General features: G+C 37.3%; 2 protein-coding genes, 2 long non-coding RNA genes, 1 other non-coding gene and 1 pseudogene across 12 annotated transcripts; 5 read left to right on the top strand and 1 right to left on the bottom strand.

Annotated features, from left to right (window-relative positions):
• The first annotated feature begins 6,121 nt into the window (after positions 1-6,121).
• Positions 6,122-6,510, top strand: LOC106986652 (60S ribosomal protein L17-like). The gene has a single exon (XM_053218136.1). The coding sequence runs from the start codon at positions 6,130-6,132 to the stop codon at positions 6,484-6,486; it is 357 nt and encodes a 118-aa protein (XP_053074111.1). The 5' UTR covers positions 6,122-6,129; the 3' UTR covers positions 6,487-6,510.
• Positions 6,511-160,936: 154,426 nt separating this feature from the next.
• On the top strand, positions 160,937-161,044 carry LOC113604259 (U6 spliceosomal RNA). The gene has a single exon (XR_003426137.1). It is a non-coding gene; the product is annotated as a U6 spliceosomal RNA (small nuclear RNA).
• Positions 161,045-309,011: 147,967 nt separating this feature from the next.
• LOC128314624 (uncharacterized) lies at positions 309,012-312,383 on the top strand. The gene is made up of 3 exons (XR_008296486.1): positions 309,012-309,537; positions 311,082-311,128; positions 311,706-312,383. It is a non-coding gene; the product is annotated as an uncharacterized LOC128314624 (long non-coding RNA).
• A 16,723-nt stretch (positions 312,384-329,106) lies between these two features.
• On the bottom strand, positions 329,107-1,088,061 carry GRM8 (glutamate metabotropic receptor 8). 8 transcript variants are annotated; one of them, XM_027075397.2, is made up of 11 exons: positions 1,086,283-1,087,017; positions 1,075,996-1,076,820; positions 929,753-929,969; positions 731,620-731,755; positions 731,009-731,163; positions 729,776-729,913; positions 603,664-603,864; positions 465,043-465,179; positions 408,406-409,341; positions 336,566-336,867; positions 329,107-329,855 (listed from the first exon to the last, which is right to left on the bottom strand). In XM_027075397.2, the coding sequence occupies exons 2-10, from the start codon at positions 1,076,503-1,076,505 to the stop codon at positions 336,571-336,573; spliced, it is 2,727 nt and encodes a 908-aa protein (XP_026931198.1). In that variant the 5' UTR covers positions 1,076,506-1,076,820; positions 1,086,283-1,087,017; the 3' UTR covers positions 329,107-329,855; positions 336,566-336,570. The 8 variants fall into 8 exon arrangements, with proteins under 8 accessions (XP_026931198.1, XP_053074108.1, XP_053074107.1 ...); XM_053218132.1 differs by lacking the exon at positions 1,086,283-1,087,017 and adding an exon at positions 1,087,850-1,088,061 and having other exon boundaries at positions 329,112-329,855; positions 336,621-336,867; XM_027075396.2 differs by lacking the exon at positions 1,086,283-1,087,017 and adding an exon at positions 1,087,126-1,087,518 and having other exon boundaries at positions 329,112-329,855; positions 336,621-336,867.
• LOC128314659 (ATP synthase F(0) complex subunit C2, mitochondrial-like) lies at positions 354,347-357,203 on the top strand (annotated as a pseudogene).
• LOC128314725 (uncharacterized) lies at positions 496,278-498,839 on the top strand. The gene is made up of 3 exons (XR_008296669.1): positions 496,278-496,487; positions 498,239-498,340; positions 498,562-498,839. It is a non-coding gene; the product is annotated as an uncharacterized LOC128314725 (long non-coding RNA).
• Positions 1,088,062-1,153,433: the final 65,372 nt, after the last annotated feature.

Raw genomic sequence — 1,153,433 nt, 5'->3', positions numbered from 1 at the left:
CCATCGTCCCAAACAGTTTTATAGTTCTGTACCAAATCTTTGGCATTCCCAAGAATCTTAACAGTAGCTCTGTGATATTCACAGAAAGAAGCATAAGTACAAAAATTTGGTCTTGCCTGAATTTCAGTCATTCCTTGCAAGTTTTAAGTAGTTAGAATGCCCATGTATCTTATCTCACAAATTGAGCTACTTTTGAGAAAGAATGAACTGCAGGGAACAATTGCTAAAATAGGCAGGATTCTGGAAAGACAAAGATAAATCTGAACTGTCCTAGGTAAACCAGAATATATAGTTGCATAATCTATAGTCTGATCTGTGCACACAAACTCAACTGGGAAGAGTCTTAAAAAATGTAATTTTCTAACTGTGTTTTACCATATCTAAAGCATGTTTGGGGATTGGGTAGAAATATGCCTGTATCTATTGTCCGTATTTTCAGAGTTTCATTTAAGATTTTCAGTATCTTATAGAGCTTTTTGATTTATTCTTGTGGCAGTTCAAATTACAACATCTTGTTTGAAAACAATAATTTTCAAATTTTTCTAATTTCCATTTCTTCTTTGAGCCTCCAGCATTTGTGTGTGTTTGTGTATGTGAGAAACACCTTAAATTCTAACCCATGGTAGCTCCTCTTCCAGAGGAGGAATTGCTTAGACCATTAATCTCTGTCTGTGATAAGGATTCTTTTTGTCCCTAAATGTTCAAAGGAAGTATCTCCATTAGTAGATCAGTGAAATGAAACTTAAAATGTGCCTTATGTGTATATCCCCGCAGTTCAAGGAGGACATCACAAACCTTTCAAAAGAATATCTTTGTTAGGAAACTTGAATATAACAGAATATAAATAGAATGTCTTTTTGGTAGTTTTTTTTTGTTGTTGTGTTTTGCTTTGCTTTGCTTTCTGTCCCGTTTCTTCTGTTCTCTTTTCTTCTCCTGCCCTCTCCTTGTTCATAATCTGTTAAGGTTCAATAAATATCTATCTTTCCTATTTTGGTAATATCTGTTTTTCTTTTTACTTAATATTATATCACCTTAACATTCTCTCTGTAGTGCTTTGAATATTGCATGTTGATTTTCTCTATATTTTTCTCTTGAAACTACCAAATTTCTTCTATTTGGTTTGTCTGTTCAGATCTACAAGAACTGTTAATTGAGTGTACATGTTTTTGACACTCTTTCTCCAAAATTAAAAGGTATATCTCAATAGCTTACTGGATTGCAGCTTCTTCTTTTAAAAAATATTGTTTTTAAATTTAATGTTTATTTATTTTGAGACAGAGAGCGATAGAGCACGAGCAGGGGAGAGGCAGAGAGAGAGGGAAACGCAGAATCTGAAACAGGCTCCAGGCGCTGAGCTGTCAGCACAGAGCCTGACGCGGGGCTAGAACTCAGGAGGCTGTGAGATCATGACCTGAGCCTAAATTGGATGCTTAACCGACTGAGCCACCCAGGCGCCTCTCTAGCTCCTTCTAGAAGAGCAATATCAGGATGAGCTCTAAGATACTGTCTCTTTCCCTCTTTCAACTGTAATCTGCTCTCTGCCATTGTAAAAGACAGGACCACCATAGAAAATAGGTATCAGGCTCAAATTACGATAACATAATAATAATTTACAAGGGATGATCTATAAACACTTTAGGCACAAAGTGTACCATGAAGGACAGTTCAGGACCCCAGGACTAATAACAGTGGACAGTTACACATTTAAACCTAAATGGATGAGGAGACAGAGTGACTAATAGAAATTAGAAAAATAGAGTGTACTGTTAATACTCCAAAGCCCAAATTAATGAAGGCAGAATCATATGGAGAGGACCAACTTGAGAGAGGGCCAAACTGTGACCTTCAGCAAAAGGATAGAGCCAACCTAAGGAGAGCAAAAGAGAAGAAATCAGGATTTTATACAATCTTATATCACTCAGTAATTATTCTCCTTCCCTCTGCTCTCTTTGTGGGGCTCGCTATTGACTGAATTAGAACTGAAACCAGACAACACAGAAGCCCTTTCATATAGCCTACACAAGTCAGTCTCCCAAGACAGAGAGCAAAATGGAAAAAGGTGGGAAGTGGTTCTGAGGGACAAATGGAAGATGATTGCAACCATCTATGCCTTTTACCCTTCAGTAATCACCCTCTCCTTTGTGTAGCAAAACATTTGTGTCTCAGTCACAGATGAGTCACAAATTACCATCAAGATATAACATCATCTTTATTGTAATAAATAATACATTTATTATAATGTATTATAATTTTAAAAAACTGAGATAGAAAGCATTAGTCACAGCAGTATTCTTACTTTCTTTTTTCAAAAAGCATGTCTTCTGGTCAAAGGCACTATTATAAGAGATGCCATGGCTGTGTCTAAAGCATTCATAAGTGAAAGAAAAAGTAGTACTCATAGAACCACTACAGAGAGCAAATCCATACCCGGAATATGTATATATATATATATATGTGTTCTGGTAACAGTAAAGTGCCACGTTTCTGTGAGAGAAGGCGTAAAACCTAACACATCTGCCATTGTCAAGCACTTGTTTTCCCCCAGAGAATGGTGATAGAGAAGGAGTCAGCATTTGCCTCTGCTACTGAAGGGTTGAGTACTCAAGCAGATTCTTCTTTCACGTTAAATGACCAACTGTATTTACACACCAAAATTGTGCCAACTGGGAAATTTTCCCTTCCAAGTTTTAGTATAAGATCACCGCTACGTCGAGTGGTAATACGAAAGCCATCGACCTCGGCGTGGGCCAGAATATCAGGAAGGTTTACCCGTAAACCATGCCGCTGCTTTTTTATGTGTTAACTGACCGTGAGATTAGTAAAGTAGTAACTCTGGGAGTCTATGTTCGAATTCTTTGAGGCTTTCTAGATGTTCCTACACTATAGCTCTTTGCCTTAGATCTTCCAGTATTTTTGGATCCAAGTGGTAAGGTATCTTGACCACAATCTGGACCTGCTACAGAAATTTGTGCTCCAGGTTTCAATAATTGTCCTCCATGGAGTTACTTAAAATATAGGCAGAGAAGGATAACCAGATGTAGAATTTTCTGTTTCTGAAACCTGAGAGGTCTCATGGAACACTGTGCCTCCTTCTTTTGATGGGTGATGTAAAGTGAAGCAAGGTTTCCCTTACTTTAATAGGCAACATCCCTAAATACTCTATACCATGGATCTCTAGACACTTCACCAATAGGGTAAGTCTTAAATTTTTGAGGGTTTATTTACCACACTCTTGGAAACATCTAACAGTAAAACATGTAGGATTCCTGCTACTTACTAAGTTACTGGATCCAACTAACATAAAGCAATGTAATGGATCAGCAAGTTGTTATGAGGGATGTCAAGAAGACTAAAAGTCCTCTACATAATATTATAAGACCAAGACAATAAAGATGTCCTATTGTCATTGCTACATAATGGAAACTGCTTCTGATTTTCTTTACTTATGGTAACGTAATCAATAGCATTTGGCTGGTCGGTCACTACATACCAGGTGCCAGGGCTCTGAGTATTTTCCCCAATAAAATATTGTATCCAGTATGGCAGCTGCAATTGGCATTACTATCTCATTAAGTTTATGAAAACCTACTCTGAACTTCCCAAACACATTGGACTTTACACAGGCGAGGCAGGTAATGTAAATGGATTCACCATCCCTGCATCTTTCAGATATTTTTATTTTGACTTACTATTTTGACAAGGGTTGGTGGTAGTTCCAGAGATTTTACTTGTCCCTGTCTGCCATAATGACTCTCACTTCACAAGCCAGGAAAACAATACAAGGAATCTGTCAGTTAAAACCTATTTCCTCCATTCATTTTGAAATAACCACAGGCTGGGTTCAAAATGACTGTCTCCTCTTGAAGCTGGTTATGACAGGAACTGTGGTACCCACAGCCATAGATGACCTCCAGTGCCCTTGGATAATTTCCTTCCCTTGAATGATGGTGGAATCTGTAACTTGAATCTCTAAGCAATTGAATATGGCAAAGATGATAGGATACCACTGTTATGTTTTATGGTAAAGGAGAAGGGATTTTACAGGTGCAGTTAAGGTCCCTAATCATTTCTTGACTTCAAGTTATACTGTCTTAACTTAGTGAGTCCTTTATAAAAGGGCACAGGGCTTCCTTAAAGCTAGGACTCAAAGAAGAAAAGGTGTTCTCTCTCCCTCCCTCTCTCTCTCTCTCTCTCTCTCTCTCTCTCTCTTTCTGCCCTTCTCCCTCTCTCCTCCCCTTTCCCTCCTTCCCTCCCTCCATCTTTGCCATGGATTCTATAGCCATTATGAAATGTATTCTGCCAACAACCTGAGGGATCTTGGAAGCTTGGAGCTTGGCAGTTAAGTCACCACCTTGATTCCAGTCTTGTGAAACCCTGAGCAGGAAATGAAGAACCCAGCTAATCCACATCCAGACTTTTAATCTATAGAAACTTAGATAATAGACATTGTTTTATTGTTTTAAGCTTCTGTTAGTGGTAAATCATTTCACAGCATGGAAAACTAACATAGGAACTCCTACTATGGTTGAGTAGGATTTCTCACATTTTTGGCCAGATCTTGTCCGGGATTGTCCTATGCCATTGTAAGATGTTTAGAAACATCTCTGGCCTCTATTCATTAGATTGTAGTAGCACCTGCCTTCCCAGTGTGATAGCAAAAATGTCTCTAGACATTGCCAAATGTCCACCAGGGGACAAAAGTCACCCAGTTTCCAAAACACTGGTATAGAAGCAACAAGAAGTGATAGGAATTGGTTCTTAACAGAATCAGGATGCTCCTGTGAAGTTGTGCAACAATCATCAAAAATGCAATTATTAGAAGGATTTTATAGGTAGATAATATAAAGTGTTGCCTCCACTAGCAAATAAGTCAGGGAAATGTAAAATTTCAAAGTTTTCCATCTTGTTCTATCTTTCCATAAGACTCTATTCCTTGGGATCATACAGCTTTGCCAACAATGCCTTTACTTCAGGCTTAGAAGACTTTTGGTCTTCCCATCCAATCAGATTTTATAGAGCATTTGAGAAAATTAAAAACAATGATATCACAACTGCTATCTTTCTTGAATATTTTATATACAAATTTAATATCAAATTTCATTGAGTTCTGAAAAGATCATGCTAATCAGTTAGAATAAGTTTTACTTCCAAACTTTATCAAAATATCATAAATGTTTTACATTTTTAAGTAGTTTGACAAGCAGTACTATCTGGGGATGACCCCAGGAATACAATGTTACCTGAACAATGGGCCAACTGCAACCTGGGACCCACTTCTCAAAGAAGCAGATATACCCAAACTCTGCTTCTTTCCAAGGTCTAGTGTCTTCCTTCTCCTGGTTGGAGGTGCTGTTCCTGAACCCAACTTCCCATGGGTCCCAAAGCACTCCAGGTAATGGGTAGATGTCTTTCCCAGGCAACAACTCTAAACATCTGGAATTACATTGAGACTACTTGGAGCCCCAGTAATCTTATCATTCCCAACTGAAAAAGTTGTCTTCTAAGAAGGTAAAGGTCATAGGATTCCCCTTTCTACTATGAAAAGTGAAATGCAGTGAAGTCACTGCATATCCAAAAGTTCCTTGATCTTGTATGCTTTTCAATGTGACTAATGAGAGGATTGGGAAAAATGTACCTTCTCTTCTTATTGAATACCTGCATTTAGCATTCCCCCTGGTAAAATCAGTTCTTTATTTCATACTGTGTGTTGTGAATTGGCCTGATATATAACAGGGGGTGACCACAAAAAGATCCACTTTGCACAACATTTAGGTAAATATCCAAAATAATTTCCAATACTTTATAAACAGATAAAATAAATCCTTCTTTATTCAGATTGGAAATATGACTTAAGTTCAACAGGTTCTCTCTATATATTGTCAGTAATCAAATGTTCAAGCAGCTCTTCCTGTAAATGACCTGAGGTGATTTCTGAAAATCGTCTGCTATTCACCTGACCCAGAAAATCCCACAAAATCATGCAAATCAAGAGGTTCACATCTTTGCGTTCACTTTAAGAACACACTTGAAACTTCCCAGGCCATCAAGGGTATATGCATATCCAAAAAGCCTCTAAGTATCCGAAGGATGTCACTTTGCAGAAGCACTGTGTACCATTCTGTCGCTACAATGGTGGAATTGATAGGTGTGCCTAGGCTGAACAGTCGAGCTGGACACAGCGTCGGTGGCCAAAAGAGTGCTGAATTTTTACTGCATATGATTAAAAATGCAGAGAGTAATGATATACTTAAGGGTTTAGATGTAGATTCTCTGGTCATTGAGTACATCCAAGTGAACAAAGCCCCCAAGATGTGGCATAGAATTTATAGGGCTCATAGTCAGATTAACCCATACATGAGCTCTCCCTGCCACGCTGAGATGATCCTTACTGAAAAAGAGCAGATGATTCCTAAATTAGAAGAGGAGGTTGCACAGAAGAAAAAGATATCCCCGAAGAAATTGGAGAAACAAAAACTTACAGCCTGAGAGTAAATTCTGTATAAAATAAATGCAAATAAAAGTAAAAACGGAAAAAAAATGTTCAAGCAAGCCCTTATGATTTTTCACTGAATTGTAAACTCTCCAGTGAAAATATATATGGTATGTACAAATAAAGAGTGTAGTGTATTCTCCTACTCTGTACTCCATATATGACATATATATATTACATTTTTTTTTACATTATAAATACACTGCAATATAGAGATATTTTATATAGATATCTTAACAGACTAAGCTATGGAAACAGCTTTAACTTTGCTGGCATATTATTGACAAATCAGAAATATAATTGCCTTTCTACAGTTTCTGATCTTAGCAACTTAAACATAAATTGTTCTCTATTCAGTGATGGAAAATGGACTCTAATAAGTGAATTGTACAGGCATTACAGATTGGCCAAAGCAAGTATCGTTTTTGCTATGTCAACTCTATTCTGTGTCTTTGTATAAATAGCCAGAGGCAGGCTTGAATATTTTACTTTCATTTGAAATCAAACAGTGATTTCATGTTATTCATTCCCTGGTGCCAAGACCAGCAACACTGCTACAACACGTTTGTCTGTCTGTTTGTTTGCTTGTATTTTAATTTATACTGTGGCAATGTTTCACAGGTTTGTGTATAATTATCTCCATTTCAAGCAGGAGGTACAGGGAATAAATGAAAAGAGAGAAATCAGAGCCACCCTACAAAACTATTTCATAATTCCCATCTTAGCCTTGAAGCATAAGTTCTTGAAAATTCCAATATTAAGCTCACACTCTGTTATTTATGTCTTCATCTATAACAAGTATTTACCCCATATAATCCCAGAGGACCCTTTTTTTTATTGCTTATACACACCTGTTGTTTCATATGGTCCATGAACAGAGGAATGAATGAATATTGATAACAATATATTTATACTTGCAAAATTATTTTAGGTATCTGCTACTTTTTTTTTGTCTTCTCCACCTCTTTTCTATTGGGACTGCCCTTCCTTAACAAGTACTAAAACACTTGACCTACACCAGTCAATTAGAGCACACCATATTCCTGGACCAAGGTTTTGGTGCAGGAGTATGCATGTGGCTCAAGTATGTTGAATAAGGTATCTTTTGAGCAGATTGATATAAAAGATGGGAGATACAGGGTCTCTTTCCTTTTCAGATGGTGTGCTGTATGGACCATGTAAGCCTGAGTGGCTGAAGAATTATTTCCAGCAATGGAGAGAGTTCTCACTAGAGAATGAAGCCAAATAACTGAAAACAGAGGTGAAAGGGTAAGAAACACAGTGACACCATTTGATAGCAAAGAGAGCCAATAGATTTCATTTTTTATTTTGTTTTTGTCTTATTGTGGTTTTAAAAGTCATTTTGAGTTGTTTTATGACATCTGTAACTGAAAGACTTCTGATTAATATAACTGTGCTATATAATTTAGTATAAATTTCCTCCCTGCAAATCGGAATTCCATTTGGACCTAGTTCATCTTTTAAGAGATAGAGTGTATTAGTTAGGTTCCTGGCAGGAAACAGATCCCATTCTCAATGGGTAAATTGAAAATAATTATTGAAGAGACTACTTACAGAAGTGGACAAGGTCAGAAAAAAACAACAAAAAATGATGAAGCTAAAATAAAAATATCCTGAATTTCATAATATCTTAAAGATCAGCATAATTCTTCAGCATATGCAAGAAATATTTTAATTTGGGGCCTTTTCCCCCACACTAGTGAAAATTTTATAGAAAGAAGGTAATGATAAGCTTTTTAGTGCAATTTTGTAGACCCTTCCTAAAATTTCATTTGCAATAAATGGAAATACTGAATGAAAAACATTTTTTCCTCTGGAGACAATGCATTTGCCAAATCTAGAAAAAAAAGTGGAACAATAGCCAAGATGTATGGCACTCCTTAGCCAAATTAGTATCTTTCCAACATAAGTAATATTTCTCTTCACAGTAGCTGCCCAGAAAGAATAAGTAAATATTTAGAAAGTTTTTGTGGAGACATAATAACGTAAGTTCAGACAGGTTTATTAGACAATGAAAGAATTGCCAATTTTTCCTGAAGTCTACTAGAAATCTCTGCTGTAGCTTACATGAAAAAAGAATGCTCTCAGTTAAATAATATGCAGTTATTTTAGGTACACAAATGGTTGAATCATTGAGGGAAAATATACAATTAAAACAAATCACGAAAGCCGTTCTGTAAATAAAATGATTTATTTTGTCATAAGTTATATTTGTAACTTGATAACTAGCTTGGGATGGAAATAGTCTCAACTAGCCTTAAGTAATTTTTAAAGATATATGCTTAGAAAACAGGAAAAAACAATTATATTACATGTGTTTTCTAAATATGCAGAATATACTAGATTCACATTTTAATCACCTTAGAAGAGCAACTTTTGCATTATTAGAATACTTGTTTGGCTTCATTTGCTTTATTCACTCAGTTTTCCCAAATGAAAAGCAATAGTGCTATCTAATAATAACAAAGTGATGACTATCCACTTTGATGACTTGGTTCAGCATATTGGAGTATTGCTATTTATGGGCACTAGTGTGTTAATGTCAAAGTGGATTCTTATTGTGGCCATGTGTATTCCTGGTGTACGGTTAGTTCTGAGTTCTATGTGAAGATTAGAATTAGATAGTATCAGAATTAAGTAAAAACTAGGAGACTGCCTAATTTTAATATTTACTCAACTGAAGTCCAGATAGTTTAAGAAACTTGTTTAAGAGCACATAGGTACTTCAGAATAACCCAGGACTATAATCCAGTTATGAATTAGGAGTGTGGCTTTGGATTCTTGGTGGAGACTTCACAAAAAAATATTTACAGCTGTTACAGTGCAAACTGCTTGATCACTGTCGTTAACAATAAGCCGAGAATCATTAGGTTTTTGTAGTTTTCCCTTGTAAATTTTATCATTTGTATTAGTCTTAGTCTCAATATGCTGGTTTTAAGAATATGCCATGCATGATGCACATCTAGGGTTCCTCTAGGACCTAAGATAGTGTTTTATACCTCCTAGGTATTGAATAAGAAGTTACACTTTGCAGCAATGTTAGCTTTCCCCAAGCTCATAAGTCATGGCTGTAATGGTTAGGTCCATTTTTACCATGATCTCTATCACTGAGGCACAGCTATTGAATCTCAAAGTTAACTCTACCTAATAAAATGAGGATTCCATCACAGGTAGATAATAACTTAATTTGCCAGGGCATGATTTCTAAATACTTTGAACTGTGATTTTCTAACATAGTTAGAACTATGTTTCTAACAGTAGTGAATATATTTTTTAGATGGCCATGAAAATTTAATTATGTTTATGAGAAGGATTTCATTCATAGTGGTAATAAAATGAATATTTCAAAGTATAAGCTGGAAATTCTTAGTCGAGGTGATGCAGTAATTCATATTGCTGATAATTTTGAAATTGCTAGAATAAAGCTTCAGCTTTTCTAAAACGCTCTTTGGAAATTGGTGAACTGAAAGTCACCTATTCACCTACTGATTCTTGTGCAGTAGGAAATTTGGTTGATGGCTTGAATTAAGCTTTTTTTTTTTTTTTCACATAAAGAGAATAGAGATTCAATCAAGTTGTAAAATCTAGATATACTTCCTGCATTTTGCTAAATGCTGGGGAGCAGAGGATCTCCTAGAGAAAATTCAGTATAAAACTAATTTCAGAAAAAGCTTCTCAGTCATGATGAGAAAATTGTTGAATTATTTAAACTGCATAGGATTGAGATGTAAAAGCAATAATAGATATGATAATACACAAAAATGATTGTTTAATGAGGACTGGGTCATCAGGAAGTGTTTCAAGAAAAGATAGGATTGAAGCTGTTATTTGAGGAATAGTTATAATTTGAATTTGGTTTGGTTTAGGATGTACTTGCTAGAAAAATATTTTACTATAATCCTTTCAGTTAGCCTAGAACAAGCATCCAATTTATATCTGTCTTTTTTTTTTTTTTTTTAGCTTTAGGATTACTTACGCATTATCAGTGGAAAACAAATTAAGCAACACTTATTTAAGCAAGAAGTAGTTAAGTATATTTTCTTCTAAAGTTAAACATAGCTTGCAGGATTTTGACCCAAAGCACTTCCTAAGTCCTTAGGCCAGTAATATGAAGGATTAGCTTCTGGACCAGTTCTATTTAATGAACTACTTTAGGTATCATTTTTGGCTCTTATATTAAAATCAAAATGATTTTATGTCACTAAGCTAGAATACGATTTTAAGAGCCTGTGGAATATGCCCAAGGACATATACTCGGTCATCTATTGCTGTCAAGTAAGGAAATCCACCTAATTGACTTCTATTGCAGGATATTTGAAAATAGAGACTGAGTGAAATGATTAACCAGGCTGTTTGGCTTCTGTGAGAAAAGCTAATATGTCTTTAAAGAAGGATTATATTTGCTTAGAGGATTGAAACCTCGTTTACCTCTTATGACAGTATTCAGCTTAGAAATATTCAGTGATGCTTCCCCTCTCTATTTTGGGAGCTGCATACAGTTATGACTGATGCATTTGGTTCTCCATAATGTTTCTAATAATATAGCCGACTCAAAAACAACAGAGCATGAACTGGCCACTGAAGCTGGAGAACAAAGCATTTGGTTCGATCATGCTTAAAAGGAACAGTAACTTTTTGTAAAACCCCAGAACCCTCAACATGGCTTCATTTCACATTCTTTTCTGTATGTACTGTTCTCAGCATGAAGCAGTTCCAAAAGACATTAGAATTGTGAGTTTCAGGAAACCTTTGGATCAAATAATTACCATTTCCTTCATTATATATTAATTCAGGATGGTTTCCCTTTTGTTTCTTAAGCATAAATGATGCTGTATTTTTTTTCTGAAACAGTTGGAATGTGTTTCTGCTCAAGGTGATCTGCAGATGCTTAGGCAACCAATATTTTTTTTTCTTGAATAAATACTGAAAGACATTATTTGGGATGAGAAGATAGATAGGAGCAGGTGATTGCCAAATGTTCTTCCACTCAAGAATGTCATATGTTATTTCAACATATTTTTAGAAAACAGATATTCAGTACTTCACCTTTCACATAATGTTTCCCACAAGGTCACAATAATATAATAAAACGTGCGCACATACACATACATATGTACATATGTTTCTCACAGAGGACAATAGAACAAAAACTCACATGATTGCGGGTCATATTTGGTCATGCTAGCTTTTCACCAATAATAATAATAATAATAATATTTATAATGTATGATATAGGCAGTCAGCACACATGCTTGACTGTGTAGTATGGCTATATTATTGTGCCTCTGTGTGAGGAATTAGGAAAGGATACAAATAAAAAGGCAAAAATCCCTGTTCTTGAGGATCTTGAGGAATCCAGTTTGTGAGAAAGGTAAGTAAACACAGTCAAAACACAATGTGGTGAATGCTGCAGTGGAGGCACGCAGGAAAGTGTAACTGGCACTCTAAGAGACAAGTGGATTGTAAACTATACCTTGAAGAATTGGTAAGAATTCCTTTATCTGACAAGGAGGAGAGATTAGATAAAGCTACCAGCACATGCAAAGTCCTATAGATATGAGAAAAATGGGCTGCAGGTAACAGAAGGACATTGCTTTGAAAGAAATATCAGACAAGTAGACCTCAGAAAGGGGAAAGTAAGGAAAGTAAGCACTGATTAAACATAGGAGAGGTGATTTGGGATGTTTTTTTAAAATAAGAACAACTACAGTTAGACTTTTAGAAGATAAAAACAAATTTGGGTACAGACCACAGAGATATGCATCACAGCATTCAAGTATGGAATTTTCTAAAACAGAGCCAGAATAAAAACCTGTGGGAGAGGTAACTTAACAATAAACTATGGAAGCATAAGGCCTAGTACTCTTCATTTACTGGGCCCTTACTTGAATCAACAAAGGAAAATTTTGGAACATACCTTAACATCATAAAAGCCATATATGAACGACCCACAGCAAATATCATCCTCAATGGGGAAAAACTGAGAGCTTTCCCCCTGAGATCAGGAACATGACAGGGATGTCCACTCTCACCACTATTGTTTAACAGTGTGGGAAGTCTTAGCCTCAGCAATCAAACAAAACGAAATAAAAGGCATCCAAACTGGCAAAGAAGAAGTCAAACTTTCACTCTTCACAGATGACATGATACTCTACATAGAAAACCCAAAAGACTCCATAAAAAGCTACGAGAAAAGTTTCAGGATATAAAATCAATGTACAGAAATTGGTTTCATTTCTGTGCACCAATAATGTAGCAACAGAAGGAGCTATCAGGGAATTGATCCCATTTACAGTTGCATCAAAAACCGTAAAATTCCTAGGAATAAATCTAACCAAATAAAAAAATCTGTACACTGAAAACTATAGACACCTCATGGCAGAAATTGAAGAAGACACAAAGAAATGGAAAAACATCCCATGCTCATGGATTGGAAGAATAAATATTGTTAAAATGTCAATACTACCCAAAGCAATCTACACATTCAATTCAATCCCAATCAAAATAGCACCAGCATTCCTCACAGAGCTAGAACTCCTAAAATTTGTATGGAACCGCAAAAGATCCCAAATAGCCAAAATAATGTTGAAAAAGAAAACCAAAGCTGGAGTCATCACAATCTCAGCCTTTAACCTGTATTACAAAGCTGTAATACAGACAGCATGGTATTGGCACAAAAACAGACATACATATCAATGGAATAGAATAGAGAACCCAGAAATTGACCCAAAATATATAGCCAACTAATCTTCGACAAAGCAGAAAAGAGTATCCAATGGAAAAAAGACAGTGTCTTTAGCAAATGGTGCTGTGAGAACTGGATGGCAACATGCAGAAGAATGAAAATGTGGTCATTCTGAAAAAAACTTCACTTGCATACCTAATTTTGCATTTGTAATTTCGTGATATACATTTTTAGAGAGTGCCTCCAGATGATATAAACTTTGGGCCCAACAAATCCTGGATACCCCTTGCCTAGAGGGTAAGTCCCTGATAGTGCTAAAAAAGTAATAACTAGAAATCAGAGTGTCAAAGTAACTGGCTTAATTTTGCAAAATAAGTAATAAAAATTTAAAAAAAAAAAAGGATTATTGCTTAGGCATACACGGACATAGCTTAGCCATACATGGACAAAATAGAGATATGTGTTCATCCTCACTTCCAAACAGGAAGTGTTTTGTTTTGTTTTGTTTTGTTTCATTTTGTTTCATTTTTCTCACCAGTAGGGATTTACATTTTGTCCTCAACCACCCAACCCAGCCCCCACTTGGACAGAAGTCTGCCACAAGAACTCCCATTCCCTGATTCCTCAGAGATGTAGTGTGAACAGGTTAAAGAAAATTAAAGCACGGGAATTCTGATACGTGGTTCATGACAGAATTATGTAAAGCGTAGAGGAAGGAAGCAAAATCCATTAACAAAGTCTCTACCCTACTATTGGAAAACTGCATCAACAGGGATCAGTTTAGTGAGAATGGCTTGAAGAACTGAAGATACTATTGTACAATCGACCACGTGAGATAATAACAACGAGACGCCAATAAACAGGAGAACAAGATCAGATGACCCCAAGAAGGTCAGGATCCAGATGCCAGGGAATTGTACCGATCATGTGAAGCAGATTTTTTTAAATATTCTATTCTGTGTTCTTAGTTTTCTATATTTATAAGTGTTTATTGGATTTAATTATTAAAATAAACTTTTACACAGCTGGAATAATCTTACCTATTGAATCTTGTGTGTGAAACAAGTGAGGACCCCTACCATCTAACAAATCATAACATACCTACAGATTAGTGGCATATATGTCTTCATATATAAAGTGCTAAAAAAGTAATAACTAGAAGTCATAGTGTCAAAGTAACTGGCTGACTTTTGTAAACTAAGAAATATAAAAAAAAAGAATTATTGCTTAAGCATACACAAAGTGCACTTTTTAAACTCAGTTAATTTTCATAATGTGGATATCTCTGTGTAATCAGAATTCACCTTAAAAAGAGAGTAACACTAACACCTCCTAACACCTACTTTCTACCCAAAGTAATTACTATCCTTACTAGTTAGAACATCTGGAGAGAAGTTTTGTCTGCTTTTGAATCAGATAGTACTATTCTTTTATATCTGATTTCTTTGCCTAATAGTATTTCAGGAAGATTTATCCCTGGTATTGAATATAGCAGTGGTTTATTCATGTTCATTGCTATATTGAATTCCATTCTATGAGCAAATATTTCAATATGTAATCTTGTCCACTGTTGACTAACATGTGGGTTGTTTTCAATTCGGAGCTTATGAAAGTTCTGCTATGAATATTCTGGGTTATGAATCTTAGTGAATATCTCTAGCATTTGCATTGGGTTTATAACTAGCAGTGGAACTGCTGGGTCACAAAGTAAACACATATTCCATTTTAGTAAACAATGCCAAACAGAGTGCTTGTCAAATTTATACTCCTGGTGACACTGCGTAAGAATTCTAGCTGCTCTACCTATCTTTAATTATTGCCATTCTGTTTGTTTAATAGTATCTCACTGTTAGAATTTTTATTCCCCTGATAATTAATGAGATTGAGTCCATATCCATATGCTAACTAATAATTTGTATGTTCTCTTTTTTGAAGTGCCTGCAATTAGTATTGGGTCATCTGTTTTCCTTTCCTTTTTGATTGAAGGACCCTTTATATATTCTGGATCAAACACTTTGTCAAATAAGTGATAGCAAGTATCTTTTTCCACTTGGAGTCTTGGGTTTTTACTCAGAAATACCATCTAATGAATAAATGCTTTTAATTTTAATATAGTGTACTTATGTTTCTCTGATTTTTGTAACCTTCAAATAAACATTTTGTTTTAGGTAAAGGATATGTTTTCCTGTATGCATAATATATCATTGAATTCTATTTAGACAGTGACCCCCTTAAAAAAGAAACAAGTAACTTGTAGTCAAGAGAAAATGTTTTGGTTCCATATGGCAAAAAAAGTAGAAAAGTAAACATATTTTTGTTAGACAATTTAAATTCTTCCTACATAACATCATTCATTGTTATTTAGGAGTAGGAGCAAACTATGGAGACAAACGATATTCTTTACCATGTATATCTCTGCATACTCTATTTTTTAAATTTATTTACTTTTATAATGTGTTATCTATGCACATATATATGAGATATATATCTGTTACTTGTGAGAGATATTTCTCTTCAATTCAGTTTTTTTGACTGGACATAAAGTGATGTTGAAACTCTAAGTAAATTTCCAATTATATCTATACTTAGGTAAAATTGAACTGGTTTATCAGTAGTTACCTAAATAAACATTAACACAGTAAGAATGAAATTTTAAGAAAAGTAAGTTAACTCAACAGCATTTACTTTTTGGTGTATACATGATAGAAATGCCAAAAAGAAAACAAAACAAAACAAAACAAAACAAAAAAGACAGAAGAAAATCAAGAAACAAGGGGAAAAGTGTATAACTCTCTTGATTTGAGAAATAGGAGAAACGGTGTTTGTACAATTATGGTAATCCTTTCCCTATAGTGAAGTAGGCATATTATCATAAAAAATGTATTCAACCATCTGCTAGACGACTAGAGATATGTGTTTGATCCACAGCTGCTGCAATAAATGCTATTTGTAAGTTGAATTAGACTGGTTGTATTGTTCTCGAATTTAAATACATATTTCCCCATGACATGTGCCACGTTATGGACATGTGGCAGAAATATTAAGTAATTACATGGCAGAATGTTATCTCCAAGCTTTTCTTCTACCATTCATAAGCATAATACCTTCAGGTCCATACCTTAAATAATCAATCCAAGACCAATCCCCTAAGAACTCTGGCTTTCATATGATGTAGGGAGTATGCTTAGAATCTCTGTTCTGTTCTTATAATGACAGATAGTGGAATATGTTAATTAGCTTGATTGTGGTGACCATTACACAGTATATATGTGCATTGAAACATCAAGTTGTACACCTTAAATATATACAATTTTTACATGGTAATTATATCCCAATAAGGCTATTAAAACAAAAAAAAGGAAATTTCATCAAATCCTAACATTGTCCGTAAAGCAGATCAGTGACTAAATTACCAAGTCAGAGAATTGTCACTCTCTATTTAATGAACTCTAGGAATAGATCCCCTCAAGCTTTCTCAGTAGAACTTCCAGTTTTTTATTTCTCTTATCATCTAAGATGGCTTTTTCTAGTGTTTAACTGAAATGACTGACTGTAGTATTAAATTTCATGGGTGTAGTTATATATTCATAAGATCCTCTATTTATTTGTAGCTGTCAATTAAGTTAGTCCATAGTCTTTTTAAAAATTTTCCTTCCTTTAAGCTAAATAGATTTACATGATGTGATCTTTTTTTTTTTTTTTTAATAAATGTGAATTCCATTTCTTTGGTCATTTTTCTTTAGTATTTGTGAATCATCATTATCACCATTATCTTTTCTGGATTAGCCACAATATTTTCATTATTTTCTGAAACCTATTGGTTTTCTCTAGAACCTTCAAAAAAATCTATTACCCAAGTAAGAAAAATGCAGTTTTACTAAAAGGAATTCTCATACTCAATACTCCCTCTATTATTTACCATTATAAAACATATGTTTTATAGTCATCAGCATTCAAGTAGTCTCTCACCATTGGCTTCATTTTCATTTTCACCATGGGTCCACTTTCAAACTCCTTATATTGAATTTAACTCCTTAAATGATAAATACAGTGACTATATGTGAATGTAGATGTTTTATTTTCAAGTTTGATGGCTGAAAAAAGTTCCTAGCAATAATTAGGCAAGGGTCAAGAGTCAAAATGCTATGTGTGTTCTAAAATGATCCTTACTAAATTCTATTTCTCCTTACCTGTGTTAAGAAAAGGTCCAATTATCTTCCATTCAAGAAGATACCCCACAACTCAGGGAGTTCTAGATAAGTTACCCTCCCCCCAGGCCTCTAGACATCCAGGTTAGTCCTCTCTATTACTGCAGTCTTCATACCTTCATGGCCTTTGTCCCTAGCAAAAACCCTACACCAATAAGGTCAACTCCACAATAACCAACAATTTCTGTGATGCTAAGGACTATTGTTATAAGACTTCTATTTCTGTTTACATATGTGCACCCCAAGAAGACAAGAACTCTCACCTACTCTTCCCTCATTTTCTGATTCTAATCTATATTAAGTTCGTGTTGGCATTAAGTAATGCTTACACCATACCTTATCACAATTCTCTCCTTTATTTCTGTAAATAGCATTTATCAGCTCAACATGGTATATGTTTCACTTAATTATTTGCTTTTCTCCCTTTACTTGATTGTAAGCTCTAAGAGGGCTGATATTCTTGTCCATTTTATTCAATGATGCATCTCAAACAACTAGTATAATGCCCAACATTTAGTAGATAAATATATGTTAAATTTTAGGTATGTTAAATGAATATATAAATGCAAATATATTTTAAATAAACACTTATGTATGTATAAATATATAAAAAGTTAAAGGTCTGAGTCACTGTCATATACAAAATACAATACAATTTTTGTATTATTTTGCATTTGTATTATAATACAATTTTTGTATTGTTTTCTTGTATTAAATTGTTATGCAGCAATCGAAGACAACTATAAAATCTTTAAGAAGCATGTTGTTTCATCTAGTAGAAGGAAAAATGTGGATTTGCCTAAATGAATACATGTATTCCAAAAAAAAATGTAAATTTCAGAATAGTTCTTCTACCTAAAGGGAAATATTTCACAATATATTAATACTAATTCTTTTCCATAGAACAAGATGTATGATCTCATAGTAGGAATATATAATCCTCCTGTTAACGTAGTTTATATTCTATTTCTTATTAAGAAAACTCCTGGCTTTTATGATAATCTTCTGGGAAGGTTTCCATTTTAAAATACCTCCTATAGCCAAGAGTATGTCTGCTTGAACCATTGCCAAACAGTGGCACCATTCTAGAATCTTTTTCTTTGATTCCCATATTGAAAGAGAAGGGAAACTGGGAAGATGAGCGAGGGAGGGAAAGAGAGGGAAAAGGATAAGTACAGAGAGAGAAGGAAAAGGAGACAGAAGAAAAAAAAGAAGTAAGAGGAAGAGAAGATAGAGGTGGAGAAAGAAGAGAAACAAGAGGAGCAGTAATATGGCATGAATGGTTACATTGGGTGAAATAGATTAATAATTTTTGTGTAGCACTTCTGTGTATTTGATTGGGTTCTTATCTTGTTTTCCTTGAATTCCTTGTTTTTATTTGTAAGAAGAAAAAATGCCTAAAGGAAAAAACATGGCACCATGCTCAACTGGAATCAGAACAGAAGGAGACATGCTGGTATTTAGAGTACTTACTGCCACAGAAACTAGCAATTTATCTTGATTTTCATAGTGTTTGGGGATTTCTTATAAAGAATTTAAACACTCTCAACTACCATTATGGTTCAGTCCTAAGAAATAGGACTGATAGATTAAAGATGGGATTGGGATGATGAGAGCCGGATTATAGTAAAGGACAACAGCGATCCAAAAGGTAGAATGAGTAAGCATTAAGGAATAAGTCATGATCTAAGAGATCCAGCATTTTCTACTGAAATGAATACACAAAGGGAAAAACACAAGTGGAAGTCTGAAGTTGAGAAGATGAAGGAGATGGTACTTCTAAGCTGTGGGAGATAGAAATTAAAATCAAATAGGAAGGGGAAAAAATGCAGAGTACAAAGCTAACTACATGAACCATATGTAGAGGACCATATAGATCATACTAAGGATTTTTGAAACATTATGGAATGGTTTCATGAAAATGTGAGACAGTCTGATTTGTGTTTTATGAAGATTTTCTGACAGCAGGGAGATAGTGGGGAGAAGAAGAAGAAAAATGAATACCAGGGGACCAGTTTGGAAGTTCCCAAGGTAAGAAAGCATGCAGAACCTTGCCTTAAACTTCTGTGATGGTAATGGAGATTGAAAGATGTAAATGTTTAGATAATAAAATAATTTCTAACATCATGGTCTTATCCTTTTATGCCATGATTTAGTCAGATTGCCATGGTTTTATTGTATTGCTCATACATTAAAACTCAAGAATAGTTTAACCCTAAGTTATGATAGTGGTGAACTTTTATATTTTTAAATTTGACTTGGTTATCACTTTCCAATACTAGGGTCTAAGAATGCTAATTCCTAATTTCCAAACAGATGTTTCTGGCAGAGTGAACTCATGGTCCTTACACCAGAAAGTCAATCTTTTCCCTTATTTTTATAGGAGGGCAGTAAAAAATACCAATTTGAATGTCCTTGTAGCTATTATTCAAGCAAATAATATACAGTGTTAGAATTACACAGTACATATTTTATGATAGCCTTTATCAGTGTCCACAGGGCAAGAATGCTTCAGTATTTATTGGTTTCATACACCTCTTCACAAATTGTGCACAGTGTTGTTCTTCACCTCTTTAACCACTTCGCTTTTCCTGTCCTCCCTTGTGTCAAGAAAACAGAACAAGAAAAACTAACTGTTACATTCAATTCAGTGACCATTTATGTAACTGATCTCATGTGCAAGGGAGATATGATAAGTTAGAAATCCAGATTTTATGTGAAAGGTTAACTTTATGCAGGCCTGCCAATTGTAACACACAGGTAAGGTGCCAGTGTGTAAATTTTGGGTCAGAATGTGGCGAGAGCTAGATTAGTGATGTGGAGTGCTTTGAGAACGCATAGACAAGGCAATACTGTGTTTATTGGGGGGGGGGCAGTTGATGAAAGGAAACTTCCTAGCATAGAAAGCATTACCATTTTATCTTGAGAACCACATTAAGAACAAGAGCAGGAAAGAGGAAACTGCTAAGTATGGAGAGAAAACTGAAAGCAGTCCAGTGGGTTGGGAAAAGAAAATCTATGGAATTTCATGCAACTATTCTTTGGAAATAGAATATTTCCAAATATTTTAGAAACCAAATCATGCAGTGCCTTCAAACTGAGGTCAAGATATCTGGATGTTAGTTTCTTAGAAACAAGGAAAGTGAAGTTGCCCTATTTTTCATTGAGATAGAAGAAACAGGGATAGAATCACCAAAACTATACTCACAATTGGGTGTAGTAGTGAGGAAACAGAAATTACAGAGAAAACAAATTGTAAGCTACAGTTTGGAAGGGCCGACTTTGTGTGGATGGTGGGTATGTATATAAAGAAAATGAATTTCACTTCACTTGTGCTATGTTTGAAGTTCCTGGAGCATCCATAATTCAGGAGAGATTTCTTGGGAGAAATATATAAAAGATAGTTATTCCCAGCTATAGTAAATAGGTTTCATTACAACTTCTTTTTTAATTCCTCCCATACAAGAGTAAAATGTTAGATGGCAAAGAATTGAAAATGCCAGATTTTTTTAAAGGCCAGATTAAAAATCTTATTCTGAGTTTCTAAGTGATGAGAGAAAATCATGCTGTTGCAGCATAACCCACAAATTCTAGTCAAGCCCAGCATTTTGTTTACAAATTCATTTACAGATGACAGGCCTCTGAAAAGATCTCTCACCTTCAACTATCTGCCCCCATCTGAGCTCATTGTTGTATCCTGAAATTCTCCACTGAGATAAAGCTTACACAATTTGTATATGTATTCAAAATTTAACAAATTTCTGAAAAGATAAATCCTTGAGTTATTTTTCTTTTAAAAAATGTATAGAATATTTTATATACATAATTATATGACAGCAATCAAGTATCCACCACACAGATTAAGCAGTAAACAATTAAATATTAAAAATAGCTAAATCTTTCTATGCATCCCTACCTAATCATACACTCTTTCATGTCTTCCCCCACCACACATACACCCTTTGGGAAACATCTTTGTTTGATTTCATAGTAGTCATATCATGAGTGTTTTTGCACTTTTATGAGGTAGATATGTATTCTCACACAATATGTACAGTAATATTTTACATGTTTATGCTTTTTCAGTGTAACAAATGATATCTCATTGATCTTATACTTCTTTCATTTTTCAGTATTATATTTGTCAGCATCATACTCAATGATAAATTGGTACTAGCAAATTTTTATCAGTTCTAACATTTCATTACGTGGTTTTACTAAAATTATTTACTGACTTTACTTCTAATTAACACAGAAGTTATTTCCAGTTGTTACTACTGCACATTACACTAGTGTGGACACTTCTGTGCATGTTACCATGCACACCTATATGAGCATTTATCTAGGTATATACACAGGAATGGAATTGATGAATCTGAGATACTGCCAAATTGCTCTCAAAAACTTCTATATCAAATGACATTCTTATTGGCAATGTATAAGAATTCACATTATTCCACACTTAAAAAGTCTAAATATCTGTTTCCCATGTGAGAGTATAATAGGGTAGCTCTTTGTGATCTTTGTTTTGCTTACACAAGTAAGGTAACATGTTTTTGTATACAGTTCATGAATTTTAACAGATTTATAGATTCACGTAACCCTCATCTCAATAAGGATACACAATAATGCCATCATTCCCCCAAGTTCTTTCATGCACCCTCCACATGGCCAAACTCTCCTCTTACCTCAACACCCAACAGCCAGATATGTTCTCTGTCCCTCAAGTTTTTCCTTTTCAAAACTTGCATATAAATGGTATTATACAATGTGTATACTTTTGTGACATACCTCTCACTCAATATGTCTTTGAGATTTACCCATATTGTTTGGCTATAAATAGCCTATTCCTGGGTGTGCTATATAGTTTGTTTAGCCATTGACCCATTGAAGGGCATTGAAGTTGTTTGAGTTAGGGCAATTATTAATAAAGCCACTTATAAAAATTCATGCACAAGAATGTGCAAGAATACAAGCTGCCTTTTCTCCAGGGAAGATACCTAGGAATGTGATTGTTAAGTATTATGTTATGTTTAGCTTGCCAAGAAATTACCAAACTACTCTTCAAAGAAGCTGTGTCATTTTTGCATTCCCACCGGTAGACCATGAGAGTTCCAGTTATCTTACATTGTTGCTAGCACTTGGTATTGTCATTATAACCATTCTTTCTATTTTTTTTTAATTCATTTGTTTTTGAGAGAGGGAGAGAGAGAGCAGGGAAGGGGCAGAGAGAGAAAAAGAGAGAGATTCCCAAGCAGGCTCTGCACTGTCAGCACAGAGCCCATTGTGGGGCTCAAACTCATGAACCATGAGATCATGAACTGAGCCAAAATCAAGTGTTTGATGCTTACCCGACTGAGTCACCTAGGTGCCCCCATCATAGTCATTTTAACAAATGTGTGATGGCTGTTATCTCCTTTTGATTTCAACTTAAATTTTCTTGGGAATATTATGGTGAACATCTTTCCAGAACATACTTGTCATCTGCATATCTTGGGTGAAATGGCTATTCAAATATTTTGTCCATTTTTAAAGTTGGATTTTTTTATTGTTTTGTTAAAGTCCAACCTTTTTGTGAATTTTGCTTTTGTTCTCATTTTTAAGAACTTTTTGCATAATGCAAAGTCACTGAGATTTGCTCCTGTGGTTTCTTTAAATAGTTGATAATTTTATACCACACCTTTAGACACAGGATCCATTTTGAATTACTTTTTGTAAAAGTGTAAAGAATAGGTTGAGATTTATTTTCATGTTTATATCCAGTTTTTCAAACAAACATTATTTGCTGAAGACACTGTTCTTTCTCCATTGAATTTCCTTTGCACATTTGTCAAAAATCAATTGGTGGTATTTGTGTGGCAGTATTAATTCTTTCTCATTAATCTCTGGGTCTATCTTTGTTCTAATACCACAAAAGTCTTCATTATTGTAGCTATATTGTAATCCTTAAAATCATATAGTGTAAATTCTAGGTTTATTTTTTATTTTCAAAATCGTTTTGACTATAATTTGCATTTTCTTACAAATTCGTTGTTCTTTGCATTTTCTTATAAATTTTAGAACAGCTTCCCCATACATTCAAAAAAAAAAATTACTGCTATGGAGCACCTGGGTGGCTCAGTCGGTTGAGCAGCTGACTGGCTTAAGTCATGATCTCATTGTTCATGAGTTCGGGCCCCATATTGGGCTTGCTGTTGTCAGCACAGAGCCCACTTCGGATCCTCTGTCCCCCTCTCTCTCTGCCCACCCCTGCTCTCTCTCCAAAAAAATAAATAAACATTAAAAAAATACTTAAAAAAAATATTGCTGGAATAGTTTTGGGGTATTATCTACTTATTTGGTAGTATGGTAATATATTTTAATAAGGTAAATTGAGTTGCTTTGTTTATCCATTGACCCACTGAAGAGCATTTAAGTTGTTTGAGTTAGGGCAATTATTAATAAAGCTGCTTATAAAAAATCATTCACAGGCATGTGCAAGAATACAGTATTCTTGCAATTGCAATATTCTTGCAGTGTAATTATTTGCTTTGAAGTTTTGCCCTGGAGGTGATATTTTGGTTGCATTTCCACATTCTTTGAATTGCATTAAATCTACACATAAACGTGGAGGATTGCCATCAGAACTATGCTGGGTCTTTAAATTCATGAGCTTTCTATATCTTCAATAGTAAATCTTCCATTCTTTTTATCTGCATTTTTTAATTTTAACATCTAATAAAACATGTGTTATTAGATTTATACATTAGTATTTTGATATTTTGGAGATACAGTAAATGGTATGATAGATAAATTGGCTCCCAATTGATTTTCTTTGCTTTTTTTTGTTTTTTGTTTTTGTTTTTGTTTTTGTTTTGCTTATTACTTGATTTGTTAGATCTCTTCAATGTAAAAAGAAAGAGGGCTTGTAGGGATGGGGAGTGGGGTGCAGGGCTGCATATGTTATTTGGGCCAGCAGTGGCTGCAAAATTATATACAGAGATATAATTGATTTTTGCATGATAACTTTGTACTCTGAAACATTCTGAACTCACCCGGTTTGAAGAAACTTCCTGTAGATCTTTTGGGATTTTTTTTTACTTGAACAATCATTTGTCTGCAAATAGGGACAGTTTTTTGTTTTTTCTTTTTTGTTTTACTTTATTTCTAATATTCCTGACTTTATTTTTCAACAATGGTCATTGGCCAGGCCTCTGGTTCAATGTTGAATAGGAGCAATGTTCCCAGTTTTTAGGGGAAATGATTATGACATTCACAATTAAGAATAATGCTAGGGTTAGGTAGATGCCATTTACAGCCACTTCAATATGGCAGAGTTTTTAACATAAATTACGTTGAATTTTTTCAACTGCATTTTACACAATTGATATGTCTGTGTTTTTTCTGCTTTACTTCCTTACAATGGTGAATTATGTTGATTTCTTTTCAAGTGATAAACCATCTCTTCATTCTTGGGCTAAACTCCAGTTGGTCATGATGTGTTTTCTACTTTTTGTTTGTTTGGTTGTTTGTTTTAACTAGTATACATCACAAACTTAAATTTGTCTACTAATATGTATTTCTCTGTCCTAGCATTAGAAGGACATAAGCTTTTGAATGCAAGAATCCTAGAAGACTTTTTCCAAAATATTTTACATACTATAGTTAGCCCAGTACTTGGCACATACTTCGCAGTCCACACATTTCCAAAGGAAAGGAAAAAGGAATAAAAGAAGAAATAGCAAAGTAATTTGTGTTTCCATGACAGAATATTTCCAATCATGTGACAAACATTTTGTTCCCTAAATTGCATGCAAATACCACCAGCCAGAAGTTAAGTTAAAGTTCAATCAATTTAAATAATTGTTTAAAATTGTGATAGCTTAGGAGCGCCTGGATGGCTCAGTTGGTTGAGCGTCTGACTTTGGCTCAGGTCGTGACCTCGCAGTTCATCGATTCAGGTTCACATTGGGCTCTGCACTGACAGGTTGGAGCCTGGAGCCTGCTTCAGATTCTCTCTGCCCCTCCCTGCTTACTTGCTCTCTTTCAAAAATAAATAAACATTGAAAAAACTTGTGATATCTTACAATACAACAATAGCTGAATATCACAGATAATCATATTCTAAGACATATAAACAATGTCCTGGGAAAAAAAATCTCATACACATTTTCCAGGAGAATATCATGTACTCAACAAAATAAGAATGTGAAATAGGTAAATGATATGAAATTCATACTCTTTCTCTTCTTTCCTAATTAAAAAAGATACAGAGGAATAAACTGAGTAGTTAATAAAATATAATACATTATTAATTCCTCAGTGAAGTGTTATTTGCCATTGTCGTCAAAGATTATGTCACATAGATTTATTCACACATATATTACATACATAGTATGAGTGTAACTGTGAAGTTCCAACCATGTTATGAATGTTGGTTATTAATCATTAGTTGTTAATTACTGTAAACATGGTGCTACATTACTATAAATCTATCGTATTAATCTTAGATTCATACTCCTACCTTCTCTTTCATGATTATATAAAACTTTGAACTGAAGTGTGGAAATGTTCTGACATGGAAAAAACTTTCCCCGTCTTATGTAATGATCATATCTACACTGCATCCAATTTTTCATATGATCTCCAATCTCACCTGATTATCCTTTATCATAAAAGAAAAAAAAACTGCTGTCCATTATTAAAGAACAGTCTCTCCTTTATACAAAATCATATAAACACCAGTGACATTTAACTAAATTTATTTTCATCTGTTACAGAATTGAATCAACCTAATGTTTTTAAAGCTTTGAACACTAGAACAGTGTAGTAGGAAATTTTCTATGTTTCAGAAAAGTCAAAATACTGAGAATGCCCTCTGGATCTGTAATGCCACCCTCAACTTAATTGCTAGGAATTAAAATTCCATGATTAGAACTTTGTTTCTTTGGTTATAGGCTCTTTCTATAAATGAAAATATTCTGTGAAAGAATGCATTAAATATTTTCTATCATTTATGTAACAGAATAGACTAATGGATAAAATCTTCACCTGAAAGAAATTATGAAAATTGGAAAGGACCAGAAAGGTCACTGAAACTTGAGCCAAGTTCACTGCCATAAAATGGTTTTGGAGCTTGCTAAGTATAACTGTTTTTGTGTCAAAATTAGGTCTTATCCAGGGTGGCAGGTGGCACAAGTGTTCATAATGGGGTAATAACTGGAATCCAGCATTGCTAGAATCTTACAGAATTCCTTTGTGCAGTGTTAAAGTTCAGTTTTGAGAATCTTCTCACTGCAATTTTTAGATGAAAAGTTGTGGGTGACTTTCCTTTTTCCACTTGGGACCAGATGGAATGGTATTCACTTTTTAAAACCATCTGTCATGCAGCACCTTAATCTTCTTACATCAAGTAAAGGAGAATAAGAACATCTGACTTTACAGAGATAAAGTTAACACGACAAGATGTCAACCAGACTCTTTTATATGGTGCTTCCAATATTTTGTCAAGTCACTTTGAGATCTTTTCAGTTAGCTGTCCTATGGGCTTAAGAAAGCAGAGAACACAATGCCTATTTTAGAAGCTGGTAAATGTCATTACTTCCTTGCCAATATGTTTTTTTAATTCATTTAATTCTGCAGAAGGTCAGCCTGAGCTGAATCTCCCCACCCTCTTGGAGGTGACATTGCCTAGACTATATTTATTAAAGCATCATCAACTATAAAGCTTACCATAAATAATATTTTATTGGTATCAAGTACAAATGTTTTCTCTAAAAAGAAAGTTAGGCAAGACTAAGTATAGAAGAGGTAGACCACAATCATCTTTTTATCCTTTACTTGAAACATTTGTATACTTTAGGGTTCCCAAAGAAAATAGCTAGCACAGCCATCGTAATTGAGGGCAATTTAATGAAGGGACAACTTTATTTACAAAGGTAAAAGTAGAATTATAAGGAAATATAAAAGTAAACAACCCAAAGGTAGTCTTGAAGAAACTAAGGGAGGGGTAGGCTTCTAGAATGCAGTGAGAGCTGAGTTAAAAGGACCATTGGACCCTGAAAAGGAACTGTGTGACCTTAGGGAGAGAAAAGTTCCCACTTCCAGTTTAAGCCTATCATGAAAGAAACTAGGGGAAAATATACTCCAACCTTTTCCTTTCTCCTCTCTTATCATACTGTTGCCCCCCACTAGCTAAAACCACACAGAAACTAGAGGACAAGCAGCCTAATTGATGCAGCCCAAATAAGTCAGCCTCCTGAAACATTAAATTATAAAGAATGGTAGACAGTGGTCCTTTAGTGAGAATTAGAAAATATCTAACATAGTAATCTACTGCAGATATTTTATTATCTTATCACCTTTACACTCACCAAACTATTGAGGACAGAGTGCAGGGAATTATTTAGTCAGCCATTTAACAACTGGATTACTGGGAAAAAATAATCGTATGGATGTCTACAGAGAAGAGCCATCAAAATCTCAATTTTGAGGATACTGCTACTACAATTTTTAAATGTAACATCAATATATAGGTAGGTGTTCATTGGGTTTATACTAGATTACAAATATTAAGCTTTATATTTTGATGATATAGGAGATAGAAGACATAAGATTTGCCCTCAAGATGTTTTATCTAATTGGAAAAAAATTTTTAAAAAACATACATCAAAAATAACAAAGGATACAAGAACAAGTACAGATCAATCTTTTTCTGCTTGGTCTAGACTTACAGTATTATAAATATTAAGAAGAGACAAATAAGATATAGTAGTAGAAAACACTGAAACATTTATGTTTCTAACGAAACTTAGACTGTGTCAAGAAAAAAAGACATTCCAGAAAATTTTAAGAAGCCAATATCAAATATATGTAATTGGGATTTGAAATAGATTGCTCTGTCTCTCTCTGTCTCTCAAAAATGAATAAATGTTAAAAAATTAAAAAAAAAGAAATAGATTGAATCAAACATGTTGAGGAATTTTGGAAAAATGCTTTTAGATAAGTTGTTTAAGGTCATATATCAAGAAAAATTATAGGGGTGCCTGGGTGGCTCAGTTGTTAAACATCCAGCTTCAGCTCAGGTCATGATCTCACAGTTTGTGAGTTCGAGCCCCACATCAGTCCCTGTGCTGACGGCTCAGAGCCTGGAGCCTGCTTCGGATTCTGTGTCTCCCTCTCTCTCTGCTCCTCCCCCACTCATACTCTGTCTCTCTCAAAAATGAATAACCGTTAAAAAAATTTTCTAAAAGTTATAAAGGCAGATTTATATTTTATTGCCTATTATCTGGAAATATTTAGCTCTTTTTGACAATTTTTTTAAAAGCCTAATATATATTAATGGAGAGGGGGAACTGAAAGAGATATTTGTCAAATAGAAGAAAAGTACTGTTCCCTGACAATGGAATATCTATATGAAAATAAACAAACAAAATACATCATCAAAATAATGCAAATATGTTTTTGAAGCTCATATCATTCCCAGAGAATCTGTATCTGAGCTTGTGTCAACTATTAAAAAAAAATTTAAGGAGAATCTCAATTAAGCAATGAACAAATTACTACCTCAAGTATTATCAATCATCAAGTCTCTCTTCTTGATGATATGCATGTCATTATAAATATAAATTATAGTAGTGGATCAATCATGATGTGCCAGATAGTGACTTTCCATAAATAGGAATTATTTTGGTGATGCCTGGGTGGCTCAGTCAGTTGAGCGCCCGACTTTGACTCAGGTCATGATCTCATGGGTTCGTGGGTTCCAGCCCCCTGTCAGGCTCTTGCTGACAGCTCAGAGCTTGGAGCCTGCTTGGGATTTTGTGTCTCCCTCTCTCTCTGCCCCCACTCATGCTCTGTCTCTCTCTCTCAAAAATAAACATTAAAAAAAATATTTGTTTTTCTGTCCAGACTGACCATGAAGCTATAATGTTGTCTATTTATATATTAATCAGATTTTTAGGTAAAGGTGTCCAGACATCTAAAATCCATGAGCTTAGAGGCACCTGGGTAGCTCAGTCAGTTAAGCATCTGACTTTGACTGAGGTCATGATCTCGCAGTTCCTGAGTTCCAATACAGCATCAAGCTCTGTGCTGACAGCTCAGAGCCTAGTGGCTGCTTCAGATTCTGTCTCCCTTTCTCCCTACTCCTCCCCCACTCTCACTCTGTCTCTCTCAAAAATAAATAAACATTAAAAAAATTTTAAATTCAGAAACCTTAAATGTAAGATTGGTTTTATTTAATCTTAATCCTCAAGAGAAGTTATCAATAAAATAAATGTGAAAATGGCTATTATCTGGCAGTGTTTGACATCTGAGTTAGTTAGATAGGCTGCAACTAAGTATGAGAAAAATGAAAGTATGTATTACAAAAAGGGATGGGGGAGAGTTACTGATGAGGCTATTGTCAAATCTTCACAGTGTTCAGTCACTTTTATTTCTTTCTTTTTTCTTTTTTTTTTTTTTTGGCCAAACGTTGTAAATTTGAAGTTAGAAAAGTAGATCTACACCAGGGGGACTCAAAAGATGTAACAATAATTTCAGCCTATGTTATCTATTATTTCTTCCATGTAAATTATTAGCTGTATTAGCTGTATTAAAATAAGATGTGAAAAGAAACTGATATAGAAAAGCAATAATATATGTAATTATCATTTTACTAGAAATACATAAAAGTATCACTTTTAATATGTAAAAGTCCCAGAAAACCAGCTAAAATTGTGAATTATAATTGGCAAGCCACTTTAGAATAAATATACAATGGAATATTACTCCGCCATAAAAAAGAATGTAATCTTGCCATTTGCTATGATATGAATGGAGCTAGAGAGAATTATGCTAAGTAAATAAGTGTCAGAGAAAGACAAATACCATATAATTTCACTCACATGTGGAATTTAAAAACAAGCATAGGGGAAAAAAGAAAAAGAGAGGCACACCAAGAAGCAGATTCTTAACACTAGAGAACAAACAAATGGTTACCAGAGGAGAGGTGGGTGCGGGGATGTGTTAAATAGGTGATATGGATTGAGGAGTGAACTTGTGATGTACACCAAGTGTTGTATGGAAGTGTTGAATCACTAAATTGTACACCTGAACCTAATTTTTTTTAAGTAGAAAAAAAATAAATATACAAATCTCAAAATCCTTTCATGTTTTTTCTGCTTTGGTACCAATAGTTGTACTGAACAATTAGTTCACTAAAATAAACTAATCAGTTGCCCTTCAATTTGTTTATTTATTTGAGCTTATTCCCTATTATTTTCCATATAATATGGGAAGTGAAACAAAATAATAAACTCTGGATAACAATATATGCTATCAAATAAGTCAGGGATAATAACCTAATACTGTGTTTATAAAATTTCTTATAAGCCAGATGGTAAGATATATTTTATTTTATTTTATTTTATTTTATTTTACTTTTTTAACCTTTATCCACTTTTGAGACAGAGAGAGACAGAGCATGAACGGGGGAGGGGCAGAGAGAGAGGGAGACACAGAATCAGAAGCAGGCTCCAGGCTCTGAGCCATCAGCCCAGAGCCCGACGCAGGGCTCGAACTCACGGACTCATGGACCGTGAGATCGTGACCTGAGCCGAAGTCGGACGCTTAACCGACTGAGCCACCCAGGCACCCCAAGATATATTTTAAATAACTAGAAATACTGTTGTTGTTTAATATTGTTTTTGATACATCTATCGTCAAGATTAATGAAGTATACACAGTCGAGATGTAAATGTATATTCTTAGTAAATTGATGATATCAACATTTCAAAATATCCCTTTACTCACTGGTAATTTTATAACAGATATATCACTCTACCCTTCTTATGTTTATAGTTTACATGGTTTATCTTTTTCCATGCATTTATTTTCAGCCAATCTGCATATCTATATTCATTGTATATCCTTGTAGACAGCACATAGTTGCGTATTCTTTTTTAACCATTCTGGTGGTCCTTTAACCACAGTATTTATGCCATTAACATTTAATATAATTATATATATATAGTTATGTAAAATGGATCTATCATCTTATTTGTTTCCTGTTGGTCCCCTGAATTTTTCCTCTGTTGTTTCTATCTTGCCTTCTCTTTAATTATTGAATATTGTTTACAATTCCATTGTAATTTATATATTAAATTTGTAAATATTCCTGTTTGCCTTTATATTTTTAGTGATTATTCTAGTTATTACACTATATATTTTTAACATTTTACACTAAGAGTTGATGTTGTATATGAGGCTGCAAGTTCCTTCTAGATCTTTAGATATTTTAGGGTGTTAACTCTTAACAGGTTTAGGTCATCTTGAAAGGATGATCAGAGCATTGTGACTATCATTTGCATGAACACAGAGGATAGGATTTTGGTGCCTTCATCAGACTTGCTCCAAGACAAAGATACTTTTATTTTGATAGTGCAAGACTCTAAGACTCTGGTAATAAAATTGGCCATATGCTTACAGAAAGTCCAAGTTTGTGGGACTGGGTTCCTTTTACTTTGTGAAAGCTGCTACTGTACAGAAAGATTTTGATTTAGTAGTTTGTTTTTAATTGTCTTGTATTTATTTTTATTTGGTAAGACCTGCAACAAAAGCTGTTCTTTCCAGCTGTAAAGCACTGTGTTCTGTTGGAATCTGATTTCATTCATTGATGCATTTTTGTTACAGGTGGAGTTTTTGAGTTTTATTGTATTTGAAAATGTCTTTATATTTTCTTTATTCTTGAAAAACCTGCATATGTGTATGTTGACAGATTTTCTTTTCATGGTTCCTGATAAGGACTGAGTAAGCAATGAAATAGTTTGTGCCTGACATGCACTGTGTCCTATTGGTCTGTTTTCAAGATTTTCTAATTTTTGTTTTCATTAGTTTGATTATAATGCTCCTATTTATGATTTTCTTTATATTTCCCTAAAATTTTGAATTTGTGAGCTTATATTTTTTACCAAATCTGGCAAATTTTGGACCTCATATCCTCAAATGTATTCTTCCCTATTCTCTCTATCCTCTTTATTTGACTGCAGTCATACATACATTAGACCTTTTCATGTTCCACATGTCCCAGAGTCTTTGTCCATATTTCCTTTAACATTTTCCTTTCTATTCTTCAGATAAAATAAATTCTGTTAATCTGATCTCAAATTTACTGATTTGTTTTTGTCATCTTTTTTCTTGCTAATCTCATGAAGATACTTTTTGCTTAAGATATTTTATTATTTACCTCTAGATTTTACACTTTTTTAAATTTATATTTTCTGCTGAAATTTTCTGTCTTTTTATTCATTGATAGCATACTTTAATTTACTTTATCAGCTGTAGTTGTAATAGCTACTTTAAATTTTTGCCTACTAATTTTCACATCTGGGTAAACCTTGAAGATAATCTTGACTTAATTGTCTTTTCTTAGTGGGTCATGTTTGCCTGGAATTTCATTTGGATTCATCCTGGGCATTGGGGTGACATTTTTTGGAAAATGTGGATTTGTTATGCTACTCTTAGGAGTATTGACATTTTTGATGTAGGAATCAATTAGATGAGACTCAAACTCCAATCTGTATTTCTAGATTCATAACCCAAATAACATTACACTTACACAAACACAAATTACACAAATTGAATTTAACTGTGGTTCTTTGAGTCTCCTTATACATTTGTGAGTCATGAGTTAGCCAGTTGCTCAGGTACATTTCATGCACAGCATTTGACTGAAAGGCTAACTGTGAGAGCCAAAGAATCTTTTTGGGAGCTTAAGTAGAATCCCTCATATTACTGTATCATTCAGTGGAAGAGCAGCTGAGCATTAGACTGAGGATATGATAGAGTCAAAGAACTATAGAGATGCTGAACTGCTTTATCGAAGGATAGTGTGTTCATTAAAGCAAGTGTGTTGTATTAAGTTCAGAGCCCTGATTGAGAAAACCTAGAACCCTCAAACATGGCTTGGGGACATCTAGATGGATGCCCCAAATTATATGTGTCTTTTATGTGGTTAAGACCCCTCTTAACCAACAGTTTGCCAAAGTGTCTCACTCTTCCCTAGTAAGATGTAATATTTTCACTACAGTAGAAAATGCTGAAAAAGCCTCACCCTCATAAGGCAATAGATGCCCTTCAGAAGTTTCTCCTGTCTCCTCGTTTGGATGTCATAGGGATAATTAAGATTAAATCTAAGCATATACTGGCTGCATTTGATAAGGGAAGAAAAGATATACACTAAAAGAGCCATAAGAATGAACTACCATATACTGTCAGGAAGAGGGACATTATCCCTGCAATTGGAGGAGGCCACTTGATCAAGGAGGTTGAAATATAATACTGGATAAGGAGATATTCACTGGATTTGGGTATTTTCTTAAGACACAGAGGTTAATATCCATTTACAGAAAATAGAGCAAATTTGCTGGGAAGGTGGCTCTTAGAAACCTGGTGATAATTGTAGCCACTGGTGAAATAAGTTAAATGCCTGAGTTTCCTGGAATGTAGTAATGGAAAGTATAAAGTGGCTGTGAGAAGTGGCCATATTGAATGTAATGGAATATGAGTCCAGAAAAAACAACCAAGGGATTGTTTCTTACAGGAGGATGCAGAAAACAATCCACTAAGGCCATAAGAGTTGTTCTATTCAGAAGGGAAGCAGCATAAGAAGTTCACAAGAAGCTCTCCTCTGTAGGCTAAGGTAGATAGTAGGAGAGGCTATAACAGAATTGTACTCCTTAACCACAGAGATGATGGGACTTCAAAAATAATAATGAACTTGGGGCACCTGGGTGGCTCGGTCGGTTAAGCATCTGACTTCGGCTCAGGTCATGATCTCAAGTACGTGAGTTCGAGCCCCGCGTCGGGTTCTGTGCTGACAGCTCAGAGCCTGGAGCCTGTTTCAGATTCTGTGTTTCCCTCTCTCTCTGCCCCTCCCCTGTTCATGCTCTGTCTCTCTCTGTCTCAAAAATAAATAAACATTAAAAGAAAATTAAAAAAAAATAATAATGAACTTCTAAGAGGCCACAATTATCATAATGACCAGCAAGTTGGAGGGGTATCCAAGGGCACATGGTCCAGTGGGAGTGATGGGAATGGCTTGTAGGGCATGACACTCCTAACACAAAATAGATGGGCAGGAAGCAAAAAGGAGCTACTTAATGTATACAACTAGAAAAACAAGAATGGATAATGGGATGATGAAAATTGTCACCCAAGTAAAAAGTCACAACCCTTTGCACAGTTCTTAAGACAGAAGCCAATTTTGGGGGGCACCCTGGTGGCTGAGTTGCTTAAGCATCTGGTTCTTGATCTCGCCTCAAGTCATGATCTCAAGGTTCGTGGGATCAAGCCCCACGCCAGGCTCTGTGCTGACAGCATGGAGCCTGCCTGGGATTCTCTCTCTTTGCCCCTCCCCTGCGCAATCTCTTTCTCTCTCTCAAAATAAATAAATAAACTTTTAAAAAAGAAAAAGAAGCCAATTTTTTAAATCACCAAAGAAGTGGCTACATCCTAGGAAAAAGGACACTGCAATACCACATTGGGTATATACTATAATGATAAAACCAATTTTACCTTATTACAAAATTATGTCTGCATACTAGACTATAAAAGTGGTAAAAGATAATATCAAGACACATTGAAGACTTTTGAACACAGGATCTGAGGTGATACTGGTATTCAGATAACCAAAGAATTATCATACAAACCATTTTAAAATTAAGGTTTATTGAGGTCAGCTGAATAAAGAATCCTAGCCAAAGTCCACCTTACAGTGTGACCATTGGTTCAAAGTAGTGATACCCAGCAGTTGTATCTTCAGTCTTTGCTTGTATAATTAGAATTAGACCCTTAGGCTGTAGAGTAAAATCTATCATAGTGGGAAGAGCCAAGAAGCCTCTGAAACAGTCCCTGCCATTTTAAGGAAGTAAATGCCAAATATTTTAAGGAAGTAAATGCCAAATTGCATGTCATGGGGGCTGGTAAGGATTAGTAGTCATTAAAAACCTAAAAGATGCAGAGTTAGTGTTCCCTATCATTTGTCCCTTTAATTTATCAGTACAACCCTGAAGAAAACAAATGAACACTTCCTGAAGAATGACTGTCCACCCATGCAAGCTCAATTAAGTTGTGGCCTGCAGCATAGGTAGTCAGCCAGATATGGTCATTTTTTGCTAGAACAGATTAATAAGGCAATGGCTACATGGAGATAGTAATTTATTTGGTAAATTCACTTCTTCTGTTCTGGTTAGAAAAAGGATCACAAGCAGTTTATATTCATGTTGGAAGGACCGCAATATTCATCTATACTTTGCCTCAGGGCAATGTTAACTCTGCTGCCCTCTGCTCAAGATATAGCCTAAAGAGATCTGGACCGTCTGAACAACCCATGAACATTACACTGATCTACATCGACAACATCACGCTATGTAGACAGGATAAATAAGATGTGTGGATAGTATGCTGGAGGCCTTGATACAATCCATGCACTCCACAGGAGAGAAAGAGACTGCCACTTCACTGAAATGGGTAGGGATCTAGTGGTCAGGGATATGCCTTCCAAAGTGAAAGTCAAATTGATTCATGTAACCTCCACTACCACAAAGAAGGAAGTGCAGCATGTGGTAGCCTCTGTAGGTTCTGGGGGCAACACATTCCACTCCTAGGAAAATTCTTCCATCTCTTGTAGCCAGTGATATGGAAGGCTGAAAGTTCGGAGTTAAGAGTTAGAGTAATAAAGGGGTCTACAGTAGATTGAAGCTATGGTGTAAGAAATACTTTTGAGGGGCACCTGGGTGGCTCAGTTGGTTAAGCATCCAACTTTGGCTCAAGTCCTGATCTAATGGTTTGTGAGTTCGAGCCCTGCCTCAGGCTCTGAGCAGACAGTTCAGAGCCTGGACCCTACTTTGGATTCTGTGTCTCCCTCTCTACCCTCCCCACTCACATTCTGTCTCTCTCTTTCAAAAATAAATTAACATTAAAAAAAAGAACTATTTGTGAAATATTTTACGAATAGATTGCAATTTTATAGTTCACAAAACATTTATATCAACCACAAGTTTTTTCCATGCCTATTACCATGCTCACTGGTAATGTATCATAATGGCAAAATTCCCACAACACAATTATTGACAATAATTACTATCTTACCCCCAAAGGAGATTGATAAAAATATACTTAGATAATCATACACGTTAAGAATTGGGCCAAAGATCGATGGAAGTTAATGTGGTATTTTGTATTGATATCATTATTAACCAATAAGAATCTGAGCTATTCCTTTTAGGTTTCAGAAGATGGTTTTACTTTCATATTCTCCCACCAGTTTCAGAATTCTATTTATGTTGATATATTTTAATTACTTCTAGACAAGAAAGAACTAATATTTCTTCCATTGCTGTCTTCTGAAAAGAATTCAGTACACATCCATTAGAAGGTTTCTTAGACTAAGTCATGAATTGTATCATGATTTAGTGATTTAAACATAATAATATGATAAAGTTGGCAGGAGGGAGGAAGTAATTGTTCATCTTATGTAGGGGAAACTGAAAATTTTTATCTGAGCCTTATAATTTGGAAATAGATATTTTAAAATATGAATTGAACTTATAAAAATAACCTCTAAATATTTTAATATCTTTATAGATAAAATAATAATTTAATTAAAAATCATAAGAAGGAGGGGGAGAGAATGTATATATGGTAGTGAAAGTACTGTAAATTTTTCAGCTTTCACACAGGCAATAATAGATGCTAATGTTTTCAAGCCGAAGATAAATGTATGCATTTATTATTTAGACTTATAGTTGATACTATAGTTATACTAGAACAGAAATAGATGAAAGTGGTTAATTCTGGGAAGGAAGACTGACATACATGGAGAAATAATTTTATTTTGCATTTTATACCTGTGTTTCATTCATTCCACCATGTGCTTACATTAATTTTATGCTTTAAGATGTATGATTTTTAAAAGAAAGTGCTTTCTGTAAAGAAAAACCTATATATATTATATATATATAAACTTCTTAATTAAAACAAAGGATACAATTTATATTTTACATAGAACAATCGATTTTATTTATCACAAGAAAAAAAAAGGAGTACTATCCCAAAGTTGGAGAAGGAACGTATCTTTGAAAATCCTGAGTATTTATTTATTTTACTTTTTAATGTTTATTTGAGTATAGTTGGCATGAAATGTTACATTAGTTTTAGGTATACAACATAGTTATTCAACAACTCTATGCTTAACACGAGTGTAGCTACCATCTGTCACAATACAACGCTATTACAATGCCATTGACTATATCACTATGCTGTATCTTTTATTCCTGTGACTTATTCCATAACTGGAAACCTGTATGTCCCACTCCCCTTCCCCCATTTTGCCCATCCCCCCTTCCCTCTCTTTTGGCAACCATCAGTTTGTTCCCTGTATTTATAGGTCTGATTCTGCTTTTCTTGTTGAAAATTTTAAGTATTTAAACATGTTGTATACCTAAAACTAATGTAACATTTCATGCCAACTATACTCCATCTTTGCCCATTTCAAAGTCGCAAATATGTTGTTTTCCTGTAGAAATTTTATACCTTGAGAATATACTTTTTTATTGTTAATATATTTAAATGACTATCTCTGTATTGCATGATGTAAAGATCAAGTGTCATTTTTCTAATCAAATATTCAATTGCTCCAGCACCTTTATTGAAAATACTGTTTTTCCATTTTGAGTTAGCTTGTAAGCCTTATTACCAATAGGTTAATTAAATTAGTGTAGGTCAATTTTAGGACTTTCTGTTTGGTTCCATTGATCTTTAGGTCTTTCGTTAGGCTAATTCTACATTACGATAATTGCTATGGTTTTATATTAAAAAATAAGTAACAAAAATTTTATAATCATGTCTTTCTTTTTCAGATTTGTTTTGGTAATCCTTTGCATTTCCATATAGCTTTTAGAACCAGCTTATTAATTCTAAAGAAACATATGATGTATTTTCAACTGGGAGTGGTCTGTCTGGATCTACACATAAATTTAGCGATTATTGACATCTTAACAATATTGAGTCTTCTAGTTCAAGAATATATTTCTTATTAATGCAGGTCTTTAATTTCTCTCAATAATGTTTTGCTGCTTTCATTAGATAAAACTGAAATATATTCCTTAAATTTATTTATAATCACTTCCTATTTTTTAGGTTTTTACCTAAATTTCAGTTAGTTAACATGCAGTGCAATATTAATTTTAAGTGTACAATGTAGTGATTCAGCATTTCCATACATCACCCAGTGCTCATCACAAGTGCTGTCCTTGATCCCCATCACCAATTTAACCTTATCCCCTCACCCACCTCCCCTTTGGTAACCATTAGTTTATTCTCTAGTGTTAAGAATCTGTTTCTTGATATGTCTCCCTCCCTCTCTCTCTCTCTCTTTCTCGCTATGCGCATTTGTTTTGTTTCTTAAATTCCACATATGAATGAAATTATATGGTATTTGTCTTTCTCTGACTTACTTCACATAGCATAATACTCTCTAACTTTATCCATGTCACTGCAAATGGCAAGATTATTTTCTATTTTATGGCTGAGTTGATATTCTATTATATATGTGTATTGTGTGGAGATATATATCAGATCTTTATCCATTTATCCATTCATCATTCAGTGGACACTTGGGCTGTTTCCATAATTTGGCTATTGTTGGTAATGCTGCTATAAACATCAGGGTGCATATGCCCCTTCAAATCAGTATTTTTGTATCCTTTGGGTAAATACTTAGTAGTACAATTGCTGGATCCTAGAGTCATTCTATTTTTAACTTTTTGAGGAACCTCCATCCTGTTTTCCGAGTGGCTACACCTGTTTGAATTCCCACCAACAGTGTAAGAGGGTTCCCCTTTCTCTACATTCTCACCAGTATCTGTTGTTTCCTGAGTTGTTAAGTTTAGCCATTCTGACAGGTGTGAGGTGATAATCTCATTGGAGTTTTGATTTGTATTTCCCTAATGATCAGTTATGTTGAGGATCTCTCTGTGTATCTGTTGGCCATTTGTATGTATTCTTTGGAAAATATCTATTCATATCTTCTGCCCATTTTTTAATTGGATTATTCATTTTGGGGGTGTTGAGTTTTATAAGTGCTTTATAGGTTTTGAATACCAATCCTTAACAGATATGTCATTTGCAAATATCTTCTCCCATTCTGTAAGCTGCCTTTTAGTTTTGTTAGTTGCTTCCTTCACTGTGCAGAAGCTTCTTATTTTGAGGAAGTCCCAGCAGTTTATTTTTGCTTTTGTTTCTCTTGCCTGAGAAGACATATTGTAGAAAGATGTTGCTATGACCAATGTCAAAGAGGTTCCTCCTGTAGGAATTTTTATGGTTTCAGGTCTCATATTTAGGTCTTTAATCCACTTTGAACTTATTTTTGTGTTTGGTGTAAGAAAGTGGTCAATTTCATTCTTTTGCTTATAGCTGTCCAGTTTTCCCAGAACCATTTTTAAAAATTTTTTTAATCTTTATTTATTTTTGAGAGAGAGAGAGAGTGTGAGTGGGGGAGGAACAGAGAGAAGGAGACACAGAATCCGAAGCAGGCTTTAGGCTCCAAGCTGTCAGCACAGAGCCCAGTGTGGAGCTCGAACTCAAAAGCCGTGAGATCATGACCTGAGCCAAAGTTGGATGCTTAACTGACTGAGCCACCCAGGCACCCCCCAGCACCATTTTTTGAAACGACTGGTTTTTTTTCATGCTTTGTCAAGATTAATTGGCCATATAGTTGTGGGTTCATTTCTGGGTTTTCTATTGTGTTCTGTTGATCTATGTGCCTATTTTTGTGTCACTACCATACTGTTTTGATTACTACAGCTTTGTAATATAAAACTTGAAGTCCAGAATTGTGATACCTCGAGTGTTGCTTGTCTTTTATAAGTTTGCTTTGGCTAGAGTCTTCTGTGGCTCCACATAAATTTTAGGTTTGTTCTAGCTCTGTGAAAACTGCTATTGGTATTTTGATAGGGATTGCATTAAATTTGTAGATTGCTTTGGGTAGTATAGACATTTTAACAATATTTGTTTTTCCAATCTATGAGCATGAAATATCTTTCTATTTCTTTGTGTAATCTTCAATGTCTTTAACATTGTGTTTTATAGTTTTCAGAGTACAGGCCCTTCACCTCTTTGGTTACATTTATTCCTAGGTATCTTATTATTTTTGGTGCAGTTATAAATGGGATTGATTTTTAATATTTTTCTGCTGCCTCATTATTGGTGGATAGAAATGCAACAGATTTCTGACAGTTTTGGGGGAGGGAGTCTTTCAGATTTTCTATATAGAATATCATATCACATGCAAATAGTGAAAGCTTTATTTCTTCCTTTCCATCGTGTATGCCTTTTATTTCTTTTTGTTGTCTGAAGCTAGGACTTCCAGTACTATGTTAAATGACAGTGGTAAGAGTGAACATCCCTGTCTGGTTCCTGACTGTAGAGGAAAAGCTGTCAGTTTTTCCCCATTGAGGATGATATGAGTTGTGGATTTTTCATAGATGGTCTTAATTATGTTGAGGCATGTTCCTTCTAAACGTACTTTGTTGAGGACTTTTATCATGAATGGATGTTGTACTTTTCAAATACTTTTTCTACATCTGTTAAAATGATCATACGGTTCTTATTTTTTCTTTTATTAATGTGGTGTATAATATTGATTGATTTGTGAATATGGAACCACCCTGGCCACTCAGGAATAAATTCCACTTGATCATGGTGAATGATTTTTTTAAATGTGTTATTGGATTTTGTCTGCTAGTATTGAGAATTTTTGTATCCATCTTCATCTGGGACATTGGCCTGTAGTTCTCTTTTTTTAGTGGAGTCTTTGTCTGGTTTTGGTACCAGGGTAATCCTGGCTGGCCTCACAATTATGTTGGAAGTTTTCTTTCCTTATGTATTTTTTCAGAATAGTTTGGAAAAAAAAATAGGTATTAACTCTTCTTTAAATGTTTGGTATAATTTCCCTGTGAAGCCATCTGGTCCTGGACTTTTGTTTGTTGTGAGGTTTTTTGTTTGTTTGTTTTTTGATTACTGATTCAGTATAATTGCAATCTGTAATTATAACTGTAATCAGTCTGTTCAATTCTTCTATTTCTTCTTGTTTCAGTTTTGGTATTTGTATGTTTCTAGGAATTTATTTATTTCTTCCAGGTTGTCCAACTTGTTGGCATATAGCTTTTCATAATATTCTCTTATAATTGTTTGCATTTCTGTGGTGTTGTTTTTTAAAATGTTTATTTATTTATTTTGAAAGAGAGAGAGAGAGCATGAGCTCATGTGAAGAGGCAGAGAGAGAGAGAGAATCTCAAGCAGGCCCTGCTGAAAGCACAGAGACTGATGTGGGCTTTTATCCCATGAACCGTGAGGTCATGACTTGAGCCAAAATCAAGAGTCATATGCTTAACCAACTGAGCCAACAGGCACCCCTGTGGTTGTTATTGTTTTCTCTCATTTGTTATTTTATTTATTTGGATTCTGTCTCTTTTCTTTTTGATAAGTCTGGCTACAGGTTTATCAACTTTTTAAAAATCTTTTCAGAGAACCAGCTCCTAGTTTCATTGGTCTGTTCTATTGTTTTATTTTTAGTTTCTGTATCATTTGTTTTTATTCTAATCTTTGTATTTCCTTCCTTCTGCTGGTTTTAGGCTTCATTTGTTGTTCTTTTTCTAGCTTCTTTAAGTGTAAGGTTAGGTTGTTTATTTGAGTTTTTCTTGTTTCTTGAGGTAGGCTTATATTATATACTTCCCTCTTAGGACCACTTTTTCTGCATTTCAAAACTTTTGGACCTTCGTGTTATAATTCTCATTTGTTTCCTAGTATTTTATTTCTTCTTTGATTTCCTAGCTGACCCATTCATTGTTTAGTAGCATTCTGTTTAACCTTCATATGTTTGTGTCTTTCCAAACTTTTGCTTATGGTTAACTTCTAGTTTCATAGCATTTTGGTCAGAAAATGTGCATGGTATAATTTCAATCTATTTGTTGAGGCATGTGTTGTGACCTAATATGTGATCTATTCTGGAAAATATTCCATATACATTTGAAAAAAATATGTATTCTGCTGTTTTAGGATGCAATGTTCTGAATATGATATGTCCACCTGGTCTAATGTGCCATTCAAAGCCATTGTTTCCTTGTTTATTTTGTTTAATAATCTTTCTTTTTTTTTAATGTATTTATTTTATTTTTTTAATTTACATCCAAATTAGTTAGCGTATAGTGCCACAATGATTTCAGGAGTAGATTCCTTAATGCCCCTTACCCATTTAGCCCAGCCCCCCTCCCACAACCCCTCCAGTAACCCTCTGTTTGTTCTCCATATTTAAGAGTCTCTTATGTTTTGTCCCCCTCCCTGTTTTTATATTATTTTTGCTTCCCTTCCCTTATGTTCATCTGTTCTGTCTTAAAGTCCTCATATGAGTGAAGTCATATGATATTTGTCTTTCTCTGACTAATTTCGCTTAGCATAATATCCTCTAGTTCCATCCACATAGTTGCAAATGGCAAGATTTCATTCTTTTTGATTGCTGAGCAATACTTCATTGTATATCTATACCACATCTTCTTTATCCATTCATCCATCAATGGACATTTGGGCTCTTTCCATACTTCGGCTATTGTTGATAGTGCTGCTATAAACATGGGGGTGCATGTGTCCCTTCAAAACAGCATGCCTGTATCCCTTGGATAAATACCTAGTAGTGCAATTGCTGGGCCATAGGGTAGTTCTATTTTTAATTTTTTGAGGAACGTCCATACTGTTTTCCAGAGTGGCTGCACCAGCTTGCATTCCCACCAACAATGCAAAAGAGATCCTCTTTCTCCGCATCCTCGCTGACATCTGTTGTTGCCTGAGTTGTTAATGTTAGCCATTCTGACAGGGGTAAGGTGGTATCTCATTGTGGTTTTGATTTGTATTTCCCTGATGATGAGTGATGTTGAGCATTTTTTCATGTGTCGGTTGGCCATCTGGATGTCTTCTTTGGAGAAGTGTCTATTCATGTCTTTTGCCCGTTTCTTCACAGGATTATTTGTTTTTTGGGTGTTGAATTTGATAAGTTCTTTATAGATTTTGGATACTAACCCTTTATCTGATATGTCGTTAGCAAATATCATCTCCCATTCTGTCATTTGCCTTTTAGTTTTGCTGATTGTTTTTTTTGCTGTGCAGAAGCTTTTTATTTTGATGAGGTCCTAGTAGTTCATTTTTGCTTTTGTTTCCCTTGCCTCCGGAGACGTGTTGAGTGAGAAGTTGCTGCGGCCAAGATCAAAGAGGTTTTTGCCTGCTTTCTCCTCGGGGATTTTGATGGCTTCCTGTCTTACATTGAGGTCTTTCATCCATTTTGAGTTTATTTTTGTGTATGGTGTAAGAAAGTGGTCCAGGTTCATTCTTCTGCATGTCACTGTCCAGTTTTCCCAGCACCACTTGCTGAAGAGACTGTCTTTATTCCACTGGATATTCTTTCCTGCTTTGTCAAAGATTAGTTGGCCATATGTTTGTGGGCCCATTTCTGGGTTCTCTATTCTGTTTCATTGATCTGAGTGTCTGTTCTTGTGCTAGTACCATATTGTCTTGATGATTACAGCTTTGTAGTATAGCTTGAAGTCCGTCCTTGGTTAATTTTAATCGATATCGATACTACATCTTTGAGGTATAGCTTGAAGTCTGGGATTGTGATGCCTCCTGCTTTGGTTTTCTTTTTTAAGATTGCTTTGGCTATTAGGGGTCTTTTTTGGTTCCATACAAATTTTAGGATTATTTGTTCTAGCTCTGTGAAGAATGTTGGTGTTATTTTGATGGATATTGCATTGAATGTGTACATTGCTTTGGGTAGTATCAACATTTTAACAATATTTGTTCTTCCTATCCAGGAGCATGGAATCTTTTTCAATTTATTTTGTGTCTTCAATTTCTTTATAAGATTTCTATAATTTTCAGTGTATAGATTTTTCACCTCTTTGGTTACATTTATTCCTAGGTATTTTGTGGGTTTTGGTGCAACTGTAAATGGGATCGATTCCTTAATTTCTCTTTCTGTAGCTTCATTATTGGTGTATAGGAATGCAACTGATTTCTGTGCATTGATTTTATATCCTGCAACTTTGCTGAATTCATGAATCAGTTCTAGCAGTTTTTGGTGGAATCATTAGGGTTTTCCATATAGAGTATCATGTCACCTGCAAAGAGTGAAAGTTTGACCTCCTCCTGGCCGATTTGGATGCCTTTTTTTTTGTATTGTCTGATTGCAGAGGCTAAGACTTCCAATACTATGTTGAATAACAGTGGTGAGAGTGGACATCCCTGTCTCGTTCCTGACTTTAGGGGGAAAGCTCTCAGTTTTTCCCCATTGAGGATGATATTAGCATTGGGTTGTTCATATATGTTTTTTATTAAGTTGAGGTATGATCCTTCTATCTCTACTTTCCTGAGGGTTTTTATCAAGAAAGGATGCTGTATTTTGTCAAAAAGCTTTCTCTGTATGTATTGAGAGGATCATAGGGTTCTTGTCCTTTCTTTTATTGATGTGATGAATCACGTTAAATGTTTTGCGGATATTGAACCAACCTTGCATCCCAGGTATAAATCGCACTTGGTCGTGGTGAATAATTCTTTTAATGTATTGCTGGAGCCCATTGGCTAATATCTTGTTGAGGATTTTTGCATCCATGTTCATCAGGGAAATTGGTCTATAGTTCTCCTTTTTAGTAGGGTCTCTGTCTGGTGTTGTAATCAAGGTAATGCTGGCTTCATAGAATGAGTTTGGAAGGTTTCCTTCCATTTCTATTTTTTGGAACAGCTTCAAGAGAATAGGTGTTAACTCTTCTTTAAATGTTTGGTAGAATTCCCCTGGAAAGCCATCTTGCCCTGGACTCTTGTTTTTTGGGAGATTTTTGATTGCTAATTCAATTTCCTTACTGGTTATGGGTCTGTTCAAATTTTCTATTTCTTCCTGTTTCAGTTTTGGTAGTGTATATGTTTCTAGGAATTTGTCCATTTCTTCCAGATTGCCCATTTTATTGGCATACAATTGCTCATAATATTCTCTTATTATTGTTTGTATTTCTGCTGTGTTGGTTGTGATCTCTCCTCTTTCATTCTTGATTTTATTTATTTGGGTCCTTTCCTTATTCTTTTTGATCAAACTGGCTAGTGGTTTATCAATTTTGTTAATTCTTTCAAAGAACCAGCTTCTGGTTTCATTGATCTGTTGTACTGTTTTTTGTTGTTGTTATTGTTTTGTTTTTATTGGTTTTGATAGCATTAATATCTGCTGTAATCTTTATTATTTCCTGTCTTGTGCTGATTTTGGGTTTTATTTGCTGTTCTTTTTCCAGTTCTTTAAGGTGTCAGGTTAGGTTGTGTATCTGAGATCTTTCTTCCTTCTTTAAGAAGGCCTGGATTGCTATATACTTTCCTCTTATGACTGCCTTTGCTGCATCCCAGAGGTTTGGGGTTGTGGTGTTATCATTTTAATTGGCTTCCATATACTTTTTAATTTCCTCTTTAACTTCTTGGTTAGCCCAGTCATTCTTTAGTAGGATGTTCTTCAGTCTCCAAGTATTTGTTACCTTTCCAAATTTCTTCTTGTGGTTGATTTTGAGTTTCATAGCATTGTGGTCTGAAAATATGCATGGTATGATCTTGATCTTTTTGTACTTGCTGATGGATGATTTGTGTCCCAGTATGTGGACTATTCTGGAGAACATTCCATGTGCACTGGAGAAGAATGTATTCTTCTGCTGCTTTAGGATGAAATGTTCTGAATATATGTGTTAAGTCCGTCTGTTCCAGTGTGTCATTCAAAGCCATTGTTTTCTTGTTGATTTTTTTATTAGATGATCTGTCCATTGCTGTGAGTGGGGTGTTGAAGTCTCCTACTATTACGGTATTACGATCAATGAGTTTCTTTATGCTTGTGATTAATTGATTTATATATTTGGGTGCTTTCATATTTGGTGCATAAATGTTTACAATTATTAGGTCTTCTTGGTGGGTAGACCCCTTAATTATTATATAATTTCCTTCTGCATCTCTTGATATAGTCTTTATTTTAAAGTCAAGATTGTCTGATGTAAGTATGGCTACTTTCACTTTCTTTTGTTGACTATTAGCATGATAGATGATGCTCCATCCCCTTACTTTCAATCTGAAGGTGTCCTTAAGTCTAAAGTGGGTCTTTTGTAAACAGCATATAGATGGATCTTGTTTTCTTATCCATTCTGTTACCCTATGTCTCTTGATTGGAGCATTGAGTCCATTGATGTTTAGGGTGAGTACTGAAATATATGAATTTATGCCATTATGTTGCTTGTAGAGTTGGAGTTTCTGGTGGTGTTCTCTGTTCCTTTCTAATCTTTATTGCTTTTGGTGTTTATTTATTTATTTATTTATTTATTCATTCATCTTTTCTCCCCTCAAAGAGTCCCCCTTAAAATTTCTTGCAGGACTGATGTAGTGGTCACAAACTCCTTTAATTTTTGTTTGTCTGGAGACTTTTTATCTCTCCTTCTATTTTGAATGACAGCCTTGCTGTGTAGAGAATTCTTGGCTGCATAGTTTTCTGATTCAGCATACTGAATATATCCTGCCACTCCTTTCTGGCCTGCCAAGTTTCTGTGGATAGGTCTGCTGCAAACCTGATATGTCTTCCCTTGTAGGTTAAGGACTTTTTTCCCTTGCTGCTTTCATGATTCTCTCTTTGTCTGAGTATTTTGTCAATTTGACTATGATATGCCTTGTTGATGGTCGGTTTTTGTTGAATCTAAGGGGAGTCCTCTGTGTTTCCTAGATTTTGATGTCTGTGTCTTTCCCCAGGTTAGAAAAGTTTCCCACTATGATTTTCTCACATGACCCTTCGACCCCTATTTCTCTCTCTTCCTCTTCTGGGACCCCTATGATTCTGATGTTCCTTTTTAATGAGTCACTGATTTCTCTAATTCTTAAATTGTGCTCTTTTGCCTTAATTTCCCTCTTTTTTTTTCTGCTTCCTTATTCTCCATAAGTGTGTCTTCTATATTGCTGAGTCTCTATTCTGCTTCATCCATCCTTGCTGCCATGGTATTCATTCGTGATTGCAGCTCAATTGTAGCATTTTTTATTTCATTCTGACTAGTTTTTACTTCTTTTATCTCCTCAGAAAGGGATTCTAATCTATTTTCGACTCCAGCTAGTATTCTTATTATTGTGATTCTAAATTCTGGTTCTGACATCTTGCTTGTGTCTGTGTTGGTTAAGTCCCTGGCTGTCATTTCTTTCTGCTCTTTCTTTTGGGGTGAATTCCTTCATTTCATCAATTTGAAGGGAGAAAAAGAATTAATGAGGTAGCAAAAATTAAAATTAAAAAAACTTAAAATAAGAAAAATGTTAAAATTAAAAAATTAAAAACACACAAACAAAAAAAATCGAATAAATGATACTAGATCCTAGGTGTATTTTTTTCTGAGTGTTGAAAGTGACTTGATAGATTCGAGAAAAAAGGGGAAAGAAAAAAAAGGAAATCGTTTGAAAATTTGAAAAAATGAATACACTGAAGTAGACTAAAATGAAATGATGGAATTAAACTAGAATTTGAAAACATTTACACAAAAGTAAAAAATATAGTAGAAAAAAAGTTAAAGAAAATTATTTTTAATAAAAATTAAAAATAAAAATGAATTTTTTCTGTTTCTGTACTCAAGAAAAAGAAAAGAAATGAAAAAGAGAAAAAAAGAAAAAAGAAAGAAAATTGAATAGATGGACCTGCTAACATTCTGAAATACACCTGAAATTACTTCATTATTCCCCTAGAAGTCAGACTATGAAGCACTTTATAGTCCATAAACTAAGCAGTCAGTGAGGCTTCTGTTCTTGAAGAGCAAGATTGGCCCAGTTGGGAGGGGCTTAGGGTAACAGCTCCATTCTCCAGTAGGTGGCGCTGCTATCCTACTGGGGTGGATTGTTGTGGCACTTGTAGGTGCGTATGCACATGCGTGGGAGCAGTGAAAATGGCGTCACCCAGCTACCCAGTCTCTAGTATCAGAACTCTTTTCTCCCCAATCAGCAATCGCGCACCTGTCCCTTGTCTTCGGCTTTCACCCACTCCCCACTTTTACACTGTCCGTGACCAAACCCCAGGTAGTACCTCTCTCCGGAGTTTTGTCTCAGATGTGGCTGTTTTCCCCAGCCCCTTACTTCTGAGGGACTGTGGCTTTGACCTGTTCCACCCCTCTGCAGAGGGTTTCACCTAGCAATGTCCGAATGCTGGTCGCACCCAGGAAATTTCGCATCAGTGTGCTGTTGCTGAAGCCCAGAGACTGCAGCCAGGTGCCAGCCCACCCCAGAAAAAGTTCATGAGACAGTGTAGCAGCATCATTTCAGGGATTATGGAAAATCACAACACACATGTGGCACCAGGGTTCACTCTTAACGACCTTGTTCCAGCACCAGCCAATGTGGCCATTCTCTGGGGTCTCCTGGGCCCAGGTTGCCTCACAGCCTCTATCAAATATCCTTCCAGCAGTGGAAGAGCTTCTTCCCTTGTGGCCCAAGCACCTCCCAGACCCCACTCTGCTCCTGGAGATTTGCCCTTCCCACCAGAGCACCACCAGGTATCAAGCTGTGGAGTTGCAGACTCTGTGCTCCCCCTGTTTACAGTCTTAATGGAATTTAAATCTCCTTTCTCCTTTCTCCCTTTTTAGGTCAGTCCCTGCAGCTATTTCCAATTTTCCACTTTCTCTACAGCTGCTTTTGGAGAGGGGTGCTTTTCCTGTATTCTTCCCCCCTCTCCAGTCTCCGTCCTCTCTCCCCACACAAAAGCACTTCCCTGCACTTCACAGCTTCTCTCTCCCTAAGTTCACCTCCCCGTACCATGTACCTACTGAATTCTGTGGTTCAGGTTGTGCAGATTGTTGTGTTAATCCTCATCAGTTTTCTAGGTTTGCAGGATGGTTTAGTGTTGGTCTGTCTGTATTTTATGGACCCAAGACACACAAAAAACGTCCATGCTGTTCCGCCATCTTGGCTCCCTCCCCCTAAATGATCTTTCCATTGATGTAAGTGGGATACCTACTATTATTGTGTTACTGTAAATTAGTTCCTTTACTTTGTTATTGTTTCATATATTTATGTGCTTTCATATTGGGTGCATAAATGTTTACAGTTGTTATATCTTGTTACATTATCCCCTTTATGATTATATAATGCTCTTTGTTGTGTCTTTTTACAGCCATTGTTTTAAAGTCTAGTTTGTCCATTATAAATACTGCTTTCTTTTCACATCCATGATAAATGTTTCTCCACTTCCTCACTTTCAATCTGCAGGTGTCTTTAGGTATAAAATTAGTCTCTTGTAGGTAGCATACAGAAGAGTCTTGTTTTTTTAAAATCTATTCTGACACTCTATATCTTTTGATTGGAGCATTTAGTCCATTTGCATTCAAAGTAATTATTGATATATATGTTGTCACTGCCATTTTATTACTTGTTTTTTCATTGTTTTTGGAGATTTTCTCTGTTCCTGTCTTGTCTTTTGTCACTTTTGGTTACTCCCTCACACTCAGAGGGTCCCTTTTAATATTTATTCCAGAGTCAGTTTAGTAGTCCTGAAATTCTTTAGTTTTTGTTTGTCTGGGAAACTCTTTGTCTCTACTTCCATTCTAAATAATATCCTTGCTGAATAGGGTATTATAGGTGGCAGGTTTTTCCCATTCAACACTTTGAATATATCATGCCACTTTCTTCTGGATTGCAAGTTCCTGTGGGGAAATATAGAACTAGCCTTATGAGTTTTCCTTTGCCTGTTAAGACCTTTTGTCTTGCTGCTTTTAAGATTTTTTTTCTTTATCACTATATTTGGAAAATTTAATTACAATATGTCTTGTTGTTGACCTGCCTTTGTGTTTCGATGGGAGTTGTCTGTGCCTCCTGGATCTGGATGTGTTTCCTTTTCCAGATTAAGGAAGTTTTCTGCTATTATTTTTTGAAATAAATTTCCTGCCCCTTTTTCTGTCTCTTTTTCTTCTGGGACTTGTATAATATGAATGTTTCTATGTTTGATGGAGTCACTGAGTTTCCTAAGTCTTTTCCTTATGTTTTACTCTTCCTTCTCTCTTGTTCAGTTTCATTATTTTACATTATTATATCTTCTACGTTACTAATTAATTCCTCTGCTTCTTTCAGCCTTGTGATCATTGTACCAAGCCTGTTTTCAATCTTTTTTATTGCATTCTTCATCTCTGATTGATTCTTTTTAACTCTTTTATCTCTGTGGTAATGATCTCACTCATGTTTTCTATTCTTTTCTCAAGCCCAGTAAGTGTCCTTATGATTGTTACTTTAAATTCTCCATCAGATGTGTTACTTATATTGGGTTTCACTTAGATGTCTAGTCATTTCCTTATCTTGTTCTTTCATTTGGGATAAAATCCTTCACCTTGGCATTTTGTCTAAGTCTCTGCCTTCTCTGTGTTAGAAAAGCCAGTTATGTCTCCTGCTCCTGAGAGTAATGGCCTTATGAAGAAGAGGTCATCTAGTGCATTTCAGGGAGTGTCTGTGGTGTGTGCTGTGTGCATTCTGCTGTTGTGTTTTGGCTGCTCTATCTTCCAGGCTAGTCCTCTTCAGAAGATTGCTGTAGGCAGTGTTTGGTACCTGGCCTCAATGTGGCAAGTTTTGACTAGGTGTGCTCTGGCCTGCTTGTGAAATGAGACCTGACACCAACTCCACCAGAATTGAGGCCCTGAAGAACTCTGGTCTGGAGATGTGTTGTGGGCAAGGATTTGTGCTAGTCTTCTGGGAGAGAAACCTGCTGCTCTGGGACTGAGGCAAGCTTGGCTGGGAAGGGCAGTCCTGCCAGAGTACAGAGAGGTGGGGCTTGATGTAAACAAGTTAGGCATCCAGTGTTGACACTGCACTGCTTCCTGCAGGTGGCTCTATGTTTATGCTGATGGGCAGGGGAGGGAAATGGTGTCACCCAGCTCCTTCGTTGCTGGCGAGGCACCTCTGTGAAATATACCCATCAGGCACGTGCTCTGAGAAGAGCTGATAGTCTTCCCATTGTGTGCCCCCAGCACTCTTGAGATCTCTGTTTATACACTATCTGTCCCCAGACTATTTGCCTGCCTTTTTTTTAGGAGCAGAGCAATACCTTCAGGGTTCTATTCCAGCCAAGCCCACTGACCTTTAAAATTCTAGGCTTTAAGTGCCACTGGTTGCAAGAACTCAAAAATTCCAGACTCTCTAGTTTTCTAAGCCAATGGTCTTGAGGAAGCATTCTCCTTGTGTGTTCCCCTGTGTGCTCCTCTCTCTCTTCTCTCTGTCTCTCTCTCTCTCCCTGCCCCTTCTCCATGACCATGACTCATTCCCCTCTGCAGCACTTGTGATCTGTTTCTACCCTAAACCACATCTCCACACTTCCTACCTTCTTCACTGTCACTTCTTATCACCTTTTAGTTGTATAGTTTATGCTGTCAGTCTTCAGGTTGATTTCTGGAGTATTTATGATGATTTGATAATTATCTAGTTGTGTTTGTGGGACTAGATGAGCCTAGGGTGCTCCTACTCTGCTGCCATATTCCTCTCTTTTAAACATTTCCTTTTTTGTTATTATAAACAGTATTGTTTTTGTTTGAAGTTCCAATTGTACATTGATAACATATAGAAATCAGAATAATTTTTTATATTAACTTTGTATCCTCCAGCTTTCCTATATTCACTTACTAGTTTTAGAAATTTTTTATAGATTCCATATGCTTTTCTATATAGATGAATAGACCATCTTCAGATAAGGAGGATATTACTTCTTTCTTATCTGTATATTTTAAACTCTTATTTCTTGCCTTATTGCATTGGCTGGGACCTCTACTATATTTTTGAATGGAAGTAGTATGATAGAACTTGTTCCCAGTTTAAAGTGATAGCATTTAGTTTTCTTTCTTTGAATATGATGCTAATTATAAGTTTTTCATAGACATCCTTTCTTAGGTTGGTAAAGTACTCTAATTTGATGAGAGTTATTAAAATGAAAATATAGAGTTGTATCTTTGTTCTTCTATATGTAATATGTCCTTTTTCCCTATGGATTCTTTTTAATATTTTCTCTCACCGCTTTCCAGGAATATAGCTTGATATGACATTTTAATGTTTGTCATTGAGCTTCTTAAATATATGGGTTTATAATTTTAGTTGAATCTCTGATAATTTTAGCCTTTATTTCCACTGCCAACAAACTCTAGTATAATATGTTTAATATGATATTATAGTTCACTGAAGCTCTATTTACTTTTTTCACCTTTTTTAATGTGCTTGATTACAATGTCTTCAAATTCATTGATCTCTTCCTTTAAGTGCCCAATATGTTGTTAAAATATCTATTGATATTTTAATTACAGATGCTGTGTTTTTTATGGCTAGATGTTAAATTTTGGTTCTTTGTTGTAACTTTAATTTTATTCTTTATTATATATATATATATATTTATTTATTATAGTTTTACTCTTTACTATATATATATTCTTTCTTTTACATCCTTGATTTTGTGGACAGATTTATAATAGCTGTTTTAAAATCTTGGTCTTATAATTCTATCATCCCTGTAACTTATGGGGTCTGTTGCTATTGATTGACTTACTTTCTAATTTTATGTAAAATTTTTCCTTTTAAGGGTCAATCAAGTTTTGGTGGGGTGACAGGTATTTTGAATTTTACAAATTCAAATTTGAAATTTATTTGCTGGATTTTTTTTTGTATTCCTTCAAAAAATGTTAGTCTTTATTCTGAGCCAAATAAGATACCTTTGGATGAAATTTTGTTTTCTTTTTGAGTATTGTTTTTAAATCTTTTTAAGGTGGCTCTAGCTCTAAAGATTTCTAATATCCAGTTGTTCTGACCTGTTAAATACCTTTATGTTCAATGTGCTCACTCAATTATATCTAGTTACAACTTGAACATTTCCTACCATTTTATGAGCTATGGGAATTCTTACTGTGCCCATGTAATTTTTCTGTTCCTGGCAATTTTTTTTTCAGCTTTGTAGTCTTTTATCCTACTCATTCAGATGTTGATATCAAACCAAGGAATAACCCAAGGGGATCACTCTGCTAATTTCCAGGACTTTTACTCTGCACAGGTACCTTCTCTTGGATACTCTACCCTGCAAATTAGGTCTCTAATCTCTAATCATCATCAATCTCTAATCTCCGAATACTGGAATTAGCAGGAATGCTGGACTATACTTGTATCCTTTATCTTTCCTTAAATCACAGTCCCAGATTAAAGAAATTGACACCCCCAACCCCTTTTCTTTAAGTTTCAAAGTTATTAGAGTAACTTGGTTATTGAGTTAAAGCAAGCCTAGAACAGAGAATGCTCCAGGTAATGATCAACAAGTTTCCTGTGGCAAAATTCACCAGGAAGTGAGAAGAACTAATCTAAAAGTCTGTCCTCCACACAGGGACCAAGGATTTGAGGGACATGTGGTTTCTGGCTTGTGAAACAGCTTATAGAGAATTTGCTGTTGTTGTGGAAGCTCTACATTCTAAAGTTACCATGTGACTTAATGTAGAGCTTTAAGTGTGAATTCTATTGATATTGTATTTTCCTTCCAGGTGTTTCTCTAACTTTTTATATGCCATGATAATGATACATTAGTTCCTCACTTTAGGCATTTTTTTTTACAAAATATGAATGAAAATTAAAAACGTTCTGAACATGAGAAGAGTTTCATGGTGGAATGTTTCATTGAAGAAAGGGATAATGTGAATATTAATTATATTTTATGTTTTGCTACTTTCTGGTTTTGCAAGGAAATGTCATCTTATTATAAGAAGAAACTCTTTTAGAAAGCAAACAAATACAAAGTTCCAAAAGACAATAACAACAAAAAACAATGTTAGCCAGTGTTGACTTCAGGAAAAAAACAAAACAAAACAAAACAAAACAGGAAAACCAAAAAACAATTCCAATCAATAATTAGTTTTACTCTGAGCAAAAAACTCTTCTTACATAGCATATCTCCAATGATTTTAGGCCCATGTCTAGTTTAGTTTCACTAAGTAATTAAGTAACAAAGTCAGAAGCACTATGAGGAATTGTACTCAGCTTACTCCCATTGGTCTGCAATTAATTTTTTGTGCTCTTGCTTTGCAATTTTTGGTTCTATCATGTACTTTAGGAAATCACATCTGTTTAGAACTCCTAGAATAAAAGGTCTTTTCTAAAATCGAAAAGTCCAATAATAATATGGCAAAACACCAACATGAAATGAAGATACATTTTACTGATAAATCATTGTCTAATCAAAGAGGGAGCAGATTAACACACAATTTATCATATTACTGAACATTCTAGATGAGGTAACTTAAAATCTGGACCAAAGAAACCAGATGGTTGCAAAGAGAGAATTAGGCAGCTTAAGTTAAATCTCCAGAAAACTAAGAGATCCCCAGGGAGGAGAAATGATAAAGATTAATAAAGTTCTTAAGTTTATCCAAAAGTGTAAATAGCCACCATTTTATTTATTGTATAGCTAGAACTGTGGGTAACATCCAGGGGCATATGTAGTACATTATATGGGAAGAATCGGGCCATTTTAATTTCTCTTTTAATATTCTTAATATTAATGATAGATTGCTAAACTGTAAAGTGCATGCAGTTTGCAACTTTATATCCCTAGTTCCTGGTCTTTAGCACAAAGCAGCTTTTCAGCACATATTTGGTGAATGTAAGAATGAATGAATGAATTGATGGAAATATCTACATTTACAGATTTTTAAGAGTATATATTGCTCATGCAATTATTAGGTTGATATTACAAAATGAGAACAAATCTTCCTTTTGCCAGATTTATAGAAAATTTTGTTTCATATTTTAGTGGAAGCTTTAGATTATTTCTTTAGCTCTTCGGTGTATTTATCTTTTCAGAATCTGTACATGTTCCAAAAATATTGTGTGTATTTCTCAAGTAGTTCAAAGAATTTGTTCTTCAGCTTTCCAATTTTAGCCAGTCTTCAAAAAATAAAATGTGAAACCTGCATTAATTTCAGTGAAATATTGTTCAGTGTAAACTGTAGAAGTAGTGGTATGGCATTCGTTAGTAGACTATAACAAATGAATGTATTGACCAGTAAGTATCACTGGAGACACTACTCTACCCCCTCTCTTCCACTGGACTCCTCAGATCAACCAACCCAGGAATTTGCTGCATATGTCCTCATTACCAAATACTAGATGATCTATAAACAAGTATTTAAATCCATCACAAATTGGCCATCCAATGAGATCTTTAAAAAAAGAAAACAAACAAATTATTTTTGTGTGTAAAAAATTATTCCTCTGTATGTTTAAGTAGAAATTTTTGTAATGATGGATTTATAGTAATGTTTACATTAATAGTGTGATGACAAAGACCAGTGATGAATTTAGCAATACCAGTGAAAATATGTAGGTAATCTTCTTGGCTTTACTAGAAGAGAAAAAATGGTTTTGGTTTTGTTTTTCCTCAATTGCTCCTTCATTCAAACCCTCGGCTCATTTCTAAATTTTGGATATAAATCAAAACACGATTTTATATTTTATTTATTAAAATTTTTTTAATGTTTATTTATTTCTGAGAGAGAGATACAGAGTGCAACTTGGGGAGGGACAGAAAGAGAGAGAGACAGAGAATTGGAAGCATGTTCCAGACTGCTGAGATCATGACCTGAACTTAAGTTGGATACTTAATCGACTGAGCCACCCAGGCACCCCCAATTTTGTATTTTAAAATGTGTGCATAAATTATTTCAACCCTAAGAAACAATTTTTATGTTTCATATTATCTACAATTGGTATACATTTATATAATGCAAATTCTGTTTATTTTCAGTATCTCATAAAGAAAATCAAAAAAACAAAAAAGTCCTGTTTACTTGCCAATAAAATAGAAAGAGCCTTTTTATTTATTTATTATTTTTTTTTCAACGTTTTTATTTATTTTCGGGACAGAGAGAGACAGAGCATGAACGGGGGAGGGGCAGAGAGAGAGGGAGACACAGAATTGGAAACAGGCTCCAGGCTCTGAGCCATCAGCCCAGAGCCCGACGCGGGGCTCGAACTCACGGACCGCGAGATCGTGACCTGGCTAAGTCGGACGCTTAACCGACTGCGCCACCCAGGTGCCCCAGAAAGAGCCTTTTTAAATTACAAGACAGTCACTGCAATAGAACATCAGCGTTCATATTCTGGAGTACAGGCGGTAATGTCTTAGAAAATGTATGTAAATAAAGTAGGGATTTCAAAGTCCATGGTTGGCTGAGATTCTGCTCCTTCATGGTATGGTTTATACTAAATATTGTTTAATGTAAGTGATTCTTAAACTCTTACCTCAGATATGGTTTAAACAACTAGAATGTGCAGTAACCCATATAAAGAGAATCATTAAGAAAAAAGTGTGGCCTGTCTAAAATTAAACTTTATGGGCAAGTTTTCAGCAGTTGCCTTAATAATATCAATTCTTCCTACACATAAGATACTGCTATTCAAGAATTTCAGAGACCAAAACCACATAATAATACACACAACTCACTCCTCTATGTAAACATTCCATTAGGATGTCTGATGATACTGTGAAACCCATTGCTATCACAGTTCTATTTTCCCCCATAATATCTACACCAAAATCTTAATCTTGCAATAACAAACAAGTATTAAAGAACGGGGGTACTGAAAGCACAGTCAACAAAGCCAGTTTTACACTATTCCACATAATGAAAATTCTTATAATCATTTTTAATATTAGTTTGCTAGGGCTGTCATAACAAAGTACCATAGACTGTGTGGCTTAAACAACAAAATTTCTCGTCCTATGGTTCTGGAAGCTGGAGTCTGAAATCAAGATATTGACAGGGTTGTTTCCTTTGGAGGGCTGTGAGGGAGAATCTGTTCTAGGCCTCTTTTTTTGGTTTATAAGTGGTCTTTTCCCTACGTCTGTTCACATTGTCTTCTGTCTATAGGTGCCTCTTTGTCTAACTTACTTCTTTTTATAAGGACATCAGTCATACAGGATTAGGGTCCACCATAACTTGACTTTAACTTGTCTACTTCCATAAAGATCCTATCTCCAAATAAGGTCGCATTTTGAGGTACTGGCTGTTAAGACTTTAACACATGAATTTTGGGTAGACACATTTAACCCATAACAGTCCTTCATATGAAAAAGACAATAATTTACTCTACCATTAAATGATTAGCTTAGTGGTTAAGAGCAAAGCCTCTGGATTCAAAGTTTATGGGTATATATTCTGGCTCTAACTGGATCTTCTACTTTCTGCAAGTATATATAAGCTGTTTGTGCCTCAAATTCTTATCTATAAAATAGAGATCATGTTAATACTTCTTTGGGTTGTTCATAAAATTGATTGTACACAGACAGACATGCACACACACCTGAATATGTATTTTTGGCAAATAAAGTAATTTAGAAGTTTTTGCAAGTATTATTATAAATTTTGTATTAATTTTGTCTTGTCAAATAAATTAAGGGTAATGCTGTGTTTTAACCTTTGTTCTACTCTTTTGATACCTTTGTTACATATAAAAGAAATAGTGCCAACATACAATTATTGTCTGGTACACAATTCTTTTTCTAAAATAACCTGGTGCACCTGGGTGGCTCAGTCTGTTCAGCATCCGACCTCAGCCCAGGTCATGATCTCACGGTTTGTGAGTTTGAGTCCTGCTTTTCTCTGTGCTAACAGCTCAGAGCCTGGAGCCTGCTTTGGATTCTGTGTTTCCCTCTCTCTCTGCCCCTCCCCAACTCATACTCTGTCTCTCTCTCTCTCAAAAATAAATAAATGTTAAAAAAATTTTTTAATAACTTATTCAAATAGGGCATGGTGCCAGAGGTATTCAGGAGGGTAAGATGTTCAAATTTAATCACTTAAATAGTTAAATAAAACTCATGTGTCTTCAACTACTGGTAGGGTACAAAAAAAGAAGACATTGATATAGATACAAGCTGAATAAGGCAGTATAAAGTACAAGTTTCAGAGTGTAGACTTTGAGTAAAACAAATGTTCTTTCCACCCTTTCCTGTTTGAGAGTTACTAATCTTTACTTAACCTTTTGAAGTCTTAGTTTCTCATGTATAAAGTGAAGTGAATAAAACTAAATCATTATGTGGTGGTAAGCATTAAATAAGATAACATGTAAGGCATCTAGCAAACATGCTCTCCCACTGTAAGTTCTCAGTAAGTTGTTGCTAAATATATAATCTTGGGCAAAATATGAAATTTCTGACCCTGAAGTCCCTAATATGTAAAATGAGGAATATTGAAATGTAACATCTCAGACCTTATCACACTAAAATTTCAGTTTTTTCAGTTTATAAAACAATCTCAGGCACATAGGAATCACTCAATGAAAATTGAATTTTCCTTTTTCATTCAAATAATATTACTAAATTCTACTTTTTAAAAAAAATAATAAAGATGGTATTTGACATTTCACTTAGTGTAATGTCTTTAAACCTCATCGATGTTGTAGCATATACAGAATTTCCTTCCTTTTTTACTGAATAATGTTCTATTGTGTGTGTGTATATATATATGTATATATATGCATACATATGTATACATATAAATATAAATATACATATATGTGTGTATATATATGTATATATACACACATATGTATACATATAAATATACATATACATATATGTATGTATATACATATATACATATATGTATGTATGTGTATGTATATACGTATATGTATGTATATATGTATATGTAAAATACATTTGTTGTTCATTCATCCATCAGTGGACACTTGGGTTGCTTTCACCTCTTGACTATTGTGAATAAATCTGCTATGATCATGAGTGTACAAATACATCATTTCCCTAAGAAATCAGCTTTATAAATGTAAAAATTGCACTAGATCAAGACTCATGGAGTCTGAGTTTTTATTTCTACTCAGCCAACCACTAATTATATTGTGACTGATAGCAAATCACATTTAGTACTGAGCCTCAATTTCCCCTTTTGTTATCTCGTGTTACTGAAAGGATAGATAATCAGAATAAGAAATAAAAAACTTTTTGAAAATTTAAAATATTATAAATTATCATAAAGGAAAATGCAATACATATGATGTCTTGTTTCATTATTCATTTGATCATATTTTTATTGTTGAGCAAAATAATCATTAAGCAATGAGTTACTAAATTACACCGGGGGATGGGGAGTTAATTTTTCAAAACGTCTAATGATTCTGGTCTTTCTACAGTTAAAATTGGTTACTAGAAAATTCTAAGTTAGCTAAAGGCATGAAGCAGAACTATAGTAATCATCACAAGGTCCAAACATTGTGGCCATTCAGTAAATATTTGTTGGACCACCATTAATTGGAAATACTAAATATTTGTATTGGTATAGCATGCAAGTAACTATCTTTGGGGTGCATAATTATACAACTGTTTTTGCTTTTGTAGACATAGCAGTGATGCAAAATAGTGTGATGGAAGAAGCACAAGAGTTGATGTCATAGAGATTTATTTGAATCTGCTTCTTTTCCAAAACCTGTGACATGAGCAAATGATTAATATCTTTAGTTCTCACTTATATACTAAAAGAAGAAATAATAGCATTATATTTAGGAAAAAAGGAGATATAGTATTATCAAAACTACTAATTGAAAGTAGTCACCACTTTTTTATATCTTGAAGAAAAAATTTTGATAAGAGAGAGGGGCAATGGATATATTAATTTGGAGTATATCAGTAGACACGATGTTCTCCTATGGAGGTTTTGGTATTGCTAATAATCTAATAATGTGTTTTATTGGAAATGGTATTTAATATGAATGGCAAATGTATTTCAAATAAATGTTTAAACTAAAAAGTCCAAAACTAGTATTAGATCTTTTTCTTATTTTAAAAATGACCTTTTTGGAACCACAGAAAACACTGAATAGCCAAAGCACTTTTAAGAAAGAAGAATAAAGCTGAAACCTAATGCTTCCTGATTTCATACTATATTATTATAAATGTATAGTAAACAAAACTGTATGTTACTAGCATAAATACATACATATATCAGTGGAACAGAATACAACCCAGAAATAAACCCACATATATATTAATTTACTCCAAAGGAGCCAAGAATATACAATGGAGATAGGACAGTTTCTTCAATAAATAGTTTTTGGGGGCACCTGGGTAGCTCAATCAGTTGAGCTTCTGATTCTTGGTGTTGGCTCAGGTCATGATCCCAGGGCTGTGGGATCCAGCCCCAGGTCAGGCTTTGTGCTAATGTGGAGCCTGCTTGGGATTCTCTCTCTCTCTCTCTCTCTCTCTCTCTCTCTCTCTCTCTCTTTCTCTCACTATTTTAAAAAAAATAGTGTTAGGAAAACTGGACAACTATATCCAAAAAAAAGGAAAGAAAGAAAGAAAGAAAGAAAGAAAGAAAGAAAGAAAGAAGGAAATTGGACCATTTGCTTTAACATCATACACAAAAATTATCTCAAAATGGATTACAGACTTGAACATAAGCTCTGAAACAATAAAACTCTTAGAAAGCGTTTCTTATTACTTTGTCATCACCATGCTCATGTTTTTCTCTAGCTATTTAAATATATGTAGTGTGTTGATGATAGTTATTTTAAATGTCCTATTCTAACTCTATTAAATCTATAATTTTTATTTGTTTTTCCCTCCAAATCATGAATTATATTTTCCTGTGCATTTCCATGCACAATGTGAGAGAGAGAAACTCTTTTTTTTAGTACAAACTGCTTTAATTTATTTATTTTTATATTAAATATAATTTATTGTCAAGAGAAACTCTCAAGGTGACCCTCATGATCACCACCTACAAATGTTCATCTTTTGTGTGATCTCGTCCCTGTGAGTGTGGACGGGTGATGTGGTTTCTTGCTTCTAACCAGTAGAATACAGCAAAAGTAACAGGATGTCCATTATTATTTGTATGTAATTATGTTACATAAGATTGTAACTCTTTTGTCAACATAAAAAATTTTCTAAAAAGAGGGTGCTTGGGTGGCTCAGTTGGTTAAGCATCTGACTTCAGCTCAGGTCATGAGCTCACAGTTCATGAGTTCAAGCTCCATGTCAGGCTCTGTACTGATAGCTCAGAACCTGGAGCCTGCTTTGGATTCTGTGTCTCCCTCTCTCTCTGCCTCTCCCCCACTTTCACTCTCTCTCTGTCTCAAAGATAAATAAATTAAAAAAATTTTTTTGAAGATTGTAAATCTTTTGTTGAGTTCTCTCTCTCTCTCACTATCTCTCTCCTTCCCTCCTTCCCTCCCTTTCCCTTTCTATCTCTTATTCTTTCTTTGTGTGTGTGTGTGTGTGTGTGCGCAGGCACATGCATCTGCCTCTTTCTATTTGTAAGGAAGCATGCAGCCATGCTAGGAAACCCAGCATAGTAAGAAACTACAGCCAAGCCATCGGTACACAGCTGCAAGGAACTGAATGTTGCCAGCCACCACTTAAGTGTGGACATGACTTCTCCATTTGAGCCCAGATGAGAAACTAGCCCTCACTGACACCTTGACTGCAACCCTGTGGGGGACCCAGATTAGTCAAATCTGGACTTCTGACTCAGAGAAACAGTGAGAAAATAAATGTGTTTTAAATAAGTATATTACCACTAAGTTTGTGGTAATATGTTATGCAGCAGTAGATAATTAGTATAGATTTTGGAGTTGATTTGGTGGGAGGCAACAACCATACATGTTGTTAGTGATCTGTTGCCTCACTCTGTTGATGTAAAGCAGCAGCTGAGTTTTCAATTACTTTCCCCTCCCTCTGGATATTCCTTCAGTTTTTCTGGGTTCCTGGCCCAGTATGTGTGCTTTCAGCTCTGGGGATGAATGGTCCTGGTTTATGCAAAATGTGCTTGTGCTTGTCACCAAGGTCAGAAGCAACAAGAATGGGCACAAGTGTCATTCTTACCTCATGGGATCCCAGCTGGTGCTCTCAAGTTCCTGGACAACTTGTGAGCTTCTCTTTCTGACTGCCTGCTTATGGACTTTTGGGCTCCAGCATTATATATAGAGACAAACTTGCAGAAACTGTGTAGCCAGATCCCAAAATTGTATAATCTAATCCCCTGTAAAATATATGTTTATTACATATATTAATATATTAATAAATGTTTATATATTATATAATGATATATATGTATATTCTAGGTTATATAATAATACATATCATGCAGCTTGACTTCCTAATGTCTCTACTCCGCTGGTGGAACACTGACTCTGATTGAGACACCTGATAATTGATGATTCAGTGCTAAACATTTTGCATCTTACACTTGGGTGATGGATTTTGTTGTATTCCTTTAAATAGTGTTGAATTTTTACCTGGAATGGATTAAGTTATTTAGATCAGTTGAATCCTTTCAAGGCTTGCTTTAATATTTGTTAGAATGAATACAGAGCAGCTATGACTTTGGACATAATTAAGACCCATTATTAATTCGATATCCATGCACATTCTCTGGGTTAGGAGGTCTTTCTGTTGTAGCTGATGAGAAGATAAGTTCTTCTCAACCCTGTGTGAGCTCCTGGAATTGATAAGCCTACTACTTCAAATGATTCTCTCCATGTGTTTATGTAATTTCCTTTGGTGTGTGCTCACATCAGTACTCAGCTAAAACTTGAGCAGGCCTTTCTGTGTAGCTCCCTTTTTTCTAGTATTCTTCCCCTCCCAAATTATAGCTGTACTAGCCTACATGAATTCTGGTACTTATTCATTGACAGAATGAGATTTCTGGATTCCATCTACATTTGCCTGCATGCACAAGGCTCACCCCTGCTGTTTCTCTTGACTCAGAGATCACAGACTTCTCTTATCTGTTGTCACACATGTGAAAATCATTATTTCATACATTCTGTTCACTTTTCTAGTGAAACGTCAGACAATCCAATTCCTGTTACTCCATCACAGTTGGAAGCAAAAGTCTTACCACTGAATCTGTTATGCGTTTCCTCTTTTCTTTTCCTCTTATGTACCACCATTTATTATTACAGGTAATTAACTCCTTGTGATGATAATTGTGCTGCCTAACCTATTCATATTTACAGAAGATAGGGTAAACAGATAAAGACTTCTCATAATTTTCTTTTTTGTCCAGTGTGAAATCCTGAAATAGAAAGCACTTCCTATGACTGTCTACATATTTGTAATTGACTGTCACAAACTGACATAAGCCAGTTTTTCATTAGGTAAATGACAGATTCTTTTGGTAAATAAAGCTTTCGATGATTGGATGCAGGTGGGGTCTGAAGGTACTTATCTCTGAATGCTGCTAGTTGGTTGTGCATCACAATGACAGGAAGTGCATATTTTGCAATTCTGCCAAGAGAGCAGGGAAATGCAGTTTTGCACCTTGTCTGCAATTCAAGATGATCTCTCTCTTCCTTTCTTTGACCTCAGAATCACAGAGTTAGCACCTCAAACGATATGACAATGTTTGTATACTAGGGACAGCATTGTAGTTGAACTGGATGACATACTCTTCTATGAAGTCGAGACATTAGGGACCAATCCGGTCTGGACACAAGAGCTGAAATAATAGAATGTTTGGTTTCAGTTACATTATGACTAATTTAAATCACACTAATTTCACCAACCAGAAGCTACTTTTATCATTTTTCATGATAAATTTATGCAAGACTATACTGTTAATAGAAATTTGAGTCAAATTGTTTACTCGAATACACAGCTTTTAAGTACTCATACTGAGTTGTTTGCAAATAAATCACCATCATTAAAATATATCATTGCCCTATCACAAAGTAAAAAAATATAGTGATATTCTGGGGTGCCCAGCAGACTGAGTTGGTGGACCATGCAACTCTTGATCTCAGGGTTGTGAGTTCAAGCCCCACTATGGATGTAAGTTTACTTTAAAAAAATTTTTTTAAGAAAAATATTAGTGATATTTTTACATTACCTGAATTTTATCACTCAAAATATTTTTTCAGTAAAATTATTTACTGAACTGAAATGTATGGATTTGGCATTCTGACTTATTTTCTTTCTCTGTGATTTTTCAAAAATTAAAAAATTAGCTGTGCATGTTCCTTCTTGGAATGATTTATGTAAGTATATTTTTGCGAAATTTTATTTATTTTTATTTTACTTATATTAGGGAATTAAGATTTTGTAATTTGTATTTACTTTGCTGTCCTATCCTGGGAATTAGTGATGAACTGTGTTGTTTGCTAAACAAGAGTGATTTTCTCTGATACAAATATTTTATATTTCTCTGGTATAAATCTCATCCTATTAAACAAACAAAAAAATGAAATTACTGGATTTGCATTGCCTTTGCAGAACCTCTACATGTAAGATATATGCATATCATACAGTTTAAGCAGTGGACCTTAGAAGATATAAATGGGATTCTGGGAATATTTTTTCTCCTAAATTAAAGAAATACTGAAGTGAAGAAATATACTTACTTTAAAATTAATATCTTTATCATAAACCCAATTATGTAGAATTTTATGAAAGCTTAAATACAATTACTGCATGCGTTTTCAAAAGATTGTACATCTTTTTTTTTTAAATTCTCCAGTCTTGCATTTTTTATCCTCTTCAGGCCCTATCACTGAGTTAATATCAATTAGGATTCCTTTAAAAAAATAAAATAAAAGAACAACTGTCAGTGACATAAAAGCAGAGAATTATTATAGGGATTGGACCTCTTACAATTGTGGGAGCTGGTGAAGAAGCCCATGAATGCCATGAATGACTATTGCCTCTGTGTTTGGTCGTATGAAGTCACCGGAGGTCAGCAAGGTTGTCACTCAGGAAGTAAAGCTGGATATGAAGTGATGGAGAGCACGGAGAAAGGTGAAGCCATGAGAAAAAGCTGGAAGACTTGTTGACAACCTGGAGCCCATGTCAGACCTCATCATATCCAACCTCAATAGTACAGATAATCATCTAGAAGAGCTGTCCTCCTTCACCACAGAGCAGCAAATGTGCTTGGCTACAGACTTGGAAAGAAAAATTGGAGTATATCAAACGGTTTTAATCTTAAATGTGCTAGAAAGCAAATCAGCCTTTGCCCCGTAATGTGATACCAGCCATGCTGTCTTTCCCTGAGCAGTTAGTTACTCTGAGGTATAATCTCTCCCCTCTCCTTTGTGTTCCCTTGCACTTTTTCAGCCTTGAAGACAGAGAAGACTTTGTTCATCCACTCAGAAACTCCACTTTGGAGGTCCTGAAGACCTGACATTTACATGTGTCTGATATTAGCTTTCCCCATTGTACTCTTGAGGGAAGTCTAAAATGCCAAGTTTCTAAAAGAATTTTCTATTATTTTTTGTCATTCATCACAATGATATTCTTAACCAGAAACTTGCACAGACTACATAAGAAGTGCTATAGGTTGAATGTTTATTTCCCCCCAAAATTCATATGTTGAAATCTTAACCGCCAATGTGATGGTGTTAGGAGGTGGAATCCTGATTTCCTGTATTATTTCTACCCTGGCCTATCCTTTGCAAAATTCTAATTTGTTCCAACTTTAGAGGGGTGATTGACAGATGAACATTGTATGTATTTAAGGTGTAAAAAAAAATTGTCGCGCCTCTTCCTCTCTCCTCTCCTCTTTAGTTCTCCATTTCATGTAGGTTGGTTCACTTGAAGCTGTTCCACAGGTCTCTGAGTCTCTGTGGAATTTTTTCCCATTCTTTTTTCTCTAAAGCTTGGAAACTGCTTTGGCAGTAAGCTGAGGCACATGTGAGGTTCACTTTTTTTGTTCTTTTTCCTTCCAGAATTCACTACCCTTTTCCCAATGACAGAAAACTATCATTTCATCATTTCACATATGTCATTTCATTTTCACTAAGTGGATAGTGAGAGGATAGTTTTTATAGCAGTTAATAATACTTAGGCCCATTTTTTTATTATGTGAATATTCTATATTTATATCCCTGTTTATGCATTCCAAAACAAGGTAACTACATTATTTCAACTATGAATAAAAACCTATATGTTAGGTTCTAGCGGTTCCTAGAAATTTGGAAAAGAACATCTGCATTTAAAACAAATACATAATGTAACATTCATAGAAATAAGGATTTTATATGTAATTTTAGTGAATTTTTAACTTCCTTATGGAAAATTAAAGTATGAATATTATAAAAAGGCAAAATTGGTACCTGTGCAATAGGCCAATTCAAATTTCATTTTAGCACTTCAAATGTAAAATACACATAAAGAATAACTGGTGCAGATAATATGGTTTTTTTCTAATGATTTGTGATCCTGTGGCTTCATTGATTTTCCTACCATCTGATGTTAACTACTCACTAACATAACCCACCTACCATAATAATGTTGGTAATAATTATATCCCACTGGCTTCTCTTATAATGCTTTCATATAGCTAGTATTTTATTGTTATTTCTTGCTGAGTTCTTTCTAACACTTTAAATTCCCCACTGCCTTTATTTAAAGTTACTGAAGCATATAAACAAAAATACGCTTTCTTTGAAAAATAGCTTTTTGAGGCTAGTAGAAATTCCAAATGTCTCACTCATTTTTTGGAAGAAAACTTAAAGTAACTCAATATTATTAGCAAAAATCTAACAAAAGACTTGTTCATAGTTTGAAGGACTTACATTGTGGGTAAAATATTGTTATCTGGAGCACAATAGAATAGCTTAGGAGATTTGCACAACAATAAAACAATTACTGAACTTAAATCTAACTTTGGTGATTTATATACTTATATTCTTCTTAAAACAAAATATTGTCTGTAAGGAAGCACAAATCACAAAAGGCCTTAAGTCCTTTTGAAGATATTCCTTTGAAAACCAAGGATAACTTACAGTAGAATTATATTTAAGAACCAGAGAACTTTGTTCTTAAGAGATATTTGGTGATATTACTAGAACATTAGCAGACATATATAATAATTACATTTATCCCTAAAATGTGATATTTGAACAATAGTAATATTTAAGTATTCTACTTTTTATAACAGTTTCATTGAGATATAATTCACATAACATAGCTTGCCTTTTTAAAGTATACAGTTCTGTGTTCTTTAGTATAATCACAAAGTTGTGCATCATCACCATCATCTAAATTTAGAATAATCACCCCAAAGAGAAATCCCATACCCATTAGCAGTCACCCTTCATGTCCTCCTCCCCCATTGCCACTGGAAATGATTCATCTTTCTATGAATTTTCCTATTTTGGTCGTTTCATACAAATGGAATCATACAGTATGGTCTATTGTGTCTGGACTCTTACTTCCAATCCATCCCAGTATCACAGAACTACCTCCAAAGTACTCCTCCAGTATATTCATGTGTCTCTAAATACTACTATTGGAAATCTATTTCAAGCCATCACAATTTGTTATATAATTTGCTATATCCATCTACTATATTTATATTATCTTTGTTTATAGTCAGTCTGAAATACTTCTCAGTAAGCTCAGTGAGAGAGAGTAGGGGAAGGAGAGAAAGAGAAGAAACAGAGAGAAAATGAATGCTTGTTTTCTTTTTTAATTTACCTTCATCCGGAGTTACATTGACCTACTCATGAGAGGTGATAAAAACATGTTTTGAATACGTATATGAGTGAATGAATGAATGAATGGGTGCATGCATGACTGGAGGGATATAACTAGGCTTGCTGTCCTGTAGTCTGTTCCCATAGTGATTTTTTTCAATACCATTGACTATATTCTGTATGCATAAGTGACTTTTCTAAATGTAAATCTAGCCATGTCACTCTCAGGCTTAAAATCATTTACTCCATGGCCTTAAGTATGAAGTTCATATGATATGGGTTTTAAGAACATCTGCTGCATCAGTTTTACCAGGCTTCCACATAACCAGTATTTAGCTTACACTCAATCCTTACATTTTTGTCCTTCTCTGAAAACACCATTTTACTGATCTCTCTGCCTTTATGTAGAATACTCCTAGAGCACTTTAGACATTCACTTCCTAAAGGAAGTTGAACACATTGCTTACCTCTATCACAAAGTGAAGCTCCTGAGTTCAATTATGATTTTTGGTTCAGTATTTTCTGACTCGGCTTCCCTTTAGGTGACCCTTTCCAGGTAACAATAGAAGCTTTGTATCCACAGGGTCTTTTAGACTTTCCTGCACTAAATAGACAAGTAATACATACTACTGAATTTAAAAAAAAATTAATGAGCTAGGACACACACAAAAATTGTGCTGGTGTATTGTGGCATTTGCACAAGGGTTAGTTTGGCCTAGATATCATTAAACTAAAGGCCCTTCTCTCCCCTTCTCTTCCCTTCCCTTCTTCTTCAGGTATCTAGGCAATTGAATTTTAGACTTAGAGTAAGAGAGCTAATGAATGAGACCTGGGGAAGTTGGGAATTGATATTTCTGCCTTGATATATATTGACAAATAAAAATTATAGGAATTTCCAACAAAGTTTGGGGAAAATATGGCTACAAAGTTTTCTAAGAAATTGGTACTCATTTTGTAATATGCATATCTTACTCAAAAAGCAATACTGGAAATTTGAGATGCATATTCAAACTTAGTATCCCTATTTTATAGTCATGGAAGTTGAGGCTCTGAGATGTTAATTGTTCAATTTCATATAGATGAAAGGAGAAAATATCAGAGTGGCCAAATTCTTCTATATTATTTTAGGCCCAGAATAATGGGACAGCCACTATCTTGAATTTTGATGGTCTCTATAACACAAAGAAAAGTGAGATGTCTGGAGACTCTTACACCAACAAGTAAAAGTGTTCCCTGGGAATAATTCTTGTTACTTCCATTAACAACTCATTGACTGGAATAAACACATGGCCATGTTTAGAAGTATGTATGTTTATAATTGTTATGCTTTCCTGAAGATTTGACTCTTTTATCATGGTAAAATCTCCTTCATCTTTCCTAGTAACAATTCTTTCATAAATTTTATGTTATCAGTAAAGTCTAATATTAATATAGTCATGCCAGCCCTCTTTTGATTACTATTTGCATGGTATATCTTTGTCCTTCTTATTACTGTCAATCTGTGTGTCTTTGTATATAAAGTTTGTCTCTGGAAGACATCATAGTTGTATAATGGGGTTTTCTTTAATCATTCTGCCAATCTCCAGCCTATACTTGGAGTGTTTACTCTGTTTACACTTAATTACTAAAAAAGCAGTTTCATGTCATATATTTGCTATGTGTTTTCTACATGCTATCATCAGTTTTATTCCTCTATTTTTCCAAAAGTAACTTCTTTTGTGTTAGGTAGATGTTTAATAGTATATCTGTGTGATAAAGAATTACCTTTATTCAAAGAGCGATCTGGCCTTTGCCCTATTCCTGGGACATAATATATAAGCCCTTGGTATATTTTGCCTGATGAGCTTCTTTGGTTGTATGAGGTCTTTGAGCCACAGCAGATAGTAACAATGCGATTTATTGTATTTTGGGTCATAAAGTATATGTGTGATCTCTGGAGGGGCTGAAGGGTAAGAGGGACTAGATGGTAAGATCAGCAACACATATGGTCAGCCATAGCTACATTAGAATGCACCAATAAAAACTCTGGGCACCTATACTCCAGTGATCTTCCCTGGGTAACAATGATCAATGCATATTGACACACACTGTTACCAGGAGGAGTCAACACTCTCCATTACTCTACAGGGAGAGGACAACTGGAAGTTCCACATTTGTAACTGCCCTGGACTCTGCCCAATGTTCTCTTTCATTGGCTTTTTTTTTTAATTTGTGTCCAAGTTAGCTTATAGTGCAACAATGATTTCAGTAGTAGATTTCTTAATGCCCCTGACCCACTTAGCCCATTCCCCCTCCCACAACCCCTCCAGTAACCCTCTGTTCACCATATTTAAGAGTCTCTTATGTTTTGTCCCCCTCCCTGTCTTTATATTATTTTTGCTTCCCTTCTCTTATGTTCATCTGTTTTGTATCTTAAAGTCCTCATATGAGTGAAGTCATATCGTATTTGTCTTTGTCTGACTAATTTCATTTAGCATAATACCCTCTAATTCCATCCACATAGTTGCAAATGGAAAGATTTCACTCTTTTTGATTCTTTTTGAATTCTTTTGATTCTTTTTGATTCTTTTGATTACCAAGTAATACTCCATTGTGTGTATATATATCCATCTTCTTTATCCATTCATCCATCAGTGGATATCTGGGCTCTTTCCATACTTTGACTATTGTTGATAGTGCTGCTATAAACATTGTGGTGCATGTGCTGCTTCGAAACAGCACACCTGTATACCTTGGATAAATACCTAGTAGTGCAATTGCTGGGTCATAGGGTAGTTCTATTTTTAATTTTTTGAGAAACCTCCATACTGTTTTCCAGAGTGGCTTCACCAGCTTGCATTCCCACCAGCAGTGCAAAAGAGATCCTCTTTCTCTGCATCCACACCAACATCTGTTGTTGCCTCAGTTGTTAATGTTAGCCATTCTGACAGGTATGTTAGCCATTAATTGTGGTTTTGATTTGTATTTCTCTGATGGTGAGTGATGTTGAGCATTTTTTCATGTGTCAGTTGGCCATATGGATGTTTTCTTTGGAGAAGTGTTTATTTGTGTCTTTTGACCATTTCTTTACTAGATTATTTGTTTTTTGGGTGTTGTGTTTGATAAGTTCTTCATAGATTTTAGATATTAACCCTTTATCTGATATGTTGTTTGTAAATATCTTCTCCCATTCCGTCAGTTGCCTTTTAGTTTTGCTGGTTGTTGCCTTCACTGTGCAGAAGCTTTTTATTTTGATAAGGTCCCAATAGTTCATTTTTGTTTTTGTTTCCCTTTCCTCTGGAGACATGTTGAGTAAGAAGTTGCTGCAGCCAAGGTCAAAGAGGTTTTTGCCTGCTTTCTCCTTGAGGATTTGGATGGCTTTCTGTCTTACTTTTAGGTCTTTTGAGTTTATATTTGAGTTTATATTTGTGTATGATGTAAGAAAGTGGTCCAGGTTCATTTTTCTGCATGTTGCTGTCTAGTTTTCCCAGCATCACTTGCTGAAGAAACTGCTTTTATTCCATTGATATTCTTTCCTGCTTTGTCAAAGATAGTTGACCATATGCTTGTGGGTCCATTTCTGGGTTCTCTGTTCTGTTCCATTGATCTGAATGTCTGTTTTTGTGCCAGTACCATACTGTCTTGATGATTACAGATTTGTAATACAGCTTGAAGTCCGTCCTTGGTTAATTTTAATCGATATCCATTCATTATAACAAACTGTAACCATGAGTATAATAGCATCAGTGAGTTCTGTGAGTCCTTCTAGTTTAATGATGGACTGACTCTGAGAGTAGTCTTGTGAATCCCTGAATTTGCAATTGATGTCAGAGTGAGGCTGGTCTTGTGGACTGCTTTCTGACTTTACAATACCATTTAAAATTTTTGTTGTTTTCCTCTTAACTTAAAGCAATCTAGTTTGAATTAATGTCAACTTACTTTCAATAGTATAAACTGTTTTGCTGTAATATAGCTCTGCTCCACCCTTTTATGCTATTATTGTCATGCAACTTACATCTTTATACATTATAAAGCCATTAACTCAGTTTTATATTTATAGCTTTATATAATTGTCTTTATATCAGAGGAAAAGTGAATTACAAACAAAATGTTCATACTCTTTTTAATAACTACTTGTGTAGTTACCTTCACCAATGCTCTTTTGGTATAGATTTGAATTATGGTTTACTGTTCTTTTTAAAATTTTTTTTAAAAAAAATTTATTTATTTGAGAGAGAGAACATGAATGGACGAGGGGAAGAGAGAGGCAGATAAAAGGAGTGAGAAAATCTAAAGCAGGCTCCACGTTCAGCATGGAGCACATTGTGAGGCTTGATCTCACAACTATGAGATCATGACTTGAACTGAAATCAAGAGTTGGATGCTTAACTGACTAAGCCACACAGGTGCCCCCCCCTTTTTTTAAATTCATACTAAGGGACTCTCTTTATTACCTATTATAGAAAATTTCTGGTAGTGACAGTTTCTCTCATTTATTGTTGAACTGTAAATAGTTTAATTTCTCCTTCACATTTGAAAAATAGTATTGCCAGATATAGAATTCTTGGTTTACAGTCTGGTTTACAGTCTTCAACACTTTCACTATGCCATCCAACTACTTTAGGTCTCCATAAGTTCTGAAAAAAGTTCAACTGTTAATCTTATTAAAGATCCCTTATACATAACAAGTCACTTTCTCCTGCTGCTTTGGAGATTCTCTGTCTATAGTTTTTGGCAGTTCAACTCTGATGTGATTAGGTATATAATTCTTTGAGTTTATCCCAGTTGGAGTCTGTTAAGATTTGTGAATTTGCAGATTAATTATATTCGCTAAATTTGAAACTTTCTTGGCTATAATTTTTTCAAATAAATTTTCTGCTTCTTTCTCTTCTCTCTTTTGAGACTCTCATTGTACATGTTGGCATGCATGATGGTGTCCCTTACATTTCTGACATTCTGTTTATTTGCCTTTATCTTTTTTTTTTACTTTTGTGTTCAACTGGATAATTTCAATTTATCTTCATGTTAGCTGATTCTTTCTACTGCCAATTCAAATCTGCTGATGAGTTCCTCTGAAGAATCCTTCATTTCAGTTATTATACATTCAACTCCAAAAATTCTATATTATTCTTTCTTTTAGTTTTATATCTTTATTGCTATTTGTTACTTGTTGAGAAACTCTTCTACTCTTTTAACTTTCTAGATATGTTTTCTTGTTATTTGTACATATTATTAGTAGTTCATTTAAAATCTATCTTTAATGGTGCCTAGGTGGCTCATTTGATTAAGCATCTGACTCTTGATTTCAGCTCAGGTCATGATCTCACAGTTGGTGGGATTGAGCCCTGCATTGGGCTCTGTGCTGACAGTGCAGAGCCTGGATGGTCTTCTCTCTCTCTGTGTCTTTCTCCCTCTCCCCCATTCATATTTTCTCTCTCTCTTTCTTTCTCTCTCTCTCAAAATAATTAAATAAACATTAAAAAAGCAAATAAAAATAAACTCTTTCTTTAATAAGTTCTACATCTAGACTTCCACAGAAACTGTTTTCTTTTTTCTTTTCTCTTTCTTTTTTTTTTTGTTTGTGTGTAGGTCATAATTTCCTGTTTCCTTATGTGCCTCATGATTTTTTGTTGAAAACTGGACATTTTAAATAATAAAATATGGTATCCCTGGAAATCAGATTTTACTTAATTTGTTTGGGTTTGTAGTTGTTTCTAGTTGTTGTCATTATAGTGGTTGTTGATGATTATTCTTTGTTTAGCACTTTTCCTGGACTAATTCTTTATAGCTTGTATCCTTTGTCAAGTGTAGCCACTAAAGTCTCTGCTTCATTAACTCCATGGTCAGATGATTAGACAGAGATATCCTTAAATACTTTGAACCAGTCTTTGCCTGAGGACTCTGATGCTGTGGGGAGTGATTTTAATGCTCCATTCAGAAGTTTGTAATTCTAACTTAGACTTCACTTAACTCTTGCACAGCCCCTGAAGTCAGCCACGGGTGAGAATTTAGACCTTCTCAAGTCTTTGCTGTACACGGTATTGCACCCATCTGTGACCTTTCTATCCCTAAGAATGCATCAGATCTTTGCCAAGATATCCATGTAAATCCTTTCCTCAGTTAGACGTTTTAAGACTTTGGTCAGACTTTTGTTATCCTCAACTTAAAACACCATGTCCATCAGCAGTGATGTTAAATCACTGCTGCTAATTGTTATCAATAAATGTCCTAAAGATGGGCTGTTCACAGGGTCATTTCTGAATCAGATGAAGTAAAAACAAATTCTGGTAATGAAACTTGTTAAGAAACGTCCAGACACATCATAGTGACCATTCTGTCCAAACCACTTTGTTATTTGTGGTGACTGCTAGGTTTCTGATTTTTCATAGCTGCCTTCCTTGTAAGGCTATTGGTTTTAAGGCTACCACAGAGATAAGAAGAAAAGTATGAGAATAGGATAAGTGAAAACATCACAAAGCTCATTTTTCTTACCAAGATCAACCATTTTTCTGGAATAAACTCTCCTTGGAGTGTTATAAGCTTTTGGTTTATTTCCAAAGTTCTGAAAAATGTTGATTTTGACAACGGTTGCCAGTGTTATTGTATTTATGGAGGGATGCACTTTCAGAGGGCCTATCTCCATCATTCTGAGAGTGCTTTCCTCCAGAGCAAACTATTTTTAATTGAATAATTTTGCATATAAAACAATTTGATCCAAATATGAAACATGAGATTTACGTCAAATACTATGATGCAGAGTGGGAAAAATTAAAACAGGAAAAACAAGAGAACAGTCAGAATCTGATGACTCATTTTAATGTTTATCACCAATTTCAAAATGAATGAGTAAAGGAATGTGTGTGTGTGTGTGTGTGTGTGTGTGTGTGATTGTGTGTGTGTGTGTGTGTGTGTGTATTTGATTCACCAGGCTTTGGACCTGACTGTGTGAAACATGTTCTGAAGAAAAGTAAAATTAATATCTTCTATGATTTCATTATCCTGAACGTTTCAGAGGTTAATGAGATATGTTTTATAAGAAACCATTTTGGTCATATTTATATTGACCCATATAATATCTGCTAGTCTAATGGAAACACACAACACAGGTTGTCCTGTAGTTTACCAACAGCTAGCAAGGCAGTAGAATTTCAATTAGTCAGTGACAGTCAATTGCAACCCCAGAGGAATGAAATCAGATAATGTGCAGGATGATATCTGAAAAGTTTAATTATGAACACCATTCATATATTTGGTTGCAGTATTATTAGTGTAGATGCTGCTTTTTGGTGAATTCTGGACATCTTCTTTTCTTCCCCTGGATATTTTAGTGACCTTGCAACTCAGATTGTGATTTAAACAGCCCAGGATTCTGTTGGAAGTGAGAGAGAAAAAAAAGAACAATAGGCAAAAACTGTCTTATGCCAGCAATTTTGAGGCTCTTCAGGGAAAGAAGTCCCCTTTCATTTCCTACACAATAGCTGTGACTTTCATTTGATCACAAGTGGTATTTAATTCATCTGGTGGTTCCTGCTCTAATCCAATCTTGACTAAACTACCAAATTTATAAGGTGAGGTGGAAGGGGTTAGGGGGAAACAAAACACCTGAGATCGCTATAATTTATGAATGTTTAATTTGAGAAGTCTCAAAGAGGAATTTATTTTTCTTTTTCTCAAAGGAGAGGCATAGTTAATTATGGTGACTTTGATGTTTTTAAAAATAATGTGTGCTTTGCCTACATTTGATGCTATGTGCTAAATGAAGATAAATGCTACAGCTATGTATAATTATATTATGTTCTCTCTACTTGCCCCAAGTAGTTTTGATGAATTTACATTTATCATTATATTACCTTAAGATAGAAATACATATGTGAAAATGTAACCAAATAATTTAGATTTATAGAGATTGATTTTCAGTGGCTCTGCTTTGAGAATCCTAATATTTCTTTCATGTCTAAATTAAATCAGACACATTTTAGGAATGCCATGTTTGCCAGCAGTGGTGGTGATAAAATTCTCAAAGTGGAAATCCAAAGCTCTTTATTTCAAAATAGGTTGTTTTATCTAATTAAAAGTAAAATGATGTTGAAATAAGTAGCATAAGACACCTGCCGGTAACAACATTTGGGAGTTTTAGCTAGCTCTACCTATATTATCATTTACCAGTTACGAGGTTGTTGCCCATGGTTTCTTCAGATCTTTTACTTGAACTTGTGATGTGACCATGTTGAACTTAAAAATATTGACCGTGCATAATAGCTTTGAAGAATAACTAACATTATTAAATGCATTACTGAAATTAACTTAGAAAATAACTAATTTTAACAAAAACCTGTAAAGCTGACTCCTTCTTCTAAGATCCATTTAATGATATATCTTATAATTTTTTTACAGTTACTAAATAACTGAAGTTACTAAATAACGAAGTGTGCTTTATTCATTACCTTGCTTGTGTAGTGTATAAGGGTACATTTACATTTTTGTATGCATATATGTATTGTTAAATTTGGCATTACTTAAGTAATTTCCCAGACATTCTATGCTGATTTTTAGAGTTATGTTTATTTCTTTACTTTAATTAGTAAATAAATTAGACACATGTTTAAGAAAGTCTACAGTTATTTAGTTAAAATTACCTTATAATTGAGTAGTTTAATAAGAAATTGTTAGTTCCAAACAACCATAATTAAATTTGATTTTATATATGTACATATATAATCTCAATATATATTCCTCTAAATTATCCACACATAAATTTTAGAGATTATCAAATTCCTGAAAAATTATTTAAACTTATGACAATAAATTTTGCGTACGGGATTTATGATCTAAAAAAAAATAAACATTTACAAATATTTTTCTTTTTCTGCCAGTGGATATGCTACCTAAGTCACTTTTGTAGCATGATACAACTTTAAAGTTTCTTTATTTGTTTAAGTAACAATGAATATAATAGACATTTCTAACATTGTGTTGTACAGCAAATTTTATTTGCACCGTTAAGATACTTGATTAGGTATTATATCATACAAAGTTCTCTAGAGAAACAGAATCAATAGGATATTAGTGTGTGTGTATATTCATAACATATATATGCTATGCATATCTATCTATTCAAAACATACTGATATATAGGTATGTTTTGATTGATAGAATATATATTACACACTTTTGAAAAACAATTTTTAATGTTTATTTTTGACAGAAAGAGAGCATGAGTGGGGGAGGGGCAGAGAGAGAGGGAGACACAGAATCAGAAGCAGGCTCCAGGCTCCGAGCTGTCAGCACAGAGCCCGATGCGGGTCTCAAACTCACCGACCCCGAGATCATGACCTGAGCTGCAGTCGGACGCTTAACCGACTGAGCCACCCAGGCGCCCCTATATTATAGACTTTTTTTAAATGTTTATTTATTTTTGAGAGAGAGACAGACAGAAAGACAGAGCACGAGTGGGGGAGGAGCAGATAGAGAGGGAGACACAGAATCCTAAACAGGCTCTAGGCTCTGAGCTGTCAGGACAGAGCCCAATGCGGGGCTGGAACTCACAAACCATGAGATCATGACATGAGCTGAAGCCGGACGCTCAACCGACTGAGCCACCCAGGCGCCCCTATTATAGACTTTTTTATATGTGTGTTTTAGTATAAGTCATCCTATACATATCTATTCATCTTCTACAGATCCAAATATGGTTATAAATATAGATTGATTTTAAGGAATTACCTGCATAGTGGTAGCTGACGAGTCTCAAATTTATAGGTCAGGTTAGTAGCCTAGAAATTCAGGTAGGAATTGATGTTGCAGTCTTGTGGCAAAATTTCTTTCCTCCTGAAAATTTCAGATTTTGCTCTTGAGACTTTTAACTGGTTGGATGAGGACCACCTGTATTACTGAGGGTAATATTCTTTACTCAAAATCAACTGATTTCATTAGCACACAACCCATGTTAACCACATCAACAAACAACCTTCACTGTAATGCCTGTATTAGTGCCTGATTACATTACTGGATATTATTACAGTATGACCAAGTTGACACATAAAGCTAACTACCACAGGTACATATCTATGAATGTAGCTAATCAAGGTCTAATTGCTTAGGTATATATATTTTTTTTCAATCTCGCTAAATTACACCTATTAGGTGCTACGTATTCTCTGCAATAAAAGCCACTAAGTGCACAGAAGAAAACACTAGTAGTTAATGAGTGGATACCTGCTTTTTCAGATATCAGAATTTCATATAAAGCATAATATCAAAAGTTTTGAATCAGGAGTTCAAAAGTCAGTTCTGCCACTTAGTAATGTAGCTTTGAACAATTTGTGTAATCTCTCTCTGAGTTCAATAAGCTTCAGCTGGAAGATAGAGTTAAGAATACGTATGACACATAATATGTCTGGCACATAGTATGTTGAGCACATCATTAGCACCCCCTAGAAAATGAGTTCTATATGGGAAGATATTTTGGTTTTTCAGTTGTATTTAAGATCAACAAAAAGATGTTTTTGTTATTTATAATTCATAATCTTTCTATTACTCAACCATCACCCCCCCCCCCCACACACACACACACACACTGTCTTTTCTAAGTGGTGTGGATTTTAAATAATTGGAACATTTTGTTTCCTGAGCACAAACTTATTCTTGGTATAAAGAACTTTCACATTTTTAGAGGAAATTAACTGCTGGTTTTGAAAGAGCCAGAACTAAATAAATTTACATGCAAAACAAAAGACCAAGAATAAAGCGTTTGAGGAGGCTGAAGGCTGGAGCCAAAAGGCTGGAGGCTGGGAAAGTTGAGAATCTGAAAGAAAAAGAATTAGATGCAAGCAATTTTAGTAAAGAGAAATATTTACTATGAATTGTTAAACGTTATTACCCAATATTGCCCCTCCCTCTAAAACACATTTTCAGTAAAATTCACACTTTCCACTTTGTCCTCTGGAATATATTTTATTTATAAGGAATAAAGATACTTGTTGAATTCTTTCCCAGATTTGATGCCAGGTAATAATAATGGTCATAATAACAGCTGCTCCTGAAAAAGAGCCATACTCGGATTTTTATGAGAATCATTTAGTCCTGGGATGAGAAGAATAAGGGTAACCAATAAAAGAAAAGAGAATGTCTAAAAATAAACTTAAGATTATGTATACAGAAATAGTATATGTGATAGGAGGCATTTCAAATACGTGGAGGAAAGCTGGGTTTGTTCAATGCTGCCTGATGAAATGGTGAACTCTTTGGGGAGGATGAAGACATAACACCAGACAATTTCTACATAGGTTATAATTGTCAATAGTTCTGAGCCATAATTATACCAGGAGATAATTCAAACACTAGAAAGGCAGGAATTTTTTTTTTATGTCATGTTTATCGATGTTCCTCCTCATTCCTGAAAAAACATCAGGCACATGTTTGGTATTTAGCAAATATATACTAAATGAATGAAAAACACTGTTACAAACATCTTAAAGCATAATTGTTTTAGTTTGTCAGATTCTTTATCGTAAAATAGATTCTACTGCATTAATTCTTGCTAATAGTTCCAGGTATAAAATAAGTGGCCATTGACTAAAACCATTTCAATAGTTAGAGCCCACCTATTTACCTAGAAATAATACTTCTTACTGTCATGATCAATACCTCTAAATAATCCTGAGTAAGCATATGCTCTTCAGTAAAACCTAAAGAAACAGTCCAAAATGTATGGACTGCCAAGGGAATTTTTTTGTTAACCTGTGGACAATCTAGACATTTAATTAATATCATACTCCTTTCCCGTAGAGCTAGTCTAACTGTTAGTGCAAACTTAATAAATGTCTTTAAAATAAAAAGATAGTTCAGAGTGGATGCAATCTTCCAGGAGGTGGCAAATTGCAGGTCTCAAAGAAAATGAGACTGTCGTTGGCAGAGAGAAGAGAGTAGAGCTTTTCAACTCATGGCAGTGAAATGAGAAATGGATAATTAAGGATTGAGTTAAAGTTAGGACTTTGTGGCATCACTGGGGGCTTCAGTGGAGGAAGTAATGCTGAGCCCTCAAGGCCTGATATCACTTACCAGGAGCCTCAGGAACCCAGCTGACACTCAGGCCGCGGCAACAGCGGTTTGGCTGTTGCCACCGAGAGATGAAACAGTGTTTGGAGTGTGTTGGGAACCAGGGTGACCTCAACGCTTTGTGAGGGTTTCAGCAATGTGCTAAAAGAGTGCAGATTTACAAATGGATTAGCCTGATCAAGAAGTTCAAATGGAAAGAAATGAAAAATCGTCTCTCATGTCCAAGTTAATTTAGCATAAAAATATAATTGATAGTGAAAGTATGCAGTTAAAACCACCAGTTAAACCTCTCCTCCATCATTAATAGCTTCCCTGCTGCAGAACTGCAATCCAAGGGAGTGTTCTTACTTACATAGGAGTTCATTGAAATGGTAGTTTGGGGCTAAAGAATATTTGTGTGTCCTCTTTAAACTAGCTTTTGTGATGTTATTGTTTGCAAATTAATTAGACGGACCTGACTTCCTTCCTCTCTCCTCCCCACCAAAAAAACCATTGTGAGTTGGTTTGTTTGTGTCAGCGTATCTATACGAGAGCTTCTTGTTATTAGAATCATATGGAATGTCTGTCATTCATAAATAACTTATTTGATGTTTTTGTAAATTGTATATATTCACAATTATAAATATTATGAATTAACTTATGGAGAATTTTGAACCTTAAGATTTTTTAAGTAATATACTATGAGTAACACATAAGACCAAAACAACTAAAAGTCTTCAGAGAATCGTTTACGACAATGTTCCATACTGGCGAGAAGATCCTCTCCAACACACTAGAGCAAGAGAAATTGCTAGCACATTGCAACAAATAGGTCAAATAATGTCTATGTGATTTCATAAAAAATACACATATAGCTATTTGTATCATTTTAATATATCTAATATTCTAATATAAAATGCCACTTTAAAAATCACTAGAATCACAAGAACATACTGAATTTCAATTTGCATTATGTTTTAGAAATAATAGATTGCCATACCTCCTTTTTATCTTTCTCAGTTTTATATACATTTTTTTTTAATGTTTATTTATTTTTGACAGAGAGAGAGAGAGAGAGAGCATCAGCAGGGGAGGGGCAGAGAGAGAGGGAGACACAGAATCCGAAGCAGGCTCCAGGCTCTGAGCCATCAGCACAGAGCCCGACGCGGGGCTCGAACTCACCGACCCCGAGATCATGACCTGAGCCAAAGTCGGATGTTCAACCGACCCAGCCACCCAGGCACCCCTATATACATGTTTTTTGAACGAAATTTCTTTGGCTATTCCTTCAAGAAGCTATAATTAATCTTTCATGTTCTCTTGGTTCTGGAGACTATCATCCTCTATGAATTTATTTTGTTGTCTCCTACTCTCACTTAGTTTTCTGTTGATGAAACTGAACATTTCCCCCAAGGCAGCATGCTTACTAGTGATTTTATTTTCACTTTGTATTATCATACCAAATCCAGTATTTCAAAAGAACTGAGATAATTTGCAAAATCAAATACTTTTACTCCTAAGAAATTGTGTAGTATCCATAGAAGTTTTGTCAAGACCACACAGAAATTGTAATGTCTATTTTAATTTTTTGTTTTAATTATGAAAAAAATTCATGAATGTAAAAGAAGACATCATATATGGTAATTATAAATATTAACAAAGACACAAACACCCAGTTAACCCAACAGCAAGCTTAGGATAGAGCATCTCTCTAGTATTTTGAAGATTTTAGGAGTCATTCTAGTATACTGTCAACCTCCCAGAGATGAATATCTCTAATTTGAATTTACTATCCAATACTTGTATATATCCCTATGATATAGTACTAGCTTTCTCTATGATTGAATTTTATATTCATGAACCCTACTATGTTTGGGTATGACGTTATGTTATATTAGTGTTTATCTTGCTATTTAACAAATTTATATTTTTTATGGAAAAGTTTTTCTGACAACTTTAGCATTGATCTAAATCAATGCTAGTGTTTGGAGAAAATCTTCTCATTAGTCCACACAAACATTTGCCAAAGTATATTTGGTGGCATGGGATGGTATCCCAAGTCTTTAGTCTAAGGACATCTTGAGTTTTACAGTTTTTAATTCTTTTGAGTTGTACTTTAGCTCTTTTCAAGTTATATATAAGAAAATAGTAAGTTTATTTAGAGGTAAACTGTAACCCACACTGAGGGGTAAAGGAAAGTAAGAGGTAGTGAGAAATATCTCAGCCCTAGTATGAATGAATCAGATGGGGATTCTACATTGTCTGTGATAAAATGAATTGGCTAAAATAAGTTAAATTCTGCGACTGTCAGCTATCTTAACATGAAAGTTTTTATATTTTATTTTATTTATTAAGATAACTGATTTTATTACAGCATTGAATTTCATTTGAATTATTAGGCATTTTAATATTTATATATTAAATATATATATATTTAATGTTTATTCTTGAGATAGAGAAAGACAGCATGAGCAGGGGAGGGGCAGAGAGAGAGGGAGACACAGAATCTGAAGCAGGCTCCAGGCTCCTAGCTGTCAGCACAGAGCCTGACACCGGGCTCCAACTCACAAATCGTGAGGTCATGACCTGAGCTGAAGTTGGATGCTTAACCACTGACTGAGCCATCCAGGCGCCCACTGTGTCTTAATATCTTTTGAGTGCTAGGTCCTACGGTAGGTACTGAGCAATCAAATATGAGCCTGAGCCAAAAAGTTAGAGAGTTTGTCATAAAATCTTGCGACCTAGTATTAGAGAAAGAAATTAATCAAGCAATTATGTAAATGATTTTATGTATATAAACTGTGATTGGGTTCTGAATAAAATCTGATTTGAGGTTGTGATGCAGGAATATAATGTGTATCACTGAAGATGGACATTGAGAGCAAAAAAACCATACTATCTTCTTCCACTGGTAACGTAAGGTATAGAAAAGTAAAGTTAGCCTTTGATTCTAATCAGGAGTTTTCTTAGCCATCAAAACTCAAACAAAAAATACCTCAAAATAGCCATCTAGTCTCAATTATTTCTTGGGATTTAAAACCCAAATTACAAGAATATTTATTATCTAATACATTCAAAAGAAAAAGAAAAAGAAAAAGAGAAAGAAAAAGAAAAAGAAGGCAGCTCTTAAGTCCTGGTCAGAAATAAAAGGAAATTAAAAAACAACAACAACCAACTTTGTTGTTGGTTGTTAATTATTATGTCACTCAACACCAAATTTTTATTTAGTCTTGCACTTCTTTTTTAAAAAAAATGTTAACGTTTATTTATCTTTGAGAGAGACAGAATGTGAGTGGGTTAAGGGCAGAGAGAGGGGTAGACGCAGAGGCTGGAGCTGTGAGATCATGACCTGAGCGGAAGTCGGATGCTTAACCGACTGAGCCACCCAGGCTCCCCTAGTCTTGCACTTCTAATAAACTTCCATTTAACAAATTTCTGTCTAACTACACATTATGTAGTGTGAAAAATCATGTAGGAACCTGTAATTTGGAGATAATGATGATAATGAATAAATTATGTTTAGTAGGACAATACTGATTGTAGACTTGCTAGATGCAATTTCTTTTTTTTTTTTTCCTTAACGTTTTATTTATTTTTGAGACAGGGAGAGACAGAGCATGAACGGGGGAGGGTCAGAGAGAGAGGGAGACACAGAATCTGAAACAGGCTCCAGGCTCTGAGCAGTCAGCACACAACCCCACGCGGGGCTCGAACTCACGGACAGTGAGATCGTGACCTGCGCCGAAGTCGGACGCTTAACCGACTGAGCCACCCAGGTGCCCCTTGATGCAATTTCTTAATATCAGCTGAAAGCTGGACTACAATATTTTCATAAACTGAAAACAGTTTACAGACTCCTCAGGCTATAATCAACGTTCTAGGAATTATCTTTTTGTCCCATTTTTCCATTATTTTCTTTTCTTTCTCCATGTTAGAGAAGATCCTATAAGCATTCAACTATTAAGCCATCTTTTTCAATTACCACAGAATGATTTATACATGTACTATTTCCTTTTTTGTATTAAATGAAATCAAAGAACCATGTTGTTCTCTTGCAGATTCTAATGATAATTGGTCAGATGACTTCAGTATCACAATGTTACATTTCATCAACTTTCAGAAGGATAACTATAAGACTTTTTTTATTTTAGCATTGCACAGTAAATTCTCAATGTTCTCTATTCTAAAGCAGAAGTAAATTTAGAAAAACTCAAATGAAGACAACCAGGATTCAGGTTTCTGAGTATTTAAAAGTACACTTTTAAATGTATACTTCTGAATATATTAAACATCGATAACATGAAATATTATTTCTAGGATACGTCTGTCTGATTACACTGATGGTAGTCAGAACAAGAAAGATGTTTATGTATCTAATTCTTGCCCTGTAGATGAAAAAGAGAGTTTCTTTAAAGTATATGGGTTGATAATATGCTAGACATTTTAAAATAGTAACAATAACGGTAAACTAAAAAGGATAAGTGCAATCAAATGGTATTTCCTAATAGCTTTCTCAGATTGCCGGCAGAGGTGTTCTCTGGGTGATAAAAAGGAAAGTATATAAACAACGGTTGGCCTTACCTGCTGTAATAAATAGGTAGTCTCTACCCACAAAGTAAACAGAATGGACTGCAATTATACATACTAAAGGCAATACAGACCTATAACTTGAATTAATATCTGTATGAAATACTGGAACCACCCGTATCAGTCACAACATAGGAAAATTTTTTTTAGTGTAAATCAATTCAAGAACCAGATGGTTCTGGGAATTCTGCATTTTTTTGAGTCAGGATTTAGTTGAGAAAAAATTTTTGTCAACTATCTACTATGTGAAAGATAACCAAACCAAGAACTGTAAAAAGAAAACCACAAAATTCAAATATTTTTCTACAAGCAGCCTATAATTTGGTATACATGAATAAATAAAATTTGGATTTGGGAGTTAAATATGGACAGGAAGATCAGAATACATGAATACAAATTTCCTGTTGTTCAAGATTTTATTCTATGAAGTCAGGTAAAGTGTTTTTATAATGCATTATATTTATTGTCAACATATTTCTTATTTCATAAGCATTAACTGCATGTTATTTGAAAATGACAACATATAATTAGGGAACTAAAAGAAAAATGTTATCACTGTACTATTTAATGGTAAAAAACAAAAGTTAGAGTAAAAAATACTTCCATTTTTCATTAATAAAGATAATTGTATATCATGAAACAGAGAGAACGAGCAGGGGTTCCTGGATGGCTCAGTTGGTTAACCATTCGACTTCAGGTCAGGCCATGATCTGGCGGTTTGTGAGTTCAAACCACATCAGGCTCTGCTTCAGGTTCCTTTTCAGTCTTCCTCTCTCTGCCCCACCCCCATTCGCGTTCTCTCTCTGTCTCTCTCTCTCTTAAAAATAAACATTAATTTAAAAAAAAAGAATGAGCAGAAAAGTGCAATATAGGCTTAATAAGCTATTCTATATATAAAAGACTGAGAACAGAGTATATAGGAAATATAAGAATAATAAAATGAGTGGCAAGAATTACATTGTTCACATTGGTTGTGCTGTATTCAACAAAATTACTCTTAAGAATAAATAGATGGTGAAGTGAAAATAAACAAATCAGATCAAAGGGGAATGCAGAGAGATGAAGGGAATTAATAAATGTAACTAGACAAAGTTTTAAATGTTTAACATTAAGTAAGTTGCTTCAGGTTTCAGCTCTGACATGTAAAGAAATTGGAAGTCATCAACTCATCCTTACAATAATAAAAATCTGAACAGACTGAAAATCAATGACTTTCCTTGGATTTATCAGTGCACTGAGGTCACAAGGCAAACTACCATTCCAATATCTGAAGAGACAGGTGCAACTAGAGGGATGCAGCCCAGATCTGTTTAAGTGGAGCAAACTCCCCTAGAGTGTAGGGGATGTGTGAAGGATAGTTGCCAGGAATGTTTGAAGGATAATTTTGATGAATTGCTGGAGACAATGTAGACCTACCATGTGAGGGAGAAAATCCTGGAGGCCTGTTGCCTAAGGAGAATTTCCACAATTTCGTGGGTTTTTCTTCCAGGAGTCTTACTAGGTTCCCAAATTAAGATAATAAAAACACCCCTTCAGCGTTCTGGTAGGAGATTGTGAAAAGAGAAAGTTGCTCTATACCAAGGGGTACATACCTTTTACTAACAACGAAACCATTACATGGTATAACTGTAGACTTCTCTGTGTGCATCTCTCAGCAGTCTCCTCTCGTCTGTGTGTGGCCACCCCTTCCTATTATTTTCCCTTTTTATGATTTACCTTTTACTACTATTTTAATTTATTGGGGATTCTGAAGAGATGGCAAGTAAGCATTTATGCTCATTTGCCATTTTGAACTGGGAGCCCACTTGTTATTCTTTAAAATGTAATTGTGTTGGCAGATACGCATATAGAAACTTGTCAAAACTTATAAAATTATATATTGAAGTAGGTGCACTTTGTAGTATATAAGTTACATTTCAATAAATGTTATTAAAATAATCAGGTAACAATAGACTTAGTAAGATGATTATTATTAGGCTTTTATGATAATCAATTCACCAATATGAATAAATTGGTTTGGAAATAAGTCTGATAAAATAATCACCTTTATCTAACTTCTCCAAAAGACCAGAGTGTTGCGTAAAACAGAGCTCTCTCCTTCTCTTTCAGATTTAATAAAGAATTTTCTCTTTGAGGTCTGCACAAGAATGATAACTGATCCCTTAGATTATGCATGGTCACTCATCTATCACAGAACTCAACATTGTAAGGCTCTGCCAGTGTGACTCAGTAAGGAATCAGTAAAAGAAATAAACCAGTTTGCTGTATTAAAGAAACATAATCCAACATGCAATGCTCTAACTTCAAATAGGTAATTTTGCATTGCCTGTGAAGAGGAATTCTTTATTAAATTAAAACTTTCCACAGCCTATCAATAGAAAAAATATTTATCCTTCAAAATATATCATTCTTTCACAAAAATTATAAAATCTTCCCTGAGTGTATTTTATAACAGAAACGCCTTCCTGTTTCACTTGTTATCAGAATCCTCTTTTTTAATACACAGCATGTTCAATATTGTTTGATTGGAATTGATGCTTTCATCCACAAGGGAATGTACATGACTTAGACTTGGCCAGTTATAATACAGCATCTTAATAGCCACCTTTGCCACCAATTTGAAGACACCGGATTGAAAAGCAGAGAAAAAGATGGGAAAACAGAATGATTTCTTACCCTATCATCTGCACTCCTCAATCATGACTGCCTGAAAGCCCCCAGAACTTCCCAGTTAAATGATTAATACATCTCTACCTCTTTAATCTAATCTGAGTCGGGTTACTTCCAAATAACAACAACAACAAAAATAGCATAGATACAATTGCTTTCTTTCTGTTTTTTTTTAAGTTTATTTATTTTGAGGGAGGCAGAGAGACAGAGAGAGAGAGAGCATGCGTGTGAGTGGGGGAGGGGCAGAGAGAGAGGGAGAGACAGAATCCCAAGCAGGCTCTGCGCTGAGCCTGGAGCCCACACGGGGCTCTGTCTGTGATACCATGACCTGCTCCGAAATCTAGAGTCGGAAGCTCAACAGACTGAGCCACCCAGGCACCCCATGGTTTCTTTATTAAATAACATTGTGAAAGGTGTGTATAATGTAACCATTTGGAATATTCAGAGTAAACACATCAGAAACTATTTGAGCAATCAGCTGCATTTTATTTTATCCAAAACAACTTTTTTGTTTGATCGGAAAATTACCCCGCCTCTTCTCCCCCCAAAACACTTGTATGTATCTTACAAAGCTAGTTTTTTATCTAACATTCTTTCATAAATAATAGCTTTTAATATTAATTAATAGTCTTTAATGTAGCTAGGGACAAGAAAATTGTATATAAAGAAGTAAACACTTTATTCTAATAGTATTACTTGAAGGAGTGGAATGAAAAGTTAACTACTGTAGCTGAATTCTTCTCAGTGCCCAGCTATATCTCCCCAGTTAAGCGGTCGTATCTGCCTCACCTTGCAGGTGATTGTCCCTTATATTTTGGGCCAGTTGTTTGCCCTCCATCCTTGGCTCTCAGAAAATATACACTGATTTGCATTTTAAAATGCAGAAAAGTCTACATAAACATAAAGTAGGACAACTAAGTGTTATTTAATAGTCCAATTTTTAGCAAACAAGTTGTTAGATTGATACTCACTCTTGCACGAATGGGGGAGGGTGTTCTTTGCTAGCTCCAAATAATATAAAAATATGAATTTTACTTTTCCATTTTTTATGGTTATTATATGATCAAAAATTTTTTTGTACTTTTCTACATTCTAATTGGAAGTTAAAGTCCAAATTCCTTTAAAAGGCACAAACAGCTGACTCAATTATGCTAGATGGTTGCTAGCGAGATACTGAATTAACTTTTTCTGATTCCTTGGAAAGTGCTTTTTTCATCAGATTTCTTGGCCAGTACTTTTTTTGTCAGAACCACTGATGATTTTAAAATAAACAACTTCATGAACCCCAGACACATTCACAACCAAAACAGCATTTTGATCAATGAGAGCTGAGCAAAAATATCTGAGTGCTACCTTTTTCAGAATTTGATTTCTTACCTGTGTGTAGAGAACCTAACATACTAAGTGAGGACTCTAAACTTCCCTCAATTACCTCAGAACTCTTTGACATGCTTAGCTGGTTGTCACCTCAGTTCACAATGAATACTGTTGTAAACCAAAACAGATGGGTTTTAAATTCTCTCTTTAGACATTGCTAATAAGGGGAATTGTAGAAAAGCAGGCTCTAGGTAACAGATATCTTTATTTTGTCCTGAAAGAAAGAAACTGTCCTTTCATAAAGAACCTTTCAGAAAGAATATGTAGGTATATCTCAGACGTATAGCTCTTCATAGTCTACTTGACAATTTAAGACGGGTGAATGGAAATTAATTCTTTCAGGATTGCTCATTTGAAACACAATTTAGAATATGATATTACTGCTGCAATTAACTGATCTTTCACTTTGAGGGGCAAAATAAATGTACCACTGATTTGTATAGCATTCGTATCCTCAGTACTATTTAGACAATGGCTCTCATCCACTTACTGAATTCACTGAGATAAAATGGAACTATGTTCTGTGCCGAATGCTACCAACATTACATAAAGAGAAGTAGATTTGACTACCAGAGTAAAATATAGGGTGTTTTAGAAGTCAAAATTTAGAAATTTAGAAAGCTCTTTGTTTCTTATATACCCGAAAGAAAGAAAAATTCTTGCTCTTTTAGAAACTTAAATTATCTAGGTTAAATACCCTGGGGGTGGAGAATAGGGAAAAATAAGTGATTTATTAATAAGTTCTTATTATTTTTTTTTACTTTTTTAACATTTTTAAAGAAGTAATATTTGATTACTCTGGACTATTCTAGAGTTCAGTGTTTTGGAAAAGAAATTAAGCAGTCAAGTTATGGGTCAAATTTAATAGTTGTTATCATTTATTAGTTTTTACTATGTACCAGACACCGTTTGAAGGGTTTTATTTGCATTATTTCATTTATGTGATATGTGTAATATCTTTTAATCACTTTTCAAAGTGCTAGGGTCTTGGTAAAAAACGTTATGACAATAGGGAGAGAACATCAATAATAAGTAGGTTTGAAGATAGATGTTGAGAAGTCCAGCACTCTTTTAAGGAATTCATTTTTTTTATATAAAAATGTGGATTGCTAGGGGAAATTATCACCATATGAAAGAAAAGGATACTTCTTTAAAAAACAATTGCACTAAGAACCTAAGGTAAAACAAATTCTCAAGTATTTTGAAAAATAAATAAATAAAATGTATGACTTTCACATAAATTATTTTAAACAACTAAGAGCTTGATTTCAACTCTAGTATCTTTTTTTTAATGGAACAAATTCAGGTAAAGAAAACGTTATTTTGTGATACAGGAAAATATCATGAAAGTACTCTAGCTTCTTTTGAACAAACTCATCACTTCCTTGAGGGGAATTTTGATGAGTTCTGAGGGGTTACAAACAGTGATCTCAAGAAGCTGATGTTTAGGTTGGGAGGACAGAACTTCACATGATGAATTTATAAAACATTCCATAACTACTCAAGGTATGTTACAAGTGAGAATATAAGAGACAACTGAGTGCAAATGTCTGAGAAGAGAGTGCTTTGGGTTCTGGACCAGCCAGCAGGTACTTCACAGTGTGAGGAGTCAAAGTACATTTCAAGGGTAGACAGGAGGACAAAGAGAAAGGGATTATCTGGTGCGAGGGACCCTGGGGAGGATAGAAGTTTACAGTATTATATTTTGGTTTTCTTAAGGTTCTTGGTTATAGTAAACATATCTAAAAATTTGTAAGCTCTTAAATGTATTTGAAAATTAAATTGAGCTATGTAAATTTACTATGGATATCATTTGATTTTAAATAAATGACTTTCTGCTATATCTCATCATATCTGAAGGATTATTTTGTTCTGTAAAAAAACAATTAGGAGAAAGCACAATTTAAACTACACCAGTTTTCTTGTTTTAAAAGAAATGTGATATTTATATACAAGGTACAGAGTTTGGCAATTACCTTCGGTCTTTAATATTTATAATAGTCCATAAAATTTCACCCACCATTCTTATCCCTTGAATACATTTATAAGATTTCCAGCTCTTATTATTAACTGTTTTCTTAAACTTCTACTTAATATTGTAGAACTGCATAAAACCCAAAGTTTGAAATAGTGTCTCAAAGTAGGAAAATTCCTTTATCTATAAAGTGTACATACTATTTGAGCAGAACAAAAAGACTTTATTAAGGGAGTGCCTGGGTGGCTCAGTCAGTTAAGTATCTGACTCTTGATTTCTGCTCAAGTCATGATCTTGCAGTTTATGGGATTGAGCCCCTCTTTGGGCTCTGCACTGATAGCCTGGAGCCTGCTTGGGATTCTCTCTCTCCCTCTTTCTCTGCTCCTCTTCCATGCATGTGCATTATCTCTCTCTCTCTTCCTCTCTCTCTCTCTCTCTCAAAACAAGTAAATAAACTTAAAAAAAAAGACTCTATTAAGGATATACCCAGACTGATTCATAGGCACACAAGACATAAAAGTTCTGTCCGATTAGGGGAAGAAACTGTATGTATACGTTTTTGTTCATTTTTGCAGTCCCTTGGACATCAGAACCATCCCATATGTAATAGAGAACTATTTTTTTCTGACTCTGTTTCCCTTTTAGAAATTTAGAATGGATGGAGATTAAGAGAAATACCTGCATAGTGCATATCAGCAAGGAGAGAAAACAAATTAATAAAATCATAGTTTCCTTATAAAATTAACCAAGTCACATTGGAATGCCAACCAAAATTCCATACTTCTGAATTAGCTAGTAAAATGATAAATGTAAAAAAAGGAAATAATATGCAATCTGATTTTACTTTCCCAGAGCAAGGAGCCAAAGCTGATACAAAGTAAGAGTATTGGACTTAGGTTTAGAGACTGGTTTTACCATGTACTGGTTTTCCTTTGTCACTGAATGGCTCTGAGTTTTTCTCATTTGCATAATTACACATCTCATCACTTGATACCTTCTTAATAATTTCATTGCAGTTATTAAATGAGATAATGTATGTAAAGTAAAAATGTTAGGTATTCAAACAGAAAGAAGCTTCTTTAACTCATTGGTGTAGGTAAGTGAGCATCATCTTTTTGTATTTCTCATATTATTAAAATTCATCTTTGATTTTCAAAGCTCTTATCTCCAGCCATCAGAGTCTGAGTATAGTATTTTGTTGGGTTTATCTTTTTCTCTTATTTTTGTGTGATTTATTTATTCATTACATTGTTTTCCTCTCAAGATTTACAAACTTAGCTAGTGAAAAGTTCAAGACAAGTAATACATCTATAATGATTAATTTTTGCACTGATAGCACGATGTGACTTACCACTTCCTCTATGAAAGATGATTTGGCATCCTCATACCACTTCCATATTAATTATGGTTGTACTCAGCAAATGAAATAAAAGTATGAATGGTTTTGAAAGGCCCTGGGAATGGACCTGAGGATGGGAAGAAATGACATGTGAATGCATTGCTTTTAAATTATGTTTTTCTGTTTTCTTAAACATTTTTCCATCTGCATTATGTTACTTTGGCCAAAAAAAATTAAAAATAGGAATAAACTAAAAAAAAAGGTTTTCCTATTAGAGAACATGACACCAATGATCAGATAAGTTGGACCCAGGACTTAAAATATTATGTTATGAAAATATATTCAGTATTCCAAGACACTTGGTGTGTTTTGGGAGGAAGGAAAGCAAATTTGTTTTGGGCATTTATTTACAAAAGGGCAAAAACTGTTGTGGAGCTTTTGCTGTTTTGGTCTTAACTTTTCTTATCCTTAATCTATTCAGAAAAAGGCACTGGGCACCTGGGTGGCTCAGTCAGTTAAGTGTCTGACTTAGGCTCAGGTCATGGTTTCATGGTTCGTGAGTTCGAGCCCCGCATCAGGCTCTGTGCTGACAGCTCAGAGCCTGGAGCCTGCTTCCAATTCTGTGTGTGTCTCTCCCTGCCCCTTCCCTGTTCATGCTCTCTCTCTCTCTAAGTATAAGTAAATGTTAAAAAAAATTTTTTTAAAGAAATAGGCAAAGGTGGAAGGATAGAGAGAGACACTTAACTCAGTTCAACAAATGATATATTTATTACCTACTATATGTTGTGTGTTGTATTGTACAGGGCATTAGGGATACAAAGATGAAAAGTCAAGGTCCGTGCCCTGTAGGAACTTGATAGAGAAATATATGAGGAACTATACATGTTGTCAATTTGTCATCTGTATTTCATGTTACCTTTGGAATCCCACATAAATTTTAACTTCCACATGATAGAAAGAGTGGAGCAGAGGGAAACTGCAAATAGATGAGGCAGTCACATAAAGGAGAGAACGGGCATTAGGGAGCTGAGTAATACCTGAAGAATGAGAAACTGACAGCCATATAAAGGACTAAGGGAAGTATTGAGAACAGGAAGGACAGAGGCCCTCATTCAGTAACAATTTTAACATATTCAGAGGGGGCGGGGGGAAAGAAGAGCAGCATAGGAAGTGGACAGTCAGCCAAGAGTAGTGTGAGAGGAAGTCTGAGAGGAAGACAGAGACCAGGCTTTGCAGGACTGTGGAGGCCATGAAAAGAGTTTGGATAGTATTCTAGAGGCAACAGACAGTTGCTGGGGGAGAAGGGGCTAAAGTTTAGCATTCTTGGAAAAGAATACTAACTGTAGTGAGGGGAATGGATGGTGTGAGAAGGTGTGAAAGCAGGGGGGTACGCTGAAGGCATACTGCCTTTAGTCTGTTGTAGGGTCAGGACCAGCTGACCCTGCTGTAACAAACACCACTGACATCGCAGTGATTCACAGCAACAAAGATCCACTTTTTACCACACATCATTTCTGTTCTGGGTTGCTAAGCTCTCTGCTCTATGCCATCACCATGCTCAGGTTGGGATCCAAGCTGATGGTGTGTGTATTCTCTGGAACACTGTCACTTACTGTTTCAGAGAGAAAAAGACTGGGTGAAGGATAGTGATCTTTGAATTTTTCTACTAGTAAGTGGCAAGTCTCACTTCTGCTCACATTTTATTTGCTAAAGCAACCGTATGGCCAGACCTGATTCAGTGGGACGGGATATAAAATTCTGTCAGGTTAGGGAAATGGATATTGATGAATAGCAGTGCTGTCTACTACACCAAACAGGAGATGACAGTGGCTTTCATTAATGTAATGACAGTAGAAATAAGTGGAAATATGTAAGATACATATTTGGGGCTAGAGGTAACAGGACTTGATGATGAATATGAGAGTACAAGGAATGTGCTGACTCAAGGATGAGTTTTTTGGCTTGAATTCCCATGTGGATGGCAGTAGGTACCTTAACTAAGATGAGGAAACATGAGGGGGGCAAGATTTGGGGAAGGCAGAAAATACGAGTTAGATTCCAGCATGTCCATAAGACATATAACTGGAAAGACCATCAGATGGATAGATAGATAGATAGATAATCTGATCTCTTCCCTAGTTCCACATTTAATCTTACTATATATATGTGTGTGTATATATATACACACACACACACACACACATATGTGTGTGCACGTGTGTATACACACACATACACACAAACATTGATAGCATATTATCATGATTCACACATACATGCACACACTGATAGCATATTATCATGAAATGATATATGTCATATTATCTATCTATCTGTCTATCTCATTGGAATATAACATTTAGGCCATGAGGCTGGATGAGCTCACTAAAGAAGACAATTCATATTGATAAGTGAAGAAGGCTCAGAAAAAAAAATCCCAAAGCATGCATAATGTACTGGTAAGGTACAGGAAGAAAAGAAAGCTAAATTGCAGCCATCAGATGAAAGGATGAAAGTCCATGTCCAGCTTGGTGACTATAGTTAATACCTTATTGCATATCTGAAAGTTTCTAAGAGGGTAAACCTTAAAGGCTCTCATCAGAAGAAAACAAAGTTGTAACTGTATATGGTGACAGATGTTAACTAGACTTATTGTGGTGATCATTCAACAATACATACAAATATCAAATTATCATGTTTTATACCTGAAACTAATATAATGTTATAGACCAATCATATCTCAATTTTTTAAAAGTATGGAAGGCAAAAGAAAACCGAGAGCAAAGAATATCAAAAATAAAGGCTAAGGCCACTAAGTGAAAATGAGGCTATGACCCCACAAAGGTGAGAACAGAAAAGAAACTGCTGCATTTGGCAGCACAGTCGTTGTTAACAGCCACGACAGAAGCAATATCAGTCATTTGGAGGGAAAAGTTTGATGTAGTTAATGTGGATGGATACACTAGATGTTAGTGAAATAAACCCAGGCGATATTTGAATCCATGAGATTAGATTAATTCATCCATTAAAAATGTTTAAAGAGCGAGGGCAAATGGAGCAGAATTTAGAAAGCTATGAAATGCCAATATTTAAGAGGAAAGAAGAGGAAGACAAAGAGACAAACAACATGAAAATAGAAGATAGGAAAGAATTAAGGAAAATAAAATAATACTCTATCATAGAAACCAAAGGAGTAGAAAATTTCAACAAAAACAGAACAAATCAAAGTGTCAGAAGTGAGCTCAATCAAATAATGAGTAGAACTGATTATCAATGCCATCTCAGCTGGCGAGGAGTTTCAGTAATGAGGCACAGGCCTGCATTGGCCGTGTGAGGAGTAGGATTAGAGCCAGCTCTCAGTGCAGACAAACCAGATGAAGTAGGCCAGCAACAGCTAGCTTAATATTAGCCAGTGCTGGAATATACAGTGGTAAGGTTGAGGGTGAGACTAACATCAGATGTCAAAATAAGTTTAAAACACAAACAAACAAAAACCACAACCTGAGTAGTGACATTAAAGATGCCAACATTAAAGATCAGTTGTGGGATGGGGGGACAAATGAGTTTACAGAAAAAAATGCAAGGTTAGAGTAAGGTAACTGCTGAGTCAGAGTACTTCTTATATATGGAAATGTCTTAATATTCTGGTCCTGCTACTGCTCAAAACTGGTCTCTGCCACAGTACTCCATTCCCTGCCTTTCTCTGCTCATCCTATACTGCATCTTTGACCTTCCTAGGATGAGTCTTAACACATCTGGTAGCTCACTGAATTCCACCTGGACTAGGGCAGAGGCTTGCAGAGGATTGGGCTGTAATTGCAAATAGAAAATTGAGGCCATCTTGTAAAAAGCACTGAAGAAATAAGCAAAAAGATATTGATTTGAGGTATTAAGTGTGTCCCGGGTGGATAGGAGGGAGATGTCTTCAGCATCCCAGGAAAGATTTAAATATAAAGGTAACAGAAAAGGAATTAAATAAAGGCTAACTATAATGAGAGATAAAGGTAAAAAGTATAGATAGAAGTTAAAAAGTAAATCAAATTTTCAATCAACTGAAGTTGAGTATAAATGTTAAGGGATAGACCTTGAAATATGTATGTGTGTGGTTAGGTACAGAAAGTACACGAAGAGAGAACAGGGGAGTGTAAGTATAGTTATTACAAAAATATTAATATATACCATGGTATGGTTTATAACAAATACAAAATGTTTTAAGAAAGTAACTTAGGTAAAAGGATGAAAAATGTAGCAGAAAACTTTAAGAGCCTTTGTTGGTTAAAAACCCAGTTTTATTCAGTTTCACCAAATGGTTATCTAATGGGAAATGATTGTGAATAAATGTCCATATAATAAATAATCTAGTATTTTAAGCTTTTAATAAAAATCTATTCTCAAATTTCAAAGCAAGTACTTTACTGACAAGGAATTTTTTTTGTCATAAAACATACTTTAAAGATTAAATCTGATAGTGCATACTGTTACTATTCTCCCCCCGGGCTCTTTCTTCATGCTGTATTCCATGTGCTAAAATTCCTTGATGTCAGAATAAAGCTAAATGGATACTAAAATGATATTGAAGCATTCAGCTAACTTCTCTTGAAATATATGGTGCTTTTTGTCGCCTGAAGTATTGATATTGACAACAGAGTACAGCCCACAGTCCCTTTCCTGCACAGGTGGAATTATGTGATGCTACCCCCCCCCTCACTTCAGCTGTTCATTATGAAAAATAAATGGTTTAAATAGTCAGTTTGTGAAAAGTCAAAGGCCAGGGAATGGAACCAAACAAATTAGTGTTCATGGAGAGTAAATGCATGCTTTTATTTACCTTTTGGTGTAATCTCACTAAATGAGCCACATAATTATTTATTTGAGGTAGGGTCCTATAACTAGCCCAGGTCCAGAACGATGAAGCATAACTATGGAACGGAAATTGATTCGGAATACTTTTTTTGATCCATTTACATAAAATGTCATAGAAGTAATGACAATCTCATGAATAATTGGGAATATATTATTTGAGCACACTAGAAAGTCATTAAATAAATTATTGTATTCTGAAACTTGGTGCACTAAATAGAGCACAGAGGTCAGATAGTTTCTCAGAGTAAATGACAAATAAAACAAAATATTTATTTAACTACCTCAGTACTTTGCTTATATAAAAAATGGAAACTAAGCCAATTAAAATTTATTTTATTTGAAAGTGATGTACAGGAAAAAGGAGATGGGAAATAACAATCATGTTTGTTAAACAATAATAGAATGTAAACTTTTATTTTGAAATATTTTTATTCCCATTTAGTCATCAATAAATATTAGTATTTTGGGCTCTGCACCCAATTCCAATGTGTAGAATAGGTGTTTTCTCCCCACACCACCAAGCAATGTATAGGACACCAGCCAAGTGTCCTATAAATCAATTCAATTCTGATGCTGTCTACCTGGAGATAGTATCATGTTCCACAGGTACAAGGCTCAGTCCCACAAGACCGCTCTTCACTTCCAACTCCAATCACAAGTCCAGGTTATTAGCTGTGCTTCTGACTGACTGGCTGTAAATCAGAGGTTCCCAAGACCCCCTCTTTGTGTTCAATTAATTTGCTAAAGTGGCTCACAGAATTCAAGAAACCTGCTTACTCGGCAGATTATTGATTCATTAAAAAAGGATGTTAAAAGATATGAATCAACAGCCAGATAAAGAGACACATAGGGTTAGGTCTTGAACAAAGGTGTCTCTGTCCTCGTGGAGTTTGGTACAGCATGATAGCACAATGAAGAATTCTGGTTCCCCAACGAAGCATTCTGGTTCCTTAACATGTAAGTTCTCCAAACTTCCTCCTTTTGGGTTTTCATGGAGTTTTCATTACATACATTTGATTGATTAACTCATTGGTCATTGGTGATTGATTCAACTTCTAGCCCCTCTCCCTTCCCTGGAAATCAGGAGCTGAGACTGAATGTCCACCCCTCTATTCAGGATTGGTTTCCCTGGCAACAAGCCCCCATCCTTAAGTGCCTTCCAAAAGTCACCTCATTAATGTAAACCCCATTGTGGAAAGGGGCTTATTATGAATAAGAGGATACTCACTTCACTCTTATGACACTGAAGCATTTCCAGGAAATGAGGGCAAGAGACAAAATATTGTAAGAAACTATGCTCCCATTGCTCCTGTCACTCAGAAAATTCCAAGGGTTTGGGGAACTATGAGCCAGGAACTGTGGATGAAAAGCAAATATATGGGAGGAATATATATTTTAGTCACTTAAGTAACCAGGTATATATTTCTTACAGATCACAATATCACAATTAGTTAATTTTTTGTTTAAGTTTTTTACATATAAATATATTTGATACATGTATATGTAAATACACACATATATATATTTATAACACCTTCGATTAGATTCAGAAGTTAGAGGACATTTCTCTAAGAGCTAAACTGTGTCCAAGTGTTTATTCAGAATCTGTGAAGTGCTTGATGCATATGGCTTCCACTGTACAATTTTGGTATTGCCTGAAGTCTGAGTTCCTCTGATGCAAATAGGAAAAAGAAAACAGGTCAGGGGTATGCAAAGTTCTATGATTCCTGCCCTTGTCTTTCAGCTGTTGTGCTGTATCTAATGTGGACCCTACATACCCATAGTTCAGAAATAGCTCAGAACTGTAAACCATGTCACTAATAAGTAAGCAAACCTTGCAATATTATTTTGGTGAGACCATGGCTTTGGCAAATGGGTTCTGTCTCTCAAAATGCATCGATTTCCATATAATACAATACTTCTGTCATCTTATTTTGCAGCATGGTGTCCAGTGTTTCAACCCCTGCTATTTCAATGAAAAATGAGTATATTATCTGCACAAGAATTCTCATTTTCAAAGCAAGCAAACCTCACCTAGCTAAAACCAATCCCTTCATTTACCAGAAACCACCAGAGAATAAAACTAAAAAAGGATAGAAGGGATGATTTGATATTTTGACATCCTACTTTACTCAAGATCCAAAATGACTAAAGATCTGACAGGAAATAAAACAGTTTTGAAAAGTTGGATAAGGTGCCAAAATTGAATCAGATGATAACATTTATAGAAAGTAGCACCTTCTGTGAATGACCATTTATCAGAATGGATTGACTAAGTTTAGTGAGCATGTTCAGAATATAAAACAATGAAAAAGTAGCAAATGCACAGACACAAAATTCTTATGAAGAAAACATGGGACAGTTTTCAAACATATTTTTCAGTACACTATTTCTTTTATCATGTGGGGAAAGGAATATATCAGGAGCAAACATCAACATGGTCACTACTTAAAAAAACAGTGATTGAATTTTTTCTTTTATTTGCCACAGTGTGCAGTTGCTGGAAAATATGGCAGTTCCCCCCTTATCCATGGTTTCTCTCTCTCCACAGTTTGAGTTACTGGTAACCAGCTGTGGTCCAGAAGCAGGTGATCCTCCTTGTGATGTATCATCAGAAGGCCAATAGTAGCCTAATGCTGTATCACAATGCATGTGTCTTTTACCTCACTTCATCAGGTAGGCATTTTATCATCTCGCATCATCACAAGAAGAAGGGTGAGTATGGTACAACAAGATATTTTGAGAGAAAGACCACATTTACATAACTTTTATTACACTGTAGTTATAATTATTCTATTATTATTTATTGTTGTTATTGTTCTTACTGTGCCTAATTTATAAATTAAACTTTATCATAGTATTTATTATGTATAGGAAAAACCATAGTATACGTAGGGTTTGATATTATCTGCTGTTACAGGCAACCACTGGAGGTTCTGGAATATATCCTCTGCGGTTAAGGGATGACTACTGTATATTTCATTTTGCATTTTACCTTCCAACTGACAGAACCATAACCATTTGTTCCAAATTTATAAGACTTATGTCTTTAGTCAGTAAGTTCTTGTTATACAGGCACTGTGCGCCCAACAGAGAAGCAAACACACAAATAGTAAAACCTTTGTTAACTGGAATGTGGATATTAATAAAAGTAACTCCCCCCAAATACTTAGAGTTTTCTTTAGCAGAGATTTCTCTATTGCTAAAGGGTGACTTCTCTAAATACCAACTTTTACAATTCTAGGAAAGTAAATATGTAAGTTGATTTGATGGTATAGAACTTCTAGTGACTGAACACATTGTTTTACATACTTCTTTCTTTCTTATAATACAAATTAGGAAAAAGACTACGATAAAATTTGCTAAGCTCTGTCCAAACCAAATTGAGAAAATTGGGGCAGTTCTTCAAGAAATTTGTAATTTGCACAGATAAAGAAAATAAAGAAAAGCATGGACAGTAGAAAAACTATATAGAAGCAGAAATGGTTTCCCAGAAAAATGCATAGTTGTTGACAATTACTCTTGGCTCTCTGGAACCCATTTTATTTTTCTTTATATGCTTTCTATCCTTCCCTTTTTTAAAATCAATAGAAATTGGGTTTTTCATGTTTTATTCTAAAACTGTTTTCAGTTGACTGTGATATTATGAGAACAGAAGGTAAGACTCCTGAGTGTGTTTGCATTAAGTAAAAATGCCTTAAAAAGATTAAAACTCTTCTGGAACCACCAGGATAAAACAACAACACTGAAGGAATGAAAAGATATGATACAAATTCAGGAACAGGGAGTCCTGCCTCTGATCTCTTCAAATCACACTCCAATTACATCTGTTGTTAGGACAGATTCTATTAGGAAATAATCTCTAGCAAGGTAGAAAGTGAGGTGAAGTAGTTGTTAAATGTAATGAGAATTTAGAGAATAAATAAATCCTATATTTGCAATGCATAGGAAAAACCTCATGAGTACTTGGAATATAAAGACCATCCACTTGTGCCTTCATCTCAAAAAATCAAAATGATGCTCTCCTTGGCTTCTGAGTACCTGAAACAGGAACAGCTCTGATCTCCATTTGCTGTGCCAGAGAGTTTGACCTAAGGCAAAGGCCACATATCCTGCCTCTTCTGAGCTTTTTAAGAAACTGTGTGAGATCTTCTGTGGCCTGCAGAAGGATCTTGAAGAAATGTTTTGAGTGCTATGAAAGACTATAGAAGTTAAAGAGAAATGTATCAGGAACTTTAACAAAAAGGAAGCGAGAGCAATTGAAACATGATGACAAAGAAGAAAGTTTTTATGGTCACATGAATGACAAGTTCCAAACCCATTAGAGGGATCTCATTGTGCAAATGGCCTCCACATCCTCAATATCAGGGGCAGGAGGCCAAAAATGATACAAAATATAGAGAAAACAGAGAATAAGCATACAAATGGGTTTTGGTCTTAAAGGCTCTGTCAGCCTGAATGGGCCTCCCAGATAATTTTGTGGTCCAGTCAGCAAGCCATTGAAAAAGACTGGGCTCAGGTTTACGAAAGGTAGGACAAGTAAGTTGATAACTTCTACTCTTATCTTCTGAAGCTGGTCACCTGAGGGGCCTTATTTATTATGAATTCTATCCCTAGCATTGAGCTATATGTCATTGAGTAAAGTCATATGTCCACATCTCATCCCTGCCTTGACCAGGAAGGTGTTAAGGAATTAAGGCAAAAAACATGGGTTCACAGTCTGGAGGCTCACTATAGAGCAAGAAGCATAGGACAATGGACAAGTAGTAGGAATTCATTACATATAAAATAGTGCCCGACAAAGTAACAAAGACTATGTTCATGCATTTCAAGGAGAAGGAGAGAAAGAGGAAGAAGTGGAAATAAAAGGAGGAAGGGGGACAAGGGAATGAAGGAGGAGGAGGAGGTGAGAATTGGCTGTCAGAGGAAAGAAAGTTACAAGTATAAGCCAAGCACCGATGTTGTGCAAACAGTGTATATGTGGGGGAGAGCATAATGATTTCCTTAATGAAGAATGGCAACTCAAATTGGGGAGCAGAGCAAAGGCTTCGGTCTCTGTGCTGTTAATAAAGCTATTCATTAAGATTTCCTGAGTAAGAAGTCGTGTGATAAGTGCATATGAGAGTCATAGATAATAGCTTCTCAGTGCGCATTGGGAACTTAGAGGCCAACAAGTTTAACCTCCTGTTAGATGCTATGTACCTATCAGAGATTAGTCTTGCAGCTTAGTTATTAGAATGAAGAAAAACCTGTGATTATTAATATTAATTGCTTAATGATTAATTTAACAAAATGATTTAATCAAACAAAAGAAGGCTCCTCCCTTGTGAAAGCCTCAAGTTTCATAAATTAGAAATATCATGGTAAAATGAGAAACATTTGATCAAGTTCTGTGCCCATCTAAATAATGAAGATCTCATTCACTATTCATGAGGTTGATTTTTTTATGAATTATCTTCACATAAAATTCACATATCGCCACTCCAAACTAAATGATCATTCAGAGAAACCCTAACTCAACATAACATGTGAATTAGCAGTGCTTTGGAAAGGTATGTCTCACTAGGCTGGAGATGTGCTTCTACAATGTAGCTTAATTAAAGGAGAATACTGAAGCCGAACAAATCATGCGGCAGTGACACAAAAGGGAAAGTGGCAGACTTAATTCTCAATATTATTTAGAATACCATGGGAATAGAATTTAAATTCTGCTGTGAGAATTTAAACCTTACAAGAGAACATCATTTTGAAGTCAATACCATCAAATATCAGTTAAAATTTAGCTGAAGATAGTTATGTTGGGGGGAATTTTCTCAAGGATACTTAATACATCTGTTCTGCTTCTACTGTCTGCTTCTGCTATCCCTCGTGGATTGGTAAAACACAAGGGCAGGTGCTGTACTTCAACATTGTTTAACTGGCCCCAACTTGCCATGTCCCATTCCAAGGATACCCTAGCCAGGTACACACATTCAAGTGCACACACACACCAACATCCACATGCTACATGCGCTCAGTTGCTTTACTGATTGTACTTTGGTATGAGGACATGAGGACATTAAGGACTACAATGCATCATGGTGCTAGAACTGTGCAAAGGCACTGAAGTTGAAGTGTGTATTATAGTTATGAAGATTCTTGGGAGAAACTTCTTTATGACTCAGTGTCATGAATATGTGTGCCTTTTACAATTAATTAATTTGCTTTCTGTTGTGGACACTGATTTATATAGCTGATCACCTTTCTCTCTCAGCATTGCCAAGAGTAAGCTTGAGGTTTATCAGGGTTCTACTCTTAGCAAATATAAAGTTGTCTTCATATGCATCAATTCTAACTCCATGGTATTCCACAGGATCTCAGCCTGTGTCTGCTCCCCACCTCGTCCTTCTCATCTGTTTCCAGTGTTTGGCATCTTGCATCATTTTATCTACATTAAACACTGTTGTAAATCCACTTTTATCAAAAGCGTTTTTTAACTAAAATGAGAGATGGAAAGAAGGCAACTTTTCTAAAGGAAAATTTTTGTTTTTCAACAACCAAGTATTTGAAGAGAAAGGTTAGGAATAATACTTAACACAATATCACCATATCAGTATATAGCACTATCAATAGGAAACACATTCAAAAAAGCAAAATAAAAAGTCAGTTGAGAGCTTTCCATTTTTTCATAAAGAAAGTGGAGAACACGGAGAACAGTTTCTGTCAACAAAGCACTTTGGAAATCTGACTTTTACTCAATATAATTAAATTAGAAGTAAACCTATAGACCTAGTTAATATAAGGCTGTACCTATTTTTTTGAATGTTTATTTATTTTTGAGAGTGAGAGAGACAGAGCATGAGCAGGGAAGGGGCAGAGAGAGAGGGAGACAAAGAATCTGAAGCAGGCTCCAGACTCCGAGCTATCAGCACAGAGCCCGATGTGGGGCTTGAACTCATGAGCCATGAGATCATGACCTGAGCTGTCGTGACCTGAGCCAAAGTCGGACGCTCAGCTGACTCAGCCACCCAGGAACCCCAAGGCTATACCTATTTTTAACAATGTAGATACAATTTAATAAAAGCCCAAATATTTTCTTCTATCCAAAACCCTGATCAAATCCATTAGGAGCTGTGCTTCTCCTTTCTTCATTTTGATTACACACAAAGACCAAGTGTACATTTCTTCTATAACAGGCTTGATTTTAAAAAGTACTAGATAATATGAAATACTAGTATACTAATGTTTGATGCTATTATTATTATCATATTATCTGAATAGAATGAATTTCAAATGATATTAGAGAAAACCTACGTTGAATCTAGTCCTCCTCTGGTTATACTGATCATACCAATTTTCTACTTTCATCAGAGCTATCTTAATTACATTCCCTAAAAGGAGTTAAAATATCTATTTTAAAGCATAATTTAAAAATATATTTTAAGGAAAAAAGTATGAGGATAATGAGGTATCATCACATTGTAAGGTAAAGTATCTACCAGTAATTGAAGAGATTTTGAAGATAAAGGAGGAAATGAACTCTCTAGTGATAATCCATCAACCAGCCCTAAGAGTCAGATAGTGTAGTGAATTGTCATTTGGTAGCCTATCACCTCTCAACAATGAGGACACCATTTATACATTTTATTAAACTAAGAAACATACTCAGACCTTGTTAATCTTATATAATGAAAGTATTTATTGTATACCTTTTGGGCTTTAAACTTAGCTTGACCCATGAGAAAAAGCCAATAGGAACCCTCCTTCTATCTCACATAAGTGAGCTGTGGCAGTAATTTCATGAATTTTTACCAAGGAGAAATGGAAGATATTTACACATCTATTAATTGTTCCCTTGCTATGCCAATAGTCCCGTATGAAACACAAAAATTAAAAACTTTTAGCTTTCTAATTTTCTGCAAAAGACTTCTTGTAGATATGATCTAGCTGAGGTTACTTTGCTTACCACATTCTCCACCCTTGATAAGAGTTAAGTGATTGTATGGCCCTATGGGATGATGTCTTAAAGACAAATTGTTTCTAAAATATTACTGTTATTATTATATGGCAGCTATGACTTTCTAAAATTACTTTTTCAAACTTAAAATACCTGGATTTGGAATCTGGCCAGCAGTTAATTCTAGCCAAGATAACAAAAAGAGAGAACAGCAGACTTGTGCTCTAAGACCAGGATTGGAATAGTTTTCATTTACCACAGAATCTGCCAGTACAATAATCTGTGCATTTCAGATTCCCCCAACTCTTTTTTTTTTCTGGAAGTGCACTTGCTCTTTGAAAGTACCTGTTTCACTTGTTGAAATATCTATCAATAATTATTTGATCAGTAAGCAAAATTTCTAAGAAAGATATACCCAAAAGTTCAGAGTTGACATAATATGAAAATTATAATAATAAATGCAGATATGTTAGGATTTCATATTGAAATAGCATTATAAACTCTTAGAATATTATGACAGGTGAGAAAAAATAAATAAGCTCATCTATGAATAATAATATAAAGCAATCAAGAAAAGGAACATGATTTAAGCAATAGATCTTAAAAATCAGTGAAATAAGGAAAAAGGAAGTCGAGTTCTGGAATGTAGCAGAAATTGGCAGTTTACCTCAACTCCTTAAATTGCCTCAATTTCCCCAAGTCATACTGATAAGGTGAACAAATTCTTAGAATTCCAATACTACTACATTCCTTTCATCTGGCTGCTGTAACAAAATACCACAAAATACCGCATGTGGCTTAAAACAACAGAAATTCATTATTTCACGGTTCTGGAGGACAGAAGTCTGAATTAGGTAGCACTAGCCTGAAGTCAAGGTGTCAGCAGAGCCAGTCCTCCCTCTGGAGGCTCCAGGGAGAATCCATTCCAGCTTTTTCCAGCTTCTAGTGTCTGACGACATTCCTTGGCTAATGGTAGCATCACTCCAATCTCTGCTGTCTCCACACGTCTTACATCTTCTTTTCCTCTTCTGTCTGTGTGAACTCTTTTGCTTTTCTCTTACAAGGACACTTGTGATGGCATTTAGGGCACAAATTGATAATCAGGATAGTCTCCCTATCACAAAAAGCCTTATTAACTTAATCACATTTGCAAAGAACTTTTTTTCCAAGTAAGGTAGCATTTACATGTTCCAGGGGTTAAGACCTCATATCTTTAAGGGCCCACTATTCAGCCACATACCATGACTATGAAATTGAAAAGAAGAAAATTCAAATATTTTTTAAAAGAATAAGAAATGATTACTAGGGAGACACTGGTGAAATGTGGAAAATAAACATGTCGAACAGACGTGCAGTTCAGTGACTATATATTGGATTAAGGAGATGTCCCACAGCCTAAAGGCTTCAGAGGTGTTGCTATACCTCTCTGAACCAGATGTAGTAAATCCTGGTACATGACACAATTGACAAATACCAGAAGAGAGCAGGGCCTGGGCTTTTTATAAGCAATTACACTCCAACTCGTTAAGCTCTTTCCACCTCTGCACTGTCTTCTACACTACCATCCCATCAAGCTACAGAAAGACGTAAAGGACTCAGATTTTTCAGCCCTCCCTCTAAGAAGAGGAAACAAATTGTTCTAAATATAATGAAAAGAGATACAAGAGTCACTCATGTTTTATCATATTTAATAGAATGGCCCAAATTTAGCAAGTTAAAATAAAATACCTTTGCAAATGTTGTAATAAAGGAAAGAAGGAAAGGGTAAAGGGAGGGAGGGAGAGAGAGAGAGGATGGAGAGGACGGGAGGAACTAAAACAACAAATAGTTCCTACTAGCAGGAAAAACACTGTTATTAAAAGATGAAGCTTCATGTGTTCTGTCAAAAAATTAAACCCAATTGCTATTTACAAGACAAAAATTACAGAAATATAAATAAAATGACACAAAAATGAAGCTAAAAAATAGGCCACTACACATTAAGTATACAATAACCAGCAATCCAGTTATACATCAGCATTAATTAGAAAAACAACGAAATCTTGCCATTTGCAACAATGCAGATGGAACTGGAGGGTATTATGCTAAGTGAAATAAGTCAATCAGAGAAAGACAAATATCATATGATTTCACTCATGTGGAATTTAAGAAACACAACAGATTAATACAGGGGAAGGGAAGGAAAAATAAGATGAAAACAGAGAGGGAGGCAAACCATAAGAGACATACAGAGAACAAACTGAGGGTTGCTGGAGGGCAGGTGAGTGGGGGGATGGGTTAAATGGGTGATGGGCATTAAGGAGGGCACTTTTAGGGGTGAGCACTGGGTGTCATATGTAACAGATGAATCACTGAGTTCTACTCCTAAAACCACAACGATACTGTATGTTAACTAACATGAATTTAAATTTTAAAAAAAAGAAGAGAATATAACAGAGATAAGCTATTCCTGTTATAGCAGTATAAAATGACTAAGAATAAGCCTAATAACAATTGTGTAAGAGATATCTGAAAAGTGTACATAAAATATTAACATATACTGAAAGCATTTACAGCGAATAAAATGTTAAACGTTGCTTTTGACTAAGGATAGTATCGTGAGAGGAGACTTTTTCTGCATGTCTACCCTTTCTAATGTTGAATTTCTGGTTTGTTTGAAAAAATAAATAACCCTCCACCTCGATAATGAGGAATTATTACAATATTGTAGGTAAATCTAAGGAAATGAACTAAGAAAAAAAAACACATAAATAGGAATATAGAAAAGTTGATATTTATATAAGATCAAAATATATTTTGTGACCAAGTTGTAAAATATTATTTTGTTAATTATGAGAAAACAGTTGATTTTATAAAGCATAAATTGAGTTGTGTCTAGTTAACTTTTGTTTTAATAAGTTTACAACCTAATAAATCAAGAAACTGTCATAGGGAATCCAAATATTCAATTAAGACATTAGAAAGACGTTGTTGAGGAGCGTCTGGGTGGCTCAGTTGATTAAGCATCTAACTTCAGCTCAGATCATGATCTCGCGGTCTGTGACTTTGAGCCCCACCTCAGGCTCTGTGCTGACAGCTCAGAGCCTGGAGCCTGCTTCAGATTCTGTGTCTCTGTCCCTCTCTGCCTCTCCCCAGCTCATGCACTCACTCTCTCTCTCTCTCTCTCTCTCTCTCTCTCAAAAGTAAATAAACACTAAAAAAATTTGTTTTTAATAAAAACTAAATAAAAAAAAGAAAGGCTTATTGTTGTATATTAATGAACACAGTGGAGGACTGTTAAACAGACCATTACTTAAGTGTATGGATTCATATATTTTGATGACCATACCTGAAAAAAATTATTTGATTATTTGATGTTATACTATAGTAAAATAAAGTCTCTTTGGGTAGAGTGAAAAAGTCTATTCTTTCCAGTACTTTTGTTCAAAATTTTAATATTCCACTCAAATAAATATGTAGAAGTCTTTTTATGAATATATATCAGAAATACAATCTCATAATCTTCATCAAAAATAATCTTTGATCAAATTTAATTTCTGATCCAACAATTATTTTGAAATTAAATATGACGTGAAGTATATTATTCTTGTGTTGATGTCAACATTTGGAATAATGGGAAACTTAACCAGTACTGCCCATATAGTCAGCTCTAAACATAAGTCATGATGTAGGGGATTCTCCAATCTTTCTGAGATGTGTGGTTATCTAATTTAATAATTTATAGAGATATATTTGTCATAGAATTCCTGTATGTACCATAACAGGCAGCATAGCATAGCTGTAAATAAGAAAGGGCATGAAATTATAGAGATTTATTTTATTTTATTTTATTTTATAATTGAATTTTTAAATTTTTTATTGAAATCTATTTGACATATAACATTGTATAAATTTAAAGTGTACATGTTAATTTGTTACATTTATATATTGTAATATGATTGCCTTTGTAGCAATAATTGGCATCTCTCACATTACATAATTATCCTCTTAGAAGAAAGAATTTATTTAAAAAAATTTTTTAATGTTTATTTTTGAGAGAGCGAGTGAGAGAGAGACAGACAGAGAGACAGAGTATGAGTGGGGGAGGGGCAGAGAGAGAGGGAGACACAGAATTCAAAGCAGGCTCCAGGCTCTGAGCTGTCAGCACAGAGCTCCACACGGGGGCTCGAACTCACAGATGGTAAAATCACGACCTGAGCCAAAGTCGGATGCTTAACCAACCAAGCCACCCAGGCATCCCAAAAAAGATTTTAGATGGAAGACAGGAAGGCACCACTAACAAGGTTTCACCAATAGTGTTGTTTGCCTTCTTCTGGTAATTTGACTACCATTATTTAAAAGACATTAGCTAAGATTTCATTCATTTGGACTGGGCAGTTGCTAGAATCAAACAATGTTTGCAAATACCTGTATCTCACAAATGTTTATAATATATATGTTCACAACAGAATAATTTTGATGTAGTTTTTACAATATAGGATTCACAATAATTTATAATTCATATATCTGACAAAAGATTTATATCCAGAATATATAAAGAGCTGTTCCATTTCAATAAAAAGCAACAAATTATCCAAAAATGAACCTAGTGTTTGAAAACACATTTAACAAAAGAACACATAGAATAGGATATAAGCATATCAGTTTATGTTCAACATCATTAGTAATGAGGGAATTTCACATTAAAACTTCAATGAATGACTAAAATCAAACTCATCAGAAAGATTTAGTTAAAAAAACAATACCAAATATCAATTTAATTAAAAAAAACTGACAATATATTAAATGTTGATGAGGAGCAAGTAGAAATTTCGTGCATTTATGTTAAAAATGTAAAATGATATAACTGTTTTGGAAGTTGGATAGTTCTTCATATAGTTAAACATATTCATACCATATGACCCAGTCATTCTACTACTAGATTTGTAACCAAGAGAAATTAAAACCTATGAACAATCTTGTGTAGGACTGTCCATAACACATGTATCTATCATGGCCCAAAACTGGAAACAACCCTGATGAACAGCAACAAGTGAATGGATGATTACAGTATGAGATTCATATAATGGGATACTATTCAGTGATAAAAAGAACAAATTGCCAATACACATAACAAAATGGAACAATGTCAAAAACATTACCCCCGAGCAAAGTAAGCCAGACACAAAAGAGTAGCTACTGTGTTCTTTCATTTACGTGAAACTAGAGAAGAAAGATTTAAAGTATCAGTAATCAGATTACTAGTTGCTCAGGCCTAGGAGTTGGAGTGTTGACTGAAAGATGACACAAGTGAACATTGTGGGGTGATGAAAATGTTTTCTGTCTTTCTTGTGGTTGTAGTTATGTGCGGTATAAATTTGTCAAAACTCATTGAAATGCATCTAAAATGTATTTTATGCTATGTAAAATATAGACAAAGTTGATATAAAACACCTTTTATAATAGCATCAAAACCATAAAATACTTAGGGAGAAATTTAACACAAGATGTACAAGACTCCTACACTGAACACTTAAAACATTGTTGAAAGAAACTTAATGAAGAGCAAAATGGGAAAAACACCATGTTAATGTTCTAGAAGGCTCAGTATTGTTAAGGTTTATACATTTTTTTCAAACTGATCTACAGATTCAATATAATCCAAAACAAGAACTAACATGATTTTTGGTAGAAATTGACAAGCTGGTGTTAAAATTCAAATGGGAATGCAGAAACCTTGGAATAACCACTCCATGCAATCGTTAACAAAGAACAATGTTGGATAACTTGTACTACCTGTTTTCAAGATGTACTATACAGCTATAATAATTGAGAAAGTGTGATAATGGCCAAAAAGAAATAGAACAATGAAAATAACTTGAATTCACAAATAGACCCATGTGTAATACAGTTCTCTGATTTTTTTACAGTGAACTAATTAATAAGGAAAAGAATAGTCCTGCATTCAGTTCAAAAAATGATGTTGAAACAACCAGATATTCATATGGGGGTAAAATGAATCTTGATTTTTCTTTCTCACATCATATATACATTTTAATTTGTAAAATCATACATGTAAAGCTAAAAGCTAAAACTAAATCTATAAAGCTTCTACCAGAAAACACAGGAGAATATCTTAGAGATTTTGTATAAGGCAAACCTCTTTTTTGTTTCTTTACATAAGATGAAGAACTAAGCATAAAATAAATAATTGATTAATTAGACTTTATCAGAGTTAAAAATCTCTGCTCATCAAAAGTCACTATTTAGAAAATGAATAGGAAAGCCATATGAGAGAAGATTTTGCTATAAATATATCTGACCTTGAACTTGTACTCCTAAGATAAGGGACTTTTTCAACTCAGCAATATAAAAGAAATGATCCAATTTAAAAATGGGCAAAATCCATGAACACATATATCACATGAATGATGAACCTGCACATGAAAACTATTCAACATTTGTTATCAGGTAAAATGCAAATTAAAATCACAATGAGATACCTTTATACAGCTACTAGAGTGTCTAAAACTTGAAAAAACAGGTAACACCAAATGTCAGCATGGATGTGGAATAACCCAAAGTTCTGGTGAGTTCCAGGAGTGTAAAATGCTTTAACCATCTTGGAAAACTTTGTCAAGTTCTTATCAAGTTAAACATACATTAACCTTGCAATGTAGCAATTCCTCTCCTAGGTATCTGCCCAAGATAAATGAAAACCTGTGCCCGAAAAATATCTTGTCCAAGAATGTCCTTAGCAGCCTTAATCATAGCCAAACTGAAAACAATTCAGTATTCATCAACAGGAGAATAATGTAGTCTTGAAATGTAATACAACTCATCAGTATATAAAGGAAGAAACTATTAAGTGCAGCCACAGGATGTCTCTCACAGACAACATGCTGGGTAAAAGAAACTACACAAAAACCATATAATATATAATTGCATTTATGAATTTCAGTAACAGATCAAACTAATCTGTGATGATAGAAATCAGAAAACTGGTTCTCTTAGAAGCAAAACTGTGGGTTTGGAAAAGAACACAGGCAGCTTTGGAGGTAAAGTAATATTCCAGCTCTTAATTGGGATGTAGTTAGATGAATGCATCTATTTATCAGAATTCATAAAGCCATACTTTTAATGTCTATATAATTTCATTGTCACTTATACACTTCTTTTAAAAATAAGGCAGTGCTTAAGCACTGTTCCTTTGGATTCAGTTCCTTTGGATTAGGCAATTGCTGGAGACTAACAATAGCATGGAATTTATATGTGAAATATCAGCCATAAGGGGAGCTGGAGCGGCCACACTACTGGTAATGATGTTGTAACAAAGGAACACTATAGAACTGCTTCAGAGTTGCCGCGTGGCTCAGGACAGCCAGGAAACAGCACCAGCAGGCAGGGCACCCTGATGTGCAGTAATCAGAGGCGAGATGGTTCATTTCTAACATGGAGCTGAAAAGTAACCCTCAATAAATTTTTGCTGAATTGAAATAACTTGTTAACTGACTATGAAGAGCAGTAAAGCTCTTCAGTGAAGACTTTAGAAAAGCTACCGTATACATGAAATGAACATTTGTGGTAAGAAGACACATAAAACTTTTCAGCCTTCAACTAATTTATAGTTAGTAATAATTACATTGAAATAGTGTTGATTTTTGTTATATAAACAAATATTCATTTGTTCTTCCACAATAAATGTTAATAGAGGTACATAAAATCATGCATTGAATCATTAAGATCATTGTTACAACATGGCTTAGGTGAGGGCAGAAATAGTACTCTGTATTTTGCTTGGGATTATTTTAATTCTGTTTACCAACTTCTGAAAGTGTATAAATCTTTTAGAGTGCCCATATTTCATTACTTTACAATATTTTTGTATCTAGATTCCGTTTCCTTTTTAAGTTTATTTATTTTGAGAGGGAGAGAATATCCCAAGAAGGCTCTGCTCCAGCAGCTCAGAACTGGATACTGGGCTGGAACAGGACTCAGATAGTTAACAGACTGAGCCACCCAGATGCCCCATATATTCCATCTCTGTTTTTATAACTGGAATAAAAGTCACTGGAGCTAAGACTTAGTGAGGGACAAAAATTATTTCTGATGCCTGAGGTCTGTTTATTATTACCTCCCTATCCAATCTCTTAATTTTCCTATTATTTGCCTTTTTTTCCTTACTCTTTTATTTAGGTTTATTTATTTATTTTTGAGAGAGAGATTGTGTGGGGGAGGAGCAGAGAGAGAGAGAGAGAGAGAGAGAGAGAGAGAGAATCCCAAGCAGGCTCTACACCATCAGCACAGAGCCCTATGTGGGGCTCGAACCATTGAACTGTGAGATCATGACCTGATCCGAAATCAAGAGCTGGACACAGGGCACCTGGATGGCTCAGTCAGTTGCGCATCCAACCTTCAGCTCAAATCATGACCTCATGGTTCATGAATTCAAGCACCACATCAGGATCTCCACTCTCAATGCAGAACCTGCTTAGGATCTTCTGTCCTCCCCTCTCTCTGTCCCTCCCCTGCTCATACTTTCTTCTTATGAAAAATAAACTCTTAAAAATTAAACAAACAAACAAAAAAAAAGAGTTGGACGCTTAGCCGACTGAGCCACCCAGGCGCCTCACTTCCTCTACTCTTTTAAAGCTGATTTCTAAAACTGATTTCTCTTAGTTCTCATTTCATATATGAAGCATTAATAAGTTCCCGAGACACACGCTATTGATTCAATTTCTTCCTCCCAACAATACGGATAATCTCAGGTACATAGTGATGATTTTAAATGTACACTGTTGATGAAAGAATCTAGCTAAATTGCACTTGTATGCTATAATCTCACTGGAGCAGAGGGGGGCATGGGGACTGTGCTGAACTAACAAACTTTGTAAAACAGTGCTTTGACTAGAAACTGAAGATAAAAGGACTAAAATAAAAGGAACTTTATATTTACAAATAAGCTATCTGGCAAAGTTGTTTCCCATGTGAGTAAGGGTTTCACCATTGTAATACCATTATACATTCATATAAAGGAATTGAACAATTAAGTATACAGATGGCAGAGTGTGGGAGCCAGGTTTTCAACGTTGGAGTGGCAAATTACAGATTGGCAAAGAGAATAGTGTAGAATGACCCATGTAATAATAGGATTAGATTTGGAAAGAGTGTGAATTCATGTTTATCTTAATATAGATTTAGATGCTTACATATAGAAACATATATAGATATGTCTATACATAAAGTTTCTCTGTTAACTGAGAGGGTCTAGAAGTGACAGTACATAGTAGCAATGAACATACCTACCATCCAGATCTTGGCTGCTAACATTATTCTCCAATAAAAAGGATCAGGATTCCTTGTAAAAAGATGGACTCTAGGAATGGAGCAGGAAATATATGAACCTTGAGCCTCTTCTCGTGCCAGAAAATAATTAATTCCTATCATCATCATCATTATCCTCTAAAGAGTATAATGAGGGGCATGTCAAAGGGACACAGGAATCAACTGAAATAGCTCTCAGTGGCCAAAGCTAGAAAAATTTGGACAAAATGAATAAAGCAATATTGGATTATAACCCAAAGTGTAAAAGAAATATCCATGAGTCCATGCTTATATGAATAGATGATTAAATATATAAATAAATGATTGAATAAATAAATAGGGGGAGGGGAGAGGCAAATCCAAATAATTTGTATAGATACTCTGCCCTCAAGAAGAAGAAGCCTAACTCCCTAATCTTCAAGTGTGGACTGCACATAGAGACTTTCCTACAAAGAGAACAGTAGGGAAAGGGGGGGAAAGAGTAACTTTACAGAGAAGAAAGATGACAAACACTCTTCAGCCAGATGATCAAGGTTAACATCAATAGTGCTGAATCATGTTGATAGTATGTACCCTTGTTATGATGTGATGAAAATGAGATTTCACCACTGTGGTCTTCCTCCCAAGAAAACATAACCTCAGTCTAATTTGATGCAAAGTGGACAAATCCCAAATAAGATGTGTTCTTACAGTATACCTGCCCAGTACTCAAAACTGCCTAGGTCATCAAAAAAAGGAAAGTCTGAGAAACTGTCAAAGACAAGATGAGCTAAGAACACACGACAACTAATATAATATATCCTGGATGGGATCCTGGAACTTACAAAGAATATTAGGTCAAAAAGGAAATCTAAATAAAGTATGGACTTCAATAATAGTGTGCCAACATCCATTCATTCATTGCAACAAATGCAACTTACTAATGTAAGACAATAAGGGAGGAAAATGGGTGTGGAGTATAGTGAGTATATCTGTACTATCTTTGTAGTTTTTCTACAAATCTAAAACTGCCTTAACATAAGCTTATTTCAGAACAAAATACAGGGAGAGCTGCTTCAGTGAGAGCTACGTCAAACGCTTGTCATTTTTCAATGTTCCTCTTTTGGTTTCGCAGTGGGTTGGTTTGTTTGCTTGCTTATTGATTGGTTTGGGCCAGCTGTGGTTCAGTGGTAATTGCTCAGGATCAGGTTTTGTGTCTAATATGCAACTTATGTGCTTTTCTCAATTGCTGAAACAGCCTTTAAGCAGAGGTTTAATTCAAAGTCCATGAGTAGTATAGGTTTTCAGTGTCCCAACTGAAAGAATTCAGCTCATGCATAAGCACATTAAATGTTCCCTGGCATTTTATTAATGATCACTGCATGTCTAGTGTTTGTGGAGTAAAAAAGTGTATGTATGTATGTATATGTAAGGAGTGTATGCATGTATGTATGTATGTATGTATATGTAAGGAGTAAATTCATTTTAGGTACTGAAGGAGTTGTGCAGCTCAAGAGTGCACAAGGGATTAGACCATATTAACCTATTTCATATTGAAAGAGACCTTGCACTTGGGGAAATTCTTCCCTGTGGCCAGGTCCCCTCTGGGGAGGCTCTGCCTGCTATGCTTGCTGAGAAAACGGGTGTCATGGTTTGTGGTAGCAGGAGAACCAGGAGGAGAGGTAGCCATGAGAACTTCACGCCTACTCAGGATGCAACTCACGTTTGTTGCCAACCAAATTCTTTATATGAAAATGAGTGGTGTGAATTCACATACCTGCTCAGTCCTTACATTAGTAGGTAAAGTTTCTCTGAATCTCTACTTTTCATCCAAATCTCCATGAAACCAAAATTATTTATTTAGAATAAACAGAGCCTTTTAACCCTGCCTGCATATTGGAATCCTCTCTGGAGCTTCTAAAAGTGCCAGTGACTGGGCCCACCCAAGGCTAATCAGAATCTGTAGGGGTAAGGTGTTGGTGGTACAAGAGTCAGGAGTTCTGGAAATCCTCCAGGGATTCTAATGTGCATGCAGGATTGAGAGCAATTGGGGTAGATCAAGCTTTAAACCCCTATGAACCTTAACCTTCCAGAAGTGAAGCTGCTTGTATGGGAGATGCGTATAGAATTTCCCCTGGTCCTAATTTTAAGCTTTTGCAACTTTCAATTTAAAAAGAAAAAAAAAGGGGGGCGCCTGGGTGGCTCAGTCGGTTGAGCATCCGACTTCAGCTCAGGTCACGATCTCGCGGTCCGTGAGTTCGAGCCCCGCGTCGGACTCTGGGCTGATGGCTCGGAGCCTGGAGCCTGCTTCCGATTCTGTGTCTCCCTCTCTCTCTGTCCCTCCCCCATTCATGCTCTGTCTCTCTCTGTCTCAAAAATAAAAATAAAACGTTAAAAAAAATTTTTTAAATAAAAAAAAGAAAAAGAAAAAAAATGGAAAAGAAGCAAAAACCACAAATACAAATGAAAACTAGAGAAAATGCTCTGGGGACATTCTCACATCTAGGGAAGAATGACTTTAAAAATGCTTATATTTAAAATTCTCTGTCTCTTTCTTTTGTTTGCGTTTCTTGATATAATTAGGCAGAGGCATATTTCTGACTTCTAAAGAGTAAAAAATCAATCATGACTAGAGCTACGGAGCCAGAAGAGAATGTGAGGAAGTAAAAGGGACAGCATGCCTCTTCTTTAGATCAGACAGACCAGAGCATACCCCTCAGGCATTCTATGTATCTCCCGGGAAGTCCCACATCCTTGACATCACTTTGTTTCTAAATGTAAGAATTACACATCAATTAGGAACCTAAAAAAAAAAAGCCTCAAGTACAGGGTGCCAGGAACCACTAAGCAGTACTGAGGTTATTCGATCTAAGTAGTAATGAAACAAACTCTCCAGGACAATTAGCATTCAAGCAGGAAAAGAGGTGATTTATGATGATGTTCAACTTTAAGCAGTTAAAAATAAAAATTTTTATATATTTTTATAAACCTTCGCCAGTGTGACAGTTTGATTCTACACATTTTATTTCACTGTTTTAATCCAGAGAGGACTTGTTTCTGTTGTTTCTGTGATCTTAGAGAAATGAGTATCCTTGAATAAACAATGAATAAAGGCATTACATGAACCTGTATTCTTAAAAACTGCTTACAGATGAGAACAAAGCTTGTAGATATATGTACATGTTAGTATACAAACTGCTTTTTAAATTTTGTTTAATGTTTATTCATTTATGAGAGACAGAGCATGAATGGGGGAGGGGCAGAGAGAAGAGGGAGACATAGAATCCAAAGCGGGCTCCAGGCTCTGAGCTGTCAGCACAGAGCCCGACGTGGGGCTCAAACTCACATACCATGAAATCATGACCTGAGCTGAAGTCGGATGCTTAACTGACTGAGCCACCCAGGCGCCCCCTGCTTTTTAAGACAAATAGAATTTGGTTATCACAACCCACATCTGCCTTTAAGCAGAGGTTTGATTCGAAGTCCACAAATGGTAGTTTTTCAGTATCCAAACTGAAAGAATTCTGATTGTGGATTAGCATATTACAATTTGAAATGTGTTAGCTTAATAATGTTCAAAACTCACTAAATTGGGCTGGACATCGCTAACAGTTTGTCAAACTAGTGAATCTTCTAGCACTGTGAAAGATTCACTGATTCTTTAAATGCCGCCTAAGAGAGTGTGTTTGGCCAAGAAGAGAACCACTAATTATCTGTAAATGCACAATGATCTTTAAACTTTCAAAGTAAATGCTTCTCAGGGGGACACTTGCCCTTCTAACTCCAGATGCTCTAAAAAACTACCACAAATTGTGAGTAGTCAGGTGACTCCTGAGAAATACGATAAATTTGGATTCATATCAGTTTAGGATAAATCTCAGTGGGAATATCTCTTCTCTCATAGATGCCAATTATATTTAATCAGTTATAAAATATCTAGAAAAATAAGATACTTTTTCTCTCTCCTTGGTAAGTTACACTGTGAATTTTTTTCTGCCCCGAAATATACCGTACACCTTGCCCACCATCCACCCAGTGACTAGTAACGCTCAATAAATATTTTATGAATTAGTCAATAATTACAAAAATGAATATATTGCTATCCGGATCTTAAATAATCTTAACCCAAACTCAGCAGTTGAACATTAAACAGGTATAAAATACCTACTGAATACCAGGCACCGTCCTGGGTTCTAGGGATACAGAGTTGAATAAAGTTCTTTAACACATTTCGGAAAAGAAACTGTGTGTCCTAAGATATTCACAATATTTCACAATGACTAATAGCTGATGGCAAGTGAATGTTTCATATGCCTAATTTCAGTCGAAGCCCAATTTATTTCTGCCTACCTCAGAAAAGTACAATTGAGAAAATATTAGAACCGCTTCTGAGCAGTCCATTGCCAGTGTCAGCAGAATGTGCTGCTTAAGGGTAAACCTCTGAGGTTAGATTCTGACTCCTTTGCTAACTGTGGTTTTGATCAATGTCTTAATATTTTGAAACTGTAATTTCCTAATCTGTAAAGTGGGGAAATAATGTCATTGTGACAATGAAATGGGATCATCTATATCTGGAACAAATGAAACACTTAGTAAAAGCTACTGCTGCTGTATTCAGTAGTCGAGCTAGGTTTTCAAAACAGGAAGACTCCAGGGTGGCGATTTGTTTGCAGGTAGATGAAATCATTTTGAGGTTGTGTTTATAGAGCAATTTACATGAGATCGAGAAAATGTCTTTAAACATGTCAGAATGAGGGAGAAAACTGATGGAGCTTAATGGGTGTCTAAAGCTCCACCAGGCTCTTGGCTGCTGTCACCATTATTATTTATTACTTTATGTTACCACTTCATGAGGAGTGAGGAAAGAAACGTCATGCTAAATGCTGATAGTAGCCAAAAACTTTCCATTTTTTTAGTGTAGTGGAAAGAGAAGTGATGATGAACATAAAAACAACCTTCTCATACTCATGACTGATTTAAATGAGAATTCTACGGAATATGAGAAGCCTCAGTAGGAAATCCCCCTGCCAGCACTCACTCACTCACCCATTCGCCTATTCACTCACCCGTTTGTTCATTCATAAATAAAAGAGCAGTACTAGTAATGTCTGTGAGGAGCAATGAGAAGCACACATTTCTGTCTCACACTGGTGCTATTATAATGACCAAATTAAAACCTAACTTATGAAAAAAACCACACAGCTTTCTTTAAACTTCCTGCTGGCACAGGAAGGAAGGGCAGGTTGCTGAGTATGTTGTTTCCCGAAAAAGAGAAAAGGAGGATAAGTCTGTGACAGTGAACGGGTAATTCCATCAAAGACTTGGTGTGATCACAAGCAGTGGGGAGAGGTAGCAGGATAGAATTTTAAATTAAACTTAAGTTGATTTTCTTGAACAGTTTTAGAACGCTGTCCGTAATTAAATAGAAATGATGGAGAGGATGGGAAGGGCAAAAACTAACAGAAACTACAAATGGCAATTTATAATTATGAACTAACTGCGTTGCAGGGTCAGACGTGGCCCATGTAAGTGTCTCTTGGCATTAGCATAGGAATGTCTCTTGAAGTCACATTGCTGCAACAAAACTCTTTTCACTCTATAGTTGTAGAATTATTATTATACACACACACACACACACACACACACACACACATTTATTTAATTATAACCTGCCAACATGGCCTTGTCATTCATTTCTGAGTCCTATCACTCAGGCAATAAATTGTGAAGAATTGCCAGCTTAGCCACCACCACCAACCACTAGAGTTCCCTGAGTTTCCCAGACATTCTAAACTCTGTACCCTTCTGGGGACACATTTGCACTGTGGGGTCCTCACTTTGAAATGACAAGCTCTGAACACAAATGGAGCAGCCTTTGTAAACCGCTACCTTCTCCTGCGATGATTTTTCCCTATTGTCTGTGCATCTTGTTAGTGCCATGCTTGAATCCACACCATTAGAGCCGTAACACAGCTGCTGTCATTCTCAGTTATGTAGGGCTCTGGCAAAGACAGAGCAACTCTGAAAAAAAGCCTCTTGCCCCCCATTTTATCACCCAGAGTCAGAAACTTAAATACATAACAACCAATTATTTGAAGTCTTCCCAAGGCTCATAGGATAGGGCCAATTACCCTTCCAAACTCAGAAAAAGAGCTGAAATAAGGAGGATAGGACAGGTCAGGACTGATCAAAACTAACATTCAGACAGGAAGGACCTATTAGGATGACGGCTGGAAGGGAATGCAAGACACCAGAGAAGCAGGTGTTTTTGATTATTTTTTCTTTTTAATTTGAGAGAATATTACAAGTAAAAATTCCATTAATATCCACAGTTCAGTGAGTTTTTGTTATAATTTTAAACATATGTCTTTTTTTATCACTTCAGGCAACAAAGCAAAGATTATGCCTAATGTGTGCAATGAATTAAATTGTGAAGAGAATGTATTTAAATTAGCAAGGAAAAGATGAAAATCTCTTTCATGGATTTAACTACATTTTGATTTATATAAGACTTTTTAGCTAATTTGGAGGCTAGTTTCTTTTATGAGATGGGTTTTTTTTTAATGTATTTTATTTTATTTGTTTTGAGAGAGAGAGAGAGAGAGAGACAGAATTGAGTGGGGGAGGGGCAGAGAGAGAGGGAGACACAGAATCTGAAACAGGCTTCAGACTTCAAGCTGTCAGCACAGAGCCCAACTCGGGGCTTGAACTCAGGGACCATGAGATCATGACTTGAGCCCAAGTCAGACACTTAACTGACTGAGCCACCCAGGCGCCCTGAGATGGGTTTTGAGATTAAAGACAATTTGAATGTTTAAATATGGGTAAGGAAAGATTTGACAGTGGGTAAATGTACTCTAAACATTAGCTGTCAAACATGGCTGCATTTTGGAATCAGTGGGGAGCTTTAAAAATTCGTTTATGCCTGTATAAGACTGAAAACACTGCCAATTAAATTATCACTCTTCATAAATTGTATGATGCACCCCTAATATGACAGATAATAGTGAGGTCTTCAACTGATAATAATTGTAATGTTGGCTTTGGAGGTTAACAGCCCTGGGAAATAATCTAATCAAATTTTCCCTAGCTTTGGGAAAATGGTACAGGAATAGTGAATATAAAGCCAAAATAACCATGAAGAAGTTTACTTTTTTCTCTGTGAGGGTTTAAAGGAAAATACTGATATTAAACTTTCTCAGAAACTTTCTTTGCAGATCTCAGTGTGCCCATATGGCTTTGTTAGCCAATTAATAACAAAGTAGGCACAATTATTTTTATTTTTTTAATGTTTATTTATTTATTTTGAGAGAGAGAGACAGAATCTCAAGCAGGCTCTGCACTGACAATGCAGGAGCCCAACATGGGGCTCGATCCCAGGAACCATGAGATCATGAACTGAGCTGAATTCAAGAGTGCAACAAGGCTCAATGGACTGAGCTACCCAGGTGCCCCTGGGGAGGATTATTGTTAAACCAAGCCATGAGTATTGTCATATTTATCTGAAAAGAAAGGTCTCGCAGAAAAGGAGTGGATTCCTGGACATAATTATGAGTCTTTTAAAAAGGCAGATGGGAGAATGGATGTTGGGTAGGAAAAACAGTGTCCACTACAAGGAATGATCATGGCACCAGGATTTGTATTAATTAAAAATTGCAAACAACTTATACACTCATGAAAGGAGGTTTCGAAAAGTATCTTATATCTTATATATAGATATACATATAATGTCTATAATAACATGACTATTAGATGCTAAATAAAAAACAACATTGTTTTTATATGTATATGTATATGTATATTGTTTGTATGTTTTTATATAAAGCGTGTCTATGCATGTGTATGATATCTACATATACACATATGCAAAGAGAAATACATTGATATTTAGGGATTCAATAAATGATATTTTTAAAATATAAGTAAGAATAATGGACATACCTTAGGGTGAAAAAGCTCCTAGTAATTCATGTGTTAAAATATACATTGGATAATTAATCTTAGTTGTACATTTAATGTTGAAAAACTAAAATGTTGTGGTAATTTAATTATAAAAGCTATTAATTTGTATGAAAATGATTAGTACTAAAATAGCTAAATAGAGAAATAGAGAGCTAGTATGAATGATTATTTATTATGATGCTTATTCGTGATTTTGGAGATTTCCTTCTTTATAATCAAAATCTTCTATTGAATTAAACAACTAGATGTTAAATACAGCTTCTAAGAGTTATATGTTTAGTAATACAACATTTATGGAAACGTAACATTTCAACAAAATAGAATTATGATATCAAATACCTATTTTGGGGAATTATATTACTATTAAATAATTTAAACAGATTTATTGACTTGAAAGGGATATTATGCTCTTTCTAAAGTTATCTTGTAAAGATGCTTCTGTGACATTCATATTAGAATGTCACAGCAAGTATTAGAAAAAAATGAGATTATTCCCACGCCTATGAAAATATTTCACTTCTAACATTGGTAAAACTGAGCCTCTGTTTAGCTATATACATTGATATATAAGGACTACAGGATTACTCTTGCACAGAATAGTGCCAAGACTTTATTGTTCCAGCATTACAATTTTAAATTTGAAATGTGTATAACTAAAAATTTTAGTAATACAGTTAGAATAATTATTTTAAGTAAAATATCAGATTTATCCTCATATTTTAGAAGTTCATTCACTAAATAGTGATGATATTTTACTTTGCTCTTGGTTTTAGCTAAATATTTATGCTAATATTTGACCATCTCACATCGGATCAAATGGTTCTTAGAGGGACCTCTCTATTAAGTGTGTAGTCTGTGTATGTATGCATGTACAAAAATGTATATATTTATTTACAAATGTGTATATGTACGTATATCTTTGCATATGGTGTGTGCTTATGTGTACACATATGTATGTGAAATACAGATATATATTATAGAGTGGGGGAGAGGGAGGTGAGCAAGAGAGAAAAGAAATTCTGGAAAGATTTGTAAATTTTTAATGGTAAATATCTCTGTGAAGTGTCATCAATAGAACTTTTATTTCCAGCACACATATTTCTATTTGGAGTGTTTTATTTTTAACATTCATTACATCTCTGATGAGGTAACTTCAGTGAAGGGAAAGCACAGCCGACTTTGGTTTTAGAAGGTAAATGCTAACTTCTCAGGGAGCTTATTAGAGTATGTTCACACTGGAGCAATCATCTCAATTAAGACTGAGAGTAAGGTTAAATCCCATTAAGGCAATTATTCAGTTAATTACTCTGGTGTGAACATAGCCTTAGTTTAAGAGATGTAGAACATGAGCCTGTATCTAAAGGGGAAGAAGATCAGGGCCATCTCCCCAGCAAACCAATTTAGAAGATTTAAGTGAGCTGTTCCATAAGCCAAGAGGAATCACTTTTTGAGAAATTAGCGTTTAAAAAGAGAGTACACTTAATTAGTACTGGACACAAACCCCAGACACACACTTATCACCAGAGAGAAATGTCAAAAGTGTAATATTTTTACAGTAGGATGACCATTGGGCAGTTCAGCATCCTTAAGCACAAATTCTTTGCTACATCATTCATTCATTTACTCCTTTATTCACTATGTAAATATTTATTGAGTGTCTAATGATGCACATTAAAAATTTGTCTTCTATTTTAATGTTCAGGGAAGGCATGAGGGAAGAATCAGAGAAGCCAAGAAATGGAATGAGTTATTTCCTACAGCCATGTGTTCTGTTAGGATCTAAAATGCAACTTGGAGTCATGGATTCACAACCCATCTTGAGTAATGACCAACAATCTCTTCCTTTATTCCAAGGACTTTTATTTTGCTGTGTTTGTATCATCTTAGCTATTAAATAGCATCTTTATGATGCCCAGCTCTCGTCCTTTATAATGCAAAACCAAGCCACTACTCAATCATGATGCAAAAATCCAGATATTTGTTCTTATTTAGCACAGGTAGGATTATAAACGAAGCTTTAGGGATATTTGCTTTGCTTCTATAGTGACATCAAACCCCAAAACAAATCAAATATACTATTTTTGCATTCTTTTTCCACCTTCCCTTCCCCAGCCTCCTTAGTCTGGCATTGGATTTTTAAGGATAAGCAGATGAAGACTTTTTTTTATCTTGCATTTTCTGCATCACTGAAAAGTCCATGGGATGAAATGGATCTGTTTCCCAAAAGGGGAAAATCAGAACACTTTGTTTTCCTGCACTTGGGAACTTGCTCAAGGGTGAAGCTCTTATTGACTGTGTGTCTACCATTTGAAAAGAGATTCTGGGCTTATTATAGCTTCTTGGGATACAGAACAGGGAAAGAAATGTGCTATCTGTTAAACTAAACTACATGAGTGATTCATTTTTTTAGCCACTATAATAATTGTTCTTATAGATTGAAATTAATTTTTTTCAAACGTACATAATACAATTTATAAGAATATAGGTTTTTAATAGCATTAATGAATTTTTTTAAATTTTATTGTTTTTAGCTAGAAAGTACTACTACACTGAAGTTTTGTCATTATATTATTTTCTTAAGAACCAAAAGCTGTTTAAGTCTTTCCTGGGATTTTGAATAAAGAAAATTACTAATAAATCAACAGGTTCTGTATTGATCTACTTAATTCCATGCCTCTGAATCCTGTGGAATATTTAATGTCTCCCAGAATTTTGGTCCTGCCCCAAATGCTGGAAGCAATCCTGTTCCTAGACAGGAAGAATAGTAAGACCGTTTCATCGGTAATCCAGATCAGAATTGCTTTTCATACTCTGATGTTTTAACGTCTTTCTTGTAAATGGTCTCCTGCCTCATTCACCTGTGTCACAGTTATTTAAACCTCATTTCCAATAATACTCTTGTCTTCCTTATCTCCTTTTATCTAGTAGGTTAGAACATCATATATACTATTAGTTCATGTAATTTTGATTATGTGTGATTTTACAAAGGAACCTAGGGGCACCTGGGTGGCTCAGTTGGTTAAGCAGCCCACTCTTGATTTTGGTCCAAGTCACAATCTTGTAGTTTGCTGGATCAGGCCCTATGTTGGGCTGTGTACTGAAAGCATGGAGCTTGCTTGGGATTCTCCTTCTCCCTCTCTCTCTCTGTCCCTCCCTGACTCATGTGCAGATACTCTCTCTCTCTCTCTCTCTCTCTCTCTCTCTCTCTCTCTCTCTCTCTCTTAAAATAAACTTTAGGGGCTCCTGGGTGGCTCAGTGGATTAAGCCTCCGACTTCAGGTCATGATCTCACAGCCCGTGAGTTTGAGCCCCGCAACGGGCTCTGTGCTGATAGCTCGGAGCCTGGAGCCTGCTTTGGATTCTGTGTCTCCCTCTCTCTCTGCCCCTAACCCACTCGCATTCTGTCAGCATCTCTCTCAAAAATAAATAAACATTAAAAAAAATTTTTTTTAACTTTAAAAAAGAGAGCCTAATTTTTTTATGTACTTTTCATGTATATACTACATATGATGGGTGTGCTGTATATTATTCTACATGTTATGTATTTATAGATAAAGATTAATATACAGGGTTATATAAGCCAGATCATGTTCATTATATTTTATGGGCCATATAAATTATTGTCAAACTCAATGTTGACTAATTGAATTCACCTTGTGTGTTGAATTTAGAGCCTAATTTCTAACATACATCTACTGTATTAAGTTTCTATTGTTGTTATAATTAATTACCACAAAGTTAAATAGCTTAAAAACAAGATGAATTTTCTGTCATATCATTCTGTAGGTCAAAAGCATGGCAAGGGCCTCATCAGGCTAAAATAAAAGTGTTTTCAGGGCTGTATTCCTATCAGTATGTTGTGGGTGAGGTCCATTTCCTTGCCTTTTCCTGCTTCTAGAGGTTACCTACCTTCTTTGGCTCACAGCCTCTTTATATCTTCAAAGTGAGCAATGACAGCTCAAGTCTTTCTCACATTGCATCCCTCTGGCTTTCTTTGCCATAGCCCTCTTCTACTTTTAAGGAGCATTGCAATTACATTGGGCCCACCCACATAATGAATGATCAACTCCTTATCTCAAGGTCCGTACCTTTAATTATGTCTGCAAAGTCCCTTTTGCCATCTAATAATGGCATCTAAGGTAACATATTCACAGGTTCTGGGAATTACAACATGGATCCTTTCCCACCAGCCTGAACTGGCCTGAAGTTTGCTGCTCAGAATTCGTTAGATCACTGGTGCTGCCCCAGAGGTGTAACAGGACTTGACATGTCCAGCATGGTAACAAATCTCCACTATACCTTCAGTTAGTCTCTTGGAAACTTCTATAATATGTATTTTATCCAATACATTTCCCCATTATCATAGTGGTTACTCCAAACCTTCTCCATCAAGCTCAAGCCTCTATTTCATGTCACGTCTGTCATGGTCATAGCAATATGCCCCAATTCCTTTGCAAGGTAGGACTTGTAGCCCAGGTGCTGGGAGGGAGTGTGGTCAGCAAACAACATTTAGTTGTCAGAGCCCTAGTACCACTGCCTGTCCTAGTAGGATTGCTCCCTCTTGGGGTGGCCCTTATGTAGATGACTGATTGATATGAAGGGTATAAAGGTGTGCTTATCTCTGTCTAACTCAGAGCAAACCTGAAAGTCTGCTCTATTTCCAGAGCTCCCTATGGGATAGGCCAAGACTATAATTGGACCTCCATCACACTTGAATTTCACCCCCTATTCTATTCTGCTCTCCTCTTTTGCTTCCTTCAGGTCTGGCCCCAAGAGCACCCCTTAATAAACGTTCTGTGAGCTAATCCCTACTTTAGAGCTGGCTTTACAGAGAACTCAACTTGCAACACCCTTTCAGAAAATGAGTTGTCTTCCAAACTACCTAAATATATTTCTGTTGCCCTCATATGTTTAAACCAGAATATCCTCTTCTCTTTAAGGTCTTTTGTAACCCTTCCAGGAAAACTGAGTTTTTCTTTCTATGCTCCTCCATATTCTAGAACATAAGACCTCTATCATAAGAAGTTAGATACTACATTGGTAAATATAATTATTCCTCTTTACCTTCACAACATGTGTTCTCTGAGAATGTCTTGTAGTTTGCTGGATCAGGCCCTATGTTGGGCTGTGTACTGAACATTAAAAAATTAAATTAATTAAAAAACATAAAAGCAGTATGTCTCTTTTGTGTTAGCCCTCTAATATCTAACAGAGCTTGGCATAAAGATGCTTAATAAATGTTTTTAACAATTGTGTGAATGAGAAGATGGTCTCTTCTGCATCCATTGAAATCCCAATTTAGTTACGATTCATCATATTACTATTTATACAGAGTTGGCACAACATATCTACTCTTCTTTGCACTAAATGTGTACTCAACTCATGCCCTACCCCCATCTAATCATGCTGTCTACACAATTTAGGAAAATAAAGAGTCCACAGGCCACATCAGGTAGACTGAATTTCTACCATTTAGAATGCTTTTTGCAATTCTTCTACCCAATTGTTTTCTTACAGGTTACTCCTCATGTCTCAATCACATTATCTTTCCTGCCCATCTATCTATATAGGTTACACCTAGCCTGCTTCCAGTTATCGGAGATGATCAACACCTGTAACAAAAAATCTATAATAAAAAATGACAGTAGCATTACCTATCTATGAGTTGAACTGGAATTTTTTATTCTTAATGGCCTTGGAGAGGAATAGTCTGTATTCAATTAGAAAGAACAGAACACCAGAGATAGATCATCTTGCCCTCTTAAAAAAAGTTCTCAAGCATCTAGTTCACAACAACTATTTTTTTCTTTATTTCAATTGCTTAAGAGTTAGGAATTTCTTTCTATTATATTATATAACAGTTGACAATGCACACCAAACAACCACAGGAAAAAACCTAGTGTAACTGATCACGGAGATATAATTCTTCCTTTCTTATCATGTATATCCCCACATTTTCTATTCTGCCACATTACTTATTTCCTTCTCCTGGGCATGGTTATCTTATTATCTGTTTTCCACAGCATGTTAACACTTTAATGCACATACCTGCTTTTTGTGATCTTTAAAAGGTGAGTGTTCTGGGACCAGGAAAGTGCAGAAACAGCTTTAGATTTCACAGTGTCTGATAATTTAAAAATCCTGATATCCATACCGACTCTTTCTTCACTCATGATTCCAGGTTTATAACTTCTTCTCCAGGTTAGGATTTGATTATGCTGCCCTCCCAGTTGTGCATATTTAATCTTGAACATCTAAAAAATATCCATACCAGATTCAGAAACATATCTAGGAAGTATATGCTTCATGGACGCTCATGTCAATGGTGGCACTGCCATAATGTGGTCAACCTGATATTTACCTAGATTGTCGGTGATTATATGGAGACTAAACTTCAATTCCAGCCAAAGTGATTGCATTTTTCTCTTCACATTTTCCCCAAAGTTCAAGAATGTTGTTTTTTAAATTTATGTGTATGATGGCATATTTTGACATGTAAAATATTAAACTAAGCAAGTCATAAAAATGAGGCAGAAAAAATATGTATTGGGTAATTCATATAGCATGAAGATAAAAATGTGATTCACAAATATTGTGGGACTTTCTTATTTGTATAACTTATTTGTTGAATTGAAATATTACTCTATAAATAAAACAAAGTCTGAAGTCAGAGCTAGAGAGATAAACAAGTATAAAACTTGATAATCAGACTTTCTAACAATGGAATTGAATTAGACAGAAAAACACTGAATTCTTAAGAGAACTGGTAATGAGTACCAATTTACAAGATCGAGAATCCCTCTAGTTGGACATGAAATTATCGCTGTAACATTCATAGAATGTTGGGACAGAGAAACAATCTGGTGGAATGAGACAGAGATGACGATGAGGCTGGTGATGAATGAGGTGGAGAAATCATATTTTTCCACTTAAAGATGGTGCTACCGATGGTATTACTGACTTCTGAATATAATAATGAATATCAAAAATAAGAATTGGTGAACTACAGTTCTTTCTACGCTGAGTAAAAATCTGTCTTACCATAAACACCTTGCTATTGGTAGCTTTCTCTTTGGGACTCAGAGGCTACACGACACATCTCTAAAGCAGACACCTCATTTATGAATTGTGCATCTTAGATTCATCCACTCGTAGCTATTCCTGAAGTACTTCCCCAAGGATGTTCAAGGAAAACTAAACTAGTTATCAGGATAACTAAAATTTTTGAGAAAACAAGTGTAGCCTCATAATTGGTTTTTGTTTCCTTATATCATTTGAACTGAACACATGTGGTCAGGTTTACTAGAACACATCAACTTACTATTGACTTAAAGTAATTCAACACAACCAACCTTATTTGGGAATAGCCTAGTTAACTGTATCTTTCTTAGTTGTTCAAAAATGAACATCTTGAGAAACAATATTTACAGTGAGCAGTCTTGGGAAATCACAACATTTAAAGATTTTAGAAACAAATTGAGTATTTACTTTGAAAGACTTGCATCTTTTTATGGTATCCTCTTAGAATAATAACAAGCAATGGAAATTTGAAACCAAATAATATGTGAAATGTTTGGCATAGAATAGGTGCCAAGAAATAATAGTTCTCTTCCCTTCAGGGTCTCAAAGCAGCTAACATTTGTAATTGAAGAGGTGCAATTTATATCACACTTAACAGTATCAAAACATACATGGATCATTATCATTTAATTGGAAATTACAGGCCAGAATCAAGATATGAAATTGCCCCATTCATTTACATAAGAAGAAGAAGAGAAAACTCCAAGTCTAGTCTAGGATGGAGGCAGAAATTAAAGACCCCAGTATGATGACCATATGGTAAAAAATACTTTCCAATATTAGTTTTTAAACCAAATTCTCTAGAAATTGCCAAGAAACATTCTAATCATAGACACTATAGTTTCAAATTATAGAAACAAGTTTTGATTAAGGAAATTATGGATATATATTTTAGTATAGGTTTATTTTAATCTAAGAGATGCAAAGGCAACAAAAGATTTAGATTTTTTATCATTTCCCAAATTATTATCAAGCCTTACCTAGATCTTTTTCTGACTTACCTCTTACTTTTATTTATAGTCAGATTTAATTATTAAATAAAGCTACTTCTCACAGACTCCTAAACCTTTTTCCCCATGTGAAATTTTAGAGAGTGCAGTCTCCACTTTACTTATGTTCTGTTTTAATAAAATCACTGGAAATAATTTTGAGCTTATATCTCTCTGTAGTCCCATTCACTCTCAGCCAATGAAAGTGTCCTAAGCACTATCCAAGTTCTAGGGGCACTGCAAAGCACAGGAAGTAAATTAATGAATGGAGTCCTTCTAGTCAAGCAGCTTCAACTATGTAAAAGGATTATTGATACCTGAGAGTGGACAGTTAAGTTACTAGAAATATATTTGTTCAAAAAATGGATAAATATCTGGTGAAGTGTTATGTTTTAAAATGAATACTGAAAACATCAATCTGGGGTGCCTGGGTGGCAGGTAGTCAGTTAAGCATCCAACTCTTGATTTCAGCTCAGGTCATGATTTCGTGGTTCGTGAGTTCAAGCTCTCCATTGGGCTCTATGCTGACAGTGTGGAGCCTGCTTGGGATTCTCTTTCTCATTCTGTCTCTGTCCGCGCCCCCTCACTCACACTCTTTCTCAAAATAAATACACTTAAAAAAAAAGAAAACATCAGTTCATGTGCTTGCATACATTAAAGAAGTTTAGCCATGATGATTGGACCTTTACTAGCTTTTGGGTACTTGACTTAGATTATCTCTATTATTCATTATATAACATATTGTAAGTTTGCCTTTATTATCCTCATTTCTCACATTAAAAACAAAACAAAACAAAAACAACTGAGCCTCAGGGTTTCGGCAATGCATCCAAGGTTACACTGCTAATAAGTAGTAATGTTATCATATGTTATCAAATACTCTTTCCTCCATGTAGAATTTGCTAGTTTTCATTTGAAACCATTAATGCATCTAACAATTTCACTGTGTGGGTGCTTTAATTGTCATATTGTAGTGTATTTCCTCACCCTCACCTAATCTCTACACTTACTGTCCTTAATGAATACTAGATAATGACTAGAATCATGATCTTAGAGCATTTCCTGAACAATGAAACATTTTCAGTGAGGCTCAGAGGTGTAAGCTGTCAACACAAACTAGACCTATAGTGAGGTAAATGAATATAGTGTATACAAATTAATAACACTGGAAATCTCAAGATAAAATTAAGATTGGTTCATTTTGTGATTTCAGTTGAAAACACTAAGGAGATTTTAATATCACCAAGGATCAAGAAATAGAGTGATGAAGGGGCACCTGGGTAGCTCAGTCGGTTAAGTGCCTGACTCTTGATCTCAGCTCAGGTCTTGATCTCAGGGTCTTGAGATCAAACCCTGCATTGGGCTCCATGCTGAGTATGGAGCCTACTTAAAGAAAAAAAAAAAAACAGAGTAAGGAAAAAAGGAATGCAGTAATAGAAGAATAAAATTTTAATGCTATATATATTTCATTAACCTACTCATTCTACACTTACTGAAAGTTCCTAAGAAAAGGTTTGGACATAATAACATCATCGTTCTCTTTTTTAAAAAAAAGAATTATAGGCTAGTAAGTGAAATGGCACAGATACACTGATAAAGAGAGAGAAACAGGGATACAAAGGAAGTAAAGGAGATAAGCATAGTGAAGGAAATCCTCCTGGATGTTTCATGGCATTTTCACATATCCTTGAACAATATGTATTATTTTAACATACAAAGATGAAGGGCATGTCAACTAGAGGACACAACACAAATCAAAGCATTAAGCATGTTCAGAGAAAAAACCAAGGAATGTGATTTTGGGACAGAATACATGAAATGTAGCCTTATAAAATGAGACAGTTTAGCATCACATTTTTCAAGAGCTTTGAATGAGTCTAGACAGCGTTCGTTATAAAACAGAGAATTGCTGAAGATTTATGAAAGGTGGTTGGATATATATTATCAGAATGGTAATTTCTTAAATTTCCTGAAAGTGTGGCTAATCAGTGAATGGACAGAAGAACAAGGGACCATGTCACAACAATCCTGGTGTCACAACAGGAATCACAAGTCAAGGATTAATGCAGAGCATGGGTAAATTTGGCATACATATTAAAAATTAATAAATAAAACATGACTTGCAATTCACTGGATTTAGGGGTTAGTGCAAAGAGGGAAGAAGTATCAGTGAATCATATAAGTTTTCAAGAACAATGATAATTATATAATGTAGAAGCCACAGGAGGAGTTGCTTTACAACTGAAATCTAAGCAGTATTCAATATTCAATAGGCAGTTTTCAGTATGTGGCTTGAACTTGGGAGGGAGGTTGGGAATGAAAGTACTGATTTAGGAATTTAAAGAGAGTTGGTGACTAGAGTCAACCCACTTATACCAACAGCAATAAAACAGCCCACAGAGAGTGGGAAAATGACCTCAGTCGAGGTAAGAACAGTAGCTTGGGAGGGAAGAAGGAGATACAGAAATCAAAGAGGTATAAAGAAGACCTAACTAAGCATTGTATCAAGTTGGAAGAGTGCTCTTCAGGGTGACCCAGCGAATAATAATAACATACTGTGGACATAAAGAAAGGTACAGCTAGAGCAAGGGGCACAGTTCAACAACCTTAGCGGTCTGTGTGCACTCTGCCTCGATTCCAGAACTACTTTATTCCCTCCACGCTGAGACTATGCACTGTCTTCCGGTGTCAGCATTTCCCTCGTGCCTACTCCCAAACCCAGCCTCCGTTACCAGATACAAACAGTTTAGAGATCATAAGACCAGGTTTTAAGCCAGGCAAGAACAGGCATACGTTTTTTTTTCCCTCTCCGTGTGGAAATATTATCACATTATTCCAAATACATAAAAGGAATTATTTCCTTTCTCATATCCAAGTGGGCTATATGCCCTTTCTTAACCTATTGTTGCTTTGATATTGTAAGATCAACACAGAGTTGTCTACCAAATAATGGAATACACAATAAAAGGCCACTCTGGTAATTAAATGAGGACTTTTCAGGATAAGGAAAAAAAAAGATCTAGATTTCTCAATAGACGGTAAATTTAGGGATCTTTTTGTTTGTCTTTGCAGGAGATAATCTTGCAAGATATTTAATTATAGTCAAATTCATAATGAGCAATGGCAGTACACATTATAAAGTACTCTGGCATTTCTAAGTATTTAAATACGTTCTTCTTTTTTTTCCTGTAAGTCCCAGGGTTAACTTCTACTGGTATGCAGGAGAGATTGTATCTAAGTGCATGCTTGAGAGAGAGAGAGTGTGTGTGTGTGTGTGCGTGTGTGTGTGTGTGTGTGTGTGTGAGAGAGAGAGAGAGAGAGAGAGAACACACAAGAGCAAGACTGAGAGAGCAGGAAGTATATAGAGACCAAAGAGAATAAGAGAGTGAAAAAAGAGAGGAGGAGTGAGGTGCTTTGTTTTTACTCTGATGTGCTTATTTCAAAGTTTTGTAATTCTAATTATTAGAAGAACTGTAGTATCTTAAAGTATCCTCATCCTTACAATTTATCTTTGTATTGAAAGGAAAAGAAAACACTTCTAACAGGGTTTGTTGTCCCAATATCCACAGAAGGGCAGCTATTCATTTTGCTGTCTCTTTCCTTCAACATATTTTGTAATAAAATTAGGCAAAGGAAGTGGCTGGTCTCTGACACTTGGGTTGCCCTCCTGGGTGCTTTTTTCCTGTCTCAATTTGATTCCAGACTACTGCTCTGAGTCACTGCTCTTCCTCCTCCCCTGTTTCCCGGTTTTCACTGAGTAGTGATCAGTGACCAGATAAAAAGCTGCATTTCTTCTGGCTTGTGAAAAGATCATTTATTCATTCATTTAATCACCATTTTTTTAAGTCATATAATTGGATGAAGACAAACAAAAGTCTGAACAAGGTACTTACACGAGGCTCTAAATATAATTATTTATCATTTCTTGATTATGGCTGTTCTTTTCCTATCTATATTGTATCCCTTCTTTTCTATTGGCCTGACACACAAAAGAAATTAAATTACATCTCAGATAATTGATCTCTCTACTTATTTGGCGAAAGAAGGAGGACATTTTATTTATCTCATTATAATGTGAAAAAAGAATGTAATATGGTTGAGAATGTGGAAACTATCTCATCTCAGCTTTCTGTAACTATTCTGATGACCTGGAAGTCTGTTATTAAAAGCATTCTGTCATTCAAAATGCACACACGTATTCATACTTCCAAGAATTTTATATCCTGTACTATTTACCCAGTTGTCATAAGCACAGAAAATTAAAGCACGATGTTATTATTAGTTATCAGAATAATTCAATTTCTGATGGAAAAACTCAGAACTCAGTGTGAGATTAAATGATGCTAGGCAGTGCTCATGAGACAGATTCTGGGGTTTCATGAAGTGTAAATCCTAGAATAAGATATCTATGCTATAGAGCTGCAGTTGACTGCATTCCTTAACTTTATATGTTTTCCCTGACCTAATAGTAGCACATCAGGGATGTATTCTTTCATCGGTGTTAGATGTCTTCTGGTTGTATCCAAGTTTACAGGCAGGAAGCATTGAATGCATGTTTTGAGAAATAATGGTTTTCAAATGGAAAATTTTTTCTAATTAAAAGTGAAAAGCTCCTTAAGATTTCTGAAAGTTCTGCTATTTTAGATCCTATCCTTGGGATTACAGCTTCCTATAAATATAGAGTTAGAGGTATGGATTAAATAATGGATTGGGGCATGGGAGACAGGACTTTAAATTTCATCTTTACCAGGGAAGCTCACTATATGCCTTAAAACAAGCCACGTAAACAATCACCTGTATCAATGCTAAGTACTTTATGAACACTTTCCCACCTTACCAAAGTAGAAGCCCAGATTTGCCTCCCTGGCCTTGCTTGGAGATACAGTGTAAGCATGTGACTTAGTTCCCTTCAAATTGTCATTCAGAAGAATGCTCTTCTGAATGGTGACGTTGAGCAGACTCCTTGTTGCTGGAAAGGATGGTGCTATGCTGTAGAAAAATGAAAAGCTTTCCACAGCAGTGCCAGAAGCCCAGCAACGCCTTGCAAACTTGGTGACTCTCTACCTGCTGTGGGGTCTGTTAGAGCAGCAGAAAAAAGCCTCTTGGGCAGCACAAGGCTGTTGTTTTTGGCTGTAGAGCTTCCCAGCCAGATTTTCTTTGCTCCTCTAACAGTTTATGTAAACTATCCACTATCCTTTATCAGATTGCTTTTGCTAAATTTGTTAGAGCTGGTTCAGACGTTTATGAATAAGAACCCTAACTGAAATACGTATGAAGGAACTTGCAGTTCCTTACGCCTGTAGGCTAGCATTCAGATCTCAAATGCCAATGAGACTGGTCTTCTAAGTAAAGCAAACCGGTATAATCCACTAGTGAATGGCAAGGAACTTGATGATGGGAGCTTAGAGGCCACAGCTGTACCCAGCTCTAGCTGTTGGGTCATACTAATACACTGACTCAAGGGTACTAGCTTCTAATCTATGAAAGAAGCTAGACATCTATTTTAGTACTTACAATCTTCCAACTTTATAAATATTGGCAATTAATAAAAATGTTTTAAAGTGTAGTGGGATCAGAGAAAATGTATCTCTATTCTGGGTGGGGCCTTTGAGCTTTCAATTTATGAACTTAAAATTACTTCTCGTGCTGGCTCCCTTTCTCTGGGGTAGTAAGTTGAAATAACTCCTCTAAGAAGTATTTACTGATCATCACCCCATTTTGCGCAGCAGGCGGTGGGTAGGGAGGTGTGACAGGAAGAATAATCAGACACAGGGTTATGGAGAAGGATATGGAGAAGCTATGTGCTTACGTAAGAGAAGCCTCTTATTGGAAGATAAATTGTAATTTTGGTTTAGGAACCACTAGACTTTTTAAACATGAAAAATGAAAAGTCTGGGTCATACTAAGCTTTTATTTTTTTTTTACATGTAAACACAAAAGTGACAAGAAAAAATCCCTTGAAGATATATATGCATATACACACATACATGCCAGGGTAGGAAGCAGGAGTGTTTCCTCTAGGATTGAAGATAGAGATTGGAGAAAAAAATAAATCTATTATTTTCTTATATTTCAAAGAGCACATTAATAAAGAAATAGAATCCATATTTCTCATTGACCACCGCATCCTTCATGCTCTAGCTGAGTAGAAACCCAGTACGTGTTAAATCAATTATCGTGTACTTATGTGTATGCTCTTCAGAATAAAATGTGCACACTTTACTGGAAGAACTATTTCTTTGGGTAGAATTATTGAACTGTAGTCATTCAGAACCAGAAAAAAATTTTAGATATAATCCAGAACAGCTGTATCAGTTTACCTATAAGAAAGAGTCATCATGAAATAAATCAGTTTGCCAAAGTCACAAACATTCCCACAGCAGAGCTATAACAAAGCCCCTGAGACCCTAGATCATAACCCTGACACAGCTATAGAGCTGGAATTTGTAATATACTCTATAAGAAAATAAGCTATTTTTTAACAACCTTATATTTGTAGCTCAAAACTTAATGGCTTCTAATGGAAAGTATATAAATCTAGGTACTTCAGATATGGGCAATATACTGAAATATACATATGCATAATCATATGTCTCAGATTTGGATTCACTCCATTAAATTTACATCAATTTTGAAAATATTTTGTAGACCGAAGATAACCTGTTGGTGAGAACATATTAGAGATTTTCTGGAATGCTCTTTAGTTGTGCTTCCGTGTCAGCATTTTCACAGTTTTAGATGTGCTCTCCTGTTGATTGCTTTTCTTCCAGATGAAAGGAAGCAATTTCCAGCCTTGCACTTACTACACACTTAACTATGAAACAGTGATACACACGAAGGGCCAGTGATTATTATGCAGGTGATTTTATGATATGAGTTCCCATAGTCCTCAGTCTCTCTAGAAACCATACACTATCTACCATACCCATTATTTTCACATAAATTTTACAATTTCGTTTTAAATTGTATATTTTACATTTTTTCCTACGTTGTTAAAATCTAGAAAAATGCCTTAATTTAAAAATAAGCACAGATTATTTATTCAAGAAGTTTGTTAAAAAGATATCATGTTTTATGACTACTTGCTGCTAAAACCAGTGAAGAAATAATATAAACCATAGGGTTTACATTTAAAACTGGTTTGAAATTCCAATGACTATTACCTTGAGCAAATTAATTAATGCTACTCAATAAGACTGTGTTCCCATTTGTACGATGTTGACAATGGTAGCAGTTTTGCTAGGTTGCTAAGATTTTGTGAATAGATTAATTTAAAATGTTTAATGCGTGAACGGTTTTCAATTTTATTTTTTTTTTGTTTAAATAAATGAATTTAAAAAATAAAGTGGTTCTAGATATTGGAACTTCTACTTTGGAAAATCTTGTTCCCCTATGTCCACAAGGAAAATTCCTCTCTAATCCCATGAGGAATTATACTGGGTAAAATTCTAGTCTCTCGCTTCATCCTCATAAAAAAAAAAAGAAACAAACAAAAAAACAAAACACAGAAATAAATGTCTAATAAATGTCATTGTATTTTTGTAACATTTTTCTTTAAGATCAGCTATGTGACAATTATACCCCTATATTATATCAGTTTTCTTCTACAACTATAGTGGCTTGCATCCCCAGCATCCATTATACTCTGTCCCTATTACACAGCAGCCCGTGTAGAGGTATTGATCTGTCATGAGCTCTTGGGATTCTGACCTCACCCCTCCTTGACACAGTGGACTAGTTCAGGGAGAAACAAGTTGAGTTGTTCTAATTAAAGCCCTAGACTTTAACAATTAGAGGAAGAGAGATTCTGTCTACTTTGGGCTGTTATTAACATGAATAGAAGGGAAAGCAAAAACATAGAGGAAAACCTATGCAAGACAAGAACAGGTATAATTTTTAGTATATTGTTGGTAAACATTTTAAATCAGTGCATAACATTGAATTGAGACAATAGACTTCAAGATATTTAATCATGTTTATGTTATTCAGCGTTTATACTCTTTCTTAATTTTGGGGTTTAAAAAAGATTCTGAAACATGTATTTTGCCTCTAATTTTTTTTTGATTGTTTTTTTGAGATTGTTTCACAGGAGAATTATTGGACCAAACAACATGAGTTGTGTTTAGAGTCTTGTCACTGCTTCCACAGTACTTTCCAAAGCTGTGGTGACCATTTATTCTCCTTCTCTTCATTGACTTGTGAGAAAGCTTGTTACTCTGCATTTTGCCCACAGTTAGGAATTATTGTTAACATTTGTTTTCCAAAATTGACAGGCAAGAACTGTTCCCAAATCAAATATTGGTTGATGATTCCTTAAGTGTTGATTAGTTGAATTTGTTCAGTATGCTTAATAATCGTGGTATTCTTTTCTTATGAAAGGTCTTTTCCACATTTTCGAACAGTATTTTAATTCAATGATAAAATTAAAGACAAAAGAAAGAATGCATATATCAAATAATTGCAACTATGTAAAAAAAATGTCATAGAAAAAAATATTAGACGCCAACAGAATTGGGTCCTGTTTTTTGCCCTTAAATTGCTGTATATGAAACTTCCTTAAGCTAACTACATGCCATTCATAAAAGATTTTCAATTAAGTGAAGCGAAATGAAACTTTAAAAATAAATGTTAGCAAATACTGGGTTTTACATAATTCATAGGGCAGTTATGAACTTCTTTGTAAAGCACAAAGTACCCTAACAATATTAGGTTTTAATATTGCTATTATTAATAACAATGTTAATACTATTACTAATATTAGTATTAATAATAATAACTTGGTGCTAGAATAGTTGCTAAACAATTATGACATAAAAAACCTAAGATTGAAAACTTCCAGTCAAATACCTCACACAATGTAAAGGAAAAAATATTATCTGAAGATTGCTTGTAGATGAAGTACATAAATATACAGATGAGTTATGAGATAATCGTAGCTGAATAATCAGCTAGTCTAATATTGTATATTAAGCATGCTTTAAGATGCTTCAAAAAGTAGCCAAAGAATAAATTTGAAGATATTTGAGAACATTTTAATATTGAAACATTAAATCTTTATTTATTCTCTCTGAAGTGTGTGTGCTAATCATAATATCATATTTAATTTCCTCAACAAAATCCAGCTGTTGCCATAAAATGCCCACTCCTGTCTATAACCAAAGGTAACAAAACTTACATTTTCTCTTCATTTTTAGGAATGTTATGTGACCAACTTAGTCATTCCCTTAAAATAAATTTAATGGAATATAGGTTTAATTCTAAAATTGTTATTTCTGGATTTTATGAGGAAGCTCTCTCTCACTCACTCTCACTCTTGCCCTTGCTCTTTCTCTTCTAAAATAGAACTGATTATAAGAGAATTTAAATTGCATGAATTCGTATTTGCCAAACCCCCCACAGCTGAAAGATGGGAGATTTCTGGCAGGACAGAGAGCAGATTCTGAGAAGGCAGAGTAATGAAGTGCATTCTTGTTAGTGTTAATGACTGCACATGGATTGTTGATCTCAAAACTGGAGAGACAGCAGTGGTTTCAAGTAAACCTGCACAGAGCCTAATTTCAATGGTTATTTTCAAAAGATCTCTTAACTCTGTCTTGTCGGGACTGATATCGCAGCTCCCCTTCTGCATCACAGATCAGAACACTGAGTTGTCCTTTGTTTGAAGGGGAGAACAAGAGATCTATTTGCTAATAGAACTTGTTGTCATATACTCTCCCGGAGACCTTAGTTTTTCTGTTTTTCCATTATGCATAAGAGGCCCATATGTTCTGAACAAGAACACATTGAAAACTCAAAGAATATCAAAATATTCCACATTTTGCACCCTTGTTCTAAAGATAACATTTCCCTTGAGCGAGTTTGCAAACTTGAAATGATTGGGATGGAGCCAGTCCAATTTTAATTAGCAACATAAACTTCTGTTAAGGTTTTATTTCATGGATTGCTTCTAATTCTTTATATGATGCATTTCCTATGTAACATTAAGGAGAATGCACTGCTGTCTGATTTTGGCCAATTAAGGGAGTAAATAACTTACAGACATGAGTCCGAATTATAGATATATATTTATTAAATCATAAAATAATATTGCTTAGGACCACTTTAATCATATCCAAATAATAATCACAAATAACCATAAACTATACAGATTTACTTTTTCTTTATATATGCAGTATGAGAGGTAAGTGTATGTATCATGCCCAAAACAAATGTGCACCACCATGTGATGAGAAAAGAAATCATTTAGAAAGAGAAAACTAACAGGAAAGAATACCAAAGAAACTAAATCTAGCCTAATTTGCCGAGTCTATAGCAAATGACCAGTGGTAAATAAACATATGGAGAAGAGACTAGAGAAAGAAATGTCACAAGAATAGTGCTCAACTTGCACTCTGAAAAGTAAAACACAATCATGTCCTTTCAAATTTTTAATGACTTCATTCAAAATGCATGAAAAACTTCACACATAGAACGCAACAACAATATGGTTCAGGGTTTTGTTTTTTTGGTAAGTATCATATATTTGATACTGATATTTTTGAAGTACACTTTATTAGTGAAAATACTGCCAATTCTATGGTAACATCTTCTATTCACTTTGTCCATCAAGAAAAATAGCACCTACCAAACAAAAGCAGAGACACAGAATTGTTTCAGGGTTAAATTTACTCATTGTAAAAATCATCCTGAAAATGAATTTTTACTCATCTTTTTATTTTTTTTCCACTTGAGTTTGCCACCTTCTACACCACTAAAAGATTTTGTGTTTAAATACAATTACAATGAATTAACTAATCTTTAGAAGTAATTTTTGGCTGTGGAATTTTTGGTGTATTATTTGAAATAAATCCCCATCTGAGTTGATCATTAAAATTAAAAATGTTTCTAGATTTAATGTCTTGTATTATATGTGACCTTATTTCTTCATCAGAATAATAGCAGAAAAAATTATTTTCTGTATTTCATTCGATGCAAACACGAACTCAGAACACATATCGTCATCCTGTCTTTAATATTTCTGAATGTCAAAATGTAAAAGCATGTCACTATTTTTTTCTGGCCCTAGGAAATTTCTGAATGATGTCTTAATCCCAGTTGACAGAAAGATTACTAGACTTACTTAATCTAATAATTTTGTAAATACTGTATTTTCGCTGGATCAGTTTTCCATTTTAAATTTACTTAAAAACTGGGGCATCTGGGTGGCTCAGTCAGTTAAGTGTCCAAATTTGCCTCAGGTCATGATCTCACAGTTTGTGTTTGAGCCCTGTGTTGGGCTGTGTGCTGACAGCTCAGAGCCTGGAACCTGCTTTGGATTCTGTGTCTGTCTCCTCCCTCTCTCTGACGCTCCCCCACTCACACTCAGTGTGTGTGTGTCTCTCTCTGTCTCTCAAAAATAAATAAATGTTAAAAAAATTTAAACTTATTTAAAAACTGAAAAAACTAAGTGGATATCTTAATGATGTAGGAAAATTCTTGTGGCTCTTTCCTGTGCAGTTAAGAGGGGATTATTAAAACATTAAATAACTCATTATGGTCAAAACTCTTTTATAAAAGTTGAAAGGAAAGGAAACTTTCTTATTTTGTATATCGGGGTTCATTTTACTTAATTCAAAAATATATCACAATTACCATGCTAAATCTGCCATATGTATGTATGTGTATGTATATATACATACACATACATATTCCATTTTATATAAATTTTTATGTAACTGAATTGCAAAATAACTACTCACATATGACAAGAGGCTTAGCTACCAGCAATCTAAAATACCTTGTTTCTTATGTAATGTACATATGCATATACATACACACAGGTACGAAATCCAGACTACCTTTCTGAACCGGAATTTTAGAACCTCAAAGGTAAATTCACAGATGATTATGCCTAGTAGAGTATAAGAGAAAAAAAAATTCCAAATGTGTGATATTCTAAATCTGTGATTATTCAAAAAAATCAAAAAGAACCTCAGGGATATGTTTACCATAATTAACTACAGTACAGAACACTAGAAATTAAAATGGTTAAACTCATAGACAAAAAAAAATGATAGTGAAATACTCTTAGTCATAATTTACATCAACCTTTTGGGATACATAGCATGGTCTATATGTAGTCATGAGTGAGAAAAGGAACCTCTAACGTCTGGAAGCTGACGTGGCACTCACAGATAGACTTTGATGGTCTTCTGAGAAAGATAGACAACTTTACAAAACATCAGCATCACACAAGGCTACTCATTGAGCATTATGGATGAAGATAAAAACAAAACACTTCAGAAATCACATTTAATCACAGAAAAAGAAAAAAAAACCACGAGCAATGTTCATACCAAAAAGAACATGTATTCTATCTTGGCAAATATGAGTGACTGCTGTTTCTTTACCAATACAACGTTAGTCTCACTCTATTCTTTTCTCCTTCTCGAAAAAATTTATTAAGATAATCAGTCATAGAATAATTCCTGCTTCCTAACATCATCCAATTCAGAGCAAAGCCCCACTTCCTTAGCCCCTTCTCTAAATTACCAACACAGGCTCAAATCCTATAATAATCCCTCTTTAACACTCCATTTACTGAAACATTTAATGATTCCCCACGGAATGTGTTCTCCATCAATGCAGTGATGAATAAGCACTTGTTCAACTGGTGATCTTTGGCTAGGGGGCATTAAGGAAAATCATCAGATAGATATTTTCATTTATCAGTGATTACACCTGATGTCAACTTTATTATTTATTAATGCTCTTGCTATTTATTTTTCACTATATATTTTAGGGTGCTAAAAATATAAAAGTATCCGTAAAATAGCCTACTATTTTTGGTTGAAAAGCGGTTGCATCATAATTATTCACATAGATCTGTTGAGCTGAATGCAAACAGGTTTAGGGTGTAAATGTATAAAACCACATGCTATAACTGGAGTTAGAAAAAACTAAATGATTATTGTTTGTATGTGGCACGTCAACCTAAATAATTAACATTACGAACAAATGTTCGGTAATTTAGAGATCTCAATAGAATCACTGGAATCTATTAGAATTAATTAAATAATTCAAAGTATTAGAGACAGAGCAAACATTAAAAAAATCAACATTCTCCTATGTACCCAAGACACTAGATAATAGAACAGTATCCCATATGCAGCAATAACAATAACAAATAAGTAGGAAAAACTCAGGAAAAAATATCTGGAACATATTTTATGGAAATTAAAAAATTTTATACACACATATTTAAAAAAATTGAATGGAAATATGTGTGTGGAAGGGTTGTTAGTTCCTCTTCAATTAATTTATAGGATCTACACAATTCAAATTAAATATCTAAAGAATTTTTCTTGAACTTAATTAGTTCTAAAGCAGTTTCTAAAATAAATAAATACCAAGAACATTTTGAAAGACAGAACTTATGAGGACACCCTAGGACTGCCAGAGAGTAAAGAATAAAATAAATCAACAAAATTCAGCATGATATTATAGCAAGAGTAGATATAAGAGACCAGCAGAATAGAATGAAAGCCTCAGTGATAGATCATAGTATGCAAAAATGTTTAACAGAATGTAGTTGACAGAGAAGTCAACTACAGAGTAGTGTCCCCATTCCCAGAGATGTCTGTAATGTCTATGATAAACATGTTAACCTTAGATTGCAAAAGAGACTTTGCAGATATGAATCGAATTGTGGAATTTGACAAGGGAAAATTACCCCAAATTATCCATGAGGATTCAATCTAATCACATGAGTCCTCAGAAGCAGAGAACCTTTCCTGGCTGTGGAGATAAAGAGAATCAGCGATAGGAGGATCAGATCAAAGAGACATGAGAAGACCTTGACTCACAGTTGCTGGCTTTGAAGGTGGAAGAAAGAAGCAAGGAAACAAGAAATGTGGGCACCCTCTAGAAGCTGCAAAAGACAAGGAAACAGCTTACTCCCTAGAGAACCCAGAAATGAATGCAGCCTTGCAGATACCTTGATGTTAGCCCAGTGAGACCTATGATGGATTTCTGATTTACAAAAGTGTGAGATAACAAGTGGATGTCAATTTAATCCATTAAATGTGTAGTCACTTTTAAAAAAATTTTTTTAATGTTTTTATTTTATTTTTGAGAGAGAGAGACAGAGTGTGAGTTGGGGAGGGCAGAGAGAGGTAGACAGAATCTGAAGCAGGCTCCAGGCTCTGAGCTGTCAGCACGGAGCCCGACAATGGGGCTTGAACTCACAGACTGTGAGACCATGACCTGAGCAAAGTTGGATGCCCAACTGACTGAGCCACCCAGGCGCCCCTATGTGGTAAATTCTTATAGCAGCAAAAGAGAAGTGAAGCACAGAAGATATTACGGTTTTATAAATCCATATAGCAAAAGTATTATCCAATAAGTGACACCAAGACAATGAGCTTAATTATTTTAAAAGAAGAAAAATCATAGATTTTCATCTCATAACTTACAATGACAAAATCTATATTAATAATGAAATTGAATAAGAAAAAAGAAGCCACACCAATTAGAAGAAAATGCGAGAGCCCATTCATTTCTTTATAGGTTGGATAGGTTTTTTTAAAGCACAACAGAAATTGAAAAAGTGATAAAAGGATGGAACAGTAGTCCACAAAAGGTATAATGGTTGGACATGAAGAAACACTCCGAGGAATACTAAAAGGCAAAGAAATCACTAGAGGAAAATAACTTTAAATATAACAATGAGTTAGCCTCTTTAATAGGCAAAGAGATTCTATGAATGAATAACATCAGTATTCCTAGTTTAATATGGTCAGAGCTGTGAACAATGAATTTGAAAAAGAAAAAGAAATGCATTATGAAAAACAGTTAATCCTTATTGCTTGGCAATTCCATATTTGTGACTTCACCTACTTGCTAAAATTTATTTATAACCCTAAATTGATATTTGGGGCACTTTCAAAGTCATTCACAGACACACACCAGATGCACACATTCTCGGCTGAGGTCAAACACGATGAAGCTCTGCCTTCTTATTGCAGTTATCATCCTATAAACAAGTGCCCTTTTGTGTTCTATTCATTGCCACATTTTTTGTACTTTTGTGCTTTTTGTTGGTGACTCTGCTATTTAAAATGGCCCCCAAGCATAAAATGGCCCCAAGTACTGAAGTGTCATCCAGTGTTTCTAACTGAAAGAAGACTGTATGTGCCTTATACAGAAAAAAAAAAAAAAATACATGCGTTAAATAAGCTTCATTAAGGCATGGGTTGTAGTGCTATTAGCCACTTTGAGTTCAGTGTTAATGAATCAACAGTTATATATAATGTCTTTAAATAGAAACATGCATTAAAAAGATTATGTCATGATCAGTTGATGAAATGTGTTAACCACAGGCCGTCAGAACCTAATTCTGTATTTCCCCTAGGAGGAAAGGTTCAGTATCCACTATTTCAGTGTTTACAACAACTTTATACAATTAACTACCATGAATAATGAGAATCAACTACAATTAACACTGTGGAAAATATTCACTCTCGCTAGTAAAGAAAAAAATGCAATTAATGCAAGTAAAAGATTTCTTTTCAATTTCTAAATAGATGAGCTTATCCTTTCTTAAAACAAACTTAATGAAAAAAGATAGATAAGATATGCAAACATACACTGTGTAGGGTGGTAGAAATTAGTAAAATAATTCCATTAAAAAAAGATGGCCTTAAATCTTTATGCACCTTGATATACAAATCCTATTTCTAGTAATTAATTCTAAAGATGGAATCAGAGATACAGATTTATATAGGCTCCTCTTTATGCCAACAATATTTATACAAGTAAAATTACAACATAAATATATATTTTACAATAAGGCAGTATGGTACATCTATATATCATAGATTTTAAAAAACAATGTAAAATGTCCATTTTATCATATTAGAAAAGCAAAGTGTAAAACTGTAAATTGTTAAACGTACATGTGATGTATACATGTTATATATATTTATTATATATTTTATATATAACCTAAAAAAAGAAAATATCAGAAATAATAATACTTTAAAATTAATAGTGTGTATCACTAAAGTGCTTATGAGTAATTCTGTATTCTTCTTTCTAAAAATCTTTATTTTCTATATTTTTTTGCATATATTTTGGAGGGCATTTTATAAGACGTATCCGGTCTTTAATAAGCTGAAGAATCAGCTGTCATAGCATTGATCTGGAAATATATTACAGTCCTGTGACACTTCCAGGGTGCATCACACTCTGAATCTGTCACATTTTTGACCTGTTCCAAGAACTGAAACATCTTAAGTGATGGTATCTATACTGTTTTCCTCATTTAAGTATTTTGGGTAAAATTCCAAATCTATGGATTGTTTTTGTTTTCTTCATTGTTGCTTTTTGCCCATCTCTGTATTTTCAGTCTTAGGGAATACTTTGGTTTAGGTATATATGCCACATAGAAGTGGTTTTGCTTTGTAAGCAACCTTGAAAATTATTTTTCTTTTAATAGGCAAGCTTAATACATACATTTATTAATATAACTGGCAATTTTCTGATCATTAATGTTATTTGACGTGTTTTCTGTTTTTGTTTTGCATAAAGCTTCATACAGGCAAGAAGTTTTATATATATTTTTAGTTGTTACTTTATTGTGTTATTTGAGCCCTTTCCTTTTAGACATGTCTATCTCTTGCCTGTTATGCACATTATTATGAATTTAACCTGTTTTTTTCCTCCCTTTCCCCTCCTTCACATCCAGTTTAATCAATGGTATTATTTTTCTTCATGTTTATCTTTGTACTGTTAATGTGCTTCTATCTCTACAACTAGATTTGTGAGCTATCACATCTGAGGCAATCCGTGAGATTATTTTCCTCACTACCTTCTTGCCCCAACTCCATGCCCAACCCCCACTGATAGTATTTATGCTATCTCTATACTTGCTGGATATATAACATCTACATTATATTCAGTTGCCCTTATGGGCACCTTTGTTTTGTCTTAACTTTGCAGTAAAATGCATTTGGACCTTTTACTAAGATTTCCCTCGGTGACTTCTTGTTTCAAGTTTATCATCTAGTTGTTTCCTAAGAAGAGTTCGTGCTAATTGTACATCCCATGAGGTCTTACATGTTCAAAACTCTTTGGTTGTAGCTTTCATGTTGTAAGCACTACTTGACTTGATATGAAATGCTTGGCTCACACATGCTTTCCTTGAGTATATCCTAAGTGTTCTCCTCTATTTTGATTGTTTGTTGTTAAGTGTAGAGAGAGACTCTGATCTATGTTGCCTACAGCTGTTATCACAGGCTGTGTGTAGAAGATTTTAATTTAATAAATTTTATGCTAAAAATACGGAACTATCTCTAATAGGAGAAAAGTCACAAAGAAAAACTATGCCTCTAATAAGACTATTGCCCCTCAAGCCTATTCTTCTCTAAAGAATAGCTTCACACTAAGCTAACAAAAACCATACAATAGAAGCATTCACAGGATGTTAATTAAAATCATGTTTGATTCTTTTGTATTTAGATATTTAGCATGAAAAGGCATTATCAAAGAATCTCAGTTGAAAAATTTGGCCAGAAAGTGTAAATTCTGGTTGTATCATCATGTGAAATATGTCTTAAATATAATACACCGGCAACAAATATTTTCTCTGTAGCAAATAAGATGTTGAATTATTTTTGTGGCATCATACGTTCCAATAAAAATTAAAGGTTTCTGTTAGGAACATCTGTTTATGTAGATAAATTGACAGGCCAGTTGACATCTACCCAAGAGTTTTGAAAGAACTCAAGGGTAAAATTAGGAAACCACCAGCCAAAATGCACAAACTGTAATTATAAACAACTATATTATTGGGGAAATAGATGATTTTTTAATCAGATTTTTCATACACAGCAAGGATGCAAAAACCACCTTAGAGGATTGCAGTGACTCTTTTACTAATCTCCTTGCTTCTAGATGGCATTCCTATAATTGAGCCCATACACACCACAGGAATTCTATTTCTCAAATACCATTTTGTATATCAATGCCTGGCTCAAAAACCACTTACTGAATAAAATACAGATTCCTTAGTATTTAACACCCTACTCAGTATGATACCAATCTATTCCTCCAATAAAATCCCTCATCGTTTTTCTCTTAGATTAGACCTCTTCAAAAGGTCTAATCATTGCTCATGGAACATATAAAATACAGTTCTGTCTCTCCTTATTTCCTTTCCTATTTCCTATCCCTAAATTATCCTTTAGGATTTCATGCCATCTCCTCCTCCCCTTCTGTCTGTGAATATCCATCATTTCATTGATCAGCCAATACAAATCTTACAATTTCTGTGAAGCTTCGCCCAAGTTTTGCCACTCTCCCTTGAAATTCCAGAAGTCCTTTTGCAATGGAGGTAGTAGATGCTAGAATTGGAAGAGAATTATTAAAAGTAGGGGATACTAACAGTATAGCTTGGACTTACATCTTATATCTTTAAATTTTAGAGCAAAAGAAAGACAATAAAATGTCCAAGGCTCTGAACTTGTTAATTTAGCACCATATTAGTCAAATAATGACCAGCTAAGGTTTAAGAACCAAAGGATATTTAAATTAGAAAATCACTGTTTATATTTTACTACTTCAACAGGTCAAAGGACAAATTAGTTTTATCCAGAGATACGAAAATATTTGACAAACATATAATTTCTGATAATAGCTCTTAATAAACTAGGAATAGAAGTCTACTTCATCAGCATTTACCTCAAAGCAACTGTAGATAATAAAATCATTGGAGATTTTTCTGCAGCTGTTTCTGTTAGGTGAGGGACAAGATAAGAATGCTGCCAGCACAACTCTTTTTTTCTTTTTCAATATATGAAATTTATTGTCAAATTGGTTTCCATACAACACCCAGTGCTCATCCCAAAAGGCAGCACAACTCTTAAAAACATTTTTTGGAAGACCCAGACAATAATATAAAAAGGATAAAAATAAGAAATGTATCCTAAAGGAGATATTAAACATACTTATTTGCAGGTGATAGAATTTTCTGCCTAGGAATCTCAAGAATATTACTAAAAATATACTATATATTAAAAATAGATAAGCAAAATGTAACAGCTCTCTTTTGTATTAGTGAAAAAAATAGTTGCAAAATATAGGTTAAAATTATAATATGATAATAATTTAATGCAATTGAAATAAAAATCAGTAAGGAAACAGGAAAGGCTCCAGTAGCTGTGATGGCATGAAGATACCCACTTACTCAAGTAACAGAACATCAGTGTAAGCAAAGAAATGCCATTGTTTTGCCTAGAGGGTATAAATAAAAGTAATTATTTTTAATTAGTATTAAAATTAATTAGTTTTAAAAATAAATATTCCGCATTTCCCAGTGCAGAAATAAACAAAGACCACCAAGTGAGAATAAGCAAAGTCTGTTTATTCAGAGTTGTACAGCAAGTGCGTCAGCCACCATCACTTGGACTTGGCAGAGACTCAAAGGCAGGCAGAGGAATTGCGAAAGGTTTGTGGTGGAAAAAAGGGAAAGCTTCAGGTGCGGGCTGCCTGGAGGCTGCTGGCGTGGGGGAGCTGCAGGCTGGCTAACTAGAAGCAGGGGCTTCTCTTGTCACTCATTAGGGATACATATTTGGTTCTCTCTGGTTCATCCTAAATTGAAAGCAGGGGCAAAAATCAGAGAAGCTGAACGTTATTATTTATCAAGTCCTGGTCACTTGGGGCCAATTGTTAACAGGGGTTGTTGTTTGACTTCCTAGACTCATCCTTAGACAAAGTGGTCTGACTTCCTACATGTCTGACTTGTTGATAGTAGGCTGGCTTCCTGGGGTGATGGCTGCATCTTGTGGGTCAGGATTCTATTTTTCTATATTGTCTGGATGTTGTTGTCTGATTGTTTAGTCTCTCACCAGTGTCACAATGTTTTACTAGAAATAAGAGACACAGACACTATCAGCAGGTGTGCAAATCAATAACATTTCAGGAAGACAATTTGGTGTTTCCATGGTGAACCTTAAAGGCTTGCATATATTTTGGCATGGTAATCTCAGATCAGAATTATGCTAAAGAAATTATTGATGATGCGCCTATAGGGATACTTATTGCAGCATTATTTAAAATAATCAAAAAATAAGGAGGAAAAGCTAATGCCAGTCAATGGAGAGAGGAGAAGGATGTGTTGAATAAATTAAGTTAATCTATAATTAAAATACCATTCATTACTAAAAATCATGTAAAATTATTTATTGGCAAGAGAGTATTTTAAAGAGCATAAACTTTATAAACAGTCTAAAATGTCATTATAAATAAAAAAGTCAAGAAAGGGAAGGAAGGAAGGAAGGAGAGGGAGGGAGGAAGGGAGGAAGGAGATTAAAATAGATTCTAGAAGGAAAGTTATAACCTTTGGGCACTAATAGTTAAAACAGAGTTTTACTATTTACCAGAACTCTCCTAAGAATTTTACTGCTATGAGCTCACTTGATTTTCATCACAGCCTTACAAGGAAGTTTCTCATTTTATAGATGAGGAATCTCAGATCCAGGAAGATTTAAAAACTTGCTAAAATTACAGAACAAGTTAACAGTGGAGTTGGAATTTGAATTTTTGTTGTCTGAGTCTAGATCCCAGAACCTAATTTTCTCCTGGATGCTTGTTGATGTTGAACAAGTGTTTTGCGGCTATTAGTTTCATCCTTCCTTAGAGGATATTTTTGGACTGAACATAAAGGCTTTTCTCATTTCAAATATATGATATTAATGTTCTTCCCATTTATTTCCAGTGAATAGGGTCTCTCTAGAAATATACTTTTCCAGATTGCTCTGTGCCTTTAGTATAAATACTAGCAGTAAAAGTGGGAGCATTTATGGAATTCGCATTTAATAATTGTACATGTGTTTAAATTTAAAGGACATTGTCCCTAGTACACAGCAAGTCCTCTAAGACTGTAAAAGATAAATAAGGATTAAATAATAAAAGAATAAGTTGGAGTATCAATAATAGTTAACTCATAAACCAATGCCTAAAGAATTCCTATCAATAACATATGATGTTATTGATATTTGCAACTTCTGGTGACACTTTGAAGTGTAAATTATCATAACATACACATATACAATGCTCTATCCTCAGTAAAATTTAAAAAAGAGAGAGAGGCACAGCAGCGACTTGTCCTTGTACTATTTTGTAGATACATTGGACAACTGAGGAATGACTAGCAAAACCCTTTTTCCTGTATGCTAATTTTACTTAACCATAGACATTTTATGCCATCATCTAAAGATATAAAGTTATTTTTTTACAGTTTTTTCACTAATAGCAAAGATAGGATTGTAAAGACATATTACTGCATGCTCTGGGAATTGTAAAATGGTTAGAAAAATATAACACATGATGAAATAATTACTCTCAAAAATTGATAGCATTGTGGGAAGAGGGAAAACATGCATCTCAAATACATTTGTAAGTACATATTTAAGTTTGTGATCTCCATAGTTTAAGTTACCTTATATATTAATATTTTATAAACTGATAAAATTTATATAATTCAAAATTTATTGTTATGTTACCCAATAAAGCTCAAGGGAGTAAAATTTTTAACTAAAAGATGTTTATACTGGAGAAATCATTTAATTTAAAAAATGAAGTACTATAAAATTGAAAGAATTTTATTTTTTATTTATTTATTTTTAAATTTTTTTTAACGTTTATTTATTTTTGAGACAGAGAGAGACAGAGCATGAACGGGGGAGGGTCAGAGAGAGAGGGAGACACAGAATCTGAAACAGGCTCTGGGCTCTGAGCAGTCAGCACAGAGCCCGACGCGGGGCTCGAACTCATGGACAATGAGATCGTGACCTGAGCCAAAGTCGGATGCTTAACCAACTGAGCCACCCAGGTGCCCCAAAATTGAAAGAAGTTTAATAGAAAATAATATAAAGAACAATCCAAAGGAAGTGAGCAGTTTAAATACGAATAAGCAATGCCAATTCACAATTACAATCTTGTCTTACTAATAGAGGATTTCATGACAAAAATTGGACATAAATTGGATTTTTAAATTAATTTTGAAATAAATAAGTCAATGATGTTAGAAATAATGCACCACTTATTATTTCAAATCACATAAAAATTGCTACAGTAGGTCGTGGCAAATCTTAGTCCATAAATATAGATTTATAAAATATCTTGACTCTTAGCTCCTCTCCCATCCAAGTGGAAGGAAATCCCATTTTCTGCTGTTTAGTGTTCTCTATGATTATGGGGATCATGTGGTCCGAGAAAATAGTGAAGGCAAGTAATACAGTATTTTTCAAGCTTTTTGGACAAATGTAAAATAAAATATTTATGAAAAAATATTTATTTGACTAGAATTGTTAAAGTCTGTTCATTTATTTCAACTTTTTCTAGTTTAATGAAAAATTCTGCTTACAACCCACATATGCAATGCATAGGACCTGTTAAATGTTCGTGACCCACAATTTGAAAATCGATGCTCAGACAGAGTCAGATTCCCCCCAGTGATCTCGCCAACATCTTAACCCAGTGATCCCTTGACATCTTACAGCAGTAGGCTTCCTTTACTTTTGTGGGTGAAAGAATATTGATCAAAGCAAGAATCCCCTGTGCTTAAGGTTTGTTCACCTGAGATATATCATGTAACTAACATACCTGATTTCCTACTTCCTAATTTCTTAGAAAGCTAATCAAATAATATTTTATGTCATTTCCTCACCAGACTGGGGAAGTGATTTTCCTTAGCCTCCCACCTCTCACACTCAGCCATTCTTCACCATATGTTTATGCAGCCTACAGGTTCAAAAACACCCTCTTTTAGGGGGTGTTTTGGTGTCTTTTACAAAACATTTGAAACATATGAGTTTCACATGTGCAAATGATTGAGACAACTCATTATAAAGTACCTTTCCTTCCAAAAGAAGGGTTGCAAGAAAATATGTGAATGAACTATTTTGAAGATATCAATCAGAATTTGAGCAATTCAGTCATGAGAATTTTCTAGGACTAGGACTAATCTCCACTTTCATTATGAGCTTGGTGAACTCTGTAATAATCCAATCTAGCAATTTGGATGAGTCTAACATTTTGAGTAGCTGAAAGCCATATATATATATATGTATGTATACATATATATATATATATATATATATATATATATAGTTCCATTTATTCATATAATGAATAATGATTAAATAACAGCTAAAAACACTTATAATTTATAGAATCAACCATAATTCACATGAAATCTTATTACCATCCCTGTAACTTTGAGCCAGTTACTTAGACATACTGTTGCTTGATTTTGTATATATAAGTTGGGAAAACACACCTATGCCAAGGGGGTAATAATTTAGAAGATTAAATAATATATATAAGATTCCTGCTGCAGTATTTGTGAACCAAATGAATGATAACCTCCTCCTCCTGCTCATCACCATAGTTATCATTACCCTCATCATAATCATAAACATTACTATCCATTTATATAATCAACATACATTTATTTTCTTCTAACACATATCAAGAATGGTACTGGGTTAATAATATTAGTGGTTAAGATGTGAATGAAATTATACCTAAAAGCCAAATCCACAATCACAAGTCAAAATATCGGTCTGTCTAGGAACGATAAACTACATTGGAATGCCTGATTAACACCTTAAGCCTAAAATCAATTATTTAAAGAATTTACTGTCAGGATCGAACTTCTCTGAAGATCAGGCCAGAAGCCTGGATCACCATTTTCCAAATTGTGTTTAAAGGACCTATAGTCACAAAAGATGTACCTGGGGAAACAGCAGGATACCATGATAAAATAAATTGGGAAGCACTGCATTATATCTCCTTTGGAAATTCATAATGCTTAGTAGTATATAACATCTCTGAGAAAATTTTCAGTGAAAAATGATTTAACAGCATTATAAGAACTATTTGACCTTGGAAATCTTTATGTTACCACTTTTGACATCCTTTGGAGCCAATGTTATGTAAAGAGACCTAATCGTTACCCAGTAAATGATTAGTAAAATAAATTAGACAAATCTGTGTAAGAACTATACAAATTTTAAAACATTAAGTCACTAAAGAAGTTTTACAAAGTCATATCAGTGGGCATGTGTGTGTATGTGTATGTATACATACATCAAACTTGTAAATCAGTTATTTTTGGAAAGTGGGATGACTGGTGATTTTATTTTTAAAATGCTTTTTTCAGGAATTCTGATTTTCAATATTGAGTAAACATTTCTTAAATAATCAGGAAAATTAACAAATATGAACTTACTATAATTTATCTGATTACCAATTAAAGTCTAATCTTAGTAATTATACATGTGCTATAAGTGTTCTTAGATAACACATAGATACACTTAGATAACACATGTGTTATAAGTGTTCTTAGATAACACATAGATACACTTAGATACACTAAGATACACTTAGATAGTATAAGTGTTCTTAGATAACACAATATGAATTTTATGAGTGAGTAACAATCACCTAAATATTTAGTATTTGCATAATTAAAAATTCATGACTTCCAAGGTCTATAACTCATATAAAGACATCAGTAATTTTCTAGGGATTTCCCACATTCTGGACACTATACAGTTTGAAGCCAACTTAAAGTATTGATCCATGTGTATCAGGTAGTTACTAATTAACTGTAACACTGGCTTAATAACATGCAATAAAGTTGAAAACTTAAATATGACACAACCATGAGGTACACATATGACAATAAAATGAACACATTGACTATATGATTACGAAAATTTAAGCACATTTGAGTTCCTTGTATGCCAGAAAAAACAAACAGGAAATCATTCACGTTTATATTAACTAAGATTTAACTCATTAAAAACCCATTTGATTCAATTTTATTTTAATTAGCCTTGTGGTATTATTTATCTTTAGTAGAGATTAAATAGCACTGGTTATTTTTCCCTGGAAAAGAAAATTTACATCAACTTTGTGGTACTTAAACATAAAAATAATAAAATATTAACTGTAATAAAAAAGATTTAAATGTAATCTATCTTTTTATATAGCTCAGTAAATCAAATGAGATGTACCGTGTTGCCAGCAATTGATAGAAATTCACTCTCTACTCATAATCAACAATATTTATGGAGTGCCCAGAATTTTGCATTTTCCAGAAGTGAATAGGACAATAGCAATGTTTATATTTATTTTCTTGTAATTCTTTCACATTTTCTTTCTTTAAGGCATATAATCATTCTAGGAAGGATATGAGATTTTAGACAGCTGTTCAGATCATACACACACACACACACACACACACACAAAATACCCAGAAGCAAAATTCAGTTCTTTAACACAGGCATAAAAATATGTCTTAAGAATTAAGATACTCAAGAATTTTGCACTGATATTCTTAATCAGTGGGTGCTTTTTTTTTTAATTTTTTTCAATGTTTTTTATTTATTTTTGGGACAGAGAGAGACAGAGCATGAACGGGGAAGGGGCAGAGAGAGAGGGAGACACAGAATCGGAAACAGGCTCCAGGCTCTGAGCCATCAGCCCAGAGCCTGATGCGGGACTTGAACTCACGGACCGCGAGATCGTGACCTGGCTGAAGTCGGACGCTTAACCGACTGCGCCACCCAGGCGCCCCAGTGGGTGCTTTTTACCTCAGTAGTCTGTTAGCTCTTTTCATCACTGCCTTGAAACTGAAGGAAAATCAAAGGAAAAAATGGCACTCTGCTCCTCTGATAATTCTTAGAATTGCCATTAATAGAGAAAGATATTTGAGAAAGTTGTCTTCCACTACTCTTCTTTTCTCCAGTATATAAGGTTAAGTGAGTCACTGTGTGTGTGTGTGTGTGTGTGTGTGTGTGTGTACATGTGTCACCATGTGGGAAGGAAGTCAGGATGCATCATTCCTGCAACACAAGAATCAGAATCAGTCTTCTTTGTGAGGGACTTGAACTTTGGACTAAAGTGTAAGTCAACATTGAACAAAAATAATTGAAATCCAAGAAGTGAAGTAATTTTGCAAGACCACTTCCCTGCTCTAAATGAGTTTAAGTTCCACTGCCAAAAGAAATTTACTCCAGGGCATTTGTAGTAATATACAGATGAAGAGATGTCAGTTACTCTTAAGAAATCACAAACTTTCACAAGATTAGAGCCAGAGAAAAATTTTAATTTATAGGAAGAATAAAAAGATGGGCTCTGGAAAGGAACAAGCTGATGAGATTTGCTGCTAATTAAGGGTAAGATTTAATTATTTTTTCACTGTGGTAAGAACAGTTAACATGAAATTTACCATCTTAACAAAATTTAAAGTGCACAGTAACGTATTGATAACTATACACACAGTGTTATAGCACAGATCTTTAAGACATATTCATCTTGTATAACTGAAACTAAGATTTTAAAATGAACTAGTGGGGCGCCTGGGTGGTTCAGTCAGTTGAGCATCCTACTCTTGATTTTGGCTCAGGTCATGATCCCAGGGTCGTGGGATAGACCCTTGCATTGGGCTCTGTGCTGAGATGGATCTCTCTCTCTCTCTCTCTCTCTCTCTCTCTCTCTTTCTCTCTGCCCTTCTCCTGTACTCTCTCTCTCTCAAATTAATTAATTAATTAAATGAATTAGTAAAATGATAAGTTGTGAGCACTTTGAAAGCAGTACAATTCATGAAGAACAAGGAACATATTCACAAGGAACAAGTAACTTCAGAAGAGGCTTATTACATCTTTTTGCCAGGGTTTGTAGATTAATACATCAAAGAACTATAGTAAGAACAGTTTAAATTTCGTATGATCAAATTTCATATGATTTTTTTACATAAGGGAGAAGATTTAGTGAATAACCCTTTCAGAGAGGTAGATTAACAGACTGATTTACTTAGAAAAGAGGCATCTTTGGGCATTATGTATGGGCTCAGTCTCAGCTCTTTCTTGATTCATTATCAAGCAGACATTTATCACATGACTGCTATATGCCAACCAATATGCTAAACACTTTTAAAAAAAGGTGTCTACCATCAAGTGTGAGAGACTTGGCCATAATCAGGAAATTACAGTGTTGGAGGTGTCTACAGATGAAAGTGGGGAGTTTTCAAAAACCAGTCTACAGAAAATCAGCTCCTGAACTGAGTCATTGAGTAAAAGCAAAGTTAAGATTACTTCGAAACTAAGAAGAGTGCTAAAGGGAGAGCAGTTATCAAGTACAGATGAAATAGGACGAGAGGATTTACAGGTCACTCAGAAAATTACAAGGAAAGTTGAAAGCAACAGAGAACATGGTAAAGATATGAGCCTAATATTGTAATAACGATTGAGAAGAAAACATGAAACCTAAGCCAAGCTGAGAAGTTCACATTTCATCTTAAAAGCCATAAGAAAATATTTAAAAGATGATAAAGAAGAGGCATAAAGATGGGAAGTAGGAGAAGAGTAAAGAATGTGTTGCAGTCAGGCATTCAGGTAGGAATTAAAGTCATAGCTTTGAGGATAAAGGAAAGGAGGCATCTTGTTAAAAGAGTAGTTGGTGATTTCTTCAGTAGCTATTGAGCATGTACCATGTGTACTGGGCTAGGCACCAGGACTTCAGTATATCACTGAGTGCTACTGATTCAATTTCTGCCAGGTAATGAGTGCTTGTCAGGTGCCAGGCACTGTGCTGAGGGCACATTCACATGTTATCAAATTCTATTTTAGTTCTCATGCCACCCAGTGAGGCACATAGTATAACCCTCAGACACTGAGATGAGGAAAAAGAGGCACGTAGTTGTAAGGGATTTGTCCGAGATCACCAATGATGTAGACATGAGGCAAATCTGGCTCCAAAGATCCTACCTATTTTTTTAATCATTCAGGAAAGTTTGAGAGATGCTAATGCACTGATTTTACGAATCAGGTTTTCAGTCAGTGAAAGGAAATTGGACATTCCATTTAGTTAAATGCACAGATAACAAATTGGTTTAAAAGGTGATTGAGAAGCATAGAGGACAGAAAATGAATGGGAGCAGTCCAGAGGTTAGCCAGAATTGCAAGAAACTATTACCACTCCTAGAACTGAGGTCCTCTAAAGAGAGGAGGGACTCTTGCCCTTTGGAAGCTGGAGCTGCAGAGCAGTCACAGCCATTTTAAAGACTAAGGAAGAGGTCTTTCTCCCCTGGTTTCTCCCTGTCTTCTAACTTTCCTACAGTCCTCGTCCCACCAATGTCTTCCAAGGGCTGAACCAAGCCAAAGCAGACACAAGCCAGTAAGACAAGCAGAGAAAAGGAGTATACAGGATCCTCCACCCTCCCAAGAGAGAAACTTGTGTGTTTCTTCATGCAGCTTGACCTTTATCCATAGGTGTCTGAAAATGTACTAATTTTCCTAAAATGTGAAAAATAGATTAAGATTTATGTTTTATGTATATCACATTCCATTTGCAGCATGGGTAAAGGAATTGGAGATAGCAAGACTGAAACCAGAGAAGCCAGCTAGAAGACTTTTGCGTTAGTTCTGAAAAGACAGAGGATTTGCATGCTGTGGGACACCATTAATCCAGAAAGGGAACAAGGGAGCAGGAGCAGATTAGGCTGAGGAGAGAAGGTCATTGATTTGGAAAATACTAAATTTAAGGTGTTCCAAAGGAGAACTGTGGAGTAGGGAGTCTGTAGCTTAAGTGCCGTCAGAGGGAACATTTATTCTTGAAAGCCATTGGTTAATATAGCTAGTATTTGAAGCCATGGGTGTGGTTGAGACACTTTAGAGGGAAAAGAGAAATATAATGTCAAGATGTCCCCAGAATTATATCATCAATTCTAACTAGTGTAAGAAAAATCAAGTAATAAACCTCTTTGTAACATTTTGTAGAAATACAGCTTATACGGATCAATGGGCACAGAGCAATGGAGGTGAGCTAAGTGGTCTGCGAAGGGTCCTCTTTTGTCCATTAAGTGCCACTAACGTGCAGTGAGCCAAGTAAAAGCAAGAAACCCGAAGAAACTACATAAACCTCTGCCTTTTAAACAGATATAGGGTAGCTATCAAATGTGAAGAGGGTGTGAAATATCTATTCTAAAAAATAAATTCCCCTCTGAAATTTCAGATTTTGATATTATTCAACAGATTTGTATTTCTTTATATAAAGTAAATAATATCTGTACTTTGTCCTGTAGATAATGAACATGTTCTGTAGAGGTGTTTTAATTCATATCTTGATAGAATCAGTTGATACAAACCAAGAATTTATCTATCAAAGAGATTATGCATATAAACATGTATTAATATATGTGCATACAAATATACACCATTAAAGAAGTTTGCCTAGAAGAATAATAGGTACTGATTTGAAATGCCCCACAATAATCTGAAGCAGATATATGCAATAAGTTATAAAGAGAACATTTCTGTTCAAAACACTTTAAATATCTCATACAAGCAATACCTGAAAATTACTAAAAAATATATAGAAAGCTGTATATTTACAATCACAATAGTAAAAAACAGAAATTTATCTGATTACTTGATGAATCACAGAACATTTTAAAAATAACTGGGAAATCATCGGCCAAAGAAAACACCCTTTTCCATCAGAACAATTTTGAAATACACTAATATGCAAGTTATTTATACACACTCACCCATACATATATTTTAAGAACTACTCAATATCTTAAAAGCAATCACAAAATCAGTCTTTAGCTTAATCCTCATCTGCATTTTAATGATTTCAAAATATAGCCACATTATAGGGCTTGAGGTTGCATATTGCTACATTACTAGTTTCATAGCATTGTGACTTTCCATCTTGGTAGCAATAAATTCTAGTAAACAGAGCCATTAACAGCATTTTTATAGGGTCAAATGGAGCTATGGTACTAGAAGTGTGGTGCTAAGTAAAATTTGAAGGCTACTATGTTACACTCAACTATTTATTAAGGCATTAAAATCAGGTCTTCTCAGGGATGTTTGAATGTTTTTCATGATCTTTTCCTCCCCTTGACAGCTCTAGCTTTTATGTGGCAATTTGGGGGGGGGGGGGGTAGGGGGATGAGTAAGATTTCACAAAGTTTGAAGTTCTTATGAAAATACGAGCTTTGTAAAAGAATATGGCACTCTAAATAAAAGTAATTAAAACTGATGAGTAAAAATACTCATCATTATATGTAGAAATAGCTGTGTTACATTAATAATTTGAATAAAGGCAGTAATAATTTTGAGTTATGCATAGCATATGGGGCATCTTCAGTTAATACAATGCAACAAAACTGGGATTCCCTACTTCTCCAAGAATGTATTAAAGATTAGTTTTGTCTTAAAATGAAATACCAGTATGATACTACACTATAAAACCATCCTTTAGTTAAGAAAATATTCTTTATTCACCTATGCATCTTTTTAGGTTGCAAAAGCATAGAAAGTTCTATTACACACATGTCATTCTATAAGAACATAAAAATGAAAAAGTTATATGAATTGAAATTTTCTTTTTTTTTTTATTTTTTTAATGTTTATTTATTTCTGAGGCAGAGAGAGACAGAGCATGAGTGGAGAAGGGTCAGAGAGAGAGGGAGACACAGAATCAGAAGCAGGCTCCAGGCTCTGAGCTGGCAGCACAAAGCCTGACACGGGGCTCGAACTCACAAACCATGAGATCATGACCTGAGCCAAAGTCGGATGCTTAACCGACTGAGCCACCCAGGCGCCCCTAAATTTAAATTTTCTATTTTGACTTTTACTTTGAGTCATAAAAATAACATTCTCTGAAATAATAGATTACATAATTATATCCTAAATATCTAATATCAGTTAGGTTTTAACATAATTCCGATGTATACTAGTATTGAAAACAAATCTGGTTCTGTATCACTAGTGATATGGAAGATTATTTTAGTTGTTCATAGGGAAACATGTTTTATATAAGCAACATGTTTTTATTTTAATGAAAATTAGAAAAAAAAGAGTCAAGTGCTCACTTTGGCAGCACATATACTAAAAAATTGGAACAATACAGAGAAGATTAGCATGGCCCTGGGCAAGGATGACACACAAATTCATGAAGTGTTCCACATATTTAAAAAAAAGAGAAAGAGACAAATTTTATACACATGACTCGTAAGTTTTGGAAACTGAGTTGACTTACAGTGATATTCATTAAATGGTGGCAAAACTGGCACAGATATGATAAAAATCTTGCAAGTAATATGTGAACAACTGATATTGGAGAAGCATGCATGTAGTCCATTCCCTCTGCATTATTATAAAAGAAACTAAGGCCCAGAGAGATGAAACGATTCACACAATTTGACAATACTCTTAAATACAAGAGCAAGTCTGAATACTTGCCTCCTCATACCTGCTATGCTAGGATAAACCACCTCCGCCTACCACCCCCTTGACAGTTGCATTAATTGGAATAGAATTGAGTGTACAAATTGTAAGTGCACTCATATAATTATTTTAAGAAAATTTTATTTTTTTATTTTTATTTTTTTTAATTTTTTTTTAACGTTTATTTATTTTTGAGACAGAGAGAGACACAGCATGAACGGGGGAGGGGCAGAGAGAGAGGGAGACACAGAATCGGAAGCAGGCTCCAGGCTCTGAGCCATCAGCCCAGAGCCCAACGCGGGGCTCAAACTCGCGGACCGCGAGATCATGACCTGAGCTGAAGTCGGACGCTTAACCGACTGAGCCACCCAGGCGCCCCAAGAAAATTTTAGATAACCCTTGAAGCAATCAACTCAAAATAAAACTGCCCATCGGTACAAAGATGCATACTGTAACACTTTCTAGAAACAAAGGGAATGATACATTGTCTTAAATCACCTAGGTAGTTTTTATTACGAGAGAGGATATTCATTATTCATTTTTTACTCAATTTTGACAAAATTGTTCTTGTATTAATTTTCTTACTAAATTAAAGTGTTAAATAAACATTTATTTAAAATCTGACTTACCATCTTTTCACTTTTGTTTTGATACCTTTGTATGCCATTCCATACATAAATATTTCAAATAATGGTCGACTTGAATATAATTTACATACACTTATTCTTTAAATGTATCACTTAAGCAGAGTGATTTTGGTTGTGCTTACATTATCGATAGGTATTCTCTTAAAACGAATGCAAGACTAAAAATTCAATAGCTGGCTGATAGCATTTGTCCTGCATTTTCTATAAAGCTTTTCCCCGTGGATCCTAGAGAAATTCTTTATGAGATAATTCAAAAGTATTTTGTACTTTGTATTCTCTTCTGGAGGATTTATAATGAGCTATGCTTTCTTTAAGATTCTCTCAGGATTTTCAAGCCTTTTACGTAACCATAAGTTTTGATAATTCATTCCCATATAGTAGAAATTAGTGGATTTTAATATAAATAAAATGTTCTCTTTTTAAAAGTCCATTAAACTAGAAACTGTTAGTGGGTGTTCTTTTATGTGTCCGTCTATGAAGTCTTCTCCAAGATCTGTTCCTTAAGTCTGTTGCCTTATTGTCAGGGGAAAATACTCTTGTTTGAATAAGTTATATTTATATAAAGAAAATCTACAACCTATTTGACAATTGCCTATAAACTCAAAATCCAACTATATAAATTTTTATTGTGAAAGTCCTACTCTTTCTCCCCCTCCCTCAGTATTTATAACCATTTTATGTAGGGCCCATGCATAGCAGTGGAAAAAAAGAGAAATGGGATAAAAACTTCCATCTTACTATTTGATTACTGATCAACATAGCATTTAACTAAACTTTTCACAATGAAAATGAAGGATTTCAATATAACATTTTCATGTATGGCTATCATCAGCCTCTTTCAGGAGGCCAATTAAAATTTTATTATAGCTAATTAAAACCATAGGATACTACCACATATCTTTCAGAACGGTTTTTCAGTATCTTGTGAAGTGAAACTTACATTTACCCAATGACCCACAAATTCCATTTGTACGTGTTTACTGAAGCAAAAAGAAAATTTCCTCTACACAAAAACATTGTGTGAATGGTTACAGCATATAACCTCAATTTAGGAATGGATAAACATTTGTATAAACACCCAGTGATGGGAGTAGTACTCAGCAATAACAAAGGGTGCACTAATATCATACCAATAATGTGGATGGATATCAAATATTAATTAGGTGAAAGAAATCAGCCTCAAAGTCTAGGTTTTAATAATTTTAATAATTCTCACAACATAGGTTTATTATGAGAATGAAAATCACCTCACAGATGTGAAGGTGCCTAAAATGAAAGAAGTACTCAATGAATTGGAGTTCCTAAAATAATATTAGGGTAATGAAAGCTCTACCATTGTCTGGATCTATTAAATACAAAGAACTCCAATGTTTCAACAAAAATGATGGCAACCAATAATTAGTGTTTGGGTGGAATCGCCTACACTTTTTTCAGTAGCACTAACTACTAGTGGCAGTGTATCTTAGGCTTAGACTAAAACTAACTTAAAAGGATTTGATTTTTTTTATTGCAGAAAACAGTCTTCCTTTGTGTTCCCACAAAATCTGGCACATAATGTTTCAGAATATTTCACATCGTGTTCAGAAAGAAGTATCTTCTATTCTTACCTGCTACATGGAAATTTGCACAATTTACTAAGTGATTTGTCATTAAATAAATGAATTGGACATTAATTTAAATTTTTAAGTGCATTGCATGTTGGCCTTTAAATCTTCGTATTTATGTCAGTGTCTGCATTTGTGAAGCCATCCATTCCACCCCACCATGCTTAGAGAGAAACTTAAAGCTGCCTTTGAGTCTATTGTTCTGAACTTGCTACAACAAAACATTTTTGTTACTGTCCTGAAGCAGGAGTGTGCATTTCACCACACACCATGTGATCTTCCACTGGATGAAATGCCTGGGATTCTTACACTGAATTTAATATTGAGCAAGTAAAATGTATTACAGCTGTAGTATCAAGTGAGATAATGTAGCCAAGGTAACATCTTGATTTCTCTAGATACTTTAAAGTTATCTTAAATCTCACAGTGATATAATTTTACCACTCTAAGTCTTTTCATTGTTGTTCTAAACCAAAGTATTGCCATACATCTAATAAATGTATCTGGCAGTTTCATGGGACACAGGTTCAATGTATAAAATCTATTGTATTTCTGTATTCTAACAACAGTTTAGAAACTGAAATTTTTTAAAAACCAGTACCATATAAATAACATTAAAATGAAAATTTTAAAAAGAATAACTTTAACAAAATTTGTACCAGACTTGTACAATAAAATACACAAAATACTTCTGAGAGAAAATTTTAAAGGTATAACTAAATGGAGATATATTAAAAAAAAAAAACATAGATCAAAGACTTAGTATCGTTAAGGTAATAGTTCTTCCCAGAGTTAACTATGGATTCAACAAATCCTAATTAAAATCACTTTTTTTTGTAGACATACACAAACTAATTAAGACTTTAAATACAAAGGATCTAAAATAGGCCAGATAATTGTGAAAAACAACAAAGTTAAAAAATTTACAGTATATGATTTTAAGAGTTACTACAAAGCTACTGTAACTGAGACAATGTGTTTGATGTAAAGAAAACATATAGATCAATGGAACAGAAGAAAGAATCCATAAATAGACCATATATATATATAGAGAGAGAGAGATTAGATATAGATACAGACATAAATATAGATATAACACACACACACACACACACACACACACACACACAAAACCAATTAATTTTCAACAAAGGTGCTAAGGCAAATAAATAGGGAAAGAATTGCCTTTTCGAAAAACAGTGTTGAATTAACTGGATAACCATATGCAAAAAATATAAATACTAATCCTTATCACATGGTGTTAAAAATTTAACTCCAAATAGATTAAAGACCTAAAAAAAAAAAGAAAGAAAACAAGGAAAACAACACAACTTCTTGAACAGGATATTGGAACAAATATAATTGGCTTTGGGTGAGCAAATATTTCTTAAGTAGAATACAAAAAAAGTAAATTAGACTTCATTAAAATTTAAAACTGGTGTTCTCCAAAGACATCTTAAGAAAAAGAAATAGCAAACTACATAGTAGGAGAAAGTATTTGCAAATTATATATCTAGTAAAGGACTTACATCCAAAATGTATAAATAACCCTTACCTTACAACTCAATAATAATAATTCAAGGACTCTAATACAAAATGTTGCTTTAAAGAGACTCTTTGGTAAGGAGTCATCAAAGAATATATAGAAATGGCAAATAAACACAAAAAGATATTCAGTGTCCTTAGTTATCAGGGAAACACAAATTTGAAACAAATATACACACTAGAAGGGCTAAAATTTAGAAACACTAACAAAATCAAGTGTTGAAAAAGGATATGGTGCAATCAAAGCTCTCAAACATTGCTAGTTAGAATACAAATGGTATAATATGGTCAATTAATCTTCGACAAAGCAGAAAGAATATCCAATAGAAAAAAGACTCTTCAACAAATGGTGTTGGGAAAACTGAATGGCTACGTGCAGAAGAAGGAAACTGGACCGCTTTCTTTCACCATTCACAAAAATAAATTCAAAGTGGATTAAAGACCTCAATGTAAGACAGGAAACCATCAAAATCCTAGAGAACATAGGCAGAGACCTCTCTGATGTCAGCCACAGCAGCTTCTTACTAGACACATCGCCAACAGCAAGGGAAACAAAAGCAAACATAAACTATTGGGACTTCATCAAGATAAAAAGCATCTGCACAGCAAAGGAAACAATCAACAAAAAAAGCAGTCTACATAATGGGAGAAGATATTCGCAAATGACATATCTGATAAAGGGTTGGTATTCAAAATCTATAAAGAACTTATCAAACTCAACACACCAAAAAACAAATAAACCAGTTAAGAAATGGGAAGAAGATATGAATAGAGACTTTTCCAAAGAAGACATCCAGATGGCCAATAGACACATGAGAAAATACTCAACATCACTCATCATCAGGGAAATACAAATCAAAACCATGATGAGATACCCTCATACCTGTCAGAATGGCTAAAATTAACATAAGAACCAACAAGTGTTGACAAGGATGCAAAGAAAGGGGAACCCTCTTGCACTGTTGGTGGGAATGCAAATTGGTACAGCTACTATGGAGAACAGTATGGAGGTTCCTCAAGAAACTAAAAATAGAACAACCCAGAATCCAGCGCTTGCACTATTAGGTATTTGCCCAAAGGGTACAAAAATACAGATTTGAAGGGGTAGATATACCCCAATGTTTATATCAGCATTATCAACAATAGCCAAACTATGGAGAAAGCCCAAATATCCATAGACTGATGAATGGATGAAGAAGATGTATATATATATATATATATATATATATATATATATATATATGTATATGTATATATATATATATATGTATATGTATATATGTATGTATATGTATATATATACATATATATGTATATATAATGGGATATAACTCAGCCATCAAAAAGAATGAAATCTTGCCACTTGCAATGATGTGGATAGAGCTAGACTATGTAATGCTAAGTGAAATAAGTCAATCAGAGAAAGACAATACCATATGATTTCACTCATATGTGGAATTTAAGAAAAAAACAGATAAACATAATGGGAAGGGAGGGAAAAAAGAGAAGAGAGGAAGCAAACCACAAAAGACTTAACGATAGAGAACAAACCATGGGTCGATGGAGTGGGAAATGGGTGGGGGATGGACTAGATTGGTGACGGGTACTACGAAGGGCACTTGTGATGAGAAGCAAGTGTTGTAAGTGATGAATCACTGAATTCTACTCCTGAAACCAATATTGCACTGTAAGTTAACTAAAATTTAAATTAAAAAAGTAGTAATAAATTAAACAATGTTTTTAAAAGAATACAAATTGTGTAGTCACTTTGGAAAATATTTTCAAAATTTCTTATAATGTTAAAACATTTACTTACCATATGTTCCAGAAATTCCACTGTTTAGGCTTTCAACTGAGAGGGAAAATATATTTTCACACAAAGATGTGTGCATGAATGTGGGAACATTACTCTAAATAGCCAAAGACTAGGAAAAACTCAATTGCCCATGATCTGACATATGTATAATCAAGTTATGATATATCTGAACACTAGAACATTATTCAGCAATAAAAACTATTAATAGATGCGACAATATGGATGAATTTCAAAAGTATTCTAAGTGAAAGGGACCAGATGCAAAGACTGTAAACTATATGATTCCATTTGTATGAACTTCTAAAAAAAGGCAAAACTATAGGATATAGAGCATATTAGTGTTTGCTAAGGTGGATGGCTGAAGGAGGCATGATTGCAAAGTGCTGAGAGAATTTTTGGGAGTGATGGAAATGTTCTGTGTCCTGATTATGATAATGACTACACAACAGTACTATTTTGGCAAAATTATATGGCTAAAATTGATAGATTTTAGTTTTGTAAATTATTTCAAAAAAAAAACTCAGAAAAAGAAAACAAAAAAATATCAAAGACCCAAAATTGCTTTTGTCTTCATGGGCTATATCTATTGATATTTAGAGCATTGTAAATTAATACTGTAAAAATATTTAAAATATGTATTAATTTATTTAAAAACAAAATTCTGTAAACTTAAATATATCCTATTAATTAAAAATATGTTATATACTATTATGAAAATAGGCTAAAACATATTTTACTACCTTTCAAAAACATGTAAATCCATTGCATATTTTATGACAAAAACTGCATTTTTAAAGCAAAATAATCTCCCTGAGAAGACTAGTATTGTGTTTTATTTTTTTTAAATCTGTTCAATGTCTGGCTTAATAGGAGACAGCTGGATTCTCGTATCCACTTCTGTATTTAATTTGTTATTAAAATCTAGCTTCACATACATATATGTTTTGAATGGGGGTATATTTCATAGCCTTTTCAAGTGGTAGTGTCTTTAAAGTGGGTTGTAGTGTGGAATATGGAACCCTATAAATCCTTCTTCTACTGTTGATTGCATTTTAAAAGGATCTGTAACCCATGCATTCAGTACCAAACATTGGCTAAGATTTGAAGCAATAAGATCTAATAAGCATTGCTGCTGGGAGAAAAAAAAAAGTGATTCACACACAAGGGAAACAATTTGACATTATCTTTCAAAACTGAACAGATATAGATCTTTTTAAAATGTCCACACCTATGCCCATACAGGTATGAAAATATTCATAGGAGTATTGTTTGGAATACCAAGAAATTGGAAACCTTCTAAATGTCCATCAGAAAATAATGTATAAATAAATTATAGCATAATCACACAGTAGAATATAATTATATAGCACTGACCAAGATTGAGAAAAAGCTACATTAGATAACACGTACGAATTTTAGAAAAGTACTGTTGCCTGAATAAAAATAAATTGCTTAAGAACATACATTGTATAAACCAGGTTTAAAAACAGGTAAAACTGGATAAAATATTGTTTAAGGATATATGCATATTTGACTACTGATAATTACAGCAAGTAAATGATAAGGAAACAATGAAAAAGCAGGAGTACTCCTGAGGGACGGCGTGAACAAAAGGTAATGTTTTATTTCTAAAATTGATGTTTGTTTTATTATTAATTATTATTAGGGTTCATAACATATACATTCTGCATATTTTGTATGTTATCTATGTACATGGTATAGGAGTCTTTCAACAGGATTTCCAAAGACTTTTGAGTAGAAGACTTTCCATCTTCTTCAGAGTCTGTTGAGATTACATATGGTCCCACTTGTATAAAGGGGGGGAATAACATAAAACAGCATGATATATGATAAAATTTTCCTGATAGTATGATCAGAGAAAAATTCATATTATAACCATGCAGATCATTTTGTTCAAAAATCAACATAATATGCACAAATGTAAATATACACTACACAGTGTCTTATGACTCTTAACACGGTTAAATTGAGACCGAATCATTGAACCTAGTTTTTCTTTCCATTCTTCCATTAATTTCTATTCTAAGCAAACACAAGCAATGCCTTACATGAAATATGTCCAGAAATTGCATCACAAACATCCAGTCTTGTGAAACGAATGAAAATCAGAAGCAAACCAAATAAAATTTCTTATTCTACTCATACTTATATCTCATTTTGGCTTCTGCGTGGTTTTTTTCAGAGCTACGCAGATTTATTTAAGCTCTAGTGATGCAATACAGCATTTATTTTCATGACTTTCCCATCAAAATTAACAATCAGGCAGTAACAAGAGACTATATATTTTCATGGCATTTTTTCAGGAAATTGAAGTGTAATAACTTTGAATTCTGACCTTATTTTTCAAGGTCAGATATACAGTTCATGAAAACAGTGTATTTATGGTTCTGTAATAGAATATTCGATGTTATGCGGGAAAAAAATTCTCTGTAGGATTTTATAAGGAACTGTCACAGATGTATTTATTTAATGATATCCATTGTTGGGTATAGAATGATGTCAGGAAGACTATTATTTGAACACAGCCTCAGTGGAATGGTCACAATTACTAGATGAGCAACATTAGTGATGTTCTTTTCTTTTTTCCTTTTGTGATTATCTTGCCCTTACTTTTAGTTTTTATTGGCTTTGATGTTTTTCGGGCTAAAGACAGCTTTGTAGAAGAATTAATGCACTCTGTCCTCATTATAAAGGTGCCTTTAGGAGTCATAGATTTTGATTGTAATAAGTAGGCTGTGTTATGTTAAGATAATTATCATTGACAAATTAACACATTTAGAAGCCAATAAAGAGCCACTGGTTTTATATAATTACAAATGCTCTAAAAGGAAACGAATATGTGATCTTTAATTGATAATACAACTTTTATTTCTTGAGTCTAAACAATAAAATAAAACCAAAAGGATTATAGATTATAATGTATTGGGGTTTTTTGTCATTTTAAAAGATTTCCTTTTTTCACATGCCATCAGTAGAATAAACCCACTACCTATGATAAATCTGTTATTGCTTTTTATGTATACATAATTAAAACAAAGGAGGTATATGTAAAATATCAATTTTATATCAAAACACCATAATTGAAACACTATATCATTAAGAAGAATACTATTCTTTTCAAGCATAATTAACATACAGTGTAATATTAGTTTCGAATGTATAATATAGTGATTCCACAATTCTATACATTTCCCAGTGTTCATCAAGCTAAATGTACTTTTAATCCCTTTTTTTATCTATTTCACCCACTTCCCTAATTACCTCCCATCTGGCAACCACCCGTTTATTCTCTGTATTTAAGAATTTTTTTGTCTCTTTTTTTCTTTCTTCGCTCATTTGTTTCTCATGTTACACATAGGAGTGAAATCCAGTGATATTTGTCTTCCTGTGACCAACTTATTTCATTCAGCATTATTTGTTCTTTTTTATGGCTCAGTAACATTCCATTGTATGTATGTGGGTATGTGTATGTATATATATATACCACAACTTTATCCTTCATCAACGGACACTTGAGTTACTTCCATAAGTTGGCTATTGTAAACAATTCTATAATAAACATAGGGATGCATATATCTTTTCAAGTTAGTGCTTTCATTTTCTTTGGGTAAATACCCAGTGATGGAATTACTGGATTATATAGTAAAGAAGAATACCAGTCTTAATTATAGGATATCCACAGTTTTATCTTATCGTCATGGATATAGATAGTAATAACAAGTGATGGATTACTTTTGTGTTTTCCATACTCAAAATAGTCACCATATATATAAAATGTCTCGAATACTAATTTTTAAGCATTATTAAATTGTGGCCCCTTTGGACTTAATACTCATAGGCCATAAACTAGAAAACTAGGGAATCTCTTAAAGTCATGGATGCCTGACTATATTATATAATCCTGGTTCAAGAAGGAAAGTTATAAAAATAACCTATCCACATATATTACAATTATCTCAATTAAGGAAAGTTCAAAAACACAACCACACTGAGAGGCTAAAAATGGTAGAGAATGATGGATCTTTTTTACCAGTACAACCAATAATCTCAGTACTTTCAAATTAGGGATGCTTGAAATATGTTCCTTAGTTCTTCCATGATGTCTGTAGAGTTCTTCATGAAAACTGATTTGTAATCCCTGAGCTTGTTGAAATGCTGGACTTAACCCAAGCACTGGTGTGCACTGGTCATATAGATGACAATCTGGAAGTTAGACTGTAGAAGTTCTTTCCCAAAGTTACATAAACTAAAACGAAATTGGAGAGGATGGGAAACATCAAGGTTGGAGAAGAAAATGACCTATCACCAGAAGTTTTAAACTTGTGCCTGTTACAATTTCTAAGTTTAAGTGAAATACCTGACTTGTGCCTCAAAAGTGTTATCTAAATAATACATTTTCATTTACTAAAAATATGCACCCAATTAAAAAATGAATATTTCATTGTGCATTTTACTAATTGGTATTTCTAATTTGAATAAAGTAAGAGACTAGTGTATATAATGCCAAGTACAAAAGTTTTATCTGAGCTCAATTGAAAAATAAAAAGGTTTTAGAATAAAGACAATAAAAAGATATTTTCCTGGATTTTTGGCTTCTTAATTATAACTTTTATTCATCACCTTCCTCTCTCTGTCCTGATTCTCCACACTTGTCAGGTGATAGAACAAACAACCATAAACTTTTAAGACTTTCCTACAAGTAAAATGGGGCACAAAAGTGAGGTAAGGCTTAAGAAGTAACCATCATCTGTGTCTTCAAATAATTCTTACTGGCCAGCACAGCAAGCTTAACATCAGGCATGCAGTCCTAGTGCATACAGAAAATTATTTTCAAAGTAGCTGAAACATACTCCTGAATAAACTTTTAGATAATATGAAAATAAATAAGGAGCATGGCATAGGGAGAAAAAAAAAAACATGTCCAACTCTTCTCTAATTTTTTAATTTTTACTTTACAAACTAAATACACTTCAAAAGTTCTATTTAAGGGGTGCCTGGGTGGCTCAGTCAGTTAAGCATCTAACTTTGGTTTCTGCTCAGGTCATGGTGTCACAATTAGATGGAGCACCTCTTGCGGAAGGCTTCATGCTGACAGCACAGCAGGGAGCCTGCTTGGGACTCTCTCTCTGCCCTTCCCCTGGCTCTAGCCTTCCCTGTCGCTCTCTCAAAACAAATAAAAATAAACTTAAAAATTCTACTTAAAAAAAGAAATCAGAATTTTAAATAATGTCAAAAAGTACGTGTTTTGTTAGAAATTTCCTAAATTTGAAGACTTACGTGATGCTGCTTCATCTACCCATTTTTGTGCCACTTCTAGAAGAGCATAGACTTGGAAGAGTTAAGAGCATCTCATGAAAAAGTAAATAAGGTACATCCCAATTTTATAATACGTAATTATGAATAAAAGAGTAAAATCACAGGATAAAAAACCATGTGTCTAAAAAGCCTTGTTGTAGAAGTCATTCATGACAGTTACTAAAAATTTAAGAAATAAACAAAACAAACTTGGATCTCCTTGTCTTTTACATATGAATTAATCAAATTCATCTGATAATTGACCACACCACATTACGTTTTTCTGGAGGAATATATATAAAATTTGGCCCAGAAAGATTTTCTTAATCCCAAGACACACCTAAAATAAAGTTTAATACATCAGTAGAACACATTTTCCATTGTACTTCCTATATTTCCCTTAAGATAATGAACACTTTTGTAGCTTAAATCCAAAGACTGGGATGAGATCCAGAATGGGAGGATATAGAAAGGCAAGATGTAGGACAAATGTCTTTGTAGGTTAATATCATGCCAAAATCCTACAGAACTGTCTCATGGGGTTTTAGTGCATCAGAGCCAGTTCTCCTGAAGCTGACAGAAATCTCTATATCTAATTGTTGTATAATTGTAGAGGAATAATATCACCCTGCTTGGATTTAGCAAATGGAATTTTTTCCAGCAAACTCTATATCAAGGTTCAGTTGAAACAGCTGTGCAGCTCTTGCATGAACCAAACAAAGGCAGACCTTTAAAGGATAGACAAAATTCCATGCTTTCTAAGCTGCTTTGAAACAGAAAAGAAGCACTTTCTTTCCAATGTGAATAATGTGGTGTCCTCACAAGGTCATTTTCAATAGAACCAAAAATCAAGTTACAGCAAGATTTTTCCACTTTTCTTTTATGATAATCAGAATATATGACTAAAACTGAACAGAAAACACTGGCATCTCTGGTGTTGAAACCACACCCGTTCTGCCCCCACAGTGCCTCTTGTATTACCCATTTCTGAAGCCATTTGTCATGTAATACAGACCCTTATAGAGAGAAGCCCTTAGTAAATATGTGTTGAATTATTCTTGGGTTTTCTTTTCTCTTCTTTTCTTTTTTCTTTTCCTTTCTTGTCACATTTGCTGAACTAACGTTTAGCATAAGTAAGAATTATCTTTTTACATACATTTTGGATGGTACTGAATGACTCTTGATATAAACAATGGAAAATATTAGCACTCATATTCCCTACCTAATGTCTCTGGGCTTCTTGATTTTTAATTATATTTTTAGTATTAAAATTATATCTTGATTAAATAAGAACTCACACAACAAGTTGTTAACAAAAATGGATATAATGGATCCCTTAAGCTCAAAGAGTCTCAGGTGGAAGAGAACAAATAGATCACAACATAAAAACAATAAGGATTAGATGAGGTAGTGCAGGGCCGGTCAGCTTATAGAATCGGTAAGACTTTCCATCAAGAGATACAGAATGCTGTGTTCTAATGGCAAGTAGGACCACATACTCCTAATTGTTGATATGAAATGAGAATATGTTAAAACTAACCTATACTCTTTTTGAGGCCTTGTCTCTCAGCTTTGGGATTTCCATCCTGTCTATAAATTTTTTAAAAAAACTTTATAAAGAACTTGGAAACTGATAGTACAGGGTTCAAATGGAGAATATATTTTGAGTCAGTCATGTCTACAGATGTAGAATTCATCCCCACAAATGTCTACTTGCATGGGATTCTTTGGCCAAAGGATACCCACAAGGAGGAAGTTCTCCATCCAGCTGGGAGACAGGGAATTAGAATGTGCTATATGATGGATGATTTTTCCACTTCTGTATAGAATAAAGAACCCTCTAGGATTTAATGTCAATGAAAGCACAGCAGTGGTGAGCCTGGGGAGAAGGAATGCCCACTGAAGGGCAGCAGTGCTTTTTTGTTAAATATCAGTAGTTTCTATTAAAAGTGACCTTGTTTAGGAGCACCTGGGTGGCTCAGTCGGTTAGGCGTCTGACTCTTGATTTCAATTCAGGTCAGGATCTCCTGGTTGTGAGATGGAACCCTGCATGGGACTCTGCACTGAGCATGGAGCCTGCTTGGGATTCTCTCTCTCCTTCTCTTTCTGCCCCACCCCCATGGGCTCGTGTGCCCCCCTCAAAATAAATTTAAAAAAAAATTTAAGTGACCTTGTTCGAAGGAATGTGTGAGAATACTCAATCATTCTTGTGAGTGGGATGGATAGGAAAATTTTTCTAGTGACCAAAATCCTAGAGTTGAGCTGGTTAGGAGAATGAGCTAAGAAGATAATTGTCTAAAGGTAAACGTAACTTCATTTGTAACCGCAGGCTAGTGGTAGCTGGGGAAATTCAAGTTACTTTAGAGAGATTCAGGTAAAACTTTATTTCTTTCATCAATTTACCCAGGGACTTAATTAGGTGACTAAAAAATGCAGTTGCCTAAAATCATATTTGAATACCAAAGGGAGTACAAGTGGTCTCACTTCACTAACTCCAGGGAGCTGCCAAGAGAATGCTTTCCAGAAATAAATATGTATGGAAGTATCAGCCAAAGAATCAATAAAGTACCTTGAAAATTAATTTTTACTCCTTTTGTTTTAGGAAGTACAATAAATAACTGTCATAATTCCTTCAATTGGTGGACCTAGATTTTGCAGTTAAAAGGACTTTTCTCTCTTATCTCTCTTCAAATTAAGACTTTAGCTGCAATGGGTATCATATGTTCACAGTACAGCTTTTTCTTGATATTTTCTTAAAACAGACTTCACAGCCATGAAAAACATTATAGAAATTAGGACAACCTGAAAGGTTTTTATTTTACTCAAAAGATAGTTCTGCAACTAATAAAAAAGTTAATATACTTAGGGAATTCAAATTATCATATATGAAGAGAAGGGGGAATTAAGACAAATTATGATGTAGTACATTCCTCATCAAAAATCCAAAACCAGGGTGCCTGACTAGCTCAGTCAGTAGACCATGTGACTCTTGATCTCGGGGTTGTGAGTTCAAGCTCCACATTGGGTGTACAGATTACTTACAAATAAAATTCTTTAAAAAAAAATACACTTGGGGCACCTGGGTGGCTCAGTCTGTTGAGCATCCAGCTCTTGATTTTGGCTCAGGTCATGATCCCAGGGTCATAAGGGATTAAGATCCATGTCAGACTCCATGCTGAGTGTGCCTGGAGTCTGCTTAAGATTCTCTCTCTCTCTCTCTCTCTCTCTCTCTCTCTTGCACTCTTGCACCTCTCTCTCTTCTGCTTGCACTCTCTCTCTCTCTCTCTCAAATAATAAAAATAAAAAAAACCTACAAAACCAGTTTGTCATGCACAAAACTGGAGCCATACACAATGTGGCACTAGCAAGTTTTTCCAGTCACACTGAGGGATAGGCACAGAAGTATTTGCAAGGAATCCGAGGCCACATCTTGGAGCATTCTGACATTTGAACATCTCTTTGATAGCTTGACTGTGAGAGCAGATCCTTAGAACAGTTTAGATAGTAATATCAGTTCAAATGTATTCTTCTCTATGTTTACATCACCTACAGCCTGAATGCACCTTTTAACAGCTCCTCTCAAGAGCACCGGAGATAGCAGGTTGCCAGAAGAATCCATTCACAGGAGAACCATTCAGCTTTTGTAGCTCTAAGGTATTGACTTTGCAGTTGTACCAAAACAGCATTGCTTGAGGAAAAGTATGAAACATATAAAATATATGCCATTTTCACTCATTCCCTTACAGTCAGAGAAAGGGTGTACTAAGAAATAAATGGAAGCTTAAAAAGAGAGAAATAAAGACATATAACATTTCTTACAAAGAGGAAAAATCGCTTTTGTTCTGAATACATGATCAAATTGTTATACATATCATGTTTGTGATGTGGGATAGAGGAGGCACGACAAAAAAGCTTCCAAACTTCTGCTATTGAAGATTCATTAAAATCCTCTACCCATGTCTGTTTATTTTTTGTCATGAAAGGAATTTCAAATGTATTTTCCTTATAGAAATGGCAGTCTCAGAACACCTTCAGAGAACCAGAAGAAGTTTTTTTAAGTACCCAAAATAAAAACTACTAGTCAATTATTGTGTTGTTTTGTTACCAGTCACTCCTCCCTGAGGAAGGAAGGGATCAGTATTTATTTAAGACAATTGGAAATTACACCTGGCAAAATATTTGAATGCTTTCAAGTAGCAAAGATATAAAGACAAAACGGTCTAGTGTAGTAAAAAGCCAATGAAGATCAATAGAAGTTGTCTTTAGGAAAAATAAATCACATGTAAAATCTCCCTTTTCCTTCTCTCCCTTGAAGATTTTTTTATGAGTATTTCACTGAATTTAAACAGAAGGATTTGTGCGTATAGGTGATGACATTGTTTAACAACTATATACTTACAGAAGAGCAATTGACAGTTTTTGAAATAACTTTAATATTGTGGAGGGAATTAAGGGTAAGAGAGAACTTCTATTGCTTGTATAATAAAGAATCGGGAGAAGTTTTGAAGGGACAACCTTTTTAAAAATTAACAGGTAAATATGGTCTAAGTTACATTATGCATTGCTCAGGGATAAAATATATTTAAAAGAAACTGAGTGCTGGGTGGAGATGACATTCTATCATAGAAAGTGATAATTATTCACTGGTCTAGGTACATCTGTCAAAATGGCCCTGCAAATGAGCTCATAATCAGAGGTGTACCTCTTTCCAGGTACAGAAATATCATGTGCTGTGCAATAGAGATCCTCATCAGTATCACTCTCTCCTTCTATCTCCTCCTCCTCATCATAATAGCTACGATTTTTAAATTTTAAAATGGACTAGCACCATATTCAAGAGTTATAAATCATTTCAGTTTATCTTCACAATGTTATACTGATACCCTCATCTTCAAAATTCCTTTTTCTTAATTTCCTCCAAAGATAGTAGTGCTGGTCATTGGAGCAGCATGGCTCTTATAAGGGTAAACCTATAGACTGACTTAGAATGATAAATGGATATCCTGCATCTCATAGCCAGGTAAAATCTGACTAAACCCTGGCAGTTCAGTATATTCCAAGTTAGCCAAACAAGACATGGCCTTGGAGATTTATATTTAGACTTTTTATATAGTTAGGTAAGATTCCGAAAACCAGAATGCCTGATACATGTTGATGACTTCCATTGTTTTAGCTTTAAAACATTATTGATATTTTCAGGCTTAAAAATACATTGTTTAGGTAAGGAATAGAGAAACAAAAACTATCCCCAGTTCTCTAGGCAGAACCTATATGACTAGAAATGTAGTATGTTGCTTAGTTGGTAGACACTAGCCATTCATGACTACCGAGCTATTGAAATATGGCCAGCCTAAATTGAGATGCACAGCAAGGCTTTGTACAGTCTGTATACTTTTTAGGTGGTATTACCAGCAGCAGTTGCCTCTGGCCTTCATTCGTGATTCCTTACACATTATAGCCTGTCGTCAATCTGCCATTTCACACACATATGTCTTGATCAAGAAAAAGGGCCAAAGTGAAAAACTACAAACGTAAAATAAGATCTGAAATATATGTATATATGTGTATATACACATATAATTTATTAATTATGCATTTATTATTTATTAAATATATAATGCATGTAAAAATATGTTATATGAATAGTATATTTATGTTTTAATATTTATTTATTTATTTAGACTTGCTTCAGTTATAATAAATTTGTGTACCTTATGAAAGAGCTTGGATTTTACCATGTCAACAATAAGGAGGACACTGTAGGACTTAAAAACAGCAGTGGCATGATCAGATTTTTGTTTTATAACGATCACCATTGCAAAATGCTGTCTTCTAGGTTTATGGTTCTCTATGAAGACAATATTTTGCAATGGTGATCTTGCATAGATAAAAACTAGATCAGAAGAGAAACATTTTCCCTACTCACACCTGTGTAAATTTCCTCTAGATTATAATATGAAATTGGTAATGTGCTAAATGTGGAATCACTCGTTAAAACTTTTTATTCACACAGGGTGACTACTGCAGTCTGACAAAATGGACATTCCTGTCCTGGGAGAGTTCTAGTATCAGTTAAGGTGGACTCCGTCTCTCCAATGTTCTCTTCCTTCATATTCCCAGAACAGTGTGCACGTCAAATCTGTTCTGATTTATTCTTGCACAGAAGTTTTCCTTTTTTCATTATTCCTGTAATTGTTGGCTGCAGAGTAGAAGTCAAAACTCAAGTGCAGGAGATAAAGAATGTAGATTTTAGGATCCACTTTACCCCATGTGGCTTTTTAGAAGTCACATAAGCTCTCTGTAGCTTAGTTTCTAACCTCTGAAAAACGGGATTAAAAATGGTACCAGGAAATGCAAATCAAAACCACAGTGACTTACTGCCTCCCATCAATTAGGATGGCTATTACTAAAAATTAAATAAATGAAAATAAAAAGTGTTGATGAGGATGTGGTGAAATGGAAACCCTGTGAATCGCTGGTGGAAATGTAAAATGGTGCAGCCACTATGGAAAATAGTATGGCAGTTCGTAAAAAAATTTTTAAATAGAATTACCGTATGACCTAGAAATCCATTTCTGGATATATATCCAAAAGAATTGAAAGCAGAATCTTGAAGACATATTTGCTCACCTATATTTATTACAGCACTGTTCAGAGGTGGAAGCAACTGGGGTGTTTTATCAACTAATGAATGAACAAAATGTAGTGTGTGTGTGTGTGTGTGTGTGTGTGTGTACACACAGTACAATATCACTCAGCCTTAAAAGAGAAATTCAGAAACATGTTACAACATGGATGAATCTTGAAGATATTATGCTAAATGAAAGAAGTCAGCCACAAAAAAAAACAAATATTGTATGATTCCTCCCATATGAGGTATCTAGAGAAGCCAAATGCATAGAAACAGGAAGAAGAATGGTGTTTGCCAGGGCCTGAGGGAGGGAGAAATTTACTGTTTAATAGGTATAGAATTTCAGTTTGGCTAGTTGAGAAAGTTTTGGAGATTGGTTGGCCAACATGATGAATATAATTAACACAACTAAAATGGTTAGATGGTAAATTTTACGTTGTATGGTTTTCACCACAGTGAAAAGATAAGTTTAAAAAATAGTATCCAGCTCGAGGCTACTGTGAATGTTAAATAACATATGTAAAGTGCTATGTCAAAGAACAATGCCTGAAACATTACAAGTATTTAATAATTGTCAGCAATTATTACTACTTTGTTAGTGCTGTGGCTGGCAGATGGCTGTTGAGGCAATGGATGAATTTCATACAAATTTGCTTTTATAACAGAAGAGTGCTTCAGGGTTCACTCCATCCAGGACATACACACATAGTAGATAGAACTCATGGCCTCCTTCCCACTATCAGGAACTTCTAGCTCTCCCACACTCGAATTTTTGCTGTATAACCATTTCATGTCTTTTATATATAGGCTACAGAAACCCATCTAAACTAAATAGATAACTCATAATACATACTGACTGTGTGTTATTTTTCAAAACTGCACAGTTCAGGATGGGACTTAAATAGTCACTTTCAGTAAAATTATCTGAATATTATTATTTATGCAAGAGTTGTTTTTTTTTCCTTGAATCTCCACTGAGACATATTATTCTTGACCACCTCTATTCCTTCACTTATAATGTATGGGAAAAATGGATAAAATCAAAGTTAAGGTGTTTTTCATGTTTGTCTAGATTTTTAAAAAAATTGCAACCATCAAATATAGCTACGATTTCTATCATCTGCTATTTTTTATATGTAATGGTAGAATTTGTAGTTTTGTCTTGTTTGCAAGCTTACCAAGATTATGTTTTGCATATGATTGAGAATTGCTTTGCAATCCATTCCTGTGTTACCATTTCCATAAAAGTATGTACTAGCCGGTTGTCACTCTCTAGCCTGTTGCCACAAAATATATACATTGCTCTAAGACATAAATCTCCATCTTCAATGGTGTAATGGATATAGATGAGTAGTCTAAGTTTTTAAGATGAAAAAGCAAGTAAAAACCTATTCCACAAAATGTCACAACATGCTATATACCTGAAAAAGAACTCTTATGGAGCCCCCTTCGTCATTGTAGCAGCTGTGATTGTAATCACTTTTAAATGATGGGTCCCACTGAAAGGAGTTGATCATTTATTTTATGCAAAGTTAGAGTACCCAAATACAACTCCTTGTCCTGTTTTGTCATCAGATGAATGAAAGCTTATCTGTTGCCGATTATAAAATCTAAAAATAATCCTATACGCTGTTATGCCCAGAATTCGTGATCCCCAAAGACCACTAGGGAGCCGAGTCCGATGCAAAAGCAAAGAGCCTTTATTCGAGCTAGCTCGAGCTCAATCCCCTACCTGCACCGACGCAGCGGTGAGATACCAGGGAAAGAGAGCGAGTTTCAAAAGGACAAAGGTTTTATTGGGGCCTGGGGGCAGTTGGTGAGGTAATGGCTATGGCCTCAGCCGATTGGCTGGGGAAGGGTCCTGGGGAAGGGTCGAGTCCTGTTAGGCAGGTGAGGGGGCGGGGGTTACTCAAGGGGAGGAGGTGTGGTCAAGGTGAAGGACACAGAACAAGATGGAGTCGGCTGGCGTAGGCCCGCCCTTTCAACACCTCATCAGTGTAAAACAGTTTCTACCCTTGAAGCCTAGCCCTGAATTACTCAGCTGATATCCATCTGTTTGATGTGTTCTGTAAGAGTAACAAACTAAAATACATGTAAAATACATGTAAATGACACATATATGTGTGTGTGTGTTTATATATGTATATATGTAGCTGTCTCTCTCTGTCTCAAAAATAAACATTAAAAAAAATTTTTAAGTGTTCATACACTTAACCATGAATACAGGATCCACTCCCATAAGAATGGTCCACACTTTGGCCTAGAGAAGATTAAGTGTGTCTACTCCTGAGTTTTAGCACTTCCTATATTCAACCAACCACCTAGGTTATCATGTGTCTGTCTTTAACCACGTTTCTCAGGACATCTGATCCTCCTAGAAATACCAAAATACCATCCTCAAGTACCTGTGGCTTTCCTTTTTATCATCTACCATAGCCTCTTTGGATGGAACTCAGAACGGCCACTAGCTTTTGTCTTTTTCCTTCTCTGTGATTTGAATTCTGATTTGAATTTGCTTTCTATTCACTCTTGATCTCCAACTCTCCATTGGCAAATACTGGTGGGAAAATCCGTGTAAGACAATCATCAGTCACAAAACCCTCAAACAACTGTCACCCAGATTGCCAACTAAACCTTGCTTACATACTTTGCATATCACAGATCCCTATGTGTTAAATTGCCTGGCTCTGCTCTTCTTTTGCTGTGCTTCTGAATCTGGATAATTTATTCCAGATCTGTTCCTAGAGGCAGGTTTTTCTGATCATCCCTTCTCCCTGATGCAGTTGCATTGATATAAGTTCCCTCCATACCTTATGCTTACACCTGACTGGTGACATGAGCCTTTGGAATAACGCATTGGAACTGGACTCTAAATGAATGGTTTTAACATGTGTTTTATGCACATAAACAGGGGTATTTTGCTAAGCATTATTCACATATATTTATCATATACTTCATTTTTTAAAAATAATTATTGTAAAACACATGTTAATAAAGCAATGAAGAGCCAAATTCCCAACTAATAACATGGATGCTTACTGTTTTTGTTTGTATAACTACATAGTAAAATTGTTATGGATATTCTTCTTATAAATGAAATCTTTAAATCCTTTATAGTAAGTTTGAGCTTTCAGCAAAGGCCTCCATCTAACTAGCCTAATTTAGATACAAACTCCATTTTGTCCCCTTCAAAATAGTCTGCTTTCTGTCATTTTTGACTTCTCTGAATATATTTCATTGTTTTCTTGTGATGTTAGCTTACCTATTATTAGAATCATAGAGCCATCATTTATTAAATATAAACTTGGTAACACTGTAATCTTATTTTATTTTCATACCTTTAAGAGATAAGTATTTAAAATGTTATTATATAACATGAAGAAGTTATAAAATTAGAGACAAAAATTTTTTGTCCTAAATTACCAGGCCCTACTGCAAAGATCATGCTCTTACATCTCTGCAGTCTCCTTTTTTAATAAAGCTGGGCACTTTATCCCTTTTTATCCTGTTCTACATCTCTCACATTTATTCCTGGAGTGACAATTGCTTCAAATCTATTTAAGAGCTTATCTAGTTATTTACATATGAGAGAGCATGTGAATGGGATTATAAAACAAGAGCCAGGCAACACAAACAGAAAGGCTTAATCTTGTGCTTCCCAAAATATCATTCACCTATTCCATTGTTGGGACCTTTTCAATCATCATCACAGTTCTGAGCCTTCACTTTGTGTCAGTCCCTCCAATATTTATAGAATGAGGGAACACATGGCTGAAATCAAGATTGTACTCCATTACATCTTTTTGTGTTTTTATCGTAGCAATCTAACTAGGATATACACACTCTAAAAGTCCGTATGTATTGATATATGAATTATGTACATTATAAACACTATAATTATATACGTTAAAATGTATATCACAAACACATTATAATTTACATATTGCATACATAGAACATGTAACAAATTATATATAATTAGTAGACATCAGTATATATTTATATGTATACATTAAGATGCTTTTTGAATTTTTTAAAGTGTTTATTTAATTTTTTTTGAGAGAGAGACAGAGCGTGAGAGGGGGAGGGCCAGAGAGAAATAGAGACAGAATCGTCTGAAGCAGGTTCCAGGCTCTGAGCTGTCAGCACAGAGCCCAACCTGGGGTTTGAACTCACAAGCTTTGAGATCTTGACCTGAGCCAAAGTCGGATGCTTAACTGACTGAGCCATCCAGGTGCCCCGTTAAGATGTTTTTAAAAATTCTGTTGCCAATGGGGAGGTGTGGGAGAGGGAAAAATGGGTAGTGGGCATTGAGGGGGATACTTGGGATGAGCACTGGGTGCTGTATGTAAGAGGTGAATCACGGGAATCTACCCCCAAAACCAAGAGCACACTTTATACACTGTAGGTTAGCTAACTTGACAATAAATTATATTTTTAAAAACATCTGTTGCCAATATTTAATTTGCATAACACTCAAAAGAATATTGTCTTCTCCTTTCTCCCAAACCCATATTTTTAGCGTGCACGCACACACGCACGCAAAAACACACACACCAAGTACAGAAAGGGCAAGCCAAAGTATGTTTTCTCTGAGGAATAACCACTTGGTTAAACTGTAGGTTTATTTTCTTTAATGATTCTTATGTTGCTTTCTACTAGAGTCCACATTATTTATGTGTATTTGTATATATTAAATGCATCATACCAGCTAGGATCTATAAGCTCTAAATAAAGAAAATTCCTTTATAAATGGCTAAAAGAAATATTAAACTGATTGCCTCAAAAACATTAGGACACTATTCAGAAAAAAATAACAGAATCAGACTCTCTACAATTTAACATCAACCAACCAGGTGCAGGAAGAATCTACCTCATCCTTATTCAGGACTGGTTATTTAAGCCTTAAACTAGTATCATATTCACCTGTGAAAGACTAAATGCTTTCTACCTAAGAAAAGGAACAAGGCAACAATATCTATTCTCACTTATTCTATTTAACGCTTTTGAGAATGAGGGATGTGATCTATGATGAGGTTTTGGGGTGACAGTGGGGTTTGTGGGGTCCGGAGCCAACGACCAAGAAAGAATTCTTAAAGACATCTTTGGTGCAAAAAGGTGGTTTTATTAAAGCATGGGGACAGGACCCGTGGGCAGAAAGAGTTGCCCCAAGACCATGAAGAGAGACTGGTTATATACTATGGCGTTGGGAGTGAGGTCAAGTCCAGGGGAAGTTTCCCATGAGACTTTCATATGCTAAAGAAGACTCCCAGGATACTGGAGGCCTAGCTATTGTCAAGCTAGAGATGGTTTTCCTTCTAGCAAAGTATTAGCCTTAAGACGGTAAGGAGTTCCTGGAGAAGCGTTTTACTCCCCCAGCCTAAAGTAATTGTCAGTGGGCTGCAGGTTATAAAGAAATTAGGCTGTTGATAAGCTTGCCTTTTTCTTGTGATTTACTAAGATATTTGTAAATAGATGGAAATTCAGGTCCTGTGTGACTATGATCTCTATCAGTTAACTCTTTGTTTTTCCCCTTTGTTCTTGGGCAGCCAGGAGCACCCAAGGAATATCTCCTATCTCCCACCTGGGGGTGGGGGTGGGATGTTTGCGGCCTGTCAGCTTGCCTTATTTATGCTCCCTTGTAGCTCTATATCTTGCTTGTGGTGGTTACTACAAACTAAGGTTACTTACCACACTTAAATGGATTTTATTGTAAATATATTTAATACTTACGTTTTGAAATGACAAAATGGGGATACAAATATAAATGAGGGAAACAGATATGATAGTTATGTTGAAAGTAGCATGATTTTTTTAATCTAAAAGTTATGTTGTTGTTTTTTTCAGTTTTTGTTTTTTGTTTTTTTTTGGTGTGACAGAGTTTGAATGGGGAAGGTAAGTCTTTTTTAAACCCTCCCTTATTTGAAAATTCAGTGTTTCAGAAACTACTCAGGAATGATAAAGAACATTATCATTGAATATAAACTGTTCAGGAATGGGAAAGATCATTAAATAACATTATGGTGGGAGGCATAAATCACACAAAGATACAGGAAATGCCACTGTGATGTTGTGATTTATAACAAAAAATATATATTTGGGTTTTGCCCACGTTTCAGGCACAGAGCTCCTATAAGCCTTAAAATTCCCTAAGTGATGAGAGCTGTGAAGGTGTCTTTTGTAATGTTAACGGTGACTTTTGGAAGTCCAGAAGGGTGGAGGCTTGTTACCAGGGTAGCTAAACCTGTAATTAGAGATTTGAAACTCATTTCCACCTCCAAGGAGGGGATAGGAGCTGGTTGGACCAATGGCCAGTGGCCAATGATTATTAAATACGTTTTCATCAACACCCAAAAGGAAAAGGTTCAGAGAGCTTCTGAATTGGTGGACACGTGGAGAGTGATGCACTCATAGAGGACAGGGAAACTTCCCTCTCCTTCCCACATACCTTTCCTTATGCTGCTCTTCTGTCCAGCTATTGCTTCATATTCTTTAATATCCTTTATAATAAACTGGTAATCTGGTGAGTAAACTGGACTCCTCAGACCTGTAAGCCACGCTAGCCAATCAGTGGAGCCCAAGGCATGCAGACCTCTGATTTATAGCCAGTTGGCCAGAAGTACAGTAACAACTTGGACTTGAAACTGACATATGAAGCGGAGGGTGATCTTGTGGGCTTGAGCCCTTAACCCATGGGATCTGGTGTTATCTCTGAGTAGTGTCAGAAATGAGTTGAATTATTAGACCCAGAAATTTGCATGGTGATGTGGGAAAAAATATACCCCCATACCGGTCGGTAGGCAAGAGATTTCACTCATGCCCCTTTCTGGGAAATTTAACCTCCTCCAGAGGCAACTGCTTTCAGACTTCACATGTTTTTGAGATACAGATGTGTTAGTGTGTATGTATGCATGTTCCATTTCTTTTTATTCACCATAATGTTACAGAAATTCTTCCATTGCTATGTGCATCACCAATACATTCCTTTTCATCGCTGAGTATCATTCATTTCATTGTGTGAATATGACATAATTTGTTATCTTCTGATTGATGGATATTCATGTTGTGTTTAATTTTTTGGCTACTATAAATAAGACTTGTATATCCTTTCTTGTACAAGACTTTGAAAACCATTCTCATTTCTCTTGGGTAAATACCTAGAGGTGGATGTGTAATTATTATAGAAATGTGTTCCATTTTCAAGAAATTTCCAGTTTTCAAAAAATGGTGTGCCATTTTATGCCGTGTACAGGGCTGTAGCTACTCCATTTTCGTCATCACTTGCTATGGGCAGTCTTTTATTTTAGCCACTTTTCGTGTATTTTAATTTGCTTTCCCTAATTAATTAACACTCTTTTTCATGGGACTGCTGGCTTTTTCTATACCCTCTTTTAAAAAACATCTACACAAATGAAAAATGAAAAAAGACACACACACAAAGAAACCCATCCACACAATTCTAGTGCCTATGCCAGAGTTGGGGGTGGTGATTAGTTTTCCTTTTTAATGTTGATCTGTAAGAGTTCATTATACAGACTAGATACAAATCCTTTGTCAGATAAATGTAGTGTGAGTCTTTCCAGTCTGTGGTTTGTCTATTTTCGTAATGGTGTACTTTAATTAAATTGCTTACTTTATTTCTGAAAGCTTGGTTCAGATTTTTCCCGTGGAGTATTACATAGTGCGAAGATCTTGACAGTTTCTCAGAAACAGGAAGGGCAGATGAGGGCAGCCTGAGCATGGGTTCACTCCTGATCGATCCTGGAGGTATAGAATCCCTTCCATTCAAGCTGCCATGGCCTTGAAGTAGGTGCTGACCTCCTACGACTGCCAAAGACCCTCAGCATTACCTAGAAATGTGCATACCTTTATTTCACTCTTGAAATACTAAAACTTACTAGTTTTAAAGCACTGTTTATGAAATTGCAATATTAAGTGTTAATTGATTGTTACAACCACACACTATATATTCAAAATAAATAAAATGATGTGGAAGTTTGTTTTTCAGTGAGCATATTCCTTTCTTATAAATAATCAAAATGAATAAAGGAATGTTAGATGTGTACTAGCAAGTGGTTGGGTTTTTGTGAGATTAGCTTTAGCCATAGGAGTGATTTTTTTTTTTTTAATCACTAAACTTTTTCTTATATATAGTCCTGGTCACAGCTGAATTTGCCCTTTGTGTCCTCCAAGCTGGACTACTGTGAGGAATTCTAATCAAGCATTTCTTGAAGAGCTTCTCATACGTTTCCCGAGTTGCAACCTGGGGAGAACACAGCATAGAGCTTGTTAACTGCCTCTGATTGCTAACAATGTGTGCCCTGAGGGAACAGTGAGGAGTTCTGCCTCTGAATAATGCCTGCAGCTATGTAAACCTCCCAAGGTGCTTCATTTGATATTAATGGCTGAATCAAACTCTTATTTACTGGAAATCCTCTTTCAGTCACTTAAAGATGGAGAATTTAAAAACTTTTTTTAAAAAGCCCCTACCATGTCTAGGGCTTTTCCATTTTCCATCTTTTATCCATTTCAATTTGAAAGTCAGGTTCAGGTCAGCCTGAAATGGAAAATGTAAGCCTCCATATCTCTCTTTCCCTCTCTGTCTCCCTCTCTCGCTAAAGCACAGTGACTGCTTAGTATTTATGTTACTCTGAAGACAAAACAAACATATGCTATTAGAAAATTAACCTTAAATAACCATCTCTTTGAAGTCTATGTGTATGAAGTATATACATACTTATGCTTATATAGAATATATAAATATATGTCATCTTATATACATATAAATGGCATAGATTTAACAGTTAAAATTGTAGCCCAACTGGCAGAAATTACTGACGTTAGTTATAATACATTTTGGCATAGCTATCCCTCTGAAGCCATTTGATGTCATAGTACACAGCCATAAAGTTAAATATTTATAGCCTATGCCTTTCTTAGCCCTTCCTTACATGAGGAAAGGATAACTGCAAAAGTAAAGTGTGCTCCCCAGCAAATATTTTACAGGGTTGCTAACAAGAAGTCACATACAGAATGAGGTTTTATCTCCACTCACGTCCCTCCCTGACACTCACACTCTGATGCTAATGAGAACTGCAGTGGCCAAAATGTCAGTAGCAAGGGCCAGGAGAGTAAGGCACTGGGGTCCTAGATGATGGAAAAATTTGAATAAATGGTTCTTGACCACTCAAATTGTTGCTGTAGATTGTTGCATGAGCTATATTCTGTCTGCAACAAAGAATGTAGCTGAAGTTAACAAGGTAGTTTATTAATCCAAATTCACAAGGCCATTAATCTCGTTTTGCTTCTGTAGTAAACAAAACATTCTAGCCCACTCAGAGACTACTAACTAAATAGTACATCTTTGATACTTTATATTCGTAAAACACATCCACATACAGAATGCTAATTTAATATATTTTACAATATATAATTGAGGAACCCGAGGCTTGGGGAAGTTCTGTAGTCCTAAATTTTACAAAACTAGTAAGTATTAGGTAATTGATTCAAACATCCTTTTAATGTATACTTACACTAACGCTAATATAAATGAATTCTGTTTATACCACCCATTTAGTGATAGTGGTAAAAATTGGGTCTTTAATAGTTAAGATATTGGCAGAGGGAAAATAACAGTGGTTTGGGGGTTAAAAGAACGGTCTGTACAGTCATGCTGGAGAAGCTAGACAAGTGGACATATATTCCTGGATCTGGTCTGACAGAGCCCTGTAACTGGAATTTCTAAGAAATTGTGCATCATTGAAGTATACTGGATAACAGCATCATGGACCAGGACTAGACTCTTCAGAAGAAAGTGTGAAGGAGTGGAGAAGATCGGTAACTAGGGCTTCATCACATGTTTTGGTGCTCAGGCCAGGTTTCAGCCAAAATTGGTATTGAAAAAAATCAGTAGCCAATTCATATGAGAGCTGACAGTGAAGAGAAGGTACTCCACATGCTTAGGTCCATATAGTTGGGAAATGAGAAAGGATGGAATTTCATATATACTGATGTGGTAGAGACACATCACATGGATATTTGGTTCTCAATTGTTGACTCTTCAAAAAGGCGAGAAAAACTTGTTGATCAAAGTTAAATTTATTAGATTTACCACAATGAGGAAGAACACAACCTTGGCCAAGTCTTAATAGTCTCAAAATGGGAAATTAAGGCAAGGTGTTTGTAGAGTTTTAGGGGACTGAACTGCATGATTTTAAGGGGATATTTCTCAACGAGAAATTAGTCGGAATTTGGTAGCATTTAAGACATCATAACTTTATTGGTGGGGCCATACAATCAAGGGTCTTAAAGCAAGTCTTGATCAAGAAACAGTTAGCCTTGATAAGTAATCCATTTAGTTGGTTCATACTCTTATCTTCTAGAAGCAGGTATTTCCTGGAGCAAGCAACTAAATTAATTTTGCTTAGTTCCAGCATAGTTTAATACAAGGACAGGGATTTATCTTGGGTTCAGTTCCATAGCCTAGAAGAATTGAATTACAGTGGCACTGTGTGTGACTGTGTGTGTGTGTGTGTGTGTGTGTGTGTGTGTGTGTGTTTGAGAGAGAGAGAGAGGGAAAAGAGAGAGAGAGAGAGATAGAGAGAGAGAGAGATATCTCCAAGCCTTGGGGAGTGGCTGAAAGAGAGACTTAGAGAAAATTATAATTTAATCAATGTGGATACTTACCATCCTCCTAATTGTTCCTGAGAGGTACTGAGATGGAAAACGTAATTCTAATATTCCTTCAGTTATATCAGTACTGTATGCTGAGAATATGATTCATATATCTAAAATATTTTCTCAAAATTATGAGGTACAAACATAAGTAAATTGATGTATCTGGTGCTTGAATAAAGAAATGGAAAGATCCTTCAAATCTGGGAGGTTTAGGGAATTTTCCAAGATCAATTTCCTCTTAGAGGTTTTCACGGTACATGTTGGCCATAGAACCTCATTCTGCATTAAAGTGTATGGCATTGGGCTTCTGTGTGCTGCCTGCTGTAGTCAAAGAAGTCAAGGAAGGAAGCAGGCATGAGTCTGTGGGTATCTGGCCTTAGGGACTCCAACTAATGACAGATGAAGGAGCAGGGGACACCTTAATATTTATAACCATTACCAAATCTTTGCAAGAAGGCAGAAGAGGTAAGGAGAAACATGACTTACAGGCAGGCAGATTTAACTGCATTTAAAACAGAGGCTTCAGGCACATTAAAACAACAATATATTTGATAGCCTCACCCATCTCTCTGGATGCCTTTGCTTTTTGCCTAAAATACATTTGAGTAAATTTATGGGAAAGTGTAAGAAACCCCAGCAAAGTGCTTTGTAGACGACTATGATGATTCAATATCTCTATCGAGTATTTTGATACTTCTCTGCTAATTGTCAGGGTTTCATGTATTATCCAAAGCCCAGGGGGAAAAAAAGAATTAATCAAATATTTAAAGCATTATAAAAGTTTGTATCCACAGTTTCTTCATATCCCCCTAAAAGGCATATCATCAGATTATTTTCTGACAAAAATAAGCTTTACATACACTCCCAAATTAAGAAAACTAGTAACTGGTAATATATTAAATTTTATTCTGAAAATAGAAGTCCTGGATTGCATTCTTTTTGTATAATTTCCCATGGAATAGTCAACCTACAAGGTTATATTCAGAAGCATTTGTATTATAATTAAAAATACTGAATTTTTAAAATTAGAACTGTGTGATAGAATAGATAGATAGAATATAGATAGAAAGATAGAATATAACTGCTTTGTGAAATGTTGATTTTAATTGTCAGTAGAACTAATAAAGAATTTTGTGAATGTCTGACTCAGAGTCAACCAGGAAGGAATTTCTACATTGGAAGAACAGGAAGATTAGATGACATTTAAAATTGTTAGACTTTCCCAAAGAGGATTAATATAAAAACTAGCTCAAAATCCTGTTAAATAACTTCATATGACATCACACTTCAAAATAGCTTCATACCAACCAAGGTGATCTTAAGTTTTCCCTCAGCTTGACCAAACTTCAGAGAGGGTTCTTCCTCCTTCTAGGTCCCTGACCTCTCTTTCTTTAGAGCATTTATGTTGGAAAACTAGTACTTGTCAATTCTGCCCCTTTGAGATATAAAAGTTTTTAAAGCTCATGTCAGTTTTACAATCCAGGACTATCTTTCTCAAGGACCTAGAGGTATCCCTTTGAAATATGATCATCAAGGAAAATACTGTCCCTATCCCCCTGTCTCTGGAAGGCTAGGAGCCTCACTCCAGTGGTAGACTAACTGTAGGAGGCACCTTTGGATAAGGCTAATTTGCAAATACAGATGGCTTAAGATTTCCTCCATTCTAGTTCTTAACAATTCTCCAGCTCTTTGTTTCTTTTTCTCAAAAAGTTAAAAAGGTAAAGTTATTCTTTTCCTCACTTGTTCACTGATTTATTCATTCAACAAATAATTTAATGTAAGCCTTCCTTGAAGGCACTAAAGGGATACAAAGATGAGTATAAGTGTTTTCTGAACGAGATCAGTTTATCAGGAGATATAAATATATAAACAAGGATAATACCAGGGGAAAAATTAAAGATAGATAGAAATAAAGTAATCTGAAGTATTAAGAGAGGTGAAATGATTTGTACCTGGTTGGTGACAGAGATGGGTTATTCAGAGAAGGATTCATGGAAGAGCAAGTGTTTGAGCAGGGCCTCTAACAATGGCAAGGAATAGTGGGCTTTGGATCCTCCGAGAAGGATACTTTAAGGAGGAGGCTTTCAAGGCAAAGGCAAGAGGACAGACAGAGCTATAAGTCTCCCCAGAGACTTATCAGTGGCGTAGAGTAACCAAGACAAGGTTCCTTCGGGGAAATAAAACCAGAAAATTAGGTTGACCTAGATCTTGAAGTGTCTTGAGAACCAGTCCAAGGATTTGGGATTTTATTCTATGAATGATGAGAAGCTATTGGTGTATTTTAAACTAGAGCGGCAAGTGACCAGATTTGCAAGCTAAGAGGTGCATTTGGCAATGATGCAGTAGTTCTCAAACATATTTGCTCCTATATTACTTTAAAATATTTTGAAAAAATATATAACAACTCTTTATAATGTTTTCCCAAAACTATCGCTAACCTGGCATCTTGTGAAGAGGACATGGCAAAGAAGAACCAGCATGACGCTTTGATTGCAGGAGCATTTTCATGCAGGTCACTTAGGACAGAGCACCCATGGAAATGGAGGATGTGCAACAGGATTCCCTTACAATGATCAGGTCCCATGTATTTCGCGGCAAACCTTTACCACTTCTATAGCCATGCATATAGATGTGGTATTTTGATGAGTGTGGAGAGACAATGCAATGGAGAATATGAAGACTGAAGACAGAGTTAACAACAGAATATTTTTATTTTTAGTCCAGGCACAAGTTGTTTAGTGCACAAAATAGGGCAGTGGAAGTGAGTTTTAGCTGCTGCTGCATAACAAGTTACTGCACATTTATTGGCTTAAAATAACAGCCATTTGTAGTTGCTTATGAATGCGATAAAGTGAACAGTATCATCTGACCATGGATTGACTCACTCATGCATCTGTGATGTGCTAGCTAGCAGGTAGGCTGGGGTCTCCGTAGGCTAGGATGGCCTCATTCACATGTATTGCGTGCCTGTCGATTGAAGAAATGAGGGCAACTGAGCCACATATATCTCCTTACCCATCAAGCTAATCTACGTGTGATAATATGGAGGTGACAGAGTTCCAAGAGGGAGCTGAAGCAAACAAGACATTTGGAAGCCTACACTTGGAACTGGCACATTACACCTGCTACATTCTATAAACAAGTATGTTGCAAGAGCAGCACAGAATCAAGGGGTCAAGATGTAGACTCTAACCTCTTTCTGAAAATTGTTGCAAAGTCATATTACAAGACACATGAACACACAGAAAGGAAGAATTGTGGTCACTTTTGCAATCAGCCACAATGGTAATATAGAAGGCCTCTGAGATTTTAGAGTTGGACTGCTTTAAAAAGAATAGTCTTGCAGGAGCAAGTAGGTTGTATCAATGAAAAGGCAGTCTAGAGTGTGAAGATGAATGAAATAGCTGAAGTTTACTTAGTCTAGTGTAATAAAATAGATGTAGTAAAGAGAGAGTAGTGGTAAAAGAAGAAAGCATGTACATGATTGGGTAAATTACTGGTCAGAGGAAGAGTAAAGTTCTTACGAGAATTAATTGTAGCTGAATTGTATTTAAATATGGAGTTAATTAAAATTCATTTTAATTGGATCAATCAATCTAATATAAACTTTGGCCAACTTTATGTGGATGCAGAGAAGCATTGAATATTAATTAGTCTTTGACAAAGCTTTCAAGTCCATCTAATCCAGTCCCCTCCTTAACATATGAGAAAATAGAATGTATCATTCAATAATACATAGAAAATGATGTCATTTTAACCCATAAAAAAGAGCATTTGGCATAACACAGTTGAGTCCAGAACTAGTGATAACAGAGACCAAGTAACTCAATTATGTGTTCTGAGAAGTATTGTCAAGTAAAAGACAAGTAAAAGACATCGACAGGTGATGTAAAATTCAATTTTCATCATTAACTTCAACCACTTTCCAAGTCTTTAATAACTGATCTGCATGTTGTCCTAAATCATGATAGTTGAGAATGAAGAAACCTTGGAAAAAACCTAGTCCAGTTGTTTTAAAGCAGTATTTTAAAGCACATGGTGGTCTAGTTCAACACACTTTTCGTAAAAGGATATTGAACAAAAGTGTAAGTAAAGTCACTTGCTGAAGGCTCTAGAACAAGTTGTTGGCAAAGCCAGCTGAAGGATCTATTTTCTAAGACTCCCCCACTAGCTGTCTTCTTCCCCTGCTTTGAAGCAGGCAGAGGAGGAGTGTCAGCCAAAGGAGGAAAGTAATGAATGGTATGCAGAGGCAGAACATGAATCCCAGCTGATGACCTGAGAAACATGGAAATGACTGCAAACAGAACGTACATTTGCTATGTAGATGGAATGATAGGTGCTATCATAAACAAGCACGTGTATACGTGTATGTCACTGATCATTGAGTGCTCTCATCATAAGGTCCAGATCTGCGGACTCACAGATACATGAAAAGAATCCATCTTTTCGTCTTTTAACTTACCCATTTGTGCCTCATTTTCTTCCACAGATAGGATCAAAGGGTGGCTAATCAGTGTTCTGTTTAATCAGGTATTCTGATTAATAGTAGCTGTACATATTTTATAGATAATTAAATTCCCAAACATTAGGATTCAAGTAAATATCTTTGACATTAAGTCTATACCTGGCAAAATATATTTTTTCTTTGTTGAATCAACAACCTAATAGTTCAGGGTTATTATGATGAGTTTCATTATCATTTTATTGCTGAATTGCAAAAGGGCCTATCCACTGAGCTCCCTAAGCTACAAAATACCACACAATAGGCAAATTGCGCATAACAGAGTAAGACAGAGAAAGAAATTTCTCTTTATGTACAACCTGCTTAGAGTTTCCTGTTGCTGTTGATAAATTTTACACATTTACAAACGTTCATTTTGGATTGTAAATAAAGACTGAGAAAGAAGCAGCCGGTAGCATCTTGGTAGTTACGACAGATGGCGTTAACCACGTGGGAATGCTTAGAATACAGAAAAATAAATTGTTACAAGTGAGGGCTCTGTCTGACACAAATGTTTGATATAATGCAAATCAATTAATTCTTGTAGTATTTTAAAACAATATCTAATGAAAACTTCACTTACGAAGAATTAAGGAATAGTATAACAAAACTAAGTAATAAGCAAATGAAATTAAGTATTCATTCCAGATGTAAACAAAATAACACAATTCAGTAATTTTGTCTTTAAATAGCTTTTCAAGCTGAATTTAAAAAGGCAATGTGATTTCCAAAGCAGACAAGTTTTATTAAAACAATAATTTTATTCAAAAAAACAAAATTTTCCTATGATTAGAATATAAGCTGCTAGGAAAACCTCAAGGCAAAAATATTTTTCAAAACCAGTTTCTACCACACTTACTCCTCTCCTCCCCCCCCCCCCCAAACTGTGTAACTCGTCCTGTGGGCCCATACTGCACCTTCCAGCTTCTTGGGAAACCCCACACTACACTCACCCAGACCAGGCTTCCACTTGACCCACAGCACCTGCCATAATGTTAAAAAGAAGTGATTAATGGGGAGCCTGGGTGGCTCAGTCGGTTAAGCAGCCGACTTCGGCTCAGGTCACGATCTCGCGGTCCGTGAGTTCGAGCCCCGCGTCGGGCTCTGTGCTGACGGCTCAGAGCCTGGAGCCTGTTTCCGATTCTGTGTCTCCCTCTCTCTCTGCCCCTCCCCTGTTCATGCTCTGTCTCTCTCTGTCTCAAAAATAAATAAACGTGAAAAAAAATTTTTTTTTAAAAAGAAGTGATTATTTCCTGATGCAGGGGCTGAAGGAGCCAGCTCCTCCGTCACAGGTTAAAAAAAAAAAAAGTTGCAAAAATGTAATTTCTTTAGAACTGCGAAGAATGTGTCCAATCTCCCCTATAAACCACAACCAACCACAATACCACCATCAGAGAATTGACACCCACCATCAAACATTTTTAAACATACATGCAAGGTTTCTCTCAGTGGTCAGAAATTTTACATTATTTCTTCTTCTCCTTTAACTCGTATTTCCATTCCAATTCCTTCACAGATTTAATGTAATATTAATGCGGTATATTTTTACTCTTCGACGTTTTTCATTGATCACCCTATCAGGACACTGTGTTGTTTAATCCCAGGAGGCATTATTTACATAATACATATTATTTGTTAATTCTCTGAATATAAAGTATATTAATTTAAATTTATTTTCTTTAAATTTTCCAATTTCCCATGACCATAAGGCCCTAAGATTTATAAAAATTTCTTTGGAGGTCAAGTTACAATTACAGCAATGACTAGTACATGGTAAAAGCAATTATATTACCTATTAATGATAATTGTAAAATAAGCACAATAAAATGTTACTGAAAATTCATTTAAGGTAGCTGGTCCTTCTTTTCTAGTTAAATAATGTGCCATCAGTTAATACCATTAATTGCTAGAATGTGAAAGAGTCATTCAGTGACTACTCTATTCCTCCCTAGTTTTTACCTTCAAATGTAAGATCTGAAAAATCTTGTTTGTATAAATAAATGGACAGATCTGGAAAGAGTTTTGCAGCTAAACTCTCTGAACTACTGATATATATGTCAAGTATCACGGAGATATCTTTCATCAAATTTTATTTGTATTCTGTTAGTGGATAGTTCGATCAGTTCCCCTTTTGATTTTGTAGGAAAGGATGAAGTAAAAATACCTGATTTGGAACATGGTTATCAGCCACCATTAGATTCATTAATTTTTTTTCAAAACCAATGCTTACTTTAATGCCCCAAGATTCTTTTTTATTTCTTGAGAGACATCTCTATATTTTGCACAGAACGAGATGAATACCCCAGTTTGAAGACTAGTAGACTAGTCTATCTATCTCTGCCCTATTTCCTATGGAAATATTGAGAATGTATTGCTGTACAGACGCCATGAACCTCATCCCTCTCAATATGTGCAAAGATGGTGAGGATATGAGAGACGACAGAAGAAATCCAGGTGTTTTCAGAGAATGATGAATGTTACATGAGATAAACAGGATAAAACACTCCATGATAGGAACCATCATGAAAGGCAAAGTACAGATCATTCAAGAAATGACTTGTACTTCATTTAAAAATAACTAGGGACAAAATGTTTAAACTCTTCTTTAGTAATTTAGAACCTGTGAATAATCTTTCAGAACTTAAACCACTATTAAGTAGAAACGTTTTTGTATCCCCAAAGAAGTAATAGAAAGTAGGAAATAAAGAACTTTTCACTAATATCCAGTGCCTCTTATTTCTAGTATTGTCTCTTCAGTAATCTGAACTAGAAAAAATAACTTAGATACTAGCTAATGGACTTCTACCATTTCTCAAACTTAAATCTTAATGCTAACCAGTACCAATAACTTCCAAGCACCTAACAACTTGTGTGAGAGAAGAAAGAAAATAAGCTGGCTTAAACAATGCCCAGTTAGATAGACTTGGGCTCAGCATTTTCCACCTGCCACGAGAGTGTAGAGAAAGACTCTGAGGTCACCATACTCATCTATGGCATCATTTAATATGGAATAACCCTGCCAACATAACGTTGATACAACAAGTGTCCAGAATATGACTAAATCAGGCATTTCATCCTATTAACTAGGCTTGAGAACATGTAGGGAGAATCGCCCCTCTTAATTCAAAACAGTATATTGATATAAGTGCAAAGAATCACCAGCCTCTTCCCATTCCAGGCATTATATATGGCTGCCCAATATGGGAACCTATAATCAAATTGTTGTTATTTAAATTAGTTAAAAATAAATAAAACTAAATTTTCAGGTTTTGAGCCATACTAAGTCATTTCAGGTGCTTAATAGCTGCAGGTGCCTCATGGGTATCACATTGGACAGTGCAGATATGAAACGTGCCCATCATTGCAGGATGTTGTGATTGCTTGCACCAAACAACTAGAAAGCCAATTTCAAATTTTTGTTTAACAGACACATGGGTTCTTTGTAATATAAATACTATATGGTTAATATACATATATATATATCATATGACTCGTCCCAAATAGACATAAACAATTTATTTTAATGGATGTTTTAATGTATATTAGCATCTTTAAAATCATGTGAATATCATTTGATGTATGGAAAGATGAGATTTGTAACTGTACTCCAGTGGCCTGCAGATTAATAAGCTTCCAAAATTGAGCAATTTACACGTTTACAAATAAGAAAAGGTCAAGTCTCTAGTATTTAAACCACTCTCATTATGTAAAAAATGATACTAAGCCACTCATCTAATATTGAGAAAGAGACAATTAAAGTAAATCATTGTATATGTAGTAATTTTAATCTTGATTTTAAGGCTTTAAAACACATATATCATGCTTATTATATTGTGATATAGGTGTACGTGTGTGTGTGTGTGTGTGTGTGTGTTTAATCAAACTTTATGCTTTATGTACTCATCCATTTTAAATGCATAGGTTGGTGAATTTTGGCAATGGATGGCTAGGTAACCATACCAGAGTTAGGTTGTAAAAGGTTCCTATCATCCCCAAAGTTCTATTGAGCCCCTTTGCAGCCACCAGAACCTGGAGACAACTGATCTACTTTGCATCACTATAGATTAAATATGTCTTTTCTGAAATTTCAGAGAAATGGAATTATACGGTATGTACCTTTTGTGTCTATTTTCTTTCATTCAGTATAATATTTTAAAGAGTAAATCATGTTGCTTTGTATATTTATAAACAATGCATTTGATACTGAATATTATTACATTCTATACCCTTATATACCGTAATTTGTTTAATAACTGACAAGATGATTGATTGACAAAAGGTTGTCTCTACTTTTTGACTATTATGAATAAAACTGTTATGAACATTAGCACATAAGTGGACAGATGTGTGGACATTAAGTGGACAGATGTTTTCATAACTTGTGGGTGAATAATTGAGAGTGAAATATCAGGATTCTATGATAACTTTAATTTTAAAGACTAGTCCAAGCTATTTTAAAAATCTCTTGTCCCATTTTCATTTTCTTTTTTTTTAAATTGTTTTTTTTTTCAACGTTTATTTATTTTTGGGACAGAGAGAGACAGAGCATGAACGGGGGAGGGGCAGAGAGAGAGGGAGACACAGAATCGAAAACAGGCTCCAGGCTCTGAGCCGTCAGCCCAGAGCCTGACGCGGGGCTCGAACTCACGGACCGTGAGATCGTGACCTGGCTGAAGTCACGGACCGTGAGATCGTGACCTGGCTGAAGTCGGATGCTTAACCGACTGCGCCACCGAGGCGCCCCTCCCATTTTCATTTTCAATAGCAATGTAGGAGACTTCTGTGTAGTGGCATTTCTTCTAGTTTTAATCCTTATTTCCCTAATGACAATAGAAGCATACTTTCAAGTACTTATTGTTTGTTTACCTTGTATGAAGTATGTTTGAAATTTCTTATCAAGTCTTTTGTCTTATTATTTAGTCATAAATATTCTTTATATATTCTGGATACAAATAAGATACATTCATAGTGTAAACATTTTCTCCCAGTCTGTGGCCTGTTTTTTGTTTTTTGTTTTTGGTTTTTTGGGTTTTTTTCATTTTCTGGAAAGTGTCTTTCAAAGAGCAGATCAACAGACAGAGTAATCAGCCTGGTACCCACCTTGCTCCTTGAGGATGCTGGATAGGGGCAGAGACTCAGCTTACTGCTAGTACCTAACATCATCTTGGGGAGATATTGGAGCATTGTCTGCTTCTGCCAGAATGCAAATGGATGTCAGTTCCTTGTTTAGCCCAGGAGATACCACCCCATAGGGGAATCTGTGAGTATGAGTATGCTACCTACTTCTACCTTAGGGACAAGGCAGGAATGGTGTGGAAAATCAACTTTCTGTTGGATCCACGTTGGGTGAGGGGTAGGGATACAAATATTTTCTAAGTGCTTAGCTGAATTAGAGTGGATATTGCCAAAATATGGGCCACACTTTTTCTATCATTTGGCTGGAGGAAACAGGCTTTTCTTGGAAATTTATCTGTGCCTGTTGACAGTTCTAGGCTCCAGGAATGTACTATTTGGCATTGGTGGGAAAACCAAGGAACTCACTGCCTTGCATTTCACAAGTCCCAAGGCTCCTAGTAAACACACTTTCTTCCTTCTACCTTTAAGAGACTTTCTACACCTATCAGTTGTGTTTCAAGGGGTTTTCAGTTGTAAAGGAAGCTACTATTTCTAGTGGCCAGGAAAAAAAAAATACATATATATATATATATATATATATATATATATATATATAAAATTTTTAATCTCATTTACAATAGAACGAAAATAGCAAATACCTAAGAACTATTTAATCTAATGACTGATTTTCATAGAATACAAGGTAAGACTTTATTTTAAAATCTACAAATTTGAGGGTGCCTGGGTGGCTCAGTTTGTTAAGCATCCGACTTCAGCTCAGGTCATGATTTCATGGTTCGTGGGTTCAAGCCCCATGTCAGGCTCTGTGCTGACAGCTTAGAACCTGGAACCTCCTTCCGATTCTGTCTCCCTCTCTCTCTGCCCCTCTCCTGCTCACACTGTGTCTGTCTGTGTCCCTCAAAAATAAATAAAAACATTAAAAAATAAAAATAAATAAAAATAATTAAAAAATCTACAAACTTTAGAATAAATTAAAGACAAATCTAAAGAAATACCTTGCTCATGGATTTAAAAAGTCAATATTGGAAAACATCATTTTTTTTCTAAAATGAATTTATAGATTAAATACAATCCCAATCAAAGCCCTAAATGTATTTTCTGGACATGGACAAGCTGATTATGTACAATGAACTTCTATGATCAACTAATCCACTCGGTGTTATATTCCGTGAGAGATATTTGGTAAAATCGGAAAATCAGTGTGTGAGAGCAAACAATATATTTAACTTCATTAACATTAACCAGGAATTAGGACAGAGATACCAAGGTCATTGCCTTCCCTAGTAATTATTAGAATCATTCTGAGTAAATTGTATCTTAGACTACATAAATATTCTCAATATCTGTTGAGAAACAATTATAACAAATGTTTCATTAATTCTCTCTAAAACAAAATAGTTCTGTAAGTACTATTTCTCATTCAATTTCCTGAATTTTCATAATTAAATAGAACTTTCTATATATTTTTAAGCCAGTAAATTTTCATAATTGGGTCAATCTCATAGTTCTTCATTACACGAGAATTGTGAGTGACTTAGAAACTTACCAGTAGGGATATTATACAATATGATGGCTCTGAAAACTATTGGATTTTCAGTAAGATACAGCAGGTGCTAGATTTTAAACATCCCTTAATATACACAAAAGCACAATAACAACTTAACAAAATAATGTAGTTGTTCTCAGACTTGTTAAAATACAAGTCTCAGTACAATGTCTTGTAAACATTTGCAGAGCATCAGTTTATAAGGATGGGCATACTCTACAACTGTTCAACTTCATTAAGAAGATGTAAAGGTCTCTTTTGTAGAAGTAATTAAATTCAGTTCTTACTTGCATACATTTCTTTTGCAAGATTGATTAAGATTTGATAACAGAAATGCTTTTTGGTTAGGCTTGATCAATTCTAACTGGTCACCAAGGGACAAGACCTGAGCACACATGAGCAAAATCAATAGCTCCCCATCTTGTGTGGTTTGAAATGCTCAGAGAAATCAGCACATGCAAACCCCTCCCCCAGTGACTACCAGAAGGTTTGCAGTCCAGATACTATTCACATATTCAGTTAAAAAGTGGAAGCTCTTTGTGTAAGATACCCTGAGAGGGTATCATTTTAAGTCAATTTTCAGCCATCTAGTTATTATTACATTTATTAACTAAACTCTTGGCAAAACCTCAGAGGCTTGGTCTTAGGAGTGGTATTTTGGTAGGGGTAGAATAGGTCCAGAGTATAGTGTAACATTGCAGCCATGAAGGCTGAGCAGTCACAGGTGATTGTGAAGACCTATCAGGCAGACAGCAGAAAGTAGGATACAGAGGATAGAAATGGGGGCTTGAAAGTAAATTCCTCATGCTTCAAAGCTGGAACATATTTTGCCACTACACAGATGTTGCAGAATCTTTTTAGAGATGTTTATGGGTTCATCTCTTCAGGCTCTATTTATGCAGGTTAAGAGTTGAGCAGTTTGATGTGGCATATGCATGCTTCCATCATATTTGATGTAGCATTTATCCCACACTTAAAGCTATGAGATTGCCAGATCACAGGAGAGATCCCAGTTTGCTCTTTTCACACAACAGGCTGGCTGCCCAAACTGCTGGAGAGAGGAGCCTCTTGACGCCTCTGTCTCTATTGCACAGGTATTCCTACGTGCTTGATATCAATTAACACAGACATAGGAGACCGTATGGAACTTATCCTTTTTTGTGACATGCATGTGATGAAGAAGAATAAGACACATGAGTCCAAAGTTTGTCTTTAGCAGCATTTGTGTGTTTTTTCCAACCAAATAATTTCTTTGCACGCACTACAGAAAGTTAGAAACGTGGCCTCTGAGCCAAAGGAGAGGCAAGGAGAAGCTGCCATGTCTGTCTCATTTCCATTCTCAGTGTGGCTGAGAAGAGACTCAAACCATATCGACTGCTGCCAGCACGGCCCAGGGCAAAATAATTTCATTAAGAGCATTAACATGCATATGCTGACTGCTCAACATTCATTCCTAGCCACGTCTTTTCTAGGCATGGTAAAATCAAAGCAATTAAAGTCACTATGGTGCACACAAAGTATGTGTTGTAGTGATGACCAGTTTGTCTCCTCGCAGCATTGCAAAAAATCCATTAAGCCACGAATTCAGGACTGGGGGAAGGAGTCGTTCTTCGGATGATTCAATGATGATATCGATTATTCTTATAGTTTCATATGGATCATGAAGCCATTTACTACTTGAACTGTATCACACAGTCAGAAAGTCAAAGAAGGATGGTTTCCACCTTCTGTTGCTGAAGGCAGACTTTTATCTGCAGAGTGAGTCGTGGAGACTACGAAGCCCTAAATCACTGGAAGAGACATGGATAACTGAAGGAAATTTGTTAATCCGTAGATGCTTTCTAAAGTACCCATGCAAGCTACTGTTGTTTACAAACTTCAAACAAAAAAGCCGAAACCGTACTCTGCTCAGCCTGAGTATGCAGTTTTCCGAATCTGGGAGTTTTCTTTCAGGATGGGGCCCTAAATCAACAAAGCAAATGTTATTCATCGAACAAGGACAACAAAAAGCTGTCAGCTATACAAGAAAAACTTGATGCCAATAAAGCTGCCAGGCTATCTGCCAATGAATATTTATTTAGGCAATACCCTCTGGAAACCCTTATTGAGTGTTGTAACTCTCAAGATGCTGTAAACTCACAGACACTGCCACTGTGCTCAAAACCTGATCCCCATAGACTCTCTACTACATCTTGACGTGAAGTTATCAGTCCGATTGCAAGAGTCTGCCAGTAGATAAATGTCTCCTGTCTGTTCATTGGTCTTCCTTTCTATATAGCAGTCTTCTGTCTACTTAACAGAGCTGCCAAATTTTATTGTTACTGTTTTTATTTTGTACTCATCATGTAATGTTTTGCTCTAGAGTTTACATTTATTACTATATTAATTGTCATAACAATCTTATTAGATAAATATGGTTGATGAGCTCACTTTATAGGGGAGGGGGATGAACAATGACTGAATAACTAATTTCCTCCGGGTCACACAGTTTATAAGTTTGAATCTCGGTATAGAACCAAGGATTATTTGATCTAAACTACCGAGTTTTGCTGCCTCTCTGGTACTGGCCCGTGATGGATCAAAGATGTGTGAAAAGCTGAAATATGAGTGTAGTACATTCTAAGATCCTTACTGAATATGACTGTTATTTATTTACTTGATAACATACTTAAAAGATATGTCTAACAGAGACTCTGCCTGAAAAGGAATAAATATTGTGTTTCTTAGGGATGAAAACATCACAACGTTTTTCCCAGTAAGGACCCAAATAGAATAGATTCTCAAAAAATTACTTTGAATGCAAAAAAAAAAAAATTGAATGAATAGGTTTCCATGCCAGCACATAAGAAGCTTGAATGTTACCACTTCATCCTAACAATAAGTAAAAAGCTTAACAAACTAAAAAAAAAGTCAGCATTTCTTCTTAAATGTGTAAGAAGTGAAACCATAGGGCAACCCATAGGTGAATGTGGGGAGTCAAAACTGACCAGCACAGAAACCAAGATCTGGAACCAGTGCTGGGATAGAGAAACCTGAACTGTATTGATGAATACCGTTGAACATGAATAGGAATATAAACCTAAATATGAATTCCTGGAAGCTCATTGTAAATATCGTAGATTTAAAAACCACAGGGGCACTCAATCATAGGATATCCCTTACTTTTGTTAGTTTCACCTCCAGGATCTCTTCTAGGTCTTTATGGGGAATAGAGGAAAACAATCCCCTTGTACTTCTGCTAGGAGAAGGGGAAAAGGAACATCTTTGAATATGCCAGAATATTCTATTCTTTTAAATAAGCTCTGCCCTCAGAGAAACTATTTGACCAGAGCCTCGCTAACATGGAAGAAGGTAAACACTCAAATCCAGCCAGATCTAGCTCTCCTGCTCCACTTAAGGGGCAGGGGGACTGATAAGCACATGTGAGGTGCCCAGTCCAGAAGCACAGCCTCACTAAAAGGCAAGAGACCTACTCGTAGGTCTGTGGAATAATTCCCCTCCCCACACCTTACTACCACATAACTAAAGCCTATTTATAACAGTTCCTTTTACCTACATCATGCCCAGCTATTAAGAAAAATTACAAGACATATTTAAAGGCAAAAAATAAATTTGAAGAGACAGAGAAAACATCAGAACTGAAATTGGTAATGCCCAGAATGTTGGAATTATTGGAGCAGGAATTAAAACAACTATGGTGGATATGTGAAAGGCTCTGATAGACAAAGTTGGCAGCATGCAAGAACAGACAGATGATGGAAATTCTGAGAAAAAAAACAAAAAGAAGTGTTAGAGACCAAAACTGCTGGAAAAGAAATGAATTGGCCTCAATGGGCTTATTAGACTGGGAATGGCTGGGAGCAGAATGTCTGAATTTGAGGATATCTCAATAGACATCTCCAAAACTGAAAGCAAACAGAAAAAAAAAAAAAAAGACAAAAAAAACCCAGAATATTTAAGAACTGTGGGACAGCAGAAAAATGTGTAACATACATGTGGTAAGAATACCAGGTAGAGGAAAGAAAGGAACAGAAGAAATATTTGACAAAATAATGACTATTTCCCCAAATGAATGTCAAACATCCGACCACAGATCCAGGATGCCAATCAGGGTGAACTCAATCAGGGTGAATAACAAAAACAAATAAACCAAACAAAAACCAACCAAACAAACAAAACACTAAATGTAGGTATATCATTTTCAAACTACAGAAAATGAAAGGTAAAGAAAAAAATCCTGAAAGAAACCAGAGAGAAAAACACTTCACCTATAGAGGAGAAAAGATGATAAGAATTACATCCAACTTCTCAGAAACCATGCAAATAAGGGAGTGGAGTGAAATATTTAAAGTTTAGAGAGAAAAAAGACACCGGGCTAGAATCCTCTACCCTGTGAAATTACCTTCCAAAAGTTAAAACTTTCCAGACAAACAAGAATTGAGGGAATTTGTTGCCAGTGGACCTAGCTTGCAAGAAATGTTAAAAGAAGATCTTTAGAGACAAGGAAAATGATATTGGTTGGAAACTCAGCTCTTCATAAAGAAAGGAAGAACATCAAACAAGGAATAAGTTAAAGTAAAAAGACAAAATTAAAACTTTAATTTTTCTTATATTTGACTGGGCTAACTGATAACAGTTAAGCCATGGAGAGCAAGCTTCAGAGGAAATGAAATTGAAAATGAAATGGAAAAGAACACAGAGGTTGAAAAGATTAGATTGATAATAATGGAGACCCAGATGACAGATAGCCAACTTATACATAACAGGTGTCTCTACAGAAGAAAACTAAACAAGTGGAAGAAAAAAACTATTCAAAGGCACAATTATATAAAATTGATCAGATTTAGAAAATTGAAAGTATGCTCCCTGTCGAAAGAAAAAATGATACAGTCAAATCAAACCAAGGTACAAATTAATAAAGATACAGAGTTTCAGAGATTTAAAAAAATCTTTGGACATCTAGACAAAAATATTAAATCACCTAATGGGAAAATAATCAGATTTTTGTAAGGAAATGGAAAATGGTATGTTAATTATTTCTAAGTCCTCAAGGAAAGAAAGTATGAACCCTTTAGACTTTTATACCCAGTCAATGGCCATACCACCCTGAACGCACCTGACCTCATCTGATCCTAGAATTTTATATACATATAGTAAGGGAAAGAACAAGGGACAATATCTTTACTCATTCAAGATGCCATGAATTCTCCTTGAAAAGACCCAGCCGAGTAGGAGATGAATAGGAAAGCTGTGCCAAAGGACTCAACGGGAGCATTGAATTCATTCAAATATAGGGTTCAACCTAAATATCAGTGGGAATGTTTCTTACATAACAGAAAATTTTATACTTTATGAATTTTATGACATTTACAGTTTATGCTCTGAAAATATAGAAAGGGTGAGGGGGATGAACTGTAAGAACAGAGTAGCAAATGTGAGATTTAAAGTTGGCAAACTGAGCATTATAAATGTAATTATGTATTTTCAATAAAAATGGAAACTGCTAGACAACTAAAAATGTAACAGGAAGTTACAGCAAAGGGGAGGAGACGGAGGGGGAAGGTGGTGGCAGTACACTAATTATATCATATAGAGTGGAGAAGCAACACAGACTCTAAAAATGAATTAGGCACTATAATATTAGTGTTGTAAAGTTAGCCACAAAAAAGGACAAACCAAAATTTTCTGAAAGAGCATGTACACACAAAACAACACAAAGCAAACACAATCTTTTTTAAAAAAATTTTAGCATGTTATTCATTTTTTGGAAACAGAGTGGGGGGGGGCGGGCAGAGAGAGAGGGGGAAACACATCCAAAGCAGGTTCCAGACTCTGAGCTGTCAGCACAGAGCCCGACGCGGGGCTAGAACTCATGGACTGCGAGGTCATGACCTGAGCTGAAGTCAAATGCTTAACCGACTAAGCCTCCCAGGTGCCCCCAAAGCAAACACAATCTTATGGTGAAAGCAGGAAGGAAAGGCAAAGAACGAAGAGAAAGGGGAAGAAAAACAACAGGAGCACAAAAAAGGAAAGCAGAAAGATCATAATACTTAGATCAAATGCATCTACAATATAAATAAATAAACAAATAAGGCATTTAAAAAATGTTTATTTATTTTTGAGACAGAGAGAGAGACAGAGCAAGTGGGGGAGTGAAAGAGAGAGTGGGAGACACAGAATCTGAAGCAGGCTCCAGGCTCTGAGCTGTCAGCACAGAGCCTGACGTGGGGCTTGAACCCATGAACTGTGATATCATAACCTGAGCTCAAGTCGGTCGCTTATCTGATTAGGCCACCCAGGTACCATTAAATAAGGCATTCTTTAAAGTTTACTTATTTATTTTGAGACAGACAGAGAGAGACAAAACAAGCAGGGGAGGGACAGAGAAAAAGGGGGGGAGAGAGAGAGAATCCCAAGCAGTCTCCACACTGTCAGCACAGAGTGCGACTCAGGGCTTGACCTCATGAACCATTGAAATCATGACTTCAGCCAACATCAAGAGGCAGACACTTAGCCAACTGAGCCACCCAGACACCCCAATAAGCCAATTTTATTATCATAATGTATAAATGTCCAGATTAAGTTTAGCTCACATTGCATAGCCAGGCTATGTGTTTATGCAGGAGGGAGTGTCATGACATGGGAGTGGACACACCATCCTAGCCCTACATTCTGTTCATGTAAAATAAAATATGAATTGCTGGGAAGAAACAATGTGCATTGGGCCTCATCCTCTTGGCATACCGTGGCAAGGAATACATCTGTATCGGACTCACCAAGGAGAGGGTTTCAGGAGAGGAAGCTTGCCCCATAATGCTTTCGTATTTATAGAGAAAGTAGGAAGAAATAAGGGAGCTTATGTTCAAGGAGGTGGCCTTCTTATTGAGGGGCCTTATTGAGATCTCTACCCTGACATCAACTTGTTGGTTCAGTCAGATAAATTATTGGAAAATATAAATATGTATTTTAATTCAGATTAAAAAGCTCAGATCTGCTGAGCCAGCTTCTAATGTAGCTACCTCAGTGTGGAAAGGGATGAGCTTTCAGAGTATCTGGGTCTGTCTCCCCTCAAATGTATCTAAAGCAAAATTAAACAAGACAGTTAAAAATAAAAGCATGGGCCTACTGAACAGATACTGAGGGCCAGGGCAAATACCTCAAACCTTGGTGTAATATCAAGGTTTAAACTCAAGACAAAATACATTAGAAAATACTTTATAGAATATATAATAATAAAAGTATAATTCACAATATTCCTAACACTTATGTTCAGGTTTCCTAAAAAATTCACAAAAAGCAACCTCATATTAAGGTATAAGTCATCAGTTGATTAGTTTACCAAGGTAGAAATAGTATAGATGGCATTATGTGCTCATTGTTTAAGGACACTGGAAATTAATAACACAATTATAGATCAAAAGAAATAAACAAACATGTAAAAACCCTACCATCTGGAAATAACCTGATGATAAACCTTGAAAATTACAATTTAGAAACTTTACCTCAGTTGGGTGTATGAATTTTATGTAAGGAAATACAGGTCAAATACTCAAAAAATGCCTGGAATTTAATGAAAACATAGGGTATTTGTCTTTCTCTGACTGACTTATTTTGCTAGGCGTAATACTCTCTAACTCCACCCGTATCACTGCAAATGGCAAGATTTCATTCTTTTTTATAGCTGAGTGATATTCCATTGTGTATATATACCACAACTTTTTTCTGTTAAGTAGGCTTCATGCCCATTGTGGAGCCCAACAGGCAGCTTGAACTAACAACCCTGAGATCAAGACCTGAGCTGAGATCACGAGTTGGATGCTTCACCGACTGAGCCACCCAAGGCCTCCAGATATACCGCAACTTCTTTACCCATTCATCAGTTGATGGGCATTTGGGCTCCTTCCATAATGTGGCTATTGTTGGTAATGGTGCTATAACCATCAGCGGGCATGCATCCCTTCAGATCAGTATTTTTGTATCCTTTGGGTAAATATCTAGCAGTGCAATTGCTTGTTCATAGGGTAGTTCTATTTTTAACTTTTTGAGAAACCTCCATACTGTTTTCCAGAGTAGCTACACGAGCTTGCATTCCCACTGATAGTGCAGGAGGGTTTCCCTTCCCCATATCTTCATATCCTCACCAAAATGTGTTGTTTCCTGTGTTAATTTCAGCTATTCTGACAGGTGTGAGGTGATATCTCATTATAGCTTTGATTTGTATTTCCCTGATGATGGGTGATGTTGAGCGACTTTTCATGTGCCTGTTAGCCATCTGTATTGTATATCTTCTTTGGAAAAATGTCTATTCATGTCTTCTGCCCATTTTTTAACTGGATTATTTGGGGGGGGTGTTTAGTTTTATAAGTTCTTTATATGTTTTGGGTACTAACTCTTTATCAGATACGTCATTTTCAAATACTTTCTCCCATTCCAAAGGTTGCCTTTTAATTTGTTGATTGTTTCCTTTGCTATGCAGAAGCTTTTTATATTGATGAAGCTCTAATGGTTCATTTTTGCTTAATTTCCCTTGCCTCCATTGAAATGTCTAGTAAAAAATTGTTACAGCTGATTTCAAAGAGGCAACTGCTTGTGTTCTTCTCTAGGATTTTGATGGTTTCCTGTCTCACATTTAGATCTTTCAACCATTTTGAATTTATTTTTGTGTATGGTGTAAGAGAGCGGTCCAGTTTCATTCTTTTGCATGTTTCTGTCCATTTTTCCCATGCAGAATTTAAGAAACAAAACAGATGAACATAAGGGGGAAAGAAAGGAGGGGGAAAGAAAGGAAAGGCAAACCAGAACAGAAAACAGACTCTTAACTATAGAGAACAAACTGAGGGTTGTTGGAGGGGAGGTGGGCTGGGGGATGGGTTAATGGATGATGGGTATTAAGGACAGCACTTGTTATGATGAGCACTGGGTGTTGGATGTAAGTGATGAGTCACTAAATTATACACTTGAAACTAATATCACACTGTATGTTAACTAACTAGAATTTAAATACAACTTCAAAAAATGCCTGGAATTTAGTAATTTCTCTATAACTGCTAGTTTTATTATGCATTGATGATGATATTGATGATTATCACTATGAGAGGGTTGACAGTCTCTTATGAATTTTGGATTGGCAGCTTCTTTTGCAATTTTTCATCATTCTTAGGTATCAAAAGTATTTTGATGATTTTTCTAGAATCTCGAAATTACCCAGGAACAGAGTCAGCCCAGAGTTGATCAACAACGTATGGGCTGAAAGAAAGTAATTGGCAGTAAATTAAATTTTCCTCCTTCATTGTATTCTAATTGCCTAATCAAAATATGTTTCAGTTATGCATGCATATCATTTTAGGTATGAGTTTGTGCTTTAAATGAGCTCCATGAGAGCAAAGACAGTTTATTTTTAATCTTTTCCTCTCCGAAAGCTAACCCAGCATCCAGTCAGTAAGAAAGAAATGTTACATGTACAATAAATAACAAGTAACAGATTTTAATAACAAGAATAACTCTTGAGAAAATCATTTGCTGTCCATAAAGAAGATACTGACTTATGTTTGTTCTGTTGGTTCCGACTCTGCAAGAAATCCCGTGTGCGGAAAAGTGGGGCAGTAATCACCATAGGTATAAGTCCAGACTCCTGGTGCTCAGCCCCCACCATACGGTATGTAGTGAGCCAGGAAGATTCAGAAGGCCAAATGGCTTCAGGTGTTGTCCTGGCCTTTTCAACTAGAACAGTGCTAGGGACCTAACAAGAGCTTGGCAAATATTAATATAAACAAATTTAAAAAAGGAATAAATGCTGATAGTGATGTACACATTCCAGTTCTCAGGTCTCAAAATGGTTTCTATGTCATTGACTCCTTTACATAAAAGCTAGCTTTCTAATTAACCCAGTTTGAGAAATATAATAAATTTTATTATATTTATTTTATTATGTGAAATTTTACATTAGGCCCATAATAAAATAATTTTTCAATCTCCCTTTATCTACTATAAAACCGACCTGTTTGTTTGAATTATCCCTCTCTTTTAGATGGCTCAATACTTCCCTAATACCCTTACCCCCTGACTTGGCCACAAAGGTGATCCTGTGAGGGGGCTTCTGCTCATCTCTCTGGCTTCTGTCTGCTTCCCAAGCTAACCTTCCGTCCTTGCAACTGGTGATCTCTCTGGCTGGAATTAAAACAAGTATTTGTTGAGTGAGTGAATGAATGAATTGACCGCTAAGAATTCGATTCTCTGTTTAAAAAGTGAAATTGGTTGTTTTCTAGGTTTTTAAAATGTCTATCTTTTGAAATTTGCTTATTAACTATTTCATTATGCATGAACCAACTTAAAATTTCTTGTCTTTTAAGGTTAACATTGCAAACCCTAGTTCTAGTCCATGATAGCACAATGCAATTACCTTTCTTCTTCACAGCCTTACACTATATATAAGTGAGTGATATTTCAATGCAATTATCAGGAAATGTGTGGAAAAGATAACCGTCTGATTGGGCAGCAGTGTGAGATGGAAGGGGGTCTCTTGGGATAGTGACTGTGACAACCCTGTGGGATGCTGCTCTGGTCACATTGCAAAAGACTTAATCGCACAGCTTTCTCCAGGGTTTTGAGGGCAGAGATATGTGAATAATTAGGACACCAAAATACTGAAACAGAAACATTTTGACTTAAACCTCCCACTTAAGAGTAGAAATGAGTTAATTTTGCAAGACACTGGAATGCATTTTTTGGCATTTATTGAGATAAATGCCCTTAATTAAAGCTTGAAATATAGAATACTTTCTTAATTGCCATAAATTAAAGCAAATTGTCTGCATTTTTATTGTGATAAAATACTCAGCAAGTGCCAATCTCAAGGAAGTGACCTCAGATTGTAATACAATGAGCTTACTTTTGCTTGTTTCCCTTTAATTGCTATTCTAATTGTAAGAAACAAATGTAGTGTATACAGATAATGCCAAAGAACATGTATTAGTTCATGCTTAGGTTATAGAACCCAAAGCATATGCTACTAAATAATTAAGCACTAGGATGAGGTAGGAATGTATTTTCTGTATATAATTGTTTCAACTTGATCAGACAGAGACATTTAATAACTGTCCGAACAGCAAAACCTCACAGGTACTGGTTTTATCAAAGTGTGAATCTTACTCTACCTCAGACTCCACTTACTCATGTATTAGTAAAACTAACAGGCTATTTGCACTGAAAATCATCAAAGCTATTTTTCTTTCTGGCTATAATAAGCAGATCAGCAAGTGCAGATGATAGTGTAGCAACAGTTCATTTTTATTGAGCACTCACCATGTTGCCGCTTTTCTAAGAATTTTACATTTTCTAACTTAGTTCTTCCGTTATGTTATTCTCACAACAAGCCCTTGAAGTATATATTTTTACCCTTCTTTCCAGATGAAGAACTGTCTCTGAATTTGCCCAAGGTCTTGTAGCTATTAAGTAGATGGGATATTAATACACAGTCAGACTTAAGAGCCAGCCCTCTTACCCACCATCTATTTAATTGTATCCGTGTATTTGTGTGTGAAATGGCCATGAGAAGCTAACTTGCTATAGGCAAACTCATAAGAGAATGACTCATAATCCAGGTGCTAATTCATTATTTGGTAACTTGCCAGCAAACGGATAATTTCATCTGCACATGGTTCCCAAATTAGCTCAGATCTTAACTTTTTTGTGAATATACTTAAGAGTCAGATAAGAGAGGCTAAATATTATATTTCCATCAAGTTTCCATAATATTGTGAATGTCATTCAACCTTTGGGGTATTTTTAAAAGAAAAGTGTTATTAATCTATAATTATTTCCAGGTAATACTCTTTTTCTAGACATCATAATATTTTCCCCCTGGACAAGTGATGCATTTGTCACTTCTGACTTCTATAAAATAAATGATGAAAGTTTTTTTTTTCTTTTGTCATTGAAAACTTTCCACTTCTGTTAACAGAATATGAATTCATTTTTATTAACAATAGTTTTAAGTATCATTATCCTTGAATCTAATCTTGATAGTACAAAACACTCAAGTTATACTCCTTTATGCCTTAGAAAGTCAATGTAATTCTGTAGATTGTGGCTGAAATCATAAAATACTAAATCTGAAGAATAGAATGAAAATTTTCCCGAAATACAAAATTAAACATTTGTTAATGACTTAGTCTCTGAACTTACTTCAAAAGTTAATAACAGAAATTATGGGAATGCAAAATTACTAGAAGAGTCAGAAATTCAGACAATTCTGTTTAGTGGAATAAATCAGATTACATAAAGACCTTATTATAGTTTAAAATCCCATGCCAAATTCTGAGTCACTTATGACATAGAGAGCATGTGGTCTCTTAAGGGGAAAAGGAAAAACAACCAGAGAAGGGCAAAGTTAAGTATCAATGAGCTTATCATGAATTTTTTTCTTCCAAATTTAGATAACATTTTTCAGAAGAATATGGGCTTCCATGAACATCTGTGAATAATTCTGTCTATTCCCTACAAGTCCTCTCAACTGTGGCTTCTAGTCATTAACTTTCACATATTTTACTATCATTATCAAGATTGCAGTATTTAAATCAACATTTTTTCATGTTATAAAAGGAACAATATATATCCATGGTCTAAAACAAGATTGGTTTGGAAAATTTTAAAGTGAAAAATGTAAAGCACTCATATTTCTTTAACCAACATAAAACAAATTTACTTTTGATATATTTCTTCCCTTTTATATTAAGTTAATGCTTGGTTTATAGGTTATATATCATTAAATAGCTTGCTATTTTTCATTTTAACATTATTTTCTGAGCAATTTTCTACACCACAAATCTGCACAATCTGTATAATAGCAGCATAAGGTTCTCATTGAATGGAAAGCTCTTTCTTTGAGCATTTTCATATCGTTGCAAATTTTTGGTTGAGTAAAATTTTTATATATGTAATAATACAGTGATTTCTTTTTATATCTATATTTATACATATCTCAGATTATTATTTTAGAATAGATTATTAGAGATATAACTATAGGGATAAAGGCTATGCACATCCTGTTTTTTAGTATTATATGAAAGTTGCTTTGTTTTACCCTTCCTGCATTGTATAAAGATGCCCAATTTGTTACACTGTCACTACCATTGAAAATCTATCTACCTATCTAAAGGGAGACATAGACAGAGAGAGACAGAGACAAGAGACGCAGAGAATGAGAGAGAGATTTATTACAAGGAATTGGTTTATGTGATTATGGAAGCTGAGAAGTCCCAGGATCTGCCATTTGCAAATTGGAGGCCCAGGAAAGCCAGTGGTGTAGCTCTTGTCTAAGTCCCAGTCTCAATCTGAGGGCAAGAGAATACCAATGATCTAACTCAGTCAGGCAGAGACAGAGTTCTATTTAGGCCTTCAACAGATTGGATGATGCCCATCTGCAGTGGAGAAAGCCATTTGCTTTACTCAATCTATCAATTAAAATGCTACCCTCATCTGGGACCACCCTCACAGATACACCCAGAAATAATTACCCCATGTTCCAGTCAAGTTGTTACATAAAATTAACCATCACAGCATTATTGTTTTTATTTTTCTCTTTTCCAACTTCGTAGGTGAAAACTGGTATTCTGTTGTTTTCACTTGATTTTCTTTTATCACTTACAGTTTTTTAAATATTTATCAGCAATAAATATTTTTCTCTTCTTATTTCAGCCTAGACTCTTTTCTCCTATTGAGGTGTTAGTGTTCTGCTTATTTTTATTAATTTTTTACATTCTGGAGATAACATACATTTATGCATATTTATAATTTTTTTAATGTGTATTAATTTTTGAGAGAGACAGAGAGTGAACAGGGGAGGAGCAGAGAGATAGGGAGACAGAATCAGAAACAGGCTCCAGGCTCTGAGCTGTCAGCACAGAGCCCGACATGGGGCTCGAACTCACAAGCCTCGAGATCATGACCTGAGCTGAAGTCAGAGGCTTAACCGACTGAGCCACCTAGGTGCCCCTACATTTATGCGTATTTAAATATTACTTTTAGTTTAACATGTCTAATTCTTTTTTATTATTTACATTTTAGTTAACATACAGTGCAATATTGGTTTCAGGAGTAGAATTCAGTTTCATTACTTACATACAATACCCAGTGCTCATCACAACAAGCACCCTTTTTAATACCCATCACCCACCTAGCCCATCTCCCACCCGCCTCCATCAACCCTAAGTTTATTGTCTCTTGTGGTTTGTTTCCCTCTCTTCTCTTTTTTGTCTCTTCCCATATGTTCCTCTGTTTTATTTCTTAAATTCCACATATGAGTTAAATCATATGGTTTGATTAACTTATTTCACTTAGCATAATACATTGTAGCTCTATCCATGTTGTTGCAAATAGCAAGATTTCATTCTTTTTTATGGCTGAGTAATATTCTATCATATGTATATGTGTGTGTTTATATAGGTATTACCACAGCTTTATCTATTCATCAGTTGATGGACATTTGGGCTGTGTCCATAGTTTATTGTTGATAATGCTGTTATAAACATTGGGTATGTGAACCCCTTCGAATCTGAATTTTTGTATCCTTTGTGTAAATACCTAATAATTTTTACATGTAATTTTTTTGATTATATTTTAAGGATGTCTGTCCCCAGGGAAGAATGTCATCTCCATTTCATCTGAACATTGTAGAATGAGTGATGCCTAACAACTTGTGAGAGTAGTTAACTCTTCATAGAGTATGGTTCTGAGTTAGTTTCAGTGTTAATTTATGGCATTTGTTGACATTGTTGTTACATTTTTTTCATTCAGTTCTTTTATGCTTTTGGTTCCCTGTTTATATTCTATGGGATCCATATTAGACAAGTTACTTTCACAGTACACAGAGTCAATAAAAGCAAAGAAAATATTCACAAACGAAAGTGTATAGAATAAAAAAAGATGCTCTTGGGTGAATGTGGACTAATGAAACTTGACAAAGGACTAACTAATATGAGGGTAATTTAACCTCCTTCTTAGAAATGATTCCTTGGACAAACTAAGACTGTTAACTTACACTCTACTCCACTATCCTGACTTCTCATCACATAGTTCTTCTACTAAAGGAACGGTCAGAAGTTATCTCAAAATAGCATGTTTCTTTATCTCATTGCAAAGAATTTACAAAGAAAAAAAATGATAATCTGTATATTATGGAAGAAAATTAAAGCTTGTGCCTGAGAGAACAAGTGAACTACTGTAACATTACCGAAAGAAATAAAACACAGATCAGTCACTATTCCACCTAACGACAAGCTCTAAATTTCCCCACGTATAAATATGTTTGGGGCTTTCCATTTTTCCCACTGTTTGGTTGTCTGCCCACATAGGTGTAATTTGTTGTTCTTGTAGCTCCTGGCGTGGACTGGTAGACTGTGTTTATTTAACTCCCGTGTGTAGTGGGTGAGACATCACTAGAATTGTCATAAAAATGGCCAGTGCTACTTGGTATTTATCCTATTCATTTTCCACAGCTTGCACTGAACTCTGTGGATTCACTGGAGAGGCAACATTTTTCACAGCAGGGAAGGATGGTTCTTGCCCAGGCACCAAAGACACCTGATCTCAGGGGACCTGTAAACTTACAGGACAGGTACCTGTAGAATTTTATCTTAGAGGAAGGAAAGAAAATCTTGTGAATGAGTGTTAATTTTCTCTTTATTTTAAATATTTGAGTTTTCTTACAGAAAATTATATAAAATACTCCATGGTTGTTTAAATCAATTGCTAATTTTCTTTAAACAATTCATTGAGACAGAATCCTTCCCATAATGTATCTGAAAGCAATACACAAGAAACCTTTTTTTTAATTTAGTAGATATTCCAAGAAAAAATTTTGTTTACATTGATGTTTAAAATAATAAAGCCAATTGCCAAGCTGTCAGGCTTTAATGTTTGTATGTGGAGATAGACTTAACTGTAGGAAAGCCAGTATTTCAAATGAGAGATGACTTATGTGGTGTGAATTGATGCTATCAGGAAATGATCTTGCAATAATGCTTTCCCCGTTCTAGTCATGCTTGACACTTCACTATTAGACCTCTGTGGAGTTTTGGTTTTGCTTTTTGTTCTTGTTTTTTAAGTTTAGATGAAGAAGCTTCCTGCTGTCTTCAAGTAAAGTTCAAACACTTTGCGTTGGCATATAGTGTACCCATAATACAGTCCCCACCCGTGTCTTTAACCTCATCATGTATCTCTCTCACATTTTTTTAATGCTTTATAATCATAAAATAGAGTGTCCAAACCCAGACATTTGGGACCACAAGTTAGTACTGTTACTAATTATGCCAGGATAACAGATGCAAACTAGGATGACTCCAGAAAATTCAGAATATACTGTCATCATGTCACTTATTCCAAACTTCATGGATCTCTTATAATTTCCCAAATGCGTCCCAATGTCCTCACCTCATCACTGATCAGGCTCCTTCTTCTGACTGAATCACAAACCTCTTCCCCCAATTCAGTACACCAATATGGCAAATGTGCTTCAAGTCCTGGTTCAAGTGAAGCCCTTTGTGTGTGTGTGTGTGTGTGTGTGTGTGTGTACCACTGTGCCCAGCACATGATCACTCAACACACACATGGTATGGAGACAAGATTGTACAGCATTTGTCCAATAAATAGAGTTTGTATAGAGATGCCCAATAAACAAATGGATGATAAATACTCCAAGCATTTAGAATTGTGAGTCATCTATCTCAGAGTATTGATAAATTTGTCTGATCTTCCTGAGAGATTATTTTAATGAAGAGAAGGCATTTTAATGACATGTGGGTACTGGGTGCATGCAGGAAAAGGGGAAGGGAGCATCATTTTAACATGGAAAAGCATCCAGTAAAACTGCCTTCTTCACAGTTTTACAAAGGTCCAGCCCCATCTGAAGCTAATCGCTAGGTTTCAGGAGTTGGTTTGTTCTTAAAATGAAGTATTTTGTTTTAATTGAATGAGCCTAGTACTCATTTTGCATTTAGAATAGATTTCTAAATTAATTTTTTCACTCCCTCTTGTCATCTGAAAGCATCTAAGGTAACACAATTTCCAACAATTTAAAAACAAATGGCTTCAATTCAACTGGCCTATATTTTATGCCTTTTAAAAAATTAACTGTTATCACAGCTCAATGTGCCAAGTGTCGACCTTATCAAATTTCTCAGTGCCCAAGAAAATGAATGTAATTGCTTCCTCTCTATGATATATGGTACATAATTGGCTTCCTATCACAAAGCAGCTGGGAAATATTCACAAATTCTGAAAGAACTCTGCATTTGCATGCAGATCATGGTCTCAAATGTATATTTTCACTTTAATGTTAGTTGTAACAAAAGCAAAAATAAAGTTTGGTTGATATAAGGAAACTAACAACAACAACTAGAAAAATCCATCAATATTTTTTAAGAGTTTAATAAATATATAGACATAAATACCCTATTCTGGTCAACTCTATAATGTCTCTTTGATATTTTATATTCCTATTTATGTCATTGTAATTGCCTGTCGCTTCAAATGTTTTAGCATAAATAGGAGTGTTAGTATTGAGATTTAGATATTTTCTGTGCCACTTAGAAACCCATATGGAACATTGATGCCAATCGTGATGTTTATTCAACTATAATTTATGAGGCACCCTTGTGGTTTGCCGAGTCTTCTGAGTGAGAGCCCATACCCCTTATTTGGTTGACTTTACCCCCATCATGTTGATAACTAGCATGCTTGAGGTACCTGAGATAGTGACACAGGGGAACCAGACAAACTTACCTGTGTTAAACGTACCACTTATCTGCTCCTGGGAGCAGAGTTGACTAACAGACCCAGCTGCTATCCTCTGGATTCATCACTACATTTGTTCCAAGGCCATACTTCTCATTGGATTCTTCCAGTCGATGTAAAAACATAGCAGGGGTACCAAAGAGGTCCATTGTTGCCCAACCTGGAACTTTCCTCGTAGACGACTTTGGCTCATGGACTCTCACTGGCTATATTTTCTTAGAAATCTGCTGCAGTCTGACATTCTTTGTACACAATCCTTCATTCTTCCCCTTCCTTCACAGGTGTCAGACCTCATCACTTCCCATGAGCTCTCTCCACGTTCTCCTGCTCCCTCTCATTTTTCTTTTACTGGCACTTCTCCTAAGAATGTCTTAAATGTGTATTTCCATCTTGGCCTGTGTTCTCTAAAGCCTTGAAAACGCATTGTTTACTGCTACCTTGAGGATTTATATCCCAAGTACCATCTGTTTTCAGGCTCTATTGAGTGGAAAAAACCAGGTACAAACTTTGCAACTCATATGCATCCCTTTACCTAGAACCCCATCGTGTTTGAGCAAATACAAGCCATGTATTTCTGCTCCTTACCAGTTCAGTGGTCCATCAACTGTTTGGGTGTCAGTGGTCTCTTTGAGAAGCTAATGAAATATATAGGCTCTTCCCCAGAGAAAAGAATACATGGACACAAATACAAAATACAGTGTACTTTTTCAGAAGTCTTATGTATTTTTAAGAACCCATACTGAATGTGAATCTTCTAAGGAAAGAAATGGCAGTCATAATTATACTTAACTATAAGTATAAATTGACAGAACATTATTGCGATAATTGGTGAAGTCTGAACAAGTATGTGAATTAGATAATAGTATTGTATCAATGCTAATTTCCCAATTTTGATAATTACACTGCAGTCATGTGAGATAATATTTTAGTTTACAAGAAGACACAGAAGTATTTAGGAGTTTGAGGACATCATGTCTGCAACTTACTCTCAAAAAGCTCAGAAAAAAATAGATATACATAATAGACAAGAGAAAGAGAAAGCAAGAGAGAGACAGATACAGTAAAAATTTTTAAATGTTAACATTTGGGGAATCCAAGTGTCCATGGGAATTCTTAGTAATCTCACAGCTTTCTATAGGTCTCTCTCAAAATAAAAAGTCTAGACAACAATTAATCCCAAATAATAGCCAAAAACATATTTTCTTAGTATTTTATTTGAGGCACGGGGACCAATCACCTTCATTCATTACTTGAGCCAAAAATACACATTATAACAGTGTTACTATTGTATTCTAGACCTTAATAAATGAGTCAATAACTAAAAAATAATAACTAAAAAATAATTATTAACTCTTAAAAATTATGAACTCTAAAAATAGTAATTATAATTTAAAAAATTAAATAAGTAAATCCACAAATAAAAAAGTTGCTATTGGTAATTATGTTCAAATAAATCTAGATTATAACTAAGAGACTAGTCTTAGGTCAGTAAGCATATACAGATGTGGGTGATTTTGTGTGTGTGTGTGTGTGTGTGTGTGCATGTGTATGTGTGTGTGTGTGCATGTGTGTGTGTGTGTGTGTGTGTGTGTTGAATATAATAGAAACAGAGACTTTGTGACTAAACCCTAGCATTTATCTCTATCTTCTCTTTACAAGCTTTTGTTCTTTGAGCTTTCAACAATATCTCTTAGCATCATGGGGATATCACTGGGATCTTTTCCCATTTCTGGCATCCACAAAACAGATGACTATCAATATTTAATGTATATAAGTTAAAATCACAAAAAGAGGGAAATTTAAATTATGTAAGAAAAAGATCACAAATTTTGATCAGCGTATTATTTGATAAATAAATGACCTAATATAGGAGAATATAGAAGAAATGCATGGAGAGAAGGTCAGACTTCAGATTTCTTCCCGTTAATTGGGGAAGACAAAGGACTCTTAAAATTCTGAGGTCAGTCTCAAGTAGCCAAAACATGTCTATAAATTCCATGGAGAAAATTGCATGGCCGACACACTGCTCCATGCCCCAAATATATCATCAGTTCTCAGTAGGTATGCTCATACAGATGTGAGGCTTCACTGAAATTATGCATGGATTCATGGGATGACTAAAACAGGGAAACAATTTTTTGGTTGTCTTCAATGTGTAGAATATATGGCAGTGTATGAAAATAATTACATATGTAATTACAAATTATCACATAGTTTGTGATATGGGGTTAAAAAGAGGGAAGTCTCTATAGAAGTAATAATCCAAGTGAGAGAAGTTGATTGTGGATCCCCGACATAAGCAGTATGGACCAGGTGTCCTAGTGGATGCTGTGTACTGCCACCTAGATCCTCTTCAAGGATCTTTGACTTTCCCCAAAGAAACACACTCTCCTTGGAGGCATGACTTGTTGATGTGGGTGTATAAAAGTCCTTGCTGTGTCATGAGACAACCCTAATAAGTCAGTCCAACTTCAAGTTTCCTGCGAGTCAGCTGAGGAGTGACTGCGCTGCACTGTGGCCCAATTTCTACTCTGTTCATTTCTGCTGTCTTCTGTTTCTACACAGATCATTTCCAAGAGCACTCATCAGTGGACTTCTTGCATGTTAATGTGTGTCTTAGGGTCTATTTTCCTGAAAACCCTACCTGCTGTAGTTGGCACTTGAAGTAGATAAGGAAAGCAGATCTAAGATAAAATTTTAGAGCTGGATTACACAGCACCCATCTAGCAATGAGAACTCCATCACTGGCAGTAGATGAAGTATCAATATACCCTGGAACAAGGTAGTGGGGTACTTCTTAAAATTATCATGAATGGTAAACTTGGATGGTATCCTGATGGAAGGAGATGCACTGGTGGGTAAAATGGATCAGGTGGTTGAAAAGCAGTATAAGAGGGTCAGAGATGAGCTGAATCTGCCAAGGGAGGAAGGGGACTAGATGCTGAAGGAGCTGTGGGACCCAGCCACCTTGTAAGGACAGGAATCAGAAGGGTATATATGGGCCTGGAGTCTGAAGGGACTGGATCAAGAGGCTCAAGAAGAAGGCAAAGTTATTAGATAGGGAGAGTTTATCAAGATGCAAACACTCCCCTAAGATGTGGGTTTAATATCCTGATGTAGACCCTAGAAGACATTGCAAATATGCTGCGAGAATGGCCCCTGGAAGCTCCAAGAGAGTGATGGCCACCCCAAGCAAAGAACAGATGCCAGAACTGCCATGGCAGACAATGGAAAAACATGACCAATCTCTGCCTTTTCTTCTTCTGGTTGCTGAAGTACTCGAAGATGCCATGAATCCTGTAAAGACAATTCAGAGCTAATTTAGTCTAACTTCCTCTCAAGTGAAGGTATTGTATATACATCACAAACAATTGTTACTGAGAATCTACAGGACAATAAAATTACAAAGTAGTATTTATCCTGAAATTCATGTGTTACAGTAAAACTAAACCAACTTCTGTCTGAAAAAAAATTGTTATTAGAATATATGTTAGGAATCCTTTGATAAATCAGATAATTAACCAACACTGATATATTTAAATCAAGATTTACCGCTGATACACACACACACGCGCACGCACGTGTGCACTGCAAGGGTGCTTCTAAGAGGTTAAGTCAGTTATTCTTTTGGAGAAAAATTGTACAGTGTTCCTGTGGCAAATTGCCCTTTTCTTGTAGTTTGCCAGCCAGAAAGTAATATATGTTATTCTTTTCTTACTGCAAGATTAAGGTGAAACACAAATAGAACTGAGGGTTCTCCATTTCCTCCATACATTCATGTATCTTATCTTCATGACATTTTGGAACCCTTCAGTAAGAGCTTTGAATGTGAACATGGAGGTGATGATTGAAGGGCCAAAGTACAATGATGGTGCCATACATATAAAGGAAAGCCTCAGAGTGAAAATGATAAGGAATTCAGAGAGAGTTATATCCCTCACCTCTAACAGCTTACTGGACAGAAATACAATCAACCGTCAGAATTGTCAGAAATTTGTTCAGGCCAATGGCTGGAGAAGCCTTGTGAGAATCACCAGATCTGACTTGGCTTAAAGAGTTACATGGCCAATGCACTTCACCTCCAACAATCATACATGCACACATGCACACATGCACACACATCTACCACATCTCTCCAACTATAGGAAGTAGTAGGATGGTTACTACTTGGAGTAAATAACTATCAGTCCTCCATTGCTAAACACCTAATGTATTAGAATCTTCATCTGTCTTGATTTTTTTTAATGTACTTAAATTTCTTATTTTGAGAAATGTGTCTTTCTACCTAAAAGAAGATATAAGTATTTTTAAGTCTTAATGATATAGATATATGTATAGCATCTTTCTAGACAAAATCCCTCACTATCTATATCTAAACAATTTGGAAATACTGAGACTAACTTCAGTAATTAAGCATATCTAATCCAGAGATGCAGGGAATAAGAAAAGAGTAGATCATTGGTAAAGAGTTTAGTGACATTTGGTTATCTGGCAATCAGCCGGCTCAGTTTTAGTGTTGTCATCTGAACTTGAGTTTTTCACTTATTACTTGAATTAACCTTTTGCTATAACTCATCGATAATAGTTCATTTAAACAGTGTGCAGGATAGGACTATTTTAATGAAGTGCTTCACTATTTTAGATAGAAATCTTTCCCTAAAACTTCATGTAACACTAATTTGAAAGAAATGTTTGGTGCTTTGGTGAAGAGATCTGTAGTCTAGCGGATGATGGCATAGATGAGATGGGACAGTCAGACTCCAATTGTCTGAGTTTCAACTTCAGGTACGTTAATACAACTCTACATTACTCAGTTACTTTGACTATATATTAAAAAAAGATAACAATAGTTCCTATTTCATAAAGTTATTATAAGAATTAAATGGGTTAATGTGATGTAATTAATGTAATTAATGGATTATGAAAGCACTTAACCCAGTGCCTGAAACATAGTAAGTTTCCAATAAATGTTATCTCTCATTCCTCAGTTTAAAGAATGTGAAAATTAAAGAGCACGTCCGTATCTGTTCAATAGGAAGGAACAAATAATCATTGAAACGTCATTGTGTATTTAAACTCTACCCTTCTTTCTTCTATATTCAAGATTCATTAGTTCTTTCACACAGACAAAGAAACATAACTATAGCAGCTCAGGAATCTGCCAGAGTATCACAGACAGGAGATAGAACAGTGGGGATTTAAACCCAGGTCTTTCATACTGCAAAAGTCCTACCTTTTCACCATCTCCCGTTGCTTTTTAAATTATGTTTGAAGGATGATGCCTTTTAAATTATGTATGGAGATGAAAATTACCATAGACTGAGAATATTTAAGTGCTATATTTTCTTGGACATGAATTTAAAAGTCATGAATATGGTTCTTTATGTCCTTTCCATGGCAGAGAGTTTTACCCCAAGGATCAATTAAGATAGAATCCAGATCCAAGGTAGAAATTTTGTGGCTTCTTTAATGTATCATTATTATTTCTTCCCCTTCTTCCCCTTTTTACCCCAGAAGAAAACATTAAGAGCAGAAATATGGACCAGGGAGGAGGTAGAAGGATACTGCAGCTTACTCTCTGCTGGTGGTGGAGAAAGACAGCCTTCACCAGGGGTGGCTGGACACAGGACAATGCCAGACTCGTGGGAAGAGGGTGGGATGCTAGAATCCTCCTTAGGGAACTTCATAATAAAAACGGTTTCTAAAACTGCTTCCTCCTCTGGAGGCTTTGTAAGGCATTGGAGTCACTTGGATTTAGTCTTTCTCTGCTTAGTGAAAATCCTCAGTTTATCTGATCTCCCGTGTCCTTGGGAATCCCCCAACCATCTTCTCCATAACCTGGATTCCTGCATAGACGGATGGTTCTTGTTGTCCTCACATCCATCTACTAGGATTGAGCACTTTATACAAATTAGTTGAATAAACAAATAATGAGTGAGATAATTGATGTATTTTGTGAATGTACACAGGCACACACATACACAGACCTTCACTGAGAACATCAAATAAGGCATAAATATATGAATACATTTGTAAAGATTATATCAGTGTGTCATTTGGAACTCTTTTTCCAAACATTACCAACTGGAATGGTGTTATGAAAAATTCTTTGTACTTTTTTTGGGTTTCAGGTATAATGAAATATATCCCCAAAGTGAAAACAAAATTAAAAATTAAATGTCTGGTGTTGTTTTTTTTTTTTTTTTCAGTTGTTGGATCAACTTGAAACATCTGGATAGATAATTACCAAATTTGCATGATGTGTTTATAGAATCAGACATGTAGGGTGCTCATGATTCTGTTTCAGGTTATCCTACTGGGCACCTCAGAGAAATAAGCAGTAAAGCAGACCCATAAATACAGAGAACAAACTGGTGCTTGTCACAGGGGAGGCAGGTGGGGGCATGGGCAAAATGGGTGAAGGGAAGTATGAAGCACAGGCTTTCAGTTCTGGAATAAATAAATCATGGGGATGAAAGCTACTGCATAGGAAATACAGTCAGTGGTATTGTAATAGGGTTGTATGATGACAACCCTTGGCTTCTGGTGAGCACAGCATAATGTATAGAGTTGTCGAGTCACTGTGTTACTCATCTGAAACTAATGTAACATTGTGTATCATCTACTTTTTTAGAAAAAAGAAAAGAAGAAGAAAAATATGCTACCATGGTATACCTCCTGACCTAGAGTGACACCCTTATAAATCATGACATCATGAACAGAAAACTAGCAGTGGTTTCAACTCCAAACTCCAAACTGGAAGTCTTGTAGCTGATCCTCTACACTTGGCTGCTGATTTGTAATTGAGCTGCTTCTCACATGGACAATTATATATACATTGTGCTCCACAGGTTGAGAGACTTGCTTATTTAATGATGGTTAATAATGTTCTCAAGGAAAACCAGGGATTCCAAGTAAGTGGATGATAAAATTAAATTTTAAATAAAACAGATCATGGTATTTATCTTCCATCCAATGTAAAATATCATTTTTTGTCTGACATTTTTCTTAAGTCAATAATTAACTCCCTCTTCATTTCTCTTAGGATGAATGTCTAGTTTGCCTATTTCATAGAGGATACTATTGAGAAAATACTGATCAGGAAGGAGTGAGGGAATCTCTGCATACAGGTATAGTTTGTGATTCTGTGGTGATAAACAAAATTAAGGCACTATCCAACTCCCTTCCTGGCCTAGAACTTTACAGTTTTGCATTGATAAAACAAGAGTTACTGACTCCTCCAGAATCCTAGACAATTTGTGAGGAATATTGCAGATTTTTAATGTAGATTTTCTCAAAGGTGCAACATATACTTGACAAGAAAACTGAAAACTCCTGTTTTAACATTTCTCCTCTGAAGTTTTCTGCTAATTGTAGCTGCTTAAAATTACTCATGATATCTCCCTTCTTTCAGCACTGTTGTCTCAAATATGGACTGTTCTGATGTGCTGTCCCTCGTTCTCTGCACCTTCAGTAAGCACATAGTCCATACCCTTAGCTCCTTGGGAAGACTCTTCCTCTCTTGGGATAATCTGAGAGAACTGTATCTCTTGATTATCAGTCTTCTGCTGTTGAAACACTTGTCCCCACCTGCCTGCCTTGGAGTCTCTACTTTCAAAGCCCTAAGCAACATTTCTCGACACCTCTTGAGCTGGGTTATGAAGAAAAAGTTGTTGGAATGCATATCTATCCTGCTGTCCCCATCCTCCCTTTCTTTCTTTTTTCTTTCTTTCTTTCTTTCTTTCTTTCTTTCTTTCTTTCTTTCTTTCTTCTTAACAGTATAGAGACACCTTATATTTTTGTGCATCATTCATTACATTTATTTACTCAGCAAATGTTTATTGAGTGCCAAGTATGTGCCTGCCACGTTTAAGGATTTGGGAATACATGAGTGAAAATAACAAAAATCTCTGCCTTTGTGGAGCTTCCATTCTATTAGGGAAAATGGAAGGGAAGACTGGTAATAAAAGGGATATTTACAGTATGTTAGAAGGTGATAGATGCTTTGGGGGGAAATGTAAATTAGAATTAGGCAAGGGTGGAGATTTACAGTTTTAATTAGGGTAGTTAGGGCAGCTTTACTGAGAAAATGTCATTTTAGCGACAATTTGAAGGTGATGAGGGAAATCTCTGGGGGATCATATTATAGACAGAAATAACAACGGGTGTGAAGTCCTAAGGCAAGACCCTGTTTCAGAGACAACTTAGAGGCTAGTGTGACTGGTGCAGGGCAGCAAGAAGAAGGTAAGGAATGTGATCAGAGAAGAAACATGGCAGGGGTAAAGTCTGGGGTGGGGGAGGGGTGCACATTATTTCAGACCTTATAGGTCTTTAGACAGACTTTGATTTTTACTATGAGTGAACTGGAAAGCCACTGGTTGGTTCTTAGGAAAACTCACAGGATCTGATTTCTGTTTCATCTAAGTCACTTTGGCTGCTGGTTTGAGAAGAGACTCTGGAGGCAAGTAGCAAGAGTGCAACTTGTGAGCTCAGTTGAGATTCTTAGAATAATTAATGTGAGGGATGGAGATGATGGCGACAGGATCAAGGTGGTAGCAGTAGAGGAAATCAAGAGAGATCTGATTCTGTATGCATTTTGCTGGTAAAGCCGACAGGAATTGCTGACATGTTGGATCTAAAGTATGAAAAGAGAGGAGTCAAGGATGGCTCCATGGCTCTGGATCTAAGAAGCAGGGAAGGACACAGTTGTCATGAGCTAAGATGGGAATCACTGCAGGTAGAGCAAGTTTTCCAGAGAAACCCAGGAGTTCAGTTTTGGAACTGTTATATACAGTGTCCTCTCTTCCTGTGGTAATGTGGGACTACAAACTGACCATGTAAGCATTTAAAAGCTCTCTTACTCTATAAACATATAGGGAAATGAAAAAGCAAAAATAGTATTCAAGATACTATAATTTAAAACATTAGAAACGCTGAAAATTAAGATGTTTATTTCCTATGGAAAAGAAACTTTGAACAGTGCTTGCTTTTTCCTTCTCATATAGCTTACAATATGGAGCAAGCATCTTTCTGTGACTTGGAAAATCGTCATAAATCTTTCCAAGTTTGAATCCTTTGAGCTTCCAATGTTGTGAAATTTCTGGAAGCTTTTTAATGTGACTTTCTTCACTGGCATCATTTCCTCTGGGACATGTTCACCTTTCCCATTACAACCACTTTCCTCATTTATGTCAGTACATTTGCCTTCAGTAAGCTCCTCTGGCTGCATATCTAGAGTGTCTCAAAAGGGGATAATGTTAACATTCACAAGATCAGCTCTTTCTTCTATAACTTCATGTTTGTTCTGTTCTAATTTCACTTCTAATGTTATCAGCTATCACTTTTTGTTTCATTGCTGCACTTTCTTCTTTGTTAGCCAATATCCTCTCTCGATTGTCCCATTTTGTAAAATATAAGGTGGATTTATTACTGGGAGACAAGGAGGTAACACAACTACATGCTTTGCTGTCTGTGCAGATACACTGAATTAACTGAATAACAAAAACACAGCACCCAGTCACCAGCAGACTTTGAGAGAAGGGACATGATTGATCACTGATGATAAAGCGTATCTGTTATTTATGTAGCAATTTGGGAACTAACAACGTAGCGGTAAAGGCTGTATTTTTATGCAGTTACTTAGAGTTAATGTGCTGTGGTAACTGCAATTTGAACTGTGTTTTTGGAAGACTGATGTAATATAACTACACTGGTGACTAGAATTTGTGGATAATGGGACCAAGCAGAGCAAGAACTGCCTTATTTAAAATGTCTTTTAGAGTCTCATGGAGATGTTGAGATAAGCAAGCCTGAAACTGAGCGAAATAATCTTGGAAGGGAACCAAGATTTGGAGTCATTGAAAACAGGAAGCAGACAAAAGTTCTGGAGTAACCTTATAATTTTCTGTCATGTTTACACTGCATTCCAAATGCATAAACTTGATGTTTTATTCCCATCATTGGATACCAGGGGGTTTTATGTAACTTGGAAACTGTCACTTCCCAGCTTACATATTCTATAGAGCACTTAGTGATTTCCAGCCAAGCTGTTAATGGTAAGCCTGGATTTGTACGTTCTAAATTGATTAGACCATAGAACACTCTATGATTGGTTAAGGCGATACAGATATGAAATAAGTGTTAACTTGTATTGGGTCACTTTATTTTTTGGTATAACACTTCATTTGAAGAAATTCCACTTAGTTTATTTATGCAAAGAAAATTAAAGAACTTACTGAAATACTCCAAAAACTTTTTGAGAATAAAACCTTCCAATCTCCATAGCGTATTAGTTCCAGGAAACATGAACCCAAACTTGAGCTTGAGCTACCTGTGTATGCGCTGTAGTTTCCACAAGAACGCTTTAATGGAAAAAAGTAAAACCAGATTTAAAAAACCACTTGGCCTTAATGTCTGGTGGGCATGGCTATTTAAAACTTTCCATTATATTCTCTGATTCAAAAATTAGAAGTAAATCTCCTTTAGACATGTTGATATTAAGCTCTGATGGTTTCTTTATGAAATAAACATTGAAATATAGCCTTAATCTTACACCAAGAAACTTGCCTTGATTTTATCTTAATAACTTAATATTAAGGATTGGAATATATCTAGAGCATGCTCTGTAAGACCTTGAATTAGAATAAAAAAATATTCTGGGTTTTAGACAGTGAACTTTGTTATGCTTTCTATCTACTTACCCCATTTATGGGGCATATTGATTCGGGGCCCCAGTGTCAAATACACCTGAGCACCCTCCGACTTCGAGTTTTACCATCCATCTTTCCTCATCATGGTGCTCCTTTCCCTGGGATTCCCTAAGATCCATGTAAACTGCCCCCTGTCTGACAGTTCTCCGTGCAAAGCTGCATCTGATCTTTTCTTCACCAGTCAGATTTACCGTGTTCTAGATCTTCCCTCCTTCACTTGCTCACTTCAAGATGTAGCTGGTTTGTCCCAACACTTGAAAATGGATGTAATCAATTGTTAATAGCTAACGATAGATTAGTACTTCTATGGAGATTTACATTTTAATCAGAAACCACTATATATGCAATCCCATCAGAAGGAATTTTGCTCTAATGGTGGTGTTTCTGCCACCATGGCTAACCACTTGGGAAGATATTACTGATTAATAACCTGAATCACTATGCAGTCGGTTTCCTTAGCAACCACTGCAGTAGGTTCTTCCTTAAAGTTTTTTTTTTTTTCTTTTCTTATCCCCCCCCACTCCCCACCCCCAGTCTAAATTCTGACAGGGATCTCGACAGAGATCTTGAGCAAAATTGGCTTTTATAAGGATATTGGTGGGATTTTCCCCTGAATTTGAAATCATAAATCTCAGAGTTTAAAGGCAACTTCAAGGTCACTTAGCCCAATGCTTTCTTTATTTTTTTCTTTAAGTTTATTTATTGATTTTTGAGAGAGGGAGAGAGAGCACAAGCAAGGGAGGGGCAGAGAGAGAGAGAGAGGTAGACAGAATCCGAAACAGGCTCCAGGCTCCGAGCTGTCAGCACAGAGCCCCACGCTGGGCTCAAACCCACGAACCGCGAGATCATGGCCTGAGCCGAAGATATAGGCTTAACCGACTGAGCCACCAGATTGCCCCTTAGCCCAACACTTTAATTTTATAGTTACAGGATCTGAGACCCAGATAGGTTAGATGACTTAGGCAGAGCCCTAGGATTTCTTGGCAGAACTGCTTCTTCCACACTTAGTCTCTCTTCCATGCCTTACGAAGTATACAAAGGATGCAAAATGTGGTTTAAACAGCAGAGCTTGAAGCACTGCCTGCACAATCGCCAGCGCAGGACTGAAGGCTGTGATCCCTCCACAAGTGCCCGCTGAGCAGTTCCCGGTGGACTGCAGCTTCAGTACTGGCTTGGGTTGCGTTGCCGTTGCAGCGGAAAGCTGCCATCATCACTCATCACTGCTTTAAGCTGCACCATGAGGAAAATACTTCAGTTGGAGTCTGAATTTTTGACAGTCAATAGCCTGAGCTCTCTCTGTAACCAAAAAGTATAGGAGACGAGTAGACTAAGGCTCAGGTCCTGCAGGGGGAGAAAGACACTGAAAGCAGGTTGGTATTTGGACCAGTAGCCCATGACTTTCTTCCACACAAAGAATAGTTGTAAGCACCTTCCTAGACATGACATTGAGCCATGAAAGATGAGGACTATTTATTTCCTTATGCACAAAGATGCTCAGGGTATTTATTTCCTTATGCACAAAGATGCTCACAATTATGAATTGTTTAGGCTACAACTTGTTAACTCAGAGCACTCCACACAACTAATGAGGCCAAGGCCACAAGTTTATTCATTTGAGGACAAGTTTAACTTCACTCTGTTCGCGCCCTCTGACTGCAGCCTGCTACAGCTCTTAGGGAACAAGAGGAGCTTTCTCCTACTGGAAAAACAACTTGAGACCATGTTCTTCTGTCAGAAAAAACACAAGATCATTTATATATTGGCACTGGGTTCATTCTTCTCCTGATTGAGTCACTTAATTTGTACTCAAACTCATGGGAATAGGTTGGTTTAGTTTCACTTCATTTTAGACAATTAGCCTCATTGTATAATGTAAACCGCATGTAATAATTAGAAGAAAAAATCAAATTCTAGATTTTAAGACGAAACAAAATACATAGGCATTTATGTATTCCTTCTGACTCCAGGACCACCTTAATACCTGTGTTTGACCCATCAAAAATGCAGTCAAGTTTGACATTTTGCAACTGGATTTAGCAAATGTTTTACCTCTTTTTTAAACAGTGGCTAAAGGAGAAGAAAAAGAAAGAGGATTGGAATCAAAATGAGAAGGGGGTGAGAATAGAAAGAAGATGTGAGAGTCCCAAATAAGTTCTTTTACATTTTCTCTTCTTGACTTCATAGTTTTATCTTAGGTGTCCATACAGTTCATCTTAAAGTGTGTTGAATCTAGTGTCTTCTTGTGTCAGTGTTAGATGGGAATTCCGGGAGAGTTAGTGAATCCATTCCGCATCAACATCTAGTAAGCACTCCTGCTAAATTTTTAGTTAGTTGTTCGTGTACCTTTATTTTTCCATGTATATTTTATAATAGGTTTATCAAATTTCACAAAACAACCTCAGTGAAAAATTTACAAATTAATTTTATGAAAACAGACATCTTTATACAATCAGTTTATACCATCCAAGAGCATGATGTGTCCCTGCATTGATTCAGATCATCTCCTATGCCCTTCATTATAATTTTATAAGTTTCCTTCATTCTCTGTTAACGTAATTCCTGTGGTTTGCTTTATACTAATATTTAGGCTTTAATATTTTAATATGAAAATACATTTTCTGTCACCTTTAAATTGCTTTCCAAACTCCTGCACACTGTTGGTATAATGATTAAGCCAAACAAACTTGGAACATTCTTTGAATAATTATTTAGGGCCTTACTATATAGATGGAGCCCAAAAGTAGAGTACAACCCCTGAGACATGAATTCAGTACAAAATCTTGAAGCCTTTACTGAGCCTGCCAATTTGCTTTGCATTTGAGAGTTGCAACAATTCCCTGGTTTGGGTGGACACACTATTACCAAATGAAGAACAAATATAGTTCCTGATAAAATTAGCATAATATAAGCCTGCATGCATGTGTACAACTGATGTGAGGATGGCTGACTATAGGTTTACTCTGAGGAAAAAATATCCATCTAAGTATATCAGAAACCATACAAATAGAGATAACCAAATTGTAAATTCAGTCAGAGAATTGAAAGGCAAGTGCTTGTTCTAAAACCTATATTGATACTTTAATGCTTTTGAGAAGTATGGGGCACCTGGGTGACTCAGTCAGTTGTGTGTCTGACTTTGGTTCAGGTCATGATCTCGTGGTCCGGTTCGATCCCCACATCGGGCTCTGTGCTGACAGCTTGGAGCCTGGGGCCTGCTCCAGATTCTGTGTCTCCCTCTCTCTCTGCCCCTCCCCTGCTCATACTCTGTCTCTCAAAGATAAATAAACGCTAAAAAATTTTAATGAAAAAAATACTTTTTTAAGAAGTGAACTGACAAAAATCTGTTAATTGTAGTTGGGAACAAAAAAATAAGGATACTTAAAAAACAAAAACCGTCCTACTAAATCTCTGAGGTAGTAAATCTGAAATGAGAAGGAGACATATTTCAGTAGCTTTTAAAGTGGTATTATAAGGTAAGCAACATAAATGATTACTGAAATTGAAATAAAGTGAAACAATAAATTAAAAATACTGAAGATATGTTTTGTGAGGTAAATAATTATATAGATGTTAGCCTTGAAATCTCCAGACTTCTAAGATGCTTTTTTTTTATTTATAATTTTCTTTGTTGCCCTTGTTTTCTTCCATTGAGTTTTCTAATTAACTCCTACAGTTTTTTTTAAAATCAGGTATCAGTTGATCTAAGAATTCTTATTAAAAATTCTCACTTGATGGCCAAGCTTCAGTTTTGCTGAATGATGAATGAAGGAATGGGTGAATGCAAAGCATCGGAACTGACTCATATCTTTCTTTCTCTCCCCTTCCTTCTACATTTCTCTTGTCAATCCCCAAATCAAATTATCTGGTACTATGATTGATCTCATCCAAGTTATGTAAAGACTATTTTATAAAAATAATTGACTACCTTACTATCATTTTTTAAACTCCATTGTGAAACATGGAAAAATTATGAATGTAACATATCATTCACCTTTTAAAGGTATGTCAGAGCTCAGAAGAAAGCAATAGCTATATAAAGGTAAATGAAAAAATGGAAGGCAAGCAGAAAGTAAGCATGACAAAGTGGGAATGATATTTCAGTTGATTACTTGCCAATCTCAATAAAACGGAGCTTTGGTTTTAACATGAAGTAAGAGACAGGAGACAAGTTTGGGGCTAATTCAAGTTAGAAAGTGGGATGAGTTGTACACAGAAAGCCTGTATTCTCAAATGGTAACTATCTCAATAAAAGGGTAAACTAGAAATAAACAGTTTTAAAAATCTGCTTATGGAAGTGGAAGGAATGGAAGTGATGTTGGTCAAAGGAGACAAGTTATAGTTGTGCAGGATAAATATGTTCTAGAAATCTAATGGATAGTATGGTGACTATAGTTGATAATACTATATTGTATAGTTCAAATTTGCTAAGAGAGTAGATCTTAAGTTTTCCCACCACACACACAAATGCTAATTATGTGAGGTGATGGATGTGTTAATTAACTTGACTGTAGTAATCATTTCACCATGCATATGTGTATCAAAATGTCACATTGTATACCTTAAACATATACAATTTTCATTTGTCAGTTATACATCAATAAAGCCAGGAAAAAAGGATAGGAAAAAATGAGAAACAATGAGGCTTCTGGAAGGAAAGTCTTCCCTTTTATCTTTAAGTTTCTAGGCCTCTGTGATTTCTTAGCAAGGTGTAAATGTACAGTTTGCTACATAGGTTTTATTTATTTATTTATTTATTAAAAATTTTCTAAATTTTATTTTTCATTTTTTTTTAATTTACATCCAAATTAGTTAGCAACAAATAACAAATTAGTGCAACAATAATTTCAGGAGTGGATTCCTTGATGCCCTTTACCCATTTAGCCCATTCCCCCTCGCACACCCCTCCAGTAACCCTCAGTTTGTTCTCCATATTTATGAGTCTCTTCTGTTTTGTCCCCCTCCCTGTTTTTATATAATTTTTGCTTCCCTTCCCTTATGTTCATCTGTGTATTAAAGTCCTCATATGAGTGAAGTCATATGATTTTTGTCTTTCTCTTAATGACTAATTTCACTTAGCATAATACCCTCCAGTTCCATCCACGTAGTTGCCAATGGCAAGATTTCATTCTTTTTGATTGCCGAGTAATACTCCATTGTATATATATACCACATCTTCTTTATCCATTCATCCGTCGATGGACATTTGGGTTCTTTCCATACTTTGGCTATTGTCAATAGTGCTGCTATAAACATGGAGGTGCATGAGTCCCTTTGAAACAGCACACCTGTATCCCTTGGTTAAATGCCTAGTAGTGCAATTGCTGGATCGTAGGGTAGTTCTGCTTTTAGTTTTTTGAGGAACCTCCATACTGTTTTCCAGAGTGGCTGCACCAGCTTACATTCCCATGCTACATATGTTTTTTTAAAAAAAGGTTACATATTCTAATAAAAGACAAATGATTTTTTTTATTTGCTATTCAGTACAGAGAGACTTTAATCTTTTGAGATGAAGTCTTGGAGTAAAAATGAAAGTTTGCCCTGAGAATTCTTAATTTAGGTTTAAGGCTTACAGTTTTAATAACAGCTTAGCACCCAAACTACAAATTATAAAATAAAATAAAAAACAAACAAAAACCTTAAAGCATTTGAAATAGAAAAAACTTCCTAAAGCTGATAAGGAATAGCTGTAAAAAACTATTAACAAATATCATATTTAAGGGTTAAACAATAGAAGTAAAAATTCTAGAGAAATATTAAAATGTCCATTATCATTACTTCTATCTGATATTGTACTTGTGGTTTTGGCAATGTAGTGTGACAAGAAAAACAACTGTATTAAAGAGAGAAATGTAGAAAGGAAATGCCATGTTGAAAACCTATAAGATTACCTTTGTAGGAAATTCAAGTCTCTACAAATGAATTACTTGAGCTGATAAGCGTGTCAACAATCTCCCTGGATATATGGTTAATATAAAAAAATAAGATCATTCTTGTATAACAAAGCATTAGAAAATGTAACCAGAGCAGAATATAAATAATACTAGCAATAACATATAGAATATACTTGAGAATAATTATAGCAAAAGATATTTAAGACCATTAAATAAAAAATATTTAAAGATATTTATTGTGTAAGGAAATTTTTAAATAAAATCAAAAGACACATTCTCCAAAAAAGTTTTAAGTAAAAGGAGATATGTCTACTTTTATTGATAAGTAAATTCAATATTGTTAAGAAACTTATTTCATCCAAATAAATCTATAAATTCAGTTGAATTACAATAAAAATGCTGGAAGTTGGGGCACCTGGGTGGCTCATTTGGTTAAACATCTGACTTCAGCTCAGGTCATGATTTCACGGTTCCTGAGTTTGAGCCCAGTGTCAGGCTCTGTGCTGACAGCTCAGAGCCTGGAACCTGCTTCAGATTCTGTGTCTTCCTCTCTCTCTGTACCTCTCCCATTCAAGCTTTCTCTCTCTCTCTCTGTCTCTCTCAAAAATAAATAAACATTTAAAAAATGCTGATAGTTTGTTTTGTAGAATTTAACGAGGTGATTCTAACTTTATATGCATGCAGCGAAGGACCAAGGAAAAAGGAAATATCCGAAGTTTCCATCAATAGAAAACTGGACAAATAAAAATGTGATTTAGACAATGAAATAATTTGCAGCAACCAAAATGAACAAATCGACATGTATCATTTTGGATAATGCCATAAATATAAATATTATCAAAAAGAAAAACAAGTCTCAGGAAGAATAATAGTAAAGTATAATTTCTATAAAGTGTTAATAATTTATAAACCATATAACATATTTGGAAAAGGGGATAAATACACATGCATGTATGCATTAAAAAGATAAACAGTAGGGGCGCCCGGGTGGCTCAGTCGGTTAGGCGGCCGGCTTCGGCTCGGGTCATGGTCTCGCGGTCCGTGGGTTCGAGCCCCGCTTCGGGCTCTGTGCTGACAGCTCGGAGCCTGGAGCCTGCTTCGGATTCTGTGTCTCCCTCTCTCTGACCCTCCCTCGTTCATGCTCTGTCTCTCTCTGTCTCAAAAATAAACATAAAAAAAATTTTTTTTTAATAAAAAAAAAGATAAACAGTAACATCAGGATAAAGTGGTCATTATTGCTGTTCACCAGTATTTCTGGTTCCTGTGCCTTCTAAGCACATGGTAGCTCTACACTTTCTCATGCCTTTGGGTTATTGGGAACCAGGTGATTTATTCCAGCCAATAATATGTTAGTTGGAAGCAATATTTCTACTCAGGTAAAGCATTTAGTTGTTAGTGTGAGACTCCCCAGAAATCTCACTTTTCTTGCTAGCATGGAGGTATTGTAGTTCAAAATGGTGGCTCCGCCCCTGAGTGTCTGCCTATATGGACTTTTACCATGAGTTAAGAAATAAACTGTTGCTATCTTGCATGACTATGGTTTGGGAGATAGTTTGTTATCTAGCCTATCCTGACTGATATACAGGTGTAATCAGCTCTGATGTGATTGTGGAGATATAGTAAGATTCACTATAATTTTAATGTTTTAGTTCTTAAGTGGAATTATGAATACAGTTTTCATTATTTCTCAGTTTTATTTGGTTTGATTGACACACTAATCGCAAAACAGCAAAATGAAATACTCAGTAGACTTTACCTTTAAAAAAAAAGTTGATAAGATTTAGGTTGTATAGTAAAGTAGAGAATGTCCGTGTGTTTGGAATTAGCATTTCTGGCATAGTTTAGAACTTCCTCCTACCTTTTCCTTCTCCTTTTTCTTTCTCATTTAGTCCCTTCACTTCCTTCCCCACACCATCTCTTAGACTCAAGAAAATACAGAGTAAGCATTATTCTGCATTATGAAGCAGCATGTTTTGTCCACAGCTCCTTGTTCAGGAATATGGGGTCAACTACTAAATTGGAATCCACACAATTTCAAAAAAATGAAAACCCATTACAAGATAGATGGATGATGATGATGACAATGATGATGATGCTAATGCTGATGATTCACAAACAGTAATCCAACTGAAAGAAATTGCAAATGATAAAGTTTGTAGTGTACCTCAGGGAGATCTTAAGGAGATATTAGGCTTATTCTTGAATAACATTACATAACTATTTCCCTTATCACGGGTAGAAAAATAACCAGTTTAAAAGTGCTTCAAGAAATAACAAAAGCAGAGAAATTTGTTAATAATATGACTACATTTCAGAAGATGAATATGTTTAAAAACCAAACGAGCTTTTAAGTCATGAAACACTCCTTCACTCCGTGGAACACAGCTGAAGTAATGTTAATTACTTGCTTTCTACTCAGAATACTTCAATTTATTTTTATGGTATTACATTATTGTGGTATCTGAACTGAATAAATAATAGAATATTAGTTCCCCATAGTAAATTAAGAAAGAAATCAGTATAATAGCCCTCTTCAAGGAGAGGAGATAAAAGCAGTTATACAATCCATTCATGAATCATATTTATTAGCTTCTCAGGAGGGACTTCTACTTAAAAATCAATACTTTCTTCCCAATATGCACAATTACCTAGAAATTAGGTATATTGTGCATGGAAGATTTTGTCATAGAAGTTTTGCTATAATGTAGTAGTTAAGGACATAACTTTGGAACCTGACTCACCTGTATACTAATCCCATCACTTGCTTACTATAAAATCTGAGGCAATTATCTTTTTATACTCACATAAGGAAGAAAATATTTCATTCAGGTGTTTTGGGAATTAAATAGGTCACAAAAGTGCTTATCATAGAAACTTGCACATGGTAATTGTTAGATAATTGACACTAACATCATCATCTCCACCACCACCACCATCATCATCACTGACTTTGTGAATTAGATGTTATTATTACTGGTTCACATTCAAGGAAACTGAGGGTCTGAGAAGTTAATTAACTGATCAAATTTCGTATAGTTGTAAGGAGAAAACACTACAATTGTCAAAATGTTCTACACCCTTGTAGAGCCAGATTATTAGTTTGTAATTTGAATATGCATCTAAAACTGTCAGAACTTTTGAATAATATATGCAAAAATCAAATACATACAAAGGAGTGCAGTAAATACTATTTTCTGAGGGAAAAAATGTGACCACATTTTCCCAAACTTTGGAGAAACCTATAATTTTTATTTACCAATCTAAATCAAGGCTCAAATATTAAGTTTCAACTTCCTTAAGTCTTAGCTATCAGCTTCCTTACGTAAATAACTGGGTACCAGAAAGAAAAGAGAATACCTTCCATCCAATGATGGATGTCCACCCCAAATTGAACCTTGTCCAAGAGCCTGAATGCACCAGTGCACCTTTTGTTGTGTGTGTCATAGTTCATTCATTTCCCCCCCATTCACTAAATATATATTATATGGCAATTAAAAGCAGGGAAGTGTATAAAACCCTGGGCACACAAAGATTCTATCCTTACCTTGGAGGGGCTCACCTTCCAAAATGGCTGGGCAATATTGAACCAAAAATCACAGTAGACTTAGTAGGCCTGAGATAAACAGTGTGTTCAACTTCCTTCTTGAAGTAAATGTCTAAAGATTGCTGTGGATGAATCTGAACAAAAAGAATATTGTGCTTGAAGATACAGAAATGAGAAACAAAATAGTGTTTTCAGAGAAGGGCGAACAGTCAAATGTTTGAGGGTGAGCTGTACACCAGGTATGTGAAAGAATGGTAAAAATTGGCATAAAAGATGTTCTTAAATCCCACATCAGGTAGGTTTCATATTTAAGGCAAAGAGTAAAAAATAAAAATCAAAGATGGAAGTGAAATGTTTAGATTTACATTTTGAGGGGTCGTTATGTCTATAGCTTACAGGATGGTAAGCTGAATACTTTTTTTCCGTGATGCATGCAACCCTTCATTCATTCAGTCAGTCATATGCTTCTTCTTCAAATATATGTTTTGCTTACTTACTGCATGTCGAACAATGTAGCACATGATGGAAGTAAGTAAAGAACAAAACAAGCATTCATTCTCTTTCTGCCCATGGCTCCCAGTCCCCCCTTTCCTCTCTCTCACAAAGCTTATTGAGAAGTGTCAGAGACTGATGGTAAACAAAGATTGGATAGTAAACAAAATACTCTGGTAGATGAATATAGTAAATCATGTAAGAAACGATGAGGATTTGAAATGAATCTCTAGTGGTAAAATTCTAAAGGTATGAATAAATATAAGTATTTAGAAGGTAGAATTTATGGGACATGGAGACAGATTGGAAGTAAGAAACAGAAGAGAGAAAAGTTAAAAAGAACTGTAAGGTATCAATACTGACTTTGTGATGAAACCAAGCCACTGGCCTTCTGTGTTCCTTTCACTGGGGAGGCTAAGTCAAATTATTTGGTACAACTTGAGGCACCCATTCTGAGTTTCAAATATTTATTTACAGGTAGTCTTTCATTCATTTGGCAGGATTAGAATCATTAACTTATGCTATCTGCCAATGCTTACACAGGGACATGTAGAAAGAAAATGGATGTGTTTGAGTTTCTTGTACCAACGCTCAATGGCTCACACTCAGCTAAGCTATAATGGACCCAGCACACAGCCTGCAAGCCTGAGACCACTACTGCCCTGGCCCGAGGTGAGATAACCAGATTGTTAGGTCTGGATCAAATCTGTTGGTTGGAGAGAGTGGAGAGGGTGGGAATTACAGAACATTTAAGAACATCCGGTAGGTGAAGAAAGGATGTAACAGTGGAGGCCCAGGGCATGGTCTGTGTACACAGCCTTGCCTACCGGTGTGGGTTTATGCGGAAGAGATTTCTTTTTAAACCCTAGAAGCCAGGAATCTTCAAATCATCCCAGATGCTCATATATGTTAGTAAATATGTAAGATGTGAATAGCAAACTCTTCGATGTGGTGTCACACCCATTCTTAGGTGGTAGCCCTAAAACCAGAAACAACTTATGACTTTCTAACTCCCTTATAACTTGGACTGTAAATTTTTTTCATGAGAAAATCTTTCCTACTCAGCCAAACCCAAAATCTTTGACAAAATCAAATTTTGGACAAATCTTCCATCCTTTTAATAACTCTGTGGCTTTCAAATTAGCTGCTTTCTCCAAAGCCAAAAAAATCAGAGATACTTTTGCAGATTTCCTTTCTTATTTTGCAGATTTCCTTTCCCTTACTATTCACTTCCTATTCATTTCTCCCTCTCCCTGAGACTACCTTAGGTAAAGTTCACCATTCTGACATCTGTGTAGATACAGAAGAAAGGAGGAGTGAAAATGTGTTTGCACTCTTGTTTGGGGTCAGTAATTCCACTTTGAATGGTATACACTGCTCCAGAATGCATTGTCTATTTATCATAGTTTTCTCCTCTTACTTCACTACCCCCCTTTTTCTTTCAGCCACTTCTGTCTTCCCCAAAGCCTTATGTAACAGGCTGCCATTAGGGAGGCAAGGGGGATACCACTACATTGGTATCCCACATATTGTGAAATTCATTCACCTTAATCTTCCTCTCTGAGGAAGATCAGATGGCCATCTGCCTCTCAATTCTTTGTCATGTTGACTTGTGGGAGGACAAGTTGCTACAGCAGTATCAGGATAGATTGTTCAAAGTTTGGCCACTATTTCTGAATGGTTTGGAAAGTCCTTAAAAAGAAAAAAAAATGGTGACAGAAATGTCGAAGAATAAGATAAGACAGTACACAATTTTTGAACTTGAGAAATAGAAGAATCTTTCTGGAGAGACAAATTGACTTTATAGCCCATATGAGGGATAGATAGATGCCGAGATCATATATGCAAATATAAACAGGAAATGTAACTTTTATAGATTCATTCTAGCTCTGATAATTAATACCCTCAAGGTAAGTTGCAATGAGTATGAGAATAATTTCCTAAATGGAATTTTGGAAATAACTAATCTACACTTGCCATAAAAATGTTTTATTTATTTATTCAGGTTCAGTGCATCACTTTTCTACTTTTGTAACCTGTATAATATGTAGTCATTGATAGCCAAACTCCATAAGGCAAGGTGACCAAATACTAATAAAGTGAGAACACCAGACAGAGTCTACAGGAGGTATTATTTCCATAAGGCATCCCCTGCTTTATTCCAGACCTGACTAATGTTTCAGGCAAGCCAGGGTTGCTTGAGTCACAGCAATTAAGTTAATTAACAAAAGCTAATGCAGCCTTTCAAACAGATGAAAATAATATATCAACTCAGAACATTTTGCTTCACTCTGGAAGCAGAAAGAGAGCACAAAAGTAAAACAATTATTGCATAGCTGGTGGGTGAAGGCCTCTTTGCTAACTTATCATCTACTTGGTACCACTCTTTAAAGTGAACCTAACTCTAAATAAGGCTTGCATGTTTCTGTTTGTCTTCAAAGTAAATGTAAAAATAATTGTCTAAAACAATTCCTGAATCATTTTAATTCATAGAACTCCTGTTAGGAGCTCCTATAATTCTGTATGGGTATGTATTTATTTAATACTCATATAGAGGGAATCTACTTTATTAACAGCACAATGCATTAGGGTTAGGTTAAGGAGCGTACACATGTAGATTCATTCAGTAAGCATTTCTTTCACATGTACTAATAAATGTTTGCCAACACCAACAAACGTGTGAACTAAAGAAGAGATAGGCACTTAATGCAAATTAATAATATTCAAGAAACATAATAAGGCACTTGTTTAAATGGTGATCTAGGAAATAAATTCAGAGAAGGAGACACTGAAGCAGAAGAGGGCAGTTGAGAAAGTTTGAATTAACAAATATATTCCAAATTTGAAACACTGAGTGTAAGGGATTATGCCAGGTAACATTGATAATAGAAAATATACCAGTAGCTCAGTTTTGTACAGGATATAATCAGTGTCAATGAACAAAAGTGCAATTAATGTGTGATAAATGCCCAATGAGTATGAGAGAAACAAGTTCTACAAACATTTACAAGAAGCAAGTTACCTGTTATAATGATGAAAGTTTTTATGTAGGAGGTAAGATTTGGATCAAGCTTTTAATAATGGGTAAAATTTGATAGAAATGGAACATTTTAGTTAGAAGAACTATTTTCAGCAGAAGTCTGTTTTATTTCAATGTAAGGTTTCCAAAGTTAGCACTTGACTTGGAGAGATGATACCAGAGTCTAGGGCCTAGGATTGGTTCCACATGCTCAGAAATTTGATTTTGTCAGCATTCCAAGAGTGGGTCAATTGCTGAGGTTGAGACTCACATTAATCAAGTTCACAGAGCCTGAAGTATAAATGAGAATATCAATTTATTAATTTACGACACAAGCAGAAGTACTTGGGAGACAGACGTATAAGAAGTTTGCCTGGTGAACAAGAAACCAGAGCAAGAATGTAAAAGGATTTTTCTGTAAATATTCAATATCAGGTTATGTTAATCACTTAACACCGCCTTCAGAAAAATTCCTGACACAAGTTTTTTTTGTCTGCAGGTCAGTCATATGGCCGGGGGGGGGGGGGGGGCGGGGGCAGGGGTGGGGGTAATATTTGTGCAATCATATGGATAGGCCATGTTAATATTTGTCTTACTCGGTCCTGTTTATCTATGCCTGTGCAACATGTCTGCTCAGTTGTCTACTGAAACATATTCTTTACTGGGGAGGGAATGTGTCTAATTTTATTCCAAATTTGATATTGCTAGTAAATCCAGTAACTGTGAAATATTGCAGCATTTAATTCACCACAAGGTAGTCTTTGTTTAAAAGTAATATATGGCCATTATAGAACATTGCAGAAGATCTTGAAGTGTTCAAAACAAAAAATGAAAATCTCCTTCCTCTACTCATGGCTGTCTTCGTTTCTTTCCTTAGCTGTAACTATTGTTAGCAAGTTGGGGTGTATTTTTCCAGCACATATTCGCATGCATATGCAAATAAAAAAGGCATGTGCATATGATGTTTTAATGTAATCAGATGACATACACTGATCTTAACTTGTTTCTTTCTCTTAAAAATATAATTATGCATGGGACATCTGGGTTGCTCAGTCAGTTAAGCATCTCACTTCGGCTCAGGTCATGATCTCATGGTTCATGAGTTTGAGTCCCACTTCTGGCTCACTGCTATGAGCGCAGAGCCTGCTTGAATCCTCTGTCCCCCTCTTTCTGTCCCTTCCCTGCTTGTACTCTCTCTCTCAAAAATAAATAAAATAAGTGTGTGTGTATATATATATATATGTGTGTGTGTGTGTGTGTGTGTATATATGTATATACATATGATTATGCATAATCTTCCTATAACAAAACTCATAGCTATAACTCACTCTTCATTAATAGCTCCATAGTGTTGCACTGGAAGTATGTAGCTCATGTATGCACGCAATTCAGTACCCTTTTTTATTGCGGTGAACATTTAAGGAGCACTTGGGTGAGTAAATCTTATCACAGACTAAATTCCAAATGACATATATATTTTATATTTTGAAATTTTGCACTTTACCTACAAAAATCAGTATAAAGCATCTGTAAACTTCTGGCAAAGGGGGATGATAGTACAAATTTCCTCGTGCTTTCAATAACATGGAATTTTATAAATGTTTACGATATTTGCTAGTCTAGTTTGCAAAAAAACAGCTAAATTTTGTTTTAATTGGCATATTATAATTAAGTGAGATAAGCTATTATGTATATTATTAGTCATTTATATAAGTGTGTGTAAAGCAGAGAGAGAGAACTGACTGTTCAAATCTTTTGACCATTTTATGCAGTTGCTTTTTTTTAAAAAAAATAAATCATTAATACCTATTTATAGATTAAGGAAATTTTGCCATATGTACTACATTTTCAGAGTTTATTGTTTAGTTTTTATTTTTTTAATTTTTAAATTGTTTAAAATTTTTTTTAACATTTATTTATTTTTAAGACAGAGAGAGACAGAGCATGAACGGGGGAAGGGCAGAGAGAGAGGGAGACACAGAATCGGAAGCAAGCTCCAGGCTCTGAGCCATCAGCCCAGAGCCTGATGCGGGGCACGAACTCACGGACCATGAGATCGTGACCTGAGCTGAAGTTGGACACTCAACAGACTGAGCCACCCAGGCGCCCCTATTGTTTACTTTTTAAATTTTGTTGACAGTGAATCATTTGGAATTTGTTTTGTTCAGGAAAGTAAGAGCCCAGTTCTTTTTCCTCAAAATATAACTGGTTACCTTAATCCAATTTATTGAGTAATGTGTTTTTCCATCACTGGGTTTTGAAAACCTATATTTATCATGTACTAAATATCCCATACACATGGTTCTATTTTTGTCCTCTTTTCTATTCCATTGATTTGTCAACCCCTAAGCTATTATTTCATGGTTTAATTAGCACAGCTTAGTATATACTTAACAAGAATAATTCTCTACCATTAAAAAATCTTCTTTGACTTTTCCTTCTTATGCTTACACATTAATTTATACACATAAATTTTATCAAGTTTTTCTTTTAAGATTGAAATCAAGAAGTAGAATGAGGAAGGGGGGAAGAGATGAGAATCATAGTAGTAATTGATTTAGATATATTTAATTTATATTTGAATTTACAATGAATTAATGTCACTATTTCTATGCAAGCACAAGGCATCACTGGTTATTAAAGATTTTTGTGTCTTTTTTTAATGTTTATTTATTTACTTTAAGAGAGAGAGGGAGAGCGTGCGTGTAAGCACGTGCACATGTATGCTTGGGTTGGGGAGGGGCAGAGGGAGGGAGAGAGAGAATCCCAAGCAGGCTCCATGCTGTCAGCCCGGAGCCTGATTGGTGGCTCGATCCCACAAACCATGAGATCATGATCTGAGCTGAAATCAAGAGTTGGACACTTAACTGACTGAACCACCCAGGGGCCCCTCTTTCATGTCTTAATACAAATTTAAATTGTGTTTACATATATCCTGCAAATTTCCTGCTAGGTTCTTCCTAAGTTTTTTTGTACTTTTTTGTCATTTGGAAAGGCTTTTGTTTCTATACAGGAAAGCTGCTTTTTGGTTAATTTTTAATTTGACTTGGTCACAGGACTGATTGCTTTTAGCTAATGGTCATCATTAACTTCACTCTTTACCCTTTTTTCCCAAATCCGGGCATCTGTCAGTGCTCTTGTTAATGCTTCCTAAATACCAAGAACATTCAAATCTATTCTATCTTCTCTGTTGCTATAAATCATGCCCAATTTCAAACTTGTTATCGTGTATTCCCTAGGCTACAACATGCTCAGTTTCATCCTTTACTAAGGTATGAATCTGTATATTTCACTTCCATATGTAAAACTCCTCAGTGATTTCCTGTAACAAACATAAAAAAGAAGGAAAAAGTCTAGGTTTCCTAAACTTGCACCAGTGTCCTCCAATCCTCATTTCTGCCTCTCCCTAATTCACATTTCATAGCCCATAAACACCCAGTCAGGCTCCCTAATGTTTCTGCCTCTGTACTTTGAATACACCCTCAGTCATCTCTCCCTTTCCTTGAATAGCTCTGATCACCCCCTCTGGAATAAGCAGCATGACTTCCTCAAAGCTACTCTAGCCCCAGACTGAATTGTATACATTTGCTCAGTGTCCCCATAAATCACTGTGTATAAACCTATTTCATATTACACTTTGCATTATAATTGTTTGCTTAAACAGTTGTCGGCCAAATATATGAAGTCTTTAAAAGCAGATTCTGTTTTGAAAAACAGACTTCTGTTAGAATTCTTTGCATATAAATTTGTTTAGGCAAATGGGTGAATGAATGTAAAGATTAAATATTATTAAAGGATTATTTTGTGTCAGACACATAATTTTAGGTGCCGTATATACAACAGTGAACAAAACACGAAAATACTTGCCCTCACTGATGTCACACTCTAGTGGATAAAGTCAGTCAATCAAAATAACTAAATAAATATGTAGTATATCAAGAATTTGTAAAAACTGAAATAAATGGAGAATATAGTATGTCACAGGCAGAAAGTTTCACTTTTGTAATGATAGAATCATCTCAAAACTGATAGTAGATTTTGTTTTAAAAATTCAAGTTTTATTTTCAGAAGTGAGAACTTGATTCTCTTTATTTCATAGTAAAAATAAAATGTAACGAAAATTTCAAATGTGGTAGAATTAATGGATTGAAGATCTCAGTGGGGTCGAAAAATGTGTTTTTGTAAAGGTAGTAGAGGGAGTGAGTGACCTGAAAAAGGGCATAAAACATAAATCAATTTATTATTATTATTAGATTTAATGAATATGAAAAACAAACATATCGATTTGCTAAAAAAAAAAAAAGCATATAAGTAAATGGTTACTTCCAGTTTCTGCTCTTACCTCACTGTAGATGAGGCAAATATGGCAGTGAGGTAAGATAATCAACTCATCCTGGTTTGCCTACACTTTCCCAGTAGTCAGAGAATGGGATAATTAGATTGGTAATGACAAGTTTTAGAATACGTCCACAGACTTGGAAGTCTCACGAAGATCAAGAACAGATTATTAAAGGTCAAATATCTGAGAGTCCAGGTTATTGGGAAAAATCACCCAAATGGATATTAAAATCACCAAGAATGATGGCAGAAGCAATTTTGGAGAAAATAACAGTAAACCAGTGGGTAAAGTCTTTAAAGAATGAGAAAGAACAATCTGAGGTTATGTGACAAAGTGTTCCTCCTAACGTGGTCCATAACTTGTTACTCATCCATAGTGAGGTAAGAGCAGAAATTGAGGGTAGCCATTTACACACTTTCTTAGCAAAGTGATAGCTTTGTTTTAAATATCCATTAAATCTAATAATAATAAAAAATTGAACTTATGTTTTATGCCCATTTTATTTCATTGTCTGTAATTTAATTTTTATTGTATTTATTGACCTGAAATAGATCGGGAAGGGAAAAAAAAAAAGACTGGCCCTTCCCCAGGGCCACTTTGATAGTTCGATAGTTTGATAATCACTGATATAGTTACCTGTATCAAGAATGAGTTACCAGTAATATTCCAGGATGACATGAGAAAGCCGGTAGCCTATATGAAGAATAGAGAATGGTCGAAAAGTGGCAGTGAGATGGTCAAGAGTTGGTCAACTCTTCCAAGTTTGCATGGGACTTTCCTGGTTTTAACACTGAAAATCCCAAGTCCGAGGAAACTCTTAGGTCCCAGGCAAACCAGGACACAGCAGAGAGGACGTCTACTCCACCTCCACAGCTCAGTGGGACTGTTGTGAGATGGAAAGCAGGCCATCCCTTTCCAACCTTCTAATGGTGGTATGGAGGTCAGTGGTGGGGATAGTCTCATCTGGAGAACCAGTAATTGTGTTGACTCTTTTCAATCCCAGAGCACAAAGATTTCCAAATTGCACCATAGAAACAGTAGGGAAAATGACTTCCCCCCGCGACATCTGGAGCACCCACCTCCCTCCCCACTGTTGCCAAGGGCAGGGTGGAAGCAGAGGAAGTGCAGTTTTACCTGGAGTGTGCACATCATATTTTCTTTCCTAAAGATGGCACAAATCAAGTGCAGTAATTAGCAATTCAGTTCTACGCTATTACTAGCCAAAAAATAGTTGAATTGGTTAAACAGTTAATGTTGATTATTTTAGGTCAGCTCTTTTATAATGTTGAAACTTGATCACAGCCACTCCTCATCCAAGGTCTAGTGTCTTATTTTAGCAATTCCCAAATCTTTAGGTCAGCGTGAAAGAGATTAACACCACCTAAATTTGCCCAAAGAGATTTGCAACAGAAAGCCGTTTAAATAATTTATTAACAAAGACTGGATTTACATACCATCTGGTAAATACATCTTATGTTGGGAAACTGACCTGAGAAGGTGAATTAAAATAAGAAAATTTGGCTAGCTGAATTTGGGATCGGAACATAGGTAGTAAAGTTGCTTTCAGCAGCCATTCATTAAGCCCTAGAGGTTTGGTAAGACATTGTCTGTTCTAAATAGATATAGTTGTCCAATGGAGGGAATATTTCTGGCGAATGGTGATGACACCTTCTCTTCTGGATGGTGCTATAGAAACAATGACTGATTCTTACTAGCTATCACTTTTCTAGACTCCATGGGGACTATCAACTTTCCGTTTGCATTTGTTATTATAGCATTATCCGTCCCACATGTCAACCTACAATTTCCAAGTTAGTAGATTATTTTTCATCGATGACATTTTAGGATGCTGATTCATGATGACACATAGAGAGGCATCTTTATCTTACCTCTAACATCTTAAAGAAGCACGAGGGTGTCAGCTCCCTCAGACAAGATTTTCAGTAGACAGAATTGAACCTCAGGGATTGGCAGCTAATTCCACACAGGCAGTACACAAGCAGTCTTATAAATTCCTATCATAGAGAGTGGTGCTGTCTGATGTGTCCCTAAATTGAATGTCCTATCTTAATACTAATGTAATTACCTTTCTATAAATAATAAATCCCTGTATAGCCAATTCGTTCCCCCAGTTCATCTTGTTAAATTGGAAGTAAAGCTGTAACATTCTATTTCAGGTGGCACCCCACAGTACTTTATGGGTGACAGGTTGGCAGTGCTTCTCAAGCTTTACTTTGTATATGAATTATCTGGAGATCTTATGCAGATTCAGAAGATCTGTTATAATGCAGATTCAGCAGGAATGGGCTGAGCCCTGAGATTCCACACTTATAACAAGCATTAGTATTGCTGGTCTAGAGACTACACTTTGAGTAGCAAATGTCTAGGGGCTTTGTAACTAGCATCATCTCTCAGTGATGCTTTTTGCAGGTTTCATAATAGCAATTGCTCCCATCATCAGAGAATGTTTACTATTGATAGCTCTTGGCTTAGTCTCTCTGCCATAGACCCTACTATGGGATGTCAGTCAGGTTCTTGGTGTCTCTTGCCTCTTTGAAAAGTTCCCTTGAGCAGGTGGGTAGCTCAGGGCAGCACAGTTGTTGAGAGCCTGGGCACTGCCATTTAAATGCAAAGTGGCTCTAGGCAATTTTCTTAATATGTGTAAAGTCACAGTTTCCTTACTTGTGAAGTAGATGAAATAATAATGATGATAATAATAAATATAATATCACATAATTCCTAAGAGTGTTATCAGGATAAGTGAGATGATACATATAAAATTATAAAAATGTATAATAAATACATTTGATTGTTGTTACTATTGATATCGTTATTATTGTCTGATTTGATACTATCTCATGGAATCAATACCATACCTGCCTCTTGATACTTTTTTGAATTCTGAGGCATCTTGCTCTTAGCTTAGCTTAAGGTGAGATTTCATTCCCTCATGAGGCTATACAAAAGGCTTACACTGTAGTATCTGTCAGTACCTGTGGGTAATATCTGAATGCAGACCTCAATGAAACTTAGAACAAGCTCCAGAATCTTACTGATATTCTCACCCCACTCAAAAGCTGAGGGTACCCATATGTATTAAATTTGAGAAATCCAATATTTTTTTTTAAATATCGCTAATATATTTTGAGCTACTTAGGGAAAACACAATCCTTTACTTAGAATAGAATCTGTTATTCAGAGTACATGTTTGGCAGCTGCAAGGAGGCTGCTGGATGTTAAGTGAGAGAGATGAGTTAGCATGAGACAATTCTATTTCTCAGAGCGTTTGTCTGATTCTGCTGATTTTTTTCTGTGTTTAGCAACTACAAAAGAACTTTAGGAATGGCTTAATTAATCCTTGAATCATGTCAATTTTACTCTCCACTGGATAGGCACTAAGAATTTGTATTTAAGAAAACTCTTCTTCTCTTGTATCACCTGCTGATTTCTGTGGGAGACCTCCCTAGCCCAGTAATTTGTATTCCTATTTTTAAATTATGTATAACCAACGTCTAGGTGACTCCTATTAATAGATGTCTCCAGGTGCAGGAACAAAGAGCTGTCTTTCTGTGAAGTGACAATGCATACTTCTGCTTGCACCACAGGCAATCTGAGGTTCACTGATTTGCTTATCTGTGTACTTTCTGAAGATCTTCCCCTTTATCCTAGGAAAGGACTATCATTTGGAATCAGAGCATTTTAAATAGCATAGCATAATATTTTGTTTTGTTTTGTTTTAAATCCTTTTTTTTTTTTGTCACAGCTGTTCCAGGTAAGTATAGTAGTCATTTTCCTAAATAAGCAATAAATTTTTGGAAACTCTGAGATATTCTACATCATCTAAATTAATAACCTACATTGTATTTCTTTACTTTCTAAGGCAAATGGAAGAAATGAATACTATTAAATAAGAGATTTTTAGAATTTAGAAGGGAGAGGTAAGATTGGCTTGATTCATGGTGTAATTAAGGCACTCCTAATGCATATGGCTCAACTGTCACAGGTTCTCTCTCAGACTTTCTGGGCAAGTGATGAAATACAGAAGGTGTCAACTCAATCACAGGTAAGCAGTCCGAAAAATCACTCACATGTAAGAAAAAGTACCCTTGATTCTGTCCTCACTTCCCAGACAAATTTATACTCAAATTAGTCCAGCAAATGAACCCATGGAGAAGAATTTTATGGAGGTGGTACTGTTCGGTCATAGCCAATACTACTCTCAATATGCAAACGTGAACCTATGTCTGGATCTTTCCAGTATCCCCATCTTCTGTCAATAGCAGGGAAAATTGGAGGCTAATCCTGGTCCCAAACTGCTGCCACTGTATTTTCTCAATTCTGTGCCTGTAACTTCCAACCCACAGACCTCATCAATGCTACTTTATTTACTAAGGAAATTTTGGAATCATTTTAGAACAACACAAAACAAGTACCACATTTATCACAGTTAGTCAACATATAAAAGTGAGTGGTTTTTGAACCAAAATGCTCTTACTTAAAATAGCTCTTTATTGTAGATTTTCTAATAATTTAACTGCCTGCACATTTCTTCATAGAAATATTACTGAATTTTAGGATGTTTTGGCCAGCATTTCTTTTTAAGTCCACTATAAATATCAGGATTAACTCCCAGAGAGATATGAACCTAGCATCACTGAAAAAAATATCAGTCACGCCTGTGATTGTGTAGGTACACACACAGACCAGCTGACTTTTTTTTGACAGACTTGTCTGCTGTAAGAATTCAGAACGATCCAGCTGGTGCAGTTGTCAACATGGGCTGTGTATCAAATGTTGTCAGGCTCAGTTGAAAACGAGTGTACTTTCTTAGCATCACTAACAGCTATCTTAATAAAGCTGCCAACATTGCCAAATATAGCTGCTGGTATCTGAGACGTCGAAGTCATGTAAGAACTTATGGTACACATCTAGAAACAACTAGAGAAATACCACACAGTATATGAATTGAATGTGCTCTTTTCTTATTTGATGCTTGGTAAACAAGTTGTATCTTCAGTGTTTGTTCTACACTCAATAACCAAAATTATGGGGAAGAAGTTTGTAATATCCTCGTAAGGGGTGAGTGTGTGTGTGTGTGTGTGTGTGTGTGTGTGTATCTGTGTATGTGTGTGTTCAGCCCTTTGGAATTACAAGTTGTGCTTTCCTGAGTTCTTCCTATGTGAATTGTATAATTTACATGTTTGTTTGTTCTTTTCAAAGTACACACACACACACACACACATTTGCCTTAGGTGAGAGTATTTTGTTTGATAAAACAGTTTCTCCCAAGGCTAATAACACATTGTTTAGCACTTAGTATTCAGTATTTTTAGCATTTTAAATTGTACTTGCTCGTGTACTGTCTTTTACATTTTCTCTAACTATTTCAAATATCTGTTTTTCTTATTGACAGCATAATTAAAAGTCAGTGGTAATAACTGTCTTCCACATTCTTTTATATTTCCAAAGCATTGAAAAATGTGTTGAGCAAGGAGGAATTGTGAGCTCAGTAAATAGTACATAAATGCAAATATATTGGGGCACCTGGGTTGGTTTGTAGGTAGAGTGTCCAACTCTTCATTTTGGCTCAGGTCAGGATCCCAGGGTCATGGGATTGAGCCCCGAGTTAGGTTACACACTGAGGCACTGAGTGGAAAGCCTGCTTAAGAATTTCTCTCTCTCTTTCTCTGTCTGCCCCTCTCCCCTACTTGTTCACTCTAAGTAAATAAATAAATAAATAAATAAATGCAAACATATTTATTAAATGTTCCTCTGTGTCATGTATGGACATATATCTCATCAAAGGTAACTACTTTTAATGGTTTCCTACATATTCTTTCAGAACACTCACACACGCACACACGTATAACACACATACATTCTTATAAAAAATTGTCTAACAAGACCATTTAATATATACAGTTATGTTTCTTTATTGAACTAAATGGATCATCTTCGCATGTCACTACATACATATCAATAACCTCATTTTATTTAGTGGCTGCAGAGTAATATTCTATGAATGTGCTATAACGAATTTAGCCAGTGTCTGGTCAATGGTCATTATTTCCCAGTATTTTTGCTATAAGAAACAAAACTATAATGAAGATCCTTGAACATATATCGTGGCATAATTTTGCAAGTGTATCTGTAGAGATACTTCCTATCCATAGACCTGCTACCTCAAAGACGGTACCATTTTTCAATCTGAGGAATATCGACTATTTGCCCTCCACAACATTTGTACAAATAAAAAAAAATTTTTTTAGTGTTTATTTATTTTTGAGAGAGACAGAGACAGAGTGTGATCGGGGAAGGGGCAAAGAGAGAGGGAGACACAGAATCTGAAGCAGGCTCCAGGCTCCGAGCTGTCAGCACAGAGCCTGACGCAGGGCTCAAGCTCCCTTAAGATCGTGACCTGAGCCGAAGTCAGATGCCCAACCCACTGAGCCACCCAGGTGCCCCATACTAATTTAAGTGTTAATGGTGTCTACGCTCCCCATGAAGCTCATACTGTTATTAACGGAAGCCCAGCTGATACATTAAAATTGTTAAGGAATTTCTCTCAAGATATTTCTGGATAGTTCAAATTAGGATCTGAAAGAGAAACCCACAACCAAAGGTTTTGTCACTCTAGGTCCAAGAGCCCTGGAAACTGTGTTTATTTGGACACCTTCATTTTTCCCTATGGGAAAAGTCCATATTTTTTTAATGATATTTTCAAAGGAATATGTGGCCCACTCCCACCTATGTTCACAAAAATCTACCCATTTCCAGAATAAGGTTTAAGAAATGCAGTTATTGGGGTGCCTGCCTGGGTGGCCTAGTAGATTAGGTGTCTGACTTCAGCTCAGGTTATGATCATGAGTTCAAGCCCTGCATCGGGCTCTCTGCTGCCAGTGCAGAGCCTGCTTGGGATTCTTTGTCTCCCTCTTTCTCTGCCCTTCCCCTGCTCTCTGTCTCTCAAAAATAAAATAAACATTAAGAAAATATCTTTAAAAATAAATGCAATTATTTGTTTTATATCTTTTTACTAATTTAATCTAATAGTGAAAGTCAGATTTCATTTTTCTAAATTCTTTTAGAAAAAGATTTTTTTAGTCTTACTGATAGGAAAAAAACAAAACAAAACACATCCCAAATAAAAGCATGTGATATCACTGCGATTATTATTTTTTTTATCTTAAGAAATTTATTACTGATCCCAACCACACCTAAACCAAGATTGAATAGTCAGCATTCTTTTCTCTCTTTCCTATTTCTCCATCCCTATGACAGCCTCTTTTTTACAATCTCCTATTTTATATCTTCAGTCTTTGTAGCAGTGCTGTTTATGCTATTTGCACCTATTCACTTTTTTTTATCAAAGGAAGTGTAAGTCTATAAAGTGGGCCATCATCTCTTTAGCATGACTTTAGGGTGATCCTGAATTAGTCAGGATAGGTGGCTTTATGCTGCAGTCACAATAACCCTAAAGTCTCAACTGTTAGAAAACACAGCATTCATTCAGGCTGCTTGAGTCCCAAGGCTCTTCTGTTTTAACATATGCCTTGTGGTCTCTGTGGCAAGAGAACAGAGAGCTTGGAGAATCCACTACTAGCTCTTTCATGATAGCTTGTTTCTTAGAATTCATTGTATGTCCCTGTCTAACTGTAAAGGTAGTGGGAAATTTAAAAAGCAAGTGCAATATTTGAGAATAAATACTGTCTCTGCCACAAATATCCATCCAAGAACTTTTTAGTTATAAATACCTAACAGTTATGGTTGGCATCTTTCAGACACTGTTCTACATGTATTATCTCATTTAATCCTCATGCAAATCCTATCTTAAATTCAGAAATTGAGTCACGAAGAGGTTATATAACTTGCTCAATATTATCCAGAGAGTTAGTGGAAGATATAAGAATCAAAACTCACCAGTATGCCTCCAGAGCTCCTGGTTTTACCCACTGTCCACACTGCCCTTTTCATCTTTCCTGGTCTTCCACAAGTACACCTGTGGTGTACATCATACTGCAACGTGAGCTAATGATGTAGCCGATTTTGGTCCTGGGGTGCTTATAGCCCTAGGAGGGACACAGGTCAATGGAGGGTGGGATGAATTCAAGGTTAGACGCCTGGTATATGCAAAGGTAAAGAGATGTGAGGGTGTGTGCTGGGTTAGGAGAGACTGGGGTGTAGGCTATGAGTGAGCAGTCGCAAGCCACGTGACTGGGAAGATAGGCAGGGACCAGAACTGTAAGAGCTGCTGATGCCTGAATACAGATAATGAAATGGGAAACATTAGTCTCCTTTTGCATTGCAATGTGAAAGTCAAACTCCCCTAGAGGAGTAACCTCCTCTAGGAAGATCATGTTGACTGCTTCCTCTTTGGTGGGTCCCCCTCCCATGGTAGTATCCTGGCACCTTCCCTAGGGAAACTCCTTCACAGTGCTCCTGCATGATTTTTGGAAACTCATCGCTCTCTTCCACTAGACTGTGATGATTGAAGGATGCATGTGGTTGTGTTCAAGTTTGAATCCCTAACAGGAAGGTCCATGGGCCATGAAAGTATCTATCTATTTATCACTTTATTTTTACTCTCTCTGTTCTCTTGAATAACAGAATATTTCCCAAAGCCTTGGTTGCCTTAGTGCAATCATAGAATACTGTTTTATAAAACAAAACAAACAAACACTTTCTTGCTTGCTGTTAGAATTTGGTTTTGCAGAAAGTATTCATGAGTAAAAACTCCCCAATTATGAAAAGAAAGAAAAGATAGAGGCCAAGAAAATGCCTACAGGAAATACCTATCTCTCTGAATTTATTCAGATTTTTCTTACTCTTCATCTAAAGGAAAGCATTCTTGTCAAGCTATAAATCAAATAAGTATTTTGTAAGAAAACTGAGGTTGTAGCTGCTTTTCTAAAAGATCATCTCCTGGTCCATCACTAACTGGTTGTCTCTTTTACATTTCATCAATTCTTAAACTGAGTACCTTACTCCAAATAATTGCTGTAAGGAGAAAGAGATTCTCCCCTTAGATACCAGCATCTGCTATGTTGGAAAATATCAATAAGATCTCAGATAAAATCAAAGTTGCAGTTTGAATTTACCTACCTTGTCTGTCAGCCAGAATGAGTGATCACATTCTTGGGTACTATGAACAAATACAATGTTGAGGTGTCTTCTTTTGCCTTTCAGGTTTGACTTAATTTACTTCTCCAGTGTATTTATTAAACCATCAAAGACCTAAAGATAATTCTAGTGCACTGTCTTCTACTTCACTTTATGAAAAACATACGGGGCAATTTGAACTTTCAGTGTTCTTGATGCTTTCCTCTGTGGCCTTTGATGATCATGTCGCAAGGATGAGTCTTGAATCATTCGTAGTCTGTGCGCGTCTTAGCTGAACTTCAGGCTCTGAGACATCTCTGTGGAACAGAAACCTGAATTGTATTTAGCCTGTTACCTCCAGCTGAGTTTTGTGTTGGCTTGACATATCCTGCCTGTTATATTGTGTTATTTTTCCTGTTTCTATTGAACTATGTAAGAAGGAAATTTGGTTCCCCTGGCATTTTTTCACCTCCTTCTTCGGGAGAATAAATGTAACCACAGTGTTGGCACCTTGTGTCTCTGAGTCCCACTTCAGTTCATCTGATAGGTGTATATCTGCCCGACCTTTACCATTTCTCATTTGTATTCTTCTACCTTTATAATACCCAATAAAGATATTCCGTTCTATGTTACCCCCCCAAGGGCCTGCCAAGAAGGGTCTTAAGTGATAAAATGCTGCAAACTTGAGTATGACTTGTTTTACTGATGTATTTCTCCAGCTTTAAGAAGCTATCTCAAAATCTTAGCACTGGAAAGGGCTAGCAAACATGTGGAAACAGCACTCACATTTTATAGAGAGCTGAACAATGGCCTGGAGAGTAAGGATAATTTATACAAAGTCACATAGTGATTCAGGAAAAGCTATGAACAAGAGCCCAGGAAGCCAGAGTCACTTCTACCCTCACACCATACAAGGTCCCTCTTCTGGAACTACTTCTAAGGAGTACTTGACTTTTGGGATGACCAGGGTCCATAATCATCTGGAAATCCAAAGAAAAGAGGCAGATCCACTCCCCCATATAGAGGCAAGAAAGGCTTAAGATTCTTTTCCCCTTTGAGTCCTATGTGACCTGAGCGTGACCCCGTTTGATTCCTGAGGGAGTGAAGGATTTCTGATGGTCCCTGCAGTAGAGTGCAGAGCCCAGTGCTGTGGTGACAGGAGTCACAAGTACTGCAGCCCAGCAACAAAAGGATAAGCAGAGTGGTGCCAGTTGCAGAAGTAGAAGTTGATGACAGGTGATACCCGGGTTGTCTTGGCTCTGTCTTGCTTGGCTCTTGCCTTAACCGGTATCTGGCCTTCTTGAAGGCTCTGTGAGAACCCCCCTGAAATTCTAACCCTCTCATTTTCTGTTTAAATCAACCAGAGTCCATTTCCTTTATTTGTGACTAATAGAGTAGCTATAATAAACCCATTAGGGATGCTGCTACTAATTTCCCTGGCACAAAGGCAATTTCTCTTCCTTCTAGTCTATTGTCAAAATTGCTTTCTGTTTTTATTCGAATTAAATCTTCTATCTGTTTCACAGCACCTGATACTATAGTAGTACTAAAACAGGAATTGTAGCAGGAGAAATGAAAGAAATAAAAAAGGGAGGAAGGAAAGAAAGGTTGAGAGGGAAATGGAAGGAAGGAAATAGGGAAGAAGGCAGGATCTTCCATGTTTTCCCTTTTCTGAGGCTAATCCTTCAGTAAAAATCAGCAGCTCTGATCTGGTATTTCCTGATTGTTTAGGATCATTCTTCATCCTATATCCTTTTATTACCTTAAACTCTTGCTTCATTGGTTCCTTCCCTATAAAATTCACATGGATTCAGGCTTTTTTTCTCCCTATTCTTAAAAACCAACAAGCAAAGCTTTACCTAGCTTGTCTCTTTCTTAAATTTCCACTTTATTATTTTTCTCCATTTCAAGTATAAAGTCTTGAAATATTAACGTTTCAAATATTTCTGACATAGCCATCAATCCTATACAAATTGCCTTTTATTTCTGCTATTCATCCATTCTTTCATTTACTCAACATATATTTATTGGGTGTTTACTGTACTTTAGACATTGTTTTAGACACGGGGACACAATATCACTGTTTTGTTTTTTTTTTTAATAGGTTACACTGAGTGGAGAGAATAAAAAAGCAAAAGAAAAAATACCAACAATAAACAAGAAAATGCAATGGCTACACAGAGAAATAAAACTGCATGACCACTCCTGACTGAGTGGTCAGAAAAGTCTATGTGATGTGATGATCCATAAGCCATGTGTGCAGTGAGTGATGGGGAAGTGCCTTATGGAGAATCATTTGTGGAAGCTGTAAAAATATGTATAAGGCTATGGAAGTCATCTGTGCAAGATATTGTGGGTTTTTTGCACAAGGAGGATAGAACTTGGGATGGTGGGTAGTAAAGGAATTTAGGATATATTTCAGAAATAAAAGCCTGTTAAGATCCCCTTAATGATCTATCGGATGACATAAAACAGGAAAGAATGAAATCAAAATTACTCCTGGACATGGCTTGAGGAATTGAGTGGCTATTGGCTGGATGTTAACTAAGGCAGGGAAGAGTGGGTGGCACACAGAGTACAAACAAATTCTGTTTGGGATATGACAAGTTTGAGATGCCTATTAGCCATCCATCTAGCTCTATCAAGTTAGTAATTTGGTAACTATATTGTAGATACAACTTAGAATCATCAGCACATAAATGACACTCCAAACCCAAGGTACTAGGCAATATTATCCAAGGATAAAGAGTAACCATAACTGGAAAGTGGACAAGATCAAATCCTGGGTACATTCCTACATTCCTATTTCAAGTAAAGGAAGGAGGTCCCATAAAGAAGACTGAGAAAGAACAGGCAGTGAGGTAGGAGAAATCAGAAGAGTGTGGGGTCACCAAAGCCAAGAGAAGAAAAAAGTAGTCAGCTGTGTTGAAGGACAGTCAAAATTCAAATAAGGAAAGACAGAGAAATAACCATTGCATTTGTCAACACCCATAATACTGGTGGTCTTCATTCGCATAGACAGTAATGGCCTTCATCAGTAGATTCTCAGTGGAGTGGTGTAGAGGAAAGTCTGATCAGAGTGGGTTGAGGAGAGATTAATAGATAAATAAGTAGGAGTAGCAACTATGGGCAACTCTTTCAAGGTATGTTTGTGCAGAGAAAATAAAGTAGGGCAGTAACCACAAGCAGTTGTGGGAGTGTTAATCTATCCCCTTAGGGAGAGTTCTTTGTTGTCCTCCTAACCTCGTCTAAGTCTTGTCTCATCACTTCATTGTCAGTGCACCCAATATTTTATTTGCAGACTCTTTTTTTAAATTTTGTTTTTAATGTTTATTTATTTTTGAGAGAGAGAGAGACAGAGTGCAAGAGAGGGAGACAGAGAGAGAAGGAGACACAGAATCTGAAGCAGGCTCTGGGCTCTGAGCTGTCAGCACAGAGGCCGACACAGGGCTTGAACCCACGGACTGCGAGATCATGACCTGAGCCAAAGTCGGACACCCAACTGACTGAGTCACCTAGCTGCCCCAATTTGCAGACTTCTAATGAATGATTTCACTCATTTCCATTGCTTCGATGAATTCATATACTTAATTCATACACGTAATTCCAACTGCCTTCTTTCATCCAAACACCAAAGTCTCACAAGCCCCTTAAATGGAAGAGCCTGTTTCAAGGCAGCCTCAGACTGCTCTCTTTCATACTCACAGGAAACACTCAAACCCTTTGCTCTGACAAATCCTGGGAGTAGACTGATGACTCATTCCTAACTCAGCAATTTCTCCTTTGTCCTGCTGTTTATAGTTAGTGAGTATATCTGTCATCTCTACATGTAATGGGAATAAGACAACAGTCTATCAAGTGTACCACCACCTCCACCTTCAGGAGACATCTATCAAATTTGCCTCTCCACAGTCTTGAGATGAGGAGCTGGAACTTACCACATACAACATATTTCCCTCTTTAGTGGTAGTGACAAGGGGTTAGGGGTAGGGGCTAAAACACATTTTAAAAATCATTCTCAGAAATGTTTTTTCCCAACAGTCTCTGGAGTTTTTACCTAAGATATGGGGAATGTATGCAAAAACCATGAAACTTTTTTTTTTTTTTAATTTTAGCTAAAGCCTTAGAAATGTATGACTCCGGTACCTTTCTTGGATGTCTCTCTATTGTATCTTGGTACCTCAACCAATATTTGCTTTAACATTCTTCCATATCCTGTTTTATAAAGCCAAATGGCTCATTTCTCAGAGGAGTCCTGGGACTTCTCTGAGTCTTGTGGTGCTTACTGGGTGACAAGCAGTAGAAGCTGAGAGATAAGACTAAGACAACACATAACCCCCAAGAGGAAGCCTGATTCCATTGGGGCTCTCCTTACTTTCTTAGCCCTCACACACAATTAGCTACCAAAGTTAAACATTTTTCCTGGAATATATTTCTCAAATCTGCCCCATCCCCTTTTATCCAATCACATTGCCCTTCAACTGGACCACTGAGATCCTCTTTGACTGCTTCCTCTAGTGTCTGCCCACCAAACCACTGCAATTAACTTTCAGAATCACATACCTGGACCTGTCTCTGAATCGTCTGAAAATATTTCCATGGCATCCAGTTGCCTACTGTGTGAACTCTAAACTCCTTCACAAATTGGTCTCTAATTCCTTCTCCAGAATTATTTCTTGCCAGCTCACGTATTATCTCCAGTGAAACTGAACTGTGATCTGCAGGGCATGTCTCAAATGGTTGGAAATAAAGGAAGTAAAATTATCCTCTCATAGTTAAACTATAAAATCATACCACAATGAAAAAGAGCAGAGATATGCAAATTCACCTTAAAGAGAGCATATGATTTCTATTATTGTGAGCTTATCATGCCAGCAGACCGGAAGAGAAGGAACAGAATTACTGCCATCAGTAGTTGACCCTGATTTCCATGAGGAGGTAGACTTGCTGCTATGTAATGGAGGCTGTGTGGAGAATAGAACTCAGGGATTGATTCCTTCAGAGGATCTTGGTGCTTTTATAAGTGGTGATAACCATGGCTGGCCAACTGCAGCAACACCTTACCAACAGAATGCTAATCAAAGCCTCAGACTCCTCAGAGATAAAGATCTGAGGACTGGAGGAAAATGATGGTTGGTAGAGAAGGAAGATGATAAACATCAATTCCTCAGGAGAAACTGTAGGTGCAGGTATATCTTATCTGACTACAGTTCCTTTGTAAGTCTTTTTCTCCCCCTGCCCTTTTTCTTCCAGAAATAATGAGTGACCACCAATTTCAAACATCACTGATGGGACAGATTGAATTTAACATGGGTCAGAATTGGATCTGAAGTGGTCCAATGAGTTTATCTTCTCTGCCATCAGTGCTTCAACTTTCACTGCTACCCCAGGGCTCATAGAGTGCCTAATTAGTGACATTTGATCTTACATAATGTAGTCTTGGATTAATGAACCCATTTCATTTTGGAGGCAGGATACAACAGTGGGCACATGACCAGAGAATCCACCAATGCTACCCTATATCCAGGAAATTCCCATCCAGCAGAACACTGGAGTGTCCCCTTAAAAGTAGAGTTGAGATGCTAGCTTTGGAATTATACATGATTAGTTAAGGTGAGACTATACTTTGAACCAACCGTGATTAGAAGACGTGGGTTTGGAGTCAAAGGGTAGGCGTAAGAGGAAATCTCATCATTCTTCCTACTGACTCCTTTGGGAAGTTTGTGCTTTTCTCTTCCACGACTTTAGTTTTCACCAGACTAGAGTTCCAGGGATGGAAATGCTTCTACCACAGAGCATAAAATGTTTCTTGGTATATAAACATGAGACGGCATTCTGAACCACACCCATCTAGTGTTCCCATCTCAAGTCTCAGGGCCCTAAATTGAGCAGAGAAGACTAACAAGGACTCTGAATTCAGACTTGTTTGAAAATCCACTAATGTCATAAAACTATCTGAAATTTAGGTTTCAACCCATACTTCTCTCTGGTTGTAAAGATAAGAATCTCTTTAAAGGGTGCCCAAAGACCCTCTGGCTTTCCCACTATGCCTTGAATTGGGAGTTGACTGACTTTAGCCTGCTATTTTTTGTTTGTTTGTTTCAGTGACACTTAACAACCACGTATTTCACACTTCTTAAAATTGCCATTACCCCAGTATTTCTCAAATACTAGAAATACTATATAAGCAATGCATCACTTCAATCTGTACCCAACACAGTTCAGCATGGGTGAGTATCTTAATAACTGTGATGCTACAGGATGGCCACTTACTATCATTAGTGCTGGCATCCCATCCTGAGGATTTGGCTACGAGGAACTGGACCCTAACCTAGCTGCAGGAACTCTAAGAGCCAGTGTAGAACACTCTTCTCAAGGTTGTCCCACTATACAGGCAAGGGAGTAAAAGTATTTTAACACCAACTACTGAGAGCATTGGATAAGCAGTGAACTCAGGAAGCAGTAATTCCCCAGCCTTTCTGACCTGCTGTACCTTGGCAAAGCAGGCTTCAGGGACAAAAGGGCCTTGAAACATAGAAATAGTGCTGAAAACTAGCACCCTTTCAATGGACAGGGCAGTGGATATAAGCAAGGCAGATGCTACTGGAGTCAAGGCCTAGAAATCTTGAAGTTTTCAAGATATTTGCTCTTTATCACTCAACTCCCCTCCCAACAAACTCATGACATTCAGAAACTCTTCATTTCAAATTCAAGTAGAGTAGAACTATTGGAATTTTCCTGATGCCTCCACCAAATTAACCGCTCTATGCCTTTGTACACAGTATGTATTAGAATGTCCTGACTATTCATCATTCCAGAGAGTTTAGATTTCCCCTTTTCTCTAAAACATTATCTGTTTCTCTGGTTACTTCTGTTAATGAGTCACTCCTTCCTTTCTACTTTCTACTTTGATGGGACTTCATGCTTCTCTCTATTATGGTTCTCATCATACTGCATTGCAACCCAGTATGTATTCCCAGCCATGCAGGAGGTTTTTTATGACCTAATGTCTTAGCCTAATGTCTGGTGCATTCTAGACAGTTATACTGTGAATTAAAGAGATTAAAGAAACCCATTAACTGTAAGATGCATTTTCTCTTTTGGTTTAGGTATCTTAATGAAAAGATGGGAAGATAGATAGGATTCAGAAACAATCAGAAGTTAAATTCATTAGAAGCCAATACTAAGTCATCATCATATATTACAGACACTTTTGAGAAATGGTATATGAAATCAAATTACAACAAAATACACAGAATTGGTTTATCAAGAGGGAAATCTGAAACAAGTGTACTTGTGGGCTTGATCTTTTAAGAAAGACATAATTAAATTGGGTATCTGTTACTGTATTCCCCCCCAAACCTCCCATGTTCTATAACCCTTCTCTAACCCTTTCATTTTATTTTTCTCATAGATCTTATAACTGCATCATCTGAGCCACAACTAGAACATAGGCTTCATCAGGATAAGGTTTCTTTATGTTTTTGTTTTGTTTATTATTGAATTTATCAATGCTTAGAAAAATCACTGACTTATAGTAGGAACTCAAATAATTATTAAAAGACTGAATAAATTTAAAATTTTAAGCAATATTCATGTGATGTATTACTTTGATTTAATTTTTGGTTAAAAAAAAAGGAGGAACACAAAAATTAAAAGTTTAAAAAATGGTGCTGTTGAAGACAACATATAGTTTGTGCATTCAAGGTAACAATTTGAGTTATTTTTAAATTAAAATGTATATTAATGCAATTTTTAAAATACAAACTAATACTTGAGGAAGTTATTTTGGGGTGAAACTTTTTAAAGTACCAAGGAAATTTAATTGGGACTATCTGTACTATGGAATGTGATAAAGAATTACTATACACCCACATGCACATAATAAAATTAGAACTATTATAGCATAGATTGAATTTCTCATTATTACAGAATTATTGAAATCTTTAACCAAAAGTGACTAAGGGAAATGTATATTCCCATTGTTTTTCTCTGTCAAGTGTGCACCATATTGTTATATGTATCATTTAATCTATAACAAGGTGGCCACATTGAGTTAGAACTTTCTATTCATAGAAGTATCAGTCTCCTATCTACCAGTGCTCAAAGAGCATATTTAAATTATAATCTTCAACAGCTATATATGTGCCACTTTATTGATGTTTCTAATTTATCACCAATTAATTGATATACTATTACCCTTCTTTTAAGTCATGATTCTTCAAAAAGAAAAGAAAGATTTGGTGCAGGCATCTGTTAGTGGAAGAAAAATTTATCTTTCTAAGCTGTAGCTCTGGTGTATGAATGCCATCCCTGACCAACTTGATTCTGCTCTGAGCGGCAAGAATGGCATGGAGAACATTCAGTTCCTTGGCTTATGACATTAATATTTTTAAGTCGGAATCCCCCTGAAGTTATCACTCCTACAATGTTTCCTCTGTCACAGCCCTCCATGTTGGAGCCCAGGATTTTCCAATTAATCACCAGGTATGGATTCCATAATTGTTGCTTTATCATCTTTTAGTTAGAAAATAGTGAGGCAAGTTTTCTTCCAGCTTTATGTCCCTTTTATGAATGAAGGGGCTTGGGTCTACTGCTTGGAAACATGATGAGTTTTGAAGTAAATTCTCTGACTTAAAACAAGAGAAAGAAATCTGGAAGAGGCTTCGGAATTTATCTTATAGAAAGACAGGAACTATTAGACTCTGGAGAAAATAAATACCAGCTATAGAATGTATGGAGGACTCTAGGTAGGATTAGAGATGTCAGAAATAACTAAGGTGTTCATTTAAGGGCGACTAAAGGAAAATAAAAGGATTTGAGTGGTTTGTCTTAGCTGAAAGCACTTTAAATGGAGAAAGGCAACTTCAGCACTTATTTATAAGCTTAGGTAAAGAGTTAAATTGAATTTCATTGGGTTCTGTGATAGTTCTTTCCATGGACTTAGCCTGTATTTTATTGGATTTCACTCTAAGACCATCCTTTGACCAAATGAGGTTTTCCAGAATAAAACATTTTTAAAGTAGCATCAGATCTACCTTTCTCTAAAAGATGTTTATTCCTGTTCACTACCATAATGAACAGATACATCTTTCATCTTCTCCTTGGGAATAGAGTCAGATCACTTACTTACATAATAATATTTTTATTTCTTGAATTCCCATGTGCTATGCACTATAGATGCATTCTATCACTTAATCTTCACAAACATTTGGGAAAGAGGCAGTATTTTCTCTGGCTTATTAGTGAGGATCATGATGGTTAAGGAACTTGTCTGTGGATAGAAAACTTATGGGTGGCAAAGCTAACCCTTAAAGTCAACTTTTTGACTCATTGTGATAAGCACTCAACAGTAAGAATTAGCATGTCGATCAGAATCATATGAGGTTTTCCAAAATGCATAGCTCAGGTTCCAGCCAGAGTTTGTAACAGGACTTTTGAATAAGCTGTGTGGATAACTAGAATCTTCTGCTTTAGAGAAGGAATACAACTCTCATCCCTCCAGTGTCCCCTTTCTCAAATAATGCTGAAAGCAGTACTCCAGGCCATGTACACTTACATAGGATACATGCAGGACTTCTGGCTAGAGTTCTTATCACTGTTCAGTGCTTCATGGGTATAAATAAGTTCAGGAACTATTGCCTTTACCACTGAGCAGTAGGTGGGGCCAAAGGGTTGGGACCCAGTTATATTTACTCTATCCAGGAAGAAAATCAACATTTCTGGGCAAACGGAGAGTTCTAAGAGAGATGAGAAAAGTCATTTTCTTGAATAATGTTCTGGGAAACCAGAAGATGCTAAGCTCATGTTTCTTCCTGGCAATTGTGGCTTCTAATTAAAGTAGCCCAGGATGGCTTGGACAGCATGGTCCAATTGCCCTGAGCAATGGAGGGAGGACACAACAAAAAGAAGGCAGTGAATCATCAATAGGAAGAGCCATGGAGTTGAAATCTCCCAGGGTGTACTGCTAATAGCAAAGAATGGTTTGAAAAATTACTTAAGCAAAAGGCAGTGAGTCGTCTCTGTGAGCTTCTCCCAGAGGAAATAGTTCCAACTAGGGGCTGTTTATGCATCTATTTATTTATTAAACAAACATTTACCAAGTATCTTCTCTGTACTTGTACTAGGTCCCTAAGATGCAAAGTTGATAAATTGGCCTAGTTTTCAGGGAGAGAAAAACCCCTTCAAACAAATGGGTGTGGCCAGCTTTTGAAATGCTAATAATTCATCTTATATTTTGTGTTTTTTTACTTTAGAAAGAAGCTTTTTTGCCCATTCCTGGAAGTAATGATCAGGAAGTAACAAAATAATGCCTACTCTTATCCAGGATGGGAGGAAATCTTTCTACCTCCTAGAACTGCATGATTAAGGTTTTGTGCTCTAAAAGCTAAAGTCTCCTTATGATGGTTGATCAAGCTTTTATGGATGAATCATCAAGCTCAATTAATGAAAGGGAAGGGAAGGAACAGAATTATGGAAGAAAGTTTCTCCCCCCGCTTTGTTCTAATAATATACTGGAAAGAAGTGACAGGGAAGAGAAACTTGGGTTCTGGAGTTTACATACCTGGCTTTCATTGACATGATAGCTCAGGCCATCTGGGAGTGAGCTCAGGAATAGCTTACCTGGATGACAAATTACTTTCAGTGACTAGGCCAAGACAAATTATATTTTTAAATGTGTGTCTAGAGTGGTAAGATACCATGATTGTCAGTACAATCAGACCAGAACTAGAACAGGGAGAATAGGAACCATTTCTCGAAGAAAGAGCTGTAGGACAGATATGGGCACTTTGTAAATTGGTGTTAGCTGAACGGCCTACCCAGTTGGGGTCTACTATATCTCTTTCCAAGATATGTGAACTTATCTATCCAGTCATAAAAATACAGAACATATATTAGTCTTTTATAAGAGCTTAATAAATATTAATGCAATTAATGTAAATTGAGGCTAAAATCTTTTAGGTGTAGGCAATATGTCTATTTTTAAACCTGAAAACTTTGATTTAAAGGAAGTTGATTTTTAAAAATCATATTAAAAGCCAACGTGTAGTATTCAATAAGTGGTGTTAGAACAACTCGATAGCCTTCTGGAAGAAAGTAAAAGTAAAGTTTTTTCATCACTTGCATCATAAAAAAATAAGTGAAAGATGTCAATTTTGAAATCATAAAAATACTAAATGATCCATGGAGGTGTAAAGCAGTTATATTGCTGAAGATTTTTTAACAAATATGAAATAAAACCACAAATCTAAGAAAATTACATAACCTATTCATAAATTTGATGACATACATTTAAAAAAAATTAAGTTTATTTATTGAGAGAGAGAACATGGGTGGAAGGCCAGAGAGAGACAGAAAGAGAGAGAGAGAGAGAGAGAATCCCAAGCAGGTCTGTACTGACAGTGTGTAGCCCAGTACGGGACTCAGACTCCCAAACAGTGAGATCATGACCTGAGTTGAGATCAAGAATCAGACACTTAACCAACAGAGCCACCCAGGCACCCCTGAGGACATACATTAAAAACACAAACAAACAAAAGCCTGCATTGATAAAACTTCCAAAAGCAAAGCCAAAAGAAAAAGAATTTGTTTCTTTAGGAGATATAAAGCATTGATATGTCAATAAGAAAACATCCATCAACCTTGCAGGAAAAAAAAAACAGGCAAACAGAAAGAAGAAAGGTTAGAAGGAAGGAAGGGGGGAGGGAGGGAAAAGAAGGGAGGAGGGAAGGGAGGAAGGAAGAAGGGGGAGATTCATAGAACAGGAGATAAAAATAACTTTTAAACGTATGAAAAGATTCTCATCCCACCTCACCCCAAGAGATAAGTGCATTTAAACTGGGTTTCTGTTTATCTGCTATCAAGTAGATCAATATAAATATTCAGTACCATACTGTAATAGTTAAGGTATGTAGAAACAGGACATAGAATGTAAATTGAAACAACCTTTAAGGAGTCTAACTTGGAAATGTTAATCAAAGTAGAAAAATGTGCATTCCCATTGAATGGTTAATTCCATTTCTTAAGTTTTGCTCTAATAACTGATATGTGTAAGAATAGGGACTTACACAAGGATATGCCACTGCTGTCCCATTTGGAATAGCAGAAGAGACTTGACTGGCCTTCAGTACCTGTGATGGTGGTTTAATGATATGATGGGATATTATGCACCTGTGGGGGGAAAAATTTAAGCTGAGTGAGTTCTTTATGTACTGATATGGAATGAATTTAGTTTTTCGAAATGGAAAAAAAACCCACAAGGTAAATGTGTTATGGTAGCTTTCTGTTCCCGCCGCCATAACAAATGAATATAAACCTAGAGGCTTAAAACAAAACAAATACATGATCTCACATTTCTATAGGTCATACAGAGGGCTGGGTCTCCCTGGGTAACTCAGGCTGTTTTCCTTGTATTCTTTGCTGGAGGCCCAAGAGAGAATCTGTTGCCTTGCGTTTGCCGACTTCCAGAGGTCACCTGTGTTCCTTGGCTCATGGTTCCCTTCCTTGCTCTTGAAAGGCAGCAACCTCACACCACTCTGAATCTTCCTCTGTGGGCATGCCTCTCTCTGACCACAACTGGGAAAGGTTCTCTGCTTTAAAGTGTTCAAGTGATCATATTGTACCCGTCTGGATAATCCAAATAGTATCTCCATCTCCAGGTACATACCTGTAATCACATCTGTAACGTCCCTTTTTCCGTGTTAAGAACATAGTCACAGGTTCCAAGGATTAGGGATGAACATCTTTGGGGGCCATTATTCTGCCCACCGCAATACATATCCATGTGAATATCACGCTAATGTCTCTTTAAAAATGAAGAGATTCAGGGTCTCTGGGTGCCTCAGTCAGATGAGTGTCCAACTCTTGATTTTGGCTTAGGTCATGATCTCACAGTTCATGTGATCGAGCCCCATGTGGGGCTCTGCGCTGACAGCATGGTGCTTGCTTGAAGATTCTCTCTCTCCCTCTCTGTTTGGCCCTCCCACGCTTGTGTGCTCTCTCTTTATCACTTTCTCCCTCAAAATAAATTTAAAAAAATGAAAAGATTATATATATGATAAGAAATAAAAATAGGGCTACAGTTACATGTAAAACCATTAATACTGGTTGCCTGAGGGATGACATAGAAGTGAGAGGCAGCATTTTCCTTGTACCTTGTGAATTTTGAATCATGTAAATTATTATCATTACAAAGCCTACATGTTTTTAAGGGATAAAATCAAACCTCTTTGCAAAATGTAAAAGGAAGATACATGTAGATTGATTTCATTCCAGTCAGGGACTGTGAACCCTAGTGTTTGATGAATAATAAATGTAGCTTAGAAACACCCCAGGGCCCTTGTGGAGGAGAACCCAGTGGTGAATGAGCCAAGGGGAACAGTAATAGAACGTGGCCACCAATACAAGATGGGAAGAGCGGGAGGTAGGTGCCTCGTTGACCTGCCCCTGCTGCTAGGAACTCCCTGTATTTTTATGTCAGCAATTCCACAGAGCCCAAAGAGAAACTTGTGTTACAACCAGCCACAGGGGAAAAATAAAGGGTGGGGAGGGAGGATCCCCTCATTTTATTGGCATTATTCCTTTCAGACTCTGCACTGATGGATGCTCTGGTTTTAAAAGACAGATGACAGAAGCAAAATTGGAAACGTTGGCCCCTCACTCATGTTTTAAACACTTGAACAGGCTACCGTTCATACACTGCTCTCACAAAAGAAAAACAGGCTATGTGTTAGTAAAATAAGAATTGTTGGTTCTTTAATTAGAAACATTTGTGTTCTATTTTGCTTTGGTGCTAGTAATCTTGTTTAAAAAAACAGTTTTCCACTTATATTAATCTCTGTTCATACAAAGGGAAGTTTCAGGGGTGATGAGCTTTAGTAGTGTCTATGTGCAAACACATTAAAGTAGTCTCAGTGCTGTTACATGTATCACTTCGACAGTGACTGGATTCAGTATTTTTCCTGAAAGCTTGGTGGACTGAAACTCTAGAGTTTATCAAAGTTATGGTGCCAAATTCTCTTTGATGTTTTTCACGTGTGTTGTAAAATAACAATTTTTCTTTTACTGGTAAATACATTTTCCCCTAATATGTGAGAAACATAGTAAGCTTTAAAAAAAAAAAAAAAAACTAGCCTGGAGACTCAGGTTTTTAGGTAGGAGGCTAAATACCACTGATAGATTAGCAAAAGTTCTTCCTGTGGAGATTTAATCAGTTAATATTGACTAGAGATTTTTTTTTTTTTTTTTTTTTTGGAGAGAGACATCACCTGCGTGCATGCGCCTGTGCAAGCAGGAAGGGAGAGGGAGAGGGAGAATCTCAAGTAGGGTCCACACCCAGCCCAGAGCCCGACATACTGGGGCTCTGCCTCAAGACTGTGAGATAATGATGAGAGCTGAGATCAAGAGTGAGCTGAGATCAAGAGTCGATGCTTAACTGACTGAGCCGCCCAGATGCCCCTGGGGATATTTTTAAAGTAAAGAATTCAGGCCCTTCGTTCAATCATTAAGACAATGACAAGTAATTGAATTGAAAATCAGGCAAAGATACCAGCAGGAAATTCAAAGATGCAGAAGTCTAAATGGCTAAAAACATATGAAATATTTAGCAGCTATGTTAGTGAAAATTAAATGCACATCACGGTAAGAAAAAAAACCCCACCATCTCACATTTAATAGATGGGCAATTTTTAAAACATGGCACCGCCAACTGTTGCCATAGATGCGAAGAACTTTTAACTCTATAGTACAATTTGGCAAAAATTAGTAAAGATGGACACATACATACACTACAATATAGAAATTCCACCACCAACTGGGCACCGATGACATTGTCATTTGTCCACAAAAAGATGCATAAGATTGTTCAAAACAGCATGGGTTTTTATATGAAAATAATAGAAGCCATGTAAATGACCATCAAAGTAAAAATAAATGAATTACAATATAGTCTCTAATGCAGTACTGCATCACAAGGAAAAGTGAATGAACAAGAGTAAAGAATATCATCATGGATTAGTCTCTCCAAGAAGCAGTCTTTCAGGCAACTTGCAGAAGACTACATTCTGGTGCCTGTCTTAGTCGGCCTGGGCTGTCCTAACAACACACCATAGACCGAGTGGCTTAAACAACAGACAATGGCTTAAACAACACGCAATTCTGGAGGCTGGGAAGTCCAGGATGGAGCTGCTGGCAAATTCGGTTCTTGGTGAGTACCTTCCTCCTGACTTTCCAACAGCACCTTTTCATTGTGTCCTCACAGGGGGGAGAAAGAAAGAGTGGAAGCAAACTCTCAGGGGTCTCTTTTTAAGAGCACTAATCTCATGGTGAGCCACGAAGAGGTTTTTTGGGGGGTGACAGTGGTGTTCGTGGGGTCCAGAGCTGATGGCCAAGAAAGAGTTCTTGAAGATGTCTTTGGTGCAAAAAGGTGATTTTATTGAAGCACAGGGACAGACGGGCAGGAAGAGCTGCCCCAGGACCCTGAGGAGAGACTGGTTATATACTATGGAGTTGGGGGCGGGGAGAAGTCCAGGGGAAGTTTCCAGTCAGATTTTCATATGCTAAAAAGGACTCCCAAGATACTGGAAGCCTAGCTATTGTCAAGCTAAGGTTGTTTTTCCCTCTAGGAAAGCATTAACTTTAAGACAGCAGGGAGTTCCTGGAGAAACCTTTTACTCTGCCAGCCTCAAGTATTTGTCAATGGGCTGCAGGTTATAAGGAAATTTAGTTCTATCTAACATTTCCTTCTGCCTGTGTTTCCCACATCACTATGGAGGGGTGATGGAGACTTGTAGGTCCTTCAGGACTGCGGTCTCTATCAGTTAACCATTTGTTTTCCCCCTTTCCTTTGTTCTCGGGCAGTCAGGAGTGCCAGAGGAATATCACACATCTCCCACCTGGGGTGGGGGGGGCAGGTTTTGGCCTGTCAGCTTGCCTTTCCTTCCCTCATCAAGCCCCACCCTCTTGAACTCATCTAAACTTAATTACCTCCTAAAGATCCCACCTGTAAATACCATAACACTAGGGATTAGAGTTTCAACATATGAATGGGGGTGCAGGGAGGCACAATTCAGACTATGGTAGTACCTTATATATTAAATTTTAAAATCTGAAAAAAAATGTATTATCAACCTTTGTAGTAAAAGTGTGAACATCATAAGTCAGAATAGTTTTTCCCCTGGGAGATGAGAGAGAAGAAAGAGATCAGTGAAAGAGAGATACCTGCTGAGTCTCACTTTCACCTTCATGAGTTATAAGTTTAGAATATTTTGCATAAATTGTAAGTTTAGAACATTTTTATTTGTGTCCAAATGAAAGTTTATAAACAGAGTAAAATGTGTTCATTAAGAACAAATGCAAATTCTGAGAAATAATACACCCAAGGTACTTAGGCCAACTCCTCTTCCCCTCCCCTTTGGAATAATTTTATTTGAGTCCAACTTCTTACTTAAAAGTCAACTCCTTTCTTTAAAAGAAATACATTACCTGGTTCTTGGAAAATTTACTTACTACATAAGCTACTGACTTCTCAGTATGCATGATTCTTTCATGCTACAAATCCCAGGCCCAAGGGTGAACATCAGACTCACCCTTATAATATGTCACTTTGAGTCCATACTTCAGAGAATGTTTTTGCTCCGAATCTAACTCTGAAGTGTGAACAGCTCAATCATTATTACACTGGGAACTTTACATTGTCCTTGCCCTTCCTCCAAATCCCATCACTTCCTCTTCTTCTTCTTCTTCTTCTTCTTCTTCTACTTCTTCTTTTAATGTTTAGTTATTTTTTAGATAGTGAGCTTGAGCAGGGGAGGGACAGAGAGAGAGGGAAGACAGAGGATCCAAAGCAGGCTCTGTGCTGACGCAAAGAGATCATGACCTGAGCTGAAGTCAGAAGCTTCACTGACTGAGCCATCCAAGTGCTCCACCCCCCCATCCGTTCTTTAAGAGATCTCAGTTTGTTAGATATATAAAGGTTTAGCACTTTGATTTGGAAAATCAATCTCAAATTTTAAAAACAAAATCATTTCTGAATTAAGAATAATATGTCATCCAAATAAGTAATGTAAACCAACCCATCCTGGAGCTAGATTGCTGAGATTCTAAGCTCTGATCCTCACTTCACACAATTACTTAGCTTCTCTAAACCTCAGTGACCTTATTTGCAATTGGGAATAATGTTAAGACTTACCTCATGGAGTTTTGCACTTCTCAAATGAGACGGTGCGGGTGAAGAACTATTCAGAATCATTGCATTATTGATGCAGGAGCTGATGTATATATGTCACTCACTGCGTTCTCCCCAAAATTCTCTTAAGTGCTTGGATAACCCCCACTTTACACGTGAAGAATGAGAAGCACGAAGAGTTACACAGTGTGTATGCAAATCATAAGGTTATGGTGCAGGCATCTCCAGGGGAACGTTATTCTATCTACCACACGTACCAAAGATGGAGTGCTAGTACTCGGTGACTGACAAGGAAGAAGGGAGTAAGAGTGGTGGGGGAGGATTCATAGGTCTATAGGTGGTGGAAACAGATAAGTAGGTTATAACAAGTGTCTGAAGTGTGACATGTAGAGCTATGAGCCAAGGGCAGTAATGTCTCAGAATGAGAAACTTAACTGCTGGTGAAAATTGGAGAAAAGTTTTCCAGAAGAAATGTAAATTGCCCTGCATCTCACTATAAAAGAAGCTTACCAGGCAGGGAAGTGTGGGAAGGACACATTAGAAACCAACTGGGTGATGCCAAGAAACGTAATGCAAGGAACCAATCCCTATGCAATTCTAATTTTTTGTTTAATCTGGTTATTGGTGAGCTCTGCTAAAATGGAGTTTAGCTGGACCTTGAATTCAAACCATGGCAAATAGTGAGCTTCCAGGGATACTAAGACCAACATCACACATTCCATATGCTCCATTTCACTACAAATGAGCAGCTTTACGACCTGACTCCCTTGAGAGTCTTCAAATAGAGATTTAATTAGAAAGCATTAAAGAAACTCATCCTGAAATAACAAAGGCAGTGGTAGCCATAGGAAGACATTACCCCAGTGAGAAGTTGGGGCACTCACTGAAGATTCTATTAAGCAAACGGACAAATGAGAAGACTGTCCCCTAGGACAGTAATTATGCAATATCACAAAAGGTATTGACATACATAAACTTGTCTTAGGATGATAAACATTTTTAAAATGTGTTTCATTCATTAAAACTAGTTTATTAATTTCTGCATTATCCATGGAAACACATCATAAAGAAGATTGTAAAAGATACAGCAAAACAGAAAAGACCTTTCTGAAAATGGTGATAGCTTTTTTGTAATTATGATTTTATTATAATTAAAAATTTGCATTATATTAAATTACTAGTGTTTATACTAAATATTTATAAACATGATCTAAGTTTTTTTGATTGACAAATGACTGATAGAGCTATTGGTGATTTGTCCTTATTTTAATACTATTGATATAATTTTCTAAGTTTATATGATCTCTTCAGAGCCAAGTATTCATTATGCAAACAGTGCTAAAATACATATATGCATGAGGTTGTAATTACTATCTATTCCAGAATCATAGATAAGCTCTATTTTGGGAATAACTGATTTTTGTGTAACAGAAGACATGAGGGATAATTAATTGTCTTAAATCACGTATCCTCATTTATATGGTGGAACGTACCTGTGGGCCATACTGTTTTGTAATCCTTGTTCTGAACAGCTCTTGCCAAGAGCTCTTAATTCCTAAGCATATTTATGTGAATGTCTGAGGCTGACATAGCCCATACTTGAAGTGAAAGTATTTCTCACCCACTTGCCCAGCAATAAACCTTAAGGTTTTGTAGGAGAGCTAATAGGGGACATGGTAAGAAATATGGTAAGGGAAAGTTCTTCTTAAGATGCATGATCATAATGGAAAGTAAAGGAAAAAGAAAAGGAAGAGAGGGAGAAAAAGTAGCAGTAGTGTGCAGGAGTACATGCATGTGCACACACACACACACAGACATGCACGCAAGACCTATTAATAATTAGGAGTTATAAATTATCTTTCATCATATTAAACAAATATTTGAACATCTGCTATGTGCCAGGCACTGAGGATGCAGTGAGCATATGCCTGGCATTCACGGTGCTTAGAATTCCACTGTGGGGAGACAGGCAATAACCAGAGGAAATTAGTATTAGGAGAAGAACAACCCAGATAAGGATCATAGAGAAGTGAGAAGGGAGCAGCCGTGGTCATGGAAACTCTCACTGATGAGGGGATGTGTCAGCAAAGATGTAAAGTAGTAATAGCAACTCAGTAGGATATTTGAGGAAAGAGCATTTTGGCAGAAAGAATAGCTACCACGAAGTTTCCGAGATGCCTGCTGTGTTCCATGAAGAGTGGGAAAGCTGGAGGGTGGGAACGGTAGAAACAAGGTCACAGGATTTATGGGAGACGCTAGACCGTGTGGGTCATGTTGACTGTACTAATGACCTTAGAGCTGTGCTGTGTAGTACTGTAGTCACGGACCAAATGTTGCTCTTGAGCACTTGAAATGTGGCTGGTGTGACTGAATTCTAATTTGATTTAATTTAAATTAAAATTTTTTAATTGATACTCAGTTCAGTTATTGGGAAACTTCTCAATATGTTTCGAACAACTTGAGTATGTGAATATATTTTAATTGTAAATTTAATTGAATCTAAACATGAATCAAGTATCCAATTAAAATTCAGTGCCTGAATTGAAACATGGTAGATGTAAAAAAATACACACTGACTCAAAGATTGAGTAAGAAAAAGGACTTCAAAGTATCTCAAATTTTGTATTGATTATATGCTGAAATGACAATATGTATAAGCTGATCATAAACCATCCTAATAGGCAGAGGAGTATTAATGTGTGAGAAATGAATGCTGATAGACTTCTATTAGGAGTATACATTAAAGCACTTTGTGGGAAATATTTTTGAGAAAATACAGCAAAAAACTAAAACTTATTTATCAGGCAATTCTACATGTGGAAATATATCATACAGAAGTAAATATCACAAAAATGAAGCTATAAACATGCCCCTTGCAACTTACTTAAAATAAAACCAAACTAAATAGTCCTACATGGGGGACACATTAAATTAACTATGATATATTCATTCAACAAAATACTAGGAAGTCATTTAAGTTATAAATGTATATCATTATGTAAGGGCAGTCATCAATTATTAAGCTGAAGAAGCAGCTTGTATATATTAACACCATATTATAAAATTTGATAAAATATAAATAATTCCTAGAAACACATATTTAACGTAATTTCTAGACATTTTTTCTTAGAGGTACACACCCAAATTGTAACACTTTTTCTTACATTTTATAATAATATAGATGACTTTTATTTTCTATAGTTTCCTATATTCTAAAATTGCATACATTTTATGACATAAGGATGTTAGGACTGCAATGATAATAATGTGAAAAACTAAGCATTGCTCTTATTTTCTTCACTGAGGGACTTTAAGAGTACAATTTGAAAAATAATGCAGGTATGTTTCAAAATCATAGATCATTGTTGACGTTTAATGATCTCCTTTCAGTCACGGAGATGAAATTTTAATAGATGCTATCACTGGTAATGATCCCATTTTTTATAGCTGAATGAGTTTTAAAACACATTTTGTTAAATAGCCTTTGCATATGTGCCAATGAAGGACTAAGAAAACATTCCTAACATGGTAATATAGGTTACATTTTTTAAAAAATCAAAATAACAGAAGAAAACAGTTTTTAGTTCAGAAGATACCATGGTGTCATGAGCTCGACCTTAAGTGAATATAAGTGCTGCCAGAACTCTGCTTTATTTATGGCCCATTTTGTTAATTTTTCTATCTGCGCTAACTCCAATTTTTAGGTGAATACAATACCATTATGATTTCTTTAGTGGGATAGAAAAGGGAAAATTCATTCAAAGTATGAAGAATATTATTAAAGATTAGAGGGGCAGAAATGAGCAGAGTACCAGGGAATGACACTGATGTGGTCTGCCTGACAGTCTAGAGAGACAAAGGGTATGCAGGTAAAAAGTGGGAACAGTTAATGGAGATCCTTGAGAACCAGCACTGATGGGATAAGTCTGAGAAGACCACTCTACAAGCCTGTGTAGGCTCCATCCGGATCAGGGAAAGAGTATTCACCATCTTTCTGATAGTCTTCAGAGATTGAAACTCCCACTCCTACCTAGGGTCATTGAAATTAATATGACCTAAAGACCTCTTTTAGACCTTGGAGTCTACATTTTTATGTATCAACGTATGGGCACATGCTCCTGCTTTATCCAGCTTCACCAACCCAGCAACTTTACAATTGATAAGGCAGGGGTTAAACAAAATGCTTTTTTTTTTTCTCTTTAATTTTCAGTAAAGCCTTTCTGTTGTGCTGATGATATAGGTCAAGGATCATAAATGCAATATAGGACTTCCATAAAAGAAATACATATTTTGTATATACAAAGTTTATACAGTTGACCTTCAGCTTAGCCCAAACAAGATGGTGAGATTGCTTATATTAGGATATATCTTTCTGATTTTCCTTAGGTAAACACTAATGTCCATCTTCTAAAGAAAATCCTTCAAGATTTTACTTAAGCCCTCTTGATCTCCTTTACCTGAGTGATCTTTTAAGAATAATCACTCTCTGTGAACCACTCCCAGGGAGTTATATAAACCACATTTAGCATGTAGGACCCAATACAGAATGTATGGATGACACTAAGAACACATCTTCATCTCTCAGTTTACTGAATTATTAAGATTAATAGCATAGATTCCAGTCAAACTAGGCAGAATGTTTAATCAAAAAGAGCACATATTTTAAACTTTAGTCTTATTGCATGAAATATTTCTCCATTTCTTATGAGGCAGAAGAGAAGAAAGAAAAAGACAGAATTGGGCTTTTCAGTCTGGAATATATTTACGTCGTTTGCATGTAAAATGAAGAATAAGCTTGGAGTTTAAAAAGTAAAAGTATTTGCAGTAGTTTTTGTTATGACATGATGAGGCATCAAAATAAATGACTTTGCTCAAAGACTGGATGAGCCACAGCATGATCCTCATAACAGAAAACACAGTAAATTACCCAGTCAAAAGACTCAAGCACCAGAGATCACCTAAAGGAAAGGCAGTCTTCAGGAAAGCTAAGGAGATGCTTCCATTTTAAGTCTCTAGTATTAAAAACCATCTCTGTCCTCGCAAGCTCCAAAAAGCTGTGGACCCAGTTCTGTGAAAGAATAACTTTATTAGCCACTTGACAAAGTCAGAATTCTCACCTAGTTCACCATTAACTTTTGTTGCCACCGTATCAACTTAGTGGTGATTAAAAGGACTCAAAAGACCTGTTAACAGAAAATTAAGATAATGAGTTTTTTATTTTCCACGTTGAGGTAGTTCCTAATCCATTCTCTCAGCTGTGACAACTCAATCATAATATAGTTTAAAATAGATAGGCTGTCTCATTCTTAGCAAATGGGAGCTCAAATGAACTCTATTCCTGTTTGGACGATTAATAACAATAAGTCCACTGCAACGTGAGAGACTTTATATAGATCTCGTGGAGGACCCCAGTGCACTTTACATTCATTGAAAAACATATCAGCGAAGTTTGCTCAGAGATAGCTAAGAGGCCAATATCAACGATGCATTGCTCAACATAATTATGTCATATATACATTCTCTCTATTACTCATCTCATTTAGTGCCTTTATTTCTGAGCATGTCAAATATATTCTCCATATCAACTTTACTCAGCTTGTTCTCACATGAAATTTTATTCAGTATTATTTATCAATGCATATGGAGTCCTTTATTCCTTTTCCTCCCACCCTGAGAAGTTCTGATAGAGTCTAGTAGAGGACTATGCCTCCTGTATACGAATCACTTCTATGTGGAATCTAAAAAAAAGGGCAAACTCATAGAAACAGAGTAGAAGGGTGAATGCCAGGAGTTGGGGGGCAAGGGAAGAATGAGGGAGATGTTAGTCAAAGTGTACACACTTCTAGTAAGAAGATAAATAAGTTTTGGGGATCTCATGCACAACATTGTGATCATAGGTCACAGTACTATATTGTATACCTGGAAATTGCTGACAGTAGATTTTAAGTGTTCTCACTACCCCCCCCCAAAAGATAATTATGTGATAGAGATAATCATATTGTGATATATAAGTAACACTACAGTGGTAATCATGTTGCAATATGTAAGTGCATCAAATCAATATGTTGTACACCTTAAACTTACACACTAATGCATGTCAATTATTATCTCAGTAAGGTTGGAAGAAAAAAATCACACTTGCATATCTACCATATCTGGTTCTTCCCTCCAGCTCAAGTGCTTTAAGTCTGCCAGAATCACCAGTATCTCTTTAAACTAAATTCTTCACTCTCACCTCTAATTTTTCCTCCTTCGATTCCTTTCCACTAGATTTAGTAAGGTTCTTCACGTACTTTGTAAACATTTTGATCCTGAGTATAACTTCCTTCCTGCTCTCGGTTCCCCCAGTGAATTCTGTCCTGCACTTGCTCCCTGTGTGCTTCCACCTCTGCTGAGAGCTGAGTGCCCTCCAGCGTCCCCTTGTGGTTGGACCAGCACACAAACCCATTTAGAATATTCCATTAATTCTTGATCATTTCAGCAGTTTTACGCTTGAAGTCTTCTGACTTTCAGTCAGGCAATCGTTTCTCTGAACAGTTTTAAGTACAGATTCCCAAGGAATAATAATTAAAAACACCCAAACTGCTTCACTGGCTCACATATAATTGGCAATGTGATATAACCTCCAAATTTTAGGGAAAATAAGTGCTCACTTTGAAGATACCCAAATACGAATACTTTATTATATCTTTATATCTAACTAGGATTCTATAAATTTATCCATAAATATAAAATCCCTTATTTTTTGGGAGTGCATAGGACTAAAAATGTCAGATATATTTAAAGGCAAGTAGTCTTGTTGCTAAAGCAACAATATTATTCAAGGCACACAGGATGTTTGCTTGTTTCAAAATACACTAGTTCAACAACATAGTAGTCCCCCTTTATCTGTCGTTTCAGCTACCCAAGGTCAACCATGATCCAGAAGCAGATGGTCCTTCTTCGAACCTAGCAGCCTAATGCTACGTCAGTCACGGTGCCTACGTCATTCACCTCACTTCCTCTCTGCCCGTAGGCATGTTACCATCTCACATCATCGCAAGAAGAAGGGTGTGTACGGTACAATAAGATATTTAGATATTTTGAGAGAGAAAGACTACATTCACATTACTTTTATTGCAGTGTAGTTTTATTATAATTGTTCTATCTTATTATTAGTTATTGTTGTTAATCTCTTACTGTGCCTAACTTTTAAACTTTTTCATAGGTATGTGAGTATAGGAAAAACATAGTATATATAGGGTTTCTTCTTTTTTTTTTTTAAGTGTTTATTTTTGAGAGAGAGAGACACAATGAGAGCAGGGGAGGGGCAGACAGAGAGGGAGACACAGAATCAGAAGCAGGCTCCAGGCTCTGAGCTGTCAGCACAGAGCCCGACGCGGGGCTCGAACTCACGGACCGTGAGATCATGACCTGAGCCGAAGTTGGATGCTTAACCAGCTAAGCCCCCCAGATGCCCCTATGTAGGATTTAGTTCTATTTGTGGTTTCAGGCATCTGGTGGGGGACGGACAAGGGGGAAAACAACTGTATTTTAATACATATGTCACATACATATACTTGAATAAATATGATGGGCTATTCAGGCCTCCCCGAATAGGTACTGAACATTTTTTAAAAACTTATTGTCAAGTGTCCTCTGGTATTCTCACCCATTTCCTAACTTCCAAGTACATACAAATTATTGAGACTAAGGTTCTTACAGATGTATGTGTTACAAGAATACGTATTGAGGACACAGAGAAAAGTCCATAAAATACAGATTTTTTTCTTATGGAAAAGAATAGAAACTATAAAATAATTTTCATTTTGTTTGTTACATAGTTTTGAGAGTTGTATCACACAGTGTAGCTGCTGAATGGGATTCAGTTAGAGTTAGTATCTTTATATGATACTTGGAGATGTTTATCAACTCAGGGCAGACCCACTCGTAGTTACAATTCAGCCTTCTCTAACATGGCACTCCATGTTGCCCACACGGCAACAAGGCATTATTCAGTTGTGTTAACCATCACATTAGCCTAAAGTTCATCTGCTTAATTAAGAGAGTGTCTTTTTAAGAGTTTTCCTCCTTTTTTTTAAACTTTTTTTCTTGGGGAACCTGGGTGGCTCAGTCAGTTAAGCGTCTGACTTCAGCTCACAGCCCAAGAGTTCAAGCCCCACATCGGCTCTGTGCTGACAGCTCAGAGCCTGGAGCCTGGAGTCTCTGCCTGTCTCTCTGCCCCTCCCCTGCTCATGCTCTGGCTCTTTCCCTCTCTCAAAAATAAATAAGCATTAAAAAATTGTTTTTTAAACTTTTTTTCTTGCTATCAGCATAAATCTCATAATATAGAAGCATGTTCTCAGTACAATGAAAGCAAATTTCCTATGATAGAAAATGGGAAATGATTTATATAATGATTTTATACCTCTTTATTAATATAACACATTATACCTTACTTGTGTCTGGGTAAATCCTGTTAAGTCATTTCAGAGTGCTTTCATGAACGTGGAGGGAAAGTTCACAGTGCCTCCCTCAGCTTCTCGGGGCTTTCAGTATTCCTTGGCTTATGCCCGCATCTCTGCCTCTGTTGTCACAATGCCTTCTTCATCTGTGTGTGTGTGTGTGTGTGTGTGTGTGTGTGTGTATTCTCCCTCTGCTCCAGTCTGACAGAGATTTAGGACTTAGGGCATTTAGAGCCCACCTGAATAATACATTATCATCTCCTATCTCAACATTCTTAACTTAATCATACCTACTAAGGTCCTTTTCTTTTTTGACATATCAGGGTCCAAGGATTAGGATGTGCATATCTTTGGGAAGTGGTGGTTCAATTTTCAGCTCACCACAGAGATATATGTTGTTTGGGGTATTCCCCCAATTCCATGCAGAACCATAAGCTCTATGTTTCTGTAATTGAATCTTAGTTGTTTATTTCCCCGGTGTTCCCGTCTCCCTGCAGCAGCCATTCTGAGTTCCTCTAGTAGAAAGAGGGAAGGGATAAACCACCGTAGTTGTCTTCTGTAATTAGGACAAAAGAGGTATGATAGATGCAGACTTGCATACCTGATATGCACCTCCCCCACTTTGCTAAAAGAATCCCAATTTGATTCTTCAGGTGATGCACCTGGTCCCAGACAGAGGCTCAAGGATATGTCGAAGCCAAGCACGGGGCTGCTGTCTATCCCCCTTCCCCAGACTTCATGCTGCCACTTCCGGCCAGTGATGTAAAGGAAGTCTGTGACAGTCTCTCCAAGAAAGGACTGTGCTTTTATAATAACAACTTCAAGTACAACATGTACATATCAGGGGAGACAAGAGGTAGGCAAAGGGAGAGTGTCTGTAGTCTCACCCTTTTGACCCAATTGTGGCTTTTCACGGGTTAACACTTTTGAAGTGTATGGTTTAAGGGTGTATGATCAAGACGTTGCCAATTAATTTCTTTTGCTTGTGTTTCTAATTAGGTGAGTTTTATTAGGTCTTTGAATTAAGAGATTTTATGATCTTAGCTTTACTCCTCCATATTTAGCTAGGATATTCTGTCTTGGTTTTAAATAAAGTTTTAAATGTGTTTGCTACTGCATATATTAAAGGAAGTGCACACACACACATGCATGCACGCACGCACACACACACATGTATGTGGTTTTATACCTCAGCCAGCTTTGGAATTATGCCTCAACACATGTAACCATGATCTATGACAAAGGGCATAAAACAATTTGATTTTGAAGCTCAGAGAGTTTTTTAAATATTACATCTTATTAAGAATCTAAAGATATGGCTAAAAATGGAAATACTGACCAAACAAAAAGCTATATTTCTAAATAATGATATAATGTCAGGACATTCATAGAGAAATGTCTTCTGAATTGTCAACGTCAGGAATAAAAATCAAACAATAGTGAACTAAAAGGTAAACATGAAGTTAAATGCTGTAATGGAACAATATGCAGGTAACTTAAAAGGTGTGCCTATGTAGACTCTTCTCATGTTGTGCTCCAAAACTGGATCAAAATTTAGATCAAAAAATAATCAGATGAAAAATGCAATTATTTTGTATTATCCATCCCCAATAGGAAAGTCTTAGCAGTGATCTGGAATGGTGCTGTTGAAACAGAAGTGCCCTAGTTGTGTGACACTGAAGAACCATGTCTAATTGAACATGGCTGTTTTAGTTTCTATTTCCTTTAAAACAATAAAAATCTCTGAGAACTGTCCCTAATGGCAGAAAATCAAATGATGCTGATAAAGCAAAGCTGAAATGACTGGGGAAGTCCAGAAATTGCAAGTGAAATTCAAAAGGATTTGCATTTGCTGTGTAAGTTGGCTGATGTGGCAAATCACATTTAATGCTGACAACTGTTAAAAAATAATGATAAATGGAGACCAAAAATAAGCAGATAAATGAAGCAAGCAAACCAGAGCCGCTGAGTTCCTAATAGATGACAAAAAGTTCTGACATAGGTTGAAATCCTTTGAATGGTAAGAAATGTGGAGAATGGAGGAAACTGATTTACAAACCTCAGGAGTTTCAATCCTGAGTGTGTATATTGTTTCCACATTAATATTTTATACATCCAGTCGGCCTCGAGTCACGGCTAAAGTGGTATTAAAATATGGATCATATGCTTCTTTACATTAAGGCACGTTCAAATTTATAAACTCATAGACAAAAACTAGTGTGAAAAGGAAATTGTTCAGTTGTGTTTTTAAAAAATAAGTTTTGTTGCAAAGCTTATAAAATAATTGGCAGATCTCAGTACTATCCACTTTATCTGAAACTGCCTAATGTTGACAAATATTGAAGTTAGCACTCTCATAGGGCTTAAGATGAAAAGAGCATTTGAAGCCTGTGTCATTTGGAGAGTACTCCTGTACCTGGTCCAAACATTGTCTTCATATATATGGCAAAAATAAAGATTTGGGGGGAGCAAATAATGGTTTTCTGAGTCAGGCGTTATCATAGGAATTAACTACAGTTTTTTTCAATCAGTTCTAAGTCCGCTGTGTTGCAAGGAGAGTGTATCGGATGACAGGCATACATGTGCATTTATGCAGGTCTATTAAATAGAAACTTCACTGGAGATGACTGTCTATTTCTACCTGCTAGATTAAATGCCTATGAAAGCACTCTGTAAGCTTTATGTTGGTTTGTCAATATGGAAAAGTGTATGCCACAGATGATTCTGGGCTTGTTCCCTCCCGCCAGGAATAGCCTTGTGCACTTGCTCCAGGTTGCGAAGCAAGTATTATTATTTCTATATATGCCATGATGACAGAACTGGGGAAACAACAGATCATCTAATATAAGACTGCAAAACAGATTGGTTTCATCAACAAAAGACTGAGCAGCAAGTCCAAGATTGGTTGAGAGTAGTACAAGGTTGGTCATTGCTGCTAATAGGTATCAATATAATTAATTTTTCTATTTTGATTGTATATGCAGCCAACTTGCCAAACTTGTTCATATTAATTATGTTCTGTAACTGACATTTTGTTTTAATGAAAAGAATTTTATCATATGTGATAATGGACAGTTTTGACAGTCTTGTTTTTTCCTTGACTGACCATATATCTTTTTTTGTTTGTCTGTTTAACTTATATTGCTATGTTTGTTGATGTGCCCAGTAAAATAGTGAGGAGATGCAGTGATAGTTGGTATCTTTGCTTGTCCCTGATTGAATGAGAAAACTTTCAATAGTAAACATATTTCTACTGTAGAATAATTTAATGTAGATAATTTAACAGGGGAAAGAAATTCCTTTTCTTCCTAAATTACTAATTATTTTTTTATCAAGAATAGGTGCGGTGGGGCACCTTGGTTAGGCGTCCAACTTCAGCTCATGATCTCACGGTTCGTGGGTTGGAGCCCTGCATCAGGCTCGGTGCTGACAGCCCAGAGCCTGGAGCCTGCTTTGGATTCTGTGTGTGTGTCTCTCTCTCTCTGCCTCTCCCCCAATTGTGTTCTGTCTCTATCTCTCAAAAGTAAATAAATGTTAAAAAAATTTTTTAAAAGAATAGGTGCTGAAATATATCAAATACTTTTTCTATACCTTTTGAGGTAACAGATGATTTTCCTTTTATCTGTTACCATGATGAATGTCATTTATAGTATTTTTAAAAATAACCACCTTTGTATTCCTGTAATATATCACTCAGTGATGATACTTGATTTTGTTTTGTGTAAATTCCTAAGTTTGTTGTTTTCGTATTTTGCTAAAGAGGTTACAAATAAGTGGAGATCTATACTGCTTACCTTTCATACATCGTCCTTGCCTGGTTTTAAGGTTCTAGGTTAAGCCAGCTCACAACTGAATAATGTTTTGTCTATTTTCAATATTCTGCAAGCGTCTATGATACCAATCTCTGGGATTTCATAAGGCTTGCTTTATAAATAAGTGCATGCTCAATTTTTATGTATGCTTCCTGCATGCTTGAGAAGACTATGGGTTCTCTAATTGTTCCGTGCAGGGGTCTGTATAGGTCTATTAAATTAAACTTACTGATTGTTCTGTTCAAATATTCAATTTCTTCACTAATATGTGCTGTTGCTTTTAAGGTGATTCTTGGCACGACCATGATCATGAATTTGGCAACTTCTCTTTAAAGTTTTATCAATATTAGCTTTATATATTTTGATTTTACTAGATGTATTCAACTCTAGAATTTTTTTTAAAGTTTATTTATTTATTTATTTTGAGAGAGAGAGAGAGAGAGAGAGTGCACACGCAAGCGGGAGAGGGGCAGAGAGAGAGGGAGACAGAGAATCCAATTCATAAATCATGAGATCATGACCTGAACTGAAACCAAGAGTTGGACACTTAACTGACTGACCGACCCAGGTGACTCTCACATTTAGAATTTTTATATCATTCTGATAAGTTGAAGGTTTTATCATTATACAGTTTATCTCTTACTCATACAAAGTCCATTGCAGATTAGGTCTCCTGCTTGGAGATAGAGATCACTACAGTATCGTAGCAACAACTTCTTAATATATGGCTCATTATTATTCTTGGAGAAGTAACAGAGAGAGTAAGAGAAGACTCACTGTTCTCAGCCTAGAAGGGATGTGCCATTTCTGCTCATATTTCATTGGCCAGAATGAGTCATATGGCCATTAAGGGTCAATAAGGGGACTGTCCATGTCATTTTTCTGGAACAAGCACAGGGAAAGCTCCATCTCTGAGCTTCTTTAATTGTGAAGGTATAGAAAGGGAAGAGGGAAAATTAAATATTGACTTTTAAAGTTTTCATCTGGAAATAGCACATATTATTTCACATTTTATTGGCCAAAGAAAGTCCCATGGCTCTGCCTAACTTTAAATAGGGTGGAAAATACATTCTTGATATACCCTGGGAAGCAGACAGTTCAAAATACTTAGTGAATATAGCTATTAATTAGCATATTAGTTAAGAAGTGATGTTTATATGGACTGAGGAAGTGGCAGAGATAGACACAAATAACTTTATTTTAATATATTTACATACACAAGCAACAGAATTTGCTCAGTGATTAGGTAATGGAATAAGTGACTCTTCTAGCATCCCAGCTGAATAGGTAACAGTGTCAATATTATGTGGAAGGATAGGGAGATTGGTTTTGTTCTCATTGAGGCAGAGGAGAGAATCAACTTTATCTTTTTTAAAACATTTGTTTTTAATTTTATTTAAATCCAAGTTAGTTAACATGTAGTATAATAATGATTTCCAGAGTAGAATTTAGTGATTTATCACTTACATGTAATACCCAGTGCTCATCCCAACAAGTGCCCTCCTTAATGTTCATCACTCATTTAGTCCATCCACCCACCCGACACCCCTCCAGTTTTTTCTCTGTGGAACTAGAATGAATTATGCTAAGTGAAATAAGTCAGTAAGAGAAAGATAAATATCATGTGATTTCATTCATATGTGGAATTTAAGAAATAAAATAGATGAACATAGACAGGGGAAGGGAAGGAAAAATAAGATAAAAACAGAGGGGGAGGCAAATCATCAACTTTATCTTTAAAGTATAGTTAAAATAATGTGGTATATAACATTGTATCTTTCATTCTTTACTGTCATTGAGGCAAAGGAAAATTAGGTTCATCTTTAATTATAGAAAGTAAAGCCAAAATAATAGGTTGTATAACTCTATGCATGCTTTTACTTCATTGCCTCTGCCTTTCGAGTTTGGATACCTGAAGCTCTCTAAGAAGCTATAAATAAGAGGGGGAAAAAAAGCAACAACCTAGTTCCTTAAGTAGACACATGAGAAAGAAGATGTTTTAAAAAGGAAAATTTCCCCTGTTGTGCCCAAGGCCACACCAGTGTCTCTTGGTTGCACTCCTAGTTCCAAGTCCACTTTTTATATGACTCTTTTAAAAGGCTCTTGTCAGTTTAGATTTCTTGGCTGTCAGGTGCAATGTGATGTGTTTCATCTGGCTGTGTCAAGCACATCACTCTCTTCCTGTTCACAATGAAAAGATTTCAACTGGAAAGTCCTGCTTTGGGGAAGACTTCAAGCCAACTAAAAGCCAAACTTACCTTTTAAAAAGAGTCAGATTCAGTTTGACATGAAGTGTGGCATTCTGGACCATTCATATTGCAATTAACTTTGACAATCTTCAATCGATTACACCTTCCATTGTGATTATAGAGACTATATTGCATATTAAAACTTTCAGGATGTTAGCTCTCCGAAATTTAGGTCTCCTTTATCTCTAACTGCAGAAGTATATAATTTGACATTTGTCATAAAAAAAGAATTTGTTCCTCACACAGAAAATCATAGATGTCTCCATAATGCTTAGAAACAAACTTTTAGTAAATTTTCACAAGTATTCATCTTTTCAGCTAAAACCTTACTTTTTAGCCTATTTTCTTCCAAACTACCACACAGACAGACACATACCCACATACAAACCTTCTGAATTTCAATTTAATGAGGCTTAAAAAAACAAATAGGTTCAGGGCTCCAATTGCATATTTCTATCTTCCTTTTAGCAATTCCCTCCTCAGGGGCACTCTAATCAAGCTACTCATGGTAACACTGCAACATGGAAGCATACTACCCAGAAGAGAAACATCTCTTCCAGTAGTTCGTATAGAGAGATATGAAGCTCACATAAGCCAAATTTCCAGAAAACATCTTCCTTAGTCTATTTTACCAAACTGGGCTGTTTATATACGAACCACTCTCTGGGATTGGAGTATGAGTGTTTGGCTTTATCCAATTAAAATCACTGTCAAGAATATAGAGTAGGGGCAATTGAGGTCAATCTGTATCAAATATTAATAAAGAAAAAGAGGTAGACATATTTGAAGAAATTATGGCCAAAAGCTTCCCCAAATTAATGAAAAACATTAACGTACACATCTAAGAAGCTCAACAAATTCCAAGTAAAATGAACTCAGAGAGATCCACACACATCAATCAAATTGCTATAAACCAATGACAAGAATAAAGTCTTGAAAATATCAAGAGAGAAGGAACTCATCATATACAGGGATCCCCAATAAAATTAACAGCTGATTTCTCATTAAAATCATAGTAGCCTGAAGGTAGTTGTCTTAGTCAGTTCAGGCTGCTATAACAGAATACCATAGCCTGGTTGGCTTACAAACAACAGAAGTTTCTTTCTCACAGTTTTGAAGGCTGGAAAGTCCAAGATGAAGGTGATGACAGATTTGGTGTCTGGTGAGAGACTGCCTCCTGGTTCATAGATAGCCATCTTCTCACTATGTCCTCATAGGGTGAATAGAGGGAGAGAGCTCTCTTAGGTCTTGTTTATAAGGGCACTCAGCACATTCATGGCCTAATTGATTTCAGACAATTTAGATATTAGAAAATTTATACAAATTATCCTCATTTAATGGGGAAAGAGGTTTTATAACAAATGGCACTGGGACAATTAGATATCCATGCTCAAAATAATGAATCTGTACCCTTACCTCACATCATATGCAAAAGTGAACTCAAAGTGGATGAAAGGCTAAATATAAGCTCTAAATCTATAAAACTCTTAGAAGGAAACATACACATAAATTTGGGGGACTTTGGATTAGGCAATGGTTTCTTAAACATGATACCAAAACCACAAGAATATATATATATTTTTTAATGTTTACTTTTGAGAGAGAGAGAGAGAGAGACAGAGTACAAGTGGGGGAGGGGCAGAAAGAGAGGGAGACACAGAATCTGAAGCAGGCTCCAGGCTCTGAGCTGTCAGCACAGATCCCGACATGGAGTTCAAACCCACGAACCATGAAATCATCACCTGAACTGAAGTCCAGCACTTAACCGACTGAACCACCCAGGCAACCCAACCACAAGGATATTAAAAAACAACCCATGGATGGGAGAAAATGTTTTCAAATCATATATCTGGGAAGGGCCAAGAATCCCAAATATATAGAGTATTCTTACAGCATAGCAATAAAAAGACAAATAACCTGATTTAAATTGGAAAAAGGATTTAAACAGACATTTCTCCAAAAAAGATATGTAATGGCTGATAAGCACATGGATTGATGCTATGAAGAAGAAGAAGAAGAAGAAGAAGAAGAAGAAGAAGAAGAAGATGAAGGAGAAGAAGATGAAGGAGAAGAAAGGGAAAAAATAACAAGTGTTGGTAATGTTGGTGAGAATGTGGAGAAAGTAAAATTCTCAGTCATCGCTGATGGAAATGCAAAATGGGCAGCAATGTGGAAAACAACGTGGGGGTTCCTCACTAAGTTAAATACAGAATTACCATATGACCCAGCAGTATTACTCCTAGATATATACCAAAGATAACTGAAAACATGTGCCACACAGAAACTTGTTAATAGCAGCACTATTCACAGTAGCCCCAAAGTGAAAACAATTTAGATGTCCATCAGCTGTTGTACCAAAATGTGGTACATCTGTACCACGGAATATTTTTCAGCCATAAAAAGGAAAGAAAGTACTGATGCATACTACAGCATGGATGAACCTTGATAACATTATCTAAATGAAAGAAGCCAGACACAAAAAAATCATACATTGCATGATTCAGTTTACATGAAATATCCAGAATAGACAAATCCACAGACATAGACAGTAGATTAGTGGTTGCCAGGGGATGAGGTGAAGGATGATTTGGGAGGTTTAGTGTTTCTTTTGGGGGTGTTGGATGGTGTCTAAAATGAGCTAGTCGAGGTGGTTTCACAACATTGTGAATATTCTAGAAATCACTGAGTTGGATACCTTAAGATGGTAAACAAACAAACAAACAAACAACCTCTTCTCATGATTACCATCCTGCATCCCCTGAAATGCAATTTTCACAGTCTTATCGTTGGGAAATATCCCTGTCCAGAAGGATCCCATTGCAATGAAAGATGCCCCCGCATATACTGGCCCATTAAGTCCCAGCATTGTAAATATAATTAATCAACTGCCCAGAAAAAGGCACCTGTATGACAGCAGCTGTGAGGATAGAGAAATGACAGCGCGGTCAGCTCCCAGACTCATAATCTTTTACCCTCTGTACGAGGAAAGCATCGCGTAAATGCAGAAACAGAGGCAAAGTCAAAATACCACCACGAGAAGGCTTTTTTGTAGAAGCAGCATTTTAAGGGAACCTTGAAGTTTAAGTGAAATGTAATTATGAAGTAAGGAAAGAAGGATGTTAAAAGAGAAGGCAGCAGCATGAACCAACACAGAAGAAGGAAATGGTGTGACTGAGGATAGGTTACAAAGAACACGCCGTATCCTGAGATGAAGCAGGGTAGGTGCAGCTTCTCAGAAGGGATTGGGAATTTGTAGGAACATAAAAAGACTCAACCCATAAATTTAGAATAAGTTCCTTATGACTATTGCTGTTGTTGTTATTTTAGGCAAAGAATGCAAAATACTTGTACAGTGGCTTTACTACCCTCGCAGAATGCCACCCTTGTCCCCAGGGTGCAGTGGGGATGACAATCAGCTGCCAATGACTCTGTACAAGAAGAGTAGGAATTTTTCAGATCTGAAAATATTAAATTTTTGCTGTATCCCAGTACATTTATAATTTGGATTCTCATCAGTTTTCAGGAAAAATGTATTCAATCATTTTATGCTTTCAATAGAAAAAATTACAGACAGCTGGGCTTTCTTACCCTATGCTCTACTTAACATTGACAAGATCATATTCTATTTTAGGGAAAAAGCAATTTCAATGCCTGGCATCCTTTGTTTCCTTTCTCCACTCCCCAGCTGTCCAACTTTCCAGAAAATTATTTACCTTCAAAATCAGGATGAAGCCAAATAACTGAATACCTTGAAAGTTACCCTAAGAAGTTATGTAAATTCCTTACATAACAACATTTAAGAAGGTTGAAGAGGAAGGAAGTGATATGATTCTACATGTGGATCTGGGCATATTGACTTTTTAAAAAATTTGTTTAATGTTAATTTTTTTTTGAGAAAGAGAGAGCAGGAGAGGGGCAGAGAGAGAAGCAGAAGGCCAGAGAATCGCAAGTAGGCTCCTCTCTGCCAGTGCAGAGCCCAATACAGGGCTTGAACTCATGAACTGTGAGATCATGACCTGAGCTGATATCAGCAGTCAGGACGCTTAACCAACTGTGCCACCCAGGTGACTCTGGGTATACTGACTTTTAAAACAGCTTTATCAAATGCATGTTTCAGATGGAGTCCAAAACCACATGATATTACAGACTTTGCCATGGTTTTGATCCTTATAATGAAATCATTGTGAGTAAGTACTTTGCGACTTTGATTGTCACTATCATTAACTGCTTGGATTCAGGGACATTGGAAATGTAGGTATACCTAAAGCAAGTTCATCAGCTGAAAGGCATTTTAAGTCTTTTTCAATGCAAAAATATTGCCTCACTATTTTTATATCTGCTCATCATAAAAATCAAATTTTGTTAGATCAGGTACTTTAGATCACATTATTAGAAGATCATGTTACAACATAAACTGGTCATTTTGGGATGGAGGAAGTAAATTACATTGTAATTCAATGAAGGCTGACAGGTTTTAGATCAAAGAGTGGTTCCTGGCAATATTTGTAATTAAGAAATATCTATAAACATGAGGCTTGCAATACTTAATTTGATTCAGCATGGACCACGTTTTCCTGGTGCATATAGAAATGTGTCATTTACTTTTAAATGAATAAATATGACTTCAGTAACTTGGTTCTTGCATTAAAGATAACATGCTGATAATTCTTTTAAAAATTACTTGTATTTCAGTAAGTTTGCTTGGTTAGATCTTGGTGTTCATGAGGGTCAGGCATCCAGTTAGTTTCCCTTTGCTTCATGGTTTCAGACACTATGCCTAAGCTTGGCTTGTCATTGCAAATAATTATGACTAATCCCAAGGAGGAATGGGCTAAAACTTTATATCCTTTCATGCAAAGTCAACCCTTTGAAAAAGAAGAGAAAGCCAAGTCTACTATGGGAAACAATTTATGTCCTTAACCCAGATAAAGTTCTTCTATTGCCCTATCATGTTTTACGTGTTTGGTTTTCATGCGGTTTCGTAATGGGAATTTAACCAACAGGCCACTGTGAAATGTTGCTCTGGGAAAGGAGGGTTTTTTCTTCCTTATGTGTACTTTAATCAGAACAAATACTTTGGAGCTAGGTTAAAGAAAGTCATGCCCCAGTTCCCATTTTGTCCATCTGGGAAATATAGTATCAGCAATTTCCTGAGATGCTGGTATCCAGACCAATTTTTGCCCTCTTTTATAACACTAACAAATGCCAAAGAGACATGCACAGTGTCAGTAATCATCCAAAGTCATTCTTATTGGGCAGCTAGTAGACAGTGATTTAGGCTAGTGAGAAGAAAGCAACTGCAAGGAATGTATTTGTAATCAATACAAATGTTTAATCAATAAAAATGTTTATTTTTTTAGACAACAGACTATGACCTCAGAAAGATAGTTTGTGATGCTCAGTTGAAGGATTAATTAACAAGGGGCAAAATGGCAGTTTTGGGTGGCTTTTGGCTTAACGTAGAGAAGGGACTACAGAAGTTGGGAGAACACAAAGCTGAAAAAAGTGAGGAAATCTGCAAAGAACATGGTGACAGGGCCCCGTAGTTTGTGTATCTCCCTAAAACTCTTCGTAATAACAGTCAGAATCACCATGAGAAAATCCCCCAAATTAATGCACATTTACAGTTAACTAGGTGAAACAGTATCTTCCATTCATTCCAAAGTACAAGTGGAAGGGAAAACGTCACCAGCAGACTCAAAATGGACATTGTGTTAGCATCCATGTGAGAAGAAGCAGGGGTACGTGAGGGGTCTCAGAACAGGAGAACTAATAGCCAACATGGTTGCACTAGAAAGCACATCAGGCAGATTACTGAGGAGGAGCATAGATAGGTCCAATATTCTCATTGTGACATATGGGAAATAAAAGAAAAGAAGAAAATATTTATCCTGCATTACCAATGTGACTGGATTCCAAATTAATAGTTGAGGGAGAGCCTCTATGTATAGAATTATGCCAGTCAATAAATGAAAAATAAATGATACAGTAGAATATCACTGTTTTACAACACCCATCAAATTAATGGATCTAGGTCATGACATTCACAGCTACTAATATTAAAAAAAAGAAGGGCAACCAAACTACATATGCCTCCTAATAAAAGAACACAATACAACTTGTAGTGTTGCCAAAGAGACCTAGCCTGAGTCTAATCAGACATCTACATCATCTGCCAAGTTGCAGGAAATACAGAGGACAGAGGAATATTCAAAACTATAGGTCAAATGGACCTAGTTCTTCAAAAGATAAATTGTCAGGAAAATAAGGGATGGAAGGAAAAACTGTAGAGTATTAGTGACATAAGAGACACATCCACCAATCACCAAAAAAAAAAAAAAAAAAAAAAAAAAAAAAAAAAAAGAAAGAAAAGAAAAAAACCTCAAAAACCTAAAAATGGGTGAGATGAAATATAGTTTTGGAGGATGCACACTTGAGAATGCACCATCAGGGACTTAAATTGTTTAAGAACTTACTGAATTCATGCAACTTGCAAGGCTTTGTTCTAGTCGCTTGAATATTTAGGTGATAAAACTATAAAGAAATGCAAATATGTGATTATTTTAAAGAAAATGGCTACTTTTGTGGAGAGGGAAGTGATAGTGATGGGTGAGGCATATAGAGGGCTTCTGAGGTTCTGGGCATAATTCTGCTTCTCAACTTGAGTGGGAGTAGTAGGGTGTTGATCTTATTAGACTCATTGAACTGTATATTTGTTTATATATGTTTTTGTACCTGTGCTTACACTTCAGAAGTTAAAAAAACAAAAAGAAAGAAAGTCTGGAAAAGTAAATCTATGGTCAGATCAAGAAATAAAGAAGGAAACTGTCATTTTTATTTCCTTGACCTTTTCTATCCCAGCTGACATGGTCATCTTGCATGCAGGTGCCCAGAACTGAGCTCTCATTTCCAGATTGATTACCTGCTTTAGTTTTCCTCTTGTAACTCTAGAGATCAGAACAGAGACTAGCACAGAGTAGGTGCTCAATAAATATCTATTGAATGAATTAGTAACTAGGTTCGAAGTTTTTGACATCTCATAACATTTTTAAATCTAAAAAAAGAATGCTCTTTTAATGCTAGCTAAAAAAATAAATAAATAAACTGTTCTTTGCAAGATTTAAGAGAAGCTGGCCTTGTAATCTGAGCTCTTTATCATAATAAGATAGCCATTAAGATGTTTTCATGAATGTACAAGTGAAAAAAAAGGCTAAATCATCGCTTTTGTAAAAGTTAGGTATACCAAAGGAATCATGGTACAAGATGTCCCTGATTCAAAGCTAAGGAAATTACAGTTGAAATCCTGGCAAATGACAGGGTCATAAAACAACATTAAGCCAATGATCTATGGTGTATAATTATCTAATTAAAAATTTATAAATGCCTTATTTATTTTCAATTTTATTCACTGTCAAATCATTTTTTGTTACCAATTTCCAATATCATATCATATAAAAAACTTTTACATAGATATGAGCTTCCTTATTCAGGTGGCATTAGGATTATAGCCACAATTCCCAGGCTATTAAAAGTAAATAAAAACAAAGGGCAACATACCATTGGTAAACATTAAGTTTTTCCCTTTATATTTCCACACTGAAGCCTACATCTAGAGCAAAATGGTAAAGAATTTTCAGTGGAAGTACATACACTTCTAATAGCCTTGATCATATTCAAAATTTTGATTCCCCACCTCCTAGAAATAATAGAACAAGAGCATAAATGGAAAGTAAATGAAAAAAAATCGAAGCAAATGTCAGAAGCATCTTTCCATAAAAGATTAGAAACACACACACACACACACACACACACAAAGGAAAGAAAGAAAAAAAAACTGTACAAGCAAGGTTGTTAAAATCACAAGAGCTATTAAAAACACAATTATACTAGTTGGCATCTGGAGGGGCTTGGGGGATCTAAGCACTAAAAAATAAGCCTCTACAGGTGGGCTGATCCTCACATATTAAGCCTTTCCTTGTTCTCCCAAAGGTTCATTTGTATTTAGATATTGGTTACTATGTGTCAGCCCACTGATTAGGTGAATTTTGCTTTCTCCAGTGAAAAGTACATGGCAAAGGAAAATAATTAAAGCTTACATAAAAGCCTTAAAATGGCTTTGATTACTTGTAGTTGCTAAAAGGGTAGGAAGGGGTGAGGCCAAGACTGTGACTTCTTTGAGTAGTTGCTAGCCTTTGATTTTTCATCCTAAGAGAACATTCTCTTGGAATTTGTCTCCCCTGGAAGTGTCATAAAAATGAGAGGCCCCCAGAATGACAGAACTAGAAAGAACCATTTAAGTACCTCCTGGCTGGATCCACTTAGTAGGTTTCAGCTCTTTGTGCAAGGTTATGCAACTTCTGAGGTAGAAAGACCCTCTCAGTCTCCCCAGGTACCCAACTGTTCCAAATCTATTAGAGTCCCAATTTTTCTGATGCCTCTTAGGCATAATTCCAGTAGCAATATGATCTGTTTTCAAATGTGTCCTCCATGACTAGACTGTAACTTCTGATTGAAGGCATTTAGAGATGCTAGTTTAGTAACTACTAGCAATATTGCATTAGGTGTCACTCTCTAATGATTTCTTCCTGGATTCTGTGTTTATTTACAAAATAAATATTATTAGAATTCTATTTCAAAAATCATTAATGTGCTTTCTTTACTGCATTTCTCTTCGAGCTTAACCTAAGCATCTATCTTTCTGGGGCTTCATTAGGGTTTTCTAGGAATACCTAGAGTAAGAAATGAAACAATATTTCACTTTTGGCATTCAAATTAGGATTTTCTAGTGAGACAATGGCCCTGCAAACAAAGACATTTTCTTGAGAGAAGAGTGTCCAGCCTCTTCTATTATATTCAATACATGAAAGGTTAAAGCTGGAGGACTCCGTTCACAGAGTCTCCCAGTAATGAAGTGGTGGGTTGGGAGTATGAGGTCCCCAGACCTGCTGATCAAAGGCAGGAGGAGGCTAAGGCATAGGTGAAAGGAGAAGATAAAACGGACTGTTCATCCCTGGCCCTACGGCACAGCATAGTGAGAGGTTAAAGAGGCAGGTGTGAGAGAGATACGCACTTATCACACACACCTGGCTTTGGTTTGGACAGGGAGAAGTAACAAATAACAGAGGAAAGGAGGAGTTTTGACCCTGCTCCCCTTTTAGAACCTTGATAGGAGGCTGTCCTCACCAACCAGAGGTTCAGGTTGAAGTTTAACATACAGTAAATTCTATCTCTGTCTTTTCCACCCATTTACTGGCTAAGCCTCGGGTCAGGCACAAACCCTGACAACTGATTATACTCTGATCCGATAGCTCGAGGCAAGTATTATAAGATCTCTGAGTTTCAACTTCTAGATTGGTGAAAAATCCTTTCTAATATCTCCTGCAGATTTAAAATCTTATGATAGGTTTACTTTTTTAAAAAAATTCTGTGGCCACAGTTTGCTATTCAAAAAGATGTTTCTGCTTAGCCTATATATTTCTTTTCTCTTGTATCCCCCTATTACTTGTACTTAATCTTTTAACAAACAGTGAGAGTTAGTTGGATATATTGAACTATAGTTTCATTTTGTAAGAAAAAGGATTTATGAAAGTTACAGAATCACAATTTATAGTAATAAAGCAAACATTTCCTTAAGAATCTTATAAAGTACAACAGTAGAGATGAGTCAACAAATCACACAGATTGCAAGGAAAATAAAGTAAGATCTGAGCAAAAACTATCTAGATTAACAAAGTTATAAATGTGAATGTCTAAACATATTTATGAATTACTGTCAGAAATGGTTGTCCTCTATGAACCACATAATCTATCCATTTGGGGGGTAATTTCTCTTACAGGAGCTTTATGACCATAGGAGGGAAAAGTTGGGTTCCTTTTCTTAATATTACTCTCTACATGTTCATGCAAACAAGGGAAATAGGAAAATAAAATGCTATAAGATATCGGGTTACTTCTCCCCAGTCTAATACAATATCTTAGCGAAAGAAGCAATTGCCTTTTCTTAAATTTCTGCATGATTGGATTGTCATGAGTCTACCTCATAATCTACTCAAAATAAAGATATATTTCAACAAAATCTAAAGGGTTTCTACATAAATATCTCATTTTCATTTAATGTTATTTAAACACTTGACTTATCTTATTATCATCACAGCCACAAATGACTTTCCTGATGGCCACTCAAATGAATTTGAAGAACAACTTTGACCTTGCCTCTACTATGAAGGAATAACTCTCATTCTAATTACTTCATTTGTCCTTCTCTTGGTCCTTGGACTGTCAAGGAGGAAAAAAAAAAGATATAACATTCCTGGGGCTACAGTTATCTGACTCATACTTACTTAAAATAGCACTGTTATCCACCACTTGTCCTGGTCACAGCAAACATTGATAGAGATATACTTAATGGAAGGAATTGCAAGCTAATTAAGATAAATGTGTAGACAAAGTAAATGAAAAATATATGGAGAAGATAAAGTGAGATTTAAGAAAGGAAAATCAAGGTCACAATCTATGGTTGGTTATCACTGAACTTACTTATACCAACATGATGAAGAAAGGGGGAAAACATCAGGTAATTGAAGTGATACAGATTTTATGGGGAAAATGACCTCACAAGAACAATTTTTGGATGACCACCAACAAAGGCAGGACATATGGTAGAAAACCTTCAGAAATTAGAAACTTAAAGAGAAAAAAATTAAGTCAAGAGAAGTCATTCATACAAGTAGAGCAAAATAGCTAATTCAATTATTTGAATGATTAAGAACAATTACAGACAAAAATACTTGCTGTTGAGAAAAAGAAAAAGATTTTCCGAGTATTATCCAGGTTGACTGATTACATTAATCTAATTCATTGGATTGATTAATCACTTAGCTTTGTTCTTATCAGCACAGCCTTGGTGTCCTAAAGCCTTAAGCCCATGGGGTATATAGTTAGTCTCATTCTCTTCAAACTGAATCTTTGAACCAATTAATCACAGAATGTTTACTTATTGTGCTTCAAGTAGATGTGCCTCAAAAATAATATCATTAGTAGTTAAAATGTATTTTTCACATAAAGCTGTATGTCGAAGCTCAACAAGATTATTTATTTTTTAAAAACAGTTTAGCTCAGTAAACAGTATCTATTAAATGTCAACTAACTACACACTAGCTCTTTATTCATTTCAGCAATGACCTTTTTAACCAGATATTCCTGCAAACCCACCTTCAAGTTCTCCAGCCTTTCTAGATCATCCTTCTTTGATACCCACATTGCCTCTGGTTTGGTCAGAGGAAGCCAAGTCTTTGCCTCTTTCTGTTTTTGAGAAATCCCGATGAATGCATTTGTGTTTTACGCATCTTGATGGTCACTTATTCCTCCTCTGCCTTCATAGGCTGCCAAGCCAATTTCAGATACCGCTTGTCTCCCAGACTGTGTCATCCTAAAGGACAACATCAAAGCCTGTCTTAGTTTTCCAAAGACATTATCACACTTCACTCTCACTTTTAGCAAAAACTCACCAAAATCTTGGAGATGATGGAAAGATAAAGAAATACAAAAGTGGATTAAGAAAACCAACCAACAAACAAAGGATATTCCTAGTCATGTACCTCTACAGGTTCTACTGGGTGGCTATGTTCTCAACACCAAGCCTACTATAATTTCAAGAAACCAGTTCACCAACCACAGAGGAGTGGACTCCCTCTCTCTGGCTACCTTGCCTGAAGTCTAGACTCTCACCCTTTATGAAGTTCTTGGTGAGGAAACAAAAGCTTTCTTCCATTGTTTTATGTTATTTCATTGTGTTTATTTCCCTGAATGTAAACCATAGCAAAGCTGCAACTTAATCTAAAAGAAAGCAAACTTTTCATTATTATGCATATTTTCATTAATATTTGGCTTTTTCCTTACCTCTAAATATTCCCTTACAGACTGAAATATCGACGTTTACTTTAGTGGGGTGGGGGGAGCCCTATAAAAGCTGTTCCTTTCTCTCCCAAAGTTAAAGTGCAATCTGCTTTCAAAATTGAATCCAAAATGTGATTGTCTAGAGAATATGGGGAAAAAATTGACAGCTTTGAAGCTGCTGTTTTTCCTTTACAACTAACCATTTAGGCTTCAATAAATACTTGGATCTCATCCCAGCTAGAATACTCTTACTACATTAGAAATTATTTACTAGCTAGTTAGTATCCAGTTATTCCTAAAATTAATAGTTGTGTGAAGGAAATCAGCAGAGAATATCTAAACCGATTTGCATATGGAGTTCAGTAATATGTCTGAGTTATGGATGAGTTGACAGTGTCCTCTCTTAGCCCCATATGTTAGAAACAAAAAACACAGGATGCATAAACTGACTTCAGTTGAATATGGCTGGTATGGAGCTATTAGTCAGCTCATTTATTATCTAACTGAATTTCACCTTTAAAGCTCCATGTGGGAATTGTTCAGAGCACCTTAATTATCTTAAAGAATAGAAAAAAAAAAAACTCTAAACACTTAAAACATTGAATTGTTCATTTAATATCCTTTCTCCCAAAAGAGAAAAAGAAATCATTTACAACTTCCCATGTAGGACAGAGAATTCTTAAAACCCTTAGATACTTTTGGAAAAGAGCCAAATATTTTGTCTCGTTTTCTAGAAATACACCCATCCCACACAATATTACATTTTCTAACTTACTTGAAAATGAAGTATGGATTATTCAGTGGGAAAATGCAGAATCTAATTGGGTTCTAATCCAAAATTTGAAAATAATTTTTGGTTTAAAATTCTACAATTAGCATAGAATATGATGGCCAAGCCATCAAAACTGAATAAAATATCTATGATTTGTGAAAGCCCTGAATAGATCAAGTACAAAGCTATAGGACAGTATTTACAGAACACTTGCTTTCTGTAACATGACTGTTAGAAATTTTTTAAGAACCAGATTGGGAGGTGCCTGGGTGGCTTAGTCGGTTGAGTGCCCAGCTTTGGTTCAGGTCATGATCTCACAGTATGTGAGTTCAAGCCCCACATCGGGTTCACTGCTGTCAGCTCAGAGCCTGCTTTGGGTCCTCTGCCCCCCTCTCTCTCTGCCCTTTCCCTACTTGTGCTCTCTCTCTCTCAAAAACAAATAAACATTAAAAAAAAAAAAAAGAACCAGATTGGGAAAACAAAGAGACTAAAGATATTAATAACAAAAAGGACAACTGCACAAAGAACAACTTATTTTAATGGTGAAGAGCTAAAAATGTTTGTTTCCTAAATACTCATATGTACCTCCCAAATATCCACTTACTTGTTTTAACCAATTTCCTCAAACTAGTTTGTGTCTGTACAGAGTCCGGCTCAAGCTTTTCTTCTCCAGCAATCTGTTGAAGATTTCTGATGGATTTATAATTTTTCTCTCCACGGCTAGTCCTTTCATCAACTCATACCCAAATTTCCCTGGAAAATAATTATCCAACCTTGCCCAAACCTCATACATCTTTAATAGTTTATTATTCTATAGAAGACATGCTGGGGTTATAGCTAGCATGGTGACAGGGGGCAAGCTTCTGCCACAACCGTTTATTTTCTTCATGTATACATTTATTTATTCACTCAACAAAAGTTTAATGAATGAGAAAGATAGTACTGTTGGATTTATTTTCTGCACTCAGAAAATAAACATGAAAAGAACAAGACCATATCTGCTTGATAAGAGGCATCATTTACCAAGGGATTCTTACTGGTCTAAATTTTGAAATTTTTATGTGTTAATTGTACTGAAAATATTAACATTCTATTATTAAAGATGCTAATAATATAACTAGTTAATGGGACACATTAAATCATTTCTGTTTCTAGAAATTATGATTTTCTGATATTTTATTATAACTAAAATAGATTCCAACAAATAGGTAGACAGACATGACTACTAGGTACCTGTATTCCATTATGGCAGATGAAAACCTCAGTATCTAGCTGAGATAATCAAACTGTCCTATGCTGTGAAAACACTGTATTAACCTATTAATTGGAAGGTTTACATCTTCTGTGATCTTTAAGTTTTCTAATGAAAATTTTTTATTGGGTCAAAAATACATCCAGAATTCACTGGATATAGGGATGGAGTATTATATCCTGTATTCTGGATTGCATGGCACACGCTTAAAAGCTATTTAAAATAATAATGCAAAAACCTTCATTTGAGAGTCATATTTAATTCCAGTTAAAAGAATGAAATGTAAAATCGTTCAAAGGATGAAATCTACTTAGTACAAAATGTTCAGAATCACAAAGCAGCATCACCCACTGAGATCAGCCACTTTGTATTGAAAGGAAGACACCAAAGATTTGACCCTAAATAGCGCCATTTTGATAGGGTAGTCTTTTGAATGAGCTCAGTTTTCTAAATTGCACAATAGTGAAGAAAAAGGAAATGGGGAACTAATTATAAAATGATAAAATATTAAATGTGTAAGGTTAAATGTATGAAAAAGGTTTCTCTGAGATCTGGATGGAATATTGGATATAAGTCACTTCACTATCAAGAACACTGTCAGAGCCAGCTGTCAGTCCAGAGCCAGCTAGTTACTCAGACTCAGGGGTAGTTAGGTTTCTGTAGAGTGGGTAAGAATCCATGAGCTCTTGAAATCGAAACTTCTCATCCCACATTGTTAACACTCTCATGTTAAAGGAGAGGAAAATCATAGCATATGTATGAGTAGTACAAAGATTTGTGTGATCGTGGAATTTAATTGTGTGTTTAATTATTTTTATGATTTGCTTTAGGAACTGCACAACCAGGGATGTTTTATTTAAACTTTTAAAATGTTGAAATATAGACTCAGACGTACAAGAAGATGCAAAAATAGTGCTGAGAGGTCTTATGTACCCATCATCCACCTGCTCCAACAGTGACACCTCACGTAGCTATAGAACATTATCAACTCCAGGAAATTAATTAGAACAGTGTAATTAAACTACAGACCTTACTCAGGTGTCACCATTTTTTGTACTCATTTTTTGTACATCTGTGTAATTCATTCTATGACAATCTATCACATGTATAGATTCATATAACCGCCCTTACTATAATGAAGATACAGAACTGTTCCAGCACTAGAGAGTACTTGCCTGCTATCCATCCTCCTCTTCCCTAACCCCTGGCAGCACTAATCTGGTTTCCATCTCTTTAATTTGCCATTTCATGAATGCTATCTAAATGGAATCATACAGTATGTTTACGTTTGAGGCTGGCTTTTTTCTGGCAGCATAATGCCCTTAAGAGTGAACCAATTTGTCTCATGCATCAATAGTTCATTTCTTTTTATTTCCAAATAGTATTATGCCATTATCTGGATGCACACAATTTGTTTAATCATTGACAGTGAAGGACATTTGGGTCATTTCCAGTTTTTGGCTATTTTAAATAAATCTGTTATGAATATTCATGCACAGATTTTTGTATGAACATAAGTTTCCCTTTTCTAAGATAAATGCCCAGAAGTGCAAGTGCTGGATTATATGGCAAGTATATGTTTAGCATATTGCCAGACAAATTTGCCAGACAAATTTTCTGAGTGGCTGTATCGTTTACACTTCCACCACCAATGTATGAGAGATCTAGTTTTTTTTTTCCCACAACCTCACCAGCATTTGATATTATCAATATTTTTTTTTTAATTTTATCCATTTTAACAATTGTAGTGCTGTTTCATGGTGGTTTATTTTGCATTTCCTAATGACTAATATTGTTGAACATCCTTTCCTGTTTTTATTTGCCATCTGTATATATTCTTTGATGATATGTCTGTTGAAATCTTTTGCTTCTTTTCTAATTGGATTGTTTGGTTTCTTACTGTTGAGTTTAGAGAATTCTTTATATATTCTGCATATGATTCATATATCTGAAATGCGATTTGCAAATGTTTTCTGCAAATCAGTGACTCGTCTTTTCATTTTCTTAACATGATTTTCCACAAAGCAAAACTATTTAATTTGTATGGGGTCCAATAATTGAGTTTTTCTTTTAAGGATCATGCCTTTAAGAACTTGTCGCTTAACCTTAGACCATGAAGATTTTCTCTTATATTTTTTAAAAAAAAATTTATAGTTTTAATATTTTACATTTGTATATATGATCCATTTTGAATGAAATTTTTGTGTAAAGTGGGGGCTTTAGGTCAATGTTCATATCTTTTTTAAATTGATGCCTATGGTTAAGAAGACTCTTTTTTCATCCAGTTGTTTTTTCTACTTCATCAGAAATCAGCTGGGCAAATTTATTTTCATATCTGTTTTTTAACCAGAGGAAAAGTAAAAAAGAGAAGAGAAGGTTCATGCTCATACCAGCTACATGGAGATAGGAAATATGGTCTTTATTTCAGGTGAGCATGTGTCCAGCTAAAAACTGGGGTGTCTATTACTATATAAGAGGAAGGTAATGAATATTCAGGGACATTTAGAAGTCTACCAAAACAGTTGTCATTTGAAAACAAAACCAAAACATGAATCAGCAGTTGGGCAGATTTTCCCATCAGAGTCTGGCAGGGAATGACATAGTTGACCTCTTTGGGTCTGAAGGTCCCCAGGCGCTTTCTGCCGTGCCTCACTAAGAAAGCTTTGGTATTTAATACAATCCTTTGCCTTCCTCTCTTCTTAATTATATGCAGACTGTAGTATTCCACTCTTGATTTCTTTTAGATGATTGTTTTATTTGTGGTTCGTGATCTTTCTACTTCTGACTCAATTCTAGTCAAGTTTAGATGGCCAATAACTTGTCCCCAAAGTTCAATATTTTCAGATCTTGAGATTTTCTTGATTCAGATAAAACATAGTAAAACTATGCAAATGGAAGAGCCATATCTCCTGTCTTCGAACACTGAAAGTTACAAGGGAGAAACGAGTGACACAGTTGGCGAGTGAAGCTCGATTCAGTCTCAGGGAAAGTACACTTTTCTACTATGAAATCTCAGGCCCAAGCTGTGAAGGCTGAGCAAGGACATGCCCTTTCTCATCTTCACTGGTAGTGCTGGTGTACTGCTTGATATTTAAATGGTGCCTAAGTGATCCCTGACATTGTTCACCCGGATGAGGAACAACTGAACGTTATTAGAAATTCTTCCCTGTTTAATCACATGTTGAGTTCTTTCTGGTTCCAAGAGAGAATTAGGCTGGTCGGCATCCAGTTTATTTGGCACCAAGGTGCAGCTGGAATGGGAGCTTGGCTAGAACAAGGAATGAACGTTGTCAAAAGATGAACCTGATTGCCTAGGACCCATGGTGTGAAAAATTGACAGTCCTGTTACTTTATTATTTTTTTCCCTTTGAAAGGTGTTACATTTTGTAAATGTGCACTAGGCTTTCACACGAGTGATAGACGGGTAGACTGATAACTTAGCATTCTCAAGGTGCCCTGGAAAGATGACTGTAGCTCTATTTTTAGTATTGCAATATGAATATTTATGGTCCCAAATCCTTTTGAAATTGCAGAAGACTGAGAAGTTAGATCAACCAACAATAACTCTGTTAGCTTTTATGCTAGTTTATATGAATATGTCAAAAAAATTCACAGAACTACCAGCATCAGGTATTAAATCTTATCATTAATGGCAGATGTATTAGACACATTTATCATTGAGCTTTGACATATTTCCAGAGAAGGTGTTTAACAATCAACTTTGACTTACATTTCCCTGTACTGGAAAGATGAGTATTAGGTAAAGGGAAGCGTCACATCTTGGGTGATAAATGGTTAAGAGTGAGCGCTTTGAAGTCAGACATCTTGGCACTACTATTTTTTAAAAGGTGATAACTTGGGGCGCCTGGGTGGCTCAGTCGGTTGAGCGTCCGACTTCAGCTTAGGTCATGCTCTCACTGTTCGTGGGTTGGAGCCCCACATCGGGCTCTGTGCTGACAGCTCAGAGCCTGGACCCTGCTTTGGATTCTGTGTCTCCGTCTCTCTGCCCCTCCCCTACTCGACTCTATCTCTCTCTCAAAAATACCTAAGCATTAAAAAAAATTGAAAAAACAAATAAAAAGTGATAACTTTAAGTGAATTACTTAATTGCAGCAGGATTCTCACACAAAAAGTGGTGACACCGAGGCCTTTCTTCCTAGGAAGGAACTTTATTCCTGCTGGCACTGCTCAGTTGGGTTCCTACCCAAAGAACTGAGCCCCAAATGCCACATGGCTTAGTTTTTTATATGATTTTTACTTCTCTGTCTCCCAAAGATGGTAACACACCAACATGTAGCCTGATTAAGTGGTCTCATGTTACAAGGTCATGAGGGATGTTGTCATGTACAGGTACACATATAGATAGCCAGGTTGCCTTGAGGTTTTTTTTCTTTACTTGGGGAGGGGACCCTACCACATAATCATCTGTGCCTTGGGTTTTTTTCACATGTAAATGAGGGTAATATTATTAAATACCAAATATGATAGTTATATTAAAGGAGACAGTCCATATAAATTGTTTGAACAAATAAAATATTTTATTCGTATCACATACTTTAATATTTTGTAAGTATTTATTCATTTATTTACTCATTCAACAAATCCTTAGGTTACCTAAGTAACTGCCATGTACTTATTGTTCTAGTTTAGAATTTATTAGTGAATAAAACAGAAGAAAATCTTTGCCCTTGGGAAGTTTTGTGGGTTCTTTTGTTTTTTTTGTTTATTTGTTTGTTTTATGCTTGGAGTTCCACTGAGTATCCAAAATTTTGCTTAATCGATTTCATTGATTTATTTTAAAATGGCTCATTTTTATTGCATCTGAAAATTTTGAACTTCAACTTCCACATCATCATTAATTCTAATCATGGCGTTGTCTCATCAGAGATTATCCAGAGAAGTTGGTCTCAGTTCCAGTACTGATTTGATTTCATCAAACACCCCTCTTACAAAAGAGGGCCTGCGGAAGGGTGCTTGTCTTTGGACAGACACAGATGTAACACCGACTTTTAGTCCATAGGCTATGGCTCTACAGTTAACTGTTTTCTCCATTCAGCATGTTTTTAAAGAGAAGGGGACAGATTGTCACTAGCCACATTCTGTGCTGTCACTTATGCTGGCGGAGAGTAAATCAACTTGAGTTTTTTCTTAAAGAAAATAAGAGCAATAATTACTTAAGGAAGAATAAGATTAAAAGCCCTCAAATGTACAGTGTTAACTACATAGAACAGTTTTTCTTTGAAACCTAGTTTTAAAGAAAACCATGTTTTATTTTTGGTAGAAACGATCCTTTTTTTAGAACTATTTAGTTGTACTGGCAAAATTTGGCAACTGTATAGGACTTTGATTTTTTTTTTTTACATTTTTTAAATGTTTAATTTTTTTAAGAGAGAGACAGACAGACAGAGCATGAGTGGGGGAGGGTCAGAGAGAGAGGGAGACACAGAATCCGAAGCTGTCAGCACAGAGCCCAACATGGGACTTGAACTCACAAAATGTGAGATCATGACCTGAGCCGAAGTCAAAGGCTTAACCTACTGAGCTACCCAGGCACCCCAGGATGATTTGATTTCTATAGTACCGTCTTAGTTTTCCTTTATATATATATATATATATATATATATATACACACACACACATATTTATTTTATATTATATACATTTATATTATATATATTTTTATACTATAAAAATAAAATATATACTTATTTTATATAAAACTATATATTATATATTATATATTTTTATATATTTTAAAATAAGATATTTAAAAATGTTTTAAATATATATATTTAAAATATATATTTTAAAAATATATATTTTATATTATAATATATATTATATATATATAATTTTTATCACCATAGTTTTCATGTATTACTATAAGATTCAGCACACCTTAAATCACTGTTTCTTTCCATAAAGATTTTTCAATGGCCCATTCAAATGCTCAAAATCATTGCCAGGAAATTCCTCTCTCTCTATTGTTCTTGAACTGCATGTATATTTTGAAATGGGGTGAAAAATGCAGAAATTACTTTTAAGGTCTTACTACAATGTCTCAGTTTCTCCAGATAGAATAAAATCATTCAAAGATGCTCCTCACTTTTGTTTGTTCTCCTGACACATCTATTCTCACTACATTTTTTCCTTCTTTCTCTTTTTCCCTTGCCTCCCTGCTGCCCACACTATAGATATAGTAAGAAATGAAGAGCTGCCACACTTAATGTAGGCAGAATCAGGAGAAAGCCTCATTTTCCTTTTATCTCAGGCCCAGAAAGCAGACATATATGTGACCATCAATCAATTTTATTATTGTTTCATAAAGTACTCAACTACTTAGCTTTTTGATCTTAGGGATATGCTAGCCAACACATAAACTACCTCCTACAATCGTTCATTCAGAATTTGCACAGCCATTTCTCCACAGATAGCTAGAAGGATCGTGTCTGTTCCCAACAGCAATGTAATGTTTTGCCTTTCACTAGCTAAGGAAAGCAGAATCTACTGAATTCACAATAATCCAATTCATGAATTCAGGTATTTTTGATCCAAAACTTTTATTTTTCTGCCTGCCCCATCTAGATTGGCTGAATCCATAGCTGAGAGATCGCTAGGAAATTGGGCAGCCCTCTGTTTTGACAGAGTCAATATTGACAGTGTTGGCATCGCTGAGTTCCAAGATGTTTTATCTTGGCAGGGGACAGAAAAGTTGGGGGATCAGTGGAGTCTGTAATTTATTGCTCATTCAGATTGCCAAAATATTTTCACTGAAGTCAGATCATTTAGTTTTAAGACAATCATACCAATCTCCCTCCATATTGTCCTCTGTCATAGATCAACAGGGAGTAAGCTGACGTATGTGGTTGACGTCATCAGGTCAGATTTTGTAGGTTATGAGCTGCCTTCAGCATTTTGAGCTGCTTCTTTAATTTAGAAAGCAACTTAGAAGGAAAGATGGTCAGGCGACCCACTGCTACATTTTAACAGCAAGATGATTTTGCATAGCAATATTCTCCTTTAGGTTTGAAAATACTGTTATTGTTCTGATGTGAGTGGTAGCCAAAGAAGGGTTTTAACCAAAATATTTGAGTCATTTTGATCATCTTTTTGGCTTGGTCTCCTACTGCTGCTGCTCAGTTCAACCCAAGCCCAAGACACAGGTGTCTTATTTAGTGAATTCATCATAGTTAAGTAGCTAAATCTCAAATTTGTTAGCATCTATCGTACAGTTCTTCTTCATGAACTTTTAAGTACTTCCTGTTACAATGAGCCTCCAGTTAGGATTTCATGATAAATATATTTTAAATGTATCAAATGTATGCAAATGTGTTTGAATTTTATCATTTGAAAAAGTAAAGCAAAAATAGACTTTAACAAATCTTTTTCCTTTTAGAAAACAAAGGCACATACCTTTGACAAATACTATTAAGTGATACTAATATGAAGAGAAATATATAGTCCATTTTAGGTGAATTTAGTTTGACCTTGCTATTTTGTGCAGTGTTTTTGTTTGTTTGCTTGTTTGTTTGTTCATTTGTTTCTGTTTTTGGTCATTTGCCATTTTCAGGAAACAGTTCATTTTCTTCAGCGAAGAGATTCTGAGAAGCAGTCATTCCAAACAATCTCCAGAACACAATTTCAAGCTACTGGTCCAAAGTACTTGGCACTTTAGGCAATAATTTATAATCCTCCATTAGACCTTGCCATTTGAAATAATCACAGCTTTGTTATTTTATCTTGAAAATTGTGTTCTCAGGGGCTGCCATTCAAAGAAAAATATACCAAAATGTAGATAAAACCAATCATTCTGTCATTCCCTGTTGTGCATTTTAGTGGAGATGATGGTGACAGATGAAAATTCTTTGAAAGAAGGATTGCCTCTGTGATTCAGCTCAAACGTAACTTGTTTTGCATTGTCAGATAACAATGCTGACTGGGGCAATGGAAAAATAAACACGGACGGGGCAGTAGTGGAAAAGTCCATCACTCAGTTTCTACCAATAATAAATAAATGGAGAAAAATATATATTCATTACATGGTTGAAAGACCCGAAGCCCATAACATTTAGAAATGCAATTTCCAAACATCCTGTGAACATTTTCAGAAGCTGTAGCTGAATATCAATAGGATATTTGTTCATCCCCAAAGTCATGTTCGTATTCTTTTTTTCTTCCCCATGTTTCAGTCTGGCATACTTCCTTGAATGACGCAGCTGAACATAAACCTTGACCAAGTGTGGGTGGGGGCTGCTGTAAAGTTGACAAGCATATGGGAGAAGAGAAACTGGTGAAACAGTGTCTGTCATGGAGAGACCACCCACAATGAGGTTAGAGCATTTTTTGAACCTTCCTAATTAAAAGAAGTTTTATTGTTGGTCAGCTGACATTGTCATTAAGGCAGAGTTCCAAAATTTTGCAGCCATTTTAACAAGATGCACTGAAGTGTCCTGCGTTGATGAATGTCAGATTAAAAGTCATAAAATCACTAGAAATGCTGCTCTGTATTTTGAGGATCGTATTCTGAATCTAAATATAGATACTAACTGAATTGTTTGACTGATGACTGGACTGACCAGTTTATCCTCAGACCAACAATTGAAATGGAGAAGACAGCCTTTGTGAATTGGATCCAGTCTTCTCCAAAATCTGGCACTTGAGTGACACATGAAAGCCGAATATTTAATAGACAATGGGTACCCTTTCAATTGTTATCTATAATGGATTTATTTTCTCTACCTACTGTTTCATTTTCCTCAAAGTGAAAACTGTCACCTGACTTTCAGGATATCCATTGAGTATGTAACTTTTCCAATCTTAATGTTTACAGTATCATTTCTACTCCTTCCCTGTTTTATTACATGGAGCAAAAGAAAAAAATGTAAGCTCCAGAGAAGTCTTTTTAATCGAGAAATTAGTCAAGATGCTGCTTTTCTGCTCTCTGGCTTTTGTTTATAAGTCCTCCCACCATGCTGGACAACGGAACTCCACCTCCCACCAGTATTGAAAGAATTCAATATTATGAGAGTATGACAAGTTCCACAGATCACCTGTCATGAGGATTTTTGTGGGAAATGCATATTTAGGAGTGGTCTTTGGCTTCCCATCTTGTTCTTGCCACAACTTATCTCAATGTGTCAATGGCAAAACAAGTGGAATTGAGAGTATTACAGAATTGTTGCGTGTTGTGTCTTTGAGGTATAAAATTAAAAGACCAATATGAAAGATTTCAGGTTGATATACAAGTAATCATGACCAGAAAATTTTTCAGTCTCTTTAGTGATAGCAAAATAAAAAGAATTTTGCTCTGCTTTTGGTTTGAAGAAATAGCAACTCGGTTCAGTAAGAAATGGACTCTAATCCCTAAATTTCTTTGGATTAATGCCACATGTTGTGCACAGATTGCAAGGAAACTACAACTGTGTGTGTAACAGCAGAGGTTGAAGAAGGAAAGACCCTCAGATTGGAGAGGTTTGGAACCACTCACTGGAGGTTAAAGGGGTTGTAAAACAGTTACCTGACACAGAGCCAGACCTCAACCATGTCTTATCCCTCAGGTACACACACTGGAGACATTTAGTCAGAGAAGAATGGGATTAATTCCAATTCCATTAATGTGAAATGTGATCATTTGACCTGGTCTTTTTGTATTTCTCTATTTACTCTCTTTCAAAAAGCAAAACGTAAAGAACATTATAGAAAATATGTTTAACCTAGTTGAAAGGACAGTATTTCACTATTTTATCACATTAGTTTATGTAACTAAACACTACTGCTTGCAATCATGGGCTGGGATCCTGGAAAGATCCTGAACAGCCGTCTGGGTTAGCCCTCTGGTCGTAACCAATCAAACACTCCTGTATTCATTTTGCAGTAAAATCTGCTGATGAAGAGAGGCCAGCCGGTACCTGGAGCTCTCTTGTGAGTAATTTTGTTGTCATTGATATTACCGTTGCTCTGAGTGTAACAAGACCACATTCTTAAAGTATAATTCAGATTTTTTTCCTAGATTTGATTACCTTGTGTCCCCATTAGTACAATATGGAGGAGTCTTACTATGTTTGTGCCTGTCTTTACTCAATTTTTACACACAGATTTAGACCCTAACTTGTAGAAGTTATTGTATTTTGTTTATTACATTTAAAAACTGTAGCCAATTATTATTTTGTTAATGATCAAGGCCTTCTAATTCTTATCCGACATATTCCTGTTAAATTGTATTGTACTCTGTATGAATGGCAAGGAATGTAAATCTGACATCGAGAATACATGTGTATTTACAAGATACAGCTATAAGTTAATGAGATTGGGTGTGTGATTTGGGAGTTCAGTTTTATAATTTTATAACCACTACTTATATGATTATAGATTTAATTTTTCCTAAAATAGTTAATATTTACAGGGAGTGCTGCCCTTCAATCTTTTCAGAAACAGAGTTGCTGATAAGCAAATTCAGAAATATAGCATGGCATAATGCTTTGCAATCATCTTATTCCAGGAGCGGATCACTTAAATTGGACTGGACTGGTAGAGCTCATAAAGGCCTTCAAACCAAATAAGCAAAGGGAAAAAAAAAGCTGCCAGGGAAGCTACTGGTATTTGCTAAATGATTTTCACTTACTAGTCTACTTATAAAATTGACTCCCTCACTCAGTGTACTCTCCTACTGCTGTGCTCATCTAGGGGAAGGGTTGGGAAGAAACTTGGAAGATCTGTTGACCTTCCATTCCTATTGGATAAATGGCTCCTTCTTTCTCCAAAGTGAATCCATACAGTGACCAGGGAAAGAGAGAGACAGGATAAGAAGTACAATAAGCTTGAGGTAAATAGGAATATCAGGCTGTTACCTACTTCTGTTTGTTTAACTGAGTTTACCTGTGAGCAGGGTCTTGGATTACAAAGTAAAGGAACTATGTAGGGTAGCATAGGAAGTAGGGTTGGTTGAGAAAGAGTCAGAGGCTCTGCTGGGTGATAAGGCAGAAGAACTCTGCGACATAGAGAAGCTGTTCATCATGGAGGATTCTGTGGTTATAAAGCCGTGTCCCTGAAACACTTCAGGCTCAGGATGCAGAATTTGTTTTCCCCTGTACTGGACCTTTAACTCAGGAGCGTCTGTTCTGTGCTGAAAACACTAGCTACCATCTGTATGTTGTAGTGTCACTTCCCTGGTATGGGGCTTCTTCTTGTTAACATTAGATTCTCGCCACACCTCAGCTGTAGCTCCCCTCCTGAACCTGCAGCTACATAATGATGTTCTACGTCTGCACTGCCTGTATTGTAGCCACTGGCCACACGTGGCTGCTGAGCACTTGGAATATGTCTGGTACAACTGAGGAACTGAATTTCTAATTAATTTAAAATTGAATAGCCACCTGTGGCTGTGACTTGGCAATATCATTGGCTTGGCAATGTCACAAGTTACATGACTTTGAGCAATTTACTACGGTGGGTTGAACCTCCCTTTCCTCTCCAGGGCATGACTGGCAAGAGGTGTCGCCCTATGAGAATTGGCATCTGAGTACATAAGAGGTGCACACCTCTAGGGGGAGCCCAAGACCTTCTCTGAGTACTTCTCACTTCATGCTGCAGAGGAAACCAATTCCTAGTTAGGCCCTTCCTACCCAGTGAGATCAAGTGTTACTCAGGGTGGAGAGTACAGATTAAAGTACTGTCAGTGAATATGGAGCACAAAGATAATGCTTGTAAATATCCACAAACTTGAATGGTGAGAAGGCAATAAATGCCTGATGCCCAAAAGGGAGAAGACTTGCTGGCTAGCTCTCATAATCTCCCGGAGTGCCGTCTCTCCCTTCTTCCTTCCCACCTCTATTCTAGGACAAGATTAAGATATTTAGAAGCCCTACATTCTTAATTAAAGATTATGGTGTTTCATTCACCTATCATTATAAACGCAAACAACATAGAGAGTAAAATAAATGTAAAGAAAACCAACAAAGTTTTTTCCAAAAATGCCGTACCACTCAGCACAATGGTGAGTCTGCCTTTGAGGTTATCAGGGAATTCCCTGTCTCCGCCCCAAGCATGGTTGTGTCAATTCAACAGCTATTGCCCTGTTTTGGAAAAGACTTCCTGGTCTTTGGGGCACGCGGCCCACACCGATAGCCTCTGAAGGCAGTGAAGTAAATGCTTTCTCTTACTCTCCTGTTCCTGTTCCTCTGACTCTGCAGCTGCCTCTTCCACCATTTGGAATTAAAAACAAAAGATCTGAGATAGATTTTGGAGAAAGCAGGGATGGAAGATCCCAGTGGCCGTTTTTATTGTTCCTTAAATCAGTGGTTCTTAAACTTGAGCAGCACAGCGGAATAATCTGGAGGGCTTGTTAAACTACAGACTGAATGGCCCCATTCCAGAATGGGAGACTTGGTAGGTTTGGGTGGGGTCTGAGAATTTGCATTTATTTTCTTTCTTTTTTTTAAGTTTATTTATTTATTTTGAGAGAGAAAGAGAGCACTCTCAGGGCAAGAGGAGGAGAGAGAGAATCCCAGGCAGGCTCTGCACTGACAGCACAGATCGCAAGACTGACCTGAACCGAAATCAAGAGTCAGAGGCTTAAACGACTGAACCACCCAGGTGCTCCAATTTGCTTTTCTGATAAGCTTCCAGATGATTCTTAGAATGCTTGTCTGAGGACCATACTTTGAGAACAATTGCTTCAGGTCTTGCTTTGAAATTTAGGGGTCCAAACTCCAGTTGGTAAAAATAAGTTGTCTTGGCTTCTTTGCCAGCTCAGTAGTGTGTGTGTGCGTGTGTGTGTGTGTATTCCCGGGGAACTCTTAGAGGAGCAGCTGTGGCCAAGGGCAAGATCCAGCATTTCCTAGTCTCCTAACCAAATGCAGCCTTTGAAATAATCCCTAAATGGTTCCCAAGAACAGGACCCAAATACTGCTTCTATTTTTTTTTTTCTCTCGTCTTTCTATGTTGCCGTTTTTTTATAGATTCTGTTCTCCCCTGGCGATCTTATGACTTCATTTTCTGAGCTGTATTTCAGACTCAGGGATTTTGGCTAAGACAGAAACAAGTCACCCACACACTTTTGTTTGATGGTGCCCACAAGAGACAACAAAACAGAACCGTCCCCCATGGCATTGCCATTTTCCCCATGCCTGTGGGAGAGGCAGAGCCTGAAAGGGTTGTTTCTGGGCCAATGACTGGTCTATCCAGGCAAACCTCCTTCCCTGGCATGGACGAGTTGAGGTTGAATTGGAAGTCTTAAGAGGTTGTGGAGAAAGATACGAGGTTCCCTAAGATCGTTTTCTGAACACAGGGGGAGTTAACTTTGAGAACCTGATAATCACCTGCTGCAGTAGAGCTCATGTGAAAATGAGCCGCTCATCAGTCTGCTGTGGGGCCTTCTCAAAATACAGCAGCCTGGGCCTCGCTCCCAGAGTTTGATTCATAGGTCTCATTTCATAAATGGGGACCCTGCCATTGATTTCATATCACACATACTGCTATAGTTGAGTTTGAAATGCAGTTGCCTGAAACACCATGTGCTGTTTCTACATTGGCCACTTCTGTCTAAATTAGGTGACATTGATGATACTCCCCCCAAAGAGAAAAAGCCACCTCCATCCTCTCACGTAAACATGACAGCATTGCTGGTGGCTGACACTGCAAGGGAAAAGGAATTTTAGCTTTCTGACACTACCACACATTCAAAAGCTGTAGGGACGGGAAGAGTGCATTATGCTTACTTTTTCTACGAGAGCACTTTTGTAAATAGTCCACATATCTTAAGGCTCCAAACACACACTTTATAAAGGTCCAGATGTTCACAGACACTCTGCAATCAATTTTAACCTTGGATAATTGCACTCTTCCTATCCAAGGGCAGTTTCAACAGGATGTGATATATTTTGTTTTCGGTTGCTGTAAGTACCAATAGTTCAAGAAGTGCTGTTATAATAACCCACTTCATCCCAGCTAGTGGCGGATCTCCAAGGAGCTCAAAACGTTTTATTAGTTATCAAAATTGAGGCCTTCTGAAGGAGATAGAAAGTCTTATTACTTCCATTTTACAGATAAAGCAGTCAAGGCCCAAAGGCTAAATGATTGTTTTGTAGTCTCACAAAATCCAGAGCCCTTGTGTTTCTGGGGTCAAGGGTCTGAGATCTAGAAATAAAAGCAAAATTCTGCCGTATGAAATATCTGTCTTGTCATCTCCCAACCTAAAAGAGACTTCAACTTACTTTCTGGCAAATTCATCATAACTTATACTTGACTCATGGAATAACAAAACATTTTTTCTTTCTCCTCTCATTTTTTTTTTGCAGTTTAAAGTAGATGTAGGCATGAGATATTAAATATCAACTTAGAAAAAGTTTAATGTATACTTTTCTTTTGTATAAATAATCAGCTATATTCAGAAAAGTCTCCCTGGATTTGGAACTTCGTGAAGGCAGACGTGGTACTTAGAAACTCTGCTTTGCCACGCATTTCATCTTTAAGCTGTGCTATCTTTATGACAAGTGTGGTTGTATTCAAATACTAACAGTCTGTAGGAGGAAGAAGCAACTCTAGGTTAGGTACCTCCTCGTTTCCAGATCTCCCGGTACTCGCTTCTAACATAATGCCCATCCCAGCGCTATGGAGTTAACTATTCACTTGTCTGATTGCCAAAGGGCAGAAACTCTTCCCTTTACCATTGTACCCCAACTACATAGAAGACAGCCTTGTAACTACTGGGCATGTGTGCCTGATCTATTCCATTTGCCTCTCTAGAAGCACTTTCTATCTGTATGCACTCTGTTCTGTGGCTTGTATTGTAGACTAACCCCCATGGAAGCCATTGAGGAGCTCCCTTGAGTTCAGCCAATAAGGAGACATCCACAGGAAACTTAGGGCAGAAGGAGAGTGGGATTAGGGTAGGGCTTCCTCTATCTCCCTCGTTCCTGGGTTGTCATGGATTAGCTTAGCACTATCCATCTACTAAAAGTCACATGACGGTATTCAAAAACATTTCATGATGCTTTGTTCAGAAATGACAGATGGACTTAAAAAACAATGAAAAGAAAAGAAAAGAATAGCAAACCATTTGGAGGTGACCCTTTCCAGAGACCTGAAACTTACACTAACTAGGCTGAGTGTCAGAAAAGTATTTAAGGTAATCGATATGGTTTGCTGTTAAAATTTAAACCAGTGAGACCTTCTAATAGGTTCTAATGTGCTCATATTTGCATTTTTACACTGTTTATTTTTATTTATTGGTGAATTATGCACACATATACCTGAAAGAGACCCACTTCAGGCTGGTATATGATTAGTCATTGAGCAGATAATTTTTAAATTGTTCTTCAAAAACACCTTACACTCTTCTGTACACACCATATCAGTCTCTGTTATCAGGGTTACTTGTTCAAGAGTAGGGGACTTCTCTGATACCTAGGATGATTTGATTCCAGGTTATTTAGAGTTGGCAAACTTTAATCATTGTTTTATCTTAATCAGTGTCACAATGGTAACCACCTGGTGCATCTCAAAAGTGACACCCAAATCAGAGATTCTTAGAGATGAAATATTTCTCCATTTTGAAACCTCATAGGATTCCTCTAAACTCCATCACTATTGAGAATATAGATGTCTTTCTTCCTCTCTGCTCTTTGCAGCCCTTGGCAGGGTGATTGGTACTATATAGATGTTTAGCTCATAATTGCTAGAATAATCTAAGGGGCCATCTAGTCACACTTTATGATATAAGACAAGAAATTTCTGCACATAATTTCTTAGGGATGGCCATATAGCTTCCATCTGAAACTTTGCTACACACAGCAAGGCTGTTTACATCTGCCTTGATACTTCGACCAGATTCACTTCTAAGGACAATCTGAAGTCAGTCTTCTTGCTTTTTACTTAGAAGTCTGTTCTTTTAACTTAACCCACTTTTTTTTTTCTTTTTCAGAATTTCCTATGGTATAATGGTTTCAGTTCATGTTCATCTGATTATACTCGTTTGTCACTATCTCTGTGTCCCCAAATACTAAACGATAGATTTGGTCTGATTACTACAGGATATGAAACTCTTCCTCTCATAGTCTGAATGAACATAGTGCTTATTTTAATGCTGAATGAGATTCCATTGCCTCCAAAGAGTGAGTTATGCATTATAATCACCAAAATGAAAAAGTAACGGTTGGTGTTTTTGAGAAAAGAAAGTGGTATGCCAAACCACACACCATTCTCCAACTATTCAACTAGAAAAGAGGTCCCTCTTCAAATGGTTTACTGAAGTTTGACTTCTCCATAGAGGGAGCTTCTGTTGTCTAAACAACTCTTATCCTGTGTCAAAGAGAGGCAGAGTGCTGGAAAAAACACAGTATGAGTATATACATTTCTTTTTATTTGTGCAAAAATGCATTCCACAGACCATTGAAAAAAGTTTGGTAACATGAGGCAGTAATGTGGACAAAGAAGAGAGAGGATATATTAAACCTAGGTTTGCACACAGCTCAACATTTTTGGAATTCTTAAAGAATAATTTGTAATTCCCATAAAGTGGTCTCAAAGTATAGCCAATAGTTAGAATTGAACACATTTGGCCATTCCATATTTACTCCTTAGGAAGCCACAACATGATAAACTGTATTTAATTTTTACTTCTTGCTTGAGATACAAGACCAAACTATTGGTGGGACAATGACCCCTATTATTCATTGAGTGTTTAAGTGTAATTCTACTGTCTGGGGTGGGAAGGGGGTGTAGAGTAAGATTAGATGAAAGCCTTCTCTAGTTTGCCAGACTGAAAAGTAGATGTTATTGGCCCTAGAATTTATTAGAGAAAAGTAAATCACTACTGTATGGTAAAGACTTTTCATTTAGACCAAGGAAAAAGCCAAGACAGAGCTTTCATGTCACATAGGAACCATAAATGGTCATGGCCATTGAAAACTCTACTATAATTTCATAGTTAAAACCTTCATACACTTATAAGTAATTAGAGTGTAGTACAAAGAACCTACAGAAGTTGGGCTAAAAAATAGTAAAATTTGACAACAAAAACTGTACTTAAAATGCATTGTGTTCATGGGCCATTTATAGGATAAAGGTTCCTCCAACTCATCCAACCCAGTGGTCATCAAACTTACTGAACACTAGATGCTCAGAGGTACACATTTAAAATGCAGATTCTCAAACCCCATACCCTGAAATTCTAATTCAGCAGGTCTTAAACAGGACTTCATAATCGACCTTTTATTTTATTTTATTTTTTATTTTTTAACATTTATTCATTTATGAGAGACAGCACAAGCAGGGTAGGCACAGAGAAAGAGGGAGACACAGAATTGAAGCAGGCTCCAGGCTCCGAGCTGTCAGCACAGAGCCTGATGCGGGGCTTGACCTCACAGGCTGTGAGATCATGACCTGAGCTGATGTCAGACACTTAACCGACTGAGCCACTCAGGCGCCCCATAATCGACATTTTAAACCACATCCCTGTTGCCCCTGATGCAGTGGTGTTCTGCTCAGTCTTGGAGAAACACTGGATAAAAACCATCCATAAAGTGTTTTCATTTTAATTGGTTTATGAAATATCTGTGCCCCAGTTTACCCTCAATGGAAACTTCTGAAACTCATGAGTACTCATCAAAGAAGAGAGGTGAGGCAGATTTATGGATTTTTAAAAACTTTTATTTTGAAGTAATTTTAGACTTACAGATTTATAGATTATTTTAAAAGGCCTAGTTCTTAAATGGTCCTTTGATAGTGCCCAGCATGGTAGATGTTAATGTACGTGTGTGGTAGAAACATGAGAACTGAGCTCTCTGTTAGCTTCTTGCCTAGCCTGTAAAATGACATACCCATATATATTTATATAGGCTCTCTCTCTCTCTCTCTCTCTCTTTCTGTATATACATACATACATATATATTTAAAGAATAAATGCTTTTATTTTTTAAAGTTTATTTATTTTGAGAGAGGGAGCATGTGCATGCATGAGGGAAGGCCAGACAGAGAAAGAGAATTCCAAGCAGACTCTGTGCTCTCAGCGTGGAGCTCACTGGACACAGGGATCAAACCCACAAACCGTGAGATCATGACCTGAGCCGAAATCAAGAATCAGGTGCTTAACCAGCTGAGCCACCCGGACACCCTGGCTTTATATATTTTCATTTACAGAATCTTCATCATATGAAGTGTATACACTCTTCTTTTCCTTATATTTTTATGCTTAAAAAAATGATGCCAGCCAGCTTGGTAGGTCAAGGGACTATGTCATACTCATAGTATTTAAATTATGCCTTAAAAGTCATACAATTTTATGGGGCACCTGGGTGGTTCAGTCGATTAAGGGTCCGACTTCAGCTCAGGTCATGATCTCGTGGTCTGTTGAGTTTGAGCCCCACATCAGGCTCTGTGCTGACAGCTCAGAGCCTGGAGCCTGCTTCAGATTCTGTGTTTCCCTCTCTCTCTGACCCTCCACCACTCATGCTCTATCTCTCTCTGTCTCTCAAAAATAAACGTTTAAAAAAAAAGTCATACAATTTTAGAAAATAATCCAAATATTTACTGCTAAATTTTTCACTGAAAAGAAGTATGTATAGTCTATGTGATAATAATTGGATTTTATCCAGCTATTAAAAGTTCAAAAAAAATTTTTTTCAGCATGTAGGAATGCTAGTGACCTGTGTAGAACCTCTAAACAAAATCCCTCCACTAAATATTTCAGTTCCATGGTTGAATTTTGTCATTCTTGCATGTTCAAAGTGATTTAAAAATATTTATTTAGTTTAATTCAGCATGAGTCACTTCCTCCTGGATTTTAATGCTAACCTCAGAACATATAATGATTGAAAGAAGGAATCATTATTATGTATTAATGGTGAAAATTAAATTAAAACATATTTGAACACACTTCCTAAAGCTGACAGCAATAAGGAATATACCAAGAAGACATTTTCTCTTTATTATTCATATTAAACATGTCACTTTTATATTCTGTAGGCAGAATGAGACCCATAAATATGGTAATTATATTTGAATACTATGCAGTCAATATACTTAGAAATTAAATATGTCTAAGCAGCCAAATTCTTCTCTTATTGGTTATGAGTAAAAAAAAATATCTCCTTAGTGGGGGACAGCTGTTACTGTTAGTTAAAAATCCCTACTGTGTAAATTGGTATTTAGGTACATTCCGAAGAGTGAGGTTTTTGCTACAATAGACTTTATAGCTTCTTCCTAATGGTTAAGGCCTATCACATAAACCCTTCTGTGTTCTGGTTCACTGACCTACTCCATAAAGTCATTATGGACTATTGTGCCCATCCAGCAGCCCCAGGGATCCATTAAAGATCTATTTCACATCTCAGATTCCTACTGATAGAAGACATATGTTCTAAAATGCAGCTACAATCCATAAATCGGTATAACGATTTTTGAATTTGAAATTTCCATTTTACATAACTCAAACTGGGTCTAGTTTTTGCTTCTTAAAAAACATGTATGTAGGAGAGAGAGAGTAGTGCAGAGGATATGTGGGAGAGGACTGGATGGATTCAGACTGTTACAACTTGAAAACACCTGGAAAACCTTTTTCCCAAATTGATTACCGAATCCAGTATAGTACGAGCAAAGGTAATTGGCAACTGAGTATGCAGACACTTCCCTCTTCCTTCTTACCTGGAAGAATAAGAAAGCAATCATCCAATAAGAAAACAGCAAGGTCTCTGTCTTTCGCTTTGCCACGAGTTTCCACTCTAATAGACTTCAAGAACGTAGACACCTGGGGTGCCTGGTTGGCTCAGCTGGTTGAGCATCTGACTCTTGATTGCTGCTCAGGTCATGATCCCAGGGTCGTGGGATCAAGCTCTGTGTTGCGCTCTGCACTGTGGAGCCTGCTTAAGATTCTCTCTCACTCTCCCTCTGCCCCTCTCCCCAGCTCACACACGCTCTCTAAAATTAAAAAAAAAATAATAAAGAATGTAAACATCTTCTGCTAATGATACTAAGGTTGTGGGCCCAGGAAATAGCTCTTAGGTAATAACAGCGTTGAAGGCAGAATGATGAAATCTGGGTCCATGTGGTCTAAGAGAGGGGGGTATTAGCCCAGCATTGTGGATTGTGTTCTTTTCTTGGCTCAATTACTGGTGGATGATTTGACACTGAACTTTAGCAATCTTCAGCTCTGATCTTTCTATCTGAAAGATGTTATGATAATGTATATCTTATGAAGGAAATCATGCACTAGTTACCCAAGAAACTACTTGTGCATGAAAGAAACAATCATGGCTTGCCATCCTACTGGTATAATAACACATTTGCAAATTATTTGAATGAACTTTCTGAATAAAGTTACTTTAAATATAGCAAACTATAAAACTAAATTGACAGGTGAACTTAACCCTAAGTTGTAAATAAATCCCCCAAGTAGTCTTGTCATTTTTTTCCCTGATTTCTTTCATAGTATTTGAAATTTTTTTAACAAGAGGAATCATGAACCATGAGGAAATAGGGCTAGATTCCATATCTGGTCCTGTGATGTGCATGGATAACTTTAAGAACTGCACATTAGAAGCAACTCAATAAAAACAAAAACTCCTAATCAAATAAAAAATGTTGCCGTTAACTTGAATTTATCCAAAGGGTATCCCTCCCTCTAAATATATTTCCCAAAGCTAAGAAGGTTGGATAGCTCTCTTAGAATAGGTTGTAGCATACAGCATATTGATATCTGAAATCAAATCAGAGGATTCCAGGAACTTCTGTCATAGACTTATGCCTAATTTTCCCAGCTGACCCCTATTAACGTCCTCTCAGCCGACACATGATGTCTGATACTATACAGCTCTATGCAAGCTCTGCACCTATATGCTATTTAATCTCCAGCAAATTAGATAATCAACCTTTGTCTCCATCACATCATCCATAAACAGGAGTAATAATACCCATACCACAAGGCTGTTGCAGGATTTATTCTAGTATAGCATTTAGCAAGCTGTCTGACATAAACTAGGAGCATCCTAATCTTACCTATTATAATAATAATTATTGTAATTATTGTAATTATCATTATGAGGTATCTTACCATCCCTCCCAGCTAGTAAGGTTTTGCATCTCTACACAGGAATATAAGACTTTTCTCATTGTTCTTATTGGAAGAGTGAATAAGTGAATGATTGAATGAATGAACTAATGAATAAAAAAAAAGGCAAGCCCTTGAAATTAGGAAGCTTGTATCCTAGAAGACAACATAACCAAAGTAGTATACTCCTGCAGCCCTTCATGTTTATAATTTCAGCCACTCTCCCCTTATTTACTTATCCTGTGCTCCAGGCAGAAAGTTATGCTTCTCGAGAAGGCAGTTGGCCTTCCTGGACAAAGAAAGAGTCTTGATTAGGATAAAAGATTGGGGGTAAAGGATACTTTTCCTGTACTAGATCCTGAGGAGCACCATTCATTTTTAAATAACCAGAAGCCAAGGAAATAGAAAGGGATTGAAAGCTGACACAATAGCTTACACTCCGTTCCTTGGAGAAAACAACACAATATCAAAAACAACTACAACAGTAATCAAATTTGAAAATAACCACAATAGAACTGGGATACAAAAGGCCTGTAGAGGGAAGCTAGGAAGAAGAAAAAAATCAGTTCAGGATTTAGTCTGAGATGGGGAGCTGAGAGAAGAGAATAGGGTTCGGTGACATCGGAAGAGGATCTGAAACCCTGCTGAAAATATCTCAGAGGGAACACTCATTCTCATAGTATTTCTTGTTCTCAAATTTATCCCAGGATTTCTAGAGCTATTCTAATTAATGATCCAGGCCTCTTTAAAAATGCAAATTAAGGAGCTATATTTCCCTCAACTCGTTTTTCTCAAATCTCCCCCATTTCAGTGAAAAGCAACAGCACGCTTTCAGCAACTCAGGTCAGAAGCCCTGGAATGGCCTTTCTCTCTCTAATCCATCAACCCATTCGTAAGATCTGTCAAAATATACATGGAATTGAAGCATTTTCCTTACCTCCAGTACTCTGCTCTGCCCCACCCTAGAGCATCCCTACCCGGGATCATCCAACAGTCTTCTAACTGGTGTCTGTACTTCTGCTATTGCCTCTTTGAGGCTAACCTCCTCTCAATAGTCAGAAAGACTCAATTAGGGACACTTGGGTGGCTCAGTTGGTTAAGGTTAAGAGTCCGACTTCTCAGGTCATTATCTCCTGGTTCGTGAGTTCAAGCCCTGCATCAGGCTCTCTGCTGTCAGCACAGAGTCTGCTTTGGATCCTCTGTCTCCCTCTCTCTCTGCCCCTCCCCGACTTGCTCGCACCCACATGTGCCCGCTCGCACACTCTCTCTCAAAAATAAACATAAAAAAACTTTTTTAAATACTCAATTAAAATTAGGACCCTTTATGTCACTCCTTTGCTCAAAACTCTGTAAACACTCCTGTCACTTAGTGTAAAAGTTAGTTTTTTGGTAACCTACAAGGCCCCACAAGATCTTGTAATGCACCCCACCCCCCACCCTTCACCTTGCCCTGGTTTAGACCTGCTCCTGCTTCAGGACCTGTCACCTTGCTGCCCCCCTCTGCCTAGAATTCTCTTCCCCCAAGACACTGCTCACATCAGTCCCTCATTTTCTTCAGGCCTTTAATCAATGTCACCTTCCTCAGCCACTCAACCTAAAGTTTCAACCCTGTGCTCTACAAATGCTACTACCTAACCTATTCCCTATCCACTTTCTTGGATTTAATTGGGTTTTCTTCTCAGTATTATCACTAACACATCCTATATTTATATATTTATCTTATATTTATATTGTTCACTCCTTATCTCTCCCACAGAAATATAAATGCCTCGAGAGTCAGGGTTGTTTTTGTTGTTGTTTTGTTTTGTTTTTTAATTCACTGTTCTGTTCTCAGCACCTATAACACTGGCTACATAGCACATCCTCAGTAAGGAGTTTCTAAAGAAAATGAATAAATGGTTTTAATTATATTTTAAGTCATTGCTTAAAATCCAGCTACAGTAGCTTCCCTGGGGGCCTCCAATATGCCTCTTTGATGTGCCTCTTTGACTAGAAAAGTAATTTGGGATTGAGGCACTGGAGCACAGGAAAACATTAGTGAGTCTAAAGATGGAAAGTGAGAAAAGGGGATCTCTGAGTACCTAGGAGATACACTGAGGATATTGGTCACCTGGGTGACGTTGTCAAGAGGTATAAAGAAGTTCAAGAACGTTATAAGAAAAAACAACAGAAAAACAGAAAAAAATAAATAAACCACATTTCATCTATTTTATAATTTTGCCTCATACGGCCCCCTCTCTTCCTTCTCCCAGGATATTAGTAAAGATCCATAAAAGGGACCACTGAGTGCCAATGTTTTTAGTACTACATTCAGAAACTGGGTTCCATATACAGAGAGAGTCCCTACACCCACCGTTAACCTGCTCTGCACAGCCCAGAGCACCAGAGGGAAGCAAGGAGGTAGATGGGGTGCTTAAATTCTAGGATATTTTGGAAAAGCAGAGCTCTCTTCATACACCTGTCCTCTCTCCACTCCCACCCTTTAACTGAGGAGATTTCATTCTTGCTGCCTGGAAGATGCCAGTGGATCCTCAAAGAGTCTTTGTCAGGATAGGCCAGATTTAATAGCCAAAAACAAATAGGAGGTAGGCATGGAGACACAGTAGATTATCCGTGATTTGTCATCTTCAGAAATACTGTTGAAAAGCACATTCCCCTTTTAGGGTAATATACTACAGAAAGGGAGGGAAAATGCTCACTAGAGATGACAGCACCCAGGGGGCAAAAGGAAGAAGTCACACGTTCACAGATTATTTGTAGAACTGTCAGATAGGGAACTGTTAGCTGAAGGCAGCCACACACTTATTCACATTTATCCTCCATATCATCTAATTCTATCCAGCCTCTGAATTACTCTGTCTCCAAAGAGTAAAGACAGGAAAGAATAATTAAAACACAGCCTCATTCCAGAGCTCTTCCGTTACTCACTTAGATCATTCTTAATATGATTTTAGGTGTGTGTAGGATCTTTATCATACAACTACTGGTAACATAATGCTTGGAACTAGGGGAAGTAAAACACTGAAATATGACTCATCAGAAAATCCAAAACTTGGAAATAGGCAAAGGCTATTAATGGTTATTCATTCAGTGCAGCACTAGATTTGTCAGTGTGGTTACTTCCCAGCTCTGAGGTACAGGGGTTAATTTGTTGATTTTTGTTGAGTAGGTTCAAATAGTATCTGTCCAATGAAATAGAAAACCTCAATGTTTATAGTTTATTGTACTATATGAGACACGAAACTAGTTCTGTATCCAGCTCTTGGACTTACCCACCTGTATATTCAGATAGGTGTCTGTGTTACTAGCTTCTCAAATGCTCTTTCAACTAATTTTAACATCTTACTGGTTCCCTCGTTTGTTAATGAGTTGAGTAAAATCCTTGACTTTATTTTACCTCCGTATTAGAGTTATATTTTTAACTTTCAAAATTATGCTTTAATATCCTAAGTTTCTTCTTTAGCTCTCAAACGCCATTCTGTGTTCTAGTAAGCTTACTTAATGGGACTTATAATTCATTGGTAAATAATTTTACACTTACTTCGAAAATGGAAATACTACATTTGTCATTTATCTTTCCTGTTTTTTATAACCACATCACCCCTACCTCCCACCCAAGTCATAACACAGTCCATTCTTGTTTCTTCATAGTTCCTAGACGCTGCTTGACTTTCATGACTGTGTAACAAGTATTTGTCAAAGTTAGCTCTGCCTAAGCTACTTAAACAGTAGGCAATTAGAAAAAAAAAATATTTTGCAGATTGTTTTTTTTCTCTGCCCTTATCACTCCAAAAGCAGATATGTAAGTCAAAATCTGATACAAGACTTTACACTGAGCTCAACAGAGAGAACAATATTCTGAATGTCCTACTGAAGTATTAAATTAAATAAGAAACAATGGCAGCCACAGGTAGCAACATCATCAAAGGTTATACTGCAAAAATTTTAAAGAGGAGAAAACTGAAATAGAATAGTCACAGGAAATACATTTTAAAAACAATTACTGTTATGCTTTGTGCTGCTGTGCCTTTAATGTAGCACTTCCCAACAGTGACCATCAGCAAGTTTCTAAACGTTCACAGACATAATTTCTTAAGGAAATCTTTTCTTCTAGCTATGGTCAAGTTGTTCTTCATTATTCATATCTTGATCAAAGGGGAACCATAATCAGAGCAAAAGAAACATTTCGAAAGATGATTATGTATGATTAGCATATTCTACTATTTGGTATTATTTCTCGCTCATCCTTTCATACAACTTCATTGTTGTTTTTAGCAATTTTATTCCCACGATTGGATGACATTGTTATTTTTAGCAATTTTATTCCAAAAGATGGACATTAAAGGAAATTAAATAAATGCAATGAGAGATTGGTAAGTTTCATAATAGACATTAAGAATGCTGTTCCTTCCCCTTGCTGACTGAATAAATATCAGGGTCAGCTAATGTAATCTTGAAGATTTTTAATAGTTTTTCGACACTGTCATCAGTAAATAATAGAGAATATAGAGTCAAGAGGAGAAGAAAATATAGAAGATACAAACTTCTGTTCCTAGTGAGATTTCCTATATTATGGTAATTTAAATTAAAAAAAAGTAAAATCCTGTTCATCTGAAATGACAATGCTTTTGGTAAATTTTTTTTTTAATTCTAAAAATTAAGTTAGCCATTCAGTTCCTATTCATGTTCATAATGATCATCCTTCAAGTTTAAATGAGTAGTTGTTCTTACAAAGAAAAGTAGTTTGGGACAGATCAACCGTCAGTGATTTAGACACATTGAAATATTAACTAGTATGAGCTAAATTTTTTTGTTTTAAATGGAGGTCAGATTTGGCCCAAGGTCACACTAATATATTGCTCACTGTCTACTAGTGAAATTTGCTGAATATTACCTTGGGCTACATTTTTAGCATTCCCTCTGGCATGCTGAGATTAGATGCGACGTTTCTTGGCCAGAATAAAACACAAGGTCGATTCCGAAGAATATAATACTGTTTTTTCCATGCAACTTTGCATTTGCTTATCTATAGTACACAGGCAGTTCATTTTAAAGCATAGGACTTATGAACCACTACTAGCACATGCTAAATCCTTCCCCTTACAGGATGCCTTCCTACATTGTTCCAGCCTATAGGACTGCCTCCTGAGCCCTCAGCGAAATCCCTGAGAAAGAAAAAAAAAAAACACAGTGGAGGTCAGAATTCTCCAGCTCCTGCTATAATGTGGGTGTTTATCCTCCCAGTGCCTGGGGAGGGTGATCATTTTCATCAGGAAGAAAAATTTCCCCCAAGGTAATCTGTAAAGGATGATTGGGATATATACATCTCTAAGAACTATTATTCAACTCTGTTGTGAGTTAAGATTTTGTAGAACACCAAACACGTATCAATTATTTATAAAAGTACCTAGAAAAAACAAGCCATTGGTAAGTTTGTAATAGGAAGAACAATTTTGAAATGTCATGAATTATGCTTAATATTTTTTTTCCTCAAGCCCTGAAAAAAATAATAACCGACCTTTGGCCTGAGAGCCAGCTCCGCTCTCATAATTACCCTGTTGCATCCACTTACCGAGATTAGAGTCAATTAGTAAGTGAAAACATACTTGAATTTTGCTCTCTGAAAGAAATGCTAGGCTTGTAACATTCAAGCATTTTTCTCAACCAAACATATGGATCCTTACCAATTAAAATTAAGTCAAAAATTTTTAAAAACCACTAATAATCTTCAGTACAAAGGAAAGTGTCAATTTAAGAATTAAAATACAGCTACAGTTACTTTTCTTGGTATGGCTATTGGTTCTCAGCTACATGGCACAATAATATATACTAAACGTGAGTATATGATTTTTTTTTCAGTTATGTTTATCTAGAAAGGCACACCTAGAGGTGGGTTTAGGATCCTGATTACAGGATTGTATTTATCAGTAACTCAGATTATCTGCAATTTTGAAAATACTGCTCTCACTCCTTGATTTAAATATCGTCTACAAATAAATACTATTAGGAGAAACTTAACCAAAGGTCAGTAAGTATACTTTTCCTTCTGTATGCAGCTTTCCGTCTGTGTAGGTATCTAGGAAATGTTACTACCTGGTGAAAGAGGCTGAGCTGTGCTACTTCAAGTCTCTATTAAATAAAGTGACTGTCAATGTCTGGGTTGAAGGTACAGAGCATAGATCGTTCTTTGTATCTATTAGGAGTGCAATGAGCCATCCAAGCTAAGTCAGCAGAGAGAACATTTACTAACAAAATGATTGTAGAGACCCATTGACTTGATGGATGTCTGGGATTGTATAGAACTGAGAAGCCCCTGACGAAAGTGGTAACAGATTTGAAAGACTTTAACAGGCTTCTTTCACCCATCCTAGCATGGTTTATTAGCAGGACATAGGCTTCCTGTTTTCTGTCTTTAATGATACTGTTCTATGAACCAATGAATGTTTTCATTTGGAAAATAAGAAAGCATTGGCATGTTATCTGAACTGTGGTTTCTTTAGTGATGCCAAGGGAATAAATATGCTAATTCTGTGCTTTGAGGAATGTACTGGGGAAGGCCCATTACTTCACAGATTTCAATGCATACCAGGCTCAGGTAAGAGCCTGGTTATAACCTTTCGTTATATGAAAGGTTTGACTTAGAAAATGGAGAATTTCAGTGCCTCTACTATATGCTTTTAGATGGTGATTTTCAAATTACATTCTCCGTAGTGAAGTTTAACTCCTCATTCGTTAATTATAATACTTGAGGCAATTTACCTCAAGCTATTGATTGATTATTCATAAAAAAGCAATTACTATGTAAAGTTACCACATCGATTTTGAAACATTCGCAAAATCTTACACAAATAATGCTTTTTAATAGAGGAATAAAAGACAATCTTCTTCATGTACACATGAATGTACAAAATCACAGTCCTTGAGGAAGTTGTATTACCATGGAGTACTAAGGCTTCTACGTCAGGAGCTAACAGCAGAAATGCCGACTGGAAAGAGTGTTCCTTGTCTTTAAAACTGGAACGAAACAACTCTCAACATTTGCAAAACATTCCTTTATTATTAGAAATAAATTATTTGTATAAAAAAAGTGCATGCGTCAACCATTGCATTTATTTTTAGCACAACCCAGGGCTTCAATCCGGTCAGCCATTACAAGAAACAGATTCATTGTCTTATACAAGTTGAACAAGGTGGGACAGGAACGGGAGTTCTCACAATCACAGAAAAATACTTACAAGAATAACATCAGACATGGTTTATTTCAACAGCATTTTTTTTCACAAGCTAACATTAGTTTTCCTTTTGTGATTTTTTTTAAACTGCTTATGAGTAAGCAATATTTTAGCTTGACACTCATTGGTTGTACTGTATAAAATGTTTTTTTTTTTTCACTCTGTTTATTGATACTTTTGGCTCATGGCTACTTTTTGTTCCTTACAAGATTGACTATTGATTTGATTGATTGTAGTCTACAGAGATCTCCAGGAGTGGGTTTTGGTGGTGTCATGTTTATTAAGATCACGTACCAGATTTCTTCATATTCTACCATTTTCCTGTTTCAGATTGAATGATTGCTGTAGCTGATATATGTTGTCTTAGTAGAGGAAGCTGTTAAGACAAAGTAAGACAAATTAATAGTATATAGTAATAAATTATTTTGCTAAAATGATTTTAAGATTCACATCCTATAATCATCATTTTTATGATATTTGGTTTTTACACGTTACTTTTTAAATCATGTAGTAGGAAATCGGTGATCACAGGAATAATAATGCAGCAGCAATTTTAATCTGTAAAACCACTGGTTTTATTTATAGTATAAGTGGTTAGCAGAAAACTAAAAATGGAAAAGTCCTAATCTTTAATAAATTTAGGTGAAATTCAATTTAAATGTGTTTTGAGTAACAAAGATATACAATATGAAAAATGAAATAACACATAAATTATCTGTCCTGCAAAAGACAAAAAAACGTTTACAAACCTAAGTAAAAGACATCAAGTCTTTGAGTCTGATTTGATGACCAAAAACAGGTAAGTGTAACTAGTTGTGCTTTGAGAATGAGTATTTTCCACTTAAAAAGAAATAATGCTTTTAGACTCTAGAAGAGAACATAGTAAAATATAAAGTACATGGAATATTTGTAAATATTAAAGTAAATATGTGCATTGCCAATACATATTTATGCTCTGGTTCCAACAAAGGATACAAATGGAGATGCTTAAAAATAAAAAAGGCTCACGGGGCGCCTGGGTGGCGCAGTCGGTTAAGCGTCCGACTTCAGCCAGGTCACGATCTCGCGGTCCGTGAGTTCGAGCCCGGCGTCAGGCTCTGGGCTGATGGCTCAGAGCCTGGAGCCTGTTTCCGATTCTGTGTCTCCCTCTCTCTCTGCCCCTCCCCCGTTCATGCTCTCTCTCTCTCTGTCCCAAAAATAAATAAACGTTGAAAAAAAAATTAAAAAAAAAATAAAAATAAAAAAAATAAAAAAGGCTCAAAGAAGGAAATGAATATTTAATTGTTCTGGTACCAACTCACTATGAAGTAAAACCTATTATTGTAGGATTATTAGAAAAATATGAATAACAAAGTATTCTAATTCAAATTTATACTCATGCCTACATTTTCAGAGAATATCAACTTAAATCCAAATAATTCCTTTGGTTTTTTGAAAGATGTGATGGAATAAATGTTCTAAATTTCAAATGTGATGTCCTATTTTTCCGTGGGATTCTGGAATGCAGAATCATAAGAGGAAAGATATGAAATGATGCTAAACATGTGTATGTTTCACTACATAAATCCAATTCAGGATGAAACAGATTTTTAGAGAATTATTTAGTTCTTGAATATTAAATAAGCACATTATAAAGCTCCTCCTTTGAAACAACTGGCAATCAGACTCATTCCACTTTCATTTACATCAATATCATAATTGACCAGACAAGTTCTTACCAGAGACTGAGATCAAAGTTCACCGTCAGAAAAAAATAAATGCAGAGAGTCTAAGGAAGTGCTAAGCATACATGTTTTTTTTAATAATTTTTTTTAATATTTATTTTTTCTTTGCGAGAGAGAGACAGAGCATGAGTGGGAGAGGGCAGAGAGGGAGGGATACACAGAATCCAAAGCAGGCTCCAGGTTCTGAGCTGTCAGCACAGAGCCCAACGTGGGGCTCTAACTCACGAACTGTGAGATCATGACCTGAACCAAAGTCGGTCACTCAACCAACTGAGCCACTCAAGAGCCCCAAAGCATACATGTTTTTACTACTTTTTATTTCATTGAATATTATGAGATTCGTGCCCAACTTAGCTGTCATATCTGCTTCTCTCATCTCCATTGCTCACACTTCTAGGTTATTGTGGCACATGGAAAGGAAGGAGGTTTTAGACCTGGTTTTAAAATACATTCTATTCCTTATAAAATGAGCTTAAAAAGATCAGTGAACCAAGTCACTGGGCCTCAGTTTCATCACTGTTCCAAAACCCACAACTCTGGGTTTTTGTGAGGATGGAGGTGAAGTAGGTTTGTGGAGAAGCGGCTGGCTGCCGCGCGGGAGAATGACTATGGAATCCTACTTTCCTACTCACCCCTTCCAAAAGACTACATGTCTGTTACATTGGGTTTGGCATGAAGGGAAATACGATGATTTTCATGCTTGTGCGCTTAAATTTTTTTCATTTCTTTTTTTTTAAAGTTTACTTATTTTTAGAGAGAGAGTGTGTGCACAAGTGGAGAAGGGAGAGAGAGAGAGAGAGGGAGAGAGAGAATCTCAGTCTCTGCACTGATGGTGCAGATGAGGGGCTAAAACTCACAAACTGCGAGATCATGATCTGAGCCGAAGTCAGATGCTTAACTGACTGAGCCACCCAGGTGCCCCTATTTCTAAATACATAATGCTCTCATATATCTCTAAATTTCCTGTAAGAAACACAAACACAGAAATCTGTACTTCAACTGTGTTTGTGAAGGACTTTCATATAGTCTTTGAAGAAAGATGAAGAAAAATTGTCATAAGACTTAGAAAAATAACGGGGCGCCTGGGTGGCGCAGTCGGTTAAGCGTCCAACTTCAGCCAGGTCACGATCTCGCGGTCCGTGAGTTCGAGCCCCGCGTCAGGCTCTGGGCTGATGGCTTGGAGCCTGGAGCCTGTTTCCGATTCTGTGTCTCCCTCTCTCTCTGCCCCTCCCCCGTTCATGCTCTGTCTCTCTCTGTCCCAAAAAATAAATAAATAAACGTTCAAAAAAACAATTAAAAAAAAAGACTTAGAAAAATAACCCTCAAAATGCTTGTTCAACTTCCTGTCCTCTTCAATATCCTCAACAGTAGCTAAAAATGTAGGAAATATTTATCAAGTGTGTAGATAGCTGCAAAGAAAAATTATGGCCAAAATAGAGGAACAAGAGCCAAAAAGACCTTGAAGAAGATGGTATTCAGAAGATGTTAATTTAACAGAAAGTGATTTGGATCAGACCATTCAAGGACCATTCCAACTTTGAGACTCATACTTCATTTTTTGAACTCTTTGAAGTTATCTCCAGGGAAAAAGATGGTAGAATTCTACTGAGAAATGAGACTGTAATTTACAAAAGGAAAGTCATCTTAATTTTTCTAATGGTTAGATAAAAGGCTGTGGACATGGATGATTTAGTCAACTTGAAAACAATGATGAGGGACAGAGTGTGGAAGGCAGAAGTCTTGTGAGAATCTTTATCCTGGAAGTATTACAGAGTGAAATGGATCAGAGATGTACATGTGAGTTACTAGGGAGTTTTTACAGTGGCAGTGACTAAGCTTATATGACAATCGGTTTGGGGATACAGCAATAGTGAATTGCCTTGTGGACACCACACTGTGCTCATAAGTTACAGAAAGCAGTTCCACCTCCAGCAGCAGCTGTGCTCATGAATTATTCATGAACGTAGCTTAAGGAATACCATGTTAACAGCATTTGTTAATTGGGTACAGTCGATAAATTCATACAAGTCAACTTTGTTTCTAACTCCCTTCCCACACGCTTTTATGGAGCAACACTTGACCTTCTTTGTGAAATGTAGTACTCTGCAAATTCAGTAATTAACATGGACTCATTGGTCTCCCTTCACGCTTCACATTACTTATACTTTGCATAGCTTTTGAAGCTTTAAGACCTTAATTATGTGGCCAGAATTTCTGGCATTGACAAATAATCTTTACCATGAAGTTTCTAAGTGTAACGGATTTATAGACTGCATGGACACGAAGGAAAAGCGTTATCAAAAAAAATTTTTTTTAATGTTTGTTTATTTTTGAGACAGAGACAGAGCATGAGTAGGGGAGGGGCAGAGAACTAGGGAGACACAGAATCTGAAACAGGCTCCAGGCCGAGCTATCAGCGCAGAGCCCAATGCAGGGTTCGAACTCACGGACCATGAGATCATGACCTGAGCCGAAGTTGGATGCTTAACCAACTGAGCCACCCAGGCACCCCAGAAGGAAAGGCATTATTGCATGTACGTCATAAATACATTGGTAATTAGAAAAAAAAAATCTCAACAGTGGGATAGTAGCCATAATTGTCAAAATCCTCCACATGTTAAAAAGAAGAAAGAGGAATGCTAAAATAGTAGTTTTTGATTTTTAAGTCTTTTCTATTAATGACAGAGCAATCTACATTTTCAATGCAGCAATGACATGTCTACCTTGCTTATATGGTGATTTGTAGTTTACAAGATACTTTCTCATGTGTCACTATCACCTCACTGTAGTAATGGTGACTTCTCACAAGTCTCATAGCAGAAAGTATGAGAATGCAGCAACATGGATACTATTCCAGTGGATTAATTAGCCCTTGATTTGAGACCTGAGAATGGACTCCACCCATCTCAAGAGAAGCTATTTTAAATCTGAGGAGGTATGGTCCTAGTTACAGGGAGTTGAAGGACAAAGGCTTTTCCAATATTCAATTCTACTTCTAAAGACATGAGACACACTTTTAGAAGAAAAGCGCTGCATTTAAGTGATTAGGGTTATTGATACTTGTAGAGAATGTGATTTTAGAAGACTTTTGCCTCAATTAAAACCACTAGGACATGTAGTAAAGGTAATGGGAACACATGGAGTCCATGAAAGTTTCTTATGCAAGTGCACAAAGGTCAACGATGGTTACCCGGAGAGGGATTGTGAAGTTTTCATACACTGTCTCTCCTGAATGTATTCACTATAATCACATCATCTGGACCCAATTTATCAAAATCCAAACTACTATACAAGATGAATATACTAAAGTCACAAAGTACAGTGTAACCGTCTTTCAGGTAACAATTGGCTTTACCTTGATTCACCTTTTGTACTTTCTTTTACCTTCCCAAAGTGAGCACCTGACTCCTCCAGAATTGTACAGGCTTACTTTCCATACAGCCCCTACATTTAAAACCTTTCATTGTTATTTCAGAGAAAATAGGGAAATGCATGCTTGCTACATAATTTCCATTTCAACATCAACAGAAAATAACAGAAGGACAACGAAACATATGAGACTTACTTCAATTATATATGGGATGAATCTTTATCAGAGCTTGGAATATTCCTCTTCAGGGAACCTATTTATTTTTTAAAAGTGGGGAAAAAGTTTATTGACTTTTTTCTCCCACCACTTTCCAGAAGTCCGTCTGGGGTAACCAATTTTATTTCAGTGTATGTTTGGTTGTTCCCATTTGCAACCATATTACATAAAGTTTTCTGGATTATTGCTAAAAAATAAGCGCGACTATAGACGGTGATGAGTTATAGTAGGAAATGCCAACAGCTGGCCAATAGAAGTCCACTGGCATCCTACAATGAGTTTTAACTTGCTGCACTGATGCTTTCAAGGTAGAAAAACACAGGTAAAATTCTGCCCTCAAATCGCAAGCATTGAACTCTGACGTTTTTGATAGTAGTTATAGTGCATCTTTTGCTAAAAGACCAAATAGGCCCATTATTACTAAATTGCTTACCTATAATCAAAGATGATTATAACCATTTGTTACAAAAACCCATCCTTATCATGACTTCTCTTGCAGTTTCTTAGGGTTTCATGTTTGCAGAAAGGTGAATACGTGGGGGAATGTTTGTGGAATTCTTACAAGGCTTCTTTACTTACAAGAAGACTAAATTTAGTTATTAGTGAGCTGAAGGCAATCTTCCCAGAAAATCTGACCAATAATTCCAAAAAGACTTGGAATTATTGTAGCCAATAAGCCTAATTGATCCATATTTATCTTTAAGCCCATTTTTGCATGTGGGGCAATAGAGTGGACAATGTTTAGTTGCAAATCTTGATGTAAGGAAAGGCTTATAAATCTAGTGCAGACTCTATGTTGTTAGAATCACTAAATCAAATAAGATCCACACTTAATCTTCTCTGTATTTCATGTCAGAAGTACAGAGAATAGGGAATACAGCCCCCTGGAAGAATCTGAGAGGAAGAGAGTATTTTTGCACAGGGTTTTATCCTTCATTGTTAGATACGTATGTTGTATTTCCAAAAGACAGGAAATCTAAGGTCTAATGCAAGAACCTTAGCTTTTATATTTTTTGATCCATCTATAGAAATGTAATATAAAGATTATATGTATATTTTTTAGCTATACTCAGCTATCTGGTATTTTATAATACAGATCTTCAACCTATTTGCTACTCTTCCATAGATACCAAGATGGACCAGATAAACTCTACTGGGTTAGCTTGGTACTGGTGTATCATTACCATGTGCTTCTTCAGGGGTGATTACACAGAAGAGGAAGGTAGGTGAGGGAAGGACAAGTGGAATGGTGGCTGCAGAAAGGATTTTCAGGGTCATGAGGCTTTCAGAGAAGAGCTCTAATTATCTTAATATGTCCAAGAAGGGGCCATTTGGGGAAAATAAGTATTAACTATAATTTAACCTAACATGCTGGCTCACTAGTTGTTTCATTTCCCTAAATACCTACATAGCATATAACTTACTTGCGTAAGATCTTTAAGCAACCAATAAACCCATAAAGAGCAACCAATATTGAACTAACAAAGACTGGAAGGTAGTTCATAAGTACTAAAAGGTAATTCAATAAGTGGAAGATAGTTCTAGGCTTCAGATGCTTGGTAATGCCTCAAAAGGGAGACATGAGTGTCATGCTTTGAAAAAGAGATTTTGTGTGCATGGTTATGCTCTGAAGAAGGGCCACTCGCCTTAAAATCATTTGGTTCTAACCAAATGGTTCTAACTGCTGTTGTGGTCTCATGGTGTGCAAGTACCATCATGCTCCTGGAACCTTGCAGCACAGTCCCCAAGACTAGAAGAAGAAGATGTTCAACGTACATCTATTAGGAAGTGCTCCCGCTCTTGACCATCGGAAAGTCTACGGATGACTTACTGTTGGTTTCAAGACTCTCACAGAGTTCGCTTTTCACTTCTCCATTTGGTCTGTCATTTCCTTTTTGGATCAGTTTGCTTTGCATGGTGGCAGCTGTCACCACAGCCTTGAAGCTCCTCTTGCGTTTTTGAACATTCTGCTCTGGATGAAAAATTATAATATAAACCTTGGGCATATACAGCATGCCCAGAGACACTGAAGCACTTAAACTCATGGAGACAGTAAGTGTTGTTGTCTGGATGTACATCTGAGGGGAGGAAAAACAGAAAGAATCAATGTCGGTAAGCCTGATAAAAGATAAAGCAAATAGCACAACCATCTTCTATAATTATTCCAGCTTCTCTGGTCAGGGTACTCTAGAAGGTACTTATAGAAATTGCTCTTAATAATACTCAAACAATTCATTATCCGCCTCCCTGCAAGTATTGTTTATGAAGCCTAATTCTTTAAAACAAACAAGCTGATGAAGTTTAGCTGCCTTATTAGATTATAATTAAACATATATAAGAAAGGGAACAAAGCCATTCTGGCCAAAGATTAACATTTTATGCTACACATCCCTTCTTCAGAGAGGTTATTATAGGGCCAAGGGGTCAAGTGTAATTCTTTTAACAACAAACTTAACCTAGAAAGTTATGGTGGAAGTGAGTGGGAGTAGAATATTCCAGAACATCACTGTTGTCCACCAGTGCTTGAATAATGCTAGCATTTGCATCTTCACATCATGACTTAATTCCAGCCATCAAACCTGATAAATCATGAGCATGCCTTAAGGGCTGATTTTTAATAGCCCCCTTAAAGTACAATACCGGAGCGTTTCTCAATGATGGCATCATATCAAAATAAACGTGGGTGCTCTTACAAAATACATAAGACACCTTCCTCCAAGATTTAAATATGTCCTTTGGGGATAGCATCCTGCATTTTGAAAATTCTCCTATGTTCATTCTTTATACTTATTCCAGTGAAATTAAGTGCTCTGGTATTCTGGTAGATTCTTCTTCCTATGATCTAGAGGTCAACAAGCTGAAAAATCCAAAACTAACATCATTGCTTTTGGTTTTTTCATTACGGTATGAAAACAGACATAATAGTATTTTAATCTTTGTTTTTTTATATCTCAGGATTACTGAGTTATAACTGAAAAACAGAAACTGTGTATGTAGGGTGTACAACTTGATGTTTTGATAAACATATATACTGTGAAATGATCTTCGCAATCAAGTAATTAACATATCCATCACCTCACTAAGTTATGATTTTTTTTCTTTCATTCTTTCTTTCTAAGTTTTTGTGGTGAGGGTAGGATCTACCCTCTTAGTGAATTTCAAGTGCATACTGCAGTACTGTAAACTATAGTTGCCATGTTGCCTATTAGATGCCCAGAACTTACTCATCTTGCATAACTGAAACTGTGTGTGTTTTGACCAACATCTCTCCCCTTCCCCTCTGCCTGGCAACCACTGTTCCATCCTCTGCCTTGATGCATCTGACTATTTAAGATTCTATATAAGTGGACCGTTAGTATTTGTCTTTCTGTGTCTGGCTAATTTCATGTAGTATTATGTCCTCTAGATTCATCCACATTGATGCAAATGGCAGGATTTCCTTCTTTTTAAAGAATGAATAATATTCCACTGTAGGTATATATCACATCTTTAAAAATAAAACCCTTTCATCTACTTCCGGTTTTCATGTCCTGAGCTCAAAATAGAATTTCCCCCAAATAACTTGGAATACTGAAGCCACAAAGAGGCTCTTAGAGGGCCCCTTTTTCATATATATGATCCTCATTAATATCTGTTCACTCTAAAAATGCCTCTGAAAATGTAAAGTTGTCATTGTATATCAGGCAATCCCCAGGAGCCAAAGTAATTGTGTCCTTTTAAATAAAAGATCAAAAAACATTTGCCTTCAAAGGCAAGTGGCTGAATCAGTACTTCTCTCAACAGATGACAAAGCTGTGAGGTAAAGAACTGTCCAAACTATGAGGAGAACTTAGGCACCAGTACTAAGAGACTATCCCTGTGTGTGAAATCACACCATGCAGCTTACTGAGTTTACTGTTCAATCCATCTACCACTAAGGTTGTCCTTTGCCTAAGATCTCATTGTGAGTATGGAATACCCTTGAACAAGGGGATATAGATGGGTTTGTTTCAAAGTTGACTTCCTCCAAGAAGTCCTCCATGACAAATCTTAATTGTAATGTTATAATTTTTTCTTCCTTTTCTTTAAAAAAATGTTTTTAATGTTTATTTTTGACAGAGAGAGAGGGAGAGGGAGAGAGACAGACAGTGTGAGTGGGGGAGGGGCAGAGAGAAAGGGAGACAGAATCTGAAACAGGCTCCAGGCTTCCAGGTCCAAACCCACGGACTGTGAGATCATGACCTGAGCTGAAGTTGGACGCTTAACCAACTGAGCCACCCGGGCGCCCCTATAATATTTGCTTATTTTACTTCAAAGCATTAGTGCATTGAAAAATGAATAAAATGGAACACTTACTAATGCGTAACTACGTAATTATAACTATGTGATTTATGTGAACTTTGTAGGAAATTATATGAAATGCATAACTAGGGTATAAACTTCCTTAGAGACTGTAGCCTACATTTTTCCCCTTATAAACCTCTAAGAAATTATACAAGATTCTACACACAAAAGTTCCTGAGAAACTTCTCATTGTTCTTAGGTATATAACCTGATTAAGAAGATCAGGTTTATACAAGATCTGATTTACACAAATCATACAGAATATGCCTTCCAAATTTTCCCACTCCATCAAATGGACATCAGCCATGGCTACAACCCATGGTTGAAGACCTTTTAAGTAAAAAACTCAGAGTGATGGGATGAATCCAGATTCTAGGTTGGGCTCATACACATCAGCCTCAATAGAGACGTGATTCAAATACATTTTTCAAAAAAGTGATAAATTACTATACTTCATGACCTCTCTTGCCAATAAGTGAAATCCCATGTTAAATTTGAGATCCCAAAGATCTACTACAATCAAGAAGGTCCTAATAAAATGTGGATATTTGCCTTCAAACCTCATAAATCTCCCTATGCTTTGCCACCTACTTTTTTTTTTTTAATTTATTTTTGAGCGACACAGAGAGACAGAGCACAAGCAGGGAAGGGGCAGAGAGAGAGGGAGACATAGAATCCAAAGCAGTGCTTTGCCACCTACTTTTAAGCAACTTATCATTTTCAATACTTTTAAACTTCAAAATGTTGGTTAATCCTCTCTAAATTTCTACTTATTCTCCAGTTAGCATTGCTTCAAAAAGCCTATACAGAAAATCTATAGCCTTATAGAGAGAGGACATAAAAATAGGGAAACTATATCGCCAAATGCAAACCACAGACATAAATATCCCAAAGCCACTTAAATAGGTAACCATCAAGTTTTGTGCCAGTTGGACCCTGCCAACTCAATTTAGCTTAAAAAAATAAACAAGAAACCAACAAAAAAACCCTAGAGGTCAAACAGACATGAAATGATGAGAATACTCACACTGATAAGCTGGATTCTTTTAACATGTCTTACTATGTTGGTCTTACTAAAATGTATACTACTAGCCTAAATAATACATAAATACCTTTCTATATTGAAAGCGTTGTAAATTTTCTCTGCTACCATACATATAAATGGTAATTTTCTTCCTTTATTCAGAATGATTTCTATAATACAGAATAAATTTAATCTTGCTAAATATTAGTCGGGAAGAAGATTCTGGATGTTAGTTTCCATACTGAATATATTACTGCGGTCTATCCTTTTAGCAAACCAAAATTCTTTGTGTCCAAGCTCTCTATCAGACACTGTGCTTTGAAATTACACCAGAATGCTGATCTTACTTATGTTCTCTCTTAAAACAGCTTCTGAAAAATTTTAATGTGAGTTTACTACAGAAAAAGCATCTATACAAAACTGTACTCTAAAATCCACAACCTTACAGTGGCCTACCATTTGTTACAGCTCATTGCACTGTGAGTAAACTGTTTTTGAACTTCATCTTTGAGTATTTAATGAAATGAAAACATCAAATATACATAACCCAAAGCAACAACAGCAAAACACACAAAGAAATAAAAATGCCACCTGCTCTCATTCTAGAGAAACTCGATCTTCAACATCATGGGTTATTGGATTCCAAATATCTACCATATTTAAGAAGCAATGGAGAAATTAGATTATAATATTGGAAATGAGCATTTGATTCCAAAAAACTTCTAGAGTTTTGTATAGCTATAGAAAATTCTAATTATCTGAGCCATGTAAGAAAGGAAGACCACCACTTACAGTTTTTGTCCTTGTTTTTAAGATAAAGACATTTACAGAAAACTCTGGAGTTGCCTTGTGGGTGGGAAAAGCTGCAAGTCAGTCGGCCAGGTGACCATCCAAACTCTAATATAACTTCCCTGACAATTGGACAGCTGTGTGATCTTATTTTCCTCTCTGACCTTTAATTTCTTACCTATGAAGTTGGGGGGGGGTGGGAATGATACTTTTCTCATAGAAGGGTTACAGTGTGGAACGACATAATCTTTACAAAATGTCTCAAAGGTGCAAAATAGCAGCAGCTGAACAAAGATCATTTACCCTACAACTTTGAATCTAATAGGACATTGACAAAGCATCCTTCCAGGTATACAGGATAAGAGAGGGGCCTGTGAGTCAGTTATCCAAAGCAGTTTTGTTTAGTGAATAGTTGACAGCTATGCTTTAACTATATAATGTCAAGGAAAAGGCTTTTGTAATCTTACTTCAAAGCAGGCAGAATAAAATTTTGCCCAAAAGTCAACTCTATTTGCTGATGCCAAGGCCATATTCACTGTCTGTGCTACAGTCTTAGAATAACACACTGTCTCCCTGTATCAAAGTTACAGCTCGCCAGAAAGCAGAAGGGAACAATGTTAACTTTCTATAACCAACATAAATCCATTGAGAGATGCTGACAATGGTATGGGATATGTTAATGTAGCCTTCTTTTTTCCAACTTTTTTCTATGCCCCACCTTCTGCCCCCTGTCACTCCAAAATATTAATACCTGGAGGAAAGGGAGTGTCTTTCTGTTACATCCACTGATAGCCTGTCATTTCCTCTGCCTCCACACCCCATGGACATTTTGAACCTGAAAGAGTCAGATGAACTGAAGCAGATTTAAATGATCTCAGGATAAGCCAGGGAGAACTGGTAAAATGGGGCACAGTAACATGACACCTTTTTCTGGGACCTAGTATAGTAACTCTTCATTCTCTAAAGGGGTCATTTGTGCACATGCAGTGTCTACTGAATGTAGGTCATGGCCTGGAATTATTAGCAACCCCAGGAAAAATTGAGGAGGGAGGGAATTATATTACTTCAAGAAAAAGGTCAGTCTTCTGCCTGCACACAGAACTCCATAGACTCAGATATCCCACCTGGTATGTTTTGAACCCCTTAGCAACTAAGGTGACCTAAAACCCAAGGCAAGTTTGTGCCATGTGATAAGAAACAAATTCATTATTTATTCCTGAATATTTCTGCCTTGGGATGGTTTAATTTCACTTTTTGCTACAGTCGGCCAGATTCTACTTGGCTGCTTTGTACACAGTCTGACCAGTTAGGAAGATATGTTAACACTAAAAACCTGCCTTTCTCTGCTTTTGTTATCTTCTCCTTCATCCACTCGCCCCCTCCAGAGTGCACCTGAATCCAGAAATGGATTTTCTGGTGGCACCTGGGTGGTTCAGTCATTTAAGTGTCCAACTCTTGATTTCAGCTTATTAGGTCATGTTCCGAGCCCTGCGTCTGGCTCTGTGCTGACAGTACAGAGCCTGCTTGGGATTCTCTTTCTCCCTGTCTTTCTGTCCCTCCCCCACACTCTCTCTCTCTCAAAAAATAAATAAACATTTTTAAAAAATGGATTTTCTTCTGCTGAAAAGCAAGGCTTCAGTCAATGGATCTCAAAGTCTCATTACTGAAAGTTACTTAAAAAGAATTTTTAGGGGCACCTGGGTAGTTCAGTCGGTTAAGTGTCCTCTTGATCTCGGCTCAGGTCATGATCTCACAGTTTGTGAGATTGAGCCCCATGTGGGGCTCTGCACTAATAGGATGGAGCCTGCTCGTGATTCTGTCTTCCTCTCCCAAACCCTCCCTGGCTCATTCTCATTCTCTCTCTCTCTCTCTCTCAAATAATAAATAAACTTAAAAATATTTAAAAAAAAATTTAAACAGGCAAATTTACAAAGAATTTTGTAAAAGTTTGCCTTGTGGTGGTAAAAACCCTAAATCAACCAATCCATGCAACATCCAAACACTAATAACACTGCCCTGGCAACCGGGCACAGCAAGTGCCAGAGACAAGAATTCAACTCTTCTGGCCGAGCTTGGATGCTGGTAAATGATCACCAGCCTCTATCAAACATTTTACCATTGTTTCTGTTCTGTTTAGTTCAAATACCTTGCTGGTTTCTTCTATTCAGCCAATTCTGAGGGATCTTTCTCGTCTGTGTCATTTTTATATTGACACCCCAGACCTCAGTCCTTAGGTATCTCTTTCTGTCTCTCTCCACATTGCTCTATTGATCATCATATTTGGCATTATGGCCTTAAACCAGGACTGGCTTCCTGACTGTACCACCTGCATGCAAGCCCCTTCACTCAGAAGTCCCTTCATACTTGATTTCATGCTCTGCTGTCACTGTTTTGAAATTCTTAATAATCTTTGAACAAGTAGACCTGCATTTTCAAATTTCACCAGGTCCTACAAGTAACATAGGTAGCTCTGCCTTAACAAACCACTTACGTACTGATGAATTCCAGGATTCTCTCAGGAAATCTAGTTGCCTTCTGGGTCCTCCCCTTGGATATCTGATGTATACATAAAACTAACAAGCATCCGAACCCATCCTAAACCTGCTTTTTGGGTCATGAATTAATCCAGGGGATTCCATCATGAATTTTCCAAGGGACAAAGCCCTTGAAATTGTTCCTGACTCGTCTTATACACTCTTACTCTACCTATGAAGAATTCTATTGATTCCATTTTCAAAATTTGTTCAGAAAGGTCATTTTCTGTTACTCCCACTGCAACTCCATTGGTCCTAGCCAAACCCATGTCTTATTTGGATTATCACTAGAGCTGTCCTGTTGACTTCTCTTATTCTCTTGCTCTCTTCCATCTGATCATTGGATTGATCTTAACACAGCAGACAGAATAATCCCATTATTCACAAGTCAGGTTAAGTCACCCTACTCTCAAAACTTCATGATGACTTCCCATTGATGGTGTGCCTACAATGGCCTACAAGTTCCTCTGAACAGACCTGGCTTTACTTTTTCCCTCATGCATTCTCTTCCCACCATTCTGGCCTCCTGGCTGATCCTGGAACATACCAACCATTTTTCTGCTTTGGGGTTTTTATATTTGAAGACTTGCTCTTTCATTTACTTTAGGTCTTTCCTGAACTGTTCTTTCCAGTGACAAGTTTTCTAAACACTGGTAAATACTATAACTCCCACCCTCCACCAGAAATCCCCAGCTTTATTTTACTTTTCAGAATCTAACATTTTCTAGCACAAAAGTCTCTATATTTTACTAATTTAATTTATGTATTGTCTGTTTCCCTTAATTAGAACAAAAATTACATGAGTACAAGGATTTTTACCCATTTTGTTCACTGTATAAACTCAATACCAAGAACACTTGGTTGGCATACGTTTGCATATTCTTACTCTTGATTTTGGCAGTTAAAGGAAACAACTAATGTAGTTTCAAGAAGGGATCAGTAAATCAGATTTGAAATCTGGAAAATGGAAAATTTGAGGGTTCCATCCCCTCTCAAATCAACATCTAGGCTGGGACGGCAACTCTTGGATGGTTCTTTTAAACTATAAGTATGACAATATTGTTCTCAACAACAGACAATATAAATTAAAAGTCAGTGGTCTACATCTGGGAATATGAGAACTCTGGATTCAGCTCTGGATCCCTCTCCCATGTAAAACATTATAACTGAGGGTAATTCACTCCCAGGATTTATAAGCTTCCATAGACCTAACTTATAGGAGACAATGGATATAAAATATTGGCACAACATCCAGCATATAGTATCAATAAGCTATACCTATTATTGTCATAACTTAACCTTGACCCTGTCCTCCATTCATCCTCCTCCATTCCTCACACAGTAAGATTTAACAGTACTGCTCTCTCAAAATTAGCTTCACAATTTTTAACCTTTTAAATAAAGAACACACACATGTACACACACAAGATACAGGCATAAAATACCTATTCATATGGAAATATGCCTATGCTTGTAGTAAACTCTAGGGTCAGCACATTCAAAGACTCATAGTCTAGCTTCATTCTGAGAAAAAGCACCATCCTGAGTTTTGTGCTTCTTCTGTCAGGTAGAAATCAGTGTTGCTGACCCACCCACAAGTCAGAGACATTACCCTGTGTTTTCATCAGAGGAAAGGAACATGGGTTTGCTCTGACCCATTTGTAGTCTCTCATCACATCCCCTTTTGGTCCTGACACATGTTAAAATCACGAGTCAAATCAAAGGGCAAAGCCTCTGGATGCAGAACTGAGTTGGTTCACACGTGAGGTCTGAATCCTTAACCTTGGACTTATTGGGAATGGTGGGAACGAGATGCACAGAATAATAAAGCGTCAACCAATAAGTAATAGATTAGCTCTGCCAAGGGTAGAAAAGGACAAGTGGAAGGAAACTCATGATCCTCTAAAGAGGAAGAACAGATATTGGATTTATAATGAGTGTTTATAATTAAATATATATGATATTTAATATTGGGTTAGTAAATACAGTAATTTATTCTTTATTAAAGTCTGATAGACATGTTATAACGTAGATGTTTTCAAGTAGAGTGTTATTAAATAAAATGTAGTCTTTAATTTTCAATTATTCTACATAGTATTATTCATAGAAACATAATAAAAATAATTTCTCAAACAATGATGTTGCATTTTCTACTGTGATATATGCAAATGAATATGAGGCATCTACTTGTTGTGTGTTTATTGGCTTCTCTTTTACAGGGATTTTTCTCTATATTTCCCTCCATGGACTCCTGTTTTCATGCTGCCTTTTATCGTTTAGCCTTTTATCATTTTGCAACAGCATGATCAGAACTGAGAGTAAGAGTAAGGGAGATACCTTTAATTATAATGATTTGAACAGTATCTATTTGAACAAATACAAATATAATAAATATAATATTAACAAATAAACAACAGTTTAAAACTCTTTAGAAAGAAGGGACAGGAAACAATTACTGCAAGAACAAACTTTATCTATGAACTATATAATCACACACACACACACAGACACACACACACACACACACACACACACATATATGTTAATCCTTTGCTGGAATTTAAATTATAGGAGAAATTTATTATTTAGGTTGCATTACTGAAGGAAATTTGGTAACAGTATGGAAGTGGTTCAACTATAATTTTGTAAAAGGTGCTAAATCTTGGTTCAACTAGATACTTCCCATATAACCTTTTATAAAGCCAAAAGAATTAAATCAGTACCTCAGTGCAGGAACTTTTGTGAAGACATAAGATATTATAGAAATACTATTGTTTTTTCCTAGTGATATTAATGTAGTAACTAAGAACCAAGAGGAATGGTGTTATGGCTGAATTGTGTCCTCCCCAAAATTCATTTGTCAAATTCCTAACCTTAAGTGATTGTATTTGGAGATGGAATCTTTAAAGAGGTAATTAAGTTAAAATGAGGTCTTCAGGGTGGACCCTAATTCAATCTGACTGGTGTCCTTATAAGAAGAAGAGACAAGGACACACAGATCACACCAGGGATGTGTGTACACAGAGGAAAAGAGCAACCGAGGACACGGAAAGAAGGTGGCCATCTGAAAGCCCCCGACAGGCCTCAGAAGAAACCAGGACTGTTGACACTTTGATCTGTGACTTCTAGTCTCCAGATCTATGAGAAAATAACTTTATATTGAGCCCCCCAGTCTACGGTACTTTGTTATGGGAGCCCTAGCATGTTAACACAAGTGGAGAATTAATATCACTCAAAGAGTTCTAAAAGTTCTGTCATTATAATTAGTTTGTGCTTAAACATACTAATAACATTTCAAAGATTTCTGGTGATTAAACAGGTTAATTTAGGAACTACACAACAATTATAACCACAATAGCTATTAGTGGTTGAGGATAAGATATCAGCATTATGCCAAATATTTTATGCCTATTACTCCCTCACAATAATTTTATTAATTCAAGAGTGGGTCTATTTTGGAGAACTTAAATACTATTATCAAAGTCACACAACTCATGAAGATAAAGCTGAGGCTTAAACTGAGGTTTGTCTCACTTGAAAGCCCATATCCTCACCACACACAATGGCTCCGATCAATACACAGAGATGTGAAAGAGCAGGAATAATATGGTTTGAATCTTCACCACATCAAATCAGAAAATCATCCTTTTTCTAATAGAGTTGGGTCAAATTTCTTAAAAATTAAGAAACTCCATTAAAGCACTTGACTTAATACCTAACTGAACATTTAGAGGTGTGTTGTTTTTTTTTTTAAGACTGCTATTATCAGCCAGCTACTTTCCTCATAAGAAGCTTCACTGCTGATCCTAGAAGAGCTCTTTCTTATGATTAGATCTTGTTGAACTTAACAGAACCATCAAGCTGGAAATATGAACCAAAAGAGCTGGATTAATTAATCTTTTTAAAGAGTTTGCAGTGGCCAGAGCAGAGAAGTAGCTGTTGGAACCACGACCACCAAAAGGGACAAGGATTCCCTTCCTTCAGGAGACAATTGCAACCCACTGTTCTGGCACAGACACCACTCCATCTCACAGCCACCAGACACAGGCTACGGACAACACAGTAGTCAGACAACTGGGAATCAGTTGTACAGAAGAACAGACAGACAAGAATTAGAAATTTTTACGGAGAACCAACAGTATGAAAAAGAAGCATCAAGCTCCACAAACAGAATAATAAACACCCAAGGAAATAGATTCGATAGAGTTAATACAAGAACAGTTTAGAAGTAAAAATAATTATCCTTGAAAAGTTTTGAAAGAATAATGTATCCAGAAAAAGTATCAAATCAATATCATAAAAGTTAACATTTTTATCATTAAAATTAAAATTTCTATAGGTGAAGGACTTCTGATTCTGATTATGAAGGAGCAGCTATAATCAAACCAAGCCACTCACTAAGAATAACTATAAAAGAATCATAAAGTTAAAAAAAATAAGAAAGAATATGTTTGGAGGCATCAGAGAAGAACCAAGGCAGCCAGGACTCAAGGGGCCAAGATCCTAGGAAGTAAAAAAAAACAAAACACCACAAACCTTGATGTGAGCCAGGAATTCTCCACTGCTTTTATCCATAAGAAATGTGCTGATTCAATGTATGAGTGTTCGAGGGCAGAAATCTTTAGAAAGACCTTTCAGCAGTCTCATGGGGCTGGGGAGACAAAAACTGGAATTCAGGGTTACCAATGCAGCCAGACTTGAGCACCCAAGACTCCAGGGTACCACAGAGAGATGAACCTGACATTTTACACCGATTTTTTTTCTTGAGACTTTGCTGAACCCCAACAGGCTAAAAAAATCAAACATAATTCAGATTCAGAGGCTAAAAAGCTATACAGACTATGCAACCTTATCATGGTGCAAGGGAAATAAAAGTTGGAATTCAAGTCCATTAATTAGGATGGGTAATCATGAGCATCCTGGACTTTTAGCTAATATATCTGAGCAGATATCTTCCAGGATAAAAGAAAAATAAAAAATAGACAAACCCATAGAAAGACCAAAACGTAGCCTCAAATTATCCTGGTCCCAGATTATAACAAGGTGAAATGCCTCTATTTTAATTGCTGACTAATAAAGAGTTGAAGCTTCTCTGGAAGAAAAAGAAATCTGTAACATCTACATTGTTTTTAATACAGAGAGTCAGGTATTCATTTAAAGATTACCAACCAGGCATGCCAGGATACAGGAAGAAATGACCAAAACCAAGGGGGAAAAAAATCTCAGAAGGTAGTAATGATGCCACAGGTGATCTAGATACTAAACTTCTCAGACAAAGGTTTACAAAAACTTGAACGTAAATATATTGAAAACAACACATAACTGGAATATGTATATTTAAAAACTGAAATATATACATATGTATTTTAAGAGTCAAAGAATGATGGGACTTTAAAATGTAATAATTGAATTTTATAGATGAGTTTAACAATGGGTCACATACAGTAGAGAACATGACTAGTGAACTGAAAGATAGCTCAGTAGAAAATGTCCATATTGAAGCAAAGAGGTTATAATTAAAATTTTAAAATACAGAAAACATTATTAGAGATATATAAAAGAAGATAACAAAATTTGAATGTAGATGAATTTGGGGTCCCAGAAAAGAGAGATATAGTAGGTAAAAAGAAAAAAACTTAAAGAGATAATGGTCAAGAATTTTTCAAAGACTAACAAAAGATAGTCTATTAAATTGCACAGAGGAAATTTACCACAGGACCATATTCTGGGTAGTCTTTTAACAAATTTTAAAGTTTTGATACAGAGTATGTTAATCTGACTAACATGGAATTAGGGTAAAAGAAGAATTAGGGTAGAGATAAATAACAAAAGATACAAGAAAAGCACCAAATGATTGCAAATTAAACAACACATTTCAAAATCACTTGTAGGTCAAAGAAGAACATACGCTGAAAATTAGAAAATATTTTGCACTGAATAATAATGACAATGCAACATATCAAAAGTTGTGAGATACAGCTAAAGCAGACTTAATATATATTAGAAACGGAGACATGAATAGACACTTTCCCAAAGGAGGCATCTAGATGGCTAACAGACACATGAAAAGATGTTCAACATCACTCATCAGAGAAATACAAATCAAAACTACAGTGAGATACCACCTCACACCTGTCAGAATGGCTAAAATTAACAACTCAGGCAACAACAGATGTTGGTGAGGATACAGGGAAAGAGGAACACTTCAGCACTATTGGTGGGAATGCAAACTGATGCAGCCACTCTGGAGGTTCGTCAAAAGATTAAAAATAAGACTACCCTCCAACCCAGCCATTGCACTACTAGGTATCTGGATAGAGGAGTGCTGATTCGAAGGGGCACATGCATCCTAATATTTATAGCAGTACTATTGACAATAGCCAAATTATGGAAAGAGCCCAAATGTCCATCAACTGATGAATGGATAAAGAAGATGTGATACACACACACACACACACACACACACACACACCAAGTAGAATACCACTCGGCAATCAAAAAGAATGAATCTTGCCATTTGCAATGGCATGGATAGAACTAGAGTGTATCATGCTAAGTGAAATAAGTCAGTCAGAGAAAGGCAAATATCATATTCATTCATATGTGGAATTTAAGAACCACAACAGATGAACATAGGGGAAGGAAGAAAAAATAGGATAAAAACAGAGAGAGAGGCAAATCATATCTTGTGATAGGTAGTGCCTAAGAATTTAGGAAGTGCAGTCCCTTTCAGATTAGAGATCCAAGTTCTCAGGAAATGTAGTGGCAGAAACAGTTTTCCTGATATCCCATATCCTCTTCTAATCTATCGTGTCTCCCTGCTTTTTGGAAAGGAGGAAAATGGTGATGAGCACCCTTCTCCAGAGAGCTGAAGAGACTAATTACAGTTGCAGAGCAGGATCTTCACTCACCCCTTATCCATGGACTGGATCTGAAGAGCCTGAATATTTTTTTTATTTTTTTTAACGTTTATTTATTTTTGAGACAGAGAGAGACAGAGTATGAATGGGGGAGGGGCAGAGAGAGAGGGAGACACAGAATCAGAAGCAGGATCCAGGCTCTGAGCCATCAGCCCAGAGCCCGACACGGGGCTCGAACTCACGGACTGCGAGATCTTGACCTGAGCTGAAGTCGGACGCTTAACCGACTGAGCCACCCAGGCGCCCCATGAAGAGCCTGAATATTAAGATTGGCTGCTTTATTAAGATGAGCCTTAAGATAGGTGAGTTGGGGAAAGGATAAATATAGCCCTCTCTGAAAGGGTTATGACTCCATATGGGACTTAGCCTCAAAGACTCAAAACCTTCCCTGTGTCCCAAGCTCTGATGAATGGCATCTTCCATAACTCTGGGATGATGGCTTCTCTGCTCCAGCAATATTTTTGCCTACTTTTGTCATGTACATGTCCAATGCCTATGTTCTGTTTGTTCTGACCTCATCATATCACCATTTCTGGGACAATCCAGAGAGGAGTGTCTTTCAGTGTAAGGAAATCTTGTTCCTAGAACTGACGCCTCCAGAAGACACAGATGAATGTCAAAGTAGCCAGATTTCCTTTCTTTTCTTTTCTTTTTTTCTTTTCTTTTCTTTTCTTTTCTTTTCTTTTCTTCTTTTCTTTTCTTTTCTTTTTTCTTTTCTTTTTTTTTCTTTTCTTTTTTGAGAGCGAGAGAGAGGGCACAAGTGAACGAATGGCAGAGAGAGAGAGAGAGAGAGAGAAGTGGGGCTCACCCAGGGCTCATGCTCACCTGATGCAAGGCTTGTACTCATCCGGAGTGGGGCATGAGCTCACCCGAAGCAGGGCTCAAGCTTACCCAAAGCAGGACTTGAACTCACCAACTATGAGATCATGACCTGAGCAGAAGTCAGATGCTTAACAAGGAGCCACCCAGGTGTCCTAGACAGATTTCTATGGAGGAAATACTTCAGATCTAATATTGTTTTATACTTTGTATTACTGCCTATCATGCCTGACACAGACACGTGGATCTGCCTGAATGCCAGCAATGGCAGAAGCATTCAGGAAAACCAGAACTTTACCAATACATATGGTGACCTCCCCAAGTCTTCATGCCTAGCCATGGTGAAGTCATGCTACTAATATCAGACCAGTGATCTGCTTCACTGTGTACTGAGCACACAAATTGGCACTAAGTACCTCATGTTGGAAGCTCAGTTATTTGTAGTGATGACAGCTTTCAGGAAAAGAGAATTATTTCAAATGGGTCTCAGACATCGACCCACCCAGCAATCACAGCCTAAAGAAGTTGTGGCTATCAAATAACAACCAGTGAAAGGTGGAGAATGTTTTCAGAAGGCTTACACTTTTCTATCACAGTTAAAAGTTCCTCTTCCTACAGATTATTCCATAAACTCTATGGTGTGAAAGAGAGCTTGGTTGTTCTACAATCCCATTAAAGCTGAAAAACCTTGTCCAGCTTTAGCAGAGGCATATACTTAGAATGAAGTTTCTAGAAACTAACTCAAGGTCCCTTCCACAGTAGTTTCAACCAGCCACCAGGACTATTTCTTGACATTCATATTATCCTATGCATAGTCCTGCAAATGAGGTAAGTTAGAAGAAGAGATTGTGAAGTATGAGCTAGAACCATGAAATTTGTAGAGCATATTCTAGAGCCATCAATCCATCAGAAATCTCAAGCATGTAACTCTCCTGGGATACTGAACCCAGAATTTATCTCAGATTTCTCCCCTTCCAGAAAGCATGGTTCCAGAATTGGCTTCATTGATACGCTGCATGCAGATGATTCATTTTGACTCCACACAGATCAACTGAACCACTGCTTAGGTCCTGAATGGCCTGACTCACTGGCATCTGCGTCTTCTCCTGGGGGCCTATGTTGCTTTGTTGAGAGTAAAATCACCAAATTACTCTTCTAGTTGTCAGTCAGCATCCAAAATGATGAGCTCTGACATTAAATATTCTGCTGAACCATCGAGCAGAATACTGGAACTTTCTTGAAACTCACTCAGCTCTTTACCCTACCCTCACCTGTAACCAACTTTACAGTGCTCTGTAATGCCATTCTCCAACAAACTCCTCCATAGCCCTAGTCTCTTCTCCCTGCCTCTACCCTGCAGCCTTCACTGAAACTTCTCTCCTCCTAAAAATATTGTTTCTCTTCCAGTCTCTCAAGTGATGGTTGTTTTTATTTCCTTGATCCATATCCCTCAGGGAAGACAATAGGTTAGGGCATTCCATACTCCCCTTTGCTGTTTCTGGATCATTACAGACTCATCCTTTCCCTCAAATATCTTGCCTTATTAACTGTCATAACATTCAACCGTATACCCTCTCTCTTCTTGTTTCTATACTTGCCATCATTTGCCCTCTTTCATTGATTCATTCATCCTCTTACTCTTACAAGCAATGCGGTTATTTTGGATAAATTCCACATCCATGTACATGTCTGTTCCATCCCCCGATATATTACTTAGATTATTTTCCTCATCCTCCTCCTTTGCAATGATGTTGTCCTTTACTCCATCCATCTTAGCCACTCATACTCATGATCACAGCCAGAATCTTAAATAGTCTTTTTGGTTTCTTGGAATAAAAGTTGTAAAAAACACTTGTGGCTTAATATATTGGTTTTGGGTAAGAGATTATTTACATTAGCCTGTATTTTTCTTTAAGTCACTCTATTTTTCACTTAGAATAAATATAGAGTTGTGTTCACAGGCTTCAGTGATGTGAGCACTGTTGCCCAGGTAGGACAAGTATCTAATATCCAGAAGGGATGGGCATTTCTCATTTCTCATAATGCATGTTTCTGTAAGGAAATGGCTTGCCAGACAGCCTGTTAAGGTACCAGGATTAATGTAAATGTGTTCAGGGATCTTTTGCGATAAAACTGATTATGACTGGTTCCAAGTGTTTTAAAACCAAGGCTGTTAACTTTGATCATACGTCACCGTGATAGAATGTGGACTTTTCCAAGTGTGAAAATACCTGGATTATCCTAAATAATAAAGTACTGCAACTTGTATTTTTCTAAATAATAAAAAAGTAAACCGAGCTAACATCAAATAAAGTATGCATAGTTATAATAGCTGTTTTCTACATTATAGTGTCAACATTTTTAATTAAATATTTTATATTCAGAAAATGACTTTACATGTGTAGGTTTTTATGTTAATTACCAACAACAATATTTGCTGTAGTTTTCATTGCCAAGGTCCTATTAGATGATAGATTAAATAAACTTTTATGGATGGCATAAAGACAACTGTCATATGTACCATTGTGTGTATAAAATAATATCTCAAAGACCACAAGTCAACTATAAACAGAATTTTGAAACAAACTATTTTTAAGTTGGAGGACCATCTGGAAGCTATTATTAAAACTGTGTTCCTAAGAGCAGGCATGGAGAATTACGTGGACAAATTATCCCATTGGTAAATCTGATAGACTGATTTCCAAATATGTTCAAACTATTGATGCTTCAGACTTCGGAATAACTACACCCGAGTGAAACCTTTAATTGCCATGGAGGAAACGGCTCTCAGTACTCTCTCTTTTAATGTTATAGAAAAAACAGTCCTGTACCTTTTTTTTTTCTTTTATTACTCTTACCAAGAAGCTTTAGGTGCAAAGTTATAAATATGGTAGCTTGACAAGGAAAACATTTTGAGGGAAAAAACACATAGTTTAAATTGGGATAATGGGGGTAACATAGGTATCAAAACATGTGCTCCTCCTTCTATTTTATGGAATTGTTTCTGGGAAGTTCCTGATCAGGAAGGGGCAACTCTGGCTAGAAACAGTGTGACCTTTTAACTAGTTTTCAACCAATATAACGTGAAAATAAAGGACAAATGTCATAAAAGTGTTTTTATAGAATGTACAATGAGAAACCAAGAGGTATGGGTACTTTCTCCGCAGCCCTTTCCCCTTTCGCCTTTTCGCTGTGTATGCTAAAGAGGTACTGGAGGACGGTAAGACTGTAAAACTGAATCAATAGGGATTCCTGAATGACCACATGGAGGAGAGCAGCCAGAAAGCCAGAAACAGCTTCATATTGTTATGTGAGGGGGAAATACAGTGGGTACTCAGAGCATCACTCTGCATTATTTCTCTGCAGGTGGTGGATTTGTACTGACCAAATGGTCAGTCAGCCCCTCTGGCTAATGTGTGATGGCTGAGCTGAGTGAAGGATACTGTCTATGGCTATGTCAGAAAAATGAATTAACAATATCCTCAGATGGACTGTAATGATCGACCTTGAGAACATCATTACCATGTTCTAACAAAGTGTCTAGTCTATCAATATAATCCCAAGCCATGAAATTTATTCCTAGGTTCAGTGACCTTGCTCTTTGGTTAGGAAAGAATGAACCAAGCTAGGTTTTCTATTAAATTTTCAAGGAAGAATCATTTCAGGCACTTTATATAGGTTTCAGTACCTGAGGGAGTTTACAGGAAAGTAAACCTATATAACTCAGCACTTCCAAAAGGAAGTTGGACCGTCAAATTAATCGTCTAAAATTCCAAAGTCAGCAACTTAGCACCTGTGCCTGATGTACAGCTCTCTCTTTTGACCTCTTTCCCTCAGCTAGTCCACATCTGACACTGCCTCTAACCAACTTCCTTGTCACTGGAAACAACTATTGCCAATCTCTGAAAATTAAAAAAAAAGCTACAGAATTATGGTGAAATCTTCCCTCACACAGTAAACTTTGTCCAAGTTTTATAACTTACTTCTTTTTTTAACATTTATACTTTGTTTCTATTGCATAGACTTCCCTCTGTGTCCTTTTTAATTCATGATTTTCTTTTAGATATTATTGCCCTTAACTATTTACTCCACTCTTCCCCATAATGATTACACATCTTTGCTTATTGTCATATTTTTGAACCACTCCTCAGGGAAGGATTTCTTTCTCCATCTCATCTTTATCAAGGCTCATCATGTGATATGTTTTCAACAATAAGTTGTGAGCAGATACAATGTACATCATGCCTGAGCAGAGGAAGCTGTAAGCATCGAGTGGTTGGTTCCTGCTGTTCTCTCTGCCAAGAGAATCTATATTCCAGATGGAGGCTGTCCTTCAGCAGTGCAACTATAAATCTCTGACAAGCAATGCAGCTGACAAATAAACCACTGTTGCTTTTTTTTTTTTTTTTGAGTTGTTTATTACAGCAGCAGTCACTAGCAAAGCCTAACTAATATATTCTGGAGACTCAATTTGGTGCAGTTGAAAGGCCATCCTATGAAGAGAGTCAGAAAGCCAAAGTTAAAATGCGTGACTTTGCCACCCCTGGTTACGATAACTCCGAGCCAATAAATTAACTTCTATGAGTCTTTTTTTCGTATGTAAAACAGGAAAAATTATTCCTGACCTGATAAGCTAACAGGGTTGATTATGTATACTATATAAAAAAGCATTCTGAAAGTACTGAAATCATACAATGGTTGGCTGTTAATGGTATTCAGTACCAATATATTCCCTCAAGTATTCCTGCCTTCAGCTTTTCTGTTAAATATAAGGAATTTAGGAACATCTGGCTTTCACAAAGGGTTGATCAGGGGCAGTAAGACTGAAACAATACAACCAAGCCAAAGAGGTAATTAGAGGTAAAGATCAGGTCATCCTGCGGAAATCATGATTCAGTGGGGAACTCAGAAAACCCTAGTCAGGGTGGAGAAAGTGAGCCTTACTAACTGGAACAAAACCAAAGAGAGTACTAGTAGGGAGAGAGCTCCCCCAAACCTAGGATAATAATAAATATTTACAATAGTGTTTATTATATGCCAGGCTCTTTATAAGCACTTCTCATGCATTTTCGCTTTATAGGAATTCTCACAGCTCTCTGAAGGAGATACAATGCTTATCCATACTTCACAGATGAAGAAATGAGGTGCAGAGTATTAGGACACTTGCCCAAGGTCACAGAGCTAGTGAGTGCCACAGCTGGGATCCCTTTGACCAGATCAGTGATTCTATAGCTCTAAGAAAGGAAAAGGAGCAAAGTTTCATAAATTCTAAAAAACAAAAACAAAACCCACTGTATTCAAGGGGAAAACATAAAAGAAAATTGATAATCAACTAGGGTAAACCTATCCATTCCTTGCTAAGAAAAGTTATTACTGTCAATACTTAAAATAGCAGGAAAAAAAATGAAAAATATTAACTTGATTCTCTGTTGTTTCCAAGACAGTAATTTCTCATTAGGAATACATTCTGCTTAAAATAAAATCACCTTTGCTCTTCCTGCCCCCTGCCCCTCTGTCTTCTCTGCACTGGGAGCAACTCTCCTGCCAAAGTCCCTTAGTGCAAAGTTAGTCTGCCCCTTCTTGGTCAGGAGCACCTCTCAGCTGCTGAGCCAGTCACTGTCTGCAGTGTCGCCAAAACCACTGGAGACACTGACAGATGGAGCCTTGGCAGCTTGGCAGTCCCACACCCCCGACCTCACGTATTCCCAGCCGCAGCTTCCGGACCAGCGCCATTTCAAGGGACAGGGCACAGCAGCCAAGTGCATTGGGGCTGGGGCTGCCACGGTAGGCGTGGCTGGCTCCAGGGCTGGGACAGGGACTGCATTTGGGAGCCTCATCATTGGTTATGCCAGGAGCCCCTCCCTGAACAGCTCTTCTCCTACACCATTCTGGGCTTTGCCCTCCCGGAGGCCATGGGACTCTTTTGCATGGTGGTGGCCTTTCTCGTCCTCTTCTCCATGTGACAGAGCTTTCTCTACTTCCCATAGGTCTTTTTCCAGTGTCTCCTCTGCCCTGTTTGCTCCTTTTCCTATATCTCCCCAGGCAGTCTGGGGAACGTGGCTGGCTCAGGGTTTGACAGAGGGAAGACAAATAAATTCTGTATCAATAAGAAAAAACAAAATAAACAAAATCATATATGTGAACAAAGACTTATTTACAAAGATGATAATTAGTAATTATTATTAAAATTTTTGTAAGTGGCATAACCCAATGACCAAAAATAGAAGAATACATAAATAATGGCATAGCCATGGGAAACAATAATCTAAAGAATAACATATGTCGAGACAGATCTGAATCTATGCTACCATCTCAAGACGTTTACCTCTAAGACCAAAGTTAGAAAGAAACCAAAACATTAGCCCTCACTATTCATGAGCAATAGAGTCATGGGTAATATTTCTTTCTTTCGGGTTTTTTGGTCTAAATTTTTAAAATTTTCTACACTGTGTATAAATTGCTTTTACAAACTAAACAAAGGAGAAACTAAACAAAGGAGATATGCCCTTCATTTTGCAGGTACATGAATGTATATATGTGTGTTTTATTAAAACAAAGAGAATAACTAATGAAAGGATATAAATGAGACCACCTTTTAGTAGCTCCCTCTTGCCACTGAGGAAGTGGATGAAGTGAACGAGTAAGCCATATCCCTTGTTGACCAGACAAATTTATAGAAATATGATTGTAGTGGGGTTTGCATGACTCTTCGAACATGACAATGAGTAAAGTTAATTGCCCTCATAGAGAATTACTCCTGTCTTTGAAGTAGGGATTATCTTAATGAATTAGAAAATAAAAATTTAAAACTATCAGGTTTTTTTTAATTTAGGAACATAATACTTGAGTAGCTCTTTGCAAATATATGCTTACGGACTATTTATTTACTGTTGATTTTGCAACCCTTTTGAACACTAGTTTGTATTTATCAATGTATTTACACAAGGCCAATAAGAAATTCTTTATAAACTTTATCTTACTTCAAAAGAACTATACATTATATGCATTCAGTCCATTGATAACTCAGAGTTCTACAATATGCAGTTTTTGGTGAATTTTGGTGTGTCAAAAGACATACAATTTGTTACCGTATATTTTCTTTTTACTTTAGGAAATTGTGATCTTTGCATGAGGCTAATTTCCCTTTTAGAAAGTTAACTCATTTGTAACAAAAACTTTCAGTTGTTACATTTTATATGGTAAATTATGTTTTTATATTATATTTAAATGAACATACATTTGACATAATTAGAATACTGCAAATATTCAGTATTTGGCAACATTCAAAAGCACTTCTTAGATAATTTCCATGTTTCTTAATCAAATTTTAATAGCTGTATAATTTCAATCCTGTTGACAACAAATTAAATTAATATCCTGGTGTTATATATTTAGATTTTTGTTTCTATTTGGGGCCATATTATCTAAAATTACTTTCCTCATCACTCCTTATCTGTATTTCAAAGCGTGAACTTTTAGTCCCTCATTTATCTCCCATTTACTACATATTTTCTACTTCCACCACATCTTTATGGATATCTTTTGCCCAGGTATTTTTACTTTGATTATAATCCTTCTTTAGAATTACTACTAGAAATGGATTTATTTAAACAAAAACATTTATAGATCATATCAGTCAGGATTCAACCAGAGAAGCAGAACCAACTTCTAAGACTAGATAGACAGATAGATAATAGATAGATGATGGATAGACAGGTAAATGGATAGATAGATGGTGACACATTAATAGATGATAAATCTCCTTGGATATCCTTTGTCCTTTACAATTCCAATTCAATTTTCATACACACACACATACATGCACACACACCTACTGGAATTTTGATTGGGATTGCATTAGTATATAGATCAATTTGCATATTTGATATCTTTGCAAATTAAGTCTTCCCATCTGGGAATGTTTTATATACTTCCATTCATTTAGGTCCTCTTGTTAATATATTTCCATATTATTTAATAGTTTCAGGATAGAGATCATGTGCTTATTTTGTCAGATTTATTTCTAGGTATTTGGTATTTATGTTATTAGAAATTCTTTATAAAATTTCATTTTTATGTGTTCATTTTCTATATAGAAATACAATTAATTATATATATTGGCTTATATCCAGTGACCTTGTTACGTGTACTTATTAATTCTAACAGCTTAGCCGTAGGGTCCTTTAGAATATCTATATTCACAATTCATGTCATTTGTAAATAATGAGAGTTTTTTTTCCTTTTTAAACTTTATGCCTTTTATTTGTCTGTTTTGGTATGTTACACTGGGTAAGAATACGATCATGACACTGAGTAACAGTGATAATTGGTATCTTTGTTTTTCCCCCTGAATTCAGGGAGAAAATTTTCAATAATGTACCATTAAATAGGATTTTCGCTGCATTTTATTTAACTATTCGCTATCAAATTAAGAGAGTTTTTTTTCTTTTATTTCTTTTTTTTTAAATTTTTATTTATTTTTGAGAGAGAAAGAGACAGCGTGAGTAGGGGAGGAGCAGAGAGAGAGGGAGGCACAGAATCTGAAGCAGGCTCCAGGCTCTGAGCTGTCAGCACAAAGCCTGATGGTGGGCTTGAACTCTTGAACCGTAAGATCATGATCCGAGCCAAAGTTGGGCGCTTAATTGACTAAGCCACCCAGGTGTCCCTAAGAAAGTTTTTTTTTTTCTATTCCTAATTTGATAACAGTGATTTTTAAGTTATAGGATATCAATTTTAATGAATTTTGGTTACTTTAAGAATTGGCTTTTTACATTGTTTCAGTCTTCCTGTCTACAGAATGCATACTTTATTCAAATCTTGTTTTCATTCTTTGAACGGAATCCTGTAATTTTCTTGTTAGAATTATTATCCTATATTATATTTTTATTAGAAGTTAGATTTTATTGGGGCGCCTGGGTGGCTCAGTCGGTTAAGTGTCCGACTTTAGCCAGGTCACGATCTCGCGGTCCTTGAGTTCGAGCCCCGCGTCGGGCTCTGTGATGACAGCTCAGATCCTGGAGCCCATTTCAGATTCTGTGTCTCCCCCTCTCTCTGCCCCTCCCCTGTTCATGCTCTGTCTCTCTCTGTCTCAAAAATTAATAAACGTTAAAAAAAATTAAAAAAAAAGAAGTTAGATTTTATTATATTTTCTTATTAGAATTATTCTTGGAATTTAATGATTCCATTATTAATGGGGTATTTTTTTTACCCATTACATTTTCTAACTGGTAGGATAGAAGAAAGATGTTGATTTTTTGTTTGCTATTTATAATGTATGTGGTCATTGTATTGTGCCCTAAAATTTCTTATTAATGTAAGAAGCATTTATTTGATGTCTTTTGATATTCTAGGGATATGGTAGGTGGAAAGAAAGATATTTTTCCCTCTTCCTTGTCAAGAACTGGGACTCTTAATTCTGTTTAATGTCTAATTGCACTAGCCTAAATTTCTGGACAAATTCTAAATAAAACTGATGCAAATAAACATCCTTCTTTTGTTGCTGATTTTGTCAAGAATCCCTCTGGAATCTCATCATTATGAATGATGCTAAATTTTTAAGATGCATACACTTCATTATAAAATGGGAACAACTCTCTATTATTATTTTTCTCAAAGATATTTTTGTCTTTTAAAAAATAACAGGTATTGAAAGTTTCATGGGTTGTCTTTTTGTTTGTTTTGTTTTGTTTTTGTTTTACATGGTCCACTGATAGGATCTTAAGGCTTTTATGATTTGCCCAGTTAACTAGATACCCTGGTATATTTATTATCGTCTCCATTTGTAAGTGTTTTAATGTTCTGTTGAATTGCTGCTTCCAGTATTTTACTTACTTTTATATCTTTATTCATAAGAATGGTTAGTGTAGCACCTGTTAAGTAATATGTACATTCTTAATAACATATTGCCTTATAATAACCAAGGCATCTTAAGAATACTATAAGTTCTTAAAAAATAAAAACATTCAGTGTTTAAGGAAAGGACAGAAAAAAAATCAAAGTATATTTTATCACCAAACTAAAGTGTGTCTTAGAATTTAAAAATAATACATTTTCTTAGCATAAATTCTCATTGCATAAAAATGTTCATGCAAAGGCCAGGCTTTTATAAAACCATCAAAGGATGAGATAAATCTATTTGGTTTTGATATTTAATAAATTTCTTCCATTTTAACACTCTCAAAACATATCAATGTGGAATGTATTCCCACGGAAAGTCTGTCATTTCCTAGCCATACCAACTTTGGCAAATGATTTAATATCATCAAACTTCAATTTCCTCATCTATAAAACTGTTACAACAATACCATCTCTAATTGTCTCACTAGATAACTATGAAAATAAAATGAGATAATGCATGTGAAATCGTCTCATAAACCATAAAGACCATAAAGTGCTGTAGGACATTTTGGATATGTGGTATTGACCATAAAATTTCAATATCTGCCCATGTCACATGCCTCAAATCAGACACAACTGCTACAAACAAAATAAAAATGCTGAATAACAAGAAAGGAGACAAAGTACCATTTATGTAATATTGAAGATTTATCAGACTAATTATTTCTCTCTCTCCCACTATTGTCGATACCAGTATCTAAATCTACATTGGTCCAATTCCATGGCCTCTTCAGTTTCTTGCATCCCTTGCTTGCAATAATTGTGCTCTTCATCCCATTTGCCTTCATAATAACTGCACGTTTGCCAAAGTCCCAGCTTACAGCATTCTAAGCTCTGACCACCGTCCTACTCTTTCAAGCGTCTTCCTTCTGTATGTACCAGTGCTAATCATTCTTCAACCTGACTTTTTCCAACAGTACACCAGTATTTAAGCCTTGTCCCATTCCTCTAGTCCTTCCTTATGTCTTGGATTTCATTGGCTGCCATTAAAAACATTGCTTGGCAAACATCCTCCCTCCCTTATTCCTGTCATTGCTCATTCCAGAAAACTGAATCCCAAAGCCTGTTTAAATATAACTCGCTGCGGCTTTTATGCCTGCACCCACTGGAAAGCTAAAAGTGAGCTTGTTGTAAATTGGCCTCATTTTAAATTATTGATGGTAGGCCTCAACTAGGCCTCCTTCAATGCTATTAGACTCTTGTGAAATCGCTGCCCCACTTCTCAAGAACATGGCTAATTTACATCTCCTTCCTCAAAATGCAACACCCACTCTTCTCACCTTTATCTGATAACTGGTTGTTATTTCACTGAGAAAACAGAAAGGACAGAGAACTTCCACATACTTCTGAACCACATTTGAATCTACTGGCTTCAGTAACAATTACTTCTGTCTTTTCTATTATCACGATCTAAGGCCAACTCACCATTTGTGAGCAAGAGTCCATCTCTTTTACCTGTTAAGGGACAGCACTTCTGATGATTGCCCTTGCTAATTCCCAACCATTAAAAATCTTCATTTTCGTCATTTTGCTGTAAAATTCAGTGAAATTGTTATCTCTGCGTGCTGAATCCACTTGCCTTTCTCCCAGTGTCTGTTGAACCCATTCCAGTCAGGCTCTATGAAAACTGCACTTAACTTCACCTCCGTGTTGGCAAATCCAAATGACCGTTGCTCAGTCCTTCCCTCTCAGCAACGTCAAACACATTTAATCCGTTTCAGTTGCTCTCCTAAGACGATTTGGAATATTCTATTTTCCACCTTCCCAAGTGAAATGTAGTCCTCCAACTAAACAGACTTTTCAAAGGAGCCATTCGAACATTGCATATATTATTAACCGTCAGCTGACCTTCCATCTTCATCCTCAACAGATTTTCTGATCCACCAAAGGGACTACAACAACCACGAGTGCGACCCCACCCCATATCTGAAAAACATTTGGTCCACAGTGTAGATAACTGCAGCTCATTATCTGTTTATCACATTTTCATTTTCCCCAAACCCTTTTATACAGACCTGAGCATCAGCCACCACAATTTTTATCTCGGGTACTTTAGAGCTGTGCTCTTGCCTCAACGATAATTACTCTATCTGAAGGCCTCAATTTATAAAGTATCTGCTTACCTAGTGCTTATGACGTAAATGTCACAGTTCAAGTACTTGATGGAGAAAAATAGTAAATGAAGTGCACTTGTTTTGAAGATAATTTCATTTAACATCTCCAAAGCAGGGCATAATTAAGTTCTTCTGTCATACAAAGTGATGGAAGCTTTAAATAAGTAACAGCTGGTTACCCCAATGATGGAGCCACAGCAGGGCAGCCCTGGGCAAAAAAGCTGAGGAAACTCAACCCAGGCAGTATGTTAATAGGCACTCATCATGACGAAGGTAATAGCTTAAATAGAAAGACACCTGGAAAAGCGATTAAACAAGTACCTGTCGCTCCTTGCATGCAGTCCAATGGCATTAATGTGTAGAAATATGAATGATAAGCACTTATCTATCAGTCCTGCAGTCAAATGCCCTTTCTGTGTCCAGATAAAAGTAAAGTTGCCTCTTTGTAGGTTGGTGAACACTTAGAAAGTGCTCATTGTAAAACGTAACTACTATTTAAAGACCACATTTAATTCAAATAAGAAATTAAATTTAGCTTATCCGTTAATTTAATATTAGCATAGTGGTCGAAACAGTCATGATCCCTATAACAAGTCAATATGATTGTTATTCCCTTAAAAACTCTTGCACAGATTTTCATGAAATCAAATTTGCAACAATGACCTTAAAATGCCAGAGTTAGCCTTTGTAAAATAAATATGTTATTAAAGATATTAAATAATTGCCTCCTTCTTTGGAAAGCTGAGTAAAGTTGTGTTTGCATGAATTTATTGTTAAAGATTTTTTTTTACAAAACTAAGTTACTTAATCTGTGCGTCAACAAGGAGAAAAAGAAAGTTTGAGTTATGCACTTTGTTCATCAGAATTGTTCTTAAGTCATATTGTTGATCCTCTTGACTTAAAATCATTTTGAAGGCTGTTACACGATTAACTCTCCTAATTAGCATTTTATTATATCATTTTAAAGCAATAGTTTATTATCATTTATTAAGCATTATTAAGCAAGAAAATTTAAAGCAAGCAAGCATTTTTAAGTGACAGCGATGTATTAGTCACCAGGCCTGTGTCCTCAAGAAGTTTATTAATCACAAGAGAAAACAGATACAGAAGCAAAAATGCCACAGTAATATGTTAAATGCTAAAATTGAGATATAGAAGCACAAAGAAATAGCACGGAACCCTGATTGTGAGTTCAGTTACATTTTCGTGAAGGAGATGTGCCCAAAATAGATCTTGATAGACAAGTTAAAGATAGGAAGGGTGGGGGGGTGGGGTATGAAGAGTTTTCCAGTCAAGGGGAAGAACAGGAGCAAAGGCACGAGGGTGCGTAATAGCATAGCAGAGTTTGCCCTTCATCTCCGTAAGTAATTGTAATACACAAAATGGTTAGTGGTGTCTGGGGAAGAAAGCTAAGGGATTTTCATTGGGGCTTTTATATGAAACGAATGTTAAAGAGCTTGGTCTTTAAGGAGATTTAAAAAGGAATTAAAACCACAGCTCCCTACTGTATTATAAAGGCTGGGTGTAAGTAAGACAAAACTGAAGTTTCAAAAATCTTTCATGGTTACCTTTCTGCCCAAGTAGCAATTCTCAACCTTTTTGGATTCAAGATTTTAAAATCTTACAAATTATTGAGGGTACCTAAGTGCTTTTGTTTATGTGGGTTCTAGCTGTCAATATTTATAGTATTTGAAATTAAAAGAGAAATTTAAAAGAATATGTATTTATGAAATTAAAAAAAATGTTTAGCCCATTATATGTTTCAAAAGTAAACATATTTTTTGAAAAGTATTTATTCAAAATATCATAAATAAATACACAAGTAAATTTGTTTGTATATTACTTAAGAACATTGAGCAGTGGCTTTTGTTTTCTTTTGTTTTCCATTTTTGCAAATAGCATTAATTCCCAGATTAATAGAAGACAACTGGATTCTATCTTCTTCTATATGCTGTCTATGGTTCTATGTTGTTTTGGTTAAAGTATATAAAGAAAACTCAGTCTCACATAGATAATACAGTTGGAAAATGGAGGAGTATTTTAATAACCTTTACAGATAATTATCGATATTCTTCTTTGATATTACCCTATTACTCAACCATAGTAGTTTCTTAAAGGTTAGTTGTAACACAGAATCTGAAACAATTTCAATAAACTTTCCATATACTATTACATTAAAATCCATTCGTCTCTTTTGCATTTTGAATGGATCTTTCATCCCTGTACGATTTTGTAACATCGTGTATTTATTACTGGGTAAAACTTTGCTCACCAAGCTATACTAGTCTTTCATTTTGACACATTTCATTATACATTATTAAAAAATTACATTTGTTAACAACACCATTTATCTTGTCAGAAAATTCTTTATGAATTGAAAAGCTATCAAGCTCACGGTGATAGTACATGTTTTCCAAAATTCTACTTTTTGCTTGAAACCTCAAATGTTATTATTGGCAACAAATAACATCAGTCGTTTTAAGTAACAAGCTTACTCCATTCGTTTTTGAGGAAATATCTGCCATATACCCAAGTTTGAATAACCATAATTTATCTGTCAGCCATTTTTCCAAGTAAAAATGGCATTCCATGAAAAAAAGCAGCTAGTTCAGCTTGGAACTCAATCTCATAAGAGTTTTTCCTTGAGACAACCATCCAACTTTGGAAGTTTAGAAGTGCTTCGTTTTTTGTTATGTAGAAACCTGGTAAGTCGAGATTTAATGAAATGAGGAATTCTGACTACTTCTTCAATAGCAATCAACTGAGATTGCTTCCCCCCACCCCAAATATAAGTGAAGAATATACTGACTAATAGCACAGTTTTGGTGTCAGCGTCTTGATTCATGTTAAGGAATGAGCACTTTTACCCACAAGTGCTTTTGCATCAATAGTGCAAAGGTCAACCCGGTGAAAAAGAAGATATTTTTGTATTATTATAAAAATAGTTTTTACTTCACAGCTATGTAAAATATTTGGGGGGACCCCCAGGTATCCTCAGGCCACACTTGGAAAAATGTTCTGCCAAAGCCTCATGTATGCATCTGGTTCCATCCTACCACTGAATTAAACTAATTTTATCACTTTGAAAAACCACCTTTTTTCTCGCTTCTTAATTCCATGTCCTTTCCCTGTCTTCATTATACGTAAACCTTTCCATCTTTCAACATCGAGTCTAATTCATTTCCATTCCACATTTCTGAATGTATTTCTGTATTATTGGATTAGACAAATAATTGTATGCTGGAGTCAATTTTATGTGTCCACTTGACAGGCTAAGGGATGACCAGATAAACGTTATTTTGGGGTATGTCTGTGAGTGTGCATCTGGGAGAGATTGTCATTTGAATCAGTAGACCATGTAAAGAAGATGCCCCTAACCAACATGGGTGGGCATCAGCCAATATATTTAGGGCCTGAATAGAATAAAAGGGCAGAAGAACTACAAATTTTATGTCTTTGCTCAAGCCGGGATATCTATCTTCTCTTGCCCTTGGACATCAATGCTCCTGGTTCTTAGGCCTAAGAATTCAGACCAGGATTTATAACACCCTGTGCCCCCAGATCCCCCAATTCTTGGGCTTTTGGATTCAGTCTGATACCACTGGCCCCCCCAGTGCTTTGGATTGGAACTGACCTTTCTGGTTCTCCAGCTTGTAGATGGAAGATCATGGGACTTCTCAGTCTCCATAATTGGGTTAGGCAATTCCTATAATAAATCCCTTTGTAGACCTATAGGTCTAGATCTAGGTCTAGACACTTTATTACTCCTCCTACTTCACTATAGTACGCGGCCCAGAGTTGAGCATATAATAAATAAAGATATCAATAATATTTTGAATTTTATAACTCAATATTTTTAGGGTAGATCACAAATACATATATGTATTGTACATGGTATTTACACTATGTATGTAAGTGTCTTTATGCAAAAAAAATTTAATATGAATTATTTTTGAAATACGTTCTTTGGGTAATCAAGGAATATCAGAGATGTACTTAGCTGATATGGAATATCAATTTACAAAGCAATGTAGAGGACATGGCATACAAATATTATGATAACGTAGCTATGTATAGTGGAAAGAAAACTGCGTTGGGAGATAGAAAATCTACCTTTAAGAGTCCACACATAATGGACTGAGGAAACCATAGGGACTTAGAGCAGCCACAAAACTTGGGTCCCAGTATCTTTAACAGCAAAATGCTCCCCTTCACTGTGATATTTAAATAAGAAATTTTATGAGAATTTTTTTCTTATAAGCAAAGTAGCATTCAAATGCAATCTTTTGGTGTTAACTATTACCCTGAGACTTGCACATTAATTGCAAATTAGTATCAGGTATAAGATGACTAGACACACATCCTCCTATAGGAGGACTTGACACATCAGTGAGATATCTTTGCGTGTTCAGTCCAAAAACAGCTGAGGTACACAATGCTCCACTTAGAAGACGACTTGAATGTTGGTTAAGAACTACATATGTACACAGCTCACACATAACCCATATAAAGCAGAGAGCCTTTACTTTGAAAGCCTTCAGGAATGACAAGGCTCTGAAGAGATGATACAGACTTATACAGAGCACCACACACAAAGATATCATAAAAATCATCAGATTTATCTTTTCTCCTTTAAAGTTTTACCCTCATCCTCTACAACCCCCAGCTCTCTCTAAAAGCATTCTGTGTCCTCTTTCTTACCATACTCAGGTTCTCTAATGTGACCACCCCTTCACTTCATCCAGGTCCCTACTAAGAGCACTTTCCCCCATTCTGACTACTGTCCTCTTGAAGATGACAGCAGTAGCCTGTTGAATAAAGTGTTCCATCTTGTACACAAAATCCTGAAGACTAAACAGTGGAAAGTCAAGACTTAGAGTTTTTGTGGTCATAAACACACACTTGGACCAAAAAAAGTATAAGCATGTGAGTTCTTAAAATGAAGTTGGAAAAAAAATATCTTTAGAGAATATGAACTATGCCAGTAGACAAGTGCTCTGACCTTCCTTTTATGCAAATGGATAAGCAGGAGAGGTAGTTTGCATTTTCAGAGGTCTTGGTGGGAATGGGTCGTCATGGACTCTACACATACTCTACTCCGCTCCCTTGCCTGTCTCAATCACCATGTTCCCTCATTCCTACACTCCCTGGTATTTCTTCTCAAATAAACTGCCTGCACTCAAGTCTTTGTCTCAGGTTCTGCTTTCAGGGAAACCCACACTCAGACAATCACCAGCTTTTATGAAACATGCACTACATTCCAGAATCTTCACAAATGACATCAAATCCTGAAATAATGCTGGTAGAGTCCTCATCTTAAAGATGAGGAAATGATGTTTTAGACAGATTAATATGCCCAAAGCCACATAGCTAATGTATAACAGACTTGGATGTGGGTATCTTTGGACCATTCAACTACTATTTCTTCTATACGACACCAATTTTGTCAATAGTCACAAACATAAATTGAAGAACTCCTATATGCAATACCCTTGGGAATAATAGTTCAAATGATTAAGGAAGTTTTTTAAATCTATGTGCATCCTATCCATTGTGAGGTCTGAGGTTGGAAGTTTCTAACCAGATTAGTTCACTTTGAGGGTCCAAAAGTAAGCATTGTTCTGGAAGTACTAGCATCATTTTATGGGTTTCATAAAATTACATACCATTTCACAGAAACATAATTTCCCTCTCCATAGACCATAGACACTTTTCTCAATGTAGCCCATCTTCTTGTTTTATTTTACCAAAACCTAATTCAGCACTATTATAAATGTTCAAAAAGAAACAAGTCTTAAAATAATGTGTTTCTATTATCTTCGTTTTACAGGCAAGTACAATGGAATGCATATTGTTGTTTGTCATTTGAATTATCATAAATACTTTATGTACTTTTTCAAGAAGCTTCAGTTTAGGAAAGGGATGACTCACAAATTTAGAGAGCTTGCATTTCATAAGTATGTAAATGTAAATGTACAGAACTTAGTAACTTTTACGAAGTTTCATACTGTTAGAAGTAATGGGGCATCATACAAACAATGGTCAACTGGAAATGAAAAGCATGTGAATTCTTATTATTATTCCTTTCCTACGGAGTCCATAAACACTTGGTCAATTTATTTTATGTATCCTTAGCTACAAATGTCTTATTTGTAGAATAAGGTTAACAATCAGAAGGACCATTGACAGAATAAAATAATGATTGGTAATAACTTCAGAAATATAAGAAGATAATAAATCAGTTGATATGAAAAGATTCTGTTTCTAGTCTAGCCTTCAGTAAATTTCAGAACATTTTAATCATGTGTCCAGATTATATATGTTTCCACAAGACCCACTTCCTCGTTTGTTTGTCTCTTTGAATTGATGTCTAAATAGAGAAGTTGGGGACACCTGAGTGGCTCAGTTGGTTGAGTGACTTTAGCTCAGGTCGTGATCTCAAGGTTCAGGAGGTCAAGCCCCACATTGGGCCAGCTGCTGTCAGTGCAGAGCAAGCTTTGAATCCTCTATCCCCCTCCCTCTGCCCCTCTCCCACTTGAGCTCTCACCAAAAAAAAAAAAAAAAAAAAAAAAAAAAAAAAAAAAAAAAAAAAAAGATTTTTTAAAATAAATAAACAAATAAATAAGTTGGCTTTAGAGAAGAATAACAAAACAAACTGGCATTTCTTTCATTGTATCATATTAATTATGCCAGATCTCCACAAGCCTTAAAAATACAATAATTGCAAATTAACATTTATAAAGCACTTTTTTTTGTGCCAGGAACAATACTAAAAACTTTACATTCATTATCTTCTTTTAGTTTAATCCTAACACAACCAACAAGTCAGTCTTATTATTCACATGTTATACCTGGTGAAATTTGAGCTATAAAGGGGAGAGCTGACTTACACAAAGCAAGCATCACACAACGAATCTTACCAGTCAGCCTCCACCCCAGGTTTCCTGCTCCTGAAGCTTTGCTCTTGCTACTTCTTTATTAATATGATTGGGTCTTAGCAACTACATGGCAATATTTAACTAAATAAAATTATTTTCTTAAACATTAGACTTAACCAATATTGAACCTAGGAAGTTTTATGATAGGCCAATCATTGATTTTATAGATCAAGATATAGACAGACTTACAGATAGGTATTCCTTATACATAAATCTCAAAATTGAGAATTCTGTCAGGTGGACCTCTTTTCCTTGGCAAAGCTGACATACAAACTAGAATTCTGAGTATCTGTTGAGCCAAAATATTAGCAATCAGAAATTACAAATGAGTGATTTTAATGATAAATCCATTTGAACACTGCCTGAAATGCTTCTTAACATCCATAAAGATATTTTTGCTAGCATAAATGTAAAGTGTGTCTGAAAAGGACCGGTCTGTATGAGAAGAAGGAAGTATTGGGAAGTTCTGTTTGTTTACTGATTTGCTGGAGAAGGTCGTTGAGGGTTTTTTCTTTGTTTGTTTTCTTTTTATTAGAAAGTGGATAAAATATTTTCATCTGATAAAATTGTTCTACAATAAAATCCACTCTCCTCCCCAAGAAAAAGGGGGTTAAAAAGCATAGGACTTTAAGAAACCAGGGGCTATGTTACAAAATCCACCAGTAAGACTAACACCAGGAGAGACTGGGGGCCGCAGTCCAGGTATAGAACACAGAATGTCTGCCACGTGGTGCAAGGCCAGAGGAGCAGAGGGGCAGAGGAGAACAGTGACCATAAGACTACGGAGACACTGGGTCAGAGACATTGAGTGAAGTTTCTCCCAGGCAAGGAAAAGAGTAGCATGTACCAACAAAATTAATAGGGATGTGCTAAGAGAGCAATGATCATCTTTCTCTGAAGAACAGATTTTAGCAGAAGGTGGGTCTGAGCCATTGAAAAAAATCCTACGGCAGCCTCTGTGTGAGAAGAAAATGAACCTATGTGTGCGTTAGCACAGGTTTATAGCTGTGCTGCTTTTTAAAATTTAATTTGTTTTGTTTTTTATTATTTTTCTTTTGTAATTAAAGTATAATTAACATACAGTGTTATATTAGTTTCAGATATACAATATGATTCAATAATTCTATACATTGCTCAGTGCTCATCAAGATAAGTGTACTCTTAATCCCCTTTACCTATTTCACCCCTCACCCCCACATCTCCCACTGGTAACCACCAGTTTGTTCTCTGTATTTAAGTCTTTTTTGGTCTCTTTTTTTCTTTGTTTTGTTTCTTAAATTCCACATATGAGTGAAATCATATGGTAATTGCCTTTGTCTGACTGACTTATTTCACTTAGCATTATACCCTCTAAGTCCATTCATCCCTGTAGATGCAAATGGCAAGAGCTTATTCTTTTTTATGGCTTAATAATATTCCATTGTATATAATACAATGTGTTATTACTTAAGTTAGCAACTTAAGTGTCTCTCTCTCTCTCTATATATATATACATAAATATATATATAGCTTAATAACATTCCATTGTATTATATACATTATATTATATACAATGGAATGTTATTAAGCTATATGCATATAAAGACACTTAAGTTGCTTCCATATCTTGGCTATTGTAAATAATGCCTCAATAAACACAATAAAATGCATATATGGTGGGGTTTTTTCTTTTTTTTAATTTAAATTCAAGTTAGTTAACATATAGTGCAGTCCTAGCTTCAGGAGTAGAACCCAGTGATTCAGCACTTACATATAACACCTAGTGCTCATCCCAACAAGTGCCCTCGTTAATGCCCATCACCCATTTAGCCCCTCCCCCCACCCACCGCCCCTCCAGCAACCCTCAGTTTGTTCTCTGTATTTAAGAGTCTCTTATGGTTTGCTTCCTTCTCTGTTTCTATCTTATTTTTCCTTCCCTTCCCCTATGTTCATCTGTTGTGTTTCTCAAATTCCACATATGAGAGATCATATGATATTTGTCTTTCTCTGACTTATTTCACTTAGCATAATATGCTCTAGTATCATCCCATTGTTGCAAATGCTAAGATTTTATTCTTTTTTATCACTGAGTAGTATTCCATTGTGCATATTCATATATATATAATATAATATATATTTATATATGTCACTATATATAAATATATATTATGTTATATTATTATATTATATTATATTATATTATATTATATTATATTATATTATATCTTCTTTATCCATTCATTAGATGATGGATGTTTGGAGGTACATACATCTTTTCAAATTAGTGTTTTCATTTTCTTTGGGTAAATACCCAGTAGTAAAATTACTGGGTCATATGGTAATTCTATTTTTAATTTTTTGAGGAACCTCCATACTGTTTTCCACAGTGGCTGTATCAGTTTGGATTCCCACCAACAGTGCACGAGAATTTCTTTTTCTCCACATCCTCACCACCACTTGTTATTCCTTGTCTTTTTGATACCAGCCATTCTGACAGGTATAAAAGGATATCTCATTGTGGTTTTGATTTGCATTTCCCTGATGATTAGTAATGTTTGTGTGCTGCTTTTGACTAAGGCAGCTATCAGGCTGCTTTTTCATTTTCTAAGTTAGAATAATAAAGGACACCTTCGAGTTTTTAACTACTAACTCTACATGGAGGTCTCCCTAATCTATCTCTCTTTAACCCAGATACCTCCCCTACGTCTCCCTCTGAAAGATGGAGTGATTTATCTGATCGATAAGATTAGGCAAAAGCACTAAGAATGCACAGCTCAGCTACTTTCAGGCTCTCTTTTTGGAATCAGTTGGCTGTAGGAGGCACATTCTTCTCTCTGTGACTGCTGTCATGAGGAATGACTTCCTACAGCATGACTGGCAGGGGAAATCTCAGCTCTGCAGACCTGCCCGCTGTCTTATAATGAGTCTCCAGAACCGGACTTGGCCACTGGGGAAGGGAAGGATATTAGGAAGCCAGCATTCAGCTCTCAGATCCAAGCTGCATTCTGTAACCCATATTTACTAGTAATGAAGATGATAATTTTCTTATTTATTTATAACTCTGTACTAATCTTGCAACTGGTTTAGTATCTATAGGAAGAGAGGAACATAATTGTGATTCTCATACATTTACAAGTCTTTTGATGTAAAGTATCGTAAGTTGTCATAATTTTTTAAAGAAGCAATCTAAACATTAGGTCAGATAGATAGGCACAGTACTTAGTATTGTGTAATCTAAATATCATTTCAAACACTCTCAGAGACTGTCTGCTAATTAATCACATGTAGCATGTCAATGTCATACACTTGAGTCTAATGATTTTCAGGGTACCTTTAATAGCCCATCCATCTACCACATCATAAATACTCAAGCCTTTGTGTTCATAATTTATACTGGTATCTTTTCAAACAAACAAAATCAGCAAGATATAAACTGATAGTACAGTAGCATAGGAATTGTTTGCAGGCACTTAGATAAGCCCTCCTTAAGAAAATGCCTGGGGAAGACAGGTAAATGTGTACTATACTTTGTTTTCCTTTCATGTCAAAGAGCCCTTAGTACATTTTGTAATGCATCACCAAAAAAAAAAAATTAAGAAAGAGAGGGGGGGGAGGGAGGGAGGGAGAGGAGGAGGAAGGAGGAAGGAAGGAAGGAAGGAAGGAAGGAAGGAAGGAAGGAAGGAAGGAAAGAAGGGACTGAAGTCTTCCAAAACAGAATTGCTATACATTTGAATGCCACTGGCAATGATTGAAAGTACAGAATTTAAAACTACACATCTCTTGAAAACATGTTGCTACTCTGCTGGCCTAGGTTACTAAAATCACAAAATGAAATGTTTAAGAATGTACAAAATCCAGTTCCTGAATTTTCAGCAAACCGAAAACTGGGAAATACTATCCACTTGGTTAAAATAGGTGACTGTTCAATTAAGTTCACAGCATAAATAATTTCCAGTGACCATTTATAATGGACCTTTTAGAATAACAAAAACACTAAGTTACAAATCCACTAAACAAACAGAAAAATGCAGCCTTTATATATGATGTAAGTGTTTATTCTTTCAAGTGGATGTGGACCATTAACAATAAAAACATTTGCAAACTGTGCCACAGCACTGGGGCAGAGACTGTGGCTCTTGCCAAAAGGTCAGGAAAGAAGTGAGAATATGACAGTCTCACAGCAGGACTCAGTGAGCCATCTGAAAACATGTGGTCTCCAAAGCAGAGGTCAGTTGGTAGAGGGCTGTAGAACAGAAAGCTGGGTTAGAGCTAGGTTAGCAAGCTAAAGTCTGCTCATAACTAAATGGCAAAATTAGAGACTGGAAATTTAAGTAGGAATGAAGAAGGTCCAAATATTTTAGAACTAAGTGAGGTTGATAGATTGAAATCTATTAATCAGGAGACACCATTAAAGCTGCAGTAATGATAGTGATCAGAATAGATTTGACACATCAAAAAGGATTACAGTTCTTGATAATTTTTATTCTAAGTTTGGTAATCGACTGTATCTGGAGTAGAAACCAAGTATCCAGGAACTCAAAAGTAGGATAAGAGTTGGGATCTCCAAGTTGAAGAAGGGATTGTATGAATACACAGGGTTTGCTAAGTAATAAAAATTTTAAATTAGTTTCTCATTCAGTTTTCTTTATTAGGGATTCTTTTTTTCTTATTTTTTAAATATTTATTTGAGAGAGAGAGAGAGAGAGCATGAGCAGGGCTTGAGAGCATGAACAGAGAGAAAGACACAGAATCCAAAGCAGGCTCCAGGCTTTCAGCTGCTCAACGCAGGGCTTGAACTCATGAACTGTGAGATCATGACCTGAGCTGAAATCAGACACTTAACTGACTGAGCCACCCAGGCGCCCCAATTAGGGATTCTTAAAGTACCAAAAGTTGTGTTAGCAAAGACAGCAACCATCAGCTAAATCATGATACTGAGAACTAATGGGTGAAGATTAGTCCAGCCCATTCATGTGACAATTATTGGCAAATATCCTGTTAATGGATATCAGCAAATGTACTTCTGTCTTTCTGCTCCATTGAGAATGCATTAAATAAGACAATACTAAATACCAGGTACATAGAAGGAATTTAATGAGTAGTGAGAATAGTGATTATGGCCAATTTCAGTGTAAGGATAGAATAAAGAACAGCATAGTGTCAACAATACCCCCAAATTAAAAAAAAAAAAATGTAGCAGCACATGGGAAGAAGACAGAGGCACGAAGGCAGGAAATGTTCCTAATTACATAACTGTGTACTAGGCTAGCAGTGCTCTGAATTTTACATTTGCTACCTCATTCATTTTTGTAAGAATCTTATAAAACTCTTTAAAGATGAGGAAACCTGGTGCAGTCAATATAAATGGGATTCTTAATGTAAAACAGTAGATGAAGGGACCATCCTTTAAACCTAGGTATGTTGATCTCCCAAATCCAGACCCTTTTCCTTAGCACACTGCCTCCTAACTTGGCATTTTCAAGCTGCATCAGCCTGAATTTACTCATTTACAAAGAGAGGGTAAGCAGCTCTTCTCATCAGACAGGCCCAGTTAGAACTGCCTCTCCTGGGGTGTCTCCTTAGCTTTAATGTCCCTGCTCCATTTCAATCATTTCAACAACTCAGAAATTGGTTTAAAATCTTAAAATTCTTCTGGGTGGGATATTTTCTATCCCTTCTGAAGAAATCACAATATATCTATAATTGGTATATGTGAGAGTTTCTACCAGAATGTGGGGTTAAATCTGTATGTACGGAAGTAGAAATAAGAGTCTTCAATGATAGGCAGTTGTAACCTTTGGTACTGAGAGTGACTATCAAAGAGGAAGGGCAGACCTGCAATCAGATTAGTCATGAGAGAGAACCCCCAAGTGGGCATTTGTTGGTAGAGGTTAGGTAGGAACCTCCTATCATTGAGAGGAACACAAAGTTCAAGGAAATGATCAGAGCACAATGCAATAGATATCTAGATGAGGGCCAGGAAATCAAGGCTAAGACAAAGAAGTCCTTTGACCTTGTAATGTGTCCTAGAGAAGATAAGAGACAGATTCTGTAAATTTAAAGAAGTTAGACACAGACCCCCCCAAGGGTTAGAGGATTTCATAATGAGAGGTGGATTCTGAGGCCATAAACATTCTCAGGCTTTACCACAGGACAGGAGAGAGCTGAGTACAGGGAGGGACAGCTTTGCATACTGAAGCTGCAGCTACTTTGAGAAACTCAATTTTGCCGGGGGGGGGGGGGGGGCAGGGCACCTGGGTGGCTCAGTCGGTTAAGCACCTGACTCTGGTTTCAGCTCAGGTCATGATCTCATGGTTTCACAGATTGAGCCCCACAGAGCTTGCTTGGAATTCTCTCTCTCTCCCTCTCTCTCTGCCTCTCCCCTACCAATGCTGTCTCTGTTTCTTTCAAGTAAATAAATAATCTTTAAAAAAGAAAAAAGAAACTCATTTTTTTCTGATGCTTCTGATTCTTGCCGGGGATGTTTTCTAAAAACAAAACAAAGACTTAACTGTGCATGTGTGCTGAAGGTGTTGGATGAAATAAAAGAAAGATGGAATCCCGGGCCAAAGAGAAGCCCAGTCTTGGGGTCAAGACCACAATGGCAGAGTTATTAGCATCTTGACCTCTGAGCATTGGTGGGGGCCTCAGGTGATCAGCTTCCAGCAGGAGTGCCTGGTTTCCAGGGCCCCACTGAATTAGACCTCATCTTAAGAAGCCCCTTTCTGGCTCACTGCCAGAGAAACTAAAAACTGTTCTGCAGAAAACACTCATCCACACAGGAGACACCGTGTCTCCAGGAAAGTGGGGGTAAATGGCACTGCTGGCTGGCTCTACTGTTTTTGGCTGATTAATGAGTTGGCAATTAATATTAAATAATTTATAGAATAATTTACTTCTCTTTTTCCACCTTCTGCCCTGTTTTACACTAATACACACATGCTTCACTTTGGCAATCCCTATAAAAGACGAGCTCTAATGGACATAATGTAGCTATGGTGTCAAGTTAGGCCTTTTATTACATGAAATTTGATTATGGGTCATAAATTATGTATTTATCTTGCATTAAGTGATGAAGGTAACTTGCTAATTAGAAGAAATCAAAGTTATTGACCTATAGTGAATCTCTTCTACATTTACTGTTGGCATAAAATAGGATATCATGACATGAATACAAATGCATATATATTTATTTTGTTACTAGATATATATCTTCTTTTTTTTCAGTTTCCGGGAAAACAAATGTAGACCTCTCCATTTTGAGAGAATTTAGGGGAGATTTATTCAGAATTCAGATTTATACCTTTTCAGGTTATGAAGTTGTCTCCCAGCCACAAACCCACCCTTCTGTAACTCTGGTCTGTGATGCTGGAGCAACTTTGTAAACTCTGTTTCTCCTTGTTCTGGAGTTCTGATTGGCTGTGCCAACAGCGGGTATGGGAGGGGGACTGGAAAACAAGGTGAGAGAAGAGGGGACTTCCTCCTTCCTGAGAGTGACCAGCAGTGACCTTTACCAACAGCAACATTTGGCTTGGTCTCCATTTCTCATCTTCGCTTCTAGAGTCATCTTGTGTATTCCCTATAAGAATTAGCCAGCTGGGCACCACTCTTCCTCAAAAGAATGAGTTCTAAGTCCAGGGAGCTCTTCTCCAAGCTCCTGAGGTACCCGCAGCAATGGGGCATGGCTCCTTTCTCAGAGATCTGAGTTCCACCTCTGAAGGACCGAACTCCTCTGAGTCCTGAGGAGTCTGAACCACCAAGTAGCAAACCCAAACCGTGAATCATAAATCCACAGGGCCCCTCCCCCAGCTTCTAGTCTCTGAAAACCCTAGTTTCTTCCCCTTTATTTCTCCAGCCCCAGGGAGTAGAAGCCCCTTCTTGAATGTATTATTCTATTTCTTTAGTGTTCCCTCTCACTTTTTATTGCCCGAACATCTTTGTAACCAGCTCTCTTTTTAAAATTTTCTTTGCCACTTAGTGTTGTTTCTATTTTCTTTCTTTGGACCCAGACTGAGCATAGTATGCATATAACAAAAAACTCCCTCTAAGATAATTAGGTAAACAATGCCCCAAATTAACAACTTTGATTTACCCAATATTTAACAGCTTTGTTGTTGTTGCTTTTATTGTTGTTTTAATTTTTTTTTAAACATTTATTCACTTTTTGAGACAGAGAGAGACAGAGTGTGAGTGGAGGAGGGGCAGAGAGAGAGGTAGACAGAATCTGAAGCAGGCTCCAGCCTCTGAGCTGTCAGCACAGAGCCCTATGCGGGGCTTGAACTCAGGCTGTGAGATCATGACCTGAGCCGAAGTCAGATGCTAAACCGACTGAGCCACCCAAGCGCCCCATAATTTGACCATTTTAAATAAAAATTATAACTGATACGACTGCTTTTCCCTCCCCATATAAGTTAAACAACTTTATTGGTATCTTTTTTAAAATTAATTAATTTATTTTGAGAGAGAGACAGCACGAGTGGGAGAGGGGCAGAGAGAAAGGGAGAGAGAGAATTACAAGTAGGTTCCATGCTGCCAGTACAGAGCCCCATGTGGGGCTTGAACTCAGAAAACTGTAAGATCATGACCCGAGCCAAAACCAACTGAGCCACCCAGGTGCCCCCAACTTTGTTGGTATCTTATGGCCACAGTGTTTAGGTACAACAAATTGTGTTAGAAAGGGAAATCATGAAACACCATCCATTCTTTGACTCAGGAAAAACTTTTAAAACTTCTTTTTTGTGCTTAGCATCTGGTTAAATATTAAGGTTATCAAGATGAATCCAACATGGTCTTTGCACTGAGTGTAGCTTCAGTCAAGGGGCAAATATATGCACCTAAGTTCAGTACAGTTTAATTTTGATAGGGATAAGAAAAAGGATAAAAAAAAAGAAAAGAAAGAGGCTAGAGGGCCATAAATTTGGTGTTTTCCAGGCAAGAAGAATAGGGAACATGTCTTTTAGAAAAAGCATGTTCAGGAGCAATAAAAAATTTAGAATGGCTGGTGCCTCAAGAGAGATGTGGACTTGGGAGAGACAGCACTAGGAAGTTTGGACCCCAGGAAATCCATAAAGATTTTTAATACATAAGGCTTTCTTTTTCTCTTTCTTTCTTCTTTTGTTTTATTTTTAAGAAAGGAACACTGGATGTGGAGTGGATGACAGACTTTAGAGGCAAAGGGAGTTAGTGGTCAGGAGATGGATAGATTTTTGTTAGTTTAGGTGAGAGATAAAGAAGCCTTGAACCTACTGGACGCAGCCAAAATGAAGAAATAAGCCCAGATTTAAGAGGTTTCTGGAGAATTTTGGAACTCAGAGATTCTGGTAACATAATCAATGTGGGGAATGGAGGAGGCAGAGGAGTTAAGGGTCCCTGGGGTCAGCGGGTGGGCCATTAGCAGAGATTAGAAACTGAAGGACAGCAATGATTTCCATTTTTGATTCGTTCTTCCTGAAATACCGTCTAAACATATGAGTTGATATGTTCAGTGGCAACTGAAGATGCACTTCTGGTGCTTAAAGGGAAGGTCAGAGATCCAAATAATACATTTAGGAAACAACATCAGGAAGGAGGAAAAAAAAAACCAAGCAAAGAATATTGAGTTAGAAAAGTAGAGAACTTAGAAGGAAGCACACCAAAATTTAAGACTCAGGAAAAGAGAGAAGAGCCAGAAAAAGTCACAGAGAAGGAATGTTCATAGAGGCTGGAGAAGAACCTCTAAAGCATGATGTTTTATGTTACACAGAGGCAGTATGGCTGGATGGTTAAGAGCGTGGATCCTGGAGACAGACAACTTGGGTTTGATTCCATTAGTTACCACCTAAGATTGTGTGACCCTGGACCAGTTGCACTCAGATTCCTCAGGGTAAAATGGCATAATGGTAACTACTTTCTAGGGGAATTGTGAGGAATCAGTACGTTAATGCATGAAAAATACTCAGAACAGCATTTGGCACATAGTAATAAGTGCAAGTAAGCGTTAACAATTGTTACATACCAGAAGCTCAGTTTTTGCTATTCATCTCAGAAGGTCTTCCTTATATAGCTTTTAATGCATTATAATATAAATTATGAGGTACTATATCAACCCAAAGGGGATTCGACTTAATTTAATTGCATTATATCAAAGTACCATTGTGTGAATATTTGCTTATTTTGTAAACCATTAAGTTATTTGTCATCTGTTATGCCTCGTTAGTTGTTGTTTATCAAACCATATTTAATTTTTCTAACCTTTAAAAAATAAATCATTTTTAGTACTGTACTCTATTCTTATGATTCCTTTCTGAATGCTTTCTATTCTGTTTACATCCAACTGGTAGTAATATACTTATTTGAATAATGGTAAGACTTTGTACTCACATCACATTCTTTATGAAAGGATTTCCAAAAGTTTTCCATGAATTATTTATTTTGACTGTGGGATAGTTAGAAAAGTAAATGCTTAGTATTTCCATTTTACAGATTCTAAAAAAATGAGTACAGAGTTGGAAAAGGGTGTTTTAAAACTCAAAGAGCAGTTGAAGGAACATGGCTTCATTATATGGAGGTGCACTGAAAAGTTGGCTATCCAAAAATCAACCTTCCAAAGCCTTGGAATTTTCAGACAAAGAAATCGTTTTGAAGGGAAACAAAAGGATTCATCACATATCAGACCACACATAGGATTACAGCTGAGAACCGAGACCCTAAAAGTAACACTTGGTACACTGAAATTAGTTAACCTATGAAGCCCAAGAAGCACAGAGAAAGGAATGATGGGAAATCATTGGGAAAATGTTGGGAAGTCAATGGGAAAAACACAAATAGGAAAACCAAAAAAAGGAAGAAGGGAAGGCTGACAGGTCAGCAGCAGTGGCAGAGATCATATGTGTTAGAAACCAGTAAGTAAAAGGCAGATTCAATGAAAAAACGAGCACTTGTCATCCTGGGGTCTGGATGACTCAGACCAGGTTAGATCAGGTTGGGAAAGTTCTAGAGACCCAGTGACCTCATCAGGAGATCCAAATACCAAGCGAGGAAGCAGGTGAGGCAGGCTGGGAGTGTGTATCACAGTGTGACAATTAATGAAGAAGGGAGCGTGCTGCATCAGTGAGGTCTGGGATGGGTTGATCTTAGGTCTGGGCAAGATTTGCAGATTCTTAGTGTTCTAAAATTATTACATATAATTATATATTATATGTACTTATATTTTCTATATTTTATAATTTATATAAGGTATATAAATTATAATTATAATATATGTAACAACCAAAAATAGACCTTCAGATTCTTATTCCTTAGGAGTTATTCTTCATAAATAATTTGAGAATGCTCTTATCCCCAATTTGATGCTTATTTAATATATTTTAAAAATTAAAGACATAGAAATGCTATTTGAATGTATACTTTATAACAGGTAGTTTGGAGTGTCTGACATAAACACAGAGTTAGAAGAGTAGATGTAGTTATCACACATGATGCAGAAGACATAGGTTGAAGAGTCCTACTCGTTCCTCTGGGAACAGTTCCCTGATCTGCATTCTAGGTTTGCACATCATGGCAAAGGCCCTTTGGGGCCACCTACCACAGGCATCATCATGGGCCCCAAATCCTTCGTTAGGTCTGCATTCTTCTGGCAAATGAAACTGGTTAAGAGTTAGGGAGTGAGACTCAAGCAGAAACAGTCAGAGTGATACCCAGGAACTGGTATAGTATTCTCAGAGAAAGAATTTCTCCTTCTGCTGGACTTGGTAAACTAAGAGGGTGTGATCTGGGATTACTAGCCTTTTCTCCTTCATAAAGAGAAAGCATATCTGCAGCTGAGAATGAAGCCCACACGCAAAAGAAAGCAAGAAAACAACAAAGAGAGGGACAAGATGGAGGAAGGGGAGCCAGAGTACAAGAATATAAGATAAACATGAGCTAGGGCTCTGACCAACTGACCAGATATGAGACTGTTCATATAACTAATTAGCCTAATGTCGCCTTAATGGAAGTTGAGAAAGCAAAAGATGTCGATCACGTTACTTATTACAACATCAAATACTGACACAGGCATGCTGTTAGAAAGCTAGAAATACCTGGAGAGAAAATAATGACCAAATCATACTTTTTTATCTTCATAGAAGCCTTCTTTTTAGCAACCAAATATGATGGCCCTTTATCCATAAGTATTCCACACTTGGCATATTTACAGACTAGAGTTTAAATCTTTTAGCTTGATATATACTTCTGATAGGAACTATATATTAAGGTGGGGGAAAAACCACTATACATTAAGGAATTATAAAATTAACCACCATGGCAAGATAGTTACTACTCACCAAACAGTGCTGTGGTCGCCCACCTTCCCCAGGCTCCCTGCAGAAAGGGGACAATATGACTAGGTGAGACTGCTGATGGGAACAGAAGTGGCATGTATCACTTCCGTGCTGAAGCATTTGGGAACCAGTGCTTGACCTTCCAGCTCTCTCTTCCTCTGCCACAGTGACTGGGGAGGTAACACGCTGAGATGGCAGATCACCTGGTGGAGGCATTTTTCATTGCTGAGTGACCAATGGAGGAGAATGGCTCTCAAGGGTCACCGCAGGCTTTGCAGGACTGAACACTAAAACTCTTGTTCTGAGAAGCCACTGAAATTTGGGGGTTGTTTTGTTACCACAATGTACCTTAGCCTCTCTTCACTAGTATTTCCCTTTGTCATTTCCCATTTCATTTTGCTCATGGGGTTTCGGTCGACAATATCTGAGTAAGGCATCTCCAAAAAGAAAAGGCCCAAAAACTTTTTCCTAAGTACCATTTTGGAAATGTAGATGTGATTTATGGAAATTCTATTTTCAAGGAATCATATAGATGTTTATGGTTGTCAGTGCTTCATGATTAATTACTGGTCAATCTCTTCATACTACATCTTAACCAGGCACACCTTATTACATTTAAAATGAAACATTTTGACATTCACTATAAATTTTCCATTTTCATCTTAATCCAGGTTTGCTTTCGGTAGTATGAGTCAAATTTTTCCTTTCTTGGAATATGAACTTTTTTCCTACTGATTTATTTTTTCCTGTTCATGACATTCAGAATGATGATAGGTCTACACAACAGCATCGGTGTACTGATGACTTTGCAGCCAATAACTATTTTAATTTTTTATGTCTCAGTAGACATATAAAGCTTTATGCTGCTCATCAATCATTTCACCAATTATTTTCCAATTATTCTGCTAAAATTATACGTGTATGTAATAAAAATGAATTAACTATGGCATCAGTTGATTGTTCCTGGTTAATTTGTCCCAATAAAACATTTACCAGCATTTACAAAGGAGATGGGATTTTGTGCCTGAAATTTTGCAAAAGTGTGCTGGAAAGAGCTTCTTGCTCACTGATTTCCAAATAACTAAGTTTTTGTTACTAAATATAGTGCAAAAATATCAAATTCACAAGCTGGCAAGTAATGATAACTGGTAGTAGAGCCAAATTATAGAGGTCTTTCACGTGAAGAAGGAAAAATAAAGATCTTCAGCTGTGTAGCTGGAGTAATTTTTCAGTTTCAAATTTCCAAAGTGGAATAAGGAATAGGAGAAGCAACCCTTGTGACCCGTTAGGTTTTCAGGTGGACGGATGTAAGCAGACCCTGACTAGGACTGAAATGGATTTGTTGTATAACCAGACTCGCAGATATATAAAAAACACAGCCATTCTGTTTTCCTTCTCTCATCACCTAAATTTCTCCTAGTGTCTTAATTGTGTAGGGTTACTAATTAATCTAACCACTAATCAACATGCACATTGACTAGAGGGGCCCCAATTCAACACATTCAGTATATTCTTGAATAGACAGGCTGCAGATATTTCCATGAAATTCCTTAATAGAATTTATATGCTGTTAGGTTTTCCCCACACATCCCCAATCTAAAGCTGGCTCAAAGGCAGTCCAGGATTGTAGTGGCTTGGGAACCCTTCAGAACCTTGGACAAGACCAGTGTTCCCCAAGATAAATGGAGCAAGAGAGGGGCACTTTCTAAACCTTTGCAAATTGTATTTAATCTGTAGGTGAAGGTAAGTAGAGTCAAGCCAGGAAAACTTAAGTAAACAGCTTTACCGTCTCAATCTGTTTCTTTTCTGTGCCCCTTGTCCCACTTTATGATGCTTCTTTCAAATGTGTCCCTTGCAAAATCTTTGCTTTGGCAATGTTATTTTAATTTTTTTAATTATTTATTTTTGACACAGAGAGAGAGAGAGAGAGAGAGAGAGAGAGAGAGAGAGCAGGGGGAGGGTAAGAGAGAGAGGGAAAGAGAAAATCCCAAACTCAAATTTGGGCTCAAACTCACAAACCATGAGATCATGACCTGAGCCAAAATCAAGAGTCGGATGCTTAAACGACTGAGCAACCTGGTTCCCCAGCAATATAGATTTTAGATCTTCTGACTGTTCTGACTGAAAACTCCCAGAAGGGACTCTTCTTCCCCAATAAGCCCTTTTCTACCTCTGAAAACCATACTCGTCTTTTAAAGCCTCGCTAATTTGTTTATTGGAAGAACCAGTTCCTGAATGTTTTTCTGTGTGGCCTCTACTAACAAGGATGTTAACAAGGATGAATAAAGGAAAAGCAATTCCTCCCTTCAAGGAAGTAACAATCGAGTGGTGAAGACAGGCGCAAACCAGTATGTAAAATATAATGCAGTATATTCCATGGGCAAGACATACAAAAGACATCACAGAAGCACAGGAGAGGGAGCTAGTCCAACCCTAACAGGTTCTCAATGGAGTCTTCCAAATCACCCAAGACCAAATAAGTCCTTCTCCCGCCTCTACTTTCCCCACACGATTTTCCTCATGGCAGACTGCACTGTGATTAAGAAACTGATTCTGAAGCCATGCTGGCTGGCTTCAGATCCCAGCTCTGCCACTTACCTAGCTTCACCCCTTCCTCTCTACATGTCAATTTCTTTACCCATCTCATCTTATAATATGGAATAATAACAGCACACATCTTATGGCAGCAGTGTGAGGATGCATTGGGTTAATACATTTAGAACATTTTGTTACATCAGTGCCTGGCATACTCAGTAAATATTGGCTATAGATATATCCTTCTTTCTTACATAATTAGAGATTGTTGTTAGTGACTGTAACCTTGAATACATTGTAATTTCCTTTGGGGAACTTCTCTGAGTTGCCCAAATGCAAATAGCAGGGGGTCAATAACTGCTTCTCGATCAGTACATTCTCTGCCTACCCTCCTGCATTCTTCTCTTTTTGAAATCCGATTTATTTACATTTTCCCTCCATTCTTGGCAGTATTTCAGTATCAACTTTCCTTTGACCAGGTTCCGAATGATAGCCACGGCCTGAATGAAGCATCTGCTCCTGGTAACAGTTCCTTCTGTGGGGGCATGCCTCTCTTTGCAAGAAACATTGCTGTACCTAACCGCTCCCCCTTTATGACTCTACTTGGTGTGTGATTCATCCCCAAATTTTCCAAGTTTACAATATGTTCAACAATAACCCCAGTTTTATCAATCCAGATATCTTTTCTGGGCTCTGGGTCCTCCCTCTCTCCGTCGTCATTCTTCAGTAGGAAATCTCCTTCATTGTTATTGTTTTAATCATTGTTGAAAAGTATCTGTACAGGAAGGGCAAGTATAGGACTGCAACACGTAAGCATGTTTAATAAACCCTCACCTTAGAGTATCCATTAGTTGTAATTGAGGAAGAATGCATTTCTAACTTCAGCTCTTGGCCTAAATTTCATGTTTCATTATATCTTTGTATACATGCATTTTTTTTGGTATTATAAATGAATGAGATTTGTTTACTGTCATCAACTAGAGAGGTTATGTTGGTTAAATCAAATGAGTTGCCTCTCAAATAAATGATCTAGCATGCGTTTTGAAGAATGGATGACATCTATAGGGAAAATTTAAAGAAATTTTGTGGGGTACATGGGTAGCTCAGTTGGCCGACTTCAGCTCAGGTCATGATCTCGTGGTTTGTGAGTTCCAGCCCTGCGTCAGGCTCTGTGCTAACAGCTCAGAGCCTGGAGCCTGCTTCGGATTCTGTGTCTCCCTCTCTCTGTCCCTCCTCCACTCATACTATGTCTCTCACTCTCTCTAATAAATAAATATTAAAAAAAATAGGGGCACCTGGGTGGCTCAGTCAGATAAGCGTCCAACTTCGGCTCAGGTCATGATCTTGTGGCTCGTTTTAAGTTTGAATCCCATGTTGGGTTCTATGCTGACAGCTCAGAGCCTGGAGCCTGCTTCATATTCCGTGTCTCCTTCTTTCTCTAGCCCTCCCTGCTCACACTCTGTCTCTCTCTCTCTAATATAATTAACATTGAAAAGTTAAAAGAAATTTTGTGATCCTAGAATGACATGAACTATATGGAATTCTGTTCTATTAAGTGAATCAGTACTATTAATAAATAAATATCAGACAATAATTGTGTTTGCACACACCGAAACCATATGAGTGGAGGGAACCAATGCAAGTGGCTCTACACAGACCTGACCAAGGTGATCTATATATGGTTGCCTCTTCATGACACAAACCTACATGTGGGGACTTAACAAATTAACTACTTCTACTGACTCCTAATTATCCTGGGGAGGGTGGGGTGGGGAGACAAATGATGACTTCAGAATAAACTTGGGAAGCATATTGGGACACAGAAAACAGGGGCAATAAAATAAATATTTGAGAAAAATGTTATTTTTAATGATTTTTTTCTTATAATTTATGGTTACAATATTAGAATAGATACATGACTGGTTAGAGAATGGTTAGCTGCATAGCTAATGTGATATTACAGGATTTTTATTTCTGAGATGTTGCTTATGCTACCAGAAAGATAGACTCTTGAGGAGACAGAGTATATCATTTTGTGAGATTCACAAAGTGTGTATTTGTCCACAGAATGGCTGATATGATCATAAATAATTTAAACTGGACATACAAGGGGGAGTTGAATAAAACCCCACATTAAGTTGTGAAATCAATTACAAATTGAGGACATTATGAAGTTAAATGCAGTGTGGAAACCACAATATAACCAAGTAATACTAAAAGTAAGTATTATTGCCATTAATTGAGTGTTTAATATTTCCCAGCCACTTGAAAGATATCTAATTCAATGTTCCAACATCCCTTTGAGGTATATAATTATTGCCTCCAATACACAGGTCGTTTTAAATGAGGCTTAATTGATTTACATCACTTACTAAAACTCTCATAGCTAGCAAATGGTCGAGACAGAATTTGTTTTAGGGAAAAAAAGAACAACTTGCTATTGAATGAATGGGTGCAGTCCCCATCCTGAAGCTTTGGGTCATTTTCTCCATGAGGAACCCTGGCACCTGTCTGCGGAGGCATCAAAACAGGAAGCTCCACATGGCTTGTTTTGTCAAAGCCTGAGGAAACTCAGAATACCCAAACTCAAAAGCTTTGACTTCCCATCACTGGCCTTACCAGCCTCATTTCAGGTTTGGTATTTTTATTGTATTGTATTGTATTGTATTTTGTTTTATTTTATTATTTTTTATTTTATTACAGAGAGAGAGAGACACAGAGAGAGAACACGTGTGCGAGCAGGGGAGGGGCAGAGTGAGAGAGAGAATCTCAAGAGGGCTCCATGTGCAGGGCAGAACCCTCTGTGGGGCTAAATCCGGTCACCTGGGATCAGGATCTGAGCCAAAATCAAGAGTTGGATGTTCAACTGACCAAGTCATCCGAGCGCTGCAGGTTTAGTATTTCTTAAACTAGGACTTCTCAGGGAAGTTCAGGGCTGGGAATGACAGAACGGAACCATGCAGCTGGGAACTGCAGGTTCCCAGAACCGCTTCCCAGTCTGCACTAACACTGTCAGTATAATGTTCACCTCCAGTCCCTCAACTGACCGGCACTATCAGGTCACAGTCTGTGCTTTCCTTGATCAGCCCCTCTCTTCTCTTCTCTTTGCTTTTATCCTTAGGCAAATGGGTCTGAGCTCAGGTGGAACCTGTTTTCTGGGTGATGAAATAAAGAAAAAGAATGAAAACACTGAGAAACCAGGTAGTGAGAGGAAGGAGGTTTAGAGGCCGGCAGGTCCACGATGAATTCTCAATCAACCTAAATAGATTACATACCATGCCAAACCCATCACAGTCAGAGGTGTATATTATGAAATGTACAACTCTCTTCATAAATGAAAAGTGCCCATGTACAGTGTTTTTCAACATTCTCCCAGGGTGTGTTGAGAACACTATTTCCGTGATCAGGTTCTAAAAAGAAACAACATGGGGAGAATAGAGTTGGCCTTGTTCATGCACTTATGCACTGGTTCATTACTTCCACAAAAATGACCTGCCTATCTACTATGTGTCAAGCACTGTGCTGGGTACAGGGAACACAGAGATAAAGAGAAGAGGATGCCAGGCCTCAAGGAGCTCAGTAGTTAGTCATTTAAACAGCAGTGCTGCAGAGGAGTTTGTGGTCCATCTGATTGTGTTTCTCTGGTTGACTTGGAATTGCAATACCAACAAGCCATAGGACTTCACCCCCTGTGGGGTAAGGTGTATTTCCATTTCTGTGTGGTTTTATAGTTGCCCAGTTCAATGAAGGTGTAGAGGATGCTTAAAAGGAAGGTGTACAATAGAGTTTAAACAATTCGGACTTTGGAAACTTTAGGCTTCAAAGCCAGATCTGCATACCCAAAGTCAATACTATATATACAAAGGCTTTTAAGAATGCACCAAATCTGTAACTTTCTTTAGTGTTGATACCAGTTTGAATTAGTATCACTAATTTATGAATTAGCTTGAGAAAGAACATTATGATCCACAAAATTGCCCTATTGTTTTATTCTATAATTATTTAAGGAACTTATCCTGAAGTAACAATGAAAATTGTAGAAAATCATATTTAGGTAAGGAATTTGTTTCCAATGTATTTATAATAGTGAAAATTCAAAGGAAGTAATGTCTACTATCAGGAAAAAATTTAAATATACCTGGTATATTACTGGATCCATAGATGCTATATTACATAATCTTCTTTCAAAAGTGTTTAAAACCTACTTTTGGAAGAAAACGTTCTCTCAGATTACAGCAATTACTTTAGATGGTAGGATTTAAGTGCCTTTGTTTTTCTTTTCTCCATTTTTCCATTTCCTATAAGGTGGGTGTTTTATATTTATAACTAAAATATATACTTTGTGGGGCACATGGGTGGCTCAGTCAGTTAAGCCTTGGACTTCAGCTCAGGTCATCATCTTGCGGTCAGTGAGTTCGAGCCCCACATCAGGCTCCATGCTGACAGCTCAGAGCCTGGAGCCTGCTTCAGATTCTGTGTCTCCCTCTCTCTCTGCTCCTCCTCCACTCGCACTCTGTCTCTCTCTGTCTCTCAAAAATGAATAAACATTAACAAAATTAAAAAAATAAAGTATATACTTTGTTTTAAAAAAGGGAGATTATCACACTAATGAACTTAGAAGATATGGAAGGCAATTCATATTTCATTGCCCTTTTCTTTTTATTGTTATATACGTTTGTGGAATAAACACATTTCTTAAATTTAGTATTTCTTTACTACTCAAGAAAAAGTGCCAGTAAAGAATATAAGCCAATCTTATATGTGCCAAATAAATAAGATATTTAAATATGAAAAAGAATGCAAAGATAAAGCAGCTTCACTCACTATGCACATGCGTTTATGTAAATTAAAATGTTTAATGTACAGCATATCAGCTTAATATACTATGTTTCAAAGTGTGCATTCCCTATACTTTAAAAATATTTTAATATTAAACATACTTACATATTCATTATTATTAATATTATAAGAAAATTGGTTTTAAGGAATGGTATGCCATATCTGAAAACAGCAGAAAATCACCCAAGGAGTCACCGACTGTACATAATATTTACCTACTGTATTAGTTTCCTATTGCTGTGTGACAAATTATCACAAACCCAGTAATTTAAAATAACATAAATTGATGTTGCAGTTCTGGCAGTCAAAAAATAGAAATGGGTCTCCCTGGGCTAAAATCAAGATGTCAGCAGGGTTGCTTTCTTTCTGGAGGTCTCTCACTGTCTTCTCCAGCCTCTAGAGGCTGCCTGCATTCTTTGGCTCAGGGTCCCCTTCCAACCTGAAAGCCAGCAATGGCCAGTGGAACCTTTGTCAGGTGGCATTACTGACACCATCTCCCTCTCCGTATTTAAGGTCCCTTTTGGTTACATTGGACCCACTTAGATAAGCCAGGATAATTTACCTATTCTAAAGTCAGTCGATTAGCAAGCTTAATTCCCCTTTGCCATGTAACATAACACACTCATGGGTTCCAATGATTAGAATGTCCACGTCTGTGGGAGGCCTTTGTTCCAATCACCACAACTATTAGTCATCAAGCTTTAAAGTCACCTATCCAAGGAACACTGGTCTATTTTGATGTCCTTTTTCTTGTAACTTAAACTCATATTTGCACTGTTAATTAATGTTCTTGTGCCTTAAATATACACATAAAACTTTACTAAATTCTTACAGCAAATAATTTGAAGATTTTAACTTCGTGTTTATTTATCTTTGTTTCATAAATCTAGTCTAATCAACCTAGTATAGAGTTGCCTGACAAAATACAGGACACCTAGTTGAATTTTAATCTCAGCTAAAAATAAATAATATTTTGGGATGTCAAAATATTGCACAGGACATATTTATACAAAATAATTATTCATTGTTTATTTGAAATTAAAATTTAACTGACTATCTGAATTTTTATTTAATTAATCTGACAACCCTATCTTATATTTTTTTTAAAAAAAGTAAGTTTAGGAAATGACTTAATATATACTGAGCTGAGATGTAAAATGGAATAGATATATTTTTTGCTTATCAGCACTCCATACAGAAACAGAATATTTTAATATGATAAATATTTATAATTTTCCTTCTATACATATAAAATTTTCCAAATTTGCTTTACTATTCGAAGGCATTGAGATTTCAGGATGTTATGGCAAAATTATATTTTAAAATACAGGTATATAGCTCTTCTTTTATTGTTATTATATGTGTGATTTCATTTCAGCAGTGGGAGAGATTAGTTGAAATGGACAAACTATTCCAAAATGAAGGGAAAATATTGAAACTGTGGAATAAAATATGAAAAAGGGAATTTAAGCTCTTCAGAAAAATAGAATCCCTTTGTAAGCTACGGTTTGCTAAAAAAGCACCGATAAAAGAAACTCTGGACATTGTTCCCCTGGAGAACTGAGAGAGAATTTGTGGAATCATCTGGTAAGACCTCTTACAGGAAACTAAAACCCAAATATGAGTGCAATTGATGATATTGGAATGGTTTCAAATAAAAGCTGGAGTTTGTTGAGATTTTAAATGACTGAAAATCAATATTTGGTTACCAGGAATCAGAAGGAAGCATGCTTCTTTGGCATACGAGACTAACCTAAGCAAGCATCCATGCCTTCCTAACACACAGTAGGAAACCAGTAGTGAAGTGGTAAGAAAAAGGACCCTTTGGTATAATACCAGATCATATAGAAGAGTTTTAAATTACCGTAATATTCTGAAAAAGAGAATGTGAAGCAATTTGAAAAAGAAGTAATGCTTAAGGAATTTATAACATGAGGGTTGTAAATTCAAAAATGGTTTGACCTTTATATACTTTATCTAGGAATGATATCAAAGTGAATTTCACTATCAAGGTATTTTCCATTGACTGACATTAAATTGAGGCTGTTTTCCTCCATAAAATATATCATTCATGCTTTTAATCATATATTACAAATAGAGCAATTTTCTTTTTATTAAAAACTTTTTTTCAATGTTTTTTCTTTATTTTTGAGACAGAGAGAGGCAGAGCATGAGCAAGGGAGGGGCAGAGAGGGAGACACAGAATCTGAAGCAGGCTCCAGGCTCTGAGCTGTCAGCACAGAGCCTGATGTGGGGCTCAAACTCACAGACCGTGAGATCATGACCTGAGCCAAAGTCGGATGCTTAACTGACTGAGCCACCCAGGCACCCCTCAATTTTCTTTTTAAATCACACAGTTAATGAGTATCTCCTGATAGAATATATTATTAAAGAGTGGGGAATAGGACCAAAACAAACAAAAACAAAAATAAAACAACTTATAAACAAACTTGTAACATCTCCTCTAGTACTATTTAGAGTCATATTGCAGTCATAAAAATAATTTGACTTTAAATACAAAATCATGAAATAATTGGTATTGAATAATTAGGCCCAATCCATTAAACCAGATGAAAATATGAAACATTTATTATCTGCTTGGGACTAGGTCTACACTAAAAGGATAGGGTGCTATAGTTAGGGCAGATTCACATAATAAGAATATAAACTTAAAATGTCTCAAGCACCCAAATGCATTAGCACAAAATGTAGAGAAGGAAGAAGATGCAGAATGTCAAAGCAAGACTTGTATGTAACCACCATACCATGCTGCCCCCATGCAACTAGACTGAATGCAATTTAATTTCTCAGGATGTTACTTAAATTAGCGCCCAATTTCTAACTACTACACATTGTGGTTAGTTAGAATTGACCTTAAAATATTTTCTGCACTAGAAATATGTCCTTTATGTTTCAAGACAAATATATATATTTCTCTGTTGGTGTTATAAGGTTCACCACCAATAGGAAGAAAACTCTTGTCACCTACACGGTTTCCATACTTGAATTAAGTCTTTAAACTATCATAAATTACTTTTCAAGAGAATAAGAGCTTTTATATTTTTCAGTTACAAAAGAACTTGAAAGCATCAGCTTTCTTCCACTGTCCACAGGATGAGTGAAATTAGGGGAAAAAAATAAAATGGGGAAAAAATTCACAGGTATACAAGGAAACTTAACTGACTCTTGCTACCAACGCTATAATTTGTCACAAGAGGGCTGCTTAGTAGACATAATTTCCTTCTCTCTTCCTAAGGCATTGTGGCAGAGGGATTTATGATACTGCATTGACTAGAAGTACAAAGAAAATGTGGTAGAAGGGGATAAGGAACTCACTAATGTGAGGTGAAATCAAAATCAATCTCTAACAAGAGATTACTTCACACATTAACTTCTCTGGGGTCACATCAAAGTCTTCCAGCCAGTGGCTCATGTATTTCTAGCTGGGGAAATGATTTGAATGATAAACAAGGAGTAATGATGAATAGAATGTGCCAAAGAAGAGGTACATAAAAGCTAAACTAGCAAAATCAGATGAACTAGAAGATGTCTACTGTCGGCTGTATCTTCTAGCTCTCCCTTCTTGTTTGTTTTTTCAACTACAGAGCAAAGAAATTTATAAATTAATGTGGAATATCGAGTATTGAGTTGCCTTTTTCATTTTCCTGCCTAAGATATCTCAGTAAAACTGAAAGAAACATATGGTGTGAGTACATGCCCCATAGGGCTTTTTGGAAAAGTAATTCAGATTCTGGATCATACTTCTGCATCGTGCTATGTTGATGTGAATGCACTTGATTAAGGTTTGTGAGACCGATGGCTGCCTCAAGCACATTTGTTTTCTGAAATGCTTCATGCATTAATCTGCATCCTTCACTACATATACATAATCATTTTCACATGCATTTGCTTAAAAATTAGGTCACTCCTCCAAGTGCTTGGCCATTTCTTATGTAACTGGCAATTTTCTTTTATAATGAGAGCATCTTAGAATTAGGGACCTCAGAGAAATGTGAGAAAATCCTGGAGGCAGTTATTCCCTAGGCTCTAACATTCCAAATGAGGTTGGAAGAGAGGTTGCCTAGTCAAGCCCTCATTTTATAGATGAGGAGACTGAGTTTCAGGGAGATAACTTGCTTTATCAAGGCTACAGAGATGTGAAGGAGATAAGAACCATTCAGCCCAAATATATCCCCACTTTTGTCTAACTCACTTTCTGGCACATACTGACTCAGAATTGGCTTGAAAATGTGTATCATTTTCCTGTTCATCTAATTCAACAGCAACCTTTTAGCTGACAACTATTCGCAACTTACTTTGACAGCCATTGTGGGGCTAGCAAGAAGTGAGAATCAGGAAGAACACAAAAGAATTATGCTTATTCTCTCTGCCCAGAGGGTTTGTGGAATACAATCATACATACAACCATAGATGCATACATGCTCCAAGAACACAGAACACAAATTTGGAAACGTAAAATAATGGATACCCAGAGAGAGTCCATATATGCTCAGAATCTGTAATGTTTTGTAAGTTAAAGAAGATTTTTATGGATTGGTTGATTTGGTAAGAACACTGGTTTCATTGAAATGAAAGGCTGTAGTAGAAAGACAAGATTTGAAAAGTTAATGGTCAATAGGAAATAATGTTAGTTTAAGAACCCTTCATAGCCCAGTTCTGGGACCTAGAAGTCAAACTGTAAACTGCTTGTGATTATGGATGACTTTGCTTTTTGCTTTTTGTGTTTTCAGTTTCCTTTTATGCACATGTTAACTTTTAAAAAAAAAGAACCCTTCCTAGCATCTTTGGTAACAACTATAACAATTTTTATTTAGTAACTATTCTATAATTACCAGTTTAAAAGAGGTCTCCCCTATTAGATGCATGAAGGTAGGCCACATCCCTCAATGTTCTCAGCATTGAGCAGAATAAAGGTGTTAAGTAAAATTGGCTGACTGAGTAAATATTTTTTAAAGAGTGACAAAGCAGAAGAAGCATATGGAATAACATCAGATGGCAGAAATCTAGAAGTCACTCTCAAGGTACAAGTCCAGAAGGTCAGCTTAGGTCACTGAAGAAGCTTTAGACTAAGGATTTGGCCTTAGAAGTGGAAAGGAAAGAATGGATCTAGGAGCAGTTTCAAAGGAGTAATATAATTTGTTGACAGAGTATAAATGAGAAAAGGGAAGAGGAAATCTTGTGCTAGCTCTCAAGTTTGGAGCTCTGAAAAACAGATAATGTTGATACAAGAGGGGAATAAACATGAAGATTACGCATAATGGAGAATATAAAGCAGCAGCTAAAATCATGAGACTTGTAGTCAAACACAATAGGTTCAGCCTCAGGCACACCTCATGGTCGCAAAAATTCTTAACTTCTCTGCTTCTCTTAGAGATGAAAGGAGATCATTTATACATAAAGCGCTTAGCCTGGTTTTTGGCACATAGGAGGCATTCACTAAATAACGATTGTTTCAAACATGATAAATTTGGGTTTTAGATATCTTAATTTCACAATTTGGGTTTTGGATTGCTTTCAGATTCTGGTTTGGGATTGTTTAATTCAACATTTGCGTGCGTGTAAAAGAGCAGGCACTAAGAAAGCCGTTCAAAAACACGAGTGTCGCTTTTATAGCAGAAGCCATGTGAATGACAAGTGCTCCACGGGAATGGTGCCTGGGAGAAAGGCCAAAAGCAGGGGCAAGTTGAGCAGAAGGAAGATGAGATCAAGGAGGCAAAGAAACACAAAGAGATTCCAAGCGATAGGGCTTCCCAGAGTGCAGGGGAGGGGATAGAACATAAGATGGTGGTATCATTGCAATCACAAATGTTTGCGTGCTCTCTCTATAAATGCACTATAAAATAATAAGTGTGGTAGAAGTAGTTTGAGAGCTTTCTTTGGAGATATATTCTTTATGATGCTATGGTATGGACTGTCTCTAGTCATTGCTGTTTTTCTTGCCACCTTCTACACATATTTTTCTTTTTCATTCCAAATATAATTCTTGATTTCATGCTTTCAGTTCCTAACCAAATGTTCAATACATTGCAGTTTGATTGGACATTTTAACACGGGGAAAGTGTTGTGTTGAAGAAAGGACAGTGCTACGGTGATAGCTGCTGATGTAAACCCTTTATGGTTTTATGACAGGCTCACAATCCACCAATACTATTTTCAATTCAATTCAATTTGTGTGGATGAGAATTTTAGAGAAAAACAGCTGGTAGGAGAAACATATGACATTTAATCTTGCCTGAGAACATGAAATCTTCTACAAAGCTGTGTGTATATGGTGTGTGAAATCTGTGTGTTGGTGTACACTCTCAAAGGTTATACTAGGAGCTGTAGTCTACAGGATTTGGGCCAACGGACAGATGAAAACATTACAGTCCTTGGTACTTTTCTGGAGATAACTTGACTGAGCAAATAACTCAGCAAGTCTAAAATTCCAATGAGAACATTCAACTGATTGCAATTTTTGAACTAAGAAGATTTTTTTTTCAAAATGAGAACAACCTCTAGTCATCCTTAACAAACAAACACACAAATAGACTTACAGTTAGTGGTGTAGGTTTTGATTGGTTCAAAATCACTCCCTGTGAACAAGATTTAGAACACTGCTGCAATGTAGAACCTTGCAGATTACCACATGGATTCACCACATCACATTTTAGAATGATTTTAGAGAGAAAAAAATATAATTGAAATTTGGCTTATTCAGATTTTTGTATGCAAGGTGCCCAAAGTTATACAAAAAGGGGATATATAGTAAAGGAAAAACTACTGAATGAATCTGGTCACAATCATGACAAACAGACAACCAAAATTACCCTAAAATTTGCCCAAGATTACTGGAATATAAAATCCATTTAACACCCAAATTTACATAATGACAGAAGTGATGATATATTTAAATTGATTAATAGTCATTTAGAAATGATTTAACTTTTATTTCTAACAAATTTGCTTTTTCATTTCAACTATCAAAATTCATTTGAATGTTGTAGCAGATTTGGTTACTGAAAATCATAGTCCACCAGAGATTTTTTTCCTTGTATCCTTACCTTTGCCTTTATCCCCACAAACTGATTTTTTCCCAACTTCACTATTTTGGCCCAAAAATCCTTCTCCATACTTGGTTAGATGCAGTCATTAGCAATTGAAAAGAATTGCTTTCTCTCCTTTAGCTCAGACCAGAGGAAAAACCACAGACTCTTGCTTTAAGTTTTTTTAGACAGAGTCCTACTGGCAGCCACAGAGAATGTTAGGAATCACAAGACCAAACAGTGCCAACGCTTCACCTCCTACTCTGTCTTCCTCCGTTCCCAATTCAATTGGAAATGAGTCTCTCCTATTTTCCCCTGCCACATGTCAAGCCCCCAATATATCTTGCCTAGATTTCTTCAATAATCTTGCTATTGTCTTTTCTCTTATCCTTGCACACTACAGTTCATCTGACTCACCATTGGGCAGACAAATCTCACAAAATGGAATTGTGCTGAGAATACATCCATGCTCAGAAACATTCAAATATACTTCAGTTCCTAGCAAATGCGGTACAAACTTGGCCTAAGTCCCACCACAAAATGGCTGCCAGTTATCTGATCGTATTGTATGAGTAACAATATAATTTTGTGCCCAAAATACTTTTTCAGAGTAACAGGAGTGATATTAACAACAGGGCACGTTGGGATGGATAGGTCACCCACCTCTCCCTGTGACTATGGTGAACACTCCCTTCAGTCACAGGTTTTACACACAACCTGTTTCATTTCCACCTCCTTCATGCAGACTTTTTGATCCCTCAAAAGGATATGCTACCTTCCTCCTTCTCTGTCTGTGGCCCCAAGACCTCAGAGTAGGCACTTTGCCTCAATTTATATTATTCTGCCTTGTATTGGTCATCCATGTGCTTGGATTGGCCACCTTCTTGACCCTAAACAACTTGATAGCAAACTTCTTACTCATCTTTACTTTTCTTAAACACCAAGCAAAGGTCCCTTCATATAGCAGTTAACACATATTTGTAAGTTATTTTTTTTTAACATTTATTCACCTTTGAGAGACAGAGAGGGACAGAGCAAGTGGGGAAGGAGCAGAGAAAGAAGGAGACACAGAATCTGAAGCAGGATTCAGGCTCTGAGCTCTCAGCACAGAGCCTGATGCGGGGGCTCAAACCCACAAACCATGAGATCATGATCTGAGCCGAAGTCAGATGCTTAGCCGACTTAGCCACCCAGGCACTCCATTTAACAAATATTTCTAACCAAATGTAATCACTGACTGTAAACAAATATTTAAATCGTGGCCCTTAAAAAATATTTATTTAGTAATGGCATTACTAAATCCTAAAAAAGAGGGAATTTATAAACTGTGACGATCAAAAAATCTCACGTCATTTTACAAATTCAAAATCCCTCACTCGTTTCTGCATCTGAAAGATTTTTCACAAAATACACGTTACATACCAAAAGCCCCAATATGAGAATATGCATTCATGTTGTCTTAGAAAGGTTTTTCCTGAGACTTTCACTTAAACCTTTCTCTATGCAGTCAATTCTATGTTTATCAAGTAAATTTATTAAATGAAATAAAATCTAAGTATTTCTCAAATAAAAACCCTCCATCACCCAACTTCCCATATCCTGATGCTATTCTAGAGAATTAACACATTTTAGGATGTTTTTTGTTTTGTTTTGTTTTGTTTTTTCTTGTGGTTTAAATCATGCACTTATCTCTTGGGTTATCAATTTGGATTGTATCTGTTGACTGCTCTCAGTAAAAGGTGAGTGACTTACTTTGCCTACACAACTTCTCTATTGCCCCTCTTTAGTCATCACCCAAGTTTTTAAAGTTGTGTTAATATTTTTAACTTAACAGGGCTTACACTGTTAATATTCACTTCCATATTTCTGTATTTCGTTTCCAGATTTCTTCTAACAAAGTAAGTGATTTGGTGTATATGGCTACTGAATGTTATTCCCTTCGGATTCATCCAGGTAGCAAGACTGGGCTTGCAGAGAAGGAATAACCATAATTACTAAAACTCTACCTTTTAAAGGGTAATTAGACACTAGGGTCCAATAGATCCTTTTATAATCCCTTTTTAAATACCTTTGTTTCTTCGAGGTTATACGAAATGCCACTGTTACTCATCTCATATCAGATATGCTTTTCTTATTTTGTTGGATAACATTTAGAATAATTCATATATGAGATATGTAGGCATCAGATTTTCTGAGCCACATACATTTTTAGCCTCACATTGATTGATAGTTTGGCTGGCTATACAATTGTAAGTTTAAAATACTTTCCCTTAGAAAGTCTTTGCTCATTGCCTTCTAGAATCCAGGGAGGCATATGAGGTCTGGTTTTCATATCTTGTATGTATCTTTTCTCCCTTCAAAAAGTTCTTAGAATTTTCCCTCAATTAATGCAATTTTACTGAGATGTGTGAGCCTTTCAATTTTAAAAATTGTCTTTCTTCAATTTGTGAAACTTCTAGTTTTTTATTTTATTTTATTTCATCTGGCCATTTCTTTCCCTTCTTTGTCTGTTTCTTCCTCTCAATGCTTATTAGATATATTTTAGAATCCTGCATCCATTCTCACAGTGCGCTTTTTAAAAAAAAATTTTTTTAATGTTTATTTCTGAGACAGAGAGAGACAGAGCATGAGTGGGGGAGGGGCAGAGAGAGAGGGAGACACAGAATCAGAAGCAGGCTCCAGGCTCCAGCTGTCAGCACGGAGCCCGACGCTGGGCTTGAACTCATGAACTGTGAGATCATGACCTGAGCTGAAGTCGGCTGCTCAACGACTGAGCCGCCAAGGCACCCCACAGTGTGCTAACTTTTGCTCAGATTTCCTTTTTTCACTTTCCTCCTTTTCTTCTTGGTTCTTCCTCTGATTTCACCCTTCAGATCTCCACTCTTAACCCCAGCTATCGCAGATTTACATTCAACTGTTCAGCTTTTTATTTTCACATTCATATTTTAATTTCTAGGATCATTTTCTTATTTTCTGATTGATCTTTTCCACAGCAACCTATGCATGTGTGTATGTTCAATATTCTCTGGATTCTCTCTGGAACACTCATTAAAATTCTGTTGTTAAAAATTCTCTTGTGTTTTCTGAATTACCTCTGGTTTTGTTGTGTGTATGTGTGTGTTTATATGCGTGTATGTGTCTTTTTAAACAACGACATTGGGTCTTCAGTTACCATGACATCCTTGGCTGTTGTATGATTAGGATGTAGGGCCAGGTTGGTTGATAAGGATTATTGGTGGGGTCCATTTTCCTTGGATGGGAGGGCTGACGACACACCTGTGTACGTTGGTGACAGTTGTACCCAGCTGGCTTCTCTTGAAGATGCATGGATAAAGGCACACAAAACGACCCACCACAGGAGGAACTTTATCTAAGAGCTGAGACCTTTATCATATCTCTATCTTGTATAGAAGATGTATTTCTTATTGCCCACCTGTTCATGTCTGTCTGAAATAAAGTTACTTCAAATTCTGGGTGGTTTCTTTCTCAGTACCTTATACCCACACAAGTAGACTAACATAATCCTACCATCAGATAATTCCCATTCTTGAGAGTAGAATTCTCTAATACCTGTAATCTTTCTCCTTGTTAAATTGGAGCAGAAAGGAGGGGACTCCTGGGTGGCTCAGTCAGTTAAGCATCTGACCCTCGGTTTCAGCTCAGGGTTCATGAATTTGAGTCCTCATTGGGATTCTCTGTCTCCCTCTCTCTCTGCCCCTCCCTTGCTCACTTTCCATCTATCAAAATAAATAAACATTAAAAAAAAATTTTAATGTTTATTTAAAATGCTTGTTTTAAAAAAAACTTTTTAAATGTTTATTTCTGAGACAGAGAGAGACAGAGCATGAGTGGGGGAGGGGCAGAGAGAGAAGGAGACACAGAATCCAAAGCAGGCTCCAGGCTCTGAGCTGTCCGCACAGAGCCCGACACGGAGCTCGAACTCACAAGCTGTGAGATCATGACCTGACTGAAGTCGGTCGCCGAACCAACTGAGCCACCCAGGCACCCCAATAAATAAACATTTTTAAAAAGTTGGCACAGAAAGGGAAAGTGAGAAGCTCACTTGGACTAGCTATTTTGAAATGTAGCTTTTTAAATAATTTTGCTGATGGTCACTCCCATGCCCATGTCAGGTCTTTATGCTGACTCCAGGGTTAGAAATTATTTGAAACTGTCATGGTAAGAACCATTTGTGTCTCTTGGGTTGTGCTTTCCTTCTTTTAATTTCTCTATAAATCATACCCATTTGACTTTTATTTTTCAGACTTTTCCCAAATTGTTCTACCTTATCTTGGCTCTAAAAATATAATGGCTTCTTCCCATTTTCTCTCTCTTTCCTGTCCTCTTTTTCTTCCTGTTTTTCTTTTTTCTTTTCTTTCATCTTTTTTTATTTCTTATTTTTTAAATTTCACTGTTGCCTTAGAGGGAAGGGATATATATGTGCATGCCAGCCCATATTGTGAACCAGAAGCCAGACTAAGTTTCTTCTTTTATATTTCTTTTAATGATGCCAATAACTCTGCTTTGCATTTATTTTTGATAACCTGGAATTTATACTGATATTTGGTTAAATATTTTCTACACTTTTGGGGTGGGTGGTACTAACCCATATGATGCTGCATTTAGAGATTTAAAAAATAATTTCATAACATACAAATGTGATATGGTTACAGCCAAAAGGAACTATTTGCTTTCAATCTGCTCTCCCTGGCACCCTGTGTGCTCCATAAGATATAAGCATCTACTGAATCACGGAAAATGCAATCTGAAGTTATACAAGTAAATTAGTAACTGCATTCTGTACTATCAACAGTCTGGGGTATCATTAAAGTTCTGTCTATATAGAAGAAAAATTAAGTCTATTTGTATGGCATTCCCCTAGAACATTTCTGAAATAAGGTCATGGTCACTATGACTGAAAAAATTCACACTTTAGTCTTAATCAAATCTAGTAGTCTAGATTTTTAAACATATTAAGAAAGCTAAACCATTTTAATGAGATGAGTTAGCTGTAGGACTAAGTTCCCAGGTTGACTATCTAATTGTATAGTTGATTAAATTATTATAATTTGGGCATAGAAAATTCAAACCCTTTGCAAATTCGATTCCAATTAAAAAAAAAAAAATGAATGTGTAAATACCACAGTCTCACTAACAGCCAAATGTTTAAATTAAGTAGCCTGAGGCCTCACAGCATCCTCAGAGCCCAAAAAAGTAGGATCATGGAATCTAAGCAAGGTTCATTGAGCAAATATTTCTTTATGCTGTCAGATAAGATAGGCATCCCCAAAAGAATTGCCCTAAATGTGTAAGTTGGCAATTTTCTGCAGTGGTAATATGGAGCACAACCGGAAAAAAAGTAATAAGCCTGACTAAGGCAGCCTTCTCTAGGAGAGCCACTTAACAGGCTTGCCTACGCTGTGCCCTAGAATCTTCTTATTTCATTTTTTCCTTCTGTGTCTTCACAAGCATATCATTTTAACTGAGTGCATAAATGAGATTACATAAATGTTTTCTTTTCTGGTTGCTTTTCCTTTTCCCTTTTCTATTTGGTTTTCCCCTTCTGGAGTTGACTGCAACTCTGGTTTGGTATGCTAGTGTGGTATGACTCATCTCGTCTGGACACAATCTTCCACCATACCTGAAATAGGTATCACGATAATAGATGCCATGAAACCGCGGCATCTATTTGAAGCCTTCAAAGGCATCTGCTTCAAATGACAGTACATTGACTAGCAAAGAAAAAATCTATCCTGTTTCCACTTCCTTCCTGTCGAAGGAAATGAAGCAATGCTGAGAGACGGGTGTGGCTGGAGAACTACTCTGGTCTGATCTATTCCAAAAATCACTTCCATCGTCGTTAAGGTGATATTGACAGGGTTCTCAGGCTCTTCTTTTCTCATCTCAACTTTTCCCTACAGCAGTAATTTTATCATTCTTTTCAGAACTACCTTTCACAACTCTTGTTAGAGTTACTCACTTTTCAAATTTAACATATTTCAGCAATTGATTTCTGATGACACTTTCCAGTATTTCTGGCTAAATATAGGAAGTCAGTTACGCATTGCCGCAGGAACAATCCTCTCTTCCCATTCGCTGGGTCCTACAGATCTTGTTGCCTTCTTTAATTTACTTAATATGGATGATATACACCCTGGTGTAAATCTCTAATATTTTATAAATTTTTTTAACGTTTATTTATTTTTGAGACAGAGAGAGACAGAGCATGAACAGAAGAGGGTCAGAGAGAGAGGGAGACACAGAATCTGAAACAGGCTCCAGGCTCTGAGCGGTCAGCACAGAGCCCGACGCGGGGCTTGAACTCGCAGATCGCGAGATCGTGACCTGAGCCAAAGTCGGCCACTTAACCGACTGAGCCACCCAGGTGCCCCTCTAATATTTTAGAAAACACATTGAGTGGGGGTGCTGCACAGACATGGTCTAAAAGGCTGGAGAAATTGAGACAACTATCTGGATAAATACGAATGTATTCAGTCGTTAAACACATTTTTTTTTTGAGACTCTATGCTGGCCCAGTCTTCAACTGGGTGATGAGGATATAATGGTGAGCAAAACCAAATAAGATCCCTGTCCTCATAAATTATAGCCTAATAATAGTAACAGCCAACAAGGAATGAACTTATTACATGCTAAACACCTGTCATGACTCATATCATGTCATTATCAGCAAAACTACCCTGAGGTATCTATTAGTACCAAAAAACACACCATAATGAGACAAAAGAAGCATTTGTTTTTATTGAAGTCACCCATCTTCCTGCCTTTTCTAGAGGATATGAGCTCAAGTCTGCTTGAGTTCTAGAGTAGGGCTGGGTACAGATGGCAAGTGACCGCTTTATATTGCTTTCCATGTGAATTTGCATTCTCCAGGAGAATTTATTACAACCTTCGGAAGTATAGCCCTTGCCGACGTTTTCCCAGCCAATTTAGCAGAGTCAGGATTTGAACCCACATCCACCTTCTCCAGAGCTTAAGCTCTTCCTTACTCCCATTATCCATCTCTGTACCCCCATACTCTTCTGCCCTTCAACAGACAGATGCAGTAAAAGAATGAGGGAAGGATGATAAGACAAAAGTATTTGATTAATTGCACCAAATCCCATTTGTTCTCTGTATTCTAGACAGAACTAAGACAACTATAATAATTCCTTTTTGCCTTTCTCCCTACGTATTTAGCAGCCCTATTTCAGAATAAGTGATGACAACATTTTTTAAAAGAAATGCATATGGCCCATCATTAGAATGAGGAAACTTGTTTTCCTGAAAAAAAAAAGTTGTTGTAATGGGGATCACAATAAGATGAAGATATAAGATTCCCATTGTATCACAGTCTAATTGAAATCATAAATAAGCATTACAGTATTATATTAGATCGCTATTGTGCAAGGCACTCTGTGGACACATTGAGTAGGCATTCACCGAGAAGGTACTACATGAAAGCCTCTATGTTAAGAGACATATTCACTCAGATATACATTAAATGGATACTCTTTCCCCTCGGGAATTTTTCAAGGATGACACTTGCAGGTGAGAGGAAGAAATAAAAGAGTGGGAGAGTGCTGAGGGAGGAGTCTAAGACAATTCCCAGGTTTCTGACCTGAGCTACTGGACCATGATGCACCAAGGGAAGAAAGGTTGCTTTAGCATATGGGGGTTTTTGAAATTTTTGAGCTTTGCTTTCTTTTCTGCTTTGAGGGTGTTTTGTTTGTTTTCCACCCAATGATCTGGTTGAAGCACTGTGCTCTTTGCAGCTTGGCAATGTCATAACGCTTGTCTGATTACCTTGGCTTTATGAGTGCAATTAGAGATGGTAAAATACGTATTCAAGAGATTTCTGCCATCCTAACAGCCCCTCACCATCCCTGAGGATTCTTTTCCTGTCTGTTGCACTAATTCTATTTTATTATTTTTGTCTTTTCAGTACAATTATGAGAGTTTGCATGAGTCCATGACCATGCCTCAGTGTGTCAACCCTTCCTTCACACCACTTTTCTATAGGAAAAGAAAATTCCACTAGGAATTAGTGGAATGCAGCCATAGGTACAAATCTAATAAATGATGTCATTAATTTCTATTGGAAAAACATGATTCAACTTGATTTCAAAATCTGAAAAAAAAAGGTGGGGAAATTAAATGGTGTTTTATCATTGAATAAAGACTTACTTCACAGAGCTGTCTGTCTTTATGAATGCTAAAATGTACCTTTATAATTTGATTTTACCCAGGGGTTTTCCAAAACATCTGTCTAAATTATTCAACTAATTTTAGCTTTTATTCCTACTTCTGTTATAATTTCAGAGAGACCTGTATGGTTAGATGAGTTTTCTTTTGTAGATTACTCTAAGAAGCATAATTAAATGCATACCGAAAGAAATTCTGCTCTTCTGCGGTCTCCTGTGTTATGAATTCTATGTCACTGACATACAGTTACAGGATGCATAGCTCTCTTGTTTGCTTTCTCATCTCAGATCTGACTCCTCACCATCTTCCCCTGCCCTTGAGCCTCATCTTCTCCTGCCTTTGAGCCTGGCACCTTGCTCGTGCTGGCAGGCGTCAGGCAGGCATCGGCCAGGAGCCAGACTGAGCCTTACAAGGAAGGCTCAGGGAAGCGGACTGACACGGGCTCAATAATTAGCACAATACTGGACACAACGCTCAATAAGGATCTACTGAATTAATGGATGTGTGTATTGCCTGCTACAAACACTTCAAGTTGATAACGTGGGCTAATTGGCTGAGCATTAGAAATGAGAATGGAGGACTGACCAGCTCTTTGGTCCTCCAAGTCAATAACACTTATATAAAGCTTTTTTTTGTTTTAGAGATAGAGAATTTTATTCACTTTTAATATCGGTGTCAACTATTTTAGCAACGTGAAAAAGAAATCTTCTCGTGCATTTTGTGTACTGTTTTGAATAGTAAGGATATTTTGACAGAGAATAGCAAGCAGGTAGCAAATTTTATGTGAAGCCTTAGGATGACACATAATTGTATTCTATAAAATACCTCAGTAGCCAAATCTTAGCTTCTTACAGCTCTTGATGCAGAGCCTGTCTAAATTCAGTAGCTCCTAAGACTGACTAAATAATCTAAGGACATTACAATGCTCTGAAGATTCCCACAATTTGCGTTTCTTACTGAGTTCTTCAGTCTTTTCCACATTCCATTATATCATGAAAACAAAATAAATCCACTTAACACATTTTCTAATTTGTCTCACAATGTGCTTCTCTGACTTCCTTTGATTCCACAAAGCTAAGAAAGAAAAAAATGAATTGTGTCTAGCATTCAGTCAGACCTCTGTAGGCATGGAAATGTCTGTCCCTGAAAATATACACACAAACTCCAAGTCTCAGACACGTGTTCAGCGGCAATTAGGGCGCGGTGACACAGCCGTCTCTCCCCGCCCTCAGCGTATTCTCCTGCCCATTTTACCCTGAAATTCTTCCTTCCTCCGGCACTGCTGCTGAGGGACAGCCCCAGTTTAGCAGGATTCTAGTTTGGAGAGACAATGGTCACCTTTTTTCGAATACCTTAAGAATGCTTATTCGTATAATGCATGCTTGCACTGCTGTAATGATACTAATTGCTTAATGTCGTACCATGATTTTATTTATTCTAAAAGTTGAGGCACTTAAAGACTTATGCAAATAGACGTATCATCTTATTTGTATTTGCTCTACCCCCACTGCCCTTGAAAGTCACAATGTGAAAAGTAAGAGTAGAGGATCATTTATAAAATGTAAAGCAAGAGAGAGAAAAAGAAAAGGAAGTTAGATGTCAGAACTCAGGAGATTTTGTCTGGGTACGTATTCATTACCCAGAAAGCAAAATAAACTACTTATGGCCCCTTTTCAGATAAAACTGTATATTTAAAAAGGCAGTCCTAGGTTCAAATACAAATACAAGTACCACTTAATGTTATTAATAATTCACCTAATGCAGACATTTCCAGACTCTGAAGAATATTGTTTTGCCCTGACTAGTTCAACTAACTATATCAAAACAGACCCAACAGACCTTGAGAGATTTATTTTCCAGCTCATGCATTCTCTCCTAAGTCAAATTTACAAGTTTGATCCTAATAAATTCCTATCTACATATGTCAAAATATAATGTTTATTGGGTTTAGAGAGTCAAACTGCCTTACTTTATTTTCCTGCCATGTGCTTGGTCCTACATAAAATATTCATGGACTTCTATCAGACCATCTCACTCATGAAAGGTCACAGGTCTGGAACCCATGGTAAGTTTTTTCTATTCAGCAACAAGTTTGCTGAAGTACATTTTTTTTTTGTCCAAACATGGTTGAAAGCCACATTGATCTAGTAAGGGATGAATGCTCATACTAATGAGCTCTCTGTGCCCTTGTTGAGTACTTTTTCCTCTGAATTAGTTGGGATTTTAAGAGTCATGCATGACCTCACTTGGAATGTTAGAGACTAGGGAATGTAATTGCCCCCAGGATGCTTGATTTCCTCCTAACTTCTGATGACAGAGAGTGGAAGAATCTTTAAACCCTCATTCTGAGAGAATAACTTTTTCATATGCACATTAGGGCTGAAGGACTATTCATTCAGAAAGATAGCATTTGCCTTTGTTTTATAAAACAGCCTGTCTCCGTTAAACTACCGAAAGCTTGGAATTCATGTTTAACTTTAGTTCTCTGCTTTTCTGGACATAAACTACATGTATCCAGTTCAGCACGTATTCCCTTTCACATATAGATGTTCTTTACTTGCAGTGATTTATGTGAGAAAGGTTAATTGGAGATTCGTGGCAAAAGAAAATTATTTTAAGAGATTTAATTGATCTTCACCTTCTGAAAAATTAGAAACTGCTTTTTGTATAACTGCCCATTGCTATCTTTTTTTAAATCCTTCAACATCACCTTTCACATATGGAAAAGTGATAAGAATGGAGGCTGAAGGGAAGTAGCAAGATGGCACAGATCGAACTAAGACATTTCAGCTTTTTTTTTTTTGTAGTGGTTGTTGCTCTACTATAAGCTCTGCCTCCATAACTAAAACCATCATAAGTATTAAGGAATAGCTTTTTCCCAGAGTCACATTACAACCAGAAAAGGAGGCATTTGCCATGCAATGGGATATCTCTGGGATAGCTCATCCCTATGAATTATGTCTGACTTTCTTTTCTCCCATTCATTTTTAATTAACATTAGGAAAAAAAAAACAAAACAGTCATCTTAGTAGATAACAGACCTGGGAAGAGAAACCCAGAAAGTAATGTGAGATCTTTCAGTTTTCAGTTCTGCCAAGGTGGACACATGAAAGCATTCTTCATGGAAAATCAACCTTAGTCAACACATATTCAAAGTTAAGTGACCTTGAGGGATTTCATGATTATATATATATATATATATATATATATATATATATATATATATATATATGAATAAGAATAAAATAGACTGAATCATCTTAAGAGAATATAAGTAAGCCAAAAGAAAAGTGGGAAAGCATCCTAAAGAAAGAAGTTAAATCCAGAGAAGGGTTGGCATATGCATTCTTGTACTTACCTTTTCTGCAGACTGGGCTGTACCAAAAAAGATGGGAATGAAAGCTAACCAAATGATGCAGGTGGTATACATGGTAAATCCAATAGGTTTGGCTTCATTGAAAGTCTCTGGGACACCTCTCGTTTTAATGGCATACACAGTACAAGTGACCATCAAGAGGATACTGTACCCCAGTGAACAAATGAGCGAGAGATCAGAAATGTCACACTTGAGCACTCCCCTGGCATTCTCTGGGTCTAGAGTCCGCTGTTCTCCATAGTCAATGATGATGTGGGGGGGGTCCACAACAAACCAGACACACACTCCCAGGAGCTGGACGGAGATGAGGCTGAAAGTGATCACCAGCTGGGATGCTGGACTAATAAACTTGGGCGCTGTGACCGATTTCTTGCCCTGCTCAAATATTCGGTGGATTCTGTTGGTTTTGGTAAGAAGGGCTGCATAGCTGAAACACATGCCAAGTCCTAGAAAGATCCGGCGGAAGGAACATATGATTGTATCTGGTGCTGCAATCATTAAAAAGGTGATTGAATAACAGAGAAAAATCCCTGTTAGGAGCACATAGCTAAGTTCTCGTCCTGAAGCCCTTACAATAGGTGTGTCATTATAGCGGACAAAGGTCACGATCACAAAGGTGGTGGCGATGATTCCCAATATTGCAACGAACACAGGCACCACAGCCCAGGGAGAATGCCATTCTAGTTTGATGATGGGAATAAGCTGGCAGCCTGTGCGGTTGATGTTTGGTCTCTGATCCAAAGGGCAAAGTTCACAGGAGAGCTCATCCACCTGGTAGTTGTAACCTTCACAGCGCTCACAGTGCCAACAGCAAGGGACTCCTTTCACTGTTTTCTTCCTCTCCCCAGGCTTACAGGGCAGACTGCAGACAGACGCCGGGTGAGTGTGTTCTCTATTAGCCCACTGCATGTCTTCCACCTGTGGGGATAAAAAATTAATGAGCTTTCCATTTCCCCCCCCATTTATAATATCCTAATCCTAGCCACAGGTTTGTAATAAATCATTAAGTGCTGACAGCGCAAATACAGTTTACCATAATAAGAGCCCCATTTCTTTCCCCAATATTGACTTTTTGAAAGTGTTAAATGATTGGGTCCAATAAATCATTCATATCATCAACTTGATGAGTGTCATTAGTTTCCATTTACCTCCTCAATGTTGACCAATCTGACATTCGTAGAAAGATTTATTGGCCCAAACAGTTTTGAAACTCAAGGAAGAAAAGAAAGAAAGAAAGAAAGAAAGAAAGAAAGAAAGAAAGAAAGAAAGAAAGAAAGAAAGAAAGAAAGAAAGAGAAAGAAAGAAAGAAAGAAAGAAAGAAAGAAAGAAAGAAAGAAAGAAAGAAAGAAAGAAAGAGAGAAAAAGGGAAAGGAATAAAAAAGCCCCAATGGAAATAGGTTTTAGAGTTAATCACAAATATAAATGCCAGAGTCCCTGAAACACTGGCTTAGGATATAAACATACATATAAAAGAGTGATCCAAGGCTCTTCACCATATTTAGGGAAATTCAAATCACACTGTGTCAGTTTTGAAAGGAAATGGGAAAATTCACTACTTTAATCTCTGATAATCCTCATGTTCTCGTGGTGATAACTATATTAATGTTTTTGCCTCCATTTAAGCATGAAATAGACTTTTATTTCCCCCAGTTTTGCACTTCCACGCTGTGAAAAAGACCACGCTGAATGAGATAGCTTGATGGCAATGTTTCTAATCGAACAAAAGTAGTCTTATAAGTGGCTTAAAGCAGTGAAACTGGTATAAATGAGAAAGTCACCCTAAGGTGCTTAGTATCTACTCAGTCTTCAGGTTCCACCTTCCTCTTTTGGATTAAATCACAGAATACCTCTACTAAAATAAAATATTATTTTAAGGGTATTCTGCCAATCATTGACCTCTTCTTTGATTGTTTACTAAAGGCTCTGGACCCAGTTTCAACATGTATGGGGTAGGGAAGAGGAGGTTTCCCATACCACCAAGCAATCTTAGACCCCTGCCGGGCATCCTATAAGTTAACTCAATTCTGACACTAGCTATCGGGCAATAGCATCAGATCCCACAGGTTAAGGGCTCAGGCTGCAGGACTGCCCCCTCCACTTCAGATATCAGCTATAAGTCCAGGTTGTTACATGTGCAGATTCTGAAAGACCTATAGATTGAAGGTTCCAACAACACCGGCCTTGGGTTCAATTAGTGTTCCAGAGCAGCTCACAGAACTAGGACACACGTTACTTACTAGATTACCAGTTTATTATAAAAAGGATATACGTCAGGAACAGCCACATGGAAGAGATGCATAGCGGAAGGTGTGAAAAGGGCACAGAACTCCAATGCTTTCTGATTATGCCACTCCCCTCAAATCTCCACCTGTTCACCAACTTTTAAACTCTCTGAACTCCCACCTTTTGCGACTTGATGGAGACTTTATCACATAAGCATGATTAATTGAATTAGTGGCCATTGGCATCGATTCAACCTTTAGCCCCTCTCCCTTCCCAAAAGTCTGCGGTGGGACTGAAATTTCTAATCTCCTACTCACATGGTTGATTCCTCTAACCAGCCCCCAACTGTAGGTTATCTAGAGGGTTTCCAAAAGTCACCTCATTAACATAATTAAGACACCTTTATTGCTCTTATCACAGAAAATTCCAAAGGTTTTAGGAGTTTGTGTCAGGAATAAGGTCAAAGACCATATGTTTCTTATTATAAATCATAATACCACATTTACCTTATTAGAAACACAATCATTTTAGCAGGACACTAATAGTACAAACTGGAATTATAGATCATAGGAGAGAACTTCTTACGAAAAGTAGCTACTATAAATGGTAAGTTCTATGAACAGTGATTGACACACAATTCGCCCTCAAATATTTGCTGAATTTGTGAGAAAGGAAGGACAGTGTACAAAAGAAAACCAAAGGTCCCAAATGGCATCGTGTAGGTTAAAGCCCCAAGTCTTAAACTGGCGTTTACTACCTAGATCTAACTGCAGTTTCAACCTTCCCCAGTAATGTAGTCTTAAGCAGGTCAGTCAGGAATTTTCTGATGGATGATGCCAAGGAGTCTGCCAATGGGCCTTCTCCATTCCCCAAAGGAAGATGAGGTAATCTGAAAGATAAGACCTTCTCTTCCCCCTAAGGGAAGGTGACTTTGCCTGGAACAATCCTTTCTTTTCTTTTGCTTACAATTTTTGCCTGACCCTCCTTCTGATATAAATCTTCCATTTTGCACAACTCCTTGGAACACACCTCTACTTGCTAGATGAGATGCTGCCTGATTCATGAATCATTGAATAAAGCCAATGAAATCTTCTAATGTACTCATCTGAATTTTGTTTGTTAACAATAGGAAGCACACCACAGCAGACCCCGGAAGAAGAAGGGGTCAACTTGATAGTACTGGGACCCAGTAACAGAAGGTTGCTCAAAGAAGCACAGAAATGGGAGCCCAAAGAACATTTAAAAAACAAAACAAAACAATACACAACTTATTTTCCCCAAGACCAGCTCTATTAACAACCCAAAAGAAGAATTACCATATCCTATGGTGGTCTGGCTCCACAATGGCTCCTGATAATCTCACCTCCTAGAATTCGTGAACTCATGTATTTCCCCTCCAACTGTGAATAGGGTTGATTTATGTAAACAAAAGTACATACCAGAAATTATTACATGTGATATCTGAGACTATTCTGAGATTTCTGAGAATATTTCTGAAAAAATATTCTGGTTTCTGCCCTGCTGTCTCTTGGATCACTCACCCCAAGGGAAGAACCACAGTGTCATGAGAACTTCTCAAGAAGCCCAATATAAAGAACTCAGGCCACCTGCCGACAACCGGCACCAACTTGTCATGCATGTGAGGGAACCACCTACAAAACAACCTGTCTGGCTGCACTCAAGCCTTCAGATGACTGCAGCCCCAGATGATACCTTGACTGCAACCGCATGAGAAATACTGAGCCAGAAACACTCAGCTAATAAGCTGCTTCTGAATAGATACTGTGTAAGATAACAAATGTTTTACTGTCTTAGGGTGTTAAATTTTATAGTTATTTGTTACACAGCAATAGAAAACTAATACTACTCAAAATAAGCTTATCCTCCCATTCTGTGACCACCACCAGTGTAACGTTCTATTGAAATTCTACTCAGAAGGCAGTGACGCCTGTCATTTACCAAAAATATGCCCCAAACTGGCTCATTTTGGCAATATAATTTCATCACCTTATGGTTCCCTCTCTTTGGGAACATGCAACTGAGACTATTCTCATGAATAGATCTATCACTTAAGGATGTTTTCTTTTCTTGAATGTGGGGTGAATGATTGAGGATAGAGAGCTATAATCTCCAAGCTCAATACTTGCAGAGGTTGATTTATGTAAACAATAGTACATACCAGAAACGATTACATGTAATTTCTGAGATGAGGTCATAAACAGTATCTTGGCTTCTGCCTTACTTGAGGTGGAATAGAAAATTCATGCCTGTTTAATTTCAAATGTTCTCCTTTGAGAAAATAGTGGTACTTGATGTGTCATAAGGGCACTCAAAACCATTAGCTCTTAGCCTGTCTTTTCACCACAAAGGTAAAGCAATCTATCACAACCCAGCTAATTTTCTATTAGGTTTTAAAGATTTAGAAAAGCTATTTTATTTATGTATAGAATTCCATTAGGGAAGAAAAAAAAGTTAAATTGGAAACATACAGTGGTTTCTCTTGAAAATATTGAGAAAAATGAAATGCTCCACAGAATGGCAAAAGTATTGATTTTATACCCTAATGGACTCCTAAAAGATAATAAAATACTTTTGTGAAGGTTATATTTCAAAGCTAATTATTGTAAAGCCAAAATTGCATTTTGTTTGGGGTTTCTATAGACATATGAGGTTATTGGAAAAAAAAAGGGAGACAAATATCTCAAAAACATTAAACTTCAAGACTGGTAGAGACTTTAAAGGTCAGCTTTCTAACCACATGTATAATTCTTTAATTCTTAATACATTTCATTTTCCACAAGGAAATAAGACTTGTTAACAAAGAGATACACTTATATAAGATAAGCCTCAATACATAGGATAAATATTTATCATTATGAGCCAAATATTAAATTTTCCATGATCAATTTCTGTGTACTGAACGAATAGAAAATTATTTTTCATAAATAAAAAATAAAGTTATAAGATAATGGGAAATACTGCAATACTTTAAATAGTTAAGAATTTTAAGAAAAACACCCACAGTCAAACACTACATATGACTTTTGTTAATATATTAATTATATTTTTGTAATTATATATTATATTTATTTTATATAATTATATATTAATTATATTATATATCATAATTATAATATAATTAATATATAAAATACAATTATATATTAATTATATTTTTGTAAACGTGATACATACACATGACTCCATTTTCATCAAGGAATCTATTTATATATAACTGTACTGTATTTTGATGCCATAGTTGAGGTCTGGGAACCAACCAATACCTCAGGGAAGGATAAATAGCAAATAGTTGAATCATGATCTTATAAATACTTTAATATTTGAGATAAATAATTTATTTTGCATATGTTAAACAGTGATTAAAAACAATACTACTAATTTACTGAGAGTAAATTAAACAACCTCTAATTTTCACAGTGGTACTATAAAGCATAAATAAAGATCATTCAGCCCTTTTGCGCAACTTTATTAACAGATTATACCATCTTTCTTATGAGTGTCCATGCATTTTTAAAATTTGTCTTCCTTGTCTTTGACATTATTCTGATATTAGATTAGGGTTTCTTTCTAAAATATATAGTCTAACAAATGGATGATAGTTATATAGACAGACCTCCGGGGACAAAACCATAACCCATTCCTGTCTTGACAATGTTTACCAACAGTGATTCATTCTGTACGTTCCAAGCCAGTACATCTCATAGAATATGAGCCATCAACTGGTTTCTGCTGTCAAATCCAATTATTACTGCAGACAAATACACCAACAGCCAAAAACCCAAAACTTTCTGAGTGTGTTTCTTCTTCTTTTTTTAGAGAGAGATAAAGAGTGCAGGTAGGGTAGGGGCAGAGGAAGAGGGAGAGAGAGAATAATCTCAAGCAGGCTCCATGCTCAGCACAGAGCCTGCCACGGGGCTCTATCTCACGACTGTGAGATCGTGACCTGAGCTGAAATCAAGAGTCAGATGCTCAACTGACTGAGCTACCCAGGCACCCCTTGTGCTTCTATTTTTTAACCTTTAATCTTTTCAGACCAATCAACCTAGAGTAATTATTCATAAATTCTTTAAATAGACATTATTTTTCAGAACAATTTTCTTCTGTGTAGTTTTAGTATCTCTCGAAAAACAAAAAGACTATGTTTCCAAATTAAAGGCTCCATTATAAATAATAATTTCCAGTATTCATTATAAAATCCTTACTCAATATACCTCTATTATAGTATTTTCCCCATATTTTAAGTGGTATCTTCACTGATGTGATTACTATACATGTGGGAACATTTTAAATACTAACAGATAACTGATATAACCAGTCATACCATTCTGAATTACCTCTTTTCCTTTTGCTCTATACATAAGCACAGTATCGATAATCATTTTGGTGACTAGTTTGCCACCCCAGGATTCAAACACCCAACTCTTCATATGACTTTATGTCATATCTGCAAATATTTCCAGTGAAACTGGGCATTTTAAAAAAGCTTTAATTACTAATTTCCACATAATCTGTAGCTTTAACAAGTGCACTAATTAGCCTAAGTATTTAAAATGTCAAACTTTCGTGTATTTTGTGAATCATGATTCACATATGAGTGAATACATGTTCCATAGTTAACCTGATAATACAACTCAAAATAAAGTTTCTCAGTATATTGGTATATATATTAATACATGAGTATATATTGCTTCCTTAATATTCATCCATTTCCTTTGGGTCACACATAGCTTTCTACTCATTTTCAAAGTGGTGAGTACTATTAGGGTCCTTTGAAAATCTAATACTTACATGTGAGACGATCCCTATATTAAAGTGATGATTTTATATAATATTACATATCCATATAACTTTTAAAAATGCAGACTTCTCAGGGCACCTGGGTGGCTCAGTTGGTTAAGCAACGGACTTAGGCTCAGGTCATGGTCTTGTGGTTTGTGGATTTGAGCCCTGCGTCAGGCTCTGTGCTGATGGCTCAGATCCCGGAGCCTACTTTGGATTCTGTTTCTCCCTCTCTCTCTGCCCCTCCTCCGCTCATGATCTCTCTCTCTCTCTCAAAAATAAATAAACATTTAAAAATGCAGATTTATCCTATTTAGAAGGACAATTTAAAATAAAGTTCATAAAATTTTATCATCAAAAAAGTAAAATACTTCAGAATAAGCAAGTAAAGTGCAAATTTTTTTCACCAAAACCTATAAAATATCATTTTAAAAAATGAAAGAAGACCTAAATAAGTGAAAAGAAACCCCATGCTCATGGATAAGATGCTAAGACAGAAACATTCCCTAAACTTTAACTGACAGATCCAACATGATCTCTATCAAAATCCCATCTGGCCTCTGCAGAAATTGACAAGCTGATCCTAAAATCCATTCGGAAATGTCAGGGACCCAGAATAGACAAAGCAATCTTGACAGTGAAAAATAAAATTGGAGAATTCACACTTCCTGATTTTAAAACTTACTACCAAGCTATAGTAATCAAGACAGCATGATACTGGCATAAAGATGGACCAATCAATGAAATAAAATTAAGGACCCAGTAATAATGTCTCACATGTATGGGCAATTGATTGTTAACAAGGATGCCAAGAAAATTCAATGAGGAAAAATAGTCTTTTCAACAAAAGGTGCTGGGACAAGACATGATACCAAAACCTTAAGAAACAAAATAGAAATAGGTGAATTGGACTTTATCAATAGTAAGTCCTTTTGTGATTCAAAAGACGCATTTATGAGAGTGAAAACACAACCCACAGAGTGGGCAATATTATTTCCAAATTGTGTATCTGATAAGAACATATATATATATCATGAGATGAAATTTAAATTTTACTTTTTTTTTAAGGCATCTGAGTATATATTGAATTTTTTCAAATTCTTAAATTCCAGTTAGTTAACATGTAGTATAATATTTGTTTTAGGAGTAGAATTTAGTGATTCATGGGACACCAGGATGGCTCAGTCGGTTAAGCGTCTGACTTCAGCTCAGGTCGTGATCTCATGGTTCATGGGTTCGAGCCCTGTGTTGGGCTCTGTGCTGACAGTGTGGAGCCTGGAGCCTGCTTTGGAGTCTGTGTCTCCCTCTCTCTCTGCCTCACCCGCCTCTCACTCTGTCTCTGAGCTCTCAAAAATAAAGAAACATTAAAAAATAAAAAAAAAAAGAATTTAGTGATTCATCACTTACATGTAACACCCAGTACTCATCACAAGTGTCCTCTTTTTTTTTTTAATTTTTTTTTTAATGTTTATTTATTTTTGAGACAGAGAGAGACAGAGCATGAACGGGGGAGGGGCAGAGAGAGAGGGAGACACAGAATCGGAAGCAGGCTCCAGGCTCTCAGCCATCAGCCCAGAGCCCGACGCGGGGCTCCAACTCACGGACCGCGAGATCGTGACCTGAGCTGAAGTCGGACGCTTAACCGACTGAGCCACCCAGGCGCCCCACAAGTGTCCTCTTTAATACTTATCACCCATATATTTTTATAGACCACACACACACACACACACACACACACACACATATATATATATATATATATATATATTTTTTTTTTAAACTCTTAGAATTAAACAGTTAAAAGACAAATAATCCAAACAAAAATGAGTTAAAGAATTGAAGAGACATTTCTCCAAAGAAGATGTATGAATGGCCAATATGCATATGAAAAGTACCCAACATCATTAGTCATCAGGGAAATGCAAATACAACCAAAGGATCCACTAGGATGGTTATAATAAAAAGTGCAGACAGTATCAAGTGTTATTGAAGATGTGAAAAAATTAAAACCCTTTACATTGCTTATGGGAATTTAAAATGGTTCAGTTATTTTGGAAAACAGTTTGGCAGTTCCTTGAAAAGTTAAACATAGAGTTGCCATATGACCCAGCAATTCTACTTCTAAACAATTCCAATCCAAGAAAACTGAAGGCATATGTTCGCATAAAAATCTATAAAAGAATGTTCAGGGTAGCATTATTATAATAGCCAAAAAGCAGAAACAACCCAAATGTCCATAAACTGATGAATGGATAAACAAAATGTGCTATATCTATACAACCAAATATTAAAAATAAAAAAGGAATACAGTATTAAAAATAAATAAAAAGAATAAAGTACTAATATAGGCTATAAAATGGATGAACACTGAAAATATGTTAAGTGAGAAAAATTAATGACAAAGACCACCTATTGTATGATTTTACTTTATAGGAAATGTCCAGAAGAGGCAAATCCATAGACAGACAATAGACTGATGACTGCCAGGGGTTAAAGGGAGAAGGGAACAGAGTGAGTGCTCGAGGGTACAGAATTTCTTGGGTGGTGATGGAAGTGGCTAAAATTAGGTAGTGGTGATAGATGCACAACTCTGTGAATATACTGAAAAATACTGAATTATGCACTTTGAAAGGATACATTTCATAGCCTGTGAGTGATCTCGGTAAAGCTGTTATTTTTAAAAATATGCAAATTATTTAACTTGATACATTCAGGTACTATTAACGCGGGGTATTATTTGTTGCATAAAAAAACATGTTGCAGATTCACTCTGTTTAAGACACAGGTTCAATGTAGGGATCCAACAGTGACAAGGACATGGTCCCCGACCTCCAGAGACAGTGTAGGTAGGGAAAGAGATACACAAAGAGCAAGTCACAGCTCCATATGAGACTCCCTAAAAAGGGGTGAGGAAATGGTGCTGCTAGAAGAACATCCTGCAGGGTCAGAAAGAAAGAAAAAGGTCATTAAGACCCAGGGGCAAGAAGTCACATCAATCGGAGAAACTAAAGGTACAAAAAATGTCAGGCATGTAGATTAAAGCATGGGGTAGAGTGGCAAAGAAGATGTGAGATCATGAAGGACATGAGCCACCAAGAAGAGTTTGGATGCTATCTTACAGGTGGTCAAGGGATCCTTTGGAGGATTCTAACAAAGACAGGGGTAGTGAATTTCATTGTTTAGAAGAATCGTGGGCTGCAGAATGGAGGGAAGACTGATGGAGTCCAGGACTCGAGACAGACCAGTCACACTGAGGCTGCTGCAGAATTCCAGGTGACAGGTGGGGGCACACACCAGAGAATGCTAAGAATGACTCTCAAATTGGGTGTCTGGATGCCATATATGTATGTATATAATGCCATACAAATATAATATATATATATATGTATATATGCATATAATGTATATAACATATATACATTATATACATATATAGGTACATATACATATATATGATATATATAATGTGTATATACATTATATGCATTATGTATATATTATATACATATACATTATATATAGTATATACATATACATATATATTATGTATATAATGTATATAATGCCATACAAATATAATATATATATAAATATATATATACATATATATGTGTGTGTGTGTGTGTGTATATATATATATATATATATATATATATAATATTTATATGGCATTATATACATACATATATGGCATCCAGACACCCAATTTGAAAGTCATTCTTACTATTCACTGATATATATATATATATATATATATATTTATATATTTATATATTTATATTTATATGGCATTATATACATACATGTATTATATGGCATCCAGGCATCTAATTTAAGAGTCATTCTTAGCATTCGCTGACTCCCACCCCTCATGTCTAATCAATCACCAGCCACAGGGCCTTGCATGATCTTGCCCCTAACTCCCAGTTAATGACTGACCATTACGTATCAATCCTCCCGACTCCCCTATTACACATTCACACAGCATCTTGTAGTCTCCTTCAGTGGAAGCTTATAGTATGTAATTATGTATTTATTTGTTTGGTTTTCTTTTTATTTAAATAAGTGGTTTTATAAATGTTAGGTTATGTTCCTCAGAATTGCTTAAGGGGTTTACTTAAAATATGGATCCCCGGGCCCCAGTTCTTAAAGATTACAATTCAGTAAGTCTGGGAAGGAACCTCAGGTTGGGATTTTTAAAAGCCCTTCTTCCTGTGATTTTGACAGATGTAATTAGTAAACCATACTTTGCTAAGCAGTAATTTAAAATTTATTTTCCTCAGAAGAGTAAGAGCCAGGTCTGTTTTTCTACTGTTGCATCTCAGAGCCAATTGTGATGACTAACTCCCAATAGGTATGAAAAAATATATGTTGAGTGAAGGAAGAAGGAATGAAAGAATGAGCAGATGATGGTACCTTTCATTGAATGGGGGCATCCAAGGGAATGACTGGTTTTAAAAGGTAGATCATGACTTGGTTCTCTAGGAGCTCAAAATCCCAGTGAGGCTTCCAAGCCAAGAAACACACAAATCAGATGAACACTTGAGCTGTATTCATGAGTCAGGTTTGCAGGAGGTAAAGATTTCAAAGGCACAGTCATGTGCAAGGCAGTTGAGACCATGAATATTTATTAGTGAATTCTCATCCACAGAAACAGGGATAACGTGAAGGGAAGACGGCACAAAAGCAGCCCTGGAAAGAGCAACTTTTAAGGAGCAGACTCAGCAAGGTCAGTAAAGGAGGATGAAAACAACATGGCCAGATGGAAACTAGGTAAGAATATAGTCCAAGGTCCATGAAACCAAATAGATAATTTAACGAATGAAGACATGGTTAGTGATGTCCAAAGACACAAATTTCTTGAGGATAGGATTTGAAAAGGGAACGTCCCTAGTTACCTTCATGAGAGAAAATTCAGCTTTTGTGTGAAGTCTTCTCTTATCTACCCCATACCAGGCAGGTAGGTATGTTTCTCCCTTGTATTTCATTATAATTCATTATGTATTTTATCATAACTCTTTGAGATTATGTTGTGATTATCTGTTCATGTGTCCATTTCCCCACTAGACTGAGAGCACAATAATCTAAGGTCAGATATTTTTTTATCTCCTTTTAGTTTTAAGACCTAGTAGTCAATAGAAAGTCAATGTTTCATAATAAATAAATTGATTAATAAATAGAATGTACAATAAATACAGCTATGATTATAATTACTCTCCATTCAGTGTTTTGAATAGGCATGGCTTTAGGCAGTAGGCAGATGTGGGTAGTAAATTTATTCTTTCCTCAATCTGTGTGGTGTCTATTTCATCCATACCCCTAGAGAAGCTAATTTGGGGGAATTATGCACTCTGACACATACCTCACAGGCATATTGGAAAGATCTAATGAGTTAGTATCTGTGAAAGTGTTTTGTGAACAGAAAATGTAAAAGGCAGGTGGAGACCCCACATACATTTCAATTTAAGACTGAGAGGCAGCACTGGAAAAGGTCCTCATTCTCTACCTATAATTAAATATAGCTGCTCTGTCCAAAAATTATGTTAGCAGCAACAAACAAAAAGCCACCATATCTGGATTTCATCCAGATCTGCTATTTCTTGCTTTTATTTTCCCACAATCTCAACTCTTTTTTTAAGTTTATTTATTTATTTTGAGAGAAAGAGCACAACTGGGGAAGTGCAGAGAGAGAGAGAGAGAGAGAGAGACAGAATCCCAAGCAGGTTCTGTACTGTGAATGCAGAGCCTGATGGGTGGGTCTGGAACTCACAAACCCTGAAATCATGACCTGAGCCCAACTCAAGAGTCAGACACTTAACGGATTGAGCCACCTAGGCACCCCCCACCCACAATCTCAACTCTTAATGGCAGTTCCTGGTAACTGCCACATGAGATGCCTATCTTTCACCCATCTCTATGCAGAGAAAACCAGCCAGATGAGTGCTTTCTGTCCTGGGCTCTGAGCTTGGAGAGGATGGCATCTTTAAGTGTGCATGTTGGGGTGTGTGTTGTAGAATGAATGGTTTCAGGGAAGAGTATAGGAAGTCAGACCCACAATACTTTGGATGAATAAGATACACTAACCTTATGACAGAGTTTCACCCCTCCATAGTGCATGTGCAAATATACAGGTAGAATGTGGTATTTGTAGCAATAGTATTGAACGATTTTTTTTCTTAGTTTTAAATTTGTGATAAAAATTTTACTTTGAATTCTATGGTTTGATCATAAACCATAGACCTACAACTATGTGTTACTATGTTTATAATTATATTTTAGATGACCAGAATTAGTTTCAAATAATTTTCTTAGGTTTCTCTTCATATAGGATTAATTCACCTGAATGTTTACATAAGTGACTATTTGAACTCCTCAGATGATTTGGTATGTTAGTTCTTTTCTTAGTATTATTTAAAACTGTTCATACTATTAATTTAAAAGTTAGCAAGATCTTAAAATGTGACTTAGATGTCATATGTAGATAGCCACATTAAATACATTATGCCAATACTTTGTGATGACTAAATTCAATTAAGCAGATCCTTCATTGCCAATACTAAGTAGAAGTAAATACGATGAAAATCAGCTCAGGAATAAAACTCTCTATGGGCAATTTTGTAAACTTGAAGAATATTCCTTTAATTATTTACATTTCTTATTTTTCCTACACTAAGCTGATTATTAATGCATGCAGCAACTAAGATAATTTATTACAAAGCATTTTGCAATAGTTTGAACAATATAATAGATGTTCAGTACAAAACACTTCTCTATTTCCATCTTAGCCCATATCACTCAATGTATATTTAACTCAACCAATGGAAAGTTCCAGGAAGTAAATATCTTCAGAATGTGAAGGGTTTGAAGTGAATTATTTTCAGTGATACACCATTTCATGTTGCTAAGCAAAAGAAACACAAAAGTGATAATTATGAGGGGCACCTGGGTGGCTCAGTAGGTTGAGTATCCACCTCTTGATTTCAGCTCAGGTCATGATCCCAGGGTAGTGGTAGTGGGACTGAGCCCCGTGTTAGACTCTGCATTGAGCATGGAGCCTGCTTAAGATTCTCTCTCTCTCCCTCTCTCTCCCTCTGACCCTCCCCCCCACTTGCACTCTATAAAAAAAAAAGTGGTGGTGATGATGATGATGATGATGGTGACAATGATAGCTAACATTTATTGAGGATACTATGTGCCAGAACCATCCTAAGCAATTAAATGTTTAATGTTACGTATCCCATTTTGTTTAAGTTGTCACAGAGTGATAGGTAACTGGCCTCACCCACATTATAGTTATTAAATGATGGAGGGGGCCTGAAACCACACATTCAATCACAGCATTTTATTACCTCCACATTTATTACCTCCAAGGGCAGTGTTTGAAATAATAGTCCACGTGGAAGGAATATGGCACATAGACAGAAGAGGCCCTAGACAAGAAGAGGAGATGAATGAGCAAAACCAGGGCAGTCAGTTTACTGGAAATAGAAAAGAAAAGGTGAGTCTAAATCAGACTGAGAAAAAAGAGGCAAAAGTATTTGGTGATAATTTAAAGCATTTGTTCACACCATACCAATGCAAAGACCTTGGGATAAGATAAACCTTTGTTTTGGGGCACCTGGGCGGCTCAGTTGGCTGAACATCCAACTCTTGGTTTTGGCTCAGGTCATGATCTCACAAGTTCCTGAGTTTGAGGCCCAGGCCGAGGTCCATGCTGTCAGCATGGAGGCTGCTTGGGATGCTCTGTCTCCCTCTCTCTTTGCCCCTCCCCAACTCAAGTGTGCGCTCTCTCTCTCTCTCTCTCAAAAATAAACATTAAGAAAAGATAAACATGTGTCTCATGGTTTAACTATACTTAATCCTACTGAATCGTATCCCCTCAGAATCATTACAGTGAAACTCTATCTCCAGCTATTTCATTCCAAAGAAGAGCATCATAAAATTTATTTTATCAGTTTAGCATACTTTATTCAAACTACTTATACAGTACTCTTCCTGCCTGAAAGGTGCGTATAATATAGTCCATAAATATATGCAAAATTTGGTCATTTATTTGAATTAAAAACGGAAGACAACACTTAAAAACATTACTATTCCACATCGAATTCTTAGGGATTGCATGGCTCTTTCTATATTCTACCCTCATAGAGATAGACATGAAACTGCTAAACATCAACAAAAAAAGGCTCCTGCAGCCAGATAGAAATAGAGCTATCACAACTGAGACACAGTATAAAAATAAATGACTTCTGAAAAATGGAGAGAACCTGATGTTGCCTTTCAGCCCCAAACCTAGAGGCAAAAGGTTCTTCCTGAGGAGTGCGGAGGAGAATGCAAAGACTGAGAGAGATTAAGACAGAGTTCACTTGGACTCAGCAGGAGCAGAGTGACCAAGCAGAAAAGAACAGAAATGAAAGAGAAATTGAATGGTAGAATAGGAGACTATGGATGGCATATTTGGGGAATATGACTCACAACGGCACACTTTTATGTTTTCCAGAATTGTTTGTATCTGTGCTGCAGTTAATAGGATCAAGCGGTAACTACAGCTTTTGAAATACAATGTAAAGACTTGTTTAGAATGTGAACTCTGAATAACAGCAGACATAAAAACTGAATTATCTGAAAGTTGTAGGAAAAGCCGACATGATATTAAGACATGCTTATTCCAACACCGAGTGACAAACAATATATGTGAATTAAGGCAACATAATAAGAAAAGGGGCTCTATGACATCAGAAGAGAAACATTTCCAACCAGCCCTATCTAGCTAAGGGTTTCCTCAATTTACAAAGTAATAATTTATTCACTTATTCAAAAATGTGAATTTCAATAACAATATAATCAACAGAGTAGGCACTAGGAATGTAAAAATGAATGAAGCAACATTTATGCACACAAAGAGCCAATTTAAAAGGGATTAGAATTCAACACTAAAACCATGTGATCAAATATTTGATGTTTGTGAAGCTGGGCTACTTTCTTTCTCCCTAACTTGGCAGAAGACTCGAGGTTTACTCTCTGAAGAAGGTAAAACATAGGGTCTCTTGGATACAGGACACCTGGCACAACGAATCCGGTACCACATTTGGGGCACCTGAGTGGCCGGTGAAAACAGGAATATTGAATCATGAGTTTTCCAATCCTGTTCCCCTACCTGGCTCACCGAGTACTGCCAGCCTAGCTTACATGCTCCAATCAGAGGCTTTAAAAGATCCATCTTTGGGAGACTTTTAGATCCATCAGTCTAAAAGATCTAAACATTCTGACACTAGGTGATTTCCCAGTGATGTCCACTGTTGGCAAACATACTCTTGTGTAGAGTTTTTAATCAGCCTTTTAATGCACCCTTAATTATGAGTGGAATTCAAGGATCACTGGGCACGAAAAATTTCCTACCATGTAAAATAGACATTTAATCAAACAAATAGGAGGAAAAAAACCCAATTTGAGAAAATAGAGGCTATGCCTGGAAAGAAGACCATCTAAAACTTAAAAGCTTCAGAGATTTTTTTTAATGTTATGAGTAAAACAAAAAGTTGTTTCTGTAAGGAAAAAAGGAACATTCAGAGGGCATAAAAACTCTCATACATCAACTATAATAGTTATAGAAATATACTTACATTAATTATAATTCATAGTTGTTTATAATTAATTATGATTATATAAAATACAATTATAATTCTGAATTATAATTTCAGAAATGGAAGGCAACAGAAGAATTAGAAGGTGAAGGTAATCTCCTAGAGAGTGATCAAAAAGACATAGAGAAAGAAATCAGGAGAGAATTAAAAGATCAATCCAGGAGCCCTAAGATCTAAGATCTAAATAATAAGAAATCCAGGAAAAGAAAATGGGGAGTTGGGATTATGAAACAAAACATTTTCCTAGAAGGAAATGGTATGTGAAATCCTAGATTAGAAGGTCCTACCGAGTTCCCAGCACAATAAATAAAATATACACATATTAGGGTATATCCTGTTGAGCTTCAGAATAAGGAGGACAAATAGGAAACCTTAAAAGATTCTGTACATGAAAAAAAAAGGAAAAGAGAAAAAGTTACAAAGAATCAAAAGATCAGAATGGCCTGAGAGGAAGGAAAAATGAAGTAGTGCCTTCAAATTCTAAAGTAAAATGATTTCCAACCTAGATTTTGGCAACATGTTGTTTAAGCACAATGTTGAAATAAAGATATTTTTATATATGCAAGTTCTCCAAAATATATGACTTCCATTGTCAGCCTCAAGAAGCTATCGGTTGATGTGCTAAACCTAAACAAGACAAGTAAAGAAGGCAGGGGGCAGTTGGGTTACAGAAAACAGGACACACAACACAAAAGAAATGTGAGGAAAATCACCAGAACTATGATAAAGGGATATGCAGAGATGCAAACTATGCTGTACTCTTAGGTACCCATCTGAATTCCAGAAGCAGGAGAGACGTCTCTAAGAGCATGTATGTAGCTAACCACGTGTCCTCTGGAGAAAAGTTTGGGAATGAACTGGTCTTAAGTATATAAAAAGCAGCACACACAATAAAAACCCCAAATGCTAAGGAACTAAACAATTTTAAAATGATGATTATTAGCTACAAGGACAACAAAAACTTTTTCCAGGAAAGCAAAAGCACTCAAGGCATATAGACAGTATACACATTATGGTATAAATATATTGGGAAGATGATAGAACAGGAAGTGTTCTATGGCAGAAGATGTAGAAAGGAGATAACTCCTTTTTTAAAATTTTATTTTAAGGAGATAATTCCTCCTATCCCATAATGAGAAGTCAGTAAAGTGACTTGGCAGAAAAATAAGAAGTAGAAATTAAATGTAAGCATGTTATTTAGAAATACAAAGTAAAACATATCAGGGAACAGTTAAAGTGTTGAATGTAGCTCCTTTGGTCATCTAAACATAGGAGCAGTATATTGGGGGGATGCTGTAATACAAATAAGCCTTGTAAGACCAATGGACTTTAAAAAAAATCCTGTGTACAAGAAAAGTTTAATAAACATTTTAACTAAGAACAAGTTGAATGAAAAGTTAACAAACCTAACTGTAAAAAAAAAAAAAAAGTGGATGAGAAAAAGAGAAGCAGAGGAGAGCTAAAAATGAAATGCCAACTTCAGGTCACAATCTCACAATTTGTGAGATCGAGCCCTGTGTCAGTCTTTGGCTGACAGTGTGTGGCCTGCTTGGGATTCTCTCTCTCCTTCTCTCTGCTCACATGTGCACTCACGCTCTCTCTCTCTCTCTTTCTCTCTTCTCTCTCAAAAATAAACAAACAAACAATGAAATGCCAACAGAAAATCCATATAGGAAACACTGACGTAAAGCGTATAATTTGCACAAAATCAAATTATGACATAGAGAACAACTTGTAAAACTCCTGAAACCACTGAAGAAAAAAAAATAGAGAGATAGAAACAGTGCTAGAAAATATGGAAGAGAAGACAGAATGTATGAGAAAATTATAGGTAACTAACATATCTACTGGAGAAACCAAAACAATTGTTATGCTAAAATATAATCAAAGGTATGAGGAAGGAAAAGATTTCTCTGCTCAAAAGACCTCTATGTGAATAAATTGAAAGGAAAATTAATGCAAAGGACACTGATTAAACTAAGCCATTCTGGAAGGAGGTACAAGATTAAAGAAAAGCCCAAAACAAATCAAACAAGACTAAAAAAGCTTATCTAGTAAAAAATAAAAATGAGAATGGTCTCAAACATTTCCATCACAACACAAATGCAGAATAAAAAAAGCATAATATTTTTAGGAGAAACTTATGATCATATAATTAATAACCTGCAAAGTTTTCTTCCACATTTTAGAACTAGAGGAAAATTTTGTTAGATATATTATCACTGAGAAAGCATGGCATTTTAATAAATACTTCATTGGAAAACTTATGCTTGATATGTAATCCAGTCTGTGGAAAATTAGAACAAACTTGATAAGTTCAGAAAGGGAATCATAATATAAAAGACGTTGCCCTGACTATTGAAGCATTTGAGAAATCTACAAAAATGTGAGTAAATCTAGTTATAAAACTGGATACAACTGTTCAGCTTTAAAAAACATAAGAGTGTAAACCAAAAAATACAATTACAATAATATGGACCCCAAACCCCCATATTTCAATGAAAATATAACACAGACATACTTTTATGGGCAACAAAGCAAACAACGACAAGAAAAAGAAATGTTAGGAAAATGGCAAATTGATAAATTCTAGAGCTCAGAAGACATGTATTTAAAAATGACTTATCAGTTTGTTCTCCACAGTTAATAGTCTGTTTCTTAGTTTGCCTCTCTTTTTCCCTCCCTTGGTTTATTTATTTTCTTTTTTTTTAATTTTTAAAAAGTATTTATTTATTGTTAATTAATTAATTAATTAATTATTGTTATTTTTTAAATCTTTATTTTTGAGAGAGAGAAAGAGAGACAAAGTGTGAGTGGGGGAGGAACAGAGAGAGAGGGAGACACAGAATCCAAAGCAGGCTCCAGGCTGCGAGCTGTCAGCACAGAGCCTGAGGTGGGGCTCAAACTCACAAATAGTGAGATCATGACCTGAGCCTGAACTTGGATGCTCAACCAACTGAGCCACCCAGGCACCCCTATTTATTTATTTTGATAGAAAGGGAGAATGTGTGTGACTGGGAGGGGGCCAGGGGGGCAGAGAAAGGGGGAGACACAATCCCAGGCAGGCTCCTCTCTGTTAGAGCAGAGCCCAACGCGGGGCTTGAACTCATGAACCATGAGATCATGACCTGAGCCAAGATCAAGAGTTAGACGCTGAACCAACTGAGCCACCCAGGTGCCTCTCATCTGTTTTGTTTCTTAAAAAAATATGTGGTTTGCTTTCTACATATGAGTGAAATGATATGGTATTTGTCTTTCTCTGACATATTTCATGTAGCATTGTACCCTGTAGCTCCATCTGTGTCATTGAAAATGGCAAAATTTCATTCTTTTTTATGGCTGAATAATATTCCATTGTATGTATATATACCATTCTTCTTTATCCACTCATGTCACCAGTCAATGGACATTTGGGCTGCTTCCATACAAACTGATGGTTACCAGAGGGAAGAAGGGTGGGGGGATGGGTTAGGTGATGGGGATTAAGGAGAGCACTTGTGATAAGCACTGGGTGTTGCAGTGAAGTGTGAATCACTATGTTATACACTTGAAACTAATATTACACTGTATGTAAACTAACTGGAATTTAAATAAAAACTTTAAAAAATTAGTCATAAATAAACTCTTAATAGGTTAAGAGAAAAGACCTTGTTTAGATCACATTTTCTGATGACAGTTTCTAGCAAAATTAGAGATAAAGTCATAAACATAAATGCAACCACTTAGAAATGAAACAATAACTCTCTTCAAAAAGTCAAGTCAAAACTGCAATTAGGGCCATTTAGAAATAAAAGAGAGTGAGAATGCTGCATACAGTGTTTTGTACTTAAAACAAAAATTTGTATTCTTCAATGTTTTTATTATAAAATAAGAAATAATAAAAATAAATGAACTTAGTATTCAACTCTAAAAGCTAAGCAAAATAGCAACATAAAACTAAGAAAAGTAGAGTGGAGAATTAATAACAATAAAAGCACACATTAAAGACTTAGAAGACAGAATAATGGTGAATTAATTAAAACCAACATCTAAGAACAGATTTTTTATGGGATAGCCAATAAAATTTACAGATATCTGGCAAGCCTAAATTTTTGGGAAAAACAAAAGGAAAAATCTTAAATACACAGTCTTAATTCTGAGATTACAGATGTAATCAAAGAAACCAAAGGGGGGGTGATAAGAAAATACTATAGTTAATATATAATATAGTAACATATAGTATAATAACATAACACTATACTGCTTTATAAACATACTCTGATCTCCCAGACCTTGAAAATAGTCTGTGACATAGTTGTATTCTCCAGCTGCTGTGTTCTTTCTCTCCTTTCTCTCTTGATTAATCTTGTACAATGTTTTATGCCCTGTGCACCATCATCCCCAGGCAAACCAGCCTTCGCGATGTACTCACCTTAAACACTACATGAGAAAACATCAGCATTCAAGTCCACTGACCTCTCCTCATCTCTTTTTGGAAACCCTCCTTTCTTGACATCTTGAACACTATTTCTATTGTTTCTCTCATTGTCATAAATGTTGGTTCTCTGTCTTTGTTGCTTCCCTTAACCCTGTCCAAAATTCTATCCTTAAAGTTTTCCAATTTATCTTTCTCTATCAGATGCACCCCCCCCAACCCCATTCTTCCCCTGGCTTCAAATATCCTATTGTTCTACTTCAATCCTGAGCTTGTTCCTTGCCAGCTACTGCATTTCCAATAGCCTGCTGACCAATCGCTGTGAGAGAATAGAAGCATGGGACATAAAGCTTATCATGTCTGAAACTGTAATCTTCAGCTGGCCTAAGGAATTTCCTTCTTGATTTCTTTAAATTTGTTCAGTTGAGTTTCATCTCCAGCATCAGCCACTAGGTATTTTTTTTCTTTTACGCACCCATTGTTTTGTCCAGCCCTACACAGTCATTTATCATAATGTCATTTCCTGACCACCATAATAGGCTTGCAACTAGCCATCCTTTGTCTCGTGATCCATCTTCCACATATGAATCAGGGCCAACTAATAATACCCTAAACATCCTTTTTTACTTTTTTCCTTCCTTGATAGAAAACTACAATGACTGTTCACTGACACAAAGCAAAAATAAAAATTGGTAACCCAGCTTTAAGCCCCCAAACCGTCTGTCCCAATCTACCTTTTGAGTGTTACATAAAAGGCCCATTCAGGAATTGGATGCCTCACTCAATTTTTGTATTCATTTTTCTTGAAAATATATTTTGGCTTTCTTTCTCTATTTAGTCCTGTTTTGTCTCTGCCTAGAATACTATCTTTCCATTTCGGGCTATCAAAATACTACTATTCAATTCTACATGTAAGGAGCTTGGAAGTTACCACTCCATCCTAACAATAAATAAAAAGCTTAACAGACTGAGCAATCAACAATGCTTCTAAGAAGGGTGAGGACACAGGGCATATTACTGTCCTCGAGACTGGAGTGACAAAAAGGCAAACAGAGAAAATTCACAGCTTATGGTACCAGAGACACCCTCACAGAAACCACACTGGGGACTAGTACTGAAGTAGAGAAACCTGAACTATAATTGCTACAGATTGAGGGCGGACAACTCTAAGAGTTAAAACTCAGCGGCACCCAGTCTTAGGGGGCCCCACAATTTTGTGAGATTTATTTCCAAGATCTCAACGAGGTTCTCACAGTAAATAGCAGAGAAAAAATCCTCTCTGAAGGGAGAAGGGGAAAAGGAACCATTTTTAAATATGCCAGAATACTGTTTTTTTGTTTTTGCTTTTGTTTTAACAAGGCTTGCCCTGACAGAAACTGTCAACCAGGTTAGCTAACCAAAGCCTAACCTGCTGGGGTATTATCAGAGCCTAACTGGCCTGGAGGAAGGGGAGTACCCACCTGCAGCCCACTCTAGCCATTTTGTCACACTAAAAGGCTCTTGGGGGCACTGAGAAACATTTGTAAAATTCACAATCCAGAGGCACAGGCTGTTTAAAAGACTGGGCCCTAATCCTGAAACCATACAACGCTTCCCCTCCCCACACCCTACTACCACATTACTAAAAGCCTATTTATAGCAGCAACTTTGACCCAGAACATCTTGTCCAGCTATCAAGAAAATATTACCAGGCACACCAAAAGGCAACGCAACTTGAAGAGACAGAACAAGTACAAAAACCAGACACAGCAGAGATGTTGAAATTATCAGATCCCACACCAGGATTTGGAATCAGATCAGGATTAAAACCTCTGTGTTATAACTTACTAAACATAGTTCTCTGAGCCTCAGTTTCCCCATTTGTGACAACAGGTCAATAATACCTTACTTCAATTGACCTTAAGTTCATCGACACCACCTCCAAGTTTGGCCATGGCTGATTCCGGACTGTGGAGAAGAAAGCATTCTTGGACCAAATTGCAAAGGAAGAAGAAGCTTAATGTCAGGAGCAGATTGTGCAGCTGCTGGGATGTCAATAAAAATGATTTTCCATTGGAAAAAAATAACCTTACTTGAAGTGATGTTGTGAGGACAGACTATGAATACCCACAGAAGTCCTAAAATAGGGTAAGTCTCATGGGCACGGTGAGCACCATCACCAACTACCATCATCAGTCACCCTCTTCAAGTATCTATTTGCTCCGCCCGTCGCTGTGGCTGCTGCCACTCCTCTTTCTCGAATCTATTTCACATCTCCCCTACTTCCCGCTTGAATGAGATGTTCTATTTTATATGTCCTACTCTAAAATAACTATAAAAACAACAGACAAATTATTGGGAAAAAACTCAAATGTTCCATCCTCTGCATAAATTTTCTCTTCCAGAATATGTATAGCTCTGGCATATCACTGCTCTAGACTCACTACTGTGTGACTGACAAATCCTATGGCTGTTTTCTTTTTGGTGATATTAATTAAATAAGCACAATGATACTGGTACTTGATGTCAAACAGCTTCAGTGATTCAGAGATCTCTGTACACCTGTTAAACCGGCGATGCATTTCTACAAATATATCCTTTTTGTCATTTCAAAAGTGGATATAGAATATTAAAATGTCAGCTTTGTTACCCTGTGTTCCCTGAAACAATATTTTGTTTGATCAAAAGTAATTCTGAAAGGTGAATTTCCCATATAAATGAATGAATCTCACTGTGGTACTTTGCTTTCCGTGGATTACAGTGTGTGTCTATCTCCCAAAGCCTGACACGGACTCTCTCATACATCAGCCCAGCCTAGCAATCTGAACCCAGACTCAAATATTAAGCTCTTAGAGGTTAACCCAACTGTATTGATTACAATATAAATATGACTCCATCACATTCCAACATACAAGCTTGTTTTACTATCTCCAGAGGTTTGCTAGGTGATAATGTTCCTGAAAATTGCACACATGTAACTATGGCTATGGCTGGAAAGCAAATCAATGACAGCTTATCAATAAAAATATAAGAATACACATAAACTCAAGATAGAAGCTGAATGCATCCTGGATTGCCAATGGCAGGGCAATTAGCTCCATTACTCACTGAACCACAGATGATGTGAAAAAGGCGTTCCTTTCCTGCTCCCAGATCTCATGGTACATTTTGGTTGTTGATTTTTTTTTCAATTTCAAAGCTTATCTTGGGCATGCCCATGTACAATAATTTGACAATGTTTTATATTTACATAAGCATACATATATCTTCTCTCAAATAAGATTTAAAATGAATTGCATTTAAAAATGCCTAGCTTTTTGGTTTCAGTTTGAAGGAATAGAGTTGCATCCCTGTAATCAGTAATGTATGAGTGCAGGCATAAGGATATAAAAAATTTTGTAGATAAAAATAAAAACATGTAAAGTTAAGTTTTGGGGAAACCACTAAAGAATAAATCGAAGGAGTGACATAGGAGAAAAGAACAACAGTAACAACAAAAAGACAAAGCACAAGTTGTATAAAACAACTTGGAAATAGGTCTCTACCTTAAAGAGGAAATCAGAATAGAAAATAGAGTTAATTAAAATTATTTTTATGAGTCTTCAGAAGTAGTTTTTCTTTTCTCTCTTTTCTGACTTTTTTTCAGTCTTCCTCTTTACTGTCATATGGATTATTTTCCAAGGCACTGAATTATATAATTTTGTTTAGAATACGAGAAGAACATTCCATGCTTAATATCTGACTTTCTTAAACAATTCTCTATTTCCTGTTTCAAGAATAATAAAATAGATGCAAGAAGAAAAGACTAAATTGGAATTTGAGATTCCAATTTGTGGACATAGATCACTCTTATTCTTAGAAGAGCATCATGGAAATGAAGAATGCATTATCTATAACTCAAAATGAAGGGGTAGGAGCAGTTAGAATAAATTATGATCTCAAAGCTCAAGGAAACACCCACAATCCAAACAAATACAATGAATATAAATAAAATTATTTAGAACAGAAACACCAATAGAATAAAACAGATGCAATTTATCTTCTTGGTAGATTTAAAGGAAGCTTAATCTGGTCCATGTGAATAAAACAGAGTAAGGAACAATTTACAGCCTCATCCCCCAACGCTGCGCCAAGTTGCAAACAGGGTATTCATAGCTAGCTGCTAAGGAGCCAAGTATGTAAATGACGAAAGAAACTTCAGGCCAAGAGATGATCTTCATAGCCTGGGTTAAGAGCTAGGCAGAATCCCACAGGATCTGGCTAGATTTACCCTACTTCATTACTATCAGCTTATACAATCCTGGGAACATCAAAAGACCAGAATCCCTGCCTTGTCACACATAAACCACTCTAAAGGACTATGACCATTAATTATTAGAAATGAATAATGATTGGGGCGCCTGGGTGGCTCAGTCGGTTGAGTGTCCGACTTCAGCTCAGGTCATGATCTCCCAGTTCGTGAGTTCAAGCTCCGAGTCGGGCTCTGTGCTGATGGCTTGGAGCCTGGAGCCTGCCCCAGATTCTGTGTCTCCCTCTCTCTCTCTGCCCCTTCCCCACTGGTGCTCTGTCTCTCTCACTCTCAAAAATAAATAATAAAATATTCAAAAAATTTTTAAAAAGAAATGAATAATGATCACAACACCAGCATTTACCACACTTGCTATGTTCCATATCTTGTCAATGCTTCAAATGATCAGTTTATTGTTTATAATTTTTCTAATTATTATAATTATTACAATAATTTGAAGGCAAATAATTTATTCTGAGGGTTTTAATATTCGGCACTTTGGGTCATTAAATGAGTCCCTACTAGCAGTTTGTTAACGATTGTTCAGCTTTTGTAGTTTTGCTTTGTTTTTATGTTTGATGTTTGTTTATTTGCACAGCTGTAAATGCCCAGATACTTTCTTCCTCTTAGAGTAAAATAAGGGTGGAATACAAATGCTCTCAAGAAATGCATTCCACTTGGAACACTACATTTGAATCCTCTCTGCTTAAAATTTGGTAATGCCCATGAAAAGCAATTTGATTTGCCGTAAAAGGACATGCCAAGGAAAAGTCATATCTCAGAATATGAAAATAGAATACAATGGCTCTGTCTATAAGGAACCAAACACATCCATTTGAAAAGTGAGCATAACTCTCATCTTGGAAATGCCACACACACACACACACACACACACACACACACACACACAAAACCCAGCTTGAGTGCTTTCTTACCCTTTCTTCTCCAAGTAATAAATTATTTTTGCGTTAGATACATACAGCTGGAGAAATAACACCCTTTGTCTAAAGTCACTTGAATGAGAAACAAAACACTTTGTATCCATGAAACAAAATTATTCATGAGAGCAGATGCATGTTTGAATAATTTCAGTTCTCAAAGTGAGGCAAGCAGTTAAAAACAAAGTTACTGTTTTGTGGTTTTCAGATTGGCACCTGGATTGTAAAGCTTCAAAACAGGTCTCAGGGAGGACAATGCAGCTGGAGTTACAGGGGAGAAGCAATTCTCTCAAAAAGAAAAAAAGTGTACATGCTTTTTATAAGTTTTAGTGAGAAACTTTTCCTCAATTTCAGAGGGAACTTCCAGTCTTGCAAACATCACTCATGCTTGAGAGTATTGAAAGAAAGAAGAAAGAAAGAAAGAAAGAAAGAAAGAAAGAAAGAAAGAAAGAAAGAAAGAAAGAAAGAAAAAAAGAAAGAGACTCTAATGTAATGTGTTTTGTTGCTATTGTTGTTGTTCCAAAAAAGCATTTGTCTCTAAAGAGAGTGTCAGTTCCATTGCATTCCCCTTAGTTCCTTTCTCTAATCAGGTATAAATGCCAAGGCTGCTTCATTGGGGTCTTTGGCTTTATTTAGAATCCACATATATATACCTGAAAAAAAAAGGATACAAAAATAGGTATTGTTTTGAAGAGGCCTGGTTAGAGGACAGCATAAAGAAGAAGTACAAAGAGAAAGACAAAACAGAGCCCTGTGCTTGTCCTGATAAATGAGCTGCCTGCAGGGAGGCTGCGTCCTAGAGAAGGGATCACAGATCTCTCCCTGTGACATTCGCTATCTCTAGACAGAGTGGCAAGCACAGTAGACTACGGCAATGCCTCACTGGTGATCTCCTCCGTGTTAGGATGTTTTGAAGAAGAAAAGTTTGAAATCTGAAGACAGCCACAACAGCTGTATTTGGGGGAGACTAGGTAATGCCCAGAGTACAGTGTCACAAGGACAGCAAATATGTAAAAAAAAAAAAATCTAACATGTGTGACAAAGCCAGGCTCAGATGCCCTGTTGCCACCTTTGTAAAGAGGGAATGGTACTGATGCAAGGCCCCCTTACAGGCATTTTGCCAGAGCAAATCATGGCGGGTAAGTGGTATGAGTAGTGCTCACAAAGGAACGGGCTGCAGATAGCTGGAAAGGCAAAGTCAGTCCCATACTGATCCTGAAGCAAGTGTCAGTTACTAGTAATTTCAACACCAGTTGAAGATTCAAACCCCATCTCAATTACTGTCATGCTGGATAATTCTTGAATGGATCAAATTATCTGGTTGTGCCTCAGTTCCTTCTAAAATGCCATTTCAGTGGCTTAAAAACTTATAATGAGACAAGAGTGGGGCGAGGGAATGTGGTTAGCATCAGAACTAAAAAATGCTCAAATGATTTGGTGATTCTCCCAATTGTACAGGAATGTTTGAGGATACACATCAGGGTTCCACATGGTAGGAGTGTAAACCATTATTTTAAAGTGGAACTGAAAATTTTGGTCTTATTTTTTCTGTTGCATAGCCTCCATGTAGGAGTAGTGAGTTTAATGCCTCTGAAACTGACATGTGCCTCCACTTGCAATTGGATATATTATGCTCTTCTTTGAAATTTTGGATAGTTGTGAATAGCATCATGTGTAATCATGTCAACAGACATGATCATTTTATGATCTGAGAGAGCTAAAGCAACAAATGTATTGCCACTTGGAATCTAACCCAAAGATAGAAAGTTGCATTGTCAGAGGTTAAAGCTAATCTGCACTTACGTTATCAGCAGCAACTTACATCCTGCTCTGCTTTTGCTTCCTGTTTAAAGGCATGACTGAACTTCTATTTCAGATGAAAGAACATAAAAATGTTGGGCAGTGAAGTTTTCAAACCCATATAATTTTTAGCCTATATTAGTGATTATGCAAGTCATTGATTTGTAACTAGACGTCAAGTTAGTAGCAAAGCTTCTAATTATAATGAGTTGCTAGGATTCCATCTCGTTTAAAAAGTCCTCAAATAATATTGATCTATTTAATGGAAAGGTAGAAAGTAATAGAGAAAAAATTATATAAAACTATCGCATTCTTGATTCACACATTTTAGAAAGATATTTGTTTACATCTCAAGATCTCAAACGGCAGAAGTACTTTCAGCCAGCTTCTGTTGTTACTTATAAATGAGTCAATAAATAAATGGAAATAATTCTCTGCATAGAGATGAAATGAACCAGCAAAATATCAAAGAGTACAGTGTCAAAAAACAAATAGCACGGGGCGGATTTATTGGTCAAAATATGTCCTCGTTGGATAAAAACAACATGATGTGTAGTTAGGTCTTATATAGTGAATAGATTTCTTTCTCGCAGGTTTCTTCAAGGAAACCACAAATAAGCACTGCAATAATTCTATAGGTACCATTTTGAAGTATCAACATTCCAGTTTCGAAAACAGTATTAAACAATGTTGAGGTTGATAGTATTTAGGAACAGGATGAAGACAGTGTGATATTCAATGAGGATGGATAAACTGTGTATTTGCCAAGTTTGTTAAATAAACATATTAACAAAATACATCAACAAATGGTAATCTTGTGTTTAACTTAATTATTATAGTGGTCAATGAAGTTATGAGAGCTTCCCCAGCTCCTCTCCTTAATGTTAGTTTCAATACTAGAATTCAGCCCCATCTAAAACTTTATTAGTCAACTTTCCTCCTCTTGACAGACGCATTGCATGATCTACTGATCCCACCATTTGTCCACACATTGGAGTATATATTCCATGATTTCACCTGGTCCACCATAATTTCTATTATTGGCATCTTCCATCTTGTACCTCCTTAGGGGAAAAAAAAAACTACAAAAGTAGTAAAACAAAACCCAAATCAGGATGTTCTACCATATCACTAGCAAAATGATAATATAAATATTCTGGTCAAGAGCAATGGTTGATAAATTCTCCTATCCGTGGATTTTCTTTCATTCTTCTTTAAAATGGGTGTATAATGTATAAGGCATTTTCTTTTACACTTTTAAATAATATAGCCAATTGACTTAGCATTACAAAAAATATTTCTCAAAGCCCTGAAACTGGGCAATATGATCCACAAAGTGCATATAAAAAAGTTGATAATAAAGCCATAAACTGTCAACTGGATGGGTCATGAAAAAAAAAAAACCAAACTAGAGAGGTAAAGTGTCTTGCTGTCCAAAGATACAGAAGTATTTATAATTCTTGATAATTAAAAATGAGAAAAGATTTTATTTGTGTCAAAGGCATCACTAAGACTTTGTCATTGTCTTGTGATAAAAGGAACGTGCTCACTTCCAGTTTATCTCAAACTACTTTGGGTGACTGGTTATGGCTGGTTAGCTTTCTAATCAATTGTTTAAGCCTTGATTGGCCAGAGAGTCCTGGCATGTGGAACATTTACTGCATTGAGTTTCATTCAAACAAATGCAATACCAAGTGTTTATTGCTGAAGAAATGCTCAGTAAAAGTAAACTAAAGTTTCCACATGGCACAAAACTTAAGAATCTAAATTAGGAAATAAAATTTAGGTATAACTTATCTTAAAAATAAGCAAAATCTGGGGCGCCTGGGTGGCTCAGTCGGTTGGGCATCCGACTTCTGTTCAGGTCATGATCTCGCAGTCCATGAGTTCGAGCCCCACATCGGGCTCTGGGCTGACAGCTCAGAGCCTGGAGCCTGTTTTGGATTCTGTGTCTGCCTCTCTCTCTGACCCTCTCCTGCTCATGCTCTGTGTCTCTCTGTCTCAACAATAAATAAATGTTAAAAAAAAATTAAAAAAAATAAGCAAAATCTTAAAATGAATGAGCTCTAAATCTCAAAAAGATGATCAAAACAAAGAATTACTAAAGAAATGTATGGTTAAGTAAGTGGCTAACAAATATTCAAAATGTTACAGCACTTCCCAGGGTGCAATGCATGGGCATGTTGCTTTTAGGCTTAAAAGCCCTTTATAATTAATGTGGCAGTCCTATAGCTCTCTGGTCACTTATGTGTACTTCCTTTTGTTATAATGCAGTTGATAAGGCATCTGGCCCTGTAGAGTACACAGGCATTGCACTCCACCCTCAGTTAATTATGACACCAATGAGTGGTATTTTAAAATTCTTGATATTTTGAGCCATTCTCTTAAGTCTCTTATTTATAATAGCAGAATTTCAGGGGCACCTGGGTGGCTCAGCCAGTTGAGCGTCCAACTTAGGCTCAGGTCATGATCTTGTGGTCTGTGGGTTCGAGCCCCATGTCAGGCTCTGTGCTGACAGCTCAGAGCCTGAAGCCTGCTTTGGATTCTGTGCCTCCCAACTCATGCTCTGTCTCTCCCTCTCTCTCAAAAATAAACATTAAAAATTTTTTATAATATCAGAATTTCTGCTTTCCTTATGAAGTTAAAAGGAGCATATTTAGCCAGCAACATTCATTGCCTCTCATGCCACCAGTGAAAAGACTAAGAAATCATATTGTAACAGAATATTGGATGCAACTTTTTCTTTACCCCAGAAATCCAAGACCCGAAGCTGAAAGGTCCAAGAAGAGTTGCCCCCAAATTGCCTTTGATTTACATTCAAAAGAGTCAGTGAGCTATCTTGAAGATCAACCAAGATGCTCCAGAAGCACCCCACTTTAAGGAAGAATGCCCCTACTTCATCCCTAACCATAAACCTTTTGTCTTCATAAGGGGAAAAAAATTGGTGGGGAGGGCATCCATCTGAGACTCACCAGCTTCGAGAGAAAGGCAATATGCACGGTAGAGGCTACTGGCTCCCCTCCTCAGAATGAGGGTTTGCCAACCAAACCACTTGTAGAGACTACTGGTATCTGCATGAATATATGTTCTGAGTGGATGCTCACTGAGCAACAGATCTGACAGGTACACCTGGGTTTACCACTAGAAAGAAGGATGGTGTGGTAGGTTTTTGGAATCTTTTGATGTATGTCCCAACAAATGTGAGGCGTATGTCAACAGAGAGAATGCTTACTGCTAGAAATTTCTAAGGCTGGAGGCTTGCTGGAGGAGCCTGAACAAATGGGATAAAAAATTATAGTAACAGAGTATCTCATCCAGTTCAGAGTAAAAAGTTAGGGCAATGATTATGGTTATATTTAGAGATAGTGGGTGGCTTCCAAGACCTCGGAGATGGAGAAAAGGACTTACTAGTTCAAATGTCTTCACTTTTATGTGAAAAAAATATATATACAGACGTTAGATAATAGGCAGGAACCATAGGCTTTTCCAGCAGCCTCTGAGTCACACAATGAGTCCAAGTCGCATCTTTCCTGGCCAAAGAGTTTTGATTGGAGATTTTGATCAATAACAAGGAAGAAGGGATATTATGGCTGCTGTTTTCTAAAAGGCTCCTCATCAAAGAAGATGTGAGAGGTCAAGGCTGAACTCAACTCAAGGAAATCATACATACCACTGATTTGGAAACTGTCAGCCGACATCACTAGCGAATGGAACCAAACTGAACCAGAGTGAGAACAAGGGTATTTCCCCACTACTGATGGACCTCCAGTTAGATAAGATGAACTCAGTCTCACCTATTGCTCCTTCCTGCCCCCAATCAGCTGTAGAGAGAGGGAAATCAGATGTCCAAAAGGAGAAGAGCAACCTGTACGCACAAACCTGCTCCAATCCCTGCCCACAAGCCCTCACTCACACTGAAGTTGACCAAAATAACAGCTCTAGCCTACACTGGAAATGTGAGGGGTAGAGCTTTGAATAGGATGTGAACTGCATTCCAAATGATGCTGAGTTCATTTTGGTAGACAAAAATGATCAGAAAGCTATGAATTGGTACTCAACTTTTCTAAAGGACAAAAAAAGAAGTAAACAATGTTTTATTTATAACACCATAAATCAAAATTATTTAGTAAACCATTTATAATAACAAGAAAGGAAGAAATTTGGCTGCTGTTGTATATCAGTTTGAGGGTCTCAAAATTAGAACAAGGAAACAGAACAGAGATGACCTAAAAGGCAAAAAAAGAATGAAGCTTCAAAACAGTATTATCTTCTCCTGACTCAGATCTTTCCAACATGAGTTCATGACTCTGTTTAAGATTTTGTGAATTGTCATAACATCAATATATTATTCATACTTACACTGATAAAAAAAAAGATACATTCCAATAAATAAAATGTTTCTAAATGTTTTCATTTTTTTAATTGAAAAAAATTCTGTTAACTTAGGTGATTCAGTGCTGATGTCAATTTTAAAAACAAAACAGTTTAGGGTTATCTGATCAGCATACAAAACATACAGTTCTCTGGTTTACATTTCCCCATGAAAACTGCACGGCTCTCTCTCTTGTCCCTCTGTGGACTATCATTTTAACTTCATATAATTACAAATTTTTGAAGATTTTTAAATAAAAAGTCGACTTTGGGGTAAATGATAACTCCCCTAAATTCATATGAAGATCATGGATCTGTTGCCTACTAAAAAACTATTATAAAAATTTCCCTCATTTCAGTTAATAATGTCTACCCTGAAGTTAAAAATGTTGACCAGGTTAAGAAGTAAATGGAACCATTCTTCCATAGGGTTTTTATAACATTAAAATTAAATCTTAAAAAGGGTAATACTAGAGCCTATCTGGTGGCTTCAGTATTATGACGACTGTTTGTAGCTCTTTAATCAGTTGGAAATCATGACAAAGGGGTTTGGATGTGGCTCGATGAAACGTGCTAGGCAAATGTAAAATCTCTGTCAAGGTTGACAGTATTGAAAGGGAAATCAGGGAGAAGAGCAAATCAAGACGTGTAATCCCTGAAAATAAACCAGAGAACAATGCTTTTGCAAATTAGCTGTGAAACAGCCGTGATTCAGCACCTTACTCATGATTCTTCAAAATGCCACTCTATCATACTTTTCAAAATTATTCTTTTTTCATTTATGCCTCAAATGTTAGCTGCTCCAAATGAACACATAAAAGAGTCACAAGAACCTAATAAGGAAAATGCTGTTTCTTCTCTCAAAACAGTGGGTCATCTACAGATTGAGTCGTTTCTTAATCTAGTTCTATTTTTTGTTTTACATAATGTAGCCACAAACCACCCTGTCCCTAATTTGCTCCCCACAATGAAGCAGGCAAAAGTACCAAGTAACTATTGTTTGCAACGGGTGCTTTCCAGTTTAGGTATTTAATACTCCTGACGGGTTCCATGGAATGAAACTTTTGTTCTCGCAAGATATACTGAATTGGTTCAAAAAGAGACAAAACTGCTGAAAGTGAATTTTATTTTTAATTTTATTGTACTGCAAGAAGAAAGGAGCACTTTGCAGTCAGCTCAGAGATGCCAGTCAAATACTGAAAGGCCACTACTTCTCAGGTAGTGTTAACATGCTGTCACAAGTTGAATGAAACCAGGTGGAGGAAGCTTTCTTTAGTTAGTGACAGTCCGTTTTGCTGCGTGACGATGGCACGGGCTAAGTGGTTTCTCCCGCTAATCCCTGGTAAAGTGTGTCTTCTATAGTCCTCTGACAATGTAAGTTATCCCAAAACACAGCCTATCCATTTAGAAAGGAATATCTACTCTATTATTGACTGCAAAGTTTTAGGACTCCAAGCTGAATACAGAAAGGGAAATTATAGGCACCCAAGTCAGTCCCAGGTTGTCCAGGTTTCCAGATCTAAACAACATCAATCCTAGAAATTATCCTTTTTTAAATTCCAGTCCTTAAAAATGCTTCCAGTTTTCAATCAGGGCTCTAAGAACAACTCCCCACACCCCCACTCCCACCCCCACACACACATGATAAAATGTTCTCTCTCTAGTCACCTGAAATGTGAGTTTATTGCTTATTTACTTGGATTTCAAGACCAGAAAATTCTGATTTTCCCCTTAACCCTTTCCTGGCTCCAGACTGCATCACATTTTTCCAATCTCCTTGATTCCTAAAGTTAACTTGATATTTCTTTTGGTTCCTATTTGCTCCCCCCACCCTGCCACCCACAGCTTCTTCCCCATCTCATTTCTTTTCAATCAGCACTTTGCCTCATGCTTACTCTCTACATCACATATTTATATTTTCTGGCCTTTAGTTATCTTATATTTGATTAGCGTTCACCTGCATTCCCCCTCTGGGAGACAGTATAGAATAATGTTGGATGAAAAGTCTTTGCATCAGTGAGCATGGAGTGAGATATGGGTCCTAAACATCTGTCAGGTAGGATATTTCTTGAATTATAACTTTAGGGCTCAAAGCATTAAGCCACTCCAGCTGCAATAGCCAACTTCATTGTATGAATATAAAACAAACTAGAAATTAGAAATTCAAAATATCTTCTACACTCCTAGGAAGCAATCTGCCCACTGTCAAAAACTAGAAGTCTCTAAAGAAGTTTTATAAGTGGTAATGAATAATTTAATCTAGAACTATTCCTATTATCCGTGTATTGGAAGGTTAAAGAGCTCTTGAAAAACATCTTCTTTTCCCTGAATGCCACTGATGCTAAATTATAAAGCTACATATCCCCTTCCATAAGTTACCACTTCCTCTGGCTACCTCATCCTAGGAAAACCAGGCATTTGGAAGAGCAAAAACACAACCCAGAACTCTTTTTGGAAAGCAGGTGTCCAGTTAATTTATATATTCATTCATGTATATCCCAACAAAATCTTGTCTTAACAACACATATTTAGACTGTTGGCCGCTTAAGTTATGACCAGATTTAAATATCACTCCTGTGATGTCTGTCATTTCTTTTCCAAATCTAATAACCTACACAACTAATAGACAATCATCTCTTCACAACTAAGACGACATTTCATGAGGTTGCTTTCAAATCACATTCATACTGCTGGACTAGGATAAGGAGTGGGCCATGAATTTGCAATCCATCACTCCAGGAGCCCTCTGCAGGATCCCTCTGGATATGCAAGAAAAAATAAAGTCATTGGAGACTATGTAATCTCACAAAACGTAAAGAGAGTTTTCACCAACAGAGGACATTTTAAATAAATACCAGAAATATAGAAAATGGAAGTTGATTGGTTGATAGATAAAAATAAGCGGAGAATTCACAACCTAAGATATACTGCTAGGGTGCTTCAAAGAAAACCAACTTGCTCAAAGGAAACTCCATGAAGATATCACACCCAGATACAGCAAGTCATTTGAATTTTATAAGAGTTAAATGATATTAAGACACTGTGCTGAAAATAGTAGATGTGGAGCATCACTGACGGTCTATGTTACAGAACCAGGATAAGATGTCCATTCCATTCCACTGGCAACTACTTATAGGCAAGAAACCAGAGGGCTCTCCTTAAAGAAACCAAACAAACATCCGGGAATACTAAGACTTCTAGTGTGTGCACTGGCCCTTCTCAGGAGAAAAAACCCTCTTCAACTACCAAGAGATATGCTGCCCCCCACCCCCCGGCCCTTCTCACCTGCACAGAACTCCTGATCTGACCTCTTCAGATCAGAGATAAAGGGGGAGGAAAGTCAATCTTCTTTCACAGCAGCAGAGGAAACTCATTCCAATTATCAAGGAATTTCCTAAACCAGCTATCACCAAATAGCAGAAAAGGGAAAGAGAGAACAGAACATAAACAAACTGAAAAGTCTCTGTGTGATCTTGGAGGAAAGGGAGGAATTCCACAGAATGAAAAGGAAGTTTAAAAAACTGTAAATAGTGTATTTATAGAATTTCAAGAGGAAAATTCACCCATGAATACAAAATAGGATGCTATTAAAAGTGAATACCAGGGATCAAAAATGCTTTTATTACAGATAATAGTATCATTGCTGAAATTAAAAGTTGGAAAGACTGGAAAATAAAATTGAGAACATGTAGAATGCATAAAGCAAAAAGATAAATATGAGAGAAAATGTAAGAGCAATAAAGGGTCATCCCACTGGGTACGATGTTTGGTTAACAGAATTGCAAAAAGAAAAATCAGAGAAGATTGAGGGGTGGAATAATATCTAATAAGTAATACAAAGAAATGTTCCGGTGCTGAAGATATGAATCTTCATACTGCACGGGTGCACTGAGTCCCTATACAAGGAATGACAGATGACACCAAATCACCCCAGGTATTTCTTATTGGCAATAATGAATATTAGAAACAACCAAGTAATTCCTTCAAAATTCTGATGGAAAATAATTTTCTATCAATGCTTCCAGATCTAACCAAGCCATCAATTAAGTACAAGGCAGAATAAAACTATTTTTTAGACATTTACTGAGAGTTTTCTTCCCTTGGACCCTAGCATGGGAATTTATTTGAAGACATATCCTAAAAATGTAGGAAGTAAATTATGTGAGAGGAAAACATGAAATTCATGAGATGATATTCTATCCAAGAAGGGAATTCAGGGGAGGGCAGTTATACAACAAACTTAGAAAGTAACCAGTAAAGCTGGGAACAGGGAGACAGAGAGGTCCAGAAGGGAAATCTCTAAGGTGGTTGAAGAAAGACTCATGATTATAATGTAGAGAGAGGGAGGGAGGAAGGGGGGGGAAAGTGGGAAAGAGAGAGAGGGAGAGAGAGGGGGGAAGAGAGAGAACAATATGCAAGAGAAAACAAGCAGAATGGTGATTGGAAAAGCAGGACAAATATTTTTTGAAGTCTAAATATAAAGCAAATAACAATACATTTGAGTGTTAAGCAATAGACTGAGCATAAGAAAAGAGGGCCCATCTGACCTTGATGCCAGAACATTCTGCTCCACGTGGCCCAGCTTTATGGCATCAGATCTTTTGGAGGAGGAAATGGAGTCTTAATATGTACAGGGTCATAATAATGTAAATGTTTATTCCTTTTCTACTTTTGGAGTCAATCTAGGGACAAAGAAAGAGGAGCAGTGGTTGTCCTCACAGAACAGACTGTCAATATTAACAACTTAATGATGTGAAAGTGAAAGTGGGGCTCCAAAAAAAATGGGTTGTATACAAGAGAAGAAAAAGCATAACGAAGGGTGCACGTTTTAATATATTTTTCTTATAAAGCAGAAAGTTGAGATTTGTGTCATAACATATACCTCAAAAGACTGGAGCCAGAAATAGAGGCTTAGGTATATTTTTACATGGTTATAAAATTTACCAGAAGGAAAACCAGAATCTCAACAGAATACCATAACAACACAGGGAGAAGGAGAGAGAGTGAAGGGTAGCAAAAGTGAACCGAGTCCTTACCTTTCTTATCCTAATGTATAGATAACTTTATAAATGAAGGATTTAAGATATGGAAATAATATTTGGAGTTGTCACATACACACACAAAAAAAACCCCAAAAAACAAAAAACAAGAGCAAACACAAAGAACTGGTAAACACCTAGAAGAGATTGTCTCTTTACACTGTGTCCAAGGTCTGGAGAGGTACAATCAGGTATTCTTACTTCCCACTTCAAGCAGTTTTCTAAAACAGAAACTTCAAAATAAATTTAAAAGCCAAACTTAAAACACCATTTCAAATGGCATCCCCGTCATCACCAAATACCTGGAAACTAAGTTCATAATTCTGGGTTCAGACAATGATGCTGTTCAGTGCGCTAACACCAAATAGTACCTATTGGTTTAATAAATAAACCATTACATCAAAAATATGACTATTGTTACTGGCAGAATATTAAACATCTCATCATTGCCGGACATAAGCACACTCACGGATTTCAGATGGAGTATAGAGCTCTTTAGCAGATAACCACAGAGTTTATCATGATCAAGTGAAGGCATGGCAGGAAGTCAAGGAACTCTGAGCACAGACCAAGGCGATTTAAGAAAAGGATGTGATAAATTTGGAAAGCCACGTATTCACCATGAATACATTCTGATGCCGGATGTAAAAGTGCCTTTTCTTAGGGGCACTTTCTTAGGATTTTCCCACCTATCGATGTTCAGTGATAAAGCTGTACCTTCCTTCAGGCCTGGCCTTTGTTTGAAATCAACTACCTGAATCTTCAGATGTGTTTTCTAACTCTGTTTTTTCCCCTTGCTTTTTTTTTTTTTAACCTTGCCTTTTTTTTTTCTACACAGTGAAGTCTTTAAGTGTGTGGTGATGTGGTGACCTGAAATTCCTCAGGACAACTAGAACTCCATTTCTTTCATTTTCATTTTCTTTCCTTCTTTCTTTCTTTTTAACTAGACACTCACAAAGTGCAGTGCACTTTTTTTTGTTTGTTTGTTTCAAGCAGCCTCCCTTTTTTTGAACTGTTCTGCTGGCTGGCCCAGAGACTACATCTATTGTCTGATGTTATCGATTGCCCTGGCTGTTAAGGCGTGGAATCGGCACTTCCTGTGCAGAGGTTCCCTGATGAATACTGACTCGATTAGGCCAGGATAGCATAACATGACTCACTGTCTTCTGTCAGCCCTATTGAATTCCAAGCTGTCTCAGAACCAGCTTACTTGCTATCCTCTTAAATTCTCTGGTGGTTCTTTTCCCCCCAGTTGGTTGTGAGCTACCACACACTGTAAGGAGAGAAAGCAGACACTTTAGGGATTGAAACAAAAATCTGCTACCTGACCCATGAGTCTTGTTTTCAAAGCTGAGGAAAGAAAGAAAAATATTAACCAAACCACCCTGACTGACTAATCAAATATCAATGTGAGACTCAGGAACACTATATTTGCTTAAATACATACACTATATTTTTTATTATGATACTTCTACATTTTTTAAATTTTATTTTTTTATTTTGAGAGAGAGAGAAAATGAGCAGGGGAGGGGCAGAGAGAGAGGGAGAGAGAATCCCAAGCAGGCTCTGCACTGTCATGAGATCATGACCTGAGCCAAAACCAAGAGTTGGACGCTCACCTGACTGAGCCATTCAGGGGCCCCATGATACCCTTACATTTCTGACTATGAAAGTCTTACATTTATGAGGCACCAACCCCTTTAAAGATCATTCTATGTCTCAAGGCAGTAAGGTAAGTTTTCTTTTCTTTTCTTGTATTTATGTCTCTCTTACTCTGGCACCTTAATTGCCGTGTGGAATTTTAGGTCTTGCACCAAATATATTTCTCTCATCACCTAACCATTAGCCCTTCATCTCCAGGCCTGCACCTACTTTTCTCCTAGAGTGGTTAATAATAAGACACATGACGGAGGCCAATGGGGGTAGCCACCGTACAGCATAAGCTGCTGGAATCTTGGTCAAGGGCTATAGCTAAAGACTCGTGAGTAAGTCATTTTTACTTCCTGAGCCTCAGTTTCCTCTGCTCTAAATATCCTTAACAGTTGCAAAGTCAATGCACCACGTGAATTGGGTCCAATATTTTGTAATTTTTAAAACCTAATTTCCACCAAAATAATGAAAAGTGATTGAGATATGTATTGATGTCACTCACAAGTACTAAAAGAGGGCTGAATTCATAACATGGAGCACAATGTATGAGGTCATCTTTCCCCAGTTTTTAATGTCTCTCGTGCTTGCAACTATCTCTAAGTCTCTTCCTTCTTTTAAAAACTTTTTAGAAATTCCTCAAACATCAGCCCACACAATTTCTTGTCTCTATTTCTCTGCTCCCACCTTTTTTTGATATTTTTAACATTTTTTTATTCCTTAAAAACTCAGTGAAGATTCTGACTGTACAGGCCCAGGGTATAAATTCCCTCCAGTCTGAATGGATGGTAGAGACATCAATACTTATTATCAAAGCCTAATTACAAGTTAATCCCACCCCCAGCCCCCACTGACTCTGCAGCTCCTTTTCTAGATCAGCAGGACAGTCTTCTTCAGAAGCATAGGTTGTGCAGTCTTTGAATCCAGGAAAATATCCTAGAGCCAAATCCGGTAGTTGCCGGCTCTATGGCATCCATGGCTTACCATAACTGTACTATTTCAGTAGGAAACCTCCCCATAACTCAGAGGCCTATTTTTCTGCCCTTGGCCATCAAGGACAGAAAGGATCCCTACTATCTCTATTGGTATCCAAGTCTAACTCCTCCGAGTACAGACTCAGTGGTGCAGGTCTTTAAGCCATAAGCCAATCCACACTTGGCTGCCAGACCTCCTGCATCCATTCTAAATGGTCTCTCATTTCTTAAGGTATTTGGTATCTTACGAGGTGAGGTTAAAGAGCTAATTTCCAATCTGAAACTACCTAAAGGAACTTCTTATGCTGTCTCAATTTAGTGAATTTACTTAATACTGAGTCAAAAAAAAAAAAAAGAAAGAAAAGAAAACAACAACAAAAAAACAACAACAAAGCAAAACAAAAAGAATCCACACAGTAGTCCAAAGCCAAACAGCAGATTACCATCCCAAACCATTATTCTAATATCAGAGAAGGAGTTCAAGTTTCCTTCTAGCTCTGATATAGTGTTCCAGGACAACAAAAGATGACATCTAATTGAAAGGGCGGGCCTACGCCAGCCGACTCCATCTTGTTCTGTGTCCTTCCCCTTGACCACACCTCCTCCCCTTGAGTAACCCCCCCCCCACCTGCCTAACAGAACTCGACCCTTCCCCAGGACCCTTCCCCAGCCAATCGGCTGAGGCCATAGCCATTACCTCACCAACTGCCCCCAGGCCCCAATAAAACCTTTGTCCTTTTGAAACTCGCTCTCTTTCCCTGGTATCTCACCACTGCGTCGGTGCAGGTAGGGGATTGAGCTCGAGCTAGCTCGAATAAAGGCTCTTTGCTTTTGCATCGGACTCGGCTCCCTAGTGGTCTTTGGGGATCACGAATTCTGGGCATAACATAATCATTTGGAAATTTCTCTGAAATTTCCAAGCTGTAAAACACTGAAATCCTATTCCAATCTCCCTTCTAGGTAATGATTTACTCTAAAAAACACTAGGCAAGACACTTTACATTCAAAGACTATCACCACAGAAAACTCAGCTGCCTCATGGCACTACAGCATGGTGACTAAATATCCAAAAAATAATTTGGAACAACTTAAAGATTTATGGAAGTTTCTCAGCAATTCCAAAAGATGAATCTCTATGTAACACATCTAACCAAGCACAATTTCTTAAAATCCTTTTGTACCCCCTTAAGCATGCTTTCTGCTACAGGTTTCTTGATCTCAAACACTCATTCACTCTCTCTCTCTGCCTTGTCCCTCTCCCTCCCTCCCACCCTTCTCTGTCTCTCTGTGTATGTACTTTTCACATTTAGCAGCTACTCAAAACACTCTCTTATTCTTTTTTAACTTTCAAATCTCCCACCAAACCAGCCCGTGCTCCGTTCTTTATTCTTCTACCTCTCATGTGCTAGATACATTCATTTCTTTCTCTGGTTTCTCGATATAAGTCAATCAAGTTTATTTCAATGATTCCCTGCTTCCCCCCTCATTCACAGACCTGATTATGGACAGCAAAATGATTCTCCTTAAAGAGAAGACTAGAGTGAAAAACTCGTAATCGTCTTCTCTTCCTACTGTTTCTGTTACATAAAAAGAAGCAATGTCATCACAGTGGATTGGTTTGAAGCTCCATGACATGAGGTATTTACATATATTTCTGACACAGGAAGAATTTTTGATTCAAAGAAAATAAAAGGAGCAACACAAAAAGCAGAATACAGTTTGGCCCGAATCCCACACCACTCTGGGCACAGCCCCTCAGTCTCCTGACCCCATTCCCACTTAGCATCCTGCAGGAGGAACGGGAACAAGAGACAGGAGAGAAGGATAAAGGATGGCAGAGAAGAGGTTTGTGGTTTGCGTGAGGAGTGAGCTTGGAGAGGACTACAGCCCGCCTTAGTGCATCTCCTGCTCCAAGAGCCGAGCTGCAGATCTGCTCGGTGAGGAGGAGGGCAGAGGCAGCCACAAAGCTCCAGAACAGCTGCTCCTTTCTCTTCTTCCACTCAACATGTAGACAACCGGGCAGTTTAGGGCAGCCGCTAGGGAGCAGCGGCAGATGGCCGCCATGCTCCAGAGGTGCGCTCCTGAACGGTGAGGGCTCCCTTACAAAGGGCAGCTATTTCTTACATGCCAATAGATATGATTTGCTGAAAGGCTGCAAAAAGGCACATTCGTGAACAATTACTGTTTTTAACTTTGGTCTTTAATTTAGCTCTCTGATGTTATGAGTATTTTATTTTATATATCGGCTATAGAACAATTAGTAAGCTTAAAACAAAAAGAAAATTAAAAAAAATGTATTTGTTTTCTTTCCATCTGGCCTTACCCACATGAAGTAAGGGAGAAATGGCAAAGTGACAAACCTACAATGAAATTTTTCAGATTCAACCCACATTTACTGAGAACCTACTCTGTGTGCCAGTTGCAGTACCAGAATTTTCCATGGGCCCTGGGGTAAAAGACTGAACTTCACACACACACACACACACACACACACACCCAAAAGAGGCACAAAAACTGGAAGAAACTAAATATTAGAAGTTCAGTTCTGTTGAAGTCTATGCAAATCCAATTCTGACTAAATTTATGCATACCTCAATATATGTCAAAAATTCTTCCAAATGAGAAAGTGACAAAGTTGAAATTAAAAAAAAAAATTTTAATGTTGATTTTAATGTTTCATTTTTGAGAGAGAGAGAGAGAGAGAGAGAGCGAGCATGAGCAGGGGAGGGGCAGAGAGAGAAGGAGACACAGAATCCGAAACAGGCTCCAGGCTCTGAGCTGCGAGCACAGAGCTCCACACGGGGCTCGAACCCACAGATGGTGAAATCATGACCTGAGCCGAAGTTGGAAGCCTAACTGACTGAGCCACCCAGACGCCCCCCAAATTGACTTTGTGTGACTGTTATCCTCTACACAAAACGATTATGGTCCTCACAAATAAGAGCTAATGATTCTACAGCACTTTGAAGTTTACAAGGCATTTTCACATACAAAACCTTTTTGACCTGTAAAAAGATTCAGTAAAATAGGATCTGGTACATAATAGAGGCCTCCGCTTCCCAGATGAGGAAAGGTTTCAGAGCTGTTGTTGTGCTGACTGGGTCAGTGCCTATCCCGGAGCAGTGACATTTTATTAAGCATACGGCAGGCAATGGACATTACAACGAGGCTTTGCTCTGATGCTGGTGGAATGTTTCATCATTGGCCAACTAGATTTTTTGGAATTTTGTGTGGAAAAGGCAAAATCAGTTGGTATTGTAGCAAAAGAAATTTTACTTGTCTATTTTCTGGGATGCCACAGGAGGGTCTATAATTTGTCAACTGCACTAAAATCTCAGCCACAATGTCTCCTGAGTTTGTTCACTGTACTATTCACTTACATATGCTAAAAAGGCGGGAATTCATAAAAATTAAACTATAAGATATCTGCTTAGTACTCTGTTATCAACCAACATTATAGAAATAATTATTAACCTGCTTAGCCCACTTGAGAAACTACAAAGAAAGCTGTGGTTAGAATAAAGGATAATTTTCTTTTTGTGGCCAATAAGCCCTAAATCTAAAGTGTGCCTATGTACTAAAAATGGAAATGGTCAAGTGGCATTGTTAAATTACAATTGTCACTGAAATCCACCTTTTTTTGTAGACTGATGGCATTTAATCTTCTTAATGCCCAAGTGTGATCAGGTCATTTCCTTCCAGTGACTGATGATACCCACACTCAAAAGCTGAGATCCAAATTGAAAATTCGCTTTTAAAATAGCTCTTCTATGATTCCCCTTCCTATTTCCTCTGTTCTATTTTTTTTTAATTTATTCATGGGGGGGGGGAGGGGCAGAGAGAGAGGGAGAGAGAGAATCCCAAGCAGCCTCTGAACTGTGATCAGGAGCCCAATGTGCTCAAACTCACTAACAGTGAGATCATGACCTGAACTGAAATCAAGAGTCAGATGCTTAAAAGACCTAGCCACCCAGAGGCCCCCGTTGTCTCTGTTCTTTATGAAAATTCCTAGACTCCCCCTCTCTGCCTATGTGCAGTCTACCCCCTCTCCATGTTGTGCCTTCCTTCATGTCCCATGCCCAGAACGTTCAAGCTCCAACTAGATTCAGGGTGACTTCCTCCTTGAAGCTTTCTCCTATGGCAGCCTTACCCCTAAAGTCTTTCTCCTGCATTCTCATTTGCTTCAGAGCATCATGAGTCCACCTTTCCCTGGTTTCCCATATGTCCAATCATTCACCATGTCATCTTATTCCTAAAAGCCCTCACACTGGAGTAGGCTGTGTGTGCCCGTGAATTTCACTTACATTTCTGCTAGCTGAGCGAACTTCAATATAGCCCCTTATTGTTAATCTTAACTTTTCTCTTCTAAAAATGGTCATTCTACCAGTAACTTACCTCATAGGGTTATGATAAGGATTAAATGAGTTAATAAATGTAAATGTCGACTTAGGTGGAAAATTCATCTTAAGCCAACATTTCTCAAAGTGAGCTTCAAGGAATATTAGTTCCACAAAATGTTCTTCAAATAAAAAAGGGATTCACGGTCAAATCAATTTATTCAACAGTACATTCGATGCCTCCTTCTCAGTCAGCCATAATGTGCATTAGCATATTAAAGGCTCCACAAGTATTGCAGGAAAACAAAACAAAACAAAACAAAACAAAAACAGTTGTCCTAATGTTCCCTAAACTTATTTGACCAGAGAGCCTTTGTGTGCATATATAGCAGCTATTTAAAATCCTGTGGAACCAGTGTTCCAGGAGGGCATTTGAGAAAACGCTGACTTGGACAAGACCCACAGTTACCATTTTGGAAGTTGTTTCAGCCTCAAGTTTCCAACACTTTTAGAAAAAAAATATATTATTTTTTTATTTTTTGTAAGAGACTATCTTTTAATTTTCAGAGTCACCACAAACTCCAGAAAAATGAGCCAATTGTCCAGTGGGAGGCTGTGTCACAAGGATAGTAGAATGGTATTAACTTTCTAAGGCCAATTATTTCTTAAGCATCTCTTAAAGGATATGAAAACATTTTTCATGCAACGCCTAGTAATTGCTTATCCAGCTAGTAACAGATGCGAAACTTCATCTCAGGAGAAAAGTTGAACATACAAATAGTGAAAACCTGATAAAGAGTGGGAAGAAGTCCAGGGAGACCCAGAAAATGGGTAAACAGGCACAAAGGCAGAATGGAGACATGATCACTGTGCCTGAGTCCCGATACATCTACCTCTAAACATAAAGCTGCTTACTGTGTACAAGGTAGAAGGGCAATAAATGCTCGTAGGCTCATTGTCTCAATGTCACAAGCTGAATGCAACAGAATTTGAGACAGCGCAGTGGGAATTCTGAAATTATTTTATTTCCCCCTTTTTATGGGAGCAAAAATAAGCCTAGCTCCCATCTATCGCTCAGATGTGGCCTGTTCCTCTCTACTGTGACGTCCCCTAATTCTTCACAGAGAACTTAGCTCTCTTTTATCTTTGCTGAAAAGTGCTTTCCAAATAAACAAGCATTTCTCAAATCACATTAGTTACTTCTACTTAGCCCTGTTTGATTTTCGGCCCATTCAGTAGAATAAACTTAGCTTCCCTATACCACAGTTCTATTTTTCAATCATATTATAAAAACGTGTATCTGCAAAATCAAAAGACAATGAGTACCATTAATTAATATAATTAATTAATTAGTAATATTTACATTTTTATTAAAACAAAGGTAACCTTTCTCATTTCTGTTATAGTTTTGTAGGCTGTAAGCAGCCATGCTTCTTTAAATAAGTACCCCAAATTGAAAATAATCACATAAGACCTCTGATTAGTGAGGTTTACACTGTAGAATCACTTCTATATAGGTGAATGATTGAGGCCTTACACCTTTTTACAGTACATTTCTTTCTTTCTTTCTTTCTTTCTTCTTTCTTTCTTTCTTTCTTTCTTTCTTTCTTTCTTTCTTTCTTTCTTTCTTTCTTTCGTTAAGCTTTATGCCCAGCTTGGAGCCCAACATGGGGCTTGAAATCAGGACCCTGAGGTCAAGACCTAAGCTGAGATCAAGAGTCAGTTGCTTGAGCAAGTAAGCCACCCAGGTGCCCCTACAGTACTTTTTTCATCTAAAAAACAATAAGTAAATAAACAGGAAAATACATATAACATTACATTCACACTCTGAAGTATTCAATTAGAAAGTAATAGATCTGAAAGAAATTTTAGTGAAAAGCTATATTTAATTCATAATTTTATAAACATGGAAACTGAGGCCCCAAACATTAAGTCATAAAGCACAAATCTGTCTCAGGATTAGTAAGAGTCCAGGTTAAATACCAGTCTCCTAAACTCTGGTGATACATCCTGTATTGTGACGGGGCATGGCAGGGTCTGTTCTTCAAGTCCATTTGTGCCTTGGACAACATGAAATCACACCCCTATAGAATATTTTATAGCTACCATTTATAAAAATCAACTGGTTCTTTGATTAACTAATATTAAGGATAGGGTAATTCGTTGCACAAATTTAAAAAACTTAATTCACACACCAAAGCTCAAAGTATATTTGTAGTAGGAGATTTCCATTGTAATCTGTCCCTTTGGGTTCCCTCTGAACATTTTCACAAGAGTTTAGATCAGTAGTCTTGAAGATCATAAAATAGCTTAATCCAGAAGTCATGTCTGATATTTGGAATCTAAAAACATGGCGTGAATGCAGAGAAATGCATATACCAATTGACCTGATAGCTACAAAGCAGTCAAATGAGAACTAATACAGCAAAGCCTACCAAAGTGTTAACACAACTTGAGAAATAGAGAGCAGGGGCAACTTTGAAATTCTTGGAAACTCTAAGAGTTTCATTTTAGTGCCACAGACAGCAACACAACACAACACAACAGACAGGGATGGAAAGTAGAAGCAGGAGAAGAAAGCATACAGGTCTGTTTTCACACACGACTATGTTAACAGGAGCTAGACCTATGTGGCATTGTTTTTAAACGAGAACTTTTTCTTCTTAGGTACGTTTACTGCAATTGTGGTAGGTTTACCATGTCTAAGACATCACTATCCCAGGTATAAGGATAAGGTGTAATGTTCCCTTTCTTATTTTCAAGAAATATTCTATATTAAAGGGTTAACTATAAGTCTAAAACTGTCATATAAAAATGAATTTCATTCAGTTCTCAGATAAGATATCACTCTTCCTTGTTTCTCTCTACATAAAATAACAAATATTCACAGCAGATTTATTCATAATTATTTTGCAGGTATCCTTCAAAGGGTGAATGGTTAAAGAAACTTGGTATATCCATACCATGGAATAATACTGAACAACAAAAAGGGACACACAACTAGGATAAATTTTGAGGGAATTATGTTGAATGAAAAAAGCTGAAACTCAAAGGATGACATACAGGATAATTCCATTTATTTGCAATGACAAATTTGTAGAAATAGAGAACATTTGAGTTGTTGCCAGGTACTGGGGGGAGGTGTATGGGAGGGAAATGGATCTGGCAATAAAAGGGCAACATGGGGATCCTTGTGGTGATGAAAATGTCCTGTATCTTGACTATAGTGGTAGAAGCAAGGACCAAGACAGGTAACAAAATTTCACAGAACTACCCCCTCACACACTAGATGAGTAAAAATAAAACTGAGGAGATTTGACAAAATTGCTGGACCATATAAATGTCCATGTCCTGGTTGTAATATTACACTATAGTTTTCAAGATGTTATTGTTGGGGACAAATAGGCAAAGGGGAAATGAGATCTTTCCTTATTATTTGTTACAACTGCATGTGAATCTGCAATCATCTTAAAATGAGTTTAATTAAGAATGATTTTAGGGGCACCTGGGTGGCTCCATTGGTTAACACCTGACTTCAGCTCACGTCATGATCTCACGGTTCGTGGGTTCAAGCCCCACATTGGGCTCTGTTCTGACAGCTCAGAGCCTGGAGCCTGCTTTGGATTCTGTGTCTCCCTCTCTCTCTGCCCCGCCCCCCCATGCTCTGTCTCTGTCTCAAATATAAATAAAACATTTAAAATTTTTTTAAAAAAAATTTTAAAAATGATTTTAGAACAAAAGCAATCAAAGAATAGTAAAATTTGGTACTTTTATGTGTCTTTGTTGTATCCCTCTGTCATTTATTTATGGATTGATGTCTCAACCTCCAAGTTGATATAGAACTGTACATTTCTAGAACTTCATTTGGTGATAATGATCAATAACCTCAGTAAAATGGTATAGGGACTTTGGGGAAGATCCAGGTTCTGTCTCTATTTTCCTTCCTTAAATAGTGGAAATTTTGAGGAAAGATGCCATGCTAAACTTTTGATTCAGTCAACAGACACACTAACTTTATTCTTTTTAGTTTCATGCCCTTACCAGCTACTGACCTCTATCTATATCTGGGGGCAACATATTTTATTCATATATAATACTTTTCAGTTCTTACTTGTAATTCTCTTGCACATTGTAGATTTTAAATAACACTGATGTGTCCATTGAGCTTTTTAAAAGTACCCTAGCATACAGGGTTCAGATATATTTTAGCAAATTTACCATAAGAAAATGACTTTTTTTTTACCAGTTATTCCTCTATTCTATATTATCATTTCATGTTTATAACCTTATTTTAACCTTTCCTATTCTACTCATCATGTTAAAATTGTACTTACTTTACTCCTCCCAAGGCTAGAATAGGGATTAAAACGCCATTTATTATAATTTTTATTACTTTATTATCCCCATAAAAGTCTAGAATCACCATCTTCCTTTGCCCGTCTTTGGTGTTGGTATAAAGAAGCATTTTGTATTTTATGTTATGTCCTTCTTTGACTTGCATCATATTTTTTTGATTTTCCTTTTCTAATTTGATCTCTATCATTTTGTTTAGTTTTCATTTCCTTTTCTGTGTCATTGTCACAATTATTTATAAAAATAGCTATTTAAGCGCTAATGACTTCTATTTTTCATCAATAATGATAGACATTTTAATGCTCTACTTATATTTCCCTGATAAACTACTAGATTCCCTGGATACTATTAGGTTACTCCAGGAATCTGCCTCCAACAAGATTGAGATAACGGATTCCAGCATCTCAAATCTTAATCTGATTAAACCATATTTTATATGGCATGTATTTGTGTATTCTTAAAAAATCACAGCAATGGCACATTGGAGACACTTTATTTGGGAAACTATATTTTTATATGGCATAATTTTGTTCTTAAAATATCAGCATGACTATTTCTTATTCTACTGAGCAGCCTAGATGAATCTATTGGTTGTAATTACTGATGAGGAAATCAAACTTGACTACTAACTAAAATTTATTAAGTCTCTTTATTCTTCCTTCGTAATTTCCTGGTTTGTTTGTCTATCCTACTATGTAATGTATCTTATTACATCCTTTTAAATATCTTATGGAACAAGGCTCAAACCATGTACATGGACAGATAAGGCAGAGATAATCTGTCAGACAGGCAGCAATGGATATTGTCCCTTCAAGGTAAGTATTGAAGCCACTAAGCAACACTGAGGTCCTACAGGCTATAGGAAGTTCTGCAAATGGCACGGCAGGAATAAAAGCCAATGGTAATAGTAACAGTAAGTCCTTCAGAATTTTACGTGCGCCCCCAATTCACACTCCTCTTGCTCTTGTGTGTGACTTTGGATTTTCCCTTCTTCTTTATGGGGCTCGATTAGATGTACCCTGAACTAGATTTTCCATTCTGGCTTTTGTATCTGACTTCACTCCTGATTACTATTACGGCTCTGAACTCTACCCTTACCCCATGTGCTCTAGGTTATACCTTATCTCCAGATTAATACTTTATGGTTAGCTCACCTTTATGGTCTTGTAAAAATAACACTACTTTTATTTTTGAGTTCCTTAATTTATTTCATGAATATTGAGTGAGACCCACATTGTGGTAATTTTTAAACATTCAAAGACAAGTACTACATGCTCTTTGCCCTAAATTATCAGTGCTTCTCTGAGGACAAATGGTAGGGGCCTTCTGAAGTCAGGTTTCTCTCATCAGGCCATCCAAGTACTAGGGTCTTCCCAACTTGTCTCCATGGGGATATCGCAAACCAGTTGGATCAAAACAGTTCCCAATTTCCCAGTCTCCAGACCAAGACAGAATGTTTCTCAGTGAACACTAATCCTACTTTACCAGTAAGAATGTGTGCTCAAGATAGACAAGAATAAAGGAACATGGATGGATGCATTGTGGACTCATGAACGAGACATTTCCTTGGATTCTGCTCCTACTTAGTGCTACCAGTTTAGGGGTGACCCTATGAACTGAATCTTACATACCTCTATATCATTACAGCACCTAGCACAGCAGTGGCACGTTGGAGGCACTTTATTCTGGAATGGATGGATGAATGAATGGATGGAGATGGATGGATGCTTTTTCCATGGACTGTACACTCTCGCAACCATTTCTGGCCACCAAAGTAACTGAAGATCAGTTTGAATCTCATGAATCAAGAAACTTTATCCTCCTCATAGTTGGAAGTAATCATTATACCTTCTGAATTCATAGTTTGTTCTTTAATCTGTTCCTAGTTATGCTTTTATTGTAGTTACTCAAGCATATAGTTGCCTTTAATGAATTGCAAATCTTTTAATATCTGGAAGTTTATTTTATTGAACCTTGTACTCCTCAACAGCTTAGCATCCTGCCTGGCAGGGAGCCACCACTGAATAAATAAACTGTGTACAAGTCTACTTCCTAATCAATAATCTCGGATCATTGTCCCATATTCAGTCAGTATTTAGAAAATATCAGCATATTATTCATGACATTTAACAAATACTTACTGAGCACCTACCCTGGGCTAGCAAGAACATAGTTAAAATTTAATTACCTTGGCATTTGCTCAACTTGTCAAAAACATGAATTTACCAAATGCTGTTTTCTCATAAACAGAGATATAACTACTGACCCCAAAATGACTTTTTTAAAAAAGAATATATTTGAATCTAATAAACAAAAATATAGTTTGACCACTAGTCATCTTGTTGTACAGAATGGGAGCAGAATAGTTTTTCCGAATGGAGTATAAAGACAGGAACTACAATGGCATTTAAAGTTCTGTCAGAATGTAGTGAAAGGTCTCAGACAATTGACTCTACATTCATGGTTTGTGGGAAAGGAGAGCTGGCCTCACAGGGTGAGCTATCTTTCATAAGCACTGACAGTGATATGAAAGAGCATTTCTAAATGTAGGCAACTTTGCAAATGGAGAAATCGAGGCAAAGAGAAAATGCATGGCTTCTCAGAGCCCAAGCAAATAAAGGGTCAAGTCTCCCCTCAAACACTGTTCCAACTCCATTCAATCCATCTTTACTTCAAGACTATTTCAATATCCTTCACTATTGAAAAGCTGTTCCTCTATTTAATGAATCCAATGGTTTTCGTTAAAAACTTGTAATGTTTATCCAAAACAGCATACCCACAAGGCAAATGAGGACACTGAGGAATTCTTTCTATCTGTATTCCAAGAAAGTGGAGGAAACTCCAGTACAGCATGTAACTGACTAACCATCTACAGGCAAATAGATATACATATAATTAAATACTATATTAAAATATATTTAAATTAAAATATTATATTATAAATGATATATATTACATGTCCATAGGAAAGACAGATTTAATTGGGCTAAACACCAAAAATTTTGCTCAAGTTTCTGGTTGTCCCCAAAGCATGCAGCCCATTTTTTTAATACTAAAGTGAACATTTTGGATTTATTGTACAGGCACAGAAAAGTTATCATGGTGTATGTACTTCTTTTTAAGTTAATCCCTACTCAAAACATCAAAATAAAGTCAAAAAAGACTTTGCATGTATGGAATTTTAGATTGAAACTATAGGTCCTCAGTAGTAGACTAGTTATTGTGGCAAAACAAAACAAATTATTATTACCATATTCACTTAACATTGACTATGTGGCAAGCAGTGTTCTACGATCTTTGTGTATGTGATTAATCCTTTAATTATCTCAAGAACTCTGTGAAGTAGTTATGATTGTTTCCATGCAGATGAAGAATCTGAGACTAAAAGAGCTAAAATAACATGCGCAGGGCTCTAAGACTCTTGAATGGAAGGTTGGAATTCAAACCTTTTTCTGACTTTGAAGTCTCGTTCTTCACCACTATATTCGAATGCATTCAATCTTCATAATGCCTATTTATTATCCCCACTTAACAGATGAGATAACTGAGGAACAGGATTCAGTGCCTTGTGAAGAGTTACATTCTTCTATGGAGTGACCCACTCAAAATTAAATCAGTGTCAATGAAGCAATTGTTCAAATCACCCTTCCCAATTGACACGGTGCCACTAATAATTGTGGTTGAGACACTCTTATAGAGTTGCTATCCTTTACTACTATTATTTATCTCCAAATTATTTAATTGAATAAAAACAGAAGAAAACAGAACAATAAAACAAGCAAAACCGTCTGCCTCATTCCCACCATAATCAAAAAATAAACAATACAAAATAAATAAAAACCAGTAAGCTCTGGTTGGAAGTATAAAAAAGTGAGCCCTGAGTTAGAGTTATTTTAGGTACATCCATTAACCTCCATATACCTTCTCCCCATGGACTTACAGCAGCATATGGCGTTCTTCCCGCAGTTCAGGCTCTGCTGTTTACTCGGAACCTCGAGGTTACAATATGTTTTGTAATCACTAATAAGGACCACCTGCCTCTTGAGACATTCAGTCTAACAAAGTGGAGAGACCTAATTGTTCAAATTCGTTCTCAGACAACACGCCCTTCACGCACGGACTGAGGCACTGAATAGAAAGCCTCAATCAAGCTAAACAATTGTACTCGCTGATTGTAGTTGCTACATTAAGAACATATGTTAGTTCCATCATAAAGAAAAAGCAATAATATTTGGAACAATAAAGACAATGCTTTTAAGGAAATAAAACACCTCATCATTTTCCAGGAAAAAGAAAAAAAAAATAACCTACTTGTTTAAAAAATTCTTTCACTCCACTAAGGTACATTCAGGGCAAACCTGTCACATTCATACATGCTTCATCGTACACAGGCTGTGTACAAAATCATCCCATGGTTGAATTCAGCCAGAAAAACTGGCTCCTTGAAGCAGAATTCCATCCAATAACTGACTGATAAATGCTGACCGCTCAGAGTGTAAAATCTACTGTAAATCTGGTTTAACAGATTAAGGAGAGATGGGAGGACACAGGGGAGAGTATCCTCCCCTGGCCCTCAACACAACCATCATCGGCAGCCAGGCTGGATTAGAAAAGTCTCCCTGGGCTGCTGCTTGGAGACACTGCACACACCTTCATCCATGCACCTGCCTCACTACGCTGGCATTGTTGGTTTGAGTGCTGGTCTATCCTTCCAGGCTATGAGCACCCTGAGAACTACATATTCACTCTAGTCCCAAAACTTAGCCCAGTGTATGTGCACAGAATGAATTTATCAAGTCCATTCAAAAAACAATTGCTTAGCTGACATTACCTGGCCATATGCTACCATATAGAAAGTTTGTATTTATCTCACTTAAAGGTTACTTTTTAAGTGTAGATAGATTTTCTAAAGTATTAAGGCCAATAATAAAGATAAGAAGAAACACTGGGCTATGGAGACAAACGGTCAGCATTTTGATGAAGAGATTCTCTCATAACTTTCTAAAGCAAATTCAAGTGCCTCTGTAATGAGCAGTGTTTTACTCACATCGATTACCATATCTCCCACTGGCCATGTAGAATCATGAGACACTGGATTAAGCATAGGTAATGTTTATGGATTTCATGTGTGCCAAGTCCTGGACTAAATGCTTCATTATATTATTTCATTAAATTCTTATTACAGCCATACAAAACAGGGGCTACTAATGTGTTCATTTTACAGGTGATAAAACTGAAGCAAAGCATTTGTTTGATGCCTTGACTAATGTCCAAGCAGGACTTTAATAAACTGGTCACTTTCCAAGCACCCCCTACTCGGGCTTCAAACAGGTCACTGATCCAAGGGGAAACAATTTGTCCTGCTATACTCCAGAAGTCAACCCTGGCTTACAACCTCTCCCCACAGTCTAATTTACTTACTTTTCTTCTCAGAGATACATTCTCTCTGTTTCAGTAAAGCTGGTACTCCTATCTAGTTATAAATGGTCATAATCATGCATAAGAAATAACTCTTACAAATTGTTTTGATATATTTTATGAATAGTTACACAATAATAAACATAAAACTCTCATGCACTGTTAAATGTACATTAAAGAACAGCTTGAGATTCAATATGAAGTTTTATAACAAATATATCATGCACATATATAGAGAGATGTGTGTGTATATATACTTTTTGTGTAAATGTTTCAGGTATGTTAGTATAGTGGACATATTTTTCAACCATTGAACTTTGCTATGTACATCCTTAGTCATAAGAATGTAATAGGCAGTTTAGCATTAATAAATATCAGATAAAAAGTAGCTAACCTATTTTAACCCATATCAAATTTTCTTTGTCATGTTTAATTATTTTATTTCACATAGGTTTACTATCAAAAGACCTTTTGACAAAAATCTATTGATTTTCAGATTGGCATTAATGACTTGTAGACTTATAAAAACTATGCTTCAATATATGTTAATTTGGGTTACGGAACAGTAGATAAGGTTTCTTCAGGCTGCTGCATGTAGTTAACTGCAGATACGTGGTCTTACAAAGCACTACAATAGTTAGAAATATAAGCTGTCTTTGTGCATTATTGATAGCTGAACCATGATAATTATCAGGAAGTCATTTCAGAGACAGTAGATCATAAATATCCTAGTTTTATTATTTCTCATCATCTGCTTCCTTTTTGAAAACTTTGGTGACTGATGCTGCATAAGCATGCCACTTAAGGAGCTCTCTTTGGAGATACAGAAGTAAAAAGCTGTATTAAAAATTACCAACTCGATGTCTTTTGAGTGGGTTCAAACACAAGAAAGCACATGTGAACATGTTACACACATATAGACAAGAATAATCTCCACCCTCGTGTACATCATAAGCTTTTACCTTCTAGCTAGGATAAGGGATGGCTAGGAAATGAACTTAATTGTTCATTTAGGAAATAAACTCAATTCTCACAGTGTTATGATGGCTTTGAGGATCAAGAAGAGATACTTTCATTATGGGAAAGAATGAAATACATATTAGAACAATAAGACAGTACATGAATATGTTTGTAGTTTATTTGAGGCATTTACAAAGTCCCTGACTGTCTACAGAGGAAACGCTAAGTCCCTGTAAATAGTCCTATATTACAGTTGTCAAAGACATGCTGAATGAATGAATGCCAATCCTTAGCTGAGACTATAGGGCACGTTCCTTATTTCTCTATACTGGAAGAAGCCAATGCACTGCTATCACATCATGGCTGTTAAAATGTGAAATAATTCTTTACCTAGTGGTAAACAGATGCTATTCCAATCACCCCAACACCCTCCCCATGCGGCCACTAACAGTCCTGCTCCCTTTCTGGGCCCCCCTTATCTCTCAGGTTCAGGATTGGCTTCCTGCTCCAGAGCCCCTTATAATTGGTGGGTGCTGGCACCACATAGCTCTCTCCAATGTCCCCGCAGACCCTTCCCCTAGGAAAGCCCCTCTGAAGGGCTGCCACCAGCCAGGCAAAACTGATGAAGCTCCTGCACCCCACAGCCATCCTACACGCCACCCCCACCAGATCCCCACCAGACCCAGCAGTAGGAGACAGAGCCCCCTGTGTTGGTGACACCAGGGCAGGCAAATGCCCAGCCACCTTCGGCACCACCCCCAGGCCCTGGGACCCTGCTTAAGCTGAGTTCTTCAAGTTTTCCTCACATGGCCACTTCTAGGAAATGCCAAGTCTGTGGGCATTGGGCGTTGATAGCACACCAGGTAGGTAGGGATAGCAGGCAGCCCATAAGGCTGTTAAAGGATCTGACCATCACCTGTAGGTACATTAACTTTCTCTGATGTTGTGAATCAGAGGTAATGTAAATATAGGTCATGATTCACTTCCATCAATCAGACATGGTCATAAGGTCTCACTATCTGATGTGGCAAAGGTAAAATACACTTATTTTTAAGCCTAAACTTATTCATGGCACACTGTCATTCCTCCCCCCACAACACACACACACACACACACACACACACACACACACACACACACAGAGTGTACCAACACGTAAACAAGTGGGTCTTTCAGAAAAGGACAAAATTTCCTTAATACAGTCACTTAAAAGGAAATGAGATCTTTCATTAAATCCCTATAGATACTAGATTTCTCTACAGACATTTAAGATTTTCCATAACATTTCAAAGTTGAAGGAAGGATAAAATCACACATTTTCTGAAAACTTAATTATAAGAATCAATTCTAACAAAATTTGTATTATAAACTTAAAAATAAAGCCTGCCTATCTGAGAATTATATCCATTAATGCAAATTTATATTGATACTTACTTTTAGATGAAGCTGATTGGTCCAGTGCCCAATGATTTTGTATTCTGCACTTTTGTTGGTTATTTGATACTGGAAGATATCATAACGTCCAGGAGCATCTCCATTTTCATTAAAAGTGACAGGTGTCCCAGCACTACCTATAAATGTTTACAAAACAATGTTAATAAAGTTTTAGTAAGATAGCCCACTGAGCTTATTTTTCTCTAAGAAAGAATGGTAGATAAAAATATATTGTGTGTAGTAAGAGATACGAAGATTGTAATCCATACAAGGTCATTCTTGATAGCATAATATCTTCTACACAAAAAGAAGCCCAGATGTACATACAGGGAGAAGACATGCTTTATTATGCACATTAGAAAGTAAATGGTGAGTATCCAAGTTAGGCAATGTACATAACAGTTAAATAAATAGAAGTTGATAGGCTGAATATTCCATCCTTGCTACAGAGAATGACAGTCAATAGAGAAGAGTGTAAATGTCCTGAAGCATAACACCTACTATATAACATGAACTACAAACAGCAACTCAAACTCTGGCAGGAAAACGTCCTAGCCGAATTCCCTGGAGTTTTGCTTCAGTCTGGCCTGAACTCTGCTCGGAAGCAGTTCCCCATTCAATTTCTCTTCTAAGCTTCTGCTACCTCTGCCCAAGAGTATATCAGTGTGGGCCATCGTTGGGAACCTCTCAATGGGCAAGACAGTGATGGCTGGCAAGTCCTGGATCGTAAAAGTTCCCCCAATTCACTGGGGCACGGTAGCAGGACTTAAGAGATCTAGTATATTCTAAACTCTCGTTTCTCTAAGAAGTTTTCAACTTTTCTCTTAATAGCTTCTGCTCACTTTTCCTTTTCCACTTATTAAGTGTTACATAATCACGGGTTTTAAGAGGAGAAAGGTGGGGCGCCTGGGCAGGTGAGTCAGTTAAGCAACCGACTCTTGGTTTTGGCTCCAGTCATGATCTCACGGTTCGTGAGATTGAGCCACACCTCGGTCTCTGCCCTGGCAGCACAGAGCCTGCTTGGAATTCTCTCCCTCCTCCTCTTTCTCCCCTTCCCCCGCTCATGCTCTCTCTAGCTCTCTCTCTCTCTCTCTCTCTCTCTCTCTCTCTCTCTCTCTGTGTCTCTCAAAATAAATAAATAAGTATTTAAAAAAACAGTAGAAAGTGATTGCTATTTCCATGTCTTATTCTGAGTAGCCTCACAATCTGAATAGAACTTCCTGTTCTGTAACAGCTTTTAGCTTCGCCCATTTCCCTGCTTCATCTTGTTGGATTACTCGTTGCTATCTCAACAAATTCGCCTAACACCAATCCCTTTTCTTTGTGCCTGTCTTCTCTCCCTGAATTGCTTGTCATAGCATATTGGATTTAATTTCTATGCTGTGCTAGAAAGTGTCTCCTTCTCGCTATCTCTTTTCCTATTCTCTCCCAAAATATACACTACAAATAATTACATATATCAACTCTCTACACTCCCATTTTATAATGAGTTCTTTACCTGCAGAATTTTTAACAAATGCCAGTAATCACAAAATTCTAAAACATTTAACTTATCAAACAACATCAATGACTTAAGACAATAAGTTGCAAATAAATACAACCACAGTCACACAGCAGCCATTAGGGTACTTTCCAAGTATTTAATGGAGAGATGTCCAATTTCCTGTTCTCTGGAATGTTTATAAAATTGGACACAGCATGAAATCTCTGATAGGATCACAGATACCTAGCATCTGCAAAACTGCTAAGGCCACAAGAGATGGTATAGCATGGAGGAGAGAGCACTAGTCTGAGAGTCAAGAGCTACATGACCATGCGAACTCCACCTCCCCATTTATTTCCAAGACTTTGTATCTCTCTTTCTATTCAGTGTCACGTGGGGACTTAACAATGAACATGAGCATGTGTTGAAGTCCTAGAAGAGCTGTAGGCATTTAAATTATTATTATTAATTCATATGGGAAATGGCTTTATACATAAATCAAGAAAGAAATGACGAATTGGGGAATAAAATAGGAGCTGTCCAATCAACTGGCACTATCTTAGCTACTCCTTAGACACTCAAGCAGAAACCCATTTGCCATGCCTCTCCAAAACAGAACTCCTAGTGACCTCAAGTCACCAAAACAGAACTCCTAGTGACCTTGAGCAGGTTAACCCTTAAATCCTAGTGTCCTCACCTGAAAAATGGAGGTGATAGTGACACTTTTCTCATAGAGGTGTTGTAAGAATTAAATGAACAAATACCTGTCAAGTGCACAGAACAATGCATGGGGTAATGAGGTACTATTTTTACGATTATTATTCACCCCATCAGTATTTCCAGTATGCACCAATGCAGAGGAATAGATAGGATGCTGAAAATTCTTTAAATGATATCTAGACAGAGGATAATGGAAATTCAAGTGGGAAAGAGATTCCTGGATGGAAAAATACGTATCTGTATGGATTTCACACTAACGTCATCAACAATTCCTGACATCTATATACCACGTCAAAAAGTTATCATGCCGTATTCTTCATGAATAAAGGACTATTTGACTTCTCTAACTAAAATCCCCAATGTTACACCCCTTACTGAATGACCTCCAATCTTCTACAACAGCAGTCTCAATCTTTTTAACCATGATGATACCAAAGGTAGAAGGAAGCCACTCATGTAACACGTTCTCATGAATGTACTCTGAGTTGCATATAATTCCTGGTACGTCAGCTGTTTCTACATCTCTTTTCTCCAACCTGAGAAAGTCTATCAGAAAGCAAATAAATGAGAGCTGCATTATCACAAAAATAATAATTGACTAACTGAAATACTTCAAATACCATTAACAACAACCCACACTGAACTTGACATTGTATTAAGAGGTAATATACTAAAATGGCTAGGAGTGTTGGGTTTGGAGCCAGATCACTGAGTTCAAACCTCAGCTCCATCACTTATTAGATGTATGATCTCAGGTAAGTTACTTAATTTCCCTGTATTTCATGTGTCTCATTTTTAAAATGGGCTAATAGTACTTCCTATCTCAGAGGACTATGTGCCGATAAAGTGGCTGATAAAGTGAGTTAAAATATGTAAGATATTTAGTACACAGTATTATATAATATTAATTATTATCTCCTTTATGGTTTTATGGCAATGCTGTGTATGAGATCCAGTGCCCATATGAAAACATAGGAACTTCTCAGTGATCATATATGGCTTTCCTCAAGTCACCCTCACTAATCTTCATTCTCCCTTTTCTTTTTTTTAAAAAATTTTTAAGTTCATTTATTTATTTTGAGAGAGAGAGAGAGAGAGTCAGAGAGAAGGAGCGATAGAATCCCAAGCAGTCTCTGCACCATTAGCGCAGAGCCTGACGTGGGGCCTGAACTCACAAATCACGAGATCATGACCTGAGCTGAGGTCAAGAGTTGGACGCTTAACTGACTGCGCTACTGGGTGCCCCACTAGTTCTCCTCTTTCAGCAGAATGCCACCTATACCTAAAACCCAGTTGTCTAAATTCACCATGCTCCTTCTTACCATCCTGTCTTTGTACATGTTATTATTCATAAATTCACTTCCTCCTTCCTCCTATACCTTCTCTATATAATTCCTTCCAAGATGTGGCTCAAAGGTCACACCTAAAGAAGCTTGATCTTCTAAACCTGGAGCAAAAGCCCAAGTGCCTCTTTGCATGCTATCCTGCTCTAACATATCACTCGCTACACTCCACACACTTTTACTATTCACCCTCATACCCACTCAAAACATTTATTCGACATATATTTACTGAGAGCCTATTATGTGCTCAACACTGGGTAGACCCTCTGCCTTCCTTACAAAGGAGGTCTCCTTAACAAAGGCAGAGTGTATCTCTAATTTTTGTAGGCTCTGAACCAAATACAGTGCTTCATACTGAGTGAGCAATCAATAAATTACAGTAAAGCGTAAATCAGACCCTCACTAATGATCCCAAGTAAATCCATACTTACTCTCTCCATAACATTATGAAATGCATGTATGTCACTTCTCATCTTTTATAGTCACTAAGGAAGGGGCCAAATGAGTCCCTTTCACATTGTTATCAGTCTGATGTTAGAAACCACTCTTGCAACTTGTTCTACTAATCTGATTTCTGATCTGGGGCTAGGCTTGCAGTTGAATTACTTCAACCCTTTCACAGAAAGAATGATTCCATTACACATTGGCTCGTCTCAAATGATTACCCTGGTTCTGTGGTTTATGTAACCAACAACACCTTTGATAGCTATAAGGGGCCATGCTGTTTACTAATTTCTATAAGAAGAAATTTAAAATATCCTTTGTATCAATCTGACCACCCCTGAAACAGCTGGCATTTTGTCCAGAAGAAAATTTTAAATGACAAATACATTGATCTCAATGCATCGATCACTTTATTATGATTTACCAACAACACAGGTAAGAAATATATTTAGATATACTTGTATTTAGATATATATCTCCCAGACTTCATCACCTAGACTTAGTTATTTCAGAAAATTTTAAGTGTATTAATTTTTTAAAAACCTTTTTAAGTGATGTGCACTAGCAGAGAAATGGAAACAAACAATGTGGAGCTGTGAGGTAACTTTTACTTGTCAGGTACCACTCTCAGAGTCTATATATCTCCTGGAATATTTTCTGCTCAATAAGAAATGCATTGGAAAAAACTATCTATTTTTATTACTAGGCATATCAAGCACTTCGATATGTTTTTGTAGGAAAAAAATGATACATCCAATGAAGATTTTATTTGCAAATGTTGGCTCTGTTGAACATTGTTCTGGGGAAGACTATAAGCTTGGGATTCGGGGACTGAGTTTGATTTCTGGCTCTGCCAATTACCTGCGTGATCTGGGCAAGTTACCCTCACTAAATCTGTTTTCTCAACCATCAAGGGAGCATAATAACCTCCACCTCCCTGGGTTATTACAAGGGTTACATGAGATGATGTATGTAAAGCACTTAATGCGTGGCTGGCACACGATAGGTGTGCAATAAATGGAAGCCATCATCATCATTATCCGTTCCTTTGCCTACACTTATGCTTCCTTGATCTACATTAGCTTATTTCCACAATGCCAAATGCAATGCAAGAATAATTCATTCGTCTTTATGGGCAAATATTATAAATATATTTATAAGTGTAAGCCACTCAGCTTATTGTCATGTTTATTACTTTCCTTCCTCCCTCTTGCTACAAAACTTTATCCATTTTCCTTCTCATAACAACCTACACTACCGGGTAAGCGCGAAAAAAAATGAGAAAGTGAAAAATGAAATCAGTTGATTTAGTGAGCTTTGGCTCCCTTAAAAGAATGCATATGTGAGACTTAAGTCATTGACCAAAATGCCATAGGAAATAGCAATTTTCAACAGAATTTCAATTATTCATGCTCACCTTTTCTTTATCCGATTTATTTTATCAAGTATTTATTACAATCAATAAACAGACTTATGCCTTTGAATTAGAATCATATTATATGTTAATTATTTAGGAATCAGTCATATTACTCCTACATATATCAATTAGTCAGCCTTTATTCATTGAAGACTTTAGATCTGACTCCGTATCCTTTTCCATCCCTATTCTTGTTATCATTCTTGGTGGTCTCGTCATCCACCTGGATGACTCAACATCCTGGCCTCTGCATTAGCGGAGGCATTCCTCACGTCCAGTGGTCATCCCTGTCATGTATCTCACCACCCGCTATCATGATCACAGTCTACAAGTTGTCCTTGCCAGGAACTGCATCATCTCCCAACTTTCACTCACTCCCTGGATACCACCTTCCACCCCCACTGCGACAATTCTATGATCCCCTAAATTTATTGATTCATTTATCAACCCAATTGGTCATTATACTCCCCCCCCATGATAGTTTCCCTTCCTTCTTATTCTCACACAGGTTCTATGATCTCCTTCCAACCAATTTTATTCCTCTGCCAAATCACAATCATGATTGAACTCAATTGTATAACTTCTTCACCTATATTCAAGCAGCTGAATATTGTTTGAGAAAATCATAAAGCTTTAATGTCTGGCAAGGCCACGACTAGACTGAGGCAGGTCAGGAGCCTCAAGCACAACTATGAGAGTGAGTGCCTCCCTAAATGCTGCACATTAGGCACCTCACTTGCTTCATCTAGTCCCAACCTGCTGTCTGGTCTGACTTTAAATTCATGACCTCAGATCCGAAGTGTTCAGTCAACATTGTTCTGCAATCCTTCCACACTTTGCCAGTGAGTCCACTTCCCTGCTCTGGATGACAGACTGTTTCATGCCTCCCATACCCAACATCTCCCTCCCCATGTCACTTCAGCTGGTCTCATACTTTCTCACTGAGGAAAAGCAGCAGTCAGACAAAAACTCCCTCATAACTCCACCACAAAACCTATGAGGTACCTGCATCTACACTCGTATTAACCTCCCTCCTACTGAGGACACATCCCTCCAGTCACAGGCATGCCCTGCTCCTGGTGCAAGGACCTCACGGCTCACTCTCCATGCACCTTCACGTACACAGATATCTTTTCTTCCTTTGACATCAACAGATTTAGACTGTCCATAGTATTCCATTCAGTTTACAAATGAGTTCGAATAGCTCTCATCTTAAAAAAAAAAAAAGGCAAGCAAAAACTCCATTATTGACGTTATTGCCTCATTTATCCACTCTCCTTAACTGTAAAACAGAAATTTTTAGCTGAGTTGTCTTCACTCTCTCCATTGTCTTATTTCCTGCTAACTCTTCACACCATTTTTTAAGTTTATTTATTTTGAGAGAGAGAGAGAGAGAGAGAGAGAGAGAGAGGTGGGGGGAGGCATAGAGAGAGAGGGAGAGAGAGAACACCCAAGAACTCTGCACTGTCAGCACAGGGCCGGACGTTGGGCTCAATCTCATGAACGATGAGATCATGACCTCAGCCGAAATCAAGAGTCTGATGCTTAACTGACTGAGCTACCGAGGCACCCCTTCACATCATTTTAATTTGAAATTTAACCTCATACCTCCACTGATGAGTCTCAAATTTATACATCTATCCCTGACTGCAGACTTATCCAACTTCATTGATTGTTTGATAATAATCCTAAACTTCATGCATCTAGACACATTTGATTCTTTTTCATCCAAACATATCCTTCACAGTCTTTCCTCTCCTAGTAAGTAGCTAACAACTGCCCATCTATTTAATCAAGCCAAAACCTAAGTTAAAACCCTTACCTAACTGTAAAACAGAAAGAATGAATGTATGGGCTCTCATTAATAACAATGTATCATTAGTGGTTTATTAATTGTAACAAATGTACAATACTAAATACTAATACAAAATGTTAATAATTGGAGAAACTGGGGGCCTCTGGGTGGCTCAGTCAGTTGAGCATTCGACTTCGGCTCAGGTCATGATCTCGCAGTTCATGAGCCCCGCATCGGGCTCTGTGCTGACAGCTCAGAGCCTGGAGCCTGCTTCGGATTCTGTGTCTCCCTCTCTCTTCACCCCTTCCCCACTCATGCTCTGTCTCTCTCTGTCTCTGTCTCAAAAATAAATAATAATAATAATAAAATAATAATAATTGGAGTAACTGTGTATAGGGGGGCTGAAATATGAGAACCATCTATACTATCTGCCCAGTGTTTCTGGAAATCTAAAGCTGTTCTTTAAAGAAGTTTTTAAAAAGTAGAAGAAAAATGATGAGATTATTTTCAATCATACATTTTGTGTAACCCAATATATGTAAAATAATATGATGTCAAAATGTTACCAATATAAAGAATATTAATGAGGTATTTCGCATTTTTTTACATAGCAAATCATCAAAACTCTGTGTATACCTTATACCTACAGATCATTGTAATTCAGACTAGTCATATTTCAAGTGTTCCATAGCCATCCATATCAAACAGGACAGTTTTAAAAGACAAGTCATTTCAGCAGGCATTGCCCTAACCCTCGAAGCTTTGGAGAAGTACCCTGCTGAACTCTTCTGATCTCCATTTCAACTTCAAATGCACTGAACCCTGCTCGCCTCCACTTGAACTAAACTGAACCCCCTTGACTAGTTTCTCCCCTAAGGAGGCATGGATCCACCAAAGTCTGGCTCAGTGGATGCCAGATCTGGAGATAAAATCCTAAAATAAGATCCAAAATGCTTTGGTAGTAAAAACAAACAAAAGCTTAACAGGTTCTATCTCCAAAACATATCCAGGATTTCAAACAACCCAGTCTCTGCCTGGCAGCCAGAGTGATGATATTCTGAAACACAAATCACATCATATAGCTCCTCTTAAAATCATGTAGTGGCTTCCCATTTCACTTAGAGTATAACACAAAATGTTTACCAAGGCTTTGAAGGCCTTATTATTTCTCCAATCTTACTCACTTCTATACTTCATCCACACTGGGTTTTCTGTCCAAACACATGAAGTTTGCTTTAGTTCGGGACTTTTGTGTTTCCTCTCTTTCTTTCTCTTTCAGTCTCTCACCCTCTCTCTTTCTCTCTCTCTCCAATATTATTCCCACTTGAATCTTTACACGACTGGTTCCTTCTCATCATTTATATCCCAGATCAAATATCACATCAAGATGTTCTGTCAGATCACCACACCCCAATTAGCCTGTTTCCTCTCCCTATCCCTCACTCTTACACACTTTATTTCCTTCAAAGCTCTTACAAATATCATAAATATGTGGTTTGTTTAACTTACATATTGTTAGATTGTAAGCTTCATGATTGTGGAGCATTTTTACATTATATTCACTACTATATGTGTAGCACTGACTGTTGGCTGAGCGCCCACATGCATTTTCTCTTTTTCTTGGGAACATAGCTTGGCTACATTTCCACTCTTCCCTGTAGTTAGGTATGGCCAAATGATTAGCTCCAGCCAATGGAATGTGAACACAAGTGATACTTCTGGCCTCTCATTAAAAGCCTCTGGAGTGGTCTTCTATGATCTTTTCACCCTCTGACTGGCTAGAATGGAAATACCATGCCGGGCAACCGAGAAAGCTACAGGTTAAAGGTGGCAGAGCTTGCAACAGCCTGGATTCCTGCATGGGTTCTTGGAGAAGGTCTGCACTAGTAACCCATTCATCCAGCTAAAAAACAAACCTCTCTCCTTTTTGAGCCATTACAGTGCATGAGTCTATTTCTTATAGCAATTATAAATGTACCATTTCTAGAAAAGTGGGTTATCAGTCAATAGTTATTAAATGAAAAACTAATGCTATGTTAAATGTGGAAATAAATGCTTCCCTTCATATCACTACAAAAGCTTTAAGGACAATACAGATTTTTACAACTGAATATCAAAGGTATTGGCATGGATGAGTAACTTGTTTCAGATTCTCCTTTAGAGTTAATATTGATTAATGCAGTGTGCACATGTGTAATATTAAGGTGGAATCCAGAATGTGTAGCCATACTCCAGATTTTCACTGTATAGCCTCCATGTTCATTTACCTTGGCTAAAGTACTCACTCAATTGGATGTTTTCATAAAAACTAAGTAGAAAAGTATGAAAAATACATGCCTACTTTCAATTTTTTTGTGTTGAAAATTATTTTCTTTAACTAATTATTTTGGTGTATGAAATAAATAGGACAAGAAACATGGCTGAATAGCATTTCTAAGTCTCTCGGCCAAACCTTCCTTCTTGATTTTTTATTAAGAAATTAAACTGACAATGGCACTTTCTCTTGTGGAAATGTCTTTAAGATCCTTGCATTAAAGGTGCTTTAAGAATGCAAAGTGTCATTATCATTAATGAACACTATTTGAGAAATAGAAATACAATCTATAATTGCTTTGGTAGTCTTCAAATAAGCTTATTGAACTTTCAAAATAAGAAAAGATCCATTATTTAGAGATACTCACCTCAGGGAAGCAGACAAATTAGGAAGTTTAAATAAAATCTCTTAAAAAAAAAAAGTGGCCAGAAACTATTAACATATCAAACGTTTGATTAAAGGGAAAAGATGAAAAGGATAATGTAATAATTAGGCAAGATAAATGCATCTTAAGGGGAATTTGGGAACAAACCAGTGTATTGCAATATTCTGAATTCAGTATATTTTCATTCTGACACAGAAAACCTTTCTTTACCTTGAGCAACTGAAGATCTTTATTGTTTCTTTTCAGGAGTATTTAATACCTTATATATACTTATTTGTACACATAAATTCCATTATGTTATTAATTAATCATTGTATCTCTAACAGTGACGAAGACATTTATGAAAGAGAAGTTTTTGAGTACATACAGTCCTGCCTGTTCAAATTTGCTGTGCTAGGAGGAGGTCTCTGACTGTCTAGTCCAATGTTGCCGGAAAAGAAAGATACTTTTGCCATCTGGATTCAAAATTTGCAAATTTGTCAATTTTTAAGAATGTCTACTAAGACTTTTAAAATTTTGTTTCTCGCATTTGCATTGTTAATCCACCCATAGATGATTGGTGGGGTGAAGCTGGAAATGTCACTTTTCCCGTATATTGATAATCAGTTTTTAGCAATACTCTCCTTTTCCAATTGACTGGATATACCTAAGTTACATGGAGAAGTGGGTCTTTTTCTGGTCCGTCTCTCCTCCTCCATTAATTCATCTGTCTGTCTTGACCTAATATCATACTATACAAATGACTAAAGTTTCATAATAAGACTGATGCTGGTGTGGTGGGTCGGCACTCCTTATTCTCTCTTCTCAGAAGTGTTCTCACATCTCCTCTGCATACAATTTAGAACCATCTTAAGTTCCATGAACAATTCTGGTTAGATTTTTGGAAAATATGTGGAATCTAGAAATCAACGGGGGAAAATTTAGTATCTCTAGAATATTTGCCTATCCATGAACATGAGTTGTCTCTTAGTTGTTTAGGTCTTCTTTTGTATATTTTAACATAGCCTTATCATTTCCCTTTCATAGCACTCAACCATCTTTTGTAGATTTACTCCTACGTATTTAATATTCTATGATACCACGGAATTTATATTATCTACTGCTTTGCTGTTAGTATATATGAGGCAGCTGATTTTTTTTTTTTTCTGTATTAGTCTCATATCTTGCCCAGAGGTTCTCAACTGAAGGCATTTGGCAATGTCTGGAGACATTTTTGGTTGTTGCAGTTGGAGGAGAGGTGCTACGGGTGACAGCTGGAAGAGACCAGGGGTGCTACTAAACATCCTACAATGCACAGGACAGCCACCTAGAATCAAGAACGATCCAGTTCAAAATGTTAAAATAGTTTTAAGTTGAAAAACCTCTGAAAAACTCTGTTTTTATACCTAAGGATTTATAGCTAAATTAAAAAAAATTCTATGTGAAGTATTATGTTATTTGCAAACAGTTATAATTTCCTTTTTCCCTTAACAATGCTTATACTTCCAACTCTGCCCCACCCTTTTCTTGTTGCACTACCTGGGATCTTCAATACAATTTTGACATGAAGTGACAATAGTGAACATTCTTGTACTTCTAATTTTTTTTTTTTGGTAAGAGGTTTTTTTTTTTTTTTTAATGTTTATTTTTGAGAGAGAGAGGGAGATTGAGAGAGAGGGAGGGGCAGAGTGAGAGGGAGACACAGAATTTGAAGCAGGCTCCAGGCTCTGAGCTGTCTGCACAGAGCATGAAGTGGGGCTCAAACCTATGAACCCTGAGGTCATGACCTGAGCCAGAGTCAGACGCTTAACCAACTGAGCCACCCAGGTGCCCCGTACTTCTCCCATTTTTTAAAGAATATTTCTCACCTTACTCATTTAAGATTATGTTTGATCTAGGCATTTTATAGGTGCTTCTTATCAGTTTAGGAAATTTCCTTTCATTATAATAAATGTATTAATAATTTTATCACGAATGCACTTTTAATGTTAGGCATGTCTTTTGTGCATCTTTTGTGATAATCTTTTTTTCTTTTAATTTGTTCCTGTAATGAGTTACATGTATATATATTCAATATTATGTCATGGAAACTTGGTACAGATACAACTTGATTTCAATTTTTTTTTCCAAACTGTTGAATTCAATCAGCGAATATTTTGTTTAGAATCCTTACATGCATACTCATGAGTGAGATGGGGCTGTAATTTTTTTTCTTAGAACGTCATTTTTAGTTTGATTTCAGGTTTATATTGGCCACAGAGAATAAACTAGAAAATATTCCCTTTTTCTCTATTCTCTGCAAGAGTTTATATAAAATTGTAATAATGTCTTCCTTGAATGTTTTGTAGAACTCACCTGGAATCACCCCAGATACCCTCAATAAAGTGAATGAATTGTGGTATATGGAATATTCACACAATGGAAAATAATACTACAGTCAAAATGAATGAACTACAGAGACGATCATAAATGTAGATGGACTTTGGCAAAATAATATTAAGTGGAAAAAGTAAGTACCAAAAATATATTTTACAAAGGTATAAATGATTAAAACTTAAAATGTTGTGCTATTTGGGAATATATAAGCAAGACAAACCCATTTTAAAAGGTAGAAATATTGATTGTTCAGGAGGGATGGGGGTGTGGGATAAGTTGGTGACGGTAATATATGTTTGAGTGTAGCTTTTTGCCAAAATCCTACCTTTGGGGGGGGCGGGGCAGTATTTTCATAAATGCTTATTACTTCCCTTGAAATAGCCAGCAACTAACTAAATAAATGAAAATGGACCTTGCATAGATTAATAATGAGCATGTATCATGAATCAGGGAGCCAAAAGGAAGAAAGAGAAAAAGAGAGAAGAGAGAGAGGGAGGAAAACAGGGAGTAAGGGAGCAGAAGGAAGGACAGGTAGAAGTAATAGATAAAAGAATGAAAGAAAAGAAAAAGGAGAGATTCACATTTAAAAATATCTTTAAAGGAAGGGTCTACTGAAAGGGTTTCAACTGTTGTGTAATTCTGTGAATTAACTGAATGCTATACTTAGCCTTGTTATTATGCCCTTGGGGAATATGAATCCTGCCTATAGGTTTATGTACCCAAACAAAATGGGTCATATACAGAATTGCCTCAACCCAGTTCTCCAAAGCAGCTTTTCTGTATATTTTTAGATTTTATATTAGTCAAACTTCTGTCAGAATTCCCAGTTTATAAGCTATAACTGTCTGGGATTAGGATCACATATTTTTAAGCCAAGAAGCTTATTCAGTTTTTCATCATGAAGATTTTTTGGAGGAGTAAAATAAGGCTAAAATTCACCTCTTGCCAGATGAGTCACTACTTCATTTCTTGCTCACTGTCAAATTGTTCTTTTATCTCAGGTTTTAGTCTGAAATATCATTAATGTACCACCTTTCCATGTATTTCAGAATTAATATTTTGTTAATATTTGCAGAATTACTATGAGCCAATCAAATACAGACAACTCTATAGGAACAGACGTCTAAGTGCTTAAAAAATGGATAAAATATCAAATTAGGAGAGGGCTACTCACTTTTGACAATAATTTGTGTATTGAATTAAAGAAAGGATACCACATCATTTACGTATAATGGACCTGATTTTCTCTAATTACACAAACTGTCAATGTATATTAGGCCACTGTGATAGATGTGAATTGTCTATGTTACCATGGTGATTAGAGGTGTTTCCATTTGATGCTGCATGCATAACAATTTGGAGCATCATTAAAAGAAACAGTAAAACATATAAGTAAATAAAAAACTCATAAATTTAAAAAGTATGGTCTGACTTTCATATATCCCTTTCCGAAGCTGACTAGCAAACAGATAAAAACAATGACTATTAAATAAGATATTGTACATTCAAATACATATGAAACATTTACAGCAGTATTATTTCTGCCCAAAATAAAATATGGATCATTATCATAAATCTTAATTCATATTCTCTAACTACTATTCAATAAAACTTAAAATCCTTAGCAACAGCTTTAAAAAGATTGAAAAGTTAAAACAACACCAAGGAAGATAAAAATTAAAAAAATTCCTAGAGATTTAGAAAAAACAATTAAGCACTCATGTTAACTAACTCTTCAGATAAAGAGAAAACTAAAACTAAAATTATAGAGTAGTACATACAGGTAGCAATATATTTCAAAACCTGAAGTATATAGCCAAGGCTGCCGTCAGAGGGAAACTTAGAGAACGAAAAGTTTTTATCATTACACAAAAAATTGTATTACATAAAAAATTCCATTACATAAAAAATTATAATCTTGAAATGAATAAATGGTCTTTTAAGCATGACATCATATTTAAAATATTAAGGAAATAATTGATAATTTTAATAACCTAAAAATTTCTGAATTTCAAACAGTTTTTAAAAGAATCAACTTATAGAAATGTAACAAGGGATTAATATTCTTAATATTCTTAATTAATATTCTTAATTAATATTCTTAATATTCTTAATCTCTTGCATATAAGAAAAATTTAACACTGTGGCACAACTGGGAGAATACAAACAGTTGTGATATAAACCATTACAGTGAGAATATATGCAACGTTCCATCTAAGTAGTAATAAAAGACATTAATGGGATAATAATGCTCCCATTTGGTCCAAGAATAAATATTATAGATGAAGGTAGGATAAAATTGACACTTTCATGTTCTGCTGATAAAAATTTAAGTCGATACAACCATGCTGGAAGCAAATTTTCAAGATTTAAAGTACCTTTATTATTTGATCCAATAATAGAAATTTATGCTATAAATTTGGGCAGGTGATATGTTATATGGGCAGGCATATTATAAACATGTCAACTGTACTATTGTTTCTGTATTCAAATAATGGAAAAAAGTTGATAACCTAAATGGACACAAATATATGAATCTTTAGTCCAGTGTTCTCTATTATAGGAAAAATGAAAACAATATGAGATTATTTCAATCAGGGCAAGGATAAATAATGACCCATGGATACAATGGAATACAATGTAGCCATTAAAATTATAATAGAAAGGCATACTATTAATTTAGATTCAACAGCATATTTTTAAGCTTTAAAAAGGATTATACAAAGCCACTGGGATGAGTATATTTTTAAAAATGGAAAATAACAAATGTTGGTCAGTTTTTGGAGAAATTGGAGCCTTCATATGCCGCCAGTGGGAATGTAAAATGGTGTAGCTGCTGTGAAAGAGAATTTGCCGATTCCTCAAAAAGTTAAAATAGAGTTACCATATGATTCAGCAATTCTACTCCTAGGTATATATCTAAGAGAACTGAAAGCATTTGTTCACACAAAAACTTGAACATACGTGTTTATAGCAGCATTATTCACAATAGCCAAAGAGTGGAAACAACCCTAATGGACATTATGATGAATGGATAAATGAATTGTGATATATTCATACAATACTCAACCATGAAAAGGACAGTAGATGCTACAATCTGCATGAACCCTGAAATCACTGGAAGTGAAGAAAACAGTCACAAAAGGCCACATATTGTATGATCCGTTTATGTACAATATCCACAAGTGGTAAATCTATAGAGTCTAAGTGTTTATCAGGGGCTGGAGGGGGCAGAGAATGGGGAGGAACTGTTAAAAGGCATAAGGTTTCTTTTTGGAGTGATGAAATATTCTGGAATTAGGTATTGATGATGGTCACACAATCCTATGGATAAGCTAAAAACTTCTAAATCGTATAGTTTAAACTGGTGAATTATATGGAGTGTGAATTATGTCTTAATTTTTAAAAAGTTACAGATTAAGAGAATATGAAAACACTCATTTGAAAAGATACATCCATTCCTCTGTTTATTGAAGCATTATTTACAATAGCCAGATTATGGAAGCAGCCCAAGTGTCCATGGACAGATGAGTGGATGAAGAAGAGATTATATATATATATATATATATATATATATATATATATATTTATAATTATATAATATAATATATTATATATATTATTATATTATATATATACACACATACATATATGGAATATTACTCAGACATAAAAAAAATAATGAAATCTTGCCATTTGCAACAACATGGATGAATCTAGAGAGTATAATGCTGAGTGAAATATGTCAGAGAAAGATGAATACCACATGATTTCATTCATATGTGGAATTTCGGAAACAAAACAAATAAGCAAAGGGAAAAAAGAGAGTGACAAATCAAGAAAACAGACTCTTAACTATAGAGAACAAACTGATGGCTACCACAGAGGAGGTGTGGGGGAAGGGGTGAAACAGGTGATGGGGATTAAAGAGTACACTTATCACGATGAGCACTGAGTAATGCATAGAATTGTTGAATCATTATATTGGACAGGGGAAACTAATATAACACCGTATGTTAGCTATACTGGAATTAATTTTTTTTTTAGTTACAGGTTAACTTATCATCTTGCTTTATCCTATATATGTGTAATATAGGTAGATGAATAGATGGATGGATGAGAGACTGATGATGAATATACAGATAGAATAGACTATATACATATATATATATTTTTTGAAACAAAAGCACTAAAAAAAAGTTATCTTTGGTTAGTGAAAAGAATACCGATCTACCTGTTCTTCTTTATTATTTTCTTCATTTCCTGTCCAAATGTCTTATTTTTATTAAAAAAACCAAAAAAACAAAAAAAAAACAAAAAAAACCTGTTTTCCTTAAAATATGGGAAAGACAGAAGACCTGGAGAAAAGAAATAAAGGCATTTTTTGGTAAATACTACACTTCATATCAATGGCTAACATACACAGATATTAGCAGACAAAAGTAGCCTGCTTCGGATTCTGTGTCTCCCTCACTCTCTATCCCTCCCCAACTAGTGCTCTGTCTCTCTCTGTCTCTCAAAAATAAATAAATGTAAAAAAAAAAAAAAGTAGCAGCTCTCAGAGCCTGCTGACACTAATGTTCTCTCCTACGCAGTTGAAAAGAAATAATGGAAAGTCTAGTTCGGTTACTCTGGTTCTCTAAAAAATAAAAATTAAAAAAAAGCAATTCACCATCAGGTCATTCAGATAGCTTATTTCTGATAAGACCCCCAATATTATTGCCTTATTTTTGTCTAAAAGATGTTAGCACCTGACAAAAAATAATTAATGATAACTAGCACTGATGTTCCTGGGTCTTCTATTATATTCTCTGGGTCTGCAAATATAAGCTACTTGAACACCTGAATGACAAAATCTTTCTGATTAAAATAACAACTTTTGAACCAATAACTATATGGTACATGTAGTATATCCATATTATTCAGGGATTTGTGTCTCCATTTTATAAATAGCCCAGTTTAGCATTTATGTCAATTACAAAAGAATACATTTCTCATATTTTCTAGTGTGTTTATTACAAGTATAGAAATGGGTAACTCTTTTACCTTAAAACAGAAATGTAGGCTTTAAAGCTATGTTTATAGAGTTTTTTCCTGCCAGTATATTATTTATTATAGTCTTACACTGGAATGCGATAATTAGGAATTGCTTTAATTAGGAATAAATTCTTTGGTTCCATTCAAAAAGAGAAGAGGGTGTATTATTCATGACCATTAGAAAAACAACCTGTTACCATTCTAAAATTCTGTTTTATGGAAAGACACTGGATTGAAAACTAATTAAGGAATCAAGAACAAGTAAAGTGTTTTAAAGTGGTTCTGAATATGTCTGGGGAAATAAAAAGTCAGTTCTATGCCCAGGCCATTATCACCTGTCTCTCTTTTTAACTGCACCTAGCATTTCCATATCCAAGTCCAGAGCACCACAAAAAATAAGTCACGAGGAATATCTGACCCCCGCCTTGGAAATTTCTCTAGACTGCCTATTTCCTCTTTCTCATTCATCAACTGGAATGGGTTTCCTAATCCTACAGACTGAGAATCTTGACATCTCATTTCCCTTGTTCCCTTTGTGTTTCAAAACTCAGCTCCAGACTATTAATCTCAGTGTTGACTTAAAGCTCCATAGAGATCTGCCTCTCATATTTGCTACTGAGTATAAGCTCAAAATTAGTATATGACAGTGTTTTATAACCTAGCCTGGTTCTTCTAGATAGCTAGAACCAGGTGCATGTCAACCTTCTTCCTTTGGCCTTCCTGCCCATCCAGAGAGACTGCATATTATCATCAGCTCCATTGACATCATCACTTATTAATTGCTTGACATTGTAGATATGCACAAACATAAGGCTATCCTTTACTTAAGATGATCCCTGAGATATTAGTGATTTTATCTTTAAGGCAGTGATGTTAATGTTGACTTTTCATGACAGAATGTTAAATGATAAATATGACGGTCATGACCAAAGAGCTATCTGAAGGAAGAAGGGTATAGTGTTAGAAAGAACAAAGACTTTGGATCAAACATGCCACAGCCATGAGATCTCTGAGAAACTATCACTGTGCATGTTCCCTCTTCTGAATGAAGTATCATCTACATCATAAGGTGGCTGAAAGATTAGAAAATATAACATTTGAAAAAGATAGTATGTTGTCAATAATCGTTATAGTTTCATTCCTCAGTGCCATGTCTATGAATGTAAAATAGATCAATAATGTTGTTCAGCCAAATTACTAATTAACTAAAAAAAATTATCTTTCCCCTCCATTGATTTAATCAAGGGTGTGAAAAATTTAATCGCATTGGTATTTCATTTTCTCCAATATGAATTCCCATTTGAAAAGAGTTAATGACTTATAGCTATTTATGTTCATATTGACAATTAACATCAAATTTCTGCATTTCACTCTGTATTTAGATAATTGAGAAACTGATCTGTTGAATCCCACCAAATTGAAGAAAATGTAATAATCAAAAGCATTAAGCCCACTTGACCCTTTACTTTGGGCTTTATTGCCTTATGTTGAGGCCCAACTTTGTTCCTATGAATAAAACTAAAATTTCTGTACATGACAGAATATATTCCTTCAAAACCAGAAAAAAATTTACATCGGATAAACTATGAGGAAAATATATATTTTTAATTTCCTGTTATGAATCTCACATTTTAAAAATACCTCTACCTAAGAACTCTGGCACATTACCAGAATTAGCACAGTAGGTAAAGTCGCATATCCAAATATTTAACACCTGTGACGTATCTGTTCATCCCTTCACATATAGGGAAGAGACCCGATCCCTCACATTGTACTGGCTGACACTGGGATCACAGACACACCTAACAGAGCATCAGACTAATGCCATTCAGCTCAATCATGAGTTGTCCACTCACTCTAGTAATAAGATGAGGAAATAATTAAGTTTCTGCTTTATTGAAATAACGTTAGATTTCCTAAATACATACAAGCATTTACATATCATAAACTCAGAAACCAGAGAGCTGAACAGTGGTTTTTAGGGGCTGGAGGGAGGCAGAAACGGGGAGGTACTGGTCAAACAGTACAAAGTTTCAGTTATGCAAGATAAATAGGTTCTAGAGATCTACTGTACAACATGTAGCCTACAGTAACAATGTGGCATTGCATACTTAAAAATCTGCTAAGAGGGTAGCTCTTATGAGTGCTTTTACCATAAAAGAAAAAAAAACTTAAAAAAAAAAGAAAACAGAAGCATGAAAAGCAGCAAGAGGAAACTTTCAGAGGTGATGGGTAGGTTTATGACCTTGATTATGGTGATGGTTTCACCAGTGTATACTTATCTCCAAACTCATCAGGTTGTATACATTAAATATGTACAGCTTTTTGTATCTTAATCATACCTTGATGAAGTGGTTTAAAAAACTCACCACTGAAACTATAAACATTTCCTCTTTTAGAAAGCTGATTCCAGGTTAATGGTGATGGCATTCCCCAATTTTGTTTAATTCATAAGGAAAAGTTCTATATGTTCCAAAACAAATGTCTGAAAAGAACAATAACAAAAATGGTCTTTGGAAATTTTATGAAGCTCTGTTTTGCTTCCCTTGAAATTGCTAAATGCTTTTATGCTTTCGGATTTAAATGTCTTCTGAAATTGAGCTCTAAGAAGTTGATAGAAGCACTTAACTTTATGACTAAAATACCCTCAGAAACTTAGATATATACAATATACATTTTGCATTTTAAACCTTGAGAATAGCCTAGGAGAATAGTGTATATAATATATACTAGACAGCAAGATCCTGCAAGTCCCTTTTATCTAAAGAAAAAATCAGAAGGTATACTTCTCCTTTCCCTATCATCTGAAGGCATCTAGAAACTCTATCTGTACCTGTTAGCTACCTTATAATGAATTAATTTGTTCTTTATACCCTAATTAAATTCACATACAAACTGGGAGGTTAGAAAAATATAGCAAAAGCCTAATAACTGAAAGTAGCTTTCAAAAACTGGGTGCCTTATGATTTTTTATCTTCAATATGTAACTTTTGTAACTACATTTCTGTGCTTTCATTTTCCATTACATTTAACTTCTGCCACACTAGTTTCTAAAGTTCCTCACTATCTCAGCGATAATGACATTACTGATACAGTTATACCAAATCTAAAGGGTAGGTTGCAATGCTATTTTGCAACAACCAATAATCAGATTTCATTGGGAAAGGGGAAAAAATTAATGCTGCTTACATTTTCTTGGTCCGTAGCATATTCTGTTGTGGTATCAACACAAGGAAACTATACCCAAGGGCCAATATCCAGTAAGACATCTTCACCTATTTGTTGCCCTTTAAAAACCAAACTCTTGGGGTGCCTGGGGGGCTCAGTCAGTTAAGCCTCTGACTTCGCCTCAGGTCATGATCTCGCGGTCCATGAGTTTGAGCCCCGCGTCGGGCTCTGTGCTGACCGCTCGGAGCCTGGAGCCTGTTTCAGATTCTGTGTCTCCCTCTCTCTCTGCTCCTCCCCTGTTCACGCTCTGTCTCTCTCTGTCTCAAAAATAAATAAACGTTAAAAATAAAATAAAATAAAAACTCCTGTAACTGTCCACCTTTGTCATCACAAATAGGAGGAAGCAGTACATCATCATATATCAGATGAAAAGAATTGAATATTTGTCTTAGAAAACACTGCTGATGTTTTTACTTTTTAACTTGAAATATTCATTATAGAGATATTCGTACTCTAAAGAAAATTTTAAAGTAGGGATAAGCAAAAGAAAGAAAAAGAGGAGAAAAAAAAGGAAATATTTGCCCATTTAGTGACCTATCACCAGTTAGTGACAACCATGGCTTATTGTTTGATCTACATTCTTTCTCAATATGTCGACAGATATTGAAAAAAACAATCCCTGGGGCGCCTGGGTGGCTCAGTCAGTTGAGCGTCCAACTTCAGCTCAGGTCATGATCTTGCAGTTCGTGAGTTTGAGCCCTGCATTGGGCTCTGTGCTGACAGCTCAGAGCCTGGAGTCTGCTTCAGATTCTGTGTCTCCCTCTCTTTCTGTTCCTCCCCTACTCTCACTCTGTCTCTCCCTCAAAAATAAACATTAACAATTTTTTTTAAAGAAAAAGAAAAAAAACAATCAGGTCATACTATCTATCTATGCAGTTTTAAATCTTTCCTTTCCTCAATTAACAATAATTATGCAAAATTCTACATGTCAATACATAAAGACCACTAATATAACTTCATTGGCTATACATTTATTATGTCCATATATTATGAATTTACTTAACCAATTGCATACTGATGGATACTTACATCATTGCCAATTATTTGGTCATAAAATCTCATGCTTATTTCTTTGCATACTAGTCTGTTTTAAAATTTTCTTCATCTGGATTTACCGTGTGAAAGGGCACACATATCTCAAATTCTGATGGAAATAACTTCCTTTTAGGAAGTTTACATTTAAACCAACAGTCTATGAATAACCACTAATATTTTTATAATATGCAAAAGCCCCAAGATTTATTCTAGGATGCAAACACACACACACACACACACACACACACACACACACACACACACACTTTGTTCTCTCCCTCCTTGCATACACTGCTTAATGTGCACACAAATGACCCTGGTATATTTTTAAGAGGCAGATTCTAACTCAGAGGGTCTGGACTGTACTTTAAGTGTCTGCATTTCTAACAAGCTCCCAGGTGATGAAAATTTTGCTGATCTGAAGACCACGCTCTGTGCAGCAAGAGCCTACAAGTCTAACAATGTATAGTTATAATATCAACAAGGAAAGTTTGCACCTTCACATCTACACATCACGGATAGTCACCTAAATTCCGTAGTCTCTTGAGAGGTCTATAAATGAGCTTTATGGAATTTTTACACCACCTATAATAGTAAACAGTGTGCATGTGGAAATGCATTATTCTGGAGGAAATAAATACTTTAATTCAAAACTCATAGGAATCATGACAGTAAAATTCTTGTTGGTGGTATTTTATTGTGCTTTATGGAATGAATAGACAGACTGATCAAGTTGTGCTCTGTTTTCCCATCTACATGCTAGATCCTTCCTCCAAAAGTCTTTTCCAAAGGAATACCATGGGAGTTGACTCACTGCCCTAGTCTATGCTCACTTTATGGGGCACAATACAGATTATCTAAAGATAGATGTTTACTGGCTTAGGAAATAAACTAATTTTAAAAACATTTGGGAGAATTAAAATTGCTCGAAAAGTAGCCTCCTCTGAAGCTGCTGTGAAGCAGAAGGATGTCAGCTCAACACTGTTGAGTAGAAATTGCCAGAATTATAACTGGCTCATAATTAAAGCATGAGCAGCACAATCCTAAAGAAGCCATGCATTCCTGAGTTTTTCAAATCGGGGTCAGTTCTATCGAGAATGGTGGGATGTATGATTTATGTTTCTCTCAGGAAGATGTTTCTCCTGAGGGAAACACATTTTGAATTGAAAATCTATTTATTTTTGAGTAGGCTTCACTCCCAGGGCAGAGCCCAACACGGGGCTTGAACTCACGACCCTGAGATCAAGACCTGAACTGAGATCAAGAGTCAGATGCTTAACAGCCTGAGCCACCCAGGTGCCCGGAGAACCTATTTCTGAAGCAGTCACAAAATCCAGGGTGGGGGAAAGGCTGTGATTACCAAAAAAGCAAAATAAGAAAGAAAAAAAAAAAAGAAAAAAAACCATAGTTCCTTAAATATACATGATCATGCAAACATAAATGACTATGGAACAAAAGAAAGGACTCTTTCTGGAAATGGATGGTGATGATGGTCACACAACTATGCACATGTGCTTAATGTCACTGTTCACTTATAAGTGATGAAAATGATAAATTTTGTTATGTATATTTTATCACAATTTTAAACAAACAAAAACAATAAACAAATAAATAAACGAGGACTTTGGACATTTCCAGAAACCAAATAGCCAAAAAGCAATACAATAATGGCTTAGAAATTGTTGCTTTCTTCAAAAATGCCTGTTTTTCCTTGTATAGAAAATTACGACATAGAACATTAATGTCTCCCTGAAATGTGTGGCAAGAAAAGAGGCATTAGCCTGTTGTTTAGGTCAAATTTAATTTGGGTAATTATGTTCTAGCTGCCTCAAAGTCCCCTAAAGTCTCTCATAATCCATGTCACTTCTATGCTTAATCTGTTTACAGCAGTCTATGCTCTTTCAAGTGGTCATTACTGTCTGCCCCTAAGGTGGCTGCATTTCAGCAGGAGAGGACATGATTCCTCTATTACAAAAGTATCCAACATGAACAATTATTCCCCTGAAGTTTGATGATGCAAATTTACCTGGAAGCACCTGTGAAAGAAATGGAAAATCTTTATAAAAGTAGGTCATGGTTAGCAGTTATAATATTAGCCCCTTCTTCCTCCTATCTCCTCATGTTTGGTTTAATCAACACTTTTGCCCGACGGAAGTACACATTGAAAAAAGTGAAGCATTTTACATCACACTCCTTTTTGTAACATGAATATGTTATTTTTATAGAAACGAATATGTTATTTTAAAAGAAATGATACATTTACCATTTTGAAAATAAGCTATTAACGGGTGCTAAAATATATTTGTTTGTTTTGTAATCCTGTATTGCCTAAATACCACTGTTCGATTTTACTCATACTTTCCTTTCCCTCAGTTATGTCTCTATAAAGAGCCAACTCCATTCATAAACAAAAGAGATGATGCACCTTATATGACCTAGACTCTTCCAGTTATCTTCCTACTGCTCCAGCACAAGGTAGAAAATTCCCACGACTGGCATCATTATTTGGATTAAGCAGAAGGTTACATGTAAAATGCAGTAGGACTTCTCTGAGAGGCTAACCTACGAACTTGTTGATCAGCACATGTAATTTTACCTTTGAAAAAAATGTTTATTTATTTTGAGAGAGGCCGAGAGAAAGAGGGAGAGAGAGAATCCCAAGCAGGCTTCACGTTCACTGCAGAGCCCAGTGCAGGGCTCAGTTCCACAACTGTGAGATCATGACCTGAGCCGAAATCAAGAGTGGACACTTGACAAAATGAGCTACCCAGGCGCCCCTGGATAATTATCTTTAATTAGCTCAGTGCAGGATTCTGGCGGTGTGGTGCATATGGACAGTCAGTTTCTTTAAATTTTTTTAATGTTTATTTTTGAGAGAGACAGAGAGAGAGAGAGACAGAGAGAGAGAGGAGGAGGAGGAGGAGGGCAGAGAGAGAGACACACACACAGAATCCAAAGCAGACTCCTGGCTCTGAGCTGTTAGAGCAGAGCCCCATATGGGGCTCGAATTCACGAACTGCGAGATCATGACCTGAGCCAATGTCAGACGCTTAACCAACTGAGCCACCCAGGTGCCCCAATAGTCAGTTTTCCCGGAAAGGTAGTTCAGAGTATTAAAAGGGCAGCCTGGGTGGGCAAGAAGGCACTACAAAATGACATGGGAAACCATAAATAGTGCCAGCAGGACCAAAGAGCAATTGTGAAGTACTGACCATTAGCATCTGCCTAAGATGACATTTACCTGCCTCATAACTCTGCTTCTCTGCTGTATTTATAGGTGGCACTACAGAATGTCCACAACATTCCAGTCTAGATACTCTGGAATTATTCTCCTTCTTTCTCTGAATATTCATCTCACTTTCTTCATGAAGCATGATCTTCAACTTCTGAAAATTCTCTCATATATCTTTCCTTCTTTCCAATACCTTGACTACAGCCTTTGAAACTTCATCTAGCACATGAACTTTCTAATTGGCCACTGTGGCCCGCCATCCTCCACCAACCAGAGTGATGCCTCTGAAACACTACTCAGATCATGCTACTCAAAACTTCCAAAGCCTCCCTACTGCCAATAGGATGAAGGCAGTTTTGTTTACCCGACATCGCAAGCACCCCCATGCGCACCTTTGTACTCTAGGCTGACCTCACTGTCCCTTCCGCCTCACTTGTCATTGAGTCTCACGCACAATGTCCTCTAGCCACACTGTCCATTCGGACTACACACTAGAGTCCCCAGGCAGAGCATCCAGTCTCCCAAACTTGCTCAAGCTCTTCAAACAGCCTGAAATCTACATCTGTCTTTTCTTCTATTACCAAACTCCTAATCATCTTTCAAGTTCTTGTACACATGCCATTTTAGCACTTTGCTTGCATCTCTATCACATCAATTTTTATTTTGCATGGAAGTACATCTACTGACCATGTAGTACATCTGTGTCTCACACATTATGAACTGTACGAAGTAAGGATATATTCCCCTCGTCACATGGCATAGTGCCTTACACAAGCAGATGCTTAATAGCCATTTATTGAATTTATTGCTAGCAGTGTGTGGTCCAAAGGCCCAGTGAAGAGTAATCTGAGAAGAATATAGGATAAATAGAAAGGACTTAGAGACAATGTATCACAGGTATTTCACAGGCTTATCTCTTGGCTTCAATGTACATCCCACGATAGTTTTCTGAATAGCCTCATTACCTTAGTAGGGGGTCCATAAACCTTCTGCAGGTCATTCTCCAGAAGGACTAGCTCATTTTGGAGTTATAGCCAAGCAAGAGGAAGCACTGGCAGGGGGCATTCCTCCGAGCCTAGCAAGGTTGGTGTTCCAAAAGCAAAAGATAAAACTAGGCTAAAATAAGGTAGCATGACAAGGGCACAAACAGGAGACAATAATATTAACACCAATCATGGCAAAATTAATAATGTAGCAATACCTGCATTTTCATTAGCCCGTTCCTCCTGTAATAACTTTGCATTGAGCAGTCTCAGAAGCTGTGATATGAACGCGACCTTCCGCCAGGAACCCAGGGCTCTCTGGTTGGATGATGTGAAGGATCATTAACCACATCTTGCTGAAGAACATTATAGGTTATAAAAATGTCATCTAGACCATGCCGACAAGCCCATCTGTATTTAAGGCTGAATCCCTTTGAGATAAAAGCACTCCATGTGGCTCAAATGGGGCTGTGATTTCAGATGTCAGAAAACTATTAACACATAACCAGAGCACACAGGCTGTAATAGAGCAGTTGAAGAAATGTGGGATATGAAATCTTTCCAATTGCCTCACTTAGAGCCTAAGTACTCATCAGAAAAGTACAACTGAGACAGAAACAAATTTTTAAAGAATTTCATAACATATCAATAAAATTGATCAGAACCTAAGATAGCCTTTTGTGCCATTAATGGCTGAGATTCTAGTGTACAGGACGGTGAGGAAGAGAGGCGAAAAATATTTACTATGGCATTGGAGTCCATCTGCCATGGGGGGAAAAGTGTTTATTGAGAATCTTGTGAGAACCAGGAAAACCAAGAAGAAAATATTATTTCAAACTGGGATTAAAGCAAGTTAGTCTATTTTCTAGAATCACATCAATGGGGTAAACTGATATCTGAGAAGAAATAAACTATTCTGATATCTATGCATATTAAGTATAAAGTTGTGTATTTGTATTATGTGTCTGTCTGTTTCTCTATGTCTTCCTCTCAGTGTGGACATAAGAGGATAGGTATTAAGACGTGCACACATATTTTTTTCTGTAGTTTTTGAGCCTAAAGGAAATCAATAGTAAAACTCTCTGAATTGAATTCTCTCCAGTGTGTCTACTCCCCTCTTTTCTTTTTTCTTTTTACTTAATTTTTCAAGTTTATTTATCTATTTATTTTGAGAGTGAGAGAGAATGGATGGGGCAGGGGCAGAGAAAGAGAGGGAGACAGAGAAGTCCAAACAGGCTCCATGCTGTCAGCGCAGAGCCCATCACGGGGCTTGATGATCTTGTGGTTCGTGAGATCGTGACCCAAGCTGAAATCAAGAGTCGGAAGCTTAACCAACTGAGCCACCCAGGCATCCCTCCTACTCCCCACTATTCACTCTCTCTGCCATCCCGGTCATCTTTTGAAACTGGGAAGTTGTTCTGGAACAACGTTCCCACACAGCTTTCCCCCTTCCCTTTTTTCCTTCTCCCTCTCTCCTGCGCTCACCATCCTTACCTCAGGTATATACAGGTGGGGAAAGCTCATGAGGAAAAGAAAGGCCCCAAGCTATATTTTAGTTCCCTTCTTCTCATGCCAACTTCGTAATAACTACAACACACTGCCGCTGAATGTGTCATCATAAAATTTAATCACTTCTAACCAAGAGGGTTTTTCATTGTCTAGTGTGGATCAATACATTGTATTATTATTATTATTATTATTATTAATTTTAAAAGAAAATTGATGTAAATGCACATAAAATATCATATCAGCTGCTTTATTCCTGATTACCCTTGTCACTGCAGAAGGACTGTATAGTCAACATCAATTTGTAGTTAATTTTCAATCATACTTTTACAGCGCTCTGTTAGTATTGGAAATACTTTATCAGAGTTTCTCTAGCTTAGATCTGTTCACTTGCTCTCTTTGTCTCTAGAGCAATGATCTGTGACTATTCAATAAAACCTTTTAAGGGGCACCTGGGTGGCTCAGTCAGTTAAGCTTCTGACTTCCACTCAGGTCATGATCTCACGGTTCGTGAGTTTGAGCCCTGCAACTGGCTCTGTGCTGACACCTCAGAGCCTGGAGCCTGCTTCTGTGTCTCCCTCTTTCTGCCCCTACCCTGCTTGTGCTCTGTCTCTCTCTCTCTCTCTCTCTCCCAGAAATAATAAACATTTTAAAAAACTTTAAACATTTTAATGTTTAAAACAATAAAAAAATTTTTTTAACATTTTAAACTGACCATCTACTATTCTGAACCCCAAACAAATGATGATAGGTCTGCAAATCTGTGAAATAAATTCAAGTTGGGTTGTATGCACAATCGCCCTCTCTGTCTCTCTCTCTCTCTATGTATATATGCTCTATATGTGTGCTTATGTGTGTATATATATTATGTGTATACATAATACATATATACATATTGTCACTATTATTATTTTGAACAAACTTTATCACTTAGATCAATTAACAATAAGAAAAATAAGTTATTTTGCTTTCACTTTGCCTGTTTTTCCAATTGAGGGCCCCATGTTGTGCAATGCCCCCCTCTTTCTTATGGATTATAGAAACACTGTTGATTTTTTGTCTGTTCATGTTTTTACTCAGTGTTAGGACAGAGTTCTGGCTTCCAATCTCCTTATATGTGGAACTGGAAACCAGAAGTCTCACAACAATATTTTTAGTTCAATAAAAACATAAATACTATGAGCAAGGAGGGCCTGTGCCTTCAAGATGCATCCTCTATTTGGTAAAGAAAACACAGATGCTATTAATCAAAATAAAGAAAAAAATAATAAGAGACAAGGAATAAGCATGGTGCAGAGAAGCCCTGGGGGAGAAAGAGCTCAATACATGGGAAAGCTTCTTGGAGAAGCTGCTTTTTGTGCCAGGTACCATATGAGGCAGTTTTCAGACATTATTCCATTTAATTCTCACATCCTTGACAAATAAATAGTTTTAATCCCCATTTTTCTGGTGAGAAAAGAAACAAAGCTTAGCAAGATTAATTGATTTGGAAAAACATACCCCGGTCACTTGCTCACCGGGGCACTTTCCACTATGACCTGAGATCCTGTAGCAGAGGCTGGAAGGTAGGTGAGTTTGGGGAGGTGAAATAAACATCAGCATGAACTGAGGCACAAAGGTAAGAGAATCTGAGACTTGTTCTAGGATGTAGAATGTATGTCTACTGTGGCAAAATTGTTCCTTTTTATATAGAGAAAAAAAATCTTCCCCAGGCTTAAACCTCCTGACTCCTAGCTATATTTCATCGGTCTGAACCGTCACATGACCCTTCTAGCTGGAAGTTGTGAGCACATTGTTATCTCAAAGGTAAACTGGGTTATATGAAAATGGACCAGATGAGTGGATTCTGGGTAGGCAGTGGCATTATGTGCCATGCATAGAAAGCACTGAATAAATGGTAGCTCTTAATTATTATTACTGTGTTTTGTTGCATCTAAGACACACATTTCCCACACATTAACATTCCTTAAATCAGTAGATGTCCTACAATTGGTGTTAAGAGAAACTTATACACCTTGGCTTTGTGTTAAAAGTATTTGATACTCATCCATTTGTCACCACAGTCAAGTTGTTTTCATTGGTAGCACCAGGCACACTTGAACTTAAATTTAAATTTTTATTTCTAGTTGTGACTTAAAATGTCAACAAAGAGATGATGTAATGATAACCACTCAAGCAAATCACTGTTATACCAAACAAGACAGAGAGAGGGAGTTGAAGAAAGTACATTTTCTTTAAGAAGCAGTATTGTTAGTGGTCAAGAATACAGGTGCTAGATTCCGAAGCATGTTTTGATTCCCCCACTCAGGAGCCATGTGATGTTGGGGAACTTATTTTATTCCCTGTGGCTCATCTGTAAACTGGGGGTGACAATAAGGTCTGTGTGAGGATTAAATGAGTTAATGTTGATAGAGAGCTAAGGTATCCAGCACATAACAAGTACTCAATAAATGGTAGCTGTCATTACTATTAACATTGTTTGAAGCAATGCCTCACTGTTGGGGAGTAAATGTACTCTCACGTTATCTTTTAAGTCCAAAATCAAGTGCTTTCTAATTTCTAAGAAAAAAAAAGATATACACAGGTAAATAAAACTGTGTATCTATGTACATGCATATACATACATATGTATATGAATAGTTATTCAAAGAAAATCAGTAATACACATGAAGAAGGATAATTAAAGACAACAGAAATTGTCTAATATCTTGGAATATACCATAAGACTTCAAAAACGAAGAGAAGCTCTAAATACCCATAGAATTTCATCAGAGACGAAAACTCAGTAACCGTCTAAAGCTTCTGGCAGATATTCAAGAGAAACTGTTTAATATCCAGCAATACATACTTCTATTAGAAAAAAATCGAAACCGTGAGTACAACCAAATAGGAAATGCAAACAAAACCTGGTGTTCTTCAGTATGCGTCAAAATTATTCTGTCAGTCCTAAGGCAAGTAAAGAGACCAAGATCATATGCATCGGTTTTGGAGAGCAGCTCATCACTGTGCTGTCCAAGGCCAAAGATCATGCAGAATATTTAGGCTGTGAATATGATGAAGGCTTAGACTCAAATGTTAATTGTGATACAGAAGAATCAAGTCAAATAAAATCATGTGCATGAATGAACAGAAAAGTGAGATAAGTTAAAAAACATAATGTACATTTAGCATAGTGGTTCTTCTTTCCCAGAAATAGGATTATTAAGTCAACTGTAGATCTTACATTAGGTGGTATCTTAGATCAATGTTATAATTCCAAAATTTGTCCTTAAGGGTTCACTGTGAATAACTTTATTTTTAGAAAAAATTCCAATATTAATACACATTTATGTTGTGAATTAAAACTTTTTTTAATGTTTATTTTTTGAGAGAGACAGAGTGTGAGTGGGGGAGGGGTAGAGAGAGAGGGAGACACAGAATCCAAAGCAGGCTCCAGGCTCTGAGCTGGCAGCACAGAGCCCAATGTGGAGCTCAAACCCATAAACTGTGAGATCATGAACTGAGCCAAAGTTGGATGCTTAACCAACTGGGCCACCCAGGCACCCCTTGAATTCAAAATTTTTAATCATAAATTACTCTGAGTAGTATATATCAACAGCAGCCTCATTCTTCACTAATTAATGTTCTTTATTTTTCCTCATAATCTGATTGAGTTTTTGGAAGAAATGCAGACAAAGTGTGAGAATTCACTTCATCCCTTGGCTTTTCTACTTCAAGATCTAATTTTCAAAGATTAAAAATGTCTGATGCCATGGCCATATGGCAATGCTTCCCGTGGACAGAAACGATACATCCCCAAGCACCTAAATCATGCTGCAAAAGAGCATGATTTTTCTCCTCTTGAAAATTAGTCTATTCAATCAAAATCTCATGGAAACAATTATTGGTTTTCTGTGTATAGCTCACTCCACTTGGAGTCAACTGATGCCTGAATCGTCCTTATTCTGCAAAGCTGTATATACAAATATTATATGTTGCAGCCAATATCCAAATGCCTTCTAACTCCCACCGTGGTGAAAGACAAATTGGTAACACAGTGAATTATTTCAGTTTAACATTCAGTTCTCAAGACAAACTGCTGGTCGTTAAAGGCAAGCATTATGCACTGATGATGATCCTTCGTGAACGAAAATGTGAACAGATTTCACAAATATTTTCAGGTTCAGAGGTACTTTATAGGGTTTTTTTCTGATTCTAAACACTTAAATCAAAGCAAAATGTCTTGTTTAATTATCCTCGGGAAAGGGAAAATAACACAATGGAAATATTTGCTTATTTTTCTTACTTCTCCGCTAAGGATGTTAGCTGACACTATTTATTTAACCAAATGTTTACATTACACTGAATACCAAGTACTTAATGTACTTTAAAAATATACCTCTATACATGCAAAGTAAATGAATTCCTCAAAGTGATGAGAGAACTAGCCTGGATGATTGGCTAATGGGCGTATGTCAGTAGATAGATGCTGAAGTAAATGGGGGAAGAACTTCACGAAGAAAACTCCCCAAGCTCTCTCCAGTGAGTACATTTCATTTAATGCACTATAATTGCCTGTGTATGTTCCTGTTTTGCCACTTAATTGGGAGCATCTATCTCAGTGTCTGAACCATATGTTCTGTACAATGATAGCCATGACCAGGGTCCACTGGATCACACCCAGACAATGTCGTAATAAATCGCCATTTTCCCAAAGCACAGAGTTACTCTCTATGAAGATGGTGATATCTCTCTGCTGTGAGCTTTACTCAGTCCCCAGTCCATTCACCACACTCTACCCAGAATTACAGCTTTTAAATCTCTTTCTGGGGATAGAGGGATAAAACAACTTTTGTGATTACTTTCACTTTAATTTCATGATCAGAACATTCAAAAGACTTCACCACTGCCTGGAAACCTCCCTACATTTCTGTCAGCTGGCTCTCTCTCATTGTGTTCAACAATTGTTGCCTGTGTTCTCCCCTCTACTAAGTCCCCAACTATCCCCACCTTCCTCTTGCCTCAGCTGATGATCTTACCCTATATTTCACCGGAAAACAACAACAACAAAAACAAAACTCATAAAGCTTAGCTGCCACTTTTATTCCACAGATAAATTTTCCCTTTATTTCTCTCTAGCTAAAAGAGAGAAAGTGTGTGTTCCGTTAAAGGTCAACTCCACTCAACGTACTCTGATCATTACCTCCTCCATATGCTGCAGAGCCTCTTCGTAGGTCCTCGCATCACTTACTACCTCCTTAAACCTCTTCTTTATTACAGAGGCTTACCCATCAGCATTCAACTGTACATTAGTTCATTAGATGATTGGGGAAAGGCAGAGATGGTAAGAGAGGAAGAGGGAGGAGGAAAGAAGAAAAAGTGTCTTCCTTTGATACCCTGATCCTTCTTCAGCTATGACCTTATCTTTCCACTTCTCTTCTTAGCCAAAATTCTCAAGTTGCCTAAAAAGTCTCTCTCCATTCACTATCCTATCTTCCTTTACTCTTCAGCCCTCTGTAGCTATTTCTGTCCCCTGGTATTGAAGCTTCCCTTTCAAAAGTCAAGAAATTGCATCCACATTGCCTAACCAAGATCCTTACCAGTTCTTCCTTTCTATGGCCTCTCAGCTATTTGATAACACCCACCGTGCTTCAGAAAATGAGTTCAGAGTTTTATGTAAATTGGAATCACAGTTCTACCACATACTGGATGGGTCACCCTTTTAAACTTCCTCATCTATAAATGAGGATAGCAATTATTTCCCTCTAATGGTGTGTGTGTGTGTGTGTGTGTGTGTGTGTGTGTGTGTTGATTACATGATATACCATGTGAAGTGCTTAATCTCATACCTGGCATATAGCAAAAAATTGTCAGTTTTTATAATTGGCTTTATTATTGGTGTTAATTCTTCCTTAATCATTCTCTTACTTTGTACTTCAGGAAAAAACACTTGTCAGAGGAAAAAAGACTGTTGCTTAGTCCCCTGCATGCATATACAGGCTGGTACTACCCATGTCACAAGCCACCATGACTTTGTCCCAGGTGAAAGTATTGCTGTCTTTCCCAGACAACTTTTGCAGGGTGGTTTTGGGGGCTGTTGCCAAAGGGTACACCTACAAAGTCTGTGAACTTCCCCATATCCTTTAAATTAATCTCTTTTTGGGTGAATTAGCCTAGCCATGTTTGACTTTTGTTGCTGCAACTAAAAATTTTGATAAAACAGTCAAATTTCTAACTCAACTTATTCTTCTCTCAAATTTCAGATTCATATATTCAGCTATGCCCTTGTCATTCTCACTTGGATATTTCAGAGCCACCTCAAATTTAACATGTGCAGAACTGAACTACTGATCTCCCTCTCCCCCATCCCAAACGGCTTGCATCACAAATCCAGAACCTGGAAGCTGTAACTGCATATTCTTTTTGTTACCCTCCACAGTTTCTAAGTGGTCAGTTTTGCCTACAAAATACATCTTGAATTTGTCTACTCATTTCTATTCCTATCTGTTACCACCCTAAATCAATTGCTACTATCTCACAAATGAACCAAAACATCTGATTTTAAAATTTCTCACTCTTTCCCACTTGGATTTCTTTCAAAGCATTCTCCTCATAGCAAAGTAAATTTCTCCGAACAAAAGTAATGTCGCTCCCTTGCTGAAAAGGTGTTAACGGTGTCTCATTGCTTACACATAGGAAAAAATTCAAAACCCTTACTATCACTTTCAAAGCCCTGAACGATTTGGATTCTGGTTACCTCTCTAACTGTATCATATGCCTACTCTGCCATTTATTTCACCAGGGCCTGAACTCTCTGACCTCACTTCACCTCTTTAAAATCTAGTTATTTTCTCAGATTACTCAATGCCTCTGGATCAGGGAGGAATTTGTTTGGTGGATACCAACAAGTTGGGTATTTCAAACCCCGTTATCTAAAACATACAGATAATGTCTTAGACGGAAAAGAATTACTGTCACTTAAACACTATCTTTATATTAACACACGTTGCATAATGACTGTGATGTTCAAAACCTGATTATTAGGATGATGTAATCCTTCGAAGGAAAACACAGGGAAACTCTGTATTCCCACCATAGTTACTGGAATATTTTATTCCTGTCTTATACCTACAGTGACAATATATATCTGGGACTTCATCTGCAAATTACTTACAAAATGGTTGTGGGAAGTCACCCTCAGGGTGATAGGCTTTTAGAAGCCATGTTAACATGTTAATTTGGTGCCTTTCTTTATTCCTTGCTTCCTTCCTTCCTTCCTTCCTCTTTCTCTCAATCTCTCTCTAAGTTCATCTATTTATTTTGAGAGAGAGAGAGGGAGGGAGGGAGACAGTATGCACCTGGGCACATGTGCACTTGCATACAGGCAGGGGAGGGGCAGAGAAAGAGAGGGAGAGAGAGAATCCCAAACAGGCTCCTGGCTCTTTCCTGAGATCTTGACCTGAGCCAAAATCAAGAGTTGGATGCTTAAATGACTGAGTCACTCAGGTGCCCCTTGGTGCATTTCTTATGTAAGTAAATCATTACTATTTTCATTTACATTATAAATGTGAGTCCTAAATGTGAATATCTGGATGTGATGACAGAGACAAAGGAAGGAGAACTACTTAAGAGGGCTTACATTCTTACTCTTACAGGTTTAAGGTCAGTGCTTTGTAACTCCTTCTTCCCACTGTCAGGAATCACTTCATTTTGAAGAACAGCTTTCCTCGGTGACACATGCATCTCAGTTAGTGATTAGTCACAGGAACACTGACCTCAGCTCCAGTGCAGTGGGGGTTCTCAAGGACAATAAGAACTCTCTGAGGAATAGAAAGTTGGGCTCTCCAGGGATAATTCTTAATATGTGTAAGGATCAAAAGGGTTTAAAAGTGGTCAAGAGAGGCAAGGGATGCCAATGTGGTTTTATTACATCTCTCTCCACTGCAACCCCTTGCAATCACGCATTGTGGGCATGTGTATGGGAAGTAGAGGGGTGAATCTGACCAAAATAGGGCATTCAATTGGGGTAAAAGCCATTCAAATCACTAATTTGACCAAAATGGGCAATTAAGTGGCCTTGTCAAGAAGATAGAACTCTTTTCCAATTGCATCAAAATAACTGATTTCACCTCAAATTACGTTAAATAAGGTAACTCCAACAGAAATAAGAAGACAACTGTAACGATTATATAGATAAGAACCTCAGTTTCTACAAGCATGAAATCTTACCATAGAATATACTTACTCATATCAAAGTGGCTCACTTTCAGCTGCCTCTATGGCTCACAGTAAGAAGTGGCTTATCTGATATATGGAAACCTCATAAGCCACAAGACAAACAAAAATAATAGTCTAGGGCAAATAATCTGTAACAAGGATACCCATGAATATTCTTGGTATTTATTTTAATATAGTTCAGTTCAATAGGGTTGTTTGCTTTCTAATCAAACAGCAATCTGTATTTTTTATTTATCTTCCTCAGAAATAGCAACAGAACTTATCTTGGTAATAACCATCGTGGGTATGAAGGGGGAAATAATTGGACCCAGGGATATCTCATGATACAAAATATATCCTTTGATAATTCTCACTAAATCTTATAACAGACTATAAACAACTGCTAGATTTAAAAGTCACAATGGCATAGTCCTAGAGTTCATATTGCAGGATTGTAAGAAGGTTACAACTTCCCCTAGAATCAAGATAAAATGCCATCCATTAGAATTAAAGTGAACTCTCTTCATAACCATTTCTAGAAATAACCAGAGCCCTATGCAGGTGCACGTGCATTCTAATGCTTCTTCTATATCTGGACTTGAGTTAATGTGAGGTGACAAGGGTAATTTTCAGATCAATTGGCATGACTACATGGTTTACGGTAAAGTGAACATCCCTGGTGACCGGTGTGTAAACAGACCCCAAAACAGCCAAATCCCTAGGTTCTGGTCTGGCTTTGCTACTACCTGCTTCTGCAAATTTAACCTCTCTTGGCTTTAGTTTCTATAAATTGAAGAAAAATGGAATGCTTTGTCCATAAGATCAACCTCCAGTTCCAAATTCTTAATCAGAAAAATTATGGCAGGTTTAAGAAAATAATTAATGGTCTACAGAATTAAAATCAAAGAGACTTGCTGGGGTAAGCAACAAAATTTTCAAAGGACAATGTAAGGTTCATTTCCTTCTAGACTGGGTAAACTTGTACCCAGTATTTATGTGGACTTGAAAATTATAAGTGTTTTAAATAAAGTAATTCCAAAATGAAGGCATTTAAAATTATTAGCTGCTTATCAGCATGAAACACAAAGAACACTGAAGTGTGAAATTTTTCCAGCCAAACTCATCATTAAACTTTCACTAACAATGCCATCATCTCCTTTCCCCTCTGTGATCACACCATCTCCCAGGTACAATTTTAGGTTTAACAGTCTTAAAACTAGGCAAGACCGGGAAAGCTGAGCAGGCAAATCAAATGATTAAGTTTTTAAAAGTTTTACAGGTATTTAAGCCTTGAGAAAGCTTAATTAAAGTTAATGAAGAATTTAAAATAGGAGTGAAAATTAAAGCAGTAGGAAATGTTAAAGGAAAAAATTACTATTCAGTTGAAAAAAAAAATCCAGGAAGAGCCACAGGGACTGATGCTAAATCATCATCGATTGAAGGAACTGACTCTGGCAAGCGCAGGGAGTGACTCAGAGAAACCAAGCTCTGGAAACGTGGGCAGGAAAGGAAAAGTGGGGGAGCTGTGTCATATGGAGGAAGCAATGGGGCACCTGGGTGGCTCAGTCAGTTAAGGGCCTGACTTCAGCTCAGGTCACGATCTCACAATTCATGAGTCCAAGTCCCGCGTCGGGCTCTGTGCTGACAGTGCAGAGCCTGCTTCGGGTTCTGTCTCTGTTTCTCTCTATGCCCTGTCCCTGCTCATGCTCGGACTCTCTCTCAAAAATAAAGAAAGAAAGAAACATTTAAAAAATGCAGGATGCAATGAAGATTTTATTTTTCAAGTGGAATATTGATTCTGTTTAAATGTACTTCTCCTAACTTTCATATCATCATAAAGACAACTGGAATATCCATAGCTTTTCAAATTCACTCACTCAGTCATTCATTCAACATTATATTTGGATCTCAGTTTGTCAGAACACCTGGTATAGTTCCGTACCACTAAATTCACTACCCACCTACCCTATGAGACTAGATTGCAACTGCATCTCATATTTGCATGAAATAAAATGTAAAATTTAAAACCTCATCCTTCTGGGTCCCACTTACTGGCTACTCATCCTGAACCAGGATTACCCCTGACCGATTCTATCAATAAATGAACACGTAACATAACATTTTCTGGAATATATTATTGTGAATATATACCAGGCATTTGAATCAGTGGTGTTGTTTTAATTTATCAAATGATATCTGAGATGAACAGGGACTAGAAATCAAGTAGCTGGTCCAAATCTAAAAAAGCCACTTTCTTTTGCTCAGTCACAATAAGAATGATCACATCGAGGGGACACCTGGGTGGCTCAGTTGGTTAAGCATCCAACTTCAGCCGAGGTCATGATCTCGCGGTTCGTGAGTTTGAGCCCCACGTTGGGCTCTGTGCTGACAGCTCAGAGCCTGAAGCCTGCTTCATATTTTGTGTCTTCTTCTTTCTCTGCCCCTCCCATGCTAATGCTCTGTCCCTCTATCTTTCTCAAAAATAAACATTAAAAAAATTAAAATTAAAAAAAGAATAATATCAAGAATTATTACATGTGATTTAATTGAATCCCAAATTGATACATTTCCAAAGCATGGCACATGGGAGAAATACAGCATTAAAAGCACCTAACAGAGTAACTGTATTTACAGAAATGCACAGAAATGGGCTAACCTTGGTACTCTCTCCTATTACAGGCCATAAATATTGTGTTCAACCATTTCTTTATGGTTGGCAGTATGACATAAATAATAAAAGCTATCTTGAATAGTCTACCAGTTATCAAAATCAGGGAACTGCCCACTAAACTTTTATTATTGGCTTCCTTTTTAGGAGGGAGGTGGGGGTCCCAAATTCAAACTAGAAATAATAATCATAAAATAATATGAATGGGTACTAAATGCCCACATTTGGGGGATTTGGAGAGTGACATAAAGTTAATGACAACCGTGAGAGTCAGACTGGGTTGCCTAGGAACTGTGCCCCCATACCTTAATCTCTGCTGGCACTCAAAACAGTGAGGAATATGAAAGAGGGGCATAGTCAAAGGCCAGCATAATCTCCTGGGGGCATCAACTGACATGCCAATTAATGAGAGATCTAAGAACTGTGATCCTTTCCTCATGTCACCATCTAGGAAGCAAGACCCACCAGGCAGAATAGCAGCCACGAGAAGGGGCTGACAGTTAATAGGTGGAACCGAGGAGGGATATCTTTGGTTGTTGGAGGTGCTTTGCTTTCATGGACAAGCTGTGTTTTTCTATTTAAAAAATTAAAATGTGCTGGTTCTCATCAGTAAGCATTGCCTTTGGAGGCTACATGTACTTAGGGAAACAAATTCATCCACATCTGACATCGGTTGCAGTGTCTAACCTTTGGCATTAACAGATTAATGCATTAGCCAGGAACCCAAGTGAAAAGTGCTTATGCACACAGTGCGATGGCTATGATTTAGTAATGTTCACGCAGCAATTTATATTTTACCGAGTGCTACAGTGCTTTCCATTATTTTTTCTTCAGGACAGATCCCTGAGGTGTTATCTCCATTTTTTTTTTTTTTTTTTTTTTTTTTTTTTTTTTTTAGGTGAGGAAGATAAGCCATTGAATAGTTACTATGGAATCATGGAGATTTAGTTAAGCTATGTCTGTACACACAGAAACAACCTTTTGGAAAATAAAAATGAGTCTAAAATGCTTGCTTGACATTAAACAGACTAGTGATATTGAAATATTTTCTTAGTAGTAAAACTCCACTTTTTTCTCCCAAATGTTACAATTCCAATTTATAAACAAGATAATAACTATGTTGTATTTGCAAAAAAAATTTAAGTATAAATTTCTAACATTTATTATTAGGGTAATTAAATGTTTTTATGAATATAAGGTATAAAATCAGAAGGCATGAAAACATAGTTCCAGGCTCTATTACCCTCAGCAACTGGGAATTTCAGAACCCCTGAACTCCACAGACCTAGGACCACTGGGTAGAGGGGGGAAATGTTTACTTAACCTAGCCGTGAAAAATTATAAATTCAATACAACTGTTACACACGCATCAACATGCGATAATGTGTGAGGTGGGAATGCGTCGGAACATTTCAGTTCAATCACTTAGCCAACTGTCCAGTCCGAGGTGGAGTGAGACGAGGAGACCCACCAGCAGAGACAGCTATGAAGTGTGATTGAAAGGGGGCAGGAAAGAAGACCTGTGGCTTATGGAAAAGCTCCTTCCTCATCCTCTTTATAGATCTGTCCTCTTTCCAGCAGGAAACAACCAACTACAATTAAGTAAAGAGATGTTAACAGTTATGTTAATTTTTTAAGAAGAAGCAATAGCCTGAAGCTGATGACCTGGAGCCTGGAACTGTCTCCTCTGCTGTGAAAGGATTTAATGGAACTAGAGGAAAACCTAGAGAAAAGCAGGCAGAAAGATCAGGTGAGATTCAGCCCGTTGTCTTTGATGGCATGTGTGCTGAGACCATACAATTTCCGAGGCTGAGACGTGGGTCACCGAGTCACAGAAGCACTTCTCAACAGAAGTTAAATGTGGTGAACCAGATCCCAGAAAAGATAAGGTCATGCCTCTCCAGGGACAAAAGGAAATCTGAAGAGAATTGCCTGGCCTTGGACAAGAGAGAGGAAGTAAAATGAATTCGAAAAAAGGACAGGAACTAGTGAGTGGAACCAATGAGCAGGACTGGATGAGTAGAGAACAGGGTTTCAAACTGTCAGACTTGAAAGGGACCTGAGAGCATCCTCTAATCTGAGAAGTTGGAGGCACACCGGTTGCCTATCAGCTCTGTCCACAGTCTCCTCAATGCTTCAAACCTGGGCTAAAGTCAACAGTATGGCACTGAGTTACCAAGCTATTCTGTGTGAAGGCTGCTTTTTAGATCAACTGTAGTAAAATCCTTTGGTTCTTCCCAAAAGGGAATCTGTGGAGGATGTGTGCTAATATTGGAAGGGAGGGATCCATTTTAAACAAAGAAGGAGACCAGAAACTCTAATAATGGATTCTTTGAAAAAGAACTCTCTTATTCCCCAAATCTATGGAACAGAAAATTAAGCTTTTACATACAAATGGCAGCGGGAACCTAGTTGGGGTGGCATTTCTGTTAAACCAGAAAATATATGTGATCGATCTCTGTAAACTAAAAGGAGCTAGAAAAGGGAAATAATACTGAGGTGGCCCTGGATTTAAGCCATTATTTCATAAACGGTACACAAACTGTATGTGTGTGTGTATGTATATATGTATATGTGTGTGTATGTGTGTGTGTGTGTATATATATATATATATATATATATATATATATATATATATATGTTTTCCTGAATATAAATGTGGCAGCTGTACATTACCGAGTATTTGGGAAATGGAAAGACAAAAACAAAAGTGAAATATTCAATCTTAAAGTTTCCACTTAGACACAACCACTGTTAACAGTTTGGTGTGTTACATACCAGACTTTATGGATATGTACATCTGCGCCTTGCTTATAAATAAAATTGGGACCCAAATGCTTTCTTTTTTTACTTGTCATTACTTGCACATTTGTATACAAGATTTACAAGATTTCAGACTGTAATCCTAAAACATTATTTTATAGTCTATTGGAAATTCTATTACTTTTAATAAATCCCCTGAAGTTAAAAACTTGGGTCTTGAAATTACCACTATTCCAAATAAAGTTGTGGATTAATGTCTTTGGTTTTACTTGCATTTGTTTGGTTACTGGTAAGATTCATCATGTTGCATGTTTTGGGCTGTTTGCATTTCTTTTGTGTATTGCCTTCAAGTCTCCTGTCCATTTTTCTCCTGAGGTACTAAGCTTTTTGAAACAGCTCTCTATGTATTAACTATATTAAGCCATCCTCTGCCATAGCTATTTAAAATACCATTAATTTGTCTTATTTCATTTATGGTACTTTCTTACATACAGGAGGCTTTAAATTTTTATGGAGTTAAATGTTTTCCCTCATGGTTTCTGGTTTCGGTGTCAAGTTTTGAAAGATCTCCTGCATGCTACAACCACACATACATATTCACCAGTAGTTTTTTTCTAGTTCTCTCAAGGTGTAATGAGCTTGGGGCTTAGAGGCTGGAAGCCATTCCTAATCGGCATGTTAACCCAGTGCTATATTCTGCCCCCACTGATCTGAGGGTTAATTTGACCTATGCTTTAATTTCATCATAAAATATGATTAATATTAGTATCTACCTGGTAGGACAGCTAAAAGTAATAAATGGGGTAATCCATGTAAAGTCCATGGCATAGTGCCTAGCATATAATAAATACTAAATAAACCCTAGAGATCATTTAACTCCCTACTACAAATAATATAATCTTGTAGAATACAATAAAACAAACCTAAATTTAAATTTTTCCAAATTTGCCTGAACACTATATTTTGAAAAATACCTATTGTGTCCCACTAATCTGAAATGCCGCCACTATGCACCAAGTGACTATACGTGTTTGGATACATTTCTAGACTTTTCATTGACATCCACTGATCTGCCCGGCTAGTAATACAATACTGCTACAATATTAACATCAGTATGGCTGAATACTGTTTTAATTACTATCAGTGCAACCATCCCACCAGAATAATTCTTTTTTTTCAGAAAATGCCCTTGACTAATCAGGTTGCCAAAACTCCTGGCTAAAGTTGCAAGAGGGAATTAGCAAAAGTATATGAAAATGTCATTCTTTTAAAGAGCACTCCAAGTGTTCCCTGCAAATACTTGCAGAGAAAGTCCAAGATGAACTTTTCTGTCTAAATCCTATCTTAACCCTAATCACTGTCCAGTAGAGTATAAGTGTTCAGCACCAAATGTCAGAAAGAAAGAAAGAAAGAAAGAAAGAAAGAAAGAAAGAAAGAAAGAAAAGGAGGAAGGGAGGGAGGAAGCAAGAAAAGAAGAAAAGGAAAGCAGGTGTTTAAACCTTCTTTGTGAAGACCACATTGATGAATACTTTGAGCCTCCCTAAATCATTCCCTAAACCTAGCCCCCCAGACCCATGAGACCCGGATTCATCACAGGATGATGGTCAGTCCACCCATGCAAACCCTGCTTCATCCATTAATTACCACAGGAGGAAGAAACCATACGTCTCTAGAAGCTGAGAATGGTAGTCAAATGCCAACAACTATTCCCTATAGTGCCTCTGCCCTGCAGTGGATGGCTTGGTGGCCAGGGGGTTCCTACCTGTCTCACCCAGTCAGTCATCATTCCTGTCCAGTAGGAAGCTAAGTGAGTGGGAAGACCGAGATACCAAAAGTGCTACTGTTATACCACTCTTTCCAACAGAGTAGAAAGCCCCTCATAGAAATAGAAGGAAAAAAGGAGTTCCTTAACAACTTGTTTCAAATCAATAGATACCACTTTAATGACAAAAAGTTGCCATACCTTCACAGTGGCCTGATTTCTGGCCCATCCCCTATTTAATGATTCCGTGTGCAAAGTATATGTTTTGATAGATCGCTGGAAAGCCTTGTCATTAACTATTAAAATACCGTGTTCGTGTTCCTACCTTACTGGGTTTTTATTTCACAGTAAACATCTTAAGGAAATTACTCTAAATTTACATTTTGTAACAGGTTCCTTGGGTGCTTTTACTTTCTCCAGGGATTGGGAGGCTTGAAGGAAAATAAAACTGAAAAGGGATCTCTTGATACAAATGTGTAAATTATGCTGAAGATAGAATAAGCAATGAGGAAAACTGTTATTTTTCAAATTAATTCTGGCCATCAAGTAGATTGGGAGTGTGAATGTGACAAAACCGTATGAAAATGTGTCTATGACATTCTAAGGCTCAGGAGAGCTGACGACAGGGATGGTAAGTTTAATCAGCAGCACAGAAGTCAAGAGGGGAGACTTCAAAAAGTCCTGATAAAGGGAAGGATGAAATCACAGCTGAGATTCTGAAATGGAGGGAAGCTGAAGGGATTCATTAGGCTATTCAGGAAGAAATTTCAGTTTTCCTTCTGCGAAGAATTCACAAAACAAAGAAAAAGGCAGGAAGAAGAAAGACATATCTAAAGAGATCAACAGGAATCTGCAATGACCTCCAATTTCATGAGCATTAGTGCACACGACAGAAGGACAAATAGTAAAAAGAAGAGTGTTTGTAAAATACAGACTCAGGAAAGCTAAAGCACATAAAAGGCTAAGACTTGGAAAAATATATGTGGCAGGAAATACCTTCTCCTTCCCATCTGCCTCCTCTTCCTCCTCCACCTTCTTCTTACTTTTAAAGTACCATCCAGTTCAAGAAGGGCCAGAAAAGCAAATGTCCTGTGCTCCTCATAGAGGGCATGATTCATGAGTGTTTGTGGGTGGAGTGCTGTTTTACTTCCCATTCTCTTCTGGAGTGGGAGACAACTGTCAATTAAAGATGGTTAGGGTCACCATTGGCATGAAGCTAGTTGGCAGAGGAGACAGTAAAAGGCACTTTCTAATTCTGAATGCATCAAAGACTCTCAGCCATGTTCATTTTTGGGTGACCGTACATCCTGGTTTCCCTGATACAGTCCCATTTATGCCTGCCTTTCTGGCATACTTATTAACAGACCTCCCTTCTCTTTTAAAAATATCTTTATTGGAATGATAAATTATATGGTCATCTTGCACATATATCAGAATGCCAAGGGTATTTCACATTTAATTGTTTTCAATAAACTTTGAGAATCTGTGGAGAACAGAAGTGGTGCTGTGAAGTTGAGATGAGCAGGTGTTCTCATTTTCCAAAGTGGGAAGAAGGGATATGTTATTATATCTAGACTAAAGAATAGACCAGACTTGATAATCTGAGGGACAGATTATTGTACAGATTTCTGTGATGACTTTGAGAGAGAGAAAGCAGCCACTGAGAGGGAACATGAATTTATAAAGACTAAATTAGGTGAACTCCGCCTTACTTCCTTCTTTATTCAAGCGACTTTAGTGCATGTCATGGGATTTCTGTAGACAGATCAAATGTGGATTTTAACAGGACCTCAGACAAAGTTCTTCTTGATATTCTTAGAGGCGAGGATAGAAATATGAATTGCCATACAGTTTGTTGAATTTTAATTGGTTGAATGACTATTCCAAATAGTGTTGACTAATGGTCACTAATGACCAACATTAACTCTGCCCTTGGCACTGTCCTTTTCAATATTTTTCTCACCAAATTGGATTAAGACCTGCTGATCAAAGTTACATCTGATGCATGGCAATAGCAGAGACTGAGATGGCAGAGTCAGAATCCAAAATTATCTCATCAGACTGGGAAAATGAGCCAACACTTAATATTAAATTTCATGGGGAGAAACAATTTCACAGGGAGAAATTTATTTTCCAAAGGCAAGTTGAACAAAAACAAGAAAGGACATGGGATTATATAGTAGCACATGTGAAAAAGAAATAAAGGTTTTGTTGGCTAAAAATCATATTGTGGTGAGTTGGCCACAAAAACATTAATATCAAAATCAAGAGGGTAACACAGCAATTCTACATTGAGCCTAGCGTGTCACACCCAAAATAGTATGTTTCAATCTGGGTACCTCAAGCTTAAGCAACATAGTGACAAACTGGGAACCATGCAGAGAACAATCAGGAGAGTGAATTGTAACAGTCATTTTTTTAATTAAAAATTTTTAATTAATTTGTTTAATGTTTATTTATCTTCCCGAAGGAGAAAGAGAGAGACAGAGTGCAAGCAGGGGAGGGACAGAAAGAGAGGGAGACACAGAATCCGAAGCAGGCTCGAGGCTCTGAGCTGCCAGCACAGAGCCTGATGCTGGGCTCGAACGCACAAACCACAAGATCATGACCTGAGCTGAAGTCAGCTTAACCGACTGAGCCACCCCTACTGCTATTATACAATAGCACTAATAACACAGATTTGCAATCCTTTATCTATATTCTGAAACCCAAAAAGCTAGAAAACCAAAAAATGTTTAATTTGTTGCCAAATCCTGACCTGAAATAAAAAGGGAAGGCTAGTTATAGTCTTTATTCCAACTTCACATGAATATTCATATATTTAATTGAAGAAATATTAATGTACTTGTTATGGTATTCTGCCCTATGTCCCACTGGGAATATTACATTATCTCTCCATGTATCTCCATATTGCCTTTAAAATAAAACTCCAATAATAGGAACGTAGAAATATTTTCAAAACATTCAAAATCTATTCAAAGACTTAGGTTAAAGAACTGTGAACTAATAATAATGATAATGATAAATAACAATTATCATAATTATTGATATAATAGTTATTATATTAATGCAATATATAATAGTATATATTACATAATATACCATTAAAATAATAACGATAACAATAATAACAATAGCAATAGCTAATATGTGAACAGTGCTACGTGCCACTATGGTGTTGCAGCATCCAGACCAGCAAAGATATCACCATAGCAGAGGTCAGGGCCCAAGTGCAACATGTGGCCATGAAAAGCAATAAAAAGTTTCTGTTTCTTCACCTGCGGCTGGAAACAGAATTCATGCCATCTGTAGACTGCGTGCCCCCAACATCCTTGGACAACGTAGGGAAAAGACCTCGAATGGGAGGTAATGGACTTCTAGGACATGCAGGATTGTTTTGCAAGGTGGATCCCTCTGAGTAGGCTTCACTGGGTGGGGGAAGGGGAAACTTACAAAGAAAGGATCAGAAGAGGACATAGGACTCTCCTCCTCCTACTGTCTTCATAGAAACATATGTGGGGCTTGAGTGAACCTCTAGATACAGAGTGGGGGGCTTTTCTTTGTCTTTTAAAGGGCAAGCTTATATGCTTGTCAAATTTGTCAGGGTAGATGCTGAGTTTTAATAACTGCTAACTTATCAGTTATTATTTTGAGTGCTTTAATTCCTTTGAATGTGCTGTTCTGGATTCTAACATTCAGAAGTATGTCTTGAACATAGAAGTTTAAAGAGACATTAGTGGGGAGAGTAGACTATATGACCTCTAAGATACTTTCCAACTCAGAGCGTCTTTGGTTTTACTAGATGCTCTGGAGAAGTATTCTGTATTATTAATATTTCCTCTAATCTTAGTTGGCATTCTATTAGCGTTCTTCACTGATACTGCACAGCGAACAGAGGACTTAAATGTATCAATATAGACCTTTGTCCTCAATTCTATTAACTGATTCAATGTAATATAAACTGCACTCAGGTTGAACATCATTTCTACCTAACTCAAACACTATAATTCAATCTTTTCTGATTCTCATTCCATCTTTCAACCTGCCAGCCTCTTCCCATCTATTTCCTTCCCCTACTTGTGCTTCAGACTCAACAAAATCCATATTCCAGCTCTACTGTACTGCTTACCAGAGATTTGATAATCCCCAAATAGCAACTAGGTAGATTTATAGTTGTCTGTGTCATAACAACTGAGGGATATAAAAGGCAGTGTGTTTTTCCCTAGTCATAATCCTTAAATGCAGGTGATAACATCTTCTGTGATCTATTTGGGATTCTTTCTCCCTTAAATAGGAGGGTATATTGTCTTCCGGCAGTGGGTGTTCACACCCTCTAATCTGTATCTACAGAAATGCTCACTCTAAGCATCTCAGTGCTGCTAGCTTCACATTAGCTATTTCAGTCAGACTCTGGAGTGGGTCAAACTTAGATTTCTAGGAAATCTACTAGGTGCTATGCACTGTGTTAGATAATGGGAAAATAATTAGATGTAGTTCCTGGCCCCCAAGAGCTCACAATATAAAATACAAAATAACTATAATTTAATGTAATAAGTATAATAAAGAAGGAAGGTACGATTGACCAGCCCAAGAGGGTCATGTGATCCCCAGACAGGCGGAAACATCATTTGAGCAAGTTACCATGGCAACGAGAACAGCTGCTGACCATTTAGCTAAATTACATAGGTGAAAGTCATCTAAGCAATTGTCATTAGGTTTCTACATACCTGAGCACAAAACCTGGGTCATGAAAAATAATTGAAAAAATAAATAAATAATCGGAGTTCTGGTCACACTTCCAGGCAGAGATCTAAAGTAGACTGATGTACCATAAGTGAAAAGATTGATGTGGGTCAATCCTTTCATCTTCAGGGTGGTGGTACCAGGACAAGAAAGAAACTTCCAGGCCAAGCACCTCAGGCTCAAGCAGCCTTTCTTCTTCCCTCCCTCCCTCCCTCCCTCCCTCCCTCCCTCCCTCCCTTCCTTCCTTCCTTCCTTTCTTTCCTTCCTTCTTCCTTCCTTCCTTCCTTCCTTCCTTCCTTCCTTCCTTCCTTCCTTCCTACTTACCTTTCTTTTTTTACGTCATCGTTTTTCACATGTGCCATGACAGAAATGTGGGAAATAGAAGGCACTGGAAGAATAAGTCATAGACTTTTAGGAATGATTAAAATTAAACTGGTTAGTTGATTGACTGATTTTTTTTTCCTTGATAAAGAGATCAGTGGATGTCATTGGTTTGAAGCAGCAACATTGATGAAACCCAAACATGAGCAACACTAAGATTTGGTATATAACTTTGTGATTTGTTCATTTCTTTTTGAAAACTGCTTTTGGGGATAAGATTTATGTAGATCTTTAAAAAAAAAGATGTTGAATTCTACTCTTTACATATATTTGAAATGTTTATTTATTTATTTTCAGAGAGAGAGAGAGAGAGAGAGAGAGAGAGAGAGAGAGAGAAAGCACGCAAGTGAGCAGTGAAGGGGCAGAGAGAGAATCCCAAGCAGGCTTCCAGCGTGAAGCCGACTCAGGGTTTGATCCCACAACCACAAAATCATGACCCAAGTCCAAAACAAAGGTCAGACACTTAGCCAACTGAGCCATCCAGGCACCCCTATATTTTTTTTTTAATTCAAGATATATCTGTTCTAGATTAGTGTCCTGAATTCAAGGAAGAAAAATCAAATAATATGGTGGAGGAATCTGATTTTGAATTCTCTTTGCAACTGTTGAGTAGCTGAATTGAAGCTTTTTCACCCTAAATTGCCATGGAGTGTTACATTTGTGTGAAGCTGGGAATCTTCTGAAAGATTCTCCAGGCAAGCCAAAGAAAAATAACAATGTAACAAAAGGGAAATATCTTTAGCTGAGCTGCATGAAGCACTTTTAAAGAGGTAGTTCCCCTCTTTCTGATAAACTAAGAGCACTACTCAGAAGTATTCTATATAAACAAACAAAAAAACAAAAACAAAATACAGAAAACCCCAACAACTTCTATCGTGTAAATGATCTTTCAGTAAGAGGCACTCCACTACCTGGAAAATGTCATTCGTCTTCCCTGTGCTTGCTGCTGCCTTCTTTCTGACTGATACCCTGGGTCACCCCTCTGGTTGCAAAGTGTCTCGATTTCAGGAAGAGAGTGAGTTTTTATACATTGACTCATGGTGAGGGTTGGAGAGGCCTCCAATCCAACACTAGGTTTCCTCCGCTGTTGTAAATTTAGATGATACAAATATTATTGTAACAATTTGAAAACTTTTTAAATTCAGAGATGTCTTTGAAACTCTGTAAACCATTCTTATTAAAGCTTCCCAGATGAGCACCTTTCTCTAAAATCCTGTTTTCTAGGGAGCCTGGGTGGCTCAGTGAGTTGAGTGTCTGACTTCTGCTCAGGTCATAATCTCACGGTTCGTGGGTTTGAGCCCCGATCGGGCTCTGTGCTGACAGCTCAGAGCCTGGAGCCTGCTTCAGATTCTGTGTCTCCCTCTCTCTCTCTCTGCACCCCCCTCCTTGTGCTCTCTCTCTCTCTCTCTCTCTCTCTCTCAAAAATAAATAGAACTTTAAAAAGGAAAAGTTTGAGGCGCCTGGGTGGCTCAATCAGTTAAGCATCCAACTTCAGCTCAGGTCATGACCTCCCTGTTCCTGAGTTTGAGCCCTCATCAGGATTGCTGGTGTCAGCTCTGAGCCCACTACAGGTCCTCTGTCCCCGCCTCTCTCTGCTCCTCCCCTGCTTTCTCTCTCTCTCTCTGTCTCTCTAGAAAATAAACATTAAACAAATAATAATAAAATCCTGTTTTTCTCTCAAATTTCTGAGGCTTCTGTCCACAAAGTTCTCCATTACACTGTTTCTTCCTATTTTGCTACGATTCTGTTCATTCAGTCTCCCTTGTTAGTTCAATAAAAATTGAGTGCCAGGGTCCAAGCTAGGTACTAAAATTAAAAAGATGGCTCCTCCCCTCGAGAGGCTTATAGTCCAAGGGAGAATACTCTGCTAGTCCATTTTTTTAAATTAGTTCAAAACTTAATTTTCACACCTCTGAAAGTTTCACAGAAAATCTCTCCCAAACTGATATTCTACCTACTATTATTTTTGAATGCATGGACAAACAATTTACAATTAAAATCTAGAATTTCCTCTGATATAGAATTTTAAATGAGGATACATTAAAATAAAATTAATCACAGAGTTTTAGAGCAGGAAGGGCTCTGTAGAGATCTTTTAGTGTAATGTTCTCATCTTCCTAATGAAACACCCGTGCCTAGAGAGCGAAATAGTTTCATTTGCTCAATAAATATAATTGGAGCATCAACCATATGCCAGGCACTGAGGTAGAAGCTAGAAATACAGTAATGAATGAGATCCACACTACTTGACTATGCAGTTTATAAATAATTACACACATAATTTAATTATCATTGCATTTGCCATAAATGAGAAGCAGGAGATGCTGAAAAAAAACACAAAATGGGGTGATGAAACCCAATCTGTACCTCCCGAGGCTACTTCCTTAAGAAGGTCTCATTAAAGGTGGGACTTAATGAGCAGGAGGCTCACCCAGGTTGCATAGCTAGTGAGATGCACCCTGGAACTGAAACTAAAGTCTTTTACAGCATGAGTGGACTATCCCTCTGCTATAAATTGGCAAGTCTTCTACTGAGTGGTTATCTATTGAACATTGACAATGAGATTGTCGGTTGAAGATTGTCTGTTTTGTTTATAAGCTTCCCTCGCTCCTGCCTGACCGTCTGCTCATCTTTCAACAACAGTGTTGACAACATATATATAAACCCCATTTCTTGGATCAAGAAGCACTTATTGCCACATTTTCAAGTTTCCAGATAAGTGGAACTTGCTTTTTAGTTATTTTGTATCTTTAACGCCATTTTTTATATATGTAGAAAAATGATCATTAAATCAAATTTAATTTGATTGAATTAATTTAATTAATTTGCAGGAGATGATAACAGAATTGAGGAAATGCAGTATATACACACACATTAAATATTGATATGTGTATTTTTCCAATAATTTCTTTCTGATAGTGAGGTCGTGCCCCTCTGTGCCATGCAACACAATCCATTTAACATTGCAAAGGAAGGAAGGAGCATTTCAGATTTATAACTCCTATAAATAACCTATTTATCACTAATACACCCATTTTATCATTGTCTATCTGCCCTGGCATACTGCTGACTAACATTATTAGTAGTGTGCTTTGCTTAGGAGGATGCGAAGATAGCCCACTTTGTGCTGTTCACCCAGATATATTTGTTACCTCCAACTTTTGGGTGAAATTCAGTATCATTTGTGATAATGAGCAACGCCCTCAGTGCTTGTCAAAAGAGGCCAGTCATCTGACACCTGAAATGTGTGTTCCTTTTTATGCTATCAATTTGCTTTTATTAATTCCTACATACACACACACACACACACACACACACACACACACATTTGTGTGAGTTACACTACCATCTTTTCCCTTTTTTCCCTGTATGGTTGCTTAAGATAAGAAAAAAATATATATTTATTTTTAGAATTTAGAATTTAGAATGAATAAGTACTTTAGAAATATTTGAAGGAACAGTGAGCACATAGAGAAAATAAATGAGTTAGGCAACCAATTCACTGACTCTTTAATCCCTATATTTTTTATGCCTTTTCTTCAGCTGATTCTTCTGCAAAACAGCAAACCCCAACAAGTTGCCCTCCCCTTATTATTTTAGGACTCCCCACCAGGTGTCTCATTATTTAACAGAAGTTGCTCTCCACCGCTCTGTGGCAGCAGCCTTGGCATCATCACCAGCTCTGGCCCCCTTCAGAGAGTAGTCTGTCCTCTATGTCCACAACCCCCTGAGATCTGTCCACCACTTCCAGTCATCTGCCCATTGCAAGAGCTGAATCTACAAAGGTGCTCTTCCAATGACCCCGAAGCTGCAGGTGCTACTCCCTGACAATGACACATGAGCATAAGACTGCAAAGTATCCAGAACATATGGTGCATACATTTTATCCCAGCACCTATTCCTTATCAAGGAAAAGAAAAACTAGGCTGACACTCAAAGCTGTGCAGGTCTGAGAAGTTTCCTCCAAATGGAACCGACCAATCACCTATGACAGAGTAGGGATCTTGCCTCATTCTGAGGATATAAATTCCCAGGTGTCACACTGACTTGTATTTTCCTTCAGTTGCTAGATACATATTTTTAGAGGCAGATGTAGGAATATCCTTCTCAAATGGTAAGTTAGCTTGAATGATCACCCCTTCCCCAAATCCATATTTCTACTCGTAAATGATTATGTATCCAGATAGATATTCCACAAAGACACAATTATTTTTTTTTCACTCTGGAGACAATTTTTTCCTTTCTCCATTATTTACCATGTTCATTGTTTTTAGTAAATTCTCATGGATAATTTTACCCCTGCTTTATTAATGTGTTTTACTTTGATTTTATGAGCAATCCCAAACCCAATATCTAGAAATAAATTAGTAAATACTCCAATTATAAAGAGCATCATTCAAAGCCAGGAAGCTTCAAGACTAAGCTGGATACACCCTTACTAATTCCCAAAACACTTTTGAATTATACCGTCTTTCTTAGCACTGATCACCTTACCCTATAAGTACCTGTGCATATGTCCATTTCCCCTCCTATCCTATGTGATTTCTCAGATCCTGGATAGACATTATCTTGCTGTATCCCAACCTTACCATATGCCTGATTCATAATAGGCATTCACTAAATACCTGTCGAAGGACCAACTGAATGACTGAATGAATGAATGAATGAGTGAATGACTAACAATAGTCTCCCTTTATTGAAAACATAAATGCATCAGGCACTGTGTTAGATGATTTTTATCAATGATTGGATTTAATTCTCATAATACTATAAAATAGGCGTTATTGTCCCCAATTTGAGAAAACTTCTGTTTAGAGAGGGTAAGTAACTCGGCAAAGGTTACAGAGCTCATAAATGGCAGATTTAACTTGAACTCTAGGCTATCTGAAAGCCTGTATTCTTATTCACTAGGATGGGGTTCAGCCAAGTGTAATCTGCACTCCTTTTCCTGCTGGTTTTAGCACATGAAGTTTTGTTGCAACACAGCCTCACCCATCCCTTTACATTTTACTTCTGGCTGCTTTGGGGCTATGGGGCAAATGTCGAGTAGTCCCAATGGAAACTGTCTAGCCTGTAAGACTAAGTGATTTAATACCTGGTCCTTTAGAGAAGTGTGTGCTCCCTGCCCCTGTGAGAGACACAGTTTCCACATTCACCAAATCCACAATTTTCTCCCACTCTCCACTCAACCACAACTGGCCTATTGTGGGGCTTGCACAACTCCCAGCAAGGCCCTAATTTAAATTCAACCAGGCTTAGGTTAACGTTTGTCCTGTCTGTTCTGCTACCGCCTTATCTCATATCCCTCCATGTTTGGTGCAATGGCTAACTGAAACCTCCGATATTTCAAGAGGACAGCAGTAGAGAGCTGAAACTCTTGTTAAACAATTAGACTTTCAAAGGGCAGCGATAAGGTAATCACATTCTTCAGTTCTCAGTGTGAAGTGTGAAGACATTTCAGAACTTAGTAAGCCTTTCTCTTCTCTTCTTTCCTCCTGGGTGTCTCTTTCTCCCTTATATCTTGTCTTCCCTCCCCCCATATCTCCACTTACCTGTTCATATACACATCTTATTGACTGTCAAGTATTTGTTGTATTAACTAAATAAAAGTCAATGCTCCTTTCTTGATATTAAACCAAGCTTTAAATATATTACATTGGACATAAGTTGCACAGACAAAATAGATATATTTGCCCAGGCAAGGGTCTAGAGGTTACTTGCTTCTGTTGGAAAGACATGGTCTTCAGATGATGGGTAGCTCCTTCTCTCCCACTGCTCTTTTTATTTATGAATGATGAGTTAGTAGTAGATTAAAGGCCCCCTGGGAGAAAATACATTTGGACTGCATTCTCTTTTCTGTAAGATAATTATTAAAACATTTCTGAGATTTTTGGATAACCCAAAATAAGGTCAAAAGGCAGGAAACTGTGACCTCCATGAAATAAGGGAGGCATTGAATTTTTTCACTACTGTATTCTACATTACCTAGTGCAGTGCCTGGCATGTAAGTATTTGTGGACCAAAGAAAGGCGAGCGGGAGGGAGGAAATGGCCCATTTTGTGTATTATCGCCCTTGGTTCCCAGTAACTTTTGCTACAACTTGTTTCTTTCTGACATGACCCTACGCAAGAGAATAATCTAGTTCACATTTTGATAGATGAAGTTTTAGGCAGAGTGGCAGAACTCTGCACACGCGGCGGACGTGTCCTCTAGCAACACACTGAAGTTATCAGAGGACGGCTTGGTTGTCCCCCGTATCTGTAGGCCTATCAGACTAACTGCACGGGGACACCATCAGAGGCAGCAAAACTAGTAAGTGGCCTGCCCAGATGCAGCACGTGAAGAGTCTGGCCTGGAGAGGTTTTGCTGCTTTCTAGCACATGGAAGCGGATCTGTGACAAGAGGAACAGATTCACAGTAAAACATGACCAATACTGTGGATTCTCAGGATTATCTGGCTAGGGAGTCTGGGAAAAGCCTGGGTGTTCTACTAGTTTGAGAATTGGGAGCCCATGCACCTTGTGCTCTGTGCATTTTGTGAGCCTTATTGTGTTAGTCACAGGTTGTTGAGTCCAAAAGCTTGGCACTTTCACATCACCCTCACTTGCCTTTCTACATGGGATCTCAGTGGAAAACAGTGTACCAACATCCCAATGAATCTATTGTCAATTCCTTCAGCTCAAAGGTATGTGACAAACCAGCCAGAAATCATTGGTTTGTCTTGTCCCCATCAAGAATTACACCCCTATAATTCTAATAGCTCACCTCTACCTGTTTTTATCTATATGTAATATATAGATAAATATAATAGATATATTATCTATATATAATACTATCTATATATTATAGATAAATATAATAGATATATATAGTTAAGTATAAATAATATGTATTTACTATGAAATATAATACACACAGAGAAAACTGAACAAAACCTAATCATACACGTTAATGAATTACAAAATAGACATCTGTGTAACCACCACATGGGTTGGGAGATAGAACAGAACACTGTTGGCATTTTCAGATGACCACTGTGCACCCCATGGACCCTCATGGACCCTCCTATGCTCTCCCCAGTCGCAACTCTCTCCTCTTGTCTAAAGAGAAGCACTCTTACTTTTAAGATAATATGTTCCTTTACTTACATTTTATCATTTCTACCTGAGTGTGTATCCCTAAGCCTTTTTGTTTAATTTTTCCTGTTTTTAAACTTCATGTAAATAAAATCAAACTTTTTTTTTTCCTATTTGAACTTTATCCAATGGAATCAGTTTATCTGTTTGGCTACTTTTGATTTGGCTACTTTGATTTTCACTGTTATGGTTATACGTACTTCATTTCTTTTCATTGCTTAATAGTATTCCATTTTATAGACACACTGTAATTTGTGTATCTATTCCAGTATTGATGAACATATGGGTTATTTCTAGTTTGGTTTTATGCACATCACTACTATGAACATTATTCTTTTAAATATGTCTGATACAAAGAGATGTGTATTCCATTAAGTATGTAACTAAGAATAGAATTGGTATGTCAGTTGGTATGCCTGTCTTCAGACATAATAGGTAATGCCTGTCTGGTTTACAGGGTGGCTGAACCAATCACACTCCTACCAGCAGTATATAAGAATCCTTATAGCTTCAGAACCTTGCCAATACTTGATATTCTCAGTTTTATTTATAGATAGATATAGATATATTCTTATAGATAGATATTGCTATCTCATTGTGGTTTTAATTTGTATTTCCTAGATTATTAATGGTATTTAAAATTATCGTGAAATATACATTCAAATTACATGCTTATTTTTTTCTATTGGCTTCTCTGCCTTTTTCTCAACAATCTGTCAAATTCTGTTCTTAACAGGTATTCCAGACTATATACAGGCACTTCTCTTGTTATATATATTGCAAGGCAACCCACACTCTGGCTTGCCTTTTCACTTTTCCTAAGTCCAGTAGGAGAAGACTTATGTTAAAGTCCTTGTGGCAGGTTCTCTGATAGATATATTCAGAGTACCACTGAACACAGAGCAGGAATTGTTAATTATACCTAGGAGAAATGGGAACTCAGAAAAGGTCATGTAAAGGTAAATTTTGAATATACATTCATTTTTTTCCAGGAAATTAAGGGGTCTTCCAATGAACAGAATGAAATAACAAGGCTAAATATCAATCAAAACTTGACAGATCATACATTGGAAATAAATGAGATTGTGAAGGAAGAATGGGTAATAGAAGAGGATCAAACTTTGATAGCCATATTTAGAGCAGCTGTCCAAAAAATATATATAGAAAAATGAGATAAAATGTTGAAGAGTGGTTCCTGAAGCAGGAAACTCAGATCAAGAGAGTATCATTAATGATCTCAATGGCAGAACCATTGAGAACCATAACAGATGTGACGTTTAATTTCATGTGTCAGTTTGGCTAACTTACGGGGTCCAGTTGTTTGGACAAACACTGATATAGATGTTGCTGTGACATATTTTTTAGTTGTGATTAACATTTAAATCAGTAGACTTTGAATAAAGCAGATTATGTCTCATGATGTGAGTAGGTCTCATCCAATCAGTTGAAGGCTTGCTTTAAAGGAAACACTGAGACCCCCAGAAAACAAAGAAATTCTGCCTCCAGACTGGCTTTGGATGCCAGACCACAATATTAGCCCTTTCCAGCTTGCCGGGTCTGTTGTTCACTGGCCCGCTCTGCAGATTTTGGATTCACCAGCCCCTATAATTGTATGAGCCAATTCATTAAGGTATATATATCTGTCTACACATTATTGGTTTTGTTTCTCTGAAGAACACTTTTCACCTTCCTTAAATAGGAGACCAATACACCAGATGACCCAGAGTTTCTAAATATAGCCTGGCAACATATGGCTGAACAGAGGTGGAAACAAAGTTTATTTGGAATTAACAAAATTGAGTAACTATGATGCTTCTATTAATTTCAGAATCATTGAGGATAATGAGAGAAATCATGTGGTTTATCATTGAAGTTACTGGGAAAAATAAGTATTCTAAAAGGAAATAAATGATGCCCATAAGACCTGGGTGAGAGTGCTATAGAAGGAGGGCATGGACCTTCCAAGAAGAGTAATTGTTGAATGATGGTAGTGGGAAAGGGTCTCAATGGAAACAAATACAGAGGCTCCTCTTTCTTACTAATAAAGCTGAGAGAGCAGTATTCTTGACAGAAGAAAGTTTTCAAGAAAGGTGGCTCAGTCAGCTAAGTATCCAACTCTTGATTTTGGCTTCAGTTGTGATCTTATACCTAGGGTTCTATTGATCACTGAATAGGTATAATTAAGGAAAGGTAAAAGATTTAGAATCATATTTTCACTTAAAATAAATATTCCCTGTGGTTTACGGAAAAGCTTAAGGACAGAAATGTGGTTGTCTTGTGGTGGAGTAGAGCTGAGCAGGATGTCAATAAAAGTGGGTTTGGAAGTTGTGTTCAGAAAGGAAGAAAATAGAAGCTTGACAGATTCTATAGGGGGCCCTGGATTGCTCAGTTGGTTAAGCATCCGACTCTTGATTTTGTCTCGGGTCATGATCTCATGGTTCATGGGTTGAGGCCTGTGTCAGGCTCTGCACTGATGGTGCAAAACCTGCTTGGGATTCTCTCTTCACTCACTCTCTGACCCTCCCCCATTCTCTCTCTACAATAAATAGCTGACAACTAAATGCAGAATGTCATCCAAAAAAATCAATTTGCACTGTCTTGACAGGTTGTTCATTCCCCGTCCCCTTAAAAAGAGAGAGCAGTTAGGGGCAATGTTCCTCCAATAGAACATAAGCCCACTATGTATCCAGCAGAGGGCTGGCCTTTTATCCACTTCTCTAGTGGGATGTTGAAAGACTCTGGGAATGTATACCTCTCTTACTGACATTAGCAAGTAAGATTCCCCAATAAGCCCTGTTCCTTGCCCGTGTGATTCTACAGACTCCACCTGTAGCACAACAGTGATCCAAGACAGGTAACAACCATCTTTAGCTTTGATACCCTAATCTGTAAAATAGGAATTGTGCCAACTACAATAATGAGTTATTGTGAAGACTGAGGAAGATAATGTGTTTAAGATGCTTACCACAGGGCTTATTTTATACAGCTAATAGAAGAAAATTTAGTTATGGCTGAAATAATTAAAACCAAGTAGACTCAATTTCCCAATTAAACAATAATGCCATGGTTTTGGCCTCAACCAAAATCACCCTTTATATAACTGAATAGAAAGTGCCATGGGGGGAGGGGAAGGTTGATCAGAGGTAGGGTGGCTGGAATGGATGTTAGCAAAAAGGGAGGGCCTGGCCAGAGGTATATCTACCTCTGCAAATTTATCCCACTAACAATTGTAGATTGCATTTTTACTGGTAAAAATAACCCAACAGCTACTTTCTTTATGTTTGCATACACACACACACACACACACACACACACACACACACACACAAACACACACAAACACATACACAATTTATGAATATACCAAATGTATGAGTAGATGTCTCTGAGTGATCATGGATAAACCTGTTGCTGTACGTCTGAACTCTGAAATAATGTATCTGTCTGTAACAGCTGTGGATTGATTAAATATTGGGGAGGTGGGGGTCTGTCTCCTTCTGTTTATGGTGACAGGGAGAGAGAACTGTGAGCTGGGAAGGTAACTGGTTATTATAAGGAAGCTGTCCAGAGGAAAATATAAAGGATACACCCTAATTGTACAAAGTAGTCAAGGCAGGGGCCAATTCTTGTGTTGGATAGATATGCTTCTGAATTTATTGCCACTGCTACTAGGGCTGGCCAGAAGGACCAAAACTTCAGATATGGGTAAGACAACAGTAGAGAAATGAGACTTCACGTGGTCACACAGTGATGCAGTCTGTGCACCTGTAGGGATGAGCCCAGGGCCCAGCAAGGAGGAAAGCAAGCATGTGAGCAGGAGAGTGAATGGGGCTTATCAGCTTCTACATCATGCTGCCCTTGTTCAAGAACAGAGCTGGCTAAGGAGGAAGAGGCGCTAGCCCCTGAAATACTCTCTACAGGCAACTCAAAGAATTCCACTCAATGGGAATTTAATCCTTTAGACTACTCAGATCTTTGGGGCTTTTTAAATGCAAATACAACCAAGAATGACCGAAATCTTCTAAATTAACCGATATTTAGCTCTACGTGTAAAGGAGTGTATAAAGCCTTTTCTCAGTGGTAGTTGTGGAGTAGGTAGTGTAGAGAGACCAGAGCTCTGGAATTCTGAGATGGCGGTGGGGGATGGGGAGGAGATGGGACTGGAGCATAACGTTGCCTAATCACAACATGGAGGAGTCAGGCTTCTCCTATGAGGGGGACCTTGACATAGGAGTGGGACAGCTAACACTCTCTGAACAGTGGTCAGATCTGACATTTGATGGGAATGTCTACTGTGTATCACTGAAGTCAGGAAAACACTCCAAGTACCAGAATTTAATTTTCACACCACAACCTTTGAAGTTCTTCTATAATTGGGTCAAACTCTGGAATAATGGCAAATATACAGACTTGCTATAGAATCAAGAGGTAAAAAGAACGGTGAGGAAGTGTCCAATTGTTGCATCCCAAAGGCCTCTACATGTCATCCACCAAGGACAGTGACTGCAAAGGCCACTCTCTATGGCCTTGCTGTCAACATGAGGTGACATGTGTCAAAGGTGTTGAGAAGGGAGGTGTCTGTCTTCAGGGCACAGTATTACTTCTCCACTTGGAAGGTGTGTTCAATATGCCATCCTGGGAAGATTGAACTCTTCCAGCAGCACATAATGGAAAAATACTATGGCACTGAGCAGTAAACTGAGAATATTTCAGAATCTCAAAGACTACACTCAATATTGCTTCTCTGAACTGCAGTGTATAGAATTTTACACTGCTCTAACTGGAAACAAAACAAAACAAAACTGCAATTTTTCTCCATTCCCTACCATGGAAGAGTTCCTTACTAACTTTGAATTTAGTTAAGGTTACTTTAACGGGGTTATTCCTTCAGGAGTTGATTCCCATCAAATGTCAAATCCTGAAAAACTAAAATAATCACCTTCTAAATATCATCTTGTAAAACAGATACAAGATCAGAAAATTAGTAGGTCATACTTTATGGATGAATTCCTTTTACAGCCTAATGCTTTGTTTATTCAACTATTCTCATTACTTTATTTTAGCACAGAGAATGGTGTCCCCCTCCCCCTACCTCCGCATCCAAACCCTCAACAAGGAAGAGCTGATGGGAAAAGTAAATAACTTAATAATCACCTCAAACCTCATTAACATTAATTAGACATGCCACCTCCCTTAAAGAAAACAACAGCCATTTACTGGAATAACAAATGACAAAACAGAAAAACAAGTTGTCAACACAAGTACAAAAAATATGCTAATTTATTGGAGGCTGGTGGATAATAGTGAGGGTTATAGTAACATTATTCCTTTGTGATCCATTTTTGACCAAATCTTTTCATTAGCAATGCTCATTTTCCGAATTTGAAAAAGTAATAAACATCCCTTTTGAAAAACCAAGGAGATAGAGAAAAATACAAGAAGACAATAATAATTAACAATAAAGCTACCAGCCATATTGTGCTCATTGTAATGCATCAACATTTCTCTTTCAGTGTTTGGGTATATAGAAGTACTACACATACCCCACATTCATGCTTTGCATTCTATACTTACAAGGATGCTCTCTGCTCATTAAATTATTGTAACCTTAATGCCTGCATTACATTCCAATTTATTGCCACCGGTGTATCCCTTTTTTCTAACATAAAAAGCTTTAAGAAGAATCTTTATGCACAAATACTTTTTAATTTCAGGTTACTTGTTAAAGTAAAATTCCTGGAAGCAGTATTTCTGAACCAAAAGGTAAAAAGAGAATAGCTGACGAGTTATTTTCCAGAAAGTTTTCTTTATTTTAGAAACTATTTCATCTTTTGCCAGGCATCGAAAAGAGGGCTCTCATCTCTGTACCTATTCGTCAACCCGAAATATTTCTTCTGGGTATATTTTCTAATTCCATAGGTGAAAAATGGTGTCTCAAGTTATAATATGTTTGATTACTTCTAAAGCTTAAAAGCTTTCATAAATAGTCCTGTAGCTTCTTTCATGAACCCCTTGAATATGTTCTTTGTTGATTGATATTTTGGGATTTTGAGACAGGTTGGCCATTGTAAAAATTCAATATATTAATTTTTTCTCTTATTTCAAGCAATGTTTCTCCTAGGTATTTTTTTCTTAACTTTGTTCACAGTGTTTAAACTTCTTATTTAATTAAAACTGTTATTTTTCTCAGTTCCTTTAAGTTTATAAAACTTCCTTCCCTTCTACAGATTAGAAATGCACAACCTCTATTTTTTTTAATAGTTGATTTATGGTTTGTTATTGCACATAAGACCCTGATCTGATACCGCTGGAATTACACTGGTTTATGGCTTGAGGTGAGAGTGAAGCTTGAGCCTTTTTCAAATAGGAAAATACATTATTTCCACACAAGTTTGTGATACTACTTTTTTTTTTTTCAGAAATTCAATTCTAGTATATTCCAGGATCTATTCCTGTATAAGCCAGTCTAATTTTACTTTTAATGTTTTCTACAGAGTGAAAAATTTATAATACTTGCTTTTTAATTGTTATTGTTAAAATTAAATGAAACTGAAACTTGTTAATGAAATTAGCTAACAAAATTTTCCACTGCTGACCAGATATTATAAAAAAAACATTGAACCTATCATATTTAATGGTGCATAGATTTTCCCAAGCTGGATAACTGTGAAATAGAGTGTAACCAATGATTTGAGTGTAACTATGATTAAACTTTCCAATGTTGGAAGACACTTTTAATGGGAGCTATTATCTGTATTTATAGCAGTTTCGTTTTTTACTTCAGCTGTTTCTTACGCAGTTTTTTTCCTCCTTTTTTTGCAGTTGATTTGCAAAGTATTCCATTAATTGTCTCATAACTGTCATAGTTACAGAAAATTCTTAGCATGCCTTAAAGTGATCAAGAAAGCTCTTGAGTGTTGAAATGTATTAAGTCTTATTTTAGATCTCTGTTTCTCATCCAGGTTCTGCTTATGCAAACCTGGTTAGATTTAATGACGCTATCATGCATTTGCTAGCAAATTATATTAGTCTGGGTCAATCCGATCCTTGAGATAGGTCTGTCCCTCTAGATTCCTTACCTGAACTAGAGGTCCATACAATTCCTGTCTAGCTCCAAAGTCCAGTCAGAAGCATTTCAACTGACCAACAATGGTCTCTTGCCTTGACAATGTCATGTGTCTAGAGGTCTAAGCTTAAAACTGAGAAACAATCTGTGTGGCCCTATCTAATGCTGAACTCTAGCCTTTGCCTGCATCGCAAGTCTTGCCTCATGGATCTCCTCTGAAAAAATTATGATTTTTAAGGATCTCTTTCCATTCCTACTAGATTCTATTGCCTGAATGGGTGACTTTTCCAGGAGCAGCAAGGGTGGGGTAGGGAGGAGAGGGGTTGAGATGACTTTATCCAAGAATAACAAGTTCTAGAAATAAGAAAAAAACAATACCCAGACTGATATCTTCTATAATTTGGGAGATACCTACTCTGTGCCAAGATTTGTGCTATATTATGTACTAGAGACACAAGGTTAAAAGATATAGCCTCTGTTCCCAAGCAGCTCCTAGCATGGTGAGCAGACTGACCAGGAAGCAGTGTAAGAGCTATGAGAGGGAAACACTGAATGATAGGAGCAGATGGAATGAATGCCTCGCTCAGACTGTAAACATCTGGAAGACTTCCTGGCGATTGTGAGCTATGAACTGAATGCTAAGGGAAGAGAATTGGAAACAGATGAACTGGCACATTAGAAAGCTCAAAACTGTGAGGAAAATAGCCCATTAAGGGCCCTGCAAATATTCCAGCGAAGGTCTTAATTGGTCAGTGGCAAGATGGGAAAATGAAGGGCTTAACAGGGTCAAATGATTAAGGTTCTTATATGTCTTGCTAAGGAGTTTGGGTTCTTTCTGGGCCAATGGGAAGTACTGAAGGATTTTAAGTAGTCAAAGAGTATGCTCAGATTTGCATTTTAGAACGATTTCTCTGGCTGCAACCTTGTCATTGAAGAAGGATGGGGGACACACAGGCAAAAAAAGAATAAAGGACTATTCTAGCAACTCAGAAAAGAAATGACCTTACTCTGAAAAAAGCTACTGAAGAACTAAAGGAGGCAAAATCTGATTGTAGATTATACGGTTAAGGAGACAGGGAGAAGGGAAAGAGTGAAGGCACGTCTAGGATTTCCCAGATTTCTGGCTTTGGCAGCCAGGTAAAATGGGATGGCATTCACAGTGTGAGGGAGATTTGATTGAAGATAGATATAATTAGTTTGAGTGACCTGCCAAATGTTCAAGCGGACATGCAGGGCTGGGACTGGAGTGAGGTGAATGAGGTGGACTCTCAATTGGATGCAAATACTAAAGGGCAAAAAAAAAAAAATTCAGTGACCAAGATAAATACTACTTTAATGAAAAATTTTTAAAAAATCAAAATTCCATGAACAAAATATCAAAACATTAAATAAAAGCAGGATCAGTAACAGTATCATGCCACCATGAGGAGAAAAAGGAAAACTGGGAACACCTATTTCAGCATCTGGTGCAGCAGAGACAGCAGAAGGTGGCTGAAGCCCCCATCCCTTAAAGATAACTGTGACTGAGAAAGGTCAGACAGTACCCAGGTAGGCAGGAGGCTTAAAGAAGGTGTGTGTGGGGGGGGTGTGTTTAGTTTTGAGGTATCATTGAGAAATTAAAACTGTAAGATACTTAAAGTGTACATCGTGTACATTGTGAAAAAATTCTTCCCGTCTAGTGAATTAAACCAAAGGAGGTGTTTTTATTTATTTTCTGCTTTTGTTTTATGAGAGAAGAAACTTGAGCACATTTATTTTCTGAGGTCAAAAAGAGCTGCTAATGGAGGAAGGGCGTTGACAGCAAGAAGAGAAGCCAGGGGTGGGAGGCTGGGGGCTCACGGAAGCAGGTGGTGACTGACTGGGACGGACTATAACTGTAGCTGAGCTAGTGAGGAAAGGTCTGCAGAACTAAGGGGATTTCCACTTAAGAACTAAATATGAAGAAAAGTGCTTTTGTTGTCTGGATAATGCATCGGCACATCTCCCCTCTGCAGGTCATTTTTTTTCTTTTGAAACGTTTATAACATTTACTCACACCTTTCTCCCCATCCCCAAATTTAGTAGGCAATACTTATCTCCCTGTAATCTCCCTCTCTTTTGAGCATCAATCAGTAGTTACTAATGGGAAGCTTTAACAAGGGAGGAACCAAGAAGCATTACAAACACTGTTTGATGAAAATAATAGAAACGGTGCTTAAGTGCCGCTCACATCGCTTCAAAAGTGCTCTTACCCAACCTTGGGGTGGAAATTATACTCAAGGCTGCAATGGCTGGATCCCCGAGATCACCATGGTCCACACCTCAGAGCAATTTTTCCATAAAACAGTTCTTTTATTTTAGTAATAAAATACCTACTAAAAAAGGTGACAAACAATGCAGGCAAATGCAGTAAATGTTTGTTATTCAGGGAAGCAAGTTATTCCTCTGTGCACAGCTATTGTTTGAGCTAAATTCCAGAGGTTTATACTAATGTAACAGAATGGAGAACTACCCCCAGAGAACTACTTCGCCAACATGCTAAGTATCCAGCCTGTCAAGTTAGAGTCTCCGAGGCTGGTCCTCTTTTGGTCATTTTTAATCAGGCAATACTCTGGTGAAACCCTCACAATTAATCTAAAGAGCTGTTTTTCTCCTACAGTTAATGGAAGGGGAATTTTTCAAGTATATGTAGTGGCTTGGTCTTTGTTACCATGTTTTTAGAAGAGTATGTTAGAACGATTGAAATGTAATAAAACTGTTCTGGAACAAGTTTTTAAAAACTAAGCAAACACAAGAAACACTAAACAAACAAGCATAAATTTGCAGGGAAATTAACAAGGGAATGCTTATCCTTTATAATATAGTGTTTTATTAATATTTAACCTATTTAACTTATCAATATGTGACTTATAATTGTTTTTCAGTTGCATTTGTGTCACAAAACACTCCAGGCCTATCTGTGTATATACTAATAACTAAACATATACTAAGCTTTTCTATATGTGAGATTTATCTGGGAGAGAGTCATATTTTTCCTTATACCTGAATGACCCAGGCTTCTCTGCACATTAATACTCTATCCAGCTGATGCTACTGCAACATTAAACCTTTCCTGACAAAACCTTTTTTTTTCAATGTAATAATTACTGACTACCATAAATCAATGACTAAAACAATGAAGCAATGAATTAATCGATAACTGTAGACAGTCTATGAGCCACATGTCTTTGGAACACAAACGGAGCCTATTGTAGCTCCTGGAACATTAGCAGGTCAAATAAATATTGAAATATTAATTATATGTGTACTGCACAAATACATGAAATGAAATACATGCATGAAATACATTTACTTCAAGAAATTCTCTCTAAATAGGGGCACCAGAGTGGCTCAGTTGCTTAAGGGTCTGACTTCGGCTCAAGTCATGATCTCACGGTTTGTAGTTCGAGCCCCACATCAGGCTCTGTGCTGACAGCTCAGAGTCTGGAGCCTGCTTCAGATTCTGTGTCTCCCTCTCTCTCTGCCCTTCTCCTGCTCATGTGCTCGCTCGCTCTCTTTCTCTCTCTCTCTCTCTCTGTCGTAAAAATAAATAAACATTAAATAAGTTTAAAAAACAAGAAATTCTCTCTGAATCATAATGTCATCTTCTGAGGAGAAAAGCATATTTTGGGCAACTACTCTTTAAAATCTTCATAGGCATTTTTTTTTCTGTAAAGGTAATAAACTTTCTTTTGAACGTGATGGAAGAAACTTGTGGATGATTTCTGGATGTCTGATTTTATAATAAGGCAGGTCACTGTCCTCAGAGTTTAGCAATCACTAGAACCCGAGGGACTTTTATCTAATCTTAACCCTGCACCTGACCGCCAAGCAGAGCTAATCACTTAACTTCCAGTGAATTAATGGGTTCATCTGTAAAACACGATTGCCATCAAAGGACTTGAGAGGAAAAGACTAATGATAGAATGACCGGAATGACAGGAGATTGAAAGATTCAACAATGCTATCAAAATTCATGGCGAAGCCATTTTTCCATACTTTCCCTCATGTAACTGTACTGCTTTTACGACGATTGAATTCAATAAAAATAAGCTTATGAGAGTTCTGTAGTTGCGATTTTGTATCTGCGGGGTTGATGCCAAATGTAAATCCCCTTGCTTTCAAAAACGTAAATTGTGAAGCACTTTGCAAATCCACGATGATTTCATTAGATGCCCAAGGAATCTGGACGCTGATAGACAACCTCCCCCCACCATGATTTTGATAAAACTGCAAAATAAAGAGCAATTCATCCATTTCTTGTTATCACCTTCTTCCTCTTCTATTTCCTCTTTCATTTTTCTGTTGCATTTTGAATTTGACTTTTATGGTTCTGCATCTTTGTATTTTTCCATCCCTAAAGCAATTGGAAGGTTTTTGCAGGCCCCAGGGTGCCATTTTCAGTGTCTGCTGAGCTTCTCCTTTCTGTGTACGTCAAACAATCATTTGCAGGCTCCAGATAAAGAGCCAGCATGCCCCAGAAATGCTGTAAGCCCACTGGGGGCTTGCCTGCCCGAGTTAGCTGTACCCTCCTAACTGACATGCATGTTTTTCAGGGCAATGATAAATACTGGCTCAAAGTAGTGTGATGGAAAGTATACCTAAAAGACATTAGGTCTAGGTCTACTGAAAAACTGATTTTTTTCCCCAGGCACTGTAACATCTGTTCAAAGTAAGTAAGCATCACTCACAAGGGGGTGGAGGATGTTAACTGAACTGATGTTGGGTCCACAGTGAGACAGAAGAACATCAGAATCAAGATACACATTTGTTAAGATAGTGGGGTAATTTTGATCATCCAATTTAACTTTACATACATGGCGATTACAGTATGTAGGAGGCTGGTGTATAGAGCATGGAACAAGTGGAAATTCATAATTTCTAGATCCCTAACAACATAAAAAGCTGTCTCATGTGTCAGTATCTGAAATAAACCATGTTGGAACTAAGGGAAATCAAGAATTCAATTTAATGAAAATGAGGCTTAAGACTATAAAATTGAATATAGCATGCCTCTACATTCTAGCAATTAATGATTGATTTTTAAGAAAACTTCTTTCTGCAAGAATGCCAAGTAATCGTTTTATATCTCACTTGTAAATAATTCTTACCACTTCCTCATTCATTTGCTCACTTGAATCTCTTAACAACCTTATAATAAGTTACTATGATCTATATTTTAGAGTTTAAAAAGTTGAGAGAAATAAATTACATAATTTGATAAGTGTGGTAAAGAGGCCTCTAGAACCCCAGTCCTGATTTAGTTCACCCTGCCCAAGGCCGTTCTCACATCAAGCTATAACAGTATTTGATAAAATAAAAATGTCTATTGCATTTATTTTTAAGTTATCTTCAGTCAAAAAAGAAACTACCTAAGCTCTCAGATGCCTGAAAAACATTCCAATAAAATTTAATTTTTTGGCCAGTCATAAAACAACGGAGGACATAATACCATCTTCTTCCCAAGAGACTTTAAGTGTTTATCTTCCTAAGTAAAAACTGCATCCTAACCTAAGAATAGTACACTTGTTTCTACGTTACATTTTCCACACTATTTCTTTACTGGATCCCTTCTTTCCTTCCTTCCTTCTTTTCCTTCTCTTTCTCCCTCCTTCCCTTCCTTTTTTTTTAGTAACCATGTATGTATCACTAGTAATTATCAAGCACTTGCAGTGCACTGGACAGTGTGGAAGGCTCTCCATTGCAAACATTTTGAAGTACAATAAGAGAAACAGGAAGCAACGAAATGAGTCAGCTATTTTGGGGATCAGCTTAGTCACAGCTGATCCCAGCTGCAGGCCCAGAATGTTGGGTTGGGCCACCTTGTATTGCAACCACATGCAAACTACTTAGGAGCACGGTGACCTGTCAATTCCCACTGCTGGCCCATTTATAGCTTTTACCTAGTTAATGCCAGTGACTATATATGTAAAAGGTACTTATTAATCCTTGTACCACATATGGAAAGTACCTCAGAGACTTCTAGTCTCACGGTTCTCAAATCTCCACAGGCATGGGTCATTCTTATAATGAATGGCTTCTTGAGCTCTACCATGGAAATCAGTATGTTTAGGAAGGAAGTTAAAAAAAATCTGTTTTGGGGAGCCTGGGCGGCTCAGTCAGTTGAGTGTCTGACTTCGGCTCAGATCATGATCTCACAGTTCGTGAGTTCAAGCCCCGTGTCAGGCTCTGTGCTGACAGCTCAGAGCCTGGAGCCTGCTTCGGATTCCATGTCTCCCTCTCTCTCTGCCCTCCACTGCTCGTGCTCTGTTTCTCTCTCTCTCAACAATAAATAAGCATTTTTAAAAAATCTTCTGTTTTTAGTAAACTCTCCCAGTGATTGATGAGCAGCCTGTTTAAAATGGCATTGGAAATCTTAAGACTATAACCTTGCTTTTTGTATTATTTCAAGATCTAAAATCAAGCCCAAATAGTCAAGTTTTATGAAAAATTGTTTACTCATAGAAATGCCACCAGAAGTAGAGAATTGCTATTCTAGTCCCCTAACCAAAACCCCTTCCCAGGAGACTGGAAGGCGACAGAAGTAAACAAGCGTATACCAGGGTAGAGACATCTAGAACTCTCTGAGGCAACCTAAGAAGATAAATCTGTCAGAGAATAGTGATCATAGCAAATACAGGGCTGACTGTATGCCCTGGTTTCTTTTGGCTAGTCCCATTCCTTCCCCCGCTAGTGGTTATGGTCATGCAATCCTAAAGCTACTAATTGTTACAGTGGCTTCCTAATGTTGCAGATCTGGTGGGCCGGTTCTGGGATGGTGTTCTTGGAGTCACTTCTGAAGGCCTAACCTGGAGCTTCCTTGTAAGCTCTAATGTAAGCACTAATTTATCATGTTAGAGTCCCTTCTGCTAAACATGGAGTATTTTCTATTGTCTGTCAAAGACTGCTAAGTGATAAACACCTGCAGGATGAAAAGGAGCCATGTGATAAATCTGGAAAAAAGAATTCTAGGCAGGAGAAAACAGGAGGTGAAGAGGGTAGTGAGGCTGGAAAAGGGCTTAACATGGTCAAAGAATAAAACAGTGGCTGCTGGGGGAGCAGAGTGAACTGGTGGAACAGAAAGTACGATGTGGGGTGGGAGACAGATCAGATCAGGGCTATGTCAGTGAGATCAAGTTCAGATTTTTTCCTAAGCATACTGGAAAGTCAATGAAGAGTTTCAATCAGGCATGATTGAATAATGAGAGTATTATTCTGAATTCCTTGTCAAAAAGAAAGCAGGAAGACTAGTTACAGAGCTGTTGGAGGAGAAAGAGGACAAAAAGAGGACAAAGAGGAAGAGGAGGAGGAGTGAAGTAAAGGAGAAATTAAAGGTGAGTGCACAGCTTTTAGCTGAATCAAAGAATAGTTATGGTACGGTTCATTGAAATGGGGACTCCTGGGATAGAATAAGTTTGTGTTCAAGGTATCAAGATTTTTTTTTCACAGCTGAATTTGAAATGCTAACTGGACATCCAAGGGGCTATGTCAAGGAAAAGTTGTAAATAAGAGTCTATAAAAGAACAGTTTTCCATCTAGAAATCCTTATCTGAACCAGGTCAAATTGTTTTAGCACAAGAGTCAAGGAAAAAACCCTCTGAGCACAGTGCATCCAAGCACTTATTTGTTATGTTGGCTATTATCAAAGACCATTGGCAGTTCTACTCTATTAACCCCACAACCATGGCCCCTGTGCTTTCCCCAGGATTCATGAACACTTCCCTAGGACCCAGTAAACTCTAGACCTCCCCTGCCTAGCTATCACCAACAAATAACTAAATCAGACAGTCTGGTCATCCACAAACCTTCTGCTCTGTATTTACTCCATACTCCCAACCCAGACCAGTAACCCTGAGGTGATAAGCTCCAGTCTTCTCAACTTGCTATTATAACCACCTAGAGAAGCCAGCTTGCACTTCTTTATAAACACATTTACAATATCACTAGACACCATGTACCCCTATGGCAACCTCCTTGCCGCTGTATAAACTTGCCAGGTCCATCCCCTTTGCAACTTTTGTCACCATAACCATCAACATTGTTGCGGCAGTGGTTGTTTTTATGATTACTACATATTGGAAACTGGCTATATCAGTCATTCTCTGAACATATACTTTATCTCCACCTAAATATATTTGTGTGCCTGAAATCTTTACAGAGAGAATACACATAGCTATATGTGTTGCCACACCTATCGCTATATTTATATGTACCTATATAGATATTTGTGCACATGCCTAAACAAATATATATACACATATACATATAAATGTTATACTAAAATTTTATCATGAACGTATTAGTTGAATTCATAGCCATTGAAACATGTGAAACTCTTAAGATTTCACGGATGGAAAATATTGGAGAGCCTCAAAATATTTAAACATTCAGACTTTAAGATGAAATTGTTTATTTTAAGAAAGAAAATAAATGTCTTGGCATATTTATTTAGGAATGGCAGTAACTGAGGGGTTTTTTCCTTTAGGAATTTTCACTAGATTAACTTCAAACTATTTATTATTGTACAGGTTGTCCAGCTTGTTAAAATCTAATGTAAATAAAGAAAAGCCAAGTAATCATTAAATATATCACTAGAAAATGAATTTAGATAAAAGTTCTGTCATTTTAAGATAGGAGAAAACACATAATTGCAAGGGTTGATATTAATTTTAAGTTTGCTAATATTTAGTACAAAGAAGACTCATGCAAGTAACATTTGGATGGTGTTTCTTTTTGTTTTGATATTCATGTGGATCTGACAGAAATCGCCTATTGCATTAGGAAAATCTATAAAGTAGGTGTATCAAGGTTCTCCATAGAAACAGAACCAATAGGATGTTTGTACACATGCGCACACACACGGGATGTGTGTATAAATACACATACATATGCATTTCAATATACATATTGAAAGTGATTTATTATAAGGAATTGGCTCAAGCGTTATGGAGGCTGACAAGTCCCGAGATTGGCAGAGTGAGTCAGCAAGCTAGAGACCCAAGAAAGCCAATGGGGTAGTTCCAGTCCAAGTTTAAAAACCAGAGAAGCAGGAGAATTGATGGTCTAGCTCCAGTTCAAAGGCTGGCAGGCTCATGACACAGGAAGAGTCAATATTTCAGTTCAAGTCTGGAGGCAGAAAAAAGCCAATGTCCCAATTTGAAGGTAGCCAGGCAGGAGAAATCCTCTCTTACTTGGGGGAAGGTCAGCATTTTTGTTCAATTCAGCCCTTCAACTGATTGGATGAGGCCCATCCACATTAGTGGGGGTAATCTACTTTACTCAGTCTACTGATTTAAATGTTCATTTCATCCAAAAACACCTTCACAGCAACACCCAGAATAATGGTGGACCAGTTATGGGCACATCATGGCCCAGTTAACACATAAAACTGATCATCACAGTAGGCCAATATTTTTTTCAGAATCTATCCTTACTCAAACTCCATGCTAAAGAAAAAAGTGAACATGAATAGTAACTGCCTTAGAGAGCATAAACTACTCTAAGTCTGGTTTTCCGAAAAGTATCATATGCATTCTCCTCATACCCTTATTTCCAATGGCCCCCACTATTCAATATGTTCAATCCATTCCCAATACCTTCCATGTCTACTGCAAAAGTAAATAAACTGCTCAAGACCTTGGTCCTTGTTATATCATGCCTACCTGACAGACCTATTATCAATCTCTTCATAACAATCAATTTCTATGCAATTAGTAGATAAATCTTCACAACCATACCTTCATAACCCTCCCCAACCAGGAACCTAGAGTAGGTGGCTCACCAGGGCAGCAAAGGCAGATTAATTTTCACCCCTACGAAGAGACTATAGTCATGCTGTATTAGACATTTTTTTAAAAAAATAAGAGTTAAAGTCCTTATACTCACTCTCAGAATTTTAAGTATGAGTCAAAATTGTAAGCAAACTGGAAGCGATAGGAGTGTTCTAGTGGTACATAGGGGGTACATTCAAAGCACCAAAGGTAGTTCAACAATGGCAGTACCCACTTAGTGCTGACTTTGTGCCAGACAATGTGCTCAGCACTTTACATATATCAAGTCATTCAATTTTCACGGTAGCCCTATCAGGTAGGTTCTCTCCTGATGTCCATTGTATGCATGAAAAAATCTAAGGGACAGAAATACTGAATAATTTCCTCAAAGTAACTCACTAAATGGTGTCACCAGGCTTTGAACCCAAACAGTCTGGCCTCAGAGCCTATGCTTTTGACCATGAAATTCTACTGTGAAATGTACTATAGAAAGGTTTGCCCAGAAGTGTTTGGGGTCCCGAGTAAAGAGTGTCCTAGAAAGTAACTTTGAAGATAAGATAACTCTCTTTTTAAAGTATTTGTTTGCCTCCATTCGTATTTCCCCAATACCAATATTCAAATCTAATGACAACAGGCCGCTATCCATATGCCCACAGCTGAAAACTAGATCTCCCAGGCCAACACGCAACAGCTCTTCTCTTTTCTAATACTCTTCCTATCCTCTCCATTGGCTTTTCTTTTCCATTTCCTTTATGGATAATTCCAGCCAACACTGATTTTCTCTCTTCTGACCACTCTTTCAGGTTATTAACTGAGCATATATTTTCATAACTGATTATGCTTCAACTCTGTTCTCTAATTTTTTCATGTGCCTAAATCCTACCACCTGACACAGATCACTTTGTCATAATTATATTTGCATTATCTAAATAGCTAGACACATAGTAGGTCTTTAAAAATAATCTGACACCATTGAATTGGATTAAGAAACATTTAAATTTAGACATGCAAATTTAATAAACATATTTTTGTTTCCTTCCTAAAAGGCTAGCCTGATTTCTTTTTCAAAACAGATTTTTTTTCCCTCTTTCTTATATATAGTCAGTCTTAGACTCCTGACTGTTCAGTCTAATTGGGCTAATTTAAAAATCAAGTTGGCAGCAACATTTTCCATAACTATCTGGAGTTATGAAGCAGTTAGCCAGAGAAGTGTATCTGACAGCTAAGTTACTTCTCTATAGAAATGCACTGAAATTTAGAAAGAGATCAGTTAGGATTGTAATACATACTATTTTTCTATAATTCCCTTTGCTCCCTGTGGCATCTGCTTATGCTATTCTCCCAGAGTCCCAAAGGTGCGTGTTGCTAGAAAGTATGATTTCACGATGCATTAAGCCCAACATTCCGATAATCCTTTCCTAGGTGCCCCTGTTTCCTCGGTTCTCACCTCTACCCTCCATCACACACCCTTTGTTGTTCAAAACTTCTACTACAACTTCCATTCCATTTGTGCCTGTCCCCAGACACTTCAAGAGCCAAGAAATCTTCATTCTCCCTCTCATGCATAGACCGAGTATTTGAGAATATTTGTAGGCAGAGGATAAAGTATTAGTGAAGAGGGAGAGACCAAAGAGATGGGAGCAATTGAGAGACAAAAGCAATGGAAGAGAAGAGGCAGGGACATAAACATGAGTGGAAGGGTTATTCTCCAAACAAGGCCAGTGAGCTCTTCCTCCATTGGTGAAGAGAAACAAACATGTCAAGGGGAGCAGGAAGAAGATAAGAGTTTCTTACTTTTTTTTTTTTTTGAGGTGGAGAAAAGTAACTGTGAGAAAGATGACCCTAGAGAGGCTAAACATTTTCCTTAAAGAAGTAGGGAGTAAGATCATCGGCTTGGGAGTGCAGCAGGTTATGAAAAAGGTTTAAGGCCACCTCTGTGAGAAATGTCTTTGGGTATTGATAAAAACGTAACGACTGTGGTGAGAGAGTGAATGAAAATGCATGATGGCACAAAGAGATAATGGTGTAGTCCCTGGAACCTTGTGGCTGTCATGTAATTCTGAATGGGGAACAGGTACAAAGCCTGGACAACGGAGCTGATCCCGGGGGGCACATGATTTTAGAGACTGGAAGTGGAAAGCATTCATGTGATTAACTAAGAGGTCCAGGCTTGGTGGGATGGGGGAGAAGCAGGAGCCTCCTGGGCTGCACAGAACTGCGAGTGAGCCATCCAGGGACAGAGCGATAGGAGTGACAGAGCTCAGTGGACACAGCCATCCATTGTCCTCCTTTATGCAATGAACAAGTTTGCCTAAAAAGAGATAATTAATAAAAATGAAGTAGGTCAAAAGCCATGCATTCCCTACATACAATTTTGAGGAGTTATCCTTTTCAATGTAGCCTTTATTTCCACTTGAAAGGATTGTGACATCTAATGTTTGAAAATACACATTACCCCACACTACATATTACCAATTTACATATTTATTAAAAAAATTTACAAAGCAATTATTTAATAAAAATTATAATAGATCTTAAGTTACCAGTTCCTTTAGTTAATATCTGGATAATTTCATGGAAATCTCTATTTACTTAGAAATCAGGGGCACCTGGGTGGCTCAGTCAGTTAAGTGTCCAACTTCAGCTCAGGTCATGATCTCATGGTTCGGGGTTTCGAGCCCCGCTTCAGGCTCTGTGCTGACAGCTCAGAGTTTGGATCCTGCTTTGGATTCTGTCTCCCTCACTGCCTCTCCCCGACTCACACTCTCTCAAAAATAAATAACCATTAAAAATTTAAAAAAAAAGAAATCATGTTGAGAAAATAAATTTAAGATATCTATTTTCTTATTTCTAGAAGTAACTCTTTTATAAGAACATAATTCACTAGATCCCTTAATTTGAATAGTGATGCCTTTCAGAATTGTAGTGGGTTATTTGTACTTTCCCATTTTTCCACAAAGAAGGCTAAGCATGTTCCATATTAGGAAGTATAAAAAAATGCATTCTTCTGAGACCAGTTGTGTTTATACTTGAATATTTCAGGATCAGTTTCTGAAATAGGGAAAAAAATTTGTTTTTTCTTGGTTTTTTTTTTTGAATTTTTAAATTCCACTTACTTAACATACAGTGTAATATTAATTTCATATGTACAATATTCAACACATCCACACAACACCTGGTGCTCATCACAACAAGTGTATTCTTAATCCTCATTACCTATTTCACCTGTTCTCCCACCCACCTCCCTCTGGTAACTACCAGTTTTTTCTCTATACTTAAGAATATTTTGGTGTGGTTTTCTCTTTTTTTCCCTTTGCTCATTTGGTTTGTTTCTTAAATTCCACATATGAGTGAAATCATATGGTATTTGTCTTTCTCTGACTGACTTATTTTGTTTAACATTATACTCTCTAGTTTCATCCACATCATTGCAAATGGCAAGATTTAATTCTTTTTTATGGCTTGGTAATATTCCATTGTATAGATATAACACATCTTCTTTATCCATTCACCATTCAGTGGACACTTGGGCTGTTTGCATAGTTTTGTTATTGTAGATAATGCTGCTATAAGCATTGGGGGCATGTATCCCTTTAAATTAGTATTTTTGTAATCTTCAGGTAAATACTTATTAGTGCAATGGCTGGATTATAGGGTAGTTCTATTTTTAAGTTTTTGAGGAAACCCCATACTGTTTTCCAAAATAGCGGCACCAGTTTGCATTCCCAAGAACAGTGCTAGAGGGTCCCCTTTTCTCCACATCCTTGCCAACACCTGTAGTTTCCTGTGTTGTTAATTTTAGCCATTCTGACAGGTGCAAGGTGATAGCTCATTGTAGTTTTGATTTGTATTTCCCTGGTGATCAGTAACGTTGAGCATCTTTTCTTTTAAAAAAATTTTTTAATATTAATTTATTTTGGAGAAAGAGAGACAGAGTGTGAGTAGGGGAGGGGCAGAGAGAGAGGGATACACAGAGTCCAAAGCAGGCTCTGAGGTGTCAGCACAGAACTCGATGTGGGGCTCAAACCCACAAACCACAAGAGCATGACCTGAGCCAAAGTCAGACACTTAACCGACTGAGCAACCCGGGCACCCCATGTTGAACATCTTCTCATATGTCTGTTGGCCATTGTATGTCTTCTTTGGAAAAATGTCTATTCATGTCTTCTACTCATTTTTAAATCAGATTATTCATGTTAGGGGGGCATTAAGTTTTAAAAGTTCTCTATATATTTTGGATATTAACCTTTTATCATATATTTCGTTAGCAAATATCCACTCATATTCTGTAGGTTGCCTTTTCGTTGTGCTGATGATTTCATTTGCTGTTCAGAAGCTTTTTATTTTGAAGTTCCAATAGTTTATTTTTCCTTTTGTCTCCTTTGCCTCAGGAAACATATCTAGAAAGTAGTTTCTATGACTGATGTCAAAGAGGTTGCTGCCTATGTTTTCCTGTAGGATTTTTTTGTAGTTTCTGGCCTCAAATTTAGGTCTTTAATCCATTTTTAATTTATTTTTGTGTATGGTGTAAGAAAGTGGTCTAGTTTCATTCTTTTGAATGTTGCTATCCAGTTTTACCAAGACCACTTGTTGAAGAGATTGTCTTTTTCCCATTGGATATTCTTTCCTATTTTGTCAAAGATTAACTGATCATATAGCTGTGCATTCATTTCTGTGTTTTCTGTTCTGCTCTATTGATCTGTGTGTCTACTCTTGTGCTAGTACCATACTGTTTTGATCATCGCAGCTTTGTAATATAACTTGAAGCCTGGAATTGTGCTGCCTCCAGCTTTGCTTTTCTTTTTCAAGGTTGCGTTGGCTATTTGGGGTCTTTTGCAGTTCCATACACATTTTAGTATTATTTGTTCTAGCTCTGTGAAAAATACTTTTGGTATTTGGGTAGCCTAGACATTTTGACAATATTTATTCTTCCAATGGACTGTCTTTCCATGAGCATGGACTGTCTTTCCATGAGCATGGACTGTCTTTCCATTTCTTCGTGTCATCTTCAATTTCTTTCATCAGTGTATTATAGTCTTCAGAGTATAAAGCTTTCATCTCCTTGGTTAGGTTTATTCCTCTTGTTACTTTTGGTGTAATTGGAAATGGGATTGATTCCTTAATTTTTCTTTCTGCTGCTTCATTTTTGGTGTATAGAAATGCGACAGATTTCTGTGCATTGATTTTGTACCCTGAAACCTTACTGAATTCATGTATCAGTTCTAGCAATTTTGTTTTGGTGGAATCTTTTGAGTTTTCTATATAGAGTATCACGTCATCTGCAAACAGTGAAAGTTTACTTCTTCCGTGTCAATCAGGATGACTTTTATTTCTGTCTGTTGTCTGATTGCTGTGGCCCCAGTACCATGTGAAATAACAGCAGTGAGAGTGGACATCAACTGGGGGAAATATTTGATTCACAGAGGTTTTGGCTTTTGATTTAGAAATTCCAAAGCCTGGAGTGGGTCAGGTTAAAGAATGTGCAGTGATGAGATGTGCCCCTTTGCTTGTGAATTCCTTTGCTGGTTTGAGGTGGAGGCCAGGACTCATCTGGGTAGTGTCTCCTCTGCTCCTTTGCAAGAGCATCATGTTCCAGTGAGAGTCAGAAGTAGATGCAACAAGATGCAAACTTTAGATCTTCCATTTCCTGTCTCCAGAATCATTTGCCTCTGGGATCAGCTCCATTGTCCATGCTTTGTGCATGCTTCCTGTCCAGAATTACATGACAGCTACAGGGTTCCAGTGACTACAACATTATATCTTTGTGCCATCATCCACTTTCATTTGGGCTCTCACCACAGTTATTAACTTTTTATAGATGCCCAAAGACATTTCTCATGGAGGTGGCCTTAAGCCTTTTTCATAACCTGCTGCACTTAACCAGACAGATGATTTTACTCCCTACCTCTTTTAAAGAAAATGTTTAGCCTCTCCGGATAATCTTTCCTGCAGTTACTTTTCTGTGCCTCAAAAGAAAATTAATATATAGTAGATAATATCCATTGTGAGAGAATGAAAATACCTGGCTTTTGGAGTCAAACAGACATGAGTCCAATTCCTAGATTAGCCACTTAAGAGGTAGGAGGTTTTAGGAAAGTTATTTAATCTCTGTGAAACTTGGAATTTTTACCTATAAGGTGGGTAATATGTATTTTACAAAGTTATTGTAAAGAATAAATCAATAAATAATATATTTAAGCATTTTGCATAATTCTTGGCACACAATTCAATAAACTGTCACAGTATGCATTGCTCATTTTTATATTACTGGATCCTTTCAATATATAAGCATATTTTAACAGTCTTAATGCAAAGTAAACATAGATTTCATTTTCTATACTTTATGAATTGGTCAAAGTTGAAATCTTTACTCAATGAAGCATTCATGCGTATGAATAGTTTTAAACCTGTAGAAACTCTGCTGCAATCAAATACAGGTGACTTGAGTGGCATAGTTCAGGTATTGTACTAAAAGGAGTCATAAAGTAGGTTGTAAATGATTTCATCAAGGCTTCAGTCCATTCCCATGAAAGTACACTATTGTAGTCTGTGACAGTCAACAGGTGTGAAAGATGACAATACCTTGGAACCACTGAGATACCTTACAGAGGTGTATTATTGAAAAGCCCAGTGATAGCTGAAGTTTACCCAGGCTGCAATACACTACAGATTTTAGCTGGGCAATCTTTCTCTGGAAAAATGCCACACAATTCACCAGGCCTCCAGGGAGCTGGGAAATTACAAATAGATAGAGACTTGAGGAGTGGGTGGATTTTTTTTTTCTTCAAAGCAGCAGCTGTTAGGATAAAAGGCAATCTTGAATCTTTAAAAAAGAAATCAAGAAATACAAGGTGTTTACTGATTTCTACAGCAAGTTCTATTTTTTTCTCTTCCTTTACTTCTTCTCTCTAAATTCCAATATTATATTTTTAAAGCAACATTCATAATTTCTACTTCTCCCTAATTTATAGTGCCCCTAGAAAATCAGTGTTTTTGTCTATTCCTCATGAACATACCCTTTCTTACACTGTCCTCCCTCCTTCTCTCTCCCTCCCTTTTTTCCTTTCTTTCTTCTTTTCCTTCCTTCCTTCCATCTATTTAACTCATCTGATCCTCAAATATTATCACTGAAATAAGCAAGTGGTTATTAGTGCCGACATCGTTCTCCCGATAGCTTCCCTCCCTGACAGGGCACTTTATGTCAATACAAAGAAAGTTTAAGGTTTTTTTAATGTTTATTTATTTTGAGAGAGAGAGAGAGCAGGGAAGGGGTAGAGAGAGAGAGGGAGAGAGAGAATTCCAAGAAGGCCCATCACTGTTAGCATGAGCCCAACATGGGGCTCAAACTCACAAACCATGATATCAAGACTGGAGCCGAAATCGAGTCTGATGCTTAAATGACTGAGCCACTCAGAAAGTTTAAGTATTAATCATAACTCTTGCTGCATGATTATTTAGGAAATGGCACAGAATAACTAAATGGCTTCTAACATTCACCACCCTTGTTAAAACTCCAAGATTTCATAATTCTAATTATAAGGATTAATATAAACATTTTAATGGTTATAAAACAAATCAGGAAAAACATATTATAGATATATAATAAAAACGGAATTTAACATAATATAGTAATGCTGCCTCAACCAAAGATATGTCCTTATAATTTTTGCCTCATTTTTACAAATGAGGGAAAAGAACACTTTCACTGGAAGGGGATGGACTTTTCATTGGCATCTATAAGAAGAGTCTGAGGAGACTCAAAGCTTACGTACAGATGGCTTTTTGGTAAACTGCTTTGTGTTTGTTTTGCTGCCTTCCTTCACTTTCCCCTCTAGCAAACACAGGGATTAAAGATCAGTGTGTTGGTCATTCCACTGTCATCAAAACATAAAATGTTTTCTGCTCTCTTGAGCTGCCATCTCATCAGCACTAACAGCTTGACCTTGCACCTCAATGGTATATAGGATATACCTGCCTTTAAAATGTGTGAACCGAATTTTATCTGCAGTGATTTTTCTCTTTATCCTTTGATCTGTCACTATTTCTTCACAATGTCAAAAGCCACAGAGCTTGGCTTGAATGGTGATCAAACTCAAAGGCACACAATTTGGGGTCTGATCCTGAATCTACACAATCAAAAATCTTTTAAATTCAGACTTAAACCCTGCACTCTGCCTTATAATAGTGAAGTGCAGCCGTCACTAAAGCACTGCTTTGTCCTTTAAGCTTTTAAAAAATGAACATAATGAGGCTATAAAGAAATGAGACGGATTTCTTGTACCAAGTGTACTGTATTATACATGCATTTAATGAAACACGTCCTTTTGTGACCCTTTGAGAGTTTAAACACTTTCTTGGTGCTGTTCTCATTGCCCAGAACACTATTTTGGAATTCCTCCTTGGAAGTGACTTTGAACACAGTTTTCCTGGATCCATCAGAAAATCAACATCACCAGTTTATTGTCACAGGACATTCAATTGGCCTAAAGTGTTTTCTTTTTCTCATTCTCTTTTTCTGTCTCCCTCCACTTAGCCTTGTCCTCTCGCGCACTCCTCTGCCTGTTGATTCACTTTCATTTAACGAACATTCATGTAAGATAAGTTCCATCTGTGAGCAGGGTGTCCCTACACCTGTGTTAAATTGTCCTGTCACGTGCTTCCTCTTTCTACCTCTACCCTACTCTCCAATTTCTGAAGAGAAAATACTAGCAATAGAGCCTCTTTTCTAGGTCCAATCCTCACCTAGTTTTATGTATCTTATTGTTGTTTTGATTTTTTTTTTCCTGTTTGCTTTTCTGAGAAACGGGCTAGGCCCAAACCTCTACAATCTTAGATGTGAAAGAATGAATTGTACCAATGGACACCTAGGGAGAACCAAATCAGGAGATGGCCAATCGACACATGTGTCTGACAATATCCCACCCCTGACGGGGTATCATGAATCAGAAGGCACCAGATCATCAAATCTTCATTTAAACTATATTTCTTTAACTTTGCTCCTGAGTGCCATGTTTATTTATTTCATTTTCAACTGGACTTCTCCCTGAATGGCCCATGGCCCATTGGGAATTCAACTCAACGTATCTAAAACAAAAGTCTTTATCTCTAGAAAGCTATTGTTCCTTCTATATTTATTTTTAACACTTCCATGTCCTAACAAAACAAAACAAAACAACAAAAAACAAGTTACTCTAGAACCTATTTTGTTTCTCTTTTGTCTAGCTAAGCATTACCAACTGCCAGAGAATCTCTCCTACATAGTTCTTGAATGTGCCCCACACTCTGTCTCCAGCGCCACTCTGTCATCATCAGTCACTGGATGTTTGTCAAAGTGTTTTAGACCTCCCTACTTCTAGTCTTATCTCTGTCTAACCAACCCTCCAGGGGCCATAAGAATGATCCTTCTAAAAGACAAACTATTTGTGCCACTCTATACTCTAAAAAGTCTTTGTTTGCTGCTTCTCATGGCCTTCAAGATAATTCTCACACTCTTCTTGCCATTGCTTATATTTAGCTAATCCAACCCTTTCTCACTAAATCAACCAAGCTTAACCAAGAATGAATCCATGACAATATCTTCTCTCTTATTGACCTCAGTCTGTTTTCAATGGTCTTCTTATGTATTACAATAAATTCTGATACATTTCTATCACAGTATTATCATTCCATAGTTGTTCTTTTGTGGAGACTTTATAATCATTAAGGACATGGCTATCATCCAAGTACTTTTGGTACAGGACTTGTGGTAGACAGAACAGTTGTATCCTCCCAAAGATGTCCATGTCCTAATTCCCAGAAACTATGAATATATTATATCACATGGCAAAGAGCAATTAAAGTAGCAGATGGAATTAAGGAAGCTAATCAACTGAGAGACTATCTTGGATTATCCAGGTGGGCTCAGTGTAATCACAGGGTACTTAAAATACAGAAGGAGGGCAGATATGGAGGTCAGAGTGATTCAGTATGAAAAGGATTCCATCGTTGCTGGCTTTGAATATGGAGGGAGAGGGCCTTGAGCCAAGGAATGTACATGGCTTCCAAGACTGATAAAAGACAAGATAACAGAATTTTTCTTAGAGCCTCCAGAAAGTAACGTGGCTCTATTGACACCTTGATTTTAATCCATTGAGACTCATTTTGGATTTCAGGCCTCAGGAACTGTAAATAATAAATTTGTGTGGTTTTAATCACTAAATTTGTGGTTACTTGTTACAGCATCCATAAACAACACATACGTCACTCATCTACCCCATTGGTTCAGATGATAATATGTATTACTAATGCTAATTAATAATTAATAAATGCAAGTAAAAATGCATATATAAAAATATATGCAACAACTGCACATTTTTGCATGAATAACATTCTCTTTAGGTTTGTTCATTTTGTAAATTTCAGATTCTCATAAGGCATAGACATCAGAGATAAGATAAGATAGATATAAGATTCAAGAGTAGAGGGGTGCCTGGGTGGCTCAGTTAGTTAAGTGTCTGACTTCAGCTCAGGTCATGATCTTGCGGTTTGTGAGTTCAAGCCCCGCATCAGACTCTGTGCTGACAGTTCAGAGCCTGGAGCCTGTTTTCAGATTCTGTGTCTCCCTCTCTCTCTCTCTGCCCCTCTTCTGCTTGCACTCTCTCCATCTCTCTCTCTCTCTCTCTCAAAAGTAAATAAACATTAATTTTTTTTTTAAAAAGATTCAAGAGTAGAAATGTTTAAAATACATTTCTCAGTGATTTTTTTTAAAGTTTTAAGTAGTTAGCCATAGCACATGGGCAAGAAATAAAGAAGACAAACACAAAGAAAGAATAAATGGTGGCATGAAAATGGATCACAAGTTATATGTCTACTTAATCACTTCAATTCCTAAGAAGTAAATCCATGACAGACTTGAAGCCTACCCAAGACCAGATTGAACCAAAATTACCTTTACTGGATAGTTCTAGAAGAAACAGCTACAGTTAATCTAGGCTATTTCCTGGTATCAAAATCACCAAATTAAGCCCAGTCCAATCCTTCTGAATTAATTAAGATAGGCCAGACTGCAATAAAATAAACCTCAAAATTCCTTTGTCTTAAAGAACAAGAACAATTTTTCCTCATGTAATAGTTTAGGGCCAGAGTTTAGAGTAATGGGGAAGCTCTCACAGTCATCCAGGGACCCAGAATGATGATTCTTTGCCTGCTTCATTACGTGGCTCCAAGGTCATCTGGTGTTCAGTAGGCAAGTCAGCCGGAAGGAGAAAAAGCATGAAGAAAAGCATGAGAGAAGTTTGTATGCTGGGCTTCAGTGGCATGTACTCACTTCCACTGAAGGTAAAGTGAGGCATGGGCACACTTACATACAAGGGAGGCTGGGAAACAGAGTGTAGCCTGTGCCCATGAAGAAGAAAAAATTAGCTGACAGCTAGTGGTCCCTGATACAGCATGAAAGAACAGATCAAGGACAGGGACTGATGGGGGAGATGACGGTCTAAATAAACTGAAATGATGGAGGACTTTCTAAAATTAGTTCCAGGAAGAATGAGGTAACTAATTCTTGACTAATGAATTAGTGACTAATCATGACTGGCAGCTCTCTGAAGATCCCTGGAGCATGTAGGGGCTGGACTTCCTCCAATATCCAGCAAATGGCTCTAATCCACATGTATGAAGAGTCAGGTCTCCTTTTTTGTTTTTAAATTTATTTTGAGAGACACACAGAGCCAGCATGAGAGGGGGAGGGGCAAAGAGAGGGAGAGAGAGAATCTCAAGGGGGCTCTGTGCTGTCAGTGCAGAGCAAGACTCAGGGCTCGATCTCACAAACCGTGAGATCATGACCTAAGCTGAAACCAAGAGTCAGGCATTTAACTGACTGAGCCACCCAGGGGCCCCTTAGGTGTCCATTTCACAAGAATACTTCCCCTGGATATAAAATCTGAAACTGGGATGATGACATGTGGATACGTAAGTTAGGTCAGGCTGCCCCTCTTACAGTGCTCTCCTTGGAGAGCACTTGCCCTCTTATCAGAAAAGGTTCCCTTGTTTCCACAGAAAGACATAGAAATTGAAAGATTGTAAGAGCTCTCCTTTCCCTGCTCCCATTTCTAGAGCTGGGGATGTGTTACATGAAAGGTCTAACAGAACAGAACACTGCTGGTGGCAGTCAAGAATACGATGTGAAGGGGTACAGGAATTATCTTCACAATTATGCCTCCTTCATGAAGCCGCCTACATTTCTCCTCTCCACTTACTTTTTTTTTTTTTTAATTCTGTCAATTAGCAATTTTCTTTTGCTGTTAACTGTTGGCTTCAATTGAAAAGTTACTCTAGATCTGGCTGGTGGCCAGCAGCATAGGCTAGGGGTGGGGAATGGGAACCCCTCAAGCTAATCTGGATTAAAGAATGAGTGGGACACCTGGCTGGCTCAGTCGGTTAAGCATCTGACTTCGGCTCAGGTCACGATCTCACAGCCCTGCGTGAGGCTCTGTGCTGACAGCTCAGAGCCTGGAGCTACTTTGGATTCTGTGTCTTCCTCTGTCTCTGCTCCTCCCCCACTCTCTCTCTCAAAAATAGATAAACATTTTAAGAATGAGTAAGGCACGCATTAGAGAGCCCCATGGATACTAGAAATCAGAAGGCCGTGGAATCAGAACACAGGCCCAGGAATTTGTAGTTATTAACGCTCAGAGGCAAACCGAAAGAGCTTCACTTTAGACAAGTGGATACCAACAGATCAAGGGAATCAGCATTTGTATCAACAGCCACACTGTGTGCAGCCTTGGATTTACAGGGACGGGCAAGTGAAAGTGCAGTTGCCCTGAAAACAGTGATCTGCAGGGGCACTTGGAACACGTCTGAACAAGGAATAAGAACATGAATGTCAGCAGGATTTTACATCTGGGAGTTTATGAGAATTTTACAATTAACCAAATTGCCTTTCTCCTAACACCTACCTACGTTCAGCCACCCTTGACAGTAGGAAAAAATGTGAGAATGCTGAAGAAATCAGAGTCAGGATGAAAAATACAAGTGATTAGAAATGGTGACGAGAGGGAAAAAAAAAAACAAGAACTGTTAATTTTACTAAAAGAAGGGCCTCTAGACACGATGCTACCTCTGGCCTCTAAGCATTCACATTTACATGAAGGGAATACATGTTTACACAGGTATCTATGTGAGGTGATTAAGGAAATATGTTCTATATCCCTCCTTCACAAGAGACCTACCTTCCGGGGTTAGAGGATGGGAACCAAGTCAGCCACTAGGATGAGTTCTCTTTAATGAGACATATCGCACTAGCTTATTCACTAAACTGTATCTCTTTTCTTCCTGGGCTGGCAGCTACGTTTCCCCGTATCCCTTGCAGCTATGTGCAGCCATGACTGAGTTCTAGTCAGTGAAATGTGAGAAGTGCTGCATGACCTTCCAGGCCCACCTCTGAAAGACATCCTGCTGGGTCTCCCATGTGCTCTTCCCTTACTGTCTTCCCTTATTGACTAGCCAGGTGCAAAGATCCAGCAGAGCACTGAGAAGCCCTAGCAGATGGCGCAGTCACTGTGAGAAAGGAATCCGAGTCCCCGAATGGCTGACTCCATGGGGCAGATGGTCCTTCCTTAGCCTCACTAACCTGCACTGGACGGCAATGTTTATGAAGAAATCAACCTTTATCACGTGAATCCACTGAGCAATGCTGTCAATGCTTATTACAACAATTGGCCATCCTGACAACTACGGGTATCTTAGGGATGCCTCATGATGATCCTCTTACGTTGCCTCCTTTACGGGTGTGTATGTGTATAACTTAGAGACATATTTGCTCAAAGCACATCTTAAAATAATGTGCCTGAAAAGGAGAAGCTGGAAATATGCACATATGCAGAATAAGCTTCTATTTTAGAAAAAAAAATGATTTGGGATTCTGATTGTTTTAATACAAGTCTCCGATAATAGTCTTCAAAACTGATTTTCAGCAGCACTTTAAAAAAGAAATGAAAAATCATTGGCAGCTTATAATGGGGCTTGGGGAAGAGAAGAAATGAAATAAAAAGATATCCAAAGTTACTTAAATTGATGCACATTCTTACATGTAGCTAGAAATGGATAGTACCTCATGTCAGCCTTTATAGTCTGTGGGTTCTCTCAGATGAGGTAACATGCTGTGAAAAAGAATTGCAAAGGAAATGACAAGAGCAGATGTTTGTTCAAGACAACTGGAGATTTTGTGAAAGCATCAAAGCACACAGTCTACAAGTTATCAACAGCCAGGCGGATTGTAGCTAGTCACAAACCCCTAGATTTGCATCTTGAACAAAGTTGGTCCCTTCAAGAGTAATCTCATTATACTCAATCATGAAAGAAAGTTATCTGCTCTCTGTGCCACCTTTAACTTAGATCGCGAATTATCACAGGCATAAATACATATGATGCATGCATATTTCAGTCTAAGGCAACTTTCTTTACAAAGCACATGCAACAGTCAGGCCCCTGATTGTGAAGCTCAGGACCCCACAGATAACAGCAGGAAGCCCTGTTAGTCCCTTCTGAGGCTTACCCCACCCCTGCTAAAGGTCCACAATCTCTATGTTGCTTAATAATATGGCTAGGAGTAGGGGGAATACAGAAGAATTCAATGTGGTTCGTTCCTAGTTTAATGCACTGACTGCAGCAGAAGATCCACTGGCTGCTGGATAGACACAGGGGATGACCTGGAAGTCAGAATATAAGTTGAGGAGGCCAACTCATCCAACTACTGTGCTGCGCATTTAAATATGCCTCTCTGTGCCTCAATTTCTTCACCTTTTAAATGGACATACTTTCTCACGGCATATTTATGAGAAGTAATATAATTAATGCATATTAAGCACTTTCAAAAGACCACCTGACACAAAGTAAACCCTATGCCAGCCGCTATCATCATCATCATCATCATCGTCATCATTGGCAGATCAAGTTTAAAAAAAAAAGTAGGAGATGAGCCCGCTCCTGATTTTGGTGGCTATCATGGATCCTTTGGTCTGTGGTTCCTTGAGGGTAGGTTTCAGTGGCTTACCTGCTAGACCGGACCGGTTACTTGGAGCCAACAGTTCTTTGATAGTCCAAAGCCTTTCACAGGCGTAGGGATCCAGACTCCAGAGGGCCTGTTGCATCTCTGTGTCTGTGTACACGAGCACTTCCTACTCTGCCAATATTCTGAGTTGCAGGGCTTTCCCCCAGGCAGGGCGGTCCCCGAACCAGCTCTTTACATCATTTACTCTCCCTTCTGTCCCAGAACCGGGCTTGGGCTCCAGTCCTAATTGTTCTACTGTCGTAACCTTCCAGGGAACTCCGTTCAGGAATCCCATGCCCTTTCCTGCCTCTGGGCCTGAGTCCATTCTATTTCAGAATACAGTGGAGGCATTGGAAAGTATCTCTCCTACCTCCCAGAAAAAAATTCTCAGGTTTTCATGAAAATCGATATATCCCACACCGGAGCTATACAACTATGAAATAAGTTTAAAACAAAACTGTAAGTGTAAGCCAGACAAACCTCCCATTCTGAAGAAAATACTGATGAAATCAGGACTGGCCACCCAAGAATCTGCTCCAAGAGGGTTAGACATAACTTGTTTCTGGCTTGCATGAGTAATGGGTCATCACTCATAAAATATATTGTTAAGCACTTGAAAATATAAATTTATATATTCTGCATGTATCATTTTCCTTTTTAACAAAATAATATTTCCTCCAAGTATATCACAGTATTTAATTATCTATGTTCAATTTACTGTATAATATAAAATCTATAAAACATTATTTAAATATATGTACTATTAGTAAACATACACACATATTTTAATATATTTAATATTTTATTTAATAATATAACTACACATATATACACGTACTTATATGTAATTATTGAATCACAAAAGTGAAATAATTTTAGCTAGCATCTAAATGTATTCAAGCAAAATATTGTAATATGAAATTCATTATGATACATACAAAGTATATTCCCATATTAATGAATATCAACACGTAAGTTCAATAAGACAGTATTTTTTTCTTAAAGTTTATTTATTTATTTTGAGAGAGACAGAGACAGCACAAGTGGGGGAGGGGCAGAGAGAAAGGAAGAGTGAAAATCGCAAGCAGGCTCGCACTGCCAGCGCACAGCCCGACGCAGTCTGGAACCGGTGAAACCGTGAGATCATGCCCTGAGCCAAAACCAAGAGTCAGACACTAAACCAAACGGGCCACTCAGGTGCCCCTAAGATGACAGTATTTAAAATATTCTATAAACTTCTGGGGATTGGGGTATGAGGTATATAAGTAGATTGACAACATACTTTAAAAAAAAACAAATCACTGATATTCATAAATTAATATATGAGAGCTATAAAATACAGGAACAATATCTGATTCAGCATTTTATTGCCTCAGAATAATATAGGTTTTTAAATATGGTTTTTGAAACTAAAGCACTTTAAATAAAAAATCTAGTTTTATTGAACTGGCACAGTGAGATTTAAAAAAAAAAAGTCAGTGAGATAAACTGCCATCTAGGCCGATGTCTCCGATATGGGCCTTTCCAATTTCCCACTAAAATAAGTATGAACACTGAAAAACATAAAAGTAAAAAAAAATGAAAAACAAATAATATCAGCTACTGAAAGTACCTACGGTAAGTCTAAGTCTAGGATCTGGAGAGAATTTTTAAATGGCTTAACGTGGCCTTAAAAGTATACCCAGTGGAATGCCCGTGAAATACATCTACTCACCTGAAATGCTGCCAAAATGACCGTTGGTTCTCCCTCTGCTGTTTGCCTTCCTAGACCCCATATATGCCCCCCACTACCTTGAAGACATGACAGATTTTTGACAACGTAAAAACTGAGTGTCTGGACATTGAGGCCAGCTGTGAGGTAAGAAACGTGTGGTTTCTTATTAATATTCTTTTATATATATTTGAGTACAATTACATCTAAGATTACATGAGTGCTTGCATTCTGTTATGATTTACTAATTCGGAAAGGGGTAGAGTTACCTCTAGCGCATTAGGAAACGCACAAACCCCTACAGACCCGCAGGGAAGTGGGTCGTGCTCTTGAACACCGTCGCATTCTACAAAATGCCAGGAAGAAAATAACTGTTGAGAAGCTGTCTGCTGCACAGCCACTGCCTTTTGAGGCAGCAGAAGTAATCTCTGTCCACCACCACTGCCCTGCACACCCCCACGCCCGTGCCCCTCTTCACAGATCCAGGGCCCTGCCACAGAACTCCTCCTCTCTGTGCCTTTGCCTACAGCGCCGCCCAGGATGCCATCTGTGCATAACCACTAATTTCCCTTTACTTCCTGAAGAAACATGGACCCCAGCTGGCTCACTCATAGTGGGGAGCAGAAGAAAAGATCCCACTGCAGAGCAGTAATGTTGCAGAAAAGGAAAGCCTTCTAGATATGAGGAACCGGGCTTGGAGCTTTGTGTATTCCCCTGTCGTACTCTCTGGCTGTGAAAGGCCAAACAAAGGAGTAGAGAGAAAAGCAACACACCCGTCCTGGCTCTGGAGAGGTTGTCCCTGTTACACAAATGTACAAACAAGAAAATGAAAACACACAGTGCCTCTGGAAAACACTCCAAAACAAGGAAAAAAGAACTTGATTCTGAAAAGTCATAGGAAGAGAAGATCTTTGAAAACATTTCGACAGCGGTACTAGACGAACATCTTAGAAAACTGATGTACTCAACAGGAAACAGAAAGAACAGCATTAGTGATGTAGGAGCTTAAAACACAGGAAGTTTTACACAGGCATCTGAGCCCTACAAGATAAGGCCCCTGGCTACCTGTCATTCTTCCCTGTACTCACCCTGCTCCAGCGACCCCGCTCTCCTTGCTGTATCTTAAATACGCTTACTTAAATATGCCACTCTCCACACTGTAAGGTTCTCTCCTGAGGTATCCTGAGGTCCTGAGGCTCATGTCCCACTTTGAGCACGGCTCTGTACACAGATGCCCTCTTCAGAAAGGCTCTTCCTGTTGAACAGCAGCTTCCTTCACTCTTTATTGCCCTTTATTGCCCATGCTTTAAAGTAGGCATAATCTTAACAGCACTTGAGCACAAGGGCAGTGTATCATGGTGATTAAAGGCCTGACTTCACATCCTGGATCTACCATCTCTCCTGGCTGTGTGAGTTTAAGCAAGTTACTTACTCTCTCTTTGCTTTATTTTTCTCATTCAGTACTAAATGTAGCTGATGTGATTAGCATCCCGATGCCTCGGCATGCGCCATTCTTGCACCGTCAGATGGCTTCACGCTGCAGCACCTACACTCTTCAGCTGGAAAGTGTCCTCTGGCCTAGAGAAAGTAAGTGTTCAACCTTTGTGCAGGGTAGGCCAGAGGTGCCAAGGAGTTAAAACTCCACACTATAATGAGTGAAAGTCTGAAGATAAATATGTCCACTTAGTCACCCCTTGGGCAGAACATTGAAGCCATCTCTATACCAGAGGTTTGCCCATAGTCTACACACCCTGTCAAGGCTCTCTTTCCTTCCTTTCCTTCTCCATCTCCGTCTGCCACTCCCTTACAAGTCCTCCCTGAGATCCCTTCCCACTTAAAGTGTCTGCATGCAAATGCTTCTCTCAGGGTTTGCCTCTGACAATCTATGAAACCTACATTATAGGGTAATGGGGCACATTAAATGAGTTGATATAAGCAAGTACTTAAAACAGTACCTGGAATAGACCAAGCATTCAGCAAGTATTAATTTCAGGAATTCATTGTTATATTTCAGGGTCTACAACAATGCCTGGTAAAAGATACATGCTTAATGAACACTTTGTGGAGTGAATAAAAAGAGGATAAAAGGACAATAGTATGAGAGAAAGAGATGAGAGAAATAAAAAACTGTAAGAAAAAAAAATATGTGTCCGCACTATTATAATTCAAATTAGAGGGTAGTGAGGGCCTGAAAGGGCAGGAAAAGAAACCATGTTAAGAATATAGAAGCAGACTTGAGAGGCTATTTCTGAATAGAAAGAAAAGAGACAAAAGTGCTGGAAGTGACTAGAATGAATATGATGAATGGGGAGGGCAAAGAACAAAAATCAAAGCTAAAAATGTTTGGAGCTCCTCAGGAAGAAATCAAAAGTTCTCTTTAAGTATCGTGATAATTACCAATGGAAGAATAGGCTAAATATTGTTTTTAAAAGTGTGATGGGGAGGGAGTCTAAAATGCAAGAGGTCATTTCTACTTAAAAAAAAATGTTTATTTATTTACTTTGAGAGAGAGTGAGCATGCATGGGGCAGAAAGAGAGTGAGAGAGAGAATTCCAAGTGGGGCTCCATCTCATGAACCATGAGATCATGACCTGAGCCGAAATCAAGAGTCACGTGTTTAACGGACTGAGCCACCCAGCTGCCCCCATTTCTACTTTTTTCATCTACTTCATAGCTCTCCACAAAAAAGTAAGCACTCCCTGGTTTGGATGGAGCCCAGGACATTCTTTGGCACATTTTACTGATGGGAAAAGGCGGTTGGTTCCTGCTCTTCAAAAGAGAGGAAGCCTACCAAATGCTCATTTCCCATTCCCATGTAGTGGGAGATTCCTGGAGCTTGGCCCTCTGTGGAAGCTGCTATCGTCTGTGTGGCCGGCTGGGTATGTGGACTCTGGTAAGCAGATAACTTCACTAAGTCCCACAGTATAAGCTGTGTTTCCCAGTTTAGAAATCCCACATTTGGAGGATATTGAGTACTGGAGAAGTCCTAAATAAAGTGATGCATCACTTTGCATGTGATTGCCTTATTTTATCTGTGATTTCTCCCCACCCAAGATCTCAGAAACAAGAATTCAAGCCCTGAAATCCCACAGAACCTCTAACATCTTACACCTAAACAAACTGGCAATTATTTTTAGAATTACAGGGATAAGAAAGTAAATCTTTCAAGCTTTGAGGCAAAACAAAAGACCTTAACTCTCTAGTTAAGAAAAATCAGACTCTACTGCATTAAATGTCAGAAGACAATGTAACAAGTCTAACCAATTCAGTAGCAAAAGTCCAAGACCCACGGGTTTATACCCAGCTAAGTGAAGGGAACAGAAATACAGTCTCAGATCCATAAGAGTTTAGAAAGACTACCTTCCTACTAAAAAAGTTCAATAGGAGAAACAAAATGGAACATACAGACCAAATGAGAGAAGAGTCAAAAGCAAAGACTTATTAGAAGCAGTAACGTAAGAGCAATGTTTGAGTCTTTTCTATTCAGTTCAAATCATGATCTGACACTCATGGAAATTATTGAGAAGCAATAGATCTACACATAGACCATATTTATGTCAAAGAAATGGTATTGGCAATGCACTGATTCAGAAGCAGGAAGAAGTTGCGATCAAAATGAAGGCTGGATAGCTTGACCAGAGGTTTGGAAATAAAAGATGAAGACTTAAATGGATAGAAAATACAAAATAAGAACACTTTTGAAGTTGGAAAATGCATGAGCAATGATTCAAGATATGGGATGAAGGAAAATTTGTGCAACAATAAATATACTAATTGGACTGGAATTATAAAAATCACCCTAGCGATGTTAGAAAGTAAATTTGGAGACGTGAATTGGGGGTACATCATGAGGAACCCTGGATGTCAGTCCAGGAAGTTGATAAACCTTTTCGTCAGTAATGAAGAACTGAATGAAAACTTTTGAGCATAAAAAATGAAGTAGCTAAGGGGCATTAACCTCTGTTATCCATATAAAAGGGAGGCAAAATGGAAAGCTATCGCAATAGTTTTAAAAGGAGAGAAGGGAAAATGGCAAGAAATAGTGTGGTGGAAAATGCAATAGTTGGTAACTGTTTAAATGTGAGACTCAATATGGAGAAAGATACTATTCTGAAGTATCAGAAGTAGGGTAATGTTGGGGCGCCTGGGTGGCTCCGTCAGTTAAGTGTCTGACTTTGGCTCAGGTCATGATCTCACAGTTCCTTAGCTCAAGTCCCACATTGGGCTCTCTACTGGCAGCACAGAGCCCTCTTATATCCTCTGTCCCCCTCTCTCTCTGCACCCCCCTGCTTGCACTTTCTCTCTCTCAAACATAAATAAACATTAAAAAAAATAAGGTAATGTTGAGGTTATTTATTAAATGATAAAATTAAGGAAACAGTATATTTTAGGCACGGAGCACAGAAAAACTGATGTCATCCACTAACTATGTACATTTGATGGTAATAGCTATGTAGTTAATTTCCTTACCAAATTCATCTCTTGATGATTACATATAATGTCTCTTGTCTTGAATATAATCACTTAATAAACACTATAATATTTTATTAATAAACACTATTAAAAGTTATAATTTAAATTATACATCTATGCTTATATTAAAAATATTCTTTTTAGAATACATTTATTTGCTCAAAGGGACCCCAAAGAACGGAGGTTTTAGATTATTTTTTAATATTAAACCAAATTCGCCAACTGGAAACACTTGTAAAAGTAAAAATGTTTTCATCATTCTTTAACCTGTGCTCTCCTAACATTCTGCTGGTAAGGCTTATTACTGATTAATTACATTGAGATCACATTTGATTAGGTCTGATGCCATTATGAGTAGGATATGAAAAAAACCATTAGACATCCTGAGAACTTATTGTAGAACTGAGTTAAGTGCAGACCCAAATTTGACCTAAATATTTACCCCTGAGCTTGAATGATCTCAGAAATATGAAGAATCGCTTTATGGGTTTCCTGATTTCTATTTCTACCTGCTGCTACCTTGCAATATTTCTTTAATCCTTAATGTCTAAACTTTTAATAAGAAGAAATGAAAGGAATATTGCCTGGATATTCCCAATGGTAGTAAACAGAGGAGAAATAAATTCCATTCCAGAAATTTCTCATTTGAACCTAGGCATTCTCTGACATTTTATTATCAATATAGACTATTTCTAGGTATTCCAATATTCTACTTAAGATTTCTTTATTTCATACATAGTATTCTCATATTCCACAATTTCATACCAGTAATAGGTCATTTGAAGCACTCAAATTTAGATTATTTTATTCACTAAGAATAGGCACCATCATTATATAATCATGGTATTATGATAAATGCGTATATACTCATATAAAACATGAATACAAGTATTTTCCCAGAGTGAGAATACATTATTTTCTCATTTTTTCTAATAAATATTTGTAAAAATAAAATAACTCTAATCAATTAGGTGTATCATTTGTATTGTTAAAAATGGAGTGTTTTCTTTTTAAATGAGGGATTCTTAGTGCAATACTGTAAAAACTTTCTCTGCATAAGAGGTAATATACATTTCATATTTGGGACCTAACTTCATTTGACATTAGAAAAATTGCCATAAGGTATAAAGTCTAGGAAGCTACCATAAGGACTAACCCTCATACTAAAAGTACCAAAAGCCTAATTAGTTAAGTGTATCAGAAGTTATTCCTTTTATACAGTCATTAACCAAATTTAGTAGGTAGCCAGAATAAGTACCATCATGTTTTTTCACCATATTAGATGTTTAATATATTTTAAAATAAACTAATTTAAAGTGTAACTGAATAACTGTAGGTAGGTTATTAAGGATGATAAAAGACCAATTATAAAAAAATGTGTTGTAAAAATTAAAAGCTCCATTAAGAAATCTAAGAAATTATATAATTAAATCTTCTGTATCTATTCAGAGCAACAGCAACTATCTCTAAGTTATCAAAGAAAAATTCAATCTTTAATGAACAAATTCTACTTATTATCTTGAATTTTACATCTTGTATGAGTTTCAGTTTAAAAGTTAGTAGTAAAATCTACTCATATCCCAATTCAAAGGAAGATATATTAATGAAGTCATCCTCTCTAAGCTATCTATAATGGCCTAAATCATGAAGGAAGAAAACATTTTTCTTTTGTTTTATCAAAAATATCACTATAGTATATAGAGAGCTTTTTTATAAAATACAATTTTAAAATTTATCCATCTTACTTTGTGCAGTTCATTTGAATTAGTATTTCTGCTTAGTTGGAAGCTTGATCAAATGTATCATAGCTTAGCTACACATGCAAAGTAGTGATATGAGTAAAGTACCTTTATTGCTTTATCATTGTTAATTGTTTTAAATGAGGAATTATTGTCTTTTTACATAGCAGCTTTCTACTTTCCATTGAATCATTGTCTTCCATATCAAAGGGTCAAGAGATGAAAAACAGGAATTTTCTTAAGAGTAATTAAGCAGTGAAGAATAAGCCAGTTTATTTTAAAGGCATATGCCAGATAAATCAGTAATGTTTAAATTACCTTAGTGATTGTCTTTTTTCTTCTTCTTCACCCATAAAGGGCAATGTCCTTTCTAATAAAGTGAAATGAAAACATCAGAATTATTAAAAAACATTTTTACACTGATTTGGCTGAGTGGAAGTGTAACAAAAGAAAGATTAACAAAGCACATATTTTTCTTGCTTTTACTTTGTTAAATTATTTCCTTCACCTTATTATATATAATACACATGAAATTGGCATCATAATATAATGTATTTTAATGTCAGGCTATACGTTTTGCGATGAGCTATGTTTTCTTTTTTTCTTCCTAGCTAAAAAAAAATGATTTGTTAGGAAAAAGGTTTTATTTTTTTTTAATTTTATTTTTAAGTAATCTCTAAACTCAACACAGAGCTCAAATTTACAACCCCGACATCAAGAATCAAGTGCCCCAGGAAAAAGATTTAAAAAGAAAAGAGTCATGGGGAGCCCAGGTTGTTCAGTGGGTTAAGCGTCCGACTTCAGTTCAGGTTGTGATCACACTGTTCATGGGTTCAAGCCCCATGTTGGGCTCTGTGCTGACAGTTCAGAGCCTGGAGCCTGCTTCAGATTCTGTATCTCCCTCTCTCTCTGCTCCTCTCCCATTCCCACTCTGTCTCTCTCTCTCTCTCTCTCTCTCAAAAATAAATAAACATTAAAAAAAGTCCTACAACTAGATCTCACTTATGAATATTAATGTATAAAATTCTCACTAAAATACTAAATATTAAAAATACTAAATATTAAGTAATCATTAGATCTAGCATTATAATAAAAGAACAATATACCATACATATCTAAAGAGTTTTTATTACACAAAAAGACACAAAGGAAAAAATTACTTTAATAAGTTCATTAATAAAGTATAAGTGAAAATATACACTGTTTTGTAAGTCAGTGACACAAAGGTCATTTGACAAAATTCATATGGATAATGTTTTCAGAAATAGTTTAAATTAGAAATTGTTTTTGGCCTAGTCAACAGTAACTATCAGAGATCAAAAACAAGCTTTATATGCCCCTAAAATGTAATATTAGAGTCATTCTCATTATGTCAGGGTCAAAACAAAGATGCCCAGTATTACAATCAGTGTTGCATGCCATTCTGGATGTCCTAACCAATGCAACAAGACAAATAAAAGAACTAAAATAATATAAATAAGGAAGAGACTAAATTATCCCCATTTTCTAACGTGAATTTTGACTTGAAAAGATAATTGAATCATCTGAAATTCCATTAGAAGCACTTAGATAGTAAATAAAAGTGCCACTTACAAAATCCTTATGTAAAAAAAATTAATAACTTTCTAATACACTTATAATAATCACCTTAAAATACTATGGGGAAGAGATCCCTTTAATAATAACATCAGCAAATATAAAATGCTCATAAATAAACTTATTGAGAATTTTCCAGAACTATATCAAAAACTGGTAATATATTATTGAGAGCCCCACATAAGTTGAATAAAAAGAATTTGCATTACTACCTAGTACAGATCCAGTATTCTCCCCAAGCCGATTTGTAAATTCAGCCTATTTCTTTTTTTAAAAAAATGTTTATTTATTTATCTTGAGAGAGAGAGGGGGAGGGACAGAGAGAGAAAGAGAAAAAGAATCCCAAGCAGGCTCTGCTCCTCCAGCAGAGTCTGATGCAGAACTCAAACTCATGAACTGCGAGATCATGACCTGAGCCACAACCAAGTCAGATGCTTAATCAACTGAACCACCTAGGTGCCCCGATTCAACCTATTTCTAAAGAAAATCTTAATTCAGTTTTTTGTAGCAACTTTATTCAATGTACCTAATTATATAAGAAAAAGCCAAGAAAATTTTGAAACTCATCCTAATGACAACTCATTCTACCAGATATTAACATACATAAATTCAACTATAATATTTAAAACAGCAGTTGTACTAGCACAAAAAAAAATGGATAGTCAGATCAGTGGGACAGAAAATTTGTAAACAGATCCAGAAAATGTAATAATATAGAATTTGATTAAAATGGCCTTTTCAAATCACTGAAAAACTTGATGGCTTTTTCTATAAACAATGTTGGCTATACATAAATTAAAAAGTTAGATGTCTACTTCATATCTTACAATATAAAACAAGGATGAATTCAACACTTTATTATAAAAGAATGAATCATGAAAAAGCTACAAGAAAAAATATATTTTTTGATAATTCTGAAAATAGATAGACTTAGTCTAGTTTAAAACTAATTTCCTAGTTGAAAGATCTCAGTGTGAACAAGACATGATGGAGACTATAAACCCATCAGATATGAGTAAAACAAAAGGACTTATTGAGATCTGCACCCCTAGAGGCAGCGGTGGGAGTCTCCAGCCTCAGCAAAGAGAAAGATTTTTGATAGTCTTCAAGCAGTGATTGCTGTATACGAGCTGGAGAATGCAGGAAAAACAGGAATGGAATACAAGTAGGTACAAGGTTGTTGTACATCTAGGAGAAAGGCCGGGTTCATCTCACTAGATGAGATGAGAAATAGCATTCCAGAATTGTGATGGCAGAGATCAGAATACACGCATGTGTGTACGCATGCATGCATGTGTACATGTATGTTTCTGTTGGTCCCAGAAAGAAGAGCAGAGAGCTATTTCCCTGCCTCCTGGAATTAACTCAGAGTAGCCATGCCTCCTATAAGCGATCAAACATTCACAGGCTGGCCCCTACATGTACAAGTGATGGACAATCCTCTGAAACCGTTCCACTAAAATCTAATTCTAATCCAAAATAACACTGATCTTAATTCAAACTAGAGTACTACAATAAATTCGCATCATTTGACTTACAATTTGAGGTACTCAGATTACAAATAATTTAGTTGAGAGTTTGGAGTACAAAAAGAAAAGCCTCATGGAAAGATAATATTTTTGGAGAACCCAGGCCTCTCCCAGGAGATTTTCCTTAGGACTGTCAAAACACGTTTCTAGGCATAACACAAAGACAGAAAGTAGAGAAAAAAATCTTGATGGAGGTTACCTTATAATTTGTTTAAAGTGCTGTCGGGCAAGTTATACCATACATGAAAGAATGAACTACAGAAATAAAGTTGTAAAATATATGCCAGATGAAGGGTTAATGTACTCAGTCCAAAAGAGATTCTTACCGATCAATAGGAAACAGGGGAATACCCCCCAAAATAGGCAAAGTAATGAACAAGCAATTTGCAAAATAATAAATACAATTGGCTAATTAGTATATAAAAACCTTCAAGCTCATTAGGAATGAAAGATATGCAAACTAAAACAATAAAGTAAATTTTATATCTGGTATTTAAAAAATTTTTAATGTTTATTTATTTTTGAGAGAGAGAGAGAGAGAGAAAGAGAGAGAGAGGAGAGGAGGACACAGAATCAAAAGCAGCCTCCAGGCTCCAAGCTGTCAGCACAGAACCGGATGCAGGGCTCAAACTAACCGCAAGATCAGGACCTAAGCTGAAGTCGGATGCTTAAACGACTGAGCCACCCAGGTGCCCCAACGTCTGGTATTGATAAAGATAAAAAATAATAATACTTAGTTTTGATAATGTACAAAAAGATAGGTCCACTTACCCACCACTATTGTGTGTATAACAACGTAGGACAATTTGATAACATCTATCAAGAATCTTAAAAGCAGTGATTACATGTCTAAGAATTTTTCCTAAGAAAATAATTGATTAAGTAAACAGACTGTTGTCATCTTCTTCATATGCAAAGGACACCATATTATTACCAAGATTCTAATGAATTATTTATATTTCAGAATGAAACCTGTTCAGTATTGTAAAGCCCCACCCTCACAACATACTCAAATCAAGAAATAGCAAAGATTCTTTTTTAGATGGCACCCACAATTCAAAAACTCTAGTCACAAGAACAAAGAAAGACATAGAATAAAAGACACAGATGGAGACAATGTGAGTCCCATTTGTGCACCTGCGGGGAAATGGATTCTCCAGAACACTAAAAAGCTTGAGGCAGAAACAGGGACACCTGGGCACTGTCTTTCTTTCCCTGGATGGGAATGAAGCCTTGCTAATGCTAAATCTGATTCAGGAACCAGAAGATCCCAATATTTGTATACAATACCTTAAACAGAAGTGCACAGATTGTTAATGTTCAGTTCTTCCAGAAGGCTGATGTAAGCTATGGGTACAAAAGACTTGTGGCTCAGCACAAATTGAGCATGTTCACACATGGAGCACCACTCTGCTTACTTTGGGCAATATGAACAGCAATTCTGTGATCTCTTTGGGAACCAGGGTCCAGGAAGGCCTCCACCAAAATGTGCCGTGGTAAATCAAAAATAACCTAATGTACAACATGTGTGCACGTGTGGGCTCTTCTCATTAATTGGAAATGTGTAACACCTTTACAGCCATGCACCTATTGGAATTCTAGCTTATCTTCAATTGCTTAAATGATGTGTAAACATAACCCCCCAAAACAGGATTCAAAAATGTCCTAGACTTTGTAAACATAGCCCACTGAACCAAGCAAAAGCATTTCCATTTGCTGTGTTTGATATATTCAGTCCATCCTGTAATTTGGACAAGGTCATTCATTAATTATGTGTGTCAATGTTATGAGTCTATAATTGCAATCTGGATGTTTTTATGTCCCTCCCATTATATTTAGGGGATAAAGTGTCCTAAATAATTCTAACCTTTGCTACTCTTTATCTCTGAGGCTACATGATGTCAAAATATCTTAACAGAAACGAAAAAGTGCAATCCATCACTACTCTAAATAGCTTTTCTATAGGAAAACAAATATGTTCATATTTACAAATATCCAAAGATTCGTCTGATTGGGAAATGTTGTCATTACAGCAATGCTGTCAAGTTTCTTAGAGATTCATAATTATGTTCCAACTTAGTACCACTTCAATAAAATATAGTCTTTCTCATTTCCCTCTAAAGATAACCACTCACATGATATTAAAATTAACACTAAATATTCACTAGCATGTAATTTCTCCATTCCCTTCTTGACCAATTGCCAGACTTACAAAACAGTCATTCCCAATGCCCATTAATTTTTTTCACTCATTTAGCAAACATTTATTGGATAGTACTTATGAAGCACTAAACCAAACCATGGGATATAAAGTCAAATAATTCATGATTCCTATCCTCGAGAAAACTAGAGTCTAGGAAGAGGCAAACAAGTAAATTTGCAATTCAACTGCTGCAGAGTGAGTGTAACCAACTGATTCAGGGACATGGAAGAGGAACACTGAAATCAGACTAATGCAAATGAGGATGAGCCCACATCAGGGAAGGCTTTCTAGAGATGACCCTTGAACTTGAATCAAAGACAGGAGAATTCTTTTTAAATAATGGGGGGGGGGGACAACATATGAGTGATCACAAAGATGTGATATAACATGATTAGTCTACAGAATCACAGTCCAGCATCCTCAGAGTGAGGGGCACTTGTGGAAAAAGAATAAAAGAACCTTTTCAGGGAGGATGTGATGTGCAAGCCAAGGATTTGGGATAGGATGCTAAAAGCTGTTGGGAGCCATTTAGTGACTTTGAACAAGAGAAAACTGTGATGAGATAAATGTTTTGAAAACAAGCCCTCTGGCTGCTCTATGGAGGATACACTGACAAGAGAGCCAACTTGAAATAGGGAGATGAGATGTTATTGCAATAATCCAGGCAAGAAATTTTAATAGCTTCAGTTAAGGTGGGAGAGATCTATGGGAGAGAACAAATTTAGAATGTATTTCAGTACTGGTGAAACACTGCATGTAGGGAATGGGATCTAAACTGGTTCAAGATTTCTGATTTAGAGGACTAGGCGGATGCTGTAGATGGGAAATTTGAGCAAAGGAATAGGTTTGGAGTGAGAAGTTATAAACTTACTTTTGAACTTGATGGGTTCAAGATCCAAGTGGATCTGTGCAGAATACAGCAGCTAGATAAGAGAACGGTCTAGGTCAGAGATACAGGACTTAACTATATAGAAGAGGTAACTGAAGCCATGGGAATGGTCAAGGTTACGGTGGGGGTAGGGTGGGGATGTTATGTAGAAAGAACAGAGGTACTGGCATAGAATCCTGTGAAACCCTAAATTGAGGGGAGAGCAGTAGGCAGACCACAAAAAATTGCTAGAGGAACAGATGAGGAAAAGGAGGAAGAGGGAGAGAAGAGGAGATCCAAAGAAATTGATGAAGAGAAACACCAAAGAAAGTTAAGCATTTCAAATACTTCAAAGAGGTCATTCTGGATGAGCAAGACAAATGTTCATAGCCTCTAGCAATGTGGAAATCAGATCTGAAGGAAACAGTGGTAGGAAATAAAAGGAAAGGAGAAGTAACCAGATTCTAGGCACGAAGGAGGGAAATAGAGAGTGTGGACACCGTGTATACCAATTTTCCAAAGAGTCTGTCAAGGGAAGGTAAGAAGGATTAGGACATGCTCCATATCAACCACTAATTTTAAAATGACTCATTATTATCATATCTAATTCTTGTACAATGCATATTTTGGCAACTTCCTTTTCAAACAGAAATGAAGTCTTTTAGTGGTGCCTGGGTGGCTCAGTCAGTTATGTGTCCCATTTCAGCTCAGGTCATGATCTTACGGGTTCCTGAGTTCAAGCCCCACATCAGGCTCTCTGCTGTCAGCACAGAGCCTGCTTCAGATCCTCTGTCTCCTTCTCTCCACCCCCCTCCCCCAACTTGCACCCTTGAGCTCGTGCTCTCTCTCTCTCTCAAAAATAAACAAAAAAAAAAAGAAAGAAAGAAAAAAGAAAAAAGAAAAAGAAATTATGTCTTTTGAAAACAGTTTTATTGAAACAGAAGATATATTATCCCCCACTTCCCTTTCTATTCTGATGCCACAAGTTGTAATAAAATATTGGCAATAGCAGCAGCAGTTGGGAATTGTACTGAATCCCCTTGAAGTTTACTTCCAAAGTTACTCAAAATCGTGTTGCACATACATGCCATTCATGAAAACACAATGTGTCCTACTAGAGTGTAAATATGTAATATTCACCCCATTGTATCTTACATTTCTTTTAAGATCATGGTGTCCTGCTTAGTCACCTAATATTTAACACTGGTGTTTTAGAGTAATTCTTCCCAAGAGATTTAAACTATCACTCTTGGGGCACCTGTGTAGCTCAGTTAGTCAAGCATCTGACTTCAGATCGGGTCATGATCTCACTACTCATGGGTTTGAGCCCCACGTTGGGCTCTGTGCTGACAGCTCAGGGCCTGGAGCCTACTCCGGAATCTGTGTCTCCCTCTCTTTCTGCCCGCCCCTCAAAAATAAATAAACATTAAAAAAATTTTAATGGGTATTGAGGAGGGCACCTTTTGGGATGAGCACTGGGTGTTGTATGGAAACCAATTTGACAATAAATTTCATATAAAAAAAAATTTTAAACTATTTCTCTCAATTTTTGTAGTGAAATCACCTCTCACCATTGCCTTTTCAGACTGTTAATTCTCCCACAACTGCTTTATATAATCACTTTATATAATTACTTGTAGTTTTTATGGATGTTTGTTTCTAACTCTAGTTTAATACGACCTATACATTTTTAATAATTATGGTGACTTACACTTATACAGCATTGTTCACCCTGAGAGATCCCAAAGCACCTTTCCAAACTATACACTGCTTACATAAATAAATGCCAGGCAACGTTAAGGATGATGAAAACAACCAGTCACACAATTAACATGCTGTTTACCTAACTCCTGAACAATAAAGATGCTTCCCAAGACCTGAGCTGATATCAATCATAGGAGATGCTTCACTGAACACCATGCCACAGGCTGATATCATCATCTCTGACTATTAACATAGGCCATTTTTTATTCACTAGGATATAACTCCTATCAAGTCAAATTGAATTAGTTTTGCCAAAAAGATCAATGGCCGTTTACAAATGTTTGAATAAAATGCAGGTACTTTATGCATACTTAAAAAAAAAAGTCTTTCTTTCTTCAACTAAGCTTTTACTGCTAAAAAGGGAACTCCATGTTTAATATCTGACACTAATGGTGGCTCCCAGGTCACAAGTCCAGACTCAAATAAGCACTCCTTCCATGACCTTGAACAAATCATTTATACTGCCTATCTTAGTCTGATAGGTTTGGAAGGAAAACTCTATTATCTCTGACTCAAACTCAGCGATTCTTGATTTGAAAGATCGGAAAAGGTGCTGAAAGATTCCTGTTGCCACAGGTGAGTTTTGCAGAGTAGATTTGTCCTGATGCCTCCTGTTACGGCAGGTAGGTACACTGACCAGCTATCACACTTGGTCACTTAAAATTTCAAGCAGCGATGCTGTTGTAGTGAAAATACCAAACTTTGTAATTGGCCACCAATAAAGCAACAGTTAGATAAAACTGAATTTTTTTCAAGAAAATTCTAAGGACAATACTAAGGCTAAACATTTACCACTCTAACATCTCCCTATAGTGAAGTGTGCTTTAACTTTTACTACGAAAATGAGAAGTTGAAAGTGGGGGAAGTTATGAGTTAGTTTAGTGAGAAAACTAATAAGGGCAGTTGATTAATCCTTTATGTAGAAAATGACAGCAAATATAAACTTTATACTTGCCTATATGGTAAAATTTATTTGTACAGATTAAATAGAGAAATAATAATAATTATTATTGATGAAAGGAATATACTAGACAATGTGCTAGATGTATATTTTTTATCTCATGATCCTCATAACTATCAGGTAGTTGTAGTGGTTACATTTTTTAGCAATATATTCCAATACTTTTCCAAATTGCTACATTTTCAAATATGGAAATTTGTGGGCAGGCTTCTGGTTTCTAAAACCACATCATGTTTAATTCAATTGTTTCCTGCGTGTGTCTTCACAGTATAACCTAAATTTCAATTTGCACTCAAGCTTGATTTTCTTTGAGTTATTTTGCAAAGATGACAGCATTTACTGAAACAGTTTCAGGAATCACTTCCTTTAGTTTCTGCATATGGAACTTATGGCAGAATCAGTCATATCTTGGATCTGAACCAGTATAGAATTTGATATTCTACTCTTTAATACATGCCAACCTTCTCTATCTGCTACGGAACATGACTTTATTAGATCTCCTCTCATTTCTCTTCTTTTCCATCATCACCACCTGTTGACTTTCTTTTCAAGCTTATTTTTAAATAAAGAGGTAGAGATTTTTATAGTTTCAAAAGAAAATCTGCAGAGTTGATTATGCTCAGTCATTAGCTAAGGAATTCACTTCTCTGAAGTGCATGGTTTGCTACACATCATGGAACTTGGAGGTTGCTCTCAAATATAGGAACATACAAATGCTACACCCATGAATAACAAGGGTGAATTTTATTGTAATCTACAGTTACAGAGGAGAAAGCTGAAGCTCAGAAAAGCAAAGTTATGTACCCTGCCACACGTCTAGTAAATGAGAGAGCCTTTCAACCGAGGTCTGAAAAACTCCAAGCCTGTTTTCTTTCTCCTACAACACAGCATCTCCCAGCCAGTCTGGCAGAGTGAATGGTCTGAATTGTTGGAACTACTTTAATAAAAACTAATTTTACTATAATCTTGATTAGAACAAAAAATTTTAAAGTCTGACTCCTAGCCTTGATTTGGCAACTAACCAGTTGTGAGGTTTTATATAGTCATCTTAACCTTTCTGGTATTCAATTTCTTCACTATAGAAATGAACCACTTGTCAGGTTTTAATGAGCTCCAAGGTCCTATAGTCTATAAAAGCATTGCTAAATAGATTCGCTGCCAGGAAAAGCTGTGTGTGTAATTGCATACAAGTATATGCTGCAAGGTAATTAAGAATTGTTGTTGTGTTGTTTTTCATTTAATTCGGTCAAATGCCCCTCATGCAGTTGGATTGCAATATTAATGTGCTTACTAAGCACTTGTGTTGTAAGCATCTTAAGAATGAACTTCAGTTTATTCTACACCTAAATCACCCTGATTTTAATTTGATAGAGCTAAACTTAAGCTGCTTTACTATAGTATTTGAACAATGAATACTGAATATAAGTGGGCTCTGCAACAGCACTGGGTATATTCAGTTATAGTTCTCTTTCTCTTCACGTAACCAGGGAAGAATACTTCAAGTTCACGCAATTTCCTCACCCACCTCTTGATATCCATCTAAATTATCATATCTTCTAGACCTGTGTTTCTCAAACCCTGCTGCACATAACAACCACAGTATGTAGGGAACTCAAATATAGATGGTGCATTGAAGCACAGACAGGCTACCTAACTTGCCAAAGTTATATAGCTGGGAATAAAGCTAATTAGATCTGGCTCTAAGACCAGCTTTTTACCGCTACACTATACCGCCTCAACCAAGAAGCTTTTAGAAAATAGATTACTGGGCACCACCTGGTACCTGCAAAATCACAATTCCAGGAACATGTCTGTGTGTGTGTCAGTGTGTGTGTTCAATGTTCCCAAGTTGCTCTAATGGGGCTGCTTTCAATGCATGGAAATCACTAAACTAGACTACCAAAAAAAAAAAAAAAAGCAAAGAAAAGAAAAGAAAAGAAAGAAAGAAAGAAAGAAAAAAGAAAAAACTCTGATTGCAAATGGAAGAAATCAATGTCCAAGCATTTGGTCTTCTGATGAGAGACATATCATACAATAGCTTTGTGTAATTCAGAGATGAACTTAATATACAATTTGTGTATTTGTACAATTTGTAAGCATCAATTGCTTTTCTGTGAACCCTGAGAAAAAGCCAGGATTTTTCTTATGACTGTAGTTTCATATGTGGGAGAACTGAAATGTCCTCAGGAAGTAAGACGAGTCCAACACAAGCTGACAGCATAATGTCATGAAAAGAACAAAGGCTTTGCAGGCACAGCAAACAGAAGCTAAAATCCTAGCTTTGCCAGTTGTGAAAGCATATGAAACAGGCAAATTATTTAAATCTCCCTGTACCTTAGTTTCCTTATTTATCAACAGAGGATATAATAATAGGAACCACTTCCACAAGACTATAGGAAGCAGTATGGCATGAGAGCTAGGAGTGGATTTAAATCTCAGCTCTGCCACCTACTTCTCTGAGATGAAGTTCCTCCCTCATCTTTGAAAAGAGGATTCCAAGACTGTCCACAATAGATAGAGGTAAGGAGTAAATGAGATAGTGCATGCATTATTACCAGTAGTATTAGGATTGCTGTGGTGATTAGATCAAACCTTTGTAATGAAACTAACCCAAGAAAAAAAAATTTTAATATTACCTTCTCATTTTTTAACCTTATATCTGGCTAGAAAGCATCCACACTGGATGTGCTCAGAAACCCATATACCATCAGAGATTGAAAAGCCAAGACAGACGAGAATTTTGAAGGCATGTTTCATAACTGTAAAATAATCCTAAAATATCCAGTGTCCCTACAGTTGGCATTTTTTAAATGCCTAGGTAGAAAACAATATAAGGTATTTCAAAAAATTAAAAATAAAACTATTATGTGATCCAGCAATTCCATTTCTGGGTATATATCTGAAGGATATGAAATCACTATATCAGAGAGATACACTCCCATGTTCATTGCAGCATTATTTATAATAGTCAAGACATGGAAACAACCCTAAGCATCCACTGATGGATAAATGCATAGAGAAAACGTGGTATGTATATAATATATAATAGATAATAGATAATATATAGTATATAATATATAAGGGAATATTATTCAACTTTAAAAAAGAAGGGGATCCTGCCATTTATAACCCTGGATGAAACTTGATGTTAAGTGAAATAAGTCAGAGAAAGAAAGACAAATGTTGTATCATCTTACTTGTATGTGGCATCTGGAAAAAACAAAATTCAGAAACAGAGTAGATTGGTGCTTGCTGGAGGCAGAGGAGAGAATGGATGAAGGTGATCTAAAGGGTACAAATATCCAGTTATAAGATAAGTTCTTTTTATTTATTTATTTATTTTTGAGAGAGAGAGAGAGAGAGAGAGAGAGAGAGAGAGAGAGCATGCATGTGAGCAAGGGACAGGAGGGGGGTGGGGATGGGGAAGGGCAGAGAAAAAGGGAGACAGAGAATCCCAGGCAGGCTCTGAGCTGTCAGCCCAGAGCCTGATATGGGGCTCAAGCTCACAAACCATGAGATCAAGACCTGAGCATCCTGAGCAGAAATCAAGAGTCAGAAGCTTAATAGACTAAGCTGCCCTGTGCCCCAAAATGTTGTTTATGCATAGCCATGTGACCAAGTTAACAATAATGTATTGAATATTTGAAAGTTGCTAAGAGAGTAGATCTTCAAAGTTCTCCACACACACACACACACACACACACACACACAAAACTGGTGTTAACTAATCTTACAATGGTCTTCACCTTGAAATACATACATATATCAAATCTTCATGCTGTACACCTTAAATGTACACAATTATATCTCAATAAATCTGGAGAAAGAAAAAAAGATCTAGGGTGAACATTTCAAGGATTAACCTCTGCTCATTACCATCGCCCCTACCAGAACCACACATGCCACTACTTAAAAGACCACCCTCTCAACTACCTCTCCCACTGTGTCCCACTGTGTCCCACTGACAACTTGTCATTACCAAACATGCCAAGTATTTTGCTTCTCTGTGCCTACACTCCTGCTCTCTTTTTCTGCCTAGAATGTAACCCACAAACTCCATCTTCACCCAGTGAAATCTAACTTGCTCCTATAAAACCTGGCCAAATGCTATTTCTCCTTTCCATAAATTTCCCAGTCAGAATGCATCATTCCCTCCACTGGGCTCCCACAGAACAATTATCTGTGTATACTTCTATTACTAATCCTAGTCACTAATTCATTCTGATACATCTTGATACTTGGCAATTTTTAGTGGTTGACTTTCCACTAGGTTTCAAGCTGCCTGGTGGGAGGGAATTTATCTTACATATCTTCATTTTTTTCTCACAGAGACTGAACTGCTCTCTTGCATGCAGTGGATATTCAACACAAATTTGTTGAAACAATATGTATACACTGCAGATCACCATGGCCATGGATAGAGCCCAAAACAAAACCCACTTCAAACATGGGATGCGTGTCATGACACCCTCAACTCAGTTTGTGGCACACACTAAATGAAAATATGCTCTGAAAGATAAAGTGTAAAATCTTTAGTATCTGAAAAATAGACTAGTGCAAAACTGAGTCTAGGTCATATGTAGTAAGATTTTAGTGGATGGATGCAACTGATTGGCAGTTTAAAAAGCCATTCTCCCATATAAAGATTTTATAGTTTAATGTATTGTAATGCAGATCCAATAAAATGTCTACCATTTTAATTAAAAAAATTTTTTTAACGTTTTCTTTTGTTTTTTGAGAGATAGAGCATGAGCAGGGGAGAGGCAGAGAGAGAGGGAGACACAGAATCCAAAGCAGGCTCCAGGCTCTGAGCTGTCAGCACAGAGCCCAACGCAGGGCTCCAACCCACGAACTGCGAGATCATGACCTGAGCCAAAGTCAGATACTTAACGGATTGAGCCACCCAGACACCCCTACCATTTTCATTTTTTAATATTTGAAGACATACAGGGTAATATCCCAGGACAGAGACTAATTTTTCAGTGCAGGTGCTGTGAAAATTATCCACTTTTCATATGATACCTTACACTGACCCTTTTGACAAGTTTTTAAAATTATATATAACTAGATTTCAATCACAAACAAAAAGGGGAAGGGGAAGGGGAAGGGGAAGGGGAAGGGGAAGGGGAAGGGAAGGGAAGGGAAGGGAAGGGAAGGGAAGGGAAGGGAAGGGAAGGGAAGGGAAGGGAAGGGAAGGGAAGGGAAGGGAAGGGAAGAAACCTGGTGTGAAAATGAAGAGGAAATCCAACCATGGCTAAACATAACATCTTCTCTACCTTGATATTCCTTAAAGAAATTATATGATGAAATAATGTTTGAGCTGCTTCTCTAACAGTAGCATTTACTTACTTACTTGCACAATACTTTTTTCTTCCTTTTACATACAATAATACTTATGCAGAGATACTTCCTCAAACAATACTTCCTCATACAATAATACTTATGTAGAGATATTATTTAGACGAATGCCTCTCAGGGTCCCCTTTCAGGTGATCCACTAGGTAGAAACTATTTTCATAGCATTATTAAAGCTGTATTTGCCTCTTCTACTATACTGATATTTGCACTGATGGTTAAAATAAAAGGGAAAAAAGGCAATGGAGGGTAAAACTGCTGATATCTTAGTATGAAGAAGGCAGTGGAGCCAAGCTATACTAGTTGTGGGTATATTCCTCTTTGCTACACACTTGCAGTAAAAAAAACAAACAAACAAAAACAAAACCAAAAAACCAAAAAACAGTTTTGCTGAGGAATAGCTTTGATGAAGCAGTAAAATTTATTGATTTTTAATGTCTTGACTGGAATAAAAATCTTCATAATAACTTGCATGATGAAATGTAAAGTACACATAGAGCACTTCTGTCACAGACAGGATGATGTTTGACTCCAGGAAAGCGAGGTGACGGGGGCACCAATGTGATCATTCCAGTTGGGAGTGGAACTAGGCACCTTGTAAATGGCACAGCATTTTTACTTGGAGAACTACTGACAGATTAACCACAATTACAGGACTTGGGTATTTGGAAGTTTTTTCTCAAAAATGAACAAAGTAAACCTGTTAGAAATTTTGGCCGATGATAAATCTTGAGCTTTCAAGTGAAAATCAGTATCCCCCACAACTCTTATCAGACTTATTTCTGATCAGACTTTCTGATTATATTGATGGTGATATTAACAAATATAATGTTGGGGCACTGAGTGGATCAGTCAGTTAAGTGTCAGACTCTTGATTTTGGCTCCGGTCATGATCTCATGGTTCGTGGGTTCGAACCCTGCATCGAGTTCTGCACTATGTGGGGTTCTCTCTCTCCCTCTCTCTCTGCCCCTCCCCTGTTCATGCTCTCTCTATCAACATAAATAAATAAACTTTATTTAAAAAAACAAATATAATGTTTTGGTATTATGTAATAAAGTGTTCCAACAGTTGAAACAGATGTGTAACTCAGTGAGCCAATGTTATTGAAAAATTTAAAAATCTTTCATAGTTAAAGGATTCATTCAAAGCACAACATAGACCAATAGATTTTAAGTTGAATGATATAGTCTCAGATTCTAAATTGGAACTAACCTTTATGAAATAATATTTGTCAAATTGTGGTATGGTATCAATGATAACCTAAAAAAGCTATTAACATACTTTTCTCTTTCGGGGCATTTGGGTGGCACAGTCAGTTGAGCACCTGACTTTGGTTCAGGTCATGACCTCACTGTTCATGAGTTTGAGTCTGTGTCAGGCTTGGGGCTGTCAGTCCAGAACCTGCTTCGGATCCTCTATCCCCCTCTCTTTCTGCCCTTCTAGGGCTCATGCTCTCTCAAAAAATAAATAAACATTAAAAAAATAATAAAAAGCATACTCTTCCCTTTCACTATGTATCTGTGAGAGACCAGATTTTTTTCAATATTCTTCACTTAGAATTTCAAATTGCAACAGATTGAATGCAATAGAAATGAGAATGCAAGCTCTATTCTATTAATCCACACATTAAAGAGATTTGTAAAAGTGTCAAAAATACTGTTCTTCTCATAAAACTTTTTCTTCTTGTAAAATAACCATTTTCATTGAAACATTATTTATATCAAAATGTAGTTGGTTTATTATGATTTTCAGTGAATTAATAAACAAATATTTTAAATTTTATCATTTTCAAGTTCTAGTGTGGATAATCAATACATATAATACATAAAAACAAAGGCTTTTGGGGGTTCTTAATAATTTTATATGTAAAAGTGCTAGGACCAAAATGTTTGCAAACTTCTGATTTAGAAAATATATGTTAGGAATCTACATAACTTGATAGAAAAGAGACAAATTCTCTGGCAATGCTATTTCTCTTTCTGTTGAGTAGGAATCTTGCTATACAGATTCAAGGATCTATATGCCATTTATTCAACAACTATTTCTCAGTCCCTGCTATGGGCCAGGTGCAATAGGGAAAAATAAAAACATAAGACATGGGTCCTGTCATCAGAACATTCAGTTTCCATCACTATCCATATAATGATATATCTTTCTATATATTCCCATTTCTCTTCCACATTGAAAGATGTGTGTTTGACTTTGTGTCTGTGTGCCTGAGTGTATTTGGTAGCTGCCTCCTATACATCTTCACTTGGATGATCCTCCGAGAGCTCTAATATGTCCAAAATTGAAACCATTCACTAAATTGCATATGCTCAATTAATGGTGATTATTGCCCTTATGCTCTGCTTTTTCCCCTAACATTAACACTAGGTAAATGTAAAACATGAAGAGCTTTTTTTTTTTAACTTTTGTGATGGCAAATCATAGCTGTGAAATTTCATTCCTTTTGATTTTATTCCATGGTACAACCTCTATTTGTAAACCTATTCTCCCTAACACATGATTATTGAATTTCTTCCTGTACACCGAATTTTCATAAATTGTTGCTTATCTTCTACTTCTCTCCTTCCAAATATTAAATTAAATGTCATCCTCACAATACAAAGCAATTCTGACTATATTCCATATATTCAGTATATACTCTACTTAAGACTTCATTGTAATTCATTAGCAAAACTAAGTAACAGGTAGATTGTACACTTGTATCTTCTGAAAATTCTCTTATTGATTTGCACACATTCATCTCCCTAAAGAAAGCTAAGAGAGGACTGCTTCTTAAAATGGCAAAGAGGCCCTTATCATAAAATGCTATAATCAGAATTCTAATGTGGTTATTTAAAATAGACGATGTACATATATTTTTAAACTTACCATGGAAAACCTCAAAAGGAAAATCTAGAAGAATTGAGTCATATTTTAAATACTACACTCCCTGTGAATTAGACAAAAATAATAAAAACTAACCTTTGAAGTATGTCCATAGCCACAGAAATACTTCCCTATTTTAACACAGCATTCACATTACAAAAATTATATCAATAAATCATAAGACTTATTAAATGTTACCTAAGATTATACATTTTTCAGAATGGAAGGCTATAGATTTATCAATAAAAAGGAAATTCACTCAGTGTTGCATGGAATAAACAATGAAATTTTCTGATTTAGATATTATTGCTTTACTGAGACATCATAACTACTGCCCTAAAAGTTAAAAATTTTATAATTAGTAACAGAAAGTTAAATTAACATTTTTAACATCTAAAATTCTCAATAAAACACGAAATATATTGATGAGCAGTTATCTTTCACACAAGGTATACATAATCAAAATTGTGTTTCTATTTTCCAGTTTTGTACATATTTTGTAACAAAGAATATAAAGGAAACATAGAACACATATGTTTATTCATACTAGTTTGTTTTGCTTGTTAAGTTTTAATGCCTATATTTTTAACTCCTAATTGAAATATAAGCTTTTATAGAGCACCGTGCTAGTCGAATCGTATCTTTGAACACCAATGTGTGTGTTCACTGTTCTCCACACAGTACACATTCAGCGTGATTAAATGTCAAATCACACTTCAGTTTACTTCGGAATGCTTGGTAACAAAAGATAGTCGTTATGTATTGATGTTACTTTTACAGAGACAGATGACTTGTGTATGATACGCTCTTACTGTCTTCATTATAACTCCCTCTGCAAGAATATTTTGTTGGGCAAACAAAACATTTACATTTGAATTTTAAAATGTTGAAAGGCATACATTTGCTAGCTACTAGCCCCATCTTCTGTGGTCTTAATCTCCTTCCAATTTTATACATTTACATGACCTGTTCAGCTAGTCCCTCTAAAAAGATCAGATCCCTTGGTTCAGATAAAGATTTGCAATCAGTACCAAATAATTCATTTGATGATAACTTACTAGAAATATAATCCTCATAACACAGCAAGAAACTACAACGACTCTCTTTTGCTTACAGTAGCAGATCTAAATTACTCTACTTGGTTTTCACTAATATCCATATTCTCATGCCAACATATTAGTCAATCTTATTTCTCATTACTCACCAAAAAAAAAAAAAATACTTACAATATCCTGTCCAGTTTTTTCATGCTTACATTTCTTATGATACTAATTACATGCCTATAAAGTTCTTCCTATTTTCCCCAATTATGGAAACACTACTTGTTCTTTTCTCTTCCCTTTAGTTTTGTTTCGGGTGAAAAAAAAGAAAGAAATACAAATACAATTGAAGAATAGTGAACTTTTTCCAACCCCTCTCCTCTCCTCTCCTCTCCTCTTTGCTTCCCAGAGATAACCACCATCCTAGGTATTTGTCACTCCTGTGTATGTTTTAATTCATTTTATACATGTGTCTGTCTATCTGTATAGAAATATATCCTATGTATTAATGTTTATATAATTATAGTTTTATTGTATCATATGTCACACTATACTGCAGCTAGTTTATATAGCTCATGTTTTCTAGATTTATCCAGGTTGGTATGTCATACCAAATGGTAAAAGATGGAATTATTTCAGACAAAGATAAAGAAAAGCAAGGATGCTTGATTTTGCTACCGTTATTCAACATTGTACTAGAGGTCCTAGTCAGTGTTACAAAGCAGAAAGAAAAACTGAACAGCATACATACATGAAAGGAAAAAGTTATACTGTCTTTATTTACAGACAACATGATTGTTTATGTAGAAAAGCCTATGGAAACTAAAAAAAAAAAAAATAGCTAAAATGTAAGTTAATAATGATTGCTTCATAGAAAGTGAGAATACAAAAATTAATATTTCTACTAGCAACAAGAATTTAGACATGGAAATTTAAAAAAACTAATTGCATTTACAAGAAAGACTATCAAGCATATGAAATTATTGGTGTAAATTTAACAAAATATGTGCAACATCTTTACACTGAAAACTATACCATAGAGAGAAATTTAAAAATATCTAAATAAATGGAAAGATATACCATGTGCATAGATGAAAAGATTCAGTGTTTTTAAGATGTCAGTTTTCTCCAAATTGAGCTACAGATTCAATTCTATCCCAATTAAAATCATAGAGGTCTTTTTTTACAAATTGACAAATTCTAAAATTGATATGTAGATGCAAAAGACAGACTAGCAAAGTAATTTTTAAAAATAAAAAATTTACTACCTGACTTCAAAACCTAACCTAAAGCTATTGTAATCAAGACAGTGTGAAATTAGCATAAGCATAAACATATAAACATATGGAACAAGATAGCAAGTCCAGACATATACTCACACATACGTGTTCAAATGATTTTCAGCAAAAGGATATTCAATGGGAAATGGGCAGTCTGTTCAAAAAATGGTGGCAGGACAACAGGATGAGTATATTTTAAGAAATGAACCCCAAACCTTACTTTATACCATATTCAAAAATTACCTTTCTATTGATCATAGACGTAAATGTAAGAGGTAAAACTATAAAACTTTCGGGAGAAACTTTTGTAATCTTGAGTTAGACACAAATTTCTTAGCTAGGACAAAAAAGGTAAGATGCATAAAATAAAAGGTTGATAAACTGGCCTTCACCAAAATTAAAAATGTTTGTCAAATGACACCATTATAAAAATGAAAAGAAAAAATATTTGTGCGAAATATATATACATATTTATTTGTGTATATTTATATAAAATAAAAGACTCATTTCTAGAATAAAGAACTTTTACAATTCAATAATAAGAAATTAATTCAGGGGTGCCTGGGTTGCTCAGTTGGTTAAGCCCTGGACTCTTGACTTTGGCTCAGGTCATGACCTCACGGCTGGTTCATGGGTTTGAGACCTGCATCGGTCTCTGTGCTGCCTTCTTGGGGTTCTCTCTCTCTCTCTCTCTCTTTCTCTCTCTCCTCTCTCTGCCCCTCTCTCTTTCTCTCTCTCTCAAAATAAATAAACTTTAAAAAAATAAATCAAATCAGTTTTTAAAATGAGTAAGAGATTTGAAGAAACAATCAAAGAAGATACAGAAATGGCAAATTAGCATATGGAAAAATACATAAGACAATTAGTAATCAGAGAAATGAACACATGCAGGATAGATTCACAGTGAGAAATCACTATACACCCACTAGTATGCCTAAAATTAAAATCACTGACATTATCAAGTGTTGGAGAAGAGTGCAGCAACTGGAACAGTCAAACGTTGCTGTTAGGAATGCAAAATGGAACAGTCACTTTAGAAAACAGTTTGACAGTTTCTGATAAAGTTAAATATATTCTTCCCATACATTCCAGCAATGCCACTCCAAACTATGTACCCAGGAGAAACAAAAGCATATGTCCACACAAAAGTTGTATTTGTGTGTTTGTAGAAGCTTTATTCATAATGGAGGAAGCTGAAAATAATCCAGATTCCATCCACCAGTTAACTGAAACACAAATTGTGATATATTCATGAAAAAAAGGCAATGAACTATTGACAGACACAACGCAGGTAAATTGCAAAAGCTTTATGCTAAGTAGAAGAAGCCAGATACAAAAATTGCAAAATGTATAATTCCATTCGTATTAATTTTTGAAAAGGCAAAAATATACTGACAGAAAGCAGATCAGTGGTTTCCAGGGAGGGACGAACTGAAAGAGGCAGGAAGAACCATCAAGAGTGATGAATATGTTCAATAACATGATTGTGGGGGTGGTTATCCAATTGTATTCATTCATAAAAAACACACCAAATTGTATACTTAAAACTAGTTGGCTTTATTGTATGTGCATTTTACAGCAATGAAGCTTATTAGGTAAAAATTACTGGGCTGGAAGGAACCTTAATGCCCATTTCTCAGCCTCAGTAAAGTCATGGATGCTAATATCCAAGACTCATAAATGACTGTAATGAACTTCCAAAAGATTTACCTTGACTTCACATTTATTTTATTCATTGTCTTCCAACTCTTGGAAACAACGTTTGTTGGTTTTTAATTTATTTTTTAATGTAATCTCCACCAATGTGGGGCTTGAACTCACAACCCCAAGATCAAGAGTCACCTGCTGTACCAACTGAGCCAGCCAGGGGTCCCAGAAATGACCTTTTTTGGTTTTGGTTTTCCTTCAGTCAGTTTTCATTTTGTCTCACGTCACCTGCATAGCCACAGAGAACTAATCTGACTCCATGAGTCCCACTGTTCTATTGAAACTACAAATGTTCTTTGTTTTTTCTTTTAAATACACAGTTTTTTCACTAATAAGTTTCCCTCTGTTTCTACAATAGCAGTTATCATTACAGGTGGTTACCATAGTAATTACCATAACCACCACAGTCATTAGCCATGCACCTCTAGGCTAAGTAAGTCTCCCAGGGCTCAAGTCCTGGCTGTACCACTTTACTCGGTAGGTAAACTAGAGCCTATACTTCAGTTTCCTCATCTGCAGAAATAGGGATAAAAATTGTTCCTACTTCATCAGATTATTTTGAGGATTAAATGGGGTAATACACAAAAGATGCTTAAAAATATGCTTGGCACATCAGAAGGACTCAATAAATGTTAGTATTTCTATTAGCCTATTTTTCCACTGGAAATTTCAGGAGAAATAAGAAAAATGCTATTGAATAAAATACAAAACTCAGATTTTAAATCCAGGAGTTATACTTTACTATAACTTTAAAAGTCAACAGAGTATGGAGCACCTGGGTGGCTCAGTTGGTTGAGCATCTGATTTCGGCTCAGGTCATGATCTTACGGTCTGTGAGTTCAAGCCCCGCATCAGGCTCTGTGCTGACATCTCAGAGCCTGGACCCTGCTTCAGATTCTGTGTTTCCCTCTCTCTCTGCCCCTCCCTGTCTCTCTCTGTCTCTCTCTGTCTCTGTCTCAAAAATAAATAAAAACATTTAAAAATTTTTTTTAAAAAGTCAACAGAGTCATCCTCTACTTCTCAGTTTTGTAAGGCTTCTTTATTTTTTGTTATTGCTGTATTCTTAATTTCCTGGTTTATGTTACAATGGAGAGAGATAAATTAAACATTATGTTAGAAGGATATTTCTTATATCTATTACAACCTTCTATACCATGTAGCTATGTTTGCATTATGCATGTGTGTATGTATTTTAATTTATCTTAACCTAAATTTAGTTTGAGATTCTTTAAAGGACTTGCATTGAAGAGATTATTTGGATAGGAAAACTGGGAATACACAAGGTCTGCCTTGGCTTAACCTATCCTCCTCTTATAAAGGCCTCCAAGGAAACATGCATAAAGTATACAAAAGAAGTCACTTATTAGTATTAGATTGGATCGGATTAGATTAGACTGCATTATTAGCTGTGACTTTGGCCACAAACTCCATGGTGGAACCTCACAAACTAGGGAAGACAATATGATATGGAGGAATCCTTGTCCATATGTTAGTTGAGAAAATGAACCAGCTACACAAGCAAGGTCTGGTTTGCCTTGAAGGAGGCCAACCTGCCCCTATCCTTCTCAGACCAGGATGGTGATCTTTTGTCAATAGCAAGAAAACACATCTACAGAACAAAAGCTAGATGGCTCTGGCCTGCTTAGAGAGATCATCCCAGCACCTCATTATCACTGCTCTTTCAGGGAACCCTCCACCGAGAGCCCTGTTTACTGCTTTTGGCCAGAGGATGACTCCACCCAGGAACACAGCATCAAAGTTCAAATCTGATCCATCCAAACCAACCTCTTTCTCCTTGGGCACATGGGACTCAATGATGACACAGAGTGCAGACAGTTTACTTTCCATATAAGCTAACAGCAGTTGTTGAAATTGCTGTGAAAATTAACATGTGACTAATCATTACCAGATAGAGTTTGCTATAGCATACTTGCCAACCACCGATATTATCATCTGGGAAATATTTGCAAGACAAAATATTTCCTCACTCTTCAGTAGTAGCATGTTCACAGTGTGAACTTTAAAGAAAACACGTTTAAAATCAGTACTTCCCAACTTCAGTGGAATGGAGTGCAAGCTCACGTAGAGCACATGCTTACACCCTGGGAGGCCTTCCTGTGTTTCTACTAAGTGTTTACACTACATGTGCCACTTTGAGAATTTGGGGGAAGTAACATACTTTCTAGCAAAAAGGATCTGAGTCCATTGACAGAAGAATTCAGCATGGTAGTGACAAAAAGTCTCTTTTCTGCCTTAAGACTTTTATATTAGTTTTTTCCTAGGTTCTTGTCTTTTTCAGAATTCAGGTCTCAGTTTAAGTACCACCACTTTCGTGATGATGTCATCAAGTCACCGACTTCTCTATCTAATCAGCCGTGCCCTCCTCCTCCCAAGATAGTCTCTAGGTCAGCACCCTAATACTTCACATTTTGTAGTTATTTGTAAACAACTGCTTGCCCCACTGAACTGCATCCTCCTGAGGGCAGGGACTGCCCTTTGCGTGCCACTGCTGGCGATGATCCTAATAAAGATAGTACAGAGTAGGCATTCATTAGCAATCTGTTGAATAAATAACCTGGTAAATGAATGAAGAATGAGCAATTTTAATAGGCTGCCTTGAGAACAATGACCTATTTCAGTTCCTTTGATATCTGGAGGATGAAACATAGAATTGAAAATTCTCAGTCTAGTCCCAATTCCTTAACTTCCTATCTGCAAGTTTTGAATATTTAACTTAACTTTTATACATTTATGTTATCAAATGGCATAAGAACACCCACTTACTTTTCCTCCCACATATGACTGTTAGGGCTAATGAGAGATGTGTGTGTGTGCGTGTGTGTGTGTGTGTGTGTGTGTGTGTGTGTGTATCCTGTTCGTATGTATACAAAAGTACTTTGAGATAAAAAGCATTAAGATGCCTAGGATTATTATTATATTTCAACTCAAAGTAATTAGCCCTAAAAAAACTCAATATGGATAAACTTAAAATTTATCATCAAAAGAAAACTTCCACTGAGATACAAAATAAAACATCTGAGAAATTATTGTTACGGGCTTATCATCTTTACACATATACATTTGTTTGAATATAAATCTCAAATGCAAAAATTATTTTTCACCTCCAAAAATTAATAGAATTTTGGTGATTTAAAGTCCCTGATGACAGAAAATATGCTAAAGTTTTAAGCATTTAAATTGTTTTTCCCTAACCAGTACATAGCTCACTTTATTTGATCCCTACTACTCTACATTTCAAGTGATCTGAACCCATGCTGGAATTAATCAATTTTATGTCTCTGTGACATTGTCTTTGCCAGGAAACCATGAAAAGTCTTTTTGACCACAGTGATTAAGAAATCATATTCCTTGATTCACAAAAGGAAGTATTTGAAACCTTAGGAAATATCACTGGAGAACACCATGGCATTCAACATCTGATTCCTAATTCATATCAAATGACAGAGATGGAGAAGCTAATCAGGTATTATGATTTCAAAGAACTCTTGCATGTGCAGGGTTAATTTTTTATGTTAGGTTGAATTTCTAAGCGTGGTGCCTCGTACTATCAAATGAGGCCACAGATCACCTAAGCTGAACATATGGGCCATTAAGAATGAAGTATCTAAAATCTGCAGTAAATCGCTAAAATTTTCAAATAGTGCATTACACTCATCTACAAACACATCATGCCTAAGTTATGACACTTTAAAAATGTAGTAAAGAAGATGAATGTTGATCACAATACTCTGAACATTTCTGATTCTTAGCATTGTCAATTCTTAAGATTAACAAAAAATAATAAAATAGGTAGTGAAATGGCTCTGGAAGCATTTTTTGTAAATGCCAGACAAAGTTAACACAAGCTCAAATGTCATTTGATTTATCTGAGTCCTTGTTCAAAGATATGAAGCAATTAAAAAATTCTACTCTTCCTCAACCTCTATGGAGTTAGAAAGTTTATTTTGACAATGGCAAGGAAACATATCCTTTCTTTTTCCACCATGTCACTTTATTATTTTTTGATTATTTTCTTTATTTCTATGTAAAGAGGAGTGTGTGTATGTATGTGCGTGTGTGTGTGCGTGTGTGTGTGTGTGTGTGTGTGTGTGTGTGTGTGTAGTCCACTGTAAACTTAGAAACTTTTGGGATTAGAAATTTACTTTCTAGTTATATCTGTTGCAGAACTTAAAGCTATTCAGCTGAAACCATCCTTGAGTTTGCTAAAGGTGGTATTTAATTTTCATAAACATTTGTGCGTGGAGGTTACTAGAAAATTTATGGACTGGTTATTTTCTGCTTCAATACCAGTGAAGCACATTGCTATCATGCTCAAAAGCCAAAAGATGACTTCAAGTAATGCTTTAAAAAAATCCAACAGGAAATGGTGTTTGTTTACTCATACATTAGCATATAATTGTCCAAAGAAGTATTATTTAAATTACGCATCTGCTGCTCACTTTAAAGGCTCAGATGGTTCAAACTGATGAAGCACACAACCTGTAAAGGTATAAAAAGAAAATATTATGCAAACATTGCAATAAAAATTCTCATTGTTTTTTAACAATATCTGATAGTTTGTGCCCATATACAGCGTGTTTAAGAAGAAAGGAAAATCTTTCTCTCCCAAATCTACTAGTTAATTGCAGACTTTAATAGTGGGAAAATGCCATTCCCCTGCCTTATCCCAAATACTTTGTGTATAAAAAGTGTCAGTTCTCTTTTTGGTTTTGGTTGAAGTATATTGAGTAGGATCAAAAAGATATGCCGAACTAATTCTAATTTAACTACTACAGGGAAAAACAAATGTCCTGAAACGTAGTCTGACGCTTTTTTACAGAGGACCAGTGTCGTTTTAAAAGATAAACATGGGGATAGAAAAATCAGAGAGCACTTATTTCCAGAAATGTGTACAATGTGCAAAGCACTGAAAGTTTTCTCAAATGCCTCTTAGCATTCTAGAATACAATGATTCTCGAATTTGTGACAATTCTGACATGTTGTCATTAACAGCTAAATCAGGAAAAGAAATGTGCTTTCTTCCCCGGTAAAACAAAAGCATTACACACTAAAGAAAAAAAATTGCTAGGCCCTACATTGATGTTCTGTATATTTTGAAATTATCCTAGAGAAGTAGCTGGAAGAGTATAATTTCCTTCTCTCCACTTGCCAGGGTAGAGATGGATGGAGTTAGGCAACTGAGGAGTATTTTTTTCATGATCCTGATTAAAATTGAAACAGTCATGAGAACGCTGTTTCCTGGAAGGTGAAATATACTTCAGGAGTCACAGTTAATATCCATATTCGTTATTCAAATGCCCAACATCTGAACAGTGTATAAGTCCTATGTATCAATATTTTCACTGGGTAGTTTCTCAATTCAATTTTACTGATTTTATTTCTTTCACCATTTTTTAAATATTATATTTGTGCCCCTTCAGCCCCAAATCACAGAAACAACCATAACAATAATAACATACACAATTACATTTGGGCCACAAAGAATGTTTGACTTTACTTCTAATGACATTTAAACAATTGAGTATGAACAAAAATCTTCAAGGAGTCAGCTGAAACTGTTTTCTATAATAATTTCTGAGATTAATTAAAAAATAATATTTTAGAACCATGATTTTGGCTGATGCCAATACAAAAATATGACCTCTAACCAAATTTTAAAAAAAAGTAAGTTCAACAAACAGTACTGGAACAACCAGACATCTACATGCAAAAAAATAAATCTAGACACAGACCTTATACCCTTCAGAAAAAAAAACTCAAATTCAAAATAAAATTAAAACTATAAAACTCGTACACAGGAGAAAACCCAGATGATCCTGTATATGGTGATGACCTTTTAGATATAACACCAAAGGCATAATCCATAAAAGAAATAATTGATAAGATGGACTTCATTACAATTAAAACTTCCTGTCTGCAGAAGACAACACCAAGAGAATGAGAACACAAGTCAGACTAGGAGAAAATATTTACAAAAGATACATCTGATAAAGGACTATTATCCAAAATACATAAAGAATTCTTAAAAGTAAACAATAGGAAAATGAACAACCCAAATAAACCTGGACAAGAGGCCTGAAAAGATACCTCAACAACAAAGATCTACAGATGGAAAATAATCTTATAAAAGATGCTTAACATTACAAGCCATTACAAATTAAGGCCACCGCATACCTATTAGAATATCTAGAATACAGAACACCGACAACAATCAATGCTGGCAAGGCATGTGAAGCAACAGGAACTCCCATTCATTGCTGGTAGATATCAAAGCTAGTACAGCCACTTTGGAAGATAGTTTGGCAGCTCCTTACAAAACTAAATGTAATCTTACTATATGATCTGGCAATCCTGTTCTTTGGTATTGAACCAAATAATTAAAAAAACCTAGATCCACACAAAAACCTGCACATAAATGTTTATAGCAGCTTGGATCATAATTGCCAAAACTTGGAAGCAACCAAGATGTCCCTTAATAGATGAATAGATAAAAACACTGTAGTAGATCCAGACAATGGAATATTATTCAGTGCTAAAAAGAAATGAGCAATCAAATGATGAAAAGACAAGCTTAAATGCATATTATTAAGTGAAATAAGCCAATCTGAAAAGCCTACATACTGTCTAATTTCAACTATATGACATTCTGGAAAAGGCAAAACTATGGAAATAGTAAAAAGATTAGTGGTTGCCATTGGTTGGGGGAAGAGAAGAATGAACAGGCAAAGCACAGAGGATTTTTAAGGCAGTGAAACCATTCTGTATGACATTATATTGGCAGATACGTGTTATTATACATTTGTCAAAACCCATAGAATACACATCAAGAATGAACTCTACATGTATTTTGATAACTGTACATAATAGCCTAAAGGTGAATCACTATTCTTGAGTTGATAACTGGGAACAAAATGTAGCTTCTATCCACAGAGTTATATTTACATACCCAAACACATACAAACATTTTTGTCACAGAGATTTAACTAAGCAAACAATATGGGGTTGGGGGGGGGGCAATTACAAAAGTTCAGCTCCTTTCCAAAAGGAATGAAAATTTTAAAAATGAAAAAAAAGGAATCTTTTTTAACAACTTGTTACATATGCTATTTTTAGTTTCGATTTCAGTTGTGTATAAAACTAGTCCAGGAGCAAAAGATATTTCCTTAATAGAGAAATTCACTCTGCTGGATATTTCCTGTTATCCTTCCAAAATACCCCTCATCCTGCTTTGGACCTGGGACACAAAAGTTTTATAGACTGTGTCAACTGGGCTCTTGATTTCTGTTTGTCTACAACAAAGATTTCTTGATTTCTGTTCTGTTTGTCTACAACAAGAGAGAAGAGCAAAAGATAGATAGGTAGGAAGAGAGGAGAGAGAAGTATTTCTTCTGCTTCCTTCATTGTGTGGTCTGAGCAGTTGACTACATTCTTCAACTAAATGCCACAGATTTTACCTGGCAACCCTCACCTATAGGTATATCTGGTTTCTTCAGATTCTAGTAACCACTTCTTACCCTGTTCCTTTAGGTCTAGGGTGGTAAATCTCCCCACTGTTATGAGCCCGGGAAGATAGCACCTTTCCTTATTGGTTTCCCTAAGCTCTGAAATATAACCTTTACTACACATTTCTCTGTTAGAAAAAAAATGAACTCTGCAAACTTCAGATGATAATAATGTGTCAATGTAAGTTCATCGACTGTAACGAATATAGCACTCTGTTCCAGATATTGATAATGAGGGAAGCTGTGTACGGGTGAGCGCAAAAGGCAAAATGGGAATGCTTTGTACTTTCCACTCTGTTTTGCCATGAACCTAACTTCTGGAAGTCTACTGTTTCAAAAAATTATGAGAACATGACCAACATAAGATTCTTGAATGTAATATTTTCTTTACCACTTTCTAGGAGATTATAGGTATTGTACTAAAATTTTAATTTGTCATATATTTTAAACCTCATTAATAGATATCAAATGTTATTATTTTATAAAATAATTCTTTGGGCTTTAAAAATTAAATACTAAATATATTACAAAGTAAATTTAAATAACTGAATCTAATGTTAATAGAGAGAAATAATGATAGGTATGTGCTTTACTTCCTCTTTATTAAAAATTGCAGTGAAATGAAGCCAAATGTGAAAGAGTACAGATTACATAATTTCATTTATAGGAGTATAAAGGCAGGTAACCTTTGTCTATGCTGTTAGAAGTCAGGAAAGTGACTAAAGGGAGCACAGGAGGGTTTTGAGGGACCAGTGGAGGATTCTGGGGTTTGGCTGGTGTTCTGGATATTGGTCTGGGTGTTCTCAGTTTGTGAAAATTCATGGAGCTGTAGACTTTTTGCTATGCCTTTTCAAAAGTCAAAAAAAGAAGGCAGTAAACTTAGTTCTTCATTAAGTTTTGATAGAAGCAAAGAGGGGATAGAAATGAGGGTACAGAAATGTTTACATAAGACTGCAGTTAGTATAAAGATAGAGATCTAAAAGGAAATTAAGAGAGCTCCAAGGACCCGGGAGGAATGGCCTTTTGGATGTATCACTCAACAGGCTAGAATTTCTTAGTGTTACTCATGAGCTAGGATAAATCACAGGGACACCTATGTAAGCTAGACATCCGGCAAGGAAAACAGAAGATCTGGGGAGTGTTAGAGCTTTCTTAAACAGGATGAAGAGTAAGGTAGGAATTAGTAAATATCTTTCTGGGAGACTTTTACCAGACCCCTACTACCTGCCAAAATGTGCATTTTCATTCCTGTTTGAATTACTATTAAAAGTGAATAGGGCTTCTGAGTTTTAACTAATTCTATAATGTGAAGTCCATCCTTCTGTGTTTTGTGGGCACAGACAACAGAATGGTTTGTTCACTGTACAACAGTTCTTTCTAGTGGAGTTGAGAGTGCCCAATGACCTCCAGCTAAATTTTTTGCACAGGTCATACGTGTCTCCTTTACAGCCTATGTCAAAGCGAGTTTCTGAAGAGTTTCTTAACATAGGAGGTATATTCCCAAACACATTCTCTGAACACAATTTCATGCAACAGCCTCCACCCCTTTACCTATTATGTTGTTTTGCTCTGCACAAAATGGACTAGTATGGGCTTTATGTCCTCTTTTTCCTATACCTCACCCTATGGTGCTAATAAGAAATGATGGACTCAGAAGGTAACTCCAAGAGAAGAGAGAAAAGGTAAACTAAAAAACCTGACAATCCTTAAAAATAGGTTAATTAAGCCCTGAAGAAATAAGAAGTTAATTAATTTCAGGCAACGCAGTATTACTGACTATAAGAGAGTTACCAGATGCTTTGAAATCCAAAGTGTGGGGGAATGTGTATGAATGGGTGTGATCTGAGGGGTGTTAAAGTGTGTATGGTTGAAAATCAGCGAACATATTCAGAGGCTTTATTTTTGTCAGGTGGTGGAAGGAAAAAAATAATAGTTATGACTTGTTGATTATTCACAAGGTGCCAGGCATTGTGCCAAGCCCTTAAGGGTGAATTCTCTCATTAAATGGTCACAGTAACACTACAAGGTAGGTATGATTATTATTCCCATCCAAAGATGAGAATATAAGGGTTTATAAAATATAAATGACTTACCCAAGGATTTACCACCTAAGTGGGAGAGCTAGAATTTTAGCTCATCTCTATCTCAACTCAAAAGCTCATGCTCCTAGCCACTTGTCACTATATTGATTAGTGAATGATCACAAGAGCAAATAGAGAATTATTGTGATGAAAAGAGGATAAAAGGAGTGGGAAAGAAGTTTAAGATACAAAGGAAAATGAAGAAAGGAAAAGAAGAAGTGAAAAATGGAAGAGGGACAAAATACAAATAGCATAGTTCAGGTATATAATTGACACTCAATGAACACTCATGTGTATGACATTTTCAAATAAATGTAATTAATATACACTCCATAAATATTTTTTAAATAAAATTTGGTAATTGTTCCCTTAGCTACAGTCAAAGGTGTTTATATGGTCCAAAAGACAAGATATTTTATAGTTGTGGTTTTCAAACACATTCCAAAGACTGAGAAAACCCAAATCCCAAAAGTGTTAACAATTAGGCACCCGAATTAAAAAGAATTTTCTCATTCATATCCTTCACTTTCAAACTAACTTCTTGATTAAACTTTAATGTAATTATAAGAGTTAATAACCTTAAAGAGAAAAATAATCAAGTCTCCATTATAATTTTTGGGTAGATTCTTTCTGAAGCAAAATACCACTAGAAAATAATTACCCTTAATAACATGGGAGCTATCCCATTAAGTTCTTTCCTTCATTAAAAAAAATACATAATTTTAAAGGAAACAGAAGAAATAATGAGAGAATGAGCCCCATTTGATCCACTCTATACTCATCAGATGCCCATATCAGTAGTAAAGCACTTTCCCATCTACTTTGAGAATGCTGTGAGCACAATCACATTTCTGTTCCTATATCAAAGAAGCTGACACTGCTGGGGAAACCTTGTTGATTGATGCCATGGTGAGAAGCATCATTTCCATCTGTCTTGTTCATTCCCATAATGATCCTTGTATATAGTGCTTTTTAATTCTGTCTCTTTCTGAAGATTCCCAAGTGCTCAGTCCCAATCCACCCACCTCATCATCCTCATAAGATGACCTAAGTACTAATCATTATATCTCTATTGATAAAATATCCTTCATATATAATACATTATATCTATCTCTTTATTAGGCACTTTCTATGTACTATTACCCTACCTTTAGATTTCACAGGAACCCTGAAAAATATTATCATCCCCATTTTATTGATGAGGAAACAAAGATTTAAAGAGATTTTGCTCCTTGACCAAGATCACAAAGTAGAGAGGTGTGACATTGGATTCAAATTGAGTACAAAGCTTGTGCTTCTAATCACTATGTAAAATACAAACTGTCAAGTATAAACTTCCTGCTGCTCCAAATCCTTCCTGCTCCTTCATCTACTTTTTTATTCTTCATTCAAGAATTATTGTATATCCCTGTTTAGACCCAAGACCAGACCTTAATCCTCAATTGCTAAGCCCACAGCATCTCATCTCTTTCTCAGATTTACTTATCATTTATTTGTAATTTTTTTGCACATGATGAAGAAGTTCAGGAACTATAAGAACAAAGAATGAGTAAAAGAAGCCCAGTGCAGTGGGTGAAGCTATGGAGGACCATAGGAAAAACAAAGGCAATGCTATTGATTTGTCTCAAGCTTTTATTAGATGCTGGCTCCATCTTGGCCCCCATTTAACTCTTTATACATTGAGGGAAGAAATGTGAGATTAATAAACCTTGTTCTTTATGGCTATAAAAGGTTTATCAAACCTTATTCAGTTAGAAAACACAGGCAGGTACATTTACACTGTTAAATTTCATGATGACTTAACTTGTAGGATTAATATTTTATAACCAGTCTAAAATTTCCTTAATCAGAAATTGAAAAATTACCTAATTTCAAATAAGTCTGTTTATTTTTACATGTTCAATTCTTTAAAAAATATACAGTATTATATCACCTCACGCCAGTCAGAGTGGCCAAAATGAACAAATCAGGAGACTATAGATGCTGGAGAGGATGTGGAGAAACGGGAACCCTCTTGCACTGTTGGTGGGAATGCAAATTGGTGCAGCCACTCTGGAAAACAGTGTGGAGGTTCCTCAAAAAATTAAAAATAGACCTACCCTATGACCCAGCAGTAGCACTGCTAGGAATTTACCCAAGGGATACAGGAGTACCGATGCATAGGGGCACTTGTACCCCAATGTTTATAGCAGCACTCTCAACAATAGCCAAATTGTGGAAAGAGCCTAAATGTCCATCAACTGATGAATGGATAAAGAAATTGTGGTTTATATACACAATGGAGTACTACATGGCAATGAGAAAGAACGAAATATGGCCCTTTGTAGCAACGTGGATGGAACTGGAGAGTGTGATGCTAAGTGAAATAAGCCATACAGAGAAAGACAGATACCATATGTTTTCACTCTTATGTGGATCCTGAGAAACTTAACAGAAACCCATGGGGGAGGGGAAGGAAAAAAAAAAAAGAGGTTAGAGTGGGAGAGAGCCAAAACATAAGAGACTCTTAAAAACTGAGAACAAACTGAGGGTTGATGGGGGGTGGGAGGGAGGGAAGGGTGGGTGATGGGTATTGAGGAGGGTACCTTTTGGGATGAGCACTGGGTGTTGTATGGAAACCAATTTGACAATAAATTTCAAATATTGAAAAAAATATATACAGTATTTCCAGGAATACTTTACTACCTGCAAACTTTCACCTTCAAAAGTAAATTATATAAAATACTTCAAAATTATTAATACAGTAAAACCTTGGTTTGCAAGCATAATTCATTCTGGGGTACTACTCATATTGCAAGACATCTCTCGTTTATCAACTTAAAATTTATTAGAAAGGTTTGCTCATCTTGTGGAATACTTGTAGACAAGTTACTCGCAATCCATGCTTTTACAGTAGTTATTTTCTTAATTTTATTTCAAATGAGGTAATCATCAAAAAGGATATTTATATGTAAGATAAACACACTTGACTTTCATCATGTTTGACTTTGTTTTATCTCTATTTACTAAATAAATAATATTTAATCACAAGGACATTGTGTGGTAAAGCTTCTAGAGATGGCATTTCATGTCAGTTTTTCCACATATTGACATGTTATATATCTCATATTTTACTTATAGAAATAGATAAAAAGCCAGTGTTATCAATAACGTATATACTAAAATACTACATTAACTCCAGTAATGCAATTATTACAGTTACAAAGAAAGATCATTTGGGGAGGTTAATATATCTCTAAAAATCTCTTGGTTTTTAGTCAAAGCACAGTGCCTAGAACAGAGACAGCCTTCAAATAATTCTATGTTCCTTTCCTCCCTCTTCCCCCTCTTTCCATTTCATTTGTGTTTTCATTTTCCCATTTCAGGTACTGTTCTCTCATAGGGACTACTCGAATTGTCTCCTAACCTAACCACCCCTGTCTTCAATCTCACTTCCTCAAGTCTGCAAATTGTTGCCAAGGTTATTTTTCTAAAACAGAAATTTTAGCACTTTACTGTCCTCTTCAAAAAGCTTCAGGTTCCTATTGCCTGCTGTGTCACCTTCAAACACTAGAATGACAGAGATTTCTAAACAAGAGCAAGCTCATCTGGTCATTTCCAGGCTGCTCTCATGCCACACTCTTGAATTCTTACACTGTAGATGCTCAGCTTTTTTAGAATGCATGTTTTTCCTACCTTCTGTTTTGTCTGTTTTGTTTCCACATATGAGTGAAATCATATGGTATTTGTCTTTCTATAACTGACTTATTTTTGCTTAGCATAATGCTCTCTAGCTCTATCTATATCATTACAAATGGCAAGATTTCACTCTTCTTTATGGATGAGTAATATTATATATATATATATATATATATATATATATATATATATATATATATATATAACATCTTTACCCATTTATCAGTTGATGGACTGCCATGAATGCCTTCTCCCCATTTTGTCCACCTAAGAAATGTCACTTTCCATCTGTGTTTAAATTTAAACCAGATGTGTCGTACTCTTTGAGGCTCTCCTTATATATTTTCCTAATTTCAGCTTTACATCGGGTTCTTATATGCTCATGCCTCTATCATATCACTTACCAAATTGAATTCTTGTTGGTAACATGTTTGTTTCCCTCCTCTGTTACATTATGACATCTGAGAATGTATAGAACCATGTTTCATTAGTCTTTGTATTCTTTTTTGTTGTTGTTGTTAACTTACCTATTTATCTTTGACAGAGACTAGTGCAGAGCAGGGGAAGGACAGAGAGAGACACACACAGAATCTGAAGCAGGCTCTAGGCTCTGAGCTGTCAGCACAGAGCCCAATGTGGGGCTCGAACCCACAAATCGTGAGATCATGACCTGAGTTGAAGGCGGACACTTAATTGACGGAGCCACCGAGGCGCCTCTTAGTCTTTGTTTGTATTCTTGATGTCTAACACAGAACTCTTTTATTACAAACCTTATAAGATTACCAATAAAATGTAGGTGAATAAATAAATGATTCATAAAGATGAAAATGAGTATACGTGACAACAAAAAAAGACAACAATAAGAACACTGATAGGCATCTGTGTTTTAAAAATATACCTTTACCTTTAAGAGTATGTAGAGAATTTAGAGCTGGAAGAGATTTCAAAGATTAGAATATTTTAGGATAATCCTTCTATTTAAAAGGTGAAGCTAAGAGGTCAAGATAAGTTCACAACACAGAAGAAAAGTGAATGGCAGAGCTCAGATAAAAGCCTGGGATTCCAACACACAGGAATATGACTCTATGTGACATATTGTTGGTGGATTCAATTAGAAACAGAACAAAAGTGTGATTTGGCTTTCTTGTTTTTTAATAAATTCTTGTAAATACAATTATTTCAAATATTTTCCTTAGAATATATTTCTAGATGTAATGATATGTGCTGAGCAAATACTCTCTGAAAAACAATTACACTAATACCACCCTCACCAAGCATATTTGGAAGAACCAATATAATTACCTTTTGATAATTACTATTATAATTTTCAAGTCTTTGTAAACTTGATACGTAGAAAACAATATTTTATTGTTGATTAAATGTTCTTTATTTGATTGCTAGTGAAGGTTAACATTTCTTCAAATGTTTACTAATGTTTACGAGTTTTGCCAACTGACTTCTTCAAGATGTCATCATTGGTGGCTCTTTTTATATTTGTGATATTATCCTTTGACACAATAACCCAAATATATGCCTTACTTTATATTCTGTTTTAAAACTGTGTTTATGATCATTTTTAACATCTGACAGTGTTAAAATGTTACTAAATCAAACATGTCTATTTTCCTGTTATAATTTCCTTCACTGTCCAACTCAAAAAGCTTCCCATTCAAATCTAATGGACGGTCTTCTATTTTTTTTCTTTTGTTTCTTTTTCACTGAAGTCTAAAATAAATCCTGGGATGCCTGGGTGGCTCAGTCAGTTAAGCATCCAACTCTTGATTTCGGCTCAGGTCATGATCTCACAACCATGAGACTGAGCCCCAGGTCAGGCTCTGTACTGGACGTGGAGCCTACTTAAGATTCTCTCCCTCCTTCTCCCTCTGTTCCTCACCTTCTTGTGCACAAACATGCACATGTGTGAGCTCTCTCTCTCAAAAGTAAATTATAAACATTTTAAAAAATAAAAAATAAAATAAGTTCCAAGTGGATAATACTCTTATGTGGAGGAATCATCTCACTTGATCTTACTGTAAATTGATACTCAATGAATAAAATGTCCTTTCCCTTTTTCATCTTTATCACATCATAAATTCATATGTAAATATGTACATATATATGTGTAAACTGATTTATTTATTATCATTATATATTTCTGGTTATTTCTGTCTGGTTCCATATACCATAAGCCTATTCAGCACTCAGTCCATACTGGATTGATTATTATAGCTTATCATTAGGGTTAAATATGAAATGTTTGGTAGAAATAAATTTCTCTTCAAAATCATTTCAGTTATTTTTATTAATTTATTCTCACAATTAAAATTTGAAATATTATTTCAAATTCCAGAAAATGCTCCTTTGTCATTTTGGTTGAAATTATATTAAGACTGAATACAGGTTACTCAGAAAAGTTTAACATTATTCTTATAATTAGTTTTTCTGTCTACAAACAAGGAATGTCTTTCAATAAAGTTGTCTTCATATAGGTCTTTCATATTTTTTGGTTCAATTTATTGCAAAGTATTTTAAATATTTTTGCAAAGGAAGCAGAGTTTCATTTCCCACATATTAGTCAATGATTTCTTACTAGTATAAAGGAATGCTCTTCAGGTTTTTAATATTAATTTTTTATTTGATCATCTTCCTGAAGTAAGTACCTCTAATATATTTTTCAGTGTCTTGCCTTGAGATCGAATCATTTGAAAATAATCATACTACTACTTTTTCATTTTGAGTAGTCATCTCTGTTATTTTTGTTTCATGTTTTATCACTTTGATAAAAATTTATAGAATATTACTTATAGTGGTAATAGGAATAATCCATTTCTTTAATAGTAATAACAACTATAAGTATATAATTGGTTGAAGTCTAAGAGTCTAACTTTATCATGTTAAACATTTATTCCATTACTAGTTAATGTTTTTGTGTTTCTAACAGAAATGAGGGATGTATTTTAATCAAATAGCTTTACAGAATCTTAGGAGATATTCATCATTGTCTTATTTAACCTATTAGTGTGTTTATAGTACACTTCCTAATATTAAGTCATACTTATTTCTTTTAGATAGTTTAAAGGTATTTTATGCAAACAAATTTGCTTCAGAATCAGACTACAGTGTTCAGAGACACTCAACATTGTAATAGAAATTTGCATTAAGTACCTGAAATCAATAAGGTTTCTAAAAAAGAAATAAGACGCTGGTAAATTCCACCTCTATCCTAGTCTCTGTAAGCAGGCAAGTGTTCACATATTTTCCTTAGAATATTGAGCACTGAAATGGTTAGACCACCATCTCAGTGGTGAGTTCAGAGAAGCTGACCATTCTTCTTCAAGTCAGGAAATTCAACCACAGTACAAAGACTAGCATTACAAAATTCCAGAGTCAATTCCTCTCTCAGATTCTCACAGATTCTATGTGATTCTTAACTGTGTCTCCTCTGGCCTAACACAAAAACACACCCTTAAAGAAGCAATGAGATTCTGAGATCGCAGTGGCATCACCGCTATCAGGTTTTCACCTCTCTGCTCACTTTGCTCAACTTTTCCCCATAAGTCACTTATAGAAAGTTCCCAAATGTCCCTTTCAACCACGGGAAGTGTCCCATGACAACCACGTCTGCACTACTTGCTCCTTGCCACTGATAATTTGGAACCAATCTGACATCCAACCTAAGTTTGGCTAATGAGATTCAAGGTTCCAAGAAGTTATAACTGGGATTTAGAAATAAGTATTTCAACCATGGAGAGTGCCCCAAGACAACCAAGTCTGTCCTACTTGCTCCTTGATAATTTGGAACCAATCTGACATCCAATCTAAGTATGGCTAATGAGATTCAAGGTTCCAAGAAGTTAGAATTGGGACTTAGAAATATGTACATGTTAATTTTAGCAGGTGCCCTGAAGAAGTAGCTGCTAAATTCTAGAAATGTAGATGGCCTTCAACTACCTACCCTATGGACCTAAAAATGGGGAAGACCAACATAAACAGAATGAAACAAAGCAGACAGAGAGATGTTAGGATTTCTGGCCAGCTTTTAGTTCTTATAACCAGTCCTTTCCTTAGGCCCTGTTGTATTCAGCCATGGGGTTTCTTGACATACCTTCATAAACTCTTTCTTTTAATTTTTTTTAATGTTTATTCACTTTTTTTTTGATAGAGACAGAGCGTGAGTGGGGGAGGGGCAGAGAGAGAGGGAGACACAGAATCTGAAGCAGGCTCCAGGCTCTGAACTGACAGCACAGAGCCTGATGCAGAGCTAGAACTCACAGACTGTGAGATCATGACCTGAGCTGAAGTCAGACGCTTAACCGGCTGAGCCACCCAGGTGCCCCATAAATTCTTTCTTTTAGCTTAAGCAAGTTTCAGGGGCTTCTGTTACCTACAATCAAAGATTCTTGATTAGTATGCCGCTGTGCCTGCCCTGCCCCTGATGTGAGCTCAAATACAGAGAAAAGGAGTTAGGAGATACCACTGGAATTCTATCAAACACTTTTTCTTTATGATAAATAAGGTTCTCATGGCAACAGAAAAATCCCTGATTCTATACAAGATGTAAGTATCAATATTTTATTGCCTATAGACCAGACGGAAGGAATTGACATCGTTGCTTAAGTACCTGAAAAATCTGAACTCCTCTCTTTATTTTGTGTTTTTCTTTTGATAAATCTTTGGATTTAAAAATTTATGGAAACAGTGTTTTGTTCAAATGGTAGCAATAAAAGTAATCCAAAAGGCAGATCTTTGCTTCCCTCTGGCTCCCTGAGTACAGAGGATAGGTTGAGAAAAGTTATAATGACCACATGAGTAATTACAGATATGCTATGACTCAGAATGTACTTAAAATACACATGCAGAATATGGTTCACGTTTTCTGCTGATGAGAAAATATCAGTTTGAGTGATTAAATTCAGTTAAACCACCATTGTTGTTTAAGTCTTTGATGGAAATAGTACTTTGTAGTTTAATAGTTTTACTAAGGGTTTTCACCCTTAACTAGTTGTGTTTAGAATCATTCTGGCCTGAAATACTAATCATTCATCATTCGAAATTCCAAGATGATTGTTATGTTCTCAGTTAACAATAGACTGGAAGAAGCATGACCTTTTAAACCAAGTATCTTTAAACCATTGCTTAATTAGGCATACCACACACAAGGTTACAATCTCAGCAAGACTGAGTTTTAAACAGTTCCCTTTAATTTTATACCAATGGTCTGTGCAGCATCCAGCTGTTCTGGGTCCTTCACCTCCTGCTATTACAACTGGAAGAAGAGTCTCCCTTCATACCAATGACAGTGTTTTACAGTCTCAAATTAAAAGGAACCATGAAAAGCAACTTGCCTTAATATCTCATTAATGCCAGAAAGAACCAGTTTAACAACAATTTTTTTTTCTACTCAGAAATTACACTTTAGGGTAGACATTATCCAATATTGAAAGGGGTATTACTAAATAATTCCATCCAATGGGTCAGTTTTTTAAATAACTTGAGAGTACATTTTGTAGCTCAGTGATCCTGACAGAAAACCTGGAAGGCTACACTAGACAAAATTGACAGTTGCCTTACAAAGCTCATTCTTTGGCAACTGGTAATAGCTATGCTAAGAATACTTTTATTATGTAGTAATTTTTTGTTGTCATGTACAGTAAGCAGTTCTGGGTCTAGTCAAGTACATTCTCAACTCTTCAGAATATTCAAAACTGATCTCAAGGAACCTGGGGTTTGGCCAAGGTTCCCCTCCTACTTCCAGGCTTTGGGAAGTGAGTTGGCTATCTCACTAGGTGAGAACACTGACCATCACTAACACAAACCACTCAGTCAGCGTTATGTAATAGTTGTTAGCTAAGTTCCCAGCACACATTCTAGGTGCCTACTTTCAGTTTCTATGAAAGCCCTGTGAAGAAAAAGGATATTTCAGTCTGTGGATTTGATGTGCACTCCATGTAGCTATTGGTACATTTCAAAGTACCTCTAGGACAGGCAAGTAGCACTAGGGGAAGTGGAGAGTCCAAGATTATGGCTTCTCCTTCAACCCCGTGGTTCTTATTTTGACTGGCTGAAATGTTAGACTTCTGAGTAGCATTCTTTTGAAGACAGAGTTTGAAAAGCATATTATAAGGGAAAAGCTCTTCATTTATTCTTAATAGAATATGGTAATCCCCATATCATCTGAGCTTGAAAGAATTGCAAATCTAGATCAAAGATTATCTCCCTCCTCCTGAAAACTCTTTTAATAAAATACCCTTCAGTGTTAGAAGCATTACATTCTTGGCTTTGATTGTGGGTATAAGTACAAAACAGCCAAAGAGAAAGCTTCTGCTTTTGCAGTAAAATTTTGTTAAATAACATTGTTTATGAGGCTGTTAAAATCCCATATGATACATTTCATTTAGAAATAGTTTCCAAGAGAATTAATTCTCTCTTAAAAAATAGGTAGGGCTTGTTTCCATCACATAATGACAGTTACGTATCCCACTGAATGTCTCTTTATATTTTGGCTGCTTTGGAAGCTCAGAACCTGATGTAGTCCTGTATTCTGGTTACCATACTTCTTTCTTCCTCCTTAAAGGGGATAGATAGATAGATAGATAGATAGATAGATAGATAGTATACTTCTATTTGAACCACCTTGTATATCTTTTTTATCACAAACAGGCTGGGAATTAATAATTAGTGAACACTAACAGATAAGCCAATAATGAAATTTAAAAATTGATGAACTCCCAGGGCACCTGGGTGGCTCAGTTGGTTGAGCGTCTGACTTCGGCTCAGGTCATGATCTCACAGGCTGTGAGTTTGAGCCCTGCATCAGGCTCTGTGCTGACAGCTCGAGCCTGGAGCCTGTTTCAGATTCTGTGCCTCCCTCTCTCTCTGCCCCTGCCCCACTCACAGTCTGTCTCTGTCTCTCAAAAAAAAAAAAAATAAATAAATGTTAAAAAAAATTTTTTGAACTCCCTGAAAAGTACTAAAGCTCAGAAGGATTATATAATCCATGATAATCTGTGTATGCTCAAGTCTCTTACCTTGTATCATCAGTTATTGGAATACAGACAAGTTTCAAGCCATTAGCAAAATAAATCTCCAGGGAGCTCAAAGAGATTCTATTTAAGTTCATACACTAAAATTCATGTATTTTATGTGATCCTCACATCTGGAGTATACTTACTCTTGTATCAGACACAATTCTATTATGCTTCGGTGGGCTCCTGTTGCTTCAAGATGAAGAACAAATCTCACGAATGGCCTATAAGGGGCGCCTGGGTGGCTCAGTCGGTTAAGTGACCGACTTCGGCTCAGGTCATGATCTCGCAGTCTGTGAGTTTGAGCCCCACGTTGGGCTCTGTGCTGACAGCTCGGAGCCCGGAGCCTGTTTCAGGTTCTGTGTCTCCCTCTCTCTGACCCTCCCCCGTTCATGCTCTGTCTCTCTCTGTCTCAAAAATAAATAAATGTTAAAAAGAAAATTAAAAAAAAAAAAGAATGGCCTATATGACCTCTCATGCTCTATCTTACTCTTCTCTCTGACACTCATTTCCTTCAGATTCACCTGTCCCCAACTCCCTAGAGTAGGGAGGGATGTTTCCCTATTACAAACTCTCAGTTCAGCACACCTCTACTTTTAGCCCTCATTACAGATTATATTACTATCCCTTTGTGTGCTTTTCTGATTCACATCTAAATTCCCCCAAGAAATTCTAAATCTCATATCTGCTTTGACTACTAGTAGTGTATCTTTAGCACCTATCAGAATGCTTAACACAGTCTACATGCTCAATGAATACATCTTGACTAAATTAATGAAATTTTATATGTACTTCTCTGTCCATAGTAGGTTGAAAGAAGCCAATTATGGAAGAGATCAGCCCCCAAAACAATCACAAAAACAGCACTTTGGTAAGGTGAAAGGGAGAAAAAGACTAAAAAGTGGACAGAAGAACTCAGAAATCACTGAAGTCTAGAGGCAAATTGTCTTAATAATCATTAGGCTTTAAGATGTTTTTAATAGTCTTTAATAGCATCATTATATTACAGTATGGTATAATAATAGAAGTCATCAAGGAAGGGTTTGGCTTTTATCTATGATTAAGATAAGAGAGAAGCTGGTAATTTACCTTTGAAATACTTTAATCTGGTATTTCTTTAAAGATTTTCCCATCGTCTGGAGGTGAGCTTCAGTTATTGAGGAAAACATTCATTTGCGTTCCTCTTCACACCTCCTAACTACATGGATAAATGGAGTGTTCCCAACCTCATGTAAGGATAAATAACCTTGCATTATAATACCCCTCCTTTGCTCAGTTTTATAATTGCAAGAAAATTATTTTCAAATTCCCTTAATATTTATATTCATAACAAAAGGATGGTTATGTAATGTCTCACAAAAATTCTGCTGAAAACGAGGATACTCTGTGTTGAATGTAAACCAAATTTTGCCTCATGTTGCCTGCACAAAGCAAAAGAAGAAGTTTCCACTTGAATTCTAAATTGAAGATGACCTTGTGCTTTTTTGAGAAAGGCTGACAGCTGAGGTCACTGGAGTGTATTATGATGGACAGTGCAGCGCCATGCATGGCTCGGAGGCATGTCCATTGTGTGGATTACAGCCAAACAGAAAGAATTAGACAGCTCAGAGCATTCTAACATTTTATTTGAAAATAATGGTCAAAATCATGGGCAGCAACCATTACAACTTTCATGAAAGAGCAGCAGCATTCAATAATTCCATCACTTCAGACAGGCATTTGGCTATTCTTAGCCGAATACTATGAGTCCAGCATATTCTGTATCAGTTTCTGTGACACTTACAGAAAGCAGCATTTCTGCTTCAGCAGGAGGCAAATCCCATCTACCCTGCGTTGTATGTGGTTCTATCTTACACAATGCAGCTCATTGCTTTAAATTGACCAAATCATTGAAAGTGATACAAGGAAAGAGAAAATGCAGAAACTTAACATGGCACTTTTAGAATGTAAACGTATAGCCACTCCAAATCATCTACTTTCCTCAGGTCAACTTACTGTTTAAAAAGCTTAAAATCAGTTTCAAAACAAAATATCTACAATTCCTTCTCTAATAATGACACAAACAAAACATTTAAAAGAAATCTAATCTGTTGTCAATGGTTCCAAATGAGTCTCCTAAGTTATTTCCGAAATAGTGATATTTAAGTAGAATATTTTGATTGATAGAGGCTTATTTTTAACTTCTGCTTCTTTCAGGAGCAGATTAATGTTTCTTTCAGGAGCACAGAAAATATGTTTGAGATTTAAAAGCAGGTGGAAAAACTCACACTTCTGATTAAAAGGGGAACTGCTTCTAATCCTGTGCTTTCCACTCTGTTTGTGTCTCTTCTATATTTAGTGGGGGGAGGGGACAGATTCTGTCACTTCTGAAGTATTTAATGACAAAAAAAAAAGTTGTAACTTACCATTGAAATTGACAGCCCGAATGTAACCAAGTAGCTCTTTCCCGTCCACCGTACTCATTCGTGGGCAGAGACCAATGTATCCAGGGCAGAGATCTTTGTGCATGTTGTGCAGGGCATAAGCCATGGAATATACTGCATCAATTACAAATTGGACCTTTCCTTCCTGTTCATAAGATGAATCCCTCGCAATTCTCTCCAGCCCTGCAAAAATTTAAAAAAAACCATCAATTGGTGTTAGATCCACTAAAATATGGCATTAGGGCTAAGATTTCCACATATGAGGCACACTTAATGAGACACAACTATTTGATTTTACTCCCAATTATTTTAATCCTATACTTACTGAGTCAGGCTTTTAAACTGGGTATTGAATTTTTTATTTGGAAAGAACAGAAACTATTCCATTAGCAACAAAAAGATATTAACTAAATAAAAACATATAGTTTCATTATCTTTATTTCCACCTTATTGAGTCCTATTACATTGTACATTCTAATAATTACATAACATTCTGGTTGTGGCTTGATCTTTTAAGTAAAATGTACAGACTTTGTCCTTTTCATCTACTTCAATTCTAGGATCATCATTTAATTAGTGTCTCAAAGTAAGGTCTTTTTTCCCTCCTCCCATATATATTCTTGTTTTGAATGTGCTTCATTTACTTGGGCGCCCTTTTTGTATATATTAAATGATAGTATTTCCTTAAGTAACCCAGCTATCTTTAGAAGAATCATTAAACTTAACTTTTTTTCTTGAACTCAGTTCAAGAAGAAATGATTACTAGAATAAGGTTAGTTAACATATCTACTACCTAATAGACTAACCTTTTATTCCCTTGTTTTTTCCTTTCCTTTTCTTTCCTTCATAGGAACTTTCAAGTATACAATACAGTATTGCTAACCATAGTGACCATGCTGTACATTAAGTCCTCATCAATTTCCTATTTTAATTTTCTGTTAAAAGGATGTAGAGCTCTCAAATTAATTGTCATTCAGAATAATTGTACCTGTGTTTGGGCATATTTAAGGCTGAGAATTGGCTTTGGGGATTGCCTTTAGCATGGTGTTTATCATTTAATATTTAATAAAAGCTTACAATTTAAAATGGAATGTAAATTTGATATTAAAATCAGATAATGTATAATTAGTTATAATCCAACATTCTCATTTTGAAGATGAGGAAACTGAGACTCATGGAGGAGGAGAAGTTCACTTTGAGCACAGAGGGCAGATATGGAAGCCTTCCCAGGTCTCAGACTTGGAGCCCAATATTCATTCATTCCCGTGAAAAGTATGGTGAATGGCAAGAATGTGCCCAAGAAAAAATTACAGAAATAATATTGAGGTCAGAACCAAAAAGGATCTCCCAGCACTTCCATACCCTACCAAACTTTATACATCCGCTAACGCTTGGAGAGACCTAAAGCAAACACTTGAAACTTTCCCATGGAGGTCACTTGGTAACCTTTAAAAAATAAGTAGTCTTTAAGTTCAACAAATATTTTTCTTAAGACTAGTTAGTCAGCTGAATTAAAATGGCTGTTTTATATTTGGGTTTTTCTTTATCTTTTTATGGTTATTTATTTATTTTGAAATAGAGTGAGAGAGAAAGAGCATGAGAAGGGGAGGGGCAGAGAGAGAGAGAGAGAGAGAGAGAGAGAGAGAGAGAGAGAGAGAATCCCAACCAGGTTCCATGTTGTCAGCATACAGCCTGATGTGGGGCTCCACGTAGGGTTCAAACTTACAAACCGTGAACCATGAGATCATGACCTGAGCTGAAATCAAGAGCTAGATGCTTAACCAACTGAGCCACCCAAGCACCCCTCTATTTGACTTTTTATAGTCTGATAAAACCACTGATTTTCTTGTAGATAAATGTGACAGTCAATTCCTTCATTCTATCCATCTAATCACTGAACATCTTTTCTTCTGGTCTTAATCACTTGTTACATGCTGAACCTTTAGATGCTGTTCCCTATTCTCTGCAGTCTGTCATAATGCTGAATTCTGTTCCTCCTTTTTAGACAAGTCTGTTCAGATTTTTTTGATGACTCAATTTTCCATTCCCCAAGATTGAGTCCCCTTTTTCTGTCCAACCTCATAATCCATTCATTTTCAACACCTTAACTATCACTATTTCTATGGTCTAGACATATATATTTGAATTCAAAAAGGTTGGTTTTAGAGTCCAAAACATTAGATCAACTTATAGTAATCCATTTAATTCATAACAGACTCTAGCAGTCTAATAAATTAGTTTTCTAGGACTTTCCTGTCAGCTAACTGCTAGCCCACATTTCCAATTGCCTATCATATTTCTATGTAGTCTGTTTCTATGTCAATATCAATAGATCTAAAACCAGGCTATCATTATAGGGAATTACTTCATTTTCCTAAAACCTCCAATTGAGGGTTGTATAAGTTTGGAAGCAGTGAGGAAAGATCAGTTCTCACAAAGAGCACGTACAAGGTGCCAAAAGGTATATTGATTCCTTCAACCTGCATTAGCTGTATGATCTAAACTAAGATCCGTGTGGGTATGGGAGCACTATCTTCTCCCTATCTCTGTGTGGCACTTTGTCTCCTGGGTACTAGGACAGCACTGCTATGTCCAGAATGTCATTAAGTGACCTATGAAAACAGCCCTTTCAGCTTCTGCTAAAAATTTCTCTCCTGTAGTTTAAAAATTTTTTTTTCAACGTTTATTTATTTTTGGGACAGAGAGAGACAGAGCATGAACGGGGGAGGGGCAGAGAGAGAGGAAGACACAGAATCGGAAACAGGCTCCAGGCTCTGAGCCATCCGCCCAGAGCCTGACGCGGGGCTCGAACTCACAGACCGCGAGATTGTGACCTGGCTGAAGTCGGACGCTTAACCGACTGCGCCACCCAGGTGCCCCTCTCCTGTAGTTTTAACCACAAAGTAGACAATTCATAAATAAATATTGAAGAATGGTCACAGGAACCAAAAAAATGCAGTTGTTTCTTTAATGATCTTATCTGGTGACCAGCTGCTCTGGTTAGTCCAGAATTGAGGTTGGTCTCAGGATACAGGACCAAACCCTAGATAGTCCTATGTAGAACAGCATGGTTGCTTTCGAAAAAAAGAGGCAAAATGACACAGAAACGTAATGATACAAGATGGAAAAAACTACTTTGAGGGTAGGTCCTTAGGTCTATAAGAAGATCCCAGTTTCATTTATTTTGCATCACTGATTTAATAACTGGAAATGAAGATATGCATCCAGAGCAGTTGTTCACTTTTTGATTATCTTCTTACGTGCAGATTCCTTAGGGTCACTCCAGATTTACCAAATCAGCATCTCCCAATGTGGGGACATGACTAATCTGTAGTTTGCAAATACAGACATCTAACTGCCTTAGTACAAGCTGCAATAACAATACCAAAGACCAGGTGGCTTATAAACAACAGAATTTACTTCTCATAATTCTTGAGGCTGGAAGTTCAGACTCAGGGTAACAGCCGGTGAAGGGTGTCTTCTGGGTTGCAGGCAGCCATTTTCCATTTCTTATTATACCCTTACATGGAAGAGAACAGACTTCTGTTGACTTATTTTTTTTTTTGAGAGAGAGAGAAAGTGCATGTGCATGTGAGCAAGTAAGTGGGGGAGGGGCAGAAAGAGATGGGGAGAGAGAATCTTAAGCAGGCTCCATGCTCAGCCTGACACAGGGCTCAATCTCACGACCCTGAGATCATGACCCTGAGCTGAAATCAAGAGTATGGCTCAACGAACTGAGCCACCAGGCATCCCTATGGTGACTTCTTTTAAGGGTACTAATCCCATTTATGAGGGCTCTATCTTCAAAACTTCATCTAATCTTAATTACCCCCCAAAGGCCCCACATTCTGATACCATCATATTAGGGGGTAGAATTTCAACATATAAATTTGGAAGGGACACATTAAGTCTGTAACATTAAATTTCCAAGTTATGTTTTTTGTAATTCTGCTCTGTAAATCCCTCTGCTACACACATACACACACACACACACACACACACACACACACACCACACCACACCACACACCACACTTCTGTGAATATTGTTTTTCTGATTTATTTTCTTTTGTGTACTTTAAAGAAAAGAGAATTTCTTTATCTCTATTACCACTGGGTGGAGTATGAACAGCAGGCATAGAAATGGCAAAAATGCCCAAGCCAAATTGATTCAAAGAAAGAAATGGCTGTGAGAACATTAAAGAATTTGGAAATTTTTCACAATCCATGCAATACATGTAAGAGACAGTTGTATACGAATGTTTTATATTTTTAAATTTACTCTATTCCAAAGAGTTCTGGATTTAACATATTATGATTTTATTTTAATGCTACTGCAACCTCACTACCAATTTATAAAGATATTTCTCAACATTCAATAATTGGGATAAAGCTATATACAATAGTTTCCTGATAAATTTTAATGGAGATACCCTAATTTATTAGCATATTCTTGCTTGATTTTTCCTAAAACAATTTCAACTTCATACATAATGGATTTATAATTAATTCTCAAATACCATGCATATTATGAAAGGGACGTATTTAAGTTTTCACTTGTCAAACTATTTATCCTTAAGTAGTTATAAACGAGTAGTATGGGTGGAGATTAAATATGTCCAACTTTGCGCTTCTTTTTTTTAATAAAAGTTCAGAAGGCTGTCTAGCGACCATTGTCAAGGGAGTCAATGAACATTGTAAGACTCCATCAATCTATGTAAGTACATGGTGACAAACTAAAAGACTGAACATTATCACCATTTCTAAATTTTAAAAGAAATAATTTTATTTATTTCCGGGCCATTTAGACAATATATTTTTTATTCCCTAACATTTCAACTTCATGACGACACTTAAAGATTTTACAAGAGCTGCAGTGTGCTCCTTGCATCCTATATTTGCTTTTTTTATTCATCTTAAAGAGGAATTTAAGAGGCTGACAGTGACTCATCAACTTAATTGGCTGTAAAGTTTCATTATGCTATAGTTTCTAAAGTTAGCACTAATGTATTGCTATAAAGCGCTAAATATTGTCAAAGGCTATATGTCAGCCATCTATTTAAAACACTGTAAAGTTGTGATGTGCTTTAGTGTGTAGCTTAAAATTAACAGCATATAGCAAAGTTTTGGCATGGTGAGAGATGAAGTCAGCCTCATAAATTTTATAGCAAGATTGTTTTATGTTTTCATTAATGAAATCTAAAACATCTGACTGTATCTCATGATCCTGGACAACAGAGTAAGTCCTTACTGGTCTAAGCAGTACCACATGCACCTCAATTAAGGTCTTTTGAACATCACCGTGTATTTTCTTGGTTTTGAAAAGGCAAGTCTGCTCACGTTTGCAAAGTGTGTATCTATGACAATGTGAGTTCCTAAGATGAGCTTGACATGAATTTTAAATTCTTTGACTGACAGATAGCTGTTGAGCTTGGTTTTCTAAAAATTTCTCATTTCTCAGGGTATGGTTTAGTTTTACAGATTGAAATTAGGGTTATTTTCATTTTCCTGAAAGTATGTTAATGTAATGATGAGCCAATAAACCAGTCGATTCAATGAAGAAAGAAAAAAAAAAAAGGAAGTCCTCTCAGTTGTTTTATTCCTGAGAACCCAAATATCCAATTGGTTCATCTTTTACTATAGTCCTAGCAGAAATAATCCCACATTCTAAACTTGCAGGTTAAAAAGTATTTATTTAGTTTCTCCCTTGACTTTTTCTTAAGTATGCAGGAACTATCTTAAAGAATTAAATTGTTTTCTTGCAGTCACTGTTGAGAGAATGCTGGGAGGAAAAAGAGAATCTGTGAGCTGCTAAGAACACATTTATGCACCTAGGACCAGATTTACAAGTCATTCTGAATTCCACAACAACCCCATATGCCTCGCTACCTGATGCACCAGAGAAAAGACTGTCATGTCCTACATCAAGCTTTCCTAATACCTCACACGTATGTACTAACTGCACAGTGGGTGAATGAAATCAGTGAACCACACCAGGACAATCAGCGAGAACCAGAAAGAACGGCACAAGGAGTCGCTATCAAGTTAGCCAACATAAGACACCTTTTACTGAATTTAAACTGACTTGGTTTCAAGGATACAATGGGGGAAGGATGGGATAGAAACACAAGCATATTCAATTATACGGGAATATCTCCAAAGCAGTAGGATTCACAGATGTAGTGTGTGCAACCCCAGACTGCAGGAGATGAGAACATGGGCCCCGTGGTGAGGCAGAAAGACAAACTGACTGAGAGAGGCAGGTGGCTACGGAGAAAGAAGACCGGCCAGTGGGGCAGACCTAGATTCAGGTTCCAGCTAAATGGCTCAAGGCAATTGGCCTTGGGCACATTCCTGAACTTCACGAAGCCTGGGCCTTCAGCTGGGAAAGTTGCCCTAGGGACCTCTGTGATGGGACACCCCATCTTTCCAGCTTCCTCTGCTTGTACCACCCTGCCTGTCCCAGCTCCACTGTAGGTCCTTGAATGTAACATAATTCTCCCACCGCTGGACTCACTTAGATGTTCACTCTGTAACTCTCTTCACTCCTTCCTGGATGCCTCTTTCTCAGCCTCCAAACTTCAAGTAAGCTGTCAAACCAAATTAGGCTGGAGCACTGATATTTAATTTTTAAAAATATAGCATTCCAGATCAAATCCTAGAGGATCTTTAATGCCATGCTTAAATACTGAATATTGTTCAGTTGGAAACAGAGAGCCATGACCAATATTTAAAATGTTTCTGGGAGTATGTGTGTAATAAATTGAAGCAAATGTAATTTGAAGGCAGACATACAAGCTGGGAGGCAGGGCAGATATAAGTTGAAACAGGAGGGGAAAAAATAATGAGAGAAAATATATTTCAGATGTCAAACTGACAGTATTTGGGCACCTGATTAAATATGGGAGTAAGGGTTGAAGGCAATCAACAACCCAGGGGTTTTGAGGCTAGGTAGTAGAACACTGGCAGCATTAACAGAATTTGGAAAATCAGGTTAACAAGGTTTGTTTCTGACAGTTCTCCTACTGTATCAAGACCTCAGTTAAAATAACTGATTTTTAATACTCTGCAGTATTTATTATATCCTCTAACGGAGTATATAGACTTTACATAAATTTGTTGAATTATTTAAAGAGCAAAAGATCCAAATGTTTAGAGTAATCATGTAACAGTAATATGGCTGATCATTTATTTATGACATTGCAAGAATTTAAGTTGCTTTGGAGTAAAGTACCATTTGCAGCACTGTCTTGAGACCAATGGTATAAGAAGTCAAAGACCTGCAATCCAGTTCTGAGAGAATGACCCGCTGACTTTGTGTCCTTGGTCAAGTTATGAACTGTCTGGCATTTGTTTACTTCTCAGTAGAAATTAGATGACTGAACGAGATAATCAATTGGGTCCCTTCAGTTCTAAGGTTCTGGATCCTAGGGTATGTTCTCTTATTTGTTTCTTTTTATACTCACTAAGATCACTGCAAGATTGCATAATGGTATGAGTGAAAAGATACCAGTAAAAACGATTCAAAACAGTTTGGGATATCAAGTAACTGGGCTCCCATTGAGACCTGGAAATTCCACACTAACAAAATACCAAATGTCAGCCTGGATTTCTTTACCTGTATTGTCAGTCTGGTTAACTGAGTCACTACATTTTCATTCCTGTTAGACTTGAGCTATATATCAAATCTATTTCCTCATGAAGGAGAAAAGTATCAGTTCTTTTGATCCAATGGTTAAAGAAACCAATTATGGGAAATAAGGTCAGAATAGTAAAAGGATGCAAATAATTAAGATGGACAGGATCCTTCACAAATAGCATCTCATTCATCCTAAATTATTATTACTCCTTTTTTTAATAAAGGAACTAAGCCTCAAAAAGCTGAATAATTCACCCAAGATCACACAGTTACAGCAGTAAATGGTAGTCAAGTCTGACTCAAAACCTTGGCCATTTACTATTACACCTCCTCCTTCTTTGTGAAATTTTGTTTCTTCCAACTGGGGCTTAACTTTCCCTTCTCTGCTTAACTTCTAGCCATTAAACCCATGATTGATTTGTATCCTATGTGAAGCAGCAGGTAGAGGTTGTGTGTGTGTGTGTGTGTGTGTGTGTGTGTGTGTGTGTGTGTGTACCTTTAAAGAGTAGTGAACAGCAATTAAAGAATATTATAAAATAATATACACTTTTACAGAAATACTAATAAATATTAACAAATGGCAATATTTATATTAAAATATGCGAAAAGGGGAAATACATTTATATAACATTTTTCTGAAGTATAAACAATTCATCTTACTTATAGATTTCAGCCATACACATGAGATAAAATCGGCATAATACAACTGAAATTCATAAGCAAGATGATTAGATATTTGTGGTGAAAACCAAAGCTAATAAAACTTATAAATTAATACTATAAAAATTAATAGAATATTTTAGCTCTGGAAGGTGAGAGTGTATATGCATGGACGTGTCTGCCAGATTTCTCCGAGAAAGTAACATCAAGCTCAAAAGAGAATTCTACACCTAAGATTCTGCTTTGTACATTCTGCAGCAGGCTTTGTCAAGGACCTGTATAAACAGATGTATTGGACTAATGAACTAATTTGAGCCAATACCTTATCTATTTACAAACGGCAGAGAAAATGAGAAGATAAGGGTCCTCTGCTGAAAGTCACTTGCTCTCTATTTCTTCTGTAATTTAAATATAGTCCCAAGAACTGAAGGCTCTTAGCTGCCTGAGGACACATCCGAGACACTTGTAAATCAACCCCTGAAGAGTGCTCCAGCAGCCCACATTGACTTCTCTCCTTTGTGTGCCTGGCAGGAAATGGAACGTGCTTCAGGCACATGCCAGGTGTCCCCTTCAGGTGTTAAATTTTCCATGCAATGCCCCAGGGTTTTTAAAACCCTGAAAAACCTAAGGTAAGAGGCAACTAAGATTAAGAATGTATCTTCAGGCAAAACAACCACATTTAAAAAAAGATGCTCAGAAGAGGAAATTATTTCATAGATATATCCCTAAGTCCCCAAACAAAGAAAAGGCATTTGATTAAATTCAGATAGTTGCATTTCTCTACATAATTATCTTAGATCCTGCATATCAGAAACAAATTTTGATTCAAGAGTGTACAAGATTATTGACAGAGTTAACTCAATAGTTAGTAGCAGAGTTTCTCTCTTGAAAGCATATTAAAACTCTCCCATAGAAGAATCCAATTTTCCCTCCATAAATCTCCTTTAGCAGACAGGACTTATAATGCCCCCTCCCACCCCAAAATATGTTATATAGTCATTGCAGACCTTAAAATGTGGCTTAGAATCTGCCTTAAATTATTTTTTCTGATTTCAAAAGCTAATCAGTATTAGTAGAAATGTGAGAAAAAAGTATCATGAAGAAAATAAAGAATATTTATTAGCCCACCATGTTAAACACGATTTGCATAGTGATCTATGTCCTTAGCAGGATTTCTCTATTTTCCCTCTTTATTTTTAAAAATTAAGAAGATTCTGTGTATATATTTTTAATATGGTATATTCACTTCACCCATAGTGAGAATTTCCCGGTATTGTAGGAAAGCACGGTTTTGATACTTGCATTGTAGTTTGTTGAATGGATTCAAGTTTTGCATTTAACTGTTTTCTGATACTCAATGTGATATTTGGTGCAAAGTAGGGATCTAACATTGTTTTCCAAATTATGAGCCAATTCTTCCACACTATTTATTGAATGAATATTCTTTTCCCCATTAATTTATATAATGTCACTTTTAACACGTATCAAACTCTTATACCTTCTTGGATATATGGCTGGAGTTTCTGCTCTAGGCCACTTGTCTCTTGACATGCCAATACAGTACTACCTTTTTGTTACAATTACTGTAATTTTATAATAAGCTCTACCATCTGTTCATGAAAGTTCTATCAATACTCTTATTTTTTGAAATTCTTGATAGTTCTCACAAATAAACTTTAGAATTATTTAAGCTACTTCCAAAAAAACTGGAGCTTTTATTAGAATTGTATTGGTTTTTAAAATTAATTGCAGAAGACTTGAAATAGCTGCAATATTAAGTGTCCCATTTGGGGACACAGTGTCTCCATTTATTCAAATCTCCTTTTGGAATCCTATCTCACTTATGCATTTCTTTTTAAAACCCCTCGATATTTTGTGTTTTCTAGCTTTATGAAACAATTTATTTTTTCATTTTATTTTTAACTGGTTAATATTGGTATAATTAAATTTCAATTCATTCTTAATGCTCAACATTTTCTTCTCCCCTTATTTAAACTCTATGCAACATAGAAGGCCCAGATTAAATTCTATCTCTCACAAAGAAATACAAGAAAAACGCAAAAAAAAGCATGAGTTCTGATATCAACAGATCAAGACTTGAGATCCTTCCTGAATCTCCTATTCTTTATTCACAGAATGGGAATTTATACCTATGATGCATGGCTGTAGTGAGAATTAAGTGAGAAAATGCAGGGCATCTAGCTCATTATATAGTGAATAAACACAACTATTTGTTCTGTGGGGCTACAACATACTTAAGCTTCTACAGCGTGCAATACTCTTCCAATTACACAAACAAAAGAAATCCCAACATGAACCCAGGATATATATTCATATACTCATTCAATAAATATGAAAGAGGCAACTTAGTTCAATGATTAGCAACAACCACTCTGCAGTCAGTCTGCCTGGGTTCAAATCCATAACACCATGTACTAGTTATGGGACTTAAAGTCTCTAATCTTTTATGCCTCAGTTTCCTTATCTGTCAAATGGGAATAATAAGTATCTCTCCCATAGGATTGTTGTCATAATTGAGTTAATTGTATAAGGCAGTCTGAAGAGTGTGCTGAAAACAGTAAATACTGTATAAGGGGATGTTGTTATTATTACCTTATTATCATCATTCAGTAAGCTTGTGTGATATATTAAGCACTGAGCTAGATACAATGGTACACTAAAACTCACCTCATCGCTGATGTCATGGAGTGACACCTGGGGCTAAGATCTAATGGAAAAATGGTTGTGAATTAGAGGATAAAGGGAAGCAGGGGGAGCACAAGAGGCAGGGTGAGAGCACTGGCAAAGGCCTAGTGATAAAAGGGGTAAGAAGAGTATGAGGGGCTGAAATAATGCCCAGGTAGCTGGAGCTGGGCAGGAAGGAGTGTGGCCTTCCTGATGAGGCCTGAGGCGGGTAGAGCAGATTAAGGGACTTTGCAGGCTACCTGGAATCAATCTGTCTTCTTCCTATACGCAGTGGGAGGCCATTGGAAGGTGAAATAATTGGGTTTCCAGTTCAAAAAGAGCACTGGATCAGAAGACAGGAAGGAAGAAAGAGTAGTTAGAGTGGGCTGGTTGGGAGGTTGTTTCATAATCTGAACAAGGGCATATAGTGGCATGGGCTAAGGTGATGATGAAGATGGAGAAGTATAAATGCATTTGAGACATTAGAAGACATAATTAAAAGGATTTGGATGGAGCTAAAGAAAAGGATGCTGCCAAGAGTGACTTCTAGGTTTCTGGCTTATGTATCTGGGCAGACCCTGCTGCTCAATGAGACCAACGATGCTGTCTAGGCCAGAAATATATTGTCCCTCCCACCAGATAATCACATTTTTGCCTAATGGGTGATGAAGATGGTGGATTTGTTCCTGTTAAGATAGGCCAGGGAAACCCCACTAGCCTGCACCTGAAAATTCTGTCTGCTCCCTTAGTGCATCAGGAATGTATCCTGCCTGATTTGTGGCATTTGTAAGTCCAGGTCAAGGTTTCTCCTGGGGTTCATTATTTCTATTATTATTTACAAACTCCCTAGGATGTGAACTACAACCCAGGAACTGGGAAAAGAGATGGCCCAGGAATTATTTCCAAGACTATGTTACCGGTCAGCAACTGGCTTCAGTCATTCTATTTGCAAGTCATTAATCATACTCTCTCAGACGTTCTCTTTGGGAAAAAAAAAAAGATGAACAGTAAATAAGACAGTCTGCACTAAGCATGCACACAGGAAAACAGAACTTTCCCCCTTTCCACTCTCTGTAGTTCCACCTTCCCACTCCCCTACTCTCTCACTCTTAAAATTTTGTCAACAATGACATAATGCCACTATAAGAACACATACAATGAGACCCGAAAACTTGCAATTAATAAAATAAGAATGCTCGCATTAAAACAATCTTCAAAATGATCCTGTCTGCTCTTTTTATACTTCATGACATGACCTATCAGTGGTTTTAAAATCACTGTAGTGGATCACAAACAGCATATTTTTAGAAAACAGAAACCAGTGCATTGCACATAGTAATGGGAAGTGTTGTTTCTTGAAACTGTCATTACAGTTGCAAAGGCACCTGTGTACGGGGTTACCATACACAATAAATCACTAATCAAAAAGAGTTTGAAACTCACTGACCTAGTCCAGTCTTCTTATTTTACAAATGTTGAAACTGAGGCAGAGGAACATTGAGGGATTTTTCAGGTCTGACATATCATGAAGAGGCACAGCTAGAAACAGAACCCTACCACCAAATTCCACAATTCTTCCCTTTGTATCATGTTGCCTTTTTCAGCTGCATTTTCTCTCCCTTTGTAACTAAGTTCCATCGAGGATAAGTAAACCTTGAGGGTATCTCAAAGTGGCTTTGTCCATGAGGAACTGAAAGCCTTGAAAGAGATTAATTAAATCAATTATGAGAAGCAGTGAATAACAAGAAGGTGTGGGTTACCGTAACGTTCTCTCATGCCACCATAAAAACGATTATCGGTGAAAACGAACAACATTCAAAGAACCATGTTTTTTGGCTGAAAGTGTCAAAAATAGAAAAGCAAAGGGCTTTATAACAGGGATTTCAATTTAAAAAAGAAAACCAGAAGTACCATAAGATGCATATTCTTTAAATGAAAATTTTAGGGCATCTGTGTGTAATACTGGAGCACTCAGATGAAAAAGGAAAACAATCATTGCCTCTGTGCAATGTGGTCAATCCTCTGGGTGACTGACTGGGTCTTTCACTTTTCTTCCCAATTTTAAGGGTCACAGCACAGGCGTGGGTATAATGCCAGTGGCTGATTAAAGCAGGTCACAATCTGTCTGGGAGAGTTTCTATGCCATCCTTCATAGGGACAGGGACCAGACAAGATGACCTCTCTTGTTGCCTTCCAATTAATTCAATCAGCCTCTGCTTCTATCAGACATCTTCACGGATGCAGACCGTCCACTCATTTCAAGTCTTCATCAGGAATCAGTAAACACAGAGGCTGCAGACTGCATTTAGTGAATCAGCAGGATTCATTTTTCAGTCATCATTTTTGATTTACAACTTGTTTCTAAGTATTATTTTCTCTCTCAATCATCTGAAACCTCATGAAGGACAGGGGCTGGCTCTGCATCCTCTGAGTACCCACTGGGCATAGCATGGTGCCCAAATCTGTCTTAGGTTAACATCAATGTTTGTTAAACCAATCTGAACTGAGTTTCGTTCCAAAGAAGGACATATCCATAAGATAATCCCAATTAGCTGTGCATAAAGCCTTCCCTTTTTAATATTTTGTGAAGTGCCACTCTAGGAAACTATATGGGATATAATAAAATACAACTGGGAAAACTTTTTTTCAAATAAACAAAAGCTATGCCTTCTATTTTTATGTTCAAATAAATGTGCATAAAAGGTAGATATCGGTAAGGGTGTTTTGCTTCTTGCTTCTCTCCACATGGGCTGGTAGGATAATTTCCATAATAGAGAAAACAGACCATCTGAGACTAACTGCATCAGTGTTAAAACAGCAGATCCAAGATGAGGTAAGTACTCATTTCAAAACCCTCATAAATCAGGAAACTGTGGCTGTATTTCATCACTCCCTAAACAATAAAATATCAGTATTTATTAAGCAGAACTCCTACACACTGTTGCCTAAGATAAAAAAAATTGTAGCTTTTGACTAGGAACTTACCTTATGGTGGAAAAGGAGTAGATCTGTTTGACAAGTCTTTATTTTTTTTTTAATCTAACTAATATAAAGTGTGATGTCCTTAAGCATTACATGTAAACTAAATTATCACTCATGATTTAGTGTGAGTCCTATCTAGACCTAGAAACTTTCCAAAACAGAAGTGGAATTCTGGCCCCATAAGGAGCAAATTAACCACTAAGGGTCTGTTCTGGCCACAAGCCCTGGTCTCACCTTGAGAGATAGAGCATGACCTTTTGGAATCTCTCATTATTACTCCTGTATACGAATGCCAAAAAAAATTTTTTTTGAAAATATTTTCATCTTTAAACCTTCAATACATGCAAATGCAAAAAAGAATTGAAAATATTTTCATCTTTAAACTTTTATCGCATGCTTTGAATATCAAAACACATTTTGTGCGAAAAATTATAAATAGAAATTTGATATATTTAGAACCAATGTGAAAATCATAGCCTGAGATGCTCTTTAAATTTAGTTCTAACAAATCTGCTTTTTGGATTCTGTTCTCAGTGGTTTATTTTTACTCCCCAAATTATGTTACTACCATCAAGGACTTGGATAGAAACAGGGAGCTATGATAAAGGAAACATTTAGACATAATGGCTCAAGTGTATAAATGTTCATAAACAGTCTTCTTTTTAGAAGCAGAGAGGAAGAGACCTAACATTTCTCATTTCTATTATGAGCCAACCACCATGCTAGACAAATTGGATATGTTCTTACATAATTCTTGCAATAACTCCATGAGGCAAGTTATATTATTCCCATTGTTTTTTCCAGAAAAGAAAACTGAGTCTCAAGTTTAAAAGGCCTGCCCATTGTCACAGACATAGTAAGTTGTAAAGCCAACACTCCAAACTGTGTCTTGCTTTATAGTCTTACTCAAACTGTCTTGCATTACAATGCAGGTCTAAACAAAAAAAGAATGTGCCCAGGTACAACATAATGAATTTATATTAAGATATAAACCTGTTGCCAGATCCTTGGATAGACCTATCTCATTTAACATGACTCTAAGCACTTGGTAAACATCTGGCCTTTGACTTTCTATGACAGTCCTGTGTGCTCATCTTCTGTATGAAGTAGTCATTTCTAATATGTGAGTTTTATGATAGTCTTTCAATCAAATGCTTTTACGAATGAGACAGACTCAGGTATGGGAGTCATTTGGTAAACCACCCTCTCTTTCAGAGCCAGCCTTTTCTTAGAAGAGCATTTCAGCTTCTACTCTCTCATTGCCATTTACATCTTGACTTCTATTTGTCTTCTAGCCCAACCACACATCAACGCTGTCTGGGAAGAGACCATTGGCTGTACCTCAGTACTAATTCACCACTTTTTCCACAGTATTAGAATTCATGGTTTTTAGTAGGCATGTGGCTGACCAGAATAGACTTAATTTTCCAAACTCCTTTGTGTCTAAAAAGAGCTGCCAATAGGATTGTAAACAAATGTACAGGGTGGTAACTTTCAGGAACATTTTTTAAAAGACATGGATATGAACCCTTTGTGTCTATTATTTTCATCCTTTTCTCCATCTGGCCCCTTAAAAGGCAAATGTGGTAACTGCAGTTCTACCTGCCTTCTGGAACCAGGAAAAACACTGTAGAGATAACAGAGTAGTATTAAAAAGCATAGGTACCTTAGGCCAGAGTAAAGAAGAGCCATTGCAGCATTCCTGGACTGCCTTCTCTGGATTTTATCAGACAGAAAAATAAAGTTCTGTCTTGTTTAAACAAGTGCTATTTTCCCTGTTACTTATAGCTGGACATAATCCTAAATGATATACAACCATGATCTCTTTGTGTCTAAACTCAAGGACAATAACCCACTCACCACATTTTGAATTTTGATTATACTGGTCTTTATGAGGTAGTATGAAACAGTAGGAAAAATATGAAGTTTATGATAGAAATCCCTCTACTTACTAGCTCTGTTAACTACAGCAAATGAGTTAACCTCTGTTGGTCTCAGCGTCTATATTGGTGAATAAGAGGAAATGACCTCCTACCTCAGAGTGTTGTTACAAGCAGTCAATCAAATGAAAACTACAATCTGTGTCCCCTTTTATAGATACGGGTAATTTAGGATTACAGATTTTACACCTTTGACTTTAAAATACCTTTTAACCCAAGTACACCTTTTCTAGTTTCACCTACTCACGGAATTAATGAATATTCCGATGTTCTTCAAATAAATCAATTGTTGTTTATAAAATAAACAAGGGGAAAAGAAAACCTTTCAAGGCATTCTCCTCTTTGCGGTTTTTAAAATCATCTCTGTATCCTATCTGATTTTAAGACAATGTCACTAATGGTCTGCAAGAGCAGGGACCAGTTTATTTTCATTTGTCATTTTATTTCCATGTGCCCGGTAACATCTCAGTATATGTTAGTGTCCTCTAACCACTTTTCCATGCTAGTCATTCCCATAGCAAAGGGTCTTTCCCGGGGCCATGAAAAGTTATGACTAGATTTAGGCCCTACCTCTACAAGCCACTTCTTGTGGCAGCCTCTTGTCCTTTGCTTTGTAAGTACAAACCTACAGCCAATTATGTTCCTTGATGAAGACTAATTATTCCATTCCACACTTGTATAGCCTAATAATAAATATAATAAATGAATGGACTCAAGAGCTCACTAAAGTTATTATAATTAACATGTATAGACATTTTGTCAATCAACTGGATATATTGGTCTAATTTAGAAGATCAGATTAACCTGACAAAGTGTTTTTGATCTGCATGTCTGTTTTTCATTTTTTTTCTCAGTTAAGTTCACAGACAGAGTAGTTTTCAGTGCTGTATCTTTCTTATTTTGCAAATGCTATTTTGCTCACACTATTGGCTCTTTCTGCTCGCATAGTTAGGACTCTAACCAACTTATGAAGGAGACTAAGTTAGTATCCAGTGCCTCAAGCCTCTGCAGGCTTCTAGATCATTTTTTTTTCCTTTAAATAACCATCCTTTCCCCTCATCCCTGTCCAACAAGTGCCCAGCATCAGCAAGATAAATTGGTTTGCAAAGAGATATTAAATAGTTGATAATGTTCAAGGTGTTCCACACTGAGTGGACTTTGTTTACATGTCTTCATTTCTTTAATGTAAATCATCAGTAGGTTGTAGGTTGGAAACAATCACCTAATTTAGATGACCATTTATTTCAATTATCCCAATGATGACCCTCTTCTCAAATTTCCAGGAGTCAACAAAAAGAGTGGAGGGAGTAATAATAACTCTGACCGAATTTTACAATACTCCTTTTTGATACACATTTGAAATTTAATGTGTAAGCACATTTAACTTTAAAGAAAAATCCCCTACATATTATTTTATTAATAAAAATTCTACCTTTCTTCAGAAGTAAAAATTCACTATTACAAAATAAGTACAGAAAAAAATATCAAGTCAATTACTGTCTTTTCTTCGTAATCTAATTGAAAGAAATGCCCTTCAAGATCTTTTATTCCTATTATATTTGCAAAATGATAAAGAGAAATTTCCATTCTCTGTGATCAATTTTCCAAGTGGTATTTCATCTTCTTTCCTAATTAATTTGCTATTTATTGGTTTTGCTCTTTTTTTAACTTCTTCATAATCATCCCTGGCTTTTACATGCCGTGGCACATACTTGTGTGCTTTATTAAGTTGGTAGATATCTTAGCTCTATTTTTGTATATTTGATCTCTTCTGCTTATTTTGTAGATCATCATACCCCAAATATGCAACTTATTCAACTGAGGTAAATTCTACTAAAATATAATTTTTAGTAGCTTCACTAATTTTCAGAGAAATTCCCCAAAATTTTATTTTGCTATCAATTTCATTCTCTTAAACAAAAGATGTCAGCTGAAAATCAAATGAAATTGACTAAGGATGAGGGGGAAATATTGATCTAATTCTTTCTATTTGAAAGTATCAGATTAGAAAATGCACTTGCTCTATTTACTTTCTTCAGTGACTCTTTGGTCAAATCTATAAAAAGGAGCAAAAGCCATCTGCAAAGTGTATAATTATTTTCATTAAAAAATCTCTTTCAAGATAAGGTGCATTCAGGGTGGCTACCCTACGACCCAACAATTGTACTACCAGGTATTTACCCAAAGGTTACAAAAATACTGATTAGAAAGGGGACATGAACCCCCAGTGGTTATAGCAGCATTATCAACAATAGCAAAATTATGGAAAGAGCCCAAATGTCCATTGACCGATGAATTGATAAAGAAGATGTGGTGTGTGTGTGTGTGTGTGTGTGTGTGTGTGTGTGTGTGATGGAATATAACTCAGCCATCAAAAAGAATGAAATCTTGCCATTGCAACGACGTGGATGGAGCTACAGTGTATTATGTGAAGTGAAATAAGTCAGTCAAAGACAAATACCATGGTTTCACTCATATATGTAATTTAAGACATAAAACAGATGAACATAGGGAAAGGGGGAAAAAGAGAAGGAAGCAAACTATAGGAGACTCTTAACTGTAGAGAACAAACTGAGGGTTGCTGGAGGGGAGGTGGGTGGGGGGATGGGTTAAAGGGGTGATGGGCATTAAGGAGCACACTTATTGGGATGAGCCCTGGGTGTTATACCTAAGTGATGAATCACTAAATTCTGCTCCTGAAACCAATACCACACTATTGTTAACTAACGAAAATTTAAAGAAAATTTGGAAAAAAAACCTCAGAAAAACAAAAAAAATTTAAAAAATCTTTCAGATATTCTTTATATATGTCATTCCTGGTTCCCAAAACTTTATATGCTTTTTGACATTTCCTAATGGACTTATACTACATCGTCCTGAATATTCAGAGTCACTCAAATATTTCCTATGCTCTAGAATGGGGAAAAATTGTTTTATCCCTGTCTATTGCAATGATAAAATAAAATACAATTACATTAAAGGACATGAAGAATGAATTCTATTTTACGCTTCAAATGGGCTCTATCATAACTAAACAGTTAAGCATATAATTAGTAGCAAACCAAGAAAGCATTTAGACTAATTAGGCCTAGAGTCTAGGAGATGAGTTCACAGATTATGTCTGTTAGACAGCAATCAGGTCGATGCGGTCAATTTAAAACAAAACAAAAAAATAAGTAAATAAATCAACTCATAGACCAAAAAACCTGCCAATAGTTTTCCTTTTTAGCTGATGTAAATGCAGCCTTCAAGATAAGCTGTTCTTTACATAAAAATAGAAATCATATTGTCCAGATCATATTCAAAATCTTGTAACATATGGCATTCTAACTTTGAAACAGCCTTTTCTGAACTATGTGATCAAGGAAGAGAGAGAGAAGAGCATCAGATGTGGTTCAAACAACTACAGACAGGAAAACAAAACGTCTTGTTTCTAGTACACACTTAGTTTCTCTACAATATGATTTAGAACATACAATAAGATATCACTATACGTATCTTACATACGTTGTACTTATTTTGCATTTCCTGCTTTCCAGAAGCCATACTGAAATCTAAGATAGCCTAATAATGTTCAAAAGACTAACGACAACCCAAAAAATGGCAATGAAACACAATAAACAGACTAATTACTATTCAGTGGGGAGAACAATGGAAGCATTTTTTCTCTAGCTGTAATCAGTTTATAATTGTGGCCCTGCAAACACGGCAACACATAAAGAAACAGCAAGAAACTCCCAGTCAGCTTCTGTGTTATAAATGTAAGGGATCGTCAAGCTTTTTATCTGCACAGCCCTGACAGATGATGGAGACCCCATGGTTCTTAGGTGGCTGCTCCCTTCATCAGCACCGGCATCCAGACCAGGTGTATAGGTTATTGTTCCATAGAAGCTAATTTATTTTTCTAAATGTTAAAATCCCATAGAGCATGATAAATAACACAGGCTTAAAACAACTAAAGCTAAGCATTAGGAGAAAGTACCTTCTTATTTACAATGAATAACAAGCCTAAAGAAACATAAAAATATGAAAACGGCTCTAAGCTATGTGGATATTATCTGATATCATGACTTGTTGGAATGATTTCATTTAGTGGAATAGAAAGTGTGAGTTGCTTTCTGCTACTTCAGCCATTTACATTTTCTATATAGTAACTTTCTAGAGAAGATCTGCTATATAGATTATGTCGCACAGCCTCAGAGATGAATTTATCAGGAAAAGGCAAAAGATGAAGGCTCTCTTTTAATTTGGCCAAAGAGTTAAATAACTAACCTGTTTCCTAACTTGAAGTCTGGAGTATAGAATGCACTGTGCGGAGGAGAATATCCTTAAACACATTGTTAATGATGTTCTACCTTTTTTTAAAAAAAGTAGCTGACTGACAACATCAAAGTGCGTACTGAAATTTACTTTTATTTAATAAATATGGAAATACTGTCCTTCTTAAAGAGGAATCTACCTTTCCATGGCTTCATAAAGATGTAATAGATAATATATCCCGTCATAGCAACATTTTAAATTAAATGTTGGATATTTGGGTTGGCATTAGTATTTATTCATGTAGTTGTATTAGTCATTGTACTAAATCGTTGTATCACTATTTTATTTAAAAGACTGTTTTATATTGAAAATTATGATTATATACCCTAGAGGTGAATCAGCTATATTTTCAGATGGTTGTGCCAAGGCAATCACAGGGTAAAGAGAAACTGCCAAGTCAGAGACCACCTCTGGAGCCAGGCCTGCACTAATGGTGGTGGGAACATATGGTAAGAATGGTCCAGAGTCCAAACGGGTGAAGGTGAATGGGGAAGTGCAGCAGTGATGCCCTTCAGGTGTAGATGCAAAGAGGAAGACAGGCATGACTGGTGACTTGGTAGGTGAGGATCTGGGGCTCTGAGGAGAACGATCCGATGTGAATGTCAGGGGTTCCAACTGCTTTGCTAGACTGCAGAATGTGAGTCAGATGCCTTTCCTGTGGGGAAGTAAGTACGAAATTTGAGATTCTCATTAACTCTTTGAGATCACTAGGGTGCCATTTGATAAATGACAGTGCCAGTGTTCTAAAAGGAGCTCAAGCATCTGTTGGAATAAATGTGCATCCTAAAGTGCCCTGCTTCTTCATGTTGAGTGTTATCCCTATCCAAAGAATGTGTCCGAATATCAATGACTCCTACATCTCATACAAGCAGTTATTACGTTAAAGAGAGAGAGAAGCAGAGAAGGGGGGGGAGAGGGAGAGAGAGAGAAAGAGAGAGAGAGAGAGAGAGAGAGAGAGAGAGAGAGAGAGAGAGAGAGGGAGGAGACCTATTTAGTACAGCAAACAGTTCATAAGAATACTATGACATTCTTAATTTAAAAAAAATACTTAGTTTGAGATGCCACCTTTAGATAATGGAATATCGTCACTTGCTACCAGCTTTCTTTGTCCACATTTTCTTTGACTTACATTCTCTACACAGACCTTCTTTTTTAGGGTTATTATTACCTTTCTACTTTCTGGTTTTAATGCAAAACACTGACTGTATTGCTTCATATGAGGCAGCTCTCCCAGACCAGCCTTTTTTAAAGTACTGCTGTAACAAGGGAGGTTGCCAACTCAAGGTGGTAACTCAATGTTGAGGTCTGAATACACTCAATTTAAGCACAGAGTCGAGGAAGAGACGTTCTCTCTCCTTGCTTAGGAGCTCAAGGGGAGAAACCAACCTGTAATGTCTACTGTCAGTTCACAGCATTGTGTTTAAAATCATAGCCTGAAATGATCTTTCAAACTTTTTTTTTCTTTCTTTCACTTATTTATTTATTTATTTATTTATCTATTTATAATATGAAATTTATTGTCAAATTGGTTTCCATACAACACCCAGTGCTCCTTCCAACAGGTGCCCTCCTCAATACCCATCACCCACCCTCCCCTCCCTCCCACCCCCCCCATCAGCCCTCAGTTTGTTCCAGTTTTTAAGAGTCTCTTATGGTTTGGCTCTCTCCCTCTCTTTTGTTTTTCCCTCCCCCTCCCCCATGGTCTTCTGTTAAGTTTCTCAGGATCCACATAAGAGTGAAAATATGTGGTATCTGTGTTTCTCTGTATGACTTATTTCACTTAGCATAACACCCTCCAGTTCCATCCACGTTGCTACAGAAGGCCATATTTCATTCTTTCTCATTGCCAAGTAGTATGCCATTGTGTATATAAACCACAATGTCTTTATCCATTCGTCAGTTGATCAAACTGTTTTGTTCACAATTATTATTTGTTGCCATCAGGTGAAAAATAGTCCCTCGGGCATAGCTCATGGGCAGAAGAACTATAGGGGTGGTTAACTGAATTCCATAAAGAAAAAAAAAAGACTCTAAAGGTAAACCTCAATTTTAATCAGGCTATTAATCAGTATGCTGAAATTGAACACGTAATTTCAGGGAAATCATTTTTTTTTTTTTTTGGAAAGATGGAGAGACGGATCCAGAGGTACTGCATAGGCACACTTGAGGATTGTGCATTCTTTCTCAGTGCAAGCACAGGCTTGCTGATCCTGGGTTCACTGCAGAAATCAGGAATGCCTCGTATTCGCAAATATACTTCCCAAGGAGCTTGCAGATTACAAGTGAAATGTTTCCAAAGTGGTGACTTAGAAGATCTGTGTGGAAAATGCTGCTCTTTTTTCCAGTGCCTGGCCGGATGCTGTTCTGGAGGGCCAAGGTCATGGCCACAGTGTGCTCCTCTGTAACAAGGAACAAGGGAAGGCCTGAATGGGGATCTCAGGTTGTTCCAGTCCTGGCAGGCTCTCCACATCTGAATCGTATCTGTTTTCTTGATAGGAATTTAAAAAAAATTTTTTTTACAGTGAATGGTTGTTCTCTTTTAACCAATACCCACTGTCCCTGCAAGCCCAAAGTAATCAAAGCAATGCTCAAACAGTTTACAAAGTATGATCCCTGGACCACCATGGCAGCACCACTTGTCAGGGAAGGTAATAGAAAGTTTCAGCCCAGTTGTACAGAATCAGAAACTCTGGGCTCAGCCCGGCAATCTGTGTTTTAGCAAAGTGATTCTGATTCACTGAAAAGTTAGAGTTTCCCATTTACACTGACAGCATCTAAAAGTTATTCGATGTTACTCTCAAGTCTTAATCATTAATTCCTCTGAACCTGATTGTCTGCCCAGACTTTACTACCACAACCTTTAGAGTTCAAGCCCTTTCAACCTGAAACACATCCACAGTCCTAGAAAATAAAGCCATTTTTCTGATTTCTTTTTTCAAAGCCCTGTATGTAAGTTATCAGGTGATGTTTCCGTTCAGGCTACAAACAGCATACTCATTCTGTCTAAGCCATTCCAGTGACTGAGGGAAACAGAACAATATCCACCAATTGTCAATATAATGTCCAGTCACAGACTGGGCCCACTTTTTCTTTGGCCCATTCTGTACTGACCTTTGGCCACACCAGATACAAGTTCTTTCCTCGTTCCTCATTCTTCCATCTTCTTTCCTACTGAGGTCCACTCTATAGAATTTACATCATGTTACTCCCTGCAGTATAACTTGAACTACAGAACACTCTTTGATGTTCATGCTAATCCACCAGTACCCTTTTTTTTGCCTCCCAGAAACAGAAGGGAGTTGGGAAGAGTGTACTGCACGTAATCACGCCATGTGAAGCTTTGTTGAGGCAGTTTTCCCATCAGCTAGCTTTTAAATCTTTACTTGATTGTTTCCTTTTTCTACTTATGATAAAAAGTGTCCTCTTCTTCTACTTCCTTTCTGATCCATACTTTAAAAATTAAAGTAACAGTTTCCTTGGTAACAGCTACCCACTGCCCTTTTATATTCTTTTGCCTAGTTTGGTCTGTTCTAATAATATGGTAGAGTGGAAAGGTCACTGCAGGTTAGAGGGACTGTGTTCAAGGGACAATGCTAGCACTTACAGGCTTATCAGCGCTTGCCAGGTAAAACTCTGAGTCATAGTCTCCTGATCTAGAAAACAGGATTAATACTTACCTCTTCCCTGTGCACTCCCTATTACTCTTTTTTTTTAATGTTTATTTATTTATTTTGAGAAAGGGAGAGAGAGAGGAAGCAAGCAGGGGAAGGGGCAGAGAGAGAGGGAGAGAGGGAGAGAGGGAGAGAGGGAGAGAGAGAGAGAGAGGGAGAGAGAGAGAGAGAGAGAGAGAATCCCAAGTAGGCTCCACACTGTCAGTGCAGAGCCTGACATGAGGCTCAGTCTCGAAGGTGAGATCATGACCTGAGCTGAAATCAAGAGTCAGTCACTTAACCAGCTGAATCACGTAGGCAACCCTCCATACAACTCTTGAAAAGAATAAATTAAAAAAAATGTATGTAAAGTCATCATGAACACTGTACAGAGCTGCATGTGAGTTATTAGCATCAGTGAGAGAACTTACCAGACTCAAAGTGAACGCAAACACAACTGGGACCCAAAAGCCATCACAAGTGTCCTTAGAATAATAGTGACCTTAGGGGTGCCTAGGTGGCTCAGTCAGTTAAGCATCTGACTCTTGATTTTGGCTCAGGTCATGATCTCACAATCCATGAGTTCAAGCCCTACATCAGGCTCTGCACTGACAGTGTGGAGCCTGCTTGGGATTGTCTCTCTCTCTCTCTCTCTCTCTCTGCCCTGTCCAGCTTGCTCTCTCTCTCTCAAAAATAAATAAACAAACAAACAAACAAAAAGAATAACAGTAGCCTTTTAATCCGCAGAGTCAGAATGCCACAATTTAGAAAGGCTGAGCTGAGTAGCTAGTAAATGTTTGTAATAAAAAGCAACTAATAACTGTTCAGTTTTGCTAAAATAGTTCAAAGTAGAGAAACTTAGAAAATATAATCTAAGATATTTCCATATTTGGAAGAAAGATGGGGGAAAAAGGAGTCAACCTACCAAAGACCACAGTACTTAAAAGAACCATGGAAAGTGACTGGGGGTCAATCCTATATGAAAATGCTCACTAATATAAAATAGGTTTTGAGGTTAATCAATAATGCATTAAGAGATTATGAGGGGAAAATCGCACCCATAGGAAATAATTTGGATCATTAACAGCAGCATAGATTTACATCAGTTTATATAGTCCTTGAAAACATGATATTTATTTCCCTGGGTTTTCTTTAAGTCTTAGGAAAAAAATATCAATTTGGAACTCAGAAATCACCAAAACAAAGAAGGTAAAATAAGGCAGAATGTCTCTGCTCTTTTATTACTGAAACTACCTAAGAAATGAAAAATACAGCCCTTGGCACCAGCAGTGTTAATTATCTACATTATTTTTCCTTGTATGTAATCTTGAAAATATCAGCCTATTAACCTTGTAGAGTGCATTTTCATAGACATTTTGCTCAGTATGAGTTTACAACCAATCCCAAATTGTTAGTGTCAGTTCCTCGGGTTCAGAGTCTCCTAAGGTCATTTTTTCCAGTTAGCAAAGATTAGAGTCCTTTAGCAAAGCAGACTCTTTTTTTTTTTTCAACATTTATTTATTTTTGGGACAGAGAGAGACAGAGCATGAACGGGGGAGGGGCAGAGAGAGAGGGAGACACAGAATCGGAAACAGGCTCCAGGCCCTGAGCCATCAGCCCAGAGCCTGATGTGGGGCTCAAACTCACAGACCGTGAGATCGTGACCTGGCTGAAATTGGAGGCTTAACCGACTGTGCCACCCAGGCGCCCCAGCAAAGCACACTCTTTAAGGTTAACATATTGTCGTCACAAAGACTTATTTTCCAATTTAGAAGATAATTGTTTTTTACTTTTTACATAAGAAATGATAGCAAACAGAACACAATTCACATTGATTTTTATTTTTCTTCTGAGAAACATCTTTCTAATCCATATCACTTATTCTAATATATAAAGAGTGTCCATTTGTAACCAGTATATTATGTGTAACCTGAAACTTTGTTATTATGAGATTTTTCTTTAAAAAAATGTTACACTCTTATATTAAGAAAAAGAAATAACAGTGCTTGCTAATATGCCCTTAAACAGTGTTTTTCAATGTGTGGTCCACAAACCACCTGCAACAGAACTAGCTAGGATACTTGTTAAAGTACCTCAACTCCGTCCTAGTGAATCAGACTGGAGGGGAATTGAGAAGTTGCATTTTCACAAAGACTGCTGTGGACTCTTATTCCCACTGCAGTCTGTGAAACACTGTTTACCTTAGCCAATAGTTCCCAAGTTGGCTGTAAATTATGTTCAGTTGGAGAATGTATAAAAACACCAATGGCCAGACCTCACCCCAAGCCCATTAAACCAACATGTATGAGCTATGGGAAAGGTTGCCAGATAAAATACAGGACATGCTTATTTAACAAACTTATACTAAACTATTTGTTGTTTATCTGAAATTTAAATTTAATTGGGTATCTTGTATTTTTGTTTATTAAATCTGGCAGTCCAAGGGATGAGGCCCAGGCATAAGAATTTTTAAAAGCTTCCTTCTTTGAGGGACACCTGGGTGGCTCAGTCGGTTAAGCATCTGACTCTGGCTCAGGTCATGATCTCAAGGTTTGTGAGTTTGTGCCCCATATTGGACTCTGTGCTGACAGCTCTGAGCCTGGAGCCTGCTTCTGATTCTGTCTCCCTCCCTCTCTCTCTGCCCCTCCTCTGCTCACACTCTGTCTCTCTCTCTCAAAAATAAATAAATATTAAAAAATTATTAAAAAAAAAAAGCTCCCCTCTGAGTCAATTGAGCAGTTGAGGTTAAAAACAATGGATTCTAAACGAAGGCTTAAAAGACATTGTAATAGGGAACTATAGAAACACTCAGACAACAGGGGCAGAGTTGAGATTCTCTAGCTCAAAAGCAGGCACATTAAGTGACATATCTGTTTCACACTGACTCATTTGTTTTCCCAAAAAAATTCACAGGAATTGACTAATTTTAAATTAGGTACACAATAAATGAAAATCATCAACATAAAACTTAGGTTTTATTTATGGAACAATCTACATTTTTAAGATGGAATTTCCTGTAAGAAAACACTTAGAAAATATTAAATAAAATACGGGGCCCTAAAACTTGGTTTCCATGGTCAGCTAAACTCTTTCGTAATTGGTAAGTTGTTTTCTGAAGTCACAAACTCCTCTCTGGATCCCCATGATTCCCAGCAGGAGGGAAGTCAGAAATAACAGCCACATCTCTCACTGATACCACTCTAACTTGGAGCTTTTATAAAGTAGCAGAAAAATTAATGCCATTTGCTCCACAAAAAAAAAAAAAAAAAAAAAAAAGAGCTGGAAGCCTTCAGAATTTCCCAGTTGTCCAAATAAATGGGGACCCAGATGGAATAAACACAGATACCAAATTATCTGTATTTGTAACAGGGTTACAGAGTGAGGAGGAAGATGAAGGTTACTGATGATATATGTTGCTATAGCTGGTGAAGTTGGAACAATAAAGGCTGATAAAGAACAATCCCAAAATTTCTGGAAAGGTAGAATTCCCTCATTGCAGTCACTCTAAATTTAAAACGCCAACATAATCCACAAATAACAATAATTTAAAATAAAATAAAATAAAATAAAATAAAATAATGAATATATCATCATTAATCTGATGACATTATCTTAAAAATAATTTCAGGTTGCAAGTTTTCTCAACATGAGTGAGTTAATATTGTAAAGACTGAAATTTACACAAAGCTGAATTCTAATCAAATAACTGATTTCAGGGGCTAAGTAAATTTTATCAGACCATATCTTTGTTACATACTTTTGTAAATGAAGGAAGAAATTGCCAAATGGATGAGTGGAAAGGCATATGATCATTTTAAGCTTTTTTCCTTATAATTTATAAGACTGCCCCATATATCAAATTTCATGGAAATGTTATTAAAAAGTAGAGGTCCAGCAAACACTTATCAGCAGTCATCTCAGTTCCCACAACAAAAATGGAATTTTAAAGTTATTTTTATATCTGTTATAATAGCTCCAGATTTGGTAATAATCTGCCCATGTCTTCAAAATGTAGTGTTTACCAAAGGAGGAAACATAAATGACCAGAAGATGATTGAAATGCCCTTCACTAAGTTGGGTCTGTGACAATAATAATACACTGGGCAAGCCAGTCATCACATTGACCTACATGTCTCCCAGGATTTGGTGGTATTTGTAATGGTAGTATTTAAGATGATTACATATCAAAGCTCCTGGTAAACTATTTCCCACTAATAATTACAACACACTGTCTAATAGAAACTTGCTGACTTAGTTTATACACCAAACAACTAAGTTGAAAAAAAAAATAAACAAACAACAACTCTATGTAAGATGCCACCTCATTTCAGGTTCACAGTGTGCCCCTTTCTCCATTTTGGGTCCAGGAGAGCATTAACATGGTGATCTCTGGGAATACATAGCATAAAACCAGTTAGCTAACATTCTCCTTTTAAAGTGCTCTTCAAAAATAGTAACTCCCCTCTCATGGGCATTATATTCATTAGTAGCAAATAAACATTCAATTCACATTCCAACAAACATTTTTGGAAGATCAGTTGGGGCATAGCTCATCTCGACTCGGTCCTGCCATGAGTTCACCATCTTGCCACTCTTCAAGGCATACCTTCATAAAAGGAAGTGCTGTGTTCTCTCTTAGTGGGAGAGATGACTTGGACATTTTAAAATTACAATTTGTCTGCTGAAAAAAAAATTCAAATGGAACTGTAAACTACAGAAATGGTCATTAAATCTGAAGGTTTCCTATCCCCCATCCTATCAGTTATTATCAGAATTATAGTTCATTAATTTTTAGATATTCACAGTGTATAATTCCCCTAACTTTTCTATCAGTATAAAGGTTAGAATTTAATCAGAGTTACCATGCTAAACCTCTTAATTTTTATAAATACTTCATCTGTGTTGTGATTAGCATTAGTAAAGACGGCTTAAGCTGAATGGCCTAAGAACATCATTCGTGATTTATAATTTATTATTTACATTTTCACATTTAATCTGGAATTAAAAGGACAATGGCACATATTCTTAATTTGCAATTATTTATTTTAAATATTCAATCATAAATAACATTCCCAGCTCAATTCAATTTTTTTTAAAGAATCACATTTTGGATTCTTCTAAATACCAAGCCATGCACCATGGTCCATGAATATATTCATGAGGTCTGCAGCCAGTGGTGTGAAAATTTATCAATAACTCGCAAGTAACAGAACTGAAAGACTGCTCCAATTTGAAGTCTACTGACAACTCTCTGAAGCTAAAACCTTTCAGTCTATCAAGCATGGATTTATTCATGATTTTTGACCTTAAGAGATTCTGGGGAAAAGTGCTGAAAAATTGAAGGTCTAATCATTGGATAAAAACTACTCCTAGAACATGAAATATTATTCCAAAATCCATAACTAGCACTAAGATAGTGTAAAACAACAAAGCAACTCAAAATTTACTGCCCTTTCTCTTCTCCCTTAACACCAACATGAACTTTTGTCTGCTTAAGCCCAATACTATCTCAGGATACATTTTTATGTCCACATTAAAAGGAGGAATAAGGAGATAACAAATACTGGACAAGTCTATTTCATGCATAAAAGTATATCTAAACACTAACAGCATTTGAAAGAGATTCAGGATTGCCTTATCTGGAGATAAGTTTACATCCCCAAAAACAATATAAGAAGAAAATGCCTCTATGAGAACAAATGACATCATGATACTCTAAGCTCTGCATTAAAGAATGTCTCAGAATTTTTCTCCAGATTTACATAGTGCCAAGTTCAACTTGTTATGCGTTATATTGAGATTAATATTTTAGAGCATTTTCTCCCATTGTGTGGTGTTCATCACCTTCATAGATGCAAAGGGAATGGCCAAGGACAAATTCAAAGTGTATAACAAGGGATTAAGAAAAAGGACTTTGGTGTTTGCCTCTCACCAAGACAGAACAAAGACATGAAGAAAAGTCCTGATGGACAAAATACAGATCCAGATTAGTTGATCTGGAACTATAAAACAAAGGAAAACTGGGTAAAAGTATGAATATTTTCCTTTACTTTGGGGAGAGGGGCACATTAGTTATGCCTGTCTCATATTGATAGGTCATTTCTGTATGTCCTCCATGCCCCACTCCTAGGATTAATTTGAATGACAAGTTCAAGTTAGGTAACTACAGAGATGGGCATCCTATGCATCAGCAGGGATGATAAAGAGAGCTTTGGCTTTAGAAATATGGCTGAACTGGCTCTGTGTCAACCTTGGCTCCTGCCTAGTAGCAACTGTGTGGAGACCAAGCAGTGTGGATACAATAAGCAGTTCACTTCAACAAGACTAGCTTTACCTAACTGAATTCCTCATTTATCTGAGTGTGAAATTGTATAATTGTTGCCCCAAGAGCAGACAATTGGCATTCCTAGAGAAGGCTGGGGAACTTCAGAGGCCTGGGGCTTTTGAAAAGAACCTTACCCATGAGGTGAGAGTGGGAAGGTCTTCCAAGAAGGATCTGGTTTTGTTTGATGGAGATCAGAAAGAACAGCAGTGATGAGAACTTGAAGCAAAAGTTCAATCTGTCTAGTATTATTGGAGAACATTTGAGAGACTGATTTGACTGCCTCAGAGATGCCATGTGGGGAGGAAGAAGAAGTCATAAAGAGAGCTGAAAAGGGGTCAAGTACACAGAAGGCCCAAAATGCCAGAATAACTAGTTTAGACAATCTAGCCGTTTGCTACCCAAAGTGTGATTGGGGTACCAGAAGCAGCAACACCATACGGGAGCCCACAGATATGCAGTTTCAGGACACCCTCGGACCTCTTATGTCAGAATCTGCATTTTGACAAACTCTATGATTCTTGTAGACACTGACGTTGGAGAAGTACTACACCAGTATTTAATTGAATCACCTGGGATGCTAAAGCTGAAGGTGAGCTCAGGAATCTCCATTTTCAACAAACATCCCAGATAAGACAAATAAGAGGATGGCAAATACTGAGGCAGTGGTGTGGGAACATTAATCTGATGAAAATGAGTAAAATGGATGTAAGGATAAAGGAACAAGAAGCAGTAACAATAACAATGATGTAGTCATGATTATACCCATGCAGTAGGGTCATCCAAACCTAATTAAAAGTACCTCTTTGATTCCCAGTTTGGCACACAAGAAAAAAGGATGGTAAAGTAACAAGGAGACTTCTTTGTACTTAGGAAATGCATTCCAAAGGTAGTACCTCCATCCCTTCTTCCTCCTTCCTGGACTGCAGGAGGCATATTCCCCAGGTAGGAGACTCAGCTACTAGGAACTGTACTGTTGCTTATGTAGAATAGAACATTGTCATTTAGTAGGTGTTCCATAACTGTGGTTGTTGTTATTATATTAGGAATAATTATTACTAATACCTTCATCGTGCCTCCTCACCTATCCAAACTGCTCCCTGTAGGCTGGGTTTCCTTAACTCCATGAGACTTAAGAACCTGTGTGAGGCAGATCAGAATTTGAGACAAACCAGCCCAAAGCTGCAGAAGCCAGTCTTCTCCTCCTTCCCAACCCAGGGAAATAGAAGCCAAGGTAAGGAGCAGATTGAACCCTGATGTCTCTTCCAAAGATATACCCAGAATTGGAAGAATCATTTCATATGGTACAAAATCAGAAAATAAAGTCATATTCCTTTTTTAGGTTCAATGACATGGTCATCCTCAAATACAAGCTCTAACTTTCAAATTGTTTTCATTTTTCTTTTTTTTTTTTTTTTGTACATGATGGCAATGACGATAACGATGACTAACGCTGCTGAAAATATTCTGCCTTACCAAATTACTTTGTGGTACCTTAAAAACCATAAGCTCTACAGATCTCATCATATCCTAATGCATTGCTTTGTACAGACCCAGGAAGGAGACCAGCCTCTGTCATTCATCAAAGTGTCCTTCCTAATGCACTCGAGGTTCCCCTTAGAAGTCCCTCAATCTACTCACCAGGCAGGCTTCTTTCTCACTCCTCTGCTATGAAATCACTGCCTTTAGATTTCCCCCCTGTTTTTCTTATTTAAATATTTATAAGTGTAACGCAGCCATGCCCCGGTTCATCAATAGTAATTCCTTTTATATTTAAAGACAGAGAAATGTAGAACATTAAATACTGAGTTAATGTTTCTGTCTCTCTCACTACATGCCGATTTGTTGCTTTAGCTGGCCTCTGGGCTTGCTGTTCGCATCATCCCTAATCTGCCACCAGAGTATAGTTAATACTTGGAGGGCCTGAAGCCTTACAGAATATCCAGCTTTCTGGGATCATTTAAGTGGTGTTCAAGCTAATGATTTAGGGAGAAAAAGTGTTAAATCCTTCTCTCAAATGTACACCAAAATAAATTCTAGATGAATTAATGATTTTAATGTAAAAAATAAATTTAAGAAAAACAGAGTGCTAATATAACCTTGACTTGACAGATAACCTTTTTAAAAAAAATTTTTTTAATGTTTATTTATTCTTGAGAGAGAGAGAGAGAAAGAGAGAGTATGAGCAGGGGAGAGCCAGAGTGAGAGAGGGACACAGAATGTGAAGCAGGCTCCAGGCTCTGAGCTGTCAGCACAGAGCTCAATGCGGGGCTTGAACTCACGAGCCATGAGATCATGACCTGAGCCAAAGTCAGATGTTTAACCAACTGAGCCACCCAGGTGCCCCAGGGAGAACCTTTTAAAGCATTATGCCAAAGTCAGAAACTTTAAAAGGAATAATTGATATATTTACCTGAATATAAAACTTGTAAAATGCAAAAAAGCCACATTTATCAGCAGCATTAAAAGGCAAATAAAAATCTGGGGTAAATATTTGCAACATATGATGAGGAAAAGATATAACATTATCTATGGAAAAAGCTGAAATAAAAAATTAGAAAGGTCTGAAATAAATTTTTAGATATTTAATGGCAAAAGTTATGAAAAGATGTTCGAAAAGAAATACATTCAGCCAATATGTTTACAAAACGTGCTCAACCTCACATATGTCAAATACAATTCAAAGCCACACTTAAACCTATATTATTCCCCTATTAATATCCCATACAATGCTAATGGTGTTTCATATGCTTCACCTAGCAATGCCACCTGTAAAAATATATCTTAATCAGATATAAAGTTGTTTATTAAAGCAACCAAAAATAGAGGACACAGTATAATGGAATACTTCATGGCCATGAAAATTTATGAGCTACATCTATAATTATTAATTTAAAGGTAGTTCATGATATATTGTTATATTAGAATAAAATAGGTTAACGCATAATATTTTTCTTATAGTTTTATGTAAAATGAACATAACAATATGCTTATGTTTGCATAGGACACTAGAATATTCAGCATAATATTTGGGTGGCATTTAATGGGATATTAAATTTTTCTTGTCTGTATCATATAATTTCATATAATACATATGTGTTAGTAATTATAACACATGTTAGTTAAATTTTTAAAGCAATAAATATTTACATGGTGGGGGGAATGGGAGCCAGCATACAAAATGTTAAAAAGAGGCCCCCTCTCTTTTTGTTAGGTAGACAGGACCCACTCTACAGAGGGAGGAAAGACAGACAACAGTGGTATCATTTCCTTTGCTCTGACTCTGATTCCATTGCTTGGTCCACTTTCTCAACTATTCAAGGAAATATAGACAATTAAATGTCAACATGGGTTGTAACTGACTTCTAGCAAGTAAGTTTCCTAATGGTTTATTTGGCTAACATAAGCAATATATGTCAATATACTATTTATGTAAGGTTTCAAAGGACTATGATATTTCTGAGTTTCCCTTGTTATGTTAGAAGAACTTTTGAGTGAGCCTCACCCCTGTGGTTTCTCTGGCCAACCTCTTCACTTGGCCTGCCAGAGCACCTGAACCCCTTCAAACTACAGCTACTCCTAAATGTGGCCATTCTCCTCCAAAGCTGGAGCAGAAACAACAGCATCACTGGAAGGCGTGCTGCAAACCAGGATAGAATCATAAAATTAAAATTTTTAATTATAAAAGAAAAACCTTGTGTCATTTGAAATCACAAAGGTCAAAATGTGCAGAGACTATAATGGTGACTATAACTACTCCCTTCAAGGAAGAATAGTGCTCGTTCATATAATCGAAGCATCATGTGAATTAAACTCATGGACTGTGGACCATGAACTTGGTGAACAGGAATAAATTTTCAGGTAGTTCTTGGCAGAATTTACTGACCTTGAACAGGAGATCCAGACAGATATTTATAGAGGCAGGTCAAAGAGACAGGTTTCCAAATGGCCAATTCCCTGCTACTAAATGAAAATCTTCTTCAAATAAGTTGGTGGTTGTCTTGGTGCCCAGGAGGCCCAAAATTATTTTGGCTTTTCATTGTGAATTTTTTGGGGTGTCATGATTTGCTTCTCTTTAAGATGCCATCCCTGGAGCGCCCACTAAATAGTAAGGACCCTGGAACCTTGTGTCTGCAGTTCAGGGAAGTTACCAGCAGATGGCAACATTGGTTTAATGAGTAATCTCGCAGGTAAGTGTCCCTAGACAGACTGCAGGTACCCCCATAGATATTCTCCCTATGACGTCTAGTTTAATTCTTTCTAAACACAAAAACAATCTGTGAAGATACCAGCACTTAGAGGAAAGAAGGGACTTCTAACAATAAGTGCGTATAAGTACCATAGGAAGTTGATTAGACGTGAGGTTCCAAATTGGTGGTTTCCAGATGGGGGAAGGCAGAGAGGATGGGCAAAATGGGGGAAGGGGAGTAAGAGATACAGGCTTCCAGTTGTGGAATGAATAAGTCATGAGGGTAAAAGGTGCAGCATAAGGAATACAGTCAATGGTATTTTAATAACATTGTATGGTGACAGACAATAGCTACACCTGTGGTGAGTACAACATAATGCATCAACTTGTCAAATCACTGTGTTGTACACCTGAAACTAAAATCACATTGTGTGTCAAACTATTCTTCAATAAAAAAAGTGAGGTTGCATTTTTCAAATAAAAATCAAAGTTGAAAAAAAATCTATAGGTATTTTTGAGTTTCCCAGTTACCCAATACCTTATTTTCAACTAATATTTTTTATAAATTCTATAACCAGAATTTATATTCTTCTACATCCTAAAATGCAGCCTTTTTTAATCACCGTACTTCCAACCCCACATGTTCTAGTTATTAATATTTAAGCATCATTCTATGGCCACCACAGCCATGTAAGCCAATGTCCTTAATTATCCCTCAGTGAAGATGCCGACCAACTGTGATCAAGAGCTATGTTCTTGGAGTTGAAAAGCCACAGGTTTAAATCGTTTACCATTTACTTGGGCAGATTATTTAATGTCTTTAAACTACAGTATCTCCATCTGTAAAATTGTATTTACAATATACCTGACTCAGGATTAAATGAGAGAATATGTGTTTGAAGCGCTAAATGTAAAGCACTGTGCTCAGCACATAGTAAGCCCTCAGGAATGCTATGTATTGTCATTACTCAAAATAAGCCCTTGATTGGGCACCTTTTCCTCCATGTGAACATTCAGATGGGAAAATGGCAGCAGCAGACCCACCTTACCTTCCCAACCTAATCACACCTCTGTGTCCTTGCAGGACAAGGCTATATCCCATTAGCAAGGGGACACCTTCTCCCTTTTACAACTGATTTCAACTTCATCCCTGCCCTCTCAGTCAGCACTCTGCAGTTACAGCTCTTGACTGTGTCATTTTCCATTGGCCTGGTTTACCAACCCCATGGCTTTTCCTGCACTGTTGGGCAGATTAGTGTCCCCTCTCCCCCCGTTCCATACCTAATACTTTAAGGAAATTCTTACCTAGTGGGGTCATTTTCTCTTTTAGTTATCTTTCCAAACATATGCCAAACATGACCAAAACATACTGAAATGCCTGTACACAAGCATTTTGTTTTCTACAAATCCTCTCCAACTAATTTCCATTTCATTGCCTCCCTCCTCCATTTACTGTCCTACCATAGATGGCTGGGTTAGTTAGCCAGTTGAAGTAACAGTTATATCATTAACCTACTGATCTCAGAACCCTACCACCCTTTTTAAAAAAAAGTTTATTTATTTATCTTGTGTGTGAGAGAGAGAGATCATGAACAGGACAGGGGTGGAGAGAGAGAGAGAGAGAGAGAGAGAGAGAGAGAGAGAGAGAGAGAATCCCAAGCAGGCTCTGCACTGTCAGCACAGAGTCTGATGTGTTTAAACTCATGAACTGTGAGATCATGACCTGAGCCAAAGTTAGATGTTTAACTGACTGAGCCACCCTGGTGCCCTATCCACCCCTTTATGTAATGGTCCCAGCTTACAGGAAACTTAGATGTAATTCCATTTCACAATCCATTTAACAAAAATGCCTGCATCTTATCTTCATTGTAAATGTGCTGTTCTGTCTTAGAAGCCAACAACATCACAGTCTGAACTAGAAACAGTGACCCTCTCTCTTTAGGGGAGCACTGCAACAACCTGGCTGTTGTAGCTGAATTGCCTCCATGTATTTATACAAGGGAGAGAAGACAGAATTGGCTTAGTCAAGTTTCCATCAAGATCTACTCTACATATGCTAAGGTCTATTAACAGTTTTTAGGTCTTTAGGAAACTTACCCAGCTCTATCCTGCTCTGCTAGAAATTATTCTATAAGGACCCACCCCAAATAGATAGATGACAAGAGGGGATTCTTTGCAATATGGGCAAAGAATCTTTGCCCTTGCTATTCTACAATAAACCTATTCTGGTACTCTTCAATCTGAGAACCTGAGTACACAAACAGACAATGGCCAGACCATAAATGACAACAGAACTCTGATCCACAAGCCCTATAGTAATCAGCCTGGGAAGCTAAACCACACCTTATGCAGGAATTGGTCCAGAAAAGTCAGAACTTGACCAAGTTAATGACTGGGGTGCCTATTTATTTTTTTATTTTTTGGTCCCTGCTCTGCTTTCAACTCAGGACCAATCAAGTGAAAGCCAAATATGTTCCCTAAACCAAGCACACAAAATGCCCTGCCTTTAGTTAGCCTATTTTCAGCTTCTCCATGCTAATAATGCCCAATCAGGGCCTAACTAGAAACACCTTTTTTTTTTTTTTTTTTTTTTTTTTTTTTAGTATAAAGCTTTCTCATTCCCCTCCCTATCTTTGAGTCTCTGACAAAAAAACATATAAGTGATTATGGCTGACACCCTTGCTGGAGCAAATCCTGAATAAATACTTCTGTTTGTTCACATTTGGACAGTCTTTTGTCATTTCCACAGAACTCCTGGAGGGTCCACTGAGATACCACCTGCACTGCTTGTTGCTGCTGACCCTAGGTTTTCTTCAGGGGCGGTACCCATGGATATCCCTTGTGCCTTGCTGCTTCTGGTTTATTGACTACAGACAAATGTGGTAAGTTAGCCCAAGATCTGAACTCTGCTCTCTTTGCATTGAGTTCCTCAGCTATTTGTTGTGTTTGGTATCCAAGTTTTTTTTATTAGTACCCATTTGTTTGACATCTTTGGCAGGTCATTACTATTCATGTCTTTCTACTTTCTTTTGTGCTTCTTGTGTTGTGCCATCTTAAAATGTTTGTCTAAAAGTGTTGTTTATCATAAACTCTTAACAACATTACAACAACATTACATCATCCCGTGAAGGAGAATCACAGGGCAGAACACAAGCATACACCTTAGAAGTCTATTATTTGAGCAAGCATCATAGACCAGAAAGTTTTAGGTTTTCATTAGACCAGCTTCCATCAGGACAAACTTTGCTGTGGGTCACTGATAAAACTGGATGAGGTCCTGCTTCCATTTCAGTTTTTTGTCCTGAGAGCTTGGCTTTCATCCACAGAGGGTGTTTTGTCTGCTTTTCTGACTGCCAGGAGGCAAAGACTTTCAGGTCTGCTTTTAAAGGCAGCCAACAGGTCGGGGGCCTGAGACATGAAGTACACAAGCCTAGCTTTTGAGCAAATCTAAATCCTCTCCTCTAAGAAAAACTTCTGCTTCATCCATGTGCTCTCTTTATGATCCTAATTCTTGGGCATATCTCTTTAAGTGGCATAACTTCACCAAGGATTATTTGGGCCTTCAGAGGACTTTCTAGGGAAACTTTGACTTGAACAGAATTGTTCATCTGAGAAGTGACTTAGGAAAAAGGGAGTTAAGATTTCTCAAGCCCAATGAGAAGGATTTCTTGGATGGTGTGCAGAAGCCTCCAAATAAAATTCTGTTTCAAAAATTGCTTCTTTAAAAGATTCTCTGGAGAGAATGAATGAGTAATTTGACAGACTTAAGCAATACGCTAGACTCATTTCCTGGTAAATCCTTGTCCTTCATTGCCTCTCTATATCTAGGTTTCCTTCTTCCTCCTTATTCTTCTCTCTCCTTCAATTCCTGTGTCCTCTCCTCCCTCCTGTTCCCCTTATCCAGAGGCCCTCACTTTCCCAATGCTTCACCTAAGATCCTAAAATGCAGGTTGCCTCTAAAGATCTAACCCTTTCAGAGCTAGGTATGCAGGCAACCCTAGAAATTTTATGTCAAATAGGAGCTGAATTAAAAGCAATTTCATTAAGGAGTTCCCTAAACCCAGACAAGACCAGAAATTATTCATAGAATAATTTAGAATTTTTGGAGTATGACCCATGGATATTTGACCTATATCATTTTAAAAACATGTCAGTCAGAACCTCCCTCAGATGCTAAATCCTAAGTGGCAAAAGCTGATTGGACTGACCCAAAAAGGAACCAAGAGGATCTCTCTTTCCACAGTAAACCTGAAAGTCAAAAAGGATGAAAAAATAGGGTGAAGACTCATGATAGCCATACCTGAACATTTCCAATAAGATATGATGGACCATAATTTAATCATGTGAACAGAGAAAAAAATGAAACTTAGGACATTTTCAGGATAAACTAGAAAATATCTTTGACAACATTTGAGAGTTTAAAAAAAGATGCAGATATAACATCAATCTTTTCATGTAATTTTGTCAATGGAGTTACACCTGAAATTGGAGATAGAGACACCTGAATTACAATATCCCACAGAACACTTCGAAAGGGTTAAGAGCAAAAACGAGACAAGATCCAAATAAACTTATGGTCCTGAAGATCAAAGAGCTAGGTAGCCCACCTTCTGATTGATCACCCACTGACAAGGACACTGGGAAAAAGATTGTCCCATCTTCTAAAAGAAACAACAAGTCAAAGAATAATCCCTCAATTCAGATAAGTGAGGATGCCCTGAAGAAGGAAAAAGTACCCAACATTCTGCCTTACCTTTTAAACACTCAAGATGAATGAACTGTAAATATGTATGGTCAACCTCCCAGTGGATACAAGAGCTACTATTTTTTTTATTTTTTTAATGTTTATTTATTTTTGAAAGAGAAAGACAGAGAGTGAGCAGGGGAAAGGCAGAGATAAGGACACACAGAATCTGAAGCAGGCTCCAGGCTCTGAGCTGTCAGCACAGAGCCCGACATGGGGCTCAAACCCATGAACCATGAGATCATGACCTGAGCCGAAGTTGGATGCTTAACCGATGGAGCCACCCAGGTATCCCAAACTACTCTTTATAAAACCCCACCACCTTTGCTCAACCTCTTCCTCAGAGTAAATACACCACGCAGGTGGTAGATATTTCAACAAATGCATAGGCTTTCCTTATCTTTCAGTCTTTAGCTGTAACCCTTGGGCCTTTGAATGAATAACATTTCTTCCTGCTTTGCAAAACTACCTCTCCAAATTTAAAAGAAGAGACTTACTTTGAAAATGAAATTATAATATTAAATGGAAACCAGAGTGGCTATTTCATGAGGTTCCAGAGGATTCCTCTATTTATAATCAAGCTGTGTCTACTCTAGATGTATCTTTGACTCCTCCATTATATTTGATGCACAGCTCCAGATAAAGGTCTTGACACATGCATTATTTCAATTTCCAATTACTGCTGTAACATATTACCGCAAGGTTAAAACAATATACATTTATTATTTTACAATTCTGTTTTTTTTCCAAAAGGGGTCTTCCTTCAAATCAAAGTGTTGGCAGAGGGTCCTAGGGGAGAATCCATTGCCTTGTATTTTCCAGCTTTTAGAGGTTACCTGAATTCCTTGGCTCATGGCCCCTTCCTCCACCTTTAAAAGAAGAAATGCAGCATCTTCAAATCTCTTTCTTCTACTCATAAGGACTTTTGTGATTACACTGGTAGCACCTGGATAATCTCAGCTACCCTCATCGCCAGACTAGATAATTAGCAACCTTAATTCTACCTCCAAACTTAACTCCCCATTGCCATATAGAGCAACATATTCACAGGTGCCAGAGATGAGGATGCAGCCATCTTAGGGGACCTATTATTCTACCTATGACAGTCTGGTGCCTGACACTGTATGGGTGAAAATTTCCACTGACACAGGAAAAATTATTGGGGGAGAACCTACTGAAGCTCAGAAGGACTCAACCACACAGTTATCCGAATTTCCTCAATATCCCTTGGAGCCAGAAGCAAAGACAGGCCTCAAGTCTACAGACAAAAGTCTTATACACAAAGGCCTTCTCACATACTGCAGTAGCCTTTGTAACACTTGTCCTGCCAGTAAAGAAATAAAACAAGACAGGATATTGATCTGTTCAAGACCTCAGGGCCATCAACAAAATTATTATCCTTTACTTCCCATTAGTACATAACCCAAATACCATCCTATTATCAATTCCAAATGAAAACACTTGCTTCACTCAGGGTGGCTCTCTGCTCTACCTATTCTAGTGTGCCTCGAGACCAGTAAAGTCAATAATTTTCTGACTTCACATGCAGAGGATAACAAAACACCTGGACAGTTCTTCACCAAACCCCCTCCTATTTTTCCAGATTCTCAAGTAAGACTTTAAAGACCTAAATTCCTCTTGTAATTCAGTTCTGACACAGTATGTAGATGATCTCCTACTTTTTTCAGAGGACAATGAAGTCTATAAAAAGGGATACATTTTACTTGCTCTCAGTCTTAGCAGAAAAGGACATAACATTTCAAAAGATAAATTACAGTTTGGTCAAAACAGAATCCATTATTTAGGGTATAAGTTACCTATGAAGGGAAAACTCTCCTGATGGACTAAAGACTATGCAAGCTTACATTAGCCCCCACACAAAAATGACAATTTAGAAGATTTCTAGGTTTAACTGATGCTGCAGATAATAAGTTTCAATTTTTTCTGGGATTGCAGTAACTCTCTATGAATTGACAAAGGCCTCTGAAACAGATCCTCTCCTTTGAGAAGCCAAACACAAATAAGCCTTGTTTAAAATCCTTAAAACAAGGCTCTTTAAAATCCTCTTTCCCTAGGTATTCTTTACTACTAAAATATCTTTTATCTATTTGTTCATGAGAGATCTGGACAAGTTGAGACTTCAACTCAACTTTATGAGAACCATCAAAAGTCTATTGCTTACCCTTGATCTGGTGGCAAAGGCTTAACCTCCTTGTCTCAGGACAATATCTGCCAGTGCAGAACTTGCCAATGCTTCTGCTGAATTACTTCCAGGTTTCTATCTTGACCTTGTGGTTCCTGACACAACACAGGCCTTGCTACTGACAGAGAGCAAACCATACTTTTTAGCTAATTAACTGCTGATGAGACCGTTACTCTTTCTCACATTACTATTCACCACTATAATATCCTAATCCTGCCACTCTCTTGCACCCACCAGAAGAGAAACTTTATGATTATCTTATCTAAGGTAAGGAACTTCCTATATCTTACTCAAATTTAGTAGAGACTCCCATGGAGAACCCTAACCTATTATTATTTATTGATGGATTATATCTCAAAACGAAAACTGGAGGTTATCGAGGAGATGTTGTGACTAATTTAAATTCTCCTTTAGAATATAATCTTCCAACCAACATAAAATAAACTGTGGTGGTAGAACTCGTTATGTTTACTAGAGCCTGTCATCCAGGCAAAGACCAGAAAATAAACACATATACAGAGAATAATTTGGAATAATATATGACTTTTGAATGCTTTGGACCAAAGGGGTTTCTCACTTCTGCTGGAACTTCATCAAAAATGGACAAGTTAGGGAACTTTTAGATGCTTCCTAGAGAGGTGGCTATTATAAAAGTTGAGGCCAATGCAAAGACAGATACTATGGAAGCTAAAGGAAATACCGTAATAGATCATTCTACAAAACAGGCAGCCTTCACCAAGGCTATGATCCTAATTAAACCCTCAAAGGATAAGTCCCTGAGGGACTCAAAAAGGCCATTGTGAAATATCAATGTTAAAAGTCCCTAAAAAAGAAGAAAGGAAAAATCTGGTTGTACCTCTCACTCAGATCATCTCTGGCACTCCCCATATAGGTGCTTGGAGGCACAAAATAATTTCAAATGGATGTTACCTAAATTTCCGTATGAAACGACTCATTACGGTAGAGACAAATTGGTTACTATCTTAAATCAACGTTGTTGGAGAAAATTTATAAAGGCAGTTGAGGATATTTTCAGGTCATGTGTCACCTGTTAACAACACAATCCTGGAAAAACTATAAAGGTAGGATACAACTAATCCTCCATCCATCCTCCATGAGATTGGGATATATTGTAGTTAATGTACGTTTATTTTTAGCATAGGCCAAAACATGTCCTTGCTAAAAAGCTACAATCTTTAAAGTCACTGAAAAGCTCCTTTATTATGTGTTTATAACCTGGAACATACCAACTTTTACATAAGTGACCAAGGCATATGCTTTATGGGAACCATTTTATTTTTTAAAATTGTTTTTTCAACGTTTATTTATTTTTGGGACAGAGAGAGACAGAGCATGAACGGGCGAGGGGCAGAGAGAGAGGGAGACACAGAATCGGAAACAGGCTCCAGGCTCTGAGCCATCAGCCCAGAGCCCGACGCGGGGCTCGAACTCACAGACCGCGAGATCGTGACCTGGCTAAAGTCGGACGCTTAACCGACTGCGCCAGCCAGGCGCCCCGATGGGAACCATTTTAAAAGAAATCTGTAAGGCATTATCCCCTTACTCAAAAATTGCATTGCCCTTACCACCACAAACTTCTAAAAAGGTTGAAAAAATGACATCTTTAAATTATAATTAACAAAATTTTCAGGAACCCACGAGCCTCCTTTGGGAAGCCAAAGTTACTTCCACTAGCATTTATGGCTTTATGGTCCAGCCCCTTCAGGGACATATCACTTTCCACCTGTGAATTGACAACTTAAAGACCCATTCACTTAGGGGCCTATGATACTAAGACCTGTTGCACAAAGAAAGGACAAAACATTGCAGGTGACTCATGACAACAAACCCAGCCTTATCACCAACAAGTTAAAGCTGTCTTCCTACAACATTTTTCTAAACAGCCTCTTCATGATCTTCTGCCAGGAGATTCTGACTACTGGAACAGACATGAGAAGAAAATGCTCTTGATCCTCATCAGGAGGGATCTTATCAGATACTCTTAACAAAAAATAGTGAAACACCAGGAAGTCAATCTTTGGGTTCATGTTTAACAACAAAAGAAACAGTTCTTAGTGCTTCTAAGCAACACAATTGGAAGGCTACTCCAATGGGGGTTCTTAATCTGAAGATTCTCAAAGATCTCATGGAAGCAGCCAGTCTTGAGTTGGAAACAGCTGACCCAAAACCTTAATAAAAAGGACATGACCTCAAATAGTAGACAGTTCTTCTGACCAAGAACTCTGTCTAATTCTTGTTTTGTTTTGTTTCACCTTCTTGCCTATAACCATTCTTCTTCTCATTTTTCATAGTCCCCTGTTTGTCATCCACTCACAATGGCCCTCTATATCCTTTTTGTCTCTTTACTAAACTTGCTATTAAAATTATAATGAAATTTGGTAAGTAAAACATAATCATTTTATTGACATTCTTAGATTCTCCCAAACGGTAGGCACTACCCTAAATCTTACAGATTACCAGATGAGTCATCTATAATAAGATCCCCTGATAAAAACCTCTGAGCAATTAAATGAGACCATAAGGAATTATAGCTGATGGCACTTGCATTTGTACCCACATGGACAAATGACCTTAAATCAACCTATGACTTGGCTATTGTCCCTCTATCCAGAAAAGGAACCAATCATTATCATCTGCTGATCAAACCCTAGATAAGTCTAAGTTTGAACCTCATAGTCTTCACTGTATGATAAGCCAACTACTTGCTACCTGGAAGAGAGCAATAGGGATTCAGGGCTGTAACCCAGCTAACATAAGGTCTTGGTTCCATCCTCATGCAATGAAAAAATACTTTTTTTCATGGTTCTTCACATACTCCTGCTGTTACTACTTCATTTGTGACCATGGTTCTGTTTGCCTCAGACCAACACCTCGTATACTTTCAGAACAGTATGCCTAGTCTTTTCTGTACATGGAGGATCTAATTCTAAAAACCACTAAGGCTTAAAATTCCAACTCAAACACGAGCTCCAAAATGAGGCCACCTTTGATTATTCAAGCACTCTACCTAGGAGAATCACTGACTCACTGTTTAGATGAACAATCAGGGCATTGCTCCCCAAAGTAGAAATTCTACAAATAGCAAAGAAAGAAACTTAACATTAACTCTAGAAGAAGTTATTACAATATCACCTTTGCCCTAGATAGAATACACATCAGTCTCAACTCATTGGAAGAAGTAGTAATGAACAATTTCATTGCTTTAGATTTCTTATTTCTAGTCACGGTGGTCTCTAAGCCATTGCTAATCCTTCTTGCTGTACATAGGTCACTGAAGCAGGCAAGGTAGACAGCCTATACTTCGTCTTAAGGGATATGTACCTGGATCTCTAATGTGATGCTAATGTCTTACAGAATCTTTCCTCATGGCCTGACTTGGGCAATCAAAGTTCCCAGTCCCAAAACATCTCACAGGAATTATTGTTTTTGTTTTTGTCAGAGTGATCATGATGCTGGTCTATTGCATTCTACATAGAGTCTTAAATGTTTCTCTGCATTAAATCATTAAATGATATTCATAATGATGCAGAAACAAAAAGTTAAAGATCTTGGGATACAATGACTATAGGAATGTCCAAACAATCCCTGAATGATGAAAATCTGGATCTCTAGCTCTCCACAAATTTGTCAACTGCTTGTATGTGAGAGAATAACCCAAAGCAGGGGCTGAAGGGCTGAATATACAAATGGACAATGATCAGACCATAATGACAACAGAACCCTGACCTACAATGTCTGCAGCAAGCCTCAGCCAGCTTCCCTGTTTTTGTTCTCACTTCCAACTCAGGGTCAACCAGAAAAAAGCCAGATCTGCTCCTGAAACCAATCACATCAGATACCCCACTTCTAGTTACCCTACTCCCAGTTTCTCCATGCCAACAATGTCCAATCAGAAATTACCTAGAGCCCTCGCTTTTCTTTTTTTCAGTATAAAGTTTAACCACTCTCCTGACTATCTCTGAATCTCTGACAAAGACAAGTGGTGGTGGCTCAAGCCATAACCAGCTCTGAATAAATAGCCTGTTTGTTCTCATTTGGGTGGTTTTCATTTATTTTCACACACTCGTACACTGTCCACAGGCAATCCAGCACCCCAAACTTTAGCAAGTATACTTGCAATGTAGAAAATGCAATAATAGCTTAGGAACTATTTCTTCAGCCCTTTAGGATATCTGTATTCTTGGAGGAGTTAAATATCTTTAAGCCTCAGTTTTCTCATCTGGAAAGTGAGCATAACATTATTACCTAAATAGATATAGTGTGATGATTAAATCTGATAAAACAGAATATGTCTGTCCCATGGTCTGGCACAAGGGTGTCCAATGAGCACTGATATGATGATAATGAAGACGATGGCGTTTGTACTTGCTATACTCTGCAATCCAGACTGTAATCATATCTTGCTATTTGCTACCTCACATTGATGTTAAGAAACTACATCTACAGTGGAATATATATAACACATTCACACTCCACTGCAAATGCCGTTTCTTAACATCAGTGTGTACACACACACACACACACACACACACACACACACACACACAGTTTCAAGCGTATACAGAGTATGATGAATCCGTGTATTTATCACCAAGTTTCACCAACTATCAACTCATGCACAATCTTCTTCATCCATAGTCCTACAATTCTCCCTCCCATATTATGTTACTTGAAGCAAATCCCAAACATCTGTCATTTCATTTTTAATATTCCATTATGCATCATTAAAGAGTAAAGACTCTTCTATAAAATATAACCATAATAACATTATCACTGCTAAAGAATTCCTTAATATTATATAATACTACTTGCTTGTACTTCGAATCTAATATGGTGAGAAGTTCAACATTGATTTATACACACTTCAATTGTTGCCACACGTTTATGGCTCATTTTTTCATTTTTACTTTTGTTTAAAATGGTGTTCATAAAAATGGATGGTCAGTAATTGAATTCTATATTTTTGTCAAGAGGGAAGATTTGAAATAGGACAGAATTTTGTCTCTATTAATACCTATCTTCACTGCCTTAGGTGAGTTTCTTTACAATTTCTTAATATCCAAACAACCCAGAGTAGACTGTATAATATTTGCTATTTAGTTCATTTTAATACAGTAAAAGAATTATAGCAAAATGATACCACAGAGAATATGTATGAGGGTTCACTTAATCAGTGCCGTAAATATACGTTTAAATATTTTCAAAATATTTACCAGTTCCCTCAGAAATAATTTACCCAAGGGATGATGAATTTTTGCTTGTCTGGTTCATTTGTAAGGTTCAGTTTATTTACTGAAGATTATCGATGTACAGTTACCCGTAAATTGAGAAAATATCCTGTAGGTTGCATATTTACGAAAAGTCCTTCCCTATCATTTATCATCCTCTAAACACATCCTGACCACTTTTGCCATCATCAGTTTTGAGCAATTGATTTTCAGAAGCAAACATTTGAGGGGAGTGGATGAAGGGAACTCGTCTGAGCATTCCTGTTTTTATGAGTCAATAATTCACCTCAATGAAAAAGATTTAATTTCACCAAGGTAAGTAAAATGTCCTTTTAAAAGGATAAAAAGAAAGTATCTTAGATTCATTCTATATACGTATTTCATCAGATTTTTTTTTCTCTCTGTTCTTCTTGACACCCCTTTTTTTTCCTCCCAAACTACAGTAAATCCCACAGCATCCCAAAATCTTCACAAGCCTTATGGGGAAAAAAACCCCACTTTAGAACCAGAGGTCATTCAACTAGTGAATCATAGTCTCTAATTCTTTCTGGGAAATAACAGCAATGATGAAATGAAACAAAAAATCCTTAAGAAAATTTTGTTTTCCTCTCAGAAATAAAAAGATAGTAAAAGAGAAGAATGTTCTAAAACTGTGACTTTTAAAAAGTGTTTATTTTAATTCCATCACCCAGTGCTCATCACAAGTGCACTCCTTAATCCCTATCACCTATTTCACCTCTGGTAACCATCTTTTTGTTCCCCAAAACTATGACATTTTAAATTTCTTCATAGAAAATATATTAGTCAAATGTCAAATATAATTACTAATAGAAATATCTTATTTTCACCTGAAAAATAATAAAATTGGCTTCTAGATATTTTCCTCCCACAAATCTTAGGAGACATAATTTAAGACCCTTAGTGTAAGCATGCCCTAAAACCAGTTAAATCTAAATTTAAATTTCTGGGTTACTGACTTAGAATTTGATTATCTTCTTTAAGTGAATAACATCAACTGTTCTGTTAAATATTTTCCAGGAAGAAAAACCAGAATATGTAACTGAAGGCTGAAGAGATAATCTTTTCTGGCTTGTTGTCATTAAACTAACTTTTAGACCCTTACTGACAATGGAAAATATCAAATGTCAAATCTTTGAACTATAACAATACCATTCTTCTTAGTTTATTCGGTCTGCTTCAAATAAATTCTATAAAAGATTCTCTTGGTCATCCAAAATGTTAAAAGTTGTAAATTTTCATAACTCTTATCAGAATTCATATTGGCACTATGATGAACCAAAGTAAGTAAATTTTTCTCTAGCATTAAGATACTCACTCTTACAAGCTAAATTCCAAATATATTCAAATTGAAGGAAATCATATTCAGGTATTGAGAACTCTGACAAGGAAATGACACTAATAAGGTGAATGGCATATTGCCTAATATTCAGCTTCCTCATGTCAGGGAACTGGCTCATTTTTGGCAGAATCTGAGGCAAGCTTTACTCTAGTCTACAGGTATATCTTGGAATATCACTCAATCAGGGATTCCCTCCACATCCAATTATTACCAGCTCCTGTCACTTCAACCTCCTAAAAGTCTCTGTAATCTGCCCTGTTGCTAACACCTTAGTTCGAGCCCTCCTCAACTCTCAGCAGAATTTTAACTGGAGTAGTGGTCTGAGGGAGTTCCCTTGCTTCTGTGCCCACCTACGGAATAACTGATCCTTCACTGAACAACCAGGAGATCCATCCTCCTGGGGAACAAATGTCAGGATGGCTGACAAGCTAGTGTCACATACAGAATACTTCACAATTTAGTTTCCCCACATTTTACCAGCTTCTCTCCCCTTAGTCTTCCTGCACTTTCCCATCCTCCTCCTCCCTACTCATGCACACATCACATCACATTAATCCTAATCTCCTCCCAACTTCCCAAACACATAGCCCACTTTAACTACCTTTGCAACTACACTTGGATAGTATTATCATAGTACTATTAATATTTATTATTAATAAATAGTATTATGGCCCACTTTAACAACCTTTGTAACTACACTGAGTTTTATTTCCCATTCCTATGAACAAACTCACATAGTATTATAAATATTTATTCTGTCAACTACCTCTGTGTTAAACTATTTATCATGTCTAGTCTTAATCATATTAATCTCCTTGATAAATATTCGCTGATGTGAAATTGATTCTGACAGACAAATCAATGTAATATAATAGAGATCCAATAAATAAACCACAAATATATAAGTATTCATTAAATGATACAGATGTCATTTCAACTTCATTTAACTTTATTGGGATTTGTAGTCAAAAATTTGAAGAAAATATGGGTTAGACCTTACTTCATACAATACAGTAATATATATTGCAGAACATATTAGCAATGTCAATGTACTTTTAAAGTATAGAAATACGAGACAAAAATAAAAATCGACATTTATATTATATTGGAGGATAGAAAAGATTTTTCCAAGTATACCTCTAAAGGCAGGCCTCAATCAGGAAAGCAGTGCTGGCTTTTCCAATTAAAAAAATCTATAGCAGTGCTGTTCAATATAACTTTCAGCATTGATGGAAATGTTCCATAGCTACACTGTCCAATACAGAAGCCACCAGCCACACATAGTTACAGCACACAAGGACACTAAAAATTTACCTAGTGAGACTACAGGATTAAATTTTTTTATTTTAATTAACTTAAATTCAAATTGAGTTTAAATTTAGTAGTCACTTGTAGCTATTGGCTGCTATTTTGGGCAGCATGGATCTACAGGTTTAAATAAAATCCTATAGAACGAAAATAAAAATATAAGCCACAAAATTGAAAGAAATACATCTGTCGATTGAATAACTACATTATACTCTTAAAACATACATTGATCTTACATAATAGTAAAAACAAAGTCCCTATTGGAAAAAAAGTAGAGTTTCAGATAACATGCAAAAAGAAATTAAAAACAGTCAATAAATATATGAAAGCCATTCATCACTGACTAGTTACTGGAAAAATGCAAACGTTTGAAACATACTGACAACAACTCTATTCTCCCTCTCAGCCCTCTCCTATTTTCACCTCATTCCCATTAGACAGATTTGTGTATATTCATTCTTTCTTTTTTTTTCTTTTTAAAAGTTTTTATTAGAGTATAATTAACATACAGTGTAAATTAGTGTTATATTAGATTCAGGTGTACAATACAATGATTCAACAATTCTATACATTTCTCAGTGCTCATCAAGATGAATGTACTCTTTTTTTTTTTTATTTTGATAGAGAGAGAGAGAGAGGGAGTGCAAGACAGCACGAGCTGGGGAGAGGGGGAGAGAGAATCTTGATCAGGCTCCACATAAAGCGTGGAGCTGGATGTGGGGCTTGATCTCACGACCAAGAGATCATGACCTGAGCTGAAATCAAGAGTTGGACACAATTGACTGAGCCACCCAGGTGACCCGAGATGAATGTACCTTTTTTTTTTTCTCACAGATAAATTTGACTTTAATGTATCTTCCTCTTCCTTGATCAATTAGTTTTGTGGCACCCACCTGGCTAAACACTCAGTCTTGGATAAATTCAACAGTCCACAGCACAAACTACAGAACATGTCACAGAAAGCTGGACCCTTGCAGAGAAGGTGGACCCCTGGGTGTGGGGTCTCACTGGCTCATTCTCAGCACACCCTGGCCATCCTGCTTGTGCCCTTTACCAGTGCCCCCCCCTTATTTCTTTCTACACTGGGTGTCTTAAAAACTTTCCACTATTTCCAAATTCCAACCTTGCCATCTCTGACCTATCAGCCTCTGGTCTCAGCTCCTACTTCACAAAAGAAATTAAAGACCACCTAACAATAACTGTCCCAATCCCCAGTCAGTATAACCTACACATTTACTCCTTTTCTACCTATTCGTTATGCTTCCACTATTATTACCACGGATTCCTCAAGATCCACGTCTATATTCCACCCACATTCTGGATTTCACCCTCTATTTTATATCCATTCTTTCTCTTGCCTTTTCTATTTCTCCCCATATAATAGCATCTCTCCCTGATGCATTCAAACACACCAAATTCACTCTGATTTTGTAGAGAACACATAATGCATTGGCTTATGAAATCAGCTCCAAATCTCAGCTCTGCCACTCACTGCTGTATGATCATGATCAAACTCATTCATGTCTCTTTCTCCTTACCTGTAAAGTCTATCGATAGTATAGTCATAAACACTGAATGAAAGAAATTTCCACAAAGCCTTAGCATGGTGCTCAGTATATGCTAAGCCCTTAGAAAATATCAGTTATTTTCACCACATTGCTAATCATTTTAACTCTCCTTGGCATCATATTCTTTCCAGCCATCCCCCATCTCTCTCCTTCTATTTAGAGCAAAACTTCTAAAACTCTTTCTCTGAACTAATTTTAGACTTACAGAGAAGTTGCAGAGGTAGTACAGAGCCCCCGTGTAACCTCTGCCTAATTTCCCCTAATGTCAGCCACATTGCATAACCACAGCTCAATGATCAAAACCGGGAAATTATTATTGGTGCAACACTATTAACCTACAGCCTTTATACAAGTTTCGCCAGTTTTTCCACTAATGGTGTTTTTCTGCGCCAGGATCCAATCTGGGATCCCACCATGCAACTAGATGTATTTTTCCTTGGTCTCCTGGAATCTTCCTTTATCTTTGCGAGTCATGACCTTAACACTCTGGAAGACAATTAAGTTACTTTGTAGAATTTTGTGTCCTTCAGTTTGGGTATGTCTGATGTTTTCTAATGCTACAATTTGAAAAACTCTTGCATTTTTAGTAAAATTCCACAGAACTGACAGTGTCCTTCTCAGGACATATCAAGAGATTCATGATATCGGTACATCAGAGAAAAAAATTGTAAGAATTATCTCCTCTCACTGCTCCCACTTCGTCTCTTTTAACCTGCTTCTCAATCCACTGTTCACTGACTTCAGTCTCCATCAGTCTGTTGAAACTACTCTTATCAAGGACACCAACAACTCTTCAGCAGTTTGATTTAAAAAAAAAAAAAAACTTCTCGGTCCTTCACTCTTAGGCCCCACGGTAGCCTCAACATTGCCGAGTGCTCTCTCCTTCTCAGCGCATGCATTCAGCTGCCACAATGCCACGCTTGCCTGATTTATCACTGACCTTCCTGAGTGCTTTTCTCAGTCCCCTTTCCTGGCTCCTCTGCTGTTACCCTTCCTCTCAATGTCAGAGTGCTTAGTAATAACTAGACACTTTCCCTGGAGGAAGGCATCTATGTCTCTGGTATTACTTGCCATCCTTATACAGACAATTCCCACATTTATACCTTCAACGCATTTCTCTCTCCTCATTTTCATTCCTACAAATACAACTGTATTCCAGATATCTCCATAGGATATCCTACAGGAACCATAAACTGAACATATCCCCCAACCAATCCTAAAGCTTAGCCTCGTGAAATATGATTTGTTTTACGTTTCAGAAAACCCCCTCAAACCTACTAAGCCACTATAGATATAAACTCAAAAAAGTAGAGAGTAGGTCAAGAATGTTATATGTCCTTTGAAGTAAATTTTTATTAATGTAGTCTAAGATGCTATTAGATTTTGTGGTGGCCACACCACATAATTGACATATATTGAGCTGACTACAAAAGAAAAATCTCCATGTTTTTTATATAAACATACTGCTGTGGCTCGTTCCCCAGTTCTATAGTAGTACAGATAAAATTTAGGACACACTACGTCACTCTGTTGAATCTGGCCCATCACTCAAGTCTGATATATTCTGGGATCCAAACACAGTAATTCAATTATTCCTTAAATCAAGATACACTGAGCAAGCATTAAATACATTTTGTGAGACATTTTGTGAGACACTGGAAGTGCAGTAGTGAGACAGACTTTTAGTTGTAACCTCAATCCATTCTTCTATTCTTCTATTCTTCTATTCTTGCACAGTATTACAGTTTAACCTGGGCTCCTGGCCATCAGCTGGATGCAACACTGCCCAACGGAAATACAATGAGGACCACGTGTGTGATTTTTGGATTTTTAGTTTCCATGTTAAATGAAGTAAAAAGAGGTAAAATTCATTTTAATCACATATTTTATTTAGCCCAATATATCTAAAGTATCATAATTTTAACCTGTAATTAATATAAAGATTATTAATGAGATAGCAGGTGTCCTTTTCTCATTCTCAGTTCTTGAAGTCAATGTGAATGCTACCCTCAGAGCATATCTCAGTTCAGACCAGCCACATTTCAAGAGTTCAGTAGCCTCGAATGGCCATCGCTACTGTACTGGGTAGTCAAGAGGTAGAAGAGGTGTAACCATGTTCCTGTAAGTGGGGTGTGAATACAAGTCGCACTTGCAATTTACTCATTTGCTTAAAAGAAAATGACTTGTATATCAGAGTCTCTGGTTCAGCAGCTTAAGCCTTTACCTAAAAAACACAAGATTTGAACAAGCAACCACATCTTGGTCCTGAGTTTGGCATCCCTCCCACATGCAAATTCAATGAGAATGTTTTCTTAATCTTCATCTACATCAGGGACCCAAATACAATGAAAAAGTAGGAAAAAACAGGATAGAGCTCTGTGACACACAACTGGAAGCTTACATACATAGGTTATAACAATCCGTTAGTCAGCAGCCTGCTAGTACAGTCATTCAACTAGTTACTCATCTTCTTAATTGTCTTTGCATCCAACCTACAGTTCATTCTGTCCTGTCATAATGGCTGAGGAATTAGGAGATTTTTGTTTGGACCCACAGCCTCTCTAGTACATCTCCAACATTTCTGGGCTTATTCTGCCACCTATTAAGGAATCAATGCCCAAAAATCCCTTGACAGTGTTTTTGATATTACATTGTACCTTCTGCCCTCATCTAAGAAAATTTAATAGTGCCTAAACAATTGAGTCACTGTCACGACTACTTACAGTATGGCAGAAATTAAGAATGCCAGTTTTTTTTTTATCACTAGTGATTGGTGGATTTCCAAGATTTGTGTAGAATGTATTTATGTCGTGTGTGTGTGTGTGTGTGTGTGTGTGTGTGTGTGTGTGTGTGAGAGAGAGAGAGAGAGAGAGAGAGAGAGGAAAGGAGAGTGGTAAACAGCAGGGTGTAAGGGATATTTATTTGCATAAAAAGAATACAGTTCTTTGTTTAGGTTCTATCTGACAAATAAAAAAATAAGATTTCTAAAAATACTTCCATTCATTTTTACATAAGACAAGAAATTCCATTTGTATTAAAATGATATTATCATTATTACCATTATTATGTTCTAGGTTGGGATAGCCAGTGCTCATCCCTCAGTGAGTCACTTCACATTTTCCAATGGTAGACAATCTATGTGAGTTAATAACAAGAGATGTTGCAGAGTTTGTTTCAATCATTGCCTTAGTTTCAATCATTGCCATCTATATCTATATCTATATGTATCTATATATATCTATGTATATCTATGTGTATATATATATATATATATATAGAGAGAGAGAGAGAGAGAGAGAGAGAGAGAGAGAGAAAGAAAGAAAGAATCAATCAGTGGCCAAAGTCAATGGGCAGATAAGAAATCAATAAATAAAACATACTCTACTCTAAAAATTCACTGACTTATTTTCCAGACAGTCACTGCTGTCTAAAGATGGCAGCTCTCTCTTTTACCTCCCCCTTGTTGATTAGGAGAAAGGTGCCATGTAAATGGGAGGAGAGGACTCATTGGCATCCCAATATGTCTCATTAAAGGGCTACATTAGCCACAGATTGTGGCTTAGCCTCTGACAGGCTTGAAGGGGTGGGTCATTCATTTACTCTTTCTGTTTGGCATGTCACAATAATGACTGCTATGGCACCTGTCCCAAATGTATAGAATTCTTTTTCTTTTTTTTTAATTTATTTTGAGAGAGAGAAAGAACACTCGAGCACACATATGCATGTGCAAGCAGGGGAGGGGCAGAAAGAGAAGGAGAGGAGAGGAAGAGAGAGAGAGAGAGAGAGAGAGAGAGAGAGAGAGAGAGAGAGAGAGAGAGAGAGAATCCCAAGCAGGCTGTGCACTGTCAGTGTGGGCCCTACACAGGGCTCGAACTCACAAAACATGAGATCATGACCTGAGCCATAATCAAGAGTCGAACACTTAACTGACTGAGCCACCCAGGAGCCCCATAGGATCCTTTATAACTTGAGATACGAGTGGGAGTATCTTTTTTAGGAAAAAAACAGGAATACAAGGTGTTCTATTTTCTTTACTTTCTTGGATAGTAAGAATATTCGGAAATATTTCAGCCTTCATCAACTCTTAGCAATCCCATTATATTGGATCCTTCCTCCCTAAACCATATGTAGTTAAATTAAAGAAGATAGCAAAGCTGGCTGAATGAGCATTAGAAATAAAGATTCATAGAAACTTTTCTGCTACAGAGCACTTTCAGAGAAGCCCTTCCTCCTCAGGACAGCATTTAAAAAACAGCAGAATTTAGGATGATCACTGTGTTACTGCATCAGAGTTTACAAAGTGATTACCTAAACATGACTTTCTTTAAAATGTACAGTAGTTCAATAGGGTGCTATTATTTTCTTTATTATTATTATTATGCCTAATAAATAGGAAACCTAAGGTTTAGAGATATTAAACAACCTGTCCAGACTCAAACAGCTAATAACTGGCAGATTATCCTATGTCTCAATTCAAATCCAGAGTTCTTGCCACAAATGGCCTCAGAAGATTGCAAAAATGCTATGCTCTTAGAAGTCTACTTAAATACACAGGACCTGGTAAAATAAGAGAACTATGTTAAAAAACAAACTCTGACTTTGTACCATTAAGTGACAACTTATAAACATTAATTTAAAAATTCAAAACTTTGAAATTGTTACACTGGAATGAAATGTTCATAGATAAAATAAGCCCTTGGCTATTACACATTTGGTTGGTTGAACTTAGCCTCTATTTCATTTTGAGAGTCTATATCCCTGGAAGTTTAGTAGATTAAATGTTCTATATTCATTTACAGATGAGAAAGCCATCTCAGTAAGTGCAGATTTGTATAAATGCACAAATTCATGTTCAAGCATTTGTCATGTACCTCTTATGTGCCAAAAGCCTGGTGAACCTGAAGCCTGGGGCATAGTCACAACTAGAACCCAGATCATTGCTTCTCTTTTATCCAGAAGCTGGTACACACACCATGCTGTCTTCCCAAAAATTTCCATAGTGAGTGGATCATATCCCTGGCCCACTCAGACCTGTGTTCTGTCATGATAATGGTACACATTGGAAAGGATGATTGCCATAGCCTATCAACCTTATAAAACTAGGAAGAGGCAGCTAAACACCTTCCACCTACCTTAACAATTTGTAATAAAGGCATTTTCCTTGAATTTATTTAGGTCATTCTTTTTTTGTAATTGTCTATTTATTCATTCTGAGAGACAGGGAGTGAGCACAGGGGAGAGGCAGAGAGAGAGAATCCCAAACATGCTCAGTGCTGTCAGCACATAGCCCGACGTAGGGCTCAAACTCACAAACCATTAAGATGGTGACCTAAGCTGAAATCAAGAAGTGATGCTCAACCAAGTAAGCCACCCAGGTGCCCCTATTTGGGTCATTCTAAAACCTATTTGTATATTCAGTATCTAAATTCAATCCCTATTCGGTTAAAGCAAAAAGAAACATAACTGTATATATACTAAACATTATAAAGCTTTTGAAATAGCAAGCTATTTTTCTTTACTGACACTTAAATAACTGTTTTGCCTACATCTTTTTATTTTTTCACCTAGATTTACATGTCATGTAATTAGATATAACCATAACATTAACTAAGAAGCTATTCAATATGAAACCTTTATTATAAAAAGGGATATGAAAGTGGCTGTGGACTTTCAATTTCCTAAACCACACAACTATCCTTCACAAAAAACTTAGGAAAAAATATGCACTTTTGGTACTTTCATTTTATAAAAAACCTTCTTCTAGCAGTGCTTCTTCTCAAACACTTTGCAGTGATTCCCTAGCTAATGGTAATAACCAAAAATTAAAAGCTACAGCATATGTTGAATGTCTATATCACCCCATAAATCATATTTACTGCCATTTGTTAACATGCTGCTTTAATTTTAGAAAATTCAATGACAGTTCATGAATTTTGCAGAATCTCAAAAAAATATGCCACAATTTTGTGTTGAAGACTAAAGGAATGTTGTTAATTTTAATGTATACTGGGAGGTCATGTGATATTCTCAAATTTAATGGTAAAGTAAATTCAGTTAACTCTGCAGAAACATAAGGATTCTTACACAATTAGTCTCTTGGCTGCCCAAAGACAGATTAGGAATCAGGAAACATTTAGGAGCTCAAATCCCACCTAAGATGCGCTTTGAAAACATTTTACACCAAGTGCAGCTGGTGAAAGGAGCAGTTTAAGAGGTAATAAAGGAGGGGTATGAAGACACCTGATAATAACAATAGCTACCATGAAAACTTGACACAACTACTATATGCAAAAACTAATCTCTGAGTAATCATTCTTTGTACTCCAAATCTTCATCCTCATCCTAAAGGATAAAGCTACCCAAATGTCCAGATAAAGGAAATTTCCCCTAGGACACGGGTTGTCTTCATTTGCTTGGTCTACTATTACTAAATACCATAGACTGGGTGGCTTAAACAACAGACATTTATTTCTCACAGTTCTGGAGACTGGGAAGTTAGAGACAGGGTGCCAGTATGATCTGAGTCTGGAGAGAGTCCTCTTCCTGGCTGGCAGATGGCTGTCTTTTTGTTGAATCCTCACATGACAGCGAGAGAAAGCTCTGGTGTCTAGGCCTCTTATAAGGGTACTAATGCCACTATGGGGGCTCTACCCTCATGACCTCATCTAAACCTAATTACATCCCAAAAAGTCTTACCTCTTAACCCATCACACTGGGGTTTGTGGGTACAATATATGAATTTGGGTGTGACATAAATATTCAGTCTAATTCTGGTCATCAAACTTTAATGTGCCTAAGAATTACTATGGGATATGAGGGAAATACTCAGATCACCCGTCCTACAACACTTGAGGTTCTGATTCATTCTATCTGGGAGGTGACCAAGGAAAACTTTTAAAAGCAGGCCAAGGAATTCTGATGCAAGGGGCCACTGACCACACTGTGGTTACCTTTAGATGGAAGGGATTGCTTACAAGTCCCTGTGCCGTGCCTCAAGGAGTGAGTGGAAATGTTCTGAGATCAGACAGACTGTCTTATGGATGCTAAGTGCCAGAGCCAGGAAACACCAACATAGACCCATCTGCATAAATGCAAAATGCTGTTTGATTTGATTAAAGTATATGTATTCATTGTCCAATCTCCACAACCACCTATATTTCCATGACCTTTGGAAAACTATTTTTGAGCCAAGGGAAATAAAAAAGAATAAACTTGGATCATATCCTCATATCCAATCTAAAGATGAGTTTTTAAGATGGATTTCAAGAGGAGCAGTAGACGGGAACTGACTGCCAGTTGGGTAAATACAGCTGTGTGTAGGCTAATGGGGTCAGTCTAGTCAAAGAGCTCACTCTGAGCAAGAAATCATATCCTTTACAGTATGATACCATGAAAAACTCTCTTAAAAGAGAAACAATAATAAAAAACTTGTGAGGATTATATTTAAGAACATGTGATTTTTTTTTATTTACTAATTTACTTTGTCTTCTCAGCTAAACATGAAGGGAAAGCTATAGTCATAAGTGGTTCAAACAAACAAACAAACAAACAAACAAACAAAAGATAACATGCAGAAAAAAAGTCACAAGGAGAACTGCTCATTCAACTGTCCTAAAGATAATGTGGTATGATCAGGTAAAAATCCTGAATAGACAAGCCTTTAAAAGATTTAACTGCTGGAGTTTAATTTTTAAAACATTGAAATCATAACCTTAACAGCTTCAAAGTATTTTGCAACACCCATATTATGATGATTTTTAAAACGATTATTGTTCACAAGCATAAGAGGGAAGGACCAAAAAAAAAAAAAAACAAAAAAAAAACAAAAAACAGAATTATAATGCTGGGAAAATTAAATTTACTTTTAGTTTATTGTATATTTCCCTACAAAAGTTCAAGTTGTCCTTATTGATGTTTCAAGTAAAAGGAAAATGAATGCCTTTGGAATGCTGCTTATTATTAAATCATTTACTGGATCTACTCAAGCTATGTTTAGTAAAAGAACAAGCCAGTAAAATAATGAAGTATAATTCCTACAGACAACTCCTGTTTAGAAGTAAAGACCTCCTTTTAACATCCATTAGTGATAAGAACTCCAAACAAAGAAACATATCTCAACATAATAAAGGGCATTTCTGACAAGCCCACAGGTAACATCATACTTAATGGTGAAAGGTTAAAAGTTTTTCCTCTAAGATCAGAAACAAGACAAGGGTGCCATTCTTACCACTTCTATTAAATACAGTATTGGAAGTCCTAGCTAGAGCAATCAAGCAAGAAAAAATAATAATAAAAGGTCTCAGAATTGGGAAGGATGAAGTAAAATTGTATCTATCTATAGATGACATAATTTTATATGTAGCAAATCCTATGGAGCCAACCAAAAAAACTGTTAAATCTACAATAAATTCAGCAAAGTTGCAAGATACAAAATTAACACACAAAATTCAGTAGCATTTCTATACACAAACAACATAATTTTTTGAAAAAAATAAAGAAATCAATCCCATTTACAAGAGCATCAAAAATAATTAAATACATAGGAATAAATTCAACTAAGAAGGTGAAGGATATCTATACTAAAAACTACAAGAAATTAATGAAATAAATTGAAAAAGGTACATATAAATAGAAAGGTATCTCACGTTCATAGACTGGAAGAATTAATTTTTAAATGTCAATACTACCAAAATCCAAATATAAATTCAATGCAATCCATATCAAGATGGCATTTTTTTACAGAAGTAAAAAAACACTCATAAAATATATATGGAATCACAAAACCCCTGAATAGCCAAATAAATCCTGAGAAAGAAAAACAAAGCAGGAGGCATCACACTTCCTGCTATCAAGTGATACTATAAAACTATAGTCATCAAAACAGTACAATACTAGCACAAAAACAGACAAATAGTCCAATTGAACAGAATCAAGAGCCTAGAAATAAACACAAGCATATGTGGTCAACTAATATTTCAGAAGGGAGCCAAAAATACTCAATGGAGAAAAGATCATCTCTTCAGTAAATGGTGCTGGGATAATTGTATTCACATGTAAAAGAATAAAACTGGATCAATATCTTATACCACTCACAAAAATTAAATCAAAATTAAGTCTTACAGTTGAAGATTTAAATATAAGCTGAAACCATGAAGCTCCTAGAAGAAAACACAGGAATAAAGCTCCTTGACCTTGGTCCTGGTAATGATGTTTTGGATATGACATCTAAACCATAAACAACAAAATCAAAAATAAACAAATAGAACTACATCAAACTAAAAAACTTCTGCACAGCAAAAGAAATCATCAAAAAAGTAAAAAGACAACCTATGGAATGAAAACAAATATTTGCAAACCATATATCTGATAAGGAATTAATATCCAAAATATACAAAGAACTCATACAATTCAATAGCAATAAAACAACCCAGTTTAAAAAATGGATAGAGAAACTGATTAGACATGTCTGCAAATAATATATATGAAAGGCCAACAGATACATGAAAAGATATTCAACATCATGAGTCACTAGGGAAATGCAAATTAAAACCACAATGACATATCACCTCACATCTGTTATAATGGCAATCATCAAAAAGACAAGAGATAAGAAATACTGGTATGGATATGGAGAAAAGAGAATCCTTGTGCAACATTGGTAGGATTATAAATTGGTACAGCCACTGTGGAAAACAGTATGCAGGATCCTCAAAAAATTAAAAATAGAACCACTATATAATCCAGCAATTCCACTTCTGAGAATATAGCCAAAGGAAACAAAAACACTAATTTGAAAAGATACCTGCACCCCATACTCACAGAAGCATTATTTACAACATTCAAAACATGGAAACCACATAGGTGTCCATCAGTGGATGAATGGATAAAGAAGTTGTGGTATATAAATACAATGGAATATTATTCAGCCATTAAAAAGTAAGGAAATCCTACCATTTGCAAGAACATGGATGCACCTTGAAGGCATTACACTAAGTAAAATAAGTCCGACAGAGAAAGACAAATATGTATGATCTGATCTAACTTATATGTGGAATCATAAAAAAAAATCAAACTTATAAAAAAAAGAGATCAGACTTGTTATTAGAGGCAAAGGGTGGGAGGAGGGGGAAATGGAAGAAGGTTATCAAAAGATACAAACTTCCAGTTAGAAGATAAATAAGTACTAGGGATGTAATATACAACATGATGACTATAGCTAACACCACTAAACAATGCATATACAGGGAAGTTAAGAGTAAATCCTAACAGTTCTCATCACAAGGAGAAATTTTGTTTTCCTTTTTTCTTCTTTTCTTTTTATTGTATCTATATAAGAAGATGGGTGTTAGCTAAACCTATTGTATGTATTTACCATTTCATAATACGTTTAAATCAAACCATCGTTCTGTATGCCTTAAAGCTATACAATGATATATGTCAATGACTTTTCAATAAAACTAGAAAAAAAGTAAAGTACTCCTAAATACCAACCTAAATTGCTCCTATTGATGATTCTAGCAAAATGTTCTAAGATAAAGGTAGGACTCAGGTAATACAATAAAAATTTATTACCCAAGTTGTAGGTGCCTAGGAACTTGCTATCACTGGCATATTGGCGGAGGCGGGGAGGGGGGAAAAGTTTGATAAACATAAAAAATGTTTGCAATCATAAATTATTGTTGAAATTAAACTGAATATTTATATCTTAAAATTTTTATTTAATTTCTTTGAAAATGTGAAGTTTTCCAAACATTTAGATTTATTTTGGATTTTGGTCCCAGGTTATTTGTAAGCACTGGTCTCAAAATGTCATAAGGCACAGAGACAGATTCCCTCAGGAAAACAAGAATTAGGTGGATGATCCCATCTATGAGTCCTAAATGTCTCTTTAAAACTTTAGGAAATTAATTCAAAGGACAAAAATTTGGTTGCTTTAAAGCAAACAACTTCAAAGTGAACACAATGCACTTCTCTGCTTTAAAACACACACATAAACTCATTTCTAAAAGGATTGGGCGATCTTCCAGGCCAGAATACTTGTTCAACATCTAGATACAGGCTGTTAAGACTGATGAATGAGAGTGGAGGCAAAAGATAAAGCTCACAACCACTCAAGGGCATCATCCCATGGCTTTAAAAACATTCCTTCTTTGGTCAGCTTATTCCATTTTGATCCAAAGCATTATACAACCATTTGTTTAATACAATGAAAGAATGATATCAAAATCTAAGCTGAATTCCACATTACTGAAGTTCACAGAGAATGAAAGATAGCCTCCCTAGAACCTTATATTAATTTCCTAGCCAGAATTATGTCCCTGCAAGAGTTTTTTTCTTTTTAACTGCAGAAACCACCAATAATGAGAGCCAATATATCAAACTCCCATATACTGATTGTATATTAAAAAAATAGTATAAACATTAGGCAAATAAAGACAAGAAAACAAGAATGCCATTGGGGCACTACAAAAGAAAGATGTTGTATGATGAAAACATCCACTAAACTTTGAAGCAGAATTCCTAATTCAAGTTTGATCATGGCATTCCCCCTGCTTCCTGTGTAACTTACAATGAAATAAAAGTCCAGGACATGTACCACATTGCCCTACATGAGCTTTTTGTTCCCTTCTTCTCCTACCTCAAACTTGTGCAGACCACCTCCCCAGCCTGGGCACCCATTGGCTCCCTCTATCATGTGACCCAGACCACACAGCTGTCACTCCTTAAATTTAGTCTTGCCTAAGCCACATAATCAGGCACCCACTTTCTTTCAGAGCATGCCTTACTTCTCCTTTGAAACATTTATTAGCATGTGTGATTACACATTTGTGTAATTATTTAATTTTTCTCTTCCTGAGGGCTTACGTATGGTGAGTAGCATAAACACTTAATAAATGAAGTTAAATTAATGAAATCCCAGGTCTGACACTTAATAGTGTTGTTATTTTAGACAAGTCATCTAACTTCTCTGAGCTTCAGTTTTCTTATCTATAAATATGGGCAATGACACCATAACCTCTCCATCTTTTATCTGGGCTATATTTACACAGACATTTTGCAAAATTGGAAAGTGCCATTCAAATTTAAGTCATTATTACTTTTATGACATTAAGATCATAACCCAAAGAATTGTTTAATTGACCATTATAGTCTTCATTTAGCTGCTAAAACACTGTATAGACATATCCAGAAAGGCCTCATATTTAGTACTAATAAAGCTTGGTATTTAAGGAATATTATAGACTGTGAATAAAAACCAATGATTCTTTGTAATTTATATCTAAAGTTGATATCACATTAGGTATCTCAAAACCTTGATTAACTTTATTTCCCTTAATACAATTCTTTTCTTTAAAAAGAAATCAATTGGTTTTACTTAAATTTCTATTCATGTGGATTATTTCACCAGCTTAGAAAACAATATAGGGTGCATGCCGCTCTATAATTCAAATAAATCTTTACATGAACAATTATTTGAATGAACATGAAAATTGTACATATACTTTACATATCAAAATGATATGACTGGCCAATCATAGACTGGCCGATCATAAGTCTGTGCTATTTTTCTAAGAGTGGAGATTGATTTATGCTGATCTATGCACAATTCTCACCTCATCCCCTCTTCAAATGGCAAGGTAAGAGGATCTATGGTCCTAGGGCACTTCTATCAGAGTAAAGGGAGCCAACAAGTGCCAGACGGAACATGACCATGGTCTCATCTTTTCTATACCTCAACCCACTGGCCTAATAGCCCCAGACAGCAAAAGATTTGTGATGCTAAAAGAATTTACTCCTGCCTGGATATTTTGGGGATTTGACTCCTGTCAGGTATTGCAACAAAGTCAAGTGATTTCAATTTACCAAGCAAGGACAAGAAATGGTTTCAGGAAAAACCAAGGTGATGAACTATTGAGCATTCAGTTCATTAGCTGTCATCTGTCTTGACATCTTCATCTTTCAAGCAGGACTGCAGAAAATCAAAGACTTGTACTGCCTCCTTAAAAAAAAATCCAAGAAGGAAACCATATCCTCTTAAAGTTAAAGGGACCGTGAAGGCTATTTCAAATGGATTATGAAAGATAACCATTGCTGCAAAAGTGAAAATTTTGATAGATGCTCAATCATAAATACTACCTGTGCCCTTAAACAGACAATCTTAAAAATAATATCATTAAAAATATGTACTGAGTGAATTGCTGGAGTAATTTTTAGCTTATTCTAATTTGATGCAGTCTGCATTCTAAAATGCAGTAGTAGTGATATGCCAAATAACTGACCTTTTAGAAATAGCATCTTGGAAAAAAGGCCCAAGAGAAAAAAATGTTTTCCTGAAAAATCAGCCAATAAAATGTGGGCAGTAAGACTCCAGTGACACGGCCAAGTATTGGTAATATCACCTCTCTTCTTTTGTTTCTCTGCTTTGCTTGTTCAGCACTGAGGCACTGAAACTCCAGTTTTTTCTGCACTTATAAGAATTTCCTGGAATTACAGAGTAATGGAAGCAACCAAAAACATTTAAAAAGTGGTTCATAACCTTCCCCAGCCACTATCTCTTACCAAGGGGAAAGAAACTGCTCCATTTCAAGTTCTTAGAGATCGCTAGAGATAAAGGTGAGATGAACATCATACTGTACTTCTATTTTCCACATACAATTGTGTTAACACCAGAGCCATTGTAATAATGCACTTTCCTTAAATATCTCTCTTTCCTTAAATATTCAAGAAATAGTGCTCCTACCCTATAGATACTAATAAACAAAATAAAACAAAACCCTCTCCCAAGCTTCCCTCTTCTGAAATCTCCACTCAAAACATCTAAGTCAAGCTGTGAAAGAAAATGTTAACTCAGCTGGCATTTTGTATTGACTAGACCACAGAGCCTAAAACATGGATTCTCAGAAAGCCCTATGGTCTTGAGTCATTGGAGTACTGAGCAACTACCCAGGTGGTGCTCTGTCCCTCAGGAAAAGCCCAAGGTTCAGGTGTTTTTGGCAGGCTGCCCTGAAGACAGTGTTCAGCATCCAAGTAAGTGTCTACATCTGAAAATTATTTCCAAGGTCTTCAGCCTTAAATATGTCTCCAACATATTATTAAAACTCTTATAATCATCATAGTAGTACCACTACTCCTCCCCACCCTGATATACTGCATAAGTCTCGGCCAAGCACAATGTACCAGGCACATTATGTAAAGCAAATCATATAACACCTGCAATAACCATATGAGTTTGACATTATCTTCAATTGATAGATGGGAAAACAGAGGCAGGGTACGTGCTCTTAGGTTTTTGCAACTTAAACCATGGTCCATGGAAAAGCAGGTATACCACCACCTCTGAACTTGTTGGAAAAGCAGAATCTCCAGTCCAACCCAGAAACTGAATGAGAATAGGATTTTTAAAAATTTTCCAGATAATTTATATGCATGTGAATATTGAGAAGAATTTCTCTAGATAAACAGAATCACTGAGATTGAAAGATACAGAAAGCAAGTAGGGGAGGGACAGAGAGAGAAGGAGACAGACCCCAAGTAGACTCCATGTTGTCAGTGCAGAGCCTGATGTGGAGCTCAAACTCATGATCTGTGGTATTGTGCCCTGAGCCAATATCAAGAGTCAGCGGCTTAACCAACTGAGCCACCTAGGCGCCCCCCAAAAATCCAGATATTAAAATAGTCTCCTCTTGAGGCGTCTGGGTGGCTCTGTCAGTTAAGCCTCAGACTCTTGATTTTGGCTCAGGTCATGATCTCAGGGTCATGAGATCAATCCCCCCATTGGGCTCCACCCTGAGTGTGGAGCCTGCTTAAGATTCTCTCGCTCCATCTCGCTCTGCCCGTCCCCCCCTCAAAAAATTTAAAGTAGTCTCTTCTTGATGATGCAATTACAGCTAAAGGATTAAAAGCATCGAGTACATTTACACTTAGGCATGATATTTTCATTAGCTGACAAAACTTGATACTGAGAATTATAAATTCTGGAGGAGAAAAGGATAACCTGGAAATCATAGAGACAGTAGATACCCTTGGTAGGGGAGTACAAGAAAACCACTGGGAAAGCTCACTGGGCTAAAAGCACACTTTGTCCATTTCACAGTTTGGCTAAGGACTAAAGGCTGACTCTTTTAGTAAAACTTCCAGCTCACCTAAAGTGATCTCTGACATCAAATAACTCTAACAAGAAGCTCAAGCAGCCCTTAATTCAATTATGCACAGGATCACTTTCTCATGAACCAAGTCACTCTATAGCCTGTGCATAAGAATCCAGAGACATTCCTTGGCTTAATGTACGTACTTACTGTTCAGATTCTTACATCAGACAATCAGTCCAACATTGAGCTTTCTAGAGATACCAACTACTTCATGATATCTGATAAATGGAAATATCTGTATGAGCGGGAAATTTTTTAAAATGCAATTTTAGTTTTTCCACTATGTATAATAAATCAAACTATACGAACCAATCAAGCATCCATCTGGGATCCGCTGTGATGGAATTCAAAGCTAAGAAGTAATCAACATATGTTATTTTTATGTGAATTAGCAACTGCTCTTAAAAAAATGTCCCTTAAACTTAAGTTGGTTACGCATTTCTGCTATAGTCTTATATTATCAAACTTTCTAAGCAAATCTTTTTATTTCCAAGAATAGAAAGGTATATTGTAGGCATCCACAATTCAAGTTATCATAATTAGCATTATTTCTATTGCCTTTTCATTAAAAACTAGACCCTATTATCTTTCCTTCCTCTTGAACTAGAATATTTAGTGACTTTTATAGTACCTAATTTCTTTAACACTTTAATGAGACAATATTTTTATTTTTTCTTGGAGGAGAATTTAGTACTATTTTTTAAGTGCATTTTTCTTGTTCATTACATTGTGTTATTGTAACCATGTGTTTCAAAGAGACACCTGTATTGTATCAATATCTATACCTTTGAGCTTATTTAAAAATGAAATTTCGGTTACACAGCTTTTCACTATGAAAATTTTTCCAAATACCACATATATTTTTAATATAAATGAAACAGAATACTGGGCAACTCATTTTTGAAAGGAAAATTATAATTTTTCATCATACTTTCATTCTAACAGTGGAAAGTATACACTAATTTTATGTCACAAATGAGATCAGAGCAGATGAGATTAGAGCTTCTGTTTATATAATCAATATTCACTCTCATTCCTATCAGGAAGATCTGAAAATTTAATAAATACGATATATTTCATTTGGGGTAAGTATCTGTGTATGTGAAGATTAAAGGCATTGGCAGTGCCTGCAAATGAAGTCCTTTATTTTCTGTAATAGAACAACGCATGCATTGATTGGCATTATGACTGCTTTAAAATCTCATAGCATGAGCCTTAGCATGTACTGTGTGGTTAACTTTCAGACCCAGAAGACCATTGGGTACTATTCTGGTCATCCCCTACTACATAATAAACCACTCCCAAAGTCTCACGGCTTATAACAATCTTTTTATCATCTCTTATACTTTTATAGAATTTAGGAAGGGCCCATCTGAGCAATTCATCTGTGCCATGAGACACAGACAGAAGTCACTGGATGGTATTCAGATGTTGGCTGGCCTGCTCCAGAGAGGTCAAACCAGCTTCATGTACATTTCTGGAATCTTGGTAGAAATGGCTAGAGGAGCAGGCTGAGCTGGACAGTTGACTGCAGCATCTACATGAGGCCTCTCCAATGTGGTGGTCTCAGAGTAATCAGGCGTCTTACTTAGCAGGCTAGGGTTCCCAGAGAAAATGTCCTAAGAGTGTACAGAAGAGTGGCCTACAGAAAATGTCCTAAGAGTGGACAGAAAGTGTAAGGCTTCTTCTGATGGTCTCAGAATTCCCAGAATGCTATTTCCACTACATTTATTGGTTAAACAGGTCACTAAAGTCAGGTCAAATTCAAAGGGAATGAATTTAAACTCCACTCCTCAATAATAGGAGTAGCAACACCTGTGCAGACATCTTTAATTTACCACTTAGATCTTTATGCCCTTCTTTGTCGAACTTAATAAGTGGAGTCGGATGTGTAGCTAAATAAAGAAAACTGAAGATATTATATATATGCATACATATATACATAGTACATATAGAAAGAAAGACAAGGGGAGTACAAATATAAATACAGATATACACCCACATATAACAGAGTAAATCTCTAATTTATGATGATTTAAAGTAGGCCCAGGGCACCTGGGGGACTCAGTCTGTTAAGTGCCCCACACTTGATATCGGCTCAGGTTGTGATCTCACAGTCGTGGGATCAAGCCCCTCATCAGGCTCTGTGCTGACAGCATGGAGACTGCTTGGGTTTCTGTCTCCCTCTCTCTCTGCCCCTCCCCCTCTTGCTAGTGCATTCTCTTCCTCTCTCTCTCCTTCTCAAAATAAAGAAACTTAAAAAAAACCCTTCTTTTAATTAAAAAAAAATTAAGTAGCCCCCACTTTCCTAAATGTAAGTCCCTCATTGAGTCCAGGCCAGGAAAATAAGTTGAATAAGTAATACAGAATAGAAAATTGATTATCCCCAAACTAATCATCCATGTTAAAAGCATATATATCACCACCACTATCCATTTTTAGTTTACTTCTCTTCTTTTGGCCATTTGTAGCTGCTTAGCACATCTTTCAGATGCTGCTAAGAAAGATAACAATGAGATGCTATACCCTATCTATTAGAATAGCTAAAAAAAAAAAAAAAAACTTACAATATCAATTGTTGGCAAGGATGTGAAGTAACAGAAACTCTCATTCATTACTAGTGAGAATGCAAAATTATACAATCACTTTGGAAGACAGTTTTGTGCTTTATTATAATGCTAAAAATAATCTAAGGATATGATTTGGCAATTGCTGGATTTAATATGATGATTTGAAAACTATGTACATAAAAACATACATACAAATATATGTTTATAATAGCTTTATTCATAATCACCCAAAACTGGAAATACCCAAGATGTCTTTCAAAAGGTAATGGGTAAATAAACTTTAGTACATCCACATAATGGACTACTCTCCAGAGATAAAAAGAAATGAATTATCAATCCACACAACAACCTTGATGAATGTTAAATGCACATTGCTAAATGAAAAATGCTAGTCTGAAAAAGCTATGTATTGTATGACTCAATTTACATGACACTTGGAAAGTCTATCAGTGGTTACCAGAGGTTTGGAGAGGAGGAAGTGTTCAATAAGCAAAACACAGGAGGTATTTTTGGTGCTGTGAAACTATTGTGTATGATATTGAGGTGACAGACGCATGACACTATTCATTTGTCAAAACCCACAGAACTTCATAGCATTAAAGAGTAAACTTTAATGTATGAATTAAAAAAGAAAAAAAAAAGGAGGTCGGGGATCCCAGTATGGACTGCAGACTGTAACAAGAGAATCTAATTGTATTACAACTATATAGGCTCCCTGCGGAGGGTGAGGTTAACTGATGGTGATAAAAGTAACTTTGGAAATTACTAAAGAAAAAAGGAACTGTACCTAAACACTGTATTCTAGGTGATAAAGTTGTTTTTCATGGGGTACAGGTTAACAATTCTGAAATCATTATACATGGATGACGGATGGTGTGAGCTCACTGTTGGAGTAGAAAGTTATAGATAAGCAAGGAGAGGAGGCTAGAATGATCCATGTGATGATAGATTGAAGTTTGAGACATCAATATGAACTCATGTTCAGTTTAATATAGATGCAGATGGCTAAATATAGAAATAATTATAGATGCATGTATGTACAGAGATTTGCATATATCCATATATTTCCAAGCTCAGTCCACTGACTAAGAGGGTTAGAACGATACCCCCAGTAGCAGTGGGCACCCCTAATACCAGAACTTGGTTTTAAATTTCATTCTCCAATGAAAATAACCAGAGCTCTTCAGAGAAATTACTGATTCTAGTGATGTTGGGAATGGCACTTAACTTCCATGGTCTCCCTCTCGAAAACCCATAACCCCAGACTAATCATAAAGAAATGTCAGGAAAACACAAATTGAGGGACACTCTCCAAAATACCTTACCAGTATTCATCAAATTGTCAAGGTCATCGAAAATAAGTCAAGTCTGAGAAACTGTTGCCATCTAGAAGAGGACATGACAACTATATTTAATGTAGAGGTCAGGACAGAAAATGGATACTATGTAAAACCAAAGAACTATGAATGAAATGTGGCCTTTAGTTTAAAAAGAAATGTTGCTGGGGGGAATGGATAATTACTATAAGAAGGAAGCTTACACACCTACGTTGACAGAAAAATTTAGGTATGACCAGCAAATTGTTTAACCATTAAACCTTTTTGTGATTTATTGCTAAAAAGAAAGAACACAATAATTTGAAGAAAAAAATGGAAATGTAGTTTTATATGCCTATATTGAAATGGGATAGAGAAAAGAACACTCTCTAGAGAGAACAAAAGGTTCTAAAAGGCAAGGAGAGGCTACAAAGGCACAGCAACAGACCCAGTGTGGGGGGGGCGGTGTGGAACCAGGACAGCCTCATGCAGAAAGAGAAATGAGGATGAGAGTCATCAAAAAGGTATTTAAGAGGTTATAGGTTACTGAAAACCAGGATGGGCCTTTATCCCAACTATCTATCTAACCCTGGAAGCAGATGATTTCAAGTCACAAACTGCTGAGAAGAGGCACTCCCACCCAAAACAATACGATGAAAGGAAAAAGACTTAGTAAATAACACTTAACCTCTGAAAGCAAACAGAGAGAGAGAGAGAGAGAGAGAGAGAGAGAGAGAGAGAGAGAGAGAGGAAGTAAATCACATATTGTGGTTAGAAGAATAATGGTCCCCCCAAAGATGTCCACACCCCAATCCCTGGAAATTGTGAATATATTACACTACATAGGAAAACTTGGTCATAGATGGAACTAAAATTGCTAACCAGCTGAATTTTAAGAAGGAAATTATCCTGGATTATCTGGATGGACCTAATATAATCACAAGTGTCCTTAAGAGGGGAAGAGGGAAGCAGAAGAACCAGAACCAGGGAGACGGTGTATTAGTCTACTCAGGCTATCATAATAGAACACCCCAGTCTGGGTGTCTTCGATGGAATTTATTTCTCACAGTTCTCGAGGTTGCAGTCCAAGATCAAGGTGCCAGCATGGCTGGTGTCTCGTGAGAGCTCTCTCTTTGGGTTGCAGATAGCCAGCTTCTTGCTATGTATTTACATGGCCTTGCATGCAAGTAGAGAGAGATTGAGAGAGAAGGAAAGAGAGAGAGAAGAAGCAAGCTCTCTGGTGTCTTTTTTGATAGGGACACTAAACCTATAAGATCAAGGCCCTCCCTTACAACTTCATTTAACCTTATTTCCTAAGAGGCTCCATCTCTAAATACAGTCACATTGGAGGCTAGGTCTTCAACATGTGAATTTGGGGTGACATAAACATTCAGTCATAACAGATGGTATCATAAGAAAGACTTGATTGGTCATTGCAAGATGCAAGGGGGCCATGAACAAAGGAATGCAAGCAGCCTATAAGAAGTAGGAAAAAGCAAAAAAAAAAAAAAAAAAAAAAAGAAGAAAGTAAAAAACTAGATTCTCCCTTGAAGCCTCCAAAAAGAAATGCAGTCCTGATGGCACATTTTAGCCCAATGAGACTGATTTCAGACTTCTGAACCCCAGAAATGTAAGATAATGCATTTGTGCTGTTTTAAGTCACCAAGTAGTGGTAATGTGTTACAGCAGCAATAGGACACTAATACAATTGTGAAAAATGGATGGGCAACTTGAAAGAGAAAAATAAAAGCATTTAATTTGCAAACAGTTGTTCAAGGAGGACAAAAGTGATATTGAAACTTACAGATATATTATAAAAGAAGGTAACTGTCCATAACACATAATGCTTGACATAACCATATCAAGTGCATAACAAATATGCTCCAGGTATTGTTTGGAATATCAGCCCTCCTCCTATTTTGTTAATGTTGATTCTGGCAGAAGTGGACTTCAGTAACTAGCACAGCACCTGATACAGAGTAGAAGCTCAATAAAAAATAAACCCATTATATTATATAAACTAAATGGGGCTATAAAATAACAAAGCTCACTATCACATATGGCATGTGAGATTGGGTACATTAGTAAAGGAAGGAAGAGAGAAGGAAGCTAAAATTAATTGGAATAAAAATAGAAGTAAAATTGAAATCCAAGTGGAAATGCTAATGCATTCTTAGTGAGACATTTTTTTTCAATATATGAAATTTATTCTTAGTGAGACATTTTTAACCATTGACAAAGCTTCTGAGTTTCTGTTGGGTCTTCACGACGTCTTGCAAAAATGCATGGCAAAGAGACAGCTGAACACCCACCAGCTAAAGCTGGGCTATGATTGTTCTGGCAAACACATAACCCAGAGTAAATATTGTCTTGCATGAAGATGTGAGGAGGTGGATTAGGCATTGTAATTACCATTTGCTGGGTATTCTTTTTAAAGATTTAACCATTTAGATGAGACTCAGCATCACTAAAAAAGAAGTCAATATTTCTGTGAGCCAGGGAGGGAACAGTACTGATGTTTTTCTTCTGTTCAGCCTACCAAAAGTCAACTTCACCTGCTATTGATTTATTCAATACAGCACAGATAAAGAAACATGAGCAATAACTTCTTTCAGTTCATTTTCTTGAACACACTATGTTCTCATATAATATTGATCAAAAATGTGATATTAAATAGGGTAACAATTTGTAAAATTACATAGTAATCTTGCTATATTATCTTAATTAATTTTATAACCAGCACTCAACCACTGTCCTTCATGGCTTATCTAAAGTATTCACGAGTAGATTAACAATAGCAAAGGCAGACTCTGATAGCAGTTTTCCCAGAATATGACTTCTGTTAATCTTCTCTCTGCCAACTGGCATCTATGACATAGATTCCTCTAATCTGAGTTCCTGACATTAAGCATTTGTAGAACAACATCTTGAGACTCTGATTAGCATACCACTCTTTTGAGTTGATAGCCCTGAAGTTTAGTATACAGAAGATCACCCGGGACTCTGGATTCCTGGGCCCCATCGCAGAGATTTTAATTCTCTAGGTCCAGTATGGGGTTCAGGAACCTGTATTTTTTAACAAGCATTCTGGGTGACTCTGATCCACCAGATTGGGTATATGTAACTAGATCTGTTTTGCAATCGTGTAAAAATGTGTACAATTATATTATTGCTCAAACTCCTTTCTTCCTTCCTTTAAACTTCCAAGCCCTTATGTACTTACTTTTTACAGTTCTCATAATAATCTTGTGATTTAGGTTTTTTTATTATCCCCACTCTGATGAAGAGGTAAATGGTTAAGTCACTTGCTGTATTAGTCTACTCAGGCTACCATTTCAAAATACCATGAACTGGGTGGCTTAACAACAGAAATCTATTTTCTCACAGTTCTGGAGGCTGGAAGCCAGAGATCGGGATGCCAGCACAGTCTGCTTTTAGTACCAGGTTAGAGCTGTCTTCCTGACTTGCAGGTAGCTGCTTTCTTACTATGTGCTCAAATGGCCTTCCCTCAAGTGTGTTCAGGAAGAGAGAAAGATCTCTCTCTCTTCCTCTTCTAATAAGGCCACTGATCCTATCAGATGTAGACCCTATCCTTATAATCTCACTAAAAGCCCTATCTCCAAATAAATCATGTTGGGGGTTAGGACTTCAACATAAGAATTTGCAAATTTGGTGGGAAGGGGGGTTAAGAGAGGAGATAAAATTCAGTCCACAGCACTTGCTTATTATAACTATTAACTGGGATCCAAAGTTTGCACCCAAAGTGGCCTGACTTCACAGGCCACACCCTTTCTACCCAACTTTGACACTTTTGCCTTCCATCTGGGCCATTGGCAAGAAATAGTGACTGGACCTCTCAGCGATAGGAGTATGGAGGCTAACAAGGATGAATAATCAGATATCAATTACCTGAAAGTTGATTTTAACACAATCTACATTATTTCATTAAGCTTTGAAGACCACGTTGTATCTTTTGGCCATGACTACTTTATTCCTGCTAATTTATCATTAGTGAAGTATCTGTTCTCATGGAAAACATTTAGACTTCAAATATCATGAAAGAGTAGGCATGCATTGGATAGAGGTTTATGCTGAGGGTTGAGGCCCATATAGGGAGGGAGATGGGAAGAAAAAGTGCAGAGTGGATGGGTATAGGGCAGGGTAGATTATTATCACTGACTCTACTATTCTTCCTATGAAAAAAAAATAATTATTAATTTTATCTCTTAATATATGGCCAGCTCAATATAATATTTAAACATTCCCTACATAAAAGATGTGATACATAAAATATATATTTTATATATGTATTATATATCTCCATAAAAATCTTGATTGTTGTATAGATAATTAGGGCTCAGGAAGATCAGTTAAGTTGCCCAAGTCACATAGATATTAAATATGGAACCAGGAATCACAGAAAACCACGGAGAAGTGAGGCATGATATTTAACATCCAGGAATTTATCAAGGAAACTTTGCAAACCTATTAAAACTCAAACTTCACATGAAGTTCCTTCACTCAAGAACTTAACTACATAAGAGATAACTCAGAGACAAGGACATTTACCAATAAATCAAATGTAGAAAGGTGTTCTCCTAGTATTTCACTGAAAATTCTCACTCAGACAGACAAAATCATTTCCTCCCCCAAATAATCACATAGTGTTAACTTAAGCATAATGGCATCTTATCTTTAAACTGTGTGTCTAAGCAACGTAACAGAAGGAAAAGTTTGGCTACTGAAATATATAGCCTACAGGGAGAACAGTATGTTCTTCAAAGGAAACAACAAAAATTTTCTATAATAAAATTTCTGGTATAGAGCATAGACCTATATAGTCCTGGGGTTGAACAGGCTCATTTTTACATGTTTGACATTCGTAAATTCAATCAGAGATCATATTTTATCAACATCAACATCAGAAATTTGACTTCCCAATTATTTCTTAATCAAAAACATCAAAAGCATAGGTGTGCTATATAGAGACATAAAAAGGGGAAAGAAAAAAAAAAAGAAAGGAGGAAGGAAAAAATAAAAAGAGTAGAGTAAGATAAGGGCCATAGTAGTTTAGTTCATAAAGGGAGGGAGAGCTGTATACATTGTTAAGTCCATTCTCTCAAGGGCCATGCATGGCAAAGCCAGGACCACATACGTATCAAAAACACAATCCTTATTCTGATGTTTTTTCTTACTGCACCACATATTAAAATGCAAGAAACCCATATTCTCTATTTATTAAATATTAACCTAAAAAAATAAATGCATGGTTTGTAACTATTCCCAAAATGATATTTATATAACTAGCATACTGCTTTCATTTTTAAAAATGATTCTATTAAACACAACAATCCAAATGCTTTGGAATGCAGCAAAGGCAGTCCTGAGAGGAAAATACATTGCAATCCAGGCCTATCTCAAGAAACAAGAAAAATCCCAAATACAAAATCTAACAGCACACCTAAAGGAAATAGAAGCAGAACAGCAAAGACACCCCAAACCCAGAAGAAGAAGAGAAATAATAAAGAGCAGAGCAGAAATAAACAATATAGAATCTAAAAAAAGTGTAGAGCAGATCAATGAAACCAAGAGTTGTTTTTTTGAAAAAATAAACAAAATTGATAAACCTCCAGCCAGGCTTCTCAAAAAGAAAAGGGAGATGACCCAAATAGATAAAATCATGAATGAAAATAGAATTATTACAACCAATCCCTCAGAAATACAAGCAATTATCAGGGAATACTATGAAAAATTATATGCTAACAAACTGGACAACCTGGAAGAAATGGACAAATTCCTAAACACCCACACACCCCCAAAACTCAAACAGGAAGAAATAGAAAGCTTGAACAGACCCATAACCAGTGAAGAAATTGAATCAGTTATCAAAAATCTCCCAACAAATAAGAGTCCAGGACCAGATGGCTTCCCAGGGGAATTCGACCAGACATTTAAAGCAGAAATAATACCTATCCTTCTCCAGCTATTCCAAAAAATAGAAAGGGAAGGAAAACTTCCAGACTCATTCTATAAAGCCAGCATTACTTTGATTCCTAAACCAGACAGAGACCCAGTAAAAAAAGAGAACTATAGGCCAATATCCCTGATGAATATGGATGCAAAAATTCTCAATAAGATACTAGCAAATCGAATTCAACAGCATATAAAAAGAATTATTCACCATGATCAAGTGGGATTCATTCCTGGGATGCAGGGCTGGTTCAACATTAGCAAATCAATCAATGTGATACATCACATTAATAAAAGAAAAGAGAAGAACCATATGATCCTGTCAATCGATGCAGAAAAAGCATTTGACAAAATTCAGCATCCTTTCTTAATAAAAACCCTCGAGAAAGTCGGGATAGAAGGAACATACTTAAACATCATAAAAGCCATTTATGAAAAGCCCACAGCTAATATGATCCTCAACGGGGAAAAACTGAGAGCTTTCTCCCTGAGATCAGGAACACGACAGGGATGTCCATTCTCACCACTGTTGTTTAACATAGTGTTGGAAGTTCTAACATCAGCAATCAGACGACAAAAGGAAATCAAAGGCATCAAAATTGGCAAAGATGAAGTTAAGCTTTCACTTTTTGCAGATGACATGATATTATACATGGGAAATCTGATAGACTCCACCAAAAGTCTGCTAGAACTGATACATGAATTCAGCAAAGTCGCAGGATACAAAATCAAAGTACAGAAATCAGTTGCATTCTTATACACTAATAATGAAGCAACAGAAAGGCAAATAAAGAAACTGATCCCATTCACAATTGCACCAAGAAGCATAAAATACCTAGGAATAAATCAAACCAAAGATGTACAAGATCTGTATGCTGAAAACTATAGAAAGCTTATGAAGGAAATTGAAGAAGATATAAAGAAATGGAAAAACATTCCGTGCTCATGGATTGGAAGAATAAATATTGTTAAAATGTCAATACTACCCAAAGCTATCTACACATTCAATGCAATCCCAATCAAAATTGTACCAGCATTCTTCTCAAAGCTAGAACAAGCAATTCTAAAATTTGTATGGAACCACAAAAGGCCCCGAATAGCCAAAGTAATTTGGAAGAAGAAGACCAAAGTAGGAGGCATCGTAATCCCAGACTTTAGCCTCTACTACAAAGCTGTAATCATCAAGACAGCATGGTATTGGCACAAAAACAGACACATAGACCAATGGAATAGAATAGAAACCCCAGAACTAGACCTACAAAAGTATGGCCAACTAATCTTTGACAAAGCAGGAAAGAATATCCAATGGAAAAAAGACAGTCTCTTCAACAAATGGTGCTGGGAGAACTGGACAGCAACATGCAGAAGGTTGAAACTAGACCACTTTCTTACATCATTCACAAAAACAAACTCAAAATGGATAAAGGACCTGAATGTGAGACAGGAAACCATCAAAACCCTAGAGGAGAAAGCAGGAAAAGACCTCTCTGACCTCAGCCGCAGCAATTTCTTACTTGACACATCCCCAAAGGCAAGGGAATTAAAAGCAAAAATGAACTATTGGGACCTCATGAAGATAAAAAGCTTCTGCACAGCAAAGGAAACAATCAACAAAACTAAAAGGCAACCAACGGAATGGGAAAAGATATTTGCAAATGACATATCAGACAAAGGGCTAGTACCCAAAATCTATAAAGAGCTCACCAAACTCCACATCCGAAAAATAAATAATCCAGTGAAGAAATGGGCAGAAAACATGAATAGACACTTCTCTAAAGAAGACATCCAGATGGCCAACAGGCACATGAAAAGATGCTCAACGTCGCTCCTCATCAGGGAAATACAAATCAAAACCACACTCAGATATCACCTCACACCAGTCAGAGTGGCTAAAATGAACAAATCATGAGACTATAGATGCTGGAGAGGATGTAGAGAAACGGGAACCCTCTTGCATTGTTGGCGGGAATGCAAACTGGTGCAGCTGCTCTGGAAAACAGTGTGGAGATTCCTCAAAAAGTTAAAAATAGACCTACCCTATGACCCAGCAATAGCACTGCTAGGAATTTACCCAAGGGATACAGGAGTGCTGATGCATAGGGGCACTTGTACCCCAATGTTTATAGCAGCACTCTCAACAATAGCCAAATTATGGAAAGAGCCTAAATGTCCATCAGCTGATGAATGGATAAAGAAATTGTGGTTTATATACACAATGGAATACTATGTGGCAATGAGAAAGAATGAAATATGGCCTTTTGTAGAAACGTGGATGGAACTGGAGAGTGTTATGTTAAGTGAAATAAGTCATACAGAGAAAGACAGATACCATATGTTTTCACTCTTATGTGGATCCTGAGAAACTTAACAGAAGTCTATGGGGGAGGGGAAGAAAAAAAAAGAGAGGTTAGAGAGGGAGAGAGCCAAAGCATAAGAGACTCTTAAAAACTGAGAACAAACTGAGGGTTTATGGGGGGTCGGAGGGGGGGAGGGTGGGTGATGGGTATTGAGGAGGGTACCTTTTGGGATGAGCACTGGGTGTTGTATGGAAACCAATTTGATAATAAATTTCATATTAAAAAAAAGAAAACATCATTCTATTTAGGATAGAAGGTTGGTTGAAGTCAATAATATAAAATTGATGATATCCTTCACACTTGGCATTCACTGGAGAATCTTCCCTTGCTTTGTCTAATATACCCTAATTCTCATTTTCTATGCAGTATAAGTAAGGGAATAGAATGGGGGGTGGGGCGGGGACAGACAACTGTTAAGGCAGGTTGGTGATATAGAAAGGTTAAAAGTGAGAGGTGACAGGAAAAGTGTTCCAGATATCTAATGCTTTGTAACAAACTCCCCAAACTTAGAGGTTAAAGGCAACAGCAAAATTTATTCTGCTTGAGTCTGTAATCTGTGTACAACTTGAAGGGGACACCTCATCCCTGTTTCACTTGGCATGAGGTAGGACACTCTGAGGTGTGGGGCTGGTGTTATCTGAAGTCCTCAAAGTAGAACTGAAACAGCTGGGATCCTTGGGCATCTCTACCTCTGTGCAGTCTCTCCACATGATCTCTCCTGCATAGTTGCTTCAGGATAGCTGGACTTTTTACATTTTGGCTCAGGACTTTCAAGACATGTGTCCAAGACAGAGGTAGGACGAAGCCATATCGCTTTTATTACCTAGGTCAAAAAGTATGCCTTGCTTCTGTTGTGTTTATAAGCTTTCCCAATTTCAAGGAAGAGAACGTGGACTTCACCTCTCCATGGAGAAGTATCAAATTTACATTGTAGGAAAAGTATGTGTGATAGGATATATTGGTGGGCTCATCTTTGGAAACTATAACCTGGACAGATATCCTTCCAGCAACTCTTAGGGAACAGGGACAAAGGCACAATGAGATGTGGTCAAACCTGGGAACTGCTCATTTCCTGCCCACCGTAATGCTCACTAAACCAGAAAGGTATTACAGCAGACATAATGTCTCCCAGTTCCTTTCTTGAGAAGTATCCACATCTCCTTCTCCAATCTTCTTACCAATGTCTACACATCTTAACAGCTGTAAGGCCCTGACAGTTCTGTTTGTTTGCCTAATCAGCCACAGCCCCAGATTATGGACAAGCATGGGTGCCTGCTCAACCAGAACCAGTAAAAATCCATTCTTTTTTATTACAACATGGTAAAGCATTTTATAAAGGAGACAAAGTGAAGAAGAGAAAGGCAAGGGGAAAGGCAAATGACAGACAGCAGATAAAGAGAAGGGAATAAGAGAAAACAGAAGTACCACCTGCTGGTGCACTGCCTCTGGTTCTTGCCCATTCCTGAGCCCAGTGCCCTCCTTAAGCTCAATATACCACCACTGTATCCTTACACTAAACTCCCTTTTTTGTTGAAGCTACTAGAGACCCACCAAGGCACAATGATATCACTTTAAATATATATGATCTCGTGTCAAAGATTACTGGTGTCGACGGACCATGCATTAAAGGGACCGGTCACCTTTTAAGTTTTTTCTGAATCCAGAATGAGTTCTAACAGTTAGTAACAGGCTTCCTTTCTTTGAAAGTGGGTCTCTGCACACCTCACCTTTTCTTTCTGTGACCTGAGGTCTCTTAAGATACACACCAGGCAGGTAAAAACTGACCACGGTAAGAAAAGGGAACAGAGTTAAAAGGAAAAAAAAAACCATCTGTTATTACATATTATAGATCAAACGATGCACTGGTCTGCAGTGCACTGTCTGCAGTGATCAGATCCTTACGGCCTCTTAGGCCAGTCAAGTGACATTACTGTTAACCTAAAACAGCTGAAGGAAACAGAGGTGGCAGGAAGTATTGGTACTCCTCCAGGTGATTCATTCTTTTTCAGAAACCTCTACTTGAGGCCTATACTCACAAAATGTTCCAACTATTGGAGCAGTTTCCTCTTGATATTTTGACTTGGAAAAAAAATGCAGATGTTAGCGAAGTCAATCAGTTTACTTCTAAGCTGTTTAGAGAAACATTAGGTCATCTGAACTAAATTTAAAACCGATCAATCATTATCGGGATCAATCCAAAGCTTAAAAATACTCATTGAGGTGGAATTTTATCTAATTTTTTATAAACGTAAATGTTTAAATATACAAATGCAGAAATATAAATATATAAAATAAATATAGAAATATATAGAAGTATGATCACATAACACACATATAGCCTGATTCAAAGATTAGGTAAAGTAGCTGGACTGTGTGAGGGATAAATCACATGACACTGGATTTTGCAAACACAACAGCTGAAAATTCTTTTAAAGAAAGTACCCTCAGCACGCTTTTAGATTTCTAAAAAGTTTTATTTTTTAAAAAATGTTTACTTATTTTTGAGAGAGTGCATGCGAGCAAGTCAGGGAGGGGTGGAGAGAGAGGAAGACAGAGGATCCGAAGGGGGCTCCGTGCTGACAGCAGAGAGCCCAGTGCAGGGCTCAAACTCACGAACTGCGAGATCATGACCTGAGTCAAAGTCGGACACTTAACCAACTGAGCCATTCAGGCACCCCTAAAAAGTTTTATTAAATGTCACAATTTAGAACAAAAGTAAGGCCTGATCTTTCTAGTTTGGTTCTATAAATCTATTTACTTTAAGCTCTTTTCACTTTTTTCCTTTTGTTAATGAGAAACTAGGACAATTTAGTGTGAGCAGGGAAAAAAGAGATCAGAGAGTAGCGCTTACTCGGTGCCATCCTGCCCCTGCAGCAGCCCTGTAAGCTACTGACAGAGGAACTACTACCACCTTAGTTAGATGCACCTCGCCCCACCCTCACTCAATGGTACATTCTGCCATTTCCCTAGTTCAACTGCAGTCTAATGACGTCTAGGAAAGGAAACACAAAATGCCATGTGCTGATGTCTAGTTCAAAGGAAAACATTATGGGTCATGCAAAGCCATGCTGCCTAGGATCTGTGACAATCAAAAGCAAGCACACAGAATGGCCAGAGCAGGCCACTTTCCAGAGCAGGTGGGGAGGAGTGACTCAGAAGGATAGGCTTCCACTGGCCTGAGCATACACCAGAGGTAGGGAACTGCATCCACAAACAAGGACGAAACCGGAAAGGGGATGTGTTGCCACCCACAGCATCTCACCTGTGAGTATTTAACATCAATACCTCCAGCCTGTGGAGGGGTGGCTCAGCCGAATCTTCCAGCCTGCCATACTCCTTTCTCTAGCTGCCCCCAGTGTCCACCATCCCTGGGATGTCTATACAGCAGTCATGCAATAAATATTGAGCGCTGTCTATACAGCAGTAATCAAAACAAACAAAAATGAGGAAGTAATACATGGAGATAGTTGGGAGAAGGACATTCCAGGCAGAAGAGACAATCGCGAAGGCCTGAACAATAAATGGGTGATTCTCTAGTGTGTTCAAAGGACAGCAAGGAAGCCAGTGTAGCTGAAGGGTGTAAGAGTGGGGGCAGGAGAAAATGAGGTCAGACAGAAGGTCCACATTACGCCTGTCACAGAAAGGATCTTGCCATTTACTCCTGGAAGCTGAGGGGAGAGATGAGAATGATCAGCTGTGTCAAGCACTTTTGAGTAAGCTGAGAACTGAGAACTGACCAACAGATCTGGCAAGTTGAGAGTTATCAGGGACCTTGGTAAGGGCAGCTGAATGGTGGAAATCATGATTGTTGCAGATTCGGGAGACAATAAGGAAAGGAAATTGGAAGCAGCATGCACAGTCAACACTTTCAAGATATTCTGATGTGAAGGGAAGAAGATAAAAAGGGGCAATAACTGGAGAATAAGGTGGGACCAAAGGGAAACCTTTTAAGATGGGAGAAATACCACTCTTTCTGCATTACCGGGAAGGATTCAGTAGAAAGGGGAAAATTACGATGCAGGAGACAAATGAACTGCTGGAGCCATGTCCTGCGTGAGGGGGCTGTAGCCTAGGCTGGCTAGCAGGAGCATGGACGATTCCTCCTCAGGAAAGGGACAAGAGACAGCTATTGGGGTGTGCAGACCAAAGGAGGTGAGTGGGGATGAAGCCTGGGGGAAGGGATTCTTTCTCTCCTGATTACTTCTGGTTCTCACTGAAAGGGGAAGAAAGATCATCAGCAGACAGCTCACAGTGAGGCTGGGACATAAAAACTTGGAGGTCAGAGGTTTGAAGAGAGAGAGAGAAGGAACAGTTGTCTAGAAGAATGAAAGTTAATGAGGGTCTAAGGACACAAAGTATGATTGCTGAATAGCATGAAGAGTTCACTTGAAGTAAGTAAACATTCATTAATCCATTCATTTATCCATGTACTTATTCCTTCAGCAAAAAAGTTACATAAATATAACATATCATATTAGTAAATGTAGGAGAGGAAGCTATGAACGCCTCTGCCCCTTAACTGCCTACTCCTGTCGTCTGTAATTGAGAATTCCCTAAGATTCTCTCCACAGGTGCCCTTCTTTACCCCTTGAAATTCTCTTCCTTTGGGATGTCATCCAATCACATGCGTTCAAGTACATTACAAACTTAGGGTAAACTACCCCTAAACACATACTCTCTCACGGAAACAGGGCACCAACTGACCAGTAGCATCATAATGAGAAAAACAGGTGTCACTGAAGGCTTTCTAGAAGTCCATTAGTAAAAGTAAAAAGACATTAGATAAAATTAATTTTAATATACTTTATTTAACCCAGTATATCTAAAATATTATTTCAAAAACAATGTAAAAGTCATTGAGATATTTTACATTTTTGGTGCTAAGTCTTCAAAGTTTTATACTGACAGCACATCATTCAGTGTGTATGTTATACTTGCAGCACGTACTTATAGCCACACTTCAAGTGCTCAAGTCATATGTGGTTTTATTGGACAGAGCAGCTCTAGGCTCATTTTTAATTGACCCCTGGAGACCTCTACCTCAATATCTGCAAGGACAACTTAAAATTTCCAAAACCAGGAGCGCCTAGGTGGCACAGTCAGTTGAGCATCCGACTTGGGCTCAGGTCATGATCTCACGGTTCGTGAATTTGACCCTCACGTCGGGCTTTCTGCTATCAGCTGGCTTCTGTACAGATTTTCTGTCCACCTCTCTCTACCCCTCCCCCACTCGTGCTCTATCTCTCTCTCAAAAATAAAATAAACATTTAAAAAATTTTCCAAAACCCAATTAATGATATCCACTCATATCTGTTCCCTTTACTGTATTCATTTAATTTCTATTTTACTTCCCTCTCTCTATTTCACCATTGTGAAAAGGATCAGAACAGGTTCTCCCTGGAGTCCCTTCCATTTCTGTTTTCACACTAGTTCTCACCATAATCCATCTCTACCAGGACAAATGCAGGTACCTCCGAAGTGGTCTCTCCATTTGTAATCTCTTCTTCATCCTATCCTCTGCTTTCAGGAAAAACTCTTGATTTCAAGTTTGATGTCACTCTACTTATCAGTACTCAATGGCTCCCCCCTGCTAATAAAGCCAGAACTCCAAAGCATTAACACTAATGTTCTAAATAACTCTAATCTACATTATATCTACCTTTTTCTTTCACTATTGCCCCTCTTATACCATAAAGCCCAGAAAAATAAAGGTATCTCCCATCTCTGAAATGGCTTTATGTTAGAAAGTGGAAGAGGAACAGTAAAGTATCCTCCAAGCTGAGAAGGCACTTTGAGACGAAGAAGAAGAAAGAAGAAAGAAGAAAGAAGGAGAAGGAGAAGGAGAAGGAGAAGGAGAAGGAGAAGGAGAAGAAGAAGAAGAAGAAGAAGAAGAAGAAGAAGAAGAAGAAGAAGAAGAAGAAGAAGAAGAAGAAGAAAGCAAGCCACTCCATACCATATACACAGAGTTTTATTCAGGGTAACTTAATGACAAGGGGAATCATGTGGACGATGATCCAGGTGCTAAGCTAAGCACATACCCTCTGCAAAGTCCAGAACTTAATCCACAGATTTTATAAAGCAAGGAGGTGAGGGAATATGCAGAGGTCACTGTGGTGAGATCAAAGGGTTTAACCTTTAACACACCCGTTGCTCCATCTGTGTGCCAGAGGAGAGGGAGGGGAAGAAATTATGTTACCTCTACTAGTTATCTAACCATTATAGGAAAGATCAGAACAAGCTTTACTACATTCTGGGCAGGGCATACATTAACCTCCAAGGGGCCTGGAACACATAGCCCTGAAGGAGGCCATTTTGAGGAAATGAATAAGATGGAGGGCCAAAGATGGAGTCACTATTGTCAACACTCCTACACTTTATCTTTCCTACCTTATTTTCACCAGAGTAGTTTAATCCAATGGTTTTCAATTTTAGCATGCACCAGAATCATCTGAAAAACTTATTAAAACACAGATCACTGGAACCACTCCCAGAATTTGTAATTTAGTAGGTCTGGGATAGAGACCAAAATTTTACACTGATAACAGATTCCCCGGCGCTGCTGCTGAGGTTGCTGGTCCTGGGTCACACTTGGAGAATCTCTGGTTTAATCTTTCAGGAATGCTCTTCTACTCATTCATCTATATTTATGCAAATGCCATACTTACTTCATTCTTAAGTGCTGTCTTGTGAAGTCTTCCCTAGTTGTTAATCTAAAAGCAATTTCTCTCTCCTCTAGGCTTCTGAAGCTAGCCAGAGTTCTCTCAGACCATTGCCTTAGAGCTAATCTCTAAGTGAATATTCCTTAAGAATATTCCTTATGTTTGCATCTCCCATAGTGCATATTTTTAATTGAATTAAAGATGCAATGACCTCAAGAAATTTAAAACATTTCAGAACAAGAGAATGAAGAATCTTCCTTTAAATGAGAAAAATGGTCTTAAAGATTAAGAAGCATGGACTTTCTCCAGTTTTTTTTTTTAAATTTGTTCCTAAATATTACTAAAATCTACCAAAAGTAAATTTCCTCTCAGTTTTTTTTTTCTGAACTCAAATAATTAATGAGAGATCAGGCTAATATACAGAATGTAACAGCTATGGGCCTTACTGGTTTGAGTAATTACTTCAAGAAATACCATATCTTAAAATATTTTCAGCCTGTGCATCCTTTTTATTAGCACTCTATAAATTTGCTGTCACTGTGATATCCGTAGGGAATGCCTGTAAATTAAAAAATCAAATAAAACATTGCCACAATTTTTTTCAGCTATCCGTTCTAATGGATCTGAGTAGATGCAGTTGAAATATGGAATTGGAGCTCAGTGATCAGAACTCAGAGGAAAATAGTGCTATTTCTGCTTGCCTCTCTTTTGCATTTATTTGTTATTCTCCTAATCTTGTCTGGGGTAGCTTCAGGGATGAGTTCTGTTATGTGATGATATCTTCCTTTATACAACTAAGTGTAGAAAGTCAATCACAACAGTGAATAAACTCGTTATGCCTAGCCCCATGATGTAGATGAAACTAGAAACATTTTAGTTAATTCATTGGAGGGTGGTTTCTTTATGCAAAAATTTGGAAATAGGAGCAAATACAAATGCTCGGTCACCACCTAAACCAGGCAGTGATGAAATTCTAAAATCCTCAGATCAGGGAGAAGTTGTAAAGTTTCATACTGCTGTGTGATTCTTGTTATGGGAAACACCCATCAAACATGACATATTAGCTTCTATAAGATCCATGCATTCTTTCATTCTGTCCTATAGGAGGTATTCTTAGTTGGGTCAATTAGCTCTTGTCTTATGGTATTTGGGGAATAAGCATGCTTTTCTTCCTCTCCTTTGGAAAAGTTCTCTCTGACTAGATTCCTGATGCACAGGTCTTAATGATAAGCTAGTCCTTTGTAATTGCATGGTACATTTACTCTGGGGAAAAAGCAAAGTAAACTTTCTTGAACAGGGGGATCTTGACTCAAAGGATCTTGAAAATTTACCTAATATTCACCAAAGAGAAACTATGCCTTTTCTACAAGAAGAGACAAGAGAGAATATAAATAATAGGAAAACTTCTTTGGCTACCACAACCCAACCACATGGGATGGTATCTGCTTCTGTTGGTGCCTGGAGAAGTGTGTCTAAGCTTTATAAAGCCTCTGAACCAAATGGTGCTATTGCCTGTGATTCTGCAGGCAGAGGTGGCAGCTGAATTTATAAGTCACCATTTCTACTTAGTTATCCAGGTAAGGAGAGTCAAGATGTTGAGTTTGTAAGATACTTAGCAGGAAAAAAAAAAAAAGGAGGTGTAATGTATGACCCACTGATAAAAGAAATTCCTCAATTCTGATAAGAGTAGTGAGCCATTTTCCCTTAGCACCATTATTTACTCCCTAAAATCTGGTCATTTCCATACTCCTACAAAAATGTTCTTATACAGTTCACCTAAACAACAACAACAACAACAACAACAACAACAACAACAACAACACCTTCCAGGCTTGACCTAACACCTACTTCTACCCACAACATCATTTCTACTTTTCTTCAGAGCAAAACTCATCAGGTGAGAGGCACTATGCAGGCCTCCTTTGCTTCTATGCCTTATTAGTCCCATGTTTTCAATCAAACTGTATATTGTTGATTCTCAATTTTCATCTGCAGGTCATACATTTCCTCTGCACCTTAGTTTCCTATATTAAACTCTGTCACTACATGGATGTTTAGTAGGTATCTACAACTTAATATATGCAAAACAGAATTTCCCACCCTCCACACACTCAAATCTGAGTCTTCCTAGTCTTTTCCATTAAAGAAAATAGTACTCCCAATCGCCTAGTTATTAAAGCCAAAAACCTGATCATTAATACTTTCCCTCAGCCCTCACTGTCAAAGATGAAGCTGGATCTGTTACATATTTGGTGGTGATAGATCTTACATGATATCTTGGTCTCCCTACGCCTACTATTGGCTATTTATAATAGCTACTCCATTTCCTACAGAGCACTACAAGTCACAGTTTCAACACTTAAATCAGGTCACTCCTCTATCAAGAATTCTTTAATTCTTTCCTATTAGCCATATAGCAAAACCCAAATCCCTAATCCTGGCCTATAAGTATCTGCATTCTCTGACTCTGGCTTGCCCCTCAAAACTCACCTCTTCCCTGTCTCTCTGTCACTCAGGATGCTTAAGACACACTGGCTCCTTTCTGTTCTTTGTGTCATATACTTTCCCCCTTAGTCAAGGCCTCTGTCATGTCCTCTGCCTTGGGTGTACTTCCCTGTTCTTACATGGCATATAAGAACCCCTCTCCCTGACACCACATCATAAGTAGCCTCTCCTACAACAGCTCAGTTGGTTTCCATCATGGCACACACACCTTTCCCAAAAACACAGTTCTGCCACCCAACAACTCCCCCACACCTACGATTTAAAGTCTTCTTGGTTTGTTGGTTTCGTTTCTCTCTGATACACAGCAGCCCCAGTGCCTAGCACAGATGTCTGGCACAGAGTGGGTTTTTAAATAAAATTTATTAAATAAATGAATAAAAGCTGGGCTTCTCCTGACCAAATTGGACAAAATGAAACCAGTTCCATGTCATAAGCCCTTTATCATGTCACATCACACTCCCAGTGAATTAACTCATGCTTAAGACTAATTGACCTGCCTAAGTCATACTTGCACTTTAATGGTGGGAAAGACAGAGAAACGTTTTTTTTTTTTAATGTATGTGCAATTAACATCTTGGAATGGAAACCTGAATTTATCCTGATGTGAAAGGTATCACAGATTTTCCTCAATAGAACATTCCTTATTTTATAAAGGACATTCCTTTCATGTTTAAGAGCCAGTGCACATTAATATTTTAGGAGATCATGGGTTCTTTGACAGTCTGAAGCACGTTGGGATGGAAACATCTGGAAAAAAATTACATATACGAAAAAAAATGTTTGTACAATTTGAGTGAGGTCTACCCATTATGCACTCTGAAGACTATGGATCCAAAATAAATACATAAATCCTTTATTTACCACATGGATAATAAGATTCTATTGTCTCCCATCATAAATCCTGGATCATTGTTGGTTTTGCTTATAATTCTCCCTTAAGTAATATGAATTTCCCCATTGCCCTTACAAATTGAGGAGAAAGAATATGTAAACTGGGAGGAACGAAAGGAAGTAATACATGTATTGGACACTATTAAAGTCCAGCTGTGGTATAAAGCCCTGACAGATGGGCTTTCCCTTTTTTTGTAATGCAAGTACATGACCTAGGCTTCCATTGCCAGGCATCCACTTCAAAGATAGCTATCTCTCAAATAAACACACTGCCAGCCACACACTAGATAAAGAGCCAGGCCACACTGCTCCCCTCACCCCCAGACTCCTTTGTTTTAGTGATCTTGGTTGGTGTCAATAACTGACCAGTTTAGGCCTTGGGTTTTGTTTTGTTTTGTTTTTTTCTTCCTGAGCGTTAAATTCCCAGTCTTATGTTTTAAATTTACCAATAAAAAGTGAGCCTGAGGAACCCTAGGCCCCAACCTTGACCACAATAAAAGCACAAACTCAGCCACCTCCCTCTCTCTTGGTCTCTCTCTCTCCCCTCCCCGTGTGGCCCCAGATGTGCCATGGATTTAGAGGGCTTGTAAGTAATAAAAACCTTTTACTTTTGCCAAGTTTCCTAAGAGCGATTACTACAAGGTGACTTATACTCATTGTAAGAACCACAAGGGCTGGTCCAGCCACAACACTGGGTGGTGACAGGCTGAGACTGGCACCTAACACCAGCACTCTGAAATATTTTCTGTGGATTACTGCACTGAATTCTCAAAACAACCCTGTGAGGTCAATGAGCTCCATTTCTGCAGACTGGAAACAGGAAAAATGAGGTTAAGTTACTTCCATGTAAGAAGTCCATGATGAAGCCTAGATTCATACCCAAATTATAAATTCCCATCTCTCTGTATTGTGCCATCTATTCTTACTTTTAAAACGGTTCACTCACTATTTCATTTGACTACTGATCTGGACACTCCCTTAACCCTCTAACTTCATTTTCTGTTCTCTTCCTTTGCTTGCTTCATGCAAGGCACATGAGCTTTCTTGCTATTCTTTAAACTAAGTGCCTTAAATAAAAATCAGCTATGAAAGCAATTAATAGACTTGGTAGTACTACTGTGAAATATAATTATTTATATGTATAATTAAGAATCTATTCCTTCTTAAGACATGTATTTTGGTAAAAGTTTTATTTAGAAGAGGATTACTTCAACTAAGATACTTGTAATATAGATGTAGTTCTGAAATTAAAGTGTATAATCAATTATGGATAAATAATCACAGACTAAAATGACTACAGAACAAATATTGTTATAACAGAAGCATAAACATAACCTCATTAAAAAATGTACTAATATTTTATCCAGTTTGTAGATATTAACTCCAATTCTTTTAAACTGCAACGGATTTATTTATGGAAATTAGAAGCATACTGAGTTCAAATATTCTACTCCATTCTACAGAACACATTTACTGGCCAAAACATGTAACTTAAGTTGGGGATATTGGGACAATGCTATACTTTTAAAAATATATTGGTGCTCTTTTGCTTTTTTAACTGTATTTTTTTAATATATTGATATCTTTTTGCTTTTCTGAAAATAAAATCACTTATAGTCTTCATGACCTGTGAATATTAGTATATAACTGAAAAGACTTATAAATAATGAAGAATCCATTTGATATGGTAGACATGTTAAGATTGCTCTATGGCTTGTGACTGCAGCAATTATTATAAATCTTTTATCGGTGAATTTTCCTCCATGGCCTTCAGCCATGCTCAGACATGTCTTTCTCATTTCACACCAGCCAGCTATTTTCCTGCTGTTTGATCTCAGCAGCTCATAAGGACGCCACACTGGCTGGGACTTCACTAATGCAAAAAATTTTTAACATGCAAAAATATAGAGAGAAGGTTATATGAATACTCACATACCCACCACCATGCATTTACAATCCCCTTTTGTCCTCCCCCAGATATAAGCACAGTATTGAAGTTGCTATATATCCTTCCCCATCCGTATTTTTATTTTCCTTCATATGTATCTACTCATAATATATATACTCATGATACATGGTATGTATCATGCCATACTTTTACTTTTCCTATCACCATTATGCTTTCAAGATTTGGCCAATATATGAAGATCTAGTTCATTTACCTGAGTCTTATGCAATATACCGCAAGTTATTTTTCCTTTCCCCCATACATGCTCATTTATTTTGTTTCTAATTTCTCACTATTAAAATCAATGTAGCAATGAATATCCATGGGCACTTATATGAGAATTTCCCTATATTGTATGCCTAGAAGAATTATTAGCGCTAGTATGGAATGCAAATATTCAACATTACCGGATATTGCTAAATTGCCTTCTAACGTGGTTTTGCCAATGTATTCTCCCACCAATGGTGTGTGAGGGTTTCCAATTCCCTACAACCTCTCCTGTCTTTGTTATTGCCAATACTAAAGAAAAAAAAAATTCTTATCTGATGGGTACAGAAGTACATGTCCTTGATTATTAAAAATCCGTATTATCTTGATTACTGGTGAACTTGAGCATTTACATGTTCACTGGCCACTTATTTATCCATGTTTATTAACTGCTGGCTCCTATTTTTGTCTTTTTATTCTACTGAGTGAGTTGTTTTTCATTTCCTACCGATTTTTGGAGTTATTTATATAGACTGGAACCTAGTCTTTCTTTCTTTTTTTTTTTTTTGTTTCGTTTGTTGTATAAAAAGATTCAAATATATATAATGCAACTATCATTTCTTGGCCTGTAGCTGGCCTTTTAACTGTTCATTTTTTTATAAATATTTATTTATTTTCAGAGAGAGAGCTAGCAAGGAAGAGGCAGAGAGACAGGGAAAGAGAGAACCCCAAGCAGGCTCCACATGCCCAATCTTAGGACTGAGAGATGTCCGTGAGATCACCACCTGAGCCAAAATCAAGATTCTGACACTTAACCGATTGAGCCACCCAGGCATCCCTGTTTCTTTTAATACACAGTACTTTTTAAGTAGTTTTGCCGTTCTCAAATCCATGCATCTTCTCCCTTTTGGTTTGTGTCCTTTTTTGGGGGGGTGACAGATGTTTTCAAATAAATCACTTACTACTCCAAGGCAGGGATGTGTGTGTGTGTGTGTGTGTACTTTTTTTTCCTAGAAAATTTGCTTAACTGTTGTTTCCAAATGTATATCTCTAAATTTGTCTGGATTTCAGTTTTAAAATATGAGGTATGAACCTAATTAATTTTATTTGTCCATTTATATATCAAATTACTTCAAAATAATCAATAATCTATTCTTGCTTCACTGATTTTTAATACCATCCTTTCATTTAATTTCCCATATGGTCAGTTCCTGAGATCTCTAATCTGTTCTACAATAAAGATAAAAAAATAAATTAATAAGTAGGTATCTTATAAGCAACTCCTATCTATCATTGCCATTTTGAAGTTTTTAATGTAATGATATTTGTTTCTATAGTATAAAAAGATTCTTAAATAATTCTTATACCCAACAAAATTACTACTTCTAAAATCTGTCAGTAAATGCTCTTGGATTTTCTTACGTATACACTTATATTCTGTAAACAATAATCTTATTACTTATTTTCTAATCCCTCTATGTTCTTTTATATTCTAATCTGTATCTGTTCCTTTTGTCTCATTGTATAGGCTAGGACCTAGCTATAATAAATAACTGACAGCATGCATCCTTAAAGAAGAGGACAGCATATTTACCATCAATGTTTTAAACTGTTACTAGTATATTCAGATTTTCTCTTTCTTCCTCTGTTGATATTGAAAATTTATACTTTCTTAGAAAAGTGTTCAGTCAATCTAAGATAGCATGTTATTTAAGTTATTTGGCATAGCATGTTCAGAATGTTCTCTGAAGATTTAAAAATCTTTACTAGATGGGAAATTTATCATTTTTAATGCTCATAGTGCTATATGTGTTTACGTATGCTCTTTTTTTCATTGATCAATTTTGCCATGGTCTTGTCTATTTTAACCCCCTTTTCAAAAACCATCTTTTGGATTTTGCTAATGATTTCTGTAGTGTTTTTGTTTGCTATTTTATTACTTTGTGCTTCTTTTCATATGATTTCCCTCTTTCCATTTCTTTGTAGGTTCTCTGCTGTTTCTCTTCTAACTGCTTAAGTTAAATCTGCATTTGTTTATTTTCAAATGACTTATTTTCTAATATATACATTTATAACCGGAAACCTTCCTTTAAGTGATTACCGCATCCCAGGAGTTATTATATGTACTACGTTCACTGTCATTCAATTATAAATATTGTATGATATCTACTTTACTTTCTTCATTAACTCATGAATTATTTAGAAGTCTATTTTTCAATTTCCAGCTATATGAGAGAGTTTGAGCTATTTTTTTTATAGTTGGTGACTAATTTTACTGAATTTATTTCATGGAATTTTGTGGGTTTTTTGAGACCTTGTATAATAATAATACCAACAACATTAGTCAAATATTCACCATGTGTTAGGCACTATTCTAAACAGGTCACCATGTTTTAACTTGTTAAAGCTCACAAAAGTCCTAAGTATTATTATTACCTATAATTTGCAAATCAGGAATCTGAGCCATAGCAAAACAAAGTAACTTAACCACCTTGCACACCTAGTATGTTGTGGTGTTAAGACTCAAACTTAGTCAAATTCCAGAATCTGCACTTATAACCTCCAAAACAGATTGCCTTGAATGCAGCATGTTCAAAGAGAACAGATGTTCACATTAGTTGAATGTGCAATTAAATATACACCTATGAGATCAATCTTGTTAACTGAGTTATTCAAATCTTCTACATACTTTGGTCTAATTAATATATTAACTTCTGAGAGATGTGTTAACATCTCTTACTTAGATTATAGTTTTTTTTTAATTTCATCTTAGTGTGCTTTTTACTTTCTAAGTTCATTTCAGTTCAAAATTGCCTTATCTTTTGATGAATTATTTTTTATTAATTTATATTTCTCTTTATCTCTACTAATACTTTACAATAAATTCTACTTTTTTTAAAGTAGGCCTCACACCCAGCGTGGAGCCCAAAGTAGGGCTTGAACTCATAACCCTGAGATCAAGACCTGAGCTGAGATCAAGAGTCGAACACTTAACCAAATGAGCCACTGAGGCACCCCAATAAATTCTCTTTTTTTGCTTTTACTATACCATCTTTCATTTTCTTTTTGTTCAAACTGGTAGCAAATCACTTTTCATTTTCATACATGTATATGTATGTGTACATACATATACATATATGTGTGTGCATGTATTTCTGTAATACACTGCTTTTTTGTTGGGTTTTACATTTTACACAATCTGAGATTTTCTATGTTTTAATGGCTGAGTTATACTGTAACTATTGATATTTTATACTTATTTCTACCAACTTATTTTGTATTCTTTATTTCCATCCTTTTGGTTGTTTCTAGTTTTTCTCCTTTTCTGTTTTTCATCAGCTTGATCAACTTTTTAGTATAGCACACTCTTTTTTGCTTCTAGTGATTTATGAGCTATGGATTGTACTTGTATTCTTTTAACTGTTGACCTTAATTTTTTAACATACACAATTATATAATGACAAATTAAGTAAATTATTATTATTATATTTATTTTGAGCAATGCAAAGAATTTAGGAAGCCACTCAAATACATCCTTAATTCCACATAATTCCAAGCACTCAAATACATCCTTGTTGTCTACAGCTTTATTTCCACTTTATTTAAAACCAATGCTAGCCACTTTTTGAAAAGCATTGGTTCTTACAATTTATTGCTTATTTCTAGAATCAATTTCCTTCTTTTAAAGTTAGTAGTTCCTTCAGGAAGAGTCTGTAGAGGCAAACTCTAACTCTTTATATGATATAAAATATCTTCATTTTTTTATTCTTAAATGATAGTTTGAGAATAGACTTATAACTACTGTTATTTTTCCCTCAACATTTAAAAAGTTTTTTTTCTGTCTTCTTGCATCTATTTGACTAATTAGAACTCTGCCAGTAACTTTATTGCTGTATCATCATGGATAATGTCTTTTCTCTTTGGTATCTTTAGAGATTTTCTTCTGTCTTTGCATTTCATAGCTTTCCTGTGATGTGTCTAAGTGGACCTGGTTGTTCCTTCAGTCTAAGGGCCCATTTTGTTCTATATAGCTATATTTTTCTATTCTCTCATTCTGTAACTCCTGCTTTAGAGTTTTACAGTTTTAGAGCTTACATTTAAGTCCTTGATCATTTTGAATTACTTTTTCATATGTTATAGGCATAGTAGTATTAAGGCGGCTATCACCTGGAAAGTTCTTCTCTGAGCATGAATGATCTGACAAAACAAAACAAAACAAAACAAAACAAAAACAGAAAAAGACAGATCTGGGGTTACTATTCATAATTGCTATCATAGCAATATTAGATGATGTGATTACCAGGCTCCTTGATATTTTGATCTCTCTAAAAAGCATGGAATTATAAAATCTTAGTTCAGAAATACTGATTCTTTTACATATTTCCAGGTGTGTATGTTTTTCTATGGTCAACGGAACTAAAAGTAGCTATCATTACTCCAATTTTGAGACAAGATGAGGAGGCAGTCCTGAAGCACCAGGAACTACAAAGTTCCATAAGCTTTAACCAACTTGAGTCACTAGATGGGTCCTGAGGAAATAAAAAGCTCATTTACATAGGCTGATTTCTTACACTGTCCTGATGCAGCCTTGTTCCAAACTCACTGACATTATTTGCAAGAAATGAAGGAAACTAATAAATCGGACACTTTCTTACCAAAACCACTGGAGGTTTATTTGAAATTTAGATGTATTGACTGGAGACATTTATGAATTTCTGGAAATTGATGTCAATATTTTCAAGTAATGAATCCCTGGCAAAGGAGAAAGGATGAAATTTTTTCATAACATGGTAAATCCTCATAATTCTTCTTTGCATTTCTCTCTATATTGCAATATGGGGGGGTGGGAAATGAGAGATTTAAGGGGTGAGACAAAAGACCCTTTCTAAAAGGTCAACGGGGGCAAAAAATGGTAAGAATGCTAATGGAGAAATGAGAGGAGAGAAAGGAAGTGAAGAAAACCAGAGAATAGACATATGGGGACTTGGAAACTGAGGTGAAGGAAGAAGCAAAGATAAGGAACGGGTCAGGGTGGGGGGGCACCACACAAGACACAAATATCATTATGCCCCTGTATTAAAAAGGATGCAGTTTGCCAACCAGGCACACAATCTTAAATGGAATTCAAGGGTAGGAATCAATCAGCAATACATCTGGAAGTATTTATAAAGGGTCTCAATCTTAGCAACAGTTTGCAGCACAAAATCCTACCATCAGGACTCAGGTACTTACCATCTAAAAATGTTCATTAGAGAAAGAAGGCAATATGAAAACAAAAGTGTTCTGGCAGAGAGTGTGGTTAATTAGTGCAGTGCAGCCAGAGGGCAGGCCCAGGCCCTGAGGCAGCAGCACCCCACCCTCCTCCCGGGACCTGCCTGGGACCTAGCCTTTATGAACCTGAGGCCTCTGCCTTCTGGGCCCCAGCTTTGCCTGCAGCCGCAGGTCACCCAAGCCCCCCACCGGCCTTGAGGAAATGGCACCTCCCTCACGGGGCATGCCTGGCCAAGAGGAATGGCCACTGGGCCTTGAGAGCTCAGCCACTTCAGCCTCCTCAGCCTCAGACCACAGAGGCACGCAGATCCGGTACCTGGGGTGATCCCAGTGTCCCTAGTGAAGAAGAAGCCACCCTGACCAGCTCCCCAGACAAGGGGAGGGGAAGAAGCACAGCTCAAGAGCCAGACTGTTCCATTAGACCTGACACAGGAAAAGAGAAGTGGTAAGACAGCCAACCACATTTGGCCAACAGGGGGTGCCCACCACCCTTTGGGAACAATTACAGGCTATCTATATCTATACCTATATCTATATCTATATCTATGTCTATGTCTATGTCTATGTCTATGTATATTTCTATATCTATAAAATATTCCACATAATATATATATGGTCTGTATATATTCATTATATATATATGTAAAATGAATATGAAACAGCTGTTCTCAGGTTTCCCCTGTATTAAAAAAAACCCACTGTAATGTATAACTGAAACTTGCTAAGAGAGTAGAATTTGTGTTTTCACCAATATGTGTGTGTGTGTAAGTGTGTGTGTGTGTATAGTGATGGATGTGTTAATTAACTCAATGGGAGGAACCCTTTAACAATGTATGGATATATCAAACCATCACTATATATACTTTAAATATCTTACAATTTTGTCAATTATACCTCTATAAAGCTGACATTTTTTTGATAGACCCTTATTTTGCAACATCTGGGCCTTTAAATGTATATGTAAGTGATGAATCACTAAATTCTACTCCTGAAACAAGTAGTACCTACCCTATATGTCAACTAACTAGAGTTTAAATAAAAACTTGAAACAACAACAACAACAAAAAAGAAATTTATACACACAAGCATTATATTCCCCAGCCCAAGATATATGTAACTGTCAAATAAAATTTAATGGTGGGTTTTTTGTTTTGTTTTGTTTTGTTTTGTTTAAAAAAAAAGGCGGGGCACCTGGGTGACTCAGTGAGCTAAGCCTCTGCCTCTGTTTTGGCTCAGGTCATGGTCTCACAGTTTCGTCGGTTAGAGCCCCGAGTGGAACTCTGTCCTGGCAATGCAGAGCCTGCTTGGCATTCTCTCTCTCTCTCTCTCTCTCTCTCTCTATCCCTCCCCTACTCACACTGTCTCTCTCTCTCAAAATAAATAAACTTTAAAAAATTTAAAAAAAAGAGATATTCTGATGGATGGTAGAAAAAAATCCCACATCTTAAAAATGCCCTTTTGAAAGTATAAAAAGTAAGAAGAAATCATGGAAAAGCAATGTCTTCTCAAACTGACTTTTGGAAATGGAATTTTTGGACCAGTTCTACAAGAGATGCCAGGAGCCACACAGGTCCACATTTGTTCAGTAGGTTAGAGGTGATGAAGCCAAAGACAATGGAGAGGAATAATACGGTTCACTATGCCATTCTTGTCATACTTAGGAAGCACTCTCATATTTTTCTCATCATTCTGCATGTGCATTTTATTCCTCACACCTGTCCAGTTAACAATACTAAGTACTTTTTGGAAACAACTAATAACTCTAGATGTTCTGAAGTGCCTGATTTATGTTTAAAGTAGAGATCATGAAATAACGCATTTTATAAATACCCTTTTGTTAAAATTCATATGAAATGTGTCTTTTGAAAATGGAATGACCAAACCAGCTCTTTGAGCAGTATGCACTGTGTGTGTGCACTGACTCAGCGGACAAGGGAGGAGAAGCGAGTGCAAAGGGCTCTGTGCCAATGGTTTTATGGTAAGACAAGTAACCACTGTTCTATATGTTCTATCCATTTTGCTTCACTTTGCGGTGTATATAATGGACAACCAAGTCCTAATATTGCAACATCTAGTTTTTCTAGATGTTAAAGATGTTGCCAGTATATGATAAAAGAAGAGTTACTAAATTATTTTGCTTGTTTTGTGTTACAGTTTATAAGAAAGATGGTTCTAAAAACTACTTGTAAAAGTGAAATTAAATTCATCTCTAAATATTATAGATACTTAACACTTGTCCATGCAGTAAGCACTAGAAGTGTTCAATAAAAGGGGAAGCGTTAAACAGAAGAGACAATTTTGCAGTTTATCATGATAAACTAAAACACTCGTACATATGATTCATAAGATGTATTCATGGATCCACATTATCCTTTACGCTCTATTCTTTGCATGAATCATTTACCATCACTGTCAGCTCAGACCAAAGGACATTCATATGGTAAACTTGTATAGGTCTTAAGTGACCTGGGTGCTTGGTCTGTGACTTGGCATGAAAACCTGCTTCTGTTCATGGTCTTGGTGTTTGTTTGCATAGGATGGAGGGAAGAAAAGTGGTACTGCTATTTTGGGAAACTTCAACTCCCTGTCCTTAGGTTTGAAGACAAGCAAACTCTTCTAAGTGTTGTTCTGCCCCATTTCTTCTTCCTGCTTTCCTTTTCTTTCCCTTTTCATTCTGAAATGTCAAAGTGGTTTGGGAAAGAAGAGATCACATGGTTAGGATCATGGAGGACAAAAGTCATTCCCATTCTGTTGTCTCTTTACTCTAGACCCACCTTATCTTCCACAGAGGCCGTTTCTCAGCACCAAAGGAAATATTAGGAGCATTGACTCTTTTTACTGCTAAGACTCTGTTTAGGTCACCCGAAGCAGCAGTACTGTAAAGGACCCTCTGTTTTAAAATTAAGGATACCAGTGCCTAAACCTGTTTAGTACAGTGTTATTAAAGTTATATGGAAAGAAAAAGGAAGACCCTCATCTTCTTTTGAAACCACATTAACATTTTGAAACTGCATTATTCTTCTCAGCAGATAAAACATTTAAGGTCAGAACTGTGCTAGAATATCCAGATTCCCTGCAGTTGGTTTTCTGCCACTGAAACCTCAAAACTAGATATTCTCAGCAGTGCACTGCATATATTACACAGGTGCATCAAAGATTTATAACTCTTCTTGGTCCACCTCCGGGGAGCATTTCATCATCGAAGAAAATAACTAAACTCATTTGAGCCCCTCTTTAATTTTTAAAATGAAAATCTATATCCATCAGGCATATGTCAGAGATTTTAGAGGGAGAAAACTAAGATAACTTTTCCAAAATTCTTTTTTTAAACACAATTACAAAGTACTCAGATTATAAAAAATTTTCAGAGTAATATAAAGAATCTACCAAGTAGTTACCAAGTGCCTACTATCATGCTCTATATTTAGACTCTCTACTATGGTTTAAAACACACACATACACACACACACACACACACACACGCACACAGGGTTTGAGAGATAATTTTTCCTCTTCTGACATATATTACTATTGTTTCACCTGTGATAACTTTCATTGAGGAGCACTTTCAACCTAAATTGTGTCTGCATAGTGCACTTAATTTGGCTTTTTGATGAAAATGACAAGTCAATTCAAAAACAACCTGCATTTTTTTTCCTTTATCTGAGCAAATCTACTGAGCGTATTAGTTTCCTTTAAGACAGAGAAACCTCTATTATATCTTAGCTTAATAAAAGCAAAACTGACGTTAATAACTGAGCGGGAAAACCAGCTGATGGTTATAAACTGCATTATCAAGTATTAGCCCAAATGTTTTGTATATATTACTTAACTCCCACAAACCCTTATAAGGTAGTACTATTATCTCTGTTTCCCATTTGGGGAAACTAACATTCAGAGAGTAAAGTAACTTTCTCAAAGTTACAAAGCTAGGATCTGAATGCCGGAAGTCCAGACCCAGAGTCAAGTGCCCAACCAATGTAATTCACACTTAGGCCTAAGACACACTTACATGAGTATGAGCAGAGAACTATCATTAATTCAACCTAATGGGATGTAGCTAAGGGTAAATAAGCCAATAATGTGAATATGTCAGTTCCTGACCTCACCTTTTCCAGAGCTGTGTTTTGTCTTAAGCAGCTCTCTATGTCCAGGTTCTCAACGTAACAACCTGAGACAAAAAAAAATTCTTCCATACTCTCAAAAAATAATTGGCTTCACCTATTCCAAATATGTCAAACATTTGCCAACTATCATCACAAATATATGAACATTCAAATAGTTTTCAAAGCTTTACATTTCTTCTAAGTCAATAGTTTGTAAAAATTCTGCAATTAACAAACAGTCTTATTTGGGCACTGATTTATAATGGGTTAGCCCTGTTAGGATAATTAGAAAATAAATGAATAAATAAATATAAATGTAAAATTTGCCTGCTGCATACTTTTTTTGTTTGTTTGCTTCTGATGAAGTGTCAGTCACTTTCATTCCTTAAATATCATTTGTATTGTTAAATTATCTTCTTTTAAGCTCTGACAGTCACATGGAATTCTTTAGCTGGATAGCTAGCATGCTTTCAAAATTAACATGTCACCATTCTTGAAGCTTTTAAATCTGTTCAGATTAAATACATTTCAGTGCCCGTACAGGAATGTGTGACTCAGGGTAAAATACAACTTTTGAAATAATACATTTTCTGGAGTCCCTGGGTGGCTCAGTCAGTTAAATTTCTGACTATTGATTTCGGCTCAGGTCATGATCTCATGGTTCCTGAGATTGAGCCCTGAATAGGGCTCTGTGCTGACTGTGCAAAGCCTGCCTGGGATTCTCTCTTTCTCCCTCTCTCTGCCTCTCCCCTGCTCGCTCTCTCTCTCCCTCTCTCAAAATAAATAAAAAAACATTAAAAAATTTAAAAATAAATGATACATTTTCTGAGAAAAATCCAGATGTGACTCCTTTTACTCATCAAATCCTAACCCCAATCATCAAATTTAGAAGTCACCCAACCCACCTGCTTAATTTTACTGTTAAAGAGGCTCAGACCCTGAGAAAAAACATGACTTGTCCAACTAGAATCTTGAATCCTGATTTTTTTGTAATTGCTGTTATTTTTATACTGAGCATACTATGAGCCAGCCACCATAGCAAGTGTTTTACTTGTATCATCTCATTTAATCCTCAAAACAATCCTGTAAGGTAAGCATTATCCCACAAATGAGGAAAGTGAAGCTCAGGGTGGTAAACCCATTCATCTAGGTTTATGCACTGAAAGCGTGAGAATCCCAACACATGCCTTCTTCACTCTGAATTCCCTGGTTTTAGTCAGCTTCTCTAGAGCAATGCTCTTGCTATGTCACTCACTTTCCTCCTATGAATGCACACTGTATAAACATAGAAATACATTTGACCATTTTAACTATTAAATACTTCATGTTATAGTGCTTTCCACAATAGAATTAATGTATTAAAATGTTTAACAACCACATACTTTGCAGAAATGCTTTGAATCCTTAAATAGTTTCAACTTGTAAACTATATCTACAAATCATAAGGTAGCCATGCACTTTGTTATGCTTTGTGTTCTATGTGTCAGTAATTGGATTCCATGTATTTGGATTCTATCAAACTGTTTATTAAGTTGTCCGGTGCCTCTTTTCCTGAATCACCACAGATATTATCACTATAAACCAGCACCTTTCAAAATTTGTTTCAAATATTTTAGTAGGTGTCAAAAAATCTCAAAAATAATTCATTTATTTCATTTTTATTTTGGAAATCTGCATGTTCTGTATATTAATTTAAATTTGTGATGGGTTAAAAAGAGCTGTAAAGTAAGTTTTAAAATAGAATAGTATTACAACTATAAGTAACCACAGAGGGTAAAACCAATAGGAAAAAGCATTAAAGGGCCAGAATACTAGGAAGAACTTAAAGGTAGTAAGCAATAAGAACTTCCTCACCTATGTAAAATCAAAGAATTTGAGATAACCACAGAGGCAGCTGTGTAAACCTCGATAGTTCCTCCATGTTGATGTAGCCCTAATATTAGAAACCTTGCCCAAGAGCACTCCAATTTAAGCAGTGACTATAGCTATGAACAAACAATTATATGTTCCTCATCATGGCCAAAATGCATCATGTGGGCCATCTACACAATCAATTGTTCAGCAATCCAATTCATCTCAATAAGACAGCATTAATAAAGAATTAGGTCAACTATTGTCTGGTTATATCATGCATAATAAATCATCAACTATTTCTCAAAAATGTCTCCGTCTTTTCCTCTGTGGCTATTGCCCTAGGTCAGACAATGCCACCTCTCACCTCAATTACTGTATTTTAATGGGTCTCCCTATCTCCAATCTCATCAACCCCACATTACACTTTAATGACTTTTCATCACCTTGAGAATAACTAGAAACTCCTTTCTGTGCTTGGCCATTGCCTCCATCTCCAGTTACGTTGGCCACTCTCTCATGGGAGGCCTACTTTCCAGCCATGTGAATTGAATGCTCCCAGATCCAACACACTCTCCTCCCTTTTTGTGTGATGTTTCCCCTGAACAGAACGCTCCTCTTTCCTCCTCCATTTGGAGGACTTCTCCTTTGACACTCAACTCATACTTTATCTACCCTCCCCCCCCAAGTAAAACTTTCCATGACCTTCCTTCTCCAGGTTGAGTTGCTCCTCCTCTGTGCTCCCTTTGCAATACTACCAAACCACTTAGTCTATAATAGCATTTGCTATCTCCCCAACAGGACAATTTCATAAGGCCAGAGACTGTCTTATTCATCTTTATGTCCCAGTATCTGGCTCAATGCCTGGCACATGGAAAATGCTCAATCAATGTTTGTTGAAATGGTGAATAAATGAAATACATTAGTATTTCCCCAAAGTGCCTGAACTTAAGAATCACTTGGGTCCTAATTGAAAATGCAGATCCCTAAACTAATCCCTTAGAGATTCATATTGATCAGTTTGGAATGGGGCAAAAGATTTTGAATGTTTATCAAGTATTCCAAGTGATTTTCATGAGGATAAATGAGGAAATGAGAGAATTATTGTAGTCATTTAATCATGAGAAATAAGAAAATCTATGTCTTTCACAAAATAGATCTGTCCTTGGTTTGCCTCTTTTTGAAATATCCATGGGAACATACCTCCCCATTTACCTGGTACCTATCTGTGTTGGGCAAGTTGAAAAAATAAGTTTTTCATCATACAAAATTAAGGGCATGAGAATAATCTATCCTTAGTTCAAAATATAAGCTCAGCAAGGGGCTTGATTATGATTTCAACACTGTTTGTATTCTTTCAGCCAGTGTTTTCAATGTGGCCTAAAAATGTCATGACTTAGAGTAGTTATTTGTAGAATTGCTTTAAAATTGTATCTAAACCACTGTAATTTCACACCTGGCATTGAAACTACCTAGTTTGCCTGCATGAACTCCACTTACTTGATGATTATACAGTACTTGCTGAAACTAACTTAGTGTGCAATGTTTTACTCTTTAACACTAGGAACATAAACTTGTTCAAAGAGAAGACTATGCTCCATATTGCCACCTACTCAGCATACTTAACTCCTTAATCCTTGCAATAATCTTTTCACCTCCACCACTGAAAAGAAACTTTTCTTTTAAAGATCACTAATAATCTCTGAATTGTCAAATCTAACAAACTTAGCAGTACCAGTTTGCCTCTGAACTAACAGTGCAAGGCAAGTCTTTCTTCAACATTCATTCCTGGTTTTCCCACTCAGCTACTTTTGCGTCTGCTTTGCTATTTTTTATTTATTTATTTATTTATTTATTTATTTATTTATTCATTCATTCATTCATTCATTCATTCATTCATTGCTTCTCCTGCTTCTAAATATGTTTGATTCCATTTTAGAATCTAAACTTGTTTGTCTGGAAGTTCTTCCAAATTTGCAAGCTGTTTGGATCTTCCCACACAATACTCCTCTCCATGTGTCCTATGGTCTAGATGAGCACTAGTTCCATGCAGATTTTAAATTAATAAATATTGAAAGAAATTAGAAATTCAATTCCTCAGCCACATGATCCACATGTCAAGTGTTCAATAACCATATATAGCCAGTGGCTACCATATCGTACGACACATTTATAGAACATTTGCATTATGACAAGAAGTTCTATCTGGCAATGCTAATTTAGGCAGCTGGACTACTTGTCTCTCTCACCTCTAAGTTTTAGTTCATTCCTCTCCCTCTACTTGGAATGCTGTCCACCCACTCTATCACTTCCTAGTCAAATAAGACCCCTTCTTTAAGATTCACGCTAAATATTTGCCTGTCTCCAAAATCTTTACCAATCACTCCAGCTGAAGGTGCTACAGCTCTATTACAAACGTTCATTGCACCACTCTTGCCCATGTTGCTTTGTTCTATTGTTATTGGTGTGAACGTCTGCTCTCCCTGATTAAAGATTAAAATGTCTGAAGAGTTGATATCTGCCAACTGTCACTGAGTACTTTCCATGTACTAAAGCTAAGTGCTTGATGTTTCTCAGATCCTTACAACTCCCCTGTGAAATAGATAGTGTTTACCATATTAACGTTAAGGAATTGGATTTAAGATGATGATGTCATTGGCCAAATGAAAGTTTGAGACGGGAGGTCACAGGGTGATGAGCTCTGAATCACTCCATGTCCATGCTGTCTAACTTCAAAGTCCATACCCTTGATCACTGGGACACACTGCTTCCTCCATCTCATTCACCATATCAATGCCCACCCCATATGCTTAGTATTAGGCATAGCTCCATTGGTGAGTGAGTGAATACATGAATAAATGCCTTAAGTGTATAAGGTAATTTATAGTTCATAAAACTTGTTGATAGGCATAATTCATTTCCATCTGATTTCCCCCAACAGCTCTGAGGCTGCTCTACAGGAAACATTAGCTCCATTTCACAGAGGCTGAGAGAGTTCAGAGACTTCCTAAAGCTCACATTGCTATTTAGTGACAGGGATAGGACCTCAGCCCTATCTGGAACCCTTCTGCCTCCAAGTTCTATCAACCTTTCTTTCGAACCCCCTGAGGTTTCAAAACTCATCAATAATCACCAAAGATTCAAAGCATCAGATCTCAATCTACTATTTTCTACTTGCCCTTTTTATTCTTTAAAAAACATGATAATGAGGCTTAATTGTTTATGTCTATGAGAGGGGGAGAGGCAGTTTAGTTAAGTTTTCAGTGTTGGTTAAATAGCCACATATTTAGATATTTATCATATTGTTTTTGCCCTAACCCCATTAAAATAACTTGCTTGTATTAAACAAAAATTCTGGGAATGTTAATTAGCAATTTAGCTATGAATATGCATGATTATTTTTAAGTCCACTAATAATATGCATGGGTCTTATCTGTAATTATATCTGCATGTTCTTTTCTTCCCCCCTCTCTTTCCTTCAGGAAAGCCATTTAAAGTGCATTTGGGAAATGTTTGAAAAATTAATTCTATTACTCTTATTTTCCAGAATTTTCTTAAATGTTTTATGGCTATAATTATTTTTTCCTTCTCAAGGCAAAGCAATATATCACAACATACAGTATCATATTTGTTGACAAAATGTGAGATTCAAGGAATTAATTTTATACCAGTTAGACAACAGAAGAAAAAGTTACATTGTATTTTCTTTATTATATTAATTTTCTAATATACTTAAACAGTTTTCCATCTTGTCTTGTGTTTGCAATTACACTGAAGAGTGAGTATCATACTTCCATTTATTTATTAATTTATCTATCTTGGAGCCTCATGTATTTTTGTGTATATATAAAGTTAAATTAGGGGTAAGATATAGAAGGATTACATTCACCTATTTTGAATGCCTTTTCTTTGTCATGATGCAGATTCTTTATAAAAATTATCTTACATAACCCAAAAAGGAGTCTTAAAAATAATTTGTCCAAGACAACCCTGCCAGAAAATGGCAAAGGTCAGTTTCAAATCCAGGCCTGCCTAATTCCAAAGTCTATAACCTTTTCAGTATAAATGACCAAATGATTGAATGGATGAATATTAAATGAAAGTCCTCTTGTGTAAAACATAAATGTGCCTGATATCTATTCACTAAAATTTTTATTAAGTGAATGAATGAATGAATGAATGGCTAGAATTTAACACGTATTAGCTCATTTACCACCTCCCCCCCAAAAGAGAACAGTTTCAAATAAACATTCAGAAGGAATACACGATTAGGAAAACATTTCAGCAATGATAGGGCTTTTATAGGATTACTCTCCCAAGTTCAATAGTCTTAATGCAGAAGCAATTTGCTTGAAGCCTATAGTGCCCTTGGATTTCAAGTTGAGGAGTCTGATTATCTGGAAACAGAAAATTAAGTATCTAAAATATTGTTAAATAAATAGATTGAACTGAAATTAGCCTCTGAGGACTTTAAGTGCTTCCACATAAAGTCCAAGAGATAGAAAGAAGAATGATGTTCACTACAACAAAATATTACCTTAATTCCAAATTTAACTTCTGCAATTTGATCTAATTTTACATCAAGGCATATGGGCCCTCCACATGTGAAGAGCTTACACTAACTTAAAGCAAATGCATCATATGGACAAGAATGCAAACTCAAATACTAGTGATATTTCTTTTGCTATTTTTCGTTCCTTGTTTCCCATACCTGCAGCCACAATGCAAATCTAGCTCCAGTCACTTTACCACTGGCTTATTTTAAAACCCTTGTAACTCTTCTCCCTGCCATCAACTTTTCTTCCCACTTCCACTCTTCCTGCAAATGGCTGTTAGAAAAATCTTTCCCAAAGACAGCTTTTATCACAAGTTCAAAACCTATCACAATTCCCTAAAGCCTGGTATATAAACAGACTCTTAAAGTCTTCCTCCTCTCACCACCCTAGTCTCTCATGTCTCCTTGGGGTGGATTCTACATTAGTTAATAAAAGAAAAAAATCAAATTTCTTATCTGTGCCTTTTGGCACGGTAGTGATCCTAATTTAGAGCTGCTAAACCTGCTTTGCAAATTATCTTTGACATATTTTCATCTGGGTATACTATCAGTCTGTGTATTAGTCAGGGTCCCAGAAGGAGCCAAAATTCATCCCAGATGGTTCAAATGAAGAGATATTAATGAAGGAGCTGTTTACCAAATTGTAGACAGAGTTAAGGAACAAACAAGATGGTGAAGCATCCAGAGACCAGCAACAGTGAGATGACAATACTACTGACAGGGGTGAGAGACAAGGAAAGGAGGTAGCATTTCCCCAGGAGCTGGGGAAGCAGGAAGCATGGAAAAGGGTGGCCTAGAGAGAATGATAGCCTGAAAGGGCACCACCACAGCCAGGGCACAGGGTCAAAGCAGGACATAGATAGGCAACATCCCACATCTATCTCCTTTCACCCTCCAATATCCTTCTAGTGCCTTCCATTGGCCAAACCCAAGATAAAGACAAAGGAAAGAGAATCTTGGTCATGCAGTCTTCAAAGGTCAGCTTCCCAGGACTCAGAAAGGACACAGAAAGGTGGCAAATGGGTGGGAACAATTCAGGTGGAGAACTTGCACACTCTCCAGCTAAGCTGTCGCCTGCTGAAGGGTGGCAATTTCTGAGATCACCAGCATCCAGAGTGAGGAAACAGCTACAAACCTCATTGAAATTGCAGCTATGTGTTGCTTTGAGCAATTTCATTTACTTAGGGGTTCAGCTTCCTTATCTCTAATATGAGAATAATACTCCATTTATAGAATTATTCTGAATATTAAAATAAAAATGTATAAAAAATACAGAGTACAATAAGCACTAAATAAATGGTAACTACTATTACTGACTAAATGACAACTAGTCAGTATAATAAAACTGACTCATAAAACCTCTCATAATAAAAGAATGAACTATCAAAGATAAGAATCAATGCATGTTAGTGGTCACCTTTGTAGCTCACCTCCACCCTGCATTATCTTGCCTTAAAAAATATGGCAGGACATCTTTAGAACTTGGCAAGCAGACTATTTTATTTTACACTAGTGACTTGGATGCCATTTCTTTTCCTCCGCTCAGTAACAGACGGTGCCCTGGACAGAAGACAGCAGTGACATCTGCAGCCCCAAGGGAGAAGGGTCAGCACAAATTTTAATTTTGTTTTTGGTTTGGGGCTTTAAGTACACAAACAGATTTTTTTTCCTCCCTGTCAGTTTGCATCTAGCTTTGTATCTGACATTTTTAATGCTTTATGTATTTGGATTAACCCAGAAATTTACAGCTCTAGGTTTTTGCTTATTTTGCTTTATGTCTCTAATTCAACCTCCTTGATTTAAAAAAAAAAGGCACAAGAAAATGTGCAAAAGTATTCTGGCTGTCATTTCTGTATCACTAAACATGTTAGGAAGAAGCCATTCTGCTTTTTGAACTTCTTCTGATTACAAATTGTTAGCATTTGAATATTTTAAATAATAAGATATAAGACTACTAGGATAGCCTATAAAAATCTATGGGCAATTTTACTCCACTAGAAAAAGGAACTTAAAAGCTGAGAGGAGAACATTTATAAAGATTGTATGTTATATTTAGTAGAAAGGAACAAGAATCTACACTGATCTCTGCTATAAGAAGTATTAATAAACAAACAAACAAGCAAATAAATAAATAAATAAATAAATAAATAAATAAATAAATAGGAAAAGAGAGAAAGAGAGAGGGAGAGAAGGAGAAAGGAAGTTAGGAAAGAAGGAAAGAGAAAGAAACAAGGAGAGAAGGAGGGAGGGAAGGAGGGAAGGAAGAATGCAGGAAGGCAGGAAGGCAGGAAGGGAGGGAGGGAGGAAGGAAGGGAAGATGGAAGGGAGGGAGGGAGGGAGGGAGGGAGGAAGGAAGGAAGGAAGGAAGGAAGGAAGGAAGGAAGGAAGGAAGGAAAAGGTTTTATTCTTAGAAGGTCAAGTATCTGTACTGGGAACAATTTGATCCTTCTGAGTTCAATTTCAGGAGAATTTCTGTAATAGGAGACTTTCTTGATGTTTGAATGTTGTGGCTACGTTTGGGAATAAAAATTTCCTACTCAGGCATCCCACAGAGAAAAAGCATCTATCCTTAAGAATATAAAACAGTATCCTCATTACTGAGACACTGTCCAATCTCAATGGTATTTGTAGTTTCTCTATGCCCTGGGGCAGTCTTCAAAGGTCAAAGAGAACACTAAAGACTATATCCATAAGATAATTAGATCAAAATAGACCCGAAGGCTGGCCTCAGGTAGCTATTTCTAATGAGAGTCAGTCACAGGGCAATAAAAACTACATGTCATGCCCAAATGTTCTCCTTGGTCAAGAAGGGACTGACTAGATAGAATCAGAACCCAAGGGTCATTTCTGATTGGCCTGAATCCAAAACACCATAACAAAACTCAAGAAGCTTCATAGACAAATAATTACACAGCTAATTTAGGTGTTTGGATTAGATAGATGATTCAAAGTCCCCTTCATCTTCTTAGATGTGATTATTCTAACCGAGATAAATATTCTGAATTTACAATAGAATATTGAGCCTCACCTCAACCGTGGAATGGATAGAAGAAAGTAAACAAACTGGGCCTTCTTTTATTTTGAAGGCAGAAAGACAAATAGAATGGTATGCCTACATCATTCAGACTAGTAGACCACATTAACAGCAATATACAGTAAGATAAGGAGATATATGGGATTTCTGGTCCTGGTTCCTTTCTCTGGCCCTTAGACAAATTACTTATTCCAACTGATTCCAATTTCCTAACCTGTAAAAAATGGATACTGGATAAATAATCTGTTATATTTCCTCCAAATCTACAAAAAAGTTAGTGTTTTATGTACCAAGAAGGATAATTGCAGACCTATATTCTGATGAGGCTGCATTTCAGGTGGATTTGCAGCAGCCAAATGAGTACACAAAAATTCTAACACTAGATAAAAGAAGGACTCAGCCAGAATCATGCCAAGTCGAAGAAGCCAACTCAGAGAGACAAAAGAAATTCTTTGACAAAAAATAAATGTCTGAAATTATATTGTTGATGAATTCCACACCTATCTGTTGGATATATATCCAAAAGCTTGGTTGAGAGAGAGAGAGAGAGAGAGAGAGAGAGAGAGAGAGAGAGAGAGAGAGAATCAATAGAGATATGGAAAGGTAAGACATTTTTCAACCATATATTCTAAAAATCCAATTGTATGAAAATATGTATATCTAATGAAAAAATAAAAATCAGATTAAAGACAATATAGACAGTTTAGCAAGAAAATAAGCTATGATTTTTACACTCCGCTCCCTAGAATTTGGTTAAAAATCATCAACCTCATAAGCACTGGTTAACAATATGGAAGCAGTCATTTACTAATGCAATATATTAAGAACAAAATGCACATACACAAAAACTGTATCTAAATTGACTGAGTCATATAGGAATATGTCCTTAAAAGATGGATACGTGGGAACACTTTGCACAACCAACCCTGAATGCCACTCACCAGTGGATTAAATAAAGAAAATTAAAGAAAAAAAAAACTGAATAGGCAGATTGATCGGTCAAAGATAGAAATACTTATATAGGAAATTCATAAATAAATAAAAACTAAGCAACCTAAATACTTTTTCAACCAACCACTGGATATCAGTAGCTAAATAAATGTTTCACTTTTTCTTTTGTCTTTCTTCATCATTTTAAATAAAGGAAAATGGGGGCACCTGGGTGGCTCAGTTGGCCAGTTGTCCAACCTGATTTCGGCTCAGGTCATGATCTCGAGGTTCCTGAGACTGAGCCCTGCATCACACTCTGTGCTGACAGTACAGACCCTGCTTGGGATTCTCTCTCTCCCTGTCTCTCTGCCCCTCACCCACTCATGTTTGCTTTCTCTCAAAAATAAACAAACAAAAAAAATTAAAATTAGGGTGCCTGGGTGACTCAGTCAGTTACACTTCTGACTCTTGACTTTGGCTCAGGTCATGATCTCACAGTTTGTGAGTTTGAACCCCGCTTTGGGCTCTGTGCTGACAGTGCAGAGCCTGCTTGGGATATTCTCTCTCTCTCTCTCTCTCTCTCTCTCTCTCTCTCTCTCTCTCTGTCTCTCTCAAAATAAATAAATAAACTTTAAAAATATTTAAAATAAAAATAAAAGTTCCTAACAAGAGGTAGCCATCAACATGGAAAGGAGTACAAAATAAGTCCTAGGTTACCCCCCAATCCCACCCGGCTCCTTCCTGTCCTCTGTACCCTTAGAATATCCAGAGGAGCAAGTACCCTAGCCCTAACTGTCTTAATCAGCACTTAAATATCTTTCACAGATCTAGGAGATAAAGAGCTAGAAAAAGAGCCCAACTCTTTCGAGATAAGCAGGGGAATCTGTTGCTGTCTTCCATAGCAGGAAATCATGGGACATTTAAGCATAAGAAACAGAGAGCAAACTTAGCCTTAATAGAGAAATTAGGTGATGATTTCATAAGCAAATTGGATTTAATTTTTAATTATAGAATACATTTACTAATTCAAGAATGGTTTTAAACCCTCAGGGATTAGGAGTGGCATGGGGGTGTGGGGGCATTTCTAGCTATCATCTATCTTCAAATATAGCTTTTCTGAAACACAATGAGGAAACCTAATTTGTAATAATAATAAAGGTTCTTATATGAAACCAAAGGCAAGCTTATTTTTTTTCCCTTGGAAATGTAAGCTTTTGAAGGGCAGGGGGCTGCATTTTCTTATCCTTTGTGGCACTTGGCACAATATCATTTCTCTCAAGGCGCTTTATAAATAGCATGGGGTGATTATAATGGTACAGTCTTCATCCTACTCTTTATAACCACAAGTAAACCTGTTCAGGTACAATGATGTTCTGCTTTACGTAACTTGTATAATTCCAAAACAGGGTCTCTATCTATCATGAAGCCACAGCAGATGTTGTAACACAGAGACATTGATGATAGGGTCATGCTGCATGTTAACATAAATTGTAAAATTAAATCTGAGCTTCTCCACATTATTGACAAGAATTACATATACCCTTTGTGATACCCATTAGTTCCTCCTAAGATCAGTTAAGTACTCACACCAACAAATGAAGAAAACAGAGCAGTAAAATGCCAGATTATACTTCTCAAAGAAGTATAATTTTATACTTCTTAGAGAAAAATATGTAGTATAAACAGATTTCATTAATTTCTGAGTAGTCCACATGAATTCATTAATGCCTACAGAATGATAGCATGGTAACATAAGTGCAAAGTCACTGAATATTTATTTTTCTAAAAAAACTTCATAGTTTGTCTTATAGAGTCAAAAGTTTGTTATCCAAAAATACATATACATTACATATGGAGACTTTCTTGAGTAACACCCTCCCATCTCTAGGTTACTACAGTTTGTATGCTGCCAGTTTCCTAGGTAATAAAATACATAAAATGTGAAGTTAAACTTTGATGTTTGCCTAGCATTTATTCTGAGTGGCAATGAATGAGTGTCCCAGAGAAGTAGAGAAAAGGGCCAAAGACATTCAAGAGATCTGGATGCCAAGAGCCTAGTGGATTAAGACTATTTGGGTGTCTCCAAAAAGAAGCTTTCAATCTGGACCCTGAAATGAGGATGGGATATACCTGAAAATCAATCCAAGAGAGACTACTTTTTTAAGGAAAAAGAAATCAACTGGAGATAGATACCTAAAACTTAGGAAGTAAAACCTGTAGCCTTACAACTTATTCTATAAGGACAGACTGAATAATGGGATTATGTGTACTTTACAAACATATACAGTGTTTGCCTGGAGATCTCCTTGAGGTAAACTGACTCTAGACTTAACACTCGCCATGTGAAAGATAATAAGTACTGAGCTTCCCAGAGAATCCTCAGGGAGCAAAGTTCCCTGGCCACAGGGTTGTGGTCCTTGAGGAACACTGGAGCTATTGTGTGGGTAGAAAGTCACCAATGACAGAACACACTCCGTGTGTCCATCTTTGAGAGGGAGAGGAGGGGGTGGAGATGAGAAACTATGCTGAGTTTGCCTCTCTTTTGACAAATCTTAGTCTCTGCTGATATATCAAAACTATTATCATCAATGGAGTGCCTGGATGGCTCAGTCAGTTAAGCGTCTGACTTTGGCTCAGATCGTGATCTTGCTGTTCGTGGGTTCAAGCCCCATGTCGGGCTCTGTGCTGACAGTTCAGATCCTGGAGCCTGCTTCAGATTCTGTGTCTCCCTCTCTCTCTGCCTCTCCCCTGCTCGCACTCTGTCTCTATCTCTCAAAATGAATAAATGTAAAAAAAATTAAAAATAAACAAATAAAAAGTATTATCATCATCGTGACCCTCATCTACAATGATACCTGAGTATTCACACACTTCCTAACTCTGTCTATACTTACCCCAAATACATAATAAAGTTATTAAGAGTTGGAAGAACAAATTGTTTGCCCTTCCTCATAATCATCTGTCCTAAAAGGTCATTTAAACATTTAATCAAACCTGAGGCCCTTCAGGAAAGGATGTGAGTCATGCAGCCAGCATAGCGGGCTGTAGTGGGCTTTGTGTCAGTCTTAGGGATGATGTAGCCTGATCCCACCAAAAAAAAAAAAATCGGTAGCAGGGACATTTTCTGTCAGGAGGCCCAGGAGAAAAAGCTAAACAGTTTTCTGGACTACACTGAATAAAACCTTCATACCAATTAATAAAAATCCTCTGGGAAGCAAGGAGCCTAAATTGCCAGAATGCTGGCCATGTATTGAAATGTACACAAATGCTCCTGAAGAAAGAGGGGGTAGGTGGACATCCTAAACCAATATGAATTATTTGTTTTTCTGCTACTGCGAATCAGCTACACCACTGCTCCCTTTCATAGGTACAAATACACAAAAGACGGCTTTTGTTTCCATAAAAGTAGCTCAGACAAATGACACTCTTCAGTGTGCTGAACCCAAAGCTGGCAACCAGCCCATTCTCCGCACTCCGATCTGCTGGTACATTTCACTTTCACAGCTATCAGGCTGCTTCAGACCTGCACCCTCACTCTGACTAGGGACAAAGAGAAGATCACGATGGAAATCCTTCTATGTGCTGCTAATAAGCCTATTTAGAGTCATTGAGAAAGCCTCATTTTGCACCAATAAAAGCCTTCATGAGTTCTACTGAATCAGTAAAACCCAAGTGTTTCTATGCACTCCCTGTCCTCATTTTACATCACTATGAGAGGTGAAGCTCAGCAAAATGTTGGATACAATGACCTCTAAGTTTCCTTCCTTCTCTAAGGTCCCCTGATTCTCTGTTGGCTGGTGGGATTTGAATTTTATTTAAATTATCACATACTCTGATGGATTCCTGAGCCTTTCTTCTGTTTTAGATAATCTCACTGTGGTCTGCTGAATCGGCATGTTTGGAATCCTGGATCTCTCTTGGCAAAGAACTGAATATTGCTCCTGTCTCACTGCTCAGCTAATATTGCCTATATTCTTTCTGAAAAAGATCTGGGTAAGAAACAGATGTAGAGCTACTTTTTTAAGGAAAAAAAAAAATCAAAAAACCTCCCATAGCAAAGAAAGCTAGGGAAAGCTTTGGTGTTTCATGAACCATGAACAAAAGGGAAATTCAAACCAACATTTTAATGCCCTTAATGAAAGATATTAATCATTTTCCCAAATGAAAATCTACAATTCTAACCATTGATCAGTGATGTAAGCAAATGAACCCATAACTGAAAGGTTCTGTATGGGTCAATGGTTTAATGGAAAGTAATACAGGGGTGAAATGACATCACTGTTGGTTAGAATACTACCTCCCTTCCCAGCAAACAGCCAAGTCAGCTCACTGTTGGGACACAGTGAAGAGGTGTATAAAGAAAAGAATTTTCTAAAAACAATACAAGTTCTACATGTAAGCTCAATGTTTTAGCTATAAAGCATTTTGGAAACGTAAGAGAGAACCAGAGCCATAGGAATGGACTTCATAAAAGGTCCACTGATAACAACCACCACTAGAGACGGTAAAATTCCTATCTAGAGACAGGAAAAATTAGCATTCAGCATGAATTTTTAGAGGTTAAATTACTTGCCCAAGATCACACAGCTAAGATGCAGTGCTTGAGTGTCTACCAATGGGGCTGAGAATTTTACTGGACACAGAAAACATAATAGAACATCTACTTCCTCTTAGGTCTTATGATTTAGTTGATAAAGTTGCAAGCCTTTTGAACAGGTTTTCACTTACACTGCAAAGAAAAATCTTTGCTAAAGTACTGTCTGTCTGGATGGCAAGTAGCACACCACCACCATCTGTAAGATAATATTTTTGTAGACTAGAGAGCATGTTGCTTAAAGGAACTCAGAGGCGAATTATTTTGATAAATTAAGGAGCATTCTCATAGAAATATGTTGGTGAAATATTGCTGAAAAGCTGTGTATCATTTTAATTTTAATAAATCAAATCACAAGTCACTGACTGGGAAGTTAGTATTTAAGAAACCTGTGGTGAATCCACTTAATATAAACAATTTGTCTGTATTACAAATATTAACCTCCTGATTTTAGCACTTTAATTTTTTTCATATCTTCTTCAAATGAGGGATGTTCATGTCATGTTAAATAAATCATTTTCACTTATTGATAATACATTATATTTGTTAGGATGCTTTCAGATGCAAATAATAGAAAATGCAATGCAAAATAGCTTTAAAATTGAAAGGATTTATTATTATCTCCTATCACAAGAATGGAAGGGCATTCCAGGGCTGGCCAATTCAGATGTTCAAAGATGTCAGCAGTGATGAGGCTCTATTTTCCTACTGTGCTATCATCAACATGATGTTCCTTCTGCACGCCCAGGCACCAATTGGTTATAACAATAACCAGAACAAAAGGACTTCTCTGCTCCTACTCCCTGAAGGGTCCTGGAAGACTTCCCCTTCTATTTCCTTGACCAAAATCATATTACAAGTTACTCTTTCAAGCAAGCACTGGCAAGCAAGATAGGACCATCATAATTAGACCAGGCCAGTCAGAATTAACTGGGCTACATGGAGTTACACTAAAACAAAATTGTTGCTCTATACGTCTGTCAATCTAAACCTCTACTGTCTGATATGACAGAGACTAGCCACAGGTGGCTATTGACATTTAAATGTAAATCAAATAAAATTAAATAAAGTGTAAAATTCACTTTTTTTAGTTGCACTAGCCATATTTCAAGTAACCAGTGAGTGGTCACATGTGGCTAGTGGCTATCCCTTTGGACAACACAGATATAGAAAACTGCTCTCATCACAGAAAGGTCTACTGGATGGTGCTATCCTAGGAGAAAGGGAATCTGCTCTTGGATAAGTAAGCAACAGTACCTGCTGCACTCGCTATGTAGTAGGTAGTGAACTTTATGCATACGATCTCCTCATATCTTCCCCCATATTATTATCATATGCTAGTCTGCATGCTGGTTTTGCTAAGTAAGGATGGGGAAACTCAATTAGAGGCATCTTGAACTAGCTCACATACCTGCAGGAAGGGCACAGTTAAAGTCTTGATCACAGTCAGAACTCTTTCCATTTGTCATCTCTGTTCTGTCTACATGCCAGTATCATTCTCCCGGAACAACTTTCTCCTCAAGGTGACAATCTCCCCAGCTTCATATCTCAGAGCACTGCCTCCTACCATTCTCTCAAAAGGCACTGAGCTTCTTCCTTCAGTTCCAGTTTTAAATAACCCTTGGAAGGACTCTGATGGTCCAGATTGAGTCAGGTATCCAACCTTAAACCAATCAATTGTAGCTACAGAGACACTGGGGAAGGAATTAGTGTTGTAGATCATAGATATGTCCTAAGGGGGTCTACCTATAGAGTCTGAGAACAATTACCAGAAAACCTGGAATTTTAGGGTCATTTCTTCAACACATCTCTAAAGGCCGAGTCCTTTGACTTCCAGCTCCAGCCTTCTACAATTTGCTCTCCAGATACTTGCTGGGTCTGTTTCACCCAGTCTTATTTAAAGGCTAATAGTCCCAACTTTCTCATTACAACAAGATCTCTTTTCTCACCTTCAGCCTCACATAACCAACTAATTAGATATCTTTTATGTCCATCCACTTCTCTCCATCCCCAGTGCAGTGTGGCCATCATAACCTGGGCCATTCTCATCTCTAGAGGAAGTACTATAATATCTAACTGGTTTCCCTTGCTCAGTGCTATGCCTCACCAGCATTAGGCTAAAACCAGAATAATCTTTATAAAGTGGGAATCTGATTATTTCACTGATATGATTTAAATCTTTTAGTGCCATGGGGAACCTGGATAGCTCAGTTGGTTAAGTGTCCAAGTTTGGCTCAGGTCATGATCTCATGGTTTGCGACTTCAAGCCCTGCATCAGGCTCCACACTGATAGTGCAGAGCCTGCTTGGGATTCTCTGTCTCCCTTTCTCTCTGCCCCTGTCCCACTCTTGCTCTCTATCAAAATAAACAAATAAACTTTAAAAAATTTAAAAAAAAAAAACTTTTAGTGCCTACTCATTGCTTCTCAAAACAAACCTCAACTCCCTCATGAGGCATATAAAATCTTACCTGACCAGTCCCTTGGCTAGGTCCCTATCCTCTCTTACTATTTTCCCACCCTACTTTCTACCACAGCCATACTGAACTTGTCATTTCCTCAGACTACTATCCTTTCTCTTGCGTGCTGACCTTTGTACTTCCCTCAATTTGAAACAACAATCTTATTGATCACCTCTTCATCTTGTCTAAATTCTGTTCATGTTCTACTCTCAACTTAAATGACACCATCTTCTCTACACTACATTAGGTCTCCCTGATATATCCACTCCATTCACCAACCACAACACATGTCATTGCAGGGACATGACTCAATTATTTACTTTCTCAATTAAATTGTAAGCCCCATGAGGGCAAAGACCATTTCTGTGTTGTTCACCAACTGCCCTGGACATCTACTAGACAGTGTCTGACAAAGAGTAGATAATACATAAGCTGAATTGAATTCATTCTTCATTCAACAAATACCTTAAGGAAGCCCTATTTTTTCCAGATGCCATCCTATGCACTGGGATGCAACAGAGAAAAAACAAAGTCCTTGCTTTCATGAAGCCTGTGTTCTTGTGGAGAAAGAAAACCAACAACACACTAATAAACTAATAAATATGATTACACTGAATAAACAAATGTATTCTCAACTGACATTCTCTATCATGTTTTCCAAATTATCTTTTTTCTGTTACCTTATCGGAAGTAATACACATACACGATATTTCCCCCCACATAATATAAATGTAGTTTTTAAACATATTTATTTATTATTTATTTTTGAGAGAGAGAGGAAGAGGGGCAGAGAGAGGAAGACAGGGAATCCCAAGCAGGCTCTTTGAGACATAGGTCCCAAACTCATGAATGGAGAGTTAATTTTATTCTTAAATCATGGTAAAGACCCTTTTAATATATCCATTTGAATTGAATTTTTTGTTTCATTAAAAATACATAAAAATTAATTCCAACAATTAAAATATTTGCCAACCAAATGTATGCCAAATTAGGCCTCAGCAACATGTCTACATGAATGTAGAGCAAGAGAACAATTTGACCATCGTTTCTGACCATTTAACTAATTTAACAATGTTTAATGCTAAGCATATTCTTAGTCCTGAGGATACAGGCCTGTCTACTAAAAATTTATAGATTAATCACTTAATATTTTCATTATCTTTTTATAAGATATAAACTCTTTGAGGAGAGGGAGGGAGATTTTTAGTATGATACAGTTTTAATAAATGCCACAACTAACCAAAAATAAGACTCTCCAGGAAGTCTTCTCAATGAGCCTTAGTAAACTCTGATCACACCTCATTTTATGTCTCTTTTGTCTTAATGTATCCAATTTATTATTCAGCTAGATAGTTCTTCTTGATTGGATGTGTTCCTAGGAGTTTATGGTAAATCTCTTCTATCTCATCAAGTCATAACAGCCATGTGATTCCCTCAAATCCCATGGGTTTAAAGGAATCCCAAGGTAAAGCTTCTTGGAAAATATTCCTTTTATAATACAAATAATTAGCCCCTTTCATGTAACTGTTTTGTACTCTTTTCAGGGAGCAGGGGGAAAGATAATAAATTCTCCTAATGTTGAGCCATCTGTATATCCTTTCTTTTTTTGTTTTGTTGTAATGAATTGTTTCCCTCAACTGAAGTTTCTTTTTTTTAATTTTAGGTTTATTTTTGAGAGAGAGAGAGAGAGAGAGAGAGAGAGAGAGAGAGAGAGAGAGAGGTGAGTGGGAGAGGGGCAGGGAGAGAAGGTGACAAAATCCAAAGAGGCTCCAGGCTCTGAGCTGTCAGCACAGAGCCCAATGTGGGGCTTGAACCCACAAACCATGAGATCATGACCTGAGCTGAAGTCAGATGCTTAAGTCAGATGAGCCACCTAAGTGACCCTCAATTGAAGTTTAATAATCATTGAGGGAAAGATCGTTTCTTCTAATGTTTTCTGTGTTTTTCTCCCCCTCCCTCAGCTTCACTGACCCAAGTCTTACTGTAATGTTTCAAATAATTGGTTCTCAAAAGTGCTTAACTGTCCCTTGATTGTTTATATTTTCTTTTCCATTTCTGAGTCCTTCAGGGCAGTATTCCAGAGATCACGTTCATCCAGATTTGTGTGACTCTCAACTGATCAAGCTAAGGTCAGAGTCCATTGTATGCTTTGCAGAAAGGGTTTCCTAGACTTCTAAATTCATTTTGGCTCTGTAGAATGGGTGTTTCTCTGTCTTAAGTTATTACCTGAAAAATGTGAGAGTTGATGTGCCCTTGAAGTTTACTCTAATCAGAGGGTACTTGTTACACTTTTATAGAAGTATAGAAATTCCAGTAGTATTGGTGCTTCTCAGACCAAGAGCATCAGTCTGAGCTCCTTAGTAGTCAAGGAGCTTCACAAAGAGGAAATACTTAAGCTTCAGTGATCACTGGGGAAACATTTAGGCTACTATACCAGGAAAAATAGTGGACTGGATCTGTACAACCCAGACCCTCACTAGGAAAGGCATTCTGAGCAGGAGAGAATTGAGGAAAGAAACAAGTGTCAAATGGATTTAAGTCCTACCATCACCTACAGGTAGCTATAGGGCTTTGGACAACTCACTTAGACCAGATGGGCCTCAATTTCCTTCTTTTTCTGAAAAAAAATAATTGGGCAAAATGATCTGTATGGACCTTTCCAACTCCTTTACTCTATGTGCATTTATAACTGACAGTATAATTTAGGTTTTCAGAGTATTTTTGGTTCCTGATTTGGCAAACTTTGCAATCTACACTACAGATTTTGGAGATACAGGTGCATCTGTGTACATTTCTTTAAATTTAGTAATTAAGCTTTCCACTTTCAAATTTCCTAATGAGGACACACACACACACACACACACACACACACACACACACACACTTCTAATATGGAAGCTCAGAAGTGGTATAAATAAGTCATTCTGGGATTTCTGCTATTTTACTCAGTAAGAACAAGAGCATATGGGCTAACAGCCACCTCATGGTGCTAATGTAAAGACATTGCCACCCAAAGAGTTTTCCTCTAAGCAAGGGGCATACAAGGGTGGCAGAACATATTTTGACACAGGGAAAGTTATCTTAGTTTCCCTTCACTCTGGGTCACCAAATCAAATTGTCTAAATCCATCCTTCGTCTTAACCACCCAACTCACTCACATGGTCTCCATGAGTCCTGGGTGAATGGGTAAAAGCTTCCACCTTCTATAGCCTCTCAAAGCAAATACAGGACTGTGGAGAGGTAGTTACACCTGAAAAGTTACCTAGTTAGTTATTCTGGCACTAGAAAATAAATTGAAAAAAAAAAGGAAATTGACAGGCCTTTCAGGGAGCTAATTATTGAGCCTGCTATTTGGTTCACTAACAGAACTGCTTGTTTGTGGGAAGAAACATATTTATGCATTGCTTTTTCCATTACCACTATTTCTATCATCATAAATAAGAATCAATAGGCCATTTCAAGTAGCATATGTTCACCACCATTTAGCATTGGAGTGTCAGCCATATGCAGGCTAGGCAGCAGTGCCCCAACCTCCTGGCTAAGGATTAAAACCCAACAGACAAGGAAAGCACTTCAAATGCCGGGAGACAGTGTGAATGTCTGTGCGAGCAATTTGAGGGCAAAAGCGGTCCTTTCTTTGTCTCTGTATCTGTAGCACAGTGTCTGGCACAAGACAGGTCATCCAAAATGAATAAACAAGTGAATGAAGGGGTGAGTGAGGCAAAAGAAGGTTTGAAGATGCTACATGGAGCCCACTGGATTTATTGGCCTGGTCACGGATGTTGTTTTGATAAGGGCAGAGAGAGCTATCCACAATTCACAGTGAAGAAATGAAGGCCAGAACACAGTATGAGCCAAGAGGGAGCCTGCCTTTGGGGAGCAGTTTGACTGTACATACCCCGGTCCCTGCAATATTCACTGTCAGGCCTCACTATGAAGATGAGAAATCAGAATGACAGCCATAAAAAAAAGTCAAGCAAGACCTCCTAAGAAAAACTCCCCACTGCCCATGAAATTCTTGCTGGACCAAAAAAAGGCAGATTGGGGACTAAGCAGAGAGAAGATAGGAAAAAGAAAGAAGTGAGGTGTTGGAGGGGAAAGTGGAAGAGGAGCTTAGGCAGAGGCCAGAGTGGGGTAATGGGGATGTGAAACCCAGTGCAAGGACAGGCAGAGATGATGAAGACCCACATTTTTGCAGGGAGGCTGTGGGCATCTGGGTTGTGAGGAGTGAAGAGGCATTAAAGCTGAGAGTAGAAGAAGAGAGGGAGGAGGAAAAGGAGAGAGAGGTCAGATAAACGTCTATAAAACAACACCCATCACCACTGAGAACAAGTACAAAAGAATCCTTTTTTTTTCTTCTTGAGAAAGACAAAGGGAATTTTAAGTAGGATTAAGTAGTAGTAGCTTTCCGAACTCAGCAGCTCTCAGAAGCAATAATAACCACATAAATAGCTAAGTGGATGGTAGGAATCGCTTCACTTTGGAATCTGGCCAGCATATCAAAGTTAACAGTAATATCACATCTTTCTGAAAGCTTTCCTGAGATTCTAGGGGGGAAAATCATCTCAGAAAACTGTTTAAACCAAGTTAATTTTAGGAAGAGGATGCTCCTCACTGCTTGAAGACATTCTATCTCCTGAAAATTGATAAGACAGAAGCCCTACCCTGCTGGGAAGCACTCTTTTATCCATGTAAATACATTGCCAGTATCACCCCCAATGGAAGCGAATAATTACATTCACGGATTATCATCGCCTAATGTAAAATTTTACTCAGAATATAACCCACAAATGATACCCTAATGCAGCAAAAAGTCCCTCATAGATATCCTCTTTCACACAGTTCTCTAACTTTTTGACTCACTGTGGATGGTTAAACACGAACTCTGTAAAGGCCAAATTTTGAAACACAGATATCTGTATACATTCATTTCTGAATTTGGTGGGATTGGACAAATTGGAAATATAAATAATTTTCGAACCCTGGACACCTCTACTCCGTGAATACCCATAGATTTTCCTTCTTAATTTGACCACTGACGTGTTAGATCATCTTTCCTCCCCCAAAACAGAGATGAAAACTGCGTTTTGATGGTAATTTGGGGCACAAACATCTTCTCTCAACATCTGGAAATATTCACGTGTTACCACTTCAAGAAAATTAACTTAGCACATTGCATAATTTATTTCTTTCCCACCCAGAGACAAGTTATTTCAGTATCACTCACAATGGAATTTGCAGGAAAATCTGTTTACTGATCCTGTTTCCTAAGGGTGCACTTGCCCTAGCACTTGGAGTAAACACCATTTTAAAGGAACTGGACATAGGTCTTACTGACAGACTTTTACAATTTTAGCCAAATAAATAAAAGGAATATGAAGCAGACATGCCATCAAGTGTGGACTATACCACAACCTCAGTCAGTATTATGCCTGAAATAAGTATCAGATATACACCATCTACAGATGCTAAAAGGATGTCAACATACATCAACTTTGTTTTTTATTTATTTTTATTTTTTTAATGTTTATTTATTTTTAAGAGAGAGAGAGAACAGGGGAGGGGCAGAGAGAGGGAGACACAGAATCCGAACCAGGCTCCCGGCTCTGAGCACAGAGACGGACGTGGGGCTGGAACCCACAGACTGAGATCATGACCTGAGCCAAAGTTGGACGCTTAACTGGCTGAGCCACCCAGGTACCCCTCAAACCCCTAATAAGAGTTTAGAGAAACTTGTTATTCTGAAAACAAGTCTATTAAAAAGTTATGATTACTTTATAACTAATTTCCTAGTTATTAGTTATAAATACATAAAACGAAGTTCATCCACTTCATTACTTCATTGAATGGTAGACTTTCATTAGTATGATTTAAATGATAGGATGTGACTGCACACAGACAGTAACATTCAGAAGTCAGAATTAAGCACAGTGTAAAATATACCTGAATGAAAACACAGAAGGTACTCCATAAACTCCCCTTTCAAATCCTTCTATAAACTGGACCTTCTTTATTTCCCATTATTCCTTAACATGCACCCTTCTTTCCAGTAAGCTGGACCTCTTCACTGTCCTTCGTACACATCTCCATGGCCTGTGCTACTCTGTGTCTTTGCCCTGCTGCTGGCCCATCTTCTCCCTCATCTTGATGTTCTCTCTTAAATCTTTCTTATCAAACTCTCACCTCTTCCGTGAAGTTTTGAATTTTCCAACCTGAACTTACAGTCATACATCTTCTGAAGTTCCACAATATCTATGTCCAAATTTAGCTTTTAATGATGGGATTTTTCCTCCTCTGCTCATATACGATTTTACATGTACCTTTTTCTCCCCCTAACTAAATCACATTATTTAAAGGTAACACCTCCCTCTTGATGCCTCTCCTAAAGTTTCTGTCAAGATCCTATCCCACAGCTAATTTTTACTCCTTCTGATTGCTATTTTTATCTGACAAGATGCTCAAATGTGCCCTACCCTAAATGAAACATCTGTAACCCCACTTCTTTCTTTCTGAAGGGTTTTACCATACCTTTCTTTCCTTGCCAAACTTTTTTAAAAAAATCCTTCTTTCCTCCCCTTCCTCTATTCCAGCTCTATCTTAGAACCTCACGATCTGAGTCTGTCACACTCCTGATTCCTCAGCCATACCTCTCAGCAGCACTGAAACTGCACGCACCCCATCTTTTCTCCTGCACGCTGGGAGGGCATGTCCTTCCCCAAACCCATCATGTTCTGCTGCCCTTCCTGATTCTTCTCCTAGAATCTTCAGTTATCATCCCTCAGCTCTGCTCCAAAAAGTTCTGGCAACTGCATCCCTGCCCTTGCCTTTAACTTCCAAGTCTCCATCTGCCACACACGAACCTGTATTATTAGTGCTGAATTCTCTGTGGGGTCTCAGACCTTATGCTGCCACCTGCTGGGCAGTTCCATGGGGCTATCTCAAAAACAAATTCAAATTTGTCCCCTCCCAACCTGCCATTCATTGTCTTCTCTGCAAACTAATTACATTACCTTTTTCCTGGTCCTAGCTGGTAGAGATTTTACATTCAGAATCTCCATTGCTTACCCCCACCCCACTGTTAGTCACTCACCATATACTTGCTGTAAATACTACTTTCCAGGACTTTTTTCCTCTGTGTTCTGCCCTGATTTGCACATCCTTGTTTAGGCTGTGACTGCCTATCACCAGGACTACTGGAAGGGCCCTGACTAATCTTTCACCTTCCTCTCTCCTGATCTGCAATCCTCCTCATACTTATGCCAGAAAAATCTGTTTGAAACAGGTATCTGAGCAACGCCCTAGACAAAAAGCCTCGAATAATTCTATTCTATAGGTAGAATAAAACCCAAAATCCCCAGCTCTGGGGTTTCTGGAAAGAACTTGAAGAACTTGCATGACACAACCCCAGCCACTCTCCCTCTTACTTACTATCCTCCCTCACTCACTCCAGCCCCCACTCCAGTGGGGGATTTTTATCCCCCGCTATGGCTTGAACAAGAGCCTTGCCCTAGATCCTGGAATGGCTTGCCATCATATCTTCACATGGCTGACAACATCTTGCCCTTCAGGTCTCATCTCAATGTCACCTCCTTAGAGAAGCATTCTCTGACTGCACAGCCTAATGGCCACCCTCCCTGCCGACACCACCTGGTCAGCCCTTCGCATTTACCCCCCTTGTATTTCCCATAAGCACATCTCAGCATCTGGAAGTATCTCTTCATTTATATGTTTACTTCTTTACTGTCTGTCTCCTCACACTGGAATGTAAGCCCCATGAGCACAGACCTCATCTCTGTTTGCAGATCCTGGATGGGGGCCTGGCACACAGGAAACCTAAAGTCAGACTCTCCACAGCATGCCGCCTACTTTTCACATCCCCAGCCTCATTCTATGTCTGCTCTAGCACTTATCATATTATGTCTTCTACTGAGCAGCTATTGCCAAATGAAATAATCAGAGGGAAAGGAGGATATATCAAAACATGAGAACAAGGAGTAGGTGAGGGAGGGGTATATAGTTATAAAATGCTCACTCAAGTTTTGTAGTATTCAGTGCAGAAGATTTATGCATCTTTGTTAAAATTATCCCTAATCTTTTATGGTTTTTGATCCTGCTATTAACAGTATTATTTAAATTTCATTTTCCACATATTAGTTTCTATAAGAAAAACTATAGACAACTAGATAGATATAGATATAGATATAGATATAGATATATAGATATAGAAAAAGGTTTTTTATATTGACCTTGTATCTGTGGTTTGGTTAAATTGACTAAGTTCTAAGTAATTTTTAAAATTCCATAGGTGGTTCTATGTACACAATCATGTTATCTAAAAATTTTAAAAAACGTTTCGTTCTTACATTCAAAATATGCGCATTTAATATCACTATTATTTTTAAGCACAAGATACAGAAGGTAAAGCATAAAAAAAATCATAGCTGCAAGAGCTATGCAGGATATGGGGGACAATCGTATTACAGGGGACATGCATTGAAATAGTGCAAGAAAACCGCTGTCTTAGAGCAATGCATTATGATCCTTCATCTTAACTACATGTTAAGTTCCTGGAGACCACTATTGTTTCTTGATTTTTTTGTCTATATCCCACCAAGCCTATTAAAGTGCTTTGCCCATAGTAGAAACTCAATAAATGTTTCTAAATAGAATTCAAACACACCAGTGTTGGACACGTTGCATGTGATCAAGAAATACTTGTTGACTGTAAGAACCAATGAATACACATAAGTTTGTTGAATGATCAGTGTATGCTCAATCCTGCTGAGAAACTGATAAGAAACTTGAAGAAATAGGAGATACTCTGATCATTGTCCATATAGAAAAACTTCATTTTTCAGTTAATGATAAAACAAATGCACGAAGGGAAACATTTCACTGGTTACCTGTGCATTTCTTTATATGAGTGTTCCTTTTTCCATGTGATCCTAACTTGCATCCAAAATTCTCCTCCCAAAATTCTGCGAACCACACATTTCTTCGATTATTGGCAAGAGTTCGGCTTCTAAAGTAGCGATCAAACCCTATTTTAGAGAGAAAAGGTATGATTTTAATATTCTTTCAAAATCAAAACCAAATGCTGTCAGAGCTTTTGAATGGCTATTATGTCAGACATTTGAATGAATATGTTGTGATTATTGCATGAAAAAAAAAACCCAAAACGTATTAACAAATGGGGAAGAACCAATAGCCCAGAAATTAGTCTTCCCATATGGTAAAAGCCAAGGGTAATCAACAGATAATATCATCACCCTCACTCTTCACCATTGAGTCACCTGGCTGTATAGATGAACATAACAGGAGGGCCTGTTAATGTCATCATCACAACCCCCCCCCTCTCCTCTACATCACAGTGACCAGCGACATTCTGCTATATATTCAGAACCAACTCAGACTTTTCTCATTCTTCTCTCTCTCTCCTAAGAGGAGTCAATGTTCCAGGTTGCTATGCTTCTTCCTGACTCAAAATGTATCTGTCCTAGATGTTCCATTTTTCAGCTAATCCAATAAACTAACCAGCTCTGATGTAGTCTTATGCAGTCATGGGTAATGGGCTAATGTGTTAGCCTGCTCGGGTGACACCTCATAAAAGAGAGATCACCTGGAACTAATGTTTTACTCCAAAAGATAATGGGGAAGGTAGGAATTTCAGTCACTGCTAAGACGATTGGAAATGATATCTTGGAGACAAACTTCCTCTTAGGGAAGCTCCATATCTTTGCTGTTGCATTTACTTATCTATAGGGTCAGCCCAGTCTCACATCTCCATTTTATAGAAAGCAAATACTCTCCCCATGACAATGCTGTAACCATCATCTATGCCATGGAAATGCGTAAGCTTAGAGGGCAACATCATGGAAAGGGCTAACATCATAGAAATATCTAAGGCCAACTATAACTCCCTTTTTTAAAGAAAAAAATCTAATGGGTATTCTTTTCTAATGAAAAATATATATTGAGTTAAATAGTTACTGTCTTGGCATTTCTACCATCAGAATTACAAATTCTATCCAGAATCATCAACCATTGGTACATTTCATCATATGCTGATATTCTGGTTTTGTCTTGGAGTTTTGATTCAATTGGAATGAAACAAATTTTCTATGGCTTGTCCTTACCATCAATTGATGCCCTTTTGGGCAGAATCGTCACTGCTCCTTCTGCAATCTCCTCCTGCTGATAAACAGGTGCTATTTTGGATCCCCAACTATCTGAGCCAATCCAGAGAAAATGACCACTTTGGTTTAATTTTTTTGCTGCTTCCAATATCCTCCTACAGGAATAAAAAGAAATAAAACATACCATATTTCTCAAGAAACACTATACTTATGAATGTTATAAGACCAGATATATTGAATTATATACACTCAGTAGGTCAGTGTTAAACAATTAGTCAATCACTAACTGCCTGAGTCTTATCATTTCTAAAGGAAACATATTGACACCTGCTAGTTAGCCTTATCCTTAACCTCACTCACATTATTCTGTCTATCATCCTTACTTGTCTCATTTCTTTCAGCCCCCAAGTTTTACTTTATAGACATTTCAGACTTAGGAACTAGAAGGCTGTTGTGTCTCTGTGCAGCAGAAGGCAATCCGTAATTGCATGAGAACGCTGCAATTCCTGTGAAATCTCACAAGATTTACACTGAACATGAAATATGTTAAAAAAAAAAAAGGATGTGGATTGCACATCTGATCCAACATCAAGAAGAAAATTAATCCGCACCTGATGTCATCTTCATTGGCAAACATAATCACTGCCCGAGCATTAGGTGTTTCTAGCAGGCGTTTGATAATTTTTTCAAATTCTCCAGGTCTTGGTTCACGTGGGATTTTCTGTGATTGAGCAATGCAAACACCACCTATTTTAAAAAGAGAGAGTGACTCAGAAATGGCACTTATTTAATTAACCAATTTAATGAGGTTAGCTATTTTATAAAAACGAATGATTCAATGCAGTATGTTTTTCAAAACTTTCATTCTCACCTATTAAAAGCAATCATGTTTGTTGCATTACAATATATATATCAAATAAATGACATCAATTATTTAATCATACATCAGGGTTATTGCTTTATTTTCCAAGCTTAAAGATTATTTTTGTGGCTGTCTATAATAAAGCTAAAGTGTACAAAATGTGTAATGACAGTCAAGGAGTGCAAAGAAGAATGGCTGTTTTGATTCATTTGATGTTAAGTTGAAAAGCAAGTGCCTGGATTAATAAAAAGTGTGAGTATGTCTTATAGGTGAGACCACCTATTAAGTAAAAGGATCCTTTTGCTATTTTATCTATTTGTAGACCTGCTTTAAAGTTAATTTCATTTTACAGCTCATAGTATTACAGCGAAAGTTTTATGTATCAGCAAAATGATATGTTATGAAACAAGCAGTCTTCAAAACTATTTGAGACACAGGCAAGTTCCAAAGATGCAGACCCTCAGTTGACATTATGTCTCCACCAAGAAAATCAAAATGGCAGCAATCCCATCCCTCTATCACAGAAGGAAGGAAGGAAGGAAGGAAGGAAGGAAGGAAGGAAGGAAGGAAGGAAGGAAGGAAGGAAGGAAGGAAGGAAGGAACAGGGGAAGGGGACAGGAAGGGAGGGGAGGGAGGGGAGGGGAGAGGAGGGGAGGAAAGGGGAGGGCAGGGAAGGTGAGGAGAGGTGAGGCGAGGAGGAAGGAAGGAAGGAAGGAAGGAAGGAAGGAAGGAAGGAAGGAAGGAAGGAAGGGAGGAAAGAAGAAAAAAAGAATTCTTCCTGTGGTCTCTCCGTCTAAGGCAATGAGAAACCAAAGAGAAAAGTTTAGAAATGACCTCTGCCACCTGTCAGGGTTCCTCAATTACAGTAGAGTAGAAAGTGAACATATTCTAATATTAGAAGAAAAATGAGTATTAGCAATATGGTTCAGTTGCATTATGGCTTACATAGGCTTTTTTTGAGTCAGATGAGAAAGCACCATTTATAACATTGCTTCAGTAGGTAATGACATTTTTACTTCCAAACAATTGCCAATACATTCAGTCACCCAAACATTATTATGTTCCACTATATGGTTATGTATTGGGCTGGACACTGGGGATACACAATCTAATCCAGGAGTTATACCATCTAGTCTGGGAGATAGTCATTCCAATAAATTATCATAGAATATGAGGTAAATTTTACAATTAAGAGGATATACTTACATAATGGGAACACAGAGGAAGAGGTAACTAAAGTGCTTAAGAGATTTTAAAGAGCAAATATACATCCATCTAGGAACAAAAGTGGGACATTTCTGGTATAGGCAAAAGTATAAAAGAACCTTGTTTGATCATGGCCTATGGTCAAGACTGGCTGGGGCTGAGGTTGGAAAGAATGGCCAGGCCCAGCTTGAGAATGACTTTGTTAGACATGCCAAATAATTTGGACTTTATCTTGAAAACAATGGGAACCCACTGAATATTCAGAAGCAGGAGAATTACATGATGAGTTGTATGCCTTGGGAAGAAACCTCAGGTAGCCAAACAAAGAAGAAATGTCTGGTAGCCAGACAACGGCCATTGTGGACAGACTTACCATGTGTAGCAATAATGTATGCTAACAGTGTTAGAGTACTGAAGGTTATATTTCTTATAAGTTAGAGCATGGTCTAAGTTATCCCTATGACAGCAATGCTCTTACTAAACTCTTCAGGAGTAGGAATTGCCCATAATCCACAGACAGAGCCTGTAGATAGCTAGCCTACTAATATGCCATTAATAGTTGTGGTGATTGATTCATTGTTTCATTAAATATTCATTGCACGCCCCTACTGCACAGGGGCTGTGGATGCAATGGTGAATATAATAGACACAGTTTATGCCTTCAGAGTGTAGAAACATTGTGGGTAAAACAGGCTTGAATGCAAACAACAACAACAACAAAAGTAAGTATATAATTATAAATTATGGTGAGTTCTATGAGAAAGACCAAGGGCATTTAATTTACATGGAGGAGTGTTCAGGAAAAGTCTCCCTAAAGTGTTGTTGAAGTCAGAAAGAAGACACAATGGGTGAGAACAGCATGTGAAAGGGCAGGAAAGAGCCATCCGAGCTAATGAATGACAGAGAGAGAGAGAAATGTGAGACAAAGATGAGAGGTAGACAGGGGCCACGTCATGCATAGTTTGTGCAGGTCCTGTGGAAGATTATGAATACTTAAAGTGATTAACTACCTCACTTAATGTTTCTCTTTCTTCACCTTTTTTTTTAATATATGAAATTTATTGTCAAATTGGTTTCCATACAACACCCAGTGCTCATCCCAAAAGGTGCCCTCCTCAATACCCATCACCCACCCACCCCTCCCTCCCACCCCCCATCAACCCTCAGTTTGTTTTCAGTTTTTAACAGTCTCTTATGCTTTGGCTCTCTCCCACTCTAACATCTTTTTTTTTTTCCTTCCCCTCCCCCATGGGTTTCTGTGAAGTTTCTCAGGATCCACATAAGAGTAAAACCATATGGTATCTGTCTTTCTCTGTATGGCTTATTTCACTTAGCATCACACTCTCCAGTTCCAACCACATTGCTACAAAAGGCCATATTTCATTTTTTCTCATTGCCACGTAGTATTCCATTGTGTATATAAACCACAATTTCTTTATCCATTCATCAGTTGATGGACATTTAGGTTCTTTCCTTAATTTGGCTATTGTTGAGAGTGCTGCTATAAACATTGGGGTACAAGTGCCCCTATGCATCAGTACTCCTGTATCCCTTGGATAAATTCCTAGCAGTGCTATTGCTGGGTCATAGGGTAGGTCTATTTTTAATTTTCTGAGGAACCTCCACACTGCTTTCCAGAGCAGCTGCACCAATTTGCATTCCCACCAACAGTGCAAGAGGGTTCCCGTTTCTCCACATCCTCTCCAGCATCTATAGTCTCCTGATTTGTTCATTTTGGCCACTCTGACTGGTGTGAGGTGATATCTGAGTGTGGTTTTGATTTGTATTTCCCTGATAAGGAGCGACGTTGAACATCTTTTCATGTGCCTCTTGGCCATCCGGATGTCTTCTTTAGAGAAGTGTCTATTCATGTTTTCTGCCCATTTCTTCACTGGGTTATTTGTTTTTTGGGTGTGGAGTTTGGTGAGCTCTTTATAGATTTTGGATACTAGCCCTTTGTCCGATATGTCATTTGCAAATATCTTTTCCCATTCCGTTGGTTGCCTTTTAGTTTTGTTGGTTGTTTCCTTTGCTGTGCAGAAGCTTTTTATCTTCATAAGGTCCCAGTAATTCACTTTTGCTTTTAATTCCCTTGCCTTTGGGGGTGTGTCGAGTAAGAGATTGCTACGGCTGAGGTCAGAGAGGTCTTTTCCTGCTCTCTCCTCTAAGGTTTTGATGGTTTCCTGTCTCACATTCAGGTCCTTTATCCATTTTGAGTTTATTTTTGTGAATGGTGTGAGAAAGTGGTCTAGTTTCAACCTTCTGCATGTTGCTGTCCAGTTCTCCCAGCACCATTTGTTAAAGAGACTGTCTTTTCTCCATTGGATGTTCTTTCCTGCTTTGTCAAAGATGAGTTGGCCATACGTTTGTGGGTCTAGTTCTGGGGTTCCTATTCTATTCCATTGGTCTATGTGTCTATTTTTGTGCCAATACCATGCTGTCTTGATGATGACAGCTTTGTACTAGAGGCTAAAGTCTGGGATTGTGATGCCTCCTGCTTTGGTCTTCTTCTTCAAAATTACTTTGGCTATTCGGGGCCTTTTGTGGTTCCATATGAATTTTAGGACTGCTTGTTCTAGTTTCGAGAAGAATGCTGGTGCAATTTTGATTGGGATTGCATTGAATGTGTAGATAGCTTTGGGTAGTATTGACATTTTGACAATATTTATTCTTCCAATCCATGAGCATGGAATGTCTTTCCATTTCTTTAAATCTTCTTCAATTACCTTCATAAGTTTTCTATAGTTTTCAGCATACAGATCTTTTACATCTTTGGTTAGATTTATTCCTAGGTATTTTATGCTTCTTGGTGCAATTGTGAATGGGATCAGTTTCTTTATTTGTCTTTCTGTTGCTTCATTATTAGTGTATAAGGATGCAACTGATTTCTGTACATTGATTTTGTATCCTGCAACTTTGCTGAATTCATGTATCAGTTCTAGCAGACTTTTGGTGGAGTCTATCGGATTTTCCATGTATAATATCATGTCATCTGCAAAAAGCGAAAGTTTGACTTCATCTTTGCCAATTTTGATGCCTTTGATTTCCTTTTGTTGTCTGATTGCTGATGCTAGAACTTCCAGCACTATGTTAAACAACAGCGGTGAGAGTGGGCATCCCTGTCGTGTTCCTGATCTCAGGGAAAAAGCTCTCAGTTTTTCCCCGTTGAGGATGATGTTAGCTGTGGGCTTTTCATAAATGGCTTTTATGATCTTTAAGTATGTTCCTTCTATCCCGACTTTCTCAAGGGTTTTTATTTTTTTTTATTTTTTTTTCAACGTTTATTTATTTTTTGGGACAGAGAGAGACAGAGCATGAACGGGCGAGGGGCAGAGAGAGAGGGAGACACAGAATTGGAAACAGGCTCCAGGCTCTGAGCCATCAGCCCAGAGCCCGACGCGGGGCTCGAACTCACGGACCATGAGATCGTGACCTGGCTGAAGTTGGACGCTTAACCGACTGCGCCACCCAGGCTCCCCTCAAGGGTTTTTATTAAGAAAGGGTGCTGGATTTTGTCAAAGGCCTTTTCTGCATCGATTGACAGGATCATATGGTTTTTCTCTTTTTTTTTTGTTAATGTGATGTATCACGTTGATTGATTTGCAAATGTTGGACCAGCCCTGCATCCCAGGAATGAATCCCACTTGGTCATGGTGAATAATTCTTTTTATATGCCTTTGAATTTGATTTGCCAGTTTCTTATTGAGAATTTTTGCATCCATATTCATCAGGGATATTGGCCTGTAGTTCTCTTTTTTTACTGGGTCTCTGTCTGGTTTAGGAATCAAAGTAATACTGGCTTCATAGAATGAGTCTGGAAGTTTTCCTTCCCCTTCTATTTCTTGGAATAGCTTGAGAAGGATAGGTATTATCTCTGCTTTAAACGTCTGGTAGAACTCCCCTGGGAAGGCATCTGGTCCTGGACTTTGTTGGGAGATTTTTGATAACCGATTCAATTTCTTCGCTGGTTATGGGTCTGTTCACGCTTTCTATTTCCTCCTGATTGAGTTTTGGAAGAGTGTGGGTGTTTAGGAATTTGTCCATTTCTTCCAGGTTGTCCAATTTGTTGGCATATAATTTTTCATAGTATTCCCTGATAATTGTTTGTATCTCTGAGGGATTGGTTGTAATTCTTTCTTCACCTTTTAAGAAGCCCATAGAAATAGGTCTCATCTGTGAACACTGCCTTTCATGGAGGAAAAATGGATGAGGGTCACTTATGCAGAGGACAAACCGGAGTGGAAAGAACAGGAGGTTTGAGCCCCATTAAGAAATTACTGGAAGAGGCCACAGAGAATGATGCCTGAGACAATGCTACTGGTGCCAAGGAGGAGTAGACAGAGATGTTAGAATCTGAGTTAGAATCAATGAAGCTTCAAACTATTTTTTCCAGCTTTATTGAGGGAGGATTTACAAATAAAAATTGTATATATTTAGACTGTACTGATTTTATCTAAGCAGTGAGGTTGTGGGAAACCACTAAGCATGACACTAAGGTTTTGGCCTTTGTGACCAGTTTGTGTGATGCCACCATTAAACAAGCAGGCAATACAGGAGGGTGAGAAGGTACATAGAGGAGAAAAGAATGATTCTGATTCAGGACAGGTTGTCTTTGAAGTACCCATGGAACATCAAATTGAAGATGTTGGTCTGGAACTAAAGAGAGATGGAAAATGTAATTACAGTTTTGTCAGGTGCTGATGCAGTAGGTAGTTGAAGTGTCAGGAATGAACAGGTCACTCAGAAGGAATATTTAAATCAACAACAGGTGAAAAGGTGAATGATGGAGCTCTGAAAAACCACTAGCATTGGAGAGGGAACTAGCAAATGTGAATGGAAAGGAGTGACCACATATTCGGAGGAGAAAACTTTTAGGACAAAGTCTAGTGGTAAGTTGAAGACTGCATAATGTTTTTAAAAATAAAAAAACAAATAAACAAAAAACTGTGATGAATGGAAGGATTAGGTAGCTGTAGGAATGTGAAAACAAAACTGTAACACTCTAGGAAACAATAGCTGTTTTAAAACATGACTGCCCTTTTAATTAAATTGCTGTGATTACTTAAGCATCCCATTAAAGAGATGTCGTACCCTAAGTATCATTTGAGATTACTACTGACTCCATAGCCGGAAGAAATGAAGACTGAAAAAAAATTTTATTATGACTATTTCAGATGAGACAAACAGGCAATCCAGACATAGTTTAGTCTGAATTCATTGATTTATTCATTCACTAAGGATCTATTAAACTTTTTGTTCGTAAAAAGCTGAGTTAGGTTGGATTCTTACATAGTCTAAATTCATTTCATATTTTTTATGTCTCTGCCTCGTATTTGTCAGCCTGGTCAATTTGTTTTCCTGGAAAGAGGGACCACACAATTAATTTATTTCAGCTGAACAAATACTTATAAGGAAACTGCTCCACATGGCATTTTGCTGTTTGATGCCTTATGGATATTTTATTAAATTGTGGACTGTATTACTTTCCAAGTGATTGCATTTAGAAGATTGGGATTCTTTTCTTAGCTCTGAAACTCATTCACACTTTCTATCTTCACATCAGTCAAAAAGCCCGACAGTTAATCCATTCATAAGCACTCAAGGTCTACTATGTTTCATGAGCTACAGACATTCAAAGATTGTCTGTCTTCAGCATCTTGTAATATAATTGAACGACAAGATGTACACATAAGAAAAGCCAGATAAGAATATAAAATTATCTAATGATGAAAAACAATTGCATAGGTTATATCAAAAGGCAGTAGTAATTATCGTCACCCCTCAAAACAGGCCCATGATTTCATAAGAAGTCATTATATACTGTTGAGAGTTTGGTCAAATACCAGTGAAATTTAGTCAAACATTCAGGCTTAGTGAAAGATATGTTTTCCTACAATCAATACCTGTACCTATAATACCTACAATACCTTTCCTACTTTATCTAATGTTTTAATATTTAAAGAGACTCTCAGACTTGACTTAGACTCCTGGCATGAGCAGGAGGAAGAGGAGTTGCCCTCCATCAAAGAACATGTCTATTACATCTACTTTTCCATATCTTACCCTGAGAGAATTCTGACTGCATGCAATTCAAGGGACACCAACTTTCCTGTTCTGCAGGTGTGCCCAGTTCTGCATGAAATAATTTCTAAAGCTTAGCACTTTCCTGAAGTGTAGGAAAATAATGCTGCATGGAGGAATTTATAATTGGTTGTTTTCTGGAATTTGCTGTTTGATTTCCTTGCCTGTGTAATTTTTTCTTTTGATTATTAATAATAATTGGAAGATCATTTGTAGAACTGAACGCTTTACATACACTTTGTAACATACACAACCGTTCTTTCTCAGTCTCATTCACTGATACCTCACTAGTCCTAATGGCAGCACTCTAAGGTTGGTATTATCACCATATTTTTGACGAGGACAATGAGAAACAGGGGTGTAAACAGCCAGTAAGAGGCTGGAGCGCAGGTTCAGATCCTGGTCTGTCTGCCTCCAAGTCTAGACTTTTCCCATCATTTTGCTTATCCAGAATTAACTATACATGTTGCTTAATGGTTTAGTAGATACAAATGATTGATGAATAAAATAAAGCAAATTTAAAGACTCATTAAGAAACCCAGAAACCCAGCAGGTTGCCCCTTATAAGTCAATTTATAGCTACATAAATGCAGTACTTCTATTGAGTATTAAGAACTTAAGATACTGGGGTGCCTGAGTGGCTCAGTTGGTTAAGCATCCGACGTGGGCTCAGGTCATGATCTCGTGGTTTGTGAGCTCGAGCCCCACATCGGGCTCTGTGCTGACAGCTCAGAGCCTGGAGCCTGCTTCAGATTCTGTGTCTCCCTCTCTCTCTGCCCCTCCCCTGGTCACGCTCTGTCTCTCTCTGTCTTTCAATAAGAAACGTTAAAAAAATTAAAAAAAAATAGGACTTAAGATACTTAGAATCTATACAGATTTCTTAGAACTGACTTAATCTTCTTCAGTATATAACCAGTCCACCCTCAAAACCTTCCAATTATCCCTGCAAATGCCTGTCTTCAGAAAGACTTTGCTGATGTCCTTTGTATTCCATTTCTCCTCTGCATTGCAGTAATTGTATTCTTTTATTTTGTTATTTTTTCTCATCTTAGACTATAAACTCCATGCGTACTGAACCTTGTCTTTCACATTTACCACCATATCCTTATCACCTATCACTATGTTTGGTACATAGAGACTTCAACAAATATTTGTTCAATGAATAGATGGAAGATTTGTAATAGGCACTGATGGTATAGAGAAAGACAATGAGATAGTTCTGCCTGCAAACATCTCTCAGCCAAGTCAGGAAACACAAGGATGCATGTAAATATATGTTTAAAAATAAGTGACATAAAAGAAGTTAAAAATGTGGACCATGATAATTCAGAGCAAGTTGCCACTGAAATGGGTCCGTTTCCCAAAACCATTTTTATGAGGGTTCCAAGAATTAGAATACCATGTTAACTTTAGTGTATTCACCTGTAGGGTGGCACAATAATTTGCTCTCCTTGATTCAAGGGCAAGTTTGTAAATAATTCCATTTCATAAGTTTTATCTCTTTATTTCATGGGTGAGTAGCTTGATGTCTCAGGTCTGAGAGATGAAAGGTACATTCATGAGTTGATTCACCAGTGCAGGAAGATATTGGAGTGAGAAAGAAGACAGACTTAGCATCAGAAGGCCTAAGAGTGGATTCTGTGTGACCTGAGACAAAGCTCTCATCTCTCAGTTCCCTCATTTCTGTAATAAGGTTCATAAAAACCATCTCCCAGAGATATCAAGAGAACCAAATTTAAAAAGGCAATCTAACAAGGGTCTATACAGATGTGGTACATTATTAGTGTTGTTAATAATCCTCATCATCATGACCAGATAAGCACCATCACTGAACCTGACAGTGGAGACAGTTGATATTCAGGCTTAAAATATGGGATTGTCAACCAATCACATTCTTGAATCCTTTCCACTCTTTGTATAATATTATCAGATATCCTAAGTTCTGAGAAATGATACTTGTCCATTTGTCTATGCCAATAGATAAGATGGCTACATTTCACCTTTCACCTATTATTGGTCAACACAATGTGACTGGGGCAATTTCAACATGAGAGAATGGGAAAAGTTACTCACATTTTCCTTTTCAAACCCCCAGTTCCCACCCTATTGATCCAAGTCTCTTTTCAAAGAGAGTCTATAAGTATTTTGAAGACCTGGGTTGAAAATTAGAGTTTAACTCTTTAAAAGAATAACACAGTAGTAAAAACTATGTAACTATTAGTGGTAGCAACTATTAAGAAGCAAAGGTTGCTATGGAAACAACCACATTTTCACTTAACATTTGCCTATAGATTGTTGACAGGCTGGAATCTAAAGTGTCTGAGACAGTGTTTTCACAGGTTGGGTTCCCCAGGAAGCAGACCCTTAGAAGGAGCTTGAAATGCATATTTGCTCTTGGCCTCCACTCTATGGAGGGCCCAACAAGGAAGCAGCACTGAGCAGAGAAGTCCAGCTGGCGATGGCCCAGTGACAAGCTCCCAACATCACAGGGAGTTCCGAGGCTAGAATGGCTCCCAGGGTTGTTTTAAATTAGAGCAGGAAGGCCAAGGCATTATACTTTCACATGAATCAGTCGTTGAATGTGGGCCCCGTCCTGAAGTGGTGGAGGTAGGGGTAGGGTTAGAAAATTGGGCAGGGCAGCTCTCTACAGCCAGGCAATCTTCAAGGGCCAGTATAGCCCTCCCAATGGCAAGGTCAGCAGGCCTTTGCTAAGTGGGGATTTGAAGGGGCATTCACCATTTATACAAATTAAAATTTACAGAGAAATGAAGATATTGCATCTCTAAAATGATAGTATATGTCAAATAATTAATAAATGTTATTGTTTAATTTCAAAACTCTTCAAAGAGACTGTATTGCACAAAGAAATGTACTGCACAAAGGCAATCTATATAAATAGCACAAAACTGGAATTATAGGCCAACTTAGACAACAGAACTAGGATCATAAAACTCCCTGGTATTTCAATAGAGAAGTTTTGTGAAAGCAATCTGAAAGGATAAAGTATCACATTTTCAGTTGTTGCTTATTTTTAAGAACAAAATCTCTATTAATAATGTGGAAGGAGAAAAATAAAACAAGAAACAATGTCACAGCACTAAGTTCCAACTGTGATGAAAATCGAGGAGGATTAAATTATTAGGAATGAAATTACTTACAAAGCTGTGTACAGAATATAAAATGTGATTTCTTTTAAACAACATGATTATTACCAGTGTTGGTTGGTTCACAATTTCTGTCAAGTTAAGTTCTAAGCAAATTAGGTCAAGTCTCTGGTTGTCTAACCTGTTAGATCTGCATGACAGACTTCAGTTTGGCGCATAAACAAATCAACAAAATTACCATTTTATTAACTGTCAGAGAGAATGACTAGACTCTTGGTAAAAATTGACTGGTCAAAATTTTTGATTGAGCATAAAAAATTGCCTGTAATTGACCATTTTGGGTCAAATAAAAATGTGACATAGTAAACTATTACATAATTATTTCTTATGAATGTGCCTCCAGATAATGGCAATGAACAAAACCAAATAACCAATTTTTGTTTTTTCCTTAAAGACAATAAAAACACATAAACTCTCCAAAGTGTCCAGATCCCAGTTTCAATTCCTGAGAGGGGAGGAGTCTCCATTCTCTGGAATCCATTCTCTGGAAACCAACTGGTTATCTGACAGTTCAACCCAATTCTGATGCTATCTACCCAGAGACAGCATCAGATCCCACAGGTGTAGATCCAGTCCTCTAAGACTGCTCTCCCACCTCACTTTAGGCACCAGTCATAATCTGGATTGTTACTTCTACTTCAGACCAACTGGCTATAAATCAGAGGTCCCTAAGACCCCTCCTTGGGTTCAGTTAATTTGCTTGAGCAATTTACAGAACTCAGAGAATCATTGCACTTACTAGATCACCAGTTTTATAAGACTATAGCCAGATGAAGGAGATGCATAGGGCAAGATATGGAAAAAGAGCACGAAGCTTCCATGCCCTCTCTGACTGTGCCACTCACCTCCAATCTGCAGGTGTTCACCAACCCAGAAGCTCTCCAAATCCTGTCCTTTTGGGTTTTTCTGGAGGCTTCATTACATAGGCCTGATTGGTTAAGTCATTGGCCATTGGTGATTGAGTTCTATCTCCAGCCCCTCTCTCTTTCCTGGAGGCGGGGGAATATGACTAAAAGTTCCAACCCACTAATCACACTGTTAGTTCTCCCAGAAACCAGCCCCAGTCCTCAGGTGACCTAAGGGCTTTCCCAGAGTTACCTCATTAACATAATGAAAGACACCTCTATTACTTTCATCACTTAGAAGATTCCATGATTCATAGGAGTTCTGTCCCCAAAATAGGAGAAAAACCAAATACATATTTATTATAAATCATACTATCACAAGTCTCCACCCTAATTACCCTTGGTATCATTTCTTTCCATCTTTCTGGAGATATAAGTAAAATAGCAACTTGGTCTAATGTAATTGGTCCTTTAGTGATAGTTGACTAAAATTTGTTCTGAGGTTCAAATAAGTGTAATCACACTTTTTGTAACAATATTTTCACCTCCATATGTGGTGCACAACTGGGACTTCGCAGAAAAGTGCACAGTATGATCCGAGTGTGTACGTTTGTCAGCTTAAAGTGCACTTTGGGAAAGAGAAGATTTATCTCACACATCACAGTAAAGAAAAAGTGTTATTTTTAACAACATGGATTAAAACAGCAAAACTGTACTTAAATCTGTGCTCATTCTATCTTTTTCTCCTTCTCTTTCTCTCTGTAAAACATTTTATCCCTTTTCCTATATCAAATGCCATGTAGACTCTTAAAGGGACTCTGAGAAGCAATGAAATAAGGGAATGAAACTTCTGGTACAAAAAAGGCATGAGCCAAATACTACTTCCTATGTGTCCCATCGAGGTTAGCAACAGGGACAAGCCACTCTGAAAAAGACTGGCACAGATAGCCATCTCCTGCCCACCTCCTGCCTGTCTATGGTATCTCAGAGACACTGATGCTCAGGAGGACTGGGCTGAGAGAGTCTCACACGGTCAGTGACCATACATACTTGGCTTTCTAACTCAGCCACGACTCATCACAGATCCCAATATTTGCTCAAAGGAACACAGTGGTACAGTGGTTATGAATCTCTTCTCTGGGGCTAGATTTCCTGGCTCTAAATCCTGGCACATCTCTTACTGACTAGTGATTCTGGGTAAGTTATGTAACATTTCTGTGCCTCTGTCCCTCACCTGAACATCGTGGGGATGCTACTATCTTCCAAATGCATTACTATGAGTAAATAAGGAATTGAATAAGTACTCAACAGATTGATTTTTGTCACAGAAAACACATCAGTTTTATATTTTTTAAATCAAAATTGACAAACCCCAAACAGAAATGGTAACTCATTTTCATCAAGCAATATTTACCTATAACATTATTCCAAAACACCTCAAACTTCACTCCCCAAATGTACACAGAATAATAACTCTTACCTGATATTCTAGTTGATGGGCTGTGAACTGTAGAAAGTCTTACAGTCAGAAAGGAAACTCATGCCCATCACAAGCTAGACCTAAACTTCTTATGTGTTCTTTTCCTACTCCTAAAAGCTGTAAATATCTAAGGCAATATAGGTACAGTATGTGGGAAACATTCAGAGAAAGAAAGAAAGAAAGAAAGAAAGAAAGAAAGAAAGAAAGAAAGAAAGCAAGCAAGCAGGCAGGGAGGAAGGAAGGAAGGAAGGAAGGAAGGAAGGAAGGAAGGAAGGAACCAGGAAGTGGAGGCAGTTAGAAGAGAAATGACATGGGGGGTGAGGGGGAAGGGAAGAAGAGAGAGAACAGGAGAAGAACCCAGGGAGACCAGAGAGCACACCCTCCAGGCTGGAAGGATCTCTGGAGCTAGGCAAAAAAAGGATTTTTTGTAGGGTCAAAAAAGCAAATGTAGGGTTAGAAACAGTTGAAGAAGGAGGACTTGACTAGTTTTAAATAAGTTTTACTAATGAGTTGTACACATTTGTATTTCTTTGGATTATTCTCTTAGTACTATTTTTGGAGTGTTTGGGCATTTTTATTTTGTTTTATCTGTTTGTTTTTGCTTTTTAAAGTAGATGACCAGATATTGGGGCCAACAATATGACAAGAAGGTTTCAAAAGATAAAACTACCTCCCTGTAAATGCTCAAAGGTACAATACGAACAGACTCTATGAGAGAAGAGAATTTCATATTTTCCAGGCCATTTCCTGGAAAAACATTTAGGCCAAAATTACTGGAATCAAAGTGAGCACTGTTTAAATTTCTCACCCATTCTGGACTAGGAAAAAAAATAGTATTGGACTGTGAATTAAGCCCATTACAGTTAAATTAGAAACTAGTCATTCAGTTATAGATTAGGAATTCATTACAGAATTACAGCTATTAAATTTAATTACTGAGGGGGGAGGAGGAACATCAGTGGTATCCACTCTTCTTCAATTATTCAACAAATATTTATTTAACACTTGTTACTTGTCAGATGCTTTTTACACATAGAGTACACAGTAGTAAACAAGACAGAGAAGGCCCCTGACTTCACAGAGCTTACATTTCATTATATCTCTAGGGTCCAGTAAAGCCTGAAATGTGTGGGCATTTATTGGATGTGTGATTGAATAAGTGAGTGAACAAGAAGCTCCTATTTCATAAGGTAGTGGAGTGATCTAATAAAGAGATAATCATATTTATTAAAAATACCATCATTTGCAAAACATCTCTGCATCTATATGTGTATATAGCATAAAGTCATTTCCAAATAGCTTCTGCCAATAGTACACTCTCAAAAGTATCTCAAGAGCAGCTATCAGAACTTGCAAACCATGAGCATTCTTCTATCAAGTACCCAAGTAATATCCTATTCTACTTATTAGCATACTTGAATTGTATTATATATTGGCTTTTTTTTTTAAGTTTATTTATTTATTTTGAGAGACAGAGACAGCACGAGTAGAGGAGGGGAAGAGAGAGAATCCCAAACAGGGTCCACGCTGCTAGTGCACGAGTTTCGAACTCATGAAACCACGAAATCATGATCTGAGCCAAAACCAAGAGTCAGACACTTAACTGACTGAGCCACCCAGGCATCCCTGGTATTGGCTTTTAATCAGTGGTCTTTACTCAAAGCAGCATTTTCAACAAATATTCAAAGGAGGATAACATTCTCTATTTAAGGAAGAAGGAACTGAAAGCTCTATTGTCATTATTTTAGCTAAATAACTCCTTAGAGCAAGAGTTTTACCACAACCAATGTACAGTAGTGACTAAACTAAGAAATGGCCTTCTGAGAACAAAAATAAGCACCCAAAGCATTTAGAAACACATTCTTTAAGCAAATACAAGAACTTGTATTGTTTCTCTAGGTAATAGAAGATTATTTTCCAGAGCAGGATTTGATCTATGTGTTTGAGTTATAAAAAGGTTAAAAATATAGTTATATATTTAACTTCCTGGATTCAAATAGGACTACAAAGAGAGGAGAAGGAATATGCATGTTCTTGATAGCAAGCCATTTACATTTTAATTTTTTAAAGGACTCTCTTTTAAAAAGTTTAACAGCATCACTGAAGTATAGTTGATACACAGTATACAGAAGAACTGTATATGTTTAATGCACACAATTTGATAAGTCTAGACATAAGTATATAACTGTGATACTATCACCAAAATCAGGATAATAATACTTATCCATTATCTTCAAATGTTTCCTTTTGTTCCCCCCCACACACACCTTTTTTTGTAGTTAGAACACTTAAGTAACATGAGATCTACTGTCTCAACAAAGTTTTAAGTGCACAATACTGTGTTGTTAACTATAGGCACTATATTGTGTAGCAGGTCTCTAGAATGTATTCATCTTTTATAACTGAAACTTTATACCCATTGAACAATTCCCTATTTCTTCTTCTACCCAGCCCCTGGAAATCACCATTCCACTCTCTGCTTCTACAAGTTTGACTATTTTAGACACTTCGTTTAAGCAGAATCATATAGGATTTGTCCTTCGGAGACTGGCTTATTTCATTGAACACGGTATCCTCCAGGTTAGTCCCTGTTGTCACAAGCAGTAGAATTTCCTTCTGTTTTAAGACTGAATAATATTCCACTGCATGTGTATTACACATTTTGATGATTCACTTATCTGTCAATAGGCATTCAGGTTGTTTCCATACCTTGGCTATTGTGAATAACGCTGCAATGAACATGGGACAGACATCTCTCTGAGATCCTAATTTCAACTCTTGGATAAATATCCAGAAATGACACTCCTCAATTATATGGTAGTTCTAGTTTTAATATTTTTGAGGAAGCTACACACAGTTTTAAATAATGGCTGTACCACTTTACATTCCCACTAACAATGTACAAGTTCCCAATTTCTCCAAATCCTTGCCAACATTTGCTATACTTTGTTGTTTGTTTTTTGTTTGTTTTGTTTTGTGATAATTGCCATGCTAACAGGTGTGAATTAATATTTCATTGTAGTAGTGATTTGCATTTTTCTGATAATCAGTGATGTTGAGCATCTTTTCATATACACAGTAGCCATTTGTATGTTTTCTTGGGAGGAATATCTATTCAAGTTATTTGACTTTAAATTGGGTTATTTGGGTTTTTTTGCTATTGAGTTGTAAAAGCATAAAGCACTTTTGTTAAATTTTGGACTAGATTTTCCTAAAATAGAGGACAATTAGTAACTTGCGATGCAAGATTCCCCCATACACAAATGAAATCAATTACTACTTTTTCCTTAATGAAAAATACATTTTATTTATTTTTTAAGTTTATTTATTTTGAGAGAGAGAGTACACACGCACGTGTACACAAGTGGGAGAGGGGCAGAGAGAGGGAGAGACAGAATCCCAAGCAGGCTCCATGCTGTCAGCACAGAGCTCTATGTGGGGCTCAAACTCAGGAACCATGAGATCATAACCTGAACCAAAATCAAGAGTCAGATGCTTAACTGACTGAGTCACCCAGGTGCCCCCAAAAATCTGTTTTAGTATAGAAAATAATAATAATGACTCACTGAACACTAGTTCACCATGTTTTAATATTTCATTTCACCCTCATAATATCCCAGTGCTATTGAATAAGGTAAACATTAGAAACTTCTTTTTATATTGAAGGAACTGTCCCTAAGATCACACAGCTAGGAAGCTCGAGTGAAGACCTCATAAACCTAATTCTAATAGCTAAGTATACTTACTGTACTTTGCAATTGTCTCTCAATAATTGTCTTCTTGGTCATTAAATCTCAATATATATAACTAAACACAGCATCAATAGGTAAGGTAGTATAATCAAAATGAAAATTCCAATGTTTGATACTATCAGGACTGAGTAATTTAGAATTTGGTCTGGTTTAGGTCAGGCAGAAATTTCATTCATTAACACCCTCTCAAAAAAGTATCCTTCATGCATCTATTCCCCACAAACCCAGCCATGTCTGCTGTCATTCACAGAGAATTAACTGAGCCCTTACTACATACTGAGTGATCTGTTGGAATCTGGAGTTACAAAAATGAATAAGACATGCTCCCTGGTCTTAACATACTTACAGTAAATAATACAATATAAAAACAAAAATTACAATTTGATTTGAGAAATACAGGGTGTGTGTATATATATTTTTATATGTTTATATAATTATATAAATATATATAATATATAAATATTAAATATATAATATATATTTATAAAATATAAATATATAAAATATAAATATATAAATATAAATATATAATCTATAATATATAATATATATAAATATATATAAACGTATATATTATATATAATTATATATATAAATTATATAAAATATATATAATATATATATATATAAATAAATACAGGGTAACCTCGGGACACAGGACCAAGAGAATGGAATCTAGTAACTCTGAATAAGATTCACTGGCTCCTTCAAGTGACCATGGGAATAGACGGTCAGAGAAGTGTAAAGAGTAGCTGTATAGCACATCAATACACACCGGGATCAGCAAGTCAGAAAACATTTCAGAAGTGAGCTTATGATTGATTTAGCTCCCCAGAAACCAGTAAAATCTATTTCTAATGAACACTACCTATCAGCAGAAAAGTTTGGTATTTCCCATGAAAATGTGATTGTCGTTAATAATTTAAATATGATGTGATAAACACCCCATATTTATGTACAAAAGGGTATTTAATTTCACTTTTCCACAATAAGAAACAGACAACTCATCTTGGGGTGGAAAGAATACAGCAAAAAATAAATAAATAACAATTAAAATGGCCCCTTGAAGGGGAAATAGCAAAGCCTCAATCCTAAGAACAAAGGATTTCAGCTGGGTTCAATAAATTTTAATCAAAACTAATCAAATTGCTAAATACATGGCATTATTTATTTCAATGTCAAAACATGTCAGAACTTGTGAGAATAGTTTTCTAAACATTTTATTCTTATTATTGCAAACTATGAAAATGTACAAGCCAGGGCAAAGTTATATCGTTTAGGGATTCACTAATAGTCTTTCACTGAAACTAAAAAACTTCTATATCCTCAGTCTTATAAAGAAAATTTGGCAGGGGTGTTATAACATTTTGCATTAAATTATATCATTTATCTATGGGGGTTCTTAGAAAAGAACATTAAGCCTTCAATAGTCCCAACATCTTCCAAGCACAAAAATGAAAACCAACCAGAACCATAAATGACAAAAGGATAACAATTTGTTCCCTCATAAATTTCTGTGATATAATTTCTACAATTTCTGTTCAGGCAATGACTCCCAGCTAAAACTCATGCTCTTTACAAATGCATTATTTTTCAACCATATATAGCATGTGAAATCTATAAAATGAAAAGCAGTTTGACTTGTGAACAGAAAGTCCTGATATATGAACAGTATGACAGAAGACCTGATTCTATCATAATAACAAGTTCACTCATGACGTGATACAGTTTTCCCATCCCTATATTGGACCGTGCCTACATTCCCTCTGTAGTTGACCCTGGGCAGTCACTTAGCCCCTCTGGCTATCAGTTTCCTCATTCGTAAAAAGAAAGGTGCTCAACGGGATGATCTCGAGATTCCTTTGAATTTTGACATTTTGTGTTTCTATGAATATACCACATACACTGCCTCTCCTGAGTACTGTGAATTATGTAAGTTCCAATACAGGAATAGAACATCATGTAAAATACAATAAATCACTTTGTTAAAAGCCTACAAGAGAAAGACTAGAGGATACACAAAAGTTGTTCAAATAAAAACTATGAAGCCTGGCGTCATGAGTCAGGGCATGACTGGGTAACTTAACATGGATGGAACGGGAGACTGTTATGCTAAGTGAAATAAGTCACACAGAGAAAGACAGATACCATATGTTTTCACTCTTATGTGGATCCGGAGAAACTTAACAGAAGACCATGGGGGAGGGGAAGCAGAAAAAAAAAAGTTGGAGAGGGAGGGAGCCAAACCATAAGAAACTCCTAAAAACTGAGAACAAACTGAGGGTTGATGGGGGTGGGAGGGAGGGGGGGGGGTGATGGGTATTGGGGAGGGCACCTGTTGGGATAAGCACCGGGTGTTGCATGGAAACCAATTTGATGATGAATTTCATATTAAAAAAAAAAAAGAGAGAGAGAGAGAGATGCTAAGCCAAAAAAACAAAACAAAACAAAACAAAACAAAACAAAACACTGAGTATTTTACAAAAGTATTAGAGCCTTAGTCAGGTGCTTGGGGTCTGTAGGCCATTCATGGAAGCACTACAATTCCTTGCCAGTTCAATAACAATGAAATCAGAGTGGAGGTTAGGCCTAGTCATGAAGAAGATGGAGACATCTTCCTGCCGATTTGTCCATTCACCTATCACTATTTAGTGATAGCTAACTCTTCTCTCATGTTTTCATTCTCCTCTCGTATTTCTTTACCATACTCTACTTTCCTTTCCTTTCTCTCCTTTTCTCTTCTCTTACTCCACCCTCTCCCCTTTCAAAAACCAGAAAATTGTGCCAGGTCAGTGGATATATGCCCTTCCACTGTTGCTAACCCGACTCACTAAAGGACAGCAGTAACAGCACAGAACTGTTGTGTGGCCTGGCATCTGGTTAAGTATGAACACAGAACACGTTCGTTTGAGCTCCACTTCCTCCAACTCCAACTATCCAACTAAGTTTTTGAGTATAAAATGAGGAAAACAAATGTCATCAGTGTTATGAAAGTAAAAAGTAGATGATGGCCAAGTCATAATTGACTTACCAAAGCAGAAAAAATGAAACAAAAGCCCACAATGCGTGGGGATGGGGCCGATGCCAACAGAAACAAAGCTGTCACTCTACCCAACATGAGAAAGGCCCTGAAAATGGAGGGTCCAGAGACTCCAGAGGTGGGGTTGAAAATCAAATCAGGTGAATGTAAGACCCTTTTTTTAAATTCCAGTCCCTCTGCACAGAAGATAAGAGTGTCACTTTCTATAGAGGATAAACTCAGGGACACCAGACACAGCTGAGGACTGAGCAAGTTGCTATAAAGTGAAAGCCTGCAGGCTGAATGGGGAGCCCCTGGGCCTCTATCCCTGCTGGGCACTCAGACTTCAGAAGCTTAATGTTCATCTCCAGGCAGAAAATTGGAGGAATCTTCTCTGGTGAAACTGGCCAAAAGGTAACAACACACTGACTCATTTGGATGTCTTCCCACCAAATAACCATGTCTAGCAGCTTACTTTACAGTAAGGCCACCAGTCAGCAAACCTTGCCACACTTCCTAAGCTTCCAAACAGCAAGGCAGCACCACATTCTTAACATCTCACCAAACAGAACAGAAGAACTCGGAGAACACAGAAACAAAACACAAGCAGAAGATGACTTCAAGAATATTAATGTCGTCAGGGGTGCATGGGTGGCTCAGTTGGTTAAGCGACCGACTTCAGTTCAGGTCATGATCTCACGGTTGGTGAGTTCAAGCCCCGCGTTGGGCTCTGTGCTGACAGCTCAGAGCTTGGAGCCTACTTCAGATTCTATGTCTCCCCCTCTCTCTACCTGTCGCCTGCTCACGCTCTGTGTCTCTCTGTCTCTCAATAATAAATAAAAACGTTAAAAACATTTAAAAAAAGAACATTACTGTTGTCAGAAGGAGCTCCTAGCAATTAAAAGGATAAGTGAGATAGAAATATTTTAATAAATGAGATGTAAGAGAAAGTTGAGGAAATATTTAGAAAGTAAAACAAATGAAAAAAATAATCATGACATAAGAGAATTCATTTAGAAGATTCAACATTCAAATGTTGAAGTCTCAAAAAGGAAATAAAGGGAAGCCATTACCAAAAAAATAAAAGAATGTTTCTGAGAATTAAAGAACAGGAGTTTTTTAATTAAAAACACCAACTACCTAACCAAAAGAAAAAAGAAGAAAGATAAAGGGAGAAAACCTACGTAAAGGAACATTAGCACAAATTTTAAAGCACTTATGAGTAAAAACACAGTGCAGAAAAAGGATTAAGGCTCAGAATGGCTTCTGGATTCCCCGTGGCAGTACTACTTGTCAGAAGAAAACAAAGCAACACTGTCAGAATCATGAGGAAGATGAGTTTTATTCAAGATGAACATAGAACGACCCAAGCTATAAATGAAACCATATTTTGGTAAAACAAACCTTATTTTGGACATGGAGAAACCTCAAAAAAAATTTACTTCCTGTGTACCCTTTCAAGGAAGCTTCTGGAGGATGTACACTAGCCAAACAAGGAAGAAACAAGAAAGAGGATGATTCCAAATCCAGGTAACAGGTACTCGAACACAGGAAAGTTAAAAGGATTTCTCAAAGTTATGAAGAAGTTGTTCAGATCAACTGGTCTATAGATCATCCAGTCCAGATTAGAGCAGAAAGATGGAAGACTCCAGAAGTATCTCCAAGAAAAAAGAAATAATTGATGGACTGTTAGATGTGTTTGACTGTACAGAAAGAATATGTACAGCTCTGCTAGAGTTTGAGGGTGGATTCATAATAAATATATAAAAAACCAAGTTCATGGCAAAGCAAAGAATTATTAATTCCAGGAAAAACAACATACGTGGAAAAAGAGACATGTTATTTTAGTACCCTATCTAGATCAATTGTGACATCATGTGTACAGTCATGATGGCATAAACACTGAATATTAATTGGACCAAAATTATGACACAATCCTACTGGAAGAATTAGAGAAGTGTATGAATGTCTACATGCACATTCACATGCAATCTATGTGTTGGGGCTGGGCGTTAAGTCAGCATCTTCCATAGTAGGGAGACAATAAAATGAAAACTAAAAAATCAAGATAGTAGCATATGGAAATATGGAGACAGATACAAGAGAAACAACCAAAGGAGTCGAAAACAAATCTTCTACAAGATCAGGATTCAAAAGTGGGAGGGGAATAGCTATTGATTTTTGTTAAGCCTAGCTGCACTACATATGATATCACTTAGATAAAATACATGCTTGGGGCTCTGCTCTTTAAGGTCATCAAGTAGGAAGAAAAAACGGTTGAAGATGACAAGATGATTTTAATCATACCTGTTAAAGGAAGCATCTTCTGTAACTGGGTTTCTCTTCAAAATGTTTCTGCATCTTTATACGTATGCCTGCATCATCTTACTTACTTGGAGTTTGGTTTGTCTGTTTTGTTTGCTTTTGGTGACATAACAGATGCTTGTTTCCTCTTCTTAGGACCAAAACTTATGCAATAATGCACATTGACAAAAATAATAGCTAATGAGTACATGACAAGCCACGCTGCCAGGGTTTAAAGCATCAGCCTCCATCTCAGAGCTAACGTGTCCATAAGTTCTGTTTCCTACCCAAATTCCAAAGATTCTTCTCAGATACAGCACTAGCTGTTTTTAATGACATAAAGGACCTATAATTTAAACAAAACCACAACTGGGGTGCCTGGGTGGCTCAGTCAGTTAAGGGTCTGACTCTTGGTTTCAGCTCAGGTCATGATCTCATGGTTTGTTGAGTTTGAGCCACGCGTCAGGTTCTGTGCTTGGGATTCTGTCTCCCTCTTTCTCTGCCCCTCCCCCACTCATGATCTCTCTCTTTCTCCCCCCCCCCAAAAATAAATAAGACATTTTTTAAAAAAATAAACAAAACCACAACTAACACTTTATCTGGATCCTATTAGCAATTTAATATGTTTGTTGTTATGATAAAGAAAATGAATTCTCTCAAATAAGGACACAATTATCACTCAGTTAATCTTATTTGACTATTTCAAGGACTACAAAGGAATTAAACTCTATGGGCAAAGTGGCCACAGTGTAGAGGGGAACACAGGAAGACCCAGAGGTTGTTATTTGTAGCTGTGGGCATTGGTGGGGGTTCCACTAGTATTCCAGCTATCAGGTACATGGGTTTATAATAACTTTGGTGGCTGTTCAATAGTATTTCATAAGAGAGGAGGGTAGGAATAAAAATCATACCAGTGGCTGTCCTCCAAACTCCTCTAATAGGGTTTGAAGCCCTCAAAAAGTTGCTTTTGGGAAGAGATGAGAAGGTATGAAGGAGCTTCCTGGCAAAATTTTAGCTAATCTATCCAGAATTGAAATTTTATGAATCCTATGTGGGAAATAAGTCACAGATTTCAATAATCTGTGACTCAAATGCATGTATGTGTGTCTTTAAAATATATGTTAGGCATTGAAGCACTGGGAATTAATTTGTATCTCAGTTCTTCAGAAAAGATTTGCAGTGATTTCTTTTCCAACAGCAATGGGTTGCCTACCTTTAGACTACATGGTGCATGAAGAGGCCCCTCGCTCTAGCACTCACACTGGAAGAAGGCAGATCAAACATCAGCAATGGGGAGAAACGTCTGGTGTTGAGTACTGTGCACCAGGAATGGGGCATGGGAAACCAGACCCTGATTTTCAGAGAATTTGAGACCTAAGGGGTAAAATAAATAAAAAGAACTGGATTCATCAGTCATTCTTTCATCTTAATATGAAATAATAAATATTCATTTTAAATCTCATGGATTTTGTACCAACTGACTTGGGCATAAAATTGGGAACATCATGTAACTCAAAAATGTGAAATTCTTTCCCTGCATTATGTCACTGTACAATGGGGATTATTCTATGGAATCCTTACAGGTCTCCTGGGTGTCCCAGATACAGTAATTTAGTGTAATCAGGTTGTTACACTGTTTTCTAGTAACAGGCTTTTCTCACTCTACCAAGGAATATCCATAACCCTCACATACTACTTCCTCCCTCCCTCCCTCTCTTCCTTCCTTCCCTCTTTTCTTCCTTCCTTCCCTCCCTCTCTCCCTCCCTCCTTCCTTCCTTTTTGTCCCATTGAATTGAATCTGTGTATCTTTTTTTTTTTTTTAAGAAAAAAAATCACTAATCTTCTTAGACACTGATAGTGTTAGTAGAACCAGGTTCTTATCAGGCTCTAATTGGACACAGCATTGTGCAAAGGAAATTAATGAACACGGGAGCCTCTCAAAGCTTACAATTTATGTGAGAAGTTTAATGAGGAAAAAGAGGTCAGTGCCTTTCATGAGGACCAAATCCATATCCAAATAAATACTACTTCACAGTGCTCCAGGAAAATAAGTCTCCAGCAAATGTCTTTGGACTCAGGCAAGATCACAATTTATGTGAGAAATGGGAAAAAGTGGGCAAAGAAGAGAGAAGGAAAGAAAAGAGGCATGGAAGCATCTGAAGGAAAAGGAGATTGTTCTTAATAACTGCAGGTGGTATGCGACATAGGACAACAGCAAGACCTCAAATACAGGAATATTTTTCTTTCTGTTTTACATTTATTAACAAGCATGAAAAATATCCAAAAATAACACTTCGCTTGTCATTTTTGGAGCTCATCACACACATTTTGTCTATTTTTCTGCAGAACAGTTAGCATTCCATTTATTTTTGCATAGGTGCTAGAGCACAACATGGGCATAAAACTGTGAAAAACTAAATAGCTCAAAAAGTGTAGGTGGGCTTCTGTGAAGTTTGTGCTGAATGAATTTTTAGAAAGCAGAATGCGGTACTAGAATTGCTGCACATGTGTTCTATTATTAAATACCCAACTCTTCTAAATTGGGAAGGATAATAACAAGCAATCTTGTGGAAAAGCTGAAGACCTAAACAGTACAATTCTGAAACCAAAATAAAACTGTTTTGTTATTTTTCTTTACTGTTCTAGTATCATTGTGGCATCATAGCATGAAAACCAAAAGAGCAAAGTTTACAGGAAAAAAAAATGCAAGGGAATACTGCCCATCACCTTACCATCCTAGCATTATAAAAACTCATGATTGATTTCAGTCTTAATCCACATAAATCCATAATCATCATTTTTTACAAATGTGCCTATACTTCTTGTGTTTGGTTTCCCATGGAGCATTGTACTGTGAGTATTCCTGCAGGCTATTTTAAGAACAGTGGCAGCAATAACACCAGTTTTTGAGCAAGAAGATGTGGTTTCGGTGTTAGCACACATTAGTTTCTTGGGTGGTCAGGATAGTCATTATTTTCTTAGTTATCCAATTCCCCACAGAATTGACAAAACCAATTTCACTCACTCTTCTTGTTCCTGGACATTTAGGTCATGACCAATATTTCACAGTCTAAACACCACTGCAATACACGCTACTTTGATATAGCTCTTTTCATCTTTTGAAAAATATTCTTGATATGACTTCATGGCAAAGTGGACATTTTATATACGCTTTATACCTTTTGGTATATATGGCTAAGTTGTTTTCCAAAAGATTTATACCAACATATACTGTTACCAGCAATGTATGATTGCACAGCAGCCTTGCCAATATTAAATATTATATTTAATGTTTTGCTAGCAAAATACCTGAAAAAGAATATCCCACCATACTACTGAAGTGTTATATTTATATTTTATGATAATTAGTAAGAGTTGTCAGAGTCCTGAAAGTTAATAATTTTTAAATTATGACCAATAGTCCTATAAAGGACTATTGATATAATTTCACCTCTTTTTTCATCCATGAAGAACTTTTTGCAAAATCTTTGATTATCCTCAACTCCTCATTGTGCTTAATTGCCCTCATTCAATGTTTTACTAAGTCCTTCAAATCCCAAATCCTTCTTAAATCTGCCCCAAATCCTTTCAAACCCCAAATCCTTCTTAAGTCTGCCCACTCTTCTCTGTCTCCCCTGCATGGCCTTAGTTCAAGCCCTCCGTAGACCCTACCTGGATGACAACAATAACTTCTCCAGTATCTCTGCCTCTAGTTCAATGGTTGGCATTGTGTATGTCTAAAATAACAATCTGATGATGGATGTTACTCCTCTGCCTACATACTCCAATAGTGTGCCATTTTTTTTTCCAAGACAAAATTTGAACTTGGTGACACAGCACACATAACAAGGCTCTTCACAATCTACCTCAACCTTTAGTCTCCTGTCTCACCATTAACCCCACACCCATTCAACACCCAAATGTCATTCGGTTGAAGGTCTTTACCTAGATATCTACCATCTTGTAAGACTCATGTAAGGGGACCACTTCCCTAACCCCACATCCTGTCAGTATTGGTTGGTCATTCATAATCTCATTAACAGATTGGAAACCTCAAGTCAGAACATTTATTCCACTGTATTATGATTACCTATTTAGCTACTGATTTTCCCAAGTAGCCTATTGACTCCTTAAGGTTAAGATGTGCCTTTAAGGGGCGCCTGGGTGGCTCAGTCAGTTGAGTGTCCGACTTCGGCTCAGGTCGTGATCTCACGGTCTGTGAGATCGAGCCCCGCGTCGGGCTCTGTGCTGACAGCGCGGAGCCCGGAGCCTGTTTCAGATTCTGTGTCTCCCTCTCTCTCTCTGACCCTCCCCCATTCATGCTCTGTCTCTCTCTGTCTCAAAAATAAATAAACATAAAAAAAAAAAAAGATGTGCCTTTAAGTGATCCTCAGGGCCCTGCAACAGGGAGTTAGTTGTTAGTGATGGTGAATTTGTGTCTGTTGGACGAATAAACAAATGAATGAATGGTCCAATCTGTGCTCAGTGTCTTCCAGTGATAGTACCTATCAAAAAGTCCATTCTGTTTGTTGTGACCTTTAAAAGCTAGAGACTATTATGAAATTTCTGCTGCATACGACTGGGCAAAGGGCCTATTAAATATCTAAGATACTGCTAAAGTATTTGGTGGCCTGAAACATCCATGAAACTGGTGATTTTGAGTGATTTACTGAATAGAATACTGGATACTATCTCTGTCGTGTACATTAAATGTGAGGTCCATTCTAATAATAGACAAATACATAGCAGATAAAAAAAAACAAGAAAAAGAAAGAAAAAAAAAGTGTGAATGCCTTCGAGGAAAAATTGAATTTGAGGGTGGTGCAGAGCCTCAGGTCCAATCTGCCCATCTCAGAGGGTCCTCCTGCGGTCAGGAAAGGCTGTCTGAAGGAAGCAAGTCTGCAAGGAGGCTGCCCAGAGGCAAAGGTGTTGACACACTTAATGGGCTCTGGCACTTGTTTTCACACATATTCACAATGGAAGAATGAGTTGAAACAAGAGACACAGAGAAAAAGAGGAAAGTGACCAAGTGTATTTATTTAAGGGAAGAAGTAAGCAAGAGAAGTGAAGGGAAGAGATATCATATCCTCTTTATTCTATAAGCATGAAGACAACGATTCAAAAATAAGATGGTCCATTATTAAAGTGATAGAAGTACTCTGTTGCTTCATTAGAAAAGTAAACACTACCTTTTGTAATCTGTCTAGTGCCACCCAGTAGAACTTTCTTCACTGATGGACACGTTCTATTGCTGCGCTGCCACTAGCAACGTGTGTAACTGAGCATGTGAGATGTGGCTAGTGTGACTGAGAAACCCCATTTTTCATTGGGTATAATTTCAATTTCAATAGCCACATGTGGCTAGTGCCCTTCAGGGCTGGGCACATTCTATACCCCTACAGCTTTAAAAAAATAAAACTTAAATTTAAGGAGGAAGAGGACTTAAGGAGCAAGTTTACCTGTTTGGGAGATAATGAAATAATACTGTCATTGTTCTTCACAATTTATAACACACTTTTATATATTTTAACAAGAGTATAAGAGCTAAAGATGAATGTGGACTCTCTGTTGACAGAAGCAGTACGAAAGGAATCAGGGCCCTGTGTTCTCACCTACTTAGAACGTGACTTGTGTGGAGCAAAGACCCTACTGGGCTATGTTGGACAGACAAGAGAAAACAGTGATTAGGAATACAGATTCTGCAGCCCAATTGCCCAGTTATGATTTACTGGCTGTTTGACCTTAGTCAAATTACTTAACTTCTCTGTGTCTCATTTTTCCTTCTCAACTTAATGGGAACTTACAGTATTGACCTCGTAGAATTGATACAAGTTAACATAGGCAAAACATTTAGAACAATGTCTGGCATATATAGAAAATAATTTGCTCATAATGGGTTAGCAATTCAGCCAGGGATCAGCAGTCTCCAAGTACATGGAGAAATCTCTTTTGAAAGGACACACTGCTCTAGTATTGACCAGTACTTCTTATCACTGTGATATATGTCTTTGCCTCATGAGTATCAGATGAGGTCTCAGATGAGGTCCCAGACTAGGAAAGTGCAATATTAAATGATAATAGATGGTCTTCAACCAAGTTTTCGCTCCATCCTGATAAGCCAATTCCATCACCCTATCATCCTAATTGTTATTCTATCTTGTTTGCATGGCTACTTTCCCTTCAAAATTCTAACAGGTTACAAACTATAGTTGAGATTATGAGCTGAGAGGCGCCTGAGTGGCTCAGTCAGTTGAGCATCCAGCTTGATTTCTGCTCAGGTCATGATCTTACAGTTCGTGAGATCGAGGCCCTGTGTAGGGCTCTGTGTTGACAGCACAGAGTCGGCTTGGGATTCTCTCTCTCCTCCTCTCTCTGCCCCTGCCCCCCTCAACGTGTGTATGTGCTCATTCTCTCTCTCTCCCTCTCTTTCTCTCTCCCCCTCCAAAATGAACAAACATTTTTTTAAAAAAAGATTCTGAGCTGATCACTAACAATTATTGAATGTTTTCATGTGAACAGAGCATTATAAATGATATTCAGAGTCAGAATTCCTAAAGGTCTCCTACTTTTCAACTGGCAACTGGGCTTTGTCTTAAACTCCTAATCTTGCTCTTGGTGACACTCTGGCCCGTTTCTGAACTTCTCTGCCCTTCTAAGCCTCCACTGTCCCCTTCTATCTGTCACTCATATACCCCTCACCTCTCCTTCCTCATCTCTCCTGCCAGCTCATTGCTTGAAGAGGTTGTTAGAAGCTTTTAAAGTTTTCTGGAAAGTTCTCCAGAGCAAGAGAATAATTTGTCTGTAAGTAGAGCTGATGTTGAACACATTAGAATGCTGGTGAAATTTAGAATACATAGGAAGAAAAGCATTAAACTGGAAAATAATATAAATAAATGAAAAATAAATAAATAAATACATACATACATACATACATACATACATACATACAATTTTGGGGAGTGATATGAAATAAAGTAAAGATTTTCCAAGTTATTACAGAGGTAACAAGCCACAGAAGATGACAAGGGTTCCTATATAATTGCTAGGAAGGAAAATGCAAGAATATTTTTTATTCTCCTCCAAATAACAAATTCAATGATGTGCTTTGAATCAGCAGAAGAAAACACTCAGGTTGTGAAGATGCTATGAAAAATGGTCATCTCCAGGGGCTTTATGAATTAATCCTTACCTGAGGCATGCTTTTGCATGCTCCGTGTGAATTATTCTTTGTAAAATTATATTGAGGAGAATAGAAAATGCAGCTTGTAACTAGGTTAACAAACAATAGATTAATAGCATTTCATGTCAGCCATAGATAACCGAAAAGTCAAAAGCCCAAATATATATTTATCAAGAGTTCATAAAACATTTGTCTTAAATAGGAGCCATGTTCTGTCCTTCTTTTTTTACACCTGGAAAACACTGGTGATTATCCCAATAATTTCAGAGGGCAGAAGTCTCACCAGGATACTTGAATAATATGTCTTTACAATTCTTCATTTTCTGGTTTGAAATTGAAAAACTCATAAGAAGGAAAACACAGACTCCTGCAACAATCTGAGATACTAATGAGTCCATTGCTTTTCAGACAATCTTGTGCAATATGTAGCCAAATGCTTCTGCCAGCGCTGTTTAGTGACATCAGCTCACAATGCAATATATTATTCCCTGATGTGGGTAATAAATTACAGATACTTAATAATTTATCATGGTTGCTTTGAAAGCATCACACAGCACTTAGCATCTAACACAACAGAAAATAACTATTGACCTCCTCACAACAAATTCCAAAGACCTCATTTTTATACTCACTTAGTTAACATTCCTTTTAACCCTCTTCTTTAATTTCTCTTCTAAATTTTAAAATAGCATCTTAGTTGGAAATAAACTTCAGGGTTATTTAGGGTCAACCCTCCCAATGTAGGAATCTCTTTAGCATCTCCAACAGAGAGCTATAAATGATTTTTCTATTTTCCTCAGCATCTCTGATGCACTAGGTCAGCTATTTGGTTGGGCTTTATTGTGAGTCTTTTCTTAAGGATCTGTTCTGTTCATGGCAGCATTTGGACTTTTAAAGGCAGTGCAAATCCAAAGTATGTAAAGGTTAACACTCTTCAATGCCAACACCACAGACTAGAAGGTAAGAAAGTCAATCAATGAACAAACTGCTTATTCTTAGTTAATACCAAATCAAGGGTGATTTTTAGCTGAAAAACTAAAGTCAAGGTTGGCACCATGCAGAGCAAATCACAGACAACTGATAAAGAATTAATATAATATCTGTTGTTAGGAAATCTTTTTCAGTATTCACAGTTGGTCAACACACAGTACTCTGTGGAAGAATTATAAAGAAAAGGCATAGTTCTCACCCTTGAAGAGTACATAATCCAGCTAGGGAGCATAACAGGCATGTGTATAAAGGTAGATTACTGAGTTCAAAGGATATTATGTAAATAGCATACAAGAGTGCCTAGAGACATAATGAAGTTTAATGAATTGGGTTAATCAAAGAAGATTTTCTTGAAGAGGTATAAGCCTTAAATATTAGGACATATTTTTTAAAAGAATGACAATGCCCTGTGTCCAGAAAGGAAGGGATATTGTAAGGTCATATAATGGAGAAAAATTCAAAAGGACTATCAAAAATGAATTCCTACAATTGAGATTGGAGAGGCAAGAAGAGGAAGAGATGGATCCTACGAATATTTGATTAAAACTAGATTTGCTATGAAATGAATTAAAGAAAGAGTCCAGGTACTGGAGTTGTATAATAGTAAAAAACAGTAAATGAAGAGGTCTGTCACAATTGTGGGAACCCCTTTTTCTATCCAGAAAAGAGTTTGCCACCAGGGTGAAGACAGTTCTGATCATGAAAAACCCAAGGTTCTTTCCCTAAGGAACTAGGTCCTGTGACCTCTTTAGAAAGACCCATTCTCTCACAGTCACAGGGATGAGAACCTCAGAATCAAACCTGGACGGCAAGTTGGACACCAGTACAGCTGCAACATGGATTAACTCCCAGCAGGATGCAAGTAATGAAAACATACTTCTCTACCTCTTCCCAAGAAAACACTGTAAAGGAGTCAGGCTTCAAAAGCTTTTAATGTGTTTTTTTTTGGGGGGGGTGTTTTTTTGTGTGTTTTTCTGGGGTTTTTTTGGTTTTTGTTTTGTTTGTTTTGAGAGAGAGAGAGAGAGAGCGTGAACAGGGGAGGAGCAGAGAGAGACAGAAACACAGAATATGAAGCAGGCACCAGGCTCTGAGCTGTCAGCACAGAGCCCAACATGGGGCTCGAACTCGCGAACCGTGAGACCATGACCTGAGTTGAAGTCGGCCACTTAACCAACTGAGCCACCCAGGCACCCCAGCAAAGCTTCTAAATGAAAGAAAGTAGTGGGCTCAGTTGAGTTGTAATCATATGTGTTAAGGGCAATGTAAGAAAATACAGATCATCTTCACTTACAATAAAGTTATATCTCAATAAACACATCAAATATTGAAAATATCCTGGGGTACCTGGGTGGCTCAGTTGATTAAGCATCTGACTTGGGCTCAGGTCATGATCTCACAGCTCATGAGTTCACACCCCACGTTGGGCTCTGTGCTGACAGCTCAGAGCCTGGAGCCTGCCTTAGATTCTTTGTCCTCCTCTCTCTCTCTGTCCCTCCCCTGCTTGTGCTCTCTTTCTCTCCCTCTCTCGAAAATAAACATTAAAAAAATTAAAAAAAAAGAAAACATCCTAAGTCAAAAAGGCATTTAATAGACCTAACCTGCTGAACACTGTAGCTTAGCCAGGCCTACCTTAAATGTGCTGAGAACACTTACATTAGTCTACAGTTGAGCAAACTCATCTAATACAATGCCTGTTTTATAATAATGTGTTGAATATCTCATGTAATTTATCAAATACTGTACTGAAAATGAAAAACAACAGTTTGGGAGCAGAATGATTATAAGGGTACTGGTTGTTTATCCTCATGACTGCATTGCTTACTGGGAGTTGTGGCTCACTGCCACTGCCCAGCATCTTGAGAGAGTATAGTACGGCATATCGCCAGTCCAGGAAAGTATCAAAATTCAAGATTCAAAGCATGGTTTCCACTGAATGTGTGTTGCTTTTGCACCATCATAAAGTCAAAAATTATAAGTCAAACTGTTGTAAGTCAGGGACTGTCTGTAGTGCATTCTGAAAATAATTAAAAGCATAGAGATTAATGATTGGATCAAGGTTATCTGGAGAACGACCCTAGTGGTGAAAGCACAGCTGAACACACCATACTCTTACCTGGCCAGTCTCTCTTCCATTCATACCTCAGTGGCAACTTTTAACCATTCTTCATGTATTCTTCTCTAAATCTACATTCCTTACTACTCCCAGTTAGCATTTGGTACTCTTCTTTCTTAACACTTATCATAGTTTATAGGCTGATAACATTGTCCATACTGGCTGATTATGTAAGAGGACAGTGTGAAGCCAAGACATTGCTCTATGGAGATAGTTGCTATGGTTCAAACCTTGGTTCCAACACTAAATAGTTATAAATAAATATATTCCATTCCTCACAAAGGTTACCGTAAAGATAAGAAAGAATGAAATCTGGCCATTTGCAGCAACATGGATGGAACTGGGGGGCATTACGCTAAGTGAAATAAGTCAGTCAGAGAAAGATAAATACCATATGTTTTCACTCATAGGTGGACAGAAGACCATGGGGCAGGGGAAGGGGAAAAAAAAGTTACAGAGAGGGAGGGAGGCAAACCATAAGAGACTCTTAAATACTGAGAACAAACTGAGGGGTAATGGGGGGTGGGGGAGAGGGGAAACTGGGTGATGGGCATTGAGGAGGGCACCTGTTGGGATGAGCACTGGGTGTTGTATGGAAACCAATTTGACAATAAATTATATTAATAAACAAATATTAATAAATAAAAATAACAGACATTCCTAAAAGAAAAAAGATTAATACTTAGTATATGTGAAGGTGGCACAGCAATGTCTGCCATGGAATAACTCTTTGATAAATATGGAGTAACCCCCACCAGGTTCATGAGAGCAGGGACCTTGTCTATTTTATCCATTATCATTTTTCTGGTCACTGCACAGTGTTTGAGACATAGGAGGAGCTTGGTGAATATATGTGGAGTAAATGAGTAAAAAAAGTCACTCTAGCCCTTGTTACTCATTAAGCCCTTGATATATATGTCAACACATGCTCATTCTGTCCCCTTGTTCTCAAGTACTAGGAGAAAGACATATTCCCTTTATTTGATGATCATACTTACACTTAACCAGGTACCTTCCCAATACTTAAGAAGCCAAATTTAGAGAACTGTGGGTGGAGGCAAAATCCCCCAGAGGTCTCAACTATGCTATCAAAATGCTTTTACATTATAAATGTATAACAAATTCATAATTTAAGAAAGGCATAGAAATGTTCAATCCCTCTATCTAATCAACTGAGGGTCTTTGGGCCACAAAATGTAATTATTTAGCCCTTCTCTAAATCATTCATAAAAAATATTTAGTGATGGGTCTCCACAGCATGCTTGTGACTTTTTAAAATTGATTTTTATAATGGTATACACAGAGGTTAAACCACTGAGTTAAAAATGAACGTGCAAGTAATTTCTAGGCCAGAGAAAGTAGCAATACCAAAAAATTTGAAAAGTAAATAAATAAAATATATCTTCTATTGACAGGATATATTAAAGTCAACAGACCACTAAATAATATGAGGTTATTCTTGGGACTTAGATAAAGAGATCTCAGGTCCCTTGTGTCTGTAGTTAGGGTCAGGAAGGAGGCAATTACACTTACATGGGCCACACAGACATGGGAAGAGACTAGAATTGGTTGAACTGAATCTGAGACATCTTTTCTGTGGTATGATTCCTAGGCTTCTGAAAGAGCCTTGACCTTCACAATAGGCAAGATATGGAAGCGACCTAAATATCTGTCAAGTATGAATAAAGATACACACACACACACACACACACACACACACACACACACACACAATATTATGTGAATATTATTCAACCTTATAAAAGGAATAAATCCTGCCATTTGTGAATACATGAATGAACCGGAAGAACATCATGTTAAGTGGTATAAGCCAGTTACAGAAAGACAAATTCTGAATGATCTCACTTATGTATGGAACTAATATCGTCAAACTCATAGAAACAGAGAGTAGAACAGTGGTTGCCAGGGGCTGAGAGGAGGGGGAAACAGGGAGAAGTTGGTCAAAGGGTACAAAGTTTCAGTTATGCAAGTTCTGGAGATCTAATGTACAGCAATGTGAGTATAGGTAATAATACTATACTATATACTTGGAATTTGCTAAGAGGATAGATCTCAAATGTTCTCACAACAAAAACATAAATAAATAAATAGAAAGAAATAAAAAGAAAATAGTAACTGTGAGATGATATGTTAATTAGCTTGATTGTGGTAACTATTTCACAATGTATGTGTATAATCAAAACATATACTTGAATATATACAGTTTTCATTTTTAATTTATACTTGATTTTTACTTATCGATCATACGTCAGTAAAGCTGAAAAAATAAAAAATAAGATATAATAAAAAAATATATCCCTGAACTTATATCCCTGAACTCATATCAAATTTCTTTGATGAAGAAAATATGTGCTCCTCAAACTATAATACTTTTTGATTCCATGGAGGTTTGGAGCCATGTGCCAAAAGACTGTGCAAAGCCATAGGATAAATATGGCTTATTTTCCTGCAAATTAAGTTCTACTTGAACATTTGAGGCAGAGGGAGACAAACGTTTTAACTGGTAGTAATTTAAATTATTTTTTTACTTAAACAAATGGATAAACTGAGATGTAGAATGCAAGATTTGCATGCATGTTAAAAACAAAACATTTAACAACAAAGAAGTATTATGCTCATGGCAGATCATCTTAAACCACACAGGAGTTTGTGCTGGAGAGGAACACTTGACTGGGAAAGATTCAGAAAGAAGAGGAAAGGGAAGAGGGGTCATAAAGGCACAGTTCACGATCTAGCTGAGACCCATCCCTGCTCAGAAGCAAGGGAATCTTGGAAACCCAGACATACTGGAACAAGGAATCCTCAACACCCAAGCAAGAAGACAGCAACTAAAACTGACAAAAAATTAGCAAAGTATATCATCAGAGCCAAGGAGATGTGGTGTGGGAATAGAGAAGAGATTAATTTCCAGGTTGGGGTGGGACAAGGGCCAGAGCATCAGAAGTGCAATTACTTGTTGACTCAGTGAATGAAGAGAGGAAAGCAAAAGCTCATATATGCACACTCATAAAGATCCAGAAACAAATCTTGACAATTGTGTGTGTAGGGGAGGAAAACAGAATTCCACTAGAGTAAAGAGAAAATTGCTTACAGGCATCCAGATGGATTTACCATATCAGAAAACAATACATGTGTATAACTTACAACTTTCTAGGTACTACGAGTCTTCTGTGCTTTCCTCTTCCTCTGAGCTTAAATAAATCTTGTTCCCCAATATAAACTTAGAAAGCAGTTTCATCTATAGGTTCAGTGTTTTCAGGGGCAACAGAGATTCAGACTGAGTAAGCTGGCCACCTAGCTCATTATTTTTACATCTTCATGCAACAGAATATAAGCATGTTTGCTTTCGTGCACATATGACTACTACCAAGTCTGAATCACTCCTTGGGGGTTGGCAACAATGTCAGCATTAAAAAAAGATGAAAAAAACATACGCAAACACACAAACACACACACACACACACACACACACACACACACACACACACACACACACCTAAATCATGCTACTATAATTATGACTGCACCTTTCCAGACACATGAATAAGTGTCAGTGATGGAATTATAATGTGGTTGGCTGGAAGGAATTCAACAAATGATGGATATTTGAACTGAAAACAGTTGATTACCTACCCTATGGTATTTTTTCCTTAACACTCAATTCACATAATATTTGTAAAAACACAGAGAGAGATATGAATGAATAAGAAGACCAGGAGGACATTTTTCTTTCCTATCATTTTCCACAATGGATAGATTCCTCATGAAGGAGAAAGTATCTAAGAGCATGCCAGAAGTTTGGCCACATTTTATTTTTGTTTCATATTTACCAGGATCCTAGTAGAGATTCTTTGACTCTCTAGGATCCATTCTTTCCTTATCCTGCTCATTATAGAATCCTCTGAATTTTATTTAGGGGAATCTTTTTTCCCATCCTCCTTAGCCCAGGTTTCCAAATCCTCTCCCATTTTTACATATCCTAGAGGCATGCATTTAAAACATAAAGCAGGGGCGCCTGGGTGGCTCAGTCGGTTAAGCGGCCGACTTCAGCTCAGGTCACGATCTTGCGGTCCGTGAGTTCGAGCCCCACGTTGGGCTCTGGGCTGATGGCTCAGAGCCCGGAGCCTGCTTCCGATTCTGTGTCTCCCTCTCTCTCTGCTCCTCCCCCGTTCATGCTCTGTCTCAAAAATAAATAAAGGTTACAAAAAATTAAAAAAAAAAACATAAAGTAAATTTCAACTCATCTCATATTTTAAAGGAGTAGAACTTTAATTCTGGCTAGCAGCACCAACACAGGGGCTTAAAGTATATTTCATTTTACGCAGTTGGTAACACTGCACTGTATAACTGAAATTTGTTAAGAGAGTAGAACTTAAATGCTCTCACATAAGGATTTTTATAAAGATAAATATTTGAGGTAAGGGATATACTAATTAATGGGAAGAATCCATATACGGATATATATATGTACATATATATATATATATTTACCACAATGTACACTTTAAAGCTCTTACAACTTTGTCAATTATACCTCAATAAAGAAATTTTAAAAAGTATATTTCATTTTATACATATTACGTATTTGTATTCAAAAGTCAGAATCTTTAAAAAAAATCCAGAAATAAAAAAAATAGTAGCTGCCTTGCTAGAAACTATCACCCTACCCTGCTCTCCCCAGCCTCCTTTGCATCTAGGTATGGCCACAGGACTAAGTTTTTGACCAATGAGTTGTAACTGGGAAGGATCATGTAACTCCAGTACATGTTTCCATAAGAACATTGTTTACCTCCATTTTATATCCCACTCTCCCACCTCCTGAAGTCTGAAATGGGGATGAATGGTGTGTGCCAGCTTCAGTGTGGTAGCTGAGAGCAACCCCTTGGGACAGGGCAGAGAAACAAACAGAATGACCTAGGTGTCTAATCCATGTTGTAGAGCAGAAGTACTGACCCATCCTGGACTACCTGCCAACCTTGAGACCATTAAGTGAAAATGAAATAAACTTGTATCTTGTCTATATTTTGGGTCTCTTTATATAGTATCTTAGCTTGTACCCTAATAGAGAGTTGCTACCTAGACACGGGGTACTATCATAACAAAACTGAAAATAACTGGCAGCGGCTTAGTGACCAGGCAGCAGGTAGTGTGGACACAGATACTGAAAGCTGAAAAGCTAGTGACTGACCCCTAATAGTAAAGTCAACTGCTTCTCTTCTCCAAGTAGTAAAAGATAAGATTGTCATTCAAAGTCTACTTCAAGAAACTCCACACAATGGGAGCTGACCCAGCCACAAAGATTCAAATGGTGTAGGTGTAGCTTTCCAACTCAAGCCCATTGCATCAGATCTCACAGCAGCAGCCCCAAACTGAGGGAGAGAGCTAAAATGAGCTGTGCACTGGAGCCAGTAAATAAAAAGGTAGAATCTGTAAGCTTAAGAGCTACAGCCAAAGGTGCTTTCACATGGAACACACTGGAAGCAAATGACTGGAATATTTGAGGAAACTTCACTGCCAAAGAAAACAAAAGCTTACCTGACAAAGCCAGTGATTGTTTACTATATCAAATCTCAGGTCCCCAAATCTGCACCCATAGAAAGCAGGCTGTAAAACGAGAACATCTCCCAATGAGGGGATACTCTCCAACACTCACCACAGATGTGGCCACAAAAGACAGGGCCACCAAAAACAAAGGACAGAGGGGCTGCTCCCAAAGAGCAAGGTGGGGGTGGCCAAGAAGGCCTAACAAGGACTGCCAAGCTAAATGTGGTACTTACTATGAACTAGACTCAGCTAGGTACTTCTCGTTCTGTCCTTTCCAAGTGAAGATTGTGTAGCAGATAACTCATCTTTTAATGCAGGGCTCACCAGATCCACATCTGAACTGACAGGGAGGCTGAACCTATCCCAGAGTTCCTGGATTCTCAGCTGGGTACAGTAATTGGATGGACTTTGGTTTGTCTCCTTTGGGAAGGAAGGAAGTATGTCTTCCAATGGGAAGAAGAGTGAGAAGGGGTACCTGGATGCTAGCAGGCAAACTATGGCAGAGACTATTAATTACCTCCAGTGTCCCTTCTTTTCTTGTCCTTTTAGGTTGGGAACTCCCAGAGAGCTGTGAACTCTCTCAGCCTGAGCCTACACTGCCCCAGACCTTCTTGTAGCTGACAAGGCATGGCCACATGACTAGATTTCAGCTAATGGGATGTGACTTGTGACCAATGGAGTACAGTGCCCTGGAGGTGCAGAGCAGCAAGACAGAATCTGGGTCTCTAGGTGACTTTTTGGAGCCATGTGGAGCCTTCTACTCTTTCTGAACTGCCTTCCTAAACAATGTCTATACTGTTGAGGCACTGTTAAAATAATAGTCTTGTTTTTATAGCAGCAAAGCCTGTATCCTAATTAATCTAGTGGAAAATTGGGAATCAGAGTGATTTGAGTACAAAGTATAAACTGTGTATCCATATGCATGAGCTAAGAGCGAAGAAATAGTAACTGTTATTTTAAAAAGAGGAGGTCCTAAGATGAAGTAGGGAGTATACTGAAACCTAGTAGCCTTCATCAGAGTACAACTAACAAAATCCATGTGAATAAGTGAAACCACGGTTTGGCAATACTCTACCTACAGAAATAAAAGGAATTATAAAATTAAGTCATTCGTTTTTATTTCAATAAGTTAAAGGTAATAATAGAAGGCCATTTGATCTATTCAAGAAGAAATTCCATTCAAAAAAAGGGGGAGGTAACTTACTTAAAAAATGAATTTTGTCCCAATATTTGGCACAAAATATCAGAAAGGAAAATCACATAACAGGAAGGCAGTAACCTTTATAGTTAAGAGGTCTGCTCCTGAAGATAAAAAGATCAGTTATGCATCCTAACTCCCCAATAGCTAGCTCTCTGACCTTGAGCTCTAACCTAGACTCCCCAAGCCTCAGCTGCCTGTGTCTCAGTTTCCTGTGAATAAAAAGAAACAATGCAGTTCATTGTTTATACCCAGTTCATTGTAAGACTGCAATAGACATGGTCTAAATTAATTACCACCTGATTGTGAAAAGGTCACAATTACAAGCCAGGCATCTTAACCTTCGGTCTTCTGTGAGACTGACTTCCTTTTCAGGTTGGCAAGCCACAAATGTGCCTTAGGTTTCAAGGAAAAGCAGTAATTCAATCAGTAATTTATTTGTATTATATTTTACTTATATTTATTTACCAAGTGTTTTTATATCTTAGCATGGTATGTATGATCAATGTATTAAAATAAATATACTGATAAAAAATCAGGTTCACAGGTTTTCTTAAAAACAGCTTCTAGGTTTGAGAAGCAAACTCTCATTTCTCTATGTTTGCAACCACCTAAATAAGAAACATCAGGTCTTTGAACTGTTGTTTCCTATTTGTGTGATATTGGCTAAGTCCCCAGACATCTTTGAGTCTAGGTTTTCCCACCTGTAACCTGGAGACAGTAATTTCTACCTCATGGATTGCTATGAGTATTAAATGAGATAATAATCATAAGATGTTCACTACAATGCCTAGCATAAAGGAAGCATAGACAATGCAAACTTTATTATTGGTTTACATATTGCTACAATATACAAAATAGAAAAATACTTTCCATATCATAAAACAATGGCACCCTCACATGAGTTTGAGACCCACTGATTATGGGGCACACATTTCGTGCTATGTTTTTATCATGTTAATGGGTCACACTGATCACCCAAGCACGTTCCCTCCCAATCTCCATCAATGCCAAAACATTTTTTTTGCAAGTCTCTTGTCCAGGGATGGGATGCATTTGTGAAACACAGATTCTCCCCTCTGCAAAGCTAAATGCCTCACATGAAACTGTATATGCAATGTTGTTTCTTATTAGTGTCACAGTCTATAGCTGACCACTCCAAGTTTGGCTAAGTAGTAATTACAGCAGTCTGTGTCACCCAGCAGCCTCCAAGACGTAATGATTTCACAAAACTAAAATTAAGTTTGCAGAGAAAATGGCCTCTTAGCCTTCAGAGAGCCGAATAGGACAATTAGTGTCATCGGCCAACCCAACATCCAGGGTGGAGTGGGGTCCTTATCTTCCACCCATAACATGGAGATAAACCTAAAATTACAAAGCATGTTTGACGAAAAAATGAGATTTTTCTTTTCTGGATTAAAATAGAACCTTTCTTCACCCACCTATAATTCCAATTCCTCATCCCATTTCCATCAGCATAGAAGATATTTAGCATCACTTCTTTTCATCCATTGTTTCATCTTTATTTTTAAAACAATCAATCTTGCCCAGGGAAACATGTTTATAGTGTTTCTTCTTGCAGGTTTCTGATTATAGCCACCACTCAGTCTGACCCAATTTTCCAAGCTGATTTTGTTCCTCTGTGGAGCTGCTTGCTGAGTGGCTTCACAGTTCATCTGCTTCCGTTTCCTAATGCCATTGTCCCTAGAACCACCTTGGCTGCATGTGGTGGGCACTTCATGAAACGGTCCATACTGGTGCCCTTCTTCACTCAGACCCCAGGGCAGTGTATGGACCCAGGTCACACTCCTTAGTGGGAGAAAAATTAAGACCAGGATCCATCATCTTTGTTGTCACCATGCAGACAAGAGCCCTTGATCCACAGTATATCAAAACAGAAATTAAAGAAGAACTTCAATTAAAGTGTTCTACTGGGTGGCCTTATGTACGCACAGTCTTATTCTAGGACTTCTGTCTATGCTGGAATATCCCCTTATAAAGTCTTGTCTGTCTTCTGTGATTGTCATTTGGGGTCTTATTTTTTTTTCCCTCTCTCTTCCTTTGAGGATGTCTTCGACTTTGTCCAGTTGGATTGTTTGCTGCTTGGCTGGTTGTCACGGCTAGGAGCCCAGGCTAGAGCCAGTGCCCACTGTGTAATCATTGCAGATTATGTGATTGAAAGGGGGCTTTGTATATCATTATTTGCTTGCTTGGCCAGTTTTCAGGCTATTTGTTTGCATTTACCTTGAAACAAAGGCAATGATAATGAGGCGCAGAGTTTCACACATTTTAGTTCACCATCTCCGCAGGAGATTTTTATATAGGAATGTGATCCATGTTCAAATTCTACCTATCCATCCAAACCAAGTCTACTTGTCCCTGCTCTACTGAGCCTTCCCTCAATCCCTCACTCCTGTTTCCGTATTAAAATGGTTCACATCATGTTACGTCTCCCTTACTCACTCTCAACCTCTTTGCCTGATTCACTGGTGAAACTTTCCCAGGCCCTGCACTGTCTTCACCATATGCTCAGGAGACACTGGACCAAAGGACACACAATAGGGATTCAGTGGATCTCTTCAACCTGAGCAGGACCAATTCTAATTCTTCAGTCTCTAAAAAAACAGTCTTTCTATAACCAAAACAAGTAAATTAAAGCCCTTCCTAGAAAGGGCCCTTATTTATGTTTATATGAATCTGTATTATTACCAGGACAAATTCATATAATTTTTTTAAATCATTAATTTTTACTTCCAGAAAAGTAGCAAACAAGATAACATTCAAATGTGACTGTGGTGACAGAAGTTATAAACTCCAAAGTTTGTTGGATTTATAAATAATCAATATTAAAAATGAAAATTACATCTACCTAGAAACATTTATTAAAAAAAACAGTTATTAAGTTCCTTCCCTCATATCAAATAAGACATAGATTTTTCTCCTAAATACATAGGATAAGTGAAAAACTTCTCTTTCTTTAAAAACTGAAATTTGATTTACAATTAAAATGCACTTTGTCATATCTTTCTGCAATACTTCTCATCTGGATTGGAGTAAAAAATGGAGGCAATTAGTAAAGCCTGTTAATTTCACGAATTGTTTTCTAGGTAGTGACATTGAGATCCCTCTAGACTTTTAAAATTTTTTATGTTGGAAAACTACTTTCTGGATAGCTTGATTACATGAGCAAACAAATCTTTAAACATCCACATTCCCAACTGAGGACAATAGCCTTGAGATCCATCATTATTCTATTTAGAATATGTCTATTTTTAAAAATCCAAAATTTCTTGATAATGAAATAGTCACCATGTGGTCAAGATAACCACCTTGCAGGCCTATATGCTTTTTTTTTTCATTCTACATGCCTTTTGTCCTTCCTTCCTTATATCCTTTCCCCATTTCAGACTGCAAAAGTCGCCTAAAGGCTGAGACCATATTGCCAATAGTTCACTTTAATTGGAAGCAGTAGGTGCTTAGGCACTCATTACTTGGTGAGGAACATTGCAATAGCAAGCTTAGTTTATAGGTCAGTACTAAGAAGGCCAAGGTCTTGGACCTGACACAGGTGGATGTTTGCTGTGCTCTATGACAATAAGCCAAATGCCTGGGTCTGTGCTGTTGCTCAACCATTATATTGGGAGGAAGGGGTGAAGAGTATGGACCACAAAGAGAATGTGAATATTCTAGTGCAAGTCCCTATTGCAATCAGGGCTGGGGAGGTACAATCAAATATTGTTAAACTCAGAAGAATCAGATTGTGGTAAAGGTCAGAAGCACATACAGTGAAGATCAGACTCTTTAGTTCTCACATCTGTTTCTTTCACACATTCAGGTGGGAGCCATGCTTCCATCAAGAACACGGACTCGTGACATTGATCATCAAACCGAGAGTACACTCACTGGGCAGGTGAAGGGGGCTATCCCCATCATTTTGTGGGGTACATATTTTGAAAAAAAGGACCCTCTTAGGTAATGATACCCAGGTACTGAACTGAAATTAAGTCAACTGAAGTAGTGTATATGATGCATTTTGGATCTCATTAAAATACAATTTCTGATTCACTAGGTCTGGGGAGGGACCTGAGATTCTGCATTGGCAATAAACTCACAAGTTATGTCAACAATGCTGGGTCCTTGGTCCTCACTTTAAGTAGCAAGATTTGAGAGATTCTCAGGTTGGTATGTGCATAGGAATCCTGAACCTTGAACACTTAAATGGTCAGGAAAGTTTTGAAGAAACTGACAAATACTAGCAGTCAGGGTCATCAAATTGTCAGGAATCCAGATATCAGGCAACTGACAACCACTCAGAAGGAATGTCAAAAGTAAGTCTCAACAAATGCTGAAAGCTCTGAGTCAGGTGCTCCTCTGTCTCTGCTTCTAGAGCAGGCAGCCAAAAGCTGTGGGATACAGAGCAGGAGCCTGGTCTCATGAGCACTGGCAGAGAGAAGTCACTGCCGCTGATCTTAAGCAGAAAGGTGTGGTGGTATTGATGAGGCAAGGAAGTAAAATGTACTCAAATCTCAGATCCCCGCTGTAAGGCTAAGATCAGAATTATACAGCTATTGGTCAAAGTCAGTCACAAACCTTACAGATCATTTTACCCAAAAGTTGTTGGATACTTATGGCTTTGCAGTTTTCTCCATCTCAAATACATTAAACCATTGCCCTGGGCTGCATTTGACTTTAACAGCGTGGAATCATTCTTGGGGAAATCCAAGGTGAAATCTTATCCACCTTTCCCCTCTCTAGTTGAGGTCTCTATATACAAGGTGGTGGGGCAGCTGAAATTAGGCTTAGAGAGTCATGTTCACAGGAAGTGCCACAAGCAAGTGTGCATCAACTGTGAGCTCAACAGAGTAAATAGACAAATTCACACGCACATATGCATTGATTTAGACATTACTCAAATATCTGCCAAAGGAGCTTTTCCCTTGTCTGAGGAAGGCACTTTTCTCTCTAAAGGACTCGTTTCAATGGTGAGCTTAACAAAAGTTTAAAGATTAAACATCTAAGCTGAAAAGGTACATTACCGCTTTCTGTATCTTTCCAGGTTAGCTCAGTGGATCCCCTTCCTGGGCTAAATACTATTAGCATGCCAATAAAACTGAGGTCCTTAGGTTAGTATTGTATCCACAAAACACTAAAATCCCCCATCAGAATCATCAAGCCTCTCCAGAGAACACCCAGCAACATGATGACAGACTAAGCTGACATGGACCTTCTGATTACAAACACACGGAGAGTTGTATCAGACATAACCTAAATGAATATTATAGCATCATCTGAACTTGAAGGAAAGATAGAAGATTCTCAGGACTCATAAACAAATAGGGACGTCAAATTCAGGGCTGTGAGCTAGAGCTGTGGCTGGAAAGGTGAAAAGTGTATCCTGGGTTCGAAAGGTCAGGCCTAGAGTCCTGGCCTTGGATGTTGACCCAGTGGGGAACCAGAACTGAGCACCTGGCCCACCAGGTCTTCCCCTGTCTTGAAGAAAAGACAGGAAAAACTACACCCCTGCCCATGCATGCTGAAGTAAAGCTTAGTTTCCACTCTAAATAGATTTAAATTATTAAAGATGTTAAAACAATAGAAAAGGAAATTCAGAAGTGACATTTGCCATTACTATCTTAAATTCCAACTATTCCAGCAAACAGAAAAAAAAAATTAGTCAAGCTTTTTATGATCTTGATACCCAAAGGATAACACAAACAAAGCTAAAAGACAAACCACAGACTGAAAGAGGATAAGTGAATGTATTTAAAATACAGACAGTATCAAGAATATACAAAGGACTTACAAAATCAATAAGAAAAAGCCAAATGAAATACGTGCTGGTATTTCACCAAAAGTAAGACCCCCAAATTCCATTAAGTATATTGGAATTGGCTCAACTTCAATAATAATTAAAAAAAGGTAAAATGACTAACAACATGACATTTCACATCTATCATGATGATAAATATTAAAAAGTCTGATACCAATTGTGGGTTAAGATAGGGAAAATTTTAATACACTGCTGGTGAAAGACAAATTTGGTACCAACCCTTTGGGGAACAAATTGAGAATATATAATACAGATGAAGATGCACATGACCTAAAAGCCAGCAATTGCACACCCAGGTGTTGACCCTAGAGAAACTCTGACACATGTACATGGACATGTGACTAGGATGTTCCCTGCAGAAATGTTTGCAACAGTGAACAGTGAAAAACAGAAAACCTAAATGTTGGAGAAAGCAATAAATAAATGTTGGTATGTTCTATCTGCAGTATTTTATTTCTTTCCCTTTATGAGAAAAGAGCACAGAGCCCAACGCGGGGCTCGAACTCACAAACCACGAGATCATGACCTGAGCCAAAGTCAGACGCTTAACTGACTGAGCCACCCAGGCGCCCCTCTTACAATTAACTTTTAAATAAAAGTGTATTATAAAGTCTATTCAGAGCTACACATACTGTTAATGGAGTATATATATCCCTAAAACATAATCAAGCTTATGACCAACAAATAAATTATATAAAAAATAGTTATACTATTAATAATTTTGTATAGGGTATATACACTATGTGTTACACTATGTATATGTACACACACTGTATGCATATGTATATATAGTATATTATATATGATATACACACATACAAGCCTGGAAGAATACAGAGAATTTTTAATAGTGTTAACCCTGGGGAGAAAATAGACTGGAAAAAGAGGATCAAGAGGGATTTTTTTCTGTATTACTCTACTGGATTTTGTGCTGTTCATATATTTATGAATAGGTACTCACATGTTCTAGTATATTGATTGCATTGATTCCCAGTTAATGATATTTCTTCATCCATAGCCTTTTCCTATAACTTTGAGGTTTCCTTCCACCTGACTCTGGCTGGGCTTGCGACTCACTTTGGCTTATAGAATGCAAAGGAAATGATGACGTGCCAAGTACAAGATTAGGTCTCAAGAGACTGTCACATTTCTTTTTTTTTTAATTTTTTTTAATGTTTATTTATTTTTGAGACAGAGCATGAATGGGGGAGGGTCAGAGAGAGAGGGAGACACAGTATCTGAAACAGGCTCCAGGCTCCGAGCTGTCAGCACAGAGCCCAACTTGGGACTCGAACTCACAAACTGTGAGATCATGACCTGAGCCGAAGTCAGACGCTCAACTGACTGAGCCACCCAGGCGCCCCAAGACTGTCATACTTCTTGATCTTACTCTTGTGTGGTTGGGCTTGCATTCTTGTAAAAAGCCTTGACTAGACTGTTGGAGGATGATTAACCAGGTGGAGGAGAGCCTAGTTATCCCAACCAAAAGTTTTCTACACCTGTCCACAGATGGTTAATTCCCCAAACATATAAGAGTACCAAATCAAAATCAGAAATTTGCCTACTGGACTCACAGTGAATACAGAAGCTTGAGACCAGAAGAAATGTCCAGCTGACCCGTAAACTCATGAACAATAATAAATGTTTATTGTCTTAAGCCACTGACATTTGCAGTGGTTTGGGCATGCCTTAATAGTGAATACATGCATTCACTATATATGAGATTTTTAGGAATGGAATAAAGGTCCATCCATTCTAGCAAAAGTAACCTGCTGATTCATATCTAGACACAACATGTAACAACTCCAATGATATTATTAATGTCATTATTAGGGTGTGACATCAGGATTTGTTCTATTTTTCCCACAAACTATCCAGCTTCTTATTTAGAAGATGTTCACATTATCTTCCATGAAGCTGGAGCCCCACCAATGTAGCCTCAAGTGGAATTTTGTAGCATATCATCTAGCATAGTGTGTTATATGCCTTCGTTTGCCCTTCATGAAGTTTCTCTAACTGATGCAAACAACAGATTGTTCATAAACATGTGCTGTTTTTGGCAGTAAAGTCTGAGCCAACTTGAATAGAAAGAGAAATCAAGTCATTAAGTCTGCTCCAAACTGAGTCAACTACAGCACAGAGCCCTTCTTAGCAAACAGTATTATTCTGCATCTTATTTGCCTACATAGATCAAGTGATTGGTGTGATAGAGGGTACCTGAGAATCCAGAGGATACATTCTGTTACAAACTCCTGCTATGACTTTGGGCAAGTTATTTGAACTCTCTAGGTCTTAATTTTTTCTTTCCTTCCTCCTTTCCTCTATCCTTCCTTCTTTCCTTCCTTTCTTTCTTCCTTTCTTCCTTCCTTCCTTTCTTCCTTCCTTCCTTCCTTCCTTCCTTCCTTCCTAAAGAGGTTGAATGACTTATCTTTTAGGTTTCTCCCAATTTAAATGTCCCATGATCCTCTGACAGTGAAACAAACCCTGAGGCCTTCCAATCATAAAAGTAACCTTTTCGTTCCTCCTTAGTCCCCATAGAGTTTGGTGTCCTTTCTCTCAATCCAAATCACTCATTTGAAAAATTTGGACTGAGATGAAGATTTTAGCCAAAAGCAAACTGAAAAGAAGTTGCCATCAGAAACTCCTTTATTCTTCATTGTTAAACTGGCAATATTGTATGTTCTCCAAGGAAGAGATGTTGTAATTATGGTCAACATCTTCACCTCATAGATGAGGAAACTAAGGCCCTGAAAGCTCCTATAATTTACCAAAAGCCATACAAAGTCTTCTCAGGCAGCCTAAGTTCTAATTTTATGTTTTCTAATTCCTGGTCTATCCATGAATCCATTCAAAAAAGACTTATTGAACACTCATTAGATACTATGCTAGGCACTAAGGACCCAAGGAGTCCTAAGACAAACTCATTGCCCTCATGGGGCCCACCATCTGGTGCAAGTGAAGGATGAAAGAATCTGTCACACGTGCTAAGGCAAAGGTGTTTGTGGGATGCTCTGAGAATCCAGAGAAAATAATATCTATTTGAAGAGACATGTAAAGCTTCATGGAGGAGGAGACGAGTAAGATGTATTTTTAAAAATAAAGAGTTTAGGCATACAGAGCAGAGAAGGATAGAGCGGAGAATATAGCATATGCAAAGGCATTTAAAACACACACACACAGGGGCACAGGGCTCAGTTAGCTAAGCATCTGACTTTGGCTCGGGTCATGATCTCACAGTTCGTGGGTTCGAGTCCTGCATCAGGCTCTGTTCTGACAGCTCAGAGCCTGGAGCCTGATTCTGATTCTGTGTCTCCCTCTCTCTCTGTTCCTCTCCCACTCCTGCTCTGTCTCTCAAAAGAAATAAAAACATTAAAAAAATTAAACACACACACGCATACACCCCATACCCACACACATATACACACCAACATACATCACACATATGCTCACACACACCACACACACACACACGTTTGGGAGACTGTAAGCTGGATAAGCTTGAACCTAAGATACCAGTCAGTAACGTCAGGAGACATGAGAGAAGAAATAGGCAAGAATAGATCATGCCAAGGAAAGAGGCTATGGCTTTTGCCTAAGGAGGTGAGGAGTGAGCCAATAAAAGACGAAAACAGGTAAAGGACATAGTTATCCTTGCTTTCGACCAAGAGCATGATCCTAACGAAGAGGAGACAAGCAGATCCAGCTAATGAGTTAGAGAAACAATTGATTAGGAAAGGAATGAGAGCAGTGGGAGGCTAACACATGTCTACTGCTCTTTCCACTTGTCTCTGCTGGATTTTGTTTCCTCAAGCCCCAAAGTACCATTTTCCATCCAAAACCTGACCCCATGGGGAAGGCGTTGGAGATTCTCAGGGTTCTCAGCAGGGCCAAGCCTAAGGCCAGAGCACACTGCCGCTCACAGCTGGATCTGTAAAGAAAAGCTGTGCTGATCCTAAAAGAAGCATGGCCTAGGGAATCCCTGAGACCCATAAGACTAATCATAGGTAGCACTGAAATAGTAAAGAGTCCAACAAGCCTGGGTGAAATCTTAGCTAGTGCTATACTAATTTAATAGCCATGTGACTTTGACAAGATTATTTGACTTCTCCAAGACTCAGGTAACTGCCTCCTGTCATGGATATATATTAAATGAAATTATGCATGTGAGGCACCCAGCACAGATCTGGCACATGGTAGGCACTCAATAATCCATAACTATGATTATTATCATTTAGTGTCATGAAATCAAGCACCTTGTCTATTCCTAAAGAAGTCTGGAACCTGATAGATGGTCCTAGAAGCATTCTTCTTGGTATCTCACCCCCCTCCTTCCCCTCTTAGAGACCTCAAATGATAAAATATTACACTTAAAGGCCCTCTCCTCTGCTCCATAGCAGCATTTCTTACATTCTTATGAAGCAGATTTAGTCTAACCTCAATAAAGGGTCAGATCTACCCTTGGAGTAGCTAATAAAATTTTAAAAAATTATTTTCTTCCTTCTACCAAGTAGACCCTCTTTTAAAATGTTAAGGAATACTAGAATCAAAATACATGTTACAGGCTTATATTTCATATGGAAAAAATAATATATCTGCCACCATTCCTCCTACCTCATGGTGGTTTTGAAAGAGCTAAGAGATGGGGTTACGAATGTCCCTTTAGATGGGAACTTTGCTGAATTTTTATCCACTCATTTCTTGTCTTCATAAATAAAAAAAAAGATGAAAGTAAAGCTAAATCTTCTACGTTGCTGGAAATCTTCATAGACCTGCAATACTTCTTATATAATGGAGACAGAAATAAGGATGGGTGGGAAAAGAGGAACAGAGCAGAGGGGAGTTAAGGGAAGGAGGGACTTTTACCTAAATAATTCTTCCTCAAAACTCTGAAACTTGACTTACAACTTTTAAAAACTATAGTTGTGATGGAAGTGCTTCTTTTAGAACTGCAACCTTAAAGGAAGCCTGGAGGCTTCGGTCAAGCTTTTAAGATCAAAGGCATGGGTTTAAAGTTGAGGTTAATTCCACTATGTAATACCACTAAAATTAACATCACAAACATTTAAAAAGCAAGGGATTGATTCATTGAATTTAACTATATCCTTTATAGGTAAGTATTTGGCAAATGTTACATTTATGAAAATACAGACTTGGTTGAATTGAGGGCCAGGTATTTCAGACATCCAAATTTACTGAGCTTTTATGTATGTATGTATGTATGTATGTATGTATGTATGTATGTATGTATTTTCTGGTTAGTTTGTCCCCCTACTTGTTCTATTTTGTTTCACATTCAATTGACGAGATGTTAGAAAGAAGTGACAGAATGATCTGGTCAAATCTTCTGATAAGAAGAATAATACTACGGAAAAATATTCACAATAAAATTTTAAATGATGAAAGACACAAGTATTCCTATGGAGTACAATACCAGTTTGGTTAAAATATACACATCTTTATCAAAAGACACTGTGTACATAAGCATAGACAATTATCTGGAGGCATTTATACTAAGGTTGTAGCAGTAATTTTCTCTGTTTAGTAGCATTAAGAATAACTTCATTTTTCCAATGTATTCTCTCTCTCTCTGCCTTTCCTTCTCCCTTCCCTCCTCTTTCTTGCCCTCTCTTGGCATAAAAATAGCTATTAACTACTAAAAGATACCTAGTGTTACCAGCTGTGTAGATAAACGAAACCATTAAGAACTTCGGCTTAGAGCATAAATCAGTATAACATATAAGAGCAATTAGCAACACAGTAATGGTTATCATTCCCAGTTTTTGGCTCACCATGCTCCATATGCTGTACTGTTTCCCATGGTTTAACTTTAACTCTGGGAGGTGGTCATTCTTATATTCTTATTCTACAGATAAGAGAAACATATCTACAGATAAGATATGAGGATATTAAATAACTTCATACAAAATGAAGTTCATAGCAAACTTCATACCAAACTTCATAACAAATTTATGTCTCCAGTTAATTGTAAAAGTCTAAAACTTTTGATGGTCCAAACAAAAATGGCAGAGATTGTTCTTAATCATCATGCTAAGGTGCAAACAAAAAGTCACAGACACATGCAAAGACACCTCTAATAATAATGTTAAACTAGTAAACTATTATTACTTCTGCTTTGTCCCACTTGGGTTGATATAAATACAGCAGTTATATTTACCAACTTTGCCCAGTTTGCTCCATTTTAAAGTTTTTTTTAAGCTTTCCCTTTTCATGTCTTGTTGTTATAATATTAAGCCTCCTTAACCCTGTTAACTGGCATTCCTTTCTCCTACAGAAAGTGGTACACGAAGAAGATATTGTCATATAGCTATACAATGAAGCACAACACAGCTGTAAAAAATATTAAGGAAGATCTCTATGCATTGATATGGAGCAATTTCCAGGATATACTGTTAAATGAAAAATCAAAGTACAAGAGAATATCTCTACTATAGTACCTTTTGTGAAAGAAATAAGTTATTATAAGAAAATACATGTGAAAGTACCCATTTGTACAAAGGAAATGTGGAAAAGATTAACCTGAAAGTAAGGAGATTGGTTATATACAGGGAGTATGAAAGGATTGGAAAGAAGGGAGAATGGGTATAGGATAGCAGGAACAAGGATAGAGTGACACTTCTCTGGTTATATCATTTTCTAAAGCTCTGGCTCCAAGAATCATAGTTATGGTTCATATTTTTCACAAACCCCGAAGCAATAAAAATTAAAACTTGGATGAGGAGCAAAATGCAATGCAAAAATACAAAACTTAACAAATGAATGTAACTCCATCACAAATGAATCACAAAACCACACTCAAGGGGTAAGGAATAATAAAACTAATCTAAATAACTGGAAAACAGTATCTTGGCTGGATACTGTAAGGCTAAAGACAAAATAACTAAATAAATACCATAATGTAGTCAGCAAGTGTGTTTCTTACATGGGTATAGTTCAACAGTTTTGAAATGATTTTATGTGTGCACTAGAATTAAATAAGTAAATGTATTATAGAAAACAAGAACCAGATTTCTCACTATTGGAGAAAGAAGTTACAAATAAAGGGGGAAGACAAAAGTGAACCCTGAGGTAACAGTAAAAATGCATGTTAATATTGGATTATAGCCCATAGAAATATTCATGTATATAAATAATCAGTTACCTAGATAGATGGGAGAGAAAGCTGTTCCTTGCTACACAATTCCAATAAATAAATATCAAAGTAAAGAGAGAAATGGAAAATAACCATGAAGCAAATAGCATAGTAACAATGGATACAGAACCAAGATCCACCATTGCATGCTAAAATCAGTGTGTGAAAGTTTGAAGAGAAAAAAAGGATTTCCATAGTCTCAAAGCATTTCCCCCACGATATTTGTTAATAACAAGGGAAAAGGTCGTAACTGTCAAGTGAAGAAACCCAGCAGAAACCATCTTAACCAAGTAATCAATGTCAACACTACCAATGACAAGACATAGTGACATCATGAACCCCATGATACAATGCACTGAGAAGGACACAACATCATTTCTGCGATATTCTTGAGAAAAATAATCCCAAACCAATCTTGGGAAAACACTATATAAATCCAAATCAAGGGACATTTGGCAAAATAACTGATCTACTATACTCATCAAAAAATAAAGGTCAAGGAAAGGTGAAGTACTGTTACAGATTTTAGGGGACCATAGAGAAGAAAAGCAATAAATGCAATGTGGATACTGAATGGAATCCCAGAAAAACAACATTAGTGAAAAACCTGGTAAACTTGAATATGGTCTTTATTTTAGCTATTGGTGTTACACCAGTGTTACTTCCTTGATTCTGACTATGGTTAAGGAAGGTTTTAACTTTGTGGGAGGCTAGGGCAGGGATACATGGAAACTCTGTACTAGTTTTGCAACTTTTCTGTAAGTTTAAAGACAGTTCAATATCAAAAGTTACAAGAAAAGATACTGTCTTTTCTCCAACAGAATTGAAAATGCTTTTGAAGAAGTAAATCTATTTTGAGGAGAAAGACCAAATTTGCAGGGAGTGGGGGGACACTCTAATGTGAAAATAATAACAGGAAAATTACATTTGGTCCAAAATTCCTACTTTTTGGCAGTTATAACTTAATCAACAATTCTGCCCCTTGTATTCAACAAGCTTAAGAGATTTATTCCTCAACTATGATCAATCTTAATATTCCAGTTTCAGCAGAGTTATCTTTCCCCTTCCCAAAGATGGGACCTCAAGAAGCTCTTTGTCATCTCTTAGCTGTTTACAGCTCCAGCTACGAAAAGCCCCTATTAACATTTGATTTGGGGCCCAAAGGAATCTTATGGCTAAGACGGACAACTAGGGGCAGCTCATTTCACTTCCATCTGCTGAGATGTTGCACTTATTTGCTTTCTCACATAATGAAAAAGCCAGGTTTGATTTTTGGTTTTTTTTTCTTTTTTCTACTCCTCTATCCCATCTCCCCTATTTAACAGTGTCTGTCAGAAGGAGAGCTATCAAGAGGCAGCTATGCAAGTTAATCAGTCAGGGCCCAAGTGCCCAGGAACTGTTTGTTACAACAGCAAAGGGAATGAAGCATATATAATGAAGCCTCCAAGCAACAGACTAATTAATACCTCTCTCTTCTCTGAAGAAAATGACCCAATATTGAACTCCAGTGGATTATACAACATTTTAATTTACTATCTGCTAAAAGGAAGACTACTTTATAAAATGCATTCCTATTTATTCATTCTCTGATAACACTAGTAGTCATTCAAATTGGACCCCCCTGGCCAAGGTCTTAAAAGAAACTTGACTAGGACAAGTAGATATTTAATATATGCCATTATACTCATGCCTCTTGTTTCTACTGAAGCAGATACCATATGGAAAGAATCTTGTGTGTTACTGGTACACAGGGGCAGCCAGTAACTTCTTACTTGTTGCTTCCTCCTTCCTTGCCTTCACTTTTGCTCATGTTATTATTGGCAAAGTGTTTGCAAAGATTTGCTTTCCAGACAACAATTCAGAATAAAAGACAGGAGATAAAACACTCTTCAAAACAACAGAGGAAATCTCCCTTGGTAGTCAAATTAAGAACTTGTAAGGAATTAAGAGAGGCAGCGTGGCAAAGTCCTAAACCTCACTTTGTTGCCAGGCATGGGAATATGAAAATCTTGACCTGTATACTAAGACACTAGAGCTAGATGGCCTTGAATGAACTTTCCAGCTCAAAAATGACTTTGCAGTCATGTGTTCCTAGTGTTGCCAGATTTAACAAATAAAAATACAGGATGTCCATGCTCATGCAATATTTGAGATACACCTACCCTAAAAATTATTCATTGCTTAGCTGGAATTCAAATTTAACTGTGTATCCTATATTTTATCTGCCAACTTCCCCTCCCCCTTCTGATAAATGAATAAATGATTCTATAGTTTAACTTCCAGGCCTGGATTTTTCCATAGATACACCACTTCCTCACTGTGGTGCTCAATTTATTTAATTTCTCTAATTCTGTTTCCTCATCTATAAAATGGGATAATAATAATTATAACTTTCTCATAGAGGTGTTGTGGGAAGTAAATATATCTATACAGTACCTAGCACAGTACTATGCATCCAATAAATGCTTACTCTTATTATTGTAATACTTTATTATTATGTTCACATTGAGTAAAGTATTTGTTGAAAGAGCAAACAAGTCAAAAAGCAAAGTTTGGTTTTATCAGAAAGATAGAAAATGTCTTTGCTAAGCAAGGTAGAGGGAGAAGAAGAGTCTGTGAATAAATTGAGAATCCCTAAATTACACTGTAAGATTTTCCTGTAATGCCTTAATAATAACTACTGTCAGGTTTCAGAATGAGGAGCACTTACAGAATTTTCTTCCAATGTTTTATACATTTCATTTTTCATTTCAATTCAGAATAAAAGGCAAAAGAATTGGAGTGAAACAAGTGAGATAAGCCCAAACAAAAATGAGGAAAAGGAAAGTATGTAAATTAAGAACACACTTATCACTAGTCCTTAAAAAAAAAAAAAAAAAAAGAATTGACAGGGACCTCTAGTGAAATATTTCTGTCTAGAGGCTGGTTTACAATCACTTCCAAGATTACCTGTGCCTGGACAGCAGCCAATATTTAAGCTCTTCTCTTCAAAGTGTCCTATCTGCCCCTTCCACCTTCATGTTCTCCAGAAGTCTCTCCTAAGAACCCATCAACACCAATACAAAGGCTGTAAAATAACATTTTCCTCTTGGCTGGACACAAAAACCAGAACAGCAGAAAGGTTCTCAACAAAAATTGCTTGAATCACTATCAACTCATTCTGCTGACTAGATGGGTAAAAAAATTAATAAATAAAGGGGGCTTTAAGTCTCCAGTTACACCAGCACTATCCAAAGACCATCCCTTTTTTCCCTGGAGCCAGGATCAACATAAATGACTCATAGTCTTTATAGCTGGTATTCATAGGTATTTGAGAGTGTTCCCAGACTCAAATGAGTTCTTTTTCTTTATCTGGCCTCCAGAGATTAATTATTCCTGTCAATGCAAGTCTGTCTTCCCGTTACCAACTCTCAGTGGGTCCTTTTCCCTAGTCAAACATATAAACTCCAGATTCCAACATTTTAAGGACTTTTTTCTTCTGCATTACATTGCTGCTTAATTGTGCCACCTCTAAAAAATATGTGACTCTCTGTAGGGTCTTCAATTTTCCCTCCTAGTTTCCTTAATAAGAGACCAGACTGGCAACTTCATCAACTTCAAAAGTATACACTAATGTCTGTTGTAGGAGATTCCCAGTAACTATAGGAACTCTGTTCTAGTCATCACACTCCCATTTTAATAATGATCTTTCAAAGGAACCTGAGGCAGTCAAGTTGAGAGCTGAGTAGATTAAACAGCAGCCTTTGCACATGTATATGTGATCTGCTCAGCAGAGAGAAGCAAGTTCAGACAATTTTGTGATATTATCAATAATCTAAGAACAAAAATGCCACCTTAAAACTATGGGAACAAATATGTGCATGTGAAAATACTTTATAAAATTTAAGCTTTATCACTATAAAATTAGGGTATTATTGGTTTTATTTAGAGAAGAAAGAGGAGAAAGATACATGGACAGCCACCTTTGAGGTTTCAAAGTCTCTAAAAAGGAACTATGATGAGAGAAAAAACAACGTATTGTAGAGTTAAGAGGACTCCACTCTTCTACTATTTTTTTTATCTCTCTGAGTCTCAGTTTCATCTACAAAAGGCAAAAGATGATGCTTACCCCAGAGTTTCTTATTTGATTAAACATAATAGTGTATATAACACTACCAAAAATAGTGTCTGACAGTTAGTAGATGTTCAATAAATGCTAATTTCCATTGTGCTCTTCAGCATTCATTCCCTTTTGAAAAGAAAATATAACTGAAGAGGCCACATTGTGATTCCTTTATTAAACCCTACAGGAACCTGCACAGGGAAAATGACAAGCATGTCGTAGGAAGGATCAATAACTGATGAGGAGAGATGAATCATGTTAGAAATCTTCATAGAATATACCAGGAGCAAAGTATATTCTTAGGCTTAACTAAACTTGCAAAGTTTATCTTTTCCTCTCTCTTATAATGGAATTCTTCACTCAAGGCAGAGTTTACTATCACTGTGAAAATGAATCATGATGATAGATCTGGAAAAAGAAAAATAATCTATGCAATGGAAGACCATCCAATGAAGACATGCATCTCTCTCAATCCTGGGTAACAAATCATAGAATCAGAGGCACAGGGGAGGAACTATTGTGTGGCCACTTTTTATTTTTTTAACGTTTTATTTATTTTTGAGACAGAGAGACAGAGCATGAATGGGGGAGGGGCAGAGAGAGAGGGAGACACAGAATCGGAAGCAGGCTCCAGCCTCTGAGCCATCAGCCCAGAGCCCGACACGGGGCTCGAACTCACGGACCGTGAGAGCGTGACCTGAGCCGAAGTCGGACGCTTAACCCACTGAGCCACCCAGGTGCCCCTATGTGGCCACTTTTTAAACATTCCACAGATGATGCTGGTGCCTAAGAAGAATTAGACTACCGCATTGATGTAGAGGGAGCTTGTGCCTAGAAGGTAAGGAAGTTCTTAGAGAGCTGAACAAAATTACTAAGCACTGAAACATATGAGCTGAAAATAAAAAGTAGAAAACCTAGAATAGAAGAGTCCCCTCCACTTCCTGCAAAGAATTGGATAACCATGGGATCTCTTCTCTTAAAGAAGAATCTACATGGGGAAGATCCATTGTCTATAGCATTGAAGGTTTTCTCTACCTATCCCACCCTCAACTCCATGCACTAAAATACCAAATATTTAGCATATGACCCAGTTTATTTCACAAAGTACATTCAGTAAAGTTGTCCAATGTCATCAAAACTGTGAAGGAGTGGCCTACATGGAGAATACACTTACACTCAAAATTTACTTTATCGACTCCTCAACAAGCTTCCAAAATACGGTGAAATTTAACGTGGGCAGATGGAAGGAGAAAGCTGGAAGATGAAAGGTGATGGGGGCAGTGAGCTTGTAGGAATAACCCTGGGAAGAGACTTTGAAGGAGAGTGGAGAGTGTGGGCTCTAATTCACAGAGCTGTAAGGACTGGCTTGATCTGATCTTAGTTGAGAGAAAAATGCCACAATGATAAGAAGCAATAAGGACAGACTACAGAGAATGATATCAGCTGCTAGAAGGAAAACTATAACTGACCAGACCAGAGATGGAAAGTTCCCAAGCAAAGCCATTTCAGAGGCCTGGAAGAGAAGGAATGATGGAGTGTTTACAGGCAAAATTTGACAAAAGTGAACTTGAAGAACAAAGGAAATCATTTAAAGACTATTTTCAGTTCCTCATTTAAAAGATGACAACACTGTCCTGAGCTTGGGAGAAAGTCATAGAAACTTATATTTCCATTATATTCCATCTGAACTAATGGGCATGGAACCCAAATTCTGGAGGGAAAAGGTATACTTCCTGGGGCTGAAAGATCCAGAGATTTCCAGCAAAAGGGAAAAACCTAAAAATTGCTTGCAATTGTTACATCTTTTTCCTCTAGGGGACTCTAAACTTGTGGTCTTTGCATACTCCATGGTGCTTAGTAAAGTACTTGGCTCAAATATCTTGAGCTTAATTTGATCATAAATCATAATTTGATCAGAAGCCATCTGGTCTGAGTTCTAAAGTCAGATAAACCTAGGTTGAAATCAACTTCATCACTCATTAGCTGAGTGACATTGAATAAATTAATTATTTCTAAACTCAGCTTCCTCATCTGTAAGATGCAATTGTTAAGAAGACTGAAAGCGACAATGTGTCTAAAGCACTTGCCACGGTACCTAGAAAATCGGAGCATTTAACAAATGATAGTCCTTATAATGTTTATTACTGAGCTCTTTATTTTTTCTTCTCACACAGATAATCCGTGGTATCTGATGCTACACATACATCAGTCAGCCAGAAACCCAAGTAAATCAATGAATAAGAAAAGGACACCAATCAATCTTCCAATTTTTCTACCTTGACAAGAACCTGGCAACCGGTGGTGAGGAAAAAAAATCTGCTGCAGGGATGCATCATCTTTGCTTTCAGAACAGAGTGAGATGGTGTCACAGTTAACAGAAGTCTTTACAAATAAAGACAACTCTACTAATACAATGCTATTTCATTCAGCTTCTTCAAGGATTCAAGCAAAAAGTAAATAAATAAATGAAAAACTCCTCCTAAAAAAATTGAGATCCCTTAGCTTTTGAAGAAACGCATACATAAACCAGAAAGCATAGCTTTAGTTATCAAAAGTAAACAATTTTTTATTAGACTAGGAATGGAAAAAATTAATTAATTAAAAACAGTATTCTTGTCCAAAGACAACACTGTTCTTAGAATGCTGGTTTAGGGAGCACCTGGGTGGCTCAGTCGGTTAAGCCTCTGACTCTTGATTTTGGCTCTGATCATGACCTCAGGGTCATGGTGGTAACCAGCCCTGCGTTGGGCTTTGCACTGAGCATGGAGCCTGCTTGGAATTCTCTCTCTCCTTCTCTCTCTCTGTCCCTCCCCTGATCCTGCTCGCTCTCTCTCTCTCTCTCTCTCTCTCTCTCTCTCTCTAAATAAACAAACATTTAAAAAAGAATGCTGGTTCAGAATTAAAAATGAAATTATTTTATAGTTACTGAAGTTACATATCCTAAGACGACTAGAAGCAATCATCTTAATATATTCTGGGAAGACCCAAGAAAATGTTAAAGCTTTACACTGGGACCTAAATTTGGCTTTGTTCTAGACACAGAAAAATTATTTGTGTATGATATTTCCCAGATACATATAAAAAAAGAAATTGAATTGAAATATATAAATGCATTGGACTATGTCACTTCTGAGCAGATAAATTTTAAAATCAAAACTATTCTTATTTTGAAAATAGTACCATTTAACTTTGTTCTTTTCCTGCTGCTCCCACTTTTTATATGAATTGAGTGATACTCCAAATCCCCCTCTTAAATGGTTTAGCAATACTTAAAATTCAGCAAAGAACATTCCCACCTCCAGGAGATACCTCTCCTTCATTATTATGGATGACGGACACATAAACAAATGTGATGCCTAGAATTGGAGCCAGTTCTTCTCTTGCAAATATTCACACATCAAACAATTCTTTCCTCATTTTCATAAAGACAGTTCTGACCATATTATCATAGCTAAAGGACAAAGTATATAGCTCTCAAAACTCAATTGATCTTAGTTATCTAAGTCTTGCTTTAAATGAAGATAACAGAAATCCTTTCTCTATGTAAAAAGGTTAAGCTCAGAAAAAAAAAGTGAAAGATTTTCTGGTTCATCCTAAATAGGCTTTGGAGAAAGAATCGCTAAGTGTGAAACTCCTCACCTACTGAATTTCATTGATCAAAGCATTTTGTAAAACAAGCAAATGCAGAATTTTGAGAGGCATTTAAAGGGCTTGTCTTTTGGAAGTTAATACCCTTTGCTTAATTTATCATTGATTTCCATTCTCTTTTCCTCTCTTATACCATCACCATGTGTAAGGGAATACAACAAGATTCTCATTTGTCTAGAATTTAGCTTGAATTGTTCATGCTTCAGAACTCATGGGGGCTATAAAGTGCAGGATGTGTGCATTCATTCAGATTCTATCAACATTTACGGCATCCCTACTACGTGCCAGACTCTGGGTAAGCAGGCTGGTGTTGGCTTTACCCCTGCCTCTGAACACCACACAGCAGGTGCTTCCTGACATGTCTCAAACTCTGAAAATCACAAGGATGAATGCTTTGTAATGTTTGCTCACAAACTATCCATCAGGGAGCACATTAATAGAATCCTAGGAACCTGAAGGAAAACACTTGTCCCTAGGCTGGTGGGAGGGGAAAGAGAAGTACCCCCAGCTACAAGCCCTTTTTGCTTGGGCATCTGCTAATCAAGCATTGCTAGACTCAGCTGCCTGGTCACCAGAGGATCACCCAGCTCTGCTCTACCTCCTCACTCCACTGTTGTGGTCTTAAATATTCCTCTGTATCCACCATAGAGGATATTCAACTCCCCAGTGTCCAACTATAAATGGAGAAGTTTTCTTGCTGATGCCAGGTGCCTTCTTTCTCCCTTCTCAACCCTTCTCTACACCCCTCCTCTCCTCCTTCCAAACTCTGGGGGATAGAAGTAGAAATAAGATTGTTGACATATAAAATACTAACTTTAATTATAATTTTTAAATGTCTATTTTTGAGAGAGAGACAGAGTGCAAGCAGGAGAGGGGCAGAGAGAGAGGGAGGGGAGACACAGAATCTGAAGTAGGCTCCAAGTTATCAGCATAGAGCCAGACATAGGGTTCAAACTCACGAACTGCAAGATCATGACCTGAGCCGAAGTCGGAGCAGGTCCTTAACCAACTGAACCACCCAGGCACCCCTTAATTACAATTTTTAACTATACAAAAACTATCCTTCTCAAAATGGTTTTCAACCTTGCAATAACAACTATAGTATTTATGAAGCCTTGCCATATGGTAGGCGATGCATTTTACATTACCTCTCCTAAATGGCCCTGTAAAGTAGGTATTAAGGTCAAGGAATTTAAGGGTTGTGTAGGTCAACCCATGATTTAACCAAAGTCAAACAGCAAGTGATAGAGACAACATTCAAACCAGGTCACTTTAGATGCCAAAGGCTGGCTTTTTAAAACACCCCACGCTGCTCCATAAGGTCAGAATGTGAGAAGCAAAGCAAAAATAAGATTATAGCCCTAGGAATTTGTTGAATACAAATTTGTTACCCTTCAAGCTTATCAAAAACCAAACCAAAAGAAGTATTTAATTTCTTTCAACAAAATACAAACACTGTAGAACAAGTTAAAGTAGTCTAAACTTTTGATTTGTACTACTGTGAATAGAACATACAGTAGTTTATGTTTAAATGAATGCTGGCAATGGACTAGAATATAATGCACCACAATTGATTTATGAATACTGTGTCTCTTAATAACTCACAGTTAGCAATTTCCAATTTTAACCAATCCCCTTCAATAAGAGCCTGCTCAAAACACTTAACATAGTTTACTCTGAATACCTGGGGCTAGAGCAAATGTTGCCCACCATGATAACCCGATCATCTAAGCCTGCATGCAGTAAATGTGTTATTCCAACAACGCACATGTTTGCTCTGTCCAGTGGTTTGCCCTATAGGTCAAATTGTCCCTTTGTACTCTCCCCCAAAACTGAGTTTCATGCCCAATACTCAAGATAGTTATGTTGTCTAAGGTCTAATTCTATAGCCATCTATCTACTCCTGAAAACTTTGGACATCTCTGACTTTAACTTCTTTTCCCATATACAGCTTTCAAAACTTTGTAAACATACATAAATGTTTGCATATGTTTATGTATAATTTATTCATCTTTCCTGTATGTAAGCCAAATAACTCACTCAGGGTTTTGTTGTTGTTTATTTTAAACATCAGACAGACTCCAGTTTAGGAAGAATAGTTTTACGTGTAATGACACAATGGTAATAACAAAAATAGCACTCTATATTCTCAATTCCCCCTAATTTTGTTCAGTTTCAAAAGACTATCTCATTTTCAACAACTCTGTTTCATTTTTACACCATGATACCATAGAATCCCTAGTTTATTTCCATTTCAATCACAAGCATTATTTCTCTTCTCAGCACAGTAATTTCTACAACTCACACAATCAATACTATCAATTGACTGAATTACTTTAAATATATATAGTTAGAAAGAGGAACTGTTGTACCAAAAATTGTACAAACCATGAACACTATCAATTAACTTGCCAGAAACCATTTATTAACTATGTATTTTGTTAAACATCTCTGTTCCTTCCACTTAAAAAACTTATCATACAGGGGTGCCTGGGTGATTCAGTTGGTTAAGCGTCCAACTTCAGTTCAGGTCTGTTCACTTCAGTTCAGTTCAGTTCAGATTCATGAGTTTGAGCCCCGCGTAGGGCTCTGTGTTGACAGCTCAGAGCCTAGAGCCTGCTTCAGATTCTGTGTCTTCCTCTCTCTCTGCCCCTCCCCTGCTCACACTGTCTCTCTCTCAAAAATAAATAAACATTAAAAAAATTAAAAAAAAAAGAAACTTCTCATACAGCTCAGCACTGCTCAATAGAAAAATGATACAAGTCACATATGTAATTTTACATTTTCTAGTAAAGGTAAAAGAAACAGGTGAAATTAAATTAATGTTATCATTATTACTAATTAAAGTGTTAATATAAATTAGGGGTCCTTGGGTGGCTTTATTGGTTAAGCGTCCAACTCTTGATGATCTCATGGTCATGAGATTGAGCTTTGCATGGGGCTCCACGCTGAGCATGGGGCCTGTTTAAGATTATCTCTCTGGGGTGCCTGGTGGCTCAGTCGGTTAAGCATCAGACTTCAACTCAGGTCATGATCTTGCAGTTCGTGAGTTTGAGCCCCATGATGGGCTCTGTGCTGACAGCTCAGAGCCTGGAACTTGCTTCAGTTTCTGTGTCTCCCTCTCTCTCAGCCCCACCCCTGCTCACACTCTGTCTCTCTCTGTGTCTCAATAATAAACATTAAAAAAATTTTTTAAAGATTATCTCTTTCTCTCTCTCTGCCCCTCTCCCCTGCTCATGCTCTCTCTCTCTCAAGAAAAAAAATATATATATATATATTTATTTTTATATATTTATTTTACATATATATATTTATATTATTAATATAAATTAAATGAATTTTATTTAAGCCAACATATCTGAAATATTATCAATCCCATTATGTCATCATATAAAAATTGATATATCTTATACCTTTGTATTCAATCTTCAAAATCTGGTGTATGTATTTATACTTACACTCAATTCAGACAAGCCACATTTCAAGTTTTCAATGCCACATGTGGCTACTGGCTACTGTATTGGACAGCACAGGACTAGATCAGTGGTTCTTAACCTCATTGCACAGTGGAGTCACCTAGGTAGCTTTTAAAAGTGTGGATGCTCAGGACACCTCCAGACCAATGACTCAGAATCTCTGGGAGTAAGACCCAAACATCAATATTTTTTAAAGCCCCCTGGTGATCTCAATGAGCAGCCAAAGTTGACAACAACTTATCAAAAACAGTACTGAGAATGTTAACAAACATGAAATGTTGCCATTTGTTCATCTGAATGTTGGATGCAACAATAAATAACATCGCAAAGCTCACAACTTGTATGAGAGAGGGAGAGACATTACAACAAGTATGCATAATGCTGTGATAAGTGCTCAAATAAAAATGTGAACAAAATGCAGCAGAATAACAGAGATGGGAAGAACAACAATCAGTAGCCTGATAAAGAGGTACTATTCATGTGCTAGCTGGTAGAGGTTGTTAAATATTGTCAGATCAAGACTGGAGAGTATTTTTTGAGTGGGGGCAATTAAGCAATTTTCAGTGACCTGAGCAAAAGGTATTTTAGTTGATACCATGAAAACCTCATTAATCAGAACCTAATTCAGAATTTAGAATTTCTAATAGATGCTGAGCCACAATTTGCTTTTGCTCTATGTATAGGGGGGAGTCTACTAAAGAAAAGAAGATTTTAACAGAAAATTTTAAATTCTTAATACATTGTCTAAATAAAAATAACTGACATATTCATAAGTGAAGTTCTCTTAATCTGTTAGCTTAATGCACTGTATATATTAAAATGTTTTCCTAGTTATTCAATTATATTTGTGGAGAAAAGCGTAGTAATTCAGACTTATTCTAAGTTTATGAGTCTTTTTGTGATATGAGTACAAATGTTCTTGAATCTGTTTTTCTACTGTTGAATATACTTCTTAGTATGAAAACTTTCGAGGAAGTTTTTTCCTACTTATCTACTATAGTTGTAAAATAAAAATAGGCCTCAGGACCCCCAAATCTTAAGTTGTTTTTCTAACTAATATATCCTCGTTCCCTTATTTGCGCAAAATGAGCTCAGAATGGTCCTCCTTCATGAAGCTCTTCCTGACAATCCCCCAAGGGTCTTCTGTCTGTGTTACCTGGTGAATTGAGGACATGTTTCTCATTACACTTACTCTTATAGACAATTAAGCACAAAAAGGTAATCTTCTTCTTGCAGTACTGTGAGCTGCTTTCAGGCAGCTTCATGTCTTTTGGTTTCCTCTCTCCAGACCCAGCACAATGTGTGGCACATAGTAAGTACTCCAAATAATCTTCAAGTTAAATTAAAACAGGAAATGGCACTTTGTAGGACCAAACAAAGAGCCAAAATATATTTCCACAAGAATAAAAGAAAAGATTAATGCACTAAAAAAAGAAAGAAAGAAGATTTATGCATTAAGTAAGGGTGCACAGAGATATCTTAAAACTGTGATTATTTCACCTTAAAAGAAAGGGAAACAGCAGGTATCTGCTTGTATGCCGGAAATCTTCCTACAAAATAATATTATGATTACCTCCCCTTGAAAGAGAGAAACATATATATCATGAGTGCTACACTGAGGATTTAGGAGTGAACGTGTTTTGTTCAAATAGCAAAATAATTGGAGATATTAATATATTTGACCGAGCCAGGAAACTTTTGATTTGCTAAACTTATCTTCCTAAGTAAAACAAGCTAATTGGGCCAATAGACATGATAATGTGTTGCCCAAGGCCCTCCCTAGATCTTCAGAAAGAATAAATTGATGAGAAATAAATTGCCTTTGGGAGAGACAGACCAGTGTGGCTCTGGTCTGCTCTGAAGAACAAGAGTGATGGGGCAAGGACAAGAGTTGGCAGTAGTGGTGAAGGACCCATTGTTCACAAACCAGAGCTGTTAAGTGTCTATTGTAATGTTTTAATGTCACTTCTACGGTCCAACCCTACCACCCTGATCTCCCCCAGGACAGAAAAAAATAGGGGCTTACAGAGTGGAGCCCTGCTCCATGATACTCCTTCACACTACATTTGCTGTTGGATTGATTCATCCTGAAACACAGAATGTCTGGACCATAAGCATACCTTACACTGGGGCCATGGGTGAGATAGATGTCTGGGAGGTATTGGTATTGCCTCATTTATTCACAATGCTCAAGATATTTGAGATTTCACACACACTCTCACACACACATACACACACGTATAACACATATATAACCCATATATAACCATTCATGTTCAATAAAACATGAATTCTACAAATTCAACAAATAACAGTAACCTATGCCAGAGTAAGAAGTCTACAAACTAAGGTATCTGCAAACCTTTTAAATCTATCTTCCTTGGGAAAAATAAAAAATAGCAATCTCAGACACTACATGGGCCTTCTTCATTTTCTCTTTATTTAGAAAATCATTTCTTCCTCTTTTCCCAAATACAAATGCATCCCTAAAAATGCCTAAAGGCATCTTAACATGCTTATTCACAAAACAGAAAACAACCTTCATGTTTAGAAACTTACAGTATTTCATATACTATTTCTTTAATCCAATGCATAGTCTTACATAGGTCCAAATTCACATATAGTCCTAATAAGCTTTGAAATATATAATAGTCTTCTCTTGAGAGACAACAGTACTGTTAATATATAACTGGTTAAGGTTAAACTAATAAATCATAATCAAGCAAAAGTAGGTCTTGAAGAAACTGCCTTAAGCCTCCATGACTTTACAATTTCATATTCAGCACTCATAATAAATCCCAATTCATGTGTGTGAATATATAAATATTCATGTACTGTTAAATGTGCACCTATAAATGCACAAGATACGTATGCAGATGTAAATGTGTTTTATGACTTCAGCTTATGAAAATGTCTTATAGACATATATTGGTCTTGGAGAAACTACCACTTTGATATCCATTAGATGTAATATATGAGTTTACCATTGTGTCATCATCATGGTATAAAATCATTGTCTAAGATTTATCTATTAGATAACTCAGAAGTTTGTAAATGCTCTAGAAATAAAAAGAAAATTGTGAAGCCATTAAATCATGTTGAATAAAACAGTTCTGTATCCATCATAATCTAATCATCCAACTCCATTAAGTTTTAGTTGCAATGACTTCCAAATCCATTTACCACTTTTGGGTCGTCCTCTGCATCCTTTTTATAATGATGACAAATTGCTTAGATTGGCTGACTGCTGTTGCAAGATCAAGCCAAAGCCAACCTTTGAAAACCCAAACCAATGATTAAATCAATAGAGTTGCCCAAATTAAGAAGCAGGCAAGACTCCACAGTAAATAGTTAAGCTTTAGTATTCCTGAGTTCTACTATTTACTCAACCCAGGAAGCCAGAACAATGGAATTAAACATTTGGACTGTGTTGCAATTCCTCCCACAAAGGTTCTCAAAGAATTTTAGAAGAAAATCTCCTAAAATGTTTTTCATATTGTACAGACTGAGGAAACCATTTGATTCAATGGCTCAATGCAGATAACCCTTACTTGCCACCAATAAATTTTTCTAAAAAATTATTTGATCTATGCTAAATCCGCATTGGCCTCTCAATGGCAGATTGTGGAAGGTTGTGGGATATGGATAGCCAAGACTAGTCAACAGGATAGAAATCATGGCCAGCAACCAGTTTATATACATGGGGACTGGGTGGTAACAATGCTAAAAACAAATAACCAAGGGGTAGGGAAAAAATCCATAATACTAATGGGAAATATGCATTGAACTCTTAATTGATGTATTCGTCTTTGCTAAGTGTCTTAAATACATTATTCTATTTTCATCCTCATTCATTCATCTAAATGCATTCATAGATACACACACATACACACACACACACACACACACACACACTACTGGCAATGAAGTAGATGAGGAAACAGGCCCAGAGTGGAGTTACTCCAGATCTCAAAATTAGCAAATTGCCAATAGGAGCCTCAGTTACAGGCCAGCTGTAGCACATGCACTAACCAGTATACTACACTGCTCCCTCTCCCCCATAAGTCTATGAAAAGGGCTAATTTCCAAGAGGTTGCTCAAACTGGAGGTTGTAGGCAACATTCAAGGCTTGGACAGGTGTTCTGGACTGCCAGTGCTGAGATCCAAACTGAGCAGAAGCACAGGCAGCCACAGGATCAGGGTATACAGGGCAGGGATCTAGAGATTTAAGGCAGAAAAAGGAGGAACCTCACAATGAGCAGGAGGAAACAGCTCTTGGGTTTAAATCAAGGTGTACGTTGAGATTCAAGTCTCACATTAGAGAAAAGTTAGAAACAGATATAAAAAAGGAAACATTTCAGAATCTGAACCAAAGCTCTGGATCCTTTGGCCCTACTTATAAGGCACGAATCCGTGCTAATTAAGTGCATATCAGCCCGTGGAGACAGCAACAGGTCACTGCAGCTAAACACCAGGTCTTCTAGGCTGAGGACCACTCATGCTTCTAAAATCTCCACTACAAAGTTACAAATGCTGTGCTTTTCTCTTTCCTCTTTTCCAATTATCATTATCCTCATCCCCATATTAGAGGAAAAAAATACAAAAGCAAAAAAAAAAAAAAACCAACAAAAAACAAAACCAACAACAGTAAGACATCTACTTAGTTCAGTCATCTGGGAAATACCATGGATAATACAGTATTATGGGTCAAACAATGCATTCAAGAGCCAGTCAATTTAGTGGGAAAAGAAAAATTAAATTGCTTATTTTGCATCATGCAGAGCAAAAAAAAAAAAATTACTATTTGAATGTTGTGCTTTTCAAATAGTTGTATTGATGTTGGGCATACATAATCATATTCACCAGGCATCTCCATACTTTGTCGCTTTGGCATATTATTTTTTAAACTGCCTTTGCTTCTTGGAATCAAATTTATTTATCCTTTTGGGATACTTAATTCCTTAATGTCAATCAATTTTTTTTCACTATGCAAGCAAGTTCTTTGTTTTTCAACTAAATTCTTTAATCAGCTTTTGTTCAGAAACTGTTTATTTCTATCTGCATTACAAATGCTAGATTTAACCAATCTATCAACCCAAGATAATACAAGGAGGAATCTTGTCAGTTCCTCCTTTCCTCTCTGGAACAAGATACTGTGTTCTGTACTTTTGAAGAAAAGAAATAATAGGATTAGACTAAGATTGAGGACATGAGGATGTCAGACCAAAGAAAAGGCATGTGGTCCTTCTACAGTCTTCCCATCATATATGGGGAATTGTAATCCATTAGTGCTAAATGCTTTGAGTATGCTCATTATGCAAAAAACATTAGAGCCTAGTATATTTTGTTACCATAGTTCTGCCTACTGGGAACTATAATTAAAGCACATTTAAGCAAATGCAATTTTATTTGTTATTAAGCAACTAAGAGCTTAGTCAACCTTGCAAATATGGCATTATCTTAGGATTACAATATGAGCCAGTCAGCTATCCAGTAAACTTTATTAGGTCCTATCTTTATTAGCAATGCCTACTCCTTTTGTATGAGACTTCTGTACTATATAACAGTGGTTCTCAAACGTTAGGATGCGTCAGAATAACCTGGAGGGCTTGTTAAAACACAGTGCTGAACCAGCTCCCAGAGTTTCTCATTCCTTAAGTCTGGGATAGGGCTCCAAACTTTGCATGTCTAATATGGCCCTAGGGCATGCTCATAATGCGGGTCTGCAGACCACACTTTAAGAACCTCATACAATGTATTTGTTAGAGCTTTGGAGTCAAACCCTCCTGGGTTCCTATCATGGCTCTCTTACTAATATCTCTATGTCCTTCGGCAGCTTATTTCATCTTTTTAAGCCTCAGTTTCTTGATCCACTTAGTGGACATAATAATACCTATCCAATAGGTTTATTGTGAGAATTAAATGTGATAAAAATATGGAAAGTGCTTAGCCCAGTGCCTGGCAGGAGGAAAAATCAATACATGACAATGATAAGTTTATTATTATTATTATTATTATTATTATTATTATTATCATTATTATTATTGCTGTTGTTATTGGATAAATGTTATGAGCTAGTTCAAAGTATTTATAGCTAACAATGTGTATCAGACTTAGCTGATAAACAGGTAAAATTTCTGTTTAAATTCACACAATGAGCTACTGTCCCCCTCAGAGATTCTGATATCAGAATATAAGATACCACTAATGTAAGATGGGCCATTATTTTATGTACTGCTAAGAAAGAAATTTTGCAATTATATCATGACTAAGATAACAGAAAGTACATCCATATTATGGAAATGAGAAAATGTGAAAAATGTACATCCTGGAAGTGATAAAATACATTAGGTACAGATGTGAATTTGGGCTGCTTCCCAGACTACGTGATGTACGATTATGGTTAAAACACACTGACCTAGTTGGGGCACCTGGGTAGCTGAGTCTGTTAAGTGTTCACCGTTGGCTCAGGTCATGATCTCACAGTTCGTGAGTTTGAGCCCCACATTGTCCTCTCTGCTGTGTGTGCAGAGCCCACTTCAGATCCTCTGTCCCCCTCTCTCTCTGCCCCCTCCCTCCCGCTTGTGCTCTCTCTCTCTCTCTTTCAAGAATAAATAAATAAATACTTTAAAAAAAAAAACACTGACCTAGTCAATGTGATAGCTGCAGAGGGAACTCAAAATTCAGATGCCTCAAAGCTAAGAGACCCCACAGTTGGAAGCCCTGGATCTATAACACAGTTATATCATGACCCATCATATAATTCCACTGGCTATTAATGAAACAAAAATATTGCCACTTGGTTTGATGAAACAAAAATATTGCCACTTGATATTACCCTCCTTCTCCCACTGAATAACAGTTACTCACATGATGAAAACAAAGCAATCCATTGGTAGGGCCAATCAGATCAGAAGAGACTGTAGTACAGTCTGCAAGAAGGTATCAGGCCAAGAGAGACTTTTCTTCATAAACATAAATTCCATTCCTGAGATTTAAGGAGTATTGGGGAGAGTTTCAAGACAGACGAAACATGACACACATTTGGGAGAGAAGGAAAGGTGGTCAAGGTCCCACACATTACTGGGACTTGCTGTATTAAGTTTTTATTTTCCATCTTGATTTTTAAATTGTACTTTGTAAAGTATTGAGGAAAAGAGGCTGGTTTTGTATAATCTGATTATTTAATCATATTTATGGTAATTGCAATTTCCCTTCACTCTAAAAACCTAGGATGAAAAATTAGTAGCATATGACCTCCTTCAACTTTATACTAATGCTCTCACCCACAGGAAATGCATTCATACTGTAACATAACATAGAACAGGGAAAAATCTTCTGGCATTTTTATTTGGGAGCTTACAATTTCTTTCTTTCTATATATATTTTAGAGAGAGAGACAGCAGGGGAGAGGGGCAGAGGGAGAGAGAGAAAGAATCTTAGGCAGACTCCATGCTCAGCACAGAGCCCGCAGGGCTCAATCTCACAACCCTGGGACCATGACCTGACCTGAAATCAAGAGTTGGACGTTCAACCCACTGAGCCACCCAGGTGCTCTGAGAGCTTACAATTTCTAATAACTTTAGTAAATGGTCTCTAGTAGTCTCCATGCACGAGTAAATTATAACAATAAAATAAAATAGTATTAATTTAGCTCCTGAAAATTCTAAGAATGTAAATCTCTAATGAAATGTTGAAATAAAACCATAGCTGTATTTGCAAATTTTCAACCATGAAAATTTCATTTTAACTCTTTCCTGTCTTATGACTACCCAGTGTCTCCTTAAATGAATGGGATCACCAAAACTATTAATTTTCTAATTAGGACTCAATCCAGATACACAAACATACATAAGATGTATAAGTCAGGGAGTACAAAGGACATTTTTTAAAGGTCCAAATAGTAACAAACTACAGCAATCATAACTGCAATTGAAAAATACATGAGTTTGGAAGATTTTTCTCATTTTCTCACTGTATTGGAACCACACACACACACACACACACACACACACACACACACAATCAATGAAATCTATATTTCCAAAAATACTTTTTTGTACCTTGAAAGCCTCTGTTGGCCCTGGCTCATATTGTTATACATTAAAGATTTACCAAAATAATGTTTTTAAAACTGTGATGTTCTTAAAGTTTCATGTTTCTAGTTACAGAATAGGATATCATGAAACAACAAAAATGCCTACATAATTTAAATAATTGCACATGTAAAATATAATTTAATATGAAACTCAGTCACCTGAATAATGACATCTTAGACACAAGTCACACTGGTTATTGAGAATATCTGTCAATGTAAGAGGGGAGGAAGCAGTAATATCTTTATAGGAGATTAGTTTCTGTTTTACTATAAATCTAGAAGACAGTATTTTTTAACTGATTCTGTCTTAAAGGTTTAGTTGCACAATGAATGCAACTCCTATTTTCCATACAAGAAAACAAAGATTGATCTTGTAATTCTTCAATTCCATCTACCAGCTGTAATATCCAACTGACTCATTTGACCTTTCCACAGGATTTATCATTACTGAGGGAATCTTTGTGCACCTCATCTATTTTTCTCAAAACGTGTATAAACTTCCTGAAGCTTCATGTCATTGGTGTATTTGCTGACTTTAAATATTTTCAGTTCTTTGGAAGACATAAGAAAAGTCTTAAGAACTAAGCACTGGCAACGGCTTGGAGGTTCTGATTTGTTTTAACAAAAACAGCAATTATTTCAAATCCTCTGCTGATTAGAAAGTAGAGGATCTCACTTGATACGTCAAAGCATTTTGATATTATGTTTTACACTCCCATAAAATGCCATTACCATCTCTAATAATTATCTGAATGTTCAACTTTTCCCAATATCCTTCTCTCAGTCTTTTGTGTCTGTTAGGGTATTGCTAGCCTAAGAAAAATATGCTACAAAGAGGCCAACACAACAATTTCAGAAGGAAAGAATAACAGCCAAATGGCCTTTCCTTCTTTAATATAATTTCTAGGATTACAGAACATGTAGGCACTTAGCACACATCACCTTTAGACAGACTTTTAGAAGATCTTTCAACTTATCCTTGTGGACAGAATGGAGTAGGTAAAATGAGTGCATGAATAAAAAAGGCAGATTAGTCACAAACATTTTCAATAGCTATACCTAGAAGGGTGTTAATTAATGGAGGAACATCAATTTGGTTCTAGGTTTTGAGCATCATAGGATTCTTTCCTAGTTTCCATCTGTTTTGACATTTTACTGCATGTCCTGGGTGAGAATATAAAGAGAACATCATAAAATTTGTAGAAGCAAAAGTGACCACATTAGATGACTCAAATAGGCTAGAAAAAGAAGCTGACAGGTTAGAAGCAAGCACTAAATCTAATAAGGTGAAAAGTAATCAAAATAAATTTTAAATGAGGTGATTAAGTCAAAAAGGACAGTTGTTTTGTAAAGAATGAACAGTAGCAATGGTTTAGTAGCAATCCATGCTTATAGATTTTAATCTATAGAAAGGTTAATATGAATCAACAGTAGATGGAATGTTTATTGAATGAATGAATAAAGGTAGTACGGAATCAGTGGAAAAGGAGAAGAAAGTAGGGAAGGGTAGGAGAGGGAAAAAGAAAGAAGGGGAAGAAGAAGGAACATGAAGAGGGAACAGAAGAGGGAACATACTGCATGAAAAGCAGCAAAAGCCCCACTTGCCTCTGTGCAGTCCAGACCACTTCTGAAGTACTACAGTATAAGTATGGACAAACTGGGTACATTCTGGGGTGACCTGAGATGTACAAACAGTCAAATCAACAAATCAGTAACAGCTAAGAAATTCTTCAAGAAATCAGGTATATTTAGCCTTGGAGATCTGATAATCATGTTCAATATCCTGAGAAATTTAATGGGAAAAAATATTAGAAGGTAAGTAAATAAGCTGAGTGCATGAATATTAAGGAATATTAGTCATAAACAGTTTCAACTGCTATCCCCAGAGAGAGGGTGCTAACTAATGGAGCAACATCAGTCTGGTTCTAAGTTCTAAGCATCATAGAAAGATTCTTTCCTACGTTCTGTTTTAACATTTTACTCAACGTCCTGGGTGAGACTATAGAGAGGTCATCATAAAATTTGTTACAAATAGGGGACACTTGTGTGGCCCAGTCGATTGAGTGTCCGACTCTTGATTTCAGCTCAGGTCATGATCCCAGGGTTGTGGGATCAAGCCCCACATTGGGCTCCACACTGAGCTTGGAGATGCTTAAGATTCTCTCTCTTAAAAAAAAAAAAAAGAAAGAAAGAAAGAAAAGAAAAGAAAAAAGAAAAATGTTACAAGTAGGACAAATGAAGGGAAGGCACATAGCAACACAGCAGCAGAATAGATTCTGTAAAAGCAATTCAATGTCAAAGTTCCCCAGAGATGGAATGGCTCAATTCTCAAAGGATGGAGCTACTGACCACCTTCTCCAGGAGATGTTAAAGCCCTGACTGGAAGACCTTGGCGCAGCTTGTACAAAATTAACTCACGCATAAATAGGTGATAGGACTAGATAATCTTTGAAAGTCCTTCTCAACCTCAAGATTCCAATATTCAAACATTTTTATGTGGTGCAAAGTAGGTTCTTGCAAAAGATTTTCCCTTATAAAAACAATGAAAACAAATGGTTAGCCTCAGGAGGTGATCCAAGTTTTCAGGAAACCCTAAGAGAATCTTCTATTTTGTTGCATGTTTGCTCTTTAGAGAACTAATCTCCTTCCCCAGGAATGTATTAATATCTGTTTGTCCTCTGCGATACTGGCTGACTTTGGGAATTTGTGCACAGCACACTTTATCTTACTAAATACAATAGTATGCCCAGCATTCTTCCTTTATGAGAAATCCCTATTCACTTTCATAAATTATGTGAATGGATCTGAAGTGTACTCTCCTTTCTTCAATAGAAACTATTCCCAAAAGTAGCCTGAAAACATGCCAAACATCTGCTCCTACACACAGTTCAATACATGATATTGATATGTATTATTATTGGGTGAATTCTGAATACAAGGCAAATTTAACACATTCCTGAACAAATCCTTCCTCCTCCCACAGCCCAGTCACAGGAAGCTCAAGGAAATCAGAATAATTCTAATACTTGCCTAAGCAAGCTGTAACTAACCAGGTAGATCCACTAAAACAAAAACCACAGAACATTCAAAAATCTAATATAAATTAGATATAGTATAATAAATATTTCTCTGATTTAATAAATATTTTAAAATATATAAGTATTTTTTAGTATCTGTTGTACCTTAATATTCAGAAATGTTGCTTTCCCTAAGTTGTTAATTTTTGCCATTCTGACAGGTGAGAGGTGATATCTCATTGTGGTTTTGATTTGTATTTCCCTGATGATGAGTGATGTTGAGCATTTTTTCATGTGTCCGTTAGCCATCCTGTGCTTTCACTCATATGTGGTATTTGAGAAACTCAATATATGAACATAGAGTAAAGGAAGGAAAAACAAGATGAAAGCAGAGAGGGGAGGCAAACCATAAGAGACTCTTAAATACAGAGAACAAAATTAGGGTTGCTGGAGGGGGCAAGGGTTGGGTGAAACAAGTGAAGGGCACTTTCCAGAATGAGTACTGGGTGTTATATGTAAGAGATGAATCACTGGGTTCTACTCCTGAAGCCAAGACTACACTGTATGTTAACTAACTTGAATATAATTTTTTTAATGTTGCTTTCCATACTGTGAGTTCTTGAATGTCTGAGTGTTTGCTTTGAGTTTATTATATACACCTAGCCCATATTTTAATGATTAAATGACATTAATGTTTACTGTGGTACAAAGAAAGATGACCAAAATCCCTAAATCCTGAATTCTTTTCAGCCATATACAGAAGTCTCTACCATGCACAGCATGTTCCCTAACAGATGCATTCATAAAGATCGTTACAGTAAACCCAACTTTATTATTAACTAGGGCTTTGGTCCTAAATACCCACCTGGTCTCCTTCCCTGGTGAACTGGCCTGGACCTCATATGAGCTTGGAAGACTCCTCTTGTCCCTTGGGCTACAGATTAATAAAAATAGCCCCAACAGCTAGTTCTTGATTCTTTTTCCAAGTCTCAGTCTGATTCTAGCCCCTGACAAAGCCTCTGTTCTGGCAGGTGGCAGGTTTTCCTAGCTGGTAAAGTCTTTCTATACACCTGTGTTGTCCAAAACAATAGTCACTGTTCATATATGGCTTTCTAGACACCTGTACTATCTAAAACAATAGCCACTATTCACTTAACACATTAAGTTAAAGTTAAATAAAATTTAAAATTCAGCTCCTTATTGTACTGCCACATGTGGCCAGTGGTTAGTGTATAGAACATTTTCATCATGCTGTATTGGACAGCGCTACTCTAGGATCCCATTTTGTTCTTAGGCAAACCTTGGTTTTGAAATTAAGCAGACTTTATCTTCTGCTAAAGGTCTGAGTGTGTAATTATTTACTCATTTATTCATTCAACGAATATTTATCATTCCTTTCCTAGCTGCTTGGTATATAATCCTGAACAAACAGACATGGTACTGCTCTCATGGAGCTTATGTTCTAGTGGGAAAACCAATAATAAACAAGTAAACAGCAAATAGAAAAGATTATTTGTTATGAATTTCAGTGCTAGTGTATCTCTCTTTTAGCCTCAAAGTAACAAGGTGCTTTTGTTTCATTGAAGTGAGCCCATCCCTTCAGCAGTTGGCCTTTCTCTTCACATTCTTCAGATGGCAAACACTGATGGTTTTAGGATATACTTAAGTCTAATGGGTTTGTTTGTTTGTTTTGGTCTTTTTTTTCTGTAGAATTTCTGCCCACAGCTTAATTCTTGCCCATGTCCTTGATTCCCTCACCAAGGGTTCTCCAGGCTTTATACTTTCAGTTATCACATTTTTGGTGTGACTGCTCTTAACTATTTATATTCCCAAATAGTACAACAAACTACTACACATCCCCTCTTGGAAGACTCCACTCCCAACTTCCTAAATCTTGTCATTAGATCTTCAGAATGTCTCTTGAACTAATGTATCTCTTCTATTTCCAGTGGGACATACAATCTAAACTGTCATTACTCATACCTGAATTACTAAAACAGCCTCGCCGAAATATGTCTCAATTTCCCTTCCTTGCAATTAATCATTCACACTAAATCATGATTAATCATAAAATAGCCTGTGATTTCCCCTCTCTGTTTTCTCTGCACTGGATAACAGCTCTCTTGCCATGGCCCCCACCTCTGAAAATGTATGCCTATGCCAAGTTCATCTTCTTCTCCTCCCTGGTTGGGATCATCTCCCAGTTGCTGAGACTACCTACTCCTGGTGCTAAAAGAACTAACAACGACAAATGAGAGCCTCCGCAGCCTGGCAGCCCCATCTTCCCCAATCTCACTTATCTCCAGTAGCAACTTCCAAAATGGCACCATTTCAAGGGACACTGACCCAGCAGCTAAATATACTGGGGTTGGAGCTGCCATGGTCAGAGGTGCTGGATATAGGGCTGGGATTGGGGCTGTGTCTGAGAGCTTCACCATTGGTTATGCCCAGAACCCTTCTCTGAAGCAACAGTTTCTCTCCTATGCCATTCTGGAGGCCCTGAGGGTCTTTTCGTAGCATTTCTCATCCTCTTTGCCATTGGAGAAGCCATCTCTACCTCCCATACTTCTTTCTTCCACATCTCCCATGCCATGTGAATTCTTTTTCCTATACCTCCCCAACCAGCCTAGGAAAAGTGGTTGGCTCAGCGTTCAATAGAAGAAAGACAAATAAATACTATATGAATAACAAAAATAATGACCGGTAATTACTCCACTCAAGAATACACACTGGTTCCCTATTGGCTGTAGAATCAAGTTTCTTTTTCATGAACTTATTACTTTGAAAAGATAAGGCTAAAACTGAAGATTCATTTGGGAGTAAGAATTGTAACCTGTTTAATCTCTGAAAATGATATTGGGTTTTTTAGGCTGACATACCACTCAGCTCCTATGACATATTACATTCCTGCCTATGTCTCTTTGTTTTACCTACTTAAAACTTTCCTAATCATTTTCCTCTCGCAGTACCCACAAACTCTTCTTTCACCACACACACACACACACACACACACACACACACACACACACACAAAACGCGGGGAGCGGAGGAAGCTTTTAGAGATAATTTACTGAGTTCGCTGAACAAATGGTAGTTTTAAGAAGCACAAGCAAACTATTTCAGCATTATTTTGGCCAATTTCATATACCTTTCTCATATCCTTGCCACCCACATGAAGTAAAGTCTACACTGTGTCTTTTTCCATCAGGTCCGAAGCTCAAAGCTTGAGTAAGTCACTGAATGACTTTCTGCAGGCAAATTTTGGATCAACATCCACAAACCAAAATCATCTCAGCTTTTAACCAAAGGATCTAGTGGTGATTAGTAATTTCACCACTAGCTAGGATGATATAAAATAGAAAGATCAAACTCTTTATAATAAAGAGGTATAATTGACATATAACATTATATTCATTTCAGGTGTACAACATAATGATTCAATAATTATATACACTGGGAAATGATCACCACAATAAGTCTAGTTACTATCTGTCACCATACAAAGCTACAATTTTTTTTTCTTATGGTGAGAACTTTTGCAGGGCACCTGGGTGCCTCAGTTGGTTAAGCGTCCAACTTCAGCTCAGATCATGATCTCACAGTTCATGGGTTTGAGCCCCATGTCAGCCTCTGTGCTGACAGTTCAGAGCGTGGAGTCTGCTTTGGATTCTGTGTCTCCCTCTCTCTGTCCCTGCCCTGCTTGCTCGCTCTCTCTCTCTCTCTCTCTCAAAAATGAATAAACGTTAAAAAAAATGTTTTTAATTTATTCTTTTGGCAACTTTCAAATATGCAGTACACTATTATTAACTGTAGTTACTGTGCTTAGCATTATACACCCACAACCTGCTTATTTTATAGTTTGAAGTTTTTACCTCTAGACCCCCTGCACCCATCCTGACCATTCCCCAGCCTCTTTTCCCTCTAGCAACCTCTGTTCTGTTCTCTGTACCTGTGAGATAAGTTCTGTTTTGTTTTGTTTGTCCATTTGTTTTCTTTTTATATTCCACATATAAGTAAAATCATACAGCATTTGTCTTTCTCTGACTTATTTCATTTAGCATAATTCCCTCAAGGTCCATCCATGTTGTTGCAAATGGCAAGATTTCCTTCTTTTATATGGCTGAGTAGCATTCCTTTGTATATAAGTATGACATCTTCCTTATCCATTCATCTATCAATGGACATTTAGGTTGTTTTCATATCTTGGCTATTTTAAATAATGTTACAGTGAGCATAGGGGTACATATATCTTTGCAAATCAGTGTTTTCATTTTCTTCAGATAAATACCTAGTAGTAGAATTGCTGGATCATCTGGCAGTTCCATTCTTTTTAGAAACCTCCATACCATTTTCATAGTAGCTGCTTCAATTTACATTCCTACCAGCAGTGCACAGGAGTCCCCTTTTCTCCACATCCTTGCCAACACCTGTTATTTGTCTTTTTGATGATAGTCATTGTAACAAGCATGAGGTGGTATCTTATTGTATTTTGACTTGCATTTTCCTATAATTAGTGATACTCAGCATCTTTTCATGTGCCTATTGGACATCCATAGGTCTACTTTGGAAAAAGGTCTACTCAGGTCCTTTGCCATTTTTAACTGGATTCTTTGATTTTTTGTTATTGAGTTATATGAGTTCTTTATATATTTTGGATGTTAACCCCTTTTCAGATATTTGACTTGCAAATATTTTCTCCCATTCAATAGGTTGACTTTTTATTTTGTTGATGATTTTCTTTGCTGTACAGAAGCTTGTTAGTTTCATTTGTTTATTTTTGCTCTTTTTGCTTTTGCAGCCAGGTCCAAAAAATCACTGCCAAGACCAATATAATGGAATTTATCTCCTATGTTTTCTTCTAGGAATTTTATGGTTTCAGGTCTCACATTCGAGTCTTTAACCCACTACTTTATTGTAATCTCAAATGAAATACTTATCTTCTGTGTATTTTAAACTTCCAAACAGCAAAACTGGGATTTGAGTAGAAAGAAAGGTTCCTTATTAGAATGTTCTAGTCACCTTTCAGAAATACCTATTTCCTTTTTTATGAGGGTTAAATGTGTAAAAGAAAAGTCAAGTCTCATTTATTATTATCATAACCTGCTCTAGCAATCAAGGAAAAGGAAGTGTTTTTTTTAATCTTTCTATCTTATGTTTCTGTCATATTTATTGCAGTTGAATAATTCTTATAGTTATATATAGTATGTCCTTACAACTATACTATAGTTGACCATGCTAGCTAACTGATGCTTAAAGTTACTAAAACTCTGGGCACCTGGGTGGCTTAGTTGGTTAAGCATCTGACTCTTGATTTCAGTCCAGGTCATGATCTCACAAGATCAAGTGCCGTGTCAGGCTCATGTAATATACCACGAGACAGCACAGAGCCTGCTTGGGATTCTCTCTCCCTCTCTCTGCCCCTCCCCACCACATGTGCAGTCTCTCTCAAAATAAATAAATAAACATATTTTAAAAATAAAGTTACTAAAACCCTTTCTTTTTACTTTTTTCTGCATAACAATTACTGTTCCTGTTATCATAAATGTACTAGTCTCTGAGAAGCTACATAGACTTTCATATTTGCTACTCAGATCCCTTGAAAAATGTTCAAAATTATTAATATACACACATGTATATACAACATAATATAAATTAATATAAACAATTTTCCTAAACAATACTAGATCAGAGCAAAGCAATGTTTCACCCATTTCCCAATACCATTTTACAGGAGCTTCCGGTCACCGGAATTAATTGCATTGACTTAGGAGAACAAAGAAGACGTATGTTCTATCAGAGGTCACGGGCAAAGCCTTAATTGTGCTTAAACGCTTCTGTATCTGTATGACAGTATTTATTTAACAAACACATATAACACTTGCTATGCCAGGCACTGTTCTAAGTCTTTTATAAATGCTAATTCATTTAATCCTCATAAACACCTTGTGAATTAAGTAACACCATTATCCCCATTTTACAAACGGGGAAATTCAACATAAGAGACGTTAAGTGTCTTGCTCAAGTCCCTAGAGCTAGTAAATGGCAAAGTCAGAATTTGAACCTAGAAATATTGTGGCTATTCCCACGCAAACACCAAAGGTCTCCTTGATCCCCCACGCCCTGGCTTGAAGGTACCTTCCTACTGTGTACCCACCCAGCTTTGAGCCTTCTATGGCTGTACCTACCATGATTTCTGCATGTTAAATATTAAGTTCTTTAAGGGCAAGGAATATGTCTTGTTCACAGTTGCAGCTCCAACATGTACCTTGAGCTGATAAAGCATTGTTATAAATCCTCCAGCAGACAAAGAGTTAAATTGATTTCTTATCAAGTTATGGCACCTATAATAAATTTCTTCTCTTTACCCATGGGAGTAGGCATACATTCCAATTTCAAAATAGCCAAGTGTGTTGAAATTGGCTTGTGATTTAAAGGGAATGATACTGCAGAAAAATAAGTTAATGGATGGTTCACCCCCATGTTGGCATAGAGCTTTCAAAATTTGGGGTGTTTGAAACTTAAAGACACTAAGGTCCCTCATCAGAACAACTGCACTGAGCATGTCAAGCTCAAAGGCAAAGACTATATGCCAAGCTACTATAACAAAACACTTCCATCAAAACCTGGCAGCAAGAAAACAATGGCCAGCTAGCACATCGCTCTCCATGAGGAATGACGTTATGTAATTTTGTGCAAAGGACCTCAAAACACCTTGTCAGTTTAACAGGATTTCGATACACCATGAGAAACCTTTCACATACCACTTTGTTTCCAGGAAAATTGCCTTAGAAGTTCTCAAGGTTCAATAATTTGAACCTAACTAGCCTTATTAATGAACACAAACTATAACTTTTCTAAAATGTTTACCTCTTTATAAGTGGGTGAATTTCTTAGAAAAGTCCTACTACTCTTGGAAAATACAGTTCTACAGAGAAACAATGATGTATTTTCATTCAGCAACATTTACTTGACAAATTGTTAATTATTTACCTATTATGTGCTAGGTACTCTATTGATTATACTTATATGAGTCCTTTTTCTGGCAATAAAACTGAATTTTTTAAATTGAGTTAGTAATTTCCAGATATTTTTGCCAAGTTTAACAGCATTAGGCAGTAATGTATGCATGGGAAGGAAGAACAGAATTAGAGTTCACATAAATAATTCTATATCTTAGCTTGGATAGCAAGAGCATACATAGGTATATGTCAGTTTAAACATGCAGTATGAATGTTCTGATTAACTGTTCATTTTTCATTTTTTGCCTAATTTGAGCATCAATTCACTGAAATAGTCAAATGGACTTTGGCACAGGGCTGGCCATAGGTCCATAAAATGAGAAGCTGCATAGTCATTAGAAGACCAACTCCTTCCTAAACTACAAGCTCCTAAAGAAAAGAACCATGAATCCTGTAGCTCTGGGGCTGATATATTTCCTTGCATTGACTTTGCATCAATATATGATTGTTTGATGAATGAATGACCCCAGGTAACTCTCTGTAACACATAAAACTATATCTTATATCTCATTTATAAAAATTTCCAGAGGTATAGACATGAAGATAGGCATTTGGTTACTACCCTTATAATATTAAGTGAATTTCTTAAATGAAGGGATTATATTGAGGGTCTTAAGGCAAAAAATTTAAAGCTAACTAGATCAATTAACCAAGAGAGGCTATAACTTTACTAATAGCTATTAATTTCAGTGAGATTTCCTTAACTGCCTTAACTTTTCCTGACTGATTCTTTTTTTAACAATTTTTTATTTACGACGTTTTAATTTTAATTCCAGTATAGTTAACATACAGTGCTATATTAGTTTCAAGTATATAATATAGTGATTTGACAATTCTATACATTACTCAGTGCTCATTATGATAAGTACACTCTTTAATCCCCATCACCTATTTCACCCATCCTACCAACCACCACCCCTCTGGTAACCAGAGGTTTGTTCTCTATAGTTAAGAGTTTCTTTCTCTCTCTCTCTCTCTCTCTCTCTCTCTCTCTCTCTCTCTCTCCTCTCTCTCGTCCCTGCTCCACACCTTTTTTTTTCTTTTGCTCATTGGTTTTGTTTCTTAAATTCCACATAGGAGTGAAATCATATGGTATTTGTCTTTTCTGACTGATTCTGTTTTTTTGTTTTTACATTTTGTTATCTTTTAGGCTATTCTGATTTTTTTTTAATTTTTTATGTTTTTTTATTTGTTTTTGAGAGAGGGAGAGGGAGATAGAGAGAGAGAGAGAGAGAGAGAGAGAGAGAGAGAGAGAGAGAGAAAGAGCAGGGGAGGGACACTGAGAGAGGGAGACACAGAATCTGAGGACAGTCTCCAGGCTCTGAGCTAGCTGTAGGCACAGAGCCAGACATGGGGCTCAAACTCACAAACTGTGAAATCATGACCTGAGGCAAAGTTGGACACTTAATCAATTGAGCCACCCAGGTGCCCGTAGGCTATTCTGATGATTAAGTTAGAGGTTAACAAAATGATAAATTACAACTCTGCTTCTTTGTTACCATCTTAAATTCTATTAACAATGTATGCTTATTCAAGCTTATTCCCTACTTATACCTTTGATAATATTAAAATATGAGATCTCCACCTCCAATCATGCTGCATGGTATCCTTTCTACTATAATACATGTCTGCCTTGTCTCCCAACCATATTGTAAGCCAGTATTAAAGACCTAAATGTGAGACCTGAAACCATAAAAATCCAAGAAGAAAGTACAGGCAATAACTTCTCTGTCATCGGTTATAGCAACTTTTTTCTAGATAGATCCCCTGAGGCAAGGGAAACAAAAGCAAAAATAAACTATTGTGACTAAATCAAGATTAAAAGCTTCTGCACAGTGACCGAAACAGTCCACAAAACTAAAAGGCAACCTACGGAATGGAAGAAGATATTTTTAAACAAAATATCAAATAAAGGGTTAGTATCCAAAATATATAAAGAGTTGATACAACTCAATACCCCCCCCAAACCAAATAATTGTATTTAAAAATGGATAGAAGACATGAACATTTCTTCAAAGAAGACATACGGATAGCCAACAAACATACGAAAAGATGCCCATCATCACTTATTGTCAGGAAAATGCAAATCAAAACTACAATGAGATACCACCTCACACACATCAGAATGGCTAAAATCAAAAACACAAGAACCAACAAGTGTTGGCAAGGATGTAGAGAAAAAGGAACCCTCTTGCACTGCTGGTGGGAATGCAAATTGGAAAACAGTATGGAGGTTCCTCAAAAAATTAAAAATAGAACTACCCTGGGATCTAGTAATCACACTACTGGGTATTTACCCAAAAAATTAAAAAATACTAATTCAAAGGGATATGCTCACCCCTATGTTTATGGCAACATTATTTACAATAGCCAAGATATGGAAGTAGCCCAAGTGTCCATTGACTGATGAATGGATAAAGAAGATGTGAGATGTATATATATATATATATATATATATATATATATATGTGTGTGTGTGTGTGTGTGTGTGTGTGTGTATATATATATATATATACACACACACACACACACACACACATAATGGTATATTATTCAGCCATAAAAAAGAATGGAATCTTGCCATTTGCAATGGATGGATACAGCTAGAAAGTATAATGCTAAGCTAAATAAGACAGTCAGAGAAAGACAAATACCATCTGATTTCACTCACTTGTGGAATTTAAGAACAAAACCAATGAGCAAAGGGAAAAAGAGAGAGAGAAACCAAGAAACAGCCTCTTAACTACAGGGAACAAACTAATGGTTACCGGAGGAGAGTTGGTAGGGGGGAATGGGAGAAACAGGTGATGGGGATTAAGGAGTGCACTTGTCATGATAAGTACTGGGTGATATATGGAAGTGTTGAATCAATGTATTATATGCCTGAAACTAATATAACACATATATGTCAATTAACTGGAATGAAAATAAAAACTTTTTTTAAAAAAAGAACTTACTATATTTAAATAGGTTTCAAGTAATCTGTAAAAATAAAATGTGATATAATTTTTAAATAAATAAACAAACAAACAAACAAACTATAAGCCAGAGCAGGGGCCAGGTTCCCACCCCTTTCTTGCTGCTCTCATACCCTGGCAGGATACCCACTTCTATATCTACTGGAAGGGCATGTTTAGGAGAGATAATATAGTACTGTAAAAATGGGGGACAGGAGGCAGAGAAAAGTATCCCAAAGCCCTCTGCTGGAAAATTGAATTAAAACTTCCAGTGAAATACTCTCTTTATCTCTTTAAAATGTATACATAATCAAATTCCACTAGTGCTAATCTGACAGCACTGGCATCATGTAATATTCATTGAGTCAGACACTGTTGTTTGGCCAACCAAAGAGGCATTCTCAGGCCCCAGACACCTTCTTCTGCAGTTAGGAATACTAAAGGTTACTTTTCCTGCCTCTCTTGGAGCCGAGGGTGTCCATGTGACACAATGTGGCTAGCATTGCCACGTCCCCCTTTTTCCTATCCTGAACATATGATGCCTGGAACTGCATGCTACATTTTGTGAAGCAAAAAGTATGAACACGAAAAGTCAACTTACCAAGGACAGTGCAACAGAGGATAAATAATAGCATTATTGAGCAACTAAACCAATGCAAGCAATCACCTACCTTCATATAGCTTGATGTGAGGGGGGTAAAAAAAAAAAAGGTTTTGTTAAATGCCTTCCAACTACAATTGTGGTTGAAATGGTTGAAATCCTCGTTCTGCCCTTTTCTAATAACAACCTTTGTCAATTTTCTAAGTATCTCTAAGCTCAGTTTCTCATCTGTAAAATGGGCATAAGTATAATTGCTCCCACAGAACTGTTGTGAATTATGGTTTTAAAAAATATGAAACAATGCATGTAAAGTAACTGGATTGCACTTGGCACACAGTCTTACTCTCAAACATTAAAAGCACACTGTAATACTGTAATATACATACCCAGGAATTTTTATTTATTTATTTTAAATATATGAAATTTATTGTCAAATTGGTTTCCATACAACACCCAGTGCTCATCCCAACAGATGCCCTCCTCAATACCCATCACCCACCCACCCCTCCCTCCCACCCCCCATCAGCCCCCAGGAATGTTTTTAAAATAAAAGTTGTGGGGCACCTGGCTGGCTCAGTTGGTAGAGTGTGCAACTCTCAATCTCAGGGTTGTGAGTTTGAGCCCCACACTGGATGTAGGATTACTTTTAAAAAAATTTTAAAAGTAAAAGTTGCTTGTTTTCTCCCAAATAATTGCATACAAAAATTAAATATTTAGGGAGTCAGAGAATTCAATTCTTTATAATCCTCATTCTGTTATATCTCTTAGGTCAAGACATCTACAATTAGCATTAAAATGCACAAATAATACTCATGTGTGATTAAAGTAAGTGGTACAAATATCAACTAATAATAATTATAATTTAAATTTTTGTCACAGAAAAGTAAACTATTTTCCTCAGGACAAGGATAGATTGAAATGGCCTGCAGTTCCCCCATAACTTTCTCTTACCACATCACCCAGACACCTGAGGCATTGTGAATCTTTAGTGTCTCATTATTCGGTTATTTTCAGGACATTCAACCATGTGTCTGGGATCACTGAAGAAAACAGCAGGTCTCTGGTGTTTGCTTTGTTTTGTTTTAGTCATAAACATTTTTAGCTTCACTTCAACATGATCATCATTCCAACTGTTTCTTTGGAAGCTTATCTTGCCAAGCCAGTAAAAGACTGTGTTCCCAAGCCTAGAGACTTTCCATTTATAGCTTTCCATTAAGCCTCTTAAAGGTAGGTATTTATTCTAATTAAATATTTAAAAGGTAGGTTCTTTTATGAAATGGCTTTTTCGTTAATTCAAAAAGAGATAATTATTTATACTTCGAAATCCTTTCTAATAGGATTTGGGTTGACCTACAACAAAAGATATAAATAGATTAAGATTGTTAAAAAAATCAAAACATATCAAAGCCCTGGAAGAGATGATGCAAATATAAAAATCACTGTGATTATGCACAAAATTTATCCCTGAGCTTCCATGAGACTAAGGCAAAAATGAAAATATAATTGATTAAGCAATTTTCATTACTTTATAAAGCAGATCTGTAATATTTTTATATACTAATTCTAAGTGTGGTCTTGGTACTAAATTCCAGTAGGAATTTATCTTTTGAGCCTTTCTTCAAGGAAAATTGAGTTTCATAATATACAGTATTTTCATCAATGAGGTTCAGTGGCTGCTTTGAACTTCAATAAAAGTCAATAGCATGACATTATGCCAGTAATTTTAAAATTATTTTTAGCCGTGAAACCTGAAATAAAATATTATACAGCAGCTCAATATATAAAATACATAAATAAGAATTTCTCTAACTGAAACTGAGTTAAGGGGCCTGAAGCTACCATAATCACTGATTACAGAATCTGGGTAAGGAAAAGGCCTATGTAGCCAATAAGCTGATCATATTAGCTACAAATATAAAAATGCAAATCAATGTCCTACAGCTAATATAACACTTAATAGTAAAAGACTGCATGGTCTTCCCATAAGACTGGGGACAAGACAAAGATATCTATCTACTCACATCAGGTCTCAGCCAGTGCAATAAAGCACAGGGGTGGGGAAGGAATATAAAGCAAACAGATAAGAAAGGAAAAAGCAAAGCTATCTTTATTCACAAACAACCTGATTGGCTATATAGAAAATCTTAAGAATAATAATTTTTTAAAAAGCCACCAGAACAAGTTAATTCAGTAAGATTGCAGCATATCAGATCAACTGACAACTTGATTTGTTTTTATATACAAACAACAAACAATCGAAAATAAGACAAAAAAATACATTTAAAACAGCACCTAAAAACCATGACATACTAAGAAACAAATTTAACAAAATGTGTGCATAGGTAGTACACGTAAAACTACAAAATATTACTGAGGAAAATTAAACAAGATTTAGATGCAGAGATTGCTGAAGACTGAATTGTATCTCACTAGAATTCATGTGTTGAAGCCCTAATTCCCAAAGTAATGGTATTTGAAGATGTGACCTTTGAGAGGCTATTAGGTTATATGAAATCATGCATGTGGGACTCTCCTGATGAAATTGGTGCCCTTAAAAGAGGGGACATAAGAGAGCTTGTTTCTCTCCCTACACAAAGAAGAGGTCATGTGAGCACACAGTAAGATGGTGGCTGCCTTCAAGTCAAGAGAGAAGAAGCCTCACCATGAAATATACTCTGCTAGCACCTTGGCCTTGAACTCCCCAGCCTCCAGAACTGTAAGAAAATTCATTTCTTTTTTTAAGCCATCTAGTCTATGATATTTTGTTATGACAGTCCAAGCCAAGAGAGAGATATACCATGTTCCTGGATCAGAAGACTCAAAGCTGTTAAGATTAAGATATCAATTCATTCCAAATTGTTCTACAAATTCAGCATAATTTCAATTAAAATCCCAGCAGGCCCACATGGCTCAGAAATTCCACTCCTAGATATAGACCTAAAATAATTGAAAACAGGGATTCAGACAGATATGTGTATGCCAATGTCTACTGCAGCATTATTAAGAACAGTCAAAAGGTAGAAACAAGTTAAGTGTCCTTCAACAGATGAATGGATGAACAAAATATGCTGTATACATACAATGGAATACTCTTCGGCCATAAAAAGAATGAAATTCTGACACATGCTACAATATGAATGAATCTTGAAAACACTATTACTAAGTGAAATAAACCAGACACAAAAGGACAAATATGGTATGATTACATTTATATGAAATATTTAGGGTAAGCAAATTCATAGAGACAGAAAGTAGATTAGAGATTACCAGGAGCTGGGAAGTATTGGGTATTACTGCTTAGTGGATACAGTTTTTTTGTTTGAAGTCACGGAAATTTTTGGAAATACTGGTGATGGCTGTACCACAGTGTAAATATAACTAATGCCACCAAATTAAATACTTAAAAATGGGCAAGATGGAGGCACCTGGGTGGTTCAGTCAGTTAAGTATCCGACTTCGGCTCAGGTCATGATCTCGCGGTTTGTGAGTTTGAGCCCCGCGTTGGGTTCTATGCTGACAGCTCAGAGCCTAGAGCGTGCTTCAGATTCTGTGTCTCCCTCTCTCTCTGCCCCTCCCCTGCTCACACTCTGTGTCTCTATCTCTCTCAAAAATAAACACTTAATTTTTTTTAAATGGGAAAAATGGCAAACTTTATGTTATATATATATCTACTACTATAAAGAAAACTATTTCCCAAAAGAATTCTAGGAAGCTTTTCCATAGAAATCTACAAGTTGATTGTAACATAAAAATGTAAAAAAAAAAAGACCTAGAATAGCCAGAATCATTTTGAAAAGAAGAAGTTGGAGAGCTTACATTACCTGACCTAAAGATTCACTATAATGCTCCAACAGTTAAGACAGTGTAGTATTTCTGTAAGAGTGGATATAGGAACAGTGGAAGAGAACAAAGTGTACAGAAATAGAGTCATATTTTATCAATTAATTTTCAACAAAGTGCCAAGGTAATTCAATAGGGAGAGAAATCTTTCAATGAATGGTGTAAAACATCTGTATATGAACTTTGATCTTTCCTCACATCACACACAAAAGTAACTCAAAATGGATCATAGACCTATGGTTGTAAAAATTGTAAAAACCAAAACTGTAAGTCTCCTAAATAGAATAATTTGCAAAACTCCAAAATTGAGTAGTTGAACTACACATAAATTAAAATATGATCTTCACAATTAAGAAAATGAAAAGATAAGCCACAAACCAGGAGGAACTGGGATTAAACATTTATCTATATTTTTATATATTTACATATATACATATATAATTTATCCATATTTAATACATATTTTTATTTTATTATAGCTCATATTATATATATAATATACATATGCACACACATATGAATACATACACATATATAAAGTGGTGTGGAGTATGTGTATGTGGGGATACAAGAACTTGTATCCAGAATTTAATAACCTACAACCTAACAAGAAGACAAAAATTCATTTTAAAAATTGTTGGGGCACCTAGGTGACTCAGTCAGTTAAGCGTCTGAGTGTTGGTTTTAGCTCAGGTCATGATCTCATGGTTTGTGTGTTGGAGCCCCACGTAGGGCTCCACACTGACAGCACACAGAGCCTGCTTGAGATTTCTCTCTCCCTCTCTCTGCCCCTCCACCACTCATGCACACTCTCTTACTCTCTCCCAAAGTAAATAAATAAACTTTTTTTAAAAATTGTCAAATGAAGGGCACCTGGGAAGCTAAGTCGATTAAGCGTCTGATTCTTGATTTTGTCTCAGGTCATGATTTCTTGGTTGGTGAGTTTGAGCCCCGCATCAGACTCTGTGTTAACTGTAGACACTGCTTGGGATTCTCTCTCTCCTTACTCTCTGTCTGTCCCCTCCTTCATGCACTCTCTCTCTCTTTCTCTCTCTCAAAATAAATAAACATTTTTCTAAAATTAAAAACATAAAAATTGTCAAGTGATTTGAACACACTTTGTAAAAGAAGATCCACAAATGGCCACTAAGTACAACAAAGAATATAAAACTACACTAGTCAACAGGAAAATGCAAATTTAAATCACAGTAAGATATCATTACAAACCCACTAGAATGACTAAAAATAAAAATACTAGAGCAGGTGAAAATCTCACACCATACTGGTGTGAAAGCAAAATGTTGTAATGGCTTTTTAAGGCAGTTTGGTAGATTCTTATAAAGTTAAACATGTATCTGTCATATTACCCCACAATCCCAAGAGGAATTAAATCCCATAATTATAGCTGATTTATTCATAATAGCCCAAAACCCTGGAAAACAAGCTAACTACCCAGCAATAAGGGAATACATAACCAAATTGTGATATATCTGTTCAATGGGCTACTACTCAGCAATAAGAAGAAATAGGCCATTTTACCATTGATACATGCAATTAAATGGATAAATATCAAAAACATTTTACTGAGCAAAAGAATATATGCATACTGTATTGTTCCATTTACATGGAAATCTGAAAAAAAATCTATAATGACAGAAAACTGATCAGTGGTTGCCCAAGGCTGTGGCTGGTAAAAGAGGGGGGTGACTGCAAAGTGGCATGAGGGAACCTTTTTGGGTAATGAAAATATTCCATGTCTTGATTGTGGTGGTAGTTACATAAATGTATTCACTTGTCAAAACCCATCTAATTCTATACTTAGAATAGGTGCATTTTATTGTAAATCACACCTCAATAAAAGTCTGAAAAGTGGAAATAAATACCTACAACCATTGCTAAACCCACAGCATGTACTTGCCAAGGCTGTGACAAAATGGACTGTCAAAGCAACATAGCCAAGCACACCCACAGGTAAGCTGAAGTGTGGGTGTAAATTCAGTGTGAGGATAAACAGAATTCTGAGTCACTGGCAGCACCAGGGGCAATCTCTTCCTCATGCCCAGCTGGGAAATATTCACATTTTTTTCCTACCATCAGTGTACGTATTCCAGGTAAAGAGCTCAACAGCCAGGAGAATATCTATGCAGTATCTTCCTCCTGAAAGAACACGGGTATTCTTTGCAGGTGGTCCTTGAAACAGGACTCAGAAAGCCGATACCATGGACAGCTCTCCAGAAGATACATTATTTAGTATAAATTATCATCTGTGGGTGATGTTTGTGTATTTTTGTCACTTGCATTGCTTCCCTAACCAGGACAGCGTACTAATTCTTAAAACCCCCTCCAAGATAGTCCCTTAGGAATTTGTTCAAACCCTTGGGTTTTAACCAGAAATTATTTGAAAACATAGAAAAAGCATAACTAAAGTGGTGGTTTATGTTTTGTTCTTTGTGCAGATAAAAATTCATCCCAAAACTTTTCTAAATTTCTTAATAAAGTCCATTTTCTCAGATGATCTTGCTATGGTTCTCAAACACTTCATGATCTTAGCCCAAATCCTGGATGGGCTTGGAATTAGAATCTAAGGATATGCCTTTTAACACCTTCCTGATGATTCCAGTACAGATAACTTTCAAACATGGTTTGGGAAATACTGCTCTAATGGATTCACTGTTTCATTGCTCTGCCAGAGACACTTTTTTTTTAGTTCTCCAATTAGTTTGAAGTGGGTTGACAGACAGGCTGATAATAATAAAATACATAATCAAATTCAACTTAGTCACTATATACGTTCTTCAAACTGTCCCTCATGAGTATGGGACAATTTATAACTGGTTGTTGACCTTGCTTCTGTTAAATACATTTTAAATATAAGTGGCATTGATTCTATAAACAGTTAACATCCAAGAAAAGCAACCCATAAAGAATCTTTACACTTAACTCCTGGAGAACTCAGATTGCTTAAAAGAACATGAAATAGTTTGCTGTTATAGATTAAATTTCTTCTGAGAAAAGGTGTAAACTCTTACAGGTGGCATCCAGATGGAAAATTAGTCCCTTCCCACCCACGCAAAGAAGGTCTTTAAAATTCTCCCACAATGTAAAGAAAGGGAAGACATTTTGTGGCAAGAAACCTTGCAACTTGTACATTGAAAGAGTACTGCAAATCTTGGGAGCAATCCCTAATGTGTGGAACGGCATAGTGTCAAATAGAACAGATAACTGAACTACAGAAATTGAGCTGATGGAGAAGTAAGATATCAGAGTCTAAACGTTCAACAATGGTAGACAGACTGACAATTTTTCACAACTATATCTGGTTTTGGTCTTGAAAATGACCAATCTAACATAAGTTTGTATGGGTCAGCATGAGATGCAAGAAAGGATCAGTCTTTGCTAGGGAACTGGAGACTAACAGGAGGGTCAACCACAACCAGCCAGAAATACCCTCTTAGCTTCTCTTGATTAAGGGTTTCACCAATGCCTTAATGAGTGGAATTGACAGTTAATCCCAGAACACATTGTGGTTATATCTGTATAATGTTTATTTATAGCTTTTTCTCTCTATATATGTCAAAGTTAATTAACTATTTAGTTGAGTTTAAACAATTTGTTTTGAGGGTATGGCTCCTCATTCTCAGTAAATATTTTTAGGGATTTAAAAGGTATTCAAACTAGGTGAATCCAATCAACAATTGCAATTACAATATGAGCACCTCTTTTTATTAGTGGCTCTTAATTTTTAAGAAAGATTTTTCAGAAAATTCACTGTGAGTACTTTATGCTATAAAATAAATCATCTTAATATGAATTCAATTAAACAAGCTCAAGAACCGAACGATGGAACAACAAAATGAAACAAAAAGATTGCAGAAGTAAGGAAACAAAGTGAGGGTCAAAAGAACATGGCTAACAAAATAACAAATAAATTAGTAAGATCAAATAGCTGAATAGACAAAGTTGAAAACTGAATTACTCACTAGAGGAAACATTTGAGAAAATCACAGTGAATGAAGAGGAAAAAAATACAGAAACTAAACCAATTATAAGAGAAGTAACATAAATAGAAGGCTTAGAAAAGGTAGATAACACAATAAATGCACCAAAACAGTATTCAAGGATATAGTACAAACTTCTCTTGTATTAAGAAAATAAAGGGCACATGAAATAAAAAAAAGGTAAACACATTTTCTCACATTTTATTTTCACAAAAGCAATACAGCTTCATTAATATGAAGGAAAAAAAGGAAGGGACAGAGGGAAGGAGAAAGGGACTATGGATATGCCAAGATACTATTTTATCATTTTCCTAGTGACCTAATCATTACAAAAGAAGAAGGAAGAGGAAGAAGAGAGAGAAAAATCACCATCCATTTGTACTGATCACAAATCAGATACATGAATTCTTGAGTATATTTGCTAATACCTGATATATGGGAATTTTACTGTCAGTGATTTTGCCTGATATTTGTCTCTAATTTGAAGTATTTGAAAGAGAACTTCATATTTGCAGAGGCCCAACTGTGCTACTGATTAAAAAAGGTCTGTGTCCCATAAATATTTACATCCTGCTCCACAAGAGCAGGGAAACAACTTAGTGTGCCTGTTGCTTTCCCACTTAAATATACTCTACTCAACAAATATACTTTACTCAACAAAACAATTGTGGATCATTTTCTACATATAATTATCTTTTCTGCGAGAACACTGTTAGTAGAATATCAATTCCCCAAAGACATAGACTGTACTTTCTCTTTCCTCCAGATAATGTGTGGCTTTGCACGGTGTAAGTACTAATAATAAACAATGAAACTGTAAGCTAATTGATGGTTATAATGATATTGCTTTAAACCCCCTAAGGCCAGGCTGTGAACTCTCTTGACCAGACATAATTTCCACTAAGTTGCAGATCTAAGTGACTTTGCCAAGTACAGTTGTATTTGCAATGAGTCTCTTACAATTATCTACTCTCTTCTCAATCACTCCCTTGCATTTCATTAGGATTTTAGCAACTGGCTCACTGTAAACTTCTCAGCGACTACTCCAGGCACTATTTTTAGCAACTCAAATACTCCTTGTTCTTTTTCTCCACTGTATTCACCTAGCAAAACCCAAACTGTTTAAAACCCAAGTTTCTATCTACTTCCTGCTTCACCCTGACAGCCAAAGTGGCTGGAGAAGAACACTCACCTGAGTTACCCAATCTCATATAAACGTTTTAAGGAAGAATTTTAAGAAAATTCTTCATTTTCTTAAAGTAAACTTATGATCACAAATCTCAAGAAAGATCTCATCACCACCGAGCAGTTTTATATCTTTCCATGGTAAATTCATTTTTCCACTCTGCCAAAATTTTGCCTTACATATTTTCCTCTCACCTCAAACCCTCAAAACTCCCTCCTCCCTCTGATTCTCAGTCTTGGCTGATGACCTTGACTTCTATTTTACTAAAAACTAAGAACAATCAGAAAAAAAAGTGCTCATTTTCCCATCACTGAATCTTCTAACCAAACTGCATCTGGCCCATCCACTTTGTCTTTCCCCCAGATTCAACAGCCAACCTTTCTTTGGCCCATTTAAACCAACCCTCCACAGTGCACCAGATTCTGTCCTTCCTACCCACTCAGAATTTTGCTCCTGGAATTCTTCTCTTTTTCCACTCCCTCCTCAGTTTTACCCTCTCAACTGGATCATTTTCATTAGCATGTAAACATGCTATTTAAAAAGTCTCTTAACTTGAAAAGCAAACAAACAAAACAAACTTCCTTGATTTGTCCCTTCAACTTCTCCCTACTTCTCTGCTTCTCCTTTGGGAAAAGAATGTCTCTACTTGTTCCTGTTCACTCTTAATTTACTCCAATCAAGCTCTGTCTCCACCACTCCCATGAAACTGCTCAAATCATGATCATCCACAACCTTCTTCTTGCCCCATCTGTCTCCAGATTACTCAACCTCTCAAAAGTATTAACTTACTGGATAATAGCCTTGTTCTTGAAATACTTCACTTGTAAGTATTACTTTACTTACTTCACTTCAGAGTGAAGAGCACTTTACTGGCTTTCCTCTTAATTCTTTGGCACTTTTTCTCAGTTTCCATTGCTAACTCCTCCTGCTCCCAAAGTTAGCATTCTCTGGAGTTCAGTCCTTGGCTGCCCTATCTTCTTTATGTTTATTTCTTCCTGGATAATCTTACCTAGTTCCATGGTATTATATAATTAACAATATGCTGATTATTCCCAAACCATATAGATATTATATAGTCTTTACAGTCCATATTCTAATCTTTGTATTCCATTTCCAGGCTCTCATCTGTGCCCTAAGCTCATAACTCTTGATATCCTACTACTGGCTATTTAATATTTCTAGTAGTTGTCTAATAGATTTCTTAAACTAATGGCCAAAGAAAAACTGTATTTCTATCTTCAATAAATTTGAATGTCTCCCAATCACCCTCATCACAGTTACAAGTAGTACCATTTACTGGTTTTCAGAACAAAAATTTAAGTGTAATTTTTGATTACTTATAATTTTGATTATCAAATAGCTTTAATTATCCCTTTTCTTCAACCTGATCTGAATTATGAGAAAGTCCTATGGGTTTTACCTTCAAAATATTGCAAATCCAATATCTATCATCATTTCCAATGGTTAAATTTACATGTCAACTTGACTGTGTCACAGGGTGTCTAAATATTTAGTTAAACATGATTCTGGGTGTGACTGTGAAGGTATTTCTGAATTAAACTGACATTTTAATTGATAGACTGAGTAACACAGATTGCCCGTCCCAATGTGGGTAAGCCTCATCCAGTGCACTGAAGGCCTGAAAGCATCAAAAGACTGGGCAAGAGAGAATTTTCTCTCTGCCTGGCATACTTGAGCTGGAAGTTACACCATAAGACTCTCATGCTTCTCAGACTGCAGCTGTTCTCTTGCAGACCTTCAGACTGCAAATCTTGGGACTTCTCAGCTTCCGTAATCATTTTGTGAGCCAATCCCTTACATTGAATCTATCCACCTATATGTCTCTCTATCTACCATTTCATTGTGTTTGGCCAGCTTAAGTCAAGTAGAGTAGGATCTTTGGTATCAGGTAGATCCCTAAGATTTTATCTCAGACAGAAACAATTCCAACTCCTTTTTCTAGCAAATATGGAGAGCTGTAAATTCTTTATCTTCTTTTTTTCTTTATCCTCTTATTTTAAGGACTATCACTTTCCCCAAATGATCTCAAAACTATTTGTATATGAAATTAATAAAATTATGGGTTTATGTGGTAGATATAGCAATTGTTTTCACTTAAGAGAATGGATTGCCATTTTTAATTATCGCTCACACTTTTTAAAAAACACAGAATACAGTGATCACTCATGACTATAAGAGAGATTTTATCTCAATATGGGTGGTAAAAATATGAAGGTTTCTAGTGCTGTTTTATGCTTTATTTCTTAAAAAAAAAGTTAATCCTCCCACAAGAAAACATTTTATCCCTTAAGGAAGAATCCATGATTCCTCCCATCACTCTGCTTTACTTATATTAATAACTTTTTTCATTAATTTTACTATTAACTTTTGACTTCTAGCAATGTTTTATCACTAGTGAATTCTTTCAGACAACCACAGGGTAATATGGTAAGGATTAACATCTTAATAAAGGAGAATAACTTTTTTTGCATTCTTAGAAAGTTCCAGGCCAAGATAATTTTCTTATAATCATAGTTCAGAAAAGCTTTCTTATGGTTTTTATAAAGATGCCAAATGAAACTATATCTTAAAATATGTTATCAAATATCTCCTTAACAGAAATCCATACACATAGCTATTGCTCAAGCAACTCCAAAAAGAATACAGGACTCAAGTCAAAGATGTCCCAATAGAGAATTCATTATAACAGAGCTATTGTTAAAGTTTCTAACTTCCAGTAGCTTCTGCAGATTTAACAAAGAATTTTCAGAGCATTGCCAGGCTTCTACATTGCCATAAAACATGTTTTTATACCTAAAGGAGTGACTTCACCAAATTCTTTTAAATTTATAGTAGGCACCCAATTTTTGAAGATCACCCACACTGCTTGTCAAGATTAATTGTTTCTTTGGATTTTATCTGAAATATAAAGACAAAGAAGCAAAGAAAGACAAGCAAGCAAAGAAAGTCAAACTAAGAGGTACAGTTTCTACTATGTTTTCCATTTTTATCTTTCAGGCAGAGGCTTTAAAGATGCATTTGATTGTATGGTATAAAGAGTAAATGGCTTCTTTCTGGAACTACTCACATAGGCACAAATATCTAGGTAGGGTTAAACATAACCTGTTAACATTAAAATGACAAATAAGAAGAATTTTAACTGTAAACCTCATCTTGCTCCACGTTACATCTGACTGATTCAAATAATAAGCTTCCTTCTAGAAACTCTTAGAAACACTGGACATGAGGATATGAAGGAAGAAGATAAACGGGCCAAAATTTCAACTATCTACATACTAAAACAAATTCATGCTTACAGTTTTGGCATTATTAAAATTCTCCCTCATTTCTCAGGAACTGGGTACTAAATTGTGATGTATTTTTTTAAATTTTTTAATGTTTATTTATTTTTGAGAAAGAGCGAGACAGAGTATGAGCAGAGGAGGGGCAGATAGAAAGGGAGACACAGGGGGCGCCTGGGTGGCTTAGTCGGTTAACCATCCGATTTTGGCTCAGGTCATGATCTTGTGGTCCGTGGGTTTGAGCCCCGCGTCGGGCTCTGTGCTGACAGCTCAGAGCCTGGAGCCTGCTAAGGATTCTGTGTCTCCCTCTCTCTCTGACCCTCCCCCGTTCATGCTTTGTCTCTCTCTGTCTCAAAAATGAATAAACGTCAAAAAAAAAAAAAAAAGAAAAGAAAAAAGAAACAGAAAGGGAGACACAGAATCTGACCCAGGCTCCAGGGTCTGAGCTGTTAGCACAGAGCCTGATGCAGGGCTCGAACCCACAAACCATGAGATCATGAACTGAGCTAAAGTCAAATGTGTAGCTGACTGAGCCACCCAGGCACCCTGTGTGTGAAAACTATGTGCTGCTGTTCTCTAAATTATTTAAAACTATTTACATTTTATGATGAAATTTAATTTCTCAGTGTTTGCTCTGATTAACTCTTAAAAGTAAAACATTTACCTAACCCTTGTTTTTGTCTTAGCATTTGTGCTTGATATAAATTTCATTTGTTAGTTTTCAGTCTGTTAATAGTGTAAAATAATACTTAAAAATTCCAAGACCACTTTAAAAACAGCCTCTGTTACCAGTTACTATAAAGCATCAATCACTGGTCATGAGAGTATTTCCCATACATTTGTAGGATATCTTTCATGTAGCATAGGTAGAGTATTTTATCGCTCATCCAAAAAAAAGCAATTGAAAATCAACTGTTTTGACTTTTTCAGAATTCCAAACATATTTCTACATGCATCAGATAAATCATTTATGCAACTCTCATTAGAAAGCATTACATAACACATGTCACCACCATATCTGAGATTTCTAAATCACATCTTTCATTTGCCTTCTTCCTTATTTAAATTTTCCAAGCCGAGTTTTGAGCCACATAACTTTTCTTGAAGTGACAGGAGAGATCAACAACACAGAACTTACAAGTTTTCTTTTCCATCTCTGCACAAAATCATTTTGACTTTGATTAAAGTGACTGACCACCAGGGGGTTGACTGAATTGACAGACTATTACTTTACCTGTTAAGAAATCAATTCATTCACTCCAGAGGGCAATCTGATTGTTTTTTAGATACAACCTAAAATGATCTTTATCAATGTTGAGATAACCAGTCCAAAGCAATCACTAAAGAATAAAGTATTTCAAAACCTATATATTAAAATTCATTACCGATGACTGCATTAATTTGGAATTTTGGTCAGTTAGACCTATTCTCTGCTGGGCGAGTTCCATGTGATACTAAAGTATTGATAAAATTTTACTCTCCCAAACATCATAATTTCATGGGCACTACCTGGAATGGCATTGCCTATGAAATACCAATGATACAGGAAGCATAAACCTAACTCAGCACAGGGTACCTTCATAGAAAACCTAAACATTACTAATATGACCAGGAAAAAAATCATGGAAGGAAAATGGAAGCTTCACTATAAAATTATATCCTTAATTTTGTTTGTATTAAGTCAAATGTTTTAAAAGAAATTTAAAATGAAGAGAATATTTTAACTTTATCACAGAAATTGTATTGTACTAAAATTTCACAAATTACAGCCCCACTAATTTGGAATTATGAAAAATCTGACTTTTTTTATTTCTTGAAGTTTATATTTGACCCAATGTAGAGAGAAGTTATTCTTCTCTGGATTGTTTTTCAATCCTTATAAATAACATGGCCACAGACAAAGTCTCAGTTCAGTGCCTATATGTCTCTAACACTTCTCTAACATTTGACAACTTTCTTTTTAAGAAAATTTATCCCAAGCAACAGGCGCTTTCTCCAGGCAACAGGAGCTGACCATAATTTAATAATGTAATTTTCATCACATTATATTTATTTTTATAGTTGCCTTCTGTTTTCAGCAGAGAATGCTGGTTTTCTATTCACAGCACTAATATAAAGTTTTCTCTTTAAGTAAATTTAGAATACAAAGTGAACCAATTTAAAGAAAATATTGAGTAATAACTGTACAGGTGGTAAGCAAGTATGTCTAAAAATCATGACAGTGGTAAAAATGGCTAGGTGTTGGGAAGTAAATATATATAAAACCAATACATAAAAAATTAAATACAAAACTATAATAGGAAAACCATCTACTTGGGTGAACAAATTAGTTTTAATCCCTTTCCTAGTATTTATTTGCATATCATTGTGTCAATTCTAAATGACTCCTCTTTATTTATTGAGGTGATTCCATCGAAACCTTAACTCAACAATATTTTGACAGCTTCTTGTTCAGTACAATACAAGCCTGAAAGTTATAAGACTAAATCCCTTAGAGAAAAATAAGTCCATAATTCAAAAACTTCATTCAACAAATGCTTATCAATCATTCTGTACATCCGCCATGGTGAGCCAGATTTGGAAAAGGATAAAAAGACCTAAGTATCCACTCATTATTCAAAAGCTATTTCTTGAGTAGCTATGATATGCAAAGCCACTTGCTCTGTAGGATTTAATTAAAGGAAGAGAAGAAGGAGAAAAAGGAAGATGAATAGGAGGAGGAAGAGAAAGATAGGGAGGGAAATAATTATTAAACAAAGATTCTGAACTGAAGGAGATTATCCTCTGGTTACTATTACTTAATATTGTCCTTGAGTTTTACTTACAGTCCTAGATACTGTTTCATTTTCTCATATATTGCCTTTTCAGGAAAAGGCAATGTATTATTCAGTAAGAGGTAATATTTAAGAGACATTTCCTTTGAGTGTCAGGTTCTATGAAACTCAATAACAAATTCATGGAATACAAAACAGCACAACCTTAAACCCATAGCAATGTTTATAAAATTCTGCAGACTTGGCCTCTCACATATTCTTTGTGATAGAGGTGATGCTGCTCCAGAAAGGAAAGAATTCCAAATCTGTAAAATAAAGTCACAGTACTACCACAGTACTAACTTGAACACTTGCATTTAATATAAAAGCCCACACACAAAACATAACTTGAAGTTTAATTATATAAATTAAAACTGTTGGAAGGAAGCTGCAATCCTTCACATAGATGGTGCCTCTTATCTTTACTAGATGTGTATATCTCCCTTAGGATGAGTAGAGTAGTGAAACTGTAATATACTTAGTAAACGACCTGCATTTATATTCTTCTTCCTCTTTACTCTATGACTGAAGTCTAGGAGGACTTCTACAGAAAAAGACAAAATCTATTGTGTTCCAAGAAAGGGTCATTTCTTGATATGAAAATGGATTTTGATGTTCAACACTTCATTTCTGATACACTGAAGGCTGATTTCCAAAAAAAGTTTTGTACATATGTACTCACATCCCATATCATTTTTCATTTAAAAAACCAAAACTCTTACAGAAAGATTACAAGACTTTCTTTGTACTCTACATCCTATGTAGTGGCATTTTCTGTACCACCTTGGCATGGGAGGCCTCCCCAATGCATTTGAAGCTGATGGTACAGTGGGCATAAACACTATGGCAGCCCTCTAACTCAGCCTTCCACTTGTATGGACTGCTCCCTCTTCTCAAAAGGATTATGAAATAGCTGATCAGGCCAGGAAATACAAATATCAGTCACCCAGGAATCAACTTCTTTTTTTTATTTTTATTTTCATTTTTATTTTAGAGAGAGGGTGCATATTCAGGGGAGAGGGGCAGAGGGAGGAGGAGAGACAGAGAGAGAAAGAGAAGTGGGGGAGGTCGTAAGCAGGCTCCAGGCTCAGCATGGAGCCCGATGTGGGGCTTGATCCCACAACCCTGGGATCATGACCTGAGCAAAAATCAAGAGCCAGGTGCTCAACCAGCTGAGCCACCCAGGCTTCCCAGACCCTGGGAATCAACTTTAATTGGTTCATTACTTCATTTCCACCAGTAGTAGGGGAGGAAAAGTAATATTTGGTGTCAAAGAGATAAAGCCAGAAAGCTGGCCCTACAAAGGAAGTGGAGATAGTGATCCATCCCTGACATCCTCTGCCTTCATGGTTATTTCACCAGATTCTGGGGCCAATCCTGCTCCTCCTGCAGCAAATGAGGCAAATACAGGTCCAAACAACTGCAACCCCCCAACTCCATCTGAAGCCTATCTACCTCAGCTCTGATAATCAGTGCCTGGTCTCCTTCTGCCATGGCCAATCCCCACTTAGTACCATAGTTACTATCTACATCCTTCCTTGTCTTTTCTTCTCAGTCAACACTGAAATGGTATGTCAGGCACTGTGTTAGCAATGGAAAACAAAAAAGAACAAATCCCTTAGGGCAGGGGTGCTCACTAATTCCTATGATTTTAGATATCCTGTCCCATGTGGCAGCTTCATCTGATTTTGCTTCCCATAAAAGTAAAAACCTTTTTAATGTGAAAAAACTTGCAATATTACATAATTGCAGCCATTTGAGTCATCAATTCCACTTAAATAGCATTTTACTGTCTCAAATATTATAATGAAAGCTTTTGCTTATTCTTCTTGCAGTGTATTTCCTTGAGTTCTTACTACAGCTTCTATGATGGTCTTGGGTTGCTGGCTTCCTTAATTAACTTCTCATCACATAGAATCACTAGAATTTCTTGCTAATTGGAAATGAATACCTCAAAATTATTTTTACTATTAGGCTCTTTTTAATATTCCATAAGATGTGTCATTTCCTTCTTATTCCTTAAACCCTTTATTTAAGGCAAAAGCAGAAGAAAGGGGGGCTTTCTATCACAAATCCAGGATGTTCTTGAAGGTTTGGGTGGTTAATTAGTTTCCTATTGTTCAGATCTATCAAAGCCTCCTTGTAGACAAAAGGAGAACATTACTCACACTGAGGGTGGCAGAGAAGGAAAACAAAACAAGATCATCAAGGCCATTGATAAGACTGGGCCTCTTATTTCCAGACTTTCTACTAAGTAAAGAATAACAATCCCTGTGGTTTAGACCACTTTTAATCAGGAATTCTTTTACCTACAACGCAAAGCATTCTGTTACAGTCTCTGAGACCCCTATTACCACAGCTAGATCAGTTTACTGGTTCAATCAAAGATGAATGGAGAGAGTCACAGGCTGGAGCAGGGAAGGAGACAGACCTCTGGTGAAGCCTATTCTGAGCTTCCTGACCAAGTTTTCTCTGACAGTTTCCTATAGTTTGATTTTCTATAGTGAACATAAACTGTCATCTTCTGCTCAGAGTCTCAGGAAAGCAAAGACGTGGAGACCAATCTCCATGTGACTTCACCTCTACCTTCTCCCCAGGGGCCATGGCCATTAGCTTAATCCACAAAGCAGAAATTGGGACAGCTGCCTGTGGACCAAAGGAATGGTTGTACACAGAGGTCTCAAGGTAAATGGGCTCTCTTGCAGGTGAGAGTGGATGGAGGGAAGCCCTAATACGCAGTCTGCCAATTTTCATAGTATAAATAATCTCACCATAGATTTCAAACTACTAACAATTTAACAACTGGCTAACAAAATTCCTCAGTATTTAACAATCAACTCAGGGGGTGGCTGGGTGGCTCAGTTGGTTAAGTGTCCAATTCTTGGTTTCAGCTCAGGTCCTGATCTCAGAGTTCATGGGTTCGAGCCCTGCACTGGGCTCTGCAGAATCAGCATGGAGTCTGCTTGGGATTCTCTCTCTCCCTCCTTCTCTGCCCCTCTCCCGCTTGCTCTCTCTCTCTCAAAATAAATAAATAAACCTAAAAATTAAAAAAAAAAAAACCTCTGGAAAGCCAGTGCCAGTTCCACATCACTAAAAGTAACTGTATGTTTCCTTGTTTCAGATATTAACTTAATAAAGTTATCTTTTTTGTACCAATAGGACACATTGCTAAAGGAAAGTCAAGCACATAAAATTCATAATCAACTCTTCTCTTCATGGAGCTTGTACTCCTGTGGTAAGTTCAGGAGCCTTTGCAACATAGAACCAAAAATCACTCCTAGGGCAACACACTTACAAATGCAAATTAACCTAAAGCAAATTGACATCTAAGTACCTAAGACATAAGGAAAATGAGTACAGTAGCCATCACATAGGGTGGTTTAAAGGCCCAAATGAGATCATGGATGAGAAGACTTTTGGTGAGTTATAGGCCTCTACAGAAATGTAAAGGATCATTCTTCATAGAGTGGAGTGAGGCTAATCAGACAAGGCAACATCTGGATTCTCAGAACATGGTAATTGATAATGACAAGGTCAAAAATGGAAAGACACGATGCCTAGGGATACTAGAAGACAGAACAGCAAACAGAGACCACTGACCTCAAGACAGTGGAGTGAATTTTGTTCACATGGCCAAATTATTTTTTACTACACCAACACTACCTTTTTCATCCCATTTATTATACAACCATTAGTACAGTTGTAATTCCTCTAATGTCTCAAAAGCTGCATCTGCAAAACTATCCTCTAAGCATTGTTTTTAGGATATTCAGGACAAAGACCTAAATGGTCTTCAGAATAGGATCCCCCAAATTCAAGGTCTAGTATGACTTAGTAGGTTAAAAGTATGGCCTCTGGGACAGAATTCTGACTTGAACACTTGGTAGCTCTATGCCTTATACAAGTAATTTAAATGCTTCATGTCTTTGGAGTGCCTGGGTGACACAGCTGGTTAAGCATCCAACTCTTGATCTTGGCTCAGGTCATGATCTCACAGTTCGTAAGTTCAAGCCCCGCATTGGGCTCTACACTGATGGTGTGGAGCCTGCTTAGGATTCTGTCTCTCCTTCTCTCTGGCCCTCCCTGACTTGTACTCTTTCTTTCAAAATAAATAAATAAACTTAAAAAAAATTTAAATGTCATGCCTCAGTTTCCTCATCTGCAAATTGAAATGCCTTAGTTTCCTCATCTGCATATTAACTTATAATATGATTTTTCAGATTAAATAAATTAAAACATATAAACTATTTAGTACAATGCCTGGCACGTAGTTATAACTCAATAGCTGATGATGTTATTATTATTAATTTGAAAAGTTTTCCATTCAAAATTTGGATTAAAAGTCTTAAGGGCACCTGGGTGGCTCAGTTGGTTGAGCATCCAACTTCAGCTCAGGTCATGATCTCGCAGTCAAAAAGTTCGAGCCCAGCATCGGGCTCTGTGCTGACAGCTCAGAGCCTGGAGCCTGCTTCTGATTCTGTGTCTCCCTCGCTCTCTGCCCCTCCCCCACTCATGCTCTGTCTCTGTCTCAGAAATAAACATTAAAAAATTTTTTTTTAAAGTCTTCTTAAATATATAGTAAATAAATATATTTCCCTGATGATGAGTGATGTTAAGCATCTTTTCATGTGTCTGTTGGCCATATGGATGTCTTTGGAAATGTGTTCATTCATGTCTTCTGCTCATTTCTTAACTGGATTATTTGGTTTTGGGGTGTTGAGTTTAGTAAGTTCTTCATAGATTTTGGATACTAATCCTTTATCCGATACGTCATTTGCAAATATCTTCTCCCATTTCATTGGTTGCCTTTTAGTTTTGTTGATTGTTTCCTTTGCTGTGCCACCTCACAATGGTCAGAGTGGCTAAAATCAACAACTCAGGAAACAACATATTTTGGTGAGGATGTGGAGAAATGGGAATGCTCTTGCACTATTTGTGGGAATGCAAACTGGTGTAGCCACTCTGGAAAACTTTGAAGTTTCCTCAAAAAATTAAAAATAGAATTATCCTACAACCTAGCAACAGCACTAATAGGAATTTATCCAAAGGATAGAGGAGTGTTGATTAATAGGGGCCCATGTACCCCAATGTTTATAGCAGTGCTATCAACAATAGCCAAATTATGGAAAGAACCCAAATGTCCATCAACTGATGAATGACTAAAGATGTGATTTATATATACAATGGAATACTACTTGGCAATGAGAAAGAATGAAATCCTTCCATTTGCAACTGGAAGGTATTATGCTAAGTGAAATAAGTCAGTCAGAGGAAGACAGATACCATATGTTTTCACTCATATGTGGAATTTGAGAAATTTAACAGAGGACCATGGGGGAAGTGATGGGGGAAAAATAGTTTCAAACAGAGAGGGAGGCAAACTGTAAGAGACTCTTAAATACAGAGAACAAATTGAGGGTTAATGGGGGAGACAGGGGAAAGGAGAAAATGGGTGATGGGTATTGAGGAGGGCATTTGTTGGGATGAGCACTGGGTATTGTATGTAAGCAATGAAGCATGGGAATCTATTCCTGAAGCCAAGAGCACACTGTATACACTGTATGTTAGCTAACCTGAGAATAAATTATGTTAAAAGAAAAGAAATTATAGGCCATTAAATTAGTTTTACCACCTTTTTTTAAATAAGATGATTTTTAAATCAGCTAAATGCTTTTTTTTTTTGACCACTTAAGTGTCAACTTCACCTTATGACTGGCCTTCTTATGATTCAAAGTCCACTGAACAGTATAAGAAAGCTGTTAAATACCTCATATACATCCAACATGGAAGGGAAGGATGGAAATGGATAGAGAGAGGGAGAGCTGGACAGAGGGAGAGCTGGACAGAGGGAGAGAGGGAGAGAGAAACCAGAGGAGAGATCATGTCTCCTATCAAGTCACATGATCATCCTCACACCAATTACTGTGGCCAGAGGATTGGGATATGCTGATTGGATGGCACTGGGATGTTTGGGGAATTAGAGATCTGGGTGAGAAGAAAGGAGGTAGATACTAGGTGAGTAACCTACAAATGGACCCTATAGTTTCAAAAACAATTTCCTCTCATCTGTTGACCTCAAACTATAAGAAATGGGTTATTCAGCAATAGACATGATTTAAATTTTGATTGCTTATAATTCTGGTACTGGTAAGTACCATATTACATTTCAAAGATCATATTGGCTGCTATTCACTCTTACCCTTGGATATTCCACCTCCATAAAAACAGGAGGGAAAACCCTTTATAAACAAAATGTTTTACTAGCTTCAGTATTGGTTGCTACTGTATTTTTTTTTGATAGAGCCAATTTTCCTGTTTCACGTAGGAAATATTTATAGATTTCCTATGGTGACATATATCAAGGTAGAGAAGGTTAGCTGTGAATATAAAAAAAAAAAACAGCCCAACAAGCTAAAAAGGGAAGAATTTACTCAAGCAATTTTATTGCCAAATAATGACAACCAATTTGCATGACTGTAGTTGAATTGACTGACTGAATTATAACCAGTTGTTTTGAGACATTCATGAAGGTGAGGTCCAAAGAAAAAAATTAGGCACCTCTTACAAGGCTTTTATTCACTGTTTTTTGTCATACAAACAAGCTTAGATTTTGACTTAACACTGCCCAGTTCTCAAACAGCAAGCTTCTCCTTATGACAGTAGCTTTCTATTATTATGATGGATGAAACTCCAAATAATATTTACTCTATCCTATTGGAAAAAAACATGAAAATGTCCAGAGGACAAAAATCTCTAAAAGTAATAAATGAAATACATTCACCAATAAAGGGGAATAGAATCTTGGTCCCTGGTCTCCTTTTCAAGTACTACTCCTCCGATGGGAGTAAGACTATGGCAGGAATCTGCGCATGGTTTTAATTCGTACATTCCAATGCTAGTTTCTTGAAAAGAACCAGAATCAGCTGAAATAAATCTTAAAGAAAACAAATGTTTCACGGATCCCATGTATAATACATTTCTCTACATGAAATCCCTATAATCAGATGGATACTTGAATGGCAAAGCAAGGGAAAAGGTATAAAGTCAGGGAAATTAAGAGTGATGTGAGCCTGTTATTGATACCAGCTATGCCTCTTTGCCTCCATGCCCTATATATCTACACCTCTATCTATCAAAAGAACATATCCTAAAGAACAACATGGTGACAGAGATGAATTTCAATCTGACAAATGCAGTGAAGTAAAAAATGAACCCTATCATAAACCATTGCTCTTTCTCAATCCAAACTGGAAAAAAATCCTAAAGAAACTTACATTCTCAAGGAAATTGGTAGGGTAATGTGGAAAGTGTTCACTAAATTTCTAAAATACTGCATGAGTAATCAATCTAAAGCCATGAAAGTTTAGCAAAATGCTTTCCCAAGTTTCATGTTAACCTGTGGCTTTGTTTTCTCATTGGTGTTTCATATACTATTTTTGCTCCCCAACAACAGTCACAGTTTTAGACTGCAAAGGCTAAATAAAAATTTTGTCAAAATTCTTCCGTTTGAACCAATTATTTTGGCATCATAGAAACACTGCCATATTCATTCATTCATCCAGTCCATCCACATGATTCACTACTTTTCTGTAAAAGAAAAATGCACATCTTGATTAATGAGATAATCTGTAAAGCAATTGTGCTAACTTTTCTAAATTTCATACCTATTAATTTCAATAAATTTCCACTAATTTCTGCATTATGAAATTGATTGAGTGGGAACATCTAATCTGTCTTTACAAAATCCTTTTACCACAACTACACTTCTGCAGCTTTTTAATATCATTTTGTGATCTTTCATCAATACTGCTGAAGTTGTCTATACCTATCATCCTAAAATGTACCACCTATTTTAAGTAGCTAAATCCACTCAAATTTTATTTCAGAGTAATCTCAGGTTATCAAATTGTCTGTGCCATGAGGCATGAGCACCAGAACACAGTGCTTAAATGCATACACTGCAATGTGAGCTGGCAAAAGCCTCCACTCTGCCCCATGCTTGGTGGGGAGCATTTGGTCAATTGACTCCTGTCACCTTTGACATGCCCTCTCACATGTACTAGTAACCACAAGCCTACACAATGTGCACCAGGGCAGCAGCAGTGAGAATAGAGAACAGCTAGAGCTATTTGCCCAGGTAAAGAAAACAGCAACTTAATGATATAAATAAATGATGCCACAAGTGACACCAAGATTTCAAGCTTCAGTAACTAGATGAAGGGTCATCACTTTCCAAATGTAGAAAATCGAGATGGGGAGCTGATGAGTGTCATTTGGAATTTGTTGAGTGTGGGGTGACGGAGAGGCATTCCAGTGAAATAGTAGTAGGCAATTGGATGTGGGATACTGAGATCTGAGTAAAAGGACTGGCACACATGCAGAGTTGTGAGTAAAGAGAACATCCCTGAGAGAGAGGGAGAAGAATCCAGAGACAGAGGCAGGGACAGACAAAAAGAAGTATCGATGAATGGGTAAATGTGAATGAGAGTAGTTATAGTACACTTAAAATTAGAACTGGAGGATGACGACAAAAAAAAGATGCATTTAAAAAAAGGAACAGCAGCAGGTCAAAGAAGGGCCTTGAAATCTATTCATTTGTTACTAATTTATTGTATTAATGTAATGAATATTTATTGAGCATCTACTCTGTGCTAGACATTGAAGGAGGGGAAGGGGGTATCCAGGTACAAAATAAATTTGGCCTGTGCCCTCATGGAGTTTACAGACTAGTAGAGAGAAGAACAAGACATTGGACAGATAGCATGACCCTCTCTTACCCTACACCCCCCCTCCAACTCCACAAATACAAATAATTGTGATAAAGCTCCAAAAAGAAGAAAACAACAAGGTCCAGATGCTGGGAATATACAAAAAAAAAAAAAAAAAAAAAGGAGCTGTGTAATGTTGTATGAAGTGTTAGGGAAGGTTGCCCTGAGAAAATGACATTACCTGGCAAATGAGTAATAAAAAAAGAAAGAAAAGTGATCACCTAAGTCAGAGGGAGTGAAGATGTCACACACTAAGGAAGAGAAGAATAAGACACACAGTGCAGGGCAATAAGACACCCTGACAATCTGGAGAGGAGACTCCTTTCCTTCTCTCCTGCTCTTTCCACTCGAATCCCAAAGCCAAGTGTAAGCAGGCAGTTCAGGGTGGGATTTGGGGTTGGAGACTCTGCTAATGAATGGTTTACCCAATATCCATTCACCACTTCTGCCTTACTAAATAGAACCTTAAGTTTTTTAGGATAGCAATGAGTCCAGCTAAAATACTAACTTTGCCAGCCTGCCTTGCAGCTAGGGGTAACTTTACGACAATTCTGACATAAGCAGAATGCTGCTGGGGCTTTCTGGAAAGTTTTGGTTTCCAATTAGCAGCACAGTTTCTTCATGTGGGCACCTGGTTTTCTCTTCCCTACCTTGACTGGCACTGTGAGGCCGGAAGTAAAGCAGCCATGTCATCTTGTAATGTAGGGCAACCATAAGAATGAAAGCCACATACTAAGGGTGACAGAACCAAAAGCTAGAGGGTGCCTGGAACTTCAATGACATCCTGGAGCCACTGCACCCATTCCAGACCCTCTACCTGTGGGCGTTGTATTATGAGAGAAAGCTATATCCCATACGATTAAGCTAGTGTAGACTAGTTTCAGTTACTTGCAGTCAAATGTAATCCCTAATAGGTACAGGAATGGAGTGGAGGAGAGGGAAGTTATCAACGTCAAGGATGATCAAAGTAGAGATGACATAGACAGAAATAGGGATATAAGACCATTTCTAGTCCCTTTTTACAGAATGGATATTGTTATTGCCACAAATAGGTGGGATAATCAAGCTATACAAAGAAATAAGTGCTGCATGATTTAGGATAATGCTTTGGAACTGTAAAAATTATCCCCTGGAAGTTGTTTCTGTAAACCACAGAAAACTGGTATATTTAAAGACATCTAGTTGTCACATCATAACATTTTCTTGAAAAAAATTTTTTTCTCCATCGTTGTACTTTAATCAAGACCATCTGAGGAAGTAATGGAAGTGTTGTTCTGACAACTCAGCCATGTGCTGTAGCAGGTGGTGGACATTTAAATGGCATTATTTATCATAAGTAGCATATAAAGGAGGATCTTAGAGTCTCTGGTTCCAAAAATGTATGTCAATTTGGCAGAAGACCAGTGCTTTTTTAGTTATTAAAGCATGGATTGGTTTTGAACATTTTCCTTTTCCTAATTATACACATTGATTTGTCATGACACTCCCACCTTGAAGCATATGTGAAGTCAGCTCTGGCCAGCTTGACCAAGAATCATTACACTGGCACATTCTACAGTGTTGTCCACTATAGCACAGAATTCACTGTAAAGTGTGTCCAGTCTAGGATTTGAATCCTGCTCTATCACATGCTAATTGTATTACCTAAAGCAAGTTACCCAATCTGTCTAAGCTTTAGTTTCCTGAATACCTACATTGTGTATTATGCGAGATCCTTTATAAACAAACAGTGTACACAAAGGCCTTCACTGCTGTAAGCTCTCTACAAACATTACCTCCTTTCTCTTTTGCCCACATCCTATAGTGGACTGCATTTGAGGAATTTTCATTAAAGGGAACAGAAGCAAAAGCTAGTAAAATCTGTTCTACAGAAAAGATCCTGACCTAATTAAGTGCAACATGAAGAGAAGGTTTCTACTTAAATTCCAAAGCAAGGCTTATAAACATAGAGAGGATGGTAAAAAATCAATCGCAGCCATTATTGGAACATCATGCAGACTATATAAAAAATATTTTAAGGACTGTTCCCATTTTCAAAAGGCTAAGCCAGTATTACATAATCATAAAGCGTAAAGCACAGTTCACAGAAAAGAAATTTGAGGACTCACTTTCTTTGTCCTATAGACATGGGGTGGAGGATATTTCTGGGCACAGCCCTGAACAGAGAATGCTAAGGATGAGGGTATCGATACTTCCTGACGAATCCCCCTGCTCTCATCTTCCTGTGACTCTTACATTCACAGCGTCTGCCCCTCAGCTGTCTGTCTCCCTCTGCTTGAACCAGCACTGCAAAAATCTCCCCTGGGAGACCAGAGGGGAGTCCCTTACCAAGCATCACCTCCCTGATGAGTCTGATGGGCTGTCTCTCTGATTATCTCACTCCTTTCAGGGCAATCTGGCAGATAAGGGACAGTGAGAGTAAAACAATTGTAAGTAGGATCCTAGTGCTGAAACAGTAATACTATTTATGGATACTGAGAATTTTTTTTCTTGAAATAACTATGAATGGTAGCATTTCCTTGGTCAGTCTCAAAACATCAATCCATTTGTTAGTCTAAACGTGCTGCTTCTTTGGTTCTCTCCTAAGAAGGTGGCAGGGAGAGAGAGGAGAACCATCATTATCGCCTTGTAATTATTCAGAGGATGTTTCATTTTATTTTATGTTACAGTGGCCAAATTTGTATTATTCCTCTGTTGCCCTAATCATCATTATAAATCAGGAAACAATCTCAATGTCCAATTACCATTCAGAGGAGATACAGGAAGGAAATTAAAGCTCCCTTTCTAAGTGGAAGAAAGGGCAATTCCACTGAGCTTCCTAAGGGAATGTATGCTGTGCTGAACAGTACATTATCGAAAAAGAGATAAGCAATTGTGTGATGTACAATTGCCAACACTTTCTAGTCTTTCAACTTCAGTTCTAAATGCTTACAAGGAATAATATCTTCATATTTTTCAAAAGGCTGCTATAGGCAAAAGCCACTTACCCTCACTTACATTCACAAGTATTGCAAATGCAGCAGTTATTATTTAAAGAAGAGAGACAGAGACAGAGCCAAAGCCAGAGACTAAGAGAAATAGAGAGACTGAAGTGTTGGCTTCCACACTGTAGAGCACCATGGCCAGGAATGTTTTCCAACAAAACCTTGCCCTCATCACCGGTCTAAAAGCCCTACACCTCACCAACTACTTCCTTCAAGGACCTGAAAGCAGAGAAGTACTACAAAGACAGGTTTAGGTGTTTTTGGTTTGTTTTTTTTTTTAACAGAAATGAACTTCTAAGAAATATAATAAGCTCAGACCTAAACTATTAAATTATTTCCTCTCCTTGGCAATTTTTCTACTAATAAAGGTGAAAACAAAGTGAGGCAAACCTCCAGAGTGTCAACTAAATACTATTGGTCAATTTAGTCACTATAGCTATATAGTGGTGGTATAAAAGAAAAAAGCGAATCAATCTAATTGTTAACAATCCAGTTCAATCAACAAGTCAAAGTGGTAGATCTTCTAAATCTGTGAAATTATACCAAAATTAAATATCCCTAAGTAGAATTTACTTAAAGAAAGGCAATATTGGGGCACCTGGGTGGTTCAGTCAGTTAAGAGTCCAACTCTTGGTTTCTGCTCAGGTCATGATCGCATGGTTCATGAGTTTGAGCCTGCACTGGGCTCTACACTGAAGCATGGAGCCTGCTTAGGATTCTTTCTCTCCCTATCTTTCTTCCCCCCTCCCTCTTGCTCTCTCTCTCAAAATAAATAAATAAACTTTAAAAAAAATTGTTTTTAATAAATGAAAAAGGCAATACTCATCCATAATGTCACTAGAAAACCTACCACTTTGCAGGTATTATAACACAGGGACCTCAGTCACACAAAAACATTTTTAGAAAATAGATGAATTTAGCCACATTAATTCCTACTTATTAAGTTTGTTGAACCAAACTCGACCATTTGACGTTGTAAATACATTACAAGATTAGATTCAGATTAAAAAGAACACTTCAAAATACAACGAAAAAATATGGGCAATTTTTATAAAACTCTCTGGTTTTTATATACCTTGTTTCCTTCTATACCAGCTTTATAATTGAGTTGAATTTTGGTGAAACGATATGTCATCCGAACCTAAGTCCTATGCTTTAGGCCTTTAATAAGTGACAACAATATTAAAATTGTACTTAGCAGTTCCAACTTTTTTTGTCCAAGAACTAGCTGGCTCACAGCCCAAACATGATAGTAATTCATAGATAATACTATGTTTGGATCTTCTTGGAACAGTATCACTTATTATCTTTCTCTGTTTTGATGGTATTTCTTTTTTTTCAACAAATTTTTTTGTGGCTGTATGGATTACTGCATGGTAAATATCAAAATTTTAAGCAATCTTTGGGGCGCCTGGGTGGCTCAGTTGGTTAAGCGTCCGACTTCAGCCAGGTCACAATCTCGCGGTCTGTGAGTTCGAGCCCCGCATCAGGCTCTGGGCTGATGGCTCAGGGCCTGGAGCCTGTTTCCAATTCTGTGTCTCTCTCTCTCTCTGCCCCTCCCCCGTTCATGCTCTGTCTCTCTCTGTCCAAAAAAAAAAAAAAAAAAAGTTGAAAAAAAAATTTTTAAGCAATCTTTGAAGTAGTAGTTCTTCAAACTACTATACGGTTCCACTGTATATTATAAGTATTGTCTAGATGTTTGGGGGATCAGTCCAAACTTTAATTCATTAAAAAATGGAGAGTCAAGTATATAATAAAGTTTCTACTGCAAATGTCAATTTCTAATATAAAATACAAAATTTTTTTAAATTCTAATGACCATCATGGCTATCCAACCCAAATCTCCTCAGACTGCTCCCTGCATCCTTCCTTGGCAGGAGAAGAGAGATGAAGAGGCTTTGCGGAGTGAGAGAGATAGAAGAAGAGCAAAAGATTCAGTCATTGACAAAAAGGCAACTAAGAACAGAACGAGCCTGGTTTTCAAGATCATTTCTTCTAAAAGGAAGCATGTAAACCAGGAAAGAAAGAAGATATCAGTGACTAAGAATCTTTTTTATTAGTTAATAAAATCCCATTGATTTTAACGGCAGAATATTATACCTCTCTACACATTTTATTTCACCAACCACCCAAATTTCATAGCTTTTTACAGCACCTAAAAAGCAGTGCAGTATAGTGACCTGAGTTCAAAACCTAAGTCTCCCACTTAATGTTTCATCTATACACTGGGGATAATAATATCTATATTATGATAACATATTTTGCAGTACCTTGAAAAAAGCCCACCACAAGGTAGGCACTCAATTTATGGTAATAACATATTAGATATAAAAATACTCACTGACTTTCTAGAAACGCATCTGTGTCCCTTGCTCTTGAATGTGCTACCATTTATACGTGACTGCACCCCTCTGCTTCAAGGGTACGTTTTCTCTCTAATACTCAGAAGGAATACTTCTTTATGTTTTCAGTAGTGCATTGGCTTTCCAAGCCATTTCCTTCATAACAGGCTTTCTATGCTTTTATCATGATGTTCTTTCTTTATTTAGAATGAAATCAAAATGTTTATGAATTTTATTTATTCATCTGTTATTTATAGTTTCTTATTATGGCATAACGTATTTCTTAAGTTTTCATTATCAATTAGTGCCAACAACCTTCACACTGTCGGTTGAACCACACAGATCTATGCAAAAGGAACAAAGACGAAGACTGTCACCTGTAGAGAAAAGAGGTTAATTTCTAAACCTGGAAACTTGTTTTTAAGGAGGAATTGCTTTTTCCAAATATTCACAACTGGCTATATTCTGAAACCTAAAACTATGATTATTTCTCCTTTAAGTTTTAAACTATTAATTTTACATTTCAAAGGGATGTTAGCTCAGAAGCAAAAGGCTTTGATCATTTCATCAAGTAAAAACTGTAAAATTGAATTCATAGAGACAGACCAAAAAAAAAATCTCGACTGACAAAAATTTCCAATTTTAAATCCATGGTCATCCTTCATTCAGTGTTTGCACAGCTCCATGAGATCTTGTTTGTTCATTAAAGTGAGACCCTCTATAAATAGTGAGTTTCAATGTGGGTTTTCTACATACAAAATTTCAGAATATTAAAAACCATAACATCTGAAGGGCATTTTAGAAAATGATTTGGTAATTTTTCTGAGATGTATTCCTGACAATGCCTGTGACTTCAAAATATCTCTGCATCTAGAGAAGAATATTTCAAGTGTTCCTTCTGATATGAAAGTCTTTTCTCCAAGGCTAAGCCTGTAAATAAAGTCATTTTTAGAAAAGATGGAATTTAGTCAAATATGGAATTGGTTTCAAATCACTGCATGGTTAATCATTTGCTTGACTAAATTGATAGCTTGTCAAGTCTTATATTTGATTATTAACAGCTGCCACCTCCTCTACAGCATTTCTGGTGCATATTCTTGTGAGGATTCAATAAGGTAAGATGAATTAACATGCCAAGCACAAGGTGTGGCACATAGTAAGCACTCAAAATGTGGCAGGTGTTATTATTTTAATAGCAGTTATTTTACAGTTAAACAGAGGGACAGAGAAAATTATCTATCCATCAGTAGCCAGCAGGAGTTTCCACTGTTTTCCTGGGGCTCTTCTCTATTCATCATTAATGATGACACTAGCAATTGAGATTTAATACTTTTTTCTCTATTTTAATTGAGACAATAGAGCTAGTGGCTGTCGAATTAGTCTCCCTATTTCTACTCTTGCCCTCATTCTCTCTGTTCTCCACACAGCACTCAAATCATCTACCACATACATCAGACCATGTCCCTCTCCTGAGTGAACCCTCCAGAGACTTAACTTCACACTGAAAAGGAAGTCCAACTTTGTCTTATGGCCTTCGAGGCCTCCCAGGAACCAATCCATCATATCTTTCTATGGGATGCCTTCCCTCCTCCTCATCACACCAGTCTTGTTTATGTTCTCTGCCCTTGGCCGAACCTGTTCCCACCTAAGGGCCTTGGCGCCTCTGTCTATAGAGCTCACCACTTGCGTCTTCACAGGGCTGGGTCCTTGTTTCCACAAAGATTTCAGCCCAGAGACTACTTCCTCAGGGAAATCTCTCCCATACCTTTCCCTAGAAAGCTCCATCTTTCCATCCATTGTCCCCTCATTATACTCTATTACCCATTCTATTTCATTTCCTTCACTTCTCCCTATGACTTCATTTTTATGTAACCTATTTGTGGAGAAATCACCACTTATTGGGACACAAACATGAAACACTGTCCCTAACAATACCATGTCAGTCTTCCTTTCTTGAGAGGAAACTGGTACCATATGGCATCTTAGCCAAACTCCACTTGTGCCACTTTTCAAACTCCACTTTTCAGCCACTTGTGACTAAGAGCAGTCTCATTTCAGTATTTAAGACTCAAATCTCTTCACTTCAAACATCCACCACAAAGTTAATTCAAAGCCACTCTCTTCCCCTTCCCCATCACAGGCTAGACATAGTGTCTTACAGTGGAAAATAGAGTGAAATCCATTCTTTTTACACATTTCTCCACTTCTTCCCTCCTTCTCCCCTCAGACACTGGACTCTCCTGGAACCTCAGTCTCACCCTCTACACCCAGGACAAGAGCTTCTGTACAAATAAAGAGACTCTCTCTCTCCTTTATTCTATTCCGGTTGACTATTGGGATATGACCATGTTTTTCTTCCATCCTCCTCCCCACTAAAGTGTGGTGTTTTAGTTCCATCATGAGCTGGTTTAGGGATCAAGAGCTGCCCCTTTTAGTTCACTACTTCATTTGCACATTCATTCATATGAGCCGCCATGCACTAGGAGCTCAGTATATGCCAGGCACTATGGAGGCACATGTTTGTGCATTTCTTGGAGTTCTTTTATCTGCAACATTTACTTATTTTTTCTCTTGCAAGTCATGTATGACTCACTGGCAGTCAATATCCTGTTCAAAGACAGTCCACAAGATAGTTGGCCAGAAGCGAACTCTGTTATCTCTGTTTAGCTAAATCTTTATCATTCTGAAAAATACAGGAGCTAGCCTTGCTCCAGTAGAAACAGCTATAGCTGCTTTCGTTTAACAATTAAAATCATATCAATTCTAGACAACCTTGAGAGAGAGGAAGCCTCCTTGTCAGATAAGCTATCATTTTTTAATAGACTTTATTTCTTAGAGCAGTTTCAGGTTCACAGCAAAATTGAGCGGAAAGAACAGAGAGTTTCCATACGCCCCTGCCCACACACATGCACAACCTTCCCCACTATTTTCACAAAATCTTTTTATGTGTCTGAACACACACTGGTGGTAAAAAAGTTTTGTGTCTCTTTCTTATTTAAGGTGAATCTATGAACCTGCTGAAAAGGGGTGTGATATTTTTGAGGGAAGCACCCTCTCCTTTACCTTTCCAAGATAGCAGCCCTGACACCTTGTCTTTCTCCAAGTTAAGAGACCCGAGACATGGTCCAGATCCTGCATTTGGCTACTCTCCAGATGACTAGAAGTGGAGCCACCCTAACACCTGCAGTCCTCTTGCACACACACCACCACCACCCTGCTACCTAGAAGGTTACCACTAACGAGGATGGAGTAAACACTGCTCCATCTTTCCAGGCACATCACTCACCCCTGTCCTGGGTTCTGCCAGTGGACTTCCAGAGTCTATCTTTAGACATAGCCCCCCCCCTTAATCTTCAGAAGTGTGTGACAAATACCCACTTTTTCTTCTCTTTAGAGAGGGATCAGGGGTGGAAAAGAACAGCAAGCTTTACTACTAGGCTCCAAGACTACTCTCCAAAATTTTTCTCCTCTGCCACTCTACTCCAGTGGCAGCAAAGAAAGGTTTACAGATTCTTCCAGGAAATGAGATGCTAGTCTATGATTCTGGCAGCACCCCCAATATTGGTTCACGTCCCACTCACTTGGCTCCAAGGAGGGCAAAGGACTTTTCTCATCACAGGAGGAAAAAGGGAATAGCCAGGCTCTGAATATGCACTCCCCAAAATGCTGACTCCCATCCTTTCAGTCATCTTCTTATGTTGACTGGGTTTAGTGGCCAAGCTCATTCTTACTTGATGCCTCTCAGGACTTACTGCAGAAGGGCTGTTGCAGTGGTCAGCAGCACCTTGAACTTGGAGGTGCACTTAGTTCTTCAGGTCCTCAGCTTTGAGCTGAAACCCTAATTCCAAGGCTAAGGGGGAAAATAACATTGCCATGTATTGGTTTACTCTCTGTCAAGCTCCACTCATTCTTTTCTTAATCTCCACCATCCCAGTCTACCTTCAGCACCTATAGAAGTGTTTGACACATAATAGGTGCTCATTAAAAATTTGTTAAATGAATCCTGTTTTGAGACCTACTAAATGAGAACTTAACTATATCATAGTGAAGCCCACAGCAGGCTGAATAGCCTTAGTAGTTCAAAATCAAAGAATCTCATTTTTAGTTAAAATATATATCCATTTTACTGTATTGCTCCCCAATACAACAGACAACTATTTTTTTTCTACATGGCATCCTTTTTAAATGTTCCCTGATAGAGATGATGACCCTGACTCCTTCCTTTCCTTCTCCAGGATTCTCATGACAGACACATGGTTTCCAGACCCCTTAACCATCTTGGCTGCCCTTCTTCAAAGCACTAATGTTACTTTTAGGATGTGGTCTAGCAGTGACAAGCAGTGGGACTATAGCTTCCTGAGAGCTAGATACTCTTTTTCTGTTAAAACAGCTTACACTTGCATTGAGATCTGGGCACTTGTTGTATGGGGTTAATTTTTTCAGTGAAGGAACCACATAGTTGGCTCACATTAAATGTGCAGCCAACAAACTTCAGATTTTCTTTATATGTACTGCTGTCAAGTCAGGCCTTCACCTCCTACACTGGCTTAAGTGGCTTTTTCAAACATAAATGTTGAAACTTACATTTAGCTCTATTACATTTCTTCCTTTTGTTTTTGTCCTTTTGTTCTAGTTTCTAGAGGTTTTTAAATTTTTTTAATGTTTATGTATTTTTGAGAGAAAGAGAGAGACAGAGCATGAGTGGGGGAGGGGTAGACAAAGAGAGGGAGACACAGAATCCGAAGCAGGCTCCAGGCCCTGAGCTGTCCACACAGAGCATGATGCGGGGCTCAAACCTATGAACCCTGAGGTCATGACCTGAGCCAGAGTCAGATGCTTAACCAACTGAGCCACCCAGGCGCCCCTAGAGGTTTTTAAAACCTTGAAAGTATATTGAGATATTCAATTTGTCATTATTTGCAAATCTGACAAACATATTTTCTATCTTCATTTAAGCCACATTTTCCCCCAGCGATTTACAGAGAAGGGAGTCAATCAGAGAGCCCTAGGAGGTTCTTCCCTTTCAGAACTGGCACTTTGTGAATATGGCTGCTTATCCAACTGCAAATCTACCTAAATCTGCCTAATGGTACCCTCATGCAGCCCACATTCTAATTCATTCTCTCTCTCTCTCCCCTCCCCCCTCTGTTGTTGCAAAACTGGAGCTTTTAAGAAATGCTCTAGAGAAATTTAAAAAATGGTACATCTACAACAGTTCCATGATCTATCAGTAAGATCACCTTGGGGCACCTAGGTAGCTTGGTGAAGTGTCCCACTCTTGAGCTAGGCTCACTCTTGAGCTAGGCTCAGGTCATAATCTCAGCATTCTCGAGATGGAGCCCTGCATCAGCCTCTTCTCTCTCGCTCTCTCTCTGCCCCCTCCCCTGCTCATTCTCGCTCTCTTTCATACTCTCTCTCTCTCTTAAAATAAATAAATAAACTTAAAATAAAAGAGTTATCATTTATTCTTCAACAGGTCTCACACTTTCTGCTTTGGCATTTTCCCTAATCATGTATCACTATTTACCCCAGAAGTTCTGCCCTGCAACTCTGTCACATTCAGCTCATTTCCACTGGTGGCTGTCTGGCTGCTAGCAGCACTTCAGAAAGGGCAATGCTTCACCTCTGCCCTTCACCCACCCAGGATATACTTTCCGGGACACCTGAGTTCTGTAAGCTACCGCCAAAAAAAGACTGTCCCTACCATCTTTCTAGCAACACTCCTTAAAGAAAATTGAAGCCCTGTACTTTGTAAAGGTTCATTTACTGCCTCAATTTGGGGTACTTAAAAAAATCAATAGCAATCTTAATTCCCACTGCAGATAAATAGCCCAAATCTTTAACTATGCATGAACATAGGAAATTTAAGAAAATATAAAAAGACTGTTTAGCCTTCAAATCATCTGTTCCCTTCTTAGAACTCCACTTTTCCCAATCTGGATGGCATCCAGATTTGGGAATGAGAGAGGATGAGAGAAAGAGCTTGTTTTGTTTTTTTTTTAATAAGATAAGGAAGATAACAGTTTTCTATTTTTAAATTTTGATTTTTTTCTTTTTTATTGTTGTTTTATTTCTACTGAAAGCTGAATTGGGGAAGATCCTTTGCTATGCAATCTGGAGAGCTTTTATTCAAAATTTCTCTCAAAGGCCATTCTAAATATCAGCGGGTTTCTAGAAATTACCTTAAGCCTTCCTTCCCTTGATTTTTGCCAATATGGTATCCTTTTTTTAATTAAAAAAAATTAACGTTTATTTTTGACAGAGAGAGAGAGAGAGCACAAGCAGGGCAGGGGCAGAGAGAGAGAGAGAGAGAGACATAGAATCTGAAGCAGGCTCCAGGCTCTGAGCTGTCAGCAGAGCCCAATGTGGGGCTCGAACCTACAAGCCGTGAGATCGTGACCTGAGCCAAAATCAAGAGTCAGATGCTTAACCAACTGAGCCATACAGGAGCCCCGATTTTTGCCAAGATGGTATCTTGTAATTATATTTTCTTGACCACAGTGAGGTTAAACATCTTTTTACGTATGAACTGCCTCAATATATTTTTGTGCTTTTATTCATTGGATATTGTTTATTAATTTAATGTAAAGATAGTTTATTTATGTACAGTATCCCCTGTTTGGTTTATGTGTTATGCTTTTTGTCTCCTAGTCTATTGGCTTGTCTTTTGATTTTTTATGATGTCTTCCCTACCCAAAAATTGTAAAAATATTTATGTCAACTTCTAATTCTTTTAGCCCATAGAATACCATATGCTTTGGTCAGATTGAAAAGCATGTTCTCTTTCTTCAGCCTTATCTTCTCTGGTCTAAAAATCTTAAATTTTTTTTCCAGTTTTTCCCAAGGTTCTATATTTTAAGACTTATATACCCTTGAGACTTACTCCAAATAGTCTCCATGGGCTTTTATCAGATTTCAACAGCTATATCACTAATAATATTAATTATAATTGTAATAATAGCAATATCTAAATATTTATTGAATTCTTATGGACCATGGACTGATCTAGTTATTTATCTGTACGATCTCATTTAAGCCTTACAAAAACACCAAATTATAGATAAGGAAGCTGAAGATTAAGGAGGTTAAATAATTTGTTCACAGTATTCTAAGTCAGAAATGCTAGAAGCAGAATTCAAACTTGGGAAGTTGGGTTTTCTGCTCTAAATCCCATATGCATAATCATGGCATTTTATTGACTATAAAAAAAATTATGCACATTTCTCCCACAGACCTCTAGCTACAAGGGACTTCCTAAACATTAAATCACAACCTCTAGGTTTTAAAATATATAGCAATGATGACCCACAGAACAATCCTCTCTGATATAAATTCTGTACACATACATTAAAAAGAATAGACTCATTAATAATGAAAGCTAAGATCACATGTATAAACACATTGCTTTTAATCTATTCAATTATTTCCCCATAAGCACTAACTGTGTATCACAAATTATGCTGTCTAGAAGACATACAACAAAACTTACAGCTTGGAAGATTCATTGCCATGGTCTAATGGAATAGTTTTCTGAGAGAATGAAAATTCTGAATCTCCAAGATGGAATATCCCTATCCACTGTTTCCTCATTTAGTTAATCAAATTAGAGATGGACACAGAAGGCAAACTACACATGAACACCACTGCATAATTAATTTGCACATCTCCTCACCAGTGAAATATAAATATATTTTCTTGTCACGCACTTTAATTCAGGACTTGCAAACTGGTAATGCTCAGTGGCCAAAATCAGCCTGCAGAAAAGTCTTCATTGTTCCACACAAATGAGTATCTGCTCCCCAGTTTGCCAAAGGCAATACTATTCCCTGTTGTACTGTGTCACACCTGGCCTGATGTGATACATTTATGTAATCTGGCCCCGCCTCTATAGGCATTTGAGTTTACGGTCCCTTAATAGATCTAGTGTGATCACAAAGACAGTAAGACAAAAGCCCCTAGTAGAGACCCTATAGCCTGAGCCTACCACACATTGCCCCCCAAAGAAACTTAAGAGATAAAGCCACTATCCTACTGTACAATCAACCAATAGTCACTCTGCTATCCTAACCCTCATTCTCCCTGTGCCTTCTTTCCCTTTCCATACCAACCCTAAATGATAAGCTGTCTAGTTGTGCTTGTTGTTCACTCCGGAGTGACTAGGAGGCTGCACAGTCAGATTACAAAATCGGTTACACAATCTACATCATAGGGGTACACTTGTGACCTTCTACAAATCCACTGTTTTCACTGTATGGTACAAGCTCCAGGGAATAAAACAAAATTGCACTCATTCTATCCCTCAAATAACCTTGCACACTGCTGTAGAGTGGATCATGGAGACAAAATTGTTTTTTGTTTTTTTGTTTGTTTGTTTTTTGATAAAGAAAAGAACTGAATATCCTGCTTTCCATCCTAAAAATAGCACTACTGTAGGAAAGCCCATAAAACTCGGAGCTTTCACTCAAGTCATTTTAAAAGTCCTTGGTTAGGGTGGACATGGAAAAAAAATATATCTGCTGAGCTTTAAAAGCAGAACCTAGGAAGGTGGTTACGGTCATAAACTAAAGCAGCTCGGTTTAGATCAGTTCCCAATGAACAACCAGGCAAAGAATTTTTGCCTTCAAAAAAAGATTTCAACTCCAACTTTTTAAATCATAGAAATAATGTCAGTGTTGGAAATATTTGCAGAGCTGTATTTTAGACAGTGTATGATACTCCATAAAAAATAATTCTCTTCTCACCATGGGGCAGAAAGTCAAAATAAGACCAGACAACTCTAGGAGCTCACATTCTTTGGAAAGTCCTATCAAATGATTTCAAAGGCAAGGGATTATAATAACATTTGCATTGTTAATGCTATGTCTATATGATGCCAGCAAACATTTGATTAGGTTGATGCGCTCAAGTAGTCAGTCAATTTAGTGAAACATTTACTCAAGCCCACGTTGTTTGCCTACATTAACCAAGTGATTGACTGACTTGTATGATTGGCTGGTCACTTTGCTGGACACTGCATTCCCATATCCTCTTTGGCCACCTGGAGCAGTCATCCACAGCACTCACTTCCCATTTCTATACTCTGCAGGATAATTACTTATTTAGAAATCTATTCTCTCTCACTAAACACCAAGCTTCTCAAAAGGGAGGGGCAGCCTCCTACCCATCTTCTACTTTGTTCAGTCTCAAGGTCTGGATAGTGTGGGCAATCAGTTAACGGCATGGCTCCTGGCAAGTTGCCTTTGTGGTGTGATAGGAATTTGTCACATTTCTTAATTTCTAAATGTTGCTTGTTTCATCCTGTCTGGAGGGCCCTATAAATAAGGTTAGTTAAGTGCCTCCCCCAAAGGAGCCAGTTTCCCATGTCTACACTGCTATGCCTACCTATCAGACAGCTTCTCTACTCTGCTCTCTCCACTGGAGCCTTTTCCACTTCCAATTCATATGCCACACCTTCCATGAAGCATTCCCTGACAACTTGACAGTTATTTCCCTCTTCTAACTTCCTCTGTGGTTTATGCCAGATATTGGAGCATTAAATTACAAACTGCTGGCTTGCTCTGTATTTATCAGTATATATTTTGTATCACCTACTACAAAGATTATTAAACTCTTTGAGATTTCGGCCAATACATTTGTTAAGCTGTGTCCAACTGGGTTTTTTTGTGATCAATTAAATAAGAAATGATTTCTACCAGTTGTCCAGTGTTCTATGCTTTGTTTCACTCAGTATAGCAACAGTTCTAATACCTACATCTAACATATTAGAAACCTCAGGCCTAGAGAAGTTAAGGAACTTACTGATGATGATACAAACAGAAAGTCTTTCTTGGATCCCTCAGAGTGGTTTAGATTTCTGTCTAGGCACATATTCTAACAAGGCCTCCTCGGTTTTCCTAAGAAGATGTTTACCTTTTTCCCAGCATTATTGTTAAAGTATGTGAGTCTTAACATAGAATCTATAATCTTAATGTGAATCTATAGCTACCCAATAGGGTAGCCACCCATCAACCAGGTGGAAGGAATCCTTTATCTGACAGGACTGCTTGAAGCATATAGACACTTTATATGCTAGAAAATATACTCCCACTGTACAAGCAAGAGCAGCAAAGAACTGGGCAGTTGGACCCCCCCCATCGTACTGGCCCACTATAGAGCCACAAAGTTGGCTCTCTTATTGATCAAGCCAAATGGGAACTTGACAAATAGCCAGATCTGTGGGATTCAACTATGGGTCCACAGTTAAGAAGAGGTGAAGACACTGTTACGTTGCCAAGTTCCCTTCATTGAAGATTCTTGGGGGAGAACCCTGTCTGGTCTTAGTACCAAGGACAGAATTTTTCCAAAGCAATTGTTCTATCTTTTCCTATGGACCCTATGGCATTTTTAGCTAACAAGCTTTTTTTTTTTTTTTTTTTTGGATTAGAGCTGAATTTGTGACCTATCCTGAGTGACAAATTTTATGGTCATCTTTATCTTGTTCCAGATCCTACTTAATGACCCACATTTACTATATTATTTTCCCCCTCCTTTTTAAAAACTTTTTTTAACTTTTATTTATTTTTGAGAGACAAAGTATGAATGAGGGAGGAGCAGAGAGAGAGGGAAATACAGAACCCAAAGCAGGCTTCAGGCTCTGAGCTATCAGCACAGAGGCCAATGTGGGACTCGAACCCACAAACTGTGAGATCATGACCTGAGCCGAAGTCAGACGTTTAACTGACTGAGCCACCCAGGTGCCCCTCCCCCTGCTTTTAATTTAAAATAGATAAATGAAAGGATAAACCGACAAAGAGGAGCTTCTCTCAACCTCTCCATTCCAAATATTTGTGCTTTCATATCTTCCCCCACCCCTCCCCCAGCATCATCTGCTCAAAAATGGATTTTGAAAACTCATTTTACATGATAGTGAAATGATTCTTAAGCATTTCTTAGGTCGTAGACCCCCTTTGGTAAATGCATAGATCTTCTCTCCAGAAAAATATACACTCCCATCCAACATGTTTGAGTACATATCTAGGAGCTCTTAAATATCTGAAGATGGACTACGGTCCATGGATTACAGGGAACAAACCCTTGCTCGAGTAAATGTACAAGGCCCCTGGAGCTGCATCCCAGGACTTGCTGCAAGCCCAGCAGAATGAGAAGTCACTGAGTTTTCCAAGCCCCTGTCACGAAGGCAGAGGCCCAGGCCTCGTGCCCATCTGAGTCCCCCCACCCACACCCCCACTTCTTCCCTCTCTGCCCAAAGACTGTGAAATAATGGTCTTTTCAGTCCCCCTTGCTATGTCTGTGCCCGCTTCATGCCACAACCTTAACTGGCATCCTAATCAACCCCCCCACTCCTACCCCCACCTCCTTTTTTTTCAAAGTATAACTTTCTGCTGCATCCACCAGCCCAAGCCTCAGCTTCAAGGTTTTATGCCCCACAACTTCAATAGTGGGCAGAAGTGATCAAGGAGCAGGGACGATCAGGACCTTGCAAATGAGGGGACAGAAAGGCAGACTGAGGAGCTTCCAGAAGCAAGGTCTGAAGCAGTAGTACTTCAGCCCATCAGGGCACAAATATCCCAAGGAACCACGGATAGACAGATGTTGAATTCCAGCTGTGTGTGTGTGTGTGTGTGTGTGTGTGTGTGTGTGTGTTTAAAATTGCACTATATATAATATCAGCAAAAAAAACCCTGCCAACTCTTGATGCTTTTAATATAGACCGAAGAATTAATGAAGAAAAGAAAAACTGAAAACATGGTTTGACTATATAAAAGAAATGGCTATTACAGTTATATATGAAATATATTTACCATTTATGACTAATTACCATATGCAAAATAACTAGCATGGTATTATACATATATATATATAACTTTATTATAAATTGCATTTGATTTGCATGCTAAAAATTGGTTCCTGTCAGTTGGGCCTCAAGATTTGCTGCTCACAATTTCCAACATTAAGGGAGACATTGACAGGAACCATATCTTATACTCCTTTTGTTTTTTCCTTATCATCTAAATAACAAAGCAAGAGATGCCTGGAAATTGATAATCTCACTATGAGGACCAGAGTTTGCACACATATCTGAAACCACTTGAAAAAAATCCAAGACAATATGTAAGAAGATTACAGTACACATGATTTATAGAAAGATGAGGGGATTTGCAACAACAATAAGCCAAAATAAGAAGGCTAAATTAAGAAAGTGGGTTTTGAACTTGGCCTTAAAGAAAATTTAGAATATGAATTTGGTGGAAGGGCATTCCAGTCCAGGCAGAAAAATGGTTTTCTGTGATATAGAAGATATTCAAGTTTTTAAAGAACTCTTTATTTCATATTAATGTACCTATTACATTATAATGAAATAAGACAAGCTTTGAATGAACTCTTACAAAAAAGAACTTTAAAACATTATTTTTATTTATTTACCTACAGAAATATATATTCATATCTTGACTGTTGGTTTTTAAGAAAGCAAAGGAAAAATTCAGAAACCATAAAGCTGCATATACAGCTTAAGTAATAAAAATGATTTATTGTAAAAATAGAACAATGAAATCACCAACAGCGGATGACACAACCAAACTTTATATTCCTTGCTCAAATAGAGTACTTAAGTTAAGGAGAGGTATTTCTTCACCTTCTTGGTTTGAGCCTACTAAAATAATGACTATACTTGATCAGATGACAACTAAAATAGTGACAGTTGTTAGTAAATTCATATAATTACAATAACCATAGGTGAAACTTGCCATATTGCATATGGTGAAAGCAAGTGAAATGTTTGAAAGTCTGAGTTAAAGGTAAAGACCTTGGGAACTCACCCAAACAGCTACTGGGCAAGGAAAGCCCTCACTGCACTTGCTTCAGTGCTCCACAGGATTAACAAACTCACTGCATTGCAATCTGAACTCTGTGAGACCAGACAGGGAGTCTGGGTGTGTTGGTCCATGCCCCCAAACACCAAAGTAGGATTAAAAGTGAAAGACATTTATTAGGTGTTGAGGGCTGAATTGTGTTCCCCCCACCACCAAGTTCATATATTAAAGTCCTAATGTTTATTACCTCACAATGCGAATGCATTTGGAGATAGGGTCTTTAAAGACGTTAAAAAGTTGTAAAGAGGTTAGAGGTTCTTTCAGTTAAAATGGGGTCATCAGGGTGGGTCCTAATCCAATGTGAGCAATGTCCTTATAAAAAGGGGAAACCAGGGGCACCTGGGTGGCTCAGTCGGTTAAATGTCAGACTTCAACTCAGTTCATAATCTCACTGCTTGTGAGTTGGAGCCCTGCTTTGGGCTCTGTGCTGACAGCTCAGAGCCTGGAGACTGCTTCACATTTTGTGTCTCCCTCTCTCTCTGCCCCTCCCCCACTCGCGCGCGCGCTCTCTCTCTCTCTCTCTCTCTCAAAAATAATAAACATTAAAAAAAATTTTTTTAAAGAGGAAACCAGAACACAGACACAGAAGACCATATGAAGACCCAGGGAGAAGATGGCCATCTCCTAGCCAAGGAGAGAGGGCTCAAGTAAAAGCAACCTTTCCTAGACCTTGGTCTTAGACTGCCAGCCACCAAAATTATGAGAAAATAAATTGCTGTCATTTAAGCCACTCAGTCTGTAGTATTGGTTATGGCAGCCCTAGCAAACTCATACATTCTAGGAAACTCCTATAAAAGGAAATGAAGAGGGAGCTGGGAGAACCATGAACCCACAAAACTGGTCTGATCCTGAGTAAAGGATAAAGGGAAGGAAGGAAGGAAGGAAGGAAGGAAGGAAGGAAGGAAGGAAGGAAGGAAGGAAGGAAGGAAGGAGAGAGGAAGGATGGAAAATCTGAAACAGTAGTACAAGTCTAAGGCAAGTTTGGCAAGGTCATAGAAGAGTACTATATCCCCCCCAAAATGGGATGCTTTGGTACCCCTGCCATCTTCAGTCACTGGCTGAGAACTGCTCATGAGAGCATTAGTGTTGGATTTCACAGCACAGCAGTTGGATTTGTCAGTTTATTACATTCCTTACATCTGGAAATCTGTGAAGCGAATTTCATGGCTGTCCACACTGGAAGACCTCCACAGCTCTAGACAGTTCTGGAAGGACTTTACTTCAGACAACATAAATGCCCACAGGAATTTCCACTGAATGAACCAGTTTTGCAGTTTGGTACTGTGTGAAGCTCTAGGACATTCTTGTTCCCCCTCAGACACAAATATTGTTCTATGCTCTGTAAAGTAAAAATCAATGAAGTCAGACCCCATTGACTGAAGAATTCTGGTCACATGGAAGAGAACTGTCCTGCAAATTACTACTGAAGTTTTTGTGGAAAGAAAAAACATGTCAACTACCCAAGTTAAAATGTTAAAAAAAGATCATGATGATCCTGCTAAGAAGCTTCCAAAGGAAGGAGCTACAGGTGGTACAACCTAGTTAGGCTGACCCTGGAGTGAGGAGATCAAAGGTGTTTCTTTGGGCTTTGGACCCAAGATTACATAGACTCACTCAGCCCATACCTTTTGAGCTTGCCTTCCTCTGGAAAGAGGATCAAAATGCCTGTTTGTTTATTTGCTTGTTTAAAGCTATGAGATGTCTATGTGAGAAACAGAACACAAAAAAAACAAGTGTGCATGAATACAGAATTTGTCAGATTCAAATCAAAACCAAAATGCAACCAAATTAATCTGCCATGCAAACCCAACCTTTGCATCTTCATTACCAAGCATAGTGACTGAGAGTAGATGTTCAGTTCATGTTACAGAAATAAATAATTGCACACGTATTGAATTACAGAGTTTCATGGTGGTTAATAATAAATGGAAGTAGTTCCTGTAAATGACTGTAGTTAGCATGTCTATGGTCACATAAGGAGGGAGTAAGTTACCCAGAGGAGAAAGTCACAATGAGGCTCTTCTGAAGTCCCCAGAATCCAGAGTGAACCCCAAAAGCAGGGAAAGGAAATGGGGCACAGAGGGCTGGGATCAGCAGGTTTCAGGACAAGGTTGCTCTGTAAGAAGGAGAAGCGTGAGGCATTTCATTTCACTTCCATTTACAATACCAGTACAGTGCAGTATTTAGAAAGAGAGGGCTGAAATATATGACATACAGACTCCCCCAAACCAGCATCATCTCAGTTCAGAATTTATCACTGTTTACCTGATACTGATAAAATGGAAGCTTCTGTTCTCTCATTATTCATTCATTCACTCATTCATTCATTCAGTGCCCAAAGTTGGGCACTATGCCACCTGCTGGAGAAACACAAATTCATAAAACATATTCTCTACTATTGAAGAGGAAGTTAAATGCATCAACAGGCAATCATAGCACAATGTGTGAGATGTAGTAATAGACGTTATGTATAAAGAGCTTCCAGAGCAGAGCCAGAGAAGAATAAGTGGCTGCAGGGTAAGTAATGGGATCACAACAAGTTGGAGCCTGGCCAAGTGAAGCACCAGAAAGCAAGGAAGCATATTCTATCCAGACGGAAGAGCAAAGAAATAGCAAGTGCAAAGACACAGGGGCAACAGGTTTGATTGAGATAAAATGCAAAGGTACAAGGGGCAATAGGGTTGTGGAAAGGGAAAGAAGAAAATAATTTTAAAGATAAAATCTATTACAAATAGGTGGCTGTGGAGTCATTTCGAAAAGACTCCAGGTAATGTTGGGCACAGTGAGGCACTGGGATTCTGGAAGAACAGTGGCCAAAAGCTGCAAGAGAAGGGGCACAGCATTCTGAAAGGGGAGTTGGAAGATATGAAAGACAAACTTGATTTCCTTTCATTACCTTTTTCATATGTCATGTTAAATTTATTTTTTTAACTCTCTTCTTAAAACCTAAGTTTCTCAAGCCAGGCCCAACCCCTTGTTCAGGCATGGAGAGGCACACAGTGGTTCTGTGATGACGTGATGGCATTGTGGGGAGGGGAAATTCAGAACTCACCAACAGCACCTGCAGAGGAGGGCATCTGTTCCCAGAGTCATTGACACGCCTCTGAAATTACCTCCTGGGTTGCCATGCTCACACAGACACACACACACACACACACACATACAACTACATCTCGGAAGCAGAAGTCATGCTCACATTGACACACACACACACACACACACACAGACACACACACACACACACAACTACATCTCTGAAGCAGAAGCAAGCTCAAGAGTTGAAGATTTCCCATTCCCCAGTATCCAGAGGGCAGCCTACCCTCCATTCAACTCCACCTGCCTACAAGAGATCAGTCTGGATGGTTTGACAAGCCTTGCCCTGGAGTAAGCAAGCTTAGAAAGACATATTTACCTCTCCATGTGGGACTTTACATGGAGTCTATTTAAAAGTCCTAGTACAATTTAGATATTAAAAGTAATTAAAAGAAATTCTTTACTAGCAATTTACCTAAATTATGCATGAGAACTAGAATTTAGCTAAAAACCAAGCAGTTGTCATGGAATTTAATTTAAGTAACAAAGTTAGGCTCAAAACTCCAAATCCCTCCCTGTCAAGTAGCACAGCAGAGCTAATGCAGTGGCCAAATCCATCCAGGACTGGAGTCAGACAGGCTGAGGTCTAAGGCTGCTGTGGGCAATGAGGGAAAGAGAACCACTATAGCAATGACAGCAGCAATGGCTAGATTCTTTTTTTTAATGTTTATTTATTTTTGAGACAGAGAGAGACAAAGCATGAACGGGGGAGGGTCAGAGAGAGGGAGACACAGAATCTGAAACAGGCTCCAGGCTCTGAGCTGTCAGCACAGAGCCCGATGCGGGGCTTGAACTCATGGACCGCGAGATCATGACCTGAGCCGAAGTCGGCGGCTTAACCGACTGAGCCACCCAGGTGCCCCAGCAATGGCTAGATTTTTACTGACTGCTTCTGTGAGTTGGGGGCATTTTATATTCGATCATTTATTTTAATGTACAAAAAAGTACAAAGGAAAATATAGTAACACCTATGTACCCAGCACCCAAAGTTAACAAATGACATTTTGTCATATTTGCTTCAGATTTTTTAAATTTTAAAACAGTTACAAATGGAGTCATTTATATTTCCTAAATCCCATTCCCTCTTCTCTCTCCTCGGAGTCAGACACTACACCATGAATCTCATGCATATTCAGTACATTTTCATTTTACCACATTTATACATACCTGTAAATATTACAGAGGATTGCTTTAGATTTTTGTTTTATTTCCCAAAATCTTCTTTTATCAACTCAAATATATGGCTTCAAAATCTATAAGCGTTGATCAGTTTGTTCCACTGCACTTATCAACTTTGCACACGCTATTAAGTTCACTCAGTTGTTTTGTTTATAATATGTTGCTTTCTTACCATTAGACTAGGAAAGAAACAAAGGAATTTTTTTCTGTTTTATTCAATAATGTATCCTGAGCACGTAAACAGTGTCGGCCATATAGCTGATGCATAACAAATATTTGTTGAATGAGTAATAGAATTCAGTTAATTTATTTAACCTCTAGAATATTCTTTTTTATGCATGCTTCAGAATTTATTTATCTATTTCTGCACTAGGGTTTATTTGAGCTATTCCTCATTTTTTGATATTGTAAACAACATCGCATGAAACCCTATGTATACATCCAGGAGTCCCTCTAAGGCATTTACCTAGAGCAGAATTACCAGGTCATGGGATACGTGTACTTTAAACGTTACTAGATATTATCAAATTACTCTCCAAAGAGGTTTGCCACTTTTCACTCTTACTGCTTTCCTACTTGCTCATTAACACTTGGCATTATCAGATTTGTTTTTCCTTTTCCCAATCACATAAAAGTTACACGTATCTCAGTTTTCTATTAATTTACATTTTCCTGACTATAGTGTGATTGAGTGTATCTTCATACATGTCCTGGCTCTCTGGATTTCCTCTTCTATGGAGGACCTATCCATATTCTTTACTCATTTTTCTATTTAACTTATTATTTGCCTTTTAAAAAATAACTTATAGGAGTCTTTAGGCTGACATATATACTAGTAGCTTCTACCAGGATATAGTCCAGCTTTACCTTTGTTTTCAGGTCTTAGTCATTCAGAAGATTTCTAATTTTATGTAGTCCAATCTATTAGTTTTTCTTTAGCCTGATGTCATAAAGATATTCTATCCATCATCTTATAAGTGTATTTCCTACTATTTATCTATCTTATATTTTCTATATACAGTTATAACACTCTTACATTTGTCTTCTAATCCATCTTAAATGTAGTTTTATAAATGTTGTAAGGTAGTGGCCTACTTTCATTTTTTTTAATAGAAAAAATTCAATGAAGAGTCCTTTCTGTACAGATTGGTTATTCAGTTCTATTTGATCTATTTGTCTATCATTGTGCTAACTCCAAATTCTAAATTGTGCCATGTACTGAAAATGTTTATAAATCAATATATAGGCAAATCCTTGCTTTTTGCTTTTTTACTTGTATACTTCAAAATTGGCATTCTTACAATGCCACACACACACTATACAACTTTGTGATACTGAAACATCCATATATGCATTTAAAGAAATTGTATTATCTTGCTAATTTTCAGTTCTGCTTCTGTCTCTCAATATATTTTTTTTCCATAAGGTTATATAGATCTTTCTTACATTTATTCCTAAGGACCATATAGCTTTCGTTGATAGCATGAAAAGCATTTTCTCTATTACATTTTTAATGGGCTATTTCTGGTGTATAAGAGGAAGAAAAGCAATGCTACCAAATCTGGAGTCAGTTCACCCCAATTTCATCACATACTGTCACCATGGGCAAATTCTTTAATCTCTCTGTGACTCAGTTTTCTCAAATTCCAAATGGGAATAATAACTATGCTACCTCATGAGGTGGTTATGAGAGGAAAATAATTTAACATATATGCAAAGTGCCTGGCACATAGTAATCAAATGTAAATGTTAGTTTTCATTATTATAAGAAAAATCAATTTGTGTAAATTGATTTTATGTCCAGCAGCCTTGCAAACTCTCTTGTTAGTTCAAATAGTTTGTACATTACTTTAGATTTTCTTTTTAATAATGATACAATCTGCAAGTAAGAACAAACTTAGTTTCTTCATTCTTATTTCCTATTCCTATAAATATTTCTCTTTCTTGTCTTACTATATTATCCAAGACTTACAGTATCATGATAATTAGAGCAGGAATTAAGAACATTCCTGTCTAACTCCCTTTAAAATATATATGCTAAATTTTCACCTTTAAGATTTATGTTGCCACAATTTTTTGTTAGATGCTCTTTATCAGGTTAAGGAAGGCCCATTGCATTCCCAATTTGATGGGAGTTTTTATTGTAAATGGGTTTTGATGTAGATATTTAGATTTTCCTTAACTTAATCCCTACATTGTAGTTTACACTAAACATTTAGCAACAATATACTTTGGGTAGAAGTTAGCAAACTACAGCCTACACAGCCTGTTTTGTAAAAAAAAAAAAAAAAAAAAAAAGGTTAAATGCAATTTTTAAAAAGCTTACTGGAACACAGCCACACCTGTTTATTTACATATTACCCAGGGTTGCTTTCAAATAATAAAGACAGGAATGAGTAGTTGACAGAGACCAAATGGCCCACAAAGCCTGAAATATTTACTATCTGGCCCTTTCGAGAAAAAGTCTGCCCACCCTGGTATACACCGTATTAAATCCCTCTTCCTACAAGTTATGTTCTATATTGGGGGGCTGAGCAACAAGCAGAGAAGCAGGACAAAGAGGCTTTTTGAAAAAGTATATTTTCTAGCTCCCTAATCTCCATTCCTTCCACCTCCTCTCCTGTCAATAGTTCTTTTTTCTCTTTCCCCCTTTTCTTTTTTCCTTTCTTCTTCCCTTATTCTTTTTCACCTTACTCTTCTATATTTTTTTAAAAAGCAATACAAAAATCTCTTCCTCTAATTAAATCAAAAGAAAATGGGACAATATTTCTTCAATATTATATGCCAAGTGCTATACTAAATTACTTTCATTCAAAATTCATTCACTCAACTAGTACATATTCAACATTATATGCCAGGTACTATTCTAGGAGCTTGAAATGCAAAGGTGAACTAAACAAAGATTCCTGATGTCATGAAGCTTACAACTGAATGGAGGGAAACAAATAACAAAAGATAAACAAATAATAAATGATAGAGAAAGAGCAGATAGAGGAGGTGTAAGAAAGGAGGTTGGTGAGAGGTAGGAGTACAATGTGGTACAGGGCAGTCAGCAGGTTTTATTGAGAAGGTGACATCTGAGCAAAGATTTGAAGGAGGTGAGGGAGGGAACCCAAAATGCCCATGGCAGGAGTGTTCCTGGGGTGTTCAGGCAAGGAAGCCAGCATGGTTGGGACAGATGGAGCAGAAAGAATAGATAACATCAAAAACACTACAGGGGCTGGATGATGGAGGAGGTCCTTGTAGGCTTTATTCTAATGGAAATGAGGAGGCACTGAAGAGTTTTGAGCAGAGTTGTTAAGTGATTTGGCAAATTTTAAAAAGGATCATTCTGACTATTATGGTGACAACCAGCTGTAGAAGCTACAAGGCCATTCAGGGAGCCACTGCAAAATTGAGAGAGAGTTCATATCATTCAATGCCCCAACATCTGGATGAGATGGATGGTATTATATCCTTTTTGTACATGCAGAAACTAAGGCTGCAAATGGATAACTTGACAGGTCACACAGCTACTATAAAGCAAGCTGGTTCAAACCTAGAGTCTGTCCAAGGTCAATGGGTGTTATCCAGAGTCAGATTGTCAGCTAGGCTGCTAGAGGAAGTTATTCAAATAAGACAGCTGGAAGCTATCAGCAGAAAGAGACGGGGGAGAAGGTACAAAAGCAGGCAAGGAATGTGTTTTGCTTTGCAGAACCAACAGTTCCAGCCAAGGAGGTGTCTAACTCTGTGTTCTACCTGATAACCCCTTGCTAAGTGTGCCTGGCTTGATAGCATCTTATGTAAGCCAATTTGAGAAGGACTGGAGCAAATGACCTGTGCAGAAGCCCCCCTGAGTTGTCCTGAAGTTACCTTTAGCTTATTATAATACTAAAATCTCCTATGGGCAGAATTTTCCTCCATTTTTTTTAAATTTGAGCGAGAGAGAGAGAGAGAGAGAATGCACACGTGAGTGGGGGAAAGGGGCAGAAGGGAGAGAGGGAGGGAGAGAGAGAGAGAGAGAGAGAGAGAGAGAGAGAGAGGAAGAGAGAGAGAGAAAATATCCCAAGGAGGCTCCATGCTCAGCACAGAGCCTGAGGCAGGCCCAATCCCATGACCCTGGGATCATGACTTGAGCTGAAATCAAGAGTCGGACACTCAACTGACTGAGCCACCCAGGAGCCCCTCCACTATTTTTTTTTAAAAACACAAGGCATGCACAGATGAACATTAGTGCCCAAGCCAAGTTCCCTGCCCTTGCTACCTAATACACTGAATAAAAGCTTCCTGTACTAACCCCACCAAAGACAGAGCTTTGGCAGCTCTCTGTCCCCTTACTTGTAAGAAGTAATACAAAGTCTGTTGCTTTCAACATTTCCTTGCGTTGTGTTCAATTTAATGCACCCTAAGCCACAAACGCCTCAAAGTTCGGTTACAAGATCAGCATGGATTTCACTATGGGAATGTGCTTTGTAAATAATCATTATTTAATGTATGATATTATATCATAATTATTTCAAGAGTTGCATGATTTTAAATTAATCACATACGTAGTATCTAAATGTGGTGTCTCTCCCATGAGCCCTCAAATGTGGGGCAACGATGGGTGGAAGCCAGTGGCAGTGCAGTGAAACAATTCACCTGAGGCAGAACAAAGGCCACAGAAGTTTACTGAATACACCACAAGGGAGCAGCTGCAGACAGCAGAGGAGAGGCTATCTGCCAGGAGGCAGTGCATGGGGGCTATTTTTAAAGGGGGAAGATGAGGAGGTATGGTGACAGACATGGAATCTTCCCTTCTTTGGTAACTGCGACTGGTTGTAAATAGCCCATTGGTCAGTTAGGGCCTATGGATATATATTTTTTAATATATAATTTATTGTCAAGTTAGCTAACATGCAGTATAAACAGTGTGCTCTTGCCTTCGGGAGTAGATTCCTATAATTCATCACTTACATACAACACCCAGAGCTTGTTCCAATATGTGCCCTCCTCAGTGCCTATCACCCATTTTCCCCCTCTACCCTCATCAATCCTCAGTGTATTGTCTGTATTTAAGAGTCCCTTAAATTGCCTCCCTCTCTGTTTGAAACTATTTTTTCCCCTTCCCTTCCCCCGATATTTTGAGGTGGGTTGCCTGATGGGTCTGTCTATATTCAGCCAGGGGTTTGGTGTGACCTTGGGCCCTTCTGCCTTGATCAAGTTTCCATTGCTCAAGACTATTCTATAAAAGCAGCCTCTATATTTATTATATATTTCATAGATTCTTAGATAAATCATATTTCTTTTTAATGAGAACTACTTAGATGCTATAGATCCAGACTCCTACATTTTGTTCTTGAATTACTTATTTTAAAGAAGGTTAAACCTAGATTATCAAATATTAGGTTTGCTTCAAATAAACCTGAGGACCTGGAGATTTACTTACTTTAGCCCTAGAAATTAGAAGCCAACATCATGTTCCCACTCTCCTATAAAATCTCAGATTGTATTCTCTAAAAGTCACTTTACCACTTGAGTGTTGTTTTCTTTTTAAAATCTCCTGACTGATAGGCACATTCCCAAGTTCAAATCCTGTCTTACATACTGAAATGTTGTCTTCTGTAGTATTACTGGTAAGAAAGACAGCCAGAGAAGGGTTTGCTATAGAAATGTTTCTATTTATTCTTCAGTAACAAATTGAGTGGCTCCAGACATTCAACATAAAACATAAACAACATAAAAATAGGTCCTACAAATTTGATCTCTATTCTATGGATGTTGAGCTTTTTTTTTTTTTTTTTTACATTTATTTCTTTTGAGAGAGAGAGAGACAGAGCACAAGTGGGGGAAGGGCAGAGAGAGAAGGAGACACAGAATCTGAAGCAGGCTCCAGGCTCCCAGCTGTCAGCACAGAGCCCAACACAGGGCTCCAACTCACAAGCTGTGAGATCATGACCTGAGCCGAAGTCGGATGCCTACCCAACTGAGCCGCCCAGGCACCCCAGATGTTGAGCTTTTAAACCAGCCACTTTGACCCAGGTTTATAAGTACATAATCTTGAGAAATTTAAATATATATGTGTTTATTGTTAAAAAGAAAACCACAGGCCCAAAAAGAGGTCTTAGACCAAGTCATGAAACCAAGGCTTAATACCCACCCTAACTGCTATTTTAACCTCCCCAGAAATATAAGTCTTACCACTGGCCATTCAGGAATTTTCTGATAAGTACCAATGAACTACTCTGTCATATGGGCCCTCTCCATTGCCCAAAAGAAGATGAGGTAATCTGCATGATAGGACCCACTGCTCTTCCCCTAAGGAAAAGTGACCTTGCCTGGAACAATCCTTTCTCTTTTTTTGCTAAAAACTTCCTTGCCCTACCCTACTTCCTATAAAAACCTTCCATTTTGCACAACTCCTGGGAGCTACCCTCTATTGGCTAGATGGGATACTCCCCAATTTATGAATCATTTAATAAAGTCAATTAGATCTTCAAATTTACTCAGTTGACTTTTGCTCTTTAACAGTATGTAATCAATATACCAGTAAAGAATTTAAATCAATCAGCCACAGACATTTATTCATGTATTGAGTGGCCCTTAGGCATTATCTTAGGCCCTGGGGATTCCGTGCTGAGAATAAAAAGGTCAAGACCCCTGCCTTCATTAAGCTTACAGCCTAGTAGGAAAACCAAATAATAAATACATAATTAGAAGTATTAGGAGAGCCATGAAGGAAAAGGGAAGGTGCAGGGCTGCTCTTAACAAGGACTAAACCCAGTGTGGGAGGGAGAGGATAGTCAGAGAAGCCTGCCCTGTGGAAGGGATGTTTCAGCTCAACTTGAAGGACGTATACAAGCTAGTTAGCAAGAACAGCAAATAGGTGGAGAAGGAAAGACCCTTTCAAGAGAAAAAACAGCAAAGGGCTTGATACAGAAGTGAATCTAATGCTTTGGGGAAAGAAAAAAGTTTGGTGTGCCTGACGGAAATCAGGACAAAGTGGGTACCAGTGTGAGATGAAGCTGGAGACAGGCAGGGGCTGGGTCAGGTCTGGCTAAAAGTTTCCATTTAACTCTAAGAGCAAAGAGAAACCACTAGGGGGGATTTTTAGTAGTGGAGTGACATCTAGTTTTCATTTTATAGAGGTCAGTAGGGCTGCTATGTGAAGACTGGATCAGAAGGGAACAAGAATGAAGCATACTTAGGAGGCTGTTGTAATCTTGCAGAGGACAGGGACGATGTAGGCAGAAGTATGGGCTGTGGGGTGGGCAACGGTGAACAGATTCAAATCAATAGGGACAGTGTAGCGGATGAGTGAGAAGCAAGAGCCGACAATGAACCCTCATTTTCTGACTGGCTAGATATAACAGTCATTCACTAAGATGGGGAACCAGGAAAGCCACAATATGACTCCATTTCAAGTATGTATGAGGGTTGGAGATAAGGGTAGAGATCCCTTCCATACCACTTCTGCCTATCAATCTAAATTATTGGTTGCAAAAAATTTTATTTCATTGGTCTCTTTTTACTGAACTTATAAGAGGGAAACAAATGTCTCTTAAGGAACACAGGGGGAAGAGGGAGAAAAGTTTTGCAGATAGCTTTCCAGAGAAGCCTGAACACTGGGATGGGGTGAATTGGGAGGAACAGTGTGATATTATAATTTAAGATATGAAATCTATATTTGATCGTCATCCCCATTTCTGAAATGAAACCCTGGGAATTGCCCAAGCAATGAGAACTATGAAGGTGTCTTTTGTTATGTTAATGAGGTGACTTTTGGACCCAGGCTTACACATGGGGGTTGGTTGCCAGGACCTTCAACCATGTGAGTGGAGGGTTGAAACTTCCAGTTCCACTCCCCAACCTCCAAAGGAAGGAAAAGGGGCTGGAGATTGAATTCAATCACCAGTGGCCAATGATTTAATCAATCATGCTTATATAATGAAGCCTCCATAAAAAAAACAAAAAGGATGGGGTTCAGAGAGCTTCTGGGTGGGTAAACACGTGGAGATTTGGAAAGAGTGATGCTCTTGGAGAGGGCATGGAAGCATCATGTTTTGCCCTGTGCATTCCTTCTTATCTGGCTGTTCCTGACTTATTTTATAATAAACCTGTGATCTAGGGAGTAAACAAATCTGTGAGTTCTGTGAGCCACTCCAGCAAATTAATCAAACCAGAGGAGGGGTCTTTGGACCTCTAATCTATAGCTAGTCAGTCAGAAGTACAGATAATAATCTGGGCTTGCCACTGGTTTCTGAAGTGGGAGTAGGGAGGCAGTCTTATGGGACTAAGCCCTTAACCTGTGGGATCTGACGCTATCTCAGAGTAGTGTCTGAATTGAGCTGAATTGTAGGACACCCAGCTGGTATCCCTAAAATTGCTTGGTGCTGTGTGGGAAACCCCCACAACCCTCATATTGAAATAGGGTGCTCAGAACATCAAAAGAGATAGGAACTGGAGTGGACCTCAAGAGAGACATGACTGACCCATAGGAGGTAACACATCAAAGAACATTCTGGTACTTTATAACTTTGCTGAGGACTGACAATGTTTTAATGGTAACATTTCCCTTTGTGTTTCCTTCCTTGGTGAATGGTGATGTACCCTATTGATTACACCATAAAGATAACAGGAGAAGGAAGGGAGGATTGCTTTTCTCATTCAATTGTCTTTTTAGAGCCCTCTCCCTGGTTCCAAACACTCGAAATGCAAAATTTACAGTTATGGGGGAAGTTGCTTCTGAGCATGTGTAAACACTTTTTATCTTTCTTCACACAAAAGCTTGCAAATACCAAGCTATTCAATTACAGAATCATATCATATCTATTTTTAAATTATATTCTAGATCATATTATATGCTAATTATGGTAAAATATTTTGCAATAATGCAAAGACATTTGAATAATCAATTGGAATTTCCTATTCAACTCCTAAATATATATACCCTAGTAGCTCTCAAATGTGGTCCCCAAACTAAGAGCATTAACATCACTTGGAATTTTGTTAAGAATGCATATGCATGGGCCCTACTATAGACCTACTGAATCAGAAATTCTGGAGGTGGAGCCCAGTAATTTTTAATGAGTTTTCCACATGATTCTGACACATGCAAATGTCTGAGAACCACTGTCTTAGAACAGTTCTTCCTAATCTTTTCACATTTAAAAGTGATGGTATTTGTACAATGCCCCATATTAAGAGGATGAAACTGCTAGAGGCTTGAAGCCATCAGCCCAGAGCTCCAGCTGCCCTAGGTTCTGTTCAGTAGTGTTGGCCTGAGCACCTACTATAACCCTTTCACAGTCCACCAGCAGGGACACTGACCTGGAGATACTCACACCAGTGCAAAAGGAAATGTATATGAATGTTCACTGTGGTTTTGTCTCTAATAACAAAAAATCAGGACTCACCTGAATGCCCAGCAATGGAGAAGAATGGATAAGTTGTAGTATGCTTGCAAACTCAGAGTTAAAATGAATTCATTGAAGCTACATGTTTCAACACAAAGAAATCTCAAAAAAAAAATTATGCTGAGCAAAAAAGCAGGTTCTAGAAGAATACATATAGTTTGATGTTTATATAATGTTTACAACATGCTGTAAAATATTGGGATTGTTTGTGGCATGTCTGCATGCAGTGAAATCATAATAATGAGATAAAAGACATGATAAGCAGCCTATTTGGGGCAGTAGTTAGCTCTGGAGCAACATGGCAAGAGGAAAGGGGATCAGGGTATTAACAGGGCTTAATATTTCTTAAACTATTTAAACAAAATATAGTAGTGAGTTAAGATTTGACATGAGGAGAGATGGGTACACAGACATTTCTCATATTCTTATATTTGTCTGTATAAATGAAATATTTCATTAAATTTTTTTATTTAAAAATCAGCTGGAATATGCTATTTAAACTACCTGAGGTTTTTTTTTTTTTTTTTAATGTTTTTACTTAGAGTTTTAAGACCAACTCTAACACCAGATCTTTGGTATCAGGCAGATTGTTTTCTCTCTCAGGCCCTCTGTTTCCTCATTTGCAAAACAGAGGAAGTTGAATTCTGTGACCTCTGAAATCTATTTGCCTCTTTTACCCTCTCTAATCTATTTTGGTGCTCAGATAGAAAAAGCTCAAGCCCCTTGCCTTCTTCCTCTCCACACACAGGCTGCAGCCTCGCCTCTTCAGCCCTTGTTCCTTGTCCATCTGTCCCCACTAATAGCCCCCTCATTTACAATGGCCTCAGCAACTGGGATGGGAGCTAATAACATATCACAAAGCAGGACTCAGAAAACCCGTGTTCTAAGATATATTTTAAGGCAAAAAGAATAAAAATAAAACCAGAAAAGTTTGGCACACAGACAAGCTGTGTGGGATTTAGAAAATGACCTTGAATTTGTAAGTAACCTTTCCTTGAAGGAGAATCTTCACTAAGATTTCCTAAGTAGTGGATTTTACCAAGTGGAGGAGAATTCTGAATCAATGTCACAACAACAGACACTACTTTATCCCTATTCTTTGAGCATCATCCCCACTTCTTCTCCCCACCTCAACATCAGATACAATTCAACACAACCAATTAGCTGACTTTTTACATGAAGGAGAGCTTAGCTTCTCATTGTCCATTGATTCACCTGAGCTTCCCTCAAGTTATGCCTTACAAGGGCAATTAATTCCATGTCCAACTAGGTTTGTTTATTGAGCCTTTGAATGTGATCAGTCATTCCAGTAACATGAATATCATAATATTGATGAACTATGCCTACAAAGGGTGACCAATTTTACTAATTTACTATTTACTACAATATATTTCAAATACACAACTATACTCACCACCAAGATTTGTCATGTTTTTTAAGTTTGCTAATTTGCATATTCAAATCAGCAGGCCAGGTAAGGATGGCATTTTCTGCCCTGTGGTTTGTGACCCATATCACTCACAAGTGTAGTTCCAGGACTCTTTTGAAGCATTTGATTAGTGTGATATGGTAGGAAACATACCTCATGTTGACTGATAAGTAATGTAAGTCAAAAATAAGCAAATTTAGTTTTAGTCCTAACATGTACTAAATAGTCTTAAGAAATCATCTCTTGGCCTTGGTTTACTAATCTATGGTATGTATAAATGAGACTTTGTTAATTATAAGACCCCTCCAACCTCTGAAATCCTTTGGTTCTATGGAATGGCCAAATAAACCAATTGTTCTAAACTTACATAAGTAGTCTCAGTCCAAATCTTCAAATTTTTGGTGGAAAAATGAAAAATTCTTTCATGAATCATGTAGATTCCAGCTATATTCAATGTAGTGCATGTATACATATTTACTTATTTGTATATAATAATATATTTTAACAGAAAGAAACAATACACACTGCACATTTGTCATGCAATAAATAAGTGCCCAGCATTCTATTATTATACATAATAGCATATAATTAATGCTTGCTGAATTAATTAATAGGGTTAATTATTAAGTTCATACTATGTCAGAGCCTATGCTCGGTACTTACAACAATTTCTTATTTAATTCTTACTGAAAGGCATATACTTCCTACCTGGTATGGATCATAGTACTATAAATACTAGTTAGGATTCTAAGTCTGTCATGGTGCATCTCAGTGACAATATTAATACCCAAAAGATAGACACATGCTTTTTAAATAAACTTTTCAAGAGCTTCACCCTTGTGTATCACTCTAACAACTTCTAGCCTTCGTTTAACATTTACCTACAACTTTATACCTCTTACTTCAGTACTCCCCTGACATTTTGTATTATTCATTGTTTTGATGTGCCTCTAGGGTGATTAAAAACAAAGCTAAAATAATGGGGTCTGGAATGATAATTAGTGGGATCTATCCAGACCTTATTCTCACTTAGATAAACACACTTTAATTTTACCACCTTGTGGTACCTAGAATTACCTGTGGTACCTATTTTATCTTCACCAAACTTCTTAATATATTAAGTTACATACACCAACTTCATAACATCCTTTGAGGGTCTATTAATCTGGTCAGAAAGCACAGTCAATAATGTGTGTTGGGAGACCTGAAAGGGTCTCTCATACTCAAATGGAAAAGATGGAGAAATGTAGGCTGGATGCTAGGACACCTAGGAACTAGTGGAACAACTGTACTCAAAAGGCTAGTGATTAAGAAAGGATTCTCAACCTGGACAAAGAATTGAGCCACAGCGTTCTCTTCTTGACCTTCTTCTGTTCCCAAGTATTACCAATGGTTTATACAAACAGACAGAAAGGTTCTAAAATGTGAAGAGACAAAAAATATACTGGGATAATAAATGGATTCTATAAATCAAAATAGACTTGACAGGATGAAGAGATGAGTCAAGTCAAGCAAATTGAAATTTAACAAAGGTAAGTTTAAGATCCAAAAAGAAACTTCCTAAGTACAGAATTTTAAAAAAAATGGTTTAGATAAGTTTAAGATCCAAAAAGAAACTTCCTAAGTACAGAATTTTTAAAAAATGGTTTAGCAACTCCCTTAAAAGAGACATAGGAACTTTAGCTGACGGTAAATTCAGTATGAATCAGCAATACAGTATGACTACCTGAATGCTGGTACCACCTTTGGCAATATTAGAAATAAGAAATTTCTGCAATAACAGAAAAGAAAGTATTTAAAAGAAGTGAGGCCATGGGCCTGTTCTTCTTGACACTGGTGATGTATTTCCACATTGCATATGGTTTTGGTGTTGAACCTTAAAGATAACAGACAAAGTGGCACTGAACCTTAAGGATGCAAACAAACTGGGTGCACCTGGGTGGCTCAGTCTGTTAACCATCCAACTTTGGCTCAGATCATGATCTTGCAGTCCGTGGGTTCGAGCCCCAACGTCAGGCTCTGCTGACAGCTCAGAGCCTGGAGCCTGCTTGGGATTCTGTCTCCCTCTGTCTCTGCCCCTCCCCCACTCACACACTTTCTCTCTGAAAAATAAATAAGTATTTAAAAAAAATTTTTTTTAAGATGTAGGCAAACTGGACATTCAGTTTCTCACACCAGAAGGGCCCCATGGCAGATGAAGAGACATTTCAACATATAAAATAATTTTTTTTTAGAAAAGGTATGTTTAATCTGGAGGAAAGAAGACTAAAGAAGGATATGATAGCTATTTTTTAATATTTTTAAAGTGGTATGTGGAATGAAAATACTCTTACTCTGAAAGACCCCGAGATGTCAAACGAAAATCAATAGGTCCAAAGAAAACAGATTGCAACTTGGCATAACAAGGACATTTATGGGATAGGATTATGAGATTGTGAGTTTCCTCCATGTTAGATAAGGGGAGAATAGACTGAACCATCTATTTGTGGGATATTGCATAGGGGATTAATACATCAGTGGGAGTTTTGTCTCAATGAATTTTGAAGCCCCTTATAAACCTGAAGGAAAAATAAATTCATCATCTACAAGTTGCCTAAAAAGAAGGTGACTATTTAAAGACTCATATTACTAATGAGTCTTGGCAAGATATGGTTTGAAGTTAAATCTACTAACCGCCCCCTCCCCAATACATGTACACACATATAAAAAACAAACATGATTTTTTTTCAAAGAGGAATAAACACCAAAGCCTCATTACTTCAGGTTTTTACTCTTTGAAATTTGAAGTAATTCAGAGGGGAATAGGATCAGTTTGCGATCTCCAAGGAAAATAATGTTTGTGAAGTAAATTATTAATATAAAAAAAATTCTGGGAGGAAAGCTTGTCCTTATATCAAAAGTCAGGAAAATACCATTAAAAATAATTAGTCTGGGAGGCACCTGGGTGGCTCAGTTGGTTAAACATCCAACTTTAGCTCAGGTCATGATCTCACACTCCGTGAGCTCGAGCCCCACATCGGGCTCTATGCTGACAGCTCAGAGCCTGGAGCCCACTTCAGGTTCTGTGTCTCCCCCTCTCTCTGCCCCTCCCCTGCTCATGCTCTGTCTCTCTCTGTCTCAAAAATAAATAAAAACATTTAAAAAATTTTTTAAATAAAATAAAACAATTAGTCTGGGATTTCTGTACAAATAAATCTTTCCAACTTCTGAATGATCCATTCTTTACCTTAAGTCAGGTAGGATTTAATAGTTATAAGTACTTGTTAGTAGCATTTATTCTGAATACAGCTGATACTTGAACAACATGGATTTGAACTGTGCAGGTCCACTTATACATAGAGGTTTTTTGATAAATACAGTTCAGTACTATAATTTTTCTCTTATGACTTTATTTTTTTTAACTTTATTGAGAGACAGAGAGAGAGAGAGAGAGAGAGAGAGAGAGAGAGAGAGACAGCACATGCACACAAGGGAGGAGCAGAGAGAGAGGAAGAGAGAGAATCCCAAGCAGTCTCTGTGCTGTCAATGCAGAGCTCAACATGGGGCTCAATCCCACAAACCATGAGATCATGACCTGAGCCAAAATCAACAGTCCACTCGGATGCCTAACCAAACAAGCCACCCAGGCTCCTCATCTCTTCTTTATGATTTTCTTAACATTTTCTTTTCTCTAGCTTACTTTATTGTAAGAATACATATATATTCTTATATAACATACAAAATATGTGTTAATTGACTGTTATTGGTAAGGCTTCCAATCAACAATAGGCTATTAGTAATTAAGTTTTGGGGGAGTCAAAAGTTACACAGATTTTGACTGTGCAGGGCATTGGCACCCGTAATCTCACATTGTTCAGTGCATAGTTGTATTGTACAAACTATTGAGCATAATAGTTTTTGTTTTAATGTTGACAAATCCAGCTTTCATGTGACCTGGGCATTTCCCAAGTTTAAATTAGGCCACATTAATTCAAGTTATTAAGGAACTTCTTTGGTAACATGTTGCTTTGAATTCTTGATTAGAGATAAGCAATAAATTACAATAGATATTTACTAACCATAACAAAGTAATTACAATCTAGAGAGAAACAAAAGTGAGTATTATGAATAGTCCAAAAGTAATCTTTAAAAAATCCAACCAGTGGTGGCTGGGTGGCTCAGCCGTCTGACTCCTAATTTGCTCAGGTCATAACCTCATGGTTCATGAGGTAGAGCCCCACTTTGGGCTCTGCACTGATAGTGCTGGGGTCTGCTTGGGATCCTCTCTCTTCCTCACTTTCTGCCCCTCCCCCACTCGCTCTCTCAAAACAAATAAATAAACATTTAAAAAAATCTAACCAAAGCTAGAGAATCACACAAACTGGCCATAAATGACAAAAACCGGGTCAGCCCATAGAACTCAATGTTGTCAAATGCATGACTGGCAGGGCCACATGGGCATGTGATCTGCGTAGTTCACTCAAGGCTCTATATCCAGACTGGTTACACACTTGGTTTAATGTTCTACTTTCAATGTCTTGAAAGTCAATAATTTTTGAACACTGGACCCTACAAATTATGTAGGTAGTCCTGGAGACTGGTACAAAATGGTGACTAAGATACAAAATGCAAGCAAATGAAATGCATACACACTGGCAAAATCTAAATATAGTTCCATTTATTAATGAGCAACAATATCCTGTAATCAAGACACAGACTGTTGGTTAAAGTTATAAAGAATTACTTTGCTTGTTTAATGTGTAAACTAAAGCTAATTCACAAATTTGCTAATTGTTTTCCTCTGCTGCAGATGTGAGCTGGCAACCAGTGGAGCTGGAGTATTCAAAAGTAATCAGCCACCATTTCAAACTCCATCTAAAAGTCATGTATCATTTTTCAGAAGGCACGAAATTTTAGTACATTTTTACTGGAGTTACAGAGGAGTGATGAAGCTAGTGTGAATTTTAAGACAACAAACAATCTCTTCACTTTACCGTGTAAAATGAGAAGTAGCAAAGAACCACTGTAGTACCTTCAGCTTTTTCAGTATTCTGTGGATTGTAAACTGCCAAAACACACGTGAATGAGGGAATTGTGAACCTCTGTTGGAACTAATTCTCCCTGATGTGGTGTAAAGTTCCTTTCACCAGTGAAAAACAGACACCTTTATATCCACATTTACAGACAGAGGGAGTGACCCAACACTTTAAATATCACAAATAAAACTGTGTATATCACTATCACCTCTACTTCAGAATCTGATTCATTTCTGAACACATAAATCTAGAAATGAAACAATCAGGAAAAAAGTCAAGATGAAGTATCAAATGTAAAACCGATCTCAGTTTTAACTTAACAAATGTTTCCCCATTTAATTTCAACTTCATAAGTAGAGTCTATGTAGCTCTAGAGAAAGTATTTCATAATACCCAAGATTTATATAACAACATTTGTTCCAAAGAGCACAAAGAACATTCACATAGAGCATATAACTTGTCTATATAATAACCCTATTAAAATCAGGGAAAAAATACATTATCCTCATTTTAAAAATGGTAGAACTGAGGTACGAAATAGATAAACGCTTGCCAAAGATCTCACACATACGCGCATGCATGCATGCTCACACACATATGCACGCATGTGCGTGCGTGCACACACACAAACACACAAAGTAAACCATATTTTGCCAGTTATTTCTTCTCTTTAGTATTTTCATACCATGAGAATCTCAGTGAAAGATTATTATGAAATGTATGCCTACAAAAGATATTAGTTACAAAGTAATTTCAATTATAAATCATTTTACCTGGAGCTCTATGAAGTACTAAAAAAACTTTTAACAAATATGCAAATGAAGACTAGATTTTTATTTTTTTTATCTCATTCTGAAATTATATTTAAATTTAGCACCAGCTCATATTCTACAGACAAAAGAAAACTAATATAGGGACAACCTATGATAGAAGCAGTCCATTAAACAAAATTATATTTTGATTTCTAAAACTGCCTTGCAAGAACAGGGGTTACAACTTCTGGAAGGAGCCATATACAAATAAAAAAAAGAGCCATGGTTCATGCAAAGAAACATTTTCTAGTCTATAATTCACAGTTCAGCTTCCTCACTGCCTTATAGTACCTCAAGTCCTCAGTCAAATAACTGTAGATCTGTTGCTCAATTAAAAAACCCTCCTGGAGTCATGTCTTTAATTGGCGTTGTGATGTCTTATGTCATGATGTTGCGTCACCACGTGATGACGCTGTGCCATCACACACATCATCGCATATTGACACAATGTCATGGCATAATATCATCAAATTAAATTCATCAGCACTCCCTCAGCCTGGCCCCAGGAAGGGCGAGAGAGAGCAAAAGATTTTCTTTGCTCTTGTCAACACTCCTGGTCTGTAGCAGAAAACAGCAGACTTCACAAATCATTTTCTGGTCTCCTAAAACCTACTGGATCCTACCATAGAAGTATTTGAAAGTTACAAGGGAGAGTTTATGGGGTTGGTTTTCATGGGTTGTTAACTTGTTTTGGCCCATAACTAGAAACACCTGAATCACATTTTAGAGATAAATATTTGCATATGTTAGTCTCTTTTTTTTTTCAGGTCATAAGATAGGATAGCATATGGGCTGATGAAAAAAGGAAACTAATTCTTTGGCTCCTCATTTCTTGCACTCATCATCCACCTTCTACCAATTCTCTTTCCTCCTTCCCCACATTCTTCTTCTATAACATTCTGAAATAGCAAGTAATCGGAGGACAGGAGGCAAATGGAAACAGTAGTTTTGACTAGGAACATTTCTGTAAGGTTGGAGGACACAGCCTGATGACAAGGGGAGTCTCAGTGTTAGCATCCATTATAAACATGGGGCAGTTGAATGAGACATATCCAGACTATATCTGAACATTATCTGAATTTACTTATAAACTCTTCCAAAAAGATGTAGTTACCAGTTCATTAAATATCACATGCAGTTTGTGTGCATAATCTCAATGCCTCTCTTTCATTAACTCAGTCCTTAAGTGCCAGATACTGTTCTAGGTACAAGAGCTCAAGGAAAGCAGAATAAAGTGTCACCTTGAAGAGTCTACAGAGCAATAATGGAGACAGGTAAGCAACAAGATTTCAAGACAATCTGCTAAGGGCTGTAATGATGGTAAGACAGAGTATTCTGGAGACTCAGAAAGGAAAAGGAATATCCGGAGTTGCCAAGAGGATCCTACAAAGGAGGTAACATTTTTGAATTTTGAAAAATGAGTAGGCAGAGGAGAAAAAAATTCTGATTCACATGCAAAAAATTGGGCATATGAGAGACCCTAAAGTATTAGACTGATTCATCCTTTTGTATATATTTTCTCAAAATGATCCATTCATATAAATGATATTTTGAGGGGTACTGACTCACACACTAACATTACCATAATCTTTCATCATAATTACAAACAGCTTCTAAATGACTGTTAAACACACTACATCAATGCAGTAGAGTTATCTTTTAGGAGAGTTTTCTATCCATGAGGCTAAATATGTTATTCTCTTTTCATAACCAAATAAAAATTGGAAATCAAAGTCACTTGTGTTTTCTTGAAAGCATTTGACTAGCCACAAAGATCTTGGTAACTTCTTTTCTGGTATGTACATAAAGATGGATTGGAAAAATCCCTACTGATGATTCACCTTTTTAAAATAAGCATTGAAGAACATTTGTTTTTTAATACACTATGGAAGAAATACCTTACCCCAGTCAATGGTAAGTAGATGTTTGGTCCCACATGAAAGCCACTGGTAAGTATTTTCTCCTGCTACCATAATCCTCAAAAGGTTTTTAAAAACAAGATATGATAAGACAATAAAAACTCTAGGGGATTTCAGCCCCCAAAGACTTGCCTTTTTATTTTTCTGACAATTACATGATGCTAAGAGGCAAGTTTTCAAACACATTTCTAAAATGTCATTTCTAAGCTAGATATACACATATCCTTTTGGAAATCAGCAGTTGTTTAATTAAAATTTGATAAAGGCTTTAACATGTAGTTTTTAAACCATGTCAAATATACATATATAATATATATTTATTAACATATCTATTTTATACAATGATTAAAAGCAGAGAATTAGCACCTAGACTCCCAAAAACATGCAATAAAGAGTAAGTGGTGAGAGAGAAGAAAATTTCCAAATACTAATTCATTCTCATGTATAAAACATACAAAATTTTATCATACTAGGATAGTAAAGAAACAAGATGTAATGAGAAGTTTACTTAGATAAATGATATAGTTTAGAAAATAAAATATAGAGAATATGGGGGACAAGATCTGCAGAACCCAATGGAATGAGAACCCAATGGAATATAACAGTAGGCTATGGAGCTAATGAACCTAAGATCTGTTTCTCTAAGAATCCCAAGTATACCTTTTTTAAAAATTCCAAATCCAGAAGAAAAGCAAGAAGAGCAAGAGCAGAAACTCTTTGTTTTTGCAGATTTATTCAGATGGATATTAATGCATTTTCATTCAGATAAAATTCATTTTATGTAACGGATATATGTGGCAGAAACCTTACACTCAGTTTATACCTTTCAGTGCAAAGAATCTTTTGTAGTACTTGTCTGTTTTACAAGTTCAGAGTTCCACATACTAGTTTTCTCAAGTTAGGGCTCATTTGTGCAAATATGCCTCAGTTATATAGCAATGGAGCAAGCCTGGGAGTGGGGGCTGGAAGTGTTAACATGGAACCTATCTACCTCCATATTTTATACCTACATTGAGATATGTATTCTGCTCCTATATCTGAGACAGGTATAACAAACACTTGTACTCATTCTTCCTATCCCTATATCTTTTCTATACCCTTATATCTTCCTACCTATATCTTTTCTTCTAATTATTGAGGATCTTTCAGATTAATGTAAATTGGAACAAAATAGTCAACAGGGAGATTTTTTAATTTTAACTAGCTATGTGAATAATTTTCTTTAAATTATTTAATTCAGAGAGAGGGAAGGGTAAAGAGCACTTTCATTTATTATAGACCTGCTAGCTACTAGAACAGCTAGGTGCTTTACATATGTTATTTAATTCAGTAACATCTTTAATGATCTTGAAGAGGAACGTGATTGTTAACCAACACAAATCACAAAATTCAGCTGTTTGAATTAAGCCAATAAAGCATCATTTTTAAACAATAGAAATATTACTAATCTTAGGTGTTTCTATGAGCTGGGCACTGGTTGTTTTCTGTCTTTTTGTGTTGTTTGTTTGTTTGTTTGTTTGTTTTAATTAACCCAACTTACTATCATTTTCCTGTAGTGAGTGGGTATGGATCAAGTTACCAACATGATTAATAATCTCTGGCTTTGGGACCCTCTCCAGGGGAATACTTAGCCTCAACTCCATCTTACTTTCCCAACACCCTTCTTCCTTGTGCTAATGATTGTGGACACTCAAATTCTGCTGTGTCCCCCAGACTTTACTCTGCCATCTGGGGTGTTCACTGCTAATTGTCTGATACCTTTACTGATGACTAGGACTTTACCAATGTTATCCTGGCTCCCACCTGGTCTGCAGAGATCCAGGGCTGCATATGTCACTGCTGAAGAAAATGTTTTCACCACCATAATGGAAATGGCATACTGCACTTCCATACAGGATGTAATTGCTTTTTCACAATAGGGAGGAAGTGTCCCAGACTAGGACAAACTGAGGAAAGAAGCACAAATTGAAGTTAGGGGGCTTGATGAACCTCAATATTTGAAACACCATATTGCCTCCTGTATGGGGCTTTTCCCAAGGTCCCTGTAGGGGAAAGGCCAATCCCAAGGAGTTTAGATAATCAGAGCTGCAAGGGAGAACAGGCAATGTATGAAACTGGCTAAGCCCGGGTGTGAGCAGAGTCCTAGCAAATCCAGTGAAACACATGACAAAGAAAGCTACCCCAAGAGAGGAGTTGAGTTTGACGCAGTGCACAATAGAGGGTCACTGCTATTTATACAAGAAGTAATGGTGTGATGAAAGTGGTATTATGGAAAGATTCAGGAGGAATTTGAGGAAGCCAGCAATTGGAGTCCAAGCTGTCTTGACATTATAAGCATGAAAGCTGGAGTTAGGCTGATAGCAAGGGATGCGGGCAGGGGAATGTGGGTCCAACTAGAGATATTTTCAGCAGGATAAAAGTTGGGACTTGTGAACATATTGGATATAAGAAATATTAGAGGGTATTGGAAGACGAGAACAACTCCAAAGAATGTTTGCATGAGACATGGGCAGAATGTTAGGCTACCAACACAAATGGGGATGTCAGGTGTTTGTGCTGATGGAGATAGTAGAGGGGAAAATTACTTTCATTTTAGACGTGAGCAGTTTGAGATGACAACAGAATATCCAAGTAGAAATGTTGGTTGTCACTGTCATGATTCTGGAGCCCACAGGAGAAGTCAGAGATAGAAATGGAGGGCACCTATTTTCTGAGAAAAGGATCAACAGAGCCTTTTCAACAACTATTGAAATTCCTAGCCAAAATGACTCAAATCCATTCATTCATTCATTCATTCATTCATTCATTTAACAACAACAAAATTAACACATCTTTTCTTGTGAAAAAGGAATGGGTTTTTCTCTTTCTCACTCAAAAACTAATCTTCAGAAAGTGGTTGAAATCATTCACCACTCTAAAACTTTTACTGAAAAGCTTTGATTTGTTGAAAAAAAAATACTTTAAAGAAAGAATAGTTCCTTTAACATTCCAGACTGTAACTTTTTTTTCACAGATTTCATTAATTGGTTTTTCTTAATGTTTAATAGAAGCAAAGTCATCACGATGAAGAAACCTTATGTCATTTATCAGCTTCCTCTCCAGAGCCCTGAGAACACCTGACAATTATTTCAATCAAACTGATCATTCACTGAACACATAATCATGAATAATTTAGTGGAGCAATAGATCTATTACTTAATATAGTGCTAACCTTTTATAATGCTTCTACCCAGGGAGAGGACTAATATCTGTGTCACAGAATAACTTTTATCAGGCCTTAGCTTTTGGAGGTAACATAGTGACTCATGGAATAACTAAACACATGCAATTATAAACCACATTATGGGAAAATAGTTAACCTTTGTGTAGCATTTAAGAATTTACAAAGCACTTTCTCAGACATTATCTCATCTGATGCTCAAAACAACCCCGTGAGAGAGGTATTATTGACCCCACCTATTTGATAGGTGAAGACAACAAGGCACAAAGAGGGGAAGTGATTTGCCTAAAGCTGCCTAAGTATTAAATGGAGTTGAGATTCTCCCCCCCAAATCTGTAGTCTTCCACACCCACAGTTCTCTTGTGGCGTCATAAATACTGATGCCACCTTAGGCTTTTTCAAGCAGGCTTTCTCCTTTGCTATGGCTCTGCTCCCCTCTCCATCTTTCTTGGCCACCCTTCACTGGTGGCCAAGGCTTCCCATGTAAGCCCTTGCTAGAGGAGGATCATAGGCTACCATTTCTAGAGCAAAACTGCTCATTTTCTTATGAACCAAAGCACATGCAAGCATTTCTGCAATGTATACCCATCATCTCTGTAGCCAACGAAGCCACACATCTGGTAGTAACAGGTGCTGTACTTATTCTGTTTAAGATGATTCTTGCCATGTGACAGTTCATGTAAACAGCAAACAGAATTCTACCCAATCAAGAATTGCTCTTTATTTCAAATTCTTAAAAGAGCCTTGTCTCACTGTAAGCTAATTTTGTGAGAGTTAGTTTTGCCCACTCAATATTTAGCTTGATTTGAGAAACTATCTGGAATATTCTTTATTAGTTTCCTCTCTCTCTTTCTGTCTCTCCATCTCTCCCCCCCCCATCCCCCACTCCCTCTCTTCCTCTAACCATGACTGCCTATGATGGATAAAAGCAATGCTTGAGTTCTATAATCTGCTCTTCAGAGTTCTTCATTATGCTTAAATATTTCCCCTTTGTTTTAAAGGACATTATCCTGCATTAGATGCAAGCAATTAAACATGTCATTAGATAAAGCTGACACTTCTTTTACAGCAAAAGTAAACTCCATTCAATTTAGAATGTATGTCAGGTCCCTTCTTTACCAGTTACATAATAAATCATCTTGTTAAAATAATCTTTATTTTCATCTCAATCGTTATTATTTAATTTTGTTGCTTAAAAATAACAACACTCTAGGGACCACATAAAACATGCTCTTAGACAAAGCTCCAGCAAAAGTGCCTTGTGATTTAGGGAGAACAAGAGGAGATATGATTTATAATTGTACATATTTAGATAACTGTACATGCATGATCCCTTTAGACCAGTGAAAGCAAACAACAGAGCAGAATGCTTTTTAACTAAATGAAACATTTACCCTAATATGGTCAAACGTGAGTTTTCCCCATCCCTTCCACCTCCTCATATTCATCAAGAATAAGTTCCAAAAAAACTGGTACTAACACCACTCTTTTATGAATTGAAATTTTAATCACTTAGAATTAATGTTCAAAAGACATTGGTGGTTTGATATTCAAAATCACATTCTTTAAAGGAACTTGCAGCCAGAATCCCAAATCCAATTTATTAATGTACTCACCAATAACTAAAGAGCATTTTAGCAATTCAGTCTGAGGTTTCAAACTTAACAAGAAACAATAAGAGTGACAGGTCTAGTGCCGAGGGGATTCTAGCCCTGTTATCCAGATGGGGGCTTGCAAGGTGACTGGCCATTCAGATGCCTGGGACTGCAAGATTTCCCAGGACATGGGACTTCTGGTGCTAAAACCAGGACAGTCTTGGACAAATCAGGTTGGTTTCCCTAGGTTTGGGTTAAGGTTTCCCTCTCACTGGAAATGGGGCACATATGGAGGAGGACTTGCTCCTGGGAACAGAGCAAAAGCTGCATCACTGGAGTCAGAACACAAGGTCAAAACTAGACTAGAGGCTGTGATGTGCAACCCAGGAGGTCTAAATTAAAGCTTTTACTGACCCTCTACTGAGGATAAGATTGGCCCCAGAGCAGGAGACCGGATGAGTCTGCAGTTGGGGCACAGATGGCCACACAACAAGAGCTTGGAGCAATATGGGAAGAAGACACCCAAAAGACCTTGCCTCCTCACCTGTCTTGTCTTTGTGCTCTTCTGCTAGCCTGAGTGATCAGCTGTTCCCTTGCTTTCATTTAAGCTGGAATGCACCACTTTATACTTGAACATGTGTAGATAGAGTAGAGCTCCCACTGCAACACTGGCATAAGGAGTGAAGGATCACCAGAGTTACAGGGCTTTCCTGCTTTTGAGAGGGACACATCTCTATGTGTTATTAAAAACATATAAACTTAATACTCCGGTTTCTCTTCAGATCACATGAATCTTTCGCCTTTTACTAAAAACATAAACGTAGCACTCAGTTGAGTTTCTGTTAACACTAGAGCACTTTTCATTGGAAGGCAAATATCATCCACAGGCAGCCGGTCCACACTGCTACATCTAGTATAACAAATATTAAGAAACATCCCCTTGTACTTAGGAAATCCTTTTGCTTTGTAAGGAAGGAAGCTGAAAATATGACTTGCCCAGGTAGTAGTTGTACAATCAGCATAAGCAGATGAGAAAACCCCAGGAGAGAAGTAGAGCTGTTGATATTCACCTCTTTCCATCAGAAGGTTCTTCTCTCAGAACTCAACATTAGTGATACTTAATACACTGATTCATTTCACTAAAGGAGATGATATTCCTTCACAAATGAGCATCAGTATGATATCATGGTTAGAAGCACCCATTTATTCCATGTGCTAAATATAGGATCTTGACTTGTTTTGCAACCTGAGACCAACTTTCCTCATCTGAAAAATGGGCAGGATAGTTCAGAAGTCATAGGATGTTTATGAGAATTACATAAGATAACAAATGTAGGGTGCTATATCTGTTACTAGTAGATGTTCAATAAATGTTAGTTATTTCCCTTTCATTTTCCCTTTCCAATACCCTGTCTGCAAATGAAAAAATAGGTCACTCAAATTTGGAAAAAAATGTTCGTTATCACCATCGATTACTAATCTCAGTAGCAGCATCAGGGAACTAATTCTGTTCATTTTCTCTGTCTTTTACATTTACCTTAACCTTCAAAATCTAAATTTTTTAAATTCCATTTATCAAAATAAGTGGATAGCTGGTAGAGACAACCTGATGTTTGTACTTGAAAAGTTTTAAAAGGCACTTGGACAATGAATCCATTTACTCACTTATGTGTGTGTGTGTGTGTGTGTGTGTGTGTGTGTGTGTGTGTGTCTATAAATAAGCTTGTTTCTACACAAGAATCATTATATACAACAAGCCCCATTCTGAGCACCTCACTGGATTTGATTATCCTCTAAACAAAATCATGATTTGTCAGATAGAAGGATGAATACTATACTTAAACACCTCTGAAGTTGATTTTTATTTTTATCATTAATACAAGCATCAAGCAGAAGATGACAGATTCACCATTTCTGAATAACAATAAAAATGACAGAAATCAGGAGTTCCTTCTGTAATAATGTATAAAAGTCAATACAGTCAATAACTCTCCCCATATCTTGTCCATGTAACAACTTTCCAAGTCACCATTAACCAGAATGCATCATCAGAACTTGCTGAAAAAAACGCAATTTAGCGACGGATTATTTTTAATTTTGATGTTTATTACTACTGAAAATTAAGAGCTATTACCATATACCAGGGACTGACCGAAGCATATTCTATATATGTATATGTATATGTATATATATATATATATATATATATACGTATATATATACTACATCTAATATATATCAAATACATATCAAATTTATCTAATATATATTAGATCTAATCTAATCTAATCTATTAGATATATATTATACTTGTATAGATAGGTCAATAGATCAATAGATAGATCAGATAAATTTGTGCAACACTCACAATAATCCTGTGCTATGGGGCCTGGGATTATCCCCATGTTACAGATGAAAAAACTAAGACTTGGAAAATAGCCCGGGGTCCCAGAGTGGGTGGCAACAGCAGAGATAAGACTTGAACCTGTGTCTACCTGACTTGAAATCCCATACTCTTAGCCATTAAGCTGTATAAGAGAAAAAAGGGAATTTTTGTCCTTTTCAGTAACTTTATAATTCTAACCAAGAAATATGTTGAACCAGTTAAATTTGTCTTAAGGCTCTAAAAGCATTAAATGATGCATCATAATAAGTACTTTGACTTTACCCTCCAGATTATCCATATACCAAGATCTGTAGGTTGTGTTTTCTACAAGTTTCAGGCTCTGGACCACACTTAACTCTCCTACAGAAAATAACAACGCTGCCAAAGAAGTTTTTTCTCCAAACTAACTTCTTAGATTTGATGTAAGTAGTTTAAGCAAATGTCTTTTAATGTTCTCTTCATCATGACTAGGGAAAAAACTAAAAAGTTCTGAGTTTTATTCACTTCAAAAACTGAATCTCAAAAGATTTGGGAAAAAAGTTCTCATTTTCAACTCAACTTTCAAAGGTTTTTAATGGTTAATTTGATATCCTAGAGTATTCAGCAGTATCCCTTAATTAGCTTAAAACTGGACTTTTTTCTTACAGACTTGGTTTTCAGATAATGATTTAAGACCATCTCATTCTGCCTTCTTTGTACGTTGATGTCATTAGGCTTAAAGTCAAGCATGAAGGTGAACAGATATTAATTTAAGACCATTTAGAGCTACATACTCTGCATCACCCACAACAAGCCTCCTTTATTAGCCCCTGACGGGGCCTTCATTAGTTGGAAGCGATCAAAAGTGAGGTGGAAATAACCCTGCCTGGCAACTCAGACGTCTTTCCTATTCCTCTTCTTATTTGTCGAACTCAGTTCAGAAACAATGGAAAACGCTGTAATTCAAAAGAGAATGCTGTCTCTGAATGTAAATCAAATTAATAGATTTAAAATATGGTGACACAGCTGAGATTCACAGATGACTTTTTCTAGACTTCTTTTTTTTCTTTTGGCAGGAATAAATCACCTTGGCCTCCTCTCTATTAAAGATTTTTCAAATTGAATATCAGACCCCCAAGTGAAACAAAGTATGGTAAAAATAGAAACACTTGTCTTTTCATTCAGGATTTTTCCTTTCTGTTTCCACATGCCCAGCTTTGCCTTGAGTTGGATTCCACTGATACTGCTGATAAATTATCTCCTGAATTCATCAATTTCTGTCCATTCCCATTGATCACCCAGTTCTTACTCAAGCTGCCACTTTGCCCCTTGAAACATAGTGAGGCTTCTGCTCTGTTTCCAGGGCTTTCACCTGGCTTCCCCCATTCTGCTTGATGTATCCATGCCTCCCTGAACATGCTCACCTAGTCAATACCTGATTCACTCAACCATCACTGTATATAATCTATGTCTACTCAGCTAGACAAGCATTTTCCCTTCCTTCATTTTCATCACACTTGTATTTGAGAATCTCAAAAGGCTGTCCCTGTCTGGATAGGGTCTTCATTCACATTTTACTGAGCCACTTCCTTCCTAGCCACAGTGTACTTGTGTGCTCACCCCTCCCAGCAAGATGCTTTGAGAGTGCTAACATATTTCCAAAAAGTTTCCCATTATCTATAGAATAAAGTGCAATCCCCTGAGCCTGACATTTAAGGCTTTCAAAGGTCTCACTGTGTTAGTGGATTTTTTTTCTTCAATCACTCCAGATTATATTGATCTCCTTTTTTCTGAAACTTTTTAGCATTTATATCTGTATCATTTGTCCTTGAGCTGAATCCCTGTACTATTTCAAAACGGGTTTATGTGTGTTTGGTCCATACTATCAGCAACTAAATCCTGAACCTTCATATTATATTTCTTTTGTAGCATCTGCCTTACCACGACACATTTCATAGATACCTAGGAGATGATTATTAATTCAGCAAGATTGAATAAATCAATGGAAGAATAAAAATATAGTGCTATCTTAAAACATTAAAAAAAAACACAAAGTGTTCATAGAGAGGTAAAAAGCACAATTTAGGATAGAAAATTCTCGGTGTTTTCCCAGCCCACATGATAAATCTTAAATATTATTTTTAGCCAGTTCTTAAAGCTGGGTGAGATAAGGTTAGATGCTATTCTAGTTCCCTTCCTTTATTTTGGCAGGGGACCAAAGGAGGTTAAGTAAGCCCACCAACTGCTTACAAATAAGCTACCTCCTTCATTTTCTCTGAAAAAAAGTAGTATTCTAGAGAGACAACTTCTAGAGGAGAGGAGGCAAGGTGAAAGAAAAATAAGGAGAGAGAAGTCAGTCATTCATCACTGCCACAGCTGGAGGAAAGCAGGCTTCCTCTGCCCAGAAGGCAGGAACAAATATCACTCATTCCAGGCCACTGAGCAAACCTTTGCAAGGAATAGAGCTTCTAGAGGTGAAAGGACCTACTAGGGGAGAAGTCACTTGACAGCTGATGAGGGTCAGCCACAGAAAAGCTTTTCAGGGTGGAAACCCAAATGCCTCTGGGTCAGTCTGACTACATAAACAAGAAGAACAGAGTAATGGACCATAACTCCAAAGGGGGCAGATGAGTAAGTACAGAAAAAAGAGTCTTCATTCCATCAGTAAAACCCCAAAGATGGCTATTCAAGATACTTTTAAGATGGATATGGACTTTGAGAAGATGAACACTTTCAAAGGGGCTCAGAGGTTGCTATTAGCTTAGAAGTTTCTACTTATTCGTCCGTAAGAGGTATAAATATAGGCCAGGGGATCTTATTTCGTCTGATTGTATAGGCTGCATGGCTTGGTTTCCTTGAAGTCTATGAAACTAAAGCAGACCCAGCAAAAACTGGTTTCAGTAGAATCAGCAGGAAAGCATTTTGGAGTTCAAGTTTTATGAGCCACTCTGTCTCTCAGTAGTCATGAGGAGGGGAAAATCCACCAGATCAGGGACCAGAGGAAACACCAGCCCAGATTCTTGAGTACAAAGTCTTCCCTCACACATTTTTCATGCATGTGCTAGACTGTGTTCCTCCAACTAGACAGAAAATCCTATTGAGTATAAGTAACTAGCTCTTAAATAATTTGAAGTTTCTGTAACAAACTTTTGTCCTTGAAAAGTCTTCTGCAGATAGGACTGTAACATTAGTAAAACCTTAGGTAACCAAAGGAGTATACTTTGATGTAACTTGTGTTTCCAGTACTATGAAAGTTTTAGTAATGCTGGAAAGTTTCACATACAAATTGCTGTAATGTGTTTGGTTTAATAAGACTTGGAAATGGAAGTAGTTGCTACTGATAAGCCCAGATGGCAATACAATGGTATGCTGAATTAATCTGATATTCAACAATATTGGACTTATAAAATAATAGAATGTAGCAATAAAATAGTATTCTGATTAATTATAATCTAGAGTACAGGCACCAGTGGTGGAGTAGGAGGGAGGTTTTGGGGACTTTAATGTAAAACTCAGTCTTTTTGCCATTTATGAAAATTTAATTCCACATAGTCCATTTTTTTTACATTTCCAATTTTCATTCATGCATCACATCTGAGCATGAAATTGTACAATATAGGCAGAGGACAAGGACAGCAGAGGGTCACAGATGTGAATATTGGAAGGAAATGAGGCAGGGTGTTACTCCTCCTCTGGGGACAAAGCTTCTGGGATGTCCCCACTTGCCCTTCTCTGGGTGATGATCCTCAGCTTTGTACATCCAGCAAATTTTTTAAACACCATAAAGCATCTTTCCTCATTATACAGTTGCCTTGCTTATGGGGCTATAAGATTCCATCCAGTCAACTGGTCCTCTCCTAACAACATTGGATATACACTACTGCCTTCTATATGCTCTCCCCCTCCTTTTAAATGTTACATTAATTCCATCTTCTCTTAGCACCTTCTTCTCTTGGATGTTAGCATCTTCAGCCCTGCCATAGTTTTGAATCACTGACACAGTCAAGCTCTGTCTAGGGCCACACCCTGACCTCTTGATTAGAAACTTTGAAGTTTCAGATACTTTTCAGGTGCTTGTCAGTGTCCATTTATAAATACTCTCTGGGTGGGATGTTTTAACAAAAACTCAAACTCACCCTTAGTGTATTCTTAAAATTCATTTCACTCTCAGCATTATCAGTGTATTTTCTACCCCCAGATAGCCACACCTAAAGTATGGTCCCCTGCCCATTTTGTAGGAAGGGCTTACTTTATCTTTCTAAAGATTTCTAGGTTAGGAAATGTTGACCACAGTCAAGTTCTTCGTAAAGCCCTAAGTAGTAGAGGTGGGAGATGGAATGGTGGGAGCCAGCATCTTACATTTCTACCAGGTGACACTGTAACTTCATTCAATAGTTGCATGATCCCTAACACAGTTAAATCATGGGCAACAAGTATTGTTTTCCACAATAAAATGTAGCATTACTTCAACTTAAGTCTTAAGTGCATTAGAATTAGATAGCCCAATAATGTAGCCAGTGGATCACAATGAAGAAAATGTAGCTGTACTAGTTTAGTAAAATGAAATTAAGTGATTAAAAGAAAATTGGTGTGAATACAGTAATGCATTTACCTGATAAATGCATTCATGTGTTGTTTTAGTTGGAAATCAATGGGATAGGGAGTATATATGATAACAACAGAGAAATTAAAAACAAATGAGGTTGTTTGTCTCATCATCTATGAGATAAATCCACCTTCTTGGTTTGGGGATGGAATAAGGTAAAGTGGGTACCAATGACATACAGAGCCTTTAAAGAATTGTTGAATTTACTTAATGAATATAATCCTGCCCTGTTTTTGAGGCAGTAGCCAAGGGAACTCCCCCCATTATTCAGAGAGGGAGCAGGGGACCAGGACATGTGAATAGTCAGTACTGACTAACTGGTTGTGCCAGTGCTCATGAAACAAGAGCAAAACAACTCACTCACCCATACATACCTCCCAAGCTCCTACTGGAGATCAAATTAAAAAGGGCATAGCACCCTACTCATCTTTATACAACCCAATAGTATCCAGCAGAAGGCCTTATGCAAAGAAGTGCTAAGACATTTATTGAACTGAAATATGTGGTGGCAAATACCATGCTTTAAAAGTGTTAAAAGACTGTTTGATATGCTTAGTCTAGTCAAAAACATTGTATTTAAGAGACAGAAGCTTGGAAAAGGTGGTTGGTAGAAAGCCAGTTTGGCTAACAGACAGTTTGAGCGTCTAACAGCTGCATTAAAAGCATAAATTGGTAAACAACTTCCCATAGTATGGTAAAAGCTTCATTAAGGCAGCTCTGAGTCCCAAAGAGGGATGAAAAAGCTGAGAAAAACCAAAGGAGGAGGCAAATGGACTTTCACAAAATAAATCTTATTTTTTCAGAGAGTTTTAGAGTTTTAGGCTCACATCAAAATTGAGCAGAGGGTACAGAGATTTTCCATAAAACCCCTGCCCACCCCCTGACATGTGCAGCCTCCCCCATTATCAACATCTCCCACCAGTATACTTGTTATACTTAATGCACCTACACTGGCACACCATTATCACCCAAAGTCCATAGTTTACATTAGGGTTCACTCTTGGTGTTGTACATTCTATGGGTTTGGACAAATTTATACTGATATGTATCCACCATTAAAATATCATACAGAGTACTTTCACTGCCTTAAAAATACTTTGTGTTCTGAGCATAGATTTTTAATACTTTAATATGGAACAGGAACAGAAACCCTCTACTTCTGTCCCACATTCAGACCCATCTTGAAAGCACAGCAAATGGTCAGAGAATTAAGACAAGGCCAGTTTTTGAGTCATCATTATCAACAATGAATAAACACTGAAAGGAGTGAGGTTTCAAGCCCAGGAAAGCATAAGGAAGAGAGAGCATCCACAAGATTGAGAGTAGGCAGGAGCAGCTTTAGGAAGCTTCTGAGACACCCATCTCAGGAAGTTTAGTGCCTGCTGACGAAGCAGCTTTTATTCTTCTCTTCTGTTTCTCCTATTTTCTCCCATGAAAACACTCAGATTTTAATGTCCTTTAAGGAGTCCCTAAAGAACAGTATCTGATAGGGATCCTCCAGGCATCTGGTAGCTGACTGAAGGTTCAGGCCATAACAGGACTCTTTACTCCATTCTTGGCCATTGTGTCCATCCCAAATCTGAGTTTGGCATTAATTGATCTGGTCTGGCTCAGGCACTATAAACAAGCATCCCGTCCAAGTGGAGAACAGGGGTCACATCAGTTATGCTTTAAGTTTCTCATGGTTTCATAGGATGCTAGAGCAGGAAAGATCTATAGTTAAACTATTCAGTCCAGCCAAGGTCTTTGAAGAGGAAGAAACTAAAATCCAGAGAGGTGATTCCTAAAGTCACACAGAGAATTAGAGTGAACCAGGACAGAAGTCCTGTCTCCTGACTCCCCATCTAATGCTCCAACCACTATTCATACACATCATACGCATGTGCTGTTCTCCCTTTAAATAGCCTTTGTTATTCTGAATTGTTCTCTATCCATGCTATTTTTCCCAGGCCAAACCTTTAATGGAGTGTGTGTATGTGCCTGTGTATGTGTGTGTTTGTGTTCAGCAGGGCACCTGTGTTAGAAGAACATACAGAGGCCTGGGGAGTGTCTGTGTGCTCACTCTGGCCCTCCGATGTTCCACCAGGAAAATGCCAGAGTTTATCATAAGTAATATTCCTCTAACTCATGTGTTCTCCCATATAACCCAGACTTCAAACAGAGGTGCTCCTCCCTCCTTGAGATCTAAACTGTTTTAGCCTCAACTTCCATTTGATTCTCTATGTACATTCATGGACTTCCCCTAGATTGCTGTGATTTCTAGAGCAGTTTCCAGCCTTGAGGTTATCTATGGTTCTAGCTTCTTTTCTAACAAATACTTCCAGTTATGGGTTAGCTACGGGGGAAATGTGACATTCCCTGTTCTACACCATACACGGAAATCAAGTCCCTTCTGAATATTCCCACCAAACAAAACCACCCTCCCAACACTGACATGTGTACAAGAAGCTTTCAGGGAGGCCATTTACATCAAACAATGCAAACCACTTCAAACAGGCCAGTAGACATGCCTGCTTTGGTTTTTTGTTTTTTTCTGATTTTCCTCCCCCAGAAATTTTTTACTGTCAGGTAACCCTCCTTGGTAACCTAACTTTTCACCATCTCCCTGACTCTTTTACTCCTCTCTCCCATTCCATTGTTCTCCCTTCCTCCTCCTTTTAGGATTGCTTGGGATTCTGTATTCTTCTCATTCTGCTATCTAAAACAGTGATTCTCAACTGGGGGTGATTTTGACCCCCAAGGGACATTTGAAAATGACTAGAGAAAATTTTGGTTGTCGCAGTGAGGGGCCTGTACTAGAATCTAGTAGGTGGAAACCAGGGATGCTGCTAAATATCCCACAGTACACAGGACAGACTCCCACAATAAGGAATTATCCAGCCAAAAATGCCATGGGACTGAGAATCCTGAGGGTTGAGAAATTCTTAGCTAGAGAACTTGGCTGTAGCCCGTTCTATTCCCAAATGCAGTTCTAGGCTTATCCAAATTTTTTCCACCCTCCTTAGAAAGTGGCTATAGTTTATTTTTTTTTTCAACGTTTATTTATTTTTGGGGGGGGACAGAGAGAGACAGAGCATGAACGGGGGAGGGGCAGAGAGAGAGGGAGACACAGAATCGGAAACAGGCTCCAGGCTCCGAGCCATCAGCCCAGAGCCTGACGCGGGGCTCGAACTCACGGACCGCGAGATCGTGACCTGGCTGAAGTCGGACGCTTAACCGACTGCACCACCCAGGCGCCCCAAAAGTGGCTATAGTTTAAAATAGCATGTTTTATTTCAGTTTCCCTAATGAGATCCAGATCAAACATCACTTCCTCTTGCAGCTTTCCTTAATCTCTCTTTTCACTCCTCCATCTGGGCTTTCATACCACCATTCTATTTGTCCATTTTGTCAGACCATAGTTGCTTAGCAGTATAGATCATTCCCTATTAGTCCCACCAGTATATACCCTGGCATAGAATATGCATTTAATAATGTTTGTGGAATTGGGTTCAATGCTCAAAGAGAAGCTCCCCCAATCTCAGCACCAAGACTGACTAAATGGTAGAGACTGCATTGGCAGCAGAGGACAACCATAATTCCTGTTAAACAGAGAAGGCACACATGCAATGGGAATGACTATATGACACTGCAGGATATGGCCTTAGTTGAAAAGACCACTCACTGGTGCTCTTAGTAAAGAGATCCAAAGATGACTAAGCACAGCTATCAGAAGTACCACTGTCAACAGAGAATATCTACCAGACGAGATTGTTGCTATTCCAATTTTCAGTGACAGTATCACAGCTTGCAATTTGCATTGCAATCAGGACTATTTTAAAGAAAGAGGTGTAACAGCCTATCTAAATATTGCTAAAGCATACATAAATGCCCATTTTTCTTGACTGAGTAATGATAAGTGGTACAATTATTTTAGAATTAGCAGTAATTTTCCAAAGCTTTGTGAGCAGTTCATGAAGTAATAGAATTTCAAATGGTAACTTTTAAATAAATAATCAGTAAAATGGAAAAAAGGAATTATGCCCATATAGAAAGAAGAGCACTTATTTAAAAATAAAATTGTTAAAACATGTCTAATCAACCATTTTGATACCATCTACCAAGTATTGTTATATCAAGCCATCCAACCATGACATATGTAAGCACAACTGAAGTATTATGAAATATCATTTATATTTTAAGAAAATCACTGACAATCAAACTTTGATGCTTTCTAAAGATAGATACTTCATCATTCTGTTTATTTAAAAATAAAAATAGACTGTAATCAAGATGGCGGAGCAACATGGAGATCCTCAGCTTGTCCCCTCCCTGAAATGCAGCTATATTAGCATCAAACCATTTTGCACACCTAGGAAACTGATTTGAGGAAAAACACAACAATCTGTATAAGTTGAGCCACAGAACTTGGAAGGAGAGGTGAACTGGGAGAGAGAAAACCCATGGTGAGTATGGAGCTGTTGTGGGGAGAAAGGAGGTGAGTGTGGCACATCGGGAGAGTGCAGGAAAAATACTCCCCCAAAGGTAGATGGAGAGAGAGAGAGAGAGAGAGAAAACACTTGCAGGAGACTGAACAAGAAATCTGTTCCTCAAAACCACTGGCGGGAAGACAGGAGAGGCTTTCAATACCATCAGGATTCTATAAATAGTGGGACACAGAATCTGAAGTTCCAGAGTGTCTGGCAGTGTTCTGGTAAGGAAGTAAGGAGAAAACCCAGGAGCAGGCAGTAGCGTACAAGGGGTCCGTGTGCCACACAGGGAGAAGCAGTTACCCTACTTGGAGAGCATTTGGTAGAGGCCACATGGCCTCCCCACAGGCAAAGGTCCCAGTGGATTCCAGAGAGCCACCACATTTGATGGAATTTGAGGCAAAGACACCTAAGTGCTGTGAAATCTGGCACTGGCTATGTGTGTTGTGATTTGCCATAATCTCTAAATGTCTGCCACTGCACGACCACAGGAATGTTTTCTGGGGCAAGCCAGCATGGGCCATTTCTCAGCAAGACCCTCCCCCAGAGAGTTGATGTGGGTCCAAGCTGCAGCGTCTCTGAAGTGTGGGGTTTTGAAACACAACCCCATCTAAGATACTCTGGAGCAAGGTGCCACCTGCAGGTGGATGGCTTGGACATGGACAGGGTAGAGGTGGAGAGTGGACAGAGGCCTGAGACAAAGTAAGGGTGCTTGATCACAAGTCAGTAAGAGCACGGAGTTCTTGTGCCAGAGACTAGGAAGCTGGGTGAAGCCATTTCCACCTCTTCCATGCATATGCATGCACACACTGATCCACCTGGCCAGTAAGGTAAGCAACACCACCTAGTGGAGAATGGATCCATTACACCAAGTCCCTCCCAACTGTGCCCTCCAAGTGTATCACCTAGAAGACCAGCAGAAATCCCTCCCCTGCTTAGTGTACAGACTATAAAGTACTTCATAGTTTCAGTTCTGGGGTAAACTGGATGTAAGTTCATTCAGGTTTCATTCTGTTTGTTGGTTCATTTATTAGTTCATTTTCTTCCTTCTGTTTTTGTTTAAATTGGGTTTTTAGGGGTGCCTGGGTGGCTCATTTGGCTGAGCGTCTGACTTCAGCTCAGGTCACGATCCCACATTTCATGGGTTCGAGACCTGTGTCAGGCTCTGTGCTGACAGCTCAGAGCCTGGAGCCTGTTTCAGATTCTGTGTCTCCTTCTCTCTCTGACCCTCCCCCATTCATGCTCTGTCTCTCTCTGTCTCAAAAATAAATAAACATTAAAAAAATAAATAAATAAAAAATAAATTGGGTTTTTATTTTCTTTTCCTTTTCTTGGATACAGAAAGAGAAATATTTTTTAATTACTTTTTTCATTTTTTACTTTATTTTCTATTTTTTTAACTTTATTCTATTTCATTTTATTCTATTTTACTGTACATTTTTTTTTAATTTTTAAATTTTTTCTTACCTTTTTTTTCTTTTTCTTTCACTTTTTTCTCTATTCTATCAAGCTTCTTTCAACAAACAGACCAAAACACACCTAGGATTTAGCTTCCTTTATTTGAGTTTTTGTTTTGTCTTTAATTTTTTAATTTTAACTTTTTATTTTATTAATTTCTTTCTTCCTCCAAAATGACAAAATGAAGGAATTCACCCCAAAAGAAAGAACAGGAAGAAATGAGAGCCAGGGGCTTAATTAACACAGATATAAGGAAGATGTCTGAACTGGAATTTACAACCATGATAAGAATACCAGCTTGGGTTGAAAAAAAACATAGAATCCCTTTCTGGGGAGACAAAAGAAGTAAAATCTAGTCAGGACTAAATTAAAAATGGTTGGATGAATAGATGACATGACAGAAAGGGTAGATGAAGCAAAGCAGCAAATAAGTGATACAGAAGACAAAATTATGGAGAATAATGAAGCAGAAAAAAAGAGGGAAACAAAAGCAAAAGGGTATGACATAAGACTAAGAGAACTCAGTGACTTATTAAAAAGGATCCAAATTATAGGAGTCCCAGAAGATGAAGAGAGAAAAAAGGGGGCAGAGGTTTATGTGAGCAAATTATAGCAGAAAATTTTCCTAATCTAGGGAAGAATACAAATATCAAAGCCCAAGAATCATACAGAACTCCCATTAGAGTCAACAAAAACTGACCATCACCAAGGCATATCATAGTCACATTCACAAAATACACAGACAAGGAAAGAATTATGAAAACAGAAAGAGAAAAAAAGTCCCTAACCTAGAAGAGAAGACAGATCAGGTTTGCAGCAGACCTATCCACAGTAACTTGGCAGGTCAGAAAGGAGTGGCAGGACATATTCAACATGCTGAATCACAAAAATATGCAGCCAAGAATTCTTTATCCAGGAAGACTGTCATTCAAGATAGAAGGAGAGATAAAGAGTTTCCCAGAAAAACAAAATCTAAAAGAGTTCATGACCACTAAACTAACCCTACAAGAAATTTTAAGGGGGACTCTCTGATGGGAGAAAAGATGAAACAAAACAAAACAAAACAAAACAAAACAAAACAAAAAAAACAAAAGGTCAAAAGGACTAGAAAGGACAAGACAACACCAACAATACAGGCAACACAATGGCACAAAATTCATATCTTTCAGTATTCACTTTAAATGTCAGTGCACTAAACACTCCAATCAAAACACATAAGGTATCAGAAAGGATAAGAAAACAAGACCCATATATAGGCTACTTACAAAAGACTCACTTTAGACCTAAAGATACCTTCAGATTGAAAGTAAGGGGATGGAGAACCATCTATCATGCTAATGGTTGTCAAAAGAAAGCTGGAGTAGCAATACTTATATCATACAAACTGAATTTTAAAATAAAGATGGTAACAAGAAATGAAGGGTGTTTTATCACAATTAAGGGGTCTATCCACCAAGATCTAACAATTGTTAATATTTATGCCCCCAATGTGATAGCACCCAAATATAAAAATCAATTAATCACAAACATGAAGAAACTCATTGATAATAATACCATAATAGTAGGGGACCTCAAACCCCACTTACAACAATGGACAGATCATCTAAACAGAAAATCAATAAGGAAAAAATGGCTTTGAATGACACACTGGACCAGATGGACCTAACAGATATATTCAGAACATTTCATTCTAAAGCAGAAAAATACACATTCTTCTCAAGTGCACATGGAACATTCTCCAGAATAGATCACATACTGAGACACAAATAAGTCCTCAACAAGTACAAAAAGATCTAGATCATAACTTGCATATTTTCAGACCACAACACTATGAAACTCAACATCAACCACAAGAAAAAATTTGGAAAGACCATGAATACTTGGAGATTAAAGAACACCCTACTAAAGAATGAATGATTTAACCACGAAATTAAAGAAGAAATTAAAAAGTACATGGGAGCCAATGAAATGAAAACACGACAGCCCAAAACCTCTGGGATGCAGCAAAGATAGTCATAAGAGGGAAGTATATAGCAATCCAGGCCTTCCTAAAGAAGGAAGAAAGGTCTCAGATACACAACCTAACCTTACACCTAAAAGACCTGGAAAAAGAACAGCAAAGAAAGCCCAAAACCAGAAGAAAAAGGGAAATAATAAAGATTAGAGCAGAATCAATAATATCAAACTCAAAAAACCAGTAGAACGGATCAATGAAAGCGGGAGCCGATTCCTCGAAAGAATTAACAAAATTGATAAATCCCTAGCCAGATTGATCAAAAAGAAAAAGGAAAGCACCCAAATAAATAAAATCACAAATGAAAGGGGAGAGATCACAACTAACACTGCAGAAATACAAACAATAAGAGAAATTTATGAGCAATTATATGCCAACAAATTGGGCAATCTGGAAGAAACAGAAAAATTCCTAGAAACATATGAACTACCAAAACTGAAAAAGGAAGAAATAGAAAGTTTGAACAGATCCATAACCAGTAAAGAAACTGAATCAGTAATCAAAAGTCTCCAAACAAACAAGAGTCCAGAGCCAGGTGGCTTTCCAGGGGAATTCTACAAAACATTAAAGAAGAGTTAACACTTATACTTTTGAAGCTGTTCCAAAAAATAGAAATGGAAGGAAAACTTCCAAATTCATTCTACAAGGCCAGCATTACCTTGATTCCAAAAACAGACAAAGACCTCACTAAAAAAGAGAGCTAAAGACCAATTTCCCTGATGAACATGGATGCAAAAATTCTCAACAAGATACTAGCCAACCAGATCCAATAATACATTAAAAGAATTATTCACCACGATCAAGTGGGATTTATTCCTGGGATCCAGTGCTGGTTCAATATCCACAAATCAATCAACGTGATTAATTGATAAGAGAAAGGATAAGAACCATATGGTACTCTCAATAGACACTGAAAAAGCACTTGACAAAATACAGCATCCTTTCTTTATGAAAACCTCAAAAAGGTAGGAATAGAAGGATCATACTTCAAGATCATGAAGGCCATATATGAAAGACCCACCATTAATATGCTCCCTGGGGAAAAACTGAGATCTTTCCCCCTAAGATCAGGAACATGACAAGAATGTCCACTCTCACCACTGTTATTCAACTAGTGTTAGAAGTCCTAGCCTCAGCTATCAGACAACAAAAAGAAATAAAAGGCATCCAAATAGGCAGGGAGGAAATCAAATTTTCACTCTTTGCAAATGACCTGAAACTCTATGTGGAAAACCCAAAAGACACCACCAAAAAACTGCTAGAACTGATCTATGAATTCAGCAAAGTCGCAGGATATAAAATCAATGTACAGAAATCAGATGCATTTCTATACACCAATCATGAAGCGGTAGAAAGAGAAATCAAGGAATCGATCCCATTTCCAATTATACCAAAACCATAAAATACCTAGGAATAAACCTAACCAAAGAGATGGAAAATCTACACACTTAAAACTATAGAAAGCTGATGAAAGAAATTGAAGAAGATAGAAAACAATAGAAAACCATTCCATGCTCATGGATTGAAAGAACAAATATTGTTAAAATGTCGATACTACCCAAAGCAATCTACATATTCAATGCAATCTCTATCAAAACAACATCAGCATTCTTCACAGAGCTAAAACAAACAATCCTAAAATTTGTATGGAACCAGAAAAGACCCCAAATAGCCAAAGCAATCCTGAAAAAGTAAAACAAAGCTGGAGGCATCACAATTCTGGACTTCAAACTGTATTACAAAGCTGTAATCATCAAGAGAGTAGGGTAGTGGCACAAAAACAGATACATAGATCAGTGGAACAGAATAGAGAACCCAGAAATGGACCACAAACGTATGGCCAACTAATCTTTGACAAAGCAGGAAGGAATATCCAATAGAAAAAAGACAGTTCCTCAGCAAAGGGTATTGGGAAAACTGGACAGTGACAAGCAGAAGAATGAACCTGGACCACTTTCTTACACCATACACAAAAATAAACTCAAAATGGATGAAATATCTAAATGTAATACAGGAAGCCATCAAAATCCAATAGAAAACAGGCAACAACCTTTTTGACCTCGGCACAGCAACTTCTTACTTGACATGTCTCCAGAGTCAAGAGAAACAAAAACAAAAATGAACTACTGGGACCTGGTCAAGATAAAAAACTTCTGTATGGCAAAAGAAACAATCAGCAAAACTTAAAGGCAACTGACATTCCATTGGGAAGAAGATATTTGCAAATGACATATCATATAAAGGGTTAGTATCCAAAATATGTAAAGAAATTATCAAACTCAACACCAAAAAACCAAATAATCCAGTGAAGAAATGGGCAAAAGACATGAAAAGACACTTTTCCAAAGAAGACATCCAGATGGCTAACAGATATGTGAAAAACTGCTCAACATCACTCATCATCAGGGAAATTAACAACTCAGGCAAGAGATATTGGTGAGGATGGAGAGAAAGAGGAACCCTTTTGCACTGATAGTGGGAATACAAACTGGTACAGCCACTCTGGAAAACAGTATGGAGGTTTCTCAAAAAAATTAGAAATAGAAACTAACCTATGACCCAGCAATTGCACTACTAGGTATTTATCCAAAGAATACAGGAGTGCTGTTTCAAAGCAGCATGTGCACCCCAATGTTTATAGCAGCACTACCAACAATAGACAAATTATGGAAAGATCCCAAATGTCCATTGACAGATGAATGGATAAAGAAGATGTGGTATATATATACACAATGGAATATTACCTGGCAATCAAAAAGAATGAAATCTTGCCATTTGCAGCAATGCAGATGGAACTAGAGAGTATTATGCTAAGCGAAATAAGTCAGAGAAAGACAAATATCTTATGATTTCACTCATATGTGGAATTTAAGATACAAAACAGATGAACATAAGGAAGGGAAGCAAAAATAATATAAAAACAGTGAGGGAGACAAACCATAACAGACTCTTAAATACAGAGAACCAACTGAGGGTTGCCAGAGGGGTATTGCATGGGGGGATGGGCTAAATGAGCAAGGGGCATTAAGGACACTTGTTGGGATGAGCACTGGATGTTATAACTAAGGGATGAATCATCAAATTCTATTCCCGAAATCATTATTCCACCATACGTTAACTAACTTGGATTTAAATAATAAATAAATAAATAAATAAATAAATAAATAAATAAATAAATAAATATTAATTAAAAATAAAATAAGAACAGGAGTACCTGGTTGGCCCAGTTTTTAAGCATCTGACTCTTGATTTCAGCACAGGTCACAATCTCATGTTTGTAGGATCGAGCCTTGCATCAGGCTTTGTGCAGACAATGTGAAGCCTGCTGGGAATTCTGTCTCTCTCTCTCTGCCCCTCCCCTGTTCACAAACACATGCTCTTTCTCTCTCTCAAAAAATAAATAATAAATACACTTTAAAATAAATAAAAATAAAAGTAAATCAAAAATAGTGAGGAGAAAGAATAAACAGTGGCAGAAACCATCTGGATTTTGCATGACTTCATCCCTGCCAAAGTTAATGGCTTTCTGCTGATTACCTGGTTACTAATTACCCTTTTTCTTGCCTCAGCTTTAGACCATGCCCCTGAAGCAGCTCTTGCTTACTTGTATACCCAAAAGCTATTTCCCTTTCCTCTTTGCTGATAGATTGTTCAGGTAGCACTGACTTCAGAGCACACTAGCCCCTCCTGAGCCCTGCTGGAAATCTTGGTTTAGTTAGTCTTACTCAATATTTCTCAGCCTTCGTTCCCTCATTGCCCACCCACAGAACCTTCTATAGACATTTTTTTCCTCAAATATTCCCCAACTCCCTCCACATGAAATGTTAATACCACAGATCTACTGTACACCTATTTATATACTGTGGCCTTTGCAGACAACAAACCATTGTAACATATAAGATTTTTTTTTTGTCCCTGTGGTAGGCAGAATAATGGTTCCCCAAATATTTCCATGCCCTAATCTCTGGAACTTGTGGATATGTTAGGTTATATGCCAAAAGGGAATTAAGGCTGCAGATGGAATCGAGATTGCTGTTTTGCTGAAATTTAGTTGGGGAGATTATCTTGGATTATCTTGGTGCCTCCAATGCAATCACAGAGTCCTTAAATGGGGAAAAGGGAAGCAGAAGATCAGAAAAGAGAAAGAGGGGATCATAAAAAAGACTCGGCTGGTCATTGCTGGCTTTGAAGATGGACAGAGGGAGCCATGAACCAAGGAATGCAGGTAGTCTCTAGAAGGAGGAAAAGGCAAGAAAATTGATTCTTTCCTAGAGCCTCCAGAAGGAACACAGCCCTGTGCACACCTTAATTATAGCTCAGTGAGACAGGTTTTAAGCTCCTGACCTCCCGAACTGTAAGATAGGTCTGTGTTATTTTTAAGTCACTAAGTTTGTGGTGATTTGTAATAGCACAGAAAACAAAACCCCTCCACAACCCACACTAATTTTTGTCCCAATTGTGGCAATTCTGCCACCACTGAAAACGCATGATCTAATTCTATCATTGTATTTCTATTTTCCTACTTAAGTACTGAATTGTAAAGAAGCATGTGACAGAATTCTGGTCAAAAAGGCATGATAGGAATTCTTCTGGAGGTTTCTGGGAAAGATTTTTTTTGCTCTTGAAAAAGAAATAGAAGGAAATATCCATAATTTCCCTTTGTTTCTCTATAGATGTTGCCATTTACATGAAATACCTTGATCTGTTACAATGAGACAATGAGGACAGAAGGAAGAAGAGAAAGCCCATATGCTAAGGATAGTGGAGCACAAAAATGGAAGAAGCTAAATCCTCGCTACTTTCATTGGGCATTGACATAACAAACCCTGGAATTGACCTACCTCCTGCCTTCTTGTTAGGTAGAAAGACTAATGCACTTATTATTTAAGCCAACTTTGGATTTGGTCCAAGGCTTGCTATCCAAAGCAGCCTTTCTTCCTTTTACCAGAAATGAACTCAGTATGTAAAACAAAATACTCACCAGTAGGTATCCTCTCATTAGCTGAAATTTAATATGGTCAACAGAAATATTTGAAGTAAAGTATCACTTCAGTCTGAGAGCTAAGAATAAAATGCTAATTACAGACATTGAAAGACACTTAAAAAATCCCTTGAACAGCACAGAAGGTCCTTTTTGAGCTGGCCTTTACCCATATTCCCAGCCTATTCTCTCTTGTTTACCCATCTCTCCAGCCCCCATCCTGAATTCCTGAAGCCCAGTCACACTGAACAACTTGCCAGACAAATACATGCCTCTCAATCCCTGTGCAACTGAATGGTCCCTAGAGCCCTTCTTACCTGGCTAATACTTTCCCATTCTTCATAATTCAACTTATATTGGCTTTATGGAACCAATCCTGCCATCACTCCTGCCCAGACAGAATTAATCATTCACAATCTTACTTTATCTATGTTCCCACAGAGTCCCAGGCACATCTTCATCTGCACTTTTCAAACTGTTAGAACTGCTGTGATTGCATGAACCAACATCTGACTGTCCCCTTGCTAACCTGGGCTCCGAAGACAAAAAAAACCACAGCATTCGTATGCAACACCTGCCTCTAGTACTGTGCCTGGCACAGAATGGGAGGGAGGAGGGAAAAGGAAAGAGGGTGGGAAGATGAATATGAATGAGAAAGCATGAGTCTACAGCTTGGATGAGACATGAGAAATGAAATGTTACAGAGAGGGAAGGAGGAAAACCATAGAGACTCTTAAAAACTGAGAATAAGGGGAAGGAGGGAGGGAGGGGAAAGTGGGTGATGGGCATTGAGGAGGGCACCTGTTGGGATGAGCACTGGGTGTTGTATGCAAACCAATTTAACAATAAATTTCATAGTAAAACTAATTTTTTAACCATATAATTAAAAAAGAAAAAAGAAAAAGAAATGAAGATACCATTTGGGGAGTCATCCACACACAGATGATAGCTGAAAGTGAAAGCTTGGACAAGACTGCCAAGAAGAGATCCCTCAGAAACATTTACCATTAGGGTAGGGAGTGTCAGGTAAAGGTGTCAGGAGGGAGTTCTGCATGCTGTTAAAGGAGCCAGTTTCCAGAAGAAGGGATTGGCATTGGTAGGTGATACAGAGGGCTCAAGAAGGAAAGGAGCTGAGTAAAGGCCTTGGACTTGGCCTCTGAGAGATAATCTTCAGCAAAGTAATTTCACTAGAATGAGTAGAGAAGAGGACAAATGGCAGGAAATTATAGGGAGAGTAGGGGGCACCTGGGTGGCTCAGTCAGTTAAGCCTCTGACTCTTAACTCAGCTCAGGTCATGATCTCATGGTTCGTTCATGAGTTCCAGACCCATATCAGGCTCTGCACTGATAGCATGGAGCCTGCTTGGGATTCTCTGTCTCCCTCTCTCTCTGCCCTTCCCCTTCCCTTCCCCTGCTCCTCAAAAATAAATAAATAAACTTTAAAGTGAGAGTAAACATTGACTTGGTGTGCCCATGGTAAGCACACAGTGTGTGTGCAAGTGCTTCACCAGAAAAGGAAGAGAAAAAAAAAATGACTCTTTGCCCTTTTTTGATCAATACTTATACAGGCTGACAGGCCTGAGAACATTTTTATTTAATTAAAAAAAAATACTAATGCCTTTATACATTTTGGTCCATTCAGGAATAGGCCCTTTAAGGATTTTATCAAATGAGCCATCAGGTACCTATCCTGCCTATCCTGTCTACACAAAGGAGAAAATAAAATGCAGTCCTCTCTCTAAATTGGGCTGGCTTGGCAGCCTGGGTATTAGCTACATGGTCTGGTTTCAAGGGTGGGACCCTTGCTCCAGGAGAAAGGGCACTAGACAGGAGACAGAACACCTGAGTCCCAGTACTAAATTTTCCACTAACTCACACTATGGCTTTTACTAAGTCATTCATCTCTCTGGCCCTCAGTTTCTCCCTTTTGAATCTGCTGTGGTTCTCTGATCCCTCTCATTGGTACCAGGAAATAATTCAACCCTTCTATGGATATTTACCTATTAGTTCAATGTGCAAAGCATTAAGCTAAGAGGCTAATTCTTCTAATGGGAAATTCTGATCCCTATTATCACATAAATCCCTCCTGGGAAAGGTAACAATCTGAGCTGTTATTATCATTAACACTAATGTGGAAATGTTTCCTTGATTATAATAATAATGGCAAACATTTATTAAGAGCTTACTGCATGCTAGACCCTAAGTTTAAAAAATTTTACATGGATTACCTTTTTTAATAATCACAAAAACCATAGGTTTTTGTTATTCTCAGTTTACAGATAAGGCAAGTGAGTCTTAAAGAAGTCACTTTCCTAATGTCATCACATAGTGGTATCACTGAGCAAATGCCAGACCAATGGACACAAAGCCTGTTGTATTAGTCAAGGTTCTTCAGACAAACAGAATCAATAGGATTTGTAGATAGGTAGGTAAGTAAGCAAGCAGGCAGGCAGGTAGCTAGATAGAGATTTATTTTAAGGAACTGACTTATGCAGTTATGGAAGCCAGCAAGTCCAAATTCTACAGGGTGGGCCAGCAGGCTGGCCACAGAAAAGCTGCCAACGGTGCAATTCAAGTCTGAAGACTACTGCAGAACTCCCTCTAGCTTGGGGGAAGCCCATCTTTTGTTCTATTCAGGCCCTCAACTGATTGGATGAGGTCTACCCACATTAGGGAAAGCTATCCGCTTTACCCAAAATCCACTGATTTAAATGTTAATCCCATCCAAAACTCCCCTTTAGAAACATCCAGAGTAATGTTTGACCATATATCTGGGCACCATGGCCTAGCCAAGGTGACAGATAAAATTGGCCATTATATCTGTGCATTTACTAAAGTGAGTTATTCAATAATGTTTTTAAAAATACTAGTTTAGTCTAAAACATTTCCTTTTGTTTTTCTCACTTTAGTTAATAACAATTATCCACATAATTGTTAGAAGTTTGAAAGTTATCTCTGAATCTTTCTTCTCTCACTCTGTACATTCAATTGTTTGTAAAAACCTACTGATTCTACTTCCTAACAGGACTCCTATTTGTCACCTCACCTCCCTCCTTGCTACCACAACCTTATTTAAAGCCTTTTCACTTGTTGCCTGGACTATTACAATAACCTACTAACTCATCTTGCTGCCTACAGATGGATTGTGTCTCCCTGTCCATCTTTCAACCTGCTGTCAGAGGGGCCTCCCTAAAACACAAATCTCGCCATGTTGCTGCCCTGTTTTAAATCCTTCAATGGCACTATCTCCTTGGTTTGGTAAACAACTCTCTTACAATCTGTTCTAATTTATTTTCCAGGCTCATCTCCCGTCATCCACCCATAAACCCCCATATTCCTTACACCCTGCTTTGCAAAAGCATTTGCACTTCATTAAAATTGCCAAATTCTTCCCTGGTTCTACACTTTTGCAAATGCTCTTTCCCTCTGCTTCAAATGCCAGCCCCTTTTATCCCCAAATCAGTTCAAATATCATCATTCCATGAAAGAGTTTCCTGAGATCTACGGGCAAAATAAAGTACTTTCATACATGCCCTCCCAGAGCCTCAATACACACTTTGCCAACCACTGAAAGTAACTCCTCCTCTAGAATATAAATCCCTAGAAGACAGTGTTGTGTTCTGTTGGTAACCTCCACACCTGACAACACAGTACCTGGATATATGAGACTATTATAAAAGTAATGGGAGTCCTTAGTAGAAATATCACCTTCTGCAGATCACATTTGTGGTAACCTCACCTCTTAGCAAAAAAAAAAAAAAAAAAAAGCCTATAATCTCATAATGTAATACAGAGCTTAAAAATCATTGAAGGTATCTAGATACAGCAAGTAGCCCTTTTTTCCTTGGAAAGGATTATATTTTTTATCTTTCAGGAGTTAATTAAAAAAAAATGTTTCCCAACCTCCAAGGAGAGTCACTATCCAAGAAAGAAATGATTCCCAGAACAATGAAAATGTACAGAGCTAGTACTGGCTGCACTTGCAAAGACAAGGATCATCAGACAAAACAGGTTAGGGGGTAGATTCTTTTAAAGAAATAGGCTGAACTGTGGTCTTCTTGCTGTCTCCAACAACTATGCACTGGAGCACTTGAGCTGTGGGAGTAGACTGGGGAGCTTAGGTATACTCTAGACCATGTTACTTATAATAACACATGAAACCACCAGTCACCTTCAATATAGAGGAGATAGCTTTATAGTTCTCTGTAAACACAAAGCCACTGATAATCTGGGGACATGAAGTTGTTGTAATAAGCCTTAGATTCTGTAAGTCATTAAAATAAAAAAATGACATAGTTGTGTCACAGCTACAGAAAGGATGAGAAGGTAATTATTGAGGAAAACAGTGATTGCAGGCCCTAATCACCATGGCCAATTCTGAAGACATTCAGTGTTTTTGTTCCATCACTAACACCCACCCATCCTGGTCCCTGTTTCGGAATCACTGTTACTGAAGGCTAGTGAAGGAAACACCACAGTTCCAGTGACAATGACATTCAGACTACTGAATGTTTCAAAGTAAGAACAGAATAACAAGTCTTTATTACAACAAACATGGAAAAGGTATAAGATAAAACAATGCATACCAGGAATGTTGGGAAATCAGAAACACAAATCCCATTGATGGACCAGGTTCTTCTTGATCATAAAAATGAAGTGAGGAAAAAACAACAGTATGTATGCCAGAGGAAGCAAAGTAAACTTTATTTTTATAAGTGAGAATTCCAACACAATCTTGTATGTTTATCAATGGAAATCTTTAACTCTATGAAACACATATTGCTTGAAATGTTAATGTCTGCCCCCTGGTCTCCATCTACACGTATGTCTTCTTGCTTCAGTACCCAGCCCAACGCATCCCCTCCATAAGACCCTCCCGTAACATTCCTGATTGGAAACAGCCACCTCATCCTCTGCACTTACACAGCTCATGACCTGTATCTCTCTCCAGAAAACATTTTTCTCTCATCTTGGCTCTAAGTTCTTGGAATCTTACCTCATATCACATCCATCTCTGTGTCCCTCCTCAGTGCCTGTCCCAGTGCCTTACCCACAGCCAGTGCCCAGTACATCTTATCCAATGCGACCAAGGGACATCTCCTGTTGTAGCATACATAAAAGATACTGGGGTTTCTTGTTCCACCTTCATTAATCAAGTCCTACCTCCAGATTTTTGTTTACAAGCAAGGGAGAGAAAAGCTGAACTCACAAGTTCATGCTGCTCAGATCAAGGTCCAAAGCATATGGTGGCCCACATAGAGGGCTCTATACCAAAAGCCAGGGAGAAACAAGGTTTCTCCAAGGAAAATATAAATAGGGAAAAGGGGAAAAAACACCATGAATTAAGGGCAGGTACTATAGCCATCCCAAGCCAGGAACACCTACCTCTGCTGGTGCTTTATTAACCACTCCAGGATGTCAAAGCTGGGGCATAGGGAGAAAAAGTACAGAAGGGCAGCAGAGAAGAAGCCAACCACAGCCCCACCACCTTCTCTACTGCAGGGGTCTAGCCTAAAGCAGTTCCAAGCTTTTGGAGGGGAGAAACTTTCAGTTTGGCTGAATTTCAGAGTTTTATTCCATTGGAATGGACATTTCAATAACTGAAATGAGACTTTTCATATATTTAGTAGTGACTACAGAACTAAGAGTATGAGGCCAAGATACCCTCCAAAGGGTAGTGCAGGGGGAACTAGACCATCACATCTAAAGAACTAGTAGGAAGAAGAAAAATAAGGGAGTTGATAAAAATAAAGAAGTTGCGATTTTAAAACAAGTGCATAATGGATCATATTTAATATGCCAATTATATTTACATGTTTTAAGTCAGATCTCAATAATAGGGCTTTCCCAGAGTGCCTTTCTCTCCTCAAGACTTCTAGAACACAAAAGGCTTCCATACTTCTAGACAGTTCCACAGAAAATTCCATTTTTTTAAGGAAGAAACTAAAAAGTCATTGATTTATAAACCATAAAAAGAACTAAAATATCTTCTTTGAAAATAGGGGATTGAGCCATGTTTATAATAGCCGGACAAAATGTTCTAGTTCTTTCCTTCTGACCTGAGCTCCTCTGATTTCTGTCTAATTAGTTGGTGTTCACAACTGGCCCATAGCTAAGAGGCACTATTAGGGCAGCTCTCTGGCTGTTATATGATTTGTGCTATTTTCACAGATTGTAATACATTAGTGATAGTGGTGGGCAGTCTATATCTTGCCACAGACAACTTCTGGGTAGGTAGACATGACTCCCATCAATGAGCATGGCACCCCCAGGTTAAACCTTTAGTTCCCAATATAATAGAGCCAAGAGAGGCAGGACAAAATGCAGATCTTTTTTCTAAGTAGAGGAGAACACCTCAACAGAAGCCTTTTCTTGTCCTTGAAGCTGTTTTGTTTGTTTTCATTTAGATGGAGGCCAAACCTATTATTGACAAATATTATGATTCATGGTTACATTTAAGTCCTATTTTTCAGGGAAATTTTAGCTACTGTAATTTAATTTAACATTTGTTGATAGAGTTTTATCATGCCCCAGGCACTGATGAATCAGACCAGGTTGCTGATTCCCCTGAGAAGGTCACAGTCTAGGTGGGAGGCAAAGATGTCAACAGACTGGCACCACACAGTGTGTGCAGCAAACATCTGTGTGATTCCCTTGCCTGGCAGCCTTTTCTCCTTGTTCTAGGAGAGCACCTCAATTTAGCTTTGAGGAATGACCCCTCTCTCTGGCTTTGACCATATGTTTCAAGTGGAGCTTACCCCACCTTTCTCTCCCCAGCTCCAGATGGGCATGCCACTTATGTCTGGCCAAGGTGAATAGTGCCTCCCCTAGACTACAGTGGTTGCTAGAGTGATGTACTATAACCCAACATGGTGGGGCCAAGCCTGGACCTCTGCTGGAACTAATGGGAGGGAAGTACACCATTTCCACTAGCATTGCCAGAATGGGTTGAATGGTATCCTCCCAGAAGATATGTCCATCTGGAACTTAGGATATGGCCTTATTAGGATTAAGTATCCTTGCATATCTAATTAAGAAAGGAAACTCAAGATGAGATCATTATGGATTAAAGTGAGCCCTATATCCAATGACAAGTGTTATTATAAGAAATAGAAAAGAAGACACAAACACATAGAAAGGCAATGTAACAAGGGAGACAGAGATTACAGTTATGCAGCCACAAGCCAAGGAAAGCCAAGATTTGCTGGCAGCCACCAAAAGCTTGGAGAGCGGCATGGAATGGATTATCCCTCAGAGCCTCCAGAAGGAGCCAACTCTGCCAACACCTTGATTTCCAACTTCTGGATCCACAACTGTAGGAGAATAAATTTCTGTTGTTTTAAGCCATATAGTGTATGGTAATTTGTTAAGGCAGCTCTAGGAAACTAATACAATTGCTAAGCTGGCAGTATGTAAGCCCACAGCTGCTGGTGGCCATCTTCCCACCACGTGGAAGAAACTTGAAGATAAAGCCAACACAAAAGAAAGCAGAGCCCAGAGCTGGAACTCGTTCCTGTTGACTTCATTTTAAAATGTGGAGCTAAGCCTACCTGAAGTCAGATTTACTCCTAGACTTTTTAAGTTTCTGAACCCCAAATTCTCTCATTGGTTTGAGTCTAGACTGAGACAGTGAAATAAATTCTCTCTTCACTAAAGATGTGTACAAAAGGTTGCAATTTCAGAAAAGAGCTGAACTAACACTGCTTAAGGGAATCCAGGAAGGTTTCCCTAAGTATCTTAATGCTGGGTCCTAAAGAATGAAAATAGCTGCAGGAAGACACTGGGGATACAGCATTTCCAGAAAATAGAAGAGAATCCACACAGGGACATTAGAAAATGTTCAGGTCATAAGGTGTGGCATGAAACACAGTGAGTGAGAGGAGAGAGAAGGAAAGGTAAGAAATTAGGCCATTTGAAGATCATTGGCTCTTTGTTCTCCCTGCAGCTTGGCAAGGCAAAGATGGGAGACACAACTACAGAAATCAAAGTCTGCAACCTCAAAAAAGAAATAGCAAGTGGTAGTAAAAAGAACATGAACTTTGGAGTCAGAGAACCCTGGGTTTATATCCTGTGCTACCACTTACTAACTAGGCTATCTTGGGCTATTACATACTTCTCTGAGCCTTGGTTTTCCCATCTATGAAATAGGTATAAATACGCTTTGTGGCATAGTGAAAATTCAATTAAATGACATGTAAAGTAAGCACTCATAAATGTTAGTTCCTTCTCCTTTCAGTGAATTATCTAAGGAGAGTCTTGGATTTGGGGACAATAAGATGGGGTGGAGGCAGTGTGCAAGAGAGGCTCCACTTTCCATTGAAGCTTTATTGAGACTTTGGTAAGCAAATATTCACATTTAATATATATGATGCATGTTGGAATTTGCAAATAAAAAGTCATTAGGTCAAATCATAATTTTGTATACTCTAAATAAAAGATGCACTAAGCCTAATTTTCGAGACCAAATTGTCAAATCACCCATTACTATGACCCTTGACTATGTGGACCCAGGAGTGTTTCCAGAATCACCACTGTATTACAAGAGAATAAAAATGTTCAGAAAACTACATAATGATTAATGAGTCTTAAAATGAATCAGTAATATGAGTAAAAGAGCAACAAGAAATATGAATTAAGAGGAAAATGTTTGAAACTATTAACAAGAACATTCTAAATTTCAGGTTCTTCTAGCACTCAGGAAAAATAGCAATAAAGATCTCTAAATGGATTTTGTTTTTGTTTTTTTAAAGATAATAGCAACCTGAGGGACACTTACCTCTTTGTTCTTTTTCACTTAAGTATTAGTTGAAGTGAAATTTTGTCAGGAAATAATTCACTTGACTTCCCGCCACAGAAATATCCTTTTAAGGGAGCCACAAGGTCATCTGGGACACCCATCCCAATTTCAGTTCTCCAGAACACACCCTGATGCTGGCCAACATGTCTCAAAGGACTTCTGTTTCACTGGCTTAATTCCCTATAGCAGCAAGCCACCTCATTCCCCCCAGGCCTGGGACTTCGACTCTACTGGTACCTAAGCCATTTCACACATATCCCTGCCTTTACCCCCACCACTTTAGTCCAAGCCAACCTCAGGCCTTGCCTGCAATAAATTTCTAATTCATCTTTGGCTTCTGTCTTGCCCTGCAATCCAGTTTCTACACATGATCCCCTTAAAATTTCAATTATACCATGCCATTCTCCAAATCATGCCTTCAAAGGTTTTCCAATGCTTGAGAATAAAATCCACATATCCTGCCATGGTCTCCAAAACCAGTCAACCACACCTTTGACTGATGTTTATTTCATGAGCTGCTACTCTTTTCCTTGCTGGGTTCTAGCTACACCAGCTTCCCAGATATCTCACAAATAAACTATAAATGTGCATTTGCTTCTTTCTTAATAAGACACAATTTATAATTATTACCTTGAATTTATAATTATTAGCTTGTTTACTGGTTTCCTTTTAAGATCAATCTCTTTACTAGAATCTAAGCCCCTTAAAGCCAGAGACCAGATATGTGAATTCCCAGGACCTAGCACAGTCCTTGAAACCTCATATTGGCTCCAACCATTTGTAAAATGAATCATGAATAAACAAGCTCCCCAGGGCCCAAAGTCATGGCTCTAAATACTAGAATTCATATTTAGGACATCTTACAGTCATAAATTATGCCATACACTTACATACCTAGAACACTCAAAGGCAGTTGAAAGAGGAGTAATATATTCAACATATTCTGATGTTGCATCTGCCCTATTTGTCATACCTCACAGAGCTTTGGGCCTTAACTCAACTTTGCCCCACCAGAACCGCTGTCCGGTTCTGGTTCTCAGAATCAAATTTATCAATCTTGGCATCAGACCTGCTGTCATCTACCTAAGCTACTGCTTCTGTTTCCCAACTTAAAACTGGCTTTAACTCTGGCTTCCTAGTTCTCCTTCCTTCCCATGAAATTTCCTGTTGTAGACCTAATCCTGAGCCCCAGACTCCAAGTCTCCCAAATGCCAGCAGATAGGATGTGATGCTGAATCCTGACCTTGGGGAAGGCCCATCCCCTCCCATGTGGACGGCTAGCCTGTCCATATACCTATGTCCTCCAAACTACCTCCTTCCTGATATCCTATCACCAGGATACACTCACCTGACATGTGCTCATTTATCTATTCATTCAACAAGGATTCTCAGAGTATCTTCTAGACCCTGCAACTATAGTACTATACAAAGATAAATAAGGTATACTCTCTACCTCTGAAGGAAGGCAAAGAAGTAATTAAAATACAAAGTGGTATGATATCTATCTGTTAGGTATCTAGAAACTGACCAAGTGTTCATAGTTGCCCACTTCTCACCTTCTACTTTGTCTTGACAAAACATAGGCCAGGCTTCTCTCCTTCCTACATACCCCTGAGCTCTATCTGCCCCCAAATCTGAGCAAGCACTGAAAAACGGAACATGTCCCCTCATTAGCTTCTCCTGGGAATCAGCTGACCACAGCAGGACCCTTTCCCATCAGCCCTCACTGGTCATTTCTCCTTTGCTTACCCAAATTTCCCTTTAAAATTTTCCATTAAGCTTTTGCTTATTCCTCTCTACCCTATAAAAGCAAAGACTTTTTCTACTTTTAAAATAGGGTCATTCTCTATTGCAATAGTCTTTCTTCTGAAGTCTCTCCTTATCTATGTCTGGATTCATTTTTATTCCACAGAATACAGAGAAAAGAACCCAAACTTCATGGGAGGAGGAGAGGGAGACCAGAGAAGACTTCCAGGAAAGAATCTGAGAACATTGTCAGAACAAGGAAACATTAACCAGACCAATGTAAGGAAGGCAGGAATCCCAGGCATGCCACACAGCAGGAAGTTCACATTACTCATCTGGAACCATAATTTCTTGACCCATGTTCTGCATGCCTGAATGGCATTCACCCTACCCACATCTGGTGTTACTCCTGAACATCTGTCCCCAGTGAACGGGCCTGTCTCCTTCCTTTGTCCAGGTCTATCCCTCTTCCTACCTGCACAAACATACACATGTGTGTTTTTTCCTCCAAACACATGTCCCTTCCCTCCCAGCATGCTATGGAAACCTGAAGAATACTGAAGGGATCTAGTTATTGATATAACAGACTCAGGCCCGTTCTCATCATTTTCATGGACCCCCAGTCCCAAGCATTTCACACTGTTTTTGGCTTAGGCTGAGTTCCCAGAGCCTAGAGATAGGAGACTAAAAGGACATGAGAAATGTAAAGACAGTAATCTTGACTAGAAGTCCTACAAAGGCAGGAACCAGGTCTGACTGGTCCAGGGCCATATCCCTAACCTCCTAGAACAGGGCCCACACACATAGTAGATGCTCAAGTATTTATTGAATAAATTGCCAGATCAGCTTACATAAATAGTTCCATCTAACGTAGGATTCCTTCTGGCAATAGCATCACGCATCATTTTGAAACAGAACACAGTGGTTGCCCTTCAAGATATCAAACACAAAAGGCTGGCAATGTACTCTGTACATCCCATTTTCCCTTAATAGTCCATTATGCGCATGCCAGCCATGATACATGATGCAAATGTGGCCCCAGAGTCACATGGCCCTGAGTACCACAGTCTTGGAAGTGTATCTGAACTGCTACAAGAGGCTTTTTTTTTCCTCTCTCAATGCCACAATGCCAGAAGATATGTTTAAATCATTACTTAAAATTCTTTTCCTGACCAAGCCTCTTCCCAGAGCTGTTAACAAGAAACAAAATGTGCTGACTTGAGTTTTACTTTCTCTCTTTTCCCCTGCCTTCCCCTTGTGGGGCCCCCAGTGAGTCATGAAATGGCTCTGGTCAGGTAACATTGAAAGAGCGAAGAAAGAAGCCCAGTATCTGTCAACCATGCAGATGTTAGAGAACAAAGACTGTGCAGCACAGTTTTGCCAAGGGACACAACCCCTGAAATAATTGGCACCTATTTCAATAAACTATTCATTTCATAGCCTTCTGATTGTACTATTCTTGAGCCATTTATTTTCAAGGAAACCATAATTATTGCTTAGTTGATAAGTTATAAAGTAAACTGGGAAAACACACTCCTAATTCTCAGGCTAACTCTTTCAGGCCTTCAAAAATGACATAAATAGATTCTGATGTTGTTTCATATCTGCAGAAGGGTGTTTTTATATTATGTTCTTCTATCGACACAGTAAAGTGCAAATTGCATCTTAAAGCTCCCATCTAGTGCTGGAGTTTCCAAGCAGAATGGCTTTAATGAGAAAATGACTTTGGAAAAGGAAACAAAAGAATGTGATTTTGTTAGGGCTAGGCAAAGGAGGAGAAGCACACTCTTGCCATGACTTGGGCATTCAGTTTTGAGCCATGTAGAGACCAGCTGGCAAGGACAAGGGGAAACAAGGCTAGCTAACCTGATTACAGAAGCTGATGCCTCAGGAGAAACTTGAGTAGCCCAAAGCCCAGTATCCATCCAAAGGACCAGGTCAAATGTGGGCTCAATTCAGAAAGAACTCCGTAAATTCAGCAGGTATCGTTGGTGTTATGAATTGAATTGTGTCTCCCAATTTTCATTTATTTTCATTGCAGTTGTAATTAAGTAAGGGTCATTGCAAATGTGGTTAAGATGAGATCATAATCATATGAGGTCACCCAGTATGAAGTCATATTGGATTAGGGTGGGCCCCTAATCCTATACAACTGGTGTCCTTATAGAAAGGGGAAATTTGGACACACACACACACACACACACACACACACACACACACAGAATGTATGCCATATGAAGATGCAAGCAAAGATCAGAATGATATGCCAACATGCTAAGGAACAGTAAGGATTGCTAGCAAACCATCAGAAGCTAGGGGAGAGGGATGGACCAAATACTCCTTTCCGATACTCTAAAGGAAGCACCCCTGCAGATACCTTGATCTAGGACTTCTAGCCTCCAGACCAGAAGACAATAGATTGATGTTGTTTAAGCCACCCAGTCTGTTATACTTTGCTGCAGTAGCTCCAGAAAACTAATATAATCGGTGATGAGAGTTAGGTAGCAGGAAAAAATAACTCAAAAGAGGGACCACACTGTTGATATGACAGATTCTGGCCCTTTTCAATAATTTGCCTGGGAGTCTCTGAAAAAGAACCTTAAACCATCATTTGAGGCTAAGTTCCCTTATTCTAGTGATGTGACACTAAAAGGATGTGAGAAATGTAAAAATAACAAGCTAGAGAGGGTCAGGACCCCAGCACATAGCAGGGGCCCACTCCATAGGCAGGGCTATCCTCAATGGCTTTGTGCAGAATCAGACCTCAGCAGCTGGGCGAGACTACAGGCAGGACTGAACACCTCCAACCAGTCATATGAAAGAGTTGACAAGGAGTTGGCAGTGTGTCATGACCCAAACCTCAGAGTCCAGAGTCTGGGGCAGAGCCCCAGTCCCAAGGATCCAGAGCATGAATCAAGGATAGGACAACACTATAAGTTTGCAGTGACCTAGAGACAGGCTCAGGGCTCACCCCAGGACCACCACCAGTGTCCATCATGGCCAAAACATTATAAAGCCTGTATGCTTGTGGGCTGAGGCTGAGGACAAACTGTTGGCCCTTCGGTTCAGACTCAGGAACTGAACAAAAATGAAAACACTACCAAAGGCATAGGTGATGCTGGGTAGGAGAGATCAGGGAGAAGAAGAGCTAACAGGAGAAGGCAAGTCATCAATGGATACATCTAAGTAATCATCAGTAGATCAAGAAATAAAAATTGTCAAAAACTATATGCATTTTATACATATTAAACATCTCACAAATACACACAACATTCATTACAAAGTTGGTATCATAGTCTACATTCAATTTTTTGTGCTGCCTCTTTCATGGGAAACTATGCTTCTGTTGAAGTTATCTAACTTCATTTCACTTCACATCACGTGGCGTCCTAACTTTCTTGGAGCTTGGGGTCCACAGACTGCCACCCTCTGCTATATTACACAAGGTCTTTTTGTTACATGAACTGCAGGACACCCTCTTTTTGGCCCTGTGTTCTTGGGCAATGCCTGTAAATGATGCCTCTGTGAAGGCAATGATCACATCCATTTGTAATTGTTTGTTTGCTTGTCTGAATCCTCTGATACACAGTGCCCAGCATGGAAGCAGAAGCCATGATTCATCTCTGTATCCTGAAAGCTTAGCGCAAGTGTGACCTGACACAGGGTGTGTGCATAATAAATGCAGGCTGAAGAGACTAATGTGTAGGTTGAAAAAGGAAGAGGAATGAGCAGTGTTCCAATGCTGGTATTTAATTAATTCATGCATTCAACTAGTGCCAACACTATTGTAGGTAACATATTAGGCCAAAAAATAATAGTAAGATTGGTCACTGCCAGGAGGTACAAAGCAAGATTCAAGAATAAGGAGTACTGGTTGCCTTTAATTGAACACTTATTTGGACCTCACTGTGCCTTAGTATTTGTTCATTGAGCAAAAAGGACACAGGCTCAGGGCAATAAGACCACTCCCAGGTCACCTACTGTTGATAATGAGTTCCTAACACAATACAAGCTGACAGTTATTGAGCATTTACCATGTGCCACACGTTGTTATGATCTCATTCACATCTTGTACAGTTGTTAAACCCATTCCACAGATGAAAAATTGGGGCACAACAAGATTAAGTTACCCAAGGTCTCACAGCTAAGATGTGAAAAATATGGAACTCAAACCAAGAGTGAAAGAAGCATTTAATCACTCCCTAGCACTGTCTGTCCTAAGGGACTGGGTGTGGTCTGTACCTACAAATTATAGGCTTTGGTATTTGCCAATAAGAAAATATTAAATTCTGAGTGGCTTAACAGTATGGAAGCCCCTTAAGTTTCCCGTATAGGTTACACATCAGCAAAGAAAATGTATAAGCCATTATTGGAAACATCTCTGCCTTTCAGTTCCCAGAGCCTGAGCAAGTCTGACCTCTAGGCTCACAAAACCAACACAATGAATATGGTAACATGGCCACTCAACAGGAATTCCTGAAGCATCAGTTATGTTCCAGGCCCTCTGCTGGATATGGAGGGGTGGGGGAGGGTGGTCCTTCCCCTGAGAAAAGCGCAATTTAGCAGAAGACAAACAGAGAAATTGCCATTATGGTCAGAGCGCCAAGTGATGCCATAGGGACCCACAGGGGCAAATCAACAGAGAAACTGGCATTATGGTCAGAGTGCCAAGTGGTGCCACAGGGACCCACAGGAGCAAATTGCTGAGGACGAGGCAAGATATTCCAAACTTATCCTGATATCTCAACCCTTCTAAGTGGCAACTAAACAACCAGACCCAAGCAAAGACAACTGCCAGGTGACACAATAATTAATACTGTGACAGGAGTAGCAAGAATAAGACTCAAGGTAGAAGACTTACATGGTGGTTGTGAGGAACTAATAAAGAGAACAGAGAGGAAAAGCTACACAAAAGCCTCCTATATTTCTTTTTTTTTTTTTTAAGTAGGCTCCACACCTATGCAGGGCTTGAGCTTACAACCCTCAGATTAAGAATCAACATGCTCTACTGACTGAGCCAGCCAGGCACCCCAACAAAATCCTCCTTTCTGATCTTCCTGGTCTTTCAGGAAGCATATGAATAAGATTGAGGGTGATTAACCAATCAAGCCAAGCCCTCTCTGGCTATTTATCCTACACACCGGGCAATACATCTACCACTCTCATAATATATAGGTTTGCCACACATTGGGGAAAAAAAATCCATATTATCCCCATTCCTTTCACCAGTAACACCTGATATCAAATAGCGTGTTAGAGTTTATGAATAACATTCACAAGTATTATATCATTTGATGACCACTGAGAAGAGGGCACCCATTTTTCAGACAAGAAAATTAATCCTCAAACGAAATCTCATAATTGAAAAAGACAGATTTAAACAAGTTCTTAACTCCAAGGTGGGTTCCACTACATAAAACTGCCAGTGTTTACTAAACACTCAACTACAGCGTCAGAACCAGAGGTTTGAAAGCGCTTATTGAATGTTATTTGCTATTTCACATTAACAGCAGCTGCTGCTAGTTAGCAGTTCCTAAGCCCTAAATATTAAGAAAGGCCAGGGTGAAGAACAGCTTTGAAATGATGTTCTATTTGATCAGGTTTTGCAGTAATTGTTAAAATCATATACACTTTCTCTGGATCCCTATAAAGCTTCTGCAGGATCACTGCACCTGCAGTTCCAATTTACAATTTCCTCAGCCCTCCTTTGAAGTTATTCTTGCCCATTACCTGGTGTTAATATTAATTAAATATGATTTGCAACTTGAAATGTGGTGTTATCAATGGAACTCAGCTGTAGGAATATAAAGTAAAGTTTTCAATTGAATTTAAATGTTTCCTTTCATTCATAGTATTTTACAACATTAATACTTCTGTCAAATTGATTTTTGCCTGCTGGAAGTCATTTTTCCAAAGCAATGAACATCTGAGGGAAAAAAGCTGCTCTTTATGTATTCCTTTCTTTCTGTCATTGAAAATACTTTGTTTTAATCTTGAAGTGAATCCATTTCAGCTAATAGAAACTTGGTTCTTGTTTATAACCCAAGAGGAAAAAAATGCTTTCTTTTAAAACACTACTGAGTTACTTTAAAAATATGATCAGCACTTTTCAATTGTATACTAGGAACGAAGTCTCCCTGAATTTATTGCTTGACCCCTGCCAAAAAATAAATCACTATTGGCAAGTGTCAGTCATTTTATATACAAAAAAAATTAATTAAATTGGTTTATTGCATTAACATTTCAAACAGATTGTGCCAGTCCAACAACCTCTGCAACCCTTCCAATTCTGAGATTTTAAGATTCCAAACACATGTCAGACAATAGTCAGAAGCTTCCAGCATTTGCAAATTAGAAAAAAAAAAAGTCACATATGGTAAAAAGATTTGACAGAATCAGGTCTATTCTGCCCCTTGTAATGTGTGTGATGACGACTCACTAGCCTGTCACCTTCAATAAGCCATTCATAAACATGACTGATTAAAGGAGGGGTTTTGCCATACTGTAAAAATCCACAGTGAAAAGATATAATGCTTTCACAAATTCCTTTTATCTTCAAAGATAAAGCTTTAGCTTTCTTGCCCCTTATAATGATAGTGGTAGCATTAACATTTATTATCCTGTCTTCTTTTTTAAAATAATATAATAAGACAAGTGAAAGCCTGTCTAAAGACTCAAGGAAGTCATTTATGAAGTCACAACCTGCAACTCCCAAAGTTTATGATGGAAAAATGTAAGAAAATATTCTGAAAGTCTTTATTACAATATCAATGAAAACATCATATCAAATAATTAAAATAAGACAAAAGCTGAAAACTGTGGTCTTAACAACTAAGGGTGTGTAACACGGGTGATGGATAAGTCTTAACAACCAGCAGCAGTTGAGCTATTCCCTTCCCTCAGGTCACAAGAGCCCAAAGGAGAAAATAAAAATCAATTAGGCCTAAAAGGACCCTCTAGATGTCCACAATTTTCTAGGTGCCACCAAAAGGACAGTACCTTGGAATTACACAGCAGGGAGGTTGAACAGCCAGTACACCACTGTACAGGGAGTGCCCCCTGTGTTCCTACTAGAAAGTTCTTAACTACCTAGAAGCCTAGGAAAGCCACACTCTTAGATGCTACCACCTACCCCATTCTGGAACCCTGAATTATCCGTTAGATCATTCTATCCATCCAAATAGTTGGGATAGGGAGAGTAAAATTGTATATAACATTCCAAAAGGAACTTCTGAACTGGTTTTATTATGGGCTACTCCATTAACCAAATTCTGTCTACTTAGCACCCCTCACATCCTCATTTCTAACCTGCTGACCTCTTGGTCTACCTCCCATTCCTTTTACTGCAAGTTATCTCCCTAAGTATACCCATCTACACTATTACCCTCCTGTTATGGGTTTTAAATTGTGTCTCCCAACAACATATGATGAAATCCTAAACCCAGTACTTCAGAATGTTAACTGGAATGGAAAGTGAGCTCAAAATGGAAATAGGGTGATCCCAAATGCAATTAAGATGAAGCCATACTGGAGTAGGGTGGACTTTTAATCCAATATGATGGGCATCCTTATAAGAAGATAAGACATAGAGACAGGAACAAGAAAGGGGAAGCTTGTGATATGATGATGGAGGCAGAGATTGGAGTGATGCCTCTATGAGCCAATGAACACCAAGGATTACTAGCAAAACCTAGAAGCTACAAGAGGTAAGGCAGGATTCTCCCCTACAGTTTTCAGAAGTAGCATGGCCCTGCTAACATTTTGATTTCAGATTTCTAGTCTCCAGAACTGTGAGACAATACATTCCTGTTGTTTTAAGCCATCTAGTTCATGGTAATTTGTTATGGCAGCCCTAAGGAACTCATGCACCCCCCTCTCAAGGACACTCCTTGATTCTCTGTCATTGTACCATACGTGTTCAGCTATGCCCACTGGCAAAAGTTCTTATCCTCGTATGAAAATCTGTCCAATATCCTTGAATTTTTCCTCAAGAATCCCTACCATCTCCCATCATGGAAATCTTCTTCAAAGGAGACTGAGAGTCCCCCAATAGCTACAAACCTAACAAGAGAAGAGACTCTGTCATACTCTTAGATTTGCTAAGTCTTAGACTTTGCTAAGTCTTAGATTTGTCATACTCTGTCATACTCTTAGATTTGCTAAGTCTAGGCCATTATTCCCATACTTTTTTTTCCCCATTTATACCAATTCCCTAGCTTTACTGAATGTAATTGACAAATGAAAATTTTGAAATATGTATATACTGCGAAGTGATTACCACAATCAAGCTAATTAACATGTCCATTACCTCATATGGTTACTATTTATGTGTGTGTGTGTGCGCGCGCGCACGTGTGTGTGTGTGTGTGTGTATGTATGGTGAAAACACTTAAGATCAACTCTCTTAGCAAGTATACAAACCAGTATTGTTAACTATAGTTACCATTCTATACACTACATCTCCAGAACTTACTCATCTGGCACAAATGAAAGTTTGTACCCTTTGGCCAACATCTTCCCATTTTTCCTACTCTCCAACCCCTAGCAACCACTATTCTACTCTCTGCTTTTATGAATTTGACTTTTTCTGATTCCACATATAAGTGAGATCAAGCACTGTTTGTCTTTCTGTATCTGACTATTTCACTTAGCATAGTGTCCTCTAAGTTCATCTACGTTGTGCCAAATGGCAAGCTTTCTTTCTTTTTTAAGGCTCAATAATATGACCCTTATATTTTTTTCTTTATCCCTTCATCCACCAATAGACAATTCAGGTTTCTCCATATCTTGGTTATTATGACTAGTGCTACAATGACTATGAGAGTAGGTACCTCTTTGACATACTGATTTCTTTTTTTTTTTCAGATATATATCCAGAAGTAGGAGTTTTAGATCATATAGTAGTCCTATTTTTAATTTTGGATTATTTTCCATAACAACTGCACTAATATACACTCCTACCAATAATGTACAAGGGTTCCCTTTTCTCTGCATCTTTACCAACTCTTAGTATCACATACCTCTCTCTTTCTCTCTCTCAAAAATAAAGATTAAAAAAATTTTTTAATAATAAATGTTGTGAGAATGAGCTCTGGGCCTACATCTCAGTTCCTTCCTAAGCTCTAGACAAATGTTCTTTGTTGTTTTTCTCCAAAAAGATATGTGTTGTGCCTACAATTTATTGTGTTTATTCCCATCCTATCCCAAATCAACTTCTCCATTTTACTGATTCTTTTCTATTTGTGGCATTTGCATTCTCCCAATTGCCCAGGTTCAGAATTTCAAGTTCAACTTTAATTTTTTTCTTACCCTCAAGCTCTACTTCCAATCAATGGCTAAGTTCCATAGACCCCATGTCACAAATGTCTCCCAGTCTGTTGTCTCTTCCATTTCCATTATCATTGCCCTATATCAAGTCAAGACTGATATTGCACAGTCCTCTCAACTGGTCTCCCCATCTTCCATTTCCCATTAATACAATCTTAAATACACATTCTGATACATCACTCTCTCCTTAGCAGTTTCCTTCATTGTCTAGAAAATAAAGAATAAAATTACCTATGAGGTGAAATACTCAATTATGTGTCCATGTCAAGCTTTCCAATTTTGTATCCCATACTTCATGATAAAAACTACACTCCAATCAAATTGTGCTACTTGCTGATCTCAAATGTTTTTTGCCTTCCCCTCTCCACAAAAAAATCCTACAGTCAGGAATGCCTTGGGCTGACACTATAACAGCTAGGACATCAACGGACTACTTGTCTTTATTTTATTAAGTAACTCCTGTCACACTCCCCTTAGAAGGATCTTGGCTAGATAAGAGCCATCACAGATGTCTGTGTTCATGACCATCATTCATTCATTTTCTTCACTCTTGGAGATTCACAGATACCTCCCCCAAGTCTCCGATTTGTTAAAATGAAAAATATTCTAATCAAAACATACAAGCAATTTATCACTAAACAGATTTTCATTTCACTATCAGTCCATTATGATCTGTCTGAATTAATAAGATAGGAAACACTGGAAGCCCCAATTTACACTGAAATTTCTTAGCAATCAATGTTTCTAAAGGGAGAAATTCTGAACAGCAGAGTAAAGGAAAATTTATGAGTTGGGAAAATATATAATTTTATTAATAGGCAGACACTCCACCAAATGAATTTATACATCTCCTTCTCAGTCAAGATACTAAGATTTTTTAAAACACACTACTAACATGGTGACAGAAATGTCACCAATGTTGTAGTAAGAGAAATGAATGTTACAGAACTAATGAATTTCCATCAGAGTCATCAGATCATTTCAGAATGGGTTAAGTTGCTACCATTTGCTATTCCCATTAATATCATTGTCATGTAAAAGGTTTAATTTTCAGCTATTTTTGTTCTAGATAAAAATCTTTGTCATTAAAATGAGGGATGATTTTGATATTTAATATATTCCATGGCATACTCTAGTGTGGTGCTAATTTGGCCTTTTCAGTATTCTGCATATTAATTGACAGTCCAGCCCTCCTCCATTCCCCAGATAAGTGAGTGTTGAAATAGAATGGACAACCAATCAAGTCACAGAATACTGAAAGGATCGATATAGAAGAAATGTGTTGCTCTAATCAGGAGCATACACAAGGCACTAAAATTATTTTCTCCCATACTAATGACTAAGATAGAAACAGGAATAATGAACGTACCATCTGAATCCTTTTATGTGACAGTATTACCAAAGTATAGCAATGCTCCCCAAAAGTGAAAACTAAGTATTTCTTTTTTTAGTCAAAAGAATAAAACTGCGATCTCACTTAACTTTTGGAACAATGCATTTTATCAGATTCTGCAACAACTGGCAAATTATGTCCTGTATTGAATTTTTCATAGCAATCTGTTTCATGCACAGAAAATGTGACCTGTAGTTGAAGAATGTACAGGATCATTGCAAAAAATATATCATTCCAATACATACTCTATTAATTTCCTTCTCTTATAGAATTATCACTCTGGTCGTACTGAAATCAGCTGCTTAAATAATGCATTAACCCTGCTTCCAGAAGCTGTTGTTTTCATTTGAGTGGGCATTTCCTCTAAAGATAAACTTGGGATTCTAGTCCAAGAAGATAATATAATTTGTCATCATTTGAAGTTCAATTGAATGCTTGAATCATTTTTATAGCAATAACGACATAATTTAAAATTTCACAGAAAAAGATTATGGTATCATGGACACTAACAACAGGTGTGGACAGTTCTCTGATTAAATCAATTAACCCAATCTGTCCAACAGCACCAGGCCTTTTCTACATTTTCTGCAATAGCACAACTCTGGGAGAAATGTTAAACACACTAACCATTGTGTATAATAAACTCTCATGCCTTATTATATGCAGAAGAACAGATCCCAGCTATCTTCACGTCTTTCCAGAGAAACCTTATTCCAATAATATAACTTTAGACTCTGTCCTTACTAATTCTAGATAAGCCCAAATCACTTCCATGGTCTTTTCCTGAGCTGAAGTCTCCAAGAAAGACAACGAATTATCAATATAATTTCTTCCTTCAAACTCTCAAAAACAGTTACTCAAAAACAGCTGGGGGCACTTTAATTTTTCCACAAAATTTTGTTAGTACTCTCATAGAAAAACACCTACATTTTATTCAGCAATTCTCAATAAGAATGATAGTATTTTTTTTCAATATATGAAATTTATTGTCAAATTGGTTTCCATACAACACCCAGTGCTCATCCCAAAAGGTGCCCTCCTCAATACCCATCACCCACCCTCCCCTCCCTCCCACCCTCCATCAACCCTCAGTTTGTTCTCAGTTTTTAAGAGTCTCTTATGCTTTGGCTCTCTCCCACTCTAACCTCTTTTTTTTTCCTTCCCCTCCCCCATGGGTTTCTGTTAATTTTCTCAGGATCCACATAAGAGTGAAAACATATGGTATCTGTCTTTCTCTGTATGGCTTATTTCACTTAGCATAACACTCTCCAGTTCCATCCACGTTGCTACAAAGGGCCATATTTCATTATTTCTCATTGCCATGTAGTACTCCATTGTGTATATAAACCACAATTTCTTTATCCATTCATCAGTGGATGGACATTTAGTCTCTTAAGAATGATAGTATTTTTAAGTAACAATATGTCTCCTTTCACCCACAAAGTTATATTGTTGACCAGTGAGCGATAAGGTTTGTGCTCTAAGTTGTTTTTTGTTTGGTTCCAGTTTTTTCACATAATGGAATGGATTTACAACATCGTGGCTAAACACACACGTAGTTAAATGCCTATAGAGATTTGGATAAGCACCTTGAAAAAAGCCCAGGACAGAGCTCTTCAGCACCTTGTTCTAACCAACGTTTTACATACTGCTCTTCATTCCAATGTAAGCTACAGAGTATAAGGTAGGAATAAAAATGCACAAAGTCAAATATGACAATAAGAATATTGCTGAAGTATAGCCTTGGGGGCTACTTCAGTATTGTTTTAAGATGATTACCAGTCTTAATCCCTCTAGTGTTGGATGTTAAATTCCACTGCCTTTTTTTTTTTAATTTAATGACTTGCTAATGTAAACTTCCATCTAGAACAATCAAATAGTATGTCATTTATTCAAATTTACAGTGGCTCTAATGTGCCAGCAAACTCCCTCGTCAAAACAGACAACTTTTAAAAATGTTCGCCTGAGTCAGGAGCTCTACTTCCTGAATTAGCACCAAAGTGTCACCTTGATAGACCATGAACAACAAAATCATTTATAATAAACCCAACTTCCCCTGACAGTGGACAGCCTAGGCCATGCATCTATAGGAGCTCTAATTATTTCATACAGATCAGAGAGCACTTAAAGATGATCAGACTTCCACAGTCTGTCACCTCCAAATATAATCATCTGATAAATATATGCTTACCAATCTCCCTTGAGATCTGAGTGAAGGCCTCCACACCACTCTCTCCATAGTTGCCCTCAGAAGCCAGTGTTGACACATAATTCCACCCCAGTGCTGTAACAATGTCCACCATGGCTTGCGCTTGGTAGGAGTCAGGCGGGACTACCCGAGAGAAGAAGTCATACCTGGTGTTATCACTTAGCTCTGGGGCTGTGGATGCATAGCTGATTTGAGGTATCTGCAAAACAAATGACAGATCATTTCAACCCATGAGGAACCTTGTCAAACAATGAGACTAAATAAGACACAACAGACTAAATAGCCAGTAACCTAAACATACCAGCTGGAAGCCAAAATACGGTTTTGTGACCACCGATTTAATTAGAAAGTATTATATAAATGTCTGTAGGATCACTTTCTTTCACAACACATTTCTAAACAGCAAGAATGAATTTAGTTTTGCTTCAGGTTCTGAAGCCAAAGCAAAACATTTGTGTGCTTTTTGCTGCTTCTTTTTTACATCATAAATGATAAGTTCTGGTACAGAAATGCGGTCAAAATGAAGGTATAATACATACACATATCTGAAAGGTCACCTCTGAAATTGTCTTTGGCTTTAGGTCATAAAGGTTACATGACTACAGAGAATTTAATAGACTTTTTTTTACACGTGATACCATTTCAGTCTTAAGATTATTGCTTTTGGTAAATTATTTTAAATATATAGTTTTGCAAGTTTATTCACTATTTACTGATATAATCATTGAGTATCACAAAAAGATTTGGGAATACCAACTGTGTATTTTCTAATAGAAAAATCTTTCCAGTTCCCCACCCAAACAAAATCACAAAACAGGAATCTATACTGTAATTGCTTTAGGAAAAGAGAATGTTTTCTGACATACACAGGGTGAACTGCCAGATTTTCAAAATTAGGAATCCTGTGTCATTCATCCCACATAAATTCAAAGTGAGTAACAAATTAACTACATGCCACAAATCTCCCCCCCAAAAAAACTTGTAAAATATAACATTTACTCATATATCCAAGTGAGGACTTCTACTCTACCAATGAAAAGTGCTAGTATAGAAGAGCACATGGACGCTAAAGCAGCACAGTGGAAGGACATTCAGGCTAGATGGGGCACAGATGACACAAGAAATCTGGCAGACAATGAAGGGAAGGACATTTTAGCCACAAGGAACCACATGTCCAGAGGCATAGAGTCAAGAAAGGGCATGGTAGATTCCAGGAATTGCAGCGTTTCACACGGTGGGAATGCAGGATAGCAAGGGAGAAACACCAGGAAATAAAACAGCAAAGCTGGACAGATAAAGTGCTAGTCAGGTATGACAAAAAGTGTGGATTTTATCACAAAGGCATGGGGAAGCACAGAATGACTGTAACTAAGCTAGTGGCGGAATCAGATTTTTGTTTTAGAAAGTTCACCTGGCAGCAGTGGAGAGAGTGGTGGCCCTCAAACTTCAGCATATACCTAGGTAGTCACATTCCAGCAAATTCTGACTTGGTATGTCTAGAGGTTTAGAAATCTGCACTTTACTATGCTCTCCAGAACAATCTAATGCAGGTGAGCCTGCACTGTGCTTAGAGATAAGTTAAAGGAAAGCCATGCTAAATGCAGGACAACCAGTTAGAAAGTATGTAAGTACGAAAGAAAGTATGAAAACTGAACTAAGGCAATGATGGAGAGGGGTGGGGAAGGGGGAGGGTGTAGAACCTGTAAGTATCTAAAAATCAAGTAAAAGTGTAGGTAATGAGGAGAAATGCGGAATGACTCTTAGTTCCATGGCTTTGGTAACTGGGCAGATGATGTTTGCTATTTACCAAGCTACACAGAAGAAGAGGAGATTTGGAAGACAAAAATGATGAGTTTAATTTTGTGTTTGCTTTTTTGGATCCTCCTATGATATGAATGAAAGCAACTAAAAAGTAAGCAATAATATTGAGGATATGGAGTTCAAGAGTCTTCAAGACTGGAGGTAAAGAACGGTGGGGGCGTAGTGAAGGAGGTAGTGAAAGCCATGACAGTGCATGGGATCACCCAATGAAAGTACAAAGGGTGAAAGAAGGGTTATTTGAGAGCATGAGCTATGTAACAGTGCATCTCACCACCCCTCTGCTGCCACACCGTAGTGTGAAAATTCAGAGGTCAAAATGACTCCAAGGTGCCCAATTCAGGTTGTTTGGTTAAAGACTCAGGTTTGACTAGTACATAAAGCAATTAACTGTGCTATCCATCAGATCCCATAATTAACGTGAGTGCTAAGATATCAAAAAGGCTGCAGTTCCATCTTCCCACATAGGGTTGCATAGTCTGGAATCTGTCACCCACCACACCCTGGCCAGATAATTCCCAGTCCACATGGAGGTTTTGACTCTCCTCTTGACATCCTTGAAAAGCCCTCAACATTTGAAAAACCTTTCATAGGTCTGGAGAGTCCTACTCCATACCAATGGCCAGTTAAGTAAAACTAAACTTTCCAAGATATAAAAGCCTCAGTTACCCAGGGAGCAGTTAGAACAATGTGCTTGGAGCTCTCCAGGGTGCTGCAAGATCCAATCAACTTCTGTGTAACCTGTATCTATCTATACTGACTGTAACAATGATTTAGCCTATTTAACTCCCAATTCTGTCCAATCCTGTTCTGGTGGGATTATGTTAACTTGCTTATTAACATCGTGAGACCATAAAAAACAGTCTGACCTGCCTTCCTCCTGCCCCTTTGCTTTCTCTGCTAGATACACTGGCCCTATCTTGGCAGACTGTTCCCTTGATTAGACTTTGTGCCTTTCTAGTACATGACTACTCAGCAAGGACACCCCTTCAAATCTCAAACTGAACACCAAATCTGGGCCCTTTTCACTTTTTATTGCCTGCTTATAAATAACCTTGGAAAGAGACAATGAATGACTCGGTGAGATCTATCTTTTACTGAATAAAACTTTCGCAAAGATCAGGAGCATGTGCATTTCTATGTTCTAATGAAAGAGATTCGGCAGCCTGACTTTCACTTTAGAAGGAATTCTGTGCATGTGTGAGAGTGTGTGTGAGAGTGTGTGTGTGTGTGTGTGTGTGTGTGTGTGTGTGTGTGTGTGTGTGTGTGTAGGAGGACATAGGGGAGCATTCTATAGCAAATTCTATAGCACTATACCATTTCCTTGTCCTATTTGGATATATACCCTAGTTGGGTATATAATAATCCTCCCACTTCCTCAGCTGCTCAGAGTCCAGCAGTAAAATGACTTACACAACCCCCACCTGGCCTATAAGAATGAGCCACCCCTTTCTAAAAATGAGCACAAAGTGTGAAAATTGAGTGTTTGAAACCAAAACTAATTATCTCAAATTACTACCTTCAGTCAGTCACTTTCAGGGCTGTTTAATTAGCAGTCAGCATCATGTTTAGGATTAATTAAACAGGTGTAAAGGGTATATAAAATAAAAGTGCAGATAGAAAATGGTTGTTTGAATAATTAGGTAAAGGACTGTCTCCCCAAAGTCTTGAGGAGTTTTCTCTTTGCAGATCAATGTGTGTAAAAGTAATGTGAGAGTACATGTTTGATTTTCCACTTGTTCAATTTTGGCTAGGTTGCAGTCTACAATAATAGACATCAGGACATACTGATCATATTTTAAGATAGCTTTTCATGTTGTCATGAAGTCACATCTCATTTTAATTTTATTGTGGTTGACCACTAAGCATTGGCTCATTAAACATTTTAATTTCTGTGCATTATTCTCAAATTAACCCCCTATTGACAACTGAAGTGAAAACTTTTTTTAAAACCTGGAATGTTACTTTTTCTTTTCCCTACACTAAATCTATCCTAATGAATCCCTTCACCCTGGAGTTTCATCTACTAGAAAAAAAAAACAGTAAAAAACAAGTGGTGGGTGAGGGACAGAAGTAGAGAGATAAATGAGAAACAAAACAAGGAGAATGTACCAAGAAAACAGGGTGTGAGGGAAAGTATTCTGCATCAGCTCATTCTTTGGAAGAAAAACATCCTTCATGAGACTCTGTTAACTCTCACTTGCCCATTCAAAAGATACTATCCAAACTCTTCTGGATCACCAAGCCCTGATATCAGACTCTGTCCTATCCTCTTCCCAACCTCTTACCTTCCCTGTCATGCCCTGACAGTGTCTGCACTTCTGCCCATGCTGTTCCCTCTATAGCCCATTCTGCCCAGATGCAATATCCAGCTCAAAAGTCACCTCTTCCTTGGGAAACTTTTGCTAATTCTCTCAGGCAGAGCTGTCTTTTGCTGTTCCTCACTCTCATAGCCTCCATCATCTGACAATACAACCATGACTGTGTGCTGGCTTAGAAGCCTCCCGCGGACAAATTCTCTATTGCTTAATTTGGTATCCCTAGCATCTTACAGAGAAAATACTTAACGAATTCTTGGAGACAATTAGTTAATTGAACTGTGGCAGAATTTTGATGCAGACTCTTCCCCCACAGCCTTCTACCCTGAATCCCATCAAAATATTGGATAGGCTATTCTCCATTCGTCCTTCTTGTTCCTTCTCCTTCCTGCTATGTGTCCTAGGAATCTGCTCTGTGACTATCTCACTTGAGTTCCTTCACCTCAGGCTTCCATCTGAGTATGGTCATTAGGAGACACCAACAGAGATGGGAGGGCAGGGGACAGAAGTGAGAGTATTGATTCCCCCAACTCCTTCCCCACCAACTTGGTGTTTCTCTACCTAAGCCCTCATCTACAGCTAAAGCTCTTGCAAAGTTTTAGTGACCATTATGTACTCTTGCCCCTTTAGATCTTCCCAGTGTTGCTAGTTTCTGAGTACTTCCTATCCAGTGTTGGATCCTTTAATTGTGCCCACACCTTATAAATAGTATTGTTATTAACCTTTCTTCCATGACCCCTTCAGTGTGCCAGAAGCCTGACTAATACACCCACACTTCCAGGTCTCTGTAGAAGAGACATCCACTCTCATGCTTCCCTACCCTCAGCCCTGCCCTAACTTCTTAGCACTTCTCCATCCATTGTCCCTTCCAGCCTTCTCTATCACTGTCCTTACACAATTATTTCCTTTATCTTTCAGTGCCTCATCACATGAAATTGCATCGCTTGAAAACACTTATCATTTTGCTTTTTTTTTTCATTTTGCTTTTTATCATTTATTTTCCTTGCGATGAGTTTTCATAAGAATATGTAGCACTTAAATTAAGGCCATATTTCCATTACTCAAATAAAGGATATCCGGGGCAATTAATTGCACAACTCAAGATTTGTTTGTTAGGAACATTGGTTTAGTTAGAAAAAAACCTCTTCTTTTTCCACTACATTTTCACTTGAGCCCACAGAAGAAGAGATTTCCTGGGGCACCTGGGTGGCTGAGTGAGTTAAGTGTCTGACTTCAGCTCAGGTCATGATTTCATGGTTTGTGAGTTCAAGCCCTGCATCAAACTGTCTGCTGTCACTAAAGAGCCCGCTTCAGATCCTCTGTCTCCCTTTCTCTCTGCCATTCCCCCACTCACACGTTTGCTCTCTCTCTCTCTCTCTCAAAAATAAATAAACATTTTAAAAAAGAAAAAGAAGAGGAGATTCCTACCCCTAACCTCACCCTTGGGGAATTATAAAATGCATATTTCTACCTAGATCTCTACCTCTTACTTACTCTCCCCAAAGGAGAGAGAAGACAGAACAAGAGGTCAGATTCTACACTTAGTGGGGCAAGAGTCATGAACAGGCTCTGCCTTCGTTCTTTGACCTGCCCACACACATCCCAGGTTTCTTTTCTCTGTACGGCAAGGAGACCAGGCTAGGCCTCCCTTTCTGGGAAAGAAGCCCACCCCTCCTCTCCATATTCCACAGACAACCAGCTGTGTGGCAGAGCAGGAGGCCCAAAGCCCATGTCACTGGTTAATAAGATTTCTGTGCAGGTAGAAATGAGTCCTAAGGTTGAGATGTAGTGTGTAATTAGGAGGCACCATTTTAGCCTCAAGTCCACACTAAATGTTTTCCAGTCCAGTTCTTAACAGACAGCCATGTGTCTGAGGAAGTTATGTGATGTTTGCCCAGCTGTTAATAAAACTAGTTACTCAGTCCACGTTAAGCTACTCATTCTAAGAATCTTGGCCTTATAAACCCTAAGAAAGACCAAAAGTCTGACTTAGAACTCAAGGAAACAAAAGTTCTACTCTAGAAAAAAGAAATTCAGTTACAGCCTCTTGGATATTTTGATAAAAATAAACAAATATATATAGAAAGTACATATTTTAAATGAAAGTCAGCAGAGATTTTGGTCTTCTCATGACTGTTCTCTATTTCTAGACAGAATCTCAGATTTTTGCCTAGGACTTGGTTGCTCAGAAGACAACATTTTTCCAGCCTTCTTTGCTATGATCATTAGCAGTGGTTGAGGGTAACTTTTGAAAAATGGACTTGAAGGAAAAAGGCATGTCTTTCTCATGAACCTCCCTCTTTCCTGTTGGCCAGAATTTGGACAGGACCTCTAAAATTCCATTAGCCATTTCAAGTCATGCCCCAGTGATGGCAAAGCAAAAAGCCACACCTCTTGGAATGTCTGGGTGGCTCAGTCGGTTAAGCATCCAAGCATCCAACTCTTGACTTAGGCTCGAGTCATGATCTCACAGATCAAGCCCCTGTAGAGTGAAAGCCTGCTTGGGAATCTCTCTCCTCCCTCCCCCTCCACCCACCTCTGCCTTCCTTCCCCTCCACTCTCAAAATAAATATTTTTAAAAAGCCACACCCTAGTCCAAGGAATTACAATATCTGGATTCCTAAAACTACAGGACTATTTTTCCTGCTTCCTTCCTTAACCCTCTTAAATCTACTCTACACCAGTAATGAAACTGATCTTTAAAAAAAATCACATAATATCAAAATCTTGCTCAGAATCCTTCAATATCTTCCCATCACTCTTATAATAAAGCCTAAAATTCTTGCTACAGAATCCTTGTAGATTTAGCATCTGACATCTTTCCCCTCACTCCCCTGATCCAGCCACAGGAGCTTCCTCTCTGTTCCCTGACCTAGCCAAGCCCTTTTTGCTCTCCAAACTTCATGCTTATTGCTCCATATGCTTTTCTCAAGTCTTTCCAGGCTTTCCTCATCCTTCATTCAGCCTTAGCTCCAATGTCTCATACCCAAATGAACCTCCCTTGACCCCCCACTTCCATGGTGATCTCCCCACCCCCATTAGTACCTCACTACCCTATTTATTTCCTGTATTATACTGATCACAACTTGTGTTAATTTGTGTATACTGTTTCCTCTACTAAAATGTAGATTCTATAGGGGTGTTCTTTGTGTTGTTTACAACTGTAACATGAGCTTCTATCCCATAGTAGAAGTTCAATAAATATATATTGAAAAAACTAACCCATCCATCTATCAATCAAGGACTGCTTTTATTATTTTTCTCCAAGTATTATGATTTTGAAAGATTTTTCTATAAAACTATTTAAGGAAAAATTCATCCATTTCCCATTTTCCTTATTACTTAAAGATCTATTCATTTGCTAAAGCTTCTGATCAGCATGAAATATTTGTTGTTACCAAGCTGAGGTGATAAAATTCCAGGTCAAATCAACCAAGTGCCATTTCAGCTGTAGGTGTGCAGGCTCATCATAGGGAGGCAGGCTACTGCTACCAAGCTTTTTGAAATGCTGAAAATGGCCATGAAAATTTCATAACTATCTTGGCTAACATTTCAATCTGTCATCAAAGAAGCATAAAAATCAAGGACCAAAGTCAGAGATTTTAAAATCATTTGCCCCTTCTTGCTTATCTTCATCTGTAAGATGGACATTCTAGACAGGGCTGCAAATGATTCTATCTCCCTTAAAGGCCTGTGTCTCTCCCTGTTGTCATCACTGAGTCTTACTATACATGACTGAGAGGGTATGATGGGGTATTGTCGAGATGCAAAGGGGCTGAGGAACTTTAAGACACCATAAATACTCATTCATGCTCCAAGAAGCTTACAGTTCCACTCCAGCTGCCTTATGGGTGTTTCCCATTGTTCACATATCAAAATACTGTGGATTAGCATAAAACTTGCCTTGTCTGTTCAAAACACTATGAATCTTGCATCTATATCTCTCATTTCCTGGTTCATCAAAGATCCCTAAAGGGCCAAGACAACCCCAACAAGACTAGCAATGAACCACCTGAAGCACAGTTCAGAGGAAGTCCCTCAGAATCCTGGTAAATTTAAGTCTTCCTATAAGACACTCATATACATCTAAAAACAGGTTTGTAGACAGAAGACAATTTAAGAGCTGAGTCACACACCTCTTTATCATCAATTCCTGCCAAAAAGGTTTTTGCTCTTGTTTATCTCTACAAACAACCTTGCCCATTGATTATTGAACTTAATAGTGGAGAAGGTTAGTGGGGTGGGTTCCTCGTGCTGTTCAATAGCATCATTGGTTTTCTCCAGTGAAAGATCAGCTTGAAGCTATGCTCTTTCCTCAGGGGGTAGTGCTTGTCTGAGCACTTCTTCAGTGATGCTGGCCTTAGCAACAGCAGCCATCACTATGAGAGCTTCCTGCCACCTGGCCTTGGGATGGATTTATTGTTTTACAGAACTAGGTCCAGGAAAGTATAATGATTACAGCCATTTAACTTTGTCATTTCAGATGTGACTACTTTGCTGGTATTAAAGTCACTAGCTCCTTGTGACAAAACATGAATTTATAATCAGAAATTACGTAAAAATAAGAAGCTGAAGCTAGAAGTCAATGTCTAGCATTGACCCTCCTTTCCTCACACTGTCCTGAGCTGTCTTGCTCCTCTCAACTTCACAAAAATGAATAAGGAGAAGGAAAAGGAGAAAAGAAAAGTAGAGCCAAAGAGTGGAATAATAGTGAAGAGTGATGACCACCCTCTATTTGCTTTTCCCAAAACATGAAGAAGTACTATTTCTCTCCCAAACCAAGACCCACTCAAAGCAATCCTGCCTCCACAGTAGACAGACAGTAATCTTCCTATTTGTATAAGTTAGTGCCAAATGTGAAGTTCAGTTCCTGGCTTTCTTCTCAGTTGAATTCCCAGTCAATTCAAAGAAGGACACAAATTTTGTGTTTTGATACACAGTGGAGCTTAGCAAAAGGAGAGGAAGTCTATTGAAATAGGAAATTGTGGAGGCCATGGAGAGAGAGAGAGAAAGAAAGAGACAAGGAGAGAGATTTCACCATATTCTATCTTTATCCTTCTCCACAATATCAGCTCTTCCAGAATAAGCAAACTCTACCTACACACCACACTGACAGGGCTTGTGGTTAATTAACATAGCTGAGTATAGCATGCTGCTGGTAGGTTTAAGGTCACAAGTTTAATTCCATTATGGGCCAGGATGCAGACTGTACCCCTTACCAGAACCTTCCTCCTCACAAATGTACAGCATCGATAACAAAGCCAACCGGAAAGAGGAGAGACAAAGTCAATTCATTTTCAGTCCTAGATAAATAATTCAAAGATGGCTTGCTACTGATGTGAATCTGAAATTTCAGAGGCATATATGAAGAGCTAGTCATAGGAGGCACACTTTCTTCAAAACAAAAAGAGAGCATTTTTGTACATATGTATACTTGAATATATATATATATATATATATATATATATATATATATTACACTTACAAAGTCATTTCTTGGTTTCAGATAATCCATTTAGATATCCTACTAATTGTAATAGGGTACATTTTTCTCCCCACTTTTTCAAAGGTATTGTATGAGTCAGGGAAGTGACACATTCATATTGGGGTAACTCCAGGAGGGTTCATAAAGGGACAATTTTCAAGGCAGGGGCAGTATATAGACAATGGCAGTTAATGCCATAATCCAGTAAAAGTCAGAAGTCAGGTAGCAGTTGCTACCTCTGGGCCCGACGAGCTACAGAAACCAGAAGGAGTCAGGAATGAAAGCCATCTCGACAAAAACAGTGGCTTCCCAGGGGAGACACAGCCAGTCCCTGATAATTCCACAGAAAGAGATTCAAAAGAATTATATTCTGACCTCCTGCTGGCCCTCTCCTTGACCAAACTCACTGAAAATCAAGGGGAAAAAGAACCTGTTGATCCTGTCTGGATAGAATTTTCTCCCAAGACAGTGAACAGAAGGCAAAAGAGAGAAAGAAGGTGGATATGAGGGGCAAGCAGATGCTATCCATGCCAGGTATCATTCATCATTGATCATTATACACTTTAAGTACATTTACATACAACTGTGCAGATTTCCAGTTTCCTATATTATGTTGTTTTTTTATAACTTGATGATTTCAAATAGTTTTGGCAGAACATCTCTACTAAGACATTTTGGTTTGGCTATTGGAAATTCCAACCCTAAAACTAGCCAGTTAAGTTAGAATTTCTTTTGAAAAATAAGTAGGGGCGCCTGGGTAACTCAGTTGGTTGAGCATCCCACTCTCGATTTCAACCCAGGTCATGATCTCACAGTTCCTGACTTCGAGCTCCACACTGGGCTCTGCACTGTCAGTGCTTGGGATTCTCTTTCTCTCTCTCCCTCTCTGCCCCTCCCCTGCTCGCACTCTCTCAAAAATAAATAAATAAAATTAAAAAAACAAAAAAGATGCTAAAAGAAAAAGAAGAAATTCCTTGTTTGAAAAAGAACTGTAATGATGTTAATCAAATTGGTAATGACATTTGACTTCTAACCTGTTTATTTAAAATGAAAGACAAGCAATCCGTGAACATGAAAGAATTTATATATAAACAACCATAATTATACCCTATAAGATTAATAAACTTTTTCTACATCTGCTAATTACATTTTACAATGAGAAAGCACAGTAGCTCCTAAGGGAAAGAGTTGTTATAATCTATCAAGTCACTAGTAGTGTGGGAATTTTTAAGCCTAACCACCCTGCATATATTCATCCAAAAGTTCTAACAGCAAGTTGGATTTAAAACCTTCACTTTTTAAGGAAGGGACTTTAATATTCCAACTAGTTCTATAGTTCCCTTAATTTATGGCTTCCCCTGACCTTCAGTTTCTCCTTACTCAAAAAATAAGTGAACACTATTTTTTTCTTATTTCCATACATTTCAGCACACTGTAATTTCTAGAAAATGATAACCATACACAAAATTGCAAATTAAAAAGGTTAATTCAGACACGCACTTTTTCTGATTAGTGGTTAAATTAAATACAATGTCTTTTTAATGGTTACTTTTTGATTAGTCCATTCAGTAAACTAGCTCCCACTACATGCCTGACACCATGACAGGCTCTGGGTATAGGGCAGTAAATAACACACGGTCCTTCCACCCCCACGAAGCATATGGTCAGATGAAAAAGACAGGCTTTAAAGAAACAATCACCCAAATAAAGCACTTAACGGCAACTGTAATGAGCACTGCGAATGAGAAGTACAGGCTGCGAAGAGTAACAGGGTAGCTCATCTGCTCTGAGGGAGACTGGGAAGGCTTCCCTGAGGATATGCCAGTAAATTGACACATGAAAAGTGAGGGAGAAAAGGGAAGAAACGCTGAACACTGGCCACAGATTGTCTCTCACTTCAGCCTTCTTTCAGCTGTGTAAACCACCCAATTCGTATAGTGAGGAGGTGGGGGGGGGGGGGGCGATGCGCGGCAGTCAACTAACAGGTACTTCAATTTAGAAACTTGCCACAAGCTGAATAACATTATAACAAAGACCACTACTCCCCATGCTTTTTACACATACTATTTCAACCAGTATATGCATAATTTGGGTTCGTATATCAGAACTATTTAAGAAAATAACTATGTAATTATTAGCAGGAAACTGCATTATGTTCTCATAGACTCTGAGGCTTATGAGGGTCAGGAATGAATAAACAAAGTAATGAATAGATGGGAGATGAAAGAATGGATAAATCCAGCACAAGCTAAGCACACAGGAAAAATAAACAACTTTAAGGCAAGGAAGGGCCCAGGAAAAAATAAATGCATACTTTATATTAGTTATAAGCTCTAATATTTGTTTCCTTTAGGAAAGAAAATAAGTGATTGAAAAGTAAAAGAAACACTTCATTTTTACTTAGGCAGTGAAGTCTTTGGGATAGGATTTCAAAAGACCTGAGAAATAGGTTAGAAATAACCCAGGAGGAGAATAATTTGGGCTTTTTTTTCTTACAAGATAATATACATTTTCAGCACCTCTCAGGAGGAGGAAAAAGAAATAAATGGATCTGTCCACCTCTGAAAACTCTGCTCAGTGACCCAGCATCCTAGGGAGACAAAGAGAATATCATTCTCTGATTTCATTATATCTTACTACTACTGCCATGATTCCACTGTATTCCAGAGTAAAACATACCTCTCGAAAAAGTTTTCAAACAGTTTGGGATTTTGAAATGAAATCTATTTCTAAGTATCCTTTTAAACAAAAGATAGGGAAAACTTCTCAATCAGTTCCTTAGGACAGTAAAAATTTTTGTAAAGTTTTTTTATATGAGTATGAAAATTGATGTTATGATTTGTTACATTAGAAAAACCAAAATAATGCCATGGCACGTTCTTAGCTTCATTTTCTAACTCACTTAAAAATTTAACTCTCCCGCCTACTTGTTCCCATCACTGTTGACTTTAAACTATCACCTAGGATTTAATTTTCCTCTTCTGCTGATTTCTTTGCTATGCAATCACCACTGTGGTTCAAATTTTCCCCCAAGCATATCAGCAGTAAAACATTAAAAAAAAAATTAAAAGTTAGTAATTATAACCAACAAATTGAAGTCAATAAACCTTACGCTGGCAAATATTCCATTTAGACTGGCATTTTATCACTCAATAATATATGATTTGAATTCTGAACATAATGTAGAATGTTGAAAAGGACATTTGTCTGTGCAAATAAGCTTCCCAGTAGACAATTTCTTATATTTTCAGTGATTACCCACGTTCACTGATATCAGGTTTTCAACTGATTATTTATCCCCCAGTTGGCATTCAAGTACTGATTCTGAACACCAAATATGACTGGAAATTTTCATTTCCTTTATGCTGTCTAAGCTGGTCAATTCAGTATGTCAGAAGAGGGTGCAAAAGAGGTTAAAGGTCTTAAGTGTAGTTCCATTTACATAGGGGGAAAAAACCTACCACATTCCAAAGTCCTAATAGTTGATTTCATAAATGGCCATCATTGGAAAATAGCAAATAGGTGAAAGAATGTAAATGACTCATATTCTATTATTCCACTACATATTGGAGAATGTGCCAAGCACATGTTCCTCTGCCAAGCAAGATCATTATCATCTTAGTATCCAAAGGGCAACACATTAAGTTTCTTCAAAGTATACTGATTAGCCCTTTTCTTTACATCTCTGCTCCATCCACAATTCTCTTTTGAGGAGGCTAGCTTACTGCTGTTGATAAACCTCCTTTACGTGTCATATCCCACCTGCACACCTAACTAATGAAACTCTGTGTATGTGCATGTATGCACGCACACCTATACATGTGTATGTATTTTGGCTGGTTTTGCCAACATTTATTTAACATATTGTGCAGCCAAGAACTTGCTAAGTGTTCTATCCCAATTTTAGAGATAAGAAAACTGAGATCTGGAGAAGTTAAGTAACTTGCCTGAGGCTGCATAATTTGTAAATGGTAGAATGGGATTCATACCTAGGCAGTGTGAATCTTGACTCATCTTTCGAACACCTCTACCCTCTACTACCTCAGATCTATTTTAAAATGTTGATTCTTCAGTAGCTCTGCTTTCCATGACTGCTCAAGTTCCTAAAAATGCAACCACAGCTTCTTGTTCTCACCTCTTCTGGTCACATACACAAGTCTCTCAGGGCCTCAGGTAGAGTTTGGACACCACCAACCATCACCACATAGGGCATCATAGTGAAAAGGAAATACTAACATTTACTATCAGTAAATATGATCCCTCCTTTGGTTTCTTTCAGTTGCTATAGTCCCTTATGTGGGAGGGGGGGGAGGTGCTTATAGCCCAGTTAGGTACCAGCAAATTGGCCAGAGATGATGTGGGCACATGTAAAGTTTGAGCAGTTTGGGCAGCAATCATCCAGGTCCACAAGGGCAGTCAGGAGCAAAGGGGATAGTTGAGGCCCAAAGGCCAGAGAAAACATGTACAGAACAACAGGGGGTGGTTAGCAGAGTCAGAAATCAGGAAAGGTAGAAGACTGAAGGGCATTCCAGGCAGAGAGAACAGTATTTGATGAAAACAAACATATGAAAGAATATGCTTAGGAAAAGCAAACAATTCAGTGGTCTTTGTACAAGGTGCTCATGAGCCCAGTTAAGTCTGGTTTTCTGTTTGTTTGGTTTTTTCTTGGTTTTTGTTTTCATTCCAACAAGCATTTGTTAAGTACCTACTATTTGCCAATATCATCACTTGGCTTCTATGAAAAATCACTCTCCCGAATCTCTATCTCCTTTGTTGGCTATTATTCCTTTGTTTCTTCCTCTAAATGTTAGTCTTCTTTAGAATATGACCTATCCCGTTTTCCTTTCACTTCACACCCACTCCAAATCTATACATTCAGTATAAATCTCTTTTCTGAGCTCCAGACCCATGTCCTTGAAATTTCTTGAGTGTCCAACTGGTATGTCAAAACATGTCCAAAACTTACCACATCTTTACCAGCATAAACTGGAAACTAACTGGTACACCAAAGATCTCAAATCACATCATGACTTCAGCCAATTGAGCCAATCAGCCTGGCTCCAAATTTATGTAAGTGCTACATACTTTATTGTATGTAACAATTTCTAACAATGCAGTACTGAATGTTTTCCTCCTATAGCATACAATGTGTGACTTTGATATGCCTTCTCTGGCCCTCATCTTTCCTGTGTCTTTCAGTGGTCAGGTTAGCCACCATTAATGAAAATTTTTAAAAAATAAATTTAGGTCCTAAAAAATGTTTATTAATTAAGGTCCTAATTTCCTTGAGAGGAAAAACAAATACCCATGTGCTTTGGTATGAAAGATATATCCACATTGCAAAAGGCTGATTTACCAGCATTGACTAAAGTATCTGTAGTCAATGAAGTTTTCTCTACAATCTTGCTGCTCAGTCCTGTCAGCACAGCACCACTATCACCTGGGATCTGCTTAGAAATGCAGAACTGCAGGCCCCATCCCAGACCTACTGAAAGATAATCTGCACTTTAACAAGATCTCCAGGTGTTTTGTGTGCACAATAAAGTTGGAGAAGCACTGCTCTAATCTAAAGCATTGAATGTGTACTCAGGAGCACTGTATTTTCTTTTGAAAATTTTCCACATCATACTCAAAGGGATTTAAATGCATTCATTGCAAGGATTATTTTGGTATATCTTAATGCTGTCATCATGAGGAGATATAAAAGCTCCCTCTAAGCTCACTTCATGAAGAAGTTGGTGCATTGAACATGATGTTCACTTACCCTAAGGTGAACAACATCTCCTAACAAGCTAGAAATGTCTTTTCACAATATCCCACTACTCACAAATTATTTTGTGATATCATAATATATGATATGCTATCATAATATCATATTTTGTGATAATCATATTTTAAGAGTATTATATTTCAATTCTTGCATCAAATGCTGGCATGAAGCTTATTTTTTTAGTGCCATGGTAAATCTATAGACCAGTGAATACATCATGTCAAATGTTGAGTCAGTAAGAAGTTTTTAAATATATTTCTTACTTATTTGAAAATAACAGATAGGTTTTTGAAAAATAAAAATTTGACAAAGTCTGCATGATTGAAAGTCAAATATAAGATGCAATGTACCTTGTCATCAATGAACTTCCCATAGCATTCACATGCAGCAGGATAATTTAGTGACATTCATTTTTATCTGATTCTTTTAGCTCTAGGAGAACCATGAAAGAATTTTTTTCTCTTTTTCTCCTTTTGTGCCTTCCACAAAAGCAATCAAGCCTGTGTTCCCTAGAGATGAACAGGCTTTGTTTTCAGAAGCCTTAGCTTATAGAGACTGTATATCTGAATTATCTAGAGAAGGAGGATCACCCAAGGTTTGAAGAGAAGGAATTGGAAATGGAGGGAGAGAGTAGTGCTTTATCAGGGACTGGGAATGATGGAGATCTTCATTCTGCTCCCTTCCAGTGTCTGGGAACCCAGGAACCTCATCAAAGAAGCCCCCTACCTATGCTTGCCATGGAAGGAACAGAGTCACTGCCTTTGAATAGCCCAGGGGGGCTACACTGAGCATCTCCACAGTGAACATCCTTATAGCACTGGAAACTGAACTATAGGCCCCAAATATGACAATGATTGAATTTCTAGACATACTAGTCAATGTGGCTCAGTGCTGGATATTTAATATAGAAGAAAAAAGTTTCTTGCACTTGAGTTTTAAAGAACAAATTTATTCCTTACAACCACTACCCTATCAGAGGATGGACTTGAGAGCTAAGACTCTGGGATACACTGTTATTCTTTAGCAGATTCTAGGAAAGTACTTTGTATACAGTAGATGATCTATATATGTTGTTGCTTAATTGCCTAGTAGTGACAGTAAAACAACTCAGGATGCCTGATTTTTAATATCTGCAGCCTACCTGGTAACATTGCTTTTCAAAAGCTTCCCACATTTTTGGTGCTTAAATGAAAATATACTTTCATTTTTTTTATGAAGAGCTAACTCCTTTTTCATAGACCATAACTTAGATATATGAAGACATTTATTGCCTTTCCAATTCTCTCTAATTTTCTAAATAATCTAAGTATGTAAATGTTTTCATAATGGTTTGCCAGAGACTGTATGTAAATATCATTGGGCTCTCATTTTTTTAAAAGAAGCAAGAAAGAAAACAAAAAACCTTTCAGGCATTTCTTTCTTTAAAAATAATACTATTTCAAACTCAAACTAGATGAGATTTATACATTGATTTTTAGTTGCCCTTTAATTTTTTTTTATTTTTAAGGAATAAAATTTGGGAACATTTAAAGCAGTTCATAATGACATTTAAGAATATGATCTACTTTGGGGCACCTGACTGGCATCCAACTTCAGCTCAGGTCATGAGCTCACTGTTTGTGGGTTCAAGCTCCGCATCGGGCTCTGTGTTGACAGCTCAAAGCCTGGAGCCTGCTTCGGATTCTGTGTATCCCTCTGCTCTCTTTCTCTCTCTCTCAAAAATAATAAATAAATGTTAAAAAAAAAAAGGAATATAATCTACCTTAAATTAGGACTGGGAATACTGAAAATGTAGACTTTTTTTTTTTTCTTAAACATACAAAGAGTGAAACAACAAGTCAGATTCAAGGTGACTTTTAAAAAAAAAAAAAAGGAGGAAAAACACACAAGAAGAAAAAGAATTGGAAATGTTGAAAGATGGGGGGAAAAGATTTTTCAATTAAGTAGTGAAGAGATTATTTTCAGGAGAGGGGTCAAGAAGAGTGAGAAGATGGGGCGCCTGGGTGGCTCAGTCGGTTAAGTGGCCGACCTCGGCTTAGGTCATGATCTCACAGTCTGTGAGTTCGAGCCCCGCGTCGGGCTCTGTGCTGACAGCTCAGAGTCTGGAGCCTGTTTCAGATTCTGTGTCTCCCTCTCTCTGACCCTCCCCCCGTTCATGCTCTGTCTCTCTCTGTCTCAAAAATAAATAAACGTTAAAAAAAATTAAAAAAAAAAGAATGAGAAGAAAGTTAAATACTGGATTACAAACCATAATTAAAGTAATAAGGCTAGAGACTGAGGAGAAGAGGGTGGGTGGAGACAGCAGTGGGGCTTGAGGATTAAACACCAGAAACAGGAAAAGAAACCTGAAAAGAGGAGAGACAGAAGTGGGAGCCTTTAGAAAGGGAAGGAACAGTCAAAGAAGCCATTGTTTTCTCTCCAATCTTCCATTCTTGCTAAGAGGCTACCATTGACCTACTTATGTGGTGATCACCTTTCTAGACTGGTACAGACTTGGTTCAGGGTAGTTTCATTCCACCCAACCAGTCTCCTGGATTGCTGAGTCCTTTCTTGACTAACCATCAGGCATATGTTGTAATCAACAAATCTAGACTTATACAAACTTACCTGCATTATTCTGCCCATGGTTTCTGACTAAACATTATCAATTTTTCTTCAAAAGTTCTTCTGTTCTATCTTAATATGGGTCAAGTATTTTTCAAATATTTTTTTAGAATACATCTTTTTTCTTTCTCATAACAAATAAAAGCCAGAAGTTAAAGATAAATTTCCCACCACCAAACCTACAAACCTGACTTAATGGGCACCTATTCCCTCTCCCCTCCTTCTGTTACAAAATGACATGTCACTTTTTCTATCTAATATCAAGCTTCAACTTGTGCTCAGGCTTTCTACTGTTAACAGTAGAGAATATCACCTCTCTCTCAAATCATTAACTTCATACTCTCAACAGGGTCCTTCCCGCCTACATTTCTATTTACTCAAAGCTCTCTATCTAAAAAGAAAACATTTTTTAAAAGAAAAAAAAAGTAACCTTTTCTGAAATTCTCATCTAGCTAGAGTTCTCAAGCTAACTTTTGTCTCCCTTGACAACTAAACTTTTAAAAATTATCTAAACTTACCCTCTCCATTGTCTTACTTCCCACTCTCCTCTCGACATTAAATCTGGCTCCGGGATGTCCCAGTGCTCTCCTGAAACTGCTGTGGATAAGGTCACTAAAACTTTTTACGTCACAAAACTGAATGGCCAATTTTCAGTCTCATTTCACTTGAACCAGCATCATGAAAATCTTGACAATTCCCTCCTGGCCTCTGTAACATGTTCTCCCAGTTTTCTCCTACCTCTTTAGATGTTCCTTCTTTCTCACGTCCACTAATTCATCTTTCTCTGCCTGGAATTTAAAAGTTAAGTTCCTTGAAGCCTGACCCAAAGCTCAATTTTCTTCACATATTTGCATTCTTACAAGGTGATATCATCCTAATGATTATCTCTTCAGCCCAGATTTCTTCTCTAAATTGCAAAGCTTAGCACCAACGGATAATGGACCTCCACTTAGAAATTTCAAACTTAACTTAAATTCAATATGATCAAAATTGAATGCATAGACTCATGCTTCTGGGCATGATGAAATAACTGGGACCAGCTGTACCCCACCACTACTGTAAACAACTAGAAAACTGAACAAAATATATGAAATAACTACTTTTAGACAATAGGCAATTCAAAACTATAATCTCTGAGAAAGGGAAAAAAATGAGTTGAGCCATATGATTGCCCTGGCTTTCTGTCAGGAGCCACCTTCTACACTGTGGAGTCAGAAGGGATATGTCAGGCAGGACAAGGTGATCACACTGAATTGAGTAAATAGAGTTCAAATAAGCTAACGTGACAGAAATTTGTAGGTCAAAGAACCAGAGAAGAGGAAGCTATGCAGAGAAATGGCTCCAGAAATCTGCATAGATTTCCCCTGGACTCTTTTGCTAAGTACTAAATACACTGTATACTTTAAATACATTACAATTTTATTTGTCAATAATACCTCAATAAAGCTGAAGAAAACACAGGAATTCACTTTAATACAAAAACACAGAGAGGTTAAAAGTAAAAAAAAAAAATTAAAAATATATACCATAGAAACACTAATCATAAGAAAGCTAAAATAGCTATAACTAGACAAAGAAGACCAGAACAAGGAATATGTTCTGATAAAGAAGGACATTTCATAATGACAGAAACATAATAAAAAAATAACAATCCTACATTTATATGAAACTAAGTACATGTTATAAAATGTATGAAGCAAAATCCGACAGACCTCAAAGGAAAAGTAAATAAATCTAAAATTACAATTGGAGATTTTATCACTCCTCTTTCAGGAATTGATAGAACAAGAAGACAGAAAATCAGTTAGGGTACAGAAGATTTTAATAATACTATCAACCAAGTTTACTTAAAATACATTTATAAAACACTCTGCCCAACAAATAGCACAATACACATTCTTTTGAAGTGTGCATGAAATATTCACTAAAATAGACCATATTCTGGGTCGCAAACACCTTTCAAAAATTATTAAAGGGCTGACATTATATCAAATCTATTGTGTGGCCATGATGATATTAAATTAGAAATCAATAATGAGCAGATATCTGTTAAATCCCTCAAATAATTGGATATTTAAACACAAAAAGAGCTCATAGGTCAAAGAAGAAATCTAAACAAAAAAAGAAAACATTTTGAATTGAATAAAAATGATAACACCACAGATCATAATTTGAGGGATACAGATATAGTAGTCCTTAAAGGAAATTTATAGCTTTAAATGATTAAAAAATTAGAAAAAAATAAAGGACTTAAATCAATTAAATAAATTTTGGCCTTAAGTTGCCACAGAAACAAAATTAAAACCAAAGTGAAAGAAAGAAAGAAAGAAAGAAAGAAAGAAAGAAAGAAAGAAAGAAAGAAAGAAAGAGGAAGGAAGGAAGGAAGGAAGAAAAAGGAAAGAAAGAAAGAACAATGATATGAGCATAAATGTCTTTGTGTATAAAAATAGAAAGCAAACAATAAAGATCAATAAAATCAAAACCTATTTCTTAGCAATGAATCACGGGAATCTACCCCCAAAACCAAGAGCACACTGTATACACTGTATGTTAGCCAATTTGACAATAAATTATACTTTTAAAAAGAAAAAAACATATTGCTTTTTAAATCCCCTCAAAGTTGATAAACTCTAGCTACACTAATTAAGAAAAAAAAAACATCAATTACCAGTGTCAGGAATAAATAAGAGAATGTCACTATAGATTCTACATAGTGAGGGTTACTATTAACTATTAACAATGTCATACAAATAAATTCAACAACTTAGATGAAATGGACAAATTTATAACTTGAAGACACAAATTATTTTTTAATTTTAATAGAAAACTTGAATAGCACCATAATATTAAAGAAATTGGATTTATAATTAAAACTTTTGCCATGAAGAAAATTTCAGACCCAGATGGCTTCATTGGTAAATTCTTTTAAATATTTAAGAAAGAAATAAAACAATTCTACACAAAGTTTTTCAAAATATGGAAAGAGATGGCACTCATTTTATGAGGACAGCATTATCTTTATACCAAAACTAAACACATCAAGAAAACTACAATTACTGTATAATACTCTTTATAAATATATATGCAAAATTCCTTAATAAAATATTAGCAAACCAAATCAGGAATATATACAAAGGATAATAAACAATGACCAACAGGGTTTATCCCAAGAATGTAATCAATTTACCATAGTAACAGGATAAACATTAAACCATATAATCATCTCAATTGATGTAGTAAAAGCATTTTAATACCTGTTCAGGATACAAAGAAAAATAAATATGTGATTAAATAAATATATCATAAACTTTCAGCAAATTATGACTAGACATAAATCTTCTCAACATGCTAAGAGATGTCAATTGGAAAAATATATCTACCATCATACCTAGTGTTGAAAGACTCAATGCTTTTCCCCTAAGAGGAGGGGAAAATGTCTATCTCACCACTTCTATTCAACATTATGTGAGAGTCTAACCAACACAATAGAATAAGCAAAGAATGGATAGATAGACAGACAGACAGACAGATAGATAGATATAGAGAGAGAAAAGAAAGAAGTAACACATGTGTTTACTTGCAGACAACATAATCATCTACACAGAAATCATAAAGAATCTACAACAAAGCTTAAAAAATGAGTAGGTAAACTTAGCAATATCACAGAACATGAGGTCATTATAGAAAAATAAATTGAATTCCTATATACCACGAAAAAACATTGAAAAATGAAATTTTTAAAAAATATCATTTGTGATAGCATTGAAAAATAAATACTTAGGGATAAATTTGACAAAATATATACAAAACATGAACATTGAAAACTACAAATATTGCTGAGGATTTTTAAAGAAGTAAATGAAAAGACATGATGTATTCGTTGACTAGAAAACTAAATACTAGTCAATAATTGATAATTATGTCAATTATCCCCAAATTGTATAGAGACTCAATGCAATCTCAATCAAAAGTCTAAGAGATTGGGCACCTGAGTGGCCCAGTGAGTTAAGCGTCTGACTCTTGGTTTCAGCTCAGGTCATGATCTCACAGTTTGTGAGTTTGAGCCACACATCGGGCTCTACACTGACAGCACAGAGCCTGCTTGGGATTCCCTCCCTCAATCTCAATCTCAATCTCTCTCTCTCTCTCTCTCTCTCTCTCTCTCTCTCTGTCCCTTTCTCTGCCCCTCCCCTGCTTGCTCGCTCTCTCTCTCACTCTCTCTGAAAATAAATAAAATTTTTTTTTAAAAATTAAATTTACATGGAAATGTAAAGGATCTACAATTATTAAAATAATTTTGAAAAACAGGAACATACTTGAAGAATTGCAAGACTTACTATAAGACAGCAATGATCAACAAAGTGAATACATCATGTCTTTTCATGAATGGAATAAAATACAGAGTCCAGAAATAGTAGGTTGAGTTTCTAAAAAGGTGACAAGACCAAAAAGAGAAAGGATAATCTTCTCAACAAATGGTTCTAGAACAACTGAATATCCCCCACTGAGAAGAAAATAAACCTCACTGTCACACCATCCATAAAAATTAACTCAAAGTTTATAATACACTTAAACATACAAAATAAAACTATAAAACTACTAGAATAAAACAACAGAAAATCTTCATAAATTTGGGTTAAGCAAAGATGTTTACATAAGACACAAAAAGCATAGTCCATTAAAAAAAATTATGTTAGACTTTATTATGGTCTGAATGTTTCTGTCCTCCCAAATTTCATATGTTGCAATGTCAATCCCAATATGATGTTATTTAGTAGCTAAGGCCATTGGGAGGTGATTAGGTCATAGGGCAGAGCCCTCATGATTGGGATTATAAGAAAGACCCCAGAAAGCTAACTCATCCCTTCTGCCATGCAATATTACTGTCTAGGAAGCAGCCTCACCAGATACTGAATCTGCCAGCACAATGATCTTGGACCTCCCAGCCTCCATGACTATATGAAATAAATGTTTGTTATTTATAAAGCACCCATACTCAGTTCATGGTATTTTTGTTATTGCACCCAAAAGGACTAAGAAGGACTTCATCAAAAGTAAAAAAATTCTGCTCTTCACAAAGTATCATTAATAAAATTAAAAGGCAGGGTACCTGGATAGCTCAGGTAGTTAAGCATCCAACTCCTGGTTTTGGCTCAGGTCATGATCTCGCGGTTTGTGGGTTCAGCCCCATGTCAGGCTCCATGCTTGCAGTGCAGAGCCTGCTTAGGATTCTCTCTCTCTCTGCCTCTCTCCTGCTCATGCACTCTCTCTCTCTCTCTCTCTTTCTCTCTCTCTCTCAAAATAAATAAATAAACTTTGGGGCGCCTGGGTGGCGCAGTCGGTTAAGCGTCCGATTTCAACCAGGTCACGATCTTGCAGTCTGTGAGTTCGAGCCCCGCGTCAGGCCCTGGGCTGATGGCTCAGAGCCTGGAGCCTGTTTCCGATTCTGTGTCTCCCTCTCTCTCTGCCCCTCCCCCGTTCATGCTCTGTCTCTCTCTGTCCCAAAAATAAATAAACGTTGAAAAAAAAATTTTTTAATAAATAAATAAACTTAAAAAAATTAAAAATTAAATTAAATTAAAACGTAAATCACAGATTGGGGAAAAACATTTGCAATAGATATCTGACATAAAACTTTACACAGACTTGACAAAATATAGCACCCATTCTTTATAAAAACCTTCAACAAAGTAGGGATAGATGGAACATACCCCAATATCATAAAAGCCATATATGAAAGACCCACAACCAATATCATCCTTGATGGGGAAAAACTGAGAGCCTTTCCCCTATGGTCAGGAACAAGACAAGAATGTCCATTCTTACCATTACTATTTAACATAGTACTGGAAGTCTTAGCCTCAGCAATCAGACAACAAAAAGAAATAAAGCGCATCCAAATTGACAAGGAAGAAGTAAAACTTTCACTATTTGCAGATAACATGATATAGTATGTAGAAAACCCAAAAGACTCCGCCAAAAAAAATTGTTAGAACTAATACATGAATTCAGCAAAGTTGCAGGATATAAAATCAACATGCAGAAATCTGTTGCATTTCTATATACCAATAATAAAACATCAGAAAAATAAATCAAGTAATCCCATTTACAATTGCATCAAAAATAGTAAGATACCTAGGAATAAACCTAACTAAAGAGTTAAAAGATGTATACTCTGAAAACTACAGAACACTTCTGAAAGAAATTGAAGTGGATGCAAAGAAATAGAAAAGCATTCCATGCTCATGGATTGGAAAAACAAACATTTATAAACATCTAAACTACCCAAAGTAATCCACATAAATTACATATTTAATGCAATCCCTATCAAAATAACACCAGCAATTTTTGCAGAGCTAGAAAAAACAATTCTAAAACTTACATGGAACCACAAAAGACCCTGACTAGCCAAAGCAATCCTGAAAAAGAAAACAAAACTGGAGACATCAAGATGCCAGATTTCAACCTATATTACAGAGCTGTAGTCATTAAGACAGTATGGTACTGGCACAAAAACAGACACATAGATCAATGGAACAGAATAGAAAACCCAGAAATGAACCCACAACTATGGTCAACTCATCTTCAACAAAGCAGTAAAGAATATCCAATAGAAAAAAGACAGTCTCAAAAAAAAAAAAAAAAAGAAAAAAGAAAAAAGACAGTCTCTTCAACAAATGGTGTTGGGAAACCTGGACAGCGACATGCAGAAAAATGAACCTGGACCACTTTCTTACACCATACACAAAAATAAATTCAAAGTGGATGAAAGACCTAAATGTGAGACAGGAAACCATCAAAATCCTAGAGAAGAACACAGGCAGCAACCTCTTTGACCTTGGCTGGAGAAATCTCTTACCATACATGTCACCAAAGGCAAGGGAAACAAAAGAAAACATAAGCTATTGGGACTTCATCAAGATAAAAACCTTTTGCACAGTGAAGGGAACAATCAAGAAAACTAAAAGCAGCCTACCAAATGGGAGAAGATATTTGCAAATGACATATCTGATAAAGGATAAGTATCCAAAATCTGCAAAGAATTTACCAAACTCAATGCCCAAAAAACACATAATTCAGTTAAGAAATGGTCAGAAGACATGAAAAGACACTTTTCCAAAGAAGACATCCAGATGGCTAACAAACACATGGAAAGATGCTCAACATTACTCATCATCAGGGAAATAGATCAAAACCATGATGACCTCACACCTGTCAGAATGGCTAAAATTAACAAAATGAGAAACAACAGATGTTAGCAAGCATGTGGAGAATAGGGAACACTCTTGCACTGGTGGTGGGAATGCAAACTGGTGCAGCCACTCTGGAGAACAGTATGGAGGTTCCTCAAGCACTAAAAATAGAACCACCCTATAATCCAACAATTGGAATATTAGGCATTTACCCAAAGGATACAAAAATACAGATTTGAAGGGGTACATGCACTTCAATATTATAGCAGCATTTTCAACAATAGCCAAACTATGGAGAGAGCCCAAATGTCCATAAACTGATGAATAGATGAAGAGGTGGTGTATACACACACACACACACACACACACACACACACACACACACACACAGAGTGATATTATTCAGCCATCAAAAAGAATGAAATCTTGCCATTTGCAATGGCATGAATGGAGCTAAAATGTATTATACTAAGTGAAATAAGTCAGAGAAAGGCAAACATCATATGATTTCACTAATATGTGAAAATTAAGAAACAAAGTAGATGAACATATGGGAAGAGGGAGAAAGAGAAGAGAGGGAAACAAACCACAAGAGACTCTTAATGATGGAGAACAAACTGAGGGTTGATAGAGGGAGGTGGGTGGCAGATGGGGTAGAAGGGTGATGGGTACTAAGGAGGGCACTTGTTGTGATGAGCACTGGGTGTCGTATGTAAGTGATGAATCACTGAATTTCTACTCCTGAAACCAATATTGCACTGTATGTTAAATACTAAAATTTAAGTTTAAAAAAAAAAGGGGAAAAAAACTTTACACAGATTTTTTAAAAACTCTTATAACTCAATAAGAACACAGCCTTAATTTTGAAATGAAACAGATTTGAACAGAAATTCAGAAAAGAAGATATACAAATGGAAAAATCTTCAGGGAGATAAAAATTAAAATTACAAGCAATGAGATACCACTACATAGCCACTAGAATGGCTAATGTTAGAAATCAACAATACCAAGTGTAGTCAATGATGTAGGCAATTAGAATTCTCAAATGTTGCTGGTGGGAGTGCAAAATGATAGAAGCATTCTTGACAATAATTTGGTAGTTTCTTTAATAAATGTATGTAAATATGTGTATATATACTTGTATAATATATATTTATAAAAATTAAATATATGCACATACCATACAACTCAGGAATTCTGCTACTAAATATATTTATCCAGGAGATATAAAAATATATGTTCATTATGGAAGCACCCAAGTGTCCATAAATAGATGAATGGATAAAGAAAATACTAGGGGTACCTGGGTGGCTCAGTGGGTTAAGCATCTGACTTTGGCTCAGGTCATGATCTTGTGCTTTGTGAGTTTGAGGCCCATGATGGGTTCCCTGCTGACAGCCCAGAGCCTAGAGCCTGCTTCAGATTCTGTGTCCCCCTCTCTCTCTGCCCCTCCCCAACTTGTCAGAATGGCTAAAATTATAAACATGAAAAATTAATAAACATGAAAAAACAAAATACTACACACACACACACACACACACACACACACACACACACACAATTGGAATATTACTCAGCCATAAAAAAGAATGAAATCTTGCCATTTGCAACAACATGGGTGGATCTAGAGAGTATAATTCTAAATTGAAATAAGTCAGCCAGAGAAGACAAATACCATATGATTTCATTCATATGTGGACTTTAAGAAAAAAACAAACAAAGAAAAAAAAAGAGACAAAGAAATAGACCTTTAACTGTGAAGAACAAACAGATGGTTACCATAGAGGAGGCGGGTAGGGAAATGGGTGAAATAGGTGAATGGGATTAAGAGTACACTTACCTTGATGAGCACTGAGTAACATTTAGAATTATTGAATCACTACATTATACACCTGAAGCTAATATAACACTGTATTGCAATTATAGTGGAATTAAAATTTTAAAAAAATTATATATGTTCACATAAAGGTTTGGACTCAAATGTTCATTGTAGCTTTATTCTGAATAGCCAAAAATTGAAAACAACCTAAATGTCTATCAACAGATGAATGGATAAATGCATAGTGGTATAGCAGAATAGAATACAAGTCAGTTATACAAAGAAACAAATTATTCATATATATCATAACCTAGACAAATCGCAAAACCTTTATACTGAGAAAATGAAGCCAGCCCCAAAAGACTGCATATGCTATGGTTCCTATTTTTGAAATTTTAGAAAGACGTATCGAATCTCTAGTAAGAAAGCACATCAGTGATTGGCCAGGACCCTAGCAGAGTGGGGGTACTGTGAAGGGCAAGAGGAAACTTACTAATTGATGGAAAAATTCTCTATCTTAATTGTGGTGGTGATTACACAGGTATACAGATTTGTGTCAAAACTCATCCAACTATACATTTAGAACATGTGCTGCCGAAGCAAGCACCACACTATCCACTTAAAGCAAATGCATACTACTCTTTAATAAAGTTGATTTTTCTTAAATCAGTGCCCAGTTTCTCCTTCCGCCCTAGTCCATACCCTTCAAAATTGAGTCCTTTCCAAGTTATTTGAAACCTTGGTATCATACTTTCCCACTTCCATCTCCCTCCACACTCATATTCATATAATCACCACGTTATGTTTACTTTCAAAATATCTCAGCGTCTTGATATATCTTATCTCCACTGGCACTTCTCTGGTCCTACACTTCATTATCCCTCATCCAAATCTGGATGGCATCTCGGCACTCCTGTGTCCTTCTGGTGTATTTTCCATGCTCCAGCCAAATACAGATCTGATAATGATAGGTTTTTAAAAAGTTATGCAGTCCTTACCATGATCTAGAAGACCTTGCATGGCCTGGTCCCTGCATTCCTCTCCAAGCTATTTCAGTCATCCTGTATATCTCCACACTTTGGCCACAGTGGCCTTTCTTTCTTTCAGTCCTTGAAGGGACTGTTACTTCCCTCTTTAAGGCCTTGTTACTTTCTGTGTTCTGTGCTCATATACTCCCATCATCTAAATCCTTGCTCATCCTTCAAATCTCTGTTCAAGCATCACTTCTTCAGGAAAGCCTCAGGACATTCTACATTTCTCCTCAATAGTAGCTACTTCGATTAGAATTATATTATTATTTCTATAATTTACTGCTTAATTTGTATATCCCCTGTAGAATTTAAGGTTCACAAGAACAGTAGCCCTGTCCATCTTGTTTACCACCATATCCCTAGTACCTAGTAATAAAAAGTTCAACAAATATGAATAAGTGAATGAATATAGTCTACAATAAAGAACAAAATTAGACCAAGTGAGCCCATAGTAATGATAAAATAAAGTGTCAATGATGACCTTCTCTAAGAGTAAGCAGCTTCTCTAATCACTGACATTTTGTTTCTAAATGAGTCCAGAGGGACCCAGAAATCAGAATAGAATAAACAAACCTATAAAAGGTGAATGTCATTCTATCTTTAAGGACCTATTCACTGTAGTCTCTATGTTTTAAAATTTAAAAGAGATGGACTCATTACCTAGGATGTGACAATGTGCATCAAGAAGAAGAATAACTAAAGTTAATGTAAATATATAAAATATTAGTGATGCATGAATTCCTAATAATACTCAGAAACATTGGTCACCATTGGAAGTTGCTTGGCCACCAAATCACTACACTGAACTTTGATAATAAATGGTATAGAAATCAAATATTTAATCTTCATTTTCAGAGCAATTACATAGTGAACTAAGGAAAGTCCTTTATATAGAAGAATTACAACTAATAAATGCAGAAGGAATCATTTCTAAATGGTGACTCCCAAATTTGTTTACTACCCTTAATCCCACTTTGACTTGGTTGCTCTATAAGACATTTCAAACAGCCCATTCAATATGGCAAAATCAGGGATATCTTTCTTACTTCCAAGGATCTTCTATGACAATGGATTGATAAGCTGAAGCATGGTTTGTATGATAAGAGACTCAATATAAAAGTAAGTTTTGGAATATTTTATGGAGAGTGTTGAAGGCCAGCACAAAGACTTTGTGCTTAATTTGGTAGTTGATGGGGAGCCACAAGAGATTTTCTTTCTTAGTGATGGTGTGACATTATCAGAGATGTGCTTTATAAAAATAAATCTGGCAGCATATTTTAAAATAGACTGGAGAATACACCGACTGAAGGTGGGGAGAGAGTTGTGAAGCTATTGCAAAATTTAAGGAGTCTGTCATAATGGCCTGTGGTGGGGTGATAGCAGTGGGAATGGCAGATTCAGGAGCCAGAGGGGAAGTATAATTAGACAAAGGCTAACAGTTGTGATTAAAAAGGAAAATCATAAATGTATAAAATGATACCCACAGTGTTATGATTAATGAATGACTTCTGATAATGATAATAATGACTGTCAGGATTTGGTTTGCAAGCTCCAAGCAGTCAAAAATTCACAGCACTGTGTTGGTAAAATAAAGTGTTAAATAATTCAGCAACACTACTGCATCAGAAACTAACCAAGTACTAGAAACCACTTGAGTATTTAAAACAGAAAGACTATACTGAAGGAAATTCATTACATAGGTGACAGGAGAGGTAAAAACCCAGAGGACAGTGAGACTACCCAAAGATTGGCACCAAGAGGAAGCTACTACCATGCCAAAGCGAGACAGAGAGGGAGAAGAGCCAGTGGCCAGGGTCAGCCAATAAAAGGTGAACCTTCAGCAAGCTAGTCAGGAGAAGCTGAGCCTTCAGAGGAGACCCTTATATCAACATTAATCATTTGACTTCAAGGCAGATATGGAAAGAGACAAATAATTAGAACTCTTTCTCCTTCCCACATGCCAATCTCCTACAAGTGCCCCCACTAACAAAAATCAACTGGAAGCTACCTGACAGGGAACCACAGAAATACAGACTGCAGGGATCAACCTCCTGTAACATGGGGCAAACCTAAGGAGGGGTGAAGCATGGATATAAAAGCAGATAAACTGAGAGCCAGCACAACTATACAGCTTAGGGTGAAAGCTTTCAAATTTCCAGCCTAAGACTAGAGGTACAAGTATAAAATCAAGGATATTAAGTAAATATTCTATAATCTTAAATTTGAATTGGAAATGTTGATCTACACTGATGAGTTCTTTTTAAATATGTATTTCCTAATTATGTCTACTGAAAATGCTAAATGAAATGACAATGAAGTAGCAATGAACTCTCCTGGCCACTCAGATTGTGGTCTCTAACTACCATTCCTCACGGAAATGAAGAAGGGTCCTTCTAGGAACCACTGAATCACTGATATACAACAAGATAAACCTGGAACAACATATTGTGTCACAAAGTAAGGATATTATCAAGAATTAATTGAGTTGTATGAAAAGACACTGGAGCCAATATGAAGGAGTTCTTACTGACCTAATATGTGATAATTTTCATCAAAAAGAATAATAACTGCAATAAATTGGAACACACTAAAAATATAATAATCCAAAAATAAATTGAACTTTAATCAAGCCTCTATATCAAACTATCAGCTTATGTTAAATATTAAGATAGAGCAAAAGTTCCGCATTTTAGAACACATGAGAAGGAATCAGAAATTCAAAATGTGAAATACTCTACAGTGTAAATGACACAGAGTCTCTAACAAATCAATGGTATAAAAAAAGAAGAAAGACTTAAGGGTCATATTAACCAAACGCAATATGTGGACCTCATTTGAGTATTGATTCAAATAAACCAACTGCAAAAAACATTTTTGAGACAATTTAGACAACTTGAATATGAACTGAGCTTTAGATGATATTAAGGAATTATGTTAACATAGTTAGAAAAGATAAGTCTGTGTATTTATTTTTGAGAGAGAGTGCACGCAAGTAGGGGAGGGACGGGGTCGGGGAGGGGGGTTGGACAGAGGATCCGAAGAGGGCTCTGTGCTGACAGCAGAGAGCCCGATGCAGGGCTCAAACTCACAAACCACAAGATCATGACCTGAGCAGAAGTCGAAGGCTTAATTGACTGAGCCAACCAGATGCCCCAAAAGATAAAAAGTCTTAAGAAGAATTAGTAGCCGCTCACCCAGTGATGTCTAAAGTTAGTCTGGAAGAGCTGGGTCTGAATCTTAAGAAGTGGTCCCCAAAGTTTTCTGATTATCAGAATTACCTAGGCAACTTTTAAAACTTCATATTCCCTGTTCTAGGATGACACTAAACAGTTCCTCCAAGCATCCTAAAAACATCCAGGTTTGACTATCATACTATAAAGTTAGTAGTAGAGTTCTTTGGAGGAAAGTCCGATGTCAAGACCTTCAAACTGAGTCGTTTTGTTTATTCCACTGTTTCTATACAGCCTGGAAACCTGCTGGCCAAGCACAGGGTTTATCACTCACTCTTACCAAGTGAACGGTCTTTATCTGAAAGCTCCTTTCAATGCAGTTAGTAACAATAATAGTGTTTGCCATTTGTTGTAGGTCTTCTAGGCACTTTATATATATTATGTCTTATAACAATCCTATAAGGTAGATATCATCTCTAATTTATAGGTAAGAAAACTGAAATTTAAATAATTGTCCTTTGATCATATACAGCTAATGATGAAGGGCTAATGTTTAAGCTAGAATCTGTTGGGTTCCAAAGACTACATTCTTTCCATTATACTATATAACTTTCTTAGGAACAAGTAGGAAAAAATATTTCCTGCCATATGCACTGCATCATTTATATTTACATTCAGAATTTTTTCTTTCCCAATCAGATTATCACTGGCAGCTGCCATAGCAGAACACCCAGAAAAGACCTGAACAATTGTTAAAATCTGAATGAAGGGGGGAAACTGGAAAAAAGAGAAAATACCCATAGGAACTTAGGTCCTATAATAATATAGTTATATATAATGACTCCTTCTTCACCAAATCCAACTTGATAAATTGGAATTGTTTCTTCCTAGAAAGAAATGACATGTAAAAATGTCCATAAGTATGCCATAACTTCATGCATGATGCATTTCATAACAGGAGCACAGGTAAAGTCAACATTTTCAAATCCTGACATCTTTAATAAATCTATAGAATCATAGGTACAAACAAAAAATATTCTTTTAGTTGAAGCATAAACAAGGCTTAAGAATTTCATTTACCATTCCCTGCTGCAGCTATTAGCTAATATCCTTACTTTATAAAAAAGATATTCATTTCCCTTGAACTGTTTTCACCCATATCAAAACAGAAGTATTTAATATCTTTGAGGAGCTAAATTACTGGACATAAAATCAAACTCCATGTTCTTTAGAATAATTTTAACCACCAATTTATTATACACTGAAAAATATATACACTTGTTGTTGGTTCACAACCTTGGAAGCTCCCCGGGTGAAATTTGAAACTGGCCCAAGTACATGGAGGTCAAGGAGAGACCAAAGAAAGAGGTTATCCACTCCATATCAGCAGGTTTAAATAAGCAAGGGAACTTATATAGGAGGCTCGTCTTTGGCAGCCATAGACGAGTAGATCTCCACTCCTGTTTCCAACCGACAGTCATGTCCTCTCAATGACCTCCTACAACACTCATGCAGATTAAATATTCAAAAGAACCAAAGATCAAACTCCTAAACACTTTCGCTAAACTGCTAAAGATTTCATTTCTCAACCTTATCCAGACACACCAAGGAACAGTTTGCTAAGAGACTAACTTTCTCAATAAGTGAAAATTGCACACAGTGGGGAAATTAATTCCCAAGCCACAAGAAGCTAAACCAATGAAAGAATCAATCTGAAGATTAGCCTTGGAAGCCATGGATGTAGTTATTTTCCCCTGTGCCAGAAACTTGGTAGAGAGTTTTTTCTCTTCCTTAAGGAACACTCTGGACATCCACTAAGGTGAAAGAGAGCCCATTTTCCTCCCATAGAGCTGCTCAGTTTGGCATGGAACCTAAACATTGTTTTGGAATCCATATACTTAGCACAAATCAGAATATTCTCACAGATCAATGCAAGTGTTTGTGGGTATCTTTACTGTTGTCAGATTATTATTATCCCTCAAGTACAGCCTGAGACAAGAACTTGGGTGCAGGTGGCTTTTTCAAGAGGTGAGTCCAGAAAGCAAGAATAAATTAGTTGGGAAGGTGAGATGAAGAAGTTAAAGGATATATTATTACCTGATTAGAACTGTGGGGATCTGGGACTCCACTCTGCAAGGGACCTACCTCATAATTATCCTTCTAAATGACAGAAGCCTAGGACACTTATTTGCCAACTCCCTACTTCATTGGTTGAAGGTCTCCAACAAGGCATTGACTCTCCCATTCTCCCAGATTCTATACTAGACCATGTTCCCATGGCTTTGTGGAAAGTACTAAGAATTTATATTCTTAACAAGTTCCTGCTGTTCCTGGGACCAGACTTGGAGAAGTCCCCAGAGAAATGTCTCATATACAGTCACAAACCAGTCTTTGAAGTAGCCCAAGGCAACTGCCATGTCTTTCCTTCTGTCCTGGCTCCCACTTATGAACACACAATACCACCATTCATGCCCCTGAAGCAGTGCCCACCTCGAGAAAACCAATGCCTTTGTTCTCCCAATACTGCCAAACCACTGTCCTCCAAATTTCTAGGACCAACTCAGGGCCCCCCTGTGTTAGCTAGGGTCCCAAAAAGATATACCGATGCTCGGAATCTTGCAAAGTCTTACATAAAGACTTGCATTCTGTCAGCTCAAACTCAAGCAAGGGACCGGAAGCAAAAGATATAATGCCACACCTTCATTAATTCTACTCTCTTCTTTTCTACAAAGCACTACCTCTAATCAGAACCCTCTCCCATATTCAAAACAAGATTTCTCAAAATAATAATGACTGGAAATTGATTTGGAAAGAAGGCTGTAACACTAGCAACATCTGAGCTCCAACTCAGCCTGTGAAAACCCCCTTGTTTGCTTTTGTCCTTGTTTTTGTGGGAAGGCATTAGATGGGTCTATTACTTTAATTGTGATGGTATCATAGGAGGTTGCGCATGCCCAAGCTCATCAAACTGCACACATTAAATATGTGTAATTCCCTGTATATCAATTATACCTCAATAATGCTGTTTTTTTCCAAAACCCTTCTTTGTAACATATAATAGCACAGAAACATTGATCCCTTTTCTCCAAACTCTGAGAAATCTCTAGAGGAACCTTTACTGTGATCATGGTATCGGTTATCCATTGCTGTATAACCAATCACCTCAATGCTCAGTGGCTTAAAACAACAACAAGCATTCATTTCACTCATAAATCATTACATTAGCAATTCACTGTATTTAACTCCTTTCAAATTGATTTTGAGTTCTATAGACACAGCCTTTATGCAGGAAAAAAAAGAACAGTGTATTATTATAAGTTGAATTGTGTACTCCCAAAGAAGATATATTGGAGTCCAAACTCCCAGGTTCTGAGCCCTAGTCTCTCAAAATGGGACTATATTTAGAGACAGGGTCTTTACAAAGGTGATCAAATTAAAACGAGCTGAGCCCTAATCCAATATGACCGGTGTCCTTATAAAAAGGGGAAATGTGGACGCAGAGACAGACATCCAAAGAAGGAGAGACATACACCCAGGGAGAAGATGACCATCTATAAGCTAAGGAGAGAAATCCAGAGCAGACCCCTCACAGCTCTCAGAAGGACCCAACTCTGTCCAGGACCTTGATGTCAGGCTTCTAAACTCCAGAACTGTGAAATAACACACTTCTGTTATTTAAGCCACCCAGTTTGTGGTACTTGGTTACAGCAGCCCTGTCAGACTAATACATGGCTCAAACAATTTTCTGTTTTTTGCAATTTTCTGAATTTGCAATGCTCTTATCACCAGTCAGGATAATTTTGAAGATCCCTGGTCTTCTAGTCATTTCTTAGTAACAAGGAGGACAGCAAGTTTGGACTTAGGAGAATTACAAGAGTTCTTAATTAACTGAGCATGTGTTATCCAAGTTCCCTCCACAAAGGTGTTGCATGGAGAAGCAAGGTTGTCATAACATGAAAATACCACTAATATTGGCTTTTGACCTCTGGGACAGTTAGGCCAAGTGTAGACAACTGTACACAATATCTAGGTCTCAGGGAAAATTATTCTCATAATTTTTGTTTTTATTTTTCAGATAAAGCCCCAATCAATTTTTTTCTACTGTTTACCTTAAAAAGTTGCTTCCCGTTTTAAATAGATTCACAGGTAAGGGCCAGAGACCTTCAGTTAGTGAGGGCCTCCTTCCTGTCACTTTCTCCATTCTTACCCACCTGCAAGGACTCTAGTTTAATGAATCTCACCACGTCAAATTCCCAACTTTCTCCTTACACCGTTTTCTTAAAGTAATAGTATGACTTACATATTTTTATCCAATCAGTACCGCCATAATTCTCATCTCTGTGTTTTCTCCAATCCAGAATTTAAAGATGGAATGGATTGGCCCCATCCACAGTGACTTTATGGTAAAAAGACATGTATTGCCTATTTCTTGCCATATTACTGCTATAACTTAACATTTCCTCCTTTTATCCTTTGCTCCTGTCATCTGTTACTTATGTTTAATTATGTTTTCCTCCCTAAAACTATGCAGCTCTGAACTCTTAAATGCAAAAGAATGAGCAATGTGAATTTAATTTTTAACTATAATAATGGCTTTTTTCAAAATAAAGAATGGCACTTTATGACATGTCATTGATTTCAAAATCTATAGTCTTTGGAAAAAAATAGGGGCAAAGTAGAATCTATTACACACTTTGGACCAGTCTTCATTATCTATGACAAGATACAACCAGCCTTCTCTGGGATACAGCAAATCTGAAGCCTGGAATTTGGATCAAGGTCTTGCCTTGTTAAAGGAAGCGACCAGGGACACAGCAATTTCTCAGAGGATAATGTTGTAACTCCTTGTTCAGTTTCAAAGGAAAAAGGCAAGTCTGTACTTCACATGGTAAGAAAGAGTCCCCCACCACACGTTTTGGTGCTACTCACTCTGCTCAGTCTATAAATTAAAAAGTTAATTTCACTACATTTTTATTCCTTTTACCTATTTCTTTTCCTTCTCAAACTCTATTCGTTTGTTCTTTCATTCATTCATTCCTCAAATATTTACTGAGCACCTATTATTACATGCTTCTTGTTCAATGCTGGAGATACAATGATAAGCCAGACCTGGTTCAAGAAGCTTAGAATCAGCAAACTGACAACAGCTAAAGAAAACATAACAAACAAATAAAGAGAATGTGGGATAGGTAATAATGAGGAGTCACACTTCAGTTGAGGGTCAGAAAGGGACTTTCTGAGGGGATGGCGTTTAAGCTGAGATTTCAAGGACAAGAAGGAGCCTGGCTTTGCAAGTACCAGCAGAAGAGGTTTCCAAGTGCAGGAAAAAGCCAGTACAAAGGCCCTGAGGAAGGACAGGGTGTAGATCCTACGGGAAACTCCTCTATGACTGCAGTAAACGGATTGACAAGATGAGTCCTAAATGTTTATTGAAGAAAGCAAGACACACAGCATGATTTGTCCCCAGACCCACATATCCAAAGAAAGACCCTTGTTAGAGTAATACTGGCATATCTTAAAAATATAATTTACTCCATAAACCCCTGCCAACTTAAAAAAAATTTAAAAACTGACCTTTTTAAAATCATTTTTGCCTTTTCTTGTCTTTGATGCATATGCTAATGAATAATAACCTAGTCAAAAAATAATCATTACCTTCTAATGCTTCAAAGAAGTGAAACCATTTTGCAGTCTATATTGAAATCATTTTGCAGAGATTTATTAGGATGTAGGACCCCCTAAAATTTCCAGCTAAGAAGAAGGATTTCCAAGGAAAGTAGTTTCACTGAGGTATGATCATGAAGCACATGAACTCTGGCATCAGGCAAATTCTGGGTTTGTATCCTACTTCTATTTCATATCATCTATGTGACTTGGATATTTTCTCCATTCATCTTCACAGGATTAACCCTTAGCTTCCCATTTTTCCAGAAAGCAGGTTTAACTATGAAGAGCAAATGAAATAATATATGTGAAGTATTTCAAACAGAACCAGGTACATAAAAGTACCGACTGGACATTAGCTGCTACTATAATTACATTTTATTAATGATTTAACTCGTGGGCAAATTAGGAACTCACTGCTAAAGACATTCTACTCAGAAAGTTTCATTCCTTAAGAAAAAATGACAGACATGGGGTGCCTGGGTAGCTCATTCAGTTAAGCATCTGACTCTTGATTTTGGCTCAGGTCATGATCTCACAGTTCATGGGATCAAGCCCTACATTGGGCTCTGCGCTGATAGCCCAGAGCCTGCTTGGGATTCTCGCTCTCTGCCCCTCCTCTGCTCGTGTGTGTTCTCTCTCTCTCTCTCTCTCTCTCTCTCTCTCTCTCTCTCAAAATAAACAAACTTTTTTAAAAAAGAAAAACTGACAGACATTACTGAGGAAAAATGGGTGAAAAAATACCTACAATGTTCCAATGAACTTATTCAACACTTCAAAGATCAATATGAAACATAGTCATACCTTGCTACAGATCTCACTCCATAAAATATCACCTCAACTTGATAAACTCCCATTACACAAATTCCAATGAACCTAATTTGGCCATTAAATCTGCTATGATTCAGTGAAGGAGGTATGAGAATCAGTGGGATTATTTCAAGAATGAACTAAAACATGTTGCTGTCAAAAGCAAATGCAGCCAAAATAGAATCTGAATTATAATAAGGTCAGGGAGCACCTGGGTGGCTCAGTTCGTTGAGCATCAGACTCTTGATTTTGGCTCAGGTCATGCCCGGTTCGTGGGATAGAGCCCTGTATCTGACTGCACTGATGTCCTGGAGCCTGCTTGGGATTCTCTCTCTCTCTCTCTCTCTCTCTCTCTCTCTCTCTCTCCCTCTGCCCCTCCCCACTCATGCACTTTCTCTCTCTCTCTCAAAATAAATAAACATTTTTTCAAAAAAAGAAAGTCAAAACAATTTTAAAGAGAAGAAATAAAAAATAAAATGAATATTGTTTACTTGCTACCATAATATTTTGAAACATTGTAACTGTCAAAGAAATGCTTGTGACATTTCCTGGACTGTTAACTGATGAGCATTTCCTTACATATGAAAAAAACTTTAAGCTCTTAACTATAAAATGTAGGCAAAAGATGTATCTTCTAAGTGCATAAAATGTTCAGCTAAGTAAAAGGTCTATCCAAATTTCAGCTAGCTTTCCTCTGGGCCCATTAAACATGGGTCTGAACTTTCACAAAGATGTTGTAATAGGCTAATATTTCTGCAAACTTCAGAAATAATTAAAAAAAAAAACATTAAACGGATGACCAATGGAGAAAGTTAACATGATGAAAATTTAATAGGCAGAGGGATTTTTATATCTAACTTACCAATGATACTACCAGTTGTATTAAAGAAAATCACTGAATCAGATAAGATGTTGGGCTAGTAGAATTGGGGTTTATGCTTTTATCACCCATTTCTAATGGAGAAGTTTACTCAGTAAATTAATGGGATGGAAACATTTTTAGAAAATAGTATTTAACCCATTCAAAGGAAGAAAAATTATTTTGAGGCATCTAGCATGCCGATTTTCATATAAATAAATGTGAATACTAGGTAAACTAATTACAAGTCAATTTTTTTAACTGTTCATGAAAGCAGATCTACAGAAACCTCTAACTGAAAATATGTCAAGCAATTCTTTCAAGGTATTATTTAAGCTGTTATAGAATTCTGAAAATAATGAAACTAAGTTTTGAAATATTCATAATAAAAACTTTTTACTAATTTCAACTAAGTTTTCCCTAACCTTCCCTCTAGAAGTAATTTTGTTCTGCAGTTCAGGATGGGACTGGATCAGGGAAATAGATGAGAAGAATTCACTTTAAGAGTCAGAGTTGGGGCGCCTGGGTGGCTTGCGGTTAAGCGTCCGACTTTGGCTCAGGTCATGATCTCACGGTCCGTGAGTTCGAGCCCCGCATCAGGCTCTGTGCTGACAGCTCTGAGCATGGAGCCTGTTTCAGATTCTGTGTCTCCCTCTCTCTCTGCTCCTCCCCTGTTCATGCTCTGTCTCTCTCTGTCTCAAAAATAAATAAACGTTAAAAAAAAATTAAAAAAAAAAAAGAGTCAGAGTTGAGAGATAAAGACTTTAATAGGTAATTTACTTTTTTTAAAACAAGAACCAGGGACAAGGGTGTTGTTAGAAGTAGTTGGGCACAGTGAACTCTGTTCATCTAGAATTGTTATTCTTATTCTCCAGGAGAATTTAAATATGATAAAAATAGGCCATTTTCCGCACGTGGTGAGATCCAAAGAGGTTGCCTCTCTCTGACAAATAACAGAGGAAATATCCAGAATAAATCTCTTGTTTATTATTATCTCAGTGGACAATAATTTCTAGAAAGTGAGGATTAGTTCTTTTTCCTCTTCAAACTACACCTTGCACAGTACTGTGCACATCGTAGGAATTCCTCAACAGTTCAGTGAATTCCACTGAAAAACAAATTACTCACTAATCTTAGATTCTTCAATGTCAAAGCATAAAGATAGAATCAGAAAAGAGCACTGAATTCTGAACTAATTCAATAACAGTCATAAATTATGAAGTGTTTCCACCAACATGTGGTTAAGTATGGGTACCTAATTTTCAAATGACTTAGTTATTAAAGGACAAAAATAACACAAATGTCACAGAATTTTCAAAGAGCTTTATAATTTGTGTAACTTGCTAGAATTGGGGTTATCAAATTTAATATGAACAGCTTTCATCAAATTTGGATTTAATGAATGCAGTTGTGAAATGGGCAAATCCAATCTACTGCAAACAGCTCAACTCTTAATTCATTCCACAGATATGATTTACCCCTAATAGCCAGAAGCATCACTTCTAATAGCTCATGTTACGGCAGAATGGATTATATTGTATTCATTCCACCTCCAGGAAAGAAGCTAGCATCCATAATAGTAGCATTCAACTATGTGTTATAAAGTACAGCCCAGCAGAACTTTTATAATATAAAATGTGAAGATATTTAAAACATAAATTTAGTAGGTTGTGGCAGACCAGAGACTTCTCTCTTTCCACTAAAGGGATATATTTTTGATTCAAATCTTTCAAATCCTAGTACCTGAGATCAGCTACAAAACTTACCCAGAACTGTGTGAAAATGTCAACCTCTGCTGTGTCTGAGTCTCAACTCACTATTTCTACAAACATGTATGTGCACAGGCAATGAACATTTCTAAAAGAGAAAATATATCATTCATTTAATGTGGAGGATGTATCTGCATTTGAGAATGTAATGGACGTTCACATCTCTTCTTCCAGGGAAACGTGTGCTAGGCAATGAAGTTTGGGTTGCAAATGCTATGTGTTCTAGCTCTCCTTTTTAATGTTTCGCTCCTGAGTAAATTCCCCATCACATGTAAGCAATTTCTAAAATATCTGCAATCTAAGAAGGTTTCCAGATCTACCTGGAAAAATGAATAACTGCATATTAGCTTGACAGAAGGTATATAGAATTAGATCAGAGGGTAAAATATACAGCATTACAATGCAAAGAGGTTTCAAGGTCATTCTGAAATCCAAGTTCAAATCTTGATTCTGACAAGACTATGTTTTTGGGCAGCTTAATGTCTCTCAGCCTTGACTCCCTCATGTGTAAAATGGGGATAAAAGTAAGACCTTTGTGGGAGTTGGAGTTTACACACACACATATACACACCACATAGATCATCTTCAGCACGATCCTGAAACCCTGCCCCATGGGGTTAATGAGGTTGCAACTACAGGAAATTTAAAGCTTGTTTTTCAGAGACCTATTTCTCCCTAATCAGCTATTGTTTATTTTCAGGCCCCACTAACAAATCTGCTCGCTCTTTCTGCAGAAGCCTGGACTGAAGGTCACTGACATGATTTCAGTCTATGAACAAGAAAGGCCCTGCATTCCTTACCGGAGATAATGAACCCAAGACCCCATCCAGTTTGTACCAGCTCTTCTGAGCATGTGCATAGTCTCTCTCCTTCTCCTAAGATGATCTTCTGACTAATGTCAGGAGCCTCATTTTGCCTCATTTCAATGTGTTGCCTCCACCCCAAAGTGAACATGGGATGTATGTTACATACCTGTTTGCTCAATGCACATGCTCCATATTTCCTCATGAATAGTTATAATTTCCCCACCATTTTCATCAATATGTATATAATCCCAACCCCTATGATTAAAAGAAAAACTTGTCATCTCCTCCTTCAAGAAGGCAGATTTAAGGCTTGCCTTCCCATCTCCTCATTTGACTGCCTTCCATATTTGTACCTTTTCCTTGCTGCATATTCAGTGTCTCAGTGATTGGCTTTGCTGCGCATCAGGCAGAAGAATTTGGGTTCTGTTACAATGCACAGATCAGGCACTCTGAATTGCAGCTAATCATGCATAATAACATGCGGACATCTCCACAGCCCCATCTCCCACATTATATAGGCATTATTTACTCATGTTCTCTCCTCCTCTCTACGTTACGGGCCATTAGAGGCAGAGGCTGTGTCATATTCAATTCTATAACTTCAGGACCTAACACATACCTGGCATCTTCTAGAACCCAGCCAACTGCTACTTATATTTGGTGACAGCAGCTGGCTTCTCCTAAATATTAACATATTTTATTAAGTAGACCAAATAAAATGATGACTGCTCATTCTTAACCTGTTAAATTTTCTCCCTCTGTTTTTGTTGAATTTATGTAGGTGGAAACTTACTGAGCTGTGACAATCAGTTGTTGTTTTTCTACTTAAAATTTGACATTTAAAATTCCCCTATTGTTTTACTCTCTTGGTTCATCTGGGTACCTTGCCAAAAATTTAATTTTCTTTGCTATTAAAAAAAAAGATAATAGTAATGGAATTGTGGTCCTGAATACCAGATGAGCTTTTTTTATTCAAAATGCAATAAATTTTCTGAGTAAAAATTTAGATAACTGATTCCCCATTTACAATTCTTTATTAAAAAGTAAAGAAATGAAAATATTTTTGCCAGATTGTAAACCTATAGGAAGTTAGAGTTTTCACTGACTGTTCAAGTTCGTTCCTTTTTGAAAAATGAGATCCTAATTTTTAAACACTTGCCAAATAAGAGCAGCTATTTGGCACAAATCAGATTATTTCTGTATTTCCTCCTTCCTTCTCTCTCTCTCCCTTCTCCAAACTGGTGGCCCAATCTCATACAAAAGTATAATCAGCACCTTCAGTCTCCTCACCACAAAGTGTGCACAAAACAGGTAGCATAGACGAGGTTTCAACACCCTTAGTTTGAACCTCTATGATACCTTCAGTCCAGAGCTGCAAAGCCCTTCTCCAACTTACTTTTTCCAAACAAATAAGGCATGTAATCTAACCTCCATCCCCTACTCCCACTCATTCTCCTTCTGAAATCTCTCTCTCTCTCTCTCTCTCTCTCTCTCTGTTTGGTTTTGTTTTTTATATAAGGAGGCCCATCCATCCAGAGACTTGAATACTTTCAACTCACATCTGTGAAAGAGCCACATCAGTTAGCAACCTGCAGAACCTTTATTTTCCCTACAGGGGGCCCAGACACCTGAGTTTTCACAAGCCTTCCAGGCGAACCGGCTGTATGTGCACTTGAGGCTGAGAACTTCTGCTGTATGTGCACTTGAGGCTGAGAACCTCTGCCCCAGCCCTACAATGTGGAGCCCAGACAGGCAAATCTTCATGGCCTTTCATTTCTATAAACATGCTTTAGATCCTCAATCATCTGCTGATCCCCAGGCCAGGATTTGAATGACTTTGTGGTTAAGCACAATTCTGAATGGAGTCATAACACTTCCATGTCATAACTAATATTTACATGAATAAAGCAGTTGTTTCTTGGAATCTGAACTACCTCACTATACATTTTTAAATTTTATTTGTATCACACACACCTTTACACATCAAGACAGTCTGAAGGGAAAACCCAAAGGAAAAAGGCAAAACATCTTTAGTGAGGAAAGCACAGAAGAGTGTCCAACAGCCCCACCTAAAAACCCAATTCAGATCACAGTGTCTTTAACAGTAAGAAAATCAGAATGGCCATTGCGAATGGCTCAACACAATTAACAATAACAGCAGTGATGACAAAAACCACACTTATTTGTTTCTTAATGACACAGGCACTGTGCCAGCTGAGCCACATATATTATTTAATCCTCACAACAACTTCCCCCATTTCACAGATAAGGAAACTGAGGCACAGAGATGTGATGCAACATGCCCATGTTCTTATAGATCTTTAATGGCAGGGTTGGGACTCGAGGTTATATGTGTCTCCCTCCAAAACCACAAACTCAAACTACTTTGCCATGCTGTTTTCCAGCCCATCAGCCCAGATTTGGTGGGCAGTGAGAAAGTAATGTGTTCTTGTACTTTCATGATTGTGAGTTATCTAGAAACATTTCCTATGAAACAGGACACTACAGTTTGAATGCTAAGTTTGTCAGTGCCTTGAATGTCTCACAAACCTATTGAGGGGCTCATTTTTAGTTCCGCAGGAGAAAACTTACAAAATGTGACATGAGGACATCAGGTACAAGGCGAACTTTACTGGTCACTGTAATTTGCAATTGTCACATCTGTGTGGTACCATCTTGAACAATGGGGCCATGAAAGCAACAATATCAGCAAGGTAACAGTAATGAGCAAACTGCCTAAGAATCAAGGCTAAATAGACTTACTGGTTAAGAAATAATCCTGGCACATATTCTTCAAGCAACAGTCACTCACTCCGGACAATGAATTTAAGTTTCAGCTTTGGAATCAGTTGCTTGTTTTAAACTTACCATACTGGACATCACTATCAACCCCTCATCAGCACCATCCACTATTATTTTCCCTTGTCTGCAGTTCATGGAAAGCCCATGTCAGAGTAGATGAAGATTGAGGCACTGGGCAGAGGTTTGTGGAAAAAAAGAAAGGCACAAGTCCTTAACCTCAGTCTCTTTCCATCAAAAGTTACAAAGAAAGCAAAAGTCAGAGCATCTGGAAAGGTCAAGTGATTTGAGTGACCTCTGGTAAACACTACACAAAATCCCATAGACACAAGGCTACAATTGGAGACAGTTCACCACTCGTGCTAGAAGTGCAGGTTCCCTCACAGACCCCTAGATAAATAAATGTTCAAATGCTAGGCTAGTGCCACTCTGCTGGCTGCTTGGGTGGTTCTGCACCTCAAGGCAATATACTTAGTCAGACTCACTCTCTGACAGAGTTATGGTTTGCCAACAACAAAGTTAGAACTAATTTATTTGTACCTATAATATTGTATTGCTCATAAAAATTCAATACTCGACTAAGACCTCATAGTAGTAATCTTACTCTATTTCAGGTTTTCTTAGTCTCAGCACTGCTGACATTTTGGACTCAGTAGTTGTTTATTGTAATGGACTACTCTTTGCACCGTGGGATGTCTAGCAACATCACTTGATGCCAATAGCAATCTCCTTCCCTAAGTAGTGGCCATCAAAAAACATCTCCAGACACAATCAAATGTCCCTGATGAGCAAATCACCCTTAGTGGAGAATCACTGCTCTATTTGATCAATTTGTCCCATATCAAGGGTCTTTAAGAGGCAAATGTAATACTTACATGTACAAATGTAATACAATTGCAACTATTTAAAAGATATTTCATGTTACTGTAGGTCTCTGTGTTTTTTACTTATTCAGACATCAAGTGCCCTTTCTTATTCTGGTGGTGGTGTACTAAGTGTCCTTGAATGAAGTACCAGGCCCTGTCTAGTTCCTATCTTTCCATCTTCCTTTTCTGAACACCTGGTACCCTTGAACTCTACCCAGCTATGGACTCACCGCCAACCTCATCTCTCAAGGACTGATCTTGTTCAAGGAGGGACATTAACCTAATGTTCTCATAGTCAGTGTCTTCTCACTCCTACTATGTCTCACTAAACCACATCCTTGTAACTCAGCTTTGAAAATGAGGCATATGCCTTGAACTGGGGGAAAACAAGTCCCCACTCACCATGCAGTGTTGATAATTTAAGTTCTGCCTTATTCCTATACTTTTATAATTGGTCTCAGAAGCCATGATCCTCTATGATCAGGATCCTGAATTTATTTTTACCAGTTCTGACTTAAAATTTGTGACTACCTGTATGCAGATGGAATTGTCAGTCTAATATTATTTTGTCTGTTCCTAGAATCACATATATCATCTACTTTAGAGTTGGCTATCACTGAGCTTCCACAACCAGCCAACAATGCCCATTACACCTTGTTATACCTACAGGATGCCAGTAGCGGCACTAGGCTGCTACCACCTGTGATTTCACCAACCCCTCTAAATGTCATCCTCAGCCAGTCATTCTGCAACCCTGCCCCCTCCCCAGTGTCCATCCTACACATGCAATTGGAGGATTTCCAGATCTAGGTTTTTTCCCCACAACATTATAGTTACCTTAAGTAGGCCATGACACTCAAACCTAGGGTAGACACTAGAATATCCAGTTAGCTCTTCTAATTAGTTCACTCAAATTTTATTTAAACCTTAAGACAGAATATTGCTGGACACTTAGGCTCTTGCCATAATTTGGCTATTGTTGAAAGTGCTGCTATAAACATTGGGGTACAAGTGCACTCCTGTATCCCTTGGGTAAATTCCTAGCAGAGCCTAAATGTCCATCAACTGATGAATGGATAAAGAAATTGTAGTTTATATACACAATGGAATACTACTTGGCAATGAGAAAGAATGAAATATGGCCTTTTGTAGCAATGTGGATGGAACTGGAGAGTGTTATGCTGAGTGAAATAAGTCATACAGAGAAAGACAGATACCATATGTTTTCACTCTTATTTGAATCCTGAGAAACTTAACAGAAGACCATGGGGGAGGGGGAAGGAAAAAAAAAAGTTAGAAAGGGAGAGAGCCAAACCATAAGAGACTCTTAAAAACTGAGAATAAACTGAGGGTTGATGGGGGGGTGGGAGGGAAGGGAGGGTGGGTGATGGGCATTGAGGAGGGCACCTGTTGGAAGGAGCACTGGGTGTTGTATGGAAACCAATTTGACAATAAATTATATTAAAAAATAATAATAGAAATAAATAAATAAAACAGATGCTTAAAAAAAGACAGAATATTCCTTATCTAGTTAGATAAATCTAGTTAGATTGCTTTTCTAGGGGTGAAGAAAACTAACAGAAATAAGATCTCCAGTGCCCCTCTCACAATGAATGTAATATTTGAATACAGTATCTTTTTTACTTCCACATATTTTCTCAAGAAATGAAAGACATGCGAGTCTCACTCCTAGCAAAACACTTAAATGAATCAATTTTTCTACCTCATACTCCTCCCTTCTTCATAATTACAGTGAGTATAAAATTTAAGTATAGACAATTCAGAAAGAGAATCAAAAATAAAGACTTTAAAAGTGTCAAAATCCACCCAACAATTAATTTTAATTTCAGCAACTGCATGGACAGAAAGAATGCTCACTGTGGAGAGAATCTTACTAGGTCACTCTTTCCAATCCTCTGCTTCTATGGACAGCTGCATCCAAACCATTCTAGTCAGCCACTGGCCCTGGCTGGGCTGTAGCACTTACACAATTAATAATTACATGGAGACTTCACAAAAACGAAACCCACTAGAGAGCAGCAAATGCTTTCAGAACTTCCCAGAAGTTGGGCAACAACCTTCAATGCTACTTCACTTATTCTACTACCCTGCAGCGTGATTAGGGTTAAGTACCCACACTAGTGTATGGACAGGGGAAATACCCAAGCTAAATGAAGCATTGTGACAGCAAGAAAGGTAGAAATGTAAGTCTAAATGACACAAGTCAATTTACACACAAAGCCAATTGCTCCAATGATAGAGTGCTTTTCCAATTACCGATCATAATCCAGAGAACTGGAAAGAAGACCTATTAAGGTTCTCTCCCCAGGAAATGTACTGAAATTAACTTAGTAGGTCTTGAATTCACTTTTTTCTTTTTATGGAATAGAAAACTTCAGAATATGTTATAAGCAAATAGTAAGTGTAAGAATGTTCCCTAAAACTTCTTTGCCTAGGTAGATAAGTGGTGAACAGATGATCGATAGAGAGGTACTCAACAACTATTCATTGAACACCTACAATACACCAAGTACTTTTCTAGACACTTAAATACGTCACTGACTACAAAAGATAAAGATCCCTGTAATCGTGATGCTTACATACTAGTAGACTAGATAGAAATGTAAAATGTATTTCTTAGTGCATCCTGAATTTTTTTTTAAGTTTGAAAGCCACCATTTATAGTACAGAGATGCCCACGCATTCCCTCCACCACTCCCTAAGGGCGGATGCACCCAGTAATCACCCCGCCACACTGGGAAGTCCTAGACAGGCTGAAGTGGGAAGAATAGTCCAAATCATTCCCCCTTGCGCCTTCCAAGCTTGCCTTTGAGGTCAAGCATGGCTTCCTGAAGCCATCCTCTCTTTGCTCCATTTTGCATCTCCTGCTTTAATTGTGTCTCTTTCCCACAATTTTAATAGATAAAGTGGTTGCAAGGGAAGGAAAACAGCAAAATGAACCAGCTCTTTGGGTATATTTCCTAAACAGACAAAGAAGTTTCACTTTAATTTTTGATAAATATTCACTGCTAGTAACAGGCAAACTGTCGAAATTGTGATAGCTTATTCTCTTAGGTCAGTTAAACAACATATCTATATATATTCTTCTTAAATCTCTTCAGAGCTATCCTAGTAGGTACTAAGTCATGTCCAATTTGGCACTTCTCAACATAATGACTTGCTTATTTAATTTGTAGCAGCTGTAACTCACGTTTAGTGGGTCTCCACTATGAGCCCAATGTTGGGTTATGTGCTTGTCTTTAATTTTCACAATGACTCTGTGAGGGAAGAATTCGTGTCTGCATTTTGTAAAAGAAGATATTAAAACATACAGGGTTAAATAATTTGTCCATGATCATTTGCCTAGTAAATGGCAAAGGTGAAATTTTAACAAATGCTAGGGAGGTCCACAAAATTCCTAATTGTATCCTCATTAAGAGCAGAAGGTTCATTATGTATGAAAAAATGATGAACTCTTAGAAAACTTACCTTATAACTTATGCTTCCCCTTGTTTGCTCTTTATCATACTTTAATATTTTAATGATCATTGATGAAGATTATAAAACAAACCATTGAGTTTAACACTCAAGTGTCAACACAAGTACCTTCTCCTACTTCAATAAGTTTAAACATCTGATTGCACAAAACATTTTGGTATTTCTTGCACTAAACCCTTTTAAATATTTTTTTAATGTTTATTTATTTTTGAGAGAGAGAGAGGGTAACAGAGAGAGGGAGACAGAACCTGAAGCAGACTCCAGGCTCTGAGCTGTCAGCACAGAGCCTGATGCAGGTCTTGAACTCACAAACTGCAAGATCATGACCTGAGCCGAAGTCAGAGGCTTAACTGACTGAGCCACCCAGGTACCCCTTTGCACTAAACCCTTTTAATATCCATAAGGATAGTGGGGAGATAAAAGAATAGACTCTAGGTCCAGAATATCTGGTCCCAACTCCCAACCCCATCTCTTAATAGCTATACAGCCTTGGGAAAGCTGTGCCTCAGTTATTTGTTGTAAAATGGGAATAATGATAGTACTTACAAAGAGGATTGTTTTGAAGATTAAATGAGATATTATAAGTAATGCATTTAGAAGTGTAGGTACTAAATAAACACTATTTGTTATTCTTATGGTTATTCCTTCCTAAAAAGCACTAACTCATCTCATTCTACTAGGTATAAAAGTCTTACAGTTTATCAAGAAAAAAAGAGTAAGTTTTTTGTGGGTGGGGGGCAAGGGAGAAGAAATCTTGAAACTCTAAATTCTATAAGAACAGAGAGTTATGTCTATTCCATCATCTGTTTCTTTAATCCCCAAATTGCTTGGGTTGCTGATAGGCGCACAGTGGATGTTACTGCCTAACTGATGTTCTTTTTGGAAAGCATTGCACTTCATAAATTATTTGAAAAGGAACCATTTTGTTTTTATGCTGATATGCAAGAAACCTTTGCTTTGCAAAACACAACTAGCATGTTTATTTACTGAACAGAGGTCAGTACCATAGATTTGCATAGAAAAGAGAAATCATAACCATTGCTAAAAGAAAATTCAAACCCATTTTGCAGCATAGGTCTATATGTTGTTTTAAATAAATGTCTCAAATGTTGTCAAATGAAAAGGTCAAGTGTACGTCAATATAAGAGAATATAAAGGTCCTCATCATCCTTTAGCCTGCTCTGTTGGTGAGGCAAGAATATGTTTAAAATGCATCTCCTCATAATCAATTTCTTTACTTAAAAATGTCATTCTGGATGGACATTTTATGGCTGATTAATTTTTGTCCTTTTTTTCTCATATGCAAATAAAAGTCCAAAATGCATACTTCTGGTAGATTTCCTTTCTGGTGATTAAAGTGCTGATTTCCTACAGAACTGCTATCTACAGATCTAGCAGGAAAATGACCTTTCAATCTATGCTGCTCTGTTGCTGAAATATATTTGTCTTTTCTCCAATATACTTAAGTGAACAATTAAGCATTTGAATATAGAAGGTAGAAAACATTGTCATTGCCTTTGTCAAAAAGTCAACACATTAAATATGTTGCACATACAAGTGTACTCAATTAACATTTTAATTAAGGTTAACAAATAATAATTAAACAGATGACATTTTATTTAATTTTCTCAACTGTAAATAGCTTGATGGAAATTATTAAATCTGATTTAAATATTTCTCCTTGAAAAAAGTTGAAAAGCTACTCATAATCAGAAATATTTCCCTTTTCTGTATTTATATATAGTCATGGAATATTCATAAATAAGCTTCCATGTAAAGTTTCTCAGTGTCATGAACCATATTCTCTTCATGTGGTATGCAAGCAGCAGCATAGTCATGTAACAATTACATGTTTCAAGATGGTAGTTTATGTCTCGTGTAGAAACATAATATAAAGTAATTATAGGCTGGATTCAACAGTTAAAGATTTATGCTTGGTTGTTAAATCCAGATAAGCCATTTTTCCAAGCTTAACAACCCAGTTCTGTGATTTCCAGCTTTCATATTGCCACAGGTTAATGAGACTTGTCCTGGTTTTGCAACACAGTAGGAGTAGCTAATTGTGCCAAGTGGCATTATTAATTTCTCAAATCAAAATAAGATTTAATTCATCTTATTTTTTAAAATAAATATGAGCCATTCAACACTTTCAAGCAAAGTAGAGTGATATCATGGAAAAGGATACACATAAGGTATCGACAGACATTGGCTCGTCAAGAAAATAGAGTAAGCCCTGTTCTCAGTGTTGCCAGATTTCAAATAAATAAGTAAATAATAAATAAATGAGTAAATAAATAAATAAATTTGTTTTTGTTTTTTGTTTTGTTTTGTTTTTTATCCCATATTGCATGGAACATCCTTATACCCAAAGATTATGCATTATTTATCTGAAATTCAAATTTAACTGGGTGTCCTCTATTTTATCTGGCAACTTTACTTTTAAATAAGGAGTATCTGTAAGATAAATTGACTTTGAGAAACAATTTTACACTGTCTGATACAGGGTGAGCTATGAAAAAAAAAGGAGAAATCTGGTGGTAGACAACACTCTGGTACACAGGGCCCTGGGAGGGTCCTAGGATAGGCCCCTAGTCAGCATCAGAGAGCATGTCCGGGAGACAAACACCCTGTTTATTTAGTAAGTCACATCTGGAGTTTAAAAGTTATTGATCTATTGTTTAATCTGCTCTGCTTTAATTGTTTTTTAATTCTGAGTAATAAATAGGTCTCTGAGGACAGTGAGTAGCCTGGGGGTGTTTGTCACTGAAGAGAGTGCTGGAGACACTTGGAGCACTCTACAATTTCTTGCAGGGAAATCAAATCCCTGGAAGACAATGTAGTTCCCAGAGATTTGACTTGACAAGACTCACAACTGCTTTCCAGTGGAAAAGTGAGCATCAGATTAAAGAGTGGGGGGTCTCTTGGCTCAGGGAAGCAGAACAAGGAGACAGACATCCACAGACTGAGAGACCAAGACTAGGGAGAGGAAGAAGAACAAGTTTTTGGAAATGCTGGTGTTTCTTCCTAGTTGAGAATTCAGAAGGGATATGATGATCAGGACATGTGGCTTCCTCGAAATCCCTATCTTTTAATTGGCAAGATTAAAATTGAATTCAATTATCCAGGTAGTTCACCAAAGACAAGTTCTAGGAGGACACAGCTAGGGCTACTAAACCCCTCCCTTTCACAAAGCATCCCTCTGTTAACCTCCAGTTATTCAAAAATCCCATTATCGTTTGAGGGTTTATTCAATGTATAGTAATTTTCTACCCCGCCCCATCTCTGCAGTCCCCACATCTCTTGGAAGAATATTCCATGGCCTAAAAGAAGGTCCCTGACTGTCTTCAACTCAGAGAAACAGCCTCCAGATTAAAAGAGAGGTTGCTTGGGAAGACAAAAGGGGAACAGAAACTAATCACCTAACACCATTCTCTACCTGCAATATATGAAGGTCTTTGGCAGGCAAGGAGAAAGCATCTGTCCCTAAGTTAGATAGATGCTATTTTTTTTCTTTGTTATTGTTGCTATTTAATTACGAACATGTAATCAGCACACCCTTAGTATGAAGTTCAAATATAATAGTCACACAATTCAACAATATTAAATGTAAAATGAACGGACCAATGAATTAAAGATGGACAGCCCACAGAAGCCCTCAGAAAGAGCTAATCAATGCTGCTCAAGTGGTCTGAAGGCCCCCCTCTGGTACCAGGCAAAACTGAAAGTTGAAGTGTCCTGGCAGAAGTGCAGAGAGTAAGGATGCTGCTTTCCTACTGTTGTGGATGAGCATCCACTGATAGGCCCCACTAACAAGGGTAGAAAGGTTAGATTTACTTTAGAGATCTTGTTTCCTAATTCTTATTGTTAAACTCTCTCATAATGTTCTCTGCTAGCTTGGTGGGCAACTTCTCTGTTAAGAACAGATGAGCTGCAGTTCTCTCCTGGTCTATTATTTGGACAAGTCCCCTCCAGCCCACCCCTGCCTTTCTTCAGCTGTCCCTAGGGATCAAGTCCACCCTCTGCCTCCTACAAGTGCCCTAACTTAGCACATTTCCTATGTCCTTCAATCCACATTTACTGTATCTTTCAAGGCGGGCTCGAAACACATCTCTTTAAAAGTACTTCTGAACTAACTCACACAGTTAACTCTACAGGGTTTTTTTTCTTTTTATCTGTAATGCTGAACCCCTACACACTTACATGTCAAGACTTTAGCATATTTTTTTAATGTTTTATTTTTTGAGAGAGAGAAAGAAACAGCATGAGCAGGGGAGGGGTAGAGACAGAAGGGGACAGAGGATCCAAAGCAAAGTTGGCTCTGTGCTGACAGCAGAGAGCCCTATGTGGTGCTGGAATTCAGGAACTGTGAGATCATGACCTGAGCCGAAATTGGATGCTCAGCCAACTGAGCCACCCAGGCGCTCCTAGCGTATATTTTTTATTTACTCTGAGAAAGAATGTCAGAGCTTTACATATTATTGGCTCCCAAAACATAGCTTTAAAAAGTGGTTAAATAAATTAAACTTACCAAAAATTCTGTTTCTAGAAGACATAATGTGTCTACTCTTACCCATCTTGGAACTCAATTGTTCAATACATTATGGTCCCCATCCACTAGCTACTCAAAGTATGGTCCCTGAACCAGCATCACCTGGAAACCTGTTGAAAATGCAGTCTTAAGCTTCACCCAGACCCACTGACCCAGAATCTGCATTTTAATAAGATTCCCCAAGTAATTAGAATGCACAATAAAGTTTGAGAAGCACTGACTTTTGCCATATCAGCCACGAAGTAATCTACAAGGAATATCTCTTGAGTGGCTATAACCAAGGAGTCAATTCAAGTGTCTCTATTTCTACCCAATCAAACCAACCAGTTAGAAAGAAACTCTTCTGTCACAGGAGTTTAAAATCGACTTCGCATTGCCTCAGTGAAATGGAAAAGAAGATAGACATAGAGCAAAGGGCTCAGATGAGAAAGAACACATCACCTCCTGGAAAACAACCAATAAAGACTTGGTGTTTGACATGGGAGGCATTGCGATAGCAGGAACCTCAAAGGTAGGCAGGTCCATGAAACCAGGGAGTGTCCTCAGACAGTAAAACATGGATATACAGTATGCCCAGCAGAGGCTGGGAGCGTAAGGAAAACAAAAGCACAGAGTATCCCTGGTCTTAATGTGGAAGAACTGGAAATTTAACTGACAGCCCCACTGGCTCTTTTGTGCCTAGCACTGGTATGCCAGAAACTAAGGACTCCACCTATACTACATCATTCAAGCTCAAGTATAATGGACACTAAGTGTTATTATTCCATTTCACAGATGAGGTAACTGAAAAACCAGAAAGGTTGTGTAGATCATCTAACACACACCACTGAAAGTGACCACATGGGATTCTAAAGCAGTCTGGCTCCCCAGCCTGCTCTGCAACTACGTGTGCCCTACTGCCTCCTTCTATTCAAGGTGAATAAAGTAGATACGGTTTTTATTACATAGTGTGAACTCAATCATTCCCAGTTAACACTGATGGGTTTCATAAAGTCCAGAATTGAAGTAGCCTTCCAGATATTACTACACACGCATGTCCAAAATAGGTAGATCCTACCTTAAAAACAAGACAGCCTTCATAGTGAGCGTAAGTAAGGAGCCTGGCATTATGAAATGCCCTCTTAACAAGGTGGGGTTTTTTCTTTCCCAGTTGGTATGTGCTATGCATCACAATGAACATCAGGTTTTAGCAAAAATGAAGCACTTTTCCTTCCTTGGGGAATAACATATGCTGGCATGACTAAGTGTGTGGTCACCTGCTCCCTTAGTGCAGAAGGACTTTGTGGGAGGTCAGGTCTCATTAGGGCAGCACTGCAGACTCCATATTCTGAAGGTCTCAGCCTGACCTGTGGGATCTATTTTAGTCCTCAGAGTCTGTGCTGTCCCAGACTTTTCTCCAGCCATGGCCTGCCTAGAAAAAATTTTATCTTATATGCCTCTACAATAAACTCAATTACCCAAGGATTCTGGTCACCTCTGAGTATACAGACCATATGCTTCCAGAAATTCCCCACTATAGCACCCTGGTAAGAAGTAAGCTCTCCCTTCTAAAGATCTGCACATATCACAAAAGAAAAACACCTAAAAACCCAACTATGGGTGGTTGTGAAAAGGCACATGAAACTAAGTGGCCATCAACATCTTCCATAGTAAACACCTCGGGTGATCTTCTGAAAGGTGTTCAATCTCATTGCAACTTCTGCCATTCATCATCATCATCATCATCATCATCCCATATTCCTTGACTCTCTGAGTTTATAGCTTTCTATTGTGCTTTTAAGAAATGCAAATAGATCACTGCCTGGGTGGCTCAGTTGGTAGAGCACCTGACTCTTGACCTCAGGGCCATGAGTTCAAGATCTACATTGAATCTACTTAAAAAAAAAAAAAAAAAGGAATACAAATAGATATGCATCAAAAGTTGAGCTTGTGTATTTACAGAGAAGAAAAGACTCTTCATCATGGTAAGAAGTCTGGAAGCACATAAGGGGGAAAGACTGCTTCCACTTAGTTTATGGATGATAAACCTGAAGGAAGGGTAGGTGTGCACCTTGGGAGGTGTAAATAAAAGTTTACATGCTACCCTTTTCTTTGGTTGGCAGTATTAAATGTAAATTTTATTTTATATTCTGAAGGTTTATCATTTCTCATCTGTATCCCAAAGCAGATTTTAAAAAAGTTTTAATATCACATGTTTCTAGGCCACTTTTAAATTAGTCTTACTACTTCTCACTTGCTAATTGTTGAATTTTCATGTTTATTTTTAATCTTGAAAATAAGGAAACTGCTATCTCTTCTCCACTTCCCATTACCTTAGGAAAAAAGTTAACAAATATAGTGTAAAAACTACAGGAAGGAAGAGGAAAGACTGGTGGGATACAATGGAAGCAACAGGAAGGAAACAAACTAGACAGTTAAAGTCATTCAGGCCCATGTTCCCATGCAGGTGTTAGCAGTTATCAACTAACTTGAACAAGTTTATCAACCCCTGTGAACCCTGTTTTCTTCACTTGTTAAATAAGCACAAAACTCATCTTGCAGAGCTGGTCTAAGGGTAACAGACAACAAACACTGGGAAGAATGCAGAAATTCAAACCACGACAAAAGTGATTGTGGTAGTGGTGATAGTGATGGTGATGATGGTGGTGATGGTAATGGTAGTGGTGATGGCAGTGGTGGTGATGGTGTTGGTGGTGGCGGTAATGGTGGTGATGATGGCATCAGTGGTGGTGATGACGATGATGATGGTGGTAGTGATGCTGATAATGATGATAATGGGCAAAAGTGACAAGACAGAGAGGGTAAAGTGAGAAAATAACACTGGATACAATTTACCCTAAAATCAAGAAATGATCATGATTGAGTACCTATAAAAAAAAGAAATATTCTACCAACCTAATCAACCACAACTCCATTCTGTTTTGAAAGATGCTTGAGCCAGATTATAAATTCCACTGAGACCCACATATAACCTAATCTGATTTGTTTAACTCCATATTCAGACTCCATGGTACTCAATAACTGATCCCAGGGGAAGGTTGGCCTGAAGTGTTTTTAGGTGTCCTTTTCCTTTCCAAGACATTTTTGAGTTCTTTTTGTGGGTGTAGGTATTATGAGACGGAAATTATTTCTTTCAATTGGGAGCATAGCTGATGACACTTAGAGAAAAGAATGAAAAGATCCCTGAAGAAATTTTCTAAAAAAGAAAACCATGAATAAAATAATTTTTCAGACATTCTTTATAGAACTAGAGTTCAAATGCTGTATGATACTTATGTTCTTAACAGTTTGGACAACATTTGTCAATCAAAATTAAATTACAGGCATTCCATTTGTAGAATAACAAATTAGTCAGTCTTATTAGCGTGAATCACAAAAATCCCCTTAAAGCTCCTGGGTTTCTTAAGGAGTTTAACACCTCCCATTCTCTCAATGTGAACATCAATTCACATTAATCACAAGACCATAACCCACTTACTTAAAGGGTATATTACATAAAAGGTCACACAACCTGCTGTGAAATACTGTATCTTTAGCATTTGGATCGCTTGGGACACTGAAAAGGAAGAATTCATTAATGAACTGTGAGGTTCATTTTATTTATAGTCCATGGGAAAGGCATATTTCACAGCCATCAGAAGCACTCCTGTAGGCAAGAAGTCCCAGTTAACCCAAGTGCCATGCGAAGCTAGTGTAAGTCCAATCCTGGTGTTCCTGCCAATCAGAAACATAGTAAAGGAGAGAGAAATTCACTTTTTAAAAATTGATAGCAGAGAGACTATGAGAATGTGGGAGAAGGTCAAATCCAGATGACAGCTGGAACTTTCCTAGGAGGGACACCTTTGCCACCATAACAGGAGGAAAAGAGCAAAGGTGGGTTTGGCTGTAGGCTGATTTAAAGGTTTGGTAGACGCTGAGATGGTTCTGGAAAGATATCTTCTATTCTCTCTGCAAAGTAATAGAAAGTCATTTGTTAAATGATAGGAAGTGGGGAGAGTAGTGACTTGAAACAGTCACTGTGGATGTTGCAGAGCAAGTTAACTGGGACACGGAGTACTATTAGTCAATCTGAAACTGGTGAGCATGAACTAAGAGGAGTTTCAAACTTCTCAAGCCACTTATGTCCATTTCTCCCACTCAACTAGACTCCTGAAGGCCTTACCTGATTTTGTGTCACAGCACCTAGCATAGCCCCTGGCACAAAGTTATGTATAAATATTACCTGAATTCAATTAGATATGACAAACATCTGAATTACCTGAGTACAAATAAATTTTAAATACTGTAATTTTTTTAAAGTTTAAAAATACAATTGATTTGTTAGTGAAGTCCGATGTATATATGAAAGGAAAACCCAAGGCCTGAACTTTGCATTCAAGGCCAGTCAGTGATACAGGGGAGGTCAGGTGAGGAGAGCTCCAAGTGCAGGGGACCTGGGGAGCATGGGTGTGAAGATCAGATGGCTTCCCAGTCACCTCTGTTCAATGCCTTCGTGAAGGCAGCAGGATTCCAGAAACAGGATCAAGGGAATCAACAGTGCTACTATATGACCCTGGTTCTGTGCTTTGCAGGCTGGAATTTGAAGAAAAGCTTTGTAGGAAACCAATACTCAGCTAGTCCAGACTTCTAGTTTTGCAGAGAATACTCTTCCCTGGAACTCAAAAATACTACCGCATGCCTTGCTCTCTCTCTCAGGATCCAGCTCCTTCCCCCACCTGCAACCCTTCTAGCTCCTTCTTGCTGCTTGCATCCTGGTACGTTATGTTCCTGCTATTCCACCTTATTTCCTGGTTTGAAACACCACAGGTTTTAAGTTTCCAGCTTTGTATGGGCTGTCTCCTCTCACTCCAAGGCCTGAAAGAAACCACATTTGATTTAACCTTTGCTCCCAGTGACTTGAAAAGTGACTGGCACATAGTAAAATGCTCAGTGCATATTTGTTGAATTGAGTGTACCGTTCACCTTGCAGAGAAATGGCTATTTCTTAGGTATCAATTCATTTTGACATTTCCGTTTTCCAATCCATGAACTAAATCTTTTTTCTTGTACACTGATTTCAGGACCTCATACTGTATATATTCCCTATTTGGGCTTTGAATAAAACTTCTGATAGAAAGAAACATTTTAAATGAACACTGATGTCTTTACTTTTTCTATCACATTTTAAAAACTCAAACAATCTAGAAACATGATGGTTGGTATTGATTTTTAAATGCCTAAAACATTACAAAAGACATGAGGATTTAAAGACACAGGCATTGAAAGATTTAAAGACATAAGCATTTAAAGATGCCTAAAAGTATTACAAAAGAAATACGACTCTGATCATTCTCCAAATTCAGAAATATTGGAATTAGAGGCACCCCTCGAAGCCTGAAGAAAGTGGCTTTAAAATAAATAAAAGAGAGTGCCACTTTACACAGCAGGTGGCAAACATGAAACTTTATTCTGAGAATTGTTACAGACTTGAAAGTATAAGTAGGTTCCAAGAAGGACTTGGCTATAACCTAGGACGATGGTTCCAACATATCATTGAGCAGAAATTAGAGCTACTTACCTTGTCAGCAGGGCACAGCCACCCCTCACTTACCCACAAAGTGCCACTTGCATCCTTGTCATAGCTGTAGCATTGAACAGGATACATCTAGTTTGGTCTGATCTAACCCAGCATGGAATTTCTGGTGTTTTTATACTCTAAAATCTCAGCTCTGTTGTTTGGGAAAATTTGCTTTCTTGAAATGGGATATAGTTCTTTCTTTGATTTGTCATATATAAATTAACTCTCCTGAACCATTTAAAAAAAAATACCTCCCAAAATAGTTAATCCATTGAATAAGTACACAAGGGGAATCAAAGAAGGGTGTACCCCAGTCATGAGCTGAATGTCTTTCTAAACCATCTGTACTTAAGCAAGGTAATACTGAGTTACAAAATGCACTAAAGTAGATATTTGGTATGCTGAGCCCTATTGACCTATGTAGGAAGTAAAAGAAAAAAAAAAAAAAAAAACAGAAAGAAATTATCTAGAACCAAATGGCAAGTTTGGTTCACAAAAGTTTTATTCACAAATTTTGTCATGTAGAGTCTTCAAAATTCCACTCAATAAACATAATGTTTATAAAGCATGCATACGAATGGACCAGAATCACATGTCTGAAAGTAGAGAAAGACAATGAAATTAGTCCTGTCCTTCTTATGCTCATTTTAATTTAATGTGGGATCTGTGCAATTGAAAGAAAATCAAGGGATCTCTTAGCTTGATAACATGGGGGACTTGGGGCTCAGCACAGGAGAGGAAGGTAGTAGAAAACGGGGGGCTGAGCCTTTCTTGATGGCTGAATAATGTTTAATAATCACCAGTGACCATTGTTATACCATGTGGCTAATGCTAGCAGGGGTTACTTATGTTTATAGGGTTGCCATGTCATAAGAGGAATTTTTCAGAAAAAGTAACCATTTTTTAAGCTCTTTCACCTCTCGGGGCGCCTGGGTGGCACAGTCGGTTAAGCGTCCGACTTCAGCCAGGTCACGATCTCGCGGTCGGTGAGTTCGAGCCCCGTGTCAGGCTCTGGGCGGATGGCTCAGAGCCTGGAGCCTGTTTCCGATTCTGTGTCTCCCTCTCTCTCTGCCCCTCCCCCGTTCATGCTCTGTCTCTCTCTGTCCCCAAAATAAATAAACGTTGAAAAAAATATTTTTTTTTTAAAAAATAAAAAAAAAAAAGATCTTTCACCTCTCAAGGCACCTGGGTATCTCAGTTAAGCCTCTGACTCTCCATATCAGCTCAGATCATGATCTCCCAGTCGTGAGACTGAGCCCACGTTGGGTTCCACGCTGAGCATGGAGCCTTCTTGGGATTCTCCCTCCCTGTCTCTCTGCTCCCCACACTTGCACGCATGTGCACACACATGTATGCACGTTCTCTCTCTCAAAATAAATAAATAAACAAACATTTAAAAGAAAAAGATCTTTCACCTCTCATTGACAAAATCATGTATTGGCACACACAGTCAGAAATTCCATGAAATACCACACAATGACTACTATGTGTAAACATTAAAGGTTTTTCTTCCAGAATGCAAGAGCTACTGAATTCCTCCCCCAGCCCAACCTTAGAGAAGCCACAAAGAAAAAGAAAAGTATATGAATCTGCATACCTCAAATAAAGACTGTGAGGAAACTCTGGGAAGAAAAAGATTAATAGTGACCCGGTGTGGAAGAAAATGGCAGCTGTTACAGAGGAGGGAGGGGCAGTGTATGAACAGATAGGCTGGCGCTGTGCCTGTGAGTTGTGTTCTCTTTACTCTATAGAACTTTACTTGTCCCTTACTACTGAGGCAGATGAACAGCAGCACCACCCCACCCTGCAGCAGTCATGGGGTAACTTCAGGGCAAAACTGGAATCTGGCTGATTATCCCGCACCTGAGTGGTCCCTCCACCTGCCTGTCCCCTCCACAGCCCTAGCTTAGAACTAGGTAGCTAAAAATAGAAAAGATCTAGGAAGACAGAAGGCTCAGAGCAGAAGCATAGGCAGGTTCACTCAGGGGCAGCGTTTTAGTGAGAGAGCAAATGTGAAGCTCAAGTCCAGGCCTTGGTGCTATGAACCCCCTCTATAGCTTGGGGCACATCATTAACTTCCCCTCCTCAAGCCCACCAGGAATGACACAGGGTAGGATCTGGCTTTGGCCAGTAATGCATATTCTCCTTTATTAATGTGTTACATGACAATATTTAGTGGAAGGTCTAAAATCTACTGTAATTTTGAAGAGATCCACAGCCAATCCACAATAAGCATGTAACATGAGTAAGAAAACCTGTGCTGTTACTGACACTAAAATTTAGGAGACTGGTTGTGACTGCAGCCTAACCAAACATTAACGAAACACACAGCTACATGGATAGAGCTGAGTGATAAAGTAGAAAACAGAGCAAGATTTATAGTACAATAACAGTGATGAAAACTAAAAACACACTCACATGCAAAACAACATGGAGACTTAACAAGGATACACACACAGTTAAGACGCCTCACATTTAAGACATAGAGCAAGGGCACCAGAGTGAATGCTAAGAGAGAGAAGGCAATTGGAGCAGCGATCATGGAAGATGAAAGAGAAAGAAAATACAACAAAAAGAGGGCTTTGCACCAATAAATGATGACAATGTGCTATGAACTAAGGAGAAAGGTTAACTTAACTTTCTGTACCTGAGATCTAGTTAAAACAAACAAACACCACCATTACAGATGATTGGAGGCTGAAAGTAAGAAGTAATTGGTATTTATTGGAATAGATAGGAAACAACTCTAAGACAGCAATTAAAGAGTTTGTACAAATAAACACAGACTTCGTAAGGTCTAATAGCCCTAAAATTGCTGTTTTCAGAAATGCCCTCGCCTCGGTGGCTCAGCCGGTTAAGCGTCCAACTTCAGCTCAGCTCATGATCTCATGGTTCGTGGGTTTGAGACCCACATCAGGCTCTGTGCTGACAGCTCAGAGCCTAGACCTGCTTTGGACTCTGTATCTCCCTCGCCCTCTCCCTCTACCCCCACTCATGCTCTGTCTCTCAAAAATAAATAAACATTAAAAAAAAAAATTTAATGCCCTTACCCCATCTCAGGATACTGATGAAGCCAGGTCAGAGCTAACAGCCTGCCAGACTGGAAAGGACGTAAGACAGAATCTGAGACCAGTCTCTGAAAGACTAGTCACAGATGTCCTTTCCAGCTCAGATATATGGCACCCACTGTCCACTCTCTTATCAGTAGAACCCAGGGCAGGCTCGGGAATCCAGTGACTGTCCAGACATTTGGGTGGAGACCCAAGAGATGGCTGAGTGTACTGTTCTGGTCTTGTCACCATCCCCTAGTGGCAGCAATAAAAAGCTAGTTGACACTCTCTCCTCTGTCTCTTTCTGTTAACTTTGTCACAACCTCTCTGAAGGGTTCTAACCAAAACTAGAGTGACAGCATACCAAACTTTGTAAACAAGTCCTCTTGGTGTCCAAACATGCCATAAAGCAAACTTCATAATAGAAAGGTCATATGGCAATACTGCCGACACATGCTTTTCCTACATTTAGGTTTGGTAAGAATAGACGGTAGACTGTGAGCATATAGCTGCTTAGCTGGAGCAAACCATGCAGAAGGAAACTGCAGCCGTTGCTTTCAGCTCTCCTGGGTATTCTTCAAGTCATTTTTTGTAAACTAATAATAACAGATCTAATCTATATACACGTACTCTTGTCTAAAATTACTTATCTAAGTTCAGCCATTTAGTCACTGTTTGGTAATATCTAGATGCAAGATAAAGTACTTGTGAACACAAAAAATTAATGGAAAGGAAACACTGTCTGAGTGTATGCTGAGTTTAGTCACCAGCATCTATTTTTAAACATGAGCGAATTAATTGTTACATAGAATATGGGGGGAAGAAAAAGAAACACTGGCAAAGCTTTTAGACAAACCCACCACTGCCTTTAAACGTATGGCATTGTTAAAACAGTTCTATAAAAGCTATGGCACGATTTTAATATAGCTGTCAAACATGCCAGGATGAATACATGAGGGTAGAAAACCATTTAAGTCTCTGGGCTAGGGTGGGGGCAGAGGATGGGATTGAAAGTGACCTTAAAACTTTTTTAATAATTATTAATCCATGTGTATCTCCTTAACATACTCCTCATTTAGTAAATCAGATTGTAGTGATTTTACCACATGCTTTCCCCCCTCCCCGACTGTACCTGTGTATAGGGCCATTCATTGATCTTCACACTGTTTTTTTCAAGAAAGTTAAAACTATTTAAATGTCAAATAGATCAAAGATAAAGAAGGCCGGCCTTTTTATTAAATTAGCACATTCTAAAATTTAAACAAAATAATCCAAATGCTAGATTCCCCCCAGAAGGACTGATAATGTACAGATATTGTAGTATGCTTGAAAGGCTAAAGCATACTAATTTGTTATTTTTGCAAATAAAAGATGATTCTGAAAATTGACTTTACTTCCACAGTTGGAAAGCAAAGCTAAAGAACAAATACTCTAATGGAATGTAAAAGAACTATTTAATAAAGAGATCTTATAAAAGCAATGGCTAAGCATGAGAAAACTAGAAAATGGCATTTTAAAGCTTATTAACATATATTTCTTCCAAGAAAATACTACTGTAATACTAGAGCAAAGGAGAAGCAGCATATATACACTTCTTGCCAGCCAACATTAAATGCTCTCAGATACTTAGAGCTCATCCTTACAGGAAAAGGGTGGTTGGTGAGTTCTCCAAACTCACACTAAACGGGGCATGGAAACCAGCCAACAGGACTCCCAGGTCTGGACAACAGAATAAACTGGCTCATCTATCTCCTTCTACTCAAACTTAATGAAACAAAAACTAGCCCCAAAAAATGAAAAACAAAAATTGACCAAAACATGGCAAACAAACAAAAGTCTACAACCCAAGGCCATGACCTCAGAAAATAGTACATGAAGAAAGAAAGAGAAGATTCTGGAGTGGAGTTGAATGGCACTGTGTAAGGAGGTTCAGCCACGACCACCACCCCCACATACACACACACACACACACACACACACACACACACTCCCACACAGCCCTCACAAGTTACACTGGGGAGCTGCAAAATTCTGAGCTTTCACATCAATAATATATCTGGAGAGAGGCAAGGTTAATGGGCTAGTCTTCCCCCCCACCCCCCAGGGGAGCTATGGAAAGGCTGCTGGGCTAGAAATACCAGTGATCTGGTGAAAGAGGAGCCTCTGGTTACAGGATGAATTAGAGGGAGATTTGAAGCATGTGGGGACCCCCTCATGGGAATGGAGGTCACCTCCCAATCAGGTAGACATGAGGTGAGAATGAGGTCTAGACAACCTACTACCGCACCCACCTCACTGAGCCTGCCTGCTCTCCACCATGTTCTCAGGAATCAAACAGATCCAACCCCCAAAAAGCAAAGCCCAATCTGTGTTTCCTTAGTAGAAAGAAACAAGCAGGTGTCAGACATGGGGGAAAGCCAATCAAATATGGTAGTTCTCTCTGGATAATGGGATTAGGGTAATTGTTTTCATTTTCTTCTCTGCTGATCGGCTTAGTTTTTATACTTTGTATAAAACATGTTTGTATAAAACAAAAAAAATGCTTTTTTTCTTTAAAAAATAATGAAAGCAAGAAATATGATTGTGGCACTTAGCTCCCCACACAGAATTTGAAGAACCATGAGCCTGAGGTAGGGGTATAACAAACCATACAATGTTCCCATCTTCATAAAATAAGCCCAACCCATTTGGTCTTTGACCTTTGAGAGCAGAAGAGACAAGAAAGAAAAGAGGAGAAAAAGATCAAGACAGCCAAGACAACCCTGGAGTAGTTGAGGGAGATGGTCCACAATCCCTCCATCACCCCAATCATCGCCAAATCCTGACATCCAGTTTCAGTCATCTACGGTCAGGGCAAAAGTTGAAGGGGGTTGAAGTGACAATTAAGATACTATGAAATGCATGTGGGTGTGCACGCGTGAGCTCATTATGAGAGTGTGTGTGCGCGTGTGTGTGGTAGTGCTACTTCAGCAGAAGAGATGTATTCCAAACATGAACAGCTGATATCTGAAAGAAAACATAGTCTTTACTTGAATGTACTTTCTCTACCAATAAAAAATCTGTTAATAACTTAAATGACTAATCTCCAAGATGTGAATAAACAAGACAATCATAATGATGAGCCAGATTTAAAGGGAATCCAGCAGAATGGTGCACTCTTCTGTCATTACTTACCGTATTTCAGGGGACCTAAGGTATCACTGAGTAAATGATGCACCATTACTTTATGTGCTATTATAAAAGGAAGACAAAGAGTGCTACCAAGCAAACTGTAACTCAATTCTTTCTTATCATATCAACTGCAGACAGTTCTGGGCACAGGGATGTTCAAATGTGTATCCTAGAGTCAGTGAAATGCAATACCTCTCATCATTCACACACCGTCACTAACTATGATTCTTGAAGAGTCCCTAAGCCTCCTGGTCTGTTTCTTCAACTAGAAACGTGTTGGACTTTTATTGTTTGTAGGATTCCCTTATGGTGTAAAAATTCTGTGGTTCCACATCCCTGGTTTTCTCCCAGAACTAGAATATTCTCAGGCCCTGAGACCTTCTGAGCTGTGAAGAACAGGAGCTCTGGGTGGCATTTGCTGCTTGGACAGCCTCAAGGAGCTCCGAGCCTTTTTGGCATCCCCCCTCAGCCCCAACAAGGAGGTGCTGGTGAGAAGGTAGCCATCCTCCCTCAGCCACTGCCCTTCTTTCACCAGCACCTCCATTCAGGGGTGGTCCCCACTTGCTTTCTCCTATTATCTATCCCCTGCTCCCTTTTCTCCCAGGCCAGAAGATAAAGACTCAGAAAGGAAGACCTGAGATCTCTTTCTTTTATCTAATCAAGACTCCAGAGGTGCCTGGGTGGCCCAGTCAGTTAAGCAGCAGACTCTTGGTTTCGGCTCAGGTCATGATCTCAGGGTCATGAGATCGAGCCCTGTGTCAGGTTCTGAGCTGACAGTGTGGAGCCTGCTTGGGATTAACTCTCTCCCTCTCTACTGCCCCTCCCCCCGCTTGCATGCACATGCAGTATCTCCCTCTCTCTCAATAAACAAACAAACAGAAAAAGACTCCAGATGGCTTTCTGCCAGTCAGGGAATGGTTGCCTGGGTAACCAAGAATTAACTAAAGTAATTCCTATTCTCTCCTTTTGCTAGACTAGCCATTCTTCTGGTCCCTCCCTCCTGTCTTACTGGGGAGTTAATAGTAAAAGGATTTATTTAACTAGACTCTGCATTTTACAACCCCTGCTGGCTTCCAACAACAAACCCCAAACTGCTTCTTACTAGAGGCTTGTCTTAAATGAACCAGAACTACTTTTTCTCATCTAAATATTTTAAACCTAGTTGGAACACAGCAAAGAAAAGCAAGTTCAAAAGAGAGTAGCTAGCTCCCTTATGCCTTGATTTATCAATGGCTGAGGGTGGTATATTGAAATAGATCTCTTGTTTCACAGCATCAAGATCAGCTTGAAAATAGGAATGCCTTTAAAAGAGGACAGGAAAGAACTTTCTTTACCAAAATACCTAACCCTGCTAGCTTATCCAGAATGAGAGAGTAGATTATTTTCCTTAGTTATGTGGGTGGACGGTGGGGCCCAAAGTGACAGATTCTGGGTCTGTTGTGTAGTGAGTCAAAGGCAAGCCTCAAAAGGCATCCTTAGAAGAAGGTGTGTGACAGAGAAAGAGATGGATAATGCTAGGTGGCAATGAAATGCAGCTCTGGATCCACTCTCTACCCTTCTCCAACATGCTGTGTGCTGTGTGCCTGGGAAGCTGACTTCTAGAAACCATACTAGCCTACCCTCTGGCTTCCTGTTGTGTTTAGTCAATGGAAAGGACTTCAAGGAGTGAGAAGGCAAGACAGAGTAGAACTGAGACATTCACAGCCCCCACTCTCTGCTGGGTAGTCAGTAGTTGTCTCTCTACCGAAAGCCAAAGCTTCTGCCAGAAAGACCTCTTCTACAGCTACAGGACTCCGTGGATTTCAGTAATCTCTTCCAGCCTACAGGGAAGTAGTACCAGCTTCCTCCTGCTAACCCTTGGGTGCTTCACCATCCCTTGTTGAATTCCCTCAACATCTAACTGTTTGTTAATGGGCCCTTCAGTCAGAATGCCCTGCAGAATTATTCATTTCTTCATGTGTGATAGTAATATTGTGACTGCTTTTTAAAGTGGTCTTTACCAGCCTAAATGTCCCTCAACTGACGAATGGATAAAGAAGATGTGGTTTATATATACAATGGAATACTACTTGGCAATGAGAAAGAATGAAATCCTGCCATTTGCAGTTACGTGGATGGAACTGGAGGGTATTATGCTAAGTGAAGTAAGTCAGAGAAAGACAGATATCATGTTTTCACTAATGTGTGGAACTTGAGAAACTTCACAGAAGACCATGGGGGAAGGGAAGGGGGAGAAATAGTTACAGAGAGGGAGGGAAGCAAACCATAAGAGACTCTTAAATACAGAGAATAAACTGAGAGTTGATGGGGAGGGGGAGGAGATGGGGAAATGGGTGATGGGCACTGAGGAGGGCACTTGTTGGGATGAGCACTGGGTGTTGTATGCAAGCAATGAATCACAGGAATCTACCCCCAAAACCAAGAGCACACTGTATACACTGTATGTTAGCCACCTTGACAATAAATTATATTTTTTAAAAAAGCCATGTTTAATAGCAATCAATTTTAGTAATAATGTACAAGCCATATTTAATGTGACAAGAAAAAAAAGTGGTCTTTATCTTTTAGAGATACAGCCTGAAATATTTAGGAATAAAATGATACTGAAATAAAGCATATTTGGCCATGAGTTGATAACTGGCAAAGCTAAGAGATTGGTCAATGGGTCTTCTTTATAATTTTCTCTATCCATTGTACATGTTTAAATTTTTACATTGTAAAAAGATTTTTAATGGAAAACCTCTTTCTAACCACCCCTTTTGGGTATGCTATCTGCTTCCCATATGTACCTGGTCTGATACAGGAGAAGAGGAGGAGCAGAGAACATCAGCAAGATGAGCATCACCTATTATGTAATTTTGCCTAGAACTATCCCTAAAAAGCAGTTTTCAAATAATGTGTTTGCAGTCCTTTCTAAACTGGGAATAGATAGTAAAACCTCACCAATTCACCTTCATTAACGAGGAGAACCAGTCAACCTGACTCAGAAAAGATCTATGTAATAAATTATTTTGTAATTTTTTTAAAAATTAAACAATTTATTTCAACTTCAAACTGGTCTTCATGGACTCTCAATCTTATCTCACAATGTACCTTTCGGCAAATCTTTATGGAAAACTTCTTTTATAGCTGCCTTACACATGCTCTTCCTCATACTAACAACAACTGGCCCTTTCCACTTAACAACTCAGCCATCTCAAAACTCAGTGTGTTCTATCTCTTCTGTAAAGTCTGTCTTGACCATATTGACCTCTCCTTCTCAGGGATCACTCTCTCTGCTTCGCCAGTCACTGGGTAACTTTGGGCAAGTATTTAACCTCTCAGTGCCTCAGTTTTAGCATCTGTAAAATGGCATTTGTAAAAGTATGTATTTATTGGGATTTATAAGAACATTAAGTGAGTTTATTTGGGATTGGCTGATAGTAAGCATTCAGTCATGTTAGCTAACATTATTATTTATTCAAAAAATATGTATTGAGCTTCCACTATGGCTTTTTCCAAGTGCTGGGGGTACAACAATAAACAAAAGTAAGTTCTTGACCTCATGGAGCTTCCTTTTAGCAGGAGAGATAGATAATAAACACATAAAGATAAATATTAAAGTTTCAAATAGTGCTAAGTACTTGAAGAAACTAAAACAGTAAAAATGAGGAAGGCATCATTTTTAGATAAGGGGGTCTGGAATGTCCTCTCCAAGAAGGTGACATTTTGATGAAAAGGAACATACTGAAATTAGTTTTTAAACCAGTTTCACTGCCTAAGGAAGAACTCTTAAATATCAAAACACTGCGAATACTTGGGAACTACATGTTTTCCAACTAGATAATCTAGAATCCCAACTTGGATTATCAACCTGTCAATAGAGAAATTTGCATTATAAACATAACTATCCATTCCAAAGCTGTATTTCGCTACCATTTTAAATATTATCATGTCCCCTACACTGTCTTTTTCATACTGACCTAATTTTTCAAACACAGTGTTTTGTCATCACAACTTCTTCTACACACTGTTGACAGATTCTTCTCTTGCTGCTATTTCACAGACTTGGCCTTTTAATTTCTTCACCTTTAATTGTTTCCTAAGAAATTGCCTTCAGTCTGAATCACACCTTTAAACTGCTTTCCTGCTACTGTTCCCGTTTTCCTTCTATATCAGAGTCACTGTCACTGAATTCTATCATCTTTCACTTCTGCATTCTTTCTTCCTTGATCTCTTCTCTCCCACAAATAGCCAAAGGGAGAGGAGATTCCAAACAAACTGCTAATCTGGGGGGAGGTGTGTGTCTGGAAGGAGGTAAGTGGCTTCACTGGTGGGAATGGAGGACTCAGAGAAACAAGATGTGGGTGAGAAGTAACAAGAGCCTTACTATCATTTTCCTGACAATTTCAGATTCTAAGAATCAATACAATAAGGGTTTGTGTTAGAAAATGCCAGAAGGTTTAGGAAGATAAATGTGATGCTTATTTCCACCAAGGGGGAAAAAAATCTCTGGTGATGAAAATTGTCACCTTGTGAGTCCTTTGTAAGTGGGTTAATGGAATGAATTTTAAAATGTACATATTTCTACCTATATAAAATAATAGTGGACAGTTAACTCTGAGTCCCTGGGCTTTTCCCTTGTGAAGTAATAAACACAGGCAACCATCTTGGCTATCCAAAATTCCTCTTTACTTCCTGTTCCTTTGCTATGATTTCTTTTTCCTTCTTCTTCATCATACACAGGGTCCAAAGTCACTCAAGATAGGAAACATGAAAAGCTTAGAAATTAAATTCTTAAGATGGACTTCTAAGGAATTCACCTAAGACCACATAAATGTAGAGCCTTTCTTCGCCAGAAACTCAGCAACTCAGATTAATGTTACTGCTTGCTAAAGTTGTGATAAATGAGGTCCACACAAAATCGGACTGTTTTTCATTTTGTTGCATGTTCCACACGAGCTCTAGAACTGAGCTGCCGTCCAAACACTGGCTTATGCCCAGAACATTCTCAGATGCCAGAAAAGGAGGCAACGTAACCGTCTGTGCTGGTGGCACTCTAGCATATGCAATACTGAATATTCTAAATGTGAAAAAAAAAAGCAATATGAGAGAAATACTGTTTTCTTTTCAGTAATGACAAAAATACAGTTTCATAATCTCACAAGTTGAAACATCACAGAGAAAAGATACCTGAGAGTTCCAGCCTTCTTCTCTCTCACAACCTCATACACAGATTTCCCTCATAAAAATATCCTGTGTTGTCCTAGTTTAAGTTCTTTGCATAAAAAGGATCTTTATATTTCTTCTAAAATGACATGTTAAAATTAATATTGGTTCACCTTTAAGTGCCCTCTGGTGTGACACATTTTAATCTTCTGGACAACACTCTGATGAAAAGAAAGGATTTTTTTCTCCTTTGGTGTTTAAATTAAAAATTATGATCTGCAGCCATGAGTTGAACAAAACTGAAAGTTTACTAAAAGAAGGAAATCACTGACTCTTTTTTATAAATTTTTTTAATGTTTATTTATTTTTGAGAGAAAGAGAGACAGAACATGAGCAGGAGAGGGACAGAGAGAGAGGGAGACACAGAATCCGAAGCAGCCTCTAGGCTCTGAGCTGTCAGCACAGAGCCCAACCCGGGCTCAAACTCACAAATGGTGAGCTCATGACCTGAGCTGAAGTCAGACACTTAACTGACTGAGCCACCCAGGTGCCCCTAAATATCTTTTATAAATGTGGGGACTGAATGTTTAAAAAAAGATGTTTTTTCCAGTGGCACACCAAAGGTGGAAAAAAGGGAACAACGTGGGTTGAAGGCAAAAATGGGTGTGAAAATTTAAAAACATTAAAACTGACCAAACACTGGTCTGCTTTGTTATTATCACCACGTGCCAGCAATTCTAAATAATGTAAGTGATAAAATATTCCTCTCCACAAAAAAAAAAAGCAAACAAACAAACAAAAATTGCTTATATATGTTCTAACGTTTGCTATGGCTATTGCTGGATTTTCATAATATGTATGCAAACTTTACATTAACATATTTTTATTACTCATCTCTTAATATACGTTATAATGTACAAGCAAGATATTCAGATAACTCCCAATTACATAGGTGACTCCAAACACATGCAGTCCAGATACACACATTCATTCCATAAGTAAATTCATAAAGATTCAGGAACCACTCTGGCTCACTTTGGGCACAATTTGTGTCTCCAACCCTCCAACCCTTGAGATACTCCACATTCTTACACTCAAACAGATTAGAAATAAAAATGATAGGATCCGAGTTAAAAAAAAAAGTTTACATTAATTCATCACTTCAAAGGATCACTGGAATTTAAGTTTTATTCAAAACAAATTCAAACAGAGTGCAAAATATGAGATGTAATATCTTTGGTTAAGTGCAAATTTTAGTTCATACACAAATTATTTTACTAAATTTCAATACTATCTTTTAAGTCAAAATTTCTTTTTTATTATGATTTGTCACTTACTTGATATTCAACTCTACTATTACTCATTACTGTCATAGACCAATGAATAAGTAAAGTTATTTCCCTCTTTTAAATGTATATTAACGTAATTAAAATCCATTATTTTCCCCTTTTCATATATAACCCTTTTTTATGTTCTATTTTTTACTTTTTACCGGCACAATTATATACATGAAGTCTAATAAAAATATACCCACCACCTGTATGTCTTTGATAGCCATTATTATCATGCATTTCATTTCATATGAAATAATTTTGAATAATAATGTTGTCACATAGAGGCAGAAAGGGTTAAAAATTATGCACTCTGAGTGCAAACACGCTGTATACACCACAGGCTTTCTGGAGATTTTTTTACATTCTTTCTGACTTTCTAATTTTTTGTCTGAGTCTCAGTTGTAACACAATTTGCATCAAAATTGTGAGCTGGCCTAGGGTGGTAGATTCTATGGAAGCTAGAAGAAAACAATCCCCCTAGAAAGGTATAGAAAAGAGGGAAAATAACAACCTAGATCTGCATTCATATATTCAGCAAATACATTCAACCAGTGGCTACTAAACACCCAGAATTGCACCAAGCACTGGTCTAGGTACTAGGAATACAGCTGGGGTGAGCTTCGTGCTCCCTATTAGCTTATATTGTAATGGGAAAACACAGACAACAAAAAAACATAACAAACAGGTAAATTATGTAGTGTGTTAGAAGGTGATTGAGCATTCTATAGAAAATAATAAATGTCACATAGTATAGATCAGGAGCACCAGGAAGTTGCAATTATAAATAGGGTGGTTTAGTTATTTGTCATTGGGAAGATGACATGAAGGACACGAGAATTAGCTGTGTGGTCATCTGGGAAAAGAGCAACCTGGGCAAAGAAAACAGCCAGTGCAAAGGCCATGGGAAAGGACCATGCCTGGTTTGCTCCAGGAAGAGCAATGAGGCCAAGTGTGGCCGAAGCAGAGTAAAAGGGAAGGTAGTAGGAGATGATACCAAAGAGGCAGGAGGGTCAGACTGTAGAGAGCTTTGTAAGCCTTTAAAAGGACTTTGTCTTTTACTCTGGGTAAAACAGGGGATTTCAGGGCTCTAAGCAGAGGAATGACACAATCCAATTTACAATCTGTAAACGCACAGTCTTAAAATAAGTGAAACAACCACCTCAGGCAGCCTGGAAGGATATGGGGGTGATCCAGCTAAGACATCTGTCCCACATTCACCTCCAAGATGAATCCACCCAATTTAACTGGCTAAGAGTTCCTTTCTTCCCTTAGTTCTTATCTTGAAGCCCTCCTGAAGGTGAACACCACATCAAGTTTCTTGGATTTAGAAAGGGCATTCTTGAGGGGCGCCTGGGTGGCTCGGTCAGTTAAGCGTCTGATTTCAGCTCAGATCATGATCTCACAGTTTGTGGGTTTGAGCCCCATGTCAGGCTCTGTGCTGACAGCTCAGAGCCTGGAGCCTGCTTCAGATTCTGTGTCTCCCTCTCTCTCTGCTCATGCTCTGGCTCACGCTCTCTCTCAAAGATAAATAAACGTTAAAAACAAATTTAAAAAAAAGGGGGCATTCTTGAGGTTAAGAATCTAGAGATGCCGCCCTGATGCTGAGATTTTTACCATTTGAGATTATTTTGCATTCTTTGATTATCTTTAAGAGTCTTCTTTCTAAAACTACGAATTGCTCTCAGACGTTTAATCAAAGAAAATTAACTTTTTGATACAAATCAACTTATCCCTGGAGCACTTGGGTGGCTCAGTCAGTTAAGCATATGATTCTTGGTTTCAACTCAGGTCATAATCTCACAGTTTCGTGAGTTCAAGTTCCGTGTCAGGCTCTGTGAGCCTCCTTGGGATTGTTTCTCTCCCTCTCTCTCTCTCTGCCACTCCCCACTTGTGCTGTCTCTCTCTGTCAAAATAAATAAATAAACTAAAAAAAAATTTTTTAAATCAACTTATCCCTTGTTAACTGACAATTAACCAGCTGACAATAAGGCAGGAATTAATGTCAAAAACATGCACAGACACACACACACACACTCCTCAATACTTAGATATTCATTATTAACTCACATTCTATCCACAATTGACTATAATGGTAATAGGTCCTGAATGTATTCCTGAAGGTATGTAGACTGTCCTGCTATAATATCTTTTCCATTGATTTGTCTTATTTTGTATTTTAGTACAGAATAAGGATGATATGAGGGGAGAGAGAGAAAAGGGAATGCCAGAAGATGTGCATGGGAGCCATGCTCTGGAGTGGGAAATGCAGAGGCAAGGTGATTCCTGGAGAAAGATCTGTCTGCCTAAAATTTCAGCCACAGCCAGCTCCTACCTCTAGTCAACCCACTCTGAACATAAAAGGAAAAACTTTGCCCTCAGGCCCTGCCCTTAACCCTAACCTCACCTTCAGAAGAGATAACTAAACAATGTCTCTTTGTAGCCTAATTGCTCCTCTTGGTCCATGCTTGTTTTTTGGTTGATTTTTTTTTTGAGACTATTATTACATTCATTCCACTTCCATCTTTTGTCAGTAAAATTTCTTAACATTTCTTTGTCACAATGGAAGGCTTTTAACTTCTCAACTGTTTCTTAATGTCTCCTCCAAAAATAGGACGGTCAGAAACAAGACGAAAAGCATCAGATGGGTACCAATTTTTACCCATGTTTCCCATGGAAAGTTGACTTTGAGGCTAGGACTGAGCAAATACAAGAAATATTATTTCTTAACAGTATAGAAAATGGTTTCCCTGCTATTTTCTAACATCAAATGTCCATTGATAGATGAATGGATAAAGTAGATGTGGTGTGCGTATATATATACATACATATGATAGATTGTTACTCAGCCATAAAAAAGAATGAAATCTTGCCATTTGTGACAACTGGATGGACTTAGAGACTTGCCATTTGTGACAACATGGATGCTAAGTGAAATAAGTCAGAGAAAGACAAATACCATATGATTTCACTTATATGTAGAACCTAAAAAACAAGTTAATAAACAAACAAAAGACTCTTAAATACACAGAACAAATTGGCGGTTGCCAGAGAAGGCAAGGGGAAGGACGGGCAAAATATATAAAGGGGATCAAGGTGTACAAACTCCCACTTATAAAATAAATAAGCAATGGAAATGAAAAGTACAGCATAGAGAATGTAGTCGGTAATATTGTCATAATGTATGGTGACAGATGGTGACTACACATTCATGGGGAGCACTGAGTAATGTATAGAATTGTCAAGTCAATATGTTATACACCTGAAACTGATATGACATTGTATGTTAATTTTCAAAAGCTTTCTCTGATGTTTGCTAGCACCAGGTATCTTGCCAGTGCCCACAGTTCTGAGCTAACAACTTTCCAGCGTCATCAACTCATATTCCAGAAACCCAGATTTGAATACTTGTATTACTGATGCCTTCTTTCCATTAGGACAGTCAGCTATGGGCACACAGGGAGCTCTGTACTGCGTGTGATAGATTAGCCTCTTTACCACACTTGACGGCTTCCATCCCAGGAAGTCTCATAAGAGATGGCAAATCCCTATTTGATATTATTTAAGGACACTGCAAAGCTTGCCTTGACTCCATCACCCACTAAATGTCTCCACCTGAACACTGATGCCTTGACATCATTAACATGGAGCAAAAATTGTACAATGAGAGTTGACCCTTAAAATGTAAAAGTAATGTAGCCAGAAGGAAAATTAGTTTACATGTTACTGTAAATGACTAATGTCCTACCCTTTCCTTAAAACAGGTTTGTGAGAGCAGAGGAGAAAGAGCCCAGGAGATGCAGATTCTGAAAGGGAAGAACATTGTCAAGATCACAAGCCCCTGGTAGCCTAAGACCCACTGGGAAAGGTAAAATAGAACCCTTCTGAGGGTATCTCCTAAGGATACCCTTTGTCACCACAATCAGCACTTAAATGCTAAAATACTTGCCATCTCATCCTCATTCCTATTCAAACTTTCTAAAGGATGGGGTATTCCTATGGTGTTAACTATATTACAAACTTCTAAATATTAGTAAAGAGAAAAAAATCTTGTTTTCATAATTTCTACTTAAAAATCAGAAATGTAGCCAATAGCAAAAAAAAAAAAAAAAATTCATTGTGAAAGAAGATAAGGCAGTGGCCACCTTATACACATTAACCTTCACTATAACAGAAATGTCAGGCTGGTGGTCCCTCTAGTTTTCCTTGCTGGCTGACGTTGGGGTGTGTTCTCTGACATTAGCCCAACCCCAAGCTCTTTCAACTACCCAAGTATAACCTTCCTAGTAACTGTTCAAGGAGGCATGGGTGCAGCATAGAGATTCCTCAGCCTGTGTTTCAAGACCCTTTATAAATTGAGCCCTCAGTCTAATTTGGCTCTAGCCATAACTCCCCCTGCAATCCTACTCTGCCCTACTATTCCCACTACTCCCCTACGTAGCCAAATGGGAACATTTGGGGGTATTTAAATCTTCCCCTTTCTTAATTCTTGACCTTTGTTATAATTCTTTATTCCAGAGTATCTAACCCTAAATCCACATGTCAAAATCCTATTCACCTTACAAAACTACCCTAATACTTCCTAATGCCTTTCATGATTCATCTGTCTGGATGGACTTTTCCTTCCTCTATATATCTAGCACCTATGTCTACAGAAAACATTAAAAATAGCCCAATTCCTAGCCAGATTGACATAAAACCTCACACTAAAAGCCTATTTACTTTAGTTCCTATTGCCCGATATATCACGTCTGGCTTACAAAAAATTGCAAGGCATCCTACAAGGCAAGAAAAAAAAACAGTCTGAAGACATAAAACAAGCATCAGAACCATATTCAGATATGGCACAGATTTTGGAATTACCACACAGGGAATCTAAAAATAATTATGATTAATGTGCTAAGGGTTATAATGAAAACGTTAGACAACATGCAAGAACAGGTGGGTAATGTAAGCAAAGCTATGGAAACTCTGAGAAATAATCAAAAAGGAATGTCAGAAATCAAGACACCATTATGGAAATAAAGAATCCCTTTGATAGTTGCATCAGTAGACAAGACATGACTGAGGAAAGCATCAGTGAGCTTGAAGATACGTAAATAAAAACTTCCCAAACTGATATGCAAAGAGAAAAAAAGTATGAAATAAAACAACTACATACTTGTGCAAGCCAGACCTCTGAGGAATTCCCCATCCCATTCCATTATCCAAGAACCACCCATGCATTGAGCTTAGGCAAGTTGATTAGCTCAGTTACTGAAAATATTCAAGAGACCTTGCTGTAATGGAAGGACCAAGAAGGAGAAGATCCAAGATCCCTGGCAATGTAGCGTCTAAGCAATAAGTGACCACAACAAGAATCTATGTATACAGTGTGGTGTGGGTGTTTTAATCTTTTATGCCTGCACACGTGGAAATTATTACCCATTTAATCATCTTAATAAAATTTCTGTCTCTTGTCATCTTTCTTATTATGTGTGCATTACTATCTATCTCACTGGGGCATATTGAGGCTTAATTAATAATGTGCACTGATTTGAGCCTTGAGGGGGGAAACTAAAGAATATGCTTTATGTATATATTGGTACTATAGAGAATATAATATCATGATAAATATGCTGTAACAGCATAAAATGAAAAGAACTCTGGGCCAGACGAGAAGGGATGATGTGAGGAACAGAAACATGGAAATTGGATAAACCATGGCTAAAGAGATAACTGGAGCAGATATCTTGGCAAAAAAAAAAACCAATTAGATAAGTTATAAATCTGAAATATGTCAAATTATTATTGTCTTCTGGGGAAATGACCCTATGTCTTAATTAGACATGGCCACATATGAAATTTGAAACCAAGAAATATAATAAGTATTGTGCTAGATATTCTCCATTGCCTCTCCAGATACACTGTCCACCTTCTCCACTCTGCTCCAGGGGTATGACCTTTATGGTCTACATTAAAGGGTAACTTCACTGTGGCTTTCTGTGAAGTCCAAGTCACAGGAGATAAGAAGGCAAGAAGAGAGCGAAACAAGAGTATTTATTTTTTTAACTCTCTACTATGCTGTGGGTGAACAATGGCCATATTCCTCTACCAAAGTTCATAGTTCCCGGCAATCAGTCATCTCCTATAGGTCCTCTCCAGGCACTTTCCATAATAGGAGTGATAACATTTTATACTTTTACAGCATCCCTTATTGGCTTCCCTCAAGGAAGCCTGCCCACATCCTTGAAAGAGTCCCTTTATTTATTTCTCCCCATCTGCTACCTGCCTAGATCCTTATTGATACAGGTATAAAATATGTACACATGAGAATATGCAATATACACATATATAAATATATGTATGTATATATATATTTTATATTTTCTTATATGTACATATATATTTGCTGACAAAGACTTTAGTTTTAACAGAATAGATCTTACACAGAAGAAATGTAAATAGGATTGACCTCCTCTGTGGAGTTATCAACTCAAGAGTTGATTAGGCCTTGCTTCATGCACAGCCTATAATTATCATGAGATTGTGGTGGGCATGAAAGAAGCTACACAAGGGGGCTTCATTTGGGGAGAACTTCACGAAGTGAGCAATCTGAGAAGTACAAGAATGCCAAGAGGTCTGACCCATGGAGTTATGTCAACTCAAGCCCCTCTAGTTGGTTTCCATGTCTGTGCACAACCAAGAAATGTCAAGTGTTGCACAATTCAGTGAAGCCTCTCTTAATATATCTGTCTTTTCACTCAGATAGTGAGATCAAGAACATAGTTTTCATAGCCTTTTTAGTCCCATTTCCAGCCCATTGCTTAATAAACATTTGTTGATCTCCTACTCTCACTAAGAACACACAATGAGGACACAATCAGTGTTTATTAATGAACTCAGAACTACCTTCCTTCCACATTGAATTCCTGATAAATATAAGCTGTTTAAAAGAACATCATTTAGAACAAATCAGGGGACTATAGATGCTGGAGAGGATGCGGAGAAACGGGAACCCTCTTGCACTGTTGGGGGGAATGCAAACTGGTGCAGCCACTCTGGAAAACAGTGTGGAGGTTCCTCAAAAAATTGAAAATAGACCTACCCTATGACCCAGCAGTAGCACTGCTAGGAATTTACCCAAGGGATACAGGAGTACCGATGCATAGGGGCACTTGTACCCCAATGTTTATAGCAGCACTCACAATAATAGCCAAATTGTGGAAAGAACCTAAATGTCAATCAACTGATGAATGGATAAAGAAATTGTGGTTTATATACACAATGGAGTACCACGTGGCAATGAGAAAGAATGAAATATGGCCCTTTGTAGCAACGTGGATGGAACTGGAGAGTGTGATGCTAAGCAAAATAAGCCATACAGAGAAAGACAGATACCATATGTTTTCACTCTTATGTGGATCGTGAGAAACTTTACAGAAACCCATGGGGGAGGGGAAGGAAAAAAAAAAGAGGTTAGAGTGGGAGAGAGCCAAAGCATAGGAGACTCTTAAAAACTGAGAACAAACTGAGGGTTGATGGGGGGTGGGTGGGAGGGAGGGGAGGGGAGGTGATGGGTATTGAAGAGGGCATCTTTTGGGATGAGCACTAAGTGTTGTATGGAAACCAATTTGACAATAAATTTCATATATTAAAAAAAATAAAAATAAATAAATAAATAAAAGAACATCATTTAATATCAAAGCATCTAGGTTATACTAACGCCAACATCATGTACCTTGAGATGTTATACATACAAGCTTGTATTTTCCATTGCTGAGACCAAACTATTCTGAGCGAGGATCTATTTTTTAAAGAAGAATGCTCATGTCAAAGCAAGCAGGAGTGTTTTTTTTACATCTGATTTCAAAGAGGAACTGCATGTCTATCCATAAAATCAAAGTGTGTCTCCAGCCCCTAAAGTCATAACTTTAAATTTAGGGTTTTCCATACAAATAGCAAATAGCAGTACACCCAGGTGACCTCCAAAGCCATCAGCTAAGGAACCATTACTGGCACCAACTCCTTTGTTAAAATCCTCATTTGGTGTTATTTTTTCTCCTCTGTGTCATGAACACCTCTCTCGTTCTCCCTCTCTCTCTCTCTTACCTGGACCTTCCTCTGTGTGATGCTTCAACATGCCACTCCCTGAGAGCCCCTTCTGTGTCAGGCCTCCCTGTCACAGGCCTTGGAACCCACAGTTCTGCTCTCACTACCTTGACACCTTTCATCTTTACACTCAAGCCCAATTTTTCTCCAGTGCAATAGCTTCACATCCTTCTCCTATCTTTAATATCCAAATGGCTCAGATTAACACAAATATACTTAGACTTGTGGCTCATCTGTAAAAATGATAATAGAATGGGGCTAAGCAAAACCGCCAGGCTCCCTTAGCTCTGATTTTATCATTCTTCCCCTGAACTTATCTGATCTCATGTAATAACCCCCTGTCACTAGGCTTCTTGGTGTCAGCCCTCTCATATCTAGTAGCATTTACTGAGTGCCTAAAATAGGAAGAGCACAGTGATTGTCCAGGCCCTTGACATGTAATAGCAGTTACCATTTCTGAGCACTTCTACATAGGGTATTTAAGCAGGGCTCATTATATACTCACAACAACCACATGACAAGGCACAACTGACAACCCCATTTTATATATGAGAAAACTGAGACACATTGGTTATCATGGCCCAAGACATATAACTAGTAAGTGACAGAACCAAGAATGAAACCTAGATAATTTGATCCTATATGATACTGCCTCTTAAACAGTAATAGTGAAAACTTTGTATTTAAAAATATGAATAAAATACTGAATAAGAAGATCTTAGCTCTGCTAAGATTTCCAGCATGAGAGGTGACATAAGCTCCAAGATGCTTTTCACCCCCTCCTCTTGTGCCAGTGTCATGGCCCCATTTGGAGTCTTCATTACATACTCTCAGCCAACTAATCTCAATCTCCAGCTAGCATTGTCAGAAGGCCCAACTTTCACCTCCAAAGAGCCATCCGGAGTCATTGAATTGACTCCTATTTGTGCTTTATTATTTTGTACATGATGAGATTGTTAGTTTGTACATATACTATATCTGACATCATTTTTTTCTAACTTGTTCTCATTGCCATGTTTAATCTCTCCAACCAATCTATCAAGGGCACCTCCAGCCAAGCCTGGTACAGTGCTTATCAAATAGCAAGCAAAGTTTGTTAATAAATCAAATAATTCACTTTATCAAGGGAGTCAAATCAAAATCATCCAGATCAGTCTGAGGACACTCACTCACCTTGACCTGGCAGAGCCTCCCCCGTCAATCCACCAGGGCTAAATTGACAACAATGTTCCAATCAACACTCCACACTCCTATCCCCTTGAATTGTATCTTGTCTTAAATGATAATATAAACACTGAGCCTCCAAAGTAGTGAAAGAAACTTTTATTTTCTCATGGTTCCACTGCCCAGGTTTTTATATGATATTGTAAATCCAAAACTGCCATAAAAGTTAGAAGCTTCAAAGTGCCTTTATAGGAATTTGGACTGTGGTCAAACATTTACCTTCAGTGTTCTCTTACTAGCGGTAGAATTCCCTCCCCAACTACCTAACACAAGTACATTGGATGTGCTGGGAAGACCTGCAGACCTAAGCAGATTTAAGCTATTTTCCATCACTCATCATTGTAAATGTGTTTGTGTTTTAACTGTGGAGTATTCTTAAACCTTTCTGCTAGTGATGCTTTCAGTAAACAACAGTAATTCTCAAGGGCCTTATCATGAATGCAGTGATTCATCTCCAGCACAGAGAAGTGGCTTTATTTAGGATTGGCCAGTGGAGGAGGGGCATCATTATATTCCATTTGCTAGAGGATCTGCAGAATTCTGTCCCATTTGCCCTGTGTACCAGGTCCAGTTTATCCCTTTTCTTTTAACCTGCTATAAGAATCACATGCCTAAATATTAAGCAAATATCCCCAGATTGATGCTTTACCCAAATTATTTCTTCTTAATTAGTTCAAAAAGAGTGCACTTTGCATACCCTCCCTCAGTCTAGTTTGTGAGGTCCCACAACGGCTGCCTGACACATAGGAGATATTAAATAAATGTTTAATTAATATTTATAAGCAATAAAAGCAAAGTTAAAAAATAGAAGCAAAAAAGGGAGGGAGGTGAAGGTGATAATTGTAGGTGAAAAGAAGACAATGTCATAGACTACACCTGTCTAGTTCATGTGCAACTGAGCCCTGTAGGGTTTAACACCTTTCTGTGACCCCAAGGGTTAAACAACCCCCTCTTGAATTTTACTACTAGGAGAACCTTTAGAAAGAGAGCAACCAGGGGCACCTGGATGGCTCAGTCGGTTGAGCGTCCGACTCTTGATTTCAGTTTAGGTCATGATCTCACAGTTCGTGAAGTCAGGCCCTGCACTGGGCTCTGTGCTATCAGTGCAGAGCCCGCTTGAGATTCTCTCACCCTCTCTGTCTGCCCCTCTCCCCTTTCCAAAATAAATAAACTTGAAAGAAAGAAAAAGAAAGAGAAAGAGAGGAAGGAAGGAAGGAAGGAAGGAAGGAAGGAAGGAGGGGAGAAAGCAACAGTTTAGAGCAATTCATCCGCACTGCTAGAAAAATACAAGTCAACACATTTTGACCTCTGAAGGTTGGCTTAAGTAATGTAATACAGCAGTTATCTACTGTCATAATACTACTGCATAATAAACAGCCACAAACACCTCCATAGCATTCAGCAATAGGCATTTATTGTTTATGTCCCAGTCAGCTGGGGTTGGCCAGACAGCTCTGCTAGTCTTAGCCAGGTTTGCTCATATGTCTACAGTATCTACAGTCACTGGCTGTTGGCTGTTATAAGCTGGCCTTGGCTTGGACAACTTGGACTACTCAGCCCTGTTCCACATGTCTACTGTCCTCCAGTGGGCTATCCTAGTCACAGGCTCATGGCAGTGGAAGAGGAGCTTGCCCCCAGAAACACAAGGGCTCTTAAGGCCTAAGCTCAAATCTTGGTCCTCACTTCTATCTCATTCTACTGGCCAAAGCAAGCCATATGGCTGAAACCAAAGACAGGGAATTATGTCCCACCTTCAGTAGAAATGGACTATAAGATTACATGCATGGCAAAGGGAGTAGTGCAAGGAGAGATGAGGACATGAGGCCACCTGATGCAGTCTAGGACAGGTATGTTTATATAAAAATAAAAACCACAGCATTTCTAATTACAAAGATGGAAGCCAGGCATATTTGCAAGTATTGAACTAGGAAACCAACTGAAAGAAGGTGCTTATTTTTTCTAATAAATATCTAGTTCAGTCATTATTTTTTTAACTCCAATCTTGTTATTACAATTAGCTAAATATTCACTTGAGGTAAGTAATATTTATGCTGAGAATGAATTGATTTCTTTCCTCTCTGGGTATTCTTTATTCAAGGGGCCTGGTAAAACATTTTTATGAACTAATAAAAAACTTTAAACATTCTTGTAAGTCTATGGCAATGATAAATATTCCTAACTTTTCGAGAAAAGGAGAATTGAAATAACCATATGATATAACAAAGATTATGAGTAAATTAAAATTTTATTTCAGTATTTTAGAATTAATAAATATTGGGGCGCCTGGGTGGCTCAGTCGGTTGAGCGTCCAACTTCGCTCAGGTCACGATCTCACAGTCCGTGAGTTCGAGCCCCACATCAGGCTCTGTGCTGACAGCTCAGAGCCTGGAGCCTGCTTCAGATTCTGTGTCTCCCTCTCTCTCTGGCCCTCCCCCCATTCATGCTCTGTCTCTCTCTGTCTCAAAAATAAATAAATGTTAAAAAAAAAATTTTTTTTAATTAATAAATATTTTCACAGTTTTGACAAAACAAAGGCAAAAATCTATCTGATTCCTAGATATGTATTTTTCATCTGATTCAGTTATGTACGTTTATATTTTGGAACTACCAACTCACTCACATCAGGACCCAGACTAAATCACTCTGCAATATCAGAAGCTTCAAACTGAAAGAAGGTTGAAATAACATTACATCTCTGCAAAAATCAGAATCTCTATTTCTGGGTTCAGTGCACTTGACAGTTTAACTACCTACATTGTTTTTATCATATGAAAAAGGAGACCACTTTAATTTCACATCCTTTAACCTTCTAGCAATGAAATAGTTCTAGAGAATATAATGAATATAAAAGGGGTCAGTGTTCAAATTACATTCCTTTATAGCTAATTGGAAAGTTTCTTTTGTTGTTGATGACCAGAGCCTTTTTGCCTGTCCATCAGCTATTGGCTATCACTCTAATGCCTTAATCTTCAAGTGGACATTCCCTTGATTCAACACAATTATGGTAACCCATAAGTTAATGTAGTCCCATAAGAGATATGCCATCATTACCCAGATTTATGGGCAGAACCACATCCATAAAATTTAGATAATTGCTTGTGTACTGCCAGCCTATTTTGCCTGTTAATATAAATAATATTTTCCACATTAGCTACCAAGAGGACAAATTTCTCATAACTGACTCTGTACTTAATTCTGTCAGATAATCTCATCTGCAATTTGATGAAGAATGTACTGTGAACAATTTCTGATAACCTTCGTTCTTCTAGTGTGTTTTGCTGAAGAAGCCCAATCTGTTGTTTGTTTGGGGTTGTTACCACATTAAATTGATTTAAGGACACCATTTTCCATTCTTCTGTCTTCCATGCTCTGTTAACTTATGTCACATTTATTAAAACTCATGGTTTTGCATGTATGTTTCAATTTGTGGTAGCAGAATGATGAAACGCATTTCTCCCCTTTTTTGTAAAATAGTGTTTAACAACTGCTGCTACCATTAATGTATTGCCACATCATAGGTAAACTCAACATGAAAAGATCTGCACAATATTCTGATCAGAAAATACTAGCAGGGGCACAGAATATATATGAAGTACCTTTTCAAATAAAAACTCAGAGGAAGTAAATAGAACAAATGCATAAAAGAGGAACATATGTTTTATGCTACCAAATTATGCATCGTTATTTTGAATAGCTAACCAAAGTGTGTTATAGGTACTAAAGCTACATTTAAATTTTAGTCCATTTGCAGTTTTTTTCAAATTCCCAAGGCAGATGGGGTGGGGTGGAATGACTTCTCAAGGGAGCCGAACTCTAAAATCTGTTCCTGGGAGATACTGCAAACTGTGGTCTCAGATTCCAGACTGTTCCAAACAAAGCTCTCCGAGCTCCTGTACACTAATTTATGACATATCTGCTTTCACCCGCTAGGTTTGCGCTTTATCACCAGTCTCAGGGAGCCCATCAGGGCTTACAAAGGAAAGGAAGTCTGAGAGACATAAAAAATACTGACAACAAGCCAGGGAGCATTTTATATTATTTACAGCATGGGAAGAACCCCTGGAAGTGCTGAAAATGAAGGTCATGGTCTGAACAAGTATGGGGACTGGGTTGCCATCCTCACATTCTTCATGTTATTAAAACAAAACATCTCCTCATTCTTGAAGTTTCCCAAAGCCCTGTGTTGGAGGAGAGGTATGAGGCGAGCCCAGGCAGTATACACCTCCCACTTTCACTTCTACCTCCCCTGTGAACATTTAACACTGACCCTGCTCTGGCCAGACTGACCTACGTATTCCCTGAATATATCTTGTGCTTCCCACCTTCAAGCCTTTCATACCTAAATTTTAGCCATATTTTAGAGTCCAACTCATTTCCCACTTCCCTGAGTACTCCCATCCAAAGTCAGTGCTCTCTCTTTAGAAAAAATACAGGTTTTATTTTTCCCTACCATCCACATACCTATATATACTTATGCAAATACTATTTCCCTAACAGGTTATATATTTTGTAAGAATAAAACCATGTCAGAATGTGTAACTATGCCCCTAAATGGCTAACATTGAGCCTTCCTTGAAGGAAATATGTAACATAAATTTGTGTGCTTTCAATATATTTTTATATTTCAATTTTTAATATTTTTGTCTTACAAAAATAATACAAGGTCATAATATATACAACCTTCAAATGTAAATGAAAATGTGTAAGGCATAACCCCATCAATGTCCATTTAAAAGTGTTAATTGATTGAAGAGGAAGAGTTTGACTATTTACTCAGGCTATAGTGAAACTTAAAATTTTCATATCATTTTCTGGAGAACCCAACTCAGTCAAAACCTACTTTCCTTTATAGTGGTGGATCCCTGAGTGGGTTAACTCCACAGACTAAGACTCCAGAGTGTGAGATGGAGTACTATATGACCCCATGTCAACTTTAATTTGAAGTCATACTCCCAGGACATTTCAAAAGGCTCCAAGTTTTCCGGAGGCTTAAAGAGTGAGGTTGTGGCTTTTCCTGAGCAATTGTTAATACTTACGGTCAAGAACAGTGGTTATGGAATATATCCTCATAATCACCTTCTCAAATATTACAGAGTCTTTGTAGAGAAGACAGGAGAAAAAAAAATACTGCCATAGTTTAGGAAGCTGCCTCTATAAGCTTCTGCATCTCTAAAGTCAGAGCCCAGCCCATCCAAAAAGCTCTTCTTCAATATCTGTTTTCAGGACATTAGGATATTCGGGATTTTAATCATCAATCCAAGCATCATAAAACAAAAACAGAGAAAGAATTCAATGTAATTAAAATCCCAAAAGCATTAACATCCTATCTCTGTCATAATATGAATTATACTTGAAGTATGATCAAGTCACATGAGCCCCCATCTCAAGATGAGCCATCCCCACTGGTGTGAGAGGGTACCCAGGGAGGAGCAAGACCAGCTTTTACCACCAGCTGATTCCCAGGCTCAGAGTTCCTCCAAGGACTCTTAGTCCAAAGTTGCAGCTTCTACCCCAGCTCTGCAAACCACTAGTCCTATGCTTTTAGTAATGTAATTAGCTTTTCTCTGCCTCAATCTCCTCAGGGTATCATGTAGCAGTAGAGGATAACAGTGAAGAATGTGGGCTTCAGAGTGGTGGTTCGACAAACCTAAGTTCAAACATCCTCTCTGACATTGCTTTCCTATATTACCTTGACAGTTTTATCAGTCTAAGCTTTGGTTTCTTCATCTGTAAAATGAGAGTAATGTTCATGGGATTATGGTGAAAATTAATAAGTTAATGTATGAGTGGCAGTAAACTTCAGCTGTTATCATCATCATTATCAGTTACTATAAAGGAGTTAGATCAGGTTATCTTCCACCCCTAACGGTTTATGTAATAATAGTTGAAGACTTCAGAGAAAGCCCCCATTCAGCCTGTAGCTTTCATTGCCGTAAGATTAATTTGTTCCTTAATGCTCCTTTGCACCATAATGAAAATGCAAGACCCCTAGTTGACTTTGGGGCATCCCAGCTCAAGCATCAAATACATTACATTTGTAAAATTAAGAAGATAAATAACACTTCAAAAATAGTCTCATTTCAACAAAGTTCTTGATGGTTAATATACAAGAAGTAATCTTAACTCCCTCACCTAACTAGCTTTCCTGATAGACTGATTATAGGATATAGAAAATGCAAATACCAAGCATTGAGACTGATTTTAGAAAGACGTCCAGGGAAGTCACTATAAATTACTCCTTATCACACATAAGAAAAATCATTTTTAGAGACTTTATGTCAAAAGAATTAATAAACACAAGTCAAGCTATGTTTTCCAGGGATTTCCAGGTAACATGGTGATTTACACACAAGTGTCTAAATCTCCTTCCCTCCCATATCCCAATCGAAATGATAAATGGAATATAAAAATTTCAAAATAAAGCTTCACTTTTGACTTCCCTAATCTTTTTAGGCATTCCAGTTATTGGGATCAAACAGTGATCTCCTTGTAGACAGTTCCCAGTTTTGTCTTTGGCACATAAACCCCACATTGACCTTGGTTCTCCTTGTCTATATCTCTTTGCTGTCCGTCTCCACAATCTCCATTCTATTCATTCATGTTTATCACTTTTTTTTCCACTTTATTGATGTAAACTTAATATACAAAAAGTTGCACATCTTTAATGTATACATTTTGATGAGTGTAGACAAATGCATATATATACCTGTGTTACAATCACCACAAACTAGGTAATAAACGTATCCATCACCTCCAAAAGATTTCTTGTGTCTCCTTGTGTGTGTGTGTGTGTGTGTGTGTGTGTGTGTGTGTGTGTGTGTTATGAACACTGAGCATGAGATCTACGCACTTGACACGTTTTTAAGTAGCAATACTTGGGCACTATATCATAGCACTATGTTGTACAGATCTTTTTATCTTATTCACCTTGTGTTACTATAATTTTATACTGATTGAACAACTCCCATTTCACTCTTCCCTCATACCCTGGCATCAAACATCTGTTCTCTGCTTCTAGGAGTCTGTTCTCTGCTTCTAGGAGTCTAGATAGCTTATGTAAGTGGAATCGTGGTATTTGACCTTTTGTAACTGACTTATTTCACCTAGTACAATGTTTTCCAGGTTTATCCAGGTTGTAACAAATGGCAAGATTTCTTTCCTTTTTAAGGCTGAATAATATTCCATCACACATATATACCACATATTCTTTATGCCTATGTCTGCTGATGGACATTCGGGTTATTTCCCAACTACCAAATGGTAGTTCTGTTTTTTTAATATTTATTTACTTTGAGAGAGAGAGAGAGAGAGAACACACAGGGGAAAAGCAGAGAGAGGTGGGGAGAGAGAATCCCAATCAGGCTCTGTGCTGTCAACATGGAGCCCAATGCAGGGCTCAATCTCATGAACTATGAAATTATGACCTGAGCTGAAAGGATCAGACATTTAACCGACTGAGCCACCCAGGCACCCCTGGTAGTTCTATTTTTAATTTTTGAAGAACCTCCACTCAGTTTCTCATAGTATCTGTACCATTTTACCCACCAACAATGTAAAGGGTTCTAATTTCTCCATATCTTGCAACACTTGTTATATCCTATTTTGATAATAGCCATCCTAAATGGTGTGTGGTAATAACCCATCATGGTTCTGATTTCAATTTCTCTGATGATTGGTGATGTTGAAGCACCTTTTCATATACCTCTTGGCCATGTGAATGTCTTCCTTGGAGAAATGTCTATTCAAGTCCTTTGCCCATATTTTTAAATTGAGGTAGTTTTTGTTTGTTTGTTGTCATGGTTGGGGGGGGGGGGTTGGGGAGGATTTGCTATTGAGTTGTAGAAGTTTCTTATATATTTTGGAGATTAGCCTCTTATCAGGTCTATGGTTTACAAATATTTCTCCCTATCTATAGGTTGCCTTTCACTCTGTTGATTGTTTCCTTTGCTGTGAAGAAGATTTTTAGTTTGAAATAATCCCACTTGTCTATATTTTCCTGTATTGCCTGTGCTTTTGGTGTCATATCCATGATATGATTGCCAAGGCCAATGTCATGAAGCTTTTACCTTATATATGCTTGTAGGATTTTTACACTTTCAGGTCCTTTGTTTAAGTCTTTCATCCACTTTGAGTTGATTTTTATGTATGAAGTAAGATAGAAGTCCAATTTCATCCTTTGGCACATGGATATCCAATTTTCCCAACACTAGTTGTTGAAAAGACTATCTTGTCCCCATTGTGTATCATTTGCATTCTTGTTGAAGTTCAGTTGCTCATGTATGCAAGGGTTTATTTCTGGGCTTTATATTCTGTTTGTCTTTATGCCAGTACCATATTGTTTTAACTACTGTAGCTTTGTAATATGTTTTAAAATCAGAAAACACAATGTACTTCCTGATTTCATAATACATCACTTTCTTTAAGACCTACTTCAAGATTTTTGCCTGTAAAAATCCTTGTCTTGCTACCTCTGCCCACCTAGCTTTATTGTCCTACAATACTGTCTCCAGTTTTCTAATTTCACAACAGTGAAATTTCGTATCAGTGATTTTGCTCATACATTATTTCATTTATATTCTATTTCAATGTGATTTTTCTCCTCCAACAGAAATATACCTTCAAGGTAAAAACTGTTTGTTGCTTCTTTGAAACCACCACAATGCTTTCAATGTTCCTTTGAGTTCTTCCTGAATAAAGAAATTAATTAATTAAATAATAGATGAGAGGGCTACATTTTTCTTCTCAATAATGGCCAATTATGATCATTATGATAATGACAAAGTCCTCTCAAAGGAGATTTACTTTGTAGTTGACATTCTATTAATTTTGCATGTCAAACCCAGAAAACACCATTATTCTCGGTACGTTGTAGTGTCAAAAAATCAAAAATTCTGAAATAATTAAGACAAGCTTCAGGCAAAATAATGGTCTCTGGAAAAGAAAAATCAACAAAAACCTTTTGTGATGCTAATATCAGGATTCAGAATTAACACCTGTCTTGTAGTAGAACTATGTTAAAATGCGATCCTATCATGTGTGGTTATTTTGGGGAAAAAAATACATTCTGAGCTGTGATAGATCAGACTCTATGTATTAATGAATAGTACCAGAAATGAGGTCAACACTATGATCATTAAATCAACCACATACCATATTCCCAGTGCCTGAATTAATCTTGACTGCCCAGAAGCCAAAACCATTAGAGAGGGTATCTAGGGCTCTGGGCTATCGTGGGTCCTAAAGCCATCACTAAAGACCATGTGGAATTGAGGTAACCAGCCAAAAAAGACATGTTCCCTTTAGAGGTAGATGTTTTTGAGTTTATGGCAATCCACCCAAAAAACTGAAATGGTCAATGCGCTGAGATAAATTTGAAAGAATATAGTTTCCAAACTAACATTACCTCTTAAGGAGACAAAGAATAATCTCTTAAAGAGAAAAAGTAAATTAATCAATTTTTAAAATTTTTTTGAAGTTTTATTTTAGACAAACAGACCACGTGCAAGTAGGGGAGAGGGATAGAAGGAGACAGAGAGAATCTCAAGCAGACTCCACACTCAGTGCAGAGCCAGACGTGGGGCTCAATCCCACAACCTTGAGATCATGACCTGAGCTGAAATCAAGAGTCAGATGCTCAACCAAGTGAGCCGCCTAGGTGCCCCAATTAATCAAATTTTAAAGAGAAAAAAGTCGTATTTATATTTGCAAATGGGTAAGAGTGAAGGCAAACTATTGCTTAAGATTATATTTCATCTCATCCAAACTCGTAGTGTGTAATTTCTCTATTGATCTTGAGGGCATTATGCTAAGTGAAATATGTCAGAGAGAGACAATTACTCTATTTTCTCTCCTATATGTGGAATCTTAAAACAACAACAACAAAACAAGCTCATACAAAGAACAGATTGGTGGTTGCCAGAGGTGGAAATGGAGGTTCAAGAAAAGGGTGAAAGGGGTCAAAAGGTAAAAGTATTTTAAATTGGGAAATAGTGATGCTGAGAAATAGTCTTTTAATGATGTATTGTTAGATTTTGTTGGTATAGATGATTTAAGAGACAAATGCTAATTTCCCTGATAAACACAGATGTAAGAATTCTTAACAAATATTAGCAAACCACATTCAATGATAATATTAAAAGGATCACTCACCATGATCAAGTGGGATTTATTCCAGGGATGCAAGGATGATTCAATATTCACAAATCAATCAATATGAAACATCACATTAACAAATAAAAGTATAATAGGTAAATGATTAGATACAGTTAAAGCATTTGACAAAATACAACATCCATTCATAATAAAAACTCTCAAAAAAAAAAACTCTCAACAAAGTGGGTTTAGAGGAAATATACCTCAATGTAATAAAGCCCATATGTGAAGAATTCATAGCTAATATCATACTCAATGGTGAAAAACTGAAAGTGTTCCCTCTAAGATCAGGAAGAAGACTAGGATTCCCACTCTCACCACTTTTATTCAACATAGTACTTGAAGTCCTAGCTGCAGCAATCAGACAAGAAAAAGAAATAAAAACTATCCAAATGGGCAAGGAAGAGGTAAAACTCACCATTTGCTGATGACATAATACTATATATAGAAAACCCCAAAGATCACCAAGAAACTCTGAACTAATAAATGAACTCAGTAAAGTTGCAGTATACAAAATTAACAGATAGAAATCTGTTGTTTCTATACACTAATAAAGTAGCAGAAAGAGAAATTAAGAAAAAAAAAACCATTTACAATTGCACCAAAAAAGAATAAAATACCTAGGAATAAATTTAATCAAGGAGGCAAAGATCTGTATTTTGAAAATTATAAGAGGGGCACCTGGGTGTCTCAGTTAAGCGTCCGACTTCAGCTCAGGTCATGATCTCATGGTTCTTGGGTTCAAACCCCGCATCAGGCTCTGTGCTGACAGTTCAGAGCCTGGAGACTGCTTTGGATTCTGTGTCTCCCTCCCTCTCTGCCTCTCCCCCACTTGAGTGTTCTCTCTCTCTCTCTCTCTCAAAAATAAACAAACATTAAAAAAAAGAAAATTATAAGATAATGATGAAAGAAACTGAAGATGACACAAACGAATGGAAAGCTATACCATGCTCATGGATTGGACAAACAAATATTGTTAAAATGCCCATACTACCAAAAGCAATCTACATTTTCAATGCAATCCTTATCAGACAACTAAGAACATTTTTCACACAACTAGAACAGATAATCCTAAAATTTGTACGAAACCACAAAAGACCTCAAATAGCCAAAGTAATCTTGAGAAAGAAGAACAAAGCTGGAGAGATCACAATACAGATTTGAAGCAACAAAGCTATAGTAATCAAAACAGTATGGTACTGGGAAAAATAGACACATAGATCAACAGAACAGGACAGAGAGCCCAGAAATAAACCCACACTTGTATGATCAAGAGGAAAGAATATACAATGGGGGAAAGACAGTCTTTTCAATACATGGTGTTAGGGAAACTGGACAGCTACATGCAAAAGAATGAAACTGGGCCATTTTCTTATACTATGCAAAACAAAACAAAACAAAACAAAAAAACCTCAAAATGGATTAAAGACTTAAATGAGAACTGAAACCATAAAACTCATAAAAGAAAACATATGCACTAATATCTTAGACATCAGCCTCACCAATATATTTATGAACATGTCTCCTCAATCAAGGGACACAAAAGCAAAAATAAATTATTGGGACTACAACAAAATGAAAAGCTTTTGTATATCAAAGGAAACTATCAACAAAACAAGAAGGCAACCTAGTGAATGGGAAGCTATTTGTAAATGATATATCCAATAGGGGTTAATACCCAAAATAAATTTAAAAACTTATACAACTCAACACCAACCAAAAAAAAATCTGATTTAAAAATGGGCAGAAGAGGGGCGCCTGGGTGGCGCAGTCGGTTAAGCGTCCGACTTCAGCCAGGTCACGATCTCGCGGTCCGTGAGTTCGAGCCCCGCGTCAGGCTCTGGGCTGATGGCTCGGAGCCTGGAGCCTGTTTCCGATTCTGTGTCTCCCTCTCTCTCTGCCCCTCCCCCGTTCATGCTCTGTCTCTCTCTGTCCCAAAAATAAATAAAAAAAAAAAAAAACGTTGAAAAAAAAAATAAAAATAAAAAATGAAAAAAAATAAAAATGGGCAGAAGAATTGAATAGATATTTTTCCTGAGAAGACAGATGACCAAAAGACACATAAAAAGATGATCAATACCACTCATGATCAGGGAAATGCAAATCAAAACCAGAATGAGATATCACCTCATAGCAGTCAGAATAGCTAGTATGGAAAAGACAAAATATAACAAGTGTTGGTGGAGATGTGGAGAAAAGGGAGCCCTTGTGCACTGTTGGTGGGAATGTAAACTGGTGCAACCACTGTAGAAAACAGCATGGAGGCTTCCCAAAAAATTAAAAATAAAAATACTATATGATCCAGTAATTCCAATACTGGGTATTTACCCGAAGAAAACAAAACACTAAATCAAAAAAATATACTCATTCCTATGTTTATTGCAGCATTATTTGCAAGAGCCAAGTTATGGAAGCAACCCAAGTGTCCATTAATAATATTTTTGAACGTTTATTTATTTTTAAGAGACAGAGAGAGACAAAGCATGAGCAGGGGAGGGGCAAAGAGAGAGGGAGACGCAGAATCCGAAGCAGGCTACAGGCTCCAAGCTATCAGCACAGAGCCCAACCCAGGACCCAAACTCACAAACTGCGAGATCATGACCTGAGCCAAAGTCGGATGCTTGACCAACTGAGCCACCCAGGTGCCCCCAAGTATCCACCAAAAGATGAATAAAGAAGATGGGGTATACATACACAGTGGAATACTACTTAACCATTTAAAAAATAAAATCTCAGCATTTGTGACAACATGGATAAATCTGGAGGGTATTATGCTATGTGAAATAAGTCAGAGAAAGAAAATACCATACAATTTCACTTACATGTGGAATCTAAAAAACAAATGAACAAACCAAAAAACAGACTCTTAAATACAGAGGACAAACTGGTGTTTGCCACAGGGGAGGTGAGAGGTAGGGCTTGGCAAAATAAGTGAAGGGGGTTAAGAGGTACAAACTTCCAATTATAATAAATAAGTCATGGAGATGAAAAGTACAGCATAGAGAATATAGTCAATAATATTATAATAACAATGAATGATGATAGATGGTGACTATACTTATGGTGAGCATTGATTAATGTATAGAATTGTTGAATCACTATGTTGTACACCTGAAACTAATAGAACATTGTATTACAATTATACTTCAATGATAAATAATATATCAGTGCTTTAAAAAAAGAAAGTGGCAACTTTTAAATTAATATGTAAGGTACTAGGGCAGGAGATTGATCTGTTTCATTGACAAAATTAATTGTAAATTATGTAATCTGATCAACTATAGATAATCAATGAAGTATTTCTCTTGAGAAGACAGGATTCTAAACATATCTCTATGATATTCTTTTTCAGCATACATATTAGTTTTCTATGCTGCTGTAACAGATTACCACAAATTTAGTAGCTTAAAACAACACAATTTATTACCTTACAGTTCTGTACCAGAAATCCAAAATGGATCTCATTGGGATTAAATCAAAGTATTAGCAAGGCTGCGTTCCTCTCTGGGAAGACAATATATTTCCTTGTTTTTTCCAGCTTCCAGGAGCCCACATTCCTTGGTTCATGGCCCATTTTCGAAGCCAGCAACATTGTATCTCTTATTCCATCAATCTCTCTCTGACTACAGCCAGGAAAATTTCTCTGCTTTTAAAGACTCCTGTGATTACACTGGGCCCACCAGATTACCTCCCCATCTCGAAGTCTTTAATCTAAATTAAATCTTCAAAGTCCCCTTTGGCATGAAAGGTAACATATTCACAATCTCCAAGGATTAGGGCATAGATATCTTTGGGAGGCCACTGTTCTGCCTAGCACAGTATGTTCAACAGAACTCATTAACAGTTCCATTGTCTATTGCTTATGAATCCAAAATAGACTTCAAAAATGTCATTTTATATGTAGTCTTCTTTATGGAGCGTGACATCATTGATGCAAAACAATAATAATTCTGTCATCCTCAGAAATTCTACAATCTAGATATGGACTGAAGGAAATCTAATAACTAATTGTTAGTCAAGATTCCCATGCTCAGATTGGATAAAATTAGTTAACCTTAAAATTAAAACAGAATTCTACTCTGTGGAGACAAACCATTTTGGATTCAGCAATCCTCTTTATTCACTTTGGAGTTACTGAATTACTTAAACAGTCCTCAATGTAGTGAGTTCTCTCTCTCACGGATATTTGCACTTTCACCTCCCTCTCTTGTCTACCTAAAATGCCGTTCCCTGCCATCTTCCTGTGACCACTTCTTACTCTACTCCTTCCACACTTAACTCAAACTGTCTCCTCTGGGATCCCTTCTATAAACCCAACCAGAAAAGGTGAAAAACACTTCTCTAGGCTCCTGCCTAACTCTAGACCTCACTCTTCCTAATATTTCATGCTAGTCTTTTGAGGTTATTCATGTACTTGCCTGTCCACTCCTCCCTCCAAAACAGTGACTGTTCTTGAAAGCACATATGTGTGGTTTTTTTATGTATCTTTGTCTTCCCAGCACCTAAATGGGACCTGGTACAAAAAACCCAATATTCAATAAATGTTGAATAAATGAGTGAATGGCAAATGGACAAAAACAAAAAACCTTAAACTCTTTTTTAAAGTTTATTCATTTATTTTGAGACAGAAAGCCAGTGAGCTAGGGAGGGGAAGGGAAAGAGAAAGAGAGAAAGAGAGAGAGAGAGAGAGACAGAGAGAGAGACAGAGAATCCCAACCAGGCTCTGCACTGCCAGCAGGAAGCCTGAGGCAGGTCTCAAACCTACAAACCCTGAGATCATGTCCTGAGCCAAAATCAAGAGTCGGAGGTATAAACGACCAAGCCACCCAGGTTCCCCCAAAACCCCTTAAATTAAAAAAGATATTCACTTTCTAAATCTCTATATATTAGAAATGTTTACTTAGTGGGAAACATATGCAATGTTATCACCAATAGGATTGGCAGCAAAATAAATAAAAATACAAATACAAAAAATAAAAACTACAAAAAATATGCTTTAATATAATTTTATTATTTATGAAGAATATGACATTTAACTTGAGAGGCAATTCTCATCTCCTGAAACCACCACTTTATTATCGCATAATACTTTTCAGTCCCTGTCCATACAGATATTGTTTATCAAGAGCCTGTGTATGTACACAACAGCCAATTATCCTTTGGCTATTAACATAGGATTTTGTATATGGTCCACATTATTACACTTTTTCAGAATTACCATCTTTAGTGTTGCTAATAACCTGTGTATTAATTTATCATCATTTGAAGGCAATAAAGTAAGTGCTTCAGAGCACAGCCTCAAGAAAGACAGCCTGGGCTTGAATCCTAGTATTTGCAGCTGTTTGACCTTGGACAAGTCACTTCACTTCTCTGTGCCTCCATTTGTTCATCTACAACATAGGGATGGTAATAGTAGTACCCATTGTACAAGGTTTTTGTGAAAGCTAAATGAGTTAATATAAAGTGACTAGAAGAGTGCTTGATATATGGGAAGCATTCAATAAAAAAAGTATCTGCTTTATAATATTATCATTGTAATCATAAATTCATGTATGATGGTCATTTAGGTTGTTCCTAGATTGCTTATCTCTATCCCAGCAGCACCTTAAACATATGGATTTAAGGATGGTCATTTGGTTAGTTCATTGGTTTTGCCTCAATAGAATTACTTCCTTAGAACAAATTCCCAGGATTTCTAGCCCATTTCCAAAAAGACTTTTAATTCAATTTTTAAATGCTCAAGTGTAAAATTACTTAACTTTATGTTTACTTATAAGCTACTTTTTAAGAAGATAATTTCACAAAACCTCAACAACCTGTGCAGATAGACAATTGTCAAAGAAATTGCAAAGGCCCCAAACTTTTGGTTTATTTCAAGCTTTGCATCTCAGAGAAGTTGTGAATTAACCATCTCTATGCACATCCTAGTGAGAGAGGGTGTGAACAAAGAAATAATATTTTTTTTCCTAACATGCTTGACAACTCAAAATTCATGGATTTATGTATGTATTTTGTTTTGCTTTCTTTAGTTTTTTTTTTTTGTTTGGTTTGTTTGTTTTTGTTTTTGTTTTTGTTTTTTGCTGTCACTAAACAAAACAGTTTAACTCCCTCAGTGAGAAAGGAAACATGCCTGTCAGAAAAAGAAAAGGAGAAAAATAGCAAAAGTAAAGCATCTCTCAGAGAAAGAAGCAAACAATAGGAAGGAAAACAGTAAAATATGCTAGGTACTTTTTTGATATTGCCCATTTATTTGTGGAAACAAAGTTTTGAGCACTTAGGGAGAATAGAATAAAAAGTTGGCATAACTAAAGACGACAACATGACTTGTCATTGCATCTAATATTAAAAGGTTTGGGGTACTGAAATTGGGCAAAGGAAACACTGACAAATCCATTCAGGCAATAACACGTGTAGGTTCAGCACTATTTCTTTAGCAGAAAGCATTTGAAATCCAAACTCTGAACTATACGCATACTATATATCTTTTGCTTTCTAGATGTGGAATCACCTAAAGGGATATTTTTGTTTATCTGGGCCTTACAAGGTTTTCCTTGATTCTTGATTTTTTTAAAAAAGCTAGTTTGTTTCATCAATATTTATGCAGTTTCATAATATTTATGCAGGCATAGGTCACAACATGATTCATGCAAACTGGACAAAAGTCAACCGATCGTTATGAACACAACTGTGTGCAGTCAGTGCCGAATTTGAAAAATGCTCTGTGGCCTTAGTCAAATTTCTGAACCAATTTGAGTAACAGCTTCCCATCAAATAAAAACAATAGCTATTGTAGTATATGTCCTCAATAGCTTCTGGGAAGGCTAAATGAGCTGATCCATGTAAAGTACTCAGGGAACAGGTGCAGAGCAAGCCCTTAATAAATGCTAGCTATTGTTATTAGGTTTTTTTTTTTTTCAGTCAGATACTATATGGAGCTTTTGGGTTTTGAATTTTTTGTTTGTTGTTTGTAGTTGTTGTTGTCATCATTGTTCAGTTGTTGCTGTTGCTTTTTGGTATATTATCCTATTCCAGGTTTTGACATCTGACTTATATTGTCCAGTGTTAAAGAGATATTTTCGTTTTCATTTCATGTTCTCTTAAGATACCCAAGAATTAAAACACTCACTATTTGTAGCTGACATGATACTATATATAGAAAACCCTAAGGATTCCACCAAAAACTACTAGAGCTGATAAATTCAGTAAATTCTCAGTATACAAAATCAATGTACAGAAATATTTTGCATTTCTATACACCTATAATGAGGCAGCAGAAATTAAGAAAACAATCCCATTTACAAATGCACCAAAAATAATAAGATACCTAAGAATAAACATAACCAAAGAGGTGAAAGACCTATACTCTGAAAACTGTAAAGCACTGAGGAAAGAAATTGAAGACAACATGAAGAAATGGAAAGACATTCCATGCTTACGGACTGGAAGAACAAATACCATTAAAATGTCTACATTTCCAAAAGCAATCTACAGATGTAATGCAATTATTATCAAAGTACCAACAGCATTTTTCAAAGAACTAGGACGAACAATTCTAAAATTTTCATGGAAGCACAAAGACCCCAAATACCTAAAGCAATCTTGAAAAAGAAAAGCAAACCTGGAGGCATCACAATTCCACACTTCAAGTTATATTACAAAGCTGTAGTAATCAAAACAGTGTGGTACTGGCACAAAAACGGACACATAGATCAATGGAACAAAATAGAAAATCCAGAAATAAACCCACAATTATATGGTCAGTTAATCTTTGACAAAGCAGGAAAGAAGATCCAATGGGAAAAAGACAGTCTCTTCAACAAATGGAGTTGGAAAAACTGGACAGCAACATGCAAAAGAATGAAACTGGACCACTTTCTTATACCATACACAAAAATAAATTCAAAGTGGTGCCCCCTTTTTAATTTATTTTTGTGTATTGTGTAAGAAAGGCTGGAAAGTGTGGAGGTTCTTCAGAAAGTTAAAGACAGAACTACCCTATGACCCAACAATTGCACTACTAGGTATTTGTCCAAAGGGTATAAAAATGCTGATTCGAAGAAGCACATACACCTCAATGTTTATAGCAGCACTATCAACAGTAGCCAAACAATGGGAAGAGACCAAATGTCCATCAACTGATGAATGGGTAAAGAAGATGTGGTATATTTACAATAGAATAGTACTCAGCCATCAAAAAGAATGAAATCTTGCCATTTGCAACAATGTGGATGGAACTAGAGTGTATTATGCTAAGCGAAATCAGTCAGAGAAAGGCAAATACCATATGATTTCACTTATATGTGGAATTAAAAAAAAAACAGATGAACATAGGGAAGGGAAGGGAAAATAAGGTAAAAACAGAGAGGGAGGCAAATCATAAGAGACTCTTAACCACAGAGAACTAAGGGTTGCTGTAAGGGAAGTGGGTGGGGGATGGGCTAAGTGGGTGATGAGCATCAAGGAGGACACTTGTGATGAACACTGGGTGTTACATGTAAGTAATGAATCACTAAATTCTACTCCTGAAACAAATACTACACCATATATTAACTAACTTGAATTTAAATAAAATCTTGGAAGAATAAATAAATAAATAGGGGGCACATGGGTGGCTCAGTTGGTTGAGTATCAGACTCTATTTTGGCTCAGGTCAAAACACTGCTTTGCACTGAGCATGGAGCCTGCTTAAGATATTCTCCCTCCCTCTCTCTCTCTCTCTGTCTCTCCCCCCTGCTCACTCTTTCTCTCAAATAAAAAACAATAACTAAATAAATAAATTCAAAATGGATTAAAGACCTAAATGTGAGACCTGAAAACATAAAGATCTTAAAAGAGAGCACAGGCAGTAACTTCTCTGACGTTGGCCATAGCAACTTTTTTTCTAGATAGGTCCCCTGAGGAAAGGGCAACAAAAGCAAAAATAAACTATTGGACTATATCAAAATAAAAACCTTCTGCACAGAAAAGGAAACAATCAATAAAACTAAAAGGCAACCTACAGAATGAGAGAAGATACTTATAAATGACCTATCCAGTGAAGGGTTAGTATCCAATATATATAAAGAACTCATAAAACTTAACACCCAAAAAACAATCCAATTTAAAAGTAGACAGAAGACATGAATAGACATTTCTCCAAAAAAGATACACAGATAGCCAACAGATATATGAAAAGATGATCATCACCACTTATCAGGCAAATGCAAATCAAAACTACAAAACCTCATACCTGTCAAAATAGCTAAAACCAAAACCACAAGAAACAACAAGTGTTGACGAGGATGTGGAGAAAGAGGAACCCTCTTGCACTGCTGGTGGGAATGCAAACTGGTGCAGCCACTGTGGAAAACAGTATGGAGATTAAAAATAAAACTACACTACAATGTAGCAATTGCATTACTGGGTATTCACCCAAAGAATACAAAAACACTAATCCAAAGGGATACATGCACCCTTAAGTTTACAGCAGCATTATTTATAATAGCCAAGATGTGGAAGCAGCCCAAGCATCCATCAATTGATGAATGGATAAAGATGTGGTGTCTACACACAGGTACAGGTACACACACACACACAATGGAGTATTACTTGGCCATAAAAAGAATGCAATCTCACTATTTGCAAAGACATGGATAGAGCTAAAAGGTATAATGCTGAATGAAATAAGTCAGTCAGAGAAAGACAAATACCATATGATTTATGTCACTCATATGTGAAATTTAAGAAACAAAACAAATGAGCAAAGGGAATAAAAGGAGAGAGAGAGAGGCAAACCAAGAAACAGACTCTTAAGTATAAACTGATGGTTACCAGAGGGGTGGTGGGTGGGAGAAAGGGTGAAATAGGTAATGGGGATTAAGAATACACTTGTTGTGATGAGGACCAGGTGCTGAATGGATGTATTGAACCACAGTATTGTACACCTGAAACTAACATAACTGTGTATATTAACTGGAAATAAAAACTTTTTTAAAAAAAGATGATAGCTGATGGATAACCTGTTCAATGCTTATGAAGTAGAAATTAAACTTGCTTTAAAAATATGAGAATATATGACATCTTTGAAGAAAGTTTGGCCTGTTTCAAGCTTACGAAAGTGACAAAGTACCTTGAAACCCTTCTAATAGTTAGACAGTCCCTTTTTTACAGATGGACACCTCTGTGCAACATGAGAAACAAGGCCTTTTCATAAAGTCTCCACAGAGACTTGTGCATAAAAAAGGGCAGGCTCTGCTCCTTTAAATGTTGATGTGCCCTTCAGTATCACAACTGCTGGCAGTTCCAGGCCTTGGTTTCCCAGATATTGTGCCACATTATGAGAGAATAGAGGCACATGAGGATAGGATTTCTTCCTATTCCATCCTGAAACCATCCTTCCACCTTGTAGCAGCCTCGTCTGAAACCACCTACTGTTTAAAAGGAAATAAATGGTGGGGGGCCTGAGTGGTTCAGTTAGTTAAGCCTCCGACTTTGGCTCAGGTCATGATCTCGCCGTTCTTGAGTTCGAGCCCCGCACTGGGCTCTGTGCTGACAGCTCAGAACCTGGAGCTTGCTTCAGATTCTGTGTCTACCTCTTTCTGCCCCTCCCCTGCTCTCGCTCATTCTCTCTCTCTCTCTCTCTCTCTCTCTCAAAAATAAAAATTAAAAAAGATATAAATTGTGCCTCCATTTAGAAAAACACAAACCATTCCCCTGTTTTCCCTGAGTCCAAGCTCTGCACAGGATCTTAATTAGCCAGAGGAATATGATGATGGTGGCAATGCCTACATTAAGCAGAAAGATCCTCTAAACAAAAAAACAAAAAAGGCTTCAGATAAAATATTACTCAGTTAATTATACAACTGAGATTTTTAGAATATTTAACTTCAGCTTTGCTTTTTCGTAGATATAGGTCAAATAACCAGGAATGCTTTAAGTTACATGTAGAGGTTCTAGCAAATGTACACTTTTCTTAAGAGAAAGAAACAGCTTTGGTAGCAACCAATCACAGATACTGTGAGCCAGAGCTTGGGGAAACCTAGAAAGACTACACAAATGTAAATCTCACCAAAATTTGTGCATTTATTTGGTCTTCTATAGCAATTTAAAATTGAGTAGTAATTGAGATGTTCTGGATGTGTGATTCAATTCCCACAGGAAGTATCAATGCAATTCAATTGCCATTCTCTATATCCAACCACACACTGACTTAACAACTGTTTACCAGAGGCCCGGGGGAGGCCCTGCACTTGGTTTGGGGGTATACTACGAAGAAAATAGAATCCCTCCCTGGAAGTGCCAGCACAGTCATGGGCTAAACTTGCCTAAGTTCCCTACCTTCTACAACTTACATGATAGTTCAAAATTGTTTGGGATGTAAAATAGAACTTTCAGATTAGTTCTGTGGCCATGGCCAATACACTGAGCATGATTTTAATTTTAAAAAGGAGAATCCCATTATGAATATCCCCCTGTCAAGTTTCATTAGACACCCCACAAGCACCACCACCATTTCTGATCTATGTAAGTGTACCTGTTTAGCAAATGGGATAGGACTGACCATCTGGAAGTTCAAAGATTTGCCCCAACTCAGAGTTCATCCTGAAAATAATAAATCCTTTGGGAGCTTTCACAGGAGGATAATGTTGGATTTAATTTCCACCACAGAAGAATTTCAGTAAAGTTCTAAGACCTTTTACCAATCTTTATGTGCAAATTAAAGCAATACTCTCTACATCATTTTAAATTTTGAAAAATTCAAACCAATAAAAGGAGAGGAGGTATAGTGGATTCGTTTCCTAGAGGTGATGCAAAAAAGTGCCACAAACCCAGTGTCTTAAAACAACAGAAATTGATTCTCTCACAGATCTGGAGGCTGGAAGTCTGAAATCAAGGCGTCAACAGGACTACACTTTCTCTGAAGGCTCTGGGAGGAGATTCTTCCTTACTTCTTGCAGCCTCTATTGGTTGCTGGCAATTCTTGGCACTCCTTAGCTTTCAGATGGATTACTACAATCTCTGTCTCCATATTCAAATGGCCCTCCCCGCTGTGTGTGTCTGTGTCTCTGTTTTCTCTTAAGAATAGAAGTCATTGGATTAGAGCCCATTCTAATCCAGCATGACTTCATCTTCACCTCACCAATTATATCCATAAAGGCCCTATTTCCAAACAAAGCCACATTCTGAGGTTCCAAGTGGACTTTAATTTAGGGAACACTATTTGACCCATGTGGTGAATAAGTTTAGGAATTCCCTGAGCTTGCACTTATGGGTTAACAAGGCTTAGAGGAAAAGTGTCCAGAATAGGTAAACAAGGCGAAAGCGCCCCAGCATAGAACAAAAGTGTAGAGCTGCTTCCATAGAATGAAAGCATCCAGAATAGGTAAACAGGGTGAAAGTGCCCCCAGCATAGAACAAAAGCACAGAGATGCTTCCACAGGATGAAAGTGTCCAGAATAAGTACACAGGTAAACAGGGTGATAGACCACCGCAGCAAGGTGAAACTGCCCAGAGCTAATTAGCAAAAGAAAGGTACCTTATTGACTCTGAGGTAGCATGCTCTGTCTGTCTTATCCCCTAGGCAAGTTAAGATAAACCAATGCAGTGCCTGGTGCCTGCTGTAAACAGCCATCTGCTCGGAGCTGGGATTTTGTTTTGTATTAACCCAAACCCCCGACACCGCATACCTTCAAAACTTCCTTTGTCTCACAGACTTGAGTTAATGATCACTGTTTGTCTCTTTCTGCACGTCCATTACATGTGATGCTAATAAACACGGAGCAAGGACCCTTATTCAGGGCTCTTGTCTCCTCCCAAACATTAGCCTCTCTTGTATTTAATTCTGCATCTGCTCTCTTGCTGGACAAGAGAGAATGCCAGGCTCAGAGTCTGCAACAGACCCAGGATATAGGGGTGCAAAAAAACTACTCACCTCTCCATCACTAATGAATTCCAAAGGGAGTCAAAGTTAATTTGGAATCTTCAACAAGTTCTCAACATATGCACAGTTTTGTCTTATCTAAGATCATAAAACCTGTCATCTCTATTAATTATGTTGATGTTTTATATTTACAAATTGCTTTAATATTGTCTCATTTGACAGTGACAAATACAAATATTCACCCTGAAACAGTCTCTTTTTACAGATATAATGAGGGAGAGTAGAGTCAGTTAACCTTTCATCAAACAACTACTCTGTGAAATATTGTTCTTGGTGCTTCATGGGTTATCTCATTTAATCCATATAAAAACTCTAAGGTAAGTGTAAGTGGTATCATTCCCATTATAAGGATGAGGAATGGGTGCCTGGGTGACTCAGTCAGTTGAGCATCCGACTTTGGCTCAAGACGTTATCTCACGGTTTGTGAGTTCGAGCCCCGCATCGGGCTCTGTGCTGACAGCTCAGAGCCTGGAGCCTGCTTCAGATTCTGTGTCTCCTTCTCTCTCTGCCCCTCCCCTGCTCATGATCTGTCTCTCTCAGTCTCTCAAAACTAAATAAACATAAAAAATTTAAAAAAAAAAAAAAGGATGAGGAAAACAGCACTAAATAACTTAACCAAGGCCATATAGCTAGTTAAGTGGCTAATCTGGAACTGCACCTCAAGTGAGTCTGTGTTCCAAATCTATACTTTTCAATGCTTCCCTCTTAATTAAGCCTTTCTAGCAAGTCTTTGACTTTATTCAGAGTTAGGATTTGCTAAAATATGTTCAGTGATCTTAACATGATTCTATTGATCAAGGCATAAACTCCATGATCTGATGAGAGGATTGACACAGAGGAACCCAGAGCCACTTATCATGACACATGTAGGGGACCATGGTTTTATTTCCTTTTGTAGTTATTCTTTATGTTCAAATAAAATATACATATTTTCCCAACAGTGAAAATAGAGGAAGCATTATGGTGGTAAGAACAGTCAAACATTTACACATTTTTAAACAGCCTCCAAAACAGTAACCCTCTGGAATTTTCATTCTTTCTTCTCCATGAGTGCCAAGAGGGTGGAATCAGGAAATAAGTCCATCTCCCCTGGAAGAAAAGCAAACTGGGAATGCAAAAAAGGCCACCCAAGAACTCATCTTCCCCTTCATCTTCTGCTCCGGGTATGTGTGAAAGAGGCTATAAAGACTGTCCTAGGCACATCTCTCTTTGTATCCCAACTTATAAGAAGGATGAAAAGGGAGTTGTCATCACCTTAAAAAATAAAAAGGGGAATGAACATTGTCCCAAATGTACATTATTTGGGAACTTTTTTTTTAATGTTTATTTATTTTTGAGAGAGACAGACACAGAATGCGAGTGGGTTAGGGGCAGAGAGAGAGGGAGACAGAGAAGCAAAGCAGGCTCCAGGCTCTGAGCTGTCAGCACAGAGCCTGACCCGGAGTTTGAACTCACGAGCTGTGAGATCATGACCTGAGCCGAAGTCGGACGCTCGGACGCTCAACCGACTGAGCCACCCAGGCACCCCATTGGGAACATATTTTAATCTTCCAGTACTTGTTAAGTATATCCTTTTTACCTAATGAAGGATTAGAGAAAATGTGCCATTTGGACACTGACTTTAAAAAGTTGTACCTTCAACATTAAAAAACAAAAATTTTTAAAAAAAGGTCGGGGGGGGGGGCGCCTGGGTGGCTCAGTCAGTTAAGCGTCCGACTTCGGCTCAGGTCATGATCTCGCAGTCCATGAGTTTGAGCCCAGCATTGGGCTCTGTGCTGACAGGTCAGAGCCTGGAGCCTGCTTCTGATTCAGTGTCTCCCTCTCTCTCTGCCCCTCCCCCACTCATGTTCTGTCACTGTCTCAGAAATAAATAAACATTAGAAAAAAAAATTTTTTAATAAAAAGTTGTACCTTCACTGGGAAGCCAAAATCAGTTGCTGAAAGATGGCTTCTTGAATCTGACATCTCAGGAACAAACTCTGACTGGGAATGTGATGTATGTGATTGTGCATGTGCGTTGTGTTAGTATATTATACTTAATCATCAATTCTATCTCACAAATATTATAGACATCACCATAAAAACAGAACTTTCTGGATTCTTAATGCACTCTATTTTACTTGTTTACAAATAAATATTGCTAATCGCTACTGTTAATGCCTATTGGGTGTCAGAAAAGTAAGCACTTTCTGTACATATTCCTTTCCCTTACAATCATCATGCAATCATTAGTTACTAATCCCCATTTTACCAATACAGACTCCGAGAAATTTAAGTGGGTAGTCATTCAAGTCCTAATGAATGGATGAGCCAGAATTTGGACTCAAGTTCACATGACTCTGAAGCCTGCCTCCACACAAATAAAGTGTTCACTCATTCATTTATATAAGATCGTGAACCTCTTCAAGTATGCCCTTTCATCCTAGGCTTATTAAAAATTAATCACCCATTCCCTTCTTTTGAGATCCGCTCTGACCTAATGGAGGTGAACAGAGGTAGGATCAAGAATCCTTATCTTCAGTATATCTTTGTCTTTTTACCTCAAAGAAGCCTAAGCTTTTTGGGCCTATACTCTTTAGATAATTTCCTCATATATTCAGTTAGAAGACAGACCTGTCTTAGAGGTCTGCTTCATATTGGATTTTCACTATAAATTTTATTTCAGGAGACGTGGTTTGATCTGTATTGTAACTGGACATCTAATAGAGATCCATGTTATAAATGAAATTATATTTCTTTTATAAATTGGTAAATATTATCAAGTACATTGGACACTTTTATATTAGATAACAAATATTTAAGAAAGCAGGTGCTTAAGTTTGGGATTTTAAAGGGTTGAACCATGCATAAAGATTTAAGAAAGGAGGCAAAGGAGAGTACGGAAGGCAGAAGAGGGAGAGAATGATAAAGAACAGAAGAAATTTCTCTTGACTAGAAGAGGAATGTCCTAATTGCAGAATTTTTAAATTTTTATCTTTATAAAATTATTTAAATATATGTAATAACAAATAAAGATGAGTTAAATTGAAATAATTTTTAAACGTAAAATAGCTAAATGAGTCGTCAAAATATACTAGAGTTCTAGTTGATTATGGAGTTCATTAATTAATTTGTATTTTCATGGCATAAAAAAAATGTGGTAGCCAAGCTGTGCAGATAATGTACATAACATCCACTGAACTGCAGACAGAAAAAGCAAACACTGGAAAGCAGCTCTCACTGGTCTGGAATATTCTATATCAAGCTGTTTGTGCAAGACTTCATGAAACATAGTACATGGCACAAATACCGCCAATGCATTATGATACATATCTGACTCTCATTTTTGCCTTCAGACACTCCTAGAAAAGCACAAAGGCTTTGTGGTTTTGTCATACAGAAGCTGTGTGGTCAGGAAAGCAGCTTCCTCGTTCTGCAGCAAGACACTAGAAGAGCTTAATATTGGAGAGCCAAGGGTTCCACTGAGGTTTCTAAAAGTGCAGCAGTTGCCATTAGAAACTTCCTAGCCCTCATATGTGCATTTTACAGAGTGCTCCGAGGGTGATAAACAGATCTTTTACTTGATTTGCCATCTGTGAATTTTAAAGCTGTTAAGGCACTTTTCAGTCTTTATTTCCATGATGCTCCTGATCACATTTGCTAGTTAGATGCACTCAATGTTACTCAGTTCTATTGAGAACATTGTACTGATGCAGCTCTAATTTGGCATTAGCTCAGGGTTGCTCTTTTATCTTATGGGTGTGTGTGTGTGTGTATGTGTGTAACATATCAGGTAAAATAAATCATCTTGAAACTTTGGCCTATTGTGAGTACTTCAAATAATTCTTTTCATTTCTTCATGACCAGAAGCTTACATTACAAGGCTTTTACTACATTTGAGTAGAATTTGTGTTCTCAATTCAACCCAGACTAGGAATGAAAAGGCATAGAGAAGAAACATGGCCTTCCTGGACAGCCTGAATCAATAAGTTGTTACTCTTTGCCAAATGTAGCTCATGTACTAACGGCTTCATTTCCATTCCTCTTTGCAGTCTGAGCCTAGATAACCAGTTATAGGAGCTACAGGATTGCACTGACAGCTGTCACACAGGCAGTACCCACTGGCTTTCAATAACCTTTGCCATTTTTTCATTTGTTGGCTTTCTGAAAGACAAAACTGTGCTGATCCTGATTGTATGAAGCCAAAAAGAAAAAGCCATTTCATTTTACCTGGTGCTTTGCCTTGGTTTCTTTCTTCAATGAAAAGGCTGCATCACTAGTGCAGCTGGCCCTGTGTATTCTTTTTCCAGGAGTAGCAACAGAGTCATTCATTCATTCAATCAATATAACTCATATTCATGGAGCACCTACTATGTGCCAGGTACTGTTCTGGAAGCATATACAGTAATGAATGAAACCCAGTTCCTGGACTTGTAGAGCTTTCATTCAAGGGGGTGGGATGAGAGGAGACAGATAGAAAAGCATGTAAACAAAGAAGGTAAGATTGTGGTACAACCTTGAAAAAAACAAAGCTAAGAGAATGGGTTAGAGCAAGGTTTCTCAACCTTGGCACTACTGACATTTTTGACCAGGTAATCCTTCGTTGTGAGGAGCTATCTTGTACAATATAGGATGTTTAGCATCATCATTGGCTTCCACCTACTAGCACCCCACAATGAAGTCATGATAGTCAAAAATGTCTCCAGACACTGGTCAATGTTTCTTGGGGGACAAAATCACCCTCAGTTAAGAACCACTGGGATTGATATGACCAGCCTGGGGAGGGGAGGGTGATGAAGGACAGTCTCTAAGGAGAGATGACTCTTGAGCTGAACCACAAAAGATGAGGAGACAGTTTTAAGATGACTTAGAGGAAGAGTATTTGAGATAGAGGAAATAGCCACAGCAAGGCTCTAGATGGGAGTGAGCTGGCACATTTGAGGCCTGCTTCCCCTTCTGCAGCAAAACCACCACTAAATTTCTCTCATAACAAAAACCAACCAGGAAGGAGATGCCAAACATAAAGTGATCAAACACACAATTTATGTTGATACCTAATCATAGAACCGAAATTTCAGAATGTTTTTCTTAAATATACACTATTATCCAGAGAACGACTGATGTGTCTGGTATAAAACTATAGTTAAAAAGTAATTTTTTTGCGGGGGAGAGCCCTGGGTGGCTCAACCGGTTAAGCATCCGACTTTGGCTCAGGTCATGATCTCATGGTTTGCGTGTTCAAGCCCCATGTGGAGTTCTGCGCTGACAGCCCAGAGTCTGGAACCTGCTTCAGATTCTGTGTTTCCTTCTTTCTCTGTCCCTCCCCAACTTGTGCTCTCTCTCAAAATTAAATAAATAAACTTAAAAAAATTTTTAAGTAATTTTTTGGAATTCTAACTTGATTTGAAACCAAGGGGTACTAGGACCCAGGAACTCTGGATATGGTGTTATCTCCGCCCCTCCCATGCCCAACATCACAGAGCTCACCCACTTCCCATCCTTTGTTCTCTGGCTCTAATTTGTATAATATGGAAGTTGAAGCAGATGATTCCTAAAGTTCCTTCAGGATAAAAATTCTGTGATCCATTTGTAAATTAGTGCTAAGTAATTTTTTGTCCCATATATTTGAATGTTAGTAAACATAGCATATTCATAGCATTTTAGAATTAATACATTGTAGGGGCTCCTGGGTGGCTCAGTTGGTTGAGCATCCATCTCTTGACTTGGGCTCAGGTCATGGCCCTAGGGTCATGGGATGGAGCCCTGCATCAGGCTCTGTGCTGACAGTGCAGAGCCTACTTGAGATTCTCTCTCTCCCTCTGCCCCTTTCCTCCACTTGCACTCTCTCTCATTCTCTCTCTCTCAAACAAAAACAGAAATAAAAAATATAGTAAAATAACTAATGCACTGTCTATATTCCAAACATTTCAAGTTTCACCATGTCCATGAACATGAATGTAGTCACATTTCCATTACTCTGTGAATTATTAGGGCTCAGGCTTCCTTTGAAGTCTCCCTCAGTTATTTTTGGGGGTAGTATCAGATGTCATTTTACATTCAATAAGCACAAAACCAACCACTTATGTTCTTCCACCCTGGCCTTTTTTGCTAGTCCTCTTTTTGTGAGGAAGTAAGAGAGCTGGCACACTGCCATGTCTCCAGGGTCGCCATGAGATCACTGAGTTTCTGGAGCTATCCTCTCCACTGCTGCTATACAGCAATCCAGTGTGCTCTGCTGGGGGCACCAGGAGCATCCAGGGTGTCTTGCCTGGGGTCTATGGAAGTGAGGAGAAAAAGATGAAGGCTCACCCACCTGCTAATGTTACAGTTGGTCACCTGGGCACTACAGTTCATTCCTGCCCACTTTCACATGGTCTTTCACAAACACTACTCCTTCCCCTTCTGACCTTTACCCATTACCAGCTAGCTAGACTCCATATGGTCATCTTTATTCTCGTATCTTTCCCTACCTCTCTCCAGGCACTCATGCACAAAACAGGTGCCTCTTCTTCCATCAGAACAGTCATTTTGTGACCATCATTTTAGACCACCACATTCCCATAGGAGTGACTAACTCGATGCTCCAAAAGCCATAATCCATGCTGGACTCTGTTAGGAAATTCTGCCAGCTACAGATACATGAGAAAACGGAGAGCCATTGGCATCAAGGACATCAGCACCAGAACCAGTCTTTAAACCACTCAATTTGATTTCCTGACAAATTTATTTCTCCACCCAACTGCTAGATCCTAGCATCTTCCTATTGCCACCTACAGAGTTAGAATAATTGGATCTCATGAGTGAGGTGCAGGCATGGCGATCCACCAAGATGCTTTATGATTCCTTGCAAAGCTAGACTCTCTAACCATTCTGGTAAGGCTATCAATAATCTTGCCCAAATGTAGTAAAGTCATCCCCTAAAACAACTTACTTGAGACTACTGATCCATTTAACATGGGTTTTCCTAGTCAATATAGAAACTTTGAGCCTCTGAATTCTGATAGATGGGTTCTATAGTCCTATATGACTTTCCCTGCCTATCAACTGCCCTAAGTAGAGTAGCCTCAAGATACCTATGGGCTTTGCTAACTAAATTTGGATTAAATAAGTTGTGTTTTTCTAATACACATAAAAATTATTTTCCTATCTTTGTGAATTTTTTCACAGCCAGATATTCTGTAATCCTGAGAAGCCTTTTGATTTCCTTGGAATTAATATGGCACAGCAACAGCAAACTTCAGAAAAACTTCAAGGCATGTGCACCTCAAATCCATGTCCAACTAGCTTCAGCAGCAGTCATCTTGTACATAATTCAATAGGAGAGAAAGCAAGCACCTCCAACATTCTGCAAGCCCACAGAAATCCAAGCTGCTTGAGTTTCATAAATCCTGTGTGCATGAACACCAGAGAGCTTGCCAGCAGGAAGTTCAAACACTGGTTGCCTTGGACATTCCTAGAAGACTTTTTCTTAATTATCCTTCAGGGCACTATGACATTAATTTAGACAAGAGATGACAATAGCTGGACTAATAATAGCAATGATAGCAGAGATAAACACAAAGGACAAATTCAGAAGCTAACCAGGAGATAAAATGGCTCATATGTCCACAAACATGCATGGGTATGGGCAATGAGGAAAGGAGAGAAGGCAGTGATGACACCCAGATTTCTGGCTTACATGCCAGAGAGAATGCTGCCATTTTTTATTCAACAATAGGATGAGAAGCAGAGCTGGAGAGAAATATGGTTAACTGCATACTAATTTATATTTGCAAAATGATGAAGCACATAGAAGAACATACATTTTCTATAAAATGCTTATATTCTTATTTAAGAGAAAATGTTTGTATTTACTGTCTATGCATTTCGACCTATTTTCAGAAAACATATTCCAAAGTTTTCTATTTGCCTTAATAGGACACCAAATAATATTAACCAGCAGGAGATGGAAGTAATTAAATGAAGTAATTAAATTAGATGAAACGTGTATTAAAACACTAATCATAAAAGCTCACTCATTTATTCAAAAAACATTTATTGAATTCCAGCTATGAGCCAAATACTGTCCTGAGATACAGAAACATAGATAATAATAATGCCTGACATGTAAGAAGCACCAGCCACCATACTATCACTTGACCTGCCATTAACAAACTGCCCCCGCTATGACCCTGCAAGGAAGATGCTAATGGAATAGCTGTTTTATAGATAATGAAACTAAGATGGTGACATGTAGACTAACTTGAGCAACAAGTAGACAGCCAGGATTTGTACCCAACACTGAGACCCTGCTGTACCACCTCCCTCACAGAACTCAAGACCTGTTCAGGAGGCAGACCCAGAAGTAAGTGATTATAAAGCTTTTATAATTATCACCTTGCTTATTCACTTCCAACCGCACAGTTCTGTCATTCTCCAGGCCTCTAATGGCCACTGGAGTCAGTACACCTGACATGATCTATAATCACCAGCCTCTCCTGAGCCCCACTCTGCCTATAATAGTAGCAGTCACTGGTTTTCAGTCATTTCATGGAGTTTTCCAGCTTGTAAGCCGCCTGAATTTCTTTTCTTTTTCCTGTTGAGTTTTTGCCTTGAATGCCTAACTTTTCCTTGGGGATACATAGTTCCCAATTCTATTTCCCACAGAAGTTTTAATCCTGGAATATCTAATAGATTGTGTCTGTTTCAACATCAGGGATATAAATACTTAAAATGGAGGTTTTGCTTGGTGCTTCAAGAAACCAAGGGCCAGCCAACCATGAGCCAAGGGATTTACCATGTGTATTTAAATATAGTTCAGGCTTCTCCCCTCTCTCCACTCCCACAAGATTTAGCACCTAGAACAAAACACTGTGCCTTCAGTTTGCACTCTGGGACTGCCGAGGAAGTAAATCTACCTGGAAACTTCATTTGAAAAGGAGCAGGGATACATAGCAGCTGTTAGGAAGAAATTATCCTAGAACCAGCACTAAGTGTCAAATCAGAAGGGAAGCTTGTTAAAATCCCACCACCTTTTCCAAAGTCAAGAATACGTTGTCCAGTATGAAGCCCAGCCTCAATCTCAGCTGTTGAACGTTCAGTGAAAGAGGAACACTGAGGAGACACAGAAGGGTACCCTCCCCCACCAGAAACCCTGAGAATTCAGTATCCTCTGTCTGGTTCTGCAGCTCTGTTATTTGCTACGTCCCATCCTGCCCGAGTCTAAATTCCAAACCTTCAGAGCTAGACTCAGAGTTGCCAGGGTGGAAAGTGTAGAATGAACCAAGGAGATCCCACACATGTAATTCACCCACTATCTCTACTCTGGAAAAAAAAACTACAAGGCTCTGGAATCCTGGCAAGTCCTTCAATAGAAGTGAGAGAATTCCTGACCCTGTTAAGAGTTCAGATGTTAGATCCTGAAGATAAGCAGGTAAACAGCTTTAAAAAAATATGAAGGTTCCTGGTCAACTTTAGAGAGTCAGAATTCTTTTCCCTACGTTCAAGACAAGCCCAAGTAGCTCAATGCCTAAATTATGAAGCCACACCACAAAGATGTTGATTCTTTCAGTTTGGGGAGATGCTGAAGGAGCAGCAAGAATTTAGGCATCATGAATTAGACTAGCTCAATTCACGTAGGCTCACATCTGTAAACATAGAGACACATAGATCTGCTGATTGATATACTGTCTTTTAACTAAGTTCAAAAAAAAAAAAAACTTCAAAGTGTATAACGCTTTACCTCCCAAGCATGTTATGAGTTGGACATTTGCTAAAATGGTTTTAGCTCTCAATACAAAGGAGAATGATCTAGACTTGTGAAATATCAAGTGATGGAGCAAACTGTGTTATAAGGGAGTAAACACCAGTCCAGCATTCAAGCCAAAGCTGGATGGTCATCTGCCACAGATGCTTTAGAGAGTTCTAATAATTTAAGTGTGAGGTAAGAATAAATGACCCCTATGATTTCTACCAATCCTAATGTATATGAGGAATCTTTTTTTTATTGCAAAAGCACCCAAAAGTAAAATGATCAGTGACTTTTCTCCAGTCACACAATCGGATACTCTAACTCCTAGTATACTTTCCACTAGATGATCTTCGGCACCACCAGTAAACTCAACCTCATACCTCAAGAGGACACTGGCTATGAAAAGTTCCCTTTGCATAGATAATGGGCACAAACAGAAGGTTCAACATCTGATGGCTATGCTTTCACATATTTTGTAAAATGATCAACTTAGTATAGGTTCTACATTAGACTGAAACTGTTTCATAAACTTCTGAAAACAATGTAAAGAGTATCTCAAAGTCAGTACCGAACATTCTAGATAATTGGACTAAAGTAATAATTTTACTGTGAGCCTCGTAATCAAACATATGGCATCACTTATTTGGCTGAGTCTGTCTCAGACTATGGGAAAAACAAGGATTTTTTCCATCATACAGATCACAACCTTATATAATGGTGTCCCTTGCATAACAGTTATACCCCTATTTTTGGACTGGCAGAGCCAGCATAAAAAGTGTTATTATTACACAAATAAATACACCACATTAAAGGTGTTTTTAAAGACAAAAATACATTTTCAATTTTATTACTACTTTTCAAATACCAGAGGCTAGACAGATGTTCTAAGCACCTTGCTTCACTGCTTTTGAAGCTGTTTCAACAGTGACCCAACTGACTAACTACAACCACGTATCTTCCCAAACATAGAATTTCCCAGGAAGTCTGAGGTTATTTGGGTCAAGTTCATAAGGCATTTGATTCAGAGCCTGATAATACAGCTTTTGTGTGGTATGAGCACACCAGGTCATGGAGCTATATTTTAACTGAGACACAAAAACCAAGGTAACAACAAAAACTTGTATTCATTGTCAAGTTTTTGTATCATTACAGCTAAAGAAATGAAAAGCACATCCAATTGCCTGCTTCTATTAATACATACAGTGAACTTTGATGTAAATGTCAGACATGCTCACTTTAGGCTTCTGGTCAAATCTGCATGAGGATAATTAAATTCCAAGTTTCCAAATCCCCCCTGTAAATTCAACAGATATGATATATTTCTTTTCTTGTACTAAGCTATTGTTTACTATTGCTCTGAATTACTCAACAGCTGTAATTTTGCAATTCACTAGATATTGAAAGGTAGAATAAGTGTACAGAGGGCTCTGAATGTGTGTAAACTCAAAGCCTGATGCCAGCACTCTGATGTTACACTAAGCCACATTCCCCCACCTTCACAAAACATCACTCTGCTTCAACTGGCTCATTCCTCCAAATACCTAGTGGCCTGTGGTCAATTTCACTTCCCTATACACCTTCATTAGTTAGACCTGCATTGTCTAACCTGGTAGTCACTAGCCCCGTGCGGCTACTGAGCACCTGAAATGTGGCTGGTCTAAACTGAGATGTTCTTAAGTACAAAGTCACACACCAGATCTTGAAGACTTAGTAGGAAAAAAAGAATTTAAAATGTCTCAATAATAATTTTTATATTGATTTCCCATTGAAATATGACTATTTTGTATATATTAGGTTAAATAAAACATATATACTAGAAATTTTTAAAATTTACATTCCTGTAGTACATTTGCTTGATAACGGTGAATTAGAGATGTTTAGCCTCTCTCTGACTCAATTCCATTGAGCCTTCCTCAATTAGATATGTTAGTCTTCTAATTTTACCTTTTATGTCTCTTAATCTCTTTTTTGATCCTTTTGTCTTTCTGAGTTGCATACTGGGTATTTTTCATTTTTATCTTCCAAATCACTGATTCTTTCTTCACTGGGTGTAATCTGTTGTTAATCCATCCATTCCATCAGGTTTTGTATGTTCGTTTTGACATTTTGAACATGGTTTTATTTGTTGCATTTCCACACAAGAGTTCACCAGGGTTAGAAAAAAGTTGGAAATTGTTAGGCAGTTTCCACTAATGCTGAACACATGCATACTCTGTGACCTGGCAATTTCCTTCCTAGGTATAAACCAACAGGAATGAATAAATAATAACTGGAAATTACCCAAATTCCCATGAGCAGTAGAATGGGTAAATAGATTGTGGTATATTTTCACAGTGTAATATTTTATATAGAAAAATATGAATGAATTTTATATTTTTTATTATTTTCATATGTTGACAGATAAAGGTCATATCCAAAAGAGTATATCCTATATAAATTTATAAAATGTTAAAAAAAAAAAAAGGCAAGAGGACTCTGGGTGGCTCAGTCAGTTAAGCGTCCAACTCTTGACATCGGCTCAGGTCACGATCTTGCGGTTGTAGGATGAAGCCCCCGCACTGGGCTCTGCGCTGACAGCACAGAATCTGCCTGATGGATTCTCTCTCTCCTTCTCTCTCTGCCCCTCCTCTGAACATTTTCTCTCTCTTTCTCTCTCTCTCAAAATAAACAAACAAACAAACATTTAAAAATACAGGGAGACCAACTATGGTATTAGAATTCAGGTCAGTGGTTGCCCTTGGAGTAGGGAGATTATCTGGAAGAGCACATGAAGAAGGCTTCTAAGATGCTGATGAGTTTCTTTTTCTTAAACTGAATACTAGTTACATGGTGCATTTAATTTGTGAAAATTCATCAGGCTATATAATGATGGCTTTTATATTTTTCTATGTGTAAGACCTTTAAAAATTGTTTTAATGTTTATTTATTTTTGAGAGAGAGAGAGAGACAGAGTGTGAGCATGGGAGGGGCAGAGAGAGAGGGAGACACAGAATCCAAAGCAGGCTCCAGGCTCTGAGCTGTCAGCACAGAGCCTGAAAAGCGGCTCGAACTCAGGAACTGTGAGATCATGACCTGAGCTGAAGTCGGACACTTAACTGACTGAGCCACCCTGGCGCCCCTATGTGTAAGACCTTTTAAACAGTATTATAAATTCAAACTCCTTATCAGTCAGATTTCAAAAAAACTTGGTGGTGAAATCTTTTTTTTCCCTTTCAGTTTGCAATTTAAAATATAATATTCTTTATTTCCAGAATTTCATTTGGGTTCTTTTTCAAATTCTGACTAATCATTTTTAAAAAAAATTTTAATGTTTATTTAATTTTGAGAGAGAGAGACAGAGTGTGAGCAGGGGAGAGGCAGAGAGAGAGAGAGAGAAACAGAATCCAAAGCAGGCTCCAGGCTCTGAGCTGTCAGCACAGAGCCCAATGCGGGGCTCGAACTCATGAACCGTGAGATCATGACCTAAGCTGAAGTCAGATGCTTAGCCGACTGAGTCACCCAGGCACCCCTTGATTAATCATTTTTAACAGCCTCTTGTTTCTTGCTCATGTTTTAAATGTATTTTATTTCTATAAATATTTTAAGGATACTTAATTTATATTCTAACTCTGATAATTCTTATATTGAAGTCCTTGGGAAGTCTAATTCTATTGTTTTTTGTTTCTACTTATAGCTTGTGCACTCTATAATTAGTAGCTTTTTACTGTGAACTCATACATGGCTGATCTCAGTCTGTGGGGTTCCTAAAGAGCCTCAACTATGGGTATATTCCTCCCAAGAGGAGCCTCATCTGATTTTGCCAGGCCTTCTGAGTCACTCTCACACTAGAAATCATCTTAACCCAATTCTTTCATTTGAGGTTTCCTGGACAGCATATGAAGATTATGTAAATTTAAACCCCAAATCCTCATGAGGTCAGAATTGTCAGGAGAAACTCTTTTTATTACCCCATTTCCAGCCAAGGCTGGAACAAGCAACTTCTCACAGCAAATTTCTTTGCCAGATGGATCTTTCAGTCCTTCTTTTCACTAAAGATACAGATCTTCAAGCCTTCCAAGTTTTGTAGGCTCTGAATCAGCCCTGACTCACTACTCTGTAGCACCCAAGACTCTGTCTCCTATTCTACCATCTACCTCAATCACCCCCTGTTGTGTGAGAGTTCAAAACCAAGTCTGCAGGTTCCTTTTATCTTCACCCACCCCCAAGGCAGCCAACCCTGATATCAGCTCTCCATTTCTAGCCCCTGTGAATTTATCTGAAATTTCTATGAGCTTAGCTACACATTTTTATATGATACCCGGCATTCCTCAGTGTGTGTAATCAGGAGAGTTTCTCAAAACATTCAGTCTGTCATAATACCAGAGGCAGAAGTACACCAGGCCTTCTCTATCTGATACTTAAAAGCTACTGGGACAATCTGGTTGTGATTTCCAGGGCTTTGGAAGCCTCCTCTTGGTCACCTTCCAGCTTAACTATACCTGAATTTTATAGAACTAAAAAATGTTTGACGTGAACTGAGATAAACTGGGATGCCAATTAATGTTCACATTATGTTACCACCTACCACTTAGTGGACTTACTTTAAAAAATCACCCAACAGGGGCGCCTGGGTGGCTCAGTTGTTTGAGCATCCGACTTCAGCTCAGGTCATGATCTCGCAGCTTGTGAATTTGAGCCCGGCATTGGGCTCTGTGCTGACAGTTGAGAGCCTGGAGCCTGCTTCGGATTCTGGGTCTCCCTCTCTCTCTGCCCCAACCCACTTGCGTTCTGTCTCTGTCTCTCTCAAAAATAAATAAACATTAAAAAAAATTTTTTTAATCACCGAATAGAAACTTGTTCCTTTTTTATTCCAAGGCATAAAATAATTCAGAAACCATTCATTCATACAACCAATATTCACCAAGAATCTACTCTTTGCCAGGCACAGTACAAAGTACTCAGCACACAAAAATGATTAAAACATGAAGGAGGCCCTCAAAGAATTTAGCAACAGTGTTTTTAAAGAGTTTTTTTTTAATTTTCCTTAAAAATTCCTGATCAATAAGTACAGACTGCCCTGCATATAGTATTAAGAGTCTAAGGACAAGTCAAAGTTTGGCAGATAAGAGTGACTTGTTAAAAATGTGAATTGCACCATGCCACATTACTGCTTAAATACCTCTAACAGCTTCTCATTGTCTCTGGACTATAAACCACACTCCACTGTGGCCTACAAGGCCCTATGGGATGTGCCCCTACTTATGTCCCACTCTTCATCTTATACTACTCTTCTTGCACACTCCATTCTCTCTACACTGGCTTCCTTCTTTTCTTCAAAGATGCCTAGGGCATTCTTACTTTAACTCATTTGCACACACTCTTCCTTTCCTCTAGAATACTGACTCTTCTCTCAGATCTTTATATGGACCCCAAGTCCCATCATCTCGGTCTCAGCTCAAATGAGAGACCCTTTGAGAAGTTCCTTCCCTGACCACCCAGTATCATTCATCTATTACATCATCCTTGTTCTAGTTTTCTCATAGTACATAGTGGTATTTTACATTATCTAACTTTTTATGCATCTTCTCATTTATGAAGCCCATTCTTTGCTTTTCTCTATATTCTCTACATGAACCTGGTACATATAGTGGGGGCTCCATTCATAGATGAGAATGAGTGAATAAATGATCAGGGATGTCTGCAAGTGTGAAGAATTGGAGAGTTCCTTCCATTTGTGCCACTTAATTACATCCCAGGAAATAAGACAAGTAGCAAAAAAAATTCCAGTTAGTGCAGTAAATGCCATAAGGTTCAGTAGTAGCTAAAGGGAAAGTAATGAACTCTGTTGGGAGCAAGTGTGGGAGACATCAGAGAAACTGTCCCAGAAAAGACAGCATGCAAAAGATCCTAAAGAATGAGTAGGCAGGTGCTGGCTAGACATGGTGGAAAAAAGCATCCAGACAGGAAAAGACCACATGCAGTGGCAAGCAGATGACATACTCCTCCTTCCTTTATGCTGTCACCCTAAATTCAGAGAATGTAGAACTTCCCAAAGGGTTCAAGTGTGACCCCCTCATCCAGAGGTGGCCAGAGTGTCCTATTGTAGACTTTGCTGCCAACTAACTTTGAGATCTGTCAGTTAGCTGCTTTTCCCTCCAGTCCTCAGTTTCAGCATCGGGGTAATCAGAGCTTGACTCGAGTCTCCAAGATCCCTCTCAGCTGTCAAAATCCATCAGTTACTCCTCTGTTTGCTCCAGGACACGTTATAAAATGGCCAGTACTGAAACTGTGAAACACAAAATCCTTTTGATGGTTAAATTTTGTGTGTGTGGTTTATTTTTGGTTTTTAATGATTAAGAGAGTCCACAGAATATCTGTGTTCCAGTCCATTGCTGGATTATGGCTCAATGCATAAATCAATGATAAAATGCAGCTCTGGATTTTGGTCAATTCTGAGGCCTTGTTGTGCACACTGCCTGTGGCCAGTCAGCCTTGCCAGGATGGGCACAGAGCAGGAAGCTGACTCAGGTCTGTGACTCCCACACAACAGGGCTTCACAACATGAGATTTGCAGACCACTTGTTCCATATCAAGTGGTCTTTTGAAAAATTCAGGTTCCTGCATGCAAATCAAAACCACAATGAGATATCACCTCACACCTGTCAGAATGGCTAAAATAAAAAATACAAGAAACAAGGCTTGGCAAGGATGTGGAGAAAAAGGAACCCTCGTGCACTGTCGGTGGGAATGCAAACTGGTACAGCCACTGTGAAAAACAGTTTGGAGATTCCTCAAAAAGTTAAAAACAGAACTACCCTACAATCCAATAGTCACACTACTGGGAATCGTGATACTGGGTATTTAGTCAAAAAATAGAAAAACACTAATTCAAAGGGATACATGCACCCCTATGTTTATTGCAGCATTATTCACAATAGCCAAATTATGGAAGCAGCCCAAGTGTCTATCAATAGATGAATGGATAAAGAAGATGTGGTGTATATACACAATGGAATATTATTGGGCCATAAAAAAGAATGAAGTCTTTCCATTTGCAACAACATGGATGGAGCTAGAGAGTATAAATGTTAAGCAAAATAAGTCAGAATAAGACAAATACCATATGATTTCACTCATATGTGGAACTTAAGAAACAAAACAAATGAGCAAAGGGAAAAAGAGAGAGAGAGAGAAACCAACAGACTCTTAATGATAGAGAACTGATGGTTACCAGAGATGAGGTGGGTGGGAAGATGAGTGAAACAAGTGATGGAGATTAAAGAGTACACTTATCATGAGCACTGACTAATGTATAGAACTGTTAAATCACTATATCATATACCTGTAACTAATATAACACTATATGTTAACAATGGAATTAAAATTAAAAAGTGAAAGAAAAAACAGAAAGAAAGAGAAGAGGAAAGGAAAGAAAAATAAACAAACAAACAAAAAGAAACAAAGAAAGAGAAGAAAAACAAATTCAGGTCCCTGGGTCAAAGCACCCACCACTCCCTCAGACCCGACTGACTTAGGATCTGTTGTGAGTGGAGCCCAGAAATCCATTAATAAGAATGCCCAGGTAATTCTCTCTTAGGCACTCTCAAGTACAGAAACACCACCCCTTAGCTTCACTCTGTTCTGTAGCAAAAACGAAACTCTAACACTAATAGTGGCTAGCATTTATTGAGTGCTTATTATATGCCATGATCTGTAGCAGGTTTCTCTGACCTCCTTTCTTGCCCTCACTGTGTTACATAACCTACCCAAGTTCACAGACCAACCAGTTGAGGGAGTCAGGATTTGAGCCCATGTTTCTCTGACCCCAGAATCCATGTCCTCAAATGCTCGCTAGACTGTAGCAGGTTATGCTGCTTAGGAGCTGCTGCCCTGGCATGATCCACAATGAGTTCAAATCCCAGCTGCACTGATTACTAGCTGCCCTTGGACAAGTTCTTTAGCCTCAATTTCCCCATTTGTAAGGAGGGACTATTAAGCAGTCCTACCCCATAAGATGGTCAGTTGTGAAGAATAATTGAGGGGATCCATGTAAACTGTTTAGAAGGAAACTGGCACATCACAAGCACTCAATAAGCATTAGCCATTACGATCCAGCACCCCCCCCCCACTTTCTCCAGCCTTCATGCTCCTCAGTGCCTGTCGCTGGTCCCACAGGAGATCTCTGGCAAGTATGCGGAGGCAGATCTGAAGAAAATATATCCTCTCTGCTGGAAAACAACCCATAGCACATGCTCCACCAACAGTGGGTCAGTAGTGTGCTCTCTGGAGATAAAGGACGGCACATTATTTGAACTTAAATGTTCAAAGGGCGTCAACTCTTCTCTAGCACAGAATACTTTCAGCCTTGCTGCTTCTTTTTCTTTCATGCCTCCTAATGATTCAGTCTGTCATTATAAACCTTTCAGTTCTGCTTCAACAAAGCACAAAGGGATTCCATCCTTTAATCCTCAAAATAGTTTGTCTTTATAGTTTGGCAGGTAAGACTTGGTGGCAGCAGTAACTCCTGAAACCCGGCTCTCATTATGCCAAGAACTGCAATGTGTTGCTGCATCAAAGCATGAGTGATAACAAATGCTTTTAGATGGTGAGAACTGCTCTTTATAACCTGCCTTCCAAGTGCCCTCTTGACACAGAAGAACTTTTTTGACTACTATCAATCATCATTAGTAGCAAATGGTGATATCTGTCCAGGTGACATCTCAGCCAAGGAAGTTTCATCCTTAAAATGTCAACTACAGCAAGACTGAAATATAGAAATACAGTAAAGACTTTTTCTTCTGTGGCAAAAATTATTTCATAAGTCATGTTTTTACCAAATCTCCTAAGGAGGTACTTAAAATAATTAATTTTTCTTTCTAAATGAAACGATTTTTACAGTTGTGCCTTGAATTTTAAGTAAGCCACTATTTATGAACACAGATATTTCAAGAGCCCAGAGAAAGGAGAGTCAGCAGAAAAGGCAGCATTGCCACACCATCCTCACACAAATTCCGATAATATGCCTGTGAGCTTCCAAGTCCATCCCAAAACCTCCACCCACAGGAGATGAGACATCTGAGGTTCACAAGCCCCAGCAGACCACAGATCTGCTGACCAGGCTGTAAACTGACTTCTCCTTTGGAAAAGCCAATCTACTAAGCAACTCCCAAATTTGGCAGGACCCATGCAAATAGGCAGCTCACTCCTTGGCAGAATTTCCTTTTGCTGCACCAAGCTGAGACCTTCCTCCCTCTGAAAGGGACTGAAGCTTTCTCAGATGCAGAACCCTTTGAAAAATGGAGAAAAGATACTGGTCCCATAACAATGCAGTCTTTTTATTAATAAATACCCAAGCTTGAAAAGTTTTTAGAAACATCCAACTCCAGACAATAAATGCTTGGCTTTGGGTGAAAGCCAACATAGCTGACTATGCCCCCCAAAAAATGCCAGCTGAAGGCTTCTTCCATAACCTACTATGAAGCCAATCAATGTGGTTTGAGATTCAACTCCACAGTGAAGGTGTTTCCAGCCTGAGAGGGTATGCAGGGTAAGCTAAAGTTTGAGAGTGGTAAAAGGTTTGTAATCAAAGGACCTGCATGAAAAAAACAAGCCTCCCCAGAAATTTATTTTGTTGGATGTGGACATAATTTCCTGAAACCACCAGTTTCAGAGACCAACACAGAATCTATGCCATATTTCAGCAAGAGTAATGGCAAAGTATCAACCACTTGTGTCATATTACAATAACATATCCTCATTAGAAACCTCTATCCTAGAGAAGGAAACTGTCTGCATTACAGGTAGGAGCTCCACTGTCCCGAAAGAGCCTGAGAACTTAACACTACTGAGATTTCACTCCACCCCAACCCCAACCTCACCTGCTCCTGCTGCTCCCTACAGCTGTCCAGTTTCTGCATATGGGCACATATGAAAATCCAGAAACATCTGCCTTTTCCCCTGACCAACGTACAAACTTCAGTAATAAGTCAAAGAATTATTGCAAAATGTTCCTAATAATGTACTCAAATTATGAAAAGCGCTCTTATTAGAGAGCTGGAATTAAAATCACACACCAAAAAAAAAAAGTTTACAAAATACAAGGATAAATATGTTTATTTAAACTTCTAACTAGAGTAGATTCCCACTGCAACCACTTAGGGAGCAAGGAGCCTTGGTTCCACCCAGAATCTGCTTTCCAGACTAAGTCTCTAATGTATACGTCCTTGCTGTCCCCTTGGTCACCAGCCATACAGCTCTTCTGCCCCTGACCCTAAGCTTGTGTGGGTCCCAGCCTCCAAAGCAAGGAAGCCTCTTCCCTTCCAGGTCCCCAAAGATGCCTCCCTGGGTTTCAGGCTATGTGGCAATAATATCACAGTTGCCTGCTTTGTCTTCTTGAAGGTTTTATTTCCATGGACCACAGGCCAGAAGGCCCAGGTCTTACTAAATCCAATGTTCTCAATCAACTCACCTGAGTAAACAAGACCTTAAGAGTCCACCTCTGACAATTCTTTTTCACACATAAAGCAGAGAGATTGAATGATTCGCTCAAGGTCACACTGCAAATTAGGGAGAAACCAAACCTTCTGTTACCCAAGTCAACGGTTTTTACCTGGTGCCATGATAAGCTCTGTTGAGTCACGCCCATATTCCCAGGGATCCCTCTTCCAGCAGCTGCTAGTGCTACTTCTATCCTCATACCTGTAACCTTCTCCAGAGAATTGACCTTAGGTAATAGAGCCACTTTGCCCAAAGGTGCCTGGGAATCATCCCTAACTCAGGGCAAGGCTGTCCCTAGCTAAGAACTGATTGGTGCAAGGATATTAAATCCTCACTCCTGTGCCTCAAGACAGATTAGATTCTGATGTGATTAATGTTACAGAGCATCTCATGGGATCAGGTTGACACTAGGTTCACCTGAAACCACATCCTTTCTCCTGAGAAGGCTCTTTAAGAAATCACTTATATAAGAATCTCCTGTCTGGGAAACTGACCAGATGCTGCACTCCTCCATGAGTGTTCCAAGCTGCCATACCGGCTCAGCATCCACAATGGTCAAAAGGTCTCCATGGACTGTCTTTATCTAGAGCCCATCAACATTAAATCCACTGACTCAGAAAGCCAAGAATAGCCTCCTTGTCCCTTCCAGCCTAGAAATCTACCCTTCCCCTGGGAAAAGTACTAAGACCCTCCTTCCTGCCCCTCAGCTCTCACCTGACTTGTAGTTAGGAGCTAAAAGACACATTCTGAAGTCAGTAAACAATCAAGCTGAAGTTATCAGCAACAGAACATTGTCTAAAAATACTATCAATGACTCATTCTTCCAGCTCTGCTCCTTAGGGAGCAGAGGAACCCTCCCCAAGTTCCCTTAATTTGCTTCTTGCATTGTAAAATCTTTTAAACAGAGAATGGGGATATATCACAGCATTAACTTTAACAACAAGCCACCCATTGCTTTTGAAATGATTCTACTCCACTTCCTTAGAGGAACCACTGTGCTTTCTCCAAGTTCTTATTGGACACAGTATTTGGTACAGGAAGACATCATTTCTGGAGATCATTTAACTATGACTTGTTTACATAAAACAGCATCCTCACTGGGTTTTCAGCTTTTTCTCTTCTGGTAGAGGTCAGATTATTGACAAAATACCCAGAAAATTTATAACCTGCTTTGTAGCAATAGTAGCTATTCTTTTATAGCAGCTGATGTGTACCAGGCACCAGAAATATGCCACTTCTACTCCCAACAGGTAGACACAATGAAGCTCAGGGAGAGTAAAAAACATATCAATGTTATATAATTATATAATTATATATAATATAATTACATGGTAGAAACAGGATTTGAACCCAGGTTCATCTAACCACAAAACATGTGATTGGGCCTCTTCACCAAAATGTCCTTGCCATTGCTGTAGTGCTTGAGGCTGGTTCTATCCTGAAGCAATTCTTGTTCCAAGCCAAGTTTCCTTGAATTTGAGAACACCAGAATTATTGGGTGTTCTCAAAACTATACCATGTTGCCTGACCTTGAGAGAGTGCAACAATACAAAGACTTTCTGGCATGGATACAGATCAAAAGGATCAAAAGGACCTTTGACAGGAAGAAGTAGTAAACATACCATTCCCTATTCCTCCCTTAGATATAGCTAAAAACATGGACATTACATCTAAAACAAACATAAGAATACTTTGAAAGGTAAAGAGAAGTCAAGAAGGTTAACTTGGGGCACCTGGGTGGCTCAGTTGGTTAAGCATCCGACTTCAGCTCAGGTCATGATGTCATGGTTTGTGAGCTTGAGCCCCGCGTCGGGCTCTGTGCTGACAGCTCAGAGCCTGGAGCCTGCTTCGGATTCTGTGTTTCCCTCTCTCTCTGCCCCTCCCCTGCTCATGCTCACTCTCTCTCTCTCTCTCTCAAAAATAAATAAACATTAAAAAAAATTTTTTTAAAGAAGGTTAAGGACCTCAGGACCCAAGGAATAACATGGCGATGAGTTCCTAGATTTTCTTTTTTTCCTCATATATTTTAGACTAAATACTAGAGAATCCAGGAACGTGGAAATTCTAACACATATAGAAAAAAATAAAAATAAAAAGGCCCTCTCTCCAAAGAACCAGGAAAGGAGCAGCCTAGATGCTTTAGATAGAAAACTTTTAGGTAATAAACATTTTACTACCTCTCAACACTGCAGAAAAGACTTTAGTCCCACACCAGCAAAGGCCAAGACTATAGCAAAGTATCCCAATACCCTGACCAGGATGATCTTAGAGAAGTTTGAATGGGGAGACTGGATTTTCATCTTTGTTGGGTATTTAGTTGAGCCTAGTGGAGAGTCAGGACTTTACCATCACCATTCTGCAGTGCCAATTCCCAGCAATGTAAGTGGAGGTCACATGGAGCAGTATCAAGGCACCCCCCCCAGAGCCAGAATGGTATCAATAAATAATTATAAACATTCTTGACACAAATGGAAAAACTAGAAAGATTTGGCAAAGAAATAAGAATTATCAGCAAAGAGAGAGAAGATATAAAGAAGAACCAAATAATAGTTTGATACTAAAATATACCATAACTGAAATTTTTTAAAAAATGTTAATTGACAGGCTCAACAGCAAAATGGAGAGGAGAGAGGAAAGAATCAGTGAACTGAGGATAGAAAAATAGAAATTACCCAATCGAATAGAGAGAAAGTAGACCAGTTTAAAAAAAAGAAAAAGAACAGAGTCTCAGAGACTGTAGGATTATCAAAAACAGTCCTAAAATATAGATCATTTGACTCCCAGAAGAACAGGAAAAAGAGGGTAGAGCTGAACAAGTATTTAAAGAAATAATGGCTGAAAACTTCACAAACTTGGCAAAAGAAGACCCAAGAATCTCAGTAAAGACCAAACAGGATAAACCCAGAAATCCATACCAAGACACATTATCATTACACTTCTGAAAACTAAAGACAAAAACAAAATCTGGAAAGTAGCCAATGAGAAACGATACATTAACTATAGAGGATTTCTCATAAGAAATCAAGGAGGCCTGAAGGAAATGGTGCAATAGCTTTCAAGAAAGGAAGAAAAGAATAATCAATCCAGGATTCTATGTCCAGAGAAAATATGCTTCAGGAAGGACATTCTCAGAAGGAAAAGTAACAGGCCTACCCAAAAGAATGGCTAAAGACAGGTCTCTAAACAAAGGAAAAGATTAAAAAAGGAATCTTTGAACATCAGGAAAGAAGAAAGAACAACAGAGCAAAAGTATGGATAAATACAAGATTTTATTTCTCTTCAGTTTTCTAAATATGGTTTAAGAATAAAGCAAAAATCATAATACTATCTATTATGGTTCTCAAGTATGCAGAGGACATATTTAAAACAATGATAAAAGGGGGAGGGTAAAGGGACATAAGTTCCTACACTTCAATGGAACTGGTAAAATATCAACACCAGTAGACTATAAAAAATTTTGTATAAATAAATGTTATATGAAGAACCACCAAAAAAAAAGCTATTTAAAGAGACATACCCTAAAATAGAAATCAAACTAACACCACTCTAAATTAAATGGAATTCTATAAAATGTTCAAGCAACCCACAGGAAAGCAGGAAAAGGGCAAAGGAGAGATTGCGGAGGAGAAGTGGGAGTGGGGGGAGGCAACTCCCTCTCTTACACCAGGGTCATCTGGAGTTAACTAGACCTTTTCACGAGGGAGCAGTCTGTCTGCCATTTGGGTACCCATTTGGGCTGGAGATAAAGAAAGGAACCCTCCAGGAAGCCACAGAGCTTTCCCTTGGGAATTACAGTGGGTTGGTAAATGCTTGCAGTGGTACTCATGGAAGGCTCTTTTCAAAGCCAACAGGCTGACCTGCCAGCATACCCTAAGGGACTCCTTGCCAAGCCTTGGGTCTCAGCTAACCTTCAGCAAAGTGGAGCCTCCCTCCTCGGAGAGGATGGTACATTTACATTCCAATTACAAAAGCCATTTGTGTGCAACCCATGCTGCTGGGGAGGAGAAATGGAAATAAAGTGGGTTTGAAAAAGGTCTAATGCAGTGTGGACAAGGGGAAAAACAAGTGTGATCATTTGGATCACTGCTGCAAATGCTGAAAGAAATGAGCTAGATCAAAATCAATCAGCCTTCGTAAACTCTCCCTACCAGATACATAAAAGACCTGTATTAACAGGCATCTTCAATCTTAGAAATATTAAGAAGAAAATGAATAGAGTTCCAGAGTAGTTCAACCTCCCTTTAATTTCATTAGAAGCAATGTCCTGAATCCTTCCAGGCAGGTGGAGAGCCCCCAGTCTTATAGTAAAACATTTCATAAGATCTGCTGTCCCTGTGTTCCCGGCCCCCCAACTCTATGTCTCCTAGAAGAATGCTTCTGGAAACTTTCCATTACAGTTGTTTATGATTTTTATGCTTAAAAAAAAAACTTTTTAAAGGTGTCTGGGGAAGGTATTTGTACATTACATGCCATTTATGATTCCAAATGTAATTTTAATCAGTTCAACATAAAAGCATCTTAATATCCTCAATAATGGCAAGGGTAATTTTAAATATTAAAGTCCGCATTAGGACAAAAGGGACTTTCATTCTCTCCTTCCAAATAAGCACAGTCAGCTTGGTGCACACCTCTGATCTTCCTCTCCACTCTCCCTTCCTCTTTTCTTCCCTCTGCCTTTCCTCTTCCCTCTCATTCTTCCTCCTTATAACAAAAAGCAGGCTTGTAGGGGCAGTCAGGGTTGACCTCAAAAATCTTATTATTCCTTTCCCTTCCACATGCTCAGAAACCTAAGACTCTTTATAAAAGTAGCTCTATTTTTCCCAGGAAAAATATCTGCTTTTTATGTTTGCCCTGTCTTTAGCCAACTCTAATAGATTTTCTATTGAGTTATAGTCTGTACCCCAGATTCCTAAAAGGTACATTTGCCGACAATACCAGTAGTCTCCCTTGAGGTTTTGGAAATAATCTTCCTTTCACCAAAAGGCAAACAGCCCAAGGAAGGCTCTTCTCTGCCTACATCATCCTCCAACTTCCCAAGAGCAGAACTGACCCTTGCAAAAACTTGGGAAAGTTTCTGAAAATTTAGAAATGGGGTTCTATGGCTTCTTCTAAACTGTTAAATTTAAAACTAATGCCTCAAGTTAATTAAGCTCTTTCTGCCTTGAGCTGATTAGTAACACTAAATTTCATGCTAATGCTCCCAAACCATTTGCCTGCAATGCCAAGACTCGCTTTCCAAATTCCACTGATTTCATTTAAAATATGCTCACATTATCTCACGACCATGGTTCTAAGTGTTTCTATCTAGTTTGCTCTCCTCTTACAGGTGGGCTAGTATTTATCGTGTTAGGCCATAATGCTCCAACTTTCCACTGGCACACGAAGCTAGTCGTTTTCTAAAGTAGTCCTGGAATCCATTACCATGGAAACAAAAGGTATAAAAATCTGTTTTTATCTGATAGGAAAATCTAGAGGAACTCTAAAAAGATCAAACGTGTTTTCAAAGTAAACGTATAACCAAATACATCCTACCATGGTTAAAGAAGCCTTGGGGTAGAATAATAAGGCAGGTTAACAGAAGAAGAAAGGGGGTGGGGGCAGCCATGAATACACAGCAGCAGTATCAGGAGGCTCTGGGGCTGGTTACCTGATGGACAAGAGGGGCTGCTGACCAAGTGTACCCCCAAAAGTGGCTGAAAAAAAAACAATTCTCTTCTTCTGCCAAGGTACAGGAAATAGGATGGGAACTCTGTTCTCTCCCCACATCTATGAAAATGTATCGTCTGTTATTCTGATGTTGATAGTATCATAAACTTTGGTCCCAATATCTCTACCCAACCATTCAAAGCTAGACTCAATGGAAATGAGGAGTAAATCAAAGAACCTTAATACAAATACGTCCATTTAATCATCTCTGCATTTGATCTAGAACTTGATCCCACATGTTGAGGAAATGCTGTTGTGCGTCATATTTTAGTTTGGGAAAGGAGTAGGTGCAAACCATGTATTTATTTTAATGTTCTCAGTGTTTTCCTGAAGTCCAAGTAGTTTTACCACATCCTGCCATTAACTTCAAAGAATAATTTTGTATACATTCATCCTTCCATGGAAAACTTCCTGATACATAAAGTGCTATGGCCATCTGTAATAATATAAATTCTTCCCATCCAGTATCCTCCTTGGAAAACATCTGGAACAATAGAAAGCTCCCATCAACACTGCTAAAGGAGTACACACTTCCCAACATTTCCCAAGGAGCTGTGTGACCACTCCAGGAGCAGGGAGGCCATATGAGGCCATGGGTAGTCAGACTTGATCCTTGTATTGAGGTCACTTCCCACTGAGGATGTGCTGGCCAGCCCATCTGCCATTCCAGCCACTCCACACTGAGGCTTACAAGTGTAAGGCTTACAGAGCTGAGGTTCTGTGTGTTAACTCTTCTGCTCAAAAGCAATCTTTTAGAATAGCAAGGAAAAATGGATTTAACTTAGAACAGAGTTAAACTACCAGCAGGATTGTGTTCAGGGGGAAGGATGCCATAACAGAAAGGATTTAAAATCATACTGTATGAAAGGCTATACAAAACAGTGGTTAAAATCATGAGCTTTTGCATTTGTCAGACCACGGTTTGAGTATGGCATGGCCACTTACTTTCTAAGTCAGTTATCTAAGGAACCTTAATAAGCCTCATTTCCTCATCTGAAAACCATAGCTATCTGATGGAATTGTGATAAGGATCAAATATGATCAGGCATGCTAAGTGTTTAGCACAGCACCTGGTATATAGGAAGCTTTCAAACGTTAGCTTTTATGCTGTTACTAGTAGGAGCAGGTAAACAATAGGAACTTTGAACCTAAAGAACTCAAGACTCAGGAACAACAGGGATCTGCAAACATTTGAAGGACTGTATGTCTCATGAAAAAGAGATGTATCAGAAGACAGGAGCAGGACCAATGGGTAGAAGTGATTGACCATGACATCTGCCCCCCTCTTAAGCACCAGGATTGCTTCATCTGGTCCAACTGGCTAGATAGGCTTCCCCATGCTTTATGGAATTAAATCACTCTGAAAACTATTCACAGGGGAGAAGAAATTCAGGTCAGAATAAAGAAAAAAATTATTCCATTACAAAATGGAGTGGACAGTTGGTGAGAATATTGCATCCCCTCACTGACATTGTTAAGTCAGTTAAGGATGCATTCATTTGGTACCTACTATGTGCCAAAGACCATGCCAGGCACCCTCAGGAACATAAAGATGAGTCCGGCATCTTTCTTACTGTCAAGAACATTATATTCTAGAGGGGGTTGGGTGGAGACATATGTGACACAGTTAAGAGGAGCAAAAAGCAGCACTGAATGACTATGTACCAAGGATCTTAATAGATTAGATTCTGCTTTGAATGAAAAGCTGTAATAGAAGATCTCAGAAATCCCTTCCATCTCTAAGGTTCCATAATGGCAAGTATTAGGAGAATAGGAAGGGGCATCTGGGTGGCTCAGTCAGTTAAGCATCCCGACTCTTGATTACAGCTCAGGTCATGATCTCACAAGTTCATGAGTTCGAGCCCTGCAATCCGGCTCTGTGCTGACAATGTGAAGCCTGCTTGGGATTCTCTCCCTCTCTCTCTGCCCCTCCCCTGCTTGCACTCTCTCTCTCTCTCTCAAAAAATAAACTAAAAAAAAATTTTTTTAAAGGAGAACTAGGAAAAACAACTTCAGAAAAAAATATTTTGCACCAAGTTTCCTAACATGTTTTAAATGTTGGTTAGTGAGTACGATATTTGAAAACAGTGGAACCCCACTAATGAATTTAACTGAGTTACATAAAACAAAGCACGATGCAAAACTATCCTTTTTCCTTCATAAGAATCATTTTCCTTTTTTTAAAATTATTGTATGTCTACTTATTTTTTGAGAGAGAGAGAGAGAGAGAGAGAGAGAGAGTACAAGCAGCGAAAGGCCAGAGAGAGAGGGAGACATAGAATCCAAAGCAGACTCCAGGCTCTAAGCTGTCAGCACAGAGCCCAACACAGGGCCTGAACCCACGAACCATGAGATAACCTGAGCCAAAGTCAGATGCTTAACCGACTAAGCCACCCAGGTGCCCCAATAAGAATCACTTTCTAACAGAAAATAGATTCTTTAAGGATAATTCTCATCATGTAGATGTGATCAGCATATTTATAGGTTTTACATTTATTTAACTTCAAAATCCTAAACTTGTACCACTTTACTAGAATGAAATATTAAGGTTATTAGTTTAAACATCATGAAATTTTAAAAATAAGGGGTTAAAATAATATTTCTTCATCAACCTTGGACCACTACTGTATGTTAGATCACTAATTTAATATCCGCTTTTTTATCATATGCTAGGCCTAATACTGATTGGTACAGGCTGAAATTTAACTGTAATTACAGTCCAAAAATACAGGTTTTCCTTTTAGTTCCCCATAAGTCAGAGAAATACATAAAAGTAAATATAAGCCTGAAGCTTCAAATCCCAATTCTCCCAGCATGTGTTTAAACCCACCCTGATTCGCATGTAGACCCTTGGCCCCACGCTACTCCCAGGACAGTGTTGGCTCAGAGCAGCATGAGGTGACAGATGGGGCATTCAGTTAAGAAGTGGTGCTGGGTTATTTTATTTTCGTTAGAGAAGGAAGCTGTGGGAAAAATATTCTCCACTTAATCTATTTTATTTTCAGCAAGGTGTTACCTGTAAATACTAATTTATACACATGCAATACTTCACTAGGTACTTTAGCTGCATGAATATAAATGAAATAAAGTAATCCAAACTAAAAAATGGAATTTCCAGTATCTTCATTTCCTCGGGCAGAGGGGGAAAAAAATCCAAGGATTTAAAATTCTATCCCAGTGGTTTCAAAGACAACACAACATCTCACATCTAGCTCCCATTTAAATCAGTGGGGTTACAAGAGTAGAAATTACGAGTTAAAGTACTGCAGCATTAAGAAGAAAAATAATCACTTACGCCATTTTCAATTTAGAACCTACATCCAAATCATTCAAAACACTTAACACTTAGAATACTGTAAATTCCCCAAATTTTTACATTGTCAAGATCTATGACCACTTTGTGAAACAGAGGAAGTACAGATATGATTACTCTCAGTTTAGTGAGGGATCAAGAAGATAGAAATAAGAAACTATGAGCCTCTCAAGGATGGTGGCTTTCCTTATTGGAATGCGGCAAATAAAATTGATTCACTGATACTGTATTTAATTTCTCTCTCAACAATTAATTATATATCTATGCTTAATAAGAATATAAACAGTCAAGATATGCACGTGACAGGGGTGCCTAGGTGGCTCAGTCGGTTGAGCATCTGACTTCGGCTCAGGTCATGATCTCAGAGTTCGTGGGTTCCAGTCCTGGGTCGGGCTCTGTGCTGAGTGCACTCTGTGCTGAGTGCTCGGAGCCTAGAGCCTGCTTCGGAGCCTGCCTGGAGCCTCTGTCCCCCTCTCTGCCCCTCCCCCACTCATGCTCTATCTCTGTCTCTCAAAAGTGAATAAAGATTAAAAAAAAAAAAGATATGCATGTGACAAATGAAAAAAAATTTTTTTTGATCTTATGTTTCATGGATTTCCAAAGTACAAAGAATGGGGGTGGGGGTAAGGGTTTTCCTGGATCCACTAGCCCCCTCCTTGAATCCCACAGCAACTCGCCCCTTTATCTCTGCCTACCCCTGACTGGGGGCTGGGCATTCTGCTCTCTGGATGCTCTATACACACTTGCTTGGATTTTAATAGAGGTCCCAAATTTTGTATTCAGTGGGAGCAGGGAAAATAGCCCTTCAACTTTCCTCATTTTGAATCCTCCCAGAAGACTCTTAAAGTGATCCTTTCAGGTTTCAACATCATAGGAGAGACATGCTATGAGGAAGGAACATGGTTTTCATTTACTTCCGTCTTCATTTAGTTGAACAGGGCCGTGCATCAGGTCAAAGGTTCATGGGATTTCCCACGCCTAGAAGAGCCTTCCTCCGCTCCTAGTCTCTTGGTTGAGAGGCTCCTACTCATCCCTCTCGGTCCAGCCAAACCCCACATTATCACAGGAACCCTTGACGGATAACTGCAACTTCTTCAGGTGAGGTCAGCCTTTCTTTGAAACCCTGGAACCACACTATAGCCCTTACAATATTGTTTTATGTCGTTTGTTGTTATTTTATATATTTCACCCCAACTAGATCTAAGCAATGTAAAAGCTTAAAACCTACTTTCATAGCTGTTCCCTAGAGTATCAAACATGATGCATATACCTACAAGATAAATACATGAATAAACACCTGCTGGGGGATTGATTTACTATTACCTGTTTCACCTGTTAAAGGAGGTGACTAAGTGAATACTGTGCTGGCATTTCTTCATCTTATTCTGCTTCTCTTGGCGGAAAAAAGGAGATTTAGCGCTTACCAAGTTTAAAGAACTAAACCAAGAACTATTTGGTATTATCTCCCAACACTCTGACAGGATTCTGTCCTTCCTAACAAGACCTCACTAGAATTCTGCGTTATGAAAATTTCAGTTCTTTTTCCCTATGAAGTCCTTTCACATGTGAGTAAATTATCCATGTTTGAAGTGAAAATTTACCGGGGCATAATTGATAGGTGTTTGACTGAATTATTCACATTTTAAATAGGTGGAAAAAGATAGGTCATAGTGTGAGTCCAAATTTAATATATTTAGTTCCACTCTATTTTTCTGGTTATCCAAAAATGAATATGACTTCGAAAGAAAGCACCTCTGAATTCTTTCAGTGCTTACATTTCTGACATTTGTATCAGAAAGTGATAGGTACAAATGTTATGCAATTCATCCCTAGGAGAAAGAAAAATTACTCTCTCAATAAAAAGGTAGCGTTCTTGGTCCAGAGTGAGCCTGTGCTTCTATGTTGGGACATTGTATCAAACACAGAAAAGAAAGGGAATTCTAACCGGAAAGACAGATTTAAAGGCTGCCACCCAGCTCTAGCATAGCCAGCTGCTTCTCCTCAACCACAACTCCACCTCTTGTACTTTCAAAGTGGGGTACCAGGAAAGAATCCAAAGGAGAAAAATTCATTTTTTTTTTTTATTGAAACCTAGTAGCATTTTTGTTTGAGTGCTGGAACAACAGCAAAATTAGCACAGCTTATCTTTGGGTCATCCAATCTTTCCCTTGGTTTTCTGATTATTAAATAAAACTGACTCCTACCACCTAACACGTGGATTTGCAAAGAATAACAGTACCACTACTTTTTTAGCTCAATTGGCTGGAGCATGGAGTTGGCAAGGTCCCAGTCTCATGTCTAGCCTTCAGAAAAACTAGATAGCCTTGCTCCATGCCAGAGCCTATTTGGACCTATTAATTGTGTTGTTTCTTGGTCATGACTACACCTCTAATGCTAACCTCCCATTGTTCACAAAATAAGGCAAGTCAGGACAAACGGTTGAGAAATTGGAAAAAAGGGTATAACTCAAAATGAATATCCTACTGATGGTGGACATCAGTATCTTCCTCCTCATTATCATTATAGCAAACATTTATGGTGCTATTTTCCAAGCATCTTGCTTAGGACTCCATGCACTTTATCTTGTTTATCTTCATTTAAAAACTTATGAAGGAATTAGTATTATTATCTAGTCTTTACAGATAGAGAGATTAACCAGCTTGCTTAAGGTAATATAGCTAATAAGCATTACATCAGAATTTGAACCCAGGCAATCTGACTTCAGAGCCTGACCTATTTTATATAATTCATATTAATCTGTTTTACTCAAGACTATCAGCACCACTAGATAAGCATATTATAATAATCTATAATGTGAATAGACAGCCCCTTGTAATAAATATCTATAAGCCACAAATATCTGCACAACAAATCTGCATAAGTATGAAATGCCATTTGCTTTATAAACAATATAAATTCAAACGTTCTCAGAGCGAAGATAATAAACTACTTTGAGAACTTTTACAGAATTGTCACAATGTAAATACTTAAAGCGTAAGAAATAGTACAAGCACTAATCAAAGCTAGAGTTTACTCTCAGTCTACCTGAAAGGAAGCAAAGGTGAGAAGCCGGAGCAAAAATACATCACCATCCTCACATCCCAAGGAAGCCCAGTGTGGCACTATGGGGGACACAGAGACAGACCCATGAATTCTCAGAAGCTGGACATAACCAATAGATCTGGGGTTATGTTACACCAAGGAACCCCGCCGCCCAAGCACAGAGGGAAGCCTAGGAGGGTCTTGGAAGGAGACTAATGACCAACGTGGAGAACACATGCCTATTAGCTTGCTGGGCCTAATGGAGTAAAGCAGCAGAGTTTGGCCTCATTCTGGAAACAGATAAAGGTGGCTTTGGATGATGCTACACCTGGACTCCTTCCCACCCCACCAGCCTGGTGCTCACCATGTACTTAAAATACACAAAGATTATGTGTATGTTTTATGTTAGGAAGAGTGCTTAGAGATAAGGAAAATCCCCAATTACAGCTAAAAGAGATGTCTCTGTCTTTTGCCAAAGAGTGTATTCTATCACTTAAATTGGTAAAAAGGCCATTTTTTTCCCACCATGGGGAAAGAAGGGCCTCTTGTGACCCTCTATTGATTAAGACTGCTGTGGAATGTTATTTGCAATCTCATTGCATAATGGGAATCAGGAGGTAGCTGTCATGGTTTCTGAAGACAAATTGCTGGTAGCTGAGACAAATCATAGTCTCTTTCTTCTTTTACTGTTCTCAATTCCCAGTTAATGTGTATCTTACAGTCTAAGTTTCTTAAATCAGTCTGCTCTACTGTCACAGGTAGTAAAAATGAGTAAAAGTGGTAATCGAGTGACCCTGCTTTAGGAATCATGTTCAAGTGACCATTATGCTGATCATTACTCCTGAGCTATGCATTATTTAATAAGGAACACAACTTCCAAAAGGGCACACAATTAAAAGTGGATCCATATAGCAGCTGCTGTGATTATGACCAATATGAACAGAAATCCAACCAGGCATGAGTCAAAAGAAAAAAGTCTGCTGCCAGACAGAACATTGTTAAATCTCATTTTTGTTTTGTGTACTTTTACTTGCTAAGTCAGCCAGCAAGTGATTTATATGGAGCAGTGGTTCTCAAAGTGTGGTCTGCGAAACAGCGGCATCAGCATCACCGGGAACTGTTAGAAATGCAAAATCTTAGACCCCAACCCAGACCTACTGACTCAGAAATTCGAAAGGTGGGGCTCAGCAATCTGTATTTTAACAAGCCGTCTGGGTGATTTTGATGCATGCTAAAGTTTGAGAACTACTGGGCAGGAGCCAGGGGACAGCTTTTGGATTGTAAGTCTTCCTAGGAAGGTACACCTTTGGTTGCAAAAAGTTATCTTGACGAGAGTCTGGGAAGAACCTGTTCTGAAACCAAATAAAACCACTGCCATCTTCAATTCTGCTGTAAACCTAAAACTTCCTAAAAAAATAATGCCAATAATTGTTTTTAAACCAACCACTGCAATAATTAGGTTGAATGGGTAGGTAGAAAGAAGAGCATAGGACTTTCCTTGTGTGTGTATGTGTGTGTGTGCGTGTGTGTGTGTGTATCCTGACTTGCTCTAGAGAGGTTTTCAGACAACTTCTTAAAAAATAAATAGCAGCCAGGGCAGGGGCAATGGAGGCCTGTGCACTGTTTGTTGGCTTGGCCTGAGGCACCGGGCTGGAGGGTGAGGGCGCAGTGGGGCCGGGACTCGGATGCCACCTCCAGATGCGGCCCAGGGGCGGCAAGGGGGCTGCCACGACACCAGGTGAAAATATCTTCCTGTTTGTGCCTAACTTCATCCGTGAGTGCTGCCGGTGGCTCCAGACCAAACGGGAGGGCAAGGTGCCTTGGGCAGGCTTCCTGATTCCACCCCGTCTGCCCTGTCCATCCCAAGGCTATGCAGGATTGCCTTAGCCATCGTTTCTTTCTACTTAATGCCCTGCTGTCCCCTCACGACCTCCTCCTTCTACTCACTCAGCGGACTTCTGGATGATTTCCACAGACACGCTTCTCGAACCCTTAATCAAGCCTCAAGCCTGCTCTGTTTATCCCTTGTGCTGGAAATGAGCTCTTCTACTGCTCCCTCCACCTGTTCAATTTCTCCGAGGGACCTTGAGTTGGCTCTGTGGGTTTTTCCAAGTGGGCCTCTGGATCACCGCCCCTATAGCTGTGCTCAAGTCTCTTATCAGTGTCGTCCATCTGGTCACAGCCGCACACAACATGGCTGGCCTAGACACAGGGGATGGTGACAGGAAGAAGTGACCTGGAAACCCCCAACCCCTGACTGCCCACCTACCCTGGAAGTCTCACTGTGCCCACACAGCTCCCCTCTCCCTCCTGCGAGGTCCCAGGCTCCCTTCTTCCTACAGTGTTGTCCAGCCTGCTAGGAGAAGGGTCAGCCTCTTTGGTGATGTCATGTTCTCCAAAATCCTGAGGACTGGTCCCACCCTTGGGATTCCCAAGGACCTGGACTTCAAATCACTAAGGATGCTCAGGAGACCTCACCCATATAGGCAGTGCTCCTGAGACACCAAGAGGCCTAAGGACCCGACATGGTGGCACCTGCTGACTTAGCCCTGGGGTCTGGCTTGGCCTGAGGCTTTAGGGACAGTTGAGTGAGGGAGATGGGGTAGGGGCCAGGTTTCTCAAAAGTCAGGGAATCACACCTGGGTGGCTCAGTCAGTTAAGCATCTGACTCTTGATTTCGGCTTAGGTCATGATCCCAGGGTTGTGAGATCCCACCCAGCATCCAGCTCTGCGCTGTGTGGAGCCTGCTTGAGATTCCCTCTCTCCTTCTCTCTCTGTCCCTCCCCTGCTTGTGCTCTATCTCTGTCTCAAAGATAAATAAATAAATATTAAAAAAAAAAAAAGGCAGGGTATCAGACCTGTGTCCCTGGTGTCACAGTCAGAAAAGAAGAGGCCCTGTAGATCCCTTCCCATCACGGTCTCCTGTATCCGTCTATCCTGGCTCTGAATACCTAGACAATAAAGGTGGGGAGAGAGGGGGTGGGACAGGGGCTTCATTCTCTAAGACTTGGTTTCCTTTGAGATACTCTCAGACCAGGGCCTGGGTTGAGGGGCAGCTTGGAGAAAAAGAAAGATTTAACTGGATGCTTTTCTCCTAGTTGTTAACTGACTGGCTTTGTCCTATCATTCCATGGTGACCTCACAGAGGGGCCCTCCCTGCCACCCAAGCTCATGCCCTGTTTTGCCCACCTCCTTTATTTTCTTTATGACATGGTCACTCTCTGTCTACATTTATTTGTACACCTCATATTTTCTACACCCACCAGAATGTAAACTCCCGTGAGGACATAGATTTTTCTTGTTCCTTCTCTAGCCCCACAGTGAAGATTAACCTTAACCTGGCCTATCATAGCCGCTCAACAAATATTCATGAGCAGAATGAATAGATAGACAGACAGACAGCATCCAGTCACAAGCCATTCTCTTAGAAAGATTCCTCACTACTTTCAAAACAACCTCATTATTTAAAATACTCAAAATTTAGGCATTAATCACTAAGCAAGCTCTTAAGATATCTTCAGAATTCACTGTAGGATTTCAGACCCTACACAGCTAGAAAAAAGGAAAGTAAGATTAACTTAAATTCACCAAGTTTAAAATCTGCTGCACCCAACAAGAGTCATCATGCTCCTTCAGCATTTCAAGCACATGACCCCCTACACTGACTCTCTTACTTAATGTCATCAATAGCCACAGTCTGTGATGTGTGCCTGTGAGTCTGTCTTATAGCAAGGTGTTTTGGTAATTCATTAATTCAGCCCCTTTGTTGTTCCATAAAGGGGCCCTATGGTTCCAAAATTCACTTGAGCTATTGTGTTGAGATGAGCCTCTAGTACTGTTTTAGTTTTTCAAATGACAAATAATCTTAAGAAATCAAAGGGAAGTAACCTATCCCTAAGGGATTTTTTAAATAAATTATGGTCTATTCATATAATCAAAACCCAAGCAGCTGTTAAAAAAAAGGGGGGGGTTCCTAGTTCTCAATCCTACACAAGTATTAGAATCACCTAGCAGTTATTTAAAGTATACCAATGCCAGGGCCCCACCCCAATTTCACTGGTCTCGGATAGAGTGTGAGCATCCTTTTTTTTTTTTTTTTTTTTTTTTAAGCTATCCAGGTAATGCTAATGTGCAGCCACGGTTGAAAATTACTGACACAGAACTATACTAACAAAATGGAAATGTCTCCCAGATTATTATTCCATGAAAAAAGTCATAAAACATATATCTTTTAATAAAATTATGTGTCTGTATATATAATTTTACTAATAGATATGGGTTTAGATGTGATCTCCTTCCATTTTACACTATTTACTTATCCACTGCTTAAACTTTTCAAAATGAGAATGTGCTAATGTCTTTTGCTTATTAAATTTTTAATTTTAAAAAACTGTTTAGGGAAAATGTGGATTTGTAGGAATATGAGGAAGCACATGAAAATAGTAACTCCCAAAATATACTATGTCTCCTACTTTCCGCACTGCTTCCTCCTTCTGTTCCTTTCTCTCGAAGAGTATAAAAGTAAAACAAATAAAATTCCATTTCTGTCCTATCTACCCAACACAGATTATTTCCAATGTTTGGGCCTGGGGTGAGGGAGAGAGTGTAGATGGAGGAGGTAGAGAGATACAGTTCATTCATTCATTCATTCATTAGCAAACATTTATTGATTCCCAGACAGGTCCATGCTAGGTGCTGGAAATATAGCAACAAACAAGAGATCCATGCCTTCATATATATCATAGATATATCCTGCCCTACTGGAGCTTTGTTACACGTAAACAAGGAAACTTAATCTAGTCAAGAGAGGTGAGAAAAGACTTCCCAAAGTAGATGTAGACCTTCATCCTGGAGTTAATGGTAGCCATTAAGGGGTTTTAAGAAGGGAACTGATATTACCAAGTCTGTATTACATTTATATTTATAAATATTTATTATCTGACTCCAAGTTGAAGTGCCAGTGACCAGGGGCAATGCTCACTTCCCCCAACACTCTCACTTAGAGCCACTGTAAGAGAGAGTACCCATCATCTCTCATTTGAGGTGAGTGGGCTCCTTACAAAGTTAAATTAGAGCTTCCTACAGTAGCAAAGGATTGGCTTAAAGAGTTCATCTTTCAATTTATTTGCCATCAAGTAATATTTAACATGAAATGTTACCTCCTGCTGAGTTTACTGACTGGGCACATATATCTGTCCATCTAACTAAGATGAGCCCAACTATGGCAGATTTATTTCGTCTGAGTTTACAGTTAATAAAGTCCATTATATACAATAAAAAAACTTGCAAAATGCTTGTCTTTATGGAAGTGGTTGCTACCATTCATAGAGTCTCTTGGAAGAAAACACCTTTGTAAACAGAGCAAGGTAGGTGAAGACACCCAGGGTAATGGGATATTTCACTGCACTTCATTTACTTAACATTAAAGTCAGTTTTAGCCATTTATAACCAGAACACTTGCACATGGAAAGAAATTATCCCACCCACAAGAGGATTTCTATTTAAGTCTCATTTTATTGCTTTGGGAAATAGATACTAAAGACTACTTAACTATCCTTCAAGAGTAGAAAGTTCATTCTCTAGGTAAAGTTAACTAGAAAAACAAAAGGAAGAGAAATTGTATCTAACATTGTCCTTTTATTACCCAGCTGCATCTACATGGACATTAATGTGAATGGTTACCTCCAAGCATCGATGTTATTTTTAACTTAGAATGTTCAATCTTTGCTCAAAGTAAGTATATGATTAGTGTTTTGAGGAACAGAATTGCTCTAATTTAAAGGCAAAGGCTGGAAAATGTTCTAGAAAAGGGGGGAAATCTAAGCTCTTTATAAAACATATGAAAATTCCTCAAAATTGCTTTTTAAAAAATAATTTAAATTATGGGCTTCTCAGTCGACATTTCCAAAAGGCCCCCTAATTCTTTTTTAATTCTTTCCAAACTACATAATCTCCGAGAGCCCAGCCCCTCTTTTCATCGGTGTCTCTGCAATACAAGAGCCACTAGGGTGGCATTTTCACCTCTAGATACATGGGGTGAAGCAGTTCTGGGTTTGCTATTCTGCAGTTACATGTCACATTATCCTAATTGATACTGCTATTATCTAAAACCATTAACTTGCTGTAAGGATTAAACAATCACTGAAGTGACCACTCTGCCCCCATGTTAACCCATATATGACATGTGTGTGTTTTAAGGCACAGCAGTGCTTCCAAAAAGTTCAGATCATTGAAGTCTTCATCTGTGGCTATCAAACTTGTTTTCACTCCCAACACACCTAAGAAATGTGAAACGCTTCAATCCGTAGAAACGATCCTGGGGGTGAAGGGGAGGCGTATACTCACACACTGGGTCCTGTCATTTGAGAAGCCTCTGAGTTGGTTTTGATAAGTCAACATACCCCGAGAGGGCAATAAGGAGAGAGAGCCATGTAAACCTCACCTCAGGAGGATGAAAATCACTGGTTTGGCAGAGCATTCATTGTCCTGTGGGCAGAGACCACAGGACAGCTTCCAGCTCCAGCCCCCTGTCCAACTCACCTCTGAAGTTAAGAAGGCTCTTTTTTTTCATTAGTCTCTGGGTTTTGGTAGGAAGACAAGCAAAAATAGAACAACATCTCTTCCCTCCAGAAAGGAGTAGGGCCAGCTGTGCTCCTGGGCAAAGGAGGTGGCCACCCACGAGGTATAATCTCTGGTGGAGGAGCTAAATGAACCTCTCCAACAGTTGCCTGAACCCCCTTCACAAAGACAATTTATCTCATCCCGCTGTTAGCGATCCTGCGGAAAATAGAATCTTCCTGGCTTAAACACAGACATACTATATGCAGATGACTGATGATACATAGCTCCTTTCTTGCAACCAGGCTTTGATTAGAACGTAGAAGGATACAGGGTACAGGAGAAGCTGCCACAGGAGGAGCAAGGCTGAAGTAAGAGGGAGATGACTGGAGGCCTTTATCTCCCACGTGACTTAGCCCAGGCAGATACAGCAGGTGAAGACAAGGCTATTCCAGGGTTGTCCAAAAAAAAAGACAACTAAAACATCTGGATATTACTTCCACTTTAGCACAAGTATTTTCTATACAATTTTAAAACAGGTTCTGGCTGCACTCTAAAACCTTCAACTAATGTTTATTGTTAAACAGGACAGTGAGTGAATTCATTAATTAAGGCCTTTGCATCCTTATCATCACTTTTGTTTGTGTGTTTTCAAACCATGATGCTCTACCTTTTTTTAACTCCATTAATCTAGGAATAAGTGGCAATATATTGATATCTGTACATCTTTTTAGATTCTGTGGGTCTTACGCTGTCCTGAAGTGGCCCAAGAGCCATAAAACTGTCCCAAATGTTCACTTTTATTCAAGTCATAGCATTTGGCTTAATCACACTATTATTTTTCAAAAAGAAATTGTAAGCCAATCTCCAATGCATTAATTTGTTAACCATTCCTTTGCTAACTATTCTAACATTTCATGGCAGTCCCAACATACGTGTTTAAACAGAATGCATTCACACATAAAGTGAGACATTTTCTATGCCGATGACTTCATCATTTCATGATTAATATCAGTGTAGAGTGCTGACTGGAGGTCTCACATAAATCATCAAAGCAAATTAAAGTAGCAAAACAATATAAGTTACAATTATCAAGTTCCCATTCATGTGGTTCTAGGTTCAGCTGGAAGATAAGCTAAGTACCTACATTCTGTCACTTACTTTTGAAAGATACAATTTTTAGGCCCCAGTAATTTGATTGATAAGTACATTTGCTTCCACATAATAAATGCTCACTCTGTGCCAGTGTACTCATTTTAGTTATGATACTTACCATAGCTAACACCCCTCGTGGCTAAAAGTCACCCACTCCCTAGGATTTGGTCAAGGGTGGCAAGAACAGTCCTCTATTGTGCTGACCACTATCTTAAGAGTTGACCTGGAGTACTGGACTCTGCCCAGGGAATCAATGGTAATTCTCCCACCTGGTCAAATAAAGTCCCTCCGGAATTATTCAAGACAGTAAGGAGAGAATTGGCCAGCCAATGAAGAAGAATGGAGCAGAAGGAAGTTAGGTTGAGACCGCATAAAAACAAAACCTTCAGATGGCCTGAAGGTCCCTTTGGCAGCTCAAGGAGGCAAAGGACATGGGTACCGGTGGAACCCTTCACCTGTATTTTCTCATTAAATCCATCCCAAAACCTAACACGATGTTATTATCCCCATTTTATAGATAAGCTGATTCTATAGTAAAATTAATGTTTACAATCTTTAGAAGGTTCAAATAAGCAATTATCACCAATACCCCACTTCTCAAATCCTTGTCTACTTTTGGCTGGCCATCAGACTATAGGAAGGAGACAGGATTCATAGGAATTATGATAGGATTGCTGGGAACCAGAATTTAGTATATAAGGGGAGGGTAACAGAAGGCAGGGAAAAGATGCTAATGAAGGTTTCCCTCTTCTCAAAAAGTGGGTGTTGTTAAGGAAATAGTGAGTGAGAAAGAGAGAAAGAGAGAGAGAGAGAGAAACCAAGAAAAAGACTCTTAACTATAGCAAACAAACTGATGGCTACCAGAGGGTGGAGGGAGGTTGAAATTGGTGATGGGGATTTAAGAGTAGTACACTTATCATGATGAGCCCTGAGTAACATACAGAATTGTTGAATCACTATATTTTACCCCTGAAACTAACATAACACTATATATTAACTACACTGGGATTAAAATTTAAAACTTCTAAAAACTAAACAGAATAAAACAAAATACAAAATAAAAACAAAACAAAATAACAAACGTAACATCGTAACATAACATAACATAACATAATGTAACATGTGGGTGTTGTTGAGCCACAACTGCTGAGTTAAGAACAGAAAAAAGATGCTTAGGAGCAACTGGGAAGACAAATCAAATTAGGAAAAAGATGCTGGGAAAGTAGCTAAAACTGGATACCATCACAGAGCACAAAATGGCATGCAGCTCAGAATTGAGACTTTGAGGAGAAATTCTAGATCCCCGGATGTGGTGAGAAATCTGGAAAATCCTGTACAGGCAAGGGGTCAGCTAGCCCAAGAGAAATTATTCTAGAAATGACAAATTCGAGCACCTTTGGCTGCCTATTTTAATCTTGTGTCCTTATCATTGCCAAAAGGCTCTTCCCAATGTCCTTCGAAATGTCTCCAGCATTCCTTGAAGCCTGGTTTGTGCCTCTTCAATACTCCTTAGACACAGAGAGCTTCTGCTCAGCATCCTCATTTCAGAAAATTTCATCAGCCTGAAAATGGTCATTAGGCTGCCTCTTAGCATTCTGTCTTCTAAACTAAAGCGATTAATACAAAAGCTGGACGGCCACTTAGGGGGAGGTTACAAAGAAGATTCCAGCCTACAAAGTGAACCAGACTAGATGGTCCCCCAAGATATTTCCCAAACCAAGAGCTTTCGATTCAATTCCTGTCATCTTTTTTGTGAAGTAAGTTTTCCATCAATTTGTTCATTTTTGTCACTGTATCAGTCACCTGTCCAATTTCTCCATATTCTTTTAATATCTTTACATATAATATGCACAGGAACAGTTTCTCACAATATAAAACAAAGCCTCATTAATTCAGAATAAGTTGGAAAAGTCATGTCCCACTAAGAAACCAGTAAAAAGTATTTTCAATTCAAACAACTGTCTCCTATAGAACACTACATAATAGATATTGATAAACAAAATGATAAAGTTAATGAAAGGTGGTGAGTTACAACAACTTTATTTTTATGGCACTTTATACTTTTCAAAGTATTATTCCATCTTATTTTGCCAATTTTACTCAGTATATAAATGCAATTTATAGGTAATAGATCATCAAACCTATATCAGAAAGGCTTGAATTATTCTGCTAAACTTGAACTTTTAACTCAATATGAATTATATATAATTATTCCAAGTCTGCATCAGAGCAGTCTGAATTAATGAGGTTCTGCTCTATTGTAGCTATTATAAACCTGACAATTTTATGGCCATCTTATATCCCAGGGTGTCGTTTCCATCCACACATTAGTAATAAATACTGTTTCTTCATACAGGAACTTTTGTCATAACAGAGCATTCCACTTGAAAGAAGCTTCACCAAGTAAATTATCTAATAATATCTCAAACACCATAGAAATGTTTTACGAAAAATGTGCTAAGATTTCATTATACTCTCTAAAAATACTTGCTTTGACTTAAAATGAGAATCAATAAGGAGGATATCCCAAGATGTTAAGGACTCAACATGTCACAGAAATTATTACCTGTTTGTTCAGGGAAGAAAAGAGAGTCATAATTAATCCAATTAAGTAATGGAGCTAAATCAACACATGTATAAACACAGACACAGAACCCTCTAGTTGAGTAACCTGGTGACCCTGAGAGGGTCTATGAGCATCTTCACCATGTTCACGTTCTTCTTACACCTGTGGTTGGAGCCAGAACAGTTTATTGTCTTGTCACAATGATCAGAAAGACAATGCCTTCACCTACCTTAAAAAGTCTTAAAATGTTAGCAACCATGATGGACACGGAGCTTGCTGCAGCACCTATGACACCAGAAATCTTGTCAGGCTTGGTGAAAATGGGTGGATCTCCATTAGCACACTTCACGTCAGAAGCGTCTTTCTCTATCAATGCCTGCACGAATGTTAATGACTGCTCCAAAGCATACGTGTCCCTGGAGCACGTGTCAAGGATCCGGACACCCAGAGTAATATTGGAGAGGAGATCAGGGTCCTTATTAATCTGGTCAATTGCATAAAGCATGGCCTCCAGTCTGTGGATCCCCTTTTCCTTCTTCAGCTCCCCACAAGGTACCCCTCTCTCTCCCTTTGCGTGGACAGGGAAGAGACCCCCCAAAATGATGTCCCCATCCACTCGTATGGAATGGGCATACTCCTGGCTGTGAGTTCTTTGCATCATTGTGAGGATCCAGTAGAACTTGGCCGTCAGGAGGAAGAAACAAGGGCAAGAGGCTGATCGCTTTCCCTCGCATACCATTTTCTCCACAGGTGGTGTTGCAACCCAAGACCCAGAGTTTATTCTTGCCACAGAAGAAGGGGCACCACCAGAGACTGCACCTTCTGGAGGCTACCATCAGGGCCCATGGGGGAAAAGGCTCTGTGGGTTTCAGCAAGTTTTCTTGATTTCAATGTCACAGTGAATTTCCATCAGACCCCTAAGGTTCAATTTTATTTCCATATAAAGTCAACTTGCCTGGAATGGTGCAAAAATTAGAATAACAGCTGAGGTTCTGAAGGTGGGATGAGGTCAACAATTCACGTCCTTGAAGTCAGCCCTGTAGCAGAATTATTCCTGGGGGGCAGGGGGAGGGAAAAACAGGGTTCAGTTCAACGGGTCTACATTTTTCATATGTTTAAGTTCTGTTTACACCAACCTCTTTTTTTGTTTGTTGTTTCATTTCCCCTATTCAGTGAAAAACTAATTTTTTTTGTCCCCCTATGATTCTGAACACCTGGCTGCACTGCATCTAAACAGAGAGATTGATGACACTTTTGGAGCAAGGGAAACAGAAAAGTATCAGAAACTAGGTTGATTCTCCCAAGCCAGAAAGTATTTTTATTTACCATTTTATTTCAATAAATCCAATTTCCATGAGGGTAAAAATCCTGTGATTGATGGCACTATTTCTTTTCAAATCTGCTTTTACTTTTTACAGCTGTCTGAATTTAGCATTTAAATGTTGTCCACAAAATCATAATGAAAGTTTATTTTCTGTGATGTATTCAACAAGCCAGTCATCTGTTAATTTCATTTTTTTGGTGCCTCAGATTGCCCAGTGGGAAAAAGTGATTACTCAAACACAAAAGAAAAGAAAGAAAGAACTCCATCCGAGGAGTCCAAAATGTGTAAGTTTTATAGCTTGTGAAAAGATTTAACATAGAACGTCAGCTATTTCATATAAATTATCTCATTGTTCTCTAATAACAAAACAAAGACTTGAAAATGAAATACATGGGGAGGGTTATGTGTGAAGATATTCCTATGAATTTGTTGGGGTGGAAGCAATGGGTATGCTTATAGTTCTGAAGTAAACACTCTTTGATCCTAGAATCACTAGGAGCAAATCAGAGCTGGAGATCAATTGAAGAGCTTCTTAATTTTGTCTGACTCAGTGGGGAAAACAGTTATTTCATCAAGATTAGAAATAACCTAAAGTGAAAACATCTACCAGCAAATCTATAGAAAAAGTTTGTTCTAGGACCTTCAATCCTAAAGAATTCCACGAGATTCTTTCAAAGGACTTTTGAGGAGGTTTAACTGAAAGCAAAAACTGACTTAACATAAGGGAATCTGATATTTGAAACACATGTATAATTAAGAGAATAAACAACACTAACTTGTTTTGGCAGGATGGTTAATTGAAGGCTCGTTTCTGATGTATATATGTTTGAAGCCTGAAATTTGGACAACTCTCCTCTAACCTAGCCAACCAACATCTGGTTGTATTTTCCATTCACTTGTTTAATTTCCAGTTCATAAAATTTTCATTCCACACTCCCTGTCCCAAAGGAAAGTATACTGCCTCCCTAGAGGATAACTGAACATATGTCCAAAAGCTTTCAGAGAAAGCTGTACTTTTCTTCAATTTCAGATTAGAAAAGGGGGGTTCGCCATAGCCCACTGCCCTGGATTTCTGAGCATATACCTGGAGTACACTCAGAAATACAGCCAATGACCCATTCTGCTGATAGGGTTCTATTCTGCCTATGACAAGCATCCCCTGCCTCCTGGCACAGGCTAAGCCCTAGATTCCCTCCATCCTGCCCCAAAATACTTAGTCCTTTTCTGATTTTTCTCACCACTTGAATGATATTCCCTCATGCTCCATTCTCCTAGCAGCTGCTTCTCCCTCAGAAATTGTGATTTGACAATAGCCTGACCTCAGGCATTCCACAAAAGGAAACACTTAGAAAGTTAGCTTGACTTCCTGGATAAAACCATTTAAGTGAGGGACCATAAATTACATCAGCCACCCATTAAGAGATGTAGGATTATGTTTTACAGTTTCACAAGGAAGACCCGTTGTAAGACAATAAAACCTCATTAACTCTGATCACTAATTCAGAGATTGAGACCAAGTCCACATGGCTAGGCTGACCCTTAACGTACCCCTTCTGACAGAGCACAGAGTAAATGGATATGTGAAGGATAAATGTTTAAAGGGAAAAAGAAGGGGAAGGGCACCTGTTGTTCTCCAAAGACCAGCCTTTCTTCATTACACCAAGCCACTCCTAAGTACTTAAGAGAATAAACGGTTTTCAATTACACAAACATAAAAACAGTCCATCTGTTAATTACAAATCATCCTTCCCTGCTCCTGTGGCATTAACCCAGTTCCACTGGCTGTACAGTCCTGGAATTAATAAAATGGGGTTTCTTATAAAAGTATTTGTGTTTGTAATAATTTCTAGTCTTTTCAGCATCTCATCGGTCTGTTTAGGGATTTAAGTTAAGGAGAGGTTGAGGATGAGCAGCAGTGAGGCAAGAATTCATTTTATTTAGTGGATGAATGCACTTACATGGAAAACAAGAGGTTCCATCTTGGTTATTATTTATTGGACAGCTCACTTGAATTTTTGCTTAAGTTCCCTCCTCTGCAGCATAGAATTATTAGTACATGACCTCTCTAAAGCTTGGCTTTCTTGTCTGTAAGGGGATGACAGAACCTGTCACGCAGCACACACAGAAGACACAGTACCTGGCACAGGGTACGTGCTCAGTAAACAGGAGTTGTCATTGCTGATTTAGTCTGTAACTCATTTTCCACAATGCAGAGCAACTTTTTCTATATTTGCCTAGTTGGTGAGGTTTTTACTGAATTTTGTCACTTTAAAATTAAAATCAGAACTACTTACAAAATACTGAAATATTGCAGTTATATCAAAATCTGATACGTTGTCATAAAAATCAGACTCTCGACAGCTGAAAAGGTTTAGTTTCCCTTTTAAATTCTAAGGAAAAAATCTATTTCAAAGTTTGTGGAAAACCACATAAATTCAGTTTCATTATATAATCTTACATTGCCTAATCTTACTCTTATGCAATTCTTGTGAGCTTCAATCTAAACTCATCCTACTTGGGCTCCATGAGTTTTAAAGAAATAATGACCTTTTTGTACTGTAAAACTAAATAGTTCTACTTCATGCTTTGTGCTAGATTTAGAATAAAACAGTTTTTCTCTCAAACGGACCTTCCTCTGGGAATGGGTACAAACTTCACCTGGGCTGACGGACTTCTTCAAGGAGGTGTGAGGTCTGCAATCCTGAAATCAACCTCTGAGGGGAGCAGATGCCTTGCACTATTTCTGAGCCCACAGGAAGGGCTTCAAGATCTTTGAGAAGGCTGAACCATTAACCCTCGAAGCCCTTTCTGTTCACTCCCTTCCAGCCAGTCTTAAGTATAAGGAACACCATCATACATCTTTAGCACTTCACCAAAAGTCCCTGCTGGCCCGGGGAGAAGACCTCTGGCTGGAACTTGAGTCTGTGACTTCCTAAGAGTGCTCTGTTTCCTGAAAGGCCAGCAGTAAGGACAGCTCCTCAAGGGCCAGGACCCTGAATTCTGCTTCTCTTTATTGTCTACACACCTTCTCTTCTACCAAAGTCCCAAGTGTGTAACACAGTGGCTCATGAATTTTCATACACCCATCATTAGCTCTGGTAGAAATGAGAAAAGAAAGGTTGAGTATGACCCAAAGCCCTGAGCTAGTAAATGGCACCACAGTCAAAATCCTCAGGCCCCCAGGACGGGTCCTGTCCTTCAGAAAGCCCTCAGTGCTGCAGAGACTGGCTGTGAAAGCACCGGTGAGGATGAAGGTGCTTCCCCTCCACTGAAAGCTTACAGAAATGTGTAGATCTTCAACAGGTAGCCCTTGAAGAAAAATAATGTGCTAATTAGGAGGAGACAATCTGGGGGCATTTTCAGGGCAGGGTGATTTCCAAATCTCTCAAAGGGTTGAGAATATCAAGTATAGTTTGTCCAAACCTCTGCTTCCAACCAGGGTTCCTGGGGAGCCTGACACCAGGGTGAGAACAAACCCACCCTCCCACATGGGACCCATCAGGTCTGTCAGCACGTCCTCCTCCAGCACTTGGCAAGTGCTTTTAAGACACGGTGTGGTAAAATCCTCCCTGAGGAATATCATTAGCCAAGAATTGTGATTTTTTACTCCTAAAAAGGCCAAGCAGCATCCCTATGCTGGATTCCATTCAGCTCTTTAACAAAAAGGTTAAGCTGAATATTGTCATCAACTCAAAATGGCAAATCTAGCAGTTTCAATTGAAACTGCCCACACTTGCAAGCTCTCTTAGGTTGCTTTAGAAAATGCATCACATTTGTCTATCGTCTCCCATGCTACGGCATGTGTGTGTGGCCCTGGAATCTTGGGGGTGCCCCAGAGCACGGATGGGCCAGGCAGAGCCCTCCCCTGGCAACAGAGGCCTGGAATTGGATCCTTGTTTGACGGTCACTGGCTGGCGACACTGAATATGTCACTTCACCTCTGTGTGCTTCCATTTCCTCATCTGTGAAATGAGTGAGATGGACCATGTGATCTCTAAGGTATCTTCCAGCTTCCCGTTCTGAGATTCTATTATTTAATAATAAGGGAATGAGATTACGCTCAAACACCAGAGCAAGGCTTTGCCAGCTGAACACAATAACTGATTTTGTTTGCAAGCTGAGTGACTTTTTCCCATCAGTGAGAGAGGGTTGTGAAAGCTCTTCTGTACAAGCAAGCCCCATATTAAGAAAATCTGATACATGAGCAGCTCAACTTACTAAACAGATAAATTAGAAGGTGATTATTTGCATTACAAAAGAATTCACCACAGGTTTCCCTTAAATAGCTAAATCCCCCATGCATTTAAAATGCAATCTGATTTAGCAGAATTCAATTTGTGCAGGTTTTTTCAATAACACAGCTATCGCATAAAAAGACCACAGTTAAACTAATGAGAAGCCACTTTTATAGTATGTATCTTATAAGAAGAGGGAAAGGGAGCGAAACCAACACTTATGGAATGCCCACAGTACACCTGGAGCCTCACACACATGATCTCATTTCCTTCACAAAATACACCTGTAAGACTGGTATCACGGCCCCCATTTGGGATATGAGGAACCTAAAAACAGAAAGATTATATGAATGTGTCCAAAATCTTGGGCCAGAATTCAAGTGCAGAACTGCTGCTATGTTCTTTCCCTTACTTCATGCCCCTTGGGTTCAGGAGACCATGATGGATACTGTGGACATGAGAGTGGTATCCTGGGGTCCCAGAGGTCCCTGATTCTAATCCCTCTCCCCCTGTACCTGCTATACGGCATTGGGCAAGTCACTTAACCTGGGACTAGTTTGTTTCTAAACTGAGGAATGATTCCCGGCCACCTCCCAAGACTGTGAAGTCAAATGACATAATAATGTACATAAAAGTATTTCATAAACTGCCAAGTGCCATTAAGAATGTACATGGATACTATTAGTTTAACAATCAGTCCTAGAACTTAAATATTTTACTTGTGTTTTATGTTAGAAGACCTGGAAAACCACTTTGCCATCACACTCAGAGCTGGCCAGACCCTAACAAGTCATGTGTCTAAGGAGTCAAAGGAGACCAAAGGAAAACTGGAAAGACCCAAGAGGGAAAGTCAATGGAAGTGCAGTATCTGACCCAGAGAACTGAAGGTCGTGGACACTTGAAGCATCAAAAGGGCTATTCTGGAGGAAGTGGTGACAAGATATTCTTCAGCAGTGAAAAGAGGACAATAGGAAACCTTCCTAAGTTGTATATAGGATATAATGCCCAGCTTCTAACATGAAGGTCATTATCACTGGAAAAGTTAGCCAAAAAACAGCCAGATTTCCATCTTTAGACATAGTCATGCCTGGAAAATGTGAAATTGGCAACACACGTGAATAATCTCCACATACTCTTCTTGGGCTCTCCTATATCTTCTCACTTGTGCTCACCTGTTCCTTCCTCTCCCAGACCTGTATCTCCTCCCTCCCTCAGGACTGATGTGTCCTACAGATTACACTCTTAAGACCTGGTTCTCCCGTTACCTTGGCCCTCCCCAGGGAGTGAGTTGATTCATTAACAAGTATCAAAACCTAAAGATACATTAGTGTCATCCCGCAACTGGAACACCTACATTTATAAGACAATTTCCAAGAGATCCATAATTTCTTTACCAAAGAAACATAGCTAATAGTGGTTAAAATAGGTAATGTAACAAACCAAAGTCAGGAGTTATCATGAACCAGGAGCCTCTCAGCAGTGTCCCTCACATCACTCCATTAGCAGTACCTACCACTCAGAAGGCAGGTCCTGGGATAAGAATACATCATGCTCAAGGTTCTTAGTCAGTGAATTTATCACAACTTGTCAAAGCACCAAGTAGAAATGAAAATCAAAACATCTCTCTGAGCCAAGAAGAAAAAAGGAAGGAGGGAGAAGGGAAGGAAGGAAAAAAGGAAGGGGGGGATGGAAAGGAAAGGAAAAGGAAATCAAATCTAAATTCAATTCCTAGCAGACAGAAAACCTGTTCTTGTGATAGAAACAATGTGATCCAGCTGAATCTCTGTGCACATCTTCTCCTGGAACAACATGGCATGACTGTCCCTCCTGAGAAAACTACATGTGTGAGTCTGATGCTGTACAATCAGATTCTATCAAGAAAGCAGAAAGTTTCCTGAACCTTTGAAAGCTAGCCTATTCTGCAGGCATGGAGATGTGGCCAGGTTTTTGCTATGGGTTCAGTTAAAAGATAAACCCAAGCAGCATCTTCTTTTTAAGATACTGAGACAGAGCAACTCCACTTCCCAGATTAAAGTCCAAGGTCCTCTTTATGTTGGGCATTCTAACTACACGAGGAAGATGGTAAGAAAGAAACTTAGAAGGGAAAACATCATTGCTACCACTAGTGGTGAGCCAGAACCTGTGTGTACAGTGAGTATACTGTGCCTCATGCCTGAAGACAATGGAACATTGTTACACAAAGATTGGCACACAGTGTTGCCAAAATGAATGCCAGCCTGTTGTTTGCTGCATAAATACCAATTAAACGAGCCCCATAGCAGCTCCAACCTGCTCAGCTAACTTTGAAAAGAGTACAATCTCTCCACACCTCTAACTTTCTCTTGCACGCATTAGAGTTCAACTCTTCCTTTTATCTATTCCTTTTGTATTTAGATGTTTTTAGAATTATTCAAGTAGTCATAATTTGCAAAGGAAGCATGGTAGGGCAGAACTAGCCAGCACAAACCAAACAGAACAAATAGAGCCTAAATAACAGCAAAGACCTGTGTTCTCAGCATCTTTTTTTTTTTTTTTATTCTGGGTAAATCTCCAAGAAAGCTGCTCCTGAGCTATTGCTTCCCATATTCCCGATTTAAAAGCAAGAAAGCTCTCTCTTTATCTCAGGTATGATGCAACCTGTAGTTGACTCTGAAATAGGAAAATGACATTTAAAACCCTTACTTCATTTTCCCTGATAGATAAGGCTTTTCTCTTCAAAATTATCAAACCACATATTTTCAAGAACCAAGCAATGAATTTCACACAGCTGATTCTGTCTCCTACAGAGATTTTTCAAGACATTATTCACAAGCAAGTGACCAAGGTAAACTAAAGTGGTTTCTGTAGCCATTTGGAATTATTGACAAACAATTTCATAACGGAAAATGGAAATTACAGTCAAGTGCAATAAGCTGTTTATCCAAGATCTACCTGCTGGTGGCTCTTTTCTCTTTTTATTTTTTTTTTCTTTCCAGCAAAATACAAGCTATTATCAGAACGCACTTCTACTGTTTATGATACTTCTTGTCACTATCTCCACCACCAACCCTGTTTTCCAGTTCTGGCTTTGTACTCAATCGCGGTGGTGGCCCAGATCGTAGCGTCCTCCTGGGTGTCCAAGAGACTCCCTTGTCATCAGGTCTGTGGGAAAGGATCACCCTCAAATGGCAAACAGGGCATTCCCTTCCCAAGCAGGACTAGCTTCGGGAACTGAGGGGTTTGGGCTACTGTAGCTGGCTGGTGGGTCTATTTTCACCCCCACCATCCCGGGAGCACAGACACTGTCTGACCCCAGGCCCTGCAGTTTGGGCCACTAGGGAAACAATTCTTCAGGGAAGCGTGGGGGTGCCGTCTTGCGCAATTGGGCAACTCTCACACCCCTCTGCATTTCATGGGCACCAAGGGAGCCTGTCATACAGACGGGTTTTTTGTTTGCTTTTGGTTGTGTGTGTGTGTGTGTGTGATTCTGTTACATTTTCACCAACTGTACGAACCTCAAGGGATCTCTGAGCTGCTTGGCAGAGCAGATGGGCTCGCTACTGGCGTGGCTCAGAGGGTTCTCTACCTCCGACTCTGTCTCTACCTAGATCTCAGCCTGCAGCCACTCACCCCGCCCCCGCTCGCCACTTCCAGCTGCATCTTCCTCTTTCTTCTCAGTTCCTTAGGCTGTTGAACCCGGGCTCCCGGTAGAGCCCAGGGCCTTAGAAGTACCGGGTTTCTCTTGCCTTTCCCGCGCCGCCGGGGTATCCCGGCGCCGCCCCAGCCCCCGGGCGCGCCGGGGGGATCCAGCCTCCGCGCGCGGCTCGGCCGGGAGCGCCTCCCCCCACCCCACGCCCCACCTGGCTTGCCCCGAGCGCCCACGCCCGCGCGGGCCCGCGCGAAACTGGGGCCACGCTGGCTTCAGGTGCTTCGGAGGAGCTGTCGGGCGCATTTGCCTTCGCTTTTTAAACTCAAGATCCTAGAGACCATTCCTCCTTCCCCGCCCCCTCCCCCCCCACAGGACAGGGAACTCCAGTGTTTTCCCAAAAGCCACAAAAGGGGGGCCGCGGAAATCCCAACCTCGTCGGGCTAACTCGGAGAACACGAAGTCAAGGCAGAAGTGCGGGGATGGAGGGGCTCTGGAGAACCCCAAACCACCCGGCTTCTCCCGCGACTCGCGTCTTCCCTAGATGATGGGTAGACATTCGTCCAGCCCCACTCTCAAGAAGGCGGGGGTTACCCCAACTCATCCCGGAAGCCTCTAACTTCGGAAATCCCTCCCGCCAGATTTGCAGAACGGAGGTACCTCGTCATCTCGGCGGGGCAAGTCCGGATTCCGCCAGGGCAGGTCCAGGAGGTCACGCAGGGCAGGCAATCCGAGGAAGAGCGCTTTAAAATCCTGCCGCCGCGCGCCCCAGCAGAGCACCCGAGACGCTCCTGCCCCCTAACCGACACCCTTCAGTCTCTCGTTCGCCGACTAAACTTTTGGGGGACCACATCTGCAAGCCTTGGGAGTTCCCAGCTAAGCCTTCCTCCTTCCTGAACCTCTTCACTGGAATGTCATCATGGGCGGACTAGAGGGGTAGTAGCTGCCTGGTTCTTTGCAACGTAAACTCCACAGATACCCAATCAAGCTCCAATGCCCGGCCAGCCCCTCGCCCCCTGGCGCCCAGTCTCCCTCGCCCCCAGTTCCCGTCACCTCCGCCCGCCACTTCTCTCCCAGACTCGGGTGTGCAAGGCCATGTACTTGTGCCCAGGAAAAACAAATCACCAAAGTGATCGGAGAAGAAACGGTGCACCTGGCTGGCTGTCCACTGAACGGTTTTAAAGGAGAAAACGGAAAGGGGAATAAAGCAGCGGGGATCTCCTCTTTCCGCCAGCACCATCTCTGGGGGGAGTTCGGGGGTGGGGGGCGTTTCTTCCCGTGGTTCGGCACTTGCTCCGCTTTTTCCTCTTTCTGCCGCTCGGCGCGTCTTACCCTGCTCCCCGCAGAGGGCGCGGTGAGGAAGCCCGCGGGGGGCCCGCAGCTCCATGTCAGCGCCGCCACCGCCGCCGCGTGAGGCGAGCACCGCGGCCGCACTTGTGGCTGGTCTCTGGGCTGAGGGGGCTGAGCTGGCCCGGCCGGCGCCAAGTGTCTTCCATGTGAATAACAAATACTCCCACCGGCGGCCGCGATTGGTCTGCGCCCGGCGCCTCCGAATCCTCCGCCCGCGGCCATTCACCCGGCGCCGCGCGGGGAGCCAAGGCCGGATCGCGTCCGGGATCGCCAATCGCTTCGCGCCAACCAGTCACCTCCAGAGGCAGGAGGAGGAACCCCGAGGGGCGGGAGCCCCCTGGAATTCGGCGCCTCCGAGCGGCCCCGGCGCGGGCAGGGAGAGGGACGCTCGGCCGACGGATTCCCCTCGGCGCTACATCACCTCAGCCCGCAGAGACGCCGGGACCAGAAATGTCAATAGTTCTCATAAAAAACCCACCCCCACCCGCCCCGCCCCCAACAAAAAAAGGGAGGACTCGAAGACGGGGTGGGGAGTGGCGGGGAGGGTGGAAGTGCGGGCGGATGGAAGGAGGAATATGGCTGTGAGGGAGCTGAGCAGCTCCGACTGCCTGGCGAGCCCGGACCCGCGCGGGAAGGCGCCGCACGACGGCCACGCGGAGCCTGGAGTCAGGACCGCGAGCCTGGGGTCCGCCTCGAGGAGCACAGCTCCGAAAAGGGTCACCGGGAGGAATACGTGGTCGATGGCGAGTGTCCCGCCACACGCTTTCTTTTCGGGGATGCTCAAAGTAAAGCCCGCCAGCCGCGCGGTTCCCCTGCAAAGTTTACCTCACGCGGCGCTGCCGTTCGGCCATTTGTCCTGCCCGCAGCTCCGGCGATCGTCTCCCCCACCCCCGCCCCCGAGGGTTTCGGGGGCCGCCTTCTACCGAGCCCCAGGAGCTCGAGCATGGACATAAGACGGTCCCGCTGCGGGCACTGCGCAGGAGGGGGGCGCGGGCGGTCACGGGGACCCGTCGTGCTATGGAGCCGATTCTAGCAGCCGCAGATACGGGGCGGGAAACTCCTGAGGCGCCGCGCCGCGCGGCTCCTCGGCTTCTGAGGGGGAACCTCGGGATTCCCTTCGCCTCCAGCCGAGGGAAACCCGCGGGCTCTACGTGCACAGTCCGGCGGCCCTCCCCTGAGTTATCGCCCAGGCTCCGCGCACCTGCCCGGGCGCGCGCGAGCGGGAGCCCCTGGCCGCCGGGCGCCGGGGGAGCGGCGGTCGGCGCCGCCTTGTGTTGGTGAGAAAGTTCCATCTAGAGGCGGCCGCGCGCCACTGCAGCCGACACCCCAGGCCGGGGCTCGCGCCCAGGCCGCCAGGTGAGCCTCTCTCCCCGCCGCCCAGCGGGCGGCGTGGCAACGCTCCGGGACGGGAGACCCGCCGGCGGGCGATAGGGAGGAAGGAGCAGGGGAGCACAGACCCGTGCGAGGCAGCCCCGCTTCCCCCGTTCGGCACCCCTGCAAGGAATTTCAACTTCCCGAGCGTAAGGAACTTCATGAGCAACGCAAGTACCTTGCAGTATCATGTTATGTGGCTTATCCTGTCCCGGCTTCTTTTCATTCTCACACCGACTCCGTGAGGTGATCGAGATAATCTATTAAGTCCACTCTACAGACGAAGAAGGGAGCCAAGGCTTAGAGACGCAGCTGGAAAGTACTAGAGCCAGAAATCAAAGCCGCCTGGCTTCCAAACCCCACACACACTTCCTCCAGGGGGTTGTTGCTTTTCCCAAAACTTGCATTGGCGTGTGAAGTTTCCACTGAGGAGACAGCTGTCCCTCCCTGTTTCATAAAGCCACCCTCTTTGTGGCTTTATGAAAAGTCCACAGGTTTCCAGCTCAGAACTCTTTCCCCTTTCACTACCTTCCCTTCCCATCCCTCTCCCATCTTCACATGAGGACGATGTGATTGTAGAACCATTATTTTATGATCACAAACACCTGGAGGGAAGAAGGCGGCTGTGGAGAAAGCAGGCTGGGTCCCCGTCCTCAAGTTGCTATACAGGGAGCCTCAATGCACTATGAATGTATAGCACAGCCTTGAAGGGAGTGACCAGCAGGCTGTGCGGCCTGGAGCAGAGGAGGTGTTGGGAGAAGCCCTGATGCAAAGGTCAGATTAGGGGCTGGCTAGGCTCATCAGTCACATGTCGGCACATGAATCTGGGGAGACTTTCTTAGCAACAGGCAGGACTCCCTCCTTCTCTTCCAGAAGTGTGCCTTCTCAGCAGCCTGATTTCTGTAGTAGACAGGCCACCCCACCCCAAACCGCAGACCAGTGATGTACGTCTTAGCAGTTATCACAGGTAACGCGGGTGTAGGAGACTGTCTCTAAACCCTTTACTATGTGTGCGTTAATACACTTGGAGGATGGAGACATCAAGGAGCGGGCAGGGAGAGCAAGCCTAAAGATGTTCTGAGCCCACGGAGGGGCTGACCACACCATGATCTCCAGGGTCTGCTAAAGGCCGGCTGTGGGCCCAGCAGATGGCTGCGCCAGGGCAGGCAGGGAGGACAGCACCCTGGCACTCTGGCGGGCCCATTTCAGAAATGAGGCGAGCACAGCTGGTTGTGGCTTTGGAGGCCTGGCAAGGCTAAGTGAGCTGCTCGGGGGAGAAATGCCTAATGAGCCTACTTTGCTCCTTTGCCTATTGATTGTCACCTGCAGAGAACTGCTGTCCTACAGGCACATCACTGCCTCTATTTTTTTAATAAGCACAACCAAGTTGCTTTTTTTATGTTTATCTATCTTGAGAGAGAGAGAAAGCATGAGCAGGGGACAGGGGCAGGAAGAGAAAGAGAGACAGAGACAGAGACAATCTTAAGCAGGCTCCATGCTGTCAGCAGAGCCCCACTCGGAGCTCGATCTCACAAACCATGAGCTCATGACCTGAGCCTCTTCAAGTGTCAGTCACTTAACCAACTGAGTCACCCAGGTGCCCCTCGCTGCCTCTTATGGTGCAGCCCTCTGAGAGATGAGCAGAATTGATCTCCCCTAGGGAACATTTGTTTTGCACCACATTTAATTCTTGAAACTCAGAATGGGACCATCATCCCAATTCTACATGGTATCTGATCAATAGACAGCAGATCCATTGTACATCTTCCGGACGGAGTGTTTTCAATGAGTTTATCTGGTGGCCCCAGAGCAAGTACATAAGCTCATACACAGGTTATAATCTACCCAGACTGACAGCAGCATCAGGGCAGAGGAAGAGAGGGCATCTCCACGAGTCATTGGTCCCTGTCAGTTACATTCACACAAAAAAGGCACTAGACTGTCCAACCCCCATTCATCAAGCTCAAACCCCATGGCTCTGCTTGCCCTCTGCTGCAGCCTGTGTACGAGGAAAGTGTCTAAAGCCCGGGCAGTCCAGACGGCAGGTAATTCCAGAGTCATCCACCTGGTCTCTCCTTGGGCTATCACATAGGATATGAAATGTATCTTCGGAAGGTGTCTGACCTCATCATCCACCCCACCCCAAATATTTATGCAAGCCAAATATATTTCCTGGTGGTTAATCCTCCAAGAAGATTTGCCTATAATCTTCTCATTTTCAGTTGATTTAAAATGTGAGAAACTGCCCATGTGTTAGAAAATGCAAAAAACAATGCCATATGTTTGGGGTCCATTTAACTCAAGCTGTGATATGTATTCCACACATGGAGATTTATGCCACAATTTCTGCTTTGGGGTAATCATTAAGACTCGGAACCTTTGCAGGCTACTCACCCAGGAGGAATACTGACAGCATGAAGCTCCCACATGGAGCAAAACTGACAGGGGAAAGTGGGAATGGGATTTGTTTCTTTCGGAAACTAAGACGATATTTTTCTTGCTAAACCATCTGCAGGTGGTGGTAAGTGTATCGTGTTGGTTTTGCTCAGTTTATTAAAGCACTGGCTATGGAAGCAAGATCAGACATGTGACACTGATCAGGCCAATGAGCTCCATGACAGTGATGTGCCCCTCACCCTCACAGTCAGCTCACACCTGTGTGCAGGAGTCATGGGAGGGATTTCCTGAAATGGTACCTATGGCCCAGTGCACATGAGTCCCTAACTGGCTTCATTTGGGTTCCCCCAGAAGCACAACCTGGGACAAGGATTCAAGGGCAAGTAGTTTATTGAAGAGGTGAAGGAAGCCCCAGTAATCAGGTGGGGAAGTGAGCCGATAAAGGGTGCCATTATTGAGCCAGTGACCACTGTGGGCCCATGGAACTTAACACCAGTGGAGAACTCTGGAAGCCAAGGTAGAACACACCCCTGAGTTACCCAACCAAGGGGTAAAGAGGCTATACACCCACTCCTGTCCTTTGTTGCTAAGAACCGCTCACAGATGGTATTAATTTCCAGCAATTTCAGCCTACTACATGGGTGGCAGCCAGCCTCCAGAGGCCAGGTAAAGCCTGCCGGCAAAGAAATGCAGGTGCTGGCAGTTAGCAGGCAGGCAGCGTGTAATCCAGAAGTCTGAGAAAATATAGCAGGTGACAGCATCTGCAACATCTGCTATTAGGAAAACCACACAAAGCTTACATGGATCAAGGCAATGCCTCTCCACATGAGGTCCAGGGACCACCTGCCCCAGAATCACCAGGGAGCCAGGGAGAAGTACAGATTCCTGGGCCCAATCCAGAGCTGTATGCATCAGACTCACTGAGATAAGGCCAGAGGATGTGTATGTTTTGCAAACATTCCAGGTGATTCTGATGTTTTTACTAGAATTTGAAATCTACCGCTTTTAGGAAAGCATTCTCCACACAATCAGCAGGCAGTGTTTAAATATATAAAAAGCTACTTGCAAGGCCTAAGGAGGCAGACCTTAGTGCTGTCCACATCTGTCCATGGTCACAGAAGCTCCTTGTCCTGTCTTTTAAAACTCCTTTTAAACTGAGGTGGTTCCATCAGTGTTTTCTGAGGAAAAGAGGCTAAGTTTCAGCCCTAACTCTGCTGATAGAGAAGTCATAACATCTTGAACTTTTAACATTTCTATATATCAATTTTTACCTGTAATGTGGGGATGGAAAGACAGCCACCTGTTCAACTAAGATTCATGCTCCTCTATCAATAGTGTAGTGTTGTCACCAGAAAGGAGCTACCACATACATACACACACACACACACACACACACACACACACACACACACACACACACCCCACTCACAGGCACAGCATTCCCCACCTCCCTTGCACCTAGTTGTTGTGTTAGGTATCTCATTGTACATTGAACTGAAGTGATGTGTGCCAGTTCTAGGCTGAGGAAATTAACAAGCGGATGCTTCCATAGCCTCTCTTTCCCCTTCTTCCAGGTAGAGGCAGAGACCTCCATGGTTCTAAGATTGGCAGCTCAAGATGGAAGCGCCCTGAGGCCTCAAACTGCCAAGTTGAGGAATGCTGCCTGCCTACCAGAAAACATCCACACTGAATAGTCAGGTGAGTGAGAAACTTTCACTGTGTCGAGTCACTGAAATTTGAGGATTCATTTGTTGTAGCGCTTAGCTGTTACTCTAACTAATAAAGTGGTATTGGAGGAGGTCATTGGAAGAACATGACTGCTTTTGACCCATGAGCTGGACCCAGGCAATCAGTGGTTCCTTACCCTTTCCCCTATCCTTGGAATGTTCATTCTGCCTACTATTTCCACGCTGGCAGCTGTTTCAAGGACACAGCCTTGAGGGAGTAATGTGTTGTTGAGACCATCTGGACTGGATACGTGACGGAACCCCATTAAGGCCACTGTATAAATTTTAAGATTCTGGCATGCGGGCACAGAGATCTACTTGTAACCACCCAAGACAAGCCTCATAAGTTCTCTTGCTTGTTACACCTCCCACCTACAATCTGGAGTGCTCTGCCTCTTTCTTAGGCTTCCTTGCCCCCTGCTAATGGGGACCACTTTCAGATTTCACCCAGGGAACTCCCAAGCTTATGAACCAATAAGTGGACGTGGCAAAGTGTGTCCCCACTAACCTAGGAGACACAAGAGAGCAATATCCCTGCTTCTCCAAGAACCACTTCAGCGTGATTACATGCCCCTCCTTAGTAACATTTGTGCACTCAGAGGCATAGGGCCACATCCATGTCCTTCCCAAGCCCAATCCTCCCTATCTCTGGCATAGCCTGACCTGAGAGAAGGAAAAGGTAGCACATTGCAGTGTTTGCCTCCTCCCTGAATAGCCACTTACTGGGTCCAGAGACATCTTCAAGCCAAGGAGACTATTACTGATAAGAGAATTGCTTCTCACTTCCTCTTATATGATCTCCTTCAAGTATCAAAAAAAATATATTCTTTTGAACTTGCTGGGGAAAGGGATCCATATTTCCTGGCACGGAAACATGCTCAGTGTTTCATCTCCACTCATCCTTCTTGGACCAGCGAGATGACCTTCTTGGACCTATCTTTTCCTCAAAAACCTTTCCCAAATTTCTAGAACACCCTAATATGACCCGCACAATCTAGCTGTTGTTTATATTAATGCGTTTTTTTCTCTTTTTAAAAAATGTTTGTTTCTTTATTTTGACAGAGAGAGAGAGGTAAAGAGAGAATCCCAAGCAGGCTCCACACTGCCAGCATAGAGCCTAACATGGGGCACAAACTCACAAACCATGAGATCAAGGCCTGAGCCAAAATCAGGAGTCAGACACTTACCTAACAGAGCCACCCAAGTGCTCCTAATGCATTTTTCTCTTATCGCACCTCTGTCAAGCTGGACTGTTTTCTCTCATGGTGTACTAGCAGTATCTTCATTTGGGTCCCTGGGCATACAGTAAGTGAACATGAGTTACTTGGCTGTTAACCTTGGAAAGAATCAAATATTCATACCACCACCACTGCCCCACCACCACTACCAGCCACACCACCCCCTGCCTCCTCCTCCTTCACTGCCACCTACCCCGCCATGGCCTCCTCCACCTGCATCACTACCACCAGCACTGACTACACCACCACCTGCACCACCTCTGTCTCCCAGTCCTCTACCATCACTCCTCACACACACACCTTAGCTCCCTCCAAGGCTATATAGGGAAAGCTTAATATAGACCATATTTTCAAATCACTCTGTAAAAATTGCTGGCTGTAACTCAATCCCTAATGTGACTTTGAGTCTTATATTTCAGTTTTTTAGGTTTAAAAACTATTGAAACCTTACTCTTTAATTATTCATTAAATTTTTGATCTGAATCTCAGAAACCTATGTTCTGATAAGAAAAACACTTAAAACAATGATTGGCAAACAGAAAGAACATAAATGTTAGCTACTGGATGCTGCTGTCCAAGAAACAACTTGTATTACATTTCATATGGCTTTAAATTTGTAACAAAAACTTCTTGTGACAATTTGATGTCAGAAATGAGCATTAGTTTCGTGAGACTCCCAGTGACAGGATGTTTTGGCTTGTTTTGCTACTTACCAACTGACCGGGAAGTAATAACCAAATAAAATTATACAATAATGCATCCAGATAAGCTATTTGATTCTTTCCAAGGCTAATAATCAAGTAACTCATGATTAACTACTTGACCCAGGAAACTACAAAGTTACAGCCACTACATCATAAAATGACATAGTTTAGCCTATGTAATAGAGAGAAAATATAGGAAAACAAACAACCAACAGCTAAACTATATAGGTCAAAACAGGGTGCTCTAAGAGTTTGAGAAGATAGGACCAAGCTGGTCTAGGAAGGATGGGTAGAGAAGAAAAGAGTATGTTCCAGAGCTCCTAGGAAATACGGCCTTCCTTTTCCCATTGTCCAAAAGAATCTTACTAAAACATTATTTTCAAGTACAAAAATGTGGCTTATTAGGTAAGCAAATCATGAACCTCACTCAGGTGTACAGAGATACCACAAGAACCCAGTTTTACAAGGCAGCATAGTAGGTATCTACAACTGTATGGCAAATTACCCTAAAAGTTAGCAGCTTTAAACAGCACATATGTATTATCTCACAATTCCTACTGCTCAGGAATCCAAGCCTGGCTTACATAAGTCTCCAGCTCAGACTCCTTCACAAGGCTGCAAAGTGTTGGCTGAGACCTTAGCCATCTCAAGACTTGACTGGGACAGGATCTGCATTCCAAGCTTTCTCAGTGGTTGTTGGCAGGATTTAGTTCCTTGTGGGATGTTGGACTGAGAGCTTCAGTTCCTTGCTGGCTGTTGGCCAGAGGCTACCCCTAAATTCCTTGCCGCATGAACTTCTCCACAAAGCAGATGACAACTTGGCAAATAGATCATCAGAGTGAGCAAGTGAGAGAGAAATCGGGAGAATGCCAGCAAGATAGAAGAAACAGTCTTCTGTAACCTAATCTTAGAAGTGTCATCCCATCACATTTGCCATTATTCTTCTGTTCATTAGAAGTGAGTCACTAGGTGACTCAACCCCCACTCAAAGGGGGTGATTGCACAAAGGCACAAACTCCAGGAAGCAGGAATCTTCCAGGAGCCAGCCATCTTAGAAGTCTGCCTGCTACAGGCATTGTTGCTTTGAAGATCCTATTACAGTGAGGCTTGCAGAGCTTTGAATATGCCTGCCCGTGCCTCCATGGCGCCATGAGGCATTCAGAGCAGTTGTTAAGCAAGGGACAGCATCTACCATTTATAACTGTATAAACTCTGCAACTGACAGTGTTAATACATTGTTGTATTTAATGCCCGGTGGGGAGGGAGTATGTTTTTGAAGTAGAGAAACAACAGTGGGCAAAGATTCCACTGCTTTGTAACAGCTTTAATTTTATTATTTTTCTTCTGGATGGTCACAAAACTAACGGATTTCTCCTGCCTGTACCCCTGTACCCAACAGCAGTCTTACTTTCTATTTTCTCCTTTTCTTCCTTCCTTCTCACTTCTTCCATTTTCTGATACCTACTGGTAGCTTCATTGGAGGGAAGAAGAGTGAAAAACATGTTCATCGTTTGGAAGAATTATTGCACTTCTTCATCTTTTTTCCCATTTCAAACTAAGAGGGAGGCAGGAAAGCAAGCAGAAAAGGAATCAAAGAGGGAAGGCGAGAGAGGAGGGAAAATGAAGCTCTGGGAAAGACTCTAGCCATCTGGGGTTTTATTGCCTTAAATTAGAAGTGAGGGAGGATTTCCCAGCTGGAGACAGAAAAGCAGAATCCAGGAGCATTTCCAGGGGCAAGTTCTGGGTGCAGTTTTTCCAGTGGGGAAGTAAGTGGTGGCACAGGCAGGTATGCAGGCTGCAGACAGGGAGGGCTGTCCAACAGCCAAGGGGAGCAGTGAGACAGGGTATTGGGCCTGGCGAAGGGCAGGAGAGGGAACTGTGTGCAGAATAATAGCTGGTGAGCAGGGCCGGGTCCCAATAAGGGGATATGAAAACAAGAACTTAAACAAGAGGTGGAGAAGGAGTAATCTTTCCCCAAGGACATGTTAACAGTTGATCAGAACAGGGATCCGTATTCCCATATTCAAAATCTCCATCCCTATATCCAGGACTTGCTCATTTTTCCCTCCTTTCTCTCTCCAGCCTTCTCTACCTTTACCTCTTAATTCTACCCTTTCTCTGTCCACTTCCTTTCTTCTTGTCTTTCTTTTTCTCTCTTTCAGTCCTTACTCTTTAAGTGACCTTATTACAGAAGAAAAGGATATTTATTATATATTAATACTTCAAGAATAGAATTTCCTGTTCCTTGCTCTAAGTTAAAAACCTTAACAGATGGTTATTTTTTAAAAACCCCTGTTTCTACTATTTTTAATTTGTGTAACCTTCTATAGACTTTTTACTACTTTCTCTGACCCTTGATAAAAAAAAAAAAAAGTTTTCAAGTCCCTACATCAAACCATACATAATAGTTGGGTTGAATCTCTATGGTTATGCTTGAGTATAAAATAGCACAGTTGAGAGGAAAGGGGTCTTTTTTTTTTAAGTCTAAGATTCCCAACTGGACATTAGCATGACCATCAAATCTGAACTAAATTTAAAATCTTTGCATGTGACCTGTGGATTCAAAATATCTTACACTATAAAGTCAGTACAAAGAGAGACTTAGGTTAAACTGTTTCCAGTAATCTATATTGCAAATATATTGTTACATCCTGATGAATGGCAGTAAAGAGTTTTATTGGCAGCAGTGAAAAAAACAAAAGATGATAAGCAACAGTTTGATCTCAGACTTTGAAGAAAAGAAAAAGGCCTAGTTCTCAAAAGCCTAAAATTAAGCTTTTCACCTCAATTCTGATACTGTTTTGGCAGCATGTGTAGGGCCTCCAGCTGCTAAACTCTGAAGTGTGATCCTATCACTCACAGCTTAAGGAGGACTATGTCATGGCAGTGCCTTGACTAGGAAAACTCCCAGAGATACCTGAATGTCACTGAACGGTGCTCTGGCCACCACAAGTGAAGGAAGGGCTCACACCTCCCCACACCCTCCAAGGCCAAAACATCCCCTCTAGTCAGAAAACATTTCAGGCACACTCAGTGTCCTACCATTAAGACATTTAGAGAGTTCACTGTGCTCAAGTCCAAGTTAATCAGGTGAGGATTTTGTAAACTCCCTAGGAAATAGACAAGAGTAGCATGTCTTGGGGATGGTGCTCTGCCCAACCAGCAGTGTGTGTAGGTGGTCATCTTACCATCTGATAAGACCAGCCATTTTGCCAGTGTGGCTCCTTCTGAGGAACTGTTTTCAGAAGAATACACTCACACATTCACCTCTGAAGCTAAAATTAAGTGTATAAAGTCTAAGACTTTCTTTTATAAAGATGCATAATTGTTGGGGGAAGAAATTTGAGTCTTTCCTCTATCAGTGAGGACAACCACTCTCACCTTGGACTTTGAGAAGAGACAAAGGAGTAAGAAAACAAAAAAGGAAGAGGAAAGAAGTGGGTAAGAAGGCAGGGAGGGAATCCATACGGATACTTCAATATGAAGGAAAAGAATTAAAGTCACCCAAAACACAGTAGCATTGTTTCTAAAGTACTTAAATTTCAGCCAAACCTAGAATCACCAAGATAGAAAAAGCTGTTGAGGTTGTCTTGTTCAAACCCTTCAAACCATACTGAGAAGACTAATGTCCAGGGCAGGGCAAGGACTTGCCCAAAGTCCCCTAGTGAGTTAGAGAAAGAGGTAGAAGACTGGTCTGCTGACAATGGCCCAGTTCTTTGTGCAGCACCCCAGAACATTTACATTTTTAAAGATGTATATAAGATATGTGTGTGTGTGTGTGTGTGTGTGTTGTAGATTTCTTTCTCTGCATTTGTAAATTATTCTATGCAATGTTCTTTTCAAATTAAGGTAATATATTTTTTTTTTCTTTTCAAAGAATGTGTACATTCCAGTGAGTTAGCGTACGATGCAATATCAGTTTCAGGAGTAGAATTCAGTGATTCATTACTTATATACAACACCCAATGCTCATTATAACAAGTGCCCCCCTTAATAGCCATCAGCCATCTAGCCCATCCCCTTGGAATCTGTAGTTTTGTATCCTTTGGGTAAATATAAGGTAATATGTTTTCTACTAAATCACACTCTATCATTTACTGAGTATTTAAATTTACCTGACCCAAAGTCTTAACCATAAGTACACTTGAATGAAGAAGATAAAGTAAATATTGCAATTTATTTACATTTCCCAAAAGCATTTATCAAGTATTATTCTTGAGCACAGAGTTATCCTAGCTACAGCCTCCTATATTCAATCTTATTTTCAAGACACATGAATAAAAGGTTTGGAGCCTGTAACAACCTAGACTCCTCCTTGAGGATAGGATTAATTCTTGGCAATGCCAACAAACTGACAAAGATTGCTCTAAAGCTCATCTTCCCAAGCTAACCTGACCTTAATCCCAGTCTTCCTACTCCCAGGCCTCCAACATACTCTCCTCCAGGAGCAAAATTAGGAACATTTTAATGGAGGGACAATAATGGAAACTCTTAATGCTTAATAGATGCAGTCTACTTCTGTAGAACTGTTCAAATCACTAAGCTGCATCAAACCAAATAAGTCAGGGCTGAAAGCAGCTATGTGTTAATTAGAGAGACAAGAAAATATGATTTCCTAGATTTTGTCCTCAACTAGGATTAAGCTACCTGGCTTCTCAAGGATGGCTCCTAAGTGACTTATTTTACAACCTCCTTGACATATTTAGGTTAGTACCTGTTTGTATTAAGACAATGAGACCCTCTGCATTTCTAGAACTTGTTTTCTCTACCTGCCCTACTCCCTTCCTCAACCAGGGCCCAGATAGCTATGGTATGAGTAGAATTTCTGCAGTGTCCTTCTCTCAATTCTGTCCCTTTCTCTTTTTCTTTAACCAACCAACCAACCAGACAACAAATAACTAACCAATCCTTATCTCTCCAAAAAATAACTCCACACTAACTCCCTCAACCCTCCCACACATTCTGAAGAATGACTAAAATTTCGCCTCAACAAAATATTAGCAAACTGAGTCTAACAATACATTTTAAAAATCATTCACCACAATCAAGTGGGATTTATTCCTAGGATACAAGAGTGGTTCAATATTCACAAATCAATCAACATGATGCATCACATCAACAAGAGAAAAGATAAAAACCATATGATTATCTCAATAGATGCAGAAAAAGCATTTGACAAAGTACAACATTTACTCATGATAAAAACCCTCAAGGGGCTCCTGGGTGGCTCAGTCAGTTAAGCATCCGACTTCAGCTCAGGTCGTGATTTCCTGGTTCATGGGTTCGAGCCCTGTGTCAGGCTCTGTGCTGAAAGGTCAGAGCCTGGAGCTTGCTTTGGATTCTTTGTCTCCCTCGCTCTCTGCCTGCCTCTCTCCCTCTCTCTCTCTCTCTCTCTCAAAAATAAATAAACATTCAAAAATTTTTAAACCCTCAACAAAGTCATTTTAGAGGGAACATATCTCAACATAATAAAGGCCATTTATGAAAAACACTCAGCTAACCTCATACTCAATGGTGAAAAACTAATAGCTTTTCCCTTAAGATCAGGAACAAGTCAAGGATATCCACTCTCACCACTTCTATTCAACATAGTAATGGAAGTCCTGGCCACAGCAATCAGACAACAAAAAGAACTAAAAGGCATCCATGTTGGTAAGGAAGAATTAAAGTTCACTATTTGCAGATGGCATGATACTATATATAGAAAACTCTAAAGACTCCACCAAAAAACTACTAGAACTGATAAATGAATTCAGTAAATTAATATACAGAAATCCATTGCATTTCTATACACCAATAATTAAGTAGCAGAAAGAGAAATTAAGAAAACAATCTTCATTTACAATTGCACCAAAAATAATAAAATACCTAGGAATAAACTTAACCAAGGAGGTGAAAGACCTGTCTGTATTCTGGAAACTATAAAACATTGGTGAAAGAAAGTGAAGGCAACACAAACAAATGGAAAGATATTCCACGCTCATGGATTGGAAGAACAAGTATTGTTAAAATGTCCATACTACACAAAGCAATTTACAGATCAGATTTAATACAATCTCTATCAAAATACCAAAAGCATTTTTCACAGAACTAGAACAAATAATCCTAACATTTGCATAGAACCACAAAAGATCCCAAATAGCCAAAATAATCTTGAAAAAGAATAAAACTGGAGGTATGACAATCCGAGATTTCAAGATATACTACAAAGCTGTAACATCAGCTTTTTGCAACATCAAAATAGTATGGTACTGGCACAAAAATACACACGTAGATCAACAGAATGGAATAGAGATCCCAAAAATAAACCCATGATTATATAATCAATTAAACTTTGACAAAGCAGGAAAGAATATCCAATGGGAAAAAGTCTCTATAACAAATGGTGTTGGGTAAACTGTAAAGCGACATACAAAAGAATGAAAGTGGACCACTTTGTTACACCATACACAAAAATAAACTCAAAGTAGACTAAAGACCTAAATGTGAGACCTGAAGTCATCAAAATCCTAGAAGAGAGCACAGACAGTAATGTAACTGACATCAGCTCTACCAATGTTTTTCTAGACATGACTCCCAAGGCAGGAGAAACAAAAGCAAAAGTAAACTATTGGGACTACGTAAAAATAAAAAACTTCTGCACAGCAAAGGAAACAATCAACAAAACTAAAAGACAACCTACTGAATGAGAGAAGATATTTGTAAATGACATATCCAATAAAGAGTTAGTATCCAAAATATATAAGGAACTTATAGAACTCAACACCAAAAAATAAAAGCAAATGATCCAATTAAAAAGTGGGCAGAAGATTAAAATTTTAAAAAAATTTAGAGGGGAGCCTGGGTGGCTCAGTCAGTTAAGCGTCCAACTTCGGCTCAGATCATCATCTTGCAGTTCGTGAGTTCGAGACCCACCTTGGGCCATAAGCTGGCAGCTCAGAACCTGGAGCCAGCTTCAGATTCTGTGTCTCCCTCTCTCTCTGCCCCTCTCCTGCTCACACTCTGCCTCTCTCTGTCTCTCAAAAATAAATAAATGTTAAAAAAAAAAGTGGGTGAAGATATGAACAGACATTTCTCCAAAGATATACAGATGGACAACAGACATATGAAAAGATACTCAACATCACTCATCATCAGGGAAATGCAAATCAAAAACACAATGAGATATCACCTCATACCTGTCAGAATGGCAAAAATCAAAAATAAGAAACTGTGTCAGCAAGGATTTGGAGATAAAGGAACCCTGATGCACTATTAATGGGAATGAAAACTGCTGCAGCCAATGTGGAAAACAGTATGGCGGTTCCTCAAAAAGGTGAAACTAGAATTACCATATGATCCAGTAATTCCACTACTGGGTATTTCCCCAAAGAATATGAAAACACTAATTTGAAAAGATACATGCACCACTCTGTTTATTGCAACATTATTTACAATAGCCACATTATAGAAGCATCCCAAGTATCCATCAATAGATAAATGGATAAAGATGTAGTATATATATAATGGATGTGGGATAGACAGATAGATAGATAGATAGATAGATAGATAGATAGATAGACAGACAGATGTTATATATAATGAGATAGTACTCAGCCATAAAAAAGAATGAAATCTTGCCATCTGCAAGAATATGGATGAATCTAGAGAGTACAATGCTAAATGAAATAAGTCAGTCAGAGAAAGACAAATATCATATGATTTCACTCATATGTGAAATTTAAGAAACAAAGCAAACAATCAAAGGAAAAAAAGGCAAACCAAGAAACAGACCCTAAACTATAGAAAACAAAGTGTTGGTTATTGTAAGGGATGTGGGTGGGGAGATGGGTGAAGCAGGTGAAGGGGATTAAAAGTGTATTTATCATGGTGAGCACTAAGTAATGTGTAGAATTGCTGAATCATTATATTGTCCACCTGAAAACTATATGTTAACTATACTGGAATTAAAAAATAAATTTATTTATTTATTATTTAATTAATTAATCTTTTAATGATTGAAATTCTATCATCCATTTTGTCCATTACATTGTTTCAAGGGGAGTCTCTTTTTATCTCTTGGGTGCTCAAATAATCTTACCTTCTCTATCTCAATCTACTCTTAAGAAAAGATTGAAAACCCTTACACTAAAACTGAAATGACTACCCGCAGCTTAAAAAGGTACATTTCTCAGGGAAGGATTTGCATTTTAGCAAAGTTATGTGAAGATATATACCCAATACCCATCCTGTTTCCAGGGCATAATAGACTCTCTTTTTGTTCAATTGATATATATAGCTCAGTGGGAAATATATTTTCAAATCAAGCTCTGTCTTCATTATAGCATTGCTTTCAAAGTGACAACTTTCTATTGATAAAGGTTCATATAGGAGAGCACTAGAGTTGGGGTTGACCATGTAGTCATTTGAAAAAATGTTTGATTAAAATATCGTTGTTTTAGTCTTGGCAAACAAAATAACTCTTGTGAAATAATTTTAGTGGATGGCTTGTCTCACCAACTAGTTTATAAACTTGAATTCAGAGAAGACATAGGTATGATATCTTAAGGACTTATTCTCAGCTCCTGACACATGCCTTACCTATAATTGGAGTTCAGCAGATGCTTGCTGAATAAATATGAGAACCGATGAATAAAAATGAGATAGGAAAACAGATGAATAGAAGGATGGAAGGATGAGTGGATGGATAGATGGAGGGATGAATGAAAGAAAAGAGTATCAATGGACTAGAAGGGGAGGCACAGATAAATGCCACAATTCACTGTCACTCAAGACAAAACTTACATAGAGTTTCAGTTAGAAGGAAATATATATATTGGCAACAGAAAAGAGAGGAGAAAAGGAGGAAGAAATGATCATTGCAAGAAGCAGCATGGGCAGTAAGAGAGCGGTGATGGTAAGAAACTTTTGGTGTACTGGGTGTCAGAAATGTATCTGAAACTTGGAAATAGGCAAAAAGAGATTACTAGGAACCCATTTAGTAAAGTGCTGGGCTTGGCTGTTTATTGTCTAGGCCAGTTTACAACTCTGCAGATGCAGAGGTTAACTTGTAGATATTTGTTTGGTAAAATAGATAACCAGAGAGGCTATGGTTTATAGTTCTGTTGGATATTAACCAGTTTTGTATATAACCCCTTAATCTTATCTTAGTATTGCCTATAAATGCCTAGCTACTCAAATGTTCTTTGAACCAGTTTTAACATCTTACTGGTTCCCTCATTAATGAATTAAATAAAATCTTTGGTAAATGGTGATTTTATATATGCATGAGAGTCCTGATTTTCTCTTTAAAAAAAGTATCAAAGATCTTCATGATACATCATTAGGGAAACATTCGTGATTTAGGGACTAGAATACCTACAGTTCTGCCTGGTTCTCAGGCTCTAGAATACAACCAGCCACTTTGATATCTGGCTTCTCATCTGTGAGACTCATTATTTTCATCCTGTGCTACCAAAGAAGTGGGAAGTAATATAATTCATATACTTCTTTCCAGTGGCCAAAGTAAATATTTTTTCATTCATTCAACAATATTTATTAAGTGCCTATATTACATATTCTCTGTACTAGGAAATATGAGGAAATATACTGTTTTGGACAATTCCGTTGTTTTCAAATTCTAGGGACATGAAAAGCCTTTGTACACCTTTTTACCAATTTAAAAAAAAAGAAATGTAATGGTTCTCTTTCTGTTTGAAGGAAACTAAACTTGGAAATTCTATACCTATACTAAAAATATGCCTTCAAAGGGGCCAGTGCTTTTCTAAGACTGAAGAAGGAAATAATTCCCAAACCCAAGCCAATTACTAATATTTGAAAATTTCAAGAAAATGGGCAATAAAAACTTTTGAAAATTCTTAGACAAATCTCTGCAGCTATAGTAATTAGATTGACGTCTACACAAAGAACATATTGCTTCCTCATCCCTCTAATAATTACAATAAACTTGTAATCTGAGATAACCCATTCAGACTTGGTTACGTTGGTTAAAATACTGTTAACGAGATCGGGATGGTAGTTCTCTTCCTAGGTGAGCTACTTAGTTGTACTTAATTCCACAGCTGAAAACTGGTTCCATATCTTCAGTTAGACATAGGAGTATGGGAGAGTATGAATTAAAGAGTTCATAACTAGGGATCAGAGGACTGGGTTTTAGTCTAGAGTCTACCACTAACAGCTAGATATCTTCAAGTGTCCACTCTGATCCTCGGGATCATGTCAAGATGAGGTCCTTTATGAGGTCATGTGCTGTCATTATTACTATGAATGATTTAGACAGAGTTTCCCAATAAAATTAAAGGTCAGAAAGTAAATCACCAAAATATAGCAGTAAATAAGTTGTTAAATGTTGTTAAGAAGTGGTGTTGTAAAAAAGTTTGGAGTAACTGATAAAGGGAGTCATCAAAATAAATACAGGTACCAGCTCAGAAGAAAGCAGAGAGTGCCCTAAATATAGTCAGGACTTACTTAGACCAAAAATTCCTAACCTGGAGAAAGCTAACACAGCAATTAATATTAACCTAAATCAAATGTCATTTCAGCAGCACCCTATTTCCTCCCTTTAACTCTGTGCTCACCAAGATGACATACTACTCATTCAACAAGCTAGGGGTGGTGGTCCCTCCACTGCAATTTGGTGAACTGGGATTCCTATTTGTTAATAAAACATCCTATGAATCTAGTTTGATTTAATCAGCCCCAAGATCACTTAAACTTCATGAAGTGACAAATTAAATTTCATGGCTTTAAAATGAAGATCTCACTCTGGGCTACAGTAATATAATTCCAAAACTGAAACCCATGAGGTTCTACTTAAAACAGGGAGCCAACCATACCCTTACCTGCAATGAGAGTGCATGTGTGAGGGCTTTGACCAGAACGTCACTGTAAATAGTAGGATACTATTAGGAAACTCATTGATTAGCCTTCATTTTAATCATGTCTTCATTGAAGCACATCTCTCAGCTCCATGGTGACAACAAAGAGTTCAAGAAAAAGGAAGAATTTTCTATATGGTGAAAGGCATGGATTCAATACTCCTACCCCTCTAGGGCCTTCATAAGTTGTAGAACTTGGGAGAGCAGCCTAGGGATATAGATGCTTAAGACATTAACATTTCAACTTAACTACAGTAGTGAAAATAATTGTTATATTTTATTTCTAGAGAGCTCTTCAAGAGAGGTTGCAGAGCACTTATATTTCAAGTCAACAAATATTTTCATAAGGCATGTTGCACACGAGAACTATGCATTTCAATCACCACCCCTGTCAGTAGCTTCCAATCACTAACCCACCAAATGGCAAAGGCTCCTTAAGGGAGCAGTTAAGCCAATTTGAGTATCTTAATATGACAGACTCCTCCATTTTTTTAAAGAAAGGGATTAAAATTGAAATACTGAATATTTTAGGGACTTGCTAAATCTCTAAAGTTACTTTTTTTTTCACTTACAAGCCTTAAAGACAGATTTCTGGCTGTGATCTGGGCTACCTGCTTCCAAACCACAGAAGAGCTTGATGAGAATGCAGATTTCTAGGCCTATAGATTTACTAAACCAGTGTTTCCAGAATGGAGCCTAGGAATCTGTATTTTTAGTATACTCCCCAGGAAATTTCTAACACGTGTTGGGTGAATAGGACCCTAAAAATAAAATCCAAATTGAATACCATATTGCTAACTTAAGATCCCTTTTGATTACATCTACTTAATCTCTCTCCCTTCTTCTCTAGGTTAGTTTATTTTATATGCAAATTCAAGAATATTATAATGCAGCTTTCTGGAATCATCCCCTCTTTCTGATCCTCAATCACATGGTCCCCCAAGACTTCAAAACTACATAAAAGGTCATGTTCAAAACTAGAATCCCAAAAACCACTAATTTCTCTCAGTTTGTGTGGAATTGCCTCTGTCATGTCATGACAAACCATAACTCAGTCTGTTTTTATCAAGTATAGTTCTATTATGACAAAGGATGTGAAGCTGGTGCTGAAGAAAGCACACTGGCTTTGGTGGCAGGCAGACCTGTCATGATCCTGTCACTGGCTCTTGGTAACTCCCTTTATTTTGGATACATTACTTAATCTGAGACCTAGCCTTCTCATCTAGAAAATGGGTATCATAGTGTTTAGGATTGTTGTTGTGATATCGTTCAATTAATTTAATCATGCACTCAACAAATATTTACTGAGCAACAGCTGTGCACCTGGCAGTCCTTCTAGGCCCTTGAGATCCATCCGTGAGAAAAAGAAAAGATCCCTGTCCTCATGGGGCTTGCATTTTAGAAAAAGGAGCTAAGTGGTAAACAATAAATAAAATAAATAAGTGAATTATACATTAGGGTAAAAGTGTCAAATATAACATTTAAAAAGGCAGGATAAATGGGATCAGGATAGCAGGGGTGGGGAAGTGGGTCAAGGTAGGCTTCTTTGAGAAAGAAGGATTTCAACTGATTTGATGGAAAGGAGTGAGCAAGGGGAAGAACATTCCAAGCAGGGAACAACCAGAGCAAAGGTTGTAAGATGGGGAAATGAAGATGGGATGCCTTGTAAGCCATCTTGAGGACTTGGCTTCTATTCTGGGTGAAATGGAGAGTAGTTGCAGGATTTTGAACAGAGGAGTGACACAGCATCATGTTTCCTTACCTATCACTAGAAACGATATGCTTCAATTACACATTCTAAGATATTACCTTAAGTCCAAAAACATGTTAACAGATTAATCATTTTCAAGAGGAATAGATTCTTCTTGGGCTTATAGTGATTATTCTTTACAACAGAGGTTTAAAACAGGACAAAATTTGCCAAAGGGCTCTACTACATTTGTGTAACCATCTCTCAGCATGATCTCTCTGGAGGTCACTGTGTGTGCTCTGTGTGTGTGTGAGAATGGGTGTGTGCACACACACTCCCAAGCTAACACCTGAATGCAGCCCTAACTGGATCGTAGGCCAAGTCCCACCCTACTGACATCTAGGTGCAAAACTGTGTTGCTGGATGTGGACCAGGGTCTGAAGAAAAAGGAGGAGCCCTAGACCTCCAGTAACAGGCCATTATACCCATGCATGAAATGAAAACTCAGCTCTAGAAACACACAGCTCAGGCCACTTGACATTCTAGTGAAAGATTTTATAAATTATGCATTTTCTCAATTCTGCATAGTTAAATGAGAAATGATACAATGTTAGATATGAGCATGAAGGAAATGGGTAGGCATTTAGGAGGAACCACATAATCTTCAGTGGGTTCAGGAACAGCTAGCAAGGGCACAAAGGTATCTGTCACATTTTATTTTTCCACAAAACTCTCTCATTGGGTACCACGTATTTCAAAGAAGTTTTACTACTAGAACTTTGTGGTACATTTTAGAGATCCTAGCAGCAAGGGTGTTAACTTCTCATATTTTACTACATTCCTGATATTTTTATTGAAAGTTAATTTTTCTTTATGGGCCATTGTACTTGCTAATATTGCCTGAATAAAGTGTAATGGTGCAATAAGGTAAAATTTCTCCCGTGCAATAGACAAATGCCAGGCTATTGAATGGGGACCCTTTGTCTGCTGTGCTATTATACTTGTATGAGGTTGGTGGGTCCTTTAAATATTAAACCTTCATATCCAAAAAGGACAAAACTGCACTATATTAACATGTTTATCTAATAAGAAATGAGCGCAATAAAATGTTACCCTGTGTTAATTCCTTTTATTTTTGATTCATCTGGAAAATTGAACTAAGCTGGGTCAAATATTCTGCTTGAACATACAAGCTAATACGCTTCCTTCTTCATCTCCCTTCTAATTGCCATATAATCTAAATGCTGGTACTCACTATGGTGAAATTATTTTTCTAAGAGTGTTTACATCAGTACTAAAATTGAGTGGAAATCATTTGAGATGGAAAATATGGAAGTTTAAATGTATTCCTTTGCCCAAATAGTCAATAATGGCATCAACTTTGAGGCCAACCTGCCTGGGTTTGAAACCCAACTCTGTGCCCCCCAGCTGTGTGGATCGAGAGCAAACTGTTTAACCTCTCTAGGACTCAGTTTCATTGTCAGTGAAATGGGACTACCAATAAAGATGTTAAGAGGATAAAACAAATTAATATATAAAGTGCTTAGAGCAGTACCTGACCTGTGGTAAGTTGCTAAATAAACAGAAAAAAAAAATCAAAAATCACATGGCCCTCTTTATGACCTACCCTAAAGAAGAAAAATTGGTGGTTGGAGGAGACAATAAAATCACTACTTCAAGCATTATTATACAAGCTACTTTCATAGCCTACCTGGTCTCATTAAATCTCTCCAAAATCCTCCTGTTCATGGGGACCATGCCTTGCCATGCAAAGGGAGCATCCATAGAGGTGATTCCAAGCACAAGGCCAAAACTCTCATTTCTTCTTCCTTTTTGAATGTTCTCTCTGATTACCGGGAAAGGAACCTCAGGCTTGCCTCTTGAGAGGAGACTTAGTATGCTCCTCCAAGTGTTATCTGTGGTATTTATGGAGGCTATGGAGGGCCAAACTCTGGAGGTGTGAAAAATAGAATCCAGAAGTGGTTTTATAGTTCCGCAGTTCTCTAACACCATGGTGAAATGCTGATCCTGCCATCCCAGTGACCGGACCAGAGTCAGAGCCATGAGTGTGTGTATGTATATGTATGTGTGTGTGTGTGCGTGCATGTGTGTCTGTATATACAGACACACATGCTTGTAAATACACACATAGTGACCACAAACTCAAAAATGGATGAATTCCATTCCCTCCTGGGAGTTCTGTACTTACTCCCTCTGCCTGGCACAATCTGGTCCAGCTTTCACACTACCTCTTCAGAAAAGTCTTCTGTGATTAATCTAGTGCCTAGAAAAATGGCTGGCACAAGACAGACACCAAGGGGCACCTGGATGGCTCAGTCAGTTAAGCATCCCACTCTTGATTTTCGTTCAGGTCATGATCTTGGGGTTGTGAGATAGAACCCTACATCGGGTTCCATGCGGAGCGTAGAGTCTGCTTAAGATTCTCTGTCACTCTCTCTGCCCCTACCCTGCTCTTATTCTCTCTCTCTCTCTTAAAAAAAAAGGCCTAAAAAGTAGTTATACATAAATGAATGATCTTTTCACAAAGCCAATTTACAGTATTTATCACCTTTTCTTGAGAGGAGGAAGTAATTAACATACCCACAAGTTTCAAAATTCAAGTAATACAAAAGCATTTACAGTGAAAAAAATCTTCATCTTTATCCCCCATCCACCCCGTTCTCCCAGAAGCAGCTAATGTTACCAGTTTCTTGTGAATCCTTCAGAGATATTTTGCATTTGCCAACCAATATGTATATAATCTGCCATCACCCCCTCCATTTATAACCATTTTAGACAATCTTCTGTTCTCATCCTCTCTTCCCAGAGCTCTTGTAATTGCTTTGTGTTTTGCCTGTTTTTAAAACCTAATATAGTTGAACTTATGGTGTGATCAAATCAAAGAATAATTATTGGAGCTCTTTTAAATTGAGAGCTCCTCTAGTATTTAAAAAATATATAATTTTGTTTATAAAAACTTATTTTGTTAAGTTTCTCGGGATCCACATAAGAGTGAAAACATATGGTATCTGTATTTCACTTAGCGTAACACTCTCCAGTTCCATCCATGTTGCTACAAAACAGAAAACCATGGGGGAGGGGAAGGAAAAAAAAAGAGAGGGAGAGGCCTCTTATGGCCAAACCATAAGAGGCTCTTAAAAACTGAGAACAAACTGAGGGTTGATGGGGGGGTGGAAGGGAGGGGGGGTGGAAGGGAGGGGGGTTGGGTGATGGGCATTGAGGAGGGCACCTGTTGGGATGAGCACTGGGTGTTGTATGGAAACCAATTTGACAATAAATTTCATATTAAAAATAAATAAATAATAAAAACTTACTTTGCAACTCATTTCAGAAAACTGTTGCATAAGTCAAATAAATGCAAAAATCTGTAGATAAGTTCAGGAGCAGATAATCTTTCTATGATCTGAGATATTATGGACAGGCTCAGAAACACACCTATGTAGAGCTGTGGGATATTTTTATATTTAACATCAGTGCAAAAGTGATTTTTTAATCTTTTTAGTATTCATTTATTTATTTTTGAAGGAAAGAAAGACAGAGCATGAGTGGGGGAGGGGCAGAGAGAGAGAAAGTGAGAGAGACACACACAGAATCCTTAGCAGGCTCCAAGGCTCTCAGCTGTGAGCACAGAGCCCTACATGAGGCTCAGACTCATGAAGAGCCATGAGATCATGACCTGAGCTGAGTTGGACACTTAATCAACTGAGCCACCCAGGTGCCCCAGTACAAAAGTGATTTTTAAGCAGAGAGTGCTTTTTGGAAGCAGGTAGCCACTTTTATTGTTTCCTGGAATTACTGACATGGATTAAAAATCTCCATGTCTGTGTGACTGAGATCTAGTGATGCTTTTTGGGGCCTCTAATGCCAACATTCCTTTATTTCTACCCACTCAACTGCATGAAACCATGACTTACTTTTTCCTCCTTTCCAGAGCACTTGCTTTTACCTGTCCTATATGCTCTTCCCATGGTGGTGGACCAATCCCTACCCAGTACAGCTCTCTCTACCTGTTTCTTTTATCCCCATTTTCAGATTTTCAGTTCTTACAAAACTTTCTAAATTAACTGACTTAAAGTCAATACTTTCTCACCATGAAGCCTATTATGGAAATGAATACAACTGAAGAGTAATGAATTAAAGATAATTTTGCTTTTTATACCATTTTCCATATTTGACTCACAAATTTCACATTTAAACAAAAGAAGTTCGGGCTAAAATAGAAAACTATCACATGATGAAAAAAAATAATAGAAATTACATTAATTATCAAGGACAGGTATATTTCTCTTAAAAGGAAAATAGATAACTTTTGACAAAAGTTTTCAAACAAGAGACTTACAACAGTATTATGCATTAAATATCACACACACACACACACACACACACACACACACACACACACACACACAGGCATAGACAACTAGTAAATTGTCTTGGAAAACTTGGGCTTTTTCCCAAGCTGTGGCAAACTGAACTGAACTCTAAAAGGTGTTCTGAGACCCAATTTTAATGTAGACAAGGGAGTTTTCCACATATGCACCTTGAACACCAGCAGGATGTCCTACAGTTGAACTCAATTCTGACACTATCTACCCAGAGATAGCAGCTGATTCCACAGGTTAAGGTCTCAGTCCTACAACAGTGCCCACTTCCCACTCCCTTCAGAAGCCAGTTGAAAACCCAGGTTGTTACCTGTACTTGTGACTGACTGGCTATAAAATCAGAGGTTCCCATAACCCTCTCCTTGGATTCAATTAATTTGCTAGAACAGCTCACAAAACTCAAAGAAACATTTTACTTAAAAAATCAGTGGTTTATTATAAACAGACATAAATCAGGAACAGCCAGATGGAAGAAGGTATGGGCACGGTATGGGGCAAGGGCACAAAACTTCCATGCCCTCTCCAAGTGTTCCACTCTCTCCTAATTCCCATGCTTTCACCAGCCCGAAAGCTCTCACACCCCATCATTTTGGGTTCTTATGAAGGCTTCATTACATGGTCATGAGTGATGAAATCATTGGCCATTGGCCATCAAACTAAATCTCCAACCCCTTCTGGGGGTAGGCCTGAAAGTTCCAATCCTCTAATAACAAGGTTGGTTCCACAGGCAACCAGCCCTCATCTTTAAGTGGGGTTCCCAAGGTCACCTAAGTAACATAAAAAAAGACACCTTTATGGCTGTCATCACTTAAAAAATTCCAAGCATTTTAGATGCTCTGCACTAGAATGGGGATGAAGACCAACTACATATTTCTTACACAAAGTACAAACAGTAACTGCTGTACTTTGTCTCCTATTTGCACATAGGTTATATTTCAGACAAACTGGAAAGAGAAATCAGAAAATGTGACTTAGAGTTTTTTTAATTTATTCAATATTACATTTCTATATTACAGAAACTATACATATATCATGTATATATGTATATATATTTGCATAATAGAAGCTACGAAGGACAAACCAATACTTGACAACATTTGCTTGGCTGGAAGAAATATGAAGAATATACTGTACACTGATTCTCAAATGGAGGTTCACCCCTAAGTCGGTATGGGAATCTCAAAAAAAAGGAAGACAAAGAATCAGTCATGCATGGGCAAGGATCTTAAGGGTTGCAAAACACTGGCATAAGCAAGATATAAAGATATTAAAATCACAGCTGTTGGGGCTCCTACCCTGAGCTTACAATCATAATTCTAACAACCAATATTTTGACCATCACTCTGTGCCAGGTGCTGGGTGAAGCATTATGGCACCATCTCATTTATTCCTTCCTGGCCCTCAATGTACACACTACTCATATCTCCATTGATAGATAAAAGCCATGGATGGGCTCCAATAACTTACCCGAGATCACACAGAGAGTGAACGCAAAGCCAATATTTGAAACGGGATATCCATACTTTTAATCATCTTACTCTACTGGGAAGAGAGGATTTTTGCCTCTCCTTAAAACATTCCCATTAATATCCTTGCTATATTTGACTATAATTACCTTATACAGTGTCTTCTCTTTAATCATGTCACTTCTTCAGAGGTATATTCCAAAATTATTTGGATATGCAGCATAAACTAGTAGTCACGGATTATTTTAGGATTCAAATTGTTGAATTAATGGCTCCCTACAAATATGTTCTGTGGTGAGGTATATAATGGAAGCTCCTTTGTCTGCTAGGAGTAATAATAATAATAATAATAATAATAATAATAGCAGCTAATCATTATTCTCACGTGCTAGGTATTGTTCTGAGAACTTCAAGCTTATTAACTGAAATTGATGTCATCATCACAACTCTATGAGTAAAGTACCATTGTTATATCCAATTTATGGATGAGAAAACTGAAAATATGCTTTCTGAAGACCTATGAAAATATGTGATCCCTAAAAATATAGGGAAAGGAAACTGCAAAATGAAAACAAATGCTTAGTATGTAGCTATATAAATATAAACAAGCATATAAGTGCTACCATATATAGCATTACATGGGTTCTATTAATTATTGAATCCAATATACTTAAAATCTTTATTATATCTGAAAACTCGTAGGATAGATTATTCTCACTTACAGGGATTCCTGAGTATATTCACTGTGCTTGCTAAGACATTACAGCCAGCCTTTAAATTAAACAAGTTATTCGTAGCCAAATAACTCAAAACAAAATTATAAAAATCTCTCAAGACTCTTACAAAAAGAGAAAGGGAGAGAGGAATAATGAGAGAGAAAAATGTTGGGGAGTTTCCCAAAGGAAATTCAAGGAGCTCAAACTGTCACAGTTTGTGCATGTAACAGCTTGAGGAGCCTAGGGAGAGCTGAGGACTTGACATTCACCTTGTTCAAGTTCATTCTAAGTGTAAGATGCACCAAAGAACCAGGAAATAAGATTTGAAAGCTGACGATCCTACCTACTCTGCTCCATGCTGGCTGCGTGACCCTGGACAAAGCCCTTAACAGCCCTTTTTCTTATCATTGAACAGGGCAGTTGTAAAGACTAAACAAGATGGTATATTGGACAATTCTTTGCCAACTATAAATTTCCATAGAAGTGAAGATGGGCCGTTAATCCCAGCTATACAGTTTTTCTCCCATTCAGGGAGGGACCATTAAAGTTGTAAGATATTTTTAAAAGAAATTTTGTTTCCTTACCGTTAAATAAATACAATAACTGACAAAGTGCTGTCAAGTACAAATCTGCCCTTGGGAGCCTCTCTATATACAGCTAAGGATAATTAGCCTATTGACTTTCTGTGAATGAGCATTTCTTCAATGCTAGAGAAGTTTATTTAAGTAGTTTCAACATACTCTCTGAAATATTATTTGTGCCTGCCAGATCTCATCAAGGGATCTTGGACACTATGGCAGCCACCAGCCTCTGGGTAAAGTGCTGCCAAAGACCCAAAAGCCAAATGTCCACCCTATTTTCTCAAAAGCCCAATTTTAGGAGCTTCCTTTTGGGCTGCCCTGGACTGTGTAAGTGTCTCAGAAATTCTCCCTGTCACTCAAGGCCTGGGCCTGAGCAGAAGCGATACAGAACTTCTTTTCTTGAGTCTTGGAGATGGATGATTCAATCTGCCAGACTGGTTTCCCTCAGCTTCAAAATTTTAAGGAGACCAAAGCAAGGGGCACCTGCAGACCCATCTTAACACAGAGGTCACAGTCTATAAAATAAGAAAAAACAGAGAGAGAAGCATGATGGAATCCAGCAATTGTCCATCTATGTGCCAATTAATTTCAATAATATTCTCTCTTGGCCTAGTGGAGCCTCCAATATTGAGTGCAGTCAAATCTCTACTTCCCCTTTCTTTCTTTCTTTCTTTCTTTCTTTCTTTCTTTCTTTCTTTCTTTCTTTCTTTTTCTTTTCTTTTCTTTTCTTTCTTTTTATAAATGTTTATTTATTTTTGAGACAGAGAGAGACAGAGTGTGAGCAGGGCAGAGGCAGAGAGAGAGGGAGACACAAAATCCAAAGCAGGCCCCAGGCTCTGAGCTGTCAGCACAGAGCCCAATACAGGGCTCGAACTTGTGAACTGTGAGATCATGACCCGAGCCGAAGTCAGAGGTTTAACCAACAAAGCCACATAGACACCTCTCTACTCCCCCTTCTCTTAAACTGTCTCCCCATTCAATACCTGTTTCCATGGACTTGTATATATTATGCATAGAATTTATGTTTTCTACTTGGGAGAGACCATTGGCAGGAGTAGTAGGAGAGGAGAAGTTTTAAAAGGAGGAAGGAGCAGAGGGTAAGGGATCTATTCTGCCTCTGCCTCTCACTCCTTCTCTCCATGCTTTGAGGGAGAAAAGGCCAGAAACTGATAGAAGAGTTCAAGAGACATCTGGTACAGCAGAATCCAGAATGCTAAATCCCCATTCTTGGGGAACACTACTAGATTCACATACTAAGATTCAGGGGCCAAAATCCCAGAGCCTTATGGTTGTTTTGTCTGTCCTTGGTGACATGCAGGAGCAGAGGATTGAATTAATTATACTCCAGAGTTCATGGCACATCATTTTCCCTGGCTCCAAGAAAGGTCTCACTTTTATTTTACTTCTGAACTTTGTCCCTGTTGCCTATTCCTGTTTCCATCTCCCTCTCCCACCACTGGCCATGTTTCTAATGCATTTGGTGTCTATTGTTTTCACTGGACCACTCCTACCCTGTACCCACACCTCCTCCCAATCTCAGCACCAAGTCTCCAGGGTCTTCTCCCATCCCCACATTTGATCACACCTTGATGTCAGCTTTGACACCCCAGTTTACCTGCCCCTCTGCCTCCTCACTTGCTATTTCATTCCCTTTATTCCCTGCTGATTTAATATTGCCACGATGACTGGTTAGTACCTCCTCTCCTAAGCTCAGGGCTGTGGTCCTCCAACAAGAACAACACTGGTAGGAATGGCCTGGAACCTCCAGGGAATGGCCTGGAACTTTGGCTCTTCAGAGTCTGCTGCCAGGGAACCTCCACCTACACATAACCAAAAAAATAACTCTTCTGGAGCTCCAATGATATGTCAGACATATTCCTAATTCAGAGTTAGGGAGTAAAAATATCTTCCTCAGTGACACTGGGTTTTGAAGGGAAGTTGGAAAGCACACAAGGAAAGAAACACCTGTCTGTATCTACTCTTTATCAACGATGGTCTTCTCTTCAGGATTTACTAGGCAACCATAACATTCAGGCATTGATTAGCTCTCCAGAATGCAAACAATGTATGCCCCCAACTCTTAAGAAAAATAACAGAAAAATATTGTGTTTATAACACCATAAAGGGATTAAAAATGAACCATGTCCTACCAAACGAACAGCATTCAGATTTGTGTGACTTTTGGGGCCCTGTTGCTGATCTGGGATTACAACGGTCCCTGCTGTAGACTGAAGACTTCCTTACATGTCCAGGGAAGTTCTGGTCACCCACCAGACACACTGTTTGGTAGGACCTTCCATGGCAGGCACATCACAGAGGTAGCTTGGCAAAATAGACTATTAATAATTGTGCCCTTTAAAAATATGTATAACTTTGTATAGTGACAGATGGTAGCTAGATTTATTGTTGGTGATCATTTCAGTGTATACAAATGTCAAATCATTATGTTGTACTTAAAACTAATATAATGTTATATGTCAATTATACTTCCCAAAGATGTGTCCTTTATGAAAAAGCCTTCAAAATATGTAATACCTTGGAAATTCTTTGCAACTCATTTTAAATCTTCAATCTGGTGGTGTCAAGCAGACAAAATGTGAAGCAGCATATGTTTTTAAGTATCTCACAGCTGTCGTCTTAAAAGCTGTAGTCGGCTTTAGTTCAACCAACATATTCATTTCCTGCAAATAAAGGGTTGAACAGACAAATACCCATATCTCTGCATTCAAAATGCATGTGCTTGAGTATTATTCTTCACTTATATGTAGCACTTTTTATTTGCAAAAGGCTTTGCAAGCACCCTGATTACTTAGTCCATATGGCAATCCTGTGAATTACATTTTCTAAATGGACAGACAAGAGAACTGAAACAGATTATGTCACAGGTGGAAGGGCCTGCACTCCTGGGTCTTGGGCTCCATGCGTCAGGATGAGGTGTATTGGGGGTGGGGGGTGTATTCAGAGACCTGTAAATCACAACTTCCGATCCTGTTCCTGGGGAGACCTGTTAGGTGGTGAAATCTCTCCTAGTTGGCAGTGTGAAAGTAAGGCTGGTCGACATTTTATGATTCTTTTCTCCTAAGATACTTAAAGTACTTTTCAGGTAATAACTCACAAATTACTCTAACATCTTTGTGATATGTGTCTGCGGCAGATATTATCTCCATTTTAGCAAGGAGGAAGAAATTGAAGTATAGAATGATGGAACAACTCGGAGCCTCTCCTGGCTCCAAGGCAGCATGTTGATTTAGCAAAGGACCACGCATGTAAGTTCAGAGAAGAGCTTTTTGACAGAAAAGACTTCAAATGTGATGATTTACTAGCAACAAAACGAAGACATAATTGTGTGTTAAACCCAGAACAGAGTTCTCTGCGTTGCTGACTCTCAGCAAACATTAAATGGCTGTGGTAACAATAAGAATCTGCCTGTTCTTCACTTAGGAGTCCATCCCAGGCCCACTTTGGCCATTTAACCTTCTTTCCAAGGCCAATAAATTCCTACTGAAGTAATTTGTTCTCCTCTATTCAGAAAATAGAAGCCCCTTTTGTTTCTCTGACAAAAATGCAACCAAGAGAAAAAAAAAACAACTTTATGAAAGAAACAGAAAAAAGAAATGGAGCACGTCTAGTTCCTGAGACGCATAATTAACCAGATACCTCTTCACATGCTTGTGTGCTTATTCATTTGATTTTCCAGCTCTCTCAGGGATCCAAATCTAAACGAGAGCACTTGGGAACAGCTCACAGAGTTACAAGGCACTCTGGGGAATACAAGGTCTATAAACTGACACATTAGCCTCATCCATAGCCGGGTGTGACGTAGTTTTACTGCCACAATATGGACCACAGTGTTCCTAATACAGAAATCATTTGGTATCAGTAACCAACATAACATTGGCATCGAAATGTCCTTCATTTTCCTTAACTGCTTTCGGCCCGTAGAAAAGCAAATGCAATTGAGTGGAAATTGCTTTTCAAGGAGTTGTGTCTGCACAAGAAATGTGAAGCTAGGGACTGCGCGTCCATCTCATCAAACAAGGCCCAACACCAAGCACTTTCCACTTGAAAACATGACAGAAAGTTCACCTGGTAGCTTCTTGTGTTGAATGCGTATGATTTCAGTGGAATCATACTGAATACGGCTTTTAGAAGCCAATGATCAGGGGTGCAAAAATATAGCCTTTACTTTTCCTGTAGTTGAACTTCTATCTCAAGCTCCTAGCCTTCTCTGCAACAGGAAAGTTAATCTTCCTAATTTCATTGAAATTATTAATTCTTCAGTCATTTCATGGATAAAATCAGACAAACTCAGGATTTCACCATCTCCCTTTCATTCTCTTGAAATGGCAGTGAAGTTCTGTGAGTTTGCCTACGGCAGGCGTTGAGGACTGAGGCAGCTCCTCCACCGGCACCCGATGAGGACGACCGCCACCTGCTGGTCTTTGGTAATTGGCCACTTTCCACAGCAACCCCTGCCCTTGTGCAAGTGTGCATTATGGCCTCCAGCTTTTCCGCACTGCTCCTGCTTACACTGAACCCTTACCACTAACCTCTCTCAGCCACGTCCACAACCCTCTCAGGGACACTGAAAATTATCGTGGGCTGTTCTCTGGGTTTCAGGAGACTCCAAACTATCAGAACCTTTCTCACCGAGACTGGCCCAGCTGCTGTCTCTGCTTTGCTGCTGCTTCACAGTGAGTTCATGAGGTTTGCTGCACACTCAGGCTTCGCCCAGGAAGCAAGGCACAGGTGTTCCCTTCTCCTGGAACCCTCCACAACACACTGAGCTGCTATCATCCTTCCCCAGGGACTGGTCATTGCTAAACAAGGACCCCAGAACCAGACCGCCTGAATACAAACACTGGCTCTGACACAAACTGTGACTTTGGGTCTATCTACACAAACTGTGAACACTCTGTACCTCAGTTTTTTCACCTGAAAATGGGATCTATCTCATAAGTTTGATGAGAAGAGTAAATGAACTTAAATATGTAATGCACTTAGAATGACGCTTGCCACCTAGTAACTACTAGATGCGTTAGGTAATGGTGTCACTGGTAGTCCATGATGGAGGCTGGGATGGGGCATCCCTGCTCCTAGAGCCATATCAGCATCCCCACCCAGCCCTTTAGAAGAACTAGCTCTCACTCTCATGCTGTCTTTCCAAATCTATTGTCTATTATATAAACTTGATACTCTGAATCCTTCCATCGCTTAGCCTTCTGGAACTCAAAATACCTTTTCTCTTTCAAAAACCTGAGCTTCTGCAATTTAAATCCTTCACTCTTTTGTAGACATCAAGGAACTATTGTGTGTTTGTGAGTTCAAAGTCAAGAATTTGTTTCTGCACTTTTCTCTCCCCTAAGATAATAACCCTGAGCCCCGTGATCAAGGATATCTGATGGAAAAATGGGAAGGTAAAAAGTTAGCATTTCTCTTCATTGACCTGCTAATCTGATCATTTTGTGGGGAGAATAACAACAAGGAGGCTAGACTGGCCATACCTATTCCATGCTTCAAATATTTCCAAGAATTACGAGAGCAGTTAAACTAGCCAAGGCAATATCCCACTAAACTAATTACTTGAGGCAATTCATGGAAAAATGCAAAAACACACCAAAACAAGTGCTCTGGAGCCATATGCAACTACACAAAAACAACCCATACCACCAAGATTCAGCTGCTATCACTACCGTTAGGACAAAGGTGCTAATGGATTTACTGAAAAATTAAAATTAGTAACAATTCTGTTCCCACAAGAGCTTTGTTCTGAGCACAAATGGCATTGACACCTTGAGAGTTAATGGTTGGCTGATTTAAGGAAGATCCTCTAGAAATGTATTTAAAGCATGGGTTTCCCATTGGGGTTTTCATTTTAAGCTCTAAATATGTTTTTGGATAGTGAACCAGATCCTGTGGCATTAAAGTACATCCCCAGTGCATACTCAGAGATATATGGCCTCTTCCAGGCCACTAGAGCAATATTTGATGAGTTATGACTCAGGCCACAGGAGGACATTACTCACCCTGAGTCCACAAAAACATCTGTTTGGCTCCACAGGCTCTAAAGTTACAGCTTAAAGTAAAGTCTTCAAAAGCCTTTTTAAGAAACACCTAAATGACACTACCAGGCATTTTAAATCAACCCGCATGCATTCGAACTTGAAGTGGTCAAACCGTGTGTGAGAAAAGATAACACCTTTTTCTCAACAGTTCTGCTCTACCTCAGGATAACGTTCTTCCACCTTCTGAACGCCTCCATGACGTGTTTTTTATATCAGCTTTCCAGGCACTGATGAATCCACTGTGTCAGTTCAGTGGTTACAACGGAGTTAATTATGATAGATGAGAGTCGAGATCCTTGAGAATGCCCCAGGCACGGAGCTTTTAAAATCTCAGATTCATTGATGTATGTAAAGGGAGCCGGCCCCAGGTTTCTGTAAAACCACTAAACTATTGATCATTTTCATTGGCATCACTTCCATATTAAATGTATAATTAAATGCCTGCCCAATTGTTTGGTTTCAGATCATGGTAACAGCTCACACTTACAGAGGGCTCATTATGGTCTACTCACTGTGCTAAGCTGTTTATGAATATTATCCAATTTGGTCCTACAAACATTGCCATTTTACACAAGCTTCATGAAAGTTGGGAACGTAGTCTAAGGTCACGCAGCTCATGATTGTGGGATTTAGGACTAAATTCAGGTCTCATTTCAGAGCCTCTGCTCAACCCCACCCGGCTATACTTCCACATAGACTACATAATTGAATCAAAAGTGGACACTGCATTTTATGCTTTTAGTCCCTACAAAACCAAATATGATTTTGACTCTGAATAGGTGTTATATTTTCCTCCTTGAAAAGATGTCAAGAGTCTCAATCTCCTTCATCACAGAACACCTCCAACATAATATAACATATCCATTAGGGTCTGTAAGGCATTTAAAAAATTAAAGCAAGTCTTTACAAAATATGAAAATCATTATAAAAGAATATTGTAAGTAATCCTTACTTCTCAATTCTTAAAAAATTCTTTTATAAAAAGTGAAGTTCCATTATATAAACAACAAAAAATTAAAACCAAATTAAACAAAACATTGTGTCATAAAAACAGTTAATTTTGTACAGTTAATATTTGCTTCTTAATAGCCCATGCTTGAAATAATCTAATTTTTAGAGTTTCCCAAAACTTAATTTGGACTAGGTAATTTTTTTTTAATTTTAAGTAATCTCTACACCCAATGTGGGGCCCAAACTCACAACCCAGAGATCAAGAGCTGCATGCTGTAACTGACTGAGCCGGCCAGGCGCCCCTGGACTGGGTGATTTTTTTATTGTACATTGTACTTGGATTCAGTGTTGACTTACTGTTGCTTTCATCCATTTTTTTACTCTTTCATAATATTGTGTTTGGGTAGTGTTCATTTTTATGCCATTAAAATGTAGAAACACTATAAACCAGTATAAAATGTCACATATAATATTGTGAAAACATCCACAGCTTAAGTCTAGTGAGGTACTTATAATAATTAATTTCACCAGGGGGCAACTTTTGATATTCTTTAAAATTATTACATGAATATATCTAAATGATAGGATTGCATTAGGGGATGAGTTGGCATGGACAGGGCATAGACACTGCATGATGTAAGTGCAAAATGAAGTTTTTAGGAACAACTTACAGGCAAAGAAGTAGCAGAGGTTATAGAAGCTTCATCCTCTTGCTATCCTGCCAAGAAAGCTATCTTAGGTTATACATAGCCAGACCGGCCATGGGAAGTGCACCGAAGGAAGGACCCCGTGCTTCTGCCACTTGGCACAGCTATAGAGTCATTGAAAGGGGCCAGGAAAGATCTAAATACCTGTGAAACGATGGAAATGCTATGGTAGGTGAGACGGCCTTTCAGAAATGGGGACTCTCCTGGGTTCAGCTGCTGGCATAGCCTACTCTGTTAAGGAGCCATCTTGGACCACAGAGTCAGCGTCCCAAAAAGCAGGCATGAGCCCCTTTGGATTTGAATGAATATTTTTAGCATTTTAGTCTCAAATAGCAATAACTTCAAATATGTTAAAAGGTCACAGTACCCAACTTGAAGGGGCTCCCAATAGTCAGATCTGAGACAATTAGAGCAACAACAAAAAAGGAGAGTAAGTAATTGGTTATAACCATGGACTAAAATAAAAGTCCAGAGTTCAGAGCAATATAAATAAATTAAATACATACATATGAATGTACGTAAAATGAAATCTCTTCTGTACAATGGATTTTCAACTAGCAAATATTGGGTGCAGGGATCATGAAAATAGAAAATCTATTTGGAGGGGTGCCTGGCTGGCTCAATGAGTGGAGCATGCAACTCTTGATCTTGGGGTCATGGGTTAGATAGGTGTAGAAATTACTTAAAAGTAAAATCTTTAAAAAGAAAGGAAGGAAGGAAGGAAGGAAGGAAGGAAGGAAGGAAGGAAGGAAGGAAGGAAGGAAGGGGGAAGAAAATCTAGTTGGCAAACACCACAGTAATATAGCATTTCAACAAATGCTAAAATTTGTGAGTGAAAATTTTATGAGAGACAGGATAATTACAGAGTCTCAAAGTATCTATCTTTCCATATGATTTGTATTACTTATAATGGCAATAAGAGTAACTTTTTGGAGAAACCTGACAGACATCTCTTTCAACAAGTGATTAAAGTTGACATCACCAGTAACGGTGCAGATTAACTCTGTGCCTCACAATATGATGCACTGAAAAGGATACAATATCATTTCTGTGGTATTCTTGCCAAAAATGCATAATCTAAATTTAATAATGAGGAAAAATCAGAAAAATGTAAATTGAATTACATCCTACAAAATAACAGGTCAATATTCTTCAAAAGTGTTCAAGTCAATGAAAGGTAAAAAGACAAAGACCAAAGAAACTAGAGGATGCACCATGGGAGCAACACTACTGGCCTTTCTTAATTCCTCTGCTTGTCCATGGTGTGGGCAGCACCCCCCCCACACCCCGCTGTGGATGGGAGGCAAGAACAGTGGCAGCAAGGTTGTTCTGTGCTGCCTGTAGCTAGGTGGTAAATCTGCCTAATCCTGAACAAAACTATTAGCAAGACCTAGAGCTATATTCTCCAATAGCTTTATCAGTTATTAAGCTGACATTTTGCTATCAGTCTTATTCCTGCATTATTCTCAATAGATCTGAACCTAGACAGGAAAGAGATAGTGTTATTTATTAGTAGAGTGACCATATACTTTACTGTTCACACTGAGACACTTCTGAGAAAGAAAACACTATTTAATAATTACTCCAGACTATAAACAAATCGGGACTTGTCCCTGGCAAACTGGGTACGTGATCACCCTGTTCATTAGAGCTTACGAGTGAGCTGAGATGTTGAAAAATAGGCACAGAATGAAATTTAGGGAGAAAAGTAACACTCTGTGATTGATGGGCAGGCTTAGTCTTTAGGCTTTTTAGACTTTTCTTTTACCTTGTTATTATAAAATGAAACACAGATACATAAAACCTCACACAAGTGCATTGTTTAATGAATATTAGAAAGCAAACACTCCTGTAACTATCATCTAGGTCAAGAAATTGCCCTTTGCCAACCACTCCAGTAGCTTATCCATATTCCCTATCCCAATCACAGCCTCCTCCTTCCCTCCAAAAGTAACCTCTATCTTCCCTTAGATAGTTAGCACTGCCTTAGATACCTTTTTTTTTTTTTAGACTCAATAATTTAGTCTTGCCCATTTTCAAAAACTTTAAATGTCTTTTAAATTCTCTTTCAGTCTATAGATTTTCCCTTCTGGGTTTTTCTCCCCCCTCACATGTTATCTGATGGAGATGTCATACCAGTTAGTCTGGTTTCCCACAGTCTGGTGCAGTTCAACACGTGCTTCTGTCCTCTCTATGTCCTGCATATGGCAGCTGGATCCAAATACTTGATCAGACTTGGGCTCAATCCCTTTGGTCGGTCTGTAGGTGGTCATGTTGTCTCTCTTTTTGTGATGTTAGCAGCCATTGACACTCATTGCCAAATCCATTAATTCACTGGGAGTAGTAGAATGGTGATATTCTAACTTCTACATTTCATCTTCATTTATCAGCTGGCATATTTTTATAAACAGATGCTTAGTGCATCTACTATTTAGTTACCCAGTGTACCCACTGATATAGTTTGTATGAGAAATGCTTGATTCTTTCCTTTTAAAAAAAAGTTCTAAGATAATTACCTCCCTGTCATCTTCTGAATATTACCAATAATTTTATATCATCATGAACTCATTAGTTTAACATATTATTTAAACATATTGAAACATATGGTTTCAATCCATGGAGTTTCTTGTCTTTAATAAACCTCAAATTGTCCCATCTTTGGCCAAGGATTCCTCTTCAAGTTGACTCCTGTGTCCTTTTGACACTACCAAAGTAGCCTTTGAGAACCGTCTTACTGTTTGGTATGACAAGATATTCTAGACCCACCCTGTACAAGAGGGATTTAAACTAGATAATTTCTAAACATCCTTCTAGCTTTATAATTTTGAGACTACAAAACCTTAAATTAATTGGAAACGCTCGTTGTTACAGTAAAGCATATACTGTAATCATATTTCTATTATAATTTTTTACCTCTATTATGGCATTTATCAAAACTTTCCTTGTCTCAGAATTATTTGAGTAGTTTCACATTATCTTGCCTACCACACTAGGAGCCTCTGGAAGGCAAGAATACACCCTGTTCTTATGGGGCACCTGGGTGGCTCAGCTGGTTAAGTGTCCAACTTCAGTTCAGGTCACGATTTCAAGGTTTGTGAGTTCGAGTCCTGCATTGGGCTCTGTGCTGACAGCTCAGAGCCTGAAGCCTACTTCAGATTCTGTGTCTGCCTTTCACTCTGCCCCTCCCCTGCTTGCGTTCTCTCTCTCTTAAAAATAAATAAACATTAAAAAAAATTTTTTAAAGAATACACCCTGTTCTCTTATCCCCTCACCCTGTAACACATTGTAGATCATGGATAAATGCCTAGTGATTAAACTGTACCATAAGATTTGCCTAGTTTACAATCTTAAAAGACTACACTATTGGATGAACTCTATTCCAGAGATACAATCTGAGGTATAATCACTGATAAACCAAGATAGCAAATAATTTACTTGCTATATGAAAGAAAGAACAGGAGACACATCAATAGTACATTTCAAATTAACCATTATTTAAAAAAAAAAAAAAGGTTAACATATCCTTTACAAGTTATGAACTCTATCCTGTATTCTGAGAGGCTTGCAGAAAAATTTCACCACATCCCCTTTGATTTTTGTGAGAAATGAAGAGTGGTGAGGTTTCTGTCCAGAACACTGCAAATTCACTACTGATGCAGGACCACCGCCATGCAGATGGACAGGAAGGCCAAGAACCATGGGTTTGGGTTTTGTTTTTTTTAATCCTTGTTTCTTGTGTGGTCAGCTGAAGAGGAAACCCCATGTGTTATGGGGCCTTGCTATTCAAGAGTCAGAGTACAGAGCATGAGTGGGGAAGTTGCAGAGAAGCATGTGTGGGGACTCTGTCCTATTCTAAGTCTTCACGTTTAGGAAACCTGAAGAGCAGAAACTCTTTCTTTCTGTCACAAGAAAAATACATGAATAATAATGTTAAAATTAGTTACTAGCAGTATGATCAAGATGGACTATGGCCGTATGTTCTTATTTAAACTAAGCAACAGGCAATGTAAGTATGTAGCATTTTTAATGAAACGGTTTATGGTGGAGATGCTTCTGCTCTGTAGCAAGCTGCGTAGCTACTGGCCTTCTTGCCAGAAACTGGGACTTTTCACTCCTTAGTGATGCTTTAAGGAGCATGTTAGTCACTCAGTGCATTAAACATACAATAATTTAAAAAAATAATAATTTTAGAAGATTTCTGCTTGTAGGAATATTTCTCTAGTCCTCCAATGGGTGCTATGAGGAACCTAGACATTATATATGAAATCAACACAAAAAGACACTGAAAGGTAAAGAGATTGTTAACCTGACCCCTGTTTCAAGATTCACTTTGCAGTATCTTGCTCTGTACATAGTTCACATGGTTTTGCTTTGCCTAAATAATATATTTGGGAAGTATCTCATCATCAGATAGCTCAGAGGTATGTGCTGCCCCATGGACCCCCTGTTGCCCCTCTCCCTGATAATCTTGAGCTAAGGAAAAATACCTTAGCAAAAGCACCCAAGTGGTGGTCCAATTACGGCAGGTATGAGCACCGTATGACCAGATCTCTGGCCTATTCTGGGCTGAGAAATCTCAGAATATAAGTTCAAAGAAATTTCAAAAAAGTCCCAGAGCAATGAAATCTTCCTCCAGTTCTTAACAACAATTAATATTTATTTAGCATCTATACTAACTAATTTGGAGGTAAATTTTTAAAAAATTAAAATTAAATTAAAAAAAACTTATTTAGCATTAATTGCATACCTGCATATCCCTAAGAGGTTTAAGTAGATTAACACACTTAATTTATACCCCATGAATTACCTCCACCCTTTTTATTTGGAAAACTGAGGCATAGAATGGTTGTGTAACTCACCCAAAGTCATAGAGTAAGTGAAAGAACCATGATCTAGATCTCAGTAATCCAACCTCGAGTCATCTCTGGCTTAAAATGCTGGTTTTTGAGGTTAGTCCAGGGTATTTGCTTTGGGATCATGAATGCTGGTTATAAAGCTGGTTCCTGGGTCCACCCCAACATTGTCAAATCCAAATTCTATGGTAGGATCTAGGAATCCATATTTTCAACAAGCATCCCAGGTGATTTTTGTGTGCATCAAAGCTGGAAAGTTACTGACTTACACCATGTGTCAGCTCCTACAAGAAAAACACACTGATTTCTGAGCGGCAATAAGTCACACACACAGGCCCTTCTTGCTAGTCCAGTGGGACCCTTGTCATTCCAACCCATATAAGTGACAATCAGAGTCAGCACGTGAGTATGGCTCCCTGAAGCAAGGGTTCTAGAAAGAGGTACTGTGGGAAGGCTATGTACACAGGTGTTTCCTTTCAGTCTGGCTCTTTTGAGTTTTAGTCCAGGATATTAATAGTGGTATTCTAATCCCATCACATGAACCAGCCATTAAATAGTAACCACTTGATTAGAAAAGCTCTAATCTTTTGCTTGCTTATTTAACTGAAGTTTATACTGTACTGGCCAGTATTCCAGACCATGTTTGCCTTTGAAAATAAAATAGCTAACTGGGTGAATGAAAGAAAGAACAAGCAAATAAAATGTACAAGTCATACACAGAAATAACTCACAATTTACCATTTGACTTAGCAAATCTCTCTGGAGGCACTGCCACCTACAAGTGACATTATCCATATTAAAAGATACTATCAAAGTTCATTTACATGCATCATATATAAATGCTATCAAAGTTATTATCAAAGTCCATTTGCTTTTTGATAATTTAACAAATAACAAATCATTATTAATATATTTAAAAAGGTATTATTGGGGCACCTGGGTAGCTCAGTCGGTTAAGCACCCAAATTTGGCTCAGGTCATGATCTCGCGGTTTATGGGTTTGAGCCCCACGTCAGGCTCTGTGCTGACCCTGACCGTTCAGAGCCTGGAGCCTGCTTCAGATTCTGTGTCTCCCTCACTCTCTGCCCCTCCCCCCTCACATTCTCTCTCAAAAGTAAACATTAAAAAAAATTTTTTTAAGGTGTTATCAAAGTTCACTTAAGTGGGTAGTATTTGTCCCCTGAGCAATATACATGTGTGTCCTTTGTGACGTAATGTTTCAAAGCTGACCATTTGCTGGTGATACAGATGAACAGGATTGAGAGGTGAGTTGTGGGAGAATCACTATAAATGTATTGAAGAAACCTAAAGATGTTTCTACTGTGTAAGAAATATTAGTGAAGGTACACCTGAAACTAATATAGCACTGTATATTAACTATATTGGAATTAAAACTTATAAACTTAATTTAAAAAAGAAAGAAATGAAAAAAAAATATTAGTGAAGTAAGTCCACCTGTTAATATAGAAAGATAAGTGACCTCATTATAAAACAAACTGAAAAAGAAGTAATAGGTTTCTTTAATGACGTTTTCTAGATAATCCCTTAAAGCTATTTGGTGTGACATTGTGTCTGCTGTAAATAGGGGCTTAGGTTAGTATTTAAAAGAGTTGGTGGGAGGGTCTAGGAAGATGTATGGGTAACACCACTTACTAGAACAGGGCTGGCGTAAACGTTAGGAACCAAGTAAAACGGGAGGTGGGGGGGACTAGTGTTTTTCCAAAGTTGTGCTAAAACATCATGACATGCTAGAATCTGGAATAGGTTGGCCTCTTTGGACTACCCAGGGCCACATACTGACCAAGTGATCCCAGGCTTTGGAGCCAGACAGTCCTGGATTCAAATCCTACTTCCTAGCTGTGTTACCTTGATCCAGTCACATCAGTTCTCGGAGGAGCCTCCTTTTCCTCCCCTATAAAACGGGCAGAGTAATCCATACTTTACAAAACTGTTAGGGATAATAAATGAGATCACAAACGTTAAGCACCTAGCACAGCAGCTCACACACATTAGGCACACCGTACCTATCTGTTCTCCTCCCTTCTCTCCTCCCCACGGAAGCTGGCCGACACAGTTAACCAGGATAATAAAATCAGGCCCACATGAGGACACTTACCAATAAGGGACTTCACTGACATGAACTCAGATGACAGCCATATATGGAAGTTGTACTTGCAAAGGTTCATTATATACTTAGCATTCCTAAATAAGGTAGAAAATTAACCTTGACCTTCTAGCTAGCTGCTCTTGAAAAAACATACCTTTAAAAGTCCTGTGGTTAAGAGCTTGTTTCCATAGATTATAGAGTAAAATTTGCAGCAACAATAGTAAAAATATTACAGGTTTTCTGCCGTTTCGCCTTTTTCTTTTCTAAATCTCACGTTCTTAAAAAGACTGTTCTAACCAGACAGCAAACCTAGTGGCAACACAGCAGGGTTTTGTAGTTCTCTGGAATTACAGGTAATAATGAGGCTCTCACACTTCACTTCCCTCCCAGGCTGGCGTGAGGGCAGGGAGGCCAGGAAATGCAGTTCAGTTGTGAGCCTCGGTAGCTGGTTGGGTAGGAACAAAGCAGAGAAAACAGAGAGGCAGGAAGCAGGACTGTGCTTTTCAGAAACCAAGGAGGCCAGCCCAGCGGCGGGTGCGGGAGCGGAGCGCTTGTGCGGAGGTACCACGGAGAGGTGATTATAGCACATCGTCCTCCTCTGGCGAAAGACACTTCCGGCGATGTGGTTTCTGATGGGCTAGAAGGAATCCAAGTCATAGTAGCCTGCTGCCTGTTCTACCCTGGGTGCGCATTTGATGTGCCCCTCGGCGAGCCTCGGAGGCTATTACAAGCTCCATCCGTTTCTGTTCATGGCTGTTCCTCTATGGTCTCACACCACTCATCCCTGTGCTCAGAAAGAGCCTGCTTCTTGTGGCCATGTCTCTCATACGGGGCTCTTTCCCAGAAGCCATGTCTCAAACCTGAGCGGTATAAACAGAACTTGAACTGAGATGGGATCGTTGTGGTGGCTCTCCATCCTTGGTCCAAATCTATCCCGCTCTGAATGAAGTCTTGTGAGAACAGCACAGAGGACCCCCACCCCCTTGCCATCCCAAGGCCACCGGCACCTTGCCATTGTCACTGGACCATGTCTCTCCGAGACACCCCTTCTGTCCTGTTAGCTCAACAAGCACAGAGAGCCGTGATGGTTTCGTTATCTCTCCTTAGCCAAGACCTGTGCTTCCCTGTCTTTCATCCACCAAGAAATTTTTCTCTTTATCCGTCATGAAATCCAGCATGAACAAATTCAAATCTCCAGCTTTGAATTCCAAATAGAGCTTTGAAAGCTCTGACTTTTCATTTTGAAAGCCAGGCATTGGTGAGAAAGAATGTTTAGAGGGAAGGGGTTGATGGGGTGGATTTCAAGATCTTAGTTTGAATACCAAGAGCTAGGCTGAGAGACTCTAGGTGTAACAGTAAGCCAGAGAATGGGAAAGGGTGTGTACTGATTTAAGAGCCAATTTGCTACCACATGCAGGGGAGATACGGGACAGGGAAAGCACTCTGGAGAGAGAAGGAGGGTTTCCATATTGGGCTGGGTACTTACAACCACCATGTGTCCATGTGATGCCTGCGTGAATTAGAAAAAAGTGCTCATTCCTCAAGACACATGGCTTTTATTTTCCAGAAGATTGTCATAATAAATGTATAAATCAGTGATGTCTATGATGTGAATAGAGCTCTCTTAGATGTGACACCATTGTGCAGTACATAACCATTTCACAGAGGCCTAGAGGACATATGCTGTCTCTGCCTGCTCCCTCGGTAAACACCGTAGGGACGAGCTGTAGAAATTATCCAGTAGGCTGGGGATCTGAGACCAGAGTCAGAGGTGGGCCCTGCTTGCCATCGTCTTTGGATGGAGGGTGGGGCTCGGTATACCCTTCACTAGCCTGCAGCTGCGGTGGAGTGGAAGCAGCAGGTGGCCATCTGAACCAGAGCTAGACTGAGATAAATACCACTCCCCTACCTCAATTCTGGGGGCCTCCAAGAAACCCAGAGAGGCACTAAAGGCAGCTGAGGATTGAAAGTCAGCAAAGCTACTGAGGAGTAACTGTGTTCCAGGCAAGCTGACTCCTAGCTGAGGCCACAGATTAACCAGGAGGGACCAGGAGGATGTTGCCAACACTCAGAATAGCAAGTCCCAAAAAGAGCCCTGGTTGGGACCAGATCTGGAGAGGGAGATACTGAGTTTCTGGGGAACTTGCCATGTATGGCTTGTGCCTAAGAGAACAGATGATGAGCCATAAAAATGTAGATGCCCACAGAGAATTGAGAAAGCCCAGAAGCCTTCCCCCGATGCCAGGATGGTGGATAAGCCCCTTGAGGTAAACAGTGGGGGAGAAGGGGAAGAGTGGAGGAAGGAGGACTCTGACAGTGACTGAGTTACCTTGAACGGATTTGTTTGATTCTCAAGACTGCTATGTATATGTTTTTGACCACTTGAAATTTGTAACTATCTGAATATCATGGCTGCCACAAACAAAACACTCACTATATATTTCTCAGATGTCTCTTTCTCCCTGTTTCCCAGCCCCCTCTCAGCTGCAGGCTAGGAATTCAGATTTCATAGCGCCAAGATGAACATTTCACCTTGAAAAACTTCAGACTTTTCTTTCTAACTGTGGACTTTCCCCATTTCTTTTATCCTGCCTGTTCTCATATAGTAACTAGTGGTACAATTTTTAGAAAACCCTAATCACAAAGTGTTACTGAGAAAATTGGAATAAAAGGGATTAGTAACCAAGCTGTGCTCCCAATATGCCATAAACAACAGAGGACCTTCTGCCAGCCACAGGTGTCCAACGTGACAGTGAGGGAGCAGCCAGTGGGGGGGGGGGGGGGGGGGAGGGGGGGGGCAGATGGCTTCTTCATCACGACAGTCTTGGGGGCTTCACCCTGAGCACCCTGAGATATTCACGGTGGAAGGACAAGGTTCTTCTCTCTTGAATGTCCTTTCCCACAGTGAGAGTGGCTGGGTAAAGTACAGAGTCTCTAGTGTGTACTCTTTAACTTGAGAAATACGAGAGGAAACGCTTTGGGATACCTGGGTGGCTCAGTGGGTTGAAAGTGTCTGACTTTGGCTCAGGTCATGATCTCACAGCTTGTGGGTTCAAGCCCTCCATTGGGCTCTGTGCTCACAGCTCAGAACCTGGAGCCTGCTTCAGATTCTGTCTCCCTCTCTCTGTCCCTCCCCCACTCACACTCTGTCTCTCTCTCAAAAATAAATATTTAAAAATAGGAAATGCTTCATTTTACAAGCTTATATTTAATCATAACAACTTGGGGCACCTGGGTGACATCTTACTCTTGATTTTGACTCAGATCATGATCTCAGGGTTGTAGAATCGAGCTCCGTGTCAGGCTCTGTGCTGAGCGTGGAACCCATCTGAGATTCTCTCTCTCTGTACCCCTCCCCTGTTCACTCTTTCTCTCTCTCTCTGTCTCTCTCTCTAATATTAAAAATTAAAAAAAAAGATTGATGGACTTAGCTTTCAGAAATAGTGTGGGAATAATATGGGAATTCCTGTCACCTCTCCTCTTTGTAGATTTAACACAAACCCTCTCATTTTATAACTAGTTTGACAAAAGTCTCTCACCAGGGATCTCCATATTCTGATTTCCTGGTGGATTATGTCTCCAGGAGAATTGGTCTAGTTAGTATATCTGTGGTTAGAGCCAAAGCTTTCATTTGACCTCTCTGAGACATATATGTACCATATTTTGATTCATTAGTCATTGTTGTTTTTCACAAGACCTACAGTCTGCTTTCGAAACAAGTATCTCATAGGAATACTTCCCACCATAGTGATATACATTCATTCCTAAAACGCTGGATGATACACCGACTCAAATTTCATCTGCACTTAGGAGATTTCGTTCTGAAAGATATCCTGTATTAAATCTTTTAAAAAAGAAAAAAATCTCATTTTTTTGTTACTTTTGCAAACTTATATGTTATACCCATGTCAGTCTCCTCAGAAAAGGTGCTGATGCTCCCAATCTGACCCACTAGCCCTAGGAGTCATGTAATCAGGTGGCCCTTTTTAGCCTTCTGATGTCAGTAAGGTCTCTTTGGCTGAGACAATACCTCCTCAGACTGATTGTCAGAGAAATCCAGCGGTGTTTTTTCTATGAGGCTCTTCTTGGGGTCCCTTGCAGAATACTGCCATCATCACCCTCAAGTTCCTGGGGGAGTCATGAAAATGAAGAGAAAGATTCATCCCTGGAAAGGATTCATGCCTGCTTCACTTTCCCTCTCCCCTTCCCACAGCTGACTCACTGAGAGCCTTCACCTGTAAGTTCAGGAAGTGTCCAGAGCTGTGTTAATAATAGCGTTAGCTGCAACCCTTCTTCCTCACTGGAGGATGCGATTCAGTCTCATTCAAGATTCAGAAGCCCAGCAACAGCTGTAGGGTTCTTGGCTACATCTTTATCTCCACCCCCACCCCATGCTTTCTTTACTCCCAACTGGCTCTAGTGTGCTGGGAGAAACCTGGGGTCTGGTATCTCCCAAGTTGAAATACACCCTACCTCCCAGCCAGGGAATTTCTGTGCCAGCCTGACAGGGCCTAAGGAGGGGTCAGTGGCTGGCTTGCTCTAAACTGGCCTTTCCTTGCCAGTGGTGGTGAGACTGAGACTTGGAAATGAGCTTCAGATAAAGAGTAGGCTTTCAGCCTGCCTTGTACTAGATACACGGTTGCCTCCGGTGGCGGCCAAGGGGATCCTGCACTGGAGGGTTTGGCACCAACGTTATAAGTACACATGCAGTTTTCTGTCCTCTGTGCCCACATTTCCCACAAGCCCTTTGAAGAGACGGCAGATTGCCCCAAGACAAAGGTTATGTATATCAGGGACTTCTGATCAAATACTACCACCTTATTTTCACTCATGATTCTACACTCCTAGCATTCTGGAAATTTTATTATTTATTTTAGAAGTATAATTCATCTTTTGGGTTAAAAGTTGTACTCTCTGGCTTCTAAAATTTCTACTCAAATGCTTCTAAATAGTATAGAATATTGGATGGCTAAAAGTAGCTCATTTCTTATGCTAGAATTATTTCGTTAATGTTTTATTTGTTTTTGAGAGAGAGCACGTGCAAGTGGGGGAGGGGCAAAGCGAGAAGGGAACAGAGGATCTGAAGTGGGCTGTATGCTGACAGCAGAGACCCCAACGTGGGATTCGAACCCACAAACCATGAGATCATGACCTACGCTGAAGTTGGATGCTTAACCAACTGAGCCACTCAAGCGCCCCTAGAATTATTTTTTTAATTGCATTCACCTAACTGGATTAATGGTCTCAGTTGTTGTTCTTGTTGGGGCACCTGGGTGGCTGTTTGTTAATCATCTGACTCAGGTCATGATCTCATGGTTTGTGAGTTCAGCACCACAGGGGGCTCCTGCTTCAGATCCTCTGACCCCTGTCTTTCTGGCCCTCCCCCATGCTCCCTCTCTCAAAAATAAACATTAAAAAAAACAAACAAACAAAAAACAGAGTGAAAGGTAAAAGGCAGAGACCCCGAGAGCTGAGGCTAATGGGCACTGCCTAATTTCTGCGGACTGATTCCAATGGGGACAGATGTTCAGCAGCAGCAGCCTGAGGGGATGGTTTAGTTTTTAGTTAGAAACTAACAATATCTCCGATGGTTCCATTGATCTCCTCAGTCATCCTTAGACTATTCTTTACTTCTTAATAACACTTCTTTTTCTCCTTTCTTCAGAAGAATTGATTTTTCAGTTTACTCCTTATGATTTGCTGAAGAAAGAATATGAAGATTTTTGCCTTTAGAAGATGAAAGATTACGAAGAGAATGTGGAATTAAAACGGGTACTTAGTTTTAATATGATACTCCTTCTGAAAAATCAACATGGCCAAACAATAAAAGAGCACACCCCCCCCTAAAGTCACTGCAAATATAAAGCTAGCAAACATAAATCAGAGAGAGGATATCTCCGTTAACTTTATTCAAACGGAAAAAAATAACAATAATGTTCTCTCCAACAGAGGAAAAGAAACAGGAAGCCTTTGGAAGCTGTTTGCAGCTACCTGCATTGGTGGTAGCTTTCTGGTTTTCCTGAGTGGGAGGAGGAACAGGAGCCGGAGGAGAACCAGTAGCAAAGGTAGTAGCAGCGGGAGCTAGTAGCACTGAGGCGTGTACTGTGTGCCCGGACTTGTGCAAGGTCTCTCCATGCTTACTTACTTCAATCTGTAAGGAGATTTCTGAGCGATAAATAATTATTGTAATTATTGCTCCTACTTTGCAAATAAGGAGAATAAGACTTCAACAAATATGTTAACTTAAAAAAAAAAGGGGGACATTCACAGTATTATGCCCACTGCCTATTTTGTAAATAAAGTTTTATTGAAACAACAAAAAATATGAGGAGCTTTCCCAAGGTCACGTAGGGCAAAGTTCGAACTGGGCATTGATCTGACCGCCTGGACTTCGAATTTCGGTGTTGAAGCAGCCTTTGCAGGGTCTCTCCTCTCATCCCTCATCTTACAGATTAAGGGGCCGAGGCCTAGAGTGTAACTGATCCAGGGTTGCATGATGAGTTAATGGAAGAAAGAGCAAGGCAAGAAGTCAGGTGTTCCCCCTTCCAGATGGGTGTCCCTTACACAACACCACACCAGTGTAACAGCCCCTTCCTTGTGCGGTGGGTCTCGTATTCCAACTCCTAGAGTAAAAGAAGAGCTGCCCCGGCGCCTAACATCCTCAAGCACACACGACACACGTTCATTAGGAAGTGGGATTGGATAAACCGAGCAGCCGGGAGGACTGGGTTCTTCCCTCCCCTGCCCTCTTAGGTGAGGTCTGCGGGCTGTGGAGACAGAACCAGGTTGCAGGGCAGCAGTGGGAGAATTCAGTAGACTCAAGGAAACAGGTGAGATCAACGAAGGACAGGAATTGGAGGGGCCCAAGGAACCGCCATCAGTAACAGCTGAGAAGCCGAGAGGCTGAAACATCCAGAGCATTCAAGTGCTTCAGAGAGCATAGGAAATATCCAGAAATCAAACCCCGATAAGAGGGAACTGCAAGTAGAACAGAACTTTGTGGGAAGAAGAAAAGCTGAAGAGTACCAGGTCTAACTGGAGGATGAATGCCCTGATCTCCCAACTCCAGGAAGAGGAACATGATCACTATACAAGTGTAAATATGCCATGTTTTCCCGTCATATTGTTATGAAACTTTGCAAATATAGAGAAAAGTTGAAATAATTGTGAAATCATTGTACACTGTACCTGTACACTCCCCCCCAAATCCAACAATGAACATTTTATCTATATTTGTGTTATAACATACCAATCCATCTCTCCATCCTTCTACCCATCCATCAACCTGTCCTATTTTTGATGCGTGTCAAAATTGCAGGCATTAGTACACTTGTAACTAGTACGTTCCTGAGCACGTCAGCCTGCATACTGTCAGTTAGACTTCAGTATTTGTTTATAACTCTTTTCTCCTTTTGGTATACGGTTTACATACAGTGAAATGCACAATTTTTTTTTGCATTTTTTAACGTTTATTTATTTTTGAGAGAGAGAGACAGAGCACGAGGAGGGGAGGGGCAGAGAGAGAGACAGACAGACAGAATCTGAAGCAGGTTCCAGGCTCTGAGCTGTCAGCACAGAGCCTGACACGGGGCTCAAACCCACAAACTGAGATCATGACCTGAGCCGAAATCGGACACTCAACTGACTGAGCTACCCAGGCGCCCCAAAATGCACAAATTTTAATTCATTTATTGTTTATCAACAAATGCACACACCTGGCTAACCCAAACCCCTGTCAAGGTCTAGGACAGAAACATCATCCCAGAAAGTGCCCTGGGGCTTCCCTCCAGTCAATGCCCAGCCCCACACCAGAGGCCACAACTATTCTGATTTTTTTTTCACAATAGATCAGTTTTGCCTATTCTAAAACTTTTTCAAAATGGAATCATACTTTCCGTGTTCCTTTGTGTAAAGCTTCTTTTACTCAGTATAGCGTTTTTTGAGATTCACGCATGTTTTTGTGAGTACTAGAAGTCCATTCCTTTTTACTGCTAAGTAGTGTTCCGTTGCATGTCATATGTATGGATGCAGCTGCCACAGTTAGATACCATAGATAATATATGTATGTTGCTGACCACAGTTAGTACCACCATCCTCCTCTTAAGAACACCTCAAATATTTCCAATATTTAGCTATTATGAAGAAAGCTGACATGAATACACTTCTGCAAGTCTTTGGGTAGTCATATTAATTCCCCTTAGAATTTCACCTGGAAGTGAAATTTCTGGGTCACAGGGCAGATGTCTATATAATCTTATGAGAAACTGCCAGACTCTCTTCCAAAGTAATCGTACCACTATACACCCCCAGCAACCACGAATGTAAGAGAGTTCTGGTTGCTCCATATGCTCACCAGCCTTTCGTGTTCCATCCATTTTCTTCTCCCTAATTTACAGAGGGGAAACAATAATTCCTTCTGTCTTTACCTTAACACTCATAATAGCATTCCTTGGGCACTTAGTATTTGCCAGATGCTGTGCTAAGCACATGGCCCCAGTGTATAGGGCTTCCTTTATTATTATTATTATTGTTTTATTCGTGAAACTACTGCTACTTAGTAACTCTGTCAAGGCCACACATCAAGCCAGTGGTACCACCTGTACTTGCCTGACTCTAACGCCCATGGTTTCACTTTTTTCAGTTTATTTATTTATTTTTAGAGACAGAGCACAATCGGGGGGAGGAACAGAGAGAGAGGTAGGGAGAGAGAATCCCAAGCACTGGGATTCTACACACTGTCAGTCCAAAGCCCAGTGTGGGGCTTGGACTCACGAACCATGAGATCACGGCCTGAACCTAAATCAAGAGTCAGACGCTTGACCGTCCAAGCCACACAGGTACCCCAAGCCCGTGGTTTTAACGTCCTCTACAATAGCACATCCCGGGACTAGTGCTGGAACAGAGAAAGATTTCACATTCGGAGCTATTGTCTCTCCTTTCTTCTGCATCACTAAGTCTTCTCCCATGAGGCATACAAGCCCGCTTTGGTTAGTATGTGCAATAACTGGAACAAATTCAAGACTTAATGGGACTCAAAGAGACACAGCTAATCCACCTGCGTGCCCATGAAAAATGCCACCGGTTCCAGGGGCCACGGCACCATTCATTCTTCCAGTCAGAGAGTCACCTCCCCCAGGGTGCCTGATGCTGTGCGAGACTCAGAATTCCAGAGAAACTAACGCGTTTCATGGAACCTAAAATGCCACCCTTGTAGGGACTACAGAAAAATAAGTAACACTGCTTTTTTATCAGGTGGAATTTGTATTTTATACTTATTGAAAGAATTCCTTTTATACTCAGAGACAGGTGTCAAGAAACCTGTGCCCACCTGATCTTGATCTTTTCTAGCACTGTTTCAATGATGGAATAATTTCAAGACAGGTCAAAGAACACCTGGGTTTGACTAGAATTTACTAACCACTTTGACTAAACTCACACTTTAATTGTCTCCCTCCATAAAATCAGAAGCTACTGGAACTTAAGGAGTTTCTACTCAAAGGTAGCAGAAAGCTTCTGATGAGTTCATGTGTGATGTCTTCACGGCAGGCCTGCACCAGGCCTGACTGTCCCCACCAGCTTCCCTCACTGCTTTAAAAATCTGTCACCTCGTCCAGGGGATGTGACAAATTCTGCCTTCAGGAACTTTGCTTGGCTTACAAGAGGTAGTCATTTTGCACATACCAAAAGAAGAAACATACCATGGCTTCATCTGCTTGCTTTCTTAAGGATTCTTCTTGGGTACCTTAGAGCATTTGGTTTTACTTGGTATGAAAGGGTAGAATTGCAGTTATTCCCCTAAAAATGAATACTTGATTCCCTAATTCCAAATGTAGGTCCTATCGCTTTGTGTGCTTTTCTTTGTACATAACTTTTCAACGCTGAATCATAGAGAAATGTTTTTGAAGAATTCTTTTTTCTTGACCAATAAATTTATTCTTAGCCAAAGAATTTTTCACGAAGAATTGAGATTTTACTGGTCAGTTTAGGCCTATTCCTGAACCCTGAGGATGCTGGCTACCTTCTGAGCAACCTGATCTTTCTTCCAGACAAGACACATTTTAAGAGAATTCTATCTTTTCTTTTAAACTCTGTTAAGTTTCGTCTTAGAGACAGGATTCTCTGATGTAGCAGCATGAGCTTTCTAATACAGCTCTTCATCAAGCCTGGGCTTACATTTTTCTTCAAGTGTGGAAATCATTATCTCTTCTAAGCACCCAACCCATAATATGTTGACCATGTACTTCTGCATGAAATTTATTTCCTTCTGAATCGTAACCAGGGAATCATTTGGTGATTGGGAAGGACAGAACACCTCCCCAACCACAGCCCCCTCAAAGGCCCAAAAACTTTGTCCCTAAAGGAGTCAGGCAAAGGTCCACACCTGAGCAGCACGTGAAGGCAGCAGGCTGACAATCTGTGCTTCCTACATTCCATCCGTCTCCAGTCACCAGCACCTCACTCGGCCTGCACAGAACTTGTCCACACCACATGTCCTGCTGCAGCATGGCTTCGAAGCCAACCTTCACGTGCTGAAAGGTTTGCGAGTGGAGGCCACAGACTACCACGTCCTCGTATCCAGGCAGAGTGAGCCTCCGTGGGGCCCACAAACTGCTGTCCTGCATGCGGGTGAGGTGCCCGTGGTCTCACCTCGGCAAGTCGGCTAAGCTCAGTCGGTTAAGCGTCTGACTTCAGCTTAGGTCATGATCTCACGGCTCGTGAGTTCCAGCCCCGCATTGAGCCCCCAGTTGGGCTCTGTGCTGACAGAGCCTAGAGCCTGCTTCAGATTCTGCGTCTCCCTCTCTCTCTGCCCCTCCCCCGCTCATGCTCCGTCTCTCTCTCCTTCAAAAATAAACATTAAAAAAATTTTAAATCAAACTCAACGTGTCGTGCCAACAATGTACATCACTTGATTGTCGAGAGGACTGGATGAGAAACTGTGACCGTGTGTGTGCTGAAAGCCAATGACACCATGTCACCACTGCCACTCATGTCGGGGTGTAAAATGTAAAACAAACAAAAAACTCATCTGGAAAGGAATGAACCGTGGAGGACTCCAGGAAGTCCAGGGTTTATCTCCTCGGAGCCTACAGGCTGTCTGAAAAGAGTCGGTTCCACTGTCATTTCAGGGATCACTTATACACCTAAGTGAAAGTGATCTTTAAAATTCCCTTTTCTTATGACCCAGCAATAGCACTGCTAGGAATTTACCCAAGGGATACAGGAGTACTGATGCATAGGGGCACTTGTACCCCAATGTTTATAGCAGCACTCACAATAATAGCCAAATTGTGGAAAGAGCCTAAATGTCCATCAACTGATGAAAAGATAAAGAAATTGTGGTTTATATACACAATGGAGTACTATGTGGCAATGAGAAAGAATGAAATATGGCCCTTTGTAGCAACGTGGATGGAACTGGAGAGTGTGATGCTAAGTGAAATAAGCCATACAGAGAAAGACAGATACCATATGGTTTCACTCTTATGTGGATCCTGAGAAACTTAACAGAAACCCATGGAGGAGGGGAAGGAACAACAACAAAAAAAGAGGTTAGAGTGGGAGAGAGCCAAAGCATAAGAGACTCTTAAAAACTGAGAACAAACTGAGGGCTGATGGGGGGTGGGAGGGAGGAGAGGGTGGGTGATGGGTATTGAGGAGGGCACCTTTTGGGATGAGCACTGGGTGTTGTATGGAAACCAATTTGACAATAAATTTCATATATTGAAAAAATAAAATAAAATAAAATAAAATAAAATAAAATAAAATAAAATAAAATAAAATAAAATAAAATAAAATAAAATAAAATTCCCTTTTCTGCTATACGGCTAAAATAACGGGAATAAATTTAATGTAAGTGGAAGCTTAAAGAGTAGTACCAGTGTATACTGCTGAAAAGAACAGTGGGTCTTAATTGGCCTTATGTTTGGTCATTTAATGAGAATTTTTGTTTAAGGGACAAGTTAAAATGTGGCTTCTGGTCACAGCCTAGAGAAGTATTGATAACTTGCATTTCTGCAATAAAAGCATGTGAAGCTCTAGTCTATGAGTAGATATTTAAATAGATTATGAATTACTCCAAGCTTCTAATTAATTAAAGGAAAAACTCGTACCGAAAACCAGTAAAAGATTAGCCTTGAATAATAGAAGTTCAAACAGGACCCTAACTGATAGGTCCAGTTTGTTTTCTCTGTCAACATTGGCCCTCTTTCTGTCTTTAACCATAATATATAATGTAGTGGGACTTTCAATGCCCCATTATATTGTAAGTATTTTGCTTTTATTAACTTATGTTCTCCAAGAACACAGAGTTAAAGGAGTCCCACGGATTCCATTTTATTCATAATCAAGGAGTCAGCATCAAAAGATAAAGGTAGTGTCTGTGGCCAAAACTATTAGATGTCAGATATGTCCCAGTCTTTTGCTTATCCAATTTTTTAAAAAAAAAAATTTTATATTTATTTATTTTTGACAGAGAGAGAGACAGAGCATGAGCAGGGGAGAGGCAGAGAGAGAGGGAGACGCAGATCTGAAACAGGCTCCAGGCTCTGAGCTGTCAGCGCAGACCCCGATGCGGGGCTTGAACTCACAGACCGTGAGATCATGACCTGAGCCGAGGTCAGATGTTCAACCGACTGAGCCACCCAGGCGACCCCTTTTGCTTATCCTATTGAACCACACTCTCTTTCCATTTTCAATTCCATTCTCTTCATTCATTTCTATTAACTTGCTCAATCAAAATGAACTGAGTTTCTTTGATGGGGGCCCCAGAACAGTGACAGCTCAAAAGCAAACCATTTCTCTTTTAGTTCCTTTATCATCTTTTCAACTTACACGGGAACCCAGAGTATCAAAAAAAAAAATCTTTTTTAAAGAAAGCATGACATTTTTTTAACAGTTTGATTATTCTAAAGCATTTGCATCAGCCAGGAGATCAGTTCTTTCATGATGGATTTTCTCAAGTTACATATCTCTACTTCTCCCTTTGGTTTCTTGACTTTATATATATGATATAGTGCTCAGGTGGGCATCTCCTGGAAATAGTCACGTGTGAGAGGATGATCACCCAATTACCTAAAGATATCTCCTGGGCAATTAATCAAGAAAAATAATTTCTGACATTCTATTGAATTTAATGCACTGACTTACATTCTAAGTAGTCAGCAAATATCTAAATTATGAAGCATGAATAGGAATATTTCTGAGGGCTGTGAACTTGAAGTCTTAGCCTCACTGTTCTTTCTGAGCCTCAGTCTACCTTTATTAAACACTGACCTTCTACTGACTTAAAAAATGGAACCATGTAGTAGCCAAAGTGCTTTTGAAAGATTAGCATTAGGCCATTGCGATTGATTTCTTGTGCACAATGATTAATAATCATTATAGCATAGAATAGTGAGAAGTCGGGTAAGTAAAACGATAGCAAACTACTTTTAAGTGTTGCTTTATCCTGAGAAACTTGGGTTTGCATATATCATTTTCAGATTTCTGCTAACACTACAAGCAAAAGCCAACAGAGGAGAATTAATTATATTATTTGCATTAAATCTGATTTCTACAAAGCACTTGACAGTATTTTTTTTGGTTTTTTTTTTTAATGTTTATTTATTTTTGAGACAGAGAGAGACAGAGCATGAACGGGGGAGGGTCAGGGAGAGAGGGACACACAGAATCCTTAGCAGGCTCCAGGCTCTGAGCTGTCAGCACAGAGCCCGGCGCAGGGCTCGAACCCATGGACCATGAGATCATGACCTGAGCTGAAGTCGGATGCTTAACCAACTGAGCCACCCAGGCGCCCCACACTTGACAGTATTTTAATGAAAGAATAGTATAAGAGAAAATTATCAAGCAATCAAATAAATTAAATTGCTAATTGCATATGCCTTTTAGACAGAAACAATGCCGTTAAAGAGTTGGCATAGAAGTAAAATTGCAGATTTAAGGTTTATAATTTGGGGAATAGTTTTCATTCAGCTCAAAACCGATAAACTGGTCATTAAGCACTGCCACCACAGTTCAGACTTCAAATTTTTTTTGTTTTGCTTTGTTTTTTTATTTCTTTCACAAACAAGCAATGAAGCTGTTCACAGGGGAGTTCCGCCAAGCATCTAAGCACTGGGCTGTTTACAAATGAAACTGCAGTCTGACTTCAGGCAGGTCAAAGTAGAGGTACTTTGAGCACAGCACCGAAGTTCCGCGCTATAGTGAGCTGGGGTCTGACTCTTGTTTGTTTTTGCTGCTACTGTAACAAATTATCACAAATTTAGTGGATTCAAATGACACAAATGGATTATCTTACCTTTCTGCAGATAAGAAGTCTCAGCAGGCTAAAATCAAAGTGTCAGTGCAGCTGTATTCCTTCTGGAGGCTCTACAGGAGAATCAATGTCCTTCCTTTTCCAGCTTCTGGAGGCTGCTCACCTATTTTGGTGTATTACTCCAGCCTCTGCTTCTGCCATCACATCTTCTCCCGTTTTCCGGCACCCCCCCCCCCCCCCTTATAAGGACGGCTAGGATTACACTGGGCACACCTGGAGAATCCAAGCTACGCTCCCCATTTTAAAACCATTAACTTAATCACGTCTGTTTTGCCCAACCCTTTTCTCCATGTAAAGTAACATGTATGAATTCTGGGGACCAGGTGTGGACACCTTGGTGGGTGAGGAGGCGCATTATTCTGCTGACCACACCCAAAGAGTAATTGTTGGCCAGCAGCTGGGAGCGTGAGCCAAAGGAGGCAGCCCCGTTAGGTAATCTGTGCCCTGAGGCCACGTCATAGCAAAGGATGCCTGAATGTTTTCTGTTGACCAAATGACAGGGACAATGGGAGTAATGGAGGAAGGATAGTCAGACAGTGTAGGGAGCAGACATGCTGCAGAGGAGAGAAGCCAAATGTCGCCATCTCTCAGGCAACTAGGGAAACGGTCAACAACGAGCTACATCAGTGCTCTTCAGTCTGAGAACTGGTGCTGGTCCATAGACTGCTTGTTATTGGTCTATGATGTTGAAAAAGTACGGAAATCGAAAGTAAGCTTTCAGAAAATTGTATAGCACTTTGACCGAGTAATTTAATGTCTGTAGAATGTGGTCATTTAAAAGGCGTGTTTATATTTTCTCTGTCTTTGTTTCATTTTGTATGTCTTTTTTCTGTTCATTTTATTTTACCTGCAATTCATTTTTATTGTATATTTCAAAACAATCTGTCCACAGCAGATCGGAAATAATTGGAAACTATTGTTACCTTTCTCTTTCTTTCACAGACCCAAAAATCCTGGTTCTTCACCACAGATGGCTTTTTAAGAAGCCCTGTGCTAGGGGAGAGTGCATGACTCACAGAAGGGAATTCTAGGTGAGAGGCCCCTAGAAATATCCAAGGAGCTAGAATCAACTGTCAACACCTGCCAGGCCCAGTAAATTCCACACCAACTCAAGACGCTCTCAACTCATTAAGAACTTTCCTGGCCCCCTTCGCTTCCTCACTCCCTGTGCTCTGACCCTAGAGGCTGGGCAAGCTAGGAGAAGGTAGGAGCAGTAAACCTGGAAAGTGGGGAGAAGCCTCCTCATCCTCTTCCTCCACCACAGCCTTTGGGGAAGAGACTAGGGGAAGGCTCAACTTTGAATCAAGCTTGGATTATTGATTATTACAGGAGACTAGACATTTTGATTACTGACTTGAGAACGTACTTTGTGGTTAAAAATGAATATAGGACTGTTTTCGTTGTGTAACGGTGAACAGAAAATTCATGACAGCTGCCCAAGTTTTTATCCAAGACCAGGACAAGAATAAGCCCCACAGAACCACTGTAAAGGGAGAGCTGACAAGAACAGAAGTCACTTTATGGTTTCATCCCTCAAGTCATAATTGTTCGACCTAATAATTATGTAATTCTTAGATATAGGACAAGTTTTAATATAGAGCCATCTTTGTAATGATTTAAGGCAGGTTTCTCAACCTCAGCAATATTGCCTACGGGCCGGATAAATTTTGGTGGGGGGTGGGGGAAGTCCTATGCATCATGGGATGTTTAGCAGCATCCCCCACCTCTAAACACCAGCACTCCTAACCCAAGTTGTGACAACCAAAAATGTCTCCAGGTACTGCCAAATGTCTGCTGGCCGGGCAAAGGTGTCCCCACTTAAGAGCCACTGAACTAAAGGAAGCAATAGGTTCTTCTTCCTTTCCCCATCCAATAATTACCTTTCTGCCAAGATTCAAAGCACCTGAAATCGCATCATTCGACACATTCCTTGCCCATTCCAGGCATACTCTTTTAAATCCAAAGTCCTCTGAGAAAGGACAGCTAACTGTCATCAGTCACTGAAACATTACTGTGAATGGGGTCATCACAGAATGATCTATTTTTATTTTAAATATTGATTTATTTTGAGACGGAGACTGAGAGAGAATGAGTGGGGGAGGGGTAGAAAGGGAGGGAGAGAGAGAATCCCAAGCAGTTCATGCGGGGCTTGAACCCACTAACTGTGAGATCATGACTGGAACCAAAATCAAGTCAGACACTCAACCAACTGAGCCACCAAGGCGACCCCAGAATGGCCTGTTTTTCATGGCCTGTTGTCTAAAGTCGAGATGAGATGAGTAAGACACAAAGATCTGAGAAAACCTGTTGGTTCCTTCCATTTCCAAATCATCTCCCCATCTTCTTCCCACCTGTACTACCAACTCTCTCTTTCAGGAATCTCACCTCACACCTGTATTACGGACGTAAGTTTTTACTATATCCTCCAGCACCACTTACATGTCCCGCAAACCCACCCTTCACATTGTCCTCGGAATGATCTTTCTAATCATGCCATGTCCTTACTTGGAGGTCTGTAAATACCTGCCATCACCCAGAGAAAAACATCCAAGCAATGTAATAAGGCACACACCCTAATTCCATCCATGGGGAATAATTTCAGTACCCCAAGTCTTTGTGCCCTTGGCTATTTCCTTTCTTTTTCTTTCACCAACCCTTTGTTCACTGGGAAACTCCCACTCAGTCCTTCTGGTTCTATTCAAGCACTTATGTCCTTGAAAATAAACTTTTCTCTGAGTCCCTCAGCAATATTTAAGTGCTCCTTTTTCCATGATCCCAGATAACAGTGCGTGTATCTTTAGCGTAGCAGTTTCCTCTCGGTATTTAATAATTTTCTTACTGGATAGGGCACGTGGGTGGCTCAGTCGGTTAAGTGTTTGACTTTGGCTCAGGTCATAATTTCACAGTTTGTGAGTTTGAGCCCCACGTCGGGCTCTGTGCTGACCGCTCAGAGCCTGGAGCCTGCTAAGGATTCTGTGTCTCCCTCTCTCTCTGCCCCTCTCCTGCTCACCCTCTGTCAAAAACAAAAATTAAAAAGACATTAAACATAATAATAATAATCTTCTTACTGGATTTTTTTTTTCTCCACTAGACCACGAGCTCACTGAAGATAAAAAAAAAAAAAACAGTCTGGTTGTTTTCCTGAAGAAGCTCATGGCATGGTTTACAGACCCCTATGTGATCAGGCCTCTGAATCCTTCCCCGATCTTATCCTGCCACAGTGTCCATCTTGCTTCCAACTCCCACACCACACAGACCTCCATTCAGTTCTAATCCATCACGTTGTCTCCCACATCCAACCTCCCCATACGGTCTCCTCTCCTCTTTGCAATGTCCTTCCTCTTATCCTGCCTTGAATGCTGTCCCTGGAAACTCTGCTCATTGTCCACCTCTCAGCTAAATGGCACTTCTTCCAAGAACTTCACCCGAACTTCCAGACCAAGGGAGGCCCCTCCGATTCACTCTTCCAAGACACTCTGTGTTTCTTTTCGCACCATTTTTCACTTGTTACAAAGTGTGGCTCTCACGCCACCACAGTCAGGCATAAAAGATGGGCTATTTCTTTAATTTCCAAGTAAAATTGAATCTGATTCTGAACTTCTCACTCGACGGGGGTGCGGGGAGGGGAATCATGTTTTGGGAAGGCTTTTGGAACCCAGAATTCTGGATGCTTCTGGAGTGCTTAAGACCCTTAAGTGGAGCAAGGGCCTCTAGGCTAACCCACTGAGGTCTATGGTCACTACTGAGATACTGGCCAGGTTGTGGTTCATTCCAAGACAAAAGGCTCCAGTGCTTCATGCCAAGCTTTAGGGCTGCATCAGGCTGAATGTCATGGCACCCAGGTTCTATCACCCAAGTGGCACCAGAGGCCACTTTCCTCTGAGGCCCTAAGACTTCCCAGTGTGCCACTGCTCCCAGGATTGCAACTTTTGCTTCTAGCCCCCCAAGCACCAGTCTGACCCCTAATATTTGCAGGGGCAAGAGTAAAATGGAGACTTATGTCTCAGACATCCAAATATTTTAAAGTTACACACCAAGAAAAAACTATGAAATGAGTTCTGTTGTTCTATGCTCACACATATATCTTCATAATTTCCTAGAAGACCACATTTAAATCAAGAATTCTTGGATTCCTCAGAGTCCCATGCTGGAGCACGGTGGCCTAGTCATAACCGGTCCCTATACCACAGTCCCAGCTGCATCCCACACTGTGCGGGGCCTCACATGCACCTGTATGGACTCTCCAGCCTGCAGAACCAAGCTGTGTCCACACCCCTGCAAATGCCATCCTTTGGCCACTTTTGGGCCCTATGAGTGTTTAACTGATGGCACAACAGGATGGACCTGAAGAAGCTCCAGATACTGTGTGGATTGAGACTTTGGAGTTCTGGGCATCCAGAATATACTCTACAGAAGAGGACTCCGAGTCCAGGTGGGCATATTCCCTTGGCTCCCCAGACTCATTTGTCCTGGCAAAGTAAGAGTAACTGAACAAGGGCCCTGTAAAGCATGAGTCCCAAAACAGAGGCCTCTCTTACCTGGATCTGAGGGCAATCCTGAGATCAGATCCGCAGGCCTAGCTGGGACTACCTCCTTCATACATAACAATAAAGGCACCAGAAAATAAACTTGTCCTATTTTCTAACTCAATTGAGAATTACACTATCCATACTAATTCAATTATTACTGCTGTGTGGAAGCCAAGAGAAAGTGCCATCAAAATGTTGTTAGCTAATAAACAAAATCAGTATTTCCTGAAGTTTTATAAAAAATATTAACAGTTCTATTTAAAAAAAAGTATTCTATAATGAAATGTTTGAAATACATACTTTTAAAGCAAACCTTTTACTTTAATGCAGAACTTCTCAGAGCCTTCAGTATAAGAATATGGCCGTGAACCTCCAGATACACCAATAAAGTAGGCAATATTCCCCAAATTAGTATGGGTGTGTGGGTGTGGGTGTATGCATACACACACATGCACATGCCTGCACACACGTGCATGAGATTTCTTTCAGCACAAGAATGTTGAAAATGCTATCAATCAAAACAAAACCTTATTATCAGTCAGAGTTCTTGAGTGCAAGTGACAGAAACTACTCATTCCAGTTTAAAAAACAAAGAAATTACATAGAAGACTACCAGGAGAGTCTTCAAAGACCAGGTTGGAAAAGCAAGCAGTCTGGGCAGTGGAAACCACAGCAGGAAGACCCCAATCCTTATACTGCTAATAGTGAAACAAATTAATTCCCAATCATCTACACTTCCAATAGCATAGGAAAGTTCTCACAAAAAACAAGTGAAGACACAAAACCAAGATGCAAAAGAATATGATCCCAGTTCTATCAAAAAGAAAGAAAGAGCAATGTACAGAAACAGTCCTAGAAAAAAATATAAAAAAATGTTAACAGTGTTTTTTTCTGAGTGATAGAGTTACAGATAATTTTTATTTATGTACATATATCTCATTTGTACTTATAAAATAAATGTTTTTTAAATTACTTTTTCCAAGTCCAAAGGAAAATTGTTCTTAATGCCAAAATTTTGTGACAGATTCCATACTCACAGTTTTCAAATCCTTCTTGAGTTCATATACTTTGATAATGAGTTTTTCTAATTATTAAATGATCATTTAAGTTCCATATTATGAGGATTTGGGGTTAAATAAATATTTTGAAAGCTCTTTCTTGCCTTTTATGTGAGTAACTAGGACATTATAGAGAAATCACAATTCCAGTAAATTATTGGTATTAGTATGCAAAATCCCTCTTGTCAATAATTAGTATAGACACCACTAGTTGGGAGCTTTGGGGAGGATCTTGTAAGAAGGAACTCTAGGTAATGCTTGCATATAACTTCAGATAAGACCACTTCACAGATAGCTTCACTTTTTCCAAACAAAGTTAGCTCTTTATTAAAATAGCAACATAAATATTAATAAATTTATTCTTTATTAAAAAGAAATCAGGATTCACAAAAACAAAACCTGACAACACTATCCTAAATAACACCAGTCAAAAATGAAATAAAAACAGCAATTATAATCCATTATTTTAAAACAGCAACAATTAAGAGACTACATACCAAAACTTTTGAGATGCAGTCAAAGCTGTTCTCACAGGTAAATTTATATAGCCTTATATATCCTATTATTAAATAAGAAAGAAATAAAAATAAATGAACTAAGTCATCAATTACAAAGAAACATTAAGAAAACAAAACAAACTTAAGAAAATAATAAAGAAGGAATTAATTAAGAGTAAAAGTTACATTACTGATGTAAAAAATAGTCAAAATAGAATTTATGACATAGCTACATGTTGGTTCACTTAAAAGACTGGCAAGTCTAATAAAAAAAAGAAAAATGCAGCTAAAAAATTAGAAATGAGAAAGGAGCTATAACTATATAGAGAAAAATATTTTTAATTGCAATAATTATAAATAAAAGTCTGCTGATTTTAAAATTCTATGAAAATGCATTATTTTCTCTAAAAATATTATTTTTTAAATTGATACTCAAGAAATAGTAGTTAACCTCCCTAGGCCAAAGTTATGGAAGAAAAACTTCAATGTTTTCAGAGTAATCTTCCACTCACCTACCCTGAAAAAAAGTTTGGAGTCTAAACAGTACTATGGGTGAGTTCTTCCAAATCCTCAAAGAATAAGCTATTCCTATACTCTATACTAATCTAGAGCAGAGAAGATGATTTTTTGAAGCTGATAAAAATAGAATTAAAAAATGTAAAACTACCATCCAATCTTATCCATGAATATAAATGCAATTATCCTACATAGAATGTAAGAAGCTGAATTCAACATTATTATATTATACTGAAAGAGGAAAAAGCCCACCATAATGAAATAGGAAGCATCTCATGCAGAAATAATCCAACATTAAGAAATCTATTAATATGATTTATTGTAATAATAGGTCAAGGAAGTAAAACCATATGATCATCTCTAGTTTCCCAGGATATGTTTAATATAATTCAACAACTTTCAATAAAATGCTTAGCATACGTGAGCCAGGAAACCATTTCCTTAACCTAATGGAGACCTCTATTTCAATCCAACAGCTAACATTAAAAGTGGTGAAATACTAATGACATTCCTCAAAAGTCAGGAATAAAAGCAAAATTAATACCATCATTTATTTAATATATGAGGTATAAATATTGTAAAGGAAGAGAGAAAATTATCATTAATTACACTTCAAATGATTGTCTACTTAGAAGAGAATCAACTAGGAGGATTAATGGGAGAGTTCAAAAGAATTACCAAAAATCAATAGCTTGAGCCTCCAAGGAGCAACCAGTTATAAAACATAAAGAGAAAATGACCCCAACAAAGATATGGCATATCTAATGATTAACAAGAAATATGGAGGACCTACAAAATTACCAAGGGATATACCTTGGTATATTGTATATTGGTATATTGGTATACCTTGGTATATACCTTGGAAGCCTTCAACAACCTTGACATGTGACAAGTTCCTGAATGGAGAAATTTATATTACAAAGATGGCAATTTTCCTCCAATTAATTTATAACATTAAAGGAATTCTAAACAAAATGCTAATAGAATTTCTCTTGGAACTTGACTGAAAGACAGCTAAAGTTTATCTGAAAGAATAAATGCACAAATAGAGCTGAAAAAGAAGAGTAATGTTTGCCCCAGAGTAACGTTTGCCCCATTAAAAAGTTAATCACATAATAAGGCAAATTATGAAATGACAGTAATTAAAACAGCATGGCTCGGGAATAGAGAAGACTACCAGGCAACCAACAAACAAACAATAAATCCAGAAAACACTCCAAGTGTATTTAAGAATTTAATATTTGGTAAATGTGGTTTAAAACAATGGAAGAGGGAGTTTTCAATAAACGATGATGCAACAACTAAATAAATAGTTAGAGCCTTAATCACATCTATATCAAAAATAAATTCCATTTGGAGTAAAGATTTCAATCTTTAAAAATTAAGAGAAAAGAAAACATAAACAAATATTTATATAACATTGAGATGGAGAAGACTTTTTTAAAACATATCACCAAGAGCAGAAATCATGAAAGAAAAGATAGATTTATCTAAATGGAAAATGTAGTATTTCTATATATCAAAGACATCATGAATTAAATTGGTACATATATGACAAGGGGCAAAATGTCTGCAGCATATTGAACAAATAGTTGATTATTTTAATATATAAAGAGCTCTTAGAAATCAATAAAAAGTGAACTCCCAACCAAAAAATTAGCAAAGGTGTTTATTTGTTCCTTCAACAGGTATTTATTGTGCATCTGATATGTGCCAAGTTGTGCTAGGGGCTGGACATACAGTGTTGAAGAATCTAGACATCCAGACATAGTCTCTTCCCTCATTCATTCCAGAATGAGAAACAGACACACATACAAAAAGTAAATAAACAAATAAATAAAGTTACAAATTGAGAAAAGGGATTGAGTAATGAAGGAAACAAATAAAAAACTGGGAGAAGAGTGGTGAGGACTACTTTCAAGCAATGCTGTGGGCAGGGCTTTCTCAGGATGTATTTAAGTGTCACATAAAGGATAGCCAAGGAGAGCAGCTTAAGCAGAGATACCAGCATTTCCTAAGCCCCTGAGGTGCAAAATAGATCTTGGCATGTTGGAGGAACCAGTGCAGCTGCATCACAGTGGGCAATAAAGAGGGGAGCATGGTTGGGGGTGGAGAGAACAGTAAGGGTCAGTTCACACAGCACTCTGTAAGCCATGGCAGGGGGTTTAGCTTTTATCCTGTGAGCAACAATTTACTCAAGTTATGATCATTGTTTCCACTCTACCAAGAATGTGCCGAAGTGGGTGGTGGGTCAAGAGTAGAAGCAGAGAGAATAGGTATGACTGGCTATCACAGTAATCGAGAAAAAATACTCATCAGGATTAAATACTAGCATTGAAAATGGAAAGAAGCAGACAGATTAAAGGTGTATTTTGGAGATGAAGTTGATAGATTATGCTGGCCTATTTGATGTGAAAAAGAAGTCATCAAAGAATCAAGGATGACTCCTAGGTTTCGAGCTTGGTTGTTGGATGGCAGTGCTATTTACTGCAATAGAGAAGGTGAGGGGAAACAGGTTTGGGATGAGAATGAGGAATTAGATTTTGGACATGTTAAGTTTGAAAGATCTGAGTCATCCAAAGGAAGATATTAAGCAAACAACTAGATATGAGTCTAGAACTTACAGGTCAAGGGGGGAAACAAAGTTGAAACCTTTAGCACAAAGACAGTGCTTAAATGGATGGAAATTGTTAAGACTGTCCTGAGAAAGTACATGGAAAGAAAAGAGGTTGCTGAATGGAGGTGAGAGACCTCAACTTCTCAAAGCCAGGCAGAAGAAGTATAACACTGATCAGTGAAGGAGGAGGAAAACCAGGAGACAATAGTGCCTTGGATAAGAAGACAGAACATTTAAAAAGCAGAGAGTGGTCAAGATGAGACAGAACATTTAAAAAGCAGAGAGTGGTCAAGGTGAGGACAGAAAGGTATCCTCCTTTGTTAGGATAACACGGAAGTGACTGGTAATCTTAACAAGGACACTTTCAGTGGTGGGACAGGGGGAGTCACATTGTGGATTGAAAGCAATTGGAAGATTAGATGAAGACAATATATAAAGATAACTCCACAGAGTTTGGTTACGAAGGAGAGCTGAGAAATGGCTATTGGTGGGAAAGACGTGGTTTAGATTTTGGACGCTGGAACATGTCTGCAGGGAGATGAGAATGATCCATTCAAGACAGGGACTGATGATGTAGAAGAGAGAAAGGGGAAAACCTAAGGAGAAAAGTCCTTGGAAAGGCGACAGGGAATGGGATCCAGAGCACAAGAAGAGGAGCTGGAATTTGAAATTTCCTCCATAGTCACAAAAAGGAAGGAGGAGGTTACCAAGGTAGCTGGGTTGGGAGGTTGGGGGGTAGGAGGGTTTTGTGGTGGGAAGATGAGGAGGTTTTTATGCAATAAAAACCTGTTTGAAGTAAACAGGTAGGAAGGGATCAGAAAAATTGAGGAGAGATGAAAAGGTATATGCATTAGAAGTGGGAAACTGAAACTACAGTGGGAACAACAGCACCAATTTGAGGTTGGAAATCATGAGTTGAAAGTGAAACTAACTGCATTGTGTGATTTTCTTAAAGAAAATGTTCAGTTGTCCCAATAAAGCCCATGGAAGGCAGATGGTAAAGTTTGTCCAGAGCTGGGAGTTTACAGGGAAAGTAAATTGGAAGAAATTGAGGTTAAAGATTGCTGAGAGCACTATATTTCAAGGATTATAATGATGGACCGTGGCATCCAGGCTAGACAAGGAAGGAAGTGAATCTAGAACAGGGGCTGATAGTGGGGAAAATGAAGTTAATGAATTAGCTGTCAGTAAACAAGGGATCCAGAAGGATAGGAAGATGATCAGAGTGGAATGTCTGATAACCTGTTAGCTCAGGTCCTTCTAGAAGCAGACACCAAGGCAGGCTTCAATTTGCAAGAGTTTTATTGAGGGGACATCTGTGAAGGAGAAAGGTAAGGAAACAGGAGCAGGGAGGGGAAGGACTTCATACCATAATGCAAGTCTGACACCTATGAAAGGAGAAGGGGATCCAGCAAGAAGAGCCTTAGACTGCATGCAGCGCGGTGCTAACAAAGTTCAACCAGGCTGCTGAGGAGTCCCCGAGACAAGGTTGCTCCTTAGAGGAGTCCTGCATGTCACATGAATGGACCATCACTAATACCCACACGAGACTCGGTTAGGGACTGGGAGTAGCCAGGAGGAGCATGGCTTCAGTGCAAACCCGGTAGTGGATCTCCCGGGATGCAGTCTAGAGCCATGGGGGCAAGGACTGATTCCTAGGGGAAGAAATGGTCACTGGGGATGAAGTTACGAGGAGGGAAGTTACAAGGATGTTGGAGTTCGAGTTCAACCACAGTTACGCATTACACA

This window comes from Acinonyx jubatus, chromosome A2 (assembly GCF_027475565.1).
Source record: "Acinonyx jubatus isolate Ajub_Pintada_27869175 chromosome A2, VMU_Ajub_asm_v1.0, whole genome shotgun sequence".
Lineage (NCBI taxonomy): Eukaryota > Metazoa > Chordata > Mammalia > Carnivora > Felidae > Acinonyx > Acinonyx jubatus.
The sequence above is the reverse complement of the archived record's forward strand: the minus strand, read 5'-3'. Positions and strand labels throughout refer to the sequence as shown.

Excerpts from the sequence above, each read along its gene's own strand:
- LOC106986652 (XM_053218136.1), top strand. The coding sequence starts at position 6,130 with ATGGTGGAATTGATAGGTGTGCCTAGGCTGAACAGTCGAGCTGGACAC.
- GRM8 (XM_053218132.1), bottom strand. The coding sequence starts at position 1,076,505 with ATGGTATGCGAGGGAAAGCGATCAGCCTCTTGCCCTTGTTTCTTCCTC. Across the intron at positions 929,970-1,075,995 it reads ACATTTTAAGACTTTTTAAG|ATACCTCAAATCAGCTATGC; the intron begins GTAGGTGAAGGC and ends TTTGTTTTGCAG. Across the intron at positions 409,342-465,042 it reads CCAATCAGCTTCATCTAAAA|GTGGAAGACATGCAGTGGGC; the intron begins GTAAGTATCAAT and ends TTATCCCCACAG.